The sequence below is a fragment of the Camelus dromedarius genome, chromosome 5 (assembly GCF_036321535.1).
Source record: "Camelus dromedarius isolate mCamDro1 chromosome 5, mCamDro1.pat, whole genome shotgun sequence".
In the NCBI taxonomy this organism is placed as follows: Eukaryota; Metazoa; Chordata; class Mammalia; order Artiodactyla; family Camelidae; genus Camelus; species Camelus dromedarius.
The window spans coordinates 74289435-75375888 of record NC_087440.1 but is presented as its reverse complement, the minus strand read 5'-3'; the positions used below and the strand labels follow the sequence as shown (position 1 = coordinate 75375888).

At 38.2% G+C, this 1086454-nt stretch overlaps 6 protein-coding genes, 1 long non-coding RNA gene and 2 other non-coding genes across 15 annotated transcripts; 5 read left to right on the top strand and 4 right to left on the bottom strand.

Annotated features, from left to right (window-relative positions):
- Positions 1-111232: 111232 nt before the first annotated feature.
- On the top strand, positions 111233-162223 carry SEL1L (SEL1L adaptor subunit of SYVN1 ubiquitin ligase). Its single transcript, XM_031454140.2, has 21 exons — positions 111233-111413; positions 116584-116621; positions 117473-117704; positions 132565-132732; positions 134118-134223; positions 134945-135107; positions 137716-137769; positions 137860-137919; positions 139831-139912; positions 140267-140421; positions 143479-143535; positions 145800-145868; positions 147290-147367; positions 148487-148549; positions 149824-149911; positions 150234-150382; positions 151146-151311; positions 151865-151939; positions 152686-152858; positions 154860-154988; positions 157916-162223. The coding sequence occupies exons 1-21, from the start codon at positions 111344-111346 to the stop codon at positions 158123-158125; spliced, it is 2385 nt and encodes a 794-aa protein (XP_031310000.1). The 5' UTR covers positions 111233-111343; the 3' UTR covers positions 158126-162223.
- A 26494-nt stretch (positions 162224-188717) lies between these two features.
- STON2 (stonin 2) lies at positions 188718-328508 on the top strand. Of its 4 annotated transcripts, XM_031454138.2 has the most exons (8): positions 188718-188830; positions 217961-218236; positions 219995-220270; positions 242832-243029; positions 273998-274168; positions 312332-314170; positions 320002-320204; positions 321748-328508. In XM_031454138.2, exons 2-8 carry the CDS (start codon positions 218149-218151, stop codon positions 321829-321831), a joined length of 2859 nt encoding a protein of 952 aa, XP_031309998.2. In that variant the 5' UTR covers positions 188718-188830; positions 217961-218148; the 3' UTR covers positions 321832-328508. The 4 variants fall into 4 exon arrangements, with proteins under 4 accessions (XP_031309998.2, XP_010974695.2, XP_064342237.1 ...); XM_010976393.3 differs by lacking the exon at positions 273998-274168; XM_064486167.1 differs by lacking the exons at positions 273998-274168; positions 321748-328508 and having other exon boundaries at positions 320002-320377.
- On the bottom strand, positions 295514-348184 carry LOC116153589 (uncharacterized). Its single transcript, XR_004137452.2, has 4 exons — positions 348044-348184; positions 319989-320142; positions 299009-301291; positions 295514-296569 (listed from the first exon to the last, which is right to left on the bottom strand). It is a non-coding gene; the product is annotated as an uncharacterized LOC116153589 (long non-coding RNA).
- A 184-nt stretch (positions 348185-348368) lies between these two features.
- On the top strand, positions 348369-388658 carry GTF2A1 (general transcription factor IIA subunit 1). The gene is made up of 9 exons (XM_010976395.3): positions 348369-348810; positions 352559-352660; positions 360505-360706; positions 362411-362475; positions 366167-366242; positions 367378-367511; positions 369830-370150; positions 373870-373959; positions 384427-388658. Exons 1-9 carry the CDS (start codon positions 348781-348783, stop codon positions 384532-384534), a joined length of 1128 nt encoding a protein of 375 aa, XP_010974697.1. The 5' UTR covers positions 348369-348780; the 3' UTR covers positions 384535-388658.
- Positions 361713-361856, top strand: LOC116153749 (small nucleolar RNA SNORA79). Its single transcript, XR_004137631.1, has one exon. It is a non-coding gene; the product is annotated as a small nucleolar RNA SNORA79 (small nucleolar RNA).
- LOC116153588 (ADP-ribosylation factor 1-like) lies at positions 377004-378728 on the bottom strand. The gene has a single exon (XM_064486169.1). The coding sequence runs from the start codon at positions 378676-378678 to the stop codon at positions 378055-378057; it is 624 nt and encodes a 207-aa protein (XP_064342239.1). The 5' UTR covers positions 378679-378728; the 3' UTR covers positions 377004-378054.
- A 31801-nt stretch (positions 388659-420459) lies between the features above and the next one.
- Positions 420460-545888, bottom strand: TSHR (thyroid stimulating hormone receptor). Of its 2 annotated transcripts, XM_010976397.3 has the most exons (10): positions 545628-545888; positions 477263-477334; positions 471924-471998; positions 459267-459341; positions 456867-456941; positions 455398-455475; positions 452142-452210; positions 441729-441806; positions 424299-424487; positions 420460-422314 (listed from the first exon to the last, which is right to left on the bottom strand). In XM_010976397.3, exons 1-10 carry the CDS (start codon positions 545828-545830, stop codon positions 420901-420903), a joined length of 2328 nt encoding a protein of 775 aa, XP_010974699.1. In that variant the 5' UTR covers positions 545831-545888; the 3' UTR covers positions 420460-420900. The 2 variants fall into 2 exon arrangements, with proteins under 2 accessions (XP_010974699.1, XP_031309997.1); XM_031454137.2 differs by lacking the exons at positions 420460-422314; positions 424299-424487 and adding an exon at positions 441037-441589.
- Positions 545889-549790: 3902 nt separating this feature from the next.
- Positions 549791-549897, bottom strand: LOC116153773 (U6 spliceosomal RNA). The gene has a single exon (XR_004137651.1). It is a non-coding gene; the product is annotated as a U6 spliceosomal RNA (small nuclear RNA).
- An 8918-nt stretch (positions 549898-558815) lies between these two features.
- CEP128 (centrosomal protein 128) lies at positions 558816-916055 on the top strand. Of its 3 annotated transcripts, XM_031454133.2 has the most exons (26): positions 558816-559002; positions 560903-561058; positions 569870-570012; positions 573204-573365; positions 575062-575148; positions 588662-588788; positions 590342-590460; positions 593215-593306; positions 596865-596937; positions 610689-610805; positions 638499-638585; positions 641158-641232; positions 642822-642951; positions 648339-648490; positions 675193-675543; positions 682789-683439; positions 689778-689942; positions 703559-703735; positions 708012-708071; positions 720965-721157; positions 843762-843811; positions 863163-863186; positions 891938-892015; positions 895238-895351; positions 907907-908015; positions 914934-916055. In XM_031454133.2, the coding sequence occupies exons 4-26, from the start codon at positions 573219-573221 to the stop codon at positions 915059-915061; spliced, it is 3306 nt and encodes a 1101-aa protein (XP_031309993.1). In that variant the 5' UTR covers positions 558816-559002; positions 560903-561058; positions 569870-570012; positions 573204-573218; the 3' UTR covers positions 915062-916055. The 3 variants fall into 3 exon arrangements, with proteins under 3 accessions (XP_031309993.1, XP_064342234.1, XP_064342236.1); XM_064486164.1 differs by lacking the exon at positions 569870-570012; XM_064486166.1 differs by lacking the exons at positions 560903-561058; positions 569870-570012.
- The last annotated feature ends 170399 nt before the right edge of the window (positions 916056-1086454 follow it).

Sequence of the window (1086454 nt, the reverse complement as noted above, 5' to 3'; positions counted from 1 at the left end):
ACAACCCGGGTGCCGCCATTACTGAGCTGTTCGAGGCACCCAGAGGCAGTTGACAATGAAGCCGAGTAGGAAAGCAATCATGTGAAAACTTCAGTCAGGGAACAACTTCAGATTGCTCACCCTCTGATTAACTGCTTTAAAAAAAAAATGGAGTTCTAACTTTATATTCCATCCCTCACTTTGAGTCACTATTGTCCTGTAAAATGTCTTTATCAAGCATGGGAGGGACAAAATTAATAAGCTCAAAGAATGCCTGGTGTTACTTCAGCCAAACAAAGCAAGCAAGAAAATAGTTTCTCAGACATAACTATTAAGGTCAAGGCAGGGACTGGAATGCAGACACTGACATTCTTAATGATACTCAAAATGCGTAGCCTCAGGAGAAGACCAGGCTAGCAAGAAGCCACAGAGGGAAGGAGCAGAGAGAAGCCATACGGTCAGAAAATAAACAGTTACTCCTCTTTTTGTCTAAAGAGTCTATGTCAATAATCTTGATAAACTGAGAAGAGGAAGGAATCATGGGCATAGGCTGTGACTACTGTATTTATTCTTGTTTTGCTCTTTCCCAAAAGAACACTGGAGGTTGCACTCTGAGCTCACCTTTGAGAAAGGCAACATAAAAAGGCAATTTCAGAACAGCAGGGCATGGCTTCTGACATCTGATAGACAGCCTAAATGCATTTTATCTTATCAGCTGCTCTCAGTCTCGCTCTCCTTATTTTTCTTTCGTCCCCTATGCAGCCATCTTTTGCTCTTCCTCAACTCCCTGATTCCCACCTCGCCCATGGCAGATTTTAAAAGAAAAACATGTTTTTATTAAAGTCATATACAAAGCATCCCTGTGTCCCTGGACCCTCTGGCGTGTGTACATATTGATTTGCTTTGTTTTAGAAAAGAAATTGGTGGTGTATTTTGTTCCCTATCTGGACACCAAGAAAATTAAACTGAGTATCTTCCTGTCAGTTGCCACACAAAAAACATGACAATCAGCATGGCTTTTGTGGGGGGAGCCCTTTGAATGAAAAGAGTTTCAAATCTGTGTTTCAAGAATGTTATCTAGATGGAAAGAAAGATATTCTGATATGATCAAAATTCAGCTCAGTGAAAAGAGAAATACAAACTATGACCAAGGCACCCCCCCCCCCAAAAAAAGGGAAATCCGGAAATAATGAAATGACCCAAATTATTCAGAAGAGCCAGCAAAATGGAGAGGGACAAGATGGAAGATAATGCTTCGTGAATTATCTGATCTAGTTACATACATCAATCAGATCCAAGAGAAAATTGGAGGTGGCTGAGGTGGGGAGAGACGGAGACAGAGACAGAGACACACAGAGAGAGAAGTACTGACAAATATCAAATTACTCAAATTAAGGGTTTGTTTAATTGAGCTCTGCCATTGTCATGACTGAATGACAGCAAAGTAAAGCTATATTTTGCTCAGTGTGATAAAAATGGATATTGTCCTACTGTTTACTACTTTATTTCCAGAGATGATGGGAGAAGGAGGAAGCCTAGCACAGATTTTGGAGTCAGAATGTCAAAGCACAGATTTTGGAGTAAGACCACAGAGACTCAGGTCCCAGCTCTGCCATTCACTGGATTTGTAAATTTGGACTTTGTAAACTCACCTCTGCAAGCCTCAATTCCCCATGGCATCTAGTTTAGCCATTTAGAAACCATTTGTTTTACTTAATTATTTTTTTACATGTGGTGAGAATTAAATAATAATCCGTGAAAGCTTTTTGCAGAGTTCCTGGGGCATGTGCATGCACACACATACACATCACCACTCAGGGAGTGCCACCTGCCATTATTATTATTATTATTATTATTATTATTATTATTATTATTAGCACTTTTCAGTATAAAAGTCTTGATGAGAATAGCATATCGAGGACAAACTGAATGAACAGATCATTGTGAAAAGAGCAGAAATATCTGTTCATCTTTACAAACTGTGCACATTTACTAAAGGTAAGCAGCATTTTTTAGAATTTAAGGTATGGATTAAGAAAAGGTAAGTATGTATCTGCAACAGGAAACAGAAAGCAACGGAGGGATACAGCAGTCAGATTAGTTCATCTTTCACACCTGCTTTGCAGATTTGCAACTTTACATGCTATAAAAATTTTCATTCTAAAAAAAAAAAAAGAATTTAAGGTATGGGTATGTATACATCACAAAGAGCATTTTTTTTCCTCCACAAATTTGTTGAACAAAGAATTACTTCTAACATCTACTTTATGTTACAGAAATGTGTCATTTTAGCAACATTATCAGGTAATAAGCCATTCGGTGAATAAACGAATTTTTTAAATGTGAAAAGGTAAAACTGTTAGGTAGAGAGCCAAAGATGGAAATGGAGATTTTGTTGGGGGGCAGGGGAGAGAGGAGGAGAGTTTTAATAGAAATCATTTTTTAAGGCAGTAAGTACTTGGGTGGGTTCTAAAATGTAACCTTTCCTGAATCACACATCACTGATACCACCACGAGCGCCTGCTTCGTGCTAGCTCCTGTTTTTCCTAAATAGCAATGTTCTCAATGTACAGCGCAGTGGAGTAGGAAGAACTCTCTGCCCAATCAGAGTAGCCCGTAAGCGCTACTACCCTTTTTTAATTCTTTCAACATCATGGGGGTCTTCTATGTCCCCTCAGCCTCTTAGTCACATCTATTTTGTTAGTTTGTTTAGACAGTGCTTACTGAATGTCATGTGTCAGGGACTGTGCGGAGAACACAAAGACAAATAGGACACCATTAACCGCACTAAAGGAGATTCCAATGTAAAGAAATACACAAACATCAGTTTTTATGTCTTATCCTACACAGCGTGTGAGCTTCTTCCTCATTTCTCTCCCTACCACCCCTACTTCCCCTCTCTCTTCCTTGTTGAAGGCAAGGAAACCAATTAGCTAAGCTGGTTAAAATTACTTTTTTTAATGAAAGCAAGCACATTTTGAGTCAGGGGCTCTCCTTTTAGTAAAGTACATGACATTTATTTTTAATGACTTTGATGCATCTGGTTTAGCCGTTTAGAAACTATTTGTTTTACTTATTTTCTCTAGTGTTCCAAGTAGATGAGGTTGCCAGAGTAGTGACCTCTGGATAAGAGAGGAATTTGTATATTATAGTAAATAAAAGCCCACGCAGTTGGCCAACACTTCCAAATGAGAATGTATCATAAAGGCTGAATACTAAGCAAGGTTCATGGTATGACTAAAGTAGCTTTGGCAACAGACTGTCCTCCAAATTCTCATTTTACAAATTGGTATCTAAGCTTAGAAGAGTCATTTTGTCCCAGATTACACACATTTTTAAACATTAGCATTTGAGGGAAAATAAAAGGAAATACTACTTCAAACAACAAGTACATCATATTAACCCCTCACCCCTAAGAGGTTGCATGGGCTGCACATACGATTAGGTTAAAAAATGACTCGGGGATAGAGGGCAAGATGGAAGAATGGCTAAACTTTTTAATCTCTTTAAAATACACAAACAAAAAAATGGACAATGCAATTAAAATGTCAAACAAAAAAACTCCTCTGTTGTAAAAAAGACATTTCTTCCTCATTTCAAAACTCTTTCAAATATATTTGGGTGTTTAAAGCAAAAATAGTGGTAATAAATTGTAGGGTTTATAAAACAGGTAGAAGTAAAATATAAGACAGTGGTAGCACAAAGAAAGGAAAAAAATAGAAGTATAGTGCTTTAAGATTTTGTACAGAAACTGCCATAATATTACTTGAAGGTAGATTAGATTATAATGAGTCAAAGATGTATTTTGTAAATCCTAGAGCAATCACTAAAAACTAAAACAAAGAAGAATACACAAAAAGCCAACAGTGGAGATAAAATGGAAGCACAGAAAACAGTCAGTTAATCCATCAAAGACAGGAAAAGAGGACAAATGGGACAGAATACAGTGGGACAAATAGAAAACATAGCAAGATGTTAGATTTAGGCCCAACCATATTAATAAGTGGTCTAAAAAATTCAAAGCCCAGCTATATATGTATACAAGATATCCACCTGAAATATAAAGACATAGATAGCTGGAGGGCAAAAGGAGGAAAAACATGCCATGCAGCACTAATAAAAAGAAGCTGGTGTGTCTAAATTAATACCAGACAAAGAAAACACCAGAACAAGCAATATACCACGGATAACGAGGAACACTTCATAATTATCAAAAGAAAACATAAGAATCCTAAATTCTCACATTTTTAATCGACCTAGTAACAGAGTTTCCAAACATATGGGAAAAAAATTTAGAGAACTGAAAAGAGATATAGACAAATAATTATATTGGATCAGTAATCCTTTCTATAACTCATAAAAGAAGACCAAAAAAAAAAAATCAGTAGGTATACAGATGATTTTAACAACACTATGAACCAACTTAGCCTAATTGCCATTTATAGAAGCTCAACTCAAGAAAAGAAAAATACATATTCTTCTCAAATGCACAAGGAAGGGATAGTTACCATGAAAGACTCTATTTTGGGCCAAGTCTCAAATAAACTGGAGAACTGAAAGCACTTAGAGTAGGTTACCTGGCCCCAACAGAACTTAAATAGAATTCAGTAACAGAAACGTCTCTGAAAAAAATCCCCAAATATTTGGAATCCAAATATGTAGAATCTAAAAAATAAAACAAACAAATGTATAAAACAAAACAGAAACGGACTCATAGATATAGAAAACAAACTAATGGTTGTAAGTGGGGAGAAAGATGGGGGAGGGGCAAGATAGGGACAAGGGATAAAGAGACACAAACTACTGTATATAAAATAAATAAGCAACAAAGATATACTGTACAGTTCAGGGAAATATAATCATTTTGTAATAACATTAAATGCAGTGTAATCTATAAAAATATTGAATCACTTTAATGTACATCTGAAACTGTACATATATAATATTGTGAATCAACTATACTTTAGTAAAAAATAATAATAATAAAAGAAGGGAAAAAGAAAAAGGAATCACACGGAAATTAGAAATTACTTAGAATGGAACAAAAATAAAAACATAGCGTATCGAAATTTCAGGAATGCAGCTAAAATAGTTCTTAGAGGAAAATGTATAGCTTGAAATGCTTCTATTAGATAAGTGGTCTAAAACAAATGATCCAAACTTCAAACATAGGAAATGATAAGAAGAGCAAATTAAGCAAACTATGGAACTAATGAAGAGTGGAAACTAATGAAAAAGAAATGGACCCCAAGAATAGAGAAAAATCAATGAATCCAAAAGCTGCTTCTTTTAAAAGTTCAAAGATTGATAAATGTTTGGAATTACCGGTCAAGAAGAAAAAAAAGGGAAAGGGAGAGAGAGAAGACACAAGGAGCATTCCCTGCCCTCAGGGTAGGCATCCTCAAAACGTATGTCCAGCAATATTTTAGAATTGGTAGGGACAAGTGACTGCTGTGTGCCACCCATTTTTTCTTTCCAAAGGAGAATGTTTATTGAAATTACCCTGTTCCTACTCCATGAAAATATGCTAAGGGAGTGGGGCATTGAGAAATCATCTTTTTTGGTGGTGGTTTGGGATTGTTTTGTTTGGTTTTTGTTTGATTTTGCTCTTGTTTATAATTTTCCTAGTCAAGAATAACATCTGGAGCTGATGAAACATGGTAACACAAAATCCTGGACATCGAGCTAGTGCTGTGATTGAATAGGACTTTTCTGGTGGCTGGGGAAAGGGTAAATGCATTTCCGTGTAGGAGGCAAATAGAGTGCAACTATGTAAGCTGGGTTGTTTTCCCCAAGTATTTACTGCTAGCTGTCTCAGGGTATAATCTTCTTCAGGAAAATATGACCACAGAGGACTATACACACTAACCTAGTGCCATATCTTGCAAAGCCTCCTAAGAAAGGAGTACATATACTTCCTGCCAGAACTCAACCAGTAACTGCCTGGTTCATTATTGAAAGTCACCAGATACATCACTCCAACAACTAACGAAATAGCAGTTTTGGGTGGCCAGAAGCCTATACAATTTGGGGAGCCATATTTAAGGCAAGAATATAAAATAATGAATATAAAGTTAGAAATAAATATTTATTTAAAATTTAAAGAGAAGTGAAAAGTCACAAATGTGGAAAAGCTAACAAATTCATCAAATATCACAAAATCCAAAAAAACACACAATTTACTGGCCTGACACACATCTATAAAAATTTTTACTACATCTTTTTTGCCAGCACACTCTTTATCTCTTGATATAATAATAATTTTGTTAAAAAAATGAAAGAAAGAAAAAGAAAAGCTTCTTCCTAAAATGAGAAAAAATAACTCACTTTCCTTAATATGGTTGATCAAAATTTGTGTTTTAACTATGGTTAGTTTAGAAAAGTTTCTTATCACCTCACAACTCTTACTAGTAATTTTTTACAGTGACTAGTCATAAATACCTTGGATTTATGACACTGTTAATATTAACTAATTTGTCACTGACATCCCTGTTGTGACTGGATCCTGAAACCTGATGTCACGATACAGGTGAGTTGGCACATTACGTACGAGGGATCCTCCTGGAAGGCATTCCTGCACTCGGACAGCTAGCAGTAATTTAACTATGCACAAAATGAGGGAAACCATAAATATGTCCCACTAAACTCAAACTACATGTATATTAATTTCAGTTTCCCCCTTGACAAAAATGTTCTTACTGATACGCCCTTTCAACCAGCAATTCCAATTCTAAACATCTATCCCAATTACACTGTGGCAAAATTATTAAATAATTTGTATGTAAGACTATTATTTAAATTAAAAAGACTGAACAATTCAAATGTCATTAATAGGAGACTGGTTTAATAATACAAGGTACATCCACAAATGGAATACTATGCAACTGTAATAAGGAATGAAGAAATCTTTATATACTGCTATGCAGTGTTCTCCCAGATATGTTAAAAGAAAAGTGTATGTTGTAGAACAGTGTGAATGGCATATACTATTTTATCCAAGAAAAGAGCTAGTGTTAAAAGAGAAATTCCATTAACTCTTAGAGATACATACTAAAGTGTTTACAGATGAAAAGATACCAAGTCTGGGGTTGTCTTTACAATATTATCATATGGGTGTAGTAGGGGAAGAGGAGGAATAAACTGGGTGAAGATACAGATAAACATCATCTTTGACTTAGCGTGTTCTTAATCCTACAGATAAATTTAGATAAATGTATAAATATAAACTTATAAAGATGTACAGTGCTGCATTGCTTGTAATAGCAAAACAAACAAAACTCAAACAACCTAAATTTCCCTCAACAGACTACTGGTTTAATAAACTATGCTACCTATATACAGTGTAATTCGTTCCCTTATTAGGGGATGGATCTCAAACGGCAGGAAGACGTTTAGTTAAGAAACACCTCCTCCGTTTAATACACTAGAGAATCATGGAGTTTACATGATATTCTCCAGAGAGTCATGTGTCACAAATTCATGGATTGTAAACTTGTTTACCAGGGATATCCTACTCAAAACATTCCATAGATAAAGGCTCTCTGGCTAAGGAGTATTATTAGCCTACTTGCTCAGTGGTCCAGTTATCATGCTTATAAGGAGGTTAGTCTGGGTCATCCGCTTCGGTTTCTCTTCCCTGGTGCATCCTCCCCAGTAATGAAGAGATAAATGTATCACAGGTCCCCATATACACGTACACGTGTTTGCATATGAATAAAACAATTCTGGCATAAATGCACAAAAATATTAAGTTACATCTGAGAGGTAGCCCTGGGGAACAAAAGGGTGGAAAGGAAAATGTTTACTTCTTACCTATACTCATTTGTATTGTTCGACCTTTTTATTGGAGGGGGGAGATTATTAGGTTTACTTATTTATTTATTCTTAGAGGAAGTACAGGGGATTGAACCCAGGACCTCATGCATGCTAAGCATGCACTCTATCACTTGAGCTATACCCTCCCCACTGACTTTTTTTTTTTTTCTATCAGATCTCCATTTTTTTTTATTGAAGTGTAGTTGATTTATATTATGTTAGTTTCAGGGGTTCATCATAGTGGTTGAGTATTTTTATAGATTATATACTCCATTAAGTTATTAATAGATAATGGCTATAATTCCCTGTTATAAAATATATCTTTATTGCTTATCTATTTTATACATAGTAGTGTGTATATCTTAATCCCATACTCCTATTTGCCTCTATCCACTTCTCTCTACCCACTGGTAACAACTAGTTTGTTTCCTGTGAGTCTGTATGTTTTGCTATACACATTCATTTGTATTATTTTTTAGATTCCACATATAAGTGATATCACACAGTATTTATCTTTCTTTGTCTGACATTTCACTAAGCACAATATTCTCTAGGTCCATCCATGTTGCTGCAAATGGCAGAGTTTCATTATTTTTTTGACTAATATTCCATTCTTCATTTATAACACATCTTCATCAATTCATCCATTGACAGACAGTTGGGTTGCTTCCATACCTTAGCTATTGTTAAACAGTACTGCTATAAACATTGGGGTGCATGTACCTTTTTGAATTAGTGTTTTCATTATTTTCTGGATATATACCCAGGAGTGGAATTGCTATGTGGTAGTTCTATTTTTAGTTTTTTGAGGAACTTCCATACTGTTTCCGTAGTGGTTGCACCAATTTACATTCCCACCAAGAGTGTACAAACATTCTCTTTTCTCCGCATGCTTTCCAACATTCGTTATTTATAGATTTTTTGATGAAACCCATTCTGATAGGCGTGAGGTGATATCTCGTTGCTTTGATACGCATTTCTCTAATAATTAGCAATGTTGAGCATCTTTTCATTTGTTTGTTATCCATCTGTATGTCTTCTTTGGAAAAATGTCCATTCATGTCTTCTGCCCATTTTTTTTTAACATTTTTTATTGATTTATAATCATTTTACAATGTTGTGTCAAATTCCAGTGTTCAGCACAATTTTTCAGTCATACATGGACATACACACGCTCATTGTCACATTTTTTTCTCTGTTAGTTACCATAACGTTTTGTGTATATTTCCCTGTGCTATACAGTATAATCTTGTTTATCTGTTCTACAATTTTGAAATCCCAGTCTATCCCTTCCCACCCTCCATCCCCCTGGCAACTACAAGTCTGTATTCTCTGTCTGTGAGTCTATTTCTGTCCTGTATTTATGCTTTGTTTTTGTTTGTTTGTTTGTTTTTTAGATTCCACATATGAGCGATCTCATATGGTATTTTTCTTTCTCTTTCTGGCTTACTTCACTTAGAATGACATTCTCCAGGAGCATCCATGTTGCTGCAAATGGCGTTATGTTGTCGGTTTTTATGGCTGAGTAGTATTCCATTGTATAAATATACCACATCTTCTTTATCCAGTCACCTGTTGATGGACATTTAGGCTGTTTCCATGTCTTGGCTATTGTAAATAGTGCTGCTATGAACATTGGGGTGCAGGTGTCATCCTGAAGTAGGGTTCCTTCTGGATACAAGCCCAGGAGTGGGATTCCTGGGTCATACGGTAAGTCTATTCCTAGTCTTTTGAGGAATCTCCACACTGTTTTCCATAGTGGCTGCACCAAACTGCATTCCCACCAGCAGTGTAGGAGGGTTCCCCTTTCTCCACAGCCTCTACAGCATTTGTCATTCCCACTGACTTTTTTTAATACCATGAATGTTGCCTTTAAGATTTTCAAATTTATTAATTTTTTAAAGAAATGCTTTGGATAAATTAATGGGAGAATAAATCCATGATGGGTTCCTTTAAAAGACTAGAGTATACCTAAGGATAATTCATAATATTTTAAGGAAAACCAATAACCCTGTCATGCATCTTTGGTACCACCATCAGATATACAGGCCTAAACCGGATAACCTCAACTGTGGTCCCCGGTAGTAACTGGGGCTCTTAAAAATTTGTTTCTATTCCCTCACCACTCTCCCTGTCCCAGTTTTGCTGTAATTGTGCTCTCCAGCCTTCTCCTGGCTACTGATATTGAAAATACAACTCGTTTTGTTCGTTCCAGCCTACTTCATCAATTCGGGATCCCTCACTCTTACAGCGTTTAAGTAGCTATCGCCAACGTCAGTGCCACCTGTGAATACCATAAGTTACTTCTTCCAAAGAATTTTAATGACTTCATGCAAAGCATTTTTATTCCAGCCCTTTCTCTGTATCTCTGGGCTGGTTATCCAAGTAGTTTAATGTTGAGATCTTGGCTATGTCACACCTCTGCCAATGTCTAACATATTTTCTTTTTTTTTTTTAATTAATAGACTTCATATTTTTTTTAGAGCAGTTTCAGGTTCACAACAGAACTGAGCAGAAAACACAGAGAGTTCACACATAGCCTTCCCCACTGAGTTTGCACGTAGCCCTCCCCACTACCCTCAACATCCCTCATCAGTGTGGTGTATTTGGTACAATCGAGGAACCAACACGGACACATTACTATCAACCAAAGTCCATAGTTTACATTAGGGTTCACTCTTGATGTTGTACATTCTAACATTTTCAGATTCCATAGGCTACAGTCCTTCCCAAAGGATAGAAAAATACTCTTGTTACATACAATATATACAGTTGTGATGGTTCATTTTATGTGTCAACTTGACTGGACCACAGACTGTCCAGATATTTGGCTACACATTATTTCTGGGTGTTTCTGGCAAAGATTAGCATTTGAATCAGTAGATGGAGTAAAGCAGACTGCCCTCCCCAGTGTGGGTGGACATCATCCCACCCACTGAGCGCTTGAATAAAACAAAAGGAGAAGGGAAAGAAATCTTTCTCTCTCTCGGTGTCTGTGTGTCTGTGTGTCTGTCTGTCTGTCTCTCTCTCTCTCTCTGCCTGACTGCTGCCCTTGGACTGGGACTGAAACCATCAACTCCCCTGGTTCTCAGGTCTTCAGACTCAGACTGGAACTACGCTACCAGTTTTCCTTGGTCTCCAGCTTGCAGATGGCACATTGTGCGACTTCTCAGCTCCCTAATCACGTGCACCAATTCCTCATAGCAAACACGTACAGGATGTGTTCTTTTTCTCCAAGGAATCCCGACAATTACATTACAGTGTATTATATTAAAGAGCATTCATGGGCTTTGAGTCCTAGTCCTTTCTACATGACTTTGAGAAAATTTTCCAACCACGCTGAGCCTGTTTCCTTACACATAAAGCGAGCAAAAGATTGCCAAACTTACAGAGTTGTTGTGAAGATTCAGAGAAATAGTATTTGTAAACCTTACACACAGCAGTTACTCAATAGAGAGTGTTTATCGTCATTAACTGTATTCTGGCTAAAGCCAGGCAAATACCACACAGTCATTTTCACAGTGCTATCTTAATGACTATGCTTTCCACAAAGACTAGCAGGCATGGGAGCTAGCTCTGGCCTTCTAACGTCTGGAATTCAGTAGTGGAATTCCATCTAAAGTCTGGAATAAAATTAAACTTGATGAGTTGTGTCTCTATTCTCTTTCCTTTATATCAACCATTGCCAAAAGTCATCACGAACTCTGCTTCTGAAACACTTCAGGACTAACCAAGCAAACTCCTGCTGCTATGAGGGTGAGGGTTCCGGGTATCCGGTGTTCAAACACGGGACTTGCAGGATGCTGGAGAGTGGCCCAGGCATAATCACAACTGTCCGAGGTGCAGGAAACATCACTGAGGGAGCAGAAGAGGTGCGCTTCTCTCTTCAGGTACTTCTCTTTTCACTTACAGACTGACAAGGAGAAAAGGACCACTCTGCCCACCAAGCAGAGCTTTTGCTAAACAGCACACTTCCCCATGGCTGCCTGCAAGTCTCTCCCGTGCTCTGCACAACTAGAGCGAAAACATTCAGGTGGAGGGACTGGGTGGGTTGAGAGGAGTGAAGGGGGACAGGGGTGGGAATTAAATTCTTTAGCGTAAAGTGTTTTATTCCCTTGCTGAGAATAAATGGAACACTGAGCCGCCATCAGAGTTGTTGATCCAGGACCCTTGAATGCTTAGAATCTTCTCCATCCAAAAAAACAAACAAAAAAAAAAGTATTCTGAAACAAAACTCACTTAACAAGCACTTGGAAGGAAGAATGGGGAGGACTGTTTGGGTGGTTTTCTTTCCAAGTGGAGTCTTGTCTTTTCTGAAAGCTGCAGACTCGCCAGCAACAACTGTTTGTGGAATAAACTGAATGAATCCTTGTCTTCTTTGTTTATCTCTAACAAACCTTCTGGAATCTTACACTCCAACTGACCAAGGTATCTCTTCCTTTGCACGGCAAACCCTTAGCACGTAGACACCGCCATCAGCGCAGCTTCACTTCTATTATCCAAGGTAATACATTCTCACAGTGTGACTCTTCGCTAAAAACTCTGGTGCTAAATGTGGAAATCATACATGGGCCAGAGATTTGAGTTCCAGGGATTTTGGAGAAAGTATGAGGTGGAGGATGGAGAGGGAGGGGACAGCTGTTGATAACATATTGAAGTCTAGAAATCAGGCTTTCGAATCAGAAAAGCACGTGTTCAAGTCTCAGCTCTTCCAATGAATGCCTCTTTGACAGAAACAACGTAAGTGATTAACCTCTCTAACCTCTATTTCCTCACCTGTAAAAGGGAGGGAAAAAACAGTTATGGATAGTTTTGTGGTGACGACTAAATGTATAGAAAGACATTAGACATGCTCATTAAAAGGTAGCCAGTATTAACACTGTTATTATTATTATTAAATTTTTAAATTAAGTACTATTTAAAATCAAATCAAATGGGTCTATCGACATTAAAACACATATTCAACAATCTTAGAGATAAGGAAGGAAGATTCACTGAAGGATGGAAGGGAAGAGGAAAGCAAGGGAGGGAGGCAGGGTAGACGGGAGGGAAGGCACAGGTTTGGTGATGGAAGAAGGGAGACTCCAGAAAGTTCTCTACTTGGGCACCACTACTCTGGGTCTTGGGGGAAGAAAGTCAGAAAAGGCACCTTTCCTCCAATAACGTCTAGAATGTTAACTCCTGCCTCTGTCTCTAGGTTTGTCTGCGACTACTCATGCTCCCTCGTTCCCTTCCACTAATTTGACCACTCAGCTTTATATAATTTCCCTCAATTTGGGGGGCCCAGGTTTTCTCCCTTTAAGAGAATAATTAAGCTGCAAATGATCAGTATTTTCACAAGTCCCCACTCCTGCTTAATCGCCCTCCATCACATCTTGTTTCTCAACTACTACCCTAGGTTCCAAGAAAGTTGTGAGGAAAATGACAGAAATCCCTTTCCCCAGCCCTGTCTCACCACAAGAAAAGGTTGCTGTGCGAAAGAAATATGGGGGGAAAGAATTAAAAATCCACACAGAGCTCAGCTATACAGAGGGAACTTGCAAGGAAGAAGCAGTCAAGCAACTCAAAAATATCTGAAAGGTACTTTGGTCTACATGAAGATTAGAGTTATTTAAATTCAGCTTTACTGTGAAGAGACCGTGTTGTTTTGTAAGAAATTTCCACCTCCAAAGTCATATTTATAAACGTAGAAAGAAGAAAGCATACATTTTAAGTGTAAAAACATTGAGCCCTTTCCAATCCTCCTTCCTTTGTTAATGACATTGTGTTTCTTTGTTTCAGAGTCTCCCAGAATGACACAGGGAAAATTTTTCTAGGTTAGCTTTGACAGTCCTTCTCTGCTCTTGTTGTCAAACCCTTTTCCTTTAAATGTTCATGCCTTGGAATAAAATTTCTTGTTAGATACATTTCTATGGAAAGTGAGACTCTGGGAAGTTGTTTTATTCTTCAGCAGTTTTATTCCTTCCCAATTGCCTCCTTATTATCCCTACTGGGAATTTTAGCATTCTCTCTATTGAAACTCAATCTGCCACTTTAGAGGTTAATGATGAACTTTAATATGCGCCTTTAATTGTAATCTAGACTCTAGGATTAAATCAAATGTAATGGAAAGAACAGAATTAAGACAACGGGGCTCTAATCCCAGTACTACCGAGAACTAGTTGTCTGACCTTAGGAAAGCCTTCAGCTTCTCCTGGAACTCCATCTATAAACCAGCGTGGCTGGAAAAGATACGCTGTAAGTATTTTGTGGCTCTGAAATTCTATGCTCATATTGAGATAGGCTGGGACCTGGGACCCCTGGGATCCTTTACTGCAGAGCTTGCAACTGGACATTGAGCAACAGAATACAAAGAAACCATAAGGGACAAAAAAATAATAATAATAACTGCACGCATGCCCAGTTGCAGCAAATTATGAACAACAAGATACAAAAAAGGCCAAAACCCAGCTGCCACTTCTGAAGTGCCAGGAGCAAAAGCAGGGTCTGTTCATGATTCTTGCACACAGCACCACCAAGGGAGTAGGCAGATCACCTAAGCCACCCCTCCAGCCTGACGCACCAATCTGCCCCTACTCTTACCCCATTTAAGAGACCAGCTTGCCCCTCATCAGGGAGCGAGCAAGGGCACCTGTTACTTGTTTTTGCCCCCTTCTGCTACAGCACGAGCCCCAATAAAGCTTTGTCTGAATTTCTTGTCTGGCCTCTTACCAATTTCTGATTAGAGTCCAAGAACGGGACTGGTAACAGTGTGAAAAAGGAAGCCTCAGATTTAAAAATTCACTGGTTACAAGTAGCAGTTTTCTCAGCTGGTTAATTCAATTCTAACTGACCAGAACCTGATATATTTTCTTCAACACGCAACTGTCCTTTGGGAGAGCAACATCAGAAAGGAGAAGTGCACTCTTGCCGTGAGCACTCAGCCCCAGAAGAGCCAGCTGTAGGGAAAAACAGGGCAATAATGAGGGAAAATTATGGAAACGGCTTTCCCCATCCCCTTCTCTCCATAAGAAAAGTTGCAGGGAAGGGAAAATGGTTACAATAACAAGGCCACGCAGAGCTGAGCTCCTCAGGGTGGAAGGGATCAGCTCACCGGACTGATCTATTTCCTTCAACCTTGCCCTTCCTTTTTGAAAAAAATATACTTTAGCCTCTCTTTGTCCCTACCTCATTGGGAAGCAAAAAAATACTGGCACTTTCCTTTTCCTCTTTATCAGATCAGGCAAAAGATTCTTTTGCAAAAAAATTAAAAAAAGAAAAAAGGAAAGAAAAGAAAAAGGAAATCAAACAGAAAATAAGCTTCTATTTGGGGAAAAGAAATGATTAGGGTGGGTGCATTTTCTAAAAATGACTGTACAGATGATACCCTTATTAAAAACTGCCAACTTACAAATCTTCTGATCTAAAAAAGAACTGCTTTGAGCTTAGGAAGCAGCAAAAAGCTGGTGAAAAACTAAGACATACAATAAGCTTTGGGTTTTTGCTTTGTTTTTGTTTTCTTGAGTTCCCTAGTGGAGCCAGTAAAAGAAATAGGAAAAAAAAAAAACAAGAGCTGAGCTTTCAGATTCAATAGTTGACAGTATTTAGTCAAAAAAAAAAAAGTCTCTCCCAATTCTTAGCCAGTTATATTTCTGGAGGCAGTGGTGACACTACTAGATAGGAAACTGAATCATCAAAGGGTTTGAGGAGGAGTGATTCTCTGAGAACCAATCAGATTATTTTTATTTGGAAGAACAAAATGACTGTATAAAATGAGATGGGCTCAAGAATGGGGGCAAGTTTTCTATAGGTAGGGGTCAGAGTGAATAATTTTACTAGTCTCAAAGCTTACATGAAGCACATGTGTAAGTTGGAGATTCCTGCACCTTAAAAAAGAAAAAGGATGGTGTGAATTTTCAGTGCATGGATGGAGAAAAGCAAATCACTTCACATGTACAAGATCTCTGCAAATGATAGGGGGGTGTGTGTGGAACCTTCCACAGTCATCGTCGCCTGGCTTTGCGTTCCTACTTCTGCAGAATGTTCTCTGTCGATGATCTCCTGTCATGTCATCCTGATTTATACTGTGGCAACCTGATTAGCAACTCACCCCTTCCCTTATTTTATTAATACATAAATAAGTAAACAGAGAAACAAACAAAAACCCTGCCTTAAGGCAGTGCACATGTGTGTTGCCTGTGAACACAGAGGGCTTTCTGAAAGACTGAAGCTTCCTGCTGACCCCTCAAATAAAAGCCACAGGAACAGACCTGCAGCCTGGAGCACAGTTACTGCAGCTCACCCCACAGACCCATGAACAAAAAATGAATATTTCTGTTTTAAGTCTCTGAGATTTGGGGGCTGTGCAACATTATTTCAGCAAAAGCTGACTTATCCAAAGAATTCTCTGGGAAAGGGGGCTTATATCACAATAATATAAACAACTTCAAATTAAGCATTAGACGTCCTTGTTCTAAAAGGCTCTGGATAACGCACCACTAGGAGTTTATCAAGAGCCACTTCAACCTATGAAATTCCCCACTTGGGTCATCACAAGGACTTGAATGCTCCCCTTCCATTTCTACTCCCTTCCACGCTTTGTCCCTCCAAGATCCTGCTCCCTCCCAACTATAAAACCTCCCCAATGCACTGCGGAGAACAAGTCAGTGTTCGGCAGCCCCTGCCCTCACACTCAGAGCTGGCTACCTTTTCACATTCAAGCCCATAAAGGATCCAGCAGAACAAAGAGGGCTCTCCTACAAGCAGAAACACCCCTATAGAAGGGCAGTGCTATTTTTTGGATCTTTTTTTTCACAAGGATTTTTCTCACTGTTATATATTCATATGTGAAAGAGATAAGTAGTGTTAATTTCTTACTAGAACTAGGCGGGATCTCTAAGGAGTCTAGACCTGAACTTACACTCTCCTCTCCTGTCTCCCCTTTCTTCTTGCCATACTCTCTGACCTCGCTTTCCTGCCAAGCCAATATCTTCTTTAATGGATGTAAGGAAGACCACGTGTATTACCAACTAACAAAGGAAAGTTGCCTCTTGTTTCTCCTTAAAGTTCAACTTCCATCAAGTAATGAGAATTTAGCCATCAATAATTAAGACTATCCCTGGGAAACACTCCCACAAAAGCGAACAGCAGTGCTTTCTGAATAATAAAGCAGATTTTCCCAGCTACAGTGATTTTCTTTTTATATTTTCACAATCCCTAAGGAGAAAGCCAAGACCCAGCAGCAATTCTGGTGCCCCAGGTAGCATGATTACCACAAAATACTCCAGTAGGTTGGCCCAGTTTAGGCCGAGTACTAAATAACACATCACTCTTGAAATAAACGACAGAATATCTTTTAAATTTAAAAGCCACTTGATTTTGAGTCTAAAATTAGAAATTTGAGTTTGACTTTAATTTTCTTAGCAGCGGGGCAGTTCTGGTTCCGCCACAAATCATAATCCATTGACCTTACCGATCAGGGAAAAGGATACAGCAGACAATGCAAAGTCTTGACTTCCCTTCTGCACGAAAAAATCACAGGAACATGGGAGGGAAGAATTTTCTTCCTCCTTCTGATAGAAAGAGGAAACTAGAGTCTGTTTATTGGTCACATTGCCAAATACCACCTTACTCCTAAGAACAGAAGAGCATTTTTCAAAGTTAACAATCACGATACAATCATCTCAAGCATCAAAACAGAGCTGCAAAAAGAAGGGCAGCTGGTTCGAGCTCAGAAAAGACGTATTAGGGCGGCTGAAACACTTCAGAGTCCTCACACCAGACAATGTGAAAAAGGCAACTGGCTATGGATCAAGTGTGAAGAAGGGAAAGACTCTCAGAGAAGAGAAAAGAAGCTCAGAATCTTTCAGGAGCTCCTAAGAATGAGATTTCTCGCAATCTGTTTCAATGACCTGTAGCGGGAAACAGTGACTGCCCTCCAAGGCGCGGAGCAGGTGAGCCTGCTCGATCATAAACCAGGGCTGTGCTGCTAGACAGCTCGGCTGCCTTTTTGCTTCTGAAGAGACACAGAAACATAAGGTATAGAATCAATCCAGCTACTTCCTTGGCCTGACAACCTAGAAGATTAAAGAGTGTAGAGAGATACCATCCTCATCATAGCTTCTTTCCAGAGCTGTTAAAGTTGAAGGCAGAGAGATGGGAACATCACAGCTTCCCCACTAGGGTATAAGAATTGGAAAGCATGGTTTGGGAGACTGTGTCATGCTGGGGAGTGAGGTCTCTCTAGAAATTTGAATAATTGGAGGGGGTGGCAAAGAGGCGAGAACAGTTCCAGAATTATAGACAAGTGAAAAAGCTCCAACATGACTGTCAGGTGAACTCCCCCCAGTCCTCCCATACCCAAGGCAACGTGAGCTAGATGGAGACATTGTCTGTATTCCCACCTCACCTCACTCCTCCTCCCTGGCCCTCTCTTACTCTGGGAATGGCTAAGAACTCCCTCTCTTTCTCTCTTTCTTCAGTATGCACTCTCTTCCTCCCACGGATCAAGACTAATACCAATTAGCTGTGAGTTCTCTAACGCTGACTTATCCTTCATTCAGCAAGCATGCACTGAGAAACTAAAATGTGTCTGGTTCTGTTCCGTGCATATGGAATAAAGAGAGAAATAAAACAAGGGGCGTCTCCTCTAAAGGTGGAATATCTAAACTTAGGGACTCCTGGAAGGCTTTCTGCAGGAGGTGATACCTACCAGTGCCTTAAAGGAGGAGTAGAAGTTAGCAAGGCACAGAGGGTGCACATGCAAAGGCACCGAGGTAGAAAATAGTAACTGGCCATGTGAAGACACTGGCATTCACTAGATGACCCCAAGAGAGGGTTTTTTCACTGCCAATTTTCAATAAATGTTTCCCCAAAGAAAAAAGTAATAAAAGGAAAATCAATAACTAAGGGTTGCATCTCTATGAATTTATATTATAATGGATTCACTAAATCACCACTTAATCAACCTCATTTACCCCCTTTATAAAGAATTAATCCTATCACTCATGGAACAAGGCCTAGGCACAAACAAGCAGGAGTCCCCTTCTCAAAACAACCATAATAACACTGAAAATTCAAAATGGTCTATAAACGTCCCAGGAAAAGCTAACCAAAAGGTGGAAGAGGGGACTTCAGCATCTAAAACAGGCAAAAGTAGCTCTCCCCAGTTCAAAAATATCTTTGCCAGACATTCTACCAATTAGAGATCCAACTCTGTCAAAACACTTCTTTTTCTAAGAGCAGAGGCTAGAGTAACTGGGGTAATATGTTAAACCATTCACCCCTTAGTGTTTTCCTTGTTTCAACCAATGGAGGCACCATTCTCTAAGTCAAGCAAGCTTTTAGAAGCATTTTTAACTCCTGAATCACTCCGTGTTTGATTGGAGCAGATGCCAAGCTTTGGGTTACCACACAGTGTTCTCTGTGGAAAACAAGAGACTGATTCTGGTTGATTGAAGCAACACCAACAATGAAAAATGGTTTTCTCAGAATTAGACTCACAGACATAGAAAACAAACTCATGGTTACAAAAGGGGAAAGGGGTGGGGAGATGAATTTGGAATTTGGGATTAACAGATATACACTACTGTGCATAAAATAGACCTACTGTATAGCACAGGGAACTATATTCAACATCTTGTAATAACCTACAATGAAAAAGAATGCATACTTATATATACGTATAACTGAATCACTTTGCTGTATACCTGAAACATTGTAAATCAACTATACTTCAATAAAAAAATAAAACTTTTTTTCAAATTGTGTATAAAAAAGTGGATTTTTTAAGGCTATTGCATAGCTCATTATGGTAGACAGTGTAGACTGCCTGTTGCTTTCTCAACTTATTTCTCCATTTCCCACTTTTGTAATTGACATTGGATACTCCAAATATTCAGTAAATACTCCTCTCCCTCCTTTGCCGCCTTCCCATACAGTTAGTTGGCCACATTGCTCAGCTCTGGCCAATAAGCTGTAAGCCTAACTCTGCTGGGACTTCCAGGAAAGCTCTGGCTTCCCTGGTAAAATGCAAAGACACACCTGCTGCCAACCTGTCTCCCCTTCTTCCTGTCTTGAATGGAGACTGTAGTCCAAGGGAATGGCCAAGAGAGGAACAGAAATCCTTGACACCATCAACAAATGTCCATAACTACTCAATTCCAGATTTCTTGTTTTATGAGGGTGGGGGGAGGGAATCCTAATGGCCTAAGCCACCATTAGCTGTGTTTTCTGTTTTGGCAGCCAAGAGATGCTGAACTGACACATTTTCTGGCTCACTGGGAAGACTCAAGTCTTAAGTAGTCAGCATCAATGCCCAAAAGCACACCCCAGATCTGGTCTAGTAAGGGCCACCCATCTATTAGATGTTGCTCTTTTCCTACTGCCATTTGTACACCAGAGGTTTACTCTTACTGCAGCCACCACCACCACTGTCAATGCCGTCACTTCTGTGTTAAGCACGTAATCTTGCAACACCATATGCCATTTCTGGTGGCTGTACCTGGTAACACCAACAACCATCTAGTTGGTGGCAACTGGGTCCTTTGGACACCATAACTGCAAATGAGGCTTAAGAGGTGAGTATCTGGCATTTTCAATTGTTAGTAATTTATAATGTAGGGAATTCTCTCATGCATATGAAAGAGGCTCATATGTTGGGCCAAAAGGAATGTGCATTTCTCCAATCCTGTGACCTCCCTAGGGCATTCTTTACCCACTATTGTGGACCAAATGTTCATGTCCTCCCAGAATTCGTGTACTGAAATCCTAACCCCCAATGTGATGACATTAAGAGGTGGGGCTTTGGGGAGGTGATTAGGGCATGAGGGTGGAACTCTCACGGATGCGATTAATGCCCTTATAAATGAGACCCCAGTAAGCTCCTTCACTTCCTCGGCCATATGAGAACAGAGAGAGAAAACAGCCACCTGTGAACCAGAAATGGGCCCTCACCCACAACACTGAACCTTCCAATGCCTTGACCATGGACTTTCCGGGGTCCAGAACTGTGAGAAATAAATGTATGCTGTTTAAGCCATTGAGTCTATGGTATTTTTGCCACAAGAGCCCAAACAGACTAAGACACCCACCCATCTCCAGCCACTGCATATGAAGGCGTTTTAATCATTTGGAATCAAAATGTCTCTGAAATCTTAAATTCTAACACAGCCCCCTGTCCTGGAAGCCCCTCAGCACCTTACTTCCACTTCCTGGTCTTCTAAGAGGTGCTGGAAAATAATGAACAAACTGAAAAGCTATTAAAGATGTCAAGTGGACAGAATCTGGGGATAACTGGATGCAGGTCACATTGGAAGGAGCATCAAGGATAATTCCTGAATGTGAGGATGGACAGCAACAGGGTTGACGTTGGGGTCACTCACCAAGGGAACCAAGAGTGAGGAGAGGACTCAGAAAGCAAAACCACCATCTCTGTTTGGTGGCAGGCTGGGTTTCAGGTGCCTGTGGGCTGAATGCAGTCATCCAGTAAAGAACTGGAACAGAGGAGAATACAGATCTGGACTAGAAGTAAGGATTTGGGAGTCATCCACTTAGAGTTGATCATTCAAGTCATGAAACTGCCTCCCCCACCTGCATTTCCCACCTCAGTGAAGGAGACTTTCAGAGCCTGACGCCTTTCACTCGGCCGAAGCCTTCTCATCCAACTGCCGAGAACCAGTCACACCAGTCACTAAGAGCTACCTCCCTAAATCCTGTCTCCTCTCCATCTCAGCATCTGCTGCCTGCACCCAGCTCTCGCCATCCTCCACCTGGAATTAGCTCTGAACTAATCTGCATCCTGTCCATGATCTCACACACACACACACAGCACAGCACAAACACAAATATGACCGTATTAATCTCCTGATTAAAAACTCTGAGCGGTTCCCCGTTACCTGAAGGGACAGTACCCTCCCTGGATAAGACATGAGGGCCCCCTAGAATCTGACCCCCCTTTCCATCTCCAGTCCCCTTTCCACTGCCTGGAGCTTCCAAAATATGCTAACCTGCATGGAGAGTGTGCCTGTCAGTCTTGACTGCCTCTTAGACACATTTTTAATAAGGATATGGGATTTAACCAACAAACACCATATTACATATCAAAAAGGGAGAGTTTCTCCTCAAACCTAGACTATGAAAATATTAGACCCAGTGTGCAAAACTGCCATTTGCCGTTGTATTAATACAGCACAGAGAAAGGCAATTCAGCAAGTGGTCATGTGTTTCTTTCAAATGTGGGAATGTGCTCAAAACCATGTAAGAGAAAATTTTGTGATCCTGATAACGAAGTCCTTCACGGCCCCCTTAGATCCCCCTCATTTACCATCCATTTCCAAGACCTAGCAGGAAGGCCGGGGACACCTGCTTCTTTTCGCTGCTGTTTGTACAACTCCTCTTTCGCACAGCCAGGGTTCTACACGGTGCGTAAGTGCAGAGATCTATAGAGAACCTTTCTCCAAAGATCAGGAGCCAGCGGTCAGCCTGAACCAACTCATCCTCTGAGAGACAACGGGAGGTGGAAAGCTAAGCGCTTAAAGCAGAGGCTACGAGAAAAGAATGCAAAGGTTAAGCCGTTCGAATCAAAGACTCTGGGCTCCCATCCGCCAAGGCGGCTTGTCTGATGATGCCGCAGAGAAATACCAACTCCAGAGTGATTCTGTGAGCTGTACTGAAACCTCTTGCCTCCGTGCAAGATAAAACCAATGCAACAAATATTGACTGGACGTTGTGCCACTGATGTGCAATGTGAGATTGTTTCTGTCCTCAAAATTATGAATCATAACATTATTTATTATTATTAAATTGTTAACATATGTTGAGCACTTGCCATTGGACAGAATAAAATATCTAATCCTCGTAGCCAACCTAGGAGACAGAGTCTATCACCACCTCCACGGGCAGATAGGGAAACTGATGCTAGGTTTAAGAACTTGCCCAAAGTCACAAGAATGGTAAATGGCAGCACTTAAAATCTCCTTCAAGAGATGAACTAAAAATTGTAAAGATTCTAAATAGTTTCAATGAATAACAAATGTCTTTGAATGAATAAAGGAACCAGTGAAAATCCTAAAGGACAAAAACTGCTGTAGAAAAGTGCCAGGAGGAAGAGGCTCCTTCCACCTGGAGTAATCAGGAGGCTATTGCTCAAGATCATACTCGCTTTCTGTGATTGACAGGACAGGGATCTTGTAGAGACCACTGTACTTAAGATGGTACTTTATGCACTGGGCTGCAATTCAACCCACACCCAAGAGGAAGGTTCTAAACAGAACTTTTCTTCTCCAGGGACAAAGACCACTAAATAGAAAATCTCCAGATAGCACCAAGAGTGTGGAAGCGAGGGTGAGAAATGAGGATGCAAAATTCTCAGATGATTTTTTTAACTACCTGTTGTAATAAATAATATCAAGTTGAATTGAGAAATTCATTCATTTCTTCACCAGTTCCTACTATACACCAGAGTCCATGCTAGGCAACAGGGAAAAAAACAAATGCTGGCTACTTACAAAGAACCTATATTCATATAATTTTCTAATGTGTGTGTAACTGTAGCTTTTTACATTCACAGGTAATTTTGAAATTTAACCAGGTTGTTAACCCAAAGAGTTATACAAAAAACAACAGAGAGGAGAGTTACCAAAGGGTAAATGCCTGTCAGGCATCTTTGAAAGAAATCTCCAGATCCCTCAAACAGCAGCTTGAGAAATGCTACCAGAGGCAGAGAAGCAGACAGTTCCTCTTGCTAAGGTCATGGGCTGAATTCATCTCAGGTCTAACACATGGGTTGCCTCCACCATTGTTAGTTTCTTCCTCAAATTAGAAAGCCTTTCGAACCAGACAAAACGAGATCATACCCTCTAGCTTGAATAATTGTTGGAAAGCTTAGCTGCTCTCAGCACGTCTGTAAAAGCGGTTGCTGCATTTCTAATTAGCGTCTCTGAATTGGCTTGTTGTAATTCCAAACCCTCCCTGGTCTTAAAAGACATGACCTCTGTGAACAGAGTATATGGCCATCTTTCATATTGTATTCCTAATTATGCACCCACCAAAGGTTAAGAAAAGTGTTTTGTTTTTCCTATAAAGTATTATACTGATCTATCATAATAAGGAAGGACTCAAGGCAAAAATTAGCGTCTACAGCAAAAAGCTACTTGGTGTTGAGAGCTATTATTTTTTCTTAATTGTGGGTTTGTTTTGTGTGTGTGTGTATAACTGATTTTCTTTGCATTTTTCTCCCTTCCCGATGTGAGGCATTGCTGGGAGATAATGATTGGATTAAGGTTAGAGGTCCTCAACTTCTCCAGCTGTTAAGTATTTGCCAGAGGCCCTTCTTATGTGCAATTGTTATTATTGCTTACTGCTTAGGTCATTTTTCCTTGAAAAATGTATCTCTCTCACCTCAGGGAAAGTGGAACCCCTTAGGACAAGTGGGGCTTGGTGCATGACTTCCTTTAAGAATCAACAGAACCTAAAGAAGTTGATTTAAACAGTGGCATGTCATTCAGAAACAAAGGCAAAACCTCAGTGGAATATTTAACTGGTAAATGAGATCTGGACCACTTTTTGCAAATAAATACTAGCAAGCTTAGCAGCTGTAAGAGACCATCTCATAGCACTCAGTCCTCTGGTGATTTCCTACGCACACATCCTCATACATTCTCAAAGTGTGGGGTCCAGCCACTGACCACTGTTGCACCTGCAGGGTGAGCCGACCAGTCACACCACCGCCCCTCCCCTAGTCCACAGGGCGGCTTTTCATGAATGTTCACCTTGGAGGATGTCATGATGCTTTTTACTATGGGGGCTCCAGGCAGGACTTGGGCACATTTGGAGCAAAATAGCAGGCACACTGGAGATGCACAATAATAATCTAATGCAGGAGTCAGCAAACATTTTCTGTAAAGGGCCAGAGAGTAAATATTTCAGGCTAACAGGCCAGGCAGTCTTGGTTGCAACTACTCAACTATTCCGCCACCCTGCACTGCAGCCCAAAAGCAGCCACAGGCAGTGTATGAACAGGTGTCGACCAGTTTGGTCCACAGGCCAGATTTCACCCACCCCCGATCTACTGCATGAATAAATCATCAGAGAATTCATTTTTCTCTATAAATGAGTGTTCCAGATAAATGAAACTCCCTTCTTTTAAATCCTTAAAGGTTTTATTTTCGCTCTAAGTACCTTGTGAGTTTCATAAAGTATATTTATACACCAGCCTAACTTTTTAAAAAGCATATTCAAAATATAACCTTTTCCCCCACAGAACTCAGGGTCATTACAAAAGCAATTACTTTGCAATACCTCAATTCCTCACTAACTCCTGAGGGTTTGGTGCACTGGGTTATTTAACCCAACCCCAGAAGCCCCAAGCCTCTGTTGCTTTCAGTCACTGCATCCACTTGTACTGTTCCTGTCTCCTCCCTGGCTAGTGGGGTCTGAGTACATTCTTTTCCATTCTTTGCCCTTTAGAGGCATTACACTGGCTTTTCACAACATAAGTCCAAGAAATATCCCGTGCCCAACTCATGCCCCAATATTCTCTACGTCTTCTTCCCACAGAGCCCTGGGCCTGAACCTGCCCTTCCTCCTTATCCCGCCTTACCGACTTCATGCATTTATGGTTCTTCCCTTCCCCTGACCTCAGAGTTGGCCAAAGAGTAGGACACACCCTCCGCAGAATTCCTTCCCCTTCTTAAAGTTCTCTAGGGACCCAGCCAATCATAGCATTGAGCTCAAAGTTCAGGACACTGGTAGCTTTCAGTAGTCTCTTCACTGGAAGGGAGGGAGGGACTGCAATGGTCTTTCCATCAGATCCTGACAAATAGCTCCCACTGGACACCTAACTAAAAAAGTTATGTTGACTGAACCACCACCCCATCTTCCCATCACAACCATCACCAGAGACACCACACACAGTGGTGGAACAAGGACCAGATGACCTCAATGATAATTCCCATTCAGAAAGGGGAAGAAGGGCCAACCCAGATTCAAGGTGTGGAGATACAGTCTCGCCTCTTGATAGAAGAAGCTACAATGTCATCTAGTAAAGATGTGGATGCAATAAAGGAAGACTCTGTGGCCATTTATACAATTTATCATAGTCAATATATGAGAAATAAAACAGAAAATATTGCTGCTGTAACAAATTACTACATGCTTACTGGCTTGAAACAACATGAATTTATTATTTTATAATTCTGTAGTTCAGAAAACCAAAACAGGTCTCATTGGGCTAAAATCAAGATGCACCCATTTTGGGAGGCTCCAGGGAAGTACCTATTTCCTAGCCTCTTCCAGATTCTAGAAGCAGCCTGAATCCCTTGGTTTGTGGCTCCCCTCCGCCATCTTCAAAGCCTTTATCTGACCATTCCTACCGCATCTCATTTGTCTGACTGTAGCCAGAAAGTTCTCCACTTTTAAGGAGTCATGATTAGTTTGGGCCCACCCAGATAATCTGCGATAATCTCCACATCTCAAAGCTTGTAACCTTAATCGTATCTGCAAAGTTCCTTTTGCCATATCAGGTAATAATACATGCACAAGCTCCAGGGAATATGACATGGACATCTTTGGGGGTTCATTATTCTGTTGACCACACTCAGACCACAAAATTTGTTATGTCAAGACAAAGCTTCAGAGTTTAACAAATCAAAAGAGAGCTATATTAATCAGCTAAGGTTACCATAACAGAACACCACAGACTGGGTGGCTCAAGCAACAGAAATTTATTTTGTCACAGCCCTGAAGGCTGGAAGTCTGAGATCAGGATTCCTACAAGTCCGATTCAGGTGAAAGTTCTCTTCCTGGCTTGCAGACACCCACCTTCTCATGGAGTCCTCACATGGCAGGAAGTGACAGGAAGAGGGAAAGAGACAGAAAGACAAAGAGAGAGAGATCTCCCTCTTCTTATAAAGCCACAGCCACATCGGATTAGGACCCCCACCCTTTGACCTAATTTAACCTGAATTACCGCCCAAAGACCCTACTCCAGATAGAGTCACCTTAAACACTAGGGTTTCAACATACACATTTTGAGGAGACAGTCCATAGCAGGAGCTTTCACCTGGAAGTCACCAGGGATGGCAAAGCAAATCATATGGCCACGCCTGAATTCAAGGAGGAAGCAAAACACTTCTCAAATATTCATGTGAGGAGAGGATATCTGAAAATATTGGTGAGCATCAGTTATACCTACCCAGAGCCATTGGTGGGTTTTAAGCAGGACTATGACACCATCAGATACTTGTAACAAAAAGATCTCCCTGGCATTGTTGTAAAGGATGGATTAGAAGGTTCCTTGTAATCAAGGAGACTGTTTGGAAGCTCTTGACATAGCCGAGGGAAAGGAAAAGATCAAAATGGGGCAGCTCATACGACTTAATAAGAAACAAACAAACAACCCAATCCAAAAATGGGCAAAAGACCTAAACAAGCAGTTCTCCAAGGAAGACATACAAATGATCAATAGGCACATGAAAAAATGCTCAATATCACGAATTATCAGAGAAATGCAAATCAAAACTACAATGAGGTATCACCTCACACCAGTCAGAATGGCCATCATTCAAAAATCCACAAATGACAAATGCAGGAGAGGCTGCAGAGAAAGGGGAACCCTCCTACACTGCTGGTGGGAATGCAATTTGGTGCAGCCACTGTGGAAAACAGTATGGAGATTCCTCAAAAGACTAGGAATAGACCTCTCATATGACCCAGGAATCCCACTCCTGGGCATATATCCAGAAGGAACCCTACTTCAGGATGACACCTGCACCCCAATGTTCATAGCAGCACTATTTACAATAGCCAAGACATGGAGACATCCCAAATGTCCATCAACAAATGACTGGATAAAGAAGCTGTGGTATAATTATACAATGGAATACTACTCAGTCATAAAAACTGACAACATAACGCCATTTGCAGCAACATGGATGCTCCTGGAGAATGTCATTCTAAGTGAAGTAAGCCAGAAAGAGAAAGAAAAATACCATATGAGATCGCTCATATGTGGAATCTAAAAAAAAAAACAAAAACAAACAAAGGAAGCATAAATACAAAACAGAAACAGACTCATAGACATAGAATACAAACTTGTGGTTGCCAAGGGGGTGGAGGGTGGGAAGGGATAGATGGGATTTCAAAACTGTAGAACAGATAGACAAGATTATACTGTAAAGCACAGGGAAATATACAGGTATTTTATGGTAGCTCACAGGAAAAAAAATGTGACAATGAATATATATATGTTCATGTACAACTGAAAAATTATGCTCTATGGTGGAATTTGACACAACATTGTAAAATGATTATAAATCAATAAAAAAATGTTAAAAAAAAAAAAAGATCAAAATGGGCTACGGCAGTAAGAATGGAAGGAAGCAGCAACTTACAGAGACAATGCCAGCAATGACTTTCTTCTGCAAAATGAATATTCAAGAGACACACGTTATATGTGCTTACCCACAATTATCAGGGAATATGCTTTCAGTTACAAATGAGTCTCAGATAACTGTGGATTAAATCTTTGACTTGCAAACATGTTTGTTTTAACTGTTTGAGGATAAAAATTTTTCTAAGCTCTTACAGAGGATACTGAAATTGTTTTGGGTGCTGCCAAGTCATCACTGTAAATGTCACTCTGTGTACTGAGCTTTAAATAGAAAGGTATTCATGTGCTTTCCCCTACACTTTTCTCCTTTTTCTGTATTTTCCATATTCTCATTCCATCAAAAGAAGGTGGTTGAGGAAGGTAAAGCACAAGGAAATTTCCATCAGTACCAGGAAATTCAGTAAAATGAGTCCCTGAGAATTGTAAACTCAAAATGCAACCAAAGAGACTAATAAGCAGATTTTGAAAATCAAATGGAAACTTTCTTGTATGTAAGAGAAAGCTACAGCCTAAACAGAGCAGAAGTTACTCACATGGACGTTAGAAAAAGAGGAGTCAAAGAGCAGGAATATCAGTCTATTACCAACTCTGTCCAGAAGCAGAATGTACTCTGTCCAGCAGACATGAGTATTCTGGTCCACCTGATAGTATAGTCATCTTCATAAATTAATATTTGTCGTTGTGGTTTATACATCAATCTCATGTGAGTTTGGTTAGAGTGAGTTGCTAAGAGATTGATTCCCTCTGTGCTAAAAATTCTGCTTCAAGTCTATATAGATATCTCAGTTTGCATTCCCCAAAAGCAAAGTCTGAGGCAAGAACCTGGTGTGAGTAATTTATTGGGGAGGTAAATCCCAGGAAACCGAAATGAGAAAAGGCAAAAAGTGAGAAAAGGATGGAAAAGTCAATGAAGGGGTGCACTATTGACGTCACTGCTCTTAAGTACACTGGGACCCTCTGAGAACCATGCAGAAAGCCTTCTAAAATTACCTGCCTGTATGGATCAGAGGCTGGAGCATTTGTCATTGGCTCTCAGCCCCCACTGTTGGAGGTTGCCTCCCAAGAATATACATACATACACACACTCTCTCCAGCTGTGCTTTTGCATACTGAGTGGGCTCCTAGTCACTAGGACAGGAAGTGGAATCACACAGCTTATGCTTTAAGCAGAACACTGTTAGCACAAGAGAAACAGAGCTCACACAGAGCGGTCCCTGCAACCACAGCTGAAAGCGAAGGAGGTCTGCGGGGCACCAGGGCACCAGAGCAGCCCTGCCTTAGCAGCCACCTGTCAACTTGTCTATCTCACTGCATGCTAACTAAATCATTAAGAGATCCTTTGTTCCCCAATCACACCTTCAAAGTGCAGACATAAGGTCATTTTGTCTCGGTTCTCAAAGCACTGTATTTAATTTTGAATCTAGAAGTTTCCATTTCCACTGTAAAAATTGGCACTAGACTTATCAAGTTGTTGAGCTGACATTAAGCTCCTTTTGTGCTACAAAAACAAGTCTGCCAAAGAAGCCAAGCCTTGGATCTAATTAAGTCTTCAAAAATCCTTTAAATCACTTTCTCTTTGGGGGGGGGGGGGAATAACAAGTCGTGGGTGTTAAAGTGAAAAATAAAATAAATAAGATCAGCAAAAAAGAATGTGCAAAAGCACTGAGGACCTGTGTGAGAGGCAGGATTTGGTTCCCTGTCAGGGCAACACAGCCACGAGGCATTGCTGAACACACATGGTTAGAGCAGGACCTGGGCAGCTGGACTCTGCTCCTTCCATGTTATGTGCTCTTATTAACATAGGCTTGGAAGTAAAGCAAATCTGACTTCAAATTTCACCTTCATCACCTGTTCCCAATGTGATCTTGAGCAAGTTATTTAACCTCAGAGTCCTCACTGGTAAAATACAGATAGTTAATTTCTAGCCTGCAGGACTATTGTGAGAATTAAATGAATAATACAGTTAAAGCTCTTTGGGTGGTACCAGACAGACTGTAAGTTTCAACGTTGGAAATGCCAAGCCATGGGGGCACCCTGGCAACACTTAACGTGAGGTCGAGCCCAGGGTAGAGGCTTCGTAGATACTGGTTCCCCTTTCAGTTGTGTTTTACAAGAGCTAAGAGTTTTACCAAAACTGTGCAAAGTAAGACATGGTCCATTATTCTGAAATAAATGTAGAAGATGGGTAGCTCAAGGGGTGTTTTAAATTCTCTGGAAAATTCAGAGTGGATATGACAAATTGTTTCCATAAGGCCATGTTTAAGACCAAAAACAAAATGCTGGAGTTCACACCATCTGTTCTGTCTTTTTGAGGCCAGCTGACCCCACCATGCCTCAGCAGCCTACACCCTCCCACCCACTTCCCTTGCCCCCACCCCTCCATGTGAACACACCTCTTTTCCGTGACTCTTCATCCCTCCTCTTGTCCCTTTGACCTGCTGGACCTGACTTCATTTCCCTAATCGGAGAACCTCTTCCCTACCCCAGCTCCAGCTCCATTTCTGACTCTTCTGAATATGACAACTCTCTGGATTCTTCTTTTAACTTCTTTGGACTTCACATACCTCCTGAGTTCATTTGTCCATCATTCAATCATTCCACAAATATTTATGGAGAGCCTCTACAGATCCCACAACGTTCTGGGCACTGGGATACAGTGAAAAATGAAATAGACAAGTCCCCTGACCTGGATATTTTCTGGCCCAGGGCATAATAAAGTGATCAAATTAATATATAATGCCAGGTGCCCCACATTTTCTCGGTAGAGAAACTCATTCTTGTCTCACATCCTGTAGACCAAAGCAGGACTCTCCCTTGAACCCCAGGATGCAGACCCATATTTATACCATTCTTACCATTCACATTATGGACCACTTTTAAGATTATTTTCCGTAAAGGTTAAGGTTCCAGCATGCCAAAATTTGATCCACTAGTGGAAAAAATTAGACAAAGCGGGTATGGAATTTTATTTCCAAAGCCTATTACCACGGTCACAATTGCTTCATTTTCCCTAAAGAGAAACTACTAGCAGTTACAATAGCCCAATTGCGATTCCACAGATGGCTACTAATACCCTGAAATGATGTCCACGGGGATGCTTTACCCATGACACTGGATGATTTCTATCCTTTTTCGGGCTTAGAGGGAAGCACCTGAGATACAGAAAAGCTTCCTGTGAGAAATAAGAAAAGAGACCCATGATATGAAATCACGGCTCACAGCATCTCCCATGACACACAGGCCAGCCAATCTGAGGATTCCCTTTTGTGTTATGCCCGCACCTTTGAAGCTTTGCCTCATTTCCTTGCTGCTTCGACTGCCAAGGTTTCACTGCACCAGTCAACCCCAGACTGTCCATGATTCTTCTGCAGTCCAACTGTTAACCAATTTGCTAGATGCTTCCCTGCTGGCTCCCTGCAGATAAAGGAGTGACAACTTTTTCCCAGATTAGCAGCCATTTTAAATGATAGCCCCCAAACTCAGAAGATGCTAAAAAGGTGCTTTAAAAATGTATTTGGCATGGTCCAGGTGGAGAGCTGCATGGACATCTGACCTCTGCTCCCTCCTCTGATGGCACTCTGGGAGGAGGGACAAACCACATCTGTGAGCGGCCACATCGAGACGGAAGAGAGAGCTAGCCAGGAACACTGCATCGCCCGTAGCTGACCACACATATTCCCAGTCTGTCTGATTGAATACATTTATTTGTGTCTGTAAGGCACAGAGGTTAGGTCTGTTACTTTCATTTTAAGCAACAGCATGGTAAAACCAGCCCACATGGACTAGAGGTAAATTAGACCACAGAACCTGGGCTTCATTCCTTGGCAGACAACCAGACCCCAAACTATAAATCTGAAGGTCAGCCTTAACTCTTTTTTCATCATCTACATCCAATTAATGCCCGAATCCTCCTGACTCTGTGTCTCCACGTCTTTCATATCTGCTCCCCTCTCCAGCCCCGCTGATGGTCCCATTTCGCCTTCCACCTGGATCATTGCCACAGGCTCCTAAATGATCCCCTTACCACTAAACTCATTCTCAGTCCCTAACTCTCCAATATTTCTTCCACATTGTCACCAGAGCAACCTTTCTAAACTGCATCATTTTATTTTATTACTCCTCCTCTTAAAGGAGTTTGGTGACTCTTCAATCCCTACAGAATAAAGACTAAATTTAATCTTTAAACAAGCCTATGATCTCACCCCTGACCATTTATCTGATGCTCCCGGAAGACCACGCATGTGAACTACTTGAGATTCCAAACACACTCCCATGTGTCTACTCCTCCAGCCTGAGCTGGCCCCCCTCCCAAACCCCATCTCATATCTGCAGGGCAAACAGCTTACTCATCACTTGCTACGAGACAATAATGTTCAGGGCAAGGGCATTATGTAATTTTTCTCTATCCCAGCACTTTGCTTGGCATGTAGTAGCCACTGAGTAAGTAGTATGTGTTGAAAGAATTAATGAGTAAGTGAAAAGAATAAATCAAATGTCTCCTGGCACTAGAGAGACACATTCACAGAAAGAGCTTCCTTCTCATTACTACTATCACTTGTTACATAGACTCTTACGACGGCAACTGAATCATAACTGTGGCCGCACAGTCTCGCCCCCTCAGAGCCACACCTGACACTGTCTATCTGGCACACTGTGTCCACATCACTAGTGTTCCAAAGGGACAGCTCTGACCATGACATATCACTGTTCAAAACTCCTGTAGAGCTCCCCACTGTCAATTTCATGACCTGACATCCAGTGGCCTCCATGTTCTGGCTCCAACCCACCAATTCAGATTACTCTCTACTCTTCCACGAGCCCTCCTCCAAACAACCCACTAAAGTCATATAAATTCCTAATAAACATATTTCAGTCATGCTGTATCTTTTGCTAAAAATCCCTTGTCAACTGAATCATAACCATTTCCCTAGGTCTATCGGACAAAGCATCTCCTTCTAAAACTTTCCATGATCACCCCTGTCAAAAGGATTCCCGTCTTCTGAACTTGATAGCATTTTTTTCTATAACTGCTTCCCTGTGCATATCGAGTTGTATCTTCACTACAGTCTCGATGAGTATGCTTCAGCTCCAATGCGCTATCACAGTCATTGAAGGCCATAACTCAACCTTCTCCATCATGTCATCAACAGCAGAGTCCAACATATCCCTTGCCATGTGGTAGATTCTCAGGAAGAAAGTTTAATTAGCTGTTCAGTTCTCCAGCCCACCAAGAGCACAGGTCATTCTGGACAATAACATCTCTTACTCACATGTATCAGTGCATCAGGGTACAAAGAGCTTTCTGGCCTGCTGCCCCGTAGGCACCTCACTACAACCCCAAGAGATATGGAAGGAGAACCTTCCTTGTTCCAGAGAGAAACCGTAGTTCAGTTAAATCTCCAGAGTGGCTCAGTTAGTAAATGCAGGAGCTAGAACTTGAACTCAAATGACCAAGCTTTCTATTCCACTGTCTTTTCCCCACCATCGGTACCTTGTGCAGAAGTTTGCCACTACCCCAAGGTGTGCTCCTCGTCCGTGTGGACCCAGTAAAAGCAGCCCTCCCCTGCCTCAACCCCCTTCCCTTCCTGCCCAACTTTCTCCAGGCCTCGAGGTGCTTTGAAGCAGAAAACAATGCCCAGCCCCAGTGTTCCTGGCTTTTCCTCAGCCATCCTCTGCTTGGGCTCATTGGCCTGTTGACCCAGGCTTATGCCTCACCTCGTATTTAAATCACTCCTTTCATGGAACTGGTCAGCGAGGTAGAATGAGACCACGGGCGGGACCCACTCAGAACCCCAGAGCTGCCGTAAAGATTATTTTAAGCTGAAGACATCTGAGATTCAACTGATGCAGAAAAGGCCTCCTCCGAGCTTTCCTTATCTGATTATCTGATTATTTATCCTTATCTGATTAAAAGCACCAACTTCTAAAAAAAAGAGGTTGCTATAAACGTCCTCTTAGGGAGTGGGTCTTGCTCCCAGGAAGAAAATGGAGTGTAAACTTACCACCAATCCCCTCTCCAGAGGAATTCCATGGCCATGAAAAAGACAAAAAGACTGCCTGCACCTGCATAAGCAAACATTATCACAAACATTCGTATCTCCCGTTTGTTCTCCTAAAACCTCTTTGTCTTTCCTAAAGAAACGTAGAGAAGAAACCTCATTTTCTCTCTTTCCCCTACTAAGTTAGAAATATAAGCCTCTCACTTTAATCATTTAAATAGCTAGCTACTTCTTTTTTTTTTTTTTAACTCCCATACACATAGGAATAAATCTTTTTTCTCCTGTTAATCTGATTTTTGTCCGTTTAATTCACAGGCCCCCAATTACAGAGCCAAAGAGGATAGAAGACATTTTTTCCTCCCCAAAATTGCCATAATGGGGATCCAGGAGCCAAAGGGTAACTAAATGCTGAGGGAAGAGGGAGGGGTGTACATCCAAAGCTGCCAGGAACATGAAGACAGGGGCCAGGAGCCAAGTGAAATTTAAGCTAAATTCTCAAGCTGGAAAGGATCACAGGGTAGTAGCTAAGTTCACAGGTTCTTAAATCAGACTGCCAGGTTCAAATCTTGGCTAGCTGCGTACCCTGGACAGTTAACACCACTTCTGTGTGCCTTAGTTTCCTCGTCTATAAAAGATGGATGATAATAGTGTCTTCCTCATGGGAGCACTGTGAGCTTAAATGAACTCATCAGTGCAGGTCCAGCACGGTGCCTGGCATACAAGCAGCAAGAAAAAGTTTAGCTAAAGTAACAGGATGTTGAGTGGTCATTTTGGTTGTGACCCCCAAACTGGCAACAAAGGCCAAAAGCCATGAACAAAGAGTTTCTACAAACCCCACATTCTAAACAAAGCTGTCAACACCTGGGGCCAGGCATCTTAGTAACTAAGCTTGAACGTCCACCTTCCACCACCACCCACCACTACACATCTCTATCCCTTCCAAATCCATAAAGGAGAGTCCTGGAGGGGCCAGAGCCAGAGGGTACAGAGTCATCAGGGACACGGGCCTTGTCAGGGCATGTAGGGTCCTTGTTGGGATGGTACTTCTGCATCTCCAAGAAAAGGAATCGGAAGTGTCAACAGAATCCCTCGGAGAGATTGAGTGCCTCCTAGATCGAAATGCTGGCATCTCACTCCTGGGATGGAGCTTTCAGAACTACGGAGCCCATCAGAGAGTTATGGGGAGATTTAACTTCACCTACAACTCTTGATGATGAGTGATATTCTTGATCATGGAAGTTAGTTAGCGCCTGTTTAAAGGTGTGAAGTTTGCCAGAGGAGCCCACTTCATCAGGGTGAGAAGGGACTGTGGACCTTAGGAGAAAAGGATGGGAGCTCCTGCAGCAAGGATCTCGATCGCTCTTCCATGTAAAAGGGCACTGAGGAAGGGCAGGAGCCCTGGGCGCATTCTGGGGGCCACCCAGAGAAGAGCTGCCTTCCTAGAAAGGAGACTGGGGCATGGATTGATCTCAGGGGCTTAAGGAAACATGGCTGGCCTCTCTAGGGGAACCTCAGTGTTGGAGAGGACTGGTAGAAACTGACCACCAAACTCACCACAAGGAGACGGAAGCACACGGAGCCTGGAGATAACCAGGGTCACGCCCCACCATGATATGCAGCTGGTCACCGTGAGATACACCTGCCTGTATCGTCTCCTCCCAGACTCCCAAAGCCCTCCAACCCAAACAAAATTAATCCCAAAAGAGAAAGAAGGAAGAGATGGCATCTAAACGAAGGCCATTCCCACCCACATCCAACCACATCAAAGTGCCGGTGGCAGAAGAGGTGCTCAGACCTCGGGCAACAGGTCAAACCTCTGTCAGGATGAGGCAGGGAGGGGTGTTGGGGAGAAGATCAAAATCATATTAAAGACTACAATTTAAAATGACCTTGACTTTTAACATTTAAAAATGGCCAGGAAATTACAGAATGTGTCATCAGGATTGGAAAAAAGAGACTTTTGTCATAGCATAGTTGAAGGTTTATAGAAGAAATAAAGCCATCTCATGCTCTGCCCCAACAGAGTAATTATGTTATCAGATACCTGGAGCCCCCAGGGCCTTTACTGGGGTTTCGTGTAAATGGGGATAATGTGAAAAATGTTGCTTCCCAACAGCTTCCTGCTTCTCTGCTTTTGATGAGAAAAATGCTAAACCACACCTTTCTTCCTTCCTGTCCCTTTGAAAGGAGTAGGATGGTCATAGGGGAGGGAAGGTGGTCTCTTTCAACCTGCACTGGCACCATATGTCCAAGTCAAACTGGTCATTACCAGAAGCCTCTGCCACCCCCAGGAGGATGAAGCTGGGCAAAATTTGCCTGCCCTGCAATTTTCATTCTATGCAAAACCAACTCTGTGATTGCCTCTAATCGTCTCCAGAAAGTGGTGAGGTTCCTGGAGGAAAAGGAAACAGTGTGTGGATTTTAAACAAACTAGAATGCTACTCTCACCCCACAAGGCAGCTTCTCTCCTGGAGAAAGATCTGCAGAATGTGAGGTGGGTGGGTGTGTTTTCTGGGTGGTCCCACACACTGGTCCAAACTCCCAGGCAAGCAGAGCTGATGCAGTGCCCGAGAGAGGTCTCCACCCTGACCACAGAGCATGAAGGGTGGGAGCTATTACAGCTGCAGCCTTGACTTTGCTGCTAGGAAATCACATTTCCTTGAAGGGTTAGGCCCAAGGGCAGGTCATCGCTGCCCTCACAGAGCTAGTGTGCAAACCGGCCATGAGTTTAGCCGCCCTTGGGGAGAGGTGCCATGAGGAGAGCAGAGCTGACAGACTGCCACAGGCCGCCTGGGAGCAAACGTCCCTGCGGCAGCAAGCGAGACTCTGGAGAAGAAAAAGTAAGTTGTTTTCAAGAAATTCTAGAGTCCCACCAAAAAGTCCCCAATGCACTGGGATAAGTTGTAATGTGATTCAATGTGAATTCAGCTAAAGAGCCGTTAAGGAATCAGCCCCAGGGTGGTCAACTTGTCACCTCTCCCCCTAGGATACACTCCACCAGAGACTCAGCTTCTAAAATATCCTCTTAGCTCACTGCTTCTCTTCCCATCACCTCCTCAATACGTATATTGTAAGAACTTGTATATAACTTCCAATAAAATATAATCCTTAATATAGAAAACTTGGAAAATATTAAAAAGTTTAAAGAAGACCAAAAAAAAAAAAAAAATCACCCCCAAGGCAGCCACCCAGAGAGAGAGACTGACTTAATATTTTGGTATGTCTGCTTCCAGACTCTCATGTTATGTTAGTTATGAATAAATATGTGTATATGTAATGTAATAGAATCTGGAAAATTAAGTCCACATTGCAAACTCTGGAATCAACTGCTTTGGTGTAACCCTAATTCCACCTCTTGCTATCTGTGTCTCGGCTGTAACAGGTGAATAATACAGAACCCACATCAGAGAGTTTTTATTAAGAATAAACCAAATAACACAGGAAGGCTCTTATAACAGGACAGAGCACATGGGGGATGAATAAATATGTATGTGAGTTGCTGCTGCTGTTGTTATTATTATTATTGGATGTGATCTGCTTTTCTATGCTATACACACATTTTTCTGTGCCTCGGAGGCAGTTTGCAAGAATGAACACTGCTCCTGTGTCCCAATCAACACAGTAGTATCAAACCTAAGACACCGTCTGGATTGATACCATTCTCCGCAAACGCTCTGACCTTGCCAGCATCTTCCTGCAAGAGGCTGATGTGACAGGATGGCTGGGGCTGGCTCAAATACCTGGAGGAGCAAGGGAAGGTTGTGGAGGTTTCAGGCACGCCAGCATCACAGCTGTCCTCAATTACCACAAACAGACGTTGGCAGCTCAGCTCATTAGAAATGCAATCCAATCACCTTGGCAATCTAATCCTCTTACGAGAAACTCCGGAGCTAGGAAGACCCTGCCCTTCAGATTCCTGCAGTCAGGTCGGTGAAGGTTACTCTCCGTGCCCTGCGGAAAAGCACCCCCAAGCAAAGACTCCACACGGCAAATCCCCATGGGGATTAGAGCGGTGGTTCTCAACAAGGGCAGATGTTACTCCCCACCAGCTCTTTGGCGATGGCGGGAGACATTCTTGGTTGTCACAGCCAAAAGGGGGCTGCCACTCAATCCAGTGGATTGAGTCCAGGGATGCTGCTAAACCTCCACCAGGCGTAGGAGAGCCCTCAAAACAGAAAATTATCTAACCCAAAACGTACATAGTGCCAAGGTTAGAGACCCTTGATTAGAGACCCCAAACACATGCATTAAAGACCTTTAAGTTAAAAGTGAGAAATGGCCACCCCAATGAAACAGGCCATCTTGAGGGCCTATGACATAGATCACAGAGGTGAGCAGATAGGATATATTTATGAGATAAGGTAACTACATTCTCTATGCCTTTTCGCTAGGACAGGCAGAGGGGTAACGGGAGTCAGAAGGATATATACTTTCCTAAATAAAGGGTTGCCATCCATAAACTGCCCGACTTCTCCTCATGGAAAGAACAGTGAGACTTCTACGAACTTTCATAATCAAAAATCTAAGGCCCAACCTCAGAGAACAAAACACTTCCACTTTGTGATGATTAATTCTGTAAGTCAACTTAACCAGGCCATGGGGTGCCCATCTACTTAACTCAACGTTATTTCTGGGTGTATCTGTGAGGGTACTTCTGGATAGGATTAACGTTTGAATCAGCAGACTGAGAAAAGCAGATTGCTCTCCCCAGTGGGGTGGGCCTCATCCAACCCATTGAAGGCCTGAGCAGAACAAAAGGGTGGCGTGAGAGAGCATTGTCTCTGGCTCTCCGCCTGACTGTCTTTGATCTGGGACATTGGTCTATGCCTGCCTTCACACTCAACTCAGACTGGAACTTACAGCATGGGCTCTCTTGGGTCTCCAGCTTGCTGACTACGGATCTTGGGACTCCTTAATCATGAGCCAGTTCCTTATGATAAATCTCTGTAAGTATACATTGACATATATTCTGTTTCTGTGGAAAAGCCAGACTAATACACTCCTCATGCTACATGGATGCTTTGTTCTCATTCTTCACAACTCAAGACAAAACCTCCTCAGCCAGCCTTTCTTTTAGCCCCTAACCTCACCTCTGTCTTACAGTCTTCCTTTCCAGCCTTTTTCTTGATTTGTAATACACGCAGGGATCTTGACTCTCCTGCTCACTATGGCATCTCCATCACCCAGCATGATACCTCATACATGGTAGATGGTTGACAAACATTTGCTGATGGAATGGCTGGCTGAAAAGCTGAATGGGACACTGGTCCAGGGAAGTCTAACACATAAGCTGTTACGGAGATTAAGCTATGAATTTATTCATTTATTTAGCCTTCACTGTGCTAAGCACACTCGACTGAGGGAACCTAATGTGTAACGAAAACTACAACTTGCAAGTGCTTTCATTTCACTGCAGATCTCTGAGACAGGTATCATCAGACCCATTTCACAGGTGAGGAAACTGAGGCTCAAGAAAGTTAAGGCAGCTCTAGGCATCACCAAGCTGGTAAGACAGAACTCAAATCTAGGTTTGACTTGAGAATTCTCTGTTCTTATCACTATGCATGGTATACAAACACCTAGAAAACATATGGACCCCTGTCCCCAGGAAACTCACCATGAGCTGAAGAGTCAGGAAATACATGATTAAAACCAGCAGGACATATTTCTGATCCAGCTTTATAGTGCCGTGCTTCTGTAGCATCTCTGCAGTGTCATTTCAAAAGTCAAAATGCTGAGGGGACATAGACAGGAGAGCGGAAAGAGAGGTGAGTTTCATCAGGAAGATGTTCTTGGAGCAGCTGGCTAATGGCATGGGCATTGGAGTCAGCTTGACAGGAGTTTGAATCTCAGCTCCACCACTTACCTGTGTGATCTAGTCAAGCTACCAACTTTGTTGACTCTAAGACACCATCAGCTTAAGACACCACTATTTACTATCCAGCTAACAAGGTATAAAGATGCTGACTAACACTAAGCAGAGGTCATGGCTTGTAAGATGCATCCTAATTTCAGAAATATTCAAATGTAAAAAAACATGGATGTTAGAAAAATGAAACATTGTACTTAATTTCAGTTCCCTCTACAGAATGGGGATGATAGCCTTGAAGCCATGGGGTTCTCAGAAGTAAGGCCACCCGGAACATGCAGCACAGGGAGAGAGGTCCTTCCTGCTTCTCCTCCCACCCCAGTTCCGTCTTGCACTGCCTGGGACCTCACATACCTGCGAGGGGCCGCCCCAGGCCAAGCCCTGTCCACACAAGCCTCCCCACTGCAAGCAGCCGCACCTCGGGCACCCCTTGGGCCTGTGGGCAGCACAGTCTCACGTCAGGAGGAAACTCCAGAAAGAGAGGTCCCTGCCAGCCTGGAAGTAGACTCGGGGATATCTGAGAAAGGAAATCGGGTCCCAGTTAGCTGGGGGAGAGCAGGTTCAGGAAGAACTGACCCGCTTAGGCCAAGGATCCTCAACCCGTGGGGAGGAGAGCAGCCAGGAGAGAGCAAGACCTGGAGCCCCAGGTCCCAAGGGTGGACAGGTTATGATGATCAAATATGGTAACAGATCCAATACACCTCGTTCCAAGACTGGTGTCTAGTAGAGAGTCCACAAATGAGAGTTTCCACACTCTAGTAGAAAAAGAGGGCTAAACAGATTACTGGATCCAGCAGCAGCTACCTATTACTCTGTACCTACTATGTGCAAGACAGTGAATTACATGCTTTCCATTCACTTTTTTACTTAATTAGAATTGGAGAGGTGTCTGAAGAGGAAACTGTGATCAGATCGGGGGAGGCCCTAGATGCCAGGCCGAGGAGTCTTGTTCACATGGGGGTCACTGCTGACCTGAGAGCATGGGACTCACACTGTGAAGATTATTCTGACCAAAGACTTCAAGAGCAGTAGAGGAAGGAGACTCAGAGAACTCAAGTGACAGATGATTACAGAATGGAAATAAATGATGAAGACCTCAATTATGATGGTGGGAATAGAAAGCAAACAATGGCAGGAGAGAGATTTGGAGAATGAATCATTCAGGGTATTGAAAAGGGACAAGAGAAAGGAAGTGGTCAAGAACTACATTTTTCAGGGGACTGTGAACATGATGATACCACTGGCAGATACAGGGTATCTGGCTTTAATATAAATTCAGTTATCTTAAAATGACGATTCCACTCTCTAACTTTTTTACAGCATCTACTCTATACTTTATATTTCTCTGCCTCTGCCCATAGCATCTGTCAGAAACTGTCCCCATTGGTGCCACCCCTGAGTTCCAATAACCCGTGAGACCATCATTTTGGTCTCATAATATCCAGCAAGGCATTATTTTTCAGTCAGTCAACGTAGCCAGCTATTACTGTGTGGCCATAAAATTACAATTTTGTCAGAGTCTAAAATCTAAACTAGGATTTAGGATCCAAATTAATGAAACATATACATTATATCAGCTTGTCTCCACCCTGCCCTGGTACCCACACCTGGAAATTGGCTAGTCCAATAGCTATAGTATCACAGAAAATGATACTCCTTAAAGCTTTTAATCCAGACTGGAAAATAGATAAAGTTAATACAACAGTGCCATCTAGTGAATGACAAGCATCTCAGAAGGGCAAGGATCCATCTTAAATTTGAGATTCATACATTTTTACCCCAATAGATGCAGTTCAGAATAGGAACGACATTAAATGAAGTCGCATTGTGTCATCATCAGCCCTCAGAAACATCCCTCCGTGTGATCTGCTATAATGCATACTGTGCAAACAGGATGAATAAATGAGCAGAAACCCATGGTTTCCTTCAGAGTTGAATGTTAAATCATAGGAGCCTTAATACTAATTAGTAATAAGATTTGCAACAGATTCCCATCTCCTGAAGCTGAGCTCAACACTCTGTGTGACCTGAGGCTGATGGAAGCCCAGACGTAGCCTCAGGTACACCAGCATCGCATCCAGCTCTGTCCTTAGTGCTCGGGTGACCTGGGACAAATGAAACCTCTCTGACCTTCTGTTTCTTCATCGGCAAAATGGTGATGATGATATAATAGTATCCACTGATGGGGTGTATTGTGAGCCCTAAATGAGAGACTTTAGGAAAAGCATGTAACACATAATGGTTTCCCACGACCAAAGGTAGCTCTTTCCTCTAGTCTGCCCCTTCTCCTTCCATGCTCATTTACCAACTGAAAATAAGACACCTAAGTATTTGTTTCTCTAAAAAGACGGCATTAAAATTTGTACTCAATATATATTGAGGCCCTACTGTGTGCCAGGTGCTGTTCTAGGCTCAGAGGACAGGGAAGGCTCCTCCCTGGTGGAACTAATCTGGAAGGAAATAATACAGAATGACAGCGTAATGAGAGACTGTGGTCTGCTCCAGGTATGATGGGGAAGGAAAGCCCATCAGAACTGATTTTGATTGAGTTGATGAGCGGACGACGTGGGACAGACAGAAGCTGAAATGAAGGAATGTATCCTGTGTTCTCCTGGAAGACAGGAGGGAGCAGTCACCAGGCTGCTGTCTAATCGAGTCACCTGGAAAAGGAGGGGAGCTGAGAGCAGACGCTACCTGAAGGAAGAGGAGGTGTTTACCCTCAAGATGAGTACCCTATGCCCTTGATGAAGCCCTCCACACCATTTTCCCTCTCTGACAGCGACCTCTCTGTCACCATTTCAGGGACGGGCTCCTGTCCCAGGACCACTTCTGAGTGAACTACGCTTCCAGATGAAAGAAATCAAAATTAATCACAATCAGGGTGCCCCTCCAGCTTTCTTCCTCCTCCTCTCCCATTTCCCTCTGGGACCTTGAGGTCCTCTCCTCACATGGTTCAATGTCTCACATAAGGCAGCGACATTCTCAGTGGTTTATCAGAGTTAGGGGACATTCCCAGCCAAGAGGGCTGGTCTCCACTGCATTTGAGCATTACACGTCACGGCCAAATCTCAGCTGCCTGCAGACAAGATCTGCCTGCCAGTGCATCTAAGTTAGTGCCTTCCAAAAATTTTAATTGTTCTCTTAAAAAAAAAATGTAAGCTCTATAATTCCACACTTTGGCTGGAAGCTACAAATTTAAACAGGTTTCTTTTGGAAGGGTTTCTACGTCCTCAATATCTTAATAAGGATTGTGAATTTCCAATATAGAATATGCTATATTTCACAAAATTATTTGGCAGCAAAACCCATTCTGCACTGATTTTTCTCTTAGAAATACACTTGGAAAGAGGCAAATTTCAGGTCTGTCATGCCTACTCTTACAGCAAACGTCGCTAGACTCTTCTTAAGACTTCATGAAGCCTTTCCTAATGCATCACAGCTGGCCTTCCCTCAGTCCATACCCGATGGACCGATGCTCCCCGTCTTCTCACACACGTCTGTGTGACCATTTCTGTCACAGCCTCCCTAACACTTTGGTGCTCCTAACTGACTTTACGTTTGTCTCTTTTTACTTGATTGTCAGCCCCTTGAGACCAGGAAACTTGCTTTATGTACACGCTTCCCAGGAAATGCGTGGAAGTCCCTGGTGTTGCACAAAGTGCGTGGCACACAGCAGATGTTCCACGTGGGAGGAAGGGGAGAGATCAAGGGGGACAAGGGCAGGATTGACTCTGATTAGAAAGACCAGAGTCCCAGTTCCACAATTTGACGTCTGCTCATTCATGACCTCTCTGCGCCTTGTTTCCTCCTAAAGCTGAACAAGGCGGAAAATATTTGCCCTGAGTTCCTCCTGGGGCTGATGGGGAACTCTAATGAGATTATCAGTGCAAACTCAACTTGAAACTGGAAAAGTACTAGGTCAACGAAAGATAGCATCATCCTTAGCATCCAGCCGACACACCTCCTTCACGTCCTCTCCAAAGAGGCAAGGGTACCACGCCCACAGTGAGATGGCCTATTTCACCTGCGTGCGCTTCCAGCTAGGAAGATCCTCCCGGTTCCCAAAATAACACCTCTTTCTAAATTCTAATCTTTGAATTCCTGTAACACAAGATCGTTGTTTCCATCCACATTAAATATAACCTAAAATACTTTGAAAGTGCAAATTATTGGTTTCCTTCTTGAAAGAAATTTCAAAAAGGAAGAATTCTGAGTCTTGAAAATGAGGTGAAAGGAATTATATGCAGAGCTTTTTAAAACAATAACTAAGTTGGGAGCCACAAAGGGAAATGCCACCTTCTTCAGAACTTTTTTAGGGAAATGTTCAGATTAAACTAGCCTTTACTGAATAGCAAATACATCTAACATTGGCGAACAAACTGCAAGCATATTCGCACCATCAGACTGGAAAACCAGACACCAGATCTAAGCCTGAATTCAACTTTTAAAAAATTGAAAAACTAACAAAGGAGGGACTTTGGTATGGGAACAGGAACAGGGTACCCACTTTGTAAAGCCACTCTAGAATTGAGGCTGTGGCTTGCTACCCGATTATCTAAACGCAAGTCATTTCTGTAATTATTTTTATGGTTAATAAATTCTACCCAGTTTGGATGAGGCCATCAACACGTTAATGTGAATTCAGGTTTTGAAAGAGAAAACTAGACAGCCGTCACAATCAAGGTGCCCGGATTTCTCCCAATTACTGCCCCCAATTATTTCCACACCTCCTGCTGACATGTTTAATCTCCCTCTCCTGGCCTGACCGTCAGCTCTCATGGAGAAAGAATGCTAGCTAATGCACTTCTCAGCAGAGAGTGTAGGTCCAATTTAAATAATGAGAAGCCTGTTTCACTTCTTCCCTCCCTCTTGTAAGTGCACTTGAAAGGAATACGCCTGCAGAGCCTCACCCGCCTTTAACTTGTCGGCAGATGACTTATTGACTTTCTTTAAGCCCCTTTCCTTACCAGCCCTTCTCTGTCTGTCTCCTAGGACACTGAGGATAATTTAAAGCCATTGGATGATAATCAATAAGCAAGGGTCATCTCTATTGCCTGATTAAAGGTCTCTGATCTAGTAAATCATCCATTACGGCTGCCTATATTAGCCTTCCCGTTAACCGTGTGACCTGGACTGGTCCTCTTATTCTTCAAGTAGATGAGGACAAGAGCCGCACGGCAGTTTTCTGCTGATGAAGTGCGTCTGCAGCTCACCTGAGCTTGGGGCCTGTCTCCAGTTTCTCTGCAAAGTGACTGCCCCCTCTCCTCAAGGGGTGAGAAATCTCTTTCCATTTGGCAAAGGCCTGAGGCATAATTTTGTTGCTTGACTTGGGGACATTCATATGCGTCCCTTTCATTGATTGCAGGCCTGTGAGGGCCAGACTTTGTGAGGTTCTGGAGACTCCAATGTATGGAACAGGAATCTCTGGCCAGAGGATCTTCATTTGTAACTAGTATCTTTGAACTGCACTTGGAGCAATACTGGGACAGTGATGAGCACAGGGGACTGTTCCCGGAACCTGCATTTTCAACAAACTGTGAAATTGGGTGATTCTTTTGCACATCAAAGTTTGAGAACCTCTAGTCTAAAAGGGATATAACAAGTAAACAACTGATTTCTTACTTAAGTAAGAATGAAACAGAGACTGAAGAAGGCTACAAGCATTTTGCTGTAAAACAGTAAAGAACAGGAAGGGATAGAGATTCACTGAATGTCCTTTACACTGCCCTGGAAGGTGACTAGAACGTGATGGTTAAGGACGGGAGGGATGACATTTCAGATAAAAGAAGCAGCATGGCCAAAAGCTCATGCAAATAACAGTGCAGAGTTTATTTGGGAATTTGGAAATAATCCAAAGAATAGGGACCTGAGATGGACACTGAGGTGGTGGGAATTAAAACTGACAAGGAAGTGGGCATCAATCACAACGTATCTGAATACAGTCCTTCTGACAGAGGGTAGGGATCTGGTCCAATGATTAAGAGCGGATTTAAATAATCAGAAATTAACAGAGGGATGGAAAGAACAAACGGGATGGTGGCCAAAATTGCTCAACACTCAAAACTACCGTTACCCACTGCCTACTTCATATTTATTCAACCTCATACTTACTGAATGCCTACACATCCCGGAATAGTAGGCGCTGGAGAAATCATGCTAAACAACATAAATACAGTCTCCCTTCCACTGGAGGGCTTACAGTTTAGCATTTACTATGTGGCAGGCACCGAAACCAAAATGGCACCTCAAGGAATCTACAGAGCAAAAGAGGATTAAGTCTCTCTCTCTCTCTCTCTCTCTCTCACACACACACACACACACACACACACACACACACACACACGTCACAATAAACCACAAGAAAGGTAAGAATGAAATGTTAGAGGACTAAGTGAAGAAAGACTACTTGTGAGGGGTCTTAAAGCTTAAATAAGATTTTTGGCCAAGGGAAAATGGAGAAATAGAGCATTTTAGTGAAAAGGAAAGAGGCAATTAAAGAGAAACAGAGAATGGAAACAATGAGGAGGATGACAATGGCAATAATTTGCCAGGAGAGAGGGAGGACTGAGTGTCGGACACTGCACTAGACCCTTTGTATATCCCAATCCTTCACCCCCAGGGTTAGCCTCTCAAAGCAGGTGCTATTTCCCTGCTTTATATATTTTTTAAAAAATCCTCAAGGGGTTAAATACATTTCAAAGACGGCAAAGCAAGGAGGTGAAGGAGCAAACACTTATTCACACTCATTTATTCAATTTATTCAACAAATATTTATTGAGCAGCTAGCATGTGATAGGCAGATCTATCTTACACTGAAGCGCCAGTAATTTTTCTCTACAACAGCCTAAAAATTAATAACATGAATAGAATTAGCACTAATAAATAGTAGTATGAGCAAGAAGAAAATGAGAGGATAATATTTACAGCGGGTTTTATGTTTTTCAAAGCATTTTTACAAATATTTTGTTACTTGATCTCCACAAACACCTTGAAAACAAGGAAGAAAAAGAGCATAAAGACTAGCAAATATCGTATATTAATGTCTAATCTTTTGCCTTTATCCTGAACTCTAAAAAGTCTTCAATTCTTAAGGGTTTTTTTTTTTTTTTTTTGGTTTGTTTCTTTTTTCAAGACTTTTCCCATTTTAATCAGAAACTAGTTCTATTGTTTTTAAGAGGAAAAAAATAAAAAGCAAAAATTATCCATTAACCCCAATGCCCAAATATCCCTTGTTAATATTTTTTAACTTTGTATTTTAAAACAATTTTAGACTTAATTTAAAAAATGCAAAAACAGTACAGAGTTTGCACAGTTCCTTCACTCGGTTCCCCCTAATTTGCACAACTGATATAAGTACAGTTAGCAAGCCAGGAAATTATCATTGATTGAATACCAATAACTGAACTACAGATCTTACTCAAATCTCATCGATTTTTCTCCATATCCTTTTTCTATTCCTTCACCCCATGCTGCTTTTAGTTATTCTGTCTCTTTAGCTTCCAATCAAAGTTACATCCTCAGTTTACACTTGTCTTTCATGGTGTTGGTACTTTTGCTAAGCACTGGTTAGTTTATTTGGTAGAATGTCTCTCAATTTGAGTTTACTAATATTTTCTCATTATTAGTTTGAGGTTATACATTTTAGGCATATGACAGAAAGTCACAAAAGTGATGCTGTGCCCTTCTCAGGACTTTGTATCAAGAGGAACATAATATGTCTCAGAACTTATAACGGTAACTTTATTTACATGGTAAAGGCAATGGCTGTTGACTTTCTCTACCATAAAGTTCCTATTTCTCCCTTTGTAGTTGACAGATATTTTGGGAGAGATACTTTGAGACTATGCTATTATACTATTTCTCTCCAACACTTGCCCACTGATTTTAGCATCCATCCACAGATCTTCCTGGCAACAATTACCACTGTGGTGTTGCCCAGTGATGATTTGGTATTTCCTTCATTCCTTCTACATATATTAATTGGGATTCTTCATAAAGAAGAGCTGTCTCTTCTCCCCATTTTTAAAATTTATTCAATTATTTATATCAGGATGGACACCTGGATATTTATTTTATTCTTTGGGTCATAATCCGATATTATTGTCACTTATATTACTCAAGTTGTCCACTCTTGTCACTGGGAGCTCTTTTATGTTGTCTTCTGTTTCCTTTTGACACCACCTAATCTTTTTAATTATTTTTTTAATACTTCTTTTCTTTCAGATACTAGAAGATGCCCAGACTTATCATGCTCTAGCCTTAGAATCAGTCATTTCTCCTCCAAGAAATTATCAAGAATGAGATTGAGAAACCAAGATCTAGGCACTCAATGTGCTCTTTGCTACTGGAGCATTACTGTTCCTTGGCCCTCTAAATGTGTTCTGATCCCAACTCCAATTCCCCCCCATATTACCAAGTGATGCTCTGACCCCACCTTGGTGTCCTACCATTCAACTCAGTTCTTACACTATTTTCCTGGAGATCCCTCAGGTTAAGGGCTCTGTCTCACAGGACCACCCCAGCCACTCACTTCAGTCTCCAATCACAAGCCCAGCCTATTACCTATGCTTCTGACCAACAGATTGCAGTTTAAAGGTTCCAACAACCCCCTCCTTGGGTTGGATTAATTTGCTGGAGTAGCTCACAGAACTCAGAAAAACATGTTACTTACTAGATCACTGGTTTATTATAAAAGGATATAATTCAGAAACAGCCAGTGGAAGAGATATGTAGGGCAAACCATGGGGAGAGGGCGGGGAGGAGAGGGCGTGGAGCTTCCCTGCCCTCTCCAGGTGCATCACTCTCCCCAAATCCCCACACGTTCACCAACTGGGAAGCTCTCCAAACCCTGTCTTTTTGGTTTCTTATGGAGGCTTCATTAATATGGGTATGCTTGATTAAATCATTGGGCATTTGTAACTGATTCAACCTCCAGCCTGTCTCCTCTCTCCAGAAGTTAGTCCCATCCCTCTATTCATGGTTGGTTCCCTTGCAACCATCCCCCATCCTTATGGGCTTTCCAAAAGTCATGTCATTAATATAAACTCAGTTGTGATGGAAAGGGTTTGTCATGAATAACAAGACACCCACTTCACCGTTATGGCTCTGAAGTGATTTCAGGACCTGAAAACAAGAGGCCAAATATTTACAACAAAAGATGCTCCAGTTGCTCTTATCTCTCAGGAAATGTCAAGGGTCTTGGGAGCTGAGAGCCAGGAACCCTGGACGAAGACCAAACATACATGAGAAATACATTTTGGTCATCTGAATGGCCAAATGCATATTTCTTATAAATCACAGTATCGTACCCTCTAAGCAAACATAGTTGGGAAATATGTGTTGTATAGTAAGCCATATATATGCACCCATTTATATTTTTGTATCAGTTTATCTGCATACATATTTAAACACATGAGTTCATACTGATCCTTCTAGTTTCAGCCCAACACTGCAAGTGGATTCTAGCCTTCCCCTTTTTCTTACTTACAATATTTTTCTCCAACAGTGAGAAGCCTGGCTCTCATTATGAACAATATACTCACTTATTTGTTCAATCTTAGTATTGTGGCATAAAATTCATCTTATGGTAAGACAAGAAAGATATAAACATAAAAAAATTCCTCCCTGCCCCTTGGCATCCTGTCTCCCCCACTGTGTATTGTGTATCTGCATTATACAGCAAACAAACCTCCCCCATCGGCAGGAATACCAGCTCAAACATAAAGAGCAACGTCCTCCTAACATCAACAAGACAACTCCTTAAAAGATAACATTCCTCCTTGATCTTATAAGGGGTCACATGACCCACCAGGGTGACACTTAGATCGGGATTATGTAAACTGTCGATACTTCATTGATGTACAGCCCTCTGTCTCCAAAAACTTATGTAACTGTGCCTTGATTTCTAACCTGTGGAAGAGTTCTCAGAGCTTTCTGAGATGCTCTTCCCGGGTTATAATCCTCAAATCGGGCTCGAATGAAATTTTCCACTTCTTTCTTAGAGCGACTGATTAATTTTCTGTCAACAGGATAAACATAAAGGGTTTAGTTACAGAATTGCTAAATCATATGCCTGTGACAAAAAGATTTACTAACGAAAGTAAAGCACTTGGATACAGTTCTTTTCATCTCTAGCCTTACAGCATCCGGTCAAAATACTTTTTTCAAAGCCACCCAGGTTAGCTCTTATTTTCCCCATCCCCTTCAGAGTGGTTATGTTTTTCATCTGTAATACAATTGGGTTTATTTACTACCATTTGTGTTCTATTTTGGGTCTGCCCCCCTCAACACGCTGGTTGATTGTAAACGTGTATTTATTTTGAGGGGTATGTAAAACATTATCCATAATTTTCTTTTTAATCCATTGAGAGATACAGACCTCTTTGCTGAGTACCTACCATGTGCTAGGGACAGTCTGGGTACTCTTATTATATATGATTATAAAAACATAAAATGTAATTTTAATGATTAATCCCAAGGTTTAGAAACTTTATGCCAGGATGAAAAATGGATTTACTTTATCCACCAAAAGATGTTGTCCCCTTTCTCTTCTCTTATAGATCTATAGATTCTTTTGGCCTAATTATTTCCATAGCCTAAAAATACATTAGAAATAATGAGGCAAATATTGCTGTTTCTCACAAAGCACTAATGGAATGCTACTTGCTTGGGTTTTCTTAATTAGCTATCACTATTGATAACACAATCTGTAAAATGAAAACACTGGTGTTACATGTGTGAATACAAAGACCCACAGAGCACCCCTGAGGACTCAAGTGATTTCCATTTGGGTCTTTAGAAGAAAGGGCTGCCCCTCAGTGCTTACAGGGACTTTCTGAAATCCAACCACAGATAGGTCTTTGGCTACACCTGAAGTAGACTCCGGTCCTCACACCGTCCACAAACGAATCAGGAGAACTGTGGACTGGATAATAGTGTCGTTTCTGGAGTCAAAAGAGCTGTGTGCTCTTAGGTAAATTTCTTCCTCTCTCTGAGCTGCAATTTCCTCATTTGTAAAGAGAGACAAATTATATGCACGTGTAAAAAATAAATAAATTATATGTGTGTGTAATTTATGTCTATAAATATATATCATTTATATTGTTGAAATAAATTTCTAGGCCCAAGATGGAGTCACTCCTGCCCGAGATGCCACATCAACAAACTGAAAATTAGATGACTTCATGTCCTTGTAAATGCTCCACGTGACCAGAAACACAGCATATCCAATCAGCCAATCCCCAAAAACCAACCCAAATCCGGGCCTTCTTACCCCAAATAAGGTTGACCCTGTGGCCCTAGGCAATCAGGTATTTTTCTCTTTTCCTCTCCCTTGTTTTTTATCTTATAAAAGCTCCCTGCCCTCCACCCCATTTGGTGGCTCTCCAAAAGGAGACTGTCCACTTCATGAAGTGCTTAAGTTTATTTGTTTCACCTAAATTGTCTTTTTAAACTATATTTTAACAATGTATTATATAATATCTATATTATTTATCCCTATTTACAAATAAGGAAACGGAATCGTAAAATTAAGTGAAATTTGGTGCCAAACTCTTAAAGTTTTCAGCACACGTAAAGTACTCAGAAAAATGTCAGCTATTAATAGTACTATTGTCTTTTAATTGGTAGTCAAAAGATAAACAACAGTAGCATGTGTTCTTCAATAACTAACACTGTTTCCCTGGCAAAATAAACAGTGGAGAAGAGTCAGAGAAAGAGAATTAACATTTACTAAATCTCATAACAATCTAATCCTAACAATAAATCAGTAAGGTCTCCATCAATAAGTTCATCTGTAAAACAAAAATAACCAACCTTGGACAAGTAATCAAGGTCATATAACTTACGACCTCCAGTGACTCTGGTCATCCAGTGACAAGGCTAGATACAGACTCAGATCCCACCATTAAAAAGGAATACGGGGAGTGAGTTCTTTTACAGACAGACATTCAAGCTTCAGAAAAGAATCCTAAATCATTGTCAAGTGGGCCCAGAATAGAATTCTACAATATGGCAGAATCAGTCCAGAGTCTAGGGCATGTACAATCGAGCAAAGGAGCCTTGGAACACAACCTGGTTCCTGGGTAGGACCATTCATCAATAGGGTCCTTTTAGGTAGGGCAATTCCATATTCTGTCATCTCCAGGTCAAAATTTACCCCAAATATTCTGTGTCATTATCACCATAGGCACTTTAGGGCTAGGTTACCATTCCAATTGACCCAAGATACTATGGAAAAATTCCTAAGAGCTTAAACCTGGCATCTCAAATTGGCCTCCTCTCTTTCCAGGCCTGCAAACCCATTTTGTTTGGGAGACATTGCTAAATCGAATCTGAAAGTTTTACACTGCTACATGCACACTCTCCATCCCCTGGAGACTTCATTCTTCTCTGTTATCTTAGATCACCCCTCTTCATCCAAAGACCTTTTGTGCTCACATCATAAGTGAAAGCTTTTATGCTGATCAGGCCCCACTCTACATTGATCCACTCAGAAAATATCAGGAATGAGGCCAAGACAGGGATTATTTAAAGGCTCCCCTTCTCTTCCAGTGTTTCTAATGATCAACCAATGTTAAGAATCACTGGTCTTGGCCCTGTTCTCAATCCATCCATCAACCTTCTCTCCTTTGTCTTGTGTTTCATTCTTTTGTAGTGGGCTGAATAGTGTCCCTCCAAAACTCATGTTCACCTGGAACAACCAAATGTTGCCTTGTTTGGAAATAGAATCTTTGCAGATGGAACTAGTCAAGGATCTCAAGACAAAATCATCCTGAATTTAGGGTCAACCTTAAATCCAATGACTGTCATCCTTGTAAGAAGAGAAGACCCAGGGAAACACACAGGGAAGAAGATGATGTGGTGATGAAGACACAGATGGGAGTGATACATCTTCAAGTCAGTGAAGGCCCAGATTTCCAGGGCCACCACTAACTAGGAAGAGACAAGGAAAGATTCTTCCTTAGAGCCTTCAGAGGGAGCATAGCCCTGCTGACTCTGTGAATTCAGACTTCTAGCCTCCAGAACTGTGAAAGAATAAATTTCTGTGCTTTAACCCACCCAGTTTGTAGTAATTTGTTGCACAGCCCTGGGAAACTAATACACTCTCCCAATAAGTCACCTAGTATCTGCTGAGAATTGCTCAAATGTCTATAGATGTGCTTGTGCCTCTAGAAATAAACCGAAAATATCCTACACTTAGAGGCACCAAAAGGACGATAGAAGGGAAGTAACTGCTCACAAGAGACATGGTCAGATAGACACGAGAATCTAGGACCTTCCAGGGGCCTATGGAACCTGTTAGCAGGAAGGAATCCATGATTTTAATCCTTAGAGCCAAAAACACTAAGAAAATGAACTCTCCTGTTAAGTTATTAAAGTCATACTGCCTTCTCTCCAATTGTCTCCCTTCCTTCCCATGGTTTCTGTGCAGGGCCCATTTTTCATGGCTTCTCTGTCTTTTTATACTCTGGCTCCCTCCTCTTTTCACCCAGACAGATGGAGAGGGAGCTCAACCTCTGAGAAGCTAGTCCTACTCCCCTCAAGGCAACAGCTGCTTCCACAAAACAGCCCTGTAAATGTCAGCATCAGATCAATACATCTTCAGGTGAAGTTGGTCCCACACCAGAAGTCATGGCTGAGTCATTGGCAGTGACACAGGGACCAAAGATACACTTGGCTGCCCCTTGGCTTTTCCAGCCCTCAGTATTGCCAGAGCATCTCTGTCAACCTCAGAGAACAAGTAAGTTTAATGATAAACACCCCCCAGCCACACCATCACAAGCCCCTGCTGTCCTCATTCATGTTTTGTAGAATCCTCTCCCCACTATGATTAAAAGGCCTTCAGCATCTTCCCTCCTTAAAAACCCACTTCACTCACTAGAAACCTATTACCCAACTATTTTCTACAAATTCAAAGCTATATATAGATTCCTAAGGGATGAATTTGTCATTGTTTTCTTTTAAAACTACAGTTATATGTTGATTTAATTCTCTTCTATCTGAAACTCCACCAAAGTACAATTACTGAAAGAAGACAGTGATCTAAGCTAACCTAATATTGGTTGGCGGACAAGGCTGAGGTCATCCCAATGATTCTGCTATTGGCTATATTCTAAATATCTCTCCTCCTTATTAGTAGGGTTAGTCAAGAATGAAAACAGCAATACAGATGGAGAACCCAGTGGGGAAGAAGAATCCTAACAGTTCCACCATCTGAAATGCCTCTTTCTGTTAACACTTCATGGAAATGTTCCAGACCAAACGTCTATACCTATGTGGTCCTAAGCTCTTCTGCACATTCCAATCACCTTAGGAGTTTTTAGAAATCCTGACGCCCAGCTCAGCCCCCAGAACAGTTCAATGGGAATGCCTGGGCGTGAGAGCCGGGCATCCATACTTGTTACAGCTCTCCAGGTGATCTCAAAATGCAGCAAAGTTTGGGATACAGATTGGTTACCAAAATAACCAAATGTTTAAATTCTACCACAACTCTAAGATTCTGTAAAATAAAAAGATTCTCTCTCCCTTCCTATCATAAATAGATTTTCAAAGACAAGGAGCTTTGAAATACTTGGAGAAAGACATTATGTAAATCCAGGCTATTATTATTGCAAGTTGGCAGGTGTCTAGGACATATATTTTATTCTCTTTAATCATCCAAATGAGGCCAAATGTCCCAGGGATGTGGAGTCAGCTCATCATTAGGCCTAATGATGGTACTGAGGATCCAAACACAGGTGTGTGAGCAGCAACAGGAGCAATCTTCAAGTTTCCTTCTGCCACGGAGACAACCTTCAGCTGCATGTATTACTGGAGGCAACCCCACCCTCCCAAGGTCTAGGACATACTGCTGTTCAGTTCTGACTCAGTAACAAGTATTGCAAAGCAAGTGGTCTTTTCTTCACTGACACCTGGGTATAAAAAGGAATAGACCTTACCCTTTATCCCAGGCACATACAGCCTCATCATGCAAAATGAGGGTTTAGTATTAATCCACTCATCTGAGTCTGATTCAACATAAAACGCACTTCAATCCAACGGCAAAGTCTAGAACCGCTGACGTACCACACAGTAAACCTCCTGAGTCTTGTTTTTTTCTTCAGCAGTAACTATAGCCATAAAAGGTTGGAGGAGAGTATAAATATTTAAGGGCCAAAATAAATCTTTAAATGTTGAACAACTGGGTTATGTGATGGGTAAACTGGAGACTGGTCCTGAGATGGCAGCTCATCGAATAATGATAGAGAGAGCAAAGCCTTAGCCATTTCTCCCTCTCAGTACAGCATTAGTGTATGTCAGCTTCATAAGGGCTTAACTGGCTAGAGCCAGCAGATGGTGCTTTTATGGCCCTATATAAATAGTATTAAGTCATTTTAACTCTTTCCCCATAACTCAGGTTTCCAATCTAGGCTGCAGTTGTCCACCTCTCTCGTCCTCTGAGATGCTCATGAGGAAGGGGACTAACATTTATTAAGCACCCATTATGCACAAGATGCTTCTCATAGGGATTTACTGACCCCAGTTTACAGAGATCAACTACCAGGGGCAGAGCCAAGATTTGACCTGACTGTTTAATTTCATGGTTCTGGCTCCTCCCACTATTGTCCTATGATTCTGAACCTCTATGTCCGTTGCTTAAAAATACACTGGAGGGGAAAAACAGCTGAAAACTGTCTGCAAAATGATTAGCCTCATAATCCATGACTAAGGGCATTCAAATCAGTATGGCCTGTTCCTTTTGGAATGGTTACTACTTTGAGTTTCTCATATAACTTGATCCATCAGTTATTCTGTCCTATACTTTCAAGACATATTTATTGTCTCTTCAGATATAAAACTTTATCATTGATTTCTTCAATCCAATTAATTTCACCAGGCATTGATTAAACTCCTACCTAAGCATTTCAACATTTTAAAACAGTTTTCATATAGGTAAAATCATGACTCCCATTCAAAATCCTGTATGTCAAAGATTTTATTCAGCTCATTAATTAATGAGGGAACAAGTGATATATAGAGCCAATTTAGTAAATGAATGTTAAGGCAAGTTTGCTAGGTTACATATAAAATTGACTAATGCCTTACAGGGCAATAAACCCATAACCTCTGGGGACACCCCTTCCAATAGACAGGTATTATTTGCATCTCTGCTTGACAAAAATTGACAGTTGGCCTATGCCAGTACAGAGCTGTGAAATACAACAGTCAATAGAAAAATCAAGCTCAGACGTGGGCTTAAACACACTGTGATCTCTTTTGCTTATTTCCAAGTTTCTGATAATTTTCCTGACAGTGTTTAAGACACCAAAGTAGAAGAAGTATATGTTCAAAACTTGGATACATTCATAACTTGAAAGGCATCTGTGAGTAATGTGTAAGTAGTACACATCTGTGTGAAAATAAATCAAAGTGAGGAGAGGATTATTACAAGCGGAGTTAATTAAGGAAGGCAGGCATCTTGGAAAAGAAAGGTATCTTTTGAGCAGCATTTGATAGAAATTGTAGGACTTGGTTTAACAGAGATGAAAAAGCAGAGTGACCCAGATCAGCATGAGAGTAAAGGTGAGCGCAGAGATGAATCTGTTCAACATCGGTTCACACTGCTTTCACCTGGGATGCTTTTAAAACTCCCAAAGCCCGAGCTGTGCCAGGCCAATTAAAATCAGCATCTCTGAGGATGGAATACGAGCATCAGCAGTTTGTGACGCTCCCCAGGTGATTTCAATAGGCAGCATGGCCACTCAAGTGTGGCCCATGGATTGGCAGAACCAACAGCACCCAGAACTTTGCTGGATCTCGGCTTTCAGCACTCCTTCCCCATCTACTCAACAGAATCTGCACACCAACCAACCAGATCCCCACGTGATTCACTACGTCAAAACTGAAGATGCTCTGAGATAACCAGCTGCCATTCCCACCACCCTCGACCTAAGAACAACCTGGAGCATTTGACTGACATGCAGCAGTTCCAGGCCCCGCCCTCACAGTTAGTGATTTAGAGGCAGAGTCAACAGAAGATGGGGTTTAACAAGGGACGCTTGATATTCTTATCAAAAGTTTGGGAAACGCTGAAAGTAGGTCCTTATTTGTAGGACTAGTTCATTGATACCCTTGACTATCAGGCCAGAGGAAGTTTGGCTTGATCTGACAGCGGTTCTCAACTCTGGTTACACATAAAATCACCTGGGGATGCTTTTCAAAAACACAGCTATCTTCACCCCACCCCCAGAGACGATCTGGTGTGGCATGGGGTGTAAGCACAGGTGTTTTTGGGTCATCTGTTGGTTTGTTCATCTGTTTTGTAGCATCCTAGCTAATTCTAAAGTATAGTCAGAGTTGAAAAATCACTGTTAGGAAGCTACCTCCTCTTGAGGGAGGAACAAATGTGACGAAAGTGGTATTTTAGAAAGCGTTATCTGACAATAAAATATAAACTATAGATTAGGTATTTGAAGAAATCTAAAGATACCTACTAGCTATGTGGTAGTGACATGTATTGGGGATAGTGGTTGGACTGGACAGGAAAGGAAAGGACTGTAAAAGCAAGGTTCAGAAAAAAACTAATAACTAATTAGGATTATAGAATGGAGAAAATATGGAGGATTATAGAAGCATGTCTACAAGATTGTGGAAAAGGGAAGGAATTGATGTGGAATCAGCCTCAAATTGGAAACTTGGCAAAGGGAATTCATTTGGCGGGGTATAATGGCTAATTTGATATGTCAACTTGATTGGGCCATGTGGGTACCCAGATATTTGCTTAAACATCCTGGATATTTCTGTAAGGGCTTTTGGTTGAGATTAACATTTAAATTTGTAGACTGGATAAAGCAGATTGCCCTCAAGGTCTCATCCCATGAGTTGAAGGCCTGAATAGACCTAAGTAAAAAAGAACTCCCCTTGCCTGACTGCCTTCGAACTGGGACATTGTCTTTTTCTTGCCTTCAGCCTCAAACCAAAGGACTGGTTCTTCCTGGGTCTCAAGCCTTCTGGCCTTCAGACTGAACCACACCTTGGGCTCTCCTGGGTCTCCAGCTTGCTGACTTCAGATCTTAGGACTTGTCAGCCTCCACAGTCACCTGAGCCAATTCTTAAAGTCATATTTGTAAAATATATTGCTTCTGTTGCTCTGGAGAACCCTGACTAATACAGTGGGTGAACATATTGTGTTTAGCTCTAGACACAGTGGCTGATTATTAAAAGCAAGTGTGGAAATAAACGAAGACTAACCGAATGAGACAGAAGTTATTTATTCAGACCTTGCTACAGCAAAGGAGTCAGCCACCATCCCTTGCATTTGGCAGAGACCTGAAGACAGGGGAGTAGGAAAGAAAGAGAAGGCTTAAGGCATGCCCTCACTGGAGGCTGTCAGCCGGGGAGGCTGAGGGTTCTCTAACTAGAAGCAGGGATCCCTAGATGATTGGTTTGGGGAACATACTTGTCTTTCTCTGGTTGGTTTCGAGTTGGAGACAGGGGCAAAAATTAAGGGAGCTAGCAGTCATTGACCAAGTCCTGACTGTCCTGGGCCAGCCGCTGCAGAGCTTGTGGGTCAGAGTTCCACCATCATACATGGTCTGGCCCTGTCCACTTACATATTCACTCTCTCCTACGTTAAATGAATGCCCTACTATTTCAGGTTCCCACTTCCCAGATTCCTTTCACTGATTTTTTTCATCTAGTTCAATATATTCAATGCTACTTGGCCACATCCACATTTATACTTAACACATTTAGATCTTTCTAGGGCTTAATCTCATTGAGATTTGACTTTAGAAGAGGGGAAGTGTTTCAAAATGTAGGTTTTGTTATTATCTGTTGGTAAGGCCAACAGAGGAGGACACGACTGCCATTGAAAGGTAGTTTGCTATACTCACAGATTCCAGGGGAAGGGGCCACGACGCTTCATGAGGTGGACACACAGGAAAGCACAAGAACTGGTCAAGGGGTTAGAGGGCGGACCGCCCTGGACCCCCTTTATTGTGGTTTCTCCAGGAAGGAGCAGGCAAACCAGGGTAAGCATGTTCAGAATGAGTCAGTTTGAATGATTTCAGTGGGCTCTGAGCTATAGGGGCTGTCCCGAGGTGTGTGGTTCCTGGTCCTGAGGTGATCAGGCAGGGAAAGAGGAGTCCTAAGTGCGAGAGCCTAAAAGAGAAGGCGGTTGGGGTGTGGGCTCTGGGTTGGTTGGTCTGCATTTGAAAAGCATGCTTGAAGTAGAACTGTTTACCGGGTCTCGGAGCTGGCTAGCCCGGGAAGGGGCAGTTCCTCCAAGGTCAGCAAGTCCTCAGGTATCAAAGCATCAGAATGCAAAAACTTAAAGACGCGGCTACTACAGGGAGCATAATTAGACATAGAAATTCAAAGCCCCTGCTCTCTGTAAACTGCTAACACCACAACAGTCATGGTAGCAGCTAGAAATGCTTAATGTGACATTTCAAACTACAAGAGCGTTTGACACCACCATGAATCATCCGGGCTTTGTTCCTGGGGCATTAGCAGCAATACTAAGACACAAAGACCAGCAGCCCCCACCTAGGAAGGCTTTAGCACAAAGTTTTTCATTTCTGAGCCTTCTCCTTTCAGAGTAAACCAAGGACAGATCTCCGTTTTCCCTGGCAGCTGGGACACTTGAGAGCTCATTAAACCCTTGTCCGTCCATCATATTCTTTTCCATGGCCCTGGAGGTGGTGGAAACATTGTTCTGTGCCGTTTCCAAGACACCCCAGGGATTTTCCATTAAGGCAACACTTCCCTTGGTTACTTTATAAGTGAGAGTTGGGGTCGGCACACAGCTCATTTACCTGAAGCTTATTTTTTTTTTCTTTAATGCTTAGGAGATTAGCATTCCTCTTAGGACATGTTTTTTAAAAACTCCCTATAAAAGAAAGGCAGTGAACTCTTCCCTGCAGTGGGATGGAAGGCACGGAGCAGACTCTTAGACTCAGATAGGCTGGGATTTGGTTGCTAATTCTGGGCAGTCCATGGACTTGATGTGCCCAAGCATAAAAACCCTGTTTTCTTTTCTAGAATCAGTAATTATTTTATAGTATAGTGGACTGTACTTGTTTGATTCCACCTATCAGTTAAAAAGATCCTAGATGATGGAGATTATTAGATCTTAAATTCATCCTTTTTATCCTCTAGCTTGACCTTAAAGAATACTTGTTAATTTGCAGTGTGTTATACAACCCAGCTACCTCTGGGACACTTAAAACTCCATTGTCCTTCTGGCTGAGGGACAGGGTGCCCTGCTCCCAGCAAACAGGAAACAGGAGAAAGAAATTCTGAACCTCAAAAGGGACATTCCAGCACCCTGGACAGAGTGAAGGAAAGGAACCAATAATAGTAACAGCAACAACTCTTGGGCCTGATGTGTGCCAGGCATGGGTCTTGGCCCTTTATGTGAATTAACGACCATCACTGATCTTCCCTGGAAATAAACCTCCTAGGCACCCCTGTGGACCACACTGAAGTTTGAATCAGAAATCTGTCCTTGCTTATTTCGAGGCTCCTTTGTAATTCCTTTCTTAGAAGTCCCTTTGAAAAAACTGCAATTATGCCTAAACAAACAAACAAAAAACAAGCCTTTGTTTGCCCCATTTCTTTCTCACCTGACATGTGTGAAAACAGATGAAGAGGCAAAACAATCCGGAGGTCCAAATGTGGCCCAGAGACAAGGAGAAGGGAGTAGTACCCCAGGCAACAAAGCCTGGGGGTGCAGAGGAGCAGGCCTGGACCAGAGCCCCTCCAGGCAGCACTGCCTTCAGGCTTCATCCCTGCCTCCCAGATCCAGCAAGTTGTGATAATGCCTTTGCTTGTACAACGCCTGGCCCCTTCTCATCTACACCGATGTTCTCTCCACTCCTAAACTGGACCATCGCAACGCAGAGGGAAAATCATCTTTAAAGCGTGCGGTGCGGATCTGAGCTAAGTGATTCAGCCTCTCTTCAGTGCTTTGCTCTGAGCAGGGAAGTGCTTGGCGAACAATGCCTGGGTCAGCCTTACCACAGCATCATAAGGTAAGTGTGTAGTATGATTCGTTCCAGGTAAGAGAGGGGAAGCAGAGGGGCTTGTGGCATTCTGAATGATTCCGCCAAGGTCCCAGACCAGGCCTGAGTGCCTGAGATGGAAACGGGGCCTTGGGAGTCTTATATCTGTGTTTGAATCTCCTACACACTGGGACATGGGTTTAGTACTGACTACTGAACCTGCCAACTGAAGTTCTTTAAAATCAGTACAGTGTAAGTCTGAAGAAAGGAGCTCATATTTGTCATTTCATACACAGATGCAAACTTCATGTCGCCTTCCCACCAAGAAGCATTCACCTGTACCACTTGGTCAGTGTCACAAGATAAGATCCTTTAAATATTCAGCACCTTCATACATCCTATTCCATCGGTCCTGCGCTGTCAGGAGGTTAACAGATACAAAGGTGGCCGTAGTGCAGAGTATTTAATGTGACAGAGATTTCTCGTATCTCTGGATTCCCTTGCTGCCCCTCCTGGTGCTGATGCCTACCCCAGCTGGCACCTTCCGCAAAACAAAATATTTCAGTGGCACAAGAAGTATGCAGGTTGATAGTTGAAAATTTGCACCTGTTCTCCCCATACAGCCAAAGTGCCCAATAAGCCTCACAAAAAGAAATCCTTTAACTTACCACGAAAACTCCACCAACAGAAGCAAACGGTCGCCCTTTGACAGAGCCCAGCATGGAACAGGAAACTGTATCCCCAACACCTAGAGATTTAGCTGATGTGAAACACAGTACTCAGGAATGGGGTGACAGACATCAGAAGACCAATGTTTGACAAGAGGCATAAATGATCTGCATTCTGTGAGGCAATAAAAGCTGTTTAATTCTGATCCAACTAGAGCCCCAGACTCTCCATTTGCAAATCATCATCACCATCTTTAGCATCGCTCTCATCAGAAGCCATCTGCACTCTATGCTGGACACTGAACAAAGGAGCTGGGTCCCAGTTTTGTGGGATCTTACCATCTTAGCTTTGCTACACTGACACCAATAGACTTAAAAATACATTAAGAGGAAAAAACTAGAGCAGCATAAACAATTACAGGAATACAAATTTAGGATCAAAAGAACTGAGTGAGACAGGATGAAGATAGAATCAAGAAATTCCATTTTCAGACGAATAATACTGCACAGCAGCAAATGTACAGAATGAATGAATACTGAAACCCACAGCTGACTATCCAGTGTTGCCGTATATTCAGAAGAGTGGCATCAAAACATCTGGATGACTGACGGACTGGTCTGGGTTTCATCCAAACATGTCACTTTGAATATCGGTTTTTTCAAAGAAGATTATGTTTCAGGGGCTTTTCAAATGCTGGGAAGAAGAAACGAATAAGACTAACCTCCACAAAGCAATGGCGGAAAGCAACATCCTCAGTTATCTGATAAGGAATATATGGGCCATAGGAATGAATTTAGGGGAAGAGGTGACAGGCAGGTACTTGAGGCACAGAATCAGCAGGACATATCAAGTTTTCAGATTAATCAGTGTTTATATCAATGCAAGTAATAAAGCTAAACTTGTCCAGTTCTGTTCCCTGCCCAAGGCACTATTAAGAGCCAGAGGGGCATCTGCACACACCTTGCTCAGTGAAAGAGACCTATCGAGGTGGACATTCAGTCATAGCCAACAGAGGAGGGGAGGGTATGGGGAAAAGAGCATGGTACAAGCCCAGACCTGGTCCATAATGCATCCTCTGCTATTACTGGGACAGAAGTAGTCCAGTCACCCCCGTGCCAGGGCAGTCTCTAGGAGAACCCCCCCCCCACACACACACATACCTTACACATCATACACTTTAAATTTCTGGCTTTTGGTCCCAAGCAAGAATAGCTGAATGGAGAGGGGTGACTGTGGGCAATAAATGTCCTTTGGGCTTACATTAGCCAGAGCTGGTTTCTGCTACTTGTGACTAAGAACCCCGACACCATTACAGATTCTGGAATCTCCCACACGTTCCCCTCCTGAACCATTCCTGAAAAGAACGGCAAGAACCATTCCTGAAAGCAGCCTCTGTGTGCTGGCTCCCAGCCTTGTGGGAGCCCCATCTCACAAACAGCTTGCCCCCTAAGTTCTTCCTCCACAGTCCTCTGCCTTCCGGTTCCTTTTCCCGTATACTTAATGCCTGAGAGATTTCTCTAAACTTTACCACTTGCTCCAAATATTCCTGCAACAGAGAGGCCTTAGGGAACGATCTTTAGGAGACACTGAGGAGTCTACAACCAGGCAAAATGCAGACTTTTCAATGCTTCAAATTCAGTGCATTCTCATCATGTACCAGAGCTATTTTATTTAGCCAGGTTTTCAGGGAATCCAGCTTCTGTTTGTCAGGTTTATGGTGTTGATGCTTCCCGCTCGCACTGAGGTGTTCAGGGTCTTAATTAGATAGCGAGTTTTGTTAAGTGCTTCGACAGCATCAGATGAAAAGTGCTAGAGAAATCCTTGGGGAATTTCTTCATTTTGGCTCAAAAGACACAAGAAAATTAGAAAGCTTTAACAATCGAGCTAAGGTTTACAAGTAAACTTGCGAGGGGTTTTATGTGTCTGTGTGTGGTATAGTACAAAGACTGAGCTTGCTTTTTATGTTTTAATTTTTATTCTCCTAACTGTAAACGAGAGAGCCATGTTGACCGCCCCCACCCCCTTGCAGGATACATTAAATTTAAGTTCTCCGTGATGGGTCTGCGGGATGTAAATAATCAAATTAATTGTCTGCATACCTAGAATCTTTTGCTCGAAGGGGAAACCTGCCTAGACTCATGTATTGAGTCAGCACTTCTGAGGGGAAATCTGGGATCCAAATTTTAGCAGAATTATGATAGGAAACACCCCGTAAAATACACATCTTCTGTGCAGGGGGTCCCTTCCCTGAAACAGAGGCAAAATTCATTTGTTTCTTCGGGTTTGGACTTGGGGTTAATTTAATGACTTCTTAGGAAGCCAAATCCTCTGCTTTGAGGCAGACAAATAATGGTAAACAGCAGTAGGCTTGGATCAAAAGCCTTTTCATTTAGAATGAAAGGATGGGGGCAGAGGCAGCACCCTCCACTGAGCCAAACTCCACAGTCAGTGACTTCTGTGCCACCCTGGTGAGGGAGGCAGACGCTGACCTGGAGTTGTGTGCAGGTAACAGACTGGTGTGCTTGCCTGACCAAGGGGGAGACCCGATGAGGCTGGAGGGACACCCAGCAGGCCTGCAGCTCTGCCCCAGAATCCAGAATCCAAGCCTCTGCCATTGCCACCTTTCTTGTGAAGCTATTTAAAATATGAAACTCATTCAGTCTTTCTTTATTACCCAAACTATTCATAACTACCCTTTTTACATCTCTTATCTCGTAGAAAAGGTTGTGCTTTAAAAAAAAAAAAAGAACACTTTGATTCCATACTTGAAAACAATTCCAAAGAACTCACTTAGGGAAACAGGAACAATTTATGTGTGGTATATATTTGGAAAAGGCTACATTGGTCTTCTTTAAATATTGTCATGTGTTTTCACAAGAAAAACAAGTATTTATTTGCTATATGTAATAAGGTGTCATTTCAAATCCATGAGGGAAAGATGGAACTGAGACAACTGGCTATCTTTTTGGATAAAATAAATGTGGATTCTTATAGGACTCTGTGCTAAAATATATTCCAGATAGATCAAATACAGTTAATAATATATGTTTTTTAAGTAAATTTTGTTTATAATCTTAAAGAGCAAAATCCTTTCCAGACATGACATCAAATTCAGGAGTATAAAGGAAAAGGCTGGTAAATAACTACATAAAATGTTAAAATTCTTCATGACAAAAATATCATAATTAAAGTCAAGGTAAGTGAAAAACAGACAATTTTTTTAACATATGTGATGAAGAGGTAATGTCATAAAGAAACTGAGGTTCCTTGCAAATCCATAAAGAAAGAGAGAGAGGGAGGGAGAAACAGTCCAATAGGAGAATCAGTAAAGGACCTGCACAAGTAGTTCACAGAAAATAACATGAAATAAAATAGCCCCTAAATTCAGAAAAGGTTGAAACTCGCTCATAATTAAAGAAACACGAATTTGAAAAAAAATATTAGTTTCTCCTATTATTCTCACAAAGATGAAAGCATTTGCTAATCCTCAGTGTTACCAAGGATGTGAAGAAATGGGCACTTACATACATTACCGGTGAGACTGGGAATTGGTGTCCTTTTTGGAAAGGCAACTGGCAAGATCTAATAAACTGACACCTCCAGAAATTTATCTCACAGATATACAAATCCAAACATAAGTAGATATTTGCTACAGCATTATTTGAAATAATCAAGATTCTGTCAACATCTGAACACCCATCAACAGGGAACTGGTCAAATAAATTATGGCAAATCTACGCAATAGACTGCAGCCATTATAAAGGTCAGGGGAGGTCTCTATGCACTCCTATGTAAAGACACTCAAGATGGACAGTGAACTCCACAAAGGCTGGTTGCAGAAACGTGGATGTAGTATGATCTCCTTTGTGAAAATAAAAATAGGCTTGAGATGCAGACTCATTGGACATTTCCCGAAAGAGCCACAGGAAACTTCTAATAGTGATTTTTTTTCTCTGCATAGTGGGGATTTCATTCTTATTTTTACTCTCTCGTACTCTTTTCATTTGTACCATCAACTTGCTTTAATTTTACAATGAAAATCTAGTATTCAAAAATAAAAATAAATTAGGACTCATCTACCATTTGAAATTAATTAAATCAAAAATTCTACTCAACGAGTATGTTCTGAGGGTAAACCATTAACCAGACTCTGAAGGCGAGAGGGTATAGCTCAGTGGTAGACTGCATGCTTTGCATGCACAAGGTCCTGGGTTCAATCCCTACTACCTCCATTAAATAAATAGATAAATAGATAAATAAATAAACCTAATTACCCCCCTAAAAAAACCAAACAAAAAAGCAAAAACAAAAAAGTAAACCAGACTCTGAAGATATAAAGACGTCTATGATGCCAGCCCTGCCCTCCAAGAGCTTACCTTACGTCTAGAGAGGCAGAGAGCGCCAGGCACCCGTTAGTACCGCCCACCTAGAAGCCTGCGGTATAAGAGGCCCCCACCCCTCAGGACACCCAATACTTTCTCGAGCAGGACTCCAGAGAAGTTCACACTGGGTTCACTCACACAAACCACAGCCTTTCTTGCGATCTCAGACACCAGAATAAAAACCCCACCAGGAGACAGGGGTCTTCACAGCTCCCGCAGGAATTGGAAGACAGCCATCCTTTGAAAGGCCTTTGTCAGTCACTCGAAACATTAACCTTTGGAACTCATCCCTCAGATGGCCTGGGTCAAGGGATCCAGCTCTCAAATACGAACCCACACTCCACAGGAACCACGGGTCTATTAAGCCTTAGAAACGGAGCAATTACAAGGAAAAGGAAGGGTGAACGCCTGAGGCTTTCATGACGGCAGAGGGGTCTCGGCTACAGCTGTGTAACAAGTATTATTCGCAAAGCATCTTTGCCCCTTCCTCCAACCCTGCTTTAGTGCTAATGGCCGGCTTGTCAGAAGAGCTTGTTTGATAGTTATAAGGAACCACTCAGAAGTAGAGTGAGTCCCCAACTCCCCACACTTCCAAATGGCGGGACTCAAAAGTCCACGTTCCTCCCCATGTGGCCCTGCTGTCAAGGGGAAAGACGGGTCAAGGAACAATCCAGCACATAAAGACCAATCTTGCCCTTCAGAGACCTGGGCCCCAAGCGGTCCCTCCACCCGCAGCTCCTGGGGAGCGCACACTTTGCTGCGCAGAGCAGCAGACAGGACTAATGAGGAGGTGTGGTCTGGTCCTGCTGGGAATATGGCCTTGTGCAGAGATCCAAATCAAAAGATTTCAGGTACTGGGGTGGAAATTGAAGAGGAAGAAAGCTCTGCTAGGTTGGGCAGAGGAAAATCTCAGCAGCCCCAAGTGAATAAGCTTTCAGGAGCAAGCTTGTACCCCTTTCCTTCATCCTGTGTTATCCCACCAGGCCTCCAGAGGGGTCCTCTGTAGGTGAACAGCACAGAACAGCCCCACCACCTTCACAATCACTCCCTAGAGAGCCACACAGAAATACTGTGAATGCCACAAGTCAAGGGGGAAGGGTCACAGCAAAAGACCCTCGACAGGTCAGGACAGAGGACAGGAGAGAGGGAGTCAAGAGTTCTGGTCTTCTGTACCAGTGCAGCCAGACTCTGGCCAAACCACAGTCTCTCTGGGACCCAGTCACCTAATCTGCAAAATACTGCCTGCCTTACAAGCGTCAGGGTAAAGTGAGACAACATTAGTGAGTGAGCTTCATGAGTGGAGTGGCATATGACCATGTACCCTCGCTCCCAGGGAGCTGGCTCACACGCTCCCTGCCCAGGGAGATAGGAGGAAACCTCTCCCGGATATTATCAAGTCACAGTTCAGAAGCAGAGAAATGCAGGATGTTGCACTCCTGCAGAATTTCTATGCAATGGCTGTGCAAGTTTTATCTATGTTTTTAATTTGGGAGGAGGCTCACCAGACAATAAAAGAGAAAAAGGATGTATTTTATATCTGTCCTCCAAAAGAGATTAATTTCACAATTACTATTTTACCTTTCAAAGAAAATACGAAGTAAGGGGAGAGAGGAGTGTTACCGTGACAGGACGCTGTAATAGTGAGATGGTTAAGAGGCTTGGGAAGTCACTGTGCCACTCAGTACCTTGTTCCTTCGTTTATCATAGTTTTTTACTTCACAGGCTGCAGGAAGCATTTAGAAGATGCCAAGGACCTAGGAAGCACTTGTACCTGCTCTGTTATCAGTGGCCCACTTTTGTGCCAGGGAGAATGAGGCAGAGATAACTTCCCCTTTCAGGCACAAGAAAGTGGGGCAGTTTCCAGAGAAGGACTGATCCCCAGTCTCTCTCCCTCAAACCTACCCCTTTCTTTCCTTTTCTACAACACAGGGATAAAATCTCCTTACTGGTTTCCCTACCTCCTTGTTATCCTCCAACCCTTCCTTACTGTTTTTTATCGTGTCTCTCTACTTCTCAATGGTCAGGTCAAACATATTTTCCAAAATGTACTTCACTTCCTCATAGCATTTATAAACACAGGGCACCTCCCTAAGGCCTCCTCTAGCCTCAGGCTCCACCCACTCTCAGGCCCCTCCTACTCTCAGGCCCCACCCACTCCCAGGCCCATCCTACTCCCAGGCAACCACCCATTCTCAGGCCCATCCTACTCCCAGGCCCCACCCACTCTCAGGCCCATTCTACTCCCAGGCCCCACCTACTCTCAGGTCCATCCCACTTTGGGGAATCCTCCCACTCATACCCTCCTTCCCCTCTTGGGCTCCTCCTACTCATAAGAGTACCTACTCTTTTTTTTAATAGTTCTCAACCAAGGTGATTATCAATATTACCTTCATTTTCCATAACATGTTGGAGACCAAGCAGTAATATTTAACATGATTTTATTCCAGGTTCAGAGATAACAGAAAAAAATCAGATGTATGGAACAACTAGATTTGGCTATCTGAAAGATTCCAAGCCTAGCCCATTCTCATAAATCCCCCTTGGGATGTCTCTCCACAGGCAAGCCATGCTTCCTCTACCCTCTAGAGTGCTCCCAGTATGTCTAGACTAGGACTAGTCCATGACAAGACTGGAGAACAAATCCAGAGATGCCCCAGTCGAAGACCCACCATCTAAGTTTTCCTTTCCTGCTGTTACTCAGGACAGATGAAAATGGAAATACATACTCTCTCCAAAAGAAACTCACCACTACCCAGTAGGATGGACTTGACCCCCCGGTCACCAAAAGAAAGACTGTTCCAGATCTGAGTCTGAGCAACATGCAGCGCTGAAGGTCCAATCCAGGGTGCACCTGCCCATCTCATCCTGGCTCCTTTCTTAGTGCCTTGCTCCAGTGCAAGGTGAAGATCATCTTGCTGTCTTTCAGCCTCTGCAACCTCCATACCTCCACGAGAACAAGTAGCCTCTTTAGCCATAACCCACTCTAAATTAATACACAGAAAAGAGCATTTTTCTGAAAGAAATAGTCTTCAGAGATACAGGAAGCCGACAACATAAACATTCACAGTTCTGTTCCCTAGAGTCGCAGCCTCTCAAACACATTTTCTGATTATCACATGTATTACATGTACCTAATAAAATTGTATATTAGGATCCTTTCTAGAACAAAGAAACAGGCTACTGTCAAAAGTATACTCCGGTCTTTATTTCATGCGAGAGAGAAAATTGCTTGGAGCTTTGAGATGCAGGTGTATCAGCTTCTGTCACTTCCCTCTAGGTTTTGAGACTCTTAGAGCCAGATTTCAGCCAAGACTCAGCTCACAGCCCTCCATGCTTTTCATCTTGTGGATTTCTCAGCTAAATGGAAGCGTGGAGCTTAGGAATGACAACTCAGACTCAACATCGTTGCAGCAGAACATCTACTTTCCTCCCCACAGCCTGCTCCGTTGATTGTTGCCTTTTCCCTCTGCCAGTGATAACTGAACTTTCTGGCAACCCCATACTTAGCCTCTTCAGCTGGAACTCCCTATTCTACCCTATGTAGGGGTGCAGAACAAGCCTCCCCAAAATGTGTCGCTGTTGTATGAGGATTATTTTGGGCTCAAGGCAGTTGAGACCTTAGGTTCAAGAGAAACTACTACCCCTTCCTTAACTACCTAGAAGAATTTAAATTGGAGGTTTTTCCCAGAAAAGAGTTATTAGTGGAAATAAATTTTATCAAAATGGCTCCATCTATACGGCAGGGCAAACAGCTAATTACCAAACATCGACTTTTCTTCTTATGGTCCTGTGAATGGCCCTCCTCTCCTTAGCTTGGATGGTATGTATACCTCATTTTATCTTTCTGTCTCTCATCCTTTCACATATGTGGGGTCTCTGACCCTCTCATGTATCTGGGATCCCGATATAGATTAAATTAAATTTGATTTTCTCCTGTTAATCTGTCTTATGACAATTTAATTCTTAGGTCAGCCAGAAGAACCTTCTAGAGTTCTTTCTTTATAAAGAAAAGTTTTCTTCCTCCCCAAAACCTACTTTGGATCCCAAGAAGTTTTGGTGATACCAGCCTTCAACGTTTCCAGATATTGGAAAGGGCAGAGTCTTCCTGTCCCCAAATGCAAAATGCCTTACAGAAATGTCCAAACTCTCTCTCTAAGCAAAGTTCTTATTTTGACATGAATTATATAGAAGGAGGAGGGGAAGGCCCGGAAAAACAAATGAGCAACTTTTTACGAAGCTTTCAGAATCAAATGTAAAATTCATTAAGAAAAGTAATGGAAATTTTACGGCTGTGTGCACAGATAAATTCACGGCTGCCCCTTAATTCATCAAGCACACATACAAGAGTGTATACCAAATTAATTGGAACTAAGAGCCTCTTAGAAACTCTAACCAGCTGCAGACTCAGGGTAAACTAATGGGAACAAAACAAAGAGCCTCCTCCATCCTCGTCCTCCCCCCTTCCCCTCCTCCTCCTCCCCCTCCCCTCCCCCCCTCCTCCCCTACTTTCTTCTCCCAGGTGGTGATTGAATTAGAGGCGAAGCTTTCTCAACTCTAAAAATGTTCAACAACTTTGCTCTTCCATGACTGCCAAGCCCTCAACTGCTGTTCAGGCCCAAGAAGGGTCAGAACTAACACAAATGAGGTTTCTTTGGATGTTAGGAATCCCAACTCTGTTTCACCATAGCTATGAAGACACAACTGAAGAATTCTTGAAAAGGACGATGTTCTAACACACTGATGTTAGCATTGCTCTGATCCATGTGCCTGGGTTAGGGGAAGGAAAGTTGAACGATTCACTTCCCATCACTTCCTAGGATAACTCGGAAAGGAAGTTCTTAACCTCTCTTCAAACTGATGCGTCAGTTCTTGGACAGGCCATTCAGCAGATCCAATAAGAGGACCAAAGCTACTCTAAAAGTCACTACAATTATTTGTTTTAAAAATAACAAGGAGGCCACATCCTCCTGAAAATAAGTCAACACTACCTATCTTAACCTAAAATAAATTATTGTCTGACAATTGTAAATATTATTTTATAGTAAACAGTAACTATTTATAGTCAACAATTTAATACTATTTATTTGAGGGCACTATCCTAAGCAGCATACATGTATCATCTCATTTAACCATCACAACAACCTGATGAGATCATTACTATCACAATCCCCATTTTAAAGATGAGAAAACTGCCACTTAGAGAAGTTACATAATTTACCCAAGGTCAGACAGCTAACATATCTGTTCCAACCCAAAGTCAAGTTGCTCAACCATCAAGTGATGACCTGATAGGTAAAAGCTGAAGGCAGAAGCCTATAGGTTTTTGTCCTCAGAGAACCCACAGAGGATGGGGATGAGTTAACAGAGAAGCTTTATTTTAACAACACACATAGCAGGTGGGTTTGGTCAGAAAGTGTTACGACTGGATTTCGATCCTCCTGTTTGGGATTCAAATCCAAACTCTGAGGCTTTCATCCTGCTACAGAAGATGTCTTCAGGGTCACCCACGTGGGAGAGGGGAGAAGACATCCACATGGTTCTCAAAGGTACTCATTTAGGGTTATCTGTCTAAGAAAGTAAAGACAATATGGAAGCTAACAACTCTTTATTGACAGTTATTAGAAGTGCTGGGCAGTTTCTGTGGGAAAGTCTCCTGAGGAAAACAGCTCCCTAATTTAGGTTGCCTATTCCTTTGGTCCCTCCCCCTTGGGAAGGTCTCAGAAAACTTCCAGAAGACATCTTTGGGGTAGTGACATCCTGACCCAATATTGTCCATGCACTGGGGCAGCCTATTAAAAGTTTCAGGAAGCTTTCCAAAAAGGGATAAAAGTGAACAAATACTGAATAAATTATTTTACTTGCATGATTTTATCAGTTTATCAATAGGATAAACATTTGCTGATTATTTTCTATAAGCCAGGCTCAAGGCACAATCTGGAGACCCAAAGATGATAATCTTAAGTGGCGTTTATTCCCCTTTAAATGAAGACAGTGATGATTTGAGTAAGAAATTATGGTCATTTTAAATAAGGGATTTGGGGGCTGGAACACAAACGTAAGTGATTTGATTAGTCTATATCTTTCCAAAGATATAACATATCTAATTAGGTCTCTGGAGAATTGGTAACTTCAGACTTGCAGCATTTTGTGTATTTGTTTGTTTTCATTGTATTTCTGGATGACTGTTTAATTAGCCACTTGTAGGTGTTATCACAGATGTAACCAGTGTCCAGGTTCTTGTCCCGTCCCAGAAAGAACTCAGAGACAAGATGCAGAGGTTAAGAAAGTACAGTGGGGATTTATTAAGGGATGGATAGTACATTCTCAAGAGGAGAGGAGGCAGCCTAAGTTGAGGAGCTGCCCCGAGTTTCTTTGGCAAAGTGGTTACATAGAGTGTAAAAATGAATGAGCGGAATATTCACGTGGGAGGGAAGGGTTGGGGTCATATTCCCTGATTTTCATCTCAACTCCACTTTCCCTAAGGGAGCAGGGATTTTTGTCCTTATTTAGTCTAGATCAGAAGTATTATGGCATCAGTGGATGATGGGTACTTCTAATCTGCAAGGCTAATTTTGTTTATTCAGACACTGGAGATTCCTGCCTTTTCTCACCTTTCTTTGTTAGCCTGGCCACCTGTCACCCCAAAATGTATGACTGCCTATCAGCCCAGATGTTCCTGCTTTTCTTTCTCTGCCCAGAGACCCCTGGTGGTTACATGATGTAGCGTTTCCTGCATTTGGCCAATGTCCCTCCTTTCTGCCCAGTTCCTGCCATTTGGCCTGTGTCCCTCTTTCTCTGCTCATATCTAGCTATCTGCCTGCTCTAACGCAGGGAGCAGCAAGAAAGTAAATGCATACCAAGTGTGTTTCATTGGTGGTTTTGGAGGGCCTCTGTATCAGATAGAAATTCATTTTTCTATAGGTATAAGAAAATCTAACTCACAGTGGCTTAAACATACAAGGTATTTGTCTCACGAAACAGGAAGTCTGAAAGTACTTCCAGGGCTGACAAAGAAACTCAAAACTGCCATCAGATACCAAATCTTCCATCTTTTTCTCTGCCATCCTCAGCATGTTGACCTTCATCCTCATGCCAATTGCCTCCTGGCTGCCAAATGGCTGCTATATTGTCAACTATCATGCTTGAGTTCCAGAAAGGAAGAAGAAGAGGAGACATCAGCAGATTTCAGCTTATATCGCACTGGCCAACACTGTCACATGGCCACTGCTGACTTCAAGGAAAACTAGAAAATTAATGTTTGTTTGTGGTTGTTATCTTAATAGCCTCTCTAATAGAGTCAGAAAAAAAAGAAAAAAAGGAGAAGGTTGGAAATGAAAGGTTAGTCAATTAAAGTACCTGTCACTCCCCTCACCTATAAAGAGAGGCCATTTTTCAGGTTTCTTAGGTGTTTTTTTTAAGGTAGAAATACCAAAAATAGGGAAGTCCCAAGAAGCATGTAGCATAGTTTAAATGCATACGTTGTTTATACTGTTCAACAAATAAGCTCTTTTTTTAAAGGCTTGGCAGTACCAGTCTTTAAGAGGCCAGGCCAAGTGGTGCCCTGCCTCCCCAGTGCTCCCAGACCTCTATGGCAAGCCCTGGTTAAAGACTCCATAAGCTGTAAACAATAATCAATGTTCTCAAGAAAAATTTATCATGACTGTCTTTGCCACGTAGACCAGAAGAAAGGGAATCTGAAATCAAAGGACAGGGAAAGTTCCTGAAAAGGTCCATAAATTATAAAAGGAGATCATTTAATACTGTTCACAGAATAAGAAAGGATAACCCTAAAATATTTGGGGAGGTTATGCCTTACGTGTTATTTTGAAGAAAACTGCAGATTTTTGCTTTATGCCATTCCCAAATGAGTGTTTTTCTTATATTCATCTAGAACTGTAGCCTTAAGCCATCTGTGGCTTTGAACACTTGAAATACGGCTGGTCCAAAGTGAGATGTGCTGTGTGTATAAAATTCATCCTGGATTTCCAAAACTTAGTAAGAAAGAAGAATGTAAGCCATCTCTTTAGTAATTTCTTATATTGAATACATGTTGAAATGGTAATAGTTTGGACCCAGAGAATTAAATAAAACATTGTTAAAATTAGTTTCACTTGTTCCTTTTTGATTTTGTAATGTAGCTGCTAGAAAATACAAAATTACATATGTGGCTCATATTTTTGGCTCACATTATATTTCTATCATACCACGCCAGTTGAGAAGTATGACATCTTACAAAAGTCTATCTGTAACAGATGTTGTTAATGTCCTGCGCCATGTCCCCTTGGCCCATTTCTGAGTTCAGCAGCAGCCTCCAAGGACAGTTACATGCATGCCAACAGGTTCCCAATTTCCCCCTCAAGGAGATGTCTCTCTGCTTCTCTGCCTGAAGACCTTCTCTAGGGCCTAGAAGATGGCTCAGGGCAGTGGGAAGTGCCGAGGACTTACTGCTCCCAGGAGCAACCCTCAACCAGGAGGGGATGGTGAATAAATGTGTCTCCAGCAGGACAACTCTGAAGTGTGTTCTCTGGTCTCTCAGGGGGTCCCCAGCAGGATTGAGCCCCTGATGCCCACAGCGATAGCTTGCTCATTAACACAGATTCTGTTGACTCTTCTCCCTTCCTACCTTATCTTCCCTCATTCATGCTTCCCGGGGTCACTTCCCAAATAAATTCCCTGACCCCCAGTGTTTGTCTCAGCTTGGCTTCAGGGGGTCCAAACCAAGAGAACAATTCAAACATTTTCACAATCCCTCCTTATAGGACCCACGCCAAGTATCCTCTGACTTGACAACTCATGCTGAACGTTTCTTCCTGGGCTATTATGAGAGCTGTCTTTAATTACTATTGTTCTCCATTCATTCATTTAGGATTCCATTGTTAATGGCTTTCAAAACAAACAAACAAACAAAAAGATTCTGCTCTAATTAAACAAATAGCGAATCATTTGGAAGAGTTTGCTTTTTTTTTTCCTTTCCAAGTAATTTGCTTACATTTAAACTGTGCTTATGCAGTGTTGTCTTAATTATCAAATCATTAAGGACACTGATGTGGCCCTTTGAAACATTTTGCTCAGCTTTGGAACAAAGGCAGGTTGTTTTTAACCAGCAGAATCAAATTCCACAAGACTATTAAACGCATTTCTCACTTGATCTGCAAAAAGAGGCGTGACCAGCAGAGCAGCTGGTAGGGGACTGCCGCCACTCCCTGGGCTCTGCAACAAGGAGCAAACAGGAGGTGCAGCTGCAGGGTGCACTGGACGCCCTGGCCTGCATCACAGCCCTTGCCGTCTAATCTTGTGCTGCTTTGACAGTGTGATGTAGTTTTTGTTGTTTTTGTTTTTGTTTTTAAGGCTTTAGAGTCCAGTAGATCCAGGTTCAGTCCTGTCTCCACCTCTTACTACTGTGACCTTCAAATCACTAATTCTTTCTGAGCCTCAGTTTCCCTATCTGCAGGATGGGGATGGGGCTATCACACAGTGAGCATGAGGAGCATTTGGCCCAAATTTAAAAGATTAAAATAGTCCCACATTATGGGTTCTATCCCCAGTACCTCCTCTAAAAATAAATTAACCTAATTATCTATCCCCTGCCAAAATAAAATAATTAAATAATACAATATAAATTAAATAAATAAATAAATAAATAAATAAATAAATAAATAAATAATAAATTTTTTTAAAAAGAGTCCCACATTAAAAGAGTCTTATGTTCAGGGGGAGGATATAGCTCAAGGGGTAGAGTGCATGCTTAGCATGCACTAGGTCCTGAGTTCAATCCTCAATACCTCCATTATAAATAAATAAATAAACAAACCTAGAAAGAGATGGAAAAAATAGAATAAAATAAAATGTAGCCCTTTGTCCTTCCAGGAATTTACAATCCAGTTGCCTCTAGTACAAAGAAACCTATCAGGTTCTCAATAAAACCTTGGAAATAAATAACAGATTGTGTTCTGATGAGGTCTGAGATGCTGTCAGACACCTAGCAATGCCCAGGTCCTGCCAGCCTCCCTTCCACATCCTGGGGTCCCTCACACAAGGGACAATGACAAATAGGAGTTGAAGAACTGCACTATTTTTAATTACCTAGAATTACGCTCTCAAGGCCTGTGAAGAGTTGGTGGGAAACCTGAGGGTACACATGCTCTACCTGAAGGCCAAATGGGCCTTTGCCATCTTCCTAAACCCAAACCCAAATCTTAGGACTGCACCACCCTCTGGCTAGGGGCACTGCACAGGGCAGTGAGCACCCACAGGAGAGGGGAAGACTGAGTAAAGCCAGCTGGATCTGTCGAGGGCCACCCGTGCAGGCACTGGTTCGGTACCGAGGTCACTGAAGGGAGGCAGGACCCGAGGCTTTTTAACATACGGTTGCTCTGACCACTAGTGAACACTGCCCTACTGGTGGACAGAAATTTCAGCTCTCTTTCCCCTATGCTGATATGAAGCAATATAGCATTGATTTTTTTTCTTATTGAAGCATAGTCTATTTACAATGTTACGTTAATTTCTGGTGTACAACGTGGCAACTCAGATATATATGTATATATATATTCCTTCCCATATTCTTTTTCATTAAAGGCCATTATAAGGTATTAACCACGGTTCCCTGTGCTATACAGTAGGACCTTGTTGTCTATTTTATATATAGGAGTTAGTATCTGCAAATCCCAAAGTCCGAATTTATCCCTCCCAACCCCTTTTCCCCACTTACGCCGTAACCATTTCATGCAAATGGAAATGACAAGAAATGGCCAGTACTCATATCAGACAAAATAGACTTTAAAACAAAGGCCATAAAGAAATATATCATTAATTGATAAGAAAATGGCAGATGGAAAACAAGATAAAACTCAAAGAGGAATGAATTCGCTCTGAGCCAGAATAATACAAGAGGTAACGGGATATTGCTTGACAGAGTGGCTCTTGCCTTAAGCATAGAAGAGTTCCTCCCATCAGGGAAGACCAGAGATCCCTCTGCTCCTCCCCCTCCTCCCCCAGAACCTAGGCATCCTTACAAGGGAGCCCACCCTGCGCTACTTCTCACATCTTAACAATCTCCGTAAACACTTCCTCGATGAACAGCCCATTCGGCAGTCAATTACCAGCAAGTTCACAAGCTGATTCCTCTTTAAAACATACATACAAGAGGAGAGCTACTTGTTTGTTTAATGAAATTCTTTTCACAACTGCTTTCTAGGTATTCTCCATAATTGAATGGTCTTGGACCAAACAAGGATTGCAGCTTCTAATAGCATGCAGCATTCCATAGACACATTTGAATGAAATGTAACAAAGCACTTTAAACAAATGTTCATTAGCTGTGGTGTTCTGTTTGAGGGCAACACACTCTACACTTCTTACATGACAGAGTCCCAGCAATCTAAACACACTTAAGAAGTACTGAGTAATTCTTGTTCACGAAATATGGAAAATGGTATCTTTTGACAAAAATGAATCTTTCAAATGTTTTATTTCACTGTATTAATTATGTATGTAGAGAAATACTATATTTCACATTAGCTAGAGAAAATGACTTAAAATTTCTGGGACTCCAATCCCGTTTATCTATTCTACCCCATTCTTTTATTTGCATGTCTTTCTGCTCCCTAGTCCAGGTCTACAGCCCAAACATGTTTTGCTCCCCCAACTGTGTCTTCATGGACTTGTAAACAGTAATAAATGTAATGCAGGTTGTGAAACCTATCTTTTCCATAGTCACTCAGCCTCTTCTTGAGTACTTGGGTCACACCATCAGTAGCCTTTGGTCTTGAAATTTTGATCAGAATGGCAAAAACAAATCCATAAAAATAAAAAATGAAAGTTATCTACATTTGTCATCTATTTGTTTCTGGAAATATTTTTGTTATCTCATTATAATGATCCCTGATTTCAAAAGAAATACGATGTATAAGAAATGGAGAGGAGGGGCATTGAGCCACTGAAAAACTGAGGTACTCCAGATGGCTCTAGCTTTCAATTCCTACCTGAGGAATTTGGAAAAATACCCAAAGGATGTGTATTATTCTGTATTTTTTTTTATATTCAAAAGGACCTTGAAGAGTTTTGGTATTTGCATATCTAAAGTATCACGCTTTGATGTCCCCCAAAACTGGTAGACATAGCATACAAATTTTTTCCAGGGATATACTGAATAGGATTCCAGTCTAGGAAAGCCAATTAAGCTAGCAATTGACAAATACGGTGACTGGGGACTTCCATATGTTTACCCCAATATTTGACTTATTGCTGGTACAGTAGTCACTTAAAATGGATATCTTAATCAGTTATTATGTGATTTTTTAAAAATTAACACTGTGCTATAGGTTACAGGGGGCAGGAGTGAGGGGAAGGAGACAAAACGTTCAACCTGAATAATCCAGACCATCTACAGAGAGCAAATCTACCAGCTGATTACTCAACTCCCTAGCTTGGTTGTTGCTGTGATATGGCAAGAAAAAGATGACAAAATCAACAGCAGGCATGATGCTGGATTCCAGGATTCAAAGATAAATGAACTACAGCATTGGCTCTTCACAGGAGTCTATTGGGAACAACCAGAGAAGGAAAGAAGGAAGGATGGATGGAAGAAAGGAAGGAAGGGGGAAAAGGGAGGAAATGAAGGAGATGGAGAAATAAAAGCAGGGAGAGAGATTTTACTTGGAGGGCTAAGGAAGGAGAAGATGATATTTAGAGAAGACACATCTCTAGAAAGATGTGTCAGCATTCACCCAGGGGACAAGGTGATAAAGGCATTCTGGGCCATAGGGACTCCTGGGCAAGACATTTGCATTTTCTGTCCCATAAAATAGAGCCTGCAGTCTGAATCCACTCTTTGAATAATGAGAAGAAGGAAGACTGCAAGAGTAGTATGACATTCCTCAAAAACAGAAAAAAAACCTTTTAGCAATTGCCTTTAATAATCTAGAACAGTGGTTCTCAAAGTGTGACGTCCAGATCAGCAGCATGAACAGCACCTAAGAACAAGCTAGGAACAGAGATTCCTGCTTCACAACCCGCCCTCCTCCACTGAGTCTGAAACTCCAGGGCTGGGGCAGTGCTGTGTTTTAAGATGCCCTCCACAGAATGCTGATGCTGAAGTGTGAGAACAGCTGCCCGGAGCGAGCGAGTTCAAATCATCCCGTGATATGCTTTCTGCATCTTGCTGGTGGAAATAAGGAAAATCTTCTTAAACCTAATTCACAGAAATGCATCACATTACTGGTTCCTAAACTTCTGTCCGTGTACAGCATCAACATCCATCTTGACAAAATTTTTCACTGATCCCCAATGAAATAAGTGAAACAACCAAGAGTATTTCATAAGGCTAATTTTTTTATTCGTTGAATAAATCGAAAGACCTTTCTCGTGAGATTATATCCTTCCTTTTTTACTGTTAAATCTTCATTCTTTTTATGGAAAAATAGTAGTTTTTTACTGTTAAATCTTCATTCTTTTTATGGAAAAATAGTAGTAAAAGAACAGCTACTTTTTTCTCCAAATAAATTTAATTGGCAAAGTGATTGTAGCCCTATGTTGGTCCTAAAAAGTTTTTTTTTTTAATGTATTACTCCAAATATCCAGACATCTGTAAACCATTGAAATTGACAGGTAATGCATAGCTTCGCCCGAAAAAAAAGCCATATGAATGTATTTTTCTACCTGAGAGTCAATAAAGTTTTACTATGATTTGTATCTATTTGTATTCCAAAAATGTCTAAATTAAGTTATAGATTCATAAAAGCAAGTTTCGGTAGCATATAAATTTAATAAATGTCCACCATTTCTAATGATTTTTATTCTAGGGTTACCATTTTCTTTATGAACTGTCATTTGGAAGATTTCTTATCTGTGATAGAATATATATTACGCTATATCTCCTATGTATATATAGGTGTGTGGGTGTATTTGTTTGGTAACTTTTTTGAGATCCCCAAGCACCCTGCTGGGAGAATAGAAAGGGTGAGTAGAGACAGTAGCATAAATAAACTATTATTATTTATAACGTACATTCTTCATTCCCATGCACTAATGCACAGTGTTATTTATTAGTTTAATCACTGTTGTGAGGATTGTTATTATTATTTCATGACATAAAACTGAAAATGGAAATTGGAAAATAGGAAAGAGAAAAATACATTCTATCTTGAGGACATGTAAGATTTACTGCACCTCATCTGTACACAGACAAAGCATGTTTATTTCTATTCCAGTACCTTATCCATCAATGTATTCAACTGCCTTCTACTCCAGTAACCACTAGAGCATTTGTGACCATTGGAACACAAACCTCATTTCTTCTTATCATTGCCCACATCCTTCCCTTCTTGTAGTCTTACTATAACCGCCCTAGTCCCAGCTTATGGATGGCTCCAGTCCACACTACCCTCCTCCTGTGACTCCAACAGTGAGCACCTCCTGCACTAATCATGGGACACCGAGAACACCCCACATCCAGTAGTTCACATTTTTATATGCGTTTTCCCAGATGTCAATCAGACGTTAAACTCTGCTACCTGCTAGGATGCAACCTTGGAAAGAGTGAGAATGTCTCTGAGCCTCAGCTTCTCCATTTGTGTTAAATCTAGAACTTACTTATTTCTTACCTAATGAATATCTGAGCACCTACTATGTATCAGACCTAACAGTCCCTTTTTTCAAGAGTTGGGAGTAGGGGGTGGCAGGGTAAGCTTGTTGATGAAATCTTTAGCTCAGGATACGTAAGTCAGGAAGGCCAACGGACATGCCACAGCCTCAGGAGGACAAAAGGGGAACAATTTAAGGAAAAGAGAAATTCTGGGGAAAATGGGCCTGGAGGTAAGCAAACCCCACACCATACTCACCTTCTTCTGCTGTGACCAGCTTTCTCTGAGAGCCATTACTAATACCTGATGTCTAGAGCTACTGGTTTTAACCCAGTTCTCCCAAATCCCCAAGAACAGGCTCTGCCTTCTCCAAATATAAAAAAGTTCAGAGAAAAAAAAACGAAAAAAATATAAAGTCAGCGGGGAGGAAAGAATAACTTTGAGAGTCTGTCTTTAAGTCTGTGCTAGTTCCTTTAGATTTTAGGACCTCAAGGCAATGAACATTTTTATTCCTAATTTTTTAAGCATCCAGCTCCCTCACAGGTGTCTGTTTCATTGGCTTCAAAACTGTGCCCTTAGAATGAACTTCTCCAAGGCTGGAGTAAATAAACATCCTTCTTCTATGAGATCATGTCTCCTTTTCATAAAGTATCTCTGTTCTGCTCTCCTGGAATTTCTAAATGTGTGCTTTCTTGATTTTGCAAATGGGTAGACCTTGGGGAAAGAAAAAGAGTGAGAAGAGGAGGAGGGCAGGGGGGCCTGAAGATAAAAATGTGGCAAAGCGCAAATCTCAGCTCAGTCCTGTCCGAGTGTCTGCCAGGGGCTTGTCTCAAAAGCAGCAGAAACTTCCAAGACACAGACTTCCAGTCCCACATGAGGAATCACGGTTGGTCAACTCCACCGACTGCAGGCTGAAGACCTGCATCACATCTAAGAGGTGGAAGAGGTAGTGATTCCTGCCTGTTTATTCTCTGCGCTATCTCATTGCCAGGGCTTGAAATTCCCCATGGCTTGAAATAAACCCACAGGCGAGACCTCAACAGTTACGGACAGGGACCCACCTTGCTTCTGACTGCTCTCCCTCCAACTCCCACATTGCCAATCGCACCTTGCCCTTGTCTCCTCGCTTCTGTGTCCAGGACAAACCCACGTGGGTTGGTAATTGGTCAATTTGGAAATAAAGACAGCAGTTTGGAAGACCGAGAGCACCTTTCAGTAACGGCTAGTCACTGGTCATTCCAGAGAAGAGGAAGAGGCTTTCCCTGCTCATCCACGTGCTCTAATAGCAGTTACCTCCCTTGAACTAACTGTTCATTGCTCTACATACATAGGTCATCTGAATCAAACCCGACAAAGTGGGTCATAGGATCTCCACTTTCTAAAGAGGGAAACTGTAGGCAGAATATCAGGAATTTGACTTCAAACTTCATGCTCTTTTGACCTTGCCACGCCTGCCTGTCTCAGAGCACCAAGGGGAGGGCCAGACCAGCGTGGTTAAAGGCATTATGAATGTGCAGCTACTTTTTAGCTATACGGGTTTTATGCTTTACCTACTGTTTGGGCATCATAGCCTCTTCATAATAGTATAGCAAAATCTACTCCTATTTTTGGTACAAAACTTTTATTGTTTCACTAGTTTTCATTGATATATTTCCCTCTGTGTGAACACTTAATACATAGAATAAAATTCCATTACAAAATCAATGAAAAAATTAACACCTATGAGTGTTTCCAGACTTTACTAGATGTAAAGGGGAAAACTGAGTCATGGCATATTTAAGCGTATGCAGTGATGAATGGGTCTGACTGTTCTCTTGAAATTTCTATGATTCTCCTAGTGCCTTGAAAGAGGCTCCTAGTACACAGACACTGTCACCTTTCTCCTGGACCACCCAAGAGTGGCCGTGTGCCACAGGGACCCATATCCTGTGGCTTACTACAGCAGATCCTGTTCTGGCCTGCCAGTCTTTCTGTCAACCTGTCCTTGAATGTCTTAGGCGGCCCATAAATGACACCAGCATGACTGCTATTCAGTTGATATGAAGCAGATATCCTCAATTTATCCTTTTTATTTTTCTCTCCACAAATTTTTTGAAAATTTTAGAACTACAGAAAAGTACAAAGAAAAATCTAATAACCATCCAATTTCCATCCTCCCATAGTTAGCCACTGTTAATATATCATATTGATTTCCACACTTTTCTTTGGTTTTAAGTTTAAAAATCACTCATTTTTATAAAAAACGGCACATATCTATCATAAAAATGTAAAGAATGTAGAAAAATCACAAAGGCAAAGGTCAAAAAAGAAATTCAAATCCCATGTCAGGAATAACTACTCATATTAAGTTAAAATGGTCACGCATGTCTTTCTAGGCACAAATACAGACAGAAGGAAAGAGAGAAGAGAAAGAGAAAGGCAAAAAATGTGTTTATTAAAATGAGTTTATTCTTACATATGAATGTCTTCATTGAAAAGAAAGTTTCAAATTTACTTCGACTTTACAAAAGTAAAAGAAATTATGGTGAAATAGAAGGAACTATTGAACTTCCAATAAATCTTTCACCACTTAAAAAACATTTTTTTTAAATCTCTCTGAGGTTAAGAAATGAGTTTATTAAAAACGTCAGAGAATTGCAGTCTTTTTTAAGGGTGCATATTTTGGTAGTTTCTCTTCACTCTGCTATTTCCTATGAAATATAAAGATTTCATAGTCTCACATTTCTTTCTCTTCTCTCCCCCACTTCTTAATATTTGCTAGCTGTATTATTATTTTTACATTGCCCATGTTTACAACACTCCCATTTTATCTACCGATATTTCCCACAGTTGTTTAATGTTCTACATTTATACGAATTTAGTTTTCACCACCAGAATTTACCAGGGCTTCGAACACTCCTGTATTCTGCGTTTTGATTCACATGTTAAGTGGCTGGCTTTATGTGCATGCAGTTCCCCCCCTCCCCCCCCCCAAGAAGTTCCTACAGGTGCTGTTAATATCTCTTGTGTTTCAAAAATCCCTTTGCACCTGAACGTCACTTTAGACAAGTAAAAGAACCCAAGGTCAAATACTTCCCTTTTGGGATTTTAGAGCTCTGCTTCCATTGTCTTCTGCCATTAAATATTGTTGTGGGGAAATCTGAGACCAACCTCGTGCTTTTTTTCTCCTTATAAAGGGCTTGCTTTTTCTCTCTAGATTCCTAAAGAATTATTTCTTTATTATTCAATTTCCATTTCTTAACTAAAATATGTCTTAGTGTTGAGCTTTATGCTTCTAATTTTCCTAGAAAACAGCATGCCCTTTGGATCTACAGACTCAGTTTTGTCTTCTAGAGAACAGTTTCTTCATTATTTCCCTGAATCTGTCTTTAGAGATACCCCATACTTTTATGTAGAATTTTTTTTTACTTTATTTCTATTAGCTTCAATTTGATTGTTTTAACTTCTGTTTTCTTAATTACATTTACCAAGACTGCCTCAAGTCTTTCTTCTATATTAATGATTCAACTTTCAGCAATGTTTAAACTTTGTTCTTTGCTGTTACCAATTATTAGCTCTAGAGTGACATCAGTTAGCTCTTGAATTTAATTCCGTAGCTCTTCCATAACTTTTTGATTGTACTCTCTTGTTTTATTATCTTTGAGTTTTTTATTTACCATATTTGTTCTCTTATAACAAATTGTTCTATAACATAAAGTGACTGTAAAGAATTTTCTTCTGTTTCTTGAGTTATGTTTTCTTTTAAAACACAGTCTCTGTGATATACTTCTTGCTTGCTCGCTTCGGTTTGTGGTTTGCTTGTTGACTCTCTTGCTCTAGTAGGTTTGCGTCACCGCCATGCTGTTTATATCTTGCTCATTCTCAACAGCCCTGAGTAGACTTTCCATCTGACTTGACACAGTGGGCTGACTGCTTGACTCTCTTCATACTATTTAGAAACCAGTTTAGTTTCCTGTCCAAGCCACAGCTGGAAGAAGTCACCTGAGATGGTGGGCAGGGTAGAGCAGACTGGGTTGGGAAACTTAATCCTGCTCTCTGCTCCACTATGTGATATCTGTACTGTAAGATTCATGCACATGGCAATGTATCTCACTCCCATTGTTAGGTGACCTTGGGCTTCAGCAGGCAACCTTGGGCTTCAGGAGGCTTCTCCAATTCCATGCCTGACCATGGAGCAACCCTCATCATTTTCATTCAGTATCCACTCCTACCATTCCTCAGTCAGATGAAGAAAAATTTAGGTCAGTTTGCTCAGTTTGCTCCTCTTCAAATTTGGGACTATTAGTGAGAATTCTAGCTTCTGAAGAGTCCAGGCAAAGTTAGGATTCTATCTTTTCCAGCATCTTCTGAGGCTCTCCACAGAAGCTAGTTTTTAAAGTTTATTATATCTTATAAGTCGATAGAAAGATAGATAGATAGATAGATAGATAGATAGATAGATAGATAGATAGAGTGTAGGTAGATAGGTGTTATATACATAGTTATCAGTTATCTATAAAAAGATATTATATATCTATAACCTTATAACTACATTATATCTCTTTCCTCATTTCGTTACTGTTTATGACTTTTTTCTGCTTTTACTTTTTTCTTATTTCATTAGGTTTTGGGGAAAAGATGCAGTTTGAGTCTGTTGCGTTAACCCAAAATCTTCAAATTTTTCTAGAGGATGGGAAGTTGTACAACACACTCCCACGTGCACTCAGGGTTGTGAGAAATTTCTGGCACACCAGCTGAACCTTGCTCCTCTCCTACTCAACAATACAGATAAGGAAAGCAGGTGAGAGGCACCCACTCATTCAGTAAACACTGGTTGAGCGATCCTCTATGGTATACATGGTACCAGGCACTAAAATACAATGATGAGGAGAACGGGGCACAGTCTGAGTCCTCACGGAGCTGAATGGCTAGTGGAACATTAATCAAAGAATCACACAAATAACTTAAAAGGTTTCAGTTTTATGAGATGAAAAGAACTCTGCAGCTGGACTGGAGGTGATGCTGGCACAAAGATGTGAAAGTACTTAACGCCACTGAACTGTACACATAAACATGGTCGAGATGGCAAATTTTGTTATGTGTACTTTACTAGAATTTTTTTAAATGACATTAAGTATTATGAGAGGAGGGGAAACAATGCTATGAAAGCATAGATGAGGGAAGGTCAGAAGACCCTTCCCTGAGGAAGAAATGATTGAGCTGAAATCCAAAGGAACAATAGGATGGAAGTTATTATAGGACAACCTTGAAATCACTCCAATTTATAAAGAAGATAAATCATTCACAAATGTGGGTACTTTATTATTGGTGTGGCAGGATCATGAATTTGAAATATTAACCAATATTTTTTCCCTGTATTTCCTTTCACCTTTCTACCCTTCTCCCCACGCCCACCCACAAGCAGCACGGCTAGCCTGCACTTGTTTTACAGGGAGATGGGAGGCAGAGAGACAGGCAAAGGGAAAGTCAAACAGCCTTCAAGATTCATCCTAGATTTGGGTTTTCCATAAGACTAGGAATTTAGGTGAAACAAACAGAATTTGGGGTATTGGTTTTTAGAGAGAAATCAATCATGGATAAAAGAGAAAGGATTTCTCCCTAGATTTAAAAGAATTTTCCAAGCTTGAGCTAGGAAGTATAAAGGGAGGCAATAAGCTTATAGAAGTCAGGGATGCTGAGGAAGGGGTACATGGGGCCAACCACAGGGAGGCATTAAGATGCCCAGGAAGGCGTGAGATGAGGCATTTAGGAGCAGGAAAGAGGATCCTCGTTCTCAGGGAAGAGCCTTGAGAGAAAGCAGCAAGATGCAAAGAAGGAATGGCTACCTGGTGCTTCTAAGACAGCTTGAAGGAGCCACCGTGGCCTCACAGAATATGACAGAGCAATTGCTGTGCCCCTAAAGGCATAGGAGGTGGAACAGTGAACTAATGAGTCTGAAACTTATGGAAGAGAGGATAGATGTCTCCTTGGCAACCTGAGTGAACTGATAACCAAGGACCAGATGAGTAATGGACTTCTCAGCAGACGCCTTGGGCCCAAATGACAGTAAGGACTTGGAGGACCGCCCCCACGCACTTATCAAATGCCTTCACATCGCCCCCTGCCCCCTGCTGCACCACCCACCCCAGAATTAGGGACATAAACTGACTAAGATGAAGTTTCTGCTGTCCTACCTAATGGAATCAGGGAACAAAATAAACTTAGAATGACTCACTGGAGGATAAAGCAGGTTGCAGTTTTTGCTCCCTGATTTCCAGGCTGAGATTCATTGCAATGAGCAAATTTCCCCTTATGTACTCCTTACAGTTCTGAGTACTACACCTGTGTGGCATGGCACAAAGGTTTAGAATCACTGATATACACGTTCCCTGCTGGGACATCACATTGGCAAAGTCCAGCCCGTCAGCCATGGGTGAGGGTCAGCGCTGGCCACTCCAACAAAGGGGTCTTCCACAGCCCCAGGCCCGGGTGTGGGAACAGGCAGCCCTGCCCTATTGTTTTAACACGTTGTGCTGCTTCTTTCTTGTTACTTTAATTTGCAAACCTGATAAATCTCATAAATTGCTTGCTGACCACGATGATGTCTTAATTTGTCTTTTTTTTAACCTCCTGCTGAATATTCAGCACCTAGAACAGCAGCTGGTACGTGCATAGTAGGTCCTCAGTAAGCGTCTGGTGAATGAAAGACTGTCTAATACGGGGTAAAGAATCTATACGAACTTCAAATGACTACCAGGAGGCCTGGGTTGAGCAGCTGGGCCAACTCTCCATGAAATTCTGCGTATACTCAGAGACAGTCTGATGCTTTTAGATAACTTGGCCTAATTTTTAAGACAAAAATTCAGAACCAGCTGAGTCCTAATTGCAAAAATATTCTCAACATCTGGAATGTAGAATATCTAATTGATCGTGCCTATCAATACCCAGTTGAAGAGAAGCCTGGAGGTTAGAACCTGCCACTTTTAAAATATTATACTAAGCTGTTTAGGCCTTTAAATGTTGCGTTAAACTCACAATATGAGTGTGACGCTGTGTTCAATGCTGGGAGCCATCTGCGTGGGGAGGAAAGGGGGTTCCAAACAGTGTGGCCATGCCGCCCTCTCGTGGTGAAATGCCATAGCTTCTGAAACACTCTGTCCGTGGAAAAACTTCCTACACTGACCACGGTCTGTGACTTTGCAAACTTAACAGATGTTATTTACTTCACTTAATCTTCATAACAACCCTACTATCAAAAATGCCACTAATATCTCTACATTAAAGATGAGAAAACAAAGGCTCAGAGAAGTTAGCCTGCCCCAGTCCTCTCTGGAGGTCGTTAAGTGGAAGAGCTAGGACTCAAACCCAGGGTGTCTGATTCCAAAGCAAATTTGCTTCCCAATTTGCATCATACAAATTATCATTGTTCCTAGTTGTAGCTCCAGTGTCTTACATATAATGGATACTCATGAAATATTTGTTGGGTGTATGAATAACAGGAGCAGTAGTTATAGCTTTGCAACAGCAGTAATATATATATACATACATATACAAATATATGCACATGCACATATATATATGCACATATACACACACATATATCATGGGTTGAGTGCCTGCCATGCACACTCATTATTTGAGTGTGCTCAAGCAGAGCAAAGTTGACTTGTTCTATATAATTTTTAGCTTCTATTTAAATAATTTAAGCACCCTCTTTTCACTGACACGTATTCATCATTCAACAAGTATTTATGAAGAACCTACTATGTGCTAAACACAGCTCAAGCTGTGGTGAGGCATGAGCGATGTGCCTCAAGCCTCAAGGCCAGTTTGCTGCCATCACTTCGCTTCTCTAAAAGCTGGAACTGGACCACAACCCTGCATCTATTTGCTGTGGGCTGTTTTGGAGCAGAGCCTTCGTTATTAACATCCTAGACCATCTAAATTACTCAAGAGTCCACAGCACACAGTAGCTTTTCTAAAGGGAGAGGTGGGGGAGGATTGTGCTGTTTTTTTTAATTGCACTCACCAAAACAGCCCCAGCAAAATTGTCAGTATTTGCGAATCTGAGCCTCTGGCAGTTTTTGTAACTGTCAAGGGGCGGGCTTCAGAAGTCATGAGCCTGTGGCAAGATGCAGATTAAAGCATAAAGACCCCAAAGCCACTGCCTGTTTCCCAGCTTAATGAGCCACTCGATAGCCAAACGTTCAGGAAGCATGAGCAAGGAACGGGGAATTTGAGGGAAGAGCTGTTTGGGTATCTATCCAACAGATATTCCATTCGATTCAAAAATGAAAATATTTGCATGTATGTTACTGAACCAAGGTTCAGGCAGCGAGACACCAAGTCATTAAATCCCTATTTGTATAACAACAAGGAAACAGAATAATAACTAAGATCCCTTTCATCTTCAAAATATTCTGATTGAAATTAGAGGAAAACTGCCTTTCAGTTTTCTTTTCTCTGAGATCAGAGAATCAATGTTAAACATACCCCACTGTGTTCTGAAATCTCAGTTGTTGTTTTTTTTTACCACAAATTTATTTTCAATCAACCAAGATCTGTTGAATAATGCTATGTGCGCCAGCAGAATGCAGCTCTGGGGTTGGGTTTGTCAGGGAAGGGAAGCTAACATCACTGATGATGACCCCTTCTGCGTGACTGCTCTGACCTCCCTGGATGTGTCTTTCTTTCCTGTCTAAGGGGAGGGGGGCACCCAGCAAGTAAGCAGCTTGCAGAAGGCTGAAAGGTCTCCGAAGTGTGGCAGAGAGGGAATGAGCAGGTGCTTTGGTAGCGGATTATATGCTGAAGGGGAGCTCCTGCCTGGAAAGGGGAACAGGCAGGGCGGTCAGTGTTGCGGACTCAGCTGAGCAGTTGCAGGATGCACTGATCTTCCCCTTCTCAAATTCGATGTCTGAGTCTCCAAAGCTGAATCCTCCCTTTCCCCCAGTGTCACTGGCCTACATGCGCATCTCTCTTCCTGAGAGATGCCAAGGGAAGAAAGTAGCACTGTGTTCTCTCCGTATTCTCCCAGAGGCTAAGCAGCGGTGGCGGCAAGTACACAGGACTCACTCATCCTCCAAGGAGCTCTCTGAAGCCATCCCCGGGGGTGTCAGGGGCAGGATTCTCCCACAAGACCCACGCAGGGGGACAAGTGGGTTGAAGGATTTGAGGGCACCCTCAGGAGACCCTGCTGCCCAGTATGTCACATAAACCCCACAGAGAGATTCCCCGGATTCCAGTCTTACCAGAGCAAGACGCCTTCAAGATCCTGCCTGACGGCCAGCAAGGTCTCATTATCTTTAGCAAAACTCTGACCCTCTGTGGGTCTGTTATCTTTTCTAAAGTGAGAAGATGAAATTAAATGATATCATAGGACCAATCCAGTCCTAAAACCTTTTAAAGAAGCGAAAGTAAACTGCCACCCTACGTCGCCCCTCAGTCTACAAAATCAAATGCTTCAGAAGCTGCAGATTTGCAAACACATTTCCACCTTCTTACCCTACTTTCTTGCAAAATTGCACAAGACATGTAAAATGTGCTTGGTTACAGGGCCACTGTGTCCCTGTGGTTGAATTTATTAGATCTCCTATGGTCACCCTAGTAGAAACAGAATCTAACATAAAATTGGATGAAGACGGGAGGGATAGAGCTCAGAGGCAGAGCACATGCTTAGCATGCATGACGTCCTGGGTTCAATCCCCAGTACCTCCGTTAAAAAAGCAAATGAAAATAAACCTAATTGCCTCCCCACCACCCCCAAAATAAGATAAATAAATAAGGAACAGCTGGGATTCCCGATGTGCACAGACTAGCTTATGCAGATAACCACTGCCTGAGCCCCACAGAGCCTTATTTAGGTCATTTTGGTTTGTGTGCGGAGACGTTCCCTTCTAAGTCAACACTACTGAGCATTCACTCAAAACTCCACACAACCCTGAATATGCACCAGTGTTTCTTAAAGTTCAGATACATGCAATGCTCTTCCACAAGGCAGCCTGGCCTCCAGGCCTAACTGGCAAGTATTTTTGTACACTCCTGTAGCGATGGCTTTTTACTCGCTTCCCTTCTGAGCACAAGCTGTTAGTTTTTGCCACCAGCAGCAACCAGTCAGGTGAGCTTCTCCAATTTCATCAGAGGGAAGGGCGGGGAGGAGGGGGCAGGGGCTCCTATCTGTATGCCAGGCGAGCCCCCACCCCACCCCTCACCACCGTGTCTACCTCCACCTCCACCATCTAATTTACATTCCACAACCACAAGTGGCAGGCTCACCTCCACCTGGTCACCCCCTGGGCCCAGCTACGGCTGATCCCCCACCCCCACAGTCTAACCCTAGACATCAGTCTGGCTTTGCTTACCCACTTTCAATGAATGTATCGTTTCTATTCTGTCACAACATTCATTCCGGGCTAACCCCATTTAGTCCTGTTCGCTCCCTTCTTATCTCTCTCCCAGTTCAAGGACCCTGGTGACCTCATACAACCTAACAACTAACCAACTCTCTCAAACCGTCTTATCAAGAGGGGTGAAAATTAAAGTCTCTTATTTATACCGGAGATCCTAGGAAGCCTGCAAGCTCAGGAGCTCTGGAATCTCAGTGACCCTCCCTCCACCCCTCACCCCCTGCCCTAAAAATCCATCTCCATCACCCTCTGCCCAACATGCTGAGAAAGAAGGGCCCAGTTGTTGGAGGAGGTCATGGAGAGGCCATGACCACCGGCTGACCCACGAGCTAGACCCGGGCAATCCGAGGTTTGCACCCCCTCCCCTGTACCTTGTGCCCTCTGGTCCCTCAGTGGGAGCCGTTTTCAAGGATACAGCCTTGAGAGAGAAAAGTGCTGTTGATACCATCTGCATGGCATACGTGACTGGATCCCGGTAAGGCCTCTGTAAAAACGTTAAGATTGTAGCCGGCGGGCGGTGCGGAATCTATTCGTCTTAGCCTCCTAGGTAAGTTCCCTTTGTTATTAAACCTGTCACCTACCAGTACGGAGTGGCTCCCTCCTTCTTCAGTCTCTCCTTGTCCCCCACATATGGGGGCCAGTGTCAGCTCTCAACCGGAGAACTCGCCAGGTTGCAGACCAACAGCAGCTACACACTGAAAACAGCCCCTGGGTTCGGCGTCTGGGTTCGGCGTCTGGGTCCGTGTCCGCGTTCGCGCAGGCGCCGTGCGCACACACGCCGCGCACACACACCGCGCACACACGCCACGTGTCCCCTCCCCGACCCTGTCCTGCTGCCGGAGCAGCGCCCCTAAGTCCTTCCTCTTGCGGCTCTACTCCCTGCGTGCCGTATGCTTTTTTTTTTTTTTTTCTTTTTTTTTTTCTCTTCATTTAAAGAGATTGCAATTAATATTTTTAATCTCTGGAAAAGTTTACGATATCTCCTGAAAGAAGTGGGGGATGGGGGCTTGTGAGTATTGTATATATCCTCCAAGGACTTAGTTGAACCTGCAAAAACTCAGGCATCTCTCCGTCGATGAGTAAGAAACATCCGCAGCAAGTGGGGTTGTCAGGAGAGTGTCATCAGTAACAAGGCTGATGTTTTTATCTCTGACTTCTGCGGTTTTTTTCTTACTTGATTCTGAACCCAGAGGAGGAAGGAGGTGGGATAATAAATCTCCCTCAAACCCCAACAAGGGAAACAAATGTTAAACAGATGATATAAAAATAAAAAATTAATTATGCAGTGGGTTAAGTGCCATGGAGTTGAACAGAGTGTGTGAGAGATGCCTCATTCCTCCCCCTGTGTCTCTCCCTTACTCTCACACCACCACCCTTACAACACGTCTGACACCGGATGTGTGGATTTTTTTCCCACACCTCACAATTCTCTGGCATCAGCTGGGTGTCCTCCAATTTAACTCCTATCACAATCTACCTGGAGACAGAGTCAGATCCCACAGATTCAGGGCTCGGTGCCACAAGAATGCCCCCACCCCAATGTTGGATGACAGTCTCAAGTCCTGTGCTTCTGAGCGATCACCTGTAAATCAGACGTTCCTTCAACTCCCTCCTCAGGTTTGATTAATTTGCTAGAGCAGCTCACAGAACTCAAGAAAACTGTTTACTTACTGTTTACCAGTTTATTATAAAAGGATTTGATAAAGGACTCATGAACAGCCAGATGGAAGAGATGCAGAGAGCAAGTATGTGCGGAGGGCACAGAGTTTCCATGCCCTCTCCAGATGCCACTCTCCCAGCACCTCCACAAGTTGACCAATCCAGAAGTCCCTCAAGCCTGTACTTTTGGGATTTTTATGGAGGCTTCATCACATGGGCATAATCAGTCACAGCTCAATGTCCAGCCCTTCTCTCCTCTCTGGAGAATAGGGGGTTGAGGCTAAAAGTTCCAGGCTTCTAATTGTGGCTTGGTCTTTCTGGTGACCAGCCCGCATTCAGGAATCACCTTGTTAAAACCAAAGACACTTTATCACCCAGGAAATTATTGGGATTTCAGGAGCCCTGTGTCAGGAACCAGGAGCAAAGCCAAATATACATGTATTTTCTATAATCTCACACAGGGAGACCACAACCTGCTATTATGCAAGAGCTCTTTTTCATTTTTGGATGAATGGTTTTTGGATTACAAGTGCACTTTGGATTATAAAAAACAGTGGGTGGTCAGGAAAAAACATGATTATCTCTTTCTTGACAAAAATGTACATAATGTTTTGGAGTTTCTGGTGGGGTTTGGGGGAGTTGTTTAGTTTCATTTGTTTGTTTTGAGGCTATTCCCCTATAAGTATTTAAGACCGTCTTTATAGTTAACTAACAATTCTTTAATTTTTAAAAAAGACAAAATGAATTCTTAACTCCAAATCTATTCTTCTACCCATACTGCTTTGATGTCTGATGTCAGATGTCAGTACTGCTCTCATTTGAGCAAAAAGAGAGCTGCCCTGGATGCTGTGTCTTAGGGTGTACACACACACACACACACACACACACACACACACAAAGAGCCATGCACAAGCACTGCATAGCTCTTGCTCTAAGACCTTGAAACTGAAAGCAATTGTGTCCAGATGTCCTGAAAGGCTTGTATTGCTCTGTTGCCAATGTTGTTAGCGTGGACGCTGCTTTGGAAAGAGACAACAAATTAACTTATCCCTCTCAGCATAAATCTAATAGATTCTGCTACGGTTTGAATGTTCACATCCCCCTAAAATTCGTTCTTTGAAATCCTAACTCCCAAGGTGATGGTACTAGGAGGGAGGCCTTTGGCAGGGGATTAGGTCATGGGAGTGGATCCCCATAATGGAATCAGTATGCTTAGAAAAGAGGCCCAAGAAAGCTTTCATCCCTTCCTATCACATGAGGATACAAGGAGAAGCCATCAGTCTGCAACCCAGAAGAGGGTTCTTACCAGAACCCAACCATGCTGTCACGCTGATCTTGGACTTCCAGGCTCCAGAACTGTGAGCAATAAATTCCTGCTGTTTATGAGCCACTCAATCAGTGGTATTTTGTTATAGCAGCCTGAAGGGATTAAGACAGATTCTTTCAAACTAAACTATTATTCCTCCAGGGGGCCAAGCATTCATCTTTCCTCATTCACCCATATTCCAACTCACAGTTCTGGACATCCTCACAAATCTCACAATGTTCATAGCAGTTGCAAATGGCAATGAAGGGACATTTTGCAATTTTTAATAATTGATGTTGCTCTTTAATTTGTAGAAGTAGGTTTAGATATAACAGGGATGAAGCATAATACTGATTCTTTGCATTGGCAACTATATGGATAGTGAATGCTGATACTGCAAATAGTTTTATTTTTTACAAAACATTTAATGTGATTTTTTCTTTTTAAGAAAAAATTTTTTAAAATATTAAATTGTTTTAACTTTCATTTTTATTTTAAAAGTTTATATTCATTAATTATAATTTATACATCACTCTAATTTTAACATTATCTTGAATAGTTCAAAAGAAAAATAATTTTGAAGATATAAATAAAATTTATTTTTAAATTTATTTACATTTTACATTATTTACATTAATTTGTATTTTAGATGAAAATGTGTCTAAATTATATATACTTTGAATTCTGTTCCTTAATGCTTTAGATTGTTGAGCTCAAGATAGAAATGATCATGACAGAAATATGAAAGTGGAACTCAGCATATTGCTTAAATATTTTTAAACTGAAAACCAAAAGAATAAGCAAATTTCCATCAAGCATGACTCATATAAAATGCCTGACCAATTTATTATATATTCTCTATTTAATGAAAATTCAATTGCTATTTTTAAGATGAAAATTAGATTATTCTCAGCAATTCACAATACGGATAGGTCAGATGAAATTCCTACAACCTCATATTCTTTACCAAATCAAGATACAATTACACATCACAAAACATAATTTGCACACACAAAAAATACAAATGTAATTATAGCACTGAAAAGAGGGATGAATAAAGAGTAATCAATATATTCAGTAAACATAAGTAAATGCCAGTTGAGACCCTTCCTGTGATGTTCTTAGAAGGATGACATTATGTATCCAAAATTTGCCAACCATAATGATGCTTTTTGGGTCACTAAAAGCACAGTATTTACAGAAAACAATGGAAAGTGTCCAGGTTTAGTATAAACAGTTTCAGTTTGAGGTGTTAAAATAAATAAAAATAGAATATAGCACAGGGAAATATACACAAAATGTTATAATAACTCACAGAGAAAAAAATGTGCCAATGAGTGTGTATATGTCCATGAATGACTGAAAAATTGTGCTGAACACTGGAATTTGACACAACATTGTAAAATGATTATAAATCAATAAAAAATGTTAAAAAAAAAAACCTGCAAAACACTTTAAGATACAATTAAAGACCAATAATTCATAAAATAAAATAAAATAAAATAAAATAAAATAAAATAAAATAAATGGTTACTTAAAAAAAATAGAATACAGATAAACATAATGAAGTAAATGATCACTCTAAAGGACAGAAAACTCAAAATGAGGCCACCAATTTTATGAGTTAGAAGGTAAGGAAAGAAAACATACATAAAGTTTAAAAAGTTATTATTACTCAGCTCAATCAGGTTGTCCAAGCATCAAAATTTATACTAAAAAATGTATTTTCATTACATGTATTGTTGAACTACCAGAAAAGGAAAACAAGTCAAAATTCATATATTTCACTAGTTTTACATCAGTTGGGAAAATGGATTTAGACTTTTCTGGAAAACTGAGAAAACAGCCTTTAATTTTAGGAACTGACAAGAGATTGATGAAAAAATCTTGAAGGCTTGCCTAATCTCACAAATATGGCTGGCAAACAAGAACATGAGTAAGCAAGAATTTTTACCCAAAGTCCAGAAGCTTTTGTTTTTGCTGTGTATGGAACATAGTTGGAATTCATTGCTGCACCAACAGGACTGCTACTCTTTAGAACAACTCCAGAGATGAAATGCAGTGTTTTTAGATCTGCCCAAAGATGGATACCAGGATGGAACGTGAAATTTGACCTTGGACCTAAATTTGACATGTAATAGGATGTGGACTACATGCTGTTAAAGTAATTAGATTCCACTTCGACAAGCTCTAAGATGTACTAGCAGAGTTCAGCAAAATAATATTCCCAAATAAAAAGTGAATAATCATCAAAAATGAAGTTAATCTTGAATTTGTGCTATCTGTAGTTACCTGGTATGAGCCATTGCTTACTTTTAACTTTAAAGAAGAAACAAAACAGATCTACTATGATATTCCACTTCAGAAGCATTAAATTATATATTTTTAATTTTAGAGAATTTTTCTCCAACTTGAAAGAAGCTGATATAAAATATGCAACAAAGTGATATTCAAACAAAATACAAAGAGTTTAGAAAAAGAAAAAAGTTTTCATTACTGTGTATAAATATTTTCCAAAACAAATTTTAGAAAAGCTATCTTCCAACAAACCATAGATCAGGGTATACTGTTAACTGAAGAGAGATTTTTAACAAATTGAATATCTAACTGCTATTTTAAGTTCTCTTTATAGCACCTCAGCATTGAAAAATTTGAAAGAAAATCCATGAATGGATCTAGAAATTACTCTGAGAAACAGTTTAAATTATGATATAAAAACAGCAATTATATCATGAATTAAAATACATAATATTTTCTGTAATAAATACAATTTATCACATGCAACTCTATCACAATATTTGAACATGTTATATAATATTGTGGTGCATTTCTGAATTTAGGTAATGCTTTAAGATCTTTATTGACAATTCAAACTGCTTCAGCCTCAGCAGAGTGATTTCCCCAAACTGGAATACAAAACCACCTAAGAACTTCAGTGACTCCAAAAAGATTACGTAATTTGGCACTCTTTGTCAATAGAGCAGAAATTTTGTGAAAAAAAACTTGATTAAACAACCTAATTAGAGACACTGCTGAAATTAAGGCAAGAAAAATAAAAATTTTGGAATAAATACGTAATTCGTACATTACATATGTCTTTACTTTATGACTCACCCAGACACGACCATCAATAGAACACCCAAGCATATGTGATAATAATTAAACTCAGCTGTCTTTGATATTTGCCGACTTGCAGTTACACGTCTGTAGCTTTGCAGGTTCTTGGTGAAAGGGTATTTGTTTTGGCAGGAGGATAGAACATATTTCAACACTTTGCTCAATTTATAACTTTTGGCTCGTTAGAAGCATGGTATCTAGGCCTCCATCTGCACTCACACCCTGAGCCCTGAAACGCCGGGCACCGGCCTGGCAGGTGTGTCTGTTGATGTCGGTCAGTGGAGAAACGGCGCCACACCGGCTCCGCATCCCTGGCGAAGACGTCCTTCCTCACTGCTTTGGTATCCAGCTTAATGCCCGCGTACGATCTTCTAGAGAGAAGGGCAGGGCAATAGCTTCAGAGAATATTTACCCGTGAAAATGGATCCAAATATTCTTCTGGGTTTTTGGTGTGTTTTGGTTTTGGTTTTGTTTGTTTGTTTGTTTGTTTGTTTTTTGTGAAGAGTAGATAATTACGTTTATTTATTTGGTTTTTCAGTGAAGGTACTGGGGATTGAACCCAGGATGTCGTGCATGCTAAGCATGAGCTCTACCACTTGAGCTATACCCTCCCACCAATTATTCTTTTTGAATGTTCTTTGTACCACAGATAATAAATTGCTTATGAAACGACTCTGAAAAACACAACCACCGCTGGAGATGCGGGCTCTTTTCATTGAAATTCAAAAGTGACATAAACGCTCCGCTGGGTGATTTCCTTCCTAAGCAAACAGTACAGAAAGAGAGGAGAAAACGAAAGAACCTCACAAGTGGAGAAACCTGGCAAACATCACCTCCACCAGATGATCAAGGTCAACCTCCACAGAGATAAGTCATACTGATGTAGGTGGCCTTGTAAGAAGGGCCCTTCACCTCTGTGATCTTTCTCCCAAATCCCAGAACCCCAATCTAATCAGAAGGAAAACATCAGACAAATCCCAATTGAGGGACATTCTGCTCAATAACCTGCCAGTCCCCCTCAAAATTGTCAATCTCAAAAAAACAAAAACAAAAACAAGGAAGATGTGAGAAACTCTCCGAACCAACAGGAGCCTGAGATAAGATTAAATGCAATATGGTTTCCTGGATGGGACCCTGGAGCAGAAGAAGGACATTCGGTAAAAACTAGGCAAAGCTGAATCAAGTTTGGATTTCAGTTAATAAAAATGTATCCATCCTCGTTCATTCACTGTGTCAAGTCCCACAATAATGTAAGAACACGTTAATATTAGGGGAAACCAGGTGTGGCGCATATATATGGGAATTCTGTCCTGTCTGCAACTTTTCTGTAAATCTAAAACTATTCTAGGATTTAAAGTTTATTTAAAAAAGAAATGTAATAGAACATGTCTGAAGGACAAAATGGCCTCAAATGAGGCCTCCTAGTGGAAAGGAGAACCTCCGAAGACACTCACCATGGAGAGGGAGAGGATGGGTTTGGACAGTCATCCAGCGCTCAGGCTGTCCTCGGGCAGGCCTGGTCTGGGCAGAACAGGGCATTGCTTCTGGAATCTTCCTGCATCCGCCATCCTGACACCATGGACGTGCTTTGTAGGAAACAGTCATGTGTATGTCACCAAGATCTGTAACTCCCCCGGATCCTTAGACCGTTTACCCTCTGAGCCGCCTCTGACCTTACAAGGAAACACGGAGGGAAGGAGCTTCCTGCTTCCGACCCCAAGTGGGCGCCATATCAAGTGATGGCCACAAGGGGGCACCTGAGACTATCAAGAGCAAGTGCCTGCTGGACTCTGACCTGCGAAGTCAGGTCGGAGTTCCTGCTCCCCTGGAAGGCAGCAGGCAACGAAAGAACTACACGTTTGATTTCCAGGTCCCTGTAAGGACTGTATGGGTGACTGGGAATGTACCAGGTGTGTGTTTTCATGGTCCCAGCAGTGAACAAGGTGCAGTACAACTCATTTTAATTTCTGATCTTTGTGCCACCCGCCTCTCTGATGGCAGACAACTTAATTCAGCCTCTTAGGGGTTAGGTCTTCTTCAGTCTAATAAAGCAAATGCTTTTTGCTGTTTTGGTTTAGGTTTTGTCACTTTCACTTTAAAACTGAACCAATCTAAGATCTATTCACCCCCACACAACACCACCCCCCCATCCCAGGAGGGCGTCTTGCACTCAGGAAAAGTTTAAATCACAAAGTGGCTTCCAGGTAGGGGAGTGGTCCTGGTCCCTGACCTTCCCCTGCTGTTCTCTTGGCCCACCAATGCCCCCTGACCTCCCCTTGCTGACCTGGCTCTCAGTTTGGCCCTGTGACATGGGAGATTCAGTGAGACTTCAGCCATGTACTTCTTTGTCTGTCCACCCTCTCTGTTCCTAGCAACCAGTCTACTGGTCCTCATGCTCACTTTCTCTCTCCTCAGGTACACAAGATCACTCAGAGCCTCTCCACGGCCCAAAGCCCACTCTGGCCCCTCCTGTGGCTAGACGTGCCATGTCCCCATTTTCACGGGTTCTGTAGGCCTGGTGATATGAGGAGATGCTTATGGACTGAATGTTTGTGTCCCCCAAAATTCATTTGTTGAAACCCTTCTCCCAGTGTGATGGTACTAGGACGTGGGGCCTTTGGGAGGTGATCAGACTTAGATGAAATCAGGAGGAAGGAGCCCCCATGAATGGGATTAGTGGCCCCATAGGAGTCCCCGGATCGCTCACTTTCTCTCCCGTCTGCTCTCTGCCACGTGCAGACACAATGAGAAGTCTGCAGTCTACAGCCTGGAAGAGGGTGCTCACCAGAACCCAGCTGTGCCGGCACCCGGACCTCAGACTTTCAGCCTCCAGAACTGTGGGAATAAATTTCTGTTGTTGATAAGCCACCCAGTTTATGGTATTTCACCATAGCAGCCCAGACTAAGACAGTGTCTCCAAAGGGCCAGGCAGAAAGTGAAGTACAAAATCTCTTTATTTCAAACCTAAGGAATTGCAAATTCAAGCAAGGAAATTTCCTCCTTTCCTGAACGTCCCTCATGACCGCTATCAGAGAGCGCATGCGCACCCCACCCCACCCCCCGCAGTGGGTCTGTGAGTGGGGAGAGGGAGGTTGGGGTCGTGCAGAATACCCTTCCTCCTCTTCTCACTGCAAGTCATCAGCGCTGCTGCTGCGGACTGGGCCTCCTCGCGCCTCTCTCTTCCTTCCTATTCCCGGAATAGGAAAATAAATTCTCTCTCTTGGTATCACATCAAAATGCATCCTGCCCCACATTAAAGTGGTAGAAATCAAGGACTTGGCATCTTTGTTTCGCCGTGTAAATTGTTTCCACAGCTGTGGATGCTCTTTCCTTTGGCTTCCAAATGAGGGAGGATGACAGTTATTCCTGGAGGCTGAGAAATAGCCCATCAAGTTATACTTTTAAAAACTTCAAAAAAAAAAAAAATCCCCATCACATTGATTTGGAAGGAAAGAATGCTGGAAAAAGAAAATGACTTTATGCTAATGAGGGAGTGGCTGCACTTTAAACATGTAAGAAGCTGTGCCTTTAGGGTGAAATGTACAGCATGGGAATACAGCCAATAATATTATAATAACTTTGTGTGGTGACAGATGGTAAACAGACTTATCACGGTGATCGTATTGTAATGTACGGGAATATCAACTCACCATATTGTGCACCTGGAACTAAAATAGTGTCCTAGGTCAACTATACTTCAATTCAAAAACAGAAAGGACATGTGATCACCGTATCCTAATAGGTTCTGCAGTGAACAATATTTACATTGTTACAATGATGCAAACGCTAATCATTGATATAATTTAAAATGTGGTAAAATTTGGGGGAGAGGATGAGAAAGGAGAGGTGAGGTATTAAGTCTTAATCTCTTATAACATTTACAAATTTAAAAATTGCCCACAGGGAACTATATTCAATGTCTTGTAATAACCTTTAATGAAAAGCAATTTGAAAGTGAATATATGTATATACATGCATGACTGGGATATCATGCTATACACCAGAGACTGACACATTGTAACTGACTATACTTTCATAAATAAATAATTTTAAAATTGCTTTTTCTTTTCTTTTTATTCTATCTATATAAGATGAATTCTGCCAATATCTAAGTGAGCTTGAAGAAGGAACCCAGGTCTGAGACTCCTCGGTTGCAATCTTGTAACCAGAGGACTCATTTACACTCCTGACCCATGGAAACTATGAGATAATAAATGTATGTTTTAAGCTGCTAAATTTCTTGTAATCTGTTGAGCAGCAATAGAAAACCAATACAAACTCCAACAAAAAAAATATATTTTAGTAAACAAATTTTAGACTGGAAACCAAGAGATGACGGTTAATATCACCACTATTAACCCACTGTATGATCTTAAACAAGTCACTTCTTAAGGGATGAGGTTTTTAAAATATGTCATCTGAGACATAAAGGCTTGAAAATTCTATGATTCTAAATCTTGCTTCAATAATCTCTCAGTTACTGTGCTTTTTTTCCTGTCTTGCTTATAATGGAGTCTTGTAGTACTAAAGATAAGTAGCCCATTAGTTAGATTGTCATAATCTTTTCATAATAAAGAGATTCCCTTTATAACAGTATTTATTCTGCAAGACATGGCACTTGCCCCACTGCAATGCAATTATAATTTTGGAATGAAAATATGTAGCAAAATGCTTAAGATCAAATACGTGCAAACTAAAATAGCACAAAGGAATATTTTATGAAAAGGGAAAAAGGCCAACAAAAGAAGGATTAAACTTGATGTATGCTTCTTAGAATCAAGAATTGGTTTTTGGAAAGGAAGACTATCAGAAAATAAGGGCAAGCAGTCCAGCTAGCGGACGGGGCTAGGAAAGCCCTGGAGAACCCAAGCAGTACAATTGCATCTGAAGCAGAATGTATGTGCTAGGGACTGAATTACACCCACCCTCCCCCCAGATTTACAGGTTGAAGCCCTACCTGCCCAAGGTGATGTTATTTGGAGATGGAGTCTTTGGGAGGAGTTTAGATTTAGATGAGATCATGTGAGTGGGGTCCTAAGGTAGAATTAGTGCCCGTATAAGGAGACACATCAGAACCAGAGAGCATGCTTACTCGCTCTCCCTGCCATGTGAAGACACAGCAAAAAGGCATCTGTCTACAAAAAAGCTCTCACCAGAACCCAGCCATGCTGGCACCCTGATCTCACACTTCAAGCCTTCAAAAATGCGAGAAATAAATTCTATACTTTAAACCACCCAGTCTGTGATATTTTATTATGGCAGCCCAAGCTGCTCGAAACATATATATATGACCAGGGGAAGTATAAGATTGGAGATGTAGAGGACAGGAGAGAAAAAAGATGCTTGGTGGTCACATGGGGGAATTTGAATTCATTGCTCAGGGTTATAGGAAACCCTTACAACTTTTTAAGCAGGAGATTTTGAGGAAAGTGAGTTTATGTGACATGATGTAATGAGGGTTATGACTATGATGGTGACCGTGGGAATAGGAAAAAAAATGTGGAATTTTCAAAAAATGTTAGGGGAGAAGAATTGCCAGGACTTGGAGATGGATTTGTTATTAAACAATGAACTCAGTTCTTAAGCCTGACAACTGAGAAATTCTGATGATGAAAATGGGGGAGACCTGGCTAAGCAGTGTGGAGGAGTTGCTGTCAGAACCCAGCCCTCATGACTGGAGGCAGCTGTTCCACAGGATCCTGGACTAACCTCCCAAGGTCTTCTGGACAAATCGTAAATAACTGAAAATGTTTTCTGATACTTTTAGTAAGGCTACTCAAGGACAGAGCACCCAGGTTGACCTCTTTCTTAGTCACCAGCTAATCAGTGCTTTAAAAAAAAAAAAATGCTGTGAAGTCTTAGTGTTTCCAGATGGTCTCCAGCTTATTTCTCCCCTTTCTTTCTCCATAAACCCTGTTTTGCCTTAATTCCTTGACTTAGCACAAAACCCACCCCCTCATGTGCACTCCTTTTGCATGTATGTTTGTGTACAAACTATAGAGATGTCTCTAAGTGTTTCTGTGATACAAGGATGGCCTCTTTCTTCTCTGTGCTTGGTTTCTGAAGTCAGGTGCCAGGTTGAAATACCGCTCACATTCTGAGCTGTACCCGGGGAAGTTACTAAGCATTTCTATGCCTCGATTTCTCTGTCTACAAAATAGGGAAAATTGAAGTACCCCCCTCATGTTATTATTAACATCAAGCTTAAATGACCATTGCATATGTAAAGTGCTACCACAGTGCTAGGGACACTGTGAGTGCACAGGAAACCTTAGTTACTATGATTAGAAACTCAGCAAACCTGGTGTCCTTCTGGAATGCCAGCAAGAGCGGAGTAAGTAGAGAGAAACAATAAGAACCCTTGGAAAATGAACAGGGATGTATTTTGCAATGTCTTGTGGGTCTTTAAGCACTTCAAAATAAAAAGTTATTTTTAAAGACGTGAACAAGGACAGCCTGATGAGAAGTTCTCCACATGACCTACCTTTGCGCTTCTGTCTTTCACACGAGAGGTAGAATTCAAAATGCCCGATCGCACTTGGTCATTTAGGCATTTGTGCTGGGTAAAAGTCCCACATAAAAATAAGGCTTTACTTTTTGGTCTTCTGTTATCGGAATGCTTTCTTATTTTACTGGTTGTAATTTTCATGACAGGTCTGACAAGTAAAGCAAGTTTAGTGTTTCTGACTTTGTAGACTAAGAAACTGAGCCTCGGGGATCTTGCGTAACTTGACAAAGGTTCCCTGGCTGAGCTGGCAGATGACTCAATCCAGAGTAGGATCCAGGTCTGTTTTACAACATGGCTTTTTTTTTTTTTTTTTTTTTGGTAGCACATGGGACTGCTCTTTAAGGAAGTGTATTTTTAATATATATTTTTAATTTTTTAATTTTTTATTTATTTATTTTTAATGGAGATACTAGGAATTGAACCCAGGACCTCATGCATGCTAAATGTGCACTCTACCACTGAGCTATACCCTGCCCCCTTTAATACATATTTTTAATGAGTTATGTATTAGTTTCCTATTGCTGTTGTAACGAAGTACCACAAATATAGTGGCTTAGAGCATAAATTTATTCTCTTAAAGTTCTGGATATCAGAAGTCCAAAAAAGGGCCTTCTAAAGCTAAAATTAGGAAGTTGGCAGGGCTGGGTTCCTTCTGGAGGTTCTAGGGGATAAACCAGTCCTTGCCTTTTCCAACTTCTGTCTGCATTCCTTGGCTTGTGACCCCATTTTAGCAACGGCCTCACTCCAACCTCTGCCTCCATCATCACATCTTCTCTTTCTGACTTGGATCCTCCTGCCTCCCTCTTGCAAGGATGCTTTTGATTACATTTAGGGCCATCTGGATAATCCAAGAGAATACCTCCATCTCAAGACCCTTCACTTAGTCACATCAGCAAAATTCTATGCCTTATAAGGTGACATATTCACAGATTTGGGGATTTGGACATGAACACTTTTTGCAGAAGAGTCCTTATTCTGCCTGCCACAAGGTATCATTCAAGTACTGTAAGATGCATGGATCGTAAGAGCATGGTTTTGAGTTCTAACAAATGTATGTACTCATGTGAACCACACACTAATCTGACTATAAAAGATTGATTGGCATTATCCAAAATTTCCCCCCACCCACTTTCAGTGATCCTCCCCACTCTCACCCCAGGCAACTGCTATTCTGATCGCTGTCACTATAGATTAGTTTCACCTGTTCTTGAGCTCCCTATGAATGGAAACATAAAGGACGTACTCTCTTTTGTGTCTGGTTTCTTTCACTCACCATAATGTTTTTGAGATTCAACCATGATGTGCACATATTAGTCATTAATTTTTTGGCTGAGTAATATTCCATTGTATAAATATACCACCACTTGTTCATCCATTCATCACAAGGTGGACATTTTAAGTTATTGTAAGATATTTCCTATTGTGAATATAGCTACTATGACCATTTTTGCACAAGACATTTTGTGGACATATGATTTCATCTCTCTTGAGTAAATACTTAAGAATGAAAATGCTGAGTTATAGGGTAGGTGTATGTTTCAATGTATAAGAACTACTATCAAACACCTTTACTCAGCAGTTGAAACCTTTTACAGCCCCACCAATTGTTTTTTCGTTAAACATATATGTACTGCAAATTTTTTTTCGGCTCATTCCTTCATTTTCTCGGAGGTTTTAACATATAAAAAGAGATAAATAGGTATAGAAACAAGTATAGATGTGTGTAGCTGTGTGTATGTGTGTTATGGGTATGTGTATGCATTCACATATATACACATACGTATATGCATACATAGACACACACATCTACACACACACACACTCCCAGCTCAATATGCTAAGAGATTTTAGAAGCATTAACATCACAGTAGCAATGAGTATTCCTGGAATGTAAACACCATTCTTCACTGAAAGAAAGCAGTCTTCCTTGAAAAAATACGAATAATTTATAATGTAAGGATATGCTCAAACAATGATGGGGACATATCAAAAAATTACTGGAGTTAGTTTGAAGGGGCACCCACTGACCAAATCTGAGATAATCTGAACATTAAATAATAATGACAGTGAGGATTATAAACTATTGAATAAAGGATGCATGAGTTCGCACCAATGTAAATTAATTAAGTGAATACATAAATAAGAAGAGAAAGCTCTGCCTACACTAGAAAGCTAATAATAAATGTAGAAAGAATAGTAGAATTATAAAATCATCACTTGGCAACCATCATAGGAATTATTGATTCAGACAAGTATCATAAATAACCTTGGTAAAACCAGTGGGTGAGTGTTTGAGGAATGATGAGATACTTATGTAGTCTCAAAGGAACCTTTACAAGATGCATATTAACTACAAAAGATAAATACAGAGGAAACATCTCTCCTAAACCGGTTGATCAATATTATCCTTGCAGGATTTGGACTAACCAACAGCATTGGCTCCTGACATAATGCACTAAGAAGAAATGAGCACCACTTCTGAGGTGTTCTTACCAAACATGCATAACCTGAATTCAGTCATGATGCAAACTGGAAATAGGGCACGTTCTATGATATAACCTGCTTATACACTTAAAAAATGTCAGTATCATGAGGTTCAGGATCATACCCTCATGAACTGTTGCAGGTTTAAAGGATACTAATAAGACACAAAAAACTGGACACATTTCATGATCTTGGATTTTCTACTGTTAGGAAGGACATCATTGTGACAAATTGGGCCAATCTGAATGATGTCTGTAGATTAGATGATAATATTTGAATCAGTGCTAAATTCCTAACCTTTGATAACAGTTTTGTGATTATGTTAGCGAATCCCCTGTTTTCAGAAAATACACGTTAACATATTTAGGGGTGTAGAGTTACCATGTTTGCAACTTATTCTCAATTGTTTCAATCACATATGTGTGTGCCTGTGTATACATATGTCTTTCTTGCATATATGAATACATATTTATTAATGTATATTTTATATTGATATATATAACACATATATTTCTTTTTTGTCAATGTACCCCTTTGAGCTGGATTTACATGAAGTCAGCATGGCATAGATGGGGAACTATTCAAGTATAGAAAATGATCAAAAACCCTATTTTACTTTCAAGTGCCTTGCATTTACAATATTATTTGAATATTTTGAAAATCCTTATTTGAAGATCCTTCTCTTGATAATGGCTATTTTGCATGTATCCATCTCAATTTCTAACCAGTATATGAACTTCCTCTGAATCAAAAGTTTGAGTACAATTGCTTTAATTGGTTACTTTAGCATTATGTCCAAACAATTAGTAAAGAGGTTTGTGTAATTAACTTGGTCATTCAGGTGCAGCAGAAGGGAAATCTCCAAGCCATTAACCACGCCACACTTCAAGATAGCCAGATGCACAATATTAATTTATAATAGGTTCTATATAAAACCCCCTTCCTGAGACACTCTATGGTGTGTGTGTTCTTCCTCACTACAGTAAGTACTAAACCTAATATGCTTTACTACAGATGTATTCCTGATAGCATTGGCTCTGTCCCCAAATTTGTTGAAGCAATGAAAGAAGAAAGAAGAAAAGATTAACCTGTGAATATAATGTTCCTAATCCAACATTCACAAATTAAATACATTGTCATCTATGCAGGAGTTAAGTATTCTGAATCTAATGGGAGCTCCAAGCAGTTTATTTCCATCTTCTAAGTTTCACTTAATCAAATTCTTATTGAAATTTAGTTTTAATCCAGTGTCTCCTCAGAACTGGTAGTTAAATCCATGAAAAGATTGGACCAAAGTTGCCTGTCCTTTTTTTCTGGATTAAAATTATCCTGGTTTTTCCTTTATCTGATGTGAGTCAACACTGCTTAGAAAGACTACACACCTCCAAAGCAAATGTCACTTCAGGATGAAACTGGTAAATAGAGCCTGACACTCACATACTCCATCCCATTCATCTGATCATTTACAAACTGAGGTAGTAGATCTGGGATCTACACTCTGACTTTCACGAGACTTAACTATAATCATAGAAAGTGATGCAGATAATAAAAGTTTATTTATTTTGATTACTAATTATGTACCTGCCATATGCAATCCTGGAATTCTACGTGATGCAATGAGATCTAAAACCATTGTCCATTTGCTCAAGGAGCTCAGAATGTACTCAAGGACACACCAGGTTCTATCTCACAATACAGTGCAAGGATTTATATTTTCATTCATCCATGAGAAAGAAACAAGCTTAATGACTTTAATTCACCACATCTACATCAAAGAAAGTACTATACATTCTTCTCCAAGCCCTGAGGGGAGACTATCCTGCTCCTTGCCTCTCCCTAACCCCGCCCTGGCAGATATGTTGATTCAAGTGCTGGCAGCCTTCACACGTTGCCAACTCAGATAGGTCTCTAAGAATAGCACAAGCAAGGATACTTGGCTAGAGTTGGTGACAATCACTCCATTCTCAGGAAAAGGCCCTGAGGGTTATCTCACCTCCTTAGAAGAAGAGCAGGCTGGATTTATGTCCTCAACACTTTCAGGAGGTTCTCAATATTTGCTGATTGTTTGATCCATCTCAATGGGAAAAGGTCACATGAGTGTCATCTGCATAAAAAGGCACTTATTATCTATCTCCACTGGGTCCTATGCTGTGTTGTAACCGAGAGCAAACAGGTTTTCTGCAACTTGGATATCTGTGACAATGACCCAGAACACAGATATGAACAAGTAGAACAGAGTACAAACAGCTGAGTAAATAGTAAAGAAGTCTATGAATTAACAAATAATATTAACATTTTGCACGAGGAGACTGAGTACATAACTTTAACGGGGAATATTGGCAGGAAACCTTGAGGAGTGTATGCTTAGACCAGATAAGGCCATGGAGAATTCACAACCTTTTTACTAATTAATCATCATGCAATGCAGCAGGCTGACAACACAAACCTGGCTTTCCCACATCATATTCTGGACCTGCTTTGGAGACTTGGAATTTCCCCCAGGGAGTCAAAGTCTCAGAACACATCAATTACTCATTGCTGGGTAAAGACAACAGCTCTAGCAGCTCTAAACCCTTTTCAAATTAAGGGAATAAAATTAATTTTGTTAGTCTTAATAAAAACTAATTTTTAGTTTGTTTTGCTCCTTTGCTTCAACCAAGCAATCAATAAGAAATAATGTTTGTAGACCATTCTATAATGAAGAAAGCATTTTTTTCCCCTGTGTATCTCTTTTGAACCTCACAACAGACCTGGTGAAGAGGGTATTATTAACATATCCATTTTTCAGATGAGGTGAAGAGGAGTGAAGTAAATTTCCTGTATGATAAGGATGCAAGTGCTCCTTAATTTTCCCTGTAAGATAAAACTATGGTAGATATTTTCAGATTAAACTATGGTAGAGGGCATGTGCTTTGAAATATTATTAAAATATTTCATAAGTAAGGTGTATCTATTAATCACCAAATAATTATCTAGTGCTAGCAAGTGGCAAATCCAATGCTATATATCTATACACTGAATTATAGAATTGCCTTTGGCCTCAGCAAGCTACAACCCATTTAAAAGGCAAGTTTGTGACTGTCCTACACACACTTAGAGAAATGAGGATTAATGAGGACTGGCGTGAGCAGAGAAAACTCAGCCATGACAAAAATGTAAGTGAAACTGGGAAGATGCCGAGTTTGTAGCTAAGAAGCAGCAGCGGCAAGGGCAGTGGGGTGAGGGTAGGGGAGCCCATGAGAAGGCAAGCTAGTGTGCATGCGGAAATCTGGAAAGCAGTAAAAGAGAAGTTGGAAATTTGTCATCACAGCACCTAACACAGGGCTTTAAGCATAAAAAGCACTCAGTAAAGTAAAAGATGAAAAAAGAATTTGGGTCTTAACCAGGCAGCAAACTTTGCCCAATATTATCAATCAGATAATCACTGCTTCTCCAGTGGAAGGCAGAAGTTTCCTTCCCAATACTTCCCCAAGAAAGTAGAACTGTCAGCACTAATTCCTATTTTGTCAGTAAAAGTGCTAACATTTTTCATTCTATGACAGAAGCAGCCATCAAAAAATTTTGGACAAGAATATAAAAGTGGTGTTTAAGGAAAATTAATTTGGACCTGGTATGTGGTTTAGGTTAGAGTGAAGAGAGAATGGCTTTGGTGAACATGGCTAGAAATCAGAGGCATCAGGCAGGTAAGGGAAAATGAGGGCCAGTAGGGTAGTATTCAGTGAGAAAGAGAAAAATGATCACATACTATACCAGACTTTATGACTTAAAATCAGAGGAACTCTGAAGAAACATTGTTAGTGACAGAAATAGAGATGCATGCCATAGAGGTAGCAGTAGAAAAGAAAACTGTTTTCCGTGGGACAATATTTTTCCTTCATCCCTGCCAGTGCGAACATTGAACAGTAGGTAGTTTTTTAATTCTCTTCTTGGAAGAGAGGATTCTCTATCAAAGAAGATGGAAGACAAGTGCCCAGAGTATCAAGATATGTGGCCAGTGTGGACTTCTCCAAAACCCGGAACTCAGATTGTCTGGGTTCCAGACCTAAGAGCTGACTGTGGGTGGACAATAGGGAAAGCAGAATAACACAGTTTGATGAAGGGGCAGGAGTACCAAGTCACTGCCAAGCTACCTAGTGAGAGCATGCCTAGTGGGAGTTGATACTTAATACAAAAGACTATTTCTGCTTCTGCAGTGCAATCACTGTTACCTTTATCTCCAAATACATCAATCTGGACTCCTGAACCTAGTCAGTGTAAGACCAGGGCAGTCAATGAAGAAGAGAACACTGTAACTTACAAAAGGAGAGGCATGAGGACAAGTGTTCGAAAGGGTTTTGCAAAGGCTGTTGGCCCCCTTTTCCAGATAATTATTGCCTCGTGGCCCTCGTAAAAATGAATACTAGCTTGACATGATCTGTACTGAGTGGGGTTTATTTTGTTTTGCTTTGTAGAGGAAAAGAGGATGGGTAGTGAGTTCCACACTGGTTTCTGTATATACAGTACTGTTTCGTTTAAGTTTAAAAAAAAAAAAAAACTCGAATCTAGTCTAGCTGTTGTATTTTTCCTCAGTGCTGATATCATGTCTAATTCAAATTTTCTAAATAAAAGAGGAAGGGGAGCTTAACACACTACAAACGCTTAACCTTATAAAGTGTGTTTATTAATACTTATTTGGCTCCAAAAAAAAGTCTATGAGTTCATGGCCTTGAGTTGGTGTCTAGTCCAGATGTTAGCTAAGTTCCCTTAATTTCAACAGCCACCTGCACTTTTAAATATTGCCCCAGGATGGACTACGTTTCCCAAGAGCGAACACTGAGAAAGGCCCATGAAGTGCATTGTGGGAATTGTAGTCTGGATGACGACTTTCTCCCAACTCGGCCTCATGCTCTGATTCCGGGATGGGTAAACCCAGGATCTACCAATTAGAGGGGGCCATGTCGGTGAGGCCGTGGTCCAACCGGAAAAGCCGGTGTGAGAAGCTCGCATAATAATTGGCCAATGCTTGACCCCGGGGGCGGGGCAATAAGGTGGGCGGGAAGGCCGCGGCGATTGGGTTAGGAGCCCGGGGCGGCGGGCGGGGATTGGCTGCGCGCTAGGGCAGGGAGGCCTGGGAAGAGGCGGAGGAAGGCGACCAGAGCAGGAAGAGCAGCAGCGAGGCGGCGGCGGCGGCGGCTGAGTCGGTGGCGGCAGGGGCGAAAGCGACAGCTCCAGGGGGTGGCAGCGGCCCTGAGAGCAGGATGCGGGTCTGGGTCGGGCTGACGCTGCTGCTTTGTGCGGTGCTTCTGGGCTCTGCCTCGGCGTCCTCGGGTCAGTATCCGCCCCCTCGGACTGGAGGCCAGGAGCCACCGCCCCCCGGCCTCCATCCCGGGGCAGGGCCATGGGAACTCCAGCTGGGGACTCCACTCTCTGGTCATACCTCGCACTGGCCTGTCACTCACTGTCATTTCTTGGGCTTCGGTTGGCCTGGGCCAGAGCAGATGTTTAGGGGAGCAAGAGAGGGGAGGAAAAGAAGGGGCGGTCACCCTGCCCACACCTCTTCTCACTTGACAAACTTTATGTGACTCCTCACGAATCTGAAATTGACTCCATGGGTGTGAATCCCGACAGCTGGCTTAGACCCACAGTGACACAGGAGCCCTACCGGAGCTTCCACGACTCTCATGTAGGTTATGTGCTGCATCGGTTTTGAAACTCTGGATTTGGGATTTGTAAGTTAAATTAATTGGCACACTTGGAGCTGTCAATGGGCAGAGCCAGGTCCATCCCCCAGGATGTTGACAGTGGTTTGGTGGGTTTACTGAGATGGTCCTCATCTTTTTGTCTATTTAAAAATGAAGACTTTTGCTGTAATTGAGCCCTTGTAAAGAAATATACCTGAGAAAGTGGTTTTTACCTCTGTCACAGTGTTTCTGAGTTACCTCATGTTTGCTGATAGTAACTTTATGATTTTTGAAAAAATCTTGGTCCTTATAAATGTGAAGTGGATAACAACTAGTTTTAACTTTTTATATACATATAGAAATTCATATGCTTTTGAATTGACTTTTCAATTAGCTGATTTATACTCTGGTTCTGAAAATTATTATTTCTCATTTTAATAGTTTAATCTGCCTACGTCTGAAAATGCCTATTTTGAGGGTGTTGGTAAAGAAACAATTAGTATGATAAAGCTTTTGAATCTTAATCAGTTTCAGTTAACAAAACAGCTGTTCTGTAGCTTTAAATTTTTTCTGGAACAAGGCAGGGTATAAATGTCAACTCTTTTTTTTTTTCCAACAGAAAATTTCCCAGATGGTTATTTGAATCCTCAAATTATCTGTCCTAGTTGTAAGTCAATGCCATAACGTCATTCTGCTTCTAAAATAAGAGGTCTAAACCTAAAATTCTACCCATAATGTGGTTTAAGATACAATTTCAAAAGGAACAAGCATATGCCAGTTACTTTACTGCCAACACCATGCTTTGAGGTCTTCCCCCCTCCTTTCAGTGTTAATTTGTGTTCATGACCAAATCTTTAAAACTCAGTGCTACTTCTGAAGCACTGCTAGCAGGTATTTGATCAAAGGAAGTATGAGATGAAACCGTTGAGTGTAATGGGTAGCATACCTGATGGACCAAGAACCACTTGCATCAGAATTTCTCTTAAGGGTTTGTTAAAAATGCAGTTTTAGGTCTGGAACAAGTTGAGGCATCTGTAGTTTAGCAAGTTTCACAAGTGATACTTCACACTAAAGTGTAAAAACTACTAGTTAAAGAACACGATATATATCCCTCTGAATTCAGTTTGCAGAACTTAAAGAAAATTAAAGCATACAAACGTTTTCCTTCCTCTTCCTTTGACTAGATTTCATATATTAAAAGCTTGTCCATGGAGATGATCCTTGAAGAAGTTTTTTGATCAACAGTTGGGATTCTCAGTATATTATAGTAGAAGACTGCTAATGCTGATGTGTTAAATTTTCAGGTTGTGTTGATGCAAGCAGAGGGCTAGGTTCACAAAACATCTGCTCTGATTTCCATCATAATTAAATTGCCGAAACATTTCTCTGGTAGAGGCAAGATTCTTACTTAACCAGAGCTAAAACAATATAGGTGTGCATGCTGGCCAGTAATAGAGGTACTGCTATTCTCATTTGAAGTGCAAATATCATAAAACACTTATATGAGATAAAGTTTTATAAATTGGTACGTGGATTTTCAGTTGACTTTATTATTCACCAACTTAATTATTTATACAGGATGTCAACCTCATTTTTAGTTTGGATTTAAAGATTTGCTCCTATTTAAAGATCAAGTTTTGGGTCAGAGTTTTGTATTGACTTACTGTTTGAGTGTTGGTCGTTTCCCAGAGCAAGTTGCATTTACTACCAGGTAGAATATGATCAGCTTGCAAAGGGAATCTTTATCCTATCGTTGTCAGTAGGTATTACCTGATACCTTGTTTTACAGGCATGTAAAAATGTACTATTTTATTAGAAATGTTTTCTTTTCTCTCTGAATGAATAAGTTTAAAGGAAGAGATTAAAAAGATGTTTCCCCTTCATTTTCTGGAGGTAATAATGAAAAAATGCTGAAACTTTTCTCAGAAATATTACATGTTTTCTTATTTTTGACAGGTTGTGGCTTCCTGGTTAAAATGATTTACTTTTTTTTTTTTTTTCTTTATCCCAAACACTATTACAGGGCCCTTTAAATTAGGTCCACTGCTGAGTATTTCAGGTCACAGTTATATTAACACCATGTATTCAAAGAGTAGATCTCGGATTGCAGAGGATGTTTAATTTCACTCTTCCTTTGTTCCTTAAAACTTTATTGTGAGTCAACAGAGCGGGTGGTATTATTCCCTTTTGACATATTGAGAAAAAGGAGGCAGAGCAGGCTTGCCATGTTGAACCACGTGTGTAACTGCAAATATGTAAGGAAGCCAGGTTTTGAGCCTAGCTCTCCAGGCCTTGGATTTGGAGTAATTAGGATTCAGCAGTGTCCTAGGGTCCACACAGATTCAGTGGCAAAGCCGAACACAGCATGTCTGGTCTCTTTTCACTAAACTTTTAAGACTTCTTGTGTTTGAAGATAAATCAGTTAATATACATGACAGTGAATTTGTAATGATCACTTTTCCCTGAAAGACTATCCCTGGTACTTTGCAGTTTTGCTAGCTGATATGATAAAAATGAAAATTGGTCTGTTTCAAAGGAAGGTGTTTGATTACCAGAGTAATGTAAACCATGATTATTTCGGGGATGATGCTGTTGAGTTGAGAAGTCTGTAACTCTTCACTGAATCCTTTTGCATTTTTCTTGTTGCTTGATGTATGTGTTCTGATAAAAAGCATTACTGTATTCTTTTTGTTTATGCATAAATTCAGTCTTTTTAATCTTTATCTGATGACCTATCAGAAGTTTCTAGGTTATAAGAAACTTCTTTAAAGTTTTATGTGAATGGATATATCAGTTTGAAAGAGAAAATAGTTTATGCTTTAAGATTACCATCTGAAGTAGGCTTTCCCAGTTTAGCAAATGAGAAAGAATTTTCTTGTTTACCAGTAACCTTAGTATATATTCTAGTTTGTGAAGAGAGAAAGAAAAGAGGAGCATGATGCAATTCATATGAAATAACCCTGAAGTCACAAGCTCCCATGTCTCTGGGAGTTTAAAAGCACAGTCTACTGCTCTAATGCCTGACAGCTTGTACTGTCTCAAACGTCCATGTCTTAGAATTTATTTATAGGCATCTGTATTATTTATGTGTTAGGTACAAATGTGACCTGTTGTGAAACAGGGTACTAAATTGAATGATCAGTGATTTAAGAGTTCCAGCTAATCTAAAGTTTCAGTATTTTTGGGTGTACCCTATGCATTTCACATTTACTGTCTGCTCTTGATACATTTACTAGTTAATGTTTGCAACTAATTAAATACATTTACACATATAACTTTGATATATGATAGAGATGAATTTTTTTTCCTTTATCCAAAGATTTGCTGAGAATGGACCTTGAACCATATGTTAGAATTTGGGCTTTGGGTAATACTTGTGAAGAAGTTAGCATGAAGGATGATTGTCCATTCATTGACATCACTATCTAAATATTGTAGGCATTATGGGAATAATACATGTTATACCCCTCTCCTCCCACCCACCATCTGAAAGGTAATCTAAAAGTAGTGAATGTGAGAAGGGAGGGTATAGCTCAGTGGTAAAGTGCATCCTTAGCATGCATGAGGTCCTGAGTTCAATCCCCAGTGCCTCCATTAAAATAAATTAAAAAATAAAAGTAGTGAATGTAAAAGTAGCTATAATTTTTCTTTGGATTTACAGCACTTTCATATATGACAGAACCTCACTAGCAGACTGGTTTTTGTAAATATTCAAAAGAAACAGATGTATTTGGCATATAATGAGTTGGTCATACTTCTTAAAGTAAACTAAGTATTTTGATAATACAAACTCCAAAACATGTTTTTGTTATACCTTAGAGAATTACCAATAATATTTAGGATATAATCATATGAAGTAAAGATAAATGGTAACCATAACACCAAATTTTCTAGTAAAAAAAATGACATGGTCTTATAGTGTTTTGTGTACTGGTTAATTTCCTCATACAATTTATGGAACAGGCAATACTGACATTCATTCCTAGATAAAATCAGGTAATTTTAAGAGTAAGAAGGAAACTTAGAGATCATCTGGCAGTTTTTGTTTTTTTTTTAACTGGCCGGGACTACAAAGATCAAATATTTGTGGATGGCTGTTGGGTTGAATAATGGAAGGAGACTTAATGCAATCAGACAAAGCCAGAACAGCTGATACGAATTTGGAAGAAAAATGTAACTTGTGGCTGGATTTATTGTTTATTTAATATAACCTGTTGATTTCTTAATAAATAGATTTCATGTAAGTGAGTACATGGTTATATCTTCAGTAAAGTTGAACACAAATCCTAAATATCTTTGGTAACTCTGCTGTCAAATAATAATAATTCTTAATGTCCAACTTTAGTAGTCTTAAGCAATAATATGCTAATTATCACTAAAATAAGCTAGAGTAACTCCAGATTCTGAACAAAAGAAAAGAATGGGTGGAATCCTGAACCACAAAACCAGAGCTCTATTTTTGTAAGTTCAGTAACTCACTCTGAGTAGTGCTATGTGCAGAAGAACTGGATGGCATCTGAAGAAATGTCTGGTTTTGGTTTTGGGGGTGGTGTTCTTGGTCATCCTACCTGTGTAACAGATGAAGCTAATGTCTTTCCTAGAGAAAGTGGAAAAAAATACTACTCCCAGCACCTTTTTTTCCTTTCCCTTTATCTTTTCTAAATAGTTGTTGAATACAACCAATTTTTAGATAATTCTAGATTTATTTATCCAGTGTCTGATTGTTATTTGTTGTTCTTATCAAATGCTTTCTTTTAACAATACCTGTGATTTCCAAACAAGAAAAATTACTCAATAGCCTTACATTTTCTTTACAGATGAGGAAGGTGGCCAAGAAGAATCCTTAGATTCCAAGGTGTGTACTCAAGTTTGCATTGACCAGTGTTTGATATCCAATTTAAAAGCATGAATTATGTATTTTAGAAGGGATATGGAATCTGCATCTTTTGAGCAACAGAATTGGATTTAAAAAAAAAAAAAGAGAGAGAAAGACAGCTGGTATCAATGTTAGTTCTAGTTCTTCTGGGGAAAAAAAAATCACTGACCTATAGGAGAGAGAATAATATTTCTGTTAAGAGTATTGGTTATTAGGTTTGATTTCAGTTTAAATGTGCTCTGTATATGTGTGTGTGTTGAAGAGCCTTAAGGCAGTTATATTTTTACCACCTAGTGAGAGATTGATTTTCTTTTTTTTTCTTTAGTTTTTAAATTTGAAGATTTAATCTCTGCCATTTGTCTCCACTTATATCAGTTTTTTAAAAATATATATATATGTATTTTGAGTTACTGCACTTGAATTGATTGATTGAATGAATAAGATGGATTATTACATACTCAAGACCAATCAGTTATGATCCTTGATCTCTAGACTAGAAAGAAGGTAAAAAAGAAGCAGGAAGTTACAGTACAGGGCTACCATTCAGGGAAGTGTAAGATAAATTGGGAGCAAGTAGGGGAAGGCCCTAACCTAGACTTCGGGAATTACAGAAGGCTTCCTGGGGCAGGAGGTAACATCTAAGTTGAAATCTTAAGAAAGAGCCAGGGTTAGACATGTGATGAAGGCAGTGATGGGCACACACCAGAGTCTACAGAGGCGAGTGAGGATGACACACTCTAGGAGCTGAAGTAGATACATCTGGATTAGGTCAGATTAGGTTGGAGGGAGGCTCGTTACTATTGGAAACTAAAAATACTTTATATTCTCAGACTTCTTTGCCGTCAGATGAGTCAGTAAAGGACCATAGCCCAGCAGGCAGAGTAGTCGCTGGCCAGATATTTCTTGATTCAGAAGAATCAGAATTGGAATCACCTATTCAAGAAGAGGAAGACGGCCTCAAGAGCCAAGAAGGGGAAAGTGTCACAGAAGAAATCAGCTTTCTAGACTCTCCAAATCCAGAAAACAAGGACTATGAAGACCCAACGAAAGTACGGAAACCAGGTAGTCTGGACGTTTCTATTGCTTTTGCCTGATTTAGGAAGGAGACAACTGAAATTTTAAAGCAGGTGTAGAAGATGCACAAATCTTATTTTACTGACTACTTACTGCATGTAATATATAGAGTGTAGTTTTACAGGATTTTCTAGATTTTAAGATATAAAAGTTATTCACTTAACAGATTTGACCCAAGTCATATAAGCTGAATTTGATAGTCAAAATTGCTTTTGTGTTGTATTAATATTCTAACATTCCTTTTTGGACTCCAGTATGTAACAGTCTGTCAGGGTGGTGCACAAAATAGAAGCTGAGACAGTAAGTGTTGTGTAACACACTGCTTTGGTTACTTTCAGAATTGTGTTAGGATTTTTACTACAATAACCTTTTCAATCATCCTAGGTAATCTGAGTTAGGTGTTTATCCCTCTCCAATTGAAGCTTACTTAAAAACTTTAATCCTCTTCAAGAACTTTCTTGACACAGTCTATTTTTAAATTTACAACTTGATCTTTCTCGCAATAGACTGTGCTTAAATTCTTACCCTTTTAAAAATTATTAATGTGTCCACTCTGCCCTGTCCCACCACCCTTCTGTCATTTAGTTTATTATTTCAAAGATCACTGCCATACCCCCTTTCTCTGTTATTAGCCAATCTCAAGAATTGATCCAGATTTTACCTTTTAAAAATATATTTTTATTATAAATATTTTATACTAGAGAGTAGGAAACCATTTTTTAAAATTAAAAGTACCTTAATCCCATCAACTAGAAATAACAGCTGTTAACATCATGGAGGATACTCTTTCAGGCTTTTTTCTAGATATATAGAAGACTAAATTGGTTCAAAATGTTTATAAACTATTTTACAGCCTGCGTTTTGCACTTAACAGGTGAACATTTTCCCCTATCATTTAATATTCTTTTACAATTTGATGGTTAATGGCTGTAAAGAAATTTACATGTAAATATACCTTAACAATTTTTTTTCCCCTGGGAGGTCATTTTTAATGCATCTTTGTGCAAATCTATGAAAATTTTCTGAGAATTCTTGAAAGGAAATTTGCTGGACTAAATATAAAATTTTAAAGGACAATTGATACATATTGCTAAATTGTTCTTCAGAAAAGTAAATCTGATTAGTTCCTTTGAAACTACTCCTTTTCCTCTACCTCAGCCAAGTATGTGTTACAATTTAAAAATGTTTGCCCAATATTACTATTTTATCCACTCCTTTTTTTTTTCATTCTGGAGATTTCCAAACACGCACAAAAGTAGAGGATGTAATGACCCCCATGTACCCACCATCACCCAGCTTCAACAGCCACCTATACTCTGGTTCTTGTTTCATCTCTACCACTCCACACACATTTACTCCTATTTTTTTTCTTGGAATATTTTACAGCAAATTCCACATTGTTTTACCTGTGTACATATCTCTAAAAGTAAGAATTTTTTTTCAACTAAACAAAAAATACAACAGTATTGTAACACCCACAAAATTAGCTATTATTCCTTTATTGCCCAATACCCAGACTCTGCTCAGTTTTCCCAGTTGTTTTAAATGGCTATTTGGAATTGGTTTGTTTCAGTCTGTATCCACACTAAGATCTTAGGCTTTTAATCTGTAACAATTCTCCCCCCCTTGTTTTTAAGTGTCATTTTATTTGTTAAACAAAGAATGTCCTTTGTGCTATACGATTTCCCACATTCTAGAGCTAGCTGGTCATATTCTTGTAATCGAGCTGGTTCCACTATCTGCTGTCTAGTCTGTGAACTGGAAGTCAGCTCTGGAGGCTTGGGTAGATTTAGTTCTATATTGTATTGAGTGTATTCGTAGACAGTGTTGTATACTTCCCGCTGCACTACCTGGGAAGTATATGGTATCTGATGGTGCCACCTCTTGTGGTAGATCAGTGAAGTTGAGTGGTGTCAGCCTGATCCAGCCATTCGAAAGTTCCTCATTGACCTTTCACCTAGAGGTTTTGGAAACCATTTCGTTTGTTTTCTGGATCCATTAATTCAGTAGAAGTTGCAAAGTGATGACTTTCTAACATTATTCCTTCTGCATTTGTTACCTGGGGATTCATTTACAAAGAAGAACTTTGCCTCATTAACTATTTGGTTACCTGGAAATATAGTCCATACAGAGGATAAGTGCTTGACTCTTTCCCTTGAAATATTTTCAAATAATAATTTGGTGCCCTAGCAACCTCCAAAGGAGATCAGTGATTATGTTTCTGTTTTTGTTTGTTTTGCTTTGCTTTGCTTTTGAGCATCATTACAAATCTGTGGGTTTTATACATCTATGTCTTACTTCTTTGCAATCATTCTTTTTATTGCTCACGTTATTCCATTTTTGTCTACTGAGAGTCCCTTTAGGTTCATTCCTTTGTATAATCATAGGACTAATCATAGGATAACTTTTAAACTTTTTTCAGGGAGGATGAGATGTCCCAAATTCATCTTACACATTTCCTGACCCAAAAATGAATCTCAGCCATTTCTCTAAGAAACCCAGATTCCTTTTAGTGGGAAATTGTATTTAGATACTACAATGTAGACACCAGGGTTATGCATTGCAACTGAGTTGTCATTATTTGTAGACCTTTTTGGTGGCTATGGTTAGGAAATGTAACGTTCGTATTGATTATTCCAGTTCAAATTAAATATTACAGGTGAGATTATACAAACGGTCAGATTGACAGATTGGACTCACAAGAATGAGAGATCTTACCCATTATCAAACTTGACTAATATTTTCAAAGATATGATTATCACAAGACACAAGTCACAGCTCTGTGACTGCCAGAGCTGCTTCCCGGTCCTGTCTTGTCTCAACTGGGATGCACTCTGGCCCAGATTTTAACATATGAGGATACATATGAAGTGTCACTTCCACAAAAGGGAGCTATTTCAGTTATGAAACATCTCCAGTTTATTCCCTGATAACTGCATGTCTTGTGTGATATTTTCTAAGAGATCATACCTGATAAATAATTAAACCTTAGGTTTATGTACACTAAGCAGTCTAGATGAACCAGGTCCATCCTGCTAAAGCAGTCCCCAAGTAAAGACTCTCCAGGTGGTGGATACCGTGAGTGTGTTTGCAAGAGGCCTCTTGTTAGCATGTTTCTCAGATGATTTGATCATGTCACCGTTCTGTCTCTCTGTTTCTTGGACAGTAAAAGGAGAGAATGGTCTCTGCTTGTCCTTTCTATATGTTGGGGGTTTTGCTTCTTTTATGTTTGTGTCTCCTTGCTCTGATGCTGAAAATTATGGTACCTAATAATATGAATGTTATATTGTTTTAATCAGACAAAAAAAATAAGGTATACATAGTTTCAAAATAACAATGGCAACCTTACCACTAACAACAGGACAACTGAATGCAGTTTAAGATTTCTTTGTGGTTCTTTTTGTTCATAGTATATATTTTAGTGACTTATAATGTGTTTTAAGATCACTTCAGCAATTCTCTATGTGGTCATACCAACCACTTTAGAAACATTTAGATTCTCTTGTTTTAGTTTTTCTTGTTTTTTTTCTTTTCATTTAAAGTTGTTTTTAATGTATTATTAATACATGAAAAAGCTTAGTACATGCATGTAAGTTGTACATGCATGACTTTGTGTATGTGCAGTCCCCACTGCATCAGAACTGGGGCATACCAGTTCTCCCCACCGCTGGGAATACCTTCCTCACCCGCTTGCCCAATCTATCCATCACATTTCTACTCATCCTTAAAGATAAACTTAAGTTTCCCTTTGCTGAAGCAGTTCCTGACCCACCCAAGGGCAGTTAAGAGTCTCTTGTACATAAGGACATCCTATTTGGTGTCCCTGTTTTCACCCTTTCCCCTGATGCCAGTTTTCTGACAGTGGCCAGACTGATCCTCCTTCCTGTTCAGAAGCCTCCAGTGGCTTCCTGTCCTGTTCAGAATAAAATCCAAACAAGGCTTTATGTGAGCAAGCCCCTCTCTATCTGACCTCCTCTCTGTCATGACTCCAGCCCCACTGCCTTCTGCTGTTTGTTGGACATTTCACACTTATTCCCAGCTGTGTCAAGGATCCCCAAGACTGTACCCTCGAGATCCATGATTCTCTGGAAAGACTCACAGGACCCAGCACATAGTCATGTTTACAGCCATGATTTATTACAGCAAAAGAATACAAAGCAAAATCAGCAAAGGGAAAGGTGCATGGGGTGAAGTCTGGCAGAGGCCAGATGCAAGCTTCCAGGGGTCGTCTCCCAGGGCAGCCACAGGGAAAGTGTTTCATTTCCCCAGCAACAAATTGTGACAGTGTGTGTGAAATGTTGTCTGCCAGGGAAACTTGTTAGAGACCTAATACCTGGAGTTTTTATGGGGGCTAGTCACGTGCCAAAATTGCAGGCTCCCAGAAGGAAAGCAGGTGTTCGGCATAAACCGTATCGTTTGTACAATTGGGATGAGTCACTCGTAACAGTTAGGATAGTGGGAACCCTTCCAAATTTTAAGTTCCCAGACACAAGCCAAGGGCCAACCTTGGAAGGAGGCCTTTTTAAGGACAGACGTTTAGGCCTGTTAGGTTCACTCTTCTCTACATGGCATACTCCCATGGTCATTGGCCAGATTGTTTTTATACTAAAAGTATTACCGATAAGACCCAGATAGATAGTAGAGTTAGAGTAACCTGCAGTTATGCTCTTCATGTGTCTTAACCACAGAACAAATCCCATTAATCAGAAAGGTCTATCTTAAAAAGCAGGTAGCCTAAAGTTTCTGTATTAACCACTGTTACCTGGCCCTAAGCATCAGTTCAGGCCCAGTACAAGTCTGGCCAGTAAGTTGAAGCTGACTTGAAAGCCTTTCAGGGCTGAGGCAGTGTGGTGATAATCAGGGTGCACATGCAGAAGTACAGTCCAAGAAGGAATTATCGGGGATTCCCAGAGGACCCCTAGAAACAGAATGTACAATCGCTAGGGCACCCCCAGCAAAGCATGAATTAGTTGGGAAGTATGATGTGGTTTTCCACCATGGGCGTCTTTTCCTACAGCTCCCAGCCCAATTCAAATAATTTAGGTCAGTCCTTGGTTTCAGAGGGACTACCAGTCAGTTCAGTTTCGTTGTCCTTGACAACAGTTCATCCACTCATGAATGTGGTCAGCATCTGGAGGTTTTCTGTGTGGAAGGCTCGGTCTTCTCCTGCTGCCCCACAGTCAGCCTTGCCAGGGCTGATCGTAGACCATAGGCTCAGCAGTCTGAATTCAAAGCACTGTCAACAGCTTGGAAAGGTGCACGGAGAGTTTTCCTTCAGGAAGAGGAGAAGCTTCCAGACATAGTTTCAAAAAACGAAGATCGTAATGCCCTCTCCCCTCCCTTGTGCCTCTCCAGGTGCAGGGGTTTTGGTTTATTTTCCTTGATTGTTGCAAAATCTGTGTTTCCATTCAACAATCATAATTTTGTATTTTTTCAGTCATCCCCTGCTCTCATCCAGACCCTTTGTCTTGAGCAATTGTGTGAAAGAGGTGCAAAACATCTTCATAGGAAAACACCATTACACAGCTGAACCTGAAAAACATCGTATTCACAGGTTGGTCAGGACAAAACTCCAGAATTTCCAAAAAATTTCAGGATGGTTTTACATAACCTCCCATCCCTTTCACCCTGATCTCTTATCCAGTGGACAGCCTAGAGAAGACCAACCCCTTTCTGAAGACAGCTCATCAGTTGGACTAAGGTGTGTGCAGCAGGAGAGAGGCGAGGAAAGCAGAGGCAGGTATCAGTTCATTGTTGCAAACGGCAGCTCCTCCAGAGACCCAGGCACAGGGAGTCGACCCCAGTAAGACATGTCCTAGAGGGGATGGGGAGCTGGCCCAGCCTGTCCGGGAGGAAATCAGAGGTCTCAGTTGCTATGATGTACCCTCTCCCCAGTTGCAGCTTTCAATGATAGTCTCAAGTGAAGAATTGTGGTCAGTCTCTGTATCAGAACTCTGCAGGCAGTCAGCCGCTTTTTGCAGATGGTCCCATCAAGGAACATCCTACAGGCATTTGTAGGGGACCCAAACAGTCCTGCCAGGCAGCTGTGACTTACTCACAGGGTGAGCCCCACAGAGAGGTGGCTTCACGTACAGAGGTCAGAGTGTGTTTACACTCTGTTTACAAGCCTATGCCTGCTTTCAGTTCTGCACAGCTCCCACTGAGGCTGGAAGCCTATACTGGATGGCATCAGGCTTTAGCTTAGAATAAAGTCTAAGCAATTAGGATCTGTGAATTCAGAAGTTTAGAAAAGCCAGAGGTTTTTCTTCAGCAGTGAAGCCTAGATGCTGGAGGCCAGAAAGTCCAAGTGGCAGACGAGACTTTCCTATGACTGGTTTTGTCGGTCTTCGAGTCTAAAATCAACCCGCTCACAGACCTGCACCTCAGTCTTTAAGGGACAGACCTCTGCTTCCACAAGCTCTCATTAGCCAACTAAAACCTGCTTTTTAAAACTCTAAAAGTGTATCTCCATCTGTAGATCACCTCTCTTTCTCATTGTCTCCCTTTTTCCAGAGGCTCCAGTAAGCAAAAATCCTTATCTTCCATAGCAGAGCTCATCAGTTACAGTCTTGTTCTGTTTCCAGTACTCAAAGAGTTTAAATTCCATCCCGCCCACTGGCAACAAAAAGCAAGGAAGTTGTGTCCCACTGACACATTTCCTTTTTTGCAGCTTCCCCTGATCAGGATGATTCCTCTGGCATGTATGGAATTACAAGCATTTAACATTTTATATCCATTTTTACCGTACATCCGGATGTCACAGCCACACAATATGAAGTCACTAAAGAAATTTTCTTTTTTTTTTTTTCTTCTCATTGCAAATATACTTAAACTCCTAGCAATAAATTCAGTGTTTGCAGTGTTAACATTAGAGCCACCAGGGAAGAGCCAGGCTGGAGTGCAGAGGAGGGAGGAGTGGGGGAGGTACTATAGCAGCAGCTAGGCTGAAAAAAAAAAACTGTGTTACCGCCCCCCCCCCCTTTTTTCTTTTCCTTTCTGGATTATCTAAAATTTTGCTCCAGCCCTGGGACCTGGTTTAAACCCCACCCCTACCCCACTTGAAGAAGAGAGCAATGCAAACTTTTAAACAGGTTTGGCCTATTCACCTTTGGGAATTTGGGGGCCCTTTCCTCTCCCATCTGGAGGAGAAAGCAAGACCCAAAGGCATCATGTTAGCCAGCAAGGCCAAAAGCATGTGGGGGATCCAGCAAGCCTTCTCTCCAGGAGCTGGATGTATTATTTTCAGATTCCACAGATAACTTTCACTTCTCACAGCAGAGAGCAGCTCAGCCGCCACCGCATACCGTGCATAACCCCACAATCATCTGGGCAGCAAAGATACGTCATACCTGGCCCCCTAACCATCCTCTCCCAAAATTTCACCATCTTTCAGCGAGTCAGGGTTATTCTAAGGAATCCCACTTCTGATCCAAGTGATGTTGGAAGTCCCCAAGACCATCCCTGGGCTCAGTGCTTTGCTGGGAAGACTCAGCATATGGTTGTACTCACAGCTATGATTTATCATAGTGAAGGGATACAAAGCAAAATCAGCATGGAGTGGGTCTGCAGGAAATAAGGTGCAAATTTCCCAAAAGTCCTCTCGCAGTGGAGTCATACAGGTCACACTTAATTCCCCTAGCATAAGTGATAGCACATAGGAAATGCTATCTTAAAAGAAAGCTCATTAGCGACCCAGTGCCTGGAGCTTTTTGTGGAGACTAGTCATGTCATCACTCTCTGCCTGGCATCTCCCAAAATTGCAGACTCCCAGAAGGAAAACAGATGTTGAGCATAAACCACATTGTCTGTACAAGCAGTTTAGGCCCAGTGAGTCACTAGAATTAGGGTGGCTTGAACTCTCCCCAAGTCAGAGTTCCCAGATGCCAGCCAAGGGCCGACCTTTCAAAGGATAATAGTCATGTCTGTTGTCCCAACTATTTTCTGCGTATCATCTCAGTAAACTAATTTGTTGAAAATGAATGAATAAAAGGCCACCAAGAGGGGAATGATTACACTATGGTATTCCTGACTATAGGATACTCATAGTCACTTTAAAAGGAACAAGTTTTGTTGCAAATAACAGAAAAATCCATCAAACAGTGTGGCAGGAGCAGAGGTTCATTTGGCTCATGTACCAGAGCTCCATAGATAATGTGGTTCAGGACCTGTGCCATCAAGGACTCCAGCTCCTTTCTCTCCTGTTCATTCTTCTTAGTAAGCTGGCTTCATCATCATGTTTGTCCCAGGTGGTCACACATGGTAGCTACACCTCCAGGTCCTAGGTCCTTGGGAGGAAGCAGTGCCTGCATCAGAGGAGCAGGAGCCTCCTGCAGAAGTCAGGAGTAGAACTGCCAAAACTACCACTTGACCATCCCTAGCTCTACAGAAGGAGAGGAAAGGATTAAAGAATTGATAGCCAATCTGCACTGATTGCCACCTGGAGGGATGTCAGTGTTAAATGAAAATGTCACATTGTAAATAATCCACTTAGTAGGATCCTATACTTCAGGGTTCTCCAGAGAAATAGAGCCGAAGACCATCTATTGGCAGAATTCCCGCTTGCTTGGGGGAGGTTAGTCTTTGTTCTGTTAGGCCTTCAACTGATTGAATGAGGCCCACCCATAGGTGGAGGCTAATATACTTTACTCAGAGTCCATCGATTTAAATGTTAATCTCATCCAAAAAAACACCATCACAGAAGCATCCAAAATAGTGTCTAACCAAACATCTGGACACTATGGCCCAGCCAAGTTTATACGCAGAATTAACCATCAAGATCCCTTATGTGAAAGAGCCATTTTTCCCCCATATGTTTGCACACGGAAAAAAAGATGTATTCTTTTCCAGTAACAGTCATTACCTCTGGAGAAAAAGAGAATTTTCAGTGGTAGCTAATGATGACTGATTTTTCATTCATTTTTTTTATACTTTCCCAGTGCTTGGATTATCTTTTCTGCAATAAACACACTATCCTAACAGTCTTAAAAAAGAAAAAGAAAAATTAAATCAAATAACCAGCATCTTGCTCTGTTTCGAATGGCACAAAAGAAACTGAGTTTAAACTCACTAAACATGCTTAAAATTGGGTTCTGAAGTAAGAAAGTTGGTTGAGTAATAGGATGGCATTTTGGTTCATCGTCACATGCATGAGGGTGGCAGGGAATAAACAAACTGAGTTTAATCTTCAGACTAAGAAGATAGGTGGTTAAGGCACCATAGGCCTTGGCCTTCTGATTTGAAGGAAAAGATTTCTTTTGTTATTGTTATTTCTTTTCTTTTCTTTTGTTGTAAAGAAGGATACTCCTTTAGGAGAACATCCTTGTGGAGAAGCGCTTTACCAGGGCTTTTGAAACTTGAAGAACTCGTTTAAAGCCATTATCAAAAGTCACTGTTCTTAAATAGCAGTTTCCCTGAGCAGTTTTCACTCTGTATGGCTTTTCACGGTGCCTGACACCTAAGTGTTGTGAAGCTTGTCGCTTTCTTCTGGGCACATGGGCCAGTGCTTGCTTCTGTTTCTACTTTTAAATGATTAGTTATTTCTCTCAGAACTGAGTTTGTATGAACTCTTATCTTAAGGTTTTGTTCCTTCTCCATAGGACTGCCTTTTGTTTTTCTTCTGCAAAATACATCTTGATCCTTAAAGCAGTACCTTCCTTAATATGGTCCGTGTGTCTGTCTGTCCTTCCTTCGTTAACATATGTAATTTCTCAGCTGTACTTAGTATTTCTCAACCTTGAGTAAAAGCATTCTTCTTGTAGCAAATTATGTAAAATTGGTGTTTTCACTTGGAGAATACTATATCATATTTCTCAACTGATGGTAAGTACGTCTTTATTTGACCTACAGCATTTAGTTTATCTCAAACATGGTTTGCTTTAAATCATCTGTATTTGTGTTTCGTTTCCAGTACTATAGGGATTTGTTGGTTAGTTGGTTGATTGAGTTTTTATCTTCACGTTTGCTAAAATTACTGAACACTGTATAACAGTTGTCTTGGGGTTGATGCCTTTTTAACATTAGATAATTGTGTTTCAACTATTTTTGACCACAGATGTATTTGACTAAAATGCTACTTGCTGCTGTATGTTTGGAAATACAAGATTGCTTTAAACAAGCAGCATGATTAAATAATCTTCTTATTAACAGAATACCCATCTAAACTTACAGATACAATTATCAGTCTTAAATAGCAGTGTAAAAGCTCTTAAAACAAGAAATTTGCAAAGCTAAATTCCCTACTTCTGTCTGTATGGATCAAGAAGTTGATGTTTTTGTTTTTCTTTTGTTCTGATTTTACAATTAAAAATAAGAAAAGATGTGAGTATTCGTATTCCAGGACATTTAATTCAGTACCTGTTGAACATTCTAGCCACATTTATGTTGTTTTCTCAACTGAAGGAAAACACACAACATAAAAATTGCAAGTTATGTTTTATTTGGAGACCTTACTGAGAATTATACTCCAGAGATAGCTCACAGAAGCTGTTCCAAAGAGGTGAGGGAGGAGACAAAATATATATGAATTTTTTCTGGGGGGAAAAAAAAGCTTGTAGTCAAACATCAGAAGATTGCTGCTAATCACAAAAAGACAGACATCTCAAGTTAATAATTGTAGTGCTTTTCTATGTTTGGGAAGATGCAAGAGTCTGGGCTCATTAAAATTATTATTCCTTAGATGTGCATCTTAACTATCTAAGGCCAGTATCCTGGTTTTCTCCATCCTGAATTCCCCTCCGGGCACACCTTTGGGGAGCTGCAGTGGCTGATGGCTTGGTGAAAGGCAACATTCTTTGTTTACTGAATGGCAGGTGACATTCTTTGTCCAGACTCTTGATTTCTTTCCATCAACATTTCAAACATAGTGTGATATCTGGTATTCAAAAAAATAAAATAAAATAAAGCCTGTCTCCAGATGCCCCTCCAGCAAGCACCTCACTTCTCTACTCGCCTGTATAGCATCATTCTTCGGAATAGTTGTCTCTGTTCACTGATGTCACTTCCTCTCTTCCCATCCTCTCATCTGAGTCTAGCAAGGCCCTGGTCTCCTCCAGACCACAAAATCCACTCTCCTCCAGCACATTCTAATTGCTGAATCTGGACAGTTCTTGGTCCTCACCTAGCGGACCCCTCATGCAGTTTTTCCCTTTCTCTGAAGAGGCTTTCTCCTCTGGGCTGTGGCTCCTCGGAATCTGCCTGATGCTGAAATGTAAGGTTGCCCCCAAGACTCAGCCTTTACCCTCTGCTCTGTCCACGCTGCTCTCTAGTGACCTTTGAGTCCATCTGTGTTGATGCCCAGGTTCCTGTGTAATGACTGCTCTGTAGTGGATTCAGCCAACCTACTCTTCATGAACCTTGGAGTTCTTTTTGGCTTTTTTTTTTTTAAATTATGATAGTTTACAAATACTTTCTTGGATTTACCTCTTTGTATTCTTGTGGGAGCATTTCTCTAAGTAAACAGCCCAAAAGTGAAAAAATAGGATCTAAAGATGTATGGAGCTTTTCAGTTCTGTCAGATACTCCTAAATGTCCTCTTTTCACTCCTGCTGACAGTATGAAAATTCCCATTTACCCATATTCTGGCCAGTGCTGAAGGGTTACAGGTTTCGGTAGGGTTTCAGTTCGGTTTTTTTTTTTAAAAAACCTTTCTGGCTTTCTTAAACTTTGCAAGAGCAAATTTCTACTAGTTTAAATATAAAGCAGTCTGTTCATCATTTTAAGTTCTCATATACCACAAGTCAAAGATCTTACACCCAAAGTCTAAGTAGACTGTGACACTAGGTCATTATTTTTGAGTGAAAATATGATTTCTCATATCTATAAAATGTGAATTTTTACATGGAGGTGCAGAATTGACATAGTGACGCATTTTTTTTTCCCCTTTTCATTTTAAGTGTCAGATTTGATTACTGGCTATCATTAACTGGAATTGCATAATCAGTCAGCCTCATTATGTAAGAACAGTGATTACCATTGTTTTTAAAACTGGTACTGTTTTCATGGTGGTTTTAAAATAATAGCTTTGAAATTCTTACAGAATTCTTCCATGGAAAGAAAATTAACTGAAATTAATGCTATTGTGAGGAATATCAACTTGAGATAATAGACTTGAAACTGGCAAGTCCCAATCAGTAATTTTTGGAAGACTTTAAAACAGGTTTAAAAGCTAATAGCAGTTTCCCTATGGTGATTTTGCCTGGAGAAGATAGCTAAGAGATGCAAGTTTTCTTTCTACTGACTTACTAATGGACACATTATTTTGACCAAGATTTTTCAGTTTAACTAAATTGATGAAACAGGTGTGCCCTGGGGATTCTTCCTGCTTTAAGTTAGAGCTGAATCAGCAGTGGGTGAAAACCTTTTGTTGCCAAAAACTTTTGGGTTCTCTCCAGTTTCTTTTTTACTGTGTAGCTTCATCGCAAGAAAGATAATTCTTTCATGTATTTGAACAACTTAGAAAGGATAAGTTTTGGCAAACTAAAATTTTTATAACAAGCTATTCCTTTTAAAACAAAAACTTCTGTTATTGTAGAAAAATCAAATATTCGTTTAAACCATTGTATGTTATTTAATTTGAAATTCAAATTTACAAACAGCAGTTGTACAGGTATTGTCTTTCCAAAGCAGTGCATCAGAGTGCCTTTTTCAGATTCTATAGTCAAAATGACCCTCTGAGGTTGTTGCTAAAGGATGCTTTGCTTAAACATTGTATTAAAGATCATTTCTTGAAAACATGAAGAAGTTATTTGCCTCTGGTTAGTGATTACCAAGAGGGTGAATGGCGTTTACCTGGTGGTAAACCATTTGAAATTCATTTGCCTTTCATAACTTACTGAAACTAATTTTCAAATTAGTCTTAGGATGTATTCTTGTTCACACTGGAAAGAAGGAGCATACATTTTCCAGCCTTTCAGAGCAGATGTGCCGTTAATAATAATAGAAGTTGCCATCTCTTAAACTCTTACTACCTTAAGTGCAAGCATCATGATGAGTCCCTTGTATTATTTCAGTTCACCTTTGTAAATAAGTCTATGCAGAAAGGACTGTTATCCCTTTTTGTAGATAAGGAAGTTATCTCCAGATAATTTTATGGATAAGGAAAGAGATTAAATAACTTACTCAAAGTGCACAGCTAATAATCAGTAGGGTTTGAATCAGGTGTTCTGACTCCAGAATCTATACTCTTATTTTCTAAGCTCTGTTGCCTAATTTAATTCTCCATGTAAAAGCAACCAATGGACATTGTATGTGTGTACTTACTCTTAACCGAGTATCGTTGGAGTCTAGGCTCAGGCCTAGCTCTTTTGTTTCCTCATACACCTCTCGCTCGGCATTCTTATGCATGCTCTTGGCTTCAAATATATCTGTAAACTGGAGAACTTTCTCTTTGGCTACAACTGAAAAGATGTCTAAGACATCTTCGCTTGTTTTGTTTTGTCTAGCCACCTTGAATGTGGCAGGAGCAAAGCGGAACTTGTCTCTCTCCTGATCCATTTCATCCCTCCCCAGTAGCCTGCCCCTGCTTTAGTGTCCTCTGTCTTAGTAAGGACAGCTGCCTACTCGCTTCCTGAAGCCTAGTGCCTGGGAGCCTTCCTTGACTCCTCTCCTCTCATCTGCACATCTGAGTCAGTAAGTAGCACCATATCTACCACCTTAGCATCACTTGAGTACATCCAATTCTTTCACTCCATTGTCCTCTTCAGACCACCATTACCTCTCAGTTAGAGTACTGTCACAACCTTTAAACTGCTCACCTTGCATCCGACTTGGCATTCCGTTGTCCACTCTCTTAAGTAAAATATAAATATGAGCATGTCACTCCTACTTAAAACTCTTAAGTGAGTTTTCATTGTTCTCAGAATGAAATCCAAATTCATTAGTAAGATTTGTCAGGACCTCCCTAGTCTGGGTTCTTCATGATTCTTTAGCTTCTTCTCTTGTCCACTTTGACACTCAAACTATGTATTCTGAGATACCGAACTCTTTTTGTTTTCTCTAATGTGCCATGCTCTCTTTCATTTGATTCTTAACACACGCTTTTCCTTTTGTCTACAGTACTTCTCACCACCCCACCCTGAAGCATTTCATACACCATCTCCTCCTACACATCCATGAGGTTCAACGTAAATAAACTTCAGTTCCGATGGGGAGGCTTTCCCTTCCATAACATCAATCATACTTTTGTTTAATGTCTCTCTTCTTTGCTAGGTAGTAAGTTCTGTATAGCAGAGACCTCTGCTTCACCTCATTTCCAGCACCTGACATAGTTCCCAGCACCTAAGAGATATTCAGAAGGAACTTAAAGAACAAATTAGAGATACGGTCTCTGCCCTTAACAAGCTCAGAGTCTAGTGGGAGCTGGCGTATGGTAAAGAAAAAAGCTCAGTGCCTATGATCAGTACTGTAATAGAATGCTGTGGGATCACAGAGGAGTGTGTGAGGGATTAACTTTGCCTGGGGGAGCATATTCCCCATATAACTTTGTATTAGCGAAGAAATTGACTTAACAGCATTCAGATAGATAAAAGGAGAGTTGTGCTGGAGCAGTGGGATTGATTCAGTTGCATTTGCCTTATATTTTGCTCATTAGTTGGGCAGGAGTTTTACAGTAGACTTTTAACATTCAAGACCTTCAGAAATTCTGAGCTAGATATAGAGCTGGGTAGTCAGCTCCCCATGCTCAAAGTTGACTCACCTTCACATCGTCCTTGAAAATTGGTGCTGGCTCTTTTATGTCCCCCATGCCAAATCATATATCTGTGTCTTCGATTCTGGTAGTTGAAATTGACAGTTAAAGCCATGAATACCAGAGATGCTTTTCATGTTTAGATTTTTTTTCTTATCTTTCCAGCTTTGACCGCCATTGAAGGCACAGCACATGGGGAGCCCTGCCACTTCCCTTTTCTGTTCCTGGACAAGGAATATGATGAATGTACGTCAGATGGGAGGGAAGATGGCAGACTGTGGTGTGCTACAACCTATGACTACAAGGCAGATGAAAAGTGGGGCTTTTGTGAAAGTAAGTGTTGCTCAGAAGGAGGCATGTCCACATTGTTTTTTGTCTCCGGTTGCAGTTTTTTTAAAGGCCTTTTGTAGCAATCCGTTTTTCATCTTGATCAGAAATGGTCATCATTGATGACACAGTTATAGCCTTAAAAAATGGAAGTAAGCATGGGAAGCACACAGGACACTTACTTCCAGGCAGTCACTCGGACAGCTCATCACACTCATGCCTTATTTAGAAATAAGTTTTCCATTGATATGCATGAGTTGTTCTCAAAACCTTTGGGCAGGCTGTTAAATTAATTAATGTAAAACATATCTGGCAATAAAGGAAACAGAACATTAGGGTGAAAGTTAATAGTGGTTTAAAGAACAATAGGTAATACCTTTTTTAAGTACTCTGAGCAAAATGCACCATGCCAGGGTAACATTTGACAAACATCGTATGTTTAACTGTCCTAAGTGTTCGTGTCATTACTGGGGGCTGACCTCTAAAGGCAAGCTGTGTTTTTAGGAAAAACTTTCTAACTAATAAAGAACAACAGGTAACTTTGAACATACTTCATTTGATACCAAATAACACTTCCAGAATAATGGCTCTAATATATAGGCTTTCCTAGAAGATAACATCATATGTAGTCCATCTTTGGATGTAGGGCCAGTATGATTAACTACTACAATTTAATACATTAGATTTGTTTTCATATTACAAGAAGAACTCACTTCTATTTCTATAAATACCAGTCCTAATGAAATACTCAGATGTCTCTTGATGAGTTCTAGATTTCTGTTAAAATGCTACATATTACAGTAGCAAAATGTTTTTGAGACTTGTCTACAAGTCTGTGATTCTTGTTGTATCAGTGCAAAGGGAAAAAGTGGAGAACTTGAACGTTAATTCAGGATCTTTAATAAAATTCAATTTTTTTTTACTAATTTTTTTGTAATGTAATTAATCGAATACTTTCTCCTTATAGAGATACACAGCATTTCAGGTGAGGCTGAAGTGTCCTTTGACCACATCAGTATTTTTCTGAGTTTTTGTTACTGTCCTTCTGTTTTTCGCTGACCTTGGCCTATATAACATAAGCTCCTACTGAAATTTTAGTTGAATTATATAAAAACTTAGAATTACTAGCAGAAAAGTACACCTCCAAAAGCAGGTTGATGTTGCGTTCTCTGAAAGAAAGTGATTTCAATGAGTTGGTTTTTTTTTTTTTTTAAGTCTTATCTTTTGTCAGAAAAAGGCCACACTTAAAACCATGTGTCTTTAGAGTCACATTTGGAAATGGTAAAAATTTGTGTTCACATGACCACCCAAAAGAAAAATTACATGCTGATGTTTGATAAATAATTAGCGCAGAATTATCTGTGTAAATGCAACTGACATTTTGTTTTTAGCTGAAGAAGAGGCTACCAAAAGACGGCACATGCAGGAAGCAGAAGTGATGTACCAAACTGGAATGAAAATCCTCAATGGAAGCAATAAGAAAAGCCAAAAAAGAGAGTAGGTAGCACGCCCATCCCCATCCTCCCCCCAAGACAGGCCATTACTGAAAGAAATGGATAAGTACTTTTTTAATTTAATGCACCGCTAGAGACAAAGGATTTCTTAAGTTGCATTATAAGAAAGTTTAATATGATATATGGACATTAGGAGCATTGCTTTTATCAGATTTTAGCTTGTTAGGATACAAAGGTTATAAACACCGATCAAAAGAATGAACAGTGAGCAAATGGCAACATTTGATTAAGTTGTAGTAGTTTCTCAGAGCCAGGAATACATATCCTACTCATAATTTGAAGTGACACAAAACAAACAAAAGGAATTGTTGTCAGGTGTTTTCTGGGCTTTGTTTTTGCTTTATAATTTTCTTGTAGACAAAGTCTAGAATTTAGGAATGAAAGAACATAAAACATGTCATTGTCCTCTAACATTTTATGTCCCTTTAATCTCAGCTGACTTTTGTTACCATCTGTGCAAAGATTTTAAAAGACAATTGTAGTGGTTATCATTGAATTATTTACTGGACACCATATTATTACGGTTCCAAACAAAAGTTGGCAAAATATTTTCTATGTATACAAGTAACACTAGTAAAAATAAAATATCAAGGATATTCTATAGAATAAGGAAATTATGCTGCATTTTAGTAGATCTTGAAAAAAAAATTTAATGGCAGTTCCAGTATATTGCTAATTTGTTTTTTCATTACTTATGTTTAAAGAGCATACCGGTATCTTCAAAAGGCAGCAGGCATGAACCATACCAAGGCCCTGGAGAGAGTGTCGTATGCTCTTTTGTTTGGTGATTACCTGACACAGAATATCCAGGCAGCTAAAGAGATGTTTGAGAAACTGACTGAGGAAGGCTCTCCCAAGGGACAAACTGTAAGTGTAGTTTCGACGAAGAATCTCTCCACACTCAGCATTAGTTTATTTTAACAACATGGTGTTCTCGTTGCCCTGACTTCTTTTAACAAGACTGGAAGGTAAGATACCTGTAAGTATTAATTTCATGGCAGGTCATTTTACCAATCTTCTTGGACAGTCTTTTTCCTTGGTTTCAGGACATTTATGGTCATTTAAGGCATCTTGCCAAAATTACATTTGTAGTTTTCCAAATTAAATCTGTAGAGAATGAAACATGAGGTGATTGTTTTGTTTTTTAACCTGAAATTACTCAGCATTGCATTTTTTCCCAAAGGTCAGGTGCTCCGCTTTTGTTAATCTTGGTGTTTTTTTTTTAAAAAAAAAACGTTTTTATTATAGAAGCAGTGCATATCCATTATGGGAAACTAGAAACACAAACTGAAAAAACTAAGAAAGTAAACATCATATATGTACCCCCCCAGACATAAGCACTGGTGATATGTAAGTGCATGTGTACCTTTCTAGATGTTACTCTTCATGTAAATTCTTCATTAAAATAAAATATCAATAGATAAATAATAAGGACCTACTGTATAGCACAGGGAACTATTATCAATATCTTGTAATAACCTGTAATGGAGAACCTGAAAAAGCATAGATACATATGTTTATAACTGAATCACTTTGTTGTACACCTGAAACTAACACAACATTGTAAATCAACTATACTTCAGTTAAAAAAGGTATTAAGTAAAATACCAACCTTTTATTAAAAAAAAAAGTCATTGCCTACTATTATGTAACTTGCTCTTTTCAGTCAACAGCCTTTACCTTTCCATTCCAGGGAATTTCTACATCATAAAATACTCATTTTGACCCAAAATATTTTCTTTATACCTGTTTTGTACAAACTAGTATCTGGTCCAGGACTACACTTACATTTGGTTGTTATTTCTAGCATAACCCCCACCTTTCTTTTTTTTTTCCCCCTATATTAGAGTTAGGGCCAGGTTTTCTGCAGAATGTTCTACCTCAGTTTGTCAGTTTGCTTCCTCATGGTGTCCTTTAGTTTGTGTCTTCATCATCTATGTTCCCAAAAACTGGATCTCACTAAAGGCTGATGAACTCAAGTGAAATATTTGTAGCTAAACAATGTTCTGATTCCATATGGCATCGCGTCAGTTGGTGCATAATACCTACTTGATTCCCCATTAGTAATGGTAAGATTGACACTTGGATTTTTAGAGGCTACCACATTTATTTAAAATGCCTTCAGTAATAAAGATTTATCAAAGGTGTGGGATTTACTTGAACTTAAAAGAGAATTTCTAGTGGAGGAAGCCTGTTTTCAGACTATGCAAACAATAACAGGCCAACATTGTGTTCAATAGGACTGATACCTAACCAGTCTACAACTCTTATGTAGTCTTGATTTTGGTTGATAAAGAGGTTATATCTTAATTGTTCTTTGTTTTCAAAGCGTTTTCCCCCTCTTCTTTACATAAAGCAGTTTCTATAGAATTCACACATATATTCTTTATCTTCAGACACATTCTGCTCTGAGGAATGGTTTTTACTTTTAAGGCATCTTTTCTCTCTAATAATAGAATCTTACAATGCCACAGTGCTTTATACACTACAGAGCACTCTCTCCCCCTTAATTAATTCTAGCTGATGAAACAAAGCGCCGAGATCACAGTGGCTTCACACAACAGAGTTATTTCTTGTTCATGCCAGGTTCCCTGCAGCTCTCCTGCCTGCATTCCTCTCTTCCACATGGTGACGCGGGGTCAGGGGCAGCTTCCGTCATGTAGCTGTACGATCTGGAGCACGGGGCTTCCAAACCATCATGAAGGGAGCAGGGAAGGCTGGAGGATTCCTTGGGGTGTTTTAAAGGGCCAGTCCTGAAAATGTCTTGTATGCCTTCTGGTCACATCCAATGCACATGGCCCTACCTAGCTACAAGGGAGGCTGGGCAATGTAGATGAGCTGATGGAATAGAATAGCACCTGCCTTTCCAGCTTTAGTTTATGCGTTCACGTCATCAGGGATGATGCTCAGAGGGCATGGGTAGAACCTTATTGATGCATTGTTTGGTAAGTTGGGTTTTTTAAGGAAAATTGTGTGAGCTCTAGCACAGTAAAGTGACCTTTCTCCCTCACCCCTTCAGCTTGGCCCCTTGCTGCCTCTTTTTATCCGTGGGATAGTTTTTTTTTTTGGATATTTCTTACCCATTTTCATTGTGTATCCCCCTTGACATAGATACATACTGTGTTAATGTAATGACATAGGAGATTTTGTTTTCATGGTAGCTGTTCATCAAGAATCAAGTAAAAGCCATATTTAAGTGTGCTCAGCTTTGGTTTTCTAGTTAATGTTCTGTTAAATTGTCTTTGATCTTCAAGCTAAACTTTTTTACCTGTTTTAAGTTAGGATACAACTTCACTGTTTAATTTGTAAAACTTGAATCCATTTCCGAGGCTTTTTAATTCCACGGTTGTGCATACTTACAGCCGTTTCTTTTAGCATTTAAAGATTGTTGCATCTTTTCATGGTTCATAAAACTGTCTGTCTTAGATAGACTTATACCAAAGGAAAAATTCTGACTTTTATCATTTTATTTCAGGCTCTTGGCTTTCTCTATGCTTCTGGGCTTGGTGTCAATTCAAGTCAGGCAAAGGTAATGCTATTAAAACTGTATCATATACTACAATTTGATTTGGGTAAATATGGGCCTATGTTCAGTTAAGCACCTTTTGTTCTTTCACAGGCCCTTGTATATTATACTTTTGGAGCTCTTGGTGGCAACCTAATAGCCCACATGGTTTTGGTAAGTAAGACTTAAGTAGAAAGCTAATAGCATTGAGTAGCAGAAGAATTTTTGGTTTATAAGTGGCTACAACTTTTCTAGCTTTCATGATTGAAATTTACTTATATTCATTAAGACCAAACATTTAATAGAATGTCCTTCGAATTCTTGTTAATGGATACAACAATTGAATCTACATGTGGATGGAAATTGGTAGAGACCACAGTTGTTCGTTAAAATTAGTTTGGCTGGTTGCCCTTAAAATAGAGATCCAATAAATGGCTCTTTTTCAGTTTTCTTTAAGTTGGAACTGTTTGTCAGAATTATTTTTTAGATCAGTTTATGACAGATTTGACATTTAAATTGATGAAGGACTAATTATACAAAGACTCAGTGTCCTATAAAATCCATTACAGAGTATCTCTTATGTGTTATCTGATAGCATTGATCACTTAAATGGCTTAGTGGTAAAGTATAGACTCTTTCCACCAGATTCTTTCCTGCTGAGGTGTTTAACCTGCCTTCTATTTTATAAACTGACTTTGGGTGAATCATCTGACCTCTGACCCACATTACTATGTTCCTAATAAAGAGTAGATTGAGCAGAAATGAGCCAGAAAGCAGAGAACCAGTCCAAAATCTGGGAAAGAGTCTACAGGCCTGGTCATTGATGGGATATGAAATTTAACAAAGAGGGAAAACCTAGTTTTCTGGCCAACTGGGTAGATCCCGGATAACTTTCCCTGTGTGTATTCCAAAAATACTTACCGAATACTTATCATTGGGATTCCAAAGATCAGTAAGATACAGTGTGAGGCCACAACCAGCCCAGCTTTCCATCTAGAAATGGAGACACAAGTAAGGAGATTATTACAGCACAGCATGAGAAGGTCAGGGAATCACCTAAAAGGCACCTGACCCACCCTGGCCTTGGAAGGAGAGAGATTGAAGGAGATATTCGTGAGGGGAGCAGCAGCTAAAAAGTTTGGCGAGTACAATGCCGGGTAGTTGATCAGCAGGACAGGGATACAGGACTCACGTAAACAGCTGTACGTCACACCAAGGAGCTCGGACTTTGTCCTGTTACAGAGATAAAAGGCTGAAGAAGTTTCAGTAAGTGAAAAACAAGGCCATTTCTCTGATTTTCTGAAACATTCCTTGCTAATTTTGAGGGCTTTTCCCCCACTTGTTTGTTTAATCTCCAGAGACGTTTATTCCTCAAACAGTAATTGAAAAGTTCCTTTCCAATGAATTTTCAAGAACTATGAAATATTTTTTGACAGAAATCATTTGTAAACTATTTACTAGTCTTCTTAAATAGTGGCTTCTTAAATAGTGAGAACATTAAGTGTTGTACATGTTGTTATTACAGTTACTCCCTAAGAATTGTTAAGGTTTGTAATGTTATTTGAGTCTGTGCTAAATGACTCCAGAGAGCTCTGCTTTCTGTTTTCCTTCTCTTTATAATTAGCTGTCTTCCCCCCTATTCTGAAGCCACTTATTGTTGGTATTACTGTGCTCGTTTCTGGTAGTCTCCTGTCTTCCCTATACTGCTAATCTGTGCTGCTTTAAGAGCTACTCTGGAAGAGTAACCTGTTTTTGTTAAAATTGTGTCTAAGGTAAGACTGGAATCTGTTTGAAGCAAGATCGTAAGTAATTTTCTCTTACAGGTAGACGTGCACACTGCACACGTAAAGTTGGTGGCATCTATTTTGATGGCTCTCGAACTTTATTTCCTAGTTCTTAGCTGTCGTCTGGCTGTTGAAGTTGCTAAATAAATTACCTCAGAATGTAAAACTCTGGGTGAATGAGGTGGTTGTGTGCTTGGATCAAAGGACAGCAAAGTCTGCATTTGGTTAGATTTGTTTGTTCCCACAAGAATGCCCCTGAAGCATGTAAGATGTCCTCTTCTCACTCGGAGTTGTGTTACAGGGTTACCGATACTGGGCTGGCATCGGAGTCCTCCAGAGCTGTGAATCTGCATTGACTCATTATCGTCTTGTTGCCAATCATGGTACCTATTTTTTTTTTTTTTTGCCTTTCCCTTTACCAAAAACAAAACAAAAAAAAACCCAGAATGCATTTTTTATACATCTATTTTTATTGTGCCACTTGAAATACTTTGGTTCTCTCAAGTGGAATTATATTTACACTAATTGATTAAGGAGTACTTTTTAAAACTTTGCTCTCGGTTCCACTTACATAGGAAAAAAACTGAATTGAGTGTAGATTTGATTCTGTACTCTTTGGACTACCACAGAAGCAATTTCCTTTAACATGGTGTCTCAGCATTTGGCAGCTGGAATTGTACTTCCTTGGGACAATCCCTCTGACTTTCATCCCCATTATTACTTTGTCCCCGTTTCAGTTGCTAGTGATATCTCGCTGACGGGAGGCTCAGTAGTACAGAGAATACGGCTTCCTGACGAGGTGGAAAATCCGGGAATGAACAGTGGAATGCTAGAAGAAGATCTGATTCAGTATTACCAGTTCCTAGCTGAAAAAGGGGATGTACAAGCACAGGTATGTGTTTAAACATCTCATGCAGGATCTTACTGGCTTGTATATTACAGTGTCCAGAGGGCAAGCACTTATGCCTATAAGTGACATTTTCACAGGGCCCTTATTAGCTACCAATTAGTCCCATACTTTCAAGACCTTTCATTTGGATTTGTCTGGGATGTGGCCCAGGCATTGATGGTTCCTTAAGAGCTGGCCAGATGACTCTGCTGTGCACCATAGTTGAAAACTGTGGCTCAAGTGAAGCAGTGTCACAGTGATGATGAAGGCTCTAACTGGAGTCACAAGGACGAAGACTGCCACCTTCTCTGAATGAAAAGTCTCTGGAACATTTGGAATTTCAGATGCTCTTCAGAGCTATTTACTGTTCATGTTTCCTTTGCTTATCTTAGCCTGTAAGTTCCTCAAGGTCAAGGACAGAAGTAGGCTTGTTTAATGTAAACTATATGACACACATCAAAGTATCATGTACAATTTGTTGTTTTGTGGGTTGTTTTGATTATATTAAAATAAAAAGGAGAATTTTCAATATTTGTCTTTTTTTCTATTACATTTATAGTTCTTTCTGATTAGATGAGCAATAGATACTTTTTAAGAACAATTAATTTTAAGACTAAAAGAAAAGGAATCTTTTAAAAAAAAACTTAAGTGAATGATAGAGCAAAATCTTAGCTCATAGACATTACAATAAAGTTGTCTCTTCTGATTATACATCTTTCTTTAAAATGAGGCCAGTTAAAATTCGTAACAGTCTAAATGCTTACCAATAGGAAATTATGTAGTTCAGATTATGACACTCCAATATCATGGAATTCTATGCAGTCATTAAAAATTATGGAGAATACTGCTTAATGTAGAAAGCGGATTTCAGTGTATTAAGTGAAGATCTCAAGTTTTAAGTGTGTGATGGTATAGTGTATCGTTTTCTATCTTTTTTATTTACTGAATTATGACATGAATACAGAAGAGTACACAGAGCTGAAGTGTACAGCTCAGTGAGTTATCAGCAAGGGAGCCTCTTGTGTGGCATAACTAGACCCAGAAGCCCCTCTCAGACTCTTCATCACTGACTCTTCCCTCTTGCCCATAGGTAACCCCCTGAGCTGGCTTCTAACACTACAGATTAGTTTAGCCTGTTTTTGAATTTTCTGTAAAAAAAAAAAAATATATATATATATATATATATATCGTGCAGCATTTTTTTTTTGTATCAACTTCTTTTCTCAGAATTATGTTTCTGAAATCAATCCATGTGTTTTCACATAGCTGTAATTCATTCATTTGCATTACTGTATAGTGTTTCATTGTATAAAACTACCATTGTTTATCCATTTTATTCTTCTCAGATTTGGGCAAATAATGTTGTGTGTACATGTCTTGTGCAAATACTGTCTGAAATTTTCATAGCTTTATTGGACTTGGTAACTGGTATAATACATTCCCTCACCATATTTTCATTATATTTAGCTCTAAATTTCATTGTGATTTCTTTTGACCCAAGTGTAATTTAGAAGCAAATTGCTTAGTTTCCATATACAGTCAGTCCTTCGTATCTGCAGGTTCTGCATCCACGGATTCAACTAACCATGGATCGAAAATATTTGGGGGAAAAATTTTTTTTTTCAGAAAATTCCAAAAAGCAAATCTTGAATTTTGTCACACAGTGGCAACTGTTTACATAGTATTTACATTAAGTATTATAAGTAATCTAGAAATGATTTAAAGTGTACACGAGGTTGTGCATAGGTATATGCATATACTGTGCCATTTTATATAAGGGGCTTGAGCATCTGTGGATTTCGGTATCTGTCAGGAAGGGGTCCTGGGACCATTCCCCCATGGATACCAAAGGACGACAGTACATGCGAATTTTCTACTTTTTTGTTGTTGATTTCTAGCTTAATCCACTGTATTCAGAATATGCTCTGTATGATTTCATTTGTTTGAGATTTCTTGAGACTCGCTTGATGCCCCATCACTAGGCCTGTTTGGGCAAATACTCTGTATGTTAAAGAGAATACGAATTTCTACGGCTGTTGGGTGTAGTGTTCTATAGGTGTCAACTGAGTCATGTTTCTTAATCCTGGTATTCAGATCTTTTGAATCCTTACTGGCAGTTTGTCTGCTTTTTCTGTCCAGTGCTGAGACATACTATTGAAGTTTTTCATTCTGATTATGGATTTGTCTCTTTCTTCTTTTAGTTCTATCGATTTTGATGTATATGTTTTAAGCCATGTTAAGTGTATACACACTTAATATTGTTATCTTTTTGTTGCACTGACTTTTATATTGTGAAATGTCCTCTTCTATCTCCAGAAATATTTTTTGCTTTGAATTGTACTTTACCTGATACTAGCTTAGCAACACTACTTTCTTTTGGTTAGTATTTACACAGGATATCTTTTCTGTCTTGTACTTTCAACTTTCTAATGTTTAAGGTATGTCTCTTGTAAGCGTCGTATGACTAGTTTTGTTCATTTTTTAATCCATTCTGACAGTCTTTTAGTTAGAGTAATTAATGATATATTTGGGGCTTAATTTTCTATCTTACTTTTATTTTGTTTTTCCATGTTTACTTGTCTCTCCTTTCTTGCCCTCTTTTGGTTTGAGTTTGTCTATATGTGATTTAATCCCATATATTTTTGAACCCTACAAGATACTGTTCTTTAATATGGTTCATACAATTTAGATTGACTCACAAAGTTACCTTTCTGTTCTTTATTTTTTAGTGTATCTTCAAGCTTCCTAGGATAATTTTCCTTTTTCCTAAAGAACACCCTTTAGTTCAAAAGATGTGAATTTTTCATTAGTTTATGTGGAAATGCGTTTATTTCACCTCTGTTTCAAAAGAATGCTTTGTAACTAAAAGCAGACATTTTTAGTTTTTTTTTTAATGTAGGTTAAAACTGAGTAAAGTCTAAAGGAATTAAGACTAAAGGTTTAATTTTCTGTTACGAACAGAAACCTTTTTGTGACCAAATGGTCTTGCTGGCCTAATTTAATTACAAGCCAGATGCAGGTGCTCCTGTTTACTTTGGTCTCCTTTTTGTTAATTTTCAGGTTGGTCTGGGACAACTTCATCTGCACGGAGGGCGTGGAGTAGAACAAAATCATCAGGTAACTTGCTGTTCTTGGGGCTTTGCATTTCATATTGTAGCAAGAAATGATGCTCCAGATGTCTTTCCTGCAAAGTCAGTGGCAGTACAAGCTTTGTTCTTGAGACAACCATCACAGACAAGCTTTCAGGCCCTCACCCCCAAGGAGACTGAAGGACAGAAATGTGATCATAACTCATAGTGGGGGGAAAGGGTTTATTTATTCTGAAACCTAGTTCTCAGTACTGCCAAAAATACATAAACAATGTCTTGTTTTCTGTAGGTATGTGATAGAAGTATGTCTTAAAACTCCTATTGGAAGATATTTCATAGAACTGAGGAAAATCCAGTGTTAAATCTGTGAGAAATCAGGAATACACAACTCTAACAGTCAGGTGTATATCCAGTCACCCGCCTATGTCAGCTTTTTGTCCCGAGCATCGCTCATCTCTTGCCTTCTTCCTGTCAGTACACCTGTCGCTCATGTGACTCATCTCCTGCTTGCATTTCCTAAGCAGTAGCCTGTCTTCGTAAATGGTGCATCTGATTGTGCAGTTCCCTTGCTTAGAACTCTTTTGAGTGGTCTACAACTTCTAGCAGCTTGAAAACCAAAACCTTTCAGCTTTAGTATGACCTCCAAGGCCCTGTACCAGTCTCTGTTTACCTCACCAGCCCCTTGCTTTCTGCTTTTCTCAAGTCTTTGAGAATATTAAGAACCTCAGGACTTCTGGAAGGCTATTCCCTCTGCCTAGAGTGAATATTATTATCCTTTCTTCACACAGCAGTTCCTCCTCATCCTCCAGAAATCAACTCCAGTATCTTCCCGACATGTCTCCCCTGACCCTGACCACTCAGACCACTCACCCCACTCAGAGACTAGGTCATGTACTACCACAGTTATGATTTCTGAAAATCTGTATTCCTATGGCCTCTGTCCATTGTAAATTGATTAATTATATAACTGAATTGTTTCCCCTGCTAGACTATAAGGTCCTAAAGAGCGTGAACTATGTCTGCCTTGTTTACCACTTCATTCCCAGCACCTGACAGTGCCTGGCATGTAGTACATCCTCAGTAAATGTTTGTCAGGCTAATAAAGTTCTGTTTTTCTACTGTGCCTGTTAAATATTCTAATTAAGGTTATTTCATACACCATGTTGCTTCAACTTTATGAATTAGATTGTAACAAAATACACTTATCACTAAAACTATATCAAATATCAGTGCTTTTTAAAAATTATTATTCAGGTGGCATCTTGACAGCTTTCGATATCTAGGTTATTAAAATTGTATGTTATTAGGCCAATGAAGCATCAGGTGAACTGGTTAGTAGGAATGTCAAGTGCGAGAACAGAGTTCTGTGTAGGAGTTGGCTGCATACCTTTACACCACAAGTTTTGGGATATTCTTGGTGGTGTATGCTGCCTACCTGTGAAGCAATCACACAATGATAAATTTTCACTGAAGAAAAGGAGTTCCCAGTATGTAATTGCATTAATTCAACCAATATTTGAGTACCACTTGTCCCATTCATTACAAGACGTTCAGGATACAATGCTAGACAAACCAGCTTTGGTCCTTACCTTTACAGAGCTTCACGTTTAATAGAAGCATTAGGTACTTTTTAAATAATCACAAATATAATGTAATAAATTGTGATTGTTGTTACAAAGGAGAATTAAAGAGTCCAGTGATAGGTTAATGAGTGGGAAGGGCCACTTGTCTCTAAAGGGATGTGGATGACATTTAAGTTGAACCTTGGAGGTAAAATCATTCCAGGCCAAAAAAAAATCAGCATGTATATAGGTCCTGAGTCAGGAAGGAACATGGCTGGTGTACCCAGTGTGCAGGGAGCAAGATGAAGCAGTACTGATATTAACAGTGTCTGATCACGTCAGTATATTCCCCCCAACACTTTAAGGGCTGCAAGGACCATCATGTTGAGGTTTGGATGACCCCATGGAAAGCAGAGATCAGGGAGGGGAGCGTTCCAGAAGTTCAGATGAGGGATAATGCAGCTTAGACTAGAGTGGTGGAAATGGAGGATAGTAGATGGATTCAGGATGTACTTGGTGGTCAAAGTACCAGACTTAGTGATGGTCTGGATATGAGAGGGAAGCAGGGTGGGTACCTTGGGCAACCAACAGGTGTTATGTTGCCATTTACTTAAACTACTATACTGCAGTTTAACAAGATTTTTTAAATGACCTGAAATAAATATCTGATTTAAAGCCAAGGGCAGATTCTACTAATAACTAATTATTTTCATAAATTCTCTTCTCACAGAGAGCATTTGACTACTTCAATTTAGCAGCTAATGCTGGGAATTCCCATGCCATGGCCTTCCTGGGAAAGGTACTGTACCTCCTGTGAATGTGTTCTGTAATAGCAGGTGGTGTTTGCACAGCAAGCACATGTTGTGTTCATCACCTGCAACTTACCAAAAAAAGGCTGGAGATAAAATTTCCAATGCAAGCGTATTATATCTTGCCTGAAGGTAACTGCTATTTCGAGGCATTTTCTTAGGTAACTTAAAAGTAACATAGCATTTATTTATCAGTAGGTTAATTCTCCATTGAAATTAGCTATTACTACATGCACTCCTACTTTTTGTGTATCATATGCAATAATAAGGAAATTATTCTTTATATTGTACAGTTTTTCCTAAGTCTGTCATAATTGGCTGTTTACTTCCATGCTGAATAGAGGCAGAGTGTATTGAAATTTGTCCGCAGACCTTTTAATTGTCTTAAATATGATATCCATCACTCACCTCAATGCAGTTCTTTTCTCAAGCAGGGAAACATTTAAGTCTAGGAACTTAATGAAAGATTCCATATGTCATGGTATAATCTCAAAACTTCTTTTTCATTATTTTGAAAGCTAACACAGTGTAAACCATTGGGTATTTTCATGTGTAACCAAGTCCTAAGATTAGGAGGCTCAGGTAGAATATATCACAAAATATTTTACAAAGACAAAAATCTAGTCAGTGTTTGCCGCATGATCACAACTAGTCAGTTGGGGCCTGAAAACTTTACATTTAGACACTCTGTTACAGCACAGAAATTGATAGTGCCTGTCTATTTTTATTAGCAGTCAAGAACTTTTCATTCCAGCCCTCTTAATTCTTGCACTGACTTACTAATTTTCCCTATCTCAAAAAAAGATTTCCTTTACTTATTTCCTTAATATGTACATGGATGAAAACAGTACTAGTCATTCTGTTTTTCTTCTTTCTTAACCCTTTTATCAGGTTCATACTTGATACTCAAAAATCATTCAGTGCTTGAAACCTTCTAAAACAACCTTCTAGTTCTCTCTCTTCCTGAACTTGAGACCTCCCCTTTATCTTACCTGGGAAGGCAGTGATAGAGGAGGTGGGGAGGTGGACATTGGCTATCAGCTCTGCTTTTCCTGCTTTGATCTCTGATCCCAAGCAATTTATCAGCCCTTTGACAGCCCTGACACAGAGTGAGAATAAAGATTTGTCTCAGGGTTGAAGATTTCTTCTCCTGAGTTTGATCAGTGAACTGACTTTATACATTCATGTGTATAGATAACATTGTAAATTTGATGTGACATAGAATATATAATAGTTTAAAATGTCTACTGTTAAGGCTTTGCTTTTATTTCTAAAGTATCCTGCAGGGAATTTTAAACTTTGTTGAAAGATTTCATGAAATCTAACAAAACCCAGAATGAGAAGAGATAGGAGAAAAATGTGATTGGTGAGAAGTTCACAGCTCATACTAAACTCGGGGTCTGTTTTCCAGATGTATTCAGAGGGGAGTGATATAGTACCTCAGAGTAATGAGACAGCTCTTCACTACTTTAAGAAAGCTGCTGACATGGTAAGACTTCATGACTCAGGGTATTGAAATGTGTACCATATTACTCTTGTAATGGATAAGTTAATTATATTAAAGGATTAATCATAACCAACTTATGCCATAAATTATTGAAAGTGCTTCTGTAAATATGGTTCATATGAATGAATTGACTAGAAATACTTCTCAATAGAAAGTTTTATATATATATATATATATATATATATATATATATATATATATATATATATATATATATATATATGTTATATGTGTATGTGTGTATTTTAGGGACCAGATTATTGAATTTTAGGTCTCTGTTGCAATTTCACTGAGTTTTCTGATCAGGGAAATAGTGATTTTAGTAATGGAACTGGGAGTTGTATGCTTTACCCTATTTATATTGCAGCTTGAGGTTAAAAGCTTATACAACTGGGCACTTTAGATAATCATCATACATAAGTTAGGGTTCCTTGGGCCCAGAGAAAGCTACATATGAATACTTATGACCCTCTGTGTCACCAGTATGTACACTTACCTCCTTGTCAACCTAGTACATGTTACTGATGTCCCAAACGTCATTTGAGTGTTTCTCAAAGAGGCACTGTGACACTTTTTTAAAGATGCCTCTGTCCCTCTGAGTTTAGGTGAATACTAGATTTTTCTCTTTTAGGTCTCAAAACAAAGATTATCTTTGCTCTTCAACACTCTGACACACTTAAGCATATCCTTGCCACCTGAGCCCATATTAATTTGTTGATTCTGCCCCTTGGTGGCTTCTTGTTTATTGAGTTAGGAGGTTATCAGTGAAAAACTGCCCCCCCCCAAATAACCTACTTATAATTTTTATAAGGTAAGATACATGTCATGTTGTTTTATATCACAAATTCATCAAACAGATAGTCATAAGTCACCAAAATTTAATTCTAAGTGAATTTACTGTTTACTCTTTTTCAGCAAATTATTGAAAGTCAAATCTCTAAAACTCAGTACCATGTTTAGTCTGATGGGAAAGAGAAAATTTTGTTTGAATTGAAAAGGACTTAAGACATGTTTTGAATATGCTTATAAATGATGTCTTTTGCAGTTGTTTATTCTTGCCTACTTTTTAATGAATCCCTTCATTGTGCCTCTGGTTTGCAGGGCAACCCAGTTGGACAGAGTGGGCTTGGAATGGCTTACCTCTACGGGAGAGGAGTTCAAGTTGTAAGTTTTCACTCTAACATTCTGACTTCAGCAAACAGTCAGCTGGTGAGGTAGGGAAGTATTCCATCAGCCCAGGTGAGGTTTCGTTATAACCAAAGCTGAGCCTCTGCTGTTGTCTCTGAGTTTGGTTCCTCACCCCCCCTGCACCCCATACCCACCCAGCACTGCCTTCATAGGATGCCTGGGTCTCTGACACCTTCTGAAGCTTTGAAGCTGTTTCTCATTCTTCCAGCTAAGCTCCCTACCCCCATCTCTCCCAGACTAAAACATCTCCCTGCTACTTCTTCACTCAAGCCTAAGAAAATTCTTAAGTCCTCTCGTGTAGGAGGAGGAAAGCTTTCTGTTCTACTCTGCTTTCAGCTACCACCTCTCTTCTCTCCAGCCCTTTTCTGCAAAGCCGCATTTCTACAGAGAATGGACAGTCTTAGATGCTACTGTTCACTCTTTAGCTGTCAGCAGTCAGCTCACCAGTAACCTCCTAAATGTCAGCCCTACCTGCCATTTTTGGTTCTAGCTCACTGGAACTCTCTCTTCCCTGGGGCTCTCTTGGATTCCCGGGGCCATTGCTCCTCAGTCTTCTGTGCCACTTCCTCATGTTGGATGCTCCTGGATCCTCATCGATGTCCTCTTTGTCTGATCTCTATGAGCAATATGTTCTTTTAATTTGGGTATAAAACTTAGAGTTGGGTATAGAATTCTAATCTGTACGTATTTCTTCACACAAAAGACAGTGTTGTAGTCTCATTTCGATTCCTTCTGGTCATTTTAGGGTACTGAAATCCAGAAGTGACCTTTGTTTTTTGTCTGGGGATATTTATGATATTTGAAATCTAATAACCACATAATGTTTGGCAAGCTACCAGGGAAGGAACAAACAAGGAGAGAATCATTCTTCTTATTTAATATTAGAAAAATTGAGGTTTGAGAGTATTAGTTGGTTAATAGAAAAGATATGAGTGTTTCTTAATTCCTAGCCTGATGTTCTGCTAGTGTTGTTTATGCTTTCTGAGAGGAGACATGCACATTGTTTCACAAAATACTTGCTTTTGTGAAGTATTTGCTTTTCTTCACACTCTTTAATATTAATCCCCCATGACTTAAAAAATATTACCATCTGTATGTTATTAAAAAATCAGGTCATTCTTTTAATGACTCTTCAAGAATATTTTATGTGTGCTATGTTAATTCTTTTTATGAATGAATCTCCTAACTTCTGAGCATATCAGCCTTTTGTGCTTTCTCATCATGTGATTATGTGACCTATTTTTCCATAGAATTATGATCTGGCACTGAAGTATTTCCAGAAAGCTGCTGAACAAGGCTGGGTGGATGGGCAACTACAGCTTGGCTCTATGTACTATAGTAAGTAACGCTGGAATTAATGATGAATGCACCAAATCCAAATTACTGTTTTCCACTAGAGGCCACTATGGTACGGAAATGAGAGCCATCGAATTTCTAGCTGATTAATGTTCTCCCAATTCAGTGATCTGTGCATCTTGTATTTCACTGTAGAGTATATTAATCTGTATTAATATACAAATCTATTTTAATAAGATTCACGTCTTTCTGGATTAAGAATTCTGAATTTGATTTAGTTTTATTCCTGTGCAAGGCTTCTCTGATGCCTCAACTACATCTTATTTAAGACTATTCCTGACCTTTCATGTGATTTTCCTTACAGATGGCATCGGAGTCAAGAGGGATTATAAACAGGCCTTGAAGTATTTTAACTTAGCCTCTCAGGGAGGCCACATCTTGGCTTTTTATAACCTGGCACAGATGCATGCCAGCGGTACCGGCGTGATGAGATCATGTCACACTGCAGTGGAGGTAAGGGCTTGTCTGCCAACTTGGATACAGGAAATTAATTTGTCAGGAAGACAGTCTGCCATTTTAATGCTGGTTTTCTTTGCATGGTTTCTTCTAGAGTAGAAACAGGCTCAGTCTACTAGCGTTGATACACTGAAGGAAGACTCAGAGTGTGTGTGTTACTGTCACACTTATTAATGCCATTTATCCCTCCCTACTGGAATCAGCGTTTACAAGGGCAGATATTGTTGTCTGCAATCTCTCTGGCACCTAAGACAGTATCTGAGACATAGTCAGTGTCAAAAAAGCATATGTTAAATGAATATTGCAGGGGAACGCTAATATTGCCTCGTTGGAACTTTTCCTCTTTAGCTTTCTCGTAACTGGCACTTTATAGCAACATTGTTAAATGCAGAGCAAAGTTTCTAAACCACGCTATGCTTCAGTATCCACGCATGTAAAATGGGGCTGTTAATAGGACTGACCTCATAAGAGAGTGGTCCCTCCTGGGAGGAGTACATGAATTAATATACATGCTGTACATAAATCACTAGGACAGGGCCTGGCCAGAGTATATGGTATATAATTGTATGCTGTTATTTTTATAAACCTGTTCTAAAGATGTAAGTGAAAGCTTCAAATAGCCCAGACTTACATATATATATTTAATAAAACTGCCAGAGATTCAAAGAGCAAACTTAATCACTTGTAGCCAAAGTGCAAAAATGATTTTCAGACATAACTTTCTTATTTTTTCATTGATTTCTTCTTCCTGTTCTCACAGTTGTTTAAGAATGTGTGTGAACGGGGCCGGTGGTCTGAGAGGCTCATGACTGCCTATAACAGCTATAAAGATGGTGACTACAATGCTGCGGTGGTCCAGTACCTCCTGCTGGCCGAGCAGGGCTATGAAGTGGCACAAAGCAACGCAGCCTTCATTCTCGATCAGAGTAAGGTTCCTCTGAGTCCCGCCTTGGGTTTAGAGTACAAGGGTTCACATCAGGTTAACCTGTTTAAAAAGAAAAACCACAAAGATATTTCTTTATCATTGTAACTAGAACTTTACAACACACAGAGTTAAGCTATTTTACCTCAGATCTCTAAGCCATGAAAGTTAGTTTTATAGAGTTGACAGTAGTAATAGATTTGACATTCATCATAAAACTGCTTTCAGTAAATATATTTTTCAGAATACAGGAGATATAAAAACATTCTTTTTCCAGTGATATGCAGATCCTTAGTAATTAAAATTATTGTTAGTTCTGTGCATAAAACATGTCTCAGGAAGTAGTGTTGTCCCGAATGCAATGATTCCTTCAAGCTGAGTATTTTATTTTAATACTTGTTTAATTTCAATAGTTTTTTTCATTTAATATTCATTATATCCCAGTCCTTGCTTAACTTATGCTCCATGTATTCATCCTAGTTTATAGATGAAGACTAAAAAGTCTAGGGCCTTTCCTTAAATGCCTGATTTATTTTGTATTTTGCCTTTTCTTGTAGGAGAAGCGACCATCGTAGGTGAGAATGAAACTTACCCCAGAGCCTTGCTGCACTGGAACCGGGCCGCCTCACAAGGTGAGTGGTTGGTTAATTCTAGGATAAGAATTTCAGCCGGGGACCTTTCTTTATTAATTTTGTTGTTTGTTTCTAATTTTACATAAAGATTAAATCATGTCATGCATGACTTTAAAATTAAGTAGAGATACTAACTATTGCTTACCTTGTTTGCATTCATGATTGGTATTCATTCTTAAAGTGGAAATTCTAGTCCCAGGGTTTCTAAATTGCACTGCAAGGTCTTTGTACTGGACATTTATATCGTGCTATGGTTTACTCTTTGGTTTTTAGTTTGAAGCTAGTATGTTGTGTAAAATGAGAATTAAATAGAGTGTGTAATAGAATATCGGTGTAAAACATGAAGCGTTAACCTTTCCCCACTCTTTTTCAAAATATTTCTTTCCCACACATGCTACCCTCAGCATGGTCTGCCTGTCCCTTCTGCAAGCCTAAACAATGGTCCAGTGGAACTATTTTAAATTAGTAGTTGTAGAGGAATCATTTGAAGAGTATTATTAGTGAAACAGAGATTACCACCCTCTTTGTTTTAACTCTTCCTGTTACAAAAGCCTTCTTCAGAAGAGCAACACTTCTGGTTTTAAATTTTACTGAATTTATAGCTTGGCTGAAGAATTTGTTAGAAAGTTTGTGTGTTACAAACTAAAATTCGGTTTTATGTAAGCGTGTTATCAGGAAGAGAGGTAAGAGTTTGGTCTGTTTTGAACACTGTTTATTGCCAGTTTTGCATTTAACTTTTGTTTAAGGCTATACTGTGGCTAGAATTAAGCTTGGAGACTACCATTTCTATGGATTTGGCACTGATGTAGATTACGAGACGGCATTTATTCATTATCGACTAGCATCTGAGCAACAACACAGTGCGCAAGCCATGTTTAATCTGGGATATATGCATGAGAAAGGACTAGGCATTAAACAGGTGAGTGTGACTTCAAAGTAAATGTTTAGATAATGCAGTTGTGATTTGGGGGAAGCATCTTCATTTTTACAGGAAACAGGCTTGCTCTGGTATGTGTTCAGATTTTAGGTTCCAGGTTAGGAGACAGTTTTGTAATATTTCAAAAGACTGCCCTGCGTCTCTCTTTCCTCGAGCACCCACATACTGATTTCCACACTGTTACATGTAGGTCATTAAGCCAAAGACAGATTCATGAAAATGGAAAAACAGTGCCACCGCTATTGATAACTCTTGTTTGAGAAACTCTGTTCTTCAGCAGCCGAATTCTGTCTTTTCTAAATCATTTTGAAATGAAGTAAGATGTTTGCTACTGATAAACTATTTTCATTCTTATACCTTTCTAATGAAGGCTAACATTCTTTAGACCCACAGTCTTAAGTTTTTGCCTGTGTACCCTTAAAAGAATTCTGAAAAACTGTATCCTCTTGCAAATTTTCAGTTTGGTATTTAAGACTTTTCATCATAAGTTTCAAAGGGCCTAAGTTCTAGGTATTTTAAGCACTAACATTTTTATAAATAAGATGACTAAATTATTTTAAATACCAAAATAAGTTGATAACTGCATTAACTTCTTAAAAATACACAGCCAATTTATTAAATGAAAATTGTATCTTTTCTCCCTGAATTTATATTTTCAATCCATTATTCCCACAGAATTATATTCTGGTGTTAAAGTTAATCAGTGTGCTTTTCTCATCATAATTTAATTTGTAATGCAAAGTTTATTTAAATTCTTGTGAATAAATACTATGATGAAGGTGTTTCTTTGATAAGAATTAGGGGAAGGAACTCTGGTATTCAGCTGTTAAGAACAACTACTCATGTATAAAAATCAGGATAATTAGTTTTTGTAAGACAAGATCACCTTTTCCTGTTTTTTCTTGTTCTTTTAATGAAAGAGATACTCATACTCTTAAAAACTAATCAGTCCAGCATCTAGTATAGCTAGAAAAATATTAAGTATTAAATAAGATGAAGATTGGTTATAGTTTGAATAAATACTCAGGGTATGTTTGATAGATAAAATTTAATTACTTTCTTGAATCATCCACACAGTCTGTGGGTCACACAAAATTTGATCCATGATCTTGAAAAATATAGCAGTACAAATAAAATTTGTTACATTTTTTTTTAAATCAAAGACCATACTGATTTTATTACTGGCCATACTAGCCATACTGTTACTGTTGTTTGAAGGTACTCTTTTTTAACTAAGGACACACCTTAGGAACGTATATAGAAAACAGCTGAAAATAACTGCTTATGTTTAAATACATGCAAAAAGTCAGTTTTAATGTTTAGTCTTTCTTTCCCGTGTCTTGTGGAATTCTTATCTAGGGGTTTGGTATTCTCTGACAGTAGTCAGGGCATGGAACAAATACGGTTGTTAAATAAAAATTTTGCAACTCCCATCATCCCATTCTACCTTTTATCTCAATGCATAGCATTCCAGCCAGGGGCAAAGTTAGTTATGACTTGTTTCGCCCTTTACAAAGCACTGAGTGTGAGTCCCTTAACACTGTTCATTCAGGCACCTTTGAAAAATCTTGAGTATGTCTACCCCAGTCTGAAGATCGCTGCTCCAGGCTGAAACCAGGAATTGCTCTCACTGACTGGTTTTGATTAGGAAAAAATTAACTTGAGACTTACAGGTCTCCCTCGATGATGGTGTTATGCAGAGATACTTAGCTGAGTCCAGCGTGTCTGCACAGCAAGTGGGATGTCAGATCCGGGGACCATGAGTTAACTTCTAAATTTTTTCGATTAAATTTTTCAAAATTAAGCAGTTAGATAATTAAAGAAGTTTCACCTAATTAAAGCTTGGGTTTTTCCTTTAGGTAAGGGAAATTTTAAAATGAAAATTGAAAGGTAAAATAAACTTTCCTAATATGTAAACTAAATAGTAGTTATTTTTACTTATTTTAGCAAGAAATGTATTCTGATTTATTACCTATATTATAGGATATTCACCTTGCAAAGCGTTTTTATGACATGGCAGCCGAAGCCAGCCCAGATGCACAAGTACCAGTCTTCCTAGCACTCTGCAAATTGGGCATTGTCTATTTCTTGCAGTACATAAGGGAAACAAACGTAAGTGGTCCATGACTTTTAATTAAATTACAAATGATGTAACCTTCTCAGTTCACAGGTTTGTTTTTGAAAAGTTGGGGGAGGGGGAGGAGGGACCTGCAAGTGTCTGGTCTCTTCCCCTCTTCCCCGCCAGGTAAGGTGCCGGCAGACCTCATCAGGTGAGAGATGAGTGTGGCCACAAAGCACTGAGGATTCTCAGGTAGCACTTGACAGTGGTTCCCAGTGCTAAAGCATTTTTCCTTGATGCAGATGTTTTCTGGTTTGGGGAAGACTGAGACTAGCCCAAGGCAATTTGAAACAGTAGTTAACTAAATTCAGTAAACCTTAAATCAGGTGACTGACAAGCAGTGACTTAGACCAACCCCTTAAAAAGAGAATTTAAAACAGGGGAAGAAGAAGTAGAAACTGAGAACTTGCCCAAGCTCTTGTACTTCAGATTCTTCTGATAGTGAAACATGTTTTTTAAAAAATCACCACATCTATGCTCTCTAAAAATATCTTGAATTATTTAAATACACTAATGGTAGGACCTAGCTTGGAGACGGGTGCGTTTACCCATTCTCTTCAAAACTACCAGCTTTAGTTGCCAGTACGGTATATAGGTGTTTTGGGGTTCTCCAGTTTTCTGTTCTGTTTATGGTACCCATTGTTCCTCTTAATGGATTCACTAGTGCAGTAATTAGCTCTGAAAGTCCTAAAATATGTGCAGAAAGAAGGACTATTTAACTTTAATTTTCTCCAGGCCAGAAAAGGATGATGTTTCAACCTTTTGTGCACATTTTTCAGAACAAGTTGATGGAACATTTCAACATTAGATTCCCGAACGGGCTTTCCCTCTTTCTGCACAGACGTAAATGTGGTCCTTGATGCTTCAGCATTTATAGAGAGAAATTGGGCAGCTTCTTCCTTTTGCAGCCCTGGCCCATGTACTGAGGTCCTGCATGTATAGGGCTCCAGAGGGCTGGAGATGTTGTCCTCTGTCCTCCCAATTGCTTATATATTTGTAATGTCTAACTTGTAATTGTTCAGTGGCATGAGCCAGGGTGTGCTGTACACTCTGCTAACTGAAAGGATCTTTGTTCCTTTAACTACAAAGCTAACAGTGTGGCTGCCTGCCCTTTCTCTGTCAGGACTATTTCAGACCCTTCTCTCTCACAATTTTTATTACTAATAAACTATTGATTATCTTCTAGATTTGGTCATGCAATACACCATATGCATGCATGCATAAAGTTTTTGTTTTAATATAGAAATGTCAAGAAAAAAATAAAATGCCCCATAGTCCTACCACCTAGATATTCCAACTAAAATAAAAAAAGAGAGAGAGAGAATAATAAGTATTGATGGTAAGAAAGTCAAACAGTACAGAAAAACAAAATCTCCTATTACAGGTCCCGCCCCAGGGAACACAGTTAATAGTTTCTTATAATTTTTTTCTGTAAAAGTTTAGCAACTATACCTACAAATACATATTATGGGAACCTTTTAAATGTAATTTTATTTAAACCTAAAGGATTATACCCCATGTTTACTTTCTTTGTGGGTAAGTAGCAGTTGGAAAATATCAGGAATAACTTAAATGACATTAAAACAATTAAATTATCATAGACGAAGAACATAATTTTTAAGTTCAAATTCAGCTGTTAAATATTTAGTTAAATTCTAACTAAAAAGTATTATTTGTTCATCTATTAAATTTGAATTGCTCCATCTTCAGTTCATGAGAGAAGTTATAAAGTGGCCCTGCTTTCATTAGAAGAGAGCTTTTTAGCTAGTGTGTCATCACTGTAAATAGGTTATAGGTGTGCCAAGATACTGGTTTTTTTCCCCCCTTGGTCCTCCATTGTCCTCCAGTGTTTGTTTCAAATATTTTCTGTGAAATATGGTTAAAAATTAGTATATTAGGTTACTAATGGAAAGGAACCCTATAAGACACTTCATATAATCAACTGTTAAGAATTAATAGCTCAGGTCCTCAGACATTATTTTGAGTTTTTGAAACTTTTGAAAACTTTTAAAACCTTTTTTTTTATTTGAACTCATTGTCTTTATTTTTATTTGTTGGTTTTGTTCTCAACTTTATTAGATTGAATTCTTTGTTACAGTCTTGGTGGGTTTTTTGTTTGTTTGTTTTGGGGGAGGGATTTAGTTTCTTTATTGAAGTATAGTTGAAGTATAATACTATGTAAGTTACAGGTGTACAATATAGTGATTCACAATTTTTAAAGGTTATATTCCATTTATAGTTATTATAAAATATTGGCTATTTTCCCTGTGTTATACAATATATCCTTGTAGCTTATACCTAATAGTTTGTACCTCTTAATCCCTTATCCCCCATAGTGTCCCCCGCTTCCCTCTGCCCGCTGATAACAAGTTTGTTCTCTATATCTGTGAGTCTGCTGCTTTTTTGTTATATTCACTGATTTGTTGTATTTTTTAGGTTCCACATATAAGTGATATCATACAGTATTTGTCTTTCTCTGACTTATTTCACTTAGCATAATGCCCTCCAAGTCCATCCATGTTGCTGCAAATGGCAAGATTTTGTTCTTTTATGGCTGAATACTATTCCATTGTGATTCCATTGTGTGTGTGTGTGTGTATACCACATCTTTATCCATTCATCTGTTGATGGACACTTAGGTTGCTTCCATATCTTGGCTACTGTAAATAATACTGCAATGAACACGGGTGTGTGTATCTTTTCAAATTAGTGGTTTTATTTTTTTCATGAGTGGAATCGCTAGGACGTATGATAGTTGTATTTTTAGTAAAACCTTTTGTTTTTTTAAACATGTTGCCAAATGTAACTAAAATCTATTATTTTAAGAAGTCTGTATTTATCTCTAATTTGTGATATAACTTTACCAGCTCCTTCTATTACATTTTAGTGATTATAATGTTTTTATATTATTCTCATTAAGATTCGAGATATGTTCAGCCAACTTGATATGGACCAGCTTTTGGGACCTGAGTGGGACCTTTACCTCATGACCATCATCGCATTGCTGTTGGGAACAGTTATAGCTTACAGGCAGAGGCAGCACCAAGACATGCCTGTACCCCGGCCTCCTGGGCCACGGCCGGCACCACCGCAGCAGGAGGGGCCACCAGAGCAGCAGCCACCACAGTAACCCACTGTGTCCAGCCTTGATCAGTGACAAACAAGGAAATGGTTTACTGAGAACACTTGCATTTGATTTAGGACTTTGGATCAGTGACCACCTCCTGGAAGAGGCACAAGGAAGCATTGATTCCTAAAGCTGCTTAGAATCTGATGCCTTTATTTTCAGGGATAAGTAACTCTTACCTAAACTGAGTTGAATGTCTGTTTCAGTGCCGTATGGAGTAACAGCTCTCAATGGCTCCCCCTCCCCCCCCTTTTTTTTCTCCCTGGAAACATATGTGAGACACTCAAGAGTAATGTCTGCTGTATCCAGCTATCTTTCTTGGGTCCTTTTGGTTACTCTGTCAATGTGCATAAGTCCTGTCTACCATCTTTAAGGTCTTATGCATCGACACTAAAAACTGATCAGTGCAAAAAGGAAGACCCAGTTAGTTGCAAGTTTAACTTCAGTATGTTTGAAAGTCTAAAAATAGAACTTGCCTTTTAAGTTAAAAAAAAAGTCTTCAAAGTGTTTCAGAATTTCAGTAGCTGAGGAGCTTTCACAGTCCCCGTGCAAGCACACGTACTCAGCATGTTCGTTACTCTAACAGGGAGGGCTGGGAGGACTCTTACTGCTGGTGATTGTCATGCTTTATACTCACCTCTCTCCTCAGAGACCGAAAGGCCTTGTTAAAGAGTTCTGTGTGAACTTCATTTCTTTGGAATGGAATAGATAGGATCTGTTGTGAGCTGACTCCTTGAGCTAACCCGTAAACTTGCCCCACCTACTCAGTGTAATTTGCTTGTTTGTTATGAGTATACAAAGCCTTTATTCAGCAGCCAGAGGATGGACTAAATGGGAGAAGTTAGAAATCAGTATTGAAGAACTCTGGGTTGGGGTACTAGGATCATAGACACACGTTCCCAAAAATTGATGCATTTGTTCCCAGGATTTATTTTACTTTGCATTTCTTATTGCAAAAGAACAGACACCTACCCCCCCCCAACTCCCCCACCCCCCCGTCTGCTGAATTCTTTAAATATGAGATATCCTTGCCAGGCTATGGCCTATGGTGACCACCGTCACAGTACTAAACTCAGAGACTCTGTGATGCGTTAAACTCAGTGGCTGAGGAGAGCCAGAGCCTGTTTGTACTGTTCTGTACTGTTGGGGAGATTTTTATGTCTACAGTTTGATGTTACAATAGAAAGTCAGCCACTTGCTTAGCTATTGTATTCACCACCCTCCCACTGTTAACATTAGGAAAGTCAAGGCTATTACACTTCAGGATTGTCTGGTTAAATAGTATGGAAAACACAGCCACCACAGCAATAGCGAAGAAAACAGAACTTCACGTATCACACAAATGAAAAACTTAAAACCTCAACCGAATTTGTATTTCTTTTTATCATCAAATGGCGGTGTTCACCAGCCTACATCCGGTCTGAGACTCTCTTAGTACCTATGCCTGCTGACCTCGGACTGTTCATATTAATCTTTATACTCTTTTCTCTTAATCCCTCATCTGCCAGAACACTTGAAGAGTTTATTACCTGTAGAGTTGTAAGACTTTGGTTTTTGAAGTGGGGATTATATTTAGAATTAGATTTACTTAGTCTGTAATGAACATGAAAGCTCTAAATGTGAAGTTGTGTGCTTTTTTGGTGTTTAGAATATTATGGCAAACCAGGTTGCAAACTTTCCTCCCAGATAATTGCTTCTAAATTTGAAGAGGTGGTCATGGCGAGAACCGTAGGTATAAACGCATATCTGAAAGGTAGGAAATTTTACCCTCAGAAGTATAATGTCGCTTTGGGCAGCTCTTGTAAATATTAAGACTTGTTCGATCTCTTATGTTAGAGATTTGAGTGCAGTTGGTACAATACGTTGGTGTCTTCACCCCTGCCTCTTGTCCCCACCCTTCAAAATGAGTATGATCCATGCTAGCAGCCCTGCTTCATTTTGAAGCAACTGTTCTAATTTATTTAAAAGTTTAAAGGCTAAACTTCCCTGTTTTTCTACCATCTACCTAATGTCTCCTTTAGCAATATTTTTACCTCTATCTTTACTTCCCTCCGTTAGTACTTTGAAAAAAAAAAAACATTTCTTAAAAGAGCGTGCACTGCCCGGAGGCCGACGGGAGAGTGCAGTCTTGCTCTTTATGCAATAACTAACTTCCCAGTAGTGCTCCACTTGCCATGTCCTTTTTATTAATATTCCAGGTATCTTTTTCTTGGCTTTTGTCCACCTCCTGTTTTACCCTGGGTCATTTGCTACTGGAAATTTGAACAATAAATTTAGAGCAACTTGGTTCCTATGGCTTCATTTAAAGACTGTCTCAAAATACTTTGCTCCCTTCTTCTTTCTGTCCAAGGGACATGATACCTAAGCAAATAGGAACTGGGTTTGGTGTTTCTCCTAAAATAATGCTCAATACTTACCTAATCAAATGGCATCCATTTGAATAAAATGACAGTAACTAAAGCTAGTTAATGTCAGTGACATTAAACTAACTCCAGGATTCAGGAGTTTTAATGTTAGAATTTAGAGTTAGCGATAGAGTGCGGCTTCATTTCTCCGTGGTAGCCCATCTCTCCTGCCCCCTTTTATAGTCTGTCTTCCTGCCTTCCATGGTGGTGACGTTAGTGCTCTGCTCAGCTTCTGTTCTCTTGTGCATTTGGTTTGTTGGCTACTCAGCTGTTCCAGAGTCTTGAGGCTATCTGTTTTGCTTTTGTTCTATGTTACAAAGGTAGCATTGGTGTTTGGGGGTTTCGTGTTGTGTTTTTGGTTTTGGTTTTTTTGACTTTTTGTTTTCCATTTTTGACGTTTTTCTTTCTATTTTCTGGGTAAGGCTTACCTTATTTTTGGTTACTATTCAGTGGCACAGGAAAATAAATCAAAAAGTTTTCTTTTTTTTTCAAAATTCATTATTTAACACTTAAGTGAGATTAACGTGTGAATCATTCATCTGAATACTCTAGAGGATGTGTTACCCTTCTGCATTTAAGGTTAATCTGTGAGAGTTTTACTGCTAAGCTGTTTTATCTCTGTACCATTGGGAAGTTTTAGAAACTTCTGCCCGTGATCTGGCCATGATCTGATGCTTTATTTAATTAAGGAGCTGCTGTCGCCTCCAGGAAACTTACATATTGGAATTTTTTTTTCTTTTTTGCTTTCTTTTCTCCTCCTTTCTTTGCTCCTCTTGTTTGTTCTTCAAACCAGTGTTTTGAAAGTATGCATGCAGGCCTGTAAATGAAGACCACAGCTCTTCGTGTGTGCAGCATGTGTATCAGATTGTCTAGCTACATCTGCAAAAAACTTCTTTTTCAGAGGTTTGGACTAACATTTCACATGCACATTTCAAAACAAAATGCTTCAGATAAACAACCCCTTTACCCACAAAGAAGAGCAACATGGGCTACATTTGCCCCAATTACAGCTAGTGTTTGTTTTAAAAATGAGTTTAATTATATGTTGTATAATATTATGACTACAGCTGTGCAAGAAATAAAGCAAAAGAAACTTCTATTTTCTTGAAAATATTTTTCATCAGTCATTGCTCTCAAATGTAGATGAAAATACACAATTTCTGAATACCATATTGTCTGAGGCACTACCTGATTTTTAAATGTGTAGTAGTTCTTGAAAAGAAGCTAACTTTCTTCTTCCACTTGGTATTTCAAGAAAATTGAAAATATCCCAGGTAAAAATGATTTTATTTTCAAAGTGACCATTTGCACAAGTGAAAAATCTGATGTGTGCATAAGAAGGATGTCTTGGTTATGTGCAGGGAGTCATCTCAAGTACACCATTTTTCCTGTTTGGAATGACAAGATGACACTATTCTCTTTGATTAAAAAAAAAAAAAAGAAATTATAATGTTGATACGATCAAGGTATAACCACTATCAATATTGAGGAGACATTTGAAAAGACCACAAGTTGGCATTGGAAGGAACACCATGGTAGACTTTTTGTAAATTTATTTTGTATTTAATTAAATGCAGTATAAAGGCTGGTGAAGTGTAATATAATTGTGTAAACAAATCCTGTTAATAGAGAGATGTACAGATTCGTTTTGTACTGTATCTTGAAACTTGTGAAATAAAGATTCCACCTCTGGTTATCCCGTATGCTATAATGATTGTACCATGGCTAGGCACCTCTCTGGGCAGACTTACTTTAAAACCTGGATGATTCAAGTTGGAATTTCAGAAGCTTCTGGAAAATATTCATTAGGGGCCATTTGAATCCATCTTAAATTTACTTTTAACTATTGAAATTCAGGTTTCTGTAAGTTGAATTTTGTCCTATGGAAAATATGATTTGCTAAGAAATTCATTTTTAAATCTCTGACCTGGATCAGCCTGTGATATGTAGTAAGCATGATTCACTTTAATCCTGATTATAGTAAAACTTAGCTAAAATTTGTTTGTGCATTGCCTTTTCCCAGAGAGTTTCTAAGAGGACTTAACAGAGCTACATACAACACAATGAAATTTGCATAGGGTAAGTAAAATCTAAGTAAAGGGGAAACAAAGGAGAAAACAATATTAAATCAGGAATGAACTTTGTACACAAAATGCATGTTGGAACCGGGCTACAAATCTTGCCCTAAATTCCTAACAGCCAACACAAGAGAAATGAGCTGCAATGTTCAGCTTGGAAGCATCAGATCCATTAAAAAAATTCTGGAAGATGCAGACTGTGGCAAGTGAGAAATTGGATCACAAATATTACTTCTGGGAACACAGCCAGCCACTCAAGAAGACCTGACTGACCTTGACTAAAATGAAAGTTGTGAGGAAGTTTGACATCAGAGCCGGAACGTCAGCAGTTTGATCATTCAACCTGGAGTTGGGTGCAATGCCTATTTACCAATTACCCCTTTCTGACAAGTCATTAAAATGAGTCCTTGGTTGTCGTTGGCTACAACTTGGTAAGAAACACTCTCCTTTACCTTTATGGCACTAATTTTGATTGGTTATTACTAGCCTTGAAATATGCATATCCTGTGTCAAAGCATATACATGAATATATGCAAGTAAAAAAATAGAAATAATTTCTGTAGTAGAAACTGAAAAAAGAAAAACAGGATAAGGAAGTTGTTTTGTTTTTTTACATTCTGGGTATTTTCCAAATACTTGAAGAGTCAAATAAAAAATAAAATGAGCTCTTGAATCTACCAGTTCAAAAGAAGGTGCTATGTGTTACGGGTCCTGTGTATTTCTTCCCATGACATTTCTACCAGTTCTTAGAAGGCCATCAGACTGAACAACCTTATGGGACCCTGAAAATTCTGCCAACTTTGTAATTCTTTGTTAGTATTACATTTTGAGCAAAACTCTGGTTTTCCTACTGGCCAAATATTTTCAGCCTGGATTAATTTCTTTTAAACACAACCTACTGTTCATGCTGAATTGTGTATTAAATCCCACTTATAAAAACCACACACGATTTTTTTTCTCATTAAGCTGAATATAATGTGGTCAGTTAATTGACTTCAGAATATTCATATAAATATTTTCTGTTTCTTCTCAATGCAGTTTCCTTTTGCCTTCTCTCTGCCTCCCAGTAGAACTTTCTTATTTAGCCTCTCAGGATTGAAAAGAATTTCTCATAAGTCTGGGAAGTATTAGATTTGAGATTCAAGAATCCTAAACAAGGCTTCTGATTCTGACAGTAAAGACGCCATTGAGTTTTTACATGATTCAGGATTTACATGTGAACAACAGAAACCTCCATTCTTGGAAGCAGATTTATTTCAAGATGTGAAAACACAGCTGTGGGTTTCAGGGTTTGTGCATCTGGGTTTCCCCACCTATGCCTTGCCTATAATTTTTTTTTACTTAGAGAAATTTGATTAATTGAAATTTTGTTTTGGTTCTAAATGAAATTTTTTGAAACAAATAGAAACTAATCCCGATTTTGCAAGGGACGAGGGGGAGGAAGAGGAGGGAACATCCAGCCGGTCTTGTTTCCCTTACGTGCTAGTAAAGAATTCACTTGAATTTTTTCATCGTACACAGATGTTATTTTCTTTTGCATACCCCTCGGACAGTGCTCTTCGGCTGGTAGCATCTTACACAACGCACGGAAATTTCCTGCCAGGACAGGATTTGAAACAGCACACTGTTTTCCCTACAGCCCCTGTTTTGACTCTAGATGAGATAAATGCTGTGAGTAGCACTGTCCACACATCAGTCTTTATTTCAAAGGCAAGGAAAAAAGTAATTGAAGAAGCCTTCGATTTGTTAGTTGGTATTTATATTTTATCACTCATTTAAGACTCAATTAAAACTGTGTGACTAAACTCATGCTTTTTGTACTCAAGTCCATTAAACCAAGGAAGGAATCTATTAGGTCACACCGGGCACAGTAAAGTAGGTTAGGAACAGGACATTAATACCTTAAAGCAGTAAAGTAGAAGAAAGGCCTATAAACTGGGATGAAACTCCAACCTTAGCCTCGGAAAAACTACACTGCATCACATTAGACTTATTACCACTAAATGAAAGGGACTTTTAAATCACGTGTCACTGTTCTAGTGCGAGAGTCATTGTGACCAATGGGAGAGTTGCATAAAAAAAGGACCCACACACAACCTCCATGGCCTATAACTGGGTCTTGCATTCCCAACAAGTTCTCCCACTGACCCTCCTGAGTTGCCTAAACCTTCATAAAAAAGATTAGTGATCAGTCCTGATCCCACGGAATGGCCCTGAAACGCCAAGGAAGAAAGGAAGGCCGCCTTAGTAAGAGAGAAGAGAGTTCTGGATGGGGCTCTAGTCCCCACAGTGGGTGGACGGCCTTGGGCAACCTGCTCACTTTATCATGAGAGTGATTGCCTTGGATGGTCATTAAGGTCCTGCCCAGCCTTGAAGGTCTTAAATGCCAAAAGAATTGATTAGACAGTTTTCCAATAACCAACTATCCTCAGAAAACCTTGCAGTTGGCACTCAGTTTTACATTTAGAAAACTTAGGTCACTATGAAGTCTGTCTGGATCTAGGTGCACTCCTTGTTCTAATATCAAATGCCCTAAATATTAAACCTCAGTTTGAGCAAACTGTAACTTTTCTTTGGTGACTTTATGTCCCTTTAAGGCTAAAAGTGGATGCTGTCTGCCTGTGGAGAGACTGAGAAGAGCAGAGTATTTCAGAACCTAAAAGAGGGATTCTGAGGCCTTGAGGCTTGTAATTCTTCTATTGTGGGCTTTATGCCTTGAAGGGCGTCTTTACTTGCAAGACATTGATCGATTCTAGGCAGAAGTTTAGAAGGATCTATTTGAATCTTGACGGGAGGTGAGCTGTGAATTTTGCCATTATCAGTTGGAGATTTTGCCCACTAGGGTGTGGTAGCAGATTCAACAGGGACAAGTGATCCGTGTTTCCAGAATCAGTCTAGTACCATCAGAGATGGAGCAAATAAAAGATGTCATAGGGTCATTTAATTCACTGGTTGGCTGTTTTGAGGGCTACTGTCAAGTTCTAGAATTATTTCACCCTTTTGGGAGAAATTCCAACATGATACTTCCCTAACAAGTCTCAGCGAGTAAATGGATAAGGGCAGGGGAACTAAGAAGAGAAGGGTGTGTGTGTCTCAAAGGGCCAAATGGAAAGGAACAGATTTAGAGACAGGAACCTCTTGAGGTTTATTAGAGATGCCCCACTATTTGAACTGTTTACTCCGAGGTGGGGCTGCTTTATATTGTGGGTTTGAACACTGAGAGTGTGGCTCCAGTGTCAGTCAGGAGCAGAAAAAATTCATCCCCAATCTGGAGAAATGTTTCTCCAAACTGATTAAGAGGAAGGATTGGGAAGAGCCCCTGTGGTTCTTCAGAGCTTCATCACTGAGAAGTGGGAGATGTTGGAAAGGCTAGTGAGAGGGCTGAAGGTGCCTAAAGTGCTTAACTTTGTAACAATCTCTTTCCCAATGTCCTGGCTCTTTCTTTGCAATAACAGCAAAACCTAGGAGGGTTTTGAGTTCATTTAGGAGCCTTCATTTGTTGGAGTTGAAGATTAAGAATTTTGGCAGTCTTCTTCTTAGGTGACCATCTAGAGTAGGAGAGAGCTGGTTTGCTGGATGAACTAACTCTGGCCACGATTTCCCATTTCATCCTGGTTCAGCCCATTTGGAGTTAAAAGCTACCAGGATGGAATCAATATCAGAAGGAAGACTAGAATTTTCTTTTAAGAATAATCTTAAGCCGATTGTAATAGTCATGAACAGGGTCATCAGATTTTTGTGTGCAAACCTGAATTTTGTTCCAATCGAGAGGCTTTGGAAGAGCCCTAGGAACTACCGGATGACGTCACCTATGGATTTCCCGGGCCTGATCATATAAAAAGGAAGCAGGTTGGCCTCCCAGTTATAATTCTAGAGACCTTTCAGGATTTTCCCAATTAGCAGTTTTCAGCCAATGCTGGGCCCGGCCTTCAGTGATACGAACTAGCTGGTGTACGTCAGAGAAACCAGGCTGAAAAGTCTGGATGACTGTATTAAGTTCCTCAGCAAATCTGTGAGGATCTTCAGGTGCTTTGGGAGACTCTTTGACAATGGCTCACGGTTCAGCTTTAGTCCAGGGAATAGAAGACATTAAAGCTCGAGCCTCCAGACCCTCGGAAGACTTGCCTTTAAAGGGGCAGATTCTGAGAAGTTCAGAGGAAAAGGGGTCGGGGAAGAGTTTCAGAGAAAGGTGGAAGTTTGGCAGGAGAATTCGTTTGAGGGATCTGAGGGTGTAAGGAGCTGTGGGCATCATAGGAGGGAAGGAGGAGGAGGCGCCAGAGGGGGAGCCAAGGAGGAAGAGCTTGAGGTTCGAGAGTCGTTTTCTCTATTTATTCATTTGTTTGACTCACTTAATCTTAAAACCTTATTTTGCAGAGAGGCAATTTTAGACTCCTGGCGGTGTCGGGAAGCCTCAAAATACCAATCAAAATATGCATTTCACTCAGCTCTGGAAGTTCTAGAGCTACCGTGGTCCAATTTGTTTTTAAGATAATTAAGTTTGGGAGTTTTCTAAGTTCCCTATGATGGCCATTGAGATCCCAAATGGCCTTTGGTCAGGTCGGTGCACTTAGTTGGAAATGCACGTGAGGATGGACTCTGGTTTTTAAGTGTAAAGTCAGCCAGAGTTTCTAGGGTCAGGGGCACCCTCAAAATATTCAGGTAGCTGGGATCCCATTTCTCAGAGGTTTTTCTCTAGGGTAAGCGAGTAATTTTCAAACAGCTTAAACAATTCAAAACGGCTTAAAACAGTTCATGTGTCTTAAACAGCTTGCGACTCGAATAGCCCGCAGCCCTGATACAAGCTGGTTCTAAGGGAACAGGTTGGTCCCAGAGGAGCCAGGCCAAAGGCTTTTCAGCCTGTTCCAAAGGAACAGGCCAAAGGCTTCTCAGCCAGTTTCAGCGGAAACAGCCTGATCTCAAAATCAGGCGCAAGTGCCAAATGAGTGCTTGAGTACAGAGCAAAGCCTTAGCCAGAAAGGACAAAACCTTACAACAGATCACGAATAAAGCCTGGAGAGTGTCACACCCCAAGGGGGCAGGCAGACACTCAGGTCCAGGAGAGACATGTCTCCGCATTCCGGGGCTGGCGAGCTCCAGGCGGGCTCCTCTGTGGGCACCATACCTGTTTGCTCGCCGCCCCGGAGCCAGCAGGGGTCTTCTCTGGTCCCCTTACGGGCCACCGAATTGTTAACCTAAAACAAACAGACTGCCATTTATTTCTCCAGTGAAAATGGGCTTATTTAGGATCAGCAGAGAACTGTAATTTGGAGTCTTGCAACCATGGTGAGGCAAGTGCAAGTCCCTTGAACAACAAGGGAAGGCTTTTCATTGGCTGAGTCCTTGCCAGGAAGGAAGATGAGACTTTCTTCTACGCGTTGGGCTCTGCTGTTGTTGAGGGGCATGAGAGCTTCCCCTCTGGCTCCTGACTCTTTAACTGAGGCTTCTGTTCATTAACAGTTTACAAAGGCATAAAAACCATCTAGAGCACCCCGACATTGGCTCCTCCCTTCTCCACCATGTCTAGGGCCTCTTCTGGGGTTGCTTGAATGGCTTGAGAAGCCATATGGCTGGGACCGAAGCCTCTTTCTGTTGGACATCTTCCAGGGACAGAAAATCCAAGACAGGTCCTTCACTTATGCCTGGTCCAGAACAGCTGGGTACTAGCCAGGGTTGCCCTCTCCACGTCTCAGGGTCCATAAAACTGCTCCAAAGCGAGCATTCTAAAAGCCCTGATGTAGCTGCAAGGCTTCTCAGGACCTGGCCTTGGCAGTCCCAAATGTCATGTGCTCTGCCTCCTATGAGTCAAGAAGTCACTTAGGCCAGCCCAGATTCAAGCGGTGTGGACAGAGGAATCCTTCCAGTGTAGCATCGGCATAGGTGGACAGGGATGGAGGGAACTGATGGTGACCATCTGGGAGACAGGCTGCCACAATCATAGTTTGTTTTTCTTCACAGCATCAGCAAACTCTGAAACTAAGAAACAGTCCGTTAGTTATGAAAACCATCAGCGTTTGACCTGCTTCTAGATAACATCCCTGTATACAATTCCTGCTGTTAATTGTGAGAAGACAAGGGCAACGCAATAAATCAGACATCAGCCCCATCCTCAAGGACTTCATTAGTAAATGGCCTCCAGGAGCTTTTCAAGACCAAAGCTATTTCCATGATTTCAGTGCTTCTAAGTTAACCCCAACTGCTATCAACCCAATTTGTCCATAAATTTAGAACTAAACCTCCCACATTAACGCACCTGAAATAGCTGAGCTAATGAAAAGATTAATAGAGCTAACGGAGGAGTATGTGCTTGTGCTGTGTTAATTACATCTGGCTTTGTTCCATTCTCAAACTGCCTTCCTGCCTTCCCTCTGCCCCCTGGCCCGGCTCACTCTCCTCCAGTCTCTGCTCAGACTTGCCTATCCCTGCATTAAATCAGGTGTGTCTGTTAGGCACCCTTCTGCATTTTTCCTTGATAGCACCTGTTATCACTGATTATTCACACTATTTGTTTAATCTTGGTCTCCCTGCTGAGAAACCCCTAGAGGACAGACAGCGTTTCTGTCTTTTTCACCAGTGTGCACCCAGAGCTTGGGACGATGCCTGACATACAACTCAATTTGATTAATGTTTGAATTAGTAGATGGACTTAAAAGGAATATTATAAAAGACAGTTAAGATCCAGAGTCAGCTCTTGAGAAAATCTGCCTAAATGCAGATGTACTTGAAGGATTTATTACTGTGTGATTTACCAGCTTGATGTAAAGATTTCCCTGGTCTCCCTGCCCTGTGCTTCGGATCCCCACAGAGGGAGCATAAATCCCTCCTGGAAAACAGCTTTTGAGAAAGCGAGAGGAAAGGGAGTGTGTCTGACAGTGGAGGGCCCCGGAATGACAACTCCTATCCCACAAAGGGACGGCTGTGCCCCAGAAACAGGGGCAGGGGAGCTCTACACTGGAGGCAGCTCTCGGAAGTGACAATGCCCTTTGCAAATCGAAAAGCAGGAAACATTAGGACTAAGCCACCACTGAAGAGAAGCCAAGACAACCTCCGAATGGCAGTTCCACTTAGTGCCGCCTGGATGCTTATTATGTCCAAGACCCTGTGCCAGGAAGGAGAAGCCCTCTGGTGGAGGTGGGGGTAAACTGGACTGAGTCAGTGTTGGGCTTGTGCACAGTCATCTGGGAAATGGGCCTTATCACACGAATCTTTCTTCATCTGGTAGATGGATGCTGTCCTAAAAACGTGATGGTGAAAAACTGGCAAGGAACATAATTAGGGGATCCTCTTAGGGGTTTTTCAGAAATCTTTCTAAGTAATACAAGAAATTAACACCCCTTTCTTGGGATTTTGTGATGGGGGAGATACCGAGCCATTTTCATTCTGTTTCACTCCAGCTGGCAGCCTCCCTCGACTAGTTTTCTTTGTGTAAAGGGGAGGGACAGTATGAACCGGAATTTACACGCAGGCACCCCTATTCTGCCTGGCATCGCTCCTCTCGAGGGTTGACGGTAAATTGTCCTGGGTTATAGTATAGACGCTCCAAGTTATGTTTGTTGTTGTTTCATTTCTATCGTACATCTCACATAGCTCATCACTTTAAATCTGTGAAGTTTCCTCTGAATATTAACTTAGCAGTTCCCACAAGTTCCACTAGAGGGTGCCGGAAGGCTACCTCTGAGGGAAGAAGGAGGAGGGGAAAAAAGTCTTTCATGGGCATAGGCGAGATCTGAAGGGCGTCTGCTCCCCACGCTTTGCCCAATAACATCATTGTAACTGCTAGGAACAGTACAGAACTTTTTAAATTCTTTTTTCTCCCCATTTTTTGGTGAGGGGAGGTAATTAGATTTATTTATGTACTGTAAGTGGCGGTACTGGGGGTTGAACCCAGGACCTCACCCCTGCTAAGCCCGGGCTCTACCACTGAGCTCTACCCTCCTCCAGCACAGAACTTTAATAGTACACTGGACCTGCAGTGTGAGTTGTGACTCTTGCAGGAAGCGGGGTCATAGGGACATATACTGAGGTCCAGGCCCCAGGCTGTTCCTAACGTTGTCCCCTCGTCTGGCTGTAGCCCGTTGTCTTTGGAACCTAGCGCTATACTCCGCTGACTCGTGGTGCGTTCTTTCCATGAAGCTCCTGAGACAAGGCTGGTTCTCGGCAAATCCAGCTTAGATTCTCAAAGCGAGGCCGCTCCTGCATCCATATATCTGCTCACCCCCCACCCCCCGCAGGCACACGGCCTGACCCTCCGAGAACCCAGTCATTTTTCCAGCCTCTGAATTCATTGCATTTATCACCTGGGCCTCTGTGCGGCATCATCAGAGCTGCCTCTGGGCACCTCCCTTGCGTCTTTGTGTGTGTTTGTTTTCAGGCACTGAGAGCGGAGGACAAAGGCTGCCTGAGAGCATCTCGACAAGTCATCTTGTCTCCCCAGTTGTCCCATAGTCCCATCCATGCGACGCTTCCCCAGACCTCCTTGTCTCCCATCTTCCACCCGTGCTCCTTCCACACCCAGGAGAAGAGGAAAGAAGCAGGCACTTGATGTGGGAAAGTGATGGTGTGCACAGTGTCTCCACTGCAGGTAACCCAGAACTGAGCCGGGTAGGGTGGGTGGGAAATTGCTACATACGTGATCCCACCTTCCCAGTTAGAATTTCCGGGGTTGCTTTGGTTTGTTTTCTTTTAAGAATCGGGTTGTTTTCTGTGTACTAGAAGTCATAGTTAATCATGTTATTTGCTCACTTTTCCTATTAGATTGTCGATCCTTATTGATTTCTGTGAGCTTTTATGTATTAAGGAAATTAACCTCTTGCTGTAAAATGAATTGCTGTATTCTCTCAGTTCAATGCGTGTTTTTTGGCCACACTTACTTTTTTTGTTATGTAGTCAAATTTATCGATCTTTTCCTTTATGGCTTCTGGGACTTGAGGAACAATTAGGAAACTTTTTCTTTTTAAACGTACATTTCCAACAAAGAAAGAAAGGATACCTTAGAAAATATGAAAACTGACTGTAAGGGTAGTCTAATATTGGGTAGACTCATATTGAGACTTTCAAGCTAATGGTCTAAATATTTGCTCAAATTCCCTTAGAGAACCGGGTGAGAGGTGAGGAGGCAGGTCAGCTCTCGCCCTGAGCATGCATGCCTCCCACGGAAAAGGAAGGCTCCACGTTAACAAGACCCAATTCCTGGAGGGCAGCTGGCAGCCAAGCAGGGCTCCTGGCAGCCCTCTGGTGGGGGACGGGTCCTGTCCCCTCCCCTAGACGCACCAGAAGCAGCCCTTGCAATCATGTTTGTACTCTCCTGTAGAGGAACTCTTGTAAATTCAGTTTTCTTCATCTAGTTGTGTTTCAAGGGTGGTCCTAGATTTTAGTGACATTTTCTTGTCTCTTGTGTCCAGAGGAACCTGCCCAGCTGGCTCTGACCTGATGAACAGTGAGCACAGGCTCTGGAAGCTGGTTCAGCCCCAGGAAAGCCGGGCCTGGCTGGCAGTCGTCTGGGGGCAGAAAACCAGTCCGATGGGCTTTGTGAAAGGAAGTAGCTGGGCATGGTGAGGGAGCTGGCCTCCAGTCCCCGTCCCCAAGTGAGCCGCAGAGAGGGTTCTTAGGGACGAGGAGCTATGTGAGCCCCATGTGTCTTCAGGGGATAAAACACTGTGTTAACCAGCCCTGACCCAGAAAAGGACCCACAATAATTTCATTTTTTAATTTGAGGGTTCTTTGAAAATTTTTTCATCTTTATTGAAGTAGAATTGCCATATAAAATGGTAAGATATTTAAAGTGCCCATCATGGTAATTTGTTATAAATATACAAGAAGGGGAAAGGATTCCCCCCATCTAGGTAACTAACACGTCCATCACCTCACAAATTTAGCTTTCTGTTTTTTCAGGGTGGAGGGGAGAACATTTGAGTTCCACTCTCTTAGAAAATTCATTACCCTTTCCTGTGTCTTTTCCTCAAAGAGTGTCAATTATAATTACAAACAAGGGAGGGTAAGAGTGATTCTAAACTGTCATTGGTGCCAAATGAGTAAATGAGTGGGGAGGAAGGAGCAGACTTTCACTGAGTGAGGGTTTTTTAAAATGTAGATAAATACTCTAAAATCAAGAGAAAACTGTTGAATATTTCAAATGTTTCTCAGTAAGTCAAGAAAAAGGCAAGCTTGTCACTGGAAGGCTATATTCACTCATTCATCCCCTGTCCTGGGCCACACATGGCAGCAGAGTCTGAAGGAGGCTCCCAGGGCCCCCTGGGCTCCTGGTAGAAGATGCCCCTGGACCGAAGCTGGAGTCTCAAGACCACAAACCCTGGGAGATCTCTGACAGTCGCCCTCTTCCTCCTGCCCCCAGCATCCCAACTTTGCTCCAACATCAACGTGCACATTTCCAGGGGAGGTGCCAGGTCCAAGCCAGTCACTGCATCCTGTATCCTGTTGACCCTGGGAACTGGACTGATGCAGCGTTAAGGTTACTCCACTTGTTCTCATTGCTGGTGTCCTATTCAATCATTTTAGATACTTTTTCCCTAACTGCACCCTTCTACCCCATAAAAAAAATTTTATTGAAATATAGTCAGTTACAATGCATCAATTCCTGGTGTACAGCATAATGTTCCAGTCATGCATATATATATATACATTCATTTTCATATTCTTTTTCATTAAAGGTTATTACAGGATATTGAATATAGTTCCCTGTGCTATACAGAAGAAGTTTTTTTTTAATCTATTTTTATGTATAGAGCCCTCATAAAATTTGGTACCAGAGATACAGTCATCCCGCAGTATCTGTGGGGGATGGGACCCACCACCGACACCAAAATCCAAGGATGCTCAAATCCCATAGTCCACCTTCCGTATCTGCAGTTTCTGCCAACTGTACACTGATAAGTGTTTATGTACTGTATCCACAGCTGTGCTTCATAAGTAAAAAGAGAAGGATTTCTTTGCCTCTGCCAAGAACCCATTTTCCCCATGGAGATATGATTCTGAGAATGCAGGGCGGAAGGGATTGCAACACTGTTAATAAGAGCAGAAGACTGGAAATCACCTAAAGGTCCATCAGTAAGGACTATCTGAATGGACTCTGCTACACCCAAGGAAAATGATACTGTGCAGCTCCCCTCCACACACACACAAATGAGGAGTCCTTCTATGTACTAATGGAGAGATCCACAATATATTAAATGCAAGGAGCAGAACACCATTTATAAAATGATGTCCTTCTTGTCAAAGCGTAGAGGAAGAACGGCTGTGTCTGCATGTGCCTGAACTATCACAGAAAAGATACACGTTGCACTCGTGACACTGGTGTGCTTAAAGGGAAGAAACCTGAGCGACGGAGATGGAGGTAAACTTTTGACTGCGCAGAACCACGTCATTATGTTGCCTGTTCAAATGTTAAAGTAAAAAAAAAAAAATCTGAATGTAAAGTTAGCATTGAAGCTTTTTGGTGTATCTTCTTAAAATACGGGTGCCAGCAAGATCAGTCATTTCAGTTTCATATCACCAGCTGACAGACTCAGCAGGACTTAGGGACCTGATAGAAGAGAAAGAGGTTATGCCTCCATTTTCTGTTTCTACAGCATTAGAGCAAGTTTTTATCACCACGGAGCTTTCCATAGAGCTCCACCACTGCAGGGCACTTCTGTGCGGAGCTCGAAATTGGAACTTCCTGGACTCCTTATTTTCATCTCTCTGCTCAAGCACACAGGTAACTCCTGCATAGCCGCGTGTTGATTACCCCCGAAGGAATCATTTTAGATATTTTTTTCCCAACCGCACCCTTCTGCTCTCATGAACTTTTAATATCACAGATACAGTCCTCACCCGGCACCCACGGGGGATGGATTCCAGGACCGGCCACAGACCAAAATCCACAGATGCTCAAATCCCATAGTCCTCGCTCTGTATCTGTGGGTTTCACCGACTGTATACTGAGCCTGTGTTTATGTGCTGTGGGAACTGTGGTTTCTGCAATGTCTTTTCACACCTGCTACAGTAACCTTGGGCAGTGTCCTTGCCTGACTTGGTGAATGTTCTGTGGCCACCATTTCCCCTAAACATTCCTGCCTTCAATGAGTCAGTGTCTAGGCATGCAGAATCCTAAGCCGATGAGGAACCCTTTACAGGTTCAGTTTCCAGGGTCCTTCCCCTTCCTGTCATTAAGGTGGTCACCTCATTGGATGAAGCTTCATTAAGATCTTGTCTGAACTTAGTCATCAGGTTGCCATCGACAAGGATTAAGCAAGTGCTGACTGTGGATTCCTGGACTCAGCACTGGTTCTGCTCCTGACAGAACCCATGGCTTGAGTCCAGAGGCCACTGCCAGGGTGCACTGGTGATGATTAACTTGTGCAGAATCATGGACAAAAGTCAAAAAACCACAGAGGATCACGAGCGTTCTTTTCATAGGGCGTGGAAGCCCTGTGAAAATGGTAGCACGTCTGCAGCTGTGAGCAGCCAACAGCGGTGACAACATTGTGCTGGTATTGTTTTTACACCATGAATTCATCAGTATTCAATTTCTTAATGCTTGCAGATATGATCTTCAAACGTAACTCAGCACTGCCATCTTAGCTTTGGTGGAAGGACCCAGATTTCCCTCTGGTCAATGAAAGAGTGGCCAAGAATGGGGATGAAATCTGAAGATCTGTGGGTGAGGAATGGTTTGGCCCTTCCTGTTGAGTGTGGGGGTGAGTGGGGGTTGTGGTGGTTCAGGAGCATGGGGCTGATAAGAAGGGGATGTGCAGGGGTTGGAGGGTGATGGAGGACCAGTCCCCCACGTCACTACTGCAGTCACGGTTAATGATGGAAGGGCATTCGATGTGGGGTTCCAGCACCAAGAGGCTGAATTTCTCGTCTTCCTGCTTGAACGGAGTTTGAAGCCATTTCACTTCCTTTACCAGAGGCCTCTCTATATCCTCACCGAACCACTCTTGCTGGTGCCCCCAACACTCAGAGATCACCAGCCTGTAGTGTAACATTTTCCAAAGACAATGTCTTATCAGATTAGTTGTCGGTTGCCATTTAGCCATCGAGGGAAAAAGAGCTAGTTGCACATTTAACATGTGAAAGTCTTCATTCCTTTGATGCTTATGAGAACTTGTTCGAATCTCCAAATTGAAGCAGAATTAAATTAAAATGTAATATATTATATTTTAGGTTTATCCTGGAAATAATAAAAAAAAAAGGAATTAATCATTAAGATATGGGGTGGGTCTCAGAATCACACAAGCTGAAGAAGCAGACAGCTCTAATGGTCTAGCTAATTGAAAGTATTAGCCCAAATGCTGGAGACGATTCAGATCTCAAGGCTGACCCCTTAGCCAGGGCAGGACAGGGCACTTGATTGACAGCCTCATTAAGGTTGTGTGGGTTGGGGGAGAAAGAGAAAAGTATTCTGAGCAGGCAAAATCAATAGATTCCATTAAAACACCAGATTTATTATGTGCTCTTAATATTTTTTAGGCAAACAGTAATGCTCATTCAAGGGTCCTGAATGTCCACAGCCTTCAGTTAGGGGTTCAAATCTTTCCCCTTGAAGAACTGACAACTTAGCTGGAGAAGAAAAACACTAACACACCCACTAGGAAACTTAGAAACTGAGATGTAACCAATTACAATCACATATGCTTAAAAAAAATGCACATACATATATCCATCCCATGTTTACTGCAGAATTATTTACAAGAGCCAAGATGTGGAGACACCCTTTATGTCTGTCAATGGATAAATGGACAAAAAATTATGGCATATATACACAATGGAATATTATTCAGCCATGTAAAAGAATAAAACCTTGACATTTGCAACAACATTGGATAGATTTTGAGGGCATTATGCTAGTGAATGTAAGTCAGAGAAAGATAAATTCCTTATGATATCCCTTATATGTGGAATCTAAAAACAAAACAAAACAAAAAAACCCCAAAACCAAAAAACAAGCTCATAGATACAGATTGGTGGTTGCCTGAGGTGGGAGTAGTGTGGGTGGGTGAAATGGGTGAAGGGAGTCAAAAGGTACAAAGTCCAGTTATAAAATAAACAAGTCGTAGGGATGTAATATACAGCGTGCTGACTATAGTTAACAGTACTGTATTGCATATTTGAAAGTTGCTTCAGGAGGGTAAAAACTTAAAATTTTTCATCATAAGAAAAAATTGTAACTGTGTATGCTGATGGATGTTAAAGAGCCATTGTGGTGATCATTTTGCAGTATACACAAATATTGAATCATTGCACACCTGAAACTCAGATAATGTTATATGTCAATTTAAAAAAGATATCTGAAGCAGAACCTGTGTCCCTCTGACAGTCTGAGATGGAAGAATCTACTGCAATGATTCCCAATTTTTCTCAGTATGAAGAGCCCCTTCCCACTTTTTTTTTTTTTTTTAAATTTCAAGGACCTCTGTGTAATTGTCAAACGTTCGTATACAAATTCAGTGGAAGAACTAGGAAGGCCCACGAATGCATTTACCAGGAGTTTGCAGTTACCCCAACTTCCACTAAGGGGCCACCAGCTCACATGTTTTTGATCAGCATCTACAAAATAGCAAACCACTTAGATTAGATTGACCAAGTGACTTCTATTAATTTGCTTAATTTGTTGCCAGCTCTCCCTGACCCACTAATGTAAGGGCGGACTTTGAATGACTGTCTTGGAGACATCTGTGGGTTAAAGAGAAAGACATGATTCCAGTTCTGCCTGTGTGTGTGCTGGCTGTGTGGGCTTGGCAAGTGACCAACCTGACTGAAATAACACGTACCACAATAACCCACACCTTGCCCTCCTCGAAGAGTTGTTCTGAAGAGAAAATGTCTTTAACCCAAAGTATCATTCAGTGTAATCCTCTGCAGAAATCTCACCCCTCTCTCCACCAAGCTTCTTTGTGAGCACTTAACAGTAATGGATATCAAGTGCTCCTCCAGGGACAAGCAACCACAGTTGCTTGCTCCTTGTCCCCCATAAATATCTCCCAAGTAAAAGAGACATTCAAAAAGAAAAGAAAAGAAAAACTTTTAGATCTGCACTGTCCAATACAAAACCATTTGCCCCATGTGACTACCAAACATTTGAAATATGGCCAGTCTGAGGTGAGGTGCACTGTAAAGTATCAAATTTATACTAATTTTCAAAGACTGAATATGAAAAATAGATGTAAAATATCTCATTAATAATTTTTGAACATATGTTGAGATGATAATATTTTTGATAATCAGATTATATAAAATATATTATTAAAAAACAGTTGGCTCCTGAAAATTTAAAATGGTGTATGTGACTCACATTGTATTTCCATTGGGCATTACTGGTCTTCACTATGTAAGTTTTCAATTTCTGTCCTGCTTTCAGGTTCCATGATTCAAATATGAACCTGCTTAGGGGGAAAAGAAGTTCCAGGTAAGCCTGGGACTTAACTCTTCCACAAACCACCCTACGGAAACACACACACAGGTACCTGGACAATGTGTGTTATGTTTGTAGTATTGTTTGTAGCATGAAGAAAAGAGCTGAAAAAAACCTGAATGTTCAATAACTGGGATCTGGCTAATAAATTATACATTCTTATATGAGACATGTACAAGTATTAAAAGGCAAGACATTTTCCATAAGAACCACCCGAGACATCATACACCTAAAACTAATAAAATGTTACATGTAAAATATATCTCAATTTAAAAATTTTTAATAAAAAAAAATGAGCCACCTGAGGCACTTATTCTGATTTAGCAAGTCTTGGGTGAAACCTGTCAATCTCTGTGTTTAAAAAGTGCCCTAAGAGCCTATAGCTCAATAAGATAAAAATTTTAAAAAATGCCCTAAGAGGCTCCATTTCCAGATGTTTGAGAGACACTAAAATAATTTATATGTAAATGTAACTATGGAAAAGATATCCATGAAAGTGCTTAGAATAACATTACATGATAATTTTTGTTTATAAAATAGTATGACGTATGTGTGTATGTGTGTACAAAGACACGTAATTATGCATAGAAGAAGATTTGAAAGGACAAGACCCAGGACTGCTACCTGTGAGCAGAAGAGAAGACGGAGTTTCCATTTTTACACATATACTTCACTATTTGTTTGTTTACACATCATTTAAAGGGAGGAGGAGGACCTGTGATTTCATCAGCTCCCAAGTGTCTGGGAGGGAGGCTGACTGAGGCTGTTAACTGTGCTCAGAGCCAGGGCGACGAGGCCCTGGGGGCAGGGTCCCCCCACCCCCCAGGGGTCAGGCCCTCCCCAGGGGCCCCTGCCCAACTCTCCCCTGGCCCTGCAGCTCCTCTGGCCCCACGGCTCTTCTCCCTCCACTGCCCTGGGGAGCCTGAAGCCGACTACAGTCAATGACTTGGGAAAAGGGCTTTCCAGATCGCAGCCTGGCCCGTGGCAGAGCCAGCACCATGAGGTCACCCGGCACAGCTGCGAACTATTTCAAGGAAACAGGTGGCGGCTCTGTCCTCTTCCTAGGCTGGGAGTTTGCTGCGAGAGGCCTCTTCAAGGGCAACCTCAAAGGCCAGCCCTAGACGCCTCTGTGATTGGGAGACAGGAGCTCAGGGTGGCCTGGTGTCCTTGGGAGCCTGCAGCTGTTACTTCCCTCCAGAGCAGCGGTCTCTGCCCTGGTGACACAGCCATTCACGGGGAGGTTGAGAATTTCTCTGAGGGGGCTGCAACCCAGACCTACAAAACCAGAATCCCTAGGATGCAGTCTGGGCATCAGCATTCTGAAGGCTCTCGGTGATTCCACTGTGCAGCCAAGGTGGAGACCACCGGTCTCTCTCTTGCAGCTAAAATCCCTGGACCTGCAGCGTCCTTGAGAAATTCACTAGAAATGCAGGGTCTTGGGTCCCAGACCTGGTGATTCAGAATCTGCATTTCTATAAGATCCCAGGAGATTTGTGTGCACTTGAGGGTTTGGAAGTGTTGCTGCAGGCAGGGGCTAGTGTGTTTATCTCCTAGCTCTGGGGGCTTGTAAAAGGAGCAGAGCGCCTTACTCCTGTGTGCCCCAGGAGACCTCCTTGACCTCTCTGAGCCTCATTCTCAGGTATAATAAAGATCAGATGTGCTCCTCTCTGATTTTTGCGATGATTAAGCTTGATGATGCTTATGGCAAGCTGGTCCTTAGCACCAGTGAATGTGAGCTCTGAGTTTGTCAGCACTGGGCTGTTTTTCATCCTGACATGCAACCTGCTCGGTTGGCCAGCCTGCTATGAGCATGTGCTGGCCATACTTCTTGTCCAGCTCATCCTCCATCCCACCAGCATTGAATATCTTTTCTTTCCAGGGGCCCAGACCCAGGGACCAGAAAGTCCGTGGCTCAGTCCAGACGGTGTCCGATTCCAGAGTTGTTTTTCCTGTTGCAATCATGTGATTGCTCCATCGTTAGGAAAAGAAAAACAATACAAGGGAGTAGGTTCTCATAATTGCCATGGAAGCTGCAAATGTGGAGCGTCTCTGTGCCAGCTGGAGAGGAGAAGGGTGTGGGGAAGGGGGTTTGCCAAGTCCCCGCCTGCCTGTGCTTCTTGACTGCAGACCAACCTCAGACAGAGAGAATGAGAAATTGGGCGAAGGCCTCCGGGACGACGTGGGGAATGGTACCCTGGTCATGGCACGCGGTGGACAACATGAAGCGATGCTGTGCTTCCAGGGGTAGCACAGCCTCATCCAGCAATGGTCCTGGGTTTTTTTTTTATAGCCCTCTTTATTCATTTAACAAACATCAAGCATTTTCTAAGGGCCAGGCATTGCACTATTATCTCATTTCATCATCAAAATTACCCCTAGGGGCCGGTCTTACCCTCATTTTATAGGTGAGAAAGGAGGCTCAGAGATGTTTGGTTCAAAGGTCAGACAGCAGCTGAAGGACAGAGCTGGGATACAGACAGGCTGTCGGGGTCCACAGCCCACCCTGGCAGCCCACTCCACCGCAGGGCTTCTCCCCAACCCCGGAGGACATGGCCAGGGGCTAGAGCTCTTTCTTGTTGAAGGCTGGATTGTTATTCTTTGTGTTTGCCCTCCTAGTGTTGAGAGGCCCCATCCCCCTGAGTCCTTTGCTAAGCCCTTCATCCTCCGAGAGAGAGATGTGGCGTCCACTATGAACCACGGTTCTGCATGTGTCTGCAGCCTACAAGAGTTTAAAATCACCCCCCTTACCCTATTCCACCTTTCCACTGAAAAACTTATTGAGGAAGCTAGGAAATACACAGTAAAATGGAGACATGAGTCCCATTTGAGGGACTGGAGCAAGAGAGAGTGAGCCCTGGCCCTGGGGCAGCAGAGCATGTTGCGGTTTTATGGGCCAAAAGGAAGGGATTTCAGGCAAAGGGAACAGCATAGACAAAGGCACAAAGACATCGAGCCTGTCTCTGCTTTTTCCCCTGATAGCCTTGAAATAAAAGCCAACTGGAATTTTTAAGAACACACTTTATTTTGAATTTTAAATGAATTCAAAATAACAGTAATAATATCTAATAATTCCTAATACTGTATGCCAGCCACCACCCTAAACACTTGATTTTACTAACGCGTCCACTCCTCACAAAAACCCATTTTAGAGACGAAGAAATTGAGGCACAGGGAGGCTAAATAACTTGCCAAGGGTATTATAACTATTAAGTGATGGAGCCAGGATTCAGACCCAAGCCTCTACGCTCTTGTCCACCTGCTATATTGCCTCGCAACTGCCAGATACTCTAACACATCACTGTAGCCGCTGGCAATCTCCCATTGAAAATGTTTTCTCATAACTCATTTTTAGTGCAGAGCAGGGCTGAGATGCAGGAGCTCTGTAGCTCTGCTGCAAATATCTGTGGAGTAAAGTAGTAACAATACTGAGTACTTGTCAAGTACGTGCTATGTGCCAGGCACAGGGCTAAATTCTTTATCAGCGCCTCCTCATTTAATGCTCCCCAAACCCTCTGATATAAGTGTGGTATTATTTTCATTTTATAAATACGGACTTGGGGCTCAGGAACTGGCCCAGGGTCACACTCAGGAGGTGGCAGAGCTGGGTGTCAATCCCCAGCCGTCAGAAATCTGCTCTCCCTCTCAACAACAGTCCCATGGTGCCTCTTTATCTTGGGGGCATCATTTAACTTTCCCCCTTTTTAGCTTTCCTGTCAAATGAAACTAATAAAAATAAGCAATATCTCTGTACAACTGTGTGGATCATGAAGGATTCGTAGGTGTATAATCTCATTTGAATCTCAGCCACCTGATCAAGGTGGAATAATACGTCTTCCAACCAGGTCTGGGAAGCGCCAAAATATGATGCTCCCTGGCAGCAAAAGGACCCTAGCTCCTTCCTTCTGTTCTCCCGTCCTTGGCTTGTCGACTTTCTTTTGGGCTTGCTACCTTGTAAACGCAAGGTGGTTGCCACAGCTGTAGGTATCCCATCTTCAGAAGAGCATATTTACAAAAGGGAGAAAGTAGACTGGACTGGGAAAGAGGCTTTCATTTATATTAGAGAGGAAACTCTTCCTCAGACACCCCTTCTCCCCATCTGGTAAACTCCTCTCATTTCTCATTGGCTAGAACTAAGTCACATGGGCATCCGAGCTGCAAGAGAGGCTGGAGGAACTAGTCCATATATGACTTTTCCAGCCTCAAAGGTGGAAGAGGTGTATTACTGCAGTATGGTCCATAGACGAGGCAAATGGGGTGCCAGCCCAGGCTCTGGGCCCCAGGGTCTTTTGTTTTGGAAATCTTTCCTCACAATTACCATTTTTTACGCCTGAGACTGGTGGGGCTGAAAGTGTTGTCTGGGTGGGGTGCCCTGAGCCTGCCTAGGTCGGGCCCCCGGTGTGCTGCTCCCCACCTGTTCCCATTTCTCCCCTTCAAAGCACTCTTGGACCTTCTACCCACACATGGAATTTATCAGAGTCCCAGGATCTCCTCGATTCATGCCTCTGGGATCTTTGGTGCCCTGTAGCTGGCTCCTCCATCCTGGGGGCTGGCCTGGAGCATGGATTGTCTTGCTATTTCTCTTCCAGGATCTCACAAGATGGGTTGCCAGAATGGTGCAGGCACGCTGATTTGGGATGACTCACTCAAATCATACGCAGGGTAAGTTCAGGGCTCTGGGATACTGACAGTTCACCACCGAATTTTGGCTTGAGCTGCATGCAAGGGCCCATGCATTGGTCTTGACTGGCAATATCCCAACGATTGTGCTGCCTCTGGTCTACCTGAGGCATTCTCTTCTCCATGCTGGCACCCAGGGCAATTACCCCCTCCTCTCCATGGCTTCCCCACTGGTCCTCCGGGGTGGTCACACCTATTTCCTCCCTTGATGTTCCAGCCCATTGCTCCACAATGCCCACAGGTTTTTCTTGTTGATGTCCCCTCTTGCCTCTAATCAATGTGGTGACATTGTGCTCTCCCTGATCAGTCTTAAGCTGTATGGATGAAGGATGGACATTCCTTGTGAGAATGGATTGCTCTTCTCGTCCATCCTGTCCTCGCCCCAGGTGGTGGCATGTGGCAGGTGGGGTTGTGATTGACCCTGAAAGAGATCACATTTAAGAATGCAGTGATTAGAACCTACAGTTCAAGAGGAGACCTGGTAATGAAGAGCCATTGAGGCATTTTGGGTAGGAGAGAGAAATGATAACATCCACATGTTAAGTCGTTCTGACAGCTGTGAGAGGGATGGACCAGAGCAGTGTATATGAACATGTGGTACCCAGGGTGAACTGACTTTACCTGATGCAGGCGCTGGTTTTAAGAGGCGTGCAAGAGGGGTATTGAATTCCATTGGCTCACATAGTGAGAGAGTTATTCTTTTTTCAATTCTCTTTCAGTCTGATTTACCCAAGGAGAAATGATCGGTGTGATGCCAGTGTGTCTTTAACAGCCCTCTAAGTCTTAATACTTTTCCTTTTTAGCAAAGAAAGAGCAGGGCCTCAAGCTCAGAACTTGTAGCAGCCAACAATTTCCAGCTAAGATTAGATAACATGGTTTTATTTTCATTGAATGGTTTTTGTCATTAACATTCTATTTATGGCAAGTGATACTGTTTTTTCATTGATAATAATGATATAAAAATTCCCTTTCAATAAAGTCGAGCAAAATGAGATTTTAGAATTTAAAGAAACAGCTGGGAGGGTATAGCTCAGTGGTATAGAGCATGTTTAGCATGCATGAGGTCCTGGGTTCAATCCCCAGTACCTCCACTAAAATAAAATAGATGAATAAATAAACCTAATTATCTCCCCCACAAAACAAAACAAAAATAAATAAATAAAATGAAACATTAAAAATATTAAAAAAAAAATAAAGAAACGGTTAAGTATGTAAGAGTGCAGATGATACTTGGAGAATCATGTATCATTGGCAAGAATGGTGACAAACAGTGGGGCACAGATGGCTGAAATTTGGAGTACACTGGAATAGAAGAAAATAAGATTAAACTGAAGAGACCAGAAGGAAGGATATTGGAATAGTACAGAGGAGACATTTTAAACTCCTTGAGGTCAGAGAACCTTATATTTATTTTATCTTGCTCTTGGGAATAAGCCTGGAGGGCAGCAAGAGTGACTGTCCAGTTAATACCCTTGTTAGCAATGCAAACTCTTGTCACAGATGTTGAGTCAGATTTTGATGTTAAGGCATTCTTTCAAACATTGGTCCCCAAAGCTTCTCCTGAAATAATGCTTCAAATCCAATTTTGGAAGGTGGGTAGTATAAATGAATTAAAATTTTTTTAAAGTTTTAAATTAAAAGAAAAAGCATCTTAACCTAAAAATATGATTATCATTTCATAATAGATACAAATGTAAGATCATTATGTTGTACACTAATTTATAATGTTGTATTTCAATTATACCACAATAAAAAAAATAAAGAAAAAATAAAATAACATCTTACATTTTAAAAAATGTTTTGAAACCTCTTCTTCATCTTTTAAGTTCCTTCAGCTCAAATGTCACCTCCTCTGAGAAGCCTTCCCTGATTTCTCCACATTCAGTCATCTGCTCCTTGCCCTCTGTTTTCAGTGAACCTTTTCATATGTCTAAGCCAAACACTGTAGAACAATTTCATTGTATGCCTTTTCACTGAGCTCTAAGCTACCCAGTGACCCTGTCTTTTTATCCTTGGCCCCTAGGACTTTTCTGGCACAAAAATAAGGAGAAGTTCAATAAACATTTGTGTAACAAATGAATCTTGCTGTGGAGACACTACATTACAGAAGAATACTTAGAAAGTCATTATGGTCTACTGATTTCAAGTTCAATGAATATTCACAAAAGGGAAAGAGCAACATGAATTAGAAGGTGTCTTCAAGGAGTTAAGGATATTAAAAGGCTTGAGTGGGAAACAAGAAATCTAAATAAAGATGCTTCAATATCACTTCAGCATCCTAATAACAAGATTCCCCCTTGGAAGCATGTAAATGGGAGATGCTAGAGGAAAGGAGAGAAGGAATCAGATCCTTGGAAGGGAGTTCTTATGTCCCTTGTCCCTCTCAGCCTTGTCAAGATCAACCCTTTGGAATTTGACTGACATTGTCCACAATCCTTTCTTTTCCCAGAATTCCACATAGTTCTTGGTCCATAAGTATTTGTGGAATGAAAGCACCTTTATAAAGACAAAACTAAACACTGTATTATTGACTGAAGTTCATTACAAGCTCATAGAGAAGAGAAGGGTGGGAGCAGTGAGATCTTATTGAAGGATTTCTAGTGGACGCAGGGTTGAGCTGGGCTGTGTGTATATGCACTGTGGGTCATAAAGACCAAGTCTCTCCCACTCCCATGCCCTCCAGTAGTGTTCCAAACTACCAGTGAAGATGGCTCTAGTTCTCCAAACCAGCAAAAGGTCCCCTGCCAGTAAAGTAGCCACTAGCCGCATGTAGCTATTTAAATACAATTTAAAATTCAATTCTTCAGTTGTACTAACCACATTTAAAGTACCCAATAGCCACATGTGCCTCGTGGCTTCCGTAATAAATAGCTCAGATAGAGCACATGTTCATTATCATCGAATGTTCAATTGGACAAAGCAGATCAAAGGAGTAAATCTCCTCCCGGTTGTTGAAAGCTGGAGCATGATGGGAAGCTCAGCTGACTGCTAACTGTTTTTTACAGGCTTTTCTGTTTCTCCACACTTTTATAGTTTTAGCTACTGCATTTTGGGACTTAACTGACATTTCCTTCATTGACAGTTTCTACATTCTCAGAATGCATGCTGTGGACTTTATTTCCCCCTCAAACAATTCAGTGGTTTTTAGTATCTTCATAAAGTTGTGCAACCGTAACCAGTATCTGATTCCAGAACATTTTCATCACCACAAAAGGAAACCCCAGATCCATTAAGCAGTCACTCTCCATTTCTCTTTCCCCCACTCTATTGGCAACCACTAATCTGCTTTGTGTCTCTATAAATTTCCCTATGCTGGAAATCTCATCTGAATGGAATCATACAATATGTGGCCTTTTGTGTAATGTCTGGCCTCTTTATCCTAGCATAATGTTTCCAAGGTTCACCCATATTGTAGCATGTATCAGTATTCATTCCTTTTGATAGCTGTATAATATTCCATCATAAGGATATACTACATTTTGTTTGTCCATTCAACAGTTGACAGACATTTGGGGTGTTTGCACCTTTCAGCTAATTAGGCTGCTGTGAACATTTGTGTACACGTTTTTTTGTGCACATATGTTTTAAATTCTCTTGAATAAATACATATTTATTTAGGAGTGGAACATATGGTCATATGATAATCAATGTTTAACTTTTTGAGAACTGCCAAACTGTTTTCTAATCAGCTGTACCATTTTATCTTGCAAACATTAAGAGAGATTATTCTTTTCTTTACCTGATAGTGCTTGACAAACAGGAACTCCCTATTCATTGTTGGGTTGGATGAATGATCACTTTGACCCATACCACATGTCCATCCAGTTTGAAACCGGAGAATTGCCTGTTGACCAGAATAGGGGTGTGGCCCCAGTCTCCTTAATGCCACCCAATTAACCAGTCAGGGATTTTAGTCAATCAGTTCATTTTTGTTGAATATCTACCACTTCCTACTGGATGGATGGCCATGTAAACTAGAATGCTGAAATGAGAACGTAACACAGGTCGGGGGGTCACTACCTTTGCCTGGGAGAGTTAGTGAAAGCTCGGGGAGGAAGGGATATTTTAGTTGAGTCTTAAGTGCTAAGTAGAGGTTGCCAGAGAAGAAATGCAACACAGGAAATAGAACTAAGTAAAGCATTTTCCTAGATGAAACAAGGCATAGATGGGCATACAACAGAAACAGTTCCTGCCCATAGGAAGATTCCAGATTGAATGTGGTGGGATCCAGATTCTTCTCTCATTTATCCTTTCAGAGGGCTGAGTTTAGTGTGATGTGACCAGGTTTGATCAGTTTAAGTAATCTTTGTGGGTCAGCCTAGTTTTCTGGCTGAAGTAGCTGTCCTTCTTTGGGGTGAGAGTATGACCAATCCAAATTGAACTTCTGCTTGGGCAAAAGCCGCAGCCATGGAAAGTGAGCAACTGGTATGATGGGATTGTGATGCTTGGAGACAGATGTTGGTGAAAGAAACTTCCTCATACAGTCTGTTGTGCCCACATGTTTTTACCAGGTGAGGCCCCATCTATGCCCAGTACATCTTTCCTATATAAAGTGAATTGATTGTCCATTGATAAAAACTGGGGAAACTGAGCTAATTTTCTCCCAGAGTCTGGGGCTCCTCAAAATAAATGACTTTAAACTCACTTTAGGGCAAAAATCAGGATGTTTACAGTAGGTCAAGTTGGTTTTCACTAGTCTTTATTTCCCTTCCCAACTAAATTTCTCACTCAAGAGTTCTGTCAACATAGGAGAATAGAACTAGAGGGAAAAACCTGTAGGAAAATGGTTACATATTTGCTTTCAGGAAGACATTACTGCAACCAAAGTCAAAGGTCCTAAAATATAAACTGTACTGTTTGTTTCTACTCATTGTCTATCTGGGTGTTTTGGGGAGGGTCCTTTTATGAGTGGTAGAAAAACGTTCTGAGGGCACCCTGATTTATAGTGATCATTTTTATTCTCTAGAAAGGTTCATTGCAGGTGGGAAAATATGTTGCGAGGAACAAAGACTATGGGAGAAGAAATGGAAGATGGGAACAATTTTAATTCCCGATAGTCCCTCTCCATTCTAACTTGTGCCTCTCCATCTCAGTGTGGAGTGACTGAGTATATCTTCCAAATGAAAACCTCCCAATACTAGAGCTGATATCACTTGTCCACACGGGACATGCGTACATCCTTATGACAGCTGTTTCCAGTGTTTCTAAATATGTGTAAAGTACTTGGGAAAGAGGCTGGCAAATAATATGTGCCATGGAAACGTTAGAGTTGTTGTTGTTGTTGTTGTTGTTGTTGTTGTTCTTCTTCTTCTTCTTCTCCTCCTCCTCCTCCTCCTCCTCCTCCTCCTCCTCCTTCTTTCTGCCTCATCTCCCTAGCTAGGCATTAAGTTCCTTGTAAAGGAAGATCTCACCGTCTTTCTCTTTCTTAATAAGTTGACAGAGTGATTAGGACCTTGGACAAGTCGCTTACCCATTGCAGGCTCTGGTTGGACCACACAGAGGTTGTGTCAAGTACGATCTGAGTCCCCAACACAATTTGGCGCTCACTATTTACAAGCCACTGCCCTGTGTCCTACGCCCTTTTTATAGTAAAAGTATTAAATGAACATGAAGTCAAAACTCCATTAGGAGTGAGACGGGAGAAGCAATGATCCCCAACGTCCAGCCTTGGCACGGGGTGTGGGAAAGACTCCAAGGCGATCCCCACTCCCCGCCACCCCCGTGCTACTCTCAGCGGTGCTTTCCGTTCCTCCCGGTGCCTGGATTCCACTCGCTCGGAGGGGCAGGATCCCGGTTTCAGCGTCTGGATGGGAGCCTCGGGGTGCAGTGAGGACGCGAGGCTGCGGTGCCTGGGTCGCGGAGAGCAGGTCCGGGCGGCGCCGGGCCCGCCCCACGCCCAGGCTCCGGATGCCCAATCAGGGCGCGTCTCGGGCGCTCGCTGCAGCCAATCAGGGGCTGCGGGAGCGGCGCCCGGAGCCGGCGGGCGCAGAGCGAGCTCCGAGTCGGAGCCGGCGGCGGGTCTGCCAGTAGGGAGCGCGGCTAGAACAGCGGGGCGGACGGGGAGCTCCGAGACAGCTCTGCGGACTCTGCCGCGGCGACCTTCCGGCCGACACTCAGGACCCTGCGGGCGGCGTCGCAGGTAACCGCGCCCGCGCCCCGCAGGGGGAGAGCGAGCAAGCCCGAGGAGAGGGGCCCCGCAGGTGGAGCGGGCGGGGGGCGGGCTGGCCGCGAGGTCCTAGCGCCGCGGGTGCTGCCCGAGCCCCTAGCGCCCCCGCGCCTGCCTCGGTGGGGCCCCCGGGAGACGGGTTTCAACCAGCCGTCGGCGTCCAGGGGTGAGAGGGAGTGAGGTGAGTCCGCCTGAGGCGGGCGGAGGTGGAGTCGGGGAGGACAGGACACCTGAGACCCCCGCACCCACACGCAGGCACTGCCAGTGGGTGTCTTCCCCGAGATCTGGGTTCCCGCGACGCCTTCATTGGCCCGAATGGTGAGGCGACAACAGGTGTCTCTGCGGATGGTGCTTTTCTCCCCCACCCCCCACGCCTGAAATCCCGGCTCTGGCGTTCTGCCCCGCCGTCGGGGTGTCCGGAGACAGGACCCCAGCCTGCTCTCAGGCGCGCTGCCCGCTGGACAGCGCCCAGAGACGGCCTAGACCCGGCGGACCTGGGCTTTGGATGGAGTTTCCTCTGCGCGTTGCCAAGCAATTTGCCGGACACCCGCCTCTCGCTGAGATGAAGAGAGAGAGAGAGAGAGAGAGAGAGAGAGAGAGAGAGAGAGAGAGAGAGAGTGTGTGTGTGTGTGTGTGTGTGTGTGTGTGTGTGTGTGTGTGTGTGTGTGTGTGTGTGTGTGTGTGTGTGTGTTGCAGCCGCTACTGTGTGTGTGTGTGTGTGTGTGTGTTGCAGCCGCTACTAAAAGGAGCTGCCCGAGGGCTGTAAGTGAATCATTAATTGTGGTCTTGTGCGGCTAGTAAGTGTCCTCTGCCTGTCTCTTGCTTTCTCTTAGGCAGGTCCTTCATGCTCTCTCTGCCTCACTCTTCTAATCTGTAGTGACGACAATGCTTTTTACCTGCCTAATAGCTTTGTTTTGAGGATTAAATGAGCCAATGCTGAAAAACACAGAGGACAGCGCTAAGTACTCAATACATGCTGGTTCTTACTATTTAATATGCGGGGTGGATGGTCTTATAAAGAGTAAATCAGACGTGTCCAAACTGGCCTAGTAACTATTTGGATCTCCGAACAGCTTTTTACACTTTAAGGGGAAAATACTGTTATTAATGTTACTGATAGTATCATTTGAAGGTAATATATCCTTTGAGGTATTAAAAAAGAAACCTGCTTCATTGGAATGATGAGAGAGATAAATGGATTCCAACTAGTAACTGAGAAAACCTTTGTAACCCTTGAAAAAATTGGTATGAATGCTATGTGGAAAGAATATCATGGTACTTTGTTGAATCTGTCGTTAGTGTGGCTGATTTAGGGAGGAAATTTGAAGGTTCTTATACTTCCTACTCCTCCCTTAAACAAATAAGTGAAGTTTTAAAAAAGGGAGAGAGAGAGAAGAGAAGAAAACAAACAAAGGCCCAACCACACAACAACATGCCAGCAGCTCACAGAAACCCCAAATTGCAGTTCCCACTTCATGTGATTTTTTTTCCCTGTTTCTGACCTGGGTGGTCTGGTTCAATTCTTTGCCACTGTGTCACTTTCCTTGTTTAATTTGAAGGGTGAAATCAGTGTTTCACCCCATTAATTTATCTTTTTAAAACCTAAAATGTCAAATATGTACCAGACTTGCTTGGAGTTCTCAGCCCTCTGCTACTTGCTTCTTACCCTCTGACAAACCAAACAGGACCTTCCCAAAGATTCTCTAGGGGGATGTTAGTGGGACTCTGCCTGTGTTTTCCTGCACGTTACCCCCAGAGCCTGGGACCTGGGGACAGGGCACAAACGAAATGCCCTAATTCTCCAAGGGTCTCCAGTACACTTGCCAGGAGCCTTAGAATAAATACATCCACTTAGAGAAAGTGATTATCTTCTCAGAGGGTAAGAAGCCCACTTCCAGATGCAAATCTTTCAAGTGTCAAATTAATTCACCAGCCCTTTCAGTTGTTGGTAAGGAGACTTACTCTCTGCACCGGAGTGGGAGGATCTGAAGCTCTGTGCTGGAGGAGGAAGAGAGGCATGTGGGGCAGGAGAGAGATTGCTGAGTTCACAGCCAGACCCACACCTGGTGAGAACTCGATCTCTGTGGCCAGGAGACTTGGACAAGTTGCTTTGCTTTTCTCAAAGTGTCTCACGTTGTAAAATGAAGATTCCAAAAAAATTTTTGTTTTAGAGGATTTGTTCTAAGGATGATGCTAATGAATAGAAAGCCCCCAGCACCATTCCAGGGATGTAGTTGTAGACCCGTAGCATACAGAGGAGGTCCACAAGGTGAGAGTGATCACTCATACCTGGGAAGGAAAAAAAGACTTGATTGAGGGGATACATCTGAGCTGAGTGTAGACCGATGAGCAGTTCTCTTGTGTTGATGGCGTTCAGGTGGGATTGGAAGGAAGAGCAGAGCAGAGGGGAGAAGTTCAAACAGAGACGATATGGGAGATCAAAAGCAGTGTAATAATCATCCTAGGCCAAGTAAATCTCAGTGGCTTACAACCACCAAGGTTTATTTCTCATGTCTGGTGAGCATCCAGCATAGGTCAGGTTCTTCTCCTCATCTGTCTTGATTTTGGGATCCATCAAGACTTAAGAAATAGCCTCTCTCTGGGACAATACTAATCTTGTTTATGGGAAAGGGAAAAAAAGAGAACATGACAGAACAAAACTATTATGGCCCTGAACGTCTGCTTTGAAGTAGCAGATATTGCTTCAGCTCTCATGTTGTTGGCAAAGTAAGACACCTGGCCAAAGCTGATGTCAGTGGTACGGTGAAGGACAAGCCTCCTGCAGACAGGTGTATTCGATTAGGAGGGAAAGTGCAAGAGGAAACAAGGCCAGGGCGGGGTCCCAGAGGCAGGTGAGGCAGGGCCCTGGGTTGTGTGCCAGGGGTTTGGGACTTTATCCTCTGGGCAAGGAGCAGCCACTCAAGGGTTTTAAGTTGGGGTTTGATAGGATCAAATTTTCAGGCTGGGCACACATCTCTAGGAGCAGTGCAGGGAGACTGAAGTAGGTGAGACCACAGGCAAGAGGTGATGAGGGCTCCCTGTCCCATCAATGAGCACACGCTCCTTTGCCTGGTTCTAGACTTTGTACTCAGTTTGTCAATGTATTTCCAATCCTGATCCATCACACTTCTTGTCATCCTAGTTTTAATTTCTTCTGAAGCTGGGTTTGCTCACTGGGTGGACATCTGGCTGAATTTTAAAATAGTCAGACCAAGACATTGCTCACTTCTCTTGAGGTCACCTTCATAAATAAACATCTGAACCATATGATCATGCAAATTGTGATCAACCCCCAACCAAGATAAATAACCCCCTGAGAACCCAAGGTCATCCATGGTTTGGCTTCTTACTAATGGTTGGAGCAAGTTGTGACAACTCCCTTAGCTGTGACTCACTGCTCCTATCATGAGAGAGCATTCCAAGAATGGACGTTAAGGAGAAAATATGTTGGCATGTACAACATGACACATAAAATAAAACATAGTGAGGGTCTGTTTTCTTTTCACTGCATTTTTCCCCATCCTGGATGCAGCAGAAGTTTGAACTCTACCAGGATCTAGATAATGAGTGATATGCCTGCCCAACAGGCACCATGCAAATGCATGAAATACTTCCAGGGTCAACATTTTAAGTGCTGGCTAGCATATGACAGTATTTGTTTCAGGGTGGCATGGCATGAGTGTAAAATGGTCCATTGGGGTGTTGAATAAACTGGAAATTCTATGCATGTTAAATTTGTATTAAGTAAGAAATGTCATGGTGGACCTAAGCTATGAAATGAAATGAGTGAGATTTGACAAGATCCTTTTCCTAATAGAGATTTGACAAACAAATGACACCTTAAAGTTGTGCTCTTGAAGACAGGAGAATCCCCTAGGATTCTGGGTACCTGCAGAGGGAGATGTGAAAGCTTGGAACCATAACCTCTGTCCAGGAGGCCTGAGGCCAACTCTGTTGGTTAACTCTTGTCTGTTTCTCTGTCCAGGTAATTTTGGAAAGCCAGCTCTTTCCCCTCCTCCTGAAGGGTTGGCCTTAGTGCTCCGTCCCTTGGTCAACTCTACAGCAAACTCCCACAGTTCCCTTAACCTCTGGTCTCCAGGAAACTTGGTCTAAAGTTTCAAAAGATGTAGCAAACAAAACCCTAGACATGAGGGAGAGCCAGTGAGGAAAGGGGCACTTAAACTAGCCAGGAGGGATTTAAAACACTGAACATATTCTTTAGGAAGTGTTACCGTTCGCTGTTGGATAGCATTAATCCAGAAATCTGATATTTAAGAAATGTACGTATTAAATAACTAGATAAATAGTATGCTCTCTGTATGTTTATACTGAATAAATGCTATGGTATATATCACAGAGATGTTTCTCCATGTCTAGCAATTTCAGGTGGTAGCTTTCGAGTGCTATTGCTGTCTTTCTGAAATATAACTGTCAAAGAAACAGCCCAAATTCTATAGACAGATAATAGAAGGGCAGGATTGAAAACTCAAAGTCCCTTGAATTTTTTGCTCGTGTATACATCTCTGTCAGTCCAGCTAGCCTCCTACTAACCCAGGCTTGCCTGCTCTGCGTGGTCTCACTACCAGGCAGGAGATGGTCAGTGTTCCTTACGATATTTAGTCACAGTGAGGAGTGTGAGGCTACTTTTCAGGTTGCTGAAGGCCCAGTAAAATCTTTGGAAGGTGACTTCACGTGAGCGGCATCGAGCATCTTGTGGGTGCAAAGCTATAAGGAAGATGTTACGAGGAATCCAGAAAAGTGTAATACTTTGTCCTCTGACACGGCCTCTAACCTGAGAGAGAAAGGGCATAATATTCATGCAAAATTGATAATAGTTCCATAATAGTGAGGCAGAGAGTAGGCATATAATCAAAGGAGCACCGTGTGCTGTGAACGCAGAGGTGGAATCTTTCTGAGGTTGTCCTGGGCTGGGAAGGCTCAGGGAGGAGCAGTCGCACTGGAACGGAGGTAGAAGTGGGATTTAAGTGGGAGCCTCGGGTTTTAGGGAGTGGATGGACCTGAGTGAACTGTGGCTCTGATGGTCAGCACAGGCTTGTTTAGGTCTGTGACTTGGCTTTTGTGTCTGGAGTCAAGGGGTCAAGTAAGAGAGGAGCAGGGAAGCCCGAGTTTCTCTGCAGTCTGCCTTTCCTGACCACCACCCTACCATCTAATCTGAACACTCTGATGGTTTGCGTTGCTTGCATCACCTCCCGACAAATGAAGCCACTCCGTGATTCATTAAAAGATGAGTAACATTGGCCTCTAATTTGACCTTCCTAACATTTCATTTTATTAATAGGAAAGCACTTTGGAGTGAAGGATGACAAACCTCTTTATAAATACAATCTAATCCGATCATAAACTCTGTCAGGCTGGCAGGCAGTTGGTCTCTCTCCACTTGCAGAATGACTTGGGAAGGTCAAGTGATTTGTTTAAAGTCATGCAGGAGCCCCCTGGCACTTCTGCGTGTCCTGATGCCACCTCCCTCACATTGGTGGTGCCCAGCTTTGGTTACTCCGCCGATCTCCATAGGGCTAGTGGCCCTCAGAACTTGGGCCCTTGACATCTAGTTAGGATTTTCTCCATCTATTATTGTATCCCATGGAGGCCCTCAACTGTAACCCCAAATGTCCTCATTAATTTTAATTTGGGCATGAGATAATTACACCCTTCCCTTTCAGGCTTAACCCTGGCTCTCACTGAAAGAAAGTACCATTTCAGTGCTGTAGGTCTGTGCAAACACACCATCTGAATGAAATGGCAGCCTCAGCACTTTTCATGCCAAATGCCAACTAGTAGAGCAGGACTATCAGTGGCTTTCAATCTGCCCGAACTTTGAAGTGAGACACCAGACCCTTACCAGCATGATGGAATCACTCCATTGGCTGCCTTTCGAAGTTAGCTAATTGCTTTAAAAAAAAAAAAAAGTGAGATGCTTTAAATGAAAACAGATTTTATTTCTCTGCTTTAGAAACTGAATATGTTTGTCTGTCTTTCCTGACTCAAGTTTTTAAAAGAGAGAAATTATAATCCCGTGGTTATGTGGATGAGGCTGGGGTTTTCCATAGCCTATTCACTTACACGTTGTTTAAATGTTGTCTGTTGTGTGAACCCAGTTTTACTTGTATCTTTGCCAAACATAAAGTATTAATTTTTTTTGACATTACTTCTTGTCCCTACATCTCCCTCCACCTCAGACTGAGCAGTTGAAAGGTATGTAAAACTTTTTTTTATAGAATTATCAAAATCACTATCAATAGCTATCATTCATTGAGTTTTACTACTTCCAGGTCCTCTGCTGGCAGTTTACTCCATATTATCTCACTTAATTTCTATCTCAGCTCTGTGCGTTCGGGAGGAGTGGGGCCTCATTTTACAGGCGAGCAGAGGCTGGAGTTGAGTAATTTGTCAAAGGTTGCAGTAGACCTGGGCTTTGAACCCTCTTCTAATCTCTTGGCTCTAGAAACTGTGCCCTTAGTCACTACTGTATCTGGAAACAGATGGAAGAGTGCTCTGAAGAGTTAACTGGGGCTGTCTGTCCACACTGGCCACACCCACAGAGATCCCGGTGGGAGGAAGACAGCCCTTGTTTTTGCTCTGGTAGGCAGTTCCCACTATCAGCAGGGCTGTTGAAGCATACTTCCCTCTCTTCTTTTCCCTATCTCTCCCTCCTTAATATTTTTGTTATAAAGTATCATCCAGCAAGGGAGTGAGCTGGGGAATGGGGATCTATTTGCATAAATTCCGCACAGTTCTGTCACTCACATCAGCCTAACTGGCGCAGGCAGCGGGTTTGTCTGCAGCAGTTCCTTCAGCTGCTTGGTCCCTGGCACTTGGGGTCCCTGAGCTCACGTGCTCGGCTGTGGGTTGGTGTTCAGTTCCTGAGCCCTGAGCAGGCCTTCCGGAGGCCGCTCCAAGGAGTCAGAGTCATTTGCTGTCACATATAAGACTCGGCCAGGTGACTTGGCCGGTCACAGCACTGTGCTCATGGGGCCAGGGGCTTGATCCCCTGTCGTCTGGCTGCCTCCCTCCTGTGCAGCCAGTCCTGGCGGGGCACTTGGCAGATGTGAGTCCCAGCCATAAGAGAGCCAGATGAGGGCAGGTCGTTTATGCAGACTCTGCAGCCAGACTGTCCAGGTTTGAATTGTGTGATTTTGGGCGTTACTTAACCTCCCTGTGCCTCATTTTCCTTGTCTAAATAAGTGGGATAATAACTGTACCTACTTTATTGAGTTCTTAGGATACGTGAGTTATTTAGTTAAATGAGTTGTAAAGCACTCTGAGATCAACGTCTTGGAAATAGGAAGTGTTATGTATGCGTTTATGAAATAGCACATAGAAATAAAGTGGTAGGTGAACCTCATTGTTTGTAGGTAGACATGGTGGATAAAGCCCACCCAACTGCTTTAGTAAAGGTACTTATGATGAGTTGCATGCAAACGAGATAATTATCAATTGTGCTAGTGGAGTTTGCTATTTTAAAGAATCATATGAGAAATACGTTTGTTGAGGGGAGGGTATAGCTCAGTGGTAGAGTGCATGCTTAGCATGCACAAGGTCCCAGGTTCGATCCCCAGTACCTCCATTTAAAAAATTAATTAAAAAAAAAACTAATTGCTTTCATCCCCCTAAAAATTAAAAAAAAGAAATCTGGTTTTTTGTTAACTGCCTTTTTGTGAAATGAACATGAGAGAAACCATGTAAGAGGAAGAGGGAAGTCCAGGACGACTTGTTTTGGGGGGATGACCGGGCCTACTGGGAAGACAGAACTGCTACCATCTTGGGTGGGGGAGGCTTCTGGTGGAGTAGTCTGGGGGCACCAAGAGTACTTGTTGAATATGTGAAGTTTGAGAGGCCTGTTGGACATTGAAGGTGCTCAGTGGGTATTAGCGAAGTCAGGGCTGGAAACCTCTGTGTGGGGCCCTCGCTAGAGATGGGACCCAAAGCCCGGGAAGGAGTGGAAGCAGATAAAGAAGAGAAGGGGTCCCAGGGCTGGACCAGGGGGTATTCCAGCCCCAGTGGAAAGATCAACCTGGTGCCTGTTTTCTGGTTTGTTCTTTTCTTTTCTTTGCCAGTGTAAAGTGAAGTATGAACCTATTTGATGCTGGTGTTTTCTCTGAATGGTTATCATTTGAATTCTGTAGCGCTTGGACTTCAGAGTCAATAGACTAGGGTCAGATACTGCGTGATCTCTTCGCAGCTTTGTGCCCTTTGGCAGGCTGCTGACTGTCTGAGTCTCCGTTTCCTCGTCCTGAGTTGGGAACTGATAGTAAAATCGCCCCTCGCAGAGACTTGAGGGCTCCGTATAAGTGTGGCTGTATTAATGCTATGAAGCAGTTAATCGCTTCAACACCGTAACGTTCTCCCAGCTCATGCCGATGTGTGAGAAGTCAGGAGCGGTGGCAGCTCACACATTTTTAAAGCCCTTTGAATTTTCTCTGAACGGAAAACCACATTTTAATTTAACCCACACTGCTACTGTTTTCCTTCTTTTTATTCAAAATAAAAGAGAGGTCAAGGAGGTACCGCAATAAGTTCTACACACATGTATCAGCCACTTAAGCTTCCTCTGTAACTGAAACACTGCACCCAAGTTAAAGTCAGGCCCGTGGATGTGGCAACTTGTTCATGAATCACATATGCACAAGCATTCAGAGGCCTGAAAACTGAAACAGGAAAAATGGGTATCCCTGCTGATGTCAGCGTTTCAGTATTACATACGCTCACCTCACGTGTGCTCTCTCTCGCTATGTGCCGGGAAAGGAAGTTCTCACTCTTTTCCAATAAATAAACTGATCCTCCCTACTGTCTTTGTTTCTTATTTATTTGTTTTTATTTTTTCCCTCCCTACTTGTTTTTAAATGCAAGTTTTATACTTGGTTGGAAAATGCATCTAAGACACTTGATTTCACTCAGCAAATAACACGATTTTGAATTTTTTTTTTTTTATAGTCTCACTCTCCAAGCTCAGTTAGGACCAAGAGATGGAGAATGAAATTCTGAAGTCTTGTCTCCCAACTCTCTAATTAGAATGCCTGCTGTGTTTGCATATGTGGTTTATATGCTTCGAATTTGTGGCTTTTCTGTTTTGCAAGAGTTACTGTCAGTGAAACGTCTACCAAAAGAAATACTACTATTAGTGGTGACGGGACCAAATCTATGTGACAGTGTGGTTGGTTTCTAAATTCCTACTAGAATTTTTGAGAACCCTTCTCCAGATGGAGGTGGGTGGTGCGAGGACTGAATGAAAACATTAGAAATACCGAAGCAGAAGAATTAATAGGAAAGAGTTTCCAGTGATTAAATTTTTCTTTCTGTTCTTTCAGGTTGAGGAAGTAAGAAGAATAGGCATAAACTGTGGGAAATTTCTTTCAACTTGGAAAAAAACAATAGAATAAATAATTCTTAGCTACAAGGTGAGAGCCAGGCAGTCACAAGGTCAAAGGATTCTGTCCCATTTGTCTCTGGTGACAGCCTCTGGCCCCGGCCCCCCACAGAGGAACTCTACCCTTAAACAATAGCAGCGTCCCTGGGAAGCTGGAAAGGTGCATGCAAAGGGAAGTTTTAGAATTCGGATCATTTCAGAAGCATACCAGTCGTTATACTGGTTTTCCATATTTTCCAAATTTTCTTCAGTGAGAGTATTCCTTTTTGAAAGCAAGCAAGCAAGCAAGCTTTGAGAGAGAAATAAAAATTAGAAAAATTAATTTAAAGGAAGGAAATACACTAGGTGTGGAGATGGATGAGCTGTCACCATTTCAAGGTGCTGAGTTGCTCAGATTTTATAACATGAGGATGATTTTGTCTACGAGCCGCGACACTTCCTAACATATCTGCTCTCTACATTTACAATCCATAAAAAAGCGCCAGGTGTCAACAATGCATGTCACCCATCAGAACCCAAGACCCCGCTCTACGGAAGTAGGGCCAGCCCTCAGTGAACAGATATTTACTCAACTTTCACACTGTGCCAAGGCCACCCAGTGGGCCCCGTTTCTCGCTGCTGTCCGTGGCAGTTGGAGACACCCACGTGCCCCTGCTGTCAGCCAGCAGACGTGAACGGGGATGTTTCTTGTTTGCGAGGGGTCTGCTTCACAAGGATAACGCCCCGGGCCCTGCTGCAGCTGCAGCCCGAGGCCCACTGCCTCAGCCTGAGTTTGAGTGTTTGGCTGGGTTGTTTTAGTTTGATGCCTATGTGTCTGTTTTGCTGGGGGGCAGCGGGAGAGGAGGGATCCTGAGAAAAGGGAAGGAGATATCCTCTGCACTACTGAAAATGGAAATAAGGAATTATCAGTTCAGGGTCAGTAGAAGACACAGTGCCTGGCTTCCTTCTACTCTGCTCCTCTGGGATGGTTTTGCTTTGTTTTAAAAGGTCTGAAAGCGACTTGAGCTAGATAAATTGTTCTATGGTGGAGCTTTTAAGAGCGAGTGCGGAGATCCCTAGGGGATTCATGGAGGGCCTTTATAGAAAAGAGATCTGGGAAGTGCCTCCAGTTAAAACTAATGTTGCATGTATGTGTATTTACCTGGAGAGGAGGGGCTCTGGCTTAAATTAGATCTCAAAGAGATCCAGAGAATTATACTTTTTTTTTTTAAGAAGACGAATAACCAGTTCTAGGGGGGAGGCCTTCATGTTTGAGTGCATCTTGGCCTAGAGAACTCTTCCTGGTGGATGAAGTGCACAAGTAGTGGAAGTACCAGCTTAAGTGTGTGAAACGTCTTAGCTGCACCCACAGAAGCCCGAGCTGTAGAAAGGTGAGGGAGGTTTCACTTCCACCAGGGCTGGGAAGCTGGAAATCCAGAAACGTGCTCCTGCAGTCTCTCTAACGCTTCCTGTTTTTCTCCCTCTCTGTCTTAAAACTTGAACCCACAGAGCTCCCTTATCTCCGTGTTACCTGAAGAGCTCACTAGTTGTAGCGAACACTAGTATCTCTTTTACCTGGTCTTCCCCTTGATTTAACTGAACCAGGTTGATTTTCCCAGCAACGGAAGGTTGAATTTGGTCCGGGCCTCCACAATGTGACAAGAAAAGGCATCTGGAGTGAATTCCCACGTGGCTGTTTCTCCCCGTGCCCAGCACATAAATGTTGACCTTCCCACCCTCGGTTCTTGTTTCTCTCATATTATACATTCTCTCTAGGTGACCTAATCCAAGCCCACGGCCGACCTGTCAATCTGTGTTACCAACACTCATCTCTCCCCTTCTGAGCTCTCGACGGGTCTGTTTAACAGAATCCGTAGACAGCTCAGTGGGGTCGTCCTGCACGCCTGTCAAACTCACGGGGTCCAAAATTGAACTCATCAGTCCCTGCCACCCTCGCAACCATTCTTCCCTCTGAAATCCTTGTCTTGGTGAATGACGCAAAAATCTATCCAGTTTTCCAGGACCCTTTTCATCCACCCACCACGTCACAACCCCTTAACCTAAATAAGCCCCAAATAGACTTTATCGCCATGTCTCGATGATTGTAGTCTTAAATGGCTCGTTAAAAACATTCCCCCGCTGTATCCCTCATCTTGCGATGCCTGATCGCTGTAGTTACTAGCTGGTTTTCCCACCCTCCAGTCCACCTTCCTCGCTGCTTCCAGAATGGATCTTTCTAAAATACAACTGAATCATGCTATTTCCTCATTTAAACATTTTTAATTGCTCTCCATTGCCTTTATGACTAAACCCAACCTTCTAGGCATGGCCTACAAGGCCCTGTCTGACCTGACTCCCCATCTTTTCAACCTCCTGGCTTACTGCTCTCCTTCTGGCTCATTGCTTTAGTCAGACTGAATCATCTATAGTTCAGAAAACACAATGTGCTTTTATTCATCTCCTAGGCTTTACATGATTACGTTTTATTAACAGCTATTTTGAGTGGGGGGCTTATCAAAAGACTATTACACTTCAAGGGTTTAAGTCATGTACAAAACAGACATCATCACCCCATCCCTGCTTCTTGCCCCATTGCTAACACTGACCATCTCAGGCCATCCCTGAACTCAAACCTCATTCCTTAGCCCCATCTTCCCCTCACACGGTGCCTTACCTTACCTCCAGATCTGACCCCATCTTCGATATGTACTTTAGGAGTTGGGGTAAGGGATGAGTGATGTTCAGGGATGGGGTTGGGTAGGAGGGAGGTCTGGGGGTGAATGTAAGAGTCAGGGATGTCTGCTGAACAGACTTCTTGGTAACAGACAGTGGTTTTGCATGATAACACAACCATTTTAACCTCGCTACGTAAAGTGACACCCTCTAATTGACCATATTGCATTGTCCTGCTTTATTCTTATCGATGCTGTACTGACAGCTTGGAATGTCCTTTTCCTCTACCTCCAGCTGATTTCTGTTTGTCTCTCGAGCCCCTGCCCAGGTGTCATCTCCCCAAAGTTTTTCTTCACCCCAAGATTGGGCTAGGGGCCACTCCTCGTTATGCTTGGCGCTGCTGGGTTTTCCTGGGGTAGCCCGGGTCACACTGCATTGTGATTGTCTTTTGTTTGCCTGTCTCCCTCTTCCAGGAAGGGTCTGGGTCTTAGCCCTGTCTGTCTCCCTAGAATTTCACTAAAATGTGCCTAACAATAGGAGATGCTGATTGAATGCTATGAATGAGTGAAGAAATGAAGAAATGGATGGGTGGTAACTTATGACAGTTAGAATTCTAAGACCCTACAGAGCACAAATAGCCCAGAGTTCAAAAACACCTATGAAATCATCTCTGTGTTCTGTGTGTGGGGGATTGTGTACCACCGTTGATTCCTATCCAGGTTTAACCTTCCTGTATTGGCTCCCGCTTAGGTACCACCTCAGATCCTCTTAGCCCCACCTGTTTCTGGGATGTAGTGGTGCCCATCTCCACTGGCCTCTACCATCCTGCCATCCAAGGCCATGCTGGAGTCCCTCCCACCACTTCTGGACTCAAATGAAGCACCACCCTATAGGGTATGGAATCTGGCTTCCCCACCTGCTGCTGAAGGGGCCAGACAATACGTCCCAAACATGTGGAGAAGTTGGGTCACCACAGAGTGAACTTTGACCAAGGGGAACAAGAAATCAGCAAGAGCTGGCAGATTCATTCCGTCTCCTAGCACCACTTCCTCTGCTGGAAGCTTTTGAGCTGCTGCAGTTCCTAACAGCCTCTCTGGGGATGTCCCGTAGGACCAGGCAAGAAGCTATGATTCTTGTGAAGCCCCAGCCAGTCCCACTTCATCTTATATTTGCTTTTGCTGCCTCATTTCTCTTCTTCCCTCACTCTGGCTTCCCTGGGATTGCTCTAAAGCACTGGCATAGAAGCTTTGTCTTAGGTTCTGTTTTCTCAGCAATCCAGCCTAAGATACATTCAAACCTACTAGCATTTCTCTAGAGAAACAGAGACCAGTGAAGGTGGAAGAGAGAGGAACAGCACAGGCCAGGCAGTGTCCAGTGTGTGTATCTGGCAGGAGTCTACACCTTCAGTCATGCCTCCCCTGTCCTTCCTTGTCTGTGCTGCATTGGGCATCCTCATGTAGGGAATTGGGCAGGTGGGTTCATTAGTAGAAAAAGATCTGTCACTTAGAAACTGTGATCTGGTTCCTGTGCAGACTGGCCATCTGTTCCACGATTTCCTATTTTTAAAAATCTTTCTAATTAAAAAAAAAAATCAAGCATGTATCTTTAAATGTTGGTGATGCAGTGGAATATTATAAAGTGATGAAAATTGATCCTTATGAGAATCTGTGATATATTCTGTGTTTAAAGTAAGCTCCACTTATTACTTGTGTGGCCTTAAGAAGGACTCAAGCCTTAGTTTCTTTATCTGGAAAATAGACACTAACAATAGCACTTCATCTGTGGAACTGAAGATTGATGAGATAATACATAGAAGGCCCTCAACACAGTGTCTTACAGAGGAAGCCATCAAAAGACACTTGCTATAGTTATTATTCTATTTTTAAAGTACAACTTGGGAATGATAGAATGTTCTTCTCTGTGTAGAAAACAAATTTAAGGTGAGATTTTGTAGTTCTTAGGATTTATTTGGTTTGTAAGAGGTGTTTCCTTGGTAAATCTCAGGTCTAGTTTTAATTTTGCTAAAGTGGGTAGAAAGGCCTGGTAAAAATCTTCCATGGAAGTAGTGCTTACCTGCTAGGTATTTTGTTGGAGAACATGTGGGAATCACACAGGGTTTCCTAAACATTCGACATTTCCCTGCTTTTTCTAAAATGTGGATGGAGGGTTGGGAGGGTGTGCGCTGTCTGGGGGCTGCTGGATTTTACACCCCTGGGGCAGCATTCTCTCCCTTGCATCGTCTGTGGCTGGCACCACCCAGAGTTGTGCAGCAACTCTGGGGGAGTATTAGGGTAGGGGGCCGTGGTGGAGTGCTGCGGAGGGCGTCTGGGAGGGAGGGATGCTGAACACACTGCAGTGGAGAGAGTAAAGAGGAGTTGATAGTTCAGCCCAGGAGGGAAGTTTCATTTCTACTGAAGAGGGAAGGATGGGAAAATAGCTTTCCTCTTTCTCATCTGCCTGGGGGGATAAGCGCTGTGTTTTTCTACGCAGATCTGTATTGAGCTAACTTTATGATAGAGCCGCCCACCAAGCTTGAGATCTGTGGCCTGGAGCTCTATTTCCTCTAATCCTTGTCATCCTGGTATAGGGACCATTGGCAGGAGCGTCTAAATTGAAAGTTCCGTGTACCTGTAGCTGGGCTGTAAACTGGGATAAGCCCAGATTCTCTTGTCACAGCTGGACTCCTTTACATATGGTTTCCATAAAGTCCAAAGAGGTTGGTGACGGTGCTGGTCACACTGCTGCCCTCCATGGACTGAAATAGCCCAGATGGTCGGGACACACCAGCGGTGGACACCTTGGCTGGTGCCTGCAGCAGCCAAGTCCTCTGTCCAGGGACCAGTGGAGCGCCCGCCTGGGCAGGCTGCTGCCCTCAGCATTGGTTGTGTGATATGCACTCCGCAGACGCTGCTCATGTAGGTGACCACATAAATGGGGCCCCAAAGTCATCTGACTTGGTGTCCCTGCCTCCAGTACCTCCTCTCACTAGACCTTTCCAGGCCAACTAGTGCCTCACATCCAGCCAGCCAGGCTGTTTCCTGTCTCAGGCTGAAGCTCACACCACGACGTCCTTTTTTCCCTGAATTTCTAAGATTCCCCCCACCCCGCCCCCACACTTTCGCTTCCTGAATGCCATGACCACAGGAGTGAAATCAGCAAGTTCTTGCCTTGTTTCCTTACCAGGCTGACTCCTCCTCGCCCTTTATTAGCGGAAGGAATGATGGTAATAGGTAACGTCAGTGCAGTACTTAGCATTCGTGGTGCTGGGAGTCTTCCATGCAGCGGCTTTTTTTATCCTTACAGGAAGCTCTGAAACTGATGTGAAATTCAGGTTTCAAGAGTTTGAGAGACATTCCCATGATGACACTTAGCAGTGAGGGGACTTGGCCTGCCTGACTGCAGAAATTGTGCTGTTTATCTTCCCAAGAGCCAGGTTAGATATAGCCTCTTCCAGGAAGCCTCCCTGGTTGCCCCCACCCCACCCTTGAGACCTTTGGTCACTCTCCATAGTAACCCTTGCTGTCAGTTAAATTCAGGGCCTCTTAGAGTTGGTGGAGAAAGACCTACGTTCCTTCTTTATTCTGAGGTTCCCATTATAGTAAAGACTGAAAAAGTTCCAAGACAGGGTAAGAAAAAAATTAGGACCTTTTTTGTATATTTGCATTTAACCAAAGTCAAACTCATACACATAGAAACAATATAATTTTGCTACACACAAGGTGTACCTATACGAGTTACGAATGATATTCATTGAACTCTCTGTGCAGAGGGTTTCATAACGGGACATGAATTTAAGGTTGTAGAAGGCATATCTTTAGGTCCTTTCAGTGTATTTCTGTGACTAAATGTGTGCTTTCCTTCTTAATAGTATTTGAAGTGCTTCATGAGTAAGAGGCCATTGGCTAATTGGCCTTCCTGGATTCTGTATTATCGATTTCTCTACCCCTCACCTCTAGCCTAGACCCAGGGATTGGCACACTGTAGGCTCTTAATCCTCGTTGGCTGGTTGAACAAATGAGTCAATGAATTGTTTGAGAAAAGTCTGCGAAGTCAGGACGGTTTTGGTTGGGGTCCCAGCACTGTTATGTACCAGCTCTCTGGGTTCGAGCAAGTTACTTGACCCCTCTGGCCTCAGCTTTTGTCATCTCAAAAATGGTGCTATTAGTAATGGTACCTACCTCAGAAGGTTGGTGGGAGGAACAAAGGAGATGATCTGTAGGATGACAGAGGGGAGCCTGCAGGTGAGAGTGCTTGGGTCCAGGGCAAGGAGGTGGCTGACGGGTCTGTGGGCATCATTGTTAAGAAAGCAAGAGCCACTCCAGCTGCTTCCTTTGCCCATGCTTTTGCTTCCCTGAACGGCCACGGGGAAGGATGATTGGCCGCCCTGGCGAGGCTCCAAAGCACCTGACTTTGTTTTCAGGGCCCCTGGCCCTTTCCACACTCTGCTACTTGATTGACAACGATGTGCTGAGCTTACTTTATGAATCCTGCTCCGCAGTCTACAGAGTGCTCTCACCCACGTTCTCTCGCTTACTAATTATTCAGAATTGGAATATTCCCTGTGGTTTCAGGAAATTCCTGCCCTTGTTATGACATGCCTGGTACTTGCCCCTCTCCTGCTGATAAAGTTATCACCAAGGACATTTGTTCCTGTATTTTCTGAATTGTCTAGCAACGTTTTCATTTTTTTCCCCCCAAGCCTGAGACTCAAAGAATCTCAAAGAGAAAAGGCTCATTTCCAACCTGTTTGTAAACGGCCAGATATAGAGGGGCCTGCTTGGTCCAGGCCTCCTGCCTCCCACACGCCCTTGTACGGAAGGGCAGAGCATGGCAGCTTTCCCTCACTCAGGCTTCCTCTTCTTTTCTGTCCATTTGGAGTCATGGGGCCTTAGGACTTGGATGGAGCATCATGGTGTTAAAATACATGTAACATAGAAGTTACCATTTAACCATTTAACCATTTTTAAGTGTGCTACTCAGTGGCACTGAGTACATGCACCTTGTGCAATCATCACCGCCATCCACCTTCATAGCTCTTTTCATCTTTCGGAACTGAAACTCTGTACCTATTAAACAGTAACTACCATTCTCCCCATCCCCTACCCCAGCCCCTGGAAACCACCATTCTACTTTCTGTCACTATGAATCTGACTACTCTCAGGACCTCATGTCAGTGGAATCATACAGTATTTGTCTTTTTGTGGCAGGCTTATTTCACTTAATGTATGTCCTCACCTTTCATCCATGTTATTGCACGTGTCAGAATGTCCTTCCCGTTTAATGCTGAATGACATTCCGGTATATGTATACACCACATTTTGTTCATCCACTCATCTGTTGACGGGCACTAGAGTTGTTTCATCATCTTTTGCCTCACCTATTACAGTAGCTTCCTAATTATTCTGTTTGCTTCCATTCTTTCCTCTTCCAATCTGTTCTCCACTCGGCTTCTGAAAAGGCACATTGAATTTTGTTGCTCCTCTTTAAATCCTTCACTGACTTTTCTTTGTGCTTAGAATACAATCTAAACACCTAAATCTGGGCCACAAGACCCCATGTTTACCTTTATAACCTTATCCCACGCCCCACGCTCCTTGCCCACTCTGTGCTCAGTTCAAGTCTTTTCTTGTTAACTTTTTCCCGTCTCAGACTCTTTGTGGCTTCGATTCCCTCTACCGTGAATACTCACTACTTCTGGTCATGGTTGGTGTCTTCTCATCCTCACAAGTAGTAGTTAAATATAACCTCTTCAGAGAAAGCTCCTGTCACCACATGCGTTACAGGATCTCGTGTTACTCCTTGTCTGAACCATTTGTCGACTTGCAGAAATCTTGTTTATAGTTGACTTGTCTCACCCCTGTTTTTCTCTCTTGGATAGAAACCCCTGGAAGGCAGGGTCTCTGTCTACCTTGTTTACTTTTGTATCCTGACTGTCTAGCAGGTCTTTACTAACAATTTGTTGGACGAATGAATACATAGCCTGTTTTTAGAGAGAGTTTGAGAGAAGATACCACAATCGATTCTACTTTTAAAACTTTTCTCCTTCATCCCATCTCCAACACCTTCCAAAATGCTAACACCCCTTCTTGAAGAGTCACTGGTATGACATCATCATTCCTGTTCTAGAAAACTGGTTGAATGTTCATTGGCCTCTGGAGGTTCAAAGGAAAGTTACCTCAGATTTGTTGTTTAACTTCTTGCACTGAAAATGATCACCCTTCCAGCCTGGCTCCATGTCTCTGGAAAGGCAAGCTAACTTTGCAGTGCCCAAAGTAAGTGAAGCAGAAAAAGAAATTAAACCTTCTGGAGAAAGAAATCCACGTAATATGTTCCAGAGTGCTACATGGAAAGTTTAGTGGGTTTTGCTACTTTCTGTTATTTTTTATTTACAACATACTATGGGTAATAGTTTATTTTAGTTGAAGTTCAGTCCCTTATCCATATTGGGAAATTATTTAAAGAAGTCTATGTCCAGGCCCTCAAGATTTTGAGCTCCAGAATAAATTCTCCCCCCACTTTTAAACTACAGTGCTAGAACAGCATGAGTAGATTCTCTGACCAGAGTATCACAGGATGAAATTAAGGGTTGGCCACTGTGTTCCACCTGGAACTCAGGATCCCCTCCAAGCTTATGCCTGTTACTGGGAGAATTCAGTTTTTGTTTTTGTTTTTGTTTTTTTGTGGTTGTAGGATTGTAGTTCCCTTTTTCTTGCTGGCTTTCTGTTGGGTACCACTCTCAGCCCCTGGAGGCTACCCTCAGATCCTTGCCCTAACCTTCCTCTCACACTTTGAATTTCTCTGACTTCCTCTTCTACTACCAGCCAGAGAAAACTCTGCTTTTAAAGGGCTTGTTGATTAGGTTAGGCTCACAGGGAAAGTCACCCTGTCTTAAGGTCATTTGATTAGTAACTTTGTATCCACAAAGTCCCTTTTGCCATACAGTATGACATAATCACAGTAATAACACTAGGGTGTGGAGATCCTGGAGGCGGGTCATTGCAGAGATCTGCTTGCCACAATTTCTGTCTCCTATTTTATTAGTTAGAATTGCATTTACCTGCATGTATCAGAAAGCTTGATTATAATAACTTAAACAAATTTTTTTTCACATAACAATAAATATAAAGATGAGTAATTGTTGATAGTGATTCAGTGGCTCAGTGACATCAGGGCCAGTGACTCTGTGGTTCTCTTAGACTTTCCTCATGGTTATGGTAGCTCCAGCCATCATGATTATATGCAAGACAGGAAAAAAGAGGAAGTGAGTAGGATTAGGGCAGCATGAGAAATATCTGTTACCTTTATTGCGTATGCAAAATAAACAAAGACAAAGAACACTTCCCAGAGCTTTATTTCTGACCTTACTTCCATTTATGTCTCATTGGTCAGAACTTAGCCAAGTGGCTACTCCTAGGTTCAAAGGAGGCTGGGAAAGTAGGAATAGGAATTATTGTGATTGGCTCAACCAATAAACGCCCATCCTCCAGTGCTGGATGATAAGAGAAAATGGATGTTGGTGATGTGGCTAACATATCTGTTACACTTATTTTCTGGAAGGCAGAATGTGGTATAGTAGAAAAAGTGCAGAATTTAGAGACTTGTGATCCTGTCCCAACTTTGTCATGGTTAGCTGTGTGACCTTAGAGTAGTCAAGCAGCCTCTCTGAGCCAGTTCCCTTATCTATCAAGTGAGAGAAATATCTGGTTTACTTATCTCAGGGTTATTATAAAAATGGGTTGAAATTATCTATGAATTTCTTTTCATCCTGGAAATATATACTAATTGTAATTTTTGGTAAGTATTTGCTATAAAAATAAGAATGTATTTCATTGCTTCTAAGAAATATATGTATGTATACATACAATTTTAAAATATTTTATAGTCTCTGAAATCGGATGCATTTTATAATCTATGACATCTTAGTTTCAATGAAATATAATAATAATATTTTGTTAAGCTTCTCGGAAAGGCTTAGGATTGTGCCCAGGAAATATGGCCACCATTGGGACCCATAAATCTCCTATAGACTCCTAGGGAACTGACAGTCTTGTAATGCAATATCCAAAGTGACAGACTCATGGCTTTAAAATATAGGTGAAAAGAAATCATCCACACCAACTCCCCTACTTGCATATAGGGACATGTTATCTCTATTCCAGGTATAAAACTGAAGTAAACCAAGATGAGTTTACAAGAGTAAGCCATTTTCTAAGAGTTCGAAGTACTAGAAAGTATTCTGCAAACTTTAAAGCGTGATTGACCTCCTACCAGGGTCTTTCACTGAATGTGACACAGTGTTCAGCTACCTAGGGATGTTATTCAGGGTCACTGCCTCAGGAATGCACCGAGATCAGTGGTAACTTGTTTTTCAAGTCAAGTGTGACTTAGATCCTTGACTCTGAATGCAGAGCCATGGAGCTGTTAGGTAACACAGCCATCAGGATTGTTTATTTTGAAGAAAAATCACACTACAGTATTTACAACTATATATAAATATGTAAAAATATATAACTTATAATCTTGGGGTATACCTATATGTATGCCTGTACAAATATATGTATTTATATGTGTATGTATTTGTATATCTGTGTGCATGTATACACACACACATAATGTGACTTTCGATGGGGCAGAAACAGACTTTAGGGATAAGGGATTGTGGTGTATATGCTTGAAAGAGAGAAATAGAGGGGAGTGAGTTTATGGAGACTGACTATAGTTGAAATATGACATTTGTTCCTTTTGGAGTTCTTTCTCCTGTATGCCTGACTTGAGGCTGCGATGTTCATTCTTTTCACCAATTTCCAATGGAAGACTAGTGATCATTCTCTTTATATTTTTTAAAAAATAAATACTTAAATGAAAGAATGAAAGAAAAAATGGTAACAAGATAGGAAGAACAGACAACCAGGGTCACTCTATTTTTCCCTTTTAGGAAGATCAAGTCACCTGTTAATTAAAGTGCATGTGTGTGCGTGTGTTTCAGTGAACTCTGTTCTCACATAAAGGAAAAGAATTTGAAAGAAGAAGGAAGAGAAGCAGTGTTCCAAGTCCTTAATCTGATTTAGGTCTTTGTCATAGGGTAATCTGGCCTTCCAGGCTTCTGTTTATTTGGAGAATTTATGAAGCAAGCAGCCTGGTTACTTTTACTTCCTGATTCAACTTCTGTGATTTCTGTAGCCCACTGTGACAGAGGCTGCAGAGTATAAAACCATGCTTGACATTATTTTGCATCACTGTACTGAGCACATTTCTGAGTGCATGGTCGATGCTCAGTGTAAGTTTGTTAGATGTCTTATTTTAGAAGAAAGCTCTGAAGAAACACAAAGAATTCATGCAGTCTTATTTTCCCCATTCATCCTTTCTTCCCTGTTTTCCTTTTGACCTTTAGTTGCTTTTCCTTGATCAGGAACAAGCTGAGGCTTTACTTGGGTTTGGAATTGGCACCAGGATCTAGTTTAAGATGTTTCTGCATAAACCCTTAATAGCTGACTGGCTAGCACTTGCCAGTAACCTCAAAACCCAACAAGTGGATGCAGAGATTTTTAAAGTAGCTGTCTGGTTGAATACATATGACAAAGAGATGAAAGGAAGATCACTAAGTTCTCAGATTTGAATAGCCCCTAACCAAGCAAGAATTATGTTATGATATTATGTAGCATAGCTAACCTAACAAAATAAAACATTGTCCCAGCTCTGAAGGGGTAGATTTAATCCACATGGCTATACGAAACCCTCCTTTCCTTCTCATGTGATTTATGAAAGTTCTGTAAAACTTCTAGTTAATATTTCCAGGACATCAGTATAAAATCACTCTAGTTTAGACGATCTGAACTAGTCTTTTTTTTTCCTTAAAAGTGGGCACAAGTCAGTTAGGAATGTTTCAGGGGAGGACTTCCAATTTTTGCTATAACTGGTTAACAAACTAGTCCTTCTGCAGTAAACAATCACAAAACCAGACAAAAATGTGTAAGGTAAACCATTTGCAGATATTGGTCAACAGAAAGCACCATATTTCGATTCTGAGAGAAGGAAAACTCATGAGGTGAGCCTGGTGACCCCCTCGGCTCTCTTCCAGGGGGGAACTTCCTGACTGTATAGAATGCTAGTCTCCGCTGAGCACAGCAGTCCTGCTGAGCTAAGGAAGCAGAGATCAGAGTTGGGGGCAACTGAAGCATCTGGAATCCGCAGGCAGGGCACTGGAGAGGAAAGGGTTGCATAGGGAAAGGGGAACAGAAGTGTATCTGGGTGTACCCAGGGAGTCCTTGGCCAGGCTAGAGTGCAATGGTACAGACTGAAACCATATGTGAGATTTCCCAGAAGGGATGGCTCCAGGGTTGAGAATGGGACAGAGACACTAGAGGTCAGGCAATACTGAGGGATGCTGGTGGTCCAGCTCAGCCACCTTGGAAAGACCTCCTTAACACCTTATTCACATCCCAAGCATTCAGAAAAGACACAGAAAGTCTGTGTCTTAGGGCAAAGTCTATGCTTTTAAGCAGGGGTTTTTTTTTTTTTTTTAATAAAGGGCTAGATGGTAATTATTTTAGGCCCTCTAAGCCATACAATGTCTCTCACATGTACTCAACTCTGCTGTTGTAGAGCAAAAGCAGTCATAGACAGCATGTAAATAAATGAGCATGGTTTTGTTCCAATGTCTCTCTTTTTTTTTTTTTTTAAACAAATGAAAAAAAAAAAAGCAGAAGGAAGGCCAGATTGGGTCATCACTGCAGAGCACCCCTGCTCTAGAGTAGGGCCTAATTTAAATCCACCCTAACAAAGCCTAGAACCAAGTACTGTCAAGGGAAATTGAGTTTGGAATTTGAGTCCTGCAGTAGTTAGAGCGCCCTGGGAAACACCTTTGGCTTTTCACGAATTTCATCCAGCAAGGAAGAGTAAGCCTATGCAAGAGCAAGGTGAGCGGGCAGTTTGACTTCTGGCAAAAACCAGCTCTGTAGAGGAAGATCAAATCCAGACTGTCTTTATGTATCATCAACAATTGTTAGGTATGTAACGAAACAGGAAAACATGACCCATAGTTTAAAAAAAGGTCTATAGAAATTAAACCCCAAATGGTCTAGATGTTGGATTGGGCAAACAAAGCCTTTGAAGAAGCTATCATAAATATGTTCCAAGAACTAAGGGAAAATATTATCAAAATGAGTGAATATAAAAGGCATCTCAGCAGAGAAATAGAAACTATAAAATAATCTAATGAAAATCTTGGAATGAAAAAGTTGAATAATTGAGATGAAATATTCGCAGAATGAGCTTAAGAGGAGAATCAAGATGACAAAAAAGTCAAGGAACTTGAAGGTAGATCAATAGGAGAAGCAGGAGAGAAAGGGGCAGAAAACATATTTTGAAGAAATAGTGGCTAAATTTTTCCAAATTTAATGAAAATATTGACATACATATTCAGGATATCACACAAACTTAAAGTGGGATGAGTTATAAGGAAACTACATATAGACATAGCCACAGTTAATTGCTGAAAACTGAAATCAAATCTTGCAAGCAGTTAGAGATAAAAGATATAATAGTGAAATAAGAATTATAACTAACTCCTCATCAGAAACAATAGGGGCAAAAAGATGGGATCCTGAAGAGAAAAAAAGTCAACCTCAAATTCTATGTCTAGTATAAAATAGCCTATAAGAACAAAGATGAAATAAAGAATGGATTGTTTAAAAGCCATGTTGTCCAACAGAAATATAATACAAGCCACATATGTGTTATTTAAATTTTTCTAATTGCCCCATTAAAAATTTTTTTTTTTTACTTGTATTTTACTTTTTTAATTGGCGGTACTAGGGATCGAGCCCAGGACCTTGTGCATGCTAAGCATGTGCTCTACTGCTTACCTACTACCCTCTCCCCCATTAAAAATTTAAAAATTTAAAACAAAGAGGTGAAATTAATTTTAACAATGTATTTTATTTAACACAGTATATCCAGAATATTACCATTTTAACATGTAATCAATATAAAAATTATTAAATAGGTATTTAACACATTTTTATACTTTTTGAAATCTGGTGTGTACACTTAAAGAGCAACTCATTTTGGACCAACCGCATTTCAGTAGTTACCTGTGTCTGGTGGCTACTGTACTGGAATTGAATAGTACAATTTTAGATCAGAGAAAGGAGAATGGACATGTTGCCCTGTATCCAGATTGTTTCCCAAGCTATCTTATACATAGTGTTTAAATTAACCTTTCTAAAGCATTTACCAGCTCAGGAGACCTAAAGAGCCTACCTATTATGTGGTAAAACAAGTTAATTTGTTCACTCATTCATTTATTCAGATATTTACTCAATAAACATTTGCTAAATATCAGACCCTGTTCTAAGAGTTGGAGACATCCACAAGAGGAAAATCCAGTCCCTTTCCTCAGGGAGCTCCCAGGCTAATTGACACAATGGCCACATTAGCAGACAGGTTCATTATAACCGGATAAATGAGTAAGATACTATCAGCATACAGAAGACATGGGGGATAAGGAACAAGTGGGATTAGTGGGAGCTAAGGAAGGGGACTGTACGTCGGAGTTCTTCACTGCAAGCGACAGAAGCTGACTCTGGCTAACGCAAGGAGGAAGGGGGTCTGTGGCTGTGCGGAGCCTCTGAGGAGTTTTTAAACAGAGCTGTGGCATGGACATTTTCAAGTTCTAGGAAGACCCTGCTGGTGTACTAGGTTGGGTAATAGGTTAGAGGGGGATGATGCTGAAGGCAGGGAGACAGGTAAGAGGCTAGTAATTGTCTGAATGAGAAACGATGCGGACTGAACCAAGGCAGTGGCAGTGGGAACAGAAAGGGCAGTTTCGAGAGTTCAAACTCTCTCTGAAATTTAGAGCTGTCACTGTTCCAACCCCTCCTTTTCCAGTGCACTCATCTCACTCCCACCCTCTTCAGGTAAACAGGAGATAAACTCATTGTGATCTAGCTGTGCCATCTCTGTTCTCTCTTCCCCAAATGCCTTTGCCCCTCCTCCCTTTCACTCAGAAGCCTGCCTTCCAATTTAAGATGCAGCTCATGACCGTCCACTGCTCAAGCCCTGGGTAGTCTCTTAACACCCTGACTCTCTCTCTGCAAGGGTGCTGTCGTTGTGGTGGCTGACCGGTCACAATAGGTTAGAGAGCCTGTTGTGTTATTATGTCACTGTCATACCTCCCTGCAATGAACTTTAAGCTACTAGAGACCAGTGATGCTGTCTCATTCTTCCTTGTACTGTCAGGGTCTAGAATGGTCCTAGCACAGAGTAGCCAGTCCTGTTTCTGCTGATGCTGGCCCCTGGCTTTGTGGGACACACTGAGGCCCTGTCGTGGCTGATAGCTTCCATCACCAAACTCCTGGCTCAGGACAGTCTGAGGAAAGTTCCTTGAGTCACTCTCCACTCGTAAACTTTCAGCAGCTTCCCATTTCCCACAGAACTCTTCTCCTCAGCTGTTCAGGTCCATCAGCCTTTCTCTCCAGGAGATACCTCAGCTCTCATCAGACTGACCTCTTCACTGGCCCAGGAACACGCTCCCACAAGGTCTGATTCTCTTAATCGTCACTTAGGCTGATCCCCCGTCCCAAGGATGCCTTACTCTTCCCTTCCAGTGGTCTAGAACCAAGGGCGTCCTTCAAATCCCAAAACCTGCTCGGTCCCTTATGGTTCCAGCCCTTACGATCCAACTGTCACAGCATTTCTGGTATGTCCTCCAGTGGGCAGTTATTCCCAGGTTTGTTGTGTTTGCTGTTCTGAGCATCTCCATCTCCCTGCTAGATGGTGCGCTGCTTGAGGGTCAGTATCTTAAGGGTGCCTGGCACATTTCTACACACACAGGGCTCATGACTGCATCCTAGAAATAGATACATCTTATGTCGGTCTTCTAGGTCTCCCATCTTATCAGCCAGCTGCATTCTCCACCCCCCAGTTTTAGTGTGTAAGGTGGGCTGCGGAAGAAGCTTTTCTCTGAAAGGGCAGCCCAGAGAACTTCAGTGAAATTTTTAGTGTCTCTTGGTCAGCACTGTGCTGATTGTGAGTCACTACTCATTTGTGGTGATTCCAAGCCTCACTTTATGATTCATGTTCTAAAAATGGGGTGAGGTTTTTATGGAGAAACCCATTCCAGGGTGAACTTAGCCTCACAATGATCGGGTTTCTCTGTGGGATTCCAGCTGCTCGCCCAGCACTCCGTAGAGTCTAGCATCTCAGGGTCTGCTGCATGTGGCTGTTTCATGGCAGGTTCCTAGAATCCATTTCACAGGGTTGTGATGGAGGTTCCCGGTAACACCTTTGTTCCACCAGGCTTTCCTGGGACCACTCATGGTCTGTTACCAGCCCATGCCTGGATCTGGGCTGGACAAGCTGAGGAAGGGTAGGTAAATCTTTCGGGCTCTTCTTTTCATTCATACTTCCTGAGTCTTTATCTTGGTCCCTCAGCCGAATGCATCTGTATCTGTAAAGAGGAAGTTGCCTGCTTGACTCCACTTAGCATCTGGGAGAACCACTCTAAAAAATGACTGTGAAGGGAAATCACTAAAATCAGAATGTGGAAGTAACAGAAAGGGAGTGGTTTCATGAAATTTGCATTCTGGTCCCAAGATTTACACGGAGGCACACCGCTTGTTAGTGTGAGTCGTTTACCCGGGGTCGAAGGCCAGAGCGGACATTTATCAGGAGCTTGGAATGGGGCCTGGCACACAGTAAGCCGTCTGGAAACTCAGCTGCTGTGACTGTCTTTGTTGTTACAGACGGTTTTTCACTCCCAGGACTAAGCATTTGGAGTATATTATCTTACTTAATCCTTAGAATTATGAAGTGAGTTTTGCTGTTCTTGCTGCACTGGGGTGAGCTGAGGCTTAAGGACTGTGCAGGACTCACATCCAGGCAGTTGAACTCCTGGGTCTGTCTCAGTCTCTGCTGTTGCTACACCTGATCTCCTTGGGCCTCACATTTTTCATCTGTAAAACTTGAGAGCTGGACTATTCATCTTTAAAATTTTCGAGCTCTAAAATTTCTAGATGTTTCCTCCATTATCTTCACCCTTTTCCTTCTCATCCCCCTTCCCCTCCCCCACGCACACTCATTTTGCTGGATTCATCATCATGGGATGGGTGGGATGCCTCCCCATCTAGCTGTGACTCTGCACATGTCAGCTCGTGAGCTTGTATTGTGGCTTTGTCCTTGTTGGAGCTGGCTTACATGCTGCTGTTGTTGGGAGAGGGGGAATCTGACTCTTCAATTTTACCATCTTCTCTTGGCCTGCAGCCATTTATCACATCGATGGATGCCAACATTTGATGGACTTGAGAAAGGCATAAGATGGGAGAAACCCACTAGATCAGCTCTTTGGGTCTGTGGGCTTTGCCTGGTTCTCTGGTGAGATCTGGTTTGGAGCCATCACTCTCCAGGCTGTTTGCACATGTCTGGTCCTGTGATTGGTAAGAATCTTAGGAGAGGGACTTGCAAGAGAGATTTCTGGGCTTTCCCATTCTCTGTACAGCTTGGATACCCTGGTAGATTTCTGTTGAGGAGTTTCACTGATCATTTCATTATGGTTCCATTGTAGTTGATGTTTGTGAAGTACTTTAGCTGGGGGCTAGTCTATTTATAGTCTCTAGTTTTTTTGTTTGTTTGTTTGTTTTTTTTTTTTTTTTTTTTATGGCTGTGACCCAAAGATAAGAGTGTTTCAGCATCAGAAGACCTGGGTTCAAGGGTTACATCTATCACTTCCTAATGTGGTGCATCTAACACACCTGCTTGTTATGGCCTCTACTTGATTATTCTTTGGTGGTATCTCATTATGCAATAAAAAGAGTCCAATTGTCACTATCCTGGGACGTGTAAATTCTTCCACTTAGATGCCTGGAAGAAACATCTTAGGAATCTTAGGACACCAAACAAAGCCCCTGGAAACAACAAAAGTGTTGGATAAGTCACTTAACTTCTCTCTAACTACAGTGACTATTGGATCAAAGTATGGTATGAAAATAGGTTTCTGAAAATTATGAATTCTATACAAACATATTTTTCTATACAAACTTATTTTTAGGAAGTATTGGTCAACAAGACTGATTGTTTTAATTCTGCCCCCCAAAGTAAAAGCTACTAAATGTTTCTATTCTGATTATCCTCAGCATCGATTATTTAATGCAGTTAGTACCCTATAGTAGAATTTCAACATTTTCTTTTTATTATGCACCAGCTAGAAGGCTATGAGTTAAATTGTTCTAGACTAAAATGAATATTATGAGTATTCAGTTAATAACTGATACTGTTCAAGGTGGATGGTAGCTCTTATGTGGAAACATTAATTTTGCATTAATTTAGATTTTACTAATTCATTCTAAGATCAGGAGTTAGGTTCAAGTTGTAAAAAGACACTAATGGTACAAACAATATTGTAAGTCTATTCATTAGCCTTACATGGAACATAATTGCAATGTGACTAAAGGCTAGAGTTTTACGTACGAATTCAAATTGGCCTAGAGTAAAAATGTGTTTCTTTAACTCATATTTTTCTCTGATGCAAATATGCCCTACCCCCGTACTCCAAGTGAGCAAGATGACTCCATTTCTGTTTTTCTTGATTGGTAAGTTGTGCTTGGAGATACCATCTGGAGATGGTTGGATTTCTGCCAAAGATTTAAATCAGGCTTGCAAAGAGCTACCTGCCTCAGGCAAGAAACTGCACTGATTTGATAGGAAATAACGTGCATTTATTTTGCCATCTGGTAAAGGAAAGTGAAAGCACTTTGAAAAGTTTCAATACTTGTTTACAACGATGGCATTGTATTATAGATAAAAGTATTTCTAAAATATAATAATTGGGAAAATTTGGGAATCTAATTGCTAAAATTTGTGTGATTGTAAGTCTGATATGATGGCACATACAGAGATCTCGATGCTAAAGGCAGATATTTCCCTGTTAGAAGTGAGGGCAGGGCAGGGCAGAGAAAGGGAGAGCAGAAACCACCCAGACCTCCTCGTGGACAGTATTGAAAGCCCTAGACCTGTGTGGATTGGTTATGTGATGGTCATCCCTTTTAATTTTCATTATTTTTTTTAAACAGATTTCTGCTTGGCAGATTCACCAAAGGCAAGAGAGGCTAATCTGCCTGTGTTCTGAGTGCCACCCTCTGCAAAACCCCCATAGCAGACCCCAGGCCCAAGTCCACTGTGCTACCGTACCTCCACCCCAGACGTTGCTCTGGGGTCTGCCTGAGGTCAGCAGCGTGAAGATGACCAGCGCCTTCCCAGCATGACGACCTTGGACCATGTGATCGCTACCCAGCAGTCGGAGTGGGTCTCCTTCAACGAAGAGCCCCTCTTTCCTGCCTCTTCGGAGGGTAAGGAGTGCTTTCACTGCCTAAGGGAAAAGGTTAACAGAGAACCCCGCCTGCTTGTTATGGCTTCTCCTCGATCATCCTGTGGGTGAGATCTTGATATGGAGAAAAAAGAGCCAATTTGTCACTTTTCTCAGGTGCAGATTCTTCCACCTAGAAGCCTGGAGGAAGCATCTTAGGAACTTTAGGGCCCGAAACAAGGGCTTGGAAACACCAAGCGTATTGGCTGCTTCCTTCCAAGGAACATAAGCTTCATGTTTTCAAAGTCCCTTCAACTCAGTCTTTTTGGTTATTACTCCCAACAGCAATTTGGACTGTCCCAATTTTTAACGCATAGTTGTCAAGAGTGGCGGGTGTTGGAGCTGGATCCCTTGGGCTCAAACCCTGGCTCTGTCATGCATGAGGGATGTGCCCTTGGGTGGATAATTTATTTAACCTCCCTGGGCAGTAGTTTATCTGTGCAGTAGGGGTAATCACAGTACTACCTCAGCGTGGTTGTGAGGATTAAATGAATTCACAGGTAAAGTGCTTGCAGCAGTGACTGGCACATGGGAAGGGCTCAGTAATTTGTCACCCCGATCATGATGAAGGTGGCTAGATTGAGTTCTGGGGAGCTGCGCTCTGGGATGAAGATCAAGGTAGGTTACGGGAGCCATTTACAGAGACTTGTCAGCTGATTCTGTTCCACAGCAGCTGCTACTGCCCCCTGAAATCATCTCAGCTTCATTTACAGCGCCTGGAAAGTGTGAGTTTACAGGTGTGCTGTCCAGTAAGGGAGCCACGTGGCTACTGAGTCCTTGAAATGTGGCTAGTCTGAACTGAGACGTGCTGTAAGTGTAAAATGCCTACACTGAATTTCGAGGACCTAGTAAAAGTTAAATGTTTCATTAACAATTTTTTATCAATTACATGTTGGAATTAAACATTTTCAACACAGTGGGTTGAAATATATATTCTTAAAAATAGTTTTACCTGTTTCTTTTCACTTTTTTTAAATGCGGCTACTAGAAAATTTTAAATTACATATGTGGTCCACATTTTATTTTTTTAGGACAGTACTTGTCTAAAGGCTTTGATTACATTTGGGTGGACCAGTTTGTTTGGCTAGCGATGGGAGAAAGGAGTTTCATATCAGTACTTTCATTTTTTAAAAAAGTTTCATACAGTAAAATTGACCATTTCTGATCTACAATTGATGAATTTTAACATGTGGATAGATTTGTATAACCACCATCACAATTGGGATCTAGTACCTTATTTAATAAATTTTTTGGAAGGCTATTAAATATTCCAGGACCAATGAAGTGATACAAAGCTAGAGGAATGGCCTCGGTGCCACATTCAGCTGGTCATTAGTGCTGGGTTTGCATGTGGTGGCCTGCAGACATGTGTCATTTGAACTGCATAGAGTCGGAAGTTTGATTTTGAATGTCTCTAGTCCAGACGGAAGCTCTCCTGTTGAGCCACAGTCTTCACCAGTCCCTGCTGGGGTAGGTGGTGGGATAAGAACAGGGAACAAGGCTCCCAGTCTCAGCCTGCATGGATACTGCTATGGACATCCTAGGTTTTAGGAAAACACTCCTCTAGCACAGAGGCAGAGAGGCATGGCTGTCTCTTTGCCCTCACCCACTGTAGTGGTGACTCCTGTGATCACCCCTTGCCTACCCTTTGTTTTTCCTCCATGAGACAGTTCCGAGACAGGGGTCCTGTCCAGTGGCCTTCCTCCTGTGATGTCATGTTGATGTCTTGTGTCTGTTTCAGGTGACACCGAAGAGCACCTCCCAGGACCGTCATCGTCCTCAGACCAGTCTGAGAGCTCCTCCGGAGAGAACCATGTGGTGGATGGAGGCTCTCAGGACCTTTCCCACTCGGAGCACGATGACTCCTTTGAAAAGATGGGCCTCATCTCTGAAGCAGTCTCGCCTCCTGGGACCCCTGAGCAGCCCCTGCCTGACCTGGCCTCGGCCATCAGCAACTGGGTTCAATTTGAAGATGACACCCCCTGGGCCAGCACATCACCACCTCGTAAAGAAACAGGTAGGTCCCGTGGGACAGGTGGCGGGCTGAGAAGGGTTCTCTTAGGTCCGTGCTCACCAGGGATGCTTTTCCATGAGAGAGGCCTGCTGGCTGTCAGAATCCTATTTTGTTTGCTTGAGAGCCCTGAAGCACTGGCCACATAGGCGAGAGCAGAGATCTCATCTGGTTTAATTCTGCAACTAGTTTTTGTTAGCATCAGCATATGGAAGGATTTATGTGTTTTGGGCCATTTCCAGCCTTTTACCCTTGTCCCTAGCTGTTGACCTGTCTCTGGAAGTATGCATATTTATTTCTCTATTAGTGATTGGAACTATATGTAAGCTCTTGATGAGTGTAAATGAATGTCTCTGAGTGTGAACCACCAACCATCTCCAATACAGTCACTGTTTTCATCTAGATGGTCTTGTGTCCCAGAGCTCTTGAATCCAAGTCTTCAGAGGTGGAGACTGTCATTCGTGGTCAGTCTCTTACTTTGTGGGAGAGCTGGGTGAAGCCAGGGGAGTTGTCAGTCCCCACCCTGGTGACCTGGCTCCTTACTATGCATGGAAACAGACCAAGGGTGAATGGGATAACCTTTAGGACTGTATTAGTTTTCTGTTTGCTGCTGTAACAAATTACCACAAACCTAGTGGCTTAAACAACACAACTTTATTATCTTAAAATTCTGTAGTTCGGAAGTCCGACATGGGTGTCACTGAGCTGAAATTCCTTTCAGGAGGCCCTAGGGGAGAAACTTTCCTTGCCCTTTCCAGCTTCTAGGGGCAGCCTGCATCCCTCGGCGTGTGGCCTCTCCTGTCTCCAAAGCCAGCAGTGCTGCCTCTCTGTGCCTTTCTTCTGTAGTCAGATCTGCCTCTGACTTCTGCCTTCCTCTCTGTTTTTAAGGACCCTTATGATTACACTGGGCCCATGAGGATAATCCGGGATTTCCCTGTCTCAGGGTCTTTAATTTAATCGCATCTGCAAAGTCTCTTTGCTGTGTAAGGTGACATTTTCACAGGTTCTGGGGATCAGGCTGTGCACTATTTTGTCTACCATAGAGACCTATTGGCGAAAAGCCAGTTTGGTTTTCGTTGCTGGGTTAACTATTTTGCTACTTTTGATTTTTGAAAACAATTCCTTTGTTTTTCAAATGTGTTTTCAACATCAGTAAAAACAATTTTAAGGAAATATAAAGCATAATTCTACTGTTTAACAGATATTCCCATTTTTATATAACAGTTTGCACGTTGATGTATACTTTTTGTGTTTAAGCATCAGATCTCTCAGTGAATTGTTGGTGGGAAAGCCACTCAAAGCCATGTGGATGAAATGACAGGGCCAGACAGGCTGCCCAGTCTGGCTAGAGGGAGGAAGTAACCCTTACTGAATACCTAACACTGGCAAGACAGTGGGCTAATTAAGCATTTGTGTATGTGGGGAAAAATTACTGAATGCTGGGTAGTGAATCAGTACAGAAGTATGTTTTATTTTTAAAAAGATACATTCGCTGACTATTTATTCTCTTGGACACTGTGCTCAATGCTTAAATTCCATCATCTCATGAACTCTTTGCAACAATCATATGAAGAAGGTATTAATATTATATTCATATGACACATGAGAAGACTGAGACAGACAATGGTTTGGGAATTTGCTCACAGTTGTATGCTAGGAAGTGGCAGGAGAGAGCTTTACCACCCAGCACTGGCCCCAGGATCTTTGAACAGCCCAGGGATGCTCTGTGTGGTATGTTTGTCTGGATCTTCCTGCTGCTACTGTAGTTTCCTCTGCTCCCTCATTCTTGGGGTGCTGGGGAGGCAACGGATGGATGGGGTGCTTTCTCCACTCAGTTGCCCTAAAATGGCCATGCCTTCAGATCACTGATTATGTTCAAGGCATTCAGCTTCTTTCATATCTTGTTCATACCTTACCTTTAGCCTCAAAGATGTCCTGATTGCTCAGAACTGTTTATATGACAGATGGATCAATTTGCTTTAACTCTTTACCACTTATTTTTGCAAAACAAACTTTGGAGTTAGTCATAATTATGTTGCCCCCATTGGACTGAGGATCTTAGCTTGTTATTGATAATGGTTTTGACTTTTAATGAGTTTAACTTTACATCATTAAAATGTTACCCTTTAAGGCAGATCTCTGGGGTTTTCTAAGACCGTCTCAAACGGTGTGTGGAACCAAAATTATTTTCATAATAATTCTAAGATTTTTTTGCTGTTTTTATTGCATTGGCATTTGCATTAATGGTGCAAAAGCAATGGCAAGTAAAACTTACAGCTTCTGTGTACTCATAGTTTAAAAAAAAAGTTAATTTCACTCAATAGCATTGATGAAGTAGTAAAGATTATTAATTTTATTAAATCTGGATCCTTAAATACATCTTTTTGATATTCTCTGTGACAAATTGGGAAATATGCAAAAAACGCTTCTGCTCTATGCCATGATATAATGGTTGTCTTGAAGAAAAATGGTTATTGTGAAAAAAAAAATTGTGTTTGAAAACTTTTTTAATTAAAATGAAAAAAACTTAATTAAAAAAATCAAAATTATTTAAAAATTTTTTTGAAAAGTCAAAACTGTGAAAAAAAATCCTTGATTAACAAAATACCAGCATTTTAAAGACAAGATCCTACCAACCCCTGCCTGTGGCAACACTTCACCCTAATCCTAGCCCTAGTCCAGTAAAACTCTACTTCCAAAAATAGGTAGCTAGCCTGTAGGCCACAGTTTGCTGATTTTGTATTTTTTTAAATATTGCATTTAAAATGTTATTTAATTACTGAGTTTTCTGGGCATCCACTTAAACTTTGCACCCAGGGCAAGTGCCTGACTTGCCTCACTCCAGTGGCAGCCCTGCATTGTACTAAGGATATAGGATTTATTGATATTACTAGAGAACACATCAAGAAATGGCAACTTTCAAGCACATGAAAGCATAATGTTGGCTTGAAAACTGCTCTAACATTACTAATTCCATCTGTTTCCCCATATGAAAATTTAATTCAGCCCTATGGAGAGGGGGCTTTCTACTGAGGGAGGAGCCTGTCGGCTGATTTCCCAGCAGACTTGAGACCCGATGTATTTATCCAGCCCCACTTTGGCCAGTGTGTCTAACCTGGGGATCCAGAAACCATGGAGGACTTTGCAGAGCATCAGGGTGGTAAAGAAAATGGTAATAAATCCAAGGGCCCTATCCCAACTCTCCTGTCGATACCCAACTGCCCATCAAGGAACCTACCAAATAAAGGAGCACAGGGTACATCCCTATTAGCTAAACTAGCCTTGCTAAGAAGGCCAGCTAGCTCATGGGTTTCCTCACGCGGACTGTGTTTAACAGGAAGAAAGAGTGAGTGGTTGGTAGAAGAACTAAGGCTAGGTGATAAGGAGGAGAACCTGGGCTTCAGCCCACTCAACACGGGTAATGCAGACACCCCCCAGGTTAGACAGTTCCATTCTGGAAACTGTTGGGCAGCTCACATTTTTAACTTGAATCCAAAAGGTTTGGATATATGTGCCCTGTCAGTGACATCACATACATTAACTGCAGGCATTACACCTGAATAGCAGTGTGTACAGCAACTGTCTTCATGGTGATAGAGACGATCTGAGGACATTTGTAATCACTGTTGCCTGCTCTATGTAGAAGGATGTTTGCAGGTGTGATAAAGTTAAGGATTTTGAGATGAGGAGATAGTCCTGGATTACCTGGGTGGGCCCTAAATGCAATTATATGTATGTATATAATAGGGAGGCAGAGAGAGATTCTGCCCACACAGAGAATGAAGGCAATGTGAAGACAGATCAGAAAGGGATTTGAAGATGCTGGCCTTGAAGACTGGAGTGATGAGGCCACAGCCAAGGCTGCCAGCAGCCAGCAGAAGCTGGAAGAAGCAAGGAACGGATTTTCCCCTAGAGCCTCTGGAGGAAGCATTGCCCTGTTGTCATCTTACTTTTGGCCCAGTGATTCCGATTTCCAACTTCTGGGTTCCAGAACTGTGAGAGACCACATTTCTGTTGTTTAAAGCTACCAAGCTTTTGGTGTAGCAGCCACAGGTAACCAACATACCAAGTCTCCAGAATCTTAAAGTGGAGCCAGGCTGGGAACAGGTCAGTATGGGCTAGTGGAGCATCTCTAACAGTGCGGACCATTTGTTAGGCAGCTGTTCTGTGTTGGCCACTATGCTTCCCCTCCAGAGGGTATAGCCCTCTGCACACTTTTTAAAGTTTACACCACCATGCATGCAGGTGGTGAAGTTCAGTCAGAACAGAGATTCCATGGAAACTGATTTTTGGCTTCAGCCCTCTTCCCAGTCACGTGGGTATTACCAAAATAAATACTCTTTCCTGTAATGTAGTTGCAGTCTCAGTTTATTCCCATTTTATTCCTCGTGTCTTATTTGCTTCCATTAAGTGCCCAGCACTCTCTGATTGGATGTCTTTGTGTCAGGAGAAAGGGAAAAATTGTGTGTCTTGGACCTGTCCCATGCAGCCTCTCTATGAATATCCTTGTATGAGAAAATCATGATGTTGGCCTCAGAGAAACAGGTGGGAGGATGACAAGGGAGGACTGGTGAGTGCCGTTCCTAGTCTGGATCCCTGGAAGCAAAGCGTGGAGCCTTACTCAGCCAGCTTGTTTCCTGCCAGCGCGTGCGCACACACACACACATACACGCAAACACACACACACGGAGTACCTAAGTAGAGAAGTGTTATCCGGGATACTCTTTTCCCCTCCCCTAGTCCCCATGCCTCCACTCTTCCAGTTTTTCTGGCAGATAAAAAGCAAAAAAACCAAAAACAAAGAATTGATCTTTTAAGCTGTGCCATCTAAGAATAAAGCCAAGGAGGGCCTTGGGTTTCAGCCTGGAAGGGGACTGCGCTAGCTGCCTTCAGTAAAATGCTGGCAGCTGGAGGCATGGTGGAGTAAGAAACAAAGAGACTGTCATTGGTGGTAAATCTCTTAGTTTTGTGGCATTTAAATGCCACAGGCTGCATTGAGAAGCCAAGGAGTTGTTAGTCGCCACCCTGGTGACCTGGCCACTTATTTTATTGCGCACTGAAGCAGGCCAAGGTTGACTGGATAACCAGGAGCAACAGCTAGTGGGGAAAACAACTCCAGAAATGCTTAAATCCATCAAGGGAGCAACGTTCTTTTGGACTTCCACTAGGGCAGGGTTTGAAGCAAGTGCCATCGTGGTTGGTCTGGGGAAGAGGAGATACATGATCTCCCTCAGAAAAACAGAAGTGAAGTCAGCTGAGTGGCAGAGCCTTTCCATAACCACAGACATAGAGACGAGAGCCAGCACCCGTTCTTTGGACCTGAGGATACTAGGAATGAGAGGGTATATAAGACCATGCCTCTTGAACGTTTCGTGAAAGTTGTTTCCTCCACTAAAAGACCTGAAATGTGGTGAAGGCCAAATGTGGGATTTGGATCTCTGACCCAACCAGATCACATCGATAAATGTTCTCTTTAGAGAGATTTTCACTGGAATCTTAACTGTCAAACATTTAGACTTTGGACTTACATTAGCACAAGAATACCATTCACATCTCCAGTTGGAGAATGTGGTGTGGTAGATCTAGGCTGTGGTTCTTTCAGAAGCCCTAACAGGCCATCCCTTTAATTCACAGTGTGCAGGTTTGGTATGTGTGGCTATTTATTTTTTGGCTTAAGAATTTCACAGGTTGTAAAGTTTCCCTGGATGTCTACATTTGCAGAATCATAATTCAGCAACTGTTGATCACTAATGAGATCTGTGGAACCTGCCCAGGAACTTGTAGAATTTCCTCCTTGGAAGTCTCACTCTACTCCATTGATATGCGTGTTACATGTGATCTGCTTACCAAGCATATTAAGAACTTCCCCTTAGGTAATAGCAGTGGTCTCAGGCCAACACATGCAGGCCAGCTACTGCCGGAGCACCCTTAGTCCTACTTCCTTGCACACCTTGGCGCTGCAAGCCATCCTTGTGTTAGTTACTGTGGTGCTCCTCATGCTTTATGAAAACCTTCACTTCTTTTCTCCTTGAATGACACATCTCTGTCCTGTTGGTCATGGAAGCAGTTCTGCCAATTCAAATGTGAGTATGGTAGAAATAGTAAACTGATTTAAAAATGAAAAGAAGGGAAAAAAAAGCAGGGATGAATGGGGTGGGAGTGGAGGGGGCAGAGGGACACTGGATATGATCACAGCAGCCAGTGGGTGATTCTCTTGGTGCTCTGAGGAGGTCATGAGACACTGGCCTCATGTCACCAAGAACTGAACAGTGAAAAATGTCAAAAAATTTAACTGAAAACTTGTTTGCTGAACTCTGAACTAAATGCATAGATATTCTGTTAAACCATGAGCAGAACCAAAGTGTTAAAAAAAAAAAAAACCACACACACAAAAACTTCTGGTGAATCTGTTCAAACCAAAATTGAACCTTTATATTGTTCCCTTAAAGAAAGACTTTTGAAAATGAATCTGAACCCAGGTGTATTTTATTCCCATTGGGTCCTTTACAGTAGTGTTTCTGAGTTTGCCTCGTTGCACAGAGTTTTCCTAACGTCGTATGTTGCCTCCTCTGACTTTAAAATTCTACCTTGCACCAGAAAGACTGGAGCTGTCAGCTTCCCGATCACCTAAAATCTTCATAAAGATTCTCTCAGAGCAAGGGCTGATTTCACAGATGTGCATTTTACAAGTGAGCTTAGAATGTGTTTGCAAATGCATGCAGACAAATGGACTGAAAGAGCGAAGTTCATCCCCCAAATTAAAAAATATATGTATTAAGGCACTATTAACAGCGTGAGGCTTCCTGTTCACTCATCATGTTACGGGCTGACCTTCTTCCACGGACATGGCAATTTTGTGGCGAGGCCAAGGCTGAATTGGACCCATTATGCAGATACTGCAGGATATGCATAATTACAAACATAAAAAAAAAAACTTTGATTTCTGGAACATTTGTCCCACAGCCCAAGCGAAACACTAGCATTCCCTTGTCCTTCAAATGTCTCCCCTCCCAGCTTGGACTGAGGCCTTCCCATTGTGTCTGGGGAAGCTAATTATTTGGGACGAGAGAAAGAGCCATTTGTTTGGGGGAGGACCAGAAATGATGTCAGCCATTTAAGAGGGAGGCAGGGGTGACAGCTGAGAGACTTAATCCTGACGAGCCTGGGGTTAATTTCTATTATGTTTTTCATTCTGGCTACGGGGGATGGGTGGTGGGTGGGAGTCGGGTAAGAGGCCAACCACTGGGTGAATATGGAGACCAGGCGCCCTGCATTTGGCATGCATAAATATTTCCCTCCTCAACAGAGGAGGTCTTATTTTCTTTTAATACCTTGAATTGTTTTTCTCTGTTTTGAAATGTAATGAATGACCTTTCCGGAATCCATCTCGGACAGTGATGCACTCAGGAACGAATTTTATCAGAGCCCTTCTTCCAGGGCCCGCCTGGTGCCCCTGTGCCCCTCTCCACTGGGCTCCAGGATGCTCTAACCGCCACCTCCCCTGCTGTTTCCCACAATTTGTTTCTGCTCTTGCTGTTCCCTCAGCCTTAGAGCTCTTTCCCCACATTTGCACTCAGAGCTCTGCTCAGCCTCCCCTCCCTCTACCATCTCCCTGCTCTTTTCTGGCTTTAAATGTCTTTACAACCCTGAAATGGGGTTATATACTTACTTGTTCATTGTCACTCTTCCTCACTAGAGGGAAGGGACTTTGTCTCATTTACTCTGTATCCCAGAGCATGGTGCATGGAACTTAACAGGCGCTCATTTTGTACTTGTTGGATGAATGGATGAAAAGGGGAGAGATATCTATGAAACCTGCTGCGGACAGACTGCTGTTTATGTGAGTAATGAGCTGTTAGGAGGAACTTAAAGGATGGCTTCCTCAGTGAAGTGATTTTTTTTTTTAACAAAGTAGGCAAAGAAACTAGACCAGCTTCTTCCTCATCACTCCCTTTTCTTACCAGTTGATTGTTAGCATCAGTTTTTGATTGCCCATTTTATGCACACAGTATATATATACACATGCCACATGCATACACATAGATACATGACATATATGGACATAACATATGCACATACCGTGTACTCATGCCCATATAGCGTACATTTACATAGGCACACATATAACATATACACTTACATATATAACCATATAACATAGACACCTAACATAACAAATACATATTTTACTAAAACTCCAATATTCTCTTCCAGCTCAGCCTGGGGGCCATGTGGCCTGTTGCATCCTCACCCTCAGCATGGGACACGAAGCACAAAAAATTGCCCAAGCGTGCATTAATTAACTAGTTCATTCATGCAAAAAATATTAGGTGTTGGGAATGCAATTATGAGAAAGTTGGACACAGTCCCTGTTCTCCCCAAGGTTACCTAACAGTCAGGCAGTCTTGTTGCCATGAGGCCTTCTGGGGTGAGAAGAGCATCTCTGAACCGGTCCTGGGACAGCTGCGTCATATTGCCAGCTATGAAATAGCACGTGAGCCACAAATGAAGCGTCGAATCAGATCTATTTTGTATTCATGGTTGGGTGCATTTACAGCGTTGGAAAAATCATTTAGCTCTAGTGAGTAAACATTGAATCATAAATAAAGGACATGGCATCAAAATGTGTAAGTATTTGAAATTTTTGTCTACCCAGGATTCCAAAGGATTAAAAGGGAGAAAGGTATTTTATTTGCTATATTACCTGTTTTAGCTGACAACTTGTAAGTTTATTATTTATTCAACCAATGGACTATGTACCGGTCATTGTTCACGGCACTGGGGATACAGTGGGATATTCCTGCCTGATGGAGTATACATTCTGCTGGGGAAGCCATACCAAAAACACGATCAAGAAGTAGATCCAGTGTGTGTTAGATAATGTGTTAAGTGGGAAGAAGTGAAAAATGAGGCAAAGAAAGGGTACAGGGTGAGGGAGGTTATGAAAATTAACCAAAGCTCAGGGAGTGAAGGCACTTTGGAGTGAAGACTTGGGAGAAGTGAGAAGAAAGCCTTGCAGAAATTGGGGAAGGAACCTACTAGGAGGAAGGAACTATAAGTGACCAGACCCTGGGGAGATGGCCATGTTTGTGGTGTGCGATTTGAGTGGAGTGAACTGGGGAGAAGTTCAAGAAGGAGATGCACCAGAGAGGTTGTGAAATCCTTGAGGGCACAATGAGCAGTTTGATCTTTATTTACTGTGGGAGAGATGGGAAGCTATGGGATGGTTTGGAGCCAGTGGTGTGAGCCAACTAGTCTTGAAGAGATAGTTCTATCAAAACTGTATGGCCGCTCTGTTGAGAGCAGACTGAAACGAGGACAAATGGAGAAGTGGGGAGGCCACTGCATTGACCCAGGGGAGAATGGTGTTTGGGACCAGGGTGGTAGCCAGGAGATGGTGGGAGTGATTGGATTCCAGGCATGTTTTGAAGGTAGGACTAACAGAAGTTGTGATGGACCAAATGTAAGCAGAGTCAGGGTTTGTTCTAAGCACTTGAAAAGGTGAAGGAGCTGCTGTGGAAGGGGTAATAGGCACTTAGTTTCCTACTTGTAAAGTCAGCGATCTAAAGCAAGATTGCCAGTAGATCTGGACATAAGCTTGGGTCTGGAAGTAACTACCACTTCACCGTTTTTGAGTACTTCCTTCGCACCAAGCACTTTTCCAGGTGCTTTTTCACTATTAACCAAATCCCTTTAAGAGGTGGGCACTATTTTCAGCTCCATTTTACAGGTGAAAACAGAGAAAAACAGAGGTATTGTCACTTGCCCCAGGCTACAGGGCTGAATGTGGGACATGAACCAGGCAGTCTGGATCCAGGGTCTTACACACAACCTCATCGGAAAGGAAGGAAGGCAGATTTTTTTAAAAAATTAATTTTTTTAGTTATCTCTTTTGGGGAGAGGTAATTAGGTTTATTCATCTATTTATTTAATGGAGGTACTAGGGCTTGAACTCAGGACCTTGTGCATGTTAGGCATACACTCTGCCACTGAGCTACATCCTCCCCACCTTGGGAAGGCAGATTTTTATCTGTTTTCCATTTTATTCCTTGCTGGATGGATGTGGCTACGAGGCATCGTGATAACAGCAACCTGCTGCTATCTGGCCCAGCTATAGAGGTCTGGCCCTGGGGAGAAGAGTCGGCTCTGGACTCAGTACTTTGTCTCACTTCTCAACTGGCCTTATGGCCTGAGGATATTCAGTTCAGAACCTAAGTAAAATGATTTACCTAAGATTTCTAAGCTGGTAAATAAATAAAGTGTATGAGACCAAATGAGAGCAGTTTGTCCCCCACAGTAGGGACTGTGCCTCTCGTAGGCACATTATACTCTTAGTTTATCTTTCAAGGGGAACTTGGGAGTTTTATCTAACAACCGTGAAGAGCTAATGTGAAAACACAAATAGTGAAAATAGTTTCCTTTCTCGGATAGTCTTTTGATATGTGGTTTTAATAAGCTTTATTAACTATCGAGTAAATACAAAGAAACATATCTAAAATGTATATTAAATTACGAAGAATGACAGTGCAACCTCTCATCCAGTTTAATAAATAGAATTCTGTCATCACCCAGAAGCTCCCATGTTTCCCTACTGATCACGACATCCCATTTCCAGGCATCCTCTTCCTTCCTCCTCCATCACCACCTCCCTGGGTTTTGTGATAACTGCATTGCTTTTCCTAACAGCTTTCCTACCTACACATGCGTTGAGAATGATATAATTGAATTTCATGTTTTTGAACTTTATATAAAAGGAATAACACTGCCATGTATTATTCTGTGGCTTGCTCCTTTTATATAACGTTATTTGTGAGATTTTTCCATGTCATTACCTGTAGGTACAGTGTTTATTTCATTATACACACACACACACACACACACACATATATATAAAATAATAAAAAAATAAAGATATTTTTCCATTTCCAATTGTGGTGTATTACATTTCAGTGATAGACCACAATTCATTTACCTTTCTGTTAGTGGTGGATACTGAAGTTATTAAGGACATGTTTCTATGAGTATGCTTTTTGTCTTTTCTATGACCATTCTGAACACACATCCTGGTGAACACATGCAAGTGATTCTCTTGTGTAAAAACATCAGAAGGGAACTGCCGGGTTGCAGGGTGTGTTTATCCTCCACTTTATCAGGTAACTTTAGCACCAACCTGTTTTCTGCAGTGGCAGTTTACTCCTACTCCACGCCCCCACCTACACTGGGATAGTCAGATATCTCTATTTTTGTCATTGAGAGGCTGGAAGAAGGGGAGTGGGGGAAGACTAATGGCATCTCATGTGGTTTTCATTTGCATTTCCTAGATTACGAATGAGGTTGCTTCTTTCTTTTTTTTTTTTGGTTTTTGCTTTCTTTCTGTTTCTCTTTCTCTCTCTGTTTCTCTCTCTCTCTCTTTCTTTCTTTCCCATTTTGATTTTTTTCTTTCATAAAATGACCATTCAAGTACTTTCTTGGAGGTGTCTCCCTTTTCCTTGCTGATTTCGAGGCGCTCTTTGTGGATATCCTTCTAGGGTTCCTTGTGGATGTGAAGATGTTATCTCCTTCCCAGTGGGTGGTCTTTTCACTCTTTATGGTGCCTTTCAGTGGGAAGAAGTTCTTAATTTTAATGATATGAAATTTGTTTATTTTTCTTTTATGCTCAGTGCTCTGTCTTGATAAGGAAAATATTTCCCTACCCCAAAGTCATGATCATATTTAGCTGTATGTCTTCTAAAATATATCTTGTGTAGCCTTTCACACTTTGGCATTCAACCCACTTAGAATTGATTTTCCTGGATGGTGTGAAGTGGGAGTCTAATTTCATTGTTTTCCATATAGTAGTATTTTCCCAATATTATTTCTATAATTTATTTTAATGAATATTTATAAATATATTTATATTATTAAAATTTGATTCCATTCGTGTCTAAATAGTGTGATTTTGCTTAATACGAGGGAAAAAACATGCTAGGATTTTGGGAGTGCATAACTCTATAATCTAGTTCAGGGGGACTTAACATCTTTACATCATTAATTCCTTCAATCCCTAAATATAGTCTATCTCTTCACTTATTTAGGCCTTCTCTATGGGTCTGTTAATAAACTTGAGAAGTATCTCCTCTGAGGCCTTGCACATCTTTTGTTAGATTTATTACTATGTATACTTCATATTTTTTGTCGCTGTTGTAAATGCTATCTTATTTTAAATTTCATTTTCTAAGTATTTTTTGCTGGTTAAAACTTTTAAATACCTTTTCTTTGCAAAAGACCCTGTTCAGAAAATACAGACACACTCATGTGTGCTGGTGGGAATACAAAATGGTACAGCAATTTTTGGAATACAGTTTGGTAGTTTCTTATAAAACTAGATATACAGTTACCATATAACTCAGCAATTATATTCTTCGGCAAATGGAAACATGTTTATACAAAGACTTGTACATGAATGTTCATAGCACGTTGATTTATAATAGCCAAGAACCGGAAACAACCCAGATGTCCTTTAGCAGGTGAATGGTTAAACTGACTGAAGTACATCCATACCATGGAATATTACTCAGCAATGGAAAGGAAGTAATTGATACCTTCAGCAACTTCAGTGAATGTCAAAGACATTATGCTGAGTGAGAAAAGTCAATTCTGAAAGGACACATACTGCATGATTGCATTTATTTAGCATTCTTGAAATGACAAAATTATAGAAACGAAAACAAATTAGCGGTTGCCAAGACTTAGGACCCAGGCATGAGGAGAAGAGGTGGGAGTGGATATAAAAGGGCAACATGAGGGATCCCTGTGGCAGTGGAACTGTTCTGTATCTTGTCTACGGTGACAGATACACAAATCTACACATTGATAACATTACAGAGAGCTAAATACACACAGAAACACATGCACAACATGTAAAACTGGGGAGATAGGAAGAAGATTGGCGGATTGTATTAATGTCAGTTTCTGAGTTGTGATGTTCTACTGGTAAGTGGTGGGGATTCAAAGGAAAGGATGATTAGAGGGGGAAAAAACGTGTAAAAAGACTTCTTAGAGGGGCAGTAGTTTAAAAAAAGTTGAGACTGTGTTAAGCCAAGCTTGTATTAGACAAACTCTAGTTATGATTTAATTATCCCTTTTCATAGATTACTACATTCTCTCTGATAATTTGTTTGGGATTCTTATATCGATGTGATTGAGATTGGTCTGTAATTCTTATTTTGAGGATATAAATATAAAGAGGTGCACTTTGTCAGGTTTTGATATCAGGAAATGCTAACTTCATAGAATGAGTTAGTGAGTGGTTGTTTTTTGTGCTTTGGAATAGTGGAAGATTGAAAATTTTTTTTTCCTTTAAAGTTTAATACAGCTTTACAGTAACCACCTGGCCTGACATTTTCCTTGAGGGAAGATTTTAAGGACTGATCCACTTTATTTAGTGGTTATTGGATGTCAGTGTTTGTTTGTTTTGGGGGGGAGGATTAGATTGATTGATTGATTAATGGAGGTACTAGGGATTGAACCTGGGGCCTCATGCATGCTAAGCATGTACTCTAACCATTGTGCTATTCCCTCTCCTGAAGTCAGGTTTTTAACTTATTTCTCAGATCAGTTTTCGACAATTATGCTTTCCTACGACTTCTGTAATTTTACCTGTATTTTCAAGTGTATTGGTGTAAAGACAGGCATTTTCCCCTCATTGCCTCCTTAATCTCTATAGCACTTGCATTTTATGTATCCTTTTTCATTCTTAATGTTACTTATTTGTGCTTATTTTTTTCTTGACAAATTTTCAATTCTGTTAGTCTTCTCAAAGAATCTTTTACCCACGTGTTTTTAAAAATTTCAATAATTTATGCTTTTATGTTTGTTATTTCCTTTTTTCTAACATCGTTGGATTTATTTTGCTGCTCTTTGTAACTTGATAAGTTGGAAGTTTATTACATTACATTTAAGTTCTTTTCTCATAGAAGCAGTACAACTTTTTTCCCCCATGAGTTCTTTTTTATTATTATTGAAAGAATTTTTTAAATTAGACTATAGTCAGTTTACAATATTGTATCAGTTTCTGGTGTACAGCATAATGTTTCAGTCAAACATACACATGTATATTCGTTTTCATATTCTTTTCCATTATAGGTTACTACAAGATACTGAATATCATTCCCTGTGTGATGCAGAAGAAACTTCTTGTGTATCTATTTTATATATACTAGTTGTTAGTATCTGCTTATCTCAAACTCCCAATTTATCCCTTCCCACGCCCTTCCCCCCTCACCCCCATAAGCATTACTATGTCTGTGAGTCTGTTTCTGTTTTGTAAATAAGTTCATTAGTGTCTTCTTTTTTCTTTTTTAAGACTCTACATGTGAGTATTGGTATTCTTTCATATGGTATTCTTTCTCTTTCTGGCTTACTTCACTTAGAATGTGAATTAAGGTCCATCCCTGTTGCTGCAAATGGCATTATTTTATTTTATTTTTCATGGCTAAGTAGTATTCCATTGTTTACATATACCACAGCTTCTTTATCTACTCATCTGTCACTGGACATTTAGGTTGTTTCCATGTCTTGGCTATTGTATATAGAGCTGCTATGAACATTGGGGTGCATGTATCTTTTCGAATTAGAGCTCCCTCCAGATATATGCCCAGGAGTGGGATTGCTGGATCATATGGTAAGTCTATTTTTAGTTTTTTGAGGAATCTCCATGCTAGTTTTTATAATGGCCGCACCAAACTACATTCCCACCAGCAGTATGGGAGGATTCCTTTTTCTCCACACCCTCTCCAGCGTTTAACGTCTGTGGACTTTTTAATGTTGGCCATTCTGACGGATGTGAGGTGATAATTCATTGTAGTTTTGATTTGCATTTCTCTGATAATTAGCGATATTGAGCATTTTTTCATGTGCCTCTTGGAGTTGCTTGTTTAGGTCTGCCCATTTTTGGATTGAGTTGTTTGGTTTTTGTTATTAAGCTGTATGAGCTGTTTATATATTCTGGAAATTAAGTCCTTGTCAGTCTCACCATTTGCAAATATTTTCTCCCATTCTGTAGGTTGTCTTTTTGTTTTACTTATGGTTTCCTTTGCTGTGTAAAAGCTTGTAAGTTTAATTAGGTCCCCTTTGTTTATTTTTGCTTTTATTTCTATTGTCTGGGTAGACTGCCCTAGAAGAACATTATTCAGGTTTATGTCAGAAAATGTTTTGCCTATGTTTTCTTCCAGGAGGTTTATAGTGTCATATCTTATGTCTAAGTCTTTAAGCCATTTTGAGTTTATTTTTGTGTATGGATTGAGGGGAGTGTTCTAATTTCACTGATTTACATACAGCTGTCAGTTTTCCCAGCACCACTTCCTGAAGAGACTGTCTTTTCTCCATTGTATATTCTTTCCTCCTTTGTTGCAGATTAATTGACCATAAATTTGTAGGTTTATTTCTGGGCTCTCTATTCTGATCCATTGATCCACATGTCTGTTTTTGTGCCAATACCATGCTGTTTTGATGACTGTAGCTCTGTACTATTGTCTGAAGTCTGGGAGGGTTGTTCCTCCAGCTTCAGTTTTTTTCTTCAGTATTGCTTTGACAATTCTGGGTCTTTTGTGATTCTTTATACATTTTGGGATTATTTGTTCTAATTCTGTGAAAAAAGTCCTGGGTAATTTGATAAGGATCACATTAAATCTGTAGATTGCTTTGGGTAGTATGGCCATTTTAACAATATTAATTCTTCCAATCCAAGAGTATAAGATATCTTTCCATTTCTTTAAGTCATCTTTAATTTCCTTAATCAGTGTTTTGTAGTTCTCTGCATATAAGACTTTCAGCTCCTTGGTCAGATTTATTCCTCAGTATTTTATTTTTTGGGTGTGATTTTAAGAGATTGTTTCTTTACTTTCTTTTTTTGATATTTCATTGTTAGTATAAAGTAAGGCAACTGATTTCGGTATGTTAACTTTGTATCCCATCTTTCCCTGATAGTACTGTTTACCTGCATTCTTAAAGTTTTCCCAAATAGTGTTTTCATTATTCTTTGGTTCTGAATATTTTCTAATATTCATTAAGATTTCTTCTTTGACCAAGGAATCATTTAGAAGTATGTTTGTTAATTTCTAAATTTTAAGTTGTCTTGTATCTAGTTTAGATAAATAGATACTTGTTTTCTAGATAACTGATTTAGATAACTAGATACTCAACTGTATTGTGATCAGTATTCATGGTCTGTTTGATAGCAATTTTTTTTAAATTTGTTATAACTTGCTTCTTGTCATAGCTTGTGGTCACCTGTTATAAAAGTTCTAGGTGTGATTATAAAGACTATGCATTCTTCACCTGCTGAAGTGCAGTGTTCTGTGTATGACCATTGGATCAGCTTGTTCACTTTGTTGTTTATGTATCTTCTGTTTCCTTGCTGATTTTTTTGCCTGCTTGATCTGTCAGTTACCAGTAGAGGTACATTTTAAAATCTCCCATTATGATGATGGGCATTTCTTGTCTTCTGTAGTTCTGTCAACTTTTACATTAATAGTAAATAAATTTACTATTAAATATATGTAAATTTAGAACTATAATTATATATTTCTGATGAATTAAAAATTTTACTATTTTGTTGTAACATACTCTAACAATGCTTTTTACATTAAAATCTATCTATGTTCTCTAATATATTGTTTCTTTTCATTAATATTTTATCTTATATGGCTTTCTTATTCCTTTAATTTCATGATTGATGAATCTTTATATTTTAGATATGTCTTTTATAAACACGCATTGGATTTTATTTTTTATTTAGCCTGGCAGTCTTTTTCTTTTAACTGGAACACTTAGTCCACTTATATTTATTATTAGTTACTGATATAGTTTTGTTTCTATCATCTTCTGTTTCTGTTCTTTTCTCACCTTACTTGCTTTGAGATTAGTTGTCATTTTTGTTTGTCTGCCCTGTCCTTATTTTATCCTTATTCTTTGAAGATGTCTTCACTGAGTAAATGGTCCTATTTGATAATTTTTTTTTTCTATTTGCACCCTGAAATATCCATTGGTTTTTCTTGCTATTGAGAAAGTGGCAGTCAGTCTAATCACATTCCTTTGAAAGAAATCTTATTTTCTCTCTGGTAGCTTTTAGGATCTTCTCTTTGTCTTTGGTCTCACAGCTTTGATATCTACTTGTGGAGTTATTTTTGGTTGCCATGTTGAGATACCTTGGGACTTCTAATCTGACAAGTAAAATCTTTCATAAATGTGGGGCCAACTGATGTCCTTCAAAGTCCGATGGCCCCCATTCCTGGGCTCTAGGATGTCTGCCTGTGATCCCTCAACAGATAAAGTACATTCTTTACTGGGTGTGTTTGCCCTAACAAACTAATAGCCCTAGGTAATGCCTAATCTTGTAATAGCTCAGGCTGGTTTGTTTCAGTCCACATCTCCACCTTATGAGTCATAAAACCCACTGCCCTTCATGGACCCTAAATTCTTACCTCACCTCACCTACAGCCAGTAAGAGACTTGCGCACAAACCAATCAGGCACTTTGTGACCCAACCTTATGAAACACCCCAATAACTGGCCCTCGGTGCTCACACAAAGCACCTCTCAACTCTGTGGCCCACTGTTGTCTATGGCAGCGTACCCCTAATAAACTCTTTTTCTATTCCATATTTTTTCTCTGGTAAATACTTTTACCAACCTGTGTGCGTCACCATGTTACTGACAGGCCGCCCCATTCTGTCTCACACAGTGAATTCTGGGAAATTGTCAGTCAGCATTGTTTCAACTATTGCCTTAGGAACTCAGGTTAGATGTCTATGGGAACTTCATACTCTGTCCTCCATGGGTTTTAATCTCTTTCATAATTTCATCTCTTTGTCTCCCTATGCTATCCAGTCAATTTTGTATTTATAGTGTTACTGAACCAAACTTGGGTCTGCTTGTCTGCTATACAGCAATGCCAATTTTCTAATGCTGGGTTTTGGTAAAGGAAAGTACAGTGTTTTGCAGGGTGCCATGCAAGGAGAATGTGCAGCTTATGCTCAAGAGACCCCAACTCTCCAGTGGCTTTCAGGAAAGGGTTTTTAAAGGCAACAATTTGGGTGAGGGTTGCAGCTCATGGACTTTCTTCTAATCAGTTGGTGGTGGAGTAACAGGGTGATGTTTTTGGGAATCTTAATCACCAACCTTCTGCTTCCAACCAGCTGGGGTCTACATGCTTGTGGTCAGCAGCATGTATTTACCATCCTCCACTTGAGTGAGGGCCTTAGTTTCTACAGAACAACTCAAAAGATTTGTGTCAGATTGTTATGTATATTTCTTGAGGAGGAACTAGGACTCTGTTTTCTGCTGAGCTATTGTTTAAGCTATCATTGCTTTTCTGCTTGACTGCTTTTCCTTTGTTTCTGCATTCCCTCACTTCCCTAATTAGTAACTGCTTGAGTCTGCTCTTTGGTACTCAGGGAAGGCTTATGAGACTAAACCCTTTTTCAATAAACAAGGAATGGAGGACAAAGAGGGGCTTTTGTATCAGGGAGGGACCTGAAGAGTCCTGCTCTGTTTTAGTAGTAAGTATTTTAACTGAGTCTCTTTGCATACACCTGAAACTAACATTGTAAATCAATTACAGTTCAATAAAAAATAAAATAAAACAGCATTTTTTCTTCCAAAGTTCATTTAGTTCTTTTTGAATTCTATGTGCTCCTTTCTCAATATTTTCTTTTCTTAGTTTCTTGTTTTCTTAAACGTATTAAACATACTTATATTTTATGCTTAATAATTCTAGTGTCTGAATTCTTTGTAGGTCTGATTCTGTCTGCTTCTTCCCTCCAGTCCTCCCTCCCCTCTCACATCAATTCATGGTAAATTGATTTCTTATGTATTTCGTGATTTATTTATTCATGATTTTTAAAATTTTAATTTTAGTTTTAATTTTTTTACCATGTGCTCTTCCAACTGAGGAACATTCTGTGTGGGAAGGCTGGTTTTAAAGGATCTTTCTCCAGAAAGGATTAGTAGTTGCTTTTCCCTGGTTTCTTGAGGCCGCTATCAACTTGGAAATACTTCAAACACTTTCTCAGACTGGCAGCTTTTCAGACCACACAAGTAGCTTTAGCTGCAAACTCCTATATGTGACAACCTGTGGTTATAAAGTCTCAGATTTTTTTTTCTCTAACTTACTCCCAGGCTTAAGGCAGGCAGTTGCCTTTCCTATCCTTAGCTTAGGGTTATTAGTGGAGGGATGTTCCTCATTTACCTTTTAGCTTAGCCCTTTGAGAACTCCAGCTTTGTGCAACAGATCTTCTGTTAAATTTTCCATCTTGAGTAAGCCCTAGGATTTTTTCTCCTTTGCCTTTGTTGGCAGGAAGAAATTTTCCCTCTCCTCTTCTAGATTCTTCTGACTGGTCTAGGAATTAAATTAACTGAGACAGATTAACAGAAGAAAATCAAACAAAAGGTTAATAACATGAAAACATGGGGGAGACCCAGAAAAACTGAGTAACTTGTCATAGTGATTGAAACCCTCACCTTTTATACCATCCTCAGCTAAATACAAAAGAGGATGTTGAGGGGGAGAGGTTACCAGAAAAAGCAGAGTAAAGAAGGCTGATTATGATACTGGTTTAAATCCAAGCCTTCTCCGCTGATAAGAGTTTCTAGAGGTTTGGTCATCCTTCTCTTCTAGGTATGGCATGAGGGAGACACCTTTACAAATGAGATTTCTGTTACAAATGTAAATGTTTTTAAAAAAGGGTAGCTTCTACTTGGTTTTCAGAATTTTTCCATGTCTTCTGTTTCTTAGAAAATAACCAGCTTAAAATAATTAATATGCCAGAGACATCTTTTAGGGTGGCAAATTCTGCTCCCCTACACCTTCTTCACAAGAGGTTGAAAAAATTGAAACTTAGTTTGTACTGGTTTGTACAAAATCCTCAGAGTGTGAAAATCAGGTTGTGCGCTCTGCTTATCATTTCTGGGTTCCAGCTTTCACTTGGCCTCTCATAACTCTTTACTTTCTTGCCTGCCCTGTAGTGTATTTTAAATAAGTGTTGTTACGTTTATCTAATACTTTAATTATATTTCCACAGGAGTTCAGCGTCTATTCCACAATACTGTAGGAAATGGCAGTCCTGTGATAAAACTTTTACAAGTTCAGTTTTGCTTTTGCTTTTTTTAGTTGTTTCTCTTTCTTTTCTTTCCTTTCCTTTTCTTTTCTTTTCTTTTCTTTTCTTTTCTTTTCTTTTCTTTTCTTTTCTTTTCTTTTTTTTCTTTCTTTCTTTCTTTCTTTCTTTCTTTCTTTCTTTCTTTCTTTCTTTCTTTCTCTTTCTTTCTTAGTGTTTTATTGTTTTTCTATGTTTGTGTGGGAGTTTTATAGGTAAAATTTCAGTTTTAACAATCTAATATAAATTGTCTGTGTATAAACTGTTATGGAAAGATTTGTGGTACTTCTTTTTTGTTTGTTTGCTGGGGTTTTTTGGGGGGGAGGTAATTAGGTTTATTTATTTTAATTTAACTTTTTTTTCTTTTTTTTTTAATGGAGGTACTGAGGATTGAACCCAGGACCTCATGTATGCTAAGCATACACTACCGCTGAGCTATACCCTCCCACCATGGTACTTCTATTGACATAACCAACAAATACTTATTGAGTGCCTCCTTTGCACCAGGTACTATTCTAGGAATGGGGGCTTGAGCAGAGGAGAAATAATTTTTTCTCTACCCTTCTAGTTGAGAATCCCGTATAATAAAAAATTAATAGGAGAAAAAGAAACAGAAGTTTAATAGCATGTATACTCCTGTAACTGGATAACTCCCCAAAATAACCCAAGCCACCACCAGCTAAAGGCAAAGAGGATGCTGGGGGTAGGGAAAGGCCAGTTTGGGGAGGCTTTTAGGAAAAGCCCAGGAAACAAGGGTAAGGCTGTTATGCGGATTTGAGTCCTTCTCCACTGATAAAGGGTTTCAAGAGGTTTGGCCCTCCTCCTTTTCCTGCTACAGAGAGGGAGACAGCCTTACAAATGGAGATTTCCCTTATAAATGTGAATATCCCTTATGAAGGGGTAACTTTCACTCAGTTTTCAGAGCTTCTCCCTAGTCAGCTGTTTCTTAAAAATAATCAGCCTAAAATAATCCTTAGGCCAAAAAGACATATTTTGGGGTGGCAAATTCCGCTTCCCTTCAGGGTACAGAAGTGAACAATAATAGACCAAGACCCCTGCCACCAAGGAGCTTGAGTTCTAGTGGGGAAGACTGGATATTAGTATGTTAGAGGTAACACTGAGGAGAAACAAAGCAGAGGAGGGTTCTTGCCTCTTCGGAGAAAACAGCTCAGGAATATCTCACTGAGAGGGTGACATTTTTAAAAGAAAATGGGGTGTGAGCCATGAGCACTCCCGAAAGAGAAAAGACCTGTATGTCTTATAAATGCCTAAGAGAATACAGAATGAAAATTCTCTGTGGCTTCATATTTATACTGTGTCACAAATATTGCTATTTATTTTTTTCCCATCTTAAATCTCAATTTCTCTTCCTGTTTCTTAACTCAACACTGTAATTTTGATTCTCTAGCCAGGAGACCTGACTCTGTCTATCTTTTTGGACAAGCTACTTAACCTCTTTGAGCCTGTTTCCTGCTGTATAAAATAAGACCACTGCCTAATTCAAGATTGATGGGCAGTATGAGCTAACATTTGTAAAAGTTCATGTCAAAAGACATTTCATGGGCACTCAATAATTGCTAGTTTCTTTTTTATTCTTCCTTCCGTGTCCACACTCTTCTGAGCACTGGTTTTCAGTACTTGTCAGTAAATTTGCAGTAAGATTCTTATGTAACACCATGGGGAAACCATGTGGTAGGCAATTAACTAAAGACAAATTAGAAACATTAGAAGATTTGACTTCAAGAAAAAAAAAAAAGAAGAAGAAGAAACTTTCCAAAGTGGATTTTACTGAATTTGATGTTCAGGGTTAAGGAGATAAAGCCAAGCCCTGTGCATTTTCCCCTTAAAGATATTTTTCATTGTGTTGCAGGTCAGCAGCCCCAGTGGATCTCAGTTTGCATTTGTAACAGTCTGCCATTCTTATTACAGTCAAACTCAAAGCAAGCAGTGACGTATCACATCCATATGCGAATACGTTAATATTCACATATTTTTCCCTTAACTCAATCTAGCTCTAATTTTGCAGTGTAGATTGCTGAGTTTTCTTCAGATTGTTGACGTGCCACTAAAAATGGAGGAAATGTAAGAGTAAAGATGAAACTGCAAGGCTCATGTAGTTTGGGTCTAAATGAAGTGAAACCAGGATTCAGAAATAAAAGCAAACCGTAAAACCACTCCTGTCCTTTAGTGAGCTTTTCTCTGATTGGAGGGTCATGTGACCTTAGTTAGTCCCTGTTTTGATGCTGACTCACAGTGGGGTCTCAGTCAATTAGTTTTCCCCGTCGATATCATGAACGATACTGCATACCCTTCCTTGCCTGGTATGGCTGTTGAGATTTCATAGGATCTGAACAACATCAAAGTCAGACAAGCACTAAATATTAACAAAGTACAACTATTTATATTGTATGCTTTTGGTTTTTGGTCTGTCCCCAGCCCTACCATTGACTGTGCCCTGCTGGACGTGCCCTTCCTTCGCCTCCCTGGGGAGATGCCCTCTGCCCTCTGAGAGCAGCTGGACCACACATTCTGAAGATACCAGTAGCCCTAGTTTTGGCCCCTCGTACACAGACCTGCAGCCCATCAGTGCTGAGGAGCTGACGAGTGGCCCAGCTTCCAGGGCTGACTCGACTGGTAAGATACAGCCCTAAGCCAGAGGGCTCTGCAAATCACTTTGGTGACCTGTTGCTACTTCTCAAATCTCTGCGGCCTGCTTTGTTTGCAATGAGTTCAGGAGTATTCATCCAGTTAAAAAGCTAGAATCCTAAGTGTTTCAGAATTGCACTGGGGAAAAGAAAACATGCATACAGACTGGCTGGTTGGTTGGCAGATTATTAATACTGGGAAATCATTTGACAGTATATTTAAGGTGTTATTTTCTGACTGTTCAGTACAAGTACTGTTCCCTGGCAATTTATTTTCTCCTTGAATAACTGAACTATGTGTAATATGCACAAGGCTGAATCTTTCATTCCACCACCCACACATCTTCTCTGTTCAGCAAGAGGGAGATTAGATTTAAGCAGAGAAAAAGTAGATGTTATGTGAAGTGGAATGAGAATCAGGACGCAGCCACTGCATCTAGAGTACAAATCATTTTGCAGTTATGTTTATTTGGTGGTGCATGAATTGAGCTATTCGCCAGTCTATGGCATCCCATGTTCTCATTTGTTAAATTTCCAGTAGGTGTAGGATGGAATGCTGGCTGGCTCTGCAGGTGGAATATGGGCCTGTCAACAAGCACTATATTGTGGGTTGGTTTTAGGTTGGCACTGGAAAGATGCTGCGTGTTCTTATGTTTTGGTTATTTGGCCCTAGGGATTGTTTTCCTTTGAAAGTGACAGAGTTCCTGATTGTTTCTCAGATTTTACCCAGCGTGTCCAACAATACTTGTTTTTCCGTCTCAAAGATGTTGTTTAGGAATTTGTCTCTGGATAATTTTTCAAATTTGGCTAACATTTGCCCTCATGCTGTGTATTTCTTGGGGGGGGGTTCTACAAGTAGAAAAAGGAATCTCTCTTGCAGACTAAAGGGTTCAGGCAGGATTTGGCTTGGTATTTGATAATATTGTAAGGAATCTTAGTTTATGACAGTCTCTCTTTCTCCACGAGCCACAGTTCTTTGTAGCATTTTGTTTTCACCGACACTCTCAATTCTGCTTGGTTGTCTGTGGCTGATGATCTCAGTCAGTGGCTGATCTGTGCTCCCACAACCCCATCTCCGCCACTGGGAGCATTTTGTGGATGGGGAGGCACCGTCAGGAGCTGAGGCAGCGAGGAGGAGAGGCTGTGCCTACCTCCCCTTCGCCTCTTCTTTCTCCCAGCCTCCCTGCCAACTCTTCCCATGGACGAGGCAGACGACGTGTTGGCTGAGAGCACACAGACACTGGAATCAGACTGCTTAGGTTCAGATCCTCCTTCTGCTATTTGCCAGCTGTGTGACCTTGGGCAAGATTCTGAATATCTTTATAGCTCAATTTCCCCACCTGGAAAACGGCCATAATAATAGTACTTACCTCATCAAGTTATTACGCACTCCAAGGGAGGCAGTTTACGGAGAGCAATGTACATACACAACGCCTGACACAGAAAAAGTGATCGTCAGCGTGCACTTTCTTCCCTCTCCTGCCCCAGTGTTCTTAAGCCTTTAGAGATGCGGAGGTGGGCTCCTAACTGCAGGAAAAGTCAAGGTCTCTAGGGTCAGGCTGTTTTTCCAGTGGCCTCTCTACTTAGGTGAAAATTGCCTTAATTCCTAGAGGTTCAAATGATGAAAACCAGAGTCCTAGCCTGAACTGGACATTATTAATCTGTCTCCAAATCTTGTAATTATTTTTAGTATCTTCCTTTTCATTGAAAGCCTTCTCCCCCGTTGCTTTGGTCAGGGTCCTGGCAGGTAGCAGATGGTACCTTCAAAAGGGCTTATCTGAAGAGAGTTTCATGAATGGACTCTTACAGAGGCAGCAGGAGCTAGAATCATGGAAGAGGGGCTGCCCCCCCCCACCAGGCGCTATGGCTGTGATGGGACAGCACCACTGCCGGACGCTTGGCAAAGGGGAGAGAGAGGGGAGTAAATACCCAGATCTTGTGCTGCTGCTGCTTTTCATCAGATGCTGCTGGAAGCCAAAGGGCCCGGAGCCCTGGTGAGGCAGCCCACCGAGGTCAGCCCCCAGGCCACAGAGCAGGTGGGGAAGGGTGCAGAGTGGCTTTGGGTGAGGGGAGGTGATGGAGCAGATGGAGAGGAGCATACACACTTCCGTTCCCAGCAGGAACTAAATGGCCTGTAGGCTGGGGTTTCTCCAGAGAGACAAATGCAACCTAGGACTGGAGGATGATGAGTGATGCTTTTGGTTCTCTCCTTCAGCAGGAGGTGGTTTCTGTAGCTTCAGGGAGGCTAGAGGTCTGGCCTCCTTTGCAGAAGGAGTCGTATTCACAGCCCGGAGTTCCTGAGCGTATGCTTTGTGCCAGATGTGGATTGTCTCCGCCTTTACAAGGATCCTGCGGGCAGGCATCATTTTCCCCACCTAGTTGACCTGAGTCTGTGGGAGGTTAAGAAACTTATTTAAGAGAGTACCGCTAAGAAATGCATGAATCTGTATTTCAATTGATGTTCCAAAGCCTTTTCCAGTGGTTCCCAAGCCTGGCAGTGCACCAGAGTCATTATGTTATCAGTCACCTTCTAGACCTGCTGTACAGACAGGTATAGAGGATGGAGATATAGATATAGATATAGATATAGATATAGATATAGATATAGATATAGATATAGATATAGATATATTTTCATTCATTCCAGAACTCAAGGAAAGAGCTTATGTTTCCTCAACAGACGTGAGTGCTTACAGAGAACTGCTGTGTGCCCACACTGTTGTGCTGCACTAACAAGTTTCTGAACACTGCATTTTGAAAAGAAATATCCTAGTTCTTTAGTAATCGGACAAGGGATTGGCCCAGGTGCTGGCAGTGTGTCCATCTGCTCATGATGGAGTGGTCTTCCTTTGCATCTCACCTCCACCCACTCTCCAGGCCCAGAGGTGGCACTGGTGTGCCTCCAGGGCCCCGGAAGTAAGGTGAGTGGCTCAGAGAGCAGTTGCCCAGGCCAGGTGGACAGTGTCCAGATGCAGTCCCAGCATTGGGAAACCCCTGAGGCTCTTCCTGAACGTCCTGACCTGTGCCTCAGGGTGAAGTTCTGGCTTGGAGAAGCCTTTAACTCATCCTGGGTCCCAGGATAGAAGAAGGACCAGGGAAAACCAGGTGTAGGAGAATGACCAAGTATTTCTAAGCCTGTGGCCCTTACGCTTCTTCCCCAGCAGTGGGGAATTTATAAATGCTTCAGTTGAGCTATTGAGAGCTTCAAAGACATCGATACACACTGGAAAGCCCCCCAGCTGGGTGGCTACCTGTCCTCCACCCGGCACCAGGCCTGTGGTAGGGGCCGACCTCTGGGAGAGCCCTACTTCAAGGCTCGATGGTTCACTTGGCATAAACTGAATCCCTGCAAGACTGCAGGGCAGATTCCCATAAGTCTCTGTGTCTTCTGGGCACATCACTCCCCAAAGCTTCCCTTCCTCATCTGTGAAATGAGGTTGGACGTCCCTGCCCAGGCCAGGCAATAGGGTGTGTGCAAAGGTGCTTCCTACAGTGCAAAGTGCTGTAGGTGTGAAAAAAAAACCTGAATTTAAGAGCTCTGTGCCTCATTTCCCTTTGATATGGGAAATAAGGATAATTACTGCCTACTCTTTTATTGCCCCAAAGAGGATTGTAAACCACATGCCTGTGGATGAGATGGAGAAGGGCTTTGCGGTCCTCAGCCATGAGCCATGGTGAGTGCAGAGAGGTGCTGTGAAGGGTTCAGTATGATTGGTTCCTGTGCCGAGGGCTTGGGGATCCTTGGGAGGAGCTGCCTTGGGGACACTTCTGTCGTTCATCTGCCCACCTCCCACCTCCCACCCCCATACCTTATAGCTTTGTGGAGGGAAGGAGAGGGTGAAGAGAGGTCGCATATTTACAATAGCCAAGACATGGAAACAACCTAAATGTACACTGACAGATGACTGGATAAAGAAGTTGTGGTATGTTTATACAGCTGTAAAAAAGAATAAAATAATGCCATTCACACCAACACTGATGGACCTGGAGATTGTCATTCTAAGTGAAGTAAGCCAGAAAGAGAAAGAAAAATACCATATGCTATCACTCATATGTGGAATCTTAAAAAAAAAAAAAGACAAATGAACTTATTTACAAAATAGAAACAGATTCTCAGGCATAGAAAACAAACTTATGGTTACCAGGGGCAGAGGGGGTAGGAAGGGATAAATGAGGAGTTCAAGATTTGCAGATGCTAACTACTATATATAAAATAGGTAAATAACAAGTTCAACAAATTCATACTGTATTAGCACAGGGGACTATATTCAATATCCTGTAGTAAATTATGGTAAAGAGGAATATGAAAACTAATGTATGTTCATGTATGATTGAAGCATTATGCTGTACACTAGAAACTGATGTAACATTGTAAGCTGACTATACTTCAATAAAAAAATATATATACAAAAAAAGAAAAAAAAAAAAGAGAGAGCAGTTGCAGACTGCAGCCTCCCCCGGGAGCTCCCTCTCCCAGCCGGCCGGGCTTTTCCTGGCAGTGCACTGTGTGAGGATGTGGCCAGGGCCGCTGCTCCGTGATTCAGCTCCTGTGTGGAGCGGGACTCTGGTAGCCCAGTCCCGGCCTGTTTACCTTGGCTCTGTTGCTCTGTGCCAGGCCTCAGCCCACCGTGCCTCCTCCTTGTCTTCTGTGGCAGGGGTTCTGCAGGGGTTTGGCAAACCCAATTCCCAGTATAATTGTGGAGGGAAAGACTCTGTGATCAGCCTATACTTTCTTCTCATTTTCTCACCAAGGGGATAGTTAGGAGGAGGAAGGCAGACAAACCCCTCCACCTTGGTTAAATCACAGGGTGTGGGGCAGAGCTGGAGGGCGGTGTCGACGTTTGCCCTGGGGTTCAGCCTTCCAGTGCAAGTGGCAGGAGTGGGAATAGGCAAGATCTCTAACAACGCCCCTGTCTCCCCAGAGCCCACATTCCCTACGTCACAGGCACACCCTGTCGTCTTCATCAGTCGGAGTAGCTCTGGAATGCCAGTACTTTGAAATGAGTTGATAAACCTTCCTTGGAAGTCCATTGCAACCAGGGAAGAGGAAACACAGAAATGTTTGCAGGAGCACAAGCTGCTGTTAGGCAGTGGCCTCCATTTTGGTTTTCTTTTACACACAAGAAAGGTGTCGATTTAAGTGTGGGATTAGAATGCTCAGGCATATATACAAACTAAGGCACGTCGAGACTGAATGACGCTCATAGCAGGTGTTTAATAACTGTTGAGTGGATCCTGGAGTGAAAGGAGTGGGCTTGTAGGTGGGGAGTCAGCTGCATCCCAGATGCTGATAACCGATTTGGGTTTGAGTCCAGCATTTCTCCCAGGTGTACGCCATGCTGCAGCCCGTGAAAACCAGGATTCCCCGGGGGTGCCAGTGTGCTAGGGCATGCTGGGCCACCGTTGTTGGAGATTCATAACATGTATTAGATTATTAAAGATTTTGAAAAGTCCTAAAATTATGTGTATTTCTACAGATACATATAATTTATATTTATGTATGTGTGAATATACATATACACATGTATATATTTAGATACATATATAAGTAAATTTAATCTTTCATTAACCTATAGTGCCTACCTGGTCACCTGGTCAGGTCTCAAGGTACAGAAACCTAAACATACATATCTGAGATGGAAGTATGTGCTGTTGCAAAAGTGTTGGGGAGCCAGAGAAACCAGAAAGAACTGTTTTGACAAACTTTCTTGGATTTACTGTTATGCCTATTCTGTATGTCTCATGCTCTGCTATACATCTTGGCATTTTTTGTTTTTTTTTTTTAAATTCTGGTTCAGCAGACTCAAGACTACATTTTGCCAAACATTCTTTATATTTAAACTCTCATGGGCTTTAAAACAAACGTAGACCAGATGTTCTTGATTTATTTGTGTTTCACTGATCACACTGGAATTTTGCCAGAGCAGTAGGAAATCCCCAGGGATGTGGGACTCTTTTTTTTTTTTTTTTTTCCCCCTCAGAAACTGGTGTTTTTCATGGGTAGAAAGCTATGGACTCAAGCTCAATTGTAACAGGAACTTTGTAGATGCCCAGAAAGTTTCTGCTGTCAGTATTGGACAAAATGGTATGAAAGCATCACCGGGGCTGCATGCCTCTCTACAAGATGTAACTTGTTGCTCTGTGGCCTGTTTTGCCATAATCCTGCTGCAGCTGGTAGAGCACTGGACCAGATTCAGGGGCCCAGATTCTCAGTAAACAGTAATTATCATCATGCACGATGGAGTTACAGGGGATTCTCGTTGGCACATTTGTATTTTGTGATTTTTTTTTTCACCTTGAATATATTTTGCTTGGAAGACAAAATAAGTTAACATATTTAAAAAAATTATTTTGCCTAGCTACAAATTTCAGTGATAATTCATATTCCTTCTAATAGTCCCCTCCCCAAAAGAGAAGAGGAGAAAATGTTTTTAGAACAAATCACACCATTTTTCTCTTCATTCGTAAATTTGGCCCCCATTAAGTTGCATATTTTGGGTTTAAATCAGCATTTAAAAACTCTGATGACTGCTTTCTCTGAAAGTGTCTCCAGAGAGGTTCAAAAGTTTCTCAGAAATGGAAGTTTATTGAGTAAAACTGGTATTTTACCTGTCATTGCAAATACAGAAAAGAGACATCTTGAATACAGAAAAGAGAAAATATATGATATCTGCCTGTGAAGAATGGATAATCTGCAAACAAATTTTTGCCATTAAAGGGATTTTTATATGTAACTTAAAAATAGTTTTTATTTATAGAACATCTACTATGTGCTGGGAATGTGTTCCACACAAGCACACACACATTTAATCGTCACAATCCTAGAAGGAGATATTACTATCCCATTTATGGATGTAGAGATGTGACTAAAGAGACGAAATGATTTGGCCAAAGCCACACAACTATAAAGGGTGGTTGGGATACAATCCAGGTCTGTTTCCTCAGTTTACCCGCCTGGTGCCTGGTAACGAGAGGCTGGTGTTTATGAGCAGTGAGTTGTGGGAAGCGGTTACCGAGAGCCTTCTGGGTGCCCAGGGCTGCTTCCTCTGCACCCCGGGAGCTGTGTCCAAGCCTCCTTTGTGAGCTTGTCTCATTGGATGGTAGTGACTTGTTCAAGAGTCCCCAGCAGACTGAGGTCTTCCTGTAAGCAGGAACCACATCATTTTCCTTTTATATTCTCAGAATGCTGCCTGGCATGTTGAAATTACACGGTGGATCTTTGTGGAATAAATTATTCTGATAGACGGCTGGAAGGCCCTTGCTCTCAGTCCTGTTCTCCAGTGATCTTGGCTTAAGTGTATTTGCTAATTGAAATGTAGCTTCATGACAGGGAAGAATTAGGAGAGTGAATAGGTGCAGCCAGTGTTGAAATAACTTTTTTCCCACATAGTCTCCTTTCATTTTGTCTTCCTGTTTATAGTTTACTATAAACTTTTGAATTTTCTTTAAAAAAATTGATGTATGTGGTGGACGTGTGTGGCTGCAGTGGGGGTGCTTTCTATGTTTGGGTCTCTCGGAATCTCACTTATCCTATATGTTCTTTGACCAAAGCACCCATATTTTCCTTTCCTATCTGTTTACCTCAGAGAATGCAAAGAAGGTGACTTGGGGGAAGCTTTTCTGTCATACGGAAATGGGTTCTTGTGACTATTGGACCATCTGTGCAGAGCAGAATTGAGAAGGAGCAGCAGAGTCTAAGATGCTGTGTTCCAAACAGATCATCTAAATGATCTATCTTGGAACCACTTAATTAAAAAAAAAAAAATCCAGTGACCTCCAACCAGAGATTTTGCAAGTCCCTTTTAGATTTGCTAATGAACTAATCCTGAAGAGAAGGTGACAACTGTGGTGCCTTTCATTGATTACCGTCTGTGGTGTTCTTTTTAGTGTTAAGATCTTCCTTTTATAGACGGTAACACCAATGCCCAAGGCCACACGTTGGTTAAGTGACAGAATTAGGATTGACGTCCAGGCTCGGTGACACTGTGCAGCTCTACCCCTGCTGCAGCTGGGCTTTCTGGAAGGACGACTTCTGTGCACCCAGTCCTACAGGGCAGAGTTTGAGAGGCTTTGTTCTTGCAGCGCCAGACAAATGATCAGCACTAGATATTTGGAACCACTTAGAAGCCAGAGGGTCCATGAACTTGGAGGATAGGTCCTTATTGTCTCTCACCGCTAGGGAGGTTAGTGAAATGGGCATCTCCCTCAGCTGTGGGTGAGGTCACAAACCACAGTAGTATTAGCAGTACCTCCCACTTAATCATCAACAGAAGTCACAGATGTTTCCATAGCACGTTATAGTTCTGACAGAATAATCTCAAAATATCATTTATCTTGTTGCTACTTAGAAACTGTGGTAGTTATTGGCTGTGTTAATGGTTGTGTTAATAGTAGTACTAATATATTGCAGTAATCCAGGCAACACACGCGTGGCCTGGACTATGTGACTGGACTCCGTTTGAGGAGACTGGACTCCGTTTGAGGAAACTGAACAGATTTGAAGGACATTTGGTATTTAGAATGGACAGAATCCAAATTATACCGTTTCCCCCATTGTGCCTTAACATGTTCCATCTCTATGCCTCTACTTTTGATTTTTACCCTGAATAACTTTCTCTCCCCATGACAAAGTCCTACTGACAGTTTAGATGAAACTCAATCGATGTTTTCTCACAGGAAATCCTTTCTTTGTGCCAAGTGTGGTCCTGAAGATCGGGCATTCAGAGTAAGCTGCCCTGCGCAGGTTCCCTGCTGACTTTTACTGCAGGTTTTACTGGAGGGGCCTCCACCCCCTGCTCTGCCGTTGGTAGGAGGGTTCTTTGTGTGGAAGTCATCTCTCTACCCAGCTCAGGTCCTCCAGGGCAAGGATGATGTTTTCATATTTGGATTGTCCACACAGTCTGGACTCCAGCACAACGCCAGGAACTAAGGAGGTGTCCAAGGAATGTTTTTAGTTATGTCTTCCCTTTTTCACCACATTGCGTCAACATTATGCCCCTGCCTCCTACCTCAGAAAAAGGTAAAAGCTTCCCTCAGAATACCTTGGTCCCAAGTACTCGAGTCTATAAAAAGAATTGAGAATAATAGAAATGAGTTCCTCTGGTCATAAGTTTGAATTATTTTACTGACAATTTTAAATGTAGGCAGCTTTTGGAATAGTCATGGAATTCACCTGTGAAGGATGGTATCATCCCCTTTAGGTAGCTTCCCAGGTGAATGATGTAATACCATTGATTTATTTTTAAAATTAAAAAAATTATACAATTTTTAAAGATTACTCTCCATTTACAGTCATTATAAAACATTGGCTATCTTCCCCATTTTGTACAACGTATCCTTGAGCCTATCTTATATCCAATAGTTTGTACCTCCCACCCCCCCACCCCCCATCCCATATTGCCCCTCCTCCCACAGTGGTAACCATTAGTTTGTTCTCTGTATCTGTGTGTCTACTTCTTTTTGTTATGTTCACTAGTTTGTTGTATTTTTCAGAATCCACATGTAAGTGATATCATGTCTTATTTCACTTAGCATAATGCCCTCCGAGTCCATCCATATTGCTGTAAATGGCAACATTTCATTCTTTTTTATGACTGAATAGTATTCCATTATATATACACACCGCATCTTCTTTATCCATTCATCTGTTGGTGGACAGATGAATGGATAAAGGTTCTTCTATATCTTGGCAATTGTGAAAAATGCTGCTATGAACATTGGGGTGCATGTATCTTTTCACATCACTGTTCTTCATTTTTTGGGATATTATACCCAGGAGTGGAATTGCTGGGTCACATGGTAGTTCTATTTTTAGCTTTTTGAGAAACCTCTGTGCTATTTTTCACAGTGGCTGCACCAATTTACATTCCCACCAACAGTGCACAAGGATTCCCTTTTCTCTGTATCCTTGCCAACATTTGTTATTTGTATTTTTTCTGATGATAGCCTTTTTGAGTGGTAATACCACTGATTCAAATAAGATTAGAAATTGCTCACTAAAACTTTTGTGCAAACCATTCAGTGTCCAGCAAAGTCAAACTTCAAAGAGAGTTATGAGCTATGTTTTTTTCAGGTAACGAGATGTTTACTTGAACTTGATAAAATATCAGTGGGCATGAAAGGCTCCGACCACAGTGGCTGGCACATAGTGCCCTCTCAAGTGTGCATGGTCATTAACCCTGAGCCTCTGGAGGTAGATGTCTTAGTGTTTGGTTTAGAATTATAGTGATTGGTTTGGGTTCTTCACCTTTAAAGTTAGAAAAAATTTAAAAGATTATTTAGTAGACTTTCTCCCATCTTATGGGTGAAAAAACCAAAGCCTACAAAGTATCAGTAGCAGAGCCAGGCTTTGTAACTCCTTGTCCCTCACCTGTTCTGTGAATCATTAAAAACCTGAGAGACTGGCCAGGTATAACGGGTTATTTAAAAATTTTTTTTCTCGCTGAATGTTTTATCATTAACTCCCTCCCTCCCTCCCTCCCTCCCTCCCTTCCTCTTTTCCTTCCTTCTCTCTCTTTCTCCTGAATGAAACAGTGACCCCTCTTTCTTGAGGGTTCAGTTCACTCATGAGAAAGTTAAATGCAGTGGAACCAATGGAGATGAGAGCCCTCAGGTCCAAGAAAACATTTTTTCTCTCTTAATAGTAAGCTTGACACTTTAATGGGAAGTGGCCGTAGAAAGTCTCTTGACTCACAAGCAAATGTGTCCTGGTCCTGAAGTCTGGGGGTGGGGGTTGGGGGCAAGGTCTGGTCTTTGTCGTTCTCTTTGCAGTGAGCTGCAAGCTGTCGCCTTATTGAGATCTTCTTAGAGATCTGGTCTCACCCACCTGACTTTACCTCAGGGCCACCTCTTCCTTTCTGTTCTCAAATCTCTCAGAGCGTAGAAAAGCTCCTTGTTCATGTTACGTTAATATAGGCTTTCTTCAAAAATGGGAGTTAAAAAAAATGGGAGTTAATTTTTCATGTTCTTTTCAAGGGAGAGAATGAGTTCACAATTTATCTTGGGTCAAGTGAGGAAACAGATCATACTGCTATAACAGGGCAGCTGTCTTTGGTAGTTTACATCTGCCACGAGCCTCAAGAACAAATTCATGTCACCACCTAGTGATGCATATGGAAACACAGCGGAGTGCTGTACCCAGGGTTACAGACGTCAGCAAGATGTCAGCCCTTCCCGGTGGCAGCACCAAGGGTGCTCGTTGGCTCTTTTTCTCTGAAATAGACAAGTGCCTTTTCTTTAGTCTTGTGTGGGTTGCTATGTGTATTAGTCCTCTAGGGCTGCCGTGACAAAGTACCACAGACTGAGTGGCTTAAATGACAGAAATTTATTTCCTCATGACTCTGGAGGCTAGAAGTCCAGGATCAAGGTATTAGCAGGGTTGGTTTCTTCTCAAGCCTCTCTGCTGTTTCTTTGCATGATCGTCCCTCTGAGTGTGTCTGTGTCCTGATCTCTTCTTATAAAGATGGTCTTACTGGATTGGGGCCCACCCTAATGACCTCAGTTTAACTTGACTACCTCTGAAAAGGCCTGACTCCAAATTCAGTCACATACTGAGGTACTAAGGATTAGGACTTCAAAACAGGAATTTTGGGAATATACAATGCAGCCTATGACACCATGCAAACGACTTAGAAGTCCTCTCCCTTCCCTGCCCAAGATAGGCAGATTGACATTACAAACCTGTCCTATGTGGTCTTTCTGGAGTCAACACGAGCAGTGACACTTGCTGTGTAAACTGGTCTTTGGATCTGACGCTCCATAGAAAGCCTACTTCCCACAGTTAAACTAAGGAAAATTATGCTTAATGAACCCCTCACTCAGCCTTTTCACCTGCTTGTCCATAGAATGACTTGCTCATTCACCAAGGGGCTGGTTTATCCTGCTGGACTCATTGGCTTACGTGCCAGTGCGAAAGTAAACACGATAGTTCATAAAAGAAGAAATGCAAAGACTTACTATGGAAAGATGATAATCCCCATAGTCAGTTGTCCATATAAACAATGATGTCTATCAGCTTGGTAAAGTTTAAGTGATTGAAAGTAGCCAGTGTTGGGAGTAGAATTGGGAATTTGCATGCAAGGATTGCAGAAAGACCTTTCTGGAGGGCATTCTAGCTATTGGTGTCAGTTTAAACGTCACTCTTTAACAATTAGTTTATCTCAAGGAAATAATTAGACATGTGCCTGGGTGTGCAATGCAGCACTGTTTATATTAGCAAAAGCACACAAAACAAAACCTGAATGTCAAATAAAATGGAATGCTTTGCAGCCATGGAAAGTGTCCCAATTATATTGTTAATTGAAAAAGGTAGGTTACAGGGTAGAATGTATCATCATCTTGCTATGTTGGCCTATCTATAATTTTTCTGTATTAGTGTTTTTGATGGAAGATATTCCAGACTGGTTATCTTGGGTTGGAAGCCTTTCTTTTCCTTACTACATTCATTTTTATAGGATCTGAATTATAATGATCACAGATCACTTTAAATATCAGAAAAAATAAGCCAAACGCAAAATAATAATTTCCATTTAGAGAATTAAATATGTTACTGAAGCATTTAAAGTTTTCTTTTATGATAGATGTGTTTTGGGGGGTTAAGTGCTCTCCTGTTTGCTTTGAGAGGGGCAGATATTTCAAATATGTACTTGTGTTTGACTTTTCACGGGCATAATGCTAGTTGCTTATTCTTTGCAGGAAGTCGATACAGTGTAATGGAAAGCCGTAATCTTCTGAGGGTGACAGATCAGAGCCGCACACTGGCTGTGCTACTCCCCTGCTCTGTGACATTTGGCAGATTATTTAACGTCAGTGACCTTTGGTTTCCTCAGCTGTAGAATGGAAATAATGATAATGGTTTGAGCTTTGCAGGTTGATCCTGAGGGTTAAATGAGACCTGGTACATAAAGTTTCTGGATTAAAATAAGGAGTAGTCATTATGATGAGAGCAACATAATGCAGTTTCCAGAATTCTTCATGTTTTAGAGCTAGGACTTAGTCTATGGGCGGAAAATTTCTTTAAGTTGTGGAAAAACAGCTAAATGGAACTCAAAAGAAGTTCCATTCTATGTCCTTGGCTAGCTTTGGTAAACCGCTTTTACAGAAAGGCAATTTCTTTTATCCTTTCTGTTCTCACTGAGTGAAAGGTGGGCTCACTTCAGTGTGCTTTGTGATACCACTTGTGTCTGTGGCATTTTTCTGCAGAATTAGAATCAGGAAGAAAAGCTTTCCCGAGAAGAGGTGGGGGAGAAGCCGCTGGGGTGAGAGGGAGGGCTGGATGGGGGTCAGGAGCAAATGCCAGGTTTACTTTCATGAGGTGCCTCCCCCCTCCTCCTCTTCTGGATTGGTTTGTTTGTACAAATTGGTTGCCTCAAGCAACACATTATTCGTTTGAGCCAGAATGTATCCCGGGAGACTTAACTGCTTTCCCTTTGCCAAGTAATTGTCCTTTTCCCAAAGAGGATGCCGGGAATGTGGGGCATTTTCCATTTTGGCATATTTCTCTCCAGTCCCCCCACCTCCCCCTTACTCTGTCTGCTGTCTGCAAAGCACTATGAATTTAGAAAGCAACCAGTTGTGAGCTGTTAATCTTTATTTCCACTCCTGGGTTTTTGTCCTCCTTCCTTAAATTTGCACTACTAATACTTAAGGAAAGAAGAGGATACAGGCATACCTTGGATATTTTAGATTTGGTTCCAAATCACTAAAATAAAGTGAATATTGTGATAAAGCAAATTGCACAAATGTTTTGGCTTTCCAGTATATGTAGTCTATACTGTACTCTGTTGTATGTGCAGTAGCATTATGTCTAAAAAACAAGATACATGCCTTTATTAAAAATACTTTATTGCTATATAAAATAAATAAACAACAAGAACCTACTATGTAGCACTGGGAACTATGTTCAATATCTTGTAATAACCCATAATAGAGAAGAAACTGAAAAAGAATATGTATACACATATATGCATAAAAAACTGAATCACTTTGCTGTACCTATTAAACTAACACAACATTGTTAATCAGCTATACTTCAATTAAAAAAAACTTTATTACTAAAAAATGCAAACCATCATCTGAGCCTTCAGTGAATTATCATCTTTTTCTGGTAGAGGGTCTTGCCTCGGTGTTGACTGATCAGGATGGTGGTTGCTAAAGGTTAGGGTGGCTGTGGCAATTTCTTAAAATAAGACAACAATGAAGTTTGCTACATCAATTGAGCCTTCCCTTCACGAGCCATTTATCTATAGCATGCAATACTGTTGGACAGCGTTTTACCCACGGTAGAACTTCTTTCAAAATTGGAGTCAGTCTTCTCAAACCCAGCTTCTGCTTTACCAACCAAATTTGTGTCATTTTCTAAATCCTTTGTTGTCATTTCAACAGTCTTCACAGCACCTTCACCAAGAATAGGTTCCTTCTCAAGAATCCACTTTCTTCGCTCATCTGTAAGAAGCAGCTCCTCATCCGTTCAAGTTCTGTCATGAGACTGCAGGATTTCAGTCACATCCTCAGTCTCCACTTCGAATTCTAGTTCTTTTGCTTTTTCCACCACCTGTGCAATTACAACAGTAACATCAACAATCACTGATCTCAGATCACCAGGACAAATATAATGATGAAAAAATTGGAAGTGTTGCAAGAATTACCAAGACGTGACACAGAGACACGAAGTGAGCAAATGCTGTTGGGAAAATGGCACTGATAGATTTGCTAGATGCAGGGTCACCACAGACCTTCAGTTTGTTAAAAATAAATAAATAAATATATACTTGTGCAGTGCAGTAGAGTGAAAGGCAGGAAAGCCAGGTAGGCCTGTGTTACTGGTCAGAGCATTCCCTGCCCCTGCACAGGACGCAGGTGGCCCTTGCAGCAGGATGATATTCCTGCCCTATTCACGTCAGGCTTGACCGTGTGATTTGCTTTTTGGCCAGTGAGATGCAGGTGGAAGTGACACGTCCAGCATAGATTTCTGCCCTCAGACCCTGGCTTGGACCTCGTTTTGGCTCATCTCTGGCTTCTCTTGTCTCCACACCCCACCTTCTAGACCACAGTCCACGTACCCAGGACTCCTGAATCCTTTGTCTAGACAGCCTTGGGCCTGCTCCCTGGCCTCTCCCTGGATCTGTGCACCCACATGTGGCCCATGCTGTGGGTGTGTGCAGCCTTAGGCCTGCAGGGGCTGGGAAGACAGTGCAGGCTGGAGCAGGGTTGGGGAGGGGAGTGAGTAGGGAGCAGGCCTCAGGTCAGGGACCACTTCTCTGCACAGTGATGTTTCTGCATGGAGCTTTAAGGAGTCCAAGGATCACAATTCCGTTTGGCCTTCTGGCTTGGTATGAACATATATTGGTCAAGGAGAGTAAGACACTTCAACAGTTTTTAGTGTGGTCCCTACTTTATAATACGTGGCCATATGTCATGTGAGCCTGCATCTGAACTCCTAGGGCCACGCCCACGAATGCTCAGATTTTCTGACGTTCTAGACACGGGCTGCTTATTCAGCCTGGGTCCCGGCCTGATGTGCACAGAGCTGCAGCTAATTCCTGATAGACGTAATGGGAGACAAATCTTTCTAACTGTAGGCCACAGAGATTCTGGAGTTGTCTGTTACTGTGGCATAACTTAGATTTAAGTTCACTAATTCCAAAATGAAAAATTGACACACGTAGAAGGTGTCTGACCTCTCCCGCTTTAAATATGATATTGGCAAGACTTTTTGTTATCAGTTGCACAATAGTGCTACCCAGAACCGTCTGGAAGAAAATCCTGGGAGGTGACTGGAGTTCTGTGATGGGCACGTGTGTGCGCCATACACACTCCGTTGCTCTCATTGCTGTTCTTGAATTGCTAACATTCAATGCACTTTGAGGCCCCTTTTCCAGTAGTAGTGGTTTGGCTCATCCATATATCTGCCTTACTTCTTTCCCTTGTGACCCTCCAGAAGTAGAATTCAGGGCCAGATCTTGAGAAAAAAAAAAAAACCTTCTAAAATGAAAGAATATAAATAAAGCCCCCAGTGTGAAGAAGAGCAGGTAGTACTTTTACTTTTAAAAAGGAATCCATCATCTGTGAATTTATATTTGAATGTACGTACCCACCCGTCTCCCATCTTGTACCAGACAAGCTATCCCAGTGATCTTTTCTGCTCAGATCATATCAAATATGAGGCACTTGCTGGAGCTGAGAGTCTTTCTGACTTGGAACAAAAGTCACCTGGTCCCCACTGGTTGTAATACTCTAAACTTGGCCCAATGATATCAAACAGAGACATGGGTAATGGCAGTTAAGGTAACTATATTGTAGGTGAAAAACATACTTGTTTTCAAAAAGCTTTCAAATACAGAGATAATTTTATTCACTCTTTATTATAGCCCGCGAGATAAGCAGAAGGAAGCCCTCCCTCTTCACAGAGGAGGAAGCTAAGGCTTATTAGGTTTCAATGATTTGCCCTCTGTTTGGCTACCAATATTAATATTGGTATTAGGAATCTTAATATACCAATTAATTAATATACGAATATGTATTATATAGTATATATGTTAATTATATACTTTGTTATACACATATATATTTTATATACTTTATACTATATATTAGTATCTATTAATAATATTTAAATAATCTATGTAATGTCCTTGTCCCGGAGACTGCCTAACTGCTCTAACAGCTCCGTGATTTCAGTGGCTCAACACAGTTCGGGTTTATTTCTCATTCACGCCACTGTGAGTGCAGGGTGGTGACAGGGTACTGTGCCCCACAGTTCAGGGACCCGAGCTACTCTGTGTCGTCAGAGTTTCCTCCAATCAGGCGGCGGGTGGGACGTGGAGGTGCACATTCTGTTGGCCGGAGCACAGGGCCTGGCCATACCTTCCTGCCAGAGAGGCTGGAAAATGGGGCCTTGCTGCATGCCCAGGAAGCACAAATGTTCATGAACGCAAGCAATCTGTGCCTCAGAAGTTGCAGAAATGTGTAGTATTTATCTCCCCTGATTATAGGGGCCCTGTTTAAGATCTGTAGACCATTATGTTTTCTCCCCAGCTTTATTGAGGTTTAATAGACATACAATAAACTAAACGTATTTAAAGGGAAGAGTTTGATGCACTTTGACACATGTCTGCATCAGTGAAGTCATCACCATAATCAAGATAACGAACGTATCTGCCACCCTCCGAAGTTCCTGGTGTCCGTTTGTAACCCTCCCTTTCTCACTGTCCTCCCCTACCTCCTGCCCCACGCGCCCACTACTCTGCCTGCACAGATCTGTTGGCATTTTTAAGAATTTTGTATAAATGGAACCATGCACTAGGTTCTCTAACTTGGCCTCTTTCTCTCAACATGATTATTTGGGGATTCATCCATGTTGCCTGTATCCATAATTCATTCCTTTCTATTGCTGGGTAGTGTTTTATTGTACTGTTACACCATAGTTTATTTTATTTTTATATTATTTTATTTTATCTTTTTTTAAAAAATGAAGAAATCCAACTTTTCTTAAGTTGGAGAACCTTCTTGATACTTTGCCTTACAGGCTGAAAACGCTCAGCCTTTTTCGGGCAGGTTAGAAATACCGCCCCCCCCAGTCTCTCATTCATAACCTGAGTCACAAGGAAAGGAGGACTTGATGGAGCAGGTGCTGTGCTTTTCTTGTTTTTGAACTTAGAATTGGGTGGACTGTTAATCTAGTACTGGCAACCTAATACAGACCCAGTGTTGTGCCCATGACCTTGGGGATAGAGTCGTCCCTCAGTATCTTCAGGGATTCCAGGGGCCCCTGGGGACACTAAAATCCAAGTCCCTCGTGTAAAATGGCGCAGTATCATGAACCTTGACTTCTAATCTGTGGGTAGGGAGGGCGGATTATATAAAATAAACAAGATGGTTAATCCCAGAAGTCTGTAGTCTGAGATCTGTACTGTCCCTTGCTTGTCCCCGACCCTGGAACTGCAGTCCAGGCCGTGTTCATCCCAGGGTGGCACAGGGCTGCCCGTGTCCACACGCCTTCCAGGACTTCCTTGCCTCTGTTACTCGGCATCCACGACTCACTCTCGGGTTTAACCATCTTTAACATGAGGCTGACAAGGTGTATTGGGAGCTATTTACTAAAAGAAATACTTATTTTGTTTAATGAAAGAAGTGATTATTTACTGAAATAAATAATAACTAAGTGAAGTAATATAAAGTACCTATCCCCACGCCTGGTGGATGGTTCAAAAATCATGTTTCCTTCCCTCCCGCTCTTTCCCTCTCCCTCTGCATTTTGGTCTTAACTTAACCTTTCCTGCCTGATCGTCAGCCACTTCCCTCTCTCAGATGTGCCGTCCATCCACACCGAACACTTCTTTGTTCCCCATGCATATCCTTTGCTTCCCTCCCTTTGGGTCTTGGCTGACAGTGTTCTTTGCCTTGGGTCCAGATGGTCGCTTCATCAAGGTCCACCTCAGATGCCAGCGCCCCCAGGAAGCCTGCCTTGATTTCTTGTTCTTCTTCCCCAAATACTCCAGCGCCCCAAGGTGGGAGTGACTTCTCTATCACAGCGGCTCCCCTGTATCACATCTTTATCACATCCTTACAGAACTGGCCCACTTGCTGTTCTTTGCCTCTGGGCTTTTTGTTGCTATTCCCTCTGTCTAGAAGGCTGTTCTTCAAGACCTTCACACATCTCACTCCCTCACTCAATTCAGGTTCTGCTCAGTTTCACCTCCTCACAGAGGCCTTCCCAGATTACTCCATCTGACACAAGGTCTCCTGTGCCCTATATTCTGTCCCCTACCCTGCGTTGTATTTTTCCATTGCACTTAATCCCACCTGATAATGTTTGTCTGTTGCTGATTGTCCGTCATGCCCACATGAATTCCCTGTGCACGAGGACTTTCTGTTGTCCCTGGTGCATCACTAAGTGTCTGGCACATAATAGATGCTCAGTGATTATTTGCTGAACAAGTGAATAGTCACCACCAGCTTACATTATGGTCTCTATCAATGTGCCTTGAGGGTAAAAGCAATGTCAACGTCTGATTCATCATTAGATCACCTCAAACATGTTGTCTGTGTTCGTGTACAGTAAGTGTTTGGCTGAAAGACAAAAGTCAACAGTGAGGAGAAAATTTCCCAAGGTCCACATGACTCCACTTCAGTTTCAGCCGAAGGCTGTGGAGCACCTGCTGTTTGCCGGGTGCCATGAGATACTTCTGTACGCATCGTCTCGTCTAAAGCTCACAGCAGTTTTCACATCCTCACACATACATTCCAGTTAGAACCTGGGGACTAGGACTAGGAACTCTGGGAAAGTCCCACAGCTTCTGCAACAGCTACTCCTTTCCTGTCACTGTTACAGCCCCAGCACCTTTAGTCCCAAGGTCTCCCTCATCCCCGCTGTTGCTCATCATTCGTCCAAGGCCAGAGCCCCTCGGCCCCGCTCTGGCTTTCCTTCAGTCACTCATTGCATCCTGAGCCATTCTGTATCTTTCAAACTCTTGTTGATGGTGAGAAAACAGTCTGCTTTCTCTGTCTGTACATTATACTCCTTATAATTTCTTGTCCTAAAGTAGTCTGGCTCCCCCATCCCACCCATGGCCCTAATTTCCTCAGCCTTGGAAGAACTGACACCATCCCTTCCCCTCGGTTATCTTCCTGCCATTACTGAGCTGCCGTCATTCCACATTTTAAAATAAACCTCCAGTGTCCACTCCGTGCCTCTCTGCCCAGGTCGTGCACGTGCATTGCTGACTCTGGCCCTTGACCGAGCCTTCTCCAAGCTCACCCTCCCCTTAATGTTATTTCCTGTGATCTGGAGCCACAGAGTAGTGGAACGAGCATTGGACTGGGAGTCAGAAGAGCTCATTTGGAGGCCTTGCTCTCCCACTTGGCAGTGATGAGACTTTGGGAAATAAGACCGCTGAGCCTCAGTTTCTTCACCTGGAACATGGCTGTAGTGATACACACTCATCTACCTGCTTCAGGGGGTTTATTGAGAACAGAATGAGGCAAGCACTGCCAGGTTCACCCATAAACCAGGAGCACTGTGGAGGTGTCAGGCGTTATGGGGCATTGTCCTCCTGGCTGCTTGGTGACATGCCAGACTTTGGGTCTCATTTCCCACATGGAACTTCTCTCAGTGACCCTTGGGCTTCACTCGCCTTTCTATAAGCCCGGACCCCAAGGGCAGCTTTTTCTTCAGTTTTCTTCCAACAGCCTTAGAATCTTTAATTCTTTGACTTTCCACCAAACCCTTTTGGCCAGATCTCAGTCCTTTCCATTACGACACAGTGTTGGCTCTTGGATAGTGTCTGGGAGAGCGTCTCTGGTCAGTCTTCAAGCAGAGAATGACACACCGTTTTTAGTGCTGACTCTCATAATTAAAATCGGCAGCAAGTATTTACTCAGAAGAGCCGCCTGGCTCCCTGTGACGGCGCACTAGTTGCTGGAGGGTGTTCCCGCCCCACCTGTCCGGCTCCTTCCTGGTCTCCCTTCTGCATTATTGCTGACTTAGACTTGCCAGCAGTTCCTTGCACCAGCCTCACTGTGAAAGTCACATCAGCTGAAAAGCTTCAGGTCCCAAAAAGAAGACATGTCCTTTCTTCCTTCCAGGTGCCCAGAAACCGTGCTTTGGCAAAACTGGCAAAGAACTGGGAGTCGAAAGAAAGGAAGACATGAAGAGCTTGCTTGAGGTCTAGAATCCTAGCTGTTGGCCCTGAGAATAACAACAGGTGGTGGCTGTCACTGTTTCAGAAACTTGGTCAGGATTCTCATCTTAGCTATTTCAACGCTGGGTGATGAACTTAGTACACTACCCAGTTCCTTGGTTTTGAAAGCTCCGTAGTGTATTGTGGGGTTTGAACTGTGGCCTAATATTTAAGTAAATGAAGTGAAGGAAAAAAGTGGTGAAGGGAGCCAACATGAGCAGCCTTTCAACGAGCCTCGTATTTCACGTCTCACGTTTATAGATGCTTCAAGACTAACACTTCCAGCAGAGGGGACGTGGGTACTGGGTCTGGCCAATTACTCATGCCCTGGAAGTGGCACGGTGACTTCCCAGAGGCTGGTTTGATGGAATCTCACCTGGCTTTCAGTGCCAGCATCATCTCTGGCCTCACTGCCACGCTTGAATCTCGACGTCTGTTCTAAGTGGGGCTTGTTTAAGAGCAGGACGAGCTGCAGGTGCTGTGTAACATCCTTCCCACCGATGGGCTTCTCGGCTTTGGAACAGGGACTTATGACAAACACATATTTTACCATCTGCTTCCGAGAAGGAAGGAAGGGAAGCAGTTTCGAAACAGGTATACAAACCTGCCTCTTTTCTTTAGGCAGAAATCTGAATGTCTTATGTGATGACAAATTGATCCTCTGCTTTTTGAATGACACATGATCTTCCTGACAAATGTGGAACATATAACTATAGAATCCTAGAAAATAAAAGTATGTTGATACTGAGCAGCTCAATAGAATGGAATGTGAGTCGCGGAGCATCACTGGGGACCCGAGGGGGTAGTTTTGCCAATATATGTCCCAAGTGAAGCTTGAGTTCTCAGTACAGCAGTCACTACCTGAACACCTCGTTCTGAAGGATGCGCTCACTACAGAGGCAGCCCCTTCCACGCTCAAGTGATGTTTACTATCTACCCACTAGTCCTTTGGCAACTAACTGCCCAGTTTGAACACTGGCTTCCATACTTACTAGCAGTTTGACCTTGTACAAGACACTTAACTTTTCTGAGCTTCAGTTTCTTTGTCTACAAAATGAGAACAATCACAGTAATCACTTCACAAGGTGATGGGAAGGTGAGTGCAAAATATATTTAATGCTCTTAGAAAACTGTTTGATATTATAGACCTTTTTAATAGATGTCAGCTCTTCTAGCATAATAATAATAATTCTTATTATCACTGTGCCTTGGATCTACGAAGGATAAATCCAACCTTTTTTCTGTACGACAACTTCTTCCCTATTTGAAAAGAGCTAAACACCCTCAGTCCTAGAAACAGTTTATTTGTAAACTGTTTGCTTGAACAGGTTACAACTCAGCTTAGTTCTGCAAAGATGACAAAAGAAATTCAAAGCACTGAGGCAGGTTTAATGTACTCAAGCCCTTTTGGAGACCTCAACAGTAAAAATATTTTTAATGTCTGAATAATGATGCCTTCTTTCCTGGAATTTATATCCCCAGGAGAGAGATTTCGAAGGGTATAAATAAAATAAGTCTGACAAGGAAATGGTTCAATTTTCCTTGCTGAATTGAAAAGTAGTGCCTGCTGATGATATGTACAAAGTAGTTACTTTTTTTTTTGGTCATTTATGTGCTAGAGTCTTAGACATTTTGGAGTGTGAATGTGACTTTTTTTTCAGATTCACCCCACATCTGCAAAGCAAGCTGGATATCCTCATTTGCTAGTAGACAATATCAGACAAATACGCCCATGACTTTGAGACCACAAGGGACCTGGGCTAAGAGTGCTGTCCACAGCAGCCGTGACCTCCACCAACCTCGCCTCTCCCCAGTGGTGACATGAAGGAGCTTCCTGGGACTTTGGTTTTGACAGGCCTGGGGGCTGGGAGAAATCCAGCCACTGACTCTTCCGGGGTTGTAACCCTGTACATGTTTATGATCTGTTTTATTGCTGACTTTTGGTTTCAAAGGAGGATCTGCCGTGTTGTTCGAGAATAAAAATTGGTGTCTGTCAGACAGCTGTGGAGTTGGTTCCCTGGGAAGATGACAGGCCAAATCTTCATTAGGCTGTTGAAGACTGGAGGCAGCAGGGCTCCCTTTTCCCCTCCCACGGTGGCTGGCCCGCAGTAGAGGATGTGGGCTCCAGGGAGCCTTTGGTTTGGTCTCTATGTCTCTCACCTCCATTAGCTGCTTATGTGGAGAGGAGGGAGGATGCAGCTTATGCAGCTTTTAACCCTGGTTCTGCAGCTTCGACCAGGTGCTCTTTTTCTCCTCTGTCAGAGGATGGAGAGATGCGTCGAGGCAGCTTTGGGGAGTCATTTGAGGGTCTCTCTGGTCAGAGTTCATTGCTCATGTTGGTGAGTGATGGATGCACGTACAGGAGAAAAATGGCTGGGGACTAACAACTTATTATCGCTCTCCCCCCGCCCTCCCAGTAGTGTTGAACTATGTTCACGCAGAAAGTCTACGCTGGAATCACTGAGACAGGAGACGCATCCTGGCTCTGCCCTTTTTGCAGTTTCCCAGCCACTGAAACAGGGCTAGTACTATGTGGTAGAGCCCCTGAGTGGGATAGAGGGGCAGATATCAGGGGCTTAGCATGGTGTCTGGCATGTAATACTCCTACCCCGCATTTCCAAAGATGTATGGGGCTGAATTGTCCTGTGCTTCCCGCAAGCATCCAAAGCGTCTGTGGCAGTCATGAAGAAGCAGTAAAATTCCAGAAGCCACCAAGAAGGCCTTTATTTGCTTTAGCCTTCCAGTGTCATACATGTGCCAATGCCCACACACACACGTGTACTCACGTGCACACATAAACACACCTGTTTCCTGGTGCTGGGGCCTCACGGGTGGCTCTCTGAGTCCACCTGTGTGTTTGCCCTGTGGTCTCGGTGGTTCCACTTCAGGGTGAACCAATGGGAAATGAATAAGCAGACTCTCAATATGAGCAGAACTCTCAGTTGTAGTCCCTCTGCTTCCTTCCTTGTCCCAACATGATCACTAGACAGCTTGTTGTGGCTTGTTCTCCAGGAAGGTCCAGAGAAGTCTATGGCATCGTCCCATCTGTGAGGCCAGCTAATCCTGGGGCATGGTGGGTTTTTGAGCAGGTGCTAACAGATGGTGTGAAAGGAGGTAATTCCTGCCCTGGGGGAGCCAATCCAGGGAAATAAAACTAGCACACCTGAAATAATTAGCCACCAATTAAGTGCTAAGTCATGTGCTACTGACCCAGTGTTAGAGTGCAGTGTGGGTGAGGGTGAATCGGAGGGTGGACAGTCTCCCGAGGTACCTGGTGCTGTGCCTTGATGAAAGATGGAGCAATGTAGGGGGGAATATATACGTGTGTATATATGTATATACACACCACGTATACACACATGCATACACACATGTGGCAGCTTTTCCCACATCTTTTTTAAAAATTTGATCAGAGTTTTAAGTATTTCATTATAAAACATTATTATAAAATTAAAAGACTTTTTAAGAAAAAAAAAAAAGGAGCCATCTCTAACCCCACATCCCTAACACAATTAATTTATCAAAAACTGTAGCTCTTTCTTAGTCTCTCCAGTGTCAATGCAGGGCCTGGCCCACAAAGGGGGCTCAGTGAACGTTTGTGAGTACCCACACCATTCGTTACTATGACAAGCATTCAGACGATGGCTTTATAAAGGGTGCCCAAGCAGCACCGCTCACACGCCAAGTTCTCTGCTGCATCACTGCGCTGACTTCCTCTCCCAGCATGAGGGGTGGGAGCCGAAGCTCCACGTGGTTGGGCAAACAGGGGAATGCTGCACATCTTCTCCTCTAGACCACCATCGAGCCTCCCTAAGATACAGTAAGGATGGAGAGGTGGGTGCCCGGGGCGGAGTGCGGCCCCCACCAAGCCTGGCTGTGGAAGGAGATGTCAGTGTTTCCCCTGCTGAATTTCACAAAGAGCTTTCTCATTCCTAAGGTACCAGTGCCAACAAGTTCTGTGGCTTCTGTCTACTTGCTTTTCAGGTAAAGCCGGCTTGCCTGTTGGTACTTGCACAGCTTTGAAGAGTCAGTCATGGGCCCAGCTGATGTAAGATGAATTAAAACTGGTTCAAGTTCACCTGTCTAGGACCCCATCCCCTCTCCTCTCCTCTCTCTATCCCACTAAACAGTTTGAGCCACAAGGAGGCTGACTGGTCCATACCTTTTGTCTGAGTTCACTGGATGTGTTAGTTTCCTGGAGCTGCTGAAACAAGTTGCCACAAACTGGGTGGCCTAGCACAAGAGAAACTTACTGTCTCATAGTTCTGGAGGCTAGAAATTCTAGGTCAATGTATCAGAAGGGCCATGCTCCCTCAAAAGTTTGCAGGGAAGAATCCTTTCTTGCCTCGTCTAGCTTCTGGTGGTGACTGCCAATCCTTGGCATTTCTTGATTTATGGCAGCATGACTTCCATCTATGAGTCTGTCTTCACACGGTCTTCCCTGTGTATCTCTGTGTCTCCCTGTCCTTTATGAGGACACCAGTGATTGGATTTAGACTCCACTCTAATTCAGTATGACTGTGTCTAATATAGATTATGCTTGTAAAGGCTGTATTTCTAAATAAGGGCACCCTCACAGGTTCTGGGGTAGGATGTCAGCCTAACTTTTAGGGGGATACAGTTCAACCCACTACGTTAGGTGAACATCTCAGGCCAAGTCAAAGGTAGTAACAGTATAGGTTTATCTTTCTTTTGGAGAATACTGATGTCTTCTCACGTCTCTGGTGATGTGGTTAAGTTGGTCCCACTCTCCCCTCTTGCCCCAACCCTCTGGGTTACCAGCAGTACTTATTTTCAAAATAGCCAACTGAGATAATTAAACTGGGAGCAAATAATGGCCTTTTCCATTCCTTCATATAATTAAATGTAAATTCATGAGCAGAGACTTCATTTTTTCGCTTTTATATTCTCAGCATCTTGAAATATTAAAACCATCATCTGTTTGAGACAAAGCAAAGCCAGCAGCCTTTTATTTATTCACCCAGCATTTATTGAGCAACCGCTGTTGCTAAGTAGGGAGGAGACAGTGCTGCAGCTAACAGTAACTGCACTTTGTTGAGGGTCTACTCTTTTTTGGACACTGTTCTTTGCATACTTTATCATGAATCCTCATAAAAGCCATAAAGTAGGTATTATCATCCCCATTTTATAGATGAGAAAACTGAGGGTTGGAATGTTTAAAACTTCAACCAGTGTCTTAGAGCTCACAAGTGAACAATCAAGTTTGAATCTGAATGATGTACTGTGGATTTGTCTTTCTTTACCCTTTGAACGAAAGTTTCTGAATAATGTTTCCCAGTTGTTTCCCCTAGAAATCTAACCGAGCAGTTTTTTTTTAAACTAAATCATCTTTTCAGTATAATAGGTTTTAATAAAATAGGTAGGTAGAAAGGAACTGATATAGTGTGTAACGTGACAGCTCATGGCCAAAAGTAGAAATGGGAAATATATGCTTTCATTTCAGGCAAATATCAATCTTTAATATTCATAGCTTCCCAATTAATAAGTAGAGAAATAATGGGAGAAAATCACCATTTTCCAGTCCCTATGAAGTAAGACTTGGGCATTGATTCTCAGTGGCTGCCAAGCGCACAAAAGCAGACATAATCAATACGAGCTGCCTCCTGGTGGAAGCACACAAGACCACCTGTCAGTTCACTGTTCTATCCCCAAACCGGATATGGATTTTATCAAGTTCCTCGATCTAACTGTGAGTTCACAGGAAATACAGGGCAGAGAGAAACTAGTTAAATCACAACATCGTCAAAATGTGGATTGTGGGACTATCTATACGACAAAAGAACCAGGTTCTTTAACAGATAAATTGCAAGGAAAAAATAAAGATGGAAAAAGAAATTTTATATTAAAAAAGACAGCATTTATCAATTAATTGCAGGATTCATTTGAATAACGTGCAAAAAAATCTTTGAGACATTTGGAGAAATTTTAATACTAACTAGATATTGGATGATATAGTTTATTTTTGGATGTTATATTTTGGTTGTGCTTACAAACAGAACCTTAGCTTTTGGATATACATGTAGAAGTGTTTTTGGATAAAATAGTATGATACTGGGAATTTGCTTCAAAGTAATGCAGAGACGGTAGGGATATGAGTGAAACAAGATTTGAACGCATTGATAATTATTGAAGCTGGTGATATATATGGGAGGTTTGTTACAAATTTTTTTCTCCACTTTTATATATGTTTGGAATTTTCCATAACAAAACGTTTAAAAATAGTTTCATCATTATGCTAAAAGGAAGTTGTTCAGAAGGTCTGATAAAAGAAGAGGAATGGAGGATAACAATCTTGTCCACATGAAAATAGGCTGGTCCATTTTCTACTGCATGGTGTTCACTTCCTGGTTAGCGCTCTGATGGACCTGCTCTGGAACAGCAGCCGAGCAGGCTGTGGGCTGGGCGATCACAAACAACAGAAACGACTTAGTTTCTCTTCTACAGCAATTGTCATGCTCCACCGCCCACACATTTAGAGAGCTGAGAGCAGGGACGGCCCCTATCAGCTTCTCGTGCTGGTCCCCGGAACTCCTCCTTTACAAAATGTTTTACATACTTTCTGCAGTTAATCTTCAATCACAGCCTCAGGAGGTGGATGGTATTATCCTCACTCGAGAGTCGAGGAAGCTAGAGTTCCGACCTGTGACCTGACCAGAGCGTCCAGAGCAGAACTGGGACCCGGTCTCGGATGCCATCAATCACTGCCGTTCCTGCCCTATGCCTGACTGCAGGGTGGCCCAAGCCAGCACATGTGTCTTTTAAACGTGTGCCTACGTCAGGGCTGTGCTACTGTGCCAGGCGTAGGCTTCTTGGTGGTTGGATGGTTGTTGCTGAATATAATTGAGAATAAGAAATAATGCATTGGGCATGAAGATTACGCTGAATTAGAGGACAGGACAGGGGACAGATACCCCCCCCAATGAATAAACTCCTACCATCTTGTAAGCGCTGTGCTGAGACTTACAGCCTAGCGTTGGGGTGGGGGTCAAAGTGGAGGAGGGAAGGAGTCAGGGTCCCTGTCTTTTCTCGTGGCATCCAGTCAGCTGTAGCCGCCCTGAGGGAAGGTGAGTCTCTCCTCCTCCTGCCTTCTCTTGGTCAGCCCCTCTATGAGGTAAACTCACCTTCGAGGCTTTCCTTGTTCAGGATGGTGGATGGGGAACAAAAAGAGAGAGGGAGGGACTGGCAGGAGGATCAGGTCAAAGCACGGGCACCGCAAACCGAGCTCAGGCCCTGAGCGATGTCCCAAAGCGCAGAGGTGCTCCTGCAGCTGTGCTGGGGAGAGAGACCCCATAGGCTGATGTTGAAGGCCTCGGGCTCTCACAGGAAGACGTATTGAGAGAATAAGAGGGCACTGATTCCCGTTATCCCTAGACGGTTTTCCTGAGAGAAATGAGTCAGTCCAATCATGTCTTAAATGACCTTTTAAGTCCTAAGAAGGCTCGAAAAGCTATTTCTAATTAAGTATTTGATGCCTGTTCTAACGTAGGTACTAATATTATGTCAGATTTGTGATACGGTGTGTTCCGTGTGCACATACAGGATACATTGGAGTCCTTTGTGCAGCCAATCATGTGGGGTTCAAATGTTTGCATGTTTAAAAATTGTTTCATGACTGAGGCAGTGTGACACGGTATGTGCCCAGAGGAGACCCCCACATTTTCTGGATGTTATTTCACTGGTCAGTAAAAAGGAAGGGTTGTTGGGGCTAATCTCTTAAAATCTGAGTCATGGAACCTCACCTTGCTCTTTTAAACGGGATGTGTTGTGTCTCTGTTTTACAAGCTCTTATTATAGCTGGAATTTGTAGGAAGTCAAGGTCAGGTTTTGGAACAGAACCCCCAGTTACAATGTTATTCCTAAGGGAAAATGGGGCCCACTTTCTAGTGCCACTTGGAGGATTGCATCGTGGGGCGGAGATCAACAGACATCATGTTTACTTCACTGATAGAACTTTAAGCATTTATTGTGCACTTGTTGTGCGCTGGGCGTGCACTCAGAGATGGCTCTCTCAATCTGAAAATGGAGTTAGTAAGAGCATGACTTCATAGGGTTGTTGAGAGTAAGGCTTCATCGAATGAATATGTCCAAAGTGTTAAAAAAAAAAAAGAAAAACTAGTGGCTGAGGTGTCATTGTCATCACCGTTATGGGTCCTGTGTCACAGTGACTGGCGGTGTGGTTCCGGTCTTAGGGTCCTCCCCAGCCTGTACGCAGTGTCAAATGTGGAGGGTGGGCAGCGGCGGGAAGGGCAGCTGGGCATTCTGACGTGAAGTTAGCAAGCACACTGTGACCCGTGTAGGGGACCCTTCAGTGATGCAGGAATCTCACATTAACAGACCTGCCTTTTACCTTTTTTGACTGACTTGCCAGCTGCAGTTCTCTTTGCTGATATGGAAGAATCCCAACTAGATTATTACATTTAAAGAAAAAAAGTGCCAGATAAATAACACACCATGGTTACACTTTTGCCCCAGTTGTGCTATTTTTAAAAGGATGTTCATATTTGCTTTATATACATAAGAATTTCTGAAGCAGATACATAAGAAATTACTAACAGTGGTTACCTCTGGGGAATGGGACTGGTTGGCAGAGAGAATAAGTAGGTTTTTACTTTTGATTTTATATCCTTATATATACTGTTTGAAATTTTTTATCATGAATTTTTTAATAAGTTCAAAAAATTAAAAAAAAAAAAAAGGAAGGTGTGTTAGTCCATTCAGGCTGCTTTAATAAAATACCACAGACTGGGTGACTTACAAGCAACAGAAATTTATTTCTCGTAATTCTGGAGGCTGGAAGTCAGGGTGCGAACATGGTCAGCTAAGGGCCCTCTTTGGCATCACAGACTTGTATCCTCACAGGGTGGAAGGGCTTCTTTATAAAAGCACTAATCTCATTCGTGAGGGCTCCACCCTCATGACCTAATCACTTCCCAAAGGCCCCACTTCTTAATACCATCACATTGGGCATTCAGATTCCAGCATGTGAATTTGGGGACGTAAACATTCAGCCCATAGCAGAGGGGGAGAAAAGTACAATAGCCCATCTCTGTGAGTGTTTCCCAAACCCACATGATCTCCTCCTCCTGAGAGGAAAACCTTTGGGAAAGGAAACATGACACTCAGTAAGTCCCGAGCTTGGAGATGCACAGTATAAATTAGCACACTGATACTATAGCACACTTGTGAGGGGCTATAGTAAAGAAACCTTTGCGGCACATTTTTTTTTTTACCTTTATGACACCTATTAATATTCTGCAGAATTATGTCTCATGGCATATCGGTTTTGGAAATAAAAGTTAAGAAAAGGCGACTTAACTTTTGGTCAACTGCAAGCGGAAGAAAGGTGAGTGGTAGGAGGCGTGTCTGGTGCAGATTCAGACAAACCCCGGTGCGCTTTCCTGTGTTCTCCACCCACAAGCCGGCTGAGCTCTAGCGAGGGTACCTAGTGTCCGGGTCTCTGCGTGCTCACCTGCAAAAGGAAGAATGACACCTCCCTCCTGAGGGTGTTTTCAGGAATGAATGAGATTAAGTATCTGGTCCACAGTGGTACTCACAGGTGTTGGCTCTCCGCATCCTCCCCCATCTCTCTGTCTCCACCCACTGCAACACTGCTGTGCCTTTGTTCGTGAACGCCCACATTGACCAAAACAAATTACTGAAGGGTCCCTCCGTTTCTGAAAGGCTTTATTTCACAGTTTATCAAAGGCCAGGCTATCAGGTAACAAGTTTGTGGATTTTCAATGTGAATCCATTTCTAAAATCTTGATTTTCAGATACATACTTCAAGACTGTGCCTCTTATACAAGGCAAAGAAACTTAGGGCCTAAAAGAGAATTTCATTGTCTACATTGCACCCGGGTTTGCCTGCTCCAAGCCCCTCACTGCACGAAGGTTGCCCCTTACTCTCATTTTCTGTGCCAGCACTGATGCTCAGACACAGTGGAAACAAGTTTCAGGGTTAAACTGAAAAGTATGTTCACTAATGCATTGCCCTTTTCAAAGTAGCCTTTGCGTTGAGCCCTTGGAATCTAATTCCGCAAGTGTTATTTGCTTCCCCAAAGTACCCATGCTTGTGCGGATTGAGTTTAAAGTTCAGGAAGCATTAACAAACGGAATGAGAAGCAAGATCTCACGCCCAGCCTCTGAAGAATCTCCCTGTCTGCGCTTTGCCTCTCCCTCCTCCTGGGTGTGCCCGCCCCGCCTGGGAAGGCCAGTGAGTAACCTGCACATTTTTTTCAACTTGGCCCTTCCCACCCAGACGAGAGGACGGAGTGGCAGACAGGCAGGCAGACGGCGGTGAGTCCTGTTCAAGCATGCACGGAGCATACCTCTACCCGCACCCACGTGCGGGACCCCTCGCCACCCCTAACCCACCCCTGGAGGAGCCAGAGCCCCGGCAAGGGTCCAGAGGGGGCCTTCGCCCCCAGTGGTAAGGACGGCCTGCAGCAGGACCACTTCATTCATTTTATTTGCTTTGGTGTTGGCTTTTCTTGTCCATTGTGCTCAGATGGGAGGTTTTCTGATAGAATTGAAGGTGTTCTGTTTGGTTGATTGACTAGTTCTTAGTGGTCCCAAGACAAAGACAAAGTCTTCTCCCAGCAGGGTTTGTTAGAACGTGTAACCTGATAGCCTGGCCTTGAGCAAAATTTAACATTCTAATTACCTCTGGGTAGTACAGTGTACCCTTTGGCCCTGTAGAGGGGGAAAAAAAACCCCTACATTGCTTACCAAGGTTTTGGAGAAGGAAAAGTGCTGAGGACTCTGGGCATTTTAATACATGCCCACCTCTGACTAATTGAAAAGTAGTTTAATTGTTACCATTGCTTTAAAATAAACCAAGATGACATTTTGTCCCCCAGCAAAACAAAACTAGCAAACAGAAAACCCTATTTAAAAATGAAAAATACCAACGAAGGGTTTGAGTAAAAGAGTTAAAAGATAGGTTGGTCTCATTAACTATATTAATGTTAATATTACGTGGAAGTATTGAATTAAATCTTTGCTGCTCTGGGAAGAAAGAAGTCAGATGTTCTGTGTGGGATTCGTGTGGTATTTAAGGGAGAAAACTAAGACCTTTGTATGGCGCGTGGAGAATTCTTTGAGGGGAGGGTCGGAAGGCAAATGGAGGAGGCTGGGAAGCAGGTTTTTTGCGTGGAGCTGGTGCCAAGGGCTTCTCCCTCAATTGCTGTGAGTGAGAGAGTAATTCAGAGGCATCAAATGCTGCATTGTTAACAGGCTTCTGCGTTTCAAATATTTGTTCTAAACACAAGCCGTTGATTGCACTGGCCTGCAAAGGAGTAAAACTGCTCCCTCTGGGTCCTGGCCTCCCCCAGACATTAATCCCTAGGGAGAGTTCAAGAAAAATGTGGTAGGAAAGAGACCATTTGTGGATGTGCCACGTGGATTGGATACTAGTGTAGTGGATTTGAGACGGCCCTATTCTTTTAACAGCCATGGGGAATTCTGTCCTGACTACCTGAGCGCATGAAGGTGATGAGCTGAGCGGTTTTGTAGGAGAAAAACAAACCAGAAGGCACTTCCAAGAAGTTGCCCAAACCAGAGGCACTTCCAAGACACAGGTGATGGTTTGGCTGGTGCCCAGGTGTCTGCGAACGCAGCCCAGGTTCCTGCCGTGAGGGGCAGTGGAAGGATTCTCTTGTCAGGAGCAACCTGTACTTCACATGCTCCTCTTCTAAGTTTCAGAAAAGTACAGGATAGCTTTTGCTGAATAGAAATCAGCAATTCCTCATCACTCTCATGATCAACGTTCCTGCGGTGATAATGCCAGTAGTTTGCTTTCAGCCCAGATGTCCCCTTGGCTAATTAATCAAAAGTGTGGACTGACTGCAGCTCAGTCAGCCGGCTCATGAGAAGACAATCCATGAACGCCACTTATTTTGTTGCCAAGTGAGCAAGAGATGGGGGTGGGAAGCATTATTATGATGATCCTACCTGGAGATGCGAGGTTTACATTTTTGTGACTTTTTTTCCATTCTGATTGAAAAACAGATGCGCCTCCAAGCCACCCATGGAGTTAACAGCATTGAGAGCGTTTCTGGCCCTCATAGGCATTTGCACTTTGGATACTAAGGGTTATGGTATAAAAACATCACCATTCCTACCAAGCCTCCTTCCCCCCCAGATCCAGTGCCCAGGGTTAGGATACAGTTCCGAAGCATGTGGGCAGTGTTTCTTCCTATAGGGTCCTATTCTACACGTTTTCAGAACTCCCTAGAATTTCTTCATAAACTGAGTGCAATATCTTCTTGAATATGGCTTTTTGGAGGCTTCTTTATGGTGAATTTATCATTTAAAAAAAATCTCATTGTGGTTTTCATTTCCCTCTGTTTCTTAGTCTTTGAAGCAGTGACCCTACCAAGCAGAATGAAAGCTCGCTGTATTAAGTAGGAACCAAACCATGCCCTTAAGACAGCCTTGCATTTGAGCAGTTTCTGCTTTCTCTTACACTGTCCAAAGAGCCTTCAGGCACAACCCAGCCCTGGCCACTTCTCTGCCATCCTGTATTTTCTGGTTTCTGCAGTTTGTTTCTCTACCACCTCCTCCTGTCCCATGTCTCACAGGCAGGTGTTTAGAGACTTGGAGTGGAGTTAACCAAAAGGTCATGGTCATTTTTCTAAACACAGAAAGCAGCACCGTAGTGGCATGCTTTGATACCTGCTGCTATGTCCCAGTCGGGCTGCACACATCTTAGGGCCTGAGTCAGGGAAAATAGTTGTGGATTCAGCCACCATAGTTAAGTGTATTTCCTGAATGGTCACAGTCAGGGCAAGGGTGAGAGAGGGAAGGAGGGAAGCGAAATGAAGAGGGCTTAGCCAGCAGCTGGTGGCTAAAATATAATTAGCCTCAGCCTGTAATCTTCAGTGAGCACCACTTTCCTGCTCCTCAAGGTTATTTGCTCCTCTTGTGTGCTGTCTTTTTTCTGTACTATTTCTTATGTGTCGCTGCTCTTCGTGTTAATGCTGTGGTGTCCTTTGGAGGATGTAGCCCTGGTGATCATGCAGTCACATTGCATCTGTAGGCACATCCTAAACCAGGAAAAGACATCACAGAGAGATTTGCCCTGAACAGATGCTCATAAGGGGTGGCATGTCATCCTTATCATCTTTAAAAACCTCAAAGGATAAAATAAAATGTGCTGAGAGTAAATAGATTTCTCTTGCTTTGGTTTGAGACCAAGATCTTGAGGATTAAGACGTGTGTGTATGTGTGCAGGCAGGAGGAGAAATGAGGACTAGCCAATGAAACGTCAGCCTGAGGATTTGGTAACTTCATGAGTTTCGGGTGAAAACTTTGGCTCACACTTAGAAATCACATTTGGCTGGAGCTGATATATATATTTTTTCCCATTAAGCTGTGTAATAAATTGATTGCAAAAACGGCCCCAGTTATTTCCCTCTATGAATCTAGTCCCTTGTGATATGATTTTTGTAGCTTCTCTCATCAAGTGGAGTCTGTTTCCCCAGCCCTAAAATCTGTGCTTGGCCTCATAACTTACTCTGGCCAATAGGATGTGCAGAAGTAAAGGAGTGCTCGTGTACTGGTCCCCAGCGCAGGTCTTAAGAAGCCTTGCCCACTTCTGCTTGCTCCCTTAGAATCCATAAGTACACTCCTGGACCCATTTACTGTGGCCCAGAGACGCTTTTCACCCCCGCTGATAGTGATCTCATACCAGACACGTGAGGGAAGCAATCCTAGACCAGCCAGCTGACCTTAGACACATGAGTGGGTCCAGCAGAGATCAGACAAACTGATCCAGATCCACAGACTCATAAGCAATGATTAGTGCTTACTGTTTTAAGCTACTGAGTTCTGGAATCTTTTATTATGCTAATAGTAACTAATGGATACATGTGGGCATCTGGAAACAGTCCCTCTGTGTTCACTTTTGACTCTGCTAATGTGATCACAAGTACTTAGTGCAACTTAGCACGGGAGATTCAATAATTGGATAGAGAAGTTCTATTTGATATGGGGAGCGGTGCTCAATTCTTATAATTCTCAGCATTACTTTGAGACACTTTAAACAACATAGACACCTGGGCCTTGTGCCAGAGTATTCAACTAAATATCTATAGATGGGAACTAGGAATCTGTAATTTACAAAGCTCTGGTGGTTGGCTAAGATTGAAAACCAGTAATCCAATGGTTTTTGTCAGTCCCTTTCATTAACGAAAGATATGATGATTCCAGTTCATCTGACTTAGGCAAAGAACACTCACGTGGTTCAGAGTCCATTACTGACTTGGTATCCTTCCAGGTGTGTAAGTAAACTTCATAATCATCTTTGGACAAAAGCACATTGACTTGATCCTAGATGGGAAAACATTCACAGGTGCAGACTGATGGCTGCAGTTGTGTATTGTTTACCATCGTATCCCTTGGGATTCAGGACATGGAATGGATCTCATGAATAAATCTTGGGCATTAGGGATGTAATAGGATGCTGCTTTGAAGACCTGATGGTCTCACTTGGGGGGTCTAAAGGAATGACTCCACCCAAATAATGCCCATCCTGGAAATAAACAACCAAACCCAGTGACTCACACACAGAATGAAAATGGAGGCATTTTGTCAGAATTCCAGGGCCACCTCTGTACCTATCAAGAGAATCCACTGCTTCTTATGCATTAAGAAAACAAAGCAAAACAGTGTTTTAACTCATAAACTATAGGTGAATTTTTACTATGGTGGATACATCAGTTAGTTGTTGCTACAGTAATGCTGCATTACAAGCAACCACAAAATCTCAGTGGCATATAACAATGTGCTTTTATTAATCTCATGTCTGCAGGTTGAGGTGGGGAGAATCAGCTGATCTTGGCTCTGCTTGCTTGGGGGGTGACTTTACTCCACATGTCCCTCATCCCCCTGGGGCCAGCTTTTAGCTTGGGCATGTTCTTCTCATGATGATGGCAGAGATACAAGAACACAAGCCTCGATGAGCAAGCTCATTTCAAGCTTCTGATTATGTCATTAATCTGTTAACATCCTGTTGGCCAAAGCAAGTCAATGGCCAAGTCCATTGTCAAAAGGAAGGGAGATAAATGTTTGCAGGGAGAAACTGCAAGGTCATGTTTCTGAGAAGGGTGAAGAATTTGGGCCACTAAAGTAAGCTTCCATAGTGGAAGAGGGGCATGTGAGGGGGCTGTACTTTTTCTTGCTTAGAAAAGCTGGTGAAGTGGTAGTTGGATCCCAGAGTAACCAAGCAGTAAAAAATGTCCATCTTCTGGGACTAGCCTGTTCCTTGTAATGCTGAAGTAAGCATCAGACTCTTTGCTACTATGATCTAGCAGATGGAATTTTAAAGGGAGAAGATTTCCACAGGTACCTCAAACTTGATAGGTACAGAGGTGGCCCTGGAATTCTGACAAAATGCCTCCATTTTCATTCTGTGTGTGAGTCACTGGGTTTGGTTGTTTATTTCCAGGATGGGCATTATTTGGGTGGAGTCATTCCTTTAGACCACACAACATCTCTGCTATCATCAGTTTTTCTCAAGCAAAAAGAAACCAGTTTCCATCTAGTCTGAACACTTAGGACCTTTTCCCTTTCCTCTGAAAGAAAAACACACAATATAAATGTTGTGAATTAAATTTTATTTAGGGATCTTACTGAGGACTATAGCCTGGGAGACAGCCTCTCAGCTCTGAAGAAGGGGTAAGAAAGGGTAGGGGAGGAGCCAGGATATATATGATTTTTTTTTTGGTTGAAAAAAACTTGTGCTCAAACTTCAGAAGATTCCTGCTAATCACAAAGGACATCTCAAGTTAATGACTTTAGTGCTTTTCTATGTAAGGGAAGATGCAAGAATCTGGAATCACTGAAATTTTCCCTTAAATATGCATCTTAACTATCTAGGGGCTAGTATTTCCAAAGCACAGAATACATCCTGTTTTTTCCATCCTGAATTCCCCTCGGGGTGCACTGTTGGTGGGTGACTGCAGTAGCTAAGGGCTTGATCCTTGTAGAACTGGAATGGCAGGCAGCATTCTTTTCTTTTCATCCTGGCCCAGCCAGTTGCTGTGGTTTAAAGAGATTTGGGTGAAACCCTCCCTGATGGCCCCTCTTGCCCTGATGTGGGTTTTTTTGTTTGTTGTTTGTTTTTTCGTGAAAGCCTGTGCCTCCGGTTGAGATGGTTAACCAGTGTTCCAAAAGGTGATTGAGGTTCTCAAATATTCTCCAGGGCAGAAACCCGTGTTTTACAGTGTTACTAGGAATAATAATGGAGTACTTGATTTCAGGCCACTGACTTATAGGCGTTACTATTGATCATTCTGTACCTTTGGATCTATGTGGTGTATCAGATGTACCTCTGAGGAAACTGAGGGACAAAGGATTATGTAACCTTCCTGAGACCTTATCAACTAGCCAACCAAGATTAGCAACCTGTCTTCTTGGTTTTTCAGCTTTTGTTTGGCAATCTGATTGATACTGCCTTGTTTCACAAAAAGCATGTAAGGATATCATTACCTCCTGAGTTTATCCTCCTGAGAAACCTCGCCCTCCTGGTATTCATGCTCTATGGGAAACAAGGAAGTCTAGCAGGAAGGTATTCAATAACATGAGATTTCCACACCACAATGGTGGGGAAAGTAAGCTGGATTATAGGTCATTTCTACATTGTGTTTCCTGAGATTTCTTCATTACTGTCTTGACCACAGAAATAAATTGGGGTGAGGACTGTGTAGAAGTCCTCCCAGGGTCCTCAGGTCATGTATTTTCTGAGCCCTCACCTATTTCTTTTCCCTGGTGTTCAGCAGTTGCTTGCAATGGTTCTCCGACAAACAAAATGCTGTTGCTATTTTATGTGGACCACCGATTTGATTTAATGCTTTGCAGGAGGCGCGATATGATCGGAACAGGCATTTTTGTGTGTGTGATATTTTTGTCAAATTAACACATGGAAACAATCAAATAATTGCAGTGGCCCCAGATAAATAGGATCTGTAGCAGCTAATGTACAAGCTGTTTATCTTGGATAGGTTGTTTCCATGCTGGTGATGGCTTTGCTGAAAACCTCATGTGTCTCCCATATAATACTGATGCTACATGATATATTGTTATTTGAACAGTGATTTTGTATCCTACCCTTCCTCCTGCTTAACATCAAAGGCCATGTCTGAATTGTTTGCCACTGAAAACCTAGCACCCAACGTAACAGAATGCCATTAAATAAATAGCCATTGGATGAATGAATGAATGAGTGAGTGAATGTTAAAACAATCTCCAGCTCCTCAGAAAAATGTAGACTTCTTCCCAGGTGTTTCTGCCCTGAAAGGGGGCAGGGAAGGGTTAATGTTCTCTTTGGGAGCTGGTGGGATTTGGATATGGATCTCTGCATAGCTGCTGGAATCACATTCTTTCTGCTACTATAGCAACAGGTTGAAAATTCTGCGGCATTGTCGCCTGCCTACATTGGAAATGCCTGTGTGCAGGCGACTTCATTGTCTGGGAGACAACTGTTTTTTTCTATGATGTTTCAACGAAGCAGCTCCTTTGCAGAGACAAAGAGGCCAACACAAAGCAGGGGCTAAGAATCACGGAAAGGCAGAGAGAGATCTTGTTTTGATTGGAGAGACATTTGCAACCTTTTATCCCCTAAAGAGGTGTGAGGAGAAGAAAGGAATTGAGGTTTGATCTGCAGTCAATAGAATCTTTTTCTCCCTTCTTAGGAGGCATTCTGGTAACGTGCTCTTACTACCCTTGCTTAAGGAGCAGAGTGAGAGTTCATTTCTTCGATTATTGCTCGTGTTCACCCCTTAAGTATGGAGATGCCAGAATGGACCAGGATGTAGTTTTTCCCTCTGCATTTGCCCGCCCTTCTAATCAACTCTGTGCCTCCGTTGTTCACTCAGAGGGAAGGACTAGCTCACCAAGAGAGAGAAGTTGAGGTGCTGGCTTTTACTTGGGGCAGCAGTGCCGTAGAGGGAGGAAAGAAAATGGGAAGCTGCTGAGAAAGGTGCTCCATGCTGCTGACTTCCTAGGAGGCTTCCCAGACACTTAAAAAATGCCCCGCCTGTCACTCAGGGCTGCTGCTCTGTGTCATCTCAGGGGTGGTGATGAGCAGAGTTTAAGGCTAATTGTAGTTCTCGCTGGGCTAATGGATGAAATCACTAGACCTTAAACACCACTGGGGATTGATTGATCACATCGCCACACTGCTGTTACCACTTAGCACTTCTACATCTTGTTTTCGCTTTGCGTGTAGATGGGGATATCTGCCTGGCTCACTCTTTGTTCCTGGTTTACAAATACATTTGGGTCAAAAATACCTTGTACAGGATCGAGCCATTCTTCACAAGCAGCATTGAGTTCTTTTTATTTTTTAAAAAACATTTTGTTTTTTGTTTTGTTTTTGTTTGGGGGGAGGTAATTAGGTTTATTTATTTACTTAGTTATTTTACTGGAGGTACTGGGGATCGAACCCAGGACCTCATGCATGCTAATCATGCGCTCTGCCGCTGAGCTACACCCTCCCCTCCCCCAGGTTCTTTTTATTGAAAGCTCAGTTTAAAAACCTTTATCCTTAACTAGATACATACTATTTGAATATGGGATAAGCCCTTGATCTTTATGTCTCTGAGTCCTGTTGTCACTGTTTTTCTGTCCGTTGTGGCCACTGAAGCTGCCATGTGGTCCACAGTGTGTCGTGGGAGCTCTGGGCTGGGAGCCAGCAGCCCAGGGGCTAGTCGTAGCTGGAGAGGCCTGGGGCAGCTCACACAGGGATTTCCATTCTGTTGCATATAAAATGAAAGATTTGGATGACATTTGTAAGACTTCTTTCATGTCTCTCCCCACACACAAAAAGTAGTACTCCAGTTGTTTTAAAAGTAGAAAAACCCTTGGTTTTGTTGAAATCTTAGAATTTGCAACCCCCTTAACTCCTCCTCTCTCCCTGAGCCTGAGGGCTCTTCGAGGCAAGCACCCAACGGTTCGTTCCCCTTTGGTTCTGCATGTATAAGCCACTCCATGAATGCTTGCTGTCTGGGGCTGCTTTGGGCTCTGTGGGGGGTGCAAGAGGATTTCATCACAGCCTCTGCCCTTGGGGGTCTTCAGATCTTTGCTCCCTTTTTCTCTTCTCTACCATCCCACTCCACACCCAAGATATGCTGCAAGAAATTAAAACAAGACCAAAGCCCTGGGTGGTTCTTGTCATTGATCAGGTCATTAGATAGCTCTTCGTCTTCCTTGATTGGACTGGTGAGTCTTGTGTATCGGAATCCATGAAATGCAGCCAGGCCCTGGGAGGAGATTTTTAGAAGATGGTATATAGAATGGAAGTGGTGGATGAAAGAAGAAAGAAAGAAAGTGAAAGAGAGAGAGAGGGAGAAAGAGACCAGGAGGAGGGAGGGAGGCAGGGACAAGCAGAGCAGTGAAAGCGTGGGGCTGTGTCTTTTTAAATAATTTGCCTCTAAGTGTCCTTTTGGACTGCCAGGCTTCACAAGCAAGGACATGTTTCTTAAACAGAATCCTTACTTGAAGTGCTGAGTAATGGTACAAAGAGTTTGCTACCAAAAGGTGATGACAAATACACAGAAAGTTGACTGGAGGCCAGAAACCTCTTTGCTTTCCAAAACCAGAGAGGGACTCATTCTCAAAGGGATTGGCAGATTCCTGTCACCCAGTGGTTATGATCAATACACACCAATGCATCATGAAACCAGAGCTAGCCATTACATGATTAAATAGCCGGGGGCAATTTGATTTTAAACAGCAAGCCCAGTCTGGGTGACGCCAGCTGGGCAGAGGAAGAATTCCTTAGGTTGGAGGTGTGATGGCTGTTCCTCAGCCAGATGCAGGAGGCGTGGGGGGAAGAGACTGCATTAGAAGATACAACTCCTTTTGGTCCCACTGAATCTGCAATTTGTAGGGGAAGTGGCTTAGCGGAGTTTTACTAATTAAGTTTCAGTAGAAAGCATGAAATCTGTAGCTTCAAAAAGCCACAGCAGCTTCAGTTTATCTTGAAAATAGGAATAGAGAGAGTATGATGGGCAGGTGAGATGGGTCAAGTTTCTCTTCTGATCCTCTCTCTCCCTAGGGAGTTCAGCTTTAATGGCAAAGGACAGCCTTTCCCTGCATAGCTGTCCAGGCTTCCCTTTCTCGCTGACACGCATGGACACAGAGGTGTCAGTATAGCCCACCTTTATGCTTGGCCAGTTGGGAGCTTAAACCCCAGCCAGACTGTATCCCTCCCAAAGCCATTTCAGGAAGAGAAGAATGACTAAAACAGTCACATAATCTCTCTTCTTTATGGGGAGGAAGGGATGTTAGCCAAGAATGCAAGGTGTGCCTATGGGCTTTGTGCCTACACTGCATAAATCCTACACACACACACACACACACACACACACACACACACACACACACACACACACACACACACACACACACACACACACACACACACACACACACACACACACACACACACACACACACACACACACCCCATTCTGCTAATTCTCTTACCTAGGCAGAGACAATATGGTGTGCCTTGTTGGCCAAAGACCAGGAAATAGCTGTATTGGGTTAACAAGCAGCTAAGCCATAAGGCTCCTGTGTCTCACCGGGCAATGTAAATTGGCCTTTCCAGTTTCAACAATATGCACAACAAAGATGGTATGTGGGAATATGGTGCTGTCCTATCTGATGTCCCCTGGCTAGTGAGTTCCAGAGCAGGTCAGCTATAAGCAATTCCTTGGTTTCCTAGTGATTTGCCTTTTTCTAGAGCTGTCAGGAACAAATGAACACTTAAATCCTTATAAAGCAGATCCCTTTGTTTTCAGTTTCAGTGTTTTCAGCCCCTCACATCTCAGCTCTACTGCCTCCTAACTGGGCACCTTGGGCACATTGTCTAACCGCTTTGTGCCTCATTTTCTTCCTCTTTATATGGAGTTAATGATAACATTTCTCTCATAGGGTTCTTGTGAGAAGCACGTGAGATCAACTAAAAAAAGTTTTTTTCATAGTGCTGGGCACATAGTATGAATTAAAAAATTGTTACTGTTTTTATTATGATAAAGAGATAAATAGTTCAGCCTTTTCTTTTCTCCTTTGCCCCTCCCAAATTAGAAACACCCCTTGACACTTGGCACTTCTCAGTATCAGGGCAGGAGTCCAGGGCGGCAGAGGGGAGGGAGCAGAGCAGAGGTGGTCGGGCAGGAATGGGGGCAGTGGAGACCTGCGCCCGTGTTCTTCTGCGCCCTCCTGTCCCCTTGCTCTTCCCCGTGTGCCATTCTACTTCTTTACCTGTTGATGGTGGGGTACAAAACTAGGTGTAATACAAAAAGGAACACAAATTCAGCTCCATCTCCCAGGAAGTGGTCATCTAGGTTCGAGGCTCGCTTTCTTCTGTCCCCCAGGTCCTTTACATGCACTTGTTGCTGTTCAGCTCCAACCCATGAATCATGCCTTACACAGAAGAAGCGCTCTGCTGAGAATCAGTGGTACCAGTTGACTTGATCATGGAAGACAGAGGTAGCTGTCAAACCATTTGGTGCTTAGGGGAAAACACTTCTAAAAACATTACAGAGCAAGTCAACTATCAAATTTTTGGAGCCGTCCAGTGTCTCAGTACTTTCAGGAAAGGATGTCCTCTCTCAAAAAGGACTTTTTGAGAGAAAAGGATGTGAGTTACTGGACCAGAAAAAAAGGCACAGGGGAAAGGAAACAGGAGATTTCCTGTTCTTCTCCACTGTGGAAGGGCTGTCAGCACAATCTGACTGAGTAGCACGGCCAGGACCCTGAGCTGCCATAGCCCTCGTTTCCTGACTCACAGAATAGGCATGATAATCAAATATTTAATGAGACTATGTGTGTATATATATGTGTGTGTATATATATGTGTATATATATGTGTGTGTATATATGTATATATATGTGTGTGTATATATGTGTGTATACAGAACATAGCATTAAGGCCTGGCATGTAGTAAGTACTCAATAAATGTTAGCTGTGATTAGCTCATGAATAATACCTGGATTGTCAGCTGTTTCGAGGCCAATTAGACTTCTCAGTCCTGTGTAACTTAAACTTCTCCACCGGCCCCTGAGGCTACCTATTGCTCATTTGTTGACCACAGTGAGTGGGAAGGAGGCACTCTGTCTGCAGCTCTGGTTAGTCTTGACAGTTCGTAAGTTGGAATTGTTAGAGCAGGCAGATAGCTAGATATGAGCAGAGAAAGGGGGACGCAGGCCAAATGGCAGGAATTGGACAGAAAGGAGGGGCACAGACCTAATAAACAGACCCTACATCATATAAACAACAGGGGTCCCTGAGAAGAGAAAGAAAAGCAGGAACCTCTGGGCTGATAAGTGGTCACACCTTTTGGGGTGATGAGCAGCCTGGAGGCCAACAAAGAAAGGTAAGAAAAGGCAAGAATGTCCAGTGTCCAAATGTAACCTTTTTCTTATTATGCCCTCATTTCAATAATTTTAGCCTTGCCAGATTAGAAGTACCCATCATGCCATGACACTTACGATCCAGATTAAGGACAAAAATCTCTCCTCCCTTCGGGAAGGTGGAGTTGAAAAGAAAATCAGGGAATATAACCCCAAATCCTTCCCTCCCCAGTGAATATCCCACCCATTCATTTTTATACTCTATGTAACCAACTTGCCAAAGAAACTCAGGGCAGTTGCTCACGTGAGCCTGCCCATTCTCTCCTTGAGAGTGGACTATCCATCCCTTAATAAATCCTCACTTTACTTTCTTAACATCTGCATCTTGTCTCTGAATTCTTTCTGTATGGGACAAGAACCTGGGCACCAGTTACATCTACTGGCAACAGAATTAAATGACCCATTTTGAGGATTCAAAGGTATTTTTCTATCATTGCCATAGATGAGAGAGAAAGAGTGTGTCAAGCCGACACATCACACAGCGAGCAGACAGCTCTCTGGTGACGACTGCAGGGTGGCACTGTATGTATTTTTTATCTTTAACTTGAATTCTTATTTCATCATTTCTTTCATTTGTGTCTCATCAAAGCAATGTTGTATCCTTGGTTCTAGTGAAAGTGAGGTGGCTTACACTGTTTTCTTTCACAATAAAAGGGTAGAAGAATGGATATGAATTATGGGGTTTTAAAGACAAGACAAATTCAGGATCATCTAATCCACTCCCTCCCCACCCCCGACATCTTAAATGAATTCTCAAAGTGGCAGAAGGACAGGTCTTCCAGCCCCAATTCAGGGCCCTGAATATGTGGTCTCCTGGTTTATTGCTCCTCCAAGGTGACCATGGATGTAAAATGATCTGTGAGCCATCGTTTTGAAATGTGAGGGGGTCATCAATGTGGGAGATTCTCAAACAAGACAGTAACACCTTTGACCCAGTCTCTTCCCATCTTCAGCACATTTATGCCTGACTCTCTGTAGGAAACACACATTTGCCTCTTATGTGAAACAGGCAATGATGACAAAGTGAATAGTTCCTGTTTTTCCCTCTGAAGGCTATCTCGTCCACAGACTCTTCCTTCGTACAGTCATGATCAGAGCAGATCCAGATCTGCAGAGCACAAGACCTGGATGTTTATGAATAGATTTTCTCAAGGATAATTGATTTTTTTTTTTTTTTTTTTGGTTCTCTTAACCAAGTAAAATTCTAAGATAGATGTAGGTAAACAAGAAGGTATAGAGAATGTATTTTGAGAAAGTATACATTCAAGAAAAAATAGCAATTACTTAAACCAGGATTTAGCAAATTCTAGAATTATCCAGACTAGACTAAATTTTTCTCTCAGTCTATAAATTATTATCTTCTTAATAGTTCAGATTCAATATTTGGCATCTCTTTTTTGTTTAAAGCCAACAATAATAATAACTGTTATTTATCAAGCAACTCCTATGTGCCAGACACTGTAATAAAAGCTTTTCATGAGATCTCATTTAATTTGCATAGGACTATGAGTTTCCTCATTTTACTGATAAGGACACTGAGGCTCAAGGGTCAAGGTAACAAGACTTTGTGGGTGTTTTGACGACCTATTTATGTGTGCACAGAAGCAGGGCAGAGCAGGGTTTTAGTCAAACACCAAGGAAAGGCTGTTAATACAGTCGCTGAACCATATAAAGCTTTTTTATCAGAACACCAGTCTGTTCTGCCTGGCTAACACTACCCTAGAAACTAGCCCTTCTGAATTTTGAAATTCTGGTTTTTGCCTATTAAAGCAGCCTTTCTGTCCCTAATCCTCCCGCAGTAAGTCCCTCAGTGTATCTATGGGTAAAACATGTCTCTGGGTGAATCTGGTTGTCCCTTGGGAATTGTCTGTTCCCTCCACCAGTTCTTTCATTTTTCCCTGCACCAAAAGTCACCCTGTCCTCATGGCTTCCTTCACCTCCCATGAATTGCTAGGAAGGAACCCCAAATTAGAGCATGAGTGGCTAGCCCTTGCCGGACACCAAGAAACACATCTGTGATGCAGCTTTAGTACATGGACTCTGTGTTTGTGTTTTGTGTGCTCACCATCTTTTTAACAATGATTTCTGGTTTTGAGCTGGATTGCGTACATCCAGGAACAGCTCAAGTCTTGACACTCACAAATGACTATGCTAATGCATAAAGCTCATAAACTTCTGTTTGGGAAGTCCTTTCAGACCCAATTTACATTCCACAGACAAAAGTCATTTTCCTTCCTTAGTCATAATAATGAAAGCTAAAGATGTAATAGTTTCAGATAATATTATCTCATTTACAAGCTACACCCATCAGATAGACTGCCAATCCCTTTTTTTTTTTTTTAAATTGGTGTATAGTCAATTTGCAATATTAGTTTCAGGTGTACAACATAGTGATTCAATATTTTTATACATTCTACTCCATTTAGTTATTACAAAATATTGACTATTTATCCCTGTGCTATAGAGTAAATTCTTGTTGCTCGTTAGTCTCTTCTTAGGCATAAGAAAACTGAGGCTCAAATAGGCTGTCTTGTGTTCAAGATCATACAGCAGCAAGTGTCAGTTAGAATCTAGATTTCTCTAAAAGTCAGTACTCTTAACTGCTATGTTTTATTGTCTCTTAAAAAAAAAAAAAGGAATACATTTACACAAATTTACTCAGCAGCTTTGACTCTAAGTGAGTTTTGACTGTTTTGAAAAAAATCAAACCCAGCCAACGTCAAGGGATAAAGATTTGCCACCACTCAGGCCATGCTGAAGACAATGCCGCAGGTTCTGAAAACACTTCCCAAAGATGTAATCCAGAGTGCCTCATGTTATCTTTGCATCCATGTGATATGTATGTGCCTCCCTATCTTAGATTCATTTGGAGGTGCATAACTTCTGTTTCTTTTTAAAAAATCTTTCTTGTTAATGTTGGCCTCTGCTCATATTTTGTGAAATGTGAAGGGTCTAAGAGAGGGATCATTGAGATGATTCCAGGCATAGCAGCCAGTGTTTCTGTGGATTGGCTTTTCAGGATAAATTTGATTTTTAGAAGTGCTCCTTATTTGAACAATATTCCACCCAAAGCATTGTTTGCTCTTCCATTTAAATTATCAGTGCTTGTTATTATAGCTGCCACCTAAAAAATATAGCAATTATCGTGTTTAGGCACAGCTGCAGAGCTGTCTTTGCTTGATAATTTGTTAAGGGGTTCATGCCCTATTGTATCTTTTTATTATCTGCTTTATTGGAAAAAGTCCAGTTTTAGCTAGATTTCCCCATCTTCATTTCTCTAAAAGCCAATGAGTTGAAAATGCCATCATTTGTCCTAATGTGATGAGTGTCAAGGCAGAGCCAGCTCTGGGATATCAGGAAGCTCATTGTTCTTAGAAATTATACTGAAATCATGAAAGGATAAGGACTGAGTTTCAAGAAGGTGACATTTCTTGTTTGTACAGTGTGACTGATCAAGCTGTATTTCTGTGCTTAGTGCCATATGTAAAAATAGAGAGAGAATGTCAACATAGAGAAAGTGAAGGAAGGAATCAATAGGATTTTTTGGTTGCAAGCAACAGAAACAGACTCTAGCTAACTAGAAATAAAAAAGGGAAGTTTCTTGGAAGGGTATGGGGGTTGGAGAGGAGGGTGTGCTCATGATATTGAGGGGAAAGCTGAGAAATCAAGCTGAAAAGCCAGAAGCAGAAAGGACAGGAGCTAGAATGGCATTTGGTTCTCTGGCAAAGACTTGCAGATGGTTTCTTCCAGTGCTACCAAAGTGATGAGTGAATGATAATCATTTTCAATTTTATTTTAGAAAAAGAGTCAAATTCCAGGGCAAGAGCTTTACAGGGGCTAAGCTTAGCTCATGTGGCTACCAGAAGGCAGGGAACCTTAACTGACAGTCCCAGCATTGAGTCTCTAATGAGACAGTCCCTAAAAAACGCATCTTAAGATCCCAAAAGTATTAACTATAAAGGAAAAAAACCCCTGATGAATTAGACTATATTAATATTATGACCCTTTGCTAATCAATATGTACTATTAAGAGAGTTAAAGATAAGCCACAGTGTGAAAGAAGATATTTACAATAGATACATCTGACAAAGGACTCATATCCAGAACATATAAAGAACTTGGACAAATCAACTTCTACAAAACAGCAGACTACTCAGTGGGCAGAAGACTTGAAAAGGTGCTTCACAAAAGAGGATGTCCAAATGACCAATAAACATAAGAAAAGATAAACAACTTCATTAGTCATCAGTGAAAGCTCAGTTAAAGCCACAGTATGATGCCACTGCACACCCACCAGCATAGCTAAAATGAAAACAACAGACAATATCAAGTGGCAAGGATGCTGAGCAACCAGAATTCTCAAATACTGCAGATGAGAGTGTAAACTGGTATAGTCACTTTTGCATACTCAGTGACAGAACAAGTCCATGCCTGGATATGCACCCAAGAAAAATACATGCAGACGTGTACCAAAAGCCATGTATAAGAATGTTCACAGAAGCAGTAGCTATAGTTACCAAATCTGGGATCTGTCAACTGTCCATCAACACGAGTGTGGATAAATTATGTCACATTCACACACCTGAGTACAACACAGAAATACAAATTAATATACCACATGCAGCAAAATGAATGAATCTCATGAATATAAAGAGGGCATACTGTATGATTCATTTATGTAAAGTTTAAAAACAGGTAATCTAGTGCATAGTATTAGGAGGCAGGATAGTGAGCACCCCGAGGGGAGGGTAGTTAGTGACTGGAATGGGGCGTGAAGGGGTCTTCTGGGCTGCTGGCCACGTTGTCTCTTGATCTAGCCATGAGTTACCTAGGTATCTTCACTTCGTGAAAACTCGTTGGACTTTAATTGTGTGGTTTATGTGGGTTTTTTTCTACGTGTGTTTTATACTTTAATAAAATATTTATAAAAAGAACAGAAGAATGAAAGGTCTCCAATCCATGCATGCCCTGGAGTAACAGTTTGAACCGTACTCCATCCTTCCCTGACTTGGGCAAGTTACTTCTTTGTGACTCAGCTTTGTCATCTGTAAAAGGAAGATAATAGCAGTGCCTACCTCCTCGGGTTGTTGGGAAGATTAAATGAGACCAGGGAAAGTGTTTAAAACAGTGTCAGATAGACAGAAAGCAGAAAATAACTATTGGGTACATATATTATAGAGTAATTGCTCCATACTAGATGCGCTAGGGGACGGTAAAGAAATGTAAAACCCTGGCCTCAAGGAGTTTATAATAATAATTAGAAAGACAAGATATTTGAAACAATAAATAGTTGACGCTACAGGATAGTATTGGGAAATTCCAGATGGGTGGTACGCAGAAGAAAAACCCAAGGATTCAATGGGAGAAGAGATTACTGTGGGCTAGAGTGTTCTGGGTAAAGCTCCTAGAGATGGGAGAAGTCAGAATAGTGGCTACCATTGGGGGTGGGGCGGGGAGGGATGAGAAATGGGTGCAGGGGACTTGTTTCTTGATCTGGGTGCTGGTTACGTGAACGTGCTCAGTTTGCAAAAATTTACGGAGCTCTACTTATGTGTGCCTTTCTGTATGTGTGTTGTACTTCAAGTATATGAAAAGGCATTGGTTTTGAAAGCTGGTGGATATTTGGCCTTAGGCAAATTACTTAACCTCTCTGAACTTCTTTTTCTTCACCTGTGAACTATGACTGTTACCTCCCAAAGGGTTGTCATGAGGATTAATGGAAGCAGCTTGTGTAGAACACACAGTCCAGGGTGGAACAGGGGAATATCTCATGCACCTGATCTGCTCACTAGGGTAGAGGGTGACAAAGTGGGCAGACCTTTCCTGCGTTAAGATTTGGAGCCTCCATTCGGGCTTTATTGCTTTGCTGGGGGATTGACCTCGTGTCATTGCTGTTGTGAAGGGAACCTGTCGCAGCGGGTCAGTGTGGTGGTGTAGTGACTCGACCGCTGGGACAAAGGGCACTTCTGCTTATCAGAGCCACTGCTTGACAAGTGTCCACCGCCACCACTGCTGTTTCCCTTTCCTGTGTTTAGTCACAGCCACACCCGCAAGTTAGAGTGCAGGGCTGGTCCAGGAAATGTTTCCTGAGTGCCTACTGGGGCCAGGCGTTTCGGTAGACTCTGATGGAACATATAATAGTGACTAGAAACAGGGCTACAATACAATAGAATAAAGCATGGGCCTTGCCTTCAAATAGCTTGTAGTCTAGTAACAAGATGTGTGCGTTTATTCAGGAAGCTTTTCTCTGCTTCTCTTCTGATATCCTCCACTCACCCAGTATAGATTCTCCCATTTCCTCATTATCTCTCTCTCTGTGTCATACACACCCTTCACTGAACTCCTCTCCATGTACACAGGCTAAAAGCCCTTTAACATGGCCTCTACCCAACAAAACAATCAACAGTCAACTCTTAGCATGTATCTTTTCCTTGACTCCCTGCAAACTAGAGGTGGCCCTGCCTTACTTCAATTATGACAACAGAAATAACCATTTACTAGGTCCCCATTACCTGCAGACACTATGCCAGGCACTTCCTACATTCTTTCACTCTCACAACATGCTGCAGAGCATCATGTCCCCATGTTGTCGGTGAGGAACCTGAGGCTTCGAGAACTTAAATAATTTTCGCGGCCTCACCCCCAGCCTACCTGTGGCGAGCCAGCTCTCCCTCCGTGTGCCGTGCTCCTTGGAGAGCTGTTTGCAGTGTTTGCTCTGATGATTAAATCTTGTAAATACCCTTCTGCGTCCGTTTGTCAGTCAACTGTGCACACATAAACCCAGGTGGTTAGGAGAGGTCAGCACCCTGGTCACTCTCACTGTAATTATTCAACTTTGCCTGGAAATGTCAATAAAGAGCCGGGCAGCCTTGCGAATAACTTCTGAGCTCCTGTTTCGTAAGCGCCTTAACACGCAGCAGCACCGACCTGCTGTGCCGTCAGGAGGGATACTGGGCCTATTTCAGTATCTACGTGAGAACCTTGGATGCAGGCGCTACAGGAAGGGCCTGTGTATACGGGGGAAGTTCTGCCGCTTTGGTCCTCCCTTACAGAGCTGCCTCTCTCAGATTAACTTAGTACTTACTGCTAGCCCCTGTTCCGGAAATTTGTAGGCTGATAGGGGGATCTGATGCAGATTAAAGTGAGCATCGCTGTCAGCTAGGCACAGCGGAGGCAGCTGAGTAAGTGCGTGTTCTGAGTGGTTTTGTGCAAAGAGGCACACAGCAGAGTGGCTGCTGCTCCCACTGGTCCAAATGTCCTTGGGGCCTGGCTTCTAAAACCTAAGCCACTCAAACTGAAACAGTCAACTCTACTTAACCCACAGTCTCATGGTATATGTTGGGGCTCGGGTCATGTTCAAAGGAAGAGGAAGGTCAAAAGCCAACAAATCCCATGGGTTTAAGAGCTAGTCCTAAGGTTTTTAGACTCAGAAAGTGAATCATATTCTTGTATTGAGAGGTGAGACTTTATGGACTTGACACAAATTTCAAGTAGGAGATGTATGCTGACAAGATGAACATCACCAGTTATTTGTTCAAAAACTAAAAGCTCCTGTGAATTGAGTTTCTTCTGCATGTGCTTACATCTTTACAGGTATTTATTTCCAGTTCTTACAAACACCCTTCAGGTTGTTGGGTATTCGTATGTCACAAATGGCATCCCAACCAGGTGTATTTAGCTCCAAATCTTGAACTCCTTCCCCTCTTCTCAGAGCCTGAAGGCATTCTGTCTACTGTTAAGTTCCCAACTCAAATGTTTGCCAGTTTGGCTTCAATCAGCTCTGCAGAATTATCTGTCATTTCCCTTTCTGGGGTCACACAGCACTTTATATATACCTGTAATGGCACTCTGTGTTGGTTTGTAATTGCTTTTACAGCACTGCAATTAGTTATTTATCTGCCTGTTTCTTCTGCCAGACTCTGAACTTCTTAAAGATAGTGACAGTGTCTTACTCATTGTTTGTTTAAATGTCAAGCCCATCACATTACCTGGCAGTACTGTGTAGAGGAAGCCCTGGGTCTAGTGTTGCTAACATTCTATCTTCAGCACCTGCTACACTGCCTGTCGGCAAACAGTATATGCCAGTACGTATTGAATGAATTAATATAATCTTGGATATTATTTTTCTTCTATGAATCTTTTTCATTATTAAAACCGAGGGATAATAGTATCTTCTTTATAGAGATTAAATGCATGAATGAGACCTAGGTGAGCGATGATGTGATAGTGACTTTTGAGATTCAGATAGCGGCTTAAAGATTCATTATCTTGCTACATGTCCCATAGTTCACTTATGTTTATCACTATAGTAGTGTTTTATTATATGAATATGACACAATTTGCTTCCCCATTCTCCTATTGATGGATCTTTGGGGGTGTTTCCAGTTTTTAACTATTAGGAATAAAGCTGCTATGAACATTCTTGAAGAGGTCTATGTGTGGACATATTTTTCATTTCTCTTGTGCACAAACATAGGCGTAAACTTGCTGGGTCATAAGGTAGGTGAATGTTTAAATTTATTAGAGGCTGCCAAGCCATTTTTCAAAGTGATTTTATCATTTTATACTCTTATTAGCAATATATGAGTGTTCTAGTTGTTCTGTGTTCTGTAACACCTGATATTGTCACAATTTCTAATCCTTAGCCATTCTGGTGGGGGTGTATATAGCATCTCATTGTGGCGTAAACTACATTTCCCTGGTGTCTAATGATGTTGAGCACCTTTTCATGTGCTGCATAGTCATTCACGTGGCTTTTATGAAGGGCCTGGTTTTTTTTTTATTGGGTTATATATCTTTTTATTAATGGATTTGTGGGAATTCTTTATATATTCTGCATACAAGTCTTTTATCACTAGCTTTCCTTTTCACTTTTTAAGTGATGTCTTGATAAATACATTGATGAAATGTAATTTATTGTATTTTTTTCTTTCATGGTAGTTCTTTTTGTGTCTTAAGAAAATATTAACTACCCCAAGGTCAGAAAGATATTTTTCTATGTTTTCTTCTAGAAGTGTTATAGTTTTGGCTTTCATATACATCTATGATCCTTCTCAGGTTAATTTTTATATGTATATAGAGAGAGGAAGAGGTTAAGGTCATTTTTTTCCATGTGGATGCCTAATTGCTCCAGCTGAGCTTTTTAAAAAAAAAATATGTATATATACCCTTTATCAGATGGAGAAATTATCTTCCATTCCTAGTGTGCTGAAAGTTTTTAATCACCAGTGGGTGCTAAATTTTACCAGATTATTTTTTCATTTATTGAGATGGTCTTACAGTATATTCTTGCACAACACCATTCTGTGCATGTGTGGATAGCTTCTGTCAACAGAAATAAATGCGCAGCCTAAAAGTTGAGAGTTATGTTTTATTCTGCGGACATTTCTGAGGACTCGAACCCCTTTGAGCCCAAGATGACAGCCTGTCAGATAGGTCTGAGGGACCGCGCCGAAGAGGTACAGGAGGAGCCAGGATATATAGGAGTTTTTACAACAAAGGCCAGGTAGTCAGAACATTAAAAGATCACTGTTAACTAAAGAAAACCAGACATCTCAAGTTAAAGAATTTAGCACTCTTCTGTGTATGGGAAGGCACAAAGGTCTGGGCTCATTGGAATCATTCCTTTGACATGCACCTTGCAATCTAGGGCCAGTGTCCTGTGCTTTCATGTCCCTCAGAGGGCACCCCTGCAGGGGCCAGGCTGCCTGCTTATTTGCATCCTGAGATGACTGATGACCTGATGGTCACAGCATTCTTTGTTTACTGATACGGCTTGCAGTATTTTTCATTCACACTTCCATAACAGTCTTGCGAGGTACAGAACTGTTGCCTAAGAGGACAGAAATATATATATATATAACCACCAAATCCTGGTACCATGCATGGTTTAGTATCACATGACAGTTAACTTCTGAACACTTTGAGCCATTATTTTCAGTCTCTCCTTCATCAGCTGTCGTAACGGCCCAGATGCCTCATATTTTGGTGGTAAAGGTGGGACTTTGGGTGCTTTTTATTACTTCTCTCATTTTTCTGTATTTTCTCAATTTTCTTCAGTGAACATGGATTACATGTTTTAAAAAAAAAGCTTTTAAACTTCTATGTAATTAGATTATGAGTAGTAGACTTTAGACCCATTCCTAGCAAGTCTTTCTGAAATTATATCCAAGTCACCTTTGATTGGATTTGGGCATTTCCTAAAGCTCTGAGGGCAGCACATTTACAGACCATTTAATGGGGGATGACTGAACTCTTCTCTGTGGACCCTTTAATCATTGAATTTCAGAAGATGTCCATTTTTTCCTTCTGTCCCAACTTTGGGTTCCTAGGTGAGGTCCTCCAGTGCAATTCAGTTCAAAAGGCTTTTTATTGTAGCGTCTCTTCTCTAGGAACTTACTGGCTGTTTCTGGGAAAAAAACACAAAGAGCTCATGCCCATGTGTGCTGGGACAGGGGTTTAGATCAGGGGCTTCAGGCCTGCTTAGGACTTTAATGACTTCCCACAGATCAGGCCTGCCTGAGTCCAGGGTGTCTTTGCCAGGAGGTAACTCTTTCTAACCTTGGCTTTTAATGCTAGCACTGTTGTCTCTGAAACAGTGAGGGTTTATTTAGAAGCCTGGAGCTGAAGAAGCCTCCCCTAGACCAGACCAAGAATGGCAGCTCGAGGGTGTGGAACAGAGACCAGAGATAGGCTGTGATTTCCAGCTGCTATGCTTTGTTTTTGTGGAGCAGGAAGTCCTTATCTGGAGACTTACAAATCCGTGAGAGTTCATTTCCATTTCCAGAAAGGGAAGTGTCACCTGCCTGCCAGCAGTTACAGCCACTTTGTCACCAGAGCTACAGTCCCCCAAGGAGCCAGCCCAAGTCTCTGTCCTGTCAAAATAATCACTGTTTTGTTTTGTTTCTTTCTAATCACAGTTTCCTGATACATTTTTTCTCAATTTTCTCAAGTGTTTTCTGCTTTTTCTCAATACCTAATGTAGCTACTAGTGAATATCAATTATTTTCATTGCCTTATGTTGATTATTAAAATGAAAACTTTTATACTATGCAAAAAAAAACCCTCAAAATGAAGAAATAAGTGCCCTCTTTCTCTTCCTTTCATCAGAAATAGTGAAAATAATTTAAATTGTAGAGCATGCTGTATTTGACAAATGGCACTCACATGATTCGTTTGGTCCTCACAACTGTTTCGTGGTAGATAGACCAGATTGTTGTTATCCTTTTTATAACTGAGGAAACTGAGATTTAGAAATTGGGTAACTTGCTCTAGATGAGAGGGTCCTAAAGAGGGTCCTAAAGAGTGTCCTAAAGGGTCGAGCTGCAGGCCCAGAGCTGGGGTCAAGCTGAGGGTTGTGGCCTCGGCCCTCCGGGGTTCAGGCCCTCGTGCCACCACTTACTTGTCTGTGATGTTGGTCGAACCACATAATCTCTATGCCTCAGGGTCCCCATGGATGAAATATGGGTAACAGGAGGAACTACCTCATGTAGGAGCCTCCAGGATCAAAGGAGACGGTGGGTCCAGCCCTGGGCAGAGCACCTGGCATGTGACACGTGACTGGTGAGCGTCAGTTTTGCCGCTGCTGCTGTCTCGGAGGGAGGTGGCGGCCATGGTGGGTAACTATCCCTCTCTCCTTCTGGCACCTCTCCTGCCCTGAAACCTGAAGTCTGTTCCTGAAGCCGGCAGGGTGCTCCAGACACACCCCAGAAGTAACCAAGTGCTCTGGGGGGTTAGAGAATCCAATCCCAGATCAAGTACTTCGAAGAAAAGCTAACACCATGAAGATCTGTTTCCCTGGCTCAATTTTGCGCTCATTCTATAGATATTTTGTATCCATCCCCCCGGCCTCCACCACCCCTCTTAATCTTAATCAGAAATCTTAAGGATCTAGAGTAGTTGCATTCTTCCTCTTTACATATTTTTGGGACTATATAGTCTTTATTTGCTCACAACCCTTATCAAACTCATGCTGCTGGTGTATTTGCCACAGTCTGCTCTTGAAGATAGGGTAGAAATTCCTGTGCTGTATGGTGCATGCTCTTAAAAAGTCTTTGAGGAAGCAAACCTCTGTGGTTTATGTTGTTTGTGCACCCCACCCCCTGGTGTAACTGAGCTTCTGGCTTGGAGGTGGGCAGATGACTCTGGTTTTATGTCTTTCACTGGACTTCTCCTTCTCTCATATATGCAAAGAAGAAGAGGCAACAAGTGACCACACGTATCAATCTGCTGTGTGTCCAGCTGCAGAGGAGATTCAATCTGACCCCCAGGAAATGTCCTCAGTGAGGACACAAAGGTTATTGTTTTTACAGAATAGAAGGCAGCATGTTTGTCAATATTTCAGTGTGTCACAGCCGGGCAAAAAGCTTTAGATTTGAAAATAGAAGTCCTGATGCCATTACCTCATCTCTGTCTAATGAAATCCCTGACTTAAATGTCAACAGGAGTCAAATGTACTTCATGAAACAGATCATCAGCAATGGTCATCTTTTGTCCAGTATCACACTGTCTTATTACTTTTCACATCTCCTGCACGTCCCCACTGAGCTGGCCAGACATTGCATACATGCACTGGAGTTAATATATTGCATACTCTGCATTCCAAACTCTTTTAGCAAACATAATACTCATACTAACAGCTCGGTCAGATCCTGCCAACAACTACTGGCACTTCCTGTCTTCCCCATGGCTTGTTTTGAATGTTGTCCCATGAAAATTCTCATCTAAGAATATTAAGCCAAAAAACCTAGGCTCTAAAACTGCATATGCAGAAAAATGCCTACTTTGCAGAGAGGTGTGTGTTCATGAATGTGCATGTGCAGAGTGAGACAGCTTGAAAGAAACACACCGTGATGGTGGCATTGATCATCTCAGGTGGCAGCAAGATTCAGGTGCTTTTAATCGTCTGTATGTGTTTCTGCATCATCCAAATTTTCTAAAATACAACTTCTTCCTTAAAATTATCAAAAAGTTTCATCTTCTTTATATTATAGAAACAAACCGATATTTATCTTAGAACATGGTGACTGGAACATTTATGAAACAGATGTGCTTTAAAATGAATCCACACGTGAGTGCATTAGATTGAGCAGGCCTTAAACCTTGAGTTGTCCCCCTGCTGAAGCAGAGAACACTCAAGCCCGGTCCCAGGGACAGTCGGGGGGGTGAGTCAATTTAGGGACATCTGTCAGTTCAGGATGTGTAAACATATGAAAGTGTTCTTGCCTTTCTACTTTCTCCTGTTCTCTGGTTATTTGATTTCATTTCCTTTTTCAGAAACACTGAACGGTCTCTGGGAGACTTTTGAAAAGGCCATGGCCTCTTTGATCTGATGTGCAAGCAAGCCTCTCGATACACAAATTTTGGTTTAATATCTCTGTAACTAAGTCTTTATTCCAAGACTGCATTCTGCATTTTTATGGTCTTATATCTTTAAAATATAGTAACTGCCCACCAAGGACCCACTCACACAGCGTGAGAAATTGTAGGACTCACTTGGAATCTAAAACTACCTCACTATCTGAAAAATAATCCTAGGACTTAACAAACAGTGGCTGAGCGTGTTTGACTGTTTAGAAGCATGTTCACATGTATTATTTCATATGTGCTTCCAGACTAGAACAGGGATGTTGGTTACCCCATGTTAAGTGGGGAAATGGCATTGAGAAATGTGCCCAAGACCACAGGGAGTTTGTGGCAAAGCAAGGGCTAGAAATAAAACCTTCTGTTCCATGGCTGTATCAAAGCTCCCACAATGCCAAATGTTTCTTTCCAAAATCTTTCCTGAAGGGTACCTGGATTCTAAGGATTAATTGTGATAATACTACTAAATACTTGTATAATGTTTGCTATGTAAACTTGAAATACATTAACTCAGTCCTCACCACAACTTAGGAGGTAAATACCATTATTATCTCCATTTTATAGTTGAGGGAACTGAGGTCTCATGCATTTGTAAAGTAACTTGCCTCAAGTCACAGAGCTGTAGGTGGAGTAGCCGGGATAAGAACCAGCCTGGAGCCAGAGTGCATCCTCTTGACCACGTGACAATGCAGTCAGGGCCTATCCACTTCCCACCTGTTGATGCCAGGGTGACCCAGGCCAAAGATGATACCTCTTGGGATAAGAGTCTTAAAGCTCCTTCCCTCCAAACTTACAGGATTTGAAGTTTGTGCCTTGTATTTTTTAAGCAAGAAGAATACTGTTCTATTTCCTTGTGGAAAGAGCAAGGGAGAATAGAGAGGAGCACTGAAATGGAAATATTTTTGCTCAAAAACCAGACAAGTTTGGAAGGTTCTGGGAATTTGCATGTGCCCATGGTTCCTACAAAGATCTTTTCATTTATCTCCTGCCTGACAGCGGAGGAGCTTGATTGCAGGCAACAGAATACTAACTTTAAGCAAAAGGAATTTATTTTAAGGGTATAATTGTTTACAGAATCAGAGCGAAAGCTGAAAACTCCAGCTTCAGGAAGTTGATGTATCAGCTTCTATTGTGTTACAAACCAGCCTGAAAATTAGTGGTCCCCCAAAACAACCATTTGTTTATTAGCTCAAGATCCTGCAAATCAGCAGTCTGGGCAAGCTTGAGCAAGTCCTTGTCTATGCTGGCTGAGCTGATCTCCTTAGGGGCTCACTCACGGGTCTGCTGCTGTCAGTTGCCTGGTTGGCTAGGGTATCTTACTTCTGCTTCATGTGATCACTCATCCCCACCCCGCCGGGCTCATTTGCATGATGGTCCTGGGGTTCCAAGTACAGCAAAAGAGGGCAAGCCCCAGCACACAGCACTTTTCAAGTTTCTGCTTGCAGTATATTTGATCTTGACTAAAGCAAATCACACGCTCTTGCTCAGAGTCAGTGCGGGAGGGGACTGCCCAAGAACATGGATAGAAAAAGGAAGAATCTGGAGAATCTGGCCATTTTTGCTATCTCCCACAGATGGGCAGGAACCTTGGCAGCCTTAAGGCTCAAGTCAGCAAGGACCTGTGTGCACGCTCTTCAGGGAGCCTCCGTCTGAGTTAACACAGCTCCCACCATTTTCCTATGCTTGAGTTAGTCCTTTCAAGATTTCCAACACAAATCTGACTTTGCCTGGAATACGCATCCTGGGTGGGCTGACATTCCGGGAAGACCTGAAATGAGAAGAGGAAAATTCAGTTGTGAAGTTCTTACCCACAGTAGCAGGGGAAGGATACAGGACAGGTAATGCACTATTCCTTCCCTCTATATTCTTCACTATATTGACTTTCTGCTTCCCCTCTGAACAACAGGTTGACTGTTGCTCTAAGACTTTATTGATAGCAAAAGTAACAGTCTCAACCTGTTGTTTGAACAATAGGAGATTTTAAACATTTAATTTAAAAGACACTTGCTATAAAGCTCACGATGACCCTGGTGTGAGTCAAGATCTCAGACAGCCCCTCTTCCTTTCACTGCTATGTATTTATTGGGCACCAAGGTTATAGCCAAGAAAGTAACATCAAAAGACCTGTGTTCTGATAGTGAAGTCACATAACCCTTGGCCCCAGCAGCAACTCCAACAGTTATTTGTGTAGGTCGGTTTTATAATTTTTGCAGAATTGGAAGACTGGTTTTAAAACTTACTAGAGAGCCAAGTTTGTGGTGGTGACATCACGTTTAGGTAGATTCCAGGCAACAGGGAAAGCCTGAAACAAGTTGTTAGCATGGCCACCAGGGAGCTGGAGCAGTTAAGATTCAGTTATTGCCCAAATAATAGGAGAGTTTAAGGGAATAATAGATCCTTCTTGTTTGCCAAAATACCTTCCCCTTGGACTGACAACGAAGACCATTTTTTTCTGGTTATAATAGCCCACTATTACAGAGGACAGGGAAGAGGAGATATCTTTGTGTACGTGTGAACCCCTGCTACACATTTGGAATATGCCTAGTACACTAAACTGGTCTTTTCCAAATGTTTGGTCATGTTTCTCTGAAGGTTTGATCATGAGCCTTTAATATTAGTTTATTTATAAGTATACTATATTGTAAATGTACCCATAAATTACAAACATACTAGATATTTTAGTAAATTTTTTTAACATATAAACACAAATTAGCAATGTTTAAAGGCTGGGTTTAAATAGAACAAAAATAGAAGTTCTGACATTTTCGTCCCACACCACAGTGGATCACCTTGTATACCTCCTTGGGTGTACTCCTCTGCTATGGGGACTGCTTTTCTGGAATGCTAAACCATCTTAGACCTGCTCAACAGTTACAAAGGCAGTTCTTTAGTACCAGAGGGATAATAGAAAGTTGGGTGTTCTGTCTCGACCAAAGTGTGCTCATGACCTAACATTTCCCTTATGCTAATCACAGTGGCTTTGTGAATACAGACTCTCACGTCTCTTCTAATTCCCAAGCCTTTGCTATAATTATGGGAAGATTTAGATTCACGGAATTATAACTTGAGACAAACATTCTTCTTGCTTTCTCCATCCCCCTTTCCCTTGATAATAATAATAATAAAACTTCAAAGGCATTTTTCCCTCCCCACTTCTTTCCCTCTCCTCTTTTTTGCTTCCTTAAGAATTCTGAAATAATAATATATATTTTTTTTGTTGTGGTAGTTAATGTTTCTTGAGCTGTGGGCCAGTTAAACCCAGTGTGCATTAATGATCTCACGTACCTTCACAGCAATCTTATGAAGTACGTACTGTTATTATTCCCCTGAAGAGCTGATAAACGCTGAGGTTTAGTGGTGGCTAAGTACTGTGCCCAAGGTCACAGGCACAGTTTTCTAATGGCAAGGCCAGGTCAGTCTGACTCCAGACCCCAAGCCCAAGCCTTACCCTCTACTGCCTGCAGTGGCATAAAACAGGTGGTGAAGACATGGGGCCAGGAACTCAATCCAGTGTTAGTACAAGCCACTTTCAAGCTACATCTCCCTTTATGGGCCTTGTGTCCCAGGAGACACTGGTATATGTATGCTGGATGGCGAGGGTGCTGTAGCAAGTCAGGAAAAGTACTGAATGTATGAATCATCCACAATAGCTTTTCACTCTGCGTTTGCCTGCAGATTACCTACCTTATGAGGTCTTCTGAAAAATTGGACAGGTTCAGGAATACAGATAGATTGCCACCTGCTAGACTAAATCTATTGTCATGCTAGAAACTAGCTGTTTGCTATTTTTCTGATAAATTATTTTAACTTGGTATGTTTACAGTTTATAAATTGCACCTACCGTCAGTCTGTAAGAATGTCTCCTTTGATCTTGGTAACTAAAAGGGAGCTAGACAAGTACTGAAATGAAATCAAATTACCAACTCCAAATTCAATTGCAAAGAAGTGGCTTGCTGCATACAGGAGCTGTTTGGTTATTTTTGTTGTTGTCATTGCTGGAAAATCCACATACAGAGCAAGGAGCTTTGGGTGGTCGTCATTTGTACAAATACTTTCAGTTTGCAGGAATTGCTCCTAACCTTCTATGAGTGGTCTTAGCCCAGCTGATTGTACCCTGTATCCCCAGCAAACCTTTTGACTTTCTCCTGAAAGCTGTGTTACGGTCTAGCAGATTAGCAAATGGAAGATAGGCTTGATACAGACTCATTCAGAATGCCTGTTCTCATTCCCAGTAAATACACTTGTACACAAGCACATGTAGTAATTCATGAGAGTCCCCAGCTCTGTTTCTCTGCCCTCTGACCACATTTACAGAACCAAATTTGGAGAAATAGCACTTCTCATCACTAAAGTTCAAAATGATCAGACTTTGAATCTGGTCTACAGTAGAATGGCTCTACTCTATAACTGTTTCAGGACTGTGAAGGGAAAGAAGGCATTGCTGTGTGTGCTTAAAGTGTACCAGCTCATCAGGTTAGACACTTCTAAGCAGGTGAGACTGATAACACTCTCAGGCTCCACCCCCAGAATAAGTAGGCAGGGGTCCATGCCCATAGTGCAGGCGCTCCATGACCCATGCAATGGAAGGCAGACCTAGCAGAATTATACATGAAGAGGATGGTGAGCCCCTGCCTCTACTGGGGCATCTACTGATTGGTTGGACATTAGTACCAGGTAAAAATTAGACCCATGTATTGAAGGGGGCAGAGAGGGAGATGACAGCCATTGGTGAAGCTGAAATCTCTAGGTTAATTTCATTTGACCACTTTGACATCCTCTCTGAGACATAGCTGCTTTCTATTACTCACCAACATAACCAGTAGGATAGTCCAAACCTTATCCATGGCTGCTCCCTAATCCTTCATAAATCTGACCCTTTCTCTGTTTCTAACTGCTGCAGTTGAGATAGTAAATGTAGTGAAGTGTGTCTTTACTTTCCTCAGGAGTTCCAGGATTTAGGGATCATCTTACAAAACCCGAAACCTGATTTAACCTGCTCACCCAAGAGTGATGAGGAGCTTAGAAACTGAGATCTCTGACCAAAGGTAACAGCAGAAATGAGTCTCTTCTAATCCTACTTTAAGATGTACCCTATTCCTTCACTGAAGTCCACAGCCTTGACTGTTCCCCACCCCTTAGGGGTCCAGTGGTTCCTTGGAGCTTACAAGCATCCTGGGTTGTTGCTGAGGTGTATCCTACACGGTGACCAGGTGAATAGTGAGTGCGGACGTTGGGGCATACACAGATGAGACTCCCACTGTGGCAGTGGGAAAGGCAGTCCTGATCAGAGTGACTTGTCCTGGTCACAGTTAAGGGCATGGGAACTGTAGACCTGCTACTGTTTGGGGAGCTTGCTCAATGCCCCTTCAGGCAGTCCATTTCCTGGGCATAAAAGCTATGCTCAAATCAGAGTCAAGATGGAGGCCCTTTTTTCCCTTGCCCTACCATACATTTTCTCTGACAGTGACATCTGGATGTTACTCCTTGTGTTTTAAACTCCTGAACCACTATGTTGTCACATCATAGAAGAGTTTGATGGTCCATTAAGCAGAGAGCTTCACAGTCCATCCAAAAGGGCTCAGGGCCTAGAAACTCCTCTTTGTTCATTCTTCTTTGGTGGGCTTGGAAAATAGTGGAGGATGGGAGGGCTTTTTGCTATGGCAATAATAAATAAATAAACACAGGTCAGGTTAGGTCAGCAGGTATTAAATCTCTGAGATGCCCTAATATATAAAATGTTAAGAGATTAATTTACAAAATGGAATGCTCATTTTTCAGTTTACCATAGATATTGGAATCTAGCTCTGTCCCCTGCCTATGACCTCTGCTGGGGAAATGAAGTTGGCCCCATCAGACAACAGTAAGGTATTATACAGTGGGATCTCTGCCCAGGTGAGAGTTAGAGAATAGAGCCTTCATCTAAGACAATATAAGAAGCTTATATCAGAAAAGCAAATTAAGTCAGGGAACTAGTAAGCCAGTTGAGTGGAAATTTAGTTGTTGGAGGAGGATACCAGAAGCAAGGATCCAAAGGCTGAGTATTGAAGAAGGCCTGGAGAAGTGGGCAGTGGTAAAACACAGGCAAAGGTTTAGAGCCAGAGAGAGCAGATTGATTAGGAATACACAAGATGTTGGAGATGTTCCCAGGCCATTCATCAAACTTAAAGTCTGATGCTTACTTTTCTAAGCAAAAAAGGTGATGAAATGTGTTGGGTCAGCCCATCTTGAAAAGCAGGGAGGGAGTTGGCAGGGTGAGCTGGACCAGTCATTTGAGGAAGGTACTCAGCACTGCTTCTTAGATCATCTTGGCAAAGAAAAACCAGAACGTGGTGTAAAGATGTCCTTGATAGGGATTCTGTCAAGTAGTGGTAAGTGGTAGTTTGATGAATTGGCTTCATCACTTTGGGGATATCTCTGACCAGCATCAGAGCATCCCCTCTTCAGGACAAAGCTAAGGACAGATAAACAGACTCAGACCCTGCAGCTCTCCTTTTTATCAGTGTATTATGATAGCTGAGTAGGTCTGAGATTATTTTATCCAAGTTAGAAGCTCCCTCGATAAGATTCAGATGACTAACTCCTTTCTCTCACCCATACACATTCACAGATGAGGAGATACATGCCTTGATGCCCCAAAGCTTCCCTGTATAAATGTCAATTCTTGTTTAGTTAACTTTTCTCCCACTGAACAACACTCCTAAAAAAAAAAAGTTCTTTGTCAAGATAACTCTTGCCAGTCTCAAAGGTAAATTAACAAGATTTTAACTTAATGAACAAGCATTTAGAAAATAAAAGAGTTGAAACATAGAGAACAAACTTATGGTTACCAGGGGATAAAGGAGGTGGGAAGGGATACACTGGGAATTCAAAAATTGCACTTCTTGGGGACGGATGGAAATGTTAGCTGTCTTGATCATGATGGTGTTTTCATGGGTGTATACAACTATCAAAATTCATCAAATTGGACATCTAAAATACATGTCGCTTACTGTACCATACCACAATAAAGGTATTAAAAAAAAGTTAATGAATATTAAAAGTAGGGCTTGATTTTTAATTTCCTCTTGGGCAGTTGACCTAAACTCATTGAGACTCAGTCTCCTCGGCAAAATTGATGCAGGAAAATGGATGTGGGGCATGAGGAGGGCCCTGTCTTCGTGGTCTTGGTGCGGCCCCTGGGACCTGCCCCACCAGGTGGGGGTCCTTGGCTTCGCACAGGAAAGAATTCAAGTGCGAGCCACAGTTGAGTAAAGGTAGATTTATTTAGAAAGATACATACTGCATAGAGTGTACGGCAAGAGAAAGGCAAGGAAAGAGGTGTGGGAATTGGGTGCTCAGGTTAAAGTAAAAGTAGGTACACACTCCATAGACAGAGGGCAGGCTGTCTCCGAGGGGGAGGGAGTGAGAAAGGACGGCTAGGTGTGGTGGTGTGTTTTTATGGGCTTGGTAGCTTTACATGCCTACTGGTGGGACCATTCCAACTACCCTGGGGAAGGGATTAGGATTCCCAGGAATTGGGCCACCACCCATTCTTTGGCCTTTTGTGGTTAGCCTTGGGACTGTCATGGCACCTGCGGGCATGTTATCATGCTGTTACAATGAGCATATAATGAAGCTCAAGTTCTACTAGAAGTCAAACCTCCCACCAACTTAATCCTCAAGGCCAACTGGAAGTTGAATCTTCCACCATTTTGGTGTTAAATTGCTGTCATTCCTTGAGTGGCTGTGCCCTGCCCCCTTCCCTCCTGTCTCAAAATGAAGGGGTCATGTTTTAGTATTTCTAAAATCCCTTCAAGGCTGAGAAATGCCTACCATGCATCCAAGGCAGTAATACAGTTTTAAATATATGCATTTATATAACAGTGACTAATGAGAAAGCTGCAATAACGCAAGGATATTTTGTTCTTGCCACTGCTAATAAATTCTGACAAAGAGCTCTCAGTAAGTTCTTTGCATTTTTCGTTGCATTAACAAATTAGGTTAACAAAGGGGGGAGGAAAATGGCAGAGTATCTTCCTTATTCACAATATCATAGAAGATGTGACTCTTTTCCCCCCATAGTGCTAACTTTTTCATCAGTTTGGTGGCTTTGAATACCATTGTAATCATTTAATTTAATCTTTGGGGAACTTAAAATAGGTCGCAGTCTCACATTAGCAGAATCCACCATTTCTCTTCAGTTTGCATCAGTAAAGGTGCAAAGGAAGCTCTTAGGTACAGGGAATTCTCTTGTGATGTAGGAAGAGAAACTAATCTCCATGCATGGCTTTTGTTTGGCAGCAGCCCAGCTCATAATACTGCAAGCAGTTTGGAGGTAGCAAGTGGAAGAGATGGTAATTAAAATAATGCTGGATTTTTGGTTTTATTCTAATGAGTCAATAAATTGGAATTGTCGATGATAGTTAATGTTGTTCTGAGGATAATTAGTTTTGCCTATTTCTTAGTGGAGACATTCACCAGCCTTTTTTCCCCTCCATGTTGGTTCCAGTACCAGCCACACCAGTCACAAGCTTCTTGGGAAAGATCTAGCTGCCGCTTTATCAACACAGACCACAGCTAAGCTGTTGGTTTTCTTTCTCTAAGGTTAATTAGTGGGAGGAATAAAGATATGTTTTGACCTTTAAAACTTCTTTGTAAGCAATACAGCATTTTTTAAAAGGAGAGAATACAGATTCAGAATTTTAAAAAGCACCTCTTGCCCCACATGAAACACTTGTTTTCACTTCAAAAAGCTTCTTAGTACATACATGCTTTATATCCTGAATATGTATCATTCTAGCAGCCACAGCAGTAGTTACAGCCACGGACATCTGCTGAACACTTTGATTTGCCAAACACAGTTCTAACATCTGTATTAAATCTTTCCAGCAACCCAATCGTGGTAGGTAGTGATGCAGGAAGACAGATGTGGGGCATGAGAAGGGCTGTGTCCCAGGTCTCGGTTGAGCCCCTGGGACGTGCCCCACCAAGTGTGGGTCCTTGGCTTCGCACAGGAAAGAATTCAAGAGCGAGCCACAGTTGAGTGAAGGCAGATTTATTCAGAGAGATACATTGAAAGGCAAGAGAAAGGCCACAAGGTGTGGGGGTTGGGTGCTCAGATTAGAAGTAGGTACACATTCCATAGACAGAATGCAGGCCGTCTCCGAAGAGGGAGAGAGAAGGGGGCGGCCACAGGCGCTGTGTTGCTAGTTTTTATGGGCTTGGTGGCTTTATATGCTAATAAGTAGAAGGACCAGTCTAAGGGGAAGGGGCTGGGATTCCCAGGAAGTTGTCCATTTTCCACTCTTTGACCTCTTGTGGCTAGCCTTGGGACTTCCATGGTGCCTGTGGGCGTGTTATTCACCATGTTAATATATTACAATGAGCGTATAATGAAGCTCAAAATCTACTAGAAGTTAAATCTCTCATCATCCTGAGCCTCAAGGCCTACTGGGGTTTGAATCCTTCACCATTTTGATGTTAATTTCTGTAGCATTCCTTGAATGGCTGTGCCCTGCCCCTTTCCTGTCTCACTAGGATTTCAAATTTTCCTAGTTTCATAAGATGTGAAACGTGAGACACAGAGACATTAAACAGCTCACCCAAAGTCACACAGCTAATAAGCTGCAGATATGGAATTGAAACCCACGCAGTTCGACTCCACATCATAGGCTCTTGTTCACTTAACAATATATATCATGATCAGTTTCCATGTAAATAAACATACAGAAACAGCATTGTCTTGATTGTTACATGGAATTTTGTTTTAAGGGGACAACAGTTGATATACTCAGTCTCCCATTGTTGGACATTTAGGTTGTTTCCAATTTTTCCATGAATACAAACATTACCATGGTAAACATACCACCATATACATCATTGCATGCCTGTCTTGTTCTTTCCTTAGATAGACTCCTATAAGTAGAATTCTTGGCTTCGTTTTTTTGAGACTTTTGTGCAAATACTCAAATTGCCTTCCAGAAAGATTTTTTTTAACACTTAGGACATTTGAGTGTATGTTTCCCTGTATCACCAATAATGATGATGATTCTTTTCAAATCTTTGTCTCTCTGACACAGAGAGAATGATATTTATTGTTTTATAAGGTTAAGCTCCTTTTTCCAAATAGTTAATAGATATTTTATTTCTTCATTAGTGAATTGACTATACTTATCCTATTTTTTTTTGTAGTCATTTTTATTAAGGATACAGTGTCATTCTGTATTAAGGACATCAAGTTTTCATCACATATGATACAAATGTTTTCCCCCAGAAATTTTCCATACAGGTAAGTTGCTTTTTATATGTGAAAGTCTCAAAGAACATCCTTTAATGAAAGGAGGCTCAGAAAATATATGACCTAACCTTTATAAAAACAATTGAAGATGTCCTTCAGTGATAAAAGAAACAGAATTAAGAGCTCACAAATAGGGAATTCAATATTAATAGGGGATTTTTTTTTTAAAGTAGTATTTGGCAATGCTTGGGTTCACCTCAAGAAATGCTTTATTTTTCTATGAAAATATGAACCACTATATCCTATGTGCACTATGGACCACTGTTGCCTTTCATCTATAAAAGTGTCTTAAGATTTTTTTTATTTCTTTTGTGTAATTATATGTGCAAGTATGATTTTGTAGAAAAACAAGTTCTCATTTTCAGAAATTTGACCTATATCCCACTGCCATCCCAAAGGATGGATTTTTAAAGCAGGTTGTAATCATGGAAGATGAAACTGCCTAAGGAGAGGTAATTTGGTAACAAAGTTTTCCAATACTTTTTATTGGCTATCAAAGAGAATATAGACTCTTTAGAAACAAATTCAGAAAATTTCCCTCCAAATTTAAAGACACTGCACTTAAATTGTGTTATGAGTCTAATGCTTCAAAACTGTCTAGAACTTGGTGTGGTTTCAAGTAACTTGCTTTAAAAACAGATTTATTGTAAGCAGACAAAGGCCTTTTTTCCCCTTCTTTTTTGGCTTAGAAGAGGAAGATGAGAAGTGCTGTTGGGGCGGGGGGCGGGGGGACAAGATTCCCAACAGAAGAGAATCCTTTGGCAGCAAGAATAAGCAACTTTGGCAGAAAGCCACCCTCCAAAGGAAAAGGACTCAGGGCACGTTTTAAACTAGGGAGTGGCAATGAGCTCCAAGGCAAAAAGGAGATCCCTGGTACAAGGGATGGGTCAGTGCCAGACTGTTTGGGTGGAAACACTGCTTACAGAAACTCCGTAGAGCTGCCTTATTAGAAAGTGATGCATTTTGAGATACACCCCTCTCCCAGTTCTCTGGGGAGGATTAGTTACCATTCCAAGGAAGTGATTATATTTTACTCCGGGCCACATTGTTCCCTGTAGTCTTCATTACAGTAACAACAACAACGCACGCCGTCATGGTGGCAGTAGTAATAATAAATAAAATATAAGTATTGCAAATCTAGGTTGTTTCCTGACCCCTTCCCTCCATTTTCTAGAAGATAAATCATTTATGCATCTACAAAAGTGGATTAATGATTAATTTGAAGAAGAGTCTCATCTTTCATTTTAAAATGCTGTGAAGTTCTTTTGTGGTGCTGTACATATAGAAAATACCTTTTGCTTATTCTATTTCTGGGGTAAGTGTGGGCATGTATGCATGCATGCTCATGTATTTAGCCTACATTTTCAGAATGACGATTTTCAGTAGAGGTAATTGCTATTTGTTTGAATAAATATTCTTTGAAAGATGGATGACAAGCCAGCCATCCCACCCATGTGTCATTACGTGTGCAGTTCTGTGTGACATTGCTGATTTGGTGTGGTTGGATATGATATTCATGAAGGTTTAGCAGGATGGTCTGAAAACTCAACCATTTGACTTAACCATTTGCATATCCATTTCTCTTTGATTCCAAATTTCTGGCAGTAGAAACCCTGGGTTGAATGGTGGCAGAGATCCCCATACACATTCCTCCAGAGACAGAATAGAAGAATTACTCCAAAGCAAAGTTTCTTTTCTCACTTACTCAGTCAGCAACCCTTTACTGAGTATTTACTATATGCCAGGCACCTACGTGTTTCCTGTGCCACTTCTTCATCAGAATCCACTCCTCCTTGACTTGAAGGACTTCGTTCCCCTTCCCTGCCCATAACCCCGGCTGACACACAGGCTCTTTACTGAAAAGGTTTGGATATTTCCTGCATCGAAACTCAAGTCCTGTGTCTCCTTCCTTGAAGGCCCTGCTCGGGTGGAGTTTTATTTGTAATAATCTTTTTTCTTCCATAAAATAAATAAACCCCAAGATGGAAGTATTTTAGAGAAAAAAGAAGAAATTAATTTCATGAGCATTTTCTCATCTTACTACATACTTTTTTTTATGGATTTATGTTATTTATTTAACATTTTAATGGCGGGGTATTATTCCATTGTATGCCTGAGTTTCTGAACATTCACTCAAAACTTGGTTTACAATTTGGATTTATTTCCTTAGGGGGAAACTACAAGTCATTGTTCATGAACATTTGTAAGACCCTTAATACAAACTGCCAAACCATTTTTAGAGAGTTTGTAGCAACTCTCTTCGAGAAACTTCTATGAAATAAAGGGAGAATGTATAAGAGTTAAATTGCCAGGGTCCTAGTGGGACTTCTGTATTGACAGACCCATTTGTATTCTTACTGCTTTTAACGTATGGCCCTACTGGTGTGCTACTTACAAAACCAAGCACTTGAGACAGGTAATGAGCTGCTTTGGAATTCACTGGATTCCAGATAAAATTCTAGTCACCCCTCATTCCCATACCTCTAGAGGCCTTGAATAGCAGCCCCTCACATGTTCTCCTTTTCCTTGTAGACAATTCTTCCTCTCTTCAGGAAGATGAAGAGGTAGAGATGGAGGCCATCACCTGTCAGGCTAGCAGTCCAGCCATGAACGGCCATCCTGCCACTCCAATGACCTCTGCTCGTTTCCCCACCTGGGTCACTTTTGACGACAATGAAGTCAGCTGCCCTTTGCCACCAATCACCTCTCCTCTGAAGCCGAAAACACCACCTATTGCATCTGTGATCCCAGAGGTACCTTATAACTCAACTGCGTCCTTTAAGAAGAGGGAGCGTCCCAAGAGCACGTTGATGAACTTCTCCAAAGTTCAGAAGCTGGACATTTCCTCCTTGAACCATCCACCTTCCGTGCCTGAGGCTCCACCGTGGAGAGCAACCAATCCTTTTCTGAATGAGACTCTACAGGATATTCAGCCCTCCCCTATCAACCCGTTCATCGCTTTCTTTGAGGAGCAGGAGAGGCGCTCCCAAAACAGTTCCATTTCTGGTACCACGGGCAAAAGCCAAAGAGATTCCCTCATTGTCATCTACCAGGATGCCATCAGTTTTGATGATTCAAGCAAAAACCAGTCACACTCAGATGCTGTTGAAAAACTCAAACAACTCCAAATTGAGGATCCTGATCACTTAGGTAGTGCGACACTTTCTGATGATGACCCCGTAGCCTGGATTGAATTAGATGACCACCCATCAGGCTCTGCACCGTCCCAGCCCAGGGATGGGTGGCCCATGATGCTAAGGATCCCTGAGAAGAAAAACATCATGTCCTCTAGGCACTGGGGACCCATCTACATCAAACTGACGGACAGTGGTTACCTGCAGCTGTATTACGAGCAGGGCCTAGAAAAACCATTCCGTGAGTTCAAGCTGGAGCCTTGCCATGAGATCTCAGAACCACGGCTCCAGAACTATGATGAGAATGGCAGGATCCACAGCTTGCGGATAGACCGCGTCACCTACAAGGAGAAGAAGAAATACCAGCCTAAGCCTGCTGTGGCCCACACAGCGGAGAGGGAGCAGGTGATTAAGCTGGGTACCACTAGTTACGATGACTTCCTGAGCTTCATCCGTGCAGTTCAGGACCATCTCATGGATCTGCCGGTGTCATCCATGGACCTGAGCACAGTTGGCCTGAACTACCTTGAAGAGGAGATTACAGTGGATGTCAGAGATGAATTCTCTGGCCTTGTGAGTAAAGGAGACAACCAGATTCTCCAGCACCATGTCTTGACACGGATCCACATCCTGACTTTCCTCTCTGGCCTTGCGGAGTGCCGCTTGGGTCTCAATGACGTCCTCGTCAAGGGGAACGAAATTGTCTCCCGGCAAGACATCATGCCCACCACCACCACCAAGTGGCTCAAGCTGCACGAGTGCCGTTTTCACGGGTGTGTGGACGAGGATGTGTTCAACAGCTCACGGGTTATCCTGTTCAACCCTCTGGACGCCTGCCGGTTTGAGCTAATGCGGTTCAGGACGGTATTTGCCGAGAAGACCTTGCCTTTCACGCTCAGGACGGCAGCAAGTGTCAATGGGGCCGAGGTGGAGGTGCAGAGCTGGTTGCGGATGTCCACCGGCTTCTCCTCCAACTGCGACCCTCTCACTCAGGTTCCCTGTGAGAATGTGATGGTTCGCTACCCGGTGCCCAGTGAGTGGGTGAAAAACTTCCGCAGGGAAAGCGTCCTGGGGGAAAAGTCTTTGAAAGCCAAAGTGAACCGGGGGGCAAGTTTTGGCTCCACTAGTGTCTCTGGCTCTGAGCCTGTCATGAGAGTAACTCTGGGAACGGCCAAGTACGAACATGCCTTCAACTCCATTGTGTGGAGGATAAACCGACTGCCTGACAAAAACTCAGGTGGGTAGAGATTTCTCTAATGTGAAACAGCCGCCTGGTGGCCAAAGAGCTGGGATCAAATTTCCACATTCTGTTCCCCCATGAAATGCTGGTGTTTGTTGTGTCAGGAATGGTGATGGGGAGGGTGGGGACGGGGCGGGGGGGACCAGAAAAGCAACGATAATAGGCACAGTAAGTAACAAATATGCATGACCCAGTTCACTCCATCTTTTTACTCCCTTATCACACTTCTTCCATAAAACAATGCATTACTCTTCTCAGCTGAGCTACTCTGCAGATTTCCAGGGCAGCTTATGAATTTGTATTATTTTCTGACTCATTAAAGTATTATCTGGTGTTGGAATCCTTTCCCAGATCCTAGAAGGTTTCTGGGTTTTGTCTTTCTAACTGTGCCCTGAGTATAGATAAAAGGGCCAGTTTATGTGTATAATACAGGTGAGGAGTTAGATTTATGGTTCCAGACACCCTGGGCAAGGCCTGTCAATCACAACCTCCCAAGCTCAGAGCTGGGATTTGGGGATGGGGAAGGGTCCTCTGATCAGACTGATGATCCATTCAGGACATGAAGGTCCAAAAGGGCTGAAATCCTATTAGGTAAAAAGGGAAGGAATGTTTAATTTAAACAAAAGAGACAGTTTATCAGCCATAGCTGGCCTGCTCACAGCTGTCAGGGGTGCTCGTGTGCATGTGTGAGCCCAGAAGGCAATTGCATTCCCCATGGGTCTGCTGAGATTTGGTGAAATGACAAAACTAGGGAGTAATCAAGCCAGCTCTAACAATTTTATTTCTTAGGGTAAGTCTGGGTGAGCCCAAGGGCAGGCAGTAAGCCGAGGATCCTGTGATCCCTTAAACCACTTCCCTTCTTGTTTATAATACACTTTGCCCATCTATGAACAAAAGTGGATATCCTGACCAGACAAAAAAAATTAGGTTTGGAAAAGCACTCGATTGAAATGTCTTTCTCATATGTAGATATTTTCCTTTCCACTCTCACTGTTAAGTCCTAACAGTATGTTTAGAGTCTTCATGTCCTGCTCTGAGCGTGGAGTGGCCGTGTTACCCGACGTGTAACACGAGGCGACGGCTAGAGGCAATACGATCCGGGCAGCTCTCCGGGCAGGCCAGGCAGTGGACACACAGCAGGGCTTGCTGTGTCAGACACGGAGTGTAGTGGTGCAGACTGGAGAGACAATTGGACCTCTGTGTTTGAGGCTGGGTTTGCCTCCCCCCCGTTTCTAAACTGACAGAATTTTTAAGACAAAGTCTCCTCTCTGTGCTTGCTTATTCGTGTCCCTGCAATCAGCACTGTGTTCTCCTGGTGATAGCATGGTGAGTTCTGCCTCCGCCCCAGGGCCCACCTGAACTGATGGCAGAAAGGAGAAACCCTCAGTTGTCCTTTGGCACAGATGCCCTTGAGAAGAGGACTGAGGTGACTGGGAGAAAATTACCATTTAACCTGGTAGAGACTTGACATCAGAAAAGACAAGGCCTCAGGTTTGTTTATTAGAATTTTTAGCTCTTCAATTTACTAAGCACGGATTCAGATCGCTTTGCTATGGAATAACTGGGTTTTTAAGCTGGAAAGGATCTTGGGGATAGCTTAGTCACTCTTCATTCCACGCATGAGAAAATTAAGGACTGGGAGTGACATGACTTGTCTGAAGTCACATCTAGGGGTCTTCTTCCTCAATTGCACAGCTGCTTCTTAGTAGATGACACAAAACAGACACAAACTTGAAGTTGTTCCCAGTATAAGAACAGAGATCTGCAGTCTTCTCAGGGTGTACACACAGACCTCATGTGTTTCAAAGTTCTTTCTCTCAAATATTTCAAAGTACCATAGGAGGGGCTTTTGATTATAAGCAGCAAAGACTGACTGGCTTCTTTCAGCACAAATAATAAGAAAATAAATTTTTGGAAAGATTAGGTAGCTCTGAGAACTGAAGGCACAAGCAGGCTTCAGAAAGCCCCGCTCTTGACAGCAGGAACTGGGGACGTCTCCTCAGGATGCCGCCACTGGGACAAATCATCATGAGCCATTTTCTGTCCTTGTGCCACTTGGCTTAAGAGCTGAAGCGAGGACGGGCATTTGACCGACATGACCACCAAGATGTCATGCAGTGCTGGGGAAGATTCTTTCTCCAAGGAAAAAATATAAGTAAGATTTTTAACAGAAGAAAGGGGGAATGGTTGCAGGGCAGGGAATGAATAAATAACAAGTCCTCAGCAATCACTTTCCGCACTTCTCAGCGGGGCAGTGTTCAGGAGGCTTAAGGCCAAGTAAATGAAGTTTAAATACATACGTATTTCCAGATTACTGGAACCTTATTTGTGAACGATTTTTCAAATACAGGATGGCATAAGGATATCTGGGGATGGTTCTCAATTAATCCTCCCTCCGACCCATTACTGTTTTTGCTGTCATGGTTATGTATTTTTGGAAGTGAAACCCCTCAAAAGAGCTGCTTATTCTACTTATGGCCAATGGTATGTATTTCTGTATCGGTTCAGGAAATTAATAGCACGTTTTTCTGGAAACCCAAGATGTACAGGATCCGAATTCCAGGCAGACTGCAGATTCTTACCATTGCTGGTCTTCTCTGTGCCCAGTCTCCGCCCTCCCCATCCAGTGCTCCATCCATGAAACCAGAGAATTGACGATGATCTGTTATTAATTGCTCCTCCTCTGAACTCTTCTGTCTTGGTCTTGAGACAGCCTCGGGAGGGTGCCTTTTACAGGCTAGTTTTCATAACCCTCACAGCTCCATTTACAGTGAAAGAGGACTGCACATCTACTCCCGCCTGCAGTGGCCCTACAACCCTAGCCCCCAGCAGGCTGGACGGTCAGACCGCGGGGCAGCCCAGGCCAGCAGGTCGGCACCCTTGGCTTGGCCAGCATCTCAATCCTGCAGCCACAGCAGGCTGATCCCAGTCAAGCCACCGAAAGACTAACAAACTGCCACTGGATTCCAACATGGCTCCTGCCAGCAGGGCCCTCTGTCTGTGCTCTCCCAGGACCCCTCCCACCCTAATCCCAACAGCTTTCCTTAATCCTAGAAGGCACCAGAACAAGTCCTCCCTGGAAACGAAACATTCTATCCTGCATAGGTAGCTTTCTTTGCTGGAATTCCAGTTCTCATTAGACCAGGTGAAGAGAAAACAATTCCAGTATGATTCCCCTCTTACGGAAAACAGAAATCTGAGTTAATTTTTATTTCTTTAGAAGTATAGTTGATTTACAATGTTTCAGGTGTACAGCAAAGTGATTCAGTTATATACATATATATATATATATATATACCTATATATATCTATATCTATTCTTTTTCAGATACTTTTCTGTTACAGGTTATTACAAGATATTGATGACAGCTCCCTGTGCTATACAGTAGGTCCTTCCTTGTTGTTTATCTATTTTAGTTACTGTATGATCCAGCAATCCCATTCCTGGGTATATATCTGGAGAAAACTCTAACTTGAAGAGAAATCTGAATTTTAATGTTAAATTTTCTCAGCTTTATCAAGGAAGATGACACAATGCATGGGCTCATTAGTTCGCTACCATGAATTAAACTATACTAGGTTTCAAAAACTGCATTTCCCTGTCTGTCCACCAGCTCTACACATGCATTACTGATGCTTGGATTCAAGAAAGAATTTCACAGAATACGCTTTGGTGGAGTGAGAAAAGGAGGGAGGTCAGTTCTGTGGAAAATAATGGTTTCTCAATATTCCAACAATGTGTAAAAAAAAGGTAATTAGATAAAAAATTTTCAGGTTGCTACTGAATTAAATTAACAAACTCCTCTATATACTTTGTAGTGATCTAAATCTATAGCAATATATTGAGAGGAGTCTAGTCATAATTTGGAGCCAATGAGATGACTTTTATTCCCAATACTATAATTTAATGGCTGTGTGACCTCAGGCAATTTACTTAAATCTCTCAGAGAAATCTGTTTCCTCTTTTATAAAATAGGATTATTAATACCTAGCTCATTAAGAATGAAATTAGATAATGCTTTTAAGTATTTAGCACCGTCTCTGGCCTGTAATAAATGTTCAGTAAGTGATGGCTATGTAATTATATCTGTGGTACACAATTAAAAAAACAAACTGAATGGGTTCATTTTCAAACAGTGTAATTTTTACTATTACATGTATCTAACTTAAATTCCTTTCTAAAATCACTGCAATTTTTTCAATTAATTCACCGAAGTATTATACTTTAGAAAGAACCACTGAAATATGTTACATTTATGAAACAGAGCAAAACAAACACTTCACTCTGTAATGTTTTCCTTGGAGAGCGGGTGTGTATGTCCTCACTCTCTGAGATTAAAAAGTCCTGCCCAGACCAATAAAGGAAATGGGAATTGTTTATTCGGGGAAAGTCAGATAACTAAGGGCTGTTGCAGTTACATAATGAAGTCAGAGCCATGTCACGTTGAGTTGACTCCATATTGAGTTGCTTTATGGGGGTTCTTACAACTTCCTTTCTCTCCACCCCTGTCACACTGCAAACCTTAAGGTCTGAGGACTGTGAGGTTATGACTCAGATAAATCAGTTAAGAACATGAGGGAGGTCAGACTGCTGGGTCCAGTTCTTAGGGCTGCCACTTTCTAGCTCTGATCTTGGGCAAGTTCACCTTACCTCCCGAAGCCTTTGTTTCCTCATCTGTAGGATGTTAATAATTAGGACCTCAAGGGACTGGAGTGAAGATGCAGTGAGAGAATCTGCATAAAGCATTGAGCACAGTCCTTGGCACAGAGTTCTCAACAAACGCTTCCTGCTGTATCTGATGAGTGATGAAGATGCGGCTTCAATGGTGACAGTCATAGAACTAAGCTCTGACTCGGATAATCTAGTAGAAATACTCAAAGGAAGATCACACCGTACATTTGCCTGTGGAATATAGTAGAACTAGCCGTAGGTTTATGGAGTCAAGTAGCAGTAAAGGGCGATGCCTGGCACTGTCCAGCCCACCCTTTCCTACCACCCCCAGACTCCCCTCTTCTCAGATGAGGACCTGAGGCCTGGAGAGAACAAAGGACTTGGGTGGGCTCTCTGCCACCGAGGAGAGCTACAGCTCGAGCCCAGGTGTCCTATTTTCTGTGTTCTCTCCAGCGTTCCCTGGGCTTCCCTCATGCACAGGCGCTGTTTAGTCTAAGGGCTTTGTCATTTACATATGCCATTCACCCAAAAAGCATTTTTCTAAAAAAAGTATGACATTCTATTAAGAAATTTCCATTCCTGGGGGGAGGGTATAGCTCAGAGGTAGAGTGCATGCTTAACAGGCACAAGGTCCTGGGTTCAATTCCCGGTACCTTCATTAAAATAAATAAATAAATAAACCCAATTGCCCCCCTCCTAAAAAAAAAAGATCAAAAAAAATTTTTTTTTCAACCTTCCTTCAGTTCATCTTTCAAAGGAAATGGATGACTTTGTTCCAGGCGGCTGTCTTTGATGTTTTATTAGGTGCTAATAGGTACTGATCCATTTTATTCCTTTTGTCAATCTACAACCTCCATTTCTTAGTATTTGTGTTGTGTTCACACAGCACTCTGATCTGAGCAGGCAGAAGGACCTGTTTCCCAGGCCATGGGTTTTACTGCTAGGATACCAGGCTACTGTCATCAGACAGCGTGATATCAAAGGGTCTGAGGCACATGGAGTGTGACTGCTGCTGCAGCAAATCCTCTGCTCAGCACTGGACCCTCTTAAAGACTGCCAGGCCTCTTTTATTTGGAGGCTCTCCCTTATTGAGGCTTTTTTCCCCACCTTCCCCCCAAAGAACCTGAATTCCTGATTCTCTACCTTTCTTTCATAGCCTCTGGTCACCCACACTGTTTCTTCTGCCACCTTGAACTTGGCTCTGACCGGGAAGTGCCTTCCAGATTTGCCAATCACGTGAATGTCGAGTTCAGCATGCCTACGACTTCTGCCTCCAAAGCTGCCGTAAGATCCATCTCTGTGGAAGACAAGACCGATGTCAGGAAGTGGGTCAATTATTCCGCACACTACAGCTACAAGGTAGCCTCTGGAGGCATCTGGCTGATGCTTTCAAGTCTATTTGTTCACCCCATACCCTCCCCCCTCTCATTCCTTTCAGCAGTGCCTGTCCAGGGTGCAAGGTCTTCTCTCACCTCCTCAGAGGCAGTTCACCATGCATAGCTGTGATGAATCTGCTCTGAGTTAAACGAATGATCTCGCTAGTGGGCAGGAGAAAGGCTGGAAAAATAATAGAGGCTGATGGAAGAAGAGAATATAATGGCTTTCAGTCATCATGAACAACAACAACAAAAGAGTAGTGGGGGGAAGGATTATTTTACTTATTCATCGTATAATTCACGTTGCAGGGGAGTGGAGGGAAGGTCAGGAAAGTGCTAAACCGAAGTATATACTGCCACAGGCACTGGTGAAGTGGATCTGAGTGAAGTTAAAGACACATGTGACCTGGTCACTGGGCTGTAACAGGACAAAACTCAAAAGCCAAGCAAGTTTCTCTAACAGTAATGGGATCAGGGCTGTGAAGGAGGAAGTGAAGTTGCAAAGTTCTGACATAAATAGTGATTATATCCTAAGGAGTTAGAAATTCAACAGGAGAAGATTAAATGCCAAAGATGGAAAATGGGGGTTTACTGAAGAAGGGTTTGGCCAAGTGGTTTAGTAATTTTCTACTCATAATAATACCCTTAGAATTATACTAAGGTTATTTATTGTTCTTTAAATATTTCCTTAGTTGTGTGATCTAAAACATTAAACCACCCAAAAGAACAAATACTCCATCTTGTGGCCAGGAAAAAAAAAAAAAAAACCACAGCACTTTCCTCAGACTTGACCCTGTTTTGTCGTGAATTGTTCCCCTCATCATAAAAACCCAAAGTGGTACTGAGAGGAGCAGCTTTAATTATGAAACTGCCTAGCTCAAAGGATTCCCTGCCTGATTTATCAAAAGCTTCAGGTGAGGTGCGTCCCATTCAAGGCAAGATTAGTTTATTAATCCTTTTATTGTTACAGCTATAGCATTTGGCAGAGGATGCAGGTAGAACTGTACATAGCACAATACTTACCTGTTTGGAGACTTTTTAAAGAAATAAGGTAATAGAGAGTGTCAACAGCCAATTTCAAAGAAATCCTTTTTATTTGCTAAACCTTTGTGCTTGCCTGTTGTGTGCCTTTTACTGGGGTGCAGCAGTTAACCAGGGCGTGCCCTGTCCTGCAGGGCCTGGTGTAGAGGAGCCAGGTGGGAATACAGGGCACAGGGGGGCACCTAACTCCACCTGATGAGTCAAGAATAGCTTCACAGAAGAGGCGACGTTTGAGCAACTGTGAAAGGCCAAGAATAAGAATTTTCCAGGTGGACTGAGGGGGAGAGGGGATTCCAGACTACGCAAAGGGCATGTACAAAGACAGAGCCATAATGTACCACGGTCCTAGCTTCATGTGGCTAAAGCCCAAAACATTAACCAAATTACAGGGAATCTCAAAGAACCCAGTGAGGTAGTCTCTTTTCAGTTTACTTATTTGTTGGGATGTTTTTCTGATATTTCTCTCCGACTTCTATTCTTGACAGGTGGAAATTGAGCAAAAACACAGTTTGAAGCCAGACCTTGAAGGAGATGAAATGGAAAATCCCAAGGAGTGTGGGGTCCAGTGACAAAGCCCTCCTGCAGGGCGGCCCGACCCAAGAGTCACGATAGGATGTCTTCTTGAATAGCTGAAGCTCAAGTCAGTACCTACCATGGCTACTCCATGCTGGGAACAGCACGGTGGACCTTCCTGTTTGTAGCTACCTGTATTTTAACAGGATACCCTGAGGTGGTTGCTTTGGAGAGGCTCTGATCATGCCCGAAGCACCTGGGTCACCTGACTTTGGGGGCTTACAGTGTAATTAAGCCTCCGCTCCACTCCGCTTGTCTCACAGCACTTGGGTGTGGTTTGTTGTGACTGATAAAGTCAGGAAAAGAAACTCCCACATCAGTGTGGGGACATCCCTCTGATGTTCACCTGTCACTTAACATCAGTTTCTGGAAAACAGTCCTGAGAACTTAATTAACTCAGACTCCATCTCTGCCACTCCCTCTAGAAAACGCAGAGAAAAGGCACAGAGTTGATCTCCTCTTTGGGTGTGCTAGGCCTTTCTCCACTCTTTGAGTGTTAACACTATGCGACCGAAGTTTTTGAGTTGTTTCCCTCCTGGTTCTAGATTGTTTTGATTGAAACACTTTTTTTTTTCCGAGTCATAACAGACAATGGAAAAAAGGCTCAATAGGACACTTATGAATTCTGTGGTTAGCCCCACATTCTGCAAAGAGTGGCTGCTGAAGGGAAAGAAAAATTGAGCTTATTTTTCTTCATTTTGGGGAAAAGGGACATTCATTGTAAGATCATATTCAATTCAGGAGACAGCTTCAATCTCAGTCAATTTCTAAATTCACACTGAAAAACGTAGGCCATTTCTGATTCCTGAAACAAATGGCTACATTTGTCAGGGGCATCTGGGAGCTCTCTGTATACCTCATAGCCAACAGACAGCTGCATGTCTCTTTAACTCAAATATACAGGAAATATAAGTTGAAAAGGTCATTTTAAAAGCTGTTTCAAAACTAAGCTTGTATGAGCTTTTCAGAGTTTGATAATCACAGTATTATGCTAGATCTAAAAGGCAAAAGACTTCAGGGTAGTGGGGGGGATATTTTTCCTAACGTTGGGAACTAAGTCCTGATTCCAAGAATTGAGGACACTCACTATTCTTTCTCTTCATCTGTTCCTGTTCACAGTCTGTAAATCTGCTTCTTATTTGTACCTTGTGTTTTCTTAGCATGCAAGGAACCACATCGGCTGTCCCAACGGGGATACCAGTTCAACAATTTAAAGGCAGCTTTTATCTGCTTTCCTATTTCTCCCATGAAGAACAGAGTAATGGGAACAGAAAGCATGCTAATCAGATGACACAGAAATAGACATATCTAGTCTGCTGACTGGCAGATTCAGGGTTAATTCATTCAGTGAATATTCATTACATTCAATGTGTGACACTAGGATATAGAAATCATTACAATTTTTTGAGATACCTGAGCATGAGACTGAAACTAAAAGGATGAAATTGAATAAGCATTAATGAGAAACTCTATATCCTGAGTTTCTTAACTGCAACCCCTAAGTACAGAGTGGTGTACCTATGCGTGTATGGATGTGTGTGCTGGTGTGAAGGATGTTGCAGAGTCCTGATTTCACAGTTTTTGTAGAAATGTTTTCTTAGGGAAATCTGAGTTCCATCTTGAATCAGAAGTATATCATGGGTATTCACAAAACTAATGCATTCAACCTGTGGTAACAGAAGCCCAAGGAGCCCTGCACGCTGCACTAATCAGTCCACATCTGGATAGAGGGTTGGGTTCAATTCTGGGTACCACATTTTAAGAGATTAACAAACTGTGTCCAGAGTCAGGTGGCCAGGGTTTGAAGAGTCTGATTATACAAGGAACAGGGGACTGGTTCCCCTGAAGAACAGAAGGCAGAGCTGGAAAGGGAGTGCAGAAAAAGAGGAAACAATATAATAGCTGCCTTGAAATCTCTGTTGAGCTATAAGAAGAGAGAGGAACTGGACTTACTCAGTGTAGCTTCAAAGGGCAAAAAGAGGAATTTTATGGATGACAGATGTTTACTTCAATATAAGAATGAATTTTCTAGTAAGAGTTGTTCTAAAGAATGGACTCAAATAGTAAAATTTCCAGTTGCTGCAAATGCCCAAAGGCTAAAATAACCCATCTATCCCAAATGCTATGAAAAAGGGACTTGGGCTAGACAACTATTAAGATCCCTTCTCCTCATAGGTTTAGTCTCAAGAGTAATAGGATTCTCTATTCTAGTTGTTTTTAATTTGATAAGCGGTTTTTCCTGCTCTCTGAAGTACAGTGGGGTTCCCTAGGGGTCCTTGTCAAGTGAGGTCTCCAAGACAGAGCCCTTCCCTGTTGTGCTAAAAGATTCCTCACAGAAACACCGACATGGGCTGAAGAGATGCCAAGGTGAAGGTCATCCTGGCACCTTCCGTATGCAGTGTTAGCACCCAGGCACCCTCTCGAGACCCCTGCCTCACTTGCTAGCATCACAATGTAAGCATTGCTTGTTGGACCTTTTTTTCCCAGTGGTTAATTCTCACTGCCTTTGTGTTTTCACCTGGACATTGTTTTTTAAACCAAGGGTTGGGAAAACCTTTCCCATGCTACCTACATTCAGCAATCAAATTATCATTAATTTTTAAAAACAAATTATTAATTTTTAAAAACCTACTACCTTGATTTCATCAGTTTTGCCTTTCCTCTACTGTTTTTTAAAAACTGATTATAGGTAACATTTAGGAGTTTGGGAAATACTATATATTTTTAGATGTAGTTTCTATGTAGTTTTGTTAATAGCCTACATAGAAAACACGGTTGGGCAAATACATTTTGATGTGCAGATTCTAAGTTTGCCACCCTGGACCTGGATTTTGTGTGTATGTGTGTGGCCACAAATAATCCCTGTCTCTGTTATCAATAATGCAAACCTGTTAAAAGTGTATTCATCTTACCAGTACATAGTATTACTATTAGAACATAAATTAGATGTCCCATGATATTAAGAGCTGTGCTTTCTTTTGGCTCTAGTGGCTTGCTTTGTGACTTTATACTAAAGGAGGATAAGAAATTATAATATTTCTAACAAGAGAACATGAGGTGCTTTGTGGGGGTATCATTAAACCTCCTTTGCCACTCTTATAAACATAGTACTAGTTATTCCTTATCAAAAATCTGCATTTCACTTATATATAATCTGGACAGTTTTTTTTTCTTTCCTATTTGGTTCCTGCATTATTGACCAGGCTTGTAACCCTTGAGAACATTTTTTACATAAAATATTTATTTGAAATGAGAGTAATTTCTATTCAGATCCACTGGATGAGAGCAAGAGTTTATTTCCCTACAAATTCACATTCCCAAAAAACATGACCCATGCAGGCAAGAAATGTATCTTATTCTTTGTTTCCAGTACTTAGCGCCAAGCTTGGAACATAACAGGTTTCTGCCAACTTAAATCCTTGCTGATAGGACAAATACATATTAATGAAATAAAGGGAAATGATTAGGTACTCAATAAATCTTTGTTGAACAAATACTGACCCTGAGACTCTAAGACTACCTAACCCTTACTTACCATCAATACTTACATTGAAGCAAGCAAGCATGCTTTTATTTTCTGGAGCACTTAAATACTTTTTCTTTCTTTGCCTCCACTGTTGACTGATGATAACTGTCAGCACTTGAGCACTTCATGTGCAGCTGAATTTAAACTACAATGTGTCTTATTCGTACTGGAAAACACTTCTGTGCCCAAAGACAGCAGTAGCATAGATGCTGTCCATGGTCCAGATCATTGATTCTGTTTTGTTCCTGCAAGTCAGACAGATCTGTGAGCCTGATCTTACCCATTTGAATGGTCAGTGGAAGAAGAAAGCACTTAATAGGGTATACCTGGCCCATCTTGGTGTGCTAGGTCTTTTGTTTTCCTCAACATTAGCCACTGACCTGTGTATTTATTTTGTCACCATAGTAAGATGGAGGTCTGAGGTAGGAAGGCCAACACTTGAGAAATGACATCATGATTCCAGTGCTGCTTTAAGTCTCAGAATAAGTTTAGTGGTGGGAAAAAGAATGAGCTGATACTTCTTAAAAGCCTTGAAAATACTAAGTTGATTTGAGTAGGAAGTACTGCTGTCTAGCCTACTTTTAGAAATTCTTCCAGTGAAGAATGGTAACTTTAACTCTTCTATGAATGATGATGGTAAGTTAATTCTAGCATATCTAGAGTTCACGTCATGATAAGAATGCAACTTAACATGAAATTCAATCAAAAGTGACCAAAAAACTAAATCTACAAAAATATCATCTTGTAAAGGAATTATCCATAACATTTCACTACCAAGTTCCATCCAAACCATGACAGCTCTTTTATATAAAGTTATCATAGCATTCTCACCAAGTCCTAAACATGTTTTCTAAACATTACCAATGTCTAAGTGCCAATTCTCTACAAGTTACCATTTCTTAATTATGTTCTTTGTAAATGAAACTTGCTTTGGATATTGTGACTCATATTTATCTATTTAACAAATTAAAAATGAATGCGATGTGTAAGGCAGTCACAAATGTAGAAAATAAATATGTGTATCAGTAATGGTTTCCCATGTATTAACTAAGCAGGAATGTGGAATTTCTACATTTCTTCCACTGTGCCTTAGCAAATCTGATTGAGAGTCTATTCCTTTTGTTTCATTTTAACAGCTAAAAAAAAAATGTATCTCTGAATTTGCAATTCCAGGCCCGTAAAGGCAGAAGCTATCCATAATGATGTGTGTGCCTGGAGAGAGGCAAATAATAATTACATGTAATGAAAAGCTATAAAAGAACAGAATCAAAAGGTAGAATTGCAATATGAAAAAATAAAATGCAGAGAAGTAACAAATATAGCACTGGCCACCAAACTTCAAAACACTTGAACGTAAGGAACTCAAGAAAAAATAAAAGATTGCCTAACAAGGATGAACAATAGAATTCAGTTCAACAAGTATTTATCTAGTGTTTACTGGTCAAGGTGCTGTCCGAGCAGTCAGCTTCCCTAAAGGGAGCTAATAGGGCCAAACCCAAGGACAATGAGGATTGCTGATGCAAAGACATTGGTGGGAATGCCCATTATCAGAGGAGAAGTAGGGTTTCTATGAGTCTTTAAAGGACACAGTCATGGAGACAATCACCATGTTAACCATCTTCCCAGTTGGGCTTCAGTGACCTCAGCTAAAAAAAGTGAGGAAGCTGGACTAACTGTTCCATTAGGTCCTTTCCAGCTCCAGTTTTATGGATTATTTTATAAAATATCCTCTGGTGCCACTGTCAGTGATACTTCATGTCAACTGGACTCTTCATGTAGTCTTAAGAACCAAGAAATTTAAAATTTGAATATTGGGAAAATTAGCTGGCCCATCTTTGCCCTTGGTATGTCTCTATCCTTTTCCATCTACCCAGTCAACAGAAAAACACAAAACCCTGCAATCCTCTATTTTGTAGTTGCCTTCAAAACACAGATAAAAATGCAGGATCAAAAGGATGATGAAGATCGGCTGGCACACGCTCTGGACGTTTCCCTGGCATCACCTAGCACAGCAGTGTGTGAGTGTGATGAGGAACAGATAGGATTTGGGTACCACCTGAAGCAGAAGTAGGTTTAAGCCTCCAAGGTACTGAGGGGCCATGTTGGGATGATCAATGATTTATAGATATACAAAGGACTGCAGAAATTGAGGGTAGAAAAAATCCTGGCTCTGCTTTTAATATAGTTACGGCAAAACGAGATGAGAGGAAGGGTCAATCCTCCCTATCTAGCTTTATTGTCTCTCAGTAACATGAAACTGTAGTTAAAAAAAATTTTAAAACATGTACAAGCTACAAAATAGCACCCCTTTTGTGGTATGTGTTAGTATGATTTTAGTTTCCTGTACTAAGAATTGGTCAAATGTAATGGCTCAATTCCAGCCGGACAGAGCAAGGAATTCCAGCATCCTCTTCCTGTTCAGTCCCATCTTCTGCCTCAGATCAAACCCTCAGTGCTAGCTGTGGACACCGTCTAGCCACACTGTGACTGAAGCCTTAAGCACCACTCACAGTCTTGCCTCCCTGTGCTTCAGGGTCAGCGCCCCAGGTGGTTTCCAATGGGGGCAGCTCTGGGAAAGCAGATGTGCACACATCCCAACAGCACCCTCTGGGACCAGAGCATCTAAGGGTTTTGAGGTATGAGGGTGACAGAAGGGACAAGTATCAACTCCTCTGACCCTAACTCAGCATTCACTTAACCTTTGTGTCAAGTGGCCAACAGAACCTGGAGAAAACTTTACCGTATTTAAGAAATTGAACAATCAGTGTCTTAAGCCAGTGAGTGATAAAAGAGCACCCCTCCTCACTCTCCATTTTTGTAATGCCCACAGTGAATTTCAGTGTGTTAGGACGGATGGACCCAAGATCGAGTGAATGAGTCAGCTGATCGGGGCCTGGATTTTCCTTTCTTCACTATCCAGCCTCATTCAGTGCAATTTCTTGTACTATTGTGATTAATTTTATGTAAAAACAGTTTACTTATAAAAATAATATGTGCCTATGTAATAAAGTCTACACACTGGCTAACTCTACAGAGGTAAGGTTTTGTTTTTAATTGTTTTGCTGAGTATCATCTGTAACACCTTTTTTTGAGCTATGAAAAAGCTATTAATAAAAGTTTTTAAACAAAATGTGTCACTATGCAAGATTTAATGAGGTCAGGCATAATGAAAAATGTTTATTAAGAACACTCATCACCCACTTAACATGGTTAGTGATCATAAGCTGACAAGTTAACAAGTGACTTGCATCCTAGTTAAGTTTATCATGCAGATACTTTGGTTAATTCAAGATACATTTACTGCATTCCTATTCTGTGCCTAATTCTGTGAGAAAACAAATGAAAACAATAGAGTCCTTAGGGTTTTGGGGGGCAATAAGTACACACACATATAGTAAGTGAGAAATATAAAAGGGCACATATTCAATTAACATAGTATTTGCATTATGTTCCTGGTATATTGTCAGCACTCGACAAATAACTGTTCAATTGACTGATGAATCCAAATGACTAATGTCAACATAAATTCAGGAAAAAAAATCAACATGGACTAGAATACTTGGGAGGTTTTCATAAGAAAGATGGCTTTTCAGTGAGACCTGGAGGTGGGGGTAAAGTTTAGCTCAGTGGCAAGAGGAAGGGAGTTTAGAGTTGGGAGGAGGCCGCTGTAAGAGGGGTATGCTGGTTTAGCAGATGAGCCTGACCTGGGCAGAGGGGGTCATGCCCATCAAGAAGTAAGACTGACAGTAAGGCCTGGCGGTGGTAGAACTGGCCTCTAGCCTGACACTGGATTCAATCTAATAAATGCTGTGAAGCCACTTTAGAATCTTGCCAATGAAGCATTATTCTAGAAAGACTGACTCACCTGTCTACAATGTGCTGGGTATTTTGGTCTACGGGAAAGATTAAAGGTAAGGAAAATAATTTAAAGGGTTTTTTTGGAGTAAACAAGGCAAGAAAGAAACAGAGCTTTGTGTTTTGTTTAGTTCAAATAGAGCATAGACATCTTATTGCAAAATACAATTACCTACCAGGGGAGAACTCAGGCCAGTTCAGTGGCCAACCTGCCATCAAGAGAACTCTATCCTGAACAGAACACACAGAATTATATAGCCTAGTCAGCATGAAATTAACTGACGTTAGTAACTTATCAGGTGCACAAAAGGATTAACAGCCAGATAAGAGCATAAAATTTTCTTAAGTTGGGGATTTCTGAAGCATATTCTATTCCTTCCCACTATTCCTCCATCCCTATCTGCCCAGGGTCCTCTTTAACAAGTTTTGAGACCTAACTGCCCAGGTCCCACGTTGTCACAAGGTTTTAGCCTTCTAGAGTCCCCCTTTCATTTGTGTCACTTTAACAGCCAAGTGGAATAACTGCTCAAGTAACTATCCAAAGCCAAGTATAGTCCCTAATGTTCCTCAGGACTTGGGGGAGGGGGAGTTGAGAATGAGAAGTGAAGATGAAGATTTAAATGTCCTCAGAGTCATCTGTCAGCTCTTATTCTAAACTCCTTCCAGCTCCTCTTTGATCACCTCCAGCTATCTCCTCTGTATTCCTCTATGCTGGGCAGCTTTCTGTATTCCCAAATACAATAATATAAGCTAACATTTATGTAGTGCTTATACTCTGGTACAAACACTTAACACTAAGAATTTTAGATGCATTATCTTATTTAATGAAGGCAGCCCCCCTCGCTCCATTCTGCAAGGCACTAATAATTCAAGGCTGGTGGTACAACTGATGTTTACTGAAGGTTAGCAATCAATGGTGAGTATTTACAGCACAAAACAGGAAAGAACTTAAAACTGAATATCAGACATCCCTGTTTCTAAAGTTCATTACCTATACTCCACAGAGGGAATCCTTATTAAACATCTTTCTCCCACAGCTCTAGCCTGAGTAAATGGAGCCAGCCCCTCAAATCCCCAAACCACTATGTCTCTGACTGCCAAGGAAAAACTGAAAACTCTTCTTAAAAATCTCATCTTAAGTGGGAATTAAGTTCTAAAGTTTAGCACCCTTGAAAATCAGTTAAACTGTCTATAAAATAAAGTAGACTAAGGCATAAATCTTCTTTAATAAAAGTCACTCTATGACCCTCAATTTAATCTTCAATTTCTCCTTTGAGGATACAGACATAGAGTCATCACAACCCAAAATCCCAGCCACCTGAACAATGCCTCCCAGTTCATGGTCAATCTGGGGGTCATTAAAATGAGTCACACAATTATTCCCTGAGTTTTACTAACATGAATTGACCATTTCAGGCTTGAGAGCATCTTTTATCTGCCTCACAGACCCACTGAGTGGAATGGCAAACCAAATGGCTTGAATAAGAAGTTTAATGAGTCTCCACTATACTTCACTTTATTATGCAAAGCAATTTTTAGTTCCACTCCATCACATCCTGTTATGGACCTACTGAAGTATCTTCTCAAACCAAAGAGAAGTGTACCTTCCATTTCTAAAAAAGAACTTACATAAACTCACAGTTTCTCTTTAGAGGTCTCAAAATTACAGATTATATTTTTCAGAAGGAGTTAAAGTCAAAATATGTGTAAGTCAAAATATGTGTACTTTCCTCCCCAGCACAGTCTAGGTCAACAGAAAAGAACAGGATAAAATGTATTCTCCACCTGTCGGGAGACCCCAGGGGTCAAGACTTTTCTCTCATCTCTCTCTCCCTGTCCTCCGCTCTCTGCTGTTCACTAACAGGCATAAAGTCCTGAATGTCTACACTAATCTGGTGGCAGTGGCAGAGAAAGGGACACATCTCAGAGACTGAGACAGTCTCCAGTTATTTCCTTCCACGTTGAACTCTTTTTGAGTAAACTCCTATTGCACATCTTCTACTACCTTTAACTCCTGTGTGCTGCCTTTTAATGTTTTACATTTGTTAGGTTTATCCTCATTAAATAGTTGACTAAGAGAAGTGGCTTTCTCAGTATGTGGCCAAACTGCACCAAAAGCAACACGAATCAGCAAGCATAAATCAACATGCAATTAAAAATGACTAACGTTCACTCTGTATTTTAGTTAACACTCTCTCATAATCCCTCGAAGTCAATTCCCCTTTTCACTTTTGAGCCTCTGCAGTCTGGAAAGTCTTCTCTCTACTACTGTTTTTCTTTCTCTAAGCAACTCAAAGAGGTTACTGCTGTGAGGAATGCGGCAAGAATGTTTAATTCTCCTGATTTCCTAGGCAGTGCAAAATTTATCTCCCTTTTACTCTCTCAATACACTTCTAATAAGGGGATGACAGTTGCAATGAAAAAGAAAGGCTCAGGGCAAAGGACACAAGTATTTGGTGACCAGACTGAATGATGGGGCAAAGATGAAAGAATCAACAGTTGAGAACTACGGAGGCTGGTTATGTTTATCCTGCAAGCTCACAAGTAGCCTATTAGAAATTAAAACAAAACAAAACAAAACCCAACTTGCCATTTCTTTTGATACCAAAATAACAAGTTGTATACCAGTACATTCTCTCCTGAGATTTTAAAATTAATAACTTAATGAGTAAGCAAGACATCAAGTTAAGGATCAATTTGGGAAAAGCTAACAAGAAAGTCTATGTGATTTGTTAAGAAAAACATAAAAGAAACTAAAAACGGCACAATCAAAGGAAATGTAAGAGCAAAACACCATGACACTCTACAAAGGTGAACACTTACTTCTAAAAAAAAAAAATTAATAGATCTGGTTTGTACTCAAGGTCTGTGACCCCTTTTCATAAAAATTTCCGTGGTGGGATTCTTACTTGCAGGTAAGCAATGCTTCTGTTGGGGAAATGTTTTCTGTGCCAAGGAAGGCAGCATGATCAAGCAGGGGCTGGAACTTGAAGCCAACATGCTCCTCACCTCTAAAACCTAGAACTAAGTTCTTTGTGCTCTGAGACCTTCTGTTTATAAACTATTTGGTACATCAATAATGGCAAAGCTAATTTGCTTTCCCAACCCTGGGCTGTCTCTGGAATCCCACTTCAGAGAAGAGAGAACTAAATAGAGCAGCAACTAATGAATCCAAAATCCTTTAGCCTGTGACAGTAATATTTTCAAGTACTTGTTTCTGATTAGAAGTATTTTTTTCATTTCTGTGGATTCGTTTACTTTTTTTTTTAATTGAAGTATAGTCAGTTTACAATGTATTAACTTCTGGTGTACAGCAGTGATTCAGTTATACATACATATATTCCTTTTCATATTCTTTTGATTAGAAGTATTTTTAAATTTACAGTTTAAAATTTTTTTTCATTGTTTGGGTTTTTTTTTGGGAGGGGGCAGGTAATTAGGTTTATTTATTTACTTTTTTAATGGCGGTACTAGGAATTGAACCCTAGACCTCACGCATGCTAGGCATGCACTTCTACCACTGAACTATATACCTTCCCCCCTGATTAGAAGTATTTTTAATGTGCCCTGAGAAATGTGGAGACAATAATTCTAAAAGTTGGCCCTTCTGAACAATAAGCATCATCATTATCATCACAGTAATTTGCTGACCCTCCTTTTACCTAGTCTCTCCTAACATATTCAATTTCTATAATTAAACATAAGACATAAATACATATTTCCCATTATAAAACCTCTCATCAAACACATTTCACTTGCTTATTAACATTTAACCTGTAAACCCCTTGGCTAGCTCAGTGTGCTTCCCTCTACATTACCCAACAGTAACATCAATGGCTACCACTCTGCTAGGTGCTTCATATGCATTACTTCATTTACTCCTCACAGCGGCTCTAGGAAGTAGCCATTGTTACTGTCCTCATTTTACCGGTAAGAAAATGGAGGCACAAAGTGGCCATTTAACTTGCCCGAGACTTACAAAGCTGAGAGGTGGTGGAACGTTTCTGACTTCAGAGTCCAAGCTCTTATGTATGCTACTCTGCCACCTACAGGAAAGTTGTGAGTGGGTCAACTCAGTTCCAGGGGACAGCAATGATGAACACAACTTCAAAGTACTCTGTCTTCTTCGAGAATAACTGCTGATCAATATAGTAGTCCTCCCAGAAACGTTTTGAAGCACCCTCTCTGTGTTCTATTAAGTTCAAAAGGTACAGAGGTAAATGAGACATGGTCCAGCTCTTCAGAAATACCCAGTTCAGAAGATGATTTTCATAGCCATAAGGGCCAAGAGCAGCACATCTGCCACCTTCACTTGAATTACAAAAGGGCATCATGCTTTCTAGGCTGAAAAGCCCTATATAAGAACACAGGGCACACTGTGAGTAGGGGAGGGTATAGCTCAATTGGTAGAGAAGAAGCTTAGCATGCACAAGGTCCTGTGTTCAATCCCCAGGATCTCCTCTAAAAATAAATAAACCTAATTACCACCACAACAGCACCCCCCCCAACCCCGGAAGAAAACCAAAAAAAAAAAAAAAAGAAAGAAAGAAAGAAAGAAAGAAAGAATGCTTCAAGTAGATTGAACTGGATTTCATCTCTACTTCTCAGAAGAGTCCTTTTACGCAATGTAAAAACAACACAACAGTACATAGCATCCTTAGCTCCATAGATGGTACCCAAATTATGTGCTTCTGGAGATTTATTTTTTAAACATAAACATGAAAATATCTGAAGCCACAAATTTACAAAAACATAAATATATATGTAAGGAAATACAGGAGTAGTAACTGAATATGTTAAAATTTCACTTTAATCCCCTATCAGCAAAAGGTAGCAAAGGAGGTGAACCTGTAGGACACAACAAAGATGTATAAAGGATTGGAAGGGAAAAAAGAGGAGCAACAAATGGAAAACCAAAGCCAATGAAGAGGTGATGGTAGAAGGACTTACAGAGAACGAGCACATCCTTAATCTTGAAACTTCAGGAAAATGGGATATGCATACTTTAAACAAGCACACACAAAATGCTTCTAAGAATGGCTTTCGGCGGTTGTGCCATATTTATACATGCTATGCAGCAATGTGGTTTTACAACAAGAAATATTTTATGTCTACTTTTACATACTTGCATTTACCATGAGACCACAGAATATTTTTGTCCACCATCATCAACAGAAACTATAAACATTTAGGGAATTCTTAAGATTAGCAAAATAATTTGTTTTAGCAACTTAAGTACATTAAAACTTTAAAATATTGTCATTCTTACCCTCAAAAAGAATTACGCATAGGATAATGTACAACGCAACGTATATACAACAAGTGCTAAATAAGTTGTGCTGAAATGATGGATTTTAGAAATTCAGGGAGGAAATCAAATGAGCTATTACAATTGGGGGGGGAGGACTTGGAGAAGGGATGTGTTTTGAGTCAGCTTATAAAGGAAAGGGTACTGCTTCAAAAGGTAAAGTAGGGCACAGCAAGGAGGGCAAGTGCATATCAAGGAGGGGGAACACAATTATGTAAGTAAAGTAGGCAGAATTCACTGCAAATAGTGAATTTAGACACAATCAGCATATCTATTCCATGAGGACAGCAGAAATAATAAAAATGACTAAGTATGGCAGATTATATTTTCCCAAAACGAATGCAATGGATAGCCACCCTTCCAGTCCCACTTGCTCTTCCAGAACTTTCCACCCTCCATCATGTAGTGGAATCTATTTCCCAGCCCTAGAATCTAGAGCTTGAATGGTGAGCTTATGACTAGTCCAACCAGAAGAGCACAGTGGAAGCTATGATGCTATTTGACTTCCAGAGTTCAGCTTTGGACCTTGGCTACCATGCTGTGAGGACATGCCCAGGACACATGGAGAGTCCACATACAGGTATTCCAGTTCACAGTCTCAGCTAAGGTCTCAGCTCACAGCTGGGATCAACAAGACACATGAGTACAGGAAGAGTCAGATGATTCCAGCCCTCAGACTGAGTCTTCCAGCTGAGGCACCATTTCTGGTATACTGAGAAGAGACAATCCATTTCTGCTGTACTGTGTCCAAATTCCTGATCCTGATCATCAGTGAGCATAATAAATGACTGTTTCAGTGCAATAAGTTCTAGGGTAATTTGTTACACAACTAAAGTACCTGGAACACTGACATTAACTGATTTCCAACTGCCATGTACTATATTTGATGCTTTATATTTTATATCAGTTACCTACTTCTGTGTAACAAACCACTCCAAACCTCAATGGCTTACAACAATGGTTCTTTATTATTATAGCTCACACATCTGTGGCTCTACTGACGACTGGCTACCCTAGGCTGGGCTCTCTCATGTGTCTAAGTGTTGGCTGGGAGCTCTGTCCTATGCTGGGCTTGGCTGCGGCATCTTACCTAAGACAGATCTGCTCTGTGTGCCTTTTATTCTCCTCTTGGAACCAACAAACTTGCCTGGATATGACATTTTCATGGAGAGGCAGCAGCGTAAGAATAAAGGTGGAAATACATATGACTTCTTGGGGCCTAAGGTTAGAAATGGCACACATTACTTCAACCCAATTCTACTGCCCAAGTTTAGTCACATGGGCAGGCTCAGACTAAAAGAGTAGGAAAACAGACTCCACCTATTTATTGTACTGCAAAGTTATAGGCAAAGGGTGTGCATATAGGAATGGGTGAAGGACTAGAGCCATTAATTCAATCTAACACATATTTAATCTTCATAATTATTACGTAAGTAGCATTATTGTCCCCATTTTATTGACAAATAAACTGAGGCTCAGACACTTCAAATAATGAAAGTTAGCAGAGTTCTTGGAGCTTCTGGGCTCCTTTGACTGTCTCATCATCGCAAACTGTCTGAGACACCAAACTCTCAGAAGATGTCTTTACTCATTCCTTCAGCTGCCAGACCACAACTGGCTGTAAGTGTGCTGGGTCACCCTTCTTCCTTTCTTAAACCAATTCCTGATCTTCCTCTAACTGTCCCTCCAGATCACTATACCAATATGCTTCATGTTTCCATTTGCCTCAGGCACCACTAGAAGTCCAAACCCTTTTCACCATACCACCCCAATTCATTCAAGAATATAAGCCCCTCTCCCATTCCTCCCTAACTCCCTGAACCCTGTCTGTGTCCTCTGAGACTCATGACTTGTCATCAATACTCTATCCATGATATCCTCCCTGAGCCTTGACTGAAACCCACTTATGCCCTAAGGACACTGGCTCCCCTGCCCTACAGTCCTCTCAAAAGGGTGCAATTTGTTCTCTTATACCATGAACCTCTGGGCTTGAAGATAAGAGATAAGAGCATTATCTTCCTTGCTTCCTATTGCAACTCTAAAACTTATTCTATTTCCTTCTCTCAAAACCTAGATCCTTTGAAGTTGAAGTTACCAGACACTGCAACCCCAAATACCACCATCCCACTAAACTCCAAAGTCTCCCTTCATTCCACGGATTTTAGCACCTGGCTGTCAATCTTCTTCTTTATCTCTGCTCCTGTTGCCATTCTGATGTCTGACCAAACCAATGCTGAAGCCTCTTAGCTCCTTCTACTCCTCAGTTATGATAATTTCCCCCTTATCTCACTTTGGCTGCCAACTCCTACAGTCATATGCTTGCCCAACAATTACAAGTACCCAACTTGCTAAGCACCATCCCTATCTTTCAAGTGCTCAAGAAAATTGGGGTAGCAATACTTCTATCAGACAAAATACACTTTAAAGTGCATGTGGAACATTCTCCAGGATAGATCACATGCTAGGCCACACACACAAAAAAAGCCTTGGTAAATTTAAGAAAACTGAAATCACATCAAGCACCTTTTCTTTCTTTCTCTTTTTTTAAATTGTGTAATATATTTTAAAAATCTTTTAAATTGAAGTATGGTTAGTTTATGATGTTGTGTTCAAGCATCTTTTCTGACTACAATGCCATGAGACTAGAGATCAATTACAAGAAAAAAATACAAACATATGAAGGCTAAAGAATATGCTACTAAACAACCAATGGATCACTGAGGAAATCAAAAAAACATCCAGAGACAAATGAAAACGAAAACATGATGATCCAAAACCTACGGGACCTGGTAAAAGTAGTTCAAGATGGAAGTTTAAACTGAAGAGCAAACAAAGTCCAAATCCTAGGAGAAGAAAAGAATCATAAAGATCAGAGCAAAAATAAATAAAGACTAAAGAAAAAAAAAAAACAATGAAACTAAAAGCTAGTTCTTTGAAAAGATAAATAAAGTCAACAAAACTTTAGCCAGACTCATCAAGATAAAAAGGGAGAGGGCCCAAATCAATTAAATCAGAAATGAAAAAGAAGTTATAACTGACACTACAGAAATACAAAGGATCATAAGCAACTACTAAGAACAATGAAATGCCAATAAAATGGACAAATCAGAAGAAATGTGAAAATTCTTAGAAATGTACAATCTCCCAAGACTGAACCAGAAAGAAATAGAAAATATGATCTGACTAATTACCAGTAATGAAATTGAGTAAGTAATTTAAAAACTCCCCCAAAACAGAAGTCCACAGGTGAATTCTACCAGCATTTAGAGAAGAGATAACACCTATCCTTCTGAAACTATTCCAAAAAATTGCTGAGGAAGGAACACTTTTGAAATTCTATGAAGCCAGCATCACTCTGAAACCCAAACCAGATAAAGATATCACAGTAAAAGAAAATTACAGGCCAATATCACTGATGAATAAATATAGATGCAAAAATCCTCAACAAAACATTAGCAAACTGAATCCAACAATACATTAAAAGGATCATACAACATAATCAAGTGTGATTTATCCCAGGGATGTAAGGGTTTTTCAATATCCACAAATCAATCAATGTGATAGAGCATGTTAAGAAATTGAAGAATAAAAACCATTTGATCATCTCAACAGATGCAGAAAAAGTTTCTGACAAAATTCAACATCCATTTATAATAAAAGCTCTACAAAAAGTGGGTACAGAGGGAACATATCTCAACATAGTAAAGGCTATATATGACAAACCCACAGCTAACTACTCAATGGTGAAAAGTTGAAAGCATTTCCTCTAAGGTCCAGAGCAAGACAAAGATGCCCACTCTTGCCACTTTTATTCAACATAGTTTTTGGAACCACAGCAATCAGACAAGAAAAAGAAATAAAAGGAATCCAAATTAGAAAGGAGGAAGTGTCTCTTCAGCAAATGGTGTTGGGAAAACTGGACAGCAGCATGTAAATCAATGAAGCCAGAACACTCCCTTACACCATACAAAAAAATCAACTCAAAATGGATCAAAGACTTAAACATAAGACAAGATACAATAAACCTCCTAGAGGAAAATATAGGCAAAACATTATCTGACATACATCTCAAAAATTTCCTCCCAGAAGAAATAAAAGCGAGAATAAACAAATGGGACCTAATGAAACTTAAAAGCTTCTGCACAGCAAAGGAAACCATAAGTAAAACAAAAAGACAACCTACGGAATGGGAGAACATTTTTGCAAATGAAACTGACAAAGGCTTGATCTCCAGAATATATGAGCAGCTCATACAACTTAATAAGAAACAACCAAACAACCCAATCCAAAAATGAGGAGAAGACCTAAACAAGCAATTCTCCAAGGAAGAAATACAAATGATCAATAGAAACATGAAAAAATGCTCAATATCACTAATAATCAGAGAAATGCAAATCAAAACTACAATGAAGTATCACCTCACACCAGTCAGAATGGCCATCATTCAAAAATCCACAAATGACAAATGCTGGAGAGGCTGTGGAGAAAAGAGAACCCTCCTACACTGCTGGTGGGAATGCAGTTTGGTGCAGCCACTGTGGAAAACAGTATGGAGATTCCTCAAAAGACTAGGAATAGACTTACCATATGACCCAGTCACCCCACTCCTGGGCATACATCCAGAAGGAACCCTACTTCAAAATGACACCGGCACCCCAATGTTCATAGCAGCACTATTTACAATAGCCAAGATATGGAAACAGCCTAGATGGTCATCAACAGATGACTGGATAAAGAAGACGTGGTATATTTATACAATGGAATACTATTCAGCCATAAAAACTGACAACACAACGCCATGTGCAACAACATGGGTGTTCCTGGAGAATGTCATTCTAAGTGAAGTAAGCCAGAAAGAGAAAGAAAAATACCATATGAGATTGCTCATATGCAGAATCTAAAAAAACCCAAACAAACCATAAATACAAAACAGAAACAGACTCATAGACATAGAATACAAACTTGTGGTTGCCAGGGGGACAGGGGGTGGGAAGGGACAGACTGGGATTTCAGAATGTAGAACAGATAAACAAGATTATACTGTGTAGCACAGGGAAATATATATGGGATCTTGTGGTGGCTCACAGTGAAAGAGAATGTGACAATGAATGTATGTATGTTCATGTATAACTGAAAAATTGTGCTCTATACTGGAATTTGACATAACATTGTAAAATGACTATAACTCAATAAAAAAATGTTTAAAAGAAAAAAAGGAAGAAGGATGCATGATACTATATACAGAAAATCCTAAAGATGTCACCAGAAAACTACTAGAACTCATCAATGAATTTAGCAAAGTTACAGGACACAAAATTAATATACATAAATCTATTGCATTTCTATACACTAACAATGAACTGTCAGAAAGAGAAATTCAGGAAATAATCCCATTCACCATCACATCAAAAAGAATAAAATACTTAGGAATAAAACTACCTAAGGAGGCAAAGGACCTGTACTCTGAAAACTATAATACACTGATGAAAGAAATTAAAGATGACACAAAGAGATGGAAAGATATACCATGTTCTTGGATTGGAAGAATTAATATTGTTAAAATGACCACACTACTGAAAGCAATCTACAGATTCAATGCAATCCCTATTAAAATACCAAATGCATTTTTCACAGAAGTAGAACAAATAATTTTAAAATTTGTATGGAAACACAAAAGACTCTGAATAGCCAAAACAATCTTGAGAAGGAACAGAGCTAGAGGAATCATGTTCCCTGATTTCAACCTATATTACAAAGCTACAGTAATTAAAACATTATGGTAGTGGCACAAAAACAGACACACAGATCAATGGAGCAGAACAGAGAGCCCAGAAATAAACTCACACACTTACGGTCAATTAATCTCTGACAAAGGAGGCAAGAATGCACAATGGAGAAAAGACAGTCTTTTTGACAAGTGGTATTGGTAAAACTGGACAGGGACAGGTACACGTAAAACAATTAAATGAGAACATTCTCTAACACCGTATACAAAAATAAACTCAAAGTGGAAAAAAGGAGATTATGTACAAAATTTAGGAAAGACAGTATTTCCAGGCCTTGGAATTAGGGACAGTTTTAGTCTTTCTCTTCATATGAAAGAAAAATAAGTACCAGAATAAAGAACATTGGGAAAATGCTTGCCTAATTTTCCCTTTAAAATATATGTTGAAACAAAATATACAAGTATTATATCAAATAGTATTACTTTCCAAATGATTAAAAAAAGATGATAGAGAAATAATGGTGGGGAAATGATGGAAGGAATTAAGTTTTAAGAGCTGATTTCTCCAGAAAGGAAGAAAGGATAAAGATACATGGAGAAAGACACTGTAAGTGTGTAGTATGAAAAAAGATACAGAAACAAATCTTAAAAGACAAAAAACTTCTTTTTCTGGATGAATGAGAAAGGCAATTCTATAAGACAGTTACACAGGACCTTTAAAAGGTCAAAGAGCAGGAACAACCTATTGCGTGGGTGACTTGTGACTATGGATTAATACTTAACAGGTGGAAATCCTAAGACTCATCAACTCCACTTCTAATAATCTATGCCACGAAGATGATAACAAAAGTATATAAAGGGGCACACACAAGAAATATTATTGCAACTGTGTTTGAAATAGCAGAAAAAGAAATAGCCTAACCATACCTTCAAGGAAATAAATTACTGTTTACTTACACTATGAAATTCCATGTAGCCTTTAAAAACACCTGAGACAGCTTGAAATTTACTAGTCTAGAAAGAGGTCTGTGGTAGACTGGGTCTATGAAAAAAGCTAAGTTGCATATAAAATTTAAAGCATGAGTCCATTTTTCTATTTACTTACCTAGATGTCTTGTAAGCATAGGAAAAAACACAGGTGTAAATGTAAGGTGTGAGCAGAGATGGGAATATAGGAGTTTCATTTTTTAATTTTACATTATTTTTATTTGATTGCTTTTAATAATTTAACTTTTGTTTTATTGTTCCCCCACAATAAAATATTTTTTAAATGTTATGATTGGCTAAGGTTAAAATTGAGATGGCTAAGTATGGAGACTAAGAACACAATGAGATTTTGAAAATGGTTTGCATTTGATAATTATTATCCAATCACATTTTTAAAAAGTCAGACAGAAATTCTGGTTTAATTTTTTTAAGCCAATATTGGAAGGATGACAATACACCAAGGTCATTGAACAGAGGCTATGTTTGGAATTTTGTAACTATCGTATTAGAAAAGAAAAATAAAAGCAAAAGAAAAAAGGAAGACTATGAAAAGAGAAGAGGGAGGGAGAAAGGAAAGTAAGTTAAGGGAAAAGGGGAGAGAGAAAGAAGGGAATTGGACTTCATTGTGTTGTCATTTGTTAAAATTAGAATTAAGAGGCAAATATGTGATGAATTCTATCCTTTGAAAATAAAACCATTGTTAGTGAGAAATATTACTCAAGAGGCAATAAAATACATGAAAAAGAAATGAAACATCACTGTAGGGATTGTGGTTTCCTAGTCTTGTACTCTACCTGGACTCAGGTGTATTTTGCCATCCTGTGGCCACATAATAGTACTGATCTTTATCACACACAACAATATATCTGAAGCCTGAAAATCTATCATTTTGAGATTTATTGAGGAATGGTAATGCATTCCACACTTCACAAATGAGCAATTCTCTCTCTTGACTAGAGATTTATATAAAGCTTCTAGTTTTAAGCAATCTGAGTCATTTCAGGAAAGTGATGATTTTCAACTGATGTAGAAACAGAGAAATCAGTTATTCAAATGATCTGTCTTCAAAGAATCAATGAAAAATGTACTAATCTAGAGTGCAGTATGTGTTGTATCTCAAACTTGCAATTGCTTTCTTTGATTCTAATTTTACAGATAGAGAAAAGTTAGAGGTTCAAAAGATAGATATGAGTTCACTTAATTGGTGAACTCAATTCAGAAGTGTGTTCTGATTCCTAATTTTTTGCTCCATGCCACTGCTCAACATGATCTAGACAAAGACAAAACAGAACCTACTTAATTTTCAGTACCATCAATATTATTATTGTTGTTCTGGTCACTAACCTTTACTGAGGACCTACTTTGTGCCAATCATTGTGCTAAGAGGCTCTACATGGATTACCGCTCAATTCTCACATGACCCTCTAAATAATGTTACTAACTGCCACTACCCAGATGAGGTAACTTGCCTATGGTTGGGACAAGGACAAACATCATGGTCTGTGATTACAAAGCTCATGCTCTGGGTTACTGCTATACCGCTATCCCTGTCAATATACAACTGCCTCTTCTAATTTATTGTGCAATGACCTTGGCACAGGCCCAATTTATTTTTCTACCTATACAATGGCAGTTATACCATTGGCTCACTAGGTAAAACAGAAAGACTTCCTTTCCCCAATGTTCTATCACTGAAAATGGTCCACTTTCCTGTTTTATGAAAGCATTTCTAATATAATTACAAAGTTAGACAAAAATATTTTGATTATAGAGACTCTTGCTAGAAAATGACCATTCCTGCCAAATTCAATAATTGAGTAGGTGCTATTTGGAATGGGAAATGGGTGATTTTCAACTAATGCAGAAACAGAGAAATCAGTTATTTAAAGCGGTTTAATAAATGCTTCTTGATGATGCTCTTACAAAGGCACTTAGAGTTTATTGGGGCAAAATCTTCATTTCAAGTCTCAATTTTGTATATGCTATCAAGTTTCTTCTCCCAAATGAAGTTTTACATATTATATAATTAGTATATATTTGACAAACTTAAGGAGCAATGTAATTTGATTCAAAACCTTCCCATTCTTCTAGATTAATAACTTCTTATTTTTAAGACACTTGGAAAGAGCCTTAAACTTGCACCTCTAAAATTTCACAAGTATATAGCAATATGAGCTCAGGCAAGTCACTGCTTAACCTGTTTCCTAACCATAACAAAGGGTTACTATTACTTACCTCATTGGATTGTTACTAACTTTAAAGGAAGTACCATGTGATTAAATCCTTTAGAGTAAATCAATTATTATTATTGCTTCTCAACTTGGCAAGGAACATAAAACGGCAAATTTATCATCTTTTTTTTTTTAATCTCCATTTTTCCTGTTTAAAATCCTTTCTTTTTGCCAACTCTCCTTACTTTGACAAACCATCCTATAACATTAACCCAGACCCTTGTTTGCAAGAAGGTATTTGAACTGTACCCTTTGATTTTTCTCCCAGAAACCCCTCTTAAAAGAAAGAGCAGCCCTTGGTATTTATGCAAATTCCTTACTTCCATTGTGATCTGGAATCTACAATAATCTTTCTGTCACCTCCCCTTCTATAATTTTAACTACTTCTACTATTAGAGGAAGGTAGGTTCTGGAGAAGAACTGAAACTGGCCCATCTAGTTCTAGTTTTAGTAGTGATTCTCTAAGACATAGTTTTAAGATTAACTACAGATTTAATTTACCTGCTATGATGTCTTTCACTACAAAATTGCCTATGTAGAATTATCTGTCATATTAGAAGTCTCTACCAAGTTGAAGATACATAAGTTAAGAAGATAAGTTGGCAGAAAAAGCAAAGATAAGTTGGCCATTAGAAGAATATATTTATAGAAACAACTGAAAAAAACACTTTATTTTCCACCACTTTTAACTGTCCCAGATCACAGCTATCCAAAGTGTGAATCAAGATAAGGCATACGTAGCTGAAATCCAAGAATTAGAGAAAGAGGAAACCCATGTAATTAGATGCAGTGTTTAATATTAATTACATTTATAACACAATACCAGGCCTTCTTGGGAATACCAACCACCTTTCAACTGAAAGGAAGCTGTATGGATAAAGAACCACTACTGATTATAAATAAGGATTAACTAGGTTTAGGTTTATTTTTAATGGAAAATTTTGTTTTATTCCAGTATGTGTTTGAATTTCCAACTGTCTCATAATTGTCATATTTCTTTTACAGTTTATTTGAATTAGGATCCAAATAAGTTCTACATATTATGACTGGTTGATATGTCTTTAAGTGTCTTTTAATCTGTAGGTTCCTCTCTGAATTTATTTGTTGAAGAAACTGCATTATTTGTCCAACAGCTCCACGGGTCTGGATTTTGACGACTGCATGCCTTATACATAGTTTAAAATGTCCCATCATCCTCTGTAATTTTTGAAGATTGTTAGTTGGCTTTAGAAGCTTGATCACATTCAGGGTTCCTATTTTGGGCTAGTGGGGGTGAGGCTAGGACTAACTTATAGGTGATAGCATGTTCATCAGGAGGCTCATAGTATCTGGGTATTTTCCTTTTTATGATATTCACAGATGTCAGTGCTTAATATCTCCATCTCTTAACTCATCAGAGGTTGCAAAATGGTGATATTCTAACATTCCTTATTCACTTACTAGCAGCAATGCTTCTTTAAAGAGCAACTTCTTCTTACCTACTGTATTACTTTCCTGAGGCTGCTTTAATAAATAACCACAAACTTGGTGGCTTAAAAACAACAGAAATTTATTCTCTCACAGTTCTGGAGGCCAAAGTCCAAAATAAAGATGCTGGAAAAGTCATACTCCCTCTAGAGGCTCTAAGGGAGAATCCATTCTTTCCTATAAAAATGTGTACACATGCAAGTTCACATTAAAACTTAGAAAAGGAAAGATAAACCATCATTTTTTTAAAAAGAGAGTTATCTATAAGCACAAGGAGAAAATAAGGTGAAGAGGAAAGGAACAGAGCTAGACTTATTTAAATATACTTTCTTGTTTAGATTCAACTCTATGAATAGTCATATACCAACAAATTGGACAATCTAGAAGAAATGGACAAATTTCTAGAAACTAACAGCCTGCTAAAACTGAATCAAGAAGAAATATAATTTGAACTGACCGGTCAGTAGAAGTGAAATAGAATCCATAATAAAAAAGCTCCCTGCAAACAAAAGTCCAGGACCAGACAGCTTCATTGGAGAATTCTACAAACATACAAACAACAACTCATACCTATCCTTCTCAAACTATTCTAAAAGACTGAAGAGGAGGGAACACTCCCAAATTCATTCTACGAAGCCACCATCACCCTCATATCAAAACCAAAGACACTACCAAAAGAGACAATTACAGGTCACTATCTTTGAGTTATCAAAAATCCTCGACAAAAATATTAGCAAACATAAAAAGGATCATACAGCATGATCAAGTTGGATTCATTCCAGGGTTGCAAGGATGGTTCGGCATACGCAAATCAATCAATTTGATGTACCACATTAACAAAAGGAAAGACAGAAACCATACGATATCATCTCAACAGATGCAAAAAAACCCATTTGACAAAATTCAACATCCATTCATGATAAAAACTCTTACCAAAGTGGGTATAGAGGGAACAGACATATCTTAACATAATAAAAGCCATTTATGATAAAGCCAACATAATACTCAAGGATGAAAAGCAGAAAGCTTTCCTCCTAAATTCAGCAACAAGACAAGGATGCCCACTCTCACCACTTCTACTCAATATAATACTGGAAGTCCTAGCTACAGCAATCAGACAACAAAAAGAAATAGACATCTAAACTGGAAGTGAAGAGGTAAAACTGTCACTGTTTACAGATGACGTGACTTCCCTATATAGAGAATCCTAAAGTCTCCACACAAAAACTATTAGGACTAATAAATGAATTCAGCAAGGTAGCAAGATTAATATAGAGAAATCTGTTGCATTTCTTTACACTAACTACAAAATATCAGAAGTAGAAAGTAAAAAGAACAATCCCATTTAAAACCACATCAAAAAATAAAATACCTTGGAATAAACTTAACCAAGGAGGTTAAAGACTTATATGCTAAAACTATAAAACACTTGATAAAGGAAACTGAAATGATTCAAAGACATGGAAAGATATCACATGCTCTTGGATTGGAAGAATTAATATTGTTAAATTGCCATATTATCCAAAGCAATCTACAAATTTAATGCACTCCTTATCGAAATACCCATGACTTTCTTTCCAGAACTAGAATAAATAATCCTAAAAAATTTATATGGAACCACCAAAGAAATCTAGGTAAATATTACTTGTTGTAATTTAGAGTTTGTAAAGAGAGGCTGACTCAGAGCCTCCAAAGAGTCTGAAGGTCTTAACGAGGCTAGGACTGAGTTTTCTGCCTTTTTAATCCAATAAGTATATCCCATTATTTCATAGGTCACACCCAATCAAAACATACCTGTCATCAATCCCCTCAGGAATAATTCTGTGGAGCGTAAATCTCATAGGTTCTTTCCCCTGTCCTGTTTGCAATGATCTTAATCTTAACTGATAGCAAAACATTTGATCATTTAGTAATAATATCAAGCGGAAGAGAAGAAAATGAGGTGGAAGGTGACGGATTCCATGTACAAACAGTAGGTACTCATACAAGGTGGTAACCAATTCTCTTAAAATTATATGAAGCGAAAGCTGTTTAGTACAACTTTCCGGGCTAACAGTCACCAGAGTATTAAATCAATTACAAATGTTGATAGAATGGTAAGTTTATATAATAAAGAAACACTATGATTTCGTTTGTTTGCTTTTCTCTTTTACTGTCCCCGGCCCCCGCAACATCCCCACAACATCCCACGGTGCAAGGAACTGAGAAGCAACCGATAGTCCTCAAATCTGGCTTCAGAGGCATAGAACTTTGACATTTTGTTTTGCTTTGACTTTTGAGGATAAACTCCCTCACTTGTACCGACTACATTCCATGTCTCTAGAAATTCCTCAGGACAAGAAAATTAGGTACTGTGAGTTCTGCCTTCTAAACAGAGCAGTCTCTGTTCTGCGAGAAACACTGATACAAAAGCGGGATTAGCAGAGCAGGTCAAACGCCTACTGAATTACACTGTAAGACATGGACGTGTTCTGCCTGCTCTTTCCGCAAGGAGAGGCCATGTGAGTTGGTGAGTCAAGGGAAAGTATTTCAGAGGTTAGTCAGAACGTGCTGGCCACATGAAGTCACCGAATTTTGGCATTATTTTAAAAAACCAGGGAAAGTCGTGCTGTCATAAACTCGGTGGTGGTTTGTTTTTTGTCATTTCTACCACCTTAAGAAGTCATTTAGTAGTTCTTCAGGGGAACGGAAACCAACAGATTCTGTAGCTGTACTGGTGGAGACAGATAATTCAGCTGGCTTCAGGGATTATTAATTTTGTGCTAATGTGCTAATGGGCGTCCCAAATCAGCTTCCATCCTTCAGGAACTCGTACGCAATTTTGCAAGCAAAAGGCCCACCCTCAGCAAGAGGCACTAACGCCTGGAAACGCGGAGCCCGACCTGAGCGGTCACGGATGACTCCGCATTTAAACCTGCCCTTAGTCCGAGCGCGCCAGGGGCCGGAAACTGTGCCACGTGACCGAGCCTCCTCCGCGGCCATTCCTAGCGAGGCTGTCGCCACCACCCCTTCCACATTTACTAGCCCCTCTCCAGCCCGGGACAGCAAATAAACGCCCCACAGGAGGCGGTCCCAACTAGTTTTGGCCTCAAGTGTCACAAGAACTCACGCCTCTTCCAGCAATGCTTTGCAAGTTCCTCATCCCAAAGCAGTGGCAGGAGACTTCCGCTTGGGTGCCAACCACGTGATCACGCGAGACTTGGGGAGGCGGCCGTCAGACTTCTCTACTCAAATCCATGGCCCCGCCCACCCAACACTCTCCACGGCGCGTGATGACGCGCTCCGCGGCAGCCTCCGCCCCGGCGCGCCTGCGCACGCGGTTCTCGCGGTGTCTCGCGCTCAGCCCCGCCCACCTCTGCCCCCGCCCTTTCCGCCCCTCCCTCCCCCTCCGCCCTGTCTCTCGGCGGCGGCGGCGGCAGCGGCGGCTCGCGCAGCTCGTTGGCTCACTATATAAAGGGGAGAAGCGGGCGGACCGGACGGCTGGAGCTGCAGCCGGTGGCGGCAGCGGCGGCGCTGGGAGCGGCGACCGGTGGTGGTTTCCCTCCTTGGCGCGGGGTGGGGAGCGGGCAACGCCCCCCGGACCCCTAAAGGGTCGTGGCCTTTTTTTTTTTAAGGGCGATTCTCGAGTTTTAGCTCCGGGAGGACTGCCCCCCTCCTCCCCTTCTTCCTCCTTCTCTCGCCGCTCCCCTCTCCTCCGTCAGGATCCAATTTTGTTTAAATTTTTCCCCCCTTAATTTTGCGGTGGCTTGGGTCACCCTCCGGGTGTTTTGGTTTTTTTTTTTTTTCGTTTTGTTTTTATCTTGTTTTCTCGGGGTTGCCCCCCTCTTGTTTGTGTTGTGTGTGGAAATGGCGAACTCGGCAAATACAAACACCGTGGTAAGGACGTGGTTCGGTGGCCGGCGGGGGCTTCGTTCAGGCGGCAGCAACGGCCGGACCGGGCGGGGGCGGGGACGGCGGCGACTCTCGGCCTCGACTCTCCTCAGCTGCCCGCGCGGCCGCCGCCGCTTCCCGCCTCGAGCGGAGCGGGCCGGGGCGCCGGGCGCGGGGGGGCGCCGAGGGCTCGCGGCCGCGGCGGCGGGGAGGGCGGGGGTGCTGGCGGGGCCTGGGGCCGCCGCGGGGCGGTCCGGGCCGCGGAGGCGGTTGGGCCGGGGCGAGCGCGCGGCCCGGGCCCCAGACCCCGGCAGCCAGGAGGGAGGGCGGGAGGGGAGCCGCCGCTTCTCCCCGAAGCGGGCCCGACCTCGCTGGCTCGAGAAGGGCTCCCCGAAAAGCCTCAAAACAAAAACCGCGTCTGGGGAGTTAGGCGAATCCCCAAGACCCACCGCGATCCACTTTAATGCAGTGGAAGGTTAATGTCTACTTTGGGGTTACTTGGGGGTGTTCTGGCGGCTGTGCTTAGGGAGCGTTCACTGGGGCCATTTTACATTTAAAAAAAAAAAAAAAAAAGGACGAAGGTTGAAAAGCACTTATCTTGGCTCCTTCCGAATCGGTAAAATGGCGAAGGGGAAGCAAACCCCCCATCGTATCTTCGACTAGCAAAAGCACCAAAACAAACAAAGGCTACAGTGGTCAAAGTGCCCCGCTTTCGCCTTGAAATTTGCCTACTTCTCACCGTTTGTCCCTTTTTGGTTACTTGCGATCATGTAGGTTTGCAAAAAGCAGTCACATAAATAACCTTTTCAGTCCCCAACGCAATGTGATCACTAGTCCACCCCACTCTTATTTTTATTATGACAATAAAACACGTTTTTGCCCGGTCCCAAATGCAGCCCGAGGCCGCCCGACTCCGTACCGTTGACGACTCGGGTCGATCCATCATGGCTGCGGCCGCTTACCCTGCTTTTCAGTCCCTGAGCCTTGTGGTCCTCCTCCCTTTGGCTGCCCTGTTTATATAGAGCCATTGCCGCTCTCTAATATAGACTCTGCCAGGATGGGAAGGTGCTTTTCAGGCCTACGTCACCGCCTCTCCATTTAAACACCAGATCCGGCTTTAAATAGTGAGAGCTGCTGAGAGCGGGGCTGGGAGGTGCGTGCTCCCGAGGCGAGAGGCTGGCGTGTGCAGAGCTCAATTTATTTCTAGGTCCCTTACGTACACTGTAATTTCGTACCCATCTGGGGCTGCTTTCAGAGCCCCAAGTTTTTGTTTTGATGAAGCGGCTGGGACTTGCCGTCTTCGTTAGGGGAAAACAGAATTGCTGTCATTTTTAATTTTATTTTTATTTTAAAAAGAATTTTAGCTCAGATGTCTAATCGTTCTCGTATTAGAAGATGCGTGCATTATTGTCGGGAATTTAAAAAAAGGCTTTGTACATTAACTGTTAGCTGTAGGGGACTTGACTTTGGTAGGGTTTTGTTCTTCACCTATTCAGGTAATAGGTTAAAAATGTAGCTCCTAATACTTCATTATGTTTTGCTATAGTAAATGTCGGAGACACAGAGCTTTACAAAGAAATAGTTAAGTACCTAAAGCTTTGACATGTAGGATCTTATGCCTGCAGTACATTTATGTGTATGAGAATTGTGAGTAATGTGAGAAGGCTTAGTGCAAACTGGGTTTTAAAAAATTAAAATTCTTAAGTAGATGGCGTTTCTATTGCATTGGATATTAATATGATATCCGATATAGACATTAATCCAATGTATTTTCCAGTTTTGCACCAGGGACTAAGACTTTGGAAAGAAACCCTTTAATTAATCATTAGATAATGCCACCATTGGCCCTTTGATTTACCACTTTTTAAATTTGGAGTATCTGGTTTCTGAAAACCAGGGCAAACCTCCTAAATTACTATGTATTTCATAAAAGGCAAAAACTTTGCCTCAAGTAAGGTTTGGGTTTTTAAATAATGATTTGGAGATTGCTTATTTCAAATAATGCCTGTGTACTTACACTTTAAAACATCAGTATTTTGGACGGAAATGCACATTTCCTTTCCATCAACTATAGTGCTTGTAAACCCATTAAATGGTCAAGTTGTGGGTTTATTAAGGGACAAAAGCAAAGTCTTAAAGCAGGGTTGATTCATTAAGTAGGGAGTGCCAGAAGAAAGCAACATTATACCTACAAATATCTGGATCTCCAAGCAGAATATTTTTAGGGGTCACTGACTTCAAAAACATCGAAACATCTAGTCTGCTGAAAAAATAACTTACGTCACCAATTTAAGATTTATACTGCCAGTTTAAATTTACATTACCTCTTTATAATGCCTTGAAGAGTCATTGATTTTAGAAAACATTTTATAAATGTATTTTTGTAATTCAGTAGTTAAATTGCCATAGATAAGGTGATACCTAACCTTATAGAATCAGAATGTTTAAGGAGGCACAGTAGAGATGCACATTTTACACATTAATTTTAGTTCACAGGGATAGATTTGGCAAAATAAAAAAGCAAGTTAGTGGTTGAAACAGCAAAGGCAAGAACCTAGGTACATGAATTGTTTTTCTGGTTGTAGTGAAAAGAAATAAAGAGTTTTTAATGGTTGAAGTAAATTGTAGGGATGAACTCATTGTTTGTATTTTTGGCTAAGCAAGGACACACTTTCTTAGAGGGTTTCCCTATGATAACAGTATTGCTCATAGAGGTGCTAATGAAACAATCATTTTTGTTTGAGATTTGCTTATGAGAGCAAACCCTTGGTTTTATTGAGTAAGCAGTAACTTTTACCTTAAGCAAGATATAAAGCAAATAATGACACAGCATTAAAAGAAAAAGGCTGTTAACTCTGTGATAATGGATAGGATTTATAACAATGCAGTTCTGGTTTTACACTCTGACATGCAAACTTTCTTTTGTTTAACATGTTAAAAAGTAGGATGTGGGTTGGGTGAATTCTGGTTTTTCAGAAATACTTTATATACTTTGAAAGTGGTTTTATATCTATTCTCATTTTTCTGGCAGCCTTCTAAAAGCAAGCTTCTCCTCCTTCCCCCCAAGGAATGCCAACAATAAAATAAAATACATATCGAGGCTATTCTTGATTCTGCTCCATAGCATCATCTGGGCAGTGGTAGGAGAGAAGTCCTGGGCAAGAATCATCGTGTCCTGTTCCTCTGGGAGTTTGAGACCTGTTAATTGTGGGTATATGAGCAGCATAATGGTGTGGGTGAAAGGTACAGACTGGCTAACAAAAAAACAGAAATTAGGTGATTTTTTAAATGTGAATGCTCATTGAGTTGCAGATTATTACCAGGGAAGACATAAGGTTCTCTAAAGGCTACGACTGAGTGGTGAGGTTAAAAGATATAACAGATTAAAACCAAGCAAAGGAATAATAGGAACCAGACATAGCAACCCATAAAGCTATATTGTTGGATCGCATTAAATGTTTTGGCTATAACAACATAAAAAATTATAACTGGAAATTGTGTGGACCTTGTATGCTTAAGGATCTTCTGGATATGAATTGCATTAAATAGTTTAAAACTTCCGTTAAAACATGCAGTCTAATAATTTAACTAAAGCAAATCATGATTATTAGGATGGCCATATCTCTAAAGTTGTATCTTCTAAAATAAGTTTTTGATAGTTGGAAAAATGACTATTGTATTACATTTAGTTTGCTTTGAATTTGTAAAAACTTGTTACACATTTTTCAACCGTCTTTTATTTTTTCCTTTAAAGCCTAAATTGTATAGATCTGTGATTGAAGATGTTATTAATGATGTGAGAGACATCTTTTTGGATGATGGAGTCGATGAGCAAGTTCTGATGGAACTAAAAACTGTGAGTCTGCCCCTCCTTTTTTTTTAAAAACATTTTCTTCAGCCAGAGACTAACCCACAATTTCTGTATACGGTGAACATTTGACTTTGTTACAGGAGGCAGTATAGTTAAGTGAAGTGTGCTGGTTTTAAATCCCAACTCTTCCCATCCATTGTTCCTATGACCTTGGGCAAAATACTTACATTGCAGTTTCCTTATTTGTGACATGGAAGTTGATGGTACTTTCCTTTTAGGTTTGTTTTGAGGAGTAAATGTAGTAAATAAATAAAGTGCTTACTTAGCCCAGTACCTGGCAGTAGCATTAACTATTATTAATGGATAGTTAACATCCATTTATGGTCTAACTACTTGACATACCTGTAAGTTGTTTTCCTTTTTCTTTATTTGTGACCTTAATGTATCTGTGTTTTAAAATGTGTTTATGCTGTAATGTACCTATGTGCTAAAGTGTGTTTATGTTGTGGAGATTGAATAAGTGCTTGATAAAAGAATTTCATGTTCTGGGGTCCAATTCTCTATGTGGGCCAAATATTGGGTTTATAATAAATTTTACTTTGGGAGCTCGTTTTCTGTTTTCTTAGATTTACTTAGATTTAAACATACTTAGGTTACTTAGATTTAAGATAATTTTATTAAGCATTTGTGTTTTCCTAGTGTTGTAATGACTCAGAGAATCACGAAATATTTTTGCTTTATTGCTCAGAACAGTGGTTTTCAATGTATGGTCCCTGAAGTTCCCCACAGGCTCTTCCAGGGGGTCCATGAGGTTGGGCTTGAGTCTGAATAATCATAGCATGTCTGTCGTATTTCCAGTGAATGTGTGTTCTATGGAAAAAGTGACCAGTTAAACTTGCAACTCAAACACACAAGTGTTTTTCCTTGAGATTAACTGCTCATATGCAGCAGAAGTGCCTTATGCATGCTTCCCATTTTGATGCACTGAATATTAAAAAGATGTTTTACTTAAGGTTTGAGATGAGATCAGTGTTGATATTAAGACCTGTGATTGTTTGATATTCTGTAATGAAATGTGTTAACATTTGGAGTATCTGCATAATTCACTGAACTCATATTCTCCAAATGATGAATGCATGATGTTGCAAAATGCCTTCAGAGTGAAAGATAAATTAATGGATTTTAATCGAAGAGTATGAAAGTTCACTGGTATATGGTTTCAGATTGTACACTGCAGCTAACTTTTAAGAAACATAAAATACTTTTTCCCTTCCCAACTACTTGGCTGTGGGAAGGCAGATTTTCTTCATATGCTTCAACCAAAACAACAAAGTGAACAGCAGAAGCAGATATAAAAATCCGGCTGTTTTCCTTTAAGCCATTTCTCACTAGATTTTATTTAGAAAATACGGTTATTTTCATTAAAAACATATTCTTTATGTTAACATGTAAAGGATATATTGTTATTTTTAAATAATTAGTAAACATTTTTTTAAAAAATCTTAGTTATAATTTCATAAAAGCTCTTTGAGGTCCTCATTAATTTGTGAAAGTGATAAAGGATCCTGAGAACAGTTTTAAAACTGCTGGCTTAGAAATTGAGTATTGAGCTTCTTTCGAGGTATATACAAATAAGTAATCATAGTTCATGAGAATGAGATGAGAAAATACTTATCTACCTTGAGAGAAATGTAATCATTACTGAAAGTGAAGATTAGGTATCTAAAAATACAAATGAAGGAATGCCAACTCTGAGACATGAGTTGGAAAAACAGCAGTATAAACTACTCAAACACATAAAGTATCCCCTCCAGAGATACGAGTAATAAGAGAATAAGTTTATTTTGATTCCTTAGTATTATGTGGAATGAGTATTTTACAATTTGTTACCCTCTTATAATGGTTGTCCTTGTAGTTCTATGACCTTACGTACAAGGGACAACATTTTTCGGTGTAGAATATCAGTCCCAAAGACTTTACTCTAGGTCAAACTAGTGGTCAATCCAAGTTGTTTGTTACCTTACCTGCTTTTGCTTTTCAGAATCTGGAGTTGATCTTTCCTGCTGGTCCCAATAGAATTGAGATATTCTTTCTAAAGAGAATGAATTGTTTTTGAGACCAAATAGCTCTACCTGCATTTTTATTACATATGACTTTTTTAGAAGAAGTATACGTATAAAAATTTGTTTAATAGGATATGTAAATAATATATGTTTTATAGGTTACACACTAGTTTTTGCTTAATGGTTGGTTTTAAATGACAGAAATTGTGACTTAACTCAGCTTAGAATCCTCAGCCTCTACACTAATGCCTGGCATATGTAGTTGGCATTCAGTAAATAAACTGGTTAACAACAAATGTGGCTCCAGAATTTAACTGAACAAAGTAGTTTAAGGTTTTTGTTGTTTTTTAAAAATGGGGCATACTCTTCTATTCTGAGTTGTAGCTGGATTTAAATTTAAAACTATTAAATTGAAATGAGTTTATGTTATTTTAATTCTCTGCACTAAATTTCTTCAGGATCTCATTAGAATTTCCAGAATGTGCCCTAGTTTTAACAGTTTGACAGTTAGCACTATCCAACAGAACTTCCTGTGGTGACGAAAATGTTCTATATCTGTGTCCTTCAGTATGGTAGCCACTAGCTACATGTTGCTAGTAAACATTTGACATGTGGTTAGTGGAACTGAAGAACTGAATTTTTATTACAGTTAATTTCAGTTTAAATCACCATGTGTGGCTAGTGGCTACTTTATTGGACCCTATTTAGATAGTCTTGTAATGAAAACTAACATTAATTTCATAGTTTGTGGTTTTTAAAGGACTTTGTTATTAGCTTTAGCCCCTATCTCCTCTCTTTTTGGCTCTTTTACAAACTTATTGAAAATTTACATACAGCTGTGAAGGATACCGTGGTGAGTTAGATTATCCATTAAGATGAGTAATGAGAGTGCCTATAATTTAAAATTTACCTAGATAATGCTGGAAGGAAGGTGATTCCAGAAAATTGAACCTGATTCTCGAAATTCTCTCTTTATACTGTGGGCCTCCTTTACTGTATGAATTGTGGGGGATAGAAAAGACACATAAAATAGTCTTGATTTCCTTCCTTCCTTCCTTCCTTCCTTCCTTCCTTCCTTCCTTCCTTCCTTCCTTCCTTCCTTCTTTCCTTCCTTCCTTCCCTTTCTCTTCTTTCCTTCCTTCTCTCTCACTTTCTTCCTTTCTTTCTTTGTATAATTGACCTACAACACTGTGTTAGTTCCAGGTTAATGATTTAGTATTCATACACGTTACCACTTGATTTTCAATAATCTGTATTTGAATGTGAATTGTGTTTTGGATAGGTAAATAGCTATAGGTGGGAATGACAGCCTAGAAATCCTTTTCAAAGTGAATGATAAAATCATCCTGATTTCTAGACTGTCAAACCTACCGGTATCCAAATAGTGAGTACTATGGGAGATACAAAACATGGCCTCTTTTTTTCAGTAAAATAAAGTTACAAAAATTTTCTCAATTGGAGGCAAATCTTAAACTCGGTTAATTTGTCTCAAGATCAGGTTTCTCAGCCTTGGCACTGTGACATTTTGGACCCGTTAATTCTTTGTTGTAGAAGGCTGTCCTGTTCATTGTAGAATGTTAGCTGCATGACCGACCTCTGCCCACTAGATGCCAGTAGCACCCCTCAGTTCTGACAGCCAGGAATGTGTCCAGACATTGCCAGATGTCCCTGGGGGGCAAACCCACCCCTGAGAACCACTATTCTAAATATGCTCTAGTTGTATATAAATACTTGGATCATAAGTTGAACAATGATGCATTATTCCACTTCATTTGCCCTTGGGGAAACTTCTGTCCCTCAACATCATTTCTAGGAAGCCCAGAAATGCAGTTGTCTTACATTTTATCTAGGAGCTAGATGCTTTGTGAAAGTAGAATCCTTCAGAATTTCTAGCCCAGCATAGTGCCAGGAAGCAGCAGACCTAATCACATTTTATAGATCAAAAGAGACTCAGGGAATATGCTTTGACAAGGTCACTTAGCAAGTAGCAGAGACTTGAACTTTTGTCTCCAGGTAAGTAAGGTACCAGAGTTGTGACTAGACCTGCTCTGTTAGTAGCAGTATAATTTAGAGATTAGAAACTGGACACCCCAAACTGGGGAATTGGGGTGTGGCAAGTGAGGTGCCTAGGGTCCAAAATTTAAAAGACATTCACTCTACACTCTCAGGGTTCATCTCTAACTGGGAACTCTGGAGTCAGGTTGCCTGGATTGTATCTTGATTTTGCCAGCTATTAGTTGGTGATCTTGGATAAGATACCTGACTTCTTCCTCAGGTTCTTTTTCAGTAAAAAGGAGATGATAATAATAATGTCTATAAAAATGAAATAATAATATTAAAGAATGTTTGTGAAAAATGAATCTGTACATGTAAAGTACTTAACAAGTGCATGGTAAGAATCGAGTATTAGTCTAGTAAAAGTGATGTATAGATGTAGATCTGATTCATTTTGGGAACAGAAAATGAATTTTCTCCATGTGTAATTTCAGAGACCTGCCAAAGATTGCTGAAGTAAGACTGCCAGAAATAATAGCTACTGTGTTGGGGGGAAAAGAATACTACTATAAAAATGAGGAGAAAAAGAGTTCTCCCTGTTTTTGAAGCAAAATAAATAAGTAAATCACAATTCAGTATTCTTGGTAGTCTTCAGGGGTATTAAATGTTTATTGTTTCCAAAACAGTATTACATTCTTTGTTTATTTTAAACTGATATTTTAAAAAGAATATTTTGATAAATAAAATTACATAAAAATGAAATTGGAGAGAAACAAAATATGCAACTAATTGGAACTTTACATTATTTGATAATATAAGCTTAATGCTAAATATTTGTATGGTACTATTGTATTTTTCACATTACCTGGAACAGTATTTGTTACTTTGTAAATATGGATTATCAGTGGACTGCTACTCCAACACCCCCTCCTCCTACTCCCCCGAAAAGCCGCTAGAGGTGTGGGGGGGTCTGTTTGCTCATCATAATGACTAGTGGGCATTTTTGGTATTTAGTAGGCTAGAGCCAGGAATATTGCATTTCCTCTACACTTCTGTAGTAATACCCTGTAAATAAAGAGTTGTCTTGCTTAAAATGTCAGTAGCATCCTTATAGAGAAACACTACCCTAGAAAACAGTAGTTTGTTTTCCATTCTCTTCTTTGAAATTAATGTTTAATGTTTGGTAAGTTCTTAGTGATTTTGTTAGTTCCTGAATAAGACATAGTCTCTGACCTGAAGGAGTTCATACTTTAGTAGAGAAGGTAGACTTAGAGTGAAAAGTGTACCAATAGAAATGTTCCTAAGGTATAGAGCCAGTGAGTGATTTATTTGAGGCTGTGTGACTTTGCATTTGCATTGTTTGGGGAATTGTGTGTGATGACTTCCAATCATAAGTATTTTACTAAGATTCAGACAGGAGATATGTATACTATATTCAGGGAACTACAAGTAGTTTGGAAAACAGAGTGCAAGTTACAGTAGCCAAGAGTTAACTTACTGTGTTAATGAGCTTGGTCTTTAGCGTGAGAAGGATTCTCTGAGGTACTAGTTAAAAATGCAGATTTTTTGGGCTTCGGCTCCCAAGAGCCTCACTTGATAGGAGTACAATCTGACTTTTTTTTTTTTAAATTTGATTGCATTTACAAAAAAAAAAAACCAAAACCAAATTGCTTGAACCCACTAATGGGTTACATTCTGCAGTTTGAAACACAGTGGCTTAGACTTTAAAGCATCAGTTGTCACTTTAGTGTGCGTTAGAGTAACCTGGACAGGTTATTAAAACAGATTCCCCAGAGTTGCTGGCTCGGGGCCAGTGGGTAGGGGTTGGGGAGCTGAGAATTAGTATGTCTAACAAGTTCCCAGGTGATGCTGGTTCTGTTGGTGCAGGACCACATTTTGAGGACTACTGATTGACAGAGGATAGATTGGAAGGACAAGTTTCCACTAAAATGTAAGCTCAGTTAGGACAAAGGTTTTTGTCAGATTTGTTCACTGCCAGTTGTGAATGCCACTAACAGTGTCTAGTATAGGAGATACTCTAATTATTTGTAGAATGAGTGACTCGATGTAGGAAGTTCAGTGAGCTCAGTCGTTACCTTTTGCAATAGTACTCGGGAAGAAAGGACTTAAAAGGGGCAATAATAATAGGGATAGATTGGAACAATTCTTCTGAGGGAAAACTGACAATATTGATTGGGTATTGTGGTGGATTCTGATTCATAGATCATGGGCTTAGGAGGCTAGGTAGGTGAGTTGTGGTATCCAGCAGTTAGCACATAATATGTATTCATTAATATTTGTCATTATCATGGAAGCTTGGTTGAAGTGATGAGTCACATTGCAGCAGGTAGACCAATTGGAGATGATAAATCTGAAATACTAAGTTTAGAAAATAATGATCTAAAAAACTGTTTCGTAAGGCATTATTAGTATTTTTTTCCCTTTGATTTTTGGCTTAGAAGAACTAGGTTTTCTTTTGTTTCAGAATAGGGGAAAGAATTGTGGAAGATTCGGATGATAGACTGTTTGGGAGCTTCACTATATAATAGTCTGAATGTTTTATTCAGTGCATAAGCCTATTTTGTACTATGTGCTATGCTAGGTGCCCACTTCACAGAGATTAACCAGACAAAACTTAAGCTCTTAAAGAGTAGTCCTTTGTTACCCTAGGGAGAACCCTAGCTGTTTTTAGACTGGGATATGCAGAGACAGACTTATTAGCTGGAAGTGAGTTTAGAAGTAATCTAGGGGGGAGGGAAATAGTTCAGTGGTAGAGTACCTCCAATCCCCAGTACCTCCATTAAAAAATAAAAATAAAAGTAATTAATTCAATTTATTCCCTTTTGAGATGAGGAAAATGCCCAAGAAAGATAAATGGTTTGTCCATAAAGCTGATTAAAGGCCAAACCAGGGCTAACTGGGTTCCTGATTTCTGGTATAATGCTCTATTACACAATATCACCACCATCATAATTATAGTAACTAGCACTTACTGATAACTGACTTTATACTAGACTCTGATAAATGTTTTACAAGCATATTTACAAGGATTTGAATGTTTAAGGAACACTTTGTTACTTTCTTGGGCAATTTTCTGTAGATTGAACACTAAATCTGGTAGAGAGGAAATGTGTTAGGGAGAAAGATGGAATAGTTGTAAATATTATCTTTTCCTTCTTTCTTTTGCCAACTTTTGATTTTTTTTTTCCCTCTTCATCACAGAAGCTGTCCTAGGGTGAGATGAGAAAATAGAAGTTGTTGAGCAGAAAAGGGATTGTCAATCCTTTTCATAATAGGAGGGGGAGGGGAATTTCAAAAAGTATGAAGGGTTGAGAATACCTCGAAAAGCGTTAGACAAAGTTGGGTTATTCTAACTTGAGGATTGCCTCTACATATTTTTCATTGTGCAAATCAAGAAAAATGAACTTGTTTTATATATGTTATTTAAAAGTTAGAAAATACTATATTAAAGATTTCCATGAAAATAGTTAATAATGGATTTGATATGATGACTTTTGATTACTGAAAAAAATGCTTATATGAAATTCTGCCTCTTAACCAAGGAATACCATAGAAAGTTTGTTGAAGATATTAAAAATAAAAACAAAAAATTATTCAATACTCTTAGGTAGCAAAAATGAGGTTTGATACTTTAAAACTTAGTGTTCATTATGCATACAGTTGGATAAGAGAGATTGGTAGATTTTTGGTTGTATTCATTTTGAAAATGGAAGAATTTTATAAACAGACTAATAAAGTATATTTTGTCCTTATGTCCAGCATTATCTTCCCTGACCTTCACTTAGAAATCTTTAATGTTCTTTGCCTTAGTTATGGGAGAATAAACTCATGCAGTCTAGGGCAGTGGATGGATTTCATTCAGAAGAGCAGCAGCTTTTATTGCAAGTCCAGCAGCAGCATCAGCCTCAGCAGCAGCAGCACCACCACCACCAGCACCAGCAGGCTCAGCCGCAGCAGACGGTGCCCCCGCAGGCGCAGGCCCAGCAGGTCCTCATTCCCGCGTCCCAGCAAGGTGAGACTGCGTGTGTTGTCCTGCTTAGAACTTGGATATGAAAGTTGTCCTTCTCAAAGAAGAGAAAATGAATTTCTCCTTTCTATTGGTTGAGGAGGGGGTGAGTGGTGTATATGTGTGTATTTATGTGTAAATTTGTATAAAATGTGGATTCTGTTTGTGTAGTAATGATAAATAATTCACTAAGAGAAAGCCTAAAATGATACTCAGTTAAGTATATTAACACTTTCTTTTGAGATAGCTACCTAATAGTGGATTTCCTAAAATAAGTTAAATCTGTAAAGATTTATTTACTAAAGATTTCATTATTTTAAATGGTAGAGTCATTATCTACTTTCTTTATGGAACTGATTTATCCCTTCAAAGATATGTTTGAATTTAGCTTTTATAAATATATCTTAAACATTGGAGAATTTTTGTAACCATGTTTGGGCAATTTGAAATTTTAATTCCCTAGTAGTTTATGTTAACTCTAAATTGACTTTTAGATTTTGTTTAAGGGAAGAGTGGATCTATAACATCTTAATTTATATCGTGTGCTTCAAAGGTAAGAAAAAAACAAGTATTTATAGACTGTGTCCATAGTATTTTGTACTGTGCAAGTCATTTTATAGGTTTTCTTTCACTGAAGCCTATTAAGAGGCTCCTTGAAGTAGCACTTAAAACATCACAGCTGAGGAAAATCTGGGTCCTGAAAAGGCTTGATCCTTTGCATGCAGTATTTTCTGTCATAACAAACATCTTTTCAGTTACAAAACTTCCTGGACATTAGAGTTTTGTACATTTTGTTATCAGAGGAAAATGAAAGTAAATGAAAGCTTATTTTAAGGTAACTGTTTATTTACCCATTTGCTTCACCTGAGAGTATATGTAAGACTTAAAATTGATAGTGATGCATAGTAGAAATGTCTCTTTGGGTTATTTTACTTTTATGTCAAATAAAACTTTTAGTATTTGATTTTATTCTACATCTTGTATCTAATAATTTTATCCTTTTTATCTGTTTTGATGGCTGTTCTTCCTATTGCCTTAAGGCCTGGCAGTAGGATTTTAGGTCATCATAAATTAAAATTTGATTTTCTTCACTCAGAGAATGTTAGGATAATGGGATTATCTGTTTATTCTCTGAAATTTGCGGAATCAAACACAGTTCCTTTTACACTTGAGTAACATTGCCATTATTTCTGATTTTTATTTTTTAAAAAGTTAATGGAAGTAACTTTAAATTCTGGCAACTGTTAAATTGGAAGAAAAGGGCTATGTATATTAAAAAAACCTGTGTAGATTTTTGAGCTCTTCATGAGTTAATAACTCATTCCAACAATATTATTAAATCAGTAAAACAGTTAATGTTTAGTTGGCAAGACAATTTTAAATTATGTTTGAAAATTTCTAGTTTAAGAATTCACAGAAATGTATGTTTAGGTGTTAGGTCTCTCATTACTTTGTGTTCCCACATTCTCTTGTGTCCTTAGGTATTATTACTCAAATCTATTTTTTTAATTGTGGTTTTCCTGTATAAGGTGGGTATATCACAGCACTTACTTACCTTAGAAATTTATAACATTGTGAAGTATCAAATGGTTGAGTGCATTTGCATGAAGAAAGTGTGGAAAGCGTGAAAAAAATTTTCAACATCGTATATTCTAAGAAATAGCCTCATGGTTCCTTGCTTTTATGTATGCTTGTTTGTTTTTTTTATAGCTGCAGCACCACAAGTTATTGTTCCTGATTCTAAGCTGATACAACATATGAATGCATCAAACATGGTAAGATTCAGAAAATAGTGCTTTGCTTGGTTCTGTTTATTGTAACCCAGATTGTGATTATGCTTATGTATGTTGTATATTAACAACTTGAAGTTTATATGAGACTTGAGCAAAATAGCTGTTTTATTTGGTTTCCTAAATATTGGATTTAGCAGCAAATCTTAAGTTTAGCTTAATATTTAGACATTTCAGTTAATAAAATTATGCAACCTTCTATTGAAAATACCAAAAGGATGGTGCTTTGGGAGTTATTTCATCTTCTTTTTTTGAGGAAAATAGGTTTAGGGGACCTACCAAAGATATTATGCTAAATATAATTGTTTCAGAAGACCCATTAACAGCAAGAGTTTAGGAATGCTAAGAATTATAAACTTTTTAAAGATGAAAATGAACTGTTTGGAAAATTCAAGATAACTGTTTCTTATAATATGTCAAGTGCCACTTAAAATGCATTTTAATCAGTTGAGTTTTATACATCCAGATTTTTTTAACAAAAAAAACTACTTTTTTTTTTAAAGTTAGATTTTGTGAGCGATGAATAGTGAATCTGAAAGCTCATTTGTAATTTATAAGCCATATAGGAAGCAGGGCTCACCTACTAGACAAATGACTTCTTTTATACCAGCCTTACAAATCTATAATGTCACAGAATTGTACTTTTCTATATAAAAGTAGAAATTGAAATTTTTTGATTTATAAGAAATCAGGGATCTCTTCTAGCAATCCCATTTCTAGGCATGTATCTGGAGAAAACTAATTTGAAAAAATACATGCACCCCATTGTTCATAGTAGCATTATTTGCAGTAGCCAAGACATGGAAGCAACCTAAATGTCCATTGACAGATGATTGGATAAAGAAGTTGTGTGTACACACACACACACACACACACACACGAATACTACTCAGCCATAAAAAAGAATGAAATAATGCCATTTGCAGCAATATGGGTGGACCCAGAGATTATCATACTAAGTGAAATAAGTCAGGTAGGGAAAGACAAATATCATATGATATCACTTATATGTGGAATCTTAAAAAAATGATACAGATTAACTATTTACAAAACAGAAAGAGACTCAGTCATAGAAAACAAACTTATGGTTACCAAAGGGGAGAGGTGGAAGGGATAAATTAGGAATTTGGGATTAGCAGATATGAACTACTATATATAAAGTAGATAAACAACAAGATCCTAATGTATAGCACAGGGAACTACATTCAATATCTTGTAATAACCTATAATGAGAAAGAATGTGTGTGTGTGTGTGTGTCTGTCTGTCTGTCTATCTATCTATCTATCTATCTATCTATCTAAATCTCTATGCTGTACCCCAGAAACTAACACAACAAAATAAATCTACTATCCTTCAGTTAAAAAGAAAATCAAGCATTTCTATTTGTACTTCCAGTTCAGGTTGCTAGAATCAGTTCTTCTGCATGAAAATGACAAATTTCCATGCCTGTCATTTCTCACAAGAATTTTTATTATTCAGAAAAAAATTCATTTCAGTTCGTAGGCCCCAGGTTTCTTTTTACTGTCCACCCTTAAAAATAAGTATACTGTAGAATCCACATTGCAGCTGGTACTATTGAAATTGTTTCCTAGGGAATAACTTGTGTCGTTTTTAAAACAGGAAGTTTGATAGAATCACTTAAGAGTAGACCCATCTTGTTTTGAAGAATTTTCAGTGTTGTGGGAGACAGTTTTGAATTAAAATTATGTTTAAAGAGATTGGAGCTAAGCTTATGGCCTGTCTCTTACTGATTTGTTACATCTCCTTGATTCTAAAGAGCATGTGTATTTAAATAGATCATAGGTCAGACTTCAGTGAGTAAAATGTATGAGCGTTTACGTGTATTTCTACATTTTACTTGTATTCACTCAATGTGGTCTCCATGTCTTTTCAATGTTCTGGAACAATATAAGTCTCTTTACAAATAAAAGGTTTTTTTTGATTTTTGTTTGTTTGCATTATTATTCATTATTCAAAGATACTTGTTTAAAAACAGTTTTTTTTAATAGCTTTGTGTACTTTGGGAATGAACATACTGAAAAATGATGTGATTGCATATGAATATGGAATAGTGATAATATAATTGGTAGAAGGTTCAGGGAACTTATGAAATAGGACCTTACATCAAACTAGTTTTGCAGGTTCTCTTTATGAAATTATTGCTCTAATGCATTACCCATGTTGGGGCTATTCATTTCCAGCAGACATTAATAAAAGATGGTTTGTGTATGATGCATCTCTCAACAAATATTTATGGCATCTTGAATGTGCAGAATTATGTAGGTGGTTATTGTGTCATGTGTGCTATATAGAAACTGCCGTGTCAGTTTGCCAGTAGAGGGAAATCTTTTAATCTTATAAAATATGAATTATAGGCACTCAGTATTCCTAAATAGTAAGTGGTTGTTAATATGTTCCTTAAACTTAGATTACCTTTCATTTGCCTCTGTGGACAAGATTTATGTAGATCTTTCATTTTTTTTTTTAAAACAAACAAAATGCAAAACTTGCATTTATAAAGAGAACCTCGTGGGCTATAGCTAGATTCTGAGGACATAGTGGGAATTTCAGGCTTAAGATTTGGAGATTACTCAGGCCTGTCAAATGGCAACAACAACTATATTTTCTTGGAAAGCTATACCTTGGTAGTTGTTGTATCATTAACCCATTTGAGTTTAAGTTTTGTTGACTTCTCTGGCATTACCATCTGCAAAACACATTATATTTGTTTCTCGAAGTTTATTCGAATAGAGGTGTTTATAAAAATGTATAGGTTGGATTGAATATATGAAGGCTTGGTACCTTAAAAAAGATTTAAGGGGGATAGGGGAAAAAACTACCTACGTATAGTTAGTAGTGAGATACATGGAAATACTTGGGGTTCAGGATAAAAAATGCTTGTAAAATTGTAGTGTAATTCTTTTGGAGGAAAGGAAAGAAGTCTTCAGAAGCAGTAAATCAAGAATTTATCCTGAGTTTAAAGAAATCCAGAGTATAATTCCATATTTATTTTTATAATTTAAGTGTCAGATACTGGTACTAACTCCACTTTAAAATGTAGAAATAAAATCTTAAGAAATATAGGAAAATTTAAAGGTATTTTTTGTACTAGTAAAACTAGTATTAATATATGTTTTACCTAGAGATCATGCCAGTATTGTCAACTTATGGCATCTTAGAAGAATTGCCAGCTATACTTTTAAGTGCAGTCTTCTGATACAAGGTTTTCTTTAGAGACCTGTTGATTATACTATAATTAAAAATATTAAGGTTACTAAAATAAAGATGCTTATACTTTGCCACAAGTATATTAATTGACAACAAGGAATTCAGAGTAAGGAAACAATAAGAGATGAAATAATGGAATGGATATTTCATATATTGTACAGCATTGTTATTGTGGGTGAGATTTCCTTAGAGTACATTCTCTAGGGGAGAAAAATCCTCTCAGTTTTTTTATTCTACTTAATTGCTTGAAATAATTAGGTAAGATGTTTAGACTTGGTGGTCTTTATTGTACCATTTCATAAAACGGGATTTAGTCTTATTGTTAAGACTTTTCGTTTTAGTGTAAACTAAATGATAAACTCCAAATACTGTTAAAATATGCCAGAAATAAATGAGGTTCTGTTACGCACGTACATGGGTTTGATTTTTTTTTTTTCCTTTTTTCAGAGTGCTGCTGCCACAGCTGCTACCTTGGCACTCCCTGCTGGTGTGACTCCTGTTCAACAGATATTAACAAATTCAGGTGATTAGAAATAACTGAACCATTATTGATATCAGAAAGTTGTATCATCTAGCCTTTGTTTTATCTTCATCAAAAGACAGAAAATCTTAGTATTTCAATATTTCTTTTACCACTTGGCTTAAGTTTTTAAAATAAGATTATTTGAGGACTATGGCACATTAAACCATAATCATTGCTGAGGTTGCAGTAAAGATGAGAATTGCACTTGAGCTTTTGATCTGTAAATGAGAATCCTATTATTGAATGAAGTATGATTATATGGAAGAGCTTATTTACTTAGGTTTTTGCTTAACATGTTAACCCACCAAATAAGTTAAACATGACTCATTTGAACTAACTCGTTATATCAAACTAAATACTGTAGTATCTTAAGAGCAAATGACTGGCAAAAATTTACATTTGATTTTTGGCATATTAATGTTTGAAGAATTTTTTATGTGGATTTAAAATATCCTTAATGTAATTTTAAGTATATAATTTTTTGTTACTTTGTTAATTTCTAAATTTGTGAAGAACAAGCTAGGGACTTACCTTGCTACATATTTCAATAAGATATAATTCTTCACTTCTAATTAATTCAGGATTCTGGGTCATCCAAAACAACATGAGAGGAATTCAGTTGTGTGTGTATAAGCCAGTCATTATAGTTAGTGTTACGTCACAATGGTAATTGATTCAGCAAACTTCTATTGTTTTTAAGCAGTTTTGAAGCCATTGTACTTTTGTTCAAGATATTAATGCATTATTATACTTCTGTTTCTTTACAGCTTTAAAAACCAATAGCCCCTGAAATACTTCATCTTAGTGCTTTCTCATGACTCCAGACATGTTACCAAAGATAATTTAAGCTTTTGATTGATTCTCAGAATCTGCTGAAACTATTGGAAAACAGCTTTGTATGGATGATAAATAAGATAAATAAAACATTTTAAGTAATGTATTCGAACATGGAGGGAAGTTAGAGAAGTTAAGAATTACAGTTTACTGTGTATGGATGACAACCCTTAATGAGATTGTTAGTCTTCTAAGATTTCTAGGTTTTTTGGTGGTTTGACATTTTACTATGAATTTACTTATTTTGAGATGATCACTGCTAAAATGATAACTTGGAATATCTTTTTGCTTTTTGCTTTAGGCCAGCTGCTTCAAGTGGTCAGAGCAGCCAATGGTGCCCAGTATATATTCCAGCCTCAGCAGTCAGTGGTTCTGCAACAACAGGTTATACCACAGATGCAGCCTGGTGGAGTACAAGCTCCTGTCATACAACAGGTAAAAAGATCTTAAACTCTGACCACCATGGGGTTCTTCTTTCTTCTTCCGTATGAATTATCTGGGTGCTTCCGTTCCCTTTTCCCATGGCTTTATCTGTATAAATTCTTAGACACTTATCCAATACTACACATCTATTCTAAATTACTCCTGTACACCTCATAGCTTAACGTACATTCAGTGCGTTTAAGAAAAAATTGTTATTCCTACTCATCCAACACCATCCCCTTTTTCTAAAAGTGGCACCATTCTCCATCCAGTTCCCTAAGCTAGTTATTTAGCATTCATTCAGCAAACGTTTTATTGTGTGGCTACATATTAGGGTCTTTGCCAGAGTCTGGAGATTTCAGAGTGAAAAAGGCAGGCATGAATTTAGTTCCATGATGCTTATGTATTTTCTGGAAAAGAGGTGTGTGGAACCACCCTTTTCCTTACTCCAGGGTATAATGAAGTCCTACCAATTCTTCCTAATAGTTCGTTTTTTTCAGGCGCAGTTTTAACATGTTTGCAGTCCCTTAATATGTTTGAAGCTAGTTTTCTTTTTCCAGACGCTCTTGTTTCCTTAGTTCACACTCTCATAATTTCTCACTCAAAATAATTATCCTCTTAATTTCCCTGCCTCCAGTCTTGTACTCTCCTAACCTGACTGCCACTCTGTAGTCATTGTTTTAAAAATATTAAAATCTTTTAATGACTTCCCATTGCCTGTTGGAAACAGTCTAAACTTCTCATCATGGGTTATAAGATCTTTTTTTATTTTGGACCTTTTTTGATCTCTTCAGGTTTACTTCCTGCCATGCTCCCGTTGTTACCTGCTTCAGCTGCTGTTTAGATCAGTTAGCAAATACTGTACCTACTTGTGTGCCAAGCATTAAATTGTACTCTAAGGACAAAGGTGAAAGAGAAACAGTTATTTTCTTGAGGAACTTGGGTACTTTAAAAAAGAAACAAACATATAAACAACATAATGTCAGTGCAGTACAGTGACAGAGGTAAGATCAGGGGAGGAGCATTAATCCAGCCTACTATAGCTTTCCAAATTTTGTCCTGCTGGTTCTTCTGAATCTCACTTGATGCTGTTTTCACTTGATGCTGTTTAGAATGTCTCCTTTGGCCTTCCTTCTAGCAACTTCCTCTACTCCCCAAACAAAACAAAGCACAAAAGCCTGGCTGATCTCCAAAATACAAATAGAAGCTGAAGTATTACCTACTTGGAAGTCTTCTGATCATGCCTTGTCCCCCAAGTTGAATTTAGTACCCTCTCCTGTGTTCTCATAGTGCTTTATCATACCGCTGTTACATCTTCTGTCTCTTTGAGTTGTTACAGCTTTGTCTATTACACCATTAATTTGTAAACTTCTTAAAGGAAATAGTATGTTATTATTTATGCATTCCTTGATCCTAATGGCAGGTAATGGCAGTTCAGTGCTTTTTATTTATCACTAGGCATTATCTGCTTTTTATTTATTAGTACCTATGATTATAAATATGTTCATTATAACATATAATTACTATTTGTTAATTTTTTTTTTGAGTTGTGATTTACTTTAAGATCTTAGAATGCAGAAGCTAGAAGGAACTTTAGAAATCATCTGATCTGGTGGTTCTCAGCTGTGATTGCGTGGTTAAAATCATCTGGGGAGCTTTAAATAAAATAGAGTTTGTCTTATGCTAATTAAATCAGAATATTAGGAGTGGGATTTAGGTATTGGTATTTTAAACTATTGGGTAATTATAATTTGTAGCCGGAGTTGAGCACCATTGATTCTAGTCTAACAGTGAAGTTTTGCTAAAGTCATGAGAGGTTAAACCACTTGTATCTGCTATATCTTTATCTGTGATCTTAGACAAAACTAAAACCCAGGACTTCAGATTTTTAGTGCCATGTTCTTTGTAGAGAGGCAGTGCAGCATAGTAATAAGAGCAGAACCAGAAAGCCTAGGTTCAAATTTTGGCTCTTAGTGACTTGACTGCAAACTTTGCAAGTTACTAAACCTCCATACCTTGAGCAAACAAACTAATAATGTGTGTAACTATTGGTCTGGAATCTGGCATAGTACTTGATGTATAGCGAGTCCTTGATAAATGAAGCAGTTATTATCAGAAAATCTTTTTTCCTTTAGAGATTTTAATGTAAAATGAAAATTTAGTGGATCAGCACACTCAATAAACACTCCTTTTGTGCTTTGGTAGTTTTAACTATGTATAAGGTCATTTTTGGTGACTCTTCAACTTTTGTCCCTATTTCTGTGCACTGAGTAATGAAACTACTTGATCCTCTTAACTAGTTTCTAACATGTGATTTTCTTTTGCCTTAGGTACTGGCCCCTCTTCCTGGAGGAATTTCACCACAGACAGGCGTCATCATCCAGCCCCAGCAAATCTTATTTGCAGGAAATAAGACTCAAGTAATACCTACAACAGTGGCAGCTCCCACACCAGCACAAGCGCAGATAACTGCAGCTGGCCAGCAGCAGCCACAGGCCCAGCCTGCTCAACAGCAGGCTCCGTTGGTGTTGCAAGTTGATGGAACTGGGGATACATCATCGGAAGAAGATGAAGATGAAGAAGAAGACTATGATGACGATGAGGAAGAAGACAAAGAGAAAGATGGAGCTGAAGATGGGCAGGTAGAAGAGGTAAGTTTCTAGTTGAAGGCGTGAAATGAGAAGCTACTCAGTCATTTCTTCTTTGACTTGGTGCCAAACTGATGAATTCATATCCTAATTTTTCAGAGGCTGTTAGGGTACCAAACAACAGAGTTTTAAATGTAAAGTGGGATTTCTGATAAGGTTTTTAGATTGATTTGGTTGTTTTTATCTTCATAAAATATTATTTTAGATAGCTGGTAATAAAAAATGAATGTTTACCAAATTAAGCTGGGTTTATAAAGGTGATGGAAACAGTATAAGTAATTCTAATTTGGTTTATGCATTGGCTTAGATGTAAGACATTGGTAGAACAGATCAATGTGGTTACTCTTTTGCATCAATAATTAAAAAGGTAAGGTGACATTTGGGAAGAGAGGAGACAAGAAAAAAGTTGTGACAGTTTTATTTGAAATTTACTTTTGTTCCATATTCCATACTACGCCTAGATATCCTTATCCACTCATAGTATCTATCTTCAGTTTAGCAAACCATCCATTCTTACTCATCTTCAGTTATATTTTAGAAACATACAGATATACTTTCGTTTTCCTCAGTGTTCCAACTTAGTTACATGTGCTCAAGATGATCACAGTTTTTATTGTTAATTGCCTTCTGCAGCCTTAAGATGTAATTTTATTTATCTTAGTACAAAGTAAATTATCTAAGTAATGTTTTTAAAAATACTGTTTTCAATTAAATATTGACTATCTACAAATGAATAAAAATATTTTAAAATATAAACACCCTGATGTCCACATCTAGTTAAAAAATCCCATTGCTTAATTAAATTCCTCTGGGTGCCTCTCTAATCCCTGTCCTCTTCCTTCTGCCATCAGTAACTATGCTTATGAATTTTATGCTTGTCATTAACTTGCCTTTATATTTGACCATATGTATTGATGTTCCTAAAGAGCATATATAGTTTTGCATGCACATGTATAACATAAATTGAATAAGTATATTTTTTTCTGTAAGTTGGGTTTTTTAAATTTGCATTTCTTTGATTACTAGTGAGGTTTAGCCTCTTTGATTCTTTCATGTTTTCTCTGTTGGCAGTCAAATCAGACATGAAAAATGGCAGTGTTTCTAAAATTGTTGGCTTAAGTCCAAAACATTATTTGCTAGAAATGGTGATAGCAGGCACTTTTATCTTGTTCTTAATCTTAAAAGGAATCCTTTCTATAGTTGACTGTTCAGTATAATATTTACTGTAGGCTTTTTATGGATACTTTTTTATCAGGTTAAGGAAATTCCCTTCTATTCAAATTAACTAAGAGCTTTGCTTTTTTTAAACTATAAATGAATGCTAAATTTTATAAAACACTTTTCCTGCAACTATTAGATAATCATGATTTCCTTAATTTTTTATTTATGATGAATTGCATTAATTGGTTTTCTGTTTATAAACAAATTTTGTGTTCCTGGGATAGCATACCTTAATCATTAATGTTTACCCTTTTTATGAATTACTGAATTCCCTTTGTTTAGGACTTTTGCATGTATATTCATAAATGTTACTGTTTGTGATTTTCTGTTCTCACACTCTTCTTACTAGGTTTTAAGATTTATGGTAGCCTTGTAATATGAATTTTGGAGAGTGTTCCTTCTACCTTGGACTTCTTTTTTTCCCCAAATACTATGCTTAAGTCTCCTGTGAATATTCATTAAAATTTGCTGCTAAAAATATCTGCTAATAATGTTCTTACTCAGATAGTCAGTGGGTAAGGTACATCTTTCTAGGACTATATATTTAACCAAATTTATTAATTGATTAGCATAAAGTTAAAGATAACAGTATCTTTAATGTCAGAATCATTTGTAGTAATTTCTTTTTTTATTTTCTTATTCTTAATACTATTGTTTGCACTTTCTTGTTGTTTTTCCTTGCTCACTCTTACCAGAGTTGTATTGAGTATAGTGTTTTCAAGGAATCAAATTTGTTTATTCTCTCTAGTGTAGTTTTTCCTATTTGATTACTTTCTGTTCTGTTTTATTTGTAGAGAATATGATCTGTGTGATGTGTGCATCCTTTGAAATTGATTGAGACTTGCTTTATATGGTCAGTTTTTGCATATGCTTCCTGTGTATTTGAAAAGAATGTTTCTGCAGTTGACTGGTCCTGTCTTTTATATACGTCTGTTAGATTTAGATTGTCACTTGTTTGCTTTGGATATTCTGTATCCTTACTGATACTTTTTGTGTGCTTGCTTTGTCATTGATTACTAAGTGAGGTATATTTAAATCTCCCAAGATGATGGTGGATTGATTTCTCTTGGTTTTCTTTAATTTTTGCTTTTTATATTTTGATCCTAAAAATGGGTACACAAGCTTAAAATTTCACAAAAAGTGAGTCAAACCATTTATGGTTACACAGCATCCTGCTTTATCTCATGTACAAAAGGTTGTACATGAATGTTCATAACAGCACTAGTCACAAAATCCAAAAGATGTAAGTAACCCAAAAGTCCATCAAATGATGGATAGATGAATAAAATGTGGTGTATCCAGACAGGGGGAATATTATTTAGTTAAGAAAAAGAACAAAGTACTGGTATATGCTACAACGTAGATAGATGAACCTCAAATAGATTGCTGAGTTAAAGAAGCCAGGCCAGGTGTTGTCTTTATATTGTATGACTCTGTTTATATGAAATACCCAGAATAGTTAAGTCCATAAAGCCAGAAAGCAGGTTAGTGGTTGTTAGGCGTTGAGGGGAGGTGGGAATAGTGAGTGTCTGCTTATTGGTCAAGGTTAGGAAGTGGTGATGGTTGTACACATATGAATATACTAAGTGTGACTGAATTGTACACTTCAAAATGGTTAAAATGGTGAGTTTCTGTTTTGTAAATTTTACCTCAAAAATTTTATTGCATTTACATTGGTGATAGCTATTTTAAATTAAATAATATACATACATCCATGTGTGTGAGTAGGTATAGGCCTTGACTTAATATCATCTTGATTACTTTCTCCACTTTTATTATTTTGTCATATCTTCTCATTCTCCATTACTTAGAAGTTTGTTTTATTTTCTGCCACAACTGAGGTCAAGTTTAATGTCGTTGGTCATTTTATGCTCTAGTTAGATCTTGGCCTTTAATTCTCTTTGGTACTGAGTTTGAGATTCCACCCCCCCCACCTTAATCTGAATGTCTTAGTTAATTATGCTGTAAGTCTCCACTATCACAGTGGTAGACGTGCTAATTTGTATTCATATAGTTCTAGTCCTTAACGTAAAGACAAGCCAGACTGCTTATCTATTTTATAGCCCTCTTTTCCTCCTCCATTTTCACCATTGTTTTCCCTTTTATACTGTTGCTTCTGGTACCTAGTACCATCTGATGGTACCATACAGTGGTACATAGTGCCATCATATTTTCTTAGGTCCACTTCTAGGCATCTTAAGCAGTTATTGGAGAGAATTATCCTAGTGCTGTTGTGAAAGAATAAAGGAAATAAACATTTTTTCAGATTTATAAGTTATATAGCTTAACTATTTTAATTGTTAATTACATTTAATTTGTTGCTGTAATTTCACTAACATTAAGTTTTAAAAATACATTCATGGTATGTATATGCATCTGTCTGGCCCTTGGTTCTCAAAGAACATCAAGGTCATTGTGTTTCTTTTCACTGAATATTAGAAGAGCTTTATTCTAGTTACATGTGAAGTGTAAATAGGTAAACTCTTCTTTTTTATTTGTAGGAGCCCCTCAATAGTGAAGATGATGTGAGTGATGAGGAAGGACAGGAACTCTTTGATACAGAAAATGTTGTTGTATGCCAATATGATAAGGTAAGGGTTTTCTCCTAAGATTACTGGCATTTCTTCTGTTGTAATTTCTTCCCTAAACCATCCTTTCTGCCTTGTTCAGACATTTGGACAGCTAATCAGTGCCCTGTATATTCAGTATAAACAGTGTGAATGAAAACGTTGTTATAGTTTAATAGGTTATTTTAATAGAATGAGAAATTAATACATGTAGCTTTACATTTGAAAAATAAATTATGAATGAGATCATGAGGAGAGGCATGCTGTTTTCAGTTTAGACTGTCTCTCCCAAATTGTTAACAAAGTAAACAATCCACTTTGGCATTGTCCTTTAATGTGAATAGTACTTCAGTGGGGTAGCCCTGTTTCACCTCTAACCTCAACTACTTCAAAACAAAAAGGCTTTAACTGAATCTCTGTAACTTTTTTTTTTTTTTTTTTGCTAAAGAGAGACCTAGGGCAATAAACAGGACTGATAATTACCAAACAGATACATTTTACTGAAAATTATTTTGAAAATTATTTAGCATTGCTGTATTTTGGTAGCATTAAGGAATTTTTAAGCTGGGTTTCGTGAGAATTAGCTGTTGACTCCTTGAGATCTTAATTCTTTAAATGAGTGTTACTTTCCAAGTTTTTTTTTTTTTTTTACAGTTACTGGCATGATTGAGTTTTTTTATTGACGAAATATTTAATTATTAATAAAATTTGTTTTTTTACTGTAATCATTAAGTTTATAATAAATTCACAAATTATATTGCATTTTTACTATTTAATTTCAGCAGAGGTCTTTACCAAGTGCTGAAAACCCTGCCAGTTGGGTTTTGTTTGTAAGCACTACTCATTAGCTAAACATAATTATTAAGTGCCTAAATATTTGTGCTAGGAACTGGAGCTGTAGTCATGGTAATGCAAACTTGTGCCCTGCATGAATTTTCTTTATGAATGATGAAAATTTTAAATTTGTGTTGCTTTTATAGAAATGAATGTTATAAATAGCCATGCTTATTGCAAAAACAGACCTGTAGGGAAAATGTCAGGACAGTGGATCTTACCATTTCCTAATGAAAAGTCAAGCCATTATATACTAGTGAAGTTATAGAATAAGGACTGTGAGGTCATTGATTCAGAGTTATCAGAGCATCTGCCTTTGTACATTATGATTTCTGAGTGAGTGTTCTTAATCCTCCACACCAGGCTTTTTCTAATAAGTGTAATTTCATGTAGAGAAAAAGCATTGAGGTAAAAATAGAAGATAGGAATAAACTTTATTGTCAAGAAGCCTCAAGGGGACCTCTTGAACCAAATTACCCAGAACATAGTTTCATAATAACAAGATACCAGTTTTATTTGGTGAGAAAGAGGACTTTTACCTTAGCTTGACAGAAGAATATGCTTTTAGGCATCTTCATAAAAGAATATATTCTCCTTTGGTACAAATTGTATACATACTATTTTAAATGTTACAGTTGGTTGGTTTTGCTCCAAGAGATATTATTTTAATGTTTGAAACTAAGAAATTGAAAACTAGCTTTCAGTAGTGTGTTGAATGATAAACAATGTTAAAGTTTGCAGAGATCTAATTTTTAGAATCAAATGAGTTTGGAGATTGGAGGTTTGGGGCTTGATGGAGGTACTATTCACATTAAAGCAAACGATAAAGGATGATGGTGTTCACTGGTTAAAATGTGGTTGGGTATGGTTTGAGCCAATTTGAATTTTAGGAATTTATTTTTGAAGCCTAAACTTTAGAATCTCAACAATGAGTCAAGTTTAGAAGTGATCATAGAATGATCATGTTGTCAGTCAGATCAGAATCTCAATTAAACCTAATGATGAGTCAGAGTTCTCCCTTAAGTATGGGTGGATAAGGACTGATTGCACAGGTGTTGAGCCCTCAGCCTTATTTATAGGTAATTTTATTTTATGTTTGTCATTAGAAAATTTCAGAGGCCATTCTTTGGCATTCAGGACACTCCTTCATGAAGCACTTATGGCCAGTTAAATGAATTGTTTTTCAAGTTGTCTTTTATGGTTTTATTTAAACCATTTATTATTCAATATGACTTCATTGCTTAGTAAATGGATTATTATTTGATCCATGAAACTTCTGCGTTTGCTTTTTTGCAAGTTGTCTTGCCACAGAATGCAATCAGTTTACTTGTCTGTGCAGTTCCTCTTTTTTGGCTGGTCATCATTTGTTTATATAATTCCATTGTCTCTCAGGTTGCTGTCACTTGGTTCATTCTGGAAATAAATTTGTATACCCATTTTTAGGATAGTTAATACTTTATAAGAAGTCAAAAGAGGAGACAGTTCTTCTCATTCAACAAATTGGTACTGTTGAGTATCTGTTATGTCCCAGGACACTTTTCTGGGAACTTGAGATATACTAGTGAACAAAACAAAACAATCCCTGTCTCCTACTCAAGAGAGACAGATGCTAAAACATAATAAATAAATAGATCAGCTAATATGGTATGTTAGAAACTGATAATTGGTATGGGAAAGGAGACAGGTTACAATTTTTAAAACATGCTTGATCTTTTGAGAAGATGACATTTGAACTAAAACTTGAAGAGAGTTAGCTAGCCTTGTCATTGTCTGGTAGCAGAGCCTGCCTGTTGTGCGTGAGGAGTAGTAAGGAGGCCAGTGTGGCTGGACTGAGGGGTGTAATACAATAGTAGATTAATTCAGAGGTAAGTGGGGGAAGATGGTTTGGGACTTTGTGAGGACATGGGCTCTTACTCTAAGTAAATTGGGAAGCTATTGGAAGGTTTCAAATAGACAAGGGTGATACTACTTCATTTTAATTTTAAAAGGATTACCTTCTCTTTTTTGTTCAGCAGAGTATATGAAAGAAGCAAAGGTTGAAACAAAGAGACTAATAGAGGGGTAGTGTAGTAATCCAAGTGAGAGATAATGGTGACTCAGGCTAGGTTGATAATATTGGAAGTGGTGAGCAGCTGAATCTTGGATATGTTTTGAAGGAAGAGTCAACATGATTTCCTGATTCTTTTTTAGTGTGTGGTAGAGAAGAAAAAGAGGAATGGTGGGTGACTCCCAAGATTTTCTTTTTTTGATTACTAATCGTGTATTGAAAGCAGTAAGAGGTTCCATGAGACCAAATAAACCAGTTCTGAGGTTTTCCTCAAGATAAAGTTTAACAGCTCCAGCTTCTTCAGTGTTTATCAAAATACAAAAGAAAAAAGTAGAGGTTCTCATTTTCAATGGCAAATCTGACCCTTGCAGGCTGAGGGAGTGAAAGCACATGTAGACAGGGGCTCCGAGGGGCTGGGGCTCTAGGGTGACCACCTGCGCTCCTGCTGGTGTGACCCCAGAGGGCCTGGGGCAGGCCAGTGAGAGCGTTCTGACCCAAGTGCCTGTGCTGACCCAAGAGAAGGCCGGGGTCTCTCCAGGGGGTCTGAGAGCAGGCGCTGCAGCCTCCAACCCATCTCCTGGGCCGCTGTGTAAGCACAAACACAAGCACAAACGCTATGGGTTGTGGGGTGACCCGAGACAGAGCGAATCACAGGGACCCTATTGTAACCATGCGAAATGGATCATGGCTGGTTCTGCCCCGTTTCATGTTCCCAACGGGAAACAGACCACTGAGACTGGGCTCAGGCCATTACTGCAGAACCTACACTAGGCACATTTCTTCCTTCTGTGTGTTCAAGTGTTCTCCTTATCTTATATTTGTAACTGTTTTAAAAAATGCACTGAGTTTGGGTTAAAAACCGACCACCAAAATGGATCTCAACACAGATCTAAAGCTTAGAGGAGGAGCATCAGGCTCGTCTGAAAACAGCGACTCCTGGATGACCCGTGTGCCTAAAATCCCTTCTCAGTTCTAAACAGTGGGTTGATTTTCTTTACAATAAAAAAAGCTGAGTAATACTGCATAGGAGCACCAGAAACTGCCTCATTGGAAACAAAAACTATTTACATTAAATAAAAACCCAGTTGCAGGCTGCGTCTGCACATTTACAGCATGGTGAAGCACACTGTGACCAACCATGGAGACAGCTTCTGGCACTCACACCACAGGGGCACGTTTGCCACATGATAGTAAAGCAAGGGTAGAAGGAGTGAGAGGGGAGGAGAGAGGAGCATAGCTCACTTCTGGTTCCGGAGCTGATTGGACAGCCAGTCCAGTCCCTCATAGAGCCCGTCCCTGCTGGTGGCACAGGTGGCCTGAATGTACCAGTTCCTGTGGCACAGAGAGTGTAGGCCCAGCTTGTCCATGATCTCGGCTGCATTCATGGCATTGGGGAGGTCCTGATTGTTAGCAGAAACAAGCAGAACTGCGTCCCTGAGCTCATCTTCTGCCAGCATCCTCATGAGCTCCTCACGGGCCTCGTTCACATGCTCTCTGTCATTGCTGTCAACCACAAAGATGAGACCTTGTGTGTTCTGGAAGTAGTGGCGCCACAGAGGCTGGATCTTGTCCTGGCTGCCCATGTCCCACACGGTGAAGCTGATGTTCTTGTACTCCACGGTCTCCACGTTGAAGCCTATTGTGGGAATGTTGGTCACAATTTCACCCAGCTTCAGCTTGTACAGGATGGTGGTCTTTCCCACAGCATCTAGGCCCACCATAAGAATGCGCATTTCTTTCTTGCCAAAAAGGCCCTTGAAGAGGTTCGCAAAGATATTCCCCATGCTGTAGACTGGTGAGAGCAACAATGGCCAGAGAAACCCTCGGCGGCCGCGGCGCTGCTGCTGCTCGGATTCAGGCATTGGTTTCGCTCCCACAAGATGGCGGCTCTCCCAAGATTTTTTGATGAGGAATCAGATGGAAAAATGGAGATGCCATCAACTCAGATGGGAAAGGCTGCTGATTGAGCAGATGTGAGAGACAAGAATGACCAGTTTTGGACATGTTAAGTTTGGTGTGTCTGTTAGACATTCAAATCATTCATCTTAAGAGGAACCAGGTTTAATATCTACATAGTGTAATTAGACCAGAGTTATAAGACCACTTAGTGCAAGAGTCTCTACCCTGACTACTCTTTTCACTTTATGGTACCCTTTTGTTTTAATAAGAAATTTATAAATGTTACATAGGTATATAGCTTAAGTTAGTGATCTAGAGGAAGAGCATGAGAGTGGTTTTCAAATATGAAGTTGTTTTGTTTTAAGTCACAAAAGGCAGAGTTAGAATCAATAGTGGAAGTTGGGAGTAAGCAGATTTTACTAAAGGGTAAGGTATGAAAGACTTGAGAGAGCTGTCTCAGAAAGGAATGACTTAATTTTCAATTCTTTGCTCCACCCCCAAGTTCTAATCATACTCAAGCAGACACTGAACAACAGTTTGCTAAGAATATGCCTTGGAGAATGTTTGCACTGAGAAGTTAGACCATGGAATTTTAGGAATGAGATCTGAGAAAATATCTGTACATTGTGAGTATTTCTGCATTGTTACATAGAACGGCCTGATTTAGTAGACAGCATATTGGATCTGGACAAGAGAATCATCTTTGTCACTTAATAGCATTATGCCTTTGGTCAAGTCATTGAACCTCTCCAGGCTGTAATTTTCCTCTTTTGAAAGTGAAAGCCAGAACTACTTGATTTTGAGGTTTCTTTAAATCAAAGAAGAGGGAGTCTTTTTTTTTTTTCCCCCTAAAAGGTGTGGAGCTTGAACTGAGCATTGAATAATGAGTAGTACTTTCTAGGAAAGGGAAGAAATGTCTTTTCAGTTGATTAAGTTTTATAGCTCCTCTTTCTCCTGAATCCTGTAAACAACTGAAAACTAGAAATGAAGGCAGAGGTGGATGTGCCCAGGACCTGGCGCAATTTGAATTCTGCCCTTTCCCCGTTGACTTAACTGTGGATATACCCAATTTTTGAAATCCACTCTGAGTGACTAGAAGATCAGCGTTCCCTCAGATGTATTTGTTAAATGATGCCATGTATAAGGTTCCATGTTACGTCTCGAGAAAGCTGTGAGGAGTTTTATTTTTGTGGAAGAGGTTAAGTCCATAACTATATATACTTCCAATGAGGCTAGAGATGTCTCTGGGAATGCATTGAGAATAATCAGTAAGAAAGAGTACCTTTTAGGTGGAGCAATTAGGGAAGGCTTTGTGGAGGGCACAGTATTTTTGAGATGGGTCTTGAAATAGGAATTGAATTTGTAAAAATGGAAGGAAGGGATGATTCTTTTGATTGAAATACAGTTTTTGAGGAATGTGGAAGTAGGAAATAAGTTTGGAAAGGTGAGTTACTACCAAGTCATTTAGAAACAACCAAGTAGAAGTGATTGTTCAGAAGTGTGCTTCTGACAGCAGTCTTTCTGAGTGGAAGGAAGGAGAGAGTTAAGGCCTAGAAATCAGTTAGAAGGTTATTGTAATAGATTATGTGACAGGAGGCTGTTGATACGATAACTAGAAGATTATTGATGGCCTCAGTTGCCAGGTTTCCTGAAGTTAACTAAAGTAGAATTAAAGATAAAGTAATTAGAGGTTAGAAATACTAATATTAGTGACATTCATAGTAATATAAATATAATACTAATACTATGACCACAAGGTCAGCAATGTGTAAGTTGTTAATATATGTGAGGAAGAGGAAGAGAATGGTTGTAAACATGTCACCTTTGAGGAGGGGTAATGTCCTGGTGGTCAGTAATGAGAAGAATGAAGACAAGCCTGAGGTTGAGCAAATGGTACCAACATAAAAGGAGTAACAGAGGAGAAGACAAGGCAGTAGTCTAGATGCATCAGGTAAAACAAAGGGTATTCCTGTTTTAAATTTGTCAGTATAAAATTTCCTGTGAAAAACGGACATGTGTATATGCAGACCTGGTAGAGATAAGATATTTTGCAGAGAAATACTAACTACCTTAATGAACACAGTGCCAAGAGCCATAAAATAATACTATTTATGGGTAGGTTTATTTTTTAAAAACCCATCTCGTGAGTGAATGGGTTTGTTTTTTTGTTTTGTTTTGTTCAGATTAAACTTTATTAAGAAACCAATTTATCTGACCACAGTGGTATGAAATTAGAGATTAATTATAAGAAGAGAAGTGGAAAATTCCCAAGTATTTGGAGATGAAACAATATGCTACTGAACAACCAATGAGTCAAAGAAGAAATCAAAAGAGAAGTAAAACAACAACAACAACAACAAAAAAACTTGAGACAAATGACAATGGAAATACAATATACCAAAGCTTGCAGGATGCAGCAGCAGCCAAAATGCCCACATCAAGAAACAAAAATCTCAAACAACCTAACTTTTGATAACTGAAGGAACTAGAAAAAGAAGAACAAACAAAGCCCAAAGTTGGCAGAAGGAAGGAAATAACAAAGATCAGAGTGGAAATAAATGGAGACTAAAAAGACAATAGGAAAAAAATCAATGAATCTAAGAGCTGATTCTTTGAAAAGATAGAATTGATAAACCTTTAGCTAGACTCATCAGGAAAGGAGAGCACTCAAAATCTGAAGTGAAAGAGATGTTACAGTTGATAACACACAGCACAAATACAAAGAATCATAAGAGGCTGCTAACGATTATATACCAACAGATTGGACAACCTAGAAGAAATGGATAAATTCCTACAAAGTACTGCATACCAAGACTCAATCATAAAGATACAGAAAACCTGAACAGACTGATTATTAGTAAGGAAATAGAATCAGTCATCAAAAATCTCCCAACAAACAAAAGTCCAGCACCAGATGGCTTTACTGGTGAGTTCTACCAAACAGTTAAAGAGGAATTAATACCAATCCTTCTCAAACTCTTCCAAAAAATAGAAGAGGAGGGAACACTTCAAACTCAATTTGTGAGGTTTGTATTACCTTATACCAAAACCAGACAAAGGTGCCAAAAGAAAAGAAAACCATAGATCAGTATCCCTTGATGAACACAGATGTAGAAATCCTTAACAAAATACTAGCAAACCTAATTCAGCAACACATTAAAAAGATGATGAGATAAATCCCATGATTAAGTAGGTTTTATTCCAGGGATGCAAGGAAGGTTCACCATCTGCAAATCAGTGTGATATACCATGTTAACAAACAAAGGATAAAAATCATGATGGTCTCAATATATGCTGAAGAAGGACTTCATAGAATTCAACATTCATTTATGATAAAAAGTCAACAAAGCGGTTATGAAAGGAATGTACCTGAACATAATAAAGAGCATATATGATAAGCCCACAGGTAACATTATACTCATGGTGAAAAGCTGAAAGCTTTTTCTCTAAGATCAGGAACAAGACAAGCATGCCCACTGCTGCCACTTTCCTTCAACATAGTATTAGAAGTCCTAGCTAGAGCAGTTGGGCAAGAAGAAGCACAAGGCATCCAAATCAGAAAGGAAGATGGAAACTGTCACTGCTTGCAGATGACATGATAATATTATTACACATACAAAACCTAAAGACTCCACCAAAATTTTTTTAGAAGTAATAAATGAATTCAGTAAAGTTGTAGGATACAAATATCAGTATATAAAATACCTGTTTCTATACACATAAGGAATTATCAGAGAAATTAAGAAAACAGTCCCATTTACAGTTGCATCAAAAAGAGTAAAACACCTAGGAATAAATTTAACCAGGAAAATGAAGGACAAGTCCTGTACGCTGAAAACTATGCAATACTGATGAAAGAAATTGAAGAAGACACAAATAAATGGAAAGATGTTCCAATGCTCTTAGATTAGAAGAATTGATATTGTTAAAATGTACACAGTACCCAAAGCAATTTTCAGATTCAGTGCAGTCACTCTCGAAATTCCAATGGCCTTTTTCACAGAACTAGAACAAACAATCCTAAAATTTTTATTGAACCACAAAAGACACAGAATAGCCATAGCAATATTGAGAAAGAAGAACAAATCTGAGGCATTGTGTATCCTGATTTCAAACTATATTACATAGCTATAGTAATTGAAACAGTATATTGGCATAAAAACAGGTACACAGATAAATGGAATAGAAAAGAGCCCAGAAATAAACCCATACATATGTAGTCACTTAATTTATGACAGAGGAGCCAAGAATATAAAATGGGGGAAAGGACAGTCTCTTCAGTAAATGGTGCTATGAAAACTGAACAGCGACATATAAAAGAATGAAACTGGATTATCTTACCTTACACAAAAACCAACTCAAAATGGATGAAAGACTTTAAGTAAGAACTGAAATCATAAAACTCCCAGAAGAAAACATAAGTGATAAGCTCCTTTACATTGGTGATGCTTTTCTGGATTTGACACCAAAAGCAAAGGCAACAAATGCAAAAATAAACAAGTGGGTCTACATTAAATTAAAAAAACTTCTGCAAAGAAAGCCATCAACAAAATGAAAAGGCAGCCTACAGAATGGGAGAAAATATTTCAAATCATATATCTGATAAGGAGTTGATTTCCAAAGTATATAAGGAACTCATACAATTCAATAGCAAAACAAACAAACAAAAACGAATATGATTTTAAAATGGCCAGAAGATCTGAATATATGTTTTCCCAAAGAAGATATCCCAATGGCCAACATGTACATGAAAAGGCACTCAACGTCGCTAAACATCAGGGAAATGCAAATCAAAACCATAACGAGATACCACCTCACACCTGTTAGAAATGTCTATTAAAAAAGCAAGAATTAACAATGTTGGTGAGGATGTAGAGAAAAGGGAACCCTTTTGCAGTGTTGGTTGAATGTAAATTGGTGCACAATATAGAGGTTCATTAAAAATAGAACTACCATATGATTCAGCATTTCTACTTCAGGGTATTTTTTTATCCAAAAGAAATGAAAAAGCTAACTTGAAAAGATGTGCACCCCCATGGTTGTTGCAGCATTGTTTATAATAGCCAAGGTACAGAAGCAATCTTAAGTCCGTCAATGGATAGATAAAGAAAATGTGAGATATGTGAATCTCAGCCATAGAAAAGGAAATCTTGCCATTTGCAACAACATGGATGGATTCTGAGTGCATTATGCTAAGTGAAATAAGTCAGAGAAAGACCAATACCATGTGATCTCACTTATATATGTGGACTCTAAAACAAAAAAAAAGTGTACTCACAGTACAGAGAACAGATTGATGATTGCCAGAGGCAGGTTGGGAGGTAGGTGAAATGGGTGGAGGTGATCAAAAGATACAGTTATAAAATAAGTTATGAGGAGATAATTTATAGTATGGTATCTATGGCTAATAATACTGTATATTTGAAAGTTGCTAAGAGAAGATCTTTAAAGTCCTCATCACTGGAAGAAAATTTGTAGCTGTGTATGGTGATGGATGTTAACTATCAACTAGGCTTAAATTGTGGGGATCATTTCATAATACACACAAATAACGAGTTGTATACCCAAAACTAATGTGTGTCAGTTATCTCAATTTAAAAAAATGAAGCAAATTTGCAAATGTAAGGCAAAGGTTTTTGGTGTGTGAAGGGCTTTTTGTTTGTTTCCCATGTCTTGATTTTATCTCAAACATCTTTTGTTTGTTTGTTTAGATACACAGAAGTAAAAACAAATGGAAATTTCATCTCAAGGATGGCATTATGAATCTTAATGGAAGAGATTATATTTTTTCCAAAGCCATTGGAGATGCAGAATGGTGAAGAGTTGGCTCTTTTCTTTTATAAATAAAACAAAAGAAACTTAAAAAAAATTTAAAGTGGACAGTTTGAAACTTCGGACATACACCAACCAAAACTTAACTTCTGCATGTCAGAAAAGTACAGTAGAAGCAGAGCTACTGGAACAAAGAGACCTTGACAACATAGACACTACTTCTAACTGGCAAGCCATGGAACTGTAGCACCTGGGGTCGTTGGGGTGGGGGGTTGGGAATTTGTGTAGGAAAACCATAATTGTCGATTTTAAATACAAGTACCTGCCATCGGTAATTAGCATGTAAAGCTTTGTCTATATTCCTTCCTCCAGCTTGGTTCAATCAGAAGATACTGGTTGGAATGAACTGAAGAAATTTCCCTTTTGATAGATTGAACTGAAACTGCTTATTGTATGTGGTTACATTTGGTAAAAATTGCGTGTGAGCTTTTTACAAAAGGGTAAAGATTATGAGGTTGAATTTTAACTCACTTGTATAAGGAAACAATAGAGAACTCTCATAATAGGTCTTAAATATTTTTACTTGCTATTCTCCCTCGGTAATATATCTCTTCCTTCCCTGCCTTATGAAACATCTGTTTAAGAGTTTAGGAAGTAATCAGTGATCACAGTTTGGAGACAGAACTTAACCCAAGAATTGGATATTTATTTTCATTAGATTCTCACACTTAATAACTGTAGTGTAAAGAATTGGGTCTCATCTGAGTTGAGCAGAATTGAAATGACAGTTTCAGTTTCCTTACAGAAAAACTGTATTTGTTTCTTCTAGTCCCAGACCTTAAAAAGAAACCCAAAAGTGGCTCCTCAGGAATACGGTTTTATTGCGCAAAGGTATCATCCAGCTGAAATGATATACATATACATAGATACAGATTTTTTTTCCTATCGGGCTAAAGCGTATGCTTATATATGTGTTTAGTCTAAGTTAAACACTCAGTTCACATTCTGTGCATTGATTGAAGCATTGGGCAGGTGGTGAGGACTTGGATTTTTATTAAACAATTTAGTAATTATAAAAGTTTCTTGTGTTTACTAGTAAAGAGTTTAAAAACTATTATTCTGATCAAACAAATTTTTTAAAATACAACTTTGTAATCTGGGGGGAAATTTTGGGGTTAGTAGGGGGTGGGCCACTAAGTACATATTGACCTGTCTTTCATTTGGTGGCCCTTCCAGGCCGTTGATAATATAGACATGGGCTCCAGTTTGCACACCGGGAAGAAAGCATAGAAATTTGACTTGTATATTTAAAAAAGTAGAAATTTAATATGTGTATTAAGAGAGCATTGCTCTGTATTCTGTAATGGGCTCTAAAGAACAATGTGGTTGTGTTCAGTGTGAACAGGCTACCTGGGATAACTGTAGGAACACATTTTTTCACCTTTGTGTTCTTAAAACTAATTCTTTTCATGGTTTATCTTGACACAATTCACATATGTTTAAGTTACTTGCATATTGATTTTTTTTTAAGTCTTCCATTTTTGTCTTCCTTTTATTTGCCTCTGTGTGTTTCCAGAAGTAACATAGAAACACTTTAAAGTACATTGCAAAGAAAAACTGTGAGCTGTTTTATATTGTTTTTTTCTTTTTTTCACACAAAGCTTTAAACTTCTCAAGAAGGCTAATCAAAAAATTTTTTTCCTACTTCCCATCCCATGTACCAACTAGGTTCCTTTAACTTATGTTCTGAACTTTGGTGTAAATGGTGGTTTCTAGCATGCTAGTGGTTAGGTTTTATTTACATGCCATAACTGGTAAATACGGTTTTTATTTTTACTATATTAATTTGGTTTTTTGGAGGTTTATTTGTTAACCCCACTACTGTCAAAGCACACAGGTTTTTTTGTTCTTATTGAGACTGGGAGAAGAGAGAGAAGGTGATGAAATCACAGAAGCCCTGTTACTCAGTTGTCCTTCAGTATAGTTGCTAGTAGGTTTATATTTACCCAGTGAAGAAGTCAATGACCTGAACTACCTATAAAAGTAGCAGTGCTGCAGCGTTGATGGAAACCCTTAGGCTGTCTAGTAGTTCTTATGCTACTGAACTTTGGATTACTATATGATACTCAGCTCATGTTTTGGGCCCTTTATATAGATAAACATTTGTTTCCATAATAGAATTGTATACTGGCTTTTTTTTTTTATGTAATGTTATATTCCAACATGAACAACCAATGCTTTGAGAGTGACTCACTAGGGAAATAACCATTTGTACTTGCACCTGTGTATTGCTTATTAATTATGGCATACTTGGCAAATGCTTTTCTTTTACTTGTGAAAATTCTGAAAGCTGGTCCAAACAGCACTGCATACCAAATTGTGCTCTTATATATTACTGCATCGTGTTCCTTTCTATTCAAATAGCATGTTTTAGTTTTATTATAGTGGCTTGCAATAAGAATGCCACTTGCTTTTATTGTACTTGAATTCTTAATCATGCTTTTAACATTTTGTTTAACAAATCATTTCATTAGTTTCCATAAAAATGTCATTCCTTTGAAAAGGCAAGGATTTCCACTTTCAGAACTTTAAAATGAAGATAACATGTTTATACAAAGCGGGAAAATAGTTCAGACTTGGTATTATGAAGTAAGTTAAGGTTTCAGAAACGAAGAGGATTTGTTTAGATTTGCACAGATGATGATGGCACCTTTTATTTAAAAAAAATTAACAATCAACAATGCTAAGGAAAATTTACACAAAAGTACTAGATAAAGTGTGGAAATGTGTGCCTTTCAGTGTATGTAGTTTTTTTGGTGGTCATTTGGATAATCAGACCATTTGAATGCCTGAGAGCACATTTATTTCTCTGGAGCGCCACATTTGGCTAAAACAACTCTTTAATGTGCAATTAGTTTTTAGAGTAAAATGTCTGTTATATGAGGGGGATCTTTATATATTGAGCTTTTATATTTTTTTAAATGTTCACATTTCTTTGTGTTAATTAAATGCCATCATAATATCACATATATATTGTTGCGTCTCAAAATCAAAGCCAACTTGATGTTACTCTTCTTGGAATACATCAAGATTTGAACGATATATATAGTGACTAAAAAGTGTTCTTGAAAAGCGTATTCTAACAAGATTCTGGTTTTAGACAGCAAGAACATAAAAATATAATAGCTTTTGTATAAAGATTTTCTTTTACTATAGTGAAAATCAAGGATTTGGTTTTCTTATTTTTTCTGGCTTTTATGGAGAAATGAAAAGGGTTGTCTCCTTCTAAGAGTAATTTTTGATTATCTTATAGCAATAATATCACCATTTTTTTCAGAAGGTAGATACACCTTGTACAGGAAAACAGACATAATTTCCTCTTGGGAGTTCCCTTTATAAATTAGCTTTTTCTTCCAGTTGAGAAAATTCCTATATTTTCAGATTATTTCATCTTGAACTTTTTTGAGCTTTTGTGCAATGTAATATTTTATTGATCCATCTTTGTACATTTTCATTTTAATTCATATGTCTATCTCCCACCTATCTGTCTGAATCAGCTATTTCAGATTTTGAATTCATTGGTTTAAAAAGTTGCTTCATATATTTCCTCATGGGGTTTATGTTAAATAGTTTTGCATTTTAATCTATTATGCTATGGAAATTATTCCGAGGTTTATATTCCCTTTTTAAGCCTGCCTTAGTCTATCTTTTGTCATTTTTTATGGTTTAAGGAAGAATACGCCAGACTTCATATTTTTGTTTATTTTGAGGAACAAGAAAAAATTTTTTTCTTCTCTTTTAAGGGAGGAAACTACCTTGAGTTAGTAACTACTATTTCAGTCAAGTTTCCTTAAACCAATCCAGTATGCGTCAGGGCTACAATTTGGGGGGAGGGGCTGATCCTTTTTGCTGTTCTGAGCTACTATTGTCAACTGCTGTTGTACATACTGTTATGTGTAAGGGCGTAAATATATTTATTATGTTTGTAAAATTCATTCTGTACAATTGCAGATCAAGGTTGCTCTTCTGTGATATATGAGATATTATGTTTTAAAGACCATCTTGGAATACAATTAGAGAACTTAGTATTTTGATGTACTAAGACCTATTTTAAGTTTAATATTTTACCTTTGCAAAAACTTTAATTAAAGATGTTATTTAAAAAAAGTAATGTTGCTTGCTTTGTTTACTGGTGTGTAACATTGTCATATATATAACAAAATAAAACTATAGTTTGGAAAGGAAAATACTTTTACATTGTAATAAGTTACATTTATCAAAAAAAATACCATTAAATTCTATACCTAAGGAGGGTGAGATATCCATATGAATATTAAACTGTTACAAATTCTTAATAGTTTTTTAAAATGGTGGTTGTATTTTCCAGGCACACAGAAATTTAAATTGTACTGAATTCACACCAAGAAGGTGTAACTAAAAATCAGTATAATTAACTTACTGTATTAAATGAGTATTTCTATTCCAAAGAATAGATTACTTACAAATTATTTGAGAACATACTTCTTTTTTAATTTCTGTTTAGCTAATCTTTTGCTCTTAGAATTTGTAAATAATTGCATAATAGAATCAGCTTATTGAAGTTTGTATTACATATTTTATGTTATTATAAAAGATAATAATTATTTTAATTTTATAGTTAATTTGAATTAATTATCAGAAAGCTTACCTTTTTTGTAATTACTTTCATCCTATTTGAGGCTGTCTAGGAAACATGCAAATTTTAACCATTAAAACAATCAAAATAAAGATTTTACTCTTTACCAGCAAATCTTGTATTTTTGCAGTTTAACTCGAGCTCCTACACTGATGATCTTTTTGGCTTTAATTTCTCCATCTGTAAAATGACAACAATACAGTTTTGAGGATTAAGTGAGGTAATACATGTAAAGTTCTTAGAATGGTGCTTGGTACATAGTAAGCACTCAGAAGTCATAGTTGTTAATTTTATAATTTGCATAATTTAAAACGGTTGATGGAGCTGAAAAAAATTTTTAAATGGTTGAACATAGCAAAAGAATATAATCTGATTTAAGGAGAGGCTGTGAAAGATTTGTTTACTAAGGCTGAGAGACTTTGTGAGGCAGTGCATCTGGTGGTAACAGCAAGAACCTAAGAGAAGGAAAGTGAGTAGGGGGCATGGAGAAGGATAATGAAACACGCAAGAATGTTTTAAGCTTTTTTCCCCCTAAAGTAAACATTTCTTGAACCATATGTCTAAAATAGGTTGGGTTTTTCCAAAGTGGAAACTAATAGAATTACAACAGTTTAAAAATTATATGATTTTCTCAAATATCAATGGATTGGAGAAAAACATTGAAGCTGTGGGTTCCTCATTCTGAGTCTACCTGAATCCCTCTCCTGGTGATTGTTGACAGTCCTATTGCTGGAGGCAAATGGCCTTTGTATCAATTCTACTCTCCAGCCAAAGATGAAGAGGCAGGTAAAAGCAGTTATTTACTTTTATTTCTGTTCTGAATTATAGTTTTTCTTAGTTTGAGAGGAAATTGAGTACAGAGCATATATTAACTCACTCATTCAACTCTTTCTAAAGTCATCTCCCATAGGCCAGGAACTCTGATCAGTACTATCGGAGGACCCAGAGATGGATGAAACGGCTGGCACCTTTAAAAAGCAGAGAGGTTGGATTGTCTGGATTCTAATACCAGTGTGGATTGGATGTTACCCAGGCTAATACCAATACCCTGGCTACCTCATGGGGTTGTAAAGGTGAGATTATGAGATAATGCATATGTTGCATTTAGCACAGTCCTTGGCACACGGTAACTGCTTAATAAATGAATATATGCTCATATATTTTAATAAGGAATAATGGTCACAGAAAAGATCTTAGATTGGCTAGGTTACTTATGTGAGTTTTCCTTATCTTCCTATCTCAATAGAAACAGGTTCACAGTCTGATGATACCTCTGCAGAAGTGAGGAATCAAGAGGATTTAATATTAGCAGTTATAGAGAGCACTGTGTGTGTTTGTTAAAATAGACAATTCTAGAAGTATAATTGTACTTGTGATCTTTGGAAATGAATTTTGTGTTCTTAAATCAAGGATGTTCAGAATCTTAACTTACCTTCAAACTTCACCTTCTGAAGGTAACTTGAGTAGAAATAACTGTTGCTTAAGGAGCACTTCTGAAATAGCTTACTTTCTCAAACACAACGTGGCAGATACGGAATTCAGTCATGTTTCTACTTCCCTACTTCCAAACCTCATGTGGCAGTGACTGTTCTTCCACTCACCGAGGCTTGAAGCTTTGTGTCATCTAAACTTGTTTTTTCCCTACTCTTCCCCCATCTTAGTCAAGAGTTCCACTGCCTACCAGGTGCTCAAAACAAAACCCAGGAGTCATCCTTAGTTCCCTACATTCCCTTGTTGTAGCCAATCTATCAGCACATTTTAATAGGTCTAGTCTTAATATATACATTGGCAACTTCTATTTTCACTGGTACCTAGTCTAAGTTGCCCCCAAGCCAGACTGGCATCCACCAGTCTGACAGAGCTGCTTTGTTACACTTAACCTTTTCGTATGACGGGAGAGACACAGTGGGACAGACTCCTTCAGTTGGATCTCAACTGGGTCCCTCGGAGTCCCCATCCATGTCCTGCCTCTCTGGAACTGTGTGGGGGCCCCTGCCTTTTGTTCTCTTGCTAACCGTGACTTCGTAGATTTGTCCCACTAAAACCCATTTCTTAACCCATGTCCATGTAGAATTTATTCAAAGTCTTGATGCACAAGTGGCAACCACATAGGGACCCACCTGTCAAACATGTAAAGTTAAGTTCCTAAGCAAGGCCTTTACACCTAGTTTTTTCCTTAACCTTCAACATTCTTCCTTTAGATCTTTATTTTCCCACGGTCAAGAACATTCCTATTACTTCTGCCATGCTTTACCTTACACTGAAAACTCTGAATGATCTGTCCTTCCTTGTCCAAGTTTGTTGTAACACTTACTGAGACAATTTATATTTTTAATATATAATGGACTCTGACAAATTAATAAGCTACTCCTCTTAGGAAGATGGACACAATGAACAAGGATAGTCCATTAAAGAAGAAAGGCAAATGTTAATTGACCTTTTTAATAATTGAAGGAATGAAAATAAGATATTAATAAGAAACAATTTTTTTTTACCTATCAAATGGCTAGAAAAAATACCCTGTCATGGGCAGTATGTGGACAAATGGGCCTTAAGACAGATTGCTCGGGGGAGTGTAAACTGGTACAAACTTTCTGATGGACAGAGGGAATAAGAGGCACAAATGCTTCAAGTCAGGACAGGGAGATGGTGTGTGCAAGTGTACAAGTCAAAGGTTTATCCATGAGGTTTGAGTATAGTGAGCACAGGAGAGGATGGATACTCGGGGGAGGAAATAAAACGGTCTATGTTTGATATATTAAGTTTCTGGTTTCCATTAGACTTCCAGTTTCAGGTATCAAGATGGCAAGATGTATATAAGCAGATGGAGCTCAGTGGGGAGGTCTGGGCTAAATAATATCTTTGGGATTATTTCATACACATGTATGGTATTTAAAGCCATAGAAATGATTCAACTAAGCAAGAACATAAAGAGCTAATGAAGAAAGAAAGAAAGAGGGTCCAGGACCAATCCTAAAGGCACTTCTAAAACAGATTGGGAAGAGGATTTGTTAACAGGATTGGCTACATAATTTGCATAACCACTACAAAATGAAAATGTGGGGCCCTTTGTTCAAAACTTTTTAAGAATTTCCAGATAATGACAGTAGAACATTAAACCAAGTGGGGCCTGTGTGACTGCACTTGTCACACACTCTTGAAGTTGACCCTGGGAGTCAGTAAGAAAGAATGAAGAAGCAAGGTCAGTGAAGTACAAAGAAAGGGGAGAAGCTGGTATCTCATAAATCAAAGACAGTATTTTATAAGTCAAAGATTGGGCCCTGGTTAGCTTGAGTCATTCTTTCCCAGCCATAATGGTCATTGATTCAGGGGTTCAGGACTATTGTTTGAAATGCTCAGACAAAATCTCTCTCTGTCTCTCATCAGATTTGAATGAGGAGGCACGCAGCTCCAATTGCATTAGGAGTTATCCTATGACCTTGAGGCACACCAGGCTCAATACAAAGATGACACAGAGAGGCAGAACAGAAGATGGAAAGAAACAGGGTCTGTAAGCCTTTTAGTAGGTAATTTATTCCATGTATCATTATCATAAGTACTGACTTCATATTTTTTGTTTACTGTTCTTTTCCTTTATTTCTTCTCACCTCTCTGCCTTTTTTAGTTGAATACAATTTTCTGCATTTTTCCTGCTGATTTGGTGGTTGGATTAGGCTAGGTTGTAAGTTTGTTTTTACTCTCTTGCTTCCCTGCAGCCAATTAAGCATGGCCCCCTAGACACACAGTGGAAAATACTATAGGGTGAAACAGCTCGGGGTTTGGAAGCAGACTGATCTGGAATTGAGTGCCTGGTGTACCCACTCTCTCTGAGCCTCAGATCCCTCGTCTATGAAATCTATAGTAAAATCATTATTATAATGGTTATCTTGCTTCCTTGTTGTCAGGTATAGTGTATGTAAAGTGTAGAGCATATACTAAACTCTGAAAATACTATGTTATCAGAAATGGCCTTAAGTTTCTTCTGGTTCGGTCTTTATATTCTACAGTTGAGGCCTTTAGAACCCAAAGAAGTGATGCAAATTGACCAATGTTATGCAACTAATAAAAGGTGCAGCAGCAGTTCTGATAGCTGCGTCGATTCCCATTCCCTTACTGAGGCATGCAGCCCTAGAGATGTGATGCCCCAGGGCCATGTTTTATTGACCTTGTTCTAATGGTTCCAATGGTGGTTTTTTAATATTAGTTGCAGCAGAAGGATAGCATTTCTCCTCTTCCTATACCCAGCCTACTTTACATATTTATGCTAACTGTATGTGTTTTGGGCACTGATTCTGTGGTCGCATGTGACAGCCTGTCAACCTCTCCTGTTGGTTTTAAGAACAGATGCAAAATGATTTATAAAAATCTCTTCCAATTTAAAGTCAAATGTTCATCCCTCTTAGACTTTTGTGTTTTCTCTGGGGCTTATCAGTGAGAAGCTGTTGAAAGCCTTGTTGCCTTTTCGAAGTAAAATTCAATTGTATTCTGCAACAAGGCAGACTGTGAGTTGGGGAGGGACACCTGGGGTCTACCAGGGTATCCGTGTTTGCTTAGTCCTGTACCTCCTTGTGTGAAGTACTCCAAGCTGTAATTAGAGAAATGGTATACAGGGTACAGAAACAGGCGGCTTTGTTGTTTCAATAAGGGAGCTCAGTTTAAAGGTATTACTTCCCTTCCTTAACAATCTTCTCTTCATGAGAGCTCTAAAATGGGAAAAAGCTCAAAATCCGAAAACTTTACAAGAGAAACTTGAAAGGTCATCTGGGTCATTTTTGGTTTTTAGGAGTAGTCATTGGGAGGGCATCAAATTGATCAGAATTTGGGCCATTATTATTAAAGTCTCAAGAGAATATTCTATAGAGTTTCTTAGAGGAGAAGATTGGGTCACTGGGCTATAAATTCCATTAGGGCTGTGAATATGTCAACCATATTTCCAGGACTGAATTCTGTGCCAGACATATAGAAGGACATACTTGTTAAATAAATGAGTGAGTAAGTAAAAGTGTTGTGCTGGTTAATATGAAGAAAGTCAAGGGTCTGTCTTCATTTTAGAAAGAGCCCACTGACTTTTTTGCAGAGTTGACAGATCTTTCACACTATGGATGCTATAGATTTAGCATGGCAATGTTGGGCAGGGCGATTAGGTCCAGGAAAATCAAGAATTCACCCAGGTTTGTTTCAAGAGATACTGAGAATAAAGGCTTTTTAGGGCTGTTTAATTTCTGCAGGATGAAGGAAGAACATTTGTTGTTTAGGCTTCTCAGAATACCATGCCTGTTGGGCTTCATGCTGAGCAGGATGGAGGGCAGGGCATTACCTCTTTTTACAGAAATAGGATGGAGCAGGCGATTCCTCTCCTGCCTCTGCACCCAGGAACAGGGGCCAAAATCTCAGAAGTAGCCAGTCTAATGCTTACACTCATGGCTTTTTTTTTCCCCCAGTTTTTTTTTTTTATTGTTTTAAAATACATGTAATGTAAAATTTACCATCTTAACCATTTTTAAGTGTACAGTTCAGTTGTGTTGAATACACTTATAATATGCAACCATCACCACCGTGCATCTCCATAACTCTTTTCATCTTGTAAAACTGAAACTGTGTAGCCATTAAATAGCAAATCTCTGTCCCCAGCCCCTGGCAATCACAGTGCTACTTTCTGTCTCTGTGAATTTGACTGCTCTAAGTACCTCATATAAATGGAATCATGCAGTATTTGTCTTTTTATTGCTGGCTTATTTCACTTAGCTTCATGTCCTCAAGTTTCATCCATGTTGTAGCATGTGTCAGAATATGTATATGTACCAAATTTTGCTTATCCAGGCATCAGTTGATGGATTCTTGGGTTGCTTCCACATTTTTGTTATTGTGAATAATGCTCCTGTGAACATGGGTATACAAATATCTCTTGAAGACCATACTTCCAATTCTTTTGGGTACATAACCAGAAGTGGAATTGTTGCATCATATGATAATTCTATGTTTAATCTTTTGAGGAACTACCATACTTTATTCCACAGCAGCCATACCATTTTATATTCCTACCAGCAGTTCACAAGAGTTCTAATTTCTCCACATCCTTGCCAACACTTGTTTCTTAAAAAAATTTTTTTATAGTAGCTATCCAAGTGGGTGTGAGGTGGTATTTCATAGTTTTGATTTGCATTTCCCTGTTGGTTTCATGATGTTACGCATCTTTTCATGTGCTCAGTGGCCATCTGTATATCTTCTTTGGAGAAACGTCTGTTTGGGTCCTGTGCCCATTTTTGAGATGGGTGGGTGGTTTTTTGTTTTTGAGTTGTGGGAATTCTCTATTCTAGATACTAGTCTCTTATCAGATACATGATTTGCAAATATTTTCTCCTGTTCTGTGGATTGCCTTTTCACTCTGTTGATATTGTCATTGATGCACAGAATTTAAAATTTAGTTTTTCAGGAGGTCCAATTTGTATATTTTTTCTTGTGTTACCTGTGCCTTTGGTGTCATGTCCAGTAAATTATTACCAAATCCACTGCTGTGAAGCTTTTTTCCCTGTTTTCTTCTAAAATTTTTATAATTTTAGGCCTTTTGTTTAGGTATTTAATTAATTTTGAAATAATTTTTGCCTATGGTGTTAGGTAAGGGTCCAGTTTCATTCTTCTGCCTGTGGATATTAAATTTCCTCAGCCCTATTTGTTGAAAAGACTGTCCTTTCTCCATCAAATGTTCTTGGCACCCTGGTCAAAAATAATTTGACCACACAGGTGAGGGTTTCTTTCTGGGCTCCCTATTCCTTTGGTCTATATGTTTGACTTTATGTCATGCCACACTGTTTTAATTACTTTGTAGTAAGTTTTAAAATCAGAGGACTTTGAATCTTGAGGGCATGAAGTAAAGTTTCAGGATCAGTCAGTGGTCCTACCTATTTATATAGGTATTTAGGTCCAGTGGTGTGACAGTGGCTATCTCAGCCAAGGGTGCCTGTGGCAGTCTCCTAAGCAGACTTTTACTGGGACAGAGTTGTGGCTTTGTCTCCCTCTGCTTGATTGCTCTCTGAGCCTAGTTTTTCAGGCTTCCCTTTGATTTTGCCAATGACTCTGTTCTTCCAATTGGTTCTTTTTCTGCTTAAATTAACCAGAGTCTGTTTTTACTGTTCACAATCAAGAACCCTGATAGTGTAGCTCAGTTCTTCTGGGAATGAGACATTTTGAGCATTGAGCTGGCTTGAAAACTTTATTAATCACGGAAAGCAGTGCCTGTCGTATGGCTCAGCAGCAAAGCTCGTGCTCAGTTATACATCCGTCCAGCATTTAAACACTTACACATTTATCTGTTGGAAAGCTGGGGTGAATAAGGTTTGATTCAGCAAAACTGTGGAAACAGTGAAGCATGTCTTAAGAATCACTTTCCTTCCCTTGCAGGGAGCCTTCTACTTTTATATTAACTCCTTCTTCCCATTAGGCATTCAATATTCTATAGTCTTCACTGGATACACAAAACAGCAGTGTATTCACATTATTATTATTAATATTAATTACCTTTTGTCAGTATCAGTTACAATTGTGGTTGGATGACTAATTATCCTTGAGTATAAAAGAGTTTCAGTTTATATTTTAGTCCTTTATTTATTCTTTTGCCATTCATTTATTATTTACTAGGTATACCATGATAGCTTGACCCTAAATCCAACCTGATACATTCTTGTGGAGTGACTGGTCGGGAGGGTCGATAAGAGTCAGGTCAAGGTGCCTCAGCCCCAGCAGAGCTGCTGTCTGGAGGCTGGGGCTTGCCTGGATGAGGCCACCGGAGGCTTCTGTGTAGGAGATGAAGGAGCATGGACGTTCCATAGGCATCGACATCTCCCTAGGCCTGTTCTAGAACAAGTCTGCCTGCATTGGGCCCTCGCTCCGAAACTCCCTCTTTTCCTGGTGTGAACATGTGTCAGGACCCCATGTCCCGTGCCCCCGAAATGGCACTTAGTTCATATGCTTCACATTATAAGGAGTGGGTTGTGTGATGTCTACTTGATGTTATTTTCATGTTCTTAAAACCCCTTTTTTGATAGATTCTATGCATTCTGGAGCCTCCCTCTGGAATTCTGTCTCCCCCAGTCAAGTTACCTTGTGTGGGGAGTTCTTGTTCTCAAATAAGAAGGGCATCAGAGATGGAAGGAGAAAGTCACTGAAGGATCTTACAGACACAGCTCTTACAGGGGCGGAAAGCAAAGTTTGGGAATCCAGGTTTTGATGAAGGGAAAGAGACTAGGAGTGACTCTTTCTTGAGTGCCAAAAGCTTTCCCTGCTCTTTTCATTCTCACGGTAGCCCTGAGAGCAGCTTTTACAGATGTTTGACTGCACTTTATAGAAGTCAAGTCATTTGCCTAAGATCACATAGTGAAATGACGGTGAAGCTTAGGCAGTGTGAGGTCAAGGTTGCAGTTAGGATGAGATAGGTCTCTCCATCTCCTCAGTTTGCAGGAACAAATGGTTTTCATCTTAGCTGAACTACCCTGTTGACAGGAGACTGTGGCCCTTGCAGCAGGCTGGTCTCCTGTGTTTGTTCAGAGGAGGCATTCTGGGAACACTCTTGGACTCTTCACTGCACTTACCACGCTGAAAAGACAGAAGGCAAATAAATACACCACCCAGGCCATGACGGCAAAGGTACCGTGGAAAGTGATTCTGTGCCCACTTGGGGAACAGCAAAGTGGTTAGGGATGGCTTTTCCCCTCCACTAATAAAGTCAGGTTAAATGAGTTAAAGGAAAAGAATGTTTTCAGGAAAAAAAAAATCAGTATTTTTGTTTGCCTGTGGGAGGGTTTCTGTACTGAGCTCACACCACTTCTAGATGCTTATTCCCAACAGAGTTCCCTAATGCAATCAAAGTGGCCTCTGTGGCTTTTGAGGGTTTCCTAGCAGGGTGCAGCAGGAATACAGAACCTCAGAGGCTGATGCCCTGTGGTCACTGGAAAGCCCCACTTTCCGTTTTTAATTTAAGTCTGAGCAGGGTATTGCTTGTTGCTCAGCCTGGACCACCTCCAGGGAAAGCTGTCTCATGCAGCCCTCCTTGGCATATTTTGCAGCAGTGGCATCCCCAAGGCGGGGAGCAGTCTGTCCAGGGAGCAGGCAAGAAGTGGGTAAACAGTTGGCAGAAAATTTGCATATGATAATAAAGCTGATTAAATTTGGTGTGCTTTTACTATTAAGGTGAACCAGCAGTCCTGAGCAATGTCAGTGAGAAAACACTCCCTACAAGAAAGACTTTCTTTGGTTTAAGGTCTAATTGGCCTAAATACTGCAGTTAGTGTTGAGTTTTAATAATAATATATTTGTTAGCTTTATTTGCTTAAAATATCTTTTTTTTAAAGTGTTTTCTGTGTCTTAAGTCACGTAAGTGAAAAAAGACAACCACAAAAATACAAATACTGTATGATTTCACTGACAGGAGGTATCTAAAGTAGTCCAATTCATAGAACAGAAAGAATAGTTGTTGCCAGAGGCTGGGGGGAGGGAAAAATGAGGAGTTGTTTAATGGGTAGAGAGTTTAATTTTTGCAAGATAAAAATGTTCTGGAGATTGGTTGCACAACAGTGTAAATATACTTAACACTACTCAACTATATGCTTAAAAATGATTAAGGTGATAAATTTTACATTTTGTGTTTTTCCTACAATTTAAAAACATATACATGTATTTTAATAAACATTGTAATCAGTGTGGAAGATCTGGACAACTCCCAGTTTTACAGTCACTTTAGGCACAGCCACACTGGTTTATTTCAAGAATAAATTCACCTATGAGTTGTATTCCATAACATATGTATGCTGCATCTTCTTCATCCATTCATCTAATGACATGCACTTGGGATGCTTCCATGTCTTGGTAATTATAAATAATGTTGCTGTTATTAGCGTAGTGTATGTATCTTTTTGAATTAATTCTTATTTTGTGATTGCCTTATACCTTTGATAACTATGTAAGTTTAAAAAGCTAAAGCTCTAAACGTTCTTAGAAACAATGAATGGTACATACATGTAAATTTAAAAAATATGTGCAGTATATTGTATATATGTATTTACATGCAATATATTGTATATGTGCAGTCGAACTGTAAAAATTCTACCTAATAGAAAAAATTACCTGTGAGGGGTGGGGAAAAAGGATAGATGGTCTAGATGACACTCTAAGAACTTCGGTGTAACACTTAAAGTCAAAAATTTTAATTAAATGCATGTGCCTTCAAGTATGTTTTGAAACAAGATAAGAGAATAAGTAAATATCACAAAAAAAAGGAGTAATTCCCCTAGGTTCAGAATTATTCACACTCATTTTAAGGCTCACCTTATGCGTCCAACTCTTGTGGTAGCATATATTTCTGTGTTGAAACAGTAGCTTAGGAAGAAACAGTTGGAGCACAACAATTGTACTAAAGAAACAAAATTTAGTTATTTAATGATGTCCTTTGATGTGACCACTTGGAATTTTGATTTGTGCTTAAATATGTAACAGTGAAACAGTGCAAACCATGAAGTGCAATCATTTTGCTTGGTTAATGCAAATTTTAGTCTGTAAATAAAATATGTTCATTTCATTTCATGACTATTACCGAAACTAATTGTGTTATATGAGGGAGGAGGAAATATTAAAAAGTGAAGTACTCTGGGCAGCAGGGTCAGACCCTATTCTTTCATGATTTGAAAACACACTTTATTAAATACAGAAGTAGAGGCATGGTGGAAAGAGATGGATGGGAATTTGAATTCTGCCTCCACCTTTCCTCACTGAACTTTGGGTGAGGCATTTTAACCCTTTGTCTGTTAAGGACAAACAACAATACCTCCATTGTCAGGATGTTTTGCCATGAGTGAAGGAGAAAGTGAAGGCAACACACGCAGCGAAGGTGCAGGCCAGAGTGAGCTGGACGTGGGCCAGGGCGTTAGTTGCCTAGGGCTGCAGGAACAGCTTACCGCCAGCTGGGTGGCTTAAAATAACAGACGTTCATTCCCAGTTCTAGAGGTCAGAAGTTTGAAATCAAGTGTCAGCAGGGCAGTGTTCCATCTGAGAGCTCTAGGCAGGTATCCTTTCGTGCCGCATTAGCTTCTGGTGGCCCAGGCATTTCTTGATTTACAGCTGCGGAACTCCAATCTCCGCCTCATTTTCACATCGCCTTTTACTGTGTATCTAATCTCTCTGCCTCACTCTTATAAAGACAGTTGTTACTGAATTTAGGGCCCATTTAGGTAATCCAGGATAATCTCATTTGGAAATTTTTTACTTAATTTTGTATACAAAGACCCTTTTTCCAAATGAGGTCACATTTACAGTTTCCAGGACACGGACGTATCTTTTGGGGACCAGCTAGCCATTGGTATGACTATATTAAATACTGTGCGTGTGTTGGGCTCTGTACAGAGCATATCCAAGGTATAGTATAGGCCTCTTCTCCCCTTATCATGTGCCCGGGCAAATTTGGTTCTTTGTCTTCTCTTTTCACTGTGTGGTTCAGAGGGTTTGGTAGACCTTAGAAGCTCCTTCTTTCCAGTGTTTTCTTGCCCCTAGATCTTGACAACTGAAAGAAAGTTCATGAGTAGGAATGTGAGGAAACCTTTGTTTCTAGTGAACTCTTTTTTTGGGAGGGGGTGTAATTAGGTTTTTTAAAAATTTATTTATTTTGTTGGACGTACTGGGAATTGAACCCAGGACGTTGTTCATGCTAGGCATGCACTCTACCCTTGAGCTATGTTCTGTCCCCTGTTTCTGGTGGACTCTTGGTCATTCAACTTAAGGGAACAGGTAGGGAGAAGTGAGCTTAATGGAGGGAGATGCTGTTCTCAACCCAGGTTTCAAGAAAAGGAAAAGATTCCTGCCAGGTTATAAATAGATTTAAAAATAGGTTGAATCAGATTGAAAAGTCAAGTGGCCCAGTCAAGTGCTAAGCAGAGTGAGATCATTTGCCTCTATTGCCTGATTTTTGCTGCCTTTTGCATTGGGTTTTCTGATAAGCTTTAAAGCATCCAGCGTGAACTGCCCAACCTCTGGGCTTGGCAGGAAAGGTATTGTTTTGCAACCACCCAGGCATCATCAACCCACTGATGTCATTGCTTTCGTCCTTTCACAGAGAGGAGAACAAATGTCAACCACAGTTCTGTGTTTAGGCACAAGATTTTGGTTTGCCTCTTGTCTGGGCTCTGGCCATTAGGAAAGGGGCCTGGGGTTGAGAGTTAGCCATTGCCAGTGCTATGCTGGCCTGACCTGGGACAAAGGATGCTCTTCAGGACAGGTGTGGGGTGGGAGAGAAAGTCACCCTCTGCTGACCATAAGGCTTGCTCCTTGTTGCTTACTGGGTAGTGAGAGGAAGAGGGAGATTGGTGTGACATCTCAAGCAGCATGCACCTTCCCTGAAGAGGGGAGTAGACCTGTAGCTGCCCCGTCTCAAGCTGAGTTTTTAAATAGCACTCCAGAGTGATAGGGCCAAAGGCCATGGCTGTTGCTTGGTGGTGCTTTATAGTTTAATTTGGAAGAGGAGTGGAAGTCTTAGGAGTTACTGAATAAGCACCAACTCATAGTCAGGACTCTTTCAATTACACAGTAAAAAAAAAAAAAATCCAACTCTAAACTGGCTTGAGCAAACATAGAAATTTAGTGACTCACAGAATTGGAATACCAGGCTTTAAGCAAAACTGGCTTTAAGGCCATGCTTTGAGCAGAGGCTTAACTAATGTTATCAAGGCATTCTCTCTAGCTCCACCTCTTGCTCTAGTTTCACCTTAAATTTTAATCTCATTCTGGCCACATTCTCCTCCCTGTTTCTGGTGAACTCTTGGTCACTCAACTTAAGGGAACAGATAGGGAGACAGACTTTATGTTTATCAAAGGAAGATGGTGGCCACCAGCCGCCCTATATAAAAATCCTGAAAGCTTGTGAGCCAAGAAGAGAGGGATGCCCCTCTTAATTTCCTATTTTGAAAAATTTGGAGAACTATTCCCATTGGCCTGGCTTGGACCCTGTGCCCAATCCTTGGACTAATTACTGCATCTAAAAGAATGCAGGTCCATAATTGACCCAAGCTGGTCACATGTCCACCTCTACCCAGAGGTGGGAGGGGACACACCATTACTGACAACAAGGACCACATGCAGGAGGGAAAATGTCCTCAAGAAAAAGTAGATGCAATTTCTTTCATTCATTCATCCGTTTATCCACTCATTCAGTGTATCCAAGTGCTAGAGATTTAACAGGGAGCATAGCTGACTAAGTCCCTGCCCTCATGCGGTTTACATTCTAATTGGGAAAGCCAATGATTAATAAGTAGAAATTTTAAATTAAATAAACTGATAAATAAATGAATAAGATAATGTTGGTAAATAATAAGTACAGTTGAGACCAAAGTGACCAGGGGAGTGGGTACGACTCTAGAAAATGTGGCTGGGGAAGTCTTAGAGGAGGTGGTGCTCGAGCTGAGACTTAAAGGCTAACCTCTGGGGTGAACATGTTCTAGGAAGAGGAAGTAGCAGTGCAATGTCCTTTGGGTGAGACAGTATTTTCTGTTTTGTTCACTGATGTACCTCAAGTGTCCACAACATTACCTGGCACATAGTAGATGCTCAGTACATATTTCTGATGCATATATTATAGTATAATTTTTTCCCATTGTATAAAATGATTCTAGTGAGTCTAGGAAGATGATTTTTGTTTAAAATAATCAAGACAGGAAATTTGGGGGAAGAGGCTACAGGTTTCAGAGGGAACTTTTGTCTGCTTTACTCACAACCTCCAGATCATGAGAGCTTTCAGCTCAGAGGTGTAACGTGCTGTGAAAATGGCCATATGTTGTCTCTGAGGTTTTATAAAATTAAAGCATATTCTCAAGTAGAATTAGAGACGAACTTGTGTTGTTGCAAAATGAGCCTTTTCCAGCAATGGCTTTGAGTGAAAAGAGTGTTCAGAATTCAGTTGCAGACTTTGGATTCTAGCAACGCAGCAGACTGCGCTAGTGTGAGCTGCAATCCCTACTCCTCATCCCTTGCCCTAACCACCACTCCAGGCCTTTGCCTTTTTGGTACAGAAGAAGAAAAATATATATACATAGAACTGAGTGTGAAAGAAAGGAAGGGAAATCCATCGAACCTCAGACATAGTGTAAAAACAAACAAAAACCTCTCCATGACTCAGTTTTCTTTTCTGGAAGATGAAATTAATAATGGTACCTATCTTGTAAGATTGTTGTGAAGATTAAATTAGTTAATATAGGTAAGACATTTAGAACAGTGCAGGGCACATGCTATGTGCTATGTGATAGCTATTAATGCCATTTTTTCTGTGCTAGTATGTGGAGTTCTTTATTCTCCCTTCACTGAAGGATTTCTAGACAGGGAAACTGAATCATGGAGAATTTTTTTTTAACAATGTGCCAGAGGTTCAGTGCTATTAACAAAGTCAAATGAAGACTGAAACCCAGGTAGTCTTTAGAATCAGTGCTTTTAGTCTGTATGCTGTATTGCCTTTCAAGGAAGCAGGCATCTGTCCAGGGCTCTGGTGAAACAAAAAGACTCCCAGGAGAACTCAAGCACAGGTATAGAATCTAAATTTAATTGAACATTGACCCAAAAATCTCAAAGTCAAGAAAAGTAATAGAGAAATTGATCCCAAATATATATGGAGTGCACAGCAGAGGCAATGCAAAATTTCCCTGTACAATTTCCTTGTACAATGCTGCCACCCCTTAGAGTACATGGAACTCCTGTTGAAAAAGCCAGACCTGGCTAATGAGTTGCTCACAGGCCAAAATTACAAATTACATGAGCAACTGGTTAAATGTAAGAGAGAATCAGGAGGCATGATGAACAGGAGGATTAACACTCCAAAATTTAAGATGATGATAATCTCAAAAAAAAAAAAATCAATATGTTTTAAGCGATTAAATAGATAAATAAAGTTCTATACTCACAAGGAAGTAAAAAGCAGGTGTACATGAAAATTTATAGACCTGAACATCTGTATCTTTAAAAGTAACAAAAAAATGTAATGGGTGATTTAAACAGAAAATTAATTGTAACTGAAAAGAGAATTAGTGAGCTGAAAAGGTAGTTCTATAGAAATTACCCAAAACAGGGCATGCAGAGGTAAAGATATTAAAAACAGGTGCTAGACAAGGAGATGGTAAAAAGAAGGCCTAGCTTACATTTATAAGGTGGTCTCATAGGAAAACATGGAGGAAAGGCAATTATTAAGAGATACTGACCAAGATTTTTCTAGAAACAATGTTAAGACAGTAAGTCACAGATTCACAGAGACATCTGATCCTGAGCAAGATAAATTAAAAAGATACAAAATTACCTTTTGTGTTCCAGACACTGGTCATGTGTGAATCTTTAAATAACCCAATGCCGTATGCTTTAGATTTCTCCCTGTTTTACAAATAAGGAAACTAAGTGGCAGAAAGATTGTGTACCTTAACCAAAGTCACACAGCAAGCGAATGGTGGAGCCATGCTTAGACCCAGGCTGACCTTAGAGACCAGCTACTTACCTACTGAGAGCAGGTTCCTCATTAAAAACAAGCGCAATGACCTAGTTAGTACACTCAGAGTGCTAAGGGGGGGAACGATCCAACCCAGAAACCTATACCCAGCTAAAACTATTACTTGAGTGAGCGTGAAGTGATTTTAGATAAAAATAGGAAGTGCTTACTATATATAAAGTCCAGGCTGAAAGAACTACTAAATAATGAATTTCAGGAAAAAAAAAGACTATGGAAATTAGAAAGGGGATGAAAGAAGAAACAGAGAACAAAGAAATTGATAAACATGGATAAATCTAAATATTAACTGTAAGAAAAAATTAGTATGGGGAGTTTTAACAGAGGGTAAAACAAATGCATAACAAAATCAATTACTCCATGAACTGGAGACAATGGACGTCCTTTATATAAATGAGGACAGTTTTTAGTTTTTATCTCAACTTAACCGTGTCTCCTCAGAGGTGATATCCCAATGAACATTTCTTACGTATAAATATGTCACAAAAATTCAAAGATAAAATAGTGGCGTCAAAAATACTTCTTGTTGATGCCGCTATCATTTACCCTCCAAACCTAAGTTAATTCTACATTTTAGTTATTCCAATTTTGATCTTTTGCCTTGGACTGGTGGAGATCTATATGGGTGAAGACTACGTTCCTCTTTTGTTAAGCATTTTGACTTGTGTTCATTCTGGACACAGACTCTTCCTTGATTTAGTGTAGGTAATTCACGTGGTTTTATTAGTCATATAGCATTAATACAAGTGTCAAAAATGTCCAAATTATTTCTTTTAAGAAAAAAGTTTTTTGGAAGTTCCTTTTGTGTACATTGGACAATAACAGTGATTTCCTGTGTAACTTGGGGGGTTTTTTGGACAGTAATAATATATAACATGAGAAAAAAATTTATTTTTCCATGAAATGTCCATTATGGGATTATTATTAAAGGAGGAATCCAACACTATTTAAAATTTTTCTACTAACTATTTACATTTGGATTCTATGCATTTTAATTCTAAATTTAGCATCACAGGTTAGCATGATTATCTAAAGGACTCTGTAAAAGATGATTGCATAATTCTGAATTATTTATCTATGCTGTCAAATAGGTTTGACATGGAAAGAATTCAAGTAACAATGACAAAGAGTTAAATATGTTCTGACTATGGAAAAGATAAAGATATATTGTCCACCATTGCTTAATTTCTGAAGTAAAGGGGTAAGAATACAGTGTAAGATTGTGAATTAGTCAAGGAGCTGAATTTAGGTGATGTTTCTTTAACTCCAAGATTTCAGTGGCTTAACTCGGTAAAGCTTTGTTTCTTCTGCATGTCACAGTGCACTCCAGGTTGGCAGGGATAGCTCTGCTCCATGCAGAAATTCAGGGACATAGCCTCCTTCAATCTAGTGGATTTACCTCTCCCTGGAATTCCAGAGACTCTCTCCGTCTCCCTGGGATCCTTTGCTTCCATCTGGCAGAGATGGAAGATAGCGCAGGATTGTGTGGGAGGTTTTATGAACCTGAATGTGACACTCTTACCCCTGCCTATATTCCAGCAAGCAAGGCTGGGAGATGTGTATGCAGCTGTGTGCCCAGGATGTAGGCAAAATAGGGTCAGTTGAATATATGCCCTGGTATTTGCCATAAGGTAGCTAATCATGACTTTGTTTTGCAAGTATAAAAAAAAAAAGCGATGATTAAAATATGTAGTGATCACATTTATAATTTATCATTGACAATTATTCCAAGTTAATTACATTTTATTATTTCCTGATAGCCATCAGCATGAGTCCTAATGCCTAAACACTATTTCATTTATGTGTTTGAGCAAGTCATTTTAAAAAATATGCTGCTTGCTTCTTATTTTATGTGATGAGTTGAGTATAAATGTTGCTTTATTTTTTTGGTCGGGGGAGTTTAATTAGGTTTATTTATTTATTTATTTTAATGGAGATACTGGGGATTGAACCCAGGACCTCGTGCATGCTAGGCACACACTCTACCACTGAGCTATACCCTCTCCCACTAAATGTTGCATTATTTTAACTGAAGAAGTTTGTCCACATTTTGTCTTGTAAATTTAATGTACCTGTAAGTGTATATCATCTTAACTTTGTATTTAAAAACAGTTATGTATTTAAAAATATAATGTTCTTCAATAGGGACTTAATGCTTCTCCATGTGGCCTGGGCAGTGCATGTCGATGCTGGACAACATAAGCTCTTCCACTTAGAACTTTGAACTTCAACTTGGCGAGCCTTTATGTAAGAGGAAGGCTATCCAGCAAGGCAGAAGTAGTGCATGCCTCCCTCTTCATCAATGGTGGTAGCACTTGCCGGAATATGTTGCTTTGGATTTGACAACAGTTGGGCAAAGGAGTTCAGTGTACAGATAGGAGAGAAGAGAGATGTGTCAGAGGGAGTTAAATCACTGGGTTTGGCTTCACCCAAGGAATACAGTCTGTTTCTCGTGGGAACTTCAGGGAGAGACATTTCTGTGAAAGTCTAATGTCCAACATGCCAAGTGTAAGTTACTAAGCTGCAAGAGGCATTCTTATCTTGTGTGGTTCTTTCCTTAGAACAATTCCTGCCCCTTGACTGGTCACAAGGTAACTTGGCCTCAGGTTGACTGGATTCCAGTATCCCACCTTTTTGGAGAAAGGGAACTTGTTTTCAAACCACCTGAAGAGCTTTCAATGGTGGGAGGAGGTGAGGTAGAGTGGTGAGATCCACCATTTCCCAGCTCAACCATCATCATCAGATGGGACAAGCGATCCTGGAGAGTTTTGAAAAGCAAGAAGGTGCCAATACTGTCGGAGCCATGCTTTCAGGGATGTGCCTCCCTCGCGGCCTCTATAACCGACCAAGACAGAAAGGTAAAAAGCAGAACCAAGTTTCAGGCCCATACCTAGTCCAGCAGTGGTTTTGTCTTCCCCTCTTTGAATCAGCAGCAGAGAAATCAGTTGTTATAATAAGCTGGCCGAGAGAATGACATCCAAGGTGAGGGGCACAGGAAACGCAGCATCAGTCCCACCTGGGGACAGCTGAGGAGACGTGCCGTCCCTGTGCCCCACGTGCGCATCTTCAGAGGGAGAATGCCATCCAGGTGAGGATTTGCTGTGTGACACCAGTCAAAACTGTGAATGTATTGAGAAGCTCCTAATCCTCTGGCAAGAGAAAAGGGAAGAAAAACCTCTTTTCATGCAGCTCTAGGTGACTGCGATTCCTGTCTCCGCTTAGAACTGCTTGGCTCTCTTCCTTCTTTTCTGCCTCCTTTTTTTGTTCCGTTGGGTGACAATGACCCTTCAGTCTGGCAGATCCTTGACCTCATCCCCCCACCTGACAGCCCCGCTGGGTAAGTGTCTACAGTAAGTACAACTAGTGACGCAGGTGCATTTCTTTAAGTTTCTCTTTGTTTTCTTCATCACAAAAAGGTCATTCATATCAGGCAAGGAACAGAGGAGCTTTGGTTTTAGGTCATGTTAACCTTCCCCACCTTTGGAAAAATATTCATCCTTGCCACATGTTGACTCTGAGGCTGAGCCTATCAGATCTATTTTGGGCTACTATTGAAGAGCCTGTGTATCCAACACCTCAACCTACCTAGGACAGAGAATTTGTGAGATGCATGTAGATACAGCACATAACTAGTCAGTGGGCCTTTGGATCCCATTGTGAGGAAAGCATGTGTATTCGACTCATGGGAGGCCCTTTTATGCTTATTCTACCCAAAGTAAAAATTAAAATTGTCTGTCAATTCCCTAATAAAATCAAGCCCAGTTTCAAGTTGTCCAGGCAGTGAGACCTTCCAAAAAGAGAGGGTACCTTAAAGCTTCAGCTTCTTTTCTTCCGTTGCTAGTCTCCTCTGTTGCCAACCTGGGAAGTCAGGGGATTGATTTTGATCAGGGAGTTGATATTGTACATTATGGTTAGTGGATCATGCTGTTAGATTAATGGGCTTAGTCTAGTTACTGGGTGGCCCAGAAGCAGTAGTAGGAGTAGAAGCTTTAAAAGAGAAGACCATAGAACTGGCCAAACTTCCATGAGATCTTGGGTATCCTCAAGATAGATCCTAAAGCTCAGTGCAACATTGGATGTTCCTTGGAAATATGTCACTATTTGATTTGTAAATATGGCTTTCATAGAAGGTTAAGCTACTTAGGGAAGAGCCAACCAATAGGACTGGACAGTCAGTTTCCCAGCTAGAAGGGTTACAAGTGTAGAGCGACTCACAGGAGAGTTAGAAAGTTGCCCAGCAAGGTAAGGAGGCAGCCTTCTTGTGGGCCCCAAATCCAAGTAAGGATATTGAGTGATGTTACTTCCTCTTAATAATCCCATGAATTTTTAAAAAATTATTATTTTTTTTTATTGAAGTATAGTTGATTTACAATGTGTTAGTTTCTGGTGTACTGCAAAACGATTCAGATACATATATATATATATATATATATATATATATATATATATATATATATATATATATATTCTTTTTCATATTATTTTCCATTATGGTTTATTACTGGATATTGAATATAGTTTCCTGTGCCTACAGCCTCATTGTTTACCTATTTTATATATAGTAGTTTGTATCTGCTAATCCCAACTTCCTAATTTATACCTTCCCCACCCCCTTTCCCCTTTGGTAACCATAAGTTTGTTTTCTAGGAGTCTGTTTCTGTTTTGTAAATAAGTTCATTTGTGTCATATTTTAGATTCCACATATAAGTGATATCATATGGTGTTTGTCTTTCTCTTTCTGAATTACTTCACTTAGTATGACAATTTCTAGGTCCATCTATGTTGCTGCAAATGGCATATAATCCCATTAATTTTTAATAAAACCTTATTTAAACATTACTGATCTTGGCTAGCTGCCATCACAACTTGGTCCTGGGCAGCGTCCATCCAGAGTGAAGGCGCCTTTTTCTAATTTGTAGAAAGATTCAATATGGGTTAGCTGTGGCCCTGGCTGTCCTTCAGAGAACCAAGGGAGGAGTATCTGTGTGTGAGTAGATCACATGTTAAAGGGAACCAGACCCTGCCTGAGGTCAGTGATTTAGGGGAGAGCTCCAGGGAGGAAACTCTTGTGCAGATGGAGTTGGAGCTCTAAAGCAGAACTTCACAACTAATCCATCTGGACTATGTTGCAAGTGTATCTCCTTGTTGAACTGCTTAACCCTTTGGGATGCTGGCTGAGGTATGGGGCAGCCAGAGCCTCTCTGTTGGCTTCCTCTGGCTGATAGCTGCCTCATCCATTTACCTTGTGTGCATGCAGTACAATCAGAGTGCCGGGATGTGAGCAAGTTTGGTGTGAACTCTATGCTAAGAGCCTTGATATGCTCCACTGTCTACTGGGTGGAGGTCAAACTTTACATCTGGCATGCAAGAGCCTCCATGATCTGGTTTCAGTCTTCTTGAATTAGTGAAGATGCTGTCAGGAGATAGCTGGCCTGCTCAAAGGATTTAAAAGCATTCTAGACAGTGATGAGTCAATGCCAAGGGCCTGGTGAAGGAGTCTGTTGGTGGGATGAAGGAATAGCAGGAAAGGAGAGCAGCTGGAATAGTCAACAAGGAGGAGAGTTGTAGGAGATGAAAGCAGTGAGGCAGTGGGGGCCAGGTTATATGGGCCATGTTGGCTGTGGTAAGGCTTTTGCTCTGAGAGAACTGGGGAGCCACTTAGAGACTTTGTGCAGAGGAACGATCTGGTCTAACCTAAGTGTTAAAAGGACCACACAAGCTGATCTGTTGGGATACACCAAAGGTTGGCAAATTGTTCTGTAAAGAGGCAGAGAGTAAACATTTTAGACTTGGACTGTGTAGTTTCTCTCACAGCCACTCAGCTCTGCTGATGTAGCATGGAAGTAGCCACAGACAATATGTAATGACTGAGCATGGCTGTGATCCATTAAAACTATATTTGTGGATAACAAAATCTGAATTTCATGCAACTTTTATGGGTCTCAAAATATTCTTCATCTTGTGATTTTTTAAAAAATCAGGATAGCTGCAGGGGAGGGTATAGCTGAGTGGCAGAGTGAATGCTTAGCGTGCATGAGGTCCTGGGTTCAATCCCCAGTACCTCCATTAAAAATAAGTAAATAAACCTAAATACCTCCCCACCCCACCCCCAAAAGCAAGCAAAAAAAAAAAAATAATAATAATCCAGGATAGCTGGTTTAGCCCTTAGGATGTTACAAAACCGGGCAGTGGGCCCAATTTGGCCAGTAGGTAGCAGTTTGTCAACCCCTTAATAGATTGTAGGGGGCAAGAGAAGAACATTGGAGACCATTTAATAATTCAAGAAAGAGAGATGTTGGTAATCCAGACCAGGATGACAGCAGTGAAAGTGTAAGAAGTGGTCATATTCTAAATACATTTTGAAGGTTTAGCCAAAAAGGCTTGTTGATGATCTGGATGTGATGTGTGAGAGAAAGAGAAGAATCAAGGAAGACTTCAAGATTTTGGTCTGAGCACCTTGAAGGATTTGCCATCAACTGAGATGGGGAAGGCTGTAGGTGAAGAGGCTTTTGGGGTAGAAGGTTGGGAGTTCAGTTTTGGGCTTGTTGACTTTTAGATACCTATTAGACATTAAGTGGAGTTGGTAAGGAGGCAGATGGATATCCATCTGGAGTTTGGAGAAAGGTCTGATCTGGAGATATCATCACAGATAGACAGTATTTAAAGCCCTGTGACTGTATGAGATCACCTAGGGAATAAGTGTGGAGAGAAGAGGCAAAAGAATCAGGGACTGAAACCCACGGTATCATGACATTGAGAGGCTGATTCAAAGGCCATTGAGAAAGAGCAGTCAGTGAAGTACGTGGGAAACCAGCGTAGCGTGGTGTCCGGGAAGCAAAGGGAAGAAAAGGCGTCAATGAGGAGGAGGAAGTGAACAGGTGTATCAAGTACTGCCTGTTACTGGTCAATAACATGAGGACTGAAAACTGACCATTGGGTTTAGTAATGTGGATTCATGAAACACCTTAATGAGATTGGTTTCCATGGGATTGAAAACCTAGTTTGAGTAGGTTTAACAGAGAATGGGAAGGAAGCAATTTGCAACACTGAGTAAAGGCAACACTTTATTTGTTTGTTTTCAAGTTTTGTGACAAACAAGCCAACAAGAGTAATGGGAGAGAAGTGGCATCAAGAAGAGATTTTTAAAAAGCCTGGGACAAACAGTGGCATGTTTGTATGGTGATGAAGGTACTGACAGATGAGGAGAATGCAAAGGCACTAACTTTATTATTTTACAGTAACTCAAAGAGGAAAGTCTGTACTTCATTTACTAGAAAATGGGCATCCTAGTCTGTAATAATTATACAAGGTGTATAATACACAGAGACAACATAAAATACTCGAATTTAGTTAGAATAACTAGCAACTAGCTATAAAAAGTTTTTGATGTTTGACAATTTTATTTGTCATCTAGAATTTAGGACTTTTTCTTTTGTGATACATTGCATGACCCAATTCTATTAAAGAGGCTGAGCTGATGCCTTAATTTTCCTTTTAACTAAATTTCCTCATAATAGAGGCATTTGATAGCATTCTGTTGACCTTAGAGCTATCATCATTAACCTATTTCCCAGTAATTTTATTACCCAAAGTCAATGATGATTCTTCCTTTGAAAAATATTTCTATATGTTAAGGCTAATGCCAACTTCTCCGCTTTCCCTCCCCTTCCTTCTTAGTGAACTCAGAGGAAATGCAGCCTGAGGAAACAAGTCAGTGATTGTCAACTTCTAAGTTTCCGTTTAACACTTAGTTGGCAGCTCCCAGGGGACTTTGTAACTGAAAAGCCAAAGTCCTAGAAACCGTTATTAAGTCTTTGCAGCGATTTTTCAAAAGCAGTTTCCATGTATTTCTGTGGAATTAAGACCAACATTAGATGATCCACTGACTTTCCAGCCTGTTGGTGTCTCTCTTTGCTCAAACTTTGAATAAATAAACAAATTGAGCTTTTTTGTTTTTCACTTAATTATCATTTCCATTAGACTGACTCTTAGTACCTATGAGTACCTTGTATAAGACAAAGCTGAGGATTGCCTCAGGCATGTTTGAGAAAGTTCATTCAGTAGAACCTTAAAGCAAACATGTGGATTAGCTGTTTCTGGACCATTCTTCCAACCACTGATTTTGTTATGGTTGTTATTAACTTATGAAAAAGTTAAAGAATATTTCTGCAGAAACAGTGGACATCACTGAGCAATTACTCTAAGTGGCAACCATATAAACATAAAATTATTAGCCCCTGCATTTCCTTTCACCTGAGACAAATGATAGGCAGCACCAGCTATGCGTTTTTCTCCTTATAGGTAATTACCATCTTTAATCCTGAACGTTGAACCACTCCTACTACTATTCTCCGCACTTCCTCACTGTCTCCATCACCAGCCTTTGATGATGATTCTTGAAAAGTTTCTGAATATGCCCTAGATGCAGCATATAGGTCCCTTTCCTCTTTTTGATGGTGGTATGAGGGCCATAGAAATGATATTTTTAGGATGTGGAGGGATTAGAACAGAATGGATAGGTTAAAGAGGGTATTTGGACTAGGACAGGATGGAAAGGTTGGTGTAGGTTAAGGGTTTCTAGATGGAAGATGGGGTGTGGTTGCAGGGTGAGTGGGTTTGGAAAGAATTCACGGGTACCACTTAGGCTTGATGGTCCAACGGTTAAAGAAGCAGAAGAAAATGCTTTAATTTCCTCCAACTGTTGCTCCCACTAGTGGCTCAAGTGTGCTAATTAAAATGAAACCAAGTAGCAAGTTGGAAGTCTCGGAAGACCTGTGAGTGCCAGAGGTGCGCTCACTTTTTCCCTTTGTCCCGAGCTGGCCTGCAGATGGTGAAAACAGGTATGGCATCAGGCCTCTCCTCTTTCGTTTGGACCACGGCATCGGCTGGTCGAGGTATCTCATTTCTCCAACATTTGCTGAAGCTATTAATACTTCCCCTAGCTCCTCTTCTGTCCGAGTGCTTGAAGAACACTTGGAGAAGTCAGAGAAATATCGAGAGCAAGTAGACCAGAATGGTTCTAATTTGTTACTAATAACAAATCCCAGGATCCACAAATCATTCGCCAGTATCTCATTTGACAATATCTAAATATGTCCACTGTCATCCCAGAAGTCTTCCCCACATGGTGTCCGGGGAACTGAGGTGGAATGTGATAAAATTTAAACCTGGGATTTGCTGAAAAGAAACAGGGATGAAACTAGTCTTGTTTTTCTCCAACTTTTACCTCATCTGTTTAATATGGCCCTTGCTGAGAAACTTGAAAAGCCTCCTAGAGTACTGAGGCTCTGTCGGACTGTTTTGCAACTCCCTTTGGGGTTAGTCCTTAAATTGCAGGGCCTGTGGTGAAAGAAACCTGAGTCACAGGAATAAGTCATAAATAGGCTTTTGTCAAAATACTCCCCATCTAAGGGCAGATCTATAGTACTGTTTTTTATTTTAAGCTTCTTAATGACTAGACTCCTTTGTTTATATCCCATTAATTATTAATACATCATTCCATGGTTTCCAAATGTCTGAGCTATTTCTATAGTGCATTGTGACTCTAATCCCCCCAAAATGGGCTACAAAGAATCATGTTATGGTTTTGTAAGACTGAGGCCCCCGTACTGAGATACAATTAAACTTTTTATTGTGTACTGTCAAAGAGCAGTTGTCCATCACCTTTCTAAGCCCCCTCCATCAAAAATATTTCAATAAATGAAATAGAATATTCCCAAATATTCTTAAATTCCTAAAACAGGTTCTAGTACAAGTGTTGCCAAAGCAAGCACCCTAAAACAGATTCTGAAATTATACTACATGGGTGATGAAACTGAAGTTGTTTGTACAATGTTGGTGTCTCTACTTTATTTAGAGTTTTTACTTTTTACTTACTAAACTCATATTACAGATAACAATTAGTTGCTTAATTTTCCCTTTGCAACTTATGGCAATGCATTTAAGGGAAACAAATTCTGATTTAATATGGTTAGGCTGTCCAGTAGAATTCATTCTAAAGGACTTTCACCTTCCTAAGTGTTCAGCTTACCAAAAATTGCTGCAAAGTAAGCAGTTTAAGCCTTGTGGCTTAGGTTTGTCACATCCTAAAAAATCTAAATTTCACAATGGGTAGATGACTGTTCGCATGACCTTCAGTGTGTTATCTGCCTCCCCACTGCTTACTGCTGTAAAGACATAATAACTGTCTGATAAAATTAGCCATTCTGCACCTTTCTTTAAATGCCACATCTTTAATCGTTAATTATCTTAAAACATTATTAATTATAGTAATTTTCATTCTAATGTCTTTAAAAAGTATGCACATGATTAAAAAAAAATTAGCAGTACAGAGGAGTACCAGTTGAAAAGTTCTCATCTGTACTAGTCAGCTTGGGCTACCATAAGAAAATACCACCTCCTGCGTGGCTTAAACAACAGAAATTAATTTTCTCATAGTTCTGGAGGCTCGAAGTCCAAGTCTGAGGTGCTGGCAGATTCAGTTTGGGCATGGATGGCTCTCTTCCTGGCTTGCCAATGGCCACCTCCTCGCTGTGTCCTCACGTGACTCTGTGTGTGCATGAGAAGGCAAAATACCTCAGTGTCTCTTCTTCTTCTAGTGAGGACACCAGCCCAATGGGATTAGGGCCTTACCTTCGTGACCTCATTTAACACTAATTACCTCCATAAAGGTCTTATTCCCAATGTAGTCACTTTGGGGGTGAGGGCTTCAACCTATGAATTTGGAGGGGGATTCAATTCAGTTCATAACAGCACTCAATCCTTAGTCTCAATCTCTTGAGAAAACCACTTTTAGCCATTTTCTGATTTTAGTTCTTCCAGTGGTTATTATTATACTTCTGTTATATATATTATTTTATTTCTGTTATATATACCTGTTTTTTGAGCTATAGATATTTAGACAATATATCTTTTTGTCTGCACATAGGAAGATTAGGAAATTAATTGACTTAGCATAATCTCCTAGCCTTAAAATTTCATGACCAGTATTAATTTTAATTCTTTTCAACTGGTTGGCTTTATAACCTTAGAAAACAAACTTCTATTTCTTATTTTATTAACTGTTGGCAGTCTTTCTTCCCTCCTCTTATCCTGTAAGAAAGCGAATTAGCTCCTTTGCCATGTCCTTTTCCTCTCTTTCCCCTTCCACCCCTGACTTTTGTCAGCAATACTATTACTTTGACTTGTCAAGGTTTGTAATATTTATATTCTATTGGTAAGTTTAAGTGAGTCATGTAATTTAACTAAAAATGCTTACAGCATTGAACACAAAATCATTAACTGTAAAACCGGCAGTCTGTTATGATCCACTGAGAAGGAAATTACATCTTATCTGAAATATCACTTCAAATAATTATTCAGATGGGAGATATGGATAAAGTTAAAAAATGACTCCTGCAAATATAAAGATTTAACTTAAAATCTAATGAAGAAATCAGCAAATTATTAAAACTGACCCAAAAAAGCACTTAAGAAGTTAGGCATCTATAAGGAATTCTAAGTGATAGGGTTAACTGCTGAGTTCAATACTAAACTGGTTAATGTCCAGTGGGGCCATAAACCATGCAGAAGTTAGTTGAATCTCTATCAGAAAAAAATACTCTGGACAAGTTAACCTCTGTCCTCACAGAGCTGTAAAATAGCCTGGATAATAGGAAGTCAAGCCCGGCACTGCACTGAAAACACACAAAAAATAAGTTATCTTTTTGGCTTATTTCCAAGTTTTGGATATTTGTCTAACATAAGTAAACTTTGCAAATTCTTGAAATATAAACATGTCAATATTTTGTCCTTACACGTGGGTGAAAATTCAGCTGGTTATAGGAGACTGGATTTTTTTTTTTTTTTGGGGTGGGGAGGTCATTAGGTCTATTTATTTATTATTACTTTTTTTTTTTTTTTTTTTTGATGGAGCTACTGGGGATTGAACTCAGGACTAAGCATGCACTCTTCCATTTGAGCTATACCCCTACCCCCACCCTAGGAGCCTGGATTTAAAATTTTTTTTTCCCAAAGCATTGAAAGTGTTGCTCCATTGTCTTCTAACGTAGTATTGTTAACTGGAAAGTTAAAGTCACTCTGATTGTTAATTCTTTATAATACCTGATTTTCTATCTCTTTGTTTCTTGATTTGCTCTCAATCATTTTAGATTTCTCCTTTACTTTAGATGTCTTGACAGTTTACATGGACTGTTGTACGTGGTGAGTCTATTTCACTAAGACTTGCTTAGTCCTAATGAGAGACTATCAGTCTTTACCAGCTCAAGAACTTTTCCTTCCTCTGTTGCCCCAGTTACTTCATTTTCTATGTTTTCTCTAGAACTCCTATTAGGCATATGTTGGACTTTGATCCTCTTTATCTTTCAACTTTTGTCAGATATTTCACATCTTTAATTATTTGTTCAATATTCTAGATTTCCTCTCCTTTAACTGCCAGTCCTTCCATTAGAGCTCTTGCTTTAGCAATCTCATTTTAAATTTGCCTAAACTCTTTCTGATTTTTTATTGGTTTTTTTTTTTAATGGTAGCTTTCTATTGTTTTGGGGTTTAATATTTTCTGAAATTTCTCTGATGTTACTAATTAGAAATTATAAAATAATACTCTGTTTCTAAACTGTCTTTTCTGGAGAAATGTTCTGCTTGTTCAATTTGGTCTTTTTTTGTGCTATTGATATGCAGTTCATCTTTCTCAAATGTTTGATGATTCTGGTGGTTCACTTCTATTTTTGAATAAAGAATGAGAATGGTTCATGTCGGCAGATGGTATGGCTCTTTTCCCCCCAAGGCGCCTTTCCCTGGGCACTGATGTTGATGCCTTTGTGTCAGTGACCAGACTTCACTATATGATGCGAGGGTGGGAAGTGGGCTGGACTCATGTTTCCTGCCCCCTGCCCTAGACCAGGAACTTAGCCCTATCTACACTAATCATTCACTTTCTTTAAGATCAGTTTCTTGATTTCAGCCTGGGGCAAACACTGAATGTGTTGGTTGTTCTAACTGAATGAAGTGAGAGGGGTCCAGTGAGAAGCGCTTGCAATTAATTACCCTAACTAGCCTCTCAGTCCTGTGACCTTCAGGCTGGGAGGTCTCTTGGGACTCTGCAAGGAGGAACACACCCTTCGACATCTACAGCTTTATCCTGTGAGTGTGTTCTGGGTCGACTTCCGCTTCTCCACTCTGAGTTATCCACCAGCTCAAGGCCATAGACTCCATCTTTCAGAAAGTCATCAAAGACTTGGATCTGTTGTTTGTACCATTTCTCCTGTTCACTATATAGTTTTGGCCTGATCCCATTTTATATTTTCTCACTGTTATTTGAGTGGAATTTGAAAAAGGAAGGTTGGAGATGACAGGACTCAGTCCACCACTCTGAGCTGGAACTTTTATATCTTTTGAAACAATACATTGCTACCAAGTTTGTCTTGTCCCTTTAGGTTTTCAGAAAGAATGAGAATCACTCTACTATTTTATTTCTGCAAAGGGTTCAAGCAGTTAGGAGTATTTGTCCTCAAATATGTTACTGTCTTTAATTCTTAAGACTCCAGTTTCATCTTCTTGCCCTGACTTTTACTTTATTGCCACTCTCCTGGTGCTACCCTGTAATAGACTCTCTTCTTCTAATTGGCTGCTTTTGATATGCAGTATGTTAGCCATGGAGCAATAGAGCAAGGGTCAAACTTTGAGGGTGTTTTGAGAGATACTCCTTTGAACAACATGCATAAACTTTAGGGCATGAATTTTGTGACATCTATTGTGACTGGCCTGAGACTACTGTTCCTCACTGATTTGGGTCTATCTTTAGATAGTTGAAATCACTAGTATGAGCTCAGTTGGTATTTGGGTCTATCTTTAGCTAGTTGCCAGATAAACTGAACTCTGACCAGGTCTTTCAGATTTATTATCTTCATTAGAGGACTATATAAACTCCTAGTCTCAATACTAATCATTTGTTTTCTTTTAGATTCATTGCCTGTCAATGAATCATAATTCATTTTGCCGAGAGTAAACTTTTTTCACATAAAGACCATTTACAACCAAGATACAATGTTACACTTAAGTGATTTGTAGTCAAAGATTTATTTATTAATATGGATTTATTAGCCAACGTGCCAGTTTTTTCCCATCTTTACTTTTAACACATATGGTGGTAGCCCTAAAAGAAGCTCACAGATTACAAAAAGCAATACTTTAGGACTCAACACAATCATTTCAATCATTTCATAGGAAGAAAATTTATTTCATGTTGCAAATGCAAGTTTTAGCAACAATCCTGTAGAGGTTACTTTTCTAGGACTGATTCCAAAGCATTATTTCAGCTACTCAAGATAAAGCATATTAATTATCAGGACATGATATTCCAAAATGGCACAGCTGAGAAACACATGTCAAAAGTAACACATTTGTTTAATTTCATTAGTTACAAGTGAACTGGTGGATAAGTCATGATTTTCGGTGTATATAATACTTCTACTCAGACATCCAGGTCTCAATGATAATCAGGAATAGGTATGGCTATTGAGAGATTCCAGGTGAGTTGGGGTCACCATATCTGGGGACCCACTGGGCCTACTAACCCTGCTCCACAGACTTAAAACAACAAAAACTTTTAATACACGGTTTGGTTTTAATTCATAGCGTGGTTCCTGAGCATTGAGAAGCAAATGCCGTTACTGCTTGGGATGAAATTAAGGGGCTACCTTGATAGATAACCTAGAGAGTAGATCTATAGGTAAAAATCCTGTTTTAAGTAAGGGAGGACTGTTGGGGAATAGAGATTCCATGTCCAGTGGTCAACAAGGCTGGAAAGAGCTGGCAGGTTCAGAGAGAAGAAACCTCTCTTGATTGCTTTAGTATTGTACTGTGGGTCAGAAATGGCTAAGTAAAGAAACCAATCCCTGAAGACAAGTTAAATGTTTTCTTAACTCTGCACAGAGAAGTAGTAACCAAATAACCAGCATTTGTAAAACCACCTTTTATTCTATTATATAAATGCCAGTCTGTTTTTGGCCTGATAATCATAGCTCTGTAGATCTAGTAATTAGATGACTGACTGAGCCCCAACTCAATATGGTCACTCAGTAGAATTTCTGGTTCAGACATCATAACCAAAAAATGAAACAAACAAAATTTCCTGGGTCATATGTCTAGGCTCCGAAGAGGAGACGGCAGCTCTATAAGACAGGAAAAACCGATTCTGCATCCTTACTGTTTTTCTTTCTCTTTGTCACGAGTGTATTTTTTTTGTAATATATATATTTTTATTGAAGTGTAGTCAGTTTACAGTGTGGTGTCAATTTCTGGTGACAACGTATGTTTTGAGGGAATGGGATATACCTTAGAGATTTAAAACTGGAAGCGGCCATCAGGCTCCTTTATTTCTACAGACTTCCGAGGCCCACTAATTCACCCAAGGTCCAACAGTTAACCGGTGTCCAGCCTGCTTTACTAATCAGTGGGTGATCTAGTGCACCCTGCTCATAATTCCCACTTGTCGATATTTAGAAATACTTCCTAGAGTTCACGTCTTTAATACCAGAAGACTGGCCAAGAAGAGCAATTCGGCCTTTGCTCAGCCACAGCAGCTGAAATCTTGCCAGTTTTTCCAGGACAACACATAACAGTTGGATCACATCAGGTAGATTCTTGTGAAGAGATGATTATGTCTCAGAGTCCAGAAAAAAACAACTCAAAGCTAAGCCTTACCCTTCCTTCGTGTCTCAGAATAGCTGTTCCTTGCATGATGTCATGTTTGACTTTCCAGTTTCAAGGAACTCAGACTCTCTTTGGATGCATGAGGGAACGTGAAATTGGACTGAGCCAATGTGGGGCCCATTTTATCTTTTGGTCACCAACCAAGTTAATAACATTTGCCATTTGCTGAATCTTTAGTATGAAATGCTATATAAAAGTGAGAAAGCTCAATGCCAACATGAGCTCAGTTGGTATTTATTAAGCATTTTACATGATGTCATCTCTGCACTTAGCATCAAGCAAATCTTCTAGAGAGTATAGATTACTTTGATATCACCTGGGCTCAGACATGCTGATACGGCCTCTTCCTTCTTGGAGGTGATGATTAGATTAATGCTAGTCCCTCTCCAGAGACGAACTCTTGCCCCATAGAACATGACTTGCAGAAGGGTTAGGTCAGCTGTGTGCGGAGTGTGTCAGTGGTTGGGATGTGTATGTTCAGGAGACTAGCCTAAGTCCCCTACTGCTGTCAGCTTACAAAGCTGTTTGCTCATACCCTTTTGAGATTTGGTCCCACTTATTTGGGGTTAGATGCGAGTTTTCAAGCAGTTCATAGTCATCCTGCATGTTGGGGAGATTTTGCCTCCTGTCCTGGGTTACCTTTTGGACCTGAATACCAGTGACGTTCTTTGGGGAAACTCTCTGACCCCGGTACACCTGAGCCTTGCGTTTACAGATGCCCAACTTGCTGAGCAGGATAAATACATCCCTCTGGAAGGCTTTGGTGAAAATGGCATAGAGGAATGGATTGGCACAGGAGTTAAGTGGATAGAAGAGAACCAGCAGGATTTTGGAGTTGGTCACAGTGATGAGAGGCTTGTTCATAAGTGCTGACAGAGCGTAGAATGAGATTGGGGCCATGCAGATGAAGTCAGTGAAGATCAATACAGCCATCCTTTTGGCAATTTTGGTGTCTTTGTCTCCTGGGTTGTACTGGGGATTTCGGACTGTGATGTAGATCTTCACGTAACAGCAGCAGACGATGATAAAGGCAACTATGTTGAGCAACAAAACAAGGATAATATAGGCCAGGGCAAGCGGAGTCTCAGTGTCCATGGGCAGGCAGATGCTGACCTTCGCATAGCTGCTTATTCCCACCAAAGGGAACAGGGCGAGCAGGAAGCAGCAAACCCAGCCCCCAACCATGATGGCGCAGGCGTGCCTGAGGCGGATCTTCCGGTCCAGGCGCATGGCGAAGGTGATGGCGTGCCAGCGCTCCAGGGTGATGACCGTCAGTGTATACACCGACAACTCACTGGCAAAGACGGTGAAGAAGCCAGCTGTGTTGCACCCGGGGCCTGTCTGCCAGTCAATGGCGTGGTTATAGTACTCAGACTGAGTGTAGAGGTCCACAGAGGCGATGAGAAGCAGATACATCCCCATGCAGAAGTCCGCGAAGGCCAAGTTGCACATGAGAAAGCGTGGGACAGTCAGTTTGTAGTGGCTGGTGAGGAGGATGACCAGGACAAAGACGTTGCCCAGGAGAGCCAGCAGACTAACAAACCACACTACGATTCTTAGGAACTTGTAGCCCATTATGTCTTCGCACGGGTTGAACTCATCCGACTTGGGAGTGCACACCATGTCTTCGCTGTCCCCACACACGGTGTAGTCGTAATAGCTGTCAAAGGCCTGCAGGGTCTCCTCCTGGGGGTTTTTGAGCTCTTGGCCAAAACCGATGATCTCATCCTCTTGTTCTTCAAAGAAGACATAATAATGAGAGTTGCTGTGGGTATCCTGGAACTTGGAGTTTTCCTTGTACCCAGCACTGCTGTCACCCAGATCCTCTTCATATTCTTGGTAGAAGGGGCCATTTAAAGCATTCACAGACTTCCTCTGACGCAGGCTCCGAATAGTGCTCTCGTTACACATTAAAGACTCAAGGATTCTGCAAGGCAGCAGATACAAGTCACCACTTGCTGAAAATCCATTAATGGTCCCCACATCTCTTACCACTTAGTATGATATACATAATTCTACAAGATTTTATATGATCTGGTCAGACCTGTCTCTCCTGCATCATTTCCTGTTTCTCCCCTCTCCAAATGTGGTCCAGGGACACTGGCCCTTATCTCTCATCAGCAATCAGTTCAAGAACAGCAGTGATTAAAAAAAAAAAAAAAAAAAAAACCCATGGCTGCTGGAGCCAGTCTGCCTAAGTTAGGACCTGATTCTACCATTTTCCAGCTGTTTCACCTGGGGAAGGTCTATGGACATTGGTTCATTCATTTGTAAAATGGGATAGCGACAGTATCTATTTCCTATAGGGTTGTTAAAGGATTAGATGAGCTTATTATTTTAAAACTCTTACAACAGCACCTGTTAGTGCCATGTGTATGTTAGTTATTGTTACCATTATTATTATTCCTATTCAGAGCTTTAGAACTCCATGTCCCCTTTGCCTAAAACACTCATGACTACCTCTACTCATTACTCCGTTTTAAACACAAATGTTCTTTCCTGAGAAGAGCCTTCCTTCGTCTTCTTAAATTGTCTGACCCTTGTGTATGTTTCCCTCACAGCACTATCTGATACTTTCTTATTCCTTTGCTGTTTCTTTTCTGACTTCCCCTACTAGAATGTAAACAAGATGCAAGAGGGCTCTTGTCTGTCCTGGTCATTGTGGTGGTTAGGATGGTGCCAGACACATAATAGATGCTCAATAAACATTTATTGAACAAATGACTATCTGAACACTATCGTGCAGGCATGCTTATGGAAGAAAGTTTTCTTTCTTTTTTTTTCTAGCCCAACAGACTGACGTCAAATGGGATTCTTTAACTAGCTTCAGCTGCTGAGCAGATTGGTCTGTTGAGCTCTGGGTAAAATGCCTGACGGACTACCTGTCCCAACCTGCTTGGAGATGAAGGAAAAATCTAGACCCGGCCCTCGAGGTGCAGTTCAGCCTCCCGCCCATCCCTGGCCCTTTCCTGCTCAGGGCTGCGTGGTATCAGCAGAGCATCCCCACCCCCCACTCCTAGTTTTCTGCAGGTGTTATGCCCACACTGGCCGCCTCTGCACAGCTACTCAGCTTTCCTGTTTGCTTCTGCCTCCACAGCTAGATCCCAACTTATTTCCAACTGCCAGTATGAGTGCAGAAAATCACCCAGCAGATGATATGTAGAAACTGAGAGAAAGAGTAAGAGATAAATGAAGGTGTTGTTAAGAGAACAGGGGACTGCATGAGACATAAAGGGGGAAATAACGCAGCGTAAAAGTGAAGGTGAAGACAAGATTCAGAGAAAGCACGGAGAGAAAAAGAAGGCCGTCCCTCTTTCACAGCCTGATTATAAAATTACACATATTATAGCTAGTATTTATTGAGAGCTTACATTCCAGGTCTTTGTGATAGGTGTTTTTAACCCAGTTTCTCATTTAATCTTCTCGAAACCTCTGTAAGTGGCAGCATTTATGATCTCCATGTACGAAGGCTCAGGGAGGTTAAGTGAGAGGTTAAGCTGGAATGACACAGCTAGGAAGTGGCAGAGCTGGGGCACAAACCCCAACGCGTGCGTTGTTCCTGAATTAGTCCTCACAGTTGTGGCACCAAATACGTGTTGTGTCTGGAGGCCAGAAATCACGTCTGTGTAATCTCTAGAAGGTTCTGCATGATCTGGTCATTCCTGTGTCTCCTGCATCATCACCTAATCTCCTCCCCTCCTCTGCTGCGATTCAGTGACTCTGGCCTTATTCTTATCTGCAGCCTCCTGGCCTATGGAGTCATCGTGTCCCATGAATTTCATGTTTCTGTCAGATGCTTCCAAATTCTTCCCCACGTGGTTTTAAAACCATAAAGCTTCTTCCCCAAACCTAGAAATTAATTCAATTTCCACCAAGGCCTTTTGTCACTTATTCCAGATACTGCCACTTACCCTCTGATTTTCTTCTGATTCTTAAAAGCACAGCAGTGGCTCGGATAAGAAAGGTCAGCCCGTGTGAGGTGAAGGAAACTCAAGGAAAGAGGAAGTTTCTTCAGAGTCCAAGTGTTTCTGGCTATCAGTTCCTTCAGGTGTTCCAGGCCTTTGGATGGCAGGGCAGCAATGCTGGTGTAAGAGATGTCTCTGGGAGGGAGAGAACAGAGTAATTCAGAGAGAGCTGAGCAGCCAGGGCCTTCTAGTTCTTGGCCAGAAGGTCAAACAGGGCTGAGATTCATGGGGAGACAGCATGATTCCTTCTGCTCAGAGTAAATATGTACTCGAGTTTTTCACATACAGCCACTCACTGGTCTAAGGAGGGAGATTTTGCTTCTAATTTGATACGTTGCAAGGGGCTCCCATTTTTATTGCTTGGAATGCCAGTATCTATCAATACAAGTAATAGTTCAGTATCACCCATTGCAATACATGCAAACTCCTGGAATCAGAGACAGATGTCAATTTTACTCTGGAAAACTACACCATACAATTATTGAAGGGTCTCAAGAGGTAAGAGAAATAAATTTGAACAGGCTCAAAGTGACATAAATTTCTCAGTCTCTGGGGACTGGGGTTTTAGGATTGATGAACTGCTCATTGATATGGATCAATACCAGTAATGTGAAAATCTTCTCCTAAGGATGCAGAACTTGGGAGTCATAACCAGTTACACGGTGAATTCATGACTCAGAACAGTCTTGCCACAAATTCTTTAGAAGGCTGTAAGTATATTCCTGGAAAGAAAACTACCATATCTACACTAACAATCTGAAATGAGATTCAAGTCACTTCTGAAAACAATGTGTGTTGGGGTGAGGCTGGGGACAGTGTAGATATTAGCATTAGTTACTAAAGCAGAATTAACTCATGGCTTTTAATGTGACATTCTGTGTTCTTTTTTTCAGTCCCACAGAGTCCAGGTTACATATCTCACTCACCATTTTTATTTGCATTGAATAATAGTTTGAATAGGACTACAGATATTTAACCTAAAATCTCTTATTTTATATTTTATCAATTAAAATATTAAATATTTAATTACTTATTCCTTATTTTTATAACCATATTTTAAATATTTCATGTAATTGGTAGTGACTGATTAGCGAATGAATTCCAATATTTAAACTTCTGCTCCATATCATTGTAATTACACTTAGCTGAGATTTATATTCTCAGGGTTCAAGGCTGCAAGAAGTTGCTACTTGATTTTTATAAACATGAAGCTTGAGTATTTTTTTAAATTAAAGTATAGTTGATTTACAATATTGTGTTAATTTCTGGTGTACAGCATAGTGACTTTAATACATATACATATATATATATTCCTTTTCATATTCTTTTCTATTAAAGGTCATTACAAAGTATTAAATATAGTTCCCTTATAGTTAAAATATAGTTAAATTTTTCAATTTTGTTTTTAGAGTGAGAAGACTATGGAGAGTAGCCATCAGCGGTTAAGGGACCTGAGTTCATTCATGAATACAGCCATATGGATGGAAGCCCTCAATCTGGAGGGCCCCCGTCTTTCTTATTGACTCTGGCACGTTCCACAAAGAGCTCATCAAGCAATGGGCACTGGGCTTCATGAGAATTTGTCTCTAGCAAGTATTTACTCACAAAGCAGACCGTAGCTGAGCTGTGCTTGGCAGATAGTTTGAAGTCTAATCGTCTAGGTCATGGGAACCATCTCCAGTTAAGTGTCTAATGAAAGTAACAGGACCTGAATTTGGAGAGAGTACATCCTGCAGGGTTATGTACCGGGCAAGAATATCACCAAACTTTAATGATGCCAGGAAAAAAAGACGAGCCAACTGATATTTGATGTCATAGGAAGAACAAATTCCTCTTCAGAAGCAATTATGTGCTCTAGAATCACCAAATACTTGAACATCAAACACTGAAATTTCCCTTTTTTTGTGAGATATTTTGTTATTATTATTTACAACTAACATTTGATGAATTAAGTTGCAAATTAAATAAATACTAATCAGCTTGCCAATGTTTCAGCAGCAATTGCATGTCTCTCCTCTGTTTGCTTGTAACAAATGTGGGCTTTTCCAAAGGTCAATACGTAGAAGCTGATCCATTATAAATGTGTAGTCACATCTGTAAATTGGTAAATGAAATACATCTAAGAGCAGAAAGATTAATTTACTGCTTAAAAGGCAGTTTAATTAATTTATTAATACTGAATTAAAAATAACAAAGGCCTAAAGGCTATAAGTTCCAGACAGTGAGTTTGTCTAATTATTTGTTTAAAAGAATTTAAAACCAGGATATGCATTTATTCAATGAGTATTGACTGATTGTTTCCTGTGTCTCCAGTACAGTTACTGCTAGGGCTATAGCAGTAAACTACACGTGCAGAAATTCCTGCTCTTCTCATGCTTACATTCTAGTGGGGGGAGAGGGACAATTACAATGAAAAAGCAAAACACATAGTATATTAGATGATGACAAGTACCATGGAGAAGAGTAACACAGAATGGGGGAGAGGAAGAGCCCAGAGGCAGGGTCACAATTAGAGACAGGGGGAGGTGTCAGTGAGGGGAAGGCCTCATTGAGGCGACAGTTGAGTGAAGGTCTGAAGGAGGTGAGGGAGAGAGCCCCGTTTATATCTGGGGGAAGAGCATTCCAGGCAGAGAGACCAGCATTGCAAAGGCCCTGAGGTGAGGGTGTACCTGGTATTTTTAAACAAGCAAGGAGGCCAGTGTGGCTGGAGTTGAGACAATAGGGAGCAGGTAGGAAATGTGGGAGAAGAACTCAGAAAGGTCCTGGGGAGACAGATCAGATGTGGCTGGAGTTCTTTGTCTTTTCATCAGAATGAGATCAGAAGCCTTCAGAAGAATGGTATAAACTGAGTTATTTTAAAAGGATCAATCTGACTACTGCTTTGGAAGTAAGCCAAAGGGAGCAAGGTGTGCTAACATGGAGACCAACAAGAGAGAGGACGGTGCCTTGGACCAGAGTGGTAGCGGTGGAGGTGCTGAGAATGGTGGGAGTTTGTATAGATTTAAAAGGTAGAACCAATGGTATTTTCTGATGGATAGGATATGAGGTATGAGAGAAAAGGGGGTCAAGAATGACACCATGACTTACGGTCTGCAGCTAGAAGAATGGAGTTGCCTTTCTTGAGATGGGGAAGGCTGCAGGTGAAGCAGGTTTGGAGGGAATGATCAGGAGTCCAGTTTTGGACAGGCCAAGTTTGAGATGTCAATTAGACATCCAGGTGGCTGTGTCAAGTAGACAGTGTGTTACAAGTCTGGAATTTGAGAGAGTTGTCTGGTTTGGAGATATCTATTAAGGTATATCACAGGCATTATGTGAAGCCATATGAGTAGATGAGATCACCAAGGACGTGGATGAAGATAGAGGTAGAAAGAAGATTAAAGGTGGAGCCCCAGGGCACTCCAACAACAAGAGATTAGGAAAGAAGAGGAAGAGCCAGAAAAGGAGCCTGGGAAGGGCAATCAGATGTGCAAAGAAAAACCAAGAGAGTAGTGTCTTGGAAGCCAAAAGAAGAAGGTGTTGCAAGGAGGATAAAGTCATCAACAGAGTCAAATGCTTCTGAGACATGAACTAAGAATTGGCCGCTTGATTTAGCAACTGTGGAAGTCACTGGTGACCTTGAAAAGAGCAGTTTTGGTGGCATGGTGAAAATCTGATTGGCACGAACTTAACAGAGATTAGGGGAGCGAAATTAGAATTCTAGCCAACTCTTTTCTGATGTCTTCCTGCAAAAGGACACAGAAGTAGACAGGGAGTTGAAGGGATATTTTTAAATTACAAGATTTCAATATATAGCCCTGGAGAATGTCACTCTAAGTGAAGTAAGCCAAAAAGAGAAAGAAAAATACCATACGATATCACTCATATGTGGAATCTAAAAAAAAAAAAATTTATATATAAAACAGAAACAGACTCACAGACATAGAATACAGACTTGTGGCTGCCGGGGAGGAGGGTGGTGGGAAAGGATAAACTGGGAGTTTGAGATTTGCAGATACTGACTGGTATATATAAAATAGATAAAGAAGTTTATACTGTATAGAACAGGGAAATATATTCAACATCTTGTAGTAGCTCATGTTGAAAAAATATGAAAATGAATATATGTATATTCATGTATGACTGAGAATTGTGCTGTACACCAGAAATTGACACAACATTGTAAACTGACTATAACTCAATAAAAAATGCATGTTTAAATGTAAACTGTTTTATATTACATACATCACATTCTTCATTACATTTTTTATATCTCATGAATAATGTTATATTGATGACATGTCCAAATGATAATTTTGATATATTGGGTCAGATAAAATATATTATTAAATTAAAAATAGATACATAGCCCTAAAAGATAAAGAATCTTTTTAAGATAAAAGAACACCTAAAAATAATAATAACTCTTTAAAGTCAACAAACATTCAATCAGTGTTCCAAGAGAGGCTGGATCCAAACAGAACTGGGTATTGCAGCTGATTGCTATGTCTCTTAGGTATCTTTTAACCTATAGGCTAAAGCAATATTGTTTACAGTTGGGGGGAACTATAACATGTTTGAATGTTGATGGAGGATAATCCAGTAAAGAGGAAAATATAGATGCTATGGGACAGAAGGGAGAGGGCTGCTACTGCCTTAAAAAGTGACTTAAAATGCAGGAGAGATGACAGAGAATGTGGACATAGATAGAGGAGGATGAGTAGATGTGGTGATGGGAGCATGAGGAATTCTCTTCTGATTGATTTTATTCTAAATGAAATGGAAGTCAAGATGATCAACTGGGCGTGAAAATGAGAGAGAAGGACTAGAGTACTGAGAAGAGGGGAGGAGGCGTGACATGTTCATTCAGGGGAGTGGGAGAGCGGCTAGGTAAATGGGGTGCTTTTGCTACAGCACCTAGGACCCACTTGGAGTGAATGACTTAAAGTGAAACAATGTCATGCCCACCTGTTGAAAGTCAGGGCCCACATCGATGGGTAATTAGATTTCACCAAGGTAGGGTTTTCCCAGGCAAGGATGATAAGAGAGTGGGGCAAGGTAGTTAGTTGACTGTGTATGCAAGTCAGTGCTTATAATGATGGATCATGGAATTTAAGCTTCACAAGGAAGGAATGAAGATACAGGAGAGGTGAAAGGCAGTGAAATATTATTAATGGATTGTAGCTCCTAAACGGACCAAAGAATTAAAGGAATGAATGTATTAGAAGAAAACAGATGGAAAGACAGCAGGATGTTTGAGATTGAGGTTATGAAAGGTTTGTAGTCATTAGTAATGACATTGGTAAGACATGGAAGTGAAGTCTAGAGGTCAAGCAGAGGGCACATTTATTGGAGGAGTGGAAGTCAGAGGCCAAGGTATAGGAAAGAAGATCCACATGGACATTGAAATCACCAAAAATTACAGAGCAGCAGTGTTAGAGAAGTAACAGTGAGTCAGGAGCTGAAATCTTCAAGAAATGAGACAGAATGACTTTGGAGTTCATAGATAACAAGAAAGATGTTTGGGCATTAATGTCTGAGGGCATGAGAGTCAAAGTTGGGGAAAGGCTTTACGGAGGATGAGGGATGATGATCCAAAAGCAACGATGAAGAGGCAGGAAGACATCTGCCTCAACTTAATTTTATATAAGTTGTTAGCATGTTTTAAGATTAATTATGCTACTTTAAAATCCCTTAAAGCTGTCAGTGCCCACAAATAACTGTCTTTCATTTTTTCAAATGAGGATTGACTTGCAACATAAATTTGTAGGTTGTTCACACGTAGTACTTAGCTACTATGCTTGCTGATTTCCAGAGAACCCATAAAAAGAGATGTTTTTACTGTAACTTTAATGTTAAGACAAACAACTGAGGAACAGAAATGTAAAATGATTCTTGCCCCATCTATTGCTTTGGCTTGAAATTACTCATCATTCATCAAATATTCGATGAGCCACTGCTATGTGCGAGGCATGGTATCAGGCACTGGGGTTACAACTGTAGGGAAAGACAGACAAAAATCCCTTGTACTGAATTTGTATACTAATGGCGGGAGAAAGACATTTACGAAGTCAGTAAATGTCTAAGATGTCTAGAGTTTCAGAGGGTAATAAGCATTGCAGAGGAAAATAAAGCAGGAAGTGGGATGAAGAGTGATGAGCAGCTTCCGATTTAAATAGGGAATTCAGGGAAGATTTAAGTGAGAAGCCTACAATTAAGCAAAAACTTGGAGGTGAAGGGGCAAGCCCCATGGATACCTAGGGAAGGAGCACCCTAGGCAGAGGAAACAGCTAGCACATGACCCGTGAGGCGACAGCATGCCTGGGGGACCTGTTCAGTGTGGCTGGAGTGAGGGATGCAGAAGGATGTAGGAGGTGATGATAATGAGTCAAGGCTGGCGGACAAACAGCATAGGTCTTTGAAGGCTTTTGTGAGGACTTTGGCTTTTTTCAGACTAAGATGATCAAGAACTGGAGGGGTTTAAGGAGAAATTTAAGAAAATGATCAAGCAATGTTGGAGAATTACAACAGGGGCAAGAATAATCTTATGTGAAAGGGGTTGACCTGATGTGCTAGGAAGAGACAGTGTTTCTGAGTTAGTTTTGGGTTTGCATCGTAACGTCACCACTTACGGCCATGTGACCTTGGGGACTTACCTGACAGCTCTGCACCTCAGTTTTCTCATTTATTAAATAGGGATAATGACACATACTATTGAATAGTTCAAAAGACTCAAGGTGATAAACTCTCTGTAAAGAACGTAGCACATCGCTGAGCCTCAAAAAAGGCTCCTACTATTAATAAGAAAATGCCTGTCTAAAGATTCAGATGATCATAAATTACCAATCTTTTCTTGAAGTCTCTGTGTACAAACAAAATTGCCTTGTAACTCAAATATCACTGTTATCCTCTTTTTCTCCCTCTTGAGCTTGCATAATTACATTTCATTTCAGCCTATAGCTTCTATGACCTATGAAATCTCCTGGAGTTTACTGTCTCAGCAAAATGGATCGTAAATGATAAGCTACCTGTATACTGTAATTCAGTAAAGTCAGAGCTCTTCCTCACAATAACGAGAGGAACTTTAGTGCCAATAGGCAGATGGTGAAACACAAATTTATCCTTCTCCTTCGTGCTGAGTCCTCTCCCCCTACCCCCAGCACACATATAAAATGACCATCACCATAGCGGCATAGGATCAGCCTCAGTGCCACCTGTGAGAAATGAGAAGTCCACTTTCTTTTAGAGTTTTTGCTTCCTTTAGACTCAGAAGCAGAACATAATTAACAAAGTGGATTTCAGAAACTTGGCAGAGATAGTGTGTCAGCAGGAAAACCCTTAACTGCCTTATTTCCTTCCACCTGCTCCAAGAGTAAAAATCCCAGAAGACTCAGCCATATTTACTTGGGAAGAATTGAGTGCCTAACTGTACACTGTAAACTGCTTCTTGATTTACACTTGTGAGTTATTTATTGAAAAAAATCAATCCCAGGTTGATTCACCCCTTCTATCAGCCTGTCGCCAGCATCTTTTAGTTAATTATAAAATCATTGAGTAAAACTCGCTACACAACAGAGTACACGTGATTTTTGCCTCATCTCTCTGGGCCTAGGCAATCTCATTTCTCTTCTTTTATCACACAAATAATTGAAACTTAATGTGTGTCAAATCACCAGAAATTATAAGAGGAGTGGTGTGGAGAGATCAGATTCCTCTGGGGTTGATAGTATACAATAAAATAATTTATGTAGAAATGTTTAGCACTGAGACCAGTAGGCACTCCTAAAAGGTAGATTTATTTACACTTAAAGTTGCAAAGAAAAAAGTGTGCTCTGACTTGCTTTTTATTCTGAAGATCCATTACTGTTGAGGGCTCTTGGCTAAGGAGCAATGATTTGTTAATTAAACAGTTCAGAACTTACTTGGTTCAGATTTTTTTTTCTAATTTTTTTCAAAAATTTCTAGTGTTGTTTTCTTGGAATTCAGACTCAGCAAAAATTCTTTTATGTTCTATCAGTTTTGGTCAAAGTAAAAAGCCCTTAACCAATTAACTTTGGCAAAACCGAGTTACAAAAAACAGTTAATGGAACTGTGAATTATTCTGTCTTAGAGTTGCAATCATCCTAGTTTACATTTTGGCTTGGCATGGATAAAAAAAAACCTGTATTCAGACTAAGTCCCCTGATGTAAAATGCATGATCATTTGAGGCCAATGCTCTAGGACAGTGGTGGCTTTGGGCTTTGGAGAACTTCCCTTTATTTAAAGTAAAAATGTTTTGAGGATGATAGCTGCTGTGCTTTCAGCCAATTGAAGAAACCCAAAGGTTTGCACGACTTTGAGGATCTTTGCAGTAACTCCATCACCCCTCTCCTACCAGAGCCATCCTGCTACTTGGGAAATGTTCTGAAAATTTCTCAATAGCTGTCAAAAGTAACCTTATCATTAGAGATTGTTGTGACTTGAAATATCAACCTTTTTCTCTCATATCAATGGCTAGGTAGTAAGAGATGCTACTGGTCAATAAATCCGGATGTGGGGGGAACCAAGTATCCTGAGTTGTTGACCTAAATCCTCAGGTCTGAAGATTCCTGGGGCTGAAGTAGACTATCCTTTTGTTTTTAGCAAGAAGCTGGCACGCACACATCTCTGGAAAGGCAATCATCAGCTCTTTCTCTCTAAATTCTTCTCTGACCTTCCTTGCAGCTCTCAGTGACTCCACAAAATGGTCACAGACCCTGTCCTTTGCTGTGCCTCTGGAGACAAGGGTGTGTGACTTAGGATGATCTGCTTTGGGTGCTTCCCCAGTAACCCGGCTCCGTTGGCACGCGTCTGTCTGTGCCCCAGCCAGGCACGGCGAGAGGTCTGTTTGTCTTTGCAGCTCATTTCACAGCCTGAGAGTGGAGCAGCCTAACAGACGAACCTCCTCCAGTTTTCCACCTCTAGGAGGTTCCCTTCCTCTCCAAGAGAGCTGCTCCAAAGGCTCTGCTGGCAGGCACAGAAAGGAGGACGAGGAACGGTAAGCTCAGTGTCCCTCCCTCTGAGGGAGGTCCAGTGCCTGCCAAACAGCCAGGTAGAGATGAGTGGTCCGGGTGCAGTGGCTGGGACAGAGCTACCCAGGGTTGATATAGTTGGGGCCCAGAATGGGCAGAGGCCAAGGAGAGAAGATGTGGAGGTGAGTGGAAGAGGGCCACACACCGTAATGGATTATGCAGCTATTACTCACATCCCCATGGTAACCCTTCAGTGGGTCACCCTTCCCTGCTAAGTCAGGTGTTGTTCCCCACAATATGATTCCAACACAACACACTTCAGACACTATCCTTTGGCCCAAATTACGTTTTTTGGGTTTGTTGCTGTTGCTCTTAGAATATAGCCCATATTTTCCTGTAGACTTGCGTTTGTTCTTTCTCTTGTAACTCTCGTCTGTTGCCATTCTAGCCCTCATCTGGAGCCCGTCCCAAATTCCACGTCCTTTAGTGAGGCCTTTGCTGGTCATCCTAACCCGCAATGGTATCTTGATTCTCTAAATACTTCTTATGGCTCTTTTTACATTAAACTTTGAGTTACTTATTCACATTTCTCCTGAATTTGATTGTAACCTCTTTCAGAGTAGAGGCTGGATCTTATTCTTACAATTGGCCTTGGAGTTCAGTAGGTGCTCAGCAAAAATGCCTGCAGAATAAGGGAGTAAATGAACACCCTGTGTGCGTTTGTTTCAGATTAGCTATTTCTCCCTAGAAAGCAAAAAAGGAAATACTAGGGGTAACAGAGGACTGGTAGGACGAAAAAATGGACTTTATTCAGGCCAAAAATTTTGCCCAGGACCACAACTCAAAAATAAAATGGCAAATATTCTAATTTTAAAAATGGATAAAATATTTGAACAGACTCTTGACAAAGGAAAAATGTAAAAATGGCTAACAAGTACATGAAAAGCTCAACATCATTAATAATCAGGGACGCACAAAGTAAAACCGCATTGAGATATCACTTGACACCCAGTCGCATGGCCAGAATAAAAAAGATGGATGATACAGTGGCTTGGCCGGTGTAAAACTCTCCTCCTTCACGGGTGGGAATAGAAAATGGAACAATCATTTTGGAAATTAGTTTGACAGTATTTCCTATAAAGTTAAATATACATCCATCCTGTGACCTGACAATTTCCCGCCTAGATTTTTACACTAGAAAAATAAAAAGATACGTGGCTGTCTATGGGTGGGTAGGGCATGAGAGAACTTTCTGGGTGATGAAAATGTTCTAAGCCTTGACTGAGGTAGGGTAACACAGTTTTGCCAAAACTTATCCAACTGTACACGTTAAAACTGCACATGTTATTGTATGTAAATTACACCTCAATAAAAAAAAATAATTTTGCCCGGAATCAAATCTAGAAACTCATGTATTCAACACGCATGTGGACTTCAGGCATGCCAGAAAGAACCCTGCCACAAGTTTTCAGCCATAAATTAGTCTGACCTTAGTGAAGAACATTAAGAGTCAAAAGAAATCCATAAAAGACTTATTTTCCTCTAAACCAAGATGGCAGTGCTACGACTCTTAGATTTTCAAACGATTAATCTGATCAGCAACTAGCAACAATAGTTTATTTTTGAAATTTGTTTTTGTTGATACATGTAATGCAAACTCAAGGATATTATCACAGAGATTTCCTCTTCTTAGGAGTTACTTATAATAGTAAGTGGGACTATCATAATACAGACATTATCAACAGTAAGTTAAATGCTTATTAGAGTGAGTTACATAATGTAGACCTTAGAGAACTCTGGTTATTATGGAAGGCATTACATTTCAGTGTGTTCTTTCCTTTGGGATTATAAACACCAGGAGCTTCACTTTCAAAATAAGATGAAAAGAAAACAAGATAATAAAAAGTGAAAAGTATAAAAATAGAAAATGAGATTACATACCTTGTTTAAAAAATCCGTAAGTAAAACCTGTTATGAAGCTAAATTAAAAAGGCTTTTAAAAAATTAGTAAAGATTGGAGACAAGATCTCATTTTAGATGTTGCACTTGTTTTAAATTAGATTCTTTTTTGAGAAATGACCTTGAAAAAGGGTGGTAAACTATGTGGGCAAATTTGACTGTTTTTGTTGACTGTTAGAGATAATTGTATTCATTCACAAATATCTTTATGAATGTATCTATCCATCTATCTATCTACCTACCTATCTTTCTGTCTATGTATGTATGTACGTACGTACGTATGTATGTATGTATGTATGTATGTATGTATGTATGTATGTATGTATCTCTCTCTCTATCTATCTATCTACACACACACATACATATATATTCCAGTTCTCTTCTCTTTAGATGAAGTTTAGGATTTTCCAAGTTAGGCTTTTTGTTTTTTAACTTTTTTTTATTGAGTTATAGTCATTTTACAATGTTGTGTCAAATTCCAGTGTAGAGTACAATTTTTCAGTTATACATGAGCATTTTTTTTCGCTGTGAGCTACCACAAGAGCTTGATATATTTCCCTGTGCTATACAGTATAATCTTGGCTTTTACACCAAATCACAGCCAAATCATGGCTATATAATATTCAGTTGCAATTTATCAAACATTTATTGAGTACTTGCTGTCTTCTCTTTTGAAGTAGGGGGTGGATTACAAAAAATATAAGACAGTCTATTTCCTATAGGATCTTAAAATCTAGTTATGGGGAAAAGATATGGGGGAAATAAAGTGATGAACATTTTGACAAAAGTTCAAGACAAGAATTGAAGAGATGTCTCAAGGCCATGCATGATTAGTTAACAGATGCATTTTAAGACAGATACTTGGAATTTGAGGACTGGAACTGTACTGTGATTTGTTTCTGACTTTCCTCCTACCGGCCCCTCATTTGTCCTCTCTTCCTATGCTTTGTGGCATTCTCTTTAAATTTAATTTAAATTTTTATTAAAATAATGTGTGGACCTATTTTATAAAGCAAATTATGCTAGAAGCTTAACACACACAGCAGACCTCTGTGCAGCCCTTCCCTGCATTCTGCTTTCTGATGTCCCAGAAGCAACTGCTTTCAACTTCTGGTATTCTTTGCATAGTTGAAAATATTTCTTGATTTATTGGTTTTTGATTCATCCACTGACTCTCTACTCTGGAAGATGAGAATTTAGCTCTCTTCTATGACCTCACACATACATCCCCCTGACCCCTGTATTTTCCTGAACTAATTTTAAGGACATATTTGATTAAACCCACATCTAGTATTCTGGTTATTAAAAGTCTGCATAGTGTGATTTCATTTTATTTCTTCTGTAACTTTTTTTTGTTTCTGTATGAGATGTCTGTTTCTCTTTTTTTTTTTTTACATAATTTGGTTTGAAGAACCTCTTGCTGAGTCTTGTCACATGCTCTGAAGTTCTTAACATATCTCTGAGCGCTCAGTTTTTCATACAGTCAATTCTGTCAGACAATCTATCAATCCCTCTTTGTAGAATCTTCTCTTGGAAACTTCCTTCAGCCCTGATTAGACATCTTGGTCTCAAGATTCCCAGTTGCTCCCTTTTTGGTCATCCTAGGAAATCCATTTGACACTTTTCTGTGTTGATCACTGTTTCTGAATTCTTCATTTTCTATTAGTCTATGGGAAATCAAGTTTTTGAGACCTTCATGTCTGAAAATGTCTTTATTTTACCTTCACCTTTTATAGACAGTTTGGAAATCACTTTCCCTCAAACTTTGAAGGGTGTACTCTATCATCTTCTATCTTTCGTTGCTACTGCTAAGACTGATGGATGGCATTCTGCTTATCCAGCCTTCACAATAGGACTTTCCTCTTAGAAGCTTCTAGTATATTCTTTTTATCATAGCACTGTCATATTTTATGACATACCTCCATGAGCCTTTTTTCATTCATATGGGTTCTTTATGGGTATTTTTATTCTGAAAACTCATTTCCTTCATTTATGGAACTCTTTCTCCGCAATTTTCTTTTTTTTTTTAATTGAAATAGAGTTCAAGTACAATATTAGGTTATTTTTAGGTGTACAGCACAAAGATTCAACATTTAAATGCATTACAAAATGGTCACCACCTGTCTCCATAGAAAGTTATTAAAAGAGAATTGTCCATACTCCTTATGCTGTATATTACATATCCGTGATTTATTTATTTTATAACTGGAAGGTTGTACCACTTAATTTCCTTCACCTGCTTCCACCACCCTCTCCTTCTTTTTCCTCTGTATCTGTGAGTCTGTTTTCATTTTGTTTGTGTTTTAGATTCCACATGTAAGTAAGATCATACAGTATTTGTCTTTCTCTGTCTGACTTATTTCATTCAGCATAATACTCTAGATCCATTAATTTTGTCCCAAATGACAAGAATTCATTCTTTTTTGTGGCTAATCCTCCATTGTGTGTGTGTGGGTATATATATATATATATATATATATATATATATATATATATATATATATATATGCCACATCTTCTTTATCCATTCGTCTGTTGATGGACACTTAGGTTGCTTCCATACCTTGGCTATTGTAAATAATGCTGCAGTGGACATAGGAGTGCATGTATCTTTTCAAATTAGTGTTTTCATTTTCTTCAGGTAAATACCCATATGTGACTTTGCTATAACAGCCATCTTGCTCCTCCTCAAACATGCCAGGTGTGTCTTCACCTGGGGGTCTTTGCATTTGTCTAGAATGATCTTCCTTCATATAGTCACATGACTTGCTCCTTTATGACCATCAGATCTTTTCCCAGTTGTCACCTTCTCAATGAGGCTTTCCCTGACCACCCTTCAAAGTGGTGACCCTCCCCTATTAAAGCTCCTAATGAAGAGTCCTGGGCTTAGTGAGTGCTCAGTAGATGTTTACTGTACATTTTCAAAGGCTGACTAGGACGTTTCACCACACGGATGGGAACGGGTAGGAATGAGAGGGAGAGTTAGGGGAAACTCCAGGCAGATGAGATGACTAACTAAGAGCTAAGTTCTGAAACCAGAAATTTAGAAATTATTCATATTCTTATAATATTTGAGAATAAATGATTTAACCAAAGGAGAAGATACAGGGGAGAAAGATCCAGAGCCCAGGACTGAACCCTACTGAAATATTGGGGCAATGAGCTCTAGGGGGAGAAATCGAGAGGGAGTGATCAGAGAGGTTAGGAAGGAAAAGAATAATGATGTGTCAAGAGTCAGGAAGAAGCGAAGGTAATGGTAACATTTACCTCATATTAAGCATATAGGAAATGCTTTGGATTTACCTTCTTACCTAAGCTTCACTGCTTTTAGTTATCTTGTTTTGACAAATAAGAAAACTGAGACTTGCATCTCACAATTAGTGATGGACCCAGGAATCAACTCCAGGTCTAGCCCCTAATCTAATTCACGATTCACAACCTGGCATGCCTCTCGGAAGCAGAAATGGCGTTTTCAAGCAGTTGCACATCTGCTCTTAACCTGGTTAGAGAGCCTTGTAAAAAAAAAATCTTACCAAAACTTTCAAAACAACTTTGAAGTGGCACGAACAAACAGGTAGTTTAATTTACCACTTCCAAAGAATGAGAAATGGACACCCTCCCTTAAGGACAACATACTACAATATCTTTAAAATGTGGCTGCTATTTCAATGCCATAGCGTTTACAAAAGTGTGATTCAAATATTTATTGTATAATGTATTATTTCACAAACATTTCAGAGCTAGTACTGTGTTTCAGGCACTGTAATATGAACTAAAACTGTGGAAAGGAAACAAACATAGCCCCTGCCTTTTGGGAACTCCTGGAGAGACAGAAACATGTTACTAGTGCTGTGAGATGCACACAGAGAGGTGATGGAGTTTAGAGGAAGAAATGGCCATCCTTCCCTAAGGAGAATTAGGGCCAAGAATGACTTCACAGAGACCTTCACTGGAATGTCAAACAGTAGTTAGTGGTGCTTACCAGACGGAGAAGGTAGCGGTAGAGTTTTCAAAGCAGCAGGAAGAGCAAGAGTTTAGCCATAGAAGTAGGTTGGAGCAACAGGGGAGCTAAGCTTCACTACGGACGGATGATCGTTCAGGGATGTATGGTGATGTGAGAGATGAAGCTACAGAGCGTAGCAGGGCTTTGTGTGCCACACCAAGGTCTGTATCCTGAGGGGAATAGGAGACCACCATTGGCTTCTTAAGACCCTATTTGCATTTGAACACCAAATAGGAGAGTGGAATTAGAGAGGGTTTAAAGATTGAAGGCAAGGGGAGGCCTGGAGACTCCAGTCATTTAGAGCAGTGCTACTCAATGTGTGGTAAAATTGGCTTTCTTATGTATGAGTCTTTGATAAAGTAAGAGGATTGTACTGGAATGTTGGCCAGCTACGTCACTAAGCACACTGTTTAGTTTGGGCAACTCTGCTCTTACGGGAAGACTTTGTCTGTGAAGGAAGTCTCTCCTTTGTTGTACATTCTGGGCCAGCCACTCACCTTACAGTGGACCCACATTTCGAGCGTTTCTGGTCTACCCTATTGGTCTTCAAATTCTTTCAGTGTCATGTATTCATAAGTAAAAAACGTTTAAGTGTGCACTTTAACTTATGTAAATTTACCAGCTCTATATACACATTACTGTAATAACATGTTATATACATTATAAAACACATTAAACATATATTTTAAAGGATAATATAAAAAACCAGTAAGTAATATTTTTTAAAAAACATCACCAAAGTGAAATCAGTGTTATTGAATATACTACACTAATTATGAAAATTGTTGTTTAACCCTTTCTGATTCAGCTATTCAGAGATCTGCTTCTTCTGGGTCAGGTTATTTTGATTTTGGTTTAAATGGCTATCAGTCAAAAAAGTTACTTCACAAGTGGAACAGGGCAGGCTTGGATGTACTTACTAAATTAAGATACTCATCTTTCAATCCAATTCAGTAATTAAATGCATGTTTTTATTGAAATTCATTTTATCAGATGTCAGTGAGTTGTTTTTGTAAACTAATGTGAAGGTGTTTCATTTTTATATTTTATACACATGTATTTTAAACCCACTGTAACTTTTAATTTGGAAGATTTTAAAACAGGTTAAAAATTCAATTTTTGATTTTAACAAAACAGAATTTTTATAAGTAATATTCATTATTTTCACCAAGAAAATTATATAATATGGAATATTTCCAAATTCCTATTTCTAAAGGTCTTTCCAAAGCACAAATTTCTTTAGAAAAGCAACAACTTTCCTCATTCATTGGTGAAATATCACCTTTATCTTAAAGGGACAATTAAAGATACCTTAAAAAAAAATCTTCCAGGTTAAAAAAAAAAATCACACAAAAAGTCAAAACATTTTATTTCACTTGTCTTTTTGTAAAAAGAAAACTACATAATACTTTTTAGTACTTTGTCATGAGTTAACAAATAAACCCACATGTAGTACAGCAGATTTTCAGGGTCACTCTGCCCTTTTATACAGAGCCTGTGCATTAAGAAAATAAGGCCATAAGCCCCATTAAACTGGGTGCATTTGACCAAAAAGTGGAGTGAAATTGTTAAAAGTGAAAGAGTGAGGATGGTAAATCTTCAAGACTGTGGGTCACTCACTGTTCCCTTGGGATGCCTTCCTGAGGGACAGTGGTCATCTGTATGTAAAATATTAGAAAACTTAAATTTGTTTTTATTTTAAAATGGAACCACTTATTTGTAAATGGAACTTCTAATATTTCTTCTTGCCTCTGATGGATTGTCTCATGTTTCTCCTGGGGTGCTGTGTTCCACCTTGGCAAGGACTGAACTAGATGCTCAAGAATGCAATTCTAAATTAAGACAAAACCAAGGGGATGGAGAAGACATCACTGACCAAGAGCCTTGAGGGAGACAGAGTCAACAGAACTTGATTGCGATTAGATGTGGAGGCATAAATCAGAGGAAATACACAAAAAGCTATGCTTCCATGCTGTTTTATAAAATGTTTACATCCCATCTTTTCCAGTGATTGTAAGTTTTCCCAGATATGAGTCAAACTATTATAGTCTTCCTTACATGTGCCAGACATGGTGCAATGCAGTCACATACATTTTCTCTGCAAAGACTAGAATGACTTCCACCTATTTGTAGACATCGTGTCTCAGAATTTTGCAAACACCAGCTGCTCAAAAATGTCTTTTTTTTCCTGCCACAAGAGTGCTTTCATGAATGTCTGCACCAAGGCCTGATCAGGTATCAGAATGGCACACTGGAGTGTGGGGCCTTCTGAGCCTCAAAGAAAAAGGGCTTTCTTCCTAGCAGTAGCCTATACAGCTGGGCAGAAGCCTTCATCTAAGACAACAACATTCTCTAACCACGGACATCAGCTGCTCCTCTTAATGGCCCCTTCCCTTCCAAAAAAAGCAAAATTAAGACTGAAATACCCTTTTGTATGTCTTACTCACAGCAAGGTTGGTCCACTGTAAACGCCTCCAAATGCATCTTTGTCAATAACTGTCAGGTATTTATTCTTGTTCAGGTAACTAGTGAGAAAGAGAGAGAATGCATTAGGTGAGGTTAAGCAAATTAATATACATACCAAAATAAAATGTGAGAATGGTCTCCCTAACTATTAACTGATTTTTAAGAATTTGGAAAACCCATTACCTTCTTCTGCCTTAAGCACTCAAAGCATTCCAGGTTTCAATCATGCAAGTTTTATACACATTAATTTTGGCAGAAGTCTTTGAAAGTGAGCATGTTTATGATGTAGTTTGCATACCTAGATTTTATAAAAGTCATCTAATTCCTTATTTATCTGGCCAATGGTGACTGTATTTCTCAATCCTCTTCAATACCAACTAAATTAAATTTGTTTCTCAATATTGATCAATATTCTCATTTACTTTTGATGACTGGGCTTAAGTCAAGTATTCAGTGAAGGTGAGTGGTGAGTGGTGATGGGTACTGTCAGAGATTCAGATCTCTTCTTTAGGGCAGGGTTGCCAGATTTAGCAAATAAAAATATAGGATGCCCAGATAAACAATGAATAGTTTTTTAGTATAAAAGTATTCCTTGTGTAATTTTTGAAACATTCGTATACTAAAAAGTTGTTTGCTGCTTATCTGAAATTAAAATTTAGTTGGGTGGCCTGCATTTTCTCTGACAATCCTATTTGGGGGGGGGCAGGCTATGCAGATGAGATTTTTACAGAGTGTATCTTTCATGGAAGGGGTTTCATGGGCACATTGATCTTTCCATTTTGAAAACATATTGAGCATTTGAGAGTAAAATATTTTTGAAGCAATTTAAGTCACAAAGTGATTCTGAAACATAAAATTACCTCCAAAAGTGGACAAAAGCTTTTAAGGATTTTGAAACTGGCTTTATTTCCACTAAAGAAACAAAACATATTTATGTATGTGATATATATATATATTTATATATATATAAAATTTCCTTGTTATAAATGCTCTCAATTTATATATGCTCAGGATAACTCACCACACAGCCTAGTCATTAAGAGTCAGTGAGTGGTCACCTGTTGATGCAAAATGAATACAGTGGAGACCCTTAGGAGGTCTGCTTAGGTACAGATCATGCTTCTATCATTCTTTTTATGGTGTTTGCTCTTCATGATGGAAAATTCTCAAGGATGGTGGTTAACAAGAATAGTGTGACACTAGATAAGCAACAAGGGCCTACTGTATAGCACAGAACTATATTCAGTATCTTGTAATAACCTATAATGGAAAAGAATCTGAAAAAGAATATATATGAATGTGTGTATAACTGAACCACTTTGCTGTACATATGAAACTAACACAACATTGTAAACTAACTATACTTCAATTAAAAAAAATAGTATGACATGAGGACTTTGGATCAGAAGGATTCCTCTCCAGAGCCCTCACAGAGGAACTCCTCTTTGGTTAATTGGCTGGTCCTTTCTTTCTCTGAATCCCTGGATGAGACTTAGAAGAGGGACAGTGGCTTTACTTGTGGCTGACCCAAGAGGAGGAAGCCTCTGCTGTTGTCCAGAAGGCAAAAGCAGGAACAGTGCTTCCATGAGGTTCCTGCCTTCAACCTCTCCTGGTGCAGCAGCTCTGCTCCATCCAGTACTTTGTAGAGAATGGAACTTAGAATAGGAAAGGGTGGCCTCGGAGCCAGAGATTGGTGTTCATTGGAGCAGACGGGGGAAGAAGCGTTTTACCAACCACCAATGAAGTCTGCCTCTCCTGGGCAGGATGAGGGCTCAGCCAAATGACAAGTACTACAACTCCGCACAAATGACAGCTCGTATACTGGTACACATTTTATGATTCTTCACACTTTTTTCTCAAATGGAGGTTGAGAATTACCTTCATCTAAAGTAGCTGCCACCAGTTTTCCTCATTGCACTCTTTTATTTCCTTCATGGTATTACCACAATCTGTAATTATCTTGTTTGTTTATTTGTTTGCTTCCTCATTGTCTGTCTCCTTAGTCAGAGTTTCAGCTCTCTGTCTTATTCATTGCTGTGTCATCAGTGCCAAGTTCAGTGCGTCTGTAACTATTTATTTATTTATTTAAATTGAAGTATAGTCAGTTTACACTGTTGTATCAATTTCTGGTGTACAGCATAATGTTTCAGTCATACACATACATACTATTTATTGAATGAAGATATAAATGAGTGAAAAAAAAATCAGCACACCTCTTCTCTGAAATAGTGAGATGGGCTATGCTAAACTTAGGGTGACACATGTTTTTGCTTTTAGGAAAAAGTAATGGAGAATGAAAGCTAGAAGACCCATCATATGGTGTGGTAGCCAATGGATTTTTTTTTGGTGGCAGTGACAAGCAGCTGGTTTACAAATGCCACAGGATATAGTTCAGACATGACCTCTTCAGGTAGTGGCTGGACACCAAGCTTCCAGGGCTTTGGTAAATCTAAAATGGAGGGGATCAATTAATCTCATGTATGTACAGAGACCCCACTAAGATGCTACAGCAGCCAGTCTGTGCCTTCTGGATGAATGGCTGTCGTGTAAGCTCTCTACCACAGGCATCATTTGACCATTGTTGACTCTCCTTCGACACACTGTGTCCACAGAGTTCAAGGTCAGTGATAGCAAGGACAGGCAAGAGCCACTTTAGAGAAACAACTGGAGAGAAGATGGTGATTTTGTAAAAAGACAACTAACTCAGCAGAAGTGCCACGCTGACTAGCATCTCGTTTTGTATTATTTGGACCATGCAACTTGCAGATCACATTCTGTTCCCAGTCTTTTGAAAACCAAGTAAGGACTAGTGAGCTCATCTCAGTTTTTCCTGTTCATCTCTGACCGCCGCAAGTGAAAATTGGTTTGCTCTAATCATTAGAAATTATTGTAAAACTAAATAATCGCTTGTCCAATTCTGCAGTGTTTTCAGCTGATATTCAATACGCCCCCAAGGATAAGGAGGCTGGTAGATAAGCGTTGTAGTTTACCAGAAACGCTGCAGAAGATTTTAAACTGGGAAAGCCAGCCAGAGTCCAGGAGGAGAGGAGGAGGATGAAGAGAGGGTGCAGCCAACTTGAACGGAGATGAACTGAGTCTTGGGGGAGGGTGCCTTCTCTAAAACCAACAGGGTTGTTTGGGCACGTCATCTCTTAGAGATAATTAGGTGCTTAAAAATAAAACCGTCACTCTGCCTTTAGCAGTTTGGAGGGCTATCTTATTATTAGAGTATGATAATGCCACAAAGCTTTAACTTTAGGTTCAGACTGCTGGTCCTACCTTCCATCTGAAGCAAAGGGGATGGGGTGAGGAAATATATCTGCAGAAGCCTTAATATCCAAGGACAAAGTGTTTCCATCAGCCCCATCTGTCATATGATGTTTACTGGGAAGGTCAGTTTAGTTAAACTGATTCCTTGACCCTGATTTATTCTGGTTCCTCTGGAATCCACATTCTGTGAGCCAGCTTGGGTAAATCAATCACAAATCTTGGTAGGCTATGTAGGTAACCTACTCCAGACGATGATTATTTTATAGGGAGGGTGTATGTGCGATCATCTAAACTATCTCTTGCAAGGACAAGAGGAATGTAAATGAACTTAAAAGGGTAGAAAGTCTTGGAGTCTGCAATGAGAGGAAAGACTTATGGAAACGCAGGACTTCTAAATACAAGGTACTGGGAAGGACTTACGAGAAAAGAACTCGTGTCTCTGTTAAATAATAAAGACACTGCTACGTGTGCATGTTCAACACCTTTTTGCTCATTGGAGGACTTACGCCTCTGAGAATTTCTTGGAAGAAATGAAGTTCTTCCTAGAAAATATATGCCAGATTTTTCATACTGGAGGAGGGAAGGGTGCAGTTCAGAAGCCCTGCCCTGAGTTAAGTGTCATGTAAAGTGCCATTTAAGTCACAGTTTACAGAGAACAGTGTGGGCGGCAGAAAAATGAAGATGGCCAGGAATGAATTGGGGAAGAATATCCCACTGACGAATGCACCATTCCAGATACAGCTCACATGATTCCCCACTGGACTCACACTTGGCACAGAACAGCCATTCAGTAAATCATGCTGGCTGAATAAGTGAAAGTCCAGTTGCTGGCCAACTCCTAGCTCGAGGCACCCTCTATACTATGTTTGGATGCGGAGGTGTCAGAGGGAGGAGTATGACCCAAGCTGTGGTTGCTGCTGAGCTTTGCTCTCGTGGGAGCTTTATACACATTTTAGCTCCTAGATAGAATTTCAGCCAGCATTTCCATAATCTCTTTAGGGGAAGCGGGTTGGCATCTGTTTATGTTGTGAGCTGCTCATGGGAATTCTTTTGTGGGGAACGGTGTTTTCCTCTCATAGCATTGGTTATTTGGAAAATTACGGAGAACCCCTGCTCAGCCCTCTTTGCTCCACGAAAATCCTTTTGGTAGCAGAAATCAGGATACCTGTCTGTAAACAGTAACAAGTGAGAAAATGCTCCAGGTTTCGATAGGCAGAGGAAAAAGCCGGCCTTGGAGCATATCCTACAAACTGTTCGAACACTTATTCCATGAGAAATAATAGCCTGCTTAATCCTATAATCTTCTCTGTCGTCATCTTTTCCCAGGGCTCCAAGCTGCGGTGTTTTGCTTGTAAAAATCTAATGTGTGATGCTAATTAGTACATGAATTGTGTTGACTTCTCTGTTCATAACGATTAGTGTTTCAGTATGTTCTTAGCACATCAAAATGCTATTTTTTTCCCTGCCCACATGTTTACTGTCAGATAGTAGCTTGTTGCTAGAGTTTGACAATAGAAAATGCAACACAGAGGACTAGACATTCTGAGATAAGGAACACCTCTCCCTGCCAGATTGTGTGCAGAGGGTGGAAAAGAGGTTCCAAAGAATGAACGTGCGGTTCAACTTGTGCCTGAGAGCAGTTCAACTTCTGTTGAACAAGGGAGGCTTGTGTTATTATTAATTTCACATCTGAGTGATGACAGTGTGCTTGGCTCCATATGAAATCATAGGACAACGCACTTTCGCGAATCTGACATGATTTTCATGAACTTTTAACTAATTACCCAGCTGCTGCTGAGGCATCAGTGCTTGTTCTCAGTGTGGAAGTTGTCCAGCTTGGCTGCAATCGTGAATACTGTTTCGTTATTACTATGGAAACCTGACCTCTGTTTTTTCCATCTACAGCTCAACCCTTATCTTCCTCTAGTTCCAGGCCTCCTTATCATGATTAACGTCTTCAGTTTACCTTAAATTTACATGATACCTTTTACTCAAGAGCATAAACCTAAGAAAAAATTAGTTTCCATCAACTAGGAGTCAGAAACGTAGGGTGGAATGAATAGATGGAACACTTTTACAACAGGAGCAGAGATTTAAGTTTGGATTTAAAATACTCAATAGAAAAAAAAGATCTTTGTTTTATCTTATAATTGGATCTGAACTTTCAAAGCCTAAAGTATTTTTATCCATATACTTATCTTTATCTTATGCTTGAATCTAACCTTTACCAGGAATTGGAGAAACAGACTACGTATCTCATCATATAATGGACAGCTGCACTGAATACCTACATCTAGACCAGAGGGCCACCAGCTATGACCATCTGGTCACATCCCGCCTGCCACCAGTTTTTGTCAATAAAGTTTTATCGAAACACAGCCACGCTCACTTGTTTATGAATTGTCTGTGGCTGCTTTCTGCAATGGCAGAGTTGAGTAGCTGTGACTGAGGTCATATGGGCCACAAAGCCCCAAATATTTGTTATCTGGCCCTTTCTAGAAAAAGTTTCCCAATATCAGAGCTAGACTTCTAAAAATCAAGAAACAAATGATTTTCACTTAAGAAATACTTCCCACATTTGTTAAACCCTTCCAAATTTCACATAAAAAGATCAAGAAAGTATGTGAAAAGTGCACTGATTTCTATGTTTCAAGGGATAGTTACAGTGACTAGAACAGACCGTAATTCAGGGAATTGGTGAATAAAAATCCATTGTCTCCAACAGAATAGCTCTCCCATCAGCCAAGCCTCTCACTGAGCCCATGATATGGTCTGAGGAGAAAGCTGGTAGGGAGGTAGAGACAATCTCCCTACGTAATCTCTCCATAGGTTTCACCTTAGAAGACCACCAGATGGTGTGAAACGTTACTGGCTCTTAGATTCTCCACAGCCTGCCTCTTGACCATCAAAGGATTCTTCTTGAGTAGCTTTCCCCACAAAGTGTTCTGTAGAACACCAGTCCAGAGAGGAGCCCCTGGAACCAAGAGCTCCTTCGATACTAGTAATTCCAATTCTTCTATCAATAGACCCAAGAAGTCCACCTGTACATTTCAACTTCATAAGGCCAAGAGTAGCTTTTTTGAAAGTAACGCTCATTAATTTACTGTGGAAAGAGAGGTTAAGGAACATAGTTTGGGAAATGCACCCTCCCTCATCTCTTCTCTTACCACAAAAGCTGGGGAGAAGTTGGGATAGAAATTATTGTTCTGTTGTTTGTTAGTTTTTCCATTTTTCAATAGAAAATGTTTCTAAACTCCTCTGATGTTCTGCAGGTAACTTCATGACCAACGCCATAAAGTAACAGGCTCCTAGACTTACACTGAGATCCACTTAGCATAGCAGTCTGCTGAGTACAGAAGATTCACTTTGGAAATCTCTTGAAGTCTCTGTGGATTTAACTAAATACAACCAAAAGGCCAATTATGAGCAGGCATGAGATGTTTTCAAGCAAAATGGTAAACACACATGGCCTGATTTAACCCCAATTCTTTGAATTTAATAACACTTGATCAGACCAGCCTTTTCATCAAGGTGTCCCTCACTCAGACCTCATCTGGAAGCTGGTTGAGTTGGTGACCTTGCTGCACAGGTGAATTCAGGTTCTCACTGACAAATGATTGTTGCTTGGTGTGACTGTTCTCTGAAGCTTCTACTGGTTGTGCCTTGAGTCTTGAGTGACCTCCTGTCTCTTACATGAGTCCATGCTTCCCAGGGCAGGATATTTTAGCTTCTGTATTTCATGTCTTTAATAGACTAACAAGTGTAGATATTCTCCTGGGCTAAGAAACAAGTAGCAGTGGCCAGAGGAGCTGGGTGACCAAGCGTTAGTGGTGGCTGGTAAGTCAGCAGCAGTGAACTGTAGTCGAGCACAGAGAAAAGAGTCTTGAACCAGGGGATCCAGGTCCTGGCTTTCACTTGGTCACTAGATAGTGCTATCAAATATAAAAAGCCACATTTAAAAAAAAAAAGCCATGTGTTCACTTTGGGCTTCATTCTGTTTTTATGTGAAATGTGACTATTGGACAAGAAGAGTGATAACAAACTCCACAGCTGTGATTCTTGACGTTCGCTTTGCACCAGGCTCACCTGGGGAGGTTTTTAAATCCCCCCCACCACCCATGCTCTGGCTACATTCAGACCAACCAAACCAGAACTTCTGGTGGTAAAACCTAGGCATCAGCCCTTCCAAATCTCTTCAGGTGATTCAGATTTTCAGTCAATACTGAGAACCGTGTTCTGCAGGACTTAAAGTCTGAATTTTATGCCCGAATTTCTGTCTTTAAAAAAGTGATAACTGAGAGTGATTGAGGGTGACACTCCCTAATGACTAAATATGACTGGATAAAGAAGAAAATAATTAGGAGCACAGATCCTCATCTTGGGCATTAAAATCCTTTGCTTGAGGAAAAATAAAAGTTTTAGAAATGAATTACTCTATAGCCAAGGTTGGTTTCTGGTCCTTTTTCCCATTCAGAATTCTGGAAACATAGTTTGGGTTCAGGCAAGAGACAGTTGAACACACTGAATTCAGGAGCCATATGATCAGCTCTGGTCTCCCTGGCTGAAAGTTTCTTCACTGTTCCTACCCTAGCTCTTGCTAATGTGGTTGTCTGCTGCCTTAATGCTAACATCTTGATGACTATGATGTCTAGAACAGTGTGACAGTCTTCTGAAATCTTTATACCTGAAGTACTACAAACTGTCTTAATTATTTTGAAAAGTCCCAGTTCCCCACATCATAGAAAATTTTCATAGAAAATTTGAATTGGGAAGATCATTTCCCTAAGGATAATGGCTTTCTAGGAATAGTTAAAGAGGAAAACATTTGGTTAGATTCATGTAATATTAAATTTGAATCCCAATGGTTTTTTAAAGTGAGATCAATCTAGGGAAAATCATGCATATGTCTCCAAGTAGGGGTACTTAGTGTTCAGTTATTTTCAATCTGAAATGCATATTTTGGATTGAGTACATTTCTTCCTAATGTATTCTGACTCTTGACATTGCCACCCTCAAGCTGACCCCACTGTGTGTTCAGTATGGGCATGGGGCACATTAGTCTTCCCCATCTTCGTATTGCCAGTGACCAGAACAGTACTAGGATCACTGAAGGTGTTCAATAAATATGTTGAAAAATAAATGAAGGACTGTGTGAGGTTTGTACGATAAAGCTCAGATGGAAGTAGGGTCTCTCCAATACTGTAAATAAATTTGACGCCTATAAGTATGCATGCTACTCTACTGAATCTTTTCAGACTTCCCCTATAATTATGTATTTAAACAAATGACTAATATCAACTTGAATGAGCCCACAATTAGACAATCTAGAGAAAGGTACTCTGATCTTCACTTGATAAAGAATACTAGGAAACCCAAAAGCCTGGCAAAGAGTGAGACCCCTCTTCAAACAGAACTTAGGAAGCCATGCCAAGGTATAATGACTTTGAAACTTATTAGCATTTATTATTTAAGAATGGAACCATACCAGCACCCACCACCTAATCCCAAAACCAGAATAAAACCACTTAATCCACATGTGTGGGGATTTTTTTTTTTTTTTTTTTTTTGCATCTAGGGCCCTTGCATATAGTTCTGCAGGTTATTTACCTCACCCTGCCGAAGTTTGGTCAGTGGACCAAAAGCATCAGTATCGTCTGAGAGCTTGTTAATATGCAGAATCCTGGGGCTCACCCCAGATCTACTTAATCATATTGTGCATTTTAACAAGATCCCCCATATAGTTTACATTCTCAATAAAGCACCGTACAGCACAACAGAGTTAGAACCATAGGTCCTTCAGATTTTGCAATAATCAGTTCCAGAATATAAAATAACTACACATAAAATGTTTAAAGGGAAAAAAAAAGATAGAATTACCAAAATGAGCAGCAAATTAAAAAAAAAAAAGCAAACAGAACTTCTGGAAGTGAAAAAAATGTAATTGCTTAAAAACACTCAAACTGCTATAAAATAAGTCAAACACAGAAATCTGTTTGTTGCTTTAGCTGACTTACCCATGGTGATTTTTTTCTTCTCCTATGTGTGATTGACTGTGAGCACCTATTTAACTGATCTCAACATTTTAAAAATCTGGCAGCCTGCACTGGGGTTCTTTCCTCTATAGAGGTTTGCATTTATTTCTGCCAAGACCCTCTGGTTTACATCACTTCCCCATCTTCTCACTGACTAAAGTCTAGTCTCCTGGCACCACTGATATCAGCAACTGCCCCCGAAGGAACTGTACCCTCTGTAAGCACCCAGCACTTTGGTTTTAGCTACTAGTTTGTTACTTTGTTTCATTTCCTTCTCTTGGAGCTATGACATAAAATGTAATTTTTTTAAATGTATGGTCTAGTTGGTAGCAGGAAGGTCCTACAAATTACCTAGTCCACCATACTGTGGAAAGCGGCCTCTACTAAAGCTAATTTTCATTTATTAGCTATTAGGTTGAAACACACACCAGTGTGGCTGAACCAGTCTAGCAGCTCTTAGACACAAAGTATGCCGTGGCAGAGTCTGGGGACCACAAAGACCTGATAGAAAAGTACAACAAGGACAGAAACCTGTGTTAACGGCTATCTTTTTGCCAACATCCTGTTCCAAGTATTAATTATTTGCAGGGAAGGCAAAATGCTGGAAATGGTTTTTCAGCTATTTCTGACTGAATCAAATATAAACTGACACCTTTCCTGAAAACATGTCAGAAAAAACAGAAAGAAAAATCTTACCTTTTGAATAGCTTTGGACTTAATTAAAGTCACCCCTGCATATGCATAGTAGACGAACATGCGCATGCACACACACACACACACACACACACACACACACACACACACACACACACACACACTCCTACAAGATAACTGGAGGTGACACCATGGCTCTCCATTTTATCAAGGATAAAAGCTTTGAGATTTAAAATTGGAGTAAATGTAAATATCCAATAAAGTTGGCTTTTGCCAAGTTTCTTAACATTATTCTTAAGTCTTGGCCATACTAACTCTGGGGTTGAGAAATGCTCTGGTAGAACCTATCTCTAACAGTATTCTGACCCATTGGGTGGTTCTTCTTGGAGGTAGGAGTGGGGGGGTGATTAGTGGTGTCCATGGCAACAGTTGACTTACACAGCATCCAGCTTTGTCCCATTGAAAGCATGTCCTTGGACTGAAGTAAAGCCATTGTTGTATAGCTTCCTATAAGCAACAGAGAGAAGAGAAATCAGTGACATGTAAGAGGTGGTGTTGGCCCTTCTCTGAGGGTTGGGTTTTATTTCTTCAGTGTCAGAAATGTGCATGAAGGTTCTCAGGTCCCACATATGAGCCCTACAAGACAACTTTACGCTATGTCTTGTTTTGGATGTGGAATAATATTTCCCAGTTTGAATCCCCATTCTCCAGACTTAGTTCCTAGATCTTTAAGCTGTTTCTCAGAAGCAGATTCACTTTGACGAACAAGATTTGCCATCATTAAGGATTAAAAAAAATGTTCTACATATACTCAAAAAAACAGGAGTTTCAGGTAATAGTCAACACAATGTCAATAATGGAGAAGTAAGAGCACTTTCTCAAGACAAACACTGTAAAAGACATTCATCTGAATGCACAAGTTTTACATTTTTTCTATTTAAAATGTTATTTCACATTTGTATTTCATATATTTTTTTTAAATTCTCAGGGCTTATCATAGATTAAATACTTAAATGGTTGAGGACTGAATTAGATTGAACTTCAAAAACAAATCTAAGAAAATAGATAGACCATGGCATTTTGCAGAAATGTTACTGTTTTAACTTGTTGCTATGTTTCTGCAACCAATTAATTCATACAGTGATTCCAGGGGCTGGACCGAAATGTTATCTCGTCTATTTCCTGATCAACTTATTGAGCTATGGAGGTGATTTGCCAAAGCCTCATTGACAAACAGCAGTCAGGGAATCAGGATTTCTGACCTCAAAAGCAATTCTTTCCACCCCAAAAGCACACACACTTTCTGCTGGCAGAGGAGCTCCAGCCACGGGAACGCTGGTCGGCACAGGAATGCATGGGGGTCCCTGGGGGCTACCGGCACGAGTTAAGAGAAGGCTGCCATGACCACAGTCAGGCACAGCTAGTGATGATTGCAGGGAAAGCTACCGTAGTCTGCCTCCCGTCAACTCTGGTAATACAGGAAGAAGCACACAAGAGACTCTGAGTTTTGGAATTAGATCTGGCTCTGTCATTTCATAGTAGATGATCCTGAGAATTTCTCAACCTCTATTATCCTCATTTTCCTTGTCTGCAAAAATATGATAAAATGATACCTAATCCAAAAGTCACTGGGAGGACAGAATAGTTATATATTTAACACAGTGAGGTGTGGACACTTAAGAGATGACCGTGTTAGAAGGAATATCTTGAAAACTTGGATTTATCTTATGCAGTTGTGGGGAACTGAGAAGTAATCCTTTTTTGTGGGGTTTTGTTTTAAATACTTGCACAATGAGTTTAAGTCCAGCTACTAAGGTGTCCTAGGGGTGGACGGCAATGTACAGGGACACTAAGCACAGAGACTGAGAAAACTCTGATAGATAATTTTTTTCTGAACTAGATCTCTTTTATGATGATGTGAGAATTGTACATTTGATGTTTCTATTTACCCAAACTTTGCTGAGAGGGCCTAGACAATAAAAATATTCTTTGTGGGAATTACATTTCAGAGATTAAATAAAACTCTTATTGAACAAGTAGGCCTCAAAAAGGGAAAATAGTGAAGGAAGAAAAACATAGGAAAGAAAGAACAAAGGATCACAAACTTTGACTGAAAGTCTATCCTACCAGGGGTATGAATATTGCTGTTGGACACATATCCTTTCATGTTTATAGTTGTTGGAGGCTGAGCCTCAAAGAAGCAAGGACTTTTGCAAGATTGTAGAAATGACCATCTGAAAAGATAATGGACAACCCATGCTATCCTCACCTTTAGATTTCAGGAAGGTTGAGTTTCCCTTATTCAGAGATTTGTCAAATGCCTCCTGGGTACCATGCTGGGTGGAGACAAAGAGCAGCTTTCACTTTAGAGAGCTGCTTGGGATACGGGATCCTTAGGAAAAAACGCCAAAAGTTGAAGGTAACATTCTGAAAAGAAACTGAGACTGGCATTTACATAGGATGAGCAGGAAATGATGCAATGGAAACCTTTACTGGGGAGGTAAGCTTGCGGTTTGGGCCTGAGCACGCTAAGACCCCAGGTCTTTGCTGTGTTGTCAAATGAAATGGTTGCTGGGAAGAAGTCTCTTGTCTTTTCAAGACAGCTCCCCCTACACTTTGGGGATGAACTGAAGTGCTCTGCTGTGGGTAGATCCCAGAGGTTGAGAGAGCTTCACAGGGCCACAATGGATTGATCGAGATACTTGGAAACAGCCCCTTCAAAGAGCTGTGTGGAGGCTTGGATCATTTTTGCTAAGGAATAACTCAATCAAGTTTGTGGATGGTGAAGAACCCCTGGATGGTAGCTGACCAGAGAAAGGGAGCCGGTGACAGTCTAGGCCTGAACATGGGCAGTGGTCCTGACACTAGAGGGGAGGGAGCTCTATCTAGCCTTAGCTCCACTTTGTGGCTAATTTAATCAGAGAGGGGAATTCGTTACTGGCTTGGGGAATTACCTTATCTTTCATACCTCTGTTAGGTCTCCTTCGTGAGAACATTTTGTGAATCTCCCTAAGAAAGCATCTCTTTCTGAACAACTAAAGAGCAGAACCCATTCTAACTCTGGAAGAATGATGACGCAGAGCAGCACTATGTTTTCTAGACAATATCCCTTCAAAGGAGCTTAATAATCGTTGTGACGACACAGCTGAAGTGTGAGTGCAGAGTATGAAAAGCCCTTAGCAGCACTCCTTTCTAGCTCAGGACCTTGGGAAAGTCACTTAAATTTGCTTTAACCCCAGTTCTTCTTCTGTACCATGCGGACACTAGAATACAGAATATTCCATTATAAGGCCTGCAGGCCAAATCTGGCCCACTGCCTGTTCTGTAGATAAAATTTTATTGGAACATAGCCATGCTCATTAGTTTAGGTCTTTTGAATGGCTGCTTTTGGCCTAATGCAGAGCTGAGCAGTTGCCACAAAGGCCACGTGGCCTGTAAAACCTGAATGACCCTTTACAGATAAAGTGTGCTGCCATTTCTGTAAGGGAATACTGTCATCTTGTTACCTAAACCATTTTGTCATCTATAGAGTGCCACACTGTAAGGTGCTGCTCTTACTGAACTACGTGAAACCCTTGGCGGATCATAGAGCACATACTGTATGGTGGTCTGGTTCTTGGATGGCCTGTGAAAATGTGACAATGGCCCAAATAAAAATTCAGTTGTTGGCAGGAGTGGAACTGGCAATACTCACAGTGTCAAGGTTTCATTGCACAGGCCCTGAAAAGCATTCACAGGGAGTGCAGTCATGTAAGGGTTGTCTGTAATTTCACTGCAAGAGAGGGACAAAAACATTTGGTGAAAAAAACGCTTTTCTTCTGGAGCTGGGCTCTTGCTGTATATATGCACTTAAACAAATAACCTGATGCAGTTCAGTTCTATCTTATTTCTTTTCACGTGTCATTGACCCTTCCTAGCTATTGGAGGCTCAGAGGTCTGGTGAGTGGTGAGAGCTGTTCTAGGTGGCCATGCACTCGGAGCCCCAAATGTGTAGTAAGCAAGTGAGCTTTGGGTGTGGGCTGGGGTTCCTGACAATCCTCATCTGCAAGGGGGGCAGGTGGGTCACAGAGAAGTTCTTGTGAATCTCTGACAAATACTTTGTCCAGAGCAAGTAGTTTTCTTGGTGTATGGGACCCTTAAAAAGGGTTGGTAGAATGGGATCAACGGATTTTATTTCATGAGTATGACTACAGTGTCCTCCACTTGCAAAACACTGTCAGATAGATGCTTCTGGAGAACATTTCTATGCCAGTCTAGTTGCTGGAGGATGGCCTATATTTTGCACTGAGCTCATCCTCAGCAAAGAAGCATGGGCATTTTTTTTTCCTAGCAAAATCCCAAGAGTTTAGATCCTATCATTCTACATTTTGCTGATTCTGTAGTACAAACTGTAAACTTGTAACTCTGTCTATGTTCTTTCGCTTCGGTACAACTAGTAAGTCACTTGACCATGGCATGGGTTTTGGAAAAGAGCGCATGGCCCCAGTCAGAAGTCACAGGGAGTAGTTTGAGCACCACTCATGGCTGCTCCTTGGGATTCTGCTCAGACAAAATTACCTAGGTCTTCTCTTCCTCCGTTTCTTCATTTATGGAGTGGAAAAATTATAACTTCCTTTGATGCCTTGTAAAGTGGTTGAGAGGAGTAAATGTGATAATGCATGGGAAAGTGTTTGAAAAGCTTTGTGAAAAATAAGTACCATCACTATCATCCAGTTTACTTGTATTCAGTCACTCCCATCAGCAAACAAACATCCCATAGTGTCTTCCATTAAGAAAATTTTCTCTTTATTTGATATGCTCCGACTACTGAGATATTTTCTGCTGTCTTTTAATAGTTAAACTTCCCAGAAGAGTTTGTTATGGTCACTCTCTTTAATCCCTCTTCTGATTCTTTCTTGAGCCCACTCCAACCAGACTTCTCCACCCCCAGAGTTCCACTGGAACTGTTCTTTTCAGAATCACCAATGTCCCTTATTACTAAACCCAATGGCCATTTCTCAGTCCTTGCCTTACTTCATCCATCAGTGCATTCATCACAGCTGATCACTGCTTCCTCCTTGAAACAATTGGTTCACTCGTTTTCAACCAGCCCCTACGGCTGTGCCCTAGTTCTTGTCAGTGACAAGTAAAATATCGGCAAGTATTGCATGTGTGCACACTTACAGTATGAAGAATACATCAGTGGAATAAACTTTGGTCAGGTCTGGGAATACTCTAAGTCCAGTGTTGAAAATGCCACTAAAGTACAAGAAAAAGAAGAACAGAAATAAGGTAGGAAAACCAACTCATAGGAAGTAGAATAATGTAATAGCTGAAAGTATGTGTTCTGAAGTCAGACTGGGGTCAAATCATTGAATGTCTGAAAGACCACGGCTAGTTCTAACCCTTGGAAGAGACAATGCTCCCTCAAGGTATAAGAACCTAATCCAGTCCACCAGTGTGAACACATCTTTTCATTTTAGAAGAATCTGAGGATTGTTTGAACCTAGAAATGGGAATTTAGGTTTCTTTCCGTGTGTGTGTGTGTGTGTGTGTGTGCGCGCGCGCGATATTTCTTTGTTTTAACTGGAGAACATTATGTGTTACGGAGAGGGGAGGGTGGAATAAGGGAAGGATGAGACAGGAAGACAATATGATTACTCAACTCCAAGCCAGGCTTCCTTTTTCAAACTGCATTATATTGCGTTCATTATTTTACCAAGAATGGTTTCCCCATGGCAGTCACCAGCAGTACCGTAACAAGTAGGTCCAGACAAGGAAGGAAATGAGCCAAAGACAATGTCTTCACTTTCTAAAACATGTGTCATCAGGGCAAAATGTCAAGATTAAAACATATGCGTAAGATGCCAGAGGTGTCAGCCTCTGGACACCTCTCAGATTTAGTTGGTTTAACATTCGTTGCAGCTACTAGAACGTAGGTAGTGGAAGGAATGATTCTTTTTTTAAAATGCTTTGGCATGACATGGTGAGAACTTGTCACTATCAGTAAACCTTTTAAGAAAGTCTTCTTGGAGAGGAAAGTCTAGTTTCATTGATGCACCTACTAAGGCAAATTCTGACCTGACTCCTTCTAGAAGGGAAGGCACAGATTTAAAGAGGAAGCAGGTCTCAAAAAGAGCAAATGGGATATTCCAAATAACAAAGGAGAGAAGTGAGGTTCCGTAAGGTATATCTGAAGAACAGGAAACAAACTAGTTCAGCTGCAACAGTGGATCATGTGGGAAAGAGTAGGGAGGGAAGGCCCAAGAGCTAAGTAGAGGCTAAACAGAAAAGGACTGCAAATGCCAGATTAGGGACTTGGACCAGGACCTCTCTGTTCTTCAAGACCTTTTTGCTGTCTCCTCTAATTACCTGCACCCCAGATAATGCATGTACCTCTCATTTGTCACTTACCATTTTTCTCCTGTAGGGAAGGAACTTTTCAATTCCATATGTAATAGCTTCCTTAACTAGATTGTAAGCCTCTTGAAGGCAAGGAAATGTTTCACTATCTTACATGTTCCCCACAGGGCCTTGCACATAGTAGGGGACCATCATATCAAAGAATTATTGACGGACTGAAACTCAAAGTCCATACAGGAGCCACATCCTTGTGCCATAATTTCTATGACTCCCCAGATACCTCTTCAGCCACATAGCCCATCCATAACTTCTTTTCTCCTGGCATCTCTCACTCCTACCTCTTCAACACTGAACTATTCTTAGTTCTCTAGACAATCCATGTGGTTCCATACCTTTGTGTCTTTATCATGCTATTCCATCCACCTGTATTTCTCTTCTATCCCTCCCCCTCCTCTTCCTGGATAACTTCTCTATTCATCCTTAAAGACATTTCATAAAAGAAATGAAATAATACATTAATAGTGATTATTTCTGGATATCTGGATTAAGATTGACTTTTCTCCACTCATAATCTTTTACAATGCATGTGATCAGGAAAGAAGGAAAGGAGGGAAGCTGCCCCGAGGATCTGAGGCCATACACGTACATTCATTGAACACACCTTTACTGAGCACCTACTCTGCACTGGGCAGTAAAGATGCAACGAAGAACAAGGATGTTGTGGTTCCTGCTCTCGTGGTGGTTACCATTAGCTCACGGGGGTCACTATGGCAAAGTAAGTGCTATCCCTTCCATTTCTGTCCCTCCCAACCTCCAAGAGACTGGATTTTATCCTTTTTTGTTTGTTCGTTTTTCTTTAACAGTCACTCTAATATTGTCGTGATACCCATTTCCTAACAAAATTGACTGGTGGGCTCTCAGAGTTTTTCGTTTTGTTTTGTTCTGTTATGTCCCATTTAAAGGCTACAGAAAATGATAGTATTTTCTCCCTCATGTCTCTGGTCCCAGCACTATCTGCTGACTTTTGAAGAGATTTTTAAAATGTGGATCATTTCATCTGATACTTTATCCCATGGGAGAAGGTGGGGAATAAGTCACAGGATGGGATTTGCCCTGGGCCTTACAACACTATAATGGCCCTGGCCCACATCATCCTGCGGACAGTCCTACATCATACTTCTCTTAAAAAATAAGGTAGGATGGAGAGGAGTTAATACTTACAGGAACTTCAGAAGGGGGAGTTCTTTTAGGGCACCAGGGTCTATGTAAGTTAAGCTTCTGGTATTCCGAATCTCTCTGCAAAAGTTGCAAGAAACATATTCACTGTATTATATCCATTTCCGTTTTTATGAAAGATGAAACAACATAAATCAGGTTTAAGAAATGTTCATGAGAAGAACACACATTTACATGGTGCCCCAGGGGCTGCTTCTGCCAGGAGTCAGTCCCATTCACAACAACAAGCTACTTCTGCCTCCTCTTAGGGATGCGATGGCTGTTCCACCCTCCCCATCATTGACTTAGTTTCAGGCCATTTAAATTTACGGGCAACATTTCTCTTGGTTGTAGTCTTAGAGCCTTATTTTTCCTTTTAGACTCAAATAGCAAAATAAAAACCTTTCCAAAGGTTTGTTGAGGGCAGCAGCAAATAACCTGGCCCTGGAGTGGGGGTTTGAGTGGATTACATAATGGACGACAGCAAGGCAGTAAGGTCAATGAGGTTCCTCTGTCAATTGCTGTTTCAGGGGTAGAAGAGGTAGTGAGTATTAACTGTTCACTTGAGTTTATTCTTCTGTTATCAGTAATTCAAAACTCTTCAGCACATGTGGTGACATCGTATATGTCTATAACTTATATACTTAGGTTTATATACGATGCTAATCAAAATGCACAGTTAGCATTAGTGAGATTAGTGCCTGTTAGAAATAGGTTCTCATTGGTAGAATACAATGTATTCAATATGTGTAGATTGGTTAAAGAGTATAAAGGCCCTCCGTATGCTTCTGTGAAGAGGGTAGGAGAACTTAGACCTACAGCCCACTCCCTTCTGGATGGCACCTAAGGCTTGATTCCTAAAGGAACCTGAATCCATCCAATCATTGGTGGTAAGAACTAGAAGACTTAGAATCTGAGCTCTGAGATTTTTTTTTTAAATAGTTTTATTGAAAGCGAATTTTCATAAAATTTATGCATTGCAATTAGATGATTTTTAGTGAACTTACAGAATTATGCCATTGTCACAATCTAGTTTTAAAACATTTCTATCAATGACAAAAGTAATCGTATGTACATTTGCAATTTATTCCCACCCCACCCCCCATGCCTAGGAACCACTGATCTGTTTTCTACCTCTAACTTTGCCTTGTCTGGACATTTCATATAATGGAATCATAAACATGTAGTCTTGTGTGTCTGGCCTCTTTCATTTAGCATACTGCCGGAGAGGTTCATCCACAGCGTAGCATATATCAGTAATTTGCTCCTTTTTTATTACTGAATAGTCGGATGGGACTGAGATCAAATCTTGGCTCTGTTCCTTCTGGCTACATGACCTTGGGCAAGTTCCTTGACCTCTCTGAGCCATAGTTTCCTCGTCTGTAAAACAGGGACAATAATAGCACCTCCTTCATGCGACTCTTGTGAGGATTAAATAGTCTTTCAGGGGTTCGGTATGTGTCCTAGCATACAGTGAAGGCTCCATAGATGACAGTTTTATTATTGTTATTCTCCTGAGTGGAGTGAAAGCTAGAGCAGACATCAGAGACTTGGGGCTGGAGGTACTGCAATGTTTGTAAAAATTTAAAAACCAAAACCAAACAAACAAACAAAACATTAGGTTTGGTATTTGACTAAGGACACTGAATATGAAACAGACCTTGGAAGAGAGAGGGTGGCATTAACTCTGAGAACAGAAACCATCTACCATCTCCCCCTCCTCAGCTTGCTATCTATTATCAGTATAACCTTACTGGTCCCTTGTCTTCATTAGCATAACTTTTGCCCAGGCAAATAACTTTATAGTTCATTGTGGGAACTTCTTGAAAGACCCATCAGTGCTTTAACAGCTTATATCCCGAGACTCTTAGAAACCCTCACCTCAAAACCTTTGCCTGTTGTGTCCACTCATCCTAAACTGGCCTGTCGTGGTCCTCACCCAGCCAAGACCCTGCATGAAAAGACCCGCTTTCAACTGTTACACAGAGGCAACTCTGGGCCCTAAGCTAGGAATTCTTAACTCCAAATACAAATTTAAAAAAATGTTTAAAGGAGATTATCGACCAGAACTTAAAAGAAACACAAATACTCACTATTGCTTAATTATCCTTCATTGGATTTCAAATAAAATGGACATTAAGATCAGAAGTCTAACAACAATGCTCAGTGCGCTGTTTTCACAAACCAGCAGATGAATAATTTAGCATAACATTAGGTTCATTTCATCATATTCTAGATTCTGGGTTTTTTCTTCTTCTGAGAAAATTTTGTTAATTCTCAGTAAGGGCCAAGAACAGAGAGACTGGTTTGTTCAATACAAATGGCACAGTGGCCAGTACTTAGTACCCAGCCTAAACCCCAAAGAGGAAGGGAAATCAGCAAGGTCAGAGAAGGGTGGTTGGAGGAGGCAGCAGTCAAAAGAGGGGAAAATGAAGGCTTAAGCCCTCCCACGAGGGAACTTTCAAACTACTGGTTTTCTTCCCATCTCGGTTATTCAATAGGCATTAGTTCTCGGCATTTGACCGTGATCCTCAGCCTTAGAAATATTTGCCCACACCCTAAACATCCCCAGTCCATGAGTGAAGCATGCCAACCTGGGACAGAATTGAGGGTGATAATAAAGTCAAGTTGGCATTTCACCTGCAAAGTTAGATAGAACCAACGGTGATGGGAAAGCTTCAGTCTCGCACTGGGCAGGGAGACTGAGTTAAAATATCTGAAGAGAAGAGAAGCTGCCCCAGTCAGCATAGCTAGACTTTTCTTATTGCTCAAAACAGGACACTGAATGAGATTATTAGCCATAAACCCAACTCTCAGCCAGTCCCAGATCCTTTTCATCTCGTACTTCGGTTTGGTTTCCAGTTAGTTTCTAGTCTGCTTTTAAGTGGCAATAGTTCAAAAAATGGGAGGCAGTCCACTCTGACTGGGTCTGCTGACTCTACTGAGTAGAGTAGGGAGAGAGTTATTAAAACTAAACAAATAATTATTGGGCATCTATTACTTTCAACTTTCCTGTGTGCTCTGGGAACTATAGGGAATTAGTAACTAATTATTTAATTAGTTTAAAAAGAAGATGTGAATATATTGGCAAAGCCATAATTTTGTTACTTTACTTAATGCTGGACAGTACCAAGGTGGAAACTGGGACTAGGAATTAGGTAAAATAATTTTGAAGTAACATTTTATGATAAACAGGCTTTTGTCATATAATAAATCACCCATGTATTTTAACATCAAGTATTAATTTCAAAGTTAATTCATATTGAAGGAATCTTTAATTTTTTAAAAGTTTATTTCATTTGACTATGAAAATTATATTGTAAAAACTTGTAACCACATTCACATCAAAAAGATGTGAAATCTCCCATTGTTCCATGATTCAAAGAAAATCAATTTTTTTCTTCTCTGTAGTATATCTTGGTTTTTTAAAAATAGTATTACATCAAAAGCATTTTCTCTGGGATTAAATTCTCTATGACAAAAGACGTCTAATGGTTGCTCAGTATTTCATACAAAACCATTCTTCGACTTAAGCATTTGAGTAGTTTCCACATTTTTGCTACTATAAATTAATTCTGAGACATATGGCTTTTTATGTGAACTTTTTCCCTCACTCCTCTGTTTATTTTCTTAGAGAAAAATTATTGAAGTGAAATTACTGGGTGAAAAAAGTATAAAGGCTGTCAAAGCTCTTGGTATATAGTACATCCTTAGCTTCTAAAGTCCTGATTTTTGGACTAACACTCACTCTTCAGTGATAGTTTGGAAGTTCACAGAATAAATTATTTCCTCCATTATCAGGGCTTGGTTTCAGTGAGAGACATCTTAATAATTCTACTTTGATAATTATCAATAAAGTATCTTACCACTAACATTCCATTACATAACTGAGGAAAAATAATCTATAATGGAAGGTGATATTCATGATTTTGATGCATCTTTAAATTTACTGTGGAATTAAAATTGAATAGATGTTAATTCAAAGAAAGTTTATAAATGTTTAGATTTTTAAAGTAGATTGAGGAAAATGTAAGTTTATCAGCAGATTTTCCACTAGAAATAGGTTATAAAATGATTTTTCCAAACTGCCTGGAAGATAGATACAGCTACTTTCCTAATTATTTAATAATCACGACAAAGACGGGTGCTCTTGAAACCTCCAATAAATCCACTTGATTCAAGTTAGTGAATCAGCAAAATTAAGTCTTATCTCACTGTATGCTAGAAATCACACATTCTACCCACCCAGTTGTAGAATTTTCATTTTTTGTGACTTTTTAAAATATCCACAAAACAGTAAAAACCTATCTCTGAGGGCAACACTTTATTTAATTATTTCTTCTTTTAATTAAGAGATATTTTGAATTTGCATCAGTTTTGGAGGCAGACACTCTTGGTTTCAAATCCTGACCCTGAAATTTCTTAGCTAAGTAAACTTGGGTGAGAGCCCTGTGACATACGTATTTCCATCTTCATTTTACATAGTGGAAACTGAGGGTTAGTGTGATTAAATGGAACAGTATATGTGAAGCACTTTTAGCAGAGTGCTTGCCCATAAAAGGCATTCAGTAATTGGCAGCTGCTATTAATAGGAGTAACAACAGCAACGATCTACTATATGCTATTGGCCTCTTTATAAAGGAAATGAAATGGAAGATGGAAGTGGCCAGTATTTCATCGATTTGCAGGTATAAGTTTTCATGAGATGTACACCTTTGGGTCCAACCAGTATCCCAGCTAAAGTTTAAAACTGAGGAGAACTGGGCTGGGGAGGGAGGGTATAGCTCAGTGGTAGAGTACATGCTTAGCATGCACAAGATCCTGGGTTCAATCCTCAGTAGCTCCATAAACAAACAAACAAACCAACCTAATTACTTTCCCTACCCAAAGCAAAACTTGAGAACAATTGATTTGTAATCACTTAGGATCCTCAATAATTTACAAAGAAATCTGCCATTCTTGTAGTTTTCTCTTACAGATTCTCAGTGTCTTTCACCCATTGTTAACTGATACATAATTGTCACCTCTTCTGGCCATCTATTGTTGCATAACAAATTACCCCACACTAAAAGGCTAAGATAGCAACCATTTTATTATAGCTCAAAATTTATGGATTAGGATTTCAGGCAGTGCTAAACTCAGGAGTTTCTTCTGTGTGGATGTGGCATCCTCTGGGCTCACTGGTTGGTACACAGCTGGTGTTTGGATCAATCTGGAGCATCCAAGACGGTTGTGCTTCTATGCCTGGCTCTGATGGGGGTTGTTAGAAGGCTACACTCAGCTGGCTACTTCTCCATCTCCATGTAATCTCAGGGCCTCCCCCTATGGTCTTCCCATCAGTGTAGTTGGACCAAGGCAAAAGGATGTGAAGGCCCTAAGGTGAGGAAGATCTCGGACTGTTCAAGGAACTAAAGAACACAGGTGTGCAGGAATGGAGTGAGATGAAGAGGCAGAGGCAGGCAGAGCCAGCAGAAGACCTGGACCTGGAAGTTTATGTTGAAGACTTTCGATTTTATCCTAAGAGAAAAATCACTGGGGCTGTTCAGAAATAAATTAGAGGAAGCCAAAACTGGAAAGACCAGTTAGGCTGTGAAATTACTGTAGTCCAAACAAGAGATGATGGTGGCTTGGACAAGGGTGGTGGTGGTGGAGAGAAAGAGGATGAATTTTTTATACATCACGGTAGTAGAATTGACAGGACATGCTGAAAGATTAGAAGTGGGTGATGAGGAAAGAAGGCATAGTAATCCCCTCAGGTACCAGATTTGCAGATAGATGAATGGAGGTACCATTTAGTGGCTCAGCAAATACTGGAGGAGTTGCAGATTTCAGGGGGAGAGGTAGATTTAAGTTTGGGGTATTTAAAGCAGTGAGAGATATATGTAAGACATCTGAGGAGATGCAACCAATAGGTAAATGGCCCAACACTAAAAAACAGAGGGCTGGACTAGGTCTGTAGGTTTGAAAATTGTTAGATAAGATCACATGGGGAGAAAACAATAAGAAGAGAAGAGGACACAGGACTGGGCCGTATGGAACCTCAACATTTAGATAGAAGTGGTGAAGGAGAAGATGCTAGCAAAGGAGATTGAGAAAGACTGACCAGCATGGTCGGAGGACAGCTGGGAGTGTGGTATCAGAGAGGCCAAGGGAAGACGGTTTGGATAAAAATAGAATAATCCACCATTTTGAATCCTGTATATGTTTAGCTGTAAGATGCAATGGCCACAGCTTTAGCGCAGTGTTAAACCTATGGTATTTACTGAATGAATGAATGGGTAACTTTTTACCTTTGGAATGCTGGCTCTAGATCACTAACAAAAAAGACAATTTAGATGTTTATATTCTACCACCCCAATTCACATCACAGAACAAAATCTAAACACGAATTGGGAAGCCATGTCAGAGGACAAAAATTGAGTTTTGACAGGAGAAGGCTGAAAAGGCATTGAAGAGATGATTAGAAGTTGGAACGATGAAGTGTGTGTTCTCCATGGCCCTACCTCAGTCTATGTACCAAATCACATGGCCAAAAAAGGGGCAGAGGGAGGGCAGATGAGGAAGGAAACACATTCATGAGACAGAGTAACATTATGTTCTTTAACTGCTGGTGTTCTCACTGAGGCTTTTCAGTAAGTGCTGGCAAGATTCACTGAAATCAGTGCTTCCTAGTTTAATATCTACATGGTGAAGAGCTGTTTCCTAAATAAAGAACATGGCTTTACTTCTATGCTCAGGAATGCCAGGGAAGTTCGGTTGATAGTACTATGTGGTCTATGGATTAAACAAATCATTCTGTATTGACTTTGGTATCTTAAGTCTTTATTAATCCTTCATGCTGACTAGAACCATTTACAGATACTAATGTTGGATTTATAGCAGGAAAATTTGAAGACTGCGAGATAAGTTATTCTCTTCTTTTCTAAGATATTAGACTCTCAATACTTCATCTACATAAGGAAAATAGCTTTTTAAAAATGCATTTTCAATTTAATCTTCATTTTAGTCATTGTATTTAATAGTTTCCTTTGCTCTAGGAAGTTAATGCCTTTGCTCAGAGAGGGAAAATTGACATTTATAAGAGAAATGTTAACAACCAGAATCTTTATGAGAAAAAGGCTGTAATAAAAATAAAACAGTTGCTTTTATGAGCCACAGGGTTTGTAGAGAGGTTTATTACAAATTAGTTGCCTTGATTTTTTTTGGTGAGAGGTGCAGAGAAGCAAAATGGTATGATAAATGGACATTGTATTTGGAGTCTGGAGATTTGGGTTTAAATTTTAACTCTTGTCCTTACTCACCTGAATTCTCAGTTTTCTTGGGTATGTTCTACTTTCTTTGCTTTTAATTCACCATTTCTTTAGAAATCTATTGTGAAAGATACATAAATTTTTTATTTTCAGCCTTCTTTTCTTAAAGCTATATATTTTCTTCTGAGTATGACTTTAATTGCATCATACAGGTTTTGATTTGTCATACTTTTATTGACATTTAGTTAAAATCGTTTTATAACACCTGTTGTGATTTCTTCTTTGATCCATGGTTATTCAGAGTGTATTGTTTACTAGTCAGAGAATATGCTTGATTTTCGTAACCTACTGAGACTTGCTTTCAACACTCTGCATATGGTCAATTTTGATAAATGTTTTATGTTTCCTTGAAAAGAATATCTACTCACTAATTGTTGGATACAATACTTTATATAAGTCAATAAAGTTAAGTTTGTAAATTATGTTGTTCAAATCTTCCATCCTTATTCATTTCTTACTGGTATTATTACTTATTTTTTTGGTATATATGTTCTATCAGATAAAGTTATATTTAAAAAAAACCCACTATGATTGTGGATTTATCCTATTTTATTTTTTTTAGTTCTGTCATTTTCTGCTTTATATGGTTTGAAGCTATGCTCTTACAGATATTCAAATTTAGAATCATATCTTTTTGGTGTAGTAATCCTCTTTATCACAATAAAATCTGTATTTTTATATATAGTAAGGTTTCATGCTTTATATATATATATATATATATGTATATTTATGTCAGTTTTCTCTTGGTTATTTTCATGTTAATATTTTTATCCTTATACTTTCAATTTTTCTATATCATTATATTTATAGTGTGTTTCTCATACACATAAGCAGGATACAGTTGAAATTTTTTAATTAGCCTACCTGGCAATCTTTGTATTTTAATTGGAGTGTTTAGTCCTTTTATGCAGTTAATGCAAATACTGATCACTTGGGGTTAAATCTACTGTTTGTTCTAGAAGTTTGTTATTTCTTCTAATTTCTTGTCCTTTTTGTATTAATTTTTTATTATTCCACTCCTCACTACTATTAGCTTATTATTTATCCATTCTTTTACAATTATTTTAGTTGTTACCCTATGGATTAATTTATTCATTATTTGCAGAAGTCTAACAAAAGTTGGTACTTTTACCATTTCCCAGGCAATTCAAGAACCTTAGAATACATTAACACTATCTATAACCCTCCCAACCTTTGTTTGCTATTGTGTATTTGAATTCTATGTATACAGGCAGTCCTTGTTTTGCATGGTTCCTTGTTATGCATGAAGTTCAGTTATCATGAGTTAGTTAAATTTAGATAATAATTGGCTCCAACAACATGGTTCAAGTTTCAGTTACCATTGTGAGTAATTACCTAAAGCACAAACCTTGCTGCCAGCTCTTCAGTCCACGAAACACTATGTAAATAGCAGGTGCACATCATGATAGGCAATCTGTTACATCACTTCTTTCAAAGTCATTGGTGATTGGTCACTGCGCATCTTTTACACAGTTCAAGCACAAAGGATAAGGTGTGCAGATGTGTTGCCTGCATGTCTCTCAGAGATAAATCCACGACATTTTGTAAAAGTGAACAGTTGGAAGAGGGAATTGACCAACAAAGATGGAAGTGCAGCAAAGAAACAATAGTAAGAGAGATTTTAATGTTTTGACAGGAATTTTTGAGTCACAAGACAATTATATTTTTTCATCGATTAAGATTGCTTTGCACAGTTTCGGCATGCACAGCTTTATGATCCAGCACTACGGTGCAGAGCAAAGACTGCCTGTATTTTAAACCCCAAAGGACATGTTGTTTTGTTTCGTACAGTCAAGGCTAATTTATACTTAGCTTTCCTTTTGTTTTCATTTCCTCCATGTACCTCCATGATATCATGCAGGATTATTTTTTTACTTTTGCCTTAATAATTCCCTTTAGCAGTTTCTTTAGTATGAGCCTAATGGTGATGAATTCTCTCAATTTTTGTTTCCTTGAAATGTCTTTCTTTTGTCTTCAATTTCAAAGAATCTTCCTGCTAGGTTGGCGGATTATTTGCTGTTGTTATGTTTGTTATTCTCCTTTTTGCAGGTATCTTTCCATTGCTTTATGGATTCCATTATTCCTGTTGAAAAGTCAGCTTTCGATCTTGTTCCTTCTTTGAAAATGTTGTGTATTTTTTCCCCTTTGGCTGCTTCTTACAATTTTCTCTTTCTTTGAGTTTTAGCAATTTTTTTTTTTTTTAACTATGATGTGCCTTGATGTGGTTTTCTTTGTATTTATTCTTTTGGAGTTGCAGTACTTTTTGTATCTGTGACTTGATGTCTCATGAATTTTGAAATTTTAAAAATTTTCTTCAACTATTGCTTCTTTTAGTCTCTTCATTTTCTTAGGATACAATTATAGTTATGCTAGATTTTTTACTGTGCCACATATTCCTTATTTTCTTATGCTCTCTATGCTTCAGGTTGGATAAATTTTTCTGACCTAACTTCTAGGTTACTGATTCTCTTTTGAGCTGTGTATAATCTGCTGCTAAACTCAAGTATTCAGGTTTTATTTTAGCTATTGAATTTTTAAGTTCTAGAGTTTCCATTTGATCCTTTCAAAAATAATTTCCAGTTTTATTCTGAAATTCTCTATCTTGTCAATTAAATTTTTAAATATATTACTTATAGTTATTTTAAAGTTTGTGTCTGATAACTCCAACATTTAAATCTCCTGTGGATTGTTTTCTGTTGTCTATTTTCATCTCTTGATTTCTGCCATAAATTCTTTTTTTTTTTTTTTTTTTTGGTAGGCTTGGCTATTTTTTATTGATTCAAACCTGGGCTTTAGTCGTTGTGAGGGCTGATCTTATTTCCCATTATCCTGTTCTTCTAGGATGAAGCTCTTTAGGGATCCCAGCTAAAATCCTTGGGTGTTTACTAGGAATCATCTACTTAGCAAGCCTTGAGCTCCAATTTTTATTTCCCTAGCTCTATGAGACCGCTGAAACCTCTGGTCAGCTTCCCGACTGCTGTTTACAATTCAGAAACTACTTCAAGAGGAGAACAATCAGATGTTGTTTTGGGGGTTTGCTTCTCTCCCCTCCAGTTCTTGCTGCCTTTATAACACTCAGATACCTTTAAACAGATTTTTTCCCCCAGCTCCTATAGTTGTCCTCAGACTGATGGTTGATCTAATGATGTAAGCTTGCCTACCATAGCTGGAGGCAACTTTCTGGGCCTCAGTATTCTTGAAGGTAGCATACTGTAGCCGATAGGGAAAGAATATTTGAGTCAGGTATTTATGACATAAAAATTCTGGCCCTTTCCCTTAGTAACTGTGTGGCCTAGAATAACGTATTTAGTCTCTCTACATTTATGTTTTTCTTAAATAAGTAATACAAATGATAATCTCTACTTCATGGGGTTGTTTTTTGAAGGTTAAATAAATAGAGTACATAAAATGTTTAGCATAATGTCTGGAACATACTAGGTATCCATAGATGATAGCTATTTTTGTTTCCTCATCAAGAAAATAGAGCTAATATTTCATAATACATGGCTGCTTAAAAGAATGTGATGTGATTATTTATGTAAAGCTTTTTTATAGATTATAAGGTACTACAGAAATAAAAACAATAATTATTTATGAAGCATATTGTCTGGTTTTTATGTGGTAGGCACTGTGCTAAAAGCTTACATGCATTATGTAGTAACAATATTAAGTTGGAACTCTTATTACTGTTATTTCACAAATGAGGAAACTGAGATTAGGAAAGAGTACATGATCTGTCCAAGGTTAGATAATGAGGTCGCTGAGCCCTGACCACCAGACCACCAGACCACCAGGGAGCATCAAGGAGAGATAATGAGGAGGCAAAGAAACCAGGGTTTTAAACCGACTCTGACCAACTCCAAAGCCAGAGCTCTTAACTTCCCTCCTGTTGTAGTCACACAAGGCTACATTTCTCTTTCCTAATTGAGGAAAAAAATGTTAGTTTTGCAGAAACTTGCATGGGCCTTGGAATCCAGTATGTAGTCAGTAAATATTTATTGACTCACTGATATTCACGCCAATAAAATCAGTAGTAATAGAATGAAATGACAATTCTAGAAGAGGACTTCTAATTTTGTCTTTAGCTTCCAAGCATGTAAGTCAGAATTAGGGTGAATTCATAAAATTAAGAGTGAGAACAATTTTTGCAAATGAAACCGACAAAGGCTTGATCTCCAGAATATATAAGCAGCTCATACGACTTAATAAGAAACAACCAAACAGCCCAATCCAAAAATGGGCAAAAGACCTAAACAAGCATTTCTCCAAGGAAGACATACAAATGATCAATAGGCACATGAAAAAATGCTGCATATCACTAATTATCAGAGAAATGCAAATCAAAACTACAATGAGGTATCACCTCACACCAGTCAGAATGGCCATTATTCAAAAATCCACAAATGACAAATGCTGGAGAGGCTGTGGAGAAAGGGGAACCCTCCTACACTGCTGCTGGGAATGCAGTCTGGTGCAGCCACTGTGGAAAACAGCATGGAGATTCCTCAAAAGACTAGGAATAGACTTACCATATGACCCAGGAATCCCACTCCTGGGCATATATCCAGAAGGAACCCTACTTCAGGATGACACCTGCACCCCAATGTTCATAGCAGCACTATTTACAATAGCCAAGACATGGAAACAGCCTAAATTCCATCAACAGATGACTGGATAAAGAAGCTGTGGTATATTTATACAATGGAATAATACTCAGCCATAAAAACCGACAACATAATGCCATTTGCAGCAACATGGATGCACCTGGAGAATGTCATTCTAAGTAAGCCAGAAGGAGAAAGAAAAATACCATATGAGATTGCTCATATGTGGAATCTAAGAAAAAACCAAAAAACAAAAACAACAAAAACAAAGCATAAATACAAAACAGAAATAGACTCATAGACATAGAATACAAACTTGTGGTTGCCAAGGGGGCGGAGGGTGGGAAGGGATAGACGGGATTTCAAAATTGTAGAATAGATAAACAAGATTATTCTGTATAGCACAGGGACATATACACAAGATCTTATGGTAGCTCACAGAAAAAAAAATGTGACAATGAATATATATATGTTCATGTATGACTGAAAAATTGTGCTCTACGCTGGAATTTGACACAACATTGTAAAATGATTATAAATCAATAAAAAATTAAAAAAATAAACATTCCTTCTGTTTAAAAAAAAAAGTGAGAACAAGAATTTAATCATAAGCAGAAGTTTTGACCCACGTTCTAGAAACCAGCTGTGATTGCCATCTGGAGCCCCCCAAATTATCAATCAAGAGTGGCTGTGGTTTGGATCTATGCTGCACTTTCCATGGTACTTACATGTGAGTCATTTTACTCAAATTGTAGAAGGAATGTGATTCCAGCCGCTGCAGAGTTGCATCTATTGATAAGTAGCTGAATGTCACAAAAATATAAGACAAAGAAGAAAGTTAGTAGGGTTGTAAACTCCAGACATGCTATTAATTTTGATGTAACTTCCTTGTCAGGGGCTTCCCCGATCATGCAACGTGAACAAGTCTCATGGTTTCTCCCTAATCACATTAAAATTAGTGACTACTTTTTTTCAGATCTTGTGATACCTTGAAGTTTCACAAGTCTCAATTAGTCCAACTCGTCCTTCAGGTTTCATCCAACTGATAACTTCCTGTAGAAGCTTTCCACAAATTCACTGATTAGGTCAGATTTCCCATAGTATTTCCTCATGGCACCATGAACTTCTCCTTTCGCTAACTATCACCGTGAAAGGGTGCAACTGTTGGGATGATAACTGATTTACGTTGTCGCCTGAGATTGCAGGTTCTCTGAAATGGAGAACTGTGTCTGTTTCTGGTGGACACTGAATTCTGAGTATGTTTCATAGTGCTTGGCATGTAGTAGCCTTCCAATAAATGTGTTGAATGAAAGAATGAGTAAATGAATGAATAGGTAAGTTACTCAAAATATCAGAAAATGAAAGATGTTAGAAAAGAACACACGAATGAATGAGGCATTTTTGATGGAGTCCCTAATAGAGATGTAGTTTCAAAGAAAATGAAGGGAAAGCCACAATTCTCTAGCGGAATGTTCCATAGGGTGGTGACTGTGTACTCTCTTAAGACCTCTCTTGTTGATTTTGATGAAGTTAAAAACTCAAGGTTTGTTTTGAACTTTGTAAGCCAAAGGTAGCACAGATAAAAGTTTTAAGCACTAAAAAGGAGGAAAAAGAACCTTCTAAATACAACTTGTCAAGAATACATAGGGAATGATGTTTCAAAGTCTCCTTAAATTTCATCTTGTAATGAGACTGACTAATGCAACCAGATACAATGACTGCTTTTTCACTGAGAGGCATTTCTATGACATTTGAAAAAAAAATTAATGATTAACAGATGGTGTCCACCTGTAGCCAGGGCAGAGATTCTCAACCCTGGCCATAAAACTGAACTATCTGGGAGGATTTTAAAACATCAGATGTCTACGATTTGGTCCAGAATAATTAATTAGTTTATGACGGATGGGACAAACACTTTTACTTTTAAAAAGCTTCCCAGATGATTCTAATGTGCAGGCAGGGTTAAAAACCACTGGCCTATAGTTTGAATTAAATCTGCCAGTAAAATATTTTCACTAATACAATGTTTATAAGAGGAGTGCTGACTGTTCCAGTTGAGTTTTTATCATGGGTATTGTGTGTATTCTTAAAGGTCCTGTGCTTTCTGTTTTGAATTACGTATTATCTAAACAATTATCCTTTGATTTATCAGGTCTCTTAAGCCATTGACATTTGTGGATAACACTACATAAATTATTTTGACCCAAATATAGTATCTGTAACATAGAGGGAAAAAACTTAGGTGTTGAAAAATATTAATTTACTGTGTAGAGGTCACAGGGATTTATAATGGTTGAGGCTGGGCCATCCAAAGGACGATTACTTTTGAAGGCTGAAAACTTGTTTTCCTAATTTTGCATCATATTCATTGCTCCAAATTTTCTCCTGAATTTCTTAGTTTAGGAGGTGCAAAGCTTTCTCAAGTTTTCAGTGGGACAGTCATTCAACCCATGTGATAACAACTGAAGATTCATTTTCTCCAAATGAATGATGCCTTCTTAGAAGGCTCTTACAGCTTAGCTGCAAAGACAACATGTGTTTACCTGCTTGCTTATCCCCTCTTAATAACCAGGAAAAATCAGATCCCACCTCTTCCTCAAATTTTTTCTTAGCATGTAAGTCTTATGTAATCCCTAGGGTAACCATATAATTATCATCCAAAATAGGATATTTTTGTGAGTTAAAACAAGGTGCTATTAATAATGATGCCAGAATAAGGGGATAATTTGTGTCATCCCACGAAAACCTACCTAAGGATACCATGGTCTCTCTCTTGCCCACTAGATATGCCAGCTCTTTAACTATTATTCATGTATGTGTGTACGATTTCATTTAACACATATCTATTAAACAATGACTGTATGTCAGTAAATGGGCATGGAGCAACCAGAGTTGTTCTCGAGCTTCAGGGAACTCACAGTAGTGGGAGATACAGACAGGTAAACGGGATTAACATATAGAGTGATAAGTGTTCTGATGCGATTCAGGGTCTCTTAATCCAGACTGGAGAATCTAGCAGTCTCCCTAACAGGATCCTTATCAGGATCTTCATATCTGCCTGAATATCCTGTATATCTCAGTCAACTCTCCCTTTACTGCCCACCATTTTATCTCAAGCCTTCTCAGATTTCTAATTCTGCCCATTCCACCCTCAATATTGGTAGGTAATCGTGTAATAATTTGTAGAAAAGATTGAAACCTTGAGATGAGAATTCCTTGAGCTCCCCTCCAATAAACCTGCTAAGTTACCTCCACCTGTCCCATCTCTTACTACAACTTTCTAATTATAATATAAAAGGTGCCCAGCTTCCTGTAGAAGATCAGTCCATCTATTTGGACCCCATTCCCTCCTGCCTCCTTAGGGATCTCATCCTGTTAAAATCGTTCTTTCTTCAGTTAAAATTGTTCTTTCTTCAGTTTTTTTAGCCTCTTCCTCTCTACCACTGCCTTTCAAACCTGGTCCTAGTTCCTTTCACCTGAATGAATATGACTCCAGTCTCAGTCTTCACTTAAATCTCTCCTGAGTGCCCTTACGTAATACCCAGCACTTCCAGACCTCCTGACTCTACTTTGATTTTTTTCCTTTTTGCCATATCTATTATTCACTTTTGAATTAATATTATTTATTTTGGTTCCTTGTCTATTTCTTTTCATTCGAATGTAAACTCCACAGGGAGATGGATCTTTGTCCCTTTGTTCCTTCTGGGTCCCTATGTCTTGGAACAATGGGTGATTCATACTAGGGACTGAATAAATATTTCCTGAATGAATGAATGAAAACACTATGTCTTGCTAGCCACTAGACACAGCTGCTTGATACCTCAAATGCACTTTAAATGCCATCTGCCTCAAACTGAATTCCTGACTTACCCCCGCACCACCACAGCAAATGCACAGAAAACCTCACTACCTCAGCAGAGAGGCTCATCAGCCACACAGGTGTCCTAGTCAGAAACGTCGATGAAGTTCTCTACTTCCCTCCACCTCCAAATCAACCAACTCTCAAGTCTGTCTGTTCTGTATTTATTTCTCAAAGCCGGCCACCCTTCTTTATTCCCACTCAGCCATCACCATTCAGTTCTCGTCCCCTCTCCCCTGGGGCACTGTATCAACCTCTTCACTAGCTTCCTGTCTCAAGTCTTGCTCTACTTCTGCCCCGTTCCCACAGCACATCCAGGGAATGTTTCTAAAACATCTGATCTGTCACTTCCCTGCTTATAATCATTCAGTGGCTTGGTCATTAGGGAAGATGTCAAACTCCTTCACATGATTCACAAGGCCCTGTATTCACTTACAGTTTTTTCTCTACTGTCCCCAATCTCAGCCTAAGCTCCAGTCTCAACAAACTTGTTTTTAATCTCACTGACAGCTCTTTTCTCTTTTGCTTGGAACTGTCTTTCTACCTTTTGCGTTTTGGCCAGATAAATGCAGACAGCGAATTAGGCACCATTTCCTCCAGGAAGCCTTCCCTGACCACACCCCCATCCTGATAATAGACCTCTTATATGAGTTCCCACAGGACCCTTAACTGACCCCCATCATGGCAATTATCACTCTCTTAGGAAGGACACCGGAGGCTCCATGAGTATTGTCAACTGTTGTATGTGACACATTTAGCAGAGTGCCAGGCACAAAGAAGGCTCAATAGGTATTTGTTGAATGAATGAATGAATATAGCCAAATAGGCAACTGTATAGAGGAGGTCAGGGAAAAGGAAGAGCTGAAGGGGAATTTGAGGTTTTTAGTTTATAGGCCACTAAATGGTGGCGTTGTTAAAAGGAGAAGAGAAGGAACAGTTTAGGAGGAAGATGATGAGTTTATTTTGGATATGCTGTTGGAAGTGCCTGTGGGACATCAAAGTGATGCTACTTGGAAGGAAGTCTGTAATACAAGCCTGAGTTGTAGGAACAAGTCAGGCCTAGAGATGCTCATTTAGGAATTAGTTGTATTAGGTAATTGCAAAGCCAAAGGATTTATTCAAGGAGGGGAGGGAATAAAGGAATTAGGACAAAATAAACAAAGAACTGGTATTTAAAGAAGTGAACAAAATGAAATGAAATGAAGTGAAATAGGAAAGTCAGGAAAGGCGACTGAGGAAGAGTAGCCAGGGTAAGATGTCAAAAAGAGGGAGGACAGAGCAATATCAAGGAAACCAAAGGAGGAGAGAATTTGAGAAAGGAAGGGTTGGTTAGGAAAATAAAAAACTGCAGAGATGTTCAGCTGGGGTGGTTTCTCAGTGTCAGCACTATTGACATTTTGGACTAGAGTGTTGGGCAGGGGGCATCCTATGCCTTGTAAGATGTTTAGCATATCCTTTGCCTCTACCCCTTATGTCAGGAGCACCCCCTCTCTAGCTGTGACAACCAAAAAGCTTAAATGCCCCTGAAATGACACAACAGTCACTCAATAAATGGTCACGAACTGAAAAAATGTAGCCAGAGTCCACACAGGCAGCTCCTGATTGTATTGTCATTGGTGTTTCTGAATTATCTGCTTTGCTTCTCAGAATCAATTACATTAAATGAAGACCTGATTCACTGCATACACAGATACTCTCTTTGTCAATGCAACATGGAAGTCCTTTTTCTCCTCACTCTTGAGTATATAGTAATTCAGTTTTCTACAGTTTAGAGTTATTTTAAATTATTTTTAAGTGAGAAGCCTGAAATATTTGCTACCTTTATGATAAAATGTAAACATCTGTGCTGATGGTGAAATGAGAATCAAGAACTGGTAAGTAGGAGAGACAGATTAGAGGTAAAGACTCCAGCTAAGGTTTTGCCATATCCCAAGATATATCAAAATGCATCGAGAATGATTAAATTCTTCAGACTATTAAGAATTAAATTCTGTACTTTAGTTTTAAAAAACCACTTAGGAACTAGGCAGTGAAGATGTAACAAAATCAAGTAAACATCTTGTACATAAACTTCATATATATTGGAAACATAGATATCATTGACTTATGCAAGTACAATATATAACAAGTATTTTTCTAGATAGAACACATTTAGAAAATAACATGTCATAATTGCAAACTTCTCTTTATATTAAAAAAAATACTTACATTCTGGAAATATTGGGCAGATCTGAAAATGCACGACTGGGAATGGTTTTCAGATGAGTCTCTATAAATTTCCTATGAAAATAACAGTTACATAGTTAGAGCTTTAATCATTAGGCTTTTCTAGTAACCCCCCTTAACTATATAGAACACATTATTAGAAGCATGACAGTCCTTACAATATATTGTATCACACATAATCAACAAAAATAGCACTCGATGAAAAACAATTTTTCTCCCAATGAAACAAGAATTGAGAGTGAGATTCAATGCAGACAATAAATCTTCAAACTTTGTCTTTGAATTAGCAGTAAAACAGTATGCCTGTACAACATCATATTCAGCTTGTAAGTGGAAAGGCAATATAATATATTCATAAGCTTGTCAGGACAACTGAATTCATCGTCAGAGGAAATATCCTGGAATGCCACCACAGTATGTACTAAGAATTTATCAAGAGGATGAGATGAAGTTGATATATCTTAAAGATTAAAAATAGTGCTAAGATTATAATCTTTTTGTCCAAGCAAAGGCCTCATCAACTATTACCTTGATCTTATCATCAACTTATTACAGTTTGGAAATAAAATGACTCACAAGATGCTAATTCTTCTCAGGACTGTGACATCTTTGTTGCATATTCAACCTAAAGTTTCTGGCTTTCCCTCCAGTTTGCTCTTCTGGATACTTTTCAGAAGGCTGAGACTGTTTTCCTCACATGCAATGAGACATCTTTATGCATTCCGGTATGTCTCTCCACCTAGATGCTCCATCTTTCACTTCCTTACTTTGTTAGAGCAATTGCTTGAATAGAATTCTATATGGGAAAGGGTGTACCTACTGTCCTAACTCACTTTGCAAAAAGACAGTGCCTCACCGTGCTTGTCATCTTCTCCATGGGTCTGTTTTTGCCATTTAAATATTGGTAATTATACATCATCCATTTACTACCTTTTAAAAAAGATTAGGCTAAAATTGTGTATTTTCACTTCTAGGCCTGCAGGGTTATTCCTTGGTAATCTATTTCCTCAATCTATATACTCTTTGAACTACTAACTTTTGCAGTGGTTGAAATATGTTTAGAATTTCTGGTTTCTGGTTCTGCATGACAGGAGCCTGAAAGTCACCCCTCCCATCTAACAATAAGTGAAAAGCTGACAGACTGAAAAATCAACAACTCTTCTCGGATCTGTAGGAGAAAGGAAGACATATGGCAAACCACTGTCCCCAGGATAGGAGAGACAGACAGGTGAACATAGGGAGTCCTGGCTTCCCTGAGCAGAGACTCATGAGCAGAAGCCACAAGGGGAGCCAATGCCAGAGTAGGGAAACCTGAACTGTGACTGACAAATTGCTGGAGGTGTAGTGCAGACAATTCTGACAGTCGAAAACTCCAGTAGAACCAAGTCACAAGTGGACCTCCACAATTTTGTGAGATTTACCACCAGGAGTTCTACCGGGCTCTAATAGTAAGTATCAGGAAAAAATCCTTTTGTGCTTCTTGCAAAAGGAGAGGAAAGGAAACCATCTGGCCATACAACCCCCTTGAACAACAAGGTGGTTGGGGCGCTGACCCCTGCAGAGTTGAAAATTTGTGTATAACTTTACAGGCAGTCCTCAGTATCTGCAATCCCACATCCACAGATTCAACCAACCTCAGATCATGTAGTACTGCAGTATTTATTACTGAAAAAAATCCATGTATATGTAGACCCGTGTAGTTCAAACCCATGTTGTTCAAGGGTCAACTGCACATCAGAGCACTCTGTTCTTCTTAACAAGACCTGCCCCCAGGGGAAACTAGTCATCTGGAGCCTAACCAGCCTGGGAAAGGGAAATGCCCAACTCCAGCTCACGCTAGCCATCCTGTCCTATATAGTGAGAGAGAAAAAACTGAGAAGTCTTTGTGAAGCTCACAGTCTGGGGGCATAGGCTCACTAAAGGACTGAGACCTAATCACAGGACTACAGAACAGTCCCCTTCCCCACCACCTTACAACCACTTCACTAAGACCTATTTACAGTCGTTCCTGTTATCCAGTGCATCATGTCTGTCTGTTAAGAAATATACCTGTAACTTGTCTAATCAAAGCATCAGCAGAGCCAAATTAGTTTATAAAAGGACCTATTAACTTGGGGGTAAGGGAGCTGATGTGAATGACCGTAGGGTAGACTGTCAGTCCTTTGCAACCCTTGGTGATTCAGCAGGAAGTGCAGTGTGACTTAATATGATTTCAGAAATTCAGGTCCCATAAATTACCTGTCCTCCCTCACAAGTTTCCCATTTACATTCCCTTAATTGGATTGGTTAAAAGCCTGTTGGCCAAGACCTAAGATTCTGAAATTAAAAAGAGAGAAGAATAACAAGTCATTCAACTAAAATCTCCCAGTAAAACTAGGCCATGCCAAAGGAAAACAGAGGATAAGATTCACACCAGTTGGGTATCACCTGAAGAGACCGTGCTTCTCAAGCTCAAAGATGGTCTTACTTATAAAGAATGTCCTAAGGCATGGATATTGAGGGCATATTCATCAAAGATTGTGCACACTACTTGTAGGTAATGCGGACCTGCTTTGTAACTTTCACTGGCTAAACATTTTGGGGTTTATCCTGTGTTCAAAAGTAAATGACCTATATTTACATAAAAAGAAAATTAGAGTAACAATGGTTTCTGAGCAGAAATAGCACCTAAATGCAATTTAATAGCCTTTGGGTTAAAGGGTCAGACAATGTTTATATCCTTTCCCAACGTATGCATTTCTGAAACGTATAATACATGTTTCTTGGAGTCTCTCTCTTTCACACACGTAAACACATACACACTTTAAGTTAGAACAAAGATCTTTTTCCTACTACTGAGTTAGTTGTAGCTGATGGAGTTCAGGACATAACTACCACAAAACATGATGCACTGGCATAATAAATATTTTAAACTGGAGGTACGGAGAAGCAGCAGGTGCAGGAAAGATTCTCTGACCCTCTTTCACCCTCCGAAGCAAGTCATGAGACTCTCATGAGAGAGGTGCCCTCCCTATACCCAGAGGAAAGGAGCATCCTTATCTCGGGAGACAGAGGGATACTGAGGAGATTCTGAATGAACAGACCTTGCTAAAATTCCCCTCATTCACTATTAGTTGATACCCCTTTGTCCTATCACATTTCCCCACTACTTTCTACTCTTCACTAAACCTAGATAAAAATCCTCAGGTACTTATTTTAAAATTATTTTTTACTTTTTTATTTTGAGGGGGAGGTAATTAAGTTCATTACTTTATTTTTTAAGGGAGGTACTGGGGACTGAACCCAGGACCTTGTGCATGCTGGGCATGTGCTCTACCACTGAGCTCTACCCTCCCTGCAGAAGCACTCAGGTTTAATCGCTTCTTCAAGTCTTCAATTCTTCATAAAGGCTCCTACGTCATGTAAAACTTATATTAAACACATTTGTACACTTTTCTCTTGTTAATCTGTCTTTAGTTACAGAGCCTTAGCTGAGAACCTGTAGGAGTTTAAAGGAAAAGACTTTTTTCCCTCCCCTTACACAGCAGAATGTGTTTTAAAGGACAAAAAATATTTGAAATGCTAACATTTTGCTTAATTCCACAAACAAGATAGCCAGATTTCTCACCAAAGAAAGCCACCCACAAGAACAGACCAATAAGGATTATATATCTCAGAACAGTTGTCTTACCAATAATACAATATGCTCAATAAATCCTAAGCAAAAGTGAAGGGGAGGAATGTCAGCAATCCTAACCTAAAATGAAAATGAGTGATCTATCTATTGAACGAACCTAGTTAATATTATGATGATTATAATGCAGCCCGAGACAGAAGATTGGTTTCAATAATGTTGAATGAATGATCAGAATGGCAACTGAGCATATAAACTGCCAAATTCAGTTTAGCAGCCTGTACATTTTACCTGGGACTATCCATACTAATGTGTACATAATCTGGAAAAATAAGCTCATTAATGAGCTAAAAATACATTTTTTTAAACTTTTGTTATAAATTGTCTTTTCACTCTAAAATTCACCTTTTTTCCCTTCAATTTCTTCCTTAGTTTTAAAAATGTTATTAGCCTGACTAACATTATGAAGCCATGAAGGAAGGGTTTCCTCCCAAAGCATCTATTTTCCTATTTATTAATAAAGAGCAAAAATCATTGGCTAGGCCCTAGCATCTAGCTGATTACATAATGGAGATACCATGTCTATTTACAGGGCCTGTGTTCCATTTTCCCCAACAGTTTTGCTATAAGATGAGGACTCTGGAGAGTGAGTTATGTGGATGCCTTGCTGACCCCTAGGTGACCCCAGAATGCATGAACCTCAACCCTTAAGGAGGTTTCGCAGCTGTTTCGTTAGGCAGTAATGTTGTAACGGGAGCTAACTGATAATGTTTATCATCAAAAAGCTTCTCTTTTTTTGTCCCCTCACCTAGGGACAAATAGCTGGATGTTCTTTCCATTGTCTACATTTTCAAAAGCAGAACTTTTATTCAAAGAATCTTGTAACACTGTGATGACTGCTTTAAAAGCAGATGGGAGAGAGAAAAGGAAAAGACTGATTATTTGGCCAAAATATTTTACTTTCAGAATACATTTGTGAAAAAGAAAAATACGTATCTAAGAATATATTCTTTTGACAAGAACATTGGCAAAGCTTCCAGTTGTTACACTATTGTCCAAAGAATTAGCATCAAAGTCCTGTTTATTTCATATGAAAATACACCAGGTACTGAAAAGACTCTTTTGTTTTGTTTGCCTTTGATGGTTCAAAATAAGAAGGCAATGATTATTCTCTCTAAAATATGATTTTAAAAAAAACTCTGAAAATTTACTTTATACAAATAGTACCAGTATTTACTATTAGTGACTAACGCATCACACATAACTCAATGGGGAAAAAAGTTTTCAGCTATAGTTTCATATCTTAAGTCGAGTATGTACATTTAATAGTTAAAGATGTTGGCTTTAGGATATGGGAATTACAAGAGAGAATAAATATTTAAGCTGATGATGCAATTTAATTTATTTTTCTAAGACTCATTTAACCAAGAATGATCAGTAAAAATATGACTTAGAGTCAAATCTTTCCTTTGGGCTTTGCCAAGGCAAGGTTTATATTTCTCAAATATCTGCATTTGGAAGCTATAATGTAGAAGTAGAAATGCATGTGAAATGCCACTGAAGGACTCGAAGATTTTGCCGAATAGGATCCAGTTTTAAGTACTGTCTTTTTTGTTCCTGCCAGTAGCGATGGGGGAGGGAAATCTGGTTAATGCTGCTAAAGAGAGTGATAGTTCACCATGTTCCAAAAGGAACAGTTTGCGCAATTAAATTTTTCACAGTAATCTTGCATGACGGTAGGCTCATTTCACTGAAATTTTAACATGGAAATCCAATCAACATTCCAACATCTGGTGTTTTACAAGGTTTCCAGAATCATACCTTCATCGTCTGTGTGAGGGGTGTACACATGGGTGTGGGTTTTAATTAATCAATGCTTCGGGTTTCCCACTTCAGCCCCTACTTGATAAAGAATGTGAAGTCTGAGTGGATGAGCCAGACTGACTCTCCTGAGCTGAGAATCCCTGCTGATCTCCTTCGCCATGGCTAAGCTTGTGTGGTCCAGAAACACCAGATTTCCCAAGGATGTGTCATATTTTTGATCTCTTGGCAATCAGGCTGAGAATATTTTGTGATTCTGCACCAAGCTTGTTTGTTTAATATCGTAGTCAGTATTTCAAGGACTCCTTTTTATTTACTTATTTTTTTAATTTAAAAAGAAATTTAGAAGAAAGAGTATCTTTTATTCAGAATTACATGAATATTATTTTTGACAGCTTTGTGGAGGTGTAACTGACATACAAAAGTGTACATATTTAATGTATACAATCTTGATGAGTTTGGACAAATGCACACATACAGGTTTCATGCACCCATGAAACCACATTAGAAGGAACAGACATATCTAGCATCTCCAGAAGTTTCCTTGTATCCCCCTTTTCATTTGTTTTTTCTTTGTTTTGTACATGTGGTAAGAACACTTAACAGGATCAACCTGCTTGAACAAATTTTTAGTGAACAATACATTACTGTTAACTACAGGCACTATGTCGTACAGTAGATCTCTGAGGACTCCTTTATATTAAATCCTCATGTCAATCAATCAACCAGTATTTCATTGAGATGTGCCAAGTGTATAACACCGAACTAGTCAACATGACCATAAAAAAGTGCTGGAAAGCACTGGTAATAGAAAAAGAGGGGTGGTGCAAATGATCCAGATACATATATATTATGAAGCTGTGACTGATAAACTGGACAAAGTTGATAGGACATTTATCATCTGCCCATTGTTTTCACTTTGGTGAGAAGAAATTCTCATTGGTGAATTTGTTTCACTATTGTGCCTTTTTTTTTCTCCCTGGGGTGAGTTGTGAGAGAGTGCACAGACATGGGGATTAAAATCAGGGATGTAGACCCAGGAGGATCACGCGGTCAAATATTTGGGGCTCTTTACACAGCGATTGTATTTTTAAGTATAAAAAAATTTAATCTCTACTATGTTGCGTTTTCTGTTTTTGGTGGTAGGGTGGGAGTTTAGTCAGTGTTGCTGCTGAATTATTTACAAACAGAACAAAAATACCAGGTGATGCTGACAACACAAGGTGTGAAACTGCAGTGCCTGGATTCCAAAGGCAACTGTGAGTCATCCGTGTGGGACAGTTTCCATTTGGGCTTTAATTTTTGTGATCTGAGACTTAGAAACTCAAGCAAACGGCCTGACAGTTTTGACTTATGAAAATTGTCCAGCTTATGCTATCTGGGAGAGAGTATTCTATTCACAAGGCTTGGTTTAGGTTGCTGGATTAAAAAATACGTACATTTAATTTGGTTTTTTTCCTTATTTGAGATACTTTTTGTATCAATTTTTTTCCCACAAGTTTGAAGTATAATTTATGTCCAGTTTAAGATGCACAAATCTTAAATATCTGCTCATATACTTATAAGTGTATGTAAGTAAAACAACGAAAAATTGAATCAATAGTCAGTCTAAGAAAGAAAGGGAAAATTTTATTCAAGCCAATCTGAGGATGAAAACCCGGGAGACAGTTTCTCAGAGATCTTGGAGAATTGCTCCAAAGAGGTAAAGGGGGAGGCCGGCACATATGTGATTTTGGCGGAGGGCGTACATGCAATCAAACACACATCTCAGTAGAAGGTTGCTGCTAGTCATGAGGAACAGACACCTTAGTTAATGGTTTCAGCGCTTTTCTAAGTATGAGAAGATGCAAGAATCCAGGTTCATGAAAAGTTTCCCCCTGAAAATATCTCAACTATCTAAAGGTCTGCTCTGCCAGTTTTCCCAGAGCAGCACAGAGTGCCTCATCCTGATCTTTGCCCTGAATTCCTTTCAAGGTGCACTGTAGGTCAGTGACTGCAGGCCTTAATCACTTGTTTCTTGTAGAACTGGATAGTGGGCAACATTCTTTATTTTGCAATCCCTTCCATTTTGGTCTTAATTTCGACTAAGTTGTGGGAGGCATTTTGTGACCAATTTGTCCCACGATGCTAGGAATGCTCATTCCCAGGTCAGGTGAGGATTTCGTTGATAGGCCACTCAGTGAGCTGCTTATTGGACCTGGCCCTGATGACAGTAGGCAAAAGCCTCTGGACGGCCTGTCTTACTAGTCTGTTACGGTCCAGGACAGGGTTCCCTCTTGTTGCTTCTTCCCTAGTTACACTATTACAATCATTGATCTTATACAATTATATATTTAATCAATGGCTTCAAGTCACCTTATCATTAATTTTATCTGAGGCTCAGTCAGACATTTGGTAATGCAAGAAATGATAATGTTGTAAAATTGGCAGAATATAAGTAATATAGCTAGTAACATTAGTAAGTCCTAAGTTAAGTATTTAAGCTTCCATTAGGTGCATCCCAGTCTCTTCCAGGTTGGGTGGCCAGTCTGTTCTACACCGATCACTATCTTTAAGGGAAATGATATACTGGTACTGCACATAAATTCACCAAAGATGTCTACACGTACAGGAGAGTTGTGGGTCACTGTGACCCCTTATGTTGAGGAAGGAATGTTACCTCCTAAAGAACTACGTGGCTGGCGCCAAAAGGAGACTATTGATCTTCATGGTCTAGCAGGTATTTCTGCCACTGAGGAGGTCTGGTTAGCACGTAATGCAGATGTGCAACGCACACCAGAGGGAAGGGAGGAGGCCCAAAGGCCAAGAAAAATTTTATGTTCAAATGTTCTTATCTTAAAATACAAATTTTTATTTTATCAAGTACATATAAATATACTTATACTTTACATGTATGTACACATATATCCATGTGACAAGGACCGGGATCAAAATATAGAATCTCTCCATCATCCAAGGAAGTTCCCTGTGCCCCTTTCCAATAGTAACCCCGTCCGTCTCAGAAGATGACCGCTATTCTGACTTCAGTCACCACAGATTGCTCTCTTGTTAACATTGCATAAATGTTATCACACATTAGCCACTCTTTTCTGTCTGGTTTCTTTTGTTCAACGTAACAAAAGGCTTGAATAGAATAAAAGGCTGTATAAGAAAGAATTCTTTCTCTGCCTGTCTTCAAGCTGGAACATTGGTCTTCTCCTGCCTTTGGAACTGGACTTAGACTTAACTGGAACTTACACAGAGGCTCTCCTGATTCTCAGGCCTTTGGACTCAGACTGGAAATATACCATCAGTTCTCTGGTGTTTCCAGCTTTCCGACTGCAGATTTTAGACCTCTCAGCCTCCACTATCCTGTAACCCAGTTCCTTACTGTAAAAAATCCTTGTCTCTCTGTCTGCTTTTATTTCTATCTATTCTGTTTCTCTGGAGAACCCGGACTAAAACAACAAGGGTCTAAATTGAAAATAATAAACACCTATGTTTTAGGTATTTATGTTTACACCTAAAACATGCCAGGCACTATGAAAGTGCATTACATTTACGATTACATCATCATAACAGCCCTGTGAGTTAGGTAATATTATTATCCCCATTCTAGACGATGATCTGAGATAGAGAAAGGTTAGATGGCTTGCTAAAAGCCACACAGCTGTTCAGTAGGAGGGCAGGGTTTCAATCACAGGCAAAAAGACATCAGATTCTTGAGTACACTCAACTGCTGTTCTGCGAAGCATAAAATATAGATGATAATACGTCATAAGGTTGCTACGAAGATCTGACAACTTACTATCAGAAGCACTTAGAACAATGTTTGGCACATAGTGAACAATAGGTAAGCTTTTTTTTTAAGAAACAAAAACATATAAATTAGTTTGCCAATTTATTATTGTTTTTTGGTATATACATATTTTTTTTGAAGTATAGTCAATTTACAATGCTGTGTCAATTTCTGGTGTACAGCATAATGCTTCAGTTGTACATGAACAGACATATCTTCATTTTCGTATTCTTTTTCACCATGTTACTACAAGATACTGAATATAGTTCCCTGTGCTATACAGTATGAACTTGTTTATTTATTATATATATATTAGTTCGTATCTGCCAATTTATTAATCAGGGATGGGAAATACATCTGTCCTGTGGACCAGAACACTCATGGTGCCATGCCCATTTTTCCTTGTGAGCAGACTATTGCAGGGAATCAAGACAGAAGATCACTTGAAGAGCATGAAATCAACCGAAACAGGGAGATGAACTCATTTTTTAAAAAATGTTTTCAGGCTCAGAGAGCCTAACATCACCCCTTCTTACAGGGAATGACCTTGTCTGTGGGGTCAGAACACTTGGCTTTTGTTGGTTTAAGTTTCTTTTGTCCCAGACACTGACTAGATGGCAATTTCCACAGTTCTCATCTGTGTCTCCACTTTTTCTCTGTGTTCACGGCCAGTCTATCCTCTGCCTGACGGATGCTTTCTTCCATCAGATTGCCGGAGGTCATTCTATTTCCTTTCAGAGATTTTATATATTTTTATTATGTTCCATTATGTGTTAAAATTTTTACTCAATTTCATTTGCTTCTAATTTCCTAGGGAGCATGACAGTGCAGCTTCAATATTATTGGGGAAATTTTATTACAGACTTATCCTTGGACTGTTGTCTAACTTGTTTAGCGTTCTTACTTGGTACTTAAATAAAAATATATAAACTGTTCCCTTTAACTCTCTTCCTCAACCCCTGTGGAACCCTTTAGGCTTTGAGGAGCACTGTTTAAAACCCGTATATTTTTCTAAATTTTGTTATTTTATGGATAAATAATCTGAAGAAAGTTTGAGTGACTTAAGTTCATCTAATAAAGTAATAGCAGTCAGCTATTCAGGCAAGCCTTCCATTATAAAGTACACATAGATGTGGTACTTTCTGAAACTGGGTAACCAGACAGACTCCTTTCTTTGCTGTGAAGTTGTGACCTAGAGGCACTTCAAGAATCAACACATATTTAGTGCTACCCATCTGCTGAGTGCTTACTGTGTTCCCAGCACCAGGCATGGTTCAGGGAATGCAAAGATGAACAAGTCAGATGAAGGTCCTGACTTCATAAAGCTGAGGCCAGTGGGAGAGCCAGACATAAAAAAACAAAAAAACAATATTTAATGTAGTTAAGTAACTGTATTATTATCATTGTATTAGTGCTATGAAGGAAGGGTCCAGGTCTATGCAAGTGCATAAAAAGTCCTCTCCAAGGAATTGACTTAAGCTGAATCCTGAAAGCTGCAGTTTACAACAGAACCTGGAGATTAAAAGTGTCCGTGAAGGAAGCAGGGTGATGCTCTAGGAGTCAGGGCTTTTCAAATGTCAACCTAAAATGGGTGATAATATTATCCACCCTTCTCAGTTATTATGAGGAGAAATGGAAGTGAATTATATATTGCAAAATACGGAATGAATGTCAGGAATTACAATGTATGGGGTCTTATCTAAAATGATGCCCATAAACATAGCTGGCATTCAGATTGTACTTCCAGATAAAAGCAGCTTGGTGAACACGTGTCATCTGTATACTGTTCTGAAAGTAGCTTTCCTTAAAATGGCAATGTGAGCTTTGGCAGAGGATAACATTAACATTCCTCTGCCTGTTCATAAATTCACCAACTCCTGTTAAAATTTCAAAGTATTGTCAGTGAATTTTATTCAGGGAGAAAAGACTGTTGGCTTAAAGGAACTTTCAAAGCAATCAGGACAATGAACTAGACACTGAAGAGATAGTATGCATAGATTTATCATTTATATCTTCTATTCAAAAATGTTAAATACCAGGGAACTATATTCAATACCTTGTAGTAACCTGTAATGAGAACGAACATGAAAAAAACATATGTACGTATATGTATGACTAAAATATTATGCTCTACAAAAGAAATTGATACAACATTATAAACTGACTGTACATCAATTTTAAAAAATGTTAAATACCAGGATCAAACATATTTGAAGGAGGAGTGGGGGTGCTTGCATGTGTATATGTATGTATGTGAATGTGTATGTTTTTATTTTTTGTTTTTGTCGCTGTTGTCAGGAAGAAGAAAAATAATTTTATTTGAAAAATGACCAAAAATATCTTCCAATTCCCAACTTGCATTTCAGGTGTTAATAGTTTTTAATAAGTTAATTCTCCTTTCTGTGCTTGCATCCTTTCATCTTTTTGTTTTGGGGTTTTTGTGTTTGTGTGTGTGTGTGCATGCATCTTAACTCTTATACATTGATTTCAAACTGCATTCTTCCTACCCCAGTTTCTGCTGCTCTTCATTAATTTATGCAGATACAAATTTCCATTTGGTATCATTGTCTTCCTGCCCAAAGAACTTCCTCTAATGTGTTGTTGCTGTTTTAAGTGCAGGTCTGCTGGCAATAACTTTGCTCAACTTTTTTTAAATTGAAGTACAGTCAATTTACAATGTTGTGTCAATTTCTGGTGTACAGCATAATGTTTTAGTCATACATATACATACATATATTCCTTTTCATATTCTTTTTCATTATAGGGTACTATAAGATATTGAATATAGTTCATGTGCCATACAGCAGAAACTTGTTATTTATCTATTTTACATATAGTAGTTAGTATCTGCAAATCTCAAACTCTCAATTTATCCTTTCCCACCTATTTCCCTTCCTGGTAACCATAAGTTTGTTTTCTATGTCTGTGAGCCTGCTTCTGTTTTGTAAATAAGTTCATTTTTATCATATTTTAGATTTATCATGTAAATGATATCATATGATATTTGTCTTTCTCTGTCTGACTTATTTCACTTAGTATGATAATTTCTAGGTCCATCCATATTGCTGCAAATGGCACCATTTCATTTTTAATGGCTGAGTAATATTTCATTACACACACACACACACACACACACACACACACACACACACACACCCCATATCTTTTTAGCTAAATATCTGTTGATGGACATTTCTCTGATAATTAGCAGTATTGAGACTTTGCTCAACTTTTATCTGAAAAAGATTTTATTTTGCCTTCAGTAGGGAAAGATATTTCCACTGAGAAAAAAATTTTGAGGTTGATGGTTTTTTTCTTTCAGTACTTTAAAAATGTCATTCTGTTGCAGTCCAATCTGTGTAGTTTCTGACAAGAAGTCTGTATATTTTTTCTCTAGTTGTTTTTAAGATACTCTCTTTAAGACTGATTTTCAGCAATTTGATTACGATGTGCCCTGGTATAGTTTTCTTTCTGTTTATTCTTTTTGGGGTTCATTAGAGTTTCTTGGATTTGTGCATGTAGATTTTTTTTTTTATCAAATTTGGAAAACTTTTGATCATTACTGCTTCAGATATCATTTTTTCTATTCACTTTCTCATCCTCTTTTGGAACTCCAATTGTATGTTTGTTAAATGATTTGACATTGTCATACAGATCATTGATGCACTCTTCATTTTTTTATATCCTTTTTCCCCTCTGAATTAAATTTTGGATAGTTTCTGTCGCTAAGTCTTTAAGGTCTCATTTTTTTCCTTCTGTGGTATTTAATGTTAATAAGCCCATTCAGTTAATTTTTTCATTTTATGTATTATATTTTTAACCATAGAATTCCATTTGGCTCTTTTATTTCTCCCATTTCTCACCTCATTAAAGTACTATTTTATTTTCCTGAGGTTGTTTAGAAGATTTATAATGACATTTTATGTCACTGCCCATTAATTCCATCATCTCTGTCATTCTGAGTCTGTTGCTGTTAACTGTTTTTCTCTTTGTTATGGATTATGTTTCCTGCTCCCCTTTTTTATTCCTGTTACTTGGAAAGATAAGATAATGAAAATAAGATAATGTAGAAACTCCTACTGAAGGGCAAAAAAGATTTACTGAGGTCCACTGTGATAGTAAGAAGATGGTTACAAATTTTCCTTGGTTCCTTGAACAAAGAATGTAGCAGAAATAATGTTCTTGGATTTTGAGGTGGATTAAAAGAAATCTTGCAGTTTCTGCCTGGGTGCCTTCAAATATTTTCCTAGAGAGCCCTGAATTTTCATGAAAAAAGTCTGGCTACCCTGAAATTATCATTCAGAAAGGCTGTGTGTAGGAGTTCCAGTCAAAGTCCCACCTGAGACCAGCATCCAGTCATCCCCACCAAAGCAGCAGACACATGAAGGAAGCCATGTTGGACTCTCTAGCCACAACCACTTGTCATGTGAATACCACTGAGTGAACTCTGACAGTGCCAAGAGAATGATTCAGCTATATCTTATCCCAATTCCTGATGTACAATATCATTAGATATAGTAAGATGGTTGTTTTTAAGGGAACCCTCCTACACTATTGGTGGGAATGTAGTTTGGTGCAGCCACTATGGAGAACAGTATGGAGGTTCCTTAAAAAAGTAAAAATAGAATTACCATATTATCCAGCAATCCCACTCATGGGCACATATCCAGAGAAAACTAACTCAGAAAGACACATGCATCCCAATGTTCATAACAGCGCTATTTACAATAACCAAGACATGGAAGCAACATAAATGTCCATTAACTGATGAATGGATGAAGAAGGTGTGGTATGTATAAACAATGGAATATTACTCAGCCATAAAAAGAATGAAATTTTGCTGTTTGCAGCAACATGGGTGGACCTAGGGATTATTATGCTAAGTGAAGTAATCAGATAGAGGAAGACAAATATCATATGTTAACACTTATATGTGGAATCTAAAAAAAATGATAGAAAGGAATTTATTTACAAAACAGAAACAAACTCACTGACATAGACAACAAACTTATGGTTACCAAAGGGAAAGCAGGGGTAGGGATAAATTTGGAATTTGGGGTTAATAAATACACACTACTATATATACAAGAGATAAATAATAAGAACCTACTGTATAGCAAAGGTAACTATATTCAATATCTTATAATAAGCTATAATGGAAAAGAATCAGAAAAATAATATATATATATAACTGAACTACTTTGCTGTACACCTGAAACATTGTAAATCAACTTTACTTCAATAAAAAAATAAATAAAATGGTTGTTTTAAACCTCTAAATTTTTATGCAACAATAGATAACCAAAATACCTACATATGTCAGATGTTGTCCTAGGAATTTTATATATATCACATATTACTAAGACAACAGAATAGCCACATCTTATCATAGTAAACCTTCCCAAGCTAAGATAAAGCTAACGGAATTGATATAATAAGCACCTGCAGAATGATAGAAGTTATGATTTAGGTCCACTGTTCTTTCCCACTATTATTTCTATCCTGGTCACAAATTTACTTGAAAACTTGGGTAATCATAGGGTTTAATAACTCATAAAGAGGCAATCTAGAAATGACTTGTCTCCATGTAGCATCATCAGCATTCATTCTACCTCCTGACAATCCTCTCAATTAAAAAAACAATAAAAATGAAACCACATGATTTTCTGTTATGAATGAAACAGTCTAAATGGATGGGAAATCCAAACACATCAGAATCTTGGAGGTTGTATGCAGTCTGAGGTAGTTTCATTCAGAATGACTAGAAACACTTTTCAGTAAAGCCCTTTTTTGAGTGATGACTTTGGATATAGAAAAGCTGGTTTCACAAAACAAAAGACCATTGGTAAAAGAATTTAACATTTATCTTCTAGCATGATTTAAAAATAGTGCTTCTCTATGTTTTAATTCATTGACTGAGAGAAGGATCAATACCAAAATATTTTATCCCATATCATAATTGGAGTAGAATTTACTTTCAAGAAAATTCAGAGCAAAAATTTTAGCTTTTTTTTAAAATTTTAGCTTTTTAAAAAAAATATATTTTGATGTGATGATCTGGAGCTCAATCCTTGAAGTGAAAAATGAATTCACCCAAAATCAACTATAACTTTTTTGTCCTAAAATTACATAAAGGATCAGTTTTCTGTGGTTGTTTAGCCAAGAGACAAGGAGGAAAAAAAACTGAACTTGGCCTATTCTGTTAAGACATCAGAGAGCAGGCAATTGAAAGTTCCCTGTGAAAGTAATTGTTTTCCCCCTCAAGGGTTCTTGAAGGTTCATGCTGGAACTTCAGTAACCTTGTTTTTCAGAGTTTGCATCAGCCATTCTTAACTGCCCTCTTTGCTGCAATAAATGTGCTCCAGTAATCGTACATTCTAGAACCTACCAACACCATTCCTTAGACATCAGGGGGTGCTCTTTATGACAAAATAGGCTGTATGCAGGACTCTCACTGAACCCAACATGATTTCCAGCATGTCTATCCTATATTATAGTCCAAAGTGCAGTGTCCAGTAAGTACACAATATAAAACTATTCGGAGGACAGTTCTAGTGAATTATTTTTACAGCACTGAGGCTTGGAAATTCCAGACAATGTTGGGCAGTCTCAACAAACTGTGTAACAGACGACTGGCAAGGATGCAGAGTCTCTAGTATATTTTTTTTTAAGAAAGGCTAAGTTATTATTTCACCCTCTTTTCTTAAAAAAAAAGTCTGATGTTTTGATCAACTCATAGGTCACCAGATAGGCCAACTTAGAACAGTTTCCCAGAATGGCCATACTCTTTTCTACCAGTTAGTACAGAAAATTTGTATTTCTAGGAAATAAGCATTAAAAAGACAGATTGACTTCAGTTTTTCCTCAAGAACACATTTTAAAACCTAAAATTGAGTCACGTATATTTTTACTTATTTTCCCTGATCATAATTATAAATAATAACTACTATTCATAGAATTCTTCCATGTCCTAGGCTCTGTACTAACATACGTATTTTCTCATTTAATCTTTACAACGATATGGGAGGTGTACCATGATGATCTTTATTTTATAGATTAGGAAACTGAAAGTTAGAGGTTAAGTAATTTGTCCAAGGATCTTGCTCAAGGACTATATGGCCATGTGTGCACACACACATGCGTGCACGCATGCACACACACACACACACACATACCTTAACCATTTTGATATTGCTTCTCTGAACGTATTTCATACTTAATAACATCCATGACTATTCATGACTATTATGTGTCAGAAGGCTATATGCATAGATGGCAAAGTGTGTGGTTGCAGAAGAGAAATAATTCAAATCAGAACAATTCTCTTTTTTTCTCCCTTCTTCCATGTCTCCTTCCTTCCTCATTTTCTTCCTTCACTCTTATGCCATATGGTCTGCACTCCTATGGTTTGAAATATAATTGAGTAGCTAATATATATAATCCTTAAAAGTAAATCATAGGAGAGTTTAATAAAATTGAGTAAAATAAAATAGTGAAGAAATAGGAAATAGGTACTCATAATTTTAAAAATCCCCAAACATTCCCATACCATAATGAATGCTTTCTCAAAAATATGAAAATAAAATTTTAAGTGGAAACAAATGACACATGCTGGAGAGGCTGTGGAGAAAAGGGAACCCTCCTACACTGCTGGTGGCAATGCAGTTTGGTGCAGCCACTATGGAAAACAGTATGGAGATTCCTCAAAAGACTAGGAATAGACTTACCATATGACCCAGGAATCCCACTCCTGGGCATATATCCAGAAGGAACCCTACTTCAGGATGACACTTGCACCCCAATGTTCATAGCAGCACTATTTACAACAGCCAAGACATGGAGACAGCCTAAATGTCCATCAACAGATGATTGGAGAAAGAAGATGTGGTATATTTATACAATGGAATATTATTCAGCCATAAAAACTGACAACATAACACCATTTGCAGCAGCATGGATGCTCTTGGAGAATGTCATTCTAGGTGAAGTAAGCCAGAAAGAGAAAGAAAAATACCAAATGAGATTGCTCATATGTGGAACCTGAAAAAAGAACATAAATACAAAACAGAAACAGACTCAAAGACATAGAAGACAAACTTGTGGTTGCCAAGGGGGAGGGGGCTGGGAAGGGATAGACTGGGAGCTCAAAATTTGTAGATACTAACAGGCATATGTAGAATATATAAACAAGATTATACTGTACAGCACAGGGAAATATATACAAGATCTTGTGTTAACTCACAGCAGAAAAAAAAATGTGACAATGAATATATGTTTGTTCATGTATAACTGAAAAATTGTGCTCTACACTGGAATTTGACACAACATTGTAAAATGACTATAACTCAATAAAAAATATTTCAAAAAAAAAAAAAAGAAAAAACATCACACAAGCACGTGGTAAAAAAAAAAAATTAAGTGGAAAAAGAGAGTGGGGAAATCCTGGGGAAATTACAGTGAGCCTTTGTTATGATTTTTAATTCCCTTAAGTTTATCGGTCCAGATTTTCTATTTCTTCTTTTGTCAGTTTTGGTAAGTTGTATTTTTTCCTAAAAACTTGTCCCATTTTATTTAAATTCTCAAATTTAGGAACATGAAGTTGTCAATAATATCTTTAAATAATATAATTCAAAAAATGTCTGTAAGCTGTGTAGTGATATATCCGATTTCATTTCTGATTCTTTTTTCTTGATAAGCCTCATCAAGGGTTTATCAATTTTAGTCATCTTATTAAAGAATGGGTTTTAAAAAATCTTTTCTATTAAAAAATTTAAAGTTGTTGTCTGATAACTCATTTTCTGAATCTCCTGTTCATACATTTCTATTCCTGTTATTTCTCTTGATTTTTGAATTAAATCATCTTTTTTTTCCCATTTGTCTAGTTATCGTTTATTGTGTGCAGGACATTGTACACGGAAAAAAAATATTGAAGTAATTTGAGGCCTGTAATTAACTTCCTCCAGCACGAATTTGCATTTGCCTTTGGCAGGTGGTTAGGTGTACCAGCAAACTTAGATCACCTTAACCCAATTACAGTGCCTGAGATGATTTGAAATTGTACTTTGGCCCCAAGTTTCTTCCAGTCACTCTTTATTCTTAGGTGAAGCCCTTTGAGATCCCAACTCAATGTGTGGGGCTTTATCAGAGACCCCTCCTTGACAGAACTTAGAGTGAGAATTTTTTTTAACCACCTAGCCCATCTAGCCAAAACCTCTGCTCACCTTCTCCTTTAACCACCTCTTCCAGAATCAAGGGCCACTCCTGGGATTCGCCTCTTTCGGTTACCTTTTCCTCCTCTTTGTTTCAATTCTTTACTGCCTTGATGGCTGTGAGATTTTTAAAAAATTTCTTTACCCTGCTTTGTCAGTTTTTCTCAGTAGGAGTGCTTCATGTTATGTGCATACTTTGTGAGTGTTATTGTGAATATTCCTGAAAGCAGAAGTCTTTCAAACTTTGTTTTTACTATTTTACCATTCGTTTGTGATTTCTTAGGTTTATTTTGCATGTGTGCATATTCCTTCTCATAATATGGAAGATTTAAGGTCCAATTTTAGTTCTAGTAACTTTCTTGTCACCTTCTAAAATACAATTTCATATAACAGAGTAAGTTCTCTCTTTCTTTAACCAGTATCTATTAATGTCTCACTCTGAGTGAAACACTTTCCATTTCTTTCACCTGCTTGCTTCCCTTTTCTGCCACACTTATTTTGTTTAGTTATATACTTGATCTTAGATCAGCCTTAAAAACATACTTTGAAGATAAGGAAATCAGTATACTTACACTATCTCCATCTTCTTTTCTCTCTAGATTCTGGCTTTTATTAGTACATTATTTCTACAGTGATAATTTATTACATTTAAAATCTGTTCTATAATTGTAATTCCCCCAAGTTATTTTAACCTGAGTTCTACGTATAAAATGACTCTGTACTCACGGATGGTCCTCTCACTACGTGAATGAAAAATACTACAAACCATATCAGTAAACAAAGAATGCTGAAGGCATCAAGTCATCAGCAGCTGCCGCCACCCCCCAGTGAAGACAAGCCTGCAGCCCAGCCTCTGCAGCCACTCACAATGGTGCACCCTGAGGGGACTCAGGATAATGAAGGACAAGATACTGGCCCTAGATAGCTAGATGCTTGTCAAAGAAATGAATTCAATGAGCCCAAATGTTTGCTTCCTCCCTTACATAGAAAAGCAGCACTAAATTCTTTAACTTGAGATGCCTGGTTTTCTTTAGATAACAAGTAATCTTTTATTGTTCCAACTACCTGGTCTTTGTTGTAAAGCTCCTATATAGCCTAGCGCCTCCCCTACCTCTTCGCAGCAGTGCCTCAGGGCGATCTGAGAGGCTGCATCCTGGGCTGGAAGGGGTTCGAGTCCTCAGAAATGTCTGCCAAATAAAACATAACTCTCATCTTTAAGGCTGTGCATCTATTTCAGTTGACAACTATATGTAGTAAATTTGTATCTTGATTGGCTTAAGTTTGATAATTATTTTTTAAAAACTCATATAGTTTGTATTTCCCTAAGTTCTTGCATATTTGAAAAAAGTTACTGCAGATCTGAACAGTGAGTTAAGGTTCTTAGTGTGTCTTGGTATTTAATTTTGGAGTCACACTTTACTTCCCTGAGAACTTTTCAGATCTGACTCTATTCTTCTTAGCACTGGATGTGGAAAATTTGAAGTTACCTTAATTCTTTAGTTTTTAAGATGAGATCTTTATGTGCCACCTCTTTGGATACTCTTTTTTCTTTTTCTTTTTCTTTGAAATCCATTAAATACCAGATTGCCTATGGGTATTAGTAAATATTTATGTCTGCTAGAATACTGTGCCCTTTAATTCTACAGATTCAAGTCTTCTTTTCTTTCTTTTTTTTTTTTTTGACATGTATTGGTATATTTTGGGAATCCATTTGATCTGTTCTTGTCTTTTAAAACATATGTTGTACCTGTTGAATTTCCATCTGTGTTCTTTATTTACATTTTCCCCTCTCTACTCCTTATTCTTTTCTATTCCATTTTGCTCAGTTTTCTTAAAATGGCTTGAATGTATTTTCAGCATTGGCAACTCTGCTGTTCCCATCAAGGCTTTTATTTCTATGATAATTTTATTTTTCTTTTTCACTTCAAGATCTGCCAATTAATTAAAAATTTTTTAATGTTTTCATATTCTTTTTACCTTGAGACTTTGTATCTCATTAAGTTTTGTGAACTCACAGAAAAGTCTGATCACAAGTTTTGTTTGCTCTATAACAGTAAAAATATCTTGGTGGGTGTCCTTTGTATGATCTTTATTTGTTTTGTTCCTTTTCTTTGTTATTTGAATAGGGTTTTTTTTTTTTTTTGCATAAATCCTATCAAATTGTTTTTTATAAATAAAAGTGTTTGTCTGGGTGTGGCAGAATAATGTATAAGAATATGTAAAGGCACAGACAGGTTCTCTGGGATAGCATGAAGATTTTTCAGTTCACATCAAGGCCCCAAATAATATAAAGTTTTGTGTGTATGGGTATCACATATAAGTATATTAATGGGGTGGTTTAGCCATAATCTCTCTTCCATCATCCATCCATCCTACAAATATTTATTATCCACTTTCTCAGGTGCAGCTCTAGGTTTGGGGAATATAGCAATAAATAAAACAGACAAAAATCCTTGCCTCCGTGGAGTTTACATTCTGTAGAGGATGCAGATTGAGAGCCTAAGGTGCTTACCCTTCACAGTTTCTAATCTGGTCTGTCAAACAGAAGGATAACTTCTTGAAGAGCTAGCTTGTTTGGAAGAATCCCTGTCACTGCAGGGTATCTTGTGGGGTTTTGGGAGCTCTTTAAGCCCACTCATCTTGCTCTATGCATGTTTTGTCCCTTAGTATGTACCACCTTCGTCAGAGAACTCTACTTTCTCAGCCTATGATCCCCAGTAGACCCTTTCTTTCATTTTATTCCCTCTCTCTTGTGCGTGCTAAGTGCGTACTCTACCACTGAGCTATACTCTCCCCCTGCCCATGTGTTTGGAGCTTCAGTTGTTATGGAATCTTGTTCAAGGAGTTCCACCTTTCCTATTATTTTATATTACAGGATCTAATCTCATGGGTGTACCTGTCTGTTTTTGTCTATGCAAATACAAGTAGGTTCATTCACCTGCATCCACCTGGTACAGAAATCTGGTTTGGACTTGTGATCTCCAGGTAGGTGCATGCCTACCTTCAACTCTCAACTTTATCTTCATCAAATGGTAATTTGAGATAGGTTTCTGATCATTGCAGTCACAGGAATACTAATTTGATTGCTCTAATCCATAGTGTTGAATTTGACCTCACATATTAAATAATAAGGTATTGTGCAAAATAGTGTAAAATGAAGGAATTTGAATGCAAATATGAAAATGAACTTTTTTTGAGTGCTCACTCTTCTCCTCTTCTTTTCTTTAGGAACTGATCATTTTTGTGGTTTCCAGTTCATTGCTTTAGACTTCATCTAAGTCATAGTCACAGTTCACAAACACATATGTGTGCATACACACCCCTCCTCCACACACACAACCACCACACATATACTTCATTTTTCACCTTGTCTCACTGAAGTGAACTGTGGTAGGTATAGTTCTTGTCCACCTAGCCTGCCTTTCCTAGATCTGTGTTTTCTAGTAACAGAAACCCTGTTTTATAAATACTTTCCATGTGGTTCAAGTGGGGCTGACCCCTCACTCTGCTCACCACCCACAAATCTCTGGGCAAAGGTACAATCTTCTCATTAGGATCATTAGCAATGAAGACAGCGTAAGCCTAGAGCACCTAAGGTCATATTTGCCACCAAATTGCAAGGCTGTCTGAGAATAAAACCCATGCAGAGGTAAGAGAGGGTGGAGTTGTGAGGAGAACAAGAATGTCTGGGTGACAGCATTGTCAGCTTTAAAATGAGGGGTTGGTCCACCATAAAGTCAACAGCTACCATTGAAATTTTACCATATGCTAGGCACTTTGCTAAACAGTTTCCACACATTAATGTCATTGAATATTCATGACAACTCTCTGAGGCATATGCTTTTATCCTCTCCCACCCCAGTAACTGAAAAAACCTGAGTCTCACTAAAGCAATCCTGTGTAAGGTAGTAAGGAAAAGTTTTGTTCACCATTTTAAATTTGCGTCTTCATTGTTTAAAAATACGAAAGTTTATAGCAGCATAATTTATAATAGCCAAAAGGTGGAAACAGCATTAATGCCCATCAACAGACAAATGGATACAAACAAAATGTGTATATACAATGGGAAGTTACCCAGCCACACAAAGCAGTGAAGTACTGACACTTGGTTACAACACAGATGAACCTTGAAAATACTATGTTAACTGAAAGAAGTCAGTCACAAAACACCAAATACATGATCAAATTCATATGAAATTCCAGACTATTAAATCTATAGTGACAGGAAGTAAATTAGTGGTTTCTCAGGACTGGAGAGGGATTGAGTGGGAGGGTAGGATGGTGATAGCTAAAGGAAACAAGGTTTCTTTAGTTTGCTTCTATCAGTGTCTGGCTTAATGGTGAGATAACCAACTAGAGTTTATCAGATAAATAGATAAACCAAGATCTCTTTGATCTCAAATCCTACGCACTCAGATTTGACATGTATCTTACAGTGAAATGAAAGAAAAATATCTATTTATCAGTCTGTCTCTCTGGTCTGAATTGATCTTGAGTTGTTCCTTGACAAGAGTATCAGAGATTTCCTTTTATTTTATCAGAGATCCCAAGGTACTGTTCCAGAACTTTAGGTCAAACCGTATGAAACCCATAAAAAACAACTTACATTCAACCATTTTTGACCAAGAATGGCAATTCCATTTATTTCAGCCTGATACAAAGAATGAGAAACTGTGTATGTGTGTGCACATCTGCAGAATAAAGTCGTTTTGACCCTAACGAGATTTTCAAAAGATTTACGTAGTTAAAATTGTTAGGTGTAATTAGCAGAATTATTATACAAGCTTCCTCTGAAACATAATGACTACTTAATAAGTAATATCTGTACTGTTGAGTCTTTTTAGTTAGCACAAAGCTGAGAGGAAGAAAAACAGCTCTCTTGGGCAATCAATTCCATTTCAAAGAATAGACTTAGTGTATAAATGGCTTTTAAAATAAACTTTGCCCTGGATATTAAGATTGTTTTCACTGATAGTTCTGCATATTTTAAGCAGAAGTCTAGCTTTGGTTTAAAGGTTTGGTTTCAAGTTTTGGATTACAGATAAGTTTTCTGTGTTTCCCTATAACACACTGAGTTCACAGGTTAACTGAACTTAACTATACCTTATTATGATCTGACTCATGATATTATCTCTGCCCACCCACTTCAGCGCCAAACCTGCCTTTTCTCCAATTTTCCTCATCTCAATAAATATCCCCAACAAGATGTTTAAGCCAAAAGCTTGGAAGACATCTCTGGCAGACTGACAATGCTTTTGAATGCCTAAAATAAAATATATAGGACTATAAAGGAAACCAAATATACTGAAATACAGTCACAAACATATTAAAAGAGATTTATGATTTTTAGCATGTGGATTTATTAACATGCTAAAAACTGTCTAAGAAGTGATGTGGCAAACTGTGTTTCCAGATACCTGCAACAACAGGGTCTGGAAATATCTGTGAAACCACAACTGTGGTTTGCTGCCTACATTCATAATTGAAGGATACACTCAACTATAGTTAGACATCTGTGAAAATTAAAACGTAATATTTTTTCCATCCAAGTTCATGGACGCCAGTAAAGGAACTCTAAAAAACTACTTGAAGAGATCTGGTGTCCAAAAGGGGAAAGGCACAGAGTAAGGGCCTTCAGGTGCAGGGAGAGAGAAGACGAATTTCTCATGTAAGAGAAAGGCTGCAAGGCTTTGGCCCCTAGAGTAGGAACTTCACTTCATCATCTGCTAACACCTTGGGTAGGAGCCAAGACCCAGGACTGCTTAGAACAGCTTAGGAGGCTCCATCCTATGCACGGGTCTCCCAGCTTCAGTAAAGAACATCTGTGGTCCATTTGCCATGGATTGGATAACAGGTATTTTAATGGTGTGGACTGGAGGTTCAAGAGGTCTCCCAGAATGCTTTGCTCTGGGTAGGTATTAGACCCCTTCGTAAATTCTCAGGTTATAAATGTGTGGAAAGGGAGCCACAGAGGAGCAAGAGAGAGGCTCAAAGTTCAATTTAAATTATTTTAAATATGAGAAATAATTTTTGCACATCTAGGTTTTTTAAAAAAATATTTCATACCCACTATACATACTTGATTCCTCTCTTTTTCTTAATCCCCACACCCAATCACCTGGCCCATCTTGTTGACTATATGTCATATGCTGGACAGCCTCTCCCATCACTGTGGCCCAGGCTTTCACTCTTCCCCAGCTTTCACTCTTGCCACCCCCCAAAACATTCTTCACCCTTCAACCAGGGGTGCTTGGTTTTCTTTCCAAAACTCAAATCTCAAAACTGGCTTCCCTTTCCCTTAGACAAGTTCCAAATCCTTAACCTGCCCTGAACAAGCCACTCTCTGCTCCTTTCAGCCTTCGTTCATCCTGCTTGAATTTATCTTGCCTCTCTAGACTGCAGTTCCCTGATTGCATATGCTATACGCCTACATTCCAGGTCATTGCATATACCATTCTGTCTTAGTGTTTTCTCCAGGACCAATTAATATGTGAATGGCACTTCCTAGGGTTTGTGCAGTACACTACCTGTTCAGCCTTACACCGCCTCCTATATTTCCTCCCACTCTCCCATAGAGATATCTATATCTCTATGTCTATCTATATTACTGAAGTATAGTTGACTTACAATATTATATTAGTTTCAGGTGTTACAACATGGTGATTCAATATTTTTGTAGATTATACTCCATGTAAAGTTATTATAAAATACTGACTACATTTCCTGTGTTGAACATCACATTCTTGTATTGTATTTATTTTATACCTTCCATAGAGATATTTTATCTGACCCTCTGACTTAGATTAAACCCATTTGCTATGTGCTCCAACAGAAGCTGGCACTTCCTTTTCTACACATAACATTTTTAATTGTTTGTCATCTCACTGCAATGTCCATAAGAATAAATACCATATATGTCATAGGACTATTTCCCAGCTCCAGTACAGTACCTGACTCATAGTAGATGTCCATTCATTCATTCAATAATATTTATTAAACATCTCTTATGTGTCTAATTATAACACACACATACTTAATAAATATTTGTTAATGAGTTATAGAACTAGTGACTGGCTTGCACTAAACCATCCACATTTTCTTGTGTATTCAATCTTGCCTGTATTTTGGCACAGCTGAGTCACTCTTTATATATTGATTATGCCACTGATTCTTTGGAGTGGGCCAATGTATACGTTATATGACTTATAAAATCATGTGTCTGCTTTGGGGTTCAGAAAATTTGGTCATTTTGTTACCACTTGTTTAAGAAATGAAATTTTTCATTTGAATATCTCCTGCCCTTCAAACTTCATTTAGTTTCCTTCTCCTAAAGTGCCTCGTGTGTCTCCATAGTCCTGATCTTTGCATAAATATAATTTGCTTTCATTACTAAGTTGATTTGCCAGAAAAAGCTAATCTAGGCCTTGTTCAATTTCTGAGATGGTTAGATTTCAAAAGTTTGTTTATAAATCTATTTTCTGGGATTTTGAATGCATTTTTCCTTAGGGTGGTCAAATTCTTAGGCCAGGCCCCCCAAAGCCTTTCATTCACTCACATGGTGGAACTAGGACTTGAGTTTCGTGTGTAGGAACCATGAGGAGGCCATAGCCATCACAGGATGGGAGTTTTCTCCCTCCACTCCTAGTGCAGGGCCACCTCCAGGTAAAGTTTTGAAATAAGCAGTTTGCATTCTCCCCCCCCCCCCCAGATTCACTCTCACACCTCTGTGCCCCACCATCAACTCCTCCATACTGAGTGTCCCTACATAGCCCTCACCCATTCATTGCGTGGCTGCACTCAGAAACAGTTTAACCCTAAAATTTGTGTCAAAATTACCCATGTCGCCTCCTTTTATTCTTTGGGTGTAGCTCCTCTCCCATTCTTGGGAAAACAAAGGCGGAATTAATCCACGCTACTGAATAACTGATCATTTATTAAACTAAAATTCCCACTTACTCTAAATGGAATCTTATACAAGGTGTAGTGAAAATATTCATGCTACTGGAACATGCAGGTTAGGCACTATGTTTTGGGACATCAAGATATTAAGTCACTTATTAATTTAAAGAACATTTACTGGGCAAGTTTCATGAACTAAGCTCTGTACTAAATAGAGGAAATAAATAAATGGTCCTGAAAAGTACATGGGCTAATGGGAAAGACAAGTAAGTAATTCAATACAAGGGTGTTGAGTGTTACAGAGAATTGTGCAATGTGGAATTTGGGGTGGTCAGGCTCCCCAGAGGAAGTGACATTTGAACCAAGACATAAAAAGCAAATAGGAATCTGCCCCCTGGAGAAAGACATTCTAGACAGAGGGGACAGCAAAGTGCAAAGGCATGGAGACAGGGGAGAGCGTGGTCCATTTGGGGAAATGCAGTCAGCTCAGTCTGGCTGGATGATACATTACATTCCCAGATGGGAAATGGAGAGACACGAAACCAGCCCTGGCCAGTCTGTCTCCCAAAATGGCACATTACCACTTATTTGGTATTTTGCAAGTCTTCCCTTCTTTCACTTATACACTAGAGATTCTCCAGAAATTCTACATTCGAAATTTTCCTAATGACTCTGAAGGCAACTGCAGAGGGGATCTTGACCTAAGAGTTATGGGAAGCCCGAGCAGCGGCCATTTTCACTGGTGGTATTTTTGTGTATGGTATTCGTAGGTTCCTTTCTAACATATATTTTTTTACTTACTTTTGACTTACTCTTTGGCATGCAGGTTCAAACAGGAGTTTGAATGCCTTGGGATTACCTAGGCTATGTGTTTGAAATGCATAGTCTCAGGCCCCATTCCTAGTGTTCTCATTTTAATGATTTGGAGTGTGATCTGGGAACTTTGATTTTTAACAGGTTCACAGGTAATTTGGATGCAAGCTGTCCTGGGACCGCATTTTGAGAAATCACACTCTGGAGTGCCACACACTGCTGACTTTATTTGGAAAGAGGGGCGCGTTTCCCTCTGTGCACTCTCTCCCCTCCTTATGTCTTCCCAGTGCCCTCAAGCTGCCCTTGGATTACTCAGAACTCCACTGGGGTCTCTCTCAGTAATACCCAGTCCCTCTCCTCCACCATCCAAACTTACCATCCCATAAAATCACAAAATGTTAGCAGAACATTAGAACTGGTTGGAACTTGTAACGTGAGTAAAAGTGAGGCTTTGCCCAAATTTAATTCCTTTCTTAGCTTACCACTGTAACTCCCAAGTGCCCTTGGCATCCCATCAACTGTGAAAGCCTGTGCTCTGTTTATTTCCTTATTCCCTTGCTGTTCCCATCTTTTGTGCTATTAAAATTTAAGGAGGTGGCATTCACATGCTGGATTTCTAACACACATCTAATACTGTAACTATGTTTGGATAAAAGAAACTGAAATTTTTGCCAGTCTCATTCACTAGAAATTTAATACAAAATTTTAAATTGACAATAATTACTTCTCCCCCTCCTTTTGTTCCCCTTTACCACAAAACAGAGTTTCTCCTTCAACTATCCAACTTCTTTGCCAGACTCAGGTTTTCAGAGCTATTTTTTAAAGAAGCTTTCTAGATGCAGTGCAGAACTTTATGGCAAGAAAACTCAATGCTTATTTAAAGTTTCTCAAACAAAGGGATTTAGGTCGTTTGCAAAGTCCAATTTCTATGCTTCAAAAAATAACATGTGACTTAGACAGGTTTTGAGTTTATTTCAAAACACTGATCATGATCCTAGTACTCAGAACCAGACCACTTCTGTATTTATACCACACAAACAGATTCTAAGAACTCCAACCCCGACACTCAAATCACCAGTCTATGGAATAGAAATGAAAATTAGGATCAGGTGAAGGTTTGTTTTAAAAGAACATTTGATCCAAAATAAAATTAAAGTATAAATTCTGCTCTTTCTGACACTCTAGATTCTCCCTGCCATTACAGCTGGCTAAAACTGTGTGGAGAACCAGGTCTTTGGAAAGCATTTGGGAAATAGCTTTTTGAGATTGTGTTCCACTAACACACCATGGCTAATAGCTGCAGGAACTGTGAGCATGTCTCCCAGTCATTTTCTGCCTCCTACCTGGTGTGGGAATTCTACGATGACAAAGTCCATCAGCTTAGTTTCGTTGCCAACCCTGATCCCATTTGATGAATTGTATGAATTGTGGCAGTTGGAGCAGGTTGAAGTCTACTAGCATTAACTGTATATTGCCATAATCCAACCAAACATTTAGGGCCTATAGCACAAGTCCAGAGGGGATGCAAAGGATGAGATGAAGAGGAGAAGGAGGAAATGGAAAGAAATCTATCTATTAAAGACTATTTTTCAGTCACTGGCTGGCTTCCCATACATGTGATCTCATTGATTCTCCTTTATCTCCCTTAGACACAAATGCCCCACCATTCTGGACTCTGACACACAACAGCAAGATATTTGTAACTAGGCATCATGTGACTCAGCCAGGAGCCCTCTATAGTCCCGGAGTGGCTACTGATGTTCTCTTTGACCATTCTCTCTGGCCTGTCCCATAAGCTCAGATCATCCTGGGGAGACAACCACTTCCGGAGGGGCAGACCCTGTAGGGCTCTGAGGAGGACCATCCCTGACATTGTTTTCACTCCTCTTCAGGGCTGCAAGGAAATGAAAAACAGCCCCTTCTTACAAGAGGGCTGGGGAACCTTGATACAGAACAGATCTCCAACTGGCTTTTGGATTGAAGGAATTGAACCAACAAGATATTTTAGAAATGTTTATTTATTGCATTTCTCAAATTAAGATGAATTTTATAGACCCATCTCTTGTGGGAATATCTGTTTTAATCCTAAATTAAAGATTCATACACATTTTTTTCCACAAATCACTTTGTGAGTGGAAATAATCCCGCAAATCTCATGACCCATAAGGTTAATGCATGAAAATCCTTTCATCAAGAACTAGGATTATACTCTACCCCAAATCAAGTCAAGTAAATACAGACGCTGCCAGACCACTAAACAATGTTTCTCGGACTCTAAAAGGGCAGAGTAAATTCACTCCTTGGGCCATATGTGTGGTCTGGTATGAAAAGAAAGCTCTGAAGGATAGAATACAAGCTCACTGGCTGTGAGGTCCAGACAGTCACTCTCCCAAGAAGTCACTCCCAGTGTCATGAGAACTGATTAATAAAGCCTTTGACTCAGAGTATAGCGGACCATAAAGAGTGGCTATAAATTTTCATTGGCTTGAAAACTCCTAGAGGACAGGGCATGTATGGTTCTATTTGTGGTAACAATGCCTATCACAATGGCACCTCTCTAACAAATCCTGTATAAATATATGTTCATTAAACAAAACAAAACAAAACAAAACACTTAAACATCTCCACAATCATGTACATCTGTTAAAAGTCTCCTCACAAGAACTACATAGAAAAAAAAATCTTAATTCATATTTTCCAGGGGCTTTTTCAGTATCATAGAAACAAAGAAGTAAACCCTTTCCTAGAAATTACTACATATGATTAAAATTTCTAATTATAATTCCTTTTAGGCCATAAATATTACACCATAATTTTTAAAGTTAAAACTAATATAAACTAATATAAAAGCTGGTTCTTTGAGAAAATAAAATAGACAAACATCTAGCAGGATTGATCAGGGAAAAGAAGGGAAGAAGCACAACACATAATTGTACTGGGAATGGAAAAGAGGCTGCAACCACACATATTGTACAAACTTATAAAAACAACTTAAACGAATCCTATGAATAGCTTTATCCTTGTAAATTTTTAAAATTATATGAAATTATTAAGTCTCTAGAAAAAAAATGGATGACCAAAAATAGAAATAGAAAACCTAAACAGACAAATAGTAATCAAATTCTTTTTTTTCTATCTCCCACCCCTAAAAGACACCAGCCTGAATGGATTTACCAAACTTTCAAGAAACTGATACTATTCTTCCTGTACAAGTCATTCCAGAAAAAAAGAAAGAAGAAAAGGAAGAAAAGGAAGGGAGGGAGGAAGGGTGGAAGGAAGGGGTTCCAACTCACTTTATGAAGCTCATACAATCTTGACAGTTCAGGCAAAGGAAAAGCCCAACACAATCATGCTTAGTTTGTAGCTTTAGCTAGTTGGTTGCTCACATTTGGGCCTTTGAATCTTGCAAAAGTGACAATAAGAAATAAAGAAGTTGAGAAGTTTTTCTGGTATCCGTGGCAATGAGAACACAATAGAACCAGCACTCAGTGCCATGAGGCAGCAACACCTGTAATGGTGTCCTTGGCAATGGGTTTGTAAGTTAATCAGGGTAAGCTGCTGTCACCTCTAATGCTAAATCCTGACTAATGCACCTTACAACAGGCATCAACTAAAAATATAGCAAATTTCATATGTGATGGGAAAACTTTAGAAGCATTGTCTTTAAGATCAAGAAGACAGGATGCTAGTATTCAGTCTGTACTGGAGTTCCTAATCAATGCACTAAGACAAGAAAAATTAAGGAATTAATATTAGGAAAAATAAAACTATCATATTTATATTTTTTTCTGTAGGGAAAATAGAGTTCAGCAAAGTTAGTACAAACAAGATTAACATATAATAATCAATAGATTCTTATACACCAGCAAAAGTCACTTAGAAAATATAATTTTAAAAATCTCACAGAAAAATAAAAAGAAAATTTAAGATAGTTAAAAATAAATGGAAGACATGCAAGACCTCAATGGAGAAAATTATTAGATTTGATTGGAAGGAAACTAAAGATACATTTGTACACCAAGATTTAAATTATCTCTATAATAAAGTATTGCATAAAATTAAATGACTAGATTATAACTTCCCAGTCATTACATATTTTAAAAATTAAGTGAAAAGGCAAGTGATGGACTGGGAAAAGATATTTACTAATTGTATACCAAAGTATTAATATTAAAGATACATAAAGAGCTCCTTGAAGCAATAAAAAGACAAGGCAATAAATAAATAATTTACAGAAGAAAATGTTAAAATGCTGAGTAAGTATGAAAAATGCTAAACCTCAGTAGTCATAAGGACAATGAGAGTAAGAAAAGTATTCATCAGATTGGTAAATATTTAATGTCTCAGGATATGGTCAGGATATCTAGAAATAAGAATTTTCACGTACTACTCTTAGGAGTGAATTTCCCTACAATCATTACAAAAAGTATTTGGGCAATGTCTGGTAAGGTTGAAGTTTACCATATCTTAAAACTCGACAAGTCTTCTTTCCCCAGAGAAACCGGCACAAGGCAACTTATACAGACAGGGATGTTCATCGCAGCATCCTTCACAAGTCAACTTTTAGAAACAACTTAAAGCCCATTAATGAGGAAATGGATAAATAAACTTTGACTTAGCTATGCGATAAGATACTATCCATTGAAATGAACTAGAGTACATATATCAACATTAATTTCTCTTGCACTCTTATATGGAGTCAAGAAAGTAAGCTATAGAATTATATACGAAATATGATGCCATTACATAAAATGTTAAAATACAAAACAATCCTATTGGTATTTGTGGATATGGCATATGTGATAAAAACCACACTTGTTAACAATTTTCTTGGGGGTAGGTATTTGTTATAGTACACTGTGCATCTTTATGCAGTTAAATATTCCGTAATAAAGAACCTACAATTACTATGCAGAGTATAGCCAGTGTGTGTATGAATAAAAGTGGCCTACAAAGCAAATAATGCTATTAAAAAACATTTTGTCAACTTGAAAACCCCAGAAACTTCATCATTTAAAAAATCTTCCTATATTCAAGACAAGATTATCTGTTTCTTTTTCCATAAATTATAAAAAGATAAAAGTATGGTTACATTGTTTAAAAAATCTGAGAATGTGGAAGTTATTAATTATAATCACTCTTCTAAATTAACATTGTAGAGCTCTCCTTTAAAAATGTCGATATGTTGTCCAGGTAATCATATTTAATAGGGCTTAAACTTGACTTAATTAGTTTGTAAGCAACAAAATTGTGTCCTCTGAGGACTTTTTATGGGTAAAATACAATTTGATGTTGCATGAATACATTGTTGTATATCATGAACAGATGTGCTTTTATAATGATTAAAAAAAGAAATCTGCTTAAAGGACAACTAATTAGTGTTCCAATATTTAAAGCGAAAAATGTCTACTATTCCTAGGATAATTGGAGCTTTCAAGAATCTCTTGATGTGGATACCTTTAAGCTGATGCAGGAAATAGAAAATTGATATGAAACAACTAGCAATTCTTCAAGAATAATTCATCTCTGGTCAAGACTAAAAACAATTTCCACTTAACATTCCTTTGGTTTGCCTTACTTTACATATTCATGTCGGTAGAATTTCAACGCATGCGTCATACACTGGGATAAAAAATAAACTACGTAGTGGCGTTTGCAGTGAAGGTAAAATTTCTAGTAAATTTCATCCTTTAGTTATAGAAAGTGGTACTAAGAGTTTCTTGTGTTTGTCAGATGCAACTAATCAGCAACATAATTATTGAGTACCGATTACTGAATAGTGTGGTGCATCCAAATCTCTGTCATCAGTGTGAAAAAGAGACCCCCACGAGCTTTCAGAATTGAGTCTGAACACAGGCGTTAGGGGATCTGTCCTTGTCTGATTAATATTATTAGGGCCAACTTCCAAGGAGGTAGACCATTACATCACCCTACATTCACAATGTGTTTTTTTGTAGTCCTGCAGTTTGGAGTGAGAGCTAAGGAGGTTAAAATAACAGGTTTGAACCTAAGTGACCCTACATTCTTACCCTGTTCTGTGAACACAGACTTCTTTTTAAATCAGAACAACACTTCTCATTGATTATGAGGAAAAAACTCACTATCAATTAGTTCAGAAATGACTGGTTTACACCAGTCCCTGCTGGTTTACAGGTAAAAAATGTGAAAATCCTTAACTCCTCTTAAGTGTGAGCTGCACATAGTGACTTCCCTCCAAAGAGCACAGTATTGAGGTGGGAGAAAGAATAACTTTACAGTGGAGAAACTTGGAAATACCTTACCTCAGCCAAGTGATCAAGGTTAACATCAATAGTGATGTCATGTTGGTAGTAGGGACCCTTGATGAGCATGGCATTTTGCCTCTGTGGTCTTTCTCCCAAATACCCACAACCTCAATCTACTCATGAGAAGAACACCAGGTAAGTCTCAATTGTGGAAAATTCTACAAAGTACCTGATCACTGTCTTCAAAACTGTCAGGGTCATTAAAACCAAGAAAACTTTGAGAACGTCAAAATCAAGAGGAGCCTAGGGAGACACGACGACTGTTTCTGCTTGGGCTGCCATAACAAAATACCATTAGGCTGGGTAGCTTAAAAAGACATTTATTTCTCACAGTTCTAGAAGCTGAGAAGTCCAAGATCAGGGTGCTGGCAGATTTGTTTCTTGAGTCCTGAGGGCTCTCTTCCTGGCTTGCAGATGGCAGCTTTCTTGATTTGTCCTCACAGACAAATGAGAGCGAGAGAGAGAGCTCTGGTTTCTCTTCCACTTCCTAGAAGGACACCAATCCCGTCATGGGGCCCCACCTATGTGACCACTTCTAAATCCAATTACCTTGCAGAGACCTCACCACCAAGTACCATCATATTGGGAGTTAAGGCTTCCACACAAAAATTTCCACACAATTCAGTCCATTAACAATGACACAATGTAATGTGGTATCCTGGATGGCATCCTGGTCAGGAAAAGGCCATTAGGTAAAAATGAAGGAAATATGAACAATGTATGGACTTTAATTAATACATCAATATTAGTTTATTGATTGTAACAGATATATCATAATAATATAAGGCATTCATAAAATGGTGTTGTGGACGGAGTTGTATCTCCCCAAAATTCATACTTTGAAGTCTCCACCCCCAGTAACTCAGAACGTGACTGTTACAGGAGATAGGTCTTGAAAGAGGTAATTCAGTTAAAAATAAGGTCAATGGACTAGGCTCTATTCTGATCAACTGGTGCCCTTATCAGAAAAGGAGATGAGGACACAGACAATACAGAGATCAAGGGACAACCATGAGAGGGCACAGTGAGCAGGAGGCCGTCTGCAAGCCAAGAAGGGAAGCCACAGAAGAAATGCTGCTTGCACTTTGATCTTGGGTTTCTCAGACTTCTAGCCTCCCAGACTGTGAGAAAATAAACGTCTGTTGTTTAAGCCGCCCAGTGGGTAGTACTCTATTACGGCAGCTCTAGTAAACCAAAACCTGGAGGAAATTCAGTGTGGGGTACATAGAGACTATGTGTGCTATCTTCACAATTTTCCTGTTAAATCTAAAGATCTTCTACAAATATTTTGTTTTTAAGAAGTGAAGCCCAAAATGGTTAAGCAAGGCAGTGCACGAGTCAAAAATGCTGTGGTGAGAATCTATCTTTTCGAATGAGCGCTTCCTCCCAGAGTGGGATTGCTGGATCACATGGTAAGTCTATTTTTAGTTTTTTAAGAATCTCCATACTGTTTTCCATAATGGCTGCACCAAACTACATTCCCACCAACAAGGTTCCCTTTGCTCCATACCCTCTCCAGCATTTATTGTTTATGGACTTTTTAATGATGGCCATTCTGACTGGTGTGAGGTGATATCTTATTGTAGTTTTGACTTGCATTTCTCTAACAGTTAGCATTATTGAGCATTTTTTTCATGTGCCTATTGGCCATTTGTATGTCTTCATTGGATAAATGTTTGCTTAGCTCTTCTGCCCTTTTTTTGGGGGGGTTGTTTATTTTTTTGTTACTGAGTTGTATGAGCTGTTTGTATATTCTGGAAATTAAGCCCTTTTCAGTCACATCATTTGCAAATACTTTCTCCCATTCCATAGGTTGTCTTTTCATTTTATTTACAGTTTCCTTTGCTGTGCAAAAGCTTATAAGTTTAATTAGGTCTCATTTGTTTATTTTTGCTTTTATTCCTATTGCCTGGGTAGACGTGCCTAGGAGAACAGTGCTAAGATTTATGTTGGAGAATGCTTTGCCTCTGTTTTCTTCTAGGAGGTTTATAGTGTTTTGTGTCCAAGTCTTTAAGCCATATTGAGTTTATTTTTGTGTATGGTGTGAGGAAGTGTTCTAACTTCATTAATTTATATGTGACTGTCCAGCTTTCCCAACACCACTTGTTAAAGAGATTGTCTTTTCTTCATTGTTTATTCTTATGGTCCTTTGTTGAAGATTAATTGACCATAGGTGTGTGGGTTTATTTTTGGGCTCTCTGTTTGGTTCCCTTGATCCATATGTCTAGTTTTGTGTCAATACCACACTGTTTTGATTACTGTAGCTCTGTTGTATTATCTGGGAGGGTTATTCCTCCAGCTTTGTTCTTTTTCTTCTGTATTGCTTTGGCAATTCTGGCTCTTTTGTGATTCCATATAAATTTTAGGATTATTTGTTCTAGTTCTTTGGAAAATGTCCTAGGTAATTTCATAGGGATTGCATTAAATCTGTAGATTGCTTTGGGTAGTATGGCCACTTTAACAATATTAATTCTATTCAGTGTTAAAAAGAAATGTACTCTCAAGCCATGAAAAAAGACTATAGAGGAAATTTAAATCATATTACTAAGTAAAAGAAGCAAATATGAAAAAGCTGTGTACCATATGATTCCAATTATGAAACATTCTGGAAAAAGCAAAACTAAGGAGATATTAAAAAGATCACGGATTGCCAGGGTTTGGGGTGTGGAGGAATGAACTGGTAGAGCACAAGATTTTTAGGGCAGTGAAACTATCCTGTATAATACAATGGTGGATGAATGTTATTATACATTTGTTAATACCCAGAGAATGTACAACACAAAGAGTGACCTCTAATGAATCAACTATGGACTTTAGGTGATGATGTGTGAATGTAGGTGCATCAGTTGTAAAAATAATGTACCACTTTTGTGCAGGTTGTTTATAGTACAGGAGTTTGTGCATATGTGGGAATAGGCAGTATATGAGAATTCTCTGTACTTTCTGCTCAATTTTGCTGTAATCCTAAACCTGCTCTTAAAAATAAATTTTATTAATTTTTTAAAAAATGCTGTGGTGAAGCCCAGCTATACCTCATGCTGTGTGGGCAGGTTATTTGCCCTCTTTTGCCTTTGCTCATTTGTAAAATCAAGGTTGCAGTATCTGCCCTACTTACTTCACAGGGTTATTATGACATCAGTGGAATTAATACACACAAAAGCAATTTAATCAAAGGACATGTTATTAAATGTTTTGCCCAAGTCCCAAAGCTATTTTAGGCAGCGGTCAAATTATTTAGAACTCTTATCTGCTGTTAATCATCCAGTCCTCTTCCCATAACTCCTACCTGACCCCAAACTCAAAACCTCCTATAGGCTCGCACTTCTAAGGGCACATAGATCAGATTATAATCTGTGGTAGTTATAATTTACTTTAGTAATCATTAAGTTAGCCATCTCAAAACTGCAAGTGCTTGTCTTTGATTTTGCCCTGGGAGATGTGACATTCAGACCAACACACCTTGAAAAGCAATTCTGTGAACAAATATTGATTGTAGATCAATATTATTTTCGTGTATGGAGAAAATATATTTTTCTATTACGTGTAATACTTTATAGCTGGTTTCCAAAGTGCAGTGTCCAAGGCAATACTCTGGAGTAGCAGGAAAAAAATAGAATTTTTCTTATAATTTTTAAAATGAATACTCTTGATTTCTGCTTTTGTGTGTTTGTCTTATAAGTTACATGGTATGTTAATCAGCAGTATGTATCCATAAAACATGCACACATACAAATATATTTGAAAGCACTGATTGAGAGAATGCATAAAAATGGGTTTGGAGACCATATTCTTAGTAGACAGGAAAAAATGGACCAAGTATAAACTAGATCCTTAAGGGATTTTTTTCCCCCTTATGCAATAGCAGAGACAAGTAGTACATTTTCATTTCTAAGGATGTTTTCAAACTATAGGCTCTGCCACTTGCTAAGTATGTGCCTTGCTCAATTATTTAATGTTTCTGTTTCCTGGTTTCCTTATCTTTTAAATGGGGATCATAACAGTAGCTCCCTCGTGTTGCATTTCTAGGTAGGAGAGGAATGAGGAGACCCTGATTTCATCAGGATGGAAACTCTCTTAATCAGAAAGCCATGTGGTTGCACAACTTACAGGCCACACTGTTCAGATTCATCTTTCTCCTTGTTCTTCAACAAACCCTGAACCTGACTTCCAGTATAGCCGAATCAGAACAAATCAGAGGAAAATAAGGTGCAGGCTGTTGCATCAGAGCTTCAGGGGGTGAGCTGGTGGGAACTGCATGAGCTGTTGCTGGGACCAGGCTCATCAGGGAACAGAGTAACTGGAGAGGTACATAAACTGGACTCAGTGCCCCTACTACTGGGTTGTCTTTTATAAAGAAATAGACTGTTATATACATTGCTAAAGGCAGACATTCACCTGATGACAGGGAGTGTGGAAGGCATTCTGAGCCAGGGGAATAATACGAGCAAAAGCGTGAGATGTGAAATGCTCCGAGTATTAAGGGACCCATGAGGACTCTGAGTAAAAGTGAATATAAAAGCCAAATAAGTAAATCATGTTTATTTTGACCACTGCCATGTACTTTATGTATACAGTTTAAAAAATAGATGCTTAATAAAATTCATTATTGTTTTGGTAACTGAGTAGAACATATGAGATATCAGAATCCCCTGTAGGGGTGGGGGGCATTTTCCTTTTCAAATTGCAACCACCGCCCTTGGAGGTTCTGGTACACATGCCACAGAGTGTTATGTACTGAACCCCTGTGACAGCCATGGAAGAGGGAGGGGATAGAAAAGTGCCGTTACTCTAGGTTAGTGTTTTTAAAAAATGCAGGGTTGTAACCCATCGGTAGATTGTGAAATCAATTTAGGGCATCATGGCCATCAGTTTAGGGAAATGAAAGAACATGAAACACACACAATATGTCTGTATCCTGGGGCACAAGGTAAAATATATTTTTTTAATCATGGTCAAAAGTGTGAAGCCACTGGTGTACATGATAGTTGACAGAAGTTCTAACTAAAGCAGTAGGTAGATTCTGGTGATGATATTAGAAAAGAATTGATGGGAGTCAGTGAATAGTTGAACATGAAAGTAAAGAAAGGTGGTGATTTGGAATTTCTGGCCAAAGCTAGCCTGTGAAGAACAATGTCATCAAAACTGAGGCCAAGAATGAAGTACAAATGTGCAATTCTTTTGAGGTTGGGAGTTGGGGTTATGGCAAGGATGTGAGTGAGAAGTTAATGAGCTTGGGAGAGATGAACTCAGGTTGAGATTCCTGTAGGTCATCCGAGTGGAGATGTCTAGAAGGCAACAGGAAAAGCACAGGAAGAGAGAGTTCAGGGTTAGTGATAAAGTGTGGCAGTCATGATTATCCCGACGAAGCTGACGTATTCAGTTGGATGAGATTTTCTTTTTTCTTTCTCTTTTTTGGTTTCTTCGAATTTTAGCCCTTTAGAAGGGTACTTAAACACTCTCTTATGACTCTATAAAGGAATGATTAGCACATGAATAAAGGATAACATTTTCTCATATCTTCTAAATGTGACTGGTGATATGGTTAACAGAAAATGGAACTAAAATAAGCCAATCAGTGGAGGTATATTTTATGATGAGACTTTGAAATTTTTATAAAATGCAATAATTCACTGAAGAACATTAAAAGAACAATGTGAAATGGGCAGGAAATGTTATAAAGTGGCAGGAAATAAGCATCTAATTGTGTTGCTTTACTGTGATTGTACCAGAAGTGACTTTTAAAAGGTTAACTCTATTGTGTGCTCAATATGTTATTAAACTACACAATGATTTGTTTATTTTAATATTAATCAAAACAAAATAAGTATCTTTCATATAAGCTATAGTAGGCTATTACTACATGAATATTAGGCATTCTTTGTCAAAAACTGATTTTCCTTACAGAAAATTTTAAGAAAAACTTACCACGTCTAGTAGTCTATTACACAACTGCTATTTTTTCCTGATTTAACTTTTAGGTGTTATTTTATTTTTATTTAATTTTAATTTTATTTCATTGAAGTAAGAATGCTTGAGACCTACCCTCTTAAAATTTTAAGTGTCTAATACATTAACTGTTGACTGTATTTGCAATGATGTGCAGACCTCTAGAGGTTATTCCTCGTGATTAACTGAAACTTTATGCCCCTTGATTAGTAACTCCCTGTTTCCTACCTCTCCTAGCCCCTGGCAACCACCACGCCACTCTTTGATTCTATGAATTTGACTACTTTATATACCCCATATAAGTAGTCATTCAGAACCTTGAGAACATTATGCTAAGTGGCATAAGCCAGACAAAGAAAGATAAATGCTGGATGAGCTTTTTCTAAGGAGACTGGTAAGTGTGCAAAAAAGAACAAAGGATGGAACCTAGAAAAGGTCAATTTTTAATGAGCGAGTCTCAGGAGAGGCAGAATGGAGACGAGGTAGGAGGCGGGTCTATTTGTTACAGAAATATCATATGTTATAGAAATATCAAGCAGAATAAAAACTAAACTGCAACCTTTAAATTGGCAGTTAAGAGTCATCAAGGACCCTCAGGAGAGCAGTTATCACAGAGTCGAGTAACCAGATTCTAGCAAATTAAAGATAAGCAAAAACGGCAAAAGTATGGTCTTCTCTTTAGGACAGAGAATGGAAGAAAACTGACGGAGGGTTAACTCTGAGAAGTCAGAGTCAAGGGTAGGTTTTTATAACAGGGGAATTAGATCACATTTGTAGGCAGCAGCAAAAGACAAAGCATGATGGTAATGGTGAATGTAAGGTGCTTACTACGTGTCAGGACTATTCTAAGCACTTTACATAGATTAACTCATTTTAATTTTCACAGCACTGAGGTAGGCACTATTATTATCTCCATTTTACAAATGAGGAAACTGAGGAATAGGGAGCTTAAGTAAATTAAGAAGGTCACACACAACTGGGATCAGGGACAGGGTTTACATCCAGCCAACGGTACCAGAGTCTATGCTCTTAACCTCTGCACTTTACTGGAAAGAGGAAGATGCAGGAAAATAGGGCATAAAGAAAGGGCCATAGCCCCTTCCCCAGAAACAGCTGAAGCCAGATATATACTGGAAATCAGAAATTTTTAGAATTCAGAAAGGTAATATACATATCTTTTATTACACCCAAGCAGGATCTTGGGCTGTACCTTAAACACAGTCACATTGATCACTGATATTTTTGTTGTAAATATATGAGTAGCTCACTTCAGTTTGGACCAAGATTTGCTTCTACGAGTTACCGAAAAATTTCAGTGTTCAGAGATGTTTAATCTTGGACTTGTGGATAAGAAACTGTGCTCCAGCAATATCCAAGCATGTCTCCAAAGGAAAGGGTGGGGAGAAGGTGATGGTGGCAGAGGTATGGCCTCGGAAAGGGTTGGGAACACCTGTTCTTGTTTGTGACAACAGAAAGGGGGCAAAAGGAAGATCAATAAAGCTAATCTCAATGACTCATTCCCAACTCCTGCAAGAAGCTCGGTTCAGCTTTCTTACCAAAAGTCAGATGCCAGAAATGTCCAGTATCTTCTTTCCTTTAAGGTCGAGAGGACTGTCCTTGCTTTTCCTGTATTTTACTTGACCCACCAGTAGGGTCAAGGTGATCCCACAGGAGATTCTACCTCTCTCTTCCAGGTGTAAGTAAGACAGAGAATGGGGAGGGGTGTTAAGGGACAAGGACGCTACTAGAGAGATTCTTTATGGTTCCTACTTCTCTAACAATATTCATTCATTCATTCACTTTTCTACCCACTGGGGGAAAAACTTTAGAAAACCATTAAAACCTTACAGAATGCTTAAGGGACAAGTGGAGCAAAACTGAAGACTTCATTGTGACTGCCAGGAAGGCAGAGAGAGAAAGATCGAGAATGAACATGAAGAGACTATGAAATCAGGCTGACACAGAAGAAAAGAACAGGGTTCTGAGTAGACAATGAAGACTGAGAAGTAGCCCTGCATAGTGTGCTTTTTCCCGGAAGGTCTTCGGCATTTATCACTGCACATCACACTCCCAGCCACCACCAGGCTCAGGTCACAGGGAGACCCAGGTTTCTTTATTCAGCTGCCTGAGGCAGGGGGTCATTAACTGAATAGGAAAGGAAAGGGGAAGGATGATTCCAACAGTCACTTGGATGTTTAAATCCAGAAAAACATTGTTGAACATAGAGTTGGATGCTAGGATATTTCTGGTGGTGCTTAAGGTTCATGTGAAGCAAAAAACCCTGAGGCTGCATTCTGGTTTGCTGCTGATTTCTGATATGGTGTTACAATGTCAGGCATCTTGGGGTTAAACCATCTTTGGAAGGCTAGCCAGAAAATTCAATACACATGTAAAATACATTCCATATAACTGACTTCTGGAACATAACCCTATAAATTGGGGACTGCCCGTTTCTCATATTCTCTCTGCCAAAGTTACTAAAATTAGTAGCATAATAGCAATTAAAAAAATAATATATCCTTGTGACTCAATAGCATGGCAGCATCTTCAAACCCAGAGCTTAATTTTAGAGTCAGTATTATTTTATTGGGCATTTTCTAGAACCACAGAAAATGGGTTGGCAAGCCACCCCATCTGGCAATATTAATGGAGAAATTCTGCTTCTATCTTTATGATTAAAGTAGCTCTGTGCCATTTAATTATCAATGTGAATGAGGACACAGGTGGTATGCTGATCAAACCTGTTGATACTGTAAAATGGAGAGAAACAGCAAAAATGTTAGGTAAGAGATGCAAATATTTTACTCTTCTCTACCATCCAAAATGGTAGCAGTTTGGAGGATTATGTGGTATAGAAAATGGAGGGGAAAACTGGAGTGTTTAGCCTAGAAAAGATTTAATAGTTAGGAAGAAGAAAGTCATTTAATGGAAGCAATATTCTTTCTGATTTGATCTATGGGGCTCAAGTGGACACATCTAAGACCAAAGGTGGTCAACTTTCTCCAGTGTAGGAATGGATAACAGAACTCTTGAAAAACAAGATAGTAAGTTCTCTTTACCATAAAGGATAAGTATCATGAATCAAGTACAGGAAATTCTTACATTGGGCAGAAGATTAAAGTAGATGATCTCCAGGTCCCTCTTTCCAATACAAAAACCCATAGGTCCATGAAAATCATAATAACTATTACTTCTTTCTTCCCCAAGCAATATGATATCCTTAAAATTGGATGCCAATGAGAAAATTCAAGTTGATGCTAAGACCCCAGTTGGTCATACAATTGTGCAATCAAGTTTTAAGTGTTCTTGATGGAGCCAGCCAACCTGGGACTGCCCATTTCCTTAGTCATGGAGATGTACTTTTGGAAACCAAAATCTGTAGTAGGCAAAAATCAGTCCAAGCTATGTGGCTTTCCAACAGGGTATGATTACAAAAGAGGCCAAAATTATTATAGCCCAGAAGGGGAAAAGTCAGCAGAATTCATTATCCTCATAAAACACATTCTTTGATCCTTCCTTCTACCATATTGCATGCACTGTTTCTTGGGCTATCTGGTGGTCAGTGAGGTCAAGATAATGTTGTATATCTCTTATTTCCTTTATATTGGCTGTAGAGAGACTGAGAGCCAAATTAGCCATTCTAGTTTCTTTTCAGAATAATTACTATTTAAGAAATTCAAGGTTTTCATTGTTTGAAATCATTTGGAGTTATTTAGTATGTGCTTGATCTCTATAAGTAATAACTTCAAGGCATTGTAGTATTTTCACAACTAAAGTCATAGAGGAAGTCTGTTTTTCTCCTTTATAACACCTACCAGACCTGTAATTATTTGATCAATGTCAGCTATGTGGAATGTACATTCTGTGAGAGTATGGACAATGTATCTGTCCTGTTCAGCATTCCATTTCCAGTGCCTAGCATAGTGTTAGCATTCAAAAATATTAAATTGAATGAATAAATCTGGCAAGGAAACAATTGCCTGCTCCTGCCGATGCTCCTCATATCTTCCACATCACAACAGACACATGCACATATTTCCCTCTAAAAAGGTTCCCTCTGAAGTACAGTAAGACTGCTTCCACGTCCCATGCAGGGGAGAAATTCCCAAGGTAGATACCACCTCATGGGACAGTCAAGATAGGGAGCCTCATCATAAAGATATAAGTAAATATGGAAGATCTCCTACCATTTATATAACTTCAAATGCCTTTTCAGTCAATATTCCTTGGGAGGTGGGAGATGGGTGGTGTTAACCACTAACCCGCTCTGTCTAGCAATTTTGCCAGAAGCCAGACAATAGTTTAACTCCAGCATAATCCAAATAATAAAATTATCTTGTTTGTATGTTGCCTAATTGTTCCATAAATACCCAAGTATATTATTTCATTTGATCTTCATAATAAAACTGTGATATAGTTAACATAGGTATTAATTACTATTATTGTTATTCCCATCTATTTTTCACATACAAAAACTGCAGGGTCTAAATGACCATTTTAGGGTTAAAGTGCTAGTAAGAGGCAAAGCTGGACCTCTTTATCTCTAGGTGACAAAGCACTGTAGTGTAGCAATCATAGGACTAAAGCCGGCTTAATCCCAACTCTGTTTATTATCAATGTGACCTTAGAAAAGTCCTTTGCATTTTCTGAGCTTTAGAGTCCTTAAATATTTAAAAAATGCGGGCTAAAGAGGTATAGATGGTTAGGGAGGAGCAGATGTTAACATTTTTCCTGTTTACCTCATGGAATTATTCTGAGGTGGGGGTAATGAATATTAATTAAAGTGCTCTGTAAGGTGTAACTGTGAGTTGGTAGTACTCTTCCATTCCCAAGGGAAGTGCAGAGCATAGGGCTTCAGAGTCACAGAGGCTTCACTGAAGACCCAGGGCCACTGTTTTCTAACTATATAGCCTTGACTAAGTTCCTGAACCTCACTAAGCCTCAGTTTCCTCATCTGTAAAATGGGAACAATCAAACCTGACTCATAAGGCTGGCATAAGGATTAAATGAGATTAAATGCAGGAAACAGAAGTCACTAAATAAATGGTAAAATAATAATAATAATAATAATAATAATAATAATAATAATAATAATAATAATAATAATAATAATATGTCTTCTTTACAGTTGAAGGAACTGAGATTCAGTAGGTTACTGATCTAGTCTCAGGGTATCCAGAGAACAAAGCAGTTAGACTTGGTAAAACCAGTGTTACTAAGGCTTGTGTTTGCTCCAGGAGAAACACATTCTGTGAATAGATGCTGGACAGGAAGAAACTTTTCTTTTCTCCCTTCTACCCCACCACTCCCACACACCTCAGTCCATGGGGTCTATTTCATTAGGATTTGAGAAAACAGGAGCCACAGGGGAGGGGGGTGGCCAAGGAGGAGCTAGCCCAAGAGACTTTTCCTCCTCTATTGCCATTGGAATCCCAAGAAAACATAGGCAAGAGATTGGATTCCTAGTGGTGCCATTGCTTAAAGCCCAGGTTTTCCCAATTACTAGAACAATGCTTCTTCCCGCTGACGACCAGATCTGACTTTGTGGGAGTTTTCTGGCCCCTTGGGTAAACTTCTAAGATAAAACCAACTTGTCTCATAGTGCTCCCTCTGCTGGTTGGCTGAAGGCTTACTACAACAGAGCAATATGATTCAGAAAATTTTGCAATCAGCAGGTTGTAGTCACCTAAGAGGCCAAAGAAGAATGTTTCCAAAAATAAAGAAGAATCATGGCAATATGTAGGATCGTACTGCATAATAATTTATTCAAAAATTGTTCAAATCTCCCCGGAAAGGGAGAAGATATTGGTGAAGCAGAGAACATCTAAATATTCAAACAAGACTGCTGGATTTAAGTTGGTACTTTGGGATTTAACAGAAAGTCTAACAGAAAAGAATAAGAATTATTGATTCAGTTCCTGCTGATGCATTCATTTAAATGTCTCATCTCAACAGAATACCACACAGTTGCAATTTTGTAAAACTTATTATATTTATAAGGGAATGCACCTGTTTTTGAGACACAAGATAGAAATATTGGATCAAAATCATGCAGGGTCAGCAGGAAACTGACTATTAAAATTTTTTTTAGACTTACAAAAATATATACAGAAACTCCAGAAAATCACTTACCCTTAAAAAAAAAAAACTCCCTAACTAGTTTTATCTACATGGGAAAAGGGAAATGGAAAATTTTAAGATTGATTATATACGTAATTCAGACCAAGAAGCATCCCATATATTCAGGTATCTGAGACAGAAGTATGTTCAGCTCCTTAGTTGGTCCACTGGTTCTCTGCAAAGTGGGGGGCCATGCTGAGCCACTGTTGTGCAGAAAGATAGCACACTAGGGTTTTATAAACACACATAAGATGTGCTGATTCGTTCAGTAATTTAGCATGGGATTTATCAGTAAATGTGCATTTTAGGAGTACATGGTCAGAAATTTAATGATAAGAGTACGCAATGAACTGAAACCGCAGATCACGCCTCTGGATGACTCGCCTAATTCTAAACTTTACTGCGCAGAACAGGCATACACTTATAATTAAATGTGATTACTTCCCTTGGCATCAATCTGAGAAAAATATTTAGGGAATATGGATTGTGCATTTAGCACCATGCCAGGCACAGAGAAGACTACAAGAAATGTCTAAGCCACAGGCATTCAGCCTGTGCCTGAATGCTTATCATGACACACACTCTCCATACTCTAGAAGAGTCCATTCCACTGTTGAACAGCTGTTATCTTCAGAACACTCCTCCTTCTATTGTATTTGACATATGACAATCCAATTTGGAAGTACAATTTTTATTGGTCTAAGTGTTGCCTACAAGGGCAACACTGGATAGCTCTTAAATATCTGAAAACAGCTCCATTCTCTCTTTTATTTTTCTCTCCCCCAGGGCCCTACTTGAGCTCTTTCAACTTTTAAAACTATAGCCTGGGGTACTGTCTACCTTCTTGGATGGCAGGCACCTGCATTTACTCTAGTTTGTCAATTCCCTTTTAAAATGTGATTTGACCTGTGCTGAATGCAGTGAGTGTATCATTTCTCCTGATTTGGATGCCATATACTATTAATAAAATCAATATTAATATTTTTAGAAATTTCATTTGTCTCTTGGCTCTTTTTATAGTTAGCTACAGCTCCCAGAGGTTTTTACCATGAAATCTGGGCTAGGACTTTACCATCCTGTAAGTGTGTAATTTATTATATAGAGCTGATTATAGTGTTTATATTTATCTCAGTTAAATATCATCCTGCGCATTCTGATTTATAGCATAGCATGCTGTGATTATTTTTTAATCTTTTCTCAATCGGCAAATACTAATTAAACACCCATTAAGTGCTAATCACTGTTTTGGGTTGTGGGGTCCAATGAAAAAAAGAAGTTATAGTCTGTCTTCTTGAGTATCTCACATTACAGCTGGGAAACTGGACGCAAACTTCTCCATCATGCAACATATTAACAGAAGTACATGTAACATGCAATGAATATGCAAAGAAGGAAGAGATTTAAACAATTGCTAACATTTTTATACTGATTTAGAATTTATGATTAGCTTGCATATCTTATTTAATTCTCAAAACAACTCTGATGGATAATAGAGTTAGTACATAATCCTCAATTTACAGAAGAACCAGAGGCTCAGAGCAATTAAATGACTCAGCAAATAAGAAGTCTCTTTCCCCCTTTTTTAGAAAACCAGGACAAAGTGAGCCTCTTTTTCTTCCAACACTTATTTTCCAAAATTCCTCAGACATTCCACATAGTGCCCTCAGAGGTTGATGATGGAATCTCTTCAGCACCCAGGGATGTAATAAGCCCTTGAACTTGTTGGTGTGAATTAATTCAAAGCAACTTCTCTACCAGTATGTCAGCTGAACTTGGTCTGCAAAACTCTTTTCAAAGTTTAAAGTCTATGAATCTTCCTTACGCTCTTATTTGTCATGTGCTGTTATCTGCTAATTTTACATGGTCCTCTGGCCATCTACTTATCCTTTAATTATTCTTCCTCTACTCTGAACACAGCTTTTAAATATCCCCTTTATGTTGAATTTTATCTTCAATTCCCACACTCTTTCCCCCTTCTCTTCTCCAATACTGACAATAAAATCTGGGAAGAGTGGTAGGGTTAATAATAAAATGAAGAAAAATCCTTGGACCTGTCATCATTAATTGCTTTCAAATTTTGGTCTTTATAAAATTTGTTTCTTTACTTCCTCTTTGAAAACAAACCTGGGTTATTGAAACGTCTGGGCTGGAATTTCTGCTGAAGAAAAATATTCAGAGGCTCTTGAAGTGTGTCCAAGCTTTCAAGTCTTTTTGGTAAGTAGGTAAAAGCACTTGTTTGAAAAAAAAAAGAATTCTTTTCCCTCCTTAAGTGGTTTTTTTTGTTATGTGCACTGGTGAGCAACCTTCATTAAAGATACAAATTAGCGTTATGACAATAGAGAGCGAGAGTAAAAGGATGGACTCTTCTGCACTAAATCGTATAATTTAATGAAAAGAGGAGTTTATAGGTCTTTTAATTTAGAATTACATCATGGGAGAAAAAAGTGATTTTTAAAAGCCTTGTATGAATTTGCAAATTATTCTTGATTAAGAGAGAGAAAAATTAGAACTTGTTCAACCTGACTTTTAATCTTCTTATTCATAAATGTTTACTTGTATAAAACATTTAAAATTTATTCCTGTTTCAATCCTCTCTCTTAAAGAAAACTGCCACCCATCCTGCGTTTCTAGCATTAACATACTTCAGAAACGAATGCAGGAACAATCACAGGATTAGGTTAGGGACATTTTATTGGACACATCTTATGTACATCCTCTTTTATTCTGGACTCAAATGAGAAGATTTCTAATAGGGCATGGAATCTGGCTTTCTAAGGAGCCATCAGATAGGCCAGATGACACAACTCCAAGTGCAGAGGAATGACTTCGATCAATGGGAAACAAGAGGTGGGAGGCTGTGGGTAAATGTCTTCTTATGAACTGCCCTACAACATGGGTTTTCCACGGAGCCAGTCCACAGATCCCCCACGGAGTGGTGCAGAAGCACTTGCCCCACTACCTGCAGAGTTTTCCTGATTCACTGGGGAGGAAGCAGCAGCCAGAGCATTGCTTCCCAGCCCTCCGGGCCTTATGTCCCTTTTTCCTCACTCTCACATTGGCAAGTGACCTCTGCCTCAAACTCTGTTTTCTAGGGAAGCTAGGACAAGATGGCTATTAGTTACAAATATCAATTAACCAGTACATTAAAGTTCATTTCAATCCAGAATAATTTTGTGAACTTGCTATATGCAAGGTACTTGATTAGATACTATAAGGGAAGCACAATTGAATAAAATTCAATTCCTGACCTTAGGCACCAGCAGTCTAGAAGAGAAGATCAAATAATTGCACAGGCAGCATAGCTCTGAAACAGGGATTCAGGAGAGTTGCCTTCTAAGTCTGGCTCTGGCTCACTGGCCTGAGCAAAACATTTATCCTTCTGGGTCTCTGTTCTCTTAGTTATACAGGCTTGCCTTAGATAACCTGAAAAGTCTTCTCCTGTGACTTCATACATTTGACAGGTGCATTCTCTGACTCCAAATGCTGTGGGAACCCAGGGCTCTAGAGATTTGGGAAATGTCTGTGGAAAATGAGGCATTGGAACTTGTAGGATCTGTAGGGTTTTGATAAGCAGTTTGGGGAACAACAAGTATTTCAAACAGGAGAATCATATACAAAGGAATTACACAAAATATATAATGTACATGCAGGAGAGTAGTGACTAGTTCAGTTTGGTTGAAGCAAGGGGTAAGTGGGTACCTAAATCAAAGAAACTGGTAAATCAGAAAAATGGAAGATCTCAACTGCCAAGTTAAGTTTGAGCTTTTTCCTGTATCCATGGACTCAACATACCTATAGAACACTCACTCTGTGCCAGAGAGAGAGCAAGGTGCTGAGGGCACAGAAATGAAGAAGATACAGACCTTGTCTTCAAGAGGCTGATAAGCAACAGGCAGGGGCATGGGAACCACAAGTGAAAGTGGTGTGCAGGGGAGGGTACAGCCCAGTGGTAGAGTGCGTGCCTAGCATGCACAAGGTCCTGGGTTCAATCCCCAGTACCTCCATTTAAAAATATATAAATACATAAATAAACCTAATTATTCCCCCCAACTAAAAAAAAAAAAAAAAAAAAAAAAAAAAAAAAAAAGAAAATGGTGTCCAGAAGTCCGTAACAAAAATAAAGCTGCAGTGCACTGAGTGACTGAGACATTTCAGAGGTCAGTAACACTGAAGAGGCAGAAGAGTCAGTGATGATGCGAGGCTGTAAAGACAGCAGGAAAGAGAGATGGGTGAGCAGTTTTGTTGATAGGAAAAGGAGTTTGTTTTTGATGTTGAATTTAAGGTCCTTCTAGACACCCAGGCAGAAATGTCTAAAAAGTAGGAAAAAACAATGGTCTGTGATGAGGTTAAAATGTTGGAGTGAGAGCCTGAAATATGAGTGTATTCTCTGAATAAAGCATGGGTCTGAAAGGGATTGGCAGAGAAGAAGACAGACAGAAAGGAAGGTCAAGGAGAACACCTTAGGGAATGCCCACACTTAACCTGTCAGAGGAAGCAAGAGGCATGAGTCAAGAAGACAGACTTTATCAGAGACTTTGGACAATCAGCATAAAGGATGTCAAGGGAAGAAACAATTTCAAGAAGGATGAGAGTCACAGGTCCCCCAAGCCTGGTGGACGACTGTATCAAAATTAGTTGAAACATGTATTAAAAATACGGACTTTTGGGTCTAGTTGGATCCTCAAGAAACTCTGAACAGTGGTTGCCTTAGGGGAGAGAATTTAGGGAACTTAAGGGGAAGGATGGAGAATAACTTACATTTTCGCAATTTCCCATTAGTGTCGTTTAAGTTTTACCATGTGTATATTTTACCTAACTAAACAAATATACTGAAATGCAGATAAAGATTAAGACAATAAGTTCAAAACAGGATAAATGAAAATTAAATAATACACGTTATAGTAAAACATCAAAGACAAAGAGACCTTAAAAGTAAATAAAAGTCAAAGACAAAGGAATTACCAAAAGAAGGACAGTCAGAGTGATGGCAGATTTCTTACCAGCAATAACAGAAGGCAAAAGACAACAGAATTGTATCTTGACCTAAAGGTGGGGACGGAAGGAAAAGATAGGATAGCGGTAGAGCTTTAGCTGTTTCCATAACATTTTACTTATTTAAAACATAAAAGAGAGAGCTGAAGCAAATAAGACCAAAAGTTAACTTCTGGTTAATCTTGATGATAATACATAGCTATCTGCATTGCTATTTTTTTGGTACATTTACATATGAAAATTTTATTATAATTTTAAAAAGCAAAGAGTTAACCAGATGAAAAAGGAGTAGAGATAAAGAGTGTTCCAGTGAGAAGGAATAGCTTGTGCAAAAATGTATAAAAGTAGCAGAATGCATATACAATTTAGAATATAAAAATGATGAAAACTGTCTGAAATAAGAGCAGTGACAGAAGTGGAGGGAAACTGGTTAAGAGATCTGCCTGAAAAGAGAAGCAGGGACAGATCACACAGGCTTCATAAACCACGGCAAGAGTTTGAAACTGGGTGTGGATGCTTTCAAATCAAGTATATGTTTGTTTCTTTGTTTTTACAGCCTAGCTCCCTCCAAATCCTTATATGATAAATCTGTGTTCCCCAAAATATTTGATAAAACATACTCCCAATATTTTTTACTCTGCTGAATGAGAAAGATTGTCCCTAAAAAACGAGGACTCCCTTGTACACTTGGACAATCACTTCCTTGATCTTCCCAATAGTTCTCTAAGGCAGGACAGAGCCATCCCATGGTTTTCATTTAACAGATAACAAAAGGCGAGACACAGCAAGATTAACAACCTTGCTAAAGTGTTCATAACTTACTGAAGGTCTCCTGACTTACAATCTCCATTTTCATTCACCACTCTTACTATATAAACAGTCCTGTCACACAGTCATAAAATAATTTCCTTATTGCTTGGGAAACTTCCATCCTCACTCCTCACTGTGCCTTTTAGCTGTCATAGCTTTAACCACGTTACTTTCCCTCCCTACTTTGCCTCTACTGAAAATTAAGATACTGGGTACAATATAAAAAGAAAGCATAGCCTTTCCAAGTCACCCTGTTTTTTTCTCTTTTTTTTGGTCATGAGATAACATACTTTCTATAAAGTGCCAGGTTTCTTAAGAGTAAAAGAAATTCTTCATAAGTACATTAGAATGTCTATTGTCACACAGACCTGGATCAGACAGAACTTTAATAGATTCTCTCATGTTTCACAGAGCACACTTCAGAGCTTCTGGCTTTATTGTTTTTAGATTCCAGGGACTGAGGATGGTTGTGAAATGGCAACTTGGTTATGCTACATAAGAAGGCCAGCCAAGCATTAAATAGGGGCATCTGGAGAGTCTGGAAATACTAACAGGCTTTTCAGCCAAACTCTGACACAGAACAGACAAATCCTTCTTACAGATTTACGGCCTTTTTGGGATAGAGACCCTCCCAGCTAGAATGTTGGTCACTTTACCCTCCTAACAGTAACAACCTGCAGATGAGTATCTCTAGAAGAAGATTTAAAAAATCCTGAAAATCTTTACAATGTCCCGTTTGCACAGCAGACAAGTGTTTTCTCTTCCTAATAAAGCTGCACAACCCTCCAGCCAAACAGCTGCTGAATGGTTCCTGCATGGAAGCTTGCCCTCCGCATGCCGATATTATGCTCACATCGAGGGTTGAATCAGGCCAGATCTCACAGGCTCTCAGACCCACTACCGCATTAGTAATAACAGCTAACCTGTGATTGAGGCTTTATTCTGGTTAACCAGGTGTCTCATATACATGCTACTAGCACCACCTCATGTGATTGTCATAACCACATCTTACTAGTTTGTTCATCCTATGAGTTGAGCAAATAGAGTCTCCTGCACAGTGAGTTGGCAGAGAGCTAGAATTTGACCACGTATCTTCTGCCTCCAAGTCCAGAGAGCATTGGGAAGAAACAGCTGAGAAGTAAGCTCCAGTAAACGTAAAGGGAAGAAAAACCTACTTCTTTCATTTAACCTTTTTTTTATTCTTAGCAAATTTTCTTTATTGGCACATTGGTTAAAAAGTTTAATGGAGATAGAAAATACTATTATAAGAAACACCATTACAAATCAGATATTGTTTGAGTCCTGCAGTTTCCCTATAACAACGAAAAGTCCTTTGCGTAAATATCGGCTCTTAAAAGGGTAAGAGTTATGGCTAACGGCTAATGCATTGCTGTTGAGTCACCTCCTTGTAGAAGTGTTGACTCAGATTGCCGTGGGATCCAGAAGGGATAAGAGCATGGTGTTCTTCAGCCAGCTGGCTAGAAACACTCTCCCGCACAAGATAGGTATTCTGAAAACCTTTTGACATGGGAAAGTAGTTTCGTAACTCTAAGCCTCTGAAAGTAAGTGTGGACATTTTTGGTGTTCAGATTATCGTATCTAAGGCGTAAGGCATTTAGACAAGGAGTCGGGCTGCTCTCAACATCGGTGTATTAGAAATAAACCTGCCTGAAGAATCCTGGAAGTAAACAAACCCTGGCCTATTACATCTGTTTTCCCATGGGACAACTTGCTGATCACTCACACTCCTTCTATCCCTACAACGTGGACGAAAAGCAAAAACATTATGCTAAGTAAAGAAGCCAGACACAAAGGTCATATGTTGTATGATTTCATTTATATAAAATGTCTAGAATAGGTAAATTCATAGAGAAAGAAAGCAGATTAATGCTTGTCAGGGGCTATGGTGAGGGGGGGATAAGACATAACTGGTTAATTAGTACAGGATCTCCTTTAGAGATGAGGAAAATAGTTTGGAACTAGAGGTGATGATTGGACAACATTATGAATACTAAATACCACCATATGGTACATTGTATGAATTGAGAGGTGTCAGGGGGAGGGGAGTGGTGGGAAAGGGCCAGATTTAGGAAGATAGCTACAGAACAGTAGAGAGAGCCTTGGATTTAGAGTTTGAACACTCTTTCACTTACTGGTTGTGACATAAAAGATAAGAGAGGCAACACTTTTGGGTCTAAGATTCCTCACCTAAAGTGGAGTCAAACACTGACCTCAAAAAGCTACTGTGAGTCCTAAGTGAGCTATTATATGTGAAAACACATAACATGGGGCAGGACATAGAGCTAACACGCAAAACATAATTAAACAAAAGAAAACAACGTAACAGGGATAGGCTTTTTAAGGCAGTACACAAAACCCATTTAATTCATATTAATAGCTTGAACTCTTATGATGTAATAAAAGTAACTTGAATTAATAAATCACAGTAGATAAAAATCATAGCAATTTTCAGAAATCCAAACACTCTGAAGAACTAGAGGTTTTTATAATTATAGTTTATACTTAAGTTTTCTGGCATCAAGGCATTAACTGAAACCTAAAAATTAACATTACAGCAAAATCTTCTCTCTAGTAATATGTTTGAACTACATCAAGAGTGACTGTATTTCACCAATTTAAAATGTACATTAAAAAAAACAATAACAACACTTTAATAGCTCTGAAACCAGGAATCCACTGATTGAAAGGGAGGTTGGATCGCCCTAAGGAAGCTTCTACAACGCCACCATAGAGGTGATTCTCAACAACCAGGTGGACTAGATGGCTCGTTCTGTGGATGTCAACCCATGCTGGTGCAATGGACATGAATGTAATGACCATGGTGACAGGGATTGAAGCCAAGCATGTGTTCCTTTTCATCAAGCTAGTCTTCATCAAAGATACTGCCTTTGTGAGTACCCAACCTGCCAATAGTAGAAAGCTATGCTGCACCCTTGATAAGGCAGCTTTCCTCAGAGAACAGTTAGCCATTTGGTGGTAGTCTGGTTACATTGGACTCTTTCCACCCTGTGGAAAGTAGTGATTCATTTTAAAAGGAACTGTTATTTTGAATTTGAGTTTGCTTTCCCTGACCTCAACACCTCTAACAGTGCCACTGTTCAAGGGCTTGATCTACCAGCATGAAATCCTACATAATACTGCAACAACCAACTTTGTACAGCACTGCAACAACATAACACTCAACCAAGAGACACGTTTCATGGCAGGGAGGACACAACAAAAGGCACATGACCACCATATCCACTAGTCCAACCATGTACCCCATCCTGCAGAAGCAGACTCCCTATAGAATGGTGGACTGACCCACTGAAGGCTCATCTAAGGTTCCAACTTGGGGATAAAGGCCTGCATGGTTGGGGATTTGACCTAATGAAGTATACATGCTGAACCAATACCCAAAATCTACGCTATTATGTTTTTATAGCTAGAATTCATGGGTCTCAGGACCTACGGGTGTTGGCATGATTGACCCCTGTACCATCACTGCAGTGACCTGCTTTCAGAATTTGAACTTCTCTATTCCTGCCAGATTAGAGGTCTTAGTCCCTGGAAGGAAAGATTACTTCTACCAAATAAAACACAGGGGGCCTGATGCTTTGAATGACCACCTGGCCATTTGCACTCCTCATACCAGTGGATAAATAGGCATATAAAGGAGTTTCTCTACCGCTGGGAATAACAGAACCATGAGAAGCCAGGGTGACCGCTACCCATCACATTAGCAGCTGTGAGGAGTATGTCTAGAGTCCAGGGATTCACTGTGACATATCGTGGTTCTTCTGTGGCCAGTGATAATGGTGAGTGAAAGCATGGGGCAACAAGAAAACTAAGGGTGCAGAACCCTCAAAGGTGCAAGTCTGGGTCCTTCTACCAGGCAATCACCCTGGGCAGTCAAAGTGCTGGCCCTGGGTGAGAGAAAACTGGAATTGGAGTTGCCAAGAGATGATGACTATCAATTACAAACTTGGGATCAACCACAACAGGGGAGGCTGTAGCTCATTTTACAAACTCTCTTGCATTATGTCTTTGCAAGGATTGCATCTTGAAGAAGGCTCTGTAGCAGACTGGACTTATATACCCCTCTCTCTCAGGAAAGAAGTAAGGGCATCTTGTTTGTACAAATCTGAAAGTCCCACATTTTAGTATGGGGGCCAATTATAATGGAAAGCTTGGGAAGATCTGAGTGGTACAAAGACTGAACCACACTGGAAATGTCTTATACATCACTTGAGATCCTCTCAGCCTTATGTGAGAGGATCTCCTATTTTAGCTGTGCTGTAGCCACCAGTTCATGCAGAAGCCAACTAGCTTCACCCAGGTGCAAGCTGACAGTGCTGCGACTCAGCCCTGTATCACACCCCTCTCACCTTCCACCCTCGGGCTTTTCTGTTAATATCTAGAAACTCTGTTATCATTCATGCACAAAAAAACCTAGAAGGTTGGTGCATTGACCTACAGGGGATAAGAATTAATGGATGAAAGTTTCCCTTTCCTCCCTCCTAGAGCAAGGATCCTGAGATGCTTATTGTCTGAATTCTCAGGTAGTCCCATGGGATCAGCAACCATCTCCTTGGAGCAGCAGCAAACTCTCCCTCCCTCCCTGCTTCCCTTCCCCATTCCATCATTCTGCTCCCTAGAATCATACTCCCCAGAAAGAATTCTCCCATAGGCTCTCCTTCCTAGAGAATTCCAGGCTAAGACATCATCAATTTCTCTTTTTCACTCAGACTCCACATGATCTGCTAGAAAATCCCATTGGCTTTGCCTTCAACATAAATCCAGGATGCACTATTTCTCAGCATCTTCCCTGCTATTAAGCTGGTTCAAGCCATTGTTGCTTCTCACTTCATTAATAAACACGGTAGCCAGGGTGATCCTAGTAAAATGTCAAGCAGTTCATGCAATTTTGAGGCTGGAGGGTCAAAATCCTTACTAGCTTCTTATCTCATTTGGAAAGATGAACAAAACAAATAAACATTTATTTTTTACACGTATATTTAATGCCTTACAATGATCTACACAGTACAAGATGCTCTGTCCCCCATAACTGTTCTGACCTTGTTTTCTAGAACCCTCTCTGCTTCAGCTACATTTCTCTCCCTGTTACATCTTAAACATACTATGCATGTTCTTCTCATGTCCCCCTTGACTCTGGGTCTTTGCATTTATTCAGATTCCCCCCCACCCCAGATATCAGCCTGGCTTAGTTTCTTTTAGGTCCTTCAGGTCTTTATTCAAATGTCACCTTCTCAGTAGGGCCACCTCTGACCATTTAAAATGCAACTTCCAGCATCTCCCCCACTTCCTTTACTTTACTCCATTGTACTTACAACCATCTGACATTCTACATGTTTTCCTTACTTATTTCTTAATTTATTTTCAGTGGCTATTTTTTTCTGCTAGAATGTAAGGTCAAGGAGGTCATTTATCATATATCTCCAATGCCTAGAATAGTACTTGTATATAACAGGTGATTAATGAATGTTTATTGAAAAAAGAAACAAGAAAGGAAGGAAGGAAGAAAAATTAACTAGATTAACATGCTACCTATCTAGAGGTAAGATTGCTGGTCATCCCAAATCTTTGGACCATGGCCATGAAGCCAGAACTAACTGAAAAGGGTGCTGAGAAGGAAACAGAGCAGTCAGCCAGCCCACTGAAGACTTTGCTACTGGAGAGCCCCTCATTTACACCCACCCTTTAGAGCCTATTTAATCTCATGAGCAGATCCTTTCCCCAAAGTTAGCCTTCCAGTTTCACAGCTCACAGAAAGATTGAAATAACAAAATATAAAGTAACAGTACCTGGCAATAAGAAGAGATAATTTCAATCCCCTAACTGGAGTTGAGTAATTATGATAACACTCGGGTGTGGGTAAAATTAAGCTAATGCTTGCAAAATGTAATCCAAAAGCTTCATGTATCATATAAATAGAGAGACTGTGTTTTTAAAAGAAAAACTGGGACACAGGGAGCTCTTCCCAGGTGCAAAAGGGGTGTGGGAAGTTTAGTTAAGATGATGGTGAAATATTTGTATTTCTGGATTATTCTGATGGTAAAATAGTCCAATGGTAAAAAATCTAGGACATATTTACATGTCACTATGTGTAAGAGAATAACATTTACAAGATGCTTTAAAAATCACAAATACCTGCTCTGTAATTTTAGGAAAAGAATTTGTTTTGAACATTTCTAAACACCCCAAATGTTCTTAAGGATTCATACAGAAATGAAGCAAAGGAAGTAATCTCTGACATCTAAATTGAACCCTTTAAAACCCAACTTGTAGCTTTGGACAAATGGGACCATTTTGCCCATACTTAAAATTTTCTTCAATTATTTTTAATTGCAGTAATTGGAAGGCCAGAGAGTAATGAAGCAGACTGCCCAGCTTCCGTGAAAATGGAAACGAGGTCAGTGTGGAGGATTTAATGTCAGATATGAGGCACTAGACACTTGTAAAATCTGTTTTTAAACTACTGACTTGAATAATAGACACATTCAGTGAACTTCTGTGTGAAGAGCCATTCAAAAGAACAGGCTAAGTGTGAGGCAGAAAACAAGTAACCGTAATTATACATTCAGGAGAAAAAAAATCACATTTAAAGGTCAGGAAGGTTTAAAAAAAATACGGTTGAGCATTCTTTGTAGTAAAATAAAAATATTTATAATAAAGAGTTATAGTTAATATCAAATGTATACTTGTAGTCACACAAAAATGCCACATTATGCCAAAACAGAATTTCTTAACTCTTTAGAGGTCAAGGACACCTCTGAAAATCTGAGAAAAGTTGGAGGCTCTCTCAGCAATGCACTGATGTACTTATATACAAATTTTCACATTATCAAGATTTCCAGGAGAACAATCATAGCCCCCAGGAAGCCTATGAACCTCTGGCTAATAAATCTTAATCTGAAGGGTAACAAACATACTTCATTCAAACAAGAAACATAAAATAATCAGATTTCTTAGTTCTGCAGGGAAAAAAACGTTTCAACTCATTGATAAATACAGATAAAATTCACTCATTTAACAACACATTTTAAGTATTGTGAATTTGTTTTCTACGTCTATTACTTTACAGAGCTGCTATAAGAAGACAGACCCCAGGATAGCCAGGATCTGTTCATGCAGGAGAAATAACCAGCCGTTCTGGATCCAGGTGTCTGAGGCCAGGACTGAATGGGCTTGGCCTCTGCAGAGCTGGTCTGATCAGAGGCTGGGCCCTTAATCACACCCAGCACTGCCTCCCAAACTACTTCCTCACTGGCCTTCTTCAGTGCTGGCCTTTCGAGCTTCAAGGCACTTCTGTGGATCAAGTCACTAAGACATTCAAATATAGCATTGCATTAACCTGAAGGTACAAGGAAACGCTCCAAGAAGGTTTACAAGAAACCGTATGGAAAACAAATACATGATGGAAAAGAATGAAAAATTTTAGTAATTTTTTGGAAGTTACATTAAAAAAAAAAATAAACCAAAGACTTCACATGTCTTGCTTGTCCTGGTTTCCTTCTGGGTGTCCCAGGTACCCCGGGGCCCTCCTCCACTTTCCTCTTGCTTAGAGTACCACCTTGGGAAAATTAGGAAGCACTGGGAGACAACTTCTCGGAGGCGGCTGTCCAAAGGACCTCTTTAACATGTCTCTAGTAATGTGAGCAAGTAATGAGAGATGTGGAACCCTCCTCAGATGGCATTTCAGTATCTAAAGAACTAGTGTCCCAGATAGCCAAGAAAAAATATGAAACAAAGGCAGAATTCCATCTGCCTTAACGGGGCAACAAAACCAAAGGAGTTGGAAAAGAATTACAAAAGGGTGCAAAGAACTCAATGGGATGACATTAAAGTGCCTCTGGAGACATTCATGCATGCACTCACTCATTTATTAAACAAATATTCGTTGACTACCAATTATATGCCAGGCCTCTTCTGAGCACTGGGGATATATAACCAAATAAAACAAACAACAAAACAAAACAAAACAAAACAAAACAAAACAAAACAAAAATCTTGCCCTGGTGGAGATTATATTTTTGTGGGGAAAGACATAAATAAGAAACATAAAAACAAGCAAATTATATATAGTATATCAGAAGGTGACAAGTGCTATGGATTAAAAAATTTTTTTAAAGCAGGAGTGTTTCATTTTAGAGTCACCAAGAAAGCCTTATTGAGAAGGTAACATTTGAACAGAAACTTGAAGGAGGTTGCAAGGAGTAACCACAGTGATATCTGAGAATAATGTTTGAGACCTAGGCAAGGACCAAATGTGTAAACCCCGACAAGTGTGAAGAACAGCAAGGAGCCCAATGCAGTCAAAGCTGGATTAAGAGAGAGAGTAACAGGAAATAGAATTGGAAAAATGAAGAAAATCCGAATCATGTAATGGCTTTTGGGCCACCGTAAGGACTTCGGTTTTTATCTTGAGATAACAAGGAACACTGCTGGAAATTCCTTAGTAGAGGGGGGACATGAACTGATCTACATTTTAAAAGCTCTCTCTGGCTGCTGTGCGAAGAATTGACAGTAGAGGGCCAGGGTGGAGCCCAGAGGGCATTGTAGGAAGCTCCTGCAGTAAGGGAAGACACCAACTATCTTAAGAGAACCAAAGAAATGCAAAATTCAACTGAAGCAGTAAAAATAAACGAAGTTCAGTTGGGGTTGCACCTTTGGGGGTTGCAGATTTTGCAGTGGTATTGAAAGACCAACCCCTTTTTAAGTTACTGTCTCCCAGTTATGGTAACAATACACAAGGCTCAAAATGTCCCACTATGTCCCATGGACCTCTGGACGTTATGGTCTATTAGTAAGATTAATGAGCAATTTATCCCCCAAATTGGGACCTTTGAGAGTGAAAGGGATGCCATTAATTATACCTGGACAACAAGTGTAAGAGAAGGTTCCTTTAAGACGGGGCAACCCTAAATACAAGGAACCTAGGAAGACAGTATATGATTCCATAAAGACCTGGAGTTCATTAGAGGAGGAAGACCAACTCATTTAATGAATAAATGTCTTTTAGCCTGGTAAATTTTAGAATTGAGAATAGAAATGAGAATCTAAATCGGACCTATAGTATTAATATGTTTGTGTTGAGTTTAAGAATAGTCAGTACATATTTGGTACTTTCAGTATTCAGCATTTGTATTATTTAAACTTGGCCTGATGGAATATCTAACAGATTGGACTTGCAATACCAGTTTAAAAGGCAGAACTGAGTAATTTATCTCAACCCATGATTTAAGTTTTTTTTTGTTTTTTACTGAGTTTACTTGTAAATATTTACTGTGAGCCAGTAAGTGTTCCAAGCATTCCATATATATTGTAGGGGGAAAATCATGCTTCAGTGGAAAATTAGGCATTGACTGAGAGCTCATTCTTCCAAACATTCTGAGTCTGATTCTATGAGAGCTACTTTACACTCTGTAGATTGTAGGTAACTGATAGTAATACAAAATAATTTTGTCTGTAGACACGCAAATTCTGTCCTGTCAGAGCTTCAACTGACTCCTTCCACTTCCCACATGAAAAAAGTTAGTTTTGCCTTCATTAACATATTCACTTCAATAGTCCTGATCTATAAATGCATTGATTTTTGTGGATTCCCCTTTAAGCAGATTGCAACATCTTACCAGTGTCTTCAATGTAATGGGTTGACTAGTGTCCCCCAACCCCAGATTCATGTCCACCTGGAACTTCAGAATGTGACCTTATTTGGAAATAGGGTCTTTATAGATTTAATTAGTTGAGGTCATACTGGATTAGGGTGGGCCCTAAACCCTACGACTGGGATCATTACAAGAAGAGGAAAGGATACATAGAGACAAAGACCCATAGAGAGAAGGCCATGTGAATAAAGAGACAGAGATTGGAGCTACAAGCCAAGGAGCACCAAGGACTGCCACAGGCACCAGAAGTTGAAGGAGGCAGGAAGGAGTCTTCCCTAGAGCCTCTGGAGGAACATGGCCCTGTTAACACTGTGATTTCTCACTTTTTGCTTCCAGAACTGTTAAGAATAAATTTCTGTTATTGTAAGCCACTCAGTTTGTGGTGCTCTGTTAGCGTAGCTTTAGGAAACGAATACCCTCCTTAATGAGTTAGATACAGTCTTTAATGTGTTCGATTTACAGCTGCAGGAGAGTCATGATTTTACTTGTCTTTGAAAATTATTCTTTAACAGCATTAGCTGATTCACACCTCCCAGCAATCCAGTGGGGGCAGGTACTATTATCTTTCCTATAAACATGAAGGAGCGAAGGCACAGAGCAATTAGGCAATGCTCTTGATGGGGTTTAGGACCCGCTACCCCAAACTACAACACCTTGGCATGTTGAATATTTTAACGAATTTCGGAAACAGCATGTGCAGAGAGGACTTCCTGCCTTTCCCCTAAAGTAGGTCGTACGATCTCCTTGTAAGAAGTGTCCTCCCTATACCTGGTGGAAGGGAACATCCCTGTCCCCGAGAGGAATCTGAATCAACAGACCTTATACTTTGCTCCTTTATTAGAGTTAGCTCAGACCCTTTTCTGTCCTGTCAAACTCCACTCTACGTCAAAACTAGCATAAAGATGCTCGGGTTTAATAGCTTCTTGGGTCTTCATTTCCTGAGGAAGGCTCTGTGTCCTGTCATGTAAAACTCATATTAAATAAAATCGTATGCTTGTCGCTTGTTAATCTGTCTTCTTTGTTACAGAGGCCCCAGCTGAGAACTTAGAAAAGTAGGGGGGCAGTTTTTTTTTCTTCCCTACATTCCTGAAAGCATACCTAGGAAATGGTAGAGCAAGGCATTCAATCCAGACGACCTCACTCCAGAGAGTGTGCTCTTAACCACTTCACTCTCCTTTCCCTATAAATAGCATTGGGATGCCTAAAAATTTAGGATTCCCGGTACTTATAAAGTTTAATTTAATAGATTTTCTAGAATGTTCTAAGCATTTGGAAAGTTTTGTCAAACATTCAAGTGCTTTAAAAGAAAATATATTAAATTTGTATTCATTTAAACTATTTATTATCTTATTAAGGTACTTATTAAGATATTATTAAATTATAAAGTCTTCCTTAAAGTAATTTTTACAATTAATTAGATTTACAAATAAAATAATAAATATATGGAGAACTCAGAAAAACTTAGGTTTTACATTTATTGCTTTAATGAATCAAATATTTATTTTTAAAACCAGTTATCCTCAGAAGTCTTTTTCGTACACAAAAGTTGGCCCCACAGACATCAGAATTCACTTTGACCTGTATCATGCTATAAAGTATATAGTATTATTTGTTGCCCATCAATGTCTTTGTTCCAAGTGAATAAATCAAGGCCTTCACTGTTTAAGTGAGAATTCTTCTAAGCTCTTCAAATGAGCAGCTCCATCTCCTGCAACAGTGCTTCCCTACCCTCCACCGCCACCCATGCAACTGCTTATGCCCCACTTCTACTAGTTCAGGGTACAGCTCAAAGTCTTCTCTGAACCCATTAAGTCAGCTCTCCCCCCCAAGTACACTCAGCACACTTACAGAATTCTAATTATATGTTTATGTGATTACTTGGTGAATATTCAGCTTCCACACAAGACTGTGAAATCCCTGAGGACAGAGACACATTGGCATCATTCTCCACCAAATCCAGAACTTTGCACAGTGTCTAGGATACAGCCAGCGCTTTATAACCATTTGCATAATGGAAGAAGTGACGAGCAGTGCTGAGGGCCTATGGTCTCTCTTTCATCAGAAATTCCTCATTTGGTGCACTATTAATTAGAAGGACACAGTTCTGCATCTCCCACTACTGACACCAAAAGTGGGAGGGGGCCCTCCTCCTTCTCCTTGCCCCCAGCAGCTAGGACTCAGCAGGTAACCTACAGCAGACCATCAGATGCTCTCATATAGGATATCACCCTCTGGCTGCTGATTCAAAGAGGCAGGGACAATTGAGAAATGACTGCTGTTTGCACACAGACAGCCGGGCAGCTATATAACCGGGTGCCTAGCACCACAGATGTCCTGCGGCTATAACTGCGGTATTGTCCATGGAGTTGTTCCAACCAGATGGTTGGCTGTGGCTCCAACATCCTGCCTGCCATGGGCCTGGGCCTATTTTCAAAGCCTGGCTCAACAATGATTCTGTAAATTATATATAATTCTTTCAAAATATTTCTTTCCTCCTTAAGCTAGAAAGAGTGGGTTTTCCATTACTTACCAACGAAAACCTTGAGTGATACACACAAGCTCACACAGAGCAACAGAGAATAGATCGTGGAGCCTGAAAGCACAAAGTGAAGCCGCCTTCATCAGACACCAAGTATTGGTCTGTGCTTGGGCAGCATGTGGGTGCTGAGGCAGAGTGCCTCTCTTTAGGTCAAGAACCCAACGTTATTCAGGTTACGACCACTGATTGTAACCAAAATAATTGTGACATATGGAATTCATCCACATTTCCCTGAGTGTGGAACTGCTGTGATTTGCAGACACATAAGATTATTTTAGGTGAAATGTCTGCATGGCATTAAATAATACTGAATCACACAGTGAGAAAGTGATTCCCTTTTCCACTGTCTTTCAGTCCTTCTGATACCACCAAGGACACCATGGTGGATTGGTGTTTCTTCAATATTTCTTAAACACTTACTACTCTTCCTTTATGATAAAAAGAAGGCAGCCTCAGGCTCAGAGCATTCATAGACAATACTCTTGAGCTAGAATATAATTACATTTGTGTTTTCACTGTGTGTGGTTGTCTGTTACCTCCTATTTATAGCAAGTCATGCTAATTTTTCATTTATAGTCGTGATTTCAGCTTTCTAAACAAAATTCCTTTAGTCAAAGGAGTGAGTCAACCTAAAGATACTGAGTGAATAATAGCACAGGTCGAACACAGGTAGGGTGAAACCCCTGAAGATGGTGAGTGACTCTCTTCAGTTTGGAAAACACCAGGATAGTCCATCAATTAGAGCCCCAGATACAGCACACAAATGACTAAACGCTGAAGCAAAATCTGGAACCTGCAAACAACGGGTGCAACAACTCCAGAAGCATTGTGAAGGCACACACGTGTGTGACAGACAAACCACCACGCCACTGAAACCCTAGACTCTCAAGACGGGGGATGGAGCAGGTAGAGGCGGTGGCTGTCAACATCATAAAACGAAAAGCAGGTAAGTCAAAGGGACACGGCAAGGTAAGGCGGAACTTTCCTGAGGAAGAATCCATACAAATCAGGAATAGCTGTCAAACCCCATCCACCTCCTCATTCAGAGAAGCAATGGCCTCTCATACACAGAGGAAGCAAATGGCAACTCTCTGAATGAGAGTGATGGGTCAGTCTTGCGATCCTTGGGGTTGAGACAATATGATCTATAATTATACGTCAGAATGTAACATTTTAATTTTAGTCTTCTTGCTTTATTTAAGTTCCCCTCAATCAGTAATTCTCAATTGGGAGCATTCTTTTTTAAACTACCTGTACATCAAAGGGTCTAGAATATTCCACTGGAGGGTAGGGATACCAGCTCTTCCTCAGTTCTCACCTAGTGAGAATCACTGTTATACTGAGAATGTATCATGCCCATTTGGAGGTGGGGGAGTAGGTAAAAGGATTCAGAACCACTGTTTCAGTGAGACCCACAAATAGTGTAAGTCTCTCCCACCCATACACCAGACCACCAGGCAGGTGTATGGGTGGTAAAGAAAGGCAATCTCTTTACTTTTCAGCATCACGCTAGTGGATAAAAGAGAAGGGCTAGGAAAAATTGCTCTCAGCACCATAATAATTTGAAAAATGGTTAGGCAGTGGTTAAACAGCATCTATATTTGGAAAAGAGGGTTACCACGCAGAACAGGTTTTTAATGACAAAGATCTGATTTGTTCCAGCAGAGAACGCCTTCTATGATATAACTTAGCTATAGTCTTTCTTTTCCTCCTTCCCTCACATCCTCTCTTTCTTCTTTCCCTCCTTCTTTGTCTCTCTGTTTTCTTTTCCTCCTAACCTTCTATTTTCTGAGTTCTTGCATATTTCTCAGGCCAACAGCCCCCAAAGTTATCTGTGGCTTACTGGACATCACGAGCTTTCAGACTTCTTTCTCCAAAGGCTCATGGCCATACTGTGCAAAAGCTGGCCGGGGGAGACCCACTTTCGTCTGAGAGCAGGGGTTTCAGGGTGCAGCTCTGTGGTATTTCACAACCCGGCACCACCACTTATGAGCTGTGTGACAGTGAGCAAATTGCTTCATTTCTGTTGTGCCTGTTCTCTCGTCTATACAAGGAGAGTAATAAAATCATCTGCTCAGTTGGATTCTGTGAGGATTCGATGGACGAGTTGGTGTAAAGTACTGAGAACAGGCACAAACACAGCATGATCGTTAGCTTTACATACTGACTGCTCTCAAAAGCTCTCCTCTCACCAAAGAGTTCTACTGCCCCCCAAAGATCTGAAAATCATTGTGCTACTTCTGCACATGGCTGTGGTCATTGCTGAAATTAGCGTACCCTTTTACCTACACCTTTCATCGACTTTTCTCTTCCTCTCATTCTTCGGAACAGCCCCTCGTCCTGCCCTCCCTCATCCCACCCTGCACTGTTTTCAAGGTCAGGTTCCTCCTACTGCTGTCTTAATTCAGTTCTTACCCTTGTGATTCAGTGGATTCCCTCAGACTCGTCTCACTGCATCACTGGCATCATAAAGTACCTTAATGGAACCCCTCCTTTTACCCTAAAGGAAACTTGGGTCCTCCCAAATAAATCATCTCACCTCATTTCACAGTTCCTGAGAGAGGGATGAAGAGAACGTGTTTCCTGACTCCTGTTCCATTGCTTTTTCTCCAACATTTCCCTTCTCCCTCATTGCTTGGCGGAATTATACACAGGATGACCCTAACGTCTCTTCCACTGTCAGAGCCACATTTCTCTTTGATGGCTCTTGAAATTCTGCTGCCTTTATTGAAGTCTTTGAGGTCGTCATGTTTCTGGCCTTCTTTCTCCCCATCACACAGGGGACAATCTGAGACCAGTATATTTGTTTGTTCATTCATTCACTTAACGAGCTTCTTTCTTTCTTTCTTTCTTCCTTTCCTTCCTTCCTTCCCTCTTTTTTTTTTTTTTTTTTAGCACCAAAGTAGTTCCAGGGTTGAATGATAGGGTCCCTGTGTTAGAGAAGCTAACTGTCCTGCTTGGGTAGGCACTCAGAGAAGTAACAAGTTACAGAAAAGCTGTATGTAAGGGCTAGGATAGGGTTCACACACAGAATGCTGTGGGGGAAGATAGCTCACCCAGCCTAAGGATCATGGGTCGGGAGAGGATTTCTGAAGAAGTTGACCCCTAATCTGGACCTTGGTGTAGGCATTAGCCAGTTGAAGAAAAGGGAGAAGTTGCTTTAGGCAGAGGGAATAAAATGTGGGAGGGAAGGCAGTTGTGGGAGTAAAGAACTTTGGGGAAAATGCCAGGAATTCTGTTCACTAGGAATGGAAAGTCAGATAGAGAAGGAGCCCTGAAGACTGAAAGACTGGGCTAGGTCTTAAAGGATCTGGTAGGCTGTACAAAACAGTTTTATCATGGGAGCCACGAGGAGTCAAAGTAGGGGTTTAATCAAGAAGATGAGAACATATTCTATTCCATGGTGTCAGCGTGGAGATTGAAGCACTGTTTGGAGGTCACTGCATTAATTAATCCAGGTGAGAGAAGAAACTGAGGTATCTCAGCACAGAAATACACACCTGTGGTGAAACACTCATAACCTACTGCTGACTGTTTCTATGAGCTAAATTTCTGAGGAAATCGTACATACAACTTCACCACTGCTTTCCATTTATCTACATTTTCTTTATAACCTGTGCTTTCTCACATTAACTGGGCTTAACCAACCTAGATTGTTTTTACTATTCTTTCTTACTGTTCTATTTTTAACCACTCAAGAAAGCCTTCTTCCCTTGGTCTTTTTATAATTATCCATTCAATTATCATTGATCTAAATGTCTATTAAGGAAAAGATATACACAAAACTTATTTAACATCAAATTTCTAATTTGGTAACACTTAACACACAGATAAAACATGCATTTTATGAAATTTCATCTCTTTTACCTCTACCATGCCTACTCCCAAGGAGATTTTTGGATGCACTTTAACAGTGGGTGGTTCACATTTGAGTATTAACTCAGATACTTCATACAAAGTTAGCTTCATACAAAGTATAAAGGGTATACAGTCGACCATCTGTATGGAAAGGTTTCACACCTGCCGATTCAGCCAACCCTGGATTGAAAATACTCCTGGGGGGTGGTGGGGGTGAGGAATTCCGGAAGGATCCAAAAAGCATAACTTAAATTTGCCCCACACTGGCAACTATTTACATAGCATTTACACCGTATATACAATGATTTATGTAGAGTTACAGTGTATTTAGAATTACTTACATAACATTTACATTGTATTAGGTATTATAAATAATCTAGAGATGATCTAAAGCACACAGGAGGATGTGTTTAGGTGACATGCAAATACTACATAGAGCATCCTGGATTGTGGTATACACAGGGGGCCTGGGACCAATTCCCCATGGAAACCGAGTGACGATTGTATTTTAAAGAGAGCCCTGATTAAATTTTGTCAACTACTTGATGAATCAAGAGACCTCTCCCATCTAGAAAGACTAGAATTTGAAACACTTTTTTTTTTTGCAATTTTCATCACCCAAAGGATCAATTCTTGAGTTGCTATTAATCTTAATTATTTACATCTGAAGTATAATAAGATTCAGCCAGGTCTGGGAGCAGGCAAAGTGCAGAAGAGCAGCTCTTTAGAAAGAACAATTCTCACTTTTCATCTTGTACTAAAGTTTTGTTAACTTCATCTGTGTTATAAATAACTGGGGTGTCAGTAATCCCAAGTTTGGTCGATGGAGTTTTTATTCTTCATAGACACACACACACACACACCCACCCACACCCTTTGGCCTATTCTCAAGCTCTTTCTGTGTGTGCACTTCCATCCACCTTTCCCAGCTGCCTTTGGCCGCTGGGTCTCACCCTCTCCTCTCCCAGGTACTCACAGGGTCTGCGTGCTGGGCGGTAAGCTGGGGATGCGGTGGATATCCTTGCAGGTGACTCTGAAGTCGTCCTCCTGGCGGCACCGGCAGGGCGGAGACGGACACCCTTTCCCCCTCAGGCTCCTGGCCAGGGCAAGAAGCAGCGCCAGCTGTAACAGGGGCGTCGGCCTCATTTTCCTCGGGTCTCCAAGGCTGTATCTCTCCATCCTCCACTATCGCCTCATTCTCAGCCTCTGCGCCTCGGGTTCCCCCAGGCTGAGGGAGAGAGAGAGGGTGGGAGGAAGGAGGACTGGATGGGGTTGTGACCTCAGCACCTGGGAGGAGGCTGGAGAAGAGGAAAGAAGAGGTTGTCAAGTGCTGCGTATCCCTAGGCAACTCCTCAGCCAAACAAGTTTGCTAACTTGGCTTTCCTTGCCCCAAGCCACGCAGCCTGCTCCGTCTGTTCCCCGCCGCTCAACACCGGTCCCCTTTGGTTTCCAACCTCCCCTTACTTCAACCCAAAGCCTAGTTCGGAAGCCCTCTCCTTTCCTCGTCTCTTAACCCGACGGGCCACCTTTTCGCGCGGGCAGCCTCCTAAAAGCGCTGCCTACGGGATGCGCCCGCACGCACCCTCTATCCAGAGAAGTTCCAGCGGAACCGATGGTCCCGGGGCGGCCGCGGGTCCTACACAACTTCAGCTCCTCCTGGCCCAGGTCGCCTCGGCTGAGGGTCTGAGGCGGGCACACATGGCTCGCCGGCCCGAGGTGCGCCCGAAGCCGAGGCGCTACAACTCTTGGGGATCCTTGCGGCTCCGCAACTTCAGCGCAAACCGAGACCGCTGGGCGCGCGCCGCCACACGCGCCGGAATCGCCGCGAGGAGTCGCCCGGCGGCGTCGGGCTCCCCCGGTAGCGCCGGGCTCCCGCGGCAGCGCGCCGACTGGGAGGCGCAGGGCAGCAGCCGGGCTCTGGGGCCACCTGCTGGGCGGAACCGGGAAAGCAGAAACAGTTCGAGTGCCTTGAATGGGAGTCTGAATCCAGCCCGGCTATACCGAGTTGACGCCGACCTGTAAATTCTGGTCTGCCCAGGAATTTTAACGAGCCATTTCCTCCCCCGGAAGATGGGAAGAAAAAGAATACTAAAGTGGCACACTATCGTCTACTCAGCATTCTTCACACAGTAGCCAAAAAGATAATTTAAAATAGAAATCAGACTGTGCCAATTTCCCTCTTAAAAGCCTTCAATTCTTGGGCGGTAAAGGGAGTATCAACTCACATACTATAATGATTTCATTTGTATAAACTTCTGGGACGAGGAAAGCTATGGCGATGGAAATTGGGAAAAGACAAGCGAGAACTCACAGGGGTTATAAACATGTTCTACATTTTAAGTAGACTGGCCATACGTGGATGTATGCATTTACCAAAATTCACTGAACTGTACACTTAAAATATGTGTATTTCAATGTTTGTAGTGGCTTTTTCATAATCTCCCCAAACTGGAAACAATTCAAATGTCCTTCCACTAGGTAATGGATAAAAAAACCAGACAAACAGTGATACAGCCATAATGGAATACTATTCCACAATAAAAAGAAGAAATAAAAAGTTAAAAAATAAAATTATGTATACATTCTTTAGACTGACCAATAAAGTCCTACTATAGGAGCCGGTAAACTTTTTCTGTAAAGAACCATATGGTAAATATTTTAGGCTTTTCGGGCTACATACAATCTTTATCACATCTCCTCCTCCTTTTTTTTAAAATACAACTTTATATAAATCGTAGTAAGTGTCAAAGCCATTCTTAGCTTGTAGGCTATACCAAAACAGGCTTTGGGCAGGATTTGACCCAGAAGCCAAGTTTGCTCATCCCTGTATTTCACGATTGGGCCCTCACCATCACTTTGCTGGACCTGGAACAAGGCGGGTTTAGTACTACGTCTGGGCCTTTGTTATTGCTGAACTCTATGGCTGGAACAATCTGTCTCCAAATCTTCACATCATTCAAGTATTAGTTTAAACATCACCTCCTCAAAAGGTTTTCCCTGGAAATCCTGCCTAAAGGAATGATTCCCACCTCCATCATATTAGTTTACCAAAGCACTTATCACTGGTCATTATTGCTGATTAGTTTACTCATTTATTGCCTGCCTCTTGCTGCTCTCCCATGCCCATCAAGATGTAAGCTCCATGAAATCAGGAACTCTACTGATTTTTTTTGGCCACTGTGTCCCTAACACCAAGAACAGTGCCTAGCTCAGAGTTAGTAAATAGTAAATGTTAAATGAATGAACAGGTTTGCAATGCCTGTATTAGTTATTTGTTGGAGCATAATCAATAGCCCCAAAATGTATTGGTTTAAAATAACATTCATCATCTCATATTTTCTGTGGGGCAATTTGGGAGTGGCCTAACTGGATGCTGTGACTCAAGGTCTACTGTGAAGTTGCAAACAAAATGAGAGCTAGGGCTGAAGTCATCTGACAGCTGGGCTGCAATGTCATTAAATTCACTTGTTAGTTCTAAAAGCTGTTTGGTAGATTCTGTTCGATTACCTACATAAATGAGTTGTGTTGTTTGAAAACAGTTTTACTTCTTCCTCTCTAATCTGGGTGCTTTGCATTTCTTTTTCTTATCTGATTGCACAGACTAGAAACTCCAGTATAATTTTCAGTAGGAAGAATAAGGGCAGACATCATCTTGTTTCTAATCATAAGAGAGAAATTGTTCTTTCATCAGGAAATAAATATGATGTTACCGATAGTTTCCATAGATGCCTTGTATTAGGTTGAGAAAGTTTCCTTTTCTCATTTGCTTAGAGGCTCCCCTCCCCCCGCCCCATGGAAAAATAATGCATTTATTCTGAAAGGTCTTTTGGTGAGGGGTTTAAAGGGCCTTTGTTGGGGGAGGGGTGAGGAGGGGAGGACTGGGTGCTGGTGGTGGGGAGCAGGTTCCCTCCGTACTCCTTGGAGGTCTGGGAGGACTTCTTGCCGCTGGTGGATACCTTCTGCCAGCTGGGTGTGCTGGTCTTGTTGGTCAGCAGCTTGGGCTGGATGTTGGGCACGACGCCTCCCTGGGAGATAATCACGTCTTCCAGAAGCTTGTTGAAATCTTCATTGCTGTGGATGGCCGGCTGCAGGTGCCGGGAGTTGGGGCTGGTAGGGGGAGGTGGCGTGGGGTGGGGTATCTGCATCTTCTTCTTGTCCCCGGCTGCGTTTCCCGCCAGCTCTGAGATCTCCGCAGTGAGGCACCCCAGCACTGCAGCCGGGGAGTTGGGTGCATTAGCGCCCCCTCGCCCGGCGTCGCAGCCCTTGCGTAAGTGCCGGTGCGCTCCGTCCGCCCACCTGGAACGGAAGGCCGCCGCGCAGGTAGCCGGACCTGGGCATGCGCTGGTCTGGCCAGTGGCTGTGGCGCTGGTTTGGTCGCTGGTTGTAGCCCTGGTCCGGTGGCTGGTTGCGGCTGAGGTGTCGTGGGTGGCCTTGTGGTGAATCTTATCGCGGGCCCTGCGCCCTGTCTTGCCAGAGGCCGCCATGCTGGAAGCCTCTGGAAGAACAGGCGGAGAGAGGCGGCGCACCGTGAAGCCCTGGGTCGCAGACCTGCCCAGGAGCTGCCACTTGTTAGTCAGGTTCTGCTCTGAGATGCTCAGGGGCAGCTCTGACCAACAGGTGGAACCGAAGGGTATTCTGCAATGAGGGCTTCTTGCATGGTTCCTGTGTGCCAAGCCCAGCCGCGGTGCCTGCCCAGGTGAGTTCCATATCCTGGGAGCATTGAGAGTTTTTAATTAGGAATAGACATCAGTTTTTTGTCAGTGCTTTTTCTGCATCTATTGAGATGAGTCAGCAGTTTCTTTTTTTAGTTTGTTAATGTAGTGAATCACAATGATTGATTTTTTTTAAAGTTTTATTGTATGTACTTTAAGAAAAGGCCATCTCAAAGATCAGGTTGTTGGAACAGTTCAGTATCTGGATTTCTTAAAAAAATTGAAGTATAGTCAGTTTACAATGTTGTGTCAGTTTCTGGTGTACAGCATGATGTTTCAGTCATACATATACATACGTATATTCCTTTTCATATTCTTTTTCATCATAGGGTACTACAAGATATTGAACATAGTTCCCTGTGCTATATAGTATGAACTTGTTGTTTATGTATTTTATATATATTAGTTAGTATCTGCAAATCTTGAAAAAAATATGGAATGCTTCATGAATTTGCGTGTCATCCTTGTGCAGGGGCCATGCTAATCTTCTCTGTATAGTTCCAATTTTAGTATATGTGCTACCCAAGCGAGCACAATCTTCTATTTTGTGAATAAGTTCATTTGTTTCATTTTTTTTTGTTTAGATTCCACATATAAGTGATATCATATGGTATTATTCTTTCTTTCTGGCTTACTTCCCTTAGTATGACATCTCCAGTTCCATCCATATTGCTGCAAATGGTATTATTTTATTCTTTTTTTATAGCTGAGTAGTATTCTATATATATATATATAATATATATATATGTATATCCCACAACTTCTTTATCTAGTCATCTGTCAATGGAAATATAGTTTGTTTTCATGTCTTGGCCAAGGTAAATAGTGCTGCTATGAATGCATAGGGGTGCATGTATCTTTTTAAATTACAGTTCCCTCCAGATATATATATATATATATACCCAGGAGTGGGATTGCTGGATTATATGGTTAAATCTATTTTTAGCTTTTTAAGGAATCTCCATACTGTTTTTCATAGCTGCTTCACCAAACTCCATTCCCACCAACAGTGTAGGAGGGTTCCCTGTTCTCCATACCTTCTCCAGCATTTATCGTCTGTGGACTTTTGAATGATGGCCATTCTGACTGTTGTGTTGGGATATCTCACTGTAGTTTTGATTTGCATTTCTCTGATAATTAGCAATGTTCATCCATTTTATCATGTGCCTATTGGCCAATTGTATGTCTTCATTGGAGAAATGCTTCTTTAGGTTTTCTGCCCATTTTTTTGTATTGAGTTGTTTGTTTGTTTTTCTTAAGTTTTATGAGCTGTTTATATATTCTAGAAGTTAAGCTCTTGTCAGTCGCATCATTTGCAAATATTTTCTCCCATTCCCTAGGTTGTCTTTTTGTTATGTTTATAGGTTTCCTTTGCTGTGCAAAAGCTTTTAAATTTAATTAGTTCCCATTTGTTTATTTTTGCTTTTATTTCTACTGCCTGGGTAGGCTGCTCTAGAACATTGCTAAGTTTTGTGTTGAGAGAATGTTTTGCCTATGTTTTCTTCTGGGAGGTTTATAGTGTCTTGTCTTTTGTTTAGGTCCTTGAGCCATTCTGAGTTTATTTTTGTGTATGGTGTGAGGGAGTATTCTAACTTCACTGATTTACATGCAGCTGTCCAGCTTTCTCAACATCACTTGCTGAAGAGGCTGTCTTTTCTCCGTTGTGTATTCTTGCCTCCTTTGTCAAAGATTAGTTGACCTTAAGTGTGTGGGTTTATTTCTGGACTCTCTATTCTGTTCCTTTGATCTATATGTCTGTTTTTGTGCCAGTACCACTCTGTTTGGGTTACTGTTGCTGTGGAGTATTGTCTCAAGTCTGGGAGGGTTATTCCTCCAGTCTTGTTCTTTTTCTTCAGTATTGCTTTGGCAATTCTAGCTCTTTTGTGATTCCATGTAAGTTTTAGGATTATTTGTTCTAGTTCTATAAAAAATGTCTTGGGTAATTTGATAGAGATCACATTAAATCTGTAGATTGCTTTGCATAGTATGGCCATTTTAACAACATTGATTTTTGAATGTTAAACCCATCTTGCCTTCCAGGGATAAACCCCATTTGATCATGATATATTTTGAAAAAATTTCAGGCATTATTTCTTCACACAATTTTTCTATCCCTTTATCTCTCTCTACTCCTTTGGAGACTCCAATCATTACACTTATATTAGGCTGATTGAAATTGTCTCACAAAGAACTCATTGGTGCTTTTTCCATAAATTTTTTTCTTTTTTTTTTCTCTGTTTTTCATTTTGGACAGTTTCTTTCGCTATGTTTTCAAATTCAGTTTTCTTTTTTTTTCTTTTTCTTTTTCTGAAATGCTTAATCTGCCACTAATCTTACTAGTGTATTTTTCATCTCAGGTGAAGTTTTCATATCTAAAAGTTCAAGTGGGGCCTTCTCATATTTTCCCTGCTTCTATGTAACTCTCTGAACATTTAAAACACAACTGTTTTGATGTCTGTGTTAGTTTTGTAGGACTGCTGAAACAAAAGGACCACAAACTTGGTGACTTAAAATAACAGAAATTAATTTACTCAGTTCTGGAGGCTCTAAGTCCAAAATCAAGGTGTTGGCAGGAGTGTTCTCTCTCTGAAGCCTCTAGGGAAGGATATCTCATTGCCTCTTCCAGCTTCTGATGGTTGTCAGCAATCCTTAATATCCCTGGGTTTGCATCACTCCAATTTCTCTTTTGTCATCACAAGTCATTCTCTCTGTGTGTCTCTGTGTCTAAATTTCTCTCTTCCTATAAGGACACCAGTCATTAGATTAGGGTCCATCCTAATCCACTATAACCTCAATTTACCTTGAGTATCTGCAAAGACTCTGTTTCCAAATAAGGTCACATTCATAGGTACCAGGTGTTAGAACTTCAAGATGTCTTTTTTGGGGAACAAAATTCAACCCACAGCAATGTCCTTGTTTAACAATTCCAGCATCTTTTTTCACTTCTGGGTCAGTTTAGAGTAGTTGATTTTTCTTCTTTAAATGGGTTGCATTTTCATTCTCCATTGTATGCGTGATAACTTTGGATGGCTGATGTGAATTTTACCCCTTTTGGTGCTGAATTGTTTGATTTTGTATAAACTTGAGATTTGTTGTCACATATGATTAAATTACTTGCGAATAGTTTGATATTTTTGGATCTTGCTTTCAAAGTTTCTTAGATGGGACCAGAGTAGCATTTAATGTGGTGCTAATTATTCCCCACCCCTGAGGCAAGACTCTACCTAATGCTCCATGAATTATGAGGTGTTTCAGTCTGGCTGGTGAGAATAGTCACTATTCCTGGTCCCATGAGCTACAAGTACTTTTTCCCCTCCAGTCTTGTTAGGTGTTTTTTTTTCCAGCCTCAGTTTCTTCACGTAAATGTGATGATTCATACTCTGCTAAACACTCCAGGGAGTTCTCTGGAGTTATTCTGGTTTGTTCTGCAAACTCCAGCTACGTTGGTCTTCCCAGACTCTCAGCTCTGTCTCCTCAGTTCAGAACATCCGTGGGGCTCTACCTGGTTCATTCTCCTTGCACCATGGCCTGGAAAGTCTCTCCAGTAAGTTGTGGCAGTCATAAGGCCTGCCTTTTTTGTTCTCTGTCTCTTTGTCCTTCTTTGTCTGCTATCTACTGTCTTGAAAAGCATTGTTCCATATATTTTGCCTGTATTTGTGTTTGATTCTTGTGTACAATAAATCTGGTCTCTGCTACTTCATCTTTGCTGGAAACAGAAGTGATATGCTGAAATCTGTAACGTTTTAATCAAGATTTAGACAGCAAAAAATTGGCTTTGTGGCAGTCATAATGTCGGCAAAATTTTCTTGTCAACCTCTTTCAATTTAGCAAATTGGAACAAGCCATCAACAAATTTCTATGTTCTATGTCCTGCTCAACAAATTGCTATGATAATCAATAAGGCAATTTTCTTTCCTTAGCATAACTTTAAACCTGGGGCAAATAAACACATTAGATGATAAGATGAATCAGTTTAAATAGAGAATGTTTGCACTCAGATCCATTATACACGCCAAAAAATCCTTTTAAATGTAACAGGTAAATGAGAACGGCTATAGAATATTACATTTTCCTTTTTGTGGGAGAACCATTAGCATGGTCCAAATATCAGAAAGTGATATTTAGCAATGAATTCCTCTATGTGTTTTGTCTTTTTTCAAAACGTGACCATTAAAGTGACACATAGGCTATATTATTTAGCTGCAAAAAGTGTCTTATAGTTTTGGTTTTGGACATTAATAGTTGTTTTTTATCTAAATGCATAGAAATTGCTGTGTCTTTTATTTGTGATGTTCTCGACAATGGCAAATACCTATAATTAGGAAGTGTGTGGCTGGAAAGACTATTACGGGATCAACAGTTCTACACAATGAATGGCTGAGGATGATTCTTTGAGTAGTGGGGTAGTGGGCAGTACCATATTTGCAATATCTTTTCTTTTATTTCAACTCTTCTTAGACTTGCATCAGCTTGAAAACTTGGTGCAGAAATGGTGCAACAACCATTTATGATCATTTCATGCTGGTATAAAGAGAGTGGCTTTCACCACTGTCTTGGTTCAAAGAGAATTTTGATTTAGTGCCATTCAGTCCAAATAAATCAGGATATTGGGGATTTCCTTTTGACTTTACCCATAGCACCCCATTTTGGTGCTCCATCTTCCTTCTTAGGATTTATAATTGTCCTGTGATATTACAAGGGATCTTGACCATCTGTTATGGCTACATGAAACCAAGCAAGTCTAGTGGTACAGATGGTCATTACTTGGGCTGGAAAATCACTGGGCAGAATGCAGACTCTTTGAAGGGACATCCTCCCCTAATGCCAATGCGCTGGTCAGCAAGGTTCGGGCTATGAATAATCATTGCTTGAGGGAGGCTGGATGCTCTATGGACGAGGGCTTTCTTCGAACACCGTCAGGTCTTCCTCCAGCCCCCAGCCTGCCATTCTAAGGCTCTCTTCTCTGTTTTCTATCGCATTTCTGGGCAGAATACCTTTTTTTTGAGTGGGGACTACTCTGGTTCATATTTTCTTCCTGTTTCTTTGCTTATACCACAACTCCTTTCTGAAAAGAGGACTGGCTTCAAAGGTTTGTGATCTGTGTGATTGCACAGAACCCTCCACTCAGAAAGCCGTTATCTTACTTTAATGTTGTGCTCTTACCATTTTGACATCTGCAATCAGTTTTGAGTAGGACCCCACATTTTCATTTTGCACTGGGACCCACAAATTATGTAGCCAGTATAATTTGAGAATCTATATGCTTAACGCTCAAACATCATGAAGAGACTACTTCTTTTTCTTCTTCTTTTTTTCTTTCACTTCCTCTCCTTTTCTACTTCCTGTGGTCACATCCCTTCTCTGAGCCATGAGCATAGCAGAGCTCAGCTGGATGAAATGGAGACAGGTAGCTGAGGGAGCCAAGGGAGACAAAATACTTGGAAAAACTTTCGGTTAGTATTTCAAATATGTTTTTCTGTCACATAGAAATAATCAGTTTTCTGCTATTGTTTCACAGTAATATGAGTTTTCATGGTGTTGGTGAAACACAGCTTCTATTTGAAATAGCACTCTTCTGTCTGCCACCTTGCAGCTTGTCATGCAATAGGTGTCTTCCTTCTCAAAGCTTATCCATTCTACATGAGTTAAGTTATAAGGATCATGCCAATGATTTCAGACTAGCCCCATCCCAGAACCTCTTTATTGATTCACCCGTCTAGTTGTTTAATGTTTGACATGGTTCAAAAGTGTTTTTGATGAAACTGCTCAAAAAATTAGATGTGAAGTTAGTACCTCAGATCTCACAGGCTGGACCGTTAGGATTCCCAAGTGTAATCTTAGTCAAAGCTCTTTGGATTTCAAAGGGAAATCATCACAAAGCAACATGGTATACTCTTTGTTCTAACTACCTAGAACAAAACAATAAAGAAGGTCCCAATGTTCATGGAACTAAGATTTTAAGATATCATAGTGTGTATCCAGCTAACCTATATTAAATGCTTCCTATGGGCTAGGCACGGGGCTAAATACTTCACACACATTAATTTATTTTATTCTCAAACAACCCTACACATTAGGTACTATTCTTACCATCCACATTTTGCAGAGGAAGAACTGAAAGCACAGAGTAATTAAGTATGTGCTCAAGGTCACGTAGTTGTTAGGTATTATAGCTAAGATTTGAACCCAAGTGGTCTGGCTCTAGAATATGTGTATTTAATCACCTCCAGCCACCTCTAGTGTATCCTGGACACAAGTCCAGGATATACAAGTGGGAATAATACTTATGAACATACACGTGGGATTGGAGCCAGGAACCTGGAAGTTGTCAGGAACCAAGGCTCTGTTCTCTCAGGCTTACTTCATCTGGGGCTGCACAGTTTACCCCTGCTGCTTTCCTCACATATTTCTCTCTCTGCAGTTTCTCCTTGAACAGAGATGAAGATGGTCACCTCACTATGACAGCTCAGCTTCTACCTGTATATCAAGACTCTTCAGGTAAAGTATTAAATGTCCCAACTGTAAAAAGCATGATTAGCCCCAATTGTTTCCGGTATCTACCCCTTGTCCAGTTGGCCATGGTCAGAGAGGTAGGGGCTTTGTATAATACAAACAAGGCTTCGGGTGCCCAATGCTGTGAGTAAGATCGAGCCCAGTAAAGGGGCCATATGGGTGCTGTATGTAAAAAGTATCTGCCACATCTGCTTTTATCAAGGTATTGTGTGGTGGGAGGATCATTGATAGCGCTGGTCCCGGGTAGGGCAATTTTGGGGAAATGATGTTATGCACTAAATTGTGTTCCCCTCATTTCTCCACCCATACGTTGAAGCCCTAACCCTCAATGCTACTGTATTTGAAGATAGGGCCTTTAACGAGGTAATTAAGGTTTAATGATGTCATCAGGGCGTGGCCCTAATTCAACATGACATGTCTTTATAAGCAGAGAAACACCAGGTAACTGTCTGCACAGGAAAAAGGCCACATGGGGACAAAGAGTGAAGACAAGCATCTGCAGGCCAAGGAAAGCGGTCTCAGGAGGACTTGAACCTGGGGACACCTTGATCTTGGACTTGAGCTTCCAAAACTGTGAGAAATCAACCTCTGTTGTTTATGTCACCCAGCCTGTGGTATTTTATTATGGCAACCCTAGCAAATCAAATACATCATGTAGCCTCTCTGTGCCTCTCCTTACATTGTTTGCAAAAGAAGACTGTGTGCTGCAGGTGATAGCCCTTGGGGTTTTTTCCAAGTATAAATTCAGGTGATTCAGCTTGAGTGTGGTTTTGGGGCTGGATAACGTGTGCCTGTCTTATCAGTTAAAGGCAGTAAAGATCATTTGGGGGTTTACAAGTCACATTTTATGTAAAATCTTTTTTATTGGCCTTATTTTATCTCTTTTGTTAAACAGGAGAAAGATTCTATGATCTGAGTTCACTATGTTTTTTCTGGATAGCATAGCTGTGTATTAGAACCCATCATATGACAGAAAGCTGTTGTAAATTTAATAATGTATTTTAAAATTTCTTCACCATAATGAACTCAAATCTGATTCTCTACCCATCAGTCCCAGTTGTATCAACTTATTTTGTTCTGTTTTGTTAATAGCACTTTAAAAATGGGGTCCCCAGAATTTAATACAATTCTCTAAATGTGAATGGAGCAGGGAAGGGAGGTTGTGGAAAAATCAATTTTTATTAATGAAGATTACGTTAGCTTTTTTGGTAGTCATCCTTCCTGCAGTTGATGAGATATCATTTCCTCAGGAAATTTCTCTTTTATGTCTATCCATAGAAACCTATGCAGTACTCTCACCTGGACTTGTAATAATTTGTTTAATAATCTAGTTCCCTCATTTGACTCTAAGCAACATGAAGACAAAGACCATGCATGAAGACGCATTTTTATTTCTTCTTCAGTGTCTAATACAATGTCTGGAACCTAGAAAGATTCAGCATACATTTGCTGAATTAAATGAATGAATGTATTTGTTTTGAAAAATCAAAATGTTAACAAATAAACAGAGTTATGCTTCCACATGTACATTGGGCAAGTCTAAGGCTGTTCTGAATTATCTTAATTTCTGTATCAAGTGGAGTCTTTTCTTTAATACAACTTTGAGCAAGCAGCTTGAAGATAGATGCAAATACATAGGTAGGTCTTAGGAAGAATTATTTTAAGTTCAAACTGAATATAAAATAGCTTTTACCTCTCAGTGTTAGCCAGAGGAAATATTTGAATGGTATTTATGATAGTGTGTGTGCAGGTAGATGCAAGGAGCGGTGAGAGAGAGAGGGAGAGAGAGATAGCGAAGGAGGGAGGGAGAGAGAGAGAGAGAGAGACGGAGAAAGGGAGAGATAGCGAAGGAGGGAGGGAGAGAAAGAGGGAGAAAGGGAGAAAGGGAGAGGGAGAGATGAAGGGAAAATGTGAGGTGAGGAAAGGCTGAGAAGAGGGAGAATGATTTTACATGATTAAGTCCCTCTGTTTGAAGGACTTAGTTGAGGAGACCAACTAGGAAATGGATAATTACAGTATGGAATTATTAGAATAGGGAAAGTCTGTAGTTTAAAAATGGGATCTTGCATTTCTTGAGGTAGCCAGTGAAGCTTTCACAGATAAAGTGAAATTTGATTTTAGTTTTGAGGAGGAAAAAAATCAAAGGTCTTTTTGGCAGAGCAGAAGGGAAAAGGGCTCTGCTTGACATAATTTGATTTTCACTTCTTCTTAGCTTTTCCAAAGTTCAGTTATTTGTTGAGGTTTTTATTATTGCTTTTTCATGACTGAAGCCGACTTCTCTACGTGGAATATGTCTCTCTCATGTTCTAGAATGACGACGAGAGGACACCCTAGACTGAAGGTAGCAGCAGTCATGAAGTGACAGCCTCGTATACTTTGGGTTTGCCATTAACGAGCTATGTGGTTTTAGACCAGTCACTCTTTCCAGGCCTAAATGGTTGGACTAGATAATCGTTTCTGTTCCCTTCCAGTTCTAAGAATTTGTAAACCTTCAGAAAAAGACATTGGGCCCTGGTATTAAGGGGAACTTTACATTTACCGCTGGAAACTACGCTTCCCTGTTCCTCAAGGAGTGAAAGAAACATAGTCTACATTACTATTGCAACTACTTTGAATTTTTCTTATTTTTAAAAAACTAAATATCGTAGACTTTCCTGATTACGTTAGCGTTAGAGGTAAGGCTATCCCCATGTAACTGTCTGGGTTTGTCTCCTATAGTAGCTACTGGCCCTTTAAAACAGAAAAATCAGGGCAAGAGGGAGCGGCCGAGGGACTCAGGTGCCGCTAATCGGGCTTCTTCCGGGAAAGTCACCCGAAGACCCGGCGTATGGCATCCTGGGAATTGTAGTTTCTCTTAGGGCCTCTCTCCCTTAGTAACTCCTTGCTTTGGAGCATGAGAGGGACTACAACTCCCAGAAGGCCAAGCGGTAGCAGTGGGGCCCTGTACACTTGCTTCAGCTGGGCGGCTAGTTCAAGTTGCCATAGCTGCGAGTCTGGGGAGAGCAGAGTCGGTTGCGTCGCAGCGTCCGGTCAGTTACGCCTTCTGGGTCTCTGGTGGCCGGGGGAGCCGGGTAAGGCCTCGGCGATGATCTGGCATTAAGGAACCGGGGTCCTCTTCTGTCTCAGGTACCTGCCCTAGCCGCCCCCTCGCCTTTTCTTTACCACTTCCCTATCTTATCGTGTACATTTTAGGTCCCGCTTCCCCTCGTCCCAGGCGTGGGGACCCCAAAGCTTCGCGGAGATGGGGGGTAGGGCCGTGGGTGGGTGTAGTGAGTGCTAAGGTTGGAGGAGACGGCGTCTCTGGCTTCCCGACGCCCACCTCCCTCGGCGTGGGTGTCCATAGTCAGATCCTGGCCAAGTTATACAGTGAATTTGAACTTCATCGTCCTCCTTTTGAGAGCATCTTGTTTTGCCAGTGGCAGCTACGAAGCTTGAGCTGTCAAGAAGATTGGCCTCATTCTGGTGTTTACTTCCCTGGCCTGGAATATAATTTGACGTTTTGTACTTGTTGGGAACGCAGTGTTAGTGACTTTTTCCTTTGCCAACGTGGGAGTTGCCCCAAAGCCAGCTGTTAATAGTTCCTTATTTGAGTTATTTCACGGGAACACCTGATATTGAATTCCACCGGCATCCTTTATTGGTTTGATGGAGTTCAGTCACTTCCACAGACGTCTTGTAAAGCCTCTTTGTAGCCTTGTTCCAAGTATTATGTGAAGTATCTAACACAGGGCCTAGCCCATTGAAAGTGCTCAGTATTTGTTACTTATTTTTATTAATTATTCAGAGCTGTGCTAATAGAAACATGGTATGAGCCACACACACAAGTTAAAATTTTCTAGTACCCACGCTAAACAAGTAATAAAGAAGCTGGGGAAATTAATTTTAATACTTTGGCACAAAAACAATATATTCAGAATGTTTTCATTTCAACATGTAGTCATCCTTAACTTTTTTTTTTAAAATAGTACTACGTCTAGTGTTTATTTTACATTTATAGCATGTGTCAGTTCAAACTGGCCAGATTTCAAGAACTCAGTAGCCACATATGGCCAATAACTATTGAGCAGCATAGATAGAAGATTAAAGTTTTGGTAGTTTCATGTTTCGCGGAGATGGGGGGTAGGGCTGTGGGTGGGTGTAGTGAGTGCTAAGGTTGGAGGAGATGGCGTCTCTGGCTTCCCGACGCCCACCTCCCTCGGCCCAGAGAAAATTTGAGTGTGTCTATGACTCATCTCATGGAGGGAAGGTTGCTGCTTTGTTAAAAGAGTGAGGTATAAATCATACGTGTATCCTCTCTGCCTCTGCATGGCCTGGGTCCCTTTGAACTCTATCTTAACAGTTGATTTGGATTAACTTTTCCAGACCATTTTTTACCCTTGGAGATATTTATAGATGTGTTCTTCCCAGATCTTTTTATGTGGACAACTACCAGTTCTCTGGATAACTTTCTGTGGATTCTTAGAGACTGCTTTGAAAGCAGACACAAAAAATTAGAAGTATTTTTGTCCACAGTTCTTTCTTACAATCAAAGACATTTTACTTTTACCTACTTGATTGCAATACTGAATGTGGGAAGAACTGGACAGCCTGTAAAATGTTTCCTTTAGGAGTGCTCGCACTTAGTGCATTTGCTGGCTTAGAGATAACAGCTGAACCAGTAAGTTCAGAAGTAACATATTAATTTCATTACCTGCCTCATTTAGTTTCCCCACTGATAGACATGCTTAGGGATAGACTTGGGCTGTGATTCACATTGTGACATGATCTGGCCAGCCCAAGGGATGACCAGGTGTGGCCGGAAGTCACCAGTGAGGAGTACGCTGGCTGGGCATTTGGAAATGAAGAATTATTGTGACTTCAGTGGGACTTTTGCATGACCCAAGGAGCATTTTCTCTGTTCTCTGATGTGATATATTCTGTGATATGTACATAAACTGTACATAGTGAGGGTAAGCTTATTTTTATCTTGTTTGAAAAAATTTAAGGTTGTAGGTGTGTTTTACCCCCTTGTTTCATTTATCTGTAGGTGGTTTGGGGAAAGTGTAGGGGCAACCAAAGATCATCCACTTGACTAGGCCTTTTGCCCTGAACCTCATGAAGAAATGATAGGAAGCAGGCATATGTGCCTAAGAAGAGCACTGAGCTCAGAGGACAGCAACACGGAGTTTTGGGGGTGTGCTTTGTAAGTATGCTTTCTCCCTGAGTTTCTGAGATAACACATTTTTGCATATTTATAGTGGAAAAGAATGTGTCAACAAATAGGCTTTTGAGGGGGCAAGAAACCTCTTTCTAACATGTAGCATCAAAATTAAATAGGATAGTTGTACATGCAGTCTTACAAGAATTCAAGAGAACAAATTCAAGATACCTCAGTAAAGGCAACAGTGATGCACCTGTTTCTAGCAGACAAGTATTTGAGACCCTATCTTGTCCCAGGCACTGCATTAGGCACCTTTTACATGTTATGCATATAGTACATTTATTATGCTTACCTTCATTTTACAGATGAGACAATTGAGTCTCAGATAGGTTATTTGATTTGCTTGGGGTTCTGGAGCCAAAAGAGTGATCTTCATCCCCTGGTCTTCTGACTCCAAATCCCAGTCCTGCCCACTACAAAGGGGCTACATTGTGATCTCTGATTGCCCTCTAATAGGATTTGGTTTACGTTTAGTATTTTAGATTGTGTACCATATAAGCAAAATTTACCATTATTCATCTCTTTAAATGTTCAAAGGGTTCTATTATCTTTCTTAGTTTTCTTCAAGATGTAATGCCTTTTACATTATTATTGAAATAAGAGATAATTATATTTGCAATATCTATAAAATGCACATATTCAACATGCATTGTCATTGATAGTCAAGGATATAGTGTTAACTTAGGTTTTGCAACATAGATTTAAAATTCTGGGCACTATTTAGCATTTTCACATTTCATTTTCATAAAGGGTACTTAAACATATAAGGAGGACCCATTGGGGCCTTGTAATAACACTTTGTCCAAGATATATACATAAAAAGTTCTTAGAATTAAAGCATATTAGAACTGGAGGGGCCTGATAAGATAATTTAGTCCAGAAATTTTCAGCTGCAGGCTTGACACATTTGGGAATAATATAAAAATAATCTAGAGTAGATTCACTGTTACTCATGTACTAATGTCATTGGGTTGATTCTCATGGGAAATGTTTCAGTATCTTCATACTATTCTATAATGTGTTTTTCTTTCTTGTAATTATTATGTCAGCACAAAATTTTACTTTGTCTCTTTTAATTGCTATACAGTAGTCTAAATGACTAGGTACGTTTAATGTATCAGTTATCAGTGGATCTGTAGGGGTTTTTTTTTTTTTTTTTGCTACTATAAATCTGCAATGAAACTCTTTTACATATGTGTGCATTTAAGATGTATACTTACATTGCCTTTTGTTTTCCTAGGATAATAATCATAGAAGTAGAATCTATGCATATTACTTATTTTTGCTTGCCAGATTCTTCTCTGGAAAAGCTATCCTAGTTAATATTCTTACAGCAAGATGTGCAAGTTGTCAGCCCTGGTAGTGAGAGCTTTTTTCCTAGGTACAAAACAGTTAAAAAAGAATTATCATTATTTTAAGTTGCAATTCTTTAATTAGTGAAGTAAAGTATGTTACACGTTTGTTAGGGCCATTTGGATTCTGTGAATTGCCTGTTTATCCTTTGCAGCTTTTATCCTGAAATGTTCTTTTTTCAGTTTTTGTTTTGTTTTGTTTGTTTTTAGAGATACAGTGAAGCCTTTGGTTTCAATATAATGCAAATATTTTTCTGAATGTTTAGTTTTCTAACCTTGTCTTATCATCAACAATTGTTTTCTGGTGTCTTACTGTCAATAATTATGAATTATTTTCCGGTGTCTTATTATCAGTAATTATGAATGATCCTAAGAGGCTTATTAGGTTTTTCACAGATACTAACACCTCCCTGAAATTCATATAACCCTTACTGTAGGTCTGCACAGTGCTGGTGCTTGGGTTGTTTGGGAGATGGGAGTATTTGTGGTTTCATGAATCCATGTCATTGATGAACTCTTAGAATCTACTTTATGCAGTGTTTACAATGAAACAGGTGCTCATGAATGAATGAGCTCATAGACGAATGGATAGGTGAATCAAAACTAAGCCTGAACTAGGCTCTTAATGAAGAGAGACACCATGGAAGAAATGTACTATGATTATTATTTTAAAGGAAGAAGAGATGGACAATTTTATAGATTGTAGAAAGGAGGAAAGGGCTTAATGGTGGGAGAATGAAGGCTTTAAATGGCAAAAATGGGTTTTCAAATAAACACCAGTTGGTACATTAAAACAGTACTGAAAATGAACACAGATGATAAAAAGATGGAGTATAGAGCTTCACAGTACAGGTAAATAATAGAGGAATGTAGGTAGATGCAAATAACAATGATAAAATGATTTGAAATAATTCAAGCAAATCTCCAAGATTTGATTCAGTTACAAGTTTTAACATAATTAATGAATTGTCCTTGTTTACTTTGTAATAGACATATTATCATGTATCTTTGTACTATTTTTGTACTATTTTTCAGTTGAGTCCATATTATTTGAGGACTTAAGATAATCTAGGTTATTTACTGCAAAGCAAGAATTATTTCATCCAATAATTATTTAATTAGTACTTACCAATTGCAAAGTTCTTACTTTGAAATTTGTTTCTGGATTAATCAGACAGTGTAATATGGTAAATTGAATTGTAAATTCATTAAAAAATGTTCCAACTACATTGCCAGGCACTAGAGTAGGTGTTGAACAATCATGAACAAAGTAAATAGAACTTCTGATGAGATTTAGAGTCTAGTAGGGAGACAGACAAGTAAATAGCCAGTTAACTATCTCTGGGCTGTGTGAGGTGGTGTCCACTGTGGGCACTTGGCCCAGGGTGAGGGTTAGGGCAGTGAAGGAAGGCTTCTAGGGGAAGTTTCCTCTGAACTGAGACTTGAAGGAAAAGTAAGAGTTAGTCAAAGGAATAGGGATGAGAAGAATATGCTAGCCGGTGAATCCAGCATACGTTTGATGGTGAGATGAGCATAACATATTTGAGAAATTGAAAAAGAATTATTACAAATAATTACATTTCATGGACATGTTTAATGAATATCTTAGTATAAATATAGAGCTATAAGAATGCAGAGGGAGAAAAGATCACTTCTGGCTGGAGATGGAAGTCGTCACTGAGATTGTACTATATGACCTACATCTGGAAAGATGAGTGGAATTTTGCTGTGTCCAGCGCAGCTCGGGACCTGAGCAATGCAAGACTTAAGAAACAAAGAGACAAAGTAAAAAACAAAGATGGGACCAGGGGACTCAAGATCTCGTGGATCTAGAGCTCAGAAAGCCTGGTCAACATCATATTTATTAGGCATATACATACAGTTCAGAAAAAAATGTGATCAAAGAGGTGGGGCTTTAGATATTCTGTGCGATAAGCACTAAGTTCTACTTGCTGGTTAACTGATTAATTTCAGGCCTGTCCCTTCCAGGAACAGTCACCCTGGGGGGGGGTATGCAAATTTTCTAAGTTTATCCTGTTATTGCCTCTGGGACATCTCGAGTTAGCAAATACTTCTCTCAGGTTAAACAGCATACTTTCATGCCAGAACAAAGTTCTGTTAATTGACGATCTGGCTTTCCAGGACTGTCCGTTGTTTTACCCTAAGGAAATATCTGCCCTCCTTCATGCCCTTACGGTTAATCTCAGGATTTCTCCTTACAAATTTCATTACTGTGTAAAACATTAGAACAAAGCAAGCATGTGCATTTTAAGCAAGTAAGTGTGAATACAATGTTTTAAACTCATGGAAATTTAGGTGCGGCTTATTTTCTAGTTGCTTGTTTTCCAGCAGCTTGTTTCCCAGCAGAGTTTAAATAGGTGATAGTAGTCGACAGCAGACAGCATTTTAGTCAGAACTAATGACATCAGTGAGGGAAGGAAGTGGTAGGAGAAAATAGCTGATGTAACAGTTGAATGTGGGCCTTCTATCTTGTGGTTCTTTTGTTAAGAGAAGGGTGGCTTGCTGAGGGTCTTGAATTCTTTATTCAAGAACCTAGATTCAATCACATGGGCAATGGAATGTCAGTGAAGGTTGGAATGGATAGGAAAAGACTCAAAGTTAGAGAAACCATTATGGTGGCTAGTAAAGAGTTAGGAGAAGTCCGGAACTATGAATAGTGCCTTTGGTAATGAGAAGGGATACGTGTTTAGGAATCTGGGCCTTGAGGAAAGTTCAAGATTCAACTCTGCCACTTGGAAGCTGTGTAACATAGTGAGCATTATTTTAAGGTACATGTTGGTTGGCTGGATTATGTCTGTAGTTCTCCAGTTTTCATCCTCTGATTTAAAAGAAATGTTGTCAGAAGCTCAGGGATTCTAGTTGTGTCTTTCCTTAGGCTGATCTCTTGCCCAATCTGGGGCAGTCTGGACAATTATTAGGGGTTGTCTGCAGCCCCAGAGGACTTCATTCTTGTCTGCTGTTTTGGGAATCGTGTAGTTTGTATTTATCTGTTAGCAAATGGAGAATGCAATTCTATGGCTTAACTATAAGTGAAAAGTCCCTCTCCTGTTTATTAGCATCCGTTTCTCTGTAAGTTTTCTTTTCTTTTTTTCTTGGGTTTTTTTTTTTTTTTAATCTTGATATGTTTTATGTTTAATTCAATTTTGTAAACTGCCTCATTTATTTTGGAAATCTGTGTAGGTGTGTAATCTAAAATATCGTTGTCATCCCGCTGGTGAGTTAGGGAAAGGGTTATTAAGTAACTTTATTTTCTTTTAAAACTGCACTGATTTTTAACAACTGGCCTGCATATAATTAAACAGTGACTAGTTTTTTTCCTGTGTCTGAGTAAGCAGTCGTTTTGATTGCCCCATAGCCTTTTCCAGAAATGCCCCCGCTCTCTGCTTGATGGGCCCTGGTCCATGTGAGTCTGCCCTTGTGCTCTGAGGTGCTGGAGCAAGGAGAGCAAAATGGAGCCTGGTGCTGAGTCTGCTTGGCTTCATCCATGGAATACAGGGTGGGGTGTGTGAGTGTGAAAGAGAGGGATGAGGGGAGGGAGGGTGGGGAGGGAGAGCCGCGGAGAGATGAAAGGGATGGGAGCAACAGAAATATAAGTGGAACTTACAATAAAAAAGTCAAATCTTGTATGTTTGGAGAGAGAGCTATGTATTTGATGTTAATTCTCTAAGTAAGAAGTTCTCAACTGAGAACGATTTTACTCACCCATCCCCTCCCCATCTCCACTCCAGGGGACAGTTTTAAATCCATGACCTGCTGGAAGGATGGGAGAGCTCTGCTTATTTGTCTTTTCTCTGGTTCCTTGGAGACATGATTTTTAACTGGATCCCATTTTTTTTGTCTCATCCATCTGTCAGACTTCTACCCATCCTTCCAGATGGGTGGAAGACTCCTGACCCGACTCCCTTGGCGTTTTGTCCTGTTACTTAGCGCACCACATGTAGAACTTATATGAGTCTCGCCCATCATGGACTGTGACTTATTTGCTTTTATCTTTCATTTCTGATATAGTGACAGTTCAGTAAAGGATTACTGCATGAGTCTGTCATGTCTCTTTGATTCCGTTTCCTATGCCTTACATTATCTCCTGACTTAACTGAGAACTGGCTGCTGGACTGGACAGTCGACTTTGATCTTACATGAATTTACCGAAAGGGTTTGAGGAGATTAAGTTACAGAGGAGCACTGTTGTAAAGACGGGTACAAGTGATAATTGTTTGTACATGGTAACCTCTGCCAGTTTGTTAATTTTTTCTCTTGGATGGATGAGGCAAAGCTCGCACATCTACAGCTATTGAAACAGTGAGAAATGTATTCAAAAGCTTGGTTATTCGTTGAGCTTAAAATACACTCCCCACCTCCCTGACCCCCCTTAAATATCAACATCATTACCTTGAACATGTTCTTTGAGGACAGTTGCCTCGGACAGGGACGACTAAGGCACTTGGAAGCCACAGAAGCAATCACCTACTTAACATGCACTAGTCAGCCTTTGTGAAATATCACCCCTGATGCTGGGTGCTTATCTTTTATAGAACAGCTTGCAAATCCTAATTGTTTTAAACTGGCTCTGAGGAAAAGAGACTAGAGAATCAATACATTATAGCTCTCATACATACAAATGTGCATCATTATAATGGAGACAATCTGATGACTCTTTAGGTCAAATAACAAAAGAAGTGGACTTGAGTTTGTAAAGACTCACTGCCAGTCCTCTTATTACATGGTTGAAATTACAGTGTTGAATGCAGTTTTACTCTCTTGCAGTGATCAGATTTGCATATGTGCATTTGTTTTTGATGGATAGATCCTCAGTGGGAGTGAATTGATGAGGGGTTCATTACTTGCTCTGGTGGCTGTATGTCTTCTTTATAAGGTTCATTAAGGCAGAAGCAAAAATATTTATGCCTTTAAATACTGATGTGTTGGGAATAGCTAAATAAACTGTTCTAAGAATTGTACCATCTGTTTTCAGACCCAGAGCTTTCTCCTGACTCTGGAGACTTTCACCCAAGGTCACCCATCTTAGTCCTCTCTAGTTGGAAGAAACTTAGCATCTGAAAAGCAGACACCATAAATATTATTGCTTTCTCATCAGTGAGAAATTTTGTTGTACCAGTAGGTGGTAGTAAGCTGCAGAGAGTATTCACTGCTTTTTTGTCCAGTTAAAGGAAATGCCTGTCTCACCTTTAACCAGGATTTAGGTGATTCAGGCTCTTTAAATTGCTTTTTAGGAGTTCTTTAATCATTCCCAAATTTAGCAATTCTTTATTTTCTTTTGTTAACAAACATCATGCTGAAATTTCTTATGATAATCAGAATAGATTTCCAATCCAACTGAATTTATTTCTTTTAACTTTTTAAAAGTAATGATGAAGATTTTTCATGAGCATACATAGATGTTTTTCTACCAGTCTTAATCTTTGGAATTCAAATTGTAATTGTGATGGAATATTGTTAATGAACCATTTAAAATATATTTTTCAAAAGCAGAATTTGATTGTATAAGGTATGTCAGTACACATTAATATATTTTCATAATCTTTCAATTTTTAAGTTTATTCCAGTATTCGGGATGTTTCTTTAAGAGAATTAGTTTGTGAATCATGACTCCTTCAACAAAATTGCAAAGAGAGAATCATACATAATTGAAAAAAATCATTCTTTTAGTTCATAAACTCATGATAAACGGTTTCTTTGGCCAGCCAGTGCTCTTCAGTATGAAACATTAGCGATTGGCATTGAGATCCTATTTTTTCAGCTCATCAATTGATGAGTGACATGACCCTACCTAGGTAGAAGTCAGAGGACTAGGAATTATGGTCAGGAAAGTTGCCAGGAAGGAAAAGGAAATAGCTAATAAGAAAAAATGGGGTTCTGAATGTATAGCTTTTATGTAAACACATTTTCCAGGTTGTCAACCTGTTATTAATTTGCTGTCTCTGAAGGTGATCTTTATATTTGTTTTTCTTTTTTCAAAGTATATATTGTATTTTTTCTTTCTGAATATTCAATCATTGTAGAAAATTCAGGAAAGATAGGAATGTTTGAAAAAATAGAAATCAGCTGTAAACTCTACATGGCAAGTATACTTTTGGTGTATTTTCTTTCTGTTTTATTGTCTCCCTTTCCCTCCTCTAAATTTGTATACTGGTGCTTTATATTCATATACAGATACCATGTAATGTTTGTTATGAAATTGGGATTCATACTTTTATCCCTTGCATTGCTATTAAATGTTTCCAGAAACAGGGTTTTAATGTCTGTGTACTGTTCCATTGCATGGGTGTACTGTATTTTAACCATTCTCTTATAATTTGAAATATAAACTGTTTTTATTTTTTCTCTATTATAACTTCTCAGTATGTTTCCTTATATATGAATTTCTGTATGTATGCCAGATGATTTTGTGAGGAGAGATTTTGGAGGTATAGTTAGTAAAGGTGCAAACTGCCCTTGACACATAATGCCTGCTGATAGCCAGACAATTTATATCAATTTATGCATTTCCATTACAACAGTATAGGAGTGCTCCTTCCCCTACAACCTAGATAACAATAGACATTATTATTTAAAGGAAAACAACTTAATGGGCTTGAAAAGCATCTCATTGATAATTTATATTTCTTAGGTTATTGTGCAGAACATTTTTGCCTGGCTATGCATGTTTGTTTTCTTCTTTGACTATTTTCAGTATTCTTTTATCAACATGGAATGAATCTAATACTTTGACAGTTTTACTGGGGAAAAGGTTTTCAGAGTCCTGATCAGTTTTCATTACTGATATTAGGATAAACAATACTTCAAACTAAAAAAAAAATTATAGCATAAAATAGTACATTTTTAATGGTGAATGAAGAGTGTATAATTGGCACTAACTGGTTTGTGTTTCTTTTCTTTAGTCAATTATATTAAGGGGCTCTCTGGAGCTATTTTCATGGCCCTCCATACATTTTATTCTAGGTTGTACTGATATGGTATAAGCCTTTTGCCAACTCTATCTAGTGGCCACTTCTTTCTCATTTGTTTTTCTCTCCCTCCATCAAGTCCGTGTCTCAGAGGGTGGTGGTGTTGGCTGTTGATAGACTTGGCATCTTTTGGTAATGTTGGACCTCTACCGTAGCTGCTTTCTGCATTGTGACACTTAGGGTCAGGTGCTCTGTTAGCTGTGAGAGACACATTGACATTTTGAATTATCAGTAATAGTTGAAGAAAGTGCTAAGTTTTTATCAACAATGAAATATTAATCTAATTTCTATTTTTATTATAATCAGAATCTTTAATGTCCCTTAGTTCAACATTTATGACACTAATGAAATTAAAGTCCTTAGATAGTTGGTGAATGTATCATGCTATTTAAAAAAAAAAAAAGCCATGCAAAATTCTCAGATATAGCTCAAATTAAATCTTGATATTTCTACAGGAGTTCCATCAGATACAGGAATTGGAATATAATTATTGCTCAAAGTAATTGAAATTAAAAGCTGAAGACTGTGTGTGAACTAGTGAAATTCATGCTGGAAAGTGTGATTTTGTCTTATTAAAAGTATGTAATCCTTAGTAGGGGTAAGTGAGAGTTTTTTTTTTTTTTGTATTATGTGACAGTTACACATTATTTAGCTAATGCTGTTCTTAACTTTATTTACTGCTGCTAAGATTTTCTGTTTTAAAGTTAAATTCAATACCCCATATCTTTACTTATTAATATTTATCAACTGATAGTAATGTATGTTCCATTAAGAAAGGCTGTGAGGTAATATACCTGTGGTAAAAGTATAAAAATATGGTATGGAGAGTTAAACACAAAATTATTCTTGTAGTTATCTCAGAGGAGGTGGGGCAGGAATAGTCCTGGGTGCAGAGTAGGGTGGAAAGATACTAGGACTTTATTTGTGTTCTAAATATTTTATTAAAAATATTAGAAGCACACATGTCAGAATGGGAAATAATATTAATATATTCTTATAAAATAACTGGAAAGTAAGATGATAGCAATAGTATAAGAATAATAGAGTAATAGAAATAGAAAAGAATGATATTATTTATTAGTTCTAGGTAATAGATACATGCATGCTTATTATATTAGTCTCTGTACTATTTTATATTTTAAACATTTTTTCCAAATTATTTAAAAAATAACCATACAATTTTCAGTTATCATTATTTGTAGTCAAGTTGAAATTCAATTGTCTGCTCATTAGAAGAGTCTGACATACCATTTATATCCATTGAAGTTACATATAACTGATTATTATTAAAATTTTGGTACTCAAAACTTAGGTTAGCCCAGAGTTAGTTATCTTGTTTCTTATTCTCTCTAACAATCATTACAGTTAACACCTGACTTTTTCAATGTTAATCTTTTTATTCTGCCTGATTTTATCTTAATTCCAATTTAGTTTCCAGAATCGTAACTTGTTAAAATGAAACTTACTATGCTTTTAGCTACAGAATTTTGACAGATCCAGGCATAATTATTATTTTCCATTATACAGGAGATAGAGGGAATAAGGAAATAAAAACCCCTTTACCCTGAGGCCAGTGGTTTGATTTGTTTTCAGGGCTCTTTATTATATGTATCATAGGTATGTCACTTAGCTTTTTTCCTGATGCCTGATAAAGACTTCATACTACTGTGTGATTCCCACTCCTCCCCTCCCCCCAATATTTTTATGCTTAAATGAAATGAGAAGGGGGTTGAGGAGCCTGTAGAAACGTGTGGGCCATGGCCCGCAGATGCCTTTAATCATTTTTACTGACTGTTCAGATTGTTTACAATGAGCTTTGAGGGGACAGCAGAGCAGATGGAATGAAGAGCATACTGAAGGTAGAGAAGCCTGGTGCCGGGTCTGCATCCTGGGTCTGCTACTTCCAGTCATCGTATGGAGTTGGACTTGTTACTTAACATCTCCCTGTCAGCATCCTCTAGATTAGGGGTTAATGATGCCCATTTTAATAAGTGATGAGAATTAAACTGGATTGTCTGTGTGAGCATCTATATAGTTCTGAGCATGTAGCAGGCTCTCAGAAAATGTTGATTTTTACTTGTTTTCACTAGTGGAAAATGTTGGAAAGTTCTTTAACTGAGAGGAAATGACTTTAGGTCATGTGGCACAGATTTATGTGTGCTCTGATGCACGTGCACGCACACGTCACTTCCTAAGTTTAAAATTAGGTGAACCTAACATTTAAGATTTCTTCTTAATTTTATTCTTTTGGACTTGAAACAGTTGTGATCCTGGAAAAGCATAGCTAAACAGTTGCTTCAGCCTTTGTCTCTTGTTCATGTTTCCTGATGACAGAGGGAGCTACACTGTGGGTACTATACCTTTGTACTTTTAGACAGGAGAAGGGGGCAAGAACCAGAGAAGATAGTGTGGAAGGAAGTTGAGAGGCCTGGGCAGAGGAGAGGCTTGAATCTGACAGGTGTTCTCTAATGCTGTCTCAGCTAATTTGAAAAAGTTGGATGTTCTGTTCATTCTTCTGATGCTATGAGGACAGACTGTATTTCATTTTGAAAAACCTGATCTCACAGCAAGGTTCCTTGCTTATCTTTTTATTTAGTTTTATTTTGTCTAACATTTAAAAAACATAACTACTTTCATTAAATGCTCTAGAATCTACATATATATTTAGCAAATTTCCTTTATCTTGGCTTTAGATGTATGGTCATGTACTTCCCAGATGCATTCAGAATAATTCAGAAATACTGGAATATTCTTGATTATCAAAGAGAGGTTTCATCACACTGTATATAAAGAGCCAGAAAAAAATGACTGTATAGATTTTAGGGAGATTGTATCAATTAATGTTAAAATAAAGATTGCTAACCTTACATTAAGAAGAAAATGAAATTATTTGAATACTCAGTAAGCTTTCACTTTTGATCAACTGAATTTTCTCTGATGCTTTTTGGTTACAAATATATTTCATTTTTCAACTTCTATAAAAGGTTTTCTGAAACTTTTGAGATTGCCTTGCATGAAATAATTTCTTTTGCATTAAATTGAAAATTGAGGTAAGGATGGGAGGAAAGCGTATTTGGAGACTTTTCTACTGATGAAATTATATTCCAGATGTTTGGCTTTCTATTTTGGTGGAAATACTGAAGATGCCATCTTCTCACATATTTGTTATTGTACAATTTGTACCTCTGGTAGAGCATTTGTTTAATTCTATTGTATTTTAAAGTAAGGTATATGAGAGCATTCACTGTACACTGAATAAAATTCTCTTATTTTAGGTCATTCTGTGTGTATTGTATTTTTGTTTAAAGATATATATGTTATCATAGCTTAGTAGAATGGACATTGGACTAATATGGGGACCTATAGGTCCTCGCCTTGGAGATTATCTGTGGGTTGTTTTTTTTTTTTTTTTTTTTTTTTTTTTATTGTGGAGATACTAACCTGTGTGTCTCATATACCTTACAATGTTGCTGGTAGGATTATGTGAGATACTGCCTGTGAAAGAGATTTTAAAATTTAGGAGCATTGCATAAAACTAAGCGACTTATTATCATTTGGAGTTGTAAATATGACTAAAATGTCTGAGGAATTGCTCTCTTAAAGCAGGAAAGACAAAGTAGGGAGAATTGCATGGAGAAGTGACTTGTGTTTTCAAGCTGTGTAGTAGAAACTATGATATGCCCAAGGGCTAATGTAATAAATACTTAAAAAGATCAAGAAGTAAATAGTTAATCTCTTATTTCTATCCTCATTACCATTTAATTGACCTTACATGAATTTCTTTTTAAGGATTTTTGTACATCAATGGCAGAATCCTCCAGTGATTCAGACCACTTCCGGTCTCGTGATCGACTGAGCCGAAGGGCTGCCAGTTCAATTCACAGGGAAGCTCGAAGTCGGCCTACTGTAGATGTCACTGAGAAGGTCAACACTATAACGAGTACTTTACAGGTTAGTTTAGCGATGGTTGCATGCAATAGATTTTAACTAGTTTAAGCTAAGAAATAGTTTCAGTCAGTGTATTAGTATTTTCTTGCTGCAGTAACAAATTACTACAAAACTAATGTCTAAGAAAACCTAGAAATATATTTTCTGATGGTTCTGTAGGTCAGAATCTGACACTGGTCTCACTTGACTAAAATCAGAATATCAACAGGGCTGCATTCCTTTTTGGAGGCCCTAAGGGAATATCTCTTTCTGTGCCTTTTCCAGCCTCTAGAACTGCCCACATTCCTTACTTTGTGGCTCCTTCCTTCTTCTTCAAAGCCAGTAAGAGTGGGATGAGTCCTTCTTACATCGTATCACTCTATCTTCTACTTCCCTCTTCCACTTTTAATGATGCTTGTGATTACCTTGCATCCACCCTATAATCCATGATAATCTCCCCATCTCAAGATCCTTAATTTATTTTATCTGCAAAAATCCCTTTTGCCATATAAGGAAACAAATGCACAGGTTCTGGGGATTAGGACTTGGAGTCTTTGGGGGCTATTATTTCTACCTAACACAGTCATTAAAGATATTTGAAATACATGGGTTGTGGAAGTGTTTTGGGATAAGGCAGTATTTCCAAATAAAATATTGTGGGAGTGAAACCAGTAGGAATTACCATGGTTTAGCTTCTTGTGGACATGTGCTTTTAGAGAAGTTGCTTATATTTTGGGTATGTAAATTACTCATGGATGATTGATACTGAGGTTCCATTTTTATTTGGAGGCTAATGTTTGACAGTATTTGGAAGTGTGAGTGGAGGCAGTTTACATATTCTCCATAGAAAGGGCTTTGGGAAAAAAAAGATGAGGGAAGAATGTCACGGTCACACTGGGAAAAAGAAAACTCAGAAATAGAATTTTTTTCCTACCTTTTAACCTCTTCTGCTTTGTCTGGATAAGCATGGATTTTGGCTTTCAATTGCTTGGGTTAGTACACTTAGATAAGAAGAGGCTAATTTCTGATCGAAAGACCATAATTTGACTTAGAAGGCTTTTTCTTTTTAAATTTATTTGAATTAACGTGACAATGGAGTTTTGCAGTACAAAGTTTTTACTTTCCCACCAATGAGACACATTAGTAAGTATACAGTTTTGAAAGAAATGCCTCCATTCATCTCTCCGAGGAAATCTAACATATTTAGGTGGAAACCATTTTTATTGTAATTGGAACTAAATTTTGTTGTTTATAAATAAAGATTAAAGGATACTTTGTTTTCTTTTCTCCTAATTGAATTCTGAGGTGAAGTAATAATTGAAATAACATTGATCCTAATGACTTGCTTCTTTTGAACACAATCTACTGGATTTGTTCTCTTAGGATTCCTATTCTGTAGAGGGTGTGAATTAGTTGAGGTGCACAGATTGATAACGAGGATTCTTTTCAGCTTACCGTTTTGTTGCCAACTTATTATGGAACCTTGGATAAGGTTTGAAATTATGTGCTTCAGATTTCAAACAAGTAAATTGTGGACAGATTTGAGCTTCTCTGTCAGTGATATCATTAAGATTTGATATTTATTAAGTATAGTGATATCCAGCATAGTTATAAATTGTACCTTTTGTTAATGGTGGAGCTACCTGTTTGATATACTGCTGAGACTGATTGGGAAAAATATTGTTTGGAACAATTAATAAAGTCCATTTTTTTCCTTAAGGACACTAGTCGGAACTTGCGACAAGTCGACCAGATGCTTGGACGGTATCGCGACTATAGTAATGGACAGGCGAGTGCTATAGAACACGTAAGAATGCTTACATATGTTTGCATTTTCTCCTAACCACCTTTTTGGAAATTCAGTTGTTGAGGAGTAAGGATGTGAGATAAAGGGGATGACCATTGTGAGCATCTTTAGCTTTTAGACTGCTTTATTATTTTGTAGTTTAAATTTAGCTTATCAGATGGATTGCCAACTTTATATAGATTAGATTCCACTGAATTTGAAAGCTTTAAGTCAGAGGGGGAAGGATTCAGGATATAAATTAAATTGAGACTAAATTTGGACCATGGATACCCCTCGTGGGGAGTTAAGAATTTTAAGGATGGTTTATTTTGAAGTAAGACATGCTCATTTCTCAAATAAATAATAAAACTCCTATCTTATAGCCCTTTTTAGTTTCACTCCAAAGAGGTAACAGTTTTGACAGCTTCTTGTGTATCTTTCCAAACATTTTCTATGCAGGTATAAGTGTGCATATGATTGCTTAAAAAAATAGCATCATATGAAATATGTTATGCAACTTATTTTCATTTAATAATGTATCTTATATCATTTTTCATAGGACACAGTAACTCCACCTCGTTCTTTTGAATAGTTTTAATATTCCATAGGATAGATGCATCTGGGTTTTTGGTCGTTGCTGATATAAACAATGCAGCAATGACCATTACTGTACACATGTTTTTGTGTGTAATCATGTATAATTCTTGGGAATATTAAGTTCCTGAGTTAAAGGGTATGTGTGCTTAAAAATTTTCTAGATACTTCATTTCCTTCTTTTAGGATTGGCTAACTCATCTCTGTAAACTCTTAGAAAACCAGTTAAATTTATTCCTTCATGTTTCCAATTATGAGTATACACTCTAATAAGCCTAGTCTTACATGTGTACTATAATGATAGTTTTATATATATCTGTGCTGCACTGAGTTGTCACATAAATTACAAGTTTAATCGACGGTTTGTTATTTTCTTGTTACAAAGCAGAAGTATAGTCATCATTATTTGCTTGTAATTGGAAGCTAATTGCTTGAGCACAGGGAACATTTTTTCTCTCATAATGTTTTCTACTACTTTCATTTAGAAAATAAACTCTTGCATCTACAAAGTTTTTATGATTTATGTTGTATTTGACAGATGGAGCCATAGATCTTGTACATTTGGGTAGCTCATAAGATGTTTTAGATTTACCTACCTTATTAATAATGGGAGTTAATTCTTTGCTCTTAAGCTTATTAGTAAAAAAATTAAAAACATTATTAACTAGTAGCAGAGAACAAACTACCTTGTCGTGTTGAATATTAGATGCTTACATATGGTGGCAAGTTTCCTTTGAATTGAGCAATTGAGGAATAAAATTATGTAATAGAGAAACTTTTGTACAGGTAAGTGTTTAAAACACAAAGTGAGTTGTTCTGTGGCATTAAGCCTCTGTGGTAGGCCTAGAATTGAATAATGCTGAACCCTGGGGCAGTGGTTTTATATATGGGAAGTAAATAAACCCAACAGCTATTTCATTTCCATCAGAGTTGCAAGTTCATGGAATGCAAAGCCGCTCATATTAAAAATAGGACACAGGAAAACGAAAGTCTTTCCTTTTGTGCTTCAGGCCGTTCCTTGTCTGGTCTAGAGACTCCTCTTCATTTTACCCAAATTCTTGTTTCGTTAAAAATGGTTGCTTCTCCATCAAAGACCTAGAATTGCCAAAGTATTACTGAAGAGAAAGAAAGAGGCTGGAGGAATAACTCTCCCAGACTTCAGACAATACTATAGAGCTACAGCCATCAAGACAGCATGGTATTGGTACAAAAACAGACATATAGACCAATGGAACAGAATAGAGAGCCCAGAAATGAACCCACAAACTTTTGGTCAACTAATCTTCGACAAAGGAGGCAAGAATATACAATGGAATAAAGACAGTCTCTTCAGCAAATGGTGTTGGGAAAACTGGACAGCAGCATGTAAAACAATGAAGCTAGAACAATCCCTTACACAATACACAAAAATCAACTCAAGAAGGATCAAAGACTTAAACATAAGGCAAGATACAATAAACCTCCTAGAGGAAAATGTAGGCAAAACATTATCTGACATACATCTCAAAAATTTTCTCCTAGAAGAAATAAAAGCAAGAATAAACAAATGGGACCTAATGAAACTTACAAGCTTCTGCACAGCAAAGGAAACCATAAGTAAAACAAAAAGACAGCCTACGGAATGGGAGAAAATCTTTGCAAGTGAAACCGACAAAGGCTTGATCTCCAGAATATATAAGCAGCTCATACGACTTAATAAGAAACAACCAAACAACCCAATCCAAAGATGAGCAAAAGACCTGAACAAGCAATTCTCCAAGGAAGAAATACAAATGATCAATAAGCACATGAAAAAATGCTCAATATCACTAATTATCAGAGAAATGCAAATCAAAACTACAATGAGGTAATCACCTCACACCAGTCAGAATGGCCATCATTCAAAAATCCACAAATTGACAAATACTGGAGAGGCTATGGAGAAAGGGGAACCCTCCTACACTGCTGGTGGGAATGCAGTTTGGTACAGCAACTATGGAAAACAGTATGGAGATTCCTCAAAAGACTAGGAATAGACTTACCGTATGACCCAGGAATCCCGCTCCTGGGCTTATATCCAGAAGGAACCCTACTTCAGGATGACACCTGCACCCCAATGTTCATAGCAGCATTATTTACAATAGCCAAGACATGGAAACAGCCTAGATGGCCATCAACAGATGACTGGATAAAGAAGCTGTGGTATATTTATACAATGGAATACTATTCAGCCATAAAAACTGACAACGTAACGCCATTTGCAGCAACATGGATACTCCTAGAGAATGTCATTCTAAGTGAAGTAAGCCAGAAAGAGAAAGAAAAATACCATATGAGATTGCTCATATGTGGAATCTAAAAAACAAAAACAAGAAAACAAAGCATAAATACAAAACAGAAATAGACTCATAGACATAGAATACAAACTTGTGGTTGCCAAGGGGGTGGAGGGTGGGAAGGGATAGACGGGATTTTAAAATTGTAGAACAGATAAACAAGATTATACTGTATAGCACAGGGAAATATACACAAGATCTTGTGGTAGCTCACAGAGAAAAAAAATGTGACAATGAATATATATATGTTCATGTATAACTGAAATATTGTGCTCTACAGTGGAATTTGACACAACATTGTAAAATGATTATAAATCAATAAAAAATGTTAAAAAAAAAAATGGTTGGTTCTCGATGATGTTTTCCCCCAGCATACAGAGAAGGATGTCTGTCACTCACTGCTTTATGTTATACTCCCTCAATAGAGCAATGATTTTCACCCTACCACCTGTAAGCTACCTGGAGGAGCACATGCCATAATCTGTGAGAAGATGTGCAGCTCAGAAACAGTATTTCTCAAAACAGGTGATTCTGTTGGGCTCCTCAATGCAAATTCCTTTCTTAGCATTAAAATATTTATTGTTATGAAATGCAGCAGTAAAATGAGCATGCCCCAAAGGGAAGGTATGTAATGTGCCAACTATCATGGTTTATCTGAGTCTTTCTATTTATATTCTTTAAGTCCTTTAAGTACATGGTAATATTATGCTCTTTTTTTTTTTTTTTTAAATCATTGTGTGTTCTGTTTAGGGAGGGACCCTGGAGAGTAATTTTTTTTATTTTCTTTCTTTTTGAGATTGTGCTCCAACTCATGCAAGTTCTCTTGCTGTGAAATCTGGTTTTTTTTTTTTTAAACATCCTATGACAGGGTTAATCCACTTTAACCAATGTTCAACTGTTAAAAAATTTCACCATGTGAAATATCCATTTTCTCATTGAAATTACTGTTTCTCTTTTAAAATATAAAAGATTTCCTAGGAAATGAGATCACCTGTTTTGTTCTAGGGAAGACAAGAGCTTTTATTATTAGCTTAGACTTTATAAATGATACTATTGTTAAACCTCAGGAAATGGATGTAAGTGTTACACAGTTGACCTTTGAACAACACAGGGTTTAGGGTGCCGGCCTTATGTGTAGTTGAAAATTTTTGTATAACTTATAGTCGGCCTTCTGTGTCTGAGATTTCTCCCTATCTGTAGTTCCTCCGTATCTGGTTTTGTATTTGTGGATTCAGCCAACCTTGAATCATGTATGCTGTGGTGTTTACTATTGAAAACAATCTGCATATAAGTTGACTAGTGCAGTTCAAACTGGTGTTGTTCAAGGGTCAACTGTACATGAACTTAAACAGTTATTTTATTGGGGTTTAATTTTGTGAAGATAACTTGCCAGTGAGTGAGGGGCTATATAAATATTTGATGCACTGTGTTCCTCCTTAGATGATCTCCTTCAGCAAGAGAATGGTGAGAATTATTCCTGTTGTATTCAAATCAAGAGTCATGAGTCACTTTTTTGACTACTTTTCCTTGGATGCACATAATTTCATTATTTTCTTGAATCTTTATAACCTCCAACCCTAAATTTAACTTTTTGCTTATTACATGTGAAGGCCTTTCTCTACTAGGAGTCGAGCAGCGTTAGAGGATCAGCAGTGGGGTGTGTGGTGTTTCAAAGAGGAGCAGCACCTACCTTTTCATAGTCTCTTTGGGAATTTCTGCATAAGTTTAGTTCACAGGCACTATTTTTTTGTATGAAGTCATTTAATTCTTTCAACAGTTCTGTTAGCTAGATACTATTATTATCTTTATTTATAAGATAAAAACACTGGGGGCACAGAAGGGTCACTAACCTGCCCAGGGCCTCACAGTTGGTCAGTGATGGAGCCAAGGCTAGGATGTTATCCCAGAACCCAGCATCAGGATTCACTTACCTCAGTGAGCCATGGTTGCCTGCATTTTCATGATGCTGTGGATTTATATTTCTGATAGTTGGGATTTTGGATTCAGAGTTTGAAGGGTTAATAATTCACATTGATAAACTAGATTTTGGAGATTATGTTAATTGATTAAAAACCAGAAGGCCACTCTCAGGCAAGTCATTAATATTACAGCTGGTACAATGTCCGGTTGTTTCTCAAGCTGTAAATTTGTTGGGAGGTCTGAGAACATTTGGGTCAAAGAGGACCTGTGGGGAAGGTTTTATTTGAAAGCTTTCTGTGGAGATTTGGAACATATTATACTCCTGTGTTAAATAGTGCAATTGATTAGCTTAGTGTTTAAAATATTTCTGGAACTGTGTGTTCTTATTCATGAGAGGAGAGATCTGTTTTTATGTTAATGCTATAAAAATGGCATGCCCTCAAGAAAGAATATTCAACATAAAAAGCTAATACCTTCTGCAGTGGAAATTTGGAATGCAGCTGATGAGGCTAAAGTAGTTAATATTGGGGATATAAGAAAAATACAGTTCTCTTGGTTCAAATCAGCAGGTTCATTAAGTACATGTTTAAGGTAAAGATTGGTTAATATATAGTAATATCAAATTAGAGCTTAGAGGTTTGCATTTATAGGCAATTTTCTTCTAATTAAGTATTCTGATTAAAATTTCCCTTTGGGAATAATAGGATGTTACCATCTGGCACATGAACTTTGGAAGAATTTGAATGTTAAATAACAGAAAGTCCAGGGTTTTTTTTCTATTCAGTGGGTTTCAGTTGTCAAATGTATTTAGTGACACCCCAGAAGGATAGTGTTAATAATGATTTAGAGTCGGGCACAGGCTGCTTGTAACATCCATGCCTTTCTCTCTAGCTGAGTTCTACTAATTGTCTTAAAGGTGAGAACTGTTCAGTCTTTTGTTACTACTTAACTTTAATGTTAAGTAACTCTACTGTTAACAACTTAAAGTTATTAAGTTACTACTTAACTTTAACATTAAGTAGTAAGAGTCTATAGGTAAGAAATTGTAATGAAACAGATTCTGTTAGGACCTTCTTTTTGTAAATATATTTCAGATCTTAGGAATTAGGTTCTTAGAGTCTTATGTTTAAAATTGTATTGCCAAATCTCTCATGAAACTACTGGATAGGAGAATAATTTTTTACAAAATTTTGCTTTGAGACTGGTGGAAAAATGTAGACTTTGGAGTCAGACTTAAAATTGAATCCTGATTTTTTCCACTAGAAACCATCTCAATAACTTTGGGCAACTTACTAAACCTTTCTGAACTTGCGTTTAATCTGAAAAATGAACAGAATCATATATACCTCATTATAACTAACATTTATTAAAGTGGTTACACTATTTTAGACACTTGCTAAGCATGTATGTTCTTGTTATTTCTTTAATTCATCCAATAATCCATGTCTTCAAGTATTTGCTGTGTTCTTAATATTAGTGCTTTGTACATTATAGGCACTCAGTATTGTTACTTTTCTTTCCTTGAATTCTTCGGGCCTAACTTCAGTCTCTTGTGTATTATTGTGACTATAAACAACATAATGTGTCGTAACATTCACAGTGGTAGGTGTATCCAATTATTTCAACTTCAGAGTTAATGCTAAATTAGACTGCATACATAATATTACTTTTCCCCCTCTCATGTTCATGACTATATTGTCTGCTAACCTAAAATATAGTAATGTACTATTAAGAGCACCTTCCATTTTCCATGCACACTCATTTATTAACATTCAAAATATTATATGGGATATTTAAAAAATTCTTTTAAAAATGTGGTTAGAATATGTGTGATATATGAGCTCTGAATACATGAGATTTCATTTAAAAATAAAGTAGTTACATAGATAAATATGATGTATCACTTGAAAGGGGGTTTATGAATTTCAAGAATGTTACTATGGACTTATATTTCCATAAATCAGCATCTGGAAAGCGGTTAGGCATAGCAGTCAGATCTAATGATCTTTTTGGTAAATAGAAAATAAAATAGCAGCAGTCATTTAAAAAATACATTTCAGCAACAGATGGTGAGACCAGAAAAGTGTACAAACCATAAATTTGCTCTCTGATTTTATAAAACTCCCCTCCTCCTCCTCCACCTCTCCCACCTCCTCTTCCTTCTCCTTCTCCTTCTTCCTTCTCTTTGTTCTAGTTTTAATAGGAGATAAATAGACTGTAAGGAGGCAAAATAGAGCTGATAGAATTAACTCTACAACCAATCTATTTTGTAGTCTTTTGCCAAATCAACCTTGGCATTCTGTGGAGAAATAGGCAGTGAAGGAAAATCAAGCAGAAAGCGCTTATGCCTATGGGTAACATTATTATCCTGGACAAGATTTTTAAAATGACCTTTTTTCTGCTTCTACTTTTGTCCTGGATTTTGCCAAGCTGATCTCTAACATTTGTAAATCGAAGTACTTCAATTTTTTAAAAATGTCAACTTTATAGATATATCTAAATTTATAGATAAATCTAAACACCAACTGTCTCCATAGTCACCAGTGCTGTGTGCATCGTGATTGCTAAATACCAACTCTTTACTGTCAGGTGAAAACAAAACTAAATGTTAGACGAAATATTCAGATGTTTCCAGTTTCTGCTCAACCATGCAGCTAAGTGATTGATGGCAGTTACCTATTCATGACCTAATTTGCATGTATTTTTTGTTATCTATGTTATATTAGGGGATTTATTTTCTTAGTTTGAAAAGAAAGGACAATTTGGAGTAAGAAAGTATCTGAAAAAACTAAATGGGATCTTTTATAAATGGTTTCCAAAATTTAAGGCTGCCTTAAATTGCAGCATTTAGAATTTTTACCAGGGTTGTTGTTTTGTTTGGGTGTTTTTTTTTTTTTTTTTAAATTTTGTTTTTCATTTGCATGTAAGCTAATTATTTGAATATTTGGTAGCTATTATATTTGAGTAATCACTGTTCCTACTTTATTTTTATTCTGGTCTCTTTGTGGAAGTAATGGTAGATATCTTTTAAGAATTTCCTTGTGACTATTTTTAGCATGCTTTTTTTTTTTTTTCCTCTCTGACAATGAGCTCAATCAAGGATGGAATTAGTTTTGTTGAGAATGTGTATGTGAGATACACTGGTATTAGTAAAACAGTTGCTGATACTATAAATTGACCAAAGAAGTTTATACACATGGTTCTTTGCCTTTTCTCATCTTGTCTTATTGAAGCCAAATTTTATTGAATATGATTTATTTCTTAGGCATTCTTGATTCTGTGTGTGGAGTTAGTGCTTAGTTTCTTAGTTGTTTACTGCTGCTTAGAAACCTTACCTTCCCAGAGATTGATCAAGAAGCTTGCTATTAATGAATTTTGGAAAGTCAATATTTTTTTTACTTAAACCAACAAACCAGAGTTCTGGTCCCAGGTGAGATAGAGATTAGCGTCCTCTCCCGCTGAGTACAGATATAAAACCTCCACTGAATGCATGGAGCTGCTATTTGAGGACTCTGAACAGAGAAGACGGTCCTTGGTGCATGGTTAGTGTGTGCATGAATTTCATTACTTCCTTTTGGTCAAATAACACTAGTCCCCAAACAACATAATTCAAATTTCAATTAACACAGTGTATTAATGATGAGTAACTGCGAAAAGGACAAACTTGGGTGCTAGCTCTTCAGTCCACACAACTATGTAAATAACAGAGCACTGCTTTTGAAATCTGTTGCTGATTGGTCACAAACAGTGAAGAGTATGGTTGTGATACTTCCTTGTATTCCAATGATAAACCTGCATGCTACTTTACAAAAATAAATAATGATAATAATAAAAAAGGAATTGGTCAAAAAAGTGGAAGTGCAGCAAATAAATGTAATAATACTGGAAGTGAAATCTGAATTCTATTATGGAGGAGTTACAGGTGGGGTTATAAATAAATAGCTGATTGGGGGAATATTGACACTGCTGCTCTTTAAGATTTTCTAGATATACAGCCAGAGGAATTCTTTGAAGTCATTTTTAGGGAATGACAAATTCTTCTAAAGAGCTTGTCTAGATTAAAACATCCCATTTCTTCATTAATTTTTTGCTCTTATATTCATTATCTGTAATCTTTATAATACAAACTACCATTTACTGAACAAACTAATTTTCCCTAAGCCTTGTTCTAATTATTTTATATACATGATCTTACTTCATCCTCAGAATGTTAGGGTATGAAATTAGTTGACAGGAACAGAAGCAAAAGTGGTATAGCTGAGGAAAGCACTGCCAGACTCCCCTCTGGTCCTTCTGAATCATGATGTCTTTAATGATCACATCTCTTACTTGGCGAACCCGTTGCTGCCTGAATGATCTCCTTTCATTTGGTTTGAAATGTAGTTAGTCCTTTTGAGTTTTACATATATATTTTTTTAATTCATTAAGCTTGTCTTATACTTTGTCTCAATTCAGAATGTTTCAGATAGAGACATCACAGGGCTTTCAGAGATCTCTATGAGAATTTTAAAATTTGATATTTTAATGTTAATCTAAAAGCTTATATAGCTTTAAAATTTTTTTTACATATTTACTGGTTTCCAGAATAATGAGTTGTTTCCCTAGCATTGTCTGCTGGTGACCAGTGATGTTTTTTTCTCCTTGAGTATCATTAACTCACAAATTTATATGTATTTGAAGTGCTTTAATCCATTGTAATTAATATTTTTATTGATTCTCAAATTATTTTATCTTTGGCTAGAGAGAGAGTTCTCAACTTGACTTCTAAGTTTAAAAGCATGTCTTAATTTGGATAAACCACCTTGTAAACAAGTACTGCCATTCAATTTCAGTGCCCAAGTTTTACTTTTATTCATACTGGTACATTGCAGTAATGCTTCAATTGTTTTAGTCTAATATTAAATGAATAGAGGTGAAAGAATAAACCTGATACGTAACTAGTACATTTATATCAAATTGAGGTGAAAATATGTCATAGCATGTTCTCTGATGCTGGTTTTGCAGTATTTCATGGAGGGGAAAGTGGGGAAAAGGATTAAACACTTGGTGAGGTATTCATGCTAACTCTTAGAATCTGCACCATGGAGTCAGTACCACCATCTGTGTGAAGCACTGATTTGGTTTCAGCAAAACAGCATCATCCATCATAGTAAACTAATGTTCAGTTGGGTTTTATTAGTGTTGTTTTTATGTAATTTCAAATTTGGCTTGCTTTTGTACCTAATTAGAAGTTAAAATCCTAGAGTTTTGAACAATTTTTATAATCTTATATCTCTGTATCGCTTTGTTTTTGTATATTAGAAGTTATCAAATTGGTTTTGTATATCATGATTAGATTTTGTGCAGTATCTGCTACTTTTAAGTGTAGGTTTTAATTCTGTTGCATATTTAGCTTTGTATCTTAGGTGAAAGACCTGTTTTTGCCCTGGTATTTGTAGGAATGATTAAAAAAATCTTTATTTCACTTACTTACCTTTTATAGTTCATTTTTATATTTTGGTCTTTATATATTAGCCTGTTCATCTATTTGATGGTTTATGGTATATCTTTTTAGATTTTTAAAAATGAGATTGCCAAATAGAAGTTGCCAACTAGAGGTTGTCTAACCTCTTCTTTTATTTCTGAAGTGTTTAGTTTTCCAACATCTGTTATTCCTGCTAGATTTTGGGGATAATGAATAATTTCTCTTGTTCTGCAATATTTTTCCATATATTCTGTGGTGAGTTTTTTGTTGTTAGCAGGGATATGTGTGTGTGTTAGTGTGTGTGTGTGAAAATTCATCCTATTAATCAGCTTTTAGTTACAGCTCAGGATTTGTTAGCAAATAAGCCCACATAAAAAGAATGCTGGCAAGTTCTCCTTCTGACATTGGTAGATAAGATTATTTTGGATTAACTCTCCCATTCAGAATGACTGGAAAGGCGAAAAAAAATGTAAAAAGTAATATTATGAACTCATCAGAGAACCACCAAGGCAGTGAGGAATTTTGTAGTCAAGATCTGGCAAAAATTGAAGTCCGGAAGGATTAGTCCTGCATTTGGGACTCCTACTCCATCAAGGCAGAAGCTGATTTCAAAAGAGATGGCTTAGAAGCAGACAGGATAGAATTAGAGCTATTGATAGACTCAAAGAGGCTAGGGAGGCCAAAATTGGGGTTCAAGAACCCTCTAGCTTTTGATTGAGATCTCTAAGAGTGATAATCTAGGAAAAATGGTGAACTGAAAATAAGAGCAGTGATAAGCTGAAAATTGACCAACCCTAATGGGGACAGAAGCCCAGCTATGAATCATCTCAGTTCTAATTGAATTAAGGTGCTTAGGGTTTCCTCATGACTCTAGCCTGACTTCCTGATAGAAGCAAAACCAAATCCCTTCTGAAGGAAGGTATCATCCTACAGAGCTTTAAATAATCTCTACAATTTTTCATATACAAAGTCTATCAATGATAAAAGTACTCAGGCTTAAGAAGTGACTGAAAATCAAGGGAAAAAACAGACAACAGAAACATAAAGAAATACAATTAACTTGTTCAAGAAATTAAAGGACAAGATTGAGGATTTTGACAAAGAATTGGAAACTTTAAAAAGAATCAAATGAAAATTACAGAAACAAATATAACCACAATAAGCAAACATAAATAAATTAGAAAAAACATCAACAGATGGATTAATTAGCTTGTATACAGCTTGTATACAATAGAAGAGAGAATTAATAAATTAAGAGATAGGCCAGCATAGTAATTCCAAAAAGAAGAATGGAGGAATGAGAGGATGAACAACACAGAAAAGAGCATAGATGACAAATGAGATTTGGTAAAAAGATACAACTTAAATGCAAATGGATTTCCAGAAGGAGTGAGAGGAAAGAATGGGGCAGAAAGAATGAAGAGAATGTGGCTGAAAATTTACGACACATGAAGGACACCAAGCTACAGATTCTATACTCTGTATGGATCAAAATGGAATAACTACAAATAAAACTGCCCATAGTCATAGCATAGTAAAACCACTGACAGTCAAAGAGAAAATCTTAAACATAGCCAGAGCTATAAAGGGCTACAATAATAGGAAACAATAATTAGAGATGACAGCTGACTTTGCTTCCAAAGGGATAGTCAACTATACTTAAGTTAATAAAAAACAAACAAATAAAAACTATGAGGAAAAAGTGGAACTGACATCAGGCTTAGCTTGAAAGATGTGAGTAATAAAGATAAACACAGGAAAAATTAGTAGAGCTGGTTCTGTCACTGACTTGTGTGATCTAAAGTCATTTTACATTTCTAGTCTTTTTTTCATGTTACAGTTTAGATTTGAGCTTTTTAATTTTTACACTGTTTAATCTTATTCTGAGCCTTTGTCATAGATAACTCATAGGCTATTTTATGTTCACTGTGTAAGACCTCTTGTCTTCGTATATGTTACAAATAGTTCTATTTTACTTGTGGATAAATTACTCTCCAGGTTGACCTTAGTTCTCCCAGGCCTCATCTGTATGTTTCCAGGACTGATAGTCTCGGTCCTACAGCTGGAGAACACTCAGGCGGGATGGGGTTGCACATATCTCAGTTTAGACAAGCAAGGAGAGATGGTATGGAAGTGTTAGCTTTTTTTTTGTTCCCCCCAGAAATGAGAGCAGCAATAGAGAGAGATTCCTGAAATTCTAACTGTATTTCTTTTAATCCAGACTGTTTTCATGAACTTGGTTCTCCAGCAGACCTAAATCCAAACAACCAAAATGAAGAATTTACTCATTTGTGACTCATACTCTGTTTCAGCTGTGTTCTCCCTTCAGCCGAGGCTACTTTCTTCCTACACAGCTCTTCAAGGAAATCAACTTCATTCTTTTTTTTTGTGTGTGTGACTTTCTCTTTAAAGAGTTACAGGTGATTTGTTTTCTGGATCCATATGTTATTTGGCTAAAACATCTAGACTGAAGTTTCTCAGCAATTCAGGGTGTGTGGATTTTCCTCTTTGTTCCTTTGGGTTTCAGTTGAACCCTCTTTTCAGGTCTATAGCTCTGTACAGCTCTGGATAGTATTCCCAGCAGTTAGTGTGTTTTTATTTAATGTAGTTCTTTAGGTCTAAAAAGATGTCTTATATCCCCTGCTGGCTAACTCCCTAACAATCTGAAGAGAGCATATGGATAACTGTAATCCCTAGTTTGTGCTATCAGTCTGACATCTGACCACATGGTTTTCTTGGATTTGAAATCTTTGAATGAATGAAAGAGATGTTCTGATAGAGTTAGGCAGTGCACATTTTTCTCATAGCAGCAGTCACTGTGACAGCTGTTCACTTTCCTGTTTGTTGCAGACATGGGGTTTCTGAAGGAATGTTTAGAAGGGAGAAAGGCTTTCTCTTTTTTCAGATGTGTTGGCCTTGTTACATTTCTCAGCATGGGTGGCACGTCAGTCTGGTTTTGTAAGCGCTTAGATAGTACACATCTCTTCCATATTCTGATAATAGGAAGGTGGAGTAGGTAGTGACAGAGGCTGTTTAAAACCAGGTGTTAGAATTGGTTCTTAAAATACTTATGTTGACTATTTTTATGTTTCCTAACGTAACTTAGTTCAAAATTTCCCTGATACAAATTCTCTTTGGGAACTCAGATAGTTCAGAAATAACTTTAAAAACCTCCAGGCTATTTTCATTTGGAAGTTGTTTAAAGAGAATAACCCTCCCATCATTATATTCTTTAATTTAGTTAAAAGAAAGCTTGGAACAATCAATAGGCCAACTGCGGAGTCAACGTTTGTTGAGAAACTCAGGAGGGAGAAGTGTTTCTGTTACAAGTCTGAGTACAAGTGACCTCGATGGTGGCACCATGACAGGTAAACTCTTCAGATGTTCTGAAAACCCCCTTTTTTCCCCCCTTAAAAATATTCCTGAAGTACCTACTGAATGCATGTAATTGACCTGGGGCCCTTTGCTGCAGTGCTTGCATGGGCTAAGACCTGGAGGTGGGACCTGGGACCTGGGACAAAATACAAAGAAATTGTAGGAGACTAAAAATAACTGGGTGCATGTTCAGTTAGGGCAAATTGTGAACAACAAGATTAAAAAAGACCAAAAACCCAACTGCTACTTCTGGGGTGTCTGGAGCAAAAGCAGGGTACTGTGCGTGATCTCCACATATAGCACCACCAAGGGGGTGGGCAGACCATCTAAGCCACCCTTCTGACCCAACTTCTGGACCCACCCCTACTCTCACCCAATTTGAGAGCCCAGCTTGCCCCCACTTCCCCCCAAGCTCAGGAAGCTAGCAAGGGCACCTGTTAGTTGTTCTCACTCCCTCCCGCTGCAGCACGAGTCCTGATAAAACCTAGCCTGAATTTCTTGTCTGGCCTCTTATCAATTGCTATTGATTAAGGAGTCCAAGAACCCTGGTCAGGAACATAATCTTTGGATAAATACAGCCTATACATAAAGTCATACAAACAAGGTGTTAGAAGATGCAGTTAGGATTTTACAGTGAGTATTTTGAAATATGTTGAATGGGACTTTGATCTTCTGAGCTTATTACTTTTGTTCTTCCCATACTCTGTAGACAATGTAGAGCTTTTCCTGGCAAAACCTGGATTTAATTGTCTGCCTCTAATCAAAACAAACACACAAGTAGGATTTACCATGTGGTGTACTTTCTGTGTTAGAAGTCTTGTCCTAGCTCCATAGTTTTTCAGATGTCTCATTATGAAGCATCCTGTGACACTTACTAAGAGCAGGGGAATTTTATCCCTGGTGTGCAGCTAGATTTCAGTGGCTACATAGAAGGTGATAATACTTTGCCTAGAATTAATCTACTTTCCTACAGTACTGAGGGTTATGTTTGAATAGAAAAGACTTAGAGAAGTCTGCAGTGAAGAGGTGATTTAGTTAGTGAACATTAGTAGCTTGCATTGTTAATATTGCTGTTGATCATGATAATGATGATTAAAAATTGGACAGTTATTCTTTATGTAGTTTAGTTTTTACTGATTTTTAAACACCATTTATATTTTAGATGAATTAATATGTTATTTGAAAAATTCTGTTTTATTAGATCTCAGGGAGTCATCAAAGTTATTTTTATTTAGCAATTTATTATTTTTATGTAAGAGAAAATATTATATTTCTTCTTTGAAAAGTACAGCCAGTTAGAACTTCTGATGTGTTCCATTTACAGGTTATTTCTGTTGTTCACGTTATCTACTTTAAGGGCAAGATAAGTGCCAATTTTGTGGAATTTTATAGCCACAGCAGGGTACTTGTTTATGGTTGTCTGTGGGAAATAGTCTGGGTTAAGGGCATGTATATATATTCATGTCGCCATGTATTTACTGAGTAAAATTTTAGTTTCTTCTCATTTAGTGTTTTTAATCCTCTCCCTTTTCTTTCTTTTGTAAAGAGAGCCACCATTTTCCACCTACCTCACCTCTCAAGGACTACGGGGATCAACAGGGTATTAAACGAAATAGGTCCAGAGCTGGTGTCCGATTCGTTCAGGAGACTGATGACGTGGGCCAGGTACTCTGTACCCATTCTGCGGTCTGTATTCCTTGAATTCTATTTAAATGACTGACACTTGAATTTTATGGCTATGTTTTAACCAAGTTTGATCATCAGTAACTGTAGTGATTTTTTTTTAAACCAAGTAAACTATTTTATTTTCAATGTATTAATCATCATCATACATTTATTTTGAACTTTGTTATGGAGGATTATATTTTGTAGAACATTTAAAAGTGAGTTTAGTTGGACATGTTTTATTTCCTTGTTCAGCTGGCTCACTCTTCGCTAAGCCCTAAGTCAGCTACTTTCTATTTTGCCAAGTTTGGTTTAGTATGAACAAGTTAGTCTTTGTGTGGTTAACCTATTGATTTTTCCACTAGTGTTTTTCTGATTGTTGAATCGTTGATGGAGCCACTATCTATTAAGCAAGAATTCTAGACTTTTTCTACATAGTCACTAAAAATTTTGAAGGTATTAGTTCTGTGGAAATATTTCTTTTTCTGTTTCTTTAAACTACTCTGCAAGAGCTGAAAATTTTTTGTTGTTGTAGCTTTGGGTAACTAAATTAATTAGATAAGGGCTATGAGATGTTGCCGACTTTGATGCCTTTTATTAGTTTTAAGATTGAGGGCTCAGAGTTTGTTGGGATCCTCATCTGTAGCTTTTTCTTGTAATAGCATAAGATAAAGAGAGGACAGAACAAAGTGCATTGGAAGACACCTTATAGAAACTTCTGACTGTTTTTTATTTTTCTTTTTTTGGTAGGTGCAGCTTGCTAGTGTGGATTATGTGGTTAAACCTAGAGCAGAGAACAATATCCTAACATTACTCATTTACTCTTTCATTTTATTTATTTAGTGCCTCTGTCCTGGGACAGTGTTTGTGCTTGGAAACAGTGATGAGCAAAAACCTTGTCTTTTCATGCAGCTTACAATTTAGAGGGGGAGCTAGATACCAATCAAAAAGTACCTTAGTATATACTTGTAATTATGAGCTGAGATGAGTGCTATGACAGAAAGAAGCATTGGGCTATGGGAGTGTATAGTTTAGGGACCTGCCCCAGTCAGGGAAGGCTCCCCAAAGAAAGGCTGATTGAGCTGAGATCTGAAAGTTGAGTAAGTCATTTGAGGTAGAAGTAGTACTTGGAAGGAAGGAAGATATCCATGAGTAATTTAAAGAAGGCCATGTGGCTAAAGAAGTATGAAGCCTTGAGACAATGCACAGCCTTGTAAGAGAGTGACAATTATTTTGAAAAGATCACTCTGGCTTTAGTGTAGAAAATGGAGTCAGTGTGGGCAAACCAGTTAGAGGGATGTTGCTGTGAGCTGTTGGTCACTTGGATTAGGATAAATGGAGTTGGAGAGAAGGTGGCAGATATAAAAGGTATTTTGGTGGATAAAAATGAAAGGTCTTGATGATCACATGAACATTTGGGGAGGGTGGGAATTAGTGAAAAGGAGGTGTCAAAGATGAGTCCTAGGATTCTGGTTTGCAAAACTGGAAAATCATGATGGCAAAAACCTAAGTGAATAGTCTGTTGTTCATCTGCCATATTACCTCCGCTCCTTTCTTTTTAATTTTTCTTCCCTGTTTTGTCTGTTTTCTTAAGATGACCTCTAGCTCCACATGACTGTGCACTTTCTTAATGCCCCAGTGTAGCATTTGTGGTTCTGTTTCCAGGGCTGTCTCCCATGTTAAATTGTGAGCCACTTGTTTCCCAGCACAGTTGGCGGCACTGATTAGTTGCTCAATGTGCATTTTTTGAAATGAATCAATTTTGTTGTTTCTGCAAAACTTTAAGTTTTTAAAAATTATAAATTATAGCCTACACATACATGTTTAGCATACACATTTATAATTAAAAGTACAAGAATATGAATGAAAATCCATGTAACCACCACCTAGACCAAGAAATAGAGGATTATTATACACCCCAAACCTTTTTTATGCTTCTCCTTTCCCCAAGGGCTATAATTGTTGTGATTTCTGTATTAATCATTCTCTTGATTTTTTTTAAAAAAATCATTTTTGCTACTTATATCTTGTTTAGTATTGCCTGCTTTTAAACTTTATATAAAGGGAGTAATGCTGTATGTCTTCTTTTGTAACTCGCCTTTTTCATTTGATGTTTTGTTTTTGAAGTGTGGGTAGATTTGATCATTTCATTTTCACTGCTGTATGATTCTACAGGGGAGGAACATATCACAATTTATCTCCATTCTATTTGTAATGAACTTTTGGCTTGTTTTCAGTGTTCTCATCATGAACAGTGCTGCTCCAGACATTCTTGTTCATGGTTCCTTGTGCACGTGGGCAAGGGTTTCTCAGCAGCATGGGTCGGCACACTGGTCTAGTTGAATGAAGTTCTACTGTAACACAGCCACACTCATTTGTTTATGGCTACTTTTGTGCTATTATGGCAGAGTTGAGTAATTGTCACAGAGACCTTATAGCCTGAAAGCCTGAAATATTTGCTGTTGTACCCTTTACAGAAAAAGTTTGCTGACCCCTAGGGTATCTGTAAAGAATAAAATACTGCACTATAGAGGATGCTAATAATTAACATTATATATAGTTTTAAAAACTTTTATTTGGGAAAAAATATTTTATTTCTTTTAGAATAGACATTTATTAATTTTATTATGTCTTGGTAACATAATATTTGGGCATTATTTGCAAAGAACAAGTTCTTATTCTTAACTCTCAGTGAATCTTCATGGAAGAATTCAACAAAACCCTAAACGGATAACTGTGTTTTGCCTTTATTAGTTTCATGCTTTTCATCAATCCCTCCGAGACCTCAGCAGTGAACAAGTTCGCCTTGGAGATGATTTCAACCGGGAACTTGCCAGAAGAAGCCGGTAAAAGCTGAATATGGTTTTTGTTGGAGGCATGAATTATTAGAAGAATAAACCCTTTGGATTTAGAATATATCATGAATGAATGTTAGACAGATTAATTTCATATTTTTAAAAATATTTTAATTCATTACAATGGAATGCTGACATTATGGAGAGAGACATTGTGAAACCTTAGCAAAGAGGTAGATTTGCAAATACTTTGGAAAGAAAGACAGAGACCAAGTGACTGACAATGGAGCATAAAAAAGCATAATGTGGAATTTGTCAGTGGACATGAGCCATTGTAGAATCTGATATTTCAGCTTTCAGTTGAAATCTTCAAAAGCCAGTTGTTTATATCTGCCCAGTCTTTGCAATTTTGTCACTACTTGGAGACTACCCAGAATTACCACTTTACTTAAAATTTTTTCACTGTCTTCATTTTCATCATCAGCAGTGACAGGTGACTTTCATTTGGAGGCCATATTTTTACAAGAAAAAAAAATTTGCCCCTTTTTGAGCAGTGAATAAGGACCAACAAAGGTCCTTATTGAATGAACTGAAATTCGTTTACCAAGTTTACTTGCTAACTCCCACTCCAGCTAATGAAATCATTCCACTCACCAGTTTTGTGTTGCTATAGCAAAAAGAGTCAAAGCTATAAATGTTAAATCTATGAATATCAACTGTATTCTGCATAACTTCTCTGCTTCTGTATTAGGAAAGCAGGAAATTTAATAATAAAAATTAAAGATCTTACTATTATCATTATTAATACCACCACTAGTTAATATTCTTGAGCACTTATTTTATGTCAAATGGATTTAGGTTTAATTCTCGCAACAATTCTAACAAGGTGGTGTTTATTATTTTCCCCATTTTTGGGGGATGTGGAAGCAGGGGCACAGAGTGATGAAGTAGCTCAGTTTGCTGAACATCAAACAGGGGTGATGTGGTGGAGTCAGAATTCAAATGTAGACAGTAAGGCCCCAGAGTGTCTACCCTGCATCACTTACAGTACACTGTCGTTCAAGATCATTTTCACATGTAGCTGATATTACTGTATTACTAAGCTATATTATTAACCTTTTAAACTGGTAAGGGTTAGTTAATTTAATATTAGATATTTATTTCTGACAGGTTGATAAAATCAACAGACTGGCATTAACATTCTACTATAGTGTGTTCTTGGAGTGGCTTTATTATGTAACTTTTCCACACTGGAAAGAAAGAAACAAATGAAGCACTAGGTGTAATAAGATACAGGGGAAGTTGCCGGGATGGTTTTAGCTGACCAGTTTCAGTGGTCGTTTGGACATGCAGTAGTGGACTGGGAATCTTCTGATCTGTATGCTGGTACCATCTGGTAACAGTTTTGTGACCTTGAGGCATGTGTAAGGCAGAGAAACTTCATTTAATCCCAAATAGGAGTCAAATTTCTTGTGAAGTTTAGTGGCTTAACATTGTGGATGAGGAAGATTTTAGGATCCAGTTCTGTTTTACTTGTACCACAATTCTTAATTTCATGTTTATAAAAATACTGTGTATGAAGTCATTAGGTTTAACTTCGTATGTGATTCAGAAAGGTTAATATTCTCATTTAATTACTAATTAAATTTTTTTCTTGACATTCATTGCAAAAGACACAATGAATCATAAAAGTACACTGGAAACCAGACTTTCAGAAAGGATTAAATAAAGTTTAATTCAGAACTCACCTGCTTTGGATGCCACATGAGAAATTGCTTTGAGGCGGGCAAATTAGAAGACTGTTGCATTAGCATGAGAAGATGGTGGCTTGACCAGGATTATGGCAAGGACACAATGGACGAGGATGTTTCAAGATGTTTTTTTTTGGAGACTGAAGAGCTAGGACTTGGCAATGGATTGGATATGAGGGGTAACAGAGAATAAACCAAGGATGACCCTCAGATTTCTGATTTGAGTAACTGAATAGATGGTTATTCCATTTCTGAAGTACAGAGACTGGTGACGGTAGTTGAGGTATAGAAATTAAGAGTTTGGCCTTGGATATGTTAGGCTTGAGATGCTTGTGAGACATCCAGGTGGAAATGTAAAATACACAGCTGGGTATTTACTCTGGAACTCAAAGGAAAAGTCTGTTAGAGAAATTTAAGAGTGGTTGGCTTATAGAAGTAGCATTTGGAAGTATGGAAATGGGTGGTATCTAGAGAGAAACTGTAGGGAAAGCATCAAGGACAGGGCTGAGTGCTAAAGAATTCCAGCATGCAGAAGTCTCCTACAAAAAGAGGAGCTGGCTTGAGAACGAACAGCCAGTGAGATGTGGGAAATCCAGCAGCACATGGAACCACAAAAGCTAAAAAAGAAGTACAAGTAAAGACATTTTTCTGAGGTTTAAAGACTTAGAAAATTTACCTTTTAAGGTCACTTCTTTCCCAGGAAATTACCTAAGGACATACAAGTAAAATAAAATGGTAATCAAGAAAGAGGAAGATATAGGTTACAAGAAATAGTGAAACTAACCCAGAATGTCAGTGAAAGAAATTCCCAACATGATAGACATAGAGCAGGCCCAGGAGATATTTACTCTAAGTGAGAGCAGGAAGTGTCTTTTGAGAAGAATGTAGTCAGTAAGAATGGAGTAAATTCTTAATAGATGATTCAGTAATAAGTGGGAAAAAAATACCAATTATATGATAAATAAGGCCCATATAATGGCCAGAAATAATGGGAAACTCTAGGAAAAAACAGAAGCACAAGAAGTTGATCCAAGTAGAAAGCTGATTAAAATGTGAGCATGATAGAATGTAAACAAAAAGCGTCAATTCTCTACGATGGAGTAATTCATAAGGGGTATAAATACATTAAGTAAGTTACACAGATTGCCAATAGAAGAACTAAAAGTAATAATAAATTTGTCTGAAATTGGAGAGGAGTGTGAGTAAGCTAAACATTTCAAAACACTTGAAAATGGAGGTAACCAGCAACAGAATTAAGAATGTAAATCCTTGAACATGGTTGCCACTGGGCAGTGGAACCAGAGGAAAGGAAGAGTGAGACAGGAAGGGCTTTGCTTTTCTTTGTAAGTTTTTTTGTACTATTTGATGTTTTTAATGGTATGTTATTAATTCAATGGGAAAAAAGATAATGGGGGGTAAGTTAGTGAGGACAGAGTTTGTACAGCACACTCTGATGTAATTTGATTACAAATTGCTAGAGAGGATGTGAGATCAGGAGTTTTGTTCTCCTTCCCTCTTCCATTCTTCTTAATTCAAAATGGGAGATATTGCAGCCTATTTGTTTATTGAAGGTGATGGGCCAGTATAACATTGTTTCTCAAAGTGTAATCCCCAGACCAGTAGCATTAGCATCTCCTGGGAATTTATAGGAATGCACATTCTTGGGCTCTATGGCAGATCTGCTGATTCAGCAGTCTGTATTTGTAACAAGCCCTCTGGGTGTTTCATATATTGGCTAACACTTAAGAACCACTGCAGCAGAGTATTATGTGATAACATATTATGATGATGTAAATTTCACAAATTATATATATTTCCTCAAATAGCTAATATAAAATATTTTTCTTTCTTTGTGTAGGTCAGATGCTGAAACAAAAAGGGCTTTGGAAGAATTGACTGAAAAACTTAATGAAGCCCAGAAACAAGAAGTGGTGAGATCTCTTTGTTTACTAAAAAAAAAAGTTTTATTTCATATGCAGCTGGTAGAGAGAGTGGTTGAGCCAGTCATAATCCCAAAGAAGTTTAGTAGAGTTTAACTTTTTGGATGGTATATGCCATTTTGTCCAAAGATATGTTCTTGCACCTCTTATAAAATGTTCATGAGTTTTAGGTATTTAACTTTGAAATATTTACAGTTTGATAAATATATCTATACTAGAGACAGAATTAATTTTTAGAGTTTGTTATGAATATTTGAAAGATATTTTAAATTTCATTGATTCAGTGATTTTTGTGGCTCTTATTAAATGATATTTGAGAAATAAAGAATTTTTTGCTAGTGACTCTGTAGCTCTCCCCATTAAGTATTTTCAGGTCAGCTCACATAAGCGTGTAATCACATTTGCTGCAAAGACTCCTTGCTGTCAGTTTTTGTTTGACATGGTGCTGACTGAAAAAACCCTGATTCTCAAGTTTTATTATCTCAAACTTAGATTGTTGATACTCATTATTCATCGGTTTCTTTTTATCAAATCATTATTCTTGCTGGAATTAAAGTTAAAAATGAAGTACATACAAGTGTCCATTTCTTTGCATCATCAGTTTTTTTAGGGTAAAAACATCAATAGAAATTGTCACTTAACTGTTACACATTGCTCCTGAAGTAAATAAGTATGTATTCATTCATTTCCCATAGTATCTTTGTTTTTTTAAGACAAGAATGGTAGCAGAATTTTCTTTTCTTAACCTGTTTTATTCAAACTGAGAGTTTCCTAATTATTTTTCTCCAGTTGTCACTGTGTTTACAGTTCCTTACATGGATATATTGAGTTTATTTTGGAGTTTAAATTTATTGGCCCACATATGCTAAGAGTTGGATATGCTCTTTTTTCAAAGTGATCAACTTAGGTGCTACTCTCCTTGAGTGAAGTTTGTGCATTTCAAAAATATAAATGAGCCCCTGGCCACATAAAAACATCTCCCTCTTGTGTTTTGGTGCTAATATCTTTGTGAAGTGCCCCAGAGAGATGAAGATACAATGCCCCGCTTCTGTTGAAGTAGACAAAGTCTTTGCAGTTAGCGTGTGATGAGTTGGCATCTAATGTGTGATCAGGATATGGGATACTTCTTTTTTTTTTTTTTACATAAAGTCCTAGATTTTTCCAGACATACCAAGGGCATCTTCGATTTAAACTGTACCAGTCTAAAATATCTAAAATACTGTATACTTCAAAAAAAAGTTTTTTTTCTGAGATGAACAGATTGATACCTTTCTTATTTAATTGCAGTAGGTCACACAGCAAGAAATCTGTACCATTGTCTGATTTACATACTATATAAATAGGTGCTGAAAGCACACTTTTTACAATGTAGCTCCAAGGTCCTTAGTAACTTACTAAATGATCCTCTGGTTCGTCTCATAAATTCTAGAGTGGAACCTGCAACTTGGCAAGGGACCTGCTGAGGCTTTGTCTTTTTGTTTTTTCCCCTTATTTTTAATTTAAAAAGTTTGAGGGTATAATGTACTTACAGACAAGTACACACATTAATGTATCACTTGATGAATTATTACAGGGTGAGCACGCCTATGTAACCACCACTCAGATATAGAAATAGAACATTACCAATGCACAAGAAGCCTCCTCATTCCCCCCCAGTCACTAATTTCTCCTTCCTTGCCCACTATTTTGACTTTTAACTGTATAGATTAATTTTGCCTGTTTGAAATTTTTATATAAATGGAATCATATTTCTAGGGCATGTTTTTTTGTGTGTCTGGCTTCTTTTGCTCATCATGATGGCAGTATATCTGGGTGATCTGTCTTGGACTTGCAGTTTATTTTTATTGCTCTTTAGCATTTGTTTGGATATAACGCAATATATTTTGACATTTTATGATATTTGAATTATTTCAAATTTTGGGCTATTACAAATAGTCTACTATTACCAGTCTTATTATTGCACATGTGCAAGCATTTCTGTTGGTATATAACATAGAGTGCAAATTGTGAGGTGCCTTCAAATTTAGTGGATACCGATTAACAGGCTTCCAAAGTGGTTGCACTCATTTACACTCCCTCTAGCGTGTGAGAAATTGTGTTCTTTCATCTCTCCGAAGACCTGGTTTTATCAGTCTTTCAGTAGTAGCCATTGTGTTAGGTGCTTATGGTATTTCATCATGGTTTTAATTGGCATTTTCATGATTACTTAACGATGATGAGCATCTTTTCATATGTTTGTTGGCTATGGGCTGTTTTCTTTTTTGACATTCCAGTTTGCTTCTTGTGCCCACTTTTTTTATTGGATTGCTTAGATTTATGGAAGGTTTTTATATATTGTATATGAGCACTTGGTCAGTGATATGTGTTGCAAATGTTGTCTCCTATGCTACTGCTGTTCTTATTCTTAAAACTCTCTTAAATGGGGTCTTCTGTTAAAATTTAATCTAGTTTACTTTTCCATTTTTTCTTTGTGGTTAGTGCTTTTTTGAGCTGTTTAAGAAATTGTTCCCTGTCTTAAGATCATGAAAATATTCTCTTATATAATCTTCTAGAAGCAAATTTTTTACCTTTCACATTAAGATCTAATATTTACTTAGAAATGGTATTTGTTTCTCATGTGAAGTAGAGGTCATACATTTTTTCTGGATATCCAGTTGATTCAGTTTCATATATTGAAAGGGCCACCTTTTTCCCCACCACTTTACACTGCATCCTGGTCATAAATCGAATGGTCATATGTGTAGGCATCTGTTACTGGTCTCTTTGTTCAATCATCCAGTTAATTTGTCTGTCCCAGTGCTCCTATCATACTGTCTCGATTACTGTTGCTTTATGATAAGTTGTGATATGGTGGAGTAAGTCCTTTTACTTTGTTCTTCAAGCTTGTCTTGTGTGTTTTTCACTATTTGTATTTCTGTAAAAATTTTAGAATCAACGTGAAGTTATTTAAAAAGCTGCTGGGATCTTGTTTGGATTACCTTGTTTCCATAGATCAACTTGAAGAGAATAGAAATCTTTACAATAGTGAGTTTTCCAATTTATGAGCATAGCAAATCCTTCTTAATTTTTTGTAGTTTTTTTTCAATCCGGAGGTCTTATATTTAATACATTGTTTATAAGATTTGGTCTATTTGATATTTTTATACTATTTTATAGAGGTCATTTAACATTAAAAATATAACAATCTTTGTTTTTTATTTGGAGATTTACCCTTTTACATTTAATGTAAATACTGATTTAGTTTGTATAAATCTACCATCTTACTATTTGCTTTCTATTGGTTCCACTTATATTATGTGTTTAAAATTTCTTCTTCTATCCTTTGGATTTATTAGCTTTCGTTTTTCTAATTTCCTTATTAATTATCTTGGTAGTTATACCTTATTTTGTTGTTCTTTTATGGCTAAGGTAGGGATTAAAACATGCATCCTTAACTTATCAAATCTAGTATACATTAGCACTTTCAGCTCTCCTTCAAATGCAGGGATCTCAGAACACTCTTAACTCCAGTAAACTCACTCTCCACTTTTCTGCTGTTATCATGTATTTCAATTCTGTATTTAATTAAGCCACACAGGACATTACTGTTATTGTTTCATAAGTAATTCATTTAGATTTACCTTTATATTTACTCTTTGTTTTACGTATCTTTCTACTTTCTTCATTCCTTTCTGCATCTCTAAGATTCCACATATGCCTTGGGAACATACTTTAAAATTGCCTTTAGAGTGAATCTGCATATACCTGAAAGAATCCCATTTAGAATTTTATTTAGAGTGGGTCTTCTGGTTATAGATCCATCCTCTTTATACTTGTCTGAAAGTGTGTTGAAATGTTGAAAGGGATTTTCACTGGATATAAAATTATAGATAGGCTAGTATTTCCCCATTTAGTACTTTGAAGATACCATTTTATCATTTTCTGGATTTCGTTGTTTCTGTTGAGAAGTCAGCTGTTAGTCTAATTGGTGCTTTTTTGCGTGATAATAGATATTTTTCTCTAATTGCTTTTGAGTTTTTCCTCTTAGTCTTTGGTTTTCTGCAGTTTTACCATCATGAGCTTAGTTGTGTTCTTTTGATTTGTTGTTTGATGTTATAGTTCCATTATCTTTTCAAAAATTACTTTTACCTCATTCTCTGTCTTTTCTTTTTGGACTTCAAATTTCATGTACTATTAGACTTTTCACTCTATCCCTTTTATCTCTTATGTTCATTTTTATAATTTTTTATTCCTTGTTTCTCCATTCTTTAGTTACTTTCTTCAGCTGAATTAAATCTACTAAACCCATCCACTAATTTTTACTTTCAGTTACTACATATTTCATTTATATATTTTTTACTTTGTAGTTCTTTGCCAATATCCTCAATCTGTGTATCTGTGTCTTGTAACTCCATTATCTGGATCTTCTATAGATCTATTTCTATTTCTATTATCTCTTATTTTGCTTGGAGTTTAATCACATTGTTTTTTCCTACTGTTTTTTTTTGATTGTCCAGTTATTTTTGTTTGACAGAAAATGTGTTTTATTTTCTTTGAAGAAAACTTGCATTAGATAACTTGATCATTATCATGTATGAAAGGACATAATTGCTTTTTGTTATAGGTTAGGGCCATGGCAATCATCAGTTACCTTATCATTTTTTGTTGAGATATTTCAGTATTAAACTTCAGTGCCAGGTTTCAGCTATTTCTGATTCATCTTTACTGCTAGTGTACAGTCCTTTAGGATTCCAGCCCAAAGGCTGAGTTGTTTTTTGGGGTGGGGGGTGTTTAACTAGGGCCCCCTTTCCTTGGAAAGGCTCTCAATTCCAGTTTTTCCCCTTTAACTCAATACGTCTGTTAAAAACTGTTCAGCTTCTCAGTGTCTCTGCTGCCTTTTCTGAAATTGGCTGATACTACAGGGAGAAAAGCTAGAACACCCTCTCTGGGTTTCTTTCTTTTTCTACATCGTGGTCTCATATGTCTTTATCTTTTTTGCTTTCTGATGCCTTAAAGCGGACATTCATTTAAAATATTATTTCTAGCTATTTAAATTATTTTCAGTGGAAGGAATGGTCTGAATTATCTAGTCTGTTATTTTTTGAAGCGACACTTCCTGAATCTTTTTGTGTATGTCAGACTTCATTACTGTGCTGTTTCTAATGAACATGAATATATCAGGCTTTTCAGCTGTTGTAAGAGGCTTCCTTTACTTGTTACATAGGTGTACAACCTGTGGGCATGCTAGTAACAAGGGCTTTGATCCAAACTCAGATACCCTCAATATTCTGTTGAGATCCTTGTAGATCTGAGTAAGCTGTGGACATAGCCAGCTGTACTGTCATGCTGGCTTTTGACATTGTTAGGTGGTGGGATGGTTTATGTTTGGAGTTTGAAGTGCTGGGTTTTTTCACTGTTTTACAAGAGAGCGCATAATGAGCTGAGTTATTTTATTTTTATTTCTTTTATATAGCAAGTAAAGCTAGCAAGTACTATTTACATAGTTGAGAGTGTTAATGTAGGTCTAAATTATAACCACTGAGCTCAGAGGTAACAGCTGAATTCAAAGAAAGCGTTTGTTCTTTCATACCATCATTACCATGCATCAGGAATTACTCCACATCAGATAAAGCTATGATTGTACAACTGGATGTCACACCTCACTAGTGCTTATTAGCTCACTGGCATAGCTGATTTACACAACTTGCTTGTTTACCCAACTGTCCAGCATGCCCAGCTCATCAGGACACATCCTTTCACATTGCCAAAACCTGGAAAATTATACACACCTAATTGTGCACTCGATTGAATTGCTCATCTACTAGTCCCTCACATCAGGTTGTTTTGTGCTTTCTGTAATTTGCTTTTAAAGTAAGGTTGTCTCATGACTGTACAGAGTATCTCAAACCTCGTGTGGGTGTATGTAGTTCTGATTAAGAAACAATTGTCTACTGCAAAACTTAAAAAGAATATTGTTGAATTTTAGAAGGTCTTCCAAAGGCCACATGCTGTTTACTTTCAGTTTGTACAAGGCTTAATAAAGATTTTGTGACTCACTTATTCCAATTGAAGTCAACATTTACATTTTATAACTGTTTGACATACTGTGTTGTATTTGTGAATTCATGATAGCATGCTGTCAGGGAAGATGCAGTTCTGTTATTTGAGCATTAAATTTCTCAGAGGCTGCAGCTGTTTCCCCCTCCAGATTTAAGTTTAAAATAAAATTACCGAAGTGATGCACATTCACTGTGAAAAACTTTTAAATATTGTACAAATACATAAAGAAAAATGAATGACTGCCCCTATCTCTCACCAATTCCATTTTCTTTTGGTAACCACTGTTAATCACATTTATTGTGCATTATTCTCAGGCTATAGTTGTTTATCATGCATTTTCTCAGTAACTAGAATATATCTTGAAAGTTTATAGAATACATTTTTCTTTGAGAGGCAAAAGTATGGGTTGCTGTCATACATGCCAAGATCTAATTTGTTACTCCCTTTGTGAATCATAGATTTTTGTTTTTTTATCAAAGTACCCATTGGAAATGAGTTATTTATAGCATGACTTTGTGGAAAATACTTCCTATTAACACTTAATCGTGATAATAAGCAGTCAATATTTTGTGGGTCTCATACCACAGGGGAAATTTTATTTCATTAGTTGTCTAGTCTTTACCCTTTGAGTGTGATATGAGTCCATATTAAGTTTGATTATTTATGGAGGAAAAAGCCAATTTTATTTATTTATTTATTTATTTACGTTTGTGGTTTTTTTCTTTTTTAATTAGGGGAGAGGTAATTAGGTTGGTTTATTTTTTAATGGAGGTACTGGGGATTGAACCCAGGACCTCGTGCATGCTAAGCACACACCCTACCACTGAGCTATGCCCTCCCCACTCAATTTTGTTTTTATTTCTATAAGAGGGTCACTATTTAAATTAAAAATGTAAACGTGGATCTGGCTGTTTCTGGAAGAGTTGATCATTATTCAAACTCTAAGAATTTTCTCAACACTGCATTGAGGATAAGATGGTTATTGCATAGATCACAACAGCAGGATGTATAATAAATATTTACCGAAATGAATTTAAACCAGCAGACATTGTTAAAGATCTGAAGAATCAACATATTGAAAAGCCAGAATACCATTCCATAAATAGAATGCTTTTGTTTCACCTCCTTTCATTAAATACTAACTTTAAAAGCGATTCTAATTTTGATTTTTGTTATTTTGCTATTTTTTATAACTAAATTTAGATATTTAGGACTTCTTGCTACAACTTAACAGTACATTTGATTAAGATGCACTCTGATAAAAATGAATTTTGTACTGTTAGGTGATACTGTTAATATTTTTCCCTTAGGTCTCAGAAATAGAAAATCAATGTGAGGAGCCAATAATAAATGCAGTCTTCAAAATAATTCTTGTTATTGGAAATTATCTCATCACTCAAAAGTTATGAATATATGCCGTGTTGTTAGGTACAAAGACTCCGTGCACTTCTGTTGAGAACTGTTTTTACTTGCTTTTCCTTTGGTCTTCCTCATCTCAGGAAATGACATCACAGTCCATCCAGGGTCACCTAGGGTTCACTCTAGATCTTTTTCTTCATACTACACTTTTGGTCCATTATCAAATCTTGTCCTTTTTATTTCTGAAATCTTGCTCAGTTCTACTTACTTTTGCCTAATACTTCTGTTCAATCACTTGTATTGAGTTCACTGCAATGGACTGCATTGGATTTGGTCTCTAGCCTCCTACATTTGCCCCTGTCTGTGCTGACAGTGTCTGTGCCGATTGATTTTCAAAAATTGCCATCACGGTGAATTATTCCCATGCTCTTTCAAACTCTACTTGAGCTTTTCGTTTCAAATTTCTTACCATAGCCTGTAATACCTATATTATCTGGCTTTCTTTATATACCTTGATTTTGCCAAACTCATTCCTACAATGGGATCTTGGCACTGGCTTCTCTTTTCTTTTCCCAGTTTTATGCATGGCTGGTTCCCTCTTGTCATTCAAGTCTCCAGTTGAATGTGACCACTTTGAGAGAGGCCTCTGTATCCTGTTTTTTTTTATTATGTAATTGGTAGCAGTTAGCATAATAAACACACTGTTCTGTGTATTGCCTTTTTCACTAATATATTTTTGAGATTTAAGATTATTCCATATTAGCATCTAATGAGCTTTCTAATTCCTTTCTTCTAGTATTTAAACTATTCCGTTGAATGAATGTCCTGTAATTTATTTAACCAGTCTCATATTGATGAACATTTAGTTTGTTTTGATCTTTTGCTTTTATACACAGCACTGCAGTTATTGACCTTGTATGTGTACCATTTTTTTGATATGGGAAAATAAATTGGTAGAATAAATTTATAGAAGTAAATGTACAAGATTAAAGTCTATGTGTTGTCTCTAATTTTTTACATATTGCTTAATTTTATAATTTGTATTTTAAATGTCCTCTTTTAATACTTTCATCTGAGAGTTAGCATTCATCTTACTCTTTTGCAAAAAGGATGAAAGGTGGCTTACCTTAAAATAACAATATGAGGAGTGAGTGTATAGCGCAAGTGGTAGAGTGCATGCTTAGCATGTGTGAAGTCCTGGGTTCAATCCCTAGTACCTCCTCTAAGAGTAAATAAATAAATAAACCTAATTACCCCCCACCAAAAGAACCCCAATATATATGTTGAAGTTATGTTAATTCTAATTGGCCCCTAATATTGAGTTCTTTCTTCCCATTAGTATCAAATTCCCACATTCCTGCCCTCATCAGCCCCCTCTCTACTCCCAGCAGTTATCCAGGCACCTGGTTACTCAGATGGAGATGACATTTCTCAGTTTTCCTGTACAGCTAATTTGTGACCATGTGACTAAACATGAGCAAAAGCAATTGGTGCAATTCTGAGTTGTCTTCTTGAAAACAAAGCCACTTGTCCGGAACTTACTCTCTCTTTATGTGGGTTAAAACGGGGATGTAGCATGACCCAGCTTACCATGCAGATGCGGATAATGACCTGGGGGTGGTGGAGCAACAGATGGAGAGATGTGAATCTCTGAATGACCTTAGGGAGCAGAGTGGCCTGCCAGCTTGCCCTGCTTTTTCTTCTGGGCTGTAATATGAGACAGAAACTTTTATCTTATTTGAGCTGATGTGTATTTGATCTTTTTGAAAGAGCCTAGACTGTACCCTAACTGATACAGAAATGTAACATAGAAATAGATGAGAAAGACTAGACACAGAAAACACTAGAATATCCAAATGTATATTTTAGGTCTTTGGTTATTACTGGCTTAGCTGGAGCTGGGTGACTCAGTGTATTAGCAGTAGAAAAAGGAAAGCATTTTGAGCATATTGATCTATCTGGATGATTGGGTCTGTAGATACTTTGGTGGCTTTATAGGGTGATTATAATTTTACCACTGTTGAAATTCATAAAGTACTTCCTGTGTTTCTTCATTTCCAGTCATGCTAGTTTGTGTATATGTTTTATTTTTCTCAGTGCTGACTAGCTATAATGTCTGTTCGTTTTTACAACTTACAGTTTTCTTCAGACTTGACTAAAACAGAGCAGCATATTATCTTCCCATGTTGCAATGGCTGTATGAGACAGTGGTTCTGTTTGCTTAGTGTCTTCTGGTTCACTCAGTGCTTCTATTAGTTAAGATCAGTTTTAACTGTAAATAACTGAAAACCCCCCAAAACAGTGATTGGAAAAAAGACAAGTTATTTCTCCCTTGTGGAAGAGTCTCAGGTAGGGAGTTCAGGGTCGCTTGTGGTGTGCCATGTACTGATGTACAGTATTGAACGGATTCTGGCTCTTCCTGTCATGCTCTTCCTGTTTTTCTGCTGTTCTGGCCTCAACTTCATGGTCTAAGATGGCAGTATTTTTATACTAGGCAGCATGACAGAGGAAGGGATGAGTATGAGAGCAAAAGGTGCCTATGTGCTATCCCTTATGGATAGTTTCTGGAAGATGTCATGACACTTATGCATGTATCCCATTTGCCAATATTTAAGTCACATGGCCAGCTAGCAGCTGAAGAGGCCAGAGAGAGGCCACCTGTCAAATTAAAAATTCTTTTACCATGGAAGAAATAGAGGGTTGTAATATTTTGAAATGGAGAACAAAATTCTATGCAATGGATAGAAATTTTGTGGAGTGGAGAATATTATATATATATAATATTTTTTTTTCCTTCATCAGACTCTTTCTTGGATAAAGATTTATTTGAAAACAGATTTTAAAATTGTGTTAATTATCTATCTATGGCTGCGTAACAAATTTCCCCAAACTTAGTGGCTTAAAACTTTTATTATCTTACAGTTTCTGTAGGTTAGGGAAACATATGTGGCTTAGCTGGGTCCTTTGGCTCTGGGTGTCTCCCAGGCTGCAGTCATTCCAAGGCTTGACAAAAATGGATCTGCTTCCTCCCTCATTCAGTTCCTTGTAGGTTATTGGATTGGAGCATCAGTTCATCATGATTGGTCAGAGGCCTCTCTTGTCTCTGACACATGGCCTCTCCATAGAGCGTCTCACAACATGGCAGCTTGCTTCATTAGAGGGAGAAGGAGAAAATGAGAGAGAACATGCTGGCAAGATGAAAGTCATAATTTTTTGTAAACTAATCATGAGAGTGATGTCTCATCACTTTTGTTGATTCTGTTCATTAGAAGGAAGTTACTAGGGCCAGCCCACACCCAAGAGGAGGAAATTACACCAGTACATGAATACCAGGGAGCAGAGACCATTGAAACCACGCCAGAAGCCGCTTAACACAAACATTATTTCAAAACTGAGGAAGAATCCTCCAGATATAGTAACTCTGCATCATGACATGTATGCTGGTAGAGTAGATAATATCCAAATAATCTTGGATTTTGATTTTAGTATTTGGTTACTTGAACTGCTTTCATTTTGATAGGATGCTAATAGGCATAGCCTTCCTGAAATATAGAAGTCATTCAACTCACTGAATTTAATTAGAGAAATTCTAACTATTCATTCACCATCAGTCTTCAACAGATAGAAGCTATTTGAAAGTGGGGTCTGTGAATACATCATGTGTATTGCTGTATCCCTAGCTTCTGCCTAGCGTAAAGCTGGACCAATTTAGTGCCCATGTATGCTTATTGAATGAATGTGTGAAAATGGACCTGGGAATTACAAGATACTGCTAGAAATGGGGACTTGTATTGGGCTTATTTTTCTCATTAATTTGTTGTGTGAGGACCTTACTTCATCTCCTCAGTTTTCTTTTTAGAGTGAAAGATTTCAGTGAAAATTCAGAATTCTTTCAAGTGCTTATTTTTTTATAATTTATTCATTCTTTTGATTCAGTAATTTCACTTAAAGATTGTATCTTGAATTTACAAAAATGGCCTTGAGTTGACAAAAATGATCTTATACAGGACTATTTGTCACAGCATATACCAGGAAAAATCAATAAATGTTATTCCATTATCAATAGGGAATTATTTTAATCAATTATGGAGAACAGTGCCTTTGTTAAGAGTGAGGGTGTAGATTTGTTGCCATGAAAAGTTGTCCAGGATATGTGAACTGCAAAAAAAAAAAAATTATAAACTGAAAAAATTTTATGAAACACTATGTATAACACCTAATTTTTTTTAAAAAATGTAGATGAAATGGATGTGTTTGACTAGTAAATGCACATATATGCATAGAGGAATTACTAGAAGTATACAACAAAATATTTAACATTGTTTTTATCCAGATATATGGTATTAACAGATTTTATGTTATGTATAATCACATTGTTGTGCAGCCAAATACAGAACTCTTTCATCTGCAAAACTGAAACTATACCCATTAAGCAACAACTCTCTATTATTCCTACCCCAGCCCCTGACAACTACCATTCTGTGTTCTGTTTCTATGAGTGTGACTGCTCTAGGTTCTTTTATGTAAGTGGAATGATACAGTATTTGTCTTTTTGTTTCTGGCTTTTTTCATTTAGCATGATGTCTTCAAGTTTTATTCATGTTGTAGCAAGTGTAAGAATTTCTTCCTTTTTAAGGCTGAATAATATTCCATTGTATGTATAAATCACATTCGGTTTATCCATTTATCTGCCAATGGAACTTGAGTTGCTTCCATCATTTGGTTATTGTGGATAATGCTGCTATGAAGATGAGTGTACAGATATCTCTTTGAGACCTTTTAGGCATATATGTAGAAATGGAACTGCTGGATCATAATAGCTGATAATGCTATTTTTAATTTTTTAAGGAACCACCATACCATTTTCCATAGCAGCTGCACATTTTTACATCCCACTAACAATGCACCAGGGTTCCGATTCCCCCACATCCTCCCCAACACTTGTTTTCTATTTTGTTGATAATAGCCATCCTAATGTGTTTGAGGTGCTTCTGTGTTCTGTGTTATTTATATTCTAAGTGTTGCTATTACTTTTTATATTCAGAGTGAACAATAAAAATATTTTTATTTTGTAAAAATGGAATGAATTAACAACTTTGTTTTTTAGTATTTATTCTTAATATTGTTTTCTATTCCAGTAGGTACTGCATTTATTTCAGATACAGTCATAAACTGTTGGGATATTAACAGTTGATTGCTAAGTTACATTAGAAGCTTGACACTGAAGGGTATTTTGAGTTTTTGGTAAAGCACAGTGAATATCATAGTAAATATTTTAATTGTTTTTAAGCAAATGATGGAATATTTTTGATCAGCTTTTATTGAATAATTAAACTTATGTTTACCAGTGTCTTTTTAAAAACCAATTTGATTTGAGGTGTAATTTACCATAAAATTAATCTGCTTTAAGTATACAATTCAATGATTTTCAATAAATGTACTAAGTTGTGCAGCTATTACCATCATTCTGTTTAGAACATTACTGTTGCTCCAGTAAGATTCCTTGTGATCAGGACTTTTCTTATAGGATTGGTTGCATAAGATTTCTTGTAACAAAGGTGTATTTATTGCTTGTCTTAAATAAATACAAATGTCTTCTATCCATTGTATCCTCCTACACCAAATATACAGTTAGTCAAATAGTGTATATTTTATTTAGGGCGCTATATAATGATACATGTAAAGTGTGTTTGAATTTGCACAACTTTTAGCAAGGAAAATCTTGCATCAGACAGAAAATTTCTTTCATGTTTATTTTAGAGAGTCTCAATTAAACATTTTTCAGCTTGACTTTAGTTTTTGATCTTTTGCAGCTGGTTTATTTTTAGCAGATCACAGTAGAAAAGATTGACAAGCAAATGAAAAGCCCTTTCAATTATTTGCTGCACGTAAATATCAAAACCTTCCTAGGCAGGTCATGCTTATAGATAATTAAAGGGAGAAAGAACCAAATAGTAGAGTTTATCATTAATAGAGTAATACATGTAGTTGTAGGCATTGGTATTTTTCTTCTAACTCACCAGAGGGCACTCTTTTCTAGTTTATTACGTTCAACTCTGATCTTTTGACATACTATATTATGCTTTGAAAAATTTAAGCGCTTTTTTGGGATCCCGGTTTGGATCAATTAGAGACTAAGTTGTTTTCGATTGCGGCTTTTCATCAATTTTTTTTTTATTTGTGACCTGTTTTATAATAGTGTCATTGAAAAGAGTTCTACAAACACGCTTATCTTAAATGCTTTAGAAATGCTGTATCTGGCATAAAATATCTTTTCAATTTAGTCTTTTTTTTTTTTGCCTAACAGCTCCATAATGTCACTGTTTCTCTTTGTTCATGTTAAGGTTTCAGATCGGGTGGAGCGACGGCTTCAGGAAATAGAAAGAGAGATGCGTACAGAAAGAGAGCTGGTGGAAAGACGTCAGGATCAGCTGGGACTTATTTCTTTGCAGCTACAGGAGGTTGGTGAAAAATACCTTCTCAGAGTGTCATTCTTGAGTTTGGATAGTTATTCAGCCATTATTAAAATGATCATAGTTCCTTAGTTGTTGCGTGTCTCAGTATAGTTCAGTTCATATGAGAAGTGCAGCATATTGGTTATAGTTCAGTGTGTGAAGATGGTGTCTGGTTTAAGCCCAGAGCCTACAGCTGTGAGTCCTTGGGCAAGTTCCTTAACTTCTCCAGGCTCATTTCCTCTGTGGAATATGGAAATAATTATAGTATTTATTTAATCAGACTGGTGCAGGGATAAATGAATTAATGCAGGTAAAGCACTTAACATAGTATCCAGCATGTGCTCAATACATGTGAACTGAAAGTATAATTATTCTGATTAATTTTCTTTGGTGTGAACTAGACCAGGGGTCAGCAAACTGTGGCCTTTGGGCTGCATCTAGCCCATTGCTGATTTTTTTAAATAAAGTTTTATTGAAACACAGCCAACCCATTCATTTTCAGTTTGCCTGTGGATGCTTTTGTGACAGAACGGCAGAGTTGAGATGTTATGAAAAAGACCATATGGCCCACAAAGCTTAAAATTAGTATTGACTGCCTGGCCTTCTATAGAAAAAATTTGCAGACCCCTGGGCTAGACTATCATCAAAGCATTTCAAAATGGAGGTCACTTACCCTTTAGGTAACATTTTTAATTTTGGAACTTCAGACTAATGAAGACGTTGAAAAATTAAACAAAGGATTTCTGCATATCCTTTACTTCAGCTTCCCCAGTATTTATATTTTACAGACTCGCTTTATTTTATATATATATATATATGTTTCCATATATATGTGTATCTAAACTTTTTTGAGCTAGTTGTAAATACTTTTGAATCTAAATAATATGGTGTGTACATCCTCTTCTGTAATCACAGGAAATTAACATTGGATCAATACTATGTTTTAACCTATAGTTTTTATTCAAATTTTGTCACTTAAAGTTCTTTTCTGTTCCAGGATACAATCAATACAGGATTACATATAGCATTTGACTATCATGTCTCTTTAGTCTCCTTTAATCTGGAACAGTTTGTCAGTTGTTCTTTGTCATTTGTGATCTCAGCAACTTTCCAGAACACTGGCCAGTTATTTTGTAGAATGTCTTTCTTTTTAGGTTTGTTGATTTTTCCTCATGACTAGATTCAGGTGATAGACTTTTGACAGGAAACCCAGAGAAACGGTGTTGCATTTTTCCCAGGATATGATACCAGGAGGCATGTAATGTTGATTTGGTGAAAATGGAATGTTGATTAGGGTATTGCTTGCCAGGTTTCTCTATTGCAAAGTTACTATATTTTACCTGTTTAATAATTTATTTTATTGGGAGACTCTTTGAAACTTGAAAATAGCCTATTTCTCATAATATTTTCACCCACAAATTTTAGCATCTGTTGATGATTCTTTTGTAAAATGGTTACTGCTGTAAGTGATTCTAAACACTGATTTAAAAAATACTGTCATTTCTTCTACATTTATTAGTTGGATTCCTACTGTAAGAAAGGGCTTTATCTTTTTCTCCACCCGTTAATTTATTCATTAATATTGGTGTAGATTTGTGAATTCTCATTTTATTATATTGGTTGTGTCTTGTAACTGTCTTTGTAAGAAAATTAATTTGTGAAATTACCTTTAAATGTTTCTTAGTTCTATACATAGAGTATACAAAATTAGAAAGAGCAGAAAAACCGAACAATTTAAAAAGAAAAGGAATTTTTTTCTTTTACAATGTGATTTTCTCCAAAAGTGATGTTCTACAAATGCACTTATCTGTGCTTGAAGATCATTAACTCTTATAAATTGACAGATTAAAATTTTTCTTAAGTATTAGAACACATGCCAGTTGAAAATTAGAAAAAATTGCAACCCTGAAATTTTATTATGTAAGCTGATAGAAAAACCTGCTTTTGTTTTCTAAAATTCCATTTTTCCTCCATTTCACAAAAGGAAGCATACCCTTGTTAGTTGGTAATTACTTTGAAGAGGATACTTTGTTGAATAATTAGATACAGCATGTGGGTAGCCTTTTTTTTAAACCTTGATTTTTATACATTTGTTCTGAAAGCAAATTGCATCTGGTGAGCATAAGAATAGTACTGAGGAGACAATTGTTCTTTTCTGCAAGAGAAAATTAGAGAAATTTTCTGTGCTTATTTTCTACTCTCTCTGCAGAATGCACAATATTACAAAGAAAGAGGGAGAGGAAGATTGCTTCCCACCCCTATTCTTGAAGAAACCAGAGCTTGAATATTTGCATTGTAATTGTCAATTTGACTAAAAGCTTGAGCAGTGATTTGGAATTTCATCTCTGACAGTACAATAGAGGATCACCATTGATAAGAAATGTTTAATTTCATATTTTGTCACTGTAATATAAGCGGTGGCCTATATGCTTTTACAAGGTGGTTTTGGATTAAACAGTACAGTGGAAACTGGCAAGGATTAATTTAGGCTGATGCGTTTTCCTACTCCCAAGTTAAGTGGCTTAGACTGTTCTGGAAAGGTCATGTTTAAGGAGAGAAAACACTTTGCTTTCTTTTCAGTATTAAAAAATGCAGAAATATCTATACTGTATGATAATAGTAATTGGTCTATTTTGTTTCTGGCTCTGGTGAAAAATTGAATCTCTAGGTGAGTACGTAGGCCTGGACTTCCAGCTGCTATGTTTTTCTGCTTCCCTAAAAGGTGTAATTCAATGTTAGTGAACATTACGACATTCAAAAGTTGTTAAAAGATTAGGAGCAGTCATCAAAAATTCCAGGATATCAGGGATATCTAGGTATAATGTATTACAGGGAGGCAATCTGTGGTTTTGGCTAAAGCCTGCTTTTTTCTAAGTGATCTAATGAGGTTCTTAGGTGCTTGGGGCTTTATCTGTTCCCATTCAATGAAATCACAGTATTGGTCTTTGAAAATTGGGAAGCCACTCTTCTTTTTTTAGTTTTTAAAGAATTGTTCCCTCTTTTCTGTTTTTTTTTTTTTTTTTCTTTCCTCCTGGTCTAAGCAAGAGGGCTGTGCGCATGCTCTGGGATCCACTTCCCTTGGTGAGCCTCAACTGCTCGTGTGCTAGTGATGTCACATGAATGTCAGATTTTTTTCTTTTAACTTGGTAAGGACCTTCAAGGGCCTTCAGAACTTATGTATTGCATTTTAAACAACATTGTTTTTGTATCTTAGTAGAGGTCTCTTTAGAGAGATGAATGTTTTATTAGTTGTGCAATAATATTTTTTTCATTTAGCTCTTTTTAAATATGTCTATTTTTTAAACACCTTTATTGTGGTATGATTCCTGTACAGTAAACTACACATATTTCGGGTGTACATTTTGATGAATTTTGATAGATGTATACACCAGTGAAACCATCACCACAATCAAGATAGCTAACATTTCCATCACTCTTGAAGAGGTGCAAGTTTCGAATTCCCAATTTGTCCCTTCCCACCCCCTTTACCCTCTGGTAACCATAAGTTTGTTCTCTGTGTCTGAGTCTGTTTCTGTTTTGTAGATAAGTTCATTTGTGTCCTTTTTTTTTGGTCCCACATAGAAGCAATATCTTATGGTATATTTCTTTCTCTTTCTGGCTTACTTCACTTAGAATGACAATTTCCAGGTCCATCCTTGTTGCTGCAAATGGCGTTATTTTATTCTTTTTTATGGCTGAGTAGTATTCTGTTGTATATATATACCACATCTTCTTTATCCAGTCATCTGTCCATGGACATTTGGGTTGTTTCCATATCTTTGCTATTGCAAATAGTGCTGCTGTGAACATTGGTGTGCATGTGTCTTTTCAAGTTCTATTTTCCTCCAGGTATATGCCCAGGAGTGGGATTGCTGGATGATATGATAAATCTATTTTTAGTTTTTTGAGGAATCTCCATACTGTCCTCCATTGATTGCACCAATTTACATTCCCACCAACAGTGTAGAAGGGTTTCTTTTTCTCTACACCCTCTCTATCGTTTATCGTTTGTGGACTTTTTAATGACGGCCATTCTGACTGGTGTGAGAGGACATCTTGATGTAGTTTTTAATTTGCATTTCTCTAATAATTAGTGATATTGATCATCTTCTCCTGTGCTTTTTCTTGCCATCTGGATGTCATCTTTGGGGAGGTGTCTATTTAGGTCTTTTGCCCATTGTTTGATTGGATTGCTTGTTTTTTTGATATTAAGGTATGAGCTGTTTGTGTATTTTAGAAATTAGTCCCTTGTCGGTCACATCATTTGCAAATATTTTCTCCCTTTCCATAGGTTGTTTTTTTTTGTTTTGTTTCTGGTCTCCTTTGCAGTACAAAAGCTTTTAAGTTTAATTAGGTTCCATTTGTTTATTTTTGCTTTTATTTCTGTTATTCTAGGAGCTGATTTGAAAAAAATACTGCTGTGATTTATGTCAGAGTGTACTGCCTATGTTTTCCTCTAGGAGTTTTATAGTATCTGGTTTTACATTTAGGTATTTAATCCATTTTGAGTTTATTTTTGTGTATGGTATTAGAGAATGTTCTAATTTCTTTCTTATATGTAGCTGTCCAGTTTTCCAGCACTACTCACATAGTTCTTTTAAATTTTGAATGATTATTCTAGTACTCTGAACTTTTACTAATTGAATTAAAATATTGTTAAACCTAGAACCATCATTCTTTTCCTTGTTGAACCATTGTACAAACAATCAAGTGTGTGTTTGAACATTAGGGTACATTTGTCATGTTTCACATTTCTTTTGATCAGACATTTGACAGTAAGGTAACTTTGATTAGTTAAATTTAGTGGCGTGAGGTAGGAATGGTGGGTGCTAGGGACTTGAAAGTGGTATTTAGACTCTAAGCCCAAATCAAAACTCTTCTGCAGGTTCAACATTTACATAAAATCTTAGATTAAATTTCTACCTCTTGGCTGTGGCATCTTGGGAATTCCTGACTTGTTTTTTCTCTGGCTGTTTCTTATAAAATAAATGTGACTTATTCATCTTCAGGTAAGTTACATAAAATGAAAAACATGAGATAAATGGTTTATCTGTTTTTCAGACCATTTCATAGCATAGTAAAATGCTAGCTCCCTAATCTAGCCCCACCAAGGATACTCCATGCTTGCATATAACCTAAGGTGAATCAGGTGCTTTAAGGTTTAAAAACGTATCATGGAGAAACCCATGGGACAGGCAAGGCATGGAACCTTAATCGAAGATAGTGAAAACTAAGTGAGAAATTAAATGTAAGGTGGGAGCTCAGTGGTTTCCAGTTTGCTCTGTGGAAAAATCAGATTGTGTGAGCCTCATCAATAAAATAAGGTCATATGCAGAAAAACTGATAAAAATTTCCCCAATATTTTCCTTCATCTTTTGGCATCTGTACCAATTGTGAAAAACCTAGTAAAGAAATAGCTATTCATTCCTTCCCAGAAATGTCATTGTGGCTCCAGAAATGCTGAGTAATATGGCTGCTTCAACAAATAAAAGCCTTGGGTACTGTTTTTTTTAATGTATTTAGTTTGGACTCATTAAGGGAGAAGCTTCCACTGAAGCCAAGAATGTTTTCCTAATGTCCTCCTAATAGCTTTAGCGTCTCCCTTCAGACTTCTGAGCCAGTTTAGAGGAGATCCTAGTCTGGCAAGTGTTGTTAATACGTCCTTGTTAACCCCTTCTCCTGCTCTTCCTTGTGAGACTCCCCTACTTGGTTTGGAGACATGGAGGCCTTTCTGAGGCTGCTGGAGTATTGACTCCCCTTCACTTAGTTTTCCAAGGCTAAATTGTGAAACTTTTGCTTGGCCTTCTTGTTACCATAGTTAATGCCCTCTTTTTGTAGATATCCCTGACATTTTCTCATATTTATTTTATAATAAATATTGATACAATCCCCATTGATATTATTAGATGCCTTTTATATAATGCCCATTAAATCACCCTCACATCGACCATCTCAATAGCCTCCCTGGCCAGAAAGACCAGTGGAATTTACAAGTAAATGAGAGTTTATAAACAGAACATGAGCTCTATGGAAAGCACAAGGAGAGCTCAGAGATGCACATTATTTTCTCAATCCTTGGGATATGAACTCTAGAATTTAGTGCACTGTAAGGTCTAGGTGACCAGGTGAGTGTAGTAGGCAGAGAGTGACACAGGCAGGGTGACAACACCAAGGCCCTCAGGGTACCTAGTGGGTGAAAGCTCTGAGTATCACACCAGGACAACCACACATGTACTACTCCGTGGGGAAATGTGTGTAGCAAGAGAAAATTCAGAAACTCCTGCTCTAGTGTTTGTTCTTCATAGAATGAATCTGTGTGTATAGGATAAATCTGGGCTTTATTTTGAGCCATACTTTTTATTCTTTTAATAAACCTTAATCCCATTGACTCTTTTTCTCCTTCTTTCGCAAAGATGGTTTTTTTCTCCTCACTATCCAGTTTCCGGTGATATATATTTTGAGTTGAGGTTTTTAAGTTTCAGATTATTACTGTTAATTACCATTTCTTGATATGTTGTCTCTTTTAATTGTAATTGTTTTGAGCATTTTTTATTTCTAGCATTTAATACAGTATGGACTTAATTAATATTTGTTGAATGCATTGAGTGGTGACCATATTCATGCATTGTTTTGATCCAATGTTTAACTAGTTTTATTTCTCACATAGTTCTTTCCTTTTAAAATTTTAATGAAATATTTAGTATGAAAAGTATTTACATATGATCTAGCAAACGTATAACTAAATGTGATCCTATAATAAATGCCCATACAAACATTATCTTTTTTTAGTGCAGCTTTATTTATTTGCTTGACTCGTTTTTCTCCCTGTCTCTTCCCCTCTGTTCTCTCATCATCAATCACTACCCCTACTCCCTAAAAAAGGAACCAGTGTAAACAGCCTGAGATACATCCCTTTATATCTTTCTTTCTGCTGTTAATTATCCTGGACAGAAGTGTGTGTGTGTGTACCCTGTATACACCTCTGCATATATAGATATTTTGGGTATGTTTTTATTTTAATAAAATGAGATTCCATTATATATATATTTCTGCATTTTGCTTTTTTTTCTCACTGGTACTTCCCAGAAATTCTTCCAGTTAGTGGATGTGGCTCCAACTTAATCTTTTATTACCATGGACAGATCTTTTATTACAGTTCAGATCATCAGAGTAGTTCTCCAGAAGGCTCTAACTTTCTGTGTTTCTTTAAGCAAAATGGTTGAAAGTGGCCCTTTTTCTCACATTCCTACTATTAGTCGTGGTTATAATTATTAATTTTTGCCAAGCTGATGGGTATAAAGTGTTAACTCATTTTTATATTTATTTGCATTCCCAATTAGTGAATTTGAGCATCTTTTCACATACTTGTTGGCAGTTTGCATTTGTGCCTGTATAGATAGCCTATTTATAACTTTTGCTCTTTTAAAAATACTGGATTATTTGAGTTTTTTTCCCCCAGGATTTTAACTTTTTTAATGGCAGAAGGAAAGAATCTCAGTTATTTCTTATATGACTAATGAGTTGCCTTTGCATCTTTTTTGAATAACTTCTTCTTTCCCCTCTGATTTAAATGCCATTTCAGTTGTATAGTTTCTTATGATACCTGTCTGGATTCTGTGTGCTTTGCTATTGATCTGTTTGTTCCTGAACTGATATCATTTTGTCTACATTATTTGTCTTTCATTATATTTTGATAAATGATAATGAAACTCTCTGGTCATGTTCCATGAAAAGTCCTGCTTGCATTTGATTGTAATTGTACTAAATATATAGATTAATTTGAAGAGAAGGTGTTTTCTAATTGTCTTCAATAATATTTTGTAATTGTCTGTATAAAGGTCTTGTACATCTTTGGTTAGACTTATTCCTAGGTAAGGAATTACTCATGATTTTTCTATTGTGAATAGGATATTTTCTTTGATTGCATCTCTAATTGGTTATTTGTAGTATATAGGAGTACAGTTGGTTTCATATGTGGCTCTTTTAGCCAACAATTTTGCTTAATTATCTTATTCTTATAATTTGTTAGTAGCTTTACTGACATATTGTCTTATGTAGATAATCATATCATTTGAAATTAAAAGCAGTTTAATCTCTTTATAATTCTTTTTGTTGTTGTTGTTGTTGTAGCTTTATTGCACTAGCTGGAAACTCAAATTCAGTGTTGAATATAAGCAAAGATAGCAAGAATCTTTGCTTTATTCCTGTATTTATTGAGATGCTTCTAAAGTGTAAATGTTATTATAATGGTGTTTGCTCCTGGTTTTGAGTGCCATTCTTTATCATATTAAGAACCTTGCCATCTGTTCCTAGATTGCCAAGAGAGGTTGATATTTTATTTCTTTATTATTATTATTATTATTATGAATAAGAAAAGGTTTAATAGTTACGCTGCTACAGACAACAGCAGTCCACACAGACAAGAGGTGCCTATGTGGGCATTGAGGGTTGGTTGTTGGGATCCTTTATATAAAGTAGGATCACAGGTGTCTGATCGGCTTGTGTGCAAGTCTCTGATTGGTTGTAGGTGAAGTAAGAGGTTTAGAGTCCATGAAGGGTGGTGGGATCTATGACTCTGATAAGGTGGGCTGAAACAAGTCAGCCAGAGCTATTGTGAGATTAGGCATTACCTGGGGCTATTAGTTTGCTGGGGAAACATGCCCAGGGAAGAATGTTAGACATCTGAGAGCCTAGGAAGGGAGTCACTGGACTCTGCAGGACGCCAGTTGGCCCAACATTCCCCACTGACAGATTGGCAGTGACAAATCTTTGGAACAGGGGTGAGGGGCTCATCTTCCATGTTTACTTCCTGTTAAATGGGGTGTTGCATTGTCTCTGCCAATTGTGCCAGTCTGTCTGGGCTTATGGGGCCCTGACATCCCTGCAGCCTTAAAGATGGGAGTGGAAGGAGGCCTCAGTGGCGTCCATGGGCTGCATCACCAGGATGTTGGCTTGGTTCATGGTGGTAGTCTTGATAAGAGGGATGTCTTTGTTCCTAAATTCTTGGACCTCAAAGGGAGACACTTGTTTTTGTAAGAGAGGGATGCAATACAAAAACAAGCATATACCAAGATAAATAGCTAAACCTAATAAAGACAGAGAAGAAATTTGAGGATGTCTGAAAAGAAAGACCTTTTCCCTTTAGGGATCTAGGAAAAGGCATTGGAGAACCAGTCACAGACCTGTTCAGTGACTACGATGAAGTAGTAAGCATAGGCATAAAGATGTCAAGAGCCATGTGGTTTTGTAAGGCAGCTTTCCTTAATGGCTGCAGCAGATGTCACTATTAATGATCTTAGTGCTTTTTTAGATAGGAGGAGTTGTAAGAATTTGGGCTCATAAAATCTTCTCCTGAAAATACCTAACTATCTGAAGGCCTGCTTTGCCAGTTTTCCCAGAGCACAGAATGCCTCGTTCCTGATTACCACCCTGGGCTCCTTTCAGGGTGCGCTGATGGTCAACAATCTCAGTGGCTTGTGACTTAATCCTTGTAGAGGCAGATGGCAAGTACCTGGCTTGGAAGGCATTTCATGACCACTTCCTCCCACAGTGCAGGGAGTGCTCATTCCTACGTCAGGCACGGGTTTCGTTGATAGGCCACTCAATGTGCTGTTTATTATGACACTAGGCCTTATTAACAGTAGCAGAAATCTGGACCACCTATCTTACTAGTCTGTTATGGTCCAGGAAAATATCCTCTCTTGTAGCTTCTTCCCAAATCTAGAGTTGTACTATTATAATCACAAATCTCCTATAGAATTATATATCTGGTTAGCTGTTTCAGGTTGCTACTTGTTGCTCTGATTGAGGCTGAGTAACTTTAGAAGAAGATTCATATTTATTGCCAGGATTAGAACACTTATTGATTGGCCAGGTGGGGGAGTCACACCTAGTAGTATCACGAGGGGCCTGAACAGAACTGCAGTTTCTTTCTTACAGAATAAATTTCCTAAGGGCCTACCAATTAGACCCTTAGAGTGGAGAAATCCACCAGGGTAACCCAGAAGTACTGGATATAGGTAGTTGCCCATAAACATAACAGAACTTTAACTCTGAGTTTACCAAATTGCTAAGTCATAATAAGCTTGAGAAGAGCTTTTTTTTTTAGTATCTAGAAAGCACAGATTAAAAGCGAGTAATATTTTAGATAAGAGTAAAAATTGTAACCATAGTCATCAGTTTACTCAGTCCTGTGTAATCCTTTTTGTTAACAGTTTTATGAAATCAGAGTTTCCATCAGACTTCTAAATATCTTGCCCAGTTCAGTAGTATGATTTAAAAGTTACCAGAAACCTGTACTTGTCAAAATGTCCTTTCTATAATCTTCCTAAAGAGAAAGCATCAGAGTAAAAACCACAACTGTCTATGAATGACAAAAGACTTAAGCATGGTTTAACACCTGGTTACACTGTGATAAAGAAACCTGGTTACAATAACCAGTATTATGACTGGTAACATTTTAGACATATCAGATTTTTATGAATTCTATATAATTTTTAGAATATATTAATAAAATTTTCCCATACAATATAACCTCCTTAACAGGTCACCCACCAGCAGCTTCTACCTGATACAAAAATCGAAACTAGAAGGCCTGGCCAGTCTGGAGGCCTGGCCAGTCTGCAGGCTTGGCCAATCTGGAGGCTTGGCCAATCTGGAGACCTCATCTGCAAAAAGTGGAGAGAAGGCACAGAGGTGCACAATGTGGTTGGGCCCAAGAACCAAGTTGTGTCTCAAGGGCCAGAGTCAGAGGAAGGGAGAGATGGAGAGAAGGGTATTTAGAAAAGACGCCTTTCCCATATGCATTCACTACTAGGCAGAGAGTTATTTCCATCTGTCAGACTGAATTTCAGATCCTGCCGAGAGTAGCCCAGCCAGGCTTCCTCCGTCCTTGGTTAAGACTTTGGGGACTTCCCAAACACTAGGGAGCGGCAGGAAGGTATAAGAGAGGAAAGGAAAGCAGAAAGGAAGAGGGAAGCCTGCCCTGGAGATCTGGCTTCCAGAATGGAACTTCTGATCAAGCCTCGGAGTGTCAGATAAAGCCAGGGAGAGACCCCCATAGGAAGGGGAGAGAGGAGAAAGAGAAGCCCAAAGGGCTGCACGGGCCACTAAACGTTGTGGGACACGGCACGGTGGTCTGAGATGCCAGTTGGTAAAATAATTCACCAAAGGCAAAGGATGAGAATAGAAAAGGAGTTTATTAGGGGTACACAGATGAGAGTGCTTGTGTGAGCTGAGAGGCTGATTTTTTAAAATCATGAATGGGTTATGAAATTCATCAAATAATACTGCTGCCTTCTCTTTTAATATTTAAATGCCATGGAGTCTCTCAGTAGCTGCTGAGCTCTTTGTATGCCTGAGAACTTTTCTTGGTCATAATGTATTATTTCTCATACATTGCTGATTTAATTTGATTTAATAGTCTTCAGAATGTTTATGTTTATGATTGAGATCGGTTATAATTTTCTTTGCATTACTCTTTTTGGTTTTGAAAGCAAGGTTACATTTATCTCATAAAATTAGTTCACTGGATTCCTTCTTTTTTCTTTTCCTTGGCTCTGTTTAAGAGAGGGATTGTCTGTTTCTTGAATGTTTGTTTAAACTCCCCCATGAAATCATTGGTGCCTGTTACCTTTTTTTGGCTGAGGTTTTCAGTTTCTTCAATGTTTTTTGGTTTATATAGCCTTTTTGTTTTTTAAGTCAGCTTGGTAATTATTCATAACTTTGAAGTTATCCATTTTGTTGTGTTTTAAAATTAATTTAAAGAAGCAGTCATAGCTCTCTTTTATTATTTTTTTCAGTCTTTTTCTGAAGCTATATCCTTTTCCCTTTAATGTTATTTAGTTATTTCTTCTTTTTGTTTATTAGTCTTGCTAGACATGATTATTAGTTTTTGTTTTGACTGGCTTTGTTTATTACTTCATCAACTTCTGCTTTGAACTCTTTTCCTGATTATTTTTAGATTACTGCTTTATGTTTTAGACTTGCAAGTTAAGTGATTAATTGACTTTCTACTTTGTCTTTTTAATACTGTAAATTTATGATCAAATTACTATATGGTTTGATATGCTATTCTCTTATGGTAGTTTATTTCTAAATCTTTTGTAATTTCTGTTATGATTTTCCCTATAATTTGACTTATTTAGGAATGCCTTTTGGAATTTTCAAATATACGTGTATGCTTATTTTTAAGCTCTTTATTATTTATTTTTAAATTGATTCCTTTGAAATTTGTTGAAACTTCCATTTTGACCTAGTACCATCATCAATTTTTGTAAGTGTTCCATGAGTAAAAAAATGAAATTTTGTGTTTTTTTTTTTTTGAATGCAGAGTTTGTGTTTGTGTGACACCCATACACACTCTCTCTCTCTCATATAAGGTTAGTGGGCCAGGTTTGCAAATTTTGTTGTTGTACTATGTTCTTATTAAATATGTCAGTCTAAAGCCTCCTGTTACGATAAGGATTGTCTGTTTTTCCCTGTGATTATTTTCAGTTTTGTTCTGTTTTTTGACTGTGGTTTCATGGATATAATTTAATTACTTCTTAGTCAATTATTTTTTTGAATTATTATATAGTGTTCCTCTTGACATTAGGATTGATTTACTTTTTTCATGACATGATTTTTCTTCTTTATTTTAATCTTTTCTCTGTAGTTTTATTTTTGTTTGTTTCTTAGAAACACCTTATAGGTGAACTTCAAAAAGTCTTCTCTAATAAATTGTGTGTTTTAATGCTTGGGTTAGTCAGTTTACACTTAGGATTACTGATACATTTGGAAATGTTTTTGTCATTTTATTTGTTTCTTAACTTCTCTTTGTGTTTTTTCTTCCTCTTCTTACCTTATATTGGATTGAAATGTGTTGTATATTTATTTTTATACTTTCTGCTGGCTTTGAAGCTATAGATATTGTTTCCATTCTTTCGGTGTTTATTCTAAAATTTTTAAACATTACTTAGTTAACTGAAAATTATTCTAAGAAATATGTGTTCCATCCACAGTGACTTCCTCTCGGTGTCTTATTGGAAACTTTTTCTTCCAACTCTCAGCATAACTTATCCCTTTTCATCCTTCTCTTCAGAAGGAAGAGAGAACTTCCTTCCCCTCTTTTCTAGAATAACCCTTTTCTACCCCACTGCTTCTTATCATGTCACGTTACTTTATTTTGTAAATAGCACTTCAAGTCACCTGTAATTGTGCTTTACTTGTTACGTTGTTGTTCGTCCTCTCCCTTAGCGCCTTCTTCCATTGGCGGGAACTTTGTCCATCAACCCTGTTTCTGGGGCATGTAGTACAGTGTTGACAACACAGCGGACGTTCTATGAATAGATGTTTAAAGAATGAAGGCTGCTTTCAAATGTGAATGACCATTTAGCTGCACATAACATTCTTGGTAAAAACAAAACTTTTTCTTTCAGAGGTTTGTAGACATTGTTGTATTATTCTGCTGCTCTTACTCTTACAGAAAGAAAATGCAGGTCAACACGTTTTAACTTCTTTAAAATTTAATATGTAGCAGTTTAAATGCTTTAACAAAAACCTCACAAATATTCTTCAAGAATTCAGACAGTCACAATTACATTTTAATATTTTAACTTTATTAAAATAACATACTCTATCAAATGATAGAGTATGTTACTGTTGAAATTCTATTGAAAATTTAGGACAGCTGGATTTTTGCTATCTGAGTGTTTAACAAAGTTAGGAAGAAAATAGAACTGCTCAGTTACATGAAATCTAAAAGTAAGACCTCTTGAAATATTAATTATGGATTTCTGAAGACTTTATTTAATTGTTCCCAATCATTATGGATCAGCAACAGATGCTGACTGATTTGGGTTTGGGGACATTGCAAATAATTGACCAAAAAGAGTTTTTCAGAAACTTTGCAGCTACGTTGTTTTCTTTTTAAATTTTCAGAACCTTTGTAAGGAAAGTTCTTTTAAGATTTTTCACATAATTTGTATTTAAATGTTTCAAATTTCGATGATAAAAATCAAAGGATAAATTCTTCATGGAGAATTACTGCATGTTTTTGACCACTAGTCGTCAGTATTGAACCATCAGTTGTGACCCTGCAGGCATCATTTATTAAAGTCGCTAAACTTTGTTGAAAAATGATTATAATTTGTATACACACCTCATGTCTTAGGGCTCCCTGAAAGTGTGCTTGGCACTAACATTGCAACTGGAAAAATCTAATTGTTTAACTATTACCATTTGAAAACTTAAATTTTAAAGTGTTGCTTTCTACTGTTGAAAAATAAAATATGGCATATTGAGTATTATATATTAAGACATCTGTTATATTTAACACTAAAACTGTCATTTCTATGCCTTTTTGTTAGAGTTTCATAATTCCTCTTTAGGGCTACAGTTCCTTTCTTTTCTCTCCCTCCCTCTGAGGAAAAATCTTTTTACGTATAATAAAACAATTAGAGACTATAATTTGATATGAGAGTTAATTTTGCTGGAATCATGTAGTCTTATTCCCTTTTCACATTTCATATTTCTAAGCTATGCGGAAGTATCCCAAAGATACCTTCTCTATGTTTTTGTATTATGTAGATCTAAAGCTCTTTCCCCTAATTGTCATTTTCTTCTCCTTAACAGTCACTGTCTTTGCACCCTGTTGTCCACTCACCCCAGTTGTATTCATTTCCCGCTGATGTTCTAATGCTGTTTGTTCTCCCTTTGTTTGCTTGTTTTTCTTTCCTTGATAGAAAAGCATTTTTAATAGCCCTAATATGACTCACTGCATTTGTAGTTAGTTTACGTTTCTACTCAGTACCCTGGGTTCTTTTTTTGTTTTTTTTAATACTGAAACTGTGGTTTTATTTATTGTTCAAGAAATGAAAGACTGCTTAGGTTTTTCTAACATATCTGTGACCATATTATGGTTAAGTTAGAGCAGTATTTATAGCTATAACCTTATTATGTAGTTGTCCAAAGGGCCCCATATGGTATTGTGAAAAAGTTACACGATTTCGTGCTTACTAGCTGAGATTGTGATCATGAAGCATTGCTCGCCAGTATCAGCCCCGGATGGGGATCTACTTAGAGTGAAGCTGTGATTCAAAGCCACAAAGCCTGGGCAGACCTGGTTTCTGGAGCTCCATTTCCTGTTCTTTCCCCTCCTGACCTGTGAACTTTATAGAAGATGCTATATCTTATCTCTTTGTATGATTCATACAAATAAGTAGGTCATGTGATTTATTTCCTCTTAAAAAGATGACTACTCATCATGCTGGTAAAATAATTTTAAGTTTTATTAAACATTTTTCTGTTTCTTTTATGTCCTTGTCTTCTCCATTTCCCCCATTCTTCATATCTGGGCCACTATTGAATTCTGTCAGCTTTATCTTGAAAATACTTTCTGAATTGATGAGAATTTGCCCCCTCTACCACCTGTTCTCTCCTTTATCACCTTGGGATTATTATCTTCTGCTTGGGCTGGCGCAGTAGCCTCCTTGCTTCCATTCTTAACCACCTTACAGTCTTTAACCCCATAGAATCAGATGATACCACTTCTTTCTTCAAAACCCTTCAGTGTTTTGTTTTGTTATTTTGTCACATTCAGAATGAAATCTAAAATCCTCAGCCTACAAGGTCGCTCTGATATGGTCCCTGTCCGCCCTCTCAGCCTGATATTCTGTTGTTCTTCCACTTGCATCCTCTAGACCAACTACACTGGCTTTGCTTTTCCATGGGCGTGCCAGGCACCCTCCTTCTTCTGGACATTTGTACTTTCCATTCCAGAGTCAGGGATTTTGAACTTTGAAAGCAGTTGTTTTGCTTATGCCATCGTATCATTCAGACTCTACTTCAGAAAGGCCTTATTAATTATCCTAGGTCAGATTCCCCTTCATTGCTCTTGAGTCCCTTAAACTCCTCTTTTTTCTTTATAACACGTTTCCTTACTTGTCATCTGTCTACCATCTGTTCCCTTGAGCAGAATGCGGGCTTTATGAGGCAGACACTTATTCTGCTCATTGCTCTGTCTCCAGCACCTAAAACAGTGCCTGGCATAGAATAGAGGCCCGGTGAGGGTTTCTTACAGGAATGAATGAATGAATGTTAAATTCTATTGTAGTCTGAACTATACATAGTGAGATATTCATGTGGCCAGTACCCTCATGTACCTACCATGTGCCAGGTGCTGTGCTGGGGGCTAGTAATTTAAAGATACTTAAATTCTATATTGTTCTTTAGGGCTCTCAGTTTAACTGAGAAAACAGAAATGTTACCAATCACTGTAATTCAGTAAGTATTACTTCAGCTTTGCCAAGGCTCTAGAGTAACTCAGAGAGGAAATAGGTACCCCTTCTTGGCCCTTTTGGGAAATTTGGGTGAAGGAGATGGCATTTTTACTGACATTTTGCATTTTCTTTTTTTTTAATTTGAAATATAGTCGATTTACAATGTTGCGTTAATTTCTAGTGTACAGCATAGTGATTCAGTTTTATATATTCCTTTTCATACTCTTTTTCATTAAGGCCATTACAAGATATTGAATATAGTTCCCTATGCTATACAGTAGGACTTCGTTGTTTATCTATTTTATATATAGTAGTTAGTAGCTATAAATCCCGAATTCCCAATTTATCCCAAATTCCCAATTTATCCCCCGCTACCCACTCTTCCCCCTGGTAACCGTAAGTGAGTCTGTGACTGTTTTGTAAGGAAGTTCATTTGTGTCTTTTTTTCTTTTTTTTTTTTTTTTAGATTCCACATATAAATGATAGCATATGGTATTTTTCTTTCTGTCTTAACTTCACTTAGTATGACAGTTTCTAGGTCCATCCCTGTTGCTGTAATGTTTTGCATTTTCAAATCATTTGAGGCATTTCTTTTATGACTATGATTCTACCCCATTGCTTATTGCTACATAATGAGCACTTTACCAATCTATGGCTGAAATACTTAAATTCTGATTTACTACACTTTTGATTCACAACATTGCTCTTTGTCTTCTCACTTTATGCCCTGCTAATTATTTCCTTCTCTCTTTTTTATGTTTGTTACTTGTGGGTTACTTATTTTTTTCTTTGCAAGATTAGAATAAACAATTCTTTTCTGTAAGGTTATTAAAAAACATTAATGTCAACATGCTAAAAGAAAGGAAATAGATAGAAAAGAATGTTCAGCTATTATGGGATTTGTCTCAAAGCTGGTTGAACACTATTTGGCACAGCTTTAAATGTGCAAGTCCTATACGTTTCATGCTTTTGAGTCTTCTTCTTTAGTCTTTATCCTGCCTTCCCTTCTTGCCTTCCATACCACCCACCCCCTTATTTAATCTAAAGTCTGTTTCATTAGGCTTTGATCATTTCAGATGATACTTAAACATTTTAAATATTCTTTCTGTGGAAAATATTTTTTACCCAAAACTTCTTACAGAAGTTGGAAGAGATCTTGGATGTCGTCTCTTTCAACCTTGTACTCACTCAATACTTGAGTTTCCCTTCACAGAGCAAACTTCCTGCATGGTTTACGGATATTACAGGCAAATCTTCACAAGACATGTTATCTTTTTCATATTAGGAAATACTGGGAGTAATAGCTGACTGGATTAAAGAATGTTCCATTTTGATAGTATTTCTCAGGGGCCTACTATTTAATATTGATAAGGCAAAAGTTGAAAGTTTAGAAATGTGTTCCACATCAGAGAAGAGGTAACATATCAGCTGTTAACGTGGTAGTTAAGGCCTTTGGATTCCTTTGAAGGGTGCAGTTTTATGAGATGATGTATAGAAGTAAGTTGTCCTGAAATTCTTAAAATCTCATTTCCATATAATTAACACTTATATCGTGTCTTCCTTAGGCTTTTTACTTTCTTAAACAAATATTACCTAAGGCTGTTAATTATGATGTTTGTAATATGCTTTCTACCCTCTTTTACCTCCCCATTTCAACTATTTTTCTCCAAAATTCTCCCATGTATACTGACTTAGGTTTTCTTATTATTCAAGTGTTCTTGAATAATGAGTGTTTTTCAGGGTGTCCTGGTTGATTACTTTGCTTGTGGTTTTCTTGATCCTACCCTCATTGATTTTAGTCCTCATGCAATTGTCTTGTCTCTCTCTCTCTTTTTTTCCCCGATTGTTTGCACTTCAGATTCTTGAAGAGTCGCTATTTATCTTATTATGGTCATTATGGCCCCTGACTCATTTCACCTCTTTGTTTCGCCTATTCTTTTAGCACATGCATAGGTGTCCTTGTAAAGCACCTCAAAGTCTGTTTGGAAATGGTTAAAGTTTACATTATAAATAAATACTCATTGCTTCTGTGAGTTGCATGTAAGTCTGACACCTATTTTATGTTTATACTACATATGACTAGATCTCAAATTATTATTTAATCACATTTATTTTGCTGTGTGTGCTTGTTTTTTCTTGCCAATCTTGTCATTGTACATTATAACAAATAAGGCTAGTATGAGTCTGTGTGAGTCACTTTGTGTAGGGACCATATGCAAATAGACATTTAATGCTGTTAATGCTATGACGATGATGAAAAATGTTTGTGTTCTTGTTGACTGAACAGCTGTCTGACAATAGTCTGAGATTTTCTGAGTGCAGGACTTGTTTAATTTCCACTTTATGCTTTTCTTGAAGAGTGGAATGTGTCTGTCTACATTTTCAGCAAATTTATCCTAGACCATCTGTTTATAAAGCTCTTTTCCATCATTATCAATTAATTATTGGGCAAGTACTGAGTGCATAGTAATATTGTGCAAACAAAGATGACTCTGCTACAGATAGACTTATTCATAGACTTGGTACTGCTTCTTATTTTGATTAGGAAAAAGTGAAAAAAAAGAAAAAAACAGAAAACAACCAAAAAACTCCCCAAATCCAAAGGCATAAAATAACATCCTCTAATTCTTAACAATGAAAGCTATTGTCTATTTACACGGCCTTCTGCTCAAATACATGTAAAACTTGAGCAATTCTAAATTAAATTTCCGTAATTATCTGTGATCTTCTGTTTGTCAACAATTCTAACTCCATGGTCCTGCATTTAGAAAGTCAAATGAAGTATCATATTGCTCTGGGATTTCTAATAAAACTATGAGTCTCTTTTTTGAGAAGAAACTACTTGGATAAAAACAGACCCTCCACTAAGAACGTTTGCTTTTTGATTTTGAAGGAAATCCTGGAAAGTGCACTTGTTGGGCTCACATTTAACTTTACTTGCAAGATTTTTTATTAAGTAAAAGATTGCATAAAAATGAAATCTCTTCCAGTAAAAACAATGGCATTTAGGGGAATAATGCTCATTACCATTGTTGTTTTTGAATTAAAGAAGTCAGAAGACTTACATGTCTTTTCAGCATACCAACTTTGTAGGCAGTAATTAAGGTTTTGTTTTGCAGTTTGGCAAACTTAATAACATTTGAAGAATGAAATCCTGACACTAGTCAACAGGGTTTTACTTTTAAGTTATTTTTGTAGTCATGGTTGTGGATTTTTGCTGATTCATCCATGGTCTCTGGCCTACTTAGTCTTCCATGTGGCCTTTGGCTAAAGTTTAGGTAAAGACTATGGCTATGGAAGACAGCAAAGGAAATTGGCTCTCATGGAGATTGAACCCATGACCTTGTTTGGCTTCATTGGCACAAGGTGTCATAACCAGTCACAGACTTCATAAATATGGACATAGTGGAACCAGTAAGTTTATTTATTTATCAGAGAAATTAGGTCAGTAATATGTGCTCATCTATCCTACCACAATAATTCCTATAAAAAGCTCATTGGATACTTGAAATAATAAACATATTATCATAAGACCAAAAATAAGAAAAAAAAAACATCTAGGCTATTCTCAAAGAGAAACTTTGAGTTTTATGTTTCAAAACCTCAGGTATCTTTAAAGAGTATTATTTACAATTACAATTACCATCAGAAGAAGTAATAGCAATGTACTTAACTACTGATTAATCTTACTTAACTACATGATACCTGGTATTACTCTACCCTTTGAGAAACAGGAATGGTTATATCTTGTGACTCCACTCACTATGTGCTGACCATTTCCATCTGGAAAATACACATAGTTCAACTGATAGACTTTAGACTCTCTCCCTTTGATATACTCCATACCTTCATGGTATCATAATGATAATGATCAATGTTGGATTCTCTTTGGACTTCTATCACACAGTTCTCCTTTCACTTATTAAAATGTTTTTAAATTGTAGATATTGGTATAGAATTTTTGTTCCCTGGTTGTGGCTGAAAAATAAATTTCTTTGAAAAATTTAAGTAACATCCAGTTAGCTATTTTTGATATTGGTTCAGGGATTTAGAATATGAATGTATTGTTTTCTGCCTTGAAAAGAAGCTTAATTTTTTTTTTGTTTGTTTTGTTTTGGTTTTTGTTGGCACAGACAATCCCCAACTGGATGAACTTAAAGGCTAAAATTTTCCATGACTTTATTAGCTAGTTTTCATGTGGGAGGAATCTCTAACTTGATTTAGGAAAGAACACAATTTAGAAATTCACAAAACTTGACAGAAATAAAGCCTGTGTTAATTGAAATGAGTAGTACTAGTTGTGAGCAGTAAAATCCTGCTGTGTTATGCATATATATTCCTTTTTAAAATATGTATTTTTATTGATGTTTGGTTTTAGAACTGTAATTTAGGTTTTCAAAAGAGAATTTTGGAAATAGTAGATTTTCATCTTTTAAAAAAGTTCCAGTTAAGTCAGATTCCCATTACAGTATTTTATTTCGTACTCAGTACTTAATGATGTTTTTTCTTGATTTGAAATATAACAAGTCCTTAAAGCTATTTAAAAAGTTTAAATACATAAATATAAATAACTTGTAACTTCAGTTTATAGCTAATGTGGTCTAATTTGGATCAGAATATCATTGTGAAGCTTAGAATATTTGTTTGCTGTTTTTTATTTTGAACCTACATGTAAAACTTAATTATAAAAAAATAACCAGATGACTTATTAAGTCATGAAAAGACAAAGAGGAACCTTAAAGGCATATTACTAAGTGAAAGAAGCCAATTTGAAAAGACTATACACTTTATGAGTCTGACTACTTGACATTATAGAAACAAGAATATGGAGACAATAAAAACATCTGGGAGGGGAAAGATGAATAGGTGGAGCACAGAAGGTTTTTAGGACAGTAAAAATACTCTGTATGATACTGTAATGATGGATACATGTCATTAAACTTTTGCCCAAACTCATAGAATTTGTAACAGCAAGAGTGAACCCTAATGTAAACCATGGACTTCGGGTGATTATGATGTGTCAGTGTTTAGGTTCACCAGCTGTAACAAATGTACCATTTTGTTGGAGGATGTTGATAATGGGGGAGGTTATGCATGTGTGGGGGCTGAATGTATTTTGGAACTATCTGTGCTTTCCACTTAATCTTGCTGTGAGCTTAAAACAGCTCTAAAAATATAAAGTCTTAAAACACACACACAGAGATAGATATAAAGAGCAACTGTTTTTATAATTCTAAGTAACATGACTTTTTCATTCTTTGTTGTTACTGGAAAAGAAAATCTAACTTAAAAACTTAAAAGTGTGTACCTTTAATATAATATTATAGACCTATTGTTTGGTATGAGCACAGACTTGTTTTTCTATAGTCTTGTTGGTTTACCAGTGAGTCATCTATGTGTTCTTGTCCTTGTGACCAAAGGCATGCAGCTGTATCACTGCTGAGTGATTAGGATGAGACAAGATAGCTGATGTTCTTTTTTTTTTTTTTTGGAAATTTCAGTGGCCTGTGTGGGAGTTAACATGTGACCTTTAATTCATTCCAATTCCATCATTCTTACCCAAGCTTGCTGGTCCATTTAAAGTAGACAAAGGGCCTTTAATTCCCTATTTGTTCTACATTTTTGAGTGTGTTATTTTTTAGAGCCTCTTGATAAACATGCCTGTTGTCAAAGTTGGGAGTTTTTATGGTCAGAGGAGATGTCTACAAACATTTCCTTTTTCTCCTTTCCCCCACTCTTTAAAAGAAAAGGCTGCATTTTTTTCTTTTTTTGATTATACATAACTGAGCATTCAAAATCATCTACCTCTAAAGAACTGCAGTGGTGCAATACCAAAATGTTAGTCTTTTTAATGGAAATAGGCACACTTAAGGAAAAGAAGAAAAAATTGTTGCTATTAAAGATTTAAATGTGCTCTAGGGACCCTTTATTAAGGCTCAGTGCTGTTGCTGTGATCTTAAATGTGTAAAAGACAATCTGAATCCAGGAACAGGGCACATGATAGCTTTATAGCAAAAACTGCTTTTAAGAAAAAACAAGCTTTAAAGGGCAAAATAACATAGTAATAGAAATTCATTGGCATTTTTTTTTTCTTCTTCTCTTTTTATAACTGCTTTTACTGGGTCAGTTTTGATATAATTCTAAGTTTCTTGATCTAAGTCAAATGGGAAAGAAATCCAGAGCAGACTTACACACTTAAAGAAGGTAGTAAATAAGTTAAAGTTTGTTATTAAGGTTTAAAGAAATGACTTGTAATTTTGATTGAGTTAATTTTAAAACTTTTCTCATTGACTGTTACCTGTGTTTCTGAAATTTAAAGTACATTAATATATATTTACTAGGTCTCAAGAGTTAGATTTTCTTTGTCTTTCATTTTAAAGTAGATAATGTAGAAAATAGGTTCGGTGAACTGGGCTAGAATATTGCTTGTGTGTTTGTTTACTTGTTGACTGGCTTATGTTGTATAAGAAGCAGAAATAATGTTTAAACTTAATGTCATTTCTAGATAATATGGTAGAAATGTAGTAATTTGCTTTGGATTGCTTCTCAATAGCTCACTTTTGCTCCTTTACTGAAAGCAATAGAATTTTAAGTTCTCATTGCCTAAATTTTCTAAGACTTACATATTCTTAGAGTAAAAGGAGAAATAAAAGAGAGAGGTACTATTAGATAATGTTTTAGGGAACAAGTAGAACTACAATATAGAAAAGTATATTAGTTTGGAAAAGTGACATTATATATAACTGGTCAGATGTTGAAGGCAGAAAATGAGGAGGAAAGGAAATTTTATTGCAGATTCTTAGATATCCAAGAGATTTAGAGGTTCTTTTATTCTGCTAGTTCATATATGGGAATTCAAATTAAAAAATACACAGTTGACTTTCAGAAGAATTATGTTTTTATAGGTTATAATTCCATGTGCTAGAAAACACAATTTGATTAAAGTTAAGCCTATTAATTTTTATTCCTTTCACATCAAGGAAAATTGTTAATATTTATATTAATTATAAGAAATGAAGATTGAATATCTATTAGTATGAGAATGAAAATAATTATTTTCCAACTACCCTTTAAGGGGAATGGATCCTGGTAACTGATAGGTCTTTTCTTTATGGGGTGGGGAAAGTGGGGGTGTCAGGCATGGTAATGAATATAGGTTTTCAAAATTAAGAACTGGAATAGAGGCAGATTGCTCTGCATAATTGGGGTAGGAGGATTTAGAAGCCTGTGGGGAAGGTCCAGAAGCTGCAGAAAACCAGTGAGGCTGGACAAGATGGTAAAGAAACAGGGGAGAAGGAGAATTCCTGGTTAGCGGAGTAGCCCAGGAGAATTAAGAGGATAACCACTGTTTAGTGAAGACTTGATGCGTGTACTCTATCCACTTATAGTCTTATGTAAATCCTACATCACTCATCAGTGTTTTTGGCATAAGCAGGTTATCTGGAGGTGAATGCAAAGAGGTTCAGCATTCTACTTAGTGGTGAGCACTGTCCTGAGAGTTAACTTACTAGGAATCTGGGTTGCATTAGGCTATAAGGTTTGATAGGGGAAAACTGTAGGCCAAAAAAGAACTGGTAGTGTTAGAGCTGGTTGGAGATTGAGCTAAAATTGGTAGATGAGACTTTAAGGACACTTGCATACTTGTTCATTAGTGATTCTAACATGTTTCCACTTTTTTTTTTTTTTCATATTCTCCCTCTGGTAGTTGGAGCTTAGTTCTTCTCCCTTTGAGTGTGGGCTGGATTTAATGACTTGCTTCTAAAAATAGAGTATGGAAAAGAAAGAATACTAACTTTATGGTAGGGAAATGTGGCAGACACCACCCTACCTTAATCAAGTGATCAAGGTTAACATCACTGGTCGTGAGTCATGTTGATATTATGTACCCTACAGTCTGATGCACTGAGAAGGGCACTTACCTCTATGGTTTTCTGTCCTGGTTTTCTGAGCTGTGTCTAATCATGAGAAGACATCAGAAAAACCCAAATTGAGGGACTTTCTACAAAATACCTGACTTGAAGCTACCTGAAATATCTCATCAAAAATGTTGGCATCATAAAAACAAGGAAAGACTAAGGAACTTCCACAGATCAGGGGAGACTGAAGAGATAAGCTGCTCTGCAGTATCCTATATTGGATCTTGGAACAAAAAGCATTTGACAGTTGAATAACATCTGTAGCTTAACGGTTTTGTGACTTAACTGTGTTAAGTTTCCATAAACCTATGCGGTTATGTAAGATGTCAATTTTAGGGAAAGCTAGGCAAAAACTTTATGGGAACTCTGAGCTATCTTTACGACCGTTCTGTAAATTTAAATTATTTCAAAATTTAAAAAAAAGAACCTTAAGCCCACTCAGAGGATTTTTTCCTAAAGAAAAGACCAAAATGATGACTTGTGAAAACAGGAAAGAGTTATTAACTCTTTGACTTAAATGCCCAAATAAATATTTATTTTCCAATGTCACTACAGCATGATAATTGTTTTCCCAGAGAGAAAGACAACCTGGTGCTTGAGAAAATATGGTGGTTAAGAAGGATGGAGGAAATCTGGAAAACTTTCATGTTTGTGATGAACAGAGTTGGCCGTTTGCAGAATGAAGTTGTTATTCAGAGATTATAATGGGATATTTATTAATCTATTCAATACCTTATGTTTACCGCCTAAAAAGTGCCAAGTACTGTGTTAGAAATAAAATGTGATCATGACAGATAAGGTCCCTGGCTTTCTGAAGCTTACACCATAGAGACACCAAAGCTTTTGTATTACTCTTTGGAAATAAAAACCTCTGGATGTACAAGGATTATTTTGGATGTCTAAGTAAAAATAAGCATATAAATGAGTTAAACATTTTTAATGCATTTAATCAAAGTTAAGTATGTAAACACTTGGGAAATGTTAATATATCTTTCTTGGTTGGGTTTTTTTTTTTTTTTGATGTAAAATGTAATAGGATTTTTAAAATGTAAGTTTTGGAACTCATGAAAAAGAGACAGAAGTGGATTAATTCCAGTTAGTAAAATGGAAAATTTTCTTCACTGGATATTTTGTGGAGTTTACATTCTTAAGTAAGTTAAACTCTTTGAGATGCAGCATGAAGTTAAGTCAAGCTTTAAAAGCTTAGCAGGTGACTCCTTCTGTTTCTCTTATACTCAGTAAGCAGAGGACAGAGGAGGAAACAATCTGGACGTGAAGAAATGCACAAAATCACATTGGAAGGATCTTAGCAACTACTGGTTGACAGTTGCAGAGTCTTCCAGGTTAGGTTTTGAATTCAGCTTTGGAAGTGAATGGCTCTTATATTTGGGACAAGCCCGTCTTGCTTGAAGTTGTTTTTGGCCTCAAGTGACATCACCTGGGTTGGGTGAGCGTTCACTGCATACTCATTGGGAGTGACTTCTGTTTGGAGTTTGAATCCAGAAGAGGACGTTGACTATTTATAGTTTGATGAACCTTATCAACTGCCTAAGGAAGTCTTCCTCATAATCTCCCCTCTGTAGAAAAACCCAGGGTAGTTTTTTAGTTCAATAAGAGAACACTGAAAGGATAACCAATTAAGTTTAACTCATTAAAAAAAAAGATGAGGGGCACTAGATTAGAATGATGATGTTGAAGAATAAGATAGTTCAAATATTATAAAATGAATTGATTAAAAATACAGCAACAATTCGTATCTTTTTTCTTTGTATTTCTCCCTCCCTCCTCAGTCCCCTCTCCCCTCGCCCCTATTACATTAGGTGGGTTAGACTGAAGCAGCATGGAAAGAAAAGGATGCCAACAGTAATTTTCAAGTTTCTAGGATAACTTTGTTCAGGAAAAATTTATAAACACATTCCATCTGCCAAAATTGAATAGATGATACATACATAATATTATTACAAATTCCACTTACCCTGCAATGAAGAACATATATCAGACATCAAAATTATTTGGCAGTTACCTGAACAGCATTATGATTTGTCATACTCTGTCAATTGTTAGCAATTTAGTAATCATAATGGTTGTCTTTTATTGTACATTTTAATGCTTTACAAGTATCAAATTATTTAGTCTTCATATCCAGCCTATAATATTGATATTATTATTTCAACATAGAGAGGCAGTGCCATTCAGTGGTTAAGAAGCAGTCAGCCTGAGTCTATGTCCTGTCTCTGTCATGAACGAGGGGAATGACTTTGGGCAAGTTACTCAACTCCTTGTACCCCAACTTCTCTCTTAATAAAATTAGCTTAATAACTCATGGAATTAACATAAAGATTAAATGTGTATATTCAATATATGTAATGTATTTAATATATATAAGAAGAAGAATCCCTGGACAATGTTTTATAGAAAATACTGTAACAGTGCTTTTATATTATACTCAAAACAAAACTTTTATTTTGATGATGTCTCTGCCTTTTTACTCAGTTGTTTTATTAGTAGAGTAGGAACCAGACAGAGGGAGCTGTAATCTCATGGATGAGGGGCATGGTTATTTTATGTATACTTATATTAGTATCCCATAGCACAGTGCCTGGCACATGGTAAATACACTTTGGAGATATTTGCTGAATATATGAGTTAATGCAATTGGGATATGATTGATTATACTTGCATCAAAACAATTTTAACATGCTTTGCTGTTTGCCTAACAATAGTTTTTCTTAGCATCATAAAACTTCTGGAAATTTGGCTTTTCTGTTTGGATGGCCTCTACACATACATCTTTTTAAGTCTAAATGCTAAAATTGTCAAAAAATTTTTTAAACAAATGGAATGCCTTTTAGATGTTATGAAAGATTGCTCCAAGTACAATTTTTTTCCTGAAGTTTAATTTTGTTTTAACATAGAAACAAACCAAAACAAACACTTTTGTGGTTAACTTTTGAAATTTATATTAAAGTTCTCTTTTCCACTTTATGAAAGAGAAAAATGTGGAAAAGAATGTTTCCTTTGCTCTATGTGAAATATGGTTTGAAGAGCCAATTATATGTTGTGATAAAATGTCATGTATGTAATAATGATACAACAAGCATCTTTCTACCTTGATGAGATTTTTTTTTAGGATTTGAAAAGCTGATGAACTAGTTTTTGGTATTATGTCTAAATAGTTGAGTAGATAATGTAACCTTTAAATACTATTATTTCAGCAGGCAGTAAAATTTTTGTTTCCAAGAAAACTTAGCTGTCTAAGCTCTCTAAATGTGTTTCAAAATTCCCAAAGATGGAAAAAAGTCAAACTAAGGGAAATTAATTAGGAAAATCAGAAAGCTGTTTATATTTGATCATCAATGAGATGATCTCAGGGCTTCAGTAAATAAGCATGTTGTAATTCTGTTGTATGTTTTGTACAACTCATAATCATCTTCCTCAGCCCTTTCTTAATAGATCCTATTAATGTCTTTCAGTTTTATATGTATTTTGGAATAAAACTTATTTTCCCACCTCTTTCCTTCTAGGCATTGAAGAAGCAAGAAGCTAAAGCAGGCGGGAATGAGGGAGAAATGAAAAATAAGCTAAGACAAACTGAAACTGAGAAGAATAAAGTAAGATTTTGAAAATTATCTTTCAAAGAGTAATGCTGTCTGGGGCCAGTAATATTTATTGAATGCCTTGAAAAATGTCCCTAAGATCATTTGCTAGAACACAGTGGAGCCTTTGTTTTGATGTTGAGTCACTTGGCTTGAGGGCTGTGACACTCTCTGCTACTTGTTCTCAGAAACATACATAGGTCGTTTGCTACCTTGTCTTCTGTCCCCTCTCCTTTTCTAGAGGCAAACTAAACTTGACCATTCCTTTCTGGAGAACATTTAAAGAGCTTGACTTTGTTTTAGGGTTCGGAAAGACCTGTTGTTTGAAGGCAGGGTATTTTGCATATATTTGTTCTCATTATAGAAGATAAGCATAGGTAGCAGCTTAGTTTGGAAAAATCCTCTATTCTTATTAAACACTAAGGACCTTTGACAAATATTCATGTCCGTGAACCTATAGAGCCTCGCACTTTGGAGCTAGAGAGCAATTCAGAGGCCAAACAACTCTCCCCTGTTTGCAAACGAGTAGATTTAAGGATGAGCCCAAGATAGGAATGATAAGGTGAAAAATTTGCTTCTGATATAATGCTCTTTACTCCATATTGCCTTTTCTATGTACCATTAACTTTTAAATTTTATTTCACCAACTTACGTAAAGTTAAATGTACATACACACTGCCTTCATGGTGAGCAAGGTATGTCAGGTCATCACATTTGCCCTTTGGAAGTTGAGACTGCTAATGCTACCTAGGGATCATGCCCAATATGGGACTTGGTAGATTTTGAAACCATTTTGACTTTGGAGTGATTTCTTCCCTCCTTATTTCTCTACAGAAACCAGAGAACAGGTTGGATAATATTTTGTGTGGATTCTCTGATTTCACATATATTTTACAGTTGACCTTTGAATGATAAGGGCTTGTTCTGTGCAGTCAGAAACTCATGTGTGACATACAGTCAGCCCTCTGTATTTGCAGTTTCTCTGTAGCCACAGTTCCGTATCCAGGAATTCAACCAGCTGTAGGTCCTGTAGTACTGCAGTATTTACTATCGAAAAAAGTTCATGTATAAGGGAACCTGCGCAGTTCAAATAGATTCATAAGGTATTACAAAGCAAAATGTACCATGTGCCATTCACCTAATTTTTCTCAATGATAACATTATGTATAATTGCCATCCAATATCAAAATCTGGAAATTGACATGTTTCTAGTGCACGGAACTTGTGTACATTTCAACAGCTTTATGTTCACTCATTTGTGTGTTGAGTGTCTGTGTGTGTATGTCTATGCAATTTTGTCTCCTGAGTATAAGTATCTCATGAGTGATATCTTATTACAAATTTGATTTCACAAAACAACCTTAGTCTTAGAAAATGCAAACATTTCCAGTATATGTAAGCTCTGGATTTTTAACAAACAAGTGTCCCATCTGTAGGGGAACAAAAATAATTTTCCCTCTACCCTTCTAGGTTCTTTGAATGATCTAGTAATTAAATTCATATAAGACAGATTAACAGAAGAAAAACAAATTTAATTTTGTATGTATGGGAGCCCGGTAGAAATTTGAGACTCAGAGACAGCCAGGCAGTTGAGGCTTATCTACCATCCTGAGCCGTGGAAAGAAGGGCCTGTGGCTTCAAAGGGGGAGAAGACAGTTCACAGGAAGATGAGAAGAGCATATGTTTGGTAAACAAATATTTACCCTGTCATGCAGATAAGTCTTTCACACATAGAAAGTTATCTTTGGTAATGGCCCTCTTCCTGGTACAGACCCAGACCCCCTTTCTAAATTTTTTTATGCAGTTAAGGGGAAGGTAAAAAGCTTTTCCTGAGTCTGCTGGGTTTTGATTGCTTTCAGCTCAGAATAATACTTATGCCAAAGAGGCATATTTTGGGGTAGCATGTTCTGCTCTGCTTCATATCCTATTTATCAACTTGAAGTAAGCTAGGCACATTCAGACTTTGGTTTTAGTTACCATAACAGCACATTTTCTCTGAATATTTATCTAATGGCAGTATTAATAGGGAAGTTTTAAGTCTTATTCTGAATTTAGATATTTATAAATTTTAGAAATGTTATAAATATTGGAACTATTGGGAATATAAGACTATTAAGAATGTACAAAAATCACCAACTGGATGAAATACACTTTGAGTCATTGTGTCCTTGAAATTGAGTTCATATGATACTACCTGTAGCAGTTTAAAGAAAAAATTGCTTTAGAATTTACATTAAAATGATTTAGAACTGAAGGGATATCAGAGGTTGTCTAATATAAAATCCTTATTTTAGAAGTAACAGAAAGGAGACCTAAGGAAAAGAGATTTAAACAGGGTCATAACTGAGATGGAACTGACTAGAACCCAGACCTCCTGAGGTCTGGTCTGGTTCACTTTTTGTTATTCAATTACCATTATTTTAATTGAAGCATTGATAGATGTTTATAGTAAGATAATTTATCCTTTTATACTAGCTGTAAAAATCTGAAAAATTTCCCACTTTTCTCCTCTTAAACTATGTCTTTAATAATTTAGTTATCTTCTGTCCCATTGGACATTTTTCTTGATCCTTGGTTGAAATTCTAGCTTGAACAAGAATTGGAGCTATCTCGAAGGTTATTGAATCAGTCAGAAGGCAGCAGAGAAACACTTTTGCATCAGGTAAGTCCATGCAAACTATGATAATCTGCTTTTAAATTAAATCAGAATTGAATCTCCTTCCCTGTTAAATGTCTTTGTGAAAGGGAGGAAAAAACCCTAGGTCTAGAAAAATGTTTTCCTAGGGAATGTATATTAGCACACATAAGCAAAAGATGAAATCCTTTCAGGAAGTTTCAGAGAAAGCTAACACAGAACACTAGCCCACGTTCCCACTGTAACAGTGTATCTTGCTGATTGCTGCTTTAACTTAGGAATTCTCTCTCAGCATAACCAGTATAAAAGTGAGACTGGATGTGTAAGATGAAATTTTCCCAGGAGCTTAATTTTATTCAAGGAGGTATTTGGAGAGTGAAGGCGGAAGTGAAATACATAAAACAGACTCCTGCATGTTCAGGTTACTTTGAATGCATCATTGTCCTATAGTTACGTTTTGTAGATGCTACCTGCCTCCTTTTAACCAGTGATAAGGCTTAATTTTAAAGCATAACATTTTGCAGCCCATTAGCCCATAATGGGAGTTTGGTGCTTCTGATATTTAAAGTTCAATATCTTGAAATAGCCATCTTACACACTTTAGATAAGGGCATGTGGGTTTCTAACTGCCTTTCTGCCTACGTTTAATATAAATTGCAATTGTATCTAACTGTGTTTTGAGGTATGGGTTACATAAATCACTACGTAATATGCTAGGTAGACAAGATGTCAGGCATCATGAATGTTCAGGAGTATTATGTTTTGACAGTTAGCACTGAAAATACACCATAGCACCTGTTTTACGTGGCTTTATTCTGTAGTCAGTGATCCAATGGAATTAATGTTGGCAAATTTTAGACTTTCTTTTTAGAAGTTTATATTTGTATTCAATTCCTTCTGATTTTTTTTTTTTTTTTGGAGAACTCTGCCTTATAATTTCTAACCTTATCTTTTGAAATAAGAGATGTCTACATTCTGGTTATCATTGTGAGTTAAGCTGAGTCTTTCTGCCCCTGCCAATTTGTTTCATCGTCATTGGGGGCATGCCTGCTATGTGGTAGGCAATTTGCTAGTCTCCAGAAATAGATAAATAAAATAGTACCTGACCTCAAGGAGTTTATGGTTTATTCAATAGCATTTATTGCATTTATTTTGAGCAGTACTTTGATATCAAAATATGCTAAATTGTGATCATTTCACTTCAGTTTACCAATCAATAGACTATTTTTACATGAAAGAAAATAAGGGAAGAATTTAAAACATACAGTATTTAATTGAAGGTGGTTTGGGTTAATAATAGTAGAGTGGACGGAGGTCAAAATAAGGGACTTTTAAATAAATGTGGTCAAATTCTTTGTCACAGTAGACACAGAGAAGGAGGAGAACACATTCATTGTTTGTGGAACGAATGGGAGGAATAAAGAAATGGAGCAAGAGACTGTTCCACTGTGCTTGGCATAACAAGAAGGTTAACCTGGCTTCAACTTGTGTTCACAATAGCCCATTAGAAGTAAATTTTTTCCCCTAGGAAAATAACTTGTAGTAGTTTTTAAGTTCAGTTTCTTTTTCAGCTTTTAAAACTGACCGAAGTTTCATTTTTGACCATATGTATTTAGGTAGAAGAACTCCGAACACAACTTATGAAAGCAGAAAGCGATCAAAAGGGTTTACAACAAGTATCTCAGATTTCCAAGCAACAGTCAAACCATCAGGATGAACAAGGAGATGACTGGAGGTTTAGGAGAGGTATAATTCTGATTTGTAAATATGTGGGGCTCTTTTGATCTTTCTTAAATAATTGCTATTTTCAGAATTGCATTCCTTATGCTATGTTCTTTTCATCCTATCTATTTCTTGATCTACTACAAGGTTTTCTAAGTTAATCATAATTTAGCATCCAATTTTTTGAAAATACTTAATTTTTAAATTTCATGTTTACAACGGTATTGAGCAGAAGGTACAGAGATTGCCCATATATCCCCAGCTTCCACACATGCACAGCTTCCCCCTCTGTCAGCATTCTCACCAGAGTGGAATATTTGTTACAACTGATGAACCTACATTAACACATCATTATCATCCAAAGTTCATATTCTACATTAGGATTTACTCTTGGTGTTGTGTGTTCTATAGGATTGCACAAATACATAATGACATGTATCCATCATTATAGTATCATAGAGTATTTTCACTGCCCTAAAAATTCTCTGTGCTTCACTATTCATCCCTCTCTCCGCCCAAACTCTGGCAAACACTGATCTTTTTATATTTCTCTAGTTTTGCCTTTTCCAGTATCTTAATATATTGGCTTCTTTCACTTAGCAGTATGCCTTTAAGATTCTTCCATGTCTTTTCATGGCTTGGTAGCTTTTTTTTTTTTTTTTTTAAAGCTCTGCAAAATATTTCATTGTTTAGATGTACCACAGTTATTTATCCATTCGCCCACTGAAGCCAGTCTTGGTTGATTTCAAGTTTTGGCAATTATGAATAAAGCTTCTATAAGCTAAACATTGGTGTGCAGATTTTTGTGTGGACATAAGTTTTCATCTCTTTTGAGTAGATACAAAGACTGTGATTGCTGGATCATACAGTAGGAGTATGTTTAGTTTTGTGAGAATCTTCCAAACTGTCTTCCAAAATGGCTGTATCATTTTTCACTCCACCATCAATGAATAAGAGTTCCTGCTCTACATCCTTGTCAGCATTTGCTGTTGTCAGTGTTCTGGATTTTGGCCATTCAGATAGGTTTGTAGTGGTATCTTACTGCTTTCATTTGCCTTTCCCTGATAACATATGATGTGTAGGATCTATTCATATGGTTATTTGCTATCTATATATCTTATTTTGGTGAGATATTCATTAAGGTCTTTGGCCCATTTTTTATTATGATTATTTTTTTCTTGTTGAGTTTTAAGAGTCCTTTGTATCTTTTGGCTATCAGTCCTTTACCAGATATGTCCTTGCAAATAATTTCTCACTGTCTGTGGCTTGTGTTTTCATTCTCTTGACAATGTCTTTTGCAGAGCTGAAGTTTTTAATTTTAACAAAATCCATCTTATCAATTCTTTCCTTCATGTATTGTGACTTTGGTGTTATATCTAAAAAGTCATTGTCAAACCTCAGACTATTTTCTTCTCATGTTGTAGGAGTTTTATAATTTTTCATTTTACATTTAGATCTATAGTCCATTTTGAATTAATTTTTGTGACAGTTACAAGATCTGTTTCTAGATTCATTTTTTTGCATATCAGTGTCCAGTTGTCCCAACACTGTTGATAAAACTATCTTTTCTTCATTGTATTGCCTTTGCTCCTTTGTCCAAGATAGGTTGACTATTTTTATGTGGGCCTACTTCTGGACTCTATTCTGTCGCATTGATCTATTTGTCTATATATATGTTTTGGCCAGTCTCACACTGTTTTGTTGGATTGTGTCAGTCTCCCAACTTTTTTCTTCTCCTTCAGTATTGCGTTGGCTGTTCTGGATTCTTTGCCATTCCAAGTAACTTTAGAATTAGGTTGTCAGTATACACAAAATAACGTGCTGGAATTTTGATTGGGATTATGTTGAATCTACTGACAATGTTGAGAAGAACTGACATTTTGACAGTGTTGAGTCTTCCTGTCCATGAACATAGAATATCTCTCCATTTATTTTATCTTTGATTTCTTTCATCAGTTTTGTAGTTTTCAGTATGCAGATATTGTTAGGTTTATTCGTAAGTGTTTCATTCTTTTTGATGGTAATGTAAATGGTATTTGTGTCTTTAATTTCCAGTTTCACTTGTTGTTGATATTAACATCCAATTTTAATATCTTCTTTGCTTGATTTTTAAGCCCATTTCAGTTGTCAGACCTGCTTATTTCATGAGGCTTTCTCTTAGGAAGAGCCAGCAAAGCCTTAGTGGTTTTTTTTAGCTTCCTGTTTCTGCGCCTAAATGTACATATGTGTGTGTGTGTGTACTTGTACTTGTACTTAAATTGGAAATGCCCCTGTTTTTCACTTTCTCTTATCTAATTTTCAGTATGTACAAACAATTAAAATTAAGATTCTATCTTTTTTGTTACCTGGAGATTGATGACAAAAATAAATCACATTGCAGAAGTGGTCATGAACCATATGAATGACTTTTTCTTGTATGAATTAGAAAGACTTTTTGTTTGAGAACTATTAGAATGCCTTTTCAGTTGATTAACGTGAAATTTAATGACTCCTGGGTTTATTTCTTTTTAAATGTTTGTGTTTAATAGAAATGGTGATAATTGAGATTTTATAATGATTCTAACAAACTATTTCAGATTGTTCTGTAAATCATTTCAATATTGAGACTTCTTACTCAGATGCCTAAATTATTGTAGAAACTCTTGTACATATTTTATGTTACAAATTACCTCACACATAACTCAATGTGTTGCTTAAGTTAGAATTTCCGCATTGCCAGAAAATTGCCACTGGAGGCAAATTTTGACATACATATTCTAATATATTTGCATGCCCGTTAAGTTCATGTAAGTTTCATGCCTTGGCTATCACTTAAAATGATGATCCCGAAACCCAGCTCCACTCACTCTCCTAACCTTCACCCTTCCAGATGGAGTTGCTCGTTGGACATCTCTATATGCTGTTCTGGAATGCTCAGTCGACCGATTTACAACTGATTTCATCCTTTCCTGAAAACCTGTTTTAATTTCTTATCTCAGTTGACCACATCACTCTTTATCTGAATACGCCTAAAATACAAAGAACATCCAAACTTACTTCTTCTCCCCTCCATGTTATTACTCTCTATTCTATTTGTACATCTTGATATCTCTTGAAGTTGCTTCTTTCTTATTCCCATTAGCCCAGTTTAGGCATGCTTCGTCTCGTTTGTATTACCCTCTTAACTTGTCGTATTCTAGTTTGTCTGTAGTCTGTCTTCTATACTGCCATCAAAGGGAGCCATCTAAGACACAAACCCAATATGTTACTCTCTTGATTAAAAACTCTCGTAATTTATTAAGTTCTTACTACGTGCAGGGCATTCTACTGTTCAGTTTACACTGTCTTCTTTAGTTCTTAAAACTATTCTATGAGGAGGGTGCTATTCTTATTTCCATTTTAATGATTTAAAAAAAGACTGAAGAACAAAAAGATTGAGATCATTACTTAAGATCACATTGGGAAGTACCAGACCAAATCTTTTTTCTCCCCAAACTTGAACTCTTAACTGCTGTCCTGTTCTGATCCATCACTGTAGCAAGAGTTCTTTAAAATGGAGCATATGAGATAGTCCTCTGGGTGTGGGAGGAAAGTGTTTATAACACTATTTATATTTTATGTTTAATATTTATAAATACTTATAAATATATTATGTCTCCATGGCAAATATGTGTTTCATAAACAGACATACATGTATATGTGTTTATACACGTATTCATATGCATTATCTTCACATTGTATATAATATATATTTATACAAATGTTAATTTATATATACATATGTGTACAGTAGTGTTATCTGTATCATGAAACATTTCTATAGATAGATATATACTATGGAGCTATATAGATTATATGTACACACATGTACACATATACATTTATAAAATAAAAATATATAATATTAATGAATATGTATACCTATCAAATTAATAAATACAATTACACATAAAATATGCATATTTTCAGGTTGAAGACCTATCATGGATAGGCAAAGTATGGCCCATGGGCCAAGTCCAGACTGCCTCCTGGTTTTGTAAAGACGTTTTATTGGGATACAATGACTCCCATTCATTTATTCACTGTCCACGTCAGTTTTGCAGTACAATAGCAGAGATGAGTAGTTGTGACAGAGATCATATAGTTGAAATATTTTCTATCTGACCCTTTACAGAAAATGTTTGTTACATCCTGGTCTGTGGAATAATTTTTAAGTTCCCTGGCAATGCAGAAATTCCCTGCTGACTCTCCTGCTTCCTTCCTTCATACACGTTAGCTACATAGAACTACACCTGAATACAAAATCCAGTATTGCTCCTCAGTACTTTGTGCTGTTTCCTTTCCATGAAATGTCTCCTTGACTTCATCTCCTTTGCTTGATAAAATTTTGTATCAACTTTTTAAAACTAACTTAGTTCCCATTTCTTCCTACCTCAGTTTCTCATTAAGATAGTTTATCATTCTACCTTTTGGACTATTTTTGTGTAATAACCATTCATTATACAGAAATTATACAGATGGAAGTATCTGCTTAGTATCTCTCCGTATTGTTATCATGCTATTAGAATACCTGTGTAGCTTCCATCCAGAATGTACAGTTTTGAACATTTAATATTTCTAAAGTTGGGACATATCTTATAATGATCTGTAAATTGGACTTACTAGTGTTTCCTTCCTTCTTTCCTTTTCTGGAAAGGAAGCTACTAGAGAAACAATAGTTTTAAATTGATAGTATATGTTCCAATTTTTGACATCTGAAATTCATGGAAGTACTTTATTTATGTATCTTCTCTCCATTATTGGAGTGCAAGCTCATTGAGAAAAGGGTTTTTGTGTTATTTACTTTTGAAAAAGATTGTGTTACGGTGCCCTGTTCATCATATACCGAGTATTTCATGTTGAGTTAAAAATAAATACTAAGTAAGTTAATACTGTTCACTGATAAAATTGTAGGTAGTAGTCTCCAGAATTATTAAGTTAGTGAACGTAACCAGTCAAAGAATTTAGCAGCATCATTTGTTTAAGTTGCAAGAAAAGCATTTTGTTGTGTGAACTTCAGTAACTTCAGTTAGGTGGAAAAGCTTAGGTGAAAAATTCTCTCAGTATATTTGTTTTAGAGCTTGGTGATAATGTAGGGATGTAAGGAAAATGATAGAAAAAAATGTATAGAATTTTCCTAAAATAAATTGTGCTAGAAATCAGATAACATTTTAAGTTTAGAATCAAAATGGGGTAATAATGGATGGCACAGCAATGTATATATTTTAGAAAACTGTGAAACTCGAAATAGCAGAATGGCAAACTGTGCAGTCTGTTGAGTGATGCTGACAGTACGTGGATTGTATTAGGTGGAACATTAAAACATATCATTTGAAAGTACGTTCTCCTGTGAGTAAAGAACAACCATAAAGCTTTATGTTTTCTCTTTTAAGGGGTTGAGCGGGAAAAAGAGGATCTGGAGAAGCAGATGTCAGATTTGAGAGTGCAGCTGAACTTCAGTGCGATGGCGTCTGAGTTTGAGGAAGTGAAGCGGTGCATGGAGCGAAAAGACAAGGAGAAAGTCCATTTGGCAGCACAAGTGGAGGTGACTTTGCTATCTTTAAGTTGTATTCAGAGGAACTTCTTAATGAACTTTTAATATAAAGACTGTGGTGTTTATGAACTCCAGTTGGGTATAAGTCGTATAAAGTTATGTAGGTGACTGCCTCAGTTACAGAGAGAAATGTCTTTGGATTCATTTCTCTTCGTTTGGGCCTCAAAGGCAGGGGCTACCTATGAAGCTTGAAAATGTTTTTTTTTCCAATACAGTTGAGCCTTTCATACTGACAGACGGGACCTTTCTTCCCTGAAGGGACAGTTATTTGGGGGGTGAAACTAGCAGAAGGCACAGTGAAAAGGTATTTGGAAATACAAAGGTTTTCAAGTCTCTGGCTGTTCTGCGCGAGGCAGAGCTGTGAGGACTTGTGTGGTAACCATGTACGATGTGGTGACCATGAGTAAAGTGGAGCGAGGCTGCTACCGTTCCCTGCTTGCCGTTTCCATCTAGCACAGATGGTGTAATTATCAGAAAATACTAAAAATCAAAGGAAAGAGCTTCATAAAAAAATGGCTTAATTCCAGTTTTAATTATGCAAATTGGATCAAGCATGAAGGACACATTTGGAAGTAGATATGTGTTAGTTTTCCTCTGTATCTGTTATTAGTGAAGTTGTATTCTGATTGTAATAAATTGCCGCATTTGAAGAATTTCCTAAATTATAATGAAAGGTAGAAAACTGGTGTTAAAAGCATCTAATTTTATATAATCCAAAGTAAATATTTAATGTTGCTGCAGTGTAAGTTTCTTTTTAGTCTTGTGACTGTATCATTAGAAAATGTATTTTATAGGTTAAAAAAAGTTTCTTCTGTGTAGCACAGGGAACTATGTTCAATGTCTTGTAATAACCTTTAATGAAAAAAATAAGAAAACAAATATATGCATGTGTGTGCATGGCTGGGACATTGTGCTGTGCACCAGAAATTGACACATCATGATTGACTGTACTTCAATAGAAAAAAATAAATTTAAAAAAATGTATTTTATACTTGGTTCAAGATTCAGATTGTAAAGATAATGGAATAGTGCCATACTCTTTATAAAGCCCTCTACATGCTTGTTTACTAAATTTTTTTTAATGGAAGTATAGTTGACTTACAGTGTAATATTAGTTTCAGGTGTACAACATTGTGATTTGATGTTTTTATAGGATTATTCACAATACCAAGTTATTATAATGTTATTGAATATATTCCCTGTGCTGTATATTATATCCCTGTGACTTTTTTAACTTAATTTTTCAGACTTTTAAAATAATTTATATTTTATTGAGTTAACATTGGTTTATAATATTATATAAGTTTCATGTGTATAACATTATATTTCTATTCCTGTATACACCACAGTGTACTCACTACCAAAAATTTAGTTTCTGTCACCATTCAGTTGATCCCTTTTACTCATTTTGCCTCCGACCCTCACCCGTCCCTTCCCCTCTGGTAACGATTACTGTATTCTCTGTAGCTACCAGTTCTGTTTTTTTTGTTTGGTTTGTTTATTAATTTTTTTACTTACTTTTTTTATTCCATATATGAGTGAAAAGATAAGGTCTTTGTCTTTCTCTGTCTGACTTTATTTCACTTAGCATAATATCCTTAAGATCTATCCAAGTTTTGGCGAATGGCAAGATTTCATTTTTTTTATGGCTCAGTAGCATTCCATTTGTGTGTGTGTGTGTGTGTGTGTGTGTGTGTGTGTGTGTGTGTTACATCTTCTTTATCCATTCATTCCTTGATGGGCACCTAGGTTGTTTCCATGTCTTGGCTATTGTAAATAATGCTGTGATGAACAAAGGATGAATAGATCTTTTCAAATTAATGTTTTTGTGTTCTTCAGATACATGTCCAGAAATGGTGGATCAAAAAATCAGTAATTTTTTGAGGCATCTCTATACTGTTTTCTATAGTGGCTGCACCAATTTACATTCCTACCAATAGTGTATGAATGTTCTTTTTTCTTCAAATCCTTACCAATGTCTTTTTGTTAATAGCCATTCTAATAATTGTGAGATGTTTCTTCTTTGATTTCTGTGTTGAACCATTAGTTTTTTAGTAGTGTGTTTTTTAGTCTTCACATTTTTTTTCTTTTTCCTAGTTTCCTTCCTGTAATTGATTTCTGGTTTCATAGTGTTATGGTTGGAAAAGATGCTTGATATGATTTCAGTCTTTTTAAATTTATAGAGATTTGTTTTATGGCCTAGCATGTGATCTATCCTGGAGAACATTCCATGTGAACTCGAAAATTTATATTTTGTTTTTGGATAGAATGTTCCACTGTAGGTATCGATTAAGCCCACCTGCTCTGATGTGTTATTTAAAATCAGTGTTTCTTTATTGATTTTCTGTTTAGATGATCTATCTGTTGATCTAAATGGGGTATTAAAGTTCCCTACCATTATTGTATTACTGTTAGTTTCTCCCTTTATGTCTGGTAATATTTGCTCTTCATATTTATGTGTTCCTGTGTTTGGAGCAAATATATTTACAAATATTATTCCTCTTCTTGGATTGACCCCTTTATCTTTATGTAATACCCTTCTTTATCCTTTGTTATGGTCTTTATTTTAAAGTCTATTTTGTCTGAATCAAGTATTACTACCCTAGTTTTCTTTTTGTTTCCATTTGATGGAATATTTTTTCTATCCTTTTACTTTCAGTCTGTACGTGTCTTTAGCTCTGAGGTGAGTGTCTTGTAGGCAGTATGTAGATGAATCTTGTTTTTTTAATTCATTCAGCTATCAGATGTCTTTTGGTTGGAGCATTTAGACTATTTACATTTGTAGTCATTATTGATAGGTATATACTTACTGCCATTTTGTTACTTCTTGTCTGGTTGTTTTTGTAGTTCTTTGTTATTCTTTTGGTCTCTTTTATTGTGGTTTAATGATTTTTGTTAGTGTTACATTTGGCTTCCTTTCTCTTTGTTTATTGTGTATCTGTTGTAGGATTTGGTTTGTGGTTACCATGAGCTTTATCTATATTGAAATGAATATATATTTATTTTAAGCTGATAGTTGTTTAAGTCCAAAGACATTTTAAAAGTTCTACTTTTTTTACTTCCCACTCCTCATATTTTATGTTTTTGACATCGCATTTTATATCTTTTTGTGTACTCTTAACTATTTAGTGTAGCTGTAGTTGATTTTATGACTTTTGTCTTTTAACTTGCCTACTAGCTTTTTAAGTGGTTGATTCACTGCCTTTGCTATATATTTGCCTTTATGAGTGAGATTCTTTTCATATGTTTTCCTGTTTCTTTATATAGCCTTTCCTTTTCGGCTTAAAGAAGTTCCTTTAACATTTCTTGAAGGCTGGTTTGGTGGTGTTAGACTCTTTTTAGTTTTTGCTTCTCTGGGAAACTCATCTGTCTTTCAGTTCTGAATAGGTTTGCCATATAGAGAGTATCCTTGATATAGGCTTTTTCCTTTCATCACTTTAAGTATATCATGCCATTCCTTCCTGGTCTGCGAAGTTTCTACTGAGAAATCAGGTGACAGCATATGGAGGTTTCCCTTATATGCAACTCTTAGTTTTTTGTCTTGCTGTCTTTAAAATTCTCTTTAACTTTTGCTGTTTTAATTGTGATATGTGTTGGTGTGTATTTCTTTGGGCTCATCTTGTTTGGAACTCTCTTTACTTCCTGGACCTGGATATCTGTTTCTTCCTGCAGGTTAAAGAATTTTTCAGCCATTATTTCATCAAATACATTTTCTGCCCCTTTCTCTCTCTTTTCCTTCTGGGACCTCTATAATGTAAACGTTACTATGCTTGATGTTGTCTTAGAGGTCTCTTCAACTATTCTCATTAAAATTATTTTTTTCTTTTTGCTATTCTGATAGCATGGTTTCAGCTATTTCATCTTCCAGGTCACTTATGTGTTATTCTGTATCACCTAATTTGCAGTTGATTTCATTTCAGTTATTGTTTCTTCACCTCTGATTGGTTCTTTTCTGTATTTTCTACCTCTTTGTTTAACCTCTATGTTCCTCCACTCTTCTCTCAAGTTCAGTGAGCATTTTTATGATCAAAGCTTTGAAGTCTTTATCAGGTAAATTATTTATCTCCATATCATTAGAGTTTTTTTTTTTTTTTTCCTGGGGTTTTATTTTGTGCTTTTGTTTACAACATATTTCTCTGTCTTCTCATTTTGTTTGATTTTTTTTTTATGTTTGTTTCTATGAATTAGGAGAAACAGTTATCTCTTCATGTCTTGAGGGCATGTCCTTGTGAAGGAATGTCTCTGTGCAGACTGTGTGTGTCCTGTGGCTTTGGCTGGAGGGCTGGAGCTGAAGTGAACCTGGGCTTTTCCTAGGGTATACCTGGAGCTGCTGCCTTTGCATAGGCCAGGGCTTCTCCTGGGGTACACTGGTGGTTGCTCTCCAGTAGGGGGGGGTGGAGTTGGAGCCAGAGACTGGTGTGGACTGTGGCTTCTCTCAGGGTGTGTGGAGGGCTAACACTTTGGCAAGGGGGCTGGAGCCAGAGGGGCTAGAGCCAGAGCCCAGTGTGAACTGGAGCTTCTCCTGGGGTGCACTGGGGAATGCCACCTTGGTGAAGGGACTAGAGTGGGATCTTGGTGTGGGCTGGGGGTGGGGGTCTGTTGAGGTATTCTTGACAGGCCAGCTATGATGTCAGGCACTTGTCAGTTTGCTTCCTCTGTACTGGGACTCAGAGTAAGTTTGTGTGCACACTCTTTTAAGAGCAGAGTCTCAGTTTTCTATAGCCCTCCAGCTCTTCTGGATGTAAGCCTCACTGGTTTTCCAAACCTGGTGCTAGTCCTCAGGGTTAGGGTGCCCAAGGTGGGAACTGAACCCCTCACTCCTTAGGGAGGACCTCTGAGTTTTTGGTAATATCTCCACTTGCTGGGGTATGTGAGTTCTAATTAAATCACTTCTCTTCCCCTGTACTCATCTTGGTGTGTGTGTGTTTTTTTTCCTTTTTCTTTGTATCATTAATTATAGAAGAGCTAATCTGCTAGTCTTCAGATCATTCTCAGAGATATTTGTTCTCTATGTAGTTATAGTTTTTGTGTGTCCTTGTGAGGGGGTAAGCTCAAGATCTTCCTATTCTGCCATCTTGGCCCTGCCTTTCCCCCTACATGTTTAATAAATTCTTAGTAAAAATATTCTCAGAGCAGTTGAAATGATAAGACTTTTAAATATTTTTAATGGGTATTATTTAGCCCTTTATCATGCTGACAAAAGTGATAAAATATGATTATTTTGCCAAAGTTAAGTATGAAAAAATATGCTAATGAATGCCAAAGGTAGAAAAATCCCTTATTGAGTTGTTTGAAACCATATGTTGGTTTATCCTCCCTCCCTCCCTCCCCTCCTCCCTTTCTTCCCATTGTTTCTTTTTATTTACCACTTGTAGAATAAATTGGAAAAAAAATCTAAGATACGTAGCCATTTAAAATTACTTATAATGTAATAATGCTCTCATTCAAAATTTATCCTAAATTAATAGTTCTTTTACATTTTTATATGTGTTAGAAGAGTTGGAGTTCTCTTGGGTTAGTGTTTGGGTGTGAAATACAATTGGAGAGAAAGATTGAACATTTACTCACATATGAAGTACAAATGACCATCTGTTACATGCTGGGCACTGTTAGGCACTGTTCTAGATGCTGGTGACATAGCAATGGACAAAACCTCCTCAGGTTTCCCTGTTTCTTTGAAAGTGACATTCTAAAATTGACACAGAATGTTCTTTGAGTTTGTTGCAAGTATAATTCAAATTCCTTTCAAAGGATGAAAGATTTTTTTTCCCAATTGCTATTGAAAAACATATTACAAAAAGACATCATTCACCCTGGAAGAAATTATTATTAACCATTTTTCCTGATTTTCTTACTTTTAACAATAAAATAATTAATTAAAGTTACATTAGTAGTTTTAGATTTGGTGACACTTTGAATATCTTTATTCCCAAGCTATTCTCCAAGTGACATGTAGTGTAGACTTTATAAGAGATATATAGGTCATGGACCACTCAGTTTCACCTCTAACAGTGGCAATTTTATTAAAACTTAATTGAAAAGCATTTAGCCTCTACTTTACTTTCAGTGGTATGGTATACATTCTATAAAAAAATGGAGATGAAGCTCCTTTAGTTACTTTTCCGAGATCAAATATAAGTAAGAGAAGATGCATACAATGAGATTATTGGTCAGGCTCAGGTACAGTAACATTTCTTATGGTTTGTTTGATCATTGATGTCTGTCTTTAAACACATCCTAACACCTCTCCTACAGAACCTTGTGTATCCATTCTTGTTGACTCATTTTTTTCTTGATCTTCCCTCATTTCCATCTTATGTTTTGTCTTTGTTTCAGTTTGTTCATTGTTTCTGTAATGTCCTCTTTTTGTGGAAATCCTTAAACTTTTCCTCCCTGAAGCCTTCTTGGTTTATATCAGTTGCAAAGGGTAATCCTTCCTTTTGAACCATCCTTTTGCCTACATCACTGATGTTTTTATGGCACGTTTCTCACACTGTCTTAAAGTTATCTGGGTATATTTCTCTAAAATTTCAAAACAGGTTGAAATAAAGGAGAAACAGAGCTGCAGAAGAAAGCTGTCCTTGTCACTAAGACAAATCTGACCTTAATGTCCCTACCTTGCTAAAGATATTTTTTTGAAGTCTTGTCCTTGTATCTGAACGCTTGAATTTTCTGTGTCCTAGAATTGGTGTGACCTGGGAGGCTGGTTCATATTAATAATGAAACTCACAGGAGAACAGTATAGGAAAGAGTGCCAGTTCATTGATGTACCCTGTGGGAGTCCTATATGGATATTTAAACACTGTTTTCCTATGCAGGGCACCAGTCTCAATTTTCTAAACCTAGGTTTAGAAAGCTCACTTAGTAACCAAAAAAAAAAAATTGCTTGGTGAACACCGAAGCAGAGAATAATGAAAGGACTATTATTTCATGGCTGTGGCTCCCTCAACCCATCACTTCTCTTTATCAGCATTCTGGTACTCAGAGATCCTATTTACTTGAGCAGATTCTGTCTTTATTCTTGGAGTTTGTTGAACTGATTTTGTCTTCCTAACAGTCTTCTATTCTGCTTCCACTGTGATGCTCAATGCTCTGTTTACGTTTTCTTTTGGTATATTGCTATGCACAGATTTTGCTCTAGGCCATTTATCAGTATGTATTGATGTTATAATTCAAATTGGTTGCATTCTGGGAGCCACTTATGAATTAAGGACTTATATGCCTTTTCAAATCATCAATGAATATGGGGTAAGAACCAAGACTTATTTCAATATCTCTTTATGCCTTCCGCCCTACCCCAAAACAATGTCTTACCCATTTTAGGCACTCAATTAATATTTGCTGACTGAAATAATATATTGTAGAACATTTTTATGGTTATTTTTCAAAGCTAACATTTGTTGTCCAGTCATTCCTTAGAAGCACATTCATTTCTGAAAGAGTTGTCAGTATTCAAGGGACCTTTGCTCCTTCTCGCTAATTGCATTAGTTTTTGTTGATCCAGAATATATATTTTAAGCAGTTGTTCTGTACTGGGGAAAAACAATGAAAATAGCTTGTAAGAAACCCAAATGAAAGCTACATTTGAGTTTGCATAATTTACCTTTCAAATTCTACCTAAGACCTCAGATCTGTATATGCATAGAAAATACTAAGTGCATTTTTCTCTTCTTCTAAACTTGAGTTGAACCTCATTAACCTTGATAGGCTATTTGTATTCATAAGAATTCCAAGCATCCTTGATCAATGATTCCTCCTGATTTAATCTCAGCCTCCATCTTCCATCAACTTACTCTTCTTGAAGAAAAAAAAAATTTGACTTTTAAATTCAATGAAGAACTTCAAAGAAAAAAAACACACAAGGTGCTGTACATAATTTAGATTAAATTTTGAAAGTGATAATTGAGTGACAACTGTCATGATTATTCATTAGCAGAAACATGGGACTGTAATGCCAGAATTTACTTCTAAAAAGAGAGACGGTAGTTGAAAACAAATGATAATCAATTGTAACTTTTGTTTAATGATTAGTATGGCAGAAATAGAAGGAAGAGTGTTCCTTTTATGGATGCTTTTAGGATAAACTCTTTTGATCTTTGAATTTCTTATCTAAAGCTGGCTTTACTATGTAGTGACGCTGTCTTCATTACTACTTTTAAACCCTTCTTAGAGACCTATGGTCTTAGACGGCTTAGTAACCCTGTCTTTCATTTCCTATTGTACTTCTTTTTTAAAATCTTAATGATTTCTCCTCATCCATATGCATGTTGTAAAATATGGTATTATCTGATCAATAAGTAATTTTTAATATATAGATTAGCTTATAAACAAAAGTATTGGGAGCAAAACTTTATAGACAGAGGCTAAAATTGTCGAACCCAGTGGAGACAAAGTCTGCCTCTATTATTAACCAAATTAACCCTGACGTTAGGGCAAATTGCAAAGTCTGTAGATACACTATACGCCAAGTTCTTAAAAAAGCTAACTATTGGCAGAGATTGTGTACAGGTGAAAACTCTGAAACTAAATAAACCTTTGCACTTCTTGCAAGATTTAGTTTAATTTTCAGATCTTTCATCTTCCTGGAAAAATAAGAATTTTAGGAGTTGTGAAGAAAGGCAGTTTTCCTATTTTCTGTAACTCTGAGTTGCTTGCATGTTTCCACAAAGCCAGAAAGTAGGAGTGGACTGAATATTTTAATTTTTTCTCTAAACTATCACTAATACTTATAATTTATCATTTGAGTGTGGTGAATAGGAAAATAATTTAGAAATAAAAATATCCATTTTCAAGTTCTTTATTTTCTGAAGTCATGATAATTTCTACATTGTGTTTTATATATAAATTGAATATGTAGGCTTTTGTGATTCTTATCTCTATGTATATGATGTGTGTGTGAGTGCATGTGTGCACCTGCATGCATGAGGCTGTGGTGAAACAGGGAGGAACTTATATTCCTCATAAAATAATGAAGTTTTGATAATTTCTATTTAAAGCAATGACAAAGATAACAGGTAGCTTTGGAATAACTATTAAAGGAATGGCTATAGAAAAATGGGTGAAATGAAATAAATGAGGTAATATTCTTGCATCTAAGTAATTGATGGTTATTCATTTCTTACTACCACAAATACGTTAACAGAGGGATAGTAGACTTTATATTAAGCAGATTTTAACTATTCATACATTATTCCTGTAGCCTTTCCTTATCATTAGAGTGATTTTAATTTGATAGTGTTTCATTTTAAGTGGAAAATTAACTGCTTGTTAGATGTTTGTTTTCAGGCAGCTGTCTACAAGTGGAAGTGAGATTGTACTGAGCCTTAAACCACAAAAAAGTCAACAAGTTTATTATACTCTTGAAAATGTTCAAATAGTATAAATTATCTTTGTAAGAAAATAAACTATTCATTTGCACTGAGATAAACATTCTTTTAGTTTTTAATAAGTAATACATGGCTAACATCAACAAAGGTAAATGTTAGCAAGTTTTTACAAATGTATTATATGCATTTAGTTTATAGTACTTCAGTTAGGTGAGGTATGTTTTTATATCATGCAACATTTTATTTTTGGGGAATATATAATAAGATGTTAGACTGTTTGCCCTTCCTTAGAGAAGATTACACATTAGGCAAACTTGGCAATTCTGATTGAAGAACAACTTCTGCCTTTGGCAATAGTGGATTATCTTGTTGCAGAACAAACCTCTTACTGAGAAAAACTAGAAAAGCTGGGTAAGACATATGTTGAAAGAAAAAAACTGAATTTTTCAGAAAGTTATCTGGTTACAAAGACAGGAAAGATCAAGTATGCTGTTGAGGAAGGGGATGCAGAGTGATGGATCTGACACTTGGCCCCACTTTCCCTTGGAATGTGCTCTGAATTACAAATTGAGCAGAGCTTACAACAGAGTTTAGGCCCCTGAAGAGGAAGAGCCTGGTTAACATTTCACACCTGGGATGAGATACCCAAGGGCTAAACCCCAGGATTCTATGTGAACTGGAAATAGACTAATAGTCATAAAGACTGTAACATAGCTTTGAGTCTGCCTTGATTTTGTCTCTTCCTATCCTAACTGTCCATTTAAACAAAAGTACAGTTGACTCTTGAACAACTCGGGTTTGAATTGCATGGGTTTACTTATATGCAGATATTTTTTCAGTAGTATATATTACCATGGTCTAGTTGGTTGAATGCATGAATACATGGTCTAGTTGGTTGAATGCAAGAATACAGTGGAACTGTAGATATGGAGGGCCAACTATAAGTTATACTTGGATTAACTCCTTTTGTTGTTCATGGGTCAACTGTAAATCTTTTGTGGAGGAAGATATTACCATCCAAAGCCCTCATATTGTTTCTGTAATTTGTCATAGAATATCTAGCATTTAATCAGAACTTAGCAGGCAGAAAACAAAACCATACTAATAAAAAGCAAGAGAAAAAAAAAGCAGAACTAGAAACAAGCATATAGACTATTCAGATATAAGTTAATAGAAATCAACTTTCAAGCAATGGTTATTAATATGTTAAGAAGTTAGGTTGTAAGGTATTTAATTCTAGCAGAGAATAGGACATGAAAAAAAATCACTAGAAATCTGAGAATTGAAATATATACCTAAATTAAGAGCTGGTTAGGTAGGTAGAGTTTAACAGAAGATTAGAAACATTTTTCCTTATTACCCTGAAGAATTTTATGAGTTCTCTATCCATATGTATGCTTAAGTTATATAAAATGTGGGTTGGTTTCTTGTTTTGTATTCTATTTTTAATATCTTCTAATTGGCAGTGAGAAAAACAACTTCTTCAGTCTTTTATTCAATAAATTTTGATTAAAGGCTTGTTAGGTATTGGGTCTGGTGCTGGGGTCTGGGGTTACACAAGTGAAATTAACGTTGCCCCAAGTAAAGTCACAACCACTGAACTCACATTTAGCATCAATGTCAGTTCGCCAGAAAAACCAGGCCTCTCCATTGTGGATGGGCAGAATCACTGTGATTCTTAAAATGTGGAGTAGGGGTATGAGCAGGGGGCTCTGAACCTTTGGAAGTGGGCATGATGCTCATTGGTTCGTACTGCACCAGGATGACTCCTACCTTCCAAGGGCATATGTATATATATATGAAAGCAAAGAGTCATCAGAATACAAGACAGCAGAAATATCTTCAAGTAGAAATTGGTACTTGATGATTGAAAATCTGAAACAATGGCTTCATAGTTTTGTAGGTTTAATGATTTCATTATTATGTCACATTTTCCAGTTATATTTGTCCCTTCAAACTTACAAGAAACTGAGACACACTCAGATGGGGGTTTAATGTAAGAGAGGCAAGAAACTATCTTGATAGCTGCCCTGCTGGACTTAATGGAGAAAACAAACTTCATACATGTAACCACACTAACTCTATGTTGACCCTCTATTCCAAAAGGGGTAAACTTCAACCAGCTCTCGATGGCTCCCTTAGGTTTAGTAATAATTTATTGGTTGAGTCATCTGTGACCGTGGTGCTGGAGTCACTGGGTTCTACTAGTACTCTGGTTTTTTGTTTGGGTTTGTGTATGTGTGTGTGTGTATATGTGTATGTATTTGAATTTCTATTAAAAATCAATTGCTTTCAGCCTGAAAAAATTCCTTTAGGGTTTCTTGTAAGGATGGCCTACTAGCAACACATTCTCTCAACTTTTGTTTATATGACAATGTCTATTTTATCTCATTTTAAAACAAGAATTTGCTGGATGTAAGACTTTACTTGATTCTTTTGCAGCACTTCGAATATTGTCATCGCACTGATTTCTGTTTTCCATTGTTTGTCATGAGAAGTCAGCTTTTAATCTTCCTGGGTTCCCTCATACATGATGAGTAATGTTTCTGTTACTGCTTTCAAGATATTCTCATTGTCTTTATCTTTCAGCATTTGACTGTGTTATGCTTGGATATGGATATTTTTGCTTTTATTCTATTTGGTGTTCGTTAAGCTTCTTGGATATAGATTAATACTTCTCTTCAAATTTTGGAAGTTTTCAGCCATTGTTTCTTGTATTTTTCTGTTCCTTTCTTTCCCTCCTTTCCTTTTGGTATTTTTGTTACATGTATATTTCTCTGAGGCTTTGTTCATTTTTATTCTTTTTTTTTTTTTCTCTGTTCCTTCAATTACATAATCTCTGTTGATTTACCTTAAATTTTTGGATCTTTGAATCTTTTCTTCTGCCAATTCTAATCTACTATTGAGCCTTTCAAGTGAATCTTTCATTTCACTAATTGTATTTTTCAATTCCAGAATTTCTGTTTTAAAAAATGTCTGTCTTTTTAGTGCATTCTCTCTTTGATGAGACACTGTCATCATATACTTTTATTTTTTTAAAATGATTTCCTTTTGTTCTTGGAACACATTTCTAACAGCTGATTTTAAATCTTTGTCCATTAAGTTCATCATCTGTACCCCTTCAAAGCCAGTTTTTATTGTCTACATTTTTTCTTTTGTATATGTTACACTTTCCTATTTCTTTTCATGTCTTGTAATTTTTGTTGAAATAGAGCATTTTAGATAATATGTTGTATTAAGTCTGGGTACTAATTTACTCCCCACTTTCTTGGGTTTGTTGTTGTTTATTTTTTTTTATTTAGTGAAATGGCTGGAGTACCAGTTAGGAAAAGATATCTATTCTGAGTCACAGAGAGGCAAAATGATGGAAAATACAGAAAGGTTCATAAGAAATATATGGGACATAGTGAAGAGATCTGAAGTTCAAATATGTATGTAATTGGAGTCTTAAAAGCAGAAGAATGAGGCAGGGCAGAAGCAATCGCTGAAGAGAAAAGACATCGATTCACATAATTAAGAAGTTCTGAGAAGGACAAATACAATGAAAATCACAGCTAGACATGTCATAGTAAAATTAGTAAAACTAAAGAGAAAGAGAAAACTTCAAATGCAGCTAGAGGGGAAGGAAGGCATATTATGTGAATGATCAAAATGGAAACCAGAAGAATAAAAAGATGTCTTCAGAGTACTGAAATAGAATAATTGCCAGTCTAGATCCATACTTAGTGAAAATATTCTTCAGAAGTGAAGGTGAAGTAAAGATACTTCTCAACAGCAAAACTGACGAATTTAACTTTAGCAGAACTATAATGGTAAAAGTAACTTTTTGAAGGAGAAAGAACAAAAATGCAGCAGGGAATGAAGACCAATATATATGAGGCAAAAATTTGGGAAAAATCTAAGTGAATATTGAGTTAAAAACAGTGGTACTAATATCTTGTATTTAATTTATTTATAAAATCACATGAATACTGTTTAGTTTGGGAAGTTGTATATATTAAGTTGAAGTGTTTTTAAAATCCTTGATATGGAATTGGATTAGGAGCCATATCTTGAATTCTCATTGGTATAGAAAACACACTGATTTTACTTTGTCTGAATGTGGCATGGCTGTGTTGGGGGAATATCATGTTCTTGGACTTTGAGGGGCTGATTACAGAAGCATCCCTCAAAGCCATCCATTTCCATGTCGACTAGAGCCAAAAAAGAGATTATTATTGTTTTTCTTTTCTTTTTTTTTTTTGTGGTAAAATAGACATAACATAAAACTACCATCTTAACCATTTTTAAGTAAACAATTCAGTGGTATTAAATACTTTCAGACTTTTGTGCAACCATCAGAACCATCCATCCCCTCCCCTATTGAAACTACATCTGTTAAATAGTAACTCTGCATCCTCCCCTCCCACCAGCATCTGGCAACTACCATTATACTTTCTATATATGATTTTGAACACTGTAAGTACCTCATATAAGTGGAGTCATACAGTGTTTGTCTTTTTGTGATTGGCTCATTTCACTTCGCCTAATGTACTAACGGTTCATCCATGTCGTAGCATATTGCAGAATTTCCTTCCTTTTTAAGGTTGAATAATGGTCCATTGTATATATATTTTGCTTATCTGTGTATCAGTTGATGAATAGTGGGTTGCTTCCACATTTTGGTTATTGCGAATAATGCTGCTGTGAACACAGGTGTCCACACATCTCTTTAAGACCTGCTTCCACATCTCTGGGGTACCTTCCCAGAAGAGGAATTGCTGGATCATATGGTAATTCTGTTTAATCTTTTAAGAAACCGATCTTACTGTTTATCCCAGCAGGTATACCATTTTATATTCCCACCAACAGTGCACAAGGGTTCCAATTTATCCAACACTTTTCTTTCCTCCCCTTCCCTCCCTTTCCCTTCTCCTCCCCTCTCATCCCCTCCCCTCCCCTACCTTCCCCTCCCCTCCCCTTCCCTTTTCCTCTCCTTTCCTTTCCTTTTGATTTGTTTTATAGTAGCCGCCTGAATGGGTGTGTGGTGGTATCTCAAAGGATCATTATTTTTGTTTGAAACAATGTTTACTTTAGAAAAAAGAAAATAGACCTCTTTTATCTCGTTTAGCTTTCCTTAGCTTCTATTTCCTGTCTAAAATAGAAAAATTGATTTTTCTCGATTGCACAAGGTTATTGTATCATATAAGATAATGTGTCTGATCTATTTCAAATAAACCATAATGCTCATAATGATGTAGAGCAATACAGTTGTGTTATGTTACACTTAGTTTCTCTTCTTCACTGTATGTCAGTGCCATTAAGAATAATATTTTTTTTAGTTGAACTGTGTAACTTACCCTAATCCTCTCAGCTGCTACATCGGTATTGGTAAGTCACAGGTGTACGCCTTTGACTGATAACTGCTTTGCCCTGTTGCATTTCATAGTAAATGTGTAACTGTATTTGCTGTAGAACCTCAATCAAGACAGTCCCAAATACTAATCTGCTTAAAGCAGAACAGTTCTATCCCATCTATATTCAAATTTTCTTTTCCCACAGTGCCTGCTTTAAACATCAGAGTTACAGAGTTAAAATTATCAGTTTAATAGAGTGTGAGAAAAATTAAGAAAACAAAACATACTTTGAGATATGTGTGCCAGGGTCAGAATTCCCCTAGTGTGTTGCTGGAGACTGGATGATATATGTCGCCTTGTGTTTTAAGTTAAGAACTCTGAGGAAATGTGTATTTAAAATGTTCCGTATAGTGAACATCACGGCTAATGAAACAAGTTAATATTTTATCTCTTAACGAAGAGATGAATGTATTTAATTAATTGAACATTATTTTCTGTACTTTGCTTAAGCTTAGTATCATGTTTCATTAAAAAGTACAAGGGAACTGTGGTTGTATGAAGCAGATATGTTCTCATAGGATTTGTGGAGAAATAATCATTTTTAATCACTTGGAAAGACTGAGGAACCTATTATTTGGGATTAATGTCCCTTGTGTGTCTCTGCTTCATTGAACGAAAAGAAAATGATAATAGTATTTGTGGTCAAAATTAGTATGATAGAAAAGACAGAAGGTTATGTTTTTAAAGGGAGAATATTTGTGACACAGTTACCATAATGACCCCTGATTTCTTTTTTAATTCAAGTATAGTCAGTTTCAATGGGTCAGTTTCTGGTGTACAGTATAATGTTTCAGTCAGACATATACATACATATATTTGTTTTCATATTCTTTTACATTATAGGTTACTACAAGATATTGAATATAGTTCCCTATGCTATATAGAAGAAATTTTTAAAATCTATTTTATATGTAGTTGTTAATATTTGTAAATCTTGAACTGCCAATTTATCCCTTCTCACCCCTTTCCCCCCAGTAACTGTAAGATTGTTTACTATGTCTCTGAGTCTGTCTCTGTTTTGTAGATGAGTTCATTAGTGTCTTTTTTCTTTTTTTAGAGTGAGTGATATATGATTTTTTTGATGTTTTATGTGGCTGATCCCTCAGTCATTAAGTGTTTGAATCAGTTTTTATAAGATTATTAATAGATGTTTTGCTTGAGTTAAAAAATGTTGACTCATAGACTTTAAGTATATGTTCTACTTTCAACCAATCATGACTTTAAAAAAAATTTTAAATAGTATGATCCCAATGAGTAATGGCCTAATTTAGCTGCATGTAAGTATATTTTGGGGCTACCAGAAATGTTTTGATTGATTTGAGTTCTTTTATTCAAAGAGATTTGCCTTAGTTCTTCTGACTATGGAAAATTGATTAGTTGTCCTCTTGGTATCAGTTCATAAAACACCTAAATTATACTGAAATGAATGAGTTCATTAAGACATGCAAGAATATGTCAAGCTAATTTCCCAGTAGAGGTGAGTGGGGCATGGCTTAATTGAGAATCTGAGAATTTCAAGTGAAATCCTATTAAATCTGTTAGTTCTTTTGTTTACTCAGTAAAGGCAAAACTTTGTAATATCGGTTAGGGCTTAGTGTGGGAAATAGAACTGCTCCAGGTATTTTATATGATAGTTGTTAATAATACTGGCAGATGTGTCCCTGCCTCGGCTTCCAAGAAAGGATGGATAGCACAAGGGAGGAGATTCACTACAGAACAAAGTAAGTTATTATCTCTCATGACCTTGCGGGCCAGCAGCGAAAAACCAAATTAGCAAGTATATGGCCCCTGCCTCACTTCCACATTCTAAATCTCTCCACACTGCATCTAATTTGCCCCCGGAACACAGCTCAAGGGAGTGCTGAGCATTTGGTTTTGTAGCCTCCATGGAGTAGGAGTATATTAGGAAGTGGAGCTAGGGGCTGATTGCTGCTGGGTGATACACAACAACGGCAGTAGTCAGGTTTTCTTTTGGTTGAGAAACACGGCCTTGCCTTGTCTTTTTCACAGTCTTTGAGCCTAGCTTTGTGGCACTCAGTGAACGCTGGTTGAATTCGTGTGAAACGTAACATCACGTTTACATATACCCATGCATTAGTAATGTTATATTCAATCTGTAATAGTTCTTTTCAGGGGTTTTTTTTTTTTTTTTCTTTTGAAGCATTCTGTCCATGTTAGTTTAAACTAAATCATCATCTATAAATACAATTAACTGGTCACGTGGAAACTAAAATATTCCCATCATGCTGGAAAAGAGTTTAATTTCAATAAAAACAGAACGTGTAGATAGAAGTTTAATATTGTTTCTGTTCTTGAGTCAATCATCTTCCTCACTGGACTACTTGCATCTCATTTTGGATATGTTACTGTTTTCTTTAGTGACTGTTTTCATTTTGTCCCTGCTTTAAGAAAGTCATATTTTGAGCTGGAATTAGTCTACTCTGTTCGCAGAGTCAGTATTAAAGATGATTAATTGAATTCTATTTCAAATGGTATTCTACTTGAGGCTTGTTTGCTGTTTATTAGCTTTAATATCACTGTTTTTGTTCTTGTAACAAACTGAGCTTTATGTCATTTTTGTGTCAGTGTATCATTTTGATATATTCAGACAGTTACTACTTTAATTCTATTTGGTTTCTAGAAACTGTATTGTAAAGCAGATTATTCTGTTGTGGTTTGTGTGTTTTTATATAAATATAGCAATTAAGAGTTGTGTTTCCAACCAAGGATTTTTAACCAAAATCTTTTATGCTTAAAATGAAGTTGTCATCAATGCCAAGATATAAAAACTCTTAATCTCTATAGTAATTAAAATTTTAAAATATTGGTAAAATGAGTATACTACAAACACCACATAATTTTACGGTGTGTGTCTTTACTCTAGCACACTAAGAAGTATGTGTGTATGGACAACTATTGTGTCTCTGATATACCAAAAACTGACAGCCAAGCTGTTATAAATATTAAAATGAAAATGTACAGTTAATTTTTTTAATCCTAATATTTAGAAGGGGCTTTCTCAGATATTATCAAACTATTTGGGGAAATTGAACAAGTGGCGTTTTTATTAATAAACAGATGCTTTACAAATGATTATATTTCCATTTGGCTTGCCCCTAATTTGGAATCTTCCCCACCGCCCCAGACATTACAGAATCAAATTATTTTGAATTCTTACAAAAGGCTTTTTTTGTGAGTGTTTGGGAGAGGTGTCTCATTGATTGGATTCTCTTGTTCATCGTTTTCCTCTTCTCCATCCTCCTCTCAACCCCGTTTCCCCTGCCAACACCAATGTTATAGGCAAGTGCATCTTGAAAGAAGATACCAAAGAGAAACAGGGCAGGAATGCTAGGCAGGCTCTTGCTTTAGTGTTGTTGGTGTTGAGTTCTGAGATTGGCTGGCGTGAATAGACACATCCTCTCTATCTCTGTTTCTGTCTCTCTCTTACCCATCCTCCCTTTCTTTCTCTCTATTACTTTCAGTAGCAAGTGTTGAATTATCTTCTTTTCCTTCCCTTTGCCATTATCTAATGTTGTTAGAATAGGGCTCTTTTCTTTTGCACAAATAATTATTGTTAGAAAGCACTATATCATCAGATAAAGACAATGAGGAATGAAATGTAAGAATAGATTAGATAGCATAAATCGGGAAGAGAGGCAGAATTTGAAATAGAGAAGAAAGAATTGCTCCTCTGTATCACATTTATTAAAAATAACTGTTGTGTCTGTTTCCTCAACTAGGCTGTAGGGTTCTTAAGAGCAGTAGAAAACAGAACAATGCTGTCTTAATCATCTTTCTGTCTCAGCACCTTTGTTGTTGCTGAATGCAGTAAATTTTTTTTTGGGCTGAATGGAAACACCTGTATTTTCTTCAGAAACACTGGCTAGTTTCTTTTCTAGCCTCTTAAGTGCTGCAGGTGGTTCTTATAAACCAGCTCCATTGAATTTGCTGAAATTGAATTAAGATGAGAGAAGAATTGGTTCTAAAAGTCCATTTCTGCTTTAAAAGGATGATCTTCAATTATTTTTAATGTGGCTGTAACGTTTTAATATTCTAGTGTTAGGACAATGTCCTTTGGTGGTTAATCTTAAGCACATAACTGCTCATGTTGTTCCCTGGCTAAAAAACATTTGAAAGCTTAAACTGGATTTCAGCATCCCACCCAACGTGATTTCTGACCGTGCTTCCCAGTCTCTTAGCTCTCTTGAGCTGTTACTCTTCGTGAACAGCCACAGACGTCCTGCCCGCTCTGTGGCTCCTGCCCAGGCTGTTGTTGGTCATCAGTGCTCATCTCCTTTCTAACAGTGATCCACTCGTTTCTCTTCTTCACATTTTAGTTTGCCTGTTGTCTCCTTGTTTTTCGTTTTCTTCTTATGAGGTCTTACCGATCAGAATAGTTTCTCTTAAATTTACTAACTTAAATCCTGTTTCTGCTAACACTGATGTTGCTTCCTTCCTGCTGGATCATATTTGCTCTGATCAGTATTTCTCATACAGTACTTTGCTGGTTTTAACCTAAGTCAACCGTATGCTGTGATTTTTCTCTCTGTTTCAAAAAAGTTCTAGAAACATCTGTGCATCAGAGATTGTGTAATTCCTGTTAAGGATTCCCTTCTGTCTCAGGAAGAAATATGGCCAGTTCTTTAATTATTGAAAAGACTGGCTAGTATCCAAGCCAGCAATACAGTGAAGCAGAATCAGTATTTGAATATTAGGGACCAGTGACGAGTCCTTTCTCTGCTGAAAACAATCTTCCTTATCTTGTATTGATCATTTTATCTTTCCGTGCCTTCAGTTTCCTTACCTCTAAAATACAGACATTAGATTGCCTCTCTAATTCCAACTTTTTTTTTTCTATTTAGTAATAAAAAACTATCATTGTTGAATTGCTGAAATGTGCCCGTCAGTCTTCCAGGTGTTTTATGTAAGTGATCTCGAGTAGGTCATCATTGTTCTGTGATGTCGATGGTACTGATTCCCTTCTATAAATTTAGCCTCTTTGGTTCACAGACAGTAAGCAGTTCTAAGGTCATAGACTAGCAGAGCTGGGATTTGAACTCAAGTCTGGTACCCGTGCTCTTTCCATGGTATGCCACTGTCTCCCTGGGATGTTATTTTGAGTCCTGTAAGCCTAGCTATTTTCTCATTACCGTTACAAGTTTCCACAGGAAGTACACAATACTGTAGGTGGAAGTGTTTATTTAAGATAAATACTATTTAGAGTACCCTGACTTATTTGGGACCAGGCTTTCATTTTTAAATGTTCACTAAGGTGCCCAGTCTTTTGTGTGTGTTGACTGTCAAGTGAGAGTAGAGGAGAAATTGTGCTTTACTGTATTTTAGCTACATCAGTGAACAAATAATTATTGTTGAGACCTATACCATAGTCTACTTTTTGTCCCTAATCCCTCATGGAAAATGTTTTAAATGTAGACTAAGGAGTTCTTCTTTATGAATATGAGAAATAACAAGGTGGGTGGAAAGATCTTTGTGTGCTAGACAGAGCAGATTTCTTTATTCTGTAAATTTGCCTCATTATTCTACCTTGTCCAGTTTTTCCACTTTTGTAATTTCCAGTTGATAAATATCCTTTTGTAAGCAAAATGTCTGAAATTATGATCTTAGATATGTGATCAGTTAAAGCTAGAATTTCTGGGGTGTCCTATCCACATTTTTTTAATAGAATCACTTATTGATTTATGTTAATTTTAAATGTCATATTCATATGAGTAGGCTGTCTGTAATTTTCTTAGAATTTGAATACAACCACTGCAGTCATTAAAAATGGAGCCAGTGGCAGCCACAGCCAATCCATTTTAAAGGGAGAGTTCTTTTCTACCATCTTCTAAATGCATTATTTTACAGGTATTATTTATAGTTAAGTGTTTTATAATTAAGAACTCATTTAAGGACTTACCTTTTTTCATCTCTGTCTGTTCTTTGGTCATTTTACTCCTGGAAGAGAAGAGCTAACTTAGTAGGCCTGAGACAGCTTTCCTTAGGAGGGCCTGCTTGCAAGGTAGGCCCTGGTCTAGCATCTAGAAACTTGAGTGATAATCAGTTCTTTACACTGATACGAATCTTTCCCTAATGGTGAGGGTAGCTCTCTGTGCCTAGACCTTTTGTACAAACAAAATGTTGTTTAAGCTGAACATCTGCTTTACTTCTGGGAGTGTGGAATTCTGGTACATGCTAGGCAGACAGTGGCTAAGTGACTAGCCCCTAATTAAAACTTTGGGCACTGAGTCTCTAATGAACTTCCCTGGTAGACAACAGTTGATGGGTGTTGTCAGAATTCACTGCTGGGAGAATTGAGCATGTCTCGTGTGATTCCACTGGGAGAAGGGTCTTGGAAGCTTGCACCTGGTTTCCACTGGTCTTCACTGCATGTCCTTCCCCTTTTACTGATGTTGCCTTCTGTCTTTTCACTCTAATAAATCTTAGCATAAGCACAACTATGTACTTCTATATGCTTCTAGTCCTGTGAATCCTTCTAGCTGTCGCCAAACCTAAGACCTTCAACACAGCTAGTAGCTAATATTTTTTTCCCCACCTGAAAAAGGAAAGAGAAAAGAAATGGAATTAAATGTATAAAGTTTTAGTAAGTTTGTGCTTTTGGTAATATACTGTGAAGGGGATTGGAACGTGCCACCCAAAGTATGCCACTTTGGCGTATTGATTATTTTCAGCTGAAGGCACTTGAGGGCGAGTAGATGCAGAAAGGGCTCTCTGACCTCCTGTTTCTACCTGAAAGCAGATCAGTATTTACCATGAGGAAGGAAACCTCCTTGTACCAGGAAGAGAAAAACATTCTCATCATTGGAGACTGGGAGGTGATCTGTACAAACCTAAAACAACCCTTATCTTCCATTAATTTCCCCCATATATTTCCTAGTCACTTTCCTACAGTTTACCACCCCTAGATGCTTCTTAAATCCCTTTTCCTTTGTCTTGTCATTCTCCATAAATTCTTTTTTAAAAAGACATATAAGCTCTCTGTCCTGACCACTTCTTTGGGTCTTCATTTTTCCTATGAAGGATCCTGAAGGTATGTAAAAATATTAAATAAAATTTGTAATCTTTTCTCCTGTTAATCTATCTTGTGTTAGTTTAATTCTCAGGTCCACCACAGAAACTAAAAGGTTCCCTTTGGGAGTCTAAAGGTTTTTCCTTCCCTGCAACTGGAAAAAAAAAGAATTCCTGGTAAAAAGTATGCTTCTATGTCTTTGGATTGATTTTATCTTTGATGGTACTTATATAGTGAGAAATAAATAGTGGGCTTATTTAAGTGATATGAAATTTAACCACCCTGCTTTAGTAGCTGAGATAATTCACACAATTTAAATACAAAAAGTTCTTCAGGGTAGTTGCTTCCAGGAATATATGATAGTAATGATGGAATTCAAAATTATCATAATTGAATAAACAAGAAACTTGTTTTTCATTTAACATTTCATGTAGTACATAGGATGATACTAGTATTTACCAAATGTGCCTACCCTGAAAGTATTTATGGATTAAGGATGTGTTTGTATGCTCATGTGCCCAATGTATACGTGTGTATGTATGTATGAGTGTGTGTGTTTATGGGAGGAATTGTAATGAGGGTTCTCATTCTTTTGATTGATGGGTGAGAAGTGTTTGTTACAATTATACCATTCTGATTGGTTATTTGAGGAAGATGAATTAAAGAATGTCAAAGCAGTGGCTGAATAGGATCTGCCGAGGAGTGAATATAAGGAAGGAGTTCTCTGACAAGTTTCACTTGAGGTGTAATGTAGTCAAACTGACAGGGGCAAAGTGGTGGCAACAGTTTCCAGACTCCAGGCCGTTAAGAGGTGGTGTGTTCATCCAGTTTTCAAATTGAAACCTACTTTCCCATCAGTAGTGAGAACCATATTATTTACAGTAAGAACCACCCCTTTTCTGTTCATTTACACTCACATACCCAATTAATGCCGTGATGTTTACAGATATTCTTCTAAGTAAATCATTGTCTGTTATCTTTGAATATGAAAGTCTGAAATTTTAAAATGTGAGAACAAAGAAATTTAGTTGTTAAGCTCTGGGCTTGCACATATTAATACTATTCTTATTGCTCTGTAATTACAGAAGAATAAATAATGCTAAACTTCTTTACTTCTGGACTCAAAAGAGTTGCTGGAGAAATTCGAAGAATTTTGTATGCTCTTGGGCCCATTATAAATTTGAGACTATCTAAGTGTAACCTTATTTCTGTTTGTCAGCTCTTAAACCTTTATCTCTTGTTCAGTTTCTCTTTTTGTACAGCAGTTATTTCAGATTTTCTCGCTATATTTAAATACACAGTTCTGCCTCCATTTTTATCCTTCCTCAGGAGAGAGAGCCTTTACCGCTATTTTAATAGTACTGTCTTTTTGTTAGGAGTTGATCATTTGATAAACTCACTTTTCTGACATGTTAAAATTAAGATGCCTGTGGGATTACCTAGTGTAGAAAGTCATTATGCAATTAGATATTTAAAGGTCTGTAGTTTAGAAGATCAGTCTGGCCCTGAATTAAGAATCACTTATATCTGTTTTTCTGCATACTTACCACCAAAGACATTTTGTAGGTGGAATGATGCTTAATACTAGAACCCTGTACAGTTAATCTCTATTTAAAAGCTAAATAGTAGAAGAGACCCAGGAAAGGAGATTGTTAAAGAACAGGAAGAAAAAGGAAAACTAGTGAGAGTGTTATTATGAAAATAAGAGAAGAAGAGAGACTTAAGAATGAGAAGAAGTAATTGGCAGTGTCACATACAATAAGAATAGCAGGAAAGATTTGAAGAAATTCCATTGTATTTGGCTATAGGTGATCTTTGGGGATCTTGATGAGAGCTATTTTAATTATATAATAAAGATGGAAACCAGATCCAGTGAATTGGAAATAAGACTGTAGGCATCAAGTGTGGACTGCCTGTTTCCAGGAGTTTATTTTAACAGGAAGAGTACAGGGTGCTAGTTAACAGATCATGTCAGATTGATAAAAGTTTTTTTGTTTGTTTCATTTAAAAAAAAATCACTGATTTTTTTTTTGAAGATCAGAGGAGTAGAGCAGAATAATCAGTAGGGAGAGAGAGGTTGAAGATGTGGAAGATGTAGTGAAGCTCTTGAGGGATGTGTAAAGAAGTAGCAAAGACAGGCTAAGGAAGAAAGATCCCTTTTCCTTATTTGTCTAAGGAAGAAAGATCCCTTTTCCTCAGAGCCTGGAGAAGAGGAGAGACTGACCACTAGAAAGAGTCAGGATGGTACAGGTAGGAAATTTTGGGAGTGTCCTGCCTAATAGCCTCGATTTTACTTCTAAAGGGAGAGCTGTGTTATATCCTGGAGTGAGTGAAAGGATGGTCGGTTCAGAGACAGAACATTTTGCAATGGCCACAGTTTGGACGGGTTGGAGGCAGGCAGGGGAGTTTCTGGGCACTGAGGAGTTGGCTTTCAGTGTACGGTCGCATCAGCTGATACTCCTATGTGATTTTCCTTAAAGACCCAGTAACCTGATGTAGGAAATAGATTTTTTTAGTTCTCCCAGAGCTGGTGATTTTGCTGTTCAAGTTCAGTAGATGAACAGTTTTTAAAAGAAGTTTAAGATGTGAGCAAGAGAGTATTGAAAGTGAAATAAGGAAGTTAGGTTAAAGAGCCTGAATTTAAAGTCAGCAAAAGGAATGTCAGGGTTGTGGTCATCCACTTGACAATGAAGCACAGATGCATCAGAAGAAAAGAAGTGAGGTGACCAGGCAGATGGGTAGATAAAGCCAGAGGCCTGGGGAGGAGATAATGGAGGAAGGGGGTTTTGAGACATACCTCTTGCTTCAGAGAGGAATGTTCTGAAAAAAACACTGGGATGGGACTGTGGAAGTGGGTGACTGAAGAGGCCTGGAGTCAGGGTCATCTGAGAAACTGAAAGCTTAACAAGGGTTGAAAACCTGGGCTCTGGAGCCAGACTATCTGGGTCTAAATCCTGTGCCCTCACTTGTTAGGTATGTGCTCTCGGGCACGTTCCAAGTGTTGGTTACCTGTCACTAAAGTCAGGATGATAACGGTGCCTTACTTTAGTTTGTGGTGGGATTGAATGAGGTAATTCATATAAAGCATTTGCACCATCCCTTGCACAGTGTAAGTGCTCAGTAAGCTTTAGTGGTTGCTGTCATCAACATCATTATTTTCATTATTATCGCTAGCTCCTTGTCATTTAGATCTTAGCTCGTATGTCACCTCCTAAGAGAGACCGTCCCCAGCCGCACCATAGAATATAGACCTGTTCAGGTAGCTAACTGTCCAGCACATTTTAGCACTGTTGTAATTGCTGTTAGTGTGAGTTTCTCCCCAGTTAGATTATTAGCTTCTTTGGTGTTGAAGCCAGGTCTTACTAACCTTTCTATAAACTGTGTATCTAACGCATAGGAAGTATAACCACTCTCCCAAGTGTTTGGTCTGGGGGAAAAATGGTATCTCTCTGTTGATACAGAAATCACTTCAATACTGCTTGATAATAAAGTTGATTTCCGGCATAGTGGTAAAACTTTTAGATATGGGCAAAAGGGCAAATCACCATCACTAGGGTTTTCTGATCTCATTAGAATTTTCCACACAAACAAGTGCACAGTTCTCAATTTACTGTTTTGTTTGGGTGGACAAAGGAGTGACTCATCTCTTCCAGGCTGCATTGAATTTAGCAAGCTGAGCAAATGCAGACCTCTTGTTTTCGAGGCATTAATTTTGTTGCCATAATGTCAAACCATGGCTTTAATCATGAGAGAAATTATATTTAGCTTTATTTGAGCCACAGTTCAGGGATAATGGAATCCGGAACTTAATAGCCTGCTCTTAGAGCCAGAGGAAGTTGGTAAATGTTTCCAGTCTCTGTTTGTAGGTGCCTTAATACAATGTAGGTAATATTTACTGTTGGTCCAGCTCACAGTGTCATCGTAGCCTCCTGAACCCAATCTCACTTGGACACATGATCTTTTCATGTTACTTTTGTTACCACAGATGTTTGGAAACCGAGGCTCTGGAAGGGCAGCTTATGGGACACGTTGTAAGCACTTATTGCTGAACTTGTCACCCCCTTCCAAAGCTTTATGAGAGTGGCTTAATGTTTATGATTATAACATACATTCTTTTTATTTGTTTAAAATGTTATATAAAAGTGATGACCTCTCATTTTTGAAGTTAAAAATCGATATTTACCCATTCTTCTCAAATTAAAAATGTATCAATCATGATGATTTAGTATAAATTCCAAATGTATTATTGACCAACTCTGTTTTAGGGAAGCTAGATTTTAAGAGTTCAGGTTCTTTTCTTGATTAGGTAAGTATTCCACATAAATTTAAGTTTATTTGAAAATCTATGCTACAGTGACTTGTATAAACTTGAGATCAGTTCATCAACTTAACAACATTATGTTGATTTAGCTGGAAATAACCTATCTAGAAACACTTTACTGAGAGTTTTAAATAGACTTTTACATATAGTGTTATCTATACTATATTTCTATTATCAGTGCTCATTTTTTGTTAGATTTTTATTTTATTATAACAAAATTTTATGCCAGCTAAAAAGTAAAATATTACATATGATTATATATGATTGCTGTGATAATCTGACAAATTTTGAAACATTGACATTTCTTTATTTGGACAAAACACTACATTCATAGTAAAGCAATGCACATTGTTTTTCTCATCAACAAGGCTTTCTATTTTGGTGATAGTCAATTGGAAAAAAACAATTTTCCCTTTTTGGATAATAAGGTAGTCTAAAAAAGAGGAAATATTTTTATATAAAATTATTCTCAACTAATGTGATCATAAAATACATAGGAAAGTACTCATGTGTTTTTGATTGATTACTAATTTAGTGACATGGGAAATTCTTGTTTGATGATATGTTATGCGTTCAATTTTGACCAGAACAATTTCGTAATATTTCACATGCCTCATTCCTAGAATTTAACACGTGAATTGGAGAAGAGGGAAAAACAGCAACTAGAGATGTTGGATGAACTGAAGGAGATCCAGAATCACTTTGAGGCATGTGACGCCAAGCAGAAGCGTGCTGACCTCCAGATCTCGAAGCTAACTCACCATGTGGAGGAGGCAACCAAGCAGGCTGAGCAGTACCTCCTCGAGTTCCAGCAGTCAGAGGCCTTGAGGCAGGAGGCAGAGAAGAGAAGAGAAGAGCTGAAGCTGAAAGCTCAGGAGTCTATTAGGCAGTGGAAGCTAAAGCATAAGAAGTTAGAGCGAGCACTGGAGAAACAGTCTGAATCTCTTGATCAACTGACAAACAAAAATAATCAGGTATAAAAGCCAGATTCCTAAGGGATGATTTTTGCTGTGACCAACCATTCATTCATTTGTCCTTTGAACAAACACTGGAGTGCTGTATTATGCATATAACCTATCAAGATGTTCTTGGTAGAAGAGTCTTTTTGTCTTGGCTATTTCAAGGTAAAGAGTAATCAAGTTTTTAAAAAAATCTTTTTAAGGCCTTTTCAGTAGTTTAACATTCTGTGATTTTTTTCAGAGTTGGCCCTTAAAATAGATCCACTCCCCTCCTCCATTTTAGCTTTTAGTTCCTACGTTGAAATTATTCTTTTATATTCAAATGGAAGAAAATCACAAAATCTTCTTTAATATCACATCCTCTTTCCTCCAATGCGTGTATTTTAAAGTTTTGTTTCTTTGTATATTTCAACTTTAATGTTGGTTAGAAAGAAATATTTAAAAATGTAGTTGTTACTTCTGGACCATTTTCTGGTAGCAGCTCTAAGTTTAGCTGAGTGACACTGACAGTCTTACTCACGGTATTATCAGGTCTCACGCCTCTTTAAGACTTTTGTGCCCCTTTCATGGCAACAAAAAGTATGGCACTGATCTGTGTATGCATTTCACATCATCTTTTCTCTTGTATAATCAGTTACTTCATATGAATTTCATGCTTCTATATCTTTGTGTTGAATGAAACTCAGATGTTTATAAGACATAAGCAGAAAAGTCATGATTGATTTGTATCCATGTTTAGGCTTGCTTTATCATTTCTGCTTTGTCATTTGTCACTTGGTCAAGAACTCTGAATAATCCAGAAGAATAATAATTTGGATAAGTTGACTTTTTTCAAAAGAAAGCAAAATGTAGGGCAATTATATTTATAAAATCAATTGTCTGCACTTAAGAGTGGCAGATGCTTATTTCATGACAGATGAGCTGTCATGGAAAAGATGCTCTACCTTTTAAATATGAATTTCTTGTACATACAGAAGATGGAAGAAGTGATCACCTTACTCTCACTGTGGAATGCTTTTCATTTTAACCCATTAGACACTGCCTGACTGGTTGCCCCAAGGTAAAGCCGTTCCAAAGCTTTTATACTTAAATCTAAATTGATTTGATCCCAGGAAATTGCTCTACCTTGCTGATTCTGTTGTCAGCCTGGTTTGGCAACTGGTTCAGTGAGCCTGACTATAAGGCAGGTAGCTGGAGAGAAGAGTGGTTGCGGGGATTGATTGATTGAGAACCATCTGGAGATTTTGCTTAATTAGAGGAAATTTAGAAGGATCCATGTCATCAGATAGTATCTTAATCCATGGTGCTGAAAGTTTTCTAGATTGAGCTTTTCAGAATATTAAAAATTGTTAAAACAATCATTTCCCAGAAAACTCCTGATATAATTACTTTTATCACTTAGCATTGCTAATGATAAGCAAAGAAGTAGTTTTAAAGTGATTGCCACAGTTAGGATAGTATTACAATTATCACAGCAGGCATTGTAATTTCCACTTTAAAAGCCTTAAAATTAATGCAGCATGTCAGAGAGCAATGGTTAATCAAGGAAGAAAGGGTAACAAATATTTCACTGCAAATTCAAGTGTCCAGTAAATCTCTGAGGTGAAAATATGTTGTAAATAATTTTGGAAAAAAGTATGTATTTTTAAATATTTTACTGAATAATACCTCCAAAGAGTATTTAATTTTTAATAAAATGACAGAGCCACCTTAAGGCATGAATAATATAGCCTGCTCCTTTTTTGTTTTTTGGACTAATTATTTTCCAAAAGTGACTCCATGGTATATTTGGAAGTGTTATGTTAAAATAAAAATGATACTGCTTTACAAATAAAACCATTATGGTTTAAAGAATAAAGTAATTGTTTAATAAGTAGCTCTGTTGAGCCATTTTATATGCTCAACAGATGCAGTTTTTGCATTTTCAAAATAGTTCTGTGCCTACTTCCATTTTTCTTTTTCCAGCATAATTTATTTTCTGCTTTATGATGTGCCACTTAAAAATTCATTAGAAGGCCAAAGGCTTTTATTCTCCAAAAAGTTGCTCTGATGTATTTGTTTCCCTGCTTTTTATATTTTTGGAATCTTCATAAGATTATCAGATATATATCATATAACAAAACTACATTACTGAAGAATATGGAATATCAAACAATTAGCATATCATGGCAGCAAAAACCAGAAAGGTGAGGTTGTGTATTTTCCTTAAAAGACAGTGGCATGAATGTTTATGTCAGGGATTCATGATGTTCTTTAGAGATATGTAGATGAAAACATATTGGAAGACCTAAAATCTTATAGATGTAAATGATCTAATCATAAATTGTGCTGTTTTTGTCTTTTTCTTTTAAAGCACTTTTTGAAGTCATTGGTTTTATATATGCTTTGAAAATGATAAAGGAGGAAGCTTGAACTTGGATTTTAATCATAGTGTATGCTTTTCTGAATGTTTCCAAATTCATTTTCTTTTTTAACATGGATAATGGGAATGATTCCTAGGCTTTGTTTTGTTTTGGCTTGTTTTTCTTGTTGAATTGGCAGAATAATTGGCTTGTCTGTGTACTGAGCTTTTTGCTTTGATAGTATTTGACTTCAGGAATCTTAACTTGCCATCTTTTCCTTCTGTGTATTGCCTTCAAACTGAGGGAAAAAGAACTATATGTACTGTCTTTTTAAATTTGAATTTTTTAATGTTTGAAAAGTAAGAAGAATCAGCTAAAGTGCACCCTTTTAAAAATGTGTGTAGTCCTGTCATATGCAACTTATGAAAGGCAGCGTACTGACACGTTGATAATCCACCAATCTTCCTGCATGTTCCCTCACATGCGGAAAAATAACTTTTTTCTTTAAAAACTTTTCTTGTCTATCTTTTAGTTAATTAAAAAAAAAAACAACTGTATATACTTGGTAGTCAGGCCTTTGAGGAGTTGGTTCCTGTTCCTATAACCACCGTGATTTTAGGCAGTATCTTTCTTCCAGCTTCACACAGCCATTTTCAGTCGTTCTTTTATAATCTTCCCTTATAGCTCTTCCTGTGTGGAAGCAAAGTTTGGTTAGAACATTCCCTTCCCATTGTTCCTGATTGCTGCTTATTTTTATGCCACCACATTTCTCAAGGATTTTCACACCTGGCTTTCCCTCAGCCTGTTTCATTTCATGTAATTTTTGCCATTAGCTTTGGTGATCTCAAAGCTCAAGTCAGCAACCCATTGAACTCTGTATCCTTATAATTCACTAATTTCCTATTTTACAGTGACCTTCAAATCACTCAGCAACTAATTTCTGTGGCTAAAATTTGTCATCATCTGTAATTTTTCTTTGTTCAGATCTTTAGTTCTAAAATGTCAGTCTCTGATTTTACACATTACAAAAAATTCCGTTTTCCTTTTTTAACCATTGCCATCTGAATTTGATCTTTCCACATTCCTTTGGTTGAGCAGCCATTTCCTGGAATCCGTATTTTCCTGTCAGACTGGACTCCATGAAAAGCTGCTCTGATGACATGCTCAGGAGCATCTTCAGTTGCTTGCTTCCGCCTCACACATTTTTACCAATCTGCAGCCTGGAAATCAGCCCAACTCTCCACCTTTTCCATTCCTACTCTTGAATAGACCAGCAAAACTTAACATAGACTATCAGTTGGTTCCTATAGCAGTCTTGGTTACCTCCCCAACCCCAATCTATTCTGTTCCATTCAAAAATTAATATAGGCTTATTATTAGGCATATGTAACCCTCTTCTGATCAGTGAGGAATGAAGTATGAAGTCTGTTGGGGAGATTCTGGTAAATAATTAGTCACTTCTAAGAAAGATACACTAGGAGGGAGAGGTTCTTCTTTGGAATATTGTTGTATTTGGCTGTGATGCTGGAAAGGCTGAAGCTGTCTGCCATGGTCCAAGAATGAAGTCTCACTCAGGGAGGGTATTGCTGAGAGAAATGCAGAGAGGTGGCCCTAGAAGTTTGACATACTGAGTCTGGAACAGTTCTGCCTGTATTGGAATGATAATAAATTGCCTTGTAGTTTATGCCAACTTGAATTGGAGTTTTCTCTTACTCTCAGCGAAAGAAATTCAAGCTGATGTGAAACATCAATTCTAGGAGTAAGGAGCTATAAGTTAAAGAACATAAAATGTAGAATTGACTAAGTGGAGAAGTGAGGTGAGGACGAGGACGACCATACTCTTCTAAAGAGAAAGTTGGAAAACCTTACTGTGCTATTGAAAGTAGTTGGTTAAACCATCAGAAGTCATACGTTGGGGGACTGATGCTGTGCCTCAAGGTATCATATTAAGTGACCAGTAGGAAAACTTTAGGATGTTGGAGTCTGTTGTGTGTGTGATTGCAGCCTTCAGAAAAGTCCTAAAAGAGAAAGATGAGTGCAGGTTGAAGCCGGTCTGTCTAAAAGCAGAGAGCAAGGTTTTAGGGGGTTGGGAGGCTGAATATCTGCAATCTGTGATCTAGATTTACTGAGTCTGATAATTTGGAGTCTTGTAGAGTTAGCAAAGCCAAATTATCTATCCGTGCTGAAGTTAGTCCAGGCAAGAGAGGGAGATAGGAAACTTAGCAGAAATAAAAATGAGGTCAAGAACAAGCCTGATTTCTCAGGCCCCTTTCAAGTAAGTCTGCTTAAGCATTTCTGGCCAGACAAAGGGGACTCAAGTCCATTGTTTTGAATTCCCTCAAGATAAAGGCTGTTCAACTGAGGGCCCCTGGGAATATCCAGGATATTGAGGTGCTGGTTAAGACAATGGTATTTCAGACTCTGTCTGAAGACAGTGTCTAGACAAAATCTTGGGCTGTGACTACTAGCCAAGCGTTAACAAAGGCACATAGACAGAACTTACTTAGTTTTTTACTGTCTGTAGTACCAAAAAAATTTCAAACTTGACCAACATATTCTGGAACTGTCTACCCTAACGCTGTCACTTTTGTCATGAATTGACATTGATGCTCAGAACACTGAAGTGGGAGGCAAGACCTGAGGGTTGTAGAGTAGCAGAGTCTGAGCTTTGAAGGATTCTTCTTGAACCACCCCATCTTGAGTCTTCCCGTTATGTGAGAAAAATAAATGTCCTGCTGTTTAAACCATCTTCTAGTATTTTGCAATCAAAGATATCTTACCTACAAGAGCTTTATCTTGAAAATATGATTTTTGTCTTTACGGCTGCATGGAAGTCTCTCAACTCATGGCCAGGGCCTGTGTTACCTATTCCAAACATTATTCACTATATTTAAGCCACCTCCCCTCGTTCTCAGATCCCTCCCGCCTTATCCTTACAGCCCAGACTGGATTCTGTCAGTTTTTGTCTTCTCTAGTGTGGTAAGTAGAATGACCTCCCAAGGATGTCTCAGCCTAATTCCTGGAACCTGTGGTTATGATAAAATATCACTCCCATGATTATGATGTGTTATATGGCATAGTTGATTTTAAGATAAGAGGATTATCTGGATGGGCCTAATCTAATCACAGGAGCCCTTAAAAGCAGATAAATTTTTCTGGCTTTGGGGAGAAGGGGAAATCAGAGGGATTCAAAATACGAGAAGGATTCATTATGGTGCGACTGGCTCCAGAGACTGAGGAGTCCATGAGCCAAGGAGTGTGGGTGGCCTTTAGAAGCTCAGCAAAACCCCTGGGCCCAAGGCTAGTGAGGAAACAGGGACTCAAGTCCCAGGTGCACAGAACTAAATTTTTCCAATAGCATGAATGAACTTGGAAGTGGATTTTCCCCCAAAGTCTTCAGCTAAGAAAGAGCCCAGGCTAGCTGGCATCTTGATTTTAGCCTTAGGAGACCCTGGGCAGAATACTTTGTCTAGACTTGGGACCTGTGGAAACAGTGAGCTAATAAATGGGTATTGTTTTAAGCCATGAAATTTGTTGGAATTTGTTACACTGCAGTGGAAAAATAACACATCCACCCATAGGCTTATCTATATTTCTAGCCTTTTTCACTGTCTTAAAATCTTTCCAAAGTGAACTCTTTCATCTGTGTTCTAGAGTCTTTTCAATCCAGGGACATTGCTTTACCAGTTGTCTCCTCTCTCCACAGTTCTGATCACTATCTTGCATGAATATCTCCCTAAGACCCTGTTTCTCCTTGAACTTAAACCCCACCCCCACTTTTTGTCCCCTTTCCCACTAGTCTTTATCATAATCCTATGACGTAGCTATTATTATTATCTTTATAAAGATAAATAATTTTCTTAAGGTGTAGAACTACTTATGGCTGGACAGAGAACCAACATCAGTTCTCTCTGGCTGGAGCTCATCTGCTTAATCACCTCCTTTACTATTTCTCATGATAGCTTCACGCTGTTTCTCCTGTTAAAACTGAGAAGGATTTGAGGAAACCATTACATTTTATGGTGAATTGCTTCACATTGAACTGTTGATGTGTAAAGTGTAAAAATGCCTTGAAAGTATTTGCATTTTAACTCATTATTTCTAATTCTAAAGTGAGAATCTTAACTTTTTTTCCCCCTGGGTTCAAACCATGGTAGACAGCAGTAAACAGGTATAAAGATGTTTCTAATACCAGTGTTTGGGGACGGGAAATAATTTTAGCTCCCTTAGTTGCTGACTTTCTTATTTGTATTGATGGCTGGTGAGAATTAGAGGGTGAGTTCTTGGCCTCTGTCCCTCAAAGTCAGTCCTAACCCCCTAAAGAGGCTGGCACAGGGTGATGGCCATCTAGTCCCTTGACTGTTCTCATGAGTCCCTTCCCAATCTCTCCTAATCTTAAATTAATCTCACCTCTACCTTTGTGGGACTCCCTATTACATGCTGGTATGTTTCTTGTCACTGTGGCCATTATTTGATTAATAATGACTGATTGTACCATAAGCTTTCTTAGATTGTATTTACATGCTTCCCTGTATTGTCTTCCATATCTGTTTGAGGTTTATCCTTTTAAAAAGTGTGCTATTGAAATGCAAATCATTGTTATTTTAAGTAACACTATATTATTTCAGCTTCTGGTAAATTATAATTGGAGTCTTTTCTCAATTTTATATTACATTTAAATAATTATTTATGACCAAGGATTGATTTCTTTTGGTGATGAAGATCTGAAACATATATTTCAAAGTGTTGCTGCTAAAAAGTAGTTGTATCTTTCTTCCTTTTTTAGCCTAAAAAGTATTAAAAACCAAAAAAAAATACAAAATATTATTTGATAAAGTTTTCTCCTTGTGACAAAACTTTATTTTGTTTTCTGGCAGTGTCTATGGTGGATTTTACAGTAACTTTTCCTTTATGCTAGATTCTGAAAGAAAAGGATGAATTGAAAAGCCAGCTTTATGCAGCGTTACAACAAATAGAGAGTCTTCGAAAGGAACTGAATGATGTGTTAACCAAGCGTGCCCTTCAAGATGAGGAGCTTCACTGTAAGGAGCAGAAACTAAGTGATATTAAGTCTCATCAAGCTGACCTTGAACTAGAAGTGAAGGATTCCTTGGATACTATCCATAGGTTGGAAAGTGAACTGAAAAAGCAGAGTAAGATTCAAAGCCAGATGAAAGCTGAGAAAGCTCACTTGGAGGAAGAAATTGCAGAGCTAAAGAAGAGCCAGGCCAAGGACAAAGCTCAACTTCTTGAGATGCAAGAAGCCATCAAGGACTTGAGTGCCATCCGGGCAGATCTCGCTAATAAATTGGCGGAGGAACAGAGAGCCAGGAAAGAGGTACTTAAGAACCTTTCTGACCTCAAGACACAGGCAACATCCAAAGATGAAGAAACTGCTACAATTATTACACAGTTGAAACTAGAGCGAGATGTTCACCAGAGGGAGCTGGAAGATCTCACATCCTCATTGCAGAGTGTGAAAACTAAGCATGAACAAAATATCCAGGAGCTGATGAAGCACTTCAAGAAGGAAAAGAGTGAGGCTGAGAATCATATTAGGACACTAAAGGTACCTGAGCCGAATTACCCTGATGATAGTGGAGGAAATTTCCTGGTGGCTCATGAAGTTAATAAAGCGTAAACTTTTAGAGATCATTCTGTATTCCCAAGCACTGAAGGGAAGATAAAACTAACAATAAAGAGGCTTATTCATGCCTGCTAGACCAGGTTGAAATGAGTTATAGCAGCCACCTGGGAGCACCTATTTCAGAGCACTGAAGCCCTTTAAAAAGAATGTTCAGCTGTTTGGGGAGTTCAGGAAAGGCATAGGTGGCAGTAAGTTGTGGACCTGATTCGTGCCCTCATTCAACATTTATGATCTCCTAAAATGTAAAAGGCAGAGACTTGTCAAGGCCTTAGAAGCTTTAACTATGGGCCTTATTAGTATGGTAACTAAAGTGGATCAGCTTGCAGGTTGTGTAAGGCTTTTGAGATTTACCCCTTTTCCAAATCAAAGTTGCCTGGGTAAATGCATAATTGAGATCTTGCATTTGGGGAAATATTTCTAAGATCTTTAGATATTAGCATTATCACCATGCAGGGGAATCATTTCATAATATGATTGTCAGGAGTGTGTTTAATCCATCCATCCTTCCTGCTTTAGTTTTTCTCCATGGCACCATCATCATATGATACAGATTCCATATTATTTATTTTTAAATCTCCATTTATTAGCATGAAAACTCTATGAGTACTGGGATTTGATCCTGTTTTATTTACAGCTATAATCCCCAGCACCCAGTTCCTGGAACATGATAAATATCTATTGAATAAGTGAATACATGGATACATCTTCAAAGATTAAGGAATCTTGAGGAAAAAATTATAATTAAAATACAGCTACCATAAAAATGCTTATAATGAAAGATGAAATTATCTTGTAATAGCTGCTATTTGTAGAATGTTTTCCGCTATTTTGTGAATTCTTCTCCAGTCCTACATAGGCTACTGGCAGTACTGAATTTGGGGTCATTTAAGTGGTGTGGGCAGAGCAGAATGGAGGCTGAAAGAATAGGTAAGAGGCTTTTACTCTATTTCATTGAACCTAAGACACCATCAGTTGTAAGATGCATCGTTATTGTGTGCTACTAAAGAAAAAAAATATATACTGCCTTTGAAAACATGACATGCTATCAACCGTAAGACAACATCCTAATACAGAGAAGGTAAAATGTAAAAAAAATATGTGTTGATATTGGTGAAATATGGCATAATAGTCTTTCAGAGTTGATGAGGACATAAACAAAAGTAGAATTAGAGATATGGAGAAGAAAAGCTGATCGTAAAAGAAAATAAAGTACATATCATACGTTGATTGGCTGTGACGATGATAATAATACTAGCAGACATTTTTTTCAGCACTTAGTTTATGCTAGTTTTATTACTATAAGAACTTTACATGTTTCTCACTTAATATTCACATCATCCCTGCAGTTTGTATGGTATTAATTTCTATCTGAAGAGGAAGTGGAGACATGAGAAGTTAAGTAACTTGCCCCAAGGTCTTAAATCTGGAGAGTAGTAGAGACAGGGTTGGAACTCAGATGGTCAAATGCTTGAGTTCTTAACTACATTGCTGTGCTGGAAAAGGTATAGAATCAAGGATGACTAGATGTAGATTTGGGTGATTAGTTGGATAATGAAGCTCTTTGTCAAGATGGTTAATATAGACAGAACAGAATTGGAGAGAATAATGCCAAATCCAGTTTTTTAGTATGTTGATTTAGGTGGAAACGACCTTAAGCCTAACCATGAAAGTGTAGGTTGCGAACAGTTTAGTACATAATGAGTTAGAAGTTGAGGGGGAAGTTGAGATTAAAGTTAAATATTGGAAAACCAATAACCTGTTGTTGGTAGTTGACATCATAGGATTTGGATGCCAATCATGCAGGGAGAAAGAAGAGGATGAAATTCTAGAACACCAATGTTGAAGGAAAGAATTGAGAAAGAGTTTCTAGCAAATAAAAATAAAGGACCAAATGCAAAACAGGAGGAAAACCAGAAGAGAATGGTGTCTTAGAAAACCAGACAGGGCATTTTAAGAAAGGTATAGTCAGGAGTGTCAATGTGGCAGATAGGCTAAAAGAGGAACTGAAAAAGTGTTCATTCCATTTGTCACAGATGGGTGGAGAAAGTCCATGAGGAGATGTGAGGAGCTGAATAAAAAACCTGGTGGATAGGATTCAGCAGGAGACTGGGCTTATTTTCTTCTGAAGATCTTGAAAGAAATAAGTAAGCTTGAGTAAGTTGATAGGGATGGACTAGGATGATGTGAATCTTGACTGATTTCTTCCCCCTGGAAGAGTAAAGCAGTAGTGTAGTAAGTAATTCATGGTAGTGAAAACATACTGCTGTGAAGGCTGGTACAAACTGCATGAGGCTAGTCCGGGATCGTGTAAGGTACTGCCAGGTGGCTACTACTGAAGGAGTATCATGGGCAAAGGGATGGGAGAGTGGAGAGAAAGGAATCTATGAGCACAGGTTGCTTATTTGGTAGGAATGTTTGTATGGGAGCTTAGATTTTCAGAGGTAAAGTCCTAGGAGTGGGTAGTGCAGTGGGTTGCTGTTGTGGAATGTGGGTGAAGGTGGTTGGAATACAACAGTCAAATAACTTTGATGTTGGTTTGTTGGCTAGATATTTGGGTGTTGATGATGCTGTTGTGAAGGCATTAATTGATCATATGCCAAAACCCTCAATAAAGAGAATAAGTCGGTCAGCTGCTGCCAGTAAGGAGGACAGAGTTGATGAAGAATGATGTGGATCTCAAAGCCAGGCAGGGTTTTTGCATGAGGATGAGTACATAATGATTTGTTAGGTCATGGCTTGAGAAATGGTTCTTTCAAGGGACTTGCAGTTTTCTTGAGAATACAGTTGAAACCATACCTTCCTTTTCTTCTCCCTCTCACTGACCTATTTTTGGCTCCCATCACCATTATTTAGGTTGTATGACAAACACACATTTGAGCAGGAGCAAGAAGTAATTTAATCAGTTGGCACAGATTCAAGATCATCTCTATAAGAACGTTATTGTCACATTGTGCTTGGCTTTCTTGAGAGGGAGATGAAGTCATGAGATACAGCCTGCTTGACAGAGATTATGTTTGCTCCTGGATGCATTGGCATATGAACAATACATCATGCGTCATAGTAGAAACAAGGATGCGGGCTGCATGGCTTTCAGTAGCCTCCGTACTCCCCCCTTAGTTCCTCTTTCTACTCCCACCTCTTCCTTTTCAACTTTCGAATATCCCCTGATTGCCTTTTTAAAAAACTGATCCGAGTGTCACTTCCTGCTTGAAAACTTCAAATGCAGAGTCCCAAATCTACCCCAGTTCTCCATGATATAGTCCCACCCAAGCTGTTCATATTTGTGGCCTTTTTATGCTCCCAACTTTCCTCATACAAATATGCAGCCATTTCCCACGCATACCTTTCACAGCCGGATCTTCATCTGGGCTGTCTTTCCTCACAATGTGCAGGAGGCAAAAGGCTCCCTAATCTTTCAAGCCCCAATTAATTTTTCACCTCTTTTGTGAATTCCCTGAAGTTGGAATATATCAACCGAAGTCAGGATAAATCTTTCAATCCTCTGTGTTTCCGTAGCTTTTTGTTGGTACTCCAGAGGGGCAGGCTTCAGGTCTTAGTCATTTTTGTATCCTCTTATGGTGTCTAGCATCATGTTTGAGACATATAGAACATATTCAGTGGATATTGGGTTGAAATGTTTAAAAGGCTAGAAGTGGAAGGATTTGCTCTTGACTTGCTCTGTGATCTGATTTGGATTTCTCCCTATAATGTGAGAAATTGCTTGCCTTTAGGAAGTGCTTTGTGTTCATGTATAGTGAGATGACAGTAAAGCTTTAAGAAATTATCTGTACGTCAAGAAGATATAGTTTAGAACTATCCTGTAGATTCTCTGAAGACTTTAGAGCTTTTAAAAAATTTGGAGTACCGAGATGAGGAGGAATGTTGCAGTCACTGTTTAATGTGGTACAAAAGCAGTGTACGAGCTTAAAAGGAGAGCCAGAGATCGTGAGGGGCCAGCACTTTCCTTTTAAACCAAGTGAGTTATCCATAAGGAACAACCCCACCTCATGCTATTTCATTAATATAATTTTGCACTTCTGACTTATTTATATTAATTAAAAGGAATTGATAACAACAGTCATCACTGAAGATTTACACTAAGTTATGTACAAGAGCCCTTTGGATAAGTATCTCTATAAATGTTATTTTTCTTTGTCTTTACCTTATTTCATTGCTTTTTCTGAGTCTAATAAGTGCTGATACATTACCTATATTTTTTTTTCTCTGCACAAAATGTATTTTTCTCCATCTAGACCTACCTTTCTCATGCCTATTTTAAAATTTAAATGTAAAACATTTTAATGAAATACTCCAGCTGCTATTAATATCTGAGGGACGTTGGATTATTACCTAATTATGCTCAAGAAAAATAATTTTGTGGAGCCTTTATTGGAATCAAAAGACCAAGAGTGGAGTTCTGTACTTTTGCCATTTGCTGGCCACGTGATGTTGGTCAAGTTACTGAACCTTTTTTACCTCATCAGTGAAATGGGAGCAATAGTGTCTTTGACCTCTATCACAGAGTCTTTGTGAGTGTGACTTTGCTTTATAAATCCTAAAATGAAATATAAATGTAATAATAAAACCACAACAAGAAGTAAGTTCTTAGTCAAACTTAGACGTTGGTGTGCTGGTAAATGTTTTAAAATAGGTCTCTGGAGGTAAAGGGGGGAAAACCTTGATTTTTAGCATTTGCCAGGTTTAGTGGTATAAACCCCCCATTTGGCTGATTTCAGGTTGTCAAACAGCATCACTGGAGACTGAGTTGGGAAGAGAGACAAGCACATTTGTTCCCTGAGAATCTCTGTGAGCTGGCCCAGCACACTATTGGCCTTCTATATCTACGTTTTTTATAAGACACACAAAAAAACCAAGCATTTGACTGAAACTTAAAATCATAGTTGAACAGTTTTCCTGATGAGACTTTATAAGTTTATTTTTGGGTAGTGAATATAGGAGTCCTCATTTTAAAAAATCAATTCTTTCGTTAATTCAAAGTGGCATCAAGTCTTAGCTGAATTTTGTGGGGTGAATAAAATAATGATTTTTGTCTGAAACTCACAAAACTTCTTCCTTTTGGGAAATTACTTCCAGTGACTATGTTCCAACATACTACCCAATTAAATGTACATAATAAACTTACATAAACTTACACATTGAAACTTCTGTTGTAACAGATTCTACGTAGTTGCTTATAAGGTGTCAGTAACTGGTAAGTGTGACTGTTTAACATTGCAAGTTGCACCCTGCTATTTAAAAAAAAAACTTTTTTTAAACCGTACGATATATGTACCTTTCATGGCAGGGAGGCAGAGTAGTTGAAAGTATAGACAGTAGAAAATTCCTGGGTTCAAATCCTGGCTCTGCAGTATTCACTACATACTCTTGGGCAAGTTACTTGTGTCTTTCTGCTTCAGTTTCAAAAAAGGTAACAGTGATAGTACCTCCTTGGTCAGGTTGTGCTGAGGACGAAATGAGGAAAAAGTACACAAAAAGATTTTAGAGCAGTGCTTGACATATAGACGGTGTTTACATTGTTGTTATTTTAAAAGTCTGTAAGTTCACATACCTGGCAAATCTTTATTGAATCCCATCCACAGATTATTCCTAATTTTTTAAAAAACTGATTCTGGCTATATTCCAAATAATGAATGAAAACCAGGTACTGTACACTGTTGGTACTACAATAATCACTGGTAAACTCTTTCTTTTTCATATTAAGTTATTTGTAGTTTCTTGGCTGCTGTGATTCATAGTCTATTGTACTGTGCAAAAAGTACACAGTTCTTTGCCAAAAACGAGGAGGTAGCTTGACTAGGAATATTGTTGATCTCCTTTTATAGATGAGGAAACTGATCAGGCAGTAATATTCCATAGTGTATTCTTTTGGAGACACTTCTCTCATAATCCTTCCCCTCTCAGCAGTCATTGTGCTTTCATTGGGCTGCGCACTCCTCTGCTTGTACCTTTCTTCAGTGTTTCATATTCACTGTCGTAGAAATTGGCTGGAGCATCTCTCTTACGGTTTGTGTCATCTTCAGCATCTAGTAGAGCACCTTTCACTTTGTAGGTGCTCAGTGACTGCTAGCGAGTGATTGAATACATGCAAAGGACATTCCCTTTGCGTGTATGTTCATGTGTGAATGCTTAGAGGTAGCAAGTCTCAAGGTGTTTGCCCACGAGTATAATGTGGAGTTTCTTTTGTGTACAGTTTCACTGTGGCCAGTGGACTTTCTCTTTTCTCCTTCTCTTTTTCTCAGGCAGAAAGCTTAGAAGATAAGAATATGGCTAAAGCCCAGCATTGCCAGCTAGAGAAGTTGAAATCACAGTACGACAGGCTGACCGAGGAATTAACGCAGAATGAAAATGAGAACAAAAAACTGAAGCTAAAATATCAGTGTTTGAAGGACCAACTAGAAGAAAAGGTAAAAATGTGAATGAATTCTAATTTAAAAGACTTATTTGATTTTCCTCTAGTATTTCTTCTAGAACATAGTATATATACTTTAATTGCTAATTGTAAGCTTTCATAGGAAAGTTGTATTGGTGCCAGAAAAAGTCGTAGAAGTTTATTAGAATGCTGTGATTTTTATTCTTTCAACCAACTAGTAACCTGTTTTTAAATTTCTTCTGGTAGCAAAGAAAGGAATTATGGTTTACTTGAAGACCTACTCTTTGTCAGGTATTTATGCCAGCTGATTTACGTATGTACACTCATTTAATTCTCACAACTCTTTGGGTTAAATTTTGTTGATCCCTTTTAACCTACTAGGAAACTAAGGTTCAAAATAAGATACATAATAGGTAAGTGGTCACTGTGTGCTAGGCACTTCTAACGCTCATAGTAACTGTATCAGTTGGTAGTATTATGTTCAGTTTCGCAGTTGCAAAGACTGAAGCTGAAGAAGGTTGGCAACCTTGGAACATCCCCAGCAGCCTCACTGCTTTTCTCTCAGTAGATGTGTACAGTTTTTGGGTGTCTGCTATATATCAGGCATTGGGTAGAATAGCAGGGACTTTTAGAGAGTCATTACTTTTGTGGCAAAAAGTCAACTGAGACTAGAAGACAGAATATTCAAATTTTCTTTCTGTATCTTCTACCAGCTTCCTAAAAGGATTTGCATTTGAGTATGATGGAGTCAAATATATGAAAGACTGTTAACATGGGTAATAGGATAAAGCAGTATGGACAGGGTCAAATGAATCCCATACCTGATACTTGTTATTAACATCTGTGATAAAGGAACTGTCTGAGTGGGCTGTCATAAAACTCTTCATAAACCTCTAGGAAGAAACTTTTTTATTTTAAAGAACTAATTTTTATCTTTCATGTTTGTTTTCCTTAACACCTGTTATGGTGCAGCCAGTAGGCAGCCCTTTTTTTTCTGGAAAAAGAACATAATTTCTGACAGAGCAGTAAGATGCGGTTTGATGCAAACGCAGGCATAACAGATTTGTCCCAGATTCAGAGATTCTTCTTCAGTTTGGCATCTTTTCTTACTACCCATCTCTTGCAAGGAATGCAGTGAAAACAAATTTATAGTCTTTCTGTTTTATCCTTCTTTAATTTTCTTCAAACAGCTTGCAGATGATACAGCATGTAACTAGGAAGAAGCTTTCTTAACGCTTTGCTCTTTTTGATGTTGGCAAAGTTCACTATATTTAATATATTTATATATTTTTGCCTTTCTAGTAATTGTTAAAATTACTAATTGTTAAAATCAAGGAAATAAAATTTAAGTTAGTTTGGAGTTTATGTGTTTGGAGTAAATGTGCTTAAGTTGCTAAATTTAGGCCTTGACAATCTTGACAATCTTGGCAACTTTTGCAATTTGGTTCTTATGTCATGCTTTGTTTTGATTATGTCTAATGTTCACACATATTTAATATATCTGTTGCCAGAGTATTGTTGCTATGGAGATAATGCTGAATTTCCCAACTTCCATAATTAAAATTTAGCCAGAAGATTGTATTAACACATTTTATATTTAATTACTTGCATTTAAGAAATAGTGAGGAAATTTTTGATGTGTTGGAAAGTTAAAGTTTACCTTGTTGTGCTTAAAATAAATGTTTTTTCACTAATTATGTTTGTGGTGTTCCAGTTACATACGCATTATCAGACATGCATGTAAATGGAACATTCAGCTTAGAACAGAGTTTTAAGAGTTAATGATTATACAGTATTTCTTCCTCGTTAGTGGTTTCCCTTTTCACGGTTTCAGTTAACCTGTCCCAGTAACTGATATGATCAATTTTGGACCAGTTGTCCAAAAATATTAAATGGAAAATTCTAGAAATAATTCATAAGTTTTAAATTGTGCATTGTTCTGAGTAGTGTGATGAAATCTTGAGCAATCCCACTTTCTCCCACCCAAGATCCCCAGGCATCTAAATCTGCTCCTGACATCCAGCCATCCACATCATCATGGCTTGATGATCCAGGATTGCCCAAAGTAGGTGATCCTCCTTCTGACATATTGTCGGAAAGTCAGTAGTAGCCTAAGACGATATCACAAGGCCTACATCATTCACTTCATCTCATCATGTAGGGTGTAGAAGGGTGAATCCAGTGCAGAAAGATATTTTGGGGAAGAAATCACATTCACATAACTTTTATTACAGTATATTGTTATAATTTTTCTGTTTTATTATTAGTTGTTGGTAATCTCTTACTGTGCCTAATTTATAAATTTTTATCATAGGTGTGTATGTATAGAAAAAAACATCATATATATAGAGTTTGATATCAGGCATCCCCAGGGGGTCTTAGAATGTATCCCTCGTGGATAATGGGCGGCCACGATATTCCTTTGCTATGTAGTGAACATCTAGTATGTGACAGGCATTGTGCTGGATGCCTGGGATGGGATAGAGATAAAATATGGGTCTGCAGTTGAAAACTTACAGTGAGATCTTTAAAAGCAAAATCCCTTTCAGTTTTTAGAACTATATAGTCAAGTCCTGACAGTGGGTGCTAATGCAGAGAAAAGATGTCTCTGAAACCTGAAATGGTGAGTAATCTGAAGGATATATAGACACACACACAAATATACGCAGCTTATATGCTTGCTTTTTTTTTTTAATGTTTGTTTTTTGTGTACATGATTGTTATATACTTTGGATTGACTTTGCTGATTGTATTGACCTGTTTTTTAGTATAGTTAGCTATAAGTCAAAATTTCAGTGGATCAAGCCATCTACAGATGAGGCCTTTCTCTTTGGGAGGTAGCATATAGCATTAGTAGCTTTGGGCAAAGCTTTGAGTGTAAATCATTTTCTAGTTGTTAGCTTTAGGCAAGTTGCTTAAAATCAAAGCCTCAGTTATATCATCCTTAAAAACAGGTATAATAGTACCTTTATTATAGAATTAAATGTGAAATTGTATATAGAGTGTTTGGCAGGGTATCTGATACCTAATAAGCTATCAATTAGCAGCTGCTGTTATTTTGTTGTTATTGTATTACCAAATAGTTGCCGATTAATTGTTCAACCAAGCAATAAATCAATTAGCAAATATCAATTGACTACTTAATAGTGTGTTAGGTGTTAAGGGTCAGGGAACTGGGAGTAAGACTTACTGCAGAACTATGCTGATTGGAAGTTTAGAGTCAGACCTTGATGAATCACTTGAAATAGATGGTTCACAAAAGTCTTACTGATGTGAAAAAAGAGCTGGTAGTTCTATCAGCAAGTGATATTGAAGGCATGTGTGTCAAGTAAACCAAGCAGGTGAACAGTTTTAAAGTTATATTTGCTATTTGAAGACAGGCATCAAATTTTGGTTGTTTTTCCATCCTCAAGACTAGGCACAAAGCCTGAAACTCCAGATAATTAGTAATTGTGGATAAATATAAAATTGTGGATAAAGTGATATGTGTGTATACACACATGTACATACACATATGTTTATGTGTAGATAAAGAAATATGGATAAGCTGTGGATATATATACACATTGATTCTCCCTCTTTCTCTTTCTCCTTCCCTTTCTCTCTCTCTCTCTATGTGTATGTGTTGGCTAGACTGGGGGAAATAAAAACAAGAAAATAGGACAAAACTATATTTTCAATGAAAAAAAGTCCATATCTTATATCCCAAAGATTACTACTATTTAAGCAATGCAATGAACTCGATAAATGTTGCCTAATGGACTGAAGGGGTTTCTAATCAAAAAGGTTTCTGTTAGAACCATTTCCGGCCACTCTGTACATTATATGTAGGTTATCGGGAATGCTTAGTTAACCCATGTAATATGTGCTTGTTTCTATAGTTATGCTTAATTTTCTTTATAAGAGTTTATTTCCTATTAGTAGTTCTTTTGGGAGATGAGAATGGCTGCAATGAAACAATTAGGAGACAACTCGTGAGACATCTAAGGCTATAGCAGTTCACAGGAACTTAAGTGTTGAACAGATTAGGACTTGTAGAAGTATTTTTTGTTCCTTCCCATGAAATGATTTATTTAAATCATTTGTGAAAGTGACACTTAGCAACGTATTTGAGGCTATGGCTATGTTGGGTTCTTGTACACAGCGTGGATCTTTAAAAAATGGTAATTATAATTTACATTTGCAAGTGTAATTATGGTGCCCCTTTTCACAGATGGTGGAAACTGGGGTTGAGTGTAGTATAGTGACTTGCCCAACAGTGCATAGCTTGTGGTGGAAACAGGGTATGAGCATAAATTTCTTGTATTTTTCCCTTTATTTACTGCCAGTAAAATGACTCACATTTGTGTCTTTTCATGAACTTTTAGCATTGAATTTAAAGTTACCGTTATTATATTCAACAGATTACCATATCCTCTTTTATTTTATTTTTTTCAGTCTGACACAAATTTTGGAGTAGGAGTCATCAGTGATTTTGTTAAAAAAAAAGTCTAATTAAAACCTGATATTTCCACATAAAAGATATCTGTGACTGGAAAAAATGAATCAGTGTTGTTTAATTTTGTGTTTGGTTCTAATTTGACCATCTGTTTAGGATTGCTATTTTTCACGATCTGGGAAAATATATGATTGTCAGATGTCTGTTCTATAAAGTATAGAACTTTGCAAAATCATAGTTTGACTTTTTTTTTTTTTTAGTAAGAACTCTTTGATAGTAGCAGGCAAAATTCTCTGATTTCAATTTTTGTTCCCCGGAAGTACGAGAAAGAAATAGAAACAAGTGAGCTGTTGACTTCTAGCATTTATTTTAATGTTTACACCTCAGGCCATTTTTAGGCAGACTGTGCTCTTTCCTTGGTGCCTCATCTATTTTAAACTGTGTGAGTAGAATAAAGCAGTCACTACCACATATTAATTTGGAGGTAAATTGAAACCAGATACTCTAAATAAACACGAATTAGGATGCTAAGAGTAATTTCCTATCAGATTTCTCTCATCTTAAACAACAACAACAGTGAAAATACTAATACAATTGCCAAATTAAAGGTAAAATGATAAATTTTGCATTTGTCATTTTAAAAGTACTTTTAGTTAAGTCCCTGATGGTCATTAACTCCAGAAAAGTCCTTACAGAGAATTGACTGAAACATCAGGGTGCTTACCATCTGTGAAACTCTGCCAGATATTAACAAAGAAATTTATAATGCAACGGTAAAGTGACTGTACAGTGGAGGTGGGGAAGTCCAGTTACACACACAGCTGTGGCAGAGGAAGCTGTAAGACATATAGATACATGCAGGGACATTTAGTCTCTGCTTTCCAGACTGGAACTCAGGTATGGAGAAGCCATTTCCAAACTCTTTTCCATGGGCAGTGATCTCTCTCCCAACCATTTACAATCAAAGAGGTTGGTTTTAAATGAATTTGAGGAATGAAGTCAAAGTTTCCATCTTTACAACCCCTCCTGATGTGGACTTGATTTCGAAGTGTGCCATTTCATCTTTAATTCGCTAAGTGGTTGATAACTATAAAGGCTTGAGAGGAAAGTAGTCCTGTTGGGCACTTTCCTTGAAAATCCTGTATTATTAGTTTGATTTTATTTGCTTGTGAAATTGGGAGTGATACCCATCGTGTAGGAGTTAGGCTAAATAATGGTGCCCACAATTGGTTGTGGTGTGGAGAGCCAAGGGGAACTGGCTACATGGAAGTTCTCTGTTGCATCTGTTTCAGTGCTTTGCTGGATGTTAAGCAGTCATAGCTTGCTTTGGTGGACCTAAAAGGGAACATAAAATGAATGTCCTCGTTTGTTTCCATTGAGTTTTTCTTTGATCACCATTTAAAAGTGCTTATTGACTCAATCCATTTTGTCATTTAATGTTGAACAAGCAATATTCTGTGAATTTTAGGGAAAATCAACAACTTGAAGATGTTTATTGTATATGTAAGTTACATTATTTGGAGGTTTGTTTTTAAACTTTTTTTCCATATTCTTCATAAAAATAAATGCATGCTTAAAAGCATCCTTTAAGGGAAAAAAAAAAAAAAAAAAAAAAGAGAGACAGAGGAAGAAATCCCTGATGGTTGTTATAAACATTTCTCTGGAGATGAATGGTGCATTTTTTTCTTCTGAAAATTAAACAGTGTTCATTCCAATTGCATAATTTGAAACTTTAGTTGTTTGTTTCCTTGTCTATATTTTGTTTCAGAAATAGAAATGCATCAAAAGTGGCTGATTTTAAATAACGTTATTTCTGTTTCCAGGCATTGACTTAAGAGAAATATGTGATCATTATAAAATGGTCCTAACTTAATGAATGCATAAAATACCCTTCAGAGGCATTTTTGTTTCCAACTTTGAATATTAATTTCTAGGAATGTATCCAATACACATCCTAACACCTTTTTGATTGTGCTGCCAGTGATCCTTGTATTGCTCAACATTCTCCTAGGAAAAGATACTAAAAAGCCGAGGCAAGAATAATTTCCTTAAGTGGGGTTAGAAGTTTAAATTTGAATTTCCAATTTTTTTAACCTCTGTTTTATGAATAACTTTCCTAAGCCTGCCTAAGACCAAGTTGTAGATTGAAGTCTTCTACACTCAAGTTTTAATATGCCTCAAATCCTGTGTCTAGTGTTCTAATTATGCCATTACTTTTCTCAGTTAGTGCTATTGTTCACTCAGCGCTCTTAGTTCTTACTATTAAATACTATTAATCATAATATCTTCGCCTCCTTTGAAGGAAATAGTGCAAAGCATCTATTTAAAGAGGAGAAAGGTATATATCTAACTCACAAAATAGTAGCATTTTAATTTTAGAAAACCAATCTTTAGTGAATTATAATATTCTTTTCCTTACTAAATACGTATAAAGAACCATCTCATTTTCTCACACTCTGACCCATTCTTAACTCATCAGCAGATCATATTGGTTCTGTCCTCAAAATTTATACTGCATCTGATTACTTCTTAACCCCTGGCAGTGCTCACTTTTGTGACATCAGCTTGCCTTGATGGTTATAATAACCTGCTACTGGTAAGATGCTCGCCCTCACTGATTTTACTTGTTGATCTATTGCAAAAACAAACTTATTGAAACACAAGAAGTTATTTGAGTTTGGAGATCTTTTTCCCTTTCATTGTTGCATAGTTGGGGTCTACTATGCCCGGCACATGGAGAATACACTAAAAAAAATACTTGTGGAATGAATGGAATGTAAAAGGATATTTGCATTCCAGAGAGATTTATTGATCGATCGCTATGTGCCACGCTCTATTAGGTACTGGGATTTTTTTTCTAGTTTTCTTTTTATTGAGGCTATATTGGTTTATAACATCATATACATTTCATGTATACAACATTATATTTCTACTTCTGTCTATACTGCAGTGTGCTTACCACCAAAGAGTTAGTATCCATCTGTTGCCATACAGGCGATTCCCCTTTACCCATTTTGCCCTCTCCCCTGGCCTTAACCCTCCGGCAACTGCTCTGTTCTCTGCATCTATGTGTTTGTTTTTATTTGTTCATTTATTTTGCTTGTTTGCTTTTTATATTCCACGTATGAGTGAAGTCATACAGTATTTATCTTTCTCTGCCTTATTTCACTTAGCACGATATCCTCAAAGTCCATCTATGTTGTTGCAAATGGCACGATTTCATATTCTTTTATGACTGAGCAGTATTCCGTTGTGTGTGTGTATCTTCTTTATCCACTTACCTGTTGTTGGGCATGTAGGTTGTGTCCGTATCTTGGCTGTGGTAAATAATGCTGCAATGAACGTAGAGGTGCATCCATCTTTTCTAATTAGTGTTCTTGTTTTCTTTGGATAAATACCCAGAAGTGGGATAGCCATATCATATGGTAGTTCTGTCCTTAATTTTTTGAGGAACATCTGTGCTGTTTTTCTTAGTGGCTGTACCAGTTTACATTTCCACCATCAGTGTGTGAAGGGTGCTGGGATATGTAAATGAAGAGGAATAAGATCTTTGCCCTAGAGGAACTCATGGTCTTGTGAGGAGATGGACATAAAAGATACATGTAGAAGCTCGTATAAAGCGCCCCAGGAGCACCCAGACGGAGCACCCAGTGTTCCTAAGCTCTCAGCCTGTCTGTTGTTACAGTATTCACCGGGGTGAGGAAGGGCGTGCATGTTATTGGACTTTCATACAGAGTAAGAAATTCAGTTTATGACCTCCCTTTGTCCTCTTTACTCCTGAGTAGTGTTGGGTTCACAGAGGCCAAAGGATAAACATAGGTTGAATTCATGGAGACTTTGTCAACCTGATCTGAACTGATGTTTTTAGGGTGGTTGTTGTTATGTTTTTTATTTTTTGATCCCAATCTAAACGATGAATATATAGCGGTACTTTGAATTTAAGAGATTCACCATCATGTAAGACCTTCTTTTTTTAAGAAATGCCTGAAAAAATTAGTTTTACACGCGACAGCAACTAATGTGTTATTTATTTTTTGGCTGTTTTGCAAGATAGTTTTAACACTAGTGTAGTAATTTTCCAGATCATACTCTTTAAAAATTTTCTATAATATCCATAGCAGAGCCTTCTCTTTTAGTCGTGCTGCAGTTTCTGCCTTGGTTGGCATTTCATATTGTATCTTAACTTCTTTGCAGCTGAGTCAACTCTGTTGGCAAAAGCAATGTGAACCTTCTTTAGAGAGTCAGATAAATGGCTTCCAGACAGATCCAATTTTTGTTCAGGATAGTTTCATAATTTGCCTTGTAATGCTGGTGTCCTGGATTTAAGGCTTAGGCATAAAAGTTATCTTGAGTTACAGAAATATTCTTTCTCAAAACTTTTTAGGTGATATGTGCAGGTCTATAGTTTTAACAAGCCCTGCTTCCAATAACTTTGAATTACATTGTTTAATTTCAACCTTTAACATTATTTGATTTCTCTCTGCTTCTTATCCCGTCTTTCCCGCATCCCCTGCTCATGTGCTGAAGTATTGTCACACTTACTCAAGTTTGTTTTTAGTAATGGAAAAGCATTAACTTTGTAAATTAATGATTTATTTAGTTGTGTGAGTGTGCTTTATTTACTGTAATGTTTCTGTTAAGGTGTGAAGAACTGTTTTCATTTTATGTAATAAACATATTAGAAATAAAGTGGCTTTTTTGCAGCACTTAACACATTGAAGGAATCTCATAAGCTTTTATCAAGAAGATAACATTTTGGACATGGTCTAAGTTTTATTGAAGTAGTTCTATTTCCATTAAGATTGTGTCTCCTTGTAATCCTTACAGTCTTTGGGAGAGTGAATGTTCTGAGTTGTAAAGGGTGTGCTGAAACAGAAAAGTATAATTAGAGGAACATTTTTTATCCTTTGAATCACAGGTTCATTGATAAAGCCGGTCAACTCTGTGTGTGTGTGTGCATGTGTGTGCGTGCACATATGTGATTGTGCACATGTGTATGATGACATCGTGAACAGTGTGATTTTTGTTTCCTTTAGACACAAGTGTCAACAATATAAGCCTTTTCTGTCCTGAAGCAGAAACATCATGAAACCTTTGCTCTCTTGACAGTGGAACTGTACCTTGTTTAGTGTGAGATTAGTTGTCGTTCTTAACTAAAATCTGCCAAGAGATTTTATGTGTACACAGGGTACATCTCCAGTGTAGAGGAGGGGGGTAGCCCCTAAAAGATTAGGATATTATGTGCTTGATGGATTTCCCCCGTTTTATGGTCTATTTTGAATTTGCCAGTATGTCATATTTTTATTTGTAGCGATAAAAGTTCATTCGGAAATATTTTTTGAGTTGCTCTTTCTACTTTATGACTACGTTAGTCCCCACATAACCTGCTGGCTTTTCTAAATTTTTCACAATGGCTTTCTAAGCTCCAATTTTAAGAACTGGGCCTTTATAGCACTTCAGCAGAGAGTATTAGTCAGAGAGCCAGGGCACTTAGTTTATGGGTTGTTGTCTCTGACTTAAGTCGTTACTTGGTCTGAATTTTGGTTTCTTTATTTGTAAAGTTAACGGTTGGGTTTGTATTTTAAGGTTCTTTCTTAAATTCAGTCATAGTCTAGAGTGTTTCTCTTCTTGGGTCATATAGACTGCTACTGTCAGATTTGTTTGTCCCCAGCCCTTATCCTCTGTGAAGAAGCTCCTTATATTCCCAAGACCTTAGCTTTTTGCTAATCTTGTAGAATTACTGCTCCCTCTGATTTTACTAGAAGACCAGGGAATAGCCATAGTAGTGCCTAAATATTACCATCTGCTTTTATTAATCTCTATGCCCCCAAATTAGACTGGATGTTGGGATTAACGTCAGCCTGTTTCCCATCATCTCACAGAATGAGCTGTGCTTGTTCCACTGGTAGAGCTGTTTCTGAAACACAAAACTGGGAGAAACAGTCCCAGTCCTTGGGAGCTACAATTAGTGTTGAAACCAATATTCTCCAGCCAGAGCATGAAAGTGTCGAAATTTCATGGAGACATTTGTTGGCTCTGTGAGAGCAGGACTCTAACCTGTCTCGTTCACTGTGTCCCTAGCACCCAGAAGAATGTCTTGCCATAGTAGGCCTTCCATAAAATGTATAGAGTGAATGAATAAATCAAATTGCAATGGCTTAAGTATAGAATGGAAGAGCTTAACTTAACTCCTAGATTTAGATTCTTAGAGCATGTGCAGAAAGGATGGAGAACCAGTATGGTGCAGTGTCTGAAAACTAGCTAAATAAGAACATATACCTTGACCTGGAACACTAAAAGACTTAGTAGCGGGTGGAGGATTTATTTATTTACTTTAATTTTTGAGTATAGCACTTAGACTAATGGAAAGATTCTGCAGCTTTGTCAAGTACCCTTTTCCTTGAAACTTGAGTTAGTCACCTAGGGGTGGGTGGGATGACCACCTGTCAGAAATGTCAAAGAAGGGATTTCTGAAAGAATGGGTAGCGAAGCCCACTGGCCTCTAAGGTTCATGTGAGTTTATAGCTCTGCGAGTTTTACTTCAAAGGGAGATTGGACATGGCACACGGAATGCCTCACTGAAGACAGTGAAGTAGATAATGAAATGTCAGCCTTTGCTAAAGTGATTGAACTTAGTGAGAGGCCTTTCTGACAATATCAACATTCTTAATACTGAAATGTAGAAATAGTTCTGTCTTCATATTAATGAGTCAGGTAACAGCACAGAAAAATAATAGTGGGAAAAGAAAGATGGCTGCGAGGGAAAGGAAAAAAGAAAGATCAAGTAGAACATCACTGTGAGTTGCCTGGATTTAGAATATGAACAGTTGTCCTCTGAGTACATCGGTAACCCCTGAGAGAGTATTTTCGTTGTTAACATCACACCAACAAGGACACGCAAGCTTGTGTTTGTCTGGAGGCCTTTGTTTCTGTGGAGGAAACCTCCTAGCATACATACCTCAGCAGTCTCTGAGTGTGTAGATCTGCTTGGTAATTGATGAAATGATCTTTGCAGTGTTGAATTTAAATCTTCACAAAATGTTTAAATTACTTATTCAGCAAAGTAGGGAAGGTGATTATAATCATGTCTTGTGGTCTCCTGAAATTAGAAGTTTATTAAGGGAGACAGGTGCAAAAATACATATTATGGATTGATACATTTTTTGAAACCATGATGTTCATAATACGCTGTGGGAATATTCTGCATTGGGAAATCACGAAAGAAAGAAGAGTGGATCTTGAAGGATAAAGTTTGAAGGATAGGAAGTATAGGCGGGTGCGTACATAGCAACAGTACAGAAGAAAGTATCCTTGCCTAGGGACTTGGCAGTAAGGTGTTTTCTACTAAGCAAACTATAAAATCAACAAATATTGTTCAGAGTCAGAATGTTAATTTTTTAGAAAAGCTCCTAGATGAGAGCAAGACATAGTGACACTGTTGATGCATCTAAAGAGATGTCCTGTCAATCAGGAGGGAGAGTCTGAGCAGAAGCTGAATGTGGACAAAGGAGAAACTTAGAGAGATGCACTTAAGCAGCCTGCATCCAGACACTACTCAAGAGAATGGAACACTCTTACTACTGTGATTTGAAATCCTGACTTGTAGATGGGCATGCCAGGCTACCATTAGCGTGATGCCACTTAAACATTGTTTCCTAAAGCAAACTCCCCTTGCTCTGCTTTCCTATTCATTAAACAACATTCTGATTATAATTTGCCTTCCGGTCTAGATTGGTCTACAGGGAGAAAACATACTGGTTATGCTGACATGAGCATTCTGATCCATATGGCAGTTATGGTTCTCACTGTAAATTAATGTAGTCAATTGAGTGGCATTCTAGTTTGTACATTAGTCTCTTGTGAGCTTAATGTATTCTACTGCTAAAAGCTGGCTCAAATCAGAGTACCAAAAAGAAAAAATATCCAGCCCCTGAGTCTACATAGCTGAGGTCCAGCCTGGGATGCTGTATTCATGAAGACAAACACTGTATCTTGGCTACCAGCTCCATTTTTGAATAGTGAGATTTCAAGCAGAGTTGTACAGATCAGATGTGGTCAGAGGAGACACATGTAGGCATCTTGAGAAACTGCAAGTGGTTAAAGTATGAGAGAATAGTAAGGAGGGATATGACGCTAGAGAGGAGGGCAGAAGACAGGTTGTGAAAGAACTCGGTTCCTTTGCAAAGAGGGTGTTTCATTCTTTTTTTAAAGTATGTTGAATTGCAAGGAAATATCGTGTATTCTGCTAAAATACCATTCTACCTTTCATGATTAATTTTCACTGGACAGATCTCTGTGTTATTTTAAATTCTAGCTGGCTTTGTTGACCACATAATCTTCCTGCTTGTGTTGTATTCACTAGAGTGGATAAAGATGACTAGGGTACCAGGGAATGACTGAAGGCAACAATCGCCAGCCATTATGACTTTTTGGTCCACTGTTTATACTCACAATTCTAGTGATTCTGTTATTTTCCTCCAAGACTTATGCAATACCACTTGAATTCCTCTAATGATGAAATTGTGTAATCAAAATGATTGAGAATTGTTTTGCCAGGGTGGGGGAGGGTGGTGCCCAAGTCCTTGTAACCTCTTAAAGGGTTCCTTAGAAACCCCCTTTCATTAAATATATTTGCTTACTTGAAAACTACCTCCAACTTCTGTCAAATTTTTATAGTTCAAAGCATTTATGCAGTATGACTGCATTTGAAGACTTAGGCTTTTTAAAAACTGTTTTGATGAGATAAAGGCAGTAGTAACGTGTTTTTTTTTTTCCTGAAATGAAACTATCGCTATCTTATTTGACATTTTGCTTTTTCTAGTGTTTTACTAAAATTTATTGAGAGCTCAAAGTCAATTTGTTGCATCAACTTTTACTCTTAGTTTCATTAATGGCATTATGTTATTAAAATGGTGAAGGAGTTTTTTGAACTTTCTTCTTTCATTACAGAATTACTATATGTATGTACTTTTTTTTTTTTTTCAAATAAAAAATATTTCACTATTTCACTAAATGCCCTACCTCTGAATTCTTTATTACTTGACCTCGGTTAATGAGTAGGCATAATATTTTATTTTAGTAAAATAAAGGGACAGACAAAGTCAGATCTGTTTTCTAACATGCTTCTTTGAGTTGGTTGTACAGATATTACAGGTGTTTCTTGCCTCCACTTAATAATTAACTTATGTTTTTATTCCTTATCAATGCCTTAGGAAAAACACATAAGCAATGAAGAAGAGCACTTAAGGAGGATGGAAGAGGCCAGACTGCAACTCAAGGATCAACTTCTTTGTCTAGAGACTGAACAGGAATCCATTCTTGGTGTGATAGGAAAGGAAATTGATACAGCTTGTAAAACCTTCTCTAGGGACTCAATGGAGAAATTGAAAGTAATTATGAGTTCTCATAGTGCCTTTCAGTTAGTTTCCTAATATATAATTATAATGAGATCTTAATGCATGGTTACATGGTAGTCACATTTTTATTCCAGAGAGTTTTACGGAACAAAATAACATCTTGCATTTTTCAGAATGAGTTATTTTATCTATGGCACAGTCATGGTGAGAGAAAGTGTGCTGTTACTCCACTGAATTGCCTGTATCTCACTCTGTAAAAGAAAGTGTCTTATAAGAGAAGCAGCAGTTCTGACCAAAAAAATATCCATAAGAGTCAAAAAAACCTGTATTTTGAATTTTTTATTATCACAGGCCATTTTTGTTGTTGTTACCGTATTACTGGGGAACATCTGTTGAGTACTAGTTATACTATAGGTACTATGGTAAGTACAGGGTATGCATTCTCTCCTTTAACTGCTGAAACCACCCCGTCCTTCAGGTCCTTGGATTATATCCATTGTAGACCAGAGAAAGCAAGGCTTGGAGGGGTTACGTAACTTGCCCCTGGCCATGTATCTAGTCAGATGGTAGAACTGGGACTTAAACCCTGGGCATCTAACTCTGGAGCTTAAGCAAGTAACCACCATGCTATTTGCCTTTCCTATGTATACAAATTACATTTCACTGAGTTTTTTTAATCTTTAAAATGGATTATTATTACCCAATTTGTAGTCCTAGTGAAATGATAAATAAAAACAGAAGTAGTCATGGATGTTCTTAATTCCTTGGAGGTGAGCACCTCTTATGACTCTAGGTTCTGGTGCTGCTCTATTACATACAAAGAGCATTGCATTGCTTTGGTATGTATGGCTGTAACACATTATAGTTTAGCCTTCATTTACTGTTGTATTTATTTCATGTGATGATATGACAGCACTCAGATTATAGTATTGTGCATTAAGGCTTTTTTAAAACCTTTTCAGTTGTTCCTTATTTTTATTTTGTCATTCATCTTTTTTTTTTTTCCTCATATAAAACTACTTTCCCCTCTTTTTTTCCTGCTTTTCCTGCCCATCTTTTTTTTTCCCCCTTTTCTTTAAGTGATGTTTCAGAGAACATAAAATGATAATTCCACTCTTGTGGTTCAAGGTGCTTTAGGATTCAACTTTAAAGGAAATATTTCAACTGGTAGAATTTGATGGAGTTGATGGAATTTCTACCATATGTGTTTTTATATACATTTTTTTTTAAAGCTCAAATGTCAGTTTGAGAGGACTGTGAGCCAAATATGAGAGGTAATTGGCTTGAGGGGAAAACTACCTCTTTCAGTGCTGTTATAATTCTGGTTTATTCTTTTTCCTGGGTAATGCTATTTTATTTAAGACTTGTCTTGTTTACATATATTTAAAGGGTATGTGGCTTTGAAATCCTAATTTTACCTAAAAGAGGCACACATTAACAATGCAATATTTAGTCTATATTTAAGAATCTGTGTCAGGATGGCTTGTTTTCAGTAAAGTAGAGATGTAAAAATGGAAACATTTGGGTCATGTTATAAGATATATAAACGTTGTTATGGCCAATTATAGGCTAAAACAGTGTGCAGATAGAAGATTGCTTGAATATTTTATTTCTTTATGAGGTACAATTTATCCTTCCAACATACCCCGAAAAGCATACTATTCTTTAATAGGCTTCCAGGAATGCAGTGATTGTGGTCATGGGTCTTTACACATCTTCCTCAAGACAAAGACTAATTCAACCTAAGTAATGGATGGAAAGTAAATTTGAAAGAATGGAAATTCTATTGAGATTTTTTAAATAATACATGTTTTCATTGTCAATCTCTTTCCACTAATAACTTCTGTTGTTTCACTACTATAAGATTGAAAAAAAAAAAAGAGGGAATACTCAAGAACATAATGTTTGCTCTCACCCCAAAAAAACCACCAAGGTGTTTGTTAAAATAAAATTGATTCTTTGCTTTATAGTTCAGAAACATAGTGGAAATTGGTGGTCCTTGTAAAATGTTTTAAGAAATGGAATATTTCCAACCATTCCTTGTCATTTGTTGATTTTTGAAATATTGCTGATGAAATTTTCAGCCATTTTATGTAGAAAGTGACTGTGCTGTGGAATGGACTGAATAATAGACATGTAACACAGGAGCCTGAGAAAGGCCTTTGGGAATATTGATATTATCTCTAATTACATTTTTCTTTTTTCAGGCACTATATTTATTAATTATTCCACCTTAGTAAGTGCATGCAGTGTTTGAAAACCTATGGACAGATACTTAATAAACCACCACGATTATGAAACAATTAGGACAGTGTCTCAGTTTAAAGATACATTATTTTCCCGGACCAATCTTTGATAATTCAAGAGCTTTTCCCCTATCACTTGGCCTGAGTATTCATTTACTTGTAGAGCATAAAAAGGATGGACCTTAGATCAAGACAAATGTAGGTTCAAATTACATCTCTCCAAATTGCTAATGTATAACCTTGGATGAGTTATGTCATCTCTATTCTCTCTGAGAATTCATGTCCCATTTATAAGTTGGCTTATTGTAAAAAAAAAAAAAAGTTATATAAGATATAGACGGTGTACATTATCGTGTGAAATAACTTACACTTAGTAGCTATTTGACTATTGATAGCTATCATTATTATGTACTAACTTTTTTTGGTAACATATTCATATTAACATGTACATACCTTCTGTTTCTTTAATCTTTTTATATATATAACAAATCTATGTCTATATATAGAATCTGTATCTATATATAGCTTAATCGATATATATATATAAAACAAATACCTGTGACAGTGCTCTTTTCATAATAGACTGTGAAGCTTATTTACTGATGATTATATCTTGATACGCTGTTAGTATTGATGATGGTGTTCTGTATTCCAGACAGTGTGCGACTAACACCAGTTGTATTTAATTTATACCTTGGTCTGATGACCAAATGTAGTTTGCTCACTTTATACCTGGTAACCTACAGCTTAGAGAAATTAAGTCACACCACTTGTAAATGGACAAGTGGCTTTCTCTTAAACACTATATATAAATTTGTAAAGCAGATCACAACATATGAATATTACTTGTACTCATCTCAAATTAGTCTTTAATCTTGAGCACTATATCTTAGGTCATTGAAGTCTTGAGACTATGACAGAGATCAATGAAAAAGACTAATAAAAAATCATAATGATAAATGGATGTTTACAAATATTCAACATAATAGAGATGTGGAAGAGAAAGAGAACACTATGAGCTAGAGTGATTAGGGAATATCTCACTGAAAAAGCAGGGAAAGCATGAGAGTTGAGTGAGATTTAGGTAATGGGAGAAATGCATGAAAGTTTATGTCTAAGAACACATCACTGTTGTATAAGGCATGCGATCAGCACTCCTCATACATGTGTCTAAATGAATTACCTAATGCTGTTAGGGGAGTGATGTGTACACACATCAGGAAGCGTGGAAGTATTTGAGAATAGGAATAGACATCTCTTACAGAGGGAAAGGACACTTTTAAGCAGAAAATTTCTAGGAAAAAAGTCCTACAAAAATACCATAAGTAGCACAAAGTTCAAAGACAGTAGGAATTGAGAAAAACTTTTGTGTTTACAATTATAAAGTCATTGACAACCTTTGAGTATGGTTTAATCCGTAATAAGGCAGAACCAGATGGCATGGGATTTTATATGAGTTGGTGTGAAGGAAATCAGGGCAGCTGGTGTAGACAATGTATTTATTGTAGAATTTTGTTACCATCATGAAATATAAAGCAGTGTTTGTATGAAGTTAATTGAGTAGGTTCTGTTGTATAAGAACACATTAATAAGCCAAAATGGCCCTCATAGTATAAAATTAAAGAAGGAAAAATAAGATGAAGGATTAAGTTTCCATATAATTACATCTAACCCACTGCGAAATACATTACTGGGAACAAGTCTAAGGAAAAGAAACAAACAAAAATGAAGTGAACTGGTTTAATTGAGGCTGTTTGCCACGCAAAACTCTGTGGAACAGCCTCAGAGAGTCTAGCAATAGTAGCACTTGAGAGTTGATGCATGTCTCTATACGTGAGCTAAATATTGGCTGCCAATCCATACATATATACATTCTTATATAAACAGACATGCTAAATAAATGGTGGTTTGGAATTGATTTCGTACTTGGTATGAACTTTCTTCTTTTAAATCCTTAAGTTTAGAGAATAAACTTTTGGATGTAATAATAAAGAATTTTCATTGATGTAAGTTCATTTCAGAGAAAAATCTACTTCTAATAGGCTATTTACTCTTTTTTGTAGGTTTTTTCATCTGGTCCTGATGTCAATTATGACCCACATCGCTGGTTAGCAGAAAGCAAGGTAATTAATCTTTGAATCCTAAAGTTACCATAATTTTTATGACCTTCAAGGCATCCTATTTGGGCTAGTCATATATTTTAGCATGTAACTGAGCATTTGAAGGTGTAAAACTTCATTGCTGGGGAAGACATCATTGTAATGCATTCAGGAAACCTCCATGTTCCTTTAGTTTAACATTGAAAAATTAGCTTAAATATATAGGCATAGAATGCCAGAATGAATGCAGGTAAAACTTGAAATATTAAAATTAGATTTTCAGAGAGACACATTTTTTTTTGCATTTTCCTTGGGGTAGGCAATCTCTGGAGGAGCCAAAAGTCAAGGCAGCTGTAACCAGCTTTCATTAAACATATATACATATATTCTGGTTCTGGAGGGTAAGCTGAAAGCCTGACAAACCTCTGTGTGGCTCAAGCAAATCCTTCAGCTCTCTGAGTGTCTCACTCTCTCATTTACAAAATGGGAGGGGTAAACTCTATGTTCTGACAATAATATTTTTGCTTCATGATCCTTTGTTAAATTTAATGGAAGGTTAAAATTGAACAATTTGCTAATTTTAGCAAAAAGATTCTTCTACACTGTGGGATAGTTACCAATTACCTTTGTAGATCAGATCAACTTGGAAATTCATTTCTTTACATATATAGACAATTATGACCACATAAGATGTAGTTATCTGTTTATTCAAGTATTAATACTTAAACACTTGCATTCCTTTTTAGAATAGTTTTCTTCAGCTTAAGGTACATATATCTTCCATCCCACTTAAATTCTGTAAGAAAACCAACCATACTATAAACCTGACCAGCTGTGGTCAAATTTAGGATTTTGTTGCAAGAAAGAATGTTTAATTTTGTACTATATCCTTATTTAAAAATATGACAAGAGTGAGGTTTCAGAGAAGGTATTTGAGTTTTCCAGTGCCATGTAAAGAATGGGAGAATGGATTACATGCCATGTCAGATTCAGTTAACATTCTTACCATTATATGTATTGCCATCTTCAGTCTTTATTCCTTCAGCCAAGATTTATTGATTCTGTACTTTTTTTGTGCGTGTACAGACATTGGGGCTATAAGTGTTAGCAAGCCATGAAAGTTAACAAGGAAAACGGATACATAAATGAGTTTTAGAAATCTTTCAGATGTGTTATATTGTCATAGAAATATGTAAACATCGAGGAACACCAAAGAAAGAAGAGCTGACTATGGGGTTTGCTGGAAGGTTGGGAGGGCAGGATGCTGCCAGCCTGTCACTGAAGGCTTCCGAGAAAAATGCAATATTTAAACTTGGTCACAGGAAAAATATGTAGTAGTTCTCCAGTTGGCTAAGTATAATAGTGGCAAAAAGGTGAATATTTGAGTAAACACAGATAAAACCCTGAGATTGGTGAGTAAGGTGGGAGGTGGTACAAAGGAAGAGTTCACTTTTGAAAACTAGATATGCATTAGAGAAGCCTTTAAAAAAATTCTTAATAAGAAAACTAACAGTATTACGATTGGACACAGGAATTTACTCAACCTTACTAAATTTTCTCCCCTTTAAGTACAGTGGTCCTGTGCATACTCAACAATTTTTGACAGAAGCAAATGCAAACTTGTATTTATGCCACCTGCATAGAAGATTTGGAATATACGTGTTTTGCTGTCTCAGAATTTTTTGGCTAGAAACTTGTTGTGCATTAATAAAGCATTTCTCTTTTTTCTTTTCCCCAACTCCACAATTCTGACAAGAACAGTGTACTTGGAATTTTCTTTCAAGTTAAAATCTTTATCATTTCTGAACAGAAAGCTTTCACTGCTGCTGCTCAGTTAAATTATGAGAGTCAGAGATGACTCTTAATCATAGCCCTTTAATTTGGGAGCTAGCGAGTAGTTTTCCCTTATCATTTAATGGGATTGAACTTCTGATCAGACGAGTTTTAATGCTGCATGAGACGACTGTTTCTCTACAGTGTAAAAGGGTCGTGATAAGCAGTACTGTCCTGACCAACTGACTAAGGAGGAATTGAATCTATTTACTAGAAAGAGGGCTTAGGTTATTGATGGGGTACCATACTGTAATTCCCATGAACTGTAACTAGACAGCTAGCTCTATAAGTATGGAAGATAAGATCTGAAATCAAAGGACAAGAACTGTATGGAGAGTAAAACTGCCCTTCAGCTAGTGCATGCTGACACTTTGCAGTATTAGAAGGACCTCTGATGGCATTTAGTAATTGTTTTCATAAATCTGCCAAATGAATTTCTTCTTTTAGTGTTAATCCTAGATTGGGTGGGGATTGTGTCACTGCTGCTTTATTTGGAACGTAAAACGTGAAGTCCAACTAAGAGTTGTACCAGGTTGTTAGGTAAAAGAAGCAATATAGTAAGAATAATACATCACAGGGAGGAAGAGGGTTGAGATGGTCGTAAGGGTCAATAATACAAGGAGTTCCCATAGATAAAGGATTTGTTTTTGTCATAAATGCTGACAAGGCATGTAGAGGCCAAATTTTATTCAGTTTAACAGAGAATTTACTGAGTAGCTATTGCGCCCCAATGCTGTATTTCACGCTGTGGACATAAAAATGAACTAAGACATGATCCTGCCTCTCTGGGAACATGTTTTCTCTAGAAAATCTGACACTTGTGTAGATAATTTTAATATTATATGTTAGAGCTGGGACAGAGGTATGCAGAAGCTGTCACGGAGGCTAATGCCTCCGGGGACTCTTGAAGCTAGCCAGGTAAAGAGGAGACAGCATGTATGCAGAGTAAACCATTGTAGGAATGGTTACTTAGGAAAGCTACTTAGTTACTGAGAAGAGTTTAGTTTGTAGGAATAGCCTGGGAGAGAAACACCATGATAAATGAAAAGAAACCTGAGTGATTTGGCAAAACTACAGTATGAAAATAAGAGACAGAGAATGTCAGGAATGAGGCTTCAGAAAGAGGTAGGGGTTAGATCCATCAAGAAGAGTATTGTGTGAAAAGCTTGGGTCAGCTCTGCATTTAGTAGGGAACCATGAAGGAGTTTTGAAAGGGAGAGTGATATGCTCATAGTCTTATTTTAGAAGCATCACTGCTAGTGATGTGAAAGGTAGATGAGAGGTGGGAAGACCAAAGGCAGGAAGAGCAGTTAGGAGGTCTTCAGATGAGACCCAGGTCTCTGGCTGAGGTAGGGTGAAAGTTTGAATTTAGGAAGTTGAATTCAGAGGAAGGGACAGACTGAAGAAATATTTTGGTGACAATATGCAAGTGATGTTTAGTGTTATGTCAGAGGCAGATGGAGAAGGAGATGTCCAGGATTTTCCATTCAAACTAGAAGACCCGTCAAAGGTTGGTATCGGAATAGGCAGGCATGCAGGCCTAGGTAGGCAAGCTTGCAGAAGTATTGGAAGAGTTTCCATCATAGGAATTGATATCTAGAAAGTTCCATCTGGACAGGAAGGTCCAAAGAGAAGCAGGGACAAAGGCACAGATCAGAGTTTAGGTTCAAATCATGGAAAGAAGTGAGGAGTAACAGAGTCATTTGCAGTGAGAAAGTAGGGACAACTGATCAAATCTAGAGCCAGAAGGCACTCACTCTCGGGAGGAACCACAATACTAGCGAGCATCGCTCTCGATGCCAGACCTTAAGTTATCCTTTTACGACAGCGAGTAAAAGGAAAGCTGGTGTCAGCTGCTCTTGAGCACAAGGCAGGAGCCCCAGTGCTCTGTTGTTTACATTTAGCTCTGGGGATCTGCTACTAATTATTCCCTCAAGATGCACAAAAATGAATTTATGTGACGATCTTTTCCTTTTTGGCCTTTATTCGACTGTATTGAAATTCCCATTTACTCTTTTCCTGTTTCTTTGGTCTATAAGCTTGATGAGGGGAGACCTGTTTCTTTCCTGTTTCTCATTGCATTTTTAGCAGTTACCACAATGATTGACTAAAGCATCAATAAATATTTTTTTTAAAAGAGTGATTAATTGAACGTGCTGCATTTTCCTACTCAGGTTACGTCCTCAGCTTAAATAATAGCAATGAGTAAATAACAAGCAGATTCAATTTTAGTAAATATATGAATTCTCAAATACTGGTTTTATTTGATCAGAACTTTAAATTTTAAGATTTATATGTAAGAAATATGCTTCCAAATCCAAGGGGATTTTCCTATGTTATCCTTTTTGATATAATCCCAAAGAGTCACACTTTTTATAGTATAACGTGTTCTACATGTTGACAAGCATTTGTTCTTCCCTACTGTTTTTGGGGTGTTATAACTGAAGCAGCTTTAGAGATCATATGGTTTCTTCCTCATTTTGTAGCTGAGAAAGAGGTCCTGGAAGTTTTGAATTTTACCTAAGGACATAAAGCTACTTAGTTACTGAGAAGAGTTTAGAAGCTGGGTCTGAACTCTTTGCCATTGTTTCTTTCCACTGATTGTGTAATCTACACTTGAATATAAGCCTTACACTTATGAATATGTGGATTTTGAAAATTAGCCATTGTGTGAGAAATATTAGACCCAGCGTATTTAATTCTTGTTGAAGAATGCAAATTATCGGCCAGTATTTTATCCTTCTGCTGTAGATACCAAAATGTGATACAAGAACTCAGGCATCTTGATTCATGTGTTGGAAACATACTTTAGGTTGTGTACAGGGAACACATTCAGTTTAATTGGAGGAAATATTTGGTATTTTTTAGTATGTGCTCTTATTTTGGAGATAGTTCTTCCTGGTTATATTCATAACTAAGTAGAAAAGTGGAGAAAGTATCATTGAGATAATAATTACATTTCGAGGTTGATTTAAATTTGAATTTTGTAGTTTTGGTATAATTCTTGTTCTGTCGGTCCGGCACATTCTAAAATGTTGCCATGTTCTGAAAAGTTGCCATCCTCTTTCTTTATCTTTGGTTCTTACACAGTCGTTTCATCTCAAAATTGTTTTTAGAGTTTTGGCAAAGGAATAAAGGAAGCAGAGTAATTAAAAGCAGCAAAATTATGGGTCCTATTATTATTGCTAACTATCAATTATGATCTTTTTATTCAAATTTTCTGTTTTCCTTGATTTTTAGCTTTGAGTCATTCCTTCTTGACTTTTGGTATATTATCCCACTAAATCTCACCAGAGGATTCTCACAGATTAAAAAGAGCATTTTGATTGTTTTGCTAGGTACTTATAGCCCCACCTAATTGCAAGCTGTCAAATAGGAAGGTAAAAAACTACCTTATGTAGAAATTCTTTCTCTACTATGGTTTATTTAGCAGTACTTGTTGATGTAATTTAATAAGTGATCCTGTTATATAATCTGTAAGATGCTCCTGTGAGTGGTTAATAGAATGGCGTTTGCACTGTGATTAATAGCCTTGTCAGCTAATTATTGTTTGAACTGGCAAAGTTATTCCTAACTGTGTTCCAAGCTGTTTCTGTAAGACACTTAATGAAAGGTGCTGGGTGTTTCTCTAACAAACGCTGATTCTCATAATTGATTACTGGTTGATGAAATCTCCATAAATTGATATTTTGTTTTGTAGGATAAATAATAGATTCTGCATATTTATTCAATTCCTAGCAAGCATGTAACTATAACCTGTTTTTAATTTTGTGTGGCAATGGAATAAAGGCTCCATAGAATACCCTGAAGCTCTAGGTCATACTGTGTTAGTCTGCTGGGGCTGCCATAATAAAATACCGCAGACTGGGTGGCTTACACAACAGACATTTATTTTCTCACAGTTTTGGAGCCTAGAAGTCCAAGATCAACGTACCAGGGCAAAGTTGGTTTCCGGTGAGTCTTCTCCCTGGCTTGTAAGTAGCCTCCCTCCATGTGGGGCCAGCGGATAGTAGACTAGGGGTATGGCTGGGAGAGTTGAAGTCTGGGAGTCAGAAAATATCTCTTCCCCTGCTTATAAGGACACTAGCCCTATAGGATTAGGGCCTTACTCTTACGGCCTCATTTAATCTTAATTATTTCCCTAAAGCCCTATCTCCAAATACAGTCACACCGAGGGTTAGGGCTTCAACATATGATTTTGAGAGGGGATATAATTAAGTTCATAACACAGATCAAACCTGATTAATGCTTTATTTCAGATAATTTTTTGATTTTTTTTGTTTTTATCAGAATCAGCAGAATTATTGTTACGAAAAATAGAATTATTGTTTTTCCATCATCATCTCTTAGCAACAGTAGTGAACACAGGCCAAAGATTGGGATGGAATAAGTAGAAAAGCATTGAGAAAAGGGAAATATGAAGTTATTTTCTAAATTTGCAGTTAAATCCCTGGGAAACAGGAGATTAAACTGGATGATTGAAGCTGGTGATCCCCAGGGACTCATTTTGTTTGGACCACATGGGTTTTGAAAAATTGAATTTGTGATCAACATTTTTAAAAAATCAAGTTATTTCATTATTACAGCATGAGATTTATTTTTCTTTTGATACATCAGAATATCTGATATCACTAGAGTTTCATTCTTATGTGGTGGAAAACTATTAGAGTTAAGATGAAGAATCATGGACGTGACCACATTAGAAGGGATGGCCTTCTAACCTTTTTCTTTGGGTGTGTGTGTGGTTGCATTTTTATAATCCATGTTGATAATGTTCAGGTCCTAAATGTGTTACTTTTGAATGTTCATTAAGCTTTCTTAATATAGTTAACTGTCATTTGATGTAATCCCCATCATTTTCTATTGACTCCCGATATGAAAAAAGGTATTACTTGCATTTTATCTTTATAAAAAAAAAGCTTGCCTGTTATTTCTCTTAAAATAGATTTAAGAGAAGTAGATATGTATCTTGTATCAATGTGTGGTTCAAAATGGTAAAATACTAACGTAGTAAGCCTGAATGAATGGCACTTTTTAAGAAAAATGAAAGAGGACATACTTTCTGTGTACTTGTATTGATGTTTTCTACTAGCACCTTTAGTATTTACATTTGCTGTCTCTGATGTAAACCAGTGCAATTAGTTGCTGTAATGTTATCTAATAATGACATGGTCCTCATGCAGTTGATCTTCCTATTCATGACAGGTTGAATAATCTGACTTCTTTTACTTTTTTCTCACAAGGATTCTTATGGTCAACTGTGAGCCTCATACCTTTCAGCAGTCCATGTTTGATTTTTTCAGGTTCATTCCTTCAGGTTAATCCCTTCTAGATTTCATCTTGCATGTGTGTGTTTCTTCTGTATATCAAGGTCATTTCATTTTATTCTCAGTTGAAAGGTGGTAACGGTCTCCATCAGGCTAATAAATCGATTTAATATTCTAATACCTAGTTATTTGTGATAGTATTAAGTAATACCTGACCTCAGACTAATCCTGGGGGCAACTGACATCTGAAAGCTGCTGTTTAGAACCGTGCCTGCGTGGCACAGAGATACAGGGCTGGCATGTGTACATACTTTTCAGCCCTTCTTCTTTGTAGTTGTACTTTTTATAATTTGAATTGATAGGAATCAGATCCTAAACGTGTTACTCTTGAATGTTCTTTAAGCTTTCTTAATATAGTAATACTAATAAGAATTTTGGATTTTTTTATTTTCAGAATACCATTCTCTTTTTCTGTTTCATTACTTAAACATAAGGTGCTGTCTCTTTACAAAAAAAAAAAAAAAAAAAAAAAAAGAAAAGATAAAAAGAGACAAAGAAGGTCATTATAAAGGGATCAATACAAGAAGAGAGAATAATTGTAAATGTTTGTTGGCTTAGCATTGGAGCACCTAAATATTTAAAGCAAAAACTAACATAGCTAAAAGGAGAAATAAACAGTAGTGAATATAGCAGTATGGAGAATATAATTTGAATGTTATGCTCATCTTGAGTAGCCATGAAGGCATAATCACCATAAACAGTTTGGTGTTCATGTTTTCAGTCCTATTTTGGTTTGATGGGCTGAGCTGCAGTTATTTTTTACAAAAATGTATATTTTTAAAATTGCTAAGAATACCTGTGCCTTCCTCTTGACAGTCTCTGGCATTGAGGGTACCTCGCTTGCTGCAGGATTTTCTTCGTCTGGGATTCTAGCACCGAGACGCTTGTATTTTCCTCCTGCCTCTCCAGCTACGTCTCAGTTTTATTTTAAAATTTCTCTCCTGTTCATCTCTTCTAAACCCTCTTGTTATCTCTTAGACATTCTTCATGGGCTATTTTGTCTATTCTATGCCTTTGACTTCCTTTATGCTCTTTATTCTTTAGTTTTTTTAATCTCTCATTCATCTCTTGAGCTTTAGATCTATATATCCATTAGTCATCCATACTTCTGTGTCTTTTGGTCTTAACAGCTCCAGTATATTTTATCCTAATGTAAACTTCTTAACACTTAGTCTTTGCTTCTTCTAGGTTTCCTTTTTCTGTTTTCTTAAGTTAAAAATTGGCCATGATTACTGATTCCTTACTTTCTCTTACTCCTCACATTTAAGTCTCAAATATGTACACTTTGGTCCAACCCTTGCCATTTTTACTTGATTGGAATATTGTATCAGTCTCTTGATTTCCAGCCTCCAGTGTGTGCTCCACTCTGTACAGAAAGTATACTTTCTAAAGAATGGTCCAGTTCACCTCCTTGTCTCTCATACTGTGGCTAGATGGCGATGGTGGTATATCACCCTGACCTTGTTTTTTCCCTAAGTGCATTAGTAGAAAGTGATAGTAGAAAATGCTCCTTTTATATGGCAGAATTGACCATGTTTTCTGCTTTTCCTTTGCTGTGGATGTTTTTTTCTCTTTTTTATTTGCATAAGCATTTCAAAGTAGATATTGGGAAATGAAGCAGGCTTAATTACATTTATGCAATCCTAATTGGAAGTCCATAGTTTAGTTTAAGTTGGGAACTTCTCTTATTTATTTAGTGACATTCAAACAAGACAGAGGCCTGTGAATTGTATAGCAAGTACTAAAGCCAGGTCTCATCTCTGTGGGGAGGTTTAATTTTAGCTTTATTTATCTATCTTCTCTTATTTCCTCCTTTCGTTTTTTTTTTATAGTTGTGAAATAACAGCCAAATTGAGATATAGTACACATACCATACAACTCGCATATTTAGAGTGTATTATTCAGTAGTTTTTATTATCTTCACAGAGATATGCAGCCATCAGTACAAATAAATTTTAGAACATCTTCATTACTCCAAAAAGAAAATCTGGACCATTTGGCCGTCATATCCTTATCTGCTTATCCCACCTTCCCCATAGTCCTAGTCAACAAGTAATCTGCTTTTATCTCTATAGATACATCTATTCTGGACATTTCATATGAATTGAATCATGTAATATGTTGTCCTTTATGACTGGCTTCCTTCATTTAGCAGAATGTTACCAAGGCTCATCTATGTTATAGCATGTATCATTACTTCTTCTTGCTAAATGACTGTCTGTTGTGTAGATATACTGCAGCTCATTCATTCATTTACCAGTTGATGTTCATTTGAATTATTTTCATTTCTTGGCTATTGTGAATAATGCTGCTATGAACATTTGAGTACAGGTTTTTGGGTTAACGTGTTTTCATTTCTCTTAGGTGCATATCTAGGAAAGAATTGCTGGGTTAAATAATAACTATGTTTAAGCTTTGGAAGAAAGTGCAGATTGTTTTCCAAAGTGGCTGCACTGATGTGCATTCCTATTGTTAGTATTAGAATTTTAATTTCTCTACATACAAACTAACAGTTGTTGTCATCTCTGTCTTTTTGATTTTAGCTGTTCTGCTGGGTGTGAAATGGAATCTTACTGTGGTTTTGATTTGCATTTTCCTAGTGGCTAATGCTGTTAAGCATCTTTTCATGGGGTTATTGGCCATTTGTATATCTTCTCTGGATAAATGTCTATTTTGATCTTTTGCTTAATTCATTATCTTTTTATTTATTGTTTGAGTTCTTTACATGTCCTAGATACAAGTCCTTTCTCAGATATATGATCTATAAATATTCTCACCTTGTGGATGGTGACCATAGAAGCATAATGTTTTAAATTTTGATTAAGTCCAATTTATCAACTTTTTTTCTTTGGTCGCTTATGCTTTTAGTGTCATGTCTAAGAAATGATAGCCAAACCAACATTACAAAGACTTCTGCTGTTTTTCTTCTAGGAGTCTTATATTTTTGGATCTCACATTTAGCTCTTTGGTTCATTTTGAGTTAATTTTTTTTATATGATATGAAGTATAGGTCCAACTTGATTCTTTTACGTCTGACTATTCAGTTGTCCCAACACTACTGGTTAAAAAGACTGTTCTTTTCTCATCAAATTGTTTTGGCACCCTTGTTGAAAGTCTATTGACAATATATGTATAGGTTTATTTCTGGACTCTTAATTCCGTTTCATCGATCTGTATGTCTGTCCTTGTGCCAGTAACACACTGTTATGATTACTATAGCTTTGTAGTAAAGTTTGAAATGGGTAAGAGTTAGTCCTCTAACTTTGTTCTTATTTTTTAACGTCTTTTTTTGGGCTATTCCGGGTAGAGTGGCCACCTTATTAGTGGGAAGTTGGTAGAGGAGGGAATTCCCAATATTGCTGTTGCAGCTACCAGGAATTTAGCTCACACAAATCAGAGCTATGAAGATGGAAAATCTTAGTGATCTCCCCTTCCTGTAAAATACCTACTATTAAGATCTATTTCTACCCATACTTCTGACTCCAAATATGTAAATTTTCCACATCAAGTAATTTTTCAATTTTTTTGCAGTCACCAACTGGGTGCCCTACAATTTAATTTAGCTCTGACACTAACTACCCAGAGTTTAAGAGTTCAGTCCCACAAGACTGCCCCTCACTTCAGATGCCAGTCGCAAGTATTGGGTTCCCAGTTTGCCTCCATTTCTATCTGACCTGACTACAAATTGGGGCTCCCATACCAACCCCCCTCCCCTAGTTCAGTTATTTGCTATAATGGCTCACAGACCTCAGGGAAATACTTGACTTACCATTTCTACTATATTATAAAGGGTACAAATGAACAGCCAGATGAAGAGGTACATAGGGCAAGGTCTCAAAGGGTCCTGAGTGCAGGGGCTTCTGTCCCTGTGGAATTTTGGATGCATCACGCTCCTGGCATGTAGATGTATTCACCAACTTGGAAGCTCATCAAATCTCATTGTTCCAGGGTTTTTATAGAGCTTAATCTCTGGTCCTCTCCTGGTGTCCCCCATCCCCCTTCTTAGAGGTTGGCAGGTACAACAGGAAGTTCCAACTCTCTAATCACCAGCCCCATTCTGAGGCTTCCTGGAGGCCCTACCCTATACCACCTCATTTATATAAGCTCTGGTGTGATCCAAAGGGTTTGTTAGGAATCACAAAGGACACTTCTATCACTGTGGAAATTCCAAGGGCTTTAGGAGCTCTCTGCCGGGAACCAGAGACAAAGACCAGATATCTTTATTATTATGTCACAATATCATATACCTTGACTGTAAACTTGGGGAAGGTGGAACCCTGTCTTGGCAATACCCTTCTGGAAGGTAGGGTGGGAGTCAGTGAGGCTCAAGTGCCATAGATCTCTGCTGTTCTTAATGAGGCTTAATATTTCTTGAATAAGTATTTCTTCATTTGATATATTACCTAGGACAATTTCTAGAGATTGATTTTTTTTTTAATTGTAATTTTCAGCAGTTATAAGTATTTCACTGAAGAGCAGTTCCACCCAGTGCCTCATGCCATCATCCTGGAAGTGGAACTTCTATAAAGTCCCTCTTTTGATGAGAGTTTATGTTAATAAATGTGATCCCAGTTTTGCCTTTACAAGCATAATTTTTATTTTCCTTTACCCAGCATATTCACCCAACATATTATACATTGGCCGGTTTACAATATTATTGTATAATTTGTGCGTAATTTGACTAATGACAGTATTTGTTCTATGTCACAGAGGTACCATCTGTTAGACCTTCTGACCAGAGGAACTATGCCTCTTTCATTTCTGGGGATGTTTGAAAGCTGATGTACATGGAGAGCCTACAGTCTAGGGGCCATATCCCAACCCTGCTTCCACATGGTCTAAATATTTCTATCACAGTGACTTTTAATATACTGTTGCATGTCCTAAGAACTTCCTAGACTTCTTGAGGCCTAGAACTTTCTTGCTTATGGATGAGTGCTTTTCAGAGAAATTGTCCCTTAGCTTAACCTAATTTTCCCTTCTGGTTCACCACTTCCCCTGTTTTGCTTCTTACTGAAGTGAAGACTGTTTATTTAGATGATTCAAAATCAACTAGAAATTGGAGGGTAGTCTCAGTTGAGAAGATCCTGAGACCTGACTGAAATCCTGTCCTATTGAAGGTGGAAGAAAGATTTTTTTTCTCATCCCTGTTTTAAATACCCAGATATTAGAGTTGGTGAGATTAGAGTCCATGGAGAAGAAAGTTGCTTCGAATAAATTTCCTAGGCTTTTAAATGTAGACAAATGCTGATTTTATCTCCCTCATATGGTAGAGACTCTCTCTACTTGATTAGCTGGACAATTAGGGATGTGCAGTTTTAGAAACCAAAACTAGGAATTTTATCCTTTTTTTTAATCTCTGAAATAAAACTCCCTTTTATAATGAGTTTCTAGGTCTATTATGGAGTGTTTTTGATTTGCAAATGTTTGTAATAGACTGCCTTATATATCAAATTAGGGGGCTAATTGTATTACAACTGGAAGTTTAGTGGACCAAACTTTTCTGTAGTATTGCCTTTCCAAAGATGATAGAGTATATCAGTTGTTGTGTAAAAATCTGAAAAAATCATTTCTATACCAGCTTTTAGCTGACATAAACCATTATGCAAATTAAAACATTATGAGTATTTTAAAATTTTGGTTAAGGTTGTTAGTTATTGTCGACATTTGTTCAGATTTTCCATGACTTTCTCATGCTTTGAAATGCTACTGTTTTCTAGATTTTTTAAAAATTAGATTTAAATGTCATGTTTTTAGACTAAACTTCAGTGGCTCTGTGAGGAGTTGAAAGACAGAGAAAACAGCGAGAAAAGTCTACGGCACCAGCTGATGCTGTGCAGACAGCAGCTCAGGAATGTGACCGAAAACAAGGAGTCCGAGCTCCAGTGTCTCTTCGAACAGATCGAAAGACAGGAGCAGCTTCTGGAGGAAATACATCAGGAGAAGAGAGGTGTGTTAGCTGCTCTTACCCTTTTTTTTCATTTTCTTTTTTTTATATTCGTGGGATCCTAGGATTAGAAAAACAAATCTATTTCTCTCGCCTCCAGTTCGAACCACAGAATTTCCACATCCCCGTCCTTTCCTTGTCTCTTGTCTCCTTATCTTCATTTCCGGCTCTAGAGGAGAAAGCTGTTTCTTCCTGAGAACTACTTCTTCAGCTACTGTGTTCCTCCTGTGTACATAGCATTTGTGTCTCTTGGCCATTTTGCAAGTGCTAATTTGGTAAGTTATCTTTGTTCTTCCCTGAGAAAATGCCAAAATTCATATTTTTCTTCAGTAGAATATCCATTAATTCATTCAACAAATGTTTATTGTGTGCCTCTTTTGTCTTAGGCACTATTATAGGTGCTGAGAATATATCAGTCAGTAAAGCAGAAAAAAATCTTACTCTTGTTTAGCTTACATTGTATTGAGTGGGGGTGACAGAAAATAAATGTGGTAAATCAATAATGTAATACATAAGGTTATAAACACAATAGGGAAAACAGTAAGGGAAGGCAAGTTTAGGAGAAGCAAGGGGCAGAGTTTAATATGTTTAATATGTTGGCAATGCTTAAAAGTTAGACAAGAGTCTTGGAGAATTACCTTTCTGTTCGGTTCTACTAGGGATGCATATGGTGGGAGAAGGGAAACAGGTCATGTATGGGAATCCTATGTGTGTTTCATGTTGTGTTGGCCTTCGGTCTTTCTCTTGCTGAACTTTTTAAGTTTAAGAACCAGAAAGAGGCGTCATGTAGTGTCCCACTAAGAAAAACTAAACATTAACATATGATAATTCTTTTTTAAGTAACTTCTTTGTTTTCTGTTTTAGTGATCAGCATTATTCTCTCCACATGTACCACTTAAAATTGTTTATTACTGTACTACACTAATTCTCAATTTTTTTTTGGTATCAAGATCATTTTATATTCTTAAAGGTTTTTAGAACTCAGAGCTTTTATTACTGTACATTAAGTAGATCAGTATCTACCATATTAAAAATTAAAACTGAGTATTTGAAAATACTTACTCCTTTAAAATAATAATTATAAGCCTATTATATACTAACATAAAAATTAATGAAATTTAACTGTTTTTCAGAACAAAAAATTTGAAGTGGCATTGTTGTTTGAACTTTTGTAAAGCTCTTTAATTGCTGTCTTAAAAAATGACAGTTGTATTTTCCTTTTGCTTCTGCATCTACTCTGTTGTTATATTACATGTCATGTAACCCTTGAAAAAACTGCACTTTACATTCATGAGAAATTGAATGTGAAAATACAAATAACATTTTAGTATTATTATTAAGGGGTCTTGGGTGGTCCCCAAATACCCTTTGAGAATTGTTGCTTTAGTGCAATTGAAAGATATAAATGGTGCCAGTAGTAAAAGTCAGAGGATGCACTCCTTTTTTAAAATGACATTACAATAGAATCTATTTGTGGAACTGATAGATAAAATACTATATGATCTCTGTACATGTAATATGTTGTAGTCTATTCACATTAACACTAAATCACAAACCCAGTTTTCTTTTAGTGAATATTATCAGTATTGTCACCCCGTAAATCATTTCTTTGCATAAGGACTGTGTTCTTGTGTATTATAAAATCATAAAACTATCAGTGGGAGGAAGTCCAAAAGAACCAAATATCTGTGCACTTAGATAATTATAAGACTGAGGATCACTTTAAATTTTCTACCACTTCTAAAGCTTTTTCATAAAAGCTTCAGAAGATAAACTGTAATTTGTAATCCGTCAGGATGATTGTTTTTATTTCTACTTTTTGAGTTTAATAAAAATTTATTGCTTGCCTTATCTATAGAGCACTTGAATTCCTTTATTCATCTTAGAATCAGCTTATCAGTAAAAAATAATCTACTGGTGTTTTGACAGGATTATGTTGAATGTATAGATTAACTTGAGGATGGACGTCTTAATGTTGAATCTTTCCAATCCATGAACATGGTGTATCTACCCATCTATTTAGATTGTCTTTAACTTTTCTCATGCACAATTTATAGTTTTCAGCAAACAGGTCTTACACATCTTTTTAAGGTTTATTCCTAAGTTTTAAGAAAATTTTATGATACTGTATAAAATAACATGTTAAAATTTGAATTTCCAACATTCTCTTCTAGTGTATAGAAATATGGTTGATATTTTTGTTGTTAAACTTGTGTAACCTTAAGCTCACTGATGAGTTATACTATTTTTCCTTATACTTAATCTTGTTATCTCCAAATAAAGACAGTTTTGCTTCTTCTTTCTTTCCCTTTTCCTTGTCTTAATCAACTTGTTGGGACCTTCAGTACATATTAAACTAACCTTGTATTCCTGGGATAAACTCTACTTTGTCAAAATATATTTTTCCTTTTACATATGGCTGGATACGTTTTAGTAATAGTCAAGAATTTTTGCATTTGTGTTCATGAGGAATATTAGTCTACAGCTTCTTTTCTTGTAGTGTCTTTATCAGGTTTGGATGTTAGTGTAATGATGACCTCTTAAAATGAGTTGTGTTTTCCCTTTTAATTTTTGGAAGCAATTGTGTCAAGTTTGTATTTCTTTTTAAGTGTAGGATAAAATTCATCAGTGCAGCCTTCTGTGCCTGTCGTTTTCATTTTGGGAAGATTTTTAATTTCAAATTCAAATTCTTCAATAGATATACGGCTGTTAAGAATTTCTACTTCTTCTTGAGTCTGAGCTTTGTTAATATGTGCCTTTCAAGATATTTTTCTGTTTCATTGAAGTTGTCAAATTTATTGGCTTACATTTTTCCATAGTATTCCCTTTTAAATTCTTTTAGTTTCTGTGAGATCTGTACTGATGCCTCTTATTATATTCCTGATATTGATAATTTGTTTTCTCTGTTTTGTTCTTTATACTTCTTTCTGAGGACTTTGTTAACTTTATTAATATTCATGAAAACAATCTTTGAATTTAAATTTTTTTCTATTTGTCTTTTTAATGTTTTATTGACATCTACTCTTATTTCCTTTCTTTTACTTAGTTTGTTTATCATTTGTTCTTATGGATTCTTAAGTTGGAGGCTTTATTTTAATACTTTTCTTTCTTAATATAGTCATTTAAAGTTATAAATTTCCATCTTAGGAATACTTTGAACATATTCCACAAATTTTGCTATGTTGTCTTTCATCACTTAGTTAGAATTAGAAAATATTTCCCTGTGATTCTTTTCTTCAACCTATGTGTATTTTAGAAGTGTACTTCTTAATTTCCCAATTATGTGGAGAGTTTTCTAGATATCTTATTATTGCTTTCTAACTTAGGACCCTTGCGGTCAAAGAGTACACTCTTCATGATTTTAATTCTTTACTGACACTTATTTTTTTGGCCCCAGGCGTGGTCTATCTTAGTGAATTGTCTATATGCACTTAAAATTAGTTATGTTCTGCATTTATTGTGAAATATTCTATAAATGTCACTTACGCTAAGTGATTTCACAATGTTCAATGTTCCTGGTGATTTCTGTATCCCTACTGATTTTGTCTACTTCTATCAATAACTAATAGAGGATTGTTACAGTATTCAATGATTACTTTGAGTTTGTGTGTTTGTGAGTGATTTTTTTCCCCCAAACGTTTTGAAACTGTTGTTAGAGCCCATCTTAGTATTGATTGTGGAAATGCATCTTGTTAGGAGCCTATTGTAATGGTCTCAGTAGACACAAAAGAGGGACTGAAGGAGGACACTGGTAATGACAAGAGATGCAAAAGCTTTTGTGGAGAAATTAGTGAAAGATTGAACAGTATAGGTGAATGAGAGGGAAGACTCACAGGATATTCTGAGGTCTTAGTGGTTTTGCCATTGGGAGAAATTGGAGAGTTAGGAAGTAGGGGCTGATTTGGTGGGAGAGAATGAAGGATCCCATTTTCATCTATTTCTTAAAATCATAAAAAATAGTCTCAGGAAGACACAAACTTTTGTAACAGAGAAATGATGTAATTTCCTGCCTTATAGGATTAATATGTATTAGGTATAAGATGTGTTAGGTGCTATCTGATGATTCAGAAATAATAAAGACTTAATGTAAATAATGAAGACCAAGCAAAGACTGTTATAGTTGCATACTTATAACTATGTTTATTAAGAAGTAGAATGAAATAAATACATTACCTGAAATATTAGCAAATGTTCCTGGTGAAAAGGGAAGTATTGATTACTTCTGTTGAGGCCCAAATGGGGAGGTTTTTTGTACGACATATCTTTTTATTTAAATCTTGGAGAATGCAGCAGGATTTCTATACGAGAGGAGGAGGAAAGTTTCTTTGCAGCAGTCTGCTTAGTGATCTCTTCTTGCATACTTTAGCATTTGCTTACAATGGCATACATAGAAGAGGTAAAGGAATGATGATAAAATTAACTAATGATAAACTTTAGATATTTCTGAAGTATCAAAGTTAACTATTATGGAAACTTATACTTGATTCCCTTCACCATCTTATGAGCTTGTCTGTTAGGTAGAACAAGGTTAACCTATTTATAAGTGAAACATGATGGAGAAACTTCCTATTCATTGGAACTTCTATTCTCTTCACTAATATTTTTAGTTTGATTTAATATCATATTTAGGGACGTGCCAGGTTAACCAAGGCCCACGTACAAGGAGTTTCTATCAGTGAGTGCTGCCAGATTTGTAAATCTGAGTTGTCTTATGTTTCCTGGACTATTTTAAGCCTGTAGGTTGGGACTGGAGTGTTCTAAAAGGAGAGAATATCTATTGAGAAGTTAATGTCATGGACCTCTCAGAAGTTTAGTAATTATTGACTTAAGAATTCTTCATTGTTATGAATGGCAACAAAGACAAGAGTAAAGAGATGTAAAATGCAGCTGGGAGGATTTAGGTACGATATTTTAATTTGTTTAAGTAGTTATTTGTAATAATTTCTTAATAAACCAACTGCTGCCTACCTTCTTAATATTCTGATAACCCACTACTCCTGTAAGTGCCAGTATTCCTCTGTAAGAATACATACTTTGAAACTATGCAGATTACTAAAAACTAAAATTTATGTGCAAGTTGGAAGGATTTCCTTTTTCAAAGGTCTCCACAAGGAGGGGTATCTATATAGTATGATTTAGTTCCATTCTTACTTATGAAATGCAAATTATTATGAACAAATACAGCAGGCAATTTTCATAACATATTTTTCCTTAAACTGAAATTATGAACTCTTAATTAAACAAAGGACCCATCTTTGTTTTCCAGGCGCTTTACGATTGTGACTGTGACTATTTAGTGTACATAATTTTTCTTCCTGGAGTAATTAGAAATTGACGTAGACTCTTAAATTCCTTTCCCTTAAAGATGAAATTTTGTCTTCTTACTCAATTTCTAGTTTTAAGTAGGTGTTACACTCATTTGGCTTTGTTGAATTAGCTGGGATCTTATCAGTTCTTTACTATTCTGATGCTATGTTAGATAAAATGTCTAGAAGGATAGTAATTCTCAGCAGCATGCGCTGTAGTTTCAGGCTTCTCGAATTTGGCCTTTCCTGTCAAATATCACTTATTGGGAATGTACATGTATTGTTGAAATAGGCCATTGTCAAGTCCTCTTTGTTAGGGAGTTGCTTTTTTTGAGTAAAAGGGAAAGAAAGTACTAATAGAATGTGAAAGAAGGGAAATAGGTCTTCTGCTACTTCAGAAAGTAGTATTTTTGCTCAGGTTGTTCATTTGATTATTTTTAATTAGCACTTGTGCCTTAGCCAAGAAGTGGGCAGTGGAGAAAAGGTGCATCATTGCCCCACATTTTTTTTCTTTTTCCAGTTCAGCAGTTTTAAGTCTTATCTTAGCCACGATTGTGGCTGTAACAAGCATTCAGAGGACTGTTCTGGGTCAGAAATATCTTGTTTCTTTCCTCGGTGATTTTTGGGAAGACACAAAATTGAGAAATGTGTTTAGTGGAATGTATCCTCTAGAATGGAGGTGCCATGAGGGTCGTGATTATTTATTTATTTATTTGTTTGTTTATTTATTTATTTATTTATTGAAGTATAAGTTGATTTACAGTGTTGTGTTAGTATATGGTATAGAGCATAGTGAGGTACTGATTTTTGTTTATTTTTTCAATATTATATACCACAGTGGTTAGAAAGAACCTGGCATATAGTAGATATGTCAGATATTTGCTAAATGAGTGAATGAATGAAAGAACATTAAAGGGTCATAGTTAATAGGGGAGCTGTAATTATTTATGTTTAGTGGTGAAAGAATTCACAATGGACTCTACATAACCAAAATGAATTCTGCATAATCAAAAGGCAAATCAGCAAATATTTGGCAGAAGTTAAGTAATTTAATCAGAGTGGTTTACATTTTGTTAAGACACTCCAGGGTTAGATAACAATATTTGTCTTCCTAATATTTCAGTTATTTATTACATTTTACAGTAGAAGTATTTAACCTATGTTTTTATTCATTTTGTGACAGTATTTTCTAAGAGCTTCCTGATTCGTTTAAGGGACACTTTAACATTGTTAGTAGTCATTTTATGTCCACTCTGAACTGTGATTTGAGTTAGCTCCCCACATGTCTGGGATAACATGTGAAAAAAGATGAATACCAAAGAAATAAATGATATTAAAACTTTGTTTATGTATCTAAAGTTGTATCAGTCCTTAATGGTAGAATGAATGTGACTTTTAGAGTGTTATTTTCTATTTGCTACTGATCATAGACAAAACTTAAGCGTGATTATAAATGTGGAGTAAAAGGATCCAGGAGTGGGAGAAGTTGAACAGGTGAAAGAAAAGTTAATTGGTATAGCTGGACCCCAGAAGATATGAGAGTGAATGGAGTCAAAAGTAAAGGTGGAAAAATGAATCTTGGAAAGAACAAGGCTGAGAGTTAGGCATTTCTCCTTCCATTACTTTTTTAGCACCTTGAATATACTACGATTTTTGGCAGTTTCACTTATAACAGTAATTTTTTTTAACGGTTTCCTTATTTTGACTGTTAGCTCCTCAACGCTTGTGATCGAATTTAAATAACCTTTGCGTTGGATATGCTCAATACTTGTTTGGAGAAAAAGATGGAAGGAATGAGAGATAGTTACTGGATTTGCCATGTTAGACACTGAGAGATCTGCTTTTCTAGAAGCCTTGTGAGTTTAAGCCAGTCTGTAGCGCACGTCTCAGAACTATAATTTTTGGCAAAATATCAAGAGGATAACACTTGTCATCAGATGGATACCCAGGGCGTAGAGTTAGCTTAGTGATGAAGCTGATACACTATACGCTCATTATGCTGGCCTTACAGAAGAATCTGAGGGTGAGTAGTTCTACTGTGTAACAGAGATATGACTCCATTATTTTCAGTTTTCTAAAATTGCTGTGCTGTTAAAGACATTGACTCTGAAAAACGCTGTGCATTTCCAGAAGTTCTTGTCTGTCTGATTCGTCTCTGCCAGTACTGATCTCAGCTTTTAAAATTTGAGTTTTCCTTTGGTTTCACTGTTCTAGTGTTCTGAGAAACTCCTTTCAGCTGATTTCTCTGTTTTTCCTTGCTCTGCTTCTACATCTCAGTACCACTTTTGCAGTGGTGATGGCAGAACAGAGGATAATTTCTTAGAATTCATTTGTGGGACAGAAACAAGGGAGGGACTTTTGAACTGAAGGCATCTTTTCTCACATCTTTCCAAGGCTAGGTAAAGATGAGGCTAGGTCATTTTTAGTTTTTGTGTACACTATTTATTTGTTTAGTTTTCACACTACTTACCCATTAATCTATTACTTATTCCTCACCTTGTTTCAAGAGGATTTTCGGTTTGTCTCACTGAAAGAATATTTGGCAATCATACATCTTATATAAATGCTAATCCTTGTTGTTCTAGCCCAGCAACAAGGAGAACCAATTTTTTCTATTGCATATTAGAGTGAAATGAAACATTCTAAGTTAATTTATGGGATAGTCTCTTAAGTGTAATGTAAGTTATTTGGATTCTAGTTAATTTTTAAAAATCTGTTTAGTACTTTATTTTACATTTCACCGGTTTGTTCGGTTCAGTGATGTTGATCATTAGAGATAATGAAAGATTATTTTAATTGAGGAAATTATTTAAACTCATTGAACAATTATTTTGTTTCATGTGAAATTATATCTTCCCTCATTTATTTTCAGGCTTTCTTCATAGTTATTTTCAAAAACCAGTTGAGAAACAGTGTTTTTTATTTTAAACTATGTTTACTATTTGAGTCAAGTCAGAATTTTGTTTTAATCTTAATCTGTGTTATTGCTTATGTATGTTTCATTTCATTACAGTAATTTTATTTTTCATGTGTTGTATGTAGTGATTTTGAAATCCAGCCAGACCAGCAGTTCAGCAGGGATTGAAATTAAACCCATTGGTTAAATGTTTCGAGGGCTAGCACTGAATAAATTGATGACAGGCCTGGAGCTCCTGATGCACAGATCTCTGCAGGTGTCAACTTTGATTGAATATGTAATCAACATTCATATTGTTATTTAATAAATTCACAATAGCAAGTTATGACTAATTATTCTTCAGTTAGCTATAAATATCTCCACCCACTTGCCCATCTGTTTAATGGGCCTAATGCTTATTCTACTTCTATTGGCTAAACTTAATTTTGGAGACAAATGCGTTTAGTATCTTTAGTAACATACTTAGTTGGCAATAGAAGTATTGATTGAATGGAGAGTTGAGATATTTAAAGTTTACATTTTTTCTTTTCTAAATTATTGAATGTATTCATATATTATGAAATATATTCTGGAAAATCCAGAAATGTTAAATATATTATATAAATGAGTTCTTAGATTTTCTTGTTTGATTCTCTAATAGATTAACTGTATTATTTTCTGTGGTTTCATAGGACACCAAAGCTGGTCTACTTGAGTTTGAATCATGAGCATATTCAGGGAGAAAAATAAGATAAAATTTTAGGTCAGTAAATAGCTTTCATTAAATTCAAAGCATATCTTTGCTGTGTTTGAGTTCTCTTAAGTTAACCGTTCTGTTCTACTTTGTTGTGCATATAATAGTTATTATTGTGGTTGGCAAAATAATGGAGCCCACCTCCCCCAAAGATGTCTGTATCCTAATCCCCAGAACCTGTTAACATGTTACATTATATGCCAAAAGAGATTTTGTAACTGTGTTCAAATAAGCGTTTAGAGGAAAGGTGGTTATCCTGGATTATCTGTTTAGGCCAGTTGTAATCGTAAGTGTTCTAAGCAGAAAAGGAATTCAGGGAGATCTTATGTAAGAAAGACTCAATATACTGTTGATGGCTTTGAAGATGGAGGAGGGGGGCCGCAAGCCAAGGAATGTGGGTGGCCTCTAAGAAGCTGGAAAAAGCAAGGAAGTTGATTCTTTCCTGGAGCCTCTAGAAGGGAGTGCAGCCTTGCTGACATCATGATTTTAGCCCAGTAGGACCCCTGTAGGACTTCTAACCGACAGAATTGTTAACATAATAATTTTGCGTTGTTCTAAGGCACTACATCTGTATGTTGTTATGGCATACGTAGCAAACTAATACACCAATAAAATCTAAAATTAAGAGATTTTTAATACTTTCTCTGTCACTTGGTTCTCGCTTCTCTTAATGTCAAGTAATTCTTCATCCTGCTTGAACCTCTTTGGGTACATGTGCTCTTCTTTGGATATTTGTCAGAAAGTTAAGCAATACGTGTATTGCTTTCAGTTTACTAAAATTAACTTTAAAATGCACTGAGACAGTTGTTAAAATATGTGAAATGTGGTATTTTCAAAATGAATATCATTTCCTTATACCTCTGTATACTTATTTGGTACTCTGCATTATAAATATGGTGGTTACAGCCAGAGAAGCCAATGGGTCGTGAATGAGCCTGAAATGCAGATAGAGAGTCTTTATTAGTTTAGGCTGTTGAAAGGCCTTTGTTCATTTGTAGTCCTACTTTAAAATTTTATTCTTCTCCCACATTGAGTTATAGCAAAATATTAAAATGCACATGGAAGGAAATTGAAAAAAATAAAATCACAGAAAAAAATTAGGAAACAGAGAAGTCATGTCTCTGGCACCTGGGAGCAATCATTGTGGCTTATCATTTAATGTAGCTGAGTTTTCTGACATCTAAGTGGGATGCACGTTGGGTCACATGGTTCTTTATCTTAGTTAATTAAAAGGGACACGGAAACTCCTCCTGAGAAACTAACTTATTCTGAAAACTAAATTCAAGAGGAATGTGTTGTATTGCTCTTTCTACAGGTGATGTACCAAAGTGTCTCCAGTTAATGATGAGATAGTAATGAGAACTAATCTTTATTGATGTGTGCCAGATACTGTTTAAATGTTTTAAACAATTTATTATTTCAGTAATCCCGCATAAGTGCTGTCATCCAGCTTTCAAAAAAAACAAAAACAATCGGGGTTATTTTTCTTTGTAGAAATACTACGAACTAAGTACACATGATGACTTTTGTGGCCCTTAGGCACTTGAGCCTTCATGGGGCTTCCTTCCTCCAAAAAAAAAATTTTTTTTTGACTACTTTGGTATGAAGGTGAATATAATCCAGGGTAGATTTATTGTTATATACTCATTATTATCTTTATTTTTTTCTTCTGGTTTTATGATAAAATGAGAACATTTTCATTGGCTACAGATGCTGTGCCTACTGTGCTTGGTGGAGAACTTGGCCTTGGATGTAAGAGTACAGGCTTTGCTGTAAGATCCTATGGGGTCTCTGATTTTGTGCAGTAGGTGGTGAGGGAGATGGAGATGACAGGATTTCCTTAGAAAGTGTTACGTATGGGGAACCTAAGTCTGAGTAGGCCTTAGCCAGGCAAAGGATGGTGGCAGAGTTGTCCCAGCAAAGGGAACAGTGTTTGTGGAAGGCATGAAGTGGGAACATACTAAGATAAGGAAATTGAAGTTCCAACAGAAAGTGCCAACAGTGTGGCTGACCTGAAGCTATACACCCAGGAGGTTTAATAAAATTATTTCTATCCCTACAGTGAACTCAATTTTCAGGTGACTGGTGCACCTTTGGTAGATATTAAGCTTCAATTTATGGTTGAATTCTTGCCTAAGTATTTGAACTTTAATTATTCTTTATTGTTGATTAAGTTGGTATCCAGATGTGGTTGCTGAGAAGAAACATATGTATGCCATGAAATTTAAAATGGAAATAGTTAAAAACAGTGGATGGCAACATATTGTATATAAAGCTTATATTGCCTCACAACTACGAAATTTCAATTTGAAACACCAAGGAAAAACTTAATTTATTAATTTTAAAATGTTTCTGAGAGCATTTAAAACCTATCCTTACACTTCAGATTTGAAGGAAAGATTGCTTTCTCCCACTTCCTTGTCCCCTGCAACTAGAGACTTTACGAAGTGTTCTTGGTGGTTTCTCACATATCTGCTCCTCCCTCTGCATTTTACTACTGTGTCTTATTTAGCTCTTTATTTCTTCATATCTTCAAGGATTGCAGAAGCTTCTTATTTACAAGATCTTCTTGACTTCCCCAGGCAGACACACTCCATGGGTGTGTTCAGCTTCACACCATTCCCTGGGTCCCAGCTATCCTCCATCCATTTTTCTGCTATTTAATAAGCTTTTGGTAAGGATGACATCTTTTAGGAATAACCTTGAATATGCTTAGATTACTGCAAAAAAGTAAATCATTCTCAAACTATGATTTTATATTTTTTATAATAAATTACTTGCACCACATCCCATAATTGACCTTCACCCAGTATTTAATCGGCGAAAACACACGTGCACACACACAAATGCTGTTGTAATCAGTTCTGCCAGATGAATCTTCATTAAACACAGCTTTGAGCCCATGACGCCTCAGCTCAGACACCTTCTGTGACTTTCTCAATGCTGAACAAATAGTGTTCAAACTCTTACAGGAGCCCCATCATTTTTCTCTCTCTTTCTATGAAAACTATCCTTGTTACCTTACTAGGAACGTTTTTCCTTTTACCAGCCCATTACTATTAAAACTTTTGGATATAATTTCCATGACAGTTGGCATTTACTGCCTTTTCCTATGAGTATCTGTGTGTATATCTTTTTATGTTAGGTTTCAACCTCTTATTTTATAGACTCTTGTCTTCCCATTGCGTCTGGTACCATGTTTTATATTTAAACAGGAAATAAACATACTTATTTTGTGTGTGTGGATACATGGGCAAGTGGGTGGATGGATAAATGGATAGAGTAGCGTTACCCTCTTGCCTTTTTAATCCCACTTATTATGGTGTCTTCATCAGAAGCCATATCCCCTTACCATATCTATTCTAGACACTTAGGTCTGTTCTACCAATTAGGGATATTGATTTATTCCTCCTTCTGCTTCTTCAAGGCACAGAAACAAACATGAGGTACTGCACAATACTCAGAATTCTCCCACCAAACTATTCTGATGATGTCCTTTATTAACTAGCTGTTTTCACTGTATCTTTTGAAAGTAGGATAATCAGCAATAAAAACAAATCCTCCTCCTTTTTATCTTTCCGGAGTAAAGTCCTTCAAGTTGTCTCTAATAGTAATTGGAACGACTTTGATGCACACGTTCTCTTTCCTAGTTTAGATGAATCGTTCTGTCACATCAACTATGAGAGATGACAGTTCTACTTTACTTCTTACAGAAACTGTTGACCTCATACTCTTCGTATTTAAAATTCATTTCTTAATCACGTCACACTTTGAAAAGACTCTTCACCACAGACCCCTACAGGTGATGTTGGATCTTTGTTTTCAACTGTTCATCCTGTTGTCTTTGAGATGACCTTAAGGGAATAGAGGAAGCTAGCATTTCTTGAAGGATTGCTAATGGTCAGGTTTTTAGATGTGTTACTTCATTTCGTCTTTGAAACAACCATGTGAGGTTATCAATTGTGTTTTACAGTCAGGCAGCTGGGTCTCGGAAGCAGTGGGGGTAGGTTGTTTCTCACTAGATGGGACAGTGAATTACAGATGGAAGAGGACTTTGTGAAACTCAAGCTTGTATTCCTACTACCATATCACAAATCAGAATGGACCAGCACTCTTCAGTCAGCTTCAATTAGCCTTCAAATTGGAAACAACCTGTCATGACTTTTTTGGGATCTGTTCATTGAAATTGTAAAGAGATCAAGTTTTTATTAAGAATGTTAGAAAGAAAATTGCTATGTCACAAGTTCAGTGTTTTTGTCTACCATAATGACTAAACAACTAGAAATGCTTTTCTAGAAAAAAAAAAAAGTCAATTGTTGCTTAGTTGTGATAGTTGTAATATTCCCATGATTTTCTTTCATGTCATTTTAGCATGTGATAGCTCATACTTTCTTGAGTAGCCCATAGGAACTTCAAGCCTCAGGCCCATTTGATGCTAATATGGTATAGTACCTTTGTCTCCCATTAGTAGGGAACTAAGTTCAAAACTCTTATGTGTGCCTCCACCACGTAAGTGTTGTCTACTTCTGAATCAATCACCCTAGACCGTACCTTTCTGGTTTGTTTTTAAAATTCAGAAGGATTAAAAGACGCTATAGTTTTCAGGACAATCAGTTAGTTTTCATATCCATCCTACTTAAGTCCAATGGAACAACTATTTCTGAGAACCGTTCTGTCTAACTTATACTTCCATGATCATGAGAAATTTGGCTCTCTTCAAAGCTTTCAGAGTTCACTAGGGTCAGGATAGGTGTCTATCCAATTTATGATTCACAGTTTCTTCCTTCCTTTCCTCCCTAAGTGAGTCATAGCTCCCACTCGAACCTCAGCTGAGTCTGGCAGTGTTATCAGCAGTTGCCCTCAAGTTAACGTCTCTCTGCCTCCTTCTATTCTGTGTGTAGAACGACTCAACACACCTCAACAGGGAAGCACTTTCATCTTTTTTTTAAAGTGTACAATTATTTCCAAATTTATTTCTCAATCTTTTATAAATTGACTCTATATACACTAATTATAATTAATATAATTCTCTCAAGCTCATATATGTATATACTTGGTATTTTTATTCAGTTCACAATTACGGATAAATGTGTCTGTCTATACATAAATAACCAATGCCATCAAAAGACAGTCGCCCCCTTCCTTTTTTAAAACTTAACTCACAATATCATTATCACAACTAATAATTTCAGCAATAACTCCCAGTATCATCAAATATCCAGCCATTGGTTAAGACCACAGTTGTCTCATAAAGGTCATATTTTTTAAAAATCTTTTTTTTAAATTAAGATAACTCCACACATTATGATTAGTTAATATGTCTTTAAAATCTTTTAAACTATAGGTTTCCTTCCATCCCTTTTTACCTCTTGCAAATTTTTTTTGCGGAGAAAATTTGTTGTTTGTTCCCCAGAATTTCTTAGTCTCCGTTTTGTTGATTGCATCACTATGGTACGGTTTAACTTGTTTCCCTGCCTTCTGTATTTTCTGTAAATTGATAGCTGTATCTCAAGGCTTGATCTCACATGCATGCTCGATATTTTTGGCCAAACTAATAGGTGGTGGTGGTGCTTTCCCTAAGAAGCTCATAAATGTCTGGTTGTTTCTTCTTTGTGGTATTAGCAGCCACTGATGCTCAGTGCCTAGATCCATTAGTCCACTAGTGGTTAATTTATTTATATTTTTATTGTGGTAAAATATACATCACAAAATTTACAACTTAAACCATTTAAAATTTACAGTTCAGTGGAATTTAGTATGTTCATGTTGTTGTGCAACCATCACCACCATCTCTCTGCAGAACTTTCTTTTTTTCTTTCTTTCTTTTTTTTTTTTTTTGAACTTTCATCTTGAGAAAAGATGTAACCTGTAGCTGGAAGAATTTAGCTAAAATGTAAGAAGTTTTTGATTCTGTGGGGTTACTAGAAACTAAAATGTTTATGGCACTTAGAAGGAGCTCTTTCTTCAAATATCTTTAGAAGGGGAGACATCTGTGTAGTATGATTTAGCTGCAATGAAATGCTAATGATTATAAACAAATAATCATAGAAGTTAGTTCTCTTATCCTTCCTTTACCTGAAATTGTGAGCTCTCATTTAAGGAAGTTCTTCGCGGCTCTGGCTACTTAATGTGAACATTTCACAGAGGTATGTATCTAGGTGACATGGCCTCTTGTTCTGTATCTATGAGGCCTCCGATGAGTTCACTTTAGTATTTGTATCTTTGTTCATGGTGAGGTTAAAATGTGTTTTAGGATAGTACAGTGAAGAGAAAATGGCTTCTGTGTATAATACATCTTTGGGGATATTCTCTAAACATACTAATTCCCATAATATTTCACTAAATATGCTTATAACAGTGTTCATTAAGGGAGGAGAAGGCAAGTCAATTTCAATGAAACGCCCTGTTTTCAAGCAACATTCACGTAAAAATTCTCAAAAAGTAAACTATTTGAAAGAGAAAAAAACTAAAGTGTGGTTACGTTTCAGTTGGAAATCAAAGTAAAAATTCTGGCCTACTGCATTTATACTGTTCAGCATATATGTTTATACTAATTTTCTACTTTAAATCTAAAAATTATTACTTTTTTTTGGCCCTTCTTTTAATCCAGTCAGAGAAATAATCTATCAGTTATTAAGAGAAAATTAAAAAACTTTGACCTAAATACATTAAGAATACGAGTTGATAAGAATTTAGAATATCTTTATGCCCTTTTGATTTGAAATCAGTACTAATACTTTCACACGGCTCCCTTAGAAATGTGTACCAGTGCTGCTTTCCCACTTCTGTTTGGGGTCTGTGGAACAGATACTTAAAATGTACTTTCTGGCAGAGAGTTACTTTCTTTGATATCTGGGATGAGCTGGGATGGATGCCTGTGCTTTCTCCTGAGGCTTCTGCATGCAAAACCTTTTTCTATTGGTTAATTTTTTAAACTTTAAACTGATCTTCGTTCTATTACTCTTTTAACTTCTTCCCCAGGTTCAGTTGTAACCTTGTTTTTGTGTAAGTCCTCAGCTAAGGTTGGTGTTAGACAAGACATGAATGTTGTTTGGCGTCACATGTATGTCTCCTTGGAAACCAATTTGAACTTTTTTACAATGGTTGTGTATTGGTCTTTCAATTTCCACGCCCTCATGGCCATATCCAGGTGACTAAATATCTTATTACTTTTCCACAGCTCTAGCTCCATCTAAATTTCTAGTTTATTTTTTATTTGCAGTTTGGCAGTCTTTTTTGAGTTCCGTTTTCCTCCAGAGCACCTTGAAATACCTTCCTCCTTTTATATTTCTAGTTCTCAAATACTTTATTCACCGTTTAGCATCTGAGTCCTGAAGTCCATTTTGTAAGAAATTGGTATGTAGTAATTAACTATGCTTGCTTTCCCCCGTTCTCCTTGAAATATCCACATACTCTTTAAAAATTGTTTTATAATTAGAAAAAATTTTTAAAGAAACAATCCATTTATTCTTCTTATTACCTGGACAGAATTAAGAAATGAGATCCATGACTGTATAATGCATATTTGGCTGTACAGTTTACTTTTTTTCACCTTCAGTTCAATTTGTACTAATGAAAGTACTTGCTTTGCTCAGGCAAGCCATAGGAAAGTCAAAATTGACTTATATTTAGTGACTACCTGTTAGTATTAGTGTCTTTGGAGTGTGTGTTCCATTTGGTTCCAAATGTGAAAGAGACTACTGTTTAATTTTAAATTTAAAATTCTAGTTCAGATAAGGATTGCAGAAGAGATTACAAATAAGGCTGTGAAAAGGATTATATGGTTGTAGATGTGTGTTTCACAGAATGGAAAAAGTGTTGATGGAGGGGCTCTAGTTGGTTCTAGAGTTTTTTTTCATGTAGGTTTGGTATTTCCAAAGAAGCTTCTGAACAGGAAACTGAAGGGATTATTTCTTATCTTCTGTAACTATGAAATGCTGTAAATGCCCTGAGGGAATATAAACTCTAGATTCTGATAAAACTCATAAAGAGAAGTTTTTCTTTGTTCTTTTATTAGAAAGTTTCCCTACTAGTCAGACGTTATTAACACCAGTCTCTTTGGCTGCATCAGATACATCATCGCTGTCTTGGTGATAGGAGGTAGGTGATGTCTGCTGGTTTCTGAGGTGCAAGGAGATGGCGGAAGTACCTGTGCTTTGGGGGATCTGGAGATTGGGAAAGGAAAGGGGAGACGTGCTGATTGCCCACAGAAAGGATCTTTTCGGGGTTCTTTTTTTTTTTAATGCAGGGTACTTGATACTGCTTCTTTCATTTTCTCATTCTAGGTGAAGGAACAGAAAAAGTGAATGGTTAGAGCGTTTATTTGAAGACCTGTTTTGGGGAGACGGTTTTTTTTTTTTTAGATCTCATTTGCCTCATTTGTAATTTATAAAGTTCTGCAGATGTAGCTGAAAAATACCAGTGTCTAATTATTCCATGTTAACTTAATTAATTGGAATTAATACCATTTAGGATTTCCAGGTTTTCTTTTTTTTTTTCTTTTTAAATGCTGCGTATTTTCTCCAAAAGGAGGTTTTTCTCTTAGGCCTTAATTTACATTGTGAAGTGCAGTGTCTTCTCATCGATGTGAACTTTCTCCTGTACCAAATTCTAGCGTATTATAATTCTTAGAATTATAGAACCTTTCCTGATTGTATATTCAATTTTCATCTGTTGCCAGACATTCCTATTGGGGATAATTTGAAAAAGAGGGAACTTTTGTTCTAGAATATATAATAGAAATAAAAAAGGAGTAAATTTTCTGCAGTAAAAGGCCCTGGGAAAATAAGTATAAGTTAGACCATACCTAAGATTTGAATTTCAATGGATGATAGAGAAAAAAAAATCACACAAATAAGACACTTTTGGTATGTAATAGGGGCAGGTGGAGGTAGAACTTAATGACAACAGGCATCTTGGTTTTTCTTATTCTTTACAGCAAAATATAGTAGATACACAATAAATAGTTGTTGAGAAAAGTAACCAATGAATGGACAAGGAGGAAACAAGTAGATAGTAATCCAGAGTATGTAAGCAGAAAGTATTAATTTCATGGGGAACTATCCTGCAAAATAAATAAATAAGCCTCTTACTGTATTTTTTTGTAACAGCAAAGTAAAACAAATGTATAAGCATTTTAGTGTCTGTTGGTAAATGGAAATCAGTAGTAAGTCCTCACTGTTATCAACCCCAAAGCATAAATTATCTTGATACCTTTTAAAAATTATGTCTTTATTGTCAATGTGAACATAAAATGATTTAAAAGTTTTTTTTTAGGTTAATTCTGGAACTTTAACTTTTCTTTTTTCATAATCTCGAATTTCACAAATAAAAATTAGTTCTGTTGATTTGTTTTGGGAGCCTGTCATCAGTGGTTAGAGTTGATGATGAAAGAATTAATTTACTTAAAATTGTTCCAAACTGGATGTTTTTATAATGGGTGTATGTTGATGCATTATTAATTATTATTAGTTAAATAATAATGAACTGCCTGAGGGCCAAGATAATTTTATTCAATGTCTTAAGTGTCTTTTGTCACATAAGACATTATAAATGTTGGGTGGCTAAATGAGTGGATGGATGGTTATTCAACTTTGCAAAGGTAAAAATAGACTTCAGGTCCAGTAGTTCCAAATGAACAAAAGTGTTAGTAAGTAACAACCTTCTGGAATTGTAAGCACGTGGTTTCTGGACTTAGAGGTTATGAGAAGATATAACTGAATGTTTGATGTCAACAACACACCACAGAACCAATCAAGTACCCAGTCTCCATAAAGCTTGTTTGGCTTGTTATGAAACTCATTTATTGAGTGAAGGTAACTGTTTCTGTTTTAATTATTCTGTTTCTACCAGCTGACTTCGACACCTCTGGGTTCTGTGTTATGTTGGATGATTGTGTTCCATTCTGTGTAAGTTACTATTTGGTAAAACTTCCCAGAACATTAACATTTCAGCAATAGCTTCCAGTTAGCTCTTCATCTGTTCTTCAGTGACCTGGCAATCTTGCCCTTCTCTGTGAAGTGGGCTTTGTATGGTCTCCCATTGCCTCAGCCAATTAAGACCTTAAAATTAGGCTTTGAGGAACCCTGCTTATGCTTCCAGGAACATAATAGCGCCACTTTTCATTGAAGGAGATGAGAAGTGTTTAAGTTTGGCCACTGAACAAAGCAAGGATAAAAACAAGTGCTAAAATCACAATTAGCCCTGAATATTTTAATGCAGAAAGGGTATCAATTTTTGGACGCTGTTCCACCATTATGCTAGATTTCCCTCCATAATTTGTGGTTCAAAGTTTTGCACTTCTTATAGGCATAATTAAGTTATGTAGTAGGCATTTTGAAAAGGGTACTACATCCTTATTTTTGAGGCAAATAGCTTTGTTACCCCAGATGTAAGTATGAATTAAAGCTTTCCTATTGCCTCGAGCCTGAATAAGATTCTAGAGTGTAAGTTCTTCAAAGGATCTTTCTTTGATTTGGGTGGAGAGATGATCACGTTTGACCTTAAGGTGTGATGTTTTTATGGATTTCATACATACTTACTGTTATCAAATAATTAATGCCTTAATTTCTGCTTGTGGTGGTTTGACTTGTCTCTTAATGATTCTGGCGTTTTGTGTTAAGTAGTGACTATCTCTTGCTCATCATACTATTCTATATTGGCATTTCTCGTGGTTAAAAGGAATTAAAAGTGATCTCTCTGACAAATGACAGAAAGGGATTTTTTTTCCTCTTCTCTTTCTCTGCTTATTTGTCAACTGAGAATCAGATAAGAATGGCAAGATTGATATTCTGCTCAGTAACAAAGTGTGTGTAAGTGGGAAATTTTTTTTAAAGAAGTTATTTGCTTATGTATGGAAACTCTGTTTTATAGCCTTTAAATGTTTCAGATAATTTATTTTCTTCTTTGAGAATGGCAAAATATATTATTGGCACAATATATATATAAGTGTATGTGATATGTTTATGTGTCTTCATGTGTATTTATACATGAAAGAACAGAGATGGTTTTGTGTATCTTATATGGATTGCAGTCAGAGTGGAGTCTCTGAGTATTTGGCTGTGGAATTGCCTAGTTCAGGGAGCACTGTGAATGTTTTGAATTGGATTGTTCATTGTGGTACTGGATGCTCCCACACATTGAAGGATATTTGCTTATCTCCACGCACTAAAGATCAGCAGCGCTATCCATTCTCTGAAACAAGAAAGTGCCACCACCCGTTTCTTTTAGAGAACTCAATGCCTTCCTCACAGCATCAGAAAATATTTTCTGCACTTACTCGTTTTCTTGTTTACATCCTTCCAGAAAACTATGAATCATGAAAGCATAGACCTTATCTTAAGTATATTGATATTCCATGACTTATCACCATGTGTGACGCATGAGCATTTACTTTAAACATGTTTATTCATTAGATGAAATGTAGTGTCAACTTTAATCTTTACCTAATTATTTAGATAGCATTCCTCTCAATTAAGCAAGATTGTGGAATCATTTAACCAGAGATAAATCGTAAACTTATTTATCCATTTATTTACTTATTCATCTATTCATGTACTTACATCCTGAGTTAAGAAACAGCTTTACACATAGTTGATTTAATTAAAAATGCACAACATCGTAGAGTAGTGCTGTCCAAAAAGAAATGAGACACAAATATTAGCTACATGCTATTTAAAAGTCATATTAAGAAAGGTAAAAAAGAAAATGTGAATTTAATTTTAATGTTTTATATAGCCCATTGTATCCTAAATATGAGCAGTTCAGTTGTAATCAGTATGAAAAGTTACTGAATTATTTTACATTTTTTTTTCATATGTATCTTTTGAAACCTCGCCCATATTTTACCTGTTGAGCATGCCTCAGTTCCAGCCAGCCACATTTCAGATGCTTGGTAGCCTCATGTGGTTCATGGCAGAATCTGAGACAGCACACCTTAGAACACCTGTATTGAGCATTGTTTCATCTCATCATTCTTTTGATGAGAGATTTGTCTGTGGTAGTAGGACTCCTACAAGTGTTGAGAACTCTATGAAGTCCTAGATGATGAATGTAAACAGAAGCTCATATACTGTAATGTTATTTCTATTTATGAAAAAATTTTTATCTAAAAAATGATGTAAGGCATCTTACAACAAGACTATACCAAAATATATGCAGGCAAATTAAAGATGTATAGAAATGATTTGCATAGGTTAGCTTCCTTGTGTTTTCCAATTTTCTTTGCATCAGCTTAAAAACAGATGGCGGAGAGTAACACGATTATTTATGCAGCTGGTCAAGAGACAAAGATAACTTTAGCAAATCAGAAGGAAGGACATTTCAAGGAGATTACTTTACCTCCTTTGTCTGGATTTTTCTGTGCGTTGTGTGGATTGCAGTAAAGAATTTGGATAGTTATTGAATACAGGGTTCATTCTTTGGAGTACAAGGTCATATTGTCTTTAGAGTGTAGAACTTAGTAAATATTTTGCTCTGGTCAAGGTTATTTTCCACTCAGACTACAGAGTCTAAATTGCTTAGGCAATGTTTCGACTGCCTAGACCAAGTTATTTGGCTCTACCTTTTTATTTTTCAAAAGTTAGCACCTTCTAATGAATTTGGAAGGGATTTTATTAGCTACACAGGAAGTAAATGAAAAGGGACCTAATATTTTTTGAATGTCTGCCACATGCCAAGTTCTATGTTAGACATGTTACATAATTTCTCAGATAATATTTCATTTGAGATAGGTATTTTATTCCTGATTTATTGCTGAGGAGATTGAAACTCATGGAGATCAAGTGACAAGACTTTGGATCTATGGATAATGTAGAAGAGATTCATTTGTAAAATGTGGCTTGACTGGGAGTGCAAGAAATGACTGTCTTCTTGTTCTGTCCTATTGAACTGTGACCCACACCCGTCATTCACCACTCAGCAGCCGGGAGTAATTATTTTGGAACATAAATTATACCATCTTATTACCGTACCTCTGCCCGTCAATAATTCATGCACTTGAGGAAAAAAATCCAAGTTCTTTACCATGATTTGCAGTGGCCCTCCCAGTTTGGCTTCTGCCTGCTCTCCAGCTTCATCCATTTCAACTCTCAACTTGAGCCTTAAATTCTTAACACATTTTGACTGGCCTTATTTTTGTTCGGCGTTTCTTTCTTGTTTTGTTTTGTTTTTTGCCCTTTAGTACCTGGATCTCCATCATTGCATCCTCAACTGTTTTGCCCAACTTCATTTTCTCACTTCTCAAATTTCATCTGCCAATGTTGCCAAATTGTAATACTATTTGGGTCACTCTCTTGCCGCATGTCCCTCTTTATTCTAAACATTTCATTTCCTGACTCACGTGGATGGCTGTAGATCCAGGCCTGACGTGGCCTGTAGCTCATTCTCTCTCACCACAGGGATTGTTTCAAGAGGTCCAGTCTAGTTCATTCTGAGGCCTTCCTTGATTGAAAATTTCAAACTCAAAATAGGAGAGTGAACCTCTTTTTATGCTTTGGACATGGTCCTGAAAGGTTACAGACCTTCTCTGCCAGAGTTCATATTCCATGTCAAGAGGAGAAAACTGACAGCAGAGAAATAAATCAACACTCAGGAAAAAAAACCAAAAAACAAAAAACTAAAGATGTGAGGCAAGTGACAAGCTTGCTGGTGTCAGACCCTGGTACCATTTACCCTCATTTATGCCTGGGCCTTTCTTGATAAGATGCTGTGTTTCATTTCTTCCCTTTTGCCCTGAACCAGCTAACCTTGGCTATCCCTCCCTTAGAAGCAGAATCTTGAGCAATTAATGTTACCAATCACATCCCTAAAAACAGACGGCAAGGGACTATCAGAATCCATTTTGTTTTCTTGTGTTAAATTAAAAAATATTTCTCAGCATCACTATAAGATCATGTTAAACTAATTCTATTTACTTTGGAAATGATGGTTCCACTTTTTCTGCTGCTGTGTATTTTCTGTTCAGAATTTTTTTCCAATATTCCTTCAATTTCTGAGAACCTACAGAAGTAAAACATCTGTGTGTGATAGATGTATAGTATAAAATGGTTATATATTTGTGGACTATATCACTTTATTGCTAAAATTATTGTATTTTTGTGCCATATAAATTTTGGGTCCATTGAAACTAGTTATTTTAATTTTTTTGAGTCAGCATTATTTTTACTAAAACTTAGAAGTAAATACTATGAAACTTGTTAAAAAGTTGAAAGTGATATGAGTACCTGCTAATCTGAAATTATCCCCGCACTAGAATTAATGAATTGGCATTGATAATTTGACTTTTTATTTATACGAGTCAAGTCATTGCTATTGAATTGTGTAAGACTTATTGATATCATTCTAGTTTAATTCAATGTTCACTTATGTGGGGAAATAACAGGCTCACCATTTTGGCTTTATTAGGTTACATGAAAATCAATATTAGGGAGTGGACTGGAGGCTCTGTGAAGATGCATATGAAATGGCATACTCAGGTAGATCACTGGTCCATTTGACTCAATATCCTGATTCTGACAATGGCCCCATGGAGATGCTTTGGTGGAACCACAGTTATGTTTCATTTGATCGTTTTCAAATATTAAGAGTATATTCTACACTTGATCTTAGCCAAAAGGCTGAGAAGCGATTAAGAGTATACTCAAGTATCTCTGAATTTTAGATTAACCTGTATAGCTTAAAGCATCTTTTTGAATTGCTTTTATACTTTCTTAGGGATGGTGCCCTGCCACACATACCACCATTCTCATCTTCTGATGCTCATGGCAGGCGTTAATGAAGTTAGTGTCATCTGGGTCAGCTACAACTTCAGCATCCCTCCTAAAACCTTGTTCTAGGTAGGTCCTGCCAACAGATTTGAATTGACCCATGCAGTGAAATTTAGTTGTTCGTATGTGTAGGAAATGAGTTCTAAATGTTATAGCTTTCTATCTAAGGCTAGATAAAGAAGATAATGACACTTTCTTCATGCTTCAAGCATTCTATTTTCAATATTTTCATTTGCTCTTTAAAGTATTTGACTTCCAATTCTACTAGTCACTCTGCAAAGGATAAGTATTATTCAAAGTAAATGATTGCAGAGTTCTTGCCCTTAAGAGTTTACAAATTTTGTGAACCATCATGACATGCTGGGTATGGCCATTATTTCTTTCTCGGTTAACCTTTGCTTTGCTTAAGGTATTTTGCTTTGTTCCTACAACTCAGTGATGAGATGTCAAATAACTCAATTTAAAAATGGGCAAAGGTCTGAATAGGCAGTTCTCCAAAGGAGATATAAAATGGCTAATGAGCACATGAAAAGATGCTCAACATCATTATCCATCAGGGAAATGCAAATCAAAACCACAACATGATACCATTTCACACCCACCAGGATAGCTGTAATCAGAAAGGCAGATAATAACTATTGGAGAGGATGTGGAGATATTAGAACCTTCACACACTGCTGGTGAGAATGTAAAATGGTATAGCCCCTTTGGAAAGCAGTCTGGCAGTTATCTACAGAGTTAAACAAAGAGTTATGATAATACTTAGCATTTTTATTCCACTGTATAGATAGACCCAAGAGAACTGAAAACACATGTCCACATAAAGACTTGTACATGAATATTCATAGCAGCCAAATGTTCATAATAGCCTGAAAGTAGAAGCAACTCAGACATTCATCAACAGGTGAGTGGATAAATAAAATGTAGTATAACTATACAATAGAATATTATTTAGCAATGAAAAGAAATATAGTACTGATAAATTTTACAACATGGGTGAACCTTGAAAACATTAAGCTAAGTGAAAGAAGTCAATCACAAAGAACTACATGTTATATGATTCCATTTATGTCAAATGTCCCCAGTAGGCAAATTTATAGAGGCAGAAAATAGATGAGTGGTTGTGTAGGACCAGGACTGTGGGGGGAATGGGTGGATGAGGACATGTCAGCTAGTTGGTACAAGGTTTCTTTTTGGAGTAATGACAATGTTCTAAAATTGTGCTGATGGTTGTACAATTTTGTGAGCACACTTAAAGCCATTGATCTGTACACTTTAAATGGGTGATTTGTATGGTATATGAATTATATCTCAATTAAGCTATTAAAAAATAGGAATGTCACTTTATTTCTATTCCTTCCTTCATTCTGCATATTCAATTCTTTAAACAGTATTATCAGCTCTGCCTATAAACTATATTCCAAGTCTGTCCCATTCTGTAATCTTGGTTCAAAGTCAACTTTTCCCTGGACATTTTTGCACTGACCTCCTAACTGGTTTATACCTGTCTCCATTCTTGCATTTAGGCAGTTATTTATTTCATCTACTAGGCAGACTGAATATTTTAAAATTGATGATGATGTGGGTAATATTAATGAAATAGCTGTTAGATCATTTCACAATTTACTGTGCACGCACTGTTCTAAGGACTAAAATTTTCACTCAGTGAATCCTTACCACGACTCTATGCTTTAGGTGCTGTTACTTGTCTCCATTTTAAAACTGAGGAAATTCGAGTACAAAAAGGTTAAGAAATCTGCCCAAGGCCATACAGCAAATAAATGGCTGTTATCTAAAGTAGATCAAGGCACTCCTTGGCTTAACTTTCACGTAGTCCTTTGTCCCTCTTTATTTTACTAATTTTCAGTCTGCAGATTCCATTCTCGTCTTGGACCATTTGTACTTGTTCCTTTGTTGATTTTTTGGAAGCTCTTACCCTGGACTTTGGGCTTTTCCTTCTTGTCATTCTTGACTTCAGTGTCACCTCCACAGAGAAGCTGTCTTCAGTAATTCCAACCTGTTTTCTCGATTTCATATATTTTCTTCATTGCCTCTATCACTGTTTGGAATTATCTTGTTTTTAATCTTTAATCTTATAAGCTTTGCCCTGCCCATTAGAACATAGTAAGAGTTCAAAAAAACACTTGTTTACTAACTTGTTGATTTCTGGGAGGTTAGGATTTTACATAGTTTTCGAAGTAGGTCTGAGGCAGAGTTTCGGAGGATAAAATGTATGAGCAAAGAGTATTTTTATGCCTTAATGACTTGGAAGAATATTTTTCGGATGTTATTACAATAAATTTTTAAAAATAAAATAGTCTTATGTAATTGATACCTTTCCAAGTGTGATATTGACCTTCAGTTGGTTTAAGGTGGGAACTGGCCTTTTAATAATATATTTGAGTGATTGGACAATATTGCTATTCTTAAGATGTTCCATGGTTTTTAAGGTATTGATGTACTGCTTCTAGGATGTGGTTTGATTTTCTCAGGTGAAGAGTGTGAAGGGATGGGGAAGGCAGTTTGATCTGTTCCTGTCTGATACTAGTGGATTCTAAGTTAGCATTGAGAAACCTTGCTGTATCATACCGTTGTTTAGTTGGACCCATACACATTTATGTGATCCTGTGTGTTTACACATATGCACAAAGAAATGCACTTTCATGTTCCATTTACATAAAGGCCTTTCAGCAGTAGCCTCCCTTCTATTTTTTCTTGCCACTCTGATCTTTGAATGATGGTGCTTATACTTCTTATATAAGCTTGTGTTTCTGTGTGTCTGTGTAAGTGTGTGTATATCACTCCTTGAATGGGGGTGATGCAACCCACATACACTCATATAAATTCCAGCTGTATACACATTTCCTAAAGAAAACATGGGCTTCTTAAGGAGATGTATACTGTACAATTAGATGTCTGAGATTTGCATTTTGATGTTTTGCTGGCCTCTGCAATATTCAGTATATTCTTACAGGTAGCTTTATTTTTTCAGAATATTAAAATTAGATCCCATGTGCATAAATAATATTCATAGAATTGAATTTTCTAACTTTTCACTACTCAGCAGAGCGAGAGGTATAAACACTAGGTGCTAAACAATAAAAGAGGAAAGTGCAGCATTGAATGGCTAGGCTCCAGTTGCTTTTACATAGTTTCTAATAACCCAGATTTTCCATGCAGCTGACTGTTGATTCTTTGTGCAAATAGACGGGTTGTAGGATGATGAATACAATCTACATAAAATTAGAAACAAAATCACTATCATAATTTTCAAGTTTCTCTTTTATTTAGTACTTATAGATGATGCCAAACAGAAGTTACTCCTATTTAAAACATTTTATGCTTTAGATACATACGCCAAAATAAACTTACTATGTGCAAAGCTGAAGAGGTTCAAAGAAACATAAGACCCTGTCACTCCCCTAGAGAGTTGATAGCCTAGATATTCATTTCAATGCACCTTTGTGTTTATTGCTGTAGATATCAGTAAAGCGCTGTGTACGCACATAATGAAGACACCAGCTCTGCCTGGATGAGTTGGGGAACTGAGAGATACTGCAGTTGAACTCTGAAGGTTAAATAGGAGTTTGCCAGGAAAAGCAGTAGGCAATGGAAAAAAAAAAAAAACCAACCTGTACGAGAGTCATAGAATTCCAAAAAGGCCGTGCTTGCCCAGGAAATAGGAAGAAAATTAGGAGGTCAAGAATAGAAGACAGTTTCCTTGGGTGAGAAGCAGGAGTAAATTTCAGCAGATGAGAAATGGGAGAGGAAGAGGGAAATTAGATGAACCTGGAAATGTAGTTTGGAATCAGATCATGAAAAGTGTTTAATATCAACTACCAGGTATTTTCAGTGACTGAATGTGATGATTCCTTTTATTTACTTGTAGAATAATGCCAGAAGCAATGGGAAAAATGCTCTTCATCTAGAATGCCTCCCATATAAAATGCTTTCTTGATAGTTATCCTATTAGTAGTAGTAACAAGAAGCTACAGTATTGTTCAGTTGAATAGTTTACCTGTATCTACCTGATTGCCCTGTAATATGATTAAATTTAACTTTTGTATTCTTTCCAGATAGGTCAGGGCATTATCTGGCAAAAAAAAAAAAGGAGTTAGTTTAGCCTTGTATCTTACAGTTTAGAGTTTGTAGGTTATGTGGCATTTAGAGGTAGACTGATGGTCCAGCCTGAGCTGGATCTAATGGGGAAAACAAGGCTCAGGGAAGCTACACCCTTGCTACTGACTTGGTCATTTGTCACTTCAGAATATTAATGATGGGATAGCTGTGTCTCTTACTAGAGATAGGCTAATTGGCAGAACTCTAAGACGGCTTCTAGTTAAACAACTATGGAAGTCCTGATGATTATTATTGCAATCTTGAGCTGTGTTTTGGGGATACACCTGAATGCCTGCCTTGGGTCTTACACTTTAGAGTGCCCTTCCGTGGGATTAGTACATGGGGCCATGGCTACCCACTCGTAGCCACAATTCTCCCTTTCCTAGACCATGCTCTAGGTACTAGACCCCAGAATTCCCTGATCAAACTGCCAGAGCCCATTTGGAGGAAAAATTCAGGCCCCTTCTCTAGACCTTGGACCATGTGAATACCTCTGGTCTCAAGGGGTAGCTGAAGAGTAGCTGTGTGAGGGAGCAGCAGGGTCAGATGCATATGGTGGTTTCTCCAGTCATGTGCCAGAGACCCGTCATGGTGCTCGGTGGAGTCTGGGGCAGGTGGGAAGGGCACGGCCTCTGGGGTCTCCTTTTACATCCAGGAAGATGTCAAGAACAGCCTGCCTGGATCTGACAGGGTTGGCTGAAGTGCGGAAGCTAAAATGATCAAGAGGCCCCAATACAGGACGAGACAGGTCAGTCTGAGCTCTTTAGGGGATGTGTACATGAGTTTTTCCTTGGAGTTATCTGTCTCAAACTCCTTACTGTGTTGGAAGCAGATCTTAACTCTAGTGTTTGTATTTTCAAACTCTTCTACCCTCTTACATTCAATTTTTCCAAAAAAGTTTCAAATTAAAAAAAGTTGCTTTCTAAGGAGGATTATTGAATTATACTATTAGGCAGCAATTCCCTAAGATGGCCATTCTGGAATTAGACTAGAAGGAACAAATTAATTTTATGTACGTGTGTTTATAGTAGAATTAGCTAATCAAGAGTGAATTGGCATGCAAACAGTTAAAAAAAGTATCATTAGGCCTGTAGAATTATTTCACAACATTTAAAAAAAAATACACTACACTACAATTTCATACATATTTTATACTATAGCTTCTTATGTTTGAAGAGAAAGTGATTGTTTTTATGTGTTATTTGATGCTATGTAAGTATCATATTAGTGTACTAAAATATGTACACACACACATACATACACACTTACACACACACACTGTATGTAGTCTTATATGTCAATGTTCAGACCACACTTAAAGGGAATGTTCTTTTTCTTTCATTAGAGAGAAAATGAAAGAAAAAGAACAAGTAATACAGGGCTGATTTAGAGTAGTTACAGGGAAGGCGTCCTAAGTGGATTCATTGGTTTTATATTGCCTCAGTTCAACATTTACCTTAATCTATATAAATGATGAAAATAATTTTTGGAGATCAGAAAAACAAACAAAATTAGATAACTCCTCCTGTTAAGCCGAAAGAGCTATTTTGTTTTTGGGTTTTGGGTTTTTGTTTTTTGGCTATACTTTGTTTTCTGGAGAGAATGGATGTTTATTATATTTGATGAATTATCAAGATTTACTTTAATGCTCTGAAGTCTGCAAGTTAATGATATTGTCTTGTAATTTTTTTTTATCACTTTAAAGAAAACTTTTGAAGAATTTGAATATCAGATGGTTTATTCTGAAATCATACCATGGTCTCAAGATTGTTCTATTATAAGTGTTTTATTGGAGTTTGCACAATGTCAGTTCTAGTTATTATAAATCACTTCTGATTTTTTAAATTCTGTTCAAGAAAATATCCAAAGTCAATGGAATGTACATGCTGTAAAATTTCTTACTAGTTATGTGGCATTTGGGCAGGTTGATTTGTAGATCAACCAATGAGGGGTTAATTAGATAATCTTTTAGGAGAACTTAAAAGTGACTTGATTTATTTTATATTCAGTTGTTTGCTACTTAATGACAATAGGTAAATAGAAATATACATTCCTTTAATACTTATAATATTTGAAAATAACTTGTATAAAAGTCCAAGAAATTAGGTGTTATGATATGGACAAATTGTTACATTTTTGCAACAAAATATTTTTGATAAGTGGTGCATTTATATATAGATTTACATATGTACATGTATATGAAGCCAATCAACTCTGAAATAGATGGGGATAGATATATCTTGTTTCTTAGTGTTTAATCAGAATTTCTTAACTTTTCTTCTGTTTTATACTCAATATGATATATTGATTTCATGCTGTAGTTGTGGGATCTCCCATGACAAAACTAAGCCAATAAGATTTGTTGCCTAGTAACAAATTATCAAGAAGGGCAGATGAGAAGATCACAAAAACTGTTTCAGTCTCAGTAAAACTGTTGGTAATGGAAATTATGTTTGCACCAATGTATAACATGATTTCATCATTCTGAGATTGTTCATATCTACCTTTAACAAATAGGTGTGTTTTGCAAATAGCTATAGGTATAAAATATCTGTTTCTGCCCCTAAAGTTCAGGGTTCAAAAATAATTATTAGTCTGGAGTTAATTATTGTGTGACTATTTTTTTTTTCAGGAGTATTCTTGTTCCAGCCATTCTCTTGTTCTTCATTACTCTCCTAGTTTTTAGATTTGCCACATTGCTCTGTAATATGAAATAGAAAGATCTGCCTTAAGCAAGGCTGATGTTTCATTTGACACTTCATTTGCAAACTATTAGAAATTTTGGTCATAAAAACTAAACCATTTGGGGAAAAAAATCCACTTGATAAAATGGAAGTGAAGACCCTATTCATTTATCAAAAAGAAAATACTTAGGGATAACTAACCTTAACAAGACATGTCAAAACCCATATGAGGAAAACTGTAACACACACCTAGGAAGACTTAAATATGACAATGATATCATTTTTTCCTAAATTAGTTTGTGATTTTAATGCAATCCTATACATAGATAATCTCATCTTTTTTAAACTTGAGCTTGGAAAACTGATTATGAAAAATTCATTTGGAAGAATGAAAAAGCATGAATATCCAGCAAACTCTTGAAAAAGAAGAACAAGGGAAAGGGTAGTTGTAAACCTTTCTCATTTAAAAAAAAAAAAAGTGAGTAGGCAAACCAGTGGAACAGAACAGAAAATCCAGAAATAGACTCAAATGCTTAAAGAAATTTAATCTGTAAGAAAACTGGAATTTTAAATCATTGCAGATGTATAGACTTTTTAATAAATATACTGGGATAACTGTATCTATAGGGAAGAAGATGAAATTAGACCCATTTCTGATGTCATCCACTGGAATATATTTTAGAGATTTCAATGTAAAAAAATGAAATTATACAAATACTAGAAAAAACATGGGGAATGTCTCTGTTGTCTGACAGTAGGCAGAAGTTACCTACTAGCTAAAATTCAGATGCAATAAGGGATAAAAGACTGATACAGTTTATTGCATAGAAAGTTTTTTTTTAATGGCTGAAAACTCTCCGCCACAAGCAAAATAAAAAGACAAATTAAACATTGGGAAAAATATTTGTAAGTTTGATCATAGACAATAGGTGATATCCAGGTGATATCCCTGTTATATAAAAGGCAAGGCTGGGAACTGTGAGGAAGCAGATTCTTTTCTACATTGTTTATAAGAATGCAAATTGGTACCTTTTTGAAGTTGCCATTGAATATGGTTAATTTTCACGACCATTTACTTTTGACTCCTGAATCCCACTTCTAGGAATCTATGCCACAGACACAATAGCAATACAAAAAGCCCAATGCATAATGCCCTTTATTGCAGTACTCTTTAATAGCAAGAGGAAATAACCCAGTGCCCGTGAGTAGGAGACTAGGTGAAAAAAGACTGGTATGTCCAGAATATGTAGTAATATTTAACAGTGAAGAGAAATGCCTCTTCAGTGTCTGGTATCTGGGTTGAGAGGTTTCAGAGACCACGATTGTCTGGAAGAGAATCTGCACGTAGCTCCATTTCCTCACAGCACGGCAGCCTTAGGGCTTCTGGCCCACGTGTCCCAGGGAATGATGCCGAAGCTCCATTGCCTCTTCTAACCCAGCTGCAGAAGTCACACAGCACCACTTCCTGGCATCCTGTTGGTTATAAGCAACTCACAAGCCTGTTCATATTCAAGGAGGGGGACATGGCCATCCTCCCATCCGTCAGTGGGGAACTGGTGAAGATTTTCAGGTGTTTTTAAAACCACCATGTCTTATTTTTTTGAGGGAGTCTTTCTTCCTCTCACACACACACACAAAATAGAACCTGAATCTGATAAAGATTCTAGATCTAATTACCAATTTATGGTAAATCTGTAACAATCATTTCAGTTAGCAGAATTTAGACTGTCGAAAACTTTACAAGACAAAACTATTTTCTTAACAAAAAATTACATAGAGGATAAAAAGCTGGAAGGAGAATCTATAGGCTAAGAGATTTCAGAGGCGTATCAGTCACTGCAGTGCATGAAATTACATTGCATGATACGCAGTTCAAACAAACAAGCATGGAAAAAAAAAGGGAAATAAGAACACTGGAGGATAGCAATGGGTGGTATGCTGCTAAGGAATTATTAATTTTTAGTTATGATCAAGGTAGTTGTGTTTAAACGATAAGAATCATTTTAGCTGAAAGAATGTTCAGAATAAGTACTTACAAATGACATGGTATCATCTGATATTTGCTTCAGAATAATTGGGATGTGAAAGTGGGGATATGTGAAAAGAGATTGGTCAGGTATTGATAAAAGTTGTAACTGGGGTAATGTGTCTGTCAGTTCATTATACTGATCCATCTCTTTGGTTTTGAATAAGTTTGAAAGTTTCCATAATAATAAGGTTTAAATAAGGAAGAAGTGAGGCAAGGCAGGGAAGAGGGGAAGGGATGGAAAGGTTGAGAAAAGGAAAGATGGATTCGATCTAGGCGAAATTTTGGCATAATTCAGTATCGTTGCTGTCTTAATTTTATAGAAGATTATAGTCTTCCCATTTTTCAAGCATGGAAATGTGGGCTATACTTCTGTAGTTCTTTTAGCATGTGAGGACTGTCCTGAAAATGTCCACAATAATACGTTCTTTGCATTGTTGAAGTACGCATGTGATGGGAAAATACATACACTTGCACTGGAGCCTCAGAATTCTAATGTGTATGAAACCCTCACACAATAATGTATTTATATGTAAAATATGAAAACATAAACATCTGTGTGACATCTCATTTGTTGGAGACCCATAAATGATTATTTTCAAGTAACCAGTGCCTAAATTTTATTTCCTATGTGTTACTACCTCTTTTTTTCCTCTTAGAAAATTTAGTTTGAACCTTCTTTTGGCTAAAATGTTAACTTCTTCGTTGGAATGTTTGATGGTTTTCTTTATTTTCCAGATGAATATTGGTTGCTTAAATCCCAATTTAACCTTAGTAAAAATTGTCTAATGATTTACAGCTACATATTGAAATTATTTCCCAGAGATACTGTCATTCTATTTTTAATTGTGTGGTAAGGAACAAATAAAGGTGTTATTTTTAGTGTGTTTTTCTCCCTCTTATATAAGCATCTGTCTTGCAAATCTAAATAGTTTCTTGATTCTAGTAGTTTAAAGTTTTATCAATAATCATTTTGTGAGTTGAATCTAAATTAGATGTTGCCCAGGCAATTTTCTTTTCTTTTCTTTTCTTTTCTTTTTTTTTTTTTTTTTTTAATTTGAAAAGAAAATAGGGAGGGAGGGTGGTATCTGCGGCAGTAAAGGGGTAGGATGAGGGATCCTTGTGCAGGAATTTGCTGTATCTTGACTATGTTTGTGTTCACACGAATCTGCACATGTGATGAAATGATAAAATTGCATAGGATTAAATACACATACACATACACACAAGTGCAGGTAAAAACTGATGCAATCTAGATGAAGTCCGTGGATGTATCCATGTCAACTTCCTGGTGATACTGAATGCCTGTTATGCAAACTGGTACCATCAGAGGAAAGTGGGCAAAAGGTATAAGCTGTTGCTCTCTATTATTTCTTACAACTGCATGTGAATCTATTATTATCTCGCAATAAAAAGCTGAAAATATATTACATTGATTTTAATTTTTTGAATTGGAAATTATTGACATAAGAAAATTAGATATCAAACCTAGTTAAAATAGTGAACACATTTTTTCTAACATCTTATTTTTCAGCTTTTGAATTTTTAAAATTTTAAAGTAGAATAAGATCTGATAAGTTCTTAAAAACTGATACCATTCAGTAAAAGGAGCTTTAAATGTGCTATGACAAATACACTCTACTCAATGTCTTCAATAACTGAAGGAGTGTCAGGAGGTTGGGATGCTACAGAGAATGAGATCTCATGTCAGATGCTAGAGAACAGAGGTGCACAACTTAATTTGGGCTGGGAGATAATCACTCACCGACAGAGAAACGGGGGAGCCAGATCTTCTCTTCTGCCTCAAAGATGCATAAGCTGACGTGTGCTGGGATGGCGAGGAAAGGAGGTTATCTGGGAGACCAAGCTTTCTTGGCCCAAGACAGACTAAAAGGAACTGTTTTAAATTTTAAACTAGATCTGATTTTAATTCACTCTTTCCCACTAATTTTGCTGCTCTCCCACCAGTCTTCCCACCTCAGACAGGAACAGTCCATTGTTTCAGCTGTGTAAGCTGAAAACTCTCTCATCATCTTTGACTCCTCTCTTTTTCTCAAACTCTATAAATGAGCTGCCTTTTGCTTACTCTGCTTTATCCACACTGGCTTCTTTGCAGTTCCTCAAATATGCAGAACACACAGCTGCCTCAGGGCCTTTGCACTAGTGTCTCTCTCTGCCTGGGATGCTCTTCTTCCAGAAATGCAAATGAATTTTTCTCTTGCATTCCTTGTTCCAATGGCACTTTCTCAATGAAGTCTACTCCAATGATGATAAAATTACACTTTGCCTTTACTGGCATTCCTCAGCCCACTAAGCCTCCTTTTTTTCTTTCCCATGGCAATTACTATCTTCTAAAATATTCTGTAATTTACTTATTTGTTTTTGTTTATTCTTAGTTACTAATTGTGACCTCCACTCAGTCAGATAGATGCTTTGGAATGAGTAGGACAAACCCCACATATTCAGAAAGACAAAAGGAAAAACACCAATAATTTGAAAATCTGTAACTGTAATATATATGTTCTCTGAAATTTTTTAAAAATAAATCCAAGTACACGGTCCTGTGAATAACTTTCTTTGGTCATGTTTGATGCCATCATGATACCTCTCAAAATGTTGAAGTGTGTCTGATTTTGAACTTTTGCCTTAACAACTCTTTGTTCAATGAATCTTCTTTTATAATTGCCCTAAACTCTTGTTTAATAAAACAAAGTACATTGAAGGTCTGATTTAACATATCTTCTCATTTTGAGGTAAGTAAATAGAGCAGATGTTACAGTGTTTCTCTATATTTCTATTTTAATATGTCAGCCTGTTTCCTATTCAGCATTTTCCAAGGGAACTTGAGTTATTAAAAACAAAATGCAAGCACAGACAAAAAAGAAAATGGCTGTGCCTTCTTATTTTAAGAATAAAATCAATTAAATAAGGTTTTTCAAATGTGATTTTAATAGTAGTAAGTTTGGAGAGGGAAAAATAGATAACTTCGAAACTATTTTGTTAGAAATCCCTAATCTCAAATATTTCAAGATGTGTTTGAAGATATTTGATTGAATGACTGTTAGATACACTTTGGGAGAAATAATTATGGCATGAAAATAGAAAATCCATTACCTGCTCCTTAGTACCTCTAAATTCTTTTTATTGTGTAAGGAGAACAAGCATTATACTCCTAGTTCATCGATCAGATATGTTCTATAGTAAAGCTAAAATAAGACAGGGGAACCTTGTATCTCTGAAAGATCACATTGATTTACAGAGTTCCTTACTTTCAATGTTTAGAAAACTTTTCTATTTCTTAAATTTCAGTTGCTGGCATTTGGTAATTTGTTACGACCGAAATTCAAAGAAACAGCTAATGTCAAAGAGTCATGTCTTAGGTTTAATTCAGATAATGCACACAGTCTGCTGACAGGGTTCCACTTGAGAACCACTGTCCATCTTTGCCCTGAGGCATAATCTCCCACCTAGTTATCCTCACTCTCTGCTGTGTCTTAGTGCTCTTGTCCTCCAATGCTTCCATTCCTGCACTGTGTTAATGTGCTAAAGTCCGTTCTGTCCAAACAAACAACCCTCTCTGAATCTCATACACCATCTGGGTACAACTTTTTTTTTTTTTTAATTCTTTCAAGACCTCTGAAGAACCATCTTGCTCATTGTTTCTTTCAACTCCCTCCTTTTTCTTCAACCTACTGAAATCTGATTTCTCATCTTACTTCTTCTATGAAGCCACTGTCCCAAAGATCAGTGTTGTCATCTTAATTGGAAGATTAGTATCAATGGCCTTGTTATTTCGTCTCTCTCTAGCCCTTGACGTGGATAGCTGTTTGCTCTCAGCAAACTCTCCAGACACCACTTTTCTCTGCTAAGTACCTTCCTAAATGTTTCCCAAGCACCTCTATCAGCTCCTTTTACTCTGTCCATTCCTTAAATTTTGGTGTTTCCTAAACATTGATTCTAGATTCTTATATCTTTTCATACCTCGTGTGCTCCCTGGGAGATTTAATCTACTCTCATGGTTTAAATATCCGTATGCTGATGCATGGAGTCTAGCCATAGCCTCTTCCTTGGGATTCAGACCTGTGTCTCTCACTGTTTCTCAAATATATGTTTGCTTGGATATCCTGTAAGTAGCTCAAACACATTGTGTCTGAGTTTTAAGTTACTGTGTCCTTTCACATACTACTATTCTTTCTTCATTCCCTATTTACCCACTCAGCCAATATAGAAGCCTCCATACCCCTCACCCTGACCCTGGCCACATCCTAATAACCAAGCTATCACTAAGTGGTCCTCATTTACCTCTTCGTAACCTGAAAATGTATACTCATCTCCCTCTCCACTGCTGCTCCCCACTCATTTCCAACCCCCCCATTACTACTGAACTATGTTTCAGACTTTCCACACTCTACGCGTGGCACATTCCTTGTCTCTTAAGTCTCTAAGTCTTTCCACCACCCAGTCTGTTCTCTATGATACCAGACTCTTCAATCCATTAAGAATGCTGAAGATGTTTACCCCCGCTTAAAACCTTTCCATAGTGTTCTGTTGTATAAGGGATACATTGTATGGACCCTTTGAAAGTCTCTTAATACTCTTACTCTCCCAGACAGTTTGCTCTCTAGTAACACCAACTTTATTTGAATGCATCCTGCCAATTTCATATCATGACCCTTTGGCAATGCTTTGTCTGTTTCAAATTCCATCTTCAACTACCTGTAAACTAATTATTTCTCAAATCTCAACATATATGTCGCCTACTCTCTGTAGCATTGTCTGGCCTTTGCCCAGGCTCTGTCTGGACCAATGAAGAAATTTCTGACTCAGTGTTTCCCAAACCCAATTTTCTCCTTTTTGAGTTAATGTATTTGCATGCTTTCCACTTTGTTTCCTCTATCTTGCCTTTGTGTTTTCCACAATAGGCAACGTCTTTCTCATTGGTATCAATGTACCCCCTGCAACAAATTTTCTTTTCTTTCTTTTCTAAGTTTTGCCTTCAGAAACATCTCTACTCCCTTTTTAAAAACTTTTTAATTCATAAATTTAAAATAATATGATTAGTGTAATAGTTTAAGGAACAATTAATCCTTAGTTATGGTTAATGTACAGAAATCATGCACATGAAATCTGTCTTAAGGGAAAAATTTTTTTGAACTGAAATCATGTATCAGGAAGAGTTTATAAAGCACTTGTGGGAGAAAACACAGGCATCCCATATTCTTCATCCTCAGATGTCCCTTCTGAAACATTGGCTTCTAATATAAACTGAAAATTATTTAACTGCAGTATTTTTTTTCACATGTATATTTATTTTAGCAATGCAAATAACAATAATTCAAACGAACTATTAGTTTGAGTATGCACTGTGATCTAGGGACAACAAAAATTTTAAATGAGAAGTTAATGGAGAAGTTAGTTATCTGTAATAATTAACTTATAGATACAGTTAAACATATCAGTAAGTCTGGAGTTGCCTTTTTGTAATATTTTTTATTTTTAGGTTTCATAAGTTAGTATTAGATACTTCTCTTGTTCTCTCTCTCTCTCTTTTTTAATTAGAGACATATGGCCTCTTATTCTTGGTTTGTAGAGCAGCTTTAAAATATTTGATGACTTTGTTTTTTCTCCCCAAACAAAAATAATAAGACCAGTTTACTTTTAATGATCAAAAATAAATTCCGTATAGAAAAAAATTGGATTTCAGTTGAGCTTTGAAAGAGTACTTTCTGTCTCATTAAAGGATAATGTCAGTTTTTTTAGAATAAACCCCAAATGTCAATACTGTTGCTTCTGAAACAGAACATAGCTATTTACAATCTGTATTTTCTGAGAACTACTGCATAAACGACATGTAGGTATGGTTGTCTTTCTAACTGACACTGTTAAATTGTAGTCCAAAAGTGAAATATTAGCAGTGAAATGCAAATTGTATCTTTATTACTGAGGACTTGAAAACAAATTGAACTGGTAAGTAGGCCTTAGATTTCATCTAGAACATGACTATTTCATTGAACTGTCACTCTGCAGACTTTAGGAAACCTAGTGTTTGCTGTTGCTGCTTTTTTCAAAGCCACTGAGACCTCCGGAGTATCTCAGACCTTTGCTATTCCAAGTGTGGTCCATGAACCAGCAGCATTTGCATTACCTGAGAGATTGTTAGTAGCACTGAATCTCCTGAATTAGAGCCTGCATGTTGACAGGATCTCCAGGTGATTCAAATGCACATTAATGTGTGAGAAGCACTGCCTTAGACCAGCGGGATGTTATGTTCCCAAGTTAGAGAAAGATCAGAAGGCTCTTTGTTAGAACAGTTCAAAGGAGTTCCACAGCACCCAAGAGCAGACGCTCCCTATCCAAGGAAAACCAGGGTAGAGTGAGTTGATGAGTGGAAGACTGAGATGGCCCACTCAGAATCATGTTGTTTTAAATCTGGAAGGATCCTCAGAGATGCTGTAGTCCAACTCTTATCTTTTTATAACTAGAAATCTAAGTCCCCCAAAGTAAAATATTTATGGAATAAAATTTGTTGTTGCCTGAGATCATAGTCTGTTCAGTAGAGTCTAGAATAGTTAGTAGCACTTCATGACTAGATATAGAGAAGGACAGTCCATGCTTGTGCTTTTAATCTTACCTGTGAGGTTTTCTCCAGTCCGCAGAATTCAGTGTCACCGTGTCATGTGGACATCCTCCTAAGTCTGCTATGATAGCCAGTTTTCATGTGACTTGTACCTGTTTATATATTGAACATTCAGAGTACATCCTTTCTTTGGTATCATCATGATAGCTATACAGATAATTAAACTCGGTAGATTGATTTTACTTTTCCGGCACAGTTTTTCTGAGATCTGCCGATATAGAGGTGACTAATGGAAGCTGATTTCTGAATATTGTTCAGAACCATGACCTTTAACTCTTTCAAGGTTTCTTAGCCAACCAAATTTTTACATATACCACTTTGCTCGCTACACCAACTCTGACAGGTATTGTGTTATTACTTTCATAATATGCTTATACTTCCTTCTGGCTGAGTCTTATATCCTGGCCTTTCCTGACAACTAGCCACGATTTCTCTGTTTCAACAAACTGGCAAATCCCCAAATCCAGTTTCCACCTTATGTCCAAAACCCTCTAAATGTGTAATTAGTTGTAACAATTTGTCTTTTGGGGGCCTTTTGCATCCACCCTATCTATGACCAAGATAGGATGATCTTATTTACTTAATTTGCATTGCATATTTTATTTGCCTTTTATTCTGTCAAAATTTCTGGACAATTTTTGATGACTTTTCCTTATTCAGCAGTTACACTATTTTATTACATATTTCTGGGTGTGAGATTTTTTAAATTATTACATATTACATAAATGCAAGATACTAAAAATGTCATTGAGTTTTAATTCATCCGAATTTTTAATCTTCCTGAAACTTAGATTGAATCATTTAGACCTACAGAACTGTAGTTTCCCTTAGTTCAGCCCTAGAGGGGTGCAGTTGTTTCACTGGCTGTTTATTTATGAAGATTTAGAAAGTAGTTTACTCTTTTCCTTTCTTTGGGCAATATTTTTAAGTTGGAATTTTATAAATCTGGGAAAGTCTACATTGTTTGTGAGAGAATGGTATGTTCTTTCTCCCTGCCAGGCAGTCAGCCCCAATCAGCTGTTTGTTTTTTTTTTTTTTGTATGTATGTATTTATATACTTATATATATAAGTGTACTCAGTTTACAATGTTGTGTCAGTTTCTTATGTACAGCGTAATGCTTCAGTCATATGTATACATACATACATACATTCCTTTTCATATTCTTTTTCACCATCCAATCAACCATTGATTAGTTGCTGAGGCCTGAGGGTAAGGTGATGTCCTAGGTCTCTCTGTCACTTCGTTGTGGTTAATCCTCCCCTGAGAGTCTGACCCCAGAGAGTGGGGAGAAGACTGTGGTTTAACTGTGATTTGGGATTACCTGTAATAGTGTCTTCTCCCCAGGTACCTGCATGACTGCCATTCTTACTAAAAAGAGAATTGACTCCCCTGATTAATATCATTTGTCTTTTTCAACTTGTAGTAAGTTTTAAAGTAAATTTTGCCCTATTTAAAGAAGAAGAAAAAATTCTTCATGTATTGGGAAGGCCAGGAATTTAAGAATAATTTGTATGTGTATTTATTGGTATGTGGATTTTAGTACAAAATAACTTTGTTAATGTTTCAAAATGAGATCATACTACATGTATGTATACGGCATAGTATGTTTTTTGGGTTTTTTTAATTAAAATTTTTTTAAGAAGGGGGAGGTAATTAGATCTACTTATTTATTTCTTTCTTTATTTTAGAAGAGGTACTGAGGATAGAACCCAGGACCTCTTGCATGCTAAGCATGTGCTCTACCACTTGAGCTATATCCTCCCCCAACAATACATGTTTTAACTGAACGTATAAAAGTTTGTGGGATTACTTAATACTCTACTCTTAGTAGATTTATGTTAGGAAAGACATTACAATATTTACGTTTTATCCCAGCTATTAACAGTATGTTTTAAAATTCTGTGACAAATATTTAAATTTATATTTCTAATATTGGGTTTACTTATCTTCAATGAGTTAAAATGCAAGAGAAACTTTCTGACCCATAAATTCATCTTATTTAGCATCTTTTATTTAATAATAATGCAGTATTTCAGGATACTGTATAATGAAATTATTTTGAGTTCCAAAGTGAATTTATTATGAAGAGACATCAGTTCAGTAAGGGGATGTGGGAAAGCCCCAAACTAGTAGTTATTTAAGTAAGGTATTAAATAGGATATTGATAGTTGGGGTTCATGTTAATAAATTCTTACATTGAAGTGAGTGTTTATACACAAGTGTGAAATCGCACATACATGAAAAGAAATATATTTTCTTGTCACTCAGTTATATGTCATGATGTAGGGTTTTTTGGGGGGGGGGATACTTGTCTTAAACTGTCTTGGACAGAGTATGTTGGTAGTGACTTTGTCTACACCTGGACCAACCAGTGCGAGCAATTTAATTTTTGAAGACTGAAACTGCTTGTCCAACTCCCTTCCTGCATAACGTAGCTGAGAATATATGTCTGCCAAACTGTGTTTTCTAGCAGTCATAAACATAAAGCAGTATAAAACAGTGAACCTAATTTAAACATTAAGCCTTCTACTTCAAAATCTTGGAACAACTTATTAAAAAGACCACTTTACTAATTCAAGTGGAAGGGGTTAGAACAGAATGGATGTTTGATATTTTCGAGATTGCCGTGCCTTGTATTCAGTATCATAAACCTACCCTCTTACTTTGGTGCATTTCCCCCTGTTACTGTCCTTTTCCACAGTTATTAATAGGATTTTTTAAAAAAGAATATAGTCAGAAAGTCACTAAAGTTAGTCTATAATCTTTTGACTCTTGATTACATAATTTAATTCATGGATTCATAGGTTAAGAATGCTTTTACTTTAAAATATTTTTATGTATTATCCATTTTAGAAAAGAATTTCTTTGGCCTCCAATATAATAAGCCTCTTATATTATGCACAAATTATATGTATGTATATGTTCATAAATTTACTCACACATACATCTATAGTACCCTAGGGTTGCTCAAGCTTCAAAGCCTAAATATCTGTTTCTAACAGTCTGACATATATTCAGTATGTTTTTGAGCCCTTTTTAATTTAAATACAGTTGTATCTCCTGTATAGTTACTGGAATTTGGGAATAATACCTGAATAGGTAGCAGTTTGAGTAGCATAGAATTCTTGCCACTGTTCTGGCCCTCTTTAACTGCAAGTCTGTTCTCTCCTACTGGTGGTCCCTCTAAATTCATTTGATCATTTCATTTCAGTAATGCCTCCAAATTGTAGACTGGTGTAGCTTGGTCTCCTTCTGCTTAGATTGTGAGCAACTTCAGGGTGAGAACTGTTTCACATCCTCCTCGTACCTCTAGTGCTTGGTATGTTGTCAGGTACCATAACAGTTTCTTGATGAATGTTTTGGGATAATTATGTTTGCTGAGAAAAATTCTACCTTATGATTCCTTCATCTTTAATTCTTGATCTTTTTTCCTGCACCCATCTAAGGTCTACCCTCAAAGGATTTGATATAATTCAGACTTGATAGTAAGAAACTGTATCATTAATTTATAGTAATTATGTTATCTGATTTAGTTATTCCAAAACTTTATAAAGTGAGGACTCTTCTTGCTTCTTTTCTTACAAAAATAGAGATGGAATGATAATTCTTTTATTATTTCCAAGTCACCTTTGGGGAATGTTTCCAGCATTTTAATACCCTTAATATCTGCTATCGTCAACTAATAGGAAGGTGAATGCAAGGTGGAGAGGGGCTCCCATGAGCTTCCTATGTGATGCTTTAATCTAATCTAACAATCAGGGAAACAAAATGAAACAAATATGAAAGTTTGTTTAGTGGGAAAACAGTTATCTAGGGCTTCTCGCTAACACTGATGCTATTTATTAAGTTAAAGTAGAGAATGTTGATTTCATTTATTTTTATTAATAGATATAGAATAGGCTAGTGAATAACTGAATTGGTGCATTCTTTGTAGTTGTTGGCAAGGCTATTTTTATAATGAGAACAAAGTATCAGAGAGCAGAGAATTAAGGTTAGCATGGATTCTGGACCAGATAAGGAAAATCAGTAAGCGTAAGGATCAGGAAAATTAGAGACCTCAAGAAGGAGTTATTGATCATCTAGCAATATTTTTTGTAGTTCTAAATAAAATTGATATAATATTTAATACTTGTTCTAACCAATGTAGAGTTTAGAGAATCGTGCATTTTGGTAGAGGGTAAATACTTAAGGGTGAGGTTAAATTGAAACACTGACATGTCTATTTTATAAAAAATCTGGCAGAGAACTAGACATAGATAATCAGACAGAGACTTAATCTATTAAAGTTAAGCTAGAATAAAGTAAAGCAACTATTAGAAAGTGAAAAAGGAGGTAAATAATTGGGTTTAAGACTTTTCATATGGGGATTAAAAACATTTAATTAATTCCTAGTCTATATATAGTCTGTATCTGTCACCTGGAAAATATCTATAATGTATTCAGGTTTTTAAAAGAATATGGTATGTCATCAGGTAATAACAGGCATTTGGCAGTCAGATACTCATTTTTAAGCATGAGTTGAATCTTGTTTCTGAGGAGAGTTTTGCTCTTACCTTTTAAATTTCTGACTGGTTAAGCTCATACAGATTTAGAATAGTCTTTTTTTAAGGACTGTAGTTATAACACTTTAGGTTAAACAATGTAAAAAAGTGTTTTGATATTTTTGAGAGATGATCTTTTGCGTGAAAGTAACATTTGAGTTTATTTCCTTTCCCAGCAAGCTTACAGATTATCCCCAATGATTGTAGCCAAGAAAAAAGTGATGGAGGGTCTGGATCCACTGTATACGTGCTGTTCTATTTAACTTTAATTGAAATGGGGCTCTCAGGTCACCTGTGGGAATCCATGCTAACTGATGGGCAGTTCTTCATGACTGCGGCTGCTATGTAATTTTCCCTTGGGCATATATATCTCTTAAAGAGTAACTGTCCATGTTGAAAATAGAGGGTAGATAGCGGTTGACAAACAGCCTTTTCTTAAGCCAGGAAAATCTGAAAAATATAGATTAGTTCATCCTAGCTTTCTGTGTCAGGGACTGTACTATATAATTCTAAAACATATGAAAGATGTCTCTTAAAAACATATTTTTGAGCATCTAAACATTTTTCTTGCTAAAACTCCTGAATTATTTGTTGTACTAATGCCAGTGTACTACCCCAGTTACAATGAAAGTTTTGCAGTTTTAATATAAGATAAATAATACTGCTGTGTTTTTCTTTTGATATATATCTAAATCTTTCACTTTATGTTTTCAATAAGCTCAGCCACAGTTAGGCAAGTTATGTATTTCCTGTAGTCTAGATTGTTACTTAGGGAAGAATACTTTTTTCTTTAAATATACTTTTTCCTTAAAAATTTCCTCGTTTTTTTGTATAACTGTATCAACTTGCTTAAATTGTTATTTTGGTGTTTTTTTGACCTAAATAACATTACTTTCTTTCACTCTTTGTTGCATATTTTTGGTTAAACTTACCTTTGAATTAAAATCACCTGGGTGGGAGAATTGCTTTCTAACTCTTTTTGAGGCTAATATGTCCATAGATAAAGAGCAGATTATCAACAGACAAGAAGTAGACAAGTACAGACACACACGCATGCTCCAAGTTTGAAGAAATGTTGAAGTAAACTCTTTATAGGTAATTTAATAATAGAACTATTTTGTATATGAACGCCTTATTTTACATGTAATACTTTTCCACTTTGGCTCTCAGAGTTCTCAACTATGAGACCACTACCATTCTGATACTAAAGCCAGAAAAGGAGTATAAGAAAAGAATATTTCAGCATCATTTCACTTTCAAATATAAATGCAAATATCTAATATTGTATGAAAATGATAATATATAATGATCAAGTTGGTCTAATTATTAAATTATTAAAAGTAGTTTAATATTAGAAAATCTATGAGTACCATTTATCATATTAAAGGATTAAATGAGAAAAACCACATGATCATATCTGTAGTTGGAGAAAAACAGTATTTGATTAATTTCTATACAAATTCACATTATAAAAAGTTCTTAATAAATTAAAAGTTAAAATCTGATATAAAATATCTACCAAAGTATGCCTTAAAAATCATTTAAAATAAAAAGATACTTAAAAATAAGTTACAGGGAACAATACTCATTATCACCATTTCCATTCAACCTTATATTAGTATGAGCTGCTAGCCAGTGCAATAAAATAAGAAAAAGAAATTTACGGAATAAGGATAAGGAAGGTGGAAATAAAACTGCCATGATTTGTAGATAATCTGACTGTTAAAAGAAAAATAATCTACAGAAAAATTGTTAGAAATGATAGAAGAAATTAATGAGTATTTGGATATAAAATTGCATTTCTTTTTACTGACAATGAGCAGTTAGATACATAATTTTTTACGATTCTGTTTATAAAAGCAGCACAGTGGGAGTGTATTTTGGCTCATATATAAGAAAAGATGTGTAAGATCTTGATACATATAAAAATACATCATGTTTAGGAAAACTTTATATCATAAAATTGTTCAATCCTCTCCAAATTAATCTATAGATTCAGTGATACTAACTCTAGTAAAAACACCAAAGTGCTTTATATGTAACTTGACAAACTGATTCTAAAATGTCTATGGATGTGTAAATAAACAAATGTAGCCTAGAGAATTTCTGAAGCAAACAAGTATGGGGTCCTATGCTAATACATGTCAAAGCTTATTGTGAAGTTATAGTAAAGAAGACTTGTGTGGTATTGGTTCTAGGATAAACAAAACAATTCAGTAGCAATCTCAGTAACAGATGAATAGATATATGTGAGATATATATATGTGTGTGTGTGTGTGTGTGTGTGTGTGTGTATATAATGACAGGAGTTTACATGGCCCATTAGGGGGAAATGGAAGACTGTTCAGTAAAAGTGGTAGGGAAAAATGGTTAATCCATGTGGAAAAGTTTCTAAAAACAATCCCTTATTTATTGACAGTTTTGACTATCTTAAAATTAAATACTGTTTTCATCAAAAGATACTTAAGAAAAGAAACTACAAATAAAAAGATAGATATTAGTTATAAAATTTAACCTACTAAGGATTAATGTCAAGAATAAATGAACTAAAAATCAATAAGAAAAGACAACACAATAAAAAATGGACAAAAGATGTGAATAAATATTTAATAAAAGAAACACATATAGGTTCAATATACAGGATGAAATAATGAGACAATTGGAGATTACTAATTTAATAAAATCTCATTTTCACTCATTTAGCATTAATTTAAGTATAACAACATCAAAGGCTGGAAGGGATATGAATCACCAGTTATCTCATGAATTGTTGGTGTACTATAAGTTAGTGTTAACTTTTCTTGATTAAAAAAATTATATTCTTTTATGAAGTTGAACATTCATATACCATCTATTCTGGTAATATTAGTCCTACATACTTAACCCGTGAGAACCTCTAACAGGTGGAATAGTTAAGAATATTCATAGAGTCACTGTTTAGAATAACAAAAATCAGGAAAGAACTTACATATTAATTACCACTCTTTGAAAATCAAGGTATTATATTATCTCGACTTTTGTATATATTTGAAATTTTTCATAAGTGAGAAAGGAATGAATGATTGAAATTAAAAACATCATGTAAGGGTGCAGGAGAGAGTAAAAAGGAGTGGGAGTGATTGTGAGATTAAAGCAGAATGGCTATAATTAATAGTAGAATGAGTTTTCCATTGAGCCTTACAAAAGCTCTTTTCTTTAAACAAGGTGTAAGTATTGTGTTGCACAGAGTAGTATCCCTATGAAGTAATGGAGAATATGTATGTTACTTTCATGCAATGGAGCAAGGTGCTGGTCACTTTATAGGGGAAGTTCTCTAGTGGTTAGGCCAGTTGTGACTGCTTTAACTTACTGTTTTCTCTTTGTAATAAAGGTAGCTCAGTAGCAGTATATATGGTAGAAATAAAATGAAGCATGTTAGTATGAACTGTACCCCTTTTTTCTATCTGATTCACACATATACTGTTATGTATACATATATAAATAAATGTATCACATATACATTTTTGAGACATATTTTTTTCTTTATTGAAAACGAGTTTTCCAAGACTCAATAAAAACATTTTCTTATAAGGAGAAGAAACTAAAGCCCTTAAACCTTTCTTTTACCTGTTTCAAAATATGTTTTGCATTTGACTTTGAATATTTTCAGAAACTCCCAATCCATTTTATAGAAATGATAGGCTATGGCACAGACTTTGAGTGCTGTAGGATCACTCTGTAGTGAACAGAAGTGGAAAATCTTTATAAAGTTATGATATCTAAAATGTCTATAATAAGGATAATGATGATGGTGAATAATTATAGGGATAATTATTATTGTAACATTATTCATGGCTGCTGGCTATGTGCTAAGCATGGTGTTAATTGCTTTTGGTAATCCTTTTAAATGTCCTTTGATTTAGATACTGTTATCCTTTTAAGTTCAGAGATCACACAGGTGATATGTGTTAAAGCTAGGGTTCGAATCCTGGTATTCTGATTAAAATTTTTTAGTTGTTTACCAGTTCTTTATACCAAAAATGTATACTTTTCTCTAAGTGGGATAAAAAGTAGAATGAATGTTTAAGAAACTTTCTAAAAGATCTTCTGCCTAGAAAAAGAAAGGTAAATGGTCCCCTTTTTCATAATTCTATTTATATAACTCTTTTCTCTGTTGAGTTGCTTCAAAATTTGCCCATCAGAAGAACTGTTTGTTTTCTATAAAGGACCAGTGATTTAAAATCCTTTATTTACTATTTTTGCTGTGAAGAGAGCATGTTCTTGGATTTATTAATTAATTTCTGGGAGTTTATGGAAGGTTATCTTTTCTATAATTCTTATGCTTAATAAAAAGAAAAAGGAAAAAAGACATACATATCTTTTTCAGGAAAAACAAAGGTAGGCAAGATTATAGGCTGTAAACAATTTTACATTTCTGAGTGTGGTATTCCTTTGCTTTAATGTATTTAAAAAATGCTTATCATTTCATTAATGAAACAATAGTTTTAGTGAGGCAAGAAATGATAATATATTTCTTTTAATGAGTATTCTGGCTTTCTTTAATTGTGCAAGCAAATACCACAAAGGGTTCCTTTACGATTTCAGAATGGAGCTGTTTTAAAATGGTTTATAATTATGTAAATCTTCCACTGGAATGGTAATTTTAAAATTTTGATAAGAATATAAATTTCCTTGTTATTTCTAGTCATGGTCCTAAAATAGATTTCAAGGACAAAAAAACACCCTGAATATGAGAAGTGCTAATGTACAGGTCATACTATACATAAATGTTTACTTTTCTTTTCTAAGGTTTCTAACCATTGCATTTTTTTTTTAACCTTAGGTATATTAGAGACAAAAATTTAAAAACTTGAACTTGAGCACAAAATATTTTGAGAAGATAAAGACAGAAATTAAATAGTCACTGATCACTTTCACTTAATTATGCAAACTTCAGTGGAGTGATTATGGAGAACAATACTATCTTTTGATTTTGCCTAGTTTTCGTGAGACATAATATTCTTCCCAGATGCTATAGTGCTTCTGAATTAGAAAATGAACATTATTGAATTAGAAAGCATAGGCTGTTCTTGTGAAATGAAACTAATTAATTGATTTAGAGGTCAAAGAAATTTTAGAAAAAATTGGAAAATAAACCATGGTACAGATGAGCCTTTACCGAGCACAAATTCATGTTTGTAACTGGCAGTGAAAAACAAGGGGCCAGGAAAAGTGTTAAAAACACTGAAACTTGGTTTAAAATTGTTGTGGTTCCTTACATCCCCTACCCCTACACTTTGTAGCTGAATACTTTACCTTACAAAACATAGTTATATTGTATTTATTTATTTGATTGTTGATTATCTTTGTAGTTCCTTTTTATAGAAACTAAGTTCAACAAGTATTTTAATATACTGACTGTAGTATTAGCAATTCTGTGACATTTGTTTTAAAAACATTTTATGTTCATTTGTAGTGCAGTTTCTTTTGTTCCTTAATAAGTATCTCAAAATTTGTTTAATAATAATATCAAGTTAATTTTAGAGAACAAGAGAAGACTACTATGTGAAGATTATTTTAAACAGTATTTTCTCCTAGTGTGAATTTCTTTACTTGTAATAAATTGTATAGACTTGTTAATTTTACAGTCAGTAACTAGCTTATATATCCTATTCATATTGCCAGAAAAATAGGCCTAGAAATCTGTCATTTATTATTGGCAGGCCATTGGGCTTCAAGGTCAGTTTATATGTGCCATCTCTTTAGTGTAAATCTCTGTTTTTGCATTTCCTAAATTGGAATTGTGAAAGGTGCTTTTAAACTTCAAGAGCCTGTCAGTTTTGATATATGAGGATAATTTTGCAGGTGTAAAATTCCCCCATCCTGTCCCCTCTGCTCTTTCCCCAAAAAGCAAGAAGGAGAAAACAGATTACTGTATACAGACAATATAATAAGGAGATCAGTGATTTGTGAACAGTAAACCATAAACAACATCCCGTATAATCAATCAGTCCCTCTCCATGGCTCATTAAAGCATCCGATTTGCCCAGCTTGCAGAAAGAGCGGTGAATTCCAATTCTAATTATTCACACGTCCAGACTCTTTTTGGTTTGTTTTCAGTCAATTGCCTGATTAGTTCTCTTTATTCCCCATAGCTTGTTTTTGGCACAGAAAGGGATTTTATCTTTTAATTATTTATAAGGTCTAGAAAAGGACTCTGCTTTCTGTTTTCATTGTAGAGGCAGTGATTGTTTTGTGTTCTGGTTTAGCATGACATGAGGTTTGAGAATGACTGAGTTAATCTGAGGTTTATTTTTTCTATTTTTTAACTAATTAATTTTTATTGAAGTGCAATCAGTTACAGTGTGTCAATTTTTGGTCTACAGTAGTTTTGATACTCTTCCCCAGATCTCTGCTGCGTGATGTTTTTATGAGTGATGAACTATATGCAATTAGTTGATGGGGAAGTCTCTAAAAAAATCTGGCATTTGTTAAGGATTGTCTGACGCCACCAGTACCTTACCTGTAATCCAAGGCTGTTTAATTATAAAGTAGGGGTTTGTAATTCTCATCCCTTATTTTAATTCAAAAGTACTTAATTAGTTTAATAGACTACTTTTTATAAATCTGTTTACCTTTATCTCCCTATTGGCAATATTTAGCATTCTAGCTTTTCAGTGTGTTATATTTGATAACTTACCATATGATAAAATGCTGGAAGTCATTGTCTATGACCAATTCCTATACTCTTTCTGGGTTTGTGTTTGATCTGATTATCTGCAACATCCTAAGGAGTCACCAGATGCTTGTAGTCATTCCTCTGGTGACTTCTTGGTTTAAGTAAGGATTCTTTGATTTAGTAGAAGTTAAATGTAAGACGGTAAAAGGCAACTGAATATGATATGGCTCAAGATAACTTATGGCTTGAATAACTATCATTGAATCAAATTTGTATAAAAGTCAAACATAAAATCTTTCTCACTGAGAAAACTCTTTGTAAATAATAATTTTAAGATTTCTATAATTTTTTAAAATGGTGATGAATCTTTATAAAAATGAACTGAAAGTTGGAGGTGGGTTACATACCAGTGGCTGATAGATGAAATGTGATGGCTTTAGGTTTTCAAAATATTGATCTATTATAATACTGCTGGATATCTGGGATTTTAGTTCTGTCTCACATTTGTAGGTTAGACACACTGAAGCATTTAGTCTTGTGCCCTTTGATTAACCTCACGGTGAAATTGGATAATCATGTTGCGGTAGCCATGTTCTTCCAAATTTTCTAATTCTTTTTTTTTTTTTTTAAGTACTTTTTATTTGTAGAAAGGCGAGTGCCAGGAAGCAACCAAAGCAGGAAGAACCTTGGGAGAGTCAACTAGAATTATGTTCCTATATTTAAAAGCAGCATCAAGATGATTTTTTTTTCTCAAAAAACAAAGCCTCCAACAATACAATACAATACAATACAATACAATACAATACAATACAATACAATACAATACAATACAATACAATACAATACAATACAATAAAAGTGCTGTAACCCAGAGTAGCAAAATAACATTTTCCAATTTTGCTGGACTGAGTGAGCCATATAAATATAATAGCATTGGCCACATTAATTATATATACATTTATTTTCAACTGATTATTTCCAGATTCTTGCCTTTAAAAATTTTCTGATCCCCTCATACTTTTAACATACCTAGAAAGTGCATATTCATCTAGTCTTAAGCTCCCAATTGCCCGTTTGAAGATACTGTTTTTTTCTCTCTAAACTGTTTGTAACTCAGGGTACTTAGAAATATTGATCATTTGTTGTGATAATTTATTTTCATTATATTTAAGATACAATGAGCAGCCAATTTTTTTCTGAATTTGGATGTTTGTGTTTGAACTAGTAAAGCTTTAATTTTTAGATTTATATTATAACCAAGTTGGAACAAAGTCAGTAATTGAATTGAATTCAGTTGATCAGTCTTCACAAAATAAATCCTAAATAAGCACCAGCCTTTCAATTATCAATAAATGTTATTCCACAAAAGATGTTAGTCAAGTAGGGTTTCAGTTCTTTAGGGAGGAAGAGGTTTGAAATAGATACTCCCATACCTCATTTTCTTCATTTATAATTTTTGAACCTCTCAGAACTTATTTTTAGTACTTTACTCAAGTATTATACATTTTGTGAATCATTTAAAATGTGTTTGCAGTAATCAGATGTCTTACCCTTTCAAGATATTTTTCAAAAAATTCTGCCAAAATGAAATGACAGTGTATTAGAGAACTCATAAGTGTTTTAGTGACAGAAAAGCTCACACACACACTGTCTTAACTAATGAAGGGACTTCCTTTGCCCAAGTGTATTAGTTTGCAAGTGCTACCGGTATGAAGCCCCAAAGTCTGGGGGGCTTAAAAAACAAATTTATTTTATCACAGTTCTGGAGGCAAAAGCCCAAGATTAAGGTGCTGCCAGGGTTGGCTAGGTACATCCTGAGACCTCTCCCTTGGCTTGTGGAAGCCTGTTCTCCCTTTGCCTTCATGCTTTTCCTTCTCTGTGTGCCTGTCTCTCTTAAGGACACCAGTCAGATTAGGACCCACCCTAGTGACCTCTTTTTACCTTAACTACCTCTTTAAAGAACCTGTCTCCAAATTCGGGGAGGTACTGGGAATTAACTTCATCATGTAAATTTGGGGGGGAACAAATTCAGCTCATAACACGAGGTATGGGACTTAACACAAATATTTATTTCTCCTATCTTTCAATGTTGTTGAATTTGTCTTTTTTTTCCTTAATCAGATTTGACAAATAATTTTGCATTTGGTTGGCCTTTAAAGAAACAAACATCTTTGGGCTTTACTGCTTTATGCTACTGTTATTTTTAAAGAAGTTAGTTCATACTTTTATAACCAACTCCTTCTCAACTCCATTATTCTTTCTAGGAAGAGAGAACCTGTAAGTAATCACTATCTTGAACTTGGTGTTTATCATTCCTAAACATGTTATGTAATTTTATTACTACATATTATCTACCAACAAAGTTAGTGTACCATTGATTATAGATTTTTAAGCTTTATACAGATTACTTTTTTCCCACAGTAATCAAATTTTTAATTTTTACTCCATTGACCATATACTGTAGTTTTAATTCATTTTAACTGCAGTTATATCATAATTAGTTTTTAGGGTTACTTCAGTAACCTTTGATTACTCACTTATTTCCTTCAATGATTATTTATTGAAAAATTTATTTTCAATAAATTTATATATTGAGGTTTTCCATTTGTTAAGTCAGTTATTTTATTATTCTCTTAATAGTTTAAGAAACTCAACTGCATTTCTAACTGGCACCTACTTTTTTCCTAACAATTTAATTCATTTATTTATTTTTCTTTTTTCCATTATTGACTTCTGATCAGTTTGTTTATTAGTATTTTTCCCTTTGCAAAAGAAAATTTGGACATTCTTGTCCCTTTAATTTCTTTGTTGTCTGTATCATTAATTTCTCCCCTTGTACTTACTATTTCACTCCTTTTATTCTTAATATTTAGTCGGTTTTTCTTTTTCTAGTTTCTTAAGGGGAATATTTAAACTAATTTATTTCTAATATTTTAATTAATGCATTAAAGTAATACATTTTGTAATACAGTTTTGATATGTAGTGCTTTCATTGCTATTGATTATAAATATTTTATAATTTCCATTATGAGTTATATAGGAGTATCGATTCTGTTTTTAGTCTCTGAGACAAATTTTTGTTTTTGTTTTGTTTCGTTACCTTTCCAATGTCAATTTTAAATTTAATTGCAGTATTATCAGATAAGTGGTCTTTTTAATATTTTAATTAATAAGTGGTCTATTTAATATTTTAATATTGAAACTTCCTTTATGTCCTAATGCTTGTCATAGTTTTGTAAATATTTCATGTATATATTAAAAAATATATATGCATATATCATCTCTGTCTGTAGTATTAAGGATTTTGTATATATCTAATAGACTTAGCTTATTATTTTTGCTGTAAGAATATCTTCTGGTTTTTTTCTTTCTCAATCCATGATAGAAGTATGTTAAAATATCTAGTTAAATTATGCATAGGTGTGTTTGTTTCTGAAATTTTGGTAGTTTGGCTCTCCATATTTTGACTCTTTGTTGCGAGGTATATATAAGGTTGTTGTTTTTATGTCTTTTTTTTTTTTGTGGCTTGTACTTTTTAAAATGTTCTCTCTCTTTATCCATACAAAGGTTCAGTACAATTTTGTTTGGTATTAAAAATGCCACAGTGACTTTTTTGTGGTTCATTAGTGACTGCTGTATTTTTTTTCTCATCAATTTAATTTCACTCCTTTGTGTTGCCCAAAGTGTGTTTTTTATAAGCAGTGGACTTTTGTTTGTTTTTAAATAATAAGTCTTTAATAGGTAAATTTATTCCATTCATATGTATTGTGTCTAGTAATATATTTGGACTTATTGCCATTGTTTTTTGTGTGATTTTTGTTTATTATTCTTCACTTTTTCTTTCTTTGATGCTTTCAAAAGTATAGGTTTTATTCTAGATTTATTTGTGAAAAATAATTACAAAGGGTTTTGTTTTGTTTTGTTTTGCTTTGTTTTGTTTTTTAGGACTCAGTACTTAACTGCAGTTTTTTTTCAGTTTTAAACTACTTCTGTTTCTTACATCTCCTACATTCTCCTTGTTGTATTTTTCTTCTTGCTGAAATAGGTCATTTAATATTTCTTTTTTTTTTTTTTCTTTTTCCTTTTTACTGAGAGTCTTAGTCTTTGTCTGGAAATGTTTTTATTTTAGCCTTTTGTTATTACAGAAAAAGTATATTTTTGGCTCATGTTACAAGTTGACTGTTAGTCAGCTGCTGGTGTCTACTCATTTTGGGAATCAGGCTGGAGCACCCTTAACTTGGAATTTGTTACCTTTGTAGCAAGGAGGAAAAACCACAGCAGATCCAAACTATGTTTCTTAAAGCTTCTCCGCAGAGGGGGCACATGTCACTTCCCCTCCCATTTCTTTGGCCCAAACAAATCGTATGGCCTGTGTCAGTGGGGTAGGGAACTATAACTCTCTTATGAGAAGGGACAGTGGGTAATATAAATCAATGATACAAACTCATTTGAATAGCAAATTCTAATATACTATTTTTAATCATTTAAAATATTGTATCATTATTTATTGGGAGTTACTATTGCCAACAAGAAATCTGCTGTCAGTTTAGTTGTCTTTTTTTTTTCTGTACATTCTCTGCCTCTCCCTAGTAACCTTTAAGATAGTCACCTTTTTGTTAATGTTTCATAATTTCACTTTGATAATGTCTGATAAAATGTGATCCACCTCATATTTCAAGCAAGCTTGGGATTTGGGAACTCACATCTTTCTTCAGTTCTTAAGATTCTCAGCTGTTACTTCTTCCCAAATTGGATCTCTAACATCCCTTTCATTTTCTCCCTCCAGAACTCCTGTTAACCAATTATTAGAACCTCTCAACGTGCTCTTCATGTGGTATGATTGCTCTTTCATGGCAGTTTAACAGTCTATTTGTCTCTGCTACATTCTGAATTCCCCAGCACTTTTCATTTTCCAATTCTCAAATGTATTTTGTCCAGTCCAGAAATTATCATGTTTTTAATCTGAATGACTCTATCTTCATTTCTCAGTATTTCACTTTGATAATTCTTTATATCTAAAAATTGTTTCATTTCTGCCTCATTGTGTTTCATAGTTTCTTGTTCTTTTAGAAATGATACCGAGTGCTTTTTTACTCCTTCCTTCAGAAAGACAGGATGGTGTATTCAAGAGTGCAGACTCCAGGCGCAGCCTGCCCCTGGAATTGAATTCCAGCTCTTCACATAGCAGACTTACCCTCACCCTTTAGACAAGGTACTTAACTTGATCATGCCTCAATTTACTCATCAGTAGAATCAGGGTAATGTAAATATTTACCTTATAGTAAATAAACCTTATATACTCTGTTTCCAGAGTTGTGCGTAAAATGTATGAGTTACTTCATGTAACATGTTGAGAACAATGCCTCGCACATAGTAAGTTTCTAGTTACTGTTGACTCTCTTTATTAGTAGTGGACACCATCACCTTCACCATCACCTTCACCATCACCATCACCACCACCACAGTATCATTATTTCTTCGATTATGATAAGTTTATCACTTAAAAAGTGTCTTTCACAACTCTCTATACAATTCTAATCTGAAGGAAATTCATATTCTGAATGTCAGTTTTGCTGAGCAGCTTTATAGCATGAGATTTTTTTCAGGTGTTTTTGAGTTTGAGGTTGAAAAGCTCATTTTGATTTGTTGATTATTGCTATTATTTTCTCACTCTCTCCCTCTACATTACCCGCTTCCTGTGTGACAGTTTTTAGTTACCTCTATCCCACTTTCCCACATCACCTCTGATAGTTGATTCTAGGAAGATATTGGCTGATTCATATCCAATTACCCAGCCCCTCAGCTACTCTGTTGCTTCCATTTGTAAGGTGTGTCTGTGTCCTTCAGCTTCAGTGGGCCTCACAGCCTCAGGCAACATTAGGCAGTATTTTCCACTGGCCTCCTTTCTAACGTCTGTAGTCCTACCCCAAGTTTCTGGCTTCAAGCAAAGATGTTGGGCCCATTTTCCTACCTTGAATGAGTACTTTGGGTCCTCCTTACCTGTAGGAACTGTACTCCCTGTCTGCCACCTGCTTCATGATCTGGAGCCAAACTGGTGTGTGGCTTCATCCATGCTCATTATTGGAGGGCTGTGAGGTTTCATGTTCATGGAAATGGTTACCTTGTTTGGGGCCCTGAATATGGTATGGACTTTCTGGTTTCTTGTTTTTGTATATTGCTTATCACTGGTGTGTTTTTATAACAACGGGGCAGTCAAAGCCTGAAATGACTGCCATCCTGGTTGGAAGCTCTTTAGTGCCTTCTTTTATCTACCTTGTTTCTTCTCCCTTTTGTGAGGTTGACTTTGTTGTTAGCCACTTGTTACTCCCTAATCCTTCTACCCTACTTTTGTTTTCTCCTTGGACTCATGGTACATTGTATTTATGTCTTTATTTCGATATTCTTATCCTTCCCACTAGAACATACATTCCAGAAGGACAGAACTTTGTTTTGTTCCCTCCTAGGTTTCTGTGATCTTAAGAAGTTCCTGTTATTTATTCAGTAGGTACTTAATAAACATTTGTAGAGTCAAGGAATAAATGGTGGTGTTTCTTCCTGAAATGTTTAATCATTATTGGATTTGTATTTAATGTGTACCTGTGACTCTGTTAACTTCTCACAGAATAGTGGTCCTGACTGGGAAAGCAGACAGGGCACGTGACCAGAGACCTGTGAGTCACACTGATTTCCTTGGGAATTAAATCTTTCCTACATCCTGATAGATAGATATTACCAAGACCTTTCTTATTTATCATACCCCAGAATCAAATCTGTGAGATCCTGGTGTCAGAACTCCAGCACTTTGCCCATATGCTGGAGTCAGGTCCTTCTCTTCCTTTATTTCTTCCTCTAGTGTCAGCAGAACTTGGAAATTTAACCTGTGCTTGTCCTTCTTCCTTACCATATTATTGTTTTATCTGTTTTATTTATGTATGTATTTACTTTTAACTTTAATTCAGTTTATTTAAATTATAAAGAGACAAAGTTTACTCACTTCTCTCACTCCCCCATCTCCTCACATCTGGCGGTACCAGTCTGTTTTTTGGATCTATGAGTTTGGTTTTTTTTAATGATTCCACATGTAAGAGAGATCACAGTCTTAATCCATTTTGAGTTAATTTTTGTGTATGATATGATAGTGGATGAGTTTCTTTTTCCTTTTTTTGCATATGGCCATCCACTTTTCCCCAATCCATTTATTGAACAGGCTGTCCTTTCTCATTGTCTATTTTTGCCTCCTTTATCATAAATTAATTGACCATATATACATGATTTTATTTCTGGGATCTCTATTCTGTTCCACTGATGTATGTGTCCATTTTTATGCCACTGCCCTAGTGTTTTAATTACTATAGCTTTGTAACACAGTTTGAAATTAGGGAGCATGATATGCCTCCATCTTTCTTTTTCTTTTTCAAGATCACTAGTGATTTATAAAAAGGATTACTCAGGGCTTTATCCTGGGGGCACAGATCACTCCTTTCTGCTGCTTATTATTATGCAAACTTGATTGAATTAGCTTAATGGAGTTGTGAAATTACAACCACCTTGGTGGTTGTCCTTTCTTGATTTTTTTAATAATTGTTTTATTCTAATGTTGGAAAAGCCCTAGAATTTCTCATACCTCCAAGGTAATTTTCTTCTGCCCTCTTTTGGATAGTATTTGGTCTTCTGTTTCTCCCTTATTCCAATTCCATCAACTTTAAATGTTGCGATAATTCCTCACGTTCTGGTCAATCTATGACATGCTTTCTGATTTCTTGTGCTGGTATAGCTGTATCTTTCTCTTTTTTGTTTACTTGACTTCATAACTGTCATTTCATTTTATGATCTGGGGCCTGGAGCAGAAAATGGTGCATTTTCTCGGCTATCTTGGTTCAGTTCTCCTACTTTCTTTTAATTTTGTTTGAAAAAAGGATCTTTTTATTTCTGTCTAATATAAGGCACCTGAATCTGTTCAATTTTTCTTTTTTCTTTTTTTTTTTTCCGAGGAGAGATTAGGGAGCATAGAGTAACCATTTAGACAGGATTTGGAAATTGGAGTTGCTTATATACTATGTTTTCTTCAGGCTTAACCTGTGAATTATCTCTTTTTTCTTTTGTTGGAGTTTAAAACTTTTGCTTTTCTACTCGCTGCCTAAGGATGTATATGCTAGCGTGAGTTTGATTTTTTCCCCATCACTAGCCATAGTACCTGACAATAAAGGGGTGAGCGCTGAAGCCAAGAGAGTCATTAAACCTGGGGTCTCTCCTTTTCTTCTTCCAGTCTCTTCCCTGTACCCTTTCCCCCAAGTTAATTAACTTCCGTGCTTCCTGACCATCACCAATTAATTGGATATTTCTTTCCTTTAATCTCATGTTGTTAGTTTTTCTGTTGGTGCCATCAGGAAATGCTCACTTATTTGTTTTAACATATGGTCAGGTTTCAGGTCTGTATCAGATGCCCACAGACCTCTAGCTAATTAAAACACACCTGCCTTTGACCTACCTGCACTATGTAGGCATGTTCCATGTGCCACTTGGGAGTTGGCTTCTTTGGTGTGCTGTTAGAGTAAATCCATTTTAAGTTTGTAGGTTTTTACTATTCTCTCTGGTTTTAAACCTAGCCAGCAGAGGTGTTTATTCTTTGGTTTCCTTCCAGCTGTTAAAGTAAACCTACTTTTAAGGCTTGTCTAAGTTACTAGTTACATTAATGAGATACATATGCTGCAGTCAGATCGTCATCACCAGTGCTCATAGAAGGAAAGCTGAAAATGCAGAATCATGTTTCCATCTTTCCAGAGTCAGTTCCGACAGCTGAGAAGGGATATTTGCCATACGGTACATTTCTTTTTTTTTTTAGCATCAAATCAGCTGATACGCTATATGGTCCTGATTTTAAGCATGCTCTCACCCAAACACTTCTTTTTAAAAATTATGCTGACTTTAGGTTATGAGCCTGTCTCCAAAGTAAGATAGACATTGGCTTTGAATCCCATCTCTTCTGCTTTGTGACTCAAGCAATGAATTTTTCCTCTCGTGGCCTGTTTTTCCTCATCCGTAAAATGGAGATGATAATGCCCATGTCCTAGAGCTGTTGTAAGCAGTTGTTTAGCACATTGTCCACTGGGGTCAGTAATTAATGCAGGATTATTCTCATTGCCCTCATTTCCTCTTCCTACTTTCTCTTTGTTTAGTCAGAACATCAGCTTGCTGGCTACATCCCTGTGATAGCTCTGTCCCAGCTTGCTTGTTGTTTAATTGCCTAACTTGTGTTCCTGGTGCTGTTGTTTCTTCAGAACCTATTCAGTCATTTTTGAGCCCTGTCAAGGGTCAGTTTTGATCTGAGCTCTGTCTTTCCCTCTGTCCCCTCTGACTTCTGCTGACAGGAGGTGTTAGGGCCATCCCTTCACCATCTTTCCAGAACATCTCGACTTAAGGGCATCTCCAATTTACAGTTGTTAAGTGCTACCTAGGTCTCTATCCCTATGTCCATCATTTAAGTCAGCCTGTATTCCAGGTTGTATAGCTAATTTTCCACATTTCTACTTGGAAGTACACATTTTCCAAGAAGGGTGGTGAGAAGATTGATTTAGTATCTTTCTACCAGTGGTGGATACAGTTACACTGGGGGCTGCTTTGAATGGAAGTACAGAAAGACGGGATGAGCAGTGCAGAGTAGGAGTTACCAGGTATGTTTTGCACTGGAGCAACCTCTAAACCCTGACATTACAATGAATGAAGAGCCATGTTGATGCCAGCCGTATAGTAACAGTGCTGAAATATGGAACGAGAATGAGATTTGAAGTCAGTCCTGTCAGAGATATTTGTGGTGAAATTGAGCACTGCAGTTTCCTGGGACTCTTGCTTTGGGCCTGAGCCCCTGCTTCTTCTCTTATGAGGAAGCAGAGGGAAATGACACCAGCCTCCTGGAGCTGGTAAGAGAATTCAGTGGAATCATTCAAAGTACCTGCGACAGTGCCCGGCACAGAGGAGGGGGCTGCGTAAGCACCGAGGTCATTGCTGCTGCCCTGACTTCTGTTGCTGCTACTTTTGGGGGATTTGTTGTTGTTGTTGTTGGTACGTAGATAAGAAAGAGTTCTTTACAAAAGTATGGAAGCATTTTGTATCCTGACTGGTGAACAGGGTAAAGCAAAATGTCCAAAAACCTATATACGTTCAGTGACTGAAATTAAAATTTTATTCTAGCAGTAGATTTTAATACTGTTGTAAAATTTCTGCTGCTGCTCCTTGGGGAAAGATTATATTGCCTGGTCCCATGGATATCAGTTTGGCCCTTTGACATTAGGCTCTATCCTGTTGAAATCAAGAGAAGCCATGTTAGTTTTAACCAATAAAATGTGGATACAAGTGACATGAATTACTTTTAAAGAGAAATTTTAAAAGCCAGATTGCAGTTAGCAGTTTCTCTTTTGGTTCCTTCTGTTTTAAAGCTGGCAGCCCAGAGAGAGGCTGCCCCCTCAGCCTGGAGCATATAATGAAGATAGCACAGAGCATGATAAAAATAATCCTTAGTCACTCATGATATTGGGATTGTTTATTGATGCAGCACAGCCTACCATAGTAGCAGAATTATCTTGTTTTGTATTTCAGACATTCAAAAATATCATTGTCAAAGTTGATAAGAGAGAAGTCAACTATAGAATTATACTGTACAGTACAGAAGCCACTAGCCACATTGCAACTATGTAAAACTGAATAAAATTAAAATTACAGGTTTTCACTTGCACCTGCCACATTTCCAGACTCAACAGCCACATGTGACTAAGTGACTTCCATGCTGAACAGCTCTAGTTCATTTCTATTACCACAGAAGGTTCTACTGGACAGTGTCGTATAAATATCAGTGTGGTCCCTAAGACCTGTCTGAGGCTAGCTCAGGGACATGTCTAATGTTTTATTTTTCCTCTTTCAGTGTTTAAAAAAGCATATTACCCCACCATCTAATTATTACATATGTGAAAAGTATAGTACATGCTAAGTTGCAGATTATAATTACAGTTTACCCTTTTTTCCCCCAGCCTTTATAATGTTGCAAATCCTCCATTCAACTGCATGCTATCAAATTAAATGCTTTATATTATTGGATAGACAAAGTAGAGATTGACTTTGGTGGTTCATCTTGATCCTTGCAAAGTCTAAAGTTATAATGAAAAACAATGCATTAAGGATAGTTGATTTTTAAAGAAAATTTGTCATCAGTCATTAATCAGAAAAGGTAGTAAAGTAACCTTCTCTAGAGACTGAAATCTTACTTATTTTTAGATATAAATTTAATTTTAGACTTTAAAATTTAGTATTTGAAAGTATGCTTAATATTTTCTAAACAGGAGCAGAGTTAACTACTGTAAAACATGTAAGTCAGCCACCTTCCATGACATAAAGTGATTAGACTAATTTTCCTAAATATTTTAGTGCCCACAAGTGATGTATAGTCCCAGTTTAAATTAATTAATTATTTATTAATTATTATTACTTGTTTTTCAGCGAATATTATCCTCTGATGCTGGAGTCATTTGAAACCTCGTCACTGTTGTTTCTCATGCATTCAGCTCAGATTAAGTTGCTTCTATCTAAAAATCTTGTAGTACTACCAAATTGGAAAAGAGCATTTGGCTAAGCAGCCAGAAAGCTTCTAGCTCTGCAGATGGAAGATTTGATAGAAACTGAGTGATATTGTTTCAGCCCAGTGTGTTCTGTATAATTAAGCAATTGATGTTCTTTAGTCCATTAAACAATTTCATCCACCCTCCCCAACACTGCTTTGAATTCATAGTGTGTTGGTTATTCTGATCATTTTTTAAATCTCATTAGTTGGAGTTGCAAGGCAGCATTAGTGAAAATTTTGAGTTGTGAAGTATAAAGCATTATCGCTTAATACATATAGTAATTTGAAGTCAAACTGCCCAGGAAAAAATTTAAAAAAAAAAAACCTTCTTTAATGAAAAGATAAAATTACAATTTCACAATATTTTCTTAAGCAACAATGTTAGTTTGTATTTACAGCTTATTTGAATGTATCTAGGTAACAAGTGCATCTGAAGTTCTTGCAAACAATTTGATCTCTCAGTTACATAAATATTCAGCAAAACAACGTGCACTCTTTTTGTTGTTATTCTTAAGCGAGAGTCTTCAGTTTACTATCACAAGCAAAAACGTATCTGCAATTAAAATAGATTCAGGACTTTGGACCACCAGGCAGAGCAATTTCCTGCTTCCTCTGTGGCTGTTCAGGGCCTCTTGTACCTATGAAGTATGTACATTGATGGTGGCTCTGAGATCCCGGGGTGATCCTAGTAATGACAAGTATTAGTACAACAAACTAGGACACTCTGGTTTGAAACAGATGGAAGTAATGCCTTTGCCCTGTTGACAGTGGAACAGAAGAAGAGGAAAGAAAGATTGATGCTACTGCTGCCTCTGGTGGGGGTGCACTTTTTATTTAATCCTCTTTTTATAATACTTACTGGTTCCGATTTTTAACCCCATATTTCTGTTTCATTAAGTGACCAAGTCTTAGTTCTGGCAAATGATCTTTCATTCAGCAATTAAGCCTCCACTGAACCTTGCTTAGTGTTTAGCACTGTCCTGGGTTTTAGGGGCTTCCTTAGCCATTTTCACATTGAAATGTTTTAAATATGTGAATCTCCCTCCATGACTTCATGTTTCAAATGAATACCATCATTCTGCGATCTAATGTGCAAAATTCATAACTTGGTACACAATTTCTCTACTACCTGACACTGTCATCAGCTTGACCCCAGGCTAATTCGTTTTTATCTGAGTCCACTTTTTTCTTTCAGCTTCTTGAAGAAACTGAATACTGATGACACTAATTTTTCCATAGTCCGAAAATGAGACCAGTAAGTTAATATGAAAAGAGTTTTAAATGAAAAGTATTCCTCTACCAGACAAAGCAGTAGCATCAGTCTTGCCTCTTCTGCTTCGTTTTCAATGATGCTTTTTTTTTTTTTTACAAGAAAAGTCCAAGAGGTTTATTAGACAGGCTGTGGCAAAATAAAAAATGATCAATGACCATAACAACCATGTTGTATCAGCCAAGTGCCACTTGGCAGGATGACGCCATCCTGAGAGACATCCCTGGGCTCACATTTTCTAGTGGGCTGCTCAATTTAAGACCCTAACACAAAGGGATTCCAGACACCACTTGGAAAGTAAGTGGCTTTGAAAGTCCCCCTACTCTTAACTAATACAGGGTTGGGGTGGGATTTAAGCTATTCCTGGTATGTGTGCTTTCTGTAGAAAGACACGAGGAAGTCAGTGGATACGAATATGTATTTTATTTTTTCCAACTGAAGAAACAATTAAAGAGGTTGGGTAGAACTTTTAAAAAATTGATAATCTGGACAAAATCTCTCTCTCTGTTTCAGGATATATGTTTAAGGAAAATTCCAGAGACACAGAAAAGCCAAATGGCTAAAAAAATTGGGCTTCACTTTATTGCCTCTCCTGTGACTTTGGCATTATTATATAACATTTCTGATTCTCGGTTTCCTCTCAGGCATAAATAGTGGATAAAAATAATACTGTATACCTTATAAAACTGTTGTGCAGGTTAACTGTACTTAGCATAGTACCTAAAAATAACAAACATTTAGTAAATGTTATTGTTGACACATTCGAGGCGACACGACAATGATCTGTTAATGCTTTTAAATTGCTATTCAGCACGTGTTTCTCTATACCTAAATCTGATGTAGGCTAAATTTGTGTTTGTTATGGACTCTTCTAGATTTATCACTGCAATTATAAAATCTGATAGAAGAACTAATTTTATGTTCTGTATAATTGGCAAGAATGTCGAATGTAGAAAATGGCACATAACTCAAGAATAACAGTCATTATATGGGTGTCAATTATTGCATTTGTGTCTCTGAACTAATTGATATGATATAATAAGCAAATAATATTTTAACATATAATAAGTTGGCATGTTAGTTCAGGTGATATGTACAAACTGAAGATTTTTAATTTTACAAAGGCAAAATATAGACAAAGTATTTGAAGTGCTGTGAGCCCCATCCTGTTATTTAGACCTCTTCATATCTCAAAGCCAGATTTTATTCTGTCTTTGAGGGATTTAGAATATTTGGGTACAGAAGAGGAGAAAATACAGTACTGAGAGACTGAAGATGTTACTATCTTGATAATTCATGGTATCTTTAATGTGCATAAAAGACCTCCCCATCCATTTGTAAGCATTTGTCACATGCCTCAAATTTGCAATCTCTGATAAACACAGCCTTTAGAATACACTGTGTGGCTCTGAGAACACTGCAGTTAAATAGTCTTGGATTCTGGGAAAGTTTAGGGTTGTCCTTCTGTAAAAGGACTCTCAAACCACCTGATAAAGGGCATGGGTAGTCAGAATCCATCGTTGTAATTGAGGAATCAAAAGTACTGCTGATTTGTCTTATAACTGCACATCTGACTTGGAAAATGGGTGTCATCATTATTTAGGATAGTTTTACATGAATTTTTAAAAAGCAAATGCTGCTAATGAAATGCATACCTGATTCAGTAGTTTCTGGTGTAACAGATTGATACTGGCCTGTTCTATTAGTGCAAATGTAAATGTTATCATCACATTCCAGTGATAATACCATAATTATTTAGATCAGCAAGTGCTTTTCATTATATTTAGTATAATCATTTCAAATTTTTAAAGGGGTAGAGCTTCCCAGCTGAGTAAATTGGGGAATTGTAAACATCGCTCAGGGTTGTTACATGAAGGGAAGCCATAAATGATGGCAGTGCTGCCATGGTTTTTCTGGTTACATACCAGTGCATGCATGTCCTCATTCACTGAACAAGTATGTAAGCTGCATTTACTATGTGTCAAGTCCCACACCCTCAGGAAGTGTACAGTCTGGTGGAGAAGACAGACCCTTGAATAGGTAATAGTAATTGATTGTAACATAATGTTAAGATGAATTATTTTGATACGCAGAGGGACATTTTGGAACCTATGTTTTTTTCCTTGACTCTTCCTGTTGTGAGGCAAAATTATTACCGAATCTTGCCACTTTTCTCTTTAGTACATCTTTTCCAACAAAACTGTGACCTATCTGTACTTTATGACTTTTGTCTTAATGAGCAAAACTTACTTTCAGTTAAAAGATCTGCCCCTTCGGGAACTTTATGTTCATGTGTGTCACTTAACATGGAAACATGACTTTGTTGTACCAGCTGGTTGCTCCCTGAATGATGAGACCTGTCAGAGGTCCCATAGGTAGCTTTAAGCATTACTTTGGGAACTGAATCCTCATCTAGCGTGGGAGACGATCTTTATAGCTAATATGATTTTGCCCATGGTATTCCCACATCAAAATAGCTCTTTATATACTGCATGAGCCAGGTTTTGTCAGTTGGCTTAATCAGCCATACCTAGTCTGCTCGCAAGGGTGCCACATCTGTTATACCTATTGTCACCTTTCAGGGAGGAATCTGCATCCTTCTTAGTTTAACATGTTACAGACATTCTGTATCTATAGCAGTGTTTAAAAAACTGCATTACTAGTTGCATCTAGCCTTCACATCTCAACAGTGATTATCCTACTTTTTCAGTATTATCTTTGAAATATAGTAATAGTTAATTTAAGATTAAATATGCAAGCTGCCTGGGTCCAAGTGACATACTGTGAGTCTCTTAAAAGGAGGAAGCTGGCAACTCTTCTAGAAATCTGATCATGTCACTGGGCCAAGAATTGGCTTTGATAAATTCTTTATTCATTCGAGACCGTGGATGAACAGCTGCCTTTCAAATGTAGCCAAGGGAAATTTGCTGACAAGCATAAATATGAATAGGGCAATAAAGCTTTCAAACAAAGACAACAAAAGAATGTTGATGCAAAACCTAAGAAGACTCAAAACCAATTTCCTCTTTCTCATTTTCTAGATCCCTTACTATAATTCTTATATAGTTGCCATGCCCATAAGCAATGTCAGATCAAAAATGACAAATTACCTCTTTTAAACTTGTACTAGGTGAATTAAAAACCAATTAACTTTTCGTTTTTCCCCCCATATTCTTGGAAGATCTAAATTATCAATCTAAAGTACTTTGCTTTGGTGATAGCTTTTAAAAACTTAAAATATACACAGTAATATGAGACAAAATGTTCGGTGAGACTTTCAACTTCATCTCGGTTTACTCAAAAGTTCTTGTCTTCAAAAAAGTATTTTTAAAGGTACATTTGATTGTCTTGCTTGACATCAGTACATACCACCTGTTAGTTTGTTTGGTTAGAAAAGATCTCTTGTTCTTGCTCAAAACTGACCTTTGGCTGCCTTATTAAAAAGAGTTTCGAACTTCCCTTTTTCCCTCCCTTCCTTCCATAAGGCTTTTTACATGTTTGTTTCCTAGTATTAATGGGAATTGCATGTCTATGGCGTACATTAAGTGCAGCTACTTCTTTATGTCATTTCCCTGAAAAAATCTTGATCTCCATTTAATGGCCACCAGATATAAGAGCAAAATAGATTTCTGCCTTTTGAGAAAAAGGAGATGCCACCATTTTTAAAAAATTCAATTTATTCTTAGAAAATGAATGGATTTTCAACTTAGCCAAACCTGGCTGAGTGGTTTAGCGCTATTTACACCACATTAAGGTTAGGCCAGGACAGCTCAGAACAGGAAAGGTCTGTCTGAGTGAGCTTAGGTGGACTATTGGCCAGTAAAAAGAAATGGGAACCTGGATATTAGGTAATGACCAGAGGAGGGGAATTTAGTAACATGCTATAAATATTCATTCTCGTCTCTTTCTTCGTTACCAAAAGTTAAATTTGGACTGGGTTTTCTTTTGATTTTGTTTTAAGTATGCATATTCACAACTTTCCCATTAGATTTAGGTAGAATAGAGCTAAATTTAATATACTCCAGAGGCATATTAGAACTTGTCACATTTAGTGTCTGAATAATTCCATGGTTAAGAAGGGTAAGAACTTTTTAGCTGGAAAAAGAAAAAGGAGTTCCATCTTTTCAGTCCAATTTATTTTCACCGAGCACTCTAATGTTCTACCCTTGGTGGCATGCCCTTGCTTTCAACAAGGTTGAGACAGTCAACCTGTAACTCAAGCTATGGGAAGGAGAATGTTCAAAGCAGCAGAACTGTTGTCCTGAATGTGTTTTCTTTTATAAACTTGGATTTTTCAAGAAATACTTGAGAATCCTTCACAATTATTTCTATATTTATAGATATTTATATTGCTCTCTCCCCGCCCCTTACTAATTAAATCTCAATGGAGAGCTTTTTTTATAGAAAATTAACTTTGGGTTTTGCCAAAGATATAAAATTTCTCCTTAGGTTTTTGAAAGGTTCAAGTTTTCATCTGACTCTGTGATCGAATGAATGACACCGAGATTGGAGAAACAGCAGTATGCAACCCAGAAGCAGGAGGAGTAAGACAGGTTAGAAGGTCAGCAAAGTCTTGTCAGAGTAGATCTTATCAGTAGGATGCTTTCAGCTGCAACAAAAGGAAGATAGACTCAAATTGGCTTAAACAAAATGAAGGTTTTCCTTTGACTCACGTAACCCCAAAGCCCAGCATAGGTTTGTTGTCAGGAATCTGCTTTCATCTCTTCTCCATTTTCTCCTGTGTTACTCAGGATTTCTTCCAGGTGGTGGCAAAGGTAACCAACACCTTCCACGTGTCCTTCTACCAGCCATACAATCCCAGTGGTAAGATGCCTCTTTCCTGAACGTCCTAACAGAAGTTCTCTGCAGACTTCTCCTTAACTCAGTCAGCTGTCTTCCTGGGAGCCAATCCTTGTGGCCAAGAGGAAATTATTTTATGAATGTCTAAGCCTGGGTCATGTGCTTACCCCTGGGCCTCTTAGGAGGATGCCAGGTAGACAAAGAAGGGGAGCTTGGAAGGAGAAAATAGGAGAATCATAGAGGACATGTATGATTATTATGAAGGGCATGTGGTGAGTGACTAGACAGGAACAGGATACAGAAGCCACATTATGACCAGTCTTTTATGTTATTTAAGGATTTTGTACATTATTATAAATCTCTAATTGAAGAATGTACTGGGATATGACATTACTAGATTTATATTTTAATGAGATCACTCTGGCAATATAAAGAGGATAGATAGATGGTTAGCTAGAGAGAGAAATATAAATATAAGGATAGAGATATGGAAGTTACAATATTTTATTCCTGAATTCCAAAATATAATCTTGTGTAATCCCCCCTCCCATCCCTCTGCCTAGATTTGGCAATCAGGTCTAGATATGAAATATGAAATAATAAGGGCATAAATAGGGGTAGAAACAATTCAAATACATTAAGGGTTTGGATGTGAGTGTATGTGAACAAAGAACCAACAGGAATTACTAACTCATTTAAGAGAGTGAAAGAAGAAAGGGACATTTATTTAGACTGTGTGACTGAAAATTGTGGTGCCATTTAGAGAAAAAAATAATTTTGATGTCACGTATGTGATAATTTGCACAAATTGCATCTTCAGAACAGTTAGAACATAAGCTCAAATGGTGAAAACTATAGTTTAGAAGAGCAGTTGCAGCTTATAGAGGGTATGTTAAAGCCCATCCACAGAATGGATGAAAGAAAAAAAAAAAAAAGCTCACAAAGAGAAAAGGAAAGGGTCAAGAATAAGACCTTGAAAAGTACGAACCTGTATGGGTGGGGAGAAGTGGGAAGAAGAGACTAAAAAGGTGTGAAAATACTGATCTGAGAGGTGGGTGAATACCAAGAGTAAAAAATCCAAAGAAAGTGTTTTAAGAAAGAGTAGTTGTATAAAGTACCTTAAGAAAGTTAGAGATGAAGGTTGAGGAAAAGGAAGGGACATTACATTTGGCAGTTAGATCACCACTGATATTTGAGAGACCATTTCAAGTCAAAGTACAAGAGTTAAATAGGTGTTAGGAAAGTGGAAACACCAAGTACTCTGTACTCTTTCAGGCAATTTTCAGGTGAGAGGAAATCTCTAAAGCTCTGTCGTTGGAATTCTTTCTAGGGACCTTATCTACTCCCGTGATTTCAACTACCATGACGATTTTCACACCCTTTACTCTAGCACAGGGTCTTTCCTAATCCAACCTATCACCAAATTAATTTTCTTAGACTTCTCTTCAATAAAGTCACTTCTTAAGGATCCTCAGTGGCTTCCCATCACTAAATGTAGAACGTCTAAGTGGTAACGTCTGGATTCAAGTCACCCAACCAGAGTCAGTCTAACTTTTACATGTTAATTTCTCATCAATCCCCTTGGTGAACATTAAGTTCTTCTTCACGCTCCCAGTATTCCAGCCAAATTGGATTTATGTTTTCTGATCATGTCCTGTGCTCTCCCCAGTCCAGCTAGTTGAGAATATATCAAGCACTCTCTTTCTAGAAACTTTCATTCATTTTTTTCCCCCACTTTTTCAGTCATTTGCTTGGCAAATCCATGAATGTTTACTGTGCACTGCTCAAGGTAGGGAGAAAGGAATAAATGGATGGGTAATGTACAGGAAGTGCAAAGATAAAGAAGACACAATTGCTGATAAGATGAGACTTTGTATTGTATTTTTGTTCTTCCTTCACTACTAGATCTTGCCCTGTGGTCTGGCTTTACATCGAGTTTTGATATGACATCTTCCATGTTAGCTGTTTAACAAAGCAGGATATAGTATCCTCCTCAGAAGTATCAATTTATTTCTCTTTCCTTTATTCACAAAAAACCTGCTCTCTATACTTCCTAATTTTATTCGTATTTTTGTACATGTATTTATGACGAATACACTTAACGTGAAATATACAAATAAGTGTATAGATATATTGGAACATATTGCTACCTGACCACTTCATTAGATTGGGTTTCTAAAACAATTCTTACTATTCCATTGTCCCATTCCAGACATGATTTTTGAGTCTAACTCCTTTTATAAGACTTATTTCAAAGTAAACTATCTCTTGTAGAAAGTTTCCCCTAATTTCCCTCCCAGGTCTTTTCTTCTTCCTTTAAACTCCCACTGCAATTTATCTGCATCTTTCTGAATACCAATAATGTTCTATTAATATAATTTTATGTGTTAGGTGCCTCTTTTCCTAAAGTAGAACTTCCTTGGAAGTAAAGCCCATTTCTTTCCTCTCTAAGTAAGAGACTGAGTGAGTCGAGTATCTGTTGTGTAAGTGAGCCTCATTGATGAAACTGAGGACTTTGTTTTTGCCTCCATCTGTTCAGCTCTAAATTTCACAATGACTGTCACCCGTATTCTTAGTAAGATACGTAGATGTCCACTGGTGTTTATATAGTCCTTCCTTCACTTTTCCATGGTTTACTTTCTCCTATGAAATATTTAGCTCATTCTGAATATTGATTCACATAGTGTCTGATTTTAAATTTTTTTCCACTTATCCACATTTCAGGTCAAAATCCTCTCTGGCATGCTGATAAAAATCTCACCAAATTTTTCTTCCAAATAATGAGATAAACTTCCTTCCCTGCCAGCAACCCATTTTGTCTTCATGTCCCTGGTTCAGAAACCTAACCCATTTTGTCTTCTGTCATCTGTGTAGCTAGTTCTTCACCTCCCATATCCCCCTTTCTATTTAAATGTCCTAGCCTTCAACTAAAAGAAAAAATGAAAACTGTATCTGCCAAGCACTTCAGCTTCCTGTCTTGGGCTTCAGAGTCACTATCTGTATTCCATTTTTTTCCGGGCTATATTATTCATGGCCAAGTGAATCAGAAATGATAGATACCAGCCAGGGGGTTTGATAAGCCTTATCAGGTCATATATCTGATACTTGCTTCAGGAAAACAGTAAACTTTCTCGTTTGTCATGTCAGGCCTATAGAGCAGGATATCACCAATCACAAATACCCAGCTCTCCTTCCTGAGATTAAGAACTATATTCCTCAACTTTCTTTATTATTCTGTTAAACAGAGTCTTTCCCAATCTTTTTGAACATGACTTTCCATAAGAAATGCACTCTTTGTCACTACCTGGTATACACACATGTGTAACAGTGGACACACATACACATGCATTGCACACACTTTTATGACTGAAACAAAATTCTCATGAAGCAATTCTTATGCCAGGATGTGATTTTTTTTAAATACTGTTCTGTGCATTCTGTGTCCTTACTAAGTGAAGAAACTTAACAGAACACTGTACATTGATATAATGATCCACTAATGAGGTCACATCTCACAATAGGGATCACGTCAGATGACATTTAAAAGATTGCTTTTAAATCAAAAGGACTAGTTTCTCCCTCCATTCCAGTGGTTCCCAGAGGTTAATATGCATAAATATCTGGGGGGCTTTTTTTAAAATGCAGATTTTTGAGCCCCACCCCCCAAAGATTCTGATTTTATAATTGCAATGTGAGACGTTAGAATTAGCTGTTTAACAGTTTCCCCCATGTAAACCCCATCCTAGTGTCCTGGAGATCAGAGTTTGGGCAGCTTGGCTTCTTTCTTTCTGAGGTTGCAGAGGCCCAGAGGCCCTACCGTTTCCCCTTCATCTTTTTGTTTCATGCATCCACTCTCCAGTCTCTTTGCCAGTCTCACATTTCCTCTGCTGCGTTAGCATTTTTATTTCTTTTGGTTTTTATTCTTTGATTATTTAATTCTTTTATGCTCTCTAGATATCACATTCTTTGTCATAATCCAGAGCTTAGAGACATGCTCTTTCGACTTTTCTTTCTTTCTTTTTACTTCCACCAGATAGATTAGTATCAAGTAGAGCAGGTAAGATGATGGGGGTCCTCAGAAGACAAATGTCGCACCTGCCACTTCTTTGTGCACTACCTGTTAGTTGCAGGGGTGGGAGTGGGAAGGAGGGAAATTGGAGAGTGCAGTTTGAACCGCAGTTCTTCATATTTGTCTTTGGAGCCCACCCCCGTGACGCACCCACCCCATTTCCGTCTCCCTACCCTGTACGTCTTTAGGAAACATTTGCAGGGTCCTACCTGCTTGCCAGGCCCTTCCTTTGCAATTGCATGTCACCCTTATGGTTAAGCTGTCCTGCGTATTTGTTGCTGCTGCTACTTCGTGTCATTATTTTACATTTTCTTACATCGGCTGGATCCACCTGGCTCCAGTGAGCCAAACGCACTTTCCAAGCCTTTCGTAGAAATTCTAAGCCATGGTGGAAGCCCATTTGATACTATCTGTACTTTATTGTGAACCAGCTTATGTGTTACTTTATCATTGTTTTCTGTTTGCTGAAACTAGATCTTACCTTTCTTCTTGCAAAAATCATAAGGTGAGGTGAGGAGTATGCTGTTCATTTTCCTTTGATGATCCATTAATTTCCCTTTGATTAAACACTAGTGGTAGTGTTTAATACAATTTCATATTTAAACTATTATTTAATAAATGAAAGAATGAGTTAACAGATGAACTTGTACAACTCTATTTTTTTAAGTTTACAAATATGTAGATACTCTTTTACAGATTTCTTTTATTAATTGATATTTCCATTAGCATACTTTTATTTTTATGCACCCATCTTAGGATCTCTTTTAGGGAAAGATTGAAATAGACATTACTTTAATAAAGTAAGTAAAGACTAGCAAAGAAGGACTGATGATGTAAGTTTAGTTTGGTACATTTTCAGTTGATAAATGAACATCATAATTTAGGCTTTGATTCATAATCATGTATTCTTTGCAACATCTAATGAAGTCTCTTCCAGCATCTCACCCAAATATCTATCAAGCTCCTTACCAAGACAAAAATTACCAGTAATACTAAAAACCAAGACTAACAGATAACCTAATTAGACAACCTAATATGAAATCTAGAATTAAACTTTGTAAGCATAAGGCAGGTAAAAATGAATTGAGGAAAACTGAATCATGCTTTACTTCTTTGATTAAACACCTACCTCCCCTTCCCCCGAAAAGAGGTAGGAAGAAAGACACTTTTCCTCTACCTTTTCTCATAACTTGGAGACCCAGATTCTATAGTACCCATTAAACCAGTTAACTCTCTCACTCTCTGATTTTTGAGATAGCCATATTTCTGTGTCCACTGAGAAGCAGTAACTTCCAGAAATTAATTCATCAAGACATAAGAGGTGGGCTACTACGTGCATTATTTTGACCTATGTTCTGTTAGTAAAGATTGGAAAAATACTAAATCTAATTAAATTTAGAAGATAAGGAAATACAGTTTTCCATATACTCTGCTAGTTAGAGGGCCTGAGAACCAAGCAGTGAGATTAGGAGCAACGTCCACCTCAGGAAAACTGCATTACGTTAATGAATGCCTGCAAAATATTGTGAATCATATTCAAAGCAATAGATAGCAACTGGTTTTTTAACACAAGGTTGCTCAACCTCAGCACATAGATATTTTGGACTGTGTCATCCTTTGTTTTGGGAGACTGTGTTGTGCATTACTGGCTATGTAGCCATATTCGCGACCTTTACTTAGTGGATACCAGCATCTCACCTACTCTCCCCAGTCTCAACAGTCAAAAATATTTTCAGACATTGCCAAATGTCCCTTCAAAGCAAAATTGCCCCCAGTTGCGGTCCCACTGCAACAGTAGATCTCAAAGGGGCATGGTTGCATCTTGATAGCCATTGCCTTATTTAAGGATCAGTAAAGGAGAAGAAATCAATATGGAGTCTGTTTATAAAATACTATAGTTCAAGGAAAAGAAAATATTACTTGAAGCTCAAAAAAAGCATGACTTTGAAAATGATGTACTTCAAGTTCCAGGAAAAAAAATAATTTTTAGACTGTTGGATGTACTGAACGCAATGCAGGGCCCTCAGGTGAGAGGTGTTGGAAAATAAGACACGTCATGCAGAGGAAACAGGCTAGCAAAATGGAGTAAAAAGATGAAAGGAGATAGGTAAATTGCATGGAAATTCTGACAGATTTTTTTTTAAGCTGATGATATACAGTGTTGGTGGGAGATAGTGATATGAGCATTCTTAAACTTTCCATGCAGTCTTTCTAGAGTGAAGTTTTCACATACACACACACACACACACACACACACACATACATATATAAAAGGCCTTATAAATGAACATATTCCTTGGCCTACTTCTAAGAAATTGCTCTTAGGAAAGTGAAAAAATTTGTGAAAGATTTATATGCACGTATATTCATCTTAGTGTTATGATAATGAACATAGGGAATCAACATAATTGGCCAAAGGAGAGAACACTGAATAAGTTCTGGTACATTAAAATATGCCTGAACACAGTAGGCACTCAATAATATTTCTTGATTACATTCATAAATGTATTTAGTGGAATATTACACATCCATTTTTATATATATATACACACACACATACATATACACGCACACACATTTTCATATATAAAGTTGTATGTTTCCTAAGTGCATGTGTATTTTATATTTAAGATGTATTCATTAAAGATCAGTTCTGCTACTGATGTAGAAGAACTGTATTTTGATCAATTTGGACATCACCAGAACCCTTAATAGCCACTGTGCTTTTCTAACTTTATGCCTTTTTAAAATATATTTGTCTTTGCTTGGAGTATATTGTCTCCCAAGTCCTTCCACTAACTTTTACTTTTTTAAAAACAGACTTATTTTTGAAAGCGGTTTTAGATTCATAGCAAAAGTGAGTGAAAAGTACCTGAAGTACATAGCACATAGAGTTCCTGTGTACCCGCTGCTCCCACGCATGCATAGCCTCCCCTCTTTATCAAAGTCCCCAACCAGAGTGGTACATTTATTATAGTTGATAAACCTACATTGATAAATCATAATGATCCAGGATCTGTACTTTACATTAGGGTTTTACTCTTGGTGTTGTACACTCTATGGGTATTGAAAATTATACAATGACATGTATCTACCCTTAGAGTGTCATACAGAGTTTTCACAGCGCTAAACATCCTCTTTGCTCTTTCTTTGTTTGCCCTTCTCTCTCCCTGACAATCACTGATCTTCTTTCTGTTACCAGAATGTCACAGAGTTAGAATCATACAGTATATACTCTTTTGAGATTGGTTTCTTTCACTTTCTAATATGCATTTAAGGTTCCTCTCTCTTGTATTTTTATGGCTTGATAGCTCATTTCTTTTTAGCACTGAGTGAGATTCCATTGTCTGGGTGTACCATAGTTTATTTATCCATCCACCTGATGACAGGCATCTTGATTACTTCCAAATTTTGGCAATTATGAATAAAGCTGCTGTTAAAATCCCTGTGCAGCTTTTTATGTGGACATAAGTTTACAATTTACTTGGGTAAATACCAAAGAGCACAATCACTGGATCGTATGGCAAGAGTGTGTTTAGTTCTGTAAGAAACTTCCAGATTGTCTTCCAAAGTGTCTATGGAACTTTGCATTCCCACAGTGAATGAGAATTCCCCTTGTTCCACATCCTTGCCAGCATTTGGTACTGTCAGTGTTCTTCACTTGTTTTAATTCCTTTGCATCTTAAATGCCCAATTTAAATTCTACATCCTACATAAGATTGCCTTAACCAACCCGTTAAATCGTAATACCTCCACATTTCATACTAAAATTATTATCTTCATTTTTACTGCAGGCTGCTAATTTCTTGTCTCATTTTTTTCCTATTAGAATATTAACTCTTTGGTGGCAGCAGCCATTTTTTTATTGCAAGGTACAATACTTTAATGCATTTCTATAAAATATAAATATTAGCTAACGTTTAATGAATAAAATGATTGGTGTTATATTTTCATGTATGAGTCATTCTAAAAAGGAAAAACATTTAGAAATGTGCTGATAATATATCTCAACTGCTTCATTTTTGTTGCGAATTGGGTAAGATAGTGTAATGTTTATATATAGTTCATGGAGTGATAGCTTTTTAGAGTGAAAAGCAACCTCATTAACTTTTTAACTTATCGATAAGGAATCTGGGATGCAAAGTGTTTTGATAATATAGCCCATGGCACGTAAGGAAGAGTTGTAATATGTCTCATTTCTCACCAATTGTAGTCTTTCCTCAAAACTTTGCTATTGCCCTCTCATTTTCACTGAATGAGATAGGATAAGTTTTGTTCCATGAAAATGGATTATTTCCCTAGAAAATGCAAATTGGTAATTGAAGAGTGTATTCTTGAATGTGTTCTACTTCATTGAAATAACAGTGTGAACTGTTTGTTACTGTGCCTCTTCTGTGTCTTTATTATCTGATTAATTAATTCACATGAGACATTAACTAAAGGCCAGTTGTTGTGACTCACATCCTTTCATTTTTGAGTGAGCTTAATTTTATAGAAATAAAGAGTGGTTAAATTATTACCTTAAAAGAAATGTTTTATATTAATACTATTTTGTGTCGTTTCATTGAGTTGAATGTTAACAAAAGAGGCTAAAATTAATAATGGTCATTACTAATTGCTTCTTTGAGATTTGAGCTTTGATCTCTCATTATTTTGTATCAGTGAGATTTCTGAGGAGAATAACAGTATCTTTTTTTGGAGATAACAGAAACAAGTGGTGATCTGGAAAATGCAGACAAAACAAAAAAGACCATTTCTCTTGACAGTGTAACATCTCTATTTTACTAGCTCATCTCCTTTCTTGTTTTTGCAGGTCTCACCCTCTCAGTAAAGTCTCTCCTGTTGCTGCACATGTTTTGAGGAGTCTGAGTGTGTGTTTCTGATGCACATATACCCATGTATAATTAGTAACACATGCTCTACTGATTTCCCAGGGTTGCCATAACAAAGTACCACAAATGTGGTGGCTTACAGTGACAGAAATCTATTTTCTCTTAGTTCTGGAGGCTAGAAGTCAGAAATCAAGATACTGCCTGGGTCATGCGCCCTCTGAAGGCTCTAGGGAATAGTCCTTTCTTGCCTCTTCCAGCTTCTGGTGGTGACTGGAAACCTGTGGCATTACTTGGCTTATAGCTGCATCACTCATCAATTTCTACCTCCATCATCTCGTGGCCTTCTTCCTTGTGTGTCTCTGTCTCTGCATCCAAATCGCCTTCTCCCTTGTTTTATAAAGACACAAGTCCTTGGATTTTAGGACCCACGCTTAATCCAGGATGATTTCTTCTTGAGATCTTTAATTAACTTTATGTAAGGTCACGTACTGAGGTCCCAGGTGGAACGTTGGGAGGTCACTATTTAGCTTACTACACTTGGTATGAGCCAAGCAACCCCTACCCCCTTTGCTGGGATTATGTTTATTTCTGCCATTTGCTGCTGCTCCTGCCAGGCTTCGCTGCCTCTGTTGGGTATCAGTGCCCCTTTGGCTGCATTTTGCTGTGTATTCCATATATTACCATCATTGGTAAGCCTCATTGCCTCAGCTGGGGTGTGCACCACACTGGTGAAGCCTCCCAGCTGTCCCTGCTGATGGCTGTAGTGCCTGAACCTCCATTGCTGATGGACGTGACTGCCATGTCCTCCCTGGTGGCACTGCTGCTGAGGCATAGAAAGCTTGTGGAACCTAACAGTGTTCTTTTGAGTTTATACAGTTTAAGTAGGTTCTAAAGCTGTAAATCCTAATTACACATCCCATGTTGTATTAAGAATTACGATTTTCATTAATGCTAAAACTTTATTACTAGACAAAGCTTGACTCACTATTTTCTTAGGATGAAGTCTTCCCAGGAGACTTCCATCTTTCAAGTGAACTGGTTCCTGGCAGGCCCTTTTCTACACACTCCTCAGATATCTGGGCTGGTACGAATCCCAGCGTTTGCAGCCTGAGTTCAAGGTGGGGCTGCCTCCCTGTTTGTATTTCCCCCTTCTCACACAAATAGTACTAAATGGAGTTGAATTATATTGCTAAGTTGTTCTGACATGGCTATTTTAATTATTTACAGTTGGAGATTTCTTTCACTATTGAGATAAATACTCTTGAGTACAGAGAAAATATCCTATTTTAACCTTTTAACAGTCATTCACATTAGAGGCAGGAAGTACTCTTCAGCAGCCATAAATACTTTAAAATTTGATTTTAACCTGTAGAGAATTTTAACTCGACAAATATTTATTCTGTGCACCCTTTACACCAAGTATTGTATCAGGCTCTAGGAAAAAGTTAGAAAGACAGACCCACAACCCAGAGCTAGAGAAACAATGAAGTAATGACAACACAGCATCAGTAGTCTGTGACTGAAGCTTAAGGTACTGAGGAAATCGGCACTTGGTGAAAAAACTGAAAACTGAAAAGGTGTATGGAGGCCAAGTGGAAAAGGCACTTAGACTTCATGCTACGAATGTAAAACATGAGCTTTTGTCAACCAAGGAGCCACATTATTTTTTATGTTTAGAGCAGTTATATAAAGGTTCAGTTAGAAGCATGAGTGTCAATGGACATTTACAATAGGGAACGATGAAGATTTACTCTAAAATGAATGTAGTTAAGGAGAAGGGGGCAAATGCTGGAGAAACGCAGATGATGGGTGGTTCAGAGTCTATTACTGATGGGTTATGGATGCAGGGAGAGGTGTCCAGAATGAGTCTCAGGTTTCTGCCTTGGCTGTCTGGGTGGGTGGACAGTGTGCCTTCAACTGAGATAAAGACTACAGGGAAATAGGACGAAACTTAGAAACTTATATTTATGAAGGGCCATTATAAAATGTAACTTAATTCTCATAGTAACAACCCTTCAAAGTAGCTAGGAATCAATTCCCAAAGAATGTAAATAAGTGAATATAAATAAGTTTAGGCAGTGACAGAACTGGGTGTTTTCACCTGGTATTTCTCTCATGCACTGAGGGTTTTTAGGAGGATGGTGGGGGATAATGAGTCCAGACTGAGATGCTGTGTTTGAGGTACTCTTAAAATATCTAGGTCAAGTCTGCTACTAGACTGTTGGAATTTGGACCTTAAGCTCAGAAAAAGGATAGGTCTTTTGGGAGGGCCAATTTGGGAACTGTTTATATACGGGCACTTGTCAAAGCTACATTTCATAATTGTGATTGTCCAGATGTTACTGAACTCAGGTCCAGCTGCTCACCACTTGAAAATAAATACCCAAGAGGCAGTTGTTAGAAAGGAAAGTTGCTTTTGATCAGAGTGCCAGCAATCTGCCAGACTCATGTCCCCCCAAAACCAACTTCAAAGGTACTAATTGGCCATGAAAGTTTTAAAGGAAAAAGGGAAGTAACCTCAGTTAATCATTGAGATAGGGGATCAAACACATAGGCATCTTCCATTGCCTGCAGACCTGTGACTCCTTGTGATCTTTCTTTAGACTCTATCCTGCTCGCATAGTTTGTTCCTGAGATTACTGAAGGGGAAGCCAGGGAGGAGATCTGTTCATCAATTGATTGCTTATTCTTCAGTTCTACTTCTTTGATCTAAGGAAAGAACCAACAGGTTAGGCAAGGTGTTGTGTAATCAAAAGATTTGAAAAATCTGCTTGAGCTGGCGATGAGCAGAGCACGGGGGTGCCTGGTTTAAGGTTGGTTACAATATAGCTTTGCTAAAGTGACAAGAAAAGGGGTTTCCTGCTGAGGGCAGTTTCTTGCAAAGAGCTGCTTAAACAGAGGCCAAGTCTCCAGTGAGAGAAAAAGAAAGCTATAGATGGAACCCTGGGGAGCATCAACATTTAAAGGAATGGTAAAAGAAGCTGAACCAGGAAAGCATACAGAGAAGTGAGGATTCATTCAGGAGATAAAAGGAGAGAATGTTGTGGGAAAAAATTAGGAGAAAAATTTGAAGAAGTTGTTCATAATGTCTAATGCAACATCTAGGTCAAGTTAGGTAAGTCATTTAAAATGTCCTTTGGACTCAACGTCGGTAGAGAATGGGTAGTGGTTTTAAGAAGAGATGAGGGTCCCTTTATAGTAGCTTGGAGAATTAGTAGATGAGATAGTAAAATAATATGAATATACTGTCCTCCATATGTGAGTGCAATGGTCTTTATCCTCTACTAATAGTTCATGATTTTTTTTAAGGAATAATGATGGTAGATTATTAAAAAAAAAAGTTTATCCTCCATCTCTGGTTTTATTACCAAGGAATAGGTTCTTGTCTTGTCACAGAAAGAATACAGATGAGACACAGAGGTCAAGAAAGCAAAGGGAAGATTTATTAAGCTCTAGTGTGCTCTCAAGGGGAGAGCAGGCAGACTCAGGCGAGTAGCTGCCTTGAGTTTCTTTGGCAAGCTGTTTGTATGGGGTGTAAAAATGAATGGGCAGAATATTCATTGGTGAGGGAGGGGTTTGGGGTTGTATTTCCTGATTTTCATCCCAGCTTCACCTTCCCAAGGGGAGGAGAGATTTTTGTCCTGAGTTAGTCTTGATCAGAAGCGTCATGGCATCAATGCATGATGGGTACTTCTTAAATGCAGTGCTAATTTTATTGTGGTGAGAGCATAATGAGCAAAAGATTGCATTTAGATATTGGAGATTCCTGCCTTCTCTTACCTTTCTTTGTCTGCTTCCAGGACTCCTGTCACCTCAAGATACATGGCTTTCTGTCAGTCTTAAGGTTCCTGCTTTTGTTTGTTGGCCTGAGGACCCCTGTTGTTCACAAGATGTATTGTTTCCTGCCACATGGCCCATGCCTCACTTTCTCTGCTCATATCTAGCTATCTGCCTGCTCTAACAGTTTGAGCCCACCTATCACTAATGACATACATTGTAATCTAGAAAAGGAAGATGAGGGTACCTCCTGAATTATACTTAGATTTATTTGCACTGTGATCTAACCAGTTGAACTGACTAATCATAGATTATCGCTTTTGAAATAAAAATCTGTTACTGTAAATACCCTTTCAAAGTAAAATAACAAAGATGTTTCCATATTCCAAAGGACAGTGGTTAGAAACAATGCTTTGTTATTAAGATTTTTATAAAATTTATGCAGCAAATGCTTTTGTTGGTCTCAGTCCATGGAAAAGTCACTTTCTATAAGAAAGTATTTGATTACATGTTATTTGCCTTTGTAGTTAAAGAGATTGAGTTAAACTTTGTTGTTTGTCCCTTGGTTCCATCAGCATCTGGTAATTACTATCAGTTCTTCTTACCTGTTCCAATCTAAGAACACAACTCTCCATCAAAACATCTATGGCTCCATATAAGGTTATAGTTCTACTCAAAGGAGTGGGTAAGTGCATTATCTTCTCAACTCCTCTTTTTTACCTCACAAGGTAAAGCTAGTTATTATTGAAAGATGGTAATCACTGTTGCTAAGACATACAAATAAGAATATTACTTCCAGTAATATGTTAATTTTTGACAAATTATATTAGAACAAAAAGATCTGGGTGGTCCACTGATTTTCATTATAAGGGATCTAAATAAATGTGAACCATAAACATATTTAAGACAAGCATAGAATACATTATTGTCTTTCAATTATAATAAAGACAATGAGTTTACCTCAGGCACACACTGCTGGGGAGAATTCCAGTTCTCTTAAACTTGTATTTTACTCTTCTCCCACATCCTTCATTTGAATTATATGTAAATACCCTTTTTGCTCTTAAAGGAACATATTGGTGTTTTTTGCTTCAGTAGTTCTTTCCTGGTAACTTATCCCATATGTTTGTTAGCCTTTGCATAATTTTGTCTGAACTCAGCTTCCAAACTGTATCTTTTATGTATCTGCCAGAATGAGTACTATGTGACTTATTTTTGTACACTTAACTTCATAATCAGAAACATTTTGATTATTTCAAGATAAAATGAGTTTAAATCCGATTTAGAGAAATAGATAAACAAGTCTGATTTTAACACAGATTTGGTTCTTTGGTTCAGTATGATCTTTTAACATAGTACACTTGTCAAGTGGTTGGTTTGTCATTTCTGGGCCTTGTTCATAGATGATAACCAACCATCCATGCATTACAGAATTGTGGCCCTGCATTCCATCATTTCTTTCTTCTCTTCTCAACTTTCAGAGCTTCCACATAGTGGAATGATAAGAAGAGAAAAGGACTGTTTTTTTTTAACCTCTAAGTGGTTTTGCAATGGGTTGTTGACTTTAGAAGAAGCTGAATAAAGGGACTACTGGAGTTGAAGTTCTGAGCGTTGGTTGAATTCAAAGATAGTATTTCACATATTAGGAGCTACCATTTCAGTCAGCTATGTTCCAACTACTTAGTCTCATAAAGCTAATAGAAATGTTAATTTTAGGCATTTCCTTACATTCATTCAATAAATATTTGAGTTCCTACTATGTGCCAATCACTGTCCCTACCCTCTTGTCTTATTGTGGAAGGGGAAGAGACATCATAAACAAAAATTATATCAGGTGGTATGAAAAGTGTTATAGAGAAAAATAAAATAGGGTAAGGAAGTTGAAAGATAGGGGAGGAGTATTATTTTTGGATTGGGTGGTCAGATACGGCTTCTCTGATAAGATGTCAGTGGAGCAAACATCAGAGAAGAGACACATGAAGCCTGTAGGCATCTGGGAAGAAAGCATTCCAGGCCTTTTCTGCTTGTAAATAGGGCTTTGTGCACAGAAAAAATTAAATACCAAATTGCTTCCTTAGGATAATGAGAAGAATTATCAGTGGGTATACAAAGTTCCAGACTGTGAAATTCTATAGGATTTATTGTCTCTAGACACAGATGAGATAGATTTACATGGTCTGAAGTTTTCAGAGAACACTTTATGGAAGAAATAACACTTGAAGGAACTATATGATTTAGCTCTTTACTGTTATTTATTTACTGAACATTACTGACACATGAAGAGAAGGAAGAAGGGCATTTCAGCAAGGATATGATCAGAAATCCAAAGGAGAATATATTAGTTCCTGTGGTTGCTGTAACAGATTACCATAAAGCTGTTGGCTTACAGTAACAGAAATTTATTATTTCATAGTTTTGGAGGCCGGAAGTCTGATCTGAAATTAAGGCGTTAGCAGGACCTCATTCCCTCTGCGAGCGCTAAGAGAGAATCCATTCCTTGCTTCTCTGAGCTTCTGATGGCTGCTGGCATTTTTTTTTTCTTCTTATTTCTGTGTCTGTCGTCACATTGTCTCCTCTTCTTCTGTGTGTGTCTCATCTTCTTCTGCCTTTCTTTTATAAGGACATTTGTGATAATGTTTTGGGCCCACCTGGATAATCCAGGGTAATTTCCTCATCTCAAAATCTTTAACTCAGTTACATCTGGATAATCCAGTATAATCCCCTCATTGCAAAATCCTCAACTTAATCACATCTGCAAAAACATTGCTGTGTAAGGTGACATTCACAGCTTCTGGGGCTCAGGTCTTGATATCCTTTGGGGGCCACCCTTCACCCACTACAAGGAAGATAAGCATATTAAACAGTGCGGAGACTGATCTGTTAGAAATATAAGATTTCCTATGCAGGATATTTTCTTCAGATGTTTAGCAAATATTTATTGATTGCCTTCATGCATTTAGAAAATATTTTCTGAATATCTGCAATGGACACTGTGTTGGACATGGGATAGGCACAAAAGCAAACACAGCCCTTGACTTTATAGAATTTATACATGGAATGAAGGGAAGGTTGGGACATAAAACAGACAGCCTGTAATACACACTTTGGAAATTACTGAGTCATGTATCCCTTGTCCAGACCTCCACCCTCCGTGAGATTATTGTGATTTAAGAGTGAAGAACCTGAAGCCCAGGGAGATTAACTAAATTGTCTAAATCCACTTACCGCAGCAAAGAAGTAGAGAAAAGGGGAATGGTAGTTGCTTCACTAATGTGCACCCTTCTAAGTGACCTTGATCCGTAACAGTTAGTGAGACATGGTGAACTCCTAAATTGAAGAATTACGTGTTTGGTAGTTTAGGAGACGGTTTCCAGGGTTGGTGTACAGGATGTGTTCGAGAGAAACCCTGGGGCGACAGTCCACTAGAGGGCGATACTCAGAGGTTTGTGGTGCACATATGCTTGGATGCATGCATTCAACAAATTCGTATTTAGCCTACTCTCTGTTGTGCTCTGGACTCAGAGCTTGCAACAGGATGGTGAACAAAATGTAGACACTATAATTACACTGGATTTACCATCTAGTTAGGGACGTGATATTATTAAGATTACACGAATGGGTGTGACAAATACTCCCAAGGCCTGTGGCAGCAGACAGCGTGGCATCGCTGAGGAAGGAGTAGGTGGACGAGTAGTGTGAAGTGACGCTGGTCTCCTGTTACTGCTGTCCCAAGTTACCACAAACTTAGCTGCTTAAGCAATACAAATCTATTTCTGTAAATTTAGGTTCTGGAGGTCCAAATAAGCTGAAATCAAGGTGTTGACGGGGCTGTATTCCTTTCGCAAGGCTTGAGGGGAGAATCTGTTTTCTTGCTCGTCTGTTTTCTAGAGGCAGCCCACAGTCCATGGCTTCTGGCCCCAAGAGCGGGTTGACTGCTCCTCACGTTCCGTTACTCTGACAGCCTTGCTGCTGTCCTCTCACCTCCTTTCCTCCCTCTTCTGCTTCCCTCTTCTGCTTCCCTCTTCTACTTCTAAGGACCTCTGATTACACTGGGTCCACCTGGGTGACCCAGGCTAATGTCCTTATTTTAATGTCACGCTTATTAACAACCATAACTCCACCTGCAAACTTACCTTCCCCTTGCCATGGAACTGAACATTGTCCCAAGTTCCTGGGATTAAGTTGTGGACATCTTTGGGAGGCTGTTATTCTGCCTACTACAGGAAGGATAGACCGTGTTAAGCAGGTTTTATTCTAACAGCCCTGACAGTCCATTGCTGGGTTTCAGGCAGGTTTGGGACAAATGGTCAGATTTGTGTTTTGAAAGAATAATCCTGACTGAACATGGAGAAGAGCTGGGAGCAAAAAATGGAAATGAGGAAGCCACTTAAGAGTGGCTATTCTAGTCTCAGAGGAGATATAATATTAGCTTGGAATAGTGGTAATGGAAATGGTGAGATGCAGCTGGATTTGAGAGTTTAAATCCGAGGGACCCTGTGATAGATTAAAGTGAGGGGTACATTTTGGGCATGCAGAACCGAAAGACTGTGTGCAGTGCTCCTCCCTGGCAAAGAGAACACGAGAAGAGGAAGAGGTTGTGGGGAACAAAGCCGGGAGGCAACAATAGAAAAAGGAAAAAAGCATGAAAATAAGAGACATTTTGGAGTAAGGACTGGCACGAGGTGATAACTGCATATAAAAAATAAGAGGGAGGGACTATGTCTTCATGCTATAAAACATAACCTGCGTTCCTGGAGAGCTGTGATGCTGGGAAGTGAGGGTGGGGCTGGGTGTTAGGCTGTGCAGTAGCATTCTTAACTGTTTGAGTAGGTCACGTTCCATGTGCTCATCTAGCAAGCTGTCACTGACTACCATACATACATCTGTCTCCCATCCGTGGAGTAACATCGTATCATGAAGGTGGAAGACAGTCAGAGCCATAGATGTTTCAGAAAACAGGACAAATCAGTAGCAATAAGTAGTAGAGCTACAAAGATGCACTTTACTTAGGAGGTCCTAGAATTAAGTTTTTTTTTGGTTTGTTTACTGACAAATCTGCATTACCTCAATGTCTGACACATAATGGATACTCAGTAAATGGATAGATTAATTAATTTATTGATAGCCTACCACTATTAGTCATTATCAGTGTGTGGCATCATTGTTTCTCTGAATATAATGATTAGACACTGTTCTTGCCTTCAGACTCTTAAATTTTAGTTTCAGAGACTAACAATTTAATGAGCGCAATAAGAAAGCCGTGTTTGGGCGCTGTGGATGATAGTGGAAAGGCCTAATATTTCTTTTTTTTCTAGTGGAGTTGAAATTCTGGGGAGGGAAGAGGGAGCACACAGAGACAGGGATGATGTCAGATCTTCCTGTAATGTAGTGTGTATTGGATTCACTGTGTCATGTCAATTCCAGGACCAAATCAAAGGGAAATTCAATTGGCAAATGTCTCATCTATAATTGAGAATCGGTTCCAAAGAGAACATTGTAATGAATTTTCATTGACAGACTGAGTAACTGATCAGTTGTGAGAAATAAAACCAGGAATATTAAGGCTATTGAGGGGTTGGCATTATAGGTAGCTAGGATGGGTCAGAGGAAATCAGCTTCTAGGAAAAGAGGAGATATTTAGAAAATACTAAGTTAAGAATTTGAAGGGCTGATGGCTTGGGAGCAGGTCATATATTAATGACACACCAAGAATATTAACTCCAGTGCAGACTGATAAACTAAGCTGTGGTAAGCTGCTGGTGGTTCTTATCTTAGAGGAAAACTGTTATGAAATTTGTATAAGGGAGATTTCCATGTTGGCTCTGTTGGGGCTATACTGGAGAAGAGAGAAGATTTAGATTAAAAACTGAAGGCTTTTATTACAATCTAGATATTGTGATGGACCAAGATGGTAGCTTTGGAAAGGGGGAAAGAAAAAAAAAACATGTAAGGTTTTGTAGGAGAAGATGGAAAAGTAGAAATAAAAGAAAAATACATAAAAGATAATTAAACATATGAAGTTGGCTTCTCTGAACTAGAAATTAGGAAGAAATGATAGCCAGGATAAAGGGAGAATGGCAACTTTAGTTCTATTTTCTAATCTATACAATCTGGAGAAAATACCTATCAAGCTTAACCCACCAACTGAGAAAATATGAAATACTGAAAAGTTGCACAAAGTACACTGCTTTTCTGTTTGTGTCTTCATGGAACATCTGTACTGATGTTACTGCCATTTTCAAATCTTTAAAAATAGTCCTAAATATTCTTGGAGAACATTTTCATGCTTTAAAATTTCCTTCCCAGAATCGCCCTTCAGGAACCTCTGACTTCAAAATCCAAAAAATATTCCCAGGAGGAAAACCTGAAGGATTCACTCATTTATAAGAATGTAGTCAATATAAAGTAAAAGTTGGTACCAGGAGTTTCCAGCAAGAAGCCTTGTTTCTCAACACTTTTTTCTCCATAAAGCATCCTAAGAAGTTCATTGGAAACACTAAATTAGTCATAACTTGCCCAAGTGTTACTCTTGCAGGGTTGCCATTTCCTGTGAGGGCAGAGCCTGACCTGGGTAATGCAGCACACGGGGCCCCTCGTAACACACGTTTCTCTGCCTCATCTCTTGCCTCCTTTGTACGTAGATCTCCAGCCTGGGAAGCTGTTAGTATTTCAAATATTGAAGAGGACATACGCGGCACGGGCACCTCCTGTCGTAGACATACATACGCAGGGAAGACTCTTGACTGGGAAGCTGTTAGTATTTCAAATATTGAAGAGGACATACGCGGCACGGGCACCTCCTGTCGTAGACATACATACGCAGGGAAGACTCTTGACTCAAGAGGGCTCCGTGGGTAGCCCTCGACCTTTGTAAATTCACCGTAGTCCGTGGTCTGATACTTAGACTTGTGGATTCAGATTTTTTTTTGCACCAGGAAAGGATGCCTCTCATAAGGAACAGATTTATTTTAACTAGGAACATATAATCATCCATTGAAATATTTATTGAGGACTTAATTTGGACCAAACAGGGAGCTAAACAAAGGAGATACAGTGGTGAATGAGGTCTGAGGTCGATGTATCCCCAACTTCGTAAATTCTACGGTCCCTCTGGTCCGTGAGAGCACATAGTGGGAAGTTCTGCTTGTCCCAGGTATGGGGGCAGGGGTATGGCAGAGACTCACTGATGGTTAAGCTTGGAAGTTTCACTGGAGGAACGGGAGGAGGTTCAGTTTGGCACCCGCAGTCGTGAGAGGGAGTGAGAAAGGGTGGTGACAGAAGAGGCTGGAGAAGCAGGCAGGAACTAGTAGCAGGTCCAGGGGAGCTTGTGAGCTGCACATGGAGTATTGGCTTGAACGTAGATCCCCTGTGATGTCTTTCATGCTTTAAGCAGGAGGGGGATATGAGTAGATTTGTACCTTAATACTGATGGGAGACTTTACAATGAAACTTCTGCAGTGGAAGGTATTATTGTTAATATAGCAGACCTCTTGTGCCAATACGTGTCACGTCTCTAGAGGAAAGTCATAGAGTAAGCTAGTTTCTTTTTTTTAAGATTAGCAAAATTAAAGAAAATTTTAAATATATAATAAGAAATGATGTGAGGACGATAGCAATGGAACTTTCATCCATTTTTAGAGCATATGTATAATACCAATTTATAAATATAGGAACAGTGGAAAATAACAGCATTGTTTTAAAAAGTTGAATGTGTGCTTGCTATGTGACTGGGCGGTTCCTCCCCTAGGTGTACACCCAGGAGAAACCCTTGCACACCTAACCTCGGAGATGATGCACATAAGGAGCCACCATTTGTAACTGCCGAACAAATTGAAAATAGCTGACATTTTTCACCTATAGAAGAATTCAAAAACTAGTGTATTCATACTTATAAAGTTAAAATGAACACATTGTATCAACTCACCAGCATGGTAGTGTCAGAAGTATAAAGCTGAGTAAGAAAAGCAAGGCACAGAAAATACAGCATAAATATATTCATCAAATGTTAAAGGGAAAAGGAGACGATATATTATTTAGAGATACATACATATATAGAAGACTAAAAAAAGTCCTGAATACTAGTGGTCATTGTGTCTGTTCTTGTTATTTTTCTGACTTTTCTGTGTTCATTATTATGTAAAGTGTCCCTGCTGTTGTGTTTCAGGTGTATAACTTATATATTTTAGAAAAAGGCAATTTTTAATCAGAAGTTTGTTGAACAGTCAATACAGGCTAGTCAAATAGCATATTGGCTAAGAATATGGGTTTTGTAGTCAGATAAACTTTGCTTCAAATTTTGCCTCTCTCTTTTAGTAATTGTGAGATTGTTCTAGGTACTGAGGATATATCACTGGGCAAAACAGGCAAAAATTCCTGTCCTTATGCAGGTTACATTCTAGCTGTTAGAAATAAATTTTTATGAATTCTTAAAATGGTGAGCTCCCTGGAATATAGGCTCTGTGTTTATTCATCTTTGTACATCTGGCACCTAAGTCTGGCACATAGTAGGTATGTTTTTGGAATTGAATTGCCTGAGTAAATGAACATTGTACTTTGTGCTTCTGTGGAATGAAAGAAATACAAAGTGCTTCAGGTTTTGTCAATCACAGTTAAAGCCTCAAATCAAAGATCAGCCTTTTAAGAGCTTCACTCGCTGATCTTCACAGTCACTGAATCATGTGTAGAAACTGGTATCGTAGTGTTTTCTTTACTATGAAGAGTGAATAGATGAACAGATGAATAAACACTGTTAATGGTATATGAGCATCTTCATAACCTTCAATTTTTGAATTTTATTTGTTCTCTAAGTTATTTAGATGAAGCATTTCAGTTTCAGTAATTAAGTGTGCTGCATTTTTTCTCTTCTCTGAAAACTTCGTTCTGTCTTCCTTTCATCAACCTAAAAGTCATTCCTATACAGTATGAAATTGTTGTTGACTCCTTTAATAGTTTTCAGACTTAGATGACAGTGCAGTTTTTATATCATATTCAGTGTGTGCGCGTATGTGTTCATGTACATGTATGTGTTACAGGGACAAAACAAATGTGTATTGTCGACCCTTAAACAACAGGAGTTTGAACTGTGGGTCCACGTACACCTGGATATTTTTCAGTAGTGAATACTCTAGTACTACATGATCCTGTGGTTGGTTGAATCCTCATGTGGAGGATATGGAAGGCTGACTACAAATTCCACATTCCTGTGGGGTCAACTGTGTATTTCTGGGGTGAAGTGTTTATCAGATTCTTAAAGGAAGTGATATCTAATCTATTGCCAGACATTAGGTCCTTTAGAAAATGTTATTATAAGTAACAGGAGAATGATAATCTTTGTACATTTATAGTTCTGTACATTGCTGATTATTCTTTTAAGTGGAATTACTGGATCAAAAAAGTATGAATGTTTTTATGTCTCTTGGTGCAAAGGTAAAAATTACCCCTTAGAAAATTAGCATTGCAGATTTTCTTTTGCTTTTGTCCAGATGTAAATAATAGAAGACTAATAACACGTGTTATGGAGAATTGTAAGATTATATCTCTTGTGATCTTAGTATTACCTCTGTTCACATATATTAGGTTGTGCCCTGATAATGACTTTTTGCAATTGTAGATTATTGCAGAGTTATTTGTTTTTTTCCTCTAGATTGATTAACTTATTTTTATTATATTAACCAGTTTTTACAAAATAAAAACTTGCGTAGATTCTGCTATGGGAAAAAACAATGAAAATTTATAAATACTTGTTTATTGGTTTAGAGAGCTAGAGTTTTTTTGTTGTCCATGTAATTCAGAAGGAATGTGTATATTACTGTAGCAAGTCAACTTCTATTGTAATTTGTGGTTTTTGCTGTATGACTTAATTTCTTACAAGGACAGATTTGGGAGTGTTTCTTAAGAGCTGCTTTTCCATATGCTAACGAATCTTCCATAATGCTAACCATTAAATTGACTACCCATAAAGCACTATCCTAATGAAGTCACGTGTAAGTGTAAACTCTAAAGCCTATAGAAAATTTTAATATTAAATATTATGTCACATTGTCATACTATGTAATCTCAGTAACAAGTATTCAATCTTAGTTGCTTACAGAATTCTGTGATTTCTGCAAAAATCACAGATTAGGTAACTTATAGTAAATTACTTTGAGTTTACAGAACCTAATTTTCATTCATAATCTAATGCCATATTAGAGAAGTATCCAGCATAGTTTGTAGAAGTATGTGAATATTTTAGAGTAATGGTTGATGATTTCATTGGTTTTTAAACCATCAGTGGAACTGGTACGTCTGTATAGACCACTGCTGAAGAAACATTGAACAAAGCAGAAAGAACTCTTCTATACCTAATAATACAGATTTTTTTTTTTTGAGAGCAAGTAAGAGTAATATGAAAGTATCATCTAGATTGGGTTTAAAAGGTAAAGGAAAAATTTAAATATCCTAAATTTTTATGCTAGCTGACTTGTCCTTAGAAATTTACAAGTTTCTTGAATTAAGGCATCTCTTTATTGGGTCAATGAATAGCAAAGTACGTGATTGCAATACATTAAATTCACTCTTAAATAGATTCATCTACCTAAAACCAACTCAATATGTTTTGTTACCAGGATACCTAATTCTCTTGTTGTTCTTACAGTATCTCAGGAATGTGTGACTCAAAGTTACAGACACTCAGACTGAGTAAGTCACTGATGGAAAAGAAAAGAAAAACAAAAGCCAAAAGCCTCAAGCCAGTTAAAATCAACAAACAATAAAAATCACACAGGAAAACTTCAGCACAAACCCTAGGCCTGCCTAGACTACCCCTCATGCTGAGGTACATTACTAAGGCTTCTGCTTGTGTGAAAAAAATTTACTAGGTCCTTTATTAATGACCTATTTCTACAGTTTTATTTCTTAGTTCCTTGAGACAGCATGTCCTTACCTTAAAAACGAAAAGTTTCTTATTGGTGTGTTAAGGATTAATTACCTTTGTCTTTTGAATTTGAGAACCCTTTCTCCGAGGAACCTTTTCGCATTCCACCTGTGAAATGTAAAAAATATAAGGATAAGTATATAAAAGTCCTTCTATTTCTCCAGAAAGGGAAGGGAAATGCAGTTTACCAAGGTTCTGCTGTGCTGGACACACCGTACATTCACTCTCCAACAAAACCCTGCAAGATACATATTCAGCTGTGTGTTTTACAAAGAAATCAGCCACAGAGGACATAGCCTGTCAAAGACCTCACAACTTGCATTGATGAACCTAGGATTAGAACTCGGGCTTCACTGAGAAGTCTAAGTCCAATTCTTTCAATTGTTGCAAAATAATAAAATTTCAGTCATTTGGGAAAAGAAGTATTGAATTGTAGGAGCTCTTGTGTTAGGAATCTTGGTTGAAGTGATAGTAAACTGGTTTAAAAAAAAAACAAACTGGCTTAAGCAAAAAGAAGAAAAAGAAAGAGAGGGCTGGGCTTATTTATTGAGTTAGGAACTAAAAATACAAATGATAGTGTATCTGTGGCACAAGAACATTCATTTGTGGGCATCCAAAAATCTTACTCCATTAATCTATCAGCATTAGGTTAACAGTGAAGGTTCCCTTTATGTAACTTTGTTCTCAGCCAGGCGTTCTCTAAGTAGTGACAACATAGCCCCGGTAGCTGCAGGCTTTCATCCTAAGCAAGGAAGGCCTTACTTCCCAGTAGCTCTGGTAAAAGTCCTGGGGCGGATGCTCCCTGGTGTTGATTTGCCTGATCGTGTGCGCTGCCCTTAGATTGTTCCCGACTGCGGTGCTCTCAGTAACCAGGTTTCAGTCACTTGTCCAAAGCTAAAACCGGACAGTGGGGTTAACCCTACTAGAACTTTATAGGAGGAATGTGGGAGAGGTGGTTTCCTAAGCAAAATCTGGACACCCTCTTTAGGGAAAAAGAGAAACTAGTTGCTGGCCAGGCAAAAATAATACACATCCATTATAGCTGTATTTTATGTTGAGAATTGAGCCTGGTAAATAAAGGATGTCGTATTTTGAAATCGGTTTGAATGTGCTGAAGAAATTCTTTTCTCTTAAGGTTCTGTTATATGTAGCCATTTATGCAGAGTGCCTTCCCTAATGTGACACTTGATGCTGTGTCTAAAGATACGCAATCAAGCTAAAGATAATGTATATTATTTTGAAAATACAAGAGGGTACCAATAAACAAATATCTACAGTGCTCCCAAGTGAGGGAAAGGAAAATCTATATTGCCAACATTCACTATTTAGAATAACAGATGCATTATCTGTGTTTCTAAATAGAGCCCCAAGCCCATGTCCATAATCGTCTACTTACTATTCAAATGGAAAGTTCCCTTTGGATGTTAGTTTGATCTGTCAAACCACCATATGGTTCTATATAGTATAAATGAATTTTCTGCCTTTGCAATTTAAGCTTTTTCATGAGTGTACTTACTCCTGGGAACTGAACTGCCTTCAATAAAACTGTGCTGAGGAGATTTTGAACATGGTTTAAACACACACACAGCCTGAGCAAGGTAAATGTGTTAGGTTACTTGAAAAACTCTTAAGGGAAATCGAATGCAATCTCTGATATGGGACTTTCATTTTATAGCCTAGTGGGGTATTGCTCTGGTTCTATTATATCTAACATCAAAAAAAAAAAAAAAAATCTGAGTGAGCAGATACTTTTTTTTACTTTATTAAAGCTTTTCTGAAATGGACTTCAATTTATTTTTCTAAGTGTTGTTTAGTTCTGTAATTTTCTTCTGTTTCCAAAACTTCTCTTGAACTAGATAATTTCTAAATATTTCTCTTAAATAAAATGGAAATAAATATATAATTTATTATACTTTTATCAGCATATTTACAACAAATGATATTCAATTAATGCACTGTTTACTCATGAATTTATCCATCAATATTAATTGAACATCTATAGTATCTTGCCAACAGCATTAGTAATACACAGATAAATGTTGCAGTGCTTGACGCTTATTTCCTTAAGCAAGTGTATTTGTTTTAGTTGCATCTGAGAGTTTTTTGATAATCCTTACAGTTTCTTGTTTTCCCTTACATTCTTAAGCAGAATATGATGAATATATATTTAAGGACCTGGGACAAATGTTCTCAACTTTGATGACTATACTTGTGATAGACAAATCTATTTAGGAGTAAAATTAATGTGTTTTAATCATGTAGTTTGCTGTTCATTGACCCAATCAAGAAATGCCTTAATTCAAGAAACTTGTAAATTTCTGAAGACAAGTCAGCTAGTGTAAAAATTTAGGATATTTAAATTTTTCCTTTACCTTTTAACCCAGTCTAGATGATATTTTCATTTTACTCTTACCTGCTCTCAAGAAAAAAAAAAAAGTCGGTGCTATTAGGTACAGAAGAGTTCCTTCTTTGTTCAATGTCTCTTTAGTAGTGGTCTATACAGACATACGAGTTTCACTGGGGGATTAAAAACTGTTAAAACAATCAACTGTTACTCTAACATATTCACATACTTCTGTGAACTATATGGGATACTCCTCTTACCTGGCATTGGATTATGAATGAAAATTAGGTACTATAAGCTCAAACCAATTTATTGCAATTTATTGTGATAAAAATAACACAGTAATGGTCCCCAGCATCAACTGATAATATAGCGCTACTCGCTGTTGTACCATGCTCTAGCATTTCCTCTGTCTCTTTCCTTTCTTATTCTGAAATGTTGTTTTGTCCAGTGATCAGGGCGATGTTTTGTTACTGGTTCTGCAGAATCTCTGTGTGCCCAAGTGTGGTTGGCTTCTTTAAATATGCTTTGGCCTAGAAAAATACTTGGGCAGGATTTTATGGAATATAAACGTTACTACACTCTGAGAAAAGCTTTGAAGATTTTACCTGTGATTAACCTGTATGATTTTTTTTGCATACATAGATTTTAGGGCATCTGTTTTGACTACTCATATCATTCCCCTGTCCCTCAATTTCATGTGCATATGCTTGGTAGGGGAAAGGTAAAAGGGATGTATTTAGAGAGATGATGTTGCTCTCTTTTCATGACTACACTCTAAAAGTTGAGACCACTCACTAGGTATTTAGGGAAGGTGCATGGTATTCAGATAATTTCTGAAATTATTTTCCTTTTAGATGAGAATTGTCGGTATAAAAATTGGAGACACATAACTTACATGAAAGTTCTCAGTAGTTATTCAGCAACTTCATTCATAGGATTCGCTTTCGTTTCATGTTCTTTTGCTTCATGACATTGGCAAATATATATGTTTTTGTTATATATGAATGTAAGTTATGACATTTCTGACCAGAGCTGATAAAACCTGAAACAGACAAAGCTTTAAGCCTTAGTACATGAGATTGGCAAGCGACAGAACAATTTGGAGGTTCATTTCAATGGAAAGTAAATACTGTGAAGATGTCATCTTCGTCTGAAGGTACAAACAAAAGACAAAAACAACAACCCCAAAACAAAACCAGAAAACACTCCAGTATAGATACCTATTTTTTAGCCACATAAATAATGCCATAAACAGCTCCCTAAAGTCTATCAGCACATCTGTGTGCACATATTTTTCTTTTACCCCATTGTACCTGTCAACTTTAATTTTAAAAGCTAGGCAGGCAACTCCATTTCTCTGACTTCTGCCCTTCTGCTGCTGCCTCCTAAGAATTGAGCAGCTGGAGGGGGAAAAGGTCAAGCATTCACATACCTGCCCACGAAGGAAGTGGAAATCAAAAGGTCTAATTTTAGCCTTCATTCTCCTAAGGATATAATAACAGTCACTAACAGGAATTGTTTTGGAATTAATAAACAGCATACTGCAAAACACGAGTCATCAAAGAAAAAAAGCATGATTTTTATATGATGTTGAGTGGAAAAAAAAAAAAAACCACTCCTACAAATAGCAGAGGGATTGAGTTATCAGTGGAAAATGCTGAGGTTAGAGATCCTTTGAAGCCAAAGCAAAGAAATATATCACAGCCAATTTCGAGCTTGACATTTGAGAAATAAGAAAACTAGTACATTTCAAAGACTAATCTAAAATGCAACCTGTTTTTAGTCTTTCTAATTTACTTATGTGTATGTTTTAAGCTGGTTAGTGTAGTACTCTCATCCTTCAGTTTTACAAAATTTTGCTTGATCTATAAAATTCACTTTAAATCACACCTAATACTGTGTCTTATTCACTTGTCTCCATTTCTAATCACTGATGGAACCATCATTAGAATAAGAACACAACTTTTTGGTATATATATTTTTTATTATAAGTTCTTCCACAATCAAAGGCTCATAGACAAACCACACGGAGATTCAAGAGGAAAGAATATACATATATTAAACATTTTTTAACGTAGTTTTCCTTGGGCCTGCCACATGATTAATTTATCCCACTTTTTTCCCCCCTCTTTTTCTTTTGGGAAATAAACATGTGTACCTTCCAGCTAACTAAGCCTTTTTTTTTTTTTTTTAAATTATGTTGGCTTAGCTAAATGTTTGCTTTCTTCACCTAAAAAAATTCATTCTGTAATATTTTAAACATACGGTATACAGAAATCAAAATGATGGAAGTTGATGTACCCACAGCCTAGATTTAGCAGATGGTAAATTTTGCTGTATATGCATGAAAAAATTGCTGTATATTGTTAGGATCCTGAGCAGATCCCTTTCCCTTCTTTCTGTCTTTAGCTGTGACCACTATCCTGAACTCAGTACATATCATTCTTGTGTATATATTTATACCTTTCCTCTTTATGTATATGTTCATAACTTGTCTCACTTTTCTTTACATTTTTCATCTCTACATGTTTGGAAGTGTTGTATCCTATTTCTATGATTTTAGTGTGTTCCTTTGAAACTATAACATGTCTCCTTAAATTATATAGTGACTCAGTATCTTGATCCTCAAGTATTAAAAAGGACCTTAGAATACTTCTACTGTCTTCACTCACCCCATTTTGCATATTGGAATTATCTTGTTTTAGTCCAATATTGTTCTTAAACCTTCTTAAATTATTGTTAACCGCAGTGCTTATTTAGATTTACCCACATATTTATGATTTTTGTTGCTCACCGTTGTCCCAGTGACCCAGTATTTTCTTGTGGACTCAGTTTCCTTCTTACTGTAAAGCATTACTTAGTAGCTCTTTCAATGAGTGGCAAATTCTCTGTCTTGGAAATGTCTTTTATTTTGCCTTAATTATTAAATGGTTGTATACCTGAGTAAAGAATTCTAGCTGACAGTCATGTTCTCTCAGTACTTGAAAGATACCTTACTGTCTTCCTATTGCTGTTTTCCTGCCATTGTCTGTCGAATTGTAATTTCTTTACAAATAAATTGTCTTACCTTTTCATCCCTCTAAGATGCCGACCTGGCTTAGTCTCCCACGTCCACTCACCATGAGGCAGGTGGGTAGCTGTTCTGTTTTCATCAGTTCTTTTGACATGCTCAGTGCTAAGAAGCTGAGTTGCTTAGCTGTTGGTAGAATACTCATCTTTGGTTTGTACTCTTTAGAGATCTTGTAGAGCTATTCCCTGTGACCGGCTAGCTCAGAAGATCATATGCTGACAAAGTAATATTTAATGGACCCCGATCTTTCCCTGGGTTTTGATGCCAAGCTCTGTGTATTTTGGTTTTGTGGCAGAGTTGTTATTTAACATCATATTTGTTGAATTGAAAACTTCAATTCTATACTGTTGCTAGTTTACATGATTGTAGTGTTTCCCCATTATAAATGATATTTAATCTTTGTATCTGAAATTTAATTTTGAGATCATAGCTCTGGAATGGTTTCTTGCAATGATTAATATACTCCAAACCTGATTAATGTCATTTGTTTATTAATATTATATACTAATCACAGAGAATGCAAATTCAAATAAGATATGATCCTTCTGGGAATAGTTATACAGCGGTACACTTGGTGATCACTCATTGAACTACACGTTCAATAACCTTTGCTATGCACTTTGTACTTCTTAGTAAAAAAAATTTTTTTTAAATGTGACCTCAATGAAGTTATAATCTAGTGGGAAAGCAGATGTGTGAATTAGTGATTTTTAAGCAGTGATGAATGCTGTTATTACATGAGCAGATTTCTGTGGAAACAGAGAGAAAAGTCATCTTATACTGAGAGTTTTTTGAGAAAATTCCTAGAGGAAATGACACTATACCTGAGTTTTAAAGGTTAAGTAGAAGATATCCAGGCAAAAAAAGATTCAGAAGGGAAGGAACAGCATTATGAAACAAGGTCTCATGGAACAGCCTGCCTGGGCGGGGCAGGGTTCAGTATAGTTGAAGGTGCGTCTTGGGATCTGAGGTTAAACTCATTGTTCTCTGCAACTAGATCTGCAGAGACCCTGCTGTTAACCTGAAAAGTTTAAGGGCAGAATTCATTAATTAGTAATATTTTAGGTTCAGCCATGGAAAGGGGAATTCTCAAAAGATAAGAGAAGGAGTGACATAGGACAGGAAGGACCTCTGGAGAGCATTGTCATTTGAGCGAAGGAAAGGGTGAGTCTTGAGTGCAGGCACGTGGTCTGCAGTAGCAAATGTTGCCAAGATCCCAAGTAAGGTAGGGACAGGAAAATGTCCATTGGCTGCAGCAGTATAGAGGTTATCTTATGATAATGTAATTCTATAAACAAAATAAACTGTATTATTCCTGAATAAGTTATTTTGTCACTTGGAAAACATTGCCCTCTTTTTTAATCCTTTCTTTTAGAACCACCTCAATCTTTTCCTCCCCATTTTATTTATATTTTATATATCTTGCTCATTCTTACAGTGCTTTCCCTTTTCGCTGACTATTCCCTCGCCTACTATTTAAAAACTCTGTCCTGTGAAATATTAAAGAGGTTATTATACTATAGAAAATTATATATAAAATGTTTTCTGTAATCATCTTTTCTTTATTAAGTGAGATTAGCTTTTTATGTAAACATTTAAATGGTTTCCTTTGTACTTTCCTTATTATGATGATAAAGAGGCCTATTTGGATTTGCACCTATCTCAACTTTCCTGTCATAAAGAACTCTATTGCCTGAAAGTCCTTTTTACTACTGTTTTCTGCCCAGACTTCCACTTTAGTGATGCGCAGTGTTCCACTCTAGTGCTATTCCTGCGTAGCTTGCTATCTCAGTTCCAAATAACTTAATCAAAGTATATTGAAGCCAGTTAAACTTTATATTTAGAAATATATATAGGGAGGGGGGGAAGTGGGAGGGAGATGGGGAGAGGAACATGGACCATCTCTTGTAAAGGGGTGTTTGGATAATGATTTTGAAAAATACTTTTTAAAAATGCTTTCTGGTACTTCAAAATAGTTTTGAGACAGAGTCAGTTAATGTATATAGTTTGTGCTGCATATAATTGTGAGATCACAGCCATCATTACTTAACGGATACTTTTATTTTTAAGCTTTTCAGAACAATGTTTCCAGTTTTCGTGATCTTTAAGGATTTTAGAAATTATTCTCAAAATATAACAATCTATTGGAGCTTTCCTGGATTCAGTTGAATTCAGTATTGTCAAAAATAAATCTGGATGTATTGTTAATTTTATTTTCATTAATATTACAAAGGTATCTAAATTTTACTGTGTCCATTTTTCTTCTTTGGACTAGTTTTGATTATGAGTGTTTTGACACATCAGTTTGTGTTTAGTTTCCATGACATGGTATTATAAAGTAATTCATGGACTCTCAAAGAATAAGATTATCCTTTGTGTTTTTAAAATTGAAGTTCTGGTTAATTCTCAAATGAAAATTTATGGCCCTTTTTTAAGTGAATAAGAATCGTAATGTTCTGACCTAGTAAGATTTAATGTGGTAACTAGTCACCAGGGGCAGCACTATACATAACAAGAGAAGTACATTCACCAAATTAATGTGATCATTCTATTTGTCCATGCTATTCCTAATCTTAGAATTTAAAATTCATTCTTTTCATTCTTTCATTATATGTATATACATAACTCTATATTTTCTTCTTTCATCCTTTCACTCATTTTGAGATTTCTGAGATGATTTTAACACAGTTTTATCAGAGACAATAAAAGAACTCTGAAATTTATCAAAAGAGTGTTGGACAAAAATGCTTACCAGTATTTCAGAATATTAAAAGGCAGACTACACTTTCAACATATGTACAACATAAAATAGCAAGATCATAGCTATTATTATGCTAACAGATACTATTACATCTAGAACAATATTTACAAATATCAAGAACAATATTTACTCATTTCCCATATTTAAAATATTTAATATTTTTAATTATTTAACACTGAGGAATACTTGAAATTAAGCAGTAATTGTATCAATATGTTTGACTTTAAAAAAACCATAATTTAAGATGCTATGACCTTAGTGTTAAGCTGGATTATCTGTATCTTTCCATCAAGGTGTTTTCACTAGAACTCACTGCTGATTTACTTGCCATAATTTATAAGCTATAATTAATTCTTTCTCATTCCAACTAAAATTTACTTTAGATAAAAATTAACCGTATTTTTTGGTTATTTGATGCTGGTATGCAGTTTGCTTTTTTTTCCCCCCTCAGTAATTCATGGCAATGTAAGGTTCTTAATATTTTCTCTTTAATCTTTTAATGCTTAACAAAGGTGGATTGAATAATTTAATAACAAAGGTGAAAACTACTTATCATATGGTTCATGGAACACAATAGGTTCTTAGTAAACACTTTATGTTTACCATTGGTTTCACGGCTTAAAACTAAGATGATATATTAAAGCATTTATTAAAAAATCTTATTCCCAGTCCTGTTCCTTTTCCATATATTTGCACACTCCTGTTTTCTTATGTGTCCTGCCTGGAATAACGTGCATATATGAGCAAATAAAAATACATACTCTTTTTCTATTGATTTTTTTTTCCCAGATGGTGGCACCCTACACACTGTTCAACATTATACTTTTTACTTAATATTTTTTGGAGATCTTTTCATATCAACATATAATCAATTTCCCCATTGTTTTTAGCAACTGTGTAGAAATCCACTTTCATGAATATATCATAATTTATTCAACAAATTTCCCCACTGTTATGAATTTGAGATAGTCTCATCTTTTGTTGTAACACTGCAGTGAATAATAACATACATTTGTCATTTGCACAAGTAAAAGTGGAATAAATTCCCAGAGGTAAAATTGGTAAATCAAAAGGTATGTGACTTGATCTTTTTGTTAATTTCCTTCTGTACGGTTACACCAATTTACACTCCTACTAGGAGTGAATGAAAAATGTTTGTTCATAGGTACACCAATATAGTGCTCATACTTCTAACTTGAATGTTAAACTAAAGGATTTATCCCTAATTTATATAAAAATACTTAGGATTCAGGATTGATGAGAGTACCACATGAATTACAGTTTTGAGTATTCACAACATAATACCACATTTACCAGTCTATGTAACCTACTATATGATACGTTATTAGGTTCTTATACCTCTTATGGTTAAGAAAACCTTAAAACAATGTTAAATCAATGGTAGTAGCAAATAACTATGCAGACAGATTATAAGAGCATTATAATATCATACACGGTATTTTCACTGTTCTGAAAATCCTCTGTGTTCTGCCTGTTCATCTCGTCCCATCCCCAACCTCCTGGCACCACTGATCTTTTTACTGTCTCCATAGTTTTGCCCCTTTTCCAGAATGCCATATAATTAGCATCATTTCATATTGGCTTCTTTAACTTTGTGATAGGCATTTAAGTTTACTCCATATCTTTTTTCATAGCTTCATATCTCATTTCTTTTTAGTGCTGAATAAAACTCGATTGTCTGGATGTCCCATAGTTTGTTTATCCATTTACCTACTGAAGGCCATCTTTATTGTTTCCAAGTTTTGGCAATTATAAATAAAGTTGCTAAAAAATGCCTGTGCAGATTTTGTGTGAACCTAAGGTTCAGCTCCTTTTGGTAAATACCAAGGACCACAATCCTTGGATCTTACGGTAAGAGTATGTTTAGTTTTGTAAGAGATCACCAAACTGTCATCTAAAGTGACTATATCATTTTACATTCCCACCAGCAGTGTATGAGTGTTGCTTTCGCTATGCATCTTTATAAGCATATGCTGTTTTCAGTGTTCCAGACTTGGGCCATTCCAATAGGTATATACTGGTATAGCATTGTTATTTTGATTTATATTTCCCTGATGACCAACCATGAGAAGCATCTGTTCATATGCTTATTTGCCATCTGTGTATCTTCTTTGATGAGGTTGCTATTAAGGTCTTTGGCCCATTTTTAAATCATGTTGTTATTTTCTCATTGCTGAGTTTTAAGTGTTCTTTGTATGTTTTGGATAATAGTCCTTGATCAGATATGACTTTTGCAAATACTCTCTCCTAGTCTTTGGCTTGTCTTCTAATTCTCTTGATATTGTCTGTCACAGAGAGTTTTTAATACTAGTTTAGTCCAGCTTATCAACATTTTCTTTCCTGGATTGTCTTTGGTGTTGTATCTAAAAAGACGTCACCATTCCCAAGGTCATCTAGGTTTTCTCTATGTTATTTTCTAGGAGTTTCATAGTTTTCCACTTTCCGTTTTGGTCTGTGATCTAGTTGGAGTTAATTTTTGTAAATAGCGTAAGGTCTGGGTGTGCCTTCGTTTGTTTACATGTGGATGTCCAGTTGTTCCCGCACTGTTTGTTGAAAAGACTGTCTTTGCTCTGTTATGTTGCCTTTGCTCTTTTGCCGAAGATCAGTTGACTGTTTTTATGTGGGTCTGTTTCTGGGCTCTCTGTTCTGTTCTGTTCATCTATTCTTGCACCAGTGCCACAGTGTTTTACTGCTGTAGCTTTATAGTAAGTCTTGAGATCAGACAGTATCAGTCCTCCAACTTTATTCTTCTTCTTCAATATTATGTATCCTGTTTGGGGCCATTTCCTTCTTCATATAAACTTTTGGGTCAATGTGTCAATATCCATAAAATAACTTGCTGACATTTTGAAGATTTTTGACTGGGATTGTGCTGAATCAGTAGGTCAAATTGAGAAGAACTGACATCTTGACAATATTGAGTCTTCATATTCATGAATATGGACTGTCTTTCCATTTATTTAGCCTTTCTTTGATTTCATTTATTAGAGTTTTGTAGTTTTCCTCAAACAGACTTTGTATCTTTTGTTAGATTTATACCTATGTTTCATTTTGAGAGTGCTAACGTAAATGGTATTGGGTTTTTCATTTCAAATATCGCTTGTTCTTTGCTGGTATATAGGAAATCAGTTGACTTTTGTATATTAACTTTGCGTTCTACAGCCTTACTACAGCTGCTTATCAGTTATAGGATTGTTTTGTTAGACTTTCTACAAAGATGATCATACCCTCTGTGAACAAAGATATTTTTATCACTTCTTCGCCAATCTGTTTATCTTTTATTTCCTTTTCTTTATCACATTAGCCAAGACTTCAGTAGGATGTAGAAAAGGAATGATGAGAGGGGACATCCTTGCCTTGTACCTGATGTTAGTGGGAAAACTTCAATTCTCACAATTAAGTATGAGATTTGCTCTCAGTTTTTCATAGATTTTTTTTATCAAGTTAAGAAATTTCCCCTTTATTCCCAACTACTCAAATTATTATCATGAATGGGTATTGGATTTTGTCAAGTCCTTTTTCTACATCTATTGACGTGATCATGTGATTTTTCTTTTTTAATATGTTGACGTGATGGCTTACATTAATTGATTTCCAAATGTTGAGCTCTCCTTGCACACCTCGGATGAAATCCCACTTGGTTGTGGTGTATAATTATTTTTATGCATTGTTGGATTCAGTTTATTATTTTGTTGAGGATTTTTGCATCTGTGTTCTTGAGAAATATTGGTCTGTAGTATTCTTTTCTTGTAATGCTTTAGCCTTGATTTGCTATTCAGGTAATTCAGATTTCATAAAATGAATTAGGAAGTACTCCTTCTGCTTCTATCCTATCAAAGAGACTGTAGAGAGTTGACTAATTTCTTCCATAAATGTTTGCTAGAATTCACCAGTGAACTCATCTGAGCCTGGTGCTTTCTGTTTTGGAAGGTTGTTAATTATTGATTCACTTTCTTAAGTATATATAGGCCTATTTGGATTGTCTGTTTCTTCTTGTGTGAGTTTTTGGCAGATTGCATTGTTTAACGAATTGGTCTGTTTATTTAGGTTCTCAAATTTGGGAGCATAGAATTGTGTGTAGTATTCCTTTATTATCCTTATAATTTCCTTGGATACTATAGTGATGTGCCCTTCTTCATTTCTGGTGTTTTAGTTATTGGTGTCATTTGTCTTTTGTTAGTCTGGATAGAGGTTTATTGATTTTATTGGTCTTTACTAAGAACTAGCTTTTAGTTTTGTTAATAGAAGAACACACATCTTCTCTCTTTCTTAGCATATCTGTTATACCTTTTTTTTTTTTTTACTTTTTTAGTGCTTGCCCTAGATTTTGCAGTATACATTTACAACTAGTACAAGTGTACTTTCAAACACTATACCACTTCATAAGTAGTGTAGTTTATAATAACAGTAACTTTAATTCCTTCCTCCCATCCCATATATCATTACTGTCATTCTTTCACTTCTATATAAGCATAGAGAAGCATATATATTTTATACATATATAAGATATGCATAATCAAATACACTGTTGCCATTATTATTTTGAACACTGTTATTTGTTAGATCACTTAAGAAAAAGAAAAATGAAAGATTTTATTTTACCTTCACTTATTCCTTCTTCAGAGCTCTTCCTTTATGTATTTAGCTGAACTTTACTTTTCATTGTAAACTTTTTTTTTTCCAACTGCTTGGATTTTTTTTTCAAATATACATATATAATTTTGAAAAAAGTCAATAATTGTGTCCTCTTTTGGCCCAAAAAATATGAATTCAGGTGTTTCCTTCTTATTAAATTATTTCCAAAGGGACTGATTTCTCCAAAAGATGGAGTGTTGTGCTATTTTTGCCGGCTGTTTACATTGAGGTTAACTCTGTTGGTTAGAGTGTACTGGTAATGACACCAGTGACATGGGTTTTATTTCCATGTGGTTCAGTTAATTTTGGCTTTCCACCGCCACAGACTGCTCCCATAATTACATCTAAAATGTGTTCTTGGCCCAAGGAAGACCTGATGGAGCAAAGTGCAAATCCATCACCATGTGGGAAAAAGGATATCCAAAAGCTCACCCAGCAGATGGCTGAGGGGGGACTATCATAATGGAATCTCTAAATTGACATCTTAAACTAAACTTGTGTTATTTATGCTGTAAAGTTCAAGATACATGATTTAATGTTTGGTTTTAAAGGTTCAAAGTCAGTTACAGGCAAGGAAGTTCTATTTATAGGCAAATATTGAATTATAACCAAGGTAATTTTTTTTGGGGGGGGGAAGAGTCATGCTTAGCCCTTCCCAATTTCATAGTATTTACTTATCCAAATGCTTTAGTGTTTAATATCTCAGCCTTATGTTTGAAATTACATGTAACAAATACTTGATTATGTAGTTTATTAAAAACGGAGGCTCTAAATGTAGAAATTTGTGATCTTAGAATCTTTGCAGTATCATGATTTGTCTCCAGTATTCTCAAGTCATGGTCCAGAAATCTCTCAAATCTCAAAATGCAGAATACTTCAGTTTTTAATATAAATTTATAGTATACATTCATTCAGTCAGTATTCATTAATTGTTTATGGGGTTCCAGGTACTGTGTTGAATAAGTGCACAGAGATGCTTTGCAGTTCCTGAGGAATTCTCATACATGGGGGAAGAGAAACATAAAGAAGGAGACCATCATTATTTTTTTTTTAATGGTAGAGAAGCTCTGTGTTAAAGCAAAGTACTGGGTAGTGATTGTGAGAGCAGTTACTAAGGGTATCTAAACCCAAATGGGAAAGCTCTGCTGGATGCTGAAGAACAAGTAAGAATTCACCAAGGTAATAGATAGGGCACTTCACAGAAGACACAGACTTGGATTCAGAGGTTGAAGGGAGCATCCTAACTTTTAGAACTGCAAATAGTTTAATATGACCAGACTTTAGAAAATGAAAATGGGTGGTGAAAGATAAGTCTGGGAAATTAAACAAAGTCCACTCATATAGGCAATTTGAATTATATTCTAAAACCATTAAGAAGTGATTTAAGGTATTTTAAGCAACATTAGGTTGGTATTAGAGGAAAATGAAGATGTGAAATGAGATGTAATTTGTGCTATGTAAAGTTTAATTTTACATTAGTAGGAAGGCTAGAATTAGATTCATTTATTCAGCAAGTATTTACTGAGTACCTTTTATGTGCCTGGCAGTGCTCTAGGTGCCTGAGACAATTAAGTGACCTGAACAGACAAAATCATTGTTTTCATGGTGCTTACATTCTCATGGAGGGAAAAAGACAACAGTTAAGCAAGCATACAGATAATGTTCCATGTGTCAAAAAGTACTAAGAAAAAGATTAAAACAGAGTAAGTTGGAAGTAATGGGTGTGTCTGTTATTTTAGATCTTTGTAGTTCAGGGAATCCTTTCTGGTATGGTGACATTTGAGCAGAGATTTCATTGAAGTGAAGGAATGACTGGAAAGTTTGTTCTAGGCAGAAGAATCAGTCTTGGCAAGACCAATAGCATATCCCCAAGAGAGCAGGGAAGCTGTTGCTTGTGGGACTGGATCTGACACCGGGAAGGAGGAGTGTTGTAATAGATAAGAGCACAGAGAACCAGGGGAGGTGTTGAAAGGATGGTTGCATATGTGAAGACAGAATTGAAAAATGAGATCTACTTTAGGAAAAGGGAGGAAAAGCTATTGGAATAGTCCTTCCCATGTGTCTTTTGCTTTTGTCTCTCACTCTGTCTCCCTCCTTCTCCTCTTCTTTCTCTAACTTTGTGTTATTTTGGTTGCTCTGCTCATATTTATATATGCAGCTTCAATCTTAGAATATGCTTATTTTCTTTAGTGAGCTATATGTTTGTCTTTAGGTACATAGCCTTTGATATTGTTGATAAATGTTATATATGTAAATATGTATATATTTTATATGTAATGTATATGTCCATATCAAATCAAGGTAAGAGTATAGAGAGGACAGTTTTAGATCTTTTTAGATCAGGGAAGTCCTCTCTGATAAAGTGACATTTGAACAGAGGTCATGTATCTGTAGTAACACGGCGTTTAAGAGCCAGGCTCTTCTGTTCTTGACGTATATTTATATATGAAAAGTGCTGGCAAAAAGAGGCCATTGTTTGAGAGTAGAACCTTTGAGGTTTGTTACAAACTTGTCAACCTGCCTAAACCCTAGGGATTAGACTCCAAATACAGTACATTCTGTTTCCCAAACAAAGATAACAGTCTCTACTTTAGGGGATCTAAACAACGAGTATTTTCCTTTCCTTTCCCTGTTTTATAAGCCTAAACTTCTAGCCTGTCAGTTGTGATTATATGTACTGTTCCCAGCTAATGCAAATAAGAGAATCTGCTGATGGAAACTCTCTCTTAAAGAGATTTCCAGAAGTATTGTGGCAACATGAAATTGATTCGTTCGGTGTGCCAGTGGAGTTCACAGAGCCCGGCTTTTTTGAATGTATCTGTAAGTTACCACCACCATCTGACTGAGGACCCACTTTTTTTCTTTTTCTTTTTTTTTTTTTTTTTTGCATTTTCTGGGTCTCTCTCAGTCAAAAAGCTGCAGATCCAGAAGCAAAAAAGGCAAGATGCCTCTATCACTGTTTCATAATCAACCCTAGTAGAAAAGGAAAAGTTAATTAAAATCTACGAAAACGAAATGAGTAACCTTTAAAGATATGCAGCGTACAATGTGGCTAGTGTTAATATGACAATTTGTTAATGGACTAGACAGTTGTAATCAGTATTAAAAATTACTTGAGGCTTTTTTGTGTTTAGCAGAAGTTGCTAATTAAAGGAATCAGTGACCTTTGAGATTACCCATGGAAGCCATTTGCCATCTGAACAGAACACCAAAGAAAACACTGATTTAAAATTTTTCTTTTCATGCTATAACCTTGCATCAGAGACTGTTTTGGCTTACTTTTAGTTTTCTATTGCCAGTTAGTTGGGTATTTGTTGAATTTCTTTGTTTAAATGAGACACATGTTTTAAATTCTTATTAGCAGAAAGAGAGTAAAACCACTAAAATCCTAATCCTACCTATTCATGAGCTAGGTTTGGTATACTTGACTGTCCTTTGGAAGGTCTGTATGATGCCTGATTTGGGAGAAGCCTGTCCTTTAAGGACATTCATGCTCTTTTTTTTTTTTTTTTCCCGCCTTGACTGTGACAAGAAAAGAAACTGATCTGACAAGTGACAGTATCTGTTATTTAGTCCATATGTGTAAAATCCATTTTGTAAAGTTTTTCTACTTCCAAATGAGACAGTTGTTTCAATTTGTGCATTAGAATTTAAGATGACTCTGAATAAGAAGATAAAGAAGAATTCCTATAATTGTGAGGATCTGAAGAACAAAAAGGAAAGATTTGTAATTATCTAAACGTGTATTTATCCTAGCTGTGAAAGAAAACAAATAGTTATTAGAGGTGAATGAGAATGAATTTGTCACATGTCCTTATCATCTATAAACAGTCCTAACAATAAGAATAATCACTTAAACTAAGTGAAGAATCTGTTTGGGTTTCTAAAAAGTTTTGGGGGGATGATTGTCATCCATATTAGTTCTGAGTAACTGTTACTGATACAGACTGAGCCGCTTAACTAAGAGACAACTACTAACATCCAGCGACCATGCAGCAACCTACCAAAATACACTGCTGAACACTGCAGTGCTAGAGAGTCTTCTGCAATAATCCCTTCCACTCCCATTATTACTGGCATGATCATTGTGGCCAAGAAAGATTAAATGGCCATCCTTACAAATCTAGTTAGCTGACTAATAGCAGAGGTAGAGCTAGAACCTAGGTCTCCTGACTCTCATTCTGATACTTTTCCACTGTACCAAGTAAACCTTACCTTCTTTGGAGGGTATTTGTGAAAACTTAGTCATGAACCTAAAAATTACTGATTGGCCTTTATGGTTTTGCCATTATCCTAATTGTCACGTTATCCTGATTTCACGTCTTACTGGATTCTTCTGACTTTTGCCAGAAGGATAACTACTTTTGGAATAGGAAGTCCCAATTGTTTCATGAAGATTAGAAAGGATAACATGTAGAGGAATAATATGAAATATAATGGAGTAAATTGTAATTATAACTTCAGAATACTCTGAATTAACTATAATGGAGCAAATAATAGAGGTAGAAGCAAAGTACTCTGGGAACACAGAGGCCAACGCGGTACCTCCAGGAATGTGAGTGTTCTTTGGGTGTGGGGTAGTTTGTGAAGGTCAACAGAGGGTATTTGTTTTAGCTGGGATTTGAAGAATGGTTAGGCCTTTTCTAGTTCGTGAAGTTCAGGAAGGACATTACAGATAATTTGAGAAGATAGTACAGTGATGATAGAAAATGGCTTTGGAAGTAAAATTATAGACAGACCCTTTATAAACAAGATACTGAAGAGTTTGGGCTTTATCTGTCTCAGCATGGGAAATCCTAGATGTCTATGTTTCAGTGCTCCTCCCTGCCCCTGTATCCACTGAGGACATCAACTGAATTTAACTTCTATCAGCTGAGCTTAGGCATAACACTTGAGTACTTGCTCATACGTGCTCCAGGAAGCCATGACCAGTCAATCACTTCTAGCAGCACAAATGAAATCCAGTACTACAAGCGGTTCGGTTTTCAAGTGAAAGATGTGTATCTATTTTAGATTTGTAACTCGGGGCAGCGTAGGGGAAGATTGAGTAAGAAGATATTAGGGCTAGGGAACGTAGCTAGGATGCTATTGTAATAATTTGAGTGAGAATTTCAGGACAGGTATTTTAAATGGAATGTATAAAGCATGAAGATACCATTGCTTTCCTGGAAATTATAGTAACAGTTTTACCCCCATAGCGTCCATTTTGGATTTAATAAAACCTGAATTGCATGTTTCACAACATTCGACTATATTGATTGCCATGAATTCAGATCAACAAGAAAGGACTTAACTTCTAGTTTGTAAGTTACAGGGGAGGGGAGGCAATAATATTGTGGAGTCTGTCTTCAGAAGAAAATACAATATCCAAGAAAATATTGATAGTCTTTATCTTATTGCTGTGGAGTTTTATCCAGTTATTTTCTCTGTTACAAAAGCAGGGTTCTCTCATCAATACAATTTATGTTCATAATTAATAATAATAATACTTATCATGGTATCTTTGTACAGATGTGATGAAATGATGATGATGATGATGATAAGTACTATTACAGTTGACTCTTGAACAATGTGGGGGTTGGGGTGCCAACCCTCCACACAGTCAAAAACCTGCGTATAACTTTACAGTCTGCCCTCCACATCTGCAGTTCCACATCCATGGATTCAACCAGCCCTGGATTGAGTAGTACTGTAGTCCATATTTATTGAAAAAAAATCTGCTTGTAAGTGGAGCTGCACAGTTCAAACCTCTGTCATTCAAGGGTCTAGTGTAATTGAAAAGTTACATATATTATCTCATATAATCACTATGATAATCCTGTAATGCTGACATTTTTGTCCCCATTTAAGAGTAGAGGAAACAGGTGTAGAAGGATAAGATAATGTATCCAAATGACTGACACCAAAGATTGTGCCCTGTATTCCTCAGCATATCCAAGGTTTTCCTTTTTTTTTTTTTCTTTTAGTAATAGAGTGTTAAACCATATACTTTGCTTTAGAATTATGGGCAGTTGTTCAGAAAAGAGAAGATGGATGTCTGGATTAGGGCAGTGGCAATAAGGATGGATAGTAAAGGGCAGATATTAAGGTACTGACCTCAAAATGTAATTAATTATCTTTAAATATCCATTATCTGTTATTTTGTCTAAAGCCCTTCTGAATTTTTTAATTAAACTTTTTGTTTTAAGGACAATTTTCTATTCACAGTCAGTGGTGAAAATTAATACCATGAGATCCCGTAATACATAAAAATCCCCTTGTCCACTTCCCCCAGTAGAAGTGTCTTACAAAACTATTGTACAATGTCACAACCAGGATATTGGCATTGATACAGTTAAGATACAGAACATTTCCAACAACACCAAAATCCCTCATGTTACCTTTTATAGCTTCACTCACTTCCCTTCTACTCCCCACTTCATCCTTAACTTCTGGCCACCGCTAATCTTTTCTCCATTTCTGTAATTGGATTCTCTCTATCTGTTTGATTGATCTGTGTGTATGTGCCTCCACCAAGACCACACAGTCTTAATTATTTTACCTCTATAACAAGTCTAGAAATTGAGTAAACAGACTTCCCCCAATTTACTCAATTATTTTAGCTACTCTAGTTCCTTCACCTTTCCATACAAAATTTTTTAAGTTTCTTTTTTTTTTTTGGTTGGAGGGAGGTAATTCGGTTTATTTTTTTAAATTTGCATACTTATCTATTTATTTTAGAGAAAGTACTGGGGATTGAACCCAGGACCTCACACAAGCTAAGCACGAGCTCTAGCGCTTGAGCTGTACCTCCCCACTCCATACAAGTTTGAATAATCTTGTCTTTAGCTACAAAAAATATTGCTGAGATTTTTATAGAAATTGTAATGAACTTTTATATCAGTTTGGAGAGAATGGATGTCTTTATGACATGAGTCTTGCAGTCCATGACCATGGTATTTCTCAGTCCTTGATATGTTTCATTAAATTTACACTCAAGTATTTCATGTGTGGGTGGGAGGGAGCATCTTTTAAATTGCTATTTTCATTTAAAATTTTGGTCTTTGCATGTTCGTTCCTAATATACTAAAATATAATCAGTTTTTCTGTGTTTATCCTGTAGCCTATGATGTTTCTGAGCCCACTTACTGATTTCAGGAGCTAAGTTTGTATGTTTGGGTTTTTTTGTGTTGTTACATTCTTTGGGATTTTCTTTGGAGACAATCACGTCATCTGCAAATAGTGACAATTTTATTTCTTTGTTGCCATTATGTATGCATTTTATTTTCTTTTCTAGCTTTATTGCATCAAAGAGATATTCCAATAACATGATGAATAAGAATTCTGAGAGAGCATTCTTGCCGTATTTCTGGTCTTAAGGGGAAGACATTTCATCTTTCACCATTAAGTATAGTGTTAGTTTTATGGTTTTTTAATAGATACTCTTAATCAAACTGAGGAAGTTCTATTTCTTTTTTCTGAGGTTTTTTTATATGAATGTATGAATTCTGCCAAGTAATTTTTATGCATCAGTTGACATGATCATGTGAGTTTTTTTTCCTCTTCAGCCTATTAAAATAATTGATAATATTAATTAATTTTGAATATTGAACCAACCCTGAATCCCTAGAATAAATTGAACTTGATTACAATATGTAATTCTTTTTATATATTGCTAAATATTATTTGCTAATATTTTGTTAGGGATATTTGCCTCTGTACTTTGGAGGGAGCTGCAATTTTCCTTCTATTTTCTTAACTGTATACAATACATTGGGAAATATTCCTTTTTTCCTGTTTTCTGGCATGTGAAATTGGTGCTAATTCTTCTTTAAACATTAGGTAGAATTCACCAGTGAAACCGTCTGGCCTGGAGATTTTAATGTTACAAATATAATTTCCTTAATAGTTATAAGGCTGTTTTTGTTGGTTACAAGACTAGTTTGTTGATTTTATTTAACTATGTAAGAAGCCACCTCCTTGTTTCATTGATTTTTCCCTATTGTTTTCCGATACTCAGCTTCATTGATTTCTATTCTTTGTTTTCTTCCTTTTACTGCTTGGGATTTATTGTGCTCTTTTTTAAGTTCTTGAGGTGGGAGCATAGAGTATTTATTCAAGACCTTTTTTCTAATGCATGCATTAATTCTACAGATTTCCTTCTTTGTATAGTTCATAATATTTTTTATCTCCCTTGAGACATTCTCTTTGATCCATGTATTGTTTAGAAGTGTGTAATTTCCAAGTGTTTAGAGGTTTCCCTGCTATGTTTATGCTTATGTATATCCTTGATACTTGCTTATATACACTCTCGATCATTTTCTTAGTTATACTACCAGCTGTTGAAAGAGAAATGTTGAAGTCTCCAATTCTGATTTTGAATATTTTTATTGTTCCTTTCAGTAATATCAGTTTGTAGATTAGACCTTTTTTATCATTATATAATATTCCTTTCTGTTTCTGGTAATTTTCTTTGCTCTGAAATCTACTTTGTCTTACATTAATGTAATCATTCTTGCTTTTTTAAATTAATGTTTGCATGGTGCATCTTTTTCCATTTTTTGCTTTCATCCTGCCTGCATCAGTATATTTGAAGTGAGTTTCTTACAGGCAGAATATATTGGGTCCATGGATCAATAGTGGAAGAGTGGTCATTAATCCGGTCTGCCAATTTCTGTCTTTTAATTGGTGTATTTAGACCATTTTTATGTAGTATAATTACCGATGTTAGGACTTAAGTCTGCCATTTTTGTTTCCTTTCTGTGTTTTTTATTTCTCTGCTTTCTTTCTGTCTTCCAATGGGTTATTAGAGCATTCTTAGAATTCCATTTTGATGTATCAATTCTGTTTTTGAGTGCATCCCTTTGTGTAGCTGTTTCTAGTGGGTGCTCTAAGCATTACGCTGTATATACATAGCTATCGCAGTCTTTTGTTATTGTCATTTTACCAGTTTTAAGTGTGGAAAACTTTCTTCCCTCATGTTCTTTTATCATTCCTATTTATAATTTAATTGTCCTAAATATATCCTCTGTATACATTTAGGAACCACATCAGATCATGTTAAATTTTTTGCATCAACTATCAAACATAATTATAAAAACTCAATAGAAGGGAAATCTATTGGATTTATCCACATATTTGATTACTGTTCTCTTTCTTCCTGATCTTTTACAATTCTTTTACCATTTCTTCTCTTTCTAGAGACCTTTTTTTAGGCTTGTTTTGTTTTGTTTTGTTTTGTTTTGTTTTGTTTTGTTTTTAGTGTAGGTCTGCTGACAATGAATTTTCTTAATTTTTCTTCTTGAGAATGTCTTGACTTCACCTTCTTTCCTGAAGGATATTTTCACTGCATACAGGACTCTGAGTTGTCAGTTCTTTTTCTTTCAGCATTTACAGTTGTCATGGCCTCCTTGGTTTCTAATGAGAAATTCACTAGCATTCTAATTGCTTTCCCCCTGTAACTGTGGTATCATTTCTCTCTCACATTTGCAAGATTGGTTCTTTGTGTTTGGTTTTCAGAGCTCTGTATTTAGCCTAGATCTAGGGTAGACCCAGGAGTCTGGAAAGCCTAGGAAGCCTAGATCCAGTTTAGTAGTAGGTACATCAAGAAACCAGCACAAACTTTTGTTGTTTCTGTAAACAGGAGTTGATCAAAGGACACAATGTTAAATGCCCAGAGTCTTCCATAGGCTCTCCTTATGAGTCTAGAAACTGAACAAAGTCTGAGATAAAGGAATTTAAGTGAAAGTCAAACTTTTCATAAGGTGAATGCAATTTAGAGACATTATATGTAGAAAGGAACGTGATTTTATGCCTGGATTTGAGCATATGAAACTTAACTCTTGGAGTGATGTTTATAATAGATCATAAACTTCTTTTACTCATTTTTCTGATTGTCATATGTAGTCCTTTTGACCAAGACAGCCCTTCCACCCATTTAAGATAGGTGATTTGTTTCTTTTTCTGCTCTTGTTGCTAACAGAAATGTCAACAATCTCAGTAGCTGACAGAGTCAGGACTTTCATTCTATATCTTGGTGTTTCTTCATGCCAGAGTCAAGAATGAGGTGGAATCGGGTAGATTACTGTGTTGTCTTCTATAGTGTAGCAGTTTTATGGAGAAGAGGATTTAGATCTCTTAAGTTGTCAAGATGGAAAATTTCACCAGAAATGAATTGACATCAAATAAAACATGAGTACCTGTATTTGGATGTTTTGCCACATACCCAAGACAGACAGTGGACTATAAACCTTTCATTTATTGGACCATTTGGGCTCCATCTGGAGACCAGCATGTTGTTTCAGCGTCTGAGACTAACCACAGAGGATAGCCATACTTTTTGAACTTTTTTTTTTTTTTTTTTTTTTTCATTTTAACCTGTGTGTTTTCTGTAGTCAGGCCTGATGAGAAAACTCTTAACTCACCGTGGTATATCCAGATATGTACCAGTGGGTGGCAGTAGATATGGCAGAGTTCTAAATAACGTAGCTACCAATTATGGATGGAATCCAAAAACAGAATGCTTGAGGGCTTTTTCTGCTTATTTGTTTTAAAATGTAGGTGATTATTTTTCACACATTTTCCTGATTTTAGCAGGCATACTGTGGGGTAATTTTTAAAAAAATATAATAAAGCCCATATACACACACATATACATACACATGTCTCTTACTGTGTACTAGACACTATTTTAAGAGTTTTACATAGATCAATTTAAAACCAACCCATTTTATTTTCTTTGAGATATTTTGGCTAATGTAGACTCATATTGTTGTTCATTTATCCTGTTTACCTTTACTAGTGTAATAAAATGGGGAAAACATTTACTGATAACTGTTACATTAAGCTGAGGAACTGTTCAACTGTCACCCATTCATTTAAACAGATTTTTGTTGTTGTTGATTTATTTTGTGAAATACTCTGTATGTTGTATGTTGAATATACCTTGCCAAAAACAAACTGCCTTTTCAAGTGTCTAGGTATTTGCTTTCCATCAGAGCCACATCTTTTGATATCATCTCCCAGAGTTGAGGAATTTTATTGTGGGCTGCCATTAACTAGGTCTTCTCACAGACTGGTGCTGTTACGTAAGTGCTTTAGCAAAGCTCCCTATAAATTTGGGGAAGAATTGGAAAATGTATAGGCATTTATGATAGAACTTGGAATACTATGTCATTTGAGTAGAAATCCCGAAAGGCAAAGGAGGATGGCCAATGTTTTGTGAAAACAGGTAATGGGACCTGGTCTGGTTCCAAAGCCCTGGGCTCAGGTTCACGTACTCCCATCCACTAGAGGCGACACTGACAGAGGCACTTAATCTCCCAGACCTCAGTCCTCATCTATAACATGTGAGGAGAGGGGATTAACTCAGTGATTTCCAGTCAGCAGGACTCGGAGCTCTGTAGCTCCACCACGGCACCACAGGGGTTGGCCCCAGGATAGGAGGGAAGTCCAGGGGGCTGGCATCCAGGCCCTCCACGCTGCTTCCACCAAAGCAACTTCCTTTCAACTGTTTAGATTACTTATTTATAACATACACTTGAAAGTGTATATAATTTCATTCATAGGACAGAATTCTACTTCTTAAAACAAAAAAAAGTAAAACCCTTGGGATTAGATTATTTCAGTGGTCCCTACTATCCCTAAAATGTGAGTAATTTAAATAACTAGAGAGCTAGGAAAGAAAAAGAGAAATTGACCATTGTCTTCAGCACGTAGCTGGTGTCTTGAGTATCTCGTATACAATGGTGGGAGACTAAGTCCGTCATTTATGACCTTTTAAGGGGTGAGGTATGCCATTTTATTTAATTTCATTATACCACAGCTGCCACCCACAAAGAGGAATGGCACAAGTTTCCTTGTTAAAAAGTGTTGAATTCTTTTGAGAATTTACATTATCTATTATTTTAGATAAATATCAGGACACATACAGTAACCCTGAAAAGGAGCACAGAATTACTAAGTGAGGTGCAGGAGCCAGAAACTAAATGCTTTCCTCTAAACCGCAGTCACTGATCCACCATGTTCTTCTGTCAGTGCTGCTGTGTCCAGCGCTGCTGTTACACCTGTCGCTGGATCTGAAGCCCTTGTTTCTGTAACCATCTCTCCATTGGCAGCTGGGATGCGTTATAATATGCATGAGACATTTGATAGTAAAAATTAAAAAAAAAAAAACTGCTCATTTCTAAACCTGACCTCCCACCCTTCCTGTGAAGGGTCAAGGTGCTAGATGGGGGTGCTGCTTCCACACACCTGAACATGATTTTCCTTTCAAAAACAAATAAGCGAACAACTTATCTGCTTCCTTGACTACCAGGAACCAGAATCAACATAAGAAAGTGTCAAACCTCCTTAAACAGCCAGACCACTAGTTGCAAAGACTGCAAAGGAAGTGGTACAAGACTGTCTTAGCAAAGAAACGTAGTCGTGATATATTACCCTGAGTGTGCCAGAGAAATTCAGTGTGGAAAAAAAACAAAACAGCAGGATTCTCCAGTTCTCATCCAGGCTGTCCTGCTTTTTTAAATGAGATCCCCTCCCCCCAATAACTGTATGTCATAAAGAGTTAGTATCAGCTCATTTAAAGAGCTAGAACCAGTCCAAGGAAAATACACAGGATGGCTGCCCTTTTCACCAAAAAAAATCTTTTCATTAACTAATGTTGATGGAAGCACATTTAGCCACAGCAACTTGCATGGCAGTTGAATTGCTGTTTGTATTGAACAGCAAACCAGAGAATAATAAAGCAAAACACAAACATGCCAGTGGTGAGCAAGGGAGCAGAGCAGCCCTTCAGCTTTTTCCATGGTGATCGTTTGTTCTCAGCTGGGAGGAGCAAACAGCAGGATGGCTCGTTATAACCAGGTGCACTCATCACACTCAGAGCATTATGTCACATCAACTGTCCGTAGGTCTCACCTGTATTCTCTCAGCCTGTGTCTGTTTGTGGTAAAGTAGTCACATCTCAGTGATGCCTGGTAGCCGTGTTTCATCAGCACAGGTTAATAACCCTGTTTATCATTCCAAACTCAAGTAGTTGAACAGTGCATCTAACAAGTGAGCCATTGCATACAGCAGTGATGTAGGCAGAGAAGGGGATTTGGGGAAACAAAGTCTACGTAAAGTCGCAAAGGTAGATAAGCAGTGGTTAGGGAGACAACGGATATAATGACACAAAGCCCATCGTCCGTGAACGCCTAGGGTTAAGTGAGAGGAATACAGATGTGTGCATTTAAAAAATAAACATCGTTTAAAGATGGGTACAATCAAGTACTGAGTGATACCAAGGAGAGCTCGATGTGCTGGATAGGGTAGGAAGACCGGAGAGCAAAGCTCTGGCTGAGGCACTCGCACTAACCAGGTCATCGCAGGCAAACCATTTGCCTTCTCTGAGCCTCATGTCTTCATCTGTTCGTTGCAGAATGAAACATTTCACTGTGGAATAGAAAGTACTTGCTAACTCAAAAGTTCTGCAAGTTTCTGCATAGAGATAAGAAGATTGGACAAATCACATTCCCAGAGACTTTTACAAATGACAGCCAGCCAACTAAAACTACTAAAGAAAAATGAAGTGCTAGAAGTTCAGAGTTAATGTGGGCCTCAGATAAGGGTTGGATCTTGTCCTCAACCAACTCTCTGTTTCTTGGCTTTGCTCTCTTCTTTACCAGCTTCACTGTGGCACAAGTTCCTTTGACTTAGTAGAAAATAGAGCCTTGGCATTGCCAGGCTAACAGAAGCTTGCAGCTGTGGAAGAGATTTTCTCCCAGTACCCATATTGCTTAGCTTGTATGCTCGGGGAGGTACAGTGCACTGACTGGCCAGCTTGGGTCAGGATCTGCTTTTGTGGCAGGAGAGGTTGTCCCCTTGATTGAAAGTTTCACAGGAATCATATGGAGAAGAACAACATGAAGTTCTAAAAGGGAAGGGATGTGGCATAGAGACAAAAAACAGATATCCACTTAGACCCTTGATATAAGCTGGGATGAGAGCCAGTAGTGGTGATCAGAAGGGGAGTTCTGTATTTTAAATATCAATTATAGGAGTTCTGTGATAGTGTTGTTCAGTCATTCAGAATTAAGCATTGCCACTGGTATCAGCTCTTGTTGGAAGAGCAGCATGGCCTTTATGTATTTAAGGAAAACTGAGAATGTAATTTTTAAATTATAATAATTCTATGACGTTCTGAGGGTAGACTGAACTTCTTTACATCTATATTTATCAAATGTGTTTTGAGTTTGGCTATATAAGAGATCCAATACCCATTATTTATCCAGTAAGTTTCAGCTAAGGCATTTGGTGTTTGCCATACCAAGTCGATTCTGGAGGAACAGAATCAGTTTTCTTTAATGGTTGATAGACCCCACTCTCCACCATTCCTGTTTCACTGTACCATTAAACAATGTAATTCATGACAAGGGCCCCAGCTCTGAGAATCTCCTAATGTCCAGAAGGAGTGGAGCAGAATGGCCATGTTCACATAGAGACTCAAATATCTCACAAATACTTATTTTTTCATTTGAAAAAATTTTAGTTGAAGTATAGTTGACATGCAATATTGTATTAGTTTCAAGTGTACAACATAGTGATTTGACATTTACATGCATTACAAATTTATCACTACAATAAGTCTAGTAACCATCTGTCATTGTACAAAGCTATTGCAGTATTATTGATAGTATTCACTATGCCATACATTATATCCTGTGACTTATTTATTTTATAACTGGAAGTTTGTGTCTCAGTCCCCTTAATCTATTTCACCTAACTCCGCCCACTCCTAGGGCAACTACCAGTTTGTTCTCTGTATCTATCAGTCTGTTTCTGTTCTATTTTGTTTGGATTTTTTTTTAAGATTCTACATATAAGAAAAATCATATAGTGTTTGTCTTTCTCTCTCTGAAATCACTTAGCATGATACCTTCTAGTTCTGTCCATATTATCGCAGATGGTAATTTTTCATTCTTTTTTATGGCTGAGTAATATTTCATTGTATATATGTACTACATCTTCTTTATTCATTCATGGACACTTACTTTCTTATGCCATATACAAAAATAAACTCAAAATGGATTAATGACTTTCTAAGACCTAAAACCATAAGACTCCTAGAAGAAAATATACACAGTATTCTCTTTGACATTGGGCTTAGCAATATTTTTTGGCTCTGTCTCCTTAGGGAAGGGCAACAAAAGCAAAAATAAACAAATAGGACTACAGCAAACTAAAAGGTTTTGCACAGTAAAGGAAACCATGAGCAAAACAAAAAGGCCAACCTACTGTGTGGGAGAAGATACTTGCAAATGATATATCTGCTAAGGAGTTAACATCCAAATTATGTAAAGAGCTTGAACAACTCAATATTTTAAAAATCTGATTTTAAAAATGGGCAGAGGACCTGAATAGACATTTTTCCAAGGAAGACACACAGATGGTCAACATACACATAAAAAGATGCTCAACATCACTAATCATCAAGGAAATACAAATCAAAACCAAACACCTGTTAGAATAATGATCATCAAGAAGACAACAAAAAACAAATATTGGCAAGGACATGGAGAAAAGGGAACCCTAGTGTACTGTTGGTGGGAATGTAAATTGGTGCAGCCATTATGGAAAACAGTTTGGAGGTTCCTCAAAAAATTAAAAATAGAATTACCATATGAGTCAAAAATTCCACTTCTGGGTATTTATTTAAAGCAAATAAAAACACTAATTCAGAAAGATATATGCACCCCATGTTTATAATTATAACATTATTTATAATAGCCACGATATTGAAGCAACTTATATCTCACAAATATTGAAGAGAATTGTGCTGAAGACACAATTCCTGAAACCAGTTGGAGTGGGCATCTGTTGCTTTGGCACGTCTGATATCCATATGTCCTTCTTTTCTTAATAGTACCCTGATATTTGGAAACAGTCCTTCCTGTTCTTCATTTAACACCTTTGAGATTATCAAAGTGCTTCATACTTTCCCCTGGCCAACCTGTAGGTGCAAGATCTAAGCTAGTCTCGTTAGCTCTTTTCTTTATTGAATTTCATCTTGAGTGGAGTACCACAAAGCGTCACCCAGGATAAAATGTCTATCAGTTCATGTTACCCACATCCCTCCCCACCCAGACCAGTTGCTGTTCTCTCCAGAGTCTGGATCTTCTTTTCTGTTATCTATTATTATTAGGTCTATTAGGTCTGTTGTATAGATTAGTTACTCTTATGTCCGTCTAATAAATTCTAAATGCTTGTTGTTCAGTTAGCAACTGGTTGCTATCAGTTAGAAAGTTCTGGGTACCAAAACATCCCCCAATTCCATTTATTCTATAGGTTATGATTCTGTGAGTTGGAATTGGTACTGGACTCAGCTCTGCAGTTTGTCTGGTCTGAATTGGGCTCCCACCTGAGTTATTTGTGGTCATCTTTAGGTCAACTGGGCAGCTCTGCTTCTGGGCATTTGCTGCCTACTGTTTGGGGCAACCTACAGGGTTTCAGGGGTGGAAAGAGCCCTGGAACACGTGTCTCTTGTCCTGTGGCAGGCTGGCCTGGGCTTCCTATGGGAGTGACAGAGTTCCAAGCGGAAAAGTGAAAATGCATGAGGCCTCTTGAATCCTAGTGCAGATTGGCACAGAGTTGCTTCTGCTCTATTCTGTTTACCCAGTCAAGTCAGGAGGCAAGCCTAGATGCAAGATATGTGGGACCTCTTGATGGCTACAATGTCACAATGCAAATGAGTAAGGATGCAGGGAGAGGAATGATTGAGGGCACTTAATCTACCACCCCCAAGTCGGTTTTGGTGCCAACCAAAACCCCTTTAAAAATATGCCCTAATACATTGGCATTGTCCTATAACTTTCTTGATATAACTCTGATTATAGGTGTTTGGGGAGACAACATCAGCCATGCACAGATACAGAGCAAAAACTAACTCTTACCCTTAATCCAGTACATTGTGTCTTTAAATTGCTTGCCAGTCCTCTGCATTTCTCTTAGCTATGCAGTCTCAAAGGGCCAGTGCCATCCATTATGTCATCTACCAGGTCTCCTGAAGTTTCAGGGTATTGCCTGTCCAATTATGACATAGACCAGTGTGGCTGGTAACCCACTATATGACTGCTTCCTGCTTCATCTGGAAGCACTTGCTAAAAACATCTGCATTTGCCTTTCTGGGGTGCATATTGAGTTTCTGTTTGTTGTGTTAGCCTTTTATGCAGCACAGCCTCTTGGTATGCTGTATCAATCACAGAATAAGACAAATGCTAATATTATTGTGCACTGCTGTAGGTATTTCTTGCCAGTTTTCAGCCAAGTTCTAACTCAGTCCAGCCCTCTTTAGGTTTGTGAGATCTAATAAGATCATAGCACAGGGTGGTATAGCTTCAGGCAGAAAACTCTGCTTGCCAAATACATTTCCCTCTACAGCAAGTTCATAAATTAATGTAGGACACGAGACACCATGGCTATATGCGTGCATTTAGACAGAACTCTCTTCAGTTGACTACCTTACCTTCCAGCCACTAATTTCTCTGAGATGGTGCCAGACTGTTGGTCAGATGTAACTTCAATGCTTCCCACCCTCTTAGTGTGAAATGATAATTAATATGACTTTACAGTTAAGGTGGTGTTCTCCTTCCATTAATAACACCCATTACACTCCAGGATGCTTTAATTTGGTTATAGAAATTGACTCTGGAGGTGGAACTTGGCTTGGGAGCTTATTTTAAGAGCAAATGGTTTGTTTTGTTTGTTTCTATTTTCTTCTTTCAAAAGAAAACCTTTTTTTTTTCCCAAGAAAATTTTGTATTGCTTTTGAGTTATATAAGCACTCAACCCAATTCCAGAAACATTGGTTTGATTTGGGACTTGTAATTGACTTGGTCTCATTTTCTGGTGTCTCCCCCAGACCTAGGGCCTCCCAGGGCTTCTCAGTTACCTTAGCTTTGGTGGAGTCCAGGTCTCTGCCACATCCCATCAGTCAGGACCAGAGGGCATCTCTTTTATGCTGCTTCTCACACTTAAACATCAAATTCTCTTTCCAGGCAACACTTTATGCAAGCTACTGACTGAATTGAGTTTGATAATAAGAGGCTATGCATTTTTACACTGTATTTTGATGGGTTTTTTACTTTCTTATTATAGATCTGCTGGAGGAGACTCACAGAAAAGATGAAGAAATGGAATCTCTGCAGGTAAATTCTCTATCTTTAGTTTATACCTTTGTTTTTACTCTCTTAGCCTTTATTTTTGTCACAATCAGACCCCTATGGCAAGTGGAGTTAAAAAAAAAACCTTCAAAACCCAAGTTGGACTTTGTGTCCTTTTAGCAGTCTTTGAGGACATTCATGATCTCTGAAAGCAGGAAGCCAACTCAGTCTCTGCTACTCTTGAAAGGAACCTTTATTCCTTGGTCTAGTTTAATAGGAACTACAGCATTAGAAAATGAAAGCAACATCTTTGCAAAGTCCTTTCCCCTCAAAACAGGGCTGATGAATGAGGATGAATTAATAGAATCTACATTCTCAAGTGAAAGTCAAAAGTATTCTGTATTCTGACTCCATCAATGTCATCTGCCAGTGACCAGCCAAGAATATTAACACATACATGGAGCTTAACATTTGCTTTGTATGCCTCTCAATTCACTATGGATTTATATACATTTCTTGGACTGGAAAATTGTGTTTGAAAGATTGCACTAGAACTTTAATTGACATTTCCATGGTATGTGCAACTGCTGTTAACTTGGCATCTGGCAGAAGCTCTCTCTCCCTTTTTTACATTGGGTTAACTTACAAACGGGTAACTCGAGTGTCTGTCTTTATTAGAGGAGACATAATCAGTTATACTCACATGACAGAACCAATTCACTTAACGTCACATTGGGGATTAAGAACAGTAAATACTTTGGACATTTAGAGTTCTTCCTGGGCCTGGAGCTGCAAGGCGGGGCTGGCGAGTGATATAATGAGCTGGCTTGAGTGCTTCACGAGTGAAGATGTTTGCTCCTGGTGAATGAAGAATGGGTTAAGCAAGGTCCAAAGAGCAAGGGAAATGTTCTCTAACTGGGGATTCTTCTATTTGATGGTGTATCTGTTAAGAGAAAATTGTATAATTGGTCTAAAAATGATAAAGAAGAGTGTAGTTCGATATACCTAATAAAAGTGGCATATGTTAGCCACAGTTTGTGTAGATTAAATCCTTTCAACATCTTGTGCTATATTCAGATATACAAAGAAAGAGCCTGGGTGGTCCATTCTGGGGCTAGGAAAAATCTCAAGTGTTGCTTGCCCTGTCTGTCTCTGAAAAATTAATATCAGCAATGTGTGTTGCTATAAAAAGCAAAGCGATATCCACTAATTGTGTATACTGAGAAGGTGATAAAGGCTTTTTGATGCATTTTGGTTATGCATTATGTTTGCCATTTGCCCCAGAATACCACATATAAGCATATTTATTGGGTACTTAGTACATATCTGGCCTTTTTAAATGGCAGTGTAAATCTTTTTGAGTTTATTTCTCTCACAATATGAATGTTGGAACCAGCAAGCCTGTTAAATTTGATAGCCTATGTTGCTTCTCAAATATTTATTAAGTACTGGTAGCATTTTCCATCAAAATGACCATTGAGTACGATAGAACGCACCAGCTGTGGACGTTTATACGTGTAGAGTATCCAGTATGATGTCCGGCAACAGTAGAGTTCAATGTTGGCAATACTAGCAGCCTATTAAGAACATAGAAGGAACTTATACCTCTCAGAGTGCAAGAGTGCAGAGACATATCACAGAAAGTCTTTCATTTTAAAGACCAGAGGAAAATCCATCAAAAAGTGTCAACATTCCTGAGTTTCCACGTTGAATTATAAATATTACAGGTAATAGTTTTGAGCAGACTGTTAAAGTATAGAAGTTGAAGTCCTACAATCATAAGATAGAACTTTGGGGAGAAAAAGACAAAACAGTTTGCCCCCGAAAATGATAGCACTAAGTACTGGAGATTGACAACTTTGAGTTTTAAGTCCTGGCCCTGCTTATGATTCACTGGGTAACCTTGAGTAACTCAATTAACTTTGCTGTGCCTGTTTTCTCATCTGTAATAGAAAGTCATAAAACTGTCTTCCAGAAGTGCTTAGTGTGGATTAGATTATCCCAGAAGGGGAGAGCTAAATATTTAATTCCAATTTACAGTGTGAGCAAATCCCTATGTATCCAAATTGGAGTCAATTTTATTTACTCATTATCATCCTACAATTATGTATAGCAGACATTCTGCATTTAATGTTATCCTCCTTAAGGGTATTTATCCCTAAACACTTCGAGTTTCCTGTAAGTAAAAGGTCCTCCATTTACTCCTTGTACAAATATTTATCGAGCACCAGTTCTGTGCAAGGCACCATGCTGGGCAAGCTGCTTATACTAAACGGCTTGTTGCCCTTTGTGCCAGAATTAACGGAAAAGAATTTTAAGTATGGGTTTATTGTAAAAGATTTAAAGTGATATTAGAGGGGTTGTTTACATCATTGTGGGAACATATAGCAACACCTATGTTTGGTGGCGATAAGGCTAGTTTGGGTACAAGTGTAGAGGGTTGAAGGTGGGTAAGGTGAGCAGGGGTGGACTGGCAATCTAAGTAGGCATCCCAAAGGGAGCCAATATTTAAATGGTAACCAGGAGTTAGCATTGGTGGTTTTGCAGTAAAGATCAGAAAAGTTTTAGGCAGTGGAAGGGACATGACAAGGTCTGAGGTAAAAGAAAGCATCAGTTTCATGTTTAAGGAACTGAGAGGATGTCAGTTTGGCGGAATGTAGGGTCTGAGAGAGGAGAGGCGAGACAAGAGCTTGTAAGGTACATGGAGGTCTAAAGGAGTTGGGATTTTACCTGCAGTGTATGGGAAACCAGTAAAGGGTTTGAAACAAGAGAACAATATTGTCGCATTTTCACTTTAAATAAATAACTGGCCATGAAGTCTAAAATCATTAGGGGCAGGCAGTAATGAAACCAGGGAGACCAATTAAGCAAATGTTTGTGAGAATTTTGGCAAGAGATGATGATGACCTGGATTGGGTCACTGCAGGCGGTGTGAAGAGGAGGATGGTTTCTTAACACATTTTAGGATCTAAAAATGTAGGGAACTTTGAGATTGGTTGTTAGGAAGTAAATCGGAAGGAGTTAAGAATGACTCAGGTTTCTTGATGGAGCAACTTTGTAGATGGTTGTCCTACTCAGTGAGATAAAGGAAAGTTGATTAGTTCAATTTATGACATTGTGAGTTTGGGTGCCTTGAAATATCCAGGTAGCAATGTCAAGAGGGGGATTCATGTACTGAACTGGACTTGCAGAACTTGGTGTCGTCAGATCTGGTCTCCATATCGTATAAATGATACTCAAAGTCATGAAAGTCATTGGAGCAATGAGAATTCCCAAGGGAAGTATGTAGCTTAAAGAAACAAAAACTTAAGCCAGAACCCTAGGGGACACTAACACTTAAGTAACTTAAGTAACAGTCTAGGAGTGAAAATCCTGTAAAGGAGGCTAAGACGTAAAGAAAATAAATTCTAGACGGCACAGTGTCATGCCGCTTAACAAAGACTATTTCAAGGAGAAAATAATCGGTGAAACTGAGTACATATTTTTTAAATCTTTGAATCCAAGGGATTTAGGTTTTAAAATAAAAATTTATTTTAAAATAATCATTTGTAATTTCCTATCATATCTATGTAACAAGTCATGCGTTTTTGCAGACATCCACTATGTATCATAGTAGGTACTCAGTAAATTTCTGTTGACTAAATAAATAAATGCCATCCTACTGGTCTCTTACTTACATAGCACATTTTCCTGCTTATCTCTAAGGTCTCCCCATTAAAAAAAAACCCACCATCCCTGTCTCAGAGTTCATTTTTGTTTAAAAATTGGGAGTGACTTCCAAGTTCTAGCATTCCTGTAAACACACACACACACACACACACACACACTTACACACACTTACACTGTCCCTCCTTCTCTCTGCCCTGCTCTGTTCTCCCTCCCTCCTTGAAGGTAGTATTGAAACAGAAGGTCAGTAAGTGAGTGATTTGGCATGAGTGGAAGGAATCTGCAGGGACAGAAAAGGATAAAATGGTGAGTTCGGGTTGGCAGCAGACAGGAGAGTGTTTCCAGTCTTCAGAAGAATCACAAATGATGGAGATGAGCATTTTTGACAGTGATTTTTACAGTGCAGCTGGTAATTACCAAAAATTCTTCACTGAAACTTAACATTGTCTGGCTCTTTTGTGTGTGTATGTGTGTGTGACATTTGTTTGCAATTACATCATGTGCTGCTCTTCTTAAAAAATAAAGTGACTATAAATGTGTAGCGCAGTATCAGAGTCCTATTTGCATATGGGTTTGAGGTACATTCAAACAAGCAAATCCCTTCTTTAATCTGCTGGATCAGCCGAAACATTTTAAATAGGCACAAAAGGTAATCCGCTTTTCCTCAATGTAGCTGAAAACCATTCAGTAACTGACACCTGACTGTGATGGCTGACAGTGGTCGGTGTTGCTGTGTTTGTTTTTATTTTTTAAATGACCTGCCTAGTTCACCTTGCATCCAGTTCTTGCTTTTCGCCGGATCACTTTGTGAACCCCAGAATGCAAAGCACACCAAAAGAGTATCACACTTAGTTATGAAAAGCTTCAAAGTGCTCCCTGTAACGGTTACTTAATAGAGTAACTGGAAAATGCGTATGCCCCTCCTCTTTTCCCAATATCCCAGTTTACCATCATCTGATTTTTCATTTTATTTTAAATGAGATTAAAAATAGGTAATTGTCAACATGATTTTTCCTATTCACTTTCCTCTTTGACTAGGCCATCTTTAGGTCATTTTGAGACGGTATTCAAATCTAAAAATTGAGGACAACAATAATGCTGACTTCATAGAATTCTTAAGAGGATTAACTATGATAAGAAATGAATAAACCTTGATTCCTGGCAGGTCCTCAATAAAGGTGAATTCCGCACATGGACTATTTATTTGCACCTACTTTGTGCCAGACATAATGCTGCATGCTGGTCATTTAAACAGTAAACATCTCTGCCTTCATGGAGGCCTTCCTTCAGGACCATCCCCCCCCAACTGCCTCCTCCCCTTCCTCCTCCTCCCCCCCTCCCCTTCCTCTTCTCTCTTCTTTTCTGCTCTCCTCCACTGGGCAACCATGATTTTCAATTCAGATATTAGCCAAATTATGCTAAAGGAAGTATTAGGATAACTATTAAATATAGTGAAAAAAGTAAAAATGTTACAATGTGGCAATAATAAAATTGACTCTGTGGGCTTCACGTGAATATCAATCTCATTTTTTAAGAGGAAAAAGGGACCATTTTAATTATAGGATCTATGATCTAAATGTCATAAGTATTTTTAGACACCTTCTTCAGTATCAATACATTCATGAGAAATGAGCTGAATCCTTCATTTAAAAGTTGTAAAAATTTGAGTTTGTGTATTTTAAAGAAATAATGTATTTTTTCTGAAACTTTTCAGAAGCTATGCCCCAGAAGGACATTAAGTGGCATTATTGTTATTTTTCATACGACTCATAATTATATATAATTTCTTTCCTAGATAGCTTTTAAAAATAGTCTGAGATCTTCCATTTCAATAATTTGACTTATTTTTTAGAAATAGTTTGGGATGGGAGGGGCAGGTGTTTGATTTTGTTTTTGTCATTTAAATAGTGCTTAGGCAAAAGCATTGAAAATGAGCTGGGAGGAGAAGATAATCTTTTCCTCAGTCATTACTTCATTTCACCTACTTACAGAGTAGCCTATGGCAGTGTGGTGTTTTGAAGAAAAAAATGGAGCTTGCATTTCTTTTGGAACAAATCTAATAAATATTAATATGGGTGTATTATAATATGGAAAAGAATTCCAGTGTAGAGTTGGCAGTCACATCGTTGGAAATAAACTGGGCAAGGAAAACCACCAAAGACAGAAAACTGACATGGGTGAATGAACCGCCCTGGCAGAGGCTGACAGTATAGAACATTAACATCTCAGTAGCTCCAGTAGATGGCCAGTCCTCCTAGTAAAACACCAGGTGACAAGCTGGGCTAGGGACAGACCAACTGGATAATTTCTGCAGTTTTGCTGTCAGTCATTTCTGCCTGACTGTAGAATGCCCAAACCTGAATTCTCAAACTACATACTGGTTTGGGGATTTTAAAGACTGTGAGTAGAAAGCAGGGATGGGGCAGCTAAGAGCCCCTGAGTTCCTTTGGAGGGGAAAGTGGGGGTAAAGTGGGGGTGAAGTGGGATGCTTCGTTCTGACAGTGGATCACCAGAAGAGTTGACGGACTGGTAAAAAATTCTTAAATTTCCCCAGAAATTCTGATTTCCCTGGGAGATACTAAAGTACATTTTTAGAAGTCCCAGCTTGAATAAATTGACTATTTAAGGCTTTATTAAACTGGAAGGTAAATCCAGCATCCTGCTCATCCTGCGGATGACTCCTGAGAGCTCTGATGGAACTTCTGTAATTCCAGAAACCAAAGTGTAATGCACACCTACTGTTCTTTCCAAGATGCATTCCTCAAAATGTAGGTAGATCGCTGTGTATCTCTATTTCTTTTTCTGATGTATGATTAAAAACTAAGTGTCCTAAACAATGACTTAAAAAAAACAAAACACGGATGAACATGGGGGATGGAGGGTTGGGCAACACTTTGACCCTTGCAGGGCGAGGCAACTTAGTGGCTCATTAAAATCCCTATTTTCTCAAAAGGTGAAGAGGCTTACCAAGCCTTAAACTTAGTATGAGGTCTCAACAGAGATAAAATGTTGGCAGGGTCAAGCAGGGTCTCAGCCAATTAGATTTGCGCACTTCAATTTACTACATCAGGAGACCTCAGGAGAGCAGAGAAGCAAGCTCAGTAAAATAGATTCCACTTGAAATTTTAGTGATCATTAAATTTTATCACCCTATTTTACCTGAAATTTGCAACTTAATTTTCATTCCAAATTTGTGACAGAATAAAACTGGAAAATAGAATACCTGAGATTGAAGTAGTCTTGTGTCTGAGTATATGGAAGTTGATTGACTAGATCATTTTCTTTGGGGAATAAAATAAATAAAACCACGCCTGGTTCTGTTTATCCAAAGTGATGCAGAGCACAAGTCTTCAGGATTCAGCAGCCTCCTTGAATCAAGCTTCTTAAAAAGCTTCTTAAAAGCAGATGCTGTTTGGAAACATTTAAAAAATGCAAAGACAAAGTGTAACCTTTGAACTCAAAAGCCCAAATTTTACCCTGTGACAGGATGTTTACTAAGAAACTTGGTAGTGAACGTGAACTGAGTATGTGTTACAGATTTTATCAGTTGTTCCCACAAGCGGGAGGAGGGGATTTATTTTATCTGTCTCCATACACCATCTCCTTTGCTTTTGACACCGTAAAAAGTCACACTTCCGGAAAACATCCCTTGGTGCCTTTGTCAGAGTCCAAGCTCTGGGCTCCTTGGGCATTGGGCCTGATGTAAAGAGCTGCTTACATTTTCTTGTGAAAAATGAAAACCATCTAAATATGTTATGATGTTTTGCAGCATTGAGCTTGTTTGGGAGTTTGTAATCATGTTTCCAGAGTCAGCTGTCACCGTCCAATTTGGGGCGATTGCATTTGGGTTGCAGTTAAAGTGATCACGTCAAGACCATGCTTCATAATGCATGTCTGCTTGTTCTTCTCATATCACTTCCCTAGATCGGCCTCAGACTTTGGACAGATAACCGTATGTCTTAGTCCGTTCGGGCTTCTGTAACAAAAATACCATAGATTGAGTGACTCAAACTAGAAGCATTTCTTTCTCACAGTTGTGAAGGCTGGGAAATATAAGATTCACTGTCTGCATTCAGTATTTGTGTTGGCAGATTCAGATTCGGTGTCTGGCCTGCTTCCTGGTTCCTAGCAGGCAGAGAGCAGAGAGCGCCCTGGTGTCTCTTTTATAAGGGCCTCCATCCTTATGACTTAATCACCCCCAAAGGCCCCACCTCATAATGTCATGACATTGGGGATTAGAATTTCAACCTATGAATTTTGGGGAGACACACACATGTAGGTCATAACACTGTGTTTTCTGTTTTGTCTTTCATCTCCTGATAACCGTGACAGTTGTGAAAAGCAATATTCTAAGTAATGACTGTGATGTACAACAGATTTGGAAACAGATGCTCAGCAATAATATATTTCCGATTCAAACAGTTTCCATTGACTCATAAAACAAAAATCTGAGGTCCTGAGTATTAATAGGAGATCACTGAAAGAAACTATAGTTCTGTCCCTTAAGGGCTATCTCCCGTTCCCACCTGTCTGATTTTCCAAGACAAAAAGAAGCAGAGGATTTCCCCAGTCTGGGACCCTGAAAACTCACTAATGTTTTGTTTCAATCTATTAACAAAAGTTTATTTAGCATTTGCTAATTCCTATCAAGATTGTGATAAATCGACCCCAAAGGGAGATGGTCTATATATTAAAGGAGAAAAAAAAAGTCACCTTCTGACTTATTAATGAATGAGATCAATAGCTACTAAGCAATTCTTTGTGTCATACACTGTGCTAAAACTTCTAAATACATGTCATTTATTCCTTGCAACAGTTCTGTATGATGGATACTTTAATTCTCATTTTCCAAGTAAAAAAGCTGAAGCCCATAGCTTGCTCAGCCAGTAAGTGGCAGGGTTAGTACTTGTGTTAGAATTTGTTTGTCTTCTATGCCACTGTACTTAAATGCCTCATGAGCTTATGGAGAACAGAATTTCTATACTTTTTATCTTTGTTTAGATTCCTGACATTTTTTTTCCTTTACATTTCTTCCATTTTTTTTTCCCTACAAGAATGATTTGTTAGCAGCCAAAATACTAACGACCCCCTACTTCCTTAAGAAAAAAAGACTAAGAAACTGGAAAAGTTTTGAGAAAGTGCATTAAATAAGTCAGGAGACTCTGAGGTCGTAATGTTAATGAAACTTCTTCTTGCCTCTTTATAAACCCTTAGCCTCCAAGCTTTCATGACTGTGGTGACTAGACAGTGTTATATCTATATTTGTCTGTTGGCAGATTTTAATTCCTGGTGCAAGAGGTTGAACAATCCAGTAATAATCTTGAGCACTTCTAGGAAGAAAGGATCATTTTTCCTTTTCAATTCTGCACCTTTTCTTTTTGCTTATTCATCATGTTTTAAATAAACAGACTGAAGAAAGTTGTTATTAAAGCCCTCCTTAGGCTTCTTCAATTTCAGTTTTAAACCAGGTTCAAAATACTCTGGCAAAAATAAAAGAGAACACTGAAAACATTTGCATAAATTTTAAATTGCGCAAAAAGTGATAAAACTAAAATGAGCTGAAAGAATGACTAATAAGCATCTCCTCATATTTTTGTCTTTTTATCATAATCAGTGATTATTTTGGTTTTAAAGAATTAATTCTGAAGTACATTCCTTTTCCAGAGTATCTGCATTACGCTTACTATTCTAAGTTTACGTTCAGTGTTTACTTTTCAAAGTGTGAAGCTTATTAGCATGCTAATAAATAACATTTAATGCCTGTTAACAATATTTCCATATTTGTTCATAAAATGAAATAGAAAAATATTACCTACAAGGTACTCTACGCCTTTACTACACTCTGGTTATAATTGAAATCCTGAGTTCTCATTTCACTGTTACAAAGAACTAATAAATTTGTCACGAATGGAATAGGGGTGGAGGTGGAGGCCATTTATGAGCTCAGTGATGAATCTAAACTCCTGCAGCTCAGATCTAAAAGAATTGGGTGATCAGCACAATAGAGGTGCCGTTTAACTGCACAGCATCACAGCTAATGAACTGTAGATCTTTGCTTTCCTTTCTCCTTTCTCCTGCTATTTCCCCAGTGGTGTTTGTTGACTGTGTGTGTTTCAGCTGGCCTAATGTCAGACCCAGAAGTCACAAGGAGTTGCAACTTACTTAAGAAAGGCAGATGCCAAAAATATAATCGGTTTTATTATATAGTGAAATAAATATAAAAGTGCATACAAATAGTGGTTTTTATTTGAGCATTAAATTTTATTGTGATATAGTAAGTGTTTTGTTACACTATTACCTGACATCTGTTAAAAATAAGGTTTTGGAATGCTGTTCCGGCATGTGTAATTTTGAGAAAAGGCTCCAGAACAGTTCTCTAGTGTTTCCTCTATCTTCTGCCACACACAAAAGCATAGCTCTGATGGTAATAAAAAAGCATTTATTGTCTCTTTGCTTATAAAACTGCGCTGTCCATATACATTTCTACTAGCTCCACTTTGTACAGCTATTACATACGTACATACATACATTTTATAGGAAGTATTTTTAATGTGACCCTTAATTTGTTTTTGAGAGTTAGTATGGACTCTTGAGTCAAGTGGTCCTGGATTACTGTCTGAGTGCAAATATTTAATGACAGTGTAGAATTTAATACATATCCCTTTGAGTCTGTTTCTCTGACCTTAAATGAATCACATAAATAATTTTCATCTATCTAGAGTTTTGTGAGCATTAAATGAGAACATATGTGAAAAGAACCCAATATAATTTTTGAAAATAATAAGCTTTTAATAAACAGTGTTGATTTTTATGATACTGGTAATTTAAAGGGATGTTTTCATTAACCTCCACAACACACATATTGGTGTCCCTTTTGTTCCTTAAATTAAACAAGCTCTTTCCTATGCCAGAAACTTGACATTTGCTGCTTGCTCTCCCTATAATACTTTTCCCTTGACTCTTTCAATGACAACTTTTTTTCACCCATTAGAGTTTCGATTCAAATGTCACCCCTTTGTGGGGACTTAACGTGAGAAAACTGTCTCAAGCAAACCTCTGCCCTTAGCCCCCCGCCCCCCACCTGATCACACTTCCTGGGTATCTTCTTTTTTCATGTCTTTGTCTTCTCCTTTGGAATGTGAGCTCCATGAAGGCAGAGAGGCCTTATCTTCCTTGTTGATAACTGTGTACCCAGTGTCTAACATAGTGTCTGTCTCAATAAACATGGATGGATGGATGAATTAAATGAATAAATGAGTGGAAGGGAGGGAGGGAGAAAGAAAGGAAGCAATAAAGAAGGTAGGGAAGGGTATTGGAAGGAAAGAAAAAATGATGGAAACAAGGAATAAAGGACAAAAGGAAGAAACTTATATGGCCTGAGGAATGGTTTATATTCTGAGCATAAGTGTTCATGTACATACAACTTTTAAATTTTATTTTAAAGTTTAAAAGTTGGGTAAAATTTTTCTGTTCCCATCTAAATTTCTTATCCCTGGTCTGTATGTTTCATTTTATTCTTCCCTTTTAGAAACTTAGAGGGTTTGCTTCAGGGTGATCTCTGTGAGGCCAGAAGTAATTCTTATAGACGGCAACACCTTAAAAAAGGGGGTTGCCAAACTTCCTGTAAAGGACCGGATTCTAAATATTTTCATTTTTACAGACTGTATGCTCTCGCACCATGACTCAACTCTGATGTCATAGAATGAAAATTGTCCTAGACAGTATGTCAAGAAATGAATGGGCTATGTTCCAATAATAATGTATTTATGAAAACTGAAATTTGAATTTTACATAGTTTTCACATGTCATGAAATATTATTTTGACTTTGATTTTTGTCAAGCGAATAAAAATGTAAAAATCATTCTTAGCTTGTGGACCTATAAAAAACAGACAGCAGATTGGAGTGACCTACTGTCCTCCTTTGCTGAACCTTGCCTTGGAATTAACTGGTTTAATGATTATGTCTCCACAATGTCTTTTGAAAGATGAACTGGAGTGGGAAGAATCAAAGAGTAAAGTTTTGAGTTCTTCCTCAAAGAATAAATATCTGTTGGTAGAATTTTTATTAATTTTGCAAATGGAAGGAAAGTATAATATTTGGTAATTAGTCAGGAACTCCTAAAATTGCCCTGCATCAGTGGTCCATCACAGGTAAGGTGGTGAGTGTTAAAAGTAGCTTTCATTACTGGCTCCAACTGCCCAGGTGTGTCTGTTAATAAGCCCACATCTTATTTATTCCTTTGTTTCATAGACTTTGGAATTTAGGATAAGTTACGGATGATTTTGAAAGCAGGATAACTGGGGATATTTTGAAAATGAATCACTACGCTTTATTTATAATCCTGAAGAGTAAAACCATTTAAACTTCAAGTAATGATTTCTTTAAAATTTCTGACTTCAGTTTGGGTGAGCAGTTATTTGAGAGAATATTTTAAAAGTCCTATGGGATGTTATTCTCTGTAAATGCAAAAACTTTAAAAATCATCTGAAGTGATTATAATCCTATTAGTGTAATTTTTATAGCTATTACTATGTATAGTGCTTTAACTTATTTTAAGAGAGTAGAGCTTTCCAACTCTTTTTCTTTACTCACATCTCTCTTACACAGCCAAAGCTACTGTTTAATATGCCACCTTTGGAAGATGCTAGTCAGACTGCACTGAAAAATCAGAATGACGCTCAATTTGAAGAAAAAGCAGTTAAGTATTTCATAGGTAGAATATTTAGGGTATGTGGAGCTGAATAGTCAACATACATCTGCTTTACTGTAGGACATACAGGGTAAGTCAGCCTTCGGGTACGCTTCCTAGAAGTTCAACTAAAACTAAATTGTTGGGTTTTTGTCCTCAGTTTTCAAAGATGTTGTGAAATATAGTCACATATAATGCACCATTGATTATGGGAGTACAGATAATTTAAGGCTACTTTTAAATCCTTTGACCACATTTCCCTTCCTACTGGTACTTGTATATTATAAAATGGAGATTATTCATAGTTCTCAGCTTAGTCAGACTGAATTAAGAAGCAAGAAAAGCCTGGGTTTTGTCAGCCAAGTATATTTTAAAACAATTTGTTTATGTCTTAATTATTCATTCTCAGCAGCCTCTCTTTTTAGTATAGAATGTTGAGAGAGAACTGTACACAGTAGCCCACAGAAGGACTATGGGAATGAAAGAGAGAGAGGGAGTCTCTAATATAATGTTCCTTATGCTTTGACTCCTGAAAAGAATTGAGTAAGTGACTCTGCATATAAGTTAGGATGTGGATTATTGGGATTTGAAAGGTAAGTAATTTAATTCCCAAGATGGACTCTGGTGCCATTTAATGACCCAGCTGTGTGATGTGCATGATAGTCAACAGTCTCATGCTGCAATTCAGATATTCAAGAGGAAGGACTGAACAAAAGCTCCTGTGGTTATGTGGGTTTCCTTGTGAACATGCTTTACCTGGAAACCCAAGAGATGTGTACACTTGAGGGAAACAAAGGAGATGTTAATCTCAGAGAGTCTTATTAGATCAGCTATGTTTGGTGGCAGTAAGATACACACCCTGAAAAAAAAAAGCATACCCTATTGTTTTACAGAATGTGCTTGACACAAACCTACTCATAAATTATGCCATAATCACCACTGCACTATGATTTGCATAAGAGTTCAGAGCATATTCAGCTGATATATGACTAGCCTCAAAACTGGAGACATGTACTTTATTTCTTAAAATGTAAATCCTTGAAAAAATACGGTGTGATGGTTTCTGAGTTGTTGGCTTTTTCCCCTTACTGCTCAACTCCTGTTCCTGCATCTCTTTTGGGGAACAGTCAATCTTTTAAATTACATCGATTGTCATTTGCATTGTCCCTAACCACAATCATAGCCGTTATATTATCTTCAGATAACTTTTAGTTGTCCCCAGTCTAGATGTCATTCACTGAAGTCTTTCTACCTGTTATCAGCAGTTTCACTGTGGAACTGAGCAGTCCCAGGAAAAAGATAATTCTGCCTTTTACCCTTCACTTGGTTTGTAGTCTTACTCTACGGTCGCACACCTGTGCACCACATTACCTTGTGCATTAAAGAAGAAGCTTGCAGTGATTCTTCATTTTGAAGAGGTGGGGGGAGAAATCTCATTGCCTTGCTTTGTGACCTGAAATATAAAGGGTAAATCAGATTTTTTTTTTGATATTAACTTTGTACTGTTGACTGGAAGTGTTTGTAGGGACTTTAAGCAAAACACCTACCTAGTCTCTCAGGCTGCATTTTCTAGTGCACGCATCCCACTTCAGTGCAACCTCAGCCTTTCCTGAATAGCACTGAATGGAAGCACAGTAGTCAGTGATCGCCTCATAACAAGCAATACCACAGACCAAACCGCCACCCTGAGAACAGAGCAGAAGGAAGGTACAGAAGCACAGCTGGCTGCCGGGGGCCTCTATCTGGCAATGGTAGTGGATGAGGGAACAGATCAGAAATGTGGAGCACACACTTGGACTTTGTTCTTAAATTTTGTGATAGTTTCTGCTTCTGATGTTCCAGTCCCCAAGTGAAAAGCAGATAATGAAGAGTATTACTGGATACTCTCTCTAGGCTAGGAAACGATACATCCCTTTAAACAGGCTTTTCTTGATAAGTCAAAAGTTGGGTTTTCTTACTGACAACTTTTTAGATAAAATCCTCACGCCTTGCTGTGGTTTTCTTTTCAGCATTTCTGTTTTGTTATTTTGAACCCTGAAGTAGAAAGGGGCTCTTAAGCTGCTAGTGAGATGAGTTAACAAAGTTTGACTATAGGTATCTACTGACAGCTAAGTTAAACACTAGATGTGGGGAAACCACTGTAAGTTGCACTAATGTCATTCATTCTAAAGCTTTTTAAAATATAGAGTAACTTTGGCTTTTAATAGATAACATGCAACTTTATGTATAGACCATTGATTCATTCATATATTCGAAGTCTACTTATGCTGTATTTTAAAGCTTTTTTTGGTGTTGCACTCTTGAGGTTGCTTTGATTTTTTTTCTATTTTGTTTTAATTTTTAGAAGGATTCCATGAAATGCTGATCTTTTATGGTGGTTAAAAAAAAAAGCCTTTTCCTTTCATTTTACTATCTTGAAGCTTGGAAAAAGAATATATCTGAAATTATTTCTCTTTTAATTATTTAAAAAAAAAGAATGACAGTTTGTTATATGTAATGGGTTGTCATGTGGAAGTGCATAGAGAAGAAAAGGGACACATCTGCATTTTATTTTATATCCTTCATATAGGAAGCAGCAGGTAAACTGTGAGTGTTGATTAAACCAAGTTAAGGTTGACAGGAAAAATGCCTTGCAGTGGTCTCCAGGTGAAGCTGAGTGGATTTTTTTCCCAGAAGACAGGCTTTGTGTTTATAAAACAGTGATGAGAGGAGGTCCTCATGGCGGATTTTCTTTTTGAAAATTATATGTCCATCTTGGCCCTTCGGTCCCGGGGAAGATTCCGGAGTTAGTCTATACTCTTAATGTCTCTTAGACTCAGAAGCAATAGAGACTCTCATTATGTTTTTATGCCAGTATTGTGTTTTTTTGTAGGCTAGCTAAATTTAAAGCATCCTTGGAGCGTACTGCATTGTTGTGATAAAGTCACTGGATCTGTACAGCTATGCTTACCGGAGGCAAAAACCCTCTTGAGCATTTAGACCTAGAGCCTCTGTTTCATCTCTTAGATGGGATGGATGAAACCATGTGGCTAGTTGATTGGCTCAGCTAAGTCAAATAGACTGTTGATGATCAGGGATTCAGGCACCAGCTATCCATTTAGCCTTCATTTCCTGACTTAGCCTACCGATATTTGCCCATCTCCAGTGATGCTAATGAACTGGCTTTGGTTTACTCATAAATTCTAAAGTATACCCCATTGTGACCAAATAGCAAAAGGACTATATACAGCTCAGGGCAGGTTACTAACCTCATTATAAAAAGTTTAAAATACATCTTTTTTATAGTGCATGTGCTATTGCCTCCCCCCAAAAAATAACTCTCCTTACTTGATCTGTCAAGCCCAGAATAAATTAAAATGTGATTTCTAGCAGCATTATTTTCACTTAAAAATGGCATGCAATAGTCACACTGATGTCTGGTACTCTTCATTTTAACTCAACTGACTATGCACTGACTACGTGTGTATTCTCTCAAGAGTGAATGTTAAAATAATTGTTGCCATTTCAGGTTTCTCTTAGACTTTCCCCCCTTAAATTAATAATAATAATAATAATAATAATAATAATAATAATACTTTTAGTACTAAAGAATAGTGGGAAAGGGACTATCCAATTACAAAAAAAAAAAAAAAGACCAATAGCAATAAAACATTTTTTTCCCCAAGAACTTTTTTCTTCAAAATATTTGAAGGAAATTTCTCCTTTGATTTTTAACCTTCCACTCCCAATTGTTTCTTTCCTCGCTATCCAGAAATGTTTCATACAGGAGAAATAAATAGATTTGGTCCACTAAAATAATTTATCTGTATAATTCTTACATCTTATTTCAGGTATTTTTATTTGGAGCAAAAGTACTTGGAGGCCCATGGCTGGGCTCCAGAGAGTCTGCAGTTCTCCTAAAAGTATATGCAAAATTATATGCTTCCTATATAATGTACATTTCCCTGGGGAAAAGATAAATTTTCGTCAGATTCGTAAAGTCCGTGACTACAAAAATAGGAACTACTGATTTATTAAAACCACCTGAAATGGCTTGATTATAGGGCGAGTGTCTTCATTGCTTACGGAGCCTTCTTCCCTCTCCACTCTGCTCACCTGCTAACCCCCTTTCAGCATTCTAGCAGTTCTTTTTTTTTCCCCAAGATCCAAGGTTGGGATTGTGTGTCTGGTGGGAGAGGAGAGGAGACTGTTGGGCCTGCAGGTTGAACTTGAAGATAAAAATCAGTTGAAATGAACATTGGAGCTTAAGCAACAGCAACAAGACACTACAGTTGCAGTGAGAGTGGGAGTGGGTGAGGTTAAGGAGAACATATTTTGGTATAATTATATGTTCATTCTAGGATGTATATGGCATTTTTTTTTCATAGACTGTATCAGTGCCACAGAATTGGCTTAAGTTATCTCTATTTTAATGATAAGAATATGGGAGGAAGTACGCAAATACTTTGTTTAAGAATCAGGATTTGTAGTAACTTAATTCTTCTATATACAGAGTTATAATAACTAATCTTGTCTGCCAAAAAAGAAGTCAGCTACAACCATTTATATTTTCCAAATACATTTCTTAAATTTTAAAAGCAAGTTAATAAGTTCATGAAGATTAGGAGTAGTTTCTTTTTATGTATAGCATACAATTAAGACCAAAAAAATGCAATTTAGACGGCACTCACTAATTGGCAGCCGTGGCGGGCATCCTATTAGCTGCTGTTGATTGAATTATTTAAATTCAGGTTAATGGACTGAATTTCATATTTCCCTAATTTTCTCATTTTCTTAACGTATACATTTTTCATTTAAAGTTATCTCAGTACTATTTTTGGAATGGTGTAGGTTATAGACAAACAGACATAAACAAATTGCATTGAAGTAGATTATTGATCTGTATATTTTAAAGAATTGGAGGTTTTTTGACCATTGGTGTTTATGGTCTTATAGACTAGGCCTATGTCTCAGTCAGCATGGACTACTATAACAAATTACTGTGGACTGCGTGACTTAAACAACAGACATTTCTCATAGCTCTGAAGCCTAGCAAGTCCAAGATCAAGGTGCTGGCCGATTCGGTTCTTGGTAAGGGACCTCTTCCTGACTTGTAGACAGCCATCTTCTCGATATGGCTCTGCATGACAGAGGACAGAAAGAGAAACAAGCATTCTTGTGTCTCTTCCTGCATGGGCACTAATCCCATCAGGGCTGTATCATCGTGACCTCTTACCTCGCAAAGACCACACTGCAAATGCCAGCGCACTGGTTTTCAACACATGAATTTTGAGGTCCCAAACGTGTAGTCTATGACAGTACGTATCACTTTTAAAATCCTGTAACAAATGTTTAAGTAAAATGAAGACATTAATACATAAGTTATATCAATTTATCTTTACCAAACACTGAGATAGGAATTAAGAGAGAATTTAATTCAGTTGTTCTGTTTTGGCATCATATGACATCAGCTGATTTCAAAGCAGCTGTATGTGTGCCTTTAAAATATACAAATCATAAATGATATAAGCCCCATAAATACGTGGCGTGGGGACAACTTAAAGCCCTAAGCCTTCCGGGATGGTGTCTGTAGGTGCGAGACTACCCAAAGACTGTCTCATGAGGTTCTGTTCAGTCTGCAAAGGATGATAAAGCTTTGCTGAATGGTTTTGTCCCAGACGCACTGTGAATAAGATGGCTGGTAACAACAGATGTAACCCCCTTTGATGCATTGTATGCATTTATTATGAATTACTCAAATGTGACAGTACACAAGTCACCAATAAAATAGAACTATTTTATGAAAATTATGAGGGCAAGGGTGAGGTTCTCTCAAGTATGCCAACAAAATGCAATTAAACAGACTGTATTGTGAAAAAGTCTGCTTTGGGTTCATTTTGCGTAATACATTCATTTAACTTGTCCCCACATAGCCAAATGTTCAAAGGGGCCGAAATGTGCAACCCAGTTTCCCAGTCTGAGGTTTGGAGGCTGGGTTGCAGTCCTCAAAGACAAGGCCTCTGTGTATTAGGCGAAGCTGGGAGAATGCAAGGGAGGGCCAAGTTTATGCTCCTGAGTGTCGTGGGTCCATGTCAGTCTCTGCAGGGCCACAGAGATCTGAGCTGAATCGCCCTGTGCGCCGTCTTCCCTCTTTTCCTCTTAGAACACCAAATGATTAACTAAAGAACAAAGAAATCCAGATTTCATATATCTCCTCCAGCCGCTTAAAATGAGAAAATAGAAAGAAAAATGGCCTTGATCCTCTTAAAAAGGATAGTTTTGCACTTTTTTAAATTTTCAGACTCTCATCTCTCAGTTTCAGCCTTTTTTCTTTGGTAAGAACTTCTTGTATGTAGCTATCAGCTCTGGAAAGAAATGAGAACACAACCATTAGACTGAGAATGAAACCATTTTCTTAATCATTTAGATTTTTGAGATATTGTCAATGACCCTTTTCAAAACCGGTATTTCTATGAATACCTTGTTAAGATGCTGAAGGTAGTAGAGACCTGTCTGGGTTTAGGATTGGCTGCATGACATTTCTGTCTCATGTATTTTTCCTGCCTTGTTTCAATTAACAATATACATATTAATTTTAGTTGGTGATCTTATTTTTATGTCTGAACTTTACCTGCCTGTGAGGTCACACTGTGTGCTGTATACCTAATTGAGAGCTGGTTTGTGTGCTAAATTCCTTTTTTATATCATTACTATTGTCTAGTTCTGGTTCATATATTCAAATATATCCAATAATTTTATTTCCTTAGAGAAGTAATTTTACCAATAGAAAAGTGGTCAGATCTATTTCATTTAGAAACTGTATCTAAATATATATTTAATTTAAATTAAACCTTGCAGTCCTAACACTAGTTGAGATGATTAAAAAGGATTCTTTTATGAATATATTTCTGTTGGAGAGATCATTCTGAGTAGTTTTCCTTTTTTACATTCTTCAAGAAAATGTTACTAATAGAAGATAAATAGTCTTAAAAATTAAGTAAACTTGAAGTGATTTTTAATAACTTTGTTTTTATAATTATATATTATGCTTTGTTTGCAGGACCGTGTAAATGCGTTAGAAACGGTAAGTTGGGGAATTTTCTTTCTCCTTCTGTCAGAATCACTGCTGGGTCCTTGGTGTGGATTTCAGAGCACTCCCCAAAGGAAGCAGTCCCAGAAAGCATTTCTAAAACTACATCTAAGAGTCAAAGGGGAAAATAAGCTAAACTATGCCTGAAAGGTATGTTGATAACAGACTTTTAAAATGAAAAAAAAAAAATACAGGAAAAAAGCAAAAATATGATATTTAAGTGGTCACCACTCTCAGAAGATGATGTTGCCAATATGTACTGATTTATGGAAAACATAATTAGTTTAAATGTAATTATGTTTTCCTTTTATTTCTGTATCTCCCAGTCGCTAAAAGGATGAGTCAATAAGAAAGTCAGATCGGGATGCTATTTACACTTTGAAGTCTAGACGTTCAACATTTTTTTTCAATATCCAAATAATGATAAAGCCTTTTTTTCAATAATCTTACTTGAGGGAGTCTATTATTAGAAAATCATCTTTTTAAAGTGCATGAGCGTAAAGATTATGTGCTTGCAATATTTATTGGAAAATGATTTACATACTTGTGAATAGAAAAAAAGGGGAGACAACTTACTGTGTGGCAATAAAGTAATGGTTAGATAAGGTGTGAAATGTCCACCCAACATGACACAATGATTATGAAAAAGGAGTATTATATAATGTTAAATGGAAACAAATTCAAGACACAAAATTGCATGTACCTGAATGGTAACTTGTGATGAGAGGCATATGAAAAAAGAATACAAAAAATTGAGAACCATCTTAATAGTGACTTGTTAAATAAGAATTAAGGCTGTGATTTTACTCCTTTGTCTGTTTGCAAGTTTAAAATAAAAGATTGTGTTAAATTTTTATAATAAAAGCCATGTGGATTGAATGAATGATAAAATAAGTTATGGTATACTTTATGATGAAATGTTATTCAGCCATAAAAAGTCATTTTCAGAAAGTAAATATTGCCATGCTGTTACATGGTGTGAGGTGAGGAGAAAGTATTTAATGGTATATGGAGAGTATGATTCAAATGTTGAATATATGTATTTTGTATTAAAAAAAGGCTTTTGAAAACAGACAAAATATTAAAAGCAGTTTGGGACTAGTGGTGATTTTTTTTATGCTTTTAATGAGCAGGCAAAAAAATAAGAAACTTATACACAATAAGGCTACTAAGGAATAAAATATTTATTTTGTGATTATGAGGAATGGAAAGATGCTAATAGAGCACATTTTAGTCCTGTGTAAGCAAGTCATTTTGATCAGCAGTGTCCAGACCCTAGTGGATAAATAATCTATTCCTTAGATTTAACTGGGCCATTTGGAAAGTACACTGACCCTCTCAGTTTCAGTATGATGACATTATAGATGTATTAAATGTTTAGTGTTCCTTCACATATATTTTACTTACTCTTAGGAAGTGTCTTGCCAACAGGATTTGGCTTGTGAATTAAATGCTCTTTTTAAAAGTATGAACAAAAACAGAAATTTTGAGTTTGAGGACTTGGGTTCAGCATACAAAATGCCACTTATACAGCATTTAGTAAATCACTCGTTTCTTGACTCCTTCATCTGTAAAAATGATTATAAGTAAACTTATTTTATCAGGGTGTTATGAGAATTAAGAGAAAATATATGTGAAAATATTTAGGACCAAACAAATGTTAGGTTATCATTATCATTATGTGCTTGCTTATTATTTCTTATTTAATCATTTTAATTAAACCGATATGTGAAGCTGAAAATTATATCAATAACAACAAAAAGCCTATAACTTTTATTAGTATTTGTTAATCTTTTTTACTTACATAATCTCTTTGCTAACAAAGTACTATGGCATTAAATCTTAAATGCTTTATTCTAAGGGTTCCTCTAGGAATAAAGGATAAAAATAAAAAGTCGTCATGAGAAAAATAAAATTGATTAAATGAACTAGGTTTTTCACAGTGGCAGTTTTCTCAAGATGGTTTTAATTTGAAATAATTATAAGTAAAACCATAGAAATGAAAATGCTCAGTAATAATGTTAATACTGAAATGTTATGAAATCCTGTATAGTTCATAAAATCAAATATGCTGGAAGCGGTCTCAAGATCATTTACAATTCTCTTGCAACTCAGCACTTAAACTATAGAAAAGTATTGGTGGTCCCTTATTCGGTTTAGTTGATACTTGGATATGTAAGGCTTTGAATGTAGGGTGTATATTCTGGTGATACAAATCTGAAAAGTGTTTGAAATTTCATTATTCCATTAGGAATATTTACAATAGATTAATTTTACAGGTTCAGTAGGTTTAACACCAGAAAATAAGATGGTGCTTTCATCATATTGAGTTAACTTGACTTGGCTTGTCACCAGTTGTCTACATGGGTCACAGTTGTGTCTCTTTTTCCTCCTCTTTCTCAACTCTCCCTTCTCCTTCTTCACTAGCAAGTAAACTTGTTGGATTACAAATTACATTTTGATTGCAAATGCATCCCTAGGGCTTGTCAAAAATTCTTAATGTATAGTGGGTAATGAATAAACATCTGTTGAATGAAAGAATGGATGTCAAACTGAACATTATAAGACTGTTCTTTGGAATATAGGTACACACAGCCCCAAGAGCTGGGGGGAAAGTTACCCAGAAGGATATCAGTTTATTCTCTTTTCCTCAGCCCTTCTGATCAGCACTACACTTTATTTGCTGTTTCACAGAAGCTCTAATGAGCTTCATTAAAGTTTAGTGTGAATTTCCCTAGAAAAGAACCACCTTCAGCCAAAACATAGTAGGTTGTTCCCCAAATAAAATTAAGTGGTTACCTGAAAAAAAACATCTTGACCGAGAGCCCCAGTTCATGGGCCACGGATGGGACTCAGTAGTGGCTATTCATTGGGCCTAAGGCACTATGTGTACGATGAAGAGGAGAAAAGGAAAATGAATTGTGATTAGTTCTCTCAAGGCATTTGCACTTTAATTGAGGAGAGAAGTTCCTTACATATAACTGAATTGATGTTATAAGATAAATATGCACTGTCTACAGCATGTGAATAAGAATACATTTTGTAGAAAGTATTACGAAGAAACAATAATTGTAAAATAAATTCAGACGTCACTGAAGTCTAGGTTTATCAGGAAGAGCATGGCTTTCGTAGTTGAGGACATGATGGAGGAGATTAGATCCATCACTGAAATGTAAAGAATCAGTAGTGTCAGGTAGAAAGAGTCAGAGAAGACATTGCATGTTGGGAAAGTAATCAAAGTTTAAAGGCATCAGTGAACAAAGGGTCTGTTAAAAGGATGTTTAAGAACAGTTTAAGGTAAAATTATGAAATTATGACTCTCATGCAGATATAAAATGATCTCATGACAAATGAGTTTATTTAGCTCATTAATTAGTGAAAGAATGAGCAAGATGTTACTTACAGCTCTAGGGAACATTCAGAGAGCACTTATGAGTACTGAAATGAATTTAAAATAGAGGCAACACTGGCTTCTTCCATAGTGGAGGAAGGAAATCAACTGAACCTCCCTGACAAAATTTATTTACATGTCTATATACAAGAATCATTTGCATAGCTATCAGTCCTCTACAACTCATAAAGTTATAAATAGCTCAAAGACAAAGACTGGTACAGAAATCCCACAGAATCAGAAAACCTAGAAGGGTCTGCTAAGCAAGAACTAGTTTTTCATTGAAAATACCCAGGTAAGTTTTTGTTCCATTTCAAAGACTTTCACATTATTTTTTTCTTGTAGGCTCATTGGAGATAACACAGAGAGTAACAGGAGACACTTTGAAGTGCTGAAATACAAATCAAGGAATTTAGATTTTGATCTTTTCTATCAGGGTTACAAGTAGTTTTCTTCCTGAGTGCCTGTTCCTATCGGTTGGTACTGACTATTGAGATATTCTGTTGAGAAGGATTCTGGGCTGCTCTTTTGGAAAGAATTGATGTGATCCCTTTGCATTCTGTCCTGTGCATTTCAAGGGTGAGAGGTGAAAGCTGGTAGCACGGCTGTTTAGCCCATAGGGAGTATTAATAGTTTTTAATCAGGGGTTGTGGTGTGGGGAGCATGGTGTGTGGGAGTACCGCTGTAGTGGTGGTGTGCAGCACGGAGCGGACTGGTGACCGACTGCAGGTAAGGGCAGGGGAAAGTGCTTGTGGAAGTAATACGACTTTAGGACTGTGCTTGGAAAGTTAGGGATTGGCGTGGTTTGCTATCAGAAAATCAGGGTTAAAGTGGTTACCCTTTTTTATAGAAAGGAACTAGTGAACTTCATAAGTGGTAGGTCAAGGAAGAAGAGGAGATACAGGCAGGACTGGAAGAGGTAGGAGTCATTTAAGGAAATGAAAGAGAAAGGAAGGCCAGTCAACTTGGAGACAGAGATTCTGTTTTTTGTCTCACCGCCTCAGATCTATATTTTCATTTCCAGAAATACCATGATAATTTAGATTCTCATACCTTTGTGTTAGTTTGAGTTATCATAACTTCAGTTAACAGAGAAATCCAAAAAATAATAGCGGGTTAAATAAGATAGAAATTAGCTTCTCCTTTGTGTAACAATCCAAATATACGGCATCCATGGCAGGTATGGTTATAGGCAGGTTTATTTTGTTATTTTGCACTATCATCTTCAATATATTGTGTCCCCCTCCTGATCTGAGATGCCTGTTCCACCTCTAGTCCTTATATTTATATTATAAGTAGACAAAAGAAAGGGAGAGCATGTATGTAACTTCCCTTTAGTGAAAACTGGAATTTACACATATCATCTGTGTTCATTTCCATGTGCCAGAATTTAGTGGCATGATTATAAGTAGCTTTAAAATTCAAAAAGAACCAGATAAGCCATAGACTTTTGGAAATTTGAAAGTAAACTTCTAAACAACTCACAGGTCAAGAAATGAATTATAATGGAAAAGAAGCAACATGCCCAACTCATTATGAATTGGCATAACCTTTGAGACAAAACCAGACAGAATGTATAAATAAGGAAAATTCAGAAACATCTCACATTAACATGGATGCAAAAATATACATAAAATATTAGCAAAATGAAGCCAGGAATGTATAAAAAGTATAATTAATCATGAACACTGACAAATTACCAATTCATCAATTGAGTTTATTCCAGCAATTGAGTTGGTTTAACATTAGAAAAATCAATCAGTATAATTCACCACAGTGACAGGTTAAGGAGAAATATTTTTAATAATGTCATCCCACTAGATGAATAAGAAGCATTTATTCATGTGATATCATTATCATCCTCATAAACTTTTTAGCAAACTAAGAATAGAAGGAAACTTCCTTAATCTGACAAAAGTCATGAGAAAAAAAATCTATGGCAAATCTCACTTTAGCATTTTGAAAGTCCTTCTTTAAGACCAGGAATAAGCAAAGGATGCCCCATTTCACAGTTTCTATTAGACACTGTGTAGGTGTTACTCGCCACAGCATCATTTGGAAATAATGTTGTTGTCTGTATAAAAAGCTTTAGGAATTTGTAGTTAAATTATGAAAAATAAAGTTTAACGAGCTTGATAAAAACCAGTTTATGAAAGTCCATTTTACTTCTAACTCCAGCAATAATCCCTGAGAAAATGTAATTAAAAGTACTATAGCAATAAGAAAGTAACAAAGAACACAAAGTATACAGGAGAGTGTCTAACAAAAAAATTCAGGTCCTTCATAGAGAAGACACTCTGGAATAGCCAAGATGTTTCTGAAGGAGAGCAAGGTGGGAGGAGTTTTCCTCACATATATCAAACTTTATTAAAATTACTGAAATGTAGGATAGTGTAGTCCTGACAAAAGAATAAATAAATAGATTCATGTAATCAAATAGAAAATCCAGAAACAAATATGTGTACATAGAAACTTGATGTCTGACATAGCTCCCATCACATAAGAGGGGTGTAAGGATGGACTTTTTCATAGATGATATGAAAAAAAATGAAATTGAACCCCTATCTCAGATGCAAAAATAGATGAAAGCTTAAGTGTGAATGATGCACCATAAAAGTTTAAAACAAAATACAGTTAATATCTTCATGACCTCGGGACTTAGGACTTAGGGGGAAGAAAAGGCACTGAAAACATAGATTATAAAGGAAATGATTGATGTAACCACATCAAAGTTAAAAACTCCCACAAATCAAAAGACAACATAAAAAGAATGAAAAGAAAAGCCACACTTACAATATATTTGTAGCAGAAAATATAACTGACTACCATTTTGTTTCCAAATCAATTTGTATCCAAATCTTATTGCCAACAAAGCAATTGTAAAAAGATAAACAACTCAGAAATTAAAAAGAAAAAAAAAGAAAAAAGGTAAAAAACACGAGCAAGCATTTCATTTGAAGAAGCATGCAAGAATATAATCAGCTTCGTTCGTAATCAGGGAAATGCTAATTAAAACCACAAAAATTGTCATTTTCTCTATGTACATATTATATGTACTCTTTTGTTTCTGTGACACATTTCACCAGAAAGCAAAGGGAATTGAAACATGTTAGCAGAACTTTCGTTTTTACAACAAAATGATTAAATGTTTTCCCTGACAGTAACGTAGTCTGTGCGTGGTCTTCTGGTAGCATACCCCCACAGTACACAAAGATCTTCCAAAGGGTAGTCAGACATAAACAGGTTAAAGAGAATTGATTTTTTTTAATTTTTTTTTATTTTTTTAACCTTTTTTATTGATTTATAATCATTTTACAATGTTGTGTCAAATTCCAGTGTTCAGCACAATTTTTCAGTTATTCATGGACATATACACACTCATTGTCACATTTTTTTCTCTGTGAGTTATCATAACATTTTGTGTATATTTCCCTGTGCTATACAGTGTAGTCTATTCTACAATTTTGAAATCCCAGTCTATCCCTTCCCACCCTCCACCCCCCGGTAACCACAAGTCTGTATTCTCTGTGAGTCTATTTCTGTCCTTTTATTTATGCTTTGTTTTTGTTTGTTTGTTTGTTTTTGCTTTTGTTTTTTAGATTCCACATATGAGCGATCTCATATGGTATTTTTCTTTCTCTTTCTGGCTTACTTCACTTAGAATGACATTCTCCAGGAGCATCCATGTTGCTGCAAATGGCATTATGCTGTCGGTTTTTATGGCTGAGTAGTATTCCATTGTATACATATACCACCTCTTCTTTATCCAGTCACCTGTTGATGGACATTTAGGCTGTTTCTATGTTTTGGCTATTGTAAATAGTGCTGCTATGAACATTGGGGTGCAGGTGTCATCCTGAAGTAGATTTCCTTCTGGATACAAGCCCAGGAGTGGGATTCCTGGGTCATATGGTAAGTCTATTCCTAGTCTTTTGAGGAATCTCCACACTGTTTTCCATAGTGGCTGCACCAGACCAGCAGCAAACCAGCATTCCCACCAGCAGTGTAGGAGGGTTCCCCTTTCTCCACAGCCTCTCCAGCATTTGTCATTTGTGGATTTTTGAATGACGGCCATTCTGACTGGTGTGAGGTGATACCTCATTGTAGTTTTGATTTGCATTTCTCTGATAATTAGTGATATTGAGCATTTTTTCATGTGCTTTTTGATCATTTGTATGTCTTCCTTGGAGAATTGCTTGTTTAGGTCTTCTGCCCATTTTTGGATTGGGTTGTTTATTTTTTTCTTATTGAGTCGTATGAGCTGCTTATATATTCTGGAGATCAAGCCTTTGTCGGTTTCACGTGCAAAAATTTTCTCCCATTCCGTAGGTTTTCTTCTTGTTTTATTTCTGGTTTCCTTTGCTGTGCAGAAGCTGAGACTGGATTTTTATATCCTCAGCTTCTACCTGCACATTATCCTAAAATAGCTCTGCTTGTAGAAGCTCTCTTTACCCTTCATGATCAACCTCCTCCCACTTTACAAAAGAAAGCCCTACTTCTCACCCATCCAAGGTCCCATTATAGCAAATTCCCCCAGGCGACTGAGGGTGCAAAACAAGGGGCAAGTTAAGATTTTATTGTCTTCAGGTCCTCCTTTAAGCAAGTTATTAAGGTAAGGCTTCTTGTCCTTTTTAGTACTACACATATTTTTTGTAAGAACAGAGAGTTGTATTAGATATGTGGAGTGTTGAGAATAAGTTGTTCTGAAAATAACATATATTATTGATTTGAGGGGGAGTGAAGACAGCTTTATTTAATGATCTCACCTCTTCCATCACCCTACTATAATCCAAGAATGGATAGCTTCAGAAAACGAAGCTAAGAAGTGTTGGAAAGAAGTGACTGAAAGCCGCAGTGTCTTATTTCATCCAGGTTAACAAGCTCTGGCCCGGCTCCATGCCTTATCTATTTATCTATCTTAGAATTATGATTCAAAAGTAGGATGTTTGTCACAAGGACACATTAGCACATTTCATAGAATTAAAAAGTGAAGCCAGAGATTTTTTTCTGCCAGAAAATAAGGCTGCTTTGGCTGATTGGTCTGACAAGAGGACTGGGCTTTGCCAAGCTGCAGCTCTGAGGTTTGGATGCAAGTATATTTAATGCTAAGGTAAAATAAATGTATTAAAGTTTTTAACTGATAGAATGGTATTGAAATTAATAGGATTTTTTGTTTTTTGCATAAGTTAACTTCAATGAAATGTCTCTAACTGAAAAAAGAACTGTTGTAGTCAGTTGACAAGTCTTGGTAAATAAAGCCTTTTGGGTATACCTTCCAGAAACAGCAAGTGAATGACTTTAATAACTACATCACAATCCTTTGGCAAGTCAAGTGCTGTCTAATTCTTTGCTTTCAGCAAAATTGAAAGAGGACCTAATCAAGCTGATAGATCATTAAAATTAATTTTCAATGACAGATCACTATGTAATCTTTGCTGTAAAACTAGGAAGGCCTTCAAGAAATTGAGTGATGTTATAGCAAAACTGCTTTCATTCTCACATACTTGTTTTACGTGAACAAGATTTCTCAGTGAGTACATTTATAGAAACAAGTAATAGAAATGGAACCCTGTCTTGCTGAAACAAAAATGAACATTTACCCATTTACCCATGGATACATGAGCTAATTGAGTGCAGGAGAAGAGGAAGCTCTGTCCATCCCAATAAGAGAGAGACTTATGGAAGCTTTGGGGTGTTTTGACATTTCACATTTAATTTTTTTCTCAAAAATTTTAATATACCTGATATTAACCATATGATAATTCAGTCAATAACAGTGTGTAACACTTAGAGCATCATGATCATAGGAAGTTTTAAAAAACAGTTTTTCTCTCTGTGTATGAACATTTTTGTTAAAGAAAGATGGAGTAAGATAACCTGTAAGAAGGCCTGCAAACATAAATACGTTTTATATTAGGATGAAAGTCTGTGAGGGAAAAGAGATCTGAAATAAATTCAGAGCGAAAAGAATAATATAAAACCTTTGTCTTTGAAAGAGGATCTTACTTAGTTATTTCGTAAGTGGATAAATGGTGGTAACAAATTAATGAGGGATTTAAAGTTCGCTGGATAAGTTTATATGAGGAATATGAGTTTTATTTGAAAATGATGATATATTTACAACATTCCAGGGTTCTCATCCTTTGCAACTATCTAAACTGATGAAAAGCATTTCAACCACTAAAAATGTGTGTGTGGGAAGGAGAGTAAGGGAGATGCACAGATTAAACAATTATTTAAGGAGAATGTAATAAAATTTTGAAACTCATTGACTTAGAGCAAATGTGTAATTTGTAGTTGCAGTTTGTCAGTGCTTAATCAACTTCTCAAGTCAGAGTTACTTAAAACAATCTAATACCCCTATATTTTCAATATTTACTTACAAAGATAATTTATAGGATAAATCCTAATGTGTAGCTATATGGAGAAAAAAGTGCACAGATTTGCCTATCTGAGAAAACTTATACAAGACCCCGAAAAACTTTTAGAACTATGACTTTTAAAAATATGTAAAAAAAGAACTGTCAGAGCCTTAAGCACATCTCTAAAGAATTCATTCAGCTAAAATTAGTGGTAAAAGATTTGAGCTATGCACACCAGCTGATCTTCAAGATCTTGGTGTCCAAGAGTGCAGGATATCCAGTATGTCTCTATGGAAATTACCCAGTGATGCCATGTGCTCTGATTTCACTTGTCTACCATTAGAGTAGGCAATGGTTATTGCAGACTTACTTTCTTTGTATTTTTTTTCTTTTTTGTTATATATACATATGTATATATTTCTTTTTTTCAATTAAAGTATAGTGAGTTTATAATGTGTCAATTTCTGGTGTACACCACAGTGCTTCAGTCAACAGGAGCATACATATATTCGTTTTCATATTCTTTTTCACCATAAATTATTACATGATATTGAATATAACTCCATGTGCTATATAGTATAAATGTGCTGTTTATCTGTTTTATATATATTAGTTAGTATCTGCAAATCTCAGACTTTCAATTTTCTTTCCTTCCCACCATGAATCTAGCACTAATTGTGCTTCCTCCGACTATGTGTGCAAGTGACTACAGGCACATAAGTTGTTGAAGGACCGTTACTCTTTGCTAGGACACCAGATTCTGCCCTGGGGCACTTAGGAGTATATGGACCGAGAAGAGTTAATGTACTTAACTAAAGTGTCCCGGTTTAGCTCAGGAAATAACTGACTTGAGTATGTAAATGTGGCCAAATAACTGTTAATTATTTGCAATGCCTCTTCTAAGTATTTGTAAGAATCTATCTCTTTATAAAGCCAGAACTTGCTGTTTCAAAACCAAAGATCAAGCTAGGTTCATTTTTGGTTTTGCCAAGGCTATAAGCCTCTCATTGAAGTTGCCTGAAAGGTTCAGTCAAATTGGCTTTACACCAAATAAAACGCAGTGTGCTCTGTACGATTTTGACCCAGAATCAGGTGAATCTCAGCAGTTTTGGCTGAGCTACATTGTAAAATTTTGGATTTGTTCGAACTTGACACTTCCTGGGAACCCATTCAAACTGAAACCGGAAAAAGGTTTTGCACAAACCCTGTCCTAGCCCGTTCTGCCAAGTTTCCCACTGCTCTAATGTTAGTCTACCTTCTGTATATTCACTTCGAGGGCAAGCGGAAATATCCTCATGAATCTCTCATGAGGGATCTTGGTTGAAACAATCTAGACTTTCTCCTTTCACCACCTTGTCCCAAAACACAGAGCCTGTATTCTGTTTTGGTCAGTATTAAAATATGTATGATTTCCAATAATGGGGTCAGCTTCAAAGGGTTAAATTTCAAAAACACAACTGTGCTTATGTTCAAATGAAGAAAATACTGTTAAAACAAATGTACTGTGTATACAGAGTTGCAACCTTGTGGCCAAAGATGATGACCAGTTTAAAAATGTAAGACTTCCTTCAGCCTGCAAAAATGGTACCTCACAGCCCTGTCAAATTTTTCATCAATGCGGTGACACAGGGAAAGTATCTTTGAGAAATTACATAATGAATGCAGCTTTACCAGCAGATGAATTTAGTATTATCGAATTGCTCAGTGTTTGGAGGTCAGACTGACAGCTTCATATTTGATGCTGATAAGTAGTCTGGGTGCCTGACTGCCTTGCTTGATAATGTGTTTTATAATCCTGTTCCAAATACTATCAATAACAGTGCATTCTCTGGGTAAAAAGCTTTTGCTTTATGTTGTGAAGATGATATGAGTGTATATTACAAAACACTTTCTCAAGTATCTTTCTGAAAAATATGATATATATAAGAAATGGTTTCTGTTCTCTTTAAGAGAACATATCTGGGTGAAATCTCAGAGTAGTAATGTATTTACTTTTTTTTAAGATCCTAACTTAACTATAAAACAACATATTGGTATTAAACCCTTCATATATAGTTGGTGGGAATAGTGTCTGTTACATGTTTGAAGTAGTCTTTACATAAAAAAAAGCTGATTTGGGAATTTTTCATTTTGTGCACCTAATTTTAACCAATTGCCTACAGGTTTCAGCTGAAAATTATTGTATCCCTAGTTTAAAATGATGGAAAGTGATATGGAAAAACAGCACTTGATTTAGAGTCAGAAAAGATAGGTTCTGGTCGTATCTCCCCCATAACCAGGTGTATGACCCTTGCTTGGCAAGTTGTTTAACCTCTTTTCATTTCAATTTTCCTTTTTTTTTTTTTTTTTTCAGTGATTGGGCTGGACTAGGTGATGTTTAAAAAGCTCTTTTATCTAATAGGCTCTAGTCTAGGAAGAATTAAAAAGTCGATCTTCACCAATTTCCACCCCTACCAATAGTCTCCTTCAAACAATTCACCCTGCTTTAATCATGTAATGGTATATAACAGATGCTTATTGAATCCCTGCCATGTTTCAGCAGTGTCGTATCAGATTAGGTCCCTGCTGCCATGGATCTCACATTTTAGATAATGTTACACCTGGAAGAAGTCTTAGAGACCCTTGTCAAAACCCCTCGCCCTATAAATAAGAAGTCTGGAGGCCAGAGGAGTTTATATGAGTTGCCAAGAGTGGCAAAACTAGGGCTAGAGTTCAAGTGTCCTGAGTAGTGACTCCGTGTTCTTTCCATTCCACATATTCCACTTGTGACTCTTGAGAGTAATGAAGACATGAGTAAGGAATGCTTTACAAGTATCTAGTGAATGATACAAAGTGAAGAGGAAGAAAATTAACAAGCAGACCCCCTGTTTACCTTGAGCAGGACAGAGAAGTAGAGTCATAAATAGGACACTGACATTCTTGGGCCGTATCTAGAATTGTCAGAATATGCCTTCAACCTACCTTTTGGTAAATGGAGTTTAATAAAGCAACTTTGATCAAGTTTTCTGCCTTGTGAATGCTGGAGAAGAGAGTCGGCGTGCCCCTAGGTTGCATTGCTAGTTCTGTCTTGAGCTTGTTCAGTGATAGTAAATGCCTCAGTTGATTTTTTTTTTTAATGCTCTAATTCCACTTACAAAACTGTTTATAAAGTTTGTTTAGGGCTTTTAACAAACTTTGATCTCAGATGAAAGGCTGGAGAGAGTATAAACTATCACTATTATCACTATTAATATAAATATCCAAAGTGGTCTTATGTTAATTATTTAATGTTAGTGAACGATTTTATCCTATCACTGCCCCCGAATACATTATATTTGAACATCAAACAGTAAAAGTCCAAACCACCAAAATAGCCATACCCTCATTATTCTCTTTAGGCTCTTTTCTTAATTATTTTGTCTGGCTGGTGTTCATAAGTGATTTTCTGGAGCTTCTTTAATATTTTTCTCTACTAGCATCTCAGTCTCTACCTATAGCCACAGCAAAGGCCATCCTTGACTTTTTTGTTTCACTACCATCAGACATTAACCAGATAGTCTAAAGCACGCTGAATTTGACTTACTGACTTTAAAGACCTGGATTCTGTGGAATACTCCCTTTATATCTTTTCAGAAAACTTACTGTTTTCAGCTTTATCCCTGTCATTTCTACCTCACAACTCATTTTGCTTTGCAATACCTCAAAACTCCATGTTAGACACTAGTTTTTCCTTGAAGAAGAGTGTATTTGTCCCCAGACATGTCGGAGTTCACCGAGAGGGTAAGGCAAAGGGCAGGTGATCTCCAGATTTCTTAGAGAATGATTAGGATTCGGTGGACTGAGAGTTAGAAGATCTGGTTGTGAGTCCTGATTCTGTCCCGTGGGTGACTCACTCAACCTCTCTGATTCTAATTTCTGTTATCCATGAACTGGGCCTAATACTTTCCCTGCTTGTGTCACAGGCTTGCTGAGAAGATCAAAGGTAATGGATGGGAAAGTCCTTTTCTAATTTTAAAGAGCATTCCTCCCTTATATGTGCACTACCTTTACCAGTCACACGAGCAACATATGGACTGAAAAGTTTTGTCTCATGAGTCGGGACATTTGCATTCTGGTCCTAGTGTTGCCACACTGGCTATGTGCCGTGGCACTCTATATCATATACGTTTTACCTCCAAAATTAGTTTAATAGTTTCAAATTTAACATCTGAGAAATTGAGGTTTGTAATGCTTATTTAATAATCCTAATAATTTTAGTTCAGCACATTCCTGCCCCCAGATTCAATTGACCTGAGGTAGGACCCAGTATCTGTTAAAATTCCTCAGATGATTCTGATGTGCAGTCATGGATGAGAATCACTGGTTTGAGCCGTCTTTTATGTGCCCTTTAAGAATGTGCCTTTACAGCCCAGATCCTAGAGCTTGGTGTTACTCTGCCTGCACATCTGTTGGATGTAGTCCTATTGACTTCCATGAACTAATTTCATGCCTTTTCTACTGATACTATCTTGTAGTGTGCCCCTACTATGTATTATTTCTAACCTACCAGAACAACAGTTGTAAGATTTCTTCTCAAACATTTTTTAAAAAATTTTCCAAGAAACTAGGGTGCTTACTTTTAGCTTCTTAGTAAAATTGAACCTTGTCAGGTCTAACTTGGAGGGCAACTTTGCCCAGTCATGAGTTCACCAAATGATTAATTCTCTGGTTTTAATAAATCTTAACAAATTGGCCAATTTACAAAGCAATATCTTTGGAAACCATATGAAGAGTTAAAAAACAAATATGTTGCTTTGTAAATCAGTATATTGAGCAAATGGGCTATTCTATCCATTTGCTTTTGGCGTATTGACTAAGATGTAAATTACCTGCCTCCCTCATTCCTTCTCTTATGTTAATCCCCCTCCTTAGCACCACACTCATTTCTCCACTCATTCATTTCTTTCATTCATTTCTCCATTCAACAAGTGACAACCAATTAGCCCGTGCAAAGAACTGAGTGTAAAGCATGGTTTATCTTGCAAGGCAGCATAGGACAAGTATTTCATGAACTACCAGACTTCATATCAGACCCCATAGAAGTGATTTACATAGGCTCACAGGAAGGAGAAATTTGCCACTGAACGGGTGAAGAGGATTCTGAGAGGGGATGATAAAAGGCAGAGAGCTTTTCAAGGGTGGTTTAATTCTCAGTATACCATTAGGGTCAATTGGATCCAATTTTGGCCTATTAATTTCTTTTGGTAAGGATTGAATTTTTTTAAAACTCTTATTCTGTTTTTTTTTTAAGATCTTACAAAGGACAAAGAAAATTTTCTAATTTTTAAAATAAAAAAATAGTCATTCTGTCTTGCAAATACCATATGGGTCTATTGAAGCCTATTATATAAATCTAAGGTACAAAATGAATCTGGGTGATCTTATTTTCTTAAAACATTTTCCTTTTTCATCATCCTAAAAATTATTTTGTTGTTATTTTTCAGTTGTTCCCAACTATGCTAGAAGAGACAAAAATAATATGAAAATGGAAGGATAATTGGATCACACAGAAGGATGTTACACTAAGTGAACTGAATCACCCCTATACCATAATATTTCAGTTTTCTTATTGTGTTGTCCAAAGTCTATTAGAACTGAAGAGTCTGAGATTTTTACCCCACTCACAAGTTACCAAGTTAGCCTGCCACACTTTCATGGGTGCTGGAAGAAGACACCAGACAAAGGACTTTATTACTCACAGCACAGCTGGCCCCATGAGCTACACGTTTGTATCCTTCCTTTTACCTCCCAAGTCCCGTCGGGGCAGTGCAGGGATGGGTCCAGGCGGGTTTTGCGCATGCAGTGAATTTGTGTTATACCCGAGGAAACCTGAGCCTATGGAACCCCTGATCTTACAAAGGGAGCTGTAAGAAATTCTACCCAACCTTTGCTCAGAGGAAGACAGTCTCTATTTTCCAAGTCTGTTTGCTGTACAGACATTCTTAAAAAGCTACTCTGGGACAAAAGCCGTCCTAAGACATGTAGCAGTCCCATGGAGAAGTACCTCCCATCAAAATATTGTATTATCTTTCAAGGAGAAATTTTATAGTCCTTTTCATTATTATTATTACTCTTACTGTATGCAGGTTGGGAATTCAGAATTACTCATTTTCTCCCATAATGACAAAGAGAAGGAAACTGACAGAGGAAGACATTTCACAGTTATTAGATGAATCAGAAGATGGATATAAAGAGACAGTGGCATTCTAGATACTAATGATGGTGAAATTGATTGTATAAGCAAAAAGACTTTGAGTCTTAAAATGATAATATCCTAGATGAATTTTTTGCAAACTCAGAAATCAGTGAATGAACAATGTATTTCTTAGGACAAAAAAGAAATAGGGTACTCTTGTCCAGTTGCTGGATGACTGAGAAGCAATTACAGCATCAAGTTCAATGAACATTTATTGAGTAGCTATTATGTGTTAACGCCAGAGGTTCAAAGAATAGTAAGGCACAGTCTCTATAATTTTAAATTTTCCAGTTTTAATAAGGAAAAAAAGGCAGTTAATGAAAAATAATAATATACATATTTCTCTCTATTTCCCTAATGATTTGTTTTCATTCAGGAACTGAGAGAATATCTTTTTTTAAATTTTTATACTTCTTTTTAAATTTTTTAATTATTTTTTAATTGGAGGTACTGGGGATTAAACCCAGGACCTTCTGCATGCTAAGCATGCGCTCTACCACTGAGACATGCCCTACCCCCGAAAAGAGTATCTTTGAACTAAATCTGGTTAGCCTTAGGAGAATGGAGTCTGATGTAGTGATGTTATAGTTTAACTTACACATAGTAGGTGCCTAGTGAATGCTGTTGGATAAAGGGAAGACTGGATGTCCTATCCAGTCTCTGTGTAATAAGTGCTGTGAAATCCTGCCTAATTTCCAGAGTATTGCATGTTTCCTTGAGTTTTTATAATACTTTAAATGTCCAAAATCATGTGGTTTTGGCTACTTCAGGGTTTTTTTTGTTTTTGTTGTTTTGTTTTCCTTTAATGTGTCTGGTAAAGGCTGCAGAACTTGTTCATTTTAGTTGAGTGTGTTAAAAAGAAGTAGGGGGAGGGAGCCTAAGTTCAAAATTTCAAATTGTTTTGGCAAGACTAAGTCCTTTTCATACTAACCACCAAGCCACAAAGCTTCATTGTTGTCCAGTTGAATGAATACATGGCTTTCATTTGGGAAAAAGAAAAAAAACTTTCTAGCAATTGAAATTTCAGGAAAACAATTGTCTGTGGCAAATGTCAGATGAATTTGCTTATCAAGTAGTATTGTCAGCTGTATTATGCCCACTGGCTTTCATGGTCCATCTTTCTCAAAGGTTGAAAATTAAGAAACTAGATAAATTTATTTTTTTTTAATATGTACTTTTGCTCACATATACTTCATCTGCCCTCTCTTGCCCTTCTGTTCAGCCATTCAGGATGTACCTTAACAGAGCCTCTCAAACATACTTAGTATTCACCTTTAACGTTAATTATTTAGGTAAGCTATGTGCTAAAATGTATTGCCATAACTTCAGATTATTGGTACGCTGAACTAAGGATGGCCTAGCAGTTGGGTTTCCTTAAGAGATCGTTCAGTTGAATTTTTGATAGTTTTAAAATATTCTAGGTACCCCCTGCCTCTGTCTGCTTTGGCAGCAGTCGGCCAGGGGAATACTTTGTACAAGATTCAAAGGAGTGTTTCTTAGTGCTCAAAAAAGGATTAATTATGAAAGCAAATGTTAAAAGTATAGGCAGAGTTGATCTGAGTTGTTTTTGAATTAAGTCTCCAAGCCACAGTGATAAAAATAAAACACCTTGCCTGACTTCTGTTTAGATCTGCTCTGCCTGGCACCAGAAGCTCGCCCATGTGGGGGTTAACTGTTCACACGCTCTTTCAACATCCGAGTGCTGTGTGCGGAGTAATGGAAAATGATTAATTTGTTTTGTCATTCTCTTTGAGAACACAGGACATTTCTTTAAAAAAAAAAAAAGAAAATAACCCTTTACGTTGAGAACAGAGAAGATTAATTATGTTCACCTCACCGAGAAGCTTTTAAGTAAATTAGCCTGGACCCTGCCTCAGTCAGAACAAGGATCTTTCCTTATCAGTGTTCCACATCAGGACCCTCTGTTCCATGTTAAATATGGAAGAGGGGAGTGTGATTGCCTACTTTAGCATGTCTTGAGGCCTTGGGGCGAGGGCTTTGCAGTATTCGGGGAAGTGATTAGCATTTCTCAGTGCCTGCCCTGTGTCCAGTGTCCTCACCACAGCCTAGCATGGCTAAGCACCTGTCAGCTCATCCACAGGAGACAGGTTGCTCTTCCGATCCCACATCTCCTTCTGCACCTGATCAGGTCCACAGAAGATTTTACTCTCATCTTCCTCTCTTTAACTCGGTCTGGACCATTTAACTCACCCTGACTGTGCCTCATTTTTCTTCCAGTTGTTGCTGTTGTTGTTTTAATTATTAATTTTAAGTCTGTTTAGAAATATTCAATGTCCCTCAAAAAGTTAGTTTTTAAATTCTACCTTTAAAAATAATTTGTACTATATGTATTTTCCCACACCACTTATAAATTCTAAATAAGTCTTTATTGATCTTTGTGTTGAGAAGGGTTTCTTTTTTAAATATAAAACTAAAACCCATTGTGTCTAATAGCAAGTCCAGGTACTCAACACTGGAAATACAGGGCAAAATATAAATAGTCCTGCCTTTAAGAAATGTGCTGTCTACGGAAAGGAATAAGTAAACACACAGTTAGAAAATGATTATACACATGATAGGAGGCGTGTGCGTGTGTAGGAAGCACCAAGGATGGGCACCTAACCCACACGTTCATAGAATATTAACTAGTGTCATCCTTGTAACTAACAACAGCTAGTGTTTCCTGAGTGCTCACTGGTGCCCCTCCCTACTCTAAGCACTTTACAAGTGTTGATGTATTTGATCCTTAAAGTTGTTCTGCACTGTGGGTGCCATTATCACTCCTATTTATACAGTGTAGAGGGACCCAGGAACTTCTTCCGCAGGCACACACAGCCCGTAGGTAAGTAAACCAGGGTTTCAACTCGGGCAGACCATTCCAGAGCCTGTGCCATGTTAGAGGAGGTAGTGACCAAGCCGAGGCTTGCAGAAGGAGAATCAGTGAGCTAATTTAAGCAGTGTGTAGAGAATATTCCAGAAAGATGGGCCTTCGTGTTGTCGACTAAGGGGAAAAAAAAATGCACAGCCTATAAGTGAGAATTATGTTTTATTTGGTGACCTTACTGAGGATTCTATAACCCCTCTCAGTTACCTCTGAGGAACCGTGCCAAAGAGGTAAGGAGGCAGCCAGGATACATAGGAGTTTTTGCTGGAAATAAAATGTGATAGAACATGGAAAGATTACTGTTAATCACAAAAACCAGCATCTCAAGTTAATGATTTTAGTGCTTTTTCTCTGCATGAGTCCGGGCTCATTGACATTACTCCTTTGTTATGCACCTTAACTGTCCAGGGCCAGTATCCTGTTTATCTCCATCTGTTACAGAACCAAACTGGGGTCGGCTTACCTGAGCATAATAAAGCCAATTTACTGACACCGAGTTGTGGTGAAGGAAAGTGCAGCATTTACTGCAGGGGCCAAGCGAGGAGTTCAGATCAAACTGGTGCTCAGAAACACCCGAATTCCCTGACTGACTTCAGCAAAGCATTTTTAAAGGCAGGGTGAGGGAGGGGCGTCCTGGGGCATGTGCTCAACTTGTGCACAGTTCTGATTGGTTGATGGTGAGGAAGTAGGGCAGTGTCACAGGGGTTAACGTTATCAATCTTTAAGCCCCAGTAGGTCTGGGGACTATGGGCTCAGGATCATCAAGCAGTTAATTTCTTACATTTAGTCGTTTTAACATCTGTAAAACAACTAAGGAAATGTGCATCAGATTCTATTACCTAGGGCCTTCAGAGAGGAGCTAAAGCAGATGATAGTGGGGGTGGGGTCTGTCCCAGGAAGGCCCCACAGGATCCTGCTGGGTTACACTTCCTGAATTCCCATCAGGGCACAGTGTCGGGGCGTTGCTGCTGTGGCTGATCGCTTAGTGGCAGGCAACATTTGTCCTCCACAGTGAGCACAGTCATGATGGCACAGAAACTTTAAGAGAAGCAAAAGTGTGGAGTAACATTAATGGTAATGGCACCAAAAGCTAACTAGCAGCTTTTAGGTGAAGGGGAAACTAAAATCTTTTTTCTGTTTTATTTGTGTTTAGTTAGGACAGTTATGAAATGAGAAAAGAAAAGAAAAGCAAGGCCTTTGTCTGCTTTTAGAAGTATCTGTTCTAAAAATACAAAATGACAAATATTTGGAGTTGGTAATTTGACGGGACAGATACCCAAGAAAACAATAAAGTCTTTCTTCCAGTTTTCCTTATGTAGTCATTAGCTTTGCTCTTCAAAGAAGAATGAAAATTTTTCCACCCCACAGGTGTTCCTGGGTACATAATAACCCCTATAAGGTTTTCTCCTTATTTTATTTTCCCTTTATAAAACCAGTTTCCATGCTCTTTGCAAACTTTTGAAGCTCCTAACCTACTATGGACAGAAGTTAAAGCTACAGTGGACTAAGGCTAGAGCCAGAAGAGCTCTTAGCGATTTTTAGAGCCTACTTTCCCGCTTTCCTGATTTGGAAACTGAGGCCCACGGGTTAAATGATCTTCCCAGGTTCCTATGACTCTAATAGGAAACCTGAGATATAACGTCATATCTCCTGATTTCTCATCAGTGGTCTTCTCCAGTGCACCTTGCTGCCTTTAATGTATCTTGCTGTCCTCAAACAGAAGGCTACCACCAATAGAAAATAGTATCTAACCTAAATAATCTAACATTAGAGAAACCATTTATAGATATTTAGGTTATTTTCAACAGTTTATGGTCAGAACACATGTTCTTGAGATGTGAGAGTATTGGGGGTAAATCAGGAGCTTTTGGTATGGCACTGTTGGCCTTCTGGGGAGTCAGTACATTCTCCCAATAAATTTCTTGGGGAGCTCCACCCAAATAGCCCCCACTGCTCAGCTGGCCTCCGGCTGGGAGTGAGGTGCCTCACTCCCCCCTCACAGTACTCCCACCCTCCACCAATGCTTCCTTTGCTGGGGGCTGAGGGGCCAGCAGTCTGCAGACATCAGAGGGTTCCTTTTGGAGCATGTCACTCCTCTGCTCAAAACCCTCAGAAGGCTTTCTGTCTCATTCAGAATTAAATACAAAACCTTCACTGTGGCTTAAAAGGCTCTTTAAGATCCTGCCACAAGCGCCTCTGGCCTCATCTTGCGTTCTCACTCAGCTCACCTATAGAACTGTGTCTGCTGTAGAGTAGGCATTTAGTAAATCTTCACAAATGAAGTGAATAAAACCCTTCCCTTCACTGAATAAGATTCACTTGTTCATTCAGGAAGCAGTTATTGAATACCTTGTCTGTGGAAGCACTGGGTGGAGTACTGGGGGTACAGTGGTGAGCAAATACACCCCACCCACAAGCAAATGTAACATTAGCACTCTGATAAGTGTTACAAAGGACAGGCTCATGATGTAACTGAGAGCCCCTTTGACAGAATCGGTAAAGGTACTGGAGCCTTCCCTGAGGAAGTGATGAAAGATAATCAAAGTTAACCAGTTCACTTAAGATTGGTACATTTCATTAGATGTAAATTTTACCTTAAGAATATTCTAGTGGAGTTAATTTTATGCATGCTGAAGTATTTAGGGGAAGGTGTACTAACGTACGCAATTTACTTTGCGATGCATCCAGAAATAAATTGGGTTAATGGACAGACATGAGGATGGATAGATGGATTAATATGTGATAAAGCAAATGTAACAGAATGTTAATAGTAGAATCTAGGTAGTGGGTATTTGGGTGATCTCTGTAAATTTCTTTCAGATTTCCTGTATGCTTGAAAATGCTCGTAATGTTGGGGGGAAAAGTTTTAACCAGATAAGGAGACTGGAGGGAACATTCTCCACTGAGGGCACAGTACGTACAAAAGCAGTTTATGTGCCATCACACTTCTATTACTTTTATGTTTGGACGATGTCTGTAGAGCAGTAAACATACTTCTAAATATTGGATATAGTTTTAATTAAGTTTGCCTTGTTTCTGCTTACTCTGTTGTCTAATTATTATTAGCTATGATTTTAGATTTTCACTGACCTCCTTTTTTTCCATTTGAGAGATACTAGAGTTGAAAGTACCTCACAGGATCACTGTTTTTTTGTTTGTTTTTTAAAACTTGCTATTTAGAAAGTACTTGACAATTTTCAACACACTTTCACATTCACTCTTACTCGATAATCAGTTACCTGTGTGTGTGAGATAATAAAGACCATCATTATTTATTCCCATTTTGCAAATAAAAGCCTGAAGCTTAGAAGGGTAGGGGAAAGTGACAGTCCCCAAACCACAAAATACGAGTGACGTTACTGGAGTTGTGACTCTCCACAAAGCAGGAATGCTGAGTTCCACTTCGCATACCTTTCGCCTCACCACTGTTCTTCATCGCCCCCTGGAAACACACGTGTCTAGGACCAGTAAATCCACAAGCATAGTTTCTTTCCCTGCCACCTTAAGCAGAAATTGATAAACTCTTCCACGAAGCCCTTTCTTATACTATTTGCCCATTATTAACATGCAATAACATTTTGAGGGCAAAATTTCTTTAATGTTTTTCCTTTTGAGTACGTTTAGTTTTTAATGTTAAGAAATAAAGTGATTTCACAGAAATTTAAAGTGTGGATCTCAAGACCTTCCTCGTTATTCTTTGTATGTTATTTTTCCTTTATATCAGGGAGTGACAAGAAAAATATATTTAAAGAGGGATATCAAGGGAAAGAGATATGTTTCTTTATTCCTTCTGTCTTCCTTCAACTCATTCTTGGTGTTCTCTCATCAAAAAAATTAAGTCCTCAAATTAAGCTAATAATAAGATCATGGGTTGACTGTAACTTATAATTCAGTTATGTCTAAAACGAAGAACACAGTAATCTTTAATGACAGGGTCTGTAGATTTCATATAGTTCTTCACTAAAAAAATTTATTGTCGATGAGAGTTGGAGAATACCTAGAAAGCCTTCTTTATTCAAACTTTCCAATGAAGATATGCTGCCTACTCTCAAAATTCATAAATTTGTGCTTTTAAAGGAGATCTACTACTTTTGATTAGAATGGTATTTTATAAGAAATATGAAGTTTGTTGGTAACAGAAGTTCTGGATTTTAGCTCAGATATAATCACTGATGTCATATTGCCACATTAACTGGTTTAAAAAAAAAAAGCCTTATGTACCCTCTGACCCCAAGACATGTGTAAACACTTCTAAATGGGTGTCTGATTTTTAGACCTCTCTTAAAATACTCAATGAATTGGGAGAGGGTATAGCTCAGTAGTAGAATGCGTGCCTAGCATGCATGAGGTCCTCAGTTCAATCCCCAGTACTTCCATTAAAATAAATAAGCCCAATTACCTCTCCTGCCTCCAAACAGAACAAAAACAAACAAAAAAGTAATAAAAGAAGTTTTAAATACACAATCTAGAAATAGAGCATTCCTCTGATTTCCTAAGAAATCCACAAGACTTTGAGCACAGGAGCTCTTCCAAGCATGTACATCTACAAAATGACTTTGCCAGCCTATTCTCTTCTGCTTTTCCATTTGGTTCCAGCAAGTGTCTTATGCAGTTTGGATGAAGAGAGGGCCCTGTGAACCCAATACAGCTGTGCAGGATCGAGTCACCACAAGTGAAAAGGCAGACAGTCTATCCTTTTTATGATCTCACCCTTCCTCTCCTTCTAACTTGTTTACTCAGGTCCTTTTACCATCTTTCAGCCATTTGTCAAAAAAAAGTTTGCAGTGGATCTCTTTCCAAATGAAATAGAATTGCATTTTTGAACCCAAATAAACTGCTTCATAACCTCGTTTATTTAACATCTGTATAGTGCCAAAAATGCACACACTTATTTTTAAAATAAAAATATAGGCACCATCTCCTTTTATTTATCATCTAAACTTCAAAACATATGATTTCAATAGCTATACGTTAATAAAATAAACACGTGCCTTTTTACAAAGAAAAGTATATTTGCTAAAATATGCTTAGGGTTAAATCTGTTTTGTAAGCTTTCTCTGCAGGAGACAGGAATCTAAGAATTGCAATGAAGTCCCTTTCTAATTCCTAATAGCTGCTACTTATGTTGTCATACTATATTATTCGATTTCCCTGAAGTCTGAAGCAAAGGAACGTCTAAAGAAAAATATACTGTGGACCAGTACAAACTGTTCAGCTCCAGAGCAGTTTGGTGTGTGTTGAAGATTTTGGAATAGTAAAATTGCCAGCTTATTCATTGCCCTTTTTGAAAGATATCTAAACATGCCTGTAGGTGTAAAAGCCAAGACCTAACAGACAGGATTTCTGAATTTCATTGTTGTTTCTACCACTTGATCTTGCCCTTAGTCTAGAGAAAATAAATGAAACAGCAAACTTTTGCTTCTAGGTTTTTAATGCAGAGGCCAAGATTCAGTGGGTTGATTAGAACATGGTAACTCTGCCTTTGTCTTTATGCAGCCAACAATTATTGAAGCACCTCCTGTGGTCCAGATAGTGTGCTATAAAAGGTTAAATGTTACAAAAAAGATAAGGGTGGTGTTAGTATCACAAAATTCAGTCTCATACCTAACGTCCTCTAATTGACGGCAGGAGTGTCCTGACCCCTCGTATGTGTGTATATACCTGGATGCATAGTCTTGAGGACAGACCTTGGGTTCATCTTAAAACTTCTTTTCCAGAAATAAGCTCATCCAGGACATATCTTCAGAATTCTAGCTGCTAGAAGTTGGTAGCTAGAGAGGGATTAGGAATTTACATAAAGCATGCACTTTTGCAGCTTCTGGTTGCTATCCTTTTTAGTTGGTGAATTACCATGAAAATATATAATAATATTGCCATTTCTGCATTCACACTGCTTGGGTTTACATACCAGTTTTGTCATCACATGGCTGAGGAGGTTATTTATACTTTGGTCCTCAGTTTCCTCGTCTATAAAATGGGGATAACAATAGTATCTTCATTATGCATTGATGTGAGAATTAAGAATTGTATTCAAATGAATTACATTTTTGTAGTTCAAGCTTTCTTTATTCTACTAAACAGGATCAGGAGTAAATAATCATTTGCTTTGCCACTGCTCCTCGGCCGTTGGAAGTCCAGCTCCTTAAGCCTCCGAGATAAACCAAGTACTATATTCAATATATTTTATTAGTCCTTTATGAAATGGAACCTAAATTGTGAATTTCTCTTTGTTTTCAAATTTGATAGAAATGTAGTATCTTGTAACATTTTCAAAAGAGAAACAGTCTTTAAACCCCTTAGTGAATGTCTGATTTAGTTCTTCTAGAAAATTGAGTTAAGAAAAGTAAAGACAGGTGAAGCCATTTGTCATTTGCTGGTGCCATTATTAATAAACTTGAGAAATTGTTCCCTTAATTCTACCAGTGGAGACTTACCTGTATCCTTTAAAGTATTTGAGCATGTAAGGCAGAAATAATTAACCAACTTAAAAGATAAAAAGTTTCCCTGACTCTGTAAGAGATCTTTTGCCCTAGGAACGAGCATGCTGTAGGTCCTCATGGCATCTCTAAAATCCAACAAGTTCCCTATATAGACTATCCATCTGCTGTTGGTTCTTGTCTCTCTAGCACAGTTAGTTTTGGGGGAAAAGTGAACTTGAAATGACATATAATGTGACAAGACTAATCATAAAAGCCTAACCAATCTCATTATAAAACAAAAAGCAGAGTTTGAATGTGAATGTGCATACTCAAGTCTATATGCCAAAGTGGTGGCTTTAAGCACGCTAACATGCATAGAGATAGGACAAAAATTAAATGTACTCCCCCAAATACCACTTAATCTTGAAATTATGAGACCTGAGATGCCTGCAGGCCTGGACTCATTATCTTCATTACTTCACATTATTGTCGCAGATGCCTTAGAAATTTCAGCATCTGTACATGTAATTTCCTTAAAATGCAATTAACTTTTTTCTTTGTAAAATTCTTACATCTTTTGCATATGCATGTTCTCCCTCCAGTGAATTCAAAGTTCCTGAAGAACAGAAAGTGTGCCATCCATGTCTTACTAGGATTTTCCTGTGGTAGCTGGATATACATTTGGTGTTAATTGATTGACTAGACTGTAAGGATGAAGAGAAAGACATGTGTACTAGAAAGTATTTCTGATATTAAGCAAGGTATTTAGAAACAACCCATAAGTGGAATATAAAATAGTCTCAAATAAAATAGATGATGTGCAAATGTGAAGGTGTTAGTTAGTAGAGACATGAGGAGGTTGGCGGAGGGAATAGAAAAATAACTACTTAAGAAGGAAGGAGCCAAGCAGTTTTTAAAGATTTACTCAAAAAAAGTAACCATTTGAATATGTACCTCAAGACATAATCAAACAGTCATAATAAACTAGTATGTGTAAACACGTAGGAAAAAAACCTTTTTCATGCATCACCTGGTTGATTGAAAATTTTAAGCAAAATATTTGCATAACATGCTGGTTTTGCAGTAGAGAAAGAGATTATTTGCTTATTTGAAGGTTAAAATGAGGTTAACATATTTAACCCAGGTCAGAGGATCACTTTTGAATGAGGAAAAAAAGGAAATAAAGTTTTAAAACTACAAGTTCGTTGAAACCATTGTTTATGAAAAAGATTTTATCCAATGCATAAAATTTTGTTTTAAAATCACTGTGGCATTGATTTGTATTTTATTTTTCAAGGGCCAATATAATTCTTGAGAAAAGCTGTAATTTTACTATTTAAATGAACATAGCACATTTGGTGGCTAACACTCCTAGTTCTCTTAAACCTACACGTTAGAGCCTATGTTAAGAAGCATGTGTTTCGATGAATCTTTTCTACACACGAAGGAATTAAATGAAGCCATTTAAAATGCATGGCAGTTTGAGTTGAGCACATGCTGCAAAAAGACTAACAATAAATGTTAAGCGGAAGGAACTACGTCCTTTAAATGGAACTTGAAAGTTTAAGGAACTTATAAAGTTATGAATGTGAAGAAACGGCATGTTCAACTTCCAGTTTCAAAATGGTGAAATCAGGATGTTTTTACTCTTCTCTCAAAAGTCACATTAGGAAAATAAGAAGATGAAGAAATAGAAACAGTGGTTTACATGTTGACAACTTGAACATATCTATAACTCCAAGTCAAAGAACATTGAAAGAGAAAGGGTAAAATGACTCAGATCAGAGAAGTTGAAACTCAAATGCTTGTCAAGAGGATCGCTATGGAGAGCAAACTTTATTCACCTGCAGAGTTTCAGAAAGGCTTCTGAATTGTCAGTACAGTTATTGCAGAATACAGGATGGAGATGAATACATCGAAAGTGTCTTCAAGGAAAAGTTAGACCCTCCACTCTATCCCCATCCATACGCCTCCACAAACCCTGCAGAAGACATGCGTGTATGCTCTGGAGAAGCTCTGGCTTGGAGGTGAAGGCAGAGAACAGCATCAGGGTGAGGTAGGGGATTCAAAATAGGAAAAGTGTGAAAACGGATGTATACCAGATGATGAGAACACCGGTTCCTAAACCTGTTTAGTTCCAGAAAAATTAAACTTTCCCTGTTGGAAAAAAAAAAAAAACACCCTCATATACACAAAATTGGGAGCTTCTTCCCACCACACACACACACACGTCATTTGACCAACTGATTGGCCTACAATTTAATTATGTAATTCTCAGGTATTATTTGCAATAATTAATTCTGTGGTATGACGCAGTAACCAACAAACCATGAAATCTTACGGCTTAACACGGTAACAGTTGATTTTTTTACACATGTTGAGTCCAATATGGTGGGCAGCGTTCCTCTGTCTTGTATCTGTACCATCTGGAACATGTGGCTTCCCGGGTCCCTACGGCAGGGTTTGAGATGGAAGAGGAAGCACACAGACTCAGCTGTTTCAGTCCAGAAGTGACACATGTCCCTTTCATTCATAATCTATTGTGCAGAACCGTTAACATGGGAGATGCAGGGGAGCATGTGGAATATTGGGTGGTCACTAACTTCTCAACAGCTCTGTGCAAACTTCTGTCCAGGTTCTTGCAAGACACTTCGCTTTCTTCCCATACACCAGCCATGGACTGTGTTCTTTATTTCATTGAATAATTGCAACTCATTTTATCTTTTAAAAACTAATATCTATGTGCCTGCTCTGTGACAGGACTAAGAACTCAGAGGTGCATATTATACAGTCTCTGGCCTCAAGGTCATTCTACAGCTTAACCTCTTAGTTCAACACTGGCTTTGAAATAATTTTCAGATCATTCCTTCTTAATGGTTATATCGGTATGTGTAAATCAGTGACCAGCTAATTTAAGACTGTCTTTGTTACTGATTTGTAATCAATAGGATCTTGTGTTCCTGTTGTAAATAATTTTAGATATGTCTTCCAAGTCTTTTGAGAACTGCTCTTTTCCTTTTTAACTAAAATAATTGTTGAGAAAACTCTTTTCTTCTTTATATGGCAACATGTAAGGATCTCTATATTCTCCATAGATAAGTAACTGTAAATTCATCTGTTTATCAGTATTACCTTGTGATTTATTTCTGATGTTCACCAAAGCAGGTTTGTAAATTAATATCAATGTGAAATTCTCTATAGAACGTTTCATAGCATATCAGTTGAAAGCAATTATCTGGGAGGAGTTTTATATCTGAATCAGTTTTAGAATTGTGTCTCATATACTTTTTGGGAAAAAATTCTGATTTAGAAAAATGTATTTATCATAGAAATACTATTATATTTGTTCTTGTTTGGGTCTCTGAATCCACAGCTTCAACTGCTTATACCAATGGTACAACTGATTTTTAGTAGTTGAATTCTGAGAGTATTAATCAATTTTTTATGTTTGGTTTCCTTGTGTTTTCTTTTCTAGAGTACCCGAGTGGCCTTGGACCATCTGGAGTCTGTGCCTGAGAAACTGAACCTACTAGAAGATTTCAGAGGCTTCAGAGTGAGAAAGAGCTGGCTTGTCTCTTTCAGTATTTTTATCTGAGTGAGAACACTGACATCTTCCTGATGTGCAAAGAAAATTGTAGGGAGGGAGGAAAGACCAAGAAACACTGGGGACTCTTAACACTCAATCTTAGCAGAGTTTATTGACATTTGTGAAGCCAGGATTGAAAATAATGGCATTTATATATTAGCACAGTATAGGAAAATGGAGACTTTTGCTCTACAGTCTGCAAGCTCATTTGGCCCTTAAACTTTTGACTCTAATTTAGAAAAACCTAAGAATTAAAAGGAATTACACATTACATTGGTGATATATAACTTTTTTTGATAAGCAATTTTAATTTATGAATTTTCTTCTTTTAAGTTATAAATTTCCAGAGTACTGTTTGTCTTAGAGACATGATAGTGTAAGGCTACCTCTATGCTACAATATATCAATATATTAATTTAAATCCACATAGAATGTTAGATTTTATATCCAGTGCTATTTATTTGATAGACCTCTAACCACAAAAGATTTCAAAGCCAATTAATTACATGTGTGGATTTACCCACTGTAATATTTTTAAGTTGCTCTCAGGCAAAAGATGCAAAGTAAGTAACCCTGCCACCTAGTCCTGCCAGGTAGGGTCCAGCCCAAACAGCATCTTTGCATGTCCCCTTAGGGAAGCATGTATAAAAGGTAGTTCTAGTGATTTGTAATTTCTTGACTTTGTATGAATGAACAAAGGTGAGAGTTTTTCTTTGAAAACCATGTAACCCCTTATTTCACATTGGCTTTAAAATATAATTTATGTTATGTTTAGGTTCTGCTTGACTCTAACATATTGTTTGAGGATATAGTGAGTAGGAAATAGAGCCATATTGATTAATTGGGGGTACTGATGTGATGCAGCTTTCAAGGTCTACACTGGCTTAAAATTTCAGTAAGTGAATTTTGCTAGTTCAGTAACTAAACATTTTTGAGTGGGATCTAGGGTTGAGCTGACACATCTAGAAACAGACACGTATAGAATAAAACCAAGTGTTTCGAGTGTATTTTACTACAGTTTCAATTCTTTCTCAGGAATTTATAACACATTTGCAGTCTAAATCCCTATCAAAGAATTATGAAACCGGTATCCAAGAAGGTGTAATTTCTGTTCACCCTTATATGGCCCTGTGTGGAAAGCAGGCAATATGTTACATCCATGTCCTTTCCACTTTTTTTCTCTTTAGCTAATAGAAGTTATCTAGGTGAATGAAAGGCGGGCAAGAAAACGTATTAGGAACAGGTGGCATTTGTCACCGAGAAACTAATGCCTGTCTTATACCAGCTTAAAAAAATAAAATTTAACCTCCGGCGACAGCTCAGTTTTCCCCCCAGTGGTGTACATTAAACAGAATGTTCACAAGTACAATTTAAAAGTTGTGTTCTCTAATACTACAAAAAAATTTTTATTATTTTTCATCATATGAGCTAGTGATTATAAGTCTAGCTTATATGTATGCACGCTCACATAGGAAGATGCCTGTGTGGTGAAATTTTTAGGGACAGTGTTTTTCAAAATTCAGAATTGTACTTTCCAGTATTAGTGATTACCTTTAAAATGGAAAGGAGTTCATGACAAGTATTATGCACTACTCTGCGGCAGGCAGTAGCTGTATTTCACATTATATTGTTTCAGATCCTTAGAGACACCGTGTAGATGGGCATTCTTTTCTCCCATTTTACACCTGAGGGAACTGAAGCTTGGAGTATGCAGATTAGATAAACTCCAGTCTAATTCTCTGTATTTGCAACAAAGCCCATCTGCTTTGCCCTACTGCCTCTAGCTTGAAACCCATTCTGTATGTACTCTAAAGCCATCTGTATGATTAAAAAGAGGTCATGTAATCAGTTTAATGGAAATAACTAAACACAGCCTTAAATAAAAATACATAAAGCCTATAGGTTATTAGGTGTAGGTTATATTTTTCAAATTTCTAAAAGCTTTCTAAAATTCAGTATGCCGTGAGCAAGGGTTCAAAGATCTAAGTTCTGGTCTATCTCAGGGGATGTTTCTTCATCCATAATATGAGAGATTTGAACAGTAGTATCTCTGTTGTTCCTGCTCACACTGGCATCACTACTGTGTATGTGAAAATACATTTCACATGTATATTTTTTGGTATTACTATAGTCTGTGACTCTTAAGTATGAATACAAATTGCATCTTATTTAGCTGGGTCTTGACTTTATTCTTATTTAAAAGTATCATAGTCTCTCACTGTCATTTTTTTAAACCTCATTTTGAAAGAAGTGGTTCAGCTCTACAATCCCACATTTAAACACTACATATCTGGTATGGAGGAGAGCACAGAGCCTTGGATTCCTAGCCCAACCTGCCACACATGGTCTAGCCTTGGACAAATTATTCTTAACTTACCTGGGCTGTAACTTTTTTTTTTCTTAAGAAAAATAAGAACTTTGGAATTCTAATACCCCTTCCAGTTTCAGCATTCAAAAAAATTTCCTAGAGGCTCTTTGGGGAACTAAATCCCATAGATGATTTTTCTTATATATGAAAATCAGTTGCCCTAATTCTTTTAGTTTCTCCCCTCCCTAATTCATAATAGAAATGTCTAAACAACTGACTGTAGTGACTATTTGCTGTGTTTCATCCTCTCTCCCCAAAATGAAGGAAAAACAAGAAGGCAAGAAGTAAGGCCCTTGGAAATTTTTCTCTCTTACTTTTTTACCTGAATCTTTTTATGCTTTTGACAGCAGATGAGATACCATTAGGGTTAAAAATCTATGTGATATAATTATTAAATTTAAAGTTAAAGGGTAGAATGTCAAGCAAAGAGAGTATTTTGATGCTAAGTACTACTCCAGGTGACAGTAACAACATCGAAAAGTAGCATCATGTCATTAAATACCATCTTTGGACAACACACTGTTACTTAAACCTTTGTCCCTTCAACTAAAGGGTGTCAGTCATTTCAGACTGGCATGGAGACTAGCAGTGAAAAGAATGCAAACAACCCGTGTGGGACCCTACTTTCATTTTTATGAAAGCATCCAAAGTGACTATTTTCTTTTTTATCCTTGAGAATCTGTGATTCCTCTCTCTCTATATATATATATCTGTAAATGCCTGTAATTATTTATTATCTATGTATCAATACTGTCTTAGTCTAATTTCAACCACTGGTTTTTCTTCCATCTACCAGTTTAGACTCTCTGTTGTTTTTCCAGGATTCCTCCAGTTTATCTGAGAAGATCGATGGGAGATTTTCTAAATACAGAGTCCACAGAGCATCTCTTCAGCAGCGCCAGGATGACGCCAAGTACAGAATCCAAAGCTTCAAAGTAATGTTCTTTATATACACTTTCAACCTTTGAGTGCTACCCGTGTTTATAGCTACAACTTTCTAAGCTGCCCCTGGAGGATTTGTGTAAGGGTTCTTGTGAAAGAACTTTCTTGATGTAGGAGATAGATTTTGAATTTTGTGGAAGTAGAGGGTAAAATTCTGAAGTCTGTGCTTATAACTTTTTACCTGAGAACTCATCTTCAAGTTTATGCCATTGTTGCTGAATATATTGTTTCTATGGAAATCGATGCTGGTTAAGAAATCCTGAACCGGGAACCCACGGGTCTCTTGATTGGTCAAAGGCTGAGTGTGGATGGCTGCCCTCCTCCGTGTGTAAGTCCAACTCCTCTCAGTGCTGAAGTAACATGTGGTATTTTATAGCCATGGCATTTACAGTCACTCCTTTCCTAAGGATAAGAACAATCCATATTAATAGTTCAGCTTGTGGTTCATTAATGTGGAACCAACACAGGAGCCTGGGAAGATTTGACCATATTGACAAAAAGCCTACTGTTCCCTAGAGTCTGCCCAAGATCCACGTGGGGTGTGGGCGACTTCAAACTCTTTTGACTCTGAACAGTTATTAGCGTAGAGCAGGGCTTCTTCACCTTGGCGTTTGTAACATCTGTGCCAGGTCGTTCTTTGTTGCAGAGGCTGTCCTGTGCCTTGTGGGATGTTTAGCAGCTTCCCTAGAATCTACTCACTAGATACCAGGAACATTCCCCGTCCCAAGCCGTGGTGTCCAACGTGTCCCCAGACATTGCCAAACCTCCGCAGGAGGGCAAAATCACCTCCCCGTGTTGAGAACACTGACCCAAGGAGAATCCATCTGTATTCTAATGGACACTCCAAGTCAATTTAGATATAAAAAGAACTAAAGGCCCTTTTATATTCTTACAGACTTCCATGTGTATGAATATTCATTACACTGTATATATTCACTTATTTCAGCCAAATATAGTTATTTTTAAGATGCTTCTTCCTTCCTCTGAATGTAATTGGATAGAATGCTCAGTGGATATAAAGACAGTACTCACTTACATAAGTCCTCCCTAGCATGCTTAGAATGAGCACTTCACTTCACCCATCCCACACAAAAACTTAACACAATTATGCTGTGTTATTTATACCCTTATTGTGAAGAAGGTGTCCTGTGACTGCTTTTTTGCCTTTACTTTTTATAGGTTGGGATTTCTGACTATAGTAGTGGCCTTGTTGTCTCTTATGGCAAATTTTTATTTTAATTGAGGTATAGTCAGTTACAATGTGTCGATATCTGGTGTACAGCATAATGCCCCAGTCATATATATATTTATATATACACATATTCATTTTCATATTCTTTTCCATCAAAGGTTATTACAGGCAAATTTTAAATTCACTAAATCATCTTCCAGCATTCTCACCAGGTCCCATTTACTCAAGCATTTCTCCACCACTGACGGAGTAGCACTAACCTTAAACAGAAGTGCAAGGCTTAGGCAACAACAGCTAATAATAATAACTACTCATAATTGAGCATATATTAGAACAAACTACTTGAAATTGCTCTATTCATAGGTGTCTCATGCTTTATGTGCATTATCTCATTTAATCCTCACAGCAACCCTGTCAGGTTGGCACCATTATTTTGCCTTTTTTACTACTGAAGAGAGCCTGGTAATAGAGCAAGTAAGTGATTGAATCAGGGTTAAAACCTTAATCTGCCTGGCTTCAAGAATCTGTATCTTGACTACCAGGCTATTATAGTGTAAATTTAGCCGTGATATCCCTTAATTTTTTATTTACTTATTTATTTATTTTTTTTAGAAATCACAAAATGTAGGACTATATCTTTAATAAATAAAAGTCAATTGTCTGCAAAAGTACATAAACACAATATATGCCTCTTAGTTCAATAGAGGTCTAGATGCGGATGAAACCATTAAAGCATTATTTCCCAATACAGTTAAATTCGGTATGAGGTGAATCAGTGCTGTCTGGTGGCACCCAAATTGCTACAAATCGATGCAGTTTCCATGACAGCATATGGCAAAGCTATGAATGTTTAACATGTTGAGCAAGTAATCTTATTGGAGTTCTCTTCAAATTATATTTGCAGCTGAAGAGGAAATCAAGCCTAGTTTGTGAGGCCAACACTTATCAAAATGAGAAATTAGTCTGAAAATTTTGCAAATAGATAGTACAAATATAGGAGAGGGCCACAAAGCACATTTTATGATGACATTGTTCCACATTAAAACTACTTAAACATTTTTAAATGTTGATCCATTTCAGTGATGAATACATAGACTATCATCATGTGTAGCAGATGTCTGGCCTGAAATAATGCAGTGATCTAACACAAAACTCATGAGAATATCACATTTTTGTAGTCATTGTTGAGGAAAAATGTGAGAGCACATTTTTGTGAATTATAGACACCAATGATCATTTGCTTATATACTTTTTATGAAAATAAGTTATTTATCAAGAGTGAGAGGGGAAGCAGTTTTAAAAGAAACATGAGCTCATATGGGCAGTGAAACAGTTGTTAGTTTCTTGGCTTAATGGATCATCAGAAAAGCTATCTCTGATTAACTATTGAAATCTTGAGGAAAATGCTTCAAATGAGAGGCATTGGGACTCTTTCTATCATGGGATAAGGTGTCCCATTACTGCATCAGTTTCATAAGACATTATTTCAGCAGGTCTTAACTTCTCCCATATTTTGCTAGGACAGAGTTCAAAGAAAAGTCACTTGAGTTCATTGGTTCAGCTGAAAACCGGTTCCAGGAAACCAGTGTAGGATTCAGTTTAATGCAACAAACATAGACCGTATAGATGCTATATTGCAAAAGCAACTGGAGGTGGGGGTGGCAAGGTGTATAAAGATGCAGCGGACATGGTCTTCAGGTAGGGACTAGTTATCCAGTCATCTTAACCCTAGTAGATAATTCTTGCACAGTTGTTTTAGAGCACAGTTTGGCAAACTACCGCCCATGGGCCAAATCTTGGCCTGCTGACTACTTTTATAAATAAAGTTTAATTGGAATACAGCCGCATTCATTTTTTCATGTGTTGTCTATGGCTGCTTTCACACTCAATGACAGAGTTGAGTAGTTCCACCTGAAACTGTCGCCCACAAGGCCTAGTATATTAACTAACAGGCCCTCTGTGGGAAAAGTTTGCCAACTCCTGGTCTAGAGAAAGGAGAAATTACCAGTCTACACTTACTTCCTTTGCCCATTATGTAAAATATTTTCTCTTCTTCATTTATCTATCTGATTAATACTGCCCAAGCTCTTTGAAAAGTCATAATACTAATCTATTTTTTCAACAGATTTGTATAGAGTTTCAGCTATATGTCAGGAACTCACTAGGTGCATGGAACTCACATGAATGAACAAAACAAAGATCCCTGCCTTTTTAGAGCTTCTGTTCTAATTGTAAGATATTTATGTCTGTTGTTGTTAAATATAACACTCAACAAATGTTTACTGAGTTTCCACCAGGTACAAGGCACTGTGCTGGAGGCTAAAGAGAATGGCATAATAAGAAAATCATTCTCAATCCTTAAGAATTTGGAGTCTTCTCACAAACCACTGTAGTGCAAAGGAGAAAGGGATAAATGCTATAAAGGTGGCCCAGATAAGCTGCAGTGGGAGTTCAGAGAAGAAAGATGCTCTACAGTCATTTGAAAAGAGGCTTGTGATGGCGAGGTTCAGGGAAGTATTTCATCCACATCTGTTTGGAAGAGGATCACTGTTAGCATGACAGTTGTAGAACCCTGTCTATTGCTGTTGACAAATAGCTGTTGGAATTTCAGAACCACGTTGGCAGATGGCTTCTCTCATGTTGTTGCTGATGTAGGAAGGCAGTGAGACATGCGGGACCACACTGCTGGTAGAGGGGAAACTTAGCAGAAAGTGTACAAGTCAGGTTCTCTTCCAGTCCAGGCTAGAGCCATCTCCTGCTGTTTACTCCCATGGTAATCACCAGGAAAAACGATCAGGTTTCTAGAAACTTATCAAGATTTTCAGCAGGACCAATGTCCACAATTGCTGAGAGCATAATGTAATATTGTACTAATAAGCTTACCCAGTTAATTGGACAAAGCCTGATCTAAAAGTTTATATTTAGAATTCAAAACTGATCTGACACATTTTCTCTGTCTCTGTGTAGACAACAGAAGCATTTCACAGCTTCTCTTTCATCAGGCCTAATTGGGTTTCTGTGGGACATACAGGCTTCCTTGCTGTCCCAGCTGTTTCAAATAGAACAGAATGTTCAAAAGTCAGCCAATAACACAGCGTTGCTAATCTGAATTCACGTAGGAGCATGGTTTTGTCCAAGATAATCCCCATTTGCTACCTGCCCTTTTTGCTCTCTACTCATACTAAATATATGGTTTTAATTAGCAGTGTGGATTTTTAGATAAAGACACAGAAGGCGTATTTTGTTCCCATCCTTCCTCCTCCTGTAAAGGAAATCATGATTTTCAAGTTCTAGTGGTAGAGTTATTATCCGGCTTCTTTTTAAAGAAGCAGATGTTTTACAAGATAAGATGAGGTAGGTGAGGAAGCATTGATAATGGCTTTCAGCACAGTTTATGAAGGCAGAGTTTCCAAAGCCCTTTGTCATATTTGTCCAATGTAAGCATGTGTATACTACAAGAATATGCTTTGCTTCTGGAAGCTGTGTCTCCCTCCTTGAATCTCTCCGTGGTGTATACTTCACTCATAGCAGTTAATGGCTGTTAGCACTTTCTCTCTCAGGGCAGCTATTTCTGTACATATCTTAAATCTTCTACAGTAGTAGCTTCTGAAGCGTGCAGTGCATAACTCCTGGTGCAGTTCGAGATTGTGGGTGATTTTATTTAATGAGTATTAAAATATATCATAGTGTATTATTCAGTTAATTTTACAAATATTGCTTGGGAACTGTAGTGGCAATCATGGGAGATTTGAAGGAGCTTTAACCCCATAATACCCCAGTTATCTCATTTATAACCACCTCTCTTCATGCTTTGATAAGAAGTCATGTGTAATCTGCTATGTAAATATAGCTTCATGATTCCCCCAACCCCAACCAATTTGCCATCTGTTAAGCCTCTCCTATATAGAGATTTAGGGTGCAAAGCAAATCTTCAAGTTAACATAAAAGAAATAGTAAGTATAGGTAAATACTGAAATACGATTATACTGGGTTGTATGACTTTTGAGGGCTGACACTGTCTGCCTTATCTTTGACTCCAGAATACACAGTACATGTGAAACTGGTGATTAAGCTTTTTTTCCTAACTTAGGCTTTTTATGGAATTCTAATGATAATTTAATTGCCATTTTTCCAGTAATGTGTAGATGACACATCCGAAACCTTGTAGGCAATCAAATCATGCTGAACTCTGAAGCAATTTTTATTCTTTTGAAGTGATCAAGACTAACTTGCCATAATATTTAGCTAGTTGATTTCATCTTGCTCTTCAGAAGTTAAACCAAAGGTTGCCAGATGAGTTGGGATTTTTTTTGTTGTTGCTATAAAACCTTAAAATAGAAATGGATCAAAAGTGCTTATTTAGGAATCAACATGGGTACTTAGTTGAGCACGTTGATTGTTTTAACTCTCCCAAACCCAGTTCCCTTAACAAGCCACATGCTTTCACCATTTCCAGTAATTGGCTCAACAAAGATATTAAGAAAAAAAAGATTGTGAAGAGGTTTAACTGTAAAGATACCATCGTGAATCATCTCAGATGCAAACTTCTGGATACTAAACACTAAATACATAAGGAATACCAATTAAATGTCTTCTTAGTTTTTAATAAATATGTCATAACACATCCATCCAATCACTGTTTGCTTAAGATAGTCACTTGAGAATAAGCATGGACTCCTGTGAGGCACCATGACTGTGAAACATCTTTGCGTCTCTGCTTCTATTTCTTAGCTCAGTGGCACATCTTTTTGAGTATCCTTGTTTCTGGCAAATTTCTATCCAATGTGAATACATTTGGTTTCTGAAAATGGATTAAAGACATGTAGAACCGAGTCTGAAATGGGTAAAAATGAAGAAGAAGAAAAACAAAAAACCAAAAATTGAGTAGCTTTTCCGTTAATGAGTCACTAGGAATATTAAATTTTATGTAATAAAATATCAGTTGGATAAAGGTAAATGTATCACATGGCCTGATCTAGCACAGTGTTTTCATGAGTCTGTTCGTCTGTGGATGAGTGTTTACAGTATTATTGTATAAATTTGGAAAAGACAGCTTGCATAGTTAGATGTACTACTGGTTGTTCAGTGTTTCTGTTCAGGTAGATTAGAATTACAAAATGTTAGTGCTGAGAAAACGTAAGAGATGATCTGGTCCAGCACCCTCATTTCCTTACATGAAGAAACTGAAAATGTAAGAGTGGCAGTCTCCTAATTTCCCAACTTCCACATAGCAAACTTTCATTTCTGCACTGTGGTCAAGAAATAATTATATATGACCATTATCAAGTACCTTAACGCAAATGGTACTGGGCTAAACTGTGGAATATTGGGATGGGTCGGTGGAAAGACAGAGGCAATCAAAGCCTCACCCTGTGGAGGTTAAAGTCTATATAATAGCAGCCATGCAGATTGAGTTATGGAGGTCAGTCTTTAAGTAAACTATCTGTCCAGACTGAACTTTCAAATAGGAATAAAATTTACTGGGGAAGAGGTTAAGCTTTTTCAAGGATGGGTGGAGAACTGGGAATTAAGAGTGGGGAACAAATAGAGGACTAGTGCATTATTGGGCTAGAGACAAATTCAGGAAAACATTTCTGCCACAGATTCAGAAACACATAAGTGTTTTTTCCTCTTCTCCAGGGGAAGGGTTGGATAAATTAAAATTTAAAAAAAATTAAATGTATCATTTGTCTTATAAACTTTGAACTTAAAATATTCCTGAGAGAAAAATACTTGGTGAGTATCATTAAATATTAATCATTAGAGATCAGTTTAGCAAAAAGACTTAGTTGGGTTGGAACAATTTTTAAGAAACCAATTACAATGTGGGTTATGAAAGAGAAGTGGAAGAAACCCAGGGAAAATATTAGAAAATGCAAGTTCCTTCACCCAGTGGAATTTTTGCAAGGAATTCTGGCTAAATAGCTAGTTGAGACTTAAGACAGTAATAAAAATAGGTCCCTCTGCTAAGGATATAAGAATTGGCAGAGAAGAAAAGCTAAGATTACTAAAATTGCAAGGAATCTTCCTTTTCAACCAATACTTCCTTTTTAATATTTAAGTATTTAATTTAAAAAAGGTCAGAATTAGAAAGAAACAACCATCTTATGGTCACCCTGTAAAATTTACTTATATAGAAATTCCACAAATTAAATATCAGTTTATAATTGTAGAATATGAAGATACTATTTTCATATTCTGATGCATTGATTGTTCAAAGGGATCCTGAAATATTTTTCTTCTAGGGTTCATTTCAGTAGTTATATTTCAAGGTAACGTTGGGGATTCTGACAATGTTTTGAAGACTTACAAAATGTTGGAACTTAAAGATATACGCTTGACCCTTGAACAACTCGGGGTTAGGGGCATGGACCCTCCATGCTGTCAAAAATCTGTGTGTACCTTGTAATCAGCCCTCCATATCGACGGTTCCACATCCTTAGATTCAACCAACAGCTGATCATGTAGTACTGTGGTATTTATTATTGAAAAAAGTCCACGTATAAGTGGACACACACAGTTCAAACCTGTGTTGGTCAAGGGTTAACTGTTCATTGTGTCCCAAGTATATTCCAATAGCTACTTTTTTTTTTAACTTTTTTTTATTGAGTTATAGTAATTTTACAATGTTGTGTCAAATTCCAGTGCAGAGCACAATTTTTCAGTTATACATGAATATACATACATTCATTGTCACATTCTTTTTCACTGTGAGCCACCACAAGATCCTGTATATATTTCCCTGTGCTACACAGTACAATCTTGTTTATGTGTTCTACATTCTGAAATCCCAGTCTGTCCCTTCCCACCCCCCCATCCCCCTGGCAACCACAAGTTTGTATTCTATGTCTATGAGTCTGTTTCTGTTTTGTATTTATGTTTTTGTTTTTTGGGGTTTTTTTTAGATTCCACATATGAGCAATCTCATATGGTATTTTTCTTTCTGTTTCTGGCTTACTTCACTTAGAATGACATTCTCCAGGAACATCCATGTTGCTGCAAATGGCATTATGTTGTCAGTTTTTATGGCTGAATAGTATTCCATTGTATAAATATACCACATCTTCTTTATCCAGTCATCTGTTGCTGACACTTAGGCTGTTTCCATGTCTTGGCTATCTAATAGCTACTTTAGAATGAGATGTCATGGGGTAACTAGAGGCAAAGCTGTGGGTCTGGCTATTATAGTTCAGATATGAAACACTAAAGGCCTGAGTGGAGTTGGAAGATGCACAGATAGAAAGGAGAATTAAGCTCTCAGTCAATGCTAGAATCTCCATTTGATCATGCATTCCATATGAAGAGTGTGAAAGAGAAAGGCATAATAAATGGCTTCCCGCTAAAAGATGCTTAGATGATTATGGGCCAGTAAAAGAAAGGTAAAGATAAGGGAAAGCAAACACACTCTCATTTTGCCTATTGACACCTGAACTGAGAAAGGACAGGAGTGGAGATGTAGGTCTGGGCGTCCTGCTGAATGAAACAGATGGTGCAGTGACAGCCTCAAAATGTGCCTGCTGCAGGAAGAATGAAGTACACAGATAATCAGGTTCTATTCACTCTTCCCAAGTTATGGTTTTAAATTTCTAAAACAAAATCAGTGGGCATCAAAGCATAGATTATAATCTTTTCTGTTACCAGAAAAAGAACAACTTATAGTTTTAATTATACAACCAGCTTCTTGGCCTATGACAGTTAAAAATATGGTACAATTTGAGAAGTACAGAAAAAATTTAAAAGAAAATAAATAATATAACAAATATTTTAAAAAACCCATTTACCTAATTTGAGAGTATGTTTCCCAGTTCTTATTTATAAATGTCTTTTTATATTGAAATCAACATTTGTTGATAATTTTATTTCCTCTTTTCATGTAACATTTTATATACATTTTATATATATATATGAATCTTCTCTATAATCATCATTATCATTATTCTGTAGTTTATTTTCCAGATGCCCTGTTGTTGGAAATTTAAGGATGATTTCAGTTTTTTTCTACTATAAATAATCATTTGGTAAACATCTTGGTATAAAAATCTTTGTCTATGTTTTTAATTTATTAACATAATATGGATTCCTAGAAGTAGAACTACTGGATGACACATTTTAAGGCTGTTTATTTATATCAGTTTTATCTAAATTATCAAGTTTATCGACAGTTGTTCATAATATTTCCTAATTATCTTCTTAATGCCTATAGGCATTCTAGTAATATCCTTCTTTCACTCTCAATATTGGCAGTTTGTATCTGCCCTCATTTTTTCCTAATCAATTTCAGTAGAGGTTTTTAAATTTTATTGATCTTAAAAAAAAAACCAGTGTGGGTTTCATTTTTTCCTTCTTTTCTGCTTTCTGTTTAATTGATCTTTGCTCTTATCTTTATTAATTTTGTTCTTTTTACTTAATTTAGGCTTAATTTACTCTTCATTTTCTAGTTTAAGGCAGAAACTTGGATTATCGATTTGAGACTTTCCTTCTTTTGTAATATACACATTTAATGTTATACATTTCCATCCAAACACTGTTGTAGCTGATTCCCACCAATTTTGATAAACTGTGCTTTTATTTTCTCATAGTTAAAATATTTTCTCATTTTTCTGTTGACCTCTACTTTGACCCACCCATAGGTTATTTAGAAGTGCGTTGTTAAACTTCTAAATATTTGGGAATTTTTCAGATATCCTTGTGTTGTTTCACTCCATTATGGTTAGACAGCATTTTCTTTTGTATAATTCCAGTCATCTTAAATGTATTGAGATTTGTTTTAGCACCCAGAATGTAATCCATTTTGGAAAATGTTTGATGTGCACTTGAAAAGTACTTGTAACCAGCTGTTTTGTGGTGGAGTAGTCTATACATGTCAGTTAAGTCCAGTCATCTGGCAGTGTTGTTCAAGTCTATATCTTTACTGATTTTCTGCCTGCTGTTTTATCAATTACTGAGAAAGGAATGTTGAAATCTCCAACTATAATTATGGATTTGTCTATTTTTTCCTTATAGTTCTATCAGTTTTGCTTCATATATTTTGACACTCGTTAATACGTACAGACAATTTAGGACTGTCATCCTTTCCCCTTAAAATTGTTGACTTATTCAACCACTTATATATTTTTTCATATGTATTATTTAATACAGTTGACCCTCAAACGACATGGGTTTGAACTGCACGTGTCCACTTATACATTTGTTTTCAATAGTAAATCCTATAGTACTATACAATCTGCAGTTCATTGAATCCATGGATGCAGAACTATGGATAAAGAGGGCGGACTATGAATTATATGTGGATTTTTGACAGTGCAAAAGGTTGGCACCCCTAACCCCCACATTGTTCCAGGGTTAGCTGTATATCCTTTCCAGAGATCCTGTAGTGATCCAGTTTCTTATGAAATTCTCATAATTAGTGAAAACTATAAGTCACTTGGTTAAACACCTCAGGGCCTTCAGCTTGAATGAACCTAAACTCCCTTTTGGTTCAGGAAAACTGATGATATTGAACCATTTTAGGATTATGTCCATGCTTTTAGCTCAAAATAAATGGGCCTTGATATAGATACAGGTATAGACATAGATACAGATAGATACATGGATATACTTGCTCTTCTTGGCCTTTTTTTTGCATTTGTATACACACATGACAAAGAAGAAAAATAGAAACTTGGTTCTGAATACAAAGACTGCTAATTCATGAGCTTATCATGCGACGCGAGGCCCTGCTGTCTCCGGGGGCCTTGTTTTGAGGAATCGTTTGCACCACCTAACCTGCAATTGTTTGGTCTAGAATCTTTGGCCCCATTCTTGATACCTTCCTCTCCCGTGATCCTGAATTACAGTCTTTTGACTAGTATTTCCCCTTCAACATTGCCGCTGCTCCAATCTGTTTTCCACAAAGAGGCCAGAGTAATCTTTAAGAAATAGAAATCAAAGCATGTCACTCCTCTCTTTAAAACCCTTGATTGCCTTCTGAATGTACTTAAGTACAAAAGAATCCCGAATCCAAATCCCACCTCTGGGATCTCATTGTAATCACTTCCCTGGGCTCAGGGTGCCTAAGCCAAGGGCCTTTGTTCAGTTCTTCAGACACACCTAACTCTCTTACCTCGCACCTTCGCAGGAGTCTAGAACACCGCTTCCTGACCACCCTCTCCTGCTCTCCCTCTTACCTCCCATGTGTCCATTCTCCACCCACGAGTTTTTATCTGGCTAATTCATTGATTCATACTCAGCATTCAAATATTGCCTTAAACGTCACCTCCCAGGGGGAACTTCTCTGGACCTCAACTCTAAATGTAGTTCTTCCTGTCATTTCCTGTCCTTCTTCTTTCAGCTCTTATCATAGTTTTAAACCATATTGTGTTTTGTATAGTTTGTTTAATGCCTTTCTCTCCTGTAGTCCTGAGGCTTTCATGATCATATACCATAATGTCTGATTGATCTGTTCTTTGACCAGCACATAGTAGGTGCCAAAAAAGTGATTCTTGAATGAATAGATGAGTGCAGGAAAGAATAAATGAAGTATAGTAAAAAAAAAAAAAATTAGAAAGCATTTTAAGGAAAAAAATATTATTCTATTTATTAAGGAAGTATATTAAAGCATGTTTTTAAAATCTATTTAGATAATAAAATTATTCAATGATATAATTTCATAATTTCTTTTTCAGCTAAGATTTGAGGAAAAAGACACATTCATACAATCCATGAGGAGAGGGACCTTTTCTGTATTCCTTTTTGTTTATGTATTAAATATTTGTTGAATGAGTAGGAGTATTTGTATAATCATTATGGAAAGCAGTCTAGGTCAATGTATTTAAAAACATCAAATTGCTTTTATTGACCCAGTATTTCCACCCAAGAATTTGTCATAAAGAATAGTCCTAAATATGAGAAAGGTTATATATTTAAAGATATTTCTCACAGTGTTATTTATAGGAGTAAAACACTGGAAACCACCTAAATGCCCAGAAAAGTAATAGCTAAGTAAAGCATGTATATTCACCAGACAGTAAAAGAGTAACAGATAAGGTAAAGGTTAATATAATGACTTTTTAAATGTTTATAGTATTAAATGTAAATAAATGAAGAACACAAAGTTTTACAACAATGTTTACAACTCTTATCCACAGGAAAAAAAGACTGGAAAGAAATACGTCATGCTGTTACGACTGGCTGATTTCCTCTCCAGTTTTTTCATGTTTCTTTAACATCCACTTATTTTATTTTTTACAAAGATTATAATTATATTAAATTGTGGTATAACATAGCTTATATCTTGAGGTTCAGTTTTACTTTCAGTGAATTCCAGTCCTTTAAGTTTGTAGTCATTTGAACTGAAATGCTCTACTCTCTGTTTTAGGATGACAGAAACTTTGCCGAAAGTTCCCAGACTCCCGGGCTAGATCCGTCATCCTCTTGGCAGGATCACAGTCGCTTCTGGTCTAGTCCACGATTTTCACACTTGAACTGTAAGTAGCAATGTCCTGTACCCATTTTTATATTGAATTTAAGAAAACGCATGGAAAGATTTAAGTGTAAGGCTGGTACATGATAGTAATATTCATGTTGTAAGTTTGAAAAGATTTTATTAATGAATCATACAAATAATGCCCAAGTATATTTATGATATTACCCAGTATACTAAAACATGTGGAATCCCTTTTTTTCAGACCTTATGCTTCTCATAAAAACTTTAAATGAATCACCCACGGTAATAATCTTAATTAAGCAAATTTGTGTGTGTGTGTGTGTGTGTGTGTGTAGACTGTGAGTGACTGTGGATGAGTAGGTAAGGAAGTTAGGTGGTACTTTAATAAAATTCAGGTCATCCAAAAGTAGAAAATCTTTGCATAGAACTATCCAGAAATACGTAATCTTGTGCAAAGAATAAGGAAACAAAAACTATTACCATGTAGGTTTCATTCTGTGAATACACTGTAAATGTTGGTAAAGTGACATCAGCATCAACAAAGTGTGAGTCGGCTGACCCAGGAGACCATCTCCCACCATTTACGCTTCACCTTGGATGTAACGTCCTTAAAGCTTTCGGAACCCACAGTTTAAAGTACGGTTTCTATTATGAATGCCCACATCTCATTACAATTTTCCTTTAAAACCTTTCTCAGAATGATTATGGGATTATTTGTTATTTGAGTGATGTTTTGTTTACTGCTTCTTCTCTTCACCAGAGAACTAACTCCATGATGATAGGAGCAATGCGTGTTTTATACACCACTGTTTCCTCGGCGTCCTGTATAGCACTCAGTGCATAGTAAATGCTCAGTTAGTATTAGATGAATGAGTGTACGAGTTGTTGTTTTTTTTTTTTTAAGTCCACTTTTATCCAAACCATTTGGGACCCAAATGTTAACAGATTCTTGTTTAGATAATCATTTAGCTCTTCAATTTCCCATGGGCTTAGAGTTTGTACATTCAATTTGACAATGCTGTCATTTAAAACATCTGGGTTCCTATAAAATAAAATATGGAAATTGGCCACAAGGAAGTAGGTCAAATCCAAAAATGATAACTCTCACTTTTTGCTGATTTATATTCATGGATTCACTGAATAAATATTTTATCAGTTTCTGATAAATGGTTTGGTTTTCATTATATCATGATTATTTTATTTCAAAAGCTAAGCGTTTTCCTTTTCCCGTCCTAACCACTCTACCAAGTGATTTTATATATCTTCATAAACCCTCTGCTATTCTAATCTGGCAGCCGCCCTTCAATTTAGATAACTCAGGTTGGTTATGGTACCTCAGAATGTGATACACTCATAGGACAAAGTTTTTGTTTTTCATATGAAGCAATGGGAAAGTTTCCTCACGTCTGTTTGATGTGTCTTAAGAGGAAGGAGGAGAAAGGTAGGGATAGAGCACCATCAAACATCATGGTATCCCATCTAAAGACATTTAGGAGCCTGGAGATAAACAGCACCGTGGTCTGAGCACAGAGGTCATTGTTCTGCTGGTATTTAATTTTGCCATTATGACGTTCATAAGAACTTTCTGAGAAAGCTACCTAGAAGAAAATGGCTAGAAGACATTAAACAGAAAACATCAAAATTTTTAGAATTCTATCTACTATTATGACAGGCAATAAAAGAAACTGTATTCAGCTTTTCACTCAGTAACATTTCATGACTAGCTGTGGTCATTTCTCTAAGATACAGTACTCACAGGCTGCTGTAGGTTTCTGTATAAATACTCCGGATCCAAAAGAAATAAGAAAAGGAAAAAATATCACTGAGGATGTAATTTGGATAAGAAAATACTTATTATAGTCTATATTGTACAATCTGACTGAAAAATTTAGCTTGAAAAGAACCCTCTTTATTTATTGATGAATTATTTGTTTATTTATACATAGCCTGATATTTTACTATTCTTTTTGACAAGTTTGTTTTATGATTTTCCTACCTCCATGTTTTCAAAGATACATTAAAAAGTTTAAACACAGGTACCTACTGTTCATCATTTTAAGTGATTTAATGAACTTACTTCTAGGAGTAATATTTATTCTTATTTGCTTTTCTGATGAACCTCGAGTTTTCTATATGCTTTTTTATGATGTATTTTAAAGTGAATTAGGATCACCCTGAATACTTCTCCATTTTTGTAGCATAAATAGTTTCAGCTTAGTTATAGAAATTGTTCTGTAATTTTTCGTGAACCTCCTTTTGAATCTCCAAAATTATAAAGATTTGTCAAGACCAATGAAGAGAAAAATGGAGCCTGCAGTAAATGGATAATACAGAGGATGGAAGATGTCTTAAAAAAAATGTCATTAATGCCTCAGAGATATGAGAAAATAATACATCCGATAAAAATAAGAGCAAGATGCTATGAAAAAGGAGCACAGGATAAGAGGTCTTAGAAATTTAAAATATGATAAACTAGAAAGGTGGAAAACCATGTTGAGAAAACTTCAAAGGAAGTAGAAGATAAAGAAAAAGAATGGAACAGTAGGAGAGAACAGGTAAGATATTCAGAAAATCAGTTCAAGGACAGAAGGGGAGGGTAGAGCTCAGTGGTAGAGTGTGTGCTTAGCATGTGCGAGGTCCTGAGTTCAATCCCCAGTATCTCCATTAAAAAAATAAATAAATAAGAAACTTACAGTTACTAGGGGGGTAAAGGGAGTAGGAAAGATAAATTGGGAATTCGAAAATTGTACCTCTTGTAGGATGATGGAAATGTTAGCTATCTTGATTGTGGTGGTAGTTGCATTGGTGTATATACACCTATCAAAATTCATCAAATTGTATATTTGAAAGATGTGTAGTTTACGGTACAGGAACCATACCACAATAAAGGTGCTTAAATAAATAAACAAATAAAATGAAGACTTTCAGAAAAAGAGGAAGAAGGACAATGCCTGATTAGTGAATCCTGGGGTAAGAGAACAAAGAAAACAAGACAAAGAACAGAGGTGGGCAGGTGACAGGGACTCACCCAACAGGTGGCCATTACACAGCTGTCGTCCTGAGATGTTTCTTCCCCCTCTTCCTGTGTGGATGGATGCCCGAGTTTCTTGGATTCCATGCCTTCCTCTGCTGGTTTCAGTTCTTTCTTTTGTGGAAGCACATCCAAGAAAGGGAGGTAAATGTTTTCAGTTTTTGTATTTCTGAAAATGGATTTCTTCCATTCACACTTGACTCATACTTTGGCTGGCTATAAAATTCTAGGTTAAAAAGGACTTTCCTTCTGAAGTCGTTGCACAATTGTCTTTTAAAATCTAGTGTTGCTGTAGAAAAACCTTATGTCTTTTTGTTTTGACTCCCCTTCCTTTGAAGTGATCATTTTCACCACCACTACCTCCCCTCACCCCTGGCCCCAGAAACTCCTAGGATTGTATGTTTAACCCCAGTGAGTTTTGTGATGATAGGCCTCCCTGTGGGTCTTGTTTTATTCACTTTTCTAACCACTTGCTGGGCACGGGTAGGGGGCTTTTAATCTGGACACGCGTGTTCTTCAGTTGTCTCATAGTGAAGGAAGAAAGGAAAGATTCCATCAAGAAAATCCTTAGGAAATAAGCAAAAAACTGATAGATTATTTGATTCAGTTAAGCACGTCAAAAAACTACTAGTAGACACATGGCAGATCTAACTGAGGATGGTTATTGGGAAGGAGTAAATAAACAAAAACAAAAATAAAAACAAGGGTCAGTTAATAACTCCAGGAAAAAAGTGAGAAAGAAAAGAAACACTGTCGTAGTAGACCTGTTAGGTTTATGTGAGCCATAGTCACCTAGTCATAATAATATAAATACTCACTGTTGACCTAACTGCAAGTCCAGATGTAACTGCACAGGGAGGCTGGGTGAGTGGACGTGGATGGGTGTGGATACGTCTAAAAATGATCAATCAGAAAATAGCAATATAAGCTTCTTTTTCTTACAAAAATTGAAGTAAGTACAGAAAATAAAGCTAGAAGAGTTGATTGTGGTTGACTCCAAGGGGGCAGGAGTGTGGGCTTGGGAGGGACAGGGCAAGAGACTGGCGTCTTCCTGGGTAGCCCTTTGGTGCTGTTTGATATGTGCATATATGTACACTTTGGCTAAAAAGGGATCTTATAAAAATAAAAGCCTACGAAGAAAACCACCACTTTATGTCTGACTAGCAAGTGTTGGGTTTTCTTGCTAACTTCTGCACGAAGGCTGGGAGTTAGAGCTTGGAGCAGCTGAGACGTGTGTGGAGACGTGGGGAGGAACGGAGGTGCTGAGAAAGACACGAGGGTCTGAGCCCACAGAACAGGCTCCTTCTTAGGGTGGGATTTGCACTGGATGAGGCCCTTTTGTCTGTGCTGTGGATGCTAAGGCATTCGTTCTGCTGACTTAGGTGCCCTGTCAAAACTGTGACCAAATGAAAGTGTAGAATCACTGACCATGGAAAAAACAAAGGAAATGGGAAAATACTGCATAATTTGTGGTCTCCGAAATGATCCAGCATTAATGAAAGTTTGTTTTAAGTAGTAATTTATGTCAGCTTTGTGTCGTTCGGGTCAATTCAAGAAAAGGTGGATTCTTCCTGCCAGGAAGAAGGGAAGAAATGTATAAATTGTAAGTTTATATTACCATTGGAAATAGGAACACAGAAATCCATTATTTAGAGCCATGATCACTACCAAATTTATCCTGGCTGCCTGGAAGCTATGGCCGTGATTCAGGACACTCTTTTAGAAGGCTTGGATTCCATTACCTGCAGCCTGTAGACAGTGGGGGCTTAGTAAGAGAGACTCATAATGCCAGCTTTTGAAACTGTCATTTTTACTTTTTATAAGTAGTGACTGACCACTAGTCTCCATGTATAGCTCCTTTTAGGCTAAAGGAACACAGCTTCGGGACAGGGCCTTCACTCCATGGGCCAGGACCAAACTGGATTTGAATGAGGTCTGGAGTAAACTGATGACTTCTCGAAATCTCGAGTTCTTTGAGAGTCAAACGCTAAATGTTAGTGAAGTTGGTATCTCTAAACTCAATTTTAAAAATAAATACAGATTGCAATTCTTTTGTAATTCTAACACTGTTGTAACTAATGTTTATTTCAGTAAATAATCCACCAAAGAAAGGACTGTGATTTTTTTCATGGTGGGGCATCATGTTATCTGAGGATTACTTTAGGAGTTGCAAGTGAATCTTACATATTAACTTACTGATATTCTTAGAAAAGCAAATCAATGAAAGTTTTTTTCACTTCCTTACCTCAGATTACATCACTATAAAAAGAAAAAAAAATCAGTATTCTTAATTTGTGTTTTGAGGTTCCTTTAGTGGTAGTTTAAGTCCCTCTGATGAAACAGAATTTATCCACAGCAAGAAGAGCACACTCTTTTCACTTCTGTGTTATACTTCAGGACCCCCCGGGCTAACTGTTCATAGCTGCTTCTTACGTGGTTCATCCTCAAACTTATAGAATAAAATGCCAAAGATTTATGGCAATAAAAATGTTGGGGTACTGATAAAGTCAAAAATTGTTTCTTGTCCTTTAGAGGATTTATTTATTTCATAAAAGCACGACCTTTCTGTCTCTCCATTTTACAGGTTCATTTTATGATAGTGATTTTTTTTTGTAACTATCTTTTCACTGACCAATTAGGCGCCAGATATTTTTAAAATAAATGAGTTCTGATTTTTGCAATTTGACAAGGTATGGAGAAAGCAGCTAGAAAATCCCCAACGATCTTTTTAAAACCCCTTAAGTATATTCACTTATTCAAGCAGCATTTACTAAGAGGCTGGTGCACGAGGCTCTCTGGCTCTTGGGGGTACCGTAGTGAACAAGACTAGAAAGGTCACTTTATCTCATGGAAGAAACAGGTAGTGAGCAAAAGACAGATAACTTAGCATAGGACTGATGCTATAAAGGGGAAGTGATAGGAGGTGCCTGGACTGGGATTGCTACTTTGTATGAGTGGTCAGGAGGTTGCAACTGAGCTGAACCCTGAATGGCAAAAAGAACCAGCTGAGCTAAAACCGAGTGGGAAGAGTTGTCCTGATAGAGGGAGCGGGATGTGCAAAGCCTCCAGGGAAGGACCGAGTGTGGCCTTCTGGATCCAGGGAACCCTGGAGGAGGGAGGGAGGGAGGGAGGGAGAAAGTGACTGGGTGAATGAGAGAGGAGAGAGTCTGTGAGGGAAAGAGTGAGTGAGAGAGGGAGACAGAGTGATAGAGAGCGAGTGGTAGGAGAGGAGGTCCCAGTGGAGCCGTCAGCCACCATCAGATGTTTGGATTTATTCTAAGTTCCTTGGGAAGCCAGGGGACGGGGAGGGTGGGAGGTGAGGGGTAAATGCAGGAGACCTGATTTACCTTTTAGAAATAAAATTCTGGCTGAGGGGTGGAGAAGGGGGAAAGATGAAAACAAGAGAAGAGAAAATGGTGGCTTGGGCTGGGATAACAATGACAATGGAGATGGACTCAGGTGAACTGGGGAGTCCTCAGAACTGACTCTTAAACTGGATAGGTCGAGCAGGCAGGCCCAAGGAAGGAAGGAACCAAGGTCTGAGAACCTGGGTGGATGAGTATATTATTTTCCAAGATGAAGAGTAAGGGATGGGCAGGCCTCAGAGGTTAGAAGTCAGGTCGGAGGGTTTCCTGTAGATATAGGCATCAGAAGATTGGAAACCGGCAGTAGAAGAACAATAAACCTAGATTCCAGATCTAGTCTCAGTTTCCTTTTGTGCTAAAGAGAAGATTCCATAAAAAGGAAGCCCTTAAGATTTTCTATGTTATTTATTTATTTTATTTTATTTTATTCCTGCACTGAAGATCTGTTAGTCCGTGTAAAGTTTACAGAAAACTAGATCAAATCCCATGATTCCTTACAATTGTGTCTGCCAGGGATCATATTCATCTAGGTTTATTTTTCTCTTTTTTCCTACCTTGCCAGCATTTACCCAAAGAACAGTTGCTCCAGATTCACCATCAGTCAAGGAAGATGCCGCAAGTTTACTGATGGATGGAACAAGTCCACAGTCCAGAAAGGAAGAGTACGAAAGCAAAAGAAGCAAAATGTAATTAGTTGCTTTACATGCATGTTATTGAGATAACAGCGTCACTGTTCCTGCCAGATTTGGCCCAGATTGTCGAGCAGACACACTGCAGCTTCTGCTCATCAGCATGGCCAAACATTGACTGAAATAACAGTGCAGTTGGTTTTGGTGGATGATATAAGTTAAACCAATCCAAATAATATCAATTCATGAATGACATGCAGCTAACTTATTGGCAACTTACACCAGCAGAGAAAGAATGTTATTTTTCACTTTGCATTTTCCTTTTTCAGGTGTGGTCAGTCACATTTTTCTGACCACACTTTGGATTTATAATTGAGGTCTTTCAAAAATTACTGGCTAAAAAAGAAGGAAAATGAGTTCCCCTTGAGGCAGAAGTGGCCAGCACTTTTAAATTCAGGGAGCGTTTATATACAATTGATTTTTTTTATGCTTTCTCCTTCATAAATTATCATGTGTTATAACATGTCATGGAGATATGCAGATATAACATGAGACAGTCCACTTTATAAAAGCTCAAGATTGTTACATCCATCATCTCAGCAGTCTATTACTACATGCAATATCTTAAAATTATTTCCAATCATCCATTTTTTATAGCAGTAAAGAATTGACAAATGATATCTGAATTGTAGAGCTGTAAAGAATTCATAGCACAATTTATTTATTTGTCTTTTGTGGCCAAATATCCCACCGTGATCTCTCCAGTCATATCCTGGACCATCTTTGGTTTACTCTGAGCAAAATCACAGCACTGAACTCCTGTGTCTATGAGATTTATCTGCCAAGAGTTCTAATATAATTTGGTACTGTCTGCTCTCGACAACTCACCCTTTCTCAACATCAGAGTGTTTTTAAGAACTTATCCTCGTTATATGCTGGTCTACCAGTGGAGAAAGATTTCTATTAAATGTTAAATAATAGTAAACATCCAGGAACTAAATCCCACTGGGTCGTGATAGAAAGGTTCTGAACAGAGACAAGGACAATAAAGCAATACCTTCATAATGTGCATTGCATTTTGTGTTTATTAAAATCTACTTACTTGTTAGATTTCTCATATTTCATAAAGATGCTTCTGTGTCACTCAACATTCATTTCCCTAACTTAACCATATTTGAGTGTGCAGAAGAGATAGTATTCTCCATGAACTTGAATGCAATAGTAACTACAGAAGACAGAGATGTTTTATTTCAAAAAAAATTTACCACATGCAATCTATACAGCCTCTGGTAGTGCAGCCATGCATTTTGTCATTTATTCATTCCAGAAACCTTACTGAGTTCCTACTATCGACCAGTCGTGTTAAGAAGCAAAACAGACATAAAAACAGGTGTGCATGTCTCAAAGTTTGTTCGGCATTGGGAGTTACGTGAAAGATGAGTGATGTGTTCAGGCTAGCTGGAGAAATTCTAGATTGGACAAGAAGCAGGTTTGGTTTGGCTTTGTCTAACCTCAGGACTTCCAGCTGTTAATGTGCCAATGAGCACTAGAGATTTTGGGGGGAGTGGCCCTTGCTGCAGGAGCGCCTCGCAGCCCTGGTGTCCCACGTACCTTGTATCACTCTACAGTGATACCTGGGGGACTGAGAAATTATGTCAGCATTTTCATTGATGTTGTGACCAATACTGTAATATTATATCTTCTTGGATCTAAATGACTAACTGGGAAGAAAATCAGGGAGAAAATTCACAAGTTTTATTTAAATCCTACAGATAAAGGTTGAATAGTTTTCCCTTTAATGTGATAGTAGGGACTTCACGCAGTCCATTCTGTTTGATAAGAACTGATCTAAATCATTATTAGCACAACATTTAAAAAAAAATTACATCAGGCCAGTTAGGCCTGAAAGTTGAAGGTTACTCAGATTACGTATTTGGCAAATCCCTGAAAACATGTTAGCTGATGATTTTATAACAGAATGGAGAAGGATCTTACAAAAGACCTTTTTTAATCTGAAAAAAAAAAACTATATCATATTATTGAAGGCCCTATGCTACTGTTAGATGAATGAAGGTGTGTGACTTTAAATATGAAACACACAAGAACTTCAAAGGCAAAGTCAACTTTTTTGTGAGCAACAATTTTGTCAGAATTCCTTGGCCCTCTGTTTATGTGGAATTACATCCAAGGACCTGTCTCTTCTGAGGATTTTTCCTATCTCTTGCAGTCGCCATAAGCTTGAATTGGAAATCAAAAGGAATGCTAAGGAAACATTAATAGCTTGATTCAGTTCAAAGCCAGCAACCGTTTCTCCTTTGCTCACCCCGCTGGCACGATAATGCGTGATACCAGCCCCGTCTGAGCTGTGGCTGGTCAGCTGTGTTGCTTGTAGCACTAGGACACTGGAAGGGATAACCCTTATTCTTGCAGCGGTCCTGGTCCAAGATGTAACTTGAAGATTGACCTTTTTGGTTTAATAATTTTGATTCTCCTGGCCATCTTTCTCCCTAAACATACTAAACTTCCATTAAAGTTACTGAAGGCCACAGAGGGGAGAAACACAGCTGGGAGAAATCTGGCTTGATGTTTTTTCATTGGCTAAAGTCATTATTATTGCCTTGACTAATGTCTGATTTGAAGGTTGGTTATGTAACATCTTATGCATCCAGTTTCCCAGAATCACCAGTTTTTCCTTCTTATTGTGATAGTTTACAGATTTTCACTAATGAAGAGGTAGAAATCTATAGCTTAACAAAATAGTGCACATAAGGCATTGGGATTTAAAGGTCATGTGGATTTAAAAGTGCTTACCTACTTAGCTAAGAAAACCAGTTAAGCCTGTTTTTCTTCATTTTCCACCTTTCAACTGTAGTACATTCTTGAGACTTGGGTCAGTGGTATGTAAAGCACGTAGAGGAGGCCCAGGAGGGGGCCTGCCACCTGCACTCAGACTGCCCCTATTTGGGTGGAGGCTGAGTTCCAGCCAAGGAAAGGGCGAAAAGCAAGTTGAAATCTGACGGTGAGAATGACAGGTACGTCCCTGATGTAGAAATGAGTGACTCAGAGAGCAAGACGTCAGAAAAGAAATGTAAGCACACCAGCAGCACTATCAACAGGGGGACAGACATGATCAGGACAGGAATTCTGGCCTCGTGATGAAACAGAGCTGGCGTGGGAGCACCGTAGGCTTGTCATCAAGCAGGCGAGAGCTCTCTTTCCTGAGCTACAAAAACATGTTTGTTTACTTGAGATTCAGATTGAATTTTTTTTTCAGAGTCACTTATAAATCATTGTGAGGGTGAATGAGGGTCTCCTTGTCTCTGCCTCTATGTCTCCCTCTTGCTCCCAGCGCAGGGTTGGAGATTCCAGAGGCATGTCTCAGGAGGTTCTCTCGTGCAAAATCAACATCAGGAACCCAGCTTTATTCAGGGCATCCTCGAGAGGCATCAGACAGCAGATGGAAAGCTAATTGTGTAAAAGAATATTTTCTTCCTCCAACGTAGTCTATAATAAAAGCAACTTTTAATCATAAAAAATTTATATTTAGGATCAGTAATTATTACATTTTCTCTAATCTGTATTGAAACTTATAAATAATTGTTTTATGTGGGACCAAATTCGTACATATAATTAGGTGATATATTTACTTAGCAAATCATTTTTTAGGAAGGGGTAAGTGTCTCAAATTGTTTTATTCAGGATTTATACTATAAACCCAACTGCACATCATATGGTAGCCAAGAATGTGAATGAGCATCGAGTAAGTTTATTCCTTTTCCAAGATTCTTACACAACCCCGTCTCAAACTGTCCTACTATTTTCTCTCAATTTAAAACAAAACAAAAAAGGAAATTTGTGATTTTCATGGCCTTCAAATGAGGAAGCTGTCCTCACAAAAGCATCTGGTTTTCTTGGATCAAAACTAAGCTGGAAAGTAAATTTGAGAGAGTTTGTATCTAAAGGCATTTCATGCTTTAAAGTATGATATAAAAATAGTTCTATCTTTCAACTTTTAAGCTCTCAAATGTTTAGCAGTAAAAACATATCAGCTTATCCCTATTTGAGAAAAAAAATTTAAACCATGAAAGATGCCATTTAGTTTCATTTCCATACAAAACACGACACATCTAAGCTAAGGTTAGGAGAAGTGCTTACATCTTGAAGCAGAGCTTTGATTGAAAGTCCCCAGACAAATTTCAGAGAAGTCTCCCTTGCTTTTGATTAGTAACAAAGTACACGAATCTACTTTATTCTGGTGAAACCAGCCAGACCTTCAAATTCTAACCTCTTCGGTCCTATCTTAGCCTCTCTTGCTCTGTCCACCCCTGTGCCTACCCAAATCCAAACCAAACCCGTCACTCAGTGTTCTACCAAGTGAGCCCCTACTGTTGACCTGTGAAGTCTGATACCACTACAATCTACAACAAAGGAGCTGACTTGTCCTGGATTTGTGGCACCTGTGTGTCTTTCAGTGCCAGCCATTTAAGAAAAGGATTTGAATGTCATGTGTCCTTGACTACTCCCATGGTTGAGTGCCCAGGAGTACTTTGTGGCTGGGTGTCTTTTCTTCCATAACACAGCTCGCCTCTGATGTGGTTCAAAGCCACGAGACCGTTGTGGGTGTGAACTTGCTGCCTTACTCTTTGCAGGAGTATTTTGGATTTCTAAGCACAACAGCATGTTCGTTCCCTTTCAGGAGGACAGTTGAAACAATACATAATCTGATGACCTCTACCTTTCAAAATGTAAAGCCTTATGTTTTTGAGCATATACGTGGGAATATGAAAAGAAAAAGTGCTACTGTAGTACAACATTTATCACCTGTAATTCTAACAGTAACCTGCTATGTTTTAAGGTGTTGACGTTGCATACTTGCCATTCCCTAGAGTGAACGTTTTTCTCTAACTGGCAGATGCTGGACGTTCATGCCCACACTGTTTCCGTTGTCTCTCCAGAGATTACTGTGACTTGACGCCCTCTCGTTTTTTATTCTTTGGTAAAGCATTTTGACTGCCATTATTTAAACAGAAACAGAAGTTACCGTTTATCCTTAAATATTGGAGCTCTGTGTCATCCTGGCGATATACTTGACTAGAAATAAAAGATCAGAATACTGGCTTGGAGCAAATTTTTTTGAAACAAAGTGGGTATTAACTACCAATAGTTCAGATGTTATAATTTAAAAGTAATAAAGTGTCTTATTCTGAGGGAAAGGAGGATAAATATTATATGCTCATTAATCACTGACAGTCTCCTTTAAATTCTGACTTAAAGAATGGTTTAAAGAAAATATTAAGTGTTACCGACCCTCCAGAGCCCATCCCCAGCAAGGGGCCTTCTGCTCAGTGTCGGTCGAGCCAACAGAACGAGACCAAAGTTTGCTTCAGAACCAAAGGGAAGCTTTATTCTTTGAGCAGAGGATGGACCGGTGTGGAGGCTCTAGAGCACCTCTTACCCTCACCCCACGGGCTGTGGGCGGGGCTACGTCATCCGGGTCTCCTCAGTGGGGAGGGGAGGGGCGGAGTTCTCGCGAGAGCAGGCAGCCTGGTGCATCCTCTCTTCTCGCGGCCGCCACAGCCATCTTGGACCACAGTGTGGTGAGCGGCACTTCCGCACGCGGCCAGCTGAGCTGAGGAGCTGGGTGCAGCCGTTTGGCACTGGGAACTCTGGTCCGAAGCTCGGGATGCGAGGCCTCCGGACGTGGTACCCTAAGAGCAAGTGAAACCAGACTGAGCACCAAGGAATAAAAAAAAGGTTAGACTTTATTACCCAGATTCTGGTTTTACTTCCTGGAATTCTTAATGGGCTTTGCCGGTGACAAAGGATACGTTTAACTTTTGTAGTATCAGGTCTTCCATCAAATTAGTTTCCTTTTGTTTTTTTCTTACAAATGTTTCAATTTAGTCGGTTGTATTTCTGAATCATTTGAAGCCACCAGGGGTTCAAAAGCCTTTTAAAAGGCCCAAACACTTGGCCGATAATGTAGAAAACTTGTACTTTAAGATAATGCATCTCTCTTTGTTCTTGAAACGGTGTATTTCAATTGGTTGTATTTTCTCCCTCCAAATGGGTCTCATTTCTTGCCCTGGGATCCATAGTCATTTCCTCAAGGATCCTTGGAAGGAGCTTAAGTGTCCTTGATTTGGGCCAGCCTGTGGGCTGCAGGCCTGCTCTCTCGTCCTGTTCACGCCCTTCAGGACATTAGGAAAATGGCACAGTAAAGAGTTAGTGAGATTAACATGTGAAACACTGAAGTTTTTTTTTCTAATGAAGTGGACTGATCCGTTAACCAGGTGTGAGAGGCTTCACTTAGTGAAACAAGATTGTTTCTCTTCATCCTTGTGGGGTGATGCATGCCTGTTTTTTAAAGCAGTATTCCTACTTCTACTTCTGTCACCTTTTTTTACCTTAAAGCCAAAAGAGCAATTCCCAAAATGTGTGTCATGTTGCACATAGGTTTTAAAATCTAAATTTCTAATATATGCCTTTTACAAGATTTTTTTTTTCAGCTCTTGAAGCCAGCTATTATCAGATCATACTGCATAACTCTCGTTTAGAGTTATCCCTAGGGTGGTGGTAATGCTAGTTTAGATTTTGTTTGTCCATTATTGCTGAGCACTTAGCTGGATAAGGGAGTGAAGGATGGCAGGAGTTCTGTAAAATGATATGAACACAGAGGAAGCTGTGTTGCCTTCAACAACACATATTTTAAACTGTTTGCTTGAAAGAAAGAACTGTGGTGGCACTCCATCCTTTATCTGATGCAGGGTCCTGGAAAGCAGCATTGTGAGAAGCCCTTTGAACCTGATGTGCACTGTAAAGTCCTATTTCTGGTGAAAATTACACTAATCCTTAAAGCTCTTTATGGACAGCTTTCTGGAAGTTTGGATCAGGATGCAAAGTGGCCTTATTTCAGATATTTTTCGGTCTGAGTGCCCTGTGCTTGTGTGTCATTATGAATTGTTATTTTATTTATGCTGTCATTAAACCCGTCGTGAATGAAGATGTAGGTGTGATTTATGGCTTAGCCATCATACAGAACCTCGAGCTGTCCATTACCAGAAGTCAAGCAGCCATGGCAGCAAAGCCATCTAACATGGTGGCTTTGGGGAGGTCGGGCAGTTAAAAGAAGTTTGGAGAAATCTTGAGATTTTTGCCTTTTTTCTCTCCTCTGAGCTGAATAAAATAGATGCATCAGTTCTAACGAGGAACTTCCTGCCCAGAGTCACTGGCAGAGCAGCCTCCTCCCAACAGCTGCAAGCTTGAGAGACCTCATGTTGCTGGCCAAGGTTCACTCTGTGCTTTGACTAAGACCACAGCCGTAAAGCCAGTGTGTACCGTGGAAAGAGTTTCCCATTTTTTCCATTGGAGAAGGCTTTTGTGAGGTTAGTTTGACTGTTCCAAATTAACAGTGGTGGTCATTGCTCATTTTTAAATTTTAACTGCTTGTGAACCCACCGATGAGATAGATTCCATTGAGGACAGATTAGTTTTCTGTGAGGAAAATACATATCCTTTTTTTTTTTTTTTTTCCAGTATTCCTTAAAGCACTGACTTTTACAGTGTGGTCCCTAAACCAGCAGCATCAACAGCACCTGGGAGCTTGGTGGAATCACAGATTCTCTGACTGTCTCCAGACCTAGGGATTCAGAGACCCTGGGGGTGGGGCCAGCAGTCTTTGTTCTAACAGGTCCTCGAGGTGATTCTCATAAAGGCTCACATTCAAGAGCCATGCCTTCAAGGTTTGTTTGACTGTAGCCTTCTCTAGAGTTTTAGTCTCTATTCCAAAACAAAAACCAAAAAAATCATTTCTTTTCCAGGTGATGTGCAAGGGTTCCTTTTTAAAAGTTGGTTTCTAATAATATATATTCTCCCAGTTTTCTGAACTATGAATCTAGGCCCGAGAGTCACCCAGAACAAGGGACTTAAAGCAGCTTCCAAAGATGCTTGATTTACTATTGGAGGCCATTTGCTCACCTGCTTGTCCTAGCAGGCTTCTGTTAACCAGATGTCTCAGTCATTCACCAAGATCCTCATCGAGGCATCCATGTAACTCAGGACGTAAAGGTGTAGCTCTTCTCTCTGGTTTGAAGAGCAAACTAGTCTTTGATTATCAAAAGGGTATAAACTTCTTTGGAGCTGAATTTTAATCCTATTTTCTTCCCTCTCAGGAACTTGGGAGTGATCTCCTTTGGGGCATTTGATTCTGGGTTATCTTTTCAAGTGTGATTTTATCTTTTCCTGTCTATACCAGCGGCTCACAGTCATCCACTATGTTTCAGAGTAGCATTTCCAGACTCTGACATTGTCACCTTAAGAAAGATTTTGATTTAGTGACTGTTGAACATTCAGTCTCATCCATCCAGCTTTTCCTCATTGTCTGCCACTGAGGGGATTTACTGTATCATTCCAGCTCTTTGTCCTTGAAAGACTGATAATTATTGGACATATATAATTTGCCGTGGCCTTTTATCTTACATTTTTGCACCCCCCCATTATGTATAATTGCTAATTTAAACTTTTCTGTTTGTAATTAAGTAGCTTCCCCTTTCCCTTTACTTAGAAAAGGACTAAATCAAAATCTGTACAGAATTCTCCAATTCTAAAGTATCTTAACCAAATATTTTCAAGAACTTTCAATTTCTGAACAATTGATTTAAATATTACACTATGTTATACATCAAAGAAAGTCTGTTTTTCTGGAACAGTTCTTATTTTTTGAGCAACTACACTGCGATAGGGCCCATTCAGAATCTTTGCTAAGGACTACTCCCCCACTAGCCAACTGCAGCAATAAAAATACTGAAATGTACAAGTCTTTCATAAATAACAAAACCAGGTAAATTGAGCAAATAGCATAACCCCTCAAAATGTGTTTAAAATGTCTTATATTTTGGTTTGAAATTTGTACCAAATGGTTGTATAATTTTTTCTATAAAACCAGCCTACATGAATTTACAGGTGCATTTTATTATACCTGCTTACATATGCTTCGAAAAATCTTTCCACTGTTAAATGGAGACTGTGCCAACAACATACTTAACATTTATAGGTTACTCAGGACTAGTGACCTTCCACCCAAGAAAACATTATTTCCATTAATTCAATTGTCTGTCCATTTCTATATCATTCGTTAATGAATATGAACCTATTATGTCTGGTTTAATTGGCTAAAAAAAGTCTTCTGTACACATTACCAATCTTAATCTTGTGATTTTTAAGAATTCTAGTTTCTTCGTTTAGTGCACTGATAAAGTTGATTAGTTGGACAAGTGTGTTTAAATATGAATATACTTCCTAATTCCTGCTTACCAGTGGTAATAGTTACATAGTACACAATTTGAAATTGATACAACTAGACTTTCATACTAAATTAAACTTGCATATGCTATCCTTTCAGACCCATCCTTATTTTGCTATTTATTCCTCTTCTTAGAAAAGGGAACAAAACTGAACTTCTAAAAAGTAAGTTAACAGTTACATGTATTTAGATAGTATTAAATAATACAGGAAGCCAGCCAAAACCCTTACATCATGCTTGATCTGTTTGGAGTGTGAACACTAGAGGTGCAGGGTCAGCTTGGGCATAGCCATGCAACCCCAAAATGATCCTCCTTTTAATATTTTGCTTTTGGGCAACATTCACTCTCCAGAAACAAGGATCTTGTGTATGTGTGAAAATTTATTGTTTGTTGGGCACTATGTGAAGATTTCATTCAGATTCTTAGACCTGTTACTGAAGATGGGCTGAGCTTCTCATAGGCAGATCTCATGTGAGAACAATCCAGTTCTGGAGCCACAGAGATCCAGATGTCCAACTGAACAGCTGCCATCCTCATCTGCAGTAACCTCAAGATCACTGTTTTTGAGTTGTGACCATGTGTTATGCATTTCTTATCCTGACGCCCATGATTGAGGTCAGATGTTCTCTACCCTTAATTTTGCCCTTTGGGACTCTGTATTCTCAGTGGGATGTACAGTCACAGACAATGGTACCACAGAGCAGCTAAAGAAAAACTTTCCCATGCAATGTTCATGCAAGTAGACATTCTGGCTTAAGTTGTCATTACCCTTAAATATTTAATGTTTATTGTTCTCAGAGTGATTATAAGTGAACTGGAAACAAAGTAGGCATCTAAAGAAGAAAAAGTTAAAATTTTCTGGGGTCTGTAACTCAGGTGTCATATATTGAAAGCATGATGGGTGTGTAAGGAATCTTCTTTGTCCTTCTACATGTGCAGACAACACATTTGAAACAAACTTTCGTAATATAATACATGATGAGTTCATCGAAGTGAAAACACCAGAGTGACATCCATGTTTATTTTGGTACTGATCAGCACCATGACTTTATGCAGATGTTTAATCAATTTTATAAAAGTAACACTGCCTGTTACCAACAGAATAATTACTTATCTTTTACTGGTAGCATCATGGCAGCTAATTCCCAAGTTACCCATAACTTGTGTAAGGAGACATTTGTTAACATTTGAAATCCAGGTAGAACTTGGGAAGGCCAGACCAAAGTAAATCATCACCACCTTAATACGTGCAGTGCATTTTTGTAATTATTAGCCAAAGGTCTAGCATATTGAAAAGTGTGTGTAATAGGAACCAAGAGTTAGATTTTTATTATTGTTTTGCTATCATCATAGATTGAACATCTTAACGCTTTCAATCAGTATTGTATCCAGAATCACTCTTTGAAAGCTATGTAGAAAACTGCTGAATGCAACCAGTTGTGCCTAGAAAGCATCTTTCATTGATGCATTATGTATATATGCTCTAAATATAATGAATATATTTCTGAATTACAAGATGCTTCACTAAGCAGTAAGCTCTTCAAATAAAGGCACTGTGTTTTGTCTAGCACAGTGGATGGCATATTTCAAGTCTTCAAAATGCATTTGATAACTCAACTAACCACACCTACACTATCAACCATCCTTCCCTACTGCAGTTGAGCAAATGGTGTTTATTAACTGACCTCAGTAGCCAGATTTGCAGTCTTTCAGCATTTAAGAGACCAGTTGCCTGATTGTATTCATGAAAATTCGAATCATAATGTTCTTGGAATTTCCGCCTAAGGGTTTAAACTTTGCTTTCAGTGCCATGATGCCATGAAAACCACACCAATCAGATAATATCCCTGTGTCACCAATATTAATGACTAATTTACTGAGCATGAAATGTGCTGAATTTCCCATAATGGATATCCATAAAGTATCTGTGTTATCATTGCATGTACCATCCCTCTTGTGTTTGTGTGAGTGTCTAATTGAGGCCTAAGTATATGTTGACCATCATATTTGTGGATTTTTGTAGAGATTCTTGTCATCACCATATAGCTCGCCAGGACTAGTCCACTGGATGGTTAATGCAGAACAAAATCTTTGAGATTGTACTGTTGATTCCTTAAGTCCTAGGTTGATTTTGCAATATGGCATTTTAGGGAAAGCAGAGAAACCCAAATAGTGAATTAACAGTACTTGCTCCTTGATTGTTGACTTTTCAGTATCATCTGCAGGAAGTTGTATACAATACAGCAGGTAAATCTTTGCTAGGCCTCGTGGGCCTGCCAATATCCAGTGAATTTGTGGCTAATTTTGGTTTCGTTGCCTATTCAGCCCACCAGCATTCCTTTATTTCAGGATGTTTGGCTTGAAAAACTCGCTTAGTTCATATGCCAGTTTCTTGTCAGTTAGTAATTTATTTGCTGACCTGGGCTAAGTGTCTGCTATAAAAATCACTTAGAGTTGTGTCCTTCCATCCTTCTTTGTCTTTACCTTTATTACTTCCTCTCTCTCCACATTTGCTATTGCAATCCAAATCTCTTTCTACCAGAGTAATGTTTTGCATATTTTGAAGTTTAGGTCAGAAAGTTTGAGCTTACCAAGGTCTGGCATTTTTAGCTTTTTTGTTACATTTGTAATAACGCAGTATTGCTGAGCAGTGGATAATGTGCTTTTCATCTGTCTTTATAGCCCACATGAACAAAGCTTAGCCCTATGATAGAGCTGTGTACTAGGACATAATTAGATAGTGTGTTTTTTTTTAGCATGGCTGCCATCGCACAGCCTGATGCTTGCCAGCCTAAGATGTAGTACTATTGATCATAAACCTTTGATGCACTCACAGTGAAAGAAATTGTAAAACATTGGACTTCACATTACTGATGATATTATAACTAAGAAAGTACACTTCATGCTGCATGGTTTGGGGCAGTGCCAGCCTTAGAATAGTCAAGTGCCATCTCCTTCCTTCACCTCCTTAGGAGAATATCACTGACATAACCTCAGTGACTTTTGTCCTGAAGTCGTTTAATATACTGAACATAGGAGAAGATACCACCAATTAATCAGTTACTGCCAAAAGCCCAGCACTGTAATGAGTGCTGTGAAATATGCAAGAAAAGCCAGACTCTGCTAGTATAGCTGTTTGGTGCTCAGTAAATATTTGGTGAATAAATATAATCTAACAGCAACAACAGAAAATGTAAAGATCTTTTTAACTCCTCTCTGCGTGAAAAAGAGCAATACTTTCCCTTTAAAAGGCTCTTCTCCTACCCAGACAATATTTAATGTTTGTTCTTTTTTGACAAAATACAGCAAAACCAGAGTTTTGGTCAGTTTTTAAAAATAGAAGCTTCTAGATAATGGAAGCTGCTTCTCACTAGAGAATATTCATATTATTTATTATCTTCCCAAAGGATTTTATCACCCTAATATTCTTTTTAGGTTTAAATGCTAAAGTAGGAAGGGGGATATTTAAAATGAACTAGAATTTACACGTATCTAAATGGGTGGGTTTAAAACCATGGTGTCCTGGTTGGCTATACTGGATGCTAAAAGGGGAGGAATGTTGGGTCCAGAGGAATCCTGGCTACTTCAGCTACTAATCACCTGTATGACACTGAGCCTGCCATTTCACTTGTGTCTCTTAGCTGTTAGGAGGTTGGACTAAATAGTCTTCTGGGTTGCTCTCTATCTCTGATAGTCTGTGAATCTACCTTGAAATATACAATGGCATTCTTCATTGGATTAGAAGTGAACAGTGTATAGTCTGAATCTCTACCTCAAAGCTAATTCTAAGAGATACCAAACCATATTTGGATTATAAACCTGTTTTGTCAATGATCTATTCAATAATGACCTTTTCGTTGAATCATCTTACTTGCACAATCTGCCATCCTCCTTTTTGTATGTTATGTTTTGCTTTAAAATGGTGTAGGATTAAAATCCTGTCTCCACCTAACTTACTGGCTGTGTGATTTGGGGGTAATTAACGTTTCTGATCTCATTTATCTCATCTGCACAGTGGAGCTAATTGTGTCTACTTCAGAAGAACTGTTAGGAGTCTTGCATGTAGTGGCACATGAAAAATGCCAGGCTCAGAACATGGCACACTGTGGTTCACCATCAAAGTTTCTTACCTTTACCATTAAGGCCTGATCCACTTCATCCATGAAAATCTCCACGGAGCTCAGATTCTTGTCTCCTTTTACTAAAGAGCAATGGATCACTCAGAACTGTACACCAGTCAGGGATGAAACTATTTGGATTCTAGAATTGGCATATTTATTCTGTTAGATTATATTAATTAGTCAGATATTTACTGAGTGCCAACTTTATTCTGAAATACTTTCCATATTTTAACTCATTTACTCCTCACAACAACCCTATGAGGTTGGTATTTATCATTTTCATTGGAAAATATATCTCAAATGAGGAAACTGGGGCACAGAGAGGTTGTCTAACTTACCCAAGACCACGCATTAGTAAGTATGGAGCCCACATTTGAATGCATGTACTTTGTCACTTGGCAAAGTACATTTGCAAACAGCCATTTAAATGGTTTTTATTTTAAGATGCAAAATTCGTTGCACTCTTTAAAGAATTAATGACACTAAGGAGTTTCCTTTTTTTCAGCAAATCTTTTAAACAGCATTTCTAGGAAGGAAAGGAGAGGCAACTGCTGTCAACTCCACTGCCCTTGCTTAAATCTTCTGGAGGCTTGATGATGCATTAGGTCTTCATACATCCTTCCTGAAGCCTAAGGGAGGGGGAAAAAGAGCAGTCAGGTGGGGTCAGAGCCTAGAGGACTGAGCAGACTCCATTTCCTGTCTCTACACTCGAGCCAGTGCCAAGTAACTTTTTTAAACTTAAATACTTTTCTGCCCTAATAAATACAAACTAGACTATGCCTAATGGGGAGCCTCTACTAATAAAATTGGCTTTTGGGTCAGCAAGGGGTAAAAAACAATACCAAAAACCAGAGTGTGTGTCAGGAGATGAGGGAAAGTGTGAAGAGAGCATGGTGGGGCTGGGGAGCTTTCCTTCTGCCATTAAAATGTGTGTGTGGAAGTTGGGGGTGGATTTCATGAGTAAATATGGAATTTTGCCACCAAATTCTTTCCTCCAGAGCTAATATTATCATGGGATATTAATATTAACACAAGGAAAAAGGCCCTGGGTGAAGAAAACTGTTTTCCCCTTCAGTGATAGAGTTCTCTTAGGATGACAGGGACGTTTCAGGGCATCAGAAAGTGGTAGTAGAACATTAAGATTTTATCATTAACAGGAGAATGAGCTACAACCTATAGGATTGGATTCTCTTTGAAAAGTTGGGAAAAGGAACCTGGTAATATCAGCCTAGTCAAGGACCTTTTTCTCTGCTTAAAACCCTCTGTGCTTTCCAGGGTGTGTGGGCCTTTTGATCCTAACCATTATTCTGGACAAACTAAAGTCATCAAACTGGAAATCTGGTACATGTGGATGTTGTGATGCATGATGCTATAGACACACAGATAACACATTAGGTGGGAAGGGGTGTATTTGCGTTTTATGAAGTTCATCATTTCATCATTATGAATTAATCTTTTTATAATTTCTCTGAATCATTCTTTTGGAGCATTCTGAAGGAGCCAGAAAAAAAAAAATGAAAACTTTTCTCAAGCAACTGGCTTAATGGATAGATAAATGTCCAGTTTCAAAAGCTGTTACTTGTAGAAGGCCAAAAAATGTTAGTATGGGCCGTATAACTGAAAGATAATTTTTCCAAGGTGAGAAAGGCAATAAACTACAAAATAGCACACTAATGGAATATACAGTTTTTAATAGGAGCAGCTGTTATTTCACTAAGGTGTATAATATTTTAAGTCTTGGTTTTCTGTTTTGGAGTATGTTAATTAGTGCACTTATTTAATTTATTTTCATTCTCTGTGTGTTTGTGACTCTTAATTACATGACGTAGTTTATATTCGTTGCTTTTACATGATGGGACTGCCACAGTGTGCCTTTGGTCTTTTTATACTTAAGTGAAATCATGAGGAGTGCTCACCAGCAGTTGTATGTCCTTCACTAGATTCTTCAGCCACGTGTGTGCATAATGGTTTGCACATGGGCGATTATCTGATCACTTACCTTGGGATAGTTTGCTGAACTGAGCTTCAATTTCAGTTACACTGGATGCAAATGAGCAATATGAAAAGTATAAACAGGCCCCAAAATACAGAGTTTCCTTTTGGAAATTTTAAGCCAGAACCATATATCAATTTAAAAATTAGCTTGCTTTTATATGAGACTTGCTGCATATTGGGAAATAAATATCAGAGAGCAGGTATCTTGAGGTGTATTTTAGGACAAACCTGTAACTTTTCTGATAATAAAGTAAAGCTTAAGATGCTTTGAATATTCGAGACTTGAGGGGTTGCAGTTAATTGCATTTTGGAGTTAAATTAGGATAAATGAGAAATGCTTTCTGGCCTCAACTCTTATAGTTGGAAATCTTTCTGAAATTATGAGTGGATTTTCTTAACCACCAAGACAATTTTGTCAGTATGCTTTTTATGATTTAGACCTAACATGCCTGAGGGATATAATTCTCAATACCAATCAGCATTGTATAATAAAATAAATAGGTAGGAATGAAGAAGATGAGACCATCTATATTACTGAACTTAGAGTAGCAGGTAGTCATCACAGGGCTATTACAGATCAGCCTTGTGCAAATTACTGGCGGGGAGAAGAAATAGAATTCTTTGTTGTAGGGGGTTATTTTGTACATTTGGGGATATTTAGCAGGTAGCATTTCTGACCTCTTTCTAGAGGGACAGAAATAACATACATACTTCCTGTGAGTATAATGAAAGTTCAGAAAATGGAAAAATACAAAATTAAGGGAGATTTTGTAGAGGAAGTAGGTTATGAGCATGGTTTTGAAGGCTATATAGTGTTGGCAAATCAGGTTAAAGAACTTGATGACTAAGGGGTTACCGTTTTTAACCAAAAGGAGGTCATTGATAACCTTGATGAGAAAAAATTCAGTAAGCTACATTATAACTATTGGATGGATCATAAAGATGTTTTAAAGACAGATTGTTTTCTGACCCAGACCTAGGCATAGCTTTAATATCCACCACGTAGATAGAACTGGAATTTAGGGACTATGTGAACTTCTCCCTCATATGGTTCATATGACCTGGACCATTCAGTGAGTTATTTCTCTTCCACTTTTTTCCTGATTCTCCTGCTCCTCTTCTTTTATCTCTTACTTGCATTCTGTTTTTTAATTTTTCTTTTTCTTCTTTTTTCACTTCCTCTTTCCCTCTTAGGTTAGGCTACTAGAGGCCTGTGAGAAAAGAATCCACAGTCATGACCAGTGTATGTTTCCTGTTGTTGCTGAAACAAATGACCACAAACTGATGACTGAAAACAATAGAAATGTATCCTCTCACAGTTCTTGAAGCCAGAAGTCCAAAATCGTTTTCACTGGACAGAAATCAAGGGCTGCACTTGCTTCAGAGGCTCCAAGGGGGAATCCATTTCTCTACCTTCCAAGTTATAGAGGCTGCCAGCATTCCTTGGCTTGTGGCCACATCCTAAGCTCTTCCTCATGGTCACATGGCCTTCTCCTCTTCTCTGTATATCAGATCTTCCTCTGCTTCTCTCTTGTAAGGACACTCATCTGTGGAAATGAAAACTAATTTGAAAAGATACGTGCACTCCAGTGTTCACAGCAGCATTATATACAGTAGCCAAGAGATGAAAGCAACCTAACTATTCATCAACAGATGACTGGATAAAGAAGATGTGGTATATACGTATATGTATATCTCTATATAGATGTATATAGGTACATAAAAATACATGTATATATTTGTATATTAAAAGTAAAAATATGTATATATGTATTTTAAAATACAATGGAATGTTACTCAGCCATAAAAAAGAATGAAATTCTGCCATTTGTAGCAACATGGATAGACCTAGAGAGGATTATGCATAAAGAAATAAGTCAGAGAGAAAAAGATACTCTGTTATCACTTATGTGTGGAATCTAAAAAGTTAAAAAAAATACAGAAAACAAAACAGAAACAGACTCATAGATATAGAGAACAAACTGGTGGTTACCAGTGGGGCGAGAGAAAGGGGGAAGGGCACAATAGGGGTATGGGATTAAGAGATACAAGCTATTATGTATAAAATGGATAAGCAACAAGAATATATAGTGCAGGGAAATATAATCATTGTTTTGTAATAACTTTAAATGCAGTATAATCTATAAAAAATGAATCACTGTGTGGTATACCTGAAACTAATAAAATACTGTAAATCACTATACTTCTGCTAAAAAAAACACCTCATGATTACATTTAAGGCCCATTCAGATAATCCAAGATAATTTCCCCACCTCAAAGTCCTTAACTTGATCGAATCTGCAAAGACCCTTTTTCGAAGCTCATATTTACAGGATCCAGGGATTAGGACCTGATATATTGGGGTACCATTATTCAGCCCACTGAAATCTGAATATTACAAAGAGTCCTCCCTCGATACATGGCGGACAACACAGAGTCCATCCTTGTCACACATGAGCCTCTCTGGTGGATCTCACCGGCAAGCATGAGAAAGGGGTCATACTTCTTCATCTGTCTCGTGTTCACTGGAACAGTGTTCTCTGTTTGAGCAATATCTCCCTACTAATGACTTAAGAAGGAAAAGGGACCTCATTGAAACTTTTCAGTTCCTTGAGCACCAACCATTAAGCCCCAGATAATGAAGGTCAGGACTAAAGGTGTGTTCCTTATGGAGAGCTCTCTATTTCCCTCCTCAGACTTGGAAGCCTGTTTTGTTTTGGTAAGTAAGGAAGAGCCATCCCCTGGGCTTGCTGGTTTCTGGTTCAAGTTGCCAGCATATCCTCTTCAACTCAAGTGGAGGAGATGTAGAGAAGCACACACAGAGGGTGATAAGGAACCCTCCCAGCTCGGGATCCTGCTGAATTCACCTGAGACCCTTGAGCCTGTGAGGAGAGAGATGCTTTGAACCTCTGCATTTAGCGTTCTTTAAATAATCCCATCACTCACAAAGTATCTGGGCAAGGATGAGGAGGGTGAAAATACAAATAAAGGAGCGTAAAAATTCATGCCCACTTTTTTTCCTACCCAGTAGCCATTATAGGCAGACCATTTTCACTTGCTGGGTCCTATGGGACAAGGAATCCAGATATATTTGCAAGCATTAATTTTTACGGGCCCTGCGGTCTCCAAAGCCCTCATGCGTCCTGGCTCATCCACTCTCAGAATTCTTACTCAGTGAATTTCAGAGTAGTGATTCTAATGAGAAATATTACTCTTTTAAAAGAGCACTTTAACATAACTCTAAGACACACTGTTAAAATATATCCCATACATTTAATAATTAATTTTTACTTTTCCCAGTATTAGCTTACTGAATATTAAATGGGGTACAGTTTCTGTAGGAGTATTTGGTTTTCTAGCAATATTTGGTTAGTGACCTCTTATGCCCCATGGGGAAGATATCTCAGGATCTCTGTCGACCAGGAGTGATTTTTCTCAACTCAGTGTTTCTCCACCTTGGCAGTGTTGATATATGTTAGACGGGATAATTCTCTGTTGTGAGGATTGTCTTGGGTAGAACGTTTAGCAGCATCCCTGGCCTCTAGTCTCTAGAGGCCATTTCTTTGCTGAGTTGTAGCAGCCAAAAATGTCTCCAGACATTACCAAATGTTCCCTGGGGGACAAAGTCACCCCTGATTGAGAATTAGCGTTGTATTATTTGCTTGGTTAGTAACAGTAGCATTTACAGAGCCCTTAGTAAGTGCCAGTCACTGTAATAAGCACTTGACTTGTATTAATGAATTTGAATCTTACAAAATCTCTTGAAGTAAGTGCCATCATTAACTCTGTTTTACAGATAAAGAAACTGAGGCACAGAAGAGCTGAGTGTCAGCTTTTAAAGAGTAGAGCCAGGATTTGAGCCAGAAGTTGGGATTCAGAATTCATGCTCTTAGGCTTGATGGTACAGCTGTGGTCTAGTGCTCATAATTAGGAGTTTGGGACTGTCAGGTACAAACTCCTGTATACAAAATAAACAACAAGGCCCTACTATCTAGCACAGGGAACTATACTCAATAGCTTGTAGTAACCTATAGTGAAAAAGAATATGTGTATGTATAACTGAATCACTATGCTGTACACCAGAAACTAACACAACATTGTGAATCAACTGGAGTTCAATAAAAAAATTTTAAAAGAGAGTATGTTGTTACGGACTTTAAAAGCCTCTTCCTTTGCATCTATTTAAAGGTTGTAAATAAACTATAACAATGGATGAAAGGATTAGGAAGGGCCATTTATTATAATCATACTATGAGTGGGGCACTTGTCTTGAGACTTGCATGTGAGTTATTTTATTTCATCCTCACAGTAGGCCTATGAGGTAGATATTCTTATATTCATTTTTATATGAGAGAATTTGGCAACAAAAAAGTAACATTTACCCAGAGTAAGAGCCAGTATAATGGCAGAAACTGAATCTGACCCAGTGCTTTCTGACTTTTAAGCCCACATTCATTCTATTTTAGTTCTCTCATTTCCTTGGGTTTTAAAAAGATGGAGGGAGAGTCATTTTTAGATTCTCCATTTTTATTTTCCGGTCCAGCCTCTCTGTACAAATTCCACATTACTTGGAGCTGATACTTGGAGATTTTGAGCTCTCACTTACCCTTCCTAAAAGCCTTCCGAGACTAGTAAAATGCAGAGGCACAGGTGTGAGTCCTGGCTCTGCCACCTCCCTGCTGAAAGACTCTGGGCAAACCATTTAACTGGGAGCTCCAGCTTCCTTATTTGTAAGCATGCGGCTGATCATAATGCCTACTCTGCAAGGTAAAGATCAGGAATAACATGTCGAAACACTGTTATTAGTTAGTACAGTTTTGCTCTTTAGAATTGCAAGCTATGTATTTTGCCACTTTGCTTTCTTGCTCTCTTCCCTTCAAAGCACTGGCAGTGTTTCTACCCTAGTTCCACCTACCGCCATCAAGGGTATCTGGAAACCTGTCGTTTAGAAGTTCAGTAAGATTCATTCTTCATTAAATGAAGATATCTTGGGAGTGGACAGAACATTTGAAGTCTTCATTACTTAAACACACTTTTGAAGACTTGGGCACCTGGCATAGGGAGGTGAAGAGAAGGAGACAATGACTTCACAGATTTTTTGCAGGCAGACCATATGAAAAGGACTGTAGTGAAAGAGAGCGTACCCTGGCTTTATTCACAGAGACCAATATTAAGAGTTTCATGAAAGTTTTCTTTTTTATTGAGGTTTAACTGATACATAACTTTATATTTGTTTTAGGTGTACAACATAATGATTCAATGTTGGTATATGTTGAGAAATGATCACCACAATAAATCTATCTCTCACCACATCTGTCCCCATCTAACCTTGCAAGGTGACCAGTTATTCCCCATACATAGTGACAAAAATTATTCTCCTTGTGATAAGGACTGAAAAAGATCTACTCTCTTTCAAATAGGCAATGCAGGATTATTAACTATAGTCATCATGGTATACATTACATCTCTATGACTTACTTATTTTATAACTGAAAGTTTGTATCTTTCTACTCCCTCAAAAAAACCTTTTTTTTTTTTTAATCAAAGCCTAAATTGTGAGTTAAGTAGGTGGGACTTGACCTAGAACTTTTTAACTATAGATGTATGAACACGTGTGCACATACACACATTTCCCTCACTACCTGAAAACAGGGTTCCTATGAAACCTTTAATAAGCTGAAATGGCATAATGTGAAGAAAAAACCACATATCTTTTTTTGTAAAACCAAAAATTCTATTCAGATTTCTTCCAGTAAGGGAGAACAGGGGCTGACATAGGCCTTTTGTGAAAGCAAAGTTGCGTAAAGCAAACTTTCCAAAAGTGGGGGATACTTGTATGTGTATTAATTGGAGTGCAGGATGGGAAGAAAGAAAATGCAAATATTGAGGAATGTAATTCTCTAGGACAATGTGGTGAACTTCACAACTCAAATATGTGGCTAGATATTAATAAAGTTCTTGTTACTTCTAAGTTGAGCAAAAAAAAAAATCCTACAGTTCATTGGAATATATAACACGTGTACTCAACTCAGTGGATTGAGACCTTGCAAAGTGACCAGTTACTCAAGGGAGATGTCATTTTAAAAAAGTGATGGAGAAGGTGTTCATATCTAGTTGCCTTGCTGAGAATGTCGGTCACAGTCTAAAGAGATTCCAAAAGTAATGTGATAATATGGCATGTCTACTCAAGGGCAACCAGTGGAAATGTTCTGAATCAAAAATAACTTAACACTTGAGAATTCTGAGAGGACATTCAGTACATCTCCATCTAGAGTAATTGGGAAGAAGGGATACATTGGTTCAAGATTTCAGGAGATTAAATTTAGTATGTTATAAATTTATTGTTGAAAATGTTAAATCTCATTACTAATTGAATTTCACTGAAATGAAGTCTTCAGAGAAAGCTGATATTCGTCTGTTTGGCAGAAATCAGTTAAATTCAATTAAACGTGATTTTGTAAAAATGTTTTTGCAGTCACTGTGTAGACCAAAGCTGTAAAATTCAATTACATGTAGGGAGTCGTGCTATCACATTCTGGTTATTAGAAATGGTCATGACGAAATTAAAAAAAAGGTATTTTAAGTATCTGCCATTTCATCAAACACCATTATGAAAGCAAAGACAATGCATAGGTGTATGATTCCTAAGCTTCTCTTTTGCTTTCACTTAATAATGGGTATAATAAATTTCACCCCAGGAAAGGAACTTGGAAACTCCTTTGTCCCATTATGACAGAATTTGACCTGTATATTCATTTTTGCAGTCAAGTAATGAATTTGGAATGACAAAAAATTATTCCAGTTATTGCTCTTTGGAAATCACGTGTTCATTCTTAAATATGGTGTGGGAAGCTAGGAATAAAGATTTTTTTTCTTTTTAGAAAAACAACCAATAGCTTCAATTTTGTCAGAAGAAATTTTATAAAGAAAACTTTATACAGAAAAAAAATGAAAAAAATCAGATTAGGAAAGGAAATACTGTTAATCTGTTTAAAAAGATGACAAAGAGAAAGGCAATAATGGGTTCATAATTTTTGGAGACGCTTATTTAGAAGATGAGGTTGAGGTTCAAATATGGAACCTGAGTTTTCTTTCTGGCAGTGGTATGCCAGCCACACTGATCATCTTTTTAAAACAGAACCATGTTGTGGTTTATAACCTGTGGGTGAAAAGAACAGATAACCTCGCATAGCCTTCTAGAAGAGCCAAGGCAAGCAGTGCAAGGGAGAGACAAGTCTCCAGGAAAAGGAGCTGCAAGAAGCTACTTCCCATTCTGTCAGTTTGGGTCACTGGAAATACACATACATGTCCAGGACGTGCGTAGATGCTTTGGGGGAGTAAGAGACATTAACCTTGAATGCTGCTGAGTGGAGAACACTTCAAAGGCAAGGGACAGTGAGAGAACCAGAAGCCAATCAGAATGAAGAGGATGTTTGAACAGAGAGAGAGGGGGCATATGAAGACTAAGGGTTTGGGGCTCCTCTCTCACTCCACTGTCTCTGTTCTAGCTGACACCTGCCAATCTGGGCAGGTATTTACAGCTCCCAAGAGGACAAGAGGAGTCAGGTGAGTCCGGGATCAACTAAACTATGTTTACTTGCATACATTTTGTCCCTTTGCAGTTGCTCTGTGAGACTGGATAAATTCAAATCACAAGGACTAGCATTCCCAATGTATTCTGTTTACTCTGAACCTGCCTGAGGAGTCTGCCATTGACATAGCTCACAAATGCACATTCAAGAAATGAGTAGAATTTGTGGCCATCACTCCTTCCCCTTGTTCTGTCTGCGTGGCGAGAGGCTGGGATGACACTCAGGCCTCCATTTGTCAGACAGGGCTGGCGCTCTCTGCAGCCTATTTGGCAGGTACACTGTGATACTAAATGAGACTGCATTTGGAGGTCTTCTTTAGAAGAAAGGCATATTATGGGTCAGTTCTAAGGTGGCCAACTTTGACCTCATTGCTGCAGAATTCTTCTTTAGGGATTTTTTTTTTCTTTTAAGTATCAGAAAATAAAATTATGAGTCTGGAGAAGAAATTTCAGCTTCTGAAAGATCTGTGTCTCAGTTGTGAGCATTTTTTAATGCCTGAAGACCCTTCTGGAGTGATGCTTCGGTTAAGCAATGAGGCCAAGCACAGCAGTAGAATATAGTGCTAAAATGATGTTCAGTGACCAGCTTTTGCTTTTTGTTTTCATGTCATCTGTGCATAGATTTTTAACTGATTTTATATGTTATCATTTCTTAAAAGACTGGGGCATGGGGGAGAATTCCCAGTGTCATCTTTTGCTAGTCCCAATGTTAATCTAGTGATTTTACTCTGCCAAGTTTCAGTTTGAGGTAGATGACTGCCAATACTAATCTGTCCAATAAAAAGACAGTCTAATCTATTTATGGTTCATGTTAAGGATTGAAGCCATGAAATGCAATGCTTTTCTTTTGGTTGTTTTAAAATAAAGCTCAAAGGAAATTGATGGATGGTTTCAAGTAGCATGGTATTGTCTGAGCTGATGAATCAAAGGTGTTTGTATTATCCTCCACCTCATGATGAAGTTAATTCCTGTATGTAAAAAGAAATGTAGCTCACATAACACTATGATGTGGTATGGGACTAGGAAAAGGAAAGGTTAGTCATTCTTATCCTTGTCATCTTGTTCCTTAATCTCATGATTAAAGATAATCATTAGGAAAAAGTTTAAAAGAATGTTATAGTAGCAATCCTGCCGTATTTAGGGTACAAGCCTAATGAATGTGTTCCTTGTCCTCCACTGTGGGAACGTGACACCTCCCAGAAGTTACAACCAGAAAACTCTGGCGGAGCTGACCTATTAACCAGATCACCCAGGGAGAGAGGGACAGAGGAATGGGATATGGGTGAGACTGTATGGTTAGATGTAGGTCATTGTAGGATTCTAACTTTCATTTGTGGCTGGCAGTGGGGAGTTCACAAGTACTCAGTAAATTACTAGTAACCTGTTATTACTACAGAAGTCCCCTTATCTGCTTTGCTATCAGCCATCAGTGAAGAACAGGAGGGCTTCAGTAAAAAATACTTCTTAAATGTCATCTGTGTGGACTTTGTTTCATTTTAAAGCTTCTCATTGCACCTTTGCTTTGTATGTTAATCTGTAGCTGTCTTGACTCATTTTAGCAGCAGCCAGAACATAAATCCTAAAAAGTAAAAGTTCTCAATTAACTAATGTGTATGTGTGTGTATCTTTATAATGAACACACATATATATGTGTGTTCATATGTATATATGAACAAATACATTTATAGGTGGATTTGTATCATTAATGATGTCTTTCATACATAACACACACATACATATATATACATACTATTGTGAATTTGTATAAAGCTTTTTATTTTCCAAGATGCTTATTATAGATGATCTTTTCCTAAATTTACAGTTACCCTGCACAAAGGTTAAATGACCTGCCCAAATTCACACTTCGTAAGTAGGAAAGCCAGGGCTAACAATGAAATTTCCTGATTCCTAGCCAAGCGTTCTTTCCACTACAACAGCTGTCACTGGTTATTGGGAAAGCAAGGGGAAGAAACTGATTTAACTTCTCTGAAGTTAAAAATTATTGATAGTGACTGAATATTAGCAGTGCAGTTATTTTCCAAAGTCAGCTGGTCTAAGACAGTCCTATGTGTGATTGAGTTAAATTATGTAAGTGGCCATGTATGATAACTTTGATACGTTCTGTCTGTGTTATACTATGTTCCACCGTGACCTGGTACTCTTAATTCTTTTATGTTAACTATTTTTTTAATTGACGCTATTTTTGAAAAATAAACCATCTCATAGTTATTTATTGTACTAATAATAAAAATACTGATGCAAGATACCCTATTACTGAAGGTACACAAAACTAGGCTCTTGACTTATACAGTCAAATTCTGTTTCCAATAGTCAACAAAATTTAACGGAAATCAGTGATTATGATATACAAAATTGACACTATTATTTTGAGGTTAAAATTTGATAAACTTTTTTTTTTAAGACACTCTCTTTTGAGAATCCCGTCGCTTTATCTAATTTATGGTTTTGTTTAATAACAGATGTATAGGGCAAATTGAAAGGTCTTTAGTTTATCCAACCAGCACTTGTTGGCAGGGTTAGTAAAAGAAATGAGAAACTGCTACTTCATTACAAACAACAGCATGCTCATAATAAAAACCAACCAAGTTGATTGACAATTAAGTATTCTCTATTAGAACTCAAAATACTGTTACCAAATAAGGAGCAATGGAAAAGCCCTTGTAATAACCTTGGTGTGATAATGACTATTCACAAAGTTCAGTCTAACGTATCAGACTTTTAAAAATCTGTCCCATAAAGTCCTAAGGGCAATTTTTACAATTGAAATTTTTTTTTCTTGAAAAACAAGGTAAAACTCTTCATTCCTCGGGGTAGAGGTTGAGATGCTATATCTAAAAAAATAAAAATAAAATTTAAAACAAAATAAAACCCAAATGTAGTGGCTTACGTAGAAATGTATTTCTCACATTACAGTCCCGCCGGTCCAGGTGGTGAAGGTCGTTAAAGGACACAATTTCCTTTCTTTCTGCTGCATTGCCATTCCCTGATGTCATGCTCACTGGCATTACTGAGGCTGGGTTTCCGCCGTGTCTGTGCTACAGCCCATAGAAGAAGGGAGTAGGAGAGAGTCCAGGGCAAGTGTCTTTAAGGAGATGACCCAGAAATGAAAGATGACAATTCTGCTCCTCTCTCATTGCCTGGGACTTTAGCACATGAACTTACTTAGCTTTAAGGGATGCTGGGAAATGTAGTCTGTAGCTAGGAGACCATGTTTCTGAAAAACAGGACGGAGGAAGGAGGGTGAAGGGGGAGAGGTGGGTTCATCTATTAAAAGAAAGTGAAGAAGAAAAGATACTGGGAAACATCCATTAGTATCTGCCACAGCCACAATATACAAAGTTAAATACGTTTATTCAAGCACGAATAGTATCCGCAGTGAATCATCACATGCATTCAAACAATTTTAAAGGAATGAATTAATGCTGGTAGTACTTGCATTATTTAAAAAGAGTGGTTCTCAAGTTTTCTCTGTCTAGTATCACTTCTTTGGAGTAAAAGTTATGCCAGGCAGCTATACTCTGCACAAAGATTTATCTGTGTACATGGCTTTGTTTTTAATGAGGAGATATGAAGATAGTTTCTAGTTTTTATATAACACAAATGTATGAGAGAGCCATGACTTTTTTTGAACATTATTGAAGAATGAACTTTTCTAAGTGACTTTCCAAATAATGGAAATACACATTTTAAATTTAACATAAGACAGACTAAGATTCTCTTCCGTGTGGATGTGTCTGAATGTGAATGTAATATGTACTAAACTGAAGTAGTTTTCTGTCTCCTTAAACCAGATGTACTGAGCACAGTTGAATTATACCTTCATTCAATACTCATTTACTTAGCATCAGTTACGTGCCAGTGACTACATCAGGGTCTGCATAGGGTTTCAAGTTTAATCTTCCCAACAAGCCAGTGAAGTAGGACCAATTTGTCCTGTTTCACATGTGAGGAAACTGAGTGTTAAGGAGGTTAGATAACATTTTCAAGGTCACGTAATCAAGACTCACCTAAAATCCTGGTGTTGCTTATTCTATTTTTGTCAGTTTCCTTCATTCAACAAACATTTATCAAGCACCTTCTATGGCCATGCAGTAAGCTCTTTGTTTTTTTTTGTATGTTTTAATCCTATTTAACCTCAGGACAGGCCCATAAAGTAGATGTTATTTTTCCATTTTATAGCTGATGCATCTATAGTTCAGAAAACTGAAATAACTAACCGAAATTGCAGAACAGTGAGGAGGACAGGATTTAAGTCCAGAGTGCTCTTCCTACTCAGAACCTGCCTTTCTTCCTGTTTCATGAAGTTGAAAGTCCCATTTGGCCACCAGCTAAGACACAATGCAGACCTGGTTTACCTCCCTCTCTCTGTTTCCCATCTACTGACTCGGCATATCCTGTCGACTCTATTACAGAAATATCTCTCCAGTCCACCCTCCAGTCTGGCTGGGCCTTTATCATGTTGGGCCTGGAACTGTTTCCTAACTGGGCTTTCTGTAATCAAGTTATCCTTGTTTATTCCAGTCTCCACATCGTCATGAGCTGATCACTCTCAAATAAATAAAAGCATCCAATCACAATTCTTTCTTTCTTAAAATGTTCCATTTGTTGCTTGATCACTGTAGAGCAGTATCTCAGTTCATTACTTTGGCATATAAAGCTCTTCTCAACTCAGCTGTGGCCTCATCTCTCATCACTCAGCTCCCACCCAACCTAAATTCTATCCGTACTTAATGCTTTGCTAATCTCCAAACCCATCTGCTTTTTCATGGCTATGTACTTTTGAACATGATGTTCTTGTGACCTAGAGTAGCCTTTCCTATTTTTTTTTTTCTGCCTGAAAAAGTTCAACACTTTAAGGATCCAATTATAATACAATAAATTATAAAGTTGCTTCCCCAAATGAAGTTGGTCATTCTTCTTTGCTCTCATGGTACTCTTGTGTATCTTAAGAACTATCATAATAATTAGGTGTACGCAAGCCTGTCTCATCCAGACTCCACTCTCCTTGACAGCCGGGGCCACCTGGGCCTTGCACAGTGCCTGGCATGTAACAGCCATTCATCAAACGTTTGCCTGGGAACTGGGGATGGAAGGAAGACTCAGCTGCTAGACGTAGCACAAAGGCAGTTGGGATGCGGTAGCCATTTAACAACAACACAACTGCTTATTGGAAACTTACTCTAGAAAAGTTCTGTTGCTTGGTACTATAAGAGGGCCAAGAAAGAATAAAATAATCCTTGCCCTTAACTCTTTGCTTTAGTTGAAAATTTAATGAAGCAGCTGAGCCTGGTGTGTTGGATATTAGAGCATTCATGTACCTTCTTAGTTGTTGCTGTTTTGTTCCTATTAGCCTGAGCAGTCCAAGAAGCTGGATCCTGTTTTCATCTTTGTGCTCCCAGCTTTTGTCATTATTTACATAGTAGGAGTTCAAGAATCTTTGCTGAAATATAAGCAAACAAGTTTCCAAAAATACACAGAGTGACTATATTTAAAGTACAAAGTAAGTAGCACCACTTCTACAGACATTATTAGAGATGAGAAGACGACACAGGAACTGGAGGGAGATTTGGGTCAACTTAAGACACAGGAAGAATTTAAGAAGGTTGAGGGAGTATTGAAGTCACGTCAAGGACATAGAAAAATTATGAGGAAAAGCATTATAGTAATCTGCTAGTGCCACATAAATACTGACTACTAAAACTGCCCTCAAACTCAGTGTCTTAAATATTTTCCCATTTATAAGTCTGCTGATTTAGGCTGGCTTAGCTGAGCAGCTCTGTTTTAGGCTGCGGGTCACCTGGGTTAGAGTTGGCTCTAGGCTGTGGTTGGAGTCAGTTCTGCTCCACATGTCTCCATCCTTGTGGTGCTTCTTAGGGAGAGGTTAAGTGTAATTTAAGTATAAGAGGGACATGAATAATTGTGACCAAAGGGTGAGATTTTGCTTATTGATTCATTCCTCATTCACAATTATCCATACCCTCCCTTTGTTAGACCTATGCATTTACACACTTTACCATATGATTTGCAGTACCTCCCACTAGACCTAGTGGAGTATATTTCTCAGCCTCATTGATGCTGGGATTGGCCACGTGGGTTGCTTTGGCCAGTGGAATGTAGGCGGAAGTCACAGTACGCCAGTGTTGGGCTGAGACTTCAAAAGAGATTGTGCTTTTCTTGTTTACTCTTCTGCGCTCTTGCTGTTTTCCATAAGAAGTACATGCTCCAAATAGCTGCTGGTCTAAGGAGGGTGAGAGATATGTGATGTAAATTTGCTCCTGACCCAAAGCCTGGAGCCCGGCCAACTAAGACTTTAGCAGATCTGCCCCTGCTGACCATCAAAGCAGTGAAGAAGAAAAACAGAGCTTTCTGTTGTGAGACCCTAGGTTTGCAGGAATAGGTGTGGAAGTGGGTGAATAGAGGGGGTCAGAATTTATTTTGGAGAGGAGGCTGAGGATTTGTTGAATGGCAACATGAATAGGATGTGGCAATTAACAGGATAAAGAGGCAATAAGGGAGAAGGGGTCAGAGCTGACTGGGTGGTCAAGTCCAGGGTGAATGCTGGCACCATTGGCTAAAACAGGGAAGTCAAGACAGACCAGTTAAAGTTAAATGAGATGTTGAAATTATTTTGAAAATTGCAATCTTCAAGGCTTCAAGAATTTGTCTGTAGACTGGTTTTTGTTTGGCCCATCAAGATTTTTAAAAATTTGAATTTGAATGTATTAGGTCAGTCGTCTACTCTCCAGTTCCTTACTTCCCCTATCTCTCCTTTTTCACACTTCATTCCTTAGAATGCATGTGAGTTTATGTCCCCTATTCCCATCTCCACTTACTGTCAGGCACATTGATTTTTTGATGAATATGAGGTAATGTGAATTATAATGATAAAGCTGGTGTGAATTGAACACATTATGGGTCTAGTTCACTTCTAAGTGCTTTATATGTCTTATCTCATGAATCCCCATTTCATAGATAAGGCAGAAGTAAGCTGTTACTTGCCTAAGGTCAGCAGCTGGAAGGGGACCAACCAGAATTAGAAAATTCCAGTTTATTGAACAGTTTCAACTAGGTCAGCTCCAACTTAGGAATTATTTTCATTTAAACACTCCTCAATGTCCTACATTGAGTCCCTCTTCCTTTCCTGGTAGTAAATTCCTTAGCCACATCTTGGGCAGATTTATAACTTCTAGTCACTTAAAGTGTTAAAAGACTATCCAGTTTACAACTCCAGTCTTAAATCTAGTTCAGGTTCTAGTTTCTAAGCTTTGGGAGACTTATTTTTGGCTCTACTGTTGCGTGAATGGAAAAGATAATTCAACATTTCATTAGGCTCCTTACATCTTTCCTTGTATTTCCTGTTCATTTTCCTAAGTCACTAACTTTTTGTATGTTTATTTCAAAGAGCATGTCATCCTAATACTATTTAAAGAGGTATTTAAAAATATTGTGCCCCTCCTATGTTTACATACTTCTCCAAATTTTCAGCAGTTTCCTAGAGACAGAGCTCTATCTCTTTCCAATCTTTTGTATTTTTTTCCCCCAGAAAGAAGATAGGGAATATGTAATTCCAAACTTTTTGTTTTTGATCAGCTACAATTACATTTACATTTGTGGGGTCTTCCAATTTAGATTTCAGGTCCTTTTGATTTCCTGGGCCTGTGGGGCTTACTTCCCCTTGGAACCTCCCTTTGGTATCTGGGTGCCATGTCCTCCTCTTTATATTCAGATTTGTTTTTGTACTAAAGCAGCATCTATTTATTTTTCTTCTCTCAGAGCTGGGCTTCTAGCCATTGGTATTTATAGCTATTTCCTTGGTGTTACATGTTTCTGTCTGTACTTTTTATATTTTAGTTACTCTATCAAGGCTTCTTTTGAATATGTTTCTTCTGTCTCCTTTGATTCCTCTTTCTCTATTGTCTGTTTATTTCAGGCTGAGTTACTCCTATCCCTGCAATAGTTCTGCCTTTCATTTATTCAACAGATACTGAGTGAGTGCCTGCTATGTGCAGGGCACTGAGCAAGGCCTTGGAGATACAAGGGCAGACGTGGCAGACGGGCTGCCTACTCTCATGGAGTTTTCATTTCATTTTAGTGTGGGAGACAAATAAATGAATGAATGATATGATTCGAGATAATGTGTGCTATGAAGAAAATAAGGTAGCATTCTGAAGTAGGGAGCTAGGTTTAGGTGAGTATGTAAGCTGTTATTTTTAATAGGATGGTTTAGGTGAGTATGTAAGCTGTTATTTTTAATAGGATGATTAAGGCCTCTCTGGGAAGGTGACTGACCTGAGAAGGGAATGAAATAAGAACTGGGAAAAGAGCATTCCAGGCAGAGGGAACAACAAGAATGAAGGCCATGAGGTGAGGAAGCTATGTTCAAGGACTAGAAAGAAGGCTATTGTGGCTGTAGCAGAGCTAAAGAAGATAAGGTGGGCAGGAATTGATGTTGGAGAAGTGGAAACAGGATGCTGTTGTCCATCTTACTGGAGGCCCCTCTAGAGTTGCTAGCAGAAGGCAACTTAGAGAAGCCTTGGTGCTGATTTTGGATTTTATTATTCTAATGGTTATAGGAGGCCACCAGATGATTTTAAGGCAGGAAATGAGAAGATATGAGTTTAAGAGATCACTTTGGATAGTGTGTTAAGAATAAACTGTGAGGGGAAAGAATAGAAACAAGGGGATAGCTGCTCTTTTTAGCTAGAATGGTGTTTTGATTTGTTAACTCCAAGTGACCCAGACTGACTCACACAAGGACATGTTTCATTTCCTATATAAGAAGTCCAGAAGCAGGGTGGACTCCAGGGTTGGCTGTTTCAGCAACTCCATGATATTGCCCTCTGCCATCCCTGGATTTTGTTTCATCCACATGCTAGTCACAAAATAGCTACTCTAGCTCTGAGAATTATGCCCCCAGATGACCAAGTCCAGAGGTAGGAGAGAAATAATTATATGATGTGGCAATCTTTTAGCAAGTGTCCTCTTCGTAATTTGCCCCATACCTCTTTGACCAGAATTGTTTACTCCTGAACCCATCACTTACAGAAAGTATGGAATTATCAGTGCTTACTTGGGCCAATTCTTTGGGGGGTGGAATGGATAATAGGGAGTCAGCCCCTACTGCTGTGGTCCAGAGAGAAATAAATACTGAATGCCTAGCTTTCTGTGTGGTATTATAGCAGAGCCTCAAACAAAAGTAAATCAAAACCAAACAAAACAACCCTCTTTCTTTGGACACTTAAGAAAAAAAGATATTCCCCTGGAGGTATTTCTGTTTCCAAATTGTGTTGTCCCGCCTGTAACATAACAGGCAGATTTTACCTAACTTCAAGTTTGCTTATAAAGAAAGTGAATATTTGAATGATTCTTATATGACAAGTAATCCTCTGGGAAGTTTACAAATGAGAACTGTGTTAGACTTTACAAATATCTTATGAAGTAAGTATTTCTAAATCCATTTTTGCAGAACAAAAACCTGGGCCTAATTAAATTGATGAAGGTCACAGAGCAATTTTTGCCATTCTCTTAAGTCCATGTACTTTCTTCTGCAATTTTAAGAATAAAATTATGTTCATAGTTGAATCTGCATACTTGAGCCTTTTTTAGGGATTCTGAATAGATAGCTTGCCTAGATTTTGATAGCTGGATCTCATTTTTACTTCCAAGGGCTCACAGGCAATATGAAAAGCAATAATCTTCAAATTGAACAAATAAAGATCAGAAGTGATATATCACCTGGAAGCAGACTCCAGAGACATCTCTTTCTGTTTGACAACTCACATGTAATAAAGACAGCGCCTAATTATTTTAAAAACACTTTGGTGGGAGAATTGTTTTGTGGATGTTGAGGTGCTAATCTTTTCTGAAATGATTATTATAAAAGCGAAGTCGACAAAAGTAAAGAGTCTTTCTGCCTGAAGGCAAGTTATTTATTCCACTCAGTTTGGGGTTTTGTCTTTGTGTTTTTAACCTCTGCCTCAGTGTATACTCTGTACAGATATTGACCAAACCATAGCTGCTGAGATGTGAAATTAGGTGATTTAAAGAGTCAATTCTGATTCCCAAGATATGCTCCAGGGCATACTGTGATGTGCTTTAGGGCATGCAGTGATCTTGAGCTGGGGCTAAAGGGGGAAAAAAAATCTCTGCAGTAACAATAAATATTGCATGGTGGCAAGATGATTAGAAAATAACGTTCTTAAAAATTTTCTGAACAGCTAGCTATAGTTTTCATAAAATCAGATTATAAGCCAGGAAACTAAATTATATTTAATTGTTGATGTATTCAATATGTTGTAAATTGTTCTCATCAGTTCAAAGATGAAATTCACTTTTTTTTTTCTAAACTAGTTTTGGATCAATATGTGAAGCTAAAAATAAATATAAAACCTCTGGGAGAGTTTTGGTACACCCAGATTTTAATTTGTCCATGATAATGAGGGAAAAAGGAGATGGTAACTTGTGAATGTCCAGTTCTAAAGAATGGAGTATTGGTATAGAAAACAAGATAATTCTACCAGGGCTTTGATTGATCTGTCATTTGCATAATCAAGAGTAAAGGACAATCATGAGTATAGTCCCCCAAATAACTTTTATCTGTGTTACTAGAAAACAATGAAACATTGACTCAGTGCTTCCTGAACGTGTTCCTTTCTACCCTCTGGCAGAGCTTCTAATAAGTGAACTGATCAGAAAACAGTGGAGGAAAGTAGGCAGAAAGAGAAACAAGGAATCTGGGTTAATTTCCAAACTGAATAATCAGCTTCCCACTAGAAAAGAGAATTGGCAAGGCTGTATGGAAGGTCCCATGATTCCTTCACTCCCATTGTGGCCGCGGTATGTGAGCTGGCAGGAGAGGCCCGCAAATACTATGGATAAACCTAATCATTTCTCAAAGGCTCCCATTTAACTCACTATAATTTAAGATTACACAGCCCTACTTGCCCTGCATACATCCTCTTCTGTGTTGAGTGTACAACTTTGCTTGAGAACCTAACAATCGTTGCGCTGAATGGTGTGTTAACATGGAGTGCTTTGTAGTTGGTAATGCACTTGGGAATTTGCAAGCTTGGCCCAGGGAAAAGAATCTGTCTTCACTCTCTGAATCTTGGGGAAATCTTGGCCACTCTCCCAGTGGCCCATATCCCCATATTCCCTACTCTAGTCATCTTTTTATGATTTTTGGAAAAAAAAAAAATCCTCCTTAATTGTGTTCCTCTAGGTTGGTGAAGAACAAAGATCTGGGAGGGGCTAATGGGCTGGTGTCCCAAACAGCCTAGATTTTGCCCAACAGAGCAGAAATTACTCAAATCCTTAGAAAGCCTGCATTGCTCAATTAATACACTGTTTTTATGTATAAGGAAATGGAGCTCAGAATGTTTAAATGACTTAGCTTCACACAGTAAGTGTCAGAGCCAGGATTTGGACACACGTTGGTCTGATGCTAAAGATCTTCTCTTCCCACTATACTTGCTATCTCCCAGATTTATATAAAGGGGAAAAAGTGAGTACCAAGAGGCAAAGTGGAAAGTTGTCTCTAAGTAAAAAGGTGTGTGGCATGTCCTAAGATTTATATGAATATTTTTTAATGAAAATGAATTAATTAGCAATTTATTTTTGGATTTTTTTCTCCTTTATACTTTATACTTGCTAAATTAAAAAAAAATAGTATTCATTACTTTCATGATTACTGAAAAGAAGGAAAAAAAAAAGAAAGAAAAAAGAATTGCCCTTTTCCACAGGTGTGGAAAATCATTCCAGAAATTAAAAATGCCTGTAAAGTTTTGGATGAGGAATGTTCTTTAGAAGTCAGATATCAGTTACTGTTGGTTTAGGGAATTCAGTTCTTAGAATGGTCAGTGTCACACAGTGACCTTGTAGTCTTCTTTCCCTTGGCCTCTCCATCTCTGAGCAGATTTGAATCCCTGTCACCCACCCAGGAGAATGAGATGTTCTAGTGAGTACAGAAATGTAAAGTGCTCTCTGAGGTTTGGATGAAAGGCCTTGGGAGTAGAGAAAAAGTGTTAAGTCATGTTGCAAGCCAGTACACATTCAACAATTACTTGATTTATAGTCCACAAGGATTTAAACACCTCATGAAGAAGTACAAAAAGGAAAGGGATGATTACCAATGTAATCACAGACTTTGGCATATCATAATTGCATAAGAAGAATTACACTCTGCAAAAAATCAGCCTTTGTCTTTCTTTCTTTTTTTTTTTAAACATTTTTTATTGATTTATAATCATTTTACAATGTTGTGTCAAATTCCAGTGTAGAGCACAATTTTTCAGTCATACATGAACATATATATATTCATTGTCACATTTTTTTCTCTGTGAGCTACCATAAGATCTTGTGTATATTTCCCTGTGCTATACAATATAATCTTGTTTATCTGTTGTACAATTTTGAAATCCCATCTATCCCTTCCCACCCTCCGCCCTGTTGGCAACCACAAGTTTGTATTCTATGTCTATGAGTCTGTTTCTGTTTTGTATTTATGCTTTGTGTTTTTGTTTTTGTTTTTGTTTCTTAGATTCCACATATGAGCGATCTCATATGGTATTTTTCTTTCTCTTTCTGGCTTACTTCACTTAGAATGACATTCTCCAGGAGCATCCATGTTGCTGCAAATAACGTTATGTTGTCAGTTTTTATGGCTGAGTAGTATTCCATAGCCTTTGTCTTTCTAATGTGAGATGGACAGCCACATCTGCTCTTTGGATTTCAGGCGCAATGCAAGAGAAATACAGATTCTAGAAATTAGGAAAACCGAATTTTGGAAGGTAAATCTCTCCCGATGATTTCTAAATTAAGAGATGTGTCATCATGGAAAATACTGGGACCAGAACCTTAGCTTAACCAATCACACAGATGGCTTAGGGCAAAAATGCTCAACCTCACGCAACTCTATCAATTGCATGAAAGAGTTGTTCTGTTGGCTAGAGTGGCGCCATTCGGTAGAACTTTCTATGATGATGCGAATGTTCTATTCTGAGCCATCCAAAACAAAAGCCACTAGCGGTGAATGAGCCCTTGAAATGTGGCTAGTATGACAGAGGAACTAATATATTACTCTTACTTAATTTTAGTTAATTTGTATGTAAATTTAAATTGGCCACATTTTGCTAGTGGTTCAGATCTGGAGACAAGTTGATATACCAGAAGCTCCTACTTCATCGCCTCTGGCCTAAGCATGACTAACTCCAATGGCCATGTTGGCTTGTCGAACTTGGTAGGGTCAGCAGAGCCCTCTCAGAAACCAGAATTCAGTGGGAGGAGATTCCCTCCTCGGTGTTCCATGACTCTAGGAGTTCTTAACCCAGGGTGACCTTTCACAGGGAGGAACTCAAAGTCCCCTTCCAGCAATTACTGGCTCCTTGACTGAGTGGCTACTTCTCCATAGATGATGACAAGAGTCAGATTGACATAGGACTTTTCAAGAACACTTGCTCCATGTGAACCCTTCTGTATCCATTAGTATTCACATACACATTCATTCATTCAGAAATATGGAGTGTCTACCATGGGCCAGATGGTGCTCTCAGAGATAATTTTCCACCATTTCCACGTATTGATTGTTGCCTCTACCTGTATGCACGTGGTGGGGCAGCATGGCATGGAGGGAGGAGCTTTGGACTCAGACCAACCTGAAAATAGCACTGTTTCCTAGAACACGGTTTGGCAAAAATTTTATTGTGAAAGGCCATATAATAAATGTTTTAGGTTCTGTGAACCACAAAATTTATTTCACATCTCTCCAGCTCTAGCTGTGTCAAGTGAACCATGAACAATACATAACCATATGAGATTGACTGTGTTCCAATAAAACTTTAATTATGAACCCTGAAATTTGAATATCATGTATTTTCCCCATATCACAAAATATTATTTTTCTTTAGATTTTTTTCAATTGGTAAAAATTATTTCTTAGTTCATGGGCCATACAAAGACAGGTGCTAGATTATGTTTGGTTCATGGGCTATCACTGATTGCTGACCCCTGGCATAGAACATAATAAATAACAAAAAGTCTGTGGTATAATCTAACTAAAAACTCTATGAACATTTTAGTATTTCTATAATATTCTATCTTGTGACTATGTAGAGTATGTAGGTTTTCTTTATTTTTGGATTTTTAGGACTTTTCTAAGTTTTAGTCATTAATATTAAGATGGACAACTTTGTTCATGACTTTTATTTTGGATTATTATGCAAGTTGGAAGGTGTAAATATTTTAAGATTTTTATTACATTGTTGCCAGCTCACTTTCAAAAGTTTGTACAAGCTACATCCACAATAGCCCTGAGCAGTCTTTTTCAAATTTCTTAAAATTTAATCCTTCTGCAGATATCTCTACAGCTTCATTACCTAGGGTCTTAATCCTATATTTTAAAAAGTCCTTCAAACTTCTCTTTCTGAATTTTCATATGAATTTTAGGTTCAGCCTGTCAATTTTTGCAAAGAAGCCAGCCAGAATATTGATAGAATTTGCAGGGAACTTGTAGATCATTTTGGGGCAAATCTTAATAATATTAAATCATCTGATCCATGAGCATAGGATATCTTTCTGTTTATTTACATCTTATTTAATTTCTTTCAAAAATGTTTTGTAGTTTACAATATGCAAGTCTTGCACTTGTTTGGTTAAGTTTATTTCTATGTGCTTTAAAGTGCACCCACTGATGCAGCACGAAAGGCTGAAAGAGAGAAATACAGAATGGCCTGGCTCCTTCTCCTAAACTCACCAATAAGGCAGTTCATTTCTTCTCTGAGGAGGAATAAAGAGGGATGTGGAAAGCAGAGGGATGATAAGAGAACTGGAAGTGTTATTTCAGTAAAATGTTTTCTAAGGACCAAGAAGATCCTTTTAGGCAACATGACTGGGGTGAAATAGATGTTCTCTCTATTGGGGAGAACTTGATGATTGACTGGATGTGATGCTTAAGGAGAAGAAAGTCTCAAAAGTAATTCCCCAGTTTCTTGTGTGAGCAATTGAATACATAGTAGTACTAGCAGACGGGGGAAGACTCAGAAGAACCACTTTTGGGAGAATATGTTGACATTGGTTTTGGACAAGTTCCCTTTAAGTTGCCTTTGAAATGTGTGAATAGGGTGACTGTATAGTTAAATGTACATATGGGCCTCAAAGAAGACTAATAACAAAGTTAATTTGGGTTAATTTGCATATTAAGGATAAATGAAAATGTGCAGAACAGTTGGAATCATCTAGGCAGAATTTATAGTTTTACATGAGAAGAGAGCCTTGAACTAAGTTTTGGGAAATACCATCCTTTACCAGAGAGATTGAGTAGGACGAGTTGGCTAAGTGGAGAAAAAGAGTTATCAGTGATAGGAGGAAACAGGAGATTGTAGTGTCCTGAAATCAAGAAAAAAGAATGTTTCAAGCAGGAAGAAATGTGTCAAATACCATGGAAAAATAAGGTATACAGAGTTAGACTAATTAAATTTGATGACATCAAAGTCTTTGGTGACCTTGGCAGGAACTGTTTCAGAGGATTTGTGGTAGGATGGAGGACAAGAGTCTGAGGAGCTAATGTAACAAAGAAAGAGACTAACACAGATGTAGTGACTGTAAATAAAAAGAGAGAGGCAACTGGTAGGGGAAATAGTTTAAGAAGGTTTTTTTTTCTTTTTAAGAAAAGAGAAACTTGAGAACATTTAAATGTTGATGGCAAAGAGGCCACAGAGAGTAAATCAATTACACCTCAGTAAAAAATGTATAAATAAAAGAAAATAAAAGAATAACTGAGATGGTAAAAATGCATATACTAGGTTTCAAAGACTAGGGATAAAAGACAAGTAAAATATAATATATAACATTACTCATTTGTTGTATTGATTATCTGTTGAAACAATATTTTAGATATATTGGGGTCAATAAAATATATTGTTACAACTGAAAAAAAAGAAGTCACAGAGAGAAGAAGGATGAAGATGAATTAATGAGGTGGGGCAATCCATAGGATTAGGTTCTTAAGACGATTAGAGGATCTGTGGTATACTGTAGAGGGATCATCCTCTTAAATAAAGAGTTCACCCATCCCTCATGGTGGAAGGATACGAGATATTTTGGTGCACATACCTTTTTGGTTTGCTGTTTGTGAAGGCTTTGATTTTTCTCTGTGAAGTAGGAGGATGAGGTCACTGAAGGGGAATGAGTAAGTGGGGGAGGCTGGATATTTAAGGAGAGTTGAGAGTTGGGCATACTAATGATGAATGGAAGAGTGAGTCACAAAAGAGACATCACAGTATTTATTGCTGGATGGTATTGAGGACTCAGTGCTTGTGTGTGCGGGAGGAGCTATTATTGAGGGACAGACGGACACGTGCTGTGATGGAACTTGAATGTAGATGACTGGGGCAATAAACCTAAAGTGGAAAGGTGGTGGGTTTAGACTAAGGTCCCTTCCAGCTCTTTCTTGTTTCCAAGAAGAGGCTAACATTAGAGAACTTGATGATTATGTGTGACAATAGCCAAATGCTTGTCTTTATTTTCCCACAAGACTAGACAGTGTTTCTAGTTCTGTTCTGTTATAAAGAAGGAGCCAAGACCAGCTTTGTGGAACAAGGATTCCTACCTTGGTTTCCTCCTCCAGCTGCCTGGTGCTAACAGCTTGGAGTATTTTATTACAGTCGTATGACTGGTAACTACAATTTAGAGTAAGACTCCAGACAAGAATTTGTGTCATCCAATTAGAAAAGGTCATTGTACTAATCCTGAGCTGGAATGGAGTAGAGAGAGATGCAACTGGCAAGGCTAATTTTGTCCTGTGGCATGCAAGAGCATGTGGCAACCTGGTGGTCTCCACCTTATCTAAGCTAAAAGCCCATAATCCCTGGTTGTGATCTGATGTGTGGGGAAGGAAACATACTAAAAATTACCAGGAGGTTAACTGTATTCAAGAGCAAGCCTTCAAGCTTTCCCTAGACATAAAGAATTCCAGAATGTCGTGGCAGCCTTGGTATATTATCCTCCTCATCTCCTCCTGGTGAGACTTTTTGCGTCTGTGCCTTGGCAACCTGCACTCACCCTGTGAATCACGTTGCAGCGGAAATATTTATCACATTATGTGCTGAGAAAAGTAAAATAAATGGGAGTTGGCTGAAATGAACAAAGTAAGACAGGGCTTGTTCATCCAGGAGTCAAATTGCTAACTCTTAGATAATACCTGTGTGGCAAACACATTTGTCATAGGATTAAAATATTGGGTGTGTTTCTCTGTGTGTGTGTTTTTAAAAAAATTAGTTGTGAGAAAATGTTGTAAGGAAACATCATTAGTGACAGGGTGTAAATCAACACTTTTCAATGGAAAATTAGTGCATTTTAATTAATATTAATCTCTCATGCTTCTTGAATGTCCAATATTTCTAAGTGACACAATTTCAATTTTGATTAGGAGGTTTGGAAACATTTTACTTTCAAATAATTGACTCAAGGTAATAATGGTTTAAAGTATTACTGGTTGGCCATGGTAACAATAATGATAATAAAAATAATTATTATAGTTACCCTTTATTTCTTACTTGATGCCAGGCACCCGGCTAAGCCTTTCACAAACACAGTATCATTTAAGTCACACAACAACCTTGTGAGCTGGTACTGTTATTTTATGGTATTTATTTTACAGAAGTTTATTTAACCAGTAAGGAAACTGGGCACTGCTAAAGTGTCAGGGCTGGAAATCACACCAGGGTGCATCTGTCTGTAGATTCCGTGCTCTGCTGTATTTTGCCATTTCCTCTGTGAACTTACTGTCTTCCATGCCTCAGTCTCCTCTGTATAAAATAAGTAACAGCATCAATCTCATTGGGATTTAGGGAGTAAATTTGACAATACACGTAAAACTGGTAACAACGCCAAGTATATAGAAAATACTCAAGTAAATGCTAGTTGCATGACTGTACTAGAGTAAATGATGTGTCTGTTGGAAGTTTTGCTATGTGTGTTGTCTCTCCTGATAACTGGCCAACTTGCTCGCGCACTCTCTTTCTCTCTCTCTCCCTCTCTCTCTCTCTCACACACACACACCCCTATCAAGATTTTGATGAACTGCTCTGAAACTATAGATTAAATTTTAGAATAAAGACATTTTTATGATTTTGAGTGTTATGAACCATGAATACAGTATATCTCCAATTATTTAGGTCTTCTTTAGTGTTTTTTAAGAGTTGTATAATTTTCTTTATATAGGTTTTGTATATTTCTAAGTATTTATAGTTTTATTACTATTGAAATGATACTGTTTTTCAAAAATATTTCTATTGAAAGTTTATAAGAATGCAGTTGATTTTTAAATACTGACTTTTAATCCAGGTACCTTTTATTAATTCTTTTAGATTTTATGTTTATGTTATACATAAATAACCTAAAAGAATCAGTGATGCAATCTGCAAATATTAAGAATTATTTATACTTCCTTTGATTATTTAAAGTTTTCTTTCTTTCTCTTGCTTTACTGCTTTGGCTAGGTTCTCCAATACAGTCATGAATATAAATGGTAATAGATTATTTGTTTTTACCTTTATTTCTAATCTTGAAGGAAATGATTTCGGTGCTTCATCATTAAGTATGAGTTTGCTTTGTAGGAAGATTTTAAACCACTGACTCAATTTTTGAAACAGTTATGGGTCTATTAATTTTCTGTTCTTTCATTAGTCAATTTTACTGTTAGATTTTCCTAGAATGTTTCCACATCTGTTGCCAAAAGTTAACTGTGATAGTCGTTTATCATCTTTGAAATATCTGCAGCATCATTAGTTATAAATTCTGTTTTATTCCCAATTATACCTTTTGGAAAAGGATCTTGAGCATTGCTCCTTCAGGAAAGGAGAAAAGCCACCAGAACACATCTGATTGCATGACACTGGCTTTGTTTCTTTCTTTGCTGCTGCTGCCCACTCTGGAGAAAAACTACAAAGTACCCAATGTCCCTCTTATTAAATAAAAAGAATGACAGCCCACACCACAAAAAAAAAAAAAGTACCCAAACACAAAAGTGTAGTAGAAGATGTTGCTTTTTCATTCCTCTCATTGTGCATATGTGTAAAAGCAAAACATCTGTATGTCTGCATATGTATGCAAGCAAAACATTTTGGGTTCATCCATATAGGCACACAATTTATATTTTTTTCCATATGATACTCCTTGACTAGATACCATTGTGCCAAGAAAATTAGCCAGGATATAATGCCAATATATCACCTTTTTTTGCATATTAATTTATTGTGTTTTTGGGTGAAAAAAGATATTATTATGAAAAATAAAGTCCAAAATGCAGTTTAATTTTTTAGAAGCTGTAATGGTGAAACATAGCTAAGTGAATATAGTTATTATTTAAGGTTTAAGAGTTGCTTCTGGGAAGGAAAAAGTAAATCTGCCTTTATTTTCAGGTGACATTCATTTGTATCGAAAATCTTAAGTACAGTTCTACAAAATTATTGACTATGAAATTTAGCCAAGTTGCAGGATGTCTGGTCAATGCACAAAAATCAGTTGTATTTCTATATATGAGAAATAATCAATTGGAAAGAGATATGTTAAAAGCATCATTTATAATAACAAAGAAAATATGAAATACTTAGGAATGAATTTATAAAATATGTGCAAGACCCATATACTTTAAATTGCAATAGAATGTAAACTGTGATATTTGATGAAAAAATTAAATATAACATTAATATTAAATTATGTTATTAAATTAAACCTAACATAATTAAATCAAACTTATTTAATTAAATTAATTAAAATATTAATTAATTATGTTAATAAATTAATCTTGAATATAAGACCAGATACTTTATATTTAGAGAAAAACATAGGCAGAACACTCTTGGACATAAATCACAGCAATATATTTTTAGAACCAGCTCCTGGAGTAATGGAAATAAATGCAAAGATAAACAAATGGAATATAATTAAACTTAAACACTTTTGCACAGCTTAGGATACCATTAACAAAGCGAAAAGACAACCTACAGAATGGGAAAAATATTTGCAAATGATGTGAGCAACAAGGAACTAATTTCCAAAATATATGAACAGCTCATATACCTTAGTATAAAAAAAAAAAGCAACCCCATCAAAAAAATGGGCAGAAGACCTAAATAGACATCTTTCCAAAGAAGACAGACAGATGGCCAATAAGCACATAGAAAGATTCTCTACATCACTAATAACTGTTAGAGAAGTGCAGGTTAAAACTACATCAGTCAGAATGGCCATCATTCAAAAATCTTCAAATGATAAATGCTGGAGAGTGTGTGGAGAAAAAGGAACCCTCCTACACTGTTGGTAGGAATGTAAAATGGTGCAGCCACTATGGAGGACAGTGTGGAGGTTCCTTAAAAAACTAAAAATAGACTTACCATATGATCCAGCAATCCCATTCCTGGGTATATATGCAGAAAAAATATAATTCAAAGAGACACATGCACCCATATGTTCATAGCAGCACTGTTTACAATAGCCTAAGTCATGAAAACAACCCAAATGTCCATTAACAGAGGAATGGATAAGAAGATGTGGTATATATATACATACATACATAACACATACATACACACACACACTACTCAGCTATAAAAAAGAATAAAATAATGCCATTTGCAGCAACATGGATGGACCTGGAGATCATCATTCTAAGTGAAGTAAGCCATAAAGAGAAAGAAAAATGCCATATGATATGGCCTATATGTGTAATCTAAAAAAAGAAATAAGTAGGACACAAATGAACTTATCTACAAACCGTAAGCAGACTCACAGACATAGAGAACTAACTTATAACCAAGAAGGTTAAAGGGGGTGGGAAGGGACAAACTGGGAACTTGAAAATTGCACCTCTTGGGGAGTGATGGAAATGTTAGCTATCTTGATTGTAGTGGTGGTTTCATTGGTGTATACATCTATCAGAATTCATCAAAGTGTACATCTGAAATATGTGCAGTTTACAGGAACCTCACCACAATAAAGATGCTTTAAAAAAAAAGAGTGTGAACTGTAACATTTGCTGAGAAATTAAGTATATTAAATTAATTATATTGTTAAATTAAGTAAACACATTAAAGTAATTAAATTAATATTAATTTAACATTAAATATTTTAAAATTATATTAAGGTAAAATATAATGTCTCAAAAAATTATTAGCTATCAGAGGGATATAAAATTAAACCACCAATAGACACTCTGCAGGTACAATATAATGACTAAAGTAAAAGATACAATACAAAGTGCTGGTGAGATGTGGAATGACCAGGACGCCCACACACCGCACATGGGAATGCAAAATGGAACAGCCCCTTTAGCAGTTCTTCACTCTCTTATGAACTAAAACAAGTGCCCGCCATATAGCCCAGCAATCCCACTCTCAGTATCCAAAGAAATGAAAGTACATTCAAGTTCTCATAATAAATTGCACAGGAATATTCACAGAAACTTTGTCCATAATAGCCAAGGTCTGGAAACAAGTCAAATGTCCTCCAAAGCATAACGCCAAATAGAAGAAGCCAAATACAGAAGACTGTATGATTCCATTTATATGAAATGCTAGAAGCATCAAGCCTACAGTGATGTAAAGCAGATCCTTAGGTTTTAAGGTCTGGAGATTGGGGGCAGGGGTTAACTACAAAAGGAAAGAAAACTTTTTGATGTGATGCAAATGGTCTATATTGTGATTGTGTGTTATTTATACAACTGGGTACATTTATTCAATCTCACCAAATTGCTCATTTAAGAGCGGCAAAAGTTATTGTATGTAAATTGTACCTCAAAAAGCTGAATTTTTAAAATTTGCAAAAGAAAACTCTTTCATGAAAGTAAGTAATTTACCCATTCACTAAGAATGTCACCTAATGCCTCTGGTCCGTTTCTGAGAGGGGTGAAATGAAAAGACAATAAAAGAGCAAGAAACTCAAAATTTCCCTTAGCTCAGGAGAATATAACCATGAAATGTAATTGCTTGGGTTCATTCACCAAGGGAGTAAGACTATCTTAAAGACTATCTTGAGCTTCTGGGAACATGTCTCAGATTCTTTATTAAAAGCCCTTATTAAAAATATTATTTAAGGCTTTGTTTTCACTTGATACTGTAATAATTGGAGTGTCAAGGTTAATGCTTAACAATATTAATGAAAATGCGGATATTCTGTGTGTTATGTCACTGAGGAAAGCATATTCTCTAAAAGGAAAGCATGCTCTGTGTTCTGTTGCTTCAACATGCTTATATCAGAAATGACAAAAATACACCTTGTTTTATTTTTTATTATGATTATGATATTTAAGGAAGTCTAAATTTACTATATGACCTTTGAGAGGAAGGCTTATTTATTTTAAAAGATAACTGGAATTTGCTCAGCACTGTGTGCTATATACTAGAGTCTTACATATACTATCTTAATTTAATTTGATCTTGACACTGTTCAGAAACAAAGTATTATTCCATTATCCCCCAACTCCTTTTTTTTTTTTTTTGGATGAAAAATTGAAACTAAGAAAGGCTAAGTGAAGTACTTGCCCCAGCTCGCAAAGCCATTAAGTGGTAGAGCTGGGATATAAACAAGATCTGTGTCTCTGGCTTCAAAGTCCATGTTCTTTTTATCCCAGCACAGACTGCCTCCAAAAAGGAGGGATGAGGGGGAGAGAAGAAGAAAATGTTCTGCTCTGGGGGGTAGTAAAAATCTGTGAGCTTCAGAACACAGATCTGCTTCTTAGAGAAAACCTGGGATTTCTGAGACTTAGCCCCAAGCGTTCTGAGTACCAGGAAACACCGTGTTTGTGCAGTGCAAATTAAATCAGGCTCCTTGAGGATAGACCAAGGATTGATATATGTATGTTTATATGTATATATGTACCCATGTACATGTGTACACACACATACTATTAGTCTGTTCAGGCTGCTATAGCAAAATACCGTAGACTGGGTGGCTTAAAAAACTAATGTTTATTTTTCACAGTTCTGGAGGCTGGAAGTCGAAGATAAGGGTGCCAGAATGACCGGATTCTAGTGAGCACCCTTTTCCTGGCTTGCAGATAGCTGCCTTCTGTGTTCTCACCTGGCTGGGGGGAGAGAGAGGGGGAGAAAGAGTGTGAGGAGGAGTACTCTGGTCTTTCTTCCTCTTCTTACAAGGACACTAATCCTATCATGAGGTTGGGCTCCACCCTCATGAATGCATCTAAACCAAATTCTCCCAAGGACTCCACCTCCAAATACCATCACATTGGAGGTTAGGGCTTCCGTGTATGTATTTTGAGGGGGATACAAAACATTCAGTCCATAATACACAAACACAGACATCCAGGTGATTCTAATGCACAGCCAAGGTTACAAACTATTGCTTTAGAGCTGTTGCTTTCAAGCTTTATCCTATGTCAGAACCACTTGGAGAACTTGATAATAAATGTATGGAAAGGCACAACCTGCAGAGTTTCTGACACCCTAGGTCTGTGGTAGGGCTCTGTAATTTGCATTTGTAACAAGTCTTCAGGTGATGCTTATGCTAGGATCTCATTTTGACAGCTGTTTGAGAAATTGCTAACTTCTGATATGCACACGCTAATAGAAGTTAATTGTAACTAATTTTAATCAACTCCTGAGTTCTGGAATTCAGTCCACAGAAATTTCTTTTTTTAATCACATGTATTTATTGAGTGCCAATAAATAAGCTCTGTTAGGCTCAGGGGATACACTAGGAAATAAGCGTAACAGAAACCCTGCTCTCATGGGACTTCTCTTCTCTTGGAACCCAAGACTGTGTAAGTCACTCCTTTATATTTCCATTGCACTACTCACTTCTGTTGTATAAGTATTTGTTGGTCTGTATATCTCCTCACTTAGAGTGAGATTTCCTTGAGGACTGCATTATCTGTAATTCATTCATTTCACTCATTCATCAGTTTACCAGACAGTGTATTTGCATACGAAATCCAGAGCAAAAATAATGCTTGTGCTCAGGAAATCTCCTGTGTAGCAGTGAGGACAACAAGTAGACAATTGCAAGGCACAGTAACAAATGAGAAAGAGGCTGTAGAAGGTGCTGTTGCTGCCATATATCCACTCCCTGGCTGGTACATCTTTTCCTTAGCTGCTGCCAATGTTAAGCTTATGCCATGCCTGCCACCTTTTGGGGAGAAAAAGTGAATGAAAACCACCTGCCCTGGAAGTTACTGAGAATTTACCACCTACCCACTTACTTGTTGGAGTAAGAATAGACTTCAGCCAGGGGACGAAAATGGTGGAAGCAATGAAGTCAGGGGAATCTGTGCAAAAGATCCTGTAAGTGGCTCGTGTGACTGGAGCATATTGGGAGGGTGTTTGCTCTGGGATATGAGCGTGGTTGGTCCGGGGGATGGATGTTTTCCAGTGACACAGGAACTCATTTAATGCTATCTTCAGGCTCCAGGGATTTTAAGTAGGTGAATGGCACGATCAGGTTTCCATTTTAAAATCATCGCGTTGGCAGTGGGCTGAAGGAAAGGTTGGAGGAGAGTGAGAGTGGAGGGGACTTTGGAGGCAAGGTGGTAGTGGTTACCGGCCCTGGCTCTAGAGCTGGATTTCCTGGGCTTGAATTCCTTGTCTTCCTCTTACTGACTGTTATACTTTGGATAAAGTATATAATTTCTCAGTGCCTCAGTTTCTTTGTCTATACAAGGGGGATAAAAGTAGAACATACTCTTTAAGTTTGTGGGAAGCGCATTAAACTAGTCAAGTCATGTTAAGCACTGAGAACAATGCCTGGCTCCTAGAAAGTGCTCAGTGGATGTTGGCTATTGTTATTAGTGTTTTATTACTGCTGTTAGTAGTAATAGTTGCAATGTAGCGCTGGGAGGGAGAGGACGGGTAGCAGTAAAGGTCGTGTTTAGATGAGAAACACTTGGAAGTAAACTAAGGGAGTAGCGGTGGGGAGAGAGTGGCGAAGAATTTTGTATGATATTTAGGTTTTAACTCTTGGCTACAGTTTGGTTTAGAAGGAGGTGAGAAGGTAGCTTCGCACCTGGCTGGATAAGCAGTGAGCACATGCTGATTTTAATGGGAAAGCTGGAGTCCAGTTTTGAAAGTACTGAGTTTGAGATACATTTGCTCCATTCCCAAGGAAATTTCCATATGTAGCAGGAGAGGTTATACAGTTCTGACATCAGGGAGACAGAGACAGACTTGGTCTTGAGATAAGTATCTGATAGTCGAGACTATATTTACAACTAATAGGTATCTATTGGGCACCCCACATTGAAAAGAATTAATAATTGAGAAAGTAGTTGGAAAAAAAAAAGCCAAAAATAGCTTTAAGAAGATTTTAAGCAGAAGAGGAAAGTGGAAGTCTCAGGAGGACCCAGAAGAAAGTAGTAGAAAATACAGCCTCAGGAAGAGCACATGGTACACCAGGAATTTCAGGTAGAACTGATTATGTCCACTATGTCTGTAAAACTACAGAAGTAGATTTATATTGTCTAGGTAATGTCTGCATTTCCCAGACCCCAGAGGGAACAGAGAGTATAAAAGGAGGAATTTTTACCTTTAAAGTCACAGATGACATTTCAGTGCAAGGTGAGAGAAGCATCACACTTGAAACCCATGCTCCTTTTGATAAATTTCCTTTGAACTGTGGGACACAGGCTAAAGTAGTTCCACAGCCTGATGCTAGCTCTATAAGAAAAGCTGACTTATTTTTGATTTTTTTTTTAAATCAAGAGCATACAGTTATCCTAGAGGGCTACAGTGATCTAGAAATTAAATGAAAAAAAATTAGAAAAAATATAAAAGGAAGGAGTAAGTACAATTGTTCTGGGATGAAGGGTTCCTGTTCCTTTGCCAGAATTAGGTAAAAAAAAAAAAAACTATATAAGAGACTTAAATTGTATTTTACAAAGCTAAGTGGGCAAAGCATATAACATTACTTCATTCCCTTTAAATCAAATCAAATTAAACTTGATCCCAAGCTTCAATACCACAGAAATAGTGGTAAATTGACTCCAGGTTATCATTGGGACTCTTCCCTTGTTTACGAGTGTTAATGCAGGGACTCTTCAGACAACTAGGCTTTTTGGGGATGTGGGCTTCATTCTGGTTATCACTGAAAAGACCACGATCCTTTAACATTCAGGGGTGCAGTTGCTCTTTCCCATGTGACACTCAGGGCCTAGGAATCTGAATTGTTAACCCAAAATCGTATATCTAGAGAAAAAATACTTCAAGAATAAAGGGAGACATGAAGACACTTTAAAGGGAAGGAAAACTAATAGAATTTGTTGCCAGCAAATCTACCCTAAGTGAATGACTAAAAGGAGTTTTCTAAACAGAAATTGTTTGATGGTTGAAATAAAATTATTACACTGTCTGAGATGGCTCTAAATGTATGTAGAGAAAATATTTATTACAATTACAAGTGGGGGAGGGAAAAGGGACATGAAGTCAGGTAAGTTTTCTGTGCATCATTTAAACTGGTAGAACGACAGTACCAAGTAGAGTGAGATAAGTTATGTGGGTTCAGTGTAATACCTACAGCAGCCACTACTAAACAAAGAGAGAAACTAAAAAATGCTATAGGTAAATTAACATGGGATTCTAGAAACTGTTACAGGAAACCTACAAGAAGTCAAGAAAAAGAAAACAGAAACAAAAAAAACGAGAACAAACAGAAAAGTAACCCCCAAGTGGCAGATGTCTAATTTAACTATTTTTGTTTCTGTCATTGTTCATGCTTTTGATGTCATAACTAGGAAACCACCGCCTAATCTAAGGTCATGAAGATTTACACCTGTTTCTCCTAAGAGTTTTACAGTTTAAGCTTTTACATTTAGACCTTTGATCCATTTGGAGTTAAATTTTGTGTATGGTATGATGTATATGTGTATATGGTCCAACCCGTGGCACTCTTGTTAAGAATCAATTAATCATAAATACAAGGGTTTATTTCAGGATTCATGATCCTGTTCCATTTGTCTGTATGTCTATGCTTATAACAGTACCATAGCGTCTTGATTACTGTATGTTTATGGTAGATAGGTTTTGAAACTGGAAAATGTGAGTCCTCTAATTTTGTTTTTCTTTTTCAAGATTGTTTAGACTATTCTGTATGCCTTGCATTTCCATATGAATTTTAGGATCAGCTTATTCATTTCTGCAAAGAAGGCAGCTGGTATTTTGATAGGGATTGCATTGAATTTGTAGATCAATTTGGGGAATATTGCCATTGTAACAGTAAATATTCTGATACATGAACACAAATGTTTTCCCATTGATTAAGGTCTTTAATTTCTCTCAATGATGTTTTGTAGTTTTCAGAGTATAAGTTTTAAACATCCTTTGTTAAATTTATTACTAAGTATTTTATTCTTTTTGATGCGGTTTTAAATGGAATTATTTTGATTTCATTTTTGATTTAGTCACTGCTAGTATAGAAATACAATTGATATCCATATTTTGATATATCTTGCAACCTTGCCAAACTCATTGATTAGCTCTAATAGTGGATTCCTATAGGATTTTTTATATACAGGAGTATGACATTGGCAAATAGAGATAGATTTATTTCTTCCTTTCCAATTGGGAACCTTTTATTTAATTTTCTTGCCTAATTGCCTTGGCTAGGCCTCCATTACAATGATGCATAGAAGTGGCAAGAGCAGACATCCTCATGTAGTTTTTGATTTTCATTAACACCATTAAATATGGTGTCAGTTGTGGGTTTCATGTAGATGACCTCTTGTGCATTTTTCACACCAAGGAGATTATACCAAGTTTGCTAATTTTAATCCTGATTTTCCACTTAACATACTGCAAACATTTCTTGGTCATTAAATTGTCCTTTGTATATTATTGTAAAGACACTTTATTGCAACACGGCCACCTTTTAAAATTAATTACCTTGTCATTTCTCCAAGATTAGTTATTGTTAAAATTAAATTATTCTATAAGCCCACATGGTTATATATATGATTGTTTATTTAGGCTAAAATCAGAAGTAGAAGTAGTATATCTGGGTCAAAAGGCATAAACCTGTGATAGATTTTTCTAATTTAATTTAATATTCTACCTGTATTTTCTTTCCAGCTGAACTGTCAGCTTGTTTTAGGGCAGAGCTTGGCTTTTACTTCTGGGTATCTCCATAGGCTTTTCAGGATACCCTACAACAGGACCATTGACCTGAAGGTGCTTAGGGAAAATATTTAAATGACTGGATATATCTTTGCAACAAATTGCTTATTCTTGAACTTCCTTGTTCTATCTAGGATGTTTCAATTGTTTTTCCTTTGTATGCTTTTATTGTACTATGTCTGGTAACGTTAACTTTTTTTTTTTTTTTTTGTATATTCTGTGTATCCAACTTTATCTTACACTTATTACTTCCATGGTGTCTTTCAAGCCATCTTTTTTCTTTCTATTCCAGACAGAGAAGGGATTGTCAGGAACTTGGCTTTTAAGAATACATTGTTTAAGTAGTGCAGGGTTTGGAAACCAAATGTAGTTGGTAAATACTCATTTCTTGTAAGTATATACCTAGATTGAATGGATATCTTTTGCTTGTCTAAACAATCATTGCAGGTAGTAACAATAAAATCTTGCAACTAGATACACACAAACTGAGAATTGGGTGTGTTTAGTAGACAGTTTACAGAGGTAGGAGACTATAACGAACAAGCAGACTCAAAGAATGGGAGGGGAGGAACCATATGAAAGAATATGAAGGGACCAAAAAAAAAAAATTCATGAAAATCTATGCCTGGTGAATCAAACAGGAAAAGATAATGATTACTAACTGAATAATCTGAGCTTTCATACTATTAGAGTGGACAATATTATAAATTCGTCTTTTGGGATCACTGTGCTAAAGAATAAATGACATTTTGTTAAAAAAAAAAAAAAGAGAGAACAGTCTTCAGACTGGGTTCTGTTTTACTTTAAACCTGATTTCCAGGGAATACTATAAGAGTCTTTTTGAAATGTGACATTTCAAAGCTTGGGGGTTTGTGCCTATATACCATTTATCTCTTAGCATTTATTAAAGAGAGTCTTTTATGAAATTTTACTCACTTGTTAGCAAAGTCCATATCTTTTAAAGCTTAGAAATTCTAGAGATGTTGTCAAGACATCTCCATCTGCATCTTTGTCTCCTTAGCATGAAATGTAAACATGCAAAAGATTAGCTGGTTTAATAACATTCATCGAAGTGCAAAATGGCAATACTGTGCTGGACCTTGGCAGCACAAGACATTTGTGCTTGGATATTTTAGATTCCAAGTGGTGAAATAAAAATACAAAATAAGCTTGTAATGATATAGTGTAAAAATGTATCGTGCAGACTTAATGGAAGTAAACTGCTGAAGACCAAGACCAGACCAAAACATTGAGTACCTATATAATATGCAGAGATGCTTTAGAGGAGCTATGGGGGTAGTAACTAGTCAGGTGAAACCAGGACATATCCTGTTGTGCAAAGAGCCAAATGTTCTGGATGAGTTGGGGGCTTGAGAAGAGAGCATGAAGTCGTCAGATATGCTCTCCAATGTCCCTTTGTTTTCCATCAAACCATAAAGCAGGAAGGATAATCATTCCCTCAGTTTAGGGGAAAGAAAGGAAGATTTTTTAGGAGATGATAGGATACTATAAACACTGTGTCGGGGAACACAGTGGAAAAAAGACGAAAAGCTGTGCATCAGCATGACCAGCAAGACCCTCAGAAGAGTTCCTCGTCTTCCTCCAGGGGCATGGTGCTGTGTTTGAATCCTGGAGCAATCCACATGTCAGGCTGGGACAGGATGTGCTCAAGGTGGATGGACTAGAAGGGGATCAGGGTGCTGAGAAAGATGCTATCAAAGCAATCAACTCCTGGCACATAGCTTCCACTGTGACCTCAGTTTCTGGATTCCAAGTGCCTTCCTCTCTATTCTCATGGCTACCACTCTTGTAGGATTATTACCTACCTATGCCTGCGCTGCTATGTCGGACCCCTGTTTGACATCCCTTAAAAGGCTTGTCCTCTTCTTTCTCAACTGTTCTTTATGCTAATAAACAATCTTTCCAAAACACCACTTTCCACATGTCTAATCCTGCCAATCCCTCCCCCCCCCACACACACAATGTATGTTTATTTATTTATTTTAATGGAGATACTGGGGATTGAACCCAGGGCCTCATGCATGGTAAGCACATACTCTACCACTATTCCCACCCCCATATCCTGTCTACTTGAAGTTCCTGCTTCAAGTTCATACTTTACTAATCATAATTCAACTGCTTCCGTTAACTGTTATGAACCTCATTTCACTCAGTTCTTTTCTCAAGTCTAAAGATTTTGTCCCACTTAAGTCAGAATTTTTATTTTTTATTTTTGCTTCTGTGCTTTTGCTCAGCTGCTTCCTTAGCCCCACTTCCCTCAGTTTAGATTCTGCTCATCCTTCAAGGCCCAGTCTAAATCTTAATTGTAACTTGAAACTTTAGGTGACATACTTCAGCTCATAAATGTTTCCTTACTTTCTTTTCTCTTTGTCAAGGTATAAGTGTATGAACTGAGATGCTGGGAAAGAAATGACCTCATTTAACATTCTGTCGAATCCAATAGTTTCATGTGTGTCCATTCTCTTTTCTAAGCTGTATTGTAAACACTTTGACAATGCTAGCCATTCTGAGAATCCTGTGGTACCTCAGGCCATGCTGAGCACTGAGGAAGCCATATTAAATAAGAAAAATGTCACAGTGTTGCAAAGTATAGGGAAGTGATCAAGACTTGAGTGATACTAGTCAGAGATGGTTTCAAGAGGGTAATATAATTTTGTAACAGTTGTGTTTCTTCTTTCTTCAAGGACACATAATGGGAGGGATAGAAAAAAATTCTACATGGTTCACTGTGTTGTTTAGTGCAAAAATCCTTGGGAAAATTGGAACCTGGAATACTTGATGGCTTCTCCAACTATGGCATGTCAACCTGGAGTATGCTTTATTTTATTTCTCAGAATCCCTGTGATTATTAACAGTGGAGATTATCCAAGGGCAAAGAATGTGTGGCCCTTTTGACCAGAGGCTAGTTTCCATTAGGAAAATAGCTAACTAATTATCATCTCTCTGTCTCCAGTCCATTTCTGCCACCCACAGCAATGAAGGACTCCATTAAAAAAAATTACTATTTTATTAAAAATGCTAAAATAATTTAATATTCTTTTAAATTTCCCAGTAGGTTTGAAGAGATTATGGTACCATCTGTGTATGCCCAGAACTGGTGATTGTTATAGCAGGAGAACCAGCCTCAGCTCTGGTGTCCACTTCTTTTTCAGAAGTGACCTGAATGGAGTCATTGCCTTTACTGATTAATTATAGTTTTTTATCTTCTTTCAGATTGGCAACAAGGGAGACAATACTTCTCAATACTCTTTTAGGGCATAGTAAAAATAAAATAAATGTTTACTGCTACATTGTTCTATTCTTGCCTTTTTTGGTTAAATTTACATGGGAGTAAAAAAAAATTATATTAGATTTTCTCTATCCATGTAACTTATGTAGTTGCTGGATCCTGCTTGGACCTTGACTGATGCAAAAATTGGTTCCACAAGCGGTCCCTGGAAATGGACACTCCAAACGATGATTCGGGGATTAGTTTGGTCATGTTTTTGTACTTAGACACAGTGTGGTAATTAGATACTAGTAATCCATGATGAGCAACAGCATCTAATTTAATCAAATGCCACCTATGGTTGATTGTGGCAAAATGCCTACTAAAGTGTGTGCATAAGAAGCTACTGAACTTGACCATTAGAACGGTAGTAATGACTACAAGGGCTTTGGTGTGGGATGGATTTTCTTATTGTCCTGAAGGTCTTACAGAAAGAAAATGGCAGACTCAGAGACTCAGAGAGCTTCTGTTATAGCTGTAAAATAACGTTTTATTTTTTTATAACCACAGGGCCAGCATTGCTGAAAAATCAAATACAAAATTTAACTGGGGAGAACAGACAATTACAACAAAAATTAAATTCATAGTTTTTGCAAGTCTCTCATGTGCAGGTACTGAGAAGTGCAGGTACCTGGGAAGAAACACACCCCTATTCTGGTGAAATCGATGAGCCCTTCCTCAGACTATTGCTTTTAGATGCATAAAATATACAGAATCAAAAAGGAAACCAATTATATTGAAATGCAGTAGTCAAGATGCTGAAAAATACCCATGGTTTTTCACATGCATGTTTTAAAGAATATCTAGCAGTAGGTCCTTAAGTGCCATGATTTTGAACACTTTTTTGACATATCTACGTCATCTGTAAAGTAATATGAAATATCTATGATTTCTATTTTTGCCAAAGTCATGGGTATTGAGAATACTATTGTGGGGTTTTTTTTGTTGTTGTTCATATTTATTATTGATGAAAATGCTGAGTTTCAGTTAGTGGTTAATAAATATAAAGCTGTATTTTTTCCTCTCCAAGTTCACTAATCTTCTGAATTATACCTGCCTACCTCAGATTGAATCCTTGTTTTAGCAGTAGGGATCCTTGAGAAGTTAGTGGTATAGGTAGCCTTAAGAGGTTTTGAATTAATTATTCAATATTAATTACATGAGGGCCAAGGCTGTAGGGTTTGTTTAGTCTCCTTTTAACTCTTTTTTACTTACAACTCACCCTCATATCATTTTTCATTTCTTACCTCAGGAATCTATTCCTTTAGGGGGCTGGGTGAGGTCCATATTCTGTATGCATCTGTGTGGTGCCCAGGACTTTTGCTATGGAAGAACCTATGATACTATAGTATTAAAGTATTTTACTGTGCTTTCCCCATCAAAGATTATGGTACCATACTGTCCATTTGCCTAATGTGTTCTCTCCACTAGAGTATAAGCTTTCTGATATTAGAAACCAAGTCTGGCTTGTTTTTGTTATATCTCTAACACAGAGCCCATCACCTAGTAGGTGCTCAAACTGTATTTGTGAATAAACAAGTGAAGGAATGGATGAATTCCAAGGTGGAAATAGTTTTTCTCTCTTATTCATGGCCAAAGGTCTTGGCTGGGTATTCTGTATAAGTGTTGCCATGAGTGGAGATAGCAGAGAGAATGTGAGTGACTGTGTCAGTATAAATCTGCCCACTACTGGAAAAGCAACTCAGTGTTCAACCCTACTGGCCGTGGTGCAATAGACATATCACCGAGCGGGGTGGACACTGTTCCATTTTTTTCTCTTAAAGAGAACTATGATTTGTTTTACAGTATCGATTCATGACAGTACATCAGTACTCCGTCTTCCCTTAGCTCTAGGGGTAGGAGTTGAGTCTTGATTAAGCTAATCCACTCATAATAATTCCCTTTGACAGTGTTTGGTTTGGGCATGGGCATGTGGTGCAATTACGGGCAAGGAAATGTTATGGCAAGTCTGCTGAGGGGTGTCCAGAAAAGGATAAAAGGATATGCATGGGAGGCAACATTCCTGTTTCTCTCCCTTTGGATGTGGTTAAATGAGGGGGTGATGCTAGAGTTCATGCAAACAAGGTGTGATAGTGAGGTGAGAAGCTGGCATACTGAGAGTGGCCATGTGGGGAAGTGGAAAGAACAAGATCACTGTTGATGTCCTTGAGATGCTGTATAAATCAACTGCTGTACTTATCATATAACAGGAGTCTTTATTGTTTAGCCATTTTTTGATTGGCCTTTTTTGTTATTTGCACCCCTCAGTGTCATAACTGCAACACCTTCTTACATGAAGGACAGCTTTACTAATGGTCGTGCACAGATGTGGTAGATATTCCCGTCTGCCTGAGATCCTCATGCTTGCGCGTCGCAGAAGTCTGCCATCATATCCAGGAATTCTTTTAAAGCTCCAACGTTCTAGCAGACTACTTTAGAAAGTGGGTAGGGTGCCAGCCATTTCTGAAACTCATCAAATGAGAACATTTAAAGCTGGGCAAGGGGCATTTGTAGGTGAACCATCTCCAAACACCCCTTTCAAACCCCAGTATGCTATGGAGAGGCACTCTTATGCAGCATGTTATGTGTTACCATGTTATGAAACTGGCTTTGACATTTGGATGTCTACCACTTGGTGAGTGGTTAGTTATGAAATGCTATTGGTTCAACAGATTATACTTCTGGAATAAAGCCTGGACTTCTGGGATCTTTTTAGTGGCTGGTTTATTTGTATTTCCAAGGCCATTTTTCCAATAAGCCAACACAATCAAATTACATGCAGCTTTGAAGACATTCTACCTTACAGTTTGACATTTTAATTAGGACTTTAAAGAGATAATAATCACTGCCCACAACTTCCCCAATGTTACCTAGAAATGGGCCAGTTAATTAGGATCCCAGAAAAACCACTGCATACATTTCTTTTTAATTGTTTTTCCAAACTTCCATCACCACATCTCTTGGCTTCAACTCAGACCAAATCAAACAAACAGCAGGGAAGGGTTCAATCTCTCTGGCCTTCCGAAAAATCCAAGGGTGCAAATAAGGAAGTCAGTCTGTGTCCATCATCTAAAAATGTACGTTTCAGCCTGCCTAAGATGTTTTTCTTTCATTTCAAGATTGCTTTTGAAATGAGGTCATTCTCTCTGAAAGCCATTAGGATCTGGTTCACCTGATCCCTTTGATTCTTGAATCTATACTGCATTTTTCTGTATCTCTTCTAGGGTAACATTATTAATGGGTGGTCCCACTAAGGAATTTTTTTTAATGCTCTCCGACTGCATTAAGTTTCTCCTAAGTGGGGTTTACAAGGTGGAAGAAAAAAAATGAGTCCATCTATTATTGAGAAACAAAGGAGCCCAGGGTGTGATAGCAAATCAAGAAATGAATTCTGCACTGTTGAGCAGATTATGTGTAACAAGATGCTCACTGCCTCACCAAGGCTTGCCCCTCCCTATCCCTTGGGTCAATATACAGGAATGGAAATGTGGTAAATGTCTGAGTTGTTTGTCTAATGCTCTGATGTGTTTTGACACATTCAGGAGGGAGAGGTGCTTGCTGCTTCCCAGAAGGGTTTTAAGCAGTGCAACAATAGGCCACTCTGTCATTCTGCCAGTCAAGCACCTTTAGCCTCACTTTTGAGCCTGACTAGATGTGCCTCAGTCTCCAGCTGGATGATCAGTTGCGACATTTAACTCAGTTCCTGAGATCTAGCAGTTGTAAAGTTTCTTTTGTTAAATAGCTGGGCTGTGAGTGGTTAATTGGAAAGATGTCCTCCATTTGCAGCGTCAAGGATGACTTCTTTTTTTTTAACACCTTGCGAAATGTACTCACTTCACTCTTGTTCACTGTGAGAGGCAGTGAATCGAGTAGAACTCAACCTTTGAGACCCCTCGTACATGCTGCTTCCAGGCCTCTGGCCAGAGCTCGTGCTATGCGTTCACATGATCACCTGCTTTTGTAAAAAGCATATAAGATAATCTAACAACAATTAGTTACAACCACTGTGTGCTTTCATAACCAATTATGTATTCACAATTTTTAAAGAAGGACCCCCAAATTGCATAACCTTTAGGCCGAATAAACCTGGATCTGTCCCTGGAGGGAAAAAAAGAGATACTTATTTTACAGGGATGTTTTGGGGAATAAGTATGTAAAGCATTTATCTCAGTGTCTATAGACTAGGCATTTGAAGAATGGCCACCTTTGATGTTGCAACATCTGAACCTAGAAGAAGACACCTTTAATGGAGAAATTCAGGTGATTTTCTGTCAGTTCAGGAGATATTCAGAGGCATGGTGTTTTGTCTAGTGTTTCTTAGATCTGGTATAGTTAGTATTTCTATACCTACAAACTGCTGTAGTTTTCCCTAGAATACAGAACAATAAGATAATATTCTGCCATACTTAGGAATGCTGATCAAGCTAACTCATAATTTCACTTTATAGGGTTTTTACAGAATTTGGATTAGAATTCTAAATCTAACTAATGGACTTTAAGACCTACTAGAATTTATTTGCCTAATTGACCTAACTTTGTACTGGATTTCTGTGCAAATATAAGTAATAATTGGTAATCGTTAAGGATTAGTGAAATATAACCTGTTGGCAAATATATTCCTCAAATACAAGTTAAATATCATTTCCAATTGTATTCACAATCAGAGATTTGAATTATTGATTTCTATATTACCTGGAAAATTTAAGAAAAATGTCTGTAGTATTACTCCCTTAATTTGCTTGGATAAACAATTTGTTAATGTTTTGTTCTTGTACTAATTGTATAGATGGTCTCTTAACCTCTTTATTTAACGGGGCCAAAATTCATAAAATATTCTCCTGAACTTGAAACTGTCTGTAGTTTTAAGGGAGCTAGACCAAGTTGGGCATATTTGCACTGACACACACAAACAAAATGGATGATGTGGCACATGAGAGTGTAAACATCCCCTTTAAAAATAAATATGTATCAAATATAAAATGCATAAAATTCTAGACTATGAGCTTCTTAGGGGCATTTCTAGCAGATTGCCTGGAACATGGGTAGATGCATCAGTAACCATCATGAGGTCTGTAGTATCGGGCTGTAATTTCCTTTCCTTCTTATCTCTAAAGACCACTGGTGAATGAGCTAGACTAGAGCTTTGGTTGATGATCCAAGAATTTGTTCAGAATCTGACACTAAAGCTGCATTTTCTTAAAACAAGAGATGAACAATTTATTCTTGGCAGTGAGTAAAAGACAGTAGAAAAAGTTGTAAAATTCAGGGGTGTCAAAAGCATAAGAGTCTTGCCAGCATGAGACCAATAAATCCTTAAAGGAGAGTTATAGCTACAGGAAAATATTAAATTACTATTCTGGTACTTCTGTTTCTAGTACCCTCAAAAGTTTTGGCAGAGATGACTGTAGACTGCTTTCCTTGCTGTACAAAAACATAAATAAATAAATAAACTTAGGAGAGAAAATTGAACTTAGGATCTGGACTCATCAGAGATTGGCTAAGTAAATAGTTTTTCAGTGAAATAATTTCTATAAACTGGAATTAAATTGATTTGATGGCTCTGATGCTAACATCTTTGGGTGATCTTTTTAAAGAATCTTTTGAGATGTGTATTTGTGGTGGAGATAAGAGGTTCAAAAATAATATTTGAAAAAAATTAAGCATATCAGAAAATAAATTTCATTAGAATATTTCTAGTCTTTTCAAAATTAATCTTGCACCACCTTCCATTGTAGGGGCACACTGTATAGTTTCTCAACCGTCCAACTTCGTGTGCTAGTAAAGACTTTTTGCCAAAACATCCATATATACTTTCCTAGCCTGAGGGAACTGAACTAGCAAATGGATGTCACTTTTAAGCACACAAGTGTCTTTTTGGTATATGCTAAATGAAAATGTTTGACAAAGAAACTTCCATTCACATAAAACTCTTTCTCATTAATATCCCAGAGCTGAGTTGCCTGTAAGTTTAGGGGCGGTGAGGAGAGTGAAGAAGTATCTCTAGCATTCATTGTTAAGTTGGACAAATCACGTTAGCTTTACACTTTTATTATAACATTTTTTTTCTTTCCTGGATTTTCAATCTCTTCAATATTCCCTTTGACCAGTGACCTTCTCTAGGGATTTCCCCAGGTGTACGTAGTAATTGGGAAGAATACACAATGTAGACGTCTTCTGTGTTTATCTGCATGTGTTTTGTTTGTACCGGCCTAGCCATTTTCTGATCAGAGGATATTGTATTTTTCCGACTTCAAAGAATGTGTTTTATTAATTCCTTTTCAAATCCTTCTCACTCAGTGGACGGTTCAGAAGGAAAACGCTCAGATTCAGGTGAAGGGAGTCATACCAAATACTTGCCAGACCACAAAAACTTCAACTGCCTGGGCTTAAGGCTGATTTCAGTCACTAAGGAATTTGGGAATGAAAACACCGTTTGTAGTGAACTTGTAGAAATCCTGCAAATGTCACAAGGCCAGGGATGAGGTCTGTCACCCATTCAGCTGAAGAACCATGTGACTCTGTCTATTTTAATGACTTTTTTTTCATCTTTATCATGATTGTTCAGATTGCTAAGCCTCCAAATAATTTACAGACTCTAGGATTAAAGTTTCTTTTCCTGGAGACATTAAAGTTCTGCCCTGATAATCATGCTTAAGGGAAGATGCATTGCTCTGTACTGCTTTTCTCTTCATTGTGCTTTGGTCTCCATGCCCTAACTTGGTGGTTCTCAACTGTGAGTGTGCATCAGAATCCCCGGATTGTTACACTGTGGACTGCTGACATCTCCTGCCCCAGCTCCCAACCCGCCTCTGAGGCAGACACACACACACACACAGAGTTTCTGATTCAGTAGGTCTGGGGTGGTGAATTTGTGTTTCTAAATAATTCCCAGGTCTTCCCAGGACCACACTTTGAGAACCATTGCTATAACCAGCCACCGACTCCCATTCCCAGATCTTTTCTTTCATTTGCAGATAGTATATTTTTCTTCTCTTTTTCCTCTTTTGAGACTGTTTTCTCCCCACTTATTTTCAGAAAAGATGCTAAATGCACCAAGCATACCTAAGCCTTACCATCTAACATAATAGCATTCAAAATAGTTTTCCTCTCGCATTATTTGCCTGAGCATTGTAGTGATGCAACTGATCTAAGGATGGCTTGAAATCTCCACCTGTCACAACCAAGCTTTTGAATTATGCAAACACAGATAAGGATGAATCAAGGGTCATAGTAGAATTCTGTGCTGAGCTGCAAGCTTATTTCTGTTTCATGATGGAGTTCTTTGCCCCACTAGTATTATTTGCTCATTAACCCGGCCTCCAGCTATCAGAGGAGGTGTTCCCTGAATATTTATTTTGGAAAACAGAAGAGTTTATCTTTTCATATTTTGAAATCAGTTACACCTCAGTCTTTTGGGAGATCTCAAAGTAGATCATTCAAGTTGGTCATCACCAAGAGGCAAGAGGTGTAAATATAACCCACGCTAAGTGTAATATAAATGCCAAGGAAGCAGTTTATCTTGTTAAATTCCACCAAGGGCAAGTGACACAGCAGCTGTGGACCTGTCCATAGTGGCCTGGGGCGGGGGTGGGGGGTATACTGGCACTTTGGAGGATCCTAACTCTATCCCCACCCAAGGGAAAACCTTGCATGTGATCAGAGTTACAATCATAATGAGATTTGACAAAGTAATTGAGAGAGGCAGCTACTTTTGCAATGTTCAGGACTAATTCAGTGGATTTTCTCCCCTGTCTTTAGCCACATTCGGCAGCTTTGTTGGTGACCAGCTACATCATTTGGCAGCAGGCTTCGGTGATCACGACTGCACCGAGCAAGAAGCATGTGGAAAGGCGATGTTCCGGTTTAAAAAGACAGAGCTGCAAACAAAGGTAGGCTTTTATTTTGGGTGATATGCTTTCAACTGCACAAAATCTCATGCCTGACCTCATGTATTCACCACTGCCATGCTCACAGCGCTGGGCTTACGTCCTCACCTCTTACTCTTGAATCCTGGTGGGGGTGGGGGGACATGATGTCAGCATGTTGTCCTGAGTTTCCTATTTCCTTATCTCTCTCCTTGTCCCATGGGCCTCTTTGCTTCTCTTGACCACATTTAGCGCCTATCCCCTCCTTATTTTGGGGCCTTTGTTTTATTAAGATGATTATTTTTGGCAGGTGGTTTGGTTCCCTGAACGTAATATACAATGCTTTCTTTTCATGGAAGAAAACTCATAGTATTGCAGCCTTCGCGTGGAATGCAGAGTATGCCTAGCTCTGCCTGCCCACAGGTTCACAGGGAAAGTAGCCGCGTACAAAGTGTGGTGATACTTTTCCTCCATTGCAGTGGCCATGGTTCGTAGTTGTACATGTTTGAGTGATTCTTTGATTGCTATTGTTCTCACTGAACATACGCCACTGCGAAGACGGTGGTTGCCTGTTTTGCTCACTTGCAGGTCTCTTGTGTCTATCAGGGTGGCCGGTACACAGCAGATACACAGTAATGTGTATTGTGGGGCAGGGAAGAAAATGCATCAGATGTGCAATTTGAGAAGGCATTAACTGATCTTTACGCTTTGGAAATGCTACTCTGCTTTGGAAAGACTTAAGTTTTATTTTTTTGAGTTTGTTCTTTGGCTTGTTGTTTTGGTTTCTTTTGAGGCACTCAAGCGATGGTATTTGTTGGGTGGAAATAGACAAACACAAACAATGTGTCACCCAATAAGGAGAATTAATAATTATGATGAATTCTGTAAAACTTCTATTCTAGCAACTCATTCCTGGATTATACAGATTGCTAGAACTTTATATTAAGTTCCTCAAAACTTTGGATACATGGTCTGTGTTGGTTTTCCTAGGGTTGTCATAACAGAGTACTACTAACTGGGTGACTTACACAACAAATTTATTGCTGGTACCTAGAAGTCTGAGATCAAGGTGTCCACAGGGCTGCTTCCTTCAGAGGGCCACAGGGGAGCCTCTCACCTATCTTCTAGTGGTTCCTGACAGCCTTTGGCATTCCTCGGCTTGTGGAAGCAACACCTTGATCTCTGCCTTCATGTTCCCATAATGTTCTCCCTGTGTATCTGTGTCTTCGTATAAGGACACCAGTCATGATTGAGTTGGGATCCACCCTACTCCAGTAAGACCTCATCTGAACTAATTACGTCTGTAACAACCCTATTTCTAAGTAAGAACACTTTGTGAGGTCCTAGAGGTTAGGACTTTAATGTGTGAATTTTGGGTGGACACAGTCCAATATGATCCAGTAAGATACACCTATTGAACAAAAGATGCATCTGCGCAGCCAGAATCTTTGCACCCAGAAGCACCTCCCCATATTCTCTGCCACCCCCTTTCAGGGGCAGGGTTTCTACCTTTTCCCAGTGCAGGGTCAGGATAATCTTGGCTTGGAAATCCACTCCAATTTCACTAGCTGAACCCGTTTCAAGGAGCCAGCCAGCAGGTGGGTTACCAGTTGGTAGGGGCACTGCCTGAGACACTATGAGAAGACTTCTGATGTCTGCAGAAAGTGCAAAAACTCCTCTCTTCCTCACTGGCACTTGTGATGCAGTCTGTTCTGCTCCCCCAGTGGTGTGAGGAAGGCAAGAGGCGCTTCTAAGGCAGTCTCTAATATTGACTATTGAGAACCCTGGTATCAGTTAATGAGCAACATTGATCTGTTCTGACGGAAGTGTTCCTATGCCAACCCCCACAAAACCCTAAAAAAACAAACAAAACAAAAACTTAGGGATGGTGAAATACACTGGAACCATCTGATACAAATATTTTACTTCACCATAGTAAAGGGGGAAGGTAATGTTTGACTTCTGGCTAAATGTCCATGAGAAAGACCAATATTTAATCTTGGCTCTGGCTTGTTATCAAGATAACATGTTACATCACTTGTTGTAGCTTCCAGGTGCTTAAAAAAGGAACTGGCTGAGACACAAGGGCTTCCCAAGTCATAAAATTCACAGCGAGTCAGTTGTCGCTGTTGATGCAGCCTGCGCTCTAGGGTACATCCATCAGCAGTGCAGTCGTTGCTCTTGTTTTCGGATGAACGAGAGAGACAGACAGACAGACAGACAGAGACAGAGAGAGACAGAGAGCAGAGCAAAGTTACAGCAAGGGGCCAGCACCAGGGCAAAGGGTTTGTCCCACAGTGAGTAAGTGGCAGGAGTGGAACTTGAATGTGGATCTCTTGCCAAATGGGCCAGTTTGGTCTTTAATGAAAAATATCAGTTGGTGAAGGAAATGAGGGGAAAAGGTCAGGGATAAAATTAAATAGGGAACAAAAAATGCAAGTGGTGAGTGTAAGTGACAAGCCTCACAAGGAATTAAAAATATGGCCCTTCTGGTCCTGACTACCTATGTGATCCCAGACAAGTTTCCCCAGCACAGTGGACCTTAATTTTTTGTTTTTTCACCTGGAAGTAGGGGTAATGGGATAACTCATTTCTAAAGAAGTTTTAGGATAAAAATTTCCTAATATTGTCATTTTGAGCCAATCCAGAGTCTAGATTCCCTGTATCTTTAGTTTTCCGGATCTGTCTCCATAGTCCTAGTTTTATATATTTAGTTTAAACTTCCATCTAATTGGTTCTTGTCATTGTATAATATTTAAAAATTCCCTTTACTTTAATGGTTTTAAGGTGTCAGTGCCACAAATTATGCCTTAAAACCGTTTTGTAAAAAGCAAATGGCCAAAATTTAAAAAAAAATTGCCATGTTTTTGAAGCTAAATATCTTAAGATAAGCCTCAATGACATAAAGCAAAATTGAACCCCCTCCCCACAAACAATAGCAACAACAACAAAGATGAGCATGTTCTACAGTGAGGCCTTTTGGTGTATATACATCTTGCCTCCAGGTCTCCAAACTGTCATTCTGAGGATGATTAGATGTAAGTAAGTAAGTATATAAGGAGAAGGGAAGCTCCTATGGAAGATGAGCTTCAAGTCACACTCCGTGAATTTAAATTCACATTTGGAAATACCGTAAAAGCTTACTGAGTGTCTAGTGGAGTCAAAGCCGTTTTGGACTAGCAATCAGTGTGGCAGGAATTTAGTGAGAACTTACTTCCCTGCAAACGGCCCTCATAACGGCTCTGGTACACAGCATCCATAAATGCTCCTGTGTTGGTGCAACTTTGTGACTTCATGTTAGTTGATTATGCTGGGATGATGGGAAGCCACGTTGGTTGGTGGTCAACAAGGCATGCTTCCCGGGGTCCAGTGGTTGTTTTGAGTTACGATTTCAATTTCCCACAACTGTGTGAACCTGGGATAGTTATTTCACATGCCAAAGTCCCAGTTTCCTCATCTGTAACCTGTGCTGGACCTCAGTCCTTATTTCAGTTTTCTTTTGCAGACAAGGATTAAATGAGATGATAAATGTAAAGTGCTCAGTAGAGGGGCACATGGTGCTTAATGAATATTAAGTAGTAATAGTTATTGTACTTGTTATGATGTCCTCCCTTTGGGGGAAGCTAACTCCATTCCAATAATGGACTCAGAACATAGTGACTTTCCGTCACTGTGGAACACTTTTCTCCATAATCTGCGACTGATCACAAAGTTCCAAGTAGACAAGGACCTAACATCAGCCTGTACATCCAGATCTGAAGAGGAGGCAAACATCTCTGATGTAATGCATGGGCGTGGTGGTGCTGCTGTCTTAGGAGCACCCAGTCCATTACAAGTCTGAACAATGTGATCCTTGCTCTGAGCAGCCAACACACAGCAAGGAAATGCCTGTTTTGTAAGAAGACAATTCAGACTTGTTTTTCAGGGTCTTCCGTAATCCCAAACTTCTCAGCTGCTACAGCAGCTGCAAGAATGATTGAACATGGCACCCAGATATTGTGAGAAAATAAAAATGAAAAAGGAAAGGCAACTGCAAGGTGAGTCATTAGAGACCTGCTAGGAAAACAATACAAGACATGGGCAAAATGTGAATGAATGTATACGTGTTTCCCTAAGATGTGGAAACACAGAAGTGACCATAAAAGTCTACGCTGTTTGAGTAAATGCCTTGCCCCTCCGTGACCACCTCTGATACTAGGGTGCGCCATGTCTTCTTAAGCATGCCACCCACTCTCTCTAGGGACTGGCTGCATATACATTTGTACAGGCAATAGTGAGGAGGAAAAAACCCCAAATATTTCTTTATCCTAATCTTGATTTGGACCCTGGCTCCCTTGTTTGACATTTCTTAACTTCGGATATAAAAATAAGGCCAATGTACAAATGAAGATCATAACAGTAGCTACTTCATGGGGTTTTGTAAGGATCAGATGTGATAAATACACATAACTCATGTAGCACAATGTCTGGCATGTAACTAACACTAATGGAACCAACTGAGTGTTCAATTAATTTTATTACAATTATTGAGCAGGACTGTCTGGCCCCAACATTCTAATCTTGATCAGCTGACTATTTCTTTGTGAATGAGGATACCAGGAGACTTTATCTCACGATGTTGAGAATTAGATGGCTGGATACAGGTAAAGCTCTTCAAAGACTGGCTGGCACATGAATAGGGGGTCATTCAATGTTAGTCAGTATTGATGAAGGAGCTTCTTCTGACCGGTTGCTACTTCTTTTTTCAGTCTTCTTGCTTAAATGAGTATTTCTTTCAAGCAGAACTGCTGTGCCCTTCGCAGCTCTCCCTCTTCACGAGAATTCTTGTAGAGTAGGATCCAACTAAAGCTGGAGCAGTAGATTTCAACTTCTAGCAGCCACAGGGGACTCCCACTGCTCATGATAAACCCATTTCCGGGGACAGCTAAAGGAACAAGCCACAGAGAAAGCCTGAGGGAGAGGTAGATCAGTATTTCAGCGTGGTGTACAAAGAACTTAAAGTACTTTGAGAAGTGGAGGCCCAGGATGGGGTGAGACAACACGGTTTGTTTGGGAGCCTGGCAACGTGGCAGATACGTGAACGGCCCTGACTGTGGAGAGTGGCCCTGTCAGGTGCTGCTTGCCTTTCATAAGCTTGTAATCCACTTAGGTAACACTTGGTACATACCCTTCTGAATCCACTTGCCTTTTTTTTTTTTTAAGTTTTTGGCAAGAAGTGGTGTTCATTGGTCACACCCAACCTATTCTATATTTATTCTGAGTGTACAGGACTAATGAGATAATCATACCCTGTGGCTTAACTGGTTGAAATCTGTAAATCTCCTAAAAGTGTAATTACCTATTCATAATCCCTTTCTTTCTAATATTGCATAAATCTCATTAGTACGTATTTTCTTACTATTCACGTTATGGAAAAAATTGCTTTTTTGTCATTGAAAGAAGAGTTGGCAGGGAATGCCCAGGAGAGCTATTTGATTTTTATCTCTTTGATGAAGTAAAGAAATATGTCCCCAAGTGTAGGAGATTCTGTTGGCAGGTAGTTCTGTTCATTCAGCCTTTTGCTTTTAGAGCAAGGACTCTCCATGGAGGGCTGCAGCACTGGTATGAGGCTGGAACCCTGCAGAATGGGGGCTTGGCTGATGTTGACACTTATCTAGGAGTGGTTCCTGGAAATTATGGACCCATGTGCCCAGGGTTCCTATGTGGGGACCCTGCAGAGAACAAATTTAAGTCTGATGCAGACTCTGCCGACAACCCCATGGCCCTTTACCTGAAACACCTGCCTGGACTGGGCAAAAAACCACATACAATTTGTATGTTTATAAACTAAGAACTGTGGTGATTGGAGATTATAGAAATGTTTTTTTTCCCCAGAATTTACCTAATCTAGTGATTTTTCTAGGTAGAGATAACATGAACACTAATGGAACTTTTATGACATTCCTAGTTTATTTAATCTGTTTTTTGACTCATGACGCGTGGTACAATTTCATAGCTTATGAGCAGTCCTATGAAAGTCTTTGAAGTTTCCAACTCATTATTATTATTATTTTGGTTACTGCAAATAAAATTGCTTGAAGCTGCAGCCCCTAACCACTATGTGGGATGGGGCAGGGCAATGTTTACCTATTTTGTGGTGTGTGTATCTACGTGTGACCCCACACTCCTCCCTGCACACCTTCCATTTAAGGTAGTGTAGTCAAGAGAGCCCTATTAGAGAGGCAGAAAGTCAGGATTATCCGGTCGCTACCACCAACCAACATGTGTGGTGTGTGGGCCACTTAACCTCTGGGTCTCAGAACAGAGAAGGACCTCAGGACCTTGGACTATACTTGAGCTGTCTGTGGACTGCAGCAGACCATGGCCTCTGCCTGGAGAGGACTACTAGGGCCGTGACCTGTTTGCCTAAGCAGTTGGGGGTGTTGAGAAGCAAGGGAGTGAAGAGGGGGACTTCTGAATGCAGTAAAGAAGGAGAGAAGCTGGGTATGGAGCCGGGTTGTCCTTTGCCCTCTGAATGTCCTAACCACTCCATTCTAAGGAGTAGGGAGAAGACAAGAGAAGCTGACATTGCCTTTCCTCCCTCTACTCCATCTCAGCGCCTTCCGGAGAGGGGATGCAACCCCTCTGTAAATTCCCTACATGATTCACTCTTAGGCTTTTTATGCTAAAGGACCAAACACATTTAGATCGAGTCTAAGTCTGCATTTTTTCTTCATGTCATTTTTTCATATGTTAGAAATATAGATAAAAACTATAGTTTTGCGGGCTTCTAAACTCTGTACATTTCCAAAACTTTGAATTCTTGAGAGCTAAATATCTGGATAATAACTTAAAATTTCACTTTTTATTCGATTACTTGGGTCTATAGATATAACCTTTTTTATTCAGTGACATGTTAGTAGTGTATAACACGTCTTAGTTAATATAAAAGAATTTTCCCCATAACATTTTATCTTCAAATATCATAATGAGATTTAGACTTTCTACCTTAATGTACCACAGGTACTGAATGAAATGGGCTGATCCCCATCAGTTGCAGACAGAAGGCATCTATATTTTCCACTCCCCTAATTCTCCTCCATTCTGTTAGACACATTGTCTCTCTACATAGCTTTCTTGTAAAAGACCTTAAACAGCTCTAGGACAACTCTTTCCCATGTGCTGTGGACCACATGCAGTAATTTTATGCATCCTTGTCTGTGCCGTCAGTGGAAGTACAGTTTGCTCTCAGTACAACCTTCAAATTACGTTACAGGCAACTTTAGCCACTACCTTGCCTGGAGATTTTTTTTGAGTATGGATCTTGCATTGGACCTTCTGAAAATCTAAAGGGATCCAGGCCAAGCTCCCCGAATGGTTCTCTTGAAATGTCTTTCATTTGACTTGAATTAAGGAGGGAGTACCATTCTCCATTGGTAGAGTAGGGGCATGTGGAGAGGGAAATGCACAAAATTCCAACAAATCCCCCAAAGTAATTGTCTCTCTCCTTTCCTCTTTAACTACAGTCCTTTTATTTTCTTGAGGAGGGGGTTGGGCTAAGATTGCAAAATCAGCTTTTGTCCACCTCCCTTGCAAGTACAGTATAGGTGGCCTTACACTTCGACTTGTGCACATTTATTTTATTTTATATAAGTATGTATTGTGTTATTATATCGGCTAGCAAGCTCTTCAAAGGCAGAGGAGTTTGTTGTGCATTTCTATGAGCCTCATAATACCTGGCTCAGGGCGGTGTAGTAGGTGCTCAGTGTATGTGCACTGAATGAACCAGTGAGTGAGGGTAAGCCTCCTTGATTGTCTGCCTTTGCGAAGAACGACCAGTTTCTGTTAAACTGCATGCTTTCAAGTTACCTTCCTGCATTCTGCTTCTCATGTAAGTACTGTTATTAAACTTCTAAATACTTAACAGAAGGCTGTTTTTTGGCAGTGAATGAACTCCTTTTGTCTTCCGTGCCGTGAATATCCTAACCACTTTGTCACTTTGATCTAGGGGGCATTTCATCCTCAGAAATGCAAAGGAGTTGGCAGCCGCACAAACTGTGTCCTGTTTCCTATTGCTGTAAAACCCACTGCTCTTGAGCCTTTGCCCGCCCCCTTTCATGACAATGTGTAAGCCACTAAATTGCAGTTACTGGCTGTGGCCATGGCCATCAAAAATCGTGAATGCCATGTAGATTTGAGGCTTGCTCCACTAAAGAGTCCACAATGGCTTTACTGTAAGTGGGTTAACTAGAACTTGGCAAACAGCTACCCAAGGAGGGTGATACCAAGCCCCCTCCCCCTTGCAGGATGCTGGCCTGATCTTCTTGTATTTGTGCAACTGGCCCCTCCAGAGCCCCACTCCAGCCGGGAGGAGGGCCCCGGTGAGGGGGAATCTCTCTGGGTCAGGTTGTGCTTTTGCAGCTCTTTTCACACAGCTTCTCTTCCTGCAATGCGAAGTAGGTTAGAGGATAACTTGTTTTCTTTTGCTGTTTGAAATACAGCATTTAGGGTCATGCTCTGAATAATTTGTGCTTGTTAGAAATGACTGTCGTCCTCTTGAAGCAATAACAAGGAACTACATTTAAATTAAATTCAGCCAAGCAAGAGCCTCTCTGCAAAATCAGTGGAGCCAGGCATTTTCCATTTATTTTGATTTTTTTTTTTTAGTCTGTAATAGTGTAGGGCATAAATCAACACAGATATCCCAGAATCTAAGAAGAGCTGGGCCATAGTTCATAATGCTTTAGAGTATTTGGTAATACTTGGGATGGCATGAAAATATAAGATAAAATATTAGATGCAGTTATCTTTAACATTACTTAATCTTATGTCTGGCAAACTTTGTCCTTCCTCAGTATCCCAGTGTAAAATTTCAAGGGTGGGTTTTTGAAAGATAGCTTTATTTATTTATTAAATCTGGAAGAACCCAGGAGGCCAAAGTCATGTCAAATATAGTTTTAAAAACTTAATTACATGGATGTATTCCTACACACATACACTGTTGTGATCTTCTTATCAAATGTGGCATCAGCAGTGGCCAGCGATTTGGTGGCCTACATGCTGGGTAGAGGACTTGTTATAGCAATACACAGAAACATACCTATTTAAAAAAAAAAGACTTTAGTTTTTAGAGCAGTTTTAGGTTTACAGCAAAACTGATAGGGAGGTACAGAAATTTCCCATATGCTCCGATCCCACACATGCATAGTCTCCCTCCTTATCAGCATCCCCCACCAGAGAAAAATACCTACTCTTAAAATACTCTTTCTTCATGGTGTTTGTATAAAACCCTACTTCAGTACTCAGAGTATCCAATCATCCCTTGAATGCCTCAAAGCAGTTACACTTTCCAGTTCTTCAGGACCAAAAATTCTCCATTCTTTTCTCGTACTAGTCGTATAAATGTCTGGAGCTGCCAAACTTTATCTTTTAAAAGTCAGGAAAGAAAGTTCCGTCAGTTATTTTAATAATTTGCCTTGCAGTTGCTCTTCTCCAATTAGGGACTAATCCTGTCTCATAAAGCTAATGAGTACGTTAATTATTAATACACACTGAAAAATTAAACTTCTCACATGGATTCACCTTGTCTGTATGACAGGCAGTATCATTGTAGAAACATGCGCTTCTTTGCTATATTTTCTGCTTTCGAAACAAAGACGAGATCCTTAATGTTAGTCAGTGTGGCTATTTTGAACGGTCATTCTACCTGGCTTTTGGCTCACCTGGAGCAGAGTATCTCTTTTATGCATGCTGTTTTTTCATAAATACAAAACAGAAACAGACTCATAGACATAGAATACAAACTTGTGGTTGCCAAGGGGGTGAAGGGTGGGAAGGGACAAACTGGGAGTTCAAAATTTATAGATACTGACAGGCATATATAGAATAGATAAACAAGATTATACCGTATAGCACAGGGAAATATATACAAGACCTTGTGGTAGCTCACAGCAAAAAAAAAAAAAGTGGCAATGAATATATATATGTTCATGTATAACTGAAAAATTCTGCTCTACATTGGAATTTGACACAACATTGTAAAATGGCTATAACTCAGTAAAAAAAGTTTAAAATAATAATAATAATAAACAACTCTATGGCCACCAAAAAAAAATCTGACGTATAGTCAGTTTAAAAATGTGTTAATTTCTGGTGTACAGCATAGTGATTTAGTTACATATACATTATATGTATATATTATATATCCTTTTTATATTCTTTTTCATTGTAGGCTATTATAAGGTATTGAATATAGTTTCCTGTGCTATACAGTAGGACCTTATTGTTTTTCTATTTTATATATGGTAGTTAGTATCTGCAAACCCCGTGCTCCCAATTTATCCGTGCCCCCAGCCTTCCCCCTGATAACCACAAGTTTGCTTTCTATGTCTATGCATGCTATTCTTATTGAAGAATTCTTTCTGTGTGGCTTCTTGCATTGGTGTCACAATAACCCAATACACTTCCACTCCTTAGCTATTCACTTTATGGTCACAAAGGCAATGCATCTTATTTTCTATCAGATTATCCCTCTTTCCCTGGTGACTTTGACTGTAAGGATCCCTTGCTCCAAGCTAAGGGTGGTGTCTTTAGTAATTTTTACATAACTCCTTCAGGATCTGAAGTGTTTGTGAGGAAAGAGCCCTTTTCATGACCAAAGAAGATGACATTTGCTACTGTTATTTCCTCTCAGTTCAAACTTCCTGAATCCTTTCTCTCTGCCAAGGTCAGTTACTTTCTACCAACACCAGCTCTACCCTCAGGGCTCCCTCTGTCTTTGCTAAAGTGTCTACTATTAATACCTTTCAGACTTCAGTATCATTAGAGTCAGCAAGGGTAACTTCCTGAAGCCCATCTCCCAGAAGTATAGCCATCCTGAACCGATCCTCGGGGTTCTGGTTGACTCGGTCTCAGATGGCACTGGTGAACCATTTCACAAATGTGATTCTGAAGTGGTCATCCTTTGGCAAACACTAGTCCACTTAGCCTGGTTTCCGTCCGTTCTCTCTGTGGCAGTGTTATGTGTGTTGCCTCACCATGGGTTCGGGGACACTGCTTGTTGCTGCTTCAGCAAAACTATGAAAGGGGAGGGGAAGGTGGATGTGGGAGGGTAACTGAAAGATAGACACTTTCATTTTCTAACAAACATTTGGATTCTGGAGAAGTTTCCCATCTTACCATTTTTCAGACAAGGAGTAAATTGTTCCTTTTTACTAAAAAGATAAACAAGGATGACAACATGAAGCTGGTTAGCTCATGCTAGAGCCATTATTAGATACCTGTTCCCACCCCCAACCCTTTTACTCTATCCAGAGTAACTCTAGCATGGTCAGGGAAAGTGTGATCTGCTGACCCATGTGCATGCCATTTGCTGTCCAAATACTTCAACCCTCACATCAGAAACCCCATCTTCAATTGACATGGTCACTGCTATTGAATTATTACTCTGGTATTTGTTCTTAGCGTCCAGAATTTAGGAATAACTTCTCTTCTAAATACTATAAAATTTATTGAATAAAATCCTATTTTTGCATGTTCAAATTTAATCCAATGACATAATTACAAAATAGTCATTACTTCTGTGTGAAAGTAGTAGAAAGTTCTAATAGTCACTTGCTTTGATAATACTAATTTTCCAGGGCAGAATGTTACAAACTTTGGAAAAGCAGTAGTAACTGAGGTTATCTAAGGGATTCTGAGTTTGGAATGGTAATCCTATCTGGGTTTCTGCCTGTGTCTGTAGATGTGTGTTGCATTTGAGAAGGACATTTTGAGCTCAGGACACAGCCAGACCAGGAGGGTTAGCACCAGGAAAATGAACTCAGCTCTGAAGCCCCAGTCTTTTGACCTCTGCACTCAGATGGATGGGTGGATATGTGGGGAGCTGGTATTTTAAAACTATTCCAAACAGATAAGGAAGATGTCCAGCCAAGCAAAAGAACATGCTATTTATAGTACTTGACAATTCAGCTGCCAGTCAGTGTCAAAGTGGTCCAGCAAGGCAGGATCTTGGTAACAGATTTAGGGCACCAGCTGAATGATGGGGATTTAGTTAGCATGAATCTAGTCTTGAATGGGCTAGAAAAATTTAGGAAGAGGTCCATATTTAAAAGTATTACCCAGAGGATCTGAGAGTTACATCTTTCTTTTCTTTGACTTCCTAATAATTTCCAGGCCAATAGCAAGTTAGAGTCTCTACTAACTCAACAGATTTTAGACCTTTTTTCCAAGGAAGATGATGGTAAGATTCATAAATTCTGTAGAAGTAAGGTTGAACATTTTCTGCTTTGTATATCACTTTGTATTCAAAAATGGCATGGGCATAAAAACCAGTACAACTCTGTACCTATCCTAAATTTCTTTATATCATTAGCATTTGGTATCAGTTATATGTTTTCTGGATTGTTCTATGAAATTTCATATTATCCCCTCCATCACTTTTTTGGAATGTTAGGTTACATAGAGAAAAACTAGCTGTCAAGGTATAAAATGTGGACCTGCATCAGGGTATAGGGGAAAAGCCCATGAACCAAATATAAGACATAAGGTCACAGTAGGATTAACTGGAAGGTAAATTAGTGATGAGTTATATGAATTCCTGAAATAAAATTCCTTATATTCCCCTAAAGATAGGACTTAAAACTCTCCCATGGCTTTCTATTGCAAACCGTTTACCACGTGGGACATGGTCCTGCATAATCTGGCCCTGACAACCTACTGACCTCAGCTTCTTCTACTTTCTCAGGCACACTGGCTTTCCTCTTCTTCCTTGAACCTGCTGAAATTCTTCCGGCCTCCAGGGCTTTGCACTTGCCGATTCCTCCTCCTTCCCCAGATCTTTAATTGGCTCTGGCTTTCTTGATGAACATATGTGGGCTCAAATGCCTTTTCCTCAAAGAGGCTTTCTTTGACCACCCCTTCTAGAGTTGTACCTCTCTTTCAGTTACTCTCAATCATATCAGCCTCTTCTTAATTTCCACATAGCACATCACACGTCTCACACATTTCATAGTATATGCTTATGTTTATCTTATTTCTTTGTTTATTGTCTGTCTTGTCCTCCTGACTGCAAACTCCGTCTGTGCCAAGTGCCTTTTCTATGGTTTGGTTTATTGTTGTTGTTCACTGCTGTATCCATATAACACAAAATAATGCCTAGCACTTGGTAGGTAGGTAGGTACCCAATAAATATTTGCTAAATAATTAATTAAAAGTGAACTAAACTCTAGTAAGGGAGAAATGAAAGTGTTAAACAGGGGTAGGGAAAGGGAGGAAGTTGAGGAAAGCAACTCATTGACATTTTTCAATAATGCAGAATTCTCAACTATAAAATGTATGCATTACAAATGATCCATTTTGCAGGATTATGCTAAGGAATCACCTACTCAAAAATAAGTATTTTGTAAATTCAGAATTCCTGAGTAAAGATGATAAAACCTGATATTCCAAAAAGGTGTGAAAGAGGGGATAAAAAGTTCTGAGAATCACCTAGAAAACATAACTGCTATTAAATGCTACTGATATCAAGAAATTTAGGATAGATTAAAAGCTGTACTGGTTTAATGTCCATTTCATTCTTGAGTACAAGGGATATATACAGAAAATGTTCAACTTTACTTTTGCAGAATTTATGAATCTTACCATCACTCTGCTTGGAAAAAAAGGTCTATAATTTATTGACTCAGTGGAGACTCTAACTTGCTATTGGTCTAGAGATCATTAGGAGGGCAAGGATAAGAAGAGAAAGCCCAATTTCATTTTTTACTTTTTGTTTTGGAAATTATAATTCTGTTTTCCTCAAAACATTCATAAATCAACAGTGTCACATTATGATGGTTTTTACAACACAAAGAGTTCCAGTATGTTGGCTCTTATAAATGAATGATCTCTATTTCTGGATTCTATCTTTTGTATATTGCTAGAATTTTTATTAATATTTAATTAAAGACATGGAATTAAAACTTACTACAATGCATCTGAGCCTGTGAATAATTTCAATAATAAAAAAACCTAACAAAAACTCAAAAAAGGATATGACAGTTCCCTTCTCATTCCCCCACCCCCATTTCACAATTTTTAAAATTTAATCTGTAGTCATGAGTACTTCATGAAAATTTTACTATATTGTGAATAAAGCTGAAGTTTTACATAATGCTCTTTATCCCAACACCGTCTGGTTTATTGAAAGCTTGGCATCAACATGATTCTACCTGAGAACATCTAGTTCCTCTCATTCATGCTATTGTTTCTTGTGTTTATCAGAAATAGAATGAATCATACACCTGAGCCAATGTAATTCTAATTCCTTAGAGTTGTAATCTGATTCAGTGCTTTCCAAACACCAGGCTGTAGATCAGTACTGGTCCATGGCCAAGTGAAAAATAGAAAGACAGGGCCATGAGATTTTTATGAAATTGATCTTTCCCCCGATTAAAGACATATCCTTTGTATAAAGATATTGCCCCTATTATTTGGTGTAAACCATTCTTTTATGAAATTGTAATTATAATAGATGGTAGTTTTTAAAACATGTTTTTACTTGATAGTCTAATACCAAGTAAATGACAGTTCTGTGCATTGGTTTCTACCATTAAATTCTTTTCGACATATTTAAAAAAAATAGAGCATAGTATAAGAGACTCATATGTACTCTGCAATTAACAGAAATTTTGGTGGTTATAAAATCCCAAGTAGAATTGAAATAGTTTCCATAAAGGATGTTCAATTCCCTCACATTGCTGATGAGAAAATGGAAACGCTTCTAGAAGAGGAAAATGCCTTAACATGAAGTTTCAGCCTTGGCATTTTGGTTCTAAGACAAATGACTGTTTATGATACCACATAAACAACACAAAAAATATGTATTGTAGAGGACCCCTGCCTCACACCGTGTACACAGATGAACTCAAAATAGATCAGAGACCTAAATTAAGAGCTAAAATTACAAAAGTCTTGGGAGAAAACAGATATAAATCTTCATGACCTTAAAGGAGGTTCTGGAATTAGGTAGTGGTGATAATTGCGCAATGTTGTCAATATACTAAAAAGCAATGAATTGTACACTGTGAAGTGTCAATTTTATGGTGTGTGAATTATATCTCAAATACACAGAGGTGAGCACACTTCCATCCCCCAAAGTTATTGCTGTCTTCATTTTGGTTATTTTCTCCATTTGTATACCTTTTCCTAAACAAAGTTTCTATGGTGGTAAATGAAAGTCATAGGTAGATGAACAAATGTTAAAAAGAAGGAGTTATTTTTGCTTTTTAACTTTTAAAGATAATCTCTTTAGAGTACTTTTAGATTTTAGAAAAGTTGCAAAGATAATACAGAGAAATCCTGTATGTCCTTAACCCAGTTTCCCCAATGTCAGCATCTTACACAACCATGGGACCAAGACCAAAACCTAAGAAATTAATATTGGTATATTACTATTAAATGAAATCTAGACCTTATTGAGATTTTCCCAGTTTTTCCCACTGATGTCCTTTCTCTGTACTGGGATCCTATCTAGAACACTACTTTGCATTTAGGTGTCATATCTCTTTAGTCTCCTCTGATCTATGACTGTCTCATTCTTTCCTCATTTTTCATGACCTTGACAGTTTTGAAGAGAATTGTTCAGGTATTTTAGAAGATGTTCCTCAGTTTAGGTTTGTCTGCTATTTTTCTTTTGATTATATTGGAGTTGTGGCTTTGGGGGATGAATATCACAGAGGTGTCACACCTTTCTCATTACATCATATGAGGGAGTACATGGCATCAACATGACTTATCACTGGAGATAGTGGACTTGATCACTTGCTTAAATTAGTGTTTGCTAAGTTTCTCCACTGTAAGTTTTCCTTTACATACTGTATTCTTTGAGTCATAAACCCAGCTCACATTCAGAGCAGGGTGTGGGGAGATTAAGCTCTACCTTTGGGAAGGATATCTTAGTCTGTTTAGGCTGCTATAAAAGAATGCCATAGACTGAGTGGCTTGTAAACAACAAAAATCTGTTTCTCACAGTTCTGGAAGCTGGTAAATCCAAGATCAAGGCATTAGCAGATTAGATGTCTAGTGAGAGCTCAATTCCTGGTTCACAGACAGCTGTTCTCTGGTTGCATACTCACATGGCAGACAGCAGAGAGAACTCTCTGGAATCTTTTTTTATTAGGGCACTACCCACTCATGGAGTCTCCAACTAATCACCTCCCGAAGGCCCCATCTCCTTTTACCATCACACTGGGGACGAAGATTTCAGCATATGAGGTTTGATGAGACACAGTCATTTAGTCCATAACGGGGGATGGGGGCGTATCTACAGATATTATTTGTAACTTTCCTGTATGAAAAATTTGTCTCTTCTCCTCCATGTAATTATTCAATAATTTATTTATAGCGAGATGGACTCATGTATGTTTACTTTATACTTTGCCTTGTAATCCAATTGTGGTTTTTGTTGTTGTTGTTGTTGTTGTTGTTGTTGCTCAAATTGCTTCAGATTTCAAATTGGTTCCTTTATCCCTTTGACAGACTTCATCCTTTTTTTAAAATACTTTTTTCTTTGAGTATGTCCCTACTTTGTGGCTCTACAAGATGCTCCAGGCTCATCTTGTATAATCCCTGACCCAGACCTAGGATCAGCCCAAGTTTCTTTCCTGGTGAATGGTGGGTGTAAAAGCAGTCATGTCTGTGTAGTGGGAATATGTCATGTCAGCTTCAGGGAAAGGAAGGGATCAGCTGTCAAGTGGAATAAAGAGCAGACTAGAACTAAGGGAGGGGGCTAGGTGATAGCTGAGGATCGAATGCTGTGTTCAAGCTGGAGATAGAGTGTGGCACTTGCTAGGTTCCCCAGGTGAAGCAGTGTGTTTGAATGTGTGCAGTGACTCACCACAAGCATTTAAAATGGATGGTGAGACCCTCAGGTAAACAGATAACCGGCTTCCTTTGAAATTGAGTATGATACGCCGTACATAGAAAAATTCATAGCTGACCTTTCAGACCCACCTTTACTTGGATTCGCAAAACTGAGTACTGCTTGATATTGCTCTTTGCACTGAGTTTTCTCTCTTTTTTATGAAGTCAACTCAAATAGTCACTTAATTATAGATGAGGGTAGTAACGATAATGATAACTAGAGAGTGCAGTTGCTCGGGGTTCTGAAGCTCCTGTTTGTGCTTTATTATTATGACTTTTTATTTTGTCCGAGGCAGAGAGAAACTGGGTATCAAGCGTGTGAATAGCTGAGGTGAAGAGATAGGAAGGAGAGAATGGTGTTGAGTCACGGTACAGCAGGCAGGGAAAGCATTGCAATTCTGTTCTCTCTAAACCTGAAGTGCAGAGGCTGGCTATGCGGGAGATTGTAAAGGGAAATCTGCTTAATAGGAGAGCAACGAGGTGGACAGTCTCTGTGATGCTTACATTAACATATGTGCACCTCACAAAATACATTTTGAAAATGCTGGCAGACACATTTTCTTAGAATAAGAACTGGAGAGCACAGTTTTTCAGCAGCTGAAGATTTTGAATTGTACTGTAGATTAGCGAGAAGTTACAAAAGGCCCTTCCTGAGTCAGCGAAATACTGAAATGAAGTTTCGCAAAGTTGGTTTAGCACTGGTGGGTCACACATAGTAACTCAGAAATCATTGATGCTATCCATTTAGGGGATGGAGCAAATGTTTTGATTCCACCTTCTTATTTGCCCGGGGTACCTGCTGTAATTAACAGAACATATTTTTACTTATACAGTCCCTTTTATCTCAGAAACCTGTGATCCTGAAGGAAAAAGATCTTACTGCTTTTCTTAAATGAAAGTAAAGGGGAATCTCTCATTTGATCTATAAAGCTGTATTCTGCTTACCTCTCTCTGGAGGCAGCATGGCCACGTCACACTAGGCTAGGGCTAGGATTTACCCTGCCTCTACTGTTTACTTGCTGCATGGCTGTCAGCTTATTGTGCTTGCTGTGGGCTACATTGTGTCCCGTCTGCTCCCTGCCCCGCAATACACAAATTTGTATGTTGAAGTCCTAGCTCTGGAGTGCCCTAGAATGTAACTGTATTTGGAGACAGGGCCTTTAAAGGGGAAATCACATTAAAATGAGAGCATTAAGGGTGATCCCCAATACCATATAACTAGTATCCTTATAAGAAGAGGAAATTTGCACACAGACATACACAGAGGGAAGATGATATGAGGAGATACAAGGAGAAGACATCAACCAGAGAGGCCCGGGACAAATCTTTCTCCCATATCCTCAGAAGGGACCAACCCTGTTGACACCTTACTCTTAGACTTCCCAGTCTCCAGAGCTGTGAGAAAATAATTAAAAAAAATTTTTTTTAATCCAGTCTGTGATACTTTGTTACAGTGGCCATAACCAACTAATAGATTACAATATGAAAAATATCACAGGGCTCTTTGAGGGGAAAGAGAAACAGTATTTGTTGAGAGTCACTGGATAAAGAAATATGAATAAACTAAAAATCTCCTTTAATTGATCACTGCTACTCTTTGAATGGACATTAACTTCACGATGTTGATGAAGAAATGGGCACTTGGAGAGACTGGGTAATTTGTGTAAGATCAAAGAGCTGGTGGTGGAACTGATTTAAACTCATCTCTGTCCCACTTCTAGCTCTTGCCCTTTTTGCTTTGTGTCATTGGGAAAGAAATTACAACAGATAACTCAAGCCCAGCACTTGGGGTGTACTTCTAAAATGACTTCAGTGAAAGACATACCTGCTTATTTAGGAATAAACCCAAGGAAGCTTTAATCTGGAAATAAACCACACCTCTTGATGAATGAAACCTTCAGGATGACAAATAACCCTCTTAATAATCAATGAGTTACTTTGGTCTCCCACTAGATGGTGCTAGAACCCATTTCTATGTCATGAGGCAGTATGGTGCCGGGATCTAAATCCACTATTAACTTTCGGTGATTTGGCCATAATCTACTTTGGTTTAACATTTCTTTCCTATTGTTGTTCTTGTTGCTCTACTTATAATTGAGAAGAGAATCCTTGAAAGCGCCAAAGTGAGAGAGTCACCCACCATATTGGCATGGCTGGAAATACGCACCATGGTCGTAGTGTAAGCGATACCTAACCAAGGAGCATAGGACACTTTTTATTTATGGAAAGGTCTTTAACACACTCATTCGTGGTTGAAACCATAGAGAACAAGGGACTTAAAATTGTTCTGTCCTGAGTTCTTCTAGTGATTGATTCACTCTGGGGAGAGGCATATAACTGCTCTCTGCCCGAGATTTTTCCACTTATAAAATAGAAATAAAATATGGGACACTTACTTCAAAGGAAACTCAGAAGATGAATGAGGTAGTGTCTCTTAAAATACTCTGCGGTTGTTGGAGAGATAGAGTTATATATATCCTTTTTGCAAATAGTGCAAGAATGATGAGGCCTACAACTCGGCTTGGATCCATCAATGCTTATTTGAATCTTAGCCCCACTTGGTCACCGATTATCCCCAAGTACATTCACTGCTGCTTTCCTCGGTAAAATAAAAGGGCAACCACATGATGGAAACTGCCATTTGGGGACCATTAATAGATGTCTTTCAGTTTCTCAATGGAGGAATTTGTTCTGCCCTCCGGAAGTCATTTCGTCTCTATTTTTCTCCAGGCTCAAATTCTTTGCTGAGGGTAATATTTGGGGTAAGATTTCTGGATAGTCTCTTTATTCATAGGTCATCGAGGAAGGTTTCCACCGTGCTTTGTTTTCAACCCTTTTTTTCCGATATGTTTAGAAAGGCCTATAGAAAAAGTACATTGGGAATGAAAGACTATGAATATTTCAGACAAAATCAGATTTGGTAGGCTTGAAATAAGCTATTGACTGAATGGTGTCTCCCCAAAACTCATATGTCGAAGCCCTAACACCTAGTGTGGCAGTATATAGAGGAAGAACCTAAAAGGAGGTAATTACGGTGAAATAAAGGAAAAGGTGAGGCCCTGACAGGGTAGGATTATTGTCCTTAAAAGAAGAGTCATCAGAGAGCTCCTGATCACTCTTCCCACCCCCACCTCACACCAGTCATGGGAGCACACAGGGAGATGGCAGCCTCCTGTGAGCCAAGAGGAAGACTCTCACCAGTAACCAACCACGCGGGCACCCCGACTTCCAGCCTCCAGCACTATGAGAAAGTGAATGTCTATTGCTTAAACCACTCAGTCTGGGGTATTTTGTTATGGCAGCCTCAGCTGACTAAGCCAAAATACTTACCTCACAGCTCTAAGAAAGGAGTTGGCACACTTTTGCTGTAAAGGGCCATATAGTAAATATTTTAGACTTTGTGGGTCATGCAGTCTTTTACAACTACTCAGCTCCACCATTGTGGCACAAAAGCAGCCATAAGCAGTATATAAAAAAGTGAATGAAACTAAAAATAGACTTACCTATGATCTAGTCATCCCACTCCTGGGCATATATCTAGAGAAAATGCTAATTCAAAAAGACACGTGCACCCCAATGTTCATAGCAGCACTACTTACAATAGCCAAGACATGGAAACAGCCTAAATGTTCATTGACAGATGACTGGATAAAGAAGATGTGATACACACACACACACACACACACACACACACACACACACACACACACAATGGAATATTACTGAGCCATAAAAAAGAATAAAATAATGCCATCTGCAGCAGCGTGGATGGACCTGGGGATCATCATTCTAAGTGAAGTAAGTCAGAAAGTGAAAGAAAATACCATATAATATCACTCATATATGGAATCTAAAAAAAAAAAAAAAGACACAAATTAACTTATTTATGAAACAGAAACAGACTCACAGACATGGAAGACAAACTTATGGTTACCAGGGGATTAAAAGGGGTGAGAAGAATAAATTGGAAGTTTGAGATTTGCAGATACTAACTACTGTATATAAAATAGATAAGTAACAAGTTTCTACTGCATAGCACAGGGAACTATATTCAATATCTTATAATAACCTATAATTGAAAAAAATAATGAAAAGGAATGTATGTGTGTACACATATGACTGAAACATTATGCTCTACACCAGAAACTGACACAACATTGTAAACTGACTATACTTTAACAAAAAAAAAAAAAAAAGGAAAAACATGAATGAGGCTGTGTTCCAGTAAGATTTTGTTTACACCAGCAGGCAGTGGGCTATATTTTGTCACAGGCTGTAGTTTGCTGGCCTTTAAGAAAACACAAAAATAATTTAAAGTAGATGTACTCAGGTTTTTTTCTTGAAGGCAGATTTTCATTATTACTAAACAAATACAAAACGACTTTTTTAAAGTTCCAATGTATGATTCCTACTAGGAATGATATAGTTACTGTTAGGCCAAAGGCACGTGGGCTAATGCTTATTTTTATGGTTAAACCATGTAAATTCTGGATCTCCTAATTTTTAATTTCTCCTAATATGGTGCAGGTTTTCTCTTTAATGTTTTATTTTTTCCTATATGAAACATTCAGACAGAAGTTCACTCATGGCCAAAGTGTAAGTAGCAGGTCTTTGTTACACAGAGCAACTTTGTTGTCAAGCTCTTTTTGCCTTTGTGTGTGCTAGATCTGACAGTGTCCCCCCGCCCCCCGACTTCTTCCCACTGCTGCAAGGCACTCAGCTAGGTGTCTCCTTTTCCTATGCGTGGGCTGCAGTTATTTGAAAATGTCACCTCACTGGCCTCTGTGATTTTAGTATGACTGCCGACGTTTTGTACTTGATATGTTTAGGTACAACCTTGACCACTGTTTATTTGTAAGGTGCTCATTATGACCCAGGCACTAGGTCAATTATTTTCCAAATAGGGTGTCATTGAATTGTTATAACATTCCTATAAATATTATTATGTCCATTTGGTAAATGAGGAAACTGAGGTACTGAGCAGTGAAGCAAAGGGCCCGTAATTGAATAGTTAGTAAGTAAGCAGCATTAGTCAGTTTGGAACCCAAGAGTGTGGGAATCTGGAATCTGTGCTTTCATTCACTCCTCCTGTTGGCTCTCTGTAATGCATACACTTTGAAAATAAGAAACCTTCCTCTTTTTTTATATTCTCATAATACGAAAGAAAGAAAGAAAGAAAGAAAGAAAGAAAGAAAGAAAGAAAGAAAGAAAGAAAGAAAGAAAGAAAGAAATACAATCTGTATGTGACTACCATCCCTTCAAAAAGCTGAAGCACTGGAGATAGGATTCATTATACCTCATCTTAGCAAAGAAGATCTGGGTGTTTTATTTTTGTGGATTTGACAGTCTTCTTTCTTATAAAACACTGATTTTTGAGATCCATGGATGTATCATCTTAGTGTGTTGCTCTCCACTGAGTTAAATACAGGTTAGTCGATTCTGTGTTAATATGCTCTTGTCTGTCTCTTATTAAGACTATTTGCTTACAGAAAACAGGGATGACTTGGCTTTTCTTGCCTGTGAGGGAACATACCGCCATCTGGGACAGCAGGAAGACCCTGGGCTTCTGTGTCAGGCAGGACTTGTGTCAGCCTCTCATTTGGCTTCATCTGTTACGTAACCTCATGAGACTTCAATAACTTTATCTATGGACATAGGTTAATAATGTGACCCTACCAGGTGATTGAGGTTAGAAATAATGGTCGTAGAGTACAAAGCTTAGTGCCTGGCACATAATAGATTCTTAATAAATGCCCAGCTGCTGACAGTGTTGATCAGATGAAAAGAAACTTCAGAAAGGATATTAACTGATCAGCTGAGAAGAGATTATTGCTGCTCGCATGAGATGTGAGTTGGAACCATACCTATGTACCTTTGAGGCTGAATGTTGCTATGTATTTAGAAAAGATACAGTTTTCTCATTTGGAATAAAAATGACGTTCTGGAAGTGCTTGATATGACAGTGTGCTCTTTTACAACAGTTTTCTGTTAGAAGAAGTGAGACACATGGGTTAGATTTATCTTTGAAATACACAATTTAACTTTTAAGTGAAGGGAAAAAGGCTTGGGGCAAAAATGTGTTGTTTTGTGTTTTTTTTTTTGAAGGCTAAACACATGAAGTTCTCCCACTCTTTCTCATTTGCACTTAGTATACACTTGGATTAACAGAGCAGGGCAGGATTGCATAAATTAACTGAGTCCTTATTTCCTTGTGTTTATTATCTAATCTGTCATGTTGGGTCAGCAACTGTGAGTGCCAGGAGCTGCTGACCTCCAGGCAGTCCTCTGAGACCAGATGAGGAAGATACAACCCAGATTTTCTGGCCTAAACTGCCCCTTGTGTATCAGTCTACCAGCAGAGACTAAATGGGACCATGGCTCCTTATCTGCGTTGTGGATTATCTGAGGAAAAAATTAAAATATGAGGCAGTTTCCTCTCCTCTATGCCATTTCCATAGACTTTATCTGCCATTATTTAGTGGTTGCTCATAGGGTAGTAAGAAATGTTGATCTGTTGAAACCACACATAATTAAGGAAGGAAATCTAGGAAAAAAAAATCCTTGACTGCCTTGTTAAGACAAACATATGGGATTTAGGGGTTGATCAGATATCTGGGTAGTCCTATACCAGCAGAGCTTATGAATCTTTTTCAGTCTGTGCCTCATGCAGTTGTGACTGTGGAACAGGGTTATGAACTGACTGCTGCACCAAGAGGAGTAGGAGTGATGGAAGGAGAAGGTCCATCCAGCTACCTGGTCCCTCGATACAGTTGCCAGATTTAGCCAAAACAGTGACAGCAAAAGCAAAACCCAAAACAGGCTGCCCATTTAAATTTGAACAACAGACAAACATGAATCACTTTTTAGCATAAATAAATATGTTCCAAGTATTGAACAGGACATGACGATCCTAAATAAAAAACATACTGTTTATTGGAAATTCCAGTTTAACTAGACATGCTAAATTTTATCTAGTAGAGTGTAACGTAATTTTATTATTTCTGTGACATGATTTTAATGTCTATGACATAATTTTATTTAGGGATTATGACAAAGGTAGATGTCGAGGCAGAGTCATGGGTCCAAGGCAAGCAAATTGAGCGGCAAGTGGAAACAGACACAATGAATTGGGGTCAGAGGATCTTGAAATTTGGAGAAACCTGTTTCGATACAGGGAAGCTGTTAGACCTCCTGGTTGTAAAGGAGTCAGGAATTTAGGCTCTTTAGAGTGTGTCCTCCTCAGATCTTACTGATGTCGCTGGGTCCGCCACCTCCCCACACGGTGCACAAGCTGTCAGATCCTCATGATTAAACAGACTGTGAAGTGGTCCCATGGGGAAGCCCTTCCTTGTGAAATGGCAGACCTGGGATGGATCCTTGTTTCTGCCACTTATCAGTTAAATGAACTAATCTCTCTGAGCTGTAGGATCCTCGTATCTAAAATGGAGAGGTGTTGAACTGGATCACTCTGTTTAAACTCGTTACTGGCTGAGCATCTGAAGTTTATAAGAATGAATCCCTCTCCTTCATGTGTCTTCCATCCTTCCCTCTCTGCTTCTTTCTCTCATTAGTACCCAAACCTGTCTTTGTCTGTTGAGTTACCTAAATAACTAAGTGTCTTGGACTTCACATCCTCTCTTCCTCCTACTATTGACATATCTCTGCCCAAACATCTTGAAAGAATAATCGCCACAGGTTGTATCTCTTTGTTCTCCCCCCTTCTCAGTCCAATGTGGCCTGGTTAAGATTACTAACAACCCCTCAATTGCTAAATCAGATGGATGTGTCACCCATGACTCTTCTGTAACATTTGGCAGTGCTGGTGTACCCCTTCCTCATCCAGGTACTCTGTCCACTCATTTCCTTTGGCTTCTCAGACAGCCTACCAGCTGTCACAGACTCTTCTTGCTCTGTGTGTTCTTTATATCTAGATGCTGAGGAAGGTTTTCTCCTGGCTCTCCACTCAGCCTGAAAATTATCCTTTCCCTGGTGTATGCATTGCTGTGGCTTCAGTTGACATTGTTATGTTGATGAGCTACAATTGCGAATCTCCAGCTAGGTTTTTCTTCTAAGCTCCACATGGGTATTTTCAACACTAGGCCTCCTGAAGTTGATATCCTATGGCTACTTCAGTATAGCCTAAATCCCTGTTCCTCCTATGCCAGCAAAGCATAAAAAGAATGCCATTTATTTCTTCTGACAACCAAGAAGATGGTAAACGAAGCAAGATTTAGCTCCTTTTAAAACTCCTGTTCCTCTGGATGCAGGTAAATGTTCTCTGGACGCAGACAGTAGTGCTTGGTAATTACAATGGTTTGTTTTTGAAACAAATGTGATGGCTGAAGTTTTCCAGTATCCTTTTTGTCTGGCCATATGCCTTTACTAGGGGTATTCTCACAGTTTTAGCTTGTTCACTGATTGTCCCAGAGACATACCCTGTTGATAATATTCTAAGTGCTCTTTTGGTTGTACAGGGTTTTTTTTTGACGTACTTCTCTGTTTTATCACACAGAAAGTCACTGTTGTCGTTACTGTGTTATCAGTGCTTGACAGTTTGGGTCTATGAGCCAGAGTGTCCCCAGAGGCATAGGGTGATGGCATATTCTTTCCTCGTGCATCTTCTGCCAGCTAACCAAGGGACCCTTATCAGAGACCTCAGGTAAATCTATGTACATTAGAGTGATGATGCTCATTGTGGGTGCACGTTAATTTACCAAGGGTTATGCTTCTCCAGGATCATTCTGTACACATTTTGTAAGGGAAATCACATTTCCCTACTGATTTGCATTGTAATTTCAGGGATGTGTGCCCTCATTAAAAATGTTGGCAATAAGGCAAATTAAAATTATTCTTTAACATGAGAAACTCTACAATAACGTATTTGTTATGAAAGAAGGACCTCTAAAATATTATCCACAAGATATCAGAAATAAGTGAAATACATTGCTGGCTCTTCTTTAATTTCATAAAATTTCAAGATAAGAAGTTACACTAGAAGCAAACCATAAACTAATATTCATCTTAATTTCTGCAGTTTTGTTTGCATTATTTTGTTTTGAGAAAAGAAGAAGTTTTCTTAGGGTGGGGTGAAGATCGCTGGAAGGGAGTCTGCACAGGCTGCTTTAACAAAATACCAGAGACTGGATGGCTTAAACGATAGATACTTATTTCCCGCAGTTCTGAAAGCTGAAAGTCTGAGATCAGGGTTCTAGCATGGTAGGGTTCTGTGAAGGCCCTCTTCCTAGCTTGCCAATGGACGGCTGCCCCTTGCTGTAACCTCGCATGGCAAGTGAACAAGAAGCAAGCTCTCTGGTCATTTCTTATAAGGGCACTAATCCCATTATGAGGACCCCACCCTCATGACCTCATCTAAACCTGATTACCTCCCTAAAACTCTTCCTAATACCATCACACTGGTAGGGTGAGGACTTCAACATATGAATTTTGGGGGAACACAACATTCAGTCTGTAAGAGGGATAGTCTACCTGCTGGGAAAATACTCTGCATGTCTATAAGTTGGTAGCAAATTTTTATGTTTTGAGAGATAAAGTGTATATAGCTGAATAGAATAAACATTATTTAAACTAGGGGTCAAGTCTTAATAGATTTGTTGTTCTGTTTGCCTCAAGAAACCTATGGCATTGAAAGAGTTGGTTCGAGAGAAGTTTTTATTGTGTTCTTTAGGCGATTGTATGCTGGGGGAAAAAAAAAAACTACATAGCCCCTGATAAAGGCTACCTTATCTAGCGTTTTGACTTAACCATGTGTCATGTCTCTGTGTATTATTACCTGAACACAGAATGACGAAGAATCGGGTAACGAATTCTACAGAGTGAAATGAATCAGATCTGGCTTTTCATCCTTCTAAATCCTTTCTGGTGATGCTATTTTCTGTGGGTTTTGACCATTCCATTAGAGTTTAGAATTATGGCATACAGGAAAAAAACCTAATTTTGAAGAGGGGGAGATTATTATTATTTTTAATGAAAACATATTTACACAAAGACAAGATATGTATATGAATAGTGGTGGTAACATTATTCATCATAGCCCAAATCTGGAAATAATTCAAGTGACCATAAGTTGGTGAATGAAGACATATACAGTGGAATACTACCCAGGAATAAAAAGCAGTGTACTACTGAGATGTACTACAGCAAATTGAACCTCAAAAAAATTTTGCCCAGTGAAATAATTCCAAAGCATAAGACTATGTATAATATAACTTTATGTATGCAAAACATTGAGATGAGGGAAATTTATAGAGATACAAAGCAGATCAGTCGTTGCTAGGGGTTGGGGTGGGAATAAGGATTAACTGCAAATGAAGGTACAAGGGGGACTTTTGAAGGTGATGGAAATGTCCTAAAACTGTACTGTGATGACAGGTACAAGCTCTACATTTTCTAAAAACCATTCAAATGTACACTTGCAATGGGTGAATTTATGTGGTATAAATTATGCCTAAATAAAGCTTAACAGATAAACTTCTAGCAAAGCTTTGTGTTCTTCCTCAATGTGAAATTTGAAAACCCATATCCTGTGAAATTGTTTTTGTTCTGGCCCAGCCTGGATTTCTCTTCTTTTAGATTATTCTGATCTTAACACCATGATCTTTTCGCAAGTCCTTTGAAGTCCATTCACAAGCATTACTGGTCAACTGGACACCTATTTTCTTTCAGACGATTACTCTGACCACAGAATTATTTGTGACTTTCAGGCACAAGCTGCTTAGCAGAATGACAGGAATGCTAAACACATTAATTGGGAGGTACTGGGTGAGGACCTCTGTCTTCTCTGGCACTGTCAGCCAGACTAAAGTGAAGTGTGGCGTTGGTAAATCAACCTAATGGCTGCTCTTGATTCCCATTATGAATCCCACAGGGGTACAGTTCCTGATGTATCAAAATTCTTGAATAATGTCCATCAGCACTTTGCTGTCAGTGTACTGCACATTGAGTGTGTTCTCGCTTGAGGAACACTGTACCAGTCTCTACATCAGAATTTTTGAGAAAACGCAGACCACTGTTGAAAAACAGATAATAAACAGTAATGGAGCAAACAGGGGGCCATGTTAGTGCTGTTAGTCACAGTAAATGTATCTGATTTTTTCTCCTTAATCTGTAACTCTCTCGGTTCCTCCCTTGTGCAGAGAGCAAATGGTGCTCTTCATAAAAAGCTAAACATCTTATATGATGCTTGTGCACAGATCTAAGAAAATATGATTAGACTGTGGCACATGTAAATCTGTAATAAAAGGCTGAGTCATCCTATAATGTCAACCTTTAGGCAGACAGAATCACAACATTAAGAGTTGTAAGATAACAAGTAAAAAAATGAAGGCCCTAAACTTAAGGAAATTTAATTTGATTTCAGAGGTAAAATATACTCATTTTTAAAAGCTGAGTCATTAAAACATTACAAGTGCTGAGATAAACAGAATAGTCCATGCTTTCTGAGAGAGCTCAATGCTGGTTGGAAAAGTCAAGAAAAAACTCAGGTGGAGGTGGTACTACATGTTTATCTTAAATTGGGTGAAACCTGGCCAGCTAGGGAAACAATCAGGGGTTGAGAGGTAGCATTCCAACAAGTGTGAGCATGGGGGTGAAATGCTAAAGTATGTTCTGTGAACAGTGCGGAGAGTGATCTGGCTATAGCAGAAAACATGTATTAGGGAGTCATAGGAGATAAAGTCAGAAAATATCTTACACTTTGTGGATTGTCTTGAATGCTTGAACAATAGATAGTGGAGAACCAATGACGATTTTGAAAAGGGATAAGACATTATTGTGGATGATATTCTAAAAATAATGTGCAAAAATATTGTATAGAATGGATTGAAAGGAAAGGACCTTGAATGCTAGGGGGTCAATTAGAAAATGATGGGAAAGAACAGATATGGATTTCTAAAAATTGATAGGTATGGAATGGAAACTAAAAAATGTCCTCTATCTCCTTACTTCCAAAATTCAAGTTAATCCCATAGTTACACATCTGAGTGAAGAGGCATATGATTGTAGCATTGGCAAAAATTTTAATCAAGAAAGAGAGCTAGGAGAATAGAAAATGATGAGTTTTAATTACTGAATATTGAATGCAGTGTGTTGAGCAGATATCTAAGGAGACCATTCATTGGCAGCCAGTTCTGAAGGTGCCTGCACTGACTGCTCTGTGTTTTTGGTGCTTTGGGCAAGACCTGTATACAGTAAGTGCCCTATAGATATTAGGTGATTGACTCGAAATAAATGAATATATAATAATGGAGAATTGGTTAAACGTTATGATAACAGATTTGGAAGTCCTTTGCACAGAGATCATAGTTCAAAATATGAGAAATAAGTTTTTAAAATGAGTGCCCCCCCAAAAAAAGGAAAAAGAAAGAAGGAAAGAAGAAAATGACCAAGAGCCAAGCCTTGGGAAAGTCTTCTAGTGAGGAAATGTAACAAGACAAGGAACCCGCAAAAAATGGTATTGATCAGAAAACTTTAATGTGTAAAATTTCTACAATTAAAAAATGGTAGGTAAAAACAACATTTTTACAGTAGTTTTAGGAGGAAAAAAAAACTACCTTTAATCCTAGAAATAATCATTCAAAAATTGATTATGTGAGAATTCAGTTATGTGAAAAATGAAGGATATAATAGTGTGCTTAAATATCAAAAGACTGTACAGTTATTTTCTTGCTTTCCTAAAGTCAAGAAATTGTGTCACGTGTATGTTGATGAAAATCGAATAGTGTCAGGCAAAGCCTGTTTACTTCCTCTAGGGTGATATTTTACTCCACTTGTGATTATACAGAAATTAATTTTGGAAACTGAATTAAGCATAATTTTTAAAATATTCAGAGCTAGTTGTATATGGTCCAATCCTTCAGGATATTTCTTGTGAATTTCCAAAAGAGATTTTTGCCACATCAGGAAAATACCATCCACATTTTCTTACAGTAGTAATAAATGAGACAATCTTTTTCCTCCTTAAAATCACTTTTAAGATATTGTCCTTGACAAAGCTACAGAAATAATGAAAAGATTGTGGTTTCCAGGGGCTTGGGGAGAGGAAGGGAGGGAGGAATGAATAGATGGAGCACAAGGGATTTTTAGGGCAATGAAATTATTCTGTATGATACTATAGTGGCAGCTACATGTCATTATGCATTTGTCAAAATTCATAGAATGTACCGCATCAAGAGTGAATCCTAATGTAAACTATGGACTTTGGTTGATAATAATGTGTCCATGTTGGTTCATCGGTTTTACCAAATATGCCACACTGATGAGGGATGTTTAGGGTAGGGGAGTACATATATGTGGGTGGGGAGGAAAAAATAAATAAATAAAAAAAATAAAAAGGGATGTATATGGTCATCCCTTGTATCCAAGGGATATTGGTTCCAGAACCCCCTCGGATATCAAAATCCACAAATGCTAAGTCCCTTCTATGTATACAATGGTGTAGTATTTAAATATAACCTATGTACATCCTCCTGTATACTTTAAATCATCTCTAGATTACTTCTAATAGCTAATACAATGTAAATGATATGTAAATAGCTGTAAATACAATCTAAATGCTATATAAATAGTTGCTTGTGTATGGCCAAAAAAAAAAGATATTGCCCTTAAAATCTTAACAAAGTTGAGATAGTAATTAGATTTCTTAGCATTAGTATGCTATATCCATGTCTGGGTTTTGGCTATAAATGCTTAAAACTTATTATAATAAGAAATAAGGTTGGAAATTTTCTCTTGAAATTTCAGATTCAGTATACCGAATGCTTAAAGTGTATACGCCAAATAGCCAAGATCCACGGACAGCTATAATTTGTTCAAGCTTGACACAGTTGAATTTTCTCTTTGGTGTTCCAGAAACAGGCCACATAGCCTTTCAGCTCATAGATTGAGCTAAGCATACTTCCTTTTGAGAATCAAAGAACCTCAATATGGAACACAGGCATTTTTTGACCCAAATACCAATCTTCACAAACCAAAGGAAAAAATTCTGGTGTTTCATGTACTGTCATTCCCATAATTGGTTATTTTGATAGCAAGATGAGTTCTTCTCTAAGAGAACTCGGCAGCCTTTGGACAATCATTGCTTGAGGACAATGGTATAGGGCATCTAAACTGATGATTTTTCTTTCTCTCCAAATTTTTTTGGTAGCAATCTAGAAAACCAACTCAATATTTCTAGAATAGTAAAAGCATATACTAGAATCATCCTCCTCCCTAATTCTGCTACTTTGTTTGGAAAAACTTCGACAAAACCATGAAGATAATTCGTCTTGTTAATAGTTGCCAAGGCTTGAAAAAAGAGCATTTTTATTTCATAGAATGTTTAGCTAAACATTCAGAGTAAACTAATAGTCGAATAGACTCTTCCACTGGTAGAACCATAAGTCAACCAAAGAAAATAAAAAGTAATGATTTATTCTTTTGCCAAACTTGAATGCAGTATTCTCTGCTGAGTTGTCTGTTTAAAGACTGATTATAGGAATAACACAAAGAAACACCATAATGTTCTTTAATAAAGAACACTACTTCGCCCATAAAGAAACACTGTTAGAAACATTTTGGAAACATTCAGAATACAAGGTTTAATGAGAGTCACCAAAGAAATAAAGTTTTTACTTTTTGCAAATAAAGGGGCTATTTTACACAAAATATTCACAGTTTGTAAGGATTCTTGGTTATAGGTTTGAGCAATTGCCAACTTATGTGTGGGGCAGAGATAGTCTTTTTTAAGAATTTGTCTGATTTTTATTTTAATTATTTTACACAAATGTCATTCAAGAAGCTCATTTGTGCCATTACTCTGCATTTTTAGGCTTAGACTGTATTGAGAAATCTGGATGTCATCTTTTTTACGATGTTTATGACCCTTTATTTGGTATTAGCCTGATCACATCTACGAATTTTATTTTTGCCAACATTGGCAGCTACCCTACTGTTTCCTCAAAACAAAAAACATTCCATCCCATATCCTTCAAAAAACTTCTAAAAATGGGAGATGCTGATCAGAGCCTGGCACTACCTTCACAGAAACTTCTTCTAGAGTCTAAGTTGTGTGAGGAAAGAGACTTAAGTCACTGTTAAGTCCCCTCACCTGGAAGGATTAATGAGTCATGCTCCCAGAAATATCCGTTGAGTGACTTAGATTAAAATGTGTTTAATGTCGTCAGTGATGTCAATGGTGGGCAATGAATGGTGAGGCTGGCTGCTTCAGATATGCATGAGCTCCAAAAAGCAATGTTCTAGGTAGCAATGTTTTCATACGTGGCTACCCACGTAGATCCATTTAAAGGTTCCTGGGACCAAACCCGAATGATCTTATTTTTTCATCTGTGTTCTAGCTTGCATAGAGCATGAACTATAGCTCATGGGAAGGTAAATAGAAGAGACATCACAAAGGACTTTCATGAGACCCATAGCCCCCCTTTTGACATTATAGTAGATTTAATTATAAAATGTAAAGTGTTTATTGTTTTTAATAAGCAGTAAGCTTACCAGTATAAGATGAATCACACACACAAGCTACACTGAACATAATTAAGGAATTATTATTATATGATGCGTTAGGTATAGTGCTTATTGTGAATGTGTTCTGATGCTGTCTCTTGCATACCCCCAAACTTAGAAGTATTTGTTTTGATATTAATTTTATGTATTTTATACTATGAAATCTACTTGTATTTTTAAAGATTTTTCCAACTTTGCAGTTCTTTTATTAAGTATATTTCTTTAAAGAGTACCTTCCCTAACTTAGCTACCAGATTTACATCTGAACTTCTAAACGGACTTCTTGTTCTCTGCCTCTTCTTCCCCAGAATACTGCTAAATGTAGGCAAAGGGAGAAGAGAGTTTGGACCTGGTGGTTACCAGTATGCCAAGTGCAATTGAGGTCAAGCAGAATGATGAGTAAAAGTGAAGTCTTTGCGATTTGGCAAGAAGGTGATTATTAGATGTCCATGGAAAGAACAATTTTATAGCTAAATGAGGATGGAAACCAGATTGGAAAATAATGATAAGATATATTTAAACCCATCAGGCAGTATAAAATATAAAAATCTGACACCACCAATTGCTGCAAGGCTGTGGAGGAAACCTCATACATTAATAGTGGAAGAACACATTGAAACAACTATTTTGGGGAGACAGCTGATACTGTCCACATTATGTAGTGAAGATGAAAATGCACATGGCATAAGGTTCAGCTGTTTTACATCTGGCTGAGTACCTTAGAGAAACTTTCCCTTGTCCACAAAGAGACATGTACTAAAATGTCTATTTGGACATCATATTTGGTAGTGAACAATTGTAAGTAATGTAAATGTCCATCAGCAAGGGGAAGCTAATTTGTGCCCTGTTTATCTGATAAATTGTATTCATCAGGTAAAATTAATGAATTGAAACTGTATGCATCAATATGGATGCATCTCAAATATATAATAAAATATATTTAAAGAACAAATTTCAGAATGAAACAAAGTGTGGTATCATAACGTACTTTAAAGACATTCAAAAGAATGCTATTTTAAAAACTATGTATACATGTAGTAAAACTACATAGTAAAACCCACACATATGTAGCAGAAGTATGAAAAACTGGGAAGGAATTGGGACGGTAGTTACTTGGTGAGGGGAAGGGTTGGCAGAGATGTTACATAGGAATGGGACCAAGGAGAGCTACAAAGAAAACTTCAACTGCACTTAAAATGTCTTATTTATTTTCTATTTTTTAAAAGACTGAATTGAGTAAGAGGAAACACCAATGTATTCATTTAGATGGTGAGTGACTTATTATTTTACTGTTTTTAAATATGTTTGAAATACTTTATTAAAACATGAAAGTGAAAGTGAAGGCTATTTTTCGATTTGGGGAGGTGTGATTATATTTGAAGTTGGAGGATGCTGAGAAAGAAGGCAAATTTTAAGACTAAAGAAATTGGGGATTCAGCATGAGCCTCCTGAAAATGAGGCATATAGGGTCTCAAGCTTAAAGAGATTGGTGGTCCTTGAGCTCCACACTGCATCTTATTCTTTTTGCATCTATGCCACCATCTATCTCATACATACATCCATGTCTTGTTCATCTTTGTTTCTCTGGTGCTGAGCACAGGGCTTGATAACCAATCAGTGTAAGAAGGAAGAAAGGAAAATTGAAAAATATGCAATGAAAAAATAAAAATTGAGAACCATAAAAGAAGGGAAGAGAAGAAAGTTAGAGGAAGGTAGTGAATGACAGTGAGGAAGAATTGAAGGAAAGAATAAATCAGAAGTAGAGACAAAAGAGGGTGGAGTTTGTTCTCTGGAACCAAGAGGACAGTACATTTTCCTGTTGAGAATGAAAGGGCTTGAAAAGCTAGGATTTATCTTGTTTTAGAAACCTCAAATCATGTGCTTTTTGTACTGGAATCTAACTAGATCCCTAAAAATTTAAATTCAGTGGTGTTGTCAGGGAAAAACGACAATTTGGGAAAAGTAATCGCCTGATCCACTGAACAGTAAGGAGTAGCTTGCGTTGGCATGTTAAGGGAAAACAGACACAAATGGAATTTTGTGATGCTTTGGGTAAGTCACAGAGTTAGCAGATACTTGTTGATTAATTAATTGATGAGATTGAGCTGGTTTAGAGGGCTCTTTAGCAATCACCTTATTTGGCGTTAATATGGAGATATGAAGCTATACACATCGAACAACTTAACACACATACAAATAGTACCACACCATTAATAGCTAGCGTTGCCCTGAACTGTGACTCACACTGTGTGGGTAATAGGAATAGCTGCATTAAAACTCCTAGTACAGCTATTCCTAGGGCTTGCAGTTGAAGTCAACCTTGATTCTTTGGATTTATCCATTGAATTCTGTCATTGATATCAGAGGACAAAGGGCAGGGCAGATGCTGACTACTGCTTATTTGTAATTGTGCACCAGATCAATCATCAAATAACTCTAATGTAATTTCTCAGCCAAATGAATAATGCTGAATAATTCTGAGATAATTTCTGTCTGCTGGAAAGCAAATCTCAGGGTTTTATGATTCAGTATTTCAGTGTCAAAGAATTACAGTTGATAGGAAGTCAAACTGCTTCAGACTTCTGGGTTTTCTGCACTGTATTTTCTTCATGGGCTATCAGCTCTAAAAGCACCAAGTAAATAGAATTATAGTTTATTAGAAAAGATGAACTTCCATTAATGTTTCAAAAGACTCTGCATCTGGTACCCATTGTATATAACTTTAAACAACTTTTGTTATGTCTCTATTAGGTATTCAATCCACAAGTATAATCATGTGATGTATAGCCTGGAAACACATGGAATAGTGTAACTACGGCCATCCTGTCAATCCCATCCCAACACTTGTTTTTGTGTGGTTGTGAGTTAGGAATTTTTTTTTTTTTACATTTTTAAGGAGATCTAAATAAGAATAATGTTTTATGACACGAGAAAATTATAGGAAATTCAAATTTTTGTCCACAAATAAAGATTTATTGGAATATAGCCACACTCTTTCACTTACATTTCGTCTGGGGCTGCACTACAATCAGACTTGAGTGGTTGTGACAAAGACCACATGGCTCTGAAATCCTACAGTATTTACTCTGTGGCCCTTTACAGAAAGAGTTTGCTGACCCCTGGTCTAAATATGTTATTTTGTAATTATGTGGTACTTTTCCTCCCTGAGATTGGCATAAACAACTCTTTGGGTCACTTGACAGTCTTGGGGTTTGGCTCTTCATCAACCATCACATCAGTAGTCCTCCCAAGGCCACAAGACAGGGGATGGACAATTATGGAATAGTCGTCTACGAAGGAAATAATGGCAGTCATCACACAGAATTTCCTGAGTGCAGCAAGAGGAGCGACGGCAAGCACACTTCCATGAGAGGTCTTTCACCTCTTGCTGGAAAAGCGATCTTATTTAACCAACTTGTTGAGAATGCTTTGCAAATAATATTGGTAGCCCTGGACAAAGCAAACAGAGTTGGTATTTCCTTAGAACCCAGAACAGAAGTTGCTAGCTGAATATCTGCTTTTTTCTTATCCATTAATTGGATGCCAGCTTGTATAGTTGAACTTTGTCCTGAGTACTCAACGCCTGTTTTTTAGTGTTTAAGAGCTCAATCAAAAAAACCCCAAATTCTTACATGAAACTAGCAGGGGAAGTTCTGTGCACAGCTTGCTCGTTTTTGTGTGTGCTTGTTTAACTGCCTGGCCACTTTGGCTCGCTCACCAGTGTTTTTTACTGTAAGTTCTACACCAGGTTGGTCTTTGTGTTTTTGTTTCAGGGCACTGATGTTGGTCTGTGTCTCTGGGCATTGATCGTGGGGTGGAATGTCCCCACATACTATAGAGGAGCCACAGGACCGTAAGGACATGGGGGAGAAGAAATCTCTTTGGGGTTTGACCATGTCAGGATAATTTCCCTGCCTTGCTGGGGGAACGTCCAGGAATGATGTTTTCCTAATAAAACTTATTTTCAATTACTGGATTTTGTTGGAAACGTCTAACATCGCCATTGGCTTACTCGTCTCTTTCAAACATGTGATTTTGTGTTTTCATAATTGTTAGACTCAGAAACACCTACGTGAGGTAAAGGCATTTTTGTTTTAACGTCATGGTTGTGAAGCTTTTGCTTCCTTTGGTGGCATTGAAGGCTGTTTAAGCAGCCAGGGAACCAGTGAAGCTCAAAAAGGCTGAAATAGCAGAGTGGAAATGACAATTTCTCTATTGCTTCTGGAGAACGTCAGGAGAAGTTTGATGCCACCATGCTTGTCCCTGACACATGTTAGTTCAGTTTTCAATACAGAATTTTATATTCTTCTAAAAAAGATCTTTTCCTTTCCAGTTTCCTTCTCTTCTCCCCTCCTTTCCCTTCCTTCCTTCTGTCCTTCCTCTCCCCTTCTTATATCTTCCCTTCTCTTCTTTTCTAGTCTCTTTTTTTACATCTACTCTTCCTAATGTGTGCAAAAAGCACCCTGTATCGCTTCCATTTTTTTGTTATATGATCTTTTCCTAGGTAATATGGAGCATGATTTCAGTTGAACTGTACAAAGTGTTATGTGCTTCAAATTAGATCCACTGTCACCACTCCAAGGACACAGGACAAAGAAATGAATGTAAGCATGTTTTAGCTCTGACCAAGTAGAAATACTTAAGGATAACTTCATATATCTTATCTCCTTCTGTCTTTCATCTTTCCTTGCTTCTTTCTTTTAACAGTACCCTGTCCCAGTTTTCACCTGTTTTTTCCTCAGCTTTTTCTGTTCCTTTCCTCACCACAAGGTAATAATGTCATAGTTTTCTATTGCTGCACGCCATATACTGCAAATGTAACAGCTTACAGCACACCCTTTATATCTCACAGTTCTGAAGGTCAGTGTCCAGATGCGTGTCTTGATTGGTTTCTCCACTTAGGGTCTCAAAAGTTTTAGTTTTCTAGAGAAAAATCCACTTTTAAGGTCATTTAGGTTGTTGGAAGAATTTATTGCCTTGCACTTACCTGTAGGACTGAGGCCCCTGTTTTCTTGCTGGCTATTGGCCAGAGTCTTTTCTCAGCTCTTAGATGTTACTCTCAGGCTCTTGTCCCTGTGCCCCCGACCCCCAGCTTTGCAGTAGAGAACCTCCCTCGTAAGAATCCCCCTCACACTTTGAGTCTCTCTGATGTTGTCTTCACCAGCCAGTTGGAGAGAACTCTGCTTTTAGAGGCTCATGTGATTGGTAAGGCTGACCTTGCTAATCTCCCTATGATAAAGCCAATCTATTGCTAATTACAACTGCTAAATTCCATTTGCTGTACAAGGGAAGCCTCACAGGTACAGTTCATGGGGGTCATTTTAGAATTCTGCCTGCCACAAATAAGAACACTCCTGGGACAGGCTGAGACATTAGTGATCACTGCTTTTTATGTATGAAGAAACTCATTGATACCCTCAATAAGGTTAGCTGAATCAGACGTTATCCTTTGTGAGACTGGGACATGGCTTTATGACTCTTGCTAAAGTGTTTTCTTGGCTACAGTATGGTGATTTTCTTATGAAAGTTGTAGAATGCAGAATTTAACCTTTTTGTTGTTGCAACTTTCTATCCTAACATGTATCAAAGACAGTTAGTTATTAAAAGCTGAAAGGTGGAGAAGTCTTCAAGAAGAGCTTATAGTTTATTCCTTGATTAAGAGTTAATTATGAATTGAATTGTGTCCCCACCCCAATCCATGTGCTAAAGTCCTAACCCCCTAATACCTCAGAACAAGACCTTGTTGAAAATAGTGTCACTGTAGATGTAGTAAGTTAAAGTAAGGTCATATGGAAGTAGGACAGGCCCCTAATCCAACATGACTGGGGTTCTTATAAAAAGGGGAAATCAGGACACAGACCCACACAGGCAGAATGCCACGTGAAGATGAAGGCAGCGATTGGGCTGATCCTTCACAAGCCAAGGAATGACAAAGGCTGCCAGCAGACCACAGAAGCTAGGGAAGAGGAACAGAACAGACCTCCGAGGGAACCAACTTTGTTGACACCTTGATCTTAGACTTCTTGCTCCAGAGCTGCAGGGCAATAAATTCTGTTATTTGAGCCACCCAGGTGGCGCTTTGCTACAGCAGCCCTACAGAACGAATGCACAAATCAAAGTGATGCAAGTGTTAAGACTGTAGCCTGCCATGTACAAAAGTTACACTTTGGCTGGGTGCTGTCTAAGTCCTAATAAATGATTGCTAAATAGTCCAGTAAAAATTATTTCAGAAATGAAAGCTAAATTGGCTTTGGTAAACATATATTCTATCTTTTTTGCATACTGAACTCTCATTAAATAGCATGTTACTAAATAATACAAACATAAAAAATCTGTTAACAACTTAAAGTAAATAATGAGGGTCCGTCCTTCCTTCCCAGTTTTGACACAGTGCCAAGTTTATGGCAGGTACTTAATAGATAGTTGTGGAATAAAAGAATACGAAAGAGGAAAGTTGATTAATACAGAAGTGTTATAGTATCAGTTCATAGAAGGCTCTAAAGAAACAAATAAAAACAAGACATTTTAAATTCAAAAGCAAATGTATGAGCCCTTCTTAGGGGAAATCCTAAAGTCATCAAATTACTCATTCAGCAAATATTTATTATAAATCCACACCCTGCCAGGTATAGTACTGGGAAGTGGAGGTAGGCTGGTGATTGAGAGAGACCCAGAGCCCAGCCTCTTAAAGCTTACAGTGGAGTGGAGAAGATTCGAAACAAATATACTCTGGCAGATATTTAAAATGACAAATTCTTTTTTTTTTTAACTTTTTTTTATTGATTTATAATCATTTACAGTGTTGTGTCAAATTCCAGTGTAGAGCACAATTTTTCAGTTATACATGAACATGTATATATTCATTGTTACATTTTTTTCTCTGTGAGCTACTGTAAGATCTTGTATATATTTCCCTGTGCTATACAGTATAATCTTGTTTATCTATTCTACATTATAACGCCATTTGCAGAAACATGGATGCTCCTGGAGAATGTCATTCTAAGTGAAGTAAGCCAGAAAGAGAAAGAAAAATACCATATGAGGTTGCTCATATGTGGAATCTAAACAATCAAACAAACAAAACATAAATAGACTGGGATGACAAATTCTCTTAAGTACTCTGAAGGAGAGACGGTCTTCCATTCTTGCACCCCATCTTTGGTAATAATAAAAATATATTGCAGCTTTAGTTGCAATACCAAAACACCATGGCCTGGGTGGCTTAAGCCACAGAAATCTATTTGCTAACAGTTCTGGAGGCTGGAAGTCTGAGATGAGGGTGCAAGCCTGGTTGGGTTCTGGCCTCCTTGTTTGGTGTGTGTGCATATGGCGTTTCCTGGTGACTGTGTGCAAGGAGAAAGAGCTCTGGTGTCGCATCCTCTTCCGATAAGGGCATGAGCCTTGTCAGATTAGGGACTCACCCTCTGACCTCATTTGACTTTCTCACCTCCTCACAGGCCCTTTCTCTGAGTGTGGACCCTTTGAGGGTTAGAGCATCAACATATGGATTTGGGTGGGGGGACACAAACATCCATTCTGTAACTCTCTCCTTTGAATTATTCCCCCGAGGAGCAACTGGAGTGATCCTTTCATAATGCAAGGCAGATGTGATCATCCTCCCCTCAAAAGCTTCCAAGGGCTGTCCACTTATTTCAGTCAGAGTAAAAGCCAAAGAATGTCCCGTGACATCCAAGGCCCTACTGTGTCTGACCCTACCATCACTTCTCCAGCCTCATCTCTTACAGTTGTCCTCCGCCTCAGTTCGCTTCCGCTGGCTCAGCTCCCTGCCTCCCTCAAACACCCCAGGCACTGTCCTACCACAAGGGCTCCTGCACCTGATGCTCCCTCTGCCTGGAACACTCTTTCCTTGGAGAGTCATCTGACTCACCCCTCCTGTCCTGGCTGTCTCTTCTCACAAGTCACCCTCTCAGTAAAATTTTCTCTAGCTCTTCTATCTAAAAGAAATTTTAGTGTCTAAATGTTTTCCTTACTCATTTACTTACTCATTTTTCTCATTGTCTGCCTCTCTGACTAACGGAGGCACACATTTTTTGTCTGTTTTGTTCACTGTGGTATCCACAATGCTTAAAACATTCTTTGGCACATACAAAGTACACAAAATACGTATTAAATGAAGAAATTAAACAGGGTGTTGTGACAGGGAAGAGTGGGTGATACCTGCCTAGGTTAATAATGAAAGGCCTGTCTCAGGAGGGACATGAAAGGCCAAATCTGAAAAATAAGAGGCCATTCATGGGAAGAGCCAGAGAGGAGGGCAGCCATCTGGGAGTTGGGGGAGAAGAGGAGAAGGATGTGCTTCAGGAAGAGGGAAATGTTTGTGCTCTGAGTTGGGAAATGGTTTGGCATCGTTCAAGAAGTTAAAGGTGGTGAACACAGTTGTTCCTTGGTATCTATGGGGGATTGGCTCCTGGACCCCCTGTGGGTACCAAAATCCATGGATGCCCAATCCCTTTTATAAAGTGACACGGTATTTGCACATTACCTATGCACATCCTGCCGTGTATTTTAAATCATCTCTAGAGCACACATAAAACCTGTGACAATGTGAATGCAGAGTGAAGAGCGGCCAGGGAAGAGCAAATGCAAATTTTGCTTTTGGGAACTCTCCTTTTTTTTTTTTTTTTTTTTTGGGGGGGGGGGCACTGTGTTTTCCGTCATGATTGGTTGAATTTGCAGATGCAGAACCCATGTGTATGGAGGCCTGACTGCTACTGGAACATACGAGAGAAGGGATAAAGGGCTGAAGATGAGGCATTTTCTTCTTTGTGAAATGGGACTCCACTAAGAGTCTAAGTAGGGCAGGAATATGACCTGATATAGTGTTTGTGAAAATAACCCTGGTCTATATGAAGAGAAAGAATTGGGGTGGGCAAGAACGGCGGCAGACAAAGTATTACAATCGTTCAGATAAAAGATGTTGATGACTTGGACTCATGTTATGTTTTTCTGTCTTTATTTCCTGGTACCAGTCATCTAGCTGGTTCCTGTTATGGACATTTAGCTGTTACAGGGGCAGCAGTCTTCAGAAATCCCTCTACACCAGTCACCACTCCTTGGGTACAGCATGAGGATATTTGAAGTTTAATGACAAATGTAGAGTTCTACAGTATTTACCTTCCGGGAAATACTGTTCCCAGGTATTAAGATACTTTAGCGGGATCTGAGGGTGAGGGTGACTTCTGAATTGGCATGCTCCAGTCATGATGTGGGTTCTCCCTGTGCTGCGTGATTTTCTGAATATTGACTTTGTGAGTAGAGAACCAATCAGAAGCTCATTTTCTCCATCTGCCAAGGGAGGATGCTTCTCATGTTTAGGGGCCATACTCTCTCCTGAGTTAAGAGACAGAGGAGAGGATGAATGAATCAGCAGGGACAGCCCTAGAGATGAAAGGTGATGTGCAAAATTAGAAGTATTCTGTGGACTTTTTAAGAACTTTTCAGCTGAGGAGCTTACCTGTTTTCCGCTATGGTCGTGACTATTTCAACTGAAGAGAGAGGTGGCTTGCAGAGGTGAAGATACCAAGGGTAAAAATTTGAGTTCCCCAAAGTTCTTGGGCTGTTTTCCGTATTTTAATAAATATGTAATCCAATCTGCCTATTCTAGGACAGAACTAACATTTTATTTGGATGCAATTCACTGTACAATTGCAATGGTTATAAAAATTTCAGTTAGACAGGAGTTACTGAATTCTGCTATTGTACAGAAAATGGAAAAATGGATGCTACCGCTGAATCTTAACATCTAGATATAATCAATCCAAGGGCAACAAATGAAAACGGGGGACTCTATTAACCAGCTCATGCACAAATATAAAAATATGTGTAAGCAGAATTCCCCAAAGCAGTAACTTGGTGTGTGATACCACTGACAAGACCTACTGGGACACAGGTGCACAGGTCTGGGCCCAGAACACAAGCGGAGAGGGGGATTCTGGGTTCCCCATGTTGGTTGCTGTCTTCAGTAGTTGTTGCCCTTTGTTTCAGTGACTGTCATGTTTAAGTTTATTTTTAAGCAAAGATTTGATGTGAGACAAATTGCTAGAGGTTTAGGTAGGAGGCTTTAGGAAGCTCTGGCTATGCCTCACAATTGTCCGGCTGCTACCTCCAAGTCTGCCCACTGGCAGGACACTTGGAAAGAGGTTTGAAGAGGCCCTCAACAGCAATACCGGTGAAATGGGACTATTGCTGAAATCTCATGACAGGCCACATCTCCTCATATGTTTGAGAATGTGGTCAATTTCTGCCCTGCTTCTGCAGATTGGCATGTTGTCACTTGGTGTACTTGTGATTTGAGTAGAATTTGCTTATAGGGCACTGTGCCTCCGCCAGCAGATCTCATATCATTGGTGCAGAGCCTTCCCAGGTGTACAGCTATATTTCCACCAGTCTGAATAATTTATTTAGCTACAAAACAATATACAAACACTGCTATGATGGTGCCTGTGATAGGCAGGTGGAGCTAGTGTATCTTGTGGGGCATATAACACAGTGGTTGAGAACTCTGGAGTCTGCCCATCTGGGCTCAAATATCTCCTGCAGCTCTTGCTGCCTCTGCAATGTATGCCAAGTTATTTGATTCCATGTGCCTCAGTTTCCTCATCTGTAAAATGAAGATGACAGTGATAATTTCCATGTAGGGAATACTTACAGAGTTGTGAGAATTAAACAGTTTCACGTAAAGTACTTCGAAACATGCTGAGTACATAGTAAGCTCTCATAAATACTACTTTTCTTTTTATGATGTAGCATGAGATATACCATGATCAGAATGAGGTCAGAGGCCCAGTTAACATCATGTCAGCATGAAAGAAAGAGTACACATTTACTGTGGCTTTGCTTTATAAGAATTTCAGAGAGCACATACATAGTTTGATTTAAACAGCTACTTGGGACGACCAGTGCATAGTGTTGACATTGTGAAACATTGTTATTCTAAATTATTGCTACTTCAGTGCTGTTTTGAGACTTTTTTTATATTCATGTGTCCACTAAATGTGGAGTTTTTGAAAATGTGCTGAGAAAAAAAAAGACTGAGTTGAATTGCTTCATGCTTTCTTGACATACTCCCCACCTCCACCCTTAAGTATCCACATGTGATCCAGAGCTCTATATGCCTGTTACTCCATTGTTAATTCTCATCAGTTGCTTGACTGATTCAGTCAACAATTTTTGAATGTATAATAATAATAATCATAATTTTCATTAAATATAAACTCTGTGCCAAGCACTATGAGAAGTACTTAAAAGTCTATCTTACTTAATCCTCAGAAGAACATTTGAAGAAAGGAATTATTATGCCCAATTTACATTTTAGGCTCAATGAGATGTAATATCTTACTCAAAGTCACGTGGCTTATAATTGGCAGAATTTGAACTCATACCAGAGACTGTGAAGTCCAGGCACTATGGTAAACTCTATCCATGTTATTAGGCCCTGTGTTAGGTGCCAGTGAAACAAAAATAAGTGAGGAAGAGACCCCGATTTCAAGATCAATTTAGGTCAGGGACAAGTTATATACACAAAGAATGGCAACACAGTGAGAGAAGTTTTAATGTAATGTACAGAGAGCTTGCTCCCAATCTTTCCTTCCTCCTTTATCAAAGCTATCCTTCCTCTTTCTCATCAAAATTTGCCTCTGTCATGTTTCATTTGTTCAGGGCTCCTATCTCAGATAAGGAATTGATAAATAACTGGATGTGTGGTTACAATGTGTTAGAGTCCAGGTAATTTTACAGAGTGCTTCTGGAGGTAGCATCTTATCTGAAAAGACTGACTTTAGTAGGCATCTCAGGTGCAAGGGAAGAGCTGTGAGGTTTATAGTGGGATAGTTTTTGAGTCATCACATCAAGCCATGTAGGTTGTCATTTATTTGTGCAAAGGATGAGCCTTCCGCACGTCCATCCCCCATTCCCTGCCCCAAGCAAAGCTTTCCTTCCTTTGCTTCTTCACCACCTTAGTTTACCTTTGCAAGAAGGGAAAACAAAAAAGTTTCAATATTTCACAAAAACTGGACAATTTACTTTTGGAAAATCTGGCAATATGACCAGGAAATCTTTTGAAAAAGAAAAGTTCTTGGTATTTCTTGCTTCTTTTCAGATAATGAATTCAGAAAGGATGACCTCCCCCAACTAAGCTTTAAAAAAATGTTTACCTACCCTTCTGTTTTCCAATCCAAACTGGTATGATAACATTCAGGAGGTCAACATTTGAAAATGGGTTTTGAAAAAGAAAACCACCCACACTCAAAAAACTATTTTCCTTCCTAGTAAATGTAATTTTAAATTTCAAAGGCAGGATTTAGGTCAGTGGTTTGGGTCATTTTTTATTTTACCCAAACTGGGCCACCCTTCCCTTATTGTGCAATCCAGAGGAATCAGAAAGATGTCAGGTAATAAAAATCCAGCAAGGAAAGAAAAAGTTGGAATACATTCTGCCCAAAGTTGCATGCCCTTAAGTTCTGCTGACTTTAGCAGGATTTGTACATTAGTAACGAAGGGCAGAGTCTGGTCCACTGATTTTATTATCATTCAAGAGGAGATTTTTCTGACTGTAAAATAGAAAAATATAATTTATGATTCAGACCCAAGCTTACAGGCTGAAAAAGAGATGGAAACTTACCTGCTTGAGGCTTTCAGTACAAAAGTATGCAGGTGAGGGGAGACCAGGAGCACCCACACATAACCGAGAGGCACTCAGATCCAAAATGACCTTTTAGCTTCTGGAGCATCCAAGGCATATGGACATCTGCAAGTGAAGTTTATTATGACATGGAAGCAAGATGAGGTGTGGTGGGCGGACTGGACAAGCGACCTTTTCAATCTGTCAATCTCAGTTATCTTCATGAATCATTTCAGTGCAAGGCAGAAGCCAAGAAGACTACTTTTCACCTCATACATAAAGCTTTAGCATGTAGCGCTGACACTTATCCTGGACTAATCACCTTTGATGGATGATGAAAATATGGATGAGGTGCGAAAATGATGTTCCTTTGAAAATCCTTCTTCATTACCCCCAACCTGCTGCACTCACATTTGAACTTGTCCCCTTTTCACTGCCTGCCTTTACTTGACCTTTTGATTTCACATGAATGTGCTGTTTTTCTGTACTAAAAGCTCCAGTGCTGTGGTCCTTCGGCTGATTGGTGACTGCATTTCAGAGATGACTAAAGCCATTCCAGTCAATCAATCTGTGTACTTTTGGTGTTTGGGATGCTATTAACGTATAGACTCTCTAATAAGTCCAACCTTAATGAGTATGTTTCTCTTAATTATGCTAGCTTTCTCTTTATGTAACTCTTTCTTTTTAGAAACTCATATGTTTATTCAACAAACATAACCCAGTACTTGGTGTACATAGTAGACATTTAATTCATGTTTGCTGAATAGATGAATGGCTTCTTATTCATAGGCGATGTTATATTTGAACTGGATTTTGAAGGGTAGGTGGAATTAAATAAGTGAACAGGCGGAGGGGAGAGTAAAGCCAGAGAGGTAGGAAAGTACGAGGCGTGTGTGCAGTATGGGCCCAACTAGGTAGGGAATCAACCAATATATGTTGAATAAATGAATGAATAATGGTGTTAGGCACTGAACAAATAGAAAAATAAGTAAGTTACAGCCTTTTCAGGGACCTTAGATTATAGTAAGGGGATTGGATCTGTACGTAACTAATAATAAATCATTTAGCTATTCATTCAGCAAGTGCTACTGAATGCCTACAGTATTTAGTCAAGGTTCTCCAGAAGAAGAGCACCAGTAGGATGTCTCTCTTTCTCTCTAGATATAGCTAGCTAGATATGGATATAAACATAGATACTTACACCTATGTCTATACCCATATATACAGAGAAGCATCTAGATAGAGGGATGAATTGGCTCCCAAGATTGTGAGGCCTGGAAAGTCTGAAATTTGCAGGGCAAGTCAGCAGCCTGGAAACCCCCAGAAGAGTTGATGCTGCAGCTTGAATGCAGTCTGAAGGCAGAGTTCCCTCTTCTCTGGGGGAATCTCAGTTTTTCTCTCTTAAGGCCTTCAACTGATTGAGTGAGGCCAACTCATATTGTGGAGGGTCATTGGCTTTGCTCAAAGTCTGCTGAATTAAATGTTAATCTTATCTAAAAAAATACCTTCACAGTGACACCTAGACTCATGTTTGACCAAGTATCTGATTACTGTGGCCTAGCGAAGTTGGCACCTGGAATGAGCTATCATACCTACTACGTGGTGGGCCATGTTCTGAGCACTGTGCACATATCATTGAATGAGATAGATGAAAATCCCGGTGACTATGGAGTTTATACCACACAAATATGTAACATTTACATTTTAACATGTGGTAAATATTATAGAGAAAAATAAGATTTAAAAGGGAGAAGGGGAGATATAATTCTAAAGTATGGTCAGAGAAGACCTCCTTGAGAAGTTGTCATTTGAGCCTAGACCTTAAAGAGATAAAGGAATCGCCACGATACATCTGGGAAAAGAGTAGCTTAGGAGAGGAAACAGCAAATGTAAATCTTAGGCAGGAGGGTGCCTAGTGTATTTGAGGATCAGCTTTTGATAAGTGCTTAAAAATATGTAAAATACAATATAAGCAAAAATGTAACATATGCAAAACTTGCTATTGGATTATTATGAAAAGAGAGCTATTAATAATAGTCTATTCCAGCTATTCCTTCTTGGAATAGGCCCAAGTATTTTCTGAATAAACAAATGATACCTCATTATAGATGAAGCTGTATTTCAGCTTGATATGGAAAGATGGGCAGAAATTAAACAGTGAACACAGGGGAAAGAGCAAGATGAGAAGGAAAGTAAAGGTATTTTTTTGGCTCATGGACACTAGTCCAGAGTGGTTGAGTCATGAACAGTTTGGTGAACTGGGGATGGGGAGTAGAAGGAAAATGAGGTTCAAAAGGAAGCTTGAAGCCAGACCATGAAAGGCCTTTGCATCTAGGCCATAGAGCTTGGGTATCATTTCACAAGCAATTCTATACCACGATTTTTAATGGAGGGGGAAGGTGAAGCTATATTGTGATTTAGGAAAGTATTTGCTAAAGGACATTCTTTAAACAGTTATTCTTAGTGTATTTGTAGGTATTATATGAAAAAAACCAACAACTAAATTTTCAAACAAATTTGGTGCATGCTAGGTTAAGTAAACAGGTGTTTTATGCAGTAATTCAAATAAATCAACATGTCAAATATATATTATAACAATCAAAGAGATAGATGTAATATACTATGTTTCCCTAATATTTCTGGCCACAGAAAGACTTTTTTGATAGTGATATCTAAAAGGACTAATAGATCATTGCACATTTCCCTTGAAACCCTGTTTTAGGAAGATAACACTTGTTGTAAGACTGAATTAAAGGAGTGGATGAAAAAAGGAAGATTGTTTGGAAATTGATATGATAGCCATGGGGAGGTAAGAAGGAACTGAACTGGGGATATAGCAGGACTGTGAAATGGGGACTTTTCAGGAGCTGGATCACAAGATTTGTAAAGGGATTAGTCTGTGTTTGGTAGAGGGAGTTGGAGTCTTATGAAAAGTAAAGAGTGGAAGATTTTAACATATGAGAGGATGTTAAGATGGCAATATCCTCTGAGATATAACCCCCCCAAAGTTTAGGTTTGAGGAGGAAAGGGATAAATTTGAGAGACTCACAAAAAAAATCAGTTTTGTATAATTTCTAAATATTTGGGTATATCTCAAATATCTTTCTATTATTAGGACAGTTTAACTTCATTATGGTCATAAACTACATTCTGTAGGATTTAAATTCTTTTACATTTGTTGAAATTTATTTTAGAGAAGAGCCTATTATAGCGAATGCTCCCTGTGACCAGAAAATAAAGTACGTTCTTCTGTTGTTGGATGGAGGATCCTAAAAGTATCAGTTTGATAAAGTTGACTGATGGTGTTGTTCAGTTCTTCTGTAGCCTTACTGGTTTTCTGTTTACTTGTTCTAGCAATTACTAAGTGAGTTTCATCCACGTGTTTTCATGGTATTTTTATGTTTGTTTTGACAGCTGTCAGTAAACTAGGAATGTAATACTTCCTTAACTAAGGTGACTTATCCTACAAGGCGCCAGCTTCAGATGGGCCCCTGCTTCATTCATTTGGCTACTATAGTCAGGTACAGGCTATGAGAACTATAGCAGTAGCTCGAGTTATACTTCTCAGAGATTTTACTGAGACTAAGATTTGTGTACCACTCCCTGTGCCTGCTGACTCCCACTTAGTCCAATCGTTTCAAGCCCATGTCACTCTAAAGGAAGGGCCAACCAGCCTGTGAGTCCCCATAAGCAAAGAAAAGACTGCTTGGCAAGTTCCCTTTAATACTTGCTAACTCAGTCTTTCCTTTATCATACCCTATAAAGGCTCTTTAAGATTTATGGCACTTAGACCTATTTTCAGTTGTAGTAAGGGATTTCCCTTCTTATTGGGACTCTGTCAAATTGGAATGTATAACAGGGAATAAAGTGAATAAACAGACTCAGATCATGTCATTATATGAGAAGAACACCATCAGTCTCAACACAAAGACAACAAAATAGTGGAGGATAAAAATAAAAGATTCAGAAGTTGGTGGACAATAGTAAATGGTATATTATAAGCATTACTGACATCCAATGAGAATAACTGAGAGAAAACAGAACATTAAAAATCTTTAGAGATGATTGCGAACAATTTTCTAAAATTAATGAAAGATAATAAGATACAGAAGCTAGAGAATTCCACAGTAGATCGATATGAAAAGACATACCTAGACACATCACAGTCAAACTGATTAAAAGCAAAAATAAAGAAAAAAATCTTGAAGACAGTCAGGGAAAAAAGAAACATACATACAGAGAAACAAAAAATAAGAATTATAACAGATATTTTATCAGAAATGATGCACTCAAATAATTAGACTTAGATATTTAAAGGATGAAAGGAACACAAACAATAATGAAATAACAATCTGCTGACCCAGAAGTCTATATTCAGCAAAAATATCTTTTGATAATGAAGGTACAGTGAAGCTTTCATCATACAAACCAAAGCTGAAATAATTGTCAACAGATATACACTCTAAAAGTTTTAAATGAAGTTTTTCCATCAAAAGAAGTATACTAGTTAGAAATGTGGAGCTTACACAGAAAAATTAAGAGTAGCAGAACTGTTTTTTCGAAAGGTGCTATATACAAAAGATACATTGTTCTTATTTTAATTTCTTTAACAATAATTCATTGTCTAAAGTAAAAATAAAGTGTTACAAGATTTATAAAATGTAGAAGTAAAATGTACAAAAACAATATCCCAACTATGGGAGGAAAAAAAATGAAAATATATTCTTGAAAGTATCTTACACTATGTATGAAATAATGTAAGATAATTTCAATTTAGACTATTAAAGATATATATTAAACCCTAGAGAAATTTTGAATAAATTTGAGGTATAACAAGCCCATAGTGAACATAAAATTGAATCAAAAGAAGGCAAAAAAGAAGACAAGAGAAACTGAAAATAGATGGGGCAAGTAGACAAGAACTAGCAAAAGAGTAGATTCAGATGCAAGCATATCAGTAATTACATTAAATATAAGTGGTTTAAACTCCCCAATTAAAAGGCAGAGATTGTTAGATTGGATTTTTTTTTTAACTCAAGACACAACTATATTTTATCTATAAGAAACCACTGTGCCTATAAATTCATAGACAGATAAATAGTAAAAGATAGTAAAAGGTTGAGAAAACACATACCACAAAGACACTAATCAAAAGAAAGTTAGAGTGGCTATAATATTTGAAAGACTTAAGCACAAAGTCTATTACCAGGCATATGTAGGAACACTTCACAATGAAACAACAACTGTAAGTGTGATTGCACCCAAAAGCAAAGCTTCCAAATACATGAGACAAAACTAAAAGAATGAAAAGAAAAAAGTGACTATCTTCAGCTATATTTGAGAAATGATCACAAAACTCATGGGAAAATGTAAATAATCAATGTAAGAGAGACTATAAGAAATATGAAGAACAATCCCAGTCTATTCAACCTAGAAATATCAAGAAAAAAGTCAGATAAATAATAATAAAATAAATAAAGTAAAAAGAGGAGAAAATTTTTCTCAGATGAATGCTTGAGTCTTCACCTTGCAAGCACTTGTTAAGTCAAATTCAGGTGAAAAAAAAAATGGCATCTAGACTTAACCCACAGGATATTTTAATTTTGGAAAAAAGGGAAAAAATTCCCACAAACATTTAGGCAGAAGGAACAATTTATTTTATTTATGAACCACTCCTTTTTCACAGTATTGAATGATAGGAGAGAGTCTTTTGATTTTGTAAGAAAAATATGATTTAAGAATTTTATGCTCAGTCAACCTATTTTTCACATGCATAGTAACAAAAGGAATTATTTAGGAAAATGCAACATCTCAACTTGTTTTACAATAAATAAAAGCCTTAGTGACCTGTAATAGGGAAAAATTGTTTACTAAAATTATCAGTCTGAAATAAATAGGAAATGTGATATTTAATAGTGAAAGACTAGAAAAATGTCAAAGATAGGAATAAATTAATTACATCAGTTATTACTAATTGTTTAGTATTGGCTTGAGACTTGTAATAGATGCAATAAGATATAAAAAATCAATGAGTTAAACATACTAGAAAGGAGGAGACAGTTATTCTTTTCATATAATATAGAATGCTAAAAAGAATCAACTTAAAAGCTATTATAATAAGAGAGTGAAATAAGATAACCATTTAAAACTTGAATACACAAGAATTGGTGGATTTCCTACATGCTTGTATTTAAAAATGTGAAAACATAATAGAAACTTTTTTTTCTTAATAGTTACAAAATTTGAAAGTATCTACAGAAAAGGTTATCATGAAGTGTATATATATAAAGAAAATTCATAAACTTTGCTAAGCAACCTAAAAGAAGACTAGTGAAAAGCTATTCCATTTCTGAAGAATTTAATTATATGGGTAATTGTTTATACTATTTGCTTGAAGTTGGCAAGTTCCAGAGTTTTATATACACTATGACTTCAGATATTTGTTAATTTACTTAAGAAAAGGTTGGAGAAAACCTACCCAATGTTAACAGTGATTATCTCTATATAGTAGAATTCTAAGTGATTTATTGTTTGTATGATTTTTTTCTCAATATGAATAAAAATTCCAAAAATTCAGAATAAATCAAAAATTATTTTTTTTTAAAATGTAACAACATTCTTAGCCTATGTCTCTGAAAATTGTAACAATTAAATTGGTGTTCATCAGTGTGCAGTCATTTCCACAGACTTCACCTGGAGTATTTGTTTAAAAATTCTAACTATAGGATCTCATGTCATACCCATCAAACCAGACTATCTTGCTGAGAGCCTAGGGACAAGCACTTTAAACAAGTGCTCTGGTGGTTCTTGTGCACACTAAAATTGGAGAACCACCAGGGGAAAGGGCTTGCTCAGCTTGTTTCCAAGGAAGGCATTCTGTAGAACGGAGAATAAATAGGATAAAGTTGTAGGACCTCTGGGGTCCTGCTCTTACTGGTCAGGAATGTGTTCAGATGCAAAGCTGAAAGTCACCAGGTGGGTGAAGTGAGTCTCAATAGTTGCCAAGTCACTTCTCTTTATACTTGCAGAGCAAAAGACTTGACCAGGTGCTCGTGATCTGGAGATGAGTTCTCATTGTTCTGTCAGCTCCTGTTGTTCTATGAAAACTCTGTGAATTCTGGCTTCTGGGATCGAAACGTTGCTTGTCATGTTCTCCACTGTATCCCCAGCACCTAGCACAGTGCCTGGACCATTATAGATGCACAGTCAATATTTGCTTCAGGAATGAGTAAATGATAAATTGATCTGCTAGGTGTGTGCGAAACACCAGTGCTCTAAGGAAATCACCTGGGAGCCAGGCCTTGGGTCATTTACCTCTCCCCTCTGACCACACCTCCTATCCCCGTAACCTGATGGTGAACCCAAGATTTCAGAGAAATTAGAAGTTGTTAACTGTTAGGAAATTCTGGGCATCTTGTGTTTTAGAGACATGAGAAATTGTTGAAGCTTGAGGTCTGGAGTTCAGTGGTTTTGGTTTCAGTACCTAAAAACATTCTTTTAGTTTATTTCCTGGAAAATAGAAGATTAATGCACTCTTTATGTCCTAATAGCAATGTGGTCCTGTGTAAAGAGAAGAAAGTTCATGTATTAGGGCTCTCCAGAGAAACAGAAGTAAGTTACATGTATATATGTATGTATGTACAAATCATATGTATTTATTATGAGAAATTGTCTTACCTCACAAGGTTATGGAGCCTAAGAAGTCCCACAGTGTATCATCTATAAGCTGGAGACACAGGAAAGCCCACCGTATAATTCATTCTGAATCTGAAGACCAAAGAATGGGGGAAGCTATTGATGTGAATCCCAGTCTGAGGACCAGGGAAGATGAGATGAGATGTCCCAACTCAAGCAGGCAGGCAGGAACCAAAAGGAGCAAATTACTCCATCCTCCACCTTTTGTTCTCTTCAGGTCCTCAGTGGGTTGGGTGATACCCACCCACATTGCGGAGGACAGTCTGCCTTACTGAGTCTATCTATTCAAAAGCTAATTTTGTCTGGAAACACCATCACAGTGCACCCAGACAAAATGTTTAATCTGGGCACTCTATGGCTAGTGAATTTGACATATAAACTTAGCCATCACACATTTCCTTTGGTAGGAATAAATGCTAAAGAATACCTGTTGTAAAAGTGGAATCATTTTCCTTGTGTAATTGATTGAGTTGCCTATTAGCTTAAAAATATTTTTGTGTTAGTTTCCTATTATTGCTGTAACAAATTACTAAAAACTTAGTGGCTTAAAACACAAATTTAGTATCTCACAGTTTTGTAGGCTGGAAGTGTGACACAGGTGTTTTGGGGCTAAAATCCAGTTGTTGACTGCATTCCTTTCTGGAGGCTCTAGAGAACATTCTTTCCTTTTACAGCTTGAAGAGGGTAACCATGTTTGTTAGCTTATGGCCCCTTCTTCCATCTTCAAAGCCAGCAAGACTGCATGTCTGTGGCCATTCTTCTATACTCACATATCTCTTTCTGACTCTAAATCCAGTTGAGAACGTTTCTCCCATTTTAAATTCCCGTGTGATTAGATTGGGTCCACCTGGATAGCATAATTTCACCATCTGAATGTCCTTAACCTTAATCACATCTGCAAAGTCCCTTTTGCCTGTAAGGTAACATGTTCACAGGTTCTAGGGATGAGGACATAGACATATGTTGGGAGCCATTATTCCACGTACCACAGACCCCATAGGACACCTACATTTTAAGAATGTTTTGGGATATCGGTGAGCGCAGAAATGCTTCTTTTTCCATAACAGAGTGCCTTTGTCCTGCAACTAAATCAGACAAATGTTCATACTGCAAATGCCAGAGGTTGCAAAAATTTACTACTTAGAGAGGAAAAGGACTGAAGGCTTTATTTATAAACATGATGCTTCATTTGGCCTAAAAACGTTGAACTGAGATTCTGTTCTTGCTGTGAGGATTTGACAGAGAAATAACTGTTTTAATGTAAACCAGTGTGCTTCTTACTTCATTTACAGAATCTGCCACCTCGTTCTCTTCTAGGGTTATGGCATTTAAGTTGATGTTATTTGAAGTTTATGGACATTTGGACAGTGGGAAATTGAAATCTTAAGATTTTGGAATTGGACATTATCTATTGAAACTAAATTACTTATGACTGTATTTGTTTTTAAAAAGGAGGCAAGAAAAGATTCTCTGACTGCAATATTATTGATATATATTAATGATGATCCTAAGATAAACCAAATACACATGACTGAACAAGATTGCTAGAATTTAATTAAGACACAGGAAGGGGCACAGTTGGTATATTTACACACTCTGTATGTCAGTTATTTGCAGAAGAACATTAATAATCTGAGGAGTGTGTGACCTATATTTGTCCGAGTATATAAATAACGAAGTCCTTTTGCCAAAAGTTAAAACTGTTTAGAGCCTGTGGAGGATTTCATAGTAACTATTTTTATCCTGTCATTTCTCTGTATCTTATGTAAGCATCACTTGAAGAGGACTATCCACAAGCAGGAATTAGCATTAAAAATAAGATGTACTCATCAAGCTTCCAACAGAGATACCATTTTCCAAGCTGACATGCCATCAGAAGACTTCATGCCTGCAAAGATGTCATAATGAGAAAAGGGGGGCACACACCCAGTGAGCCAAGTGTTCTTGCTTTTTATGCAGATCTCTCTTGACAAGTGGAATGAATTCCCATGTGCACTCCAAGGGTGTGTGGGTGTGTGTTTGTGTGTGTGGTGTGCACTGTATGTCTCTCTTTCTGCCAGTGAATAACCAGTTTAACTATAAATCACTGAAAGTGTTCTTTTGTATTCCTGAATATTTAGGCAGTGAAACTAGCTGTCAGTGTGGTTACCCACCTATGACCCTAGTCAACAGAAATGCAGAGATTTAGCTCTGGAAATATAAAAAGCAGGAGTGGAAGGGTCTCAGATATCTTTACTGCCTACTGACATCCTATAGTTTCCCGGATTTCTGCTTCCTAAGTTTACAGCTGTGAAAGGCCATGCAGTGTGGTGGTTAAGAGTAAAGTCTTGAATAAAATACCTAGTTTTAAATCCTGACTCTGCCACTTTCCAATTGTGTGAGGTTGGAAAAGTCACGTATCCTTAAGGTCTTCAGTTTCTTCATCTGTAGATTGGGAACAAAAATGGTACCTATATCATAGGACTACTGAGAGAATTAAATCATTTAACATATGTGGAATGCTTGAACCAGTACTGACACAAACTGAGCACGGAGTCATACCATCTTACTATTTCTGTTTGAGGTCATTTTGCAGGTGAAACGTTTTGATACAGAGTTGTGCAAATAACTTTTTAGTAAACTAAATTCTTTTCAGAAATACTGTTAGGAGAGCTAGGTATTTGAAGCAAGGTAGAATAGGAAGTGCCTTGAATAGTGAAGAAGCACCTCATTCTCAGGGCACTACCTCTCATTCTTTCAGCAGGTAAGGCCCCACCTGTGTCTCCACAATGTTTGATAAATAGGCTCTGTGATCATAGGAGTAAGCCTCTTCCCTACTTCTTTTGTTTACACAAATGATATAGGGTGGGCCTAGGGTGAGGCACTAGATGTAGCACCAAAAAAACCCAAATAAATAATATTTTAATATAATATTTTAAAAATCAAAATTAATGCAAAAATTTATGATGAGTAGACTATCAACATTTTAAGTAAAGACAGGATCAACATTACTGGTTTTCCCTTTTGACTCAGCCTCCAATATGGCCTGTCATGGCACTGAGTAACACACTAACACTATCCATATAAAAATCCAAATTATTCAGAAATAGATACAGCAGCAGTAGTTAACATTAGCCATTGTTGTGGCCGTATTGCGAGGCACTATGCTAAATATTTTAAATGAAGTGACACAGTTAATACAGATGCTCCTATTTGCACATCTTTAAACTAAATCAAGTGACTTTTGCCAGCAAGTTATTGGTGGAGCTTAGATTCAAACCCAGGCGGTCTGACCATACTCTTACTGTCCCATTCTCTAAATTACTCCACCAGTGTCCATTAAAGTTTGATCCAGGGACTGTTCACAACCCAATTACTTGTGGGTGACTGCTGAAGATGCAGACTTCTAGGCACAGTCCCGTATCTACTGAATCCATCACTCGCGGTGAAACTTGGAAATCTGCGTTCATCAAGCTCCCTCTTCCCTTTACTCTAGTTCACCTTCTCTGCTCCCATATCTTCCTAGACTTAACCATTGTTAATAGTTTGTATATTCTCTTGACCTTTATCTCTATACTAACCTTGATAGATTTCTATTTGTATGTTCTTATTTTAGGGGAGAAAGTCTATAAATATAATGCCTTATGATTATCTTTGATTCAAAGAGGAGTCAATGTTAACACCATGTCTCAATGCACTTTTATTTTACAGTTGTCATTTGTGTATCCTTTCTTACTAAAACACAAATTTTTGGCAAATGTTTTCTTATTCTTTCTCAAGGGTAGTAGTATGACCATTTATAATTAACATAATTATTGATATCATTGGATTCAAATCCATCATCTTTCTATTTGTTTTCTACAGGAAATGATAGGGAACAGTTTCTATCTTCTCTGCTTCTTTTTCCTATATTCTTTTGGATTAATTAAATTTTATGATTCCATTTTATCTCCACTATTGATTTATTATCTATACTTTTTTTAACGTGGTTGTTCCTAGGGTTTAAAATATACATCTTTAACTTATCACAGTCTTCCTTCAAACAGTATCATACAACTACACATTATATTTAAGAACCTTATTCTAGTATGCATCCATCTCCATGAACTTTATCTTATTATCATACATTTTAATTCTGCATATATTATAAAGTCTATATCACATTATTATTAACTTTATTTTAAACAAGGAACTCTCTTTCAAAGAGATTTTTAAGATACAAACAAATGTTTTTATGTTTACTCACATATTACCGTATCTGGTGATCTTCATGTTTTTGTGCAGATTCAAATTTCCATCAGGTATTATTTTCCTTCCACGTGAAGAAATTCTAGTGATAAATTGTTAAAGATTTTGTTTGTTTAAGAATGTCTTTAATTAATCTTCCTTTTGTTATATAGTTTTCCTGGGTGTAGAATTCTTAACTGAAAGTGTTTTTGTTTTAATACTTTAAAGATGTCACTTTATTGTCTTCTTTCTTGGATGGTTTCTCAAAGGAAGTCTACTGTCATGATTACCTTGAATCTTCTCTTTGTAATGTCTTTTTCACTGAATGTTTTTAAATCTTTCTCTTTATTACTGGTTTTCAACTATTTTTAAATGATGTGAATTGAACTGATTTTCTTCGTGATTATTTTGATTGAAGTGTGTTGAGTTTCTGTGATATGTGGGTTTATAAATTTTTTTTGTTGAATTTGGAATTTTTTTGCCATTTTTTCAAATATGTCATCTCCCCTTTCTTGCGTGTTTTAATCACTTGATATTATCTGACAGTCATTTAAGTTTTGTTCTTATTTTAATCTTTTTCTCTCTGTTTTATTTTGGATTTTTTTAAATTGCTATGTCTTCAGTTCACTAATGTGTCTTTTTCTTCCTTATCCAATCTGTTATCAGTCTCATTCAGTGCACTTTTCATATTAGAGATTGTTTGATTTGGTTCTTTTCTGCATATTCCATTTCCTCTTTAACCTGCTCATGCTTTTTTCTCTCTATCCTTTTGAACATACTGAGCATCTTTATAGTAATTGTTTTAATATCCTTGCCTACTAATTCTGTTATCTTCTCATTTTTGAATCTATTTCTGTTGATCAAATTTTGCCTTAAAAATGCATCATATTTTCCTCTCTTTGCATGCCTAGTAATTTTAAAAATAGAAGCATAGATAACTTAAATATTAGTTTCAAGTGTACAACTTAGTGATTCAATATTTTTATAGATTACATTCCAATTAAATTTATGACAAAATAATTTTGTTTGTTTAAGAATGTCTTTAATTAATCTTATAATTCTCTGTGCTGTACAGCATACCCTTTTATATATATATATTTTTTTTTAATGAAGTATAGTCAGTTTACAATATTGTGTCAATTTCTTGTGTACAGCATAATGCTTCAGTCATACATGAACATACATATATTCATTTTCATATTCTTTTTCACTTTAAGGTTACTATAAGATACTGAATGTAGTTGCCTGTGCTGTACAGAATGAATTTGTTGTTTATCTATTTTATATGTCTTTGTATCTGCAAATCTCAGACCCCTAATTTATCCCTTCCCACCGCCTTCCCCTCTGGTAACCATAAGTTTGTTTTCTATGTCTGTGAGTCTGTTTGTTTTCTAAATAAGATAGCGTGTCTTTTTTTTTTAAGACTCCACATATGAGTGATATTATATGGTATTTTTATTTGTCTTTCTGGCTTACTTCACTTAGAATGATGATCTCCAGGTCCATCCATGTTGCTGCAAATGGCGTTATTTTATTATTTTTTATGGCTGAGTAGTATTCCATTGTATACATATATCACAACTTCTTATTTAGTCATCTGTCAATGGAAATTTAGTTTGTTTTCATGTCTTGCCTATTGTAAATAGTGTGCTATGAGCATTAGGGTGCATATATCTTTTTGAATTAAGATTCCCTCTGGATATATGCCCAGGAGTAGGTTTGCTGGATCATATGGTAAGTCTATTTTTAGTCTTTTGAGGAATCTCCATACTGTTTTCCATAATGGCTGCACCAAACTACATTTCCACCAACAGTGTAGGAGGGTTCTTTTTTCTCCACATCCTCTCTAGCATTTATTGTTTATGGACTTTGGAATGGTGGCCATTCTAACTGGTGTGAGGTAATACCTCACTGTAGTTTTGATTTGCATTTCTCTGATAATTATTGATATTGAGCATTTTTTCATGTGCCTATTGACCATTTGTGTATCTTCATTGGAGAACTGCTTGTTTAGGTCTCCTGCCCATATTTGGCTTGGGTTGTTTATTTTTTGGTTATTAAGTTGTATGAGCTGTTTATATATTCTGTAAATTAAGCCCTTGTCAGTCTCATTTTTTGCAAATATTTTCTCCCATTCTGTAGGCTGGCATTTTGTTTTGCTTATGGTTTCCTTTGCTGTGCAAAGGCTTACATATTTAATTAGGTTCCATTTGTTTATTTTTGCTCTTATTTCTATTGCCTGGGTAGACTGCCCTTAGAGAGAATTGCTAAGATTTATGTCAGATGATGTTTTACCTATGTTTAATTCTAAGAGGTTTATAGTGTCTTGCCATATGTTTAAGTCTTTATTTTTGTGTATGATGTGAGAGAGAATTCTAACTTCATTGATTTACATGCAGCTGCCCAATTATCCCAACACCATTTGCTGAAGAGACTGTCTTTAGTCCATTGTATATTCTTGCCTCCTTTGTAAAGATTAATTGACAAAAAAATTGTGGGTTTATTTCTGGGCTCTCTATTGTGTTCCATTGATCCATATGCCTATTTTTGTACCAATACCATGCTGTTTTGATTACTGTAGCTGTGTAGTATTGTCTGAAGTCTGGGAGGGTTATTCCTCCAGCTTAATTCTTTTTCTTCAGTACTGCTTGGCAATTCTGCCTCTTTTTTGATTCCATATAAATTTTAGGATTATTTGTTCTAATTCTATGAAAAATGTCCTGAGTAATTCAACAGGGATTCCATTAAATCTGTAAATTGCTTTTGGTAGTTTGGTCATTTTAACAATACAAATTCTTCAAATCCAAGAACATGGATTATCTTTCCATTTCTTTAAGTCAGCTTTAACTTCCTTAGTCAATGATTTGTAGTTCTCCAACTATAAGACTTTCACCTCCTTGGTTGGATTTATTCCTAAGTATTTTATTTTTTTGGATGCAAATTTAAAAGCTATTTTTAGTTTTTTAAGGACCTTCCATACTATTCTCCACAATGGCTGCACCAAATTACATTCCCATCAACAATATAGGAGGATTCTCTTTTCTCCACACCCTTTCTAGCATTCATTATTTGTAGGCTTTTAATGATGGCCATTCTGAACAGTTTGAAGTGATACCTCATTGTAGTTTTGATTTGCTTTTCTCTAACAATTAGTGATGTTGAGCACCTTTTCATGTGCCTGTTGGCCATCTGTAAATCTTCTTTTTAGAAGTGTCTTTTTAGGCCTTCTGCCCAAGAACATTTTTTTCATACTCCTGTTGGCCATCTGTTTATCTTTTTTTCTGATTATTGAATTATATGAGCTGTTTATATTTTTTGGATTTTAATCCCTCATTGATCATATTATTTGCAAATATTTTCTACCATTTGGTAGGTTGTCTTTTCATTTGGTTGATGTTTTCCTTTGCTGTACAAAAGCTATTAAGTTTAAGTAGGTCCCATTTATTTTTGCTTGCATTAAATCTGTAGATTGCTTTTGGTAGTATGGACATTTAACAGTATTAATTCTTCCAATCCAAGAACATGGAATATCTTTCCATTTGTTTGTATCATCTTCAATTTCCTTCATCAGTATTTTATAGTTTTTAAAGCATAGCTATTTTACTTTCTTGGTTAATTTTATTCCTAGGTATTATATATGTTATCATGTCATCTACAAATAGCGACAGTTTTACTTCTTCCCTTCCAATTTGAGTGCCTTTTATTTCTTTTTCTTGTCTAATTGCTGTGGTGAGGACTTCTAATGCTATGTTAAATAAAAGTGACAAGAGTGAGCATCCTTGTCTTGTTTCTGATTTTAGAAGAAAAGCTTCCACCTTTTCACAATTCACTATAAAGTTAGCTGTGGGTTTGTCATAAATGACCTTTATTTGTTGAAATATGTTCCCTGTATACCAGTTTGATGATAGTTTATTTTTCCTGATTGGATGTTGAATTTTGTCATATGCTCTTTCTGCATCTATTGAGATGATTATGTGATCTTTATCCTTCCTTTTGTTAATGTGATGTATTATATTGCTTGGTTTGTGAATATTGAACCATCCTGGTACCCCTGGAATAAGTCCCAGTTGATCATGTTGTATGATCATTTTTATATACTGTTGAATTTGATTTGCTAATATTTTGTTGAGGATTTTTCATCTATATTCATTAGAGGTATTGGCCTGTAGTTTCCTTTTCCGTAGGGTCTTTGTCTGGTTTGGGTATCAGGGTAATGGAGGCCTTGTAGAATGGATTTGAGAGTGTTCCGTGCTTTTCAGTTTTTTGAAATAGTTTCAGAAGGATACGTATTAGCTTTTCTTTATGTGTTTGGTAGAATTCTCCTCTAAAGTTGTTTGGTAGTGGACTTTTGTTTGAAGGGAGTTTTTAAAATTACAAATTCAATTTTACTGTTAATTGATGAGTCTGTTCAAATTGTCAATTTCTTCTTGATTCAGTCTTTGCAGATTGTTTCTAGGAATTTGTCTATTTCTTCTAGGTTGTCTAATTTATTGACGTATAACTGTTCATAGTATTCTATTATGATTTTTTTTTAACTCCATGTTATTGGTTGTTACTTCTCTTCTTTTATCTTATTTTGTTTATTTGGGTCATCTCTCTCTTTTCCTCTTGCTGAGCCTGGCTAAAGTTTTATCAGTTTTTTTTATCTTTTCAAAGAACCGCTCTTGACTTTATTGATCTTTTCTATTTTTTAATCTGTGTTTTATTTATTTCCTCTATGATCTTCATCATTTCCTTCCTTCTACTGACTTTTGGCTTTGTTATTCTTTTTGTAATAGTAGGGTAGTTTGTTTGAGATTTTTCTTATTTCTTGAGATAAGTTTGTATTGCCAAAAAGTTCCCTCTTAGAACTGCTTTTGCCACATCCCATGGATTTTGGAAAGTCATGTTTCCATTTTTCTATTTCTTGAGGTATTTTCTGATTTTCTCTATGATTTATTCATTGATCCACTTTTTTGGTAGCATTTTGTTTAGTTTCTGTGTGTTTGTGCCTTTACCTTTTTTCTTTCTGTAACTGATTTGTAGTTTCATACCATTGTGGTGGGAGGAAAAATGCTTGATACAATTTTTATCCCTTTAAATCTGTTGAGACTTGTTTTGTGGCCTAACATATGATCTATCTTGGAGAATAGTCCAGGTACACTTGGAAAATTGTGTAGTCTGCTCTTTTTGGATGGAATATCCTGTAGATATATGTTAAGTCCTACTGACATATTGTGTCAATTAAGATTACTGTTGCCTTATTGCTTTTCTGTCTGGGTGATCTGTCCATTGATGTAAGTGGGGTGTTAAAGGTTTCCTACTGTTATTGTATTATTGTATTCCCCCTTATGTCGGTTAGTATTTGCTTTATATATTTAGTGCTTCTGTATTGGGGTCATATATGTTAAAGAGTATAATATCCTCTTATTGTATTGATCCCTTTGTCATTATATAATGCCCTTCTTTGTCATTTGTTATAGACTTTGTTTTAAAGTCTTTTTGGTCTAGTATGAGTATTGGTACCCCACTTTCTTGTCATTTCCATTTGTATGACATATCTTTTTTCATCCCCTCATTTTCAGTCTGTGTGTGTCTTTATTTCTGAATTGAGTCTCTTAAAAGCAGCATAAATAGGACTTTTTTTTTTTTTTATCCAACCAGCAACTCTGTATCTTTTGATTGGGGCATTTAGGCCATTGGCATTTAAAGTAATTATTGATAGGTGTGTACTTATTGCCATTTTATTACTTGTTTTCCACTTGTTTTTGTAGTTTTTCCCTGTTCTTTTCTTCTTTTAATGTCTGCCCTTGTGTTTTGATTATTTTCTTCAATGGTATTCTTGTGTTCCTTTCTCTCTTATTTTTGTGTCTATTATGTTTTTGATTTGTGATAACCATGGGTTTCATATATGTTGACCTATAATTTTATATATATATATTATGTATATATATATATAATATAAGAAAACAGGTAGTCCTTTAAGTTAAAACACTCCCTCCCCCCCCCATTTTGTATTTTTGATGTCATATTTTACATCTGCATATTTATCCCCTTACTGATTATTGTAATTGGTCTTTCAAATTTTTTATCTTTTAATCTTCATCGTCACTTATTTAAGTGGTTGGTCCTTAGTTTTTACTATATATTTGCCTTTCCTAGTGGGATTTTTCCTTTCCTATAAATACTTCTTACAGACTTTTCTTTTGCACTTATTGAAGAGCCTTTAACATTTCTTTTAAGATGGCCTTAGTATTGATGAACTCTTAGTTTTGCTTGTCTGAAATGGTCTTTATCTGTCCTTCAGTTCGAAATAATCTTGCTGGGTAGCACATCCTAGGTTGCAGATTTGTCCCTTTCATTATTTTCCCTTTAAGTATATCATGGCACTCCCTTATAGCCTACAAGTTTCTGCAGAAAAATCAGCTGATAGTCTTATGGAGGATTCCTTGTATATGACTCTGTTTTTCTCTTGCTGCCTTTAGAATTCTCTCTTGATCTTTGACTTTTGCCATTTTAATTATGCTGTATCTTGGTGTGGTTCCATTTGGGTTCATCTTGTTTGAGACCATTTGTGTATGCCTGATAATTTTTGACAGGATGCCAACATTGTGAACTTTATGTACTTGGGTGTTGAATTTTGTTTTACCTTTTACATACTCTTTGGTTTTGTTCTGAGTTGCAGTTAAATTATTTGGAGTCAGTCTGATCCTGTTGAGTCTTGCTTTTAAGTTTCATTAGGGCAGACACAAATTTAGTCTTTAGTCTGGACTAATTTAACCCCACTTCTAAGGCAATGCCATACTGAGAACTTTTCCTCATTCCTGATGTATTAGTAGGTCTTTCCACTTAGGCTGGCTAGAACAGGATTATTCTCAGACCTGTGTGATCTTTGGGCAATATTCACCTTCCCCTTTCCCTGGCTATGGATAGTTTATTCTCACATACATGCACACCAGTACTCAGCTGTAATGTCAAGGACTCTCCCTCTTCAGATCTCTGGACGTCTTACTCTGTGTAACTTTCTGATCTATACTCTGTCTCACTAATTCTGTCTGCTTTCACCTCCTCAAATTCCAAACTCTGTCTCCTTAATTGAGAAAGACCTCTGGTTCTCTTTGGGTTTCTTTTTCTGTTGTACCGCAGCCTGAAAACTCTCAGAGAAGTAAGCTGGGGTAGTCATAGGGCTCATTTTATTTGTTTCATTTCTTTCATGGATCTCTGGACTATGTTGTCAGTTGTCAAATATTTGAACATCATTGTTTCACATTTACCACCTCCCCAATTTTCTTGTTGTTTAAGATAAAAAGAAACCTAGTCTACACTACTGTAACATGACTAGAATCAAAAGTCTCCTTAAAGGTAGTACTATTTAAAAGATAAGGCCATTTTATGTATTATTTAATTCTCATCACAAGCTTTCCATTCAAATAGACTAGAAAACTAAGGCTCAGAGAAAAACATGAATGATGTTGAGGAATGTTTTAGCACAGAGGTTAAGAGCATTGCTGAATAGCTGGCACCATGGATTCAAATATTGGCTTCTTCACTAATAAGCCATTTGACCACTCTATATTTCTATTTCAACATTAGTAATAGTAATGTCTTATTCATAGAGCTGTTGTGTAGGCTGTGTGGCTTAATGCATGTAAGGTGCTCAGAATAGTGCCTAGCGGATACTAGATTCTCAGTAAATGTTAGTTATTGTTATTTACAAAGTCTGAGGTGAAGCAGGGTCTAAAATGGCATCTCTGTAGCTCTTCAATTTATGTACTTTTCTTTATTTAAGGCTGGTCCTGAAATAGTGAGGCTTATGAACATTCTGTTCTCAAGTCTTAACTGATGGAATCTGTTAAAAAAATTCTTAATAATCTTTTGTTAACATATATACGTTAAATGTATTGCTTTGGGTTTCCAAGTATTCAAACCATAGAACTAGCTGTTTATGATGAAAGGCTACCCTCCAGTGACATAGTCAATTTAGTGGCAGTGACTTAGGTCTGGGATTATAGAAACTGAAGCTGAAGCATCCCAGGTGTCTCTGCTGCCTACAGGAGGCCAAAACTGGTAAATTTGCAAGCAAATGGTACAAATATCTTTGGTACATCACTTTTTCTCTCCTTCTCCATTTCTCCAAGGCCACTCTTTTTGCCATATACTCACATAGTACAAGTTCAAGTCAAATCAGCTCACAGCCCATGCAAATATTTTGGATGGCACTCCTGCCTGCCTGAATCACAATGCCCATGGGAGCTGGACTGCTTCTGTAATTTCCTTTCAGGTTCAAAAATCTGGGAAGGACTATTTTAATGGAAGATTAATCTCTTCCAGGAGGTGTGTTTCTAGTTGCATATCTTGAGAATATTGTGAAAAAAAATTGGGCCTTTTCTTTTTATTCAAAGAAGAGAGAGAAAGAGAGGGAAGGTGGGGGAAGGTAGGGAGAATGAGAGCTAGTGCAAGCTGGCGAGTAAGCAAGCCAGCCACGGAATGAAAAGAAATGACCAAATGGAAACTTCCATCATATCTAACTGTTTATAAGAAACATAAAATATTCAGGGTATCTCAAAGTGGTGTTACTTTAAATTATTTAATAAGGCTATCTGGTAAACCCAATGTTGGAAACTTTTATAAAGGCCCCAGTGTCCTAAAGAAGGTAAATAATTAGGGGACTGATGAGCTGGTACCCTTCCTTTTCCACCAGCTCATCTAACATTGTTAAGCTCTTAAAATGACCATCAGTCCTTTTCTTACCAACATGGCCTTCTTTTCTCAGAATCCGTCTCAACTGATGTGACTTTCCTATCAAAAGGATACTTTTTTTTTTTTAAGGCCGATTTGTTTTTCTTATAATCTGGGGTCAATTCAGGCCTTCAAGGGATTAGTAGGTTTAAATTATTTAAAAAAATTTCTTCATTTCTTTTGTGTCTCTGTCATTTCCCTTTGTGATTACATCTGAATGGAATTTCTTCACTTTAATTATAAGTCACTAGCGTTCTTCACAACTTGCTCCCCAAGCGATGAGGAGCAGCTGGTGCTTCAGTGAGGTGGGGAGGCACTGAGATGGCCTCTCTCCTCTGTGCTGGGAAGTCCTGTTGGGAATGTCCCATGGTTGAGTGTAAGTTCCTTTGTTTGTTTATCTGCAGTTGCATGACTAACCTTAGCTAAGTGAAACCTGATGAAAGAGAAGGAAGACTCTCATCACCATCCACTCATTTTGTTTTCTTGGCCCACTGAGTACATTTTCTCAAGTTTCTGGCATTTTATTTTAAAATTTATTTGGAACAATTTTTCTGTTGCATATCTGAAAACAAATGCATTATGAGCTCTTTGGGGTTTTGCAGACAAAGCTTTACAAAATGGTTAAGTTTGTGATGTAAGAATGAAGGTTTTGGTTGTCTAAATTATTTTCCTTTTGCAGTGGTGGAGGTGATGGTATTTTAAACAATAAAAGTTGTTATCTTCAATGAAAAGTGCACTCCAGAAGCATCGGTGGACAGTGAAGGGTCTTTTGTTGGAACTTGGTACAGCTTTTGCCATTTAAGCTTGATTCACAAAGAAATTCTCATTTGATTGTTTTACTTTTCCGGGGATCCATTCTGAAATGAAGTCACTCATTCTCCGTACACCAATCAAAGCTTGCGCAGATGGAGGCAGCCAAGCAAATTGAAGTAAAACACCAAGTTTCATAACTTCACCCCACATGATTCTTGAGAACATGACGTTCTGCGTACAGTCACCACGCCACTCTCAGGGCTGTGCTTCTCCACACATTTCAGGAAGTCATTAAATTATAGAAGTCATTATATAGACTCAGGAAGGATTGGTTAAAACCCACAAAACATTCTAGAGAGAGGGTTTATGGTGTTTCTATAGTCTTTCTTACAGGGTACATCTTGGTTTTATAGGTAGGTATAAATGCTGAGGAAGTTTGAGTAAATAGATGCAGAAAATAAAAATCTTATAATTGCAGGTTTTAACCTGATAAAGAAAGTTGCTGTGTTGGATGTGTATTTATTTCCATTTCCCCACTGGTGTTCTACATTGAATTACGATAGTGGTGAGATGGAGCCTAACATTGCCAGAATGCCCAGCTTTATTTAGCATTTATAACAGCAATTCTCAACTTTGTTTGGGTGCTAGAATACATGTTGAGCTTGAAATATATATATATATAGGTGTCTGAGCCCTATCCAAAACCTACTGAAAACAAATTTTTGGAGGTGAGGCCAGGGAATTTGATTTTTTTTTCAAAGCTCCATAAGTGATTCTGAAATAAATCCTGGATTGAGAATCACACAGTACACTCAAAATATTTTTTCATTTTTATTTTGGGCAGCTCCACCTTTTTATCCATACATTATAGAATTATCAGAGTAGTTCAATTAGTAATCAATTTAAAAGATTCTAGAATATCCAGGTAGATTTTTTCAATTAGAGATTTTGTGAATTTTATTCAGAGAGAACATCTTTCCTTTTTCTTCAATCTTTTTCTCTAAAACAAATAGCAATAATCATTACTACCTCTCTTTATTGAGAGTCTGCTTTGTCAAACACCAGACTACCTCTTTTTATTCAATATCTCGTTTAATTTTCACATTTATCATACAAAGTAAATATAATCATGTCCATTGTATAAATGAGATAATTTGAGCCAAGACCCACGGCAAAAGCCAGAATTTAAATTAACGCCTATCTGATTTCAAAACTTGTTTTTATTTTTAAATATCATGCATCCTCTCTCCTCATTTCTTTTTGCCTTTCCTACCTTTTCTTCTCAGCTCCTGTTCCCTTTAATTCTTTTGTTTTGTTTTCTTTACTTTTCCATGCCATAATATATCTGTCTGGAAAATGAGAGAGAAGGGTACATACATCTTACAAAAGTCCTTGGTAACAATGATTGCCTCAGTCTTGTAAATATTTCCACTTGGAGAAGTTCTCACAGTCACTGATTTGACAAACATTGGTTTGGTATCCTTTGACTAATGGAAATATTTATATTTTTGACTGCTTCATTTAAAGAATGTCCTGGGATTTGCTCAAGAGAATATAAAAACCTGCTGTCCCTGTTTCCATTTCCAGACCCAGACATGACCCCAGTACATTGAAGCATCTGCTTTTAATTTTATATATTTTCTATCTTACGGGTCATCTTTCTGAAGTAGGGTTTATTGTAGTTCAACAAACTACAAATGTGAGGTAAAGGTAATGAGGCCAGTGGCTTTGGTTAAAAAGTGGTAGAAACGACAGAATCATCTCCCTGGGATATTGAAGAGCTCTGTAATCTGGGCTTTGGTAGAGTCATAAAGATGGCCTCCCACTCATGACCTCCTATCTGTAACTGCCATGGGCCCCAGTGCATCTAGCTTCTCATCCAGTTGTCGACATGGCCAAAGAAATGCAGCATTGCTTATCCTTTTCTCCTCTGATCCACTTATTTTTTTCTCTAGGTTGGGGGCATGGAGGAAGAAGGCTATGGCTTATAACTACTATGAAAAATAAGGAGAGAATTTAAAAATTAATGAGTTATGGAGAAAAGCTTTGACCCTTTCTGTGGACTTGAGTTGGGCACATACTCGAGAAGTCAGACTCCCTGTGATATTTTATAGTGTTTGGCTAGAAGTTGTAGAGAAGACTAATTCTAGATTCAGGAAACACAGAGATGAACAACTTCTCTTAATTTCAGAACTGAAGAAATTGACCAAGTTGACAAGGATTGAATACTCCTGCCTAGCAAATATATTGCATAAAGTTAATTCTCAATAAATATTTGCTAACTGAGCGTGTAACCAAAGAAGACTAGAAGGAGATTGTTAGAGTTGATAACTGGAAGCCACAGTGCAGTGATGTGGAGTCAGAAAGGTCCATTTCCGCCCTTATGACCATGTGTGACCTTAGGCAAGAGACATAGCTTCCCTGAGGTTTTTTTTCCTCTTCTACAAAATGAGGGCTGTTGTAACATCTACCTCACAGGCTGTTGTGAGGATTAAATGAAACGCTATATGTGAAAGTACTTTTTAAATTACTGTCTATGAATAATCAGTCAAGGAAATAGGAGAACCCTGACCAGTGGATTTAACTAAAGTTTGGGTAGAGAGTCATGAAAGAGAATAGGGGTAAAGTTATATAGACTACATCTATGAACCTAAAAGCTTCTGCTCTTGTTGAAGACAAAAACTCTGGTTTAAGGTAGATAATTAATTCAGGGCAAGGATCGTCTCTTATTTATACTTAGAGTCCCAGTTCCAGCAGGGAACTGGAAGTAGATGTTCAGTGCATGTTTGAGGGACAGATGGATGAGTGAACAGATGGTTGTGTGGCTACATAGCGCTGTAGTCATTTTTAGGTTCAGAAATGGAAAAAGCAGTTTTTGATATTCTCCTGAACTCAGTGCAGACCAGTTTTGAAAGAAAACCAACATCACAACATTTTGGTAAGACATGCAGTGTTTTACCTAATTTTTTTTTTAGAAAAACAGATGATGGCATGAAATACTGCTGAGAGAACAAGGCTTGTTCTGTGTGACTAGAAGCCACATTTTTTGAATTAGTATTATAGTCAACTGATGAGACTCAGCCAACTGTTAAATGATTGTTAAAGCAGAAAAGAGGTACAAAGACTGTGCCATCAGCCTTTTGTCTTTCATGCCAGAGTGTGCACAGTGGTGCCTGCTGGCAATGGGAACCAATATCCTTATTAGGCACTGGGGTGGGAAGGAGGGCGTGATCTCTGTTGGGGAGGCAGCTTCTTACAGAATTAGAGACAATTATGAATGAGACGTTTACTTTAAGTTCCAGGATTTATTTGAACCTATCAGAGTTTCAAAAGCACCAGTTTGGCATATCTCATGATTTGTGTGTTCATTTTGGTAGACCTGAGCTTTTGTGCCCTTACATTTTGCCCATTAACATTTTTCACAGAGAAGAATTGTGTGTGTTTGTAGATACGCATCCAAACTATTGGTGAATTCAACCAAGTAGCTGTTCGGTTGCACAAACTTATTTCGATAGTTTGAAATCCCCTGTAAGGAAGCAAGACACAAACATTTGACCACTGGAGGCTAACAAGATAGACATGAAGCTCTGTGAAAACAATTCACTTCCTGTTATTGCTCCCATGAGGAAAATTTCTTGGGATATGAGAATGCATCAAGTTGAAGCCTACACCAGAGAATTAGAAGGAGCAGATACAGACAGAGAGGCACAGTTACTGGACATATCCATGTCCGTGGGTTGACACATGTCAGTGAATGATGCTTACTGGTGACTGGACAGCCAATCTTCAGTCATAAAATCATAGTTATAATGCCTAGTGTGTAAAAGAGAGAAAGATCTGGGATTATGGGCAGTCCAGGTTGGCTACAAGCACACAGATATTACTTGCATCCCACATCAGTGTGTCTAGGCTTAGGTAGGTAAAACTCATTCCCTTCCATTTTTTCCATCTTCAAGACGTTAAAGAATCCCTAGGTTACTGAAAGCAAAAAAGTGATCCTGTGGGAAAATCTCTTCATTATTTATTTATTTGTCAACAGACATTTATTGACCAGATGCTATCTGCCAACTATTATACCAGGTGTTTGGGTTACAGTGATGAACACAACAGAATCTCTGCCTGTATGAAGCTTACATTCTGGTGGAGAAGATCAACAGTGATCAATCAACCAGGTAAACATATATTATAATGTCAGATCAAGAAAAATACGGTGAAGAAAGACAGAGATAAGAAGTATCACAGATTGAGGTCACTGTTTTGAAGGAAGTAGTTAAAGCAGCTTCTCTGAGGAATTGATGTTGGAGGAGAGAGCTAAGTGAAATGAGAGGTGGGAAGGGGGACGGTGTGGGAAGAAGATGAAGCAGCATGTGCAGAAGCCTTGAGATGAGACCAAGCTTGGGTTCTTAGAGAAGCAGAAAGGAAGGCAGTGTGCCTTGAGTAGAGGGATCACAAGGAAGAGAATGAGACTGGAGACAAGAGAATAAGAGACCCCCATATAAATCATGGTTAGGATTTGATATTATTCTAAGTGTGATGATATTATTCTAAGGGTTTTGAGCAGGTGAGCCATATGATCAGATTTGTTTTTTAAATTCATCTTTCTACTGCCATATAAAGACTAAACTTCCTAGAGGCAGACACAGCTTAGAAGTAAGGAGACCAGTTATCCCCTCTCATGAGCCCTAGCTTAAAAAGAGTGTAAGTTCCTCAAAGGCAGAGAATACATCTCTGCATATTATTGTTTCCAGTGGTTTGCCTTACCCTGGAACTTTATAAGTATCTGGTTATTTGGTAGGTACTGAATATATTCTAGAAGGGTGGGTAAAGGAAATTTCTAATTTAGATTGGGGCAGAAATATCTCAGCCTCACAACGTAAGACACTTCTCGCAGGTGAGCCTGCCCTCCACGATGGTTTCTTCTGTTTTCTAGCATCTCCTAAGTGATTCCCTGGGATTATGAGAAGATAATTACAATAATGGCCATAGAGTACTTTCAGGGACATATTAGTGGAGCTGTGGAAACATCACGTGAAATGGGAATAAGAAGTTTGAGTCATACAGAAAATGTGTCCTGTGACTAAAGATCAAGATTAGATGGGGCAGCTGGTCAATGTGTTGATTTCAAAAACACTGTAGATTTAGACCATGCAAGCATTAAAATGTGTCCCCCCCTTGTCAGTATAAAATGTATTCCTTGAGGCCAGTAAAATGTTGGATAAGAAATAGGCCTTTCTTCTTTGATGGGCCCTTCTGGAGACGTGTCTTGACCTGTATCATAAAATCATCCTTTTCTAACTGAGTAAAAGAGGCAAAGCTATGCAAGCCTCCTCCTCATAATTTTGACTTGTGGGTGTCAGGCAAGTCTGTGAGCTCCCGCCCTTATTATAAACACCATCTCCAGAGGAGGCGAACATTCTTAATTTTTACAGTCACGATGCAGTCATGCTTTGAGATCATCTGAGAAGTGCTGTAGAAGCACAAAGCATTATTACTATCATTATGGCAGTAATGACTATGATTATAATGCAGTTAGGGGGAGCCGAGGAGCAATGGCAGTTGAGGGTGAGTGAGCTTTACCCCCGTATATCTAAGTAAGATTTGCACTATCAAAAACTCGTGTGTGTGTGTGTGCGCGTGTGTGTGTGTGTGTGTTCTGGGCACAGGGAGGCAGATGTGGGTATTGAGATCTCATTATTGAAAGATAAATACTCAAGACCATTTTAGTGAAATTGTGTTCAGGAAACATTCCATTCCATTCCATTCTACTTAGGGGCTAGAGCACAGTTTTGCTTTGTTTCAGTAATGATATGTTGGTGTGAAATACGATTTTGCTGCATGTCACTTGGGATGTGATCGTGATCTCAGAAGCTCTAGATGCAGCAGGGGTTTGTGACATAAAGTGTTTATTTCAGATATTACTCTAACTGCTCTGGGGGACAAGAAGGGGTGACAGAAGGGGTACAGTTGGGCTTCTTTGTCATTTATTATGTTTCCCCCACTTTATTTCTGTATCTCCATTTTTGGGAATTTGTGATTTTGAAAAACTAATATTTACTCATTCAGCAAGCATTTATGCAGTATCTATTAAATGCCATTCCTAGTGTTAGCTTGTAGGATTAATGAGATGAGTATGATTTGTTCCCTGCTTTAAAGGCTTTACTGGTTAGTAAGGGAGTTAGACAAGAATCTCAGTGGCTTCGATGTGTTAAAATCAAGCTCTCCCCTTGCCCAAGTCATGATCAAATTTACACCTGAGATGTCTCTCTCTGGGGTCACTGAGTAGGTTGGATTTACGTGAGTAGAACTGGAAGCAAGGAAAGCCTGATCAAGGCCAGGGCAGAAGTATAGGTGAAAGATAAATGCCTCACTCTCATGTGTTTTGAAAGATTTTTCTTCTCTGAAACCCAAGTACTTGGCATTATTTATGAGAGCAAGTGGAGGAGAGGACTGGTTTGTTGGATTCGAATAATTTGTGTGGTTGGAACATTCAGTTCCCTGATGGTGTGGCCTGGCTGTGAGTGAGAAAAGACAGTGATCATTCTGCAGGAGTGGAAAATGCCTGGGCGTTTCCTCTGAGTTTGAGAGATTCTGTGCAGTTGAGGACTTGACTTAATCAGAAATGTTTTGTGCAAAGTTATTACAGAAGGCTAGAGTTGCGTGTCACATTTTGGATATAGCCCACATGTTGCCTAAGAGAGTGTGCACAGTGATAATGACCAAAATTGTTACCTTTTTTATGCGAGAGTGGATTGCTTAGAGAAATTTCAGAGACCTTCTTTTGGGATTTGAGAATTATTCTGAGGGTGAGGGAGGGAGAGCAGGGGAGAGAGAAAGAGAGAGGGAGAGACTGACTGAGACAGAGAGGCTAAAACAGAGAGACTGCAACTGCCTCGACTGGGGTGGATACAGTGTGTTTTGGGAGAAGACCCTAGTTGTCCATTTCAGGCAGAGGGTTCAACAAGTAAAACTCATAGGACTATAAGAAATATACTCTATAAATCCTCCCCTGTCTTGAGAAAGCTACAAGCCCACGACTGTTAAGATTATAAAGAAGCTCACTGTTTTGAATTTATAACTTTGAAAGGCCGAGTCTGTGTCACTGGGAAGACTAGGACCGCTATGAAGTATATTTACAGGGGTATTGTGTTACCCACTCCGGGGTTAAACAGCCTTGGAGAACTTCTGGAACTTTGTATGCAGATATTTGCTGTTAATTACAAAAGAGGCTTAAGTGAAGTTGCCTGACTTCACATCCGACCTGAGTGATGGAGTACGGGGCTAGCTGTTTTCCTGTTCGCTCTGTGAGTATGGAAAAGAGGAGTGACTTTAAATTGAACTGGCAAAGATAAAACCAGTAAGCCTCTTTCTTAGTACAAGTAATACACCAAACAGCAGAAGACTGATATTATATCATCGAGAAAAATATCTTGATGGTCATTTTAACGAGACCTTGAAATAGCCTACCTTGGTTTTGCCAAACTCTTTTTTGACCTAATAGTTTCGATAATATAGAAGTCTTCTACCTTTTAGGTATCCTTTTCAGTATGGTGAATGGACTGGATAAGTTCTATAAATTCTGCATTAACATAATGTTATATTTACTTGGAAATTACCTTGTAGCATTCACTACCTGGATCATTGTTGGATTTAAAGGTGATACTCATTTATTGCCTCTAAGTAAGAAAACTTCATTGTCAGAAAACATCTTTACCAGACGCAGAAATAATATGGGTTGCACACTCCAGGATGTGAAACCACTCCCTTCTGTAGTTACATAGATGATTTTTACATCTTCTGGAGAAACAGAAAATGGTCCTCCATTAAGGTGCATAAGTGTAATTCAATTGATATTTATTAATATCTTCTTATGGTAGGCATTATGCTAAATGTTTTCATATGCATGATCTCATTACATCATATTTTATTAAATGAGGAAACAGGTACAAGTGACTAGTAACCTTTTTTTTAGAGATACAGAGCTAAAATGCGGCAGAGCTAAGACTTGAAGCTCTGACTTCGAGGTTCAAGTTTCTTTCCTGTGCATCTGTGGTCTTCTGCGCTCACTGATACGCTGGTGATAATTCCCTAGCTGTCAGGCAAACAGGCTGAGCCCCAGGCAATACCTTATCCCACTCACAACCACCTTTAATCCTCTCCCCAGCCCCCAAGCTAAGTTCTCACCTACTCATTGAAAGTGTCCACCTCTGCCTTTAATTCCTCAACTCTTATCTCCATTCATAAACAGTATTGAAACAAGAACTTCAGGATCCCTTTTAACTTTCAGAAATTTTGGTTTCAGAGGCCTCCTTAGTACTTACTCTGCTGTGATGTTCAGAGGCATGCTAAAGGGAATCTGTTAGTTTTAACTCCCAAGTATATCTTAAATTGGTCAAATTTCCTCCCTCATCACATTTTCCGTCCCAGCTCAAGCCACCACCTTGAAAGAGGTAAGAGTCTGGACTACTGTAAAAATATTCTCCTAGTTTGCTCTTCAGAGTGTGTTCTGAGAACCAGTAGCTTCCAGATCAGACCATCACCTGCGAGCTTTAAGAAATGCAGAATGTCATGCCCCACTTTAGAGAATCAGAATCTGCCTTTTAACAAGATCCCCAAATCTTTGTGTGCACTTTAAGGTTAGAGAATTACTGTTCTAACAGACTTCCCCACACTCACTCTGCCTCCTCCATTACACTCTTTCATTTGCATCCAGGATGAGCTTTAAAAAATGTATATATGTTCTTACCATTTCTCCACTTGAAGTCCTTAATGTCTTCCCATCTCACTTGTTACAAACCCCAAACTCTTTACAATGACTTATAAAGTCCTTTAACACCTGATTCTTACCTACTCCCAAGTACACTGACTTCCTTTCAGTCCCTAAAATGCACCAAGCTTCTATCCACAAGAGTTACCCTCATTATTTCTTCCACCCAGAACAGTCCTCTTGTGCTTTTGGCATGATCTTAGTTTTCTCAACCTCTAGTCTCTGTTTAAATGTCAGATCTTGAGGAAAGTTCACCTGACCGCTGTAAGTATGTCCATCTAGTTTTTCTGTATCATAACCATGCTGTCTTGCTTTAGGACTTTGTCCTACTATTATCCACTTCTCTAACAATTGCTCATTCACCCTGCTTGGACTATGTGGGGGTAAGTGTTTCACTAGCACATAACACAGTGATTAGCACAGAGAAGTTTCTCTATAAATGTTTGTGAACAAGTGAGTAAACATATTATGCTTATACTGCTTGCTTATTGAATTTTTCAGGAGTATATAATTTAAGAAAATTTGTTAGTGTTTATAGTTCTTGCAATTGGTACTAGTTCTTTGTACTTTTATCTGAATTATGTTCAGTCAGCTATACACATTTTGTAAAGATTTCCTAATACTGGCTTTCAGCATTACAAGGAGAGTGATTTTCATTTCCAAGCTATTTGCAAATGTGAGCTACTTCTCATTTACTTACTATAACCAAAAAATATTGCTCTTATATCAAGTGTCCAGCCATCTCCATAATGGAAACCAGAAAATGTTTTCTACAAGTACAGTTGCTTTGGTCTAAAGTTGATGGTTGAACATATTGGACAAATATTCTTTTGGCTTTATTTTTCCTTTTTTAAAGAAAGACTGCAGTAAAGGATGCAGGGGTGAGCTCAAGGGCTGATGTCTTGAAATACTAGGCTGCAACTGATGGCTAACCCAGGGTCAGAAAAAGAAAACTCCCTTGTGATGTATCGTTGCACAATTGCATAAAGCAGATGTGTAATAGAGGCTTATATCTTGCCCCGAAACATCTGGCATTACTCATCATGAAAAGCAGGTGCCTAGGTTGGACAGACCACATGTCTATTCCAGGATGACACATTTCTGTTGTTTCTGGGTTGCATTCGAATTTTCTTTGGCTCCTGTCAACCCAAGCACGTTAATGATCAAAACGATAATACAGAGAAAGATTGCCTAAGAAAAAAGATAAACAAGGTAGCTGCTGCTTCTGGCATGATGAGGCTGTGGGTTTCAGAAAATTAGTAATCCACCCTGTGACTGACATCTCATGACGGTCCAGATGTGAGGCTGGTATACTTGTTGTGACAGGTTGAATCATGACTTCCAGGGATTGTCTCCGAATGGAGGGTTTGCTGGCTAGTTAACTCTTTGTTAGGTCGTAGCCAACCATGGGTCAGGGTGTCATAAAAGTTTGCTGAATTGTACCCTTCTCCTCACATAAGCCTCTATGTCTCACAGGGCAAAGATTTGTAAAGTACTAGAAAAAAGTTTACAAAAGTATAAACTTTAGTCAGAGTACATCTTGTAAAAACTCACTTACTAAGAGAACATGGTGAAATCACCTGCCTTGTTATGCTTTTTTACCTTGCTTTGCTTTCTCATGGAATTAAATCATTGATTGTTAGATTTCCAGGATGGAAACCATCTGGTTATTCAGGTCCATGTACACTGCTTGGATTGTGATCACTTTGAATCCCGTGCAGAGTTTGGCTGGAACTTGTTAATATTTGAGGTTCTAACAGTGTTTATCAAGGTGCGGTGTGCTGGTTATCTGCTTCAGAATTACCTGGCATGATTGTAGAAAGCATAGATCCCCGGGGCTATCCCTACAGATCTACTGAATCAGTGTCTCTGACATAAGGTTTAAAAATGTATGTTTCCATCAAATGTTCCACATGATCCTTATGAATTCTAAATTCTGAGAATTACTAGCTTCTGTTGAAGTTAAGTTTTCTATTTTTAATTATTTTCTAATAGGCTTTAAATAGAATTGGGGGTTAAAATGATCAACTTTAAAAGTAAGGATTTCATGGATCAGCAATATCCGTACGACCCTCTTTTGGCTTGTTGGCTAATGAAGATTATCTTACAGTTAACCCTTAGAAATGTGAGTATATGAATCATGTACACAAAAGTGATTCTTTATAGGATGAAGCTTTATTTTCAGGCATGGTTTACACGGTTTGAAGCGTGTGTATGTGGGTGCATGTGTTTGGGCGTGTGTGCACGTGCGTGTAGAAGAAAGGGGAGTTAATTGGGGGCCTGTTGTGTATGAGGACTTCAGACTCCTCCTTATCCCAGGTCAAATACTTATGGAATACAAGAACCAAGAGGAATTTGTCTTTTTTTTCCCCTTAGTGGAATGATTTTAAGAAATATTTTCTTTTCTCTTTTCTTTTGCAAAAGAATAGATATCCACTATACCTAAGTGCTTCTCATGACTTTTTTTTTTAAATCTATAGTACAGAAATGCAAAACCATCATTTAAAGACCATTGAGGGTGTTTTTAGTCTTCCCAGTTAGAACCCATTTCTTAGTAACATTTATTGAACTGCAATATACAAAGAGAAAATATACAAATTAAGTTTCATCATAACCAGTACTGAGATTAAGAAACAAAACCTCATGGGCATCCCAAAAGTCTCTCTTGTCCTTAATTCTGGTCACTAAACTTTCCTAAGAAAAAATATTTTCCTGATGACTAGAAGTCATTTTATTTCCAGTGAATATCTAATCACTTTTCTGATTTTTTCCCTTAAATATTAGTCTTTCTCCAGATATTGGAATCTTTAATATCTTGATAATCAGTATTACTTCAGTCTGAACCTTTCTGACCACATGCTGACTTTTTAAAAACCCTTTCCTTTCACTAGTTTATAATTCTAGAATTTTTCTTTCACTGAGTGAAATTCTCTAGGTTTAACTTGAATCTTTTCTGTTTACTCCACATTTTGCTTCTAATCTGAAATGAACAAATTAAAATTTCAGGATGGTATTAAGTATGTAGCCAATATTAACTACAGAATACTGAGGGCAATTGTTTGAGCCAAGTTGATTTAAAACAAATGGCTGACTGTTCCATTTTCTCTAGTGGGAAAACTTGGTCAACAAGCAAACCAATTTATTGGATATAAGGGACTTGGTGCAATAGTTTATTGGGACTAGGGATAATTCAATAGGAATCGATATTTGATGTATTTGAGAGTTACAAATAAAAAGAAATATGCAACTATGAGGGACTTCACATGTTTTTCTATTTTAGTCATACATCAAGACTCAGCAAGGGGCAAGCCTATTATTGTCTGCAGGATTGAAAGAAAGGTGTCATGACAATGTGAAAAGAACACTGTACTTGGGGTCTGAAACCTTGTTGTGTGAGCAAAGGCAAGTCATATAACCTCACCAAGAATCAGTTTCCAAATCTGTAAAAAGAGAATAATAAAAATTTTCTTTGCAAAGTTGGGGTGATAGGTAAATAAGAATGTTTAACCTGTTTATAAAGAACTGTGGTTCAGTTCTTCATGCACTAAGGTTTTAAGTTAACTAGTGGTTGTAGTTGAAATTTTTATAAACTATGGTTAATGTGAAGTTTTTCTTAAAAAAAAAAAAAAGGAAATGGCAAGTGCCTGAACACAGTAACTGCTCAATCACTGTGGGCTTCCCCTTTCTTTCAGCATGGCATTTCCAAAGGAATTTAACATGGGCGGTGTCTATTCTAGTGGAAAGTAAGACAATGCCATACTATATCCTTTCCCTTACATTTCTCTATTATTGATTTCTTATTCCAAAACAAATGTATGCTAATTACACACAAATTTGGAAATAGAGATATGCCAGAGGAACTCCCTTAACCTCACACACTCTCAGAGATAGCCACAGTACATGTTGGTTTTTACAGGCATCTCATCTACCGCTGTATCTCCTTAGCATCCTTTGGAATAGTAGGTGTACTCCATATTTAAGGAACTGAAGTTTTTCCAAAAAGAGATAAAAGTAGTTGTAAATTCTTTTTGAATATTAACTATTGGCTTAGAATGGAATCCAGCAGACTTTCTGGTCTACCTGTTACTTTTTCAGTCCTCAAGGACAGATACTTGTCCCTTTAACTTCTCAAATAATTCTGGGAACAGAGATGATTACATCTCTTTTTATAAGAGGGTAGATCTAAAAGTAAATGTTAATAAACTAAAACATTAAAAAAATTCTATTTCATTAGATTTTCACTGCATTTAAAAATTAAAGCAGTTTTCTCTTTCCCTTCCTCCCTTCTTTCCTCCTTTCTTTCTATTTCTTTTTTCTTCCTTTCCTTCCTCCCTCCTTCCTCTTCTTCCTTCTCTCTCTCTCTGTCTTTCTCTCTCTCTCTTTTTTAAGGGAGTACAGCATGGTGGGAAAAATTGAATCCATTCACTCACTCATTTCTCTGCCTTGGGATATAGGTAACTTTGGCCACAGTGAAAAAACAGGGGAAATAATGCCTGCCCTGTTTTCCTCTTATGTGGCGATTGTGGAAATCAATTGTGATAATGTATGTTTTTTATGCAATAAATTGTGATAAGCTTTTTGTATTGCGATAGCAATAATAGGAAAATTAGTATGTATAAAATTAACAGAAGTATTTATGTTGAGCTATACATGAAAACAATGAACAGAGCTGACTTCATTCTCTACTTACGTTATTTTATTTCATAAAGTAGTTCATTTCTAGGTTCTAATCATTCTGCATGAGTGTATGAAGGCAGGGAGCTATACCTAGAAGTACAAGACCTCCCAACTGGCTAGAATTTCTATGGATTACCTGTCACCTTTTTACTGACTTTGAATCTAAAAATTCAGAAAACAGAATTAGAAAAAGGATAATACATTTTCCAGAGCTTTAGAGAACACACACTAAACCCTTCCTTACGGACTTAACGATTAAGAACACTGAATATGGTACTCGACTATAATGCCGGGCAATGAGGTTAAAAGGGCCGTTTACCCTTGTAGTGGTTAAGTTCAGATTGCTGTGCATTTTGAATTCTTAGGGAGATGTTAATGCTGGCAATAAAAGACAATTATATAAATTAAAATTACCCTTGAAAATCCCCTAGGAAGTTTCCACTGTGGAGATCAATGTACAATCTCAAGAACTCCAGAATAGTTTCCTTTTTGGCATTGGAAGGAATAGCTGTTTCTCTGATTGAGCATCTGATAAGGTAATTGGTTCACTATGTGTTACTAGGTTCTAAGGGGGAAAAAATCTGTATTTAAACTCTAAGGCACTTGCTCTGTGTTTATACTTTATGTGAATGTGCTTATTATATCCTCATGCCAATCCTATGAAATGTGAATATTTTATGCTCATTTTACAGGTGGGGAAATGGAGGCTTCAAAAGACTAAATCTCTTACCAAATAATGTGTGAAAGATAACATACAGGAGAGCCTGTGACTGTGATTTAGATGAATACTATGCTATACCAAATTTTTTAGAATCGTATATAAAATAAAAGTAAAATGCTTTTGAGTGAGAGTCCAAAGGTTTTTACTGAATGAATTATTGAAGTTTTAGATATTCGCTTTGAGAGTGAATGTGTACTGGTCATTCGAAGGCATACCTAGCTTCTGCATCTCATCAGCATTCTGCAGAGATGATAACTAAAGTATGAGTTGCCATAGTTTATAAAGATTTGTTTTTGATCATGGAGGCAGCTTGCCCCACTGTATTATAGAGAACACATTGTGACTGAGCAACAAATTAAAATAATTTCATTTTTCATTTCACACCTCTGTACTGTCATTGTCCTCATGAATCTTTCATTGTGTCTCAGGGTTGGGTAATAGAGTTGAGCATTATCAGGGATAGAAGCTTTGCTGGGAAGGATGTCTATAATCAGCTGATGAAATGAATACAGTTGTCTATGCATGATGTAACTCCTCCCATATACACCCCACAGAAAGCCCTGAGTAAGGGAAAACAAACCCACAGCAGCATGTTTACCTTTTATTCATGATTGCACAGTTCTTGGCTTCAATACTCTGGGATGAGAAATGGTGATATGGATATCAAGAGTTAAGGTGAGGCTCTGAGAAACAGGAAACTTTATATAAACCTCTCTCGTAATGATTGTGATCAAATTACTTAATGTTCCTCTGTTCTTTCTAAGAGGAGATTAGCTAGGAAATAATTTTCCAAAGCTTACTTAGAGCAATTAACTCAAATAGTTGCCCAAATGTTTTAGATTTTCGTGACAACTAAACTTGTTGTTCTCTTTTCGTGGCTCTAGATGAGAATTCCTTGCATCTCTCTTAGGATGAGTCTCTGGCTTCTTTTCAGTCATTATTTCTCATCTCCTCTCCTCTCCTCCCTTTCAGCGCCCTCCCTCTTAACTTTCCCCTCCCCGCTCCCATCATATGGCTGCTCCACAGGAAGAATCAGCTTAAACGGATTTGTTAAATTATACATTTTATCTACTTCCTAGGGTCAATTTTATTCTTTCTATTAAGCCCCTGTTGCTACAGAACTTCCTCCATTTTTAATGTATGAGCTGCCATAAAGTACTATACACTTTTTAACTTTTGAGTTTGAAATTGCCCTAATTGCTCTGTTTTGTAAATTTGCATGGGTTGGCAGCTCCATGTTTTATGCTTCTCTTCACTTTCTCCCTTCGCCTTATGCCTAAGAGAATGCTGCTGGTGGCCCACACTCCAGAAACCGTGGCTCAGACCACTCATGAGCTAGGTGACCTTGGCTCTTTCATAACTTATCTACATCTTAGTTTCTTATCTACAAAATGCAACTGATAATAATAACACCCCATGGAGTTGATGTGAGGATTAAGTGAGATGATGCATTTAAGTTCTTGGCATACTATACACGTTAAGGAAATGTTAAGTATTGTTATGATTCACCATCTCAGTTCTTTTGTATTTGAAACATGATCTGTGCTTTGTAGTTCATGATCACTTGGTAACAAATGTAATATGTTATTTTGTCTTAATTTCATTTTTCCCATCCATACCAATGGCTCTTTACTTACATTTTCCTCTTCAAGCTACAACCCTATTTCTCTGCCTTCAATGTTACAGAGCTTTAAGGAGTATCCTGTATTGTCAGCTTTGAGTTCAGAGTTTTAGAGGCCTTCAGATCTGAAAAGATTGTGGTGCCGTTGTCCCTAACATCTACCCATTTATAAATCAAAATAAAGTTGCATTTTTAAAATAACACAAAATCCCGTAATAACTACCTCTAGTTTACAGATGAAAAATGTGAGCTTTAAAAGATGAGATTAAAATAGATTTTTAATTTTATGTTCATAAATTTCTGAATCAATTCACTGTATTTGAACTTTTAACTTTCTTACAGGGGCCACTGTTGAGCTGTTTTTAGTTTCTGTGTTAAGTAATTCAGTCTTGTAAGCCAGTTGCATTTCTTTGAGATACAATCACATATATGTGTGTACACATACTGGTATATGCATATATATAGTTTTAAATACATAGTCATGGCACATTTCAAAGTATATAAAGTCTGGAGAGAAAAGATAAAGACAGCTGTCACATCTGCCATTTGCTAGCAGATTTTTACATAGGTTTCTCAACATATATGAGTCTCCTCTCCTGAAGATTGGGTCATAACAATATTTTCTCATCAGGGTTGCTGTGAAGATTAGGGAAGATTATGCAGGCAACACCAAAGAGAACTTATTATGCACTGCATAACTTCAGTGAATTAAATTTAAAAGTGACATACTTTCTTAGTTTCATTAAACCATTTAGATGTGAAATCAAGGTCCATACTTAATAATTGTTACCTCCCTATCCACTGCTCTTCAGCAACTGGTTCCTGGCTGCTTAGTGAGCACACTGTCTTTTTCTCACCAGTGTGTGAGCTCCAAGAAGAAAGTCTTGTTTCATTTCAAGGGGAGGGACAAGGGGCAGATATGAAAAACAACACCCACTTCATAGACTTGTTGAAAGGTTTAAATGCAATTATTCGTAAAGTACTCACCATACAGACAAATGTGGAAACACTTATTATTAGGAAATGCTTAATAAATGGGGCCATGTTGATTGTTATTGATAAAAATCTTTGGAAGCAGGGTACATTCCAGTTTTTGGCCAACATCAAATTCAAGGTTCAAGATTTGCAGTAAGTGGTGGTGTGAGAGAGGGTGAGGTGAAGACAGAATTAACACAGAAGCAGGCATAGTATACATAGGGAATGGCATTAGTCCACATAATTTTCATGGATGGTGATTCACAGCCAAGCTTTAAAAAAAAAACAAAACAAAACTATACTTTCTTGTTGCCTGCTATGGAGAATGGGTGATGTAAATAAGAAGGTCTTTATTTTTCTGAGAGTCATGGAGTTTAGGTACAATCTGAGGGTAGTTCCTGAGGCAGAGCTGAAATTTTCAGCATTCTAAAGGGGAAAAGTTAGGTCAAGATTCTGTCTTTATTTGCAGTGTGACCTCAATCAACTTCTCTCAAATTTAGGTGTTCTCATCCATAAACCGTCTCCTCACAGAACTGTGAAAGACTCACAGATAAAGGGAACAATGGTGGAGAGCCAACAGTCTGAAAGAATTCAGTAGAATTCAGTACTGCCTATTGAAGCTAAATTTTTTTTCTTGATTTTAATGAAGTAATATTCCTCTGGCTAAATATTTTGTAGAACATGGTTAGTTCTACAATATATCAAAGGAAAGATGTACTTTTTTTCCCTTGAAGTATAGTCAGTTACAATGTGTCAATTTCTGGTGCACCGTACAATGTTCCAGTCAGGCATATACACACATATATTTGTTTTCAAATTCTTTTTCATTAAAGGTTACTGTAAGATACTGAATATAGTTTTCTCTTCCATACAGAAGAATTTTTTAAATCTATTTTTATATACAGTGGCTTAACATTTGCAAATCTCAAACTCCTATAATTTATCCCTTCCCACCCTTGGAAAGGTGTACTTTGATATATGTTTGTTTATTCTATTTCATAAGAAATTAATTATAATAGTCAATTAAGTCTTCAGATATTCTGATCTTTTATTTTAGCTGTGAATAATCTGGTAAGTTTGTGTAAGATTCAGATATTCATAGTAGCAGGTAGTATTGCCTACCTATGTATGGGACTCAATTTTTTAAAATTATGATACTAAGTTACCAAGGTTAAACAATTTGTCAGTTTCTTTTGGCACAACCTTTCAGATACTGGTAAATTGAACATTTCCAGAACCAATTATATACATCACAAATAGCAATAGAAATATGCTACATTTGCAAATACACTCTTATCTTTAGATTTTTATTATTCGATTAGCACCTTAGCTTAAGGTATAGTTCAAGTACTAAAGGGAGGACTACTGAATCGTTTATTAGACAAAGAACATGAAATCACTCACTCTCCTGAGTGAGCTTCAAATTTCAAGTGCATCTGGAGCTAGGAAATGCCAACTAATTTGAAAAGGAAATAGTCACAATCTCATTGCCAATATTTTCTGTCTTAATAAAACTAAGAAGTATGAATAACATTTTTCCTTTAGCTGTTTCTGGGCAAAAATTTATTTACCTTCTATAAATCTTTCCTACATACCAAAAATAGTCACACTTCAGAAATACAATAGATAATAATGGCTGTTTTGTAGAAATGTCTTCATTGAAGAAAATGATCACTCTAATATTTAAACATTTATGGAATAACTAAGGTGGTTACAAGGGAAGTTACTTTCAAGTTTCTTGATTCATGGTACTCGTTTAGCTGTGGGAATATCTTTTTAAGTTTGTGTTCTTATTAAAAGGGATAATCAAAGGCTAAATATAACTAGAGATCCTCTGGGCAACCAATATACAATCATTTAGTAAAAGAGAAATTAGAAGGCTTATACAATAAAGCATTTTTTTTTCCGAGTAGAATTTAAAAATTAACAGGGACCAGATGCTAATTAATAGAATGCATTACTAAGGGTGGATTGCCTGATCCAGTACTTTAACAAGCATATTTATTCATCTTGAAAGCCAAGGCAAAATGCTTTTGAAACTAGGTCAAAGGGAGAAGTGGTTTTTCTTAGACTATTGTATGATCTAATGTTGCTTAACTTCTATATTGTAGAGTAAGAGACCACAACAAAGATATTATGTGATTTGTTTACATTTCAAAGAAACACATAAAAGACTTTCATTCTGCAGAGTTGAGAATTTATGTGATTCCTTTATAGTTGATTCCAGGACATTTTTTTAAAGAACTTTAATGACAATAGGTTTTCTGGTTTTTTTCAGGTCTTACACTAAGCAATGTTTGATGTATAAAATTAGAATGATCACAAACATTATCAATTTTTATTTAATCAAATATGTAAAATCTTTGCTATAACTTTTTAGTTTTGTGATTTTGGTTTGTCATGTATGAACTTGTATATTCCTATGACTTCAGTGCTATATTGATATATAATAATTTTAAGAGTTAGGCTGCAATGGGCTAGTTGATATAAAATTACATTTGTAGACATTAAATTGAACATCTATGAATTTAATTTTTTTTGTTAATACCTTTTTTTTGTGTATATATATATATTTTATTGACATATAGTCAGTTTACAATGTTGTGTCAATTTCTGGTGTATAGCATAATGCTTCAGTCATACATGAACATAAATATATTCGTTTTCATATTTTTTTCACCTTAAGTTACTACAAGATATTGAACATAGTTCCCTGTGCTATACAGTATGAACTTGTTGTTTATTTTATATACATTATTTAGTATTTGCAAATCTTGAACTCCCAATTTATCCCTTCCTAGCCCCTTCACCTCTCTGGTAACCACAAGTTTGTCTTCTATGTCTGTGAGTCTCTTTCTGTTTAATAAATAGGTTCATTTGTCTTTTTTTTTTTTTAGATTCCGCATATAAGTGATATCATATGGTATTTTTCTTTCTCTTTCTGGCTTAGTTCACTTTGAATGACAATCTCCAGTTTCATCCATGTTGCTGCAAATGGCATTATTTTATTATTTTTATGGCTGAGTAGTATTCCATTGTATAAATATACCACAAATTCTTTATCCAATCATCTGCTGATAGACATTTAAATTTTTTAGTTTTTGTATTTTGGGGCCAATATATTTTTTTATATCTTTAGTATTTTTGTAGTTCTTAAATCTTGCTCCCATAGATAAAAACATTTTAAAAAAATCCCAGGTTATTTCCTTCTGTCCCTCCTATGTGTCACAATTGATTGTTTTACTACCTAACATGTTTGTTATTGCTGACAACTGCTTATAAAGTGCAACCATATTTTTAACTTTTCATCAAATGTGAAGTAATTATACAGCCTTTTATTGCATAATTAATCATAATAGTTTGTACCTAATGAAAGGTATTCAAGATTTAACCTCTTACAGTTTCAATGTACTTCCCTATCAGAATCCCAGCTGGCTTTCTGGGAGACATTGACAAACAGATTCTAAAATTCACATGGAACTGCATAGACTAGCCAAAACAATCTTGAAAAAGAAGAACAAAGTTGGAAGACTCACACTTCCCCATTTCAAAACCTACTACAGAGCTATAGGTAATCAACACATTGTGGTATCGGCATGAGGATAAACATATAGATTGGTGGAACAGAATTAAGAATCTAGAAATAAACCCTAGCATTTTGGTCAATTCATTTCTGACAAAGGGACCAAGTCAATTCAGTAGAGGCAAGAATGGTTTTTTTTCAACAAAAGGTGTTGGGATAACTAAATATTCATATGCATAAGGATGGATTTAGACTTCTACCTAATATGATGTACAAAAAATGAACTCAAGGTAGATTCTAGACTTAAAACTAGTAAGTTCTTAGAAGAAAGCAGTAGTGATTCTCTGTGATGTTGGGTGATTTCTTAGGAATGACATCAAAACATAATAAAAGAGAAGATTGGTAAGTTACACTTCATGAAAATTAAAGACTTTGGTGCTTCAAAGGACACCATGAAGAAGGTGAAAAGATAACCCACAGAATGGGAGAAAATATTTGCAATCATATATCTGCTTAGGCAGTTTAATCTAGAACACTTACAACTCAGTAAGACAAACAACCTAATTAAAAAATGGACAAGGGGTTTGAACAGGCAGTTCCCTAAAGAAGATACAAGAATGTTGAATAAGCACTTAAAAAGATGCTCAAAATTGTTTGTTATTAGGGAAATGCAAATCAGAACCACAATGAGATACCTCTATACCTATGGAATGGCTTTAATAAAAAAGAGAGAAAATAACAATTGTTAGTAAAGATGTGAGAAATTGGAACTCTCACACATTGCTGGTGGGATTGTAAGTTACAATTACTCTGGAAAACAGTTTAGCAGTTCCCCAAGAGGTTAAGGATAGATTTACCATATGACTCAGCTGATTCTCAGAATCAGAGAAATGAAAACGTATGTTCACACAGAAATGTTTATACAAATATTCATAGCAGCATTACTTACTAATAGCCAAAAAATTTGAAACAATCCAAATACCCACCAGTTGATAAATGGAAAAACAAATGTGATAGCCATACAATGGAGTGTTATTCCATTATAAAGAGCAATGAAGCACTGCTACATGCTGTAACATTGAAGAACCTCAAAAACGGTACGCTAATTTAAAGAAGCCAGTCAAAGAAGATCACATGTGCTAGGATTCTGCTTATATGAAATGCTTAGAATAAGCTAATCCACAGAGACAGAAAGTAGATCAGTAGTTGCCTATGAATGGGAGAAGGGCTGAGGGAGGAAATGGGAGTGACTGCTAAATGGGGATTAAGTTTCTTTATGGAGTGACGAAAGTGTTCGAAAGTAAGAGCATGATGATAGTTGTACAACTCTTAAATATACTGAAATCCATTGTATGCTTTAAATGAATGAGCTTTATGGTATGTAAATTAAATATCAGTAAAGTTGCTTAAAAAATGAGGTAACCTCCAAAATGTGATAAACTAAGCGGCATAGGAATACGTCTTATAATAGTTACTTATAACACTTTTAAAAGCTGTGCTTCTATTTCCTCTAGAAATAGTCCGACCATATCCATTTCATGTACTCATGTCTGTTTATCTGTGTTTACCTGTCCTTCCTGTCTCTATCTGTATCTCTATATATTTCAGTTTATAAAATTAAAGCACTATAGTAAGATACATTTTAAAATCTGGGTAATACAGCACTGTCTTCCCATGCTTTAATAAATATCACTTTAGGTTATTTTAGTTTAATGTGCACTGAGCTAATAAAACCACTTTGATGCTTATGCTTGATATTAGCAGATGCACTTGGCAGTTATGGATCATAGCTAATACTAAACAGCCTCAGATGAGTTGTCTCTTTCTCAGTCTTGCCATTCTTATTAAAGTCCAAGAAAATTCTGACTAATTTAGGAAATAGGCTGAAAGACACTAGAATTACCTGGGGGAAGACAGCTCGTTGAGAATCTTTTAGTATTTGAAGTATAGGGACCAGTTTGTACCTCCATATACTCTGAGAAATATTCTTGAAGACCAGAAAGAATAATTTCGTTACTGTCTCAGGAGGAAACTTCTAAGAGCAGGGATTTCAAACACCTAAACGACTTACAAAATGTAAGCCTGGCATTTTTTTTTCTCATCCATAGGGAAAAAATCAATTTACAGGAGCCACCTTGGGCATAATGGCTTAGAGACAGATTACTTCCTTAAGTAGGCCAATCAAGCATTTTATTTTTCCTGGTAAATCTGTAGTTCCAGTTGGGAAGGTTCAGTATGGACCAAATATTTATATTAGTTTTGATGTGTTTTACATCAGTCATTCATGATTAAGAACAACTTCTAGTGACAAAGATCAGTTGAATTGACAACCCAGGCTAGCTTTGGACAAAATTAGGTAGTTGATGGAGCTGTTCTTTGGTAGGCTCTTTCTTTTCCTTTTTCTTTCTTGAATTATATGTCTTCCTGGTAGGCAGCATGGTGTAGTAAAAAAAGCTTTAGGCCTGAAAATGAAATCCAGTTCCCCACATCCGTGCAAGTGGTTCATCTGGTCCCAGCTGCTGAACCCGTCTGAGTGTCTCTTTCCTCATATTCAAGAGGAGGATTATCAGTCCTAGTTTATGGAGCTGATATGAGCATTAAATGACACAGTGTCATATTGTGCATAAGAAGCAAAAAAAGCAACAAAATGTTTCCTTTCTCTTCCTCTCAAGGTCTCCTGTCACAAAAGATAGCAGTAAATTTAAACCATTTTAAGACGTTACTGTCTTACTAAGTTACTGTTTATTAGGAACATTTGAGTTTAGCCTGTAGAATTTTAAACAGCATCAGAGGTATGGAAGGGAGACATTTGAGGACACAAAGAACACTGTGCGTTCTCTTAAATAATATTGTGGACGAGATCATGCACATCATTTATTGATTCTGGCCAGTTTGCTCATGTGGTTATACAGGTTATCAGCTAGCTGGCCAAGGATGTTTGGCTTGATGGCTTTGATGTAATGAGGATTTATGAGACATTTCAAAATGATGACATACAATGAAATATTATTCAGCCTTATAAAGGGATAAAATTCTGACACTTGCTAATGGATGAACCTTGAAAATGTTATGCTAAGGGAAATAAGTCAGACATAAAAAGATAAATATGGTATTCTACTTATACAAGATACCTGCAATAGTCAGATTCATAGAGACAGAGAATAGAATAGTTGTTACAAGAGGCTGGAGGAAGGAGGAATGGGGAGTTGTTCAATGGGTATAGAGTTTCAGTTTGCAATGATGAAAAAGCTCTAGAGATGAATAGGGGTGAAGTTACACAATAATGTGAATGTACTTAGTGCTGCTGGCTGAACTATACACTTACAATGTTTAAAATCTTATATTTTATATTATGTATATATGCCACAATAACAAAGGTAAACTGTTGAATACAGAATAAGTGATATAATATAAACAGTAGAAGGTGCATAGATTCAAGGGCTTGAGAACACAATTCACAGATTGAGAGAAAATATTTGTAAAAGACATGTCTGATAAAGGACTATTACCCACAATATACAAAGAACCCTTAAAACTCAACAATAAGAAAATGAACAACTTGATTAAAAAATGGGTCAAAGACCTGAACAAATACCTCACTAAAAAAGGATAAACAGATAATAATAGTCTTTGAGAATCTGTTCCACGTCATTATGTCATTAGGGGCATGCAAATTAGAACAAAGGTGAGATATCACTAGACACCTATTAGAACGGCCACAATCCGGAATTCAGATATCAAAAGCTGGACAGAACTCTCATTCATTGCTGGTGGGTATACAAAATGGTACCGCCACTTTGGAAGACAGTTTGGCTGTTTCTTACAAAAGTAAACATACTTCTAACATATGATCCAGCAATCATGCTCCTTGGTATTTACTCAAAGGAGTTGAAACTTAGGTCTACACAAAATCCTGGATACAGACGTTTATAGCAGTTTTGTTCGTAATTGCCAACATTTGGAAGCAACCAAGACATCCTTCAGTAGGTGGGTAGATAAATAAAGTGGTACATCCAGATAATGAAATTTTATTCAGCAGTAAAAAGAAATAAGCTATTAACCTGTAAAAAAATGAGGAAAACTTAAAAGCATATTACTAAATGAAAGAAGGCAATCTGAAAAGGCTACCTACTATGTGATTTTAACTCTATGAAATTCTAGAAAAAAACATAATTATGGAGACTTAAAAAGATTAGTGATAACCAGTGGTTTGGGGGGGAGAAATGAACAGGCAGAGCAGTGAGGATTTTTAAGGCAGTGAAACTATTTTGTAGATATTGTAATGGTGAATATTTGCCATTATACATTTGTCAAAACTCATAGGAAGAACCAAGTGTGAACCCTGTTGTAAACGATGGACTTTGGATGATAATGATGGGTAGGTTGATCAAGTATAACAAATGTACTACTCTGGTGGAGGATATTAATAATAGGGGAAGTTATGCATATATGGAGTTTGTGTATGGGAAATCACTGTACTTTCCCCTCAATTTTTCTGTAAGTCTAAAATTGTTCTAAAAATAGTCTATTTTTAAAAAGTGCACAAAAGGTGGATTTTCACAAACTGAAGTCATTTTATAACAACACTCAGGTCAAGAAATAGAAATACCAGAACACCCCCGCCCTCCTGCCCCGACCCTGTGTAACTCTCATGATCCATTATCGCCTTGCCATAAGTAACCACTATCCTGGCTTCTGAAAACATAGATTAGATTTTCCTGTATTTTTTTTTTGACTTGATAAAATTGGAATAATAAGGTATATATTCTTTTGTATCTGGCTTCTTTCACTTGTCCATTTTGTTTGTGAGAGTCATTAATATTTTTGTCTGTAACTGTAGATTGTTCATTTGTATTGTTGTATACTATTTCATTGTGTGAATATCCTTAATTTATATATCCACTCCACTGCTGAGGGGCATTTGAGGACTATCCTGTTTTGAGCAATTATGAAACATGCTTCTATGAATGTAGTGCATTGTGCATTTTTTTTTTTTTTTTTTTTTTGGTGAGCAGATGGATGCATTTCTTTTGAGTTTATACCTGGGAGTAGAATTGCTAAGCCATAGGGTTTGCATATATTCAACTAGGTAGATACGGTCAAGCAGTTTTCCAAAGGAGTTGTACCAGTTTACATACCACCAGCAGTGCATGTGTGTTGCGTTAGCTCTGTGTCTTCACTAGCCTCACCAATTTTTTCCTTTTTTAAAAATTTTAGCTATTCTGGCATATCAGCTTATAGCATTTTTGAAATGACTTCTTAATTGCCTCTATCACACATACCTAGGTATCTCTGCTTTTGGTTAGGTTAATACTCAAATTTTTTTAAAAATCCCTTTTTTTTAAACATTACATCTAAATTCTTATTTCAATGATTTATTCATAAATAAAACAGTGGATTTTTGGTCTGGGTTCCACTTTTGTTTTCCTGGCAGACACTTCAAAAGATAACTGTTAGCATCAAGATTCCAATGTCCTGATATGAATAAATTAACTATTGTCTGCAAAGTTAAAAGTCTAGCTTAATGCTTTTGAAATATTTTGACAACTCTTTTACTGATGTAAGTAATTTAGATGGCCTGCTTTTATGGAGAAGGAAAATCAAAACAGTTTGAAATCTCAAATGGGTAAAATTATTGATATATGCTAATAAAAGTTAATTATTTATCAACTAGTATCCAGGATATGTAGAAAAATTAGGCTGTTGACTGGCAGCTAAATATAAATGACATAAAATCTTACTGATTCAGATTAATTGAGACAGTCATATAATTTCAGTTATATAAAAATTTTGGTTTTTTAAAATTTTTATTTTTGGGGGGAGAGGAGAAATTAGGTTTATTTATTTATTTAAATGGAAGTACTGGGGTTTGAACCCAGGACCTTGTGCATGTTAATCACACACTCTACCATTGAGCTATAGGCTCCCCAACAAAGTTTAGTTTTATATATTGCAAATATATGCTATAAAATTGGTAACTAAAGTGTTTCAGAGGTCATTTAGGAATTTGCTGAATTCCTAAAAAGTGAATGGATAAGAATTTATAATACATTACCTGATTAAGGATTGATAACAATAATGTAATAAAATTCATGTTGTCAGTTAAACATAAACTTTGCAGTACCATATATATTAGTGATTTGATTGATACATAATTACTCCTTTTTTTAACCTTTCTCTGATGTATCACAAATTCAAAATGAGTAGATTATGAATTAACTAATAAAGTGTTTCTGTAACACTTTAATCTTCAGGGATTCCCAAAATTAAAATTACATGCATCCAAACAGAGCGATTATTTGCATATCAAATCATTTATATGGGTTGATAACATGTGCATATAAGTTTCCAAATCAATTAGCCATCATTATGCCTTGCTATAACTTCCAAACAGCATTATACTATTAATAATGTGTTTCTAGATGTTCAATCATGTTACAGAATATATTCGTAGTTCTGTCAGTCTTGTGTCTATCCTCAGCTGTCACTCAAGGTGCAGGCAGCTGAATGGTTGAAAACATTTTCAAATTCACTTTAGAGTTCAGCCCCAGGTCCACACCACTCTAGGATGGCTGAATCTCTGTGATTTTGAAACAAGGACCATCATGAGTCTTCTTATTTAGCTATCCTGGAGGGGCATATAAGGATGTCCTTGAGGTATTTAATTAGATGGAATCATCCCTATCCTAGGGTTTTTGGGGGTTTGCCCAGGGTTTATAATACTTAGTTGCTACTTTGAAAGGCTTCTGTGCCAGTTGAAAAATTATACTTTATAGTTTTCAAATGAGCAAGGAGAGTTCCAACACCATTTCCTTCACCACAAAACTGCCAGAAGTGTTCTTCAGTTGTTATTTTCATTTGTTGTTGTAGTAAGGTCATTTTTATTGTTTACTGTGATTTTGGGGAAACTGCAGTCCCATCCCTAACTTGATTCTAGGAAACCCTTTCTTACTTTTTTATTTCATTTTCTGTTAAATTTCTGACTGCCCTATATCACCCGTTGGCTTACATTAGATTTGGATAATGTCAGTTATCTTCCTGGTACACACTGGTATGCTAGAATATACTCTTCTAGTTTTTGTCTGTTTTGTTCACTGCTCCATCCCCAGTGTCTAGAATAATGCTGGGCACACGGTAGTTCCCAGTAAAATTTTCTTGGACTAATGAGTGATAAATGGCAATTTTAGCTTCAGGTAAATGGTAGCAATTTAAAAAATTAGAATTGAAATTGTAACTTAAATCCATTTTTTTTTTTAGATATCATTGGTAGAAGAATACATTTATCTTATGTAAAACTTTCAGATGTTCAAAGAAGGTGAACATCAGGAACTCCTCTCCTCTTTTGTTATAGGAAGTTGCAGAAAGTTGCCTAGTTTTTCTTAGTTCCTTTACTGCCAAAATCTTTGAAAAGACAAGTTGTCTTTTCTTCTTTGCTGATAGGCCAGCCTCCTTACCTGCTCCTCCTCCCATTGCAGTCTGGCTTCTCCGCTGTCATTTTCCTGGAGTTCCTCTCACTAATGTCACCAAAGATCCAGTGGTCTCTTCCAAGACTCCCCCCACATTTGACTCTTCTGGTGGTTTGATCCTCATAGCTTATTCGTTTCTGTGAAACTCTTTCCTTGGCTTCGGTTTCTCCCTTTCTTCTGGTTCTCCTCCTAAATTACTGCTTATTTATGGGCTCCCTTTCTGACTTCTTTCTGCTTACTCTTGCAGGGAGACTAGGTCTTCCTCTGCCCCACTTCTCTTCTTACTATGTATCTTTCCTTCTGTGAGTCCATTCATTTTCTTGACTACACCCTTCTTCTCCTTGCTGTTCACTTTCTAGTCTAAATCACTAGCTCTAACCTCACTCTTGAGTCTCATACCTTTATGCTCAAAAACTTTCTACACTTCTGTACCTCTGTCTACCTCAGAGTGAACATATTCAAGTTCAGCTTATTCAAAATTTAAGTTAATGCCAATTCCTAAAATTTGTACCATCTCCTGTCTTCCTTAATTTAGGTAATAGCATTACCATCTTCTCAGATACTCAAGCAAGAAGAGTAATGTTTATTCTTGACTTCTTTCTTCCACACATCCAGCCAGGCACTTAATCCTATAAATTCTAAAATAAAGTTGATTTTCATTATTCACAGTAATATGTTCTATGGTCACTTTGACAATAAATTAACAAATATGGACTCATTGCCCATAGGGGAAATAAAGGATTAGGTACCTGTGAGGCTCTCTCAAAAATATTGAGACTCACAATATTTTTGTTAACTGATAAACACATAACCTTATTTTGTGTGTTTTTGTTTAAGGACACCTTACTTAAGATATATTATTGATTCACGGACACTGAGCTCATAGTCAACAAATAGCACTGTAACTCATGCCTGGATGAAATTATCTAACATACGTGTTTTCTCCATAAGGCATATCACAACCTTCTTGCACTTAGGAACACTAAATAACATTATGCTTGGGGGGCATTTAAACAGTGAAATCATACACTCACACAAAAGCACAAAGATATGAAAAACGTGGCACTAAATGGACCATAAGAAAGACACTTGTTTTCAGTATGAAAAACCGAAACAGGAAAACAGAGCATTACCTTGTTTGACCTCAGCTGGGAATATATACACACACTGGGCGACTCAAATTTTCACCACCCTTTGTGTCTGTGAGTGACTACAAAAGGGATATGGCATTGATTTGGGGGTTACAAAATTTTTTTAACGAGTGGATATTTTTGCAAATGCAGACTTTGTGAGAATTTAGGATCAACTGTCCGTCTGAATCCCACTTCTTCATTTCCATTGTTTACTTCAAAATCTTAACAATTTCTTCTCTTGTTACCCTAAACAATCCTGTTAGCAAAAAAATCATTGGTAATTGACCCACACCAACTAAATACAAGTCCCAATGGCTCAGAGTGCATTTCAAAATGGCTGTCATCTTGTTCCCATTCCACAGGAAACATGATATAATCACGAAGAGAGGTCACACTAGGAGTAAATGCCAGCAAATGCTTCTGTGTTCTAGTTGCTTTAATTTTAGTGCACATCCTCATTATTAACACATCTTCATTACTCTTATATTTTACATTCTCTGATACCAATAGTTTTGGCTATTTGCTGTTTACTCCCAAATGTCCTATTATTTTAAATACAAAATCAATCCCTTATGTTTTTTATAATAAATTAAATACTCTGTACAGTATTTTTATATCTTAATTTCATTAGAGCACATGCCATAAAAAAGGAAATCTCAAAAACTTATCTGGATAAAAACCACTTATTTATAATAAAATATATTTTTAGAATATTGTTAGTCTACTTGTTACACAGGTTTGTAAGAAGAGAAATTGGTTAAAAAAAGACATTGTATGTGTTGTTTTAAAAAAAATTTAAGAAATAGCTTCAATTCAGTAAAATCTAGTTTGGAAAGATGCTAGACATTTTGGAAGCAGAATTCACAAAGCTTAATGATATAGGTGGAGAAGGAGGGATTAAGGGGTTGAATACATACAGGATATATTAGGGTTCTCCTGAGAAACAGAACCAATAGGACAAATGGACGGATAGATGAATGGATAGGTGGGTGGGTGGGTGGATGGATGGGTGGATAGATAGATAGATAGATAGATAGATAGATAGATAGATAGATAGATAGATAGATAGATAGATAGAACTACCTCATGTGATTATGAAGGCAGGAAGTCCCCAGTCTGCAGTTGGCAAGCTTGAGACCCAGGAGAGGCAATGTATAATTCGATTCTGACTCCAAAAGCTAGAGAAGCAGGAGAGACAATGGTACATATTCCAGTCCAAATGTTGGCAAGCTTGAGACTCAAGAAGAGCTGATACTTCAGGTTGGAAACGACCAATGTCTAACTTAAGCAGTCAGTCAGGAGTCAGTAGGCTTATTTAGCCTTTTTGTTCTATTGAGGTCTTCAGTTGATTGGTTTAGGTCCACCCATATTAGGGATAGTATTTGCTTTACTCAGTCTACTGAGTCAATTTTGTTTTTAACCCTAACCCTAACCCTATCCCTACTGATTGAAATGTTCATTTTATGCAGATACAACCTCACAGCCACACAGAATAATGTCTGGCCAAATGTCTGGGCACCTTGTAGCCCAGTCAATTTGGCACATACAATTACCCATCACACAGGATTCCTTCATTTAACAAGTATTCACTCAGTGTGTTAAATCTTTGTCAACATCCCTGTATTAACTAAAATTTCATCTTTCAACAAAGAATTTTAAAACTAAAGTCATCTTAGAAATTGTATACATCTGAATCATTTCTACGGGTAAGAAAGTAAGGCCCACAGATATACATATAATTCTGGACTATCATGATCTGTTATAAACTGTTAATAAAAGTATATGGCCAATAAAAAATCTCTCATAAATTGACCAGAGTTCAATTGCTTATTTGTTCATTCATCTATTTGCTCAAGAAACATCTAATGTTAGGTGAACGAGGATCAGATCCTGGTACTAATGTTATTTTATAGTTAGTTTCTCTGGGGGAAAATCATAAAACAGAAAGTGATAATATCAAGAACAGTTCAGGGAAATAGTTTGTAAATGATAGTGTAAAAAATCTGACTTTATTTTTCCTTGGTAAGTAATAACATTTGAAATCATGGATGTCCTTTGCTGTGATCCACCTTTACATTCTAGAAAACTCATTTATATGCTGATGAATTTAATACATTTTGCCCTCATTTTTAGATGAACATCATTGAGTTACTTGGGTGTTAGCAAGAAAAATTAAACTTCTGAAGTGCTTCATTCGGGAATAGAAATTGGGTGTTTTATTGTATTTCTCTCTAATGGATGAAAAACTAGAAAGGATGCATTTTTATCTATGAGAATCTTGTTTTTTATATCTAAAATGTGTTTTACTATTGCTTGAAAGCTATCATAAAGCTTTTATCTCTCCCTGCATTCATAAATGCTTGTGTGTATGTATCTGTAACAAGACAAACACCACACAAGACTTATGTATGTATGTGTATCGATTAACTTTTTTTCCTTCTGGGATTGAGATTCACAATCTAATACTGAGGAGGAGGAGTAAAATTGTGCAACATAATGGAAAGACTATTTGCTTTCGACCTCTACCTTTCCAGTAAAATTATGTTGCTGTTGGTATCAGAGTATGTAAAATATGAGTAATGAAGATGTGTTAATAATGAGGATGTGTTCTAGAACTGTAGCTTCCTCTTTCCAGTAGCATTATTAATCAAGCAGACAATGTGCTAGATATTAGGGAAATAAGGATAAAAAATATATAGTTCTTTTCCTGATTCTCATGGAAGAGAAACATATGCATTATATTATAGGGAAGCAGCTGGAGTTGGTTTCTTCCACTGTTAAATGGGATAATAATAATAATAGTAGGTATTTCATACGTTATCAGTTTTAGATTAAATGGTATTGTATTAGATTTTGCCCCATATCTCAGTGGCTTTCTAAAACCAACATGCTTCTTTCTCTTCTCACGTGAGGGCTGCATATTATCTGTGATTTTGCTGGACTTGATTGTTCTTTGTTGGGCTCTATGAGTCTTCTCATTCTGAGAGTCTTGTTAAGGGTGCATGTTTGAACATCCTGTTCTTGTGGTGAAGACATGAGTAACAGAGCCAGAGCCAGACTATATGTAGGCATGTAAAACTTCTGCTCAGAAATAGGGCACATCTGGTTTACCCACATTTTGTTGGCCAAATCAAGACACATGGCCAAGCCCCAGATCGACAGATAAGGAAGAATACTTTCCCTTCTAGGAGCATGGCACAAATGAGAGGCATATTTAAGAACAAATAATACAACCTAGCCCAAGATGTAATACGTGTAAATAACACGTTAAAGCATTTATCACATCTGGCACACAGTATGCATATGATGTTTATAATTGTACAATAACAGCAGTAATAATGGTAGGGGTTAAATTATATAGAAACACAGATAATTGAGAAATTTGATTTTTGCAGGGGGATGCAGGACAGCATTACAGAGGAGGAGATATTGGGCCATTAGTTCAGGAGAGAAAGGGAGAAAAGTAGTTCCAGGTGGAAGAATATAATGGACAAACAGTGCATAGAAACACAGTAAGACAGAAACAGAGTAGGCTAGAGGCAAAGTAGGTATGATATTTATGACCCTTCCTGGAAGTGATGTCCCATATCTAAGTGTAACATTTATGACAACTTCAGCTGTAAGTAACAGAATATTTCATTAAAAGTAGCTTAAATTACAAAACAAAACATGTATTATACCACTAAACAAGAAGTCTTAAGGTGGTGAATTTCAAGATTCATTATTATAAGGATGTCTTCAGTGACCTGGGATTTTACCTTTCCATCCTTCCACCCTTGGTGTGATGGCTTTTGTGCTTAAGTCTCTCTTGTGTTTATACATTGTTTACTTTCGTAGCTCAAAGTATTGTGTCCTCACTCAAGAGCATCTAAATGTAGGATGGGAGCTTCTCTTTTGGCATCTTTTTACCGGGTTAGAAAATATTTTTCAGAAGCCCCTTTCAGAGATGAACTCTTGTGTCGCATTGGCTAGAACTAGCTTATTCACTCCTACCTAATCACTGGCAAAAAGGAATGGAATTACCATGATTAATTTAGAGCAAGAATGAATCTAAGGAAGTTCTCAACTCCTCTGAACACATTTCTCCTAGACAAGAATGAAATGAGGATTCTTTTAGTAAATAAGAGAGTTATGGCATTTAGGCCTTCAATGGTGTCTTCCACGCACAGATATGAGATTTGTGTTTTCTACTCAAGATTAAATATTTGGGATGAGTGACTATCTCAGCAAATATTATCTTGACTTTAAGCATTTGTATAAATTATATCTTTGAATAACTCCTGACATTAAATTATTGTGAGAATTAAAAAAAAAAGTTAGCCATTGAAGTGTGGGACCAATAGATTTTTTTTGCAGACTATCTTGGATGTGTTGTTAACATAGAGACACAGTGTTGGGTCCAGGGTTATAGTGGACTTCTATTGCCTTCAAAACCTTAGAGAGGTTTGCCAAGTGTATGATCTGATTTATATGATAAACTGAAATAGATTTCATTGGGAAAATGTTATGTGCCCTGCCCCTATTCCTAATAATCACATTGGATAAATCCCTTATCCTATTTTTTTTTCTTTTCTTTATTGATCTGTGGCAAGCTTCATTGATATTGACAACTGTCTTAACCAGTTTAGTCTGCTACAACAAAAATATCATAGACTGGGTGGCTTAAACAACAAATATTTACTCCTCACAGTTCTAGAGGCTGGGAAGTCCAGGATCAAGACACCCGTAGATTCAGTGTCTGGTGAGAACCTGCTTCCTGGTTATAGATGGCTGTCTTCTTGCTCTGTGCTCTTCATGTACTTATAAGGGCATCAATCCCATCATGGGGGCTCCACCATCATAATCTTATGCAAACCAAATTATCTCCCAAAGGCCCCACTTCCAAATACCATTATATTGGGGGTTAGACTTCAACATACAAATTTGTGGGGTGGTCACAAACATTTAGTACATAGCAACACTTCATCAGAGCTTTTAGAAGTTTCCCTAATTTTATATAAAGCTAGTGGACAAAGAGCTCAGACAGTATCTTCCCTTGACATGCACTCATCTTTGTGCCATTTCAGAGGCCAGTCTGAACATTTGATCTATTTGTAGCTTTCTTGAATGGGATGCTGGTTCCCAAGGGTGACTTTGCAGTGAACATTAAATGCTGACAAGATGACTTGAATCAACATATACATTCACACTTAGTATTAGGATTTTAAAAATATTCACGTTTAATTTATCACAGTGGAAAAAAAATGATTCTGGAGCAAAAGGTAAAAATTCATCTATTTTCCTCTCAATCCATATTCTGATATTCAGACAGCATGGTTCTGTGTCTCATTGGGTGAATCTCCCTGTTTATGACATACTTCAGTGCCCACACATTTTTAGTTCTTATGACTTTCTTTTGTTTCTGTGCTTGAGTCAATTATGTTAGCTATTCATCAGTGTATTAGACAAGTCTCTACCACTTTATCCTACAGTGTCTCTCATTATAAGCTTTTTGGCCCCCCAGCCCTACTGCCTGATAGAATTTAAATCACAAAATGGAGCAAAAAGGAAAAGAAATCAGGATGCATGGACTTTATGGGAGGGATTAATCATCAGAGAAGATCTTAAAAAATTTAAGAAAATAATGAGGACAAAGAGACTAAAAGTGGCTGTTTTAGTGAGTGGATCCCTTGAGGAAAAGACCTTTATAACCATGGATATGTAATGGAGAGGGAGGAACAAGGGTTTAGCCAACACAGTTGATGTTTGCTGGACAGATACTGCTTTTCCCAGTTTGATTGGTAATTTTAACTTTTAAGACATTGAACAAATAAAGCTTTCTCTTAAATATTTATGTCAGAATTTATGGTCTATCTCAATATTTCCTGCTGAAAAAAATTAACAAAAGAAGAATGGGCACAGCAGTTTTTAGATTTATTTCAGCAACTTACCAGCATAATATGTTGAAAAAAAATAACCTACAAACAGAGCATGTTTAAAGTAGATGGAAGATTCTCTAGGTGTGAGGACCTACTGAGAATCAAGCACTATGCTAGGTGACTTCCATCCACCATCTCATGTAGTCTTTCCAACAATCCTGAGACGTGTGCTTATGCTCATTTTATACATGAATGAATTTAGTCTCACAACGTTCAGGTAGTTCATCCAGGGTTTTCGAATGGGGAACTAGGTCTTGAACCCACTTCTCTCTCATGCCAAAGCCTGTCTGTATTATTCTCTTCCATGTTTTTAAAGAGCTATATGAGTTTTTTTTTTTAAAAAGGTTTAGAGAGCGTTAGAATGAATCTATGAATAAATACATTAATTTCATATGCTCACTAATTTAAGAAAAGCTATGCTTCCTTCTTTTAATTATTATGACTCTATGGCTCCCGTCCTCTTACTTGGTTTTAGATAGAAGTAGAAATTATTATGTAGCTTTGACTTAAGTGCTTATATTTTGGTTTTTTTTAAATCAATGTAGTCTTATTGTATACTGCTGGTGGAAAGACAAGTTGGTGCAACTTGAATGGGTACATTTAGCAATATATACTACATGTGTCTTAAAAATGTTTATATCCTTCAGTCTAATCTCCTCTTACTTAGTCTGAAAAAATACTCTGAAATAGTCTCAAGATTATTTCAAGGATGATTATTGCAACATTACTGTAATGCAAACAATTGAAATGTCCAACAATGGGTTATTAATCAAATAATTTAGAGTTTAGCCATAAGAGGAGATTCTATGCAGCCATTAAAGATCATAATTTAGGAGTCTAATGAATGATTAGTTAACAAAATGAAAGGTTAGTTTATAAAACAGTGTGTAAAGTGTAACTCTTAATTTTATTTAAGTTTATGTAAATATATCTATGAAGAATATAATAAGTGTACATGCCAAAAGGTTGATGATGATTATCTAGGTAGAAGTATGGAAGATTATAATCTTGTCCTCCTGTAGACAATGTGCAGTCAGGTTGAAAGGGAAATCACCACTCTCTTCTTCCCTAGCATCTTTTCCTTCTTGTTGCTCTTTAAATCAATTTTAAACTGAATATGTGAAAGTGGTGTTTCTGCTTATTTACTCATTATATTTTACCCTTCCTTCCTTGCCACTGCCTCCCCCTCATTAAGATTGCCCTGATTTTATGCACTTTTCCCCTCTTCCATACTTTTTTCTCCTAGTTTTGATAACATTTTCAAGTCCCTTTTTCTTTCCTCTCCCTAGGTCAACTTGGACACCTGAGCTAGATCTCAACATTTGGCAAAATGTAGCAGCAGTAAGCCTGAGGGCTCATTCTGTTCAAATGATCAGTGGATTTAGAGCTTTGTCTTTCTTCAGTGTAGTAACAGGGATCAGGGAGGCCTCCCCCAGCTGCTTTGCATTATCCATCGCAGTGGGCAGGTGTGGGGGGCCAACTGTAATACTATTCTGGTAACTTGTCTAGAAACTAGTCTAGAATCTTTGAGGAGTTGTTGCCTTAGTGAAGTGTTCAATCTGACATGGTCTCTAAGCTTTGTTTCTGTGTCTTATTAATGGCTGTTGATTTGATAAGCACCAGCCTTGAGGGGGCTTTCAGATCCTGCCAGTCACTGTGTTTTCAGAGGTTTTGTATTTTGAGAGTGTACCTTCTACCAGGCTCCAGATGGGAACAGAGCCCACTTGTCTGAGCTTTCCTACTCTCATGTAGGGACAGAAGCACAGAAGTGGTCATGAAATATCTGGCAAGCACAAGTTTTACATATTGCAGTGTTTTCAAATGGGGAGCTAGGACTTGAACGCACTTCTCTCTGCTGTTAAATATGAAATATGAATATGGGATATGAAATGACGCATCTCTTCTTTGGATTCTTCATCTTAAAAGGCCAGTCTATTTATAAAAAATGGTTACAAATGGATATATGCAATTTTTTTCTAAGAAATATCCTAAATTTTGAATGTTTTCATAACTATTGATAATAACAGATTTCAGTTATACAGCACTTGCTTTGTGCTAAGTACTTCTGCAAGTGCTTTATGTATGTTAGTTCATTTAATCCTCTCAACTCTATGAATTAATTATTGTTGTTATTATTATTATCATCATCCCTACTTTATAGATGAGAAAATAGGTTCAAAGTTCTTATCCCAGGATTACACAGCTAGTAAGTGGTGAAGCCAGATTTGGAACCTAGGCGGTCAGTTCTACCACCCTATGCTGTCTTTGGTTAGCTAAGATGTCTTTCGAGTAAGCCTTGATACTGATGGTCCTGATTTTAACAGCAGCAGCACCCTCTCAAATACCTTGTTGAACCACAGGTGTCATTCTAGGGGATGATACTAAGTTGAAAGGGGGACAAGTTTGTCTTTGCTAAAGGCTGATATAAAAGGCACCCTTCGCTTAAAGATAGCCCTACAGTTCCATATGGCAAAGATAAAGTTTATGTTATTCAGGAGATTGTCTTTGAGTTAAAAAAAAAAATTAGTATCTACTTAGACCACCCAAGCCAACCCAGGGATGACTGTGCCTTTCAGATTATGCTAACAGGTTTAGACTGAGATTACAACTTTCTGCAAATGGTAGGCATCAGACCCAGTGTTTAATCTTTTGCTCTACCATTTGTGGGATGACTTTATTTATTTAACTTTTCTAATTTTAAACGTCAGTCTTATACAATTCTGCTGTTTAAAACCCTTCAATCTCTTCTTATCCTTGGTGAGTAAAATCTAAACCTTTGAACATGGCCTAGAAGAACATGCAGAATCTTGTTGTTGCCAGCTTTTTCAGTCTCACAGGGCACCTCTTTCCAGTTTACGCCCACCTCTCTAGCCTCATTGGCCTTTCATAAGTTCCTGATTCTTCAAAACGGCTCTACCCATTGCTTGACACATTATTTCCACTCCTTTTACCTGGCTACTCATCCTCAAGGTCTTAGCTGACGTGTTCCTGCCTTAGAGGAAAGTCCTCCTTCCTTAATTGACCTTCCTGTCCTTTCACTATATGCCCTAACTCCAACTTGCCATTATACATTATTTACATAACTGTATTTTAATATTTGTCTCTCCCACTATTGTTAGCTCTTTTAGGAGAAACTACAGACTCTGTTGGGTTCTCCATTATTTATCTAGCACCTAGCACAGTGCCTAGTAATAATAAGCAGTTGATAAACATCTGTTAAGTAATGAATGAGCCTGTGTCTTCATCTACAAAAGGGACTTTCTAGGGTTGCTGTGAAGATTAAATGATATTTATTCACAAATACTCACACACTTCTTGTCTAGCATAGTTCTGACATATTAGATCCTGAATAAATATTAGTATTCTTTCTTTTTTCCCCTTTGATGGTAGTGACTCCAGTTTGGGCTCTTTTTAGCTTTTAAGAAGCCACCAGTGAAGGTGATAAATGATGGCTGGTGAAGATGCTGGGGGCTGGGGGCTGGATGTGTGAATTCCAGGAAGAGAGAGCAGCATGAATAAAGGCAGAGAGGCAGAAAAGTGAATGCAAAATTTGAAGAAAAAGAATTATTTTGATTGGCTGAAACTCGGGGGCTGTATGAAGAGTTATAGTAGAAAAGCCTGGATAAAATAGACTTGAATCTGACTTGGAGAGTCTTGTTAAGGAGTTTAGAAGTTGAGTCAGCTATACAGATTTTGGAGTTATTTGCAAGCTTGCTTGAGAGGGTAGGAAATTCTAATGGGACACTTCAGTTGCAGCAAGAAGGAAAACAGAGTATCACTGCCAGTGCAGGAAGGTTTGTAGAATTGGCGATCATTTCTTTTACCTTTATTAATTTTTTTCTTCTTACACTTAAGTGCTGATACTTCCTGGACTCTGGCTTAGTGCTGTTTTCTCCTTATTCTGTTCTTTCTCCCTGAGTGTCTTACCTGTTTCCCTGTTATAATCATATGATTGGCTTATCTCTTTTATACTGATGAGTGTCAAATCTATAGTCCAATTCAGAGAATCAGCTCCAAGTGAATCTAGCCAACAATCCCTGGATTTCCCTGAGAAATCTCAGTATCGATGTATCTAAAATCCAACCCACTGTCTCCCTCACCAACCTCCACCTCTTCCTATACTGCCTACCTGTAAGATACGGCATCAGCATCATCCATTCAGAAACCCAAATCAGAATCCAGGGAGTCATCTCAGATTCCATTCTCTCTTGCTCTCTTTCCCTCCTGTGTGGAATCAACATAGAGCCCTACAGATATTACCTCGTTAATCCTGACTCTTCCCTGCCTCCTTCACTCTTCTCCATCCTTACTGACACTGCATTAGTTCCTGCTTGCATCAGTTCTCACCTAGCCAACAATAATCATGTCCCAGTAAGTCTTCTCAGCTCTAGTTGAGTACTTTCTTTTATTTCTTTCACTGTTTTCAACAATTTTTCTAAAATAAAAATCTGTATTATTTCCTGGCTTAAAATTCCTATTTCCCTTCATCCATGGAATGAAGTCTAAGAAGTTTATCCTCTACATCTTCCCAGGAGCGGTCATTCCAAACCCTCTTTAAGTGAATCTGCCACTTTCTCCTTTGTATATCACTGTTTTCAGTCCATACCTAGTGCCTATCACAATGCCAAATAGGCGGCAGGTTTTTAATTAATGTTGGATTGAAATAAAATGGCATGAAGATTGAAAACAGACTTGGAAATGGCTTTCACATGGGGAGTGGGAGGAGAAAGTAGAGACAAGATAAGAGTGAAAATGGGTGTTGAAAACAAAGAAAGAATAGCCATTGAAATTAGAGGAGACAAGAAAAGACACTGGAATTAGGGAAGAAGGATCAAAGTGAAGGACTGAGAAAAGATATTTTAATTGGGTTATTAGGAAGTTATTGGTGACTTTTGGGAGGAGTTTTAAGGAATCAGTGGGCAGGAGGTAGAAGCCACATGGTAGAAACTGAGAAATTTGTGGCAAGGAGGTTGAGGCAAACAGTACCCTTGAGAATTTTATCATGGAAGGAAGACTGGTATCATGCAGTTCATGTTACAGCTGGGTGTCTCCTTTTCTCTCCAAAGATGTGCATTCAGACTACTCCTTTCACTTAATGTGGGAAAGTTAAGAAATGTGATGTAGTTAGATTTTACACATTCCTCTCCCTACCCACTACTTCTAAATCTTGGAGAGATTGTTAGGATAAACATTGAGTGTGGAAGGAACTGGGTTTGGTTGGAGAAAGAGAAACAGAGATATCTCTGTATATAAATTAGTTTTTCAATTTTTCAAGTCATTTGTGCAGACTTTAAAAGTAATGAATATTCATTATCACTGTAATATAGTCACATGATAGGAAAAAAATCACATGTGATTCCTCTGCCCAGAGAACACTATTAACACATTCATATTTTGTGCAAGTGTATATAAATCTACCTATTGCATAACTTAATTTTGGCATCCTAACTCAAAGTTTTAAAGATTAGGTAGTGGTGTAGTTGATTCATTTATTATAGAGATCGTTTGCTGTTAAACTGGTTGGAACTGCACATAACTTTTTTTTTTCCAGTAGAAGTTCCTACTGTGTTTCTGCATTTAACGATTGTGCTGTTTGAATGTAGTCTAACAACTCTGAGGAATTTATGACAAAGGTTGTGAGTAGCAGGCTAAGGGCAGTGTTTGTAGGCTTAATGACTCAAAGAGAGATGGTCAATCAATAATGTGTTGTAAAAATTCTACAGAATAACTTATTCAGGCTTTCCTCTTCTACCAAAATAAATTCACCATCTCAATGGTTCTTGTTGGACTTCTCATTCCCTGAATTCTACCCTTCTTGATGTCTTGGCTCCTTTGTAACCAGGCAATGACTTTTAGAGCTCTTTGGTCATCCAAGGATTATAACCAGAAGGGTCCTAAACCCCTAGGTAGAGGCTGTTCTCATGGCTTTCTGAGCTGTCACAGGAAGTGACAAAAACTTTGGCCATTTCTTGCCACATTTCTAGGTCACTGCTTTAGGGTCTAGAATTAGGCTCTCTATTGAGACTCAGGGAAAGTCAAGCTCTCACCTTAAAGAGTTCCACCAGGATTGAAGAAGAAAGAAAGCAGTGTTGTTACACTGTGCTGGTCCCTTATGGAAATCATAGTTTCAAGGTACCATTTTTAGTGTTATTTGAAGCCTGTCACATCATCTTCAGGGGAGATGAGGCTGGCCTGACTTCTAATGCCAACCACACTCCAATCTTGCTCTCTTCTCTGTCTTTTACAATGTTCTTTACATGTCATGCCAGAAAAAATAATTCTGTGAACCTTTTTACCCCCGATAAGTGCTCACACAATGAATTTAATTAAAATCCCCTTTATCTATTGTGCTGAAAACAAGGAATTAACAATATCCATTAAAATGACTATTACATTCGCATCAAATGGATTTCAATACCCGAAAAAAATGATATGAAGGAAGCCATAATCATGTGAGGCCCAATATGGTGTATAAATTTTAAACCTTTCCAAACCCTAAATTATTTTAATCTCCAAATGTAATTATCATAAATGTCAGTCAAACTTTTTTGAGGCCTCTTTCTGTTGAACAAAAAGAAACAAGTGAAACTGTGAAGATTTTAAGCTGTGCAAACTCTCAATTAACTCCTCCGTAACCAGTGGGCTCTCAGGCTCAGAAGAAAGAAGAAATTTTTAAGTCAAGAAATATAGTTTACAGAAGAGATGATCAAGGGATTATGGTCTGTGAATTACAACAGTCATTGAATTAGAGTTGGTTGGCCAGTGACATGAATAACTTTTTAACAGTAGCTACCGATTCTGCTTTTTACTACAAATTTGTAAAAATGACTAATAATCACTGTATGATAAATTACATAACAGGTAAAGTTGTTCTTCTCCTTGGTACCTTTAACAAGTAGCATTCCAGAGCCACGTTTCAGGTTGAGACAAGATGTAAATAAAGGTAGTGATCATCTCTCTTATGACATCAAAGGGTATGTTTATCAAAACCAAAAGTTATTTCTCAGGTAAAATTCGTCCGAGAAAGGGGAGAAAACATATCATTTCCTAAGAAGAGAGAGCCTAATTTTAATTGAGGCACTGTATTAAAAGATGATGTCAGCAGAAGAGATACCAACTCAGTTGAGTTCATTCTTTACCACCATTTTTAATAATACACTAAAGCACCACTGGGAAAGAAGTTCTTAGGTTACGTTATCTGTAGGGCTCATGGACATCTCCTTCTAGAGGACAGAAGGCCAGCTCTTTGCATGTTCCATCTCCCTCCTGGCAGCAGTCATTACACACTCCAAATTCCAAACTTCAGTTACAAACCGGTAACTCACAAACACCACTCCAATTACACACAGGTTGTGAAGTTGTCTGAAAAATTGTCTATTGACCTGTTAGATATTTAGAATTAACCTCACAGACCAGAAAAGTAGCCTTGTTAAAACGCTCCTCACAGCACGCCCACTTCATCACCTTGAGCCAGGACTCAATCTGTACCCTTTTCCCCCTGATCATTTTATCACCTTATCTGGTACTTGTCGCTTCTCCGTTGTTGGGAAGGCCTGAAAGCCTGTCATATTGAGCCTGCTGCTACTGCATTATTTGCTCTGAACAAACACTTTTAGGTCACCCTCACAGCCCCAGCTGTGTAAGCGTCTCTTCATTGTAGCATAATTCCTATATATGGAAGCAGTTTGCCCCCAGTGTCTGCTGATGATTTCCGCTGTTTGTACTGACACCTTGCTCAGCTCTCAACCCTTGGTTCTTGGGTGCTCTTTCTTTCCCTCTCTCTCTCTGGAATTTTTATCCTAAAACACTACTTTAAAATTAATGAAACTAAAGTGGCCTTAGCCCTTCAGTGACCAAAAGGGAAGCAGCAAGAGACTGACTTGCCAAGTCTTTAAAAAGTCTCAGTTTGACACGTCCTCTCTGAAACACTATTATCATCTGTATTTATGGA

Excerpts from the sequence above, each read along its gene's own strand:
- GTF2A1 (XM_010976395.3), top strand. The coding sequence starts at position 348,781 with ATGGCGAACTCGGCAAATACAAACACCGTG. Across the intron at positions 360,707-362,410 it reads CATTCCCGCGTCCCAGCAAG|CTGCAGCACCACAAGTTATT; the intron begins GTGAGACTGCGT and ends TTTTTTTTATAG. Across the intron at positions 367,512-369,829 it reads AAGCTCCTGTCATACAACAG|GTACTGGCCCCTCTTCCTGG; the intron begins GTAAAAAGATCT and ends CTTTTGCCTTAG.
- STON2 (XM_031454138.2), top strand. The coding sequence starts at position 218,149 with ATGACGACCTTGGACCATGTGATCGCTACCCAGCAGTCGGAGTGGGTC. Across the intron at positions 314,171-320,001 it reads ACTGCCTGACAAAAACTCAG|CCTCTGGTCACCCACACTGT; the intron begins GTGGGTAGAGAT and ends TTTCTTTCATAG. Across the intron at positions 320,205-321,747 it reads CCGCACACTACAGCTACAAG|GTGGAAATTGAGCAAAAACA; the intron begins GTAGCCTCTGGA and ends TATTCTTGACAG.
- SEL1L (XM_031454140.2), top strand. The coding sequence starts at position 111,344 with ATGCGGGTCTGGGTCGGGCTGACGCTGCTGCTTTGTGCGGTGCTTCTG. Across the intron at positions 134,224-134,944 it reads AAGAAAAGCCAAAAAAGAGA|AGCATACCGGTATCTTCAAA; the intron begins GTAGGTAGCACG and ends TTATGTTTAAAG. Across the intron at positions 148,550-149,823 it reads ACGGGAGAGGAGTTCAAGTT|AATTATGATCTGGCACTGAA; the intron begins GTAAGTTTTCAC and ends ATTTTTCCATAG.
- LOC116153588 (XM_064486169.1), bottom strand. The coding sequence starts at position 378,678 with ATGCCTGAATCCGAGCAGCAGCAGCGCCGCGGCCGCCGAGGGTTTCTC.
- CEP128 (XM_064486166.1), top strand. The coding sequence starts at position 573,219 with ATGGCAGAATCCTCCAGTGATTCAGACCACTTCCGGTCTCGTGATCGA. Across the intron at positions 892,016-895,237 it reads AAGATTTCAGAGGCTTCAGA|GATTCCTCCAGTTTATCTGA; the intron begins GTGAGAAAGAGC and ends TTGTTTTTCCAG. Across the intron at positions 908,016-914,933 it reads ACGATTTTCACACTTGAACT|CATTTACCCAAAGAACAGTT; the intron begins GTAAGTAGCAAT and ends CTACCTTGCCAG.
- TSHR (XM_010976397.3), bottom strand. The coding sequence starts at position 545,830 with ATGGAGAGATACAGCCTTGGAGACCCGAGGAAAATGAGGCCGACGCCC. Across the intron at positions 456,942-459,266 it reads CTCCCCCTTCTGAAGTTCCT|TGGCATTTTCAACACTGGAC; the intron begins GTAAGTATTAAC and ends CTTGTACTTTAG. Across the intron at positions 441,807-452,141 it reads GGGACAAAGCTGGATGCTGT|TTACCTGAACAAGAATAAAT; the intron begins GTAAGTCAACTG and ends CTTTCTCACTAG.